The following is a 1153433-nucleotide window of genomic DNA, read 5'->3' as shown; positions in this document are numbered from 1 at the left end:
TTGTTACAGCACTAGGACAAACAGCTCTATCTATACACCCTGCCACAGACTGTCAAAATCAGTTAACAGTTATAAACCTATGGGCCACAAATTAATTAATAAACTTCCACAAGCTATACAAAATTTACCAGAGCAACAATACAAACAAACACTTTATGACTGGTTAGTTGTAAACCCATTCTACAATATAAAGGATTTCATGACCTGTGATGTTAAACTGTAACATTCTTAACAATTCTGTACTTTTATAGCATGTACTGTACTGTATTGTATTATGTGTATGACTTTGTCTATTGCTGTAATGGCTTAAAGACAATAAAATTATTATTATTATAGCACTAGGCTTTGTTTTACACATATTATGCAACTGTCTCTGTTTATTTAAAAGTTTCTTTGCAATGACTGTATACCATGAAGAGTCCCTCCCATAATGAACTGTTCTACTGGATGCATAATCAACTGTTCTTCTAAACTTGAGCCACAGTTCCTCTACATCAGGGCTTCACAACATACGTGCTCGCGGAGCAAGCTGTGAGCAGCAAGGTGCGAGCACGGAGCAGCGCGAGCACGCTACCCCCACTACCGGACCAGAGCGGAGAGTGAGGAAAGTCACGTGGGGCACACAACAGCTGCCGCCAGTCAATGTAAATCCGCGGCCACCTGCAGGGATATCACTCGCAAATTATTACTGCGCAAATGAGACAAATAAAGGAGAATGTACACGTGCCACATAATTTTATTAGCTTAGTGTATGCCTCTACGTTCGCATTAATTTGTGAACTGTTACACAACAAAAGGTGTCACTGAAGTGTGGGATTCTTGGTTATCTTGTACTTTTTGCCCTTTACAATTGCGTCTATGTTCAAAGTAATTGTTCTTGTGCATTTTAGGCGCAGCGTGCAGTTTAAATTTCGATCAGACAATGCGTTTCTCAGGCGCGTCTTGTTACATTTCATTGCAGAGAACAATTGTTCACAAACATACGTGGAACCGAACATTGATATTATTGTAGCTGCCAGTTTGTGCAAAGGAGGAAATCTATCCTGAGGGAAGTGTCTGTAGAATTCCAAAATGTTTTTCTTGTTCTGAAATTTGTCTCTGTATTCTCTGTCACACTGCAGGTCAATAATTTCTTGCTGCAGCTCAGGACGAATCTCTTAAATATTCATTGAATATGGAGAGAACAGATCAAAATCACTGTCTAGTGCTGTCAGATCTTGAAAGCGCTGATCAACTAAACTATGTGAATAACGTTCATAGTCTTTGTGAACATCTTGCATGGATGATAATTTAAGAAAATGAGCTAGGTTTCCTGTTTCCAGCTGACTCACCCAAAGTGTCAATTTCATTTTAAAAGCTCGTATTCGATCTATGAAATGAGTAATTAGCAGATCTTTACCTTGTAGTAAAATATTCAAAACATTCAGATGGCTAGTTAAATCTGCTAAGAACGCGAGATCACATTCAAAGGTGCGCGCGCATTTCCCCTCCCTCCCCTCCCACCCTACTCCGCGACCTTGCACCTGGTCGCGAGCACGTGCCTGAGCACAACCGGCCAGTTGTTAAGCCCTGCCCTACATTCTCCAGTCCTGTGCTAAAAGTTTCAAGATCCTCATTAATATATGACACTACTGCTTTTTATCTACTTTACTAAACATGCATATCTTTCTAATATTTTAGTTGCCCATTGTACTTGACAATAATTGTTGCCACAACCATATTGTGGTCATTAATACTAGTTTCGAAGTGGACATCCTCAAAGAGGTTAGGTCTGTTTGTTGTCACTATATTTGAAATATTTCCATCATGAAAGGGGTTCCAAACTATTGGTTCTAGATACTCTCATTTTCAAAGAGAGGCTGTCTTGTCATGCCCATCACTAACAAAACTGTAATTTTCCCAGTTGATTATTAGGTGATTCAAGTCTCCTCCAGCAGTTACAGTAGGACTAGGCAACTTAAGAACAAGCAAACTGAGTTTTCTCTTAAGTTTTTGGTTACATGAGGAGGTGAGTCTGGTGGTCAATGGAATGATCCAATTACAGTTTTAAGCCAACCAATGATACTGAGTCTTGCCCAAAGGATTTCACTTGCAGTTTCAGTCTCATTCATGGTGGATTTGAGTTTCTTGTCTACTGTGACAAATACACCACTTTAGTTTCCCGTTAGCTTAGCCTTTTGATCCTTACCCTTTCAAATTTTCTCCAAAAATCGCATTGCTATCAACTTTCTGCACCCAGTATTATGTGACGTTCACTCCTTGTCATGAATGCTGCAAGCTCTGGCACTTTGTTGTGAATGCTTCAGTAGTTAAATACTATGATTTTAATGCTCTTGTCTGTGGGATGCATTCTTTTGGATCTGTAGGTAGTACTACTATTAAAGAGAATGAGACCATCCTAACCAATAGTACACAAGTAGCTAACGTATTTAACAACCATTTTTTAAGTGTAGGAGAAAAAATTGGTGAGAATAGTTCAAAAGAAAAAGCCAGTCAGTTCATGGAAGAGTGAGTTTTGAAAACTTTTAGTCATATTAAGTTTCACCTAACAACCTCTTGTGAAATAAGTAAAATTATTAAATATTTGAAAAATAAATGTTCTGTTCGAGTAGATGACATCTCTAATAATATATTAAAATAATGTGGAGCAATTTTAGCTGATGTTCTGAGTCACATATGTAATGCATCACTAACTCAAGATACTTTCCCAGATAGGTTAAAATATGCCATTGTCAGGCCTCTCTACAAAAAGGGGGACACCACAGATGTCATTAACTATTGGCCAGTATCCTTGCTTACAGCATTTTCAAAAATCTTTGACAAAATAATGTATTCAAGAGTAGTTATCCATCCAAACAGTAATGGGATACTTAGTAAATCACAGTTCGGATTTCAAATATGCTGTTCCACTGAGACAGCAATATACAGTTTCACTGTCCACATAATAGAGTCTTTAAATAGTAAAATATCACCAATAGGAATCTTCTGTGACTTGTCCAAAGCATTTGATTGTGTGAACCATGACATTATGTTAAAGAAATTATACTTCTATGTATAAATGGAATAGCATATGAGTGGTTCAAGTCATACCTACAGAACAGGAAACAAAAAGTTTCTTTAAATGGGTCAAGTGATTCAAGTAAGTTTGCCATTTCATCTAACTGGAGTGAAATTACATTAGGTGTTCCACAGGGTTCAATCATAGGTCCCCTTCTGTTCTTGATATATGTGAACGACCTCCCTTCTTATCTGAAACAAGAAGCTGAACTGATACTGTTTGCTGGTGATACAAACATAATTATTAATCTGGTAAAAAAAACTGCAATTGGAAATGATACAAATAAGGCCTCTGGAAAAGTCATTGATTGGTTTTCTGCAAATGGGCTGGCTCTAAACTTTGAAAAGAACACAGTACATCCAAATTTCTGCTGCAGAAAGTACAGTTCCTTCAATAAATATAACACATCAATAGAAGTCAGTAGACAGAGTAGAGCATACTAAGTTTTTTGGTTGTACGTATAGATGAGAATCTTAATTGGAAAATTCATATTTTCGATCTTCTAAAGCAACTAGTTCAGCAACTTTTGCAATCAGAATAATAGCCAATTTTGGGGATACAGAAATTAGTAAGCCAACATACTTTGGATACTTTCGCTCTGTGATGCCAAATGGAATAACATTTTAGGGTAACTCAACACTTAGACAACAAGTATTCACTGCTCAAAAGAAAGTGGTTAGAATAATGCTTGGGATTCAAAGTCGCGTGTCTTGTAGGCATATTTTTAAAAGATTGGGAATTCTTACAACAGCCTCACAGTACATTTACTCACTAATGACATTTGTTCTCAACAACATGGACCAGTTTAAAAACAACAGTGATATTCATGATTATAATACCAGAAAAAAGAAAGACTTACACTATCCTTTACTCAACCTATCTTTGGCACAGAAAGGGGTAAAATATGATGCTATAAAATTTTTTGATGGATTACCACATGGAATAAAATGTCTGACAGACAGCAGTAATAGCTTCAAAAATAAATTGAAATCATATCTCCTTAATAACTCCTTCTATACCACAGATGATAAATCTATTGATATAGTACACTACTGGACATTAAAATTGCTACACCATGAATATGACGTGCTACAGACGTGAAATTTAACTGACAGGAAGAAGATGCTGTGATTTGCAAATGATTAGCTTTTCAGAGCATTCACACAAGGTTGGCGCCAGTAGCAGCACCTACAACATGCTGACATGAGGAAAGTTTCCAATCACACACAAACAGCAGTTGGCCGGTGTTGCCTGGTGAAATGTTGTTGTGATGCCTCGTGTAAGGAGGATAAATGTGCACCATAACGTTTCTGACTTTGATAAAGGTCAGATTGTAGCTTATCGTGATTGCGGTTTATCGTATCACGACATTACTGCTCGCGTTGGTCGAGATCCAATGACTGTTAGCAGAATACGGAATTGGTGGGTTCAAGAGGGTAATACAGAATGCTGTGCAGGATCCCAATGGCCTCGTATCACTAGCAGTCGAGATGATAGGCATCTTATCCATATGGCTATAACGGATCGTGCAGCCATGTCTCAATCCCTGATTCAACAGATGGGGACGTTTGCAAGACAACAACTATCTACACGAACAGTTTGACAATGTTTGCAGCAGCATGGACTATCAGCTCAGAGACCATGGTTGCGGTTACTGTTTGATGTGTATGGAGAGGCGTGGACCACATAAAGAAAGCTACTGAAATAATAAAGTTTCAAATTTGTCTACCAGAAGTTTCAATATAGTAGGATCTTTAACAAAAGTACACATGATGTGGGCTCCACATGACTGGTGAGAACTTCTTAACTGTTTGAGTGGAAGATGACGTGCATGCTGTTGACCTGCGATGGTGTACTCAATGGCAAACCTGGGTGCATAAATGGCAAAACATCATTTTTTTGGGTGAATCCAGGTTCTGTTTACAGAAACATGATGGTCGCATCCATTTTTGGCGACATTGCAGTGAACACACATTGGAAGCGTGTATTTGTCATCACCATACTGGAGTATCACCCGCCATGATGGTATGGGGTGCCATTGGTTACACATCTCAGTCACCTCTTGTTTGCATTGATGGCCCTTCGAACAGTGGACGTTACATTTCAGATGTGTTACGACCCGTGGCTCTACCCTTCATTTGATCCCTGTGAAACCCTACATTTCAGCAGGATAATGCACGAGCACATATTTCAGGTCCTGTACAGGCCTTTCTGGATACAGAAAATTTTCAATTGCTGCCCTGGCCAGCACATCCTCCACATCTCTCACCAATAGAAAACGTCTGGTCAATGGTGGCCGAGCAACTGGCTCATCACAATACGCCAGTCACTACTCTTGATGAACTGTGGTATCGTGTTGAAGCTGCATGGGCAGCTGTACTTGTACATACCAACCAAGCTCTGTTTGGGTCAATGCCCAGGTGTATCAAGGCCGTTATTACGGACAGAGGTGGTTGTTCTGGGTACTAATTTCTCAGGATGTATGCACCCAAATTACATGAAAATGTAATCACATGTCAGTTCTAGTGTAATATATTTGTCCAATGAATACCCGTTTATCATCTGCATTTCTTCTTGGTGTAGCAATTTTAATAGCTAGTAGTGTATATGCATGTTGTGCCATTTAAGGGACTGGGGTAAATAATATGTGCATTTCTTGGGCACTTGAAATGTTCCACATCATAACGGCTTCCATACCAAGCGACTGATCAGTGGAACACGCAGCCAACTAACTGACTATCAGCTACTTCACAATAGGATATATGGGTGAATTTAAATTTAGTGGGGTTACATAAACTGGAAACAGGGTACATGTTTGGCAGTGAAAGTTCGTGGATTTATGAAGTGGCTGTTAAATGCTTCACAGATTTGTGTAGGCTCATGAAGAGTCTCACCTTCAACTACCGTTTCAAGTTTCGATTGTCTGCCCTTTTTGATACCTATTTCATTGCTTGTCTGACAACTTTATCAAAGATTTTCTTATATTGCCTTACATAATTTAAGAATTCTGGGTCTCTTTTCTTCATCCTTGAAATCTGAATACCTCTTGTTATCCATGAGCCCGCCTTAGGTGTGTCAGTTTTTATAGTTATAAAAGGAAAGCATTCATTGAATACCATCAAGAAGGCCTCCAGCAAGTTATTGGAATTTTCATTTACTTAGGACTTAGCAGCAAATGGCCATGACATGAGGCTGATTTTATTGATGAACATTTCTATATTTTCACACACACACACAAAGGTTGGTAACACTCAAAAACATAAACGAAAACAAACAAATAGGCATAAACACTACAGCAGTGATGAATGAAGAACAGTTAAGAAAATCAATTGTAAACAGTGCAGAGCAGGTAATAACGCAAAATGCCAAAAACTGCAGATGTGAAATGAAGCCTGTTGACATCAGCCACTACTAGCAAGAGAGGAAGGTGCAGACTATGTAAAGAAACACTGTAAGTAGCTTACAGACTAACTTCGTAAAGAAAAGACTGTTTTTAACCTAAAAGATTCCAAAAATAAATGTACAAATGTGTGTATCCAATTTAGAGAATGCCACAGAAGATGCTGTATAAATAGAAATGAAACACGTCTGGTGTAATTCTTTTTAATTTCATTGCAGTCAACATAAGACAGATAACCTATAATAACAGAAGTCATTATTCAGTTTTATCTTTATGTCCAATTTGTCACTCCTGTTTGTAACGTCAACTACATACTTTTAAACTTTCATTTCTTAACTGTAATAATGGAGTCAAACAAAATTATCTACTGGTGCATTTTGAATTCTGGAAAATCATAATCCATACTTAATTTTTTCAACATCTGCTTCATGTAGTTCCTCAATCTGAGCTAAAAATCAGCATGTTATTTTATTAGTCAGACACAGAAGCTCACTGCAGTTACTGAAGTTTTGTCACATAGAAAGAATCTGTAATATATTTTTACTTACAAAATGTTCTGAAATTCTCTCTCCAAAGTAAGATGGGTTGTGAAAGGCACAAAAATTGAGCAATTATTGACAAAGAAAACTGAGCCATAAAAGTTACATTTACATACTAGAGGATGCAAGTGAGTTGTACAGATAGTATAGTAAACATTAGCAGAAGTGGAAGGGTATTTTTTTGAAATAATGGACTGCAAATGGAAATAGACAAACTGTTTGATGTGTATGGAGAGGAGTGGACCACATAAAGAAAGCTACTGAAATAATAAAGTTTCAAATTTGTCTACCAGAAGTTTCAATATAGTAGGGTCTTTAACAAAAGTACATATGATGTGGGCTGCACATGACTTGTGAGAATTTCTTAACTGTTTGAGTGGAAGATGACGTGCATGCTGTTGACCTTATCTATATATGGGCACAAAAGTTAATGCCTGTAGGTTTGATATAAGACATTCACTCATGTAAAAGGTTTTAAATGATGAAGGTTTACATTGGGTAAAAACTTTCAGAATGGAAACTATCCTAAAACTAGTTATTCAAAACACAGTTGAATTAACATAGATGGAACTGTCAACATCACAATTCACATGTGTGGGAACATAATAATCTTCATGTGCCATACCCACATGCCTACTAATAATTGTTTAACGTGTGTTTGGATATGGTTCACAATTATATTTTTGGATCACATATCTTATTTTGCCACTCAAATAGGCTCACATACGAGAGACACAACGATAATATCTGGTCACTGCACCTTGGTTTATTCAGTAACTTATGTGTCTTTAAATGAGGGGAGTGTCTGCAGTTTTCTGCACGTATCAGATAATGCCTGGAAACTGTATATTTCTGTAACAGGACTGGCAGAGTCGCCCAGTTCTTTGGGGTTCTCATTTACCTGATCTATCAAGTCTGTATCTACTCAGGAGTGGGTGCTAAAGATCAGAATATCAAGGGGCCTAAATCTTGCATCACCATTGTATTTTCAAGGGTGCACTTAAATAGCACCAATCTTCCTTGACTTCAAACAAGATTCCATTGTTAGTCTCGCTGCTGCAGCTGGAAAGGCTTAAGATTGTGTGTGTGTGTGTGTGTGTGTGTGTGTGTGTGTGTGTGTGTGTGTGTGTGTGTGTGTGTGTGTGAAGTAAGCACTGCACTGTCACATTTACAGTTATTGCAAAACAGAAATATTAATTATTATTTCATTAAATGTTCTGCAATAACATGTTATTTGACTACAGAAAGGTTTTTGCTTCAGAATTGCTACCAATACAGTGTGTACATAAAGTCTGGGAGCACATTCAATTATTTATTACACAAGAACTAAACAATGTACAGATGTCATACATATTGCATTTTGAAGAGAAACTCTGAACGATTTTTTTACAAACATTCGATATGCATGATGCACCAGTTTCTTTGGACTCCTTATGAATGACTCTCGTATGCACTCCACACTCACTTCACTCAAACTGGGACGTAGGCTTCTCTTTGCCGGGCATAAGCAACCTGTCATAACAAATTTTTTGTGCCAGTGGTAAACGGCCTTCCTTGTTGGTGGCTTCTTACTGTACTTGGTTCTAAACATCTGTTGAACAACTGTAGCACATTTGTTTTTGTCGAACTCCAATGCACAGAAAGCTAGCTCCACTCCTGAACTTGCCATATTTGCGACTAGCACTGACTATCGGCAGATTACCAAACTATGCTGTGGTGGTATACATGAAAAAAAAAATTTCAGGGTTTCTCTTCAAAATGACATATGTATGTTATCTGTACAATGTTTGGTTCTTGTGCAATAAATAATTGAAAGTGTTCCCGGACTTTATATACAACCCTGTAGTTGACATATACTTTCCCCTTGAGACTGAGTGAAGTGGTGTAGCGCTGTGGCATTGCACTTGTATTCAGAAGAACGTCAATTCAAATCTCTGTCTTACCATACAGATTTAGGTTTCCTGTGATGTCCCAAAATCACTTAAGCTAAATGTCAAAACAGTTCCTTTCAAAGGGTATGGTCAGTTTCCTTCTCCATCCTTTTCTACCCTGAGCTTATTCTCTGGCTCTAATGACCTTGCCATTGACAGGATGTCAAATCCTAATCTTCCTTTTTCCACTTGAGCAAAATAAACCAAGGCACTGCTCAACAAATAATGTCTATCAATTGTAAATGACTACAGTGTCAACATGGGATCAGATGATAAAGTTGACCAAAGTGTATGAAATTACCACAATGAATAAGAAATGGTGTTTATAAATTTACATTAACTATTCCCAGTTGTCTAGAATGGATCATATAAATTCATCTTCATTAAAATGACAGTAGTATTATGTTTAGAAATTTATATAATTTTTCAGCTTAATGAAATAATAATAGCAATAATAATAATAATGCTAACAATAAAAGAACAAGAATGTAGCAAGGAATGGAAACATGAAAATACCAGCTGTAAATCATATGCAAGCTTTTGCCAGTTCTCAAAATAATTCTAAAGCAGAACTGTACCACGCAGTGGTTCTGCATTATCCTTGGTAAAACTCAAGTCATAGCACTGATACTACCCAACGGTTTTATGGAACTAGGTAACTCCTCAGTCATAAGGTCTCATACGGGTTGCTAATTGTTAAGTTTGATGATACATAGTATGCCTATAAGAGCGGTAAATAACATATAAATTCCAATTAATAACAATTCTATGAGATGTAAAAGGAAAATAGAAACAACTTTTAAACATGCATTTACATATTTTAGGTAATGTAACAGAGACAATCTGAGAAGTACTTCATGCTTTAGTTATTATTATTCCTTTGTACCCTGGACTTTATCAGTTCCCAGTAGGCTATTTGATTGGCAATATTATTTGTAGTTGTGCAGAAATCAGTGCCCATTCATGCATGGTGAGCATGCATATGTACAGTGTTGTTACACATAATATTACAATTTGGAGGACATTGTAACACAACATGTTCGAGTGTCATGACCTCTCCACATTCATATATGTCACACTGCCTTTTGTTGATTTTATTACATGTACTGATTCTCCAGAAATTTAATTGCATTTTTTCATGATTTTGTTCCCACTGATCTCTTTCACACTCTCAGTGTACAATCAGTAAAATTCTCTCCCATACCTGGCTGTTCCATTGGCATAATACAGTCACATACTTCCTTACAATTCTTCTGCTTGTGCCCTGTTAATCTTAGAATTACAGCTCACTGCTTTGCCCACACACTTGTGAAAATCTAACAATGGCAGTGGAGATGGCACTATGATATTACCCATTACTGTAAACAGTATTACCTATAGCCACAATTCCAACTCAAAATATATTTCACATAATTTTGTTAGTTTTCTCAGAGACTTTTTCACCTAAACATAATCCTAAATATTTTCATATTTGCCTCTTTTGAATGAAAATTCCTCATGATTTATGGATAGGATTTCTAGTTAGGGACAATCAACGTTTCATAATAAAAAGCTTGTCTTATGGGCAGCTGTTGTGGGTTTATTGTTTACACACTACTGCTGCATCAGCAATACACTTGTTACTTTTGCCTCAAGATTTGCCCTCAGATCTTTTGAGACAACTACCTGCCTGTGATCTGTGTATGTGATGACACTGTTTACATCATCCTCTCCATACACCATGGCTATTAAGTGGCTGATAATTAAACATCAAAAAATTGGGCTGCAGATAAAAATTAGTGGGCATCCTTTGTAAGTGTGTTTGATGACCTTAACCTATCAATTTTGCCGGTAAACAATTTGTCCTCTACAGTAATTAACCATACTATTGTGTATGCAGATCTCTTAACTGGACAAATATTCCAGGCCACCAAAAGCTGTTGAATGCATTTACAGTCACCACCATTAGAGCCATAACATATTTCCTAGTGATGCCTCCCACTATGTGTATTGACCTATCAGTGACTTCACCAATAGATTTCTTCTTATGAATCCAAAATGACTCACACTATTAAGCTTACTGTGAGCTTACAAATGGTTACACAGGAGCCTCTCCTCGATTTATACAGAGTAATCTTGATATATCTGGGTCTACAACTCTTCAGAAGTGATGTGTCTTTATCTTCTCCTTTTTTAATAATTATTTCCCTTAGTGTTTTCCAGATCTGCAGAACACAACCTATAAAAATTAAAGAAGAATTATGTGCATAGTTTAAATTGATAGTAAATTGTACTATATTGAGGTACAAGGGATAGGCAAAATAATGTGAACACCTGTACTTTCTTGGGAATGGTTTATTAATAACGGACTGGACCCCCATTTGTCTGTAATACAGCTGCAATTCTTCTTGGAATACTGGCATATAATGACTGTATAGTCTCCAGTGAAATGTTATGCCACTCTTCTAACTCTTGTAGTGACAAGGGAGGTGGAAATCTGCTCTAGAGTCTGTGCTCCAATACCACCCACAAGGGTTCGATAATGTTAAAGTCCAGGGACAGTGCTGGCCAAGGAAGAGACTGCAATTCAGTTGCTTGCTCCTCATACCACGATTGTACTGTCCTGGCTGTGTGAATGGGTGCATTATCATCCTGAGATACAGTGTCATTGTTGGGAAAAATATTTGGATCATGGGGTGCACCTGATCACCTAAAGTGTTCACATAGTCGTTGGCTCTAACACTGCCTTTGAGGGTAATGATGGGACGAGTAGAATACCATGATATGGCTACCCACACCATCACACTTCCACCTCCATGCTTAACTGTTGGAATCAAGGACTCAGGATTGTAGGCTTGTTTTGGTGTTCTCCAAATGTAAACTCAGCCCGAAGTTGGAAATAATGAAAATGTTGACTCGTCAGAGCATATGACATGTTTCCACTGGTCAACCATCCAGGGTTTATGTTCCTGATACCATTTTTATGCTTATTTGTGTTGGTTGTCATCACTAATGTCTTTTGTATAGCAGCTTGTCCATGAATATTCACTTTATGAAGTTCTCAGTGGACAGTGTCAATAGATACGGGGTCTTTAAGCCACCATAGTTTTGTGTTGTTTTGATTCAATTCATGTTAGCATATGAGAATTTCTGTCATTTAGTTTAGATTTCCACCCACTATTACATTTACACAATGATGTCTTTTCATGTTTTGTGTAGGCTGTCATGACTGTTGAAACAGTTGCACTTGAAACATTAAATAAGTCAGCTGCCTTGATTACTGATACTACAGCTGATCAGGCTCCCACAGTTTGCCCTCTTTGGAACTCTGTTAGGTCTTTCATTGTGCATCGACTTCAGCCTCTGAATGCAAATATGAAGTGTGCACTACTCGTATGCAATCTGCACTGATGCCTGCACTTGTGCTTAACACGCACAGTCCAGTGCACCATGTGCCTTACCTGCTTTCTTGACCATCAAACACAACCATCCCATCACTACCACTGTTCACATTATTTTGCCTACCCCCTGTATGTGCCATGTAAGTGGACTGAGGATAGAGCTTCCATCATACATTAGCAAAATCTCTTGCCAAGAATCCTAGAAAATTCTGGTTCTACATAAAATGACTAAGTGAGTTGAGGGCTTCTATTCAGACACTTGTAGACCAGTCACATGTGACTATATAAGGCATTAAAAGGAAAGCTGAAGCTTTAAAACCGAGCGAGGTGGCGCAGTGGTTAGCACACTGGACTCGCATTCGGGAGGATGACGGTTCAATCCCATCTCCAGCCATCCTGATTTAGGTTTTCCGTGATTTCCCTAAATCATTTCAGGCAAATGCTGGGATGGTTCCTTTGAAAGGGCATGGCCGATTTCCTTCCCAATCCTTCCCTAACCCGAGCTTGCGCTCCATCTGTAATGACCTCGTTGTCGATGGGACGTTAAAAAAAAACACTAACACTAACACTAACACTGGAGCTTTAAATTTCATATTTACAAAATCATTGACATAGGATGGTCATAGAGAAGTGCAATAGCTTAACTTCCACACAAATTACTATATGGACAATTTAGGAATAGGCATCCTTGGTATGGGAAAGCAACTGAAAGATTTGAGAGGAAATAAGTTGCCAGGTCCAGATGGAGCATATTCTAAATTCTAATGTAATAAATTTGCTTGAGGGAACTTATATCCACAAGTCTACATGGATCTAGAAAGCATTGCTCATGTAAAACTCAACTGCTCACACAGTATCCTGTAAAGCATGGATGAAGGGTAATATGCAAAGTCCATATTCATAGATTTCCAGAAAGTGTTTGACATCCTGTCATACTGCAGGCCCTTAACAAAGGTCCAGGTATACAGAATATGTTCTCAGATATGTGAGTGTCGTGAAGACTTTTTAACTAATAGAAGCCAATTCGTTGTCCTGGATGGTGAGAGTTCACCAGAGACAAAGACATCATCAAGGGTGCCCAGACAGGACTGTTTTCTGATGATCCTGTAGTGTACAGGAAAGTATTGCCTTTGAACGACTATAGGAGGATAGTGGGTGACATGGGCTAATTTCTGTTTTCTGTGATAAATGGCAGCTTGCTCTAATTGTGGGAAAATCAAAGTTAATCAATATGGTTAGAAGAAACATTCCTGTAGTGTTTGACTACAGCATTAATGGTGTGCTGCTTGACATAGTCACAGCTATTAAATATCTGGGTGCAACATTGCAAAGTGACATCAAATGGAATAAGCATGTAAGGTCTGTTGTAGGGAAGACAAATGGTTGACTTTGGTTTATTGATAAAATTCTGGGAAAGTATAGCTCATCTATAAAGTTGACCACATACAGAACACTTTTGGAACCCATTCTTCAGTACTGTTCAAATGATGGGGGTCTCCAAATGGTCAAATTAAAGGAAGACATTAAAGCAATTCAGAGATATGCTACTAGGTATTACAGTAATGCTCCATGAACTTAGATGGGTATCCCTGGAGGGAAGAAGACCTCCTTTTCACAAAACGCAGATGAGAAAATTTAGAAAACTGTCATTTGTGATAGACTACAAAACAATCCAACTAGCATCAACATAAATCTTGCATAAGGACTATTAAGGGAAGAGTAATCAGTTTGTATGAAAGCATACAGACAGTAATTGTTCCCTCACTCCATTTGTGTATGGAAAATTAATGGGAATGATTAACAGTGGTGCAGGTAATGTGAACAATGTTGGATCATGGTTTAACTGGATGTGAACAACATCTGACCAGGATTATACAAGGGGTTTAAGGGAGATTTATTTGTAATAAATGAAGCATGCTCTGCTTACTTTTACTCTATTAGATCATGCAGTATCATATTTTGGGATAGATCCACAAACCAATAGAGTTTTAGGGTACAAAAGCACGTAATAAGCCTCATTTGTGCTGTAAATAGAAAAGAATAGCATGATGAACCCTATTCAAACAACTAGATATACTAATTTCTGCTTCTTGGTATATCTATTCCTTAGCAAGTAATATGTATCTTTTTGCATTTCTTTGAACCAAACTGTCTTCCTCCTGTGGGAGCATGAACAGAAAAAGGACTACGTGTTGACAACAATATTGATCATTATATGAAAACTTTTTGAGTTCTGTCAGCCATGGAATTTGAACTCTGCAGGATTAATATTTATGACAGTGAACACTGGTGAAACATGTTGGAGAAATCAGCAATTTAAAACAAATAGCTTTACTGTGGGTGATCCTGAGAAATACTGGAGAGTTGGTCACCATAGTGCAAGGTACCCTATGTCATGCAGTGTATGGTGACTTGCAGAGTATATATGTAGATGTAGACTTAAGAACAGATGTTAAAGAAAGCACTATTTGTGGAGCAGTATCCTGCAAGATCTCTGAATAAATGTTGTCAGAACCTGAAGCTTTACCTTTCATCATCTTATAGATGACTGAGGTTGAACCCATCTTTGGAAAAGAAGGTACCACACCACTGTTAAGATAGTTAATATGCATTTCATTTTGAAGGTGACTGTGATTCTCACTGTCTGTATAGCAGCATGCTCATTAGCAATAAATGTCCAGAGAAGGTGTTCTACTGAGTCCACAAAGCTCCTAGGCAAACTCCTGTTATCTCTTCATAGATGTGAAATAATTGCAAGTGATTTAACTTTTTCAGCCAGGAATATGTATTGCTGTGAATATGTATTGAACATTAAATGATTATATAGATAATGTTCCCAATGCACAAGTTTATGATTAATAGTTTTCTCTTGTACTCCCCCTTTAATTGTGGCTATTCTCTAAACTTAGATTATGCTCTTGTGTTGGAATTGATCAATGGTAAACTCTTCGTGGTTCATATCATTGTTCTTAAATTGATCAGTTCTCCACTCCACGGTGTTCTGGTTTTTAATTTTGTACTCCATAGTTAATAGACATTATAACACTTCTATCAGTTTATGTGCTATTTAACTGACATTGCCTTCATCATAGGGCATGGAAATGTCACTATTACATGAGGTATAAGATAACAGTTGACGTGTTTCAGGTCAAAAGCAGTTTCCATTGAAGTCTGTTCAGTCCAATTCACATTTGGAATTCCTTGATGAAATGTGATGACACTGTGGTTACTCATAGTGACACTTTTTACCGTTCAACCATGATTCTCCCCATTCAATATACACAAACAAATGTGCATACTTATAACCACTACTATGAAAATAACTTTGACTATACGGTACCTTTGTTGGTCTAACCTTTATTACTGGCTGCTAGAAAGAGAGTCACTAACAGCAAAAGAGTTATTATATCTATGTTTCTCCAAGCACATTAAGTGACAGAACACTATGTGTTGCCCAAAAGTGAACACATCAGTAAACACATTGTATTACATAAGGTACAATTAAATTAGTACACATAATGAGGGACTTCGTATATAAAGAAATTGTAATATTAATTGTAAATAAAACTGGCATAGATCACCCAATTAAGCCACATGAAATATTTTTAAATGTAAAAACATTTGTGTACTGAGAATGAATAAATCAAATTTTATGAATTATTATGATTTTTATTCTGAAATTTGTTACATTGAATCTGAAATATATCAATTTACAACTGACTTATGATTAAAGTAAATATTTTATATGTTTTGCCTTTTGGGTGACAGTGGCTTCCACAAAGGCAATTAAACAATATTTCTATGCACTACAACTTCCAACACAAGTTTTGTTTCAGTATGCAGCATGAGTAGCAAGAAGAATGAAGTTGGGTGCCATTAGGCATCATAATTAATCTTGGTTTATGTGAACTGAAATTATTGGCCGCAGGGATAAATACCTCTAGAAAGCTATGGAGGCCATAGTCATACCTTTCTTCAGAACACCTCTGATTGACCTGTAATTAGACATATCTTTTTGCACCCTGCCAGAAATTATTTCTTGTCTGGAATGCCTGTTTACCATATATGTTCTGAAGCAAACACACAAACTTATGAACACTGCCGGACAGTGACTATGAATTATAGTCTTGCATCAAATCAGCCTACTAGGTAATCCCATATTTAATTTTTTATTTACATTTTCTTTGCATGGAGCCATCACAATATGACTTTTGCAAACAGGAATTATACACTACTGTTTGTGGAAATTGCAACACCAAGAAGGGAACGTATGAATTCAATACCACAGGTAAGGTACATGACAAGTAACAAATGATTACCTTTTCAAATCTGTACATGTCCTTTGAGCCCTACTATTCAGTATGTCATGTGGCCACCAAGCACTACAATTAGAGCTGCTGTACACCATGACATTGAACCAATAGGGTTCTGAATACATCCCTGAGAGATTTCCCTCCACACAGTTTGTATCAGAGCCCACAAATCCATGACACCAGTTACTGGAGGACTGTGATGCACTATGGGCTGACCAACCTTATGCCAGACATGTTCCATGGGCAACATGTCTGGCAAATGTGCAGGCCAGAGAAGCAATGATACCTGTCACTCTTCGAAGAAAGCCTGTACATTCTTTGGAATATGTGACCAGGCATTGTCCTGTTGAAATGTGGCCTGTGGAGATGCCTGAAGCAGGGGGAGTACCTCATGCTCCACAACCTCTGTTAGGTACTGGTTGCTGTTCAAAGTGCCTGTAATACATATGAAGCGAGATTGGTTGTTGTAACCAATGGCGTCCCAAATCATCATGCCTGGTGTTTGTCCACTATGCCGCTCCACAATGCAGCCTACCAGGTTGCGCTCACTACGGTACCGCCAGACATGTATGCAGCCATCACTGTATGACATGTTGTAGTGGGACTCATCCGAAAAGATTACATGTTGCCACTCAGCACCCCAGTGATAGTGTTCACATGCCCATTGCAGTCAGAGGTGCTTGTGGTTTCTGGACAAAGGAAGCCAATGTAATGGAATGTGTGCAACCAGTCCAACCTGTAGCAGATGGTGACAGACCATCGATGCAGACAAGTTCACACCTGTTGCAGAGCTCCACCAATGAGCCAACAGTGTGGATGACGCTGTATGGTCTGTAATGGCCATGCAGACAAGATGATGGTCATCACATGCTGTGGTCATGTTCCATAGTCCAGTTCCCATGTGTCACTGCATTCGACCTTCCTCTATCCACTGCTTCCACACACACATCACTGTTGTAGCAACATGCCCTGTGTGAGCCAAAATGTCACAGTATGACAACCTCGTTTCCCAGAGACCGATCATTCTGCCCTTTTAGAAATCGCTCACATGCTACCCTTTGACATTGACAAGGCATACTGGCACTCACTGTATTGTTTACACCTTGTGTGACAGCTCTGCACCAACTACACTGGACGCAACACCGACCCTATCGGACCGACATGATAGGGCGTTGCTCGGCCTACATATACCCCATCTCGCTGCAAAATGTATCACGTATTGCTTGCATACCTGTGGCCACTTCCACGAAGTGTGGCACTATTCGGGTAACTCCTTCTAAGTGTTGCTCTTTCCACAAATGGCAATATAGTATTACAATACTTACATTTACAAAATATCAATACATATTATAAATAAAAGTCTGCTGCCATGTTTTTCTGCCTGTATGTGAATGTAATCTCAGAAACTGCTGTAGAGATTTAAATACAGTTTCCACTAACAGATAGAATGATTCACAAGAAAAGTTTGTATATATAATTAATTGCCTCTAAACCAGCAAAGTCGTGCAGCCACAGACACGTGGTAACTTCTGACCCCTTGCAGTAGGTGAGGAAATAGCAACAGCAACACTCATTAACTTACTGAACACAGTTTTATTTGTGAATATCAAATACACAAGAACACAGTATGCTAAACAACCAGCACACAAAAAATGAAAGTGAAGTTAAACCAAAGAGTCTCTTCAACCAAAGCCCAAAGGTGCTGTTTGAGTGGTCAATAGCCAGCACATAGACCTCACACACCTGTAGTTCAGAGCACAGTGGAGAAACTGGACAGGATATGCTTATCACAACAAAGTCCTCTAGCCATGTAGGAGCATGAAGGCAAAATCCGGCATGAGAGGGAGGAGGTTCATCGATGGAAATGTGGTCCACAAATGGCAGCCATATAGGGACGATAATGAAGAGTGCACCATCACCTGAAATTTTAGCCATGAAGTGGTCCTCATCTGCATCTGCCAGCATATGGAATGTGGGTTGTGAATGTTTCAAGTTGTACTGTCAGAGAGACAAGGAAAGTGGAGGCTGTACCATCTCGTACCTCAATGGAGAGTTCATCACAGTGAAGGCTCACATCAACTGTAAATGTTGTAGATGGGAGAGGGGAGGTGAAGGGATAGAGAGTGATGTGTTACATGGGGACATGATGTCATTGGACAGAAGTTGTCCGCTGGCAGAAGAAAGCAATTAGATATACTTTTAATTTAAGTAACTTAATTCCTTTTGTTGAGCATAAAATGCTTGCAGTCCCCAGTCTATACATACTGGAAGTACTTACACATGCCAGACAGAAGGTCCAGATGTACATTCATATGGATTCACAAAGAAGAACTTCCTGGACATTTCTTGGACTAGGTTGAGTAAAGCCAAAAATAATTTTATACATGTTAACAAAATGTTTTTCACATGACACATAGAATTGCTTGAAAATGGTAGAGTCATGCATAAAAGAAAAAGCATTCTATAACATAAATGATTTCATAGATAAAGAAAAAAGTATGACCTTTAACTATAAATGTGAATGTGTACAAAACATGTTGTAACTTAAGGCACAGAACTTAATTTGTAGTCCCATGTAATTTGTGTAAAGAAATTAAGCAGTACTTAATGACTACAAAATAAAATGAGGTGCCACATCATTATACCCACATAATTTTTATTGTTAGTTCCTCTGTTTTTAATTTGCAAAGAAAGCATTACGTGCTTCTGTAAATTCCTCAGAAAATAATCATATAATTTATATTCTTACTGATCACCTAGGAATTTTTTAAAAATTTGTACCACGAACTGTAATAGCATGGTGGAAGACTCAAAATAACAGTAAAGGGAAGAACACTCAGGCATCAATCATGCAGGGAAGCAGATTTAATTTCCCACAGCAACATCTGCCTCACTTCTCTGTGGAAAAAACTAATCTGGCTGGCTTTTGGTATCACAATATTTCTTCTCAGTTACTCACATCTTCTAAGAAAATGTTAACTATTTCTTCTCCTGTGAAATGTGTGTAATCTGCACTTAATTTGATGACCCCAGAGACCTTAAAGAATTATAAGTCAATCAGTAGTTCAGCTGCTGAAGTATATCGTTCATGGTCATCTGACTAAATTATTTTACCATAAATTATAAACCTTAGTGAGAAATTTGTATGTACCACAGAATGAAAACTGTGTTAGCTACAGTAGCTAATAACAAAACATATGCCAAAATCAAACTCCAGATCGCAACACACTCTTAAAAGAGCTTCCACATTATGGCATTAAAGACAAATCTTTGACTTGGGTAGAATCATACTTACAGAACAGGAAGCAAAGGGTTGTCTTAAGTGAGACAGGTACAGCTTTAAAATCAGACTGGGGAAATATAAAGTATGGAGTTCCGCAGGGCTCGATTCTTGGGCCACTACTTTTCCTGATCTACATTAATGATCTACCAATCACAATTAATAACAGAGCAAAAATAGTAATGTTTGCCAATGATACAAGCATCCTCATAAAAAGACCCAACTCCACAATGCAGGATACAGCCATGACAGTCTCTACTGAAGCACACAAATGGTTTACGAGACTGTTAGTGTAGTTCAGTTATTATTAATAGTTGTGCATTTACCATTTGAACTTTTATCTCTCAGTGATCAACATTGGCAATTGATCCAATAGAATCACCTGTAATTTTATAAAGTTCATTATTTGCAATGATTATGATCTTTATAATTTTTGCAGATTTTTGAATGGTAGATTTTTACAAACTCCTCCTGACAGCACTACTTGCTGCTTGCTCAGTGTCATACTAGCCAGTTCAGACTGACATTTTACCCACATCTCTGTCTGTCACAACATAACTTCTCTTAGCTATTCGACTATCCAAATCTTGAGGTAAGAATCTGACCTCTTCTGCTGATTTCCTCTCCAATCAATGCTAAATGCCATCCTTTGCAGACTCAGTTCCTTACTAGGCATATGTTTATTAATGAAGGTTTATGTAACAAGATAAATAACACATCTCATTAGACATAACTTGTTGTCAGGAAAGGATGGACAACAGAAAATGCAAGTTATTCTTTTTTTACTTGCAAAAATGAACAAAAATTTGGGGGCATTTGGTATCTACATGTACAAAAGGCATGGAAAGGAAAGGAAGGATGATTAGGGTTTAACATCTCATCAGTGACAAGTTCATTAGTGATAAGTACAACCTCAAAAAAGGGAAGGAAATTGGCAGTGCCCTTCCAAAGAAATAATCTTAGCATTTGTTTAGGCAATTCAGGGGAAACAAACACAGATACATTTGGATGTTTTCCTCACAATATTCTCTTGTGTAAATTGTAACATTGTGGAATCAGTGAAAAAGCATATCATAGGTTCCTTTTACTTTCTAGAAAAAAAACAGAAATGGAAGTGTTTATAATGTTAAAATTACAGTTCCTAATGATTTGATTATCATTTTGAAATGCAGGAAATGAAATGTAAATGACTTAGGAACTGGCTTATTGAAAACAAATGCACACATAGCTATCCGCATAAAATTTCATCTAATGGCAACAAGACACTGCATAGCATTTCAGACAAGAATAGACATAAAAGTAAGATCTTTACTGTTGTACTATTTGAAGACTGAACATTTTAGATTTTTTAAGGACCACATGTGCATCTCTCTTCAACTATCAAATCAGTTGCCAATGAAACACAGAGCTTGAACTACAATACTGACATGGACAGTCTACTAGGGAGCATTTGTTTTACCAAGCGATGGTGGTGATTTGACTTTCATCTTAACACACTGATGATACCCACACAGTGGTTAAAATCTAGCTAGAGCTGCAATACAGAGATTATTAGTGACTGATTGCTGTACATTTCTCAATTTCCATAAACACAGTCACTGATTACACCCATTCCATATGAAATCTAACCTGATTTCCATAGGCCATTCGAGTACATACATTATCTCAATGGATTTATAATTTCATTCAAAAGAAACTCATAAACACTAGTCCAAAAATATTCTTTTGGTTAATACTTTCTTAAAAATAGTTCTAGTGCACAAAAGTGTCATCATTCTTCCAAGTTCTGTTTTCAGTAGGCTGCCAACAGAAATGAAATCACAAACTTAAGATTTTCAAATTTAATATGAATGGCTTTCTGGTAGAGCATTTATTTTATTTTGAAAAGAAGTTCCAGTAATTTACAGCCCTTACTTGTATGTATACACTACTAAATATCGATTTTTATCAGCATTTTATGAATTATGTAGTACCTCATTACTTGACTGAAGTATTTTGACTCAGATTAATTACGGAGCCCAGAAATTTAATTCACAAATTAGCAATTTTCTCTTTGACTGTCTCATACAATATGCAACTGTTGTGTCTTCTGTACTAATTAGTATTATAACTAAAGATGTTTTTCTTTTAGGTGCGTTATATATGTGCAGTTCATTCAATTTAATTTTATACAAAAACTGGAAAATGCTCACTTTGGTTCTCTGAATATTATTAATGAGGCTTCTGGCAATAAGCAAATGTGTATAGGTGAAACAATATGAAAGAGGTTATTAATATTATAGGTGCTTCATTATTGAAGAGTGTAACACCTGTTCTATTAATAAAGTGGAATATGTGGCATCTTTGTACAGACAGGTAGTCCTTTGTATTTTTTGCAGTTCATAAAGTGGTCTTGTATATAACTACATCACATTATTTCGAAACAAGTTGATAATATTGGTAAGGAAAGTAATCCAAGGGTATGAGCACATTTTGTATTAAAGAACTGCCAATTTCATAAACTAATTCATGACTATATAAATCACAGACAATAAGACTTCCAGTACTTAGCTAAATGTGATTCTGCTCTTGTTACTATTGTGTTGTCCTAGAAATATATTTGTTCAACTTGACGTTATAACAATTGGCAACGAGGTAGTGAATTTTTCTTTTTCATCATTGACCCACAGGTTCCCATGGCTACTTTAGAGCAACTATTGCAAGGTCTCATTGAACAGCAAACGCTTCTCACATCTGCGATTCGTGATTTTGTCATGGCATCCAATGCAGGGCATCTCTTGTCATTGTCTCTACCTCCTTTTCCTCCTTACGACGAGACGGTGGAAGAATGGTCTGATTACGAAAAACGTCTTCGACAGCACTTCTTGGCACTTCATGTTGCAGATGACCAAACATGTAAGTCTCTGTTCCTTTCATGGATTTCACCTCAAATGTTCGCTCCTTTGAAAGATCCTGCGTCTTTGTCCTTTGCTGAAATGTGCTCACTTCTGTCCGTATATTTTCAAAAGCATACGCATGTGGTAGCCTCTCGTGTTGCCTTTTATCGTTGTCAAAAACAACCGAATCATGCTTGGGCTGCTGAACTTCACGACTTCAGTCGAAGGTGTCAATTTGATACTGACGTTCACAAAGAATCCTGCGTCGATTCCGTGGTACGGGATGCTATTATCCGGTTGGCGCCCGACAAAGAAGTTAGGCAATGTGCCCTTCAGTTGGCAAATCTGACTCTAGATCAAGCCCTATCCATCGCTCAGTCTTTTGAAATTTCTTGCGCCACTGGAGCGACTCTTGCCTCTTCCGATTTTGCGGATTTTTGTGCCCGTCATGGTGTCATGCATGTCACGGCCCCTCTGTTCCATCCACATTTGGGGTTGCCAGCGCCCCTGCTCTCTTTCAGCGATTCTTGGAACAATTATTGCTCCCTGTCCCTGGGTGTATAAATTACATGGATGATATTGTTGTCACTGGCACCACCACTGAAGAACATCTTCAGAATTTCCACACACTTTTTCATGTCTTACAGACTGCCGGTCTTAAGTGTAATCTTCAGAAATCAAAATTTTTGCAGGCATCCATCACATACTTGGGGTTTCAACTCTCTCGTGATGGTATTCGTCCGCTTCAGCAAACTGTTGCTGCGATCAGTGCCCTTCCTCACCCTACATCTGTTAAGGAACTGCAGGCCTTCTTGGGAAAAATAGCATACTATCACAGGTTTTTACCGTCTACGGCTTCGGTGGATCAGCCGTTGCAACGCCTGTTGCATAAAAACGTGCCCTTTCACTGGTCTGTGTCATGCAATGCGGCTTTCCAGAAATTGAAGAATATGCTGAAACAGGCCCCATGCCTGGCTACTTATCAACCTGGCCAACATCTTGTTCTTGCCACGGACGCCTCTCAATACGGGGTCGGTGCAGTCCTTGCGCACCGTTTTTCTGATGGTTCTGAACAACCCATTGCTTACACCTCCAAAACGCTCACGGATGCCCAACGAAAATATTCTCAAATTGAAAAAGAAACTTTGGCCATTATTTATGCTATTCATAAGTTTGGTGTTTTTCTCTATGGATCCAAATTTCATCTTGTTATGGACCCCAAACCACTTGTTTCCTTGTTTCATTCATCAACGTCACTTCCCGACAAGGCTGCACACCGCCTCCAGCGTTGGGCTCTTTATGTGTCTCGTTTCAGTTATGAGATTCATTTACGGCCGACAGCTCAACATGCAAATGCTGATGCACTGTCTCGCCTTCCCATGGGTCCTGGTCTGGCATACAATAGGGCCGAACTTTTGTGTTTCCACCTGGATGTTGCCGAGCAGCAGGTTGTGGACGGGTTCCCCATCACCGGGGACCGGCTGGCGGCTGCTACGGGTTCTGATCCTACCATCTCCCAGGTTTTACGCTGTATTCAGAATGGTTGGATAGATTGTCTATCCACTAAGACTTCTGATCCGTTGCGGAACTACTACGCTTTGCGTTACCGCCTCACAGCTAGGAATGGTGTTATCCTCCTTTCCACTGACAATGCTTCGCCGCGTATTGTGGTACCTGCGTCTTTGCGTGCTTTGGTCTTGTGCCTCCTTCACCAAGGGCACTGGGATGTCTCTCGCACAAAATCTCTGGCGCACCATCATGTGTACTGGCCCAGCATCGACTATGAAATCGCACACATGGTCGCTGCCTGCGGCCCTTGTGTGTCACAGGCCGCCGCCCCGAAGTCATCTTTGTCACCATGGCCTTCGCCTGAAAAGCCCTGGGAGCGTATTCATGCTGACTTTGCGGGACCTTTTTTAGGTACTTATTGGCTACTCATTATTGATGCCTACTCTAACTTTCCTTTCATTGTCCGTTGCATGTCGCCTACCACCGCGGCAACCACCAATGCTCTAGCTCGCATTTTCTCTTTGGAAGGCCTTCCCTCTACTCTTGTTACTGATAATGGTCTGCACTTGCCTCTTCCGATTTTGCAGATTTTTGTGCCCGTCATGGCGTCATGCATGTCACGGCCCCTCCGTTCCATCCACAATCAAACGGTGAGGCTGAACGACTGGTCCGCACATTTAAGGCTCAGATGAGGAAACTCCTGACTTCTTCTGCTGCTGATGATGCGCTTCTCCAATTTCTGGCTTCTTACCATTTCACCCTCATGGGTGACCACAGCCTGGCATAGCTCTTACATGGCCGACAGCCCCGCACACTACTTCATCTTCTGCAGCCTTCCACCTCACGGCTGCGGGTGCCTTCGCTTGGCCGGTTCACCACCGGCGACCTTGTATGGGTACGGGTATATGGCAGGCAGCCAAAATGAAGTCCTGGCCACGTCTTACGACACCGTGGCTGATGGCTGTATGAAGTCTAGACGGACACGGGTGTTGCAGTACATCATTCGGACCAGCTTCAGCCTCGTGTGCCAGCAACACCTGTTCTGAATGCCGCTACACCACCTTCGGCTCTACCTGACGCTGGGGATCTTGGAATCTCTCATTACTCACAATGCAGTCCTCTCACCATCATCTCGGTGGCAGCACAAGAACTGACGCCACCAGGAGACGTGCCCATGCAGGAACCAGATGACCATCATCTGTCAGAGCAACTCTACTCGCCTTCTTCTCCTACGGACGCCAACACATCGCCCATGTCTCCTGTTATAACAACCGGACTTGCCGCAACAGGCAGATTGAGGCACGGGGCCCCAGCAGATTCGACCCCCACGTCTCTTGTCATCTCGACCCATTATCATCGGGAACACTTCCGTCCATACGGGAAGCCTACTCCTCGAGACTTTATGGCCAGTCAAACAACACCTATGGACGTTAGCAATCTACAGGCCACCTCCATCAAGACCAGTGGAAAAAATGCAAAGGGGGGAAAAGTGTTGTGACTCGTCAATCTTTCAAAGTGCCACCACGCAGTTACGCGCATCCTCTACGTGTGGCGCTGTCTTCCGGACATGCAGCAGCCGCGCCATCTAAGCGGCCAGCCAGCCAGCGGCTGCTAGACTTGGACTCAGTGCTGATTTTACTACTACAGTGTACACACGTTTTACTTTGTTTACTTGATCTGAGACTTACATGTATTGTGTCATCCTGGAAATATATTTGTTCAACTTGACGTTATAACAGCTACACTTTTGCTTTGTTTCCAAATTCTGCATACCTGCTTCTGCTATTCTGCTGTTCAAAATTACACTCACACCCTTAACATTATCATTACATTGTTTCCAGAAACATATTTTTGCTTAGACATTGTCTTACTGTTTGCATTTTGACATAAGTGAAGTTATTAATGCTTACTATCACTTTTTGTTCAACAGTTTGGCAGTCATTCAGTCTTGTACTTTTGTTTTGAAAATGCTCAAGGCAAACTAAAGTGTTGCAGCAAAACTTGTTACTGGTATATGATATTAAATCATAACCAAGAAAACCTTTTCAATTTTATTCATATATCCACTCACAATAATTCAGTTACAATGTATGTGGTACTGTCATGTGAAATGTCCTATTGTTTTCCACTGAGAACAAGAAACATTAAGGGTTAACGTGGCCAAAATGAAGGACACTTCTAATCAATGCTATATTTGCTACTAGCAAGAGACCAGTAAATAAAACAATCTCCATCTACAAGAAACATTAATAAGTTGTATATGGGAGACTACTCTAAGTCTGAACAAATGCACAGCGTGAGGGGATCAGTTCTTAAGAGAGACACAGTCCAACAGTAATCTGTCATCAGTAGCTGTGTTAAGTCCTGGAAGATGTCACAAGGAATTTGATTGTTTTGGTTAAAATTATATTCGTAAAGGAAGCCCAAATTTCAGAGTAATTGATGCAGGTGTTAATATCAGTTGTAGTGTAACTAACAGAGCTAAAGTATTTCAGATAGAAGGAAATTTTGATGATGAAATGTTCCAGTAACTTTTGAGTGAGTTTATCTATGTTCTGTTGTTAATGGAAAACATACCTTATAATCAAGAACAACTTGACAGAGATGAATTCAGAGAATTCAGTCTGACATTCTGCATCCTGTTACTGCCTGGTCCGCAACACTCGCTGGAGATGCCTTTCATTACACTATGTGTTTCCATGGCTGGTAAACAATATATAGGGAGTCCATAAAGTCCCTTTAGAACTTCAGAATTGTATTACAATGGCAGTTGTTGAAATATTTTAACAAAATTTCTTTTATTGTAATCACTGTTTACTAAAGTTTTTATATACAGGGTGTTACAAAAAGGTACAGCCAAACTTTCAGGAAACATTCCTCACACACAAAGAAAGAAAATACGTTATGTGGACATGTGTCTGGAAATGCTTACTTTTCTTCAAATCACATTAATCATGGAATGGAAACACACAGCAACAGAATGTACCAGCGTGACTTCAAACACTATCTTACAGGAAATGTTCAAAATGTCCTCCGTTACCGAAGATACATGCATCCACCCTCCGTCACATGGAATCCCTGATGCGCTGATGCAGCCCTGGAGAATGGCGTATTGTATCACAGCTGTCCACAATACGAGCACGAAGAGTCTCTACATTTGGTACCAGGGTTGCGTAGACAAGAGCTTTCAAATGCCCCCATAAATGAAAGTCAAGAGGGTTGAGGTCAGGAGAGCGTGGAGGCCATGGAATTGGTCCACCTCTACCAATCCATCGGTCACCGAATCTGTTGTTGAGAAGCGTACAAACACTTCGACTGAAATGTACAGGAGCTCCATTGTGCATGAACCACATGTTGTGTTGTACTTGTAAAGGCACATGTTCTAGCAACACGGGTAGAGTATCCCGTATGAAATCATGATTACGTGCTCCATTGAGCATAGGTGGAAGAACATGGGATCCAATCAAGACATCACCAACAATGCCTGCCCAAACGTTCACAGAAAATCTGTGTTGATGAAGTGATGACACAATTGCGTGCGGATTCTCGTCAGCCCACATATGCTGATTGTGAAAATTTACAATTTGATCACATTGGAATGAAGCCTCATCCATAAAGAGAACATTTGCACTGAAATGAGGATTGACACATTGTTGGATGAAACATTCACAGAAGTGTACCCGTGGAGGCCAATCAGCTGCTGATAGTGCCTGCACACGCTGTACATGGTACGGAAACAACTGGTTCTCCCGTAGCACTCTCCATACAGTGACGTGGTCAACGTTACCTTGTACAGCAGCAACTTCTCTGATGCTGACATTAGGGTTATCGTCAACTGCACGAAGAATTGCCTCATCCATTGCAGGTGTCCTCGTCTTTCTAGGTCTTCCCCAGTCACGAGTCATACGCTTGAATGTTCCATGCTCCCTAAGACGCCGATCAATTGCTTCGAACGTCTTCCTTTTGGGACACCTTCATTCTGGAAATCTGACTCGGTACAAACGTACTGCGCCACGGCTATTGCCCCGTGCTAATCCATACATCAAATGGGCATCTGCCAACTCCGCATTTGTAAAAATTGCACAGACTGCCAAACCACGTTCGTGATGAACACTAACCTGTTGATGCTACGTACTGATGTGCTTGATGCTAGTACTGTAGAGCAATGAGTCGTATGTCAACACAAGCACCGAGGTCAACATTACCTTCCTTCAATTGGGCCAACTGGCGGTGAATTGAGGAAGTACAGTACATACTGACGAAACTAAAATGAGCTCTAACATGGAAATTAAGTGTTTCCGGACACATGTCCACATAACATCTTTTCTTTATTTGTGTGTGAGGAATGTTTCCCGAAAGTTTGGCCGTACCTTTTTGTAACACCCTGTATACCAAAATTTTGTGTTTCACATACTCTGTTGATGGAAGGAACAGAACCTTTATAAAATGGCAACTCCTCAAGAGAAGGCACAATGTGTGTCCTGGTTTATTGAGACAAAATCGGATGTTCAGACTCAATGAAACTTCAGAATAAAGTATGGAAGAAATCCATCATTGCGCCCTTCAATCCGTGCATGGCTCAAAAAATTTATGGAGACAGGGACAATGTTGGATAAAGGGAGGAGCGAGCGACCAAGAACATCCGAGGAAAACATCGATCGCGTTTTAATCATCTTCATTTATTCACCTACATAGTCCATCCGCACTGCTGCCAGACAGTTGCGACTACCACATTGAGCTGTGCATAAGGTCTTCCACAAGAACATATGGTTGTGTGCTTACAAAGTGCAACTGTTACTGACACTTGAGCCAAATGACAAGCCAAAATGGACAGAGTTTGCGCTCAACATGCTGGAATGCCTTTCGGAGTATGAGGCATTCCTCAAGCAAGTTTGTTTCAGTAACGAGGCAGCTTTCATGTTTCTGGGACATTAAACAGACACAATGTGAGAATGTGGGGATCTGAACACCTCCATGTGACTAGGGAGCTTCACCGGATAGTCCAAAACTGAATGTGTGGTGTGGAATCATGTGCAACTGAATAATTGGTCCATTTTTCTTCAACGAGTCAACAATTACTGCAGATGTTTACCTCAACCTTCTGACCAAATATGTAGCACCACAATTGATTGACTTACAACCAACTATCATTTTCCAGCAAGATGGTGCACTTCAACATTGGGAACTGCATGTTCGTCAGTTCCTCAATGAAACATTTCCAGGCAGATGGATTAGTAGGGATGGGCTAATTCCTTGGCCACCACGTTTGCCAGATATCACTCCCTTGGACTTTTTTATGGGGGTATGTAAAATAAAGTGTGTATCAAACACAGATATGGGACATTGCTGACGTGAAGCAAAGGATCCGTAATGCAATTACACCATTGATGATGCTATGCTACAGCGAACATGGAAAGAAATCAAGTACTGTCTTGATGTGCTTCATGCAACTAAAGGCGCTCATATAGAGGTCTTTTAAACACTGTGAAAAAACTTTTATAAACATTGATTCCAATAAAAGAAATGTCGTTAAAATATTTCAACAACTGCCGTTGTAATAAAATTTTGAAGTTGTAAAGGGACTTTATGGACATTGACTTGAAGTGAAGGATCCGTAATGCTATTTCCACCATTGATGATGCTATGCTACAGCGAACATGGCAAGAAATAAAGTACTGTCTTGATGTGCTTCATGCAACTAAAGGCGCCCATATAGAGGTCTTTTAAAGACTGTCAAAAAACTTTTGTAAACACTGATCCCAATAAAAGAATGTTGTTAAAATATTTCAACAACTGCCGTTGTAATAAAATTTTGATGTTGTAAAGGGACTTTGTGGGCACCCTGTATACCATTTGTCACTAGTATAGTTACTTGTAGGAGCCATAACTTGATCTTCCAATACCTGCTGATGTTTCATTTCAGCTTCCATGAAATTACACTTTTTAACACTGAAATAAAATTTAGAAGGTTAGTTATGTGTTCAAGTAAATCCTGCTGATGAGACACTGCAATTCTGTTGAAGTAGGCACTGACAGCTACTGGTACTCCAAAATTTGAGAAATGTCCCATTTGCTGGTAGGGATGGGATTTGAGATCAACAACTTCTCAATGCTTTTCTCGTTAGGCGCTTTTAATTAAAATCTCAAAATAATGAGAACATTTCTTACATACACATAGGGACAAGAAGCTTTGACTTCTCATCCAATGGAATAATGCACACTGTTCCAGCTCCTGTATCCACTACTGGGCAGCAAGGTGCCTATGGGCACAGGCTGGCAAACAGCTAACATATGGGCAGTGAGGCAGCTGGGCCATAGCCTAGAAAATCCATGGCATCAGCTGAAAACATGTATACAGGTGTGGTCAAGTGCTTACACATGAACAGAATGAGTGCAATTGGTCTGCCACATGGTAACCTATACTAGCTGTGTCTGCCTCAGCATGAGCTGAGGATGCCCAGAGTTGTCTTTACCTTATGGTGGATTGCTGGAACAGCCTGCAGTAATGGAGACACTAATATCTTGCATTCTATGCACTCTTAAAGTAGTATTTGAGCCAACTAGTAGTAGGTCTGCAACACAGTACAATGAATGAAAGGAAAAGATAAATTTCCATTTCCTCTGAGCCTGAGCACACAGAACAGCATCACAACAGCAACAAGAAAAATCCGTACCATATAATATTACAGTGCCTGTGTTATTCTGAATACGCTGCATGCATGCACATCCACAGGAACAGGCACTGTAGTGACTACAGCCATTATGGAATACACAAAATTATTTGCAATTGCAAATATGTACAACCATCAGCTGTAGAAAGGAATGACAACCAAGATAATTTGTGCCAGACTGAGACTCAAACCTAGATTTCCCACTTATCGAGAGCAGTCGCCTCACCTCTCGGCTATCTGTGCATGACTCATGGCCAGACATAAACTTCCATTCATTGTCAACCAGGCATCTACAACCTGTACTCGTACATCCATTATGTATATTCCCATCCAGATGAGACATTTTACTTGAGAGTCGCTTGCCCAGTTTCAGTGGATAAATACAATGTTGCAGTGCCTGTGTTATTTTGAATAAAGTGCAAAGTTCCTTGAGACATGCATGTATGTCCAAAGGAACAGGCACTGTGGTGGCTACAGCCACTGGGAAATACATATAATGTACTTGCAATTGTGAATATGGATTGACGACAACGAACACCTGTATGGGAATATACATAGTGGATGTATGTGTACAGGTTGAGGGACATGCTTGATGACATACAGAACTTTGGGTCTGGCTGTGAGTCACACACAGATAGCCAAATGGTAAGTTGACTATTCGCAAAAAGCAGGAAATCCAAGAACAAGTCCCAGTCCAGCGCAAATTTCCATTGTCGTCATTCCATTCTAGAGCTGATGGTTGTCCATTTTTGCAATTGTGAATACATTTAATGTGTTCCATAATGTCTGTATTCATTGCAGTGCCTGTTCCTTTGGACATGCATGAATGTACAAAGGAACTTTGCATCATATTCAGAACAACACAGGCACTGCAATAATGTATTTATCCACCTACACAGGGAAAATGACTTTCAAGTAAAATGTCTCACCTGTACAGGAATATAAATAATGGATGTATGAGTACAGGTTGTAAATCCATAGTTGATGACATATGGAAGTTTGGATCTGGCTGTGAGTCATGCTTGGATTGCCAAACAGTAAGGCAACTACTCACAATAAGCAGGAAATCTGGGTTCAATTTCCAGTGTGGCACAATTTTTCATTGTGGTCATTCCATTTTACAACCGATGGTTGTCTGTAATAGGGGAGAGAGTGTGGCAGATATGATACACGAGTTGGGATGGAAGTCATTAAAGCAAAGACGTTTTTCGTCGCGGCGAGATCTATTTACGAAATTTCAGTCACCAACTTTCTCTTCCAAATGCAAAAATATTTTATTGAGCCCAACCTACATAGGTAGGAATGATCATCAAAATAAAATAAGAGAAATCAGAGCTCGAACAGAAAGGTTTAGGTGTCCGTTTTTCCCGCGCGCTGTTCGGTTGTGGAATGGTAGAGAGACAGTATGATTGTGGTTCAATGAACCCTCTGCCAAGCACTTAAATGTGAAATGCAGAGTAATCATGTAGATGTAGATGTATTCACAATTGAGAATATATTTAATGTAGATCTGTACCATAGTTTCACTTACACATTACAGTTTATTGACATACAGCTTTCAATGGCAAGCATCTATTATCAAGTTTCCTACAAAAATCTAAAATTACTGAAAATGTTCAAATTCTATTAACTGAGCATCACATAAGTAATTCACAACATAATATAGTATAAACTTTTTGTAAAGCCCCTGAGAAAGTGATACTTTCATCACTATTTGCAAGCCTTTTGGCAAATCGATATTGTAAGTAGATTTCTTGTAGATTTTGAACATTGTCATTAGCCGTAGATTTTAGCTTTTTTTAGATGACTTGATAATGGATGCTTGTCATCCAAAACCAGTTGTCCATAAATTCGGATGTGAAAGTGATACTGTATACTACACACTATGTTCTGACCGGTTGCTGTTATTCTGTGCAAACATAGCAATTATTACCAAGACCTGCCTTTAATCCAACAAGTGCTTGTGTAGAATAGTTGTTTCACATTGCTGGACAGAGATGCATATCTCACTGGAAAGATACATAGAAGCCTAAGTTCTCACTAACCTTAGATTTTTCTTGTGAGACCAAATGAGAAGATACTTTTCAAAATAAGTGATAAAACTGATATGTCAACTGCCAAAAGGGTATAAAATGGAAAGATTTCCTGACTGAGATGAATAACTAGAGGAAATCATAGATTTTGGAATATTTTGTGACTATCATGTCATTTTAGAGAGTAAAAATAAAATTTCGTGATTTTTGTGGCTTAGGGGGCTCAAAAATATGCCTTTTGATGTGTAATATCCTAATTGAAAAGGATTTTCTTTGTGGATAAACATTTAGCTTGGTAAATTTCCTCTTGATTATAACGTATATTGAAATTTCTGACACGAGAGCATAAATTGGTACAAAGTCCGCCAAAATTTGCTCAAAAAGTGGTTTAATGAACCCAAAGAGTTTTCTTTATATTCTGTTTCTCTTATAAAACACTGAAAAAATGCAAAAAGCTTCAGCCAACAATATTCATCAAGTCTTGCTTTGATTCATTCATAGAAATCAATCTTCTGCTTGCTTGCTGGCCTCTAATATATTCTTTTCGTTTTGTGTGAGTATACACTTTACAGAATTCTCTGTTACTTCTTTTGCACAACTCTCTATGAACTGTCCACGATATGGACACTTTGAAACTTGCATTGGCTCTTCAAAAACTTTCTTATTTCTGATAGTTTGAGTACACAAGTAAGTGGAGGTTCATACACATATTCTGAGTGGCCTATCAGTTCCAAGAGTGAAGTTGCATTTGGATTTACTGCAGGTATCTTCCTAGGCCAAACAGATGTCTCCTAATGTGTCGTCATCTTTATTCCTCATTTCAATTGTGTTCTGGACCACTTACCTTTCTTCTTAGTCTTCTGAGCATAAAAGTGTCTGGAGCACCATTTCACGATTTAAAAAAAAAATAAAAAAAAATAAAAAAAATCCTCTCATATTTTAGATGAGTTGATTGTAAACCAGTAGCGACAGGAAATGCGAACAATGTAACATCAAGTTGTTGCCTTTAAGGCCATGTTTTGAAATCAATCTGTGACAAATCCTATTTCCAGTTGTTTATTACAGACAGTGGATTATAGGTCCAATTTCTAATGATGCCAGATCAGTTCGAAGTGAACTTGTCCCTAAAACCTGAGTTATCCTGTAATCATAAGCCTGATCTGCAGAGATATCTGTGACAACAGTGTCACTCAATGGAACCAAAGGCTCTGGAAAGGATATTTTGACAAATGAGGGTTTGATTTCAAGTTCTCTTGCACTATCAAGCATGTTGCCAAACTTACCACTCCACTTGTTGTTAGACAGTTTTCCCATCCAACTGTTTGATCAAGTGGCACAAAAGTAGCTCATTGGTATGAAGAGCACAAACAAACCAGATGAGTTTACAATTCAACTTTGTATCAATCCAATGCATGACTCCTCCTTCCCAACAAGTGTTCAAATTCACTGAGTCACCAATAGCCTCCGAACTTTTATCAACGCTGGTTTTATTTAAAAACTCCAAAAGATTGTTAGCAATAACTTCAGCAGGTTTCCTTTTAGTTAACTCTTTCTCTGGAGTAAAATATCAAAGATGCCTTCCACCTGGCTCACTGCAAACAACACTGGGAAATTGATGACTTAAGTTATCTGCTTGTAACATAACTTTAATGGAATCTTGACATCAATCAGAGAACATACATTCATGCTCACTTATCCTATGTTGAGCATGAATTATTCATCAAGTGATTTCCTGACTTTTTCTTGGGCTCTTTTTACTTTGTTGTGATCAACCACAATTCTCCTTCACTAATTAATTCAGCATCCAAATGTACAGCTGTTGTAATGGCAGCTGTACCACGTAGACCAACACTGTAAATAATACTTTGCAATGCAACATTGCAGAGTTATAGTGTGTTATATTAATATATATGTGAAGCAGAAGGTACATCAAAATCACCACACAGTATCTCCAAAAGGATCTCCAGATTCTTCATCTTTAACATCAGTTGTCTCTTCATCTTCTTTGGAGAAAAGAATTTAATTTGATTGCAATGTTAACTCTTCTTTCCTTTTTTGCTTATATTCAGAAATTCTTCTGGACTCGCCTTCTTGCCTCCTCTGTTTTTTAAATTGTATCTTTGCTCAGGTAGCTATGGTAACCCAATTTGATTCTGTCCAACAGATCCATCTTTCTCTCTTTGACATTTATTGCTGTAGTTCTTTGACAGGAATCTTCATATCCTTAGAACAAGAGCACGAGACATACACTTCACATTTACAGTCAGCACCACTTAGGCATGGACCCTCAAATTCTGAACATACTTAATCTCACATGTGCAACTGAGGACTGCAAGCAGCTTGTCTAATGTTCCTGTGAAAGCCTCTTTCACTTCCAGTTTTCCTATGCCAAGTAACAGCTTTTATACAGTATATACAGCAATACTATGCATTAATTTGTATTTCTTGAGTTTATGCCTGAGTACAGGAAATCAGGTACCATACTTTGTTTTGAACTTTTTTTTTTGTTTTTGAAACTTTACAGACCATCCACACACATACTGAACCAAACAGAGTGGACCATGCGACCGCCAGTGGGCACACATCGTCAGACACAACTCTGTGCTGTTTATTGAAAGGCATCTTCAAAATACCATGACCTGCATATGAAATGTTTATTTGACAAACCGGTATTAGGGTGTATAACCCATCATCAATGGCAACTGATACAGAGGAACAACCAACTGTAAATACATCAATTTCTACATAATTTTAATATAATATTGAAGATATGACAGCAATAATATATATGACAACCTTTGCTGTGTACTATGTGATAGGATATGAAATCCATTCTATCATACTGACAAGTCATAATTACAGAGATACATTATATAATTAAATTTATATTTCTGTTATACACAGTGGTCCACTTACATATTTCCTTGCAAATATCTCTGAAATAATAGATTAATAGGTACTGAAAAACAACTTTTAACAGCTGGGAATGTACGGCAAGGGCTCATGAAAGCAAATACTAAGAGACATCCTAAAACTTTAAGAATTATTATTTTTAACAGAAAATTATGTTTTTTAACACTTTCGCTGCGGCTGACGCTTATAAGCATCACAACCGGCCACGAGCCAGTGCGGCTGACGCTTATAAGCGTTTGCGCTCATTATCGGATTACTGTCTAGTTGCAGCGTCTAAGCTAGCATTAATGCGTGTAAACTTTTGTTTTGTGTGATCAGTTATCTAATGTATATTGTTCGTAATGGCGGCTAATGAACCGACACCTTGACCATCCAATGTGAAGAGCAGGAAAAGTGTTAAATTGAGAGAGGAACAGTTACTTAGTGTACTAGACGACAGTGATTTTCTGTGTAGTGAGGACGAGGCATACCACGGAGATTGTCACTTAGAGGCTGCAGAAGAATTGCAGAGTGATGATAGCATGGAAGCACAGCTTTCGAATCCATTTTGTGACAGTTCCGAATCTGACGATACGGATCACGATTGTGTGGAAATCGATGACGAAAAAGAGCCTGACTTGTCACATGGAGATAATCCAGGTGAGTCCTGGTAAAAAGAACCACATAATGTGTAGTATCACACATTTACAAAGGAAGAAGTTCCGCAAATTCATCCTCCTGGCAATTCTCCTATAGATTTCTTCGGATTATTGGTAACAGACAAAGTGTTGCAACTTGTAGTTGACGAAACGAACAATAACGCAGTCAACATATTGCTGACCTAAAATACAAAAGAGGGATCTAGGATCTGTAAATGGAAACCCCTAAATATAGGCGAATTACTAGTTTTCCTGGGTGTTTTGTTACATATGCGTAACATAAATATCCGTGATTACAAGACTACCGGAAGAGAGAACCGTTGTTTTAGAATAGAGGAACAGCAATGAGACCGGTATTTGATCATATTACGCTCTCTGCATTTTGCAAAAATCCACTTCCACAAAACCCAAAACCAAACGACCGTTTATATAATATACGACCTATATTGGATTATTTTAACACAAGAATGTCTCAAGTGTACTACCTGGGAAGACATTTAACAGTAGATGAATCAATGATTCGTTGGAGGGGAAGATTGTCATTTAGACAATACACAAAAAGAAAATGTAATAAAATGGCATTAAGATATACATGGAATCCAAATTTTTCCTGAATGCAGTGGATTTATTGCTTGTTTGAATAGTATTTTTTGTTACATTATCAACAAATCACGAGCATTTGAATGACACCTGTGACCCCTATAGGTGTCAGACAGCAGACAGACTTTAAAACATGACCACAATACAGTCGAAGCTTATCTGAAGTAATGCATCTAAGGTGGCATCATTAAGTCAGTATAGAACATGATCCTACAGATCTTACAAGGTCTTGAAGTCAGCCTGTAGCTCAGGTGTGCTTACGAGCATCAGCTCCAAGCGGTACCTGCCGTTTCAGTGTTACCGGCCCGACATCGCACTGGAGAGTTGCGCGCCTGCACCGGTGCCGCAGCGAAAGTGTTAAATGGACACACAATGTTTCTTACACAGTTAATATGAAAAATCACAAAAAAGGTTTTGGTTGCATCACAATATGTCAGTTACATCCAGAGAAATTGCAAAGTATTGGCGATGCTCGAAATAAATAAAATGCCCCTCTATTGCACATTAGGAAATGCTATGCGAACATATTGCTCATAATCGCGATGTAATTTTTGTACTATGATGCGACAAATGCTTTACTTATTGGTATTTACACTGTTAAATGGACTGGAAACAATTATGTACATTCATCAGTTTGTTACTCTGCATCAAGTACCATTGCCAATGGATCATACACCTATGCACTGGTTTGACACATTTCAAGTGCAGTTCATGTTGTTTTGAATATGTACTTTCATAGCTATATTAAAGCTGCAGAGTACCAAGCATTCAAATTGTTAATCTTCTGCTATGTTAGCTGGCAGCCTCGAAGCAGTCAACGTTGTTAGCAATTAGGGCATGGATTTAACTGCCTGTTGAATGAAATATTGATAATGCCATTTATGGCAGCTTTAGCATGAGTTAAGTTGCCAACAAATCACATCACACATTTAAGATCTATTTCAACTTGCTGTAGCTAATCACATACCTACACATTACGTTTGGTGACTTACATGCTTCATTAGTGAAAATAATAACTGCAGGGAAACACTAAACACTACATGTGAGTGCAGGTTTTCTCGGCAAATTTCATATAAAGTCTTCACGGGTTGTCAGCCGAGTAGCTTCGTCATCTCGTAGCAACGTTTCGATGGAATGCATCACAGCAGATTTGCTGCTCTGACCCAAGCATACATGCCTGATGGGTTCATTGTGGCGCTGTGAGATGCAACGCTGCATCTGCCCTGTATATTGCATACCACATTCGCATCCAATCTTGTACACACCAGGTGCAGTCAGACCTAGTGGATCCTTGGTTGAACCGAGAAGGTCTGATTTTTCCCGCTGCATGGAAAACGGACTTCACTTTATGTTTTTGAGAATTCTCGCGATCTTGGCCGTTACAAGATACTGCGGAAGCTACAGAGCAAAAAGGGGGAGCTGCTTAGCAGGTTGGCCTTCTTACTCCAATGTCGGGATAAGAAAATGATGCCTAAGTTCGCCAACTTAAAGCATCCTGTCAATACCAACAGGACGAGACATCTTACGACGGGCGAGCATGGCCCTGGTACGAGAACACATCAGGGTCGTAAGACTGGAACTCAAGAAGAACGCTAGAAGCCTGCTTTCTCTAATCCTTTGATTGGCTTCCTGTCTCCCGGAACACACCTGGGATTGGACAGAAGGAAATACCTTTACCAATGGCGAATAGTCCAAGAAGAAAGCCACCGAAAGACAGTGCAAGAAATTCCTTCCACTTCCGAAGTCTGACAACAGAAATAAAAACCATCTCCCCATAATGTGGTCACTAATCTAATCAAACAAGGAACTGGATGGGCCAACACAAGAGGTGCTGTCCAAGGGCCTAAACTTCGCCCCTGTTCCGAGGGCCCTGCCGAAACAGGACATCATAAGTGGGGTAGAGCAAGCCATAAGGAGACTACCTGAAGAGGCTGCAGATGAAGTACAAAGAGACATCTGCAAAGTACTAGACAAAGGAAAGATGCCAAAGAACAACATTTCGGCACCAGAACACAAGGCACTACGGGCACTCAGGGAGGACCAGGACACAGTGGTCTTGGCAGCGGACAAAGGGAACGCGACGGTGTTGCTTAAATCAGAAGACTATTGGCAAAAAATCGACGCCCTGCTGCAGGATCCTGCCTACAAATGACTAGGGAAGGATCCCACCCCAACAGTGACCCACAAGACCGTTGAGATGCTAAACAACTCGGGACTCAAGAAGAATCTGTACCCGAGGGCACCAACCACCTCATCTCTACGGCCTCCCAAAGGTCCACAAAGAAGGCATCCCATTACAACCTATTTTGAACACTATTAACTCGCCGACATATGGTATTGCAAAGCATTTATCACAGATGCTAAAACCCTGTGAAAAACCATATGAAAAATGCGGCTGAGTTTGTGAAGGTACTACAGGGAACGCGGCTGGAAAATGAAGACCTTTGATGTGGCATCCTTATTCACATGAGTACCAATAGAAGACTACCTGGCTTTACTCAAAGAACACTTTGAGGAGGATATCATCAAGGTCTTTCTCCATGTGCTAATAACCACCTATTTCAAATGTGGTCGGAAGTTCTACAAACACACAGATGGTGTAGCTATGGGATCCCCCCTAGCACCAGGCATGGCCAACCTATACATGGAGCACTTCGAAAAGCTAGCACTGGACACTGTTAAACACAAGCCAAAAGCGTTCTACAGGTACGTTGACGATACTTTTGTAGTTTGGCCACATGGCAGGGACAAACTGCTAGAGTTCCATCAACACCTCAATGGGATGCATGGAAATATCAAATTTACCATGGAGATAGAAGAGAACAGAAGCTTACCCTTTCCGGATATCCTCATCACAAGAAACATGGACAGCACACTGGGACACACAGTGTACAGAAAAAAAAACCACACACAGACCTTTATCTTAATGCCAATAGCTGCCACCACCCTGCGCAACCCAATTCTGTACTCAGCACCTTAGTGTACAGGGCGAGGTCCATCTGCGATAAGGCAAGTTTGCCAGGAGAATTGCAACACCTCAAGGACACCTTCAAGAAAAATCGATACAGTGAAACACAAATAAGGAGAGCTCCGAGGACCGACCACAAGGAGAGAGAAGAGACCAGATGAAGACGAAGCAATGGGCTGTGCTTTCTTGCCATATGTGGGTCCTCCAACGGCCAAGATCACGAGAATGGTCAAAAAACAAAGTGAAGACCGTTTCCCGTGCAGTGGGAAAAATCAAAGACCTTCTAAGTTCAACCAATGATCCACTAGGTCTGACGGCACCTGGTGTGTACCAGATCGGATGCGAATGTGGGATACAATATACGTGACAGATGCAGCGTTGCATCTCACAGCGCCACAATGAACACATCAGGCATGTACGCTTGGGTCAGAGCAACATATCTGCTGTGCCAGAGCATAGTATTAACAAGAAGCACACCTTCGATTTTGAGGACACACAGAAAATGCAGTACAAACGGATTTTGGGACTCAGTACGTAAAGAGTCCATAGAAATACGGTTACACAACAACCTAATCAACCGTGACAGTGGCTACCATCTCAGCATAGCCTGGGAGCCTGCAATCAAGAAAATCAAACATTCCATTCCACCAAGGGCCATGGACAGAGCAGATAGACGGATGCCGGGACACTAACCCCGCACACACGTCCCTCCCACCACCAGCCGCTCCAGGTGCATTGGGCGATTCCGCGGACGATTATCCGGCGGCGGGAAGCGAAGAGCGGTCCAGCAGAGGTATCAGCCCACGACCGACGATATCCCGACACTTCACCTGAAGATGATGGAGAGACATTCCATCGAAACTTTGCTACGAGACGACGACGCTACTCGGCTAACAACCTGTGGAGACTCCATATACCAAACACTACACTTTTAGGAAAATACTCCACGATATGAATACTACAGGCAACTTAACCTTTCCAAGGTTTCACGTTCCACTGGCAATAACACTAACCATTTTTTGCAAACAGGAATTAATCTGGTGCACTACAGACCCTTGTGGCAATCACATCAACTGATGCAAAGAAACCTTAACTCAAAATAGTTTAACTGCTTCCTCTTGTCTTCTAAAATACACACAAACTTTGGACAGTGCACTTGGTCCCCTTCATTTTACACGACAGAAGTGCAGAACTCTACCTCTTCCCCCACGCACGCACGCGCGCACCTCCACACGCATGTGTGCGCTGCATTACCTTCTTGAGTTGCCTAAATAACTGAACTACTACTATTGAGATTCCTGTTTCACATGTTTTGAACCTGCAAGTGACAAACCACAAGTTCGCATTTGATAACTAAGTTAACTCAATTTTTGTCTCTTTCAACAATAGCACAAACAGCAGTTTGCTGAAATGCTTAATACAATTCTCTAATTACCCCACAGAAGCTTTTTCAGCCCATGACAACCATCTACCCCCTTCACACCTTACCCACAATTTCTCTTACCTCACGGCACAAGACAAACTATTTTTTGACGACACTATACACAATGTTCTTACCTCTTAACTTTCTCGTAACAGTGAAGGGCATCTTACAAGTGGATGCTTGCTTCATGTGAAGTACACAAGTAACCCACATTTATTCGGGGGACTAAGTTTTCAGCTCTCATCACAATACATTGCTAAAAACAGCTTGGAGCAGTGGCACGAACTTTAATAAGAGCAAAATTTTATTCACAGTTCAGATCATGCCATTTAAAATTTATTACAATAAATTTCTTCATTGCTAAATCTAGCACTCTTCTTACTTCGTTTGGTCATTGTGCATATTGTTCTTGCACTCTGGATGAAATTTCAATCAGGTCCCACCATTCTCCACAGTCACTTAAATATTTGAAATTCTTTATCCCAAGAAATTTTCTCTCCATCTTTTACCCAAGAGTTTAGTTGCAAGGAGATGGTGTGCTTTTTATAAATATGACACAAAACAGCATTAAACATGATTTTATTATGATTCTGATACAATATATTTTATTGCACTTCTGCAATGAAATTTCTATATATGATTGAAACAATATATTAAGTACAAACTGAAGCCAAGCACAGCAAAAGGACCAGATAAATATATAACATCTAAAATATAGTTTCCAAATTCATAGAATGCTAAAAATCCTTGCAACAACAACATTCATAAAATACCAACACCATTTTTCATGGCAATCTTGATAAAAGAAAAAAATAAAGTATGGGGGAGGGGGGGGGGGGGTTGTGAAAGGGCAGGAGATAAAGGCCAGGTTGTAAATACCCACCAAATTTATACAAATTCATTATAATCAATAGTTAGAAACAGCTCATTTCACAAGTAACAGTAACATCAAGGACTGTTACTTCTTATTAACAAATTATTATACTGTTCACAAAAATTGCAATATATTCTCAAGTATACATAATTACATATGAAATTAAAAGAAGGGACTATATATATAAACAAAGTAAATAAAGTAATGTCAAATTACACTGAAAAAAGAATACAAAAGTACGTCCATAGTAGTATTTAAATGCAAATAAGTTACAACAGATAACATGATTCAAATTATGTATCACTGCCATTTTTATAACTTGAACTTAACCTGTGGCAGCAACGGGTTAGCTCAAATTGTTTGTTTTCAACATACTGACTTGGGTGGAAATCAATCAACACCTTGAAATACGTCATTTCTTTAATATACTATGCCTTCCACACGACATAGTATCAATTTACCTGTTTGATATTTGCAGATTTTCTTATGTTACTTATTTGCATCAGTTGAACTAAATAAAGCAGTCTGTCTTATTTCACCAGTGACCCACCCATTCGAATTTCATAACTACTTCAAAATATTTTCTCAAAATTTTTTCCACAAATCCTGATAAGCTATCTTTTACATTAACATTTAATACTACTTTTGGCAAAATGTTTTTATCTGCCCAGGTATACGGCCTCTTTACACAACTCAATGTGTATCTAATATAACCACTTGCAACAACAGATATGATTTTCCTTGGCTTACAAGGCATGCAAGGTGAGAAATACTGATTACTAAAACACTGTTAGCACTTCATGATGGTTGCAAGGGTAAGTGGAATGACTTATAGCGGGATGGCAGTAAGATCCAAGAGTTTAGTGTGGAATATGCACCTCAGCTGATGCTCCAAAACTTATTACTCAAGGTATTAATACTATTGATGTTATAATTATTATTAAGGTTATTGTTATGATTCACACTTGAAGTAGTTAACCGAATAAGCAACTGGTGTTATATCTCAACCACACATAACCATACGAACAAATTCTTCATAATTAATATTTCCTTGAGAATCTTCCTGACCAGCAAGTAGTTGCTCAACTTCTTCGTCTGTCAGTTTTTCACCTGTAAAATAGTATGTTTGTCTCAGTATAATTTCACAAACAGTAAGTGAACATATCACTACTAAAAAATCTGAAGAGAAGCTGAAGTCAACAGAAAGTTTCAAGTAATCTTCAACTCAACAGAAGTATTACTTGTCTCCACAGCAGCACATAAACCTCAAATTTTTATGGGCAATTCACATGCAGTGGTGGTAGTGTATTACATACACATTAAGAAGACGCACAGCAAGAAGGTTGATGTGATTAGTTTGGTCTACAGAATCTGACACTGACGTACTGATCAAGTTCTGGTCATTACCAACCACCTTTAGATGTCAAGCAACCTTTTCGTGCAACTGTCTACAAAAGCAGAAGTGAAACAAAATTAATGGTCACTTAATGTCATATGTAATTGAGTAATTAATTTATTGACATTTGAAGTGTAGCCTGCTAACTAACATTGGCAGTGCCCCAACAAGAGTCAATAACAGCTTACATCAGATTTCCATCAGTAACTATTTACACGCACCAGCCACCTTACCAAGCAATATCTCATTAAGTCATTAATTTTGTTCTTGTAAGCAGATGCATGAAAGGGTTGCTTGTCAGCTAAAGTTGGTTGGTAACGACGAAAAATTGGCCAACACCAGTCAGCGTCAGTTTCTACAGATTCAGCTAACCCCATTAACCTCCTCCTATGCATCTTCTTAGTGTGTGTGTGTGTGTGTGTGTGTGTGTGTGTGTGTGTGTGTGTGTGTGTGTGTGTGTGTGTGTGTGTGTGTGTGTATTAATATACCACCACATTTGAATTGCACACACAAATTTATTTGAAGTTTGTGTGCTGCTGTAGAGAGGTAGAGAGAGAGAGAGAGAGAGAGAGAGAGAGAGAGAGAGAGAGAGAGAGAAACAAAACACAAGATACTCTCCTGAAGCTAAACACAATGTTAAATATTTACACAAGAAACAATTTTACATTAACAGTACATTGTACTGTTAGCATACCTAAAGTTGACAATAAATGACGCAATTCAGCTGATGAAATATATCCATTCCCATCTTTATCAAAATGCCTCAACCCTTCGATGAAATCATCTGCAGTGTCTGAAGTGCGGTTCTTTGAAATAGCTTGGTAAATTGGCAGAAATACCTCAAAACTTATTCTTTCATCTGCAAAAGAAAAACAAAAGTGATGTAAAGTATATGAGACCTGTAAATGACTGCAAAGTTTGTGAACAGCAGTTTCACATCCAGCAAATAAAATGTTGACTAGTCTTCTCAAATGTCATCAGATTCGCATACAAAAATAATTTCCTACTCAGGAGATCCTAGGAAACAGAACATGAGTTATTCAGTTGGAATTCTATGAATATCACCACAGGAAGCATTATTTTCTACCATCAGCAACGATGGAAAAAATATTTAATCTTACTGTAATATATTCTTTGTTTTAAGTTCTACTATCAGTAAAGTAAAATATCACAAAGCAAACAAAGGTATCACTGTTGCTATCAACTACAACAGTAAAAATAATACGCACACCTCCCTGAAAGACCTACACTATCATACAGCAGTAACTACATTTTACACAGAGGACGTTTGCATCATTACATGAAGTGCGATACAAGGTGACAAAGCCAAAAGCTGCACCAATATAACAACACTGCAGATCTGTGAAGAAACTTGTCTTATTTTACACTGCTGTTTGAATTTTACTGTGATGCATCAGAGCTTCTGGCAACAAGAAAGCCACACACTGTCTTATATGAAGTCACTTATCCATGAAATGAACACTAAGTTTCAATTACAATGCTACAATTTGTGTTTGGTGTATTTGCAACTCGTTATGACCTGGTCTCAAGATAGAGTTAGTTAGAATGTGTCTCAAAGTTGGTTACACATCAATGAAAGTTGAAAAATCATTGTTCTTGCATTGAAGTCTAACTGCAACAAGATGTACACAATTTTAAACTTTAGATTTAATCCACTGTAACTGTTACTCGCAACTTTTATGGTGCTGTGATTTTGACATTAGGAAGGTAATTTTTTACTAAACTCAAGAATTCCAATAAAAATGAAGGTCAAATTTTTTGAAATGCAGGTCTTTTGTTAACACAAGTAATACGGCTTATGACCTACATGGGTTTTCAGTGAACCCCATGAATCTGTCTAAGAACTGGCGTTGGAGATGCAATGCATGAACAACACAAAGCTGACAACTTTCCAATCTATGAAAAAATCATACTCCTTTAAGGCAGATGCCAGTTTCAACAGTGTGGGCTCTAATCTCTCTGATTTTATCCTCATGGCCTCTTCTCGAGATATATGTAGGAGGGAGCAATATACTGCTTGACTCCTCGGTGAAAATATGTTCTCGAAACTTCAACAAAAGCCCATACCAAGCTACTGAGCGTCTCTCTTGCAGAGTCTTCCACTGGAATTTATCTATCATCTCCGTAACGCTTTCGCGATCACTAAATGATCCTGTAACGAAGCGCACTGCTCTCCGTTGGATCTTTTGGATCTTTTCTATCTCATCTATCAACCCTACCTGGTACGGATCCCACACCGGTGAGCAGTATTCAAGCAGTGGGCGAACAAGTGTACTGTAACCTACTTCCTTTGTTTTCAGACTGCATTTCCTTAGGATTCTTCCAATGAATCACAGTCTGGCATCTGCTTTACCGACGATTAATTTTATATGGTGATTCCATTTTAAATCACTCCTAATGCCTACTCCCACATAAATTATGGAAATAACTGCTTCCAGTTGCTGACCTGCTATACTGTAGCTAAATGATAAAGGATCTTTCTTTCTATGTATTCGCAGCACATTACACTTGTCTACATTGAGATTTAATTGCCATTCCCTGTAGCATGCGTCAATTTGTTGCAGATCCTCCTGCATTTCAGTACAATTTTCCAATGTTACAACCTCTCGATATACTACAGCATCATCCACAAAAAGCATAGCAATGGTCCTACGACACTCCCCTGCGGCACACCTGTAATCTCTTACTTCAGAAGACTTCTCTCCATCGAGAATGACATACTGCGTTCTGTTATCTAGGAACACACTAATCCAATCACAGAATTGGTTTGATAGTCCATATGCTCTTACTTTGTTCATTAAACGCCTGTGGGGAACTGTATCAAATGCCTTACGGAAGTCAAGAAACACGGCATCTACCTGGAAACCTGTGTCTATGGCCCTCTGAGTCTCGTGGACGAATAGCACAAGCTGGGTTTCACACGATCGTCTTTTTCGAAACCCATTCTGATTCTTACAGCAACATTTTGCAATTAGTTTTGCTGTGCAGATAGTGACAACTGCTGTTTTAACCTGTACAGAGTAAATGGTAATTGACAACTTTAGAATGATGCTTGTGAAAGCTAAACCAACTTCTATGAAAAATAAGCACACTGACAGTAGAAATAAACACTAAGTTTTTTTAAGAAACAGTTAAAAAGAATTCTATTGATCAAATGTAGTGTTGTATGCAAAAACCAAGCCAAAACAGAAATTCTAAGTAAATTTAGTGACACTGATCATATTACTTCCCCTGAAAATTACAAGAACAATAACAAAATCATTGCACAACAATATAAATATTAACAAGTAGGCTTATGTCAACGTATATTTCCAGTTAAGTGTTTTAATTAGAAGATAGAAACAATGGAATGTGTATTTATGGTGTAACATAAATCTCTTTAATAACTGTGAAATATCTTTTTATATTTTAATGTCAGGTGGATTCGTTATAATTTCTTGAAATTACCACTACTTCACTGTCAATTAATTTTGGTCGTCGGGGCGTTATCTCAAGGCAATAACAAGAAACCTAACCAGACAAGTACAAGTTGAACTCTCACTCTGGGGGTTGTTTTATTATTATTATTATTATTATTATTCTTTTCTTTCTTTTCTCAGACGTTATGTCCGGTCAAAAATGGAAAGTGACGCGGACCTTGATCAAGCGTGACTTCCTTTTAACTGTATGGTATATGTTACATTGCATTTAGGAACTTTCGGGTGATTGAACATGTATCAATAATTACGGATTTCTGTAGTTGTATATATAAGTCTGGATGTAGCTGTATTGCATTGATGTACTGGTGGATATTGTGTGGTATGACTCCTGTAGTTGATAGGATAATTGGTATAAAGTCAACTTTATCCTGATGCCCCATGTCCTTGACTTACTCAGCCAGTTGGATGTATTTTTCAATTTTTTCTCCTGTTTTCTTTTGTATATTTGTTGTATTGGGTATGGATATTTCGATTAGTTGTGTTAATTTCTTCTTTTTATTGGTGAGTATGTCAGGTTTGTTATGTGGTGGTGTTTTATCTGTCATAATGGTGCTGTTCCAGCATAATTTGTATTCATCATTCTCCAATACATTTTGTGGTGCATACTTGTACGTGGGAATGTTTTGTTTTATTAGTTTATGTTGTATGGCTAGTTGTTGATGTATTATTTTTGCTACATTGTCATGTCTTCTGTGGTATTCTGTATTTGCTAGTATTGTACATCCGCTTGTGATGTGATCTACTGTTTCTATTTGTTGTTTGCAAAGTCAGCATTTATCTGTTGTGGTACTGGGATCTTTAATAATATGCTTGCTGTAATATCTGGTGTTTATTGTTTGATCCTGTATTGCAATCACGAATCCTTCCATCTCACTGTATATATTGCCTTTTCTTAGCTATGTGTTGGATGCGTCTTGATCGATTTGTGGCTGTGTTAGATGATATGGGTGCTTGCTATGTAGTGTTTTTCCAATTTACTTTCTTCGTATCTGTTGATGTTATGTGATCTAAAGGGTTGTAGAAGTGGTTATGAAATTGCAGTGGTGTAGCCGATGTATTTATATGAGTGATTGCTTTGTGTATTTTGCTAGTTTCTGCTCGTTCTATAAAGAATTTTCTTCAATAAATCCCCTTCCTCCTTCCTTTCTGCTTAATGTAAATCTTTCGGTTGCTGAATGTATGTGATGTATTCTATATTTGTGGCATTGTGATCGAGTAAGTGTATTGAGTGCTTCTAGGTCTGTGTTACTCCATTTCACTAATCCGAATGAGTAGGTCAATATTGGTATAGCATAAGTATTTATAGCTTTTGTCTTGTTTCTTGCTGTCAATTCTGTTTTCAGTATTTTTGTTAGTCTTTGTCTATATTTTTCTTTTAGTTCTTCTTTAATATTTGTGTTATCTACTCCTATTATTTGTCTGTATCCTAGATATTTATAGGCATCTGTTTTTTCCATCGCTTCTATGCAGTCGCTGTGGTTATCCAATATGTAATCTTCTTGTTTAGTGAGTTTTCCCTTGACTATGCTATTTTTCTTACATTTGTCTGTTCCAAAAGCCATATTTATATCATTGCTGAATACTTCTGTTATCTTTAGTAATTGGTTGAGTTGTTGCTGCCAATAGTTTTAGATCATCCATGTATAGCAAATGTGTGATTTGTATGGGTATGTTCCAGTAATATTGTATCCATAATTTGTATTATTTAGCATGTTGGATAGTGGGTTCAGAGCAAGGCAGAACCAGAAAGGACTTAATGAGTCTCCTTGGTATATTCCACGCTTAATCTGTATTGGCTGTGATGTGATATTTGAATTTGTTTGGATATTAAGTGTGGTTTTCCAATTTTTCATTACTATGTTTAGGAACTGTATCAATTTAGGATCTACTTTGTATATTTCCAATATTTGTAGTAACCATGAGTGGGGTACACTATCAAAAGCTTTTTGGTAATCAATGTATGCGTAGTGTAGCGACCTTTGTTTAGTTTTAGCTTGATATGTCACCTCTGCATCTATTATCAGTTGCTCTTTACATCCCCGTGCTCCTTTGCAACAGCCTTTTTGTTCTTCATTTATAATTTTGTTCTGTGTTGTATGTGTCATTAATTTCTGTGTAATGACTGAAGTTAATATTTTGTATATTGTTGGTAGGCATGTTATGGGGCGATATTTAGCTGGGTTTGCTGTGTCTGCTTGATCTTTAGGTTTCAGATAAGTTATTCAACGTGTAAGTGTATCAGGGAATGTGTATGGGTCTCAATGTAACTGTTAAATAATTTAGTTAGATGTGAATGTGTTGAGGTGAACTTCTTTAGCCAGAAATTTGCTATTTTATCTTTTCCAGGGGCTTTCCAATTGAGAGTAGAATTAATTGCTCGGGTGACTTCATGTTGGAAAATTATCACTTCACTTCAGGCATTTGTGGTATCATCTTGTATGTGTCTGTTTCTGCTTGTATCCACCGTGCATGCCTGTTATGTTGTACCGGGTTTGACCATATGTTGCTCCAGAAGTGTTCCATGTCTGTTATGTTTGGTGGATTGTCTATTTTAATGCGTGTGTTATCTATTGTCTGGTAAAATTTCTTTTGGTTTGTGTTGAATGTTTGATTTCGTTTCCTCCAATTTTCACTTTTTTTGTATCTTCTAAGTCGTTTGGCCAATGCTTGTAATTTCTGCTTCTTTTCATCTAATTGCTCTATCACTTCTTGTTGTGAGATTTTACCTAACCTTTTTCGTTTTTGTCTGATATTTCATTTCTTATAAATTGTGTTAGCTGTCTGATGTCTTTTCTCAGTTTTTCTGTGGTGTCACCGCTAGACACCACACTTGCTAGGTGGTAGTTTTAAATCGGCCGCGGTCCATTAGTACATGTCGGACCCGCGTGTCGCCACTGTCGGGGATCGCAGACCGAGCTCCACCACAAAGCAGGTCTCGAGAGACTGACGAGCACTCGCCCCAGTTGTACGGACGACTTTGCTAGCGACTACACTGACGAAGCCTCACTCATTAGCCGTGCCAATAGTTAGAATAGCTTTCAGCTAAGTCCATGGCTACGACCTAGCAAGGCGCCATTAGTAACATTGCATGTATCTAAAGAGTCTCACTTGTATCGCCACAATCTCCAGATGTACCAAAAGGATGGATTAAAGTTAAGTATTCCAGAAGCTACGTACTTTTCTTTATAGCATTCATTACGTATCCTGTTTCAGACCTCACGCCATCCTGCTTTAACTTAGCGCGTGCCTTTCGGCTTCCTGTCATTGTGTCTAGGCTGTCTTGTCTAGACACAACATTTTCTATTCTGATCTGTAGCCTGTGTTGCCATGCTGGTTTTGTGGGTTTCTTCTGTGTGTTGGTTGGTTCTGATCTCTGCCCAGTGTGTATATTTAGTGTAGTGAGTGCTCCTATATAAACCAGTAGTTGTAACTCTTCCATAGTTGTGTTTTCATTTATTTTGTTGTGTATGATTGAGTTGATAGTTTTTATTGTTGTTTCGACTTGTGGGTTATTTGGCGGTCTATGCAAGAATGGTCTAATGTCTGTATTTGTGTCTTTGTATTCTATATACGTCAGCTGAAATTTTTCTTCTATATCTAGCACGTCTGTCACTTCGTGTTCTATTTGTGCTTGTTCTGGTGGCTGTCTTAAGATTTCGTTTTCCTCTGACTGTTTAATTGATGAGTGTTGGTCTTTGTTTGTTTGCTCTGGGACGTTTGAGCTGTATTTTCTTCTTCTTCTTCTTCTTCTTCTTCTTCTTATTGCACATTATTTAGTTCCAGTATTTGTTGTACTTGTTTGATGTTTTCTAATTCTGACTGGGGTATCCTATTATTTTTGATTATTACACGGATCTGATCAGCTAGTCGTTGTTCTGTTAAAAATTTTAATTCTGGGTATCTGGTAATAAATGTTGTGTATACTTGTGATCTGTATCCAGTTGTGTTGGTTCCTAGGTTTGTTGCTTGGTAATAACAGAACATGAGGTGTCGATTAACTTCATCTGACCATCTCATCCTCTGTCTTTGTTTTCCTTCTAGGGTGGTTGCAGGAAGCATATCCTGCAAAACACCTCTATTTGGATTTGAATCACTTTCCAGTTGGCTAGCAGTGTCGTTACCATTGTGGGCTGGCATAGGGTTCAAGCGTCGTCCCCGACCATGACTGCGCTTGTCCGAGGCTTCTTTAGTTCTGTCCTGAGCCAACTAATCACACTAAAAGGGGGGTTAGCCCTATTGGTGGTTTGTTCTTTTCGTCGCCTTTTACGACTGGCAGAACATACCGGAGACTATTCTTTTCCCGGGCTTCCACGGGGTTATTATTATTATTATTATTATTATTATTTCATGTGGCTCAGTAGCCTGGTGCATGTCTATTGGACATCACTTTGGCCCTTACCTACCACAGCTATTCAAACCATGTGTGTTTTCTGGAGACTCCTCACATAGCTGAGTTAAGGCTATGTTAAAACAGATTAAAAATCTGTTGTTCAACCCACATTTGATCCCCCGATCTGTTTCCAGGCAAGTGCTTTATTAAACTGCCTATTGGCTTCTGTCTCTGGTTTTTCGGTTGATGTCTAATGATTTTACTGACTTTTGCCAGCACGAGTGCTTGGCATTGTCAAAGCTTCACCCTCCATTGCCGATGGTGAACAATTCACCACCGGCAATGTAGGGTGAAGCTTTGAAAATGCCAACCACTTGTGCTGGTGAAACATCAGTAAAATCATTAGATGAACATCGGCCGAAGAACCCAAGACAGAAGCCAATAGGCAGTTTGTCAACAAGTGGCCGCAAAAGCCTTAACAATTTTGTAAGTGCTTTATTGCTAGACCACCAGGCCCTACATGTATGTAAATAGGTTTTGACTATAGTGACTTAGATGCTTAACTTTTTTTACACTGCCAAGGGATGACAGACCTTAGAACCTGATAAATTTGAACTTTATATCTCAACCCATTCCTGAGAAAGAGGGATCTTGGCAGGCAGACAAAGTGATCTTATAAGCGTTATGTTTTTTATTGACAGATACAGAATCCTAAAAATTAAATTTAGGCTTCTGTTTGTCAGTATGTAATGATCCACATAGAAGAGTGGAAAGAAAATGAAACATCCAATGGTGCAATATTTTACATTGTGTTGCATGTTCTCAAAAAAATAATGGAAATACATTCCTGCCAAATGATAATATACAATGTTACAACAGTCATGTGAAATATAAGCAAGTAATTCATTTTTTATGTCTTGTTTGGTAACTTTGAAGGAGAGAAATTGAGTTAATTGATAATGAACTAAACTGTGTTTCAGACAAACAGCCTGAGAATGAATTTTTCCTGTACATTTGGTACAGCTGGGAAGCAACGACAGAGAGAGAGAGAGAGAGAGAGAGAGAGAGAGAGAGAGAGAGAGAGAGAGAGAGAGAACTTCTACATAGGTGTCACACGCTGTGTACCAAGTAATTTCACAATCTTACACAGCACTGCACTGTTGTTTGCCACACAAAAATTACAGTATTTCAAAATGGTAAATATATCAGACACTTTACATAAAACAAACCAGTCACAAATGCTTTCTACAGTGGGACAGCTGGAAACTGGCAGTAAAATCCCACAATAACATTTGTACAATATTAAAAATAAGTGAACAGTTCCACCCTTTCATTATACTGTTCCACTGATTTGTGCTTTATATAATTTGTTACCTCCTGAAGCAAACTAGGTAAGTACACACACAGTTTTCCCCACTAACTGCAAAACCAATTTACTATCATGCAGCTGTGCCTCAATAATTCACACCCAGCTACACTCCTGATTATTGTTTTTTTACAGCTGCATTGCCAGAAAGGTTCATACTGTGGTACAAAGAGAAATTTGTCACTATCAAATCAATTCGAATGCTTAAGTGCTGCTGAGCTGTCCACTGATTAACATTTCTGCAAAGTGTCAGCAGCTTAGGAAAATATGCATCTTTTTGTATTAAAAATATCATTTGGCTTTCAGGTGCACTTCTTTGACACTAAGTGGCTCACGTATTACTTTACTGCTCATTTATTCAAACATTTTTGGCTTTATGAGGTACCATAAATCTTGTACCAACAAAGAAAAATTTGAGACTGTCACCAGGATTGTGCCCTGGGGTCTTCTATACAAGCTACTGATGCTAATCTCTCGACCATTACACAATCTATCTGTGGCTGACAACAACAAATGGTCTAGCAGAATTAAACATGCAAATTCTGTTACACTAAGATTGTCTTCAGGATCTCAACCATAACCCACAGCTTCTCTAAAGCTTTCCTGATCAATGAAATACATGACTTTTTCCGATACATACATCATGTTTGACAACAGTGTTCCTTATTCTGACAGATGACTGAAGTTTTATCCAAGAAAATGTAATAAGAGACTCAGTCCTACATAATTATGAAACTAGAGAACTCCAATGAATCATTAAAATTAAGTTTCATCTCCAAAGAATCTACAGTGCTTATGCAAATCTTTCAGATAATTTTTGGAACCTGTAATTCTAAAGATGTGACAATTACCTGGCTTATGTTGCTGGGTGAATTTCTTGACATCTGATTCTGTTGGATTCTGTCCCAAAGCACGCAGAACATCACCTATCTGAGTCACGTGGATTTTGCCATCACCACGGGAGTCAAACAGCTGGAATGCCTCTTGAAATTCTGTAAAATTACACAAAATATAAACTGATAAATATGACACAGAGAAGCACTGAGAAAAAGTTTTACACATACACTTCCCTACTGCATCAGTGTCAAGGTTTATGTTTGTTCTGCTGTCATTTGCTAGTTTGGGAAATATCAGTAGCACCAGTAATAAATTTTGGTGACATTTCTTAAAGTAACAATACAAACTTTTCCATTTACAAACAGCTACTGGCAAGACTGCAATGCTTTGTCTAGAGTCTAGACAGTATTAAGATCTAGGTTTTGTCTCACTTTTCTGTCAAACTAGAAGGTAAGTTCCCTACCTAAGTCTGATTGTACACTTGTCCTAAAACAAAAAATTAACTGATAGAATGTGGCATACTGTGAGCTGAATGCCACAAGCAAAACACAGTATAGGCCCTCCATCATAGAGGATGAAACCTTGCATCAATGGACCTTCAGTGAATGATCAAGGTAAATTTGTACTAACTGTGGCCAGCAGTGAGATGTGTGCCATGTCCAAACATATTTTTAATTCCTCAGTAACATCTGATTACCATTCCTCAACATCAGCCATTTTTAAGGGAATGGAAACAGTCACACTGCATCCCCAGCAGGTGTCCTTGGCCACTGTGAATGTGTGTGCATATCCCCTCCAGTATGACCTCGACAATGTGTAGTCTATGGAACACCGTTTCTCAATTCAAAACTTGTAAGGTACTTGTGCGCATACAGGAAATAACCATGGACACTCAAACAACTGAAGATTTGGTGAAACAATATGATTGAGTTACAGCATTTTGCCTATGCTACCCTAAAGGTAGTAACCTTTCAAAAATTTGATATATAGTCCAACTTCAGCAGAATCCCTTCCAAGGTCTTCTAAGCTGTCCAGAAGATTATGCTACAGATATGTCAGCAGCAAGATTGTTCATGATATTGGTGTGATTCATCACTAGACACTGTGCACACTCAACCAAAGCCAGTTAGGTATAAGGAGTCCCATTTGCCTTAGTAACAAGGGGAACTCCCCATTGCACCCTGGTAGATTTAGTGGTAAGAGGGCCCAGTGGACTGTTTGTAAAAAAACTGAACACAGAGAAAAATAGCATCGCGGTTTAAGTGGTTATGGTGTTGGACTGCCAAGAGGGCGAGCCATATTCAAACCTCCCTGATGCCAATCCTTTTTTTGTTGTTCAAATTTGTGTGTGTGTGTGTGTGTGTGTGTGTGTGTGTGTGTGTGTGTGTGTGTGTGTGTGTTGTGGTGTAAAGTCCATTTGCAACAGCAAGGTGTAAGGTAGGGACCTATAATGATAGCTGATTCTGCACAACCACTATTAGCAGCAGAAAGGAAATGGCTTTCGAATGGGAACCGTAAACGTTTGATGAGAATGTGGCAAGTCAACCAAAACCTCCACCTGAAAACACGCCTGATGTGTCATACACAGGATTAAAGACAGTACGTGTGTCATATGAGAAGAGATTCCTGTCGACACACCTAACTTGTATGACTGGTAAGTGAAATACGCCACCTTGGCTGATATAGATGTTCATATGAATGTGATCACTCCCAAGGATATGTGAACATAACAGTGTCACATACACTGCAACAAATGAATGCACCAGTTTCACAATCACAAAGTTTCTCTGTGCTCTGTCAAAACATGTTTTTAACATTTTTGAAGTTGCATTCTGTTTTGGAAGTCTTCGATTCTTGAATTCCTTTGTTGTACCATAGTTCACACTTGTTTATTTGTTGTTTTCACTTCTGTGAGATGTCTATGTTGTATCTTGCCTGCTCTCACTATTCATCACGTTTACTTGCGATGATAATATTCTTACCACATGACTCATTCTACAGCCAGTATATAGCGTGACAACTGCCACGACTACAGAAAGAACCAACATTTCAATTACCGGACAGACAGTTCATAATGCTGTGGAAAAAATTGGGCGAGGGAGTTTTGAACACAGCTCGCCCACTTCACCGTCCAACACAATGACCAATTACCTACGGCACAGATGCTGTTTCAGGCTGCTCTTTATTGCACTACTGCTTCTTGGACCATTCACTGTTTATATTTTCCTTCTTTTCACAGTTCAGTACATCATCTTCCTGTTTTCATGTTTGATCTGTGTTCAGTTTTTGACAGGCTACCCATTGTGACATCTTACCACTAACTCTGAAGGAGGTGCGATGGGGAGTTCCCTTGTAAGCAACTATTATAGCAGTTTTCTCTCAACCACTGCTCTGTCTGATAATTGTATGCAGGTTTTAAAATGGTCACCGGGGAGTCTTAACATTTCCAACTATGCAGTAGGAGTGAAAGCATGAGAGCAATGTCGAAAAACAACTCCATACTAGTGCATTTACCCCAAGTTCAGGAGACAACGTTCCTGTGGAAAAATAGGCTCAACAGCTTGATCCCCCACTGGGATGTGGTGAAGTCCCATAAACAATGTGCACTGAAATCTCCATAGAGGAAAGGTACAATATGATAAGTGGCAAAGTTAGAGAGAGCATCTGTCTGCCGATTCATGGTGAGGCCACATCAAGGGGGCATATGTGTATCCTACAACGCACAGTCAATGTTTTAGCAACAGACTATAGTGAGGGGGAGGGACAAGGGGTGGTTTGTCCATTACTTACAATAGTTCAACTGGAATCTACAGCTCACCATTGCACCTCTTCCGTATATTCTTCAAATTCGTTACATCTTCCTCTTTGAATTCATCCACTAACTAATAGCTATATAGTGGGTGTCCCTCCTAAGAGTTGCTACATGTCTTTTCTGATGTTTTGGCGGATAATTGCAATTTAATTTTTGTACTGTGTACTGCAGTCAGCCCAAACAAATACTGCTCATCACACTTTTCATGCAATGCCCAGTGTCGACAGAAAGTTACGAAAAAAAATTATTTTTAAAGCAGAATTCCACATACCCATTTGATAGAGTGGTCCCTAATTAGTATAGTGTGATTATTTCATTAATATGTATTAACAAGGACATTAAAACCTTTAAAAATAACAAGTACTCCTGCACCGACTGAGCAGCACAGCTGCATGACAGCAGCAGTCAGCACTGGCCAGAGTGGTGCTTCTCTGTTAATACACACTCACGAAATTAATCACACTAGACTAATTTGCGACAGTTCTATTGAGAGCGCATGTAAAATTTCACTAATTAAAAATGGTTTTGTTTGTAATGGGAAACAAACCAATACCTTCCATCAACATTAGGCATCACACAAAAGACATAATGAGCAGTGTGTTTGGGCTGACTAGCTACATATTGCAGAAACTGAACTGCAGTTATCTACCAGAACACCACAGAAAATGTGATTATCACTTATGAGTAGCATCTCTTGTATTTTACTGATAAGCCAAAATATATGACTCACTGGTTAATACTGTGTGTCCACCTTTAGAGTGCAAAACAGAAGCAATTTTACATGGCAGAAGTCTTGACAGTTCTTTGTTAGGTTTCCAAAGATTTGTGGCACAAAATCTCTCTGTGAAAGTCTGAAGCTCAACACCATTCCAGACATGTCCCACAAAGTTCAAATCAGATGAATTTGGTGACAGACATCAAAACAAGTTCACTACCACACTCCACAAATCACTACACGATATTTCTTGCCTTTGGCGAAGACACTGCTCCTGCTAGGAGAGACAGCCATAGGGTAATGTATCAAATATGAAAGGACGAATGTTATCTTCAATAATGTTCATGTGAAACATCTATCACCGTGCCTTCGATTACTACCGCAGGTCCCATGGATGCCCACATGATTATCCTGCACAGCATAACACTGTCTCCATCGACGTGTGTCATTTGCAGAGAGATGGTTTTGAGAAGCCCTTCACCCGGATGATGGTGTACCCGGACCACTGTTATCTGGAGCAACAAGACTCCAGGACTGTCACCACAGATCACTGCCTATGCTGCTTTAGAGAGCAGGAAAGCCTCCAACCTCCATGTTATGTGATGTGTTGATGTCTATTTCACCTACTCATGGTTTCACTGACCTTAAACCACTTTCCATAGATGCTCATGACACCAGCACACGAGCAGTCAATTAGTTCCATTGTTTCCTATATTCTCTTTTCCAGGTACCAGGCCATAATTTGCCCTACATTGCTGCTAGGATGATTTTCCATCTCTGATCTGGTTATAGACTTTCCTTACTTGACGTGCCTGCAGTAACACCATGTGGCATTCGATCTCACAGTGGTCCTAACATTGGCTCGTCAGTATTTATCCATTACACAAAAACTTTACTATATTTGGGTGAGTTTCATGAAGTTTCATAGCTATTTGACGTTCACTCATAATTTGCTGTTAGTATTTGCCTAGTCTGATGGTGGTAGCTAACTATGCTGTGTATTCCATTTTTAAGATGATTCAATAACTTTAGTGTGTGTGCTTTGCCCTCAAGAGGCTTTTGCACAGGGCAGGGAGACACCTTTTCAAATCACCCATCCATCCTTTCATTAGTCAAAATGTCACTCAAAAATATCCACCTGTTACAATTAAGAGCACTTAATATTTTATTATTGCTCCCTGAAAGTACACCCATCCAGATGGAGTGTTTTTGCTTTTAGAATTGGATGAATGGGAGTTTCCAACAGACTCAATGGTATTATTGATCCCTTTACCTTTAACAGTAAGCCAGTAGGAGGAGGAAGGAGTAGAAGTTCTCACTAGAACAAGAGACCTATTCATTTTATTATGGATGAAGAGGAGAAATATTACACTGACAACTATGAGGAATTTCAAATTAGAGATCATGGTATTCTAACAAGCAGCTAAGGAAATAAATGTGAATCCAGACAGAACCATCGAAGGTTTCCCGGTCAATGTTTCGCCACAACAGCCATCCACCTTATCGACAAGCAACCCACTCTGAGGTTAATTTGTGCACTCCAAAGTGACTACAAAATTTAACACCTACAATAGAACCAGCAATACAAAACAAGTTATCATTAAATTCCTAAATATTATGAATAAAACTTTATGCTACCACAAATACAGATATCCCTTACAATGTTTTACATCTACATCAACACTTCAAGTGCATGGCAGAGGGTATGTTCACTAAACCCATTATTAGGGATTTTCTCCAGTCCATTCATGAACAATGATTGTTTGAACACCTCTGTGTGTGCTGTAATTAATCTACTCTTATTCTCATGATCCCTATGTTAGTAACATAGGGATGTTTAGTATATTCCTAGTCACCATTTAAAACCAATGCTTGAAACTTTGTCAGCAGACTTTCTTGGGATAGTTTCCATCTATCTTAAAGATGCCAGCATCTCAATGACTGTGGGTCAGGCAAACTTGTGACCATTCATGCTGCCTTTCTCTGTATATAAAGGGCATGTAAAAAATGAGCAGGGGGATAATTACAGAAGCCAGTACCTGTATGTTAGAAGTATTGACCCTGGCTGTTGTGACACTTGTCTCACTACAACAAGGCGGTGTACGGTTGTCTCATAAAATTCCTGAGGCTGTGATGTTAATCAGTTGCGCATGTACAGCTAGATGTCATCGTCCGAGGTGAATCGTTTGCCCTCAGAGCCTTTTTAAGGGGACAAAAAAATGGCGTAATCACAGGGAGAGAGAGGTTCGGACTGTATGGAGGGAGGCCAAGAACCTCCTATCTGAATTTCTGCAGTAGTACCGTGACTGCTGACCGTATGAGGCTTTGTATTGTCGTGGAGCAGAATGATCCCAAGGGTGAGATTGCCTGGTCGTTTTTATTTGGTCACTTGGAGAGGGTGGTCAAGATTCGCAGGTAACACAGGGGCATTCACTGTTGTTCCGTGCTGCAGGAAGTGAATCAGAAAGTGGCCATCTTGGTTAAAGAAGAACGTCAGCATAACAATTCACCTCTGACGATGACATCCAGCTGTACGTGCACAACTGGTGAACATTGCAGCCCTGGGAATTTTATGAGACAGCCATTCACTGCCTTGTGTCACAGTGGGGCAAGTGTGTCAACAGCCAGGGTCAATACTTCTAACATACAGGTACTGGTTTCTGTAATTACGCCTTCGGCTCCTTTCTTTTTGAATCCCCCTTATACATTCAATATCCCTTGCTAATCTTATTTGGTAGGAGACCCACACACTAGCAATATTCTAGGATGGGTCACACATGTGCTTTGTAAGCAATCCCCTTTGTAGATTGACTGCACTTCCCTAGAATTCTACTAATAAACCAAAGACTGCTACCTGATTTACCGACAACAGCCTATGTTATTGTTTGACTATTGTCTTACACCCAAATATTTGTGCAAGTTTATAGATTCGAACTGTGACTCGCTAATATTATATTCATAGGGTACTAATTTCTTCATTTTGTGTTAAGATACAAATGAAAAATACCAAGATAGAGTAATTCCATTTGTACCATAGCCATACCACACAGTATCAGCATCTTCATAAGGCCTTAATTATAGACAAATCTTTTCCACAGATTTCAATAGGTAGTCTAACAAAGGTGAACACTTATGTTTAATCAGGGTGTGTATAGGGACAAGGAAAAAATTCCCAGATTTTTCCCAGATTTCCTGGTTAAAAATACACTTTCCTATATGAAAACACACTTTTTTGTGTTAAGTGACAGAATATTTTCCCTCAGAACTGTAGAACTTATCAATCCTGGGAATGGATGTGCTTTTATACATAAGCGTACAATTTCCCAGCACTTTAGAAAACAAAACTCAGGGGAAAATCACGTTTAGGAAAGATCTTTGATGTGCAGCAACATGGACACTGCATATTTTCGTATTACGAAAGTATAAATTCTAATTCCACCAAACACTGCATGGTACTTTCCAAAGCATTGAAATCAAGGTTGTGATGTGCTTTTTTAAGCCCATCATAGCTCATGTCACATGATCTTGCCACTTTATGACATCAGTTATTCAGAGCATAGGATACATGATGTAGTCAGCCAATAGCAAGATCACTGTTAAGTAGTGTGAACACACAAACAAGAAAAGTAAATGGTTTAAATTAATATACATAGTGCTACAAAAAAGCAAAGCTTTCACATACAATATTGGTCTCTAAGGTTAATAAGCTGCAAGAAAAGCTAAGCTTTTCACATATAATGTTGACCTTTTTTGCACATTTTACACTTTAAGATTTATCACACACGTGCCAGTAAAATTTTTAACAACGACATAAATGTCTCCTCTTCTGGGCTCCAGAGCACCAATATCAAATGCCTATTATGCCTACTACAAGCAAAAAGCTTTATGTTAGGAAATAGTTTCACATTTCACTCATACGCTCCAGTTTCTCAAGCACGAGATTCAAAAGTAGTAGTAGGAAATTTTTAAATAAATTTGAAATCGTCATATTCTTCCATAATTTGTGTGATGTCCCCACTTCTCCTTCCTCATTGTAACAAACAATCTTGTCATCACTATTTCTGTAACTATTCCTGCCATTGCCGTAACTTATTCGCTGTTCAGTTCAGTTATCCTGCGATTATTCTCCGGTTAGGGAGTTTTTACATGTTTGTACAACACATTGCTGCTTCCAGAATAGAACTTAAACAGCTGCTAGCCGGGAACTGTACCACTGGACCCTAGTGGTGTAGCTATCTGGCAAAAAATTTGTCAAAATTTCATTTTCTTGGATATACCGAGAAGATAATGCATAATCTTTCTTACCTGTTATTCCTGTTAGTAGTTTATTTCCACTCTGGTAGTCTGAATCTATGGATTTCGCTAGTAATTATAACAACATTGATCATTCACAAACCCAATAAACCACGTACGCAAACAACGACTGGCGTTCACCCATTCGGCTTTACTCCACTCAGCTATAGCCCTGTCCTCTTTCGTCTGCAAGAAAGTTTATTTCTAGATGTGACAAGGATTCCCCTGATAGAGACGACATGTACACTATGCACGCATTCGGAAACCAGCTTATTATTTGTTCAGAAATCAACTGATGGTGTGTTCAAAAATGTCGAAAATCAACAGGGATGTGTTTCAAAACCATATGAATAATCTATAGACCAACATGCACTGGAGGCTAGGCACTTTTTGAAACAACGTCTTCCCCCCCTCAAGAGTATGAATATGGCACCCCCCCCTTATTGCCACCCACGTCAGATATCTCAGTTTGCCCCCCCCCCCCCCACCTCCAAGGTCTGGGTCTGCTGCGCATGTGTGAATCTGACAGCTTGGGTGTGCCAGTAAAATTCTTCCCGGTAGCATCTAGCTGCTTGCTGTGACTGCTTACACAACTAACAGCCACACTGCAATAGCCATAAGTGGGAGAAGGTACTACTCATACGCGACTCAACTGTGCATGCGCATCAGCCCACTCGTAACTGCTAAAACAAATCTATCATAAACAGTTGTGACGTCACGCTCATCGGAGGCAATTTGTTGTTACAAAGCATTGCATAGTCTTCCTAAAGCCTTTGGCAAATTTTGCTGTTGGCAGACGATTGTATGAGCACTGTGTTTTGTTGTTGTATATGGCAAATTTCCTTTGCAATTTCAGTTATTTTCGTTTTTTCTCTTGTTCATGTATTATTACCACAGTATTATATCCTCTGTTACAGTTTCAATTCTTACCAGTCAAAATTACAGAAAATTAACTGAAAACTAAAACAATGTAACTGAAAACTAAAACAATGAAAAATTCCTAGACTTCTAAACAATTTGCGAGTTCCTCGCAGTTTTCTTCCAGATGAAAAAATTCCCGGGTTTTTCCCTGATCTCTTGGGTCATATACACCCTGCTAACATAATTTTGAATTTTTCTATAAGAGAAAGGATGTGAGGAAGTTAAGCTTTGGTACACCATGACAACCCTGACTATTTTGACAAATTAAGCAGGAGTGTGACAAAATACGCCAAAAGCTGCTTAACCTGTGTACAAAGTCCGGAGTCAAAACCTGTGTAGTGTAGTTGCATGCATTTATTCTGCTGTTTGAAACAGATACTACACAGATTCTGATTCAGTATTTACAACATGTGAATTTCTTTAAAATAATGTACATGTCAAATGCTTCACATGCAGTGGTCACAAAAAAATCTATTCCAACAGAATATTAGATAACTGTAACCTGGCAGGTTTTACACAAACATGCTGGTGATTTGTCAAACTGTAAATCTGGAATTTCTCAAAAGACAGATAATGTTAAAAAAAAGCCAACCTACTTTAATATTAGTAGGCCCTAATCCACTGCCAAATTGCTCTCACATAGTAAATTCTATATTCCAAGAGAACAGATGGAAAAAAATTCAATCTGTACTCTCAAAGCATTACTCTTTTCCATTTTTGTACTGTACAAATGTATGATAAGGAACTTCGCAGAGTCGACAATGTTTTTTGGTTTGTGGTCCCAACATAATCTTAAATAGGACAGGGGGAGGCATATTGGAGAAGAAATTATACATTGCATGCTACTTTAATGGGAATATTAGAAGGATGCTGTAACAAAGAGATTGAGACAAAGAGATTGAGAACTGTATACTACACCTACCCGCACTCACAACTGAAATACGGAATTATTTTTTGGGATAATTCTCTCAGTCAGAAGCTCTTTAGACTACAAAATGGCATTGTAATAATGGAAGAAATAAAATAGAACAAAACCTGTAAACCATTCTTTAAAAAGCTGGAAATTCTCCCACTTCCATGTATTTATGTGCATGAGAACTGTTTCGTGGAGAAAAAAAATGCAATGGGAAATCCAGCTCTTCCCAAAAAGTGAAAATGTTCACTCCCATAACACCATGCCAATAAAGACTAGCCTAAATAACGGCAAGTCAAAATTTAACACTAGCAAAAGCAACACATTCTCCATAATGTGGACTACCAAGGAGGGGCATCTTTTGTGCCCACCACAAAATAAATACAATTTCACTATTTGTTGTTAATTTAATAAAATACTATTTAAATAGTACCGTAATGGACCCAAAATTATCTTTTAGCACAATCTTTGCAATGCCAACACATTTTTTGAAATGTGTACACCAATGGGAAGGTTACTTTAGGATCCACACTATTTTTTTAAACAAACTTCTGAAACTCATTTACTTTTACTTGCAACATACTTTTTTTAAAGAGATCCGCAGGCCTATATGGAAGATAGATCCCGCATGGGGAAACAGGAATGACATTTGTTGGGAAAATGTTGTATTCACTGCTAATGTTTTGGATTACATTTTACTGAAAATGTGAACAATTACTGAATCTGGTAAAAAAAGGTATACAAATATTTCCAAAATTTTAAAATATGAAATATACAACTACATGATATATTTGAAAGATGGAGATAACACACCCTCCCCCAGTACTGTGACAAGTTACCCACCAAGGCATAATTGACTTGCTACTACTGTGACTTGCACAAGTTCCTACAGGAAGTACACAAAATATCTACCTTTGTCCCTTAGTGATTTCTATAAATGTTACTGTAATACAAATATCGCTTTACCTATACAGTATATGCAATCTCTCCACCTGTACAATATAATGGTCTGTATGTATATATGCGCATTTAATGTAAAATTACAATGTAAATTAAATCATTAATATATTTTGTTATACCCTTACTTCCCCTAATCAGCATAAACCATTTGTGTAATATTTTATTACTAGGACCAATAAAGATCTATTAAAAAAGGTCATAAAGTGTAATTGCTCTGACAATTCATACAGGATGAAAATGATAACTTGAGCAAGGGGTAATCAAATGTTAAATTTTATTGTGTTTTTTTATGACAAAATTTTATTCCTGTGATGCTGTTTGTTAACATCAGCTGTTCTTTGTTTATGGTGAAATTTTACCACAATTTGACGTGTGTCCTGTACCTGAATCAAAGGATTTAGATTATGTACGTTGTGAGACAAACGAAACAATTCACAATGCATTTTTAGAATGTTAACATAGTACACAGAGAGGTAACTGCCCTTGGCAAATGGGCACAGTCATTACTGTCTATATTTAATTTATGTTACTGCCAATGAAGAAAGGTTAACAGATGTCCGTCCAGGCACTAAATACGTGCAGTACAGTGGTACATTATGAATCGTCTTGCACACAGGAACTTCGTCAATAACTACATAATTAAGGAGTTAACCACAATCCAAATTACACTGTGTGTGTGTGTGTGGGGGGGGGGGGGGGTGAACTTATACAGGTTTTATTAGAAACTTGCCACCAACACATCATGTAGTCAAAAGAAATATATGCGAAAAAACAGCAAGAACTCATGGAGAGGAAAAAAAAAATGCTGTATGGGTGGAAAGGGGAGGGGGGCACAAATTCACTATACTGAGATTTTATCACCTGGCCCACTGACTAAAGTATTCATTCTAGTTGAATGTGAGAAAGGGTTTTAGTCACTTCCAGTTCTCCATTTTATTCCAACCCACTGCATACAGAAATAACTAATCTCTGATTCCACACAATGAAGTTAAGTGCCACAGGAAAATTATATCCTTAAGTGACAGCAGTAGCCAATAGCAATTAGAGATCACACACACATTGTGGAACAACACCTACAAATTAATATAGTGAAATAAATTACAGCGGATGTAGGTGAATATGCAATCACCTAGTAAACAAATTACATGAGAAACTAGCACCTGTAAAATATCAGGTTAAGTAGTTGGGATAATTTAACCAATTATTACTGTAACAAATCATGATTGTTCCCAAATGTACAGAATTACCATGATAAGCAGCGAGGTGTTGCTCGTTCAGATCCCCACTGTGTACAACAATTTTAATACCTGCTCCAATTTAATTAACATTTGCGTTCTAACTTCATTCAAACAGAACAGTAGTAACAAACTTACTTACATGAAACTACTGCAAACACAGAAATCGAAACAAACTTCTTAGTGCATCAAAACTGACATATTCGCATGAATTTCATACACAGTATAAATTGCTCCTCTTCTGTATCTTTAAACTGTGCACGCATACAAAGACGAAACCTTAAAAAAATCTCTGAAACGTTCACAGTTTGTATGGTGCGTATTCAGTGTATTTTCTCAAGTTTTTGTTTCGCTGCTGTATGGTTTCTTACTTGGGGGGGGGGGGGGGGGGCGTGGTTCTAATATACATTCTGATACATTCGGTGCCTTACACAAAGCACATCTCTAGCACAACATTAGATCAAAGCTAGTTTAAGTTTATATGCTACACCATCCCAACTGTCATACGCCTACATACGACAATTAAGGCTCGCACCAAAACAACAATGCATTACGTACCCTCAACGGATGTCATTATCTTATTTGACACTTCGTAACCGTACATTTTTAAGCAGTGTAACGCAGTGCACACGGAATATGAACAGAGCTCGAAGACAGTCTCAAACGTACTGATGCGAGGTACTTCTGCACATAATCCACAAAAAGCAAGCACACCGCAACCAGTTATTTAGCTTTCAAAGTACTGCCTAATAAGGAAAAGTTTGGCGCGGGGCGTGCCCAGAATGAATCATGATGTAAAAGTTGACCTCCTTTTACAATGCCTTTCAGCACTTACCGGCCAGCTGGTCCTCTGTATAAGAAACCTGTAAATATTAACAGAAGGATTTCAATTTCAGAACAACAACAGTAATTCAAAAATCTGAAATAATCGACTAATTACAAGAATATCGAAATCTACCATTCCGCCTATCTCCTATCACAGCTTCTTTCAAGAATGGAATGTACCATAGATTATGACACCTGTAGAAGTGCAACTGCACCTTAGCGCCACTCTTTGGTTTAGACAGAGGTGTACCACAATAATGACGTCCAGGATGTAGGTCATTCATGAACAACCTATAACAATACGTTGGAATTAAACGTTCTTCACTTCGCAATTGATAAGTATTTTTCTATTGTCATCCCAAGGGTTCTTTTTAATGGAAGAGTGCAACTGGTGTTACATATCTGTTTGACGCTCGTAAAGTTTTCAAATGTAATCACAACGGTATTCCGTAAAAATATAAAAATATAAATGTATCCAACATCAGTCACGATTTCGTTACTTAACTTAACGTAACCTATAAATGATGAAAAGTGCGTAGGATCCCGAAAATTAATCCATAAGAAACGATACTAACATGAAACGAATGCTCAAAATTTTTGTCTAGTGTGAAACGTTATCGTTCTTTATTTTTGTTTTTCTTCTTTGAGGTAACGTATCTTTTAATTGATAAAAATGGAATATCTGTAATTTGCCTGTAAAATCTCAAAGGATAACAAAACGAATGAACATGTGATTTGGTTGGATGGCTGTATCTAATAAACATATGGATAGTATGATGTCTTTTAGAATATGATTTAATAACCTGAGTTTGGAATGCAGATTGTAATCGGATGACTACCTATGGTTTGACATCCAGTTCCTGTTGGCTAGATCTCGAGAAACAGACTGCCACATGTGTGTACTCGTTCTATTCCGTTGAATGATGTAGTGTTGAACTTTTGAGTTTTCAGCTTTCAGTGTTAAGCAAAATGCAGACTAAGCTTTCCCAGCTAGTGTGTGAATTTTAAATTCAGTCACAGTGTGCCTATATGGCATGTTTGTCTATCATTTTTCAACATATTTCAGTAAATGTTTTAAGTTTTAATGTTTAATCTATTCAGGTACGCCAGTGTACTCGTTCTATCCCGTTGAATCATGTAGTGTTGAGTTTCCAGCGTCCACAGTTAAACACAACGTAAACCAAGCTTTCCCAAGTAGTGTGTTCTGACATTTTACTGTACAGTATAGTATGTTACGAAATTTTGTACAGTTGAGAAGACTAAACTTTATGAATTTATATACGACACGTTTTACTTCACAAGTGATCTGTGAAGTTTAAAATCAAATTCTAGGCATTTTGTACACCATAACATCTGCACTGGCGAGTAGTTATCCATTTCAATTATCAGTAATTCGAGCGATGGTAAAAATCTTGTAACAGTGCTTACATCTCACCTTGTGCATATAAGATCAGGAACCCTCTGATCACTTTATCAGTTTAAGTGTACACATGGCCTAAGTACTGCTGTTGGAAATACATTATTCTGATTCTATGTTAGAGAGGCTTATTATTCGTAAAGGACAAACTGAGTAACTGTTTCAGACTTTTGATAGTGGCATTCAAGTGACGAATATCACAAGCGAAAATTGTAGCTCTCTTCAGCTTTTAGGCGAACATGCTATACAATTTAATACAGTGCTTAACATTTGTATCCCAATGTGACATATTTTATACACATAAAATACGAAACCAGATCTCCCACTTGTCAATTTCTCGCACCAGACAGGCCCAACTCAAACTCTGAATGTCATACGACTTCGCCTCAAATATTTTTGGAGTATATATTAAGTTTTCATCTATTTAAATAGTATAGTTCACCATCTTCAAAATTGTTGCAATTAGGATGAAGATCTACATAATGAACTCCATATGCCTTCTGTATGGAGCTTTTTGCGTAATACATCAATGTTGCCAACAAACATTTATAAAGTATCATTAAATACTGCCAAAATTTTAAAAAAATCCTGAGCAGCTTCTCAAGTCATTAAATGAATCATATCACTTGCTAGTGAAATGCATTTCTATTTGTGACAAACTGTTGCACGCTTCACATGCTTCACAAGGTTACACATTTATAACTTTTGGTGGAGCACACCAGACACAGACGTCACAGCAGTTGCAGAAGCTGATTTTGGCGAAACAACAATTCACTTGATATCGAGTGTATTCTTGGCAGTATGATAGTTTTCTATTCTTTGTGCATGACTCCCTTTGAGATGCCACTTGTTTGGACATGTTTTGTGGATTCTACAGCACTGTGTCTGCTAATATTAATACAGCACAGCTTATAAAAATATGTCTGCTGTGTACAATGTTAATGTAACCCTTGTGTGTCTGTATATTTACAAGGCACAGTTCTGTGTTTTAATGGCTGTCTAAAGTATATTTCCACCATCTTTAGTATGGATAGGCACTGTGACTATTGTGTTCAGATGTGAGCTGAGTTGGTGATCATCGCTCTCAGCTCCATAAAGTCGTGGCTTTGGTCATGCCGCTTGAGACTGTTGCCAGTGAGTATCAGTATGGGCGGCCAGAAGTGGGGATCTAAGGGTTTCCCAGCACGTCCCAGGTGTCCCCAATTGGTCCACTACTGTGGCCATCCAAGGTACTGCCTGCACTGATGTTGACACATAACCTGTGGACGAGTGGAAAGTCATTCCAAGGTGTGGCAGCCATAGGAAGGCTTCCTGTGGCGCCGATTGAAAGACATCTTCGGTATATCCGATGAACAAGTTTCAGGAAATCCCTGTTCCAAGGCAAGTCTTTTGGCCTACAACATCTGGGCAGTCACAGAGAGTGAGATTCCTGGCAGTTGGGAGCTCCATCATTATGTGTTTCATGAGGCCCCTTAGAGATATGGCTGCCAGGGAGGATAAGAAATCCAGTGTGTATTCTGAGTGTATACTGGGAGGAGTCATGCCATATGTGAAACGGTGCTTTCAGATGCCATGAAGGGCACTCGGTGCAGCCAATTGCAGTCAGCTTATGTCAGTACATACAATATGTGTCGAGTTTGGATCGGAAGAGAGTCTCTCTGATTTTGGGCAGCTATCTTAAGTGGTAAAGATGGCCAGTCTTGCTTGTGAGATAAAGGTGGAGCTCACCCTTTGTAGTATCATCAACAGGAACTACTGCAGACCTTTGGTAAAAAGCCAGCTGGAGGGTCTGAATCAAAGTCTCAGACCGTTTTGGAAATGTGTAGCCAGCAGATTCCTCGACTTGCGCCATAGGGTGGTGGGTTTTCGGTTTCCACTTAATGGTTCAGTGGTCCATTACACATAGGAAGCGGCTACACAAGTAGTGGGGGCTGTGTGTAGAGGACCTGGAGGTTTTTCAAATTAAAGGGTCAAAGGAAACTACACAAAGGGCGTCAGTCTAAAAGGGTGCAGGGAAACATAGGAAGGGTAGATTTAACAATATTCAGTATTGTAGTTGTATAGTGTTGTAGCTGTGGTGGAAAATAACCAGAGTTTCAAGTGCTAATAGGAAGCACTAAAGCTCAAATCGTTATAGGTACTGAAAGCAGGATAAAACCAGATATAAGTTTAGCAGAAATTTTTACAAAGGACCTAACCTGCTCAGAAAGGATAGATTAAATACAACTGGTGGTGGAGTGTTCATTGTGATCATAAGTAATTTGCCTTATAGTGAAATTGAAGTAGATAGTTCCTGTGAATTAGGATGGAGAGAACCAGAATAAATTAATAATTGGTTCCTTTTACTGATCACCCTGACTCAGATGATAACGAAACTTGAGTCTCATTCCAAACAGGTACCTCACTCATACGAATATACACTCCTGGAAATGGAAAAAAGAACACATTGACACCGGTGTGTCAGACCCACCATACTTGCTCCGGACACTGCGAGAGGGCTGTATAAGCAATGATCACATGCACGGCACAGCGGACACACCAGGAACCGCGGTGTTGGCCGTCAAATGGCGCTAGCTGCGCAGCATTTGTGCACCGCCACCGTCAGTGTCAGCCAGTTTGCCGTGGCATACGGAGCTCCATCGCAGTCTTTAACACTGGTAGCATGCCGCGACAGCGTGGACGTGAACCGTATGTGCAGTTGATGGACTTTGAGCGAGGGCGTATAGTGGGCATGCGGGAGGCCGGGTGGACGTACCGCCGAATTGCTCAACACGTGGGGCGTGAGGTCTCCACAGTACATCGATGTTGTCGCCAGTGGTCGGCGGAAGGTGCACGTGCCCGTCGACCTGGGACCGGACCGCAGCGACGCACGGATGCACGCCAAGACCGTAGGATCCTACGCAGTGCCGTAGGGGACCGCACCGCCACTTCCCAGCAAATTAGGGACACTGTTGCTCCTGGGGTATCGGCGAGGACCATTCGCAACCGTCTCCATGAAGCTGGGCTACGGTCCCGCACACCGTTAGGCCGTCTTCCGCTCACGCCCCAACATCGTGCAGCCCGCCTCCAGTGGTGTCGCGACAGGCGTGATTGGAGGGACGAATGGAGACGTGTCGTCTTCATCGATGAGAGTCGCTTTTGCCTTGGTGCCAATGATGGTCGTATGCGTGTTTGGCGCCGTGCAGGTGAGCGCCACAATCAGGACTGCATACGACCGAGGCACACAGGGCCAACACCCGGCATCATGGTGTGGGGAGCGATCTCCTACACTGGCCGTACACCACTGGTGATTGTCGAGGGGACACTGAATAGTGCACGGTACATCCAAACCGTCATCGAACTCATCGTTCTACCTATCCTAGACCGGCAAGGGAACTTGCTGTTCCAACAGGACAATGCACGTCCGCATGTATCCCGTGCCACCCAACGTGCTCTAGAAGGTGTAAGTCAACTACCCTGGCCAGCAAGATCTCCGGATCTGTCCCCCATTGAGCATGTTTGGGACTGGATGAAGCGTCGTCTCACGCGGTCTGCACGTCCAGCACGAACGCTGGTCCAACTGAGGCGCCAGGTGGAAATGGCATGGCAAGCCGTTCCACAGGACTACATCCAGCATCTCTACGATCGTTTCCATGGGAGAATAGCAGCCTGCATTGCTGCGAAAGGTGGATATACACTGTACTAGTGCCGACATTGTGCATGCTCTGTTGCCTGTGTCTATGTGCCTGTGGTTCTGTCAGTGTGATCATGTGATGTATCTGACCCCAGGAATGTGTCAATAAAGTTTCCCCTTCCTGGGACAATGAATTCACGGTGTTCTTATTTCAATTTCCAGGAGTGTAGTTGGTGGTGATTTCAATCTACCCTCGCTTTGTTGGTGGAATTACATGTTTAAAGTCGGTGGTAGGCGTAAAACGTCATCCAAAGTCATACTGAGTGCTTTTTCTGAAAACTATTTTGAACTGTTAGTTCAGGAGCCCTCTTGAAGTGTAAATGGTTCCAAAGTCGTATTTGATGTCTTAGCAACAAATAATCCTGAACATACAGGAAGTATTATGAAGAATACAGGAATTACTGACCACAAGGGCGTTGTAGACTGAATACAGTAAAATTCAATAGTTTGATAAGCACTTAATTGTGAACTGCAGACTAGTCATGTAGATGCGTTTGATTTGTTCTCATATTTTACGTTCAGCCATCTGATTCCTATATACAGATATAAACTGTAATATTTAGATCACAAAATGTTATGCAGACATGACTGACATGTATTGATATCTTTCCCAGTTACACTTGATCATGGTTCAAAAGGTGATACTGTTATAGTGAAAACAATAAAAAAACATACAGTCATACAATGTCAGTGTTATGAAAACTATGAGTATGGTATGCAATAAAGGACAGATCACTTATAGCATATTAACCTCAGTCTATTTACACTCTTTGACGAAGAAACTGGTAATAAACTGTAATCTGAGTCTTTGTCATATTTTCCTGCTTAATATCAGTTATTATAAGAATGATGTTGTGACTTATCAACATTTGACTTAAAAACTTTAAGCAAGGGATTTCAGGACATGGTAGCAGAATATGGTACTGCATTATGAGGTAGGGACAAATTTCTTATAAAAGCTTTGAGTGACACAATACAAATTGCAGATATGCAAAATCCGACATAGTCTCCAACTTTTTTGTGTGACTGGCCTTCTGTGCATGTTTTGTCTAAATAGGATGATTAATCGTTAAATTTATTGGTGGAGTGATACTGGCCATCAATGGAACAGAAGACAATGTTACCAGCAAATGGCAGTGTGTTCGTACTGGATGAAACATCAGTATAATGTCATATTTCTTAGCTCAGTGCAGAATGGTGAAAGGGATGTTATGAGAAACCATCTGCCTCACTGAGAGTCAGGTGATATAGAACAACAGAGATAGTGGCATTAATTAATCACTCACAGACATTACTAAAGAAACTAGCACTAGCAGTAGAGTTCTTTAATGGCCAGAGCAAAATTTGTTATGGATATTCTCAACAATGATGGTTTAGTAGGCTTTTCGCACTGATGAGAAGTGAAAGAATAGGAAAAGTCATGTTCAAAAGTTTGAAAAATCAACATTTATTTCTATGACAAAATATATTCATTCAAACATGTGAATCAATATTTAATGGGCAAAGAATAGCGCCCTTTTACTCTATTTACTGTGTTTTGCCTTCTTTCTCAGTGTCAAATAATGTCAAAGAGACTGTATTTTCCTCCTTCCATGGCTAAAAAAGGTCCTTTAATGAAAAGAGTTTCATTTATTTGTATGCTTATTTATGCACACTATAGTTTTCTTTCTTTTTCCAGATACTCTAAAACCTAAATATTTCTTCACTTTTGGAAGTTTGGCCTCTTTTGTGGAAGAACACTCATAGGGAAAATACACAAATCCTGCGTCTTTTGCAATATTTTACAAAAAACAAAGCAAATAACTAAAAATAAAGACTAGGAAGACACATAAGCACATAATCCACTACCATACATTAAATGAGTGCGGCGATAATAGGTTAATTTTCCATGTTAATAGACGACACCACTGTACCCTCCCCCGCTGTCAATGTCAAAACTTTCTTCCTGAGATTCCCTGATGTTGACATTCCATTTCATTCCTCTTTGTTGATGGTCAGTGTTTATTCCATCATTTGAAATGTAATGTGGACCATTATGATGTTCAAGTCTGTTCTGTTCCATGATGTCCTCTGTGAATCGAGCTTTATCCAGCGAACTACATGTACCTATATGGGTGCTGATAAACACCCAAGAATCACAATGATGCTGATTAGCAGGTTCAATGCAATATGATGTGAGGGGTTGAATTGAGACAGCATATTCCTTCATAACCCGAGAGATATGTCACACTGAGACACAGCCAATCCAGAAGATTATAGTTTATTTCTGGAAAGGGTTTCAAACCAAGGGTTTTAATTTAACTATTTAGCTGTCTAAAAATTGGGTTTTCAATGACATATCAATGGAGCTAATAAAATCCAACTGAAAGAGTTAGTTTTACTGTGCTGAGTAATGTTTAGCTTGTTGCTCACATATGGTTTCAAAATAAAAGTATACATTATCTTTTGATTATTAAATTAGCTGAATAAAATATTAATAAAACTTACCTTTGTATTTTATATGGAAGTAAAATATGTTAAGAAAATATGGGTTGATATTGCATGACAGTGGCGCTGTAGTACATCTGTTCTACAGTACCACAGAAATCATGAAAGAATCCTGGTTACTCATGGCAAGATTTTTAATATCTAAACAGAATGAAGCAATGCTTAAATTTTCTGTAGAGTTACTATCGTATAGCAGAATAAGGTCACCCATTTACTACATATAATCTAAATGCATGTATACAGTTTTCAATGAGGCAGAGTAGACACCAACATTTGATGTTGATAATGATTTTACATACACATCCAACTATGAAAGCATAGTATAATTTTTTGGGCACTGCCCTTTCAAACAGTGATGATTAACAATTAACATTTATATTATAGTGCCCAATGAATAACATAAATAACTGAAAATTCATGAGTACAGAAAATGAGCACACTCAGAAATTTATCCAAGAGAGGGCAATATTCTAAAATTGCTGTTTCTGGTGTAATTTGTTTGATAAGTTTGAAGGTATGTCACACACTAACATTTACAAGAGATACGAAAATCAGGCCACATCTCAAAAATGATAGGTGTCCACTCAATACGTTTTGGTAGATTACTTTAGTATTTAAAAGGTAGGTATATTTCATTAGCATGCATAAGTTACATCTCTTTAGTTTATTAATATGATTATGGATAACATCTTTTTGAGTTAATGATCACAAACTACATCTGCATATGATTCAAATGAAGTACATTCAAGAGTTATGAAATAAGTCTAGTATATAACAATAATATTAAGTCGACACTGAATATTAGAGATGGAAAATTGTAAAAATTAACTTACACCCAGAAATCCTGTTGGATATCAACAAAAACAAGCAGCGAATGAATACCACCAATAAATATTCCAGATTATGGAGACAGAGGAACCAAACTTTAAAATCCCCTAGTCTATTCAACTTTGATCACATCTGTAACCCTGTGTGCCTACAAAGTTTCACATTCGATTGTGTTAACGAATTTCTAGCATCATTTCTTCTATTTTTGAATGTCAACTGACATAATTAAAACTTGTCCAAATGCGTTATGGAAGCCACATTTTTCGTGTAGTTTGCATAAAATTCTTTCCACGCCTAGATGAATGTCATACACTTCACAAAACTACTACCAAACTGGCTTCTAGAAGTGACCCTTAGCAGCCTAGGACAGAAACAAGAATTTCTTCACCTCACTTGCCAAACACCTTATTATGCAGCCTTTCCATCTGAACTGAGAAACCTGTAACTTTTTGACAGCATGTTGCATTGAGTTGCAGTCTGTAGAGACTAAAGACGTTTGCACTTCTCAAGAGGATATCTTTTCGACATTACAATTTGACATCACTTGTCTCTTTTCTAGCACAGAAAATAGCATTTTGTCTTTGTGACTTTGCATTTGAATCCACAGCCAAATCATAGATGGGCGCATCTACAATATAGTGTGTCCATTTTTTCAGGGTCTGCTACAATTGCTGCACTGAATGTAGTCCTGGAAAGCCCTCATAGATCTAGGTTGTGCAAGATAGGAAGGGAGAGGCTTTGCAAGATTTTAAGATGGATGTCGCCCAGGTATGTTACAGGCACATTCATGTTCTGCTGTTAAGGTAGGAAAGGAGTGTCTGGGTAATTAGCATCAGACTCAGCTTTCAGCTTCTGACCATTCCTTTTTATAGCTCAATAAGGGCTCTACAAGCAAGCGATGAAAAAAAAAACTCGGAATTCTATTTTGGCAATGTTCTATAAAATTCGCATTCTCTTTGAATGCAAGGCAGCACTGAAGCCAGCACTGCATCGTGGAAATAACATATTTTCCTATGAACAACATAGCAACGAAATAAACTTTAACTGTGTGCCAACTGTTAAATTCACACATTAGTAGAGACTGCCCACTTTGGAACGGTGGGCCAAGCATACAGATTAAGTTCCCAAATGAACAAGTGGCTCGAAGACTTCTTAAGTAGCAGAATCCAGTATATTGTCCTCGATGCTGAGTGTTTATCACCAACAAGCTTATCGCCACGAGTACCACAGGGAAATGCGTTAGGGCCACTGTTATTCTCTGTATAAATAAATGATCTGATGCACAGGGTGAGCAGTAATTTAGACTGAGGTGACAAAAGTTATAAGATAGAGATGCACATATATAGAGGGCAGATGTATCCCATATAAAAGGTATAAAAGGACAGTGCATTGGCAGAGCTGTGATTTGTACTCAGGTGACTTATGTGAATAGGTGTCTGTCATGATTACGGCCACGCGACGGGAATTAACAGACTTTTAACGTGAAATGGTAGCTGGAGCTAGACACACGAGTCATTCCATTTTGTAAATCGTTAGAAAATTCAATATTTCGAAATCCATAGAGTCAAGAGTTTGCTGGGAATACAAAATTTCAGGCATTAGCTCTCACCATGGGCAACGCAGTGGCTGACAGCTATTGTATTGTATTGTATGTTAACCGGGGGCCTAGAAACGATGGAGAGCTTCCGTCCCTACCGCAGCTGCAGTGGTCCACAACCCCATGATGGATACTGCAGTCCACTCCACCCCTCTACCGCCCAAACCGAACCACTCTTTCAGGGTTATTGTGCGGTTTTGGCCCCCAGTGAAACCCCCCCCCCCTCCCCCCCCCCCCTCCCCGGGAATGTCTCACACCAGACGAGTGTAACCCCTATGTTTGCATGGTAGAGTAATGATGGTGTATGCATACGTGGAGAAGTTGTTTGCGCAGCAATCGCTGACATAGTGTAGCTGAGGCGAAATAAAAGGAACCAGACCGCATTCGCCGAAGCAGATAGAAAACTGCTTAAAAACCATCCACAGACTGGCCGGCTCACTGGGCCTCGACACAAGTCCGTCAGGCGGATTGGTGCCGGGGACCAGGTGCTCCTTCCCAATCGAGAAAGCAGTGCGTTAGACTGCATGGCTAACCGTGCGGTCTGCCGACGTCCATCACTTACCGACCGAGAGCAGGGGCATTTGCATAGAGTTGTCAGTGCAAACAAAAGCAACACTGTATGAAATAACCGTAGAAATAAATGTGGGACCTTACGACGAACGTACCTGTTATGACAGTGTGGCGCAATTTGGCGTTAATAGGCTATGGCAGCAGAAGACTGATGTGAGTGCCTTTGCTAACAGCATGACATCGCCTGCAGGGCCATATCGGATGGACGCTAGACGACTGGAAAACCGTGACCTGGTCAGATGAGTCCAGATTTTAGTTGATAAGAGCTGATGCTAGGGTTCGAGTGTGGCGCATACTCCACGAATCCTTGGACCCAAGTAGTCAACAAGGCACTGTTACAAGCTGGTGGTGGCTTCATATTGGTGTGGGCTTTGTTTACGTGCAATAGACTGGGTCCTATAGTCAAGTGAATTGATCATGGACTGGAAACGATTATGCTTGGTCACTTGAAGACTATTCACAGCGATTCATGGACTCCATATTCCCCAACGATGATGTCCTGTCACCAGGCCACGGTTGTTCACGGTTGGTTTGAAGAACAGTCTGGACAATTCAATAAAATGATTTTGCCATGCTGATCGCCCGACATGAATCTGTCGAACGTTTATGGGACATAATAGAGAGGTCAGTTCATACACAACATCTTGCACCGGCAACACTTTAGCAATTATGGACCAGTGCAGAGGTAGCATGGCTCAATATTTGTGTAGTGGACTTCCAACGACTTGTAGAATCCATTCCACGGTGAGCTGCTGCGCTACACCAGGCAAAAGGAGGTCCAACCCGATATTAGGAGGTATCCCATGACTTTTGTCACTTCAGTGCATAGCTGTTTCCAGGCAACACTGTGGTACATGGGAAGTTGTCGTTGAGTGAGTGAAGGAGGATACACGATGACTTAGAATTTCTGGTGGGTGTGATGAGTGGTAACTTACTCTAAATGTAGAAAAATGTAAGTTACTGCACATGAGTAAGAAAAACAATCATGGAACGTTAGAATACAGACGGAGTAGTGTGCTGCTTGACACAGCCACATTAATTAAATATCTAGGCAAAACGTTGTAAAGTGATATGAAATGGAACGATCACATCAGACTGGTAGTAGGAAGAAGAATTTTGGGAAAATGTAGCTCATCTATAAAGGAGAGGGTGCATAGTTTATTAGTGCGACACATTGTTGGATACTTCTCGAGTGTTTGGGGTCCACACCAGTTCGTGTTAAAGGAAGACATCGAAGCAATTCAGATAGATGCTGCTAGATTTGTCCCTGTTAGGACTGATCAGCACACATTTATTATGGAGATGCTTCGTGAACTCAAATGGGAGTACCTGGAAGAAAGACAATAGTCTTTTCGTGAGGCGCTATTGACGAAATTTCTTGCGAGTGGAACATGAAAGGAAATGCCTAACAATGATATGTGATACCCTCCACCATGCACCGTATGGTGGGTTGCGGAATATGTATGTGGATGTAGAACGCAGCTATTCAAACTCAAACTTGCATGTCGAACCGTCTCACACAAAATGCAATGAAAGTTATACCTTGATGGAATAACTTCGTGATTGGCGTTTGGACGAACGTTATTTTTCACGCACTCTTTTCTCGCTTCATACAACTTGGTTCTTCTGTCTCCTTCCCTCGCCTCACTGGGAACTGCATCTTGGTCCAGAATTTTGTGACACAACCCGGTAACCCCACCTTTTTTAATTTGTAAACTCGACAACAACGCCACTTTTCAAACAGCAACATTTTCGATCTCCTCGCCTCTCTTTTTAGCTAAAGAAAAACTGGTGGTGATCGTTCGTTTCCTTCTTTCATCCTAGCCAGATCCTCCTCCTGAGGTAGATACTCATCGAGCTTCGTACTTGCTCTGTCACTCTTGGTTACTTTTCTGGTAAAACGTTTGGTAAATTTTTCTTATGTCTTGCATGATATGTTCGTTACATCTTAGTTTTCCGAAGGGATGTTTACAATCAGACATCTTTGGGAACGCCTTGGGAATGCATGTGACACAAAATCTCATGCTTAAGTACGTAGAAGCAATAGACGGCGACGAGGGGGTGGGCGGAGGGGGAACCACAGCCCGGGTCTTGAAAAGTAGGCAGTAGTCTGTACATGTAGAGAAATTAAAATGGATAGTAAGTACGACGAGCTAAGTTAAAAAATCAAGGAGCATAAATAAAAAGAGGGATTAAACCACATGACCGGTGGAAAATTTCATTCGTTACTGCCACCATCCTCTCCCCCAGTTGTTGCTTAAAATCCTCTACAATGGACAATTCCTGCGAAACTGAAACTGGGAGCAATCTGGCACCAGTGTAAGTGTAGTGCATAGCACAACTAAGTTGGATCACGCGCACTCCTTGCTGCTCCCTGCGAGAGCTACTGCATTTAACACACATTTTGTTTGGTTTTGTTATGCAGTACACTTTTGCTTTGCTGGCGGATAATTATTCGTTTTAGTTTCGCAGGAATTGACCATTAAATTGATCGAACTACGCCACTGTGTAGGAGAGAGCACAAATCGTACCACGAATTTGTTGACGCTATGTCATAATAATTAGTGTCAACACAGTTTTCATTGTGTAACATTGTTTTAGTAATACTTTTAGTTTTCTTACTTTTCTGTTTCGGAAAAATTTCTCTTCCACTGATCAGGATGCCACTTCCTTTTCCTGGAGGGACCGTCACCCTTGTCATTTGCAACTGCTACAACGGGTTCGACTTCTTGCAGAATTCTTACTGTTTCAATTACTCTCACTTCGTTTATACCATCTTCTGCATTTAAACCGCCCACGAAATCACTCATTTTCTTCAAAACACTCACACAAATACGTCAGGAAATACCATACTGATCAGCTCAATTGTGCTTATCAGCCTATATTTCGACAATGCGTGGGCAGCGAGAGCTTCATTGTTGCGTACGCGTTCGCTACAGCGCAGCCAACCTAACGCTGAATAAGAAAAATATCCCTTTTGATCGTAAGAATCTGAAAGGTCACTTTGAATGTCTCGACTGGTAAGTCTGATATGAGTTGGCGTGCTTTGCATCCGGCCATGGCACAGCGACTGCCTTAGCTGTTGAACTTAACAGGTTTTGCACCCTTTGGACATCTGGCGGACTTTGCGTCCGAAGACAACGTACAGTTAGCACCTTTGCAACCGAACACGATTTTATACGACCATTTTCAACGGTTTTTAGCGGGTTTTGCACCCAGAAACGTATTCCATCGTGTAGGCGCTGAAAAAAATCTATACGGCAGTGTGGCCAAGTCAAAATCGACAAAAATGTACACTACTGGCTATTACAATTGCTACACCACGAAGATGACGTGATACAGACGCGAAATTTAACAGACAGGAAGAAGATGCTGTGACATGCAAATGATTAGCTTTTCAGAGCATTCACACAAGGTTGGCGCCGGTGGCGACACCTACAACATACCGACATGAGGAAAGTTTCCAACCGATTTCTCATACACAAACAGCAGATGACCGGCGTTGCCTGGTGAAACGATCTTGTGATGCCTCGTGTAAGGAGAAGAAATGCATACCATTACGTTTCCGACTTTGATTAAGGTCGGATTGTAGCCTATCGCGATTGCGGTTCATCGTATCGCGACATTGCTGCTCGCGTTGGTCGAGATCCAATGACTGTTAGTAGAATATGGAATCGGTGGGTTCAGGAGGGTAATAGGGAACGCCGTGCTGGATCCCAACGGCCTCGTATCACTAGCAGTCGAGATGACAGGCATCTTATCCGTATGGCTGTAACGGATCGTGCAGCCACGTCTCGATCCCTGAGTCGACAGATGGGGACGTTTGTAAGACAACAACCATCTGCACGAACAGTTCGACGACGTTTGCAGCAGCATGGACTATCAGCTCGGAGACCGTGGCTGCGGTTACCCTTGAAGCTGCATCACAGACAGGAGCGCCTGCGATGGTGTACTCAACGACGAACCTGGGTGCACGAATGGCAAAACGTCATTTTTTCGGATGAATCCAGGTTCTGTTTACAGCATCATGATGGTTGCATCAGTGTTTGGCGACATAGCGGTGAACACACATTGGAAGCGTGTATTCGCCGTCGCCATAGTGGCGTATCACCCGGCGTGAGGGTATGGGGTGCCATTGGTTATACGTCTCGGTCACCTCTTGTTCGCATTGACGGCACTTTGAACAATGAATGTTACACTTCAGACGTGTTACGACCCGTGGCTCTACCCTTCATTTGATCCCTGCGAAACCCTACATTTCAGCAGGAGAATGCACGACCGAATGTTGCAGGTCCTGTACGGGCCTTTCTGGATACAGAAAATGTTCGACTGCTGCCCTGGCCAGCACATTCTCCAGATCTTTCACCAAATGAAAACGTCTCGTCAATGGTGGCCGAGCAACTGGCTCGTCACAATACGCCAGTCACTACCCTTGATGAACTGCGTTATCGTGTTGAAGCTGCATTGGCAGCTGTACCTGTACACGCCATCCAAGCTCTGTTTGACTCAATGCCCAGGCGTATCAAGGCCGTTATCACGGCCAGAAGTGGTTGTTCTGGGCACTGATTTCTCAAGATCTATGCACCCCAGTTGCGTGAAAATGTAATCACATGTCAGTTCTAGTATAATATATTTGCCCAATAAATACCCGTTTATTCATCTGCATTTGTTCTTGGTGTAGCAATTTTAATGGCCAGTAGTGTATTTAGCGGCTTTTTCATCCGGGCTACCAAATTTTGGCACAATATCATCTGAAGCACTGCACGTTACCTTTGGATTGCCGCTGCTTGACGTACATTTCAGAGAAAAACAGACATCTGATCGTGGAAGAAAGGCCAGCTACATAAAGTAAATGAAACTCTTGGGAACCGAGCAGGTAATCGCATCTCCATTACGGGGTATATATTAGATTAAAGGTAAGAGAGATGGCACGTCTCTGCCCTTGGAAGACGAACGCATTTTTTTTTGCGATACGTCACAAAGGAACTCCAAATGGTTCACACTGGACCAAACACTGCCCTTGCTCACTATTCGGCAGGACACTGTCCCTATCTAGAATATCTGCTTTGAATTAAACTGTGGAACAACAGGTACCTCTGACTGCTACCGGAATGTCCAGTATATGAAACATCGATGGCGGAAGGGAGACAGTAACTGCGGTACTTTCTTGTCTAGGAGGCATTGTGCAATGAAGCGAAATGCAGCTTTAAGAACACAATAGTTGCAATTTTCTCAGAGACAAACAAAAATAGTGCCCGCTGATTAACTAATGCACACTCGTGGCAGCAGGACACGACGTGCTGCGGAGGAAGGATAGGGGTTAAGTAGCTGAATGTAAGCACATAGCTTAAGTAAATTGTCAACTTGTCTTCAGATGCGTAGCAGAAATACGGAGGGAGACTCGATCTCGAGTATCTTATGTACCACTGCCTGACAAAAAAAAACCTAACCACACAGAAAACATAGTTGGACGTCAGTGTAACTTAGTACATGTACACACCACTGGCCGATATCTAAGTGGCACCAGAAGTTATCAGTGTCGTTCGAGTTTAACGCTATTACCAGGTCTGGTAGGATGTATAAGGGGCCTGAATAGCGTTAGACATTGAGTGAACACTGTTAAGAACAAGAAGATACCGCGTACTTGTGTAAGACAGCGTTATCAGCACCTGACAAAGTTTGAAAGGGGCCTAATTGTGGGTCTTCATTTGATGAGTTGGTAGAATCGTGCAATAACCGTATTTGTAGGGCACCGGATGTGACAGTCGCCCGATGTTGGATTACGTGGGAACGTAAGGACAGGCATATTCGTCGTCAAGGTTCTGGTCGACCACGTCTGGCCACCACAAGGAAGGATCGCCATATTGTGCACCAAACCCATCTTTAACCCCTTCACGATTGAGCCTGTCACCTGAGAACAAGTAATGGACTCTCTGCGACATTCTGTGTCATCTTGAACCATTGGTCAGAGACTAGTAGCAGACAGTCTAGAAAATTACCGTCGCAAACGTAGACTGCCGCAAACACAACAGCACAAACGGCTGCATTTGGAGTTGTGCCGTGTCCAGGAAGCATGGAATGCTGATGAATGAGGTCGCACTGTGTTCGGCGATGAATCACAGTTCTGCATTAATCTGTATAACCATCGTGGGCTTGTATGGTGGCGACCTAGGGAGAGGTCCCTTTCTTCCAATGTTTTGGAGGGGCACAGCGGTGTTATCCCTGCAGTCGTAGTGTGGGAAGACTACAGGTCACAAGTGGTAATGACTGAGGAAACTCTGACGGCACAACGGTGTGTCACAGGCATCCAGCATCCTCATGTGTTACCTCTCATGCGACAGTATGGTGGTGCCATTTTTCGGAAGGTTTATGCTCGTTCATACATGCCACGTGTCTCTGTGAACTGTTTGCGTGATGCTGAGGTACTCCCACGGCCATTAAGATCCCCAGATCTGTCTCCAATAGAACACGTGTGGCACCAGTTCGAACATCAAATCAGTTTGTGTGTCAGTATACAGGATAAGAGGACCAGTTACAACAGTTGTGGGACAGCTTGCATCAGGAGAGAATACAATTGTTTTGTGATCACCTTCCCAACCGAATTAGAGCGTGTATCCAGGACAGAGGAAACGAAATGAAACTTCGCGGTTTGACAGGCTATGTGATGTTATTTCAGTCGTTACAAATTCGAGTAAAATTTACAGAGAACTCGGCAGTAAGAGCTCCCTTATCTCTATGACGTTGAAGTCCCTCTTGCCTGGAGGTACACACTGAATCGGTTGGGAAGGATGTCATAAAGCCGTTGAATCCTCTCCTGAGGCAAACTGTCCCTCGCCTGTTGTAACTAGTCCTTCTACATCTATATCTACTCTGCAAATCACATTCAAGTGCCTGGCAGAGGGTTCATCGAACCACCTTCACAATTCTGTATTATTCCAATCTCGTATAGCGCGCCGGCCGGAGTGGCCGAGCGGTTCTAGGCCCTACAATCTGGAACCGCGCGACCGCTACGGTCGCAGCTTCGAATCCTGCCTCGGGCATGGATGTGTGTAATGTACTTAGGTTAGTTAGGTTTAAGTAGTTCTAAGTTCTAGGGGACTGATGACCTCAGAAGTTAAGTCCCATAGTGCTCAGATCTATTTGATTCATTTTTTTTCGCGCGGAAAGATTTCCCTTATTTTATCGTGGTGATCGTTCCTCGCTATATAGGTCGGTGTCAACAAAATATTTTCGCATTCGGAGGAGAAAGTTGGTGATTGGAATTTCATGAGAAGATTCCGTCGCAACGAAAAACGCCTTTCTTTTAATGATGTCCTTTCTTTTAATGATGTCCAGCCCAAATCCTGTATCGTTTCTGTGACACTCTCTCCCATATTTCGCGTTTATACAAAACGTGCTGCCTTTCTTTGAACTTCTTCGATGTACTCCGTCAGTCCTATCTAGTAAGAATCCCACATCCCGCAGCAGTAATCTAAAAGAGGACGGACAAATGTAGTGTAGCCAGTCGCCTTAGTAGATCTGTTACATTTTCTAATAAAACGCAGTCTTTGGTTAGCTTTCCCCACAACATTTTCTGTGTGTTCCTTCCAATTTAAATTGTGCGTAATTGTAATACCTAGATATTTAGTTGCGTTTACGGCTTTTAGATTAGACTGATTTATCGTGTAACCGAAGTTTAACGAATTACTTTTAGCAGTCATGTGGATGACCTCACACTTTTCGTTATTTAGGGTCAATTGCCACTTTTCGCACCATTCAGATATCTCTTATAAATCGTTTTGCAATTTGTTTTGATCTTCTGATGACTTTATTAGTCAATAAACGACAGCATCATCTGCAAACAACCTAAGACTGCTGCTCAGATTGTCTCCCAAATCGTTTGTATAGATAAGGAACAGCAAAGGGCCTATAACACTACCTTGGGGAACACCAGAAATCACTTCTGTTTTACTCGATGACTTTCCGTCAGTTACTACGAACTGTGACTTCTCTGACAGGAAATCACAAATCCAGTCACATAACTGAGACGATATTCCATAAGCACGCAATTTCACTACAAGCCGCTTGTGTGGTACTGTGTCAAAAGCCTTCCGGAAATCCAGAAATACGGAATCGATCTGAAATCCTTTGTCAATAGCACTCAGTACTTCACGTGAATAAAGAGCTTGTTGTGTTTCACAGGATCGATGTTTTCTAAACCCATGTTGACCGTGTGTAAATAGACCGTTTTCTTCGAGATGATTCATAATGTTCGAACACAATATATGTTCCAAAATCCCGCTGCATATCGACGTTAACGACATGGGCCTGTAATTTAGTGGATTACTCCTACTACCTTTCTTGAATATTCCTGGATACCGGCACCGGAGATGACGTTCGAGCTGGCACCACACATATTTAACCAGGAACAGATTGGGAATCTTGATGGCCATGGAAGTGCCTCAACATCAAGTAGATAGTTCATAGAGACATGTGTCATGTGTGTATGAGCATTGTCCTGTTGAAAACTAGCACCATAATATCGTCGCATGGAAGGTAACACAAGAGGACGTAGAATGTCCGTGACTTACCGTTGTGCGATCAGAATCCCTTCAGTCACTACCAGTCACCACCTGAAGTAATACCCGATGGTTCCCCACATCATGAGGCTAGGAGTAACATCGCTGTGCCTCTTCAAAACATTGGAAGAATGTTACCACTCTCCAGGTTGGCGCCGTAGACGTTGACAATGGCCATTTGGGGTTATGTAGAACTATATTTCATCGTTGAACACAATGCTTCGCCATTCATCAGCAGCCCATGCTTTCCAGTCATCACACCACTCCAGCAACCGTTTTTGTTGTCTTGTTAACAACAGACTCCGCACAGGGCGCAGTTGCCTAGTCTGGTTGCTGCTAGTCTCTGACCAGTGGTGCAGGATGACACAGGATGGGTCAGGGAATTTGTTACTTGTTTTCGGATGGCAGGTGCAAAGGTGAATGGATTACAATGTCTTTGGTGCACAATACGACGCTCCTCTTTTCTAGTGGTCAGACGTGATCGACTGGAAACGTGCCGACGAATATGCGTGCTCTTACGTACCCATGTAATCCAACATAGGCCGCTGCCACATCCAAATGCCTCACAACACTGGATGTTGCACAATTTTATTTGCCGCCCAAATGGAGACCAACAATAAAGCCCTTTCAAACTTCGTCAGGTTCTGATATCGCTGTCTCACACAAGTTTGCGGTATCGCCTTGACTTGGACTGTGATCACTCAACATCCGATGCTTTACACACGCCTTATACAGGGTGGTCAGAAACAGTCTGAAAAGCTTGTGAGGTTGTTGCAGGAGAGGTTGTGCTGAGAAATCATTGTCAAGAAAAAGTCGATACTTGAGGCCGTTTTCGAGTTATTTAGTACTGAAGTTAGCTAATTATGTCATCACGCGCGCTAATTTAAGCAGCCTGCCACAGACAATGTTGCCAAACGTGTCCTTCGTTTGGCTTCCTCAAACCCAAAAAACGTAGCTTTTGTTCACCTACCTTAATTTTGTCACTTCAGGAAATGCACGATTTAACTGGTAATGAACATTCGAACAAGTGGTGACTCACGGAGGCACAAACGTCTATGCATTACCGCATTTTAACGCGTGCAAGTGCTTAAGTTTGCGCAAGCTGCGACCTGATTGTCTAACTGCAGTGCTAAACAACTCGAAAACGGAGCGTATAGATTTTTTTTCTTAACAGTTATTTCTTAGCTCAGCCTCGCCTGCAGCACCCTTAAAATCTTTTCTGACTGTTTCTGATCATCTTGTATATTTGTACACACTACCTGGCCAGTTATCTACACTAAACACAAACAACACTAATGCACTCTAGTGGCCGTTGTGCCCATCACGGAGAAATGAATTGCAACTAAACGTAAGCAAACGTAAACACCACTCACGGGTTAGGCGATATGTTTGTTCCGACTGACCGACTGTGGCTTGCAAGACTGTAGGGGGAGCGATGTATGATCGCGGGCCATATGATTAGCATGTCGCCCATCCTCCCTCCAGCCGTTATGGAGACGAATGCTGATGATACTGTCACTTCTCTATTCAAGCAGCTCCTCATTTGGCGTCAAAAGGGATAGGTGGACCCTATGCCAGACCTTCCAACTTCAGAAAAAGAATCTTAATAGGTACCAGTAATCACATCCACGCCCTGCCATACAAAAGTCAGTGACGATACCCTGTTCGTGTACAGAGGCGATCGAGAATCTCACCTCTAATCATTTACATGCCTGCCAATGGTATGTACATACACGAAGTTATATTGATATTCGACATGTGTTTTGGGTCCTTCACTTTGTTTGTCAGGCAGTGTAGAAAATAAAATGTTTATACAGGGTGTTTATATCTGGAAACAAATAGTTGTTGAAATATGTACCATGTACGCTTCATGCAACTGGCAACACTGCCTCTGCTATGTTTTTGTGAGGCTAGGCACGAACGCATCAAATTTAGCAACAGAAGCTTTGGTGTGTCAGCTTGATGCTTTTATTATCGTTTTTGTGTATTTCCATCTGTTTTATCAATGTGGTGAAATTTTGATACACAGTAAACGTCAATATGGGCGGTAGGAAACGTCTCATCGGCGCAGGCTACAGAAAATTAGTTGAACAAAAGAGGAGGAGGGGATAAGAAGAGTTCGATCAAACGCTGAAGTTACACACATATTTCGTTAACAACAGACTAGATTCTGTAGCTGCAAGTTCTTCCTCTCCTGAGAACTTGAAACCTACAAATGATTCACTGTGCAGCGACGATTGTGGTGAAAAGGTCGACCTTAGTGAATCTGAAAATGATAACCAACATACAAACAATTCCACGGCAAGTGAACCAGAGTTAGGCCTGGGGAAAGGTACGTCAGATATTACAGTTGCTGAAGATCCCTCTTGTATGAAATCAGTGAGAAAGCATGAGATCACACTTTACGAAAAGGAATCGTGCAACGTGATTACTTCATTTACTCTTCCAGTCAGGGATCGCTTTGCTGTGTACCATGTAATGTGTTTGGGGGTTCATCCCAGATCGGCACAAGTGGCTTTAGTGACTGGAAACACGCTAATCGAAGAGTAACTGAACGTGAAAATTCCAGCGCACACCATGATTGTGTTGTAAGTTCAAAATAAAGCGGAAAGACTCTAAAGAAGAAGTAAATTATAGAAGAAATGTACTGCAGAGGGTAGTGGCTATAGTGAAATTTTCTTCAAGGGGATTGCCAATTCGTGAAGATGAGGAGCTGTGATTACTTAAGGAATCGTAATTTTATGATTTTTTAGAGCCGGCAGCTAAATTTGATCCATTCTTAGCAGGTCATACAGCTAAATAATGAAAGCCGGGTAAAGCAAATACCTCATATGTATCATTTAGTACTTATGCAGGAATTATAGATATTCTGGGGAAGACTGCCATAGAAGAGATAGCTGATGCAAAGTATTTCTCCATTATTGTGGAACTACCCCTGATGTTTCACATAGTAATCAGTTAAGTTTCATTATACGATTTAGGAATAAAGATGGTGTACCACACTAGCGGTTTGTAGCGTTTATGCAAACTTGGCATTTTTCATTTCTTGCTCCACTCATTCCCTGAATCTGTTAGGATCAAGTGCAGCCACCATTTTTTGACCTGCTACAAACCATTTGCAACTTTTTCAGCTGCAAAATACTGGAAAACTCTACAGTCACATTCTGAAGATGCAAACTTAAGTTTAAAGTCTCTCTGGATTACAAGATGGTGAGCTCGAGAAGATGCCTGCAAGAGCATAAAGGCTAATCGGGATGCAGTCAAGAAACTTCTGAAGTGCTTTTCTGAAGAGAAAAGCGAGAAAGTTGTGATTATATCGGAAGCAACAGGGATATTGCTAAGGTTTAACTCTAAAGATATTGAATTCAGGGCTACAACGTGGGGGAGTATTCTGGATCGTTTCCATGTGGTGAGTCCAGCACCACAGTCAGAAGAAGTTAACATATCTGCAGTAGCGAAACTTTATGCCTCGCTTCTAGCTTTCATAGATGAGATGACAAAGTCTTTTGAAGTGCACAAAAAGTTGGGGGAGAGAGAACAGGAGACTCCACAACACCTTCTTCAAGTCAATGAAACTAAAGAAAAACACATGAAGAAACGAAAAAAGTTCTTTGACGACTCTAGCTCAGAGCCAGAAAATGAAACAGTGGTTTGTAAATCTGATGCTGACATACTGAAGATAAATCATTTAATTATATAAGTTTGACGAAAATGGACCTTGACGAACTCTTTACCGTTGCAAAACAGCTGTAGCACGTTTATTCAGAGGATATACAGGAGTCTTTTGGAACAGAATGTGTCCATCTCAAACGATTCATTTAGTTCTGGGCATGAGAACGTTTTTTCTATACCGGTCCTAAATAAAAGGCTAAGAGAAAATTATCTCTTTGATATTTATCGAAACATCAGAATCGCTCTTCAAATTTATTTGAGCACACCAGCAACAAACTGCTCTGCTGAACAATCGTTCCCAGTTCTTGGAAGAGTTAAGAACTACTTTTGCGCTCCTTAGACTCGGGAGCGTTTGAGATATCTGGCTGTACTACCAATTGAAAATGATATAACTGAGAAGCTGGACTTTGAGGATGTGATAAATGAGTTTGCTGATAACAGGGCAAGAAAGAGCCATTGAGCTACTGACATTCTTTGTTGATATAATAATCCTTTTTTTGTTTCTATTGAGTTATCCTTTGTTTGTTTGCGTGTGTAATTAGTAATAGTGTGTTTGGGGTCTCCATCCTGAATTTTGTACACGCTACATCTTATTATTCTGAACTCAAGATTAGTTATCATAATTGCGTACAATACTGTCCTTTTTCGACAATTTCTTCTGTAAATAATATACGTAGGTTGGAACTTAAATAGTGGCAACACTGCTGTGGAGACACTATGCAATAGAATCTACTATTGTCGCTGATAGCACTAGTTGTTGACAAACCTACCTTACCTACGAGCAAAGGGACTCGCCCGTCCCACGGCACCGGCGTGCGCGCAATCGAGGGAAAAACAGTCACTTGTGAGCGAGGGGCCTAACGTAACGATGTCACTATTTTTTCGAAACAGGAACAACGGAATTGGATCAAGATTGAATGTGCCAGAGGCCGTACAGCACGACAGTGTCATCAAGGTCTTCAAGAGGCGCGTGGGGAATCGGCATTGCCCCAGTATGGTGAAAGTTATGGTGATTCTCGTGTACGATTGTGATTGTGTTACAAAAAAAAAAAAAAAAAAAAAAAAAAAAAAAAAAAAAAAAAAAAAAAAAAAAAGGTTCAAATTGCTCTGAGCACTATGCGACTTACCTTCTGAGGTCATCAGTCGCCTAGAACTTAGAACTAATTAAACCTAACTAACCTAAGGACATCACACACATCCATGCCCGAGGCAGGATTCGAACCTGTGACCGTAGCGGTCGCTCGGTTCCAGACTGTAGCGCCTAGAACCGCACGGCCACTCCGGCCGGCTGATGGTGTTATCATAACGCATTACGTTCCTCCATGGCAGACCGTCAATGCACAGTATTACTGTTCGTTTATGGAGCATCACCTGCGACCAGCTTTGCGAAAGAAGCGGCGACACTTTCTGCGTAACCCACCCACCATTTGCACGACAATGTGTGGGCGCATTCAGCGCAAGATGTGGCTGCTCCGTTCGGTCGATGGGACTGGAAAGTACTGTACCATCCACCATACTCCCCGGACTTAAGTCCTTGTGACTTTGATTTGATTCCGAAGATGAAGGAACCACTTCGTGACATTCGCGTCATAACTGTTCCAGAGATTCGACAGGCAGTAGACAGCTCCATTCGCACCATCAACAGAACAGGCTCAGCTAACGGTATACTACGCCTTCCACATCGCAGGCAACGCGTTCTACACAACAGTGGTGACTACTTTGAAGGACAGTAACAGGTGCAAACATGTAACTCTTTTGTATCGGTTGTCAATAAATAGTTGCCACTATTTAAGTTCCAATCCTCGTATATTTATTTTAAAAAACTTGTTTACAGTTTTGCTGCTAAATGTTTTTCAGAATTGCCTAAGTTTGCTGTTGGGGGAGGGGGGGAGGCGAAATCAATTATTGGGCCCATGAGCCTAACATTACATAAATAGGGAGCTGGGTGTTTGACACAACAATCGACAACGTGCACGAGATACAAGAGCGTATGTTCCACACATACGGCCAAACCCGGAGACAGCCAGGTGTGTTCGCACTGCTTGGTGATGCTTCGTGATACCTCCGCATTTCAGCATATATGGTTGAGCAGTCAGTGCAATCAGAAAGTTGTCGTTCCGAAATGTGCGTACGTAAGACTAAAATCAGGGACTGTTGCTTCTAGGAGGGCAATATTAGCTGCACAGAAAACGTAATTTAAATCAGAAATGAATTTTGGTAGAGAATATGTGATCACGTGATTACACATCTGAAATTAATGCAGATGCGCATGTCAGCCCTCTTACAGCCTGTAGAGTTTGATATACTGGACAGTAAAGTGAGACAAGACGTTAATGAAATCGTGAATACCACGCACTAAAAGCAGAAGTCCAAAATGGGTAAGCTATTCAGTAGTAAATAACTTTCAGAACCGATTCAAAAGATAAAGTTAGCAGAAATTTTGACTAATCTGCCGGTTTTAGAAACAACCAGTCATGACCTCATTGTACTAGAAGACTTCAAATACCTGCCTTCACAAAAGTTTCAGAAAAACAACTAGAAGCAATAAAAAAGATTTAGAATCTAGAAATCTCGTAGCCCACGAACTGAAAAAGATATAACATTGTTTCTACTGCCTCAGCACATAAAGAAAAAAAATTTCAAACAATTTCAGGAGAAAAATGAGTGATAATATCATAGCAATCAAATCAGACAAAAGTGACGAAATCAAAGTGGAAGATTTCTTAAACTCTGCCAACTTCCAGGAGATGAAGAAAGACCCCACACAGTCTTATAATGTTAATGTACAAAGTATTGACAAACTGTGTAAAAGTATCATATTTTGCTCCAACTATTTCCTCTTCAACATGGATCCTGTAGTTCCAAGGTTGTATGGCTCCCGTAGTGCCAAACTATTTTCTTTTGATGTCAGCAGCTTATTCACTAATATATCCGTTCAGGAGTGGCTAAACAATCTTAGAGACTTGCTTGATAAACCAGGAGTTAATCCAGTTGACATAGCTGAGATAAGTTTAGGAACATACACTTGCCTAAAATAAAATTATTTCCGTTTCCGTGGCAAGATAACAAGCAATTAGATGGTATAGCGGTCGGATTCCCGTTCATTCCAATCCCAGTAGAAATTTTCATGGAAAATTTTGAAAAACATTTCTTGGAAAGTAGCCCATTCTCATCCATGGACGGACACTCGTTTGTGTATGTTTATGATGTGCTCTGCTTGTGGACGGGTGCTAATAAATAACTTCAAACATAACTCAAACAGATAAATTCTAAGCACAACAATATTAAATTCACAACAGGGTATTAGGGTAACGCCATAAATCATTTAGAACCAACCAAAGATAACAGTGGCTGCATTCATACTTTCAATATTTACAGGAAGCCCACAACCACTGGCATTGTTGCACCTGTGATTCTCAACACTCAGCGCCATATAAAAACGCTGCCTTTTGTTCGATGATGCATCGGCTAATATCCGTCATCATGATTGATAATAACTTCCAAACTGAATTAAATACTATCAAATAAATAGCGTCAAGCAACAGATACACTTCTACCTTGGTGGAATCTGTAATGCATAAATAACAAAAATAACAATCGTCCTTTCTTCCTTGCCCTGTGCCCGACCTGCCGCGTCAACACCTTACAAATAGTGCACAGTATCTTTCAATGTGGTCAGAAAGCTTAAATACAGGAACTTTAAAATGCCATGTCATGTGCACAAAACCACTGGACACTTTTGTCCAATGGTAGAGACAGCACATCGGCTGTGGAAAAGAGTGTAATGTACTAAGCCATTTGTAATTATGGCAAATTCTATTTAGGCCAGTCTAGCAGGGCAGTATCTACCTGCTCGAAGGAACACCACGCAAGTTGGAAAGTTAGAAACGGACCGAGCGAGGTGGCGCAGTGGTTAGCACACTGGACTCCCATTCGGGAGGACGACTGTTCAAACCCGCGTCCGACCATCCTAAGTCATATTTTCTGTGATTTCCCTAAATAGCTTCAGGCAAATGCCGGGATGCTCCCTTTGAAAGGGCACGGCCGACTGATTTCCCCAGCCTTCCCAGATCCGATGGGACCGATGCCCTCGCTGTTGCCGGCCGGAGTGGCCGTGCGGTTCTAGGCGCTACAGTCTGGAACCGAGCGACCGCTACGGTCGCATGTTCGAATCCTGCTTCGGGCATGGATGTGTGTGATGTCCTTAGGTTAGTTAGGTTTAATCAGTTCTAAGTTCTAGGCGACTGATGACCTCAGAAGTTAAGTCGCATAGTACTCAGAGCCATTAGAGCCCTCGCTGTTTGGTCCCCTCCCCCAATTCAGTCAACCCCACCGACTTAGAAAAGGAGACTCTACTTTTGCAGATAACCTTCTTAAATAAGGACATAGTTACAAGGTACAACATGAAGTCTTACCTAACATCGACAACTGAAGGAAGATGAACTACTCTGAAATGATGGAAATTAATAAACATATGTCTTCTTAACGATGCTTAGTACTGCATGATTAATAGTTCCCTTGCCTGTCGCTTCTAGCTGCAGATACTGCTAATAATGCCACCGAGAACACTTTGTAAATTGGCCCTCCTGCTTATATGTATAATTCTTCAGATGCTGTAGTTTCTCTTGCAATATTAACAAAAATTTATTTTGTATAATTAGAGTTGTTTCACTTACCTGTTTGGCCTAACTTGTAATACTGGTCTTGTTAAGTACAAGATTACTGTATCATGTTCAGCCACCCACTTGGAACATGACATCGAAGTTTACTGTATACTGTTCACGTCTTTTTATTCTCAGAACAATTGTTGTAATTGTTCATGTGGTTCATTATTTAATGTGACATATACTTTATCTAAACTAAATAGTTTTACAATATATTTTACTGAAATAATTCCTCTCGTTTTAGTCCTAAATCCACCATTAATAAATATCATCGCTGGAAACGAACTGAGATACTCTGTAGATGCCCTAGTTTAAAATGACTGACTGTACCTGACGACGGCACAAAATATAGTTCAAAAAATGTTCAAATGTGTGTGAAATCTTATGGGACTTAACTGCTAAGGTCATCAGTCCCTAAGCTTACACACTACTTAACCTAATTTATCCTAAGGACAAACACACACACCCATGCCCGTGGGAGAACTCGAACCTCCGCCGGGACCACAAAATATTGTAGGATATTGCACCAGCGTCGTGTGTTTTTACATTCATAATGCATCAAAAGAACCAACGGAACAGTCAATTAACGCTCTTCAAGCAGTGCACTCCTTGGTTTAACACGTTCACGCCGGCGTGTACCACTGAAGGCTCACGCTAGATCCCCCAACCGGGCGCCGTGTACCACCGGTGGCGCATGCACGAGTTTACCAATTATGGCGCCAGCAGTACACTAATGTATGACGTTTTACCTATCAGCGAGGTGCAATGAACAGCTGTGAATACAATTTTATTGGACTGTTCAACGACAGAGCTTTCAGAACAAATGAAATAACATACACTCCTGGAAATGGAAAAAAGAACACATTGACACCGGTGTGTCAGACCCACCATACTTGCTCCGGACACTGCGAGAGGGCTGTACAAGCAATGATCACACGCACGGCACAGCGGACACACCAGGAACCGTGGTGTTGGCCGTCGAATGGCGCTAGCTGCGCAGCATTTGTGCACCGCCGCCGTCAGTGTCAGCCAGTTTGCCGTGGCATACGGAACTCCATCGCAGTCTTTAACACTGGTAGCATGCCGCGACAGCGTGGACGTGAACCGTATGTGCAGTTGACGGACTTTGAGCGAGGGCGTATAGTGGGCATGCGGGAGGCCGGGTGGACGTACCGCCGAATTGCTCAACACGTGGGGCGTGAGGTCTCCACAGTACATCGATGTTGTCGCCAGTGGTCGGCGGAAGGTGCACGTGCCCGTCGACCTGGGACCGGACCGCAGCGACGCACGGATGCACGTCAAGACCGTAGGATCCTACGCAGTGCCGTAGGGGACCGCACCGCCACTTCCCAGCAACTTAGGGACACTGTTGCTCCTGGGGTATCGGCGAGGACCATTCGCAACCGTCTCCATGAAGCTGGGCTACGGTCCCGCACACCGTTAGGCCGTCTTCCGCTCACGCCCCAACATCGTGCAGCCCGCCTCCAGTGGTGTCGCGACAGGCGTGAATGGAGGGACGAATGGAGACGTGTCGTCTTCAGCGATGAGAGTCGCTTCTGCCTTGGTGCCAATGATGGTCGTATGCGTGTTTGGCGCCGTGCAGGTGAGCGCCACAATCAGGACTGCATACGACCGAGGCACACAGGGCCAACACCCGGCATCATGGTGTGGGGAGCGATCTCCTACACTGGCCGTGCACCACTGGTGATCGTCGAGGGGACACTGAATAGTGCACGGTACATCCAAACCGTCATCGAACCCATCGTTCTACCATTCCTAGACCGGCAAGGGAACTTGCTGTTCCAACAGGACAATGCACGTCCGCATGTATCCCGTGCCACCCAACGTGCTCTAGAAGGTGTAAGTCAACTACCCTGGCCAGCAAGATCTCCGGATCTGTCCCCCATTGAGCATGTTTGGGACTGGATGAAGCGTCGTCTCACGCGGTCTGCACGTCCAGCACGAACGCTGGTCCAACTGAGGCGCCAGGTGGAAATGGCATGGCAAGCCGTTCCACAGGACTACATCTAGCATCTCTACGATCGTCTCCATGGGAGAATAGCAGCCTGCATTGCTGCGAAAGGTGGATATACACTGTACTAGTGCCGACATTGTGCATGCTCTGTTGCCTGTGTCTATGTGCCTGTGGTTCTGTCAGTGTGATCATGTGATGTATCTGACCCCAGGAATGTGTCAATAAAGTTTCCCCTTCCTGGGACAATGAATTCACGGTGTTCTTATTTCAATTTCCAGGAGTGTATAATAATCAATTTAGTGTACAATTAATTTAGTGATATCTTGTTGTTTCAAAAGAACGGATTTTTTAAAATAAAAGATTAATATAGTAAAATAGTAGCCCGGGGCGTCTAAATACGACCGTCACCCCGCGGCAAGAAACGGGAAGAGCAACGCCGTCAGATTCAGGAAAGGATGAATGCGCGCCGCCACACAGTGAGAAACACAATTCTCAAGGCCGGCGTGAACGTGTTAACGTTGTTCCTGTCATATGATTATGAGACTGGTTACGTACTGGAATTCATTGTTTATACGGGAGCCGCCAACGACATCAAATAATATGGCCTGGGGAAATCGGTGGATATAGTGGTCACTCTTCTAAGACCATACCTTCAGAGAGGGCACGCTTTTGTATAACGTGCACTCCATTCGAGAGTTATTTGCATGATTGCACGACAGAGATACAAATGAGCGTGGCACCGTCTGCAACAAACCTAACAAGGTAGCATAGACGTTAGCACACTGGTCTCTCATTCGCGAGGAGACGTCTCAAATCTTGGTCTGGCCATCAAGACTTACGGTTTCCGTGATTTCACTAAATCGCTCCAGTTAAATGCCAGGATGATTCCTTTGGAAAAGGAACGGCCAATTTCTCTACTCATCCTTTCATAATCAGAGCTTGTGCTCTGTCTCTAATGATCTCGCTGTCGACGGGACGTTAAACTCTAATCTTCCTTCTTGTCCGCAACAACAAGCGAGGTGCGCCCAAACTGGCAGAACAGCAGAAGAAAGATGAAAAAATGTTCAAATGTGTGTGAAATCTTATGGGACTTAACTGCTAAGGTCATCAGTCCCTACGCTTACACACTACTTAACCCAAATTATCCTAAGGACAAACACACACACCCATGCCCGAGGGAGGACTCGAACCTCCGCCGGGACCAGCCGCACAGTCCATGACTGCAGCGTCTAAGACCGCTCGGCTAAGAAAGATGAAGTCTAGTTTAGAGTTTAGGTCAGCTGATATTTTTGCTAGCAGTTAAACGATGTGATGAAAGATCAGTTTGGGTCCTGACCATTTGGAGCACAGCGGAGTTAAAAAAAAAAAAAAAAAAACCAGAAAATCAGAAAACGGTCCAGAAACCGAAGTGTACTTTGACTACACTGAGTTATTGGAGACAGTGGACGTATCGGATGTGATTCAAAGTCCGATAAATCTATTTGGATAATAGTTAAATCGTAAATGAAGTATTTTTCGTGTTTTGCACATGTCTGTCTTAAATGTGCACATAATACCGAAACCGAAATTGATTCACTAGTGAAATTCCACAATTTTCTTGTAAGATAAATTTTGGAGACGTATTGCAAAGCAAAACTGATGGTTCAAATGGCTCTGAGCACTATGGGACTCAACTTCTGAGGTCATTAGTCCCCTAGAACTTAGAACTACTTAAACCTAACTAACCTAAGGACATCACACACATCCATGCCCGAGGCAGGATTCGAACCTGCGACCGTAGCGGTCTCGCGGTTCCAGACTGCAGCGCTTAGAACCGCACGGCCACTTCGGCCGGCGCAAAACTGAAAAGTGTCACATAGAACCCGTGGCTAGATGTGTCATCCCTTCAATCAACGCGATATTACAATTCCAAAAGATGGTGAAAACAATAAAGCATATGCTTTATGTGTTCGAAACTGAAAAAATTGGGAAATATACTAGTTTCATATGTAAAATACGTGGTATGGGAATGTGGAACGAGCTGTGCTTCGAAATATACAATAAAAAAAAAAAATTTTAAAGTCATTCAAAATTATCACTGTAGAGTTACAAACTTAAATGCAGACAAAAATTTCAGTTCCTTCTTGGTTTTAGGTCTTCATTTTCTGATGTGTTTTGATTGTAGTAATAAATAAACACATCTTTATTGAAATGCTTAATTCTGGTCATATTGCTGTTTGTTTTCTGTTTCTGAAGTGACGATTGGTAGTGTATTGAAATAACGAAATTACAACTGGAGTACATCGTACAGCAGCTTAATGACAAATCTCTGTATGTGAAAGGCAATATCCAGACTGACTGACTCATTCGCTGACTCATCAACGCCCAGTCCAAATCCCTGAGGAAAGAAAATTGAAACTTGGAGAGGGTGTTGATCGTATACTTAGGTGTTGTTTAAGCAGGTATTTTTCGGAATCCCACCCCTAAGAGGAGAAAATATGTCGATATTAAGGCAATTTTGAAGCTATACCAACGAAAATTTGTATTTGGTTCATCGGTAAGAAATAAAGAAATTCGTGTTTCAGCGTTTTTGGAAGTTCAGGGAATAAAATAATTTTTTGGAAGTTCAGGTGATAAAATGGTGGGTGAAACTTTTTTTTGAAAACAAATCATTATTAAAGACCTAGTAAAACATTTTTAAAGCTACGTCTGTGAAAACTGGTATTTGAATTCTCGGTTAGCAATAAAAAAATATGTGTTTCAGTGTTTTTGGAAATTCTATCCCCTAAAGGAGTGAAATACGGGATGAAAAGTTTTATGAATTTATTTTGCTTTAAAACTATATCAATGAAAAACTTGTATTTCACTTTTCGGTTGGATATAAAGAAATGCATGTTAAGGTATGAATGTTTGTATGGAAATATCACCACAAGAACGCATAGGCATGATTAACAAAAACCTTGGACTTCAGCTACCAGAATCCCTTTATGGTCAAAAGCACATGCTTCTACGGCCTTCCTAGAGTGAAAAGCTTAGAAGATGTTGCAGTGTGTAAACAACATAAAAATTCGATTAAAGAACAACAAAACAAATCTTTGCAGAACATCAGTCTACACGATCGAAGGAGTGGGCGCTAAGCTAGTAAAAAATAAAACTGAAATGCAGTAATAACGCAGGAAGAAATAGTGACTGGGCCACCAGTCACATCATATGGAAAAGCATTTCTTTGTTGAGATTAGCTGGATGATGCTTTTCAAAACGGTGGTGTAGTAATATGTAGTCACCATTGTAACGTGCAATTAATTCTATATTTCATCACATGTAAATTGAAGGTGGAGGGGGGAGAAAAGAAAGGATGGGGAGGGGAAGGGGAAGGGATTACTGATGTCAGCTGCATCGGGACATTACGCGGAATTGGCGGCGATAAGTGAAAACGTGTACCAGACAAGGGTTCGAACCAAGGATCTCCTGCGTCCTAGGCAAGTGCTTTAACCACTGCGTCATCCAGACACAGTGTGATCGCAACTGCGTGGACTATCTTGATACACCTCACGGCCGACCCACATTCCCACCGACTGCCACTTATCCGCAGGCCCGTCCATTTCCTCCATGCTCACTATTCCGAGATTCCCGCAGGAAGTCGGATGTACTTGTGCATCGACACTGAAAAAGTGGATCCCTTGCCCATCTAGACGAATCAATTATATGAATTGGTTTTGTCTGTTCTTTCGGACATGTCCGAAAGAATGGACACCACGTGGAATTCACAGCTGTGATACACTGTATGTAAATTGAGGTGGAGGGGGGAGAAAGTAGAGGATCTATTGATATCTACTCCATAGGGACTTTACCCGCAATCAGTGGCGGCGAGCGAAAATGTGTGTCGGGTCGGGATTCGAACAGGGGATCTCCTGCTTACTAGACAGCTGCTTTAACCACTGCGCCACCCGGACACTGTTTATCGCAACTGTGCGGATATCTCGGCTGATTCTACGTAAAGTTCCGATCCAGCTGACATCAATAGACCCTTTCCTTTCCTTCCCCTTTCCTTGTCCTTCTTCGCCCTCCACTTTCAATCCACATGTAATATATCACAGCTATGGTTTCCGCGTGGTGTCTCTTCTTTCGGACATGTCCGACAGAACAGGCGTCACGCATTCATGTAATCTATATTTCATGTAAAAAAAGTAATAATATGCAGTAATTTATAAGCTAAAATATAACAACCAACAGAAATATGTATTTCTAGTATCATCAATGCCGATTCTAAGGTCGGACGCAAAAGAAGGATCGGAAATATCTGGTTTGTTCCTTCGCGTGTAGTGTAGTTTCGGGTCATGCCTCCGCTGACACATTATTTCCGTACGCAGAGGAGCTCGCCCGCGCGGATCACTCCGTATCACGTGAGGTCGGTCACACCTTGCTGCCTTCCACGGCGTCCAACGGCTACGAAAATTCTACAGCCACAATTTTTCTCTCAGCTTCAATTCAGTAAACTATTGATTTGAAGATGGAAAACTTATGAAATTGTAAAACTGCACGTTAATACCTTGTATTTTCCTGCTTCTGACAATACGCTGATTCTGTCACTAATATCTGGCCAGAAATTGTTTTTAATAATTTTCAGAGTCAGTTGAGTAATTACACACCAACAGTACACAAAAAATTTTCAGGTCAGTATAGAGGTAGCTGTTAAATAACTGAGTTATGTGATCACTGCGAAATGTTAATAAATCTTTCTTTGAATTTAATTAATTTGAAAGGGTCCTACGGGAATCAGCCTTTAATATTCGTTAAGTAAGAAAATTTCTTGAGTTATTTTGTGTAAATGCGTATTGTATACCGGCATGATCCTATCCGCTAACTTGTTCCGTTCAGCCGCGCAGTGGGTTGCAATGGGACGGAAGAAACCAATACAACGTCTGACTAGAGATAACTAACCTCTTTCACCACGGGGAGAGTCACAGTCAAAGAGATACTGCTAATTTGATGAGTATACCCATAAGTATGGTTGGGGATATTAGAAGATGATTTGAGATTAAGGATTCCATACCGTCTGTCCCTCAAAACGGACAGCAAAGTGAGCTAAACGAAAGAGAAACGTGATTAATCATAACAAACATTATGCGTAATCTTCGATTAAGTGCTCTTAAGATTGCAATCCATCTCCTGTAAGACTGTGGTAAGCAAGTAAGTGAATCATCAGTCCAGAGGATTATAAGAGAATAAGGGTACAACGAGAAAACAGCAACAAAGAAATCACGTCAAAAATTGAACTGAAGCAAAAGGTACCAGTCCGCAATGGACCACATTAACAAAGGGCCAGAATGGTAAAATGATGTTATGCTTGCTGATGAGAGCAAATCCAACTTCTTTTCAACAGATGGAGAAACTATAGTGTCGCAAAAGCCTAATCATGAGCTGCAGGCTTAACATTTGCAACCTAGAATAAAACATGGAGGCGAAGTTCTTTCGTATGGTGCTGTGTTTCATCATCTGGTGTGGAAGACAGCACGTTAAAAAAGGAGGGGCACCTCACCTACCAGATGGAAACTACTCAGAAGAGTGCAGAGAAGTTAGAGATTAGATCTATATTCAAATTTTTCAAAGGCAGTGACCTGAAAGGACATATCATACCCTGTAAAAGAATGACTTCTTTATAACAGCCCCAGAATTATTCAGACACCATTTCAGTATGCACACTTTAACCTCATAGAGAACTTATGGGACAATCTCGGTAGAAAGAGAACTACAATTAACTAGAAATAACAACTGGAAAATAAACTGAAGGCAGGATTTTTGCATATACCTCTAAAATCAGTGGTACCATACAAGAGCGTTTTCAAAGAGGTTGTAAAGCAGCGGGGATATCCTCCAAAGTTCTGAGCTCGAACATTACTCCTGTAGTCAAGAACCATTTTATTTTGACAGTATAAATGTCTAGCTTATTGCCCGCTGCTCGGCTTGCGTATGGTCTGCACAGATCTTCTTGTTTTTCTTTAATCGAGTGTTTATGTTTTTCACAAATGGTAACACCTACTACACTTTTCATGCTAATTAAGACCCTAGAAGTATTATATTTTCGAAATGTACTTCTGACTAAAATGCGATTCTGGTAGCTGGAGTCCAAAGTTTTTGTTAATCATGCATTTTGTATTCTTGCGGTGATATTTCCATGGAAACGTTATCCCTTAACACATATTTCTTTATATGTAACCGAGAAGAGAAAAATCCATTTTCATAGATCTGGCTTTAATAACTTTCTAATACAACGAAATATTTTCTTAACAATTTTCAACCCTTATTTCACCCCCTTAGGGAATGAATTTCTAAAATCAGTGAAACACATATTCTTTTTTATTTCTAGCAGAGAAGCCAAATACAACTTTTCATAGATTTAGATTTGAAAATGTTTTCGTAATAAAATAGTTCCATAAAAATCTTTCATCACCTATTTCACTCACGTAGGGGTGTTAAAAAGTCTACAACTACTATTTTACTTCGTTAGCGATTGAATTTCCAAATATGGTGAAACACAAATGGTTTTTATATCTGATTGAGATACCGAACACCAATTTCCGTAGTTGTAGCTTCAAAATTGGCTTAATAGCGGCATATTTTCAAAAAAGGTTTCATACTTTATTTCACGCCATTATGAGTGGTATTTCAAACAGTGCCTACAGTAAAAGATCTACACCCTGTACACATTTCAACTTTCTATCCTTAGCAGCTTGGGGAGGGCGATGATCAGTCAGTGGCTCAGTCTTGCCCTATATCACCCTTTTAGGGACTGAATATCCAAAAACAGTGAAGTGCGTATATTTCATTTCCAACCGAGAAGTCAAATTCAAAATTTCCTAGATTTAACTTAAAAAAGGTTTCCATAATGAAATAGTTTCATAAAACCTTTCTCCCTTTTTCCACGCTCTTAAGGGATGAATTTCCAAAAACACTGATATGCGAGGAGTCAAATACAGGGGTTAAATTTCCGGAGCTGCTGAAACACGTGTTTCTTTATTTCTGACTGTGAAGCAAAATACCAGTTCTCGTAGGTCTAGCTTCAAAATCGCCTAAAGAGGAGGTTTACTATCTTTTGGTTTAAAAAAACTATTTTTTTTTAATTGCAGTTTTGGATCCATAAAAGTGCTTATAATCCACCCCTGACACGATTTTTCCGAATACGGAACGGAAATGTTTGTTATTCGCGGTGGAACAAAAAAATGCACCTGCCTGAAAACGGCCTTTTTCAGGCACGACTTTCTTTCTTTCAGAGGACTACACAAAATTCAAATCAAAGTTAGAACGGATGTGTTTGGAAGTTTGCCCCCAAGCATTTGCATTCGGGTGCGAAAAATTTGGAGATTGTGACTTTCCTGGCAGTGAGCAGCTTCAACGAAGGGTTTTCAGCAATTCTGAAGACCATGACAACGATGGACGTCGCCCTGAGACTCAATTGGACGCAGTTCGCCAAGCATTCGGACGACTACCGGATTCAAGCGGCCGAAAACCGCTTGCCATCAGCCGTACGAGCAGCTCTGGAAAAACGCAGGATGGCCCAGATCGAGCAGAACGCCCTCTACGAGGAAGACGAAGGACTAGTTAATGGACCCGGGATAGCGGATTGAACGTACGTTTTATAATATTGCATTTATATGTAGTCAAAACTACAAACCCGTTTTTCTCTAAATGACTTTTTTTTTATCTCTGTATGCTAACTTCAAATCTACTGAACCGATTGGCATGATTCCTTGTTTGCGACGAAGCTAACTAAATTGTCTATGAACTGTACCTCTTTTATTCCGAGCCCTAAACTATAAATATTTTTACTTGGCCGACGAAGTCGGAAAAACAAAGAAACAAAACCCTATTTTTTTCAAATGGCCGCCATCTTGTTTCCTAAGATCCAAATACCTTAAGCGAGGTACAAAGCCTAAATAATCGTATATACTTCGCTAACGTCAACTCAATTTAGATACCACACGAGCCGGCTGCCCTCTGACATACTGCGCTTGGAGGTCTACACCGAAATTTTGTTTCGTTCCGACGCCACTTCCGCCTTTGCTCATCGACATTTCTGGTCGAAAAATTTCCGTTTTATAGAGGAAATATCAATAAACATTTTGACCAAATTTGACATTGATACCTATAACAAATCCCGAGAAAAAAACTCTCAAAGGACATGCTTTTTTCGGGTTAAAGATAGTAAACGTCCCCTTAGTAGCGCTATAGTTCCAAAAAGCCTTTCATCCCTTTTTCATCTCTTCATGGGTGGTATTTCGAACAATCCCTTTTTAAACAGTGCCTAAAGCAAAAGATCTAAACGCTGCCCACATTTCAACTTCCTATACTTAGCAATTCGGGGAGGACGATGATGAGTGACTGGATCAGTCTCGCCCTATATCACCCTTTTAGGGATTAAATTTCCAAAAAAGTGAAATACTTATGTTTCATTTCCAACCGAGAAGCCAAATTCAAAATTTCATAGATTTAACTTTAAAAATCCTCACGTAATGAAATAGCTTCATAAAACATTTCATCCCCTTTTCCATCCTCTTATGGGATGAAATACCAAAAACACTGATACGCGAGAAGTCAAATAAATATCCTCATAGATGTAGCTGTAAAAATACTTGAATAGCTCTCTAATAATGATCTATAAAAAAAAAAACTTTGCCCACTATCACACCAACATCATAGGACTTAAATTCACGAAAATGCTGAAACTCATGTTTCTTTATTTCTGACAGCGGAACCCAATACCTTTTAACGTTGGTCTAGCCTCAAAATCGCCTTCATAGCAGTATAGTTCCATAAAACCTTTCACTCCTTATATCACCCCAGTATGAGTGGAATTTCGAACACCCCATTCTTATACGATGTCTACAGTAGAAAATCAACATCCTGTCCAAATTTAAACTTTCATCCTTAGCAGTTTGGGGAGGGCGATGGTGAGTCAGTGCATCATTCTTGCCCTATATCACCCTTTTAGGGACTGAACTTCCAAAAACAGTAAAATGCGTATATTTCATTTCCAACCGAGAAGCCAAATTCAAAATTTCGTGGATTTAGCTTTAATAATGTTTTCATAATAAAAGAGTTTCATAAAACATTTCATTCCCTTTTCCACGCTCTTGAGGGATGAATTTCCAAAAGCACCGATATGCAAGGCGACAAATACCTGTTTTAACAGTTGTAGCTTTAAAAATGGTATAGTAGCTCTCTAATAATGATTTATTTCCAAATAAACCTTTTGCCACCTATTACACCACCATAGGGGTTAAATTTCCGAAACTGCTGAAACACATGTTTATCTATTTCTGACAGCGAAACCAAATACCATTTTTCGTTGGACTAGCTTCAAAATAGCCGTAATAGCGGCGTAGTTTCAAAAAACCGTTCATCCCCTATTTCACCTGTGTTTATGAGTGGTGATTCGAACAAACCGTTTTTAAACAGTGCCTACAGTAAAGGATCTACTCCCTGTCCACATTTCAAGTTTTATCTTTTGCAGTTTGGGGAGGGTGTTGATGAGACAGTGGATCAGTCTTGCCCTATATCACACTTTTAGGAATTCAATTTCCAAAAAAGTGAAATCATTATATTTCATTTTCAACCGGTAAGCCAAATTCAAAATTTCATTTATTTAGCATCAAAAATCTCACGTAATGAAATAGTTTCATAAAACATTTAATCCCCTTTTCCAACGTCTTAAGGGATTAATTTCCAAAAACACTGATATCCGAGAAGTCAAATACCTATTCTCATAGTTGCAGCTTTGAAAATAATTTAGGAGCTCTCTAATAATGATTTATCTCCAAAAAAAATAGCCTTTTGCCCACTATTACACCACCATAGGAGTTAAATTTCTGAACTGCTGAAACAGAGGTTTCTCTATTTCCCGACAGCGGAACCAAATACCTCTTTTCGTTGGATTAGCTTCATAGTCGCATTAAAAACGGTATAGTACCAAAAAACCGGCCATCCCTTATTTCACCTTTTTATGAGTGGTAATTCGAACAATCCCTTTTTAAACAGTGTCTACAGTAAAAGATCTACACACTGTCTACATTTCAACTTTCTATCCTTAGCAGTTCGTGGAGGGCGATGATCAGTCAGTGGATCAGTCTTGCCCTATATCACTGTTTCGGAGATTGAATATCTAGAAAAGTGAAATGCTTATATTTCATTTCCAACCGTGAAACCAAATTCAGGATTTCATAGATTTAGCTTTAAAAATCGTCACGTAATCCAATAGCTTCATAAAATATTTCATCCCCTTTTCCACCCTCTTAAGGGATGATTTACCAAAAACACTGATATGCGAGAAGTCAAATACCTATTCTCATAAATGTAGCTTTAAAAATACTTTAGTAGCTCGCTTATAATGATTTATTTAAAAAAATACCTTTTGTCCACTATTATACCACATGTTTCTTTATTTCTGACAGCGGAACACAATAGCTTTTTTCGTTGGTCTAGCTTTAAAATCGCTTTAATACCGATATAGTTCAAAAAAACCTTCCATCCCTTATATCAGCCCTGTATGAGTGGTATTTCGAACATCCCCTCCTTATACGATGACTATAATAGACGATCAACATCGTCCAAATTTCAACTTTCATCCTTAGCACTTTGAGAAGGGCGATGGTGAGTCAGTTGATCGTCTTGCCCTATATCACCCTTTTAGGGATTGAATTTCCAAGTAGTGAAATGCTTATATTTCATTTCCAAAGGAGAAGCCGAATTGCAAATTTTGTAGATTTAGCTTTAAAAATGTTTCCATAATGAAATAGTTTCATAAAACATTTCATCCCTTTTTCCACACCCTTAAGAGATGAATTTACAAAAACACTGATATACTAGGAATAGATTACCGATTTTAACAGTTGTAGCTTTAAAAATGGTTTAGTAGCTCTCCAATAATAATTTATTTCCAAATAAACCTTTTGCCCACTGTTAGACCACTATAGGGGTTAAATTTCCGAAGCTGCTGAAACACATGATTCTTTATTTCTGACTGCGAAGCCAAATACCAGTTCTCGTAGGTCTAGCTTCAAAATCGCCTTAAGAGGAGGTTTACTATCTTTTGGTTAAAAAACGACTATTTTAAATTGCATTTTTGGATCCATAAAAGTGCTTAGAATTCACCTCTGAAACGGTTTTCCCGAATACGGGACGGAAATTTTTGTTATTCGCTGCGGAACAAAAATATGCACCTGCCTGAAATCGGCCTTTTTCAAGCATCAGTTTGTTTTCCTTCAGAGGACGAGTTATTGTACCGGTGCCCTGGAGGAAACACACAAAATTCAAATGAAAGTTTGGAAGTTAACCCCAATGCATTTGCATTCTTGTGTGGAAGACTGTGGTGATTGCGACTTTCCTAGCAGTCAACAGCTTCAACGAATTGTATTCAGCAATTCTGAAGACCACGATAACGATGGACGTCACCCTGGGACTCTATTCGACGCAGTTCGCCAAGCATTCGGACGACCACAGGATTCAAGCGGCCGAAAACCGCTTGTCATCGGAAGTACGAGCAGATCTGGAGCAGCGGATTATGACCCAGATCGAGCAGAACGCCCTCTATGAGGAAGAGGAAGGACTAGTTTAAGGACCCCGGATAGCAAATTGAACGTACGTTGCATAATGTTGCATTTATATGTAGTCAAAACTTTAAACCCGTTTTTATCGAAATGACTTTTTTTTTTAATCGCGCGGTATGGTAACTTCATATCTACTGAACCGAATGGCATGATTCGTTGTTCCCGACGAAGCTAACTAAATTGTCTAGGGGTTGTACCACTTTTATTCCGATCCATCAACTATAAATATTTTTACTTGGCCGACGAAGTAGGAAAATCGAAGAAAAAAAAAAACCTATTCTTTTCAAATGGCCGTCATCTTGTTTCCTAAAGTCCAAATACCTCAAAAGAGATACGAGGCCTAAATAATCGTATATACTTCGCTAACGTCAACTCAGTTTAGATATCAGACGAGATGGCTGCCCTGTAACATACTTTTCATTCCCTTTTCCACCCTCTTAAGGGATGATTTTCCAAGAACGCTGATATCTGAGAAGTCAAATACGTGATTTAACAGTTGTAGCTTTAAAAATGGTTTAGTAGCTCTCTAATAATGATTTATTTCCAAATAAACCTTTTCGACCACTATTAAACCACCATAGGAGTTTAATTGCCGAAATTGCTGAAACACATGTTTCTCTGTTTCTGACAGCGAAACCAAATACCATTTTTCGTTGGCCTATCTTCAAAATCGCCTTAATAGCGGCATAGTTCCAAAAAACCGTTCATTCCCTATTTCGCCTCTTTATGAGTGGTAATTCGAACAATCCGCCTTTAAACAGTGCCTGCACTAAAAGATCTACACCCTGTCCAAATTTCAGGTTTCTATCCTTAGCAGTTTGGTGAGGCGACGATGAGTCAGTGGATCACTCTTTTAGGGACTGAATTTCCAAAAAAGGTTGAATGCTTATATCTCATTTCCAACCAAGAGGCCAAATTCAAAACTTCATAGATTTAGTTTTAAAAATGCTAACATAATGAAATAGTTTCATAAAACATTTCATCCCATTTTCCACCCTCTAAAGGGATGATTTTCCAAAACCACTGATATCCAAGAAGTTAAATACCTATTTTCATAGTTGTAACTTTAAGAAAACTCTAGTAGCTCTCTAATAATGATTTATTTCTAAATGAACCTTTTGCCCACTATTACACTACCATTGGGGTTAAATTTGAGTAACAGCTGAAACACGTTTCTTTATTTGTAATTGCGTATGAGAATACCAGTTATCTTAGATCTTGCTTCAAAATCGCCTTAATGGCGATATAGTTCCAAAAACCTTTCATTCCTTATTTCAGCTCTTCATGAGTGGTATTTCGAACAATCCCTTTTCAAACAGTGCCTACAGTAAAAGATCTACACCCAGTCCACATTTCAGCTGTCCATCCTTAGCAGTTTGAGCAGGGCGACGATGAGTCAGTGGATCAGTCTTGCCCTATATCACCCTGTTAGTGACTGAATTTCCAAAAAAGTGAAATGCTTATATTTGATTTCCAACCAAGAAGCCAAATTCAAAATTTCATAGATTTAGCTTTAAAAACTCTAACATTATGAGATAGTTTCGTAAAACACTTTATCTCCTCTTCCATCCTCTTAAGGGATGAATTTACAAAAACACTGATATCGGAGAAGTCAAATACCTATTCACATAGTTGTAGCTTTGAAAATACTTTAATAGCTCTTTAATAATTAATTATTTCCAAATAAATATTATGCCCACTATTACACCACCGTAGGGGTTACATTTCCGAAATTGCTGAAACACATGTTTCTTTATTTCTGACAGCAGTACCAAATACCAGTTTTCGTTGGTGTAGCTTCAAAATGGCCTTAATAGAATATAGTTCCAAAAACCCATTCATCCATTATTTCCCCACTGTATGGGTGGTATTTCGTACAACCGCTTCTTAAACGATGCCTACAGTAGAAGATCAACACCCTGTCCAAATTCCATATTTCGTCCATAGCAGTTTGGGGAGGGTGATGGTGAGTCAGTGGATCAGTCCTGCCCACCTGCTAGGGACTGAATTTCCAAAAAAGTGAAATACTTGGTTTTCATTTCCAACCGAGAAGCCAAATTCCAAATTTCATAGATTTAGCTTTAGAAATGCTCCCGAAATGAAATTGTATCATAAAACACTTCATCCCCTTTTCCATCCTCCTAATGGATGAATTTCCAAAAACAGTGATATCCGAGAAGTGAAATACCTATTCTAATAGTTGTAGCTTTAAAAATACTTTGATAGCTCTCTAATAATGATTTATTTCCAAATAAACTTTATGCCTATTATTACACCACCATAAGAGTTAAATTTCCGAAACTGCTGAAACACGTATCTCTATATTTCTGACAAAAACAAAATACCAGTTTTCGTAGGTCTTGCTTCAAAATCGCCTTAATAGCGATACAATTCCAAAAAACCTTTCATTCTTTATTTCAGCTCTTTATGATAGGTATTGCGAACAATCCCTTTTCAAACAGAGCCTACAGTAAACGATCCGCACCCTGTCCACATTTCATCTGTTTATCCTTAGCAGTTTGGGGAGGGCGACGATGAGTCAGTGCATCAGTCTTGACCTCTTTCGAGGGATTTAATTTCCAAGAAAGTGAAATTCTTACGTTTCATTTCCAACCGAGAAACCAAATTCAAAATTTATAGATTTAGCTTTAGAAATGCTCACATAATGAAATAGTTTCATAAAACTTTTCATCCCCTTTCCACCCTCTTAAGGGATTAATTTCCAAAAGCACTGATATCGGAGAGTAAATACCTATTCTCATAGTTGTAGCTTTGAAAATACTTTAATAGCTCTCTAATAATGATTTATTTCCAAATAAACTTTATGCCCATTATTACACCACCATAGGGGTTAAATTTCCGAAACTGATGAAACACGTTTCTTTATTTCACACTGCGAAACAAAATACCAGTTTTCGTAGGTCTAGATTCAAAATCGCCTTAACATTGAAAGATCTACACCCTGTCCACATTCCATCTGTGTATCCTTAGCAGTTTAGGGAGGGTGACGATGAGTCAGTGGATCAGTCTTACCCTAATCACCCATTTAGGGTCTGAATTACCAAAAAAGGAAAATGCTTGTATTTAATTACCAACCGAGAAGCCAAATTCAAAATTTCATAGATTTAGCTTCAAAAATGCTAACATAATGAAATAGTTTCATAAAACACCTCATCTCCTTTTCCATCCACTTAAGGGATGAACTCCAAAAACGTGATATCCGAGAAGTCAAATACCTATTCTCATAGTTGTAGTCTTGAAAATACTTTTGTAGTTCTCTAATAACGATTTATTTCCAAATAAACTTTATGCCCACTATCACACCACCATGGGTAGGTATGAGTGGTATTTCGAACAACCCCTTCTTAAACGATGCCTACAGTAGAAGATCAACGCCCTGTCCAAATTCCATCTTCCATCCTTAGCAGTTTGGGGAGGGCGATGGTGAGTCAGTGGATTAGTCTTGCCCTACTTTTATTGACTGGATTTCCAAAAAAAAGTGAAATGCTTACATTTCATGTCCAACCGAGAAGCCAAATTCAAATTTCATAGATTTAGCTTTAAAAGTTCTAACATAATAAAGCAGTTTCGTAAAACACTTCATTTCCATTTCCATTCTCCTAAGGGATAAATTTCCAAAATCACTGATATCCGAGAAGTGAAATATCTACACTCGTAGTTGTAGCTTTGACAATACTTTAATAGATCTCTAATAATGATTCATTTCCAAGAAAACCATTTGCCCACTATTACAACACCAAAGAGGTTAAATTTCCGAAACTGCTGAAACACGTTTCTTTATTTCTGACCGGTAAACCCAATACCAGTTTTCGTAGGTCTAGCTTCAAAATCTCCTTAATAGCAATGTAATTCCAAAAAACGTCTCATCCCTTATTTCACCCCTGTATGAGTGGGTACGAGTGGTATTTCGAACAACCCCTTGTTAAACGATGCATAAAGTAGATCAACACCCTGTCCATGTTCCATATTCAGTCCTTAGCAATTTTGGGAGGGGGATGGTGAGTCAGTGGATCAGTCTTGCCCACCTGCTAGGGACTGAATTTCCAAAAAAGTGAAATGTTTATATTTCATTTCCAACCGAGAAGCCAAATTCAAAATTTCATAGATTTAGCTTTAAAGATGCTCACATAAAGAAATAGTTTCATAAAACATTTCATTCCGTTTTCCATCCTCTTAATGGATGATTTTCGGAAAACACTCATATCCGAGAAGTCAATAACCTATTTTCATAGTTGTAGCTTTAAGAAAACTCTAGTAGCTCTCTAATAATGATTTATCTCTAAATAAACTTAATGCCGACTATTACACCACCATGAGTGGGTATGACTGGTATTTCGAACAACCCCTTTTTAAACGATGCTTAGAGTAGAAGATCAACGCCCTGTCCAAATTCCATCTTCCATCCTTAGCAGTTTGGGGAGGGCGACGATGAGTCAGTGGATAAGTCTTCCCCTATATCATCCTTTTAGGGATTGAATTTCCAAAAAAGTGAAATGCTTATATTTTCATTTCCAGCCGAGAATCCAAATTCAGAAGTTCATAGATTTACCTTTAAAAATGCTCACATTATGAAATAGTATCATGAAACACTTCATCTCATTTTCCATACTCTTAATGGATGAATTTCCGAAAACACTGATATGCGAGAAGTCAAATACCTATTCTAATAGTTGTAGCTTAGAAATACTTTAGTAGCTCCCTAATAACGATTTATTCCCAAATAAACCTTTTGTCTTCTATAGCAGCACCATAGGGGTTAAATTTCCGAAACTGATGAAACACCTGTTTCTTTATTTCTAACCACAGAACCAAATACCAGTTTTCGTAGGTCTAGCTTGAAAATCGCCTTAATAGCTACATAGTTCCAGAAAACCTTTCATCCCTTATTTCACCCCTGTATGAGTGGTATTTCCAACAACTCCTTCTTAAGCGATGCCTGCAGTAGATGATCAACATCCTGTCCAAATTCCAACTCCCACCCTTAACAGTTTTGGGAGGGCGATGGTGAGTCAGTGGATCAGTCTTGCCCTACTTTTAGAAATTGAATTTCCAAAAAGTGAAATGTTTATATTTCATTTCCAACCGAGAAGCCAAATTCAAAATTTCATAGATCTAGCTTTAGAAATGCTCACACATAATGAAGTAGTATCATAAAACTTTTCATCCTCTTTTCCACCCTCTTAAGGGATTAATTTTAAAAAAAACTGATATCCGAGAAGTCAAATACCTACTCTCATAGTTTTAGCTTTGAAAATATTTCAGTAGCTCTCTAATAATGATTTATATCCGAATAAACTTCATTCCCACTATTACACCACTATAGCGGTTAAATTTACTATACTGCAGAAACACACGTTTCTTTATTTCTGACCACTGAACCAGTTTTCGTAGGTGTAGCTTCAAAGTCGCCTGAATAGCGATATAGTTCCAAAAAACCTTTCATCCCTTATTTCACCTTTTTATGAGTGGTATTTCGAATAACTCCCTTCCTAAACGATGCCTACACTAAAAGATAAACACCTCATCCAAATCTGAAGTTTCTATCCTTAGCAGTTTGGGATGAACGATGATCAGTCAGTGAGCCAGTCTTACTCTATATCGCCCTCCTAGGGATGGAATTTCGAAAAATTCCTTCTTAAACTGTCACCTACGGTATAAGAACAATAGTCTCTCCAAATTTCAATGTTCGATTCTTCGCGATTTGGGCTGGGCGATGATGAGTCAGTCGATCAGGACATTAAAGTATTATTTCAGTAAATACTGTCTTATTTACCTAAAAACTGTATGCCGTAGTTTCAATTTTTTAAGGAAATGCATTTTTCATTTAGTGATATTTCATTTGTGTGTTATAAGTCCATGTGAAAATAAATTATATACTACCAGAAACAGTGAGACAGGGAAGTAATCGAATACTAACGGCATGCTCTGTAATTTTATGTTTCTTTGTAAATACACAGTCTGTTGAATTATTGTGCGGTACTGAATAATTTGCTGACTGTGTTTCTTTGTACGTACTCCCATTGCCAAATTTCCATGCTTCCCTGGTATTGCTGAAATGCTGCTTGTGTATGACACGAGATTGAACCTAGACACATACCATTTGGAAGTCAAAGGTTCAGAGTTAATAAAGTTTTGGGGAGGCATATGTTACAGACCCTTTTTGTTTCATTAAAATAAACCTTCGTCGTAAAATTATCATGATAAGTTGCAATTCATGTGTATTAGTATTGTGCATATTTTCGTTGCGTTCCTCTGCTGTTTTATTGCACATTACCGAGGAACATTAGAGAAAAATTAATATTCAACAATACTTTATCATTATCTACAACACTCTTAATGGCGTTCGTGTAGTTTTTCGATTCTACGCTTCTATATGCCTTTGATTTGGGGTTAAATAAATCGCCAAGTCAAATTTGAAGCGCATTTTCAACCGGGAAGCAGTGTTCTCGAAGGTTGTTCGATAGTACACGAAAGAGGTAAACAGCTGAGGGTGAATCATTAGGATGAGTGCGTCAACTTCCTAAGCAAGATGATAGATTAATTCAGCAAAGTGCTGGCGTTGGTTATTGTTCAGTAGTAATACTCGATTTAGCCTTCTTGGTAGTTTTTCATTCATTAAAGCCAACAGCCACTCTGGTAGTTGGCAACAAATGTCAGCTGCGATGGCCACACCCTACGGAAGCATTTCGTAAAACACAACACTATCTTTGCGCCACTTTGTGCCTGCAAACTGACCTTTGTTTGAGGGAGACGTATTCGTTAGGGCTCAGCCATCACTTACATTTTATAAGTTAACGTAAAGGCACCGCATCTTGTCACCAATAGCGATATTTAGTGTGAGTACTCCGTGTTGTTCACGAGCCAACCGATAACGTTCAAGCAAAAGTGCAAACATGGCAACCCATTGGTTTTTGTTGGTTTGAACAAGCGCATGCACTACCATACACTGCCCTTTACAGCCTAAGCTATTGAAAATAAATGTCTCATCAAGGTTAAATGGTTGCTGTTCATCAGAACTGTCATACGTCGGGTAAAATGTCATCAACCATCGTCGATTAGTGTTCATCTAATTGTTTCAGAACGACTCTCCAAGAAACAAGAAAACTATTTTCTGATGAGATATTTCCGATGGCGCTGTTCCATGGCACAAAAGTTTCGGAATGCCTCTGCAACCAACACTCTGCTATTAAAATGTTAGCTTTTTCCTACTTGAAACTCCATTTCCTGATGTCCATAACTGCATTTCAAAATACAAAAATCAATATCTACCCGCAAGCACAACACCAGAGCTTCAAATAAAAATAGTAATTGATAAGTGCGCTCGTAACAACCTTCACGCAACAGCATCAAACAACGACGGTACGAATTTACGCACCATCATAATTTTTCAAATGAATTTAACCACGACGGTACATTACATATTTTAGTAGTCCTCATGTCGAATGCAGCACGAGCAGTTGTTACATCGCTGTGCACGGTGGTCACTTAGTTTATCGTAGACATTTCACGCTGAAATTCACGTTACAAAAACAAATATTTTCACGCTTACAAAAGCGAGAGCAGCTACATGCACTGTAGATCATAGGCGTAGGTGCGATCACTTACCTGGGCGGGCGCCGGCTGCGACGAACCGGCTCGTGGTCTTCCGACGCCTGGAAGCCATACTCCCGAGCAGAAAGTGTTCTGAGTAACCACGAACTCCTTCACAGAAAGTGAAACAAATTATCATAATACTTCTATCGGGCAGATAATTTTACCAACTAGAATAAATGCAGTTTAAAATATTTACCGGTAAGAGAAGAGAGGCCTCAAGCGCGTCTACAGCACAGGGAGTTGCGCTCTAGGCACTAGACCACCAGACTACTACAGCGGTGTAACAGCACGAGCAGACGACAAAGCCTCCTCCTGACACTGACGCATGCTACAGTGTTGCCAGTTTGGGCAGAGATCGAGATTTGGATTTGAAGGTGGCTAATCGACTCGGAAAATTTATTTATGTTTATCGAATTAGAGCTAGATGTTCTTAATTATTTTTATTTTCGTCTTTTAGAAAAGGTGTTAGTAGCCTGTTCTACTAAACAAAACTTTTAGCGTCATAGCGCCAACTCCTTGGCTATTTTAATGTCAATGAAATAAGCTCTGTTTTGGAGTTACAAGGTTTAAAATATTTCTGTTTATGTTGGATGTCGATCTGATTCCCTGATATAATGGTATGATCATGAGTTAAATATTATTTCACAGCACTGTTGATTTTTACCGCTAATAATACACCCATATAATCCCGTTCAACAGCAAGCAAATTAATTACACTCTGGCGAGGTATTTCTATGTTACTGAGTTTGGGCTGTCTTTGAAAGACTCTGCGATCGACATGTCTTCATTCGATAGCTCGCAGAAACATTCGATTATTAATCCAAGTTCGCATGAGCCAGTTACACTTTTCACTATAGCTTCACAGTCAGATTCGCTTTCGACCTCACTAGAGCTAATATTTTTTCTCGCAATTTCAAATACTCCACCTGTTGCAAGACTTAACCTAGTAGTAGGGTAGAGTGCAAGGCTCAAAACAAAGATGGTAGCGAGCTTTCCCACTACTTCAGATAGGAGAAGTCAGAGGTAACACTCCGTCCCCCTCAGCTCTCTGACTGGTTTAAGCACACTAATCCTAAGTACAACCAAATTTATGAGGGAAAATCGGAAAATAGCACAACCCTAACAGTGGAAATGGTAGAAAAATTGCTATAGTGTCCTCACAATGCCCTTCCTGCAGATTGAGCGTATAATCCTCGTACGCGTATTTACACCCAAGAAGTCATGAGTTTGGGTCCTGACAACAGCAGTTATCCGAAAATTACCTAATTTTCACCATTTCTGCACTTTCCAAAGAAACACGATGTTGTTACTTGGTTAAGTTACTTGTTTTACTACTAAACAGGCTGTTTGATCAATTATAGATTTATTATTTTCTGGTTTTGACAACTGTTGAAAGTATGCACATATGCCTTTGGTATGTCAATGTTGCTCTGTACTAGAAGCAACTGTTGTGTGACAGAAATTTGTTTCACGTCTTCAAGCAAACCTATCAGCTGTTTCAAATAGCTGCGGATAGAGTAACAGTCGTATTTTAAAGGAATATTTCGTTCACAAATAACTTCAAGTCTTACACTACACTTAGCTCAAAGTTTGGACAAAAAATGTATGTTTTGTCAATTTAGGCAATCATGTTGCGAGTCTAATAAATTTTAACAATGATCTGTTCATGTCGGGTTACTTGAAATTAAAAAAAAAGGGAATGCGTTGTGCATATATTATATAGTGTCTGCTGGACTTCTGCCAGTGTAGCGAAACCTATCTTGAAGCTACAGTAGAGTGCAAGAAGAGTTTCTTACGGAGAGTTGATGCTGAAAAGACTCGTGATTTCATCCTTATTATAAAGGCATCTCACGATATAGTTTCAAATAAAATGTCTCCAAGAATCCAAATCTACATCTTCACACATATTCTGCAACCACTATGAAGCGCATGGCGGTGGGTACGTCCCATCGTACTACTGCTACGTCTACATACAGACACTTTGAGAGCCATGGTACGGTGCATAGCGGAGATTACCATTTACTGCTAGTAGTCATTTCCTTTCCTTCTCCACTCGCAAAGAAAGCGAGTCAAAAACGACTGTCTATAAGCCTCTGTGTGAGTCCTAATTTGTCTCATGTTCTTGGTACTTACGCGAAAGGTACGTTGGCGGCGGCAGATGGTGATCCTCTAAAAGTCCGAAATAGTGCCTCGCGAATAGAGCGCCGTCTTCAATTCAGAAATTTCTGTTTCAGTTTAAGAAACAACTCTGTAACACTTGCTTGCTGATCGAACCTACCGGTGACATATCTACAGCACCCCTCTGAATTGCTTCGGTGTCTGTCTTTAATCCGAGCTGGTGGGGATCCCAAATATTCAAGCAGTTCTCAAGAATGGGTTGTTCTAGCATTCTATACGCCGTCTCTTACACAGATGCGTTACACTTTCCTAAAATTCGCCCAGTAAAACGGAGTCGAGGACTTGCCTTCCCTGCTACGAACCTGATGTGCTCATTCCATTTCATATCGCTTTGCAACGATACGCCCAAGTATTTAATAGATGTTACTGTGTCCAGCATCACATTACTAATGCAATATTCGAACATTACAGGATTGTGACACCAGATTACAGGATTACTGACACCAGACTCAACATATTTCCCATCAGGTGAAATATTTCTCACTGGCTCTGACTCACTTTAAGTGGGAGACGACACCTCGAACTTGTTAGTTAGTGGGACAGGTGCAATACCCTGAGTTCTCCCTATCTCCCCTGTACAAGGTTCTAGATTTACCACTGACGTGTCAATCACAGTCAAGTTGACGACTGGTGACAGATCTTGCACCTCCTGTAGTGAATACAGTATCCATTGGAGAATATAGAGCTTGAAGTCTCTTTGGTGTCTCTGGTATATGTATCGGTAGCTCTTCCAACATACTGATTAGCAGCAGGTTCCATCCGCTTGACAGCAGTCAGGCCAATTTCTAGCTGCTTATGAACAACAACTAAGTCATCCGGTGACCGAGAACACTGTTGACTGTGAAGTTAAATTTTGGCTGGAGCAATATTCCATACAACTGTAAAAACATAGCTTTCAGTTAAGCTCGCTCTGAGTCTCTTTAAATTTCTGGATCTTCTATGCTGTAAGGATTATAAGTTATCTTTAAGAACAGAAGCGAGTAACACCCAACAAAGGGATTTTTGTTGAGAGGATTAAAACCCGGTTAAAAATTATGTTCAGCTTCGTGTTCTTTTTTTCCTTTTTTTTTTTGAGGTAAAAGGCTTGAAAATACTGGAAATTTACGAATACATTCTTGTCACTGTCTTTTGAGTCGCAATACTGTAGTGACAAATTTAGCTTCACGCCCCGCGCTGCGCTAACGTTATGTAGTGCTGGATTTCTTATTTAATCAATGTTAAATTTATTAATTATATCTCAACTGAATTTGAGAGCAGGTTTAGCAAAATAGTATTAAACAAAGAATCTGGGTAGACCAGCTGCAAGAACGTGAATGAATTATGCTATAAGTATTTATTTACAGAAAAGGAAATGTTCAGGACAACGGCTATTAATCTCAGTTACCATTTTCAAATTACAGTTACAAAATAATTAACGCCTCTTCATCATTGCTAATGAAATAAAAATTTTCTTTCAGCGTGGTTGTCAGGGTTTGTAGTTTTTGTTGCTAATACACAAACTGGATGTTGACTGGTGGACATTGATGGGAATGCTGAGGTGCAAGTTTTTTACCGGGTAGTGATCTGTCTCTTGGCTGATTACAGGCGAGCGTCGGCTGGGAGCATCTACGGGACACGGCTGGTAGTGAATGCGTTTCTGCGTTAGCGGCAGTGATTCTCAGAAGTGTGCATCACAGAAGTAACTCAACTGAGGGCTACAGCTGAAGCGTCTACCTCGAAATCTAGCAGTGGTGTGGCTTCTCCGAAGTCTCGCCGTGCAGTCCCACACTGGGACGATCTCTCTTCTAGCATTCTTCAAATATTTCTCTTCTTATATCCCTTCATTCGAGTGTTCTGCTCTGGTTTGTTAGCACTTTACAACAACTTTCATGGTTGTTGCGTTCAGAACGCAGTTCCCGCAGTAAAAATGTAAGGGGTGAACGAAAATATGGAAACACCAAAAACACAATATACCGACGCGACAAAAGTCATGGGATAGCGATACACACGTACACAGATGACGGACCGGCCGAAGTGGCCGAGCGGTTCTTGGCGCTACAGTCTGGAACCGCGCGACCGCTACGGTCGCAGGTTCGAATCCTGCCTCGGGCATGGATGTGTGTGATGTCCTTAGGTTAGTTAGGTTTAAGTAGTTCTAATTTCTAGGGGACTGATGACCTCAGTCCCATAGTGCTCAGAGCCATTTTTGAACAGATGACGGCAGTATTGCGTACACAAGGTATAAAAGGGCAGTGCATTGGCGAAGTTGTCATTTCTACTTGGGTGATTCCTGTGAAAAGTTTTCGACGTGATTATGGCCGCACGACGAAAATTACCAGACTTTGAACGCGGAATAGTGGGTGGAGCTAGACACATGGGATATTCCGTTTCGGATATCGTTAGCGAATTCAATATCCCGAGATCCACAGTGTCAAGAGTGTGGCGAGAATACAAAATTTCCGGCGTTACCTCTCACGAGGAACAACGCTGTGGCCGACGGCCTTCACTTAACGATTGAGAGCAGCGGCGTTTGTGTAGACTTGTCAGTGCTAACAGACAAGCAGTACTGTGTGGAATAGCCCGCATCTCGTGGTCGTGCGGTAGCGTTCTCGCTTCCCACGCCCGGGTTCCCGGGTTCTATTCCCGGCGGGGTCAGGGATTTTCTCTGCCTCGTGATGGCTGGGTGTTGTGTGCTGTCCTTAGGTTCGTTAGGTTTAAGTAGTTCTAAGTTCTAGGGGACTGATGACCATAGACGTTAAGTCCCATAGTGCTCAGAGCCATTTGAACCATTTTTTGAACTGTGTGGAATAACCGCAGAAATCAATGTGGAACGTACGGCGAACTTATCTGTTAGGATAGTGTGACTAAATTTGCCGTTAATGGGCTATGGCAGCAGACGATAGAAGTAAGTGCCTTTGCTAACAGCACGACATCGCCTGCAGCTCTTCTCACGGGCTGTTGACCATGTCACTTAGACCCTAGATGACTGGAAAACCGTGGCCTGGTCATATGAGTCACGACTTCAGTTTTTAAGAGTTAATGGTAGGATTAGAATACGGTCCAGACCCTGCAAAGCTATGGCCCCAAGTTGTCAACAAGGCACTGTACAAGCTTGTGGTGGTTCCAAAATGGTGTGGGCTGTGTTTACATGGAATGGACAGGGTCCTGTGGTCTAACTGAACCGATCACTGCCTGGAAATGGTTGTGTTTGGCTACATGGGGACGATTTGCAGTCATTCGTGGCCTTCATTTTCGCCGCGTGGAGTGGCCGCGTGGTTAGAGGCGCCATATCACTGATTGTGCGGCTACTCCCGCCCGAGGTTCGAGTCCTCCCTCGAGCATGGGTGTGTGTGTTGTTCTTAGCATAAGTTAGTTTAAGTAGTGTGTAAGTCTAGGGATCGATGACCTCAGCAGTTTGGTCACTTAGGAATTCACACACATTTGAACTTCATGTTCCCAAAAAAAGATGAAATTTTTGTGGACGACAATGCGCCATGTCATCAGCACACAGTTGTTCGCCACTGGTCTGAAGAACCATTCAGAGGAACTCCTGCTTCCAAGTAGGGAAGTAGTTAGCAAAAAAATGGTTTAAATGGCTCTGAGCACTATGGGACTTAACTTCTGAGGTCATCAGTCCCCTAGAACTTAGAACTACTTAAACCTAACTAACCTAAGGACATCACACAAATCCATGCCCGAGGCAGGATTCGAACTTGCGACCGTAGCGGTCGATCGGTTCCAGACTGTAGCGCCTAGAACCGCTCGGCCACTGCGGCCGGCAGGAATGAGCATATTTCATCAAAATAAAAGAGGTATTAGAGATAAAGTTAATGAATTGCTTATAGATGTTGACTCTGAAATTATTGGTATATCTGAGCGCCACTTAAATAATTTGACAATTCAGAGGCATCCTTTACCAGGATACAGATTAGATGGCTGTTTTTCAAGGAGTTCCATGCGGGGTGCGGGAGTGGCTATGTACATAAAAAACAGTATTCAGTATTCCATTTCAGTCCATAGACGTGTTACGGCACTGCAGTGAACAGATATTTGAATGTTGTGCAGGGGCAGTTGAATTTAGTGAAACTAAACTTCTAATGGTTGTTATTTATAGGTCCCCTAATTCTGACTTCAGAGCATTTCTGCTTAAGGTAGAGAGGGTTATTGATTCACATTGTAGGAAGTACCAGAAGTTAGTTATATGTGGTGACTTCAATATAAATTTTGTGTATGGTGGTGCCAGAAAGAGGATGTTGGTAGATCTCTTAAATTCATATGATCTGATGCAGACTGTTTTTCCCAGCTAGCGTGCAGGGGAACAGTAGCACAGCCACAGACAATATTTTTATTCATTCTTCATTACTAGAGGGGCATTCTGTTAGTAAAAGGTTGAATGGTCTTTCAGACCATAATGCACAAATTTTAACACTAAAAAGCTTTTGTACTCAAACAAATGTCACATGTAATTCCAAACTGTGTAGGAAAGTTAATCCAACAGCAATAGAGGTTTCTTTTTTTTTAAACCTTGACAAGGAAAAAGAGTGGCAGGATGTTTATAGTGCCGATAACATAGATGATGAACATAATGCTTTCCTTAACACATTTCTCATGCTCTTCGAGAGCCGCTTTCCATTTGAACGTTCTGAACAGGGTACTAGCAGTAATAGGCAGCGCAGGTGGTTGATTAGTGGGATAAGGATACCATTTAGAATAAAGCAGGAATTATATCAAAATGTACAAGTGGTCACAATCAAGCTACAGTAGTCCATTACAAACAGTATTGTAAGGTGCTTACAAATGTTATTAGGAAGGCAAAGAGTATGTGGTAAGCAGACAGAATAATTAATTCACAGGTTAAAATTAAAACCATATGGTCAGTTGTGAAGGAAGTGTCTGGGTCAGCAGCAGAAGGTCAACGATATAAAGTCAGTTCATAGTAAAAATATTTCTGCTTCTGATAAATCAGATATATGTACAGTGTTTAACAATCATTTTCTGATCATTTCTGGTGGATTAAATAAAAATTTAGGTTTTACAGGGAAGCATATATCTTTCTTGGCAAATGCCTTTCCGAGATTGATGTCTGAAATACTCCTCTGTGATACAAACAAGGGGGAGATTGAGTCAATAATTAAATCACTGAAGACTAAGGACTCTCATGGATACGATGGAGTGCCTAGCAGAATATTTAAGTACTGTGCTGCACATGTTAGCCCTGTATTTAGCCATATCTGTAATTTTTCCATTAAGAATGGTCAGTTTCGTGAACTACTAAAATAATTAGTAGTAAGGCTGCTTTATAAAAAGGGAGAAAGGGATAATGTAGACAATTTTAGACCTATTTCTGTGCCATCAGTGTTTACTAAAGTTATTGAAAAGACTGTATGTAAGAACAATTGATCATTTTATATCACACGATTTGCTATCAAAAATACACTTCGGCTTTAGAAGTCGTTTAACAACTGAAAATTCTATATTCTCTTTTCTTTGTGAGATACTGGTTGGATTAAACAAAAGGTTTCGAACGCTAGGCATATATTTTGATTTAACTAAGGCATTTGATTGTGTTAATCACCAAATATTGCTCCAGAATTTGGGCCATTACGCAATACCGGGAGTCGCTCATAATTGGTTCACCTCTTACTTTAGCAACAGACAGCAAATCGTCATTATTCACATTGTTGATAATGGCTGTTATGTGGGGGTCTCAGTGGGGTACTGTCAAGTGTGGGGTGCCCTAGGGATCAGTGTTGGGGCCACTCCTGTTCCCTATTTATATAAATGATATGCCCTTTGGTATTACTGGTAGCTCTAAAATATTTCTGTTTGCTGCTGATACTAGCTTTGCAGTAAAGGATGTTGTGTGCAACATTGGATCGGTTCGTGACATAAGTTCATGGCTTATAGAAAATAAGCTAACGCTAAATCACAGTAAGACTGAATTTTTACAGTTTCTAACATACAATTCAATAAAACCTGACGTTTTAATTTCACAGAATGGGCATACGATTAGTGAAACTGAACAGTGCAAATTTCTAGGTGTTAAGATAGATAGTTAATTGTTGTGGAAAGCCCACATTCAGGATCTTGTTCAAAGACTTAATGCTGCCATTTTTACTATTCGAACGATATCTGAAGTGAGTGATCGTTCGACACGAAAATTAGTCTACTTTGCTTATTTTCATTCGCTTATGTTGTATGGTATTATATTTTGGGGCAACTCTACCCATTCTAAAAGGATACTTTTGGCTCAGAAACGGCCGGTTCGAGCAATAAGTGGTGTAGGTTCACGAACCTCTTGTCGAACCCTGTTCACGAGTCTGGGTATTTTGACATTGGCCTCTCAATGTACATATTCCTAACTGTCACTTCTTGTTAACAATATTAGCTTGTTCCCAAGAATAAACAGCTGTCACTCAGTTAGCACTCGGCAGAAATCAAACCTGCGTTTGGATAGGAGTTCCTTAACTCTTGTGCAGAAAGGCGTGCAGTATATATCCATTCACAATAAGCTACCACTCGAATTCAAACTTCTTAGCAGTAATCCACGCGCTTTCAAATCGAAACTGAAGAGTTTCCTCATGAGACACTTCTTCTATTCTGTCGAGGAGGTCCTGGAAAAATTATGCTGTTTCTTGTTGTGTTGTTGATTGTGTTTACTTAAACTTATGGATAGACATTTTTCGGGTTCATAAACATTTTATTTTTATCTGTTATTACTTTTATGTTGTAATTTCATGTACTGACACATTCCATGACCTTGGAGATTTGCTCCTCAATTTGGCCCTGCGGTACTTGACGTGTAAATAAAAATAAAAAGATTCTGGACAATTCGAGGGAATGATTTAGCCACCCAAATCGCCCAACGTGAATGCCATCGAAGATGCAAGGGGCATAATAGAGAGGTCAGATCGTGCACAAAATCCTGCACCGGCAACACTTTCGCAGTTTTGGACCGCTGTAGAGACAGCATGGCTCAATATTTGTGCAGTGGACTTCCAACGATTTGTAGAATCCATTCCACGTTGAGCTGCTGCACTGCGCGGGGCAAAAGGAGGTCCTACGCGATACTAGGAGGTATTCCATTACTTATGTCGCCTCAGTGTACATTACGTTGCCTAATCGGTGCCGGCTGGAGTGGCCGAGCGGTTCTAGGCGCTTCAGTCTGGAACCGCGCGACCGCTACGGTTACAGGTTCGAATCCTGCCTCGGGAATGTCTGTGTGTGACAGCCTTAGGTTAGTTAGGTTTAAGTAGTTCTAAGTTCTAGGGGACTGATGATCTCAGATGGGCTATGGTTCAAATGGCACTGAGCACTATGGGACTTAACTTCTAAGGTCATCAGTCCCCTAGAACTTAGAACTACTTAAACCTAACTATCCTAAGGACATCACACACATCCATGCCCGAGGCAGGATTCGAACCTGCGACCGTAGCGGTCACGCGGTTCCAGACTGTAGCGGCTAGAACCGCACGGCCACACTGGCCGGCGATCTCAGATGTTAAGTCCCATAGTGCTTAGAGCCATTTGAACCAAGCCAAATCTGTGAAAAGTACCTTTGGCATTGAAAATATCTTCCAATCGCCTAGGAATGGAAAAATACAGGTCCTGTATGGTTTTCAAGGGAATCTTATTCCATTTTACTTGCAACATAGTGCCGAGTTCAGCTAACCATTATGGAGCTGAACAGCGATCACAACCTCCTCTCCAGTGTAGACCACCAACACTCCGTAATAACGAGATCTGATGGCTGTAGTGGCCAGGGAAGACGCGACAATACACCATCGTGCTTACAAAACTAGTGCTTGACTATGCGAACTTTGTGAACAGGGCCCTGTCGTGTGGGAACACAGTATCGCCATTGAGGAACAAACATTGTACCGTAGAATGGACCTGCTCAACTAAATTGGTCACAAAAACCCTGGCAGTAATGCGAGCTTGCAGAGTAAGCCTAGGGCCGCTGGAATACCACGATATGGCTGCCCTAATCATCACGGAACCCTCGCCATGTTCCACTCTTGACATGTAAACTCGGCCACAAGCTGGGCATTTGTGAAACAGGACTCATCCGACCGTATGACTTTCTTGCATTGTTCCACAGTCCGGGTTTTACGACTTAGGCAACAAGTTTTCATGTTGAGGGCATTTGCATCACTGGTCAGTGGTTTTTTAATTCCGGTTCGCCCTGCACTCCCAGTTTTTGGAGCTCCCTTAGTGTTGTTTTGATGCTGACAAGGTTCGCCGGTGTGACATTCGATATTGCAGTGACTTTTACAGCTATTATCCACTTATTTTTCGTAACAATCCTCTTCAATGACCGTCCGTCACTATCACTCAACACGTACTTTCGTCCACGTTGCGACTTTCACGCTTTCCATTGTTGTTGTTGTTGTGGTCTTCAGTCCAGAGACTGGTTTGATTCAGCTCTCCATGCTAGTCCATATAGTAAAGCTGTATGCTCTCGGGAAAAAATTACGGCTGTAGTTTCCCCTTGCTTTCAGCCGTTCGCAGTACCAGCACAGCAAGGCCGTTTTGGTTAGTGTTACAAGGCCAGATCAGTGAATTATCCAGACTGTTGCCCCTGCAACTACTGAAAAGGCTGCTGCCCCACTTCAGGGACCACACGTTTGTCTGGCCTCTCAACAGATACCCCTCCGTTGTGGTTGCACCTACGGTAAGGCTATCTGTACCGCTGAGGCATGCAAGCCTCCGCACCAACGGCAAGGTCCATGGTTCATTGGGGGGGGGGGGGGGGGGGGGGGCGGTTTCCATTATGCGGTATGAATCTTCGGTACAACTTCGTAGCGATTTTTTTTCTTTTTTCTTGCGTGTTGGTATCCGGGTTCTGTGGGTTTATTTGGCTCTGGCTCTGAGCACTACGCGACTTAACTTCTGAGGTCATCAGTCGCCTATAACTTAGAACTAATTAAACCTAACTAACCTAAGGACATCACACACATCCATGCCCGAGGCAGGATTCGAACCTGCGACCGTAGCGGTCGCTCGGCTCCAGACTGTAGCGCCTAGAACCGCACGGCCACTCCGGCCGGCTGTGGGTTTATTTATCGATTGTAATTTTTTTAAATTTGTAGTTCGCTATTGTTATCTGAGTTTAGGTATTGTGATTCTGTCATTTGGAGATAGTGAACTGAGCTGTGGACGCTAGAAAATGGAGTACGAAGTGGAGAAATGGGAACATTTGCGACGTATTCTTCTGTTTGCGTTCAATAGAGAGGTGACAGCCGCGGATGCAGCCGGAAACATTTGCGCCGTGTATGGGAATAATGCTATTAGACACAGCACAGCAAGAAAATTGTTAACTCGTTTAAAGGACTATCGATTTGACATTAATGACACTCCACGTTCGCCGGTCGGAGCGGCCGAGCAGTTCTAGGCGCTTCGGTCTAGAACCGCGCGACCGCTATGGTCGCAGGTTCGAATCCTGCCTCGGGAATGGATCTGTGTGATGTCCTAAGGTTAGTTAGGTTTAAGTAGTTCTAATTTCTAGGGGACTGATGACCTCAGATGTTATTTCCCATAGTGCTCAGAGCCATTTGAACCATTTTTGAACCATTTGAACTCTACATTCAGGGAGAGGTTGCTCAACAGCACACGTCCGTTTGCCCGTACACATCTCCACACCCGTCGTTTACACCTGTCATCAATGGCCCAAAGAGTAACACAGTTGCCTCGTCGCTGGTTTTGAAGAATGCCATTTTGCCATGCAAGACATATCGTAGCCGCGGCGGTTCACGAACAGTTTACAAACTCAGTCTATTCGGAAGTGCTTCCACCCTCGGCACGAAAGCCAATGATCATGTCGTTTCTGACGTAAGATGAATCGGACCGTTTCCGCATTACAACGACTGCACTGTTGTCAGCACCCCGCTTCTCCCCCCTTTCTTCTGACAAGCTTGATATATCCATCTCTGCTGACGCTGCCACGTACCGTCTATGTGTGGTTATTGGGTTATTGCACGTTGACGTCAAACTAGGCTTCTACAATTAATGATCCAAACAAGCAGAAAGAAAAGTTCATCTCTAGCAAGAAGCCATATGCTTGGATATTTCTGGTATCTCAACTGCCCATTTTTCAGCGTTAATTTAATTTTAGGACTCTGTATCTCACAATGAACAAAAATGAACTCGTAGCACTATTGAAATCAGCCCTTCATATGAAAGTAATGCATTAAATACACGGCTGAGTGCAGTGAAGGGGGAGGCGTGTTTACAGCGATAAGAAGTGCAATAGTATCGAAGGAAATTGACGGAGATCCGAAATGTGAAAAAATTTGGGTGAAGGTCACGGTTAAAGCAGGCTCAGACATGGTAATTGGATGTCTCTATAGGTCCCCTGGCTCAGTAGCTGTTGTGGCTGAGCACCTGAAGGATAATTTGGAAAATATTTCGAGTAGATTTCCCCACATATTAGACCTTCTGGTGAGACCCGAACTATTTGAAACAGTTAACGCAGAACAGGGAATCAGCGATCATAAAGCGGTTACTGCATCGATGATTTCAGCCGTAAATAGAAATATTAAAAAAGGTAGGAAGATTTTTCTGTTTAGCAAAAGTGACAAAAAGCAGATTACAGGGTACCTGACGGCTCAACACAAAAGTTTTGTCTCAAGTACAGATAGTGTTGAGGAGCAGTGGACGAAGTTCTAAACCATCGTACAGTATGCGTTAGATGAATATGTGCCAAGCAAGATCGTAACAGATGGAAAAGAGCCACCGTGGTACAACAACCGAGTTAGAAAACTGCTGCCGAAGCAAAGGGAACTTAACAGCAAACATAAACATAGCCAAAGCCTAGTAGACAAACTAAAATTACGCGAAGCGAAATGTAGTGTGAGGAGGGCTATGCGAGAGGCGTTCAGTGAATTCGAAAGTAAAGTTCTATGTACTGACTTGGCAGAAAATCCTAAGAAATTTTGGTCTTATGTCAAAGCGGTAGGTGGATCAAAACAAAATGTCCAGACACTCTGTGACCAAAATGGTACTGAAACAGAGGATGACAGACTAAAGGCCGAAATACTAAATGTCTTTTTCCAAAGCGGTTTCACAGAGGAAGACTGCACTTAGTTCCTTCTCTAGATTGTCGCACAGATGACAAAATGGTAGATATCGAAATAGACGACAGAGGGATAGAGAAACAATTAAAATCGCTCAAAAGAGGAAAGGCCGCTGGACTTAATGGGATACCAGTTCGATTTTACACAGAGTACGCGAAGGAACTTGCCCCCCTTCTTGCAGCGGTGTACCGTAGGTCTCTAGAAGAGCGTAGCGTTCCAAAGGATTTGAAAAGGGCACAGGTCATCCCCGTTTTGAAGAAGGGACGTCGAACAGATGTGCAGAACTATAGACCTATATCTCTAACGTCGATCAGTTGTAGAATTTTGGAACACGTATTATGTTCAAGTATAATGACTTTTCTGGAGACTAGAAATCTACTCTGTAGGAATCAGCATGAGTTTCGAAAATGACGGTCGTGTGAAACCCAGCTCGCGCTGTTCGTCCCCGAGACTCAGAGGGCCGTAGACACGGGTTCACATGTAGATGCCGTGTTTCTTGACTTCCGCAAGACGTTCGATACAGTTTCCCACAGTCGTTTAATGAACAAAGTAAGCATATGGACTATCAGACCAATTGTGTGATTGGATTGAAGAGTTCCTAGATAACAGAACGCAGCATGTCATTCTCAATGGAGAGAAGTCTTCCGAAGTAAGAGTGTTTTCAGGTGTGCCGCAGGGGAGTGTCATAAGACCGTTGCTATTCACAATATACATAAATGACCTTGTGGATGACATCTGAAGTTCACTGAGGCTTTTTGCAGATGATGCTGTGGTGTATCGAGAGGTAGTAACAATGGAAAATTGTACTGAAATGCAGGAGAATCTGCAGCGAATTGACGCATGGTGCAGGGAATGGCAATTCAATCTCAATGTAGACAAGTGTAAAGTGCTGCGAATACATAGAAAGATAGATCCTTTATCATTTAGCTACAAAATAGCAGGTCAGCAACTGGAAGCAGTTAATTCCATAAATAATCTGGGAGTACGCATTAGGAGTGACTTAAAATGGAATGATCATATAAAGTTGATCGTCGGTAAAGCGGATGTCAGACTGAGATTCATTGGAAGAATCCTAAGGAAATGCAATCCGAAAACAAAGGAAATATGTTACAGTACGCTTGTTCGCCCACTGCTTGAATACTGCTCAGCAGTGTGGGATCCGTACCAGATATGGTTGATAGAAGAGATAGAGAAGATTCAACGGAGAGCAGCACGCTTCGTTACATGATCATTTAGTAATCGCGAAAGCGTTGCGGAGATGATAGATAAACTCCAGTGGAATACTCTGCAGGAGAGACGCTCAGTAGCTCGGTACGGGCTTTTGTTAAAGTTTCGAGAACATACCTTCACCGAAGAGTCAAGCAGTATATTGCTCCCTCCTACGTATATCTCGCGAAGAGACCATGAGGATAAAATCAGAGAGATTAAAGCCCACACAGAAGCATACCGACAATCCTTCTTTCCACGAACAATACGAGACTGGAATAGAAGGGAGAACCGATAGAGGTACTCAGGGTACCCTCCGCCACACACCGTCAGGTGGCTTGCGGAGTATGGATGTAGATGTAGATGTAGACAGTTCTATAGCATGTTAGAAATACTGCCTCCAATTTTTAAAGTTCAGCTCATGCAACAAATGATGAAAAAAACCATCTTGTTTCAACCAATGCGCAGTGACGCGTTCCGTTTTCTACACGACTCTGTAATTGTTTGAGATGTTTTATTATTTCTTGCCGTCAGAGAAGCATCTGAAGAAGTCTTAAAAGTCAAAGCCAACATTTCAGTATTTAACTCATCCAGATTTATTTGAACATGCATGCATATTGCAACAAAAAACTAAAATGAAAGTTTTAATAACCTCATTTGACCCCTATGAAACTGGGATTTGACGACGTTGCTTCTCTGAAAACCAGTTGAAGAAGATTGATAATGCACGTAGTGCTAGTTTTGAAATGTCAGTGAAGGATGTAGCCAAAAGATCATGTCATCCGGGTCAGACTAGAAGAGAAGCGTCACATCAAGACCAACAAGACCAAATGCATGTTTATTGCGAACATTAACGTACTTGTTTATGGCATAACTGCTAATAAAATTATCTTTTACCCGCAACTTCCACTTTCCAGCGCGTAAGGGACGTTTCCCGTTGGAACATTGCATATAAAAAGGTGAAATTTGCTACAGACTTTGTAAACACTGTAACACTACTTCCTGTGGTACAAGATTTTTCAAAGTGAGTTACTGCCCGATTTATTAAAACTTTTGTGGGGTAAACATTCGTTTTCATCATATACATAAATTTAAAAAATTGTTGCGAGAGTACTGAGAAGGATATATAGAAACCAGTACTCAGATTTGTTGATCTGATCACTAAGAATAGCCTACCGCATTGTGAAAGTGATAAGTAATCTTCGATAAAATGTTCCTCATGTCATAGTATGTATACTAAAAGTATCCAGCAATCTCCTAATCAAATTATATTACACGAAAAATTGAGAAAAATCCATATTGTACCCAGCAAAACAATGACAAAATATCTGGTTCAGTTGTCTATCAAACAGCAAAAGTTACATTAGCTTATACACTGAAGCGCCAAAAAACTGGTATAGGTATGTGTTTTCAAATACAGAGATATGTAAACAGGCAGAATACGGCGCTGCGTTCGACAACGCCTATATAAGACAACAAGTGTCTGGTGCAATTGTTAGATGGGTTACTGCTGCTACAATGGCAGGTTATCGAGACTTAAGTGAGTTTGAACGTGGTGCTATACTCGGCACACGAGCGATGGGACACAGCATCTCCGAGGTAGCGATGAAGTGGGGATTTTTCCGTACTACCATTTCACCAGTGTCCTTTAAGAACGGGACCAACGACGACGTAAGAGAATCGTTCAACGTGACAGGAGTGTAATCCTTCCGCAAATTGCTGCATATTTCGATGCTGGGGCATCAACAAGTGTCAGTGTACGAACCATTCAAATTCAACGAAACATCATCGATATGGGCTTTCGGAGACGAAGTCCTGCTCGTGTACCAGTGATGACTGCACGGCACAAAGCTATACGCCTCGCCTGGGCCCGTCAACACCGACATTGGACTGTTGATAACTGGAAACATCTTGCCTGGGCGGACGAGTCTCGTTTCAGATGGTATCGAGCGGATGGACGTGTACGGGTATGGGGACAACCTAATGAATCCATGGACCCTGCACGTCAGTAGGGGACTGTTCAAGCTGGTGGAGGCTCTGTAATGGTGTGGGGCGTGTGGAGTTGGAGTGATATGGGACCCCTGACACGTCTAGACACGACTCTGACAGGTGACGCGTACATAAGCATCCTGTCTGGTCACCTGCATCCATTCATGCCCATTGTGCATTCCGACAGACTTGGGCAGTTCCAACAGGACAATGCGATACCCAACACGTCCAGAATTGCTACAGAGTGGCTCCAGGAACACTCTTCTGAGTTTAAACACTTCCGCTGGCCACCAGATTCCCAGAAATGAACATTATTGAGCATTTTTGGGATGCTTTGCAACGTGCTGTTCAGAAGCGATCTCCACCCCTCCTTACTCTTACTGATTTATGAACACCCCTGCAGGATTCGTGGTGTCAGTTCCATCCAGCACTACTTCAGACATTAGTCGAGTCCACGCTACGTCGTGTTGCGGCACTTCTGCGTGCTCGCGGGGACCTACACGACATTAGGCAGGTGTACCAGTTTCTTTGGCCCTTCAGTGTATATACCTGTGTATTTTCTTGTAGGAGCTCCTCTTAGCTTTTTCTCGGCAGCTGGCCTACACGTCACGCTTCGTTACCGGGTTTCCCCTCCCTTCTCCCTCTGTCTCCTGGTGAAGTTACTTAAAGTTGCGTCACTTCCTGTCTTTCCGTATTTCCATCGATGACATCAACAGTGTTAACATTTTGCGATACCCACTAGTGCTAAGTAAATACGACATGAAATTAAAAATTTTGGAGGGAAATATCAGGAAAATTTGTTGTATATGTCGACTTCTGCTAAATAAATACGAGTATTCAAGATAATTCTTGTTAAAGCTTAAAAACCTCCGAAGGACGTAGATGGCACTGAGGCAAGTAATTTTATAGAAGACACATGGGATCCCAAATGTTGGGAAATCTCCAAAAAATGGATGACAAGTATTGAACATATGACGTCACTAGGTCACTAGGTAGCGTGCCTCTTGCCCACATGCAGCGGTTTAGCCTTTCGGTGTGTCGCATCTTACCATCCCAACCCAAGTATCCACGTCGGTGTGGCTCTGGACCCAAGTGCTCGACTTAAACGTGTGGAACTTTACCGGTATTACGGTCTCCGTTAGTTTACTGCAAAGTACAGTACAAAAAAGAAAAGCCTACCGTACTGCGTCACAATTAAATGAGTATAACGTTCCGAACTGCACCGTTACCAGTAAATGACCTCCGTTTTCTTTACTAAATAATGTCTGTAAACGAAATAGAAGGGGCAAAAGAAATAAACACAAAACAAGAACAGCTTTTATTTGGTTAGAGCGAGGACAATAATTTTGTAACTTTTACGTTTATAACAGATCGCATATACAAAAGGTGTTCGAAATTTGCACCGTTTGCTCGAAAGCAAGTATTGCATTGCTCAATCATCACTTCACTCTCAAGCCTAACCGTTGCACGTACGGCGAGGTAAGTCACGTGTTCAACATTTCTGATCCATTTCTAGGGTATTTCCCGACATTTGCGACCCAATGTGTCGTATATTAAATTTATTTTCCTATCATCATCTAGGTTGCTTCGGGGGTTTTTAAACGTTAATAAGAATTACCCTGTAGAGATAAGATTTATCCCCCTTCTCCACTACCGAGTGAGGTGGCGCAGTGGTAAGCACACTGGACTCGCATTCGGAAGGATGACGGTTCAAACCTGCGTCCGGCCATCCTGATTTAGGTTTTCCGTGATTTCCCTAAATCGCTTCAGGCAAATGCCGGGATGGTTCCTTTGAAAGGACACGGCCGACTTCCTTCCCTAATACGGTGGGACCGATGACCTCGCTGTTTGGTCCCTTCCCCCAAATCAACCAACCTTCTCCACGGGGTGAAAACGCAAGTATCATAAACAGTTCAGAAGTCCTGTTGTCCACTGGGGGAAAGCCTTGAGTGTACACACTTCATCATGCGGTTCGACTTGCCATTTTCTCGCAATTTTTATAATTGTATTGTTTTCGCACATTGCAAATATTGCGTAAGTGGCAGTTTCTTCACCTTCCGGTTTCAAGTCATCACGGCTCAAAGTATTATAAATGCTTGTGTGTAAGGGTGGGTTGAGGAAAGGATTCGTAATATTTTTTCCCAACAACTGTACAAGGTTGTAAGGAAGTATTTATGCATTTATATCAAAGTTGCATTTTAGTGATATTACTGGACTAGTTTCGAGCGTGATTCATGTTCATTAAAAGCACTCCGTCTTCAGGCCACGAGTGGCCTACCGGGACCATCTGACCGTCGTGTCATCCTTAGTGGAGGATGCGGATAGGAGGGGCGTGGGGTCAGCACACCGCTCTCCCGGTCGTTATGATGGTGTTCTTGACCGAAGCCGCTACTATTCGGTCGAGTAGCTCCTCAATTGCATCACGAGGCTGAGTGCACCCCGAAAAGTGGCAACAGCGCATGACGGCCTGGATGGTCACCCATCCAAGTGCCGACCACGCCCGACAGCGTATTAATGCGACACGAAATAAACGTCTGCGCAACAAGAATATCTTATCGACTGCCGTGAATATGTAATGCGGCTTGGGAAGGAGATTCACCTCATTAGTCACGGGCCCGTCGAGTAACACATCAACTCCAGACGCTCCCACGCAGCGTGAGTCACTGCAGTTCGCTCGCTACCTAGCACAAACGCTTATCAGAGCTGAGTGCGTGTTCGTCGCGTTTGGAATTCATGATGCGTCCCTTGAGAGTCACGCCAGTGCTGAGTCACATCCTTCCTAAATTGACTGACAGACACGCGGCGGCCGTATGAAGATCAGGCTAGCTCTAATCTAGTTTAGCTAAGCAATAATAAAATACAGCTTTGATATGAATGCGTAACACCTTTCCGACAGCAAAAAAGAGCTGCTGTACAGGAGGGACCGGAAAATTCTTCTAGAGTGTGAGGGTGACAGCTTGTAGGAATTTGAGCACATAATGAATTCAAAGTTTACACACAATAATAACTCACACATTGATGGTTTGCACGAAGCTGTAGAAGTGTACACGGTAACAGTAATAATATCCTCCTCCTCTAAAAAAGACACCTCCCTAAGAACGCTATAATTCTCATACTTTTCGTTCGTTTTCCTTGATAAGGTTCAAACATTACTTGCTCAATTTGCTTCTCAATATGACTATTAGAAATGGAACTGTGATAATGAAAGGTAATAAATTGAAGGTTTCTTCTTATTAAATAAGAGAAACGTAAGGTAATATATTTTTTGTGTATTCAGATTCAAGACCTTACGTAATAGCAAATACAAAAGTTGTGCAATACTTTTAATTAGTGGTCTGCATCAATTTTTATGCAAAAGCAGGAGCAGACACTAGAACAACAAAATATAGAAATCATATACATTTACAGCAATATGCGTATCCGAAAGCCAAGCGCATGAAACTTCTTACCAATATTAGCGATTTTTTGTCCTATTACATTCCTGTATGGAGCGAGTCTATATGTCCATGTGCCTTAATCTCTCTCGTCTTATTCTTATGATCCATAGACGAGGTATAAAACGAGGGCATCAGAATTGTTCCCTACGAATAAGTGACTGCTCTGAAATTCAAACTTAAAGTGTGGGACAGAGGGTTCATCGATCCACTTGCAGACTGTTACCCTTCTGTTCTGCTATCGAATAGCACGTGGGAGAGGCGAACAAATAAATCTTTCTGTGTGAGTTCCGATTTCTGTTATTCTATTACGATTATCTTTTTCCCCTGTATAAATGGGAGCCAACAAAATATTTTAGCATTCAGAGCCCAAAGTTGGTGACTGAAATTTCGTGAAATGATCTCGCCACAATGAGAAACGTCCTTTTATCATCGCATTTTTATTAGGTCGCTTTCTTGTCTATCTGCCTATCTGTTCGGTACAAAGTCTGCATTTAACTTTAAACTAACCACCTGATGAGCTAGAGACTTGAAATTACTCTGTTCCAGGCTGTATGCGGGTGGAAGGGCACGTATTGGCAGACACGGGGGGGGGGGGGGGTGTTAGGAGGCGGAGGATTGAGGGGGAGGAGGAGACGTCAGCAATATATGTGACACATGTATACACGGGCGGAACTATGGGTAAAAAGCTTGTAAGGGTGTTGGAGGGTAGGTAGTGCTCAGAAAGAACTGTTAAGGAAAAAATTCGATACGCTGCGCCCTTTCCGATTTAATTAACATTGAAGTTAACCAATCAGGTCATTGCGCGCGCAACTTTAAGCAGCTTCACAGAAAAAGTGTCACCAAATGCGTTCTTTGTTTGGTTTCCTAACTTAAAATTTTCGCTTCCGAAAAAGGCCATTTAAACTAGTAATGAGCATTTGAACAAATGGCAACTAACAAACTCACAGACGGCTGTGCATTATGGCATTTTCTGCGCGTGCGAGTGCTCGATTTTGCGCGCGGGCGACCTGATTGCCTAACTTCAATGCTAAATAACTCGGAAAGGGCGCAACGTATCTAATTTTTTCTTAACAATTATTTCTCAGCACACCCTCCTCGGCAACACCCTTAAATCTACAAGCTTCTCACACTCCTCCTGACCACGCTGTATAACTAATTATTTAAATAAAAAATATAATTTCAACAAAAAGGTTTAAAATCCATTAACGAATTTCACTCATTCACGACTAAAAAGCAGAATATAATTATTTAATTAAAAATAAAGTTTTAATGACTAAAAACTATAAAATGATTTATCCTAGCCCCAGTTTCCTAACCCCATACAGGCGGTCCGGAAAATTTGTGCTTGTAAATTTTTAATAGGTATGACAATACTTATAAAATTTATAATGAAAAACGTTGGATGCATACAATACATAATTGATGCATTGGTAGTTCAGCTCCTGGCAATTATCTGTTGCATACGACCCACGTTTTTCGTTATAAATCTCACAAGTGTTGTCATTAAAAAAGGTAAAGTTCCGCGTTCTGGTCATAGACGGGACAGTTGGAACCGACTGACCGCCATATCAGCCTCTGACAATAGTGTCACTGGATGCAGTATAGGGAGGCATGTGATCACCACACTGCTCACCTGGACGTTGTCAGGTCTCTTGACCTTGGAACCACCATTAATCGGTTCGCTAAGTGCACACGTACCAGTGCCACCAATCTTGATAGTTTACTTGTAATGGTGCAGATATCAGATACCCACGAGGGTAGCCAAGAACGCTAACGCGCTGATTCCTGGACTCGGGTAGGCACGCCGGCCGCAGATCGAATCCGTCCGTCGGATTCACGACGATGACCGGTGCCCCGGCCAGCCTGGATGTGGTTTTTAGGCGGTTTTCCACATCCCGCTAGGTGAATACCGGGCTGGTCCCCACGTACATTACCTTCATGTGGCACGCCAGTTAGCACACTAGAGTCGCATTTGGGAGGACGACGGTTCCAATTCTCGTCCGACTATCCTGATTTCGCTTTTCTGTGATTTTTCTAAATGGCTCCAGACAAATGTCAGGATGGTTACTTTGAAATGGCACTGCCGATATCCTTCCTCATCCTTGAAACTATCCGAGCTTGTTCTCGATTTCTAATGACCTCGTTGTCGATGTTAAAAGCTAAACTTCCTTCCTCTTGCTTTTAGTTCCTACATATCGATTCTACATTTTACATTTTAAGATATGCACTTTAGAGCCTATGTTTACTGGACATTTTTGCTTATTTTGGTCCGTACCACTACCTCTCAAAATATGGAAACCAAAGAGCTTGCAGTAGAAGAGATTTGTTTCACAGTGTCGCAGACGAAGAAATGCTCATAGCGCTTAATGTACGCACTTTAGAGCCCATGATTACTGGCCTTATATGCTTCGAATGATCGTTTCCTGTCGTATCTCTGAATATTGATGATTTCTCCTGGGGCACCCTGCAGATGCGTTCTGGCACCAGCCGATTACGCGCGTGGCTGTCTGATGTGGACCAGCAAGCAAAGCGAATAGCAGGATAGCGAGACGCGCACAAACGCGCATCCTTGTGTGAAAAGTAGGTGCTGAAAGAAATATTTATCAGTTCACGTTATTTTTGTGTGAAAAGGAGTACACACATAATAATTTTACGGTGAGCGGGCTGAATCTGTAAAGCAATGAATAACTCAAGTGAAGTTATAAAATCGTGTGAATGCTAATGCATTGTGGATGGATGAACTTTGGACATTGTTGGGACGTTTTCTATGAACTTAAAATGTAATGAAGTCAGTGTTTAATATAAACTGCTTCTGATTTCAATAGACCTTTCACGCCATTTTTATGAGTTATATGGAAAACTGAAAGTAGGTGTTTGATAGTGTGTGTGTCACTTAGGCACATGTTTAGAAACTTTGTCGTTGTGATACTTGCACTTTGGGAATAAATCCACCAACCAATGCTGTCAAAATCAGGAGTCTGGAGCCATACGAATACGACAGCAATCTAAAGAATTCAGTATTCAAGAACCAAAATTTAATGGAAATATATTATGTGGGGGTTACAAACTCATGTGAGTTCTGAATACAGTGCTAGTGTTTGTTTCTGCACGACGTCGACATTATGTCAGCAAGTAGTGAAGTATAAGACCACCCTCCCGTTGGCAGATCTGAAACATACTAGTGAATATTTAACCACAGGATCTTCGCTGAAGCCTCTCCAAGATCATATTCCTTAAACTCTAAGAATTGTACTTGGATATTTGCTTTGAAAAAGACAGTCTGTTTCCTTCTCAATCGTTTCCCAACCGTAGCTTGCAGTCCTAGTCTTTCCTCCTTCCTCCTAACAAACGATTTTCTAATCATTCCACCAACGAGATAGGCCAATGTAATCACACAGAGCTGCCTCCAGATGTTACACTAGTGGGTCTGAAACTCCAAATCTTTTGTAATGACAAAATTTCAGTATAGCAAAATTCGCTCCTCGTGGAGAGTGTGTCCAGGCCTCAAGAAGTTTTGAAAATCCAACTTTCCAAACACGCTTGCATACCTTAACAAAATAGATGGGAGCTTTACTTCTGTGGAAATTATTTACACAACAGAGAAAAATTCTACTTTAAAATGCCCATTACATAAAGGGAAATAGCGATTATGTTCAACAAGTCTGGTTATCTCATCATTAATGTTATCAAATAGGGTAGAGAAATAGCTACTGGCGGAGAGAGTCGATAAGTCATTATCCAGTACATCTTTGGCGGTGTCACTACATTACTCCAATTCTCCTGTCTAGTCGATAATGATGATGATGATGCTGATGATGTTTGGTTTGTGGGGCACTCAACTGCACGGTCATCAGCGCCCATACAAAGTCCCAATTTTTTCACAGTCCAATTTTTTTCACAGTCATATCCAGCCACTGTCACGAATGATGAGGATGGTGATGAATTGATGAGGACAACACAAACACCCAGTCTGCGGACAGAGAAAATCCCCAACGCCAGGAATTGAACACGGGACCCTGTGATCCAGAGGTAGCAATGCTAGACAGTAGACCACGAGCTGCGGACCTGTCTAGTCGACAAGCTCAGTATTAAACAGTGGATCTTTCAATTCACCTCTTATAAAAAATGGTATAGAAGTATATTGGATAACCAGAAAACCAATATGTATTCCAGTTTATGCTCCCCATCCAAATCAATGCCCATCAAAATCCCTAGTCATCGTAACTGTGAAGCATCGACAGGTACGTTCTCCACCATATTTGGTCGTGGCGAGAGCACGGCGACAAAATACAAATTATCATCTCACGGGAAAAATTCATAAGTGTATAAACAAGGCTGCCTACAGGGCCTTAAAACACACACACACACACGCAAAATTTTAAAAAGTATTTCTTACTGTAACTTCCAGTTACTTCGATTCGTTAGAGTGATATTCCTCTATTGCTGAATAGCTCTCGTTCGTGGTGTAGTGACTGGCTGGGTAGCACACATTTTACCGGCCTATCGATAACACCGTAGAGCGTGGCAGCAACGGTAGCAGTGAAGATGAGATTAAGATCATGACCTATCAAAAAAAGGGAAAAATGTATATATTCAGCACTGAGCTTCAGGAGGCTCTCTCTCTCTCTCTCTCTCTCTCCCTCTCTCTCTCTCTCATACACACACACACACACACACACACACACACACACACACACACAAATAGTGATACAGAAGATACTTTGATTTCATTCCAGGTGTCTAACTGACTGTAGCAAAGTCAACATACCTCCACTTTTGTAGATATGTGTTACATGCATTCGCTGATTAACTGTACAGGTACTGCTCTATACTACTTTTTCACGAAGGAAGATTGGAAGGAGGAAGTGGAAGGGGGTGGGAGGGGAAGGATGGCATAGGGTGCTTTGGTTTTCCCAAAGAATACGTTTATATTGGCGAGAGGGAACCCAGTTTTCCAATGATTTATTTTTATTTATTTTCTAGCCTTTTACATTTAGATTCGCTCATGTACGTGTTTGACACATATATTGCACAAATCTTCTCCCCCCACCTCTCTGTGTCCACCTCTTCCTCTGCCTATCTCTCTGTCCAACTCATTCTCTCACCTCTACCTTTCCATCTCCTCTTTCTCACTCTCTCTGTCTCTCCATCTCCTCCTCCTCCTCTCTTTGTTCATATCCTCTGCCTCCTCTTTCCGACCACATTTTCTGCCCCAATCCATCTGTCCATATTCTCCTCCCGATCTCTCTGCCTATCTCCTCCTCCCCTTCGTCCTTTCCCACTTGCTCCTCCCCCACTGTATCTTCCACCTGACTCCTTCATTTCCCACTCCACCTCTGTCGCTATCTGTCTCCTCCTCTTACTCTCTCTGACCATCTCCTCCCCCATCTCTCCATATATCTGCTCTTCATGCCCTGTTTGTCCATTCCCTTCTCGCTTTTCTCTCTGTCCATCTTCTCTGCCCCCCACTCTTAGTCTGTTTCATCCTCCTGCAAATTCGCTCTGTTCATCTCCTCCTCCCCGCTCTCTCTCTGTCCATCTCATCTTCCACCTCTCTCTGTGTCTATTCCTCTCATCCTGTCTCTCTGTCAATCACCTCCTCCCTCTCTCCATCATCTCCTCCTGCCCCTCCTTCTGTCCACCTCCTCCTCCCCTCTTTCGAGAATCTCCTCCTATCCCCCTCACTGTCCATCTACTCTTCCCCCCTCTCTTCTTCCAGTTTCTGTCCATCTACTCCTCCTTCCCATTCTCTCTCTGTCCGTCGCCTCCTCCTCTCTCTCCCTCTTTGTCCATATGCTCCTCCACCCTCTCTCTCTGTTATATCCTCCTGCCCCCTCTCTCTGTCCATCTCCTCCTCCAACCTCTCCCTATTCATCTCCAGCCCCCACCTCCCTGTCCATCTCTTCCTCCCCCTATATATTACATGAAATTCTTTCGTGCATTTCGTAATAGTAAATATGTACTGATATTTTACACACAATTTTACCTGTGATTTAAACAAGAGGTGAATGCTTATCGTTTGCCTTGGCTCTTCCCCTTCAGATGATTTTGTGATAAAGACCCATAATCTTTCATGTTCATTATTATGACGTATAGAAACACTTGCAACCACACAAATTTTTCGATGCCTTGAACAAACACTGTGCATTTGACGTGGTCAAATTTTCTCAGTAACTGTGGCATGTCATTGTATGAAAGCACTGCATCATTCCAAGAAATACGATGATGGTAATTACTGTTTGTAGAACTTTGGGGATGTGGGGAGCAGAGAAAGCAAATTCAGCCCAGCATTTGACTGCCACAGGGTTAAGAGAGATGCAGAGGTAGCAATTTACACTTCCCTCCTATGGTGCTGATATAACACATATACTTATACTTTGTCTTTCGTACCGAGCAACAGTACAAAAGAAGAAGTGACACATGGAAGTAAAGAAAATTGGAATATTTCATGGAAGTTGCTTATTGACATACTCGTTTTCAAAATTGGTACCAGCCAGCATGGGCGTCCACAGAAATTTTCCAAGGGGGAGAGGGGTCGGGAAAATCTCTTAAATTGCCATTTTTGATTTAAATGCACATTTTGACAACCACACAAACGTAAGTTACACAGCAACTGTTAAATGGTAAATCAGTGTGATGGGCCATACAGTGCTATTATTGCCTCAAAGAGAAGTTTGGTGGCATCAGGGGAAATCATTTCTAGAAGTGTATAAGAATTCTGTAGTGAATAAAAACTCTGGACTTCAGATTCCAAGTGAGAGAAGGAGGGGGGGAGGGGAGACTAGTGCCCCATCTTGCCCTCCTCCCCCCTTTCCTTTGCGGACGCCGATGATAATTGTTACAAGCTATGTGTCAGTTCTCAGAAGTAAACTACGCAATACCTGCTACAACGCTAAACACCAAATTTCTACTGTGAAATATGTAACGATGGCAGTGGTCCTACGTAAAACACTATCATCCGGAAGTCTTCCTATTTGTACTGATTAAGAACTAGAGAGCCCAACGCTCAAGAATAGCACAACAAATAGTAGTAAATCCTTGAGCAGTCTTTTTTTGTGTTTTGGCATTTCAGCAATGCTAACAACCTGCTTGACGCTACAGACATATTGATTGTTGTTCATTGCAGAGAATAGTATTTAGCATTTGTGCATTTGATTGATCTTCTTTTACACGATATGAGCGACGGAATGAAACATAGATCTCATATACAAAGAGAAAACTCTTCCAGCCGCAAGGTATTGTAGAGATAAAGTTCTGCAATTATGAATATCTTAAAATAAGAAACCTGAAAATTTCGATTACCAGCGTCTTATGGCTTTCCTTTACAATTGTAATTCAAGCTTTTGAAACCTCATATTCCAGTCTGATTTGCAATTCCACTGAACGGAAACCTATTCATATCATTTTGTGAATTACGGTTTTAATATTTTCTGTATAGGTCCATGTCATAAATATGAACATGTTCAGTAGCAGTCTGTACTATAATCAACTCGTGTATTAATATATGAAACGTATTCTCGTTAATGACAAGGAACCCAGTTATCTGTTTCAGCTGATTATATACAGTGCAGCTTAACTAGTCAGTCGGTAATCTTTTTTCTTCGCTTATCATCCTGAGTTTTCGTCTATACTTAGCTCAGATTACTAACAAACATGATTTTTTTTTGTAAGATGAGGTAACCCCAACATTCTGAGAACGATCAGATACAATGCAGTTCAGTTCGTCGGTACGCGTGACAGCATGCGCTACCTATGTTCCAAAACGCCACGCATTGAAAAGGGATTTTTTCGGAGGTCATACCTCGGGTTCTATTGGCGACTGAAAGGTAGGGTCAAGTTTTTTGGATTGCCCTTGTGCTTAAGATCATTTGTACACCCAACAGAAGAATGATATTACTGTAGCCATCCTACAGTCTTCTTCTTCTTTCTTGGCTCTACAGCTCATGATGAGCCTTGGCCTCTTCTACAATTTTCTTCCATTTCTCTCGGTCCCTTGCCAATACTCTCCAGTTTCCACAGCCCATCTTCCTAAGATCTTCGATTACTCCATCTTCCCATCTGGCTCTTAGTCGACCACGTCCTCTGCCCTCCTAACTTTCCTTGTAATATTATTTTTGGTACTTCTGTATCATACACGCGAGCCCCGTGTCCTGCCCACCTCAGTCTCGATGATTTCACTATCCTTCTGATGGGATGGTCTCTGTATATGATATACAACTCATGGTTGTATCTCCTCCATCTTCCTATTTCACAGATTGGGCCGATAATTCGTCCAAGTACTTTTCTTTCAAATGCATCCTGTGTTTCAATATCTTTAGTTGTTAATGTCCAGGCTTCAGAGGCACTGGTAATATAAGAGATTTAAACATAGTTAATTTCGTGGTACGAGTCAGTAGCCTTGGGGATAGAGCTCTTGTTAGGGCAAAATAGGCTCTATTGGCTAGCATTAATCTCTGCTTAATTTCATAGGAGGTATCATTTAGATGCGTAACTGTCGAGCCCAGGTACTTGAAATGTTCAACTCTCTCAAACGTATAATTCCCATTGTTATTGCATTTGGCATATTTTCTCTATGTTCTTTTCCAGCTGCCATATATTTTGTTTTTTGTTCATTAGTAATTAACCCCATGTTCCTACTAGCCTTTTCAAGAGCTTGCTATCTGCGTAGGCCAGTATCTGCACTGATTTATAGAATATCGTTCCCCTATTCAGAAGGTTTGCGTTTCCCATCACCTTCTCCAGGGCGGCATTAAAGAGAAGACATGCAAATGCATCCCCTTGTCGCACTCCGTTTTTAATACTCAATGTATTGGACATCATTCCTCCCATTCTTACACTACCTTGTGTTTCGCTCATTGTCATTCTCACCAGCCTTACCAACTTTCTAGAGATTCTCAGTTCATCTAGAACTTGATATAACTGCTCTCTATTTATGCTATCATAAGCTGCTTTGATATATATAAAGAGGTGAGGCGTGCCAACCCCATATTGATTTGTTTTTTCCAGGATTTGTTCAAATGGTTCAAATGGCTCTGAGCACATGGGACTTAACATCTGAGGTCATCAGTTCCCTAGAACTTAGAACTACTTAAACCTAACTAACCTAAGGACATCACACACACCCATGCCCGAGGCAGGATTCGAACCTGCGACCGTAGCGGTCGCGCGGTTCCTGACTGAAGCCTCTAGAACCACTCGGCCACTACGGCCGGCCAGGATTTGTCTTAAGGTGAATACTCGATTCCCGGGAAGGAATCCGCATTGATACGACCCCGTCTCCCTCTGTATGAACGGGAGTATTCTGTCGAATAGTATATTAGAGAACATTTTATATCCCAAATTAAGTAGTGTGATCCCTCTATAATTGCCACACTCAATCTTATCACCTTTCTTATATTTGGGACATATGATACCCTCTCCCCATTGTTGGGGCATTTTTTTCCTCTTCCCATAGTCTGGTGACCATTTTCAGAAGGCTTCGTTCCAGCACTCTACCTCCTTGCTTAAAAAGTGCAAGGTCAAAATTTGAATGTTACACATTTCCTTTAGCTTAGGCAAATGGAATAGATCAGTTGATCTTTCGACATTAGACTTGGTCTATGGTGCGCCTTAAGTGGCTTATGGAGGCATCATTTAGTTCATGGATGGTTCCTGAGAAAACTCGTAAAAAATGGTGTTTGGGCATCAAAACCGAGTCATGGATTCCAAGCCGGTTATGCACAGCAAATGACTGAAAGTCTTAAAATATATTCCTAACATTAAAATCTCATGAAGTGTTAAAAATTTTACTGATATCTTTATCTATCCGAGATATAGAGGCTCAAAGTTACCCTACTTATAAACATAAAATACGCACGGATAATTCGGTGTGAGACGAAATTCAAATAATAAATAACCACAGCAAATTGATCAGATTTTACCAGTGTATTATCTAGGCGTTTATGTAGAAGTGCCATCTTCCCGTTCTCAAAACACCCTACCTGTCGTCGAGATACGCCACAGAAACATGGTTTTTGGGTACCAAAACAAAGCCGCGAATTCCAAGACGGCTACACAGTAAATGACTGTAATTTCTTACGAAATATTCAAAGATCTCGAACAACCCTGAAAATCTGCTTGATGCATTTATCCGTTTCTGCGATACAGAGGATCAAAGCTACCCCACTTGTACATGTAAATACACACATAAATTAAGGTGTGAGGCGAAAACGTAGTTTTTAAAGTGACATAGCACGGAGAAATATGCTGCTAAGTTTCTTCGTTATCATTAGAAGAGTTCTGGGAATCCTATGTTGTTGTAGTACTGAAGCAAGTGCAAAATTTTTGTACATATAAAATCCGGCATGAGGTGAGAAATTATATAGTTTCGCATTATTTCAGTTTCACGAAAATAATGGACCATAAAAGTTCTTGACTGACATACCCTGCTCTATCAAGGCAAAGACGAAATCAAGCGGAAAAATACTGCTATCGGAGAACAAAAAGGCGAATATGCTCCTGTTTAAAAGACTCTGACTGAAGAGTGGGGATCTAGCTGCCTAATTCTACCTTCCCCAACGCGTTTAAAATTTTTCAAAAAAAAAAAAAAAACTGGCATGTGAACATGTTGTTGTTGTTGTTGTTGTTGTTGTCTTCAGTCCTGAGACTGGTTTGATGCAGCTCTCCATGCTACTCTATCCTGTGCAAGCTTCTTCATCTCCCAGTACTTACTGCAACCTACATCCTTCTGAATCTGCTTAGTGTATTCATCTCTTGGTCTCCCTCTACGATTTTTACCCTCCACGCTGCCCTCCAATGCTAAACTTGTGATCCCTTGATGCCTCAGAACACGTCGTACCAACTGATCCCTTCTTCCTGTCAAGTTGTGCCACAAACTCCTCTTCTCCCCAATTCTATTCAATACCTCCTCATTAGTTACGTGATCTACCCATCTAATCTTCAGCATTCCTCCGCAGCGCCACACTTCAAAAGCCTCCATTCTCTTCTTGTCCAAACTATTTATCGTCCATGTTTCACTTCCATACATGGCTACACTCCATACAAATACTTTCATAAACGACTTCCTGACACTTAAATCTGAACTCGATGTTAACAAATTTCTCTTCTTCAGAAACGCTTTCCTTGCCATTGCCAGTCTACATTTTATATCCTCTCTACTTCGACCATCATCAGTTATTTTGCTCCCCAAATAGCAAAACTCTTTACTACTTTAAGTGTCTCATTTCCTAATCTAATTCCCTCAGCATCACCCGACTTTATTCGACTACATTCCATTATCCTCGTTTTGCTTGTGTTGATGTTCATCTTATATCCTCCTTTCAAGACACTGTCCATTCCGTTCAGCTGTTCTTCCAGGTCCTTTGCTGTATCTGACAGAATTACAATGTCATCGGCGAACCTCAAAGTTTTTATTTTTTCTCCATGGATTTTAATACCTACTCCGAATTTTTCTATTGTTTCCCTTATTGCTTGCTCAATATACAGATTGAATGACATCTGGGACAGGCTACAACCTTGTCTCACTCCCTTCCCAACCACTGCTTCCCTTTCATGCCCCTCGACTCTTATAACTGCCATCTGGTTTCTGTACAAATTGTAAATAGCCTTTCGCTCCCTGTATTTTGCCCCTGCCATCTTTAGAATTTGATAGAGAGTATTCCAGTCAACATTGTCGAAAGCTTTCTCTAAGTCTACAAATGCTAGAAACGTAGGTTTACCTTTCCTTAATCTATTTTCTAAGATAAGTCGTATGGTCAGTATTGCCTCACGTGTTCCAACATTTCTACGGAATCCAAACTGATCTTCCCCGAGGTCGGCTTCTACCAGTTTTTCCATTCATCTGTAAAGAATTCGCGTTAGTATTTAGCAGCAGTGACTTATTAAACTGATAGTTTAGTAATTTTCACATCTGTCAACACCTGCTTCCTTTGGGGTTGGAATTACTATATTCTTCTTGAAGCCTGAGGGTATTTCACCTGTCTCATACATCTTGCTCACCAGATGGTAGAGTTTTGTCAGGACTGACTCTCCCAAGGCCGTCAGTAGTTCCAATGGAATGTTGTCTACTCCCGGGGCCTTGTTTCGACTCAGGTCTTTCAGTGCTCTGTCAAACTCTTCACGCAGTATCGTGTCTCCCATTTCATCTTCATCTACATCCTCTTCAATTTCCATAATATTGTCCTCAAGTACATTGCCCTTGTATAGACCCTCTATATACTCCTTCCACCTTTTCCCTTCTTTGCTTAGTACTGGGTTTCCATCTGAGCTCTTGATATTCATACAAGTAGCTCTCTTTTCTCCAAATGTCTCTTTAATTTTCCTGTAGGCAGTATCTATCTTACCCCTAGTGAGATAAGCCTCTACATCCTTACATTTGTCCTCTAGCCATCCCTGCTTAGCCATTTTGCACTTCTGTCAATCTCATTTTTGAGACGTTTGTATTCCTTTTTTCCTGCTTCATTTACTGCGTTTTTATATTTTCTCCTTTCATCAATTAAATTCAATATTTCTTCTACTAGCCCTCGTCTTTTTACCTACTTGATCCTCTGCTGCCTTCACTATTTCATTCCTCAAAGCTACCCATTCTTCTTCTACTGTATTTCTTTCCCCCATTTGTGACAATTGTTCCCTTATGCTCTCCCTGAAACTCTGTACAACCTCTGGTTTAATCAGTTTGTCCAGATCCCATCTCCTTAAATTCCCACCTTTTTGCAGTTTCTTCAGTTTTAATCTACTGCTCATAACCAATAGATTGTGGTCAGAGGCCACATCTGCCCCTGGAAATGTCTTACAGTTTAATACCTGGTTCCTAAATCTCTGTCTTACCATTATATAATCTATCTGATACCTTCTAGTATTTCCAGGAATCTTCCATGTGTACAACCTTCTTTTATGATTCTTGAACCAAGTGTTAGCTATGATTAAGTTGTGCTCTGTGCAAAATTCTACCAGACAGCTTCTCCTTTCATTTATTTCCCCCAATCCATATTCACCTACTATGTTTCCTTCTCTCCCTTTTCCTACTCTCGAATTCCAGTCACCCATGAGTATTAAATTTTCGTCTCCCTTCACTACCTGAATAATTTCTTTTATGTCATCATACATTTCATCAATTTCTTCATCATCTGCAGACCCAGTTGGCATATAAACTTGTACTACTGTAGTAGGCATGGGCTTCGTGTCTATCTTGGCCACAATAATGCGTTCACTAAGCTGTTTGTAGTAGTTTATCCGCACTCCTATTTTTTTATTGATTATTAAACCTACTCCTGCATTACCCCTATTTGATTTTGTATTTATAACCCTGTATTCACCTGACCAAAAGTCTTGTTCCTCCTGCCACCGAACTTCACTAATTCCCACTATATCTAACTTTAACCTATCCATTTCCCTTTTTAAATTTTCTAACCTCCCTGCCCGATTAAGGGATCTGACATTCCACGCTCAGATCCGTAGAACGCCAGTTTTCTTTCTCCTGATAACGACGTCCTCTTGAGTAGTCCCCGCCCGGAGATCCGAATGGGGGACTATTTTACCTCCGGAATATTTTACCCAAGAAGACGCCATCATCATTTAACCATACAGTAAAGCTGCATGACCTCGGGAAAAATTACGGCTGTAGTTTCCCCTTGCTTTCAGCCGTTCGCAGTACCAGCACAGCAAGGCCGTTTTGGTTATTGTTACAAGGCCAGATCAGTCAATCATCCACACTGTTGCCCCTGCAACTACTGAAGAGGCTGCTGCCCCTCTTCAGGAACCACACGTTTGTCTGGTCTCTCAATGTGAACATATTCGCAGTTTTTTTTTTATTCCGAGAGGGAAGGAAACAGTGGCAGTGGGAAGGAGATGGAAAAGTAATAAATAGTAGATGATACTAGACAGTGGTTGTGGTATGAAAAAAGTCATGGAGACAGTGGCAGTGTGTGAGAAAGAGAGGGACACAGTTGCAGTGGAACGTAGTTGACAGTGACAGAACAGCGCGTGGAAAAGAGTATAGAAGACAGTGCCAGTGGGAGAGGAATAACGATAAGGAAAAAATGAAAGTGGGTGAGAGCCAGTGATAATGAGAGACAGAGTCCATGATATTCACAACGAGGAAGAAAGAGAAAGTGACAGTGAGAAGAGACCATAGCAGTAGGAAGGAATGAATGACATAGTAGCAGTAAGCGAGCAAGAGCGAGAAAGTGACAGCTGGAGGAGACATTAGTAGTAGGACAGAACGAGGGAGAGTATGATTGTGAGATAGGAGACACCGAAAGTTAGAGAGACATAGTGAGATAACGACAACGAATTGGGCTGAATTAGTGAGAACGTGGAAGTGGGAGTGGATGTGTACGGGCGACTTACAGCGATGGAGTAGTAGGTGTGAGCAAGTTACATTTAGGGGAGCTTGTGCAAGTGAGAGGGGTAGTTACATGTTGAAAAGAGCGCGAACATGTTAAAATTCCTAAATTTTAGGGAAAATTTTTAAAGGTACTGAGGCAGCTGGTAACTCAATTTTCAGAGTCTTTGTGCTCCGATAGGAGCATTTTCAGTCTTCAATGTATATAAAAGTGTTAGATTAAATTGTTAAGGTTCCATGATGTGAACCGGAAATGAGAAATTCGTCGTTACTACTAAACAGTGAAGCAAATGGTCATTGTGAAAAATATTAAAGACAAAAACCGCTCAGCCGGCCGGGGTGGCCGAGTGGTTCTAGGCGCAACAGTCTGGAAAACCGCGCGACCGCTACGGTCGCAGGTTCGAATCCTGCCTCGGGCATGGATGTGTGTGATGTCCTTAGGTTAGTTATGTTTAAGTAGTTCTAAGTTCTAGGGGACTAATGACCTCAGAAGTTGAGTCCCATAGTGCTCAGAGCCATTTGAGCCAAAAACCGCTCACCGTATTTTGTACCTCTGGTGATACCAAGCGTGTCTTATTTTGCTTCTGCCTCCACAAAAGTCAAATGGAGCGTTATGCTACGTGGCATATTTCGAAAGTAACGTCCGATCGGTCGCGAAATGGAAACCACAGTAAAAATCAAAAGTGTTTATTGTGCAATAGTTAGCCGCACCTTCCAGCGACGTCTCTACATAGTCGCCGGCCGCTGTAGCCGAGCGGTCCTAGGCGCTTCAGTCCGGAACCGAGCTGCTGCTACGGTCGTAGGCTCGAATCCTGTCTCAGGTATGGATGTGTGTGATGTCCATAGGTTAGTTAGGTTTACGTAGTTCTAAGTATAGGGGACTGATGACCTCAGATGTTAAGCCCCATAATGCTTAGAACCATTTGAACCATCTCTACATAGTCGCCGCTCCGTCTGAGACATTTTTCGTAGCGTTGTACCAACTTTCCAATACCCTCGTCATAAAAGATGGTCGCCAGCACTTTTTGACGATTCTCTACGCTGATCTGCAGTTCGCTGTCTGTGCCAAAACGTTGACTCCATAGCCAGCCGTTCATGTCAGCAGAGATGAAAATCAGAGAGCGAAGTTCGGGCTGTATGGAGGGCGATCAAAGACTTCCCATCGAAAGCGATGCAGGGGCGTCCTCATTGCCCCTGTAGAGTGCGGCCGATGATGATGACGATGGTGATGATGATGTTCGGTGTGTGGAGCGCTCAACAGCGCGGTCTTCAGCGCCCGTACGAGGTCCCAATTTTTACGTAGTCCAATTTTTACACAGTCTAGTTTTTACACAATCTAATCTAGCCAATGTTACGCATGATGATGATGAAAATGCGGCCGAGAACTGTCAAGAAGAAGGAAATGCATGACTGTTATGTAGTGTGGGTTGCATCAAATCAGGCGAAATCTCTCACGGGCACTCATACTTCGCGGGAGACACTATTTTCTACGCATCTTTATGTGCTCACTGTGCGCTCAGAACAGAAAAGACAGACGTAACAGACGTACCGCAATCAACGGGCACACGAGAAACACCGTCCAACACATCTATTAAAAGATTTACTGGATTGTCACTGTGGTTTCCATTTCGCGACCGATCGGACCTTACTTTCGAAATACGCCTCGTATCTATCTCTACTCTTTAGTGGTCAACTCTGAAGCTGATTTGCAGCAGTGTACCGTTCACTCTTCTATCTTCCTTTCTCGTCAGTCCTGCCGATGTAGGACATTTCACATCACTCAAAATCTGATATTTTTGTTCATCCCTAACGATTCCTTCCCTCAGTATCTCCTTGAGTTATCGCTCCAGTGATGCAGTTCTATCTTAAACTGTGTCCTATGGGCTTTTTTTCTTCTTGTCTGGATGTGCTTCCAGAGAGATCTAATTTCTTGTATTCTTTTCAGTAGCTACTCACTTGTAACTCCGCTTCTCCATCTGATCTTTAACATCATCTGGCAGCACTAGTTCTCTGGGGCAGGGTGTTCCAACACAGCTTCATAGGACACGGTAGGGATAAGAAAAACCAACTGGTTAAATCCGATACCGGTATTTTAGTTATGAATAACAGGTATTTTTCGGTATTTGTTTGGCCTCGGTTTTAACAAGTGTTTTTTGTTTTTTACTAATAATAGGTAAGAAAACGAAATATCAATTATACAAAGCAGCAGTGCTAAAAGTTTTGGTTTTTAAATAAGCCTTTTCTAAAACAATTTTTATTCGTAAAATTTCCATTGCTTTGAAATATTGCGCTTCAATAGAAAATGGGGATAAGCGATAATAACAATGCTGACAGAAAAGAGCAACAAACACATGGCGTAAGAATGGGAACAGCAGGGCCTGCTAGATGGTACACACGTATATGCAATGTGTAATATTTCCTCCATCTGTCGTCATCGGACACAGTTGTATTACAGAATGGCACCATCCCCAGTCTGGGAGTATTTTAAGAATTGCGTTTTCAGTGAAGTATAATGCTTCATTTGTTCTAAGAAAATTTAAAACGGGGAGAGTCACATCAAACTTATGACGTCATACGGGGAGAAAACTTAAAAGTTCATAATTAATTCATAGTTTACGAGAAAAACAGAAAGTAGCTGATCTGCTACCTATGTCTACCTAATATGTCTTTATCTGGAAACGAACAAATTAACAAGAAAAATAGAGTTCTTCAGTCTCAGTTTTCATCCTTTAGCGCTGACTATTCGTAATGGCCAAATAGTGGTATAATCCTCGATTACAATGTGATTTTTGAGCAGAGTTTCAAAAAATTAGAACCAATAAGAGAAATTTTTCTTAAGCATTCAACCACTGTAGCATTCAACCACTTTTCACTTTTTGGAGAAAAGCAGCGAACGGTGGTCGGACTATGTTTTCTGTTATTTGCCTATTTATTTTACACTACTAGCCACTAAAATTGCTACACCAAGAAGAAGTGTAGGTGATAAACGGGTATTCATTGGACAAATATATTATACTAGAACTAACATGTGATTACATGTTCACACAATTTGGGTGCATAGATCCTGAGAAATCAGCACCTAGAAGCCGGCCGAAGTGGCTGCGCGGTTCTGGCGCTGCAGTCTGGAACCGCGAGACCACTACGGTCGCAGGTTCGAATCCTGCCTCGGGCATGGATGTGTGTGATGTCCTTAGGTTAGTTAGGTTTAACTAGTTCTAAGTTCTAGGGGACTAAAGACCTCAGCAGTTGAGTTCCATAGTGCTCAGAGCCAGTACCTAGAACAACCACCTCTGGCCGTAATAACGGCCTTGGTACGCCTGGGCCTTGAGTCAAACAGAGCTTGGATGGCGTGTACAGGTACAGCTGCCAATGCAGCTTCAACACGATACCACAGTTCATCAAGAGTAGTGACTGGCGTATTGTGACGAGCCAGTTGCTCGGCCACCATTGACCAGATGTTTTCAATTGGTGTAAGATCTGGAGAATGTGCTGGTCAGGGCAGCAGTCGAACATTTTCTGTATCCAGAAAGGCCTGTACAGGACCTGCAACATGCGGTCGTGCATCATCCTGCTGAAATGTAGGGTTTCGCAGGGATCGAATGAAGGGTAGAGCCACGGGTCGTAACACATCTGAAATGTAACGTCCACTGTTCAAAGTGCCGTCAATACGAACAAGAGGTGACCGATACGTGTAACCAATGTCACCCCATACCATCACGCCAGGTGATACGCCAGTATGGCGATGACGAATACACGCTTTCAATGTGCGTTCACCGCGATGTCGCCAAACACGGATGCGACCATGATGATGCTGTAAACAGAACCTGGATTCATCCGAAAAAATGACGTTTTGCCATTCGTGCACCCAGGTTCGTCGTTGAGTACACCATCGCAGGGGCTCCTGTCTGTGATGCAGCGTCAATGGTAACCGCGGCCATGGTCTCCGAGCTGATAGTCCATGCTGCTGCAAACGTCGTCGAACTGTTCGTGCAGATGGTTGTTGTCTTGCAAACGTCCCCATCTGTTGACTCAGGGATCGAGACGTGGCTGCACGATCCGTTACAGCCATACGGATAAGATGCCTGTCATCTCGACTGCTAGTGATACGAGGCCGTTGGGATACAGCACGGCGTTCCGTATTACACTCCTGAACCCACCGATCAACTGCTATTTGTGTATGAGAAATCGGTTGGAAACTTTATCCTCATGTCAGCACGTTGAAGGTGTCGCCACCGGCGCCAACCTTGTGTGAATTCTCTGAAAAGGTAATCATTTGCATATCACAGCATCTTCCTTCTGTCGGTTAAATTTCGCGTCTATTGCACGTCATCTTCATGGTGTAGCAATTTTAATGGTCAGTAGTGTAAAATTTTTATTTCATTTATCTAGAAAGCAAGGGAGTCAAAATTTTTCAATCTTTGTTCGATTTCTGTGCTCATTGCAGTGAATAATAGGAACAGAAAACCAAAAATAGGTTATTTAGGAAAGCGGTTATTTTGAGCAGTTTTAACAATCAGGATACAATAGTGTTGAAAAAAACGATATAATCGAAAACCGGTTGTTTCAGCAATAACTGCCATCCCTAGGACACCGCCCCCACATGCGCTCGCCAGCTCTCCCACAGACAGGAGCACGTAGTATAGGCTACCCGTCAGACGACACCATTGTGTGCGTTCTGTGCACGCGAGACCTGCTTGGTTATACCTGCCAGTGCTTACCATATACCTGCATGTATATACATACTCCGAAAGCAACCGTTTGATGCATGGTGGAGGGTCCGTTGTACCACTACCAGTCATGTTGTTCCACTTGTAAGTACGACGAGGGAAGAACGCATATCTATAAACCTCCGTACGAGCCCCAGTTTCTCTTATCTTCGTGGTCCTTACGCGAGATGTACGCTGGCGGCAGTAGCATCGTTCTGTGGTCAGCTTCAAATGCCGGTTCTCTAAATTTTCTCGGTAGTGTTTCGCGAAAAGAACGTCACCTTCCTTCCGGCGAATCCCATTTGAGTTCACAAAGCACCTCCGTAATACTCGAGTGATGATCGAACCTACCGGTAACAAATCCAGCAACTCTCCTCTGAATTTGTTCGGTTTTTTCCTTCAATTCGACATCGTTGGGATCCCAAATACTCGAGCAGTATTGAAGAATGGGTCGCTGTCTCCTTTCTAAATGAGCTACACTTTCCTAAAATTTTCAAAAGACACCGAATCCGACCATTACACCTCTCTACTGCCGCTCTCACGTGCTAGCTCCATTTCATATCGCTTTGAAACGTTATGCACAGACATTTAATCGACGTGACTGTATCAAGCAGCACACTAAGAACGCTGTATTTGCACATTATGGGATTATTTTCCTCCTCATCTACATTTACTTACATTTTTCTGCATTTAGAACCAGCTGCCATATATCGCACCAACTAGAAATTTTGTCTAAGTCAGCCTTTATCCTCCTACAGTCATTCAACGACGATAACTTCCCGTATACCACAGCGTCATCGGCAAACAGCAGCAGATTGCTTGCCACTCTGCCAGTCAGATCATTTATGTATGTAAAGAATAAGAGCGGTTCTCTCACACTTCCCTAGGGTTCTTCCGACGATATCATTGTCTCTGACAACGTACTGGGTTCCATTACGTAAGGGGTCTTCGAGCCATTCACAAATCTGGGAACCTAATGCGTATGTTCACACCATCTGTAGTTGGGCACCGTGTCAAGAGGTTTCCGGAAATTTAGGGCGTGGAATCTGCCTGTTGCCCTACATTCATGCTTCGCAGGATATCATGAACTGAATTTCGAAAAAGTGATGCTTTCTAAATCCGTGCTGATTTGTAGATGGAAGCTTTTCCATCTCAAGGAAAATTATCATATTGAACATATGTTCAAGAATGCAAACGAATGTAAAGGATATCGGTCGGTAATTCTGCGGGTCCTTTCTTTTAGCCTCATTGTGTAACCTGCGATTTTTTCCAATCTCTTGGGACTTTATGCTGGGCGAGAGATTCGCGATAAATGCAAGCTAAGTAAGGAGTCAGTGCCATAGAGTACACTCTGTAAAACCGAATTGGGATTCCATACCGACCTGGCGACTTGTTAGTTTTTAACTGTTCCTGATGCTTCTCCACGCCAGGGATGCCAAGTTCTGTCCTTCATACTGGGGTCAGCGCGACGCTCGAACAACTGTTTGTTTGTTCAATCCTCTTGCGTGAATGGTTTCTTAAACGCGAAATTTCCAACAACAGCTTTTGTTTTGCTGTCTTCTTGTTCCACACTAGTGTGGTCAACGAGTGACTATACAGACGTGTTCGAACAGCTTAGCGATTTTATGTAGGACCAGAATTTTCTATGTTCGTGGCGAGATCTTTTGCTGAGGTTTGACGCTTGCAGTTGTTGTACACTTCGCATGACGATCTGTTTACATACGCCCGAATTTCTACTAACTTTTGCCTGTCGTCAATGGAGCTTTTTTAAAGCGAGAGGCGAACAGGCTGTGCTTCTACAGCATTTCCGAATTTTGCTATTAAACCACGGAGAGTCTTTTCCGTCCGTAATCCACTCACTCGGCACACACTACTCCAGATCGTGATTTACAGTCAGTTTAAACTTTCCCCATAATACCTCTATATCCGTCATATTAGAAATAAATAATGCCTTTTCATTGTCTAAGTGGAATGCTAGCAACTGATTATCTGCTCTTGCTAGCAAAACTACTCTCCTAGCCTTCTTCATGGATTTAACTTCGGTAACCATTGTCGGAATGATGAAATCATGATCACTAATCCCCAGCGATGAATTCAGAGGGTGGCCCGGGGAGAGAAAAATTCCCCGCGAAAATTAAAAATTCGATTTTAGACAATCAAAATGAAAAAAACTCTCCGCGATAAATACTTATCCTTAACGGTAAACGAATGCACACGTGTTTCTAACCAAAGCGAATTGTCTTTGCTAGTTCGTTATGTTGCGCTGTCTGCGTCTTTTGAAGTGGAGGAAAGTTTTTTTATGTCTTGTTGAACTGAAGAGTACTACAATAAATTGACAGTGAACTAAAGAAACGAAAACTCTCTAATTAAAATTAGTAACATGCTCTTTCGATGGTGCTGCTAATTTTAGTTATTCTGTCAGTGGAGTCCATGCGCAATTATCAGACAAAACGGGGCACGAGTTGCTATACATTCACTGAAGAGCACATGTTTTGTCAATTGCTGCTACTAACTGTTGCAATAAACACCCTATAATAAAACGCACATTACATATTGATAAGGACTTTTGCAGACTTTTTCATGCTTCTCTTAAACGAGGAAATTTATTGCATGAAATTCATTGTGCTTTAGAACAACCTTTTTTAAAAAACCCGAAGCTGTTGACAGCCGCTGGTTGAGAACCTATCACACAGTTCATGCTCTATTAATATGCCACATGCCATTATGATGGCATGTGAACATATACACAAGGACGGTGCGGATTTAGCAAGTTTTACAAAAAAATGTTCAAAGGTGTGTGAAATCTCATGGGACTTAACTGCTAAGGTCATCAGTCCTAAGCTTACACACTACTTAACCTAAATTATCCTAAGGACAAACACGCACACCCATGCCCGAGGGAGGACTCGAACCTCCGCCGGGACCAGCCGCACAGTCCATGACTGCAGCGCTTTTAGACCGCTCGGCTAAACCCGCGCGGCGCAAGTTGTGCATTAGGAATCTTGTTAGAAATGATGAGTTATAATTTATTGCGAGATAGCTTCCCAAAGATGTTTGGGCTCACATGCGCTTCCTCTTCATCGAAATGTCTTAGCTCAAACTCGTCTAGGGGTTGAACAGTACAGAAATCGTTTCTGTTTTACTCAATGACTTTCCATCAGTTACTACGAACTGTGACCTCTCCAACAAGAAATCCTGAATTCAGTCACATAACTGAGACGATATTCCATAAGCACAGAATTCTACTACAAGCCACTTGCGTGGTACAGTGTCAAAAGCTTCCTGGAAATCCAGAAATATGGAATCAATTTGAAATCTCCTGTCAATAGCACTCACCACTTCGTGCGAGTAAAGAATTAGTTATGTTTCACAAGAACGATGTTTTGTGAATCCGTGTTGACTGTGTGTCAATAGACCGTTGTCTTCGAGGTAATGCATAAAGTTCGAATACAATGTATGTTCCAAAATCCTGCTCCATATCGACGTTAATGATATGGGTCTGTAATTTAGTGGATTGCTCGCACTACCTTTCTTGAATATTGGTGTGAACTGTGCAACTTTCCAGCTTTTGGGTGCGGATCTTTCGTCGAGGGAACGGTTGTGTATGATAGTTAAGTATGGAGCTATTATATCAGCAAACTCTGAAAGGGACATAACTGGTGTACAGTCTGGACCGCAAGACTTCCTTTTGTTATGTGATTTAAGTTGCTTCACTACGGCGAGGCTATCTGTTTTTAAATTACTTATGTTTGCAGCTATTCTTGATTCGAATTCTGGAATATTTACTTCGTCTTATTTGGTGAAGGAATTTCGGAAGGCTGTGTTTAGTAACTCGGCTTTGGCAGCACTGTCGTCCATAGTATTTCCCTTGCTGTCGCGAGGAGAAGGCATTGATTGTGTCTTGGCGCTAACATACTTCACGTACGATCAAAATCTCTTTGGATTTTCTGGCAGCTTGCAACACAAAGTTTCGTTGTGGAAACTATTATAAGCGTCTCGCAATGAAGTCCGCACTAAACTTCGAGCGTCTGTAAAACATCGCCAATCTTGGAGATTTTGCTCCCGTTCAAATTTGGCATGTTTTTTTCGTTGTTTCTGCAAGAGTGTTCTGACCCGTTTTGCGTAACAAGGAGGATCAGCTCCGTCGTTTATAAATTTTTTTGGTATAAATCTTTCAATTGCTGCCGATATTATTTCTTTGAATTCAACACACATCTGGACTACACTTACACTGTTAATTTGGAAGGAGTGGAGATTGTCTCTCAGGAAGGCGTCAAATGAACCTTTATCTGATTTTTTGAATAGGCATATTTTTCGTTTATTTTTGGAGGATTTGGAGGTTATGGTATTCAGTCTCGCTACGACAACCCTGTGTTCACTAATCCCTGTGTCCGTTTTGATGCTTGTTAGTAGCTCAGGATTAATTGTTGCTAAGAAGTCAAGTGTGTTTTCACAACCATGTACTATTCGTGTGTGCTTATGAACTAACAGCTCGAAATAATTTTCAGAGAATGCATTTAGCACAGTTTTAGGAGTACCTCCGGATTTAAACATGTATTTTCACCAATATACCGAGGGTAAATTAAAGTCACTAAAGTCAAAGTATGAGTACATGTTTGAGATTAAACTAAAGTTTTCTTTGAACCTTTCAGCAATTGCATCATCTGAGATGAGAGGTCGGTAAAACGATCCAATTATTGTTTTATTCCGGATGTAAATTATTGCACGCAATTATATTATTTTATTGATTCTCATTATTTCATTGTTTAAGATAATTAATTATTTTAGGCTATACCTGTTTATTACCTACACATAATTTAATTAAATATCAGAGATGTAAGTATTAACCGCTGCTGTCTTTAGCACGGTATCACTAAAATTTGAAGTCTGAAGTATTAACCGTTGCTATTTTTAGCGCGGTGTCATTAAAATTTGAAGCCTACACCATTATCCCCCTCCCCAGTCAAGCTTAATATGCTCCCTCTCACCCGCAGGAAAATGGCTTCATTCATCAACGCTAATCCCAGTCTCTATACTGACACTGTTCTTAAGATCAGGCCTGTTTGTAGCTACAAGGACTAAAATATTTCCACTGCGTGTGGGCTGTCGAACCAGCCGCTCAAGACAGTTTTCTGGAAATCTGTTTAAAACTGCTTCACAAGACTTTCTCTCCTTTCCACCTCCAATAAACCATAGGAATCCCACTCTATACTCTGTAAGTCAAAGTCGCTTTCAGCTGTTATTGCATGCTTTGGGTACTCCGCGCGGCCGTAGTCTACGGGATATAGGGCCTGCAACAATTAACAGGTAGCCCACATGACTCCACGAAACCGGTGGAATAGCAGGAAGACTCCTACGTGAAATTCCGCTGCAATCTTACAAATCACTTGGGTTCCAGCCAAGACCTAATCCCGTCCAAGGCAGTATTGCATATCTCAAATATTCAGAAGTTAAATATCACATGGGCAGTATGTCTTTTTGGTAAAGAAAAAAGTGTCAGATTCGCACTCTTTTTTCAATAGCAGTATTTAGTTGGTAGAGCAGGTTTTATTCAGATTGTTACTTCGTGGTGGGATATTTTGAACGTTAGTTCTCCTAAAACTAATTGCCTCTGAGATAGGTTGCTCGAACCACTATACAGTGTTGATGATGCCACTATTCATAACTTGAAAAATTTATCACATTGCATCTACACGCCCGTCTCCATAGCTTAGTGATCTGCATGTCTGGCTACTATGCTGAGGCACACGTTCGAATTCTGGTACTTCCAGGGATTTTTCCTTGGTACGAATGTAGCCCTCAGACTTTTCGAAGACTTTTAGAGTACATGGCGAAGTCGCAGCTGCTGGCCAGTCCAGACCCATTACAAAGTGAGAGAGGACAATAAAATTGTAGCAGCATTTCCAGTCACCGATTCAGATTGTTTAGGCCGAACTGTCCTTCTGGAGAAAGCCTAAGGGACCATCGGCATGTCCACCCCTAATTAAATTGACTACAGGAACCTTTCGCTCTCGGAGGAAGCACGCAGTTGTGCGACGTCCGATGTAACAAAACTGCTGAAGACGCCCTCTCGGCCTCATTTTGTTACTGTTCATGGTAGGCATCACTTCATGACCAACTCTAGTGCGGTATTTGTCGCCTTTTTAACGATGCATGTGTTTTTTTCCACCACCTTGGAAGCAATTGCACACACTTATGTTCAGCTTTCGTCAATATGTCCACGGTAGAATGCTCGTAGCACAGCAGTCCGTGGTTAAGTTGCAAATACGCAGTTGGCACCGCAAGGAATTAACTTCACGCTATCTACAGAGCCATCGCGCTGCCCTGTCTGCGTGCTCTCATTTCGTGGCCAGTACTTTCTCTGATTTTCTGCTTCATACTCTCTCTAGCGACTGGACGGTTATCATTATTTAGAATGTGGTTCTGTATCTTTTCTCGTACATTTGGTTTGATACACAGCAAGCCTGTGGATCGCTGTACAGTCCAGAATTGTGGGCTGGGAAAGTCACACTTTATGTAACGAGACTGCATCGCATTTCTGTGTTTCGTTAATAACATATTCGATTTAATTACCACTGTCCGTCTGATAGTGATCTTTAGACTCTCCTTGTTCATTTTATTAATCGTTTATTTACTTATTTCGGCAACTGAATTCTCTCCCGTATAAGAAGAAAGCCAATACTACCACGGTCCAGGGAGCAGAGATTATCAAGTGGGGCCACTTTAATCTGACGGTATGGGAAGTAGTAACAAGTAGAGTTCTTTTATTTCTTACAATTAGCTGTGTATTCGGCATGTATTTATTTCAGTCTTCTATTAAATGGTTCAAATGGCTCTGAGCACTATGGGACTTAACTACTGAGGTCATCAGTCCCCTAGAACTTAGAACTACTTAAAACTAACTAATCTAAGGACATCACACACATCCATGCCCGAGGCAGGATTCGAACCTGCGACCGTAGCGGTCACGCGGTTCCAAACTGAAGTCTTCTATTATTCCATCTCCTCCTTTCCCCTCTCCCTGTGGCTCTCCTCCCCTTCTCTCTATCCATCTTTTCCTCTCTCTCTCTTTGTCCATCTCCTCCTGCCTACTCTCTAGCTTTCTATCTCTTTCTCAAAATGGTTCAAATGGCTCTGAGCACTATGGGACTTAACATCTGTGGTCATCAGTCCCTTAGAACTTAGAACTACTTAAACCGAACTAACCTAAGGACATCACACACATCCATGCCCGAGGCAGGATTCGAACCTGCGACCGTAGCAGTCGCGCGGTTCCCGACTGAGCGCCTAGAACCGCTAGACCACCGAGGCGGGCTATCTCTTTCTCATCCCTCTCTCTGTCCATCTCCTTCTCTTCCCTTTCTTTTTCCTTCTCATCTTCCTTCCTTTATCTGTCCATCCCCTTCTCTCCCCTCTCTGTCTATCTCCTCTTTTTTTTTCCCTTTCTGTCAATTTCCCCCTCACCCTCTCACTGTCCAACTCCACCATCACCCTACACCATATCTGTGCCCATCTCTTCCTTCCCTCTGTCTGTCTGTCCATTGCTTCCTACCCTTTCTCTCTCCACATTATTACCCCTGTCCCATTACGAGGTTGCTGGTTCTTAACCCCATAATATTTCTTTCCAGGTAGTAAGTAGTATGTGTACCAAGTTCGATTGAAATAGATACTAGGTCTTGGGAGGAGCTTTATACCCGTGGCTTTGTCCACGCATGCCACATATATTTAACATATATCAATGATATTTGCACACGTAGTTCATCTGCATCTCTAGCGAATTTCGCCCTGCAGTTTCGTTCTCACGCAGCTCAATGTCTATAGTGTCATATCTCCTGAACTGTGTGTCGTACAATGAAATAGTTTTGCAGGTACATTTAGTGGTACGTATGAATACTGTGTACAAAATGTGTCACGGATACGATTAGAAATAAATAAGCAATTTCATACGTGATGCGGCAGTTTTATTGCATGAACAACTAAACTGTGGTAAGCGATAAACTTTTCTCCTTGCGTCATTTTGTGGGGGTTGTCAGCGAGAACGAGTTTCGTGAAGGTTTGAAATTATGTGTAAAGTTTGTCGCAAGTCACTAAGTGCTTCTCTACAGCCAGAACTTCCGGGAGTTCTGGCTGTAGAGAAGCACTATCACACGCGCTTGTTCAGAGAAGCTGTAGAAATACAAAAACACACGAACAGTTTGAACAAGAAAGAGGAAGGCCTTAAGGTCAACGGATCCTGGCTTCCCGTACTGCAGCGAACGACCGTCGCAGGTAGCAAGAGGAGAACCGCACCGGAAATGACCGCGGAGAAGCCCTCGGACGTTGGCGCGCCAGGTACATATAGTCTGCGCCCGCGAGTTCGGCTCCAGTTCACCACCGGCAGTGGAGGGTGAAGCTTTGACAATGCCAGCCACTCGTGCTGGCGAAACGTCAGAAAAATCATTAGATGAACGTCGGCCGAAGAACCCGAGACAGAAGCCAATAGGCAGTTTGTCAACAAGTGGCCACGAAAGCCTTAACAATTTTGTACACGTGGAAAGTTCACCACGACAACGCGCCATGTCACAGCGCCTTCATTGTCAACGACTTCCTGGCCTGGACCAAGACCCCATTGGTTCTCCAGCCTCCCTACAGTCCTGACCTGACTCTCGCTGACTTTTTTTTTTGTTTCCTCGGTTAAAAGGAGTCATGAAAGGAAAACACTGGGACACGATTGAAAGCATCCAGGCGCATGTTACATCAGCTCTAAAGGAAATTCCGGAAAAGGCATTCCAGGATGCCCTACAGGCATGGAAACACCGCCTCCAGGAGTGTATCGACGCAAGAGCGTGCTATTTTGCAAATTTTTTATTATTTGTACGAATATATTCAATAAATGATTTCTTATGGAACGCACCTTGTACAAGGAAAGACGGAAAACATCATCGGCTAAGTCACAACGCGGACGAAAGTGTGTGTTGAGTGATCGTGACAGACGGTCACTGAAGTGGTTTGACGAAAGATAAGAGTGACGAAAGATAAGAGGGACGAAAGGTAAGAGGACGACAGCTCCAAAAGCCACTACAGGACAGAATTTCGCACCCACAAACCCTACAAGCACAAAAAAAAAGAACACGAAGGGACCCCCACACTCAGGGAGTTGCAGGGCGAGCTGGCTTCCAAAACGAGTATTGCAAATGCGTGTAACAGGGAAACGTGGTGCCGAAGCCATAAAACCTGGACTATGGAGCAGTGGAAGAAAGTCATTTGGTCGGATGAGTCTTGTTGCTCATGGTTTCCAACTACTGGCCAAGTTTACGTTCCAAGAGTAGAAACATGGCGGGGGTTCAGTGAAGATTTGGGAAGCCATATTGTGGTATTTCACTGGCCCCATAATTACTCTGCGTCGCACTATTGTCATGGATTATGTGCCCATTTTGTCTGATCAGGTCCATCCCATGCTATAACGTTTGTTCAACTATGGTGATGCCGTGTTCCAAGACGAAGGATCCCTATCGACACAGCTCGCGTCGTCCAGGACTTGTTTTGTGCGCACCACAATGAATTGTCGCACCTCCCCTGTCCACTACAGTCATGAGATATCAATATTATTGTGCTTTTGAGCTCTACTTTGAACGAAAGGGTGCGTGAACACTATCCACTTACATCATCGTTACCTAAAATTACCGCTATTTTTCAATAATAATGATACAAGACTCCAATTAAAATCATACAGGACATGTATTTGTTTCCTATAAGACGACTGGAAGCTGTTTTGAATGCCAGCGGTTTTCCTACACCGTATTAGGCGTAGTAATGCGTTGTATGTGTGGTGTTTCTGTATTTTTGCCCACTCTGTGTATGTAGGTGGGAACAATATGTTCCTCGACTCTTCTAGGAACATAAGATTTCGAAGTTTTCACAGTGAACCAATTTGAGATTCACAAAGCCTATCACGAAGTTTGTCATTTCCCTAAATCAGTTGAGGCGAACGCTGGAATCGTTCATTTGAAAGGAAATGGCCCATTTCCTTACTCATCTTTCCCCAATGTGAACTTCTTCTCCGTCCCTAACGACCTCATCGTCGTCGGTACTTTAAGGCCCAATCTTGCAGCCACTGGAGTCGAATGAGCATCTCAGTTGTGCTTTCGTTGTTTCTGAACGAACCCTTAACGAAACGGGCTGCTTTCCTTTGGGTCTTTCCTTTATCAGCACTATGTGCTACAAATCCCAGACTTACGAGCATATTCAAGTAATGGTTCAACGAGGGTTTTAGAAGATACCTCCTTCGTGGGTGGACTGCACTTCCTAAGTATTCTTTCAACTAATCTGTCTGGAATCTGCCTTTCTATGATTAGTTTTATGTAGTCCTTCCAATTGAGGTCGTTCCGTCACGTACTATCAGATATTTGTCGGCTTTTACTGTGTTTCACTGACTGTTCGGTAAACATGGGATCATACAATAACGTATCTTTCCGCCTATTTATGAGTAACACACTACACTTGCTTAGGTTGAGGGTCAGTTTCCAATCTCTGCACAAATCATCGATACCCTACAGATCCTTCTGCATTTCTCTACAATTTTCTAGACTTCATCCTTGTTAATATTCAACAGTATCATCCGCCAACCGTGTCATGGAACTTCCAACGCTATCCACTTTGTAATTTATAATACTGTGAACAGTAATCCATACATACACTATGTGATAAAAAGTATCCGGACACCTGGCTGAAAATGACTTACAAGTTCGTGGCGCCCTCCATCGGTAATGCTGGATTTTAGTGTGGTGTTAGCCCACCCTTAGCCTTGATGACACCTTCTACTTTCGCAGGCGTACGTTCAGTCAGATGCTGGAAGGTTTCTTGGGGAATGGCAGCCCATTCTTCACGGAGTGCTGCACTGAGGAGAGGTATCGATCTCGGTCGGTGACGCCTGGCACTAATTCGGCTTTCCAAAACATCCCAGAGGTGTTCTATAGGATTCAGGTCAGGACTCTGTGCAGGCCAGTCAATTACAGGAATGTTATTGTTGTGTAACCACTCTGCCACAGGCATTATGAACAGGTGCTCGATCGTGCTGAAAGATGCAATTGCCATCCTCGAATTCCTCTTCAATAGTGGGAAACAAGAAGGTGCTTAAAACATCAATGTAGGCCTGTGCTGTGATAGCGCCACGTAAAACAACAAGGGGTGCAAGCCCCCTCCATGAGAAACATGACCACACCATAACATCACCGCCTCCGAATTTTACTTTTGGCAATACGAACGCTGACAGATGACATTCGCCGGCCAAGCGGTTCTAGGCGCTACAGTCTGGAACCGCGTGACCGCAACGGTCGCAGGTTCGAATCCTGCCTCGGGCATGGATGTGTGTGATGTCCTTGGGTTAGTTAGGTTTAAGTAGTTCTACGTTCTAGGGGACTGATGACCTGCGTAGTTAAGTCCCATAGCTCTCAGAGCCATTTTTTGAAGATGACATTCACTGGGCATTAGCGATACCCACACCCTGCCATCGAATCGCCACATTGTGTACCGTGATTCGTCACTCCACACAACGTTTTAACACTGTTCAATCGTCCAATGTTTACACTCCTTACACCAAGCGAGGCGTCGTTTGGCATTTATCGGCGTGATGTGTGGCTTACAAGCAGCCGCTCGACCATAAAATCCAAGTTTTTTCACCTCCCGCCGAACTATCATAGTACCCGCAGTGGATTATGATGCAGTTTGGAATTCCTGTGTGATGGTCTGGATGGATATCAATTACACATTACGACCCTCTTCAACTGTCGCCGGCCGGCCGGTGTGGCCGTGCGGTTAAAGGCGCTTCAGTCTGGAACCGCGTGACCGCTGCGGTCGCAGGTTCGAATCCTGCCTCGGGCATGGATGTGTGTGATGTCCTTAGGTTAGTTAGGTTTAATTAGTTCTAAGTTGTAGGCGACTGATGACCTCAGAAGTTAAGTCGCATAGTGCTCAGAGCCAACTGTCGCCGGTCTCTGTCAGTCAACAGACGAGATCGGCCAGTACGCTTTTGTTCTGTACGTGTCCCTTCACGTTTCCACTTCACTATCACATCGGAAACAGTGGAACTAAGGATGCTTAGGAATGTGGAAATCACACGTACAGATGTATGACACAAGGGACACCCAATGACCTGCCCACGTTCGAAGTTCGTGAGTTCCGCGGAGCGCCCCATTCTGCTCTCTCACGCTGTCTAATGACTACTGAGGTCGCTGATATGGAGTACCTTGCAGTAGGTGGCAACGCAATGCACCTAATATGAAAAACGTATGTTTTTGTGGATGTTCGGATACTTTTGATCAAATAGTGTATTGTTAAAGTGGATGTATGTACAAGGGATGTTCAATAAGTAGTTTAACATATTTTTTCTTGATGTAGGTTGGTTTTATTAGGAGTTCCGATAAACCATTATTATTCCCCACTCTTTTATCTACAAATCCGCATTTTTAACGTAGCTTCCGTTCAATGCGATGGCCTTAGGCCACCTTACTTGGAAGGCCTGTATGTCCACATGGTACCACTTGATTGGTCGACGTCGGAGCCACCATTTTGCTGTGTCAATAACTTCTTCGTCATCCACGTACTGCTTCCCGCGGAGTGAATTCTTCATTGCGTCAAACAGATGGAAATCAGAAGGTACGAGTTCCGTGCTGTATGCTGGACGAGAAAGAAAATCCATTGAAGCTTTGCGAGCTCCCCTCGGATGCACAGACTTACGTGAGGCCTTGTGTTGTCATGGAGGAGAAGTTCGTTTGCATTTTTGTGGCGACGAGCACGCTGAAGTCGTTTCTTATATTTCCTGAGGGTAGCACAATACACTTTAGAGTTGATCGTTGCAGTGTGAGTTAGGATATCGAACCGAATAACCCCTTCCGAATCCCGGAAGACTGTCGCCTTGACTTTACCGGCTGAGGGTGCGGCTTTGAACTTTTTCTTCGGTGGAGAGGTGGTGATGCATCACTACATGGATTGCCGTTTTGTTTCCCGTTCGAACTGAAGATCCCGTGTTTCATCGACTGTGACGGTGTTCGACAAAAAATGTCACGATCAGCCTCGTAACACGCAAGCAATTCCGCATAGATGGTCGTTAGTTACCTTTTTTAGTCTTCTGTTAGGAGGCGAGGAAACCGGCAGGCACACACCTTTGAGTATCCCAACTGGAGTAAGAGTGTGTCAACACTACCAACAGAGCTGTCTGGTTGTGCAGCGAGGTGTTTGACTGTGATCCGTCGATCACCTCGAATGAGAGTGTCTGCGCGCTTCAACAGAGCAGGAGTCACAGCTGTGTGCGGCCGGATGACGTGCACGTCTGCGCGACCTTGTTGTGATGATGATAAACGCCTCGCACAACGAGTCACCGTGCTTTTATCCACTGCCAGGTCTCCGTAAACATTCTGCAGGCGCCTGTGAATATCTGCGACGCTCTGTTTGTTCACCAAAAGAATCTCAATGACAGCATTCTGTTTGGAGCTCAACCCCGTTACAGACGCCATTTTGAAGGCTGTGTACAGCGCAGCCACTTATCGAAACTTCATGAAACAATATAGGCTGAACCGGGAATATTCCACAATGTCCCACAACAAATTTTGCATTTTTTTCAACAGAAAATGGCTGAGAAAAAAATGTGTTGCATTACAAATTGAACGCTTCTCGTATGTGTGTACACCGATCAGCCAGAACTTTACGACCACCTACCTAACAGTTGGTTGCGCACCTTCTGTTCGGGTAACAGCGGCGACGCGTCGTGTCATGGAATCAATGGGGCCTTGGTAGGTCACTGGAGGGAATTGACACCACATCTGCACACACAAGTCATCTACACTCCTGGAAATGGAAAAAAGAACACATTGACACCGGTGTGTCAGACCCACCATACTTGCTCCGGACACTGCGAGAGGGCTGTACAAGCAATGATCACACGCACGGCACAGCGGACACACCAGGAACCGCGGTGTTGGCCGTCGAATGGCGCTAGCTGCGCAGCATTTGTGCACCGCCGCCGTCAGTGTCAGCCAGTTTGCCGTGGCATACGGAGCTCCATCGCAGTCTTTAACACTGGTAGCATGCCGCGACAGCGTGGACGTGAACCGTATGTGCAGTTGACGCACTTTGAGCGTGGGCGTATAGTGGGCATGCGGGAGGCCGGGTGGACGTACCGCCGAATTGCTCAACACGTGGGGCGTGAGGTCTCCACAGTACATCGATGTTGTCGCCAGTGGTCGGCGGAATGTGCACGTGCCCGTCGACCTGGGACCGGACCGCAGCGACGCACGGATGCACGCCAAGACCGTAGGATCCTAAGCAGTGCCGTAGGGGACCGCACCGCCACTTCCCAGCAAATTAGGGACACTGTTGCTCCTGGGGTATCAGCGAGGACCATTCGCAACCGTCTCCATGAAGCTGGGCTACGGTCCCGCACACCGTTAGGCCGTCTTCCGCTCACGCCCCAACATCGTGCAGCCCGCCTCCAGTGGTGTCGCGACAGGCGTGAATGGAGGGACGAATGGAGACGTGTCGTCTTCAGCGATGAGAGTCGCTTCTGCCTTGGTGCCAATGATGGTCGTATGCGTGTTTGGCGCCGTGCAGGTGAGCGCCACAATCAGGACTGCATACGACCGAGGCACACAGGGCCAACACCCGGCGTCATGGTGTGGGGAGCGATCTCCTACACTGGCCGTACACCACTGGTGATCGTCGAGGGGACACTGAATAGTGCACGGTACATCCAAACCGTCACCGAACCCATCGTTCTACCATTCCTAGACCGGCAAGGGAACTTGCTGTTCCAACAGGACAATGCACGTCCGCATGTATCCCGTGCCACCCAACGTGCTCTAGAAGGTGTAAGTCAACTACCCTGGCCAGCAAGATCTCCGGATCTGTCCCCCATTGAGCATGTTTGGGACTGGATGAAGCGTCGTCTCACGCGGTCTGCACGTCCAGCACGAACGCTGGTCCAACTGAGGCGCCAGGTGGAAATGGCATGGCAAGCCGTTCCACAGGACTACATCCAGCATCTCTACGATCGTCTCCATGGGAGAATAGCAGCCTGCATTGCTGCGAAAGATGGATATACACTGTACTAGTGCCGACATTGTGCATGCTCTGTTGCCTGTGTCTATGTGCCTGTGGTTCTGTCAGTGTGATCATGTGATGTATCTGACCCCAGGAATGTGTCAATAAAGTTTCCCCTTCCTGGGACAATGAATTCACGGTGTTCTTATTTCAATTTCCAGGAGTGTAGTTTCCATGAATTCTGGGGTGGGGAAGATGACCTCTAACACCACGTTCAATCAAATCCCATATGTGTTCGATCGGGCTCAGATCTGGCGAGTTGGGAGGCCAACACATCAATTGGAACCCGCCACTGCGTTCCTCGAACCACTCCATCACACTCATAGCCTTGTGACATGGCGCATTATCTTGCTGAAAAATGCTACTGCCGTCGGGAAACATGATCGTCATGAACGGGTGTACGTGGTCTGCAACCAGAGTACGACACTCCTTGGCCGTCATGGTGACTTGTACGATCTCTACCAGACCCATGGATGCCCACGTGAATGTTCCGCAGAGCATAACGGTCCCTCCTCCAGTTTGTCTCCGTTTCGCACTACAGGCATCAAGGAGCTATTCCCCTGGAAGACGATGGATTCCCGTTCCCCCATTGCCATGATGAAGAATGTTTCGTGATTCATCAGACTATGCAACGCTCTATCACGGTGTAAACGTCCAGTACGAATGGTCACGTGCCCATTTCAGTCGTAGTTTCCGATGTCGCCGCGTTAACAATGGCACCTGCACGGATCGTCGGCTGCGGAGGCAAATCGTTAAGAGTGATTGGTGCACTTTGTGTTCACATACACTTGTATTCTGCCCAGCATTTAAGTCTGATGTTAATTCCGCCACAGTTCGTCGCCTGTCCTGTTTTACAAGTCTGGCCAGCCTACGACGTCCGACATCTGTAATGTGGGGCGGTCACCCAACCCCACGCCCTCTGGACGTGGTTTCACCTTGTTTTCGTTACGTGCTGAAGGCACTCACCCCAGCACTCCTCGAACACCCGATAAGCCTTGCAGTTTCCGAAATGCTCGTGCCGAGCCTCCAGACTAACACAATCTGCCGTCGGTCAAGCTCAGATACATCGCGTGCCTTCCGCGTTCGACACACGGACAGCACGCCCACTGATACTACATGCGCCGTGTATGTGTCTGACTAGCAGCCTTTTCTCGCCAAGTAACGCTGCTATCGCCTAGACGGGTTTATATCGATAACAGGTCGGTAGTCGTAATGTTCTGGCTGATCAGTATGTGTTCCACATCTACTCCTAAACCACTGGACCTAGTTCAACCAAACGTGGAGCACACATTCCTTACCGTCAGTCAGCAATCGCTGTGGGGTAAGAACCATGAAACGTCCCCTTTGAATAATTATACACATGACTGTGCTTAAACTGACACACAATATTTTTTAGCGCAACGCAATCTGACTTTCAAAAATCTCTACAAAAGAATGGCCCTGACTAACATTAACCTATACCTTTCACAAATCACTTACCTCACCAAAAATCTTCGTTACTCGCACTACTGCAATACAGCGAGCGCCACTACTGCCAGCTAAATAAAAGATTCAAACTACTGAAGGCACTAACTACTGATAGGCATAGTTAGCAAATGAAAGATTTTGATAGAGAACAAACAATGTATTTACCTTAATAGTCATAATATACACTCCTGGAAATTGAAATAAGAACACCGTGAATTCATTGTCCCAGGAAGGGGAAACTTTATTGACACATTCCTGGGGTCACATACATCACGTGATCACACTGACAGAACCACAGGCACATAGACACAGGCAACAGAGCATGCACAATGTCGGCACTAGTACAGTGTATATCCACCTTTCGCAGCAATGCAGGCTGCTATTCTCCCATGGAGACGATCGTAGAGATGCTGGATGTAGTCCTGTGGAACGGCTTGCCATGCCATTTCCACCTGGCGCCTCAGTTGGACCAGCGTTCGTGCTGGACGTGCAGACCGCGTGAGACGACGCTTCATCCAGTCCCAAACGTGCTCAATGGGGGACAGATCCGGAGATCTTGCTGGCCAGGGTAGTTGACTTACACCTTCTAGAGCACGTTGGGTGGCACGGGATACATGCGGACGTGCATTGTCCTGTTGGAACAGCAAGATCCCTTGCCGGTCTAGGAATGGTAGAACGATGGGTTCGATGACGGTTTGGATGTACCGTGCACTATTCAGTGTCCCCTCGACGATCACCGGTGGTGTACGGCCAGTGTAGGAGATCGCTCCCCACACCATGATGCCGGGCGTTGGCCCTGTGTGCCTCGGTCGTATGCAGTCCTGATTGTGGCGCTCACCTGCACGGCGCCAAACACGCATACGACCATCATTGGCACCAAGGCAGAAGCGACTCTCATCGCTGAGGACGACACGTCTCCATTCGTCCCTCCATTCACACCTGTCGCGACACCACTGGAGGCGGGCTGCACGATGTTGGGGCGTGGGCGGAATACGGCCTAACGGTGTGCGGGACCGTAGCCCAGTTTCATGGAGACGGTTGCGAATGGTCCTCGCCGATACCCCAGGAGCAACAGTGTCCCTAATTTGCTGGGAAGTGGCGGTGCGGTCCCCTACGGCACTGCTTAGGATCCTACGGTCTTGGCGTGCATCCGTGCGTCGCTGCGGTCCGGTCCCAGGTTGACGGGCACGTGCACCTTCCGCCGACCACTGGCGACAACATCGATGTACTGTGGAGACCTCACGCCCCACGTGTTGAGCAATTCGGCGGTACGTACACCCGGCCTCCCGCATGCCCACTATACGCCCTCGCTCAAAGTCCGTCAACTGCACATACGGTTCACGTCCACGCTGTCGCGGCATGCTACCAGTGTTAAAGACTGCGATGGAGCTCCGTATGCCACGGCAAACTGGCTGACACTGACGGCGGCGGTGCACAAATGCTGCGCAGCTAGCGCCATTCGACGGCCAACACCGCGGTTCCTGGTGTGTCCGCTGTGCCGTGCGTGTGATCATTGCTTGTACAGCCCTCTCGCAGTGTCCGGAGCAAGTATGGTGGGTCTGACACACCAGTGTCAATGTGTTCTTTTTTCCATTTCCAGGAGTGTATATAGCAGTTCATGACATCCAGTCTTACAAATTTCAAAACTCCGCCATCTCTCTCCCCACATCCACCACTGCTGGTGGCTCACCTCCAACTGCGCAACGCTACGCGCTGTTCACATCCAGCTGCCCAACACTACAATGGCAGACAACAATGCAAACTAGCCACAGACTGCACACAGCACAGCCAGTGATTTTCATACAGAGCGCTACGTAACGTTGCCAATAAGAAAACATAAACAGCCTACTTACCTAGCCCCCATGCACACCACAAAAAATTTTACAAATTGTTTTGGGCAGTGGCCAATAATGATTTGATAAAATTTTTCATAATTACAATAACAAAGATATCAAATGCACACACATATTGATGCAATGTTGGTCAAAAGCTAAAATTTTCTCACAGTCCATAAAGACAGTCCTGATCATTCATCACAGTAAAATTGCGGTGTTTTTTTCAAAGTCTGAGCAGTAAAAGAGAATGCACACGGAAGTAGTGGATTTCCACGCAGTCTTGAAGAAGTAGTGTTGTCCTTCCAACGGAAAGACAGTGTTGACTCTCGACATGCAGACAGGTAATGAGCCATAACAGAGCAAACCCACAGCAGAGTCAGTCGAAGTTTTGAAGAATATTGGTAGGTAGGTCATCACAGAGCAGACCCACTGTAGTCCTGGTAGAGATTACGGTATTGGTGGGCCACCAGAGGTGCAGACCCACTGTAGTCCTTGTAGAAATAATGGTATTGGTGGATCATCAAAGATGCAGACCTACTGTAGTCCTTGTAGAGACGGCCAGCAGCCAACTGTTGCGACTGTGCAGGTGCACAATCACCATCGAAGAGTCTTGTGGAGAATATAGCAAGTCCATAACCACCACTTGTGCACTCACAAAGTTTTTGGAATTGTCCTTAGAACCAGCAATGCTGTTAACCAGTCCCTCGCTGACTTATCAACACACGTGGGAGCACTATCAGTCCCTACTTCTCACATATTGAGCATATACTATGACCAACAGAAATATGTGCAGTGAAATGTAACTTACAAGTTACTTAATTTGATGAACTGGTATCAATTACAATTTTATAATATAATAATACAGTAACAAAGGTACAAAATACATCATTAAAGAACATAACAGCACAGATAACATTTGTAGTACAGGCTTTACAAAAGAATCGAAATAACATATACATCAGTGTTACAGGAATTATGACATGAGTACATACATAAAAGATCAGAATAACTTTCGAAACATCAACTTCACACATGAGCATTAAAACAGAACAGAATAAATAATGTATAAACATCTTTACAAAAAAAAATAACATAGTATTTGAAAAATTCTACAACATAAATCTTATTAGCTAAACACACAGAGACAGGAAAAAGACAAATACACAAGGATACATAAACATATTGTAGAATAATACAAAAGGAAAGACAGGGTTCGTTTTCAGGGTAACATTTGGTACTGCAGTCCAAACCAAAACTTCATTCCATAGATCTTTCGTCTTATTTCAACATTTGTTTCCACCAAAAAAATCCAATCCAAGCTTGCTTTCTGTATTTATATGTTCACATATTTCTTACCTCATTATTTATTTTCCATTATCTTACCGCATCATTTATTTCCAAGAAAATCCTACCTAAACCTATTGTCCCTAAACCCTACTTCTTTGTTCATATCCTCTTTCAAAATCCTTTTTGGCGAAACCATTTTCTTATAGCTTCTCAATGCATTTCTTCCAATTCATCACAACTCGTTCTCTTATATAGCCTACCCCATCTTAAGCTAACTTAAATCTACTGAGCTCAGATGCTAAACTAAGGGACGAGGTAATGCAGCAGCACAAAACAATTAACACAAACAGCAATGACAGAAAACTGGAAATTGGCAAAGCAAGCAGCATAAATTAGCAAATCAAATGCAGTATTACAACTAATATAAGGCAATGCGCAGCAAACAAGAAAAATAAATTCGTAGTAAAACTGGCTTAACAGAGTAATGTAAAGTGAAATTTAGTAGCACTATGCCTGGCAAACAGCAGCAGAAAATGCAGTAACTTATATCTAAACATGACATAGCTCAAGCAGAAAAAATATTACACTAAAAATGGCCATGTCTAATACCTATGTCACATCTTAACACTAGAGTGATGCATCACAAAAACTTACTCTGCAAGAAAGTTACCAAGTCATCAAACAAATTATTTATGCAATTCCTGTGAAGGGAAATGTCTATTTGTGCTCTCTTTTCTAAGAAAGTGTATGAGAAACGTATTCTTTACTGGGTCTGTAGACAGAAAATAGTAATATTAGTACATCTATTAAATTTTATAATAACCAATGCTGCAGTGCAGCTAGAAACTAGATATTAAAGAAAATGAGCAAATATGTACAAAGGAAGGCATGAAACATCATTCATTAGCCATATGGCATTTCATAAGGTAGTAAAAAAAATCTCTCAACTAGAAAGACAGTAGTCATAATCAGGTGTATAGACAGAAAATATTTCTCGTCATTTCATTAGATATTTCAGTAAATATCATAAATTAAGAGCTCCACAGTGTTATCATATGTTTTCAAATTTGAGCATGTCGTATTTGTGATGCTTTCTACAAAGGAATGTCAATAGCAAGGATAATGGCCCCTATTTTTTTTTACACCTGTGCCTCTGAAAGGCACACACAAATGGCTTTTTTCCAGGCGATTGTCACGCAGCTGGGTGCCCACGACGCATTACGTGCAGGTGGTCACTTAACTTTCGTACCGAAATATTTACGACACCAGTTTGCCCTACAGTGACAGTCTCATATACAAATAAAATTTCGCAAGTCGAGAAATTACAGTAGAAAAGTGTAGAAACAAAATCCTATAAATATAAGAGTGCCCAAAAAATTTTCGACAGCATTGTAACACATTCACGCATGTACACACATTTCATAATTCTTAAAGTACGATTCTTGGTTTCCAACATTCTTTTTCACATATCAGAGACCCTAACCACTGTTCATTACTCCTTACTTTATTACACATATACATATTCGTCGACACTTCTTAAATATTTCATCATAAGAAATACGTAGCATAATCAAATTCCTCATATACGGTAGCATCATCTTATTGATCATAAACATACCTCAGCAGCATAATACACATCGTCGTCGTAAAAATAACATCATAACACCTCAATCAAATGTCAAAAATGTCGTAGCTTTCTGCAATAATGTCAAAACCTAAAAAAAATTCTCTGCTCATATCAATAGTGTCATCTACCTCAAACGTACTTTAAAAATCATGATCCCATACCAAATACATCATTCAAAGCTCTCATAGTATCACAATGGTTCCAAAAAAATATGAACAGTTCACAAAGTACAGACAAAACACAATTTCATAAGTGTGAAATTATCCAACTGTGTAATTGCGTAAACATGTGTCACTGACATAAAAAAAAATTGTTTCTCTGTTAAATAATCAGATAGCTGTGTAATTCTGTGTTGGAGAAATATGGTACCGATGTGTAAAGTTGTATAAGCAAATACCATATTAGCTAGGGCTCCTTGTGCTTGCCACACACATGGTACACAAAGTAATCGTGTACCCTCCCCTGAGGATTAATGTAATTATACCCTCAGGTGTTACAGATTACAGCAATGGAATGAAATGTATCACAGAAAACTTTCTTTGTAATTCAAAAATCTTTAAAAATAAATGTTTTAAGTACAAAATTAATCACTGAAATGTGTGTCCTGTAGCGCTGTGCGTCTTGCTGTAAGATAATTCTGTTGAAGTGTCGTAGTTATCGTCCTCTGTAAGCAAAGTCCTGCTGAAATCAATGTACTCACCTCACCATAAACAAAAGTGAGATGCTTTGCGTATAGATATCGTAGTTATTATGCTTATTGCCGTGATGAAGAAATTACTATAATGTAACGTTGTTGTGCTACGAAAAAGGCTGTCTCATTGTAGCTATACCACAAGTTACTACTAAAACATGTTTTACTTTCCAGAAGAATTCAGAAAAACTGTGCAGATATAAAACAGATACACCGCAAAAGCAATAATATAAATTGTGTCACTCATTAGTAGCGTCTTGATATAATCGTGTAGTTGTCAAATAAACTAACCACTGCGTCATCTGGTATCTCACAGAAAGTACTTTAAATCCAGAATGTATTTTCAAGTAAACCAAAATCTTGCATTAAAATCTCATTAGCAGTACTGGTAAATGTTCTAAGTATGTGAGCCTTATAGTCGTTACGTAATCGTACAACTAACACGCAAGAATGTACACACACAATAACACTGTGTCGTCTGTTCACAATAACAATGCATTCGTAATTTCTGTTTAAATAAGTTCTCTTGGTTCTTGACTGGATATTTAACTTCAAACATTGTTGCATGTTAACAGATTCTAAGTCTGACAAAGCATACTAGTAATGTAAAGTGAAAAATTTTATAGCAAAGATTAAGTTAAAAAGCAGATTAACTCTCAATAAACGGTTTTACATGTGAAATGTGGTGCTATCTTTTACTCTTCCTAGTACGCAGAGTTTCAGTTTCAATGCAATTATCATGTGGTTACGTCGGTAAGGAACACTGGAATTTTTCTCAAGGTTAGCTTATGTTATTTTTTTCAAGCCCACCCGGCGCACGTAGCTGCCTACCGGTGCAAGTCATTGTCTGTTTCTTTGTTGGCGCGCGTCGTTATTAGGATTAGGAGACCTAACTTCTACAAATTCACCTTGACGAGAAGGCCCTGCCCTGTTTGAAGCTCGCCAGTTCTGATGGAATTCAGGTCTGTCGTTTTGTCGGTAGTTTCTGTAGTTTCTTTCTTGTCGGTTAAGTGGTGGAGAATTTCTCCCTGAATTGCAACTGCGCGCTGAACTGTTGCGTCTGAAGTTATTCTGTCTCCCTTGATAGTAATTGTTTTGGTTCCCATATTGTCTGTTTCTATGGTTATCTCTGTCAAATTCATTACTACGGAAGTGCGATCTTTCTCTGTAGCTATTACTACTCTGCCAACGGTTGTCATACGGGTGGTGTCTGTGTTTTGGTCACGATTTACGTTGTAAGAATAGCCTTGTCGTGTCCATTTATTATTTCTGTCATTGCGGAATTGTGACGGATGTGACCTGTAATTGTTGTGCTCCTGTTTTCGCGTTCCGCGATTGTCAGTGTCAATTTCTAATTCTTGTAAGAGTCCCTGAAAAGCTTCAATGTCGTCTTTGCAACGTCCTGCCAAAATAATATGTCGTAAATGTTCAGGTAATTTGATTAAGCAAATGCGGATGAGTTCTGAGGGGCAGTATGGGTTTGACAGGAACTGATTCTTGTGCAACATGTCTTCAAAATATTTCACAAGACTGGAGAATTCAGATTGTTCGAAATGTTTCATCATTATGATGCTATGTTTTACTAGGTCTTGTGTAGCTTGAGACCAATATGCTGAGAGGAAGGCATGATAAAATTCTCCTTCACTGTGGCAATCGTGAATGACCGATCGCATTCTCACAGCTGGTTCATTCTCTAACTAGCCACACATAAATTCTAATCTGTGCTCTAACGACCAGTTGGGAGGAAAACAATGAGAGAAATGATGGAGCCATGCTTGTGGACGAATGTCGTTGCCAGAATTCTTAAATGTTTTGAAATTACGTTTAGTAATGAACAGCTTATAGTCAAAATCATCGTGTCGGCGATTCGCACATCGCTCATTGTTACTTCGTTTCGGCGGTTCCATCTCAAAATTCAATGCGCCTTGCCAATTTCTTTCATAATTTCCGAAGTGTCCTGTGTTACTATTTTGCGATTGTTCCGTATTTCTATGTCCCTCTTCCCATACTGGAGCGCGAGTGTCCTCTGAAATATGTAATTCTTGTATTACTTGTGCCAACTGATCTTGTACTTCCCGGATTTCTCTTTTGTACTGTGTATTGATTTGATTTTGATTTTGTTTGAATTTTCTAATTTGTTCATACTCTTCAGTGTCCGTGAAGGCTACAGGTCTTGTGTCATTCAGATCATCATCTACCTTTGTAGATAAGTTAGTGAACTGACCTGAAAGTTCGGCTACTTTATCCGTTAGTGAAATTATTTCCTCTGTGTGTTTTTCTGAACCAAGTTTCAGAGTGTCCATTTGTGTTGAAATCGTATCTACTGTGTCTTTTAAGTTTTCCTGAGTTTTTGCAAGTTGCGTAACCGAATCGGTAGATGCAACTGAGTCAATTTTAGCTTGCAAGGTGTCGTGATTTTCATGAACAATAGTTTGCAGTTCTTTTATGGCTGCTTCGTGATTCTGTAATGCATTTTCATGACGCGAAAAAATAGGTTGGAAATGCTCACAAATTTGTGTTTTTATGTCGTCACAGACTTTTTGACATTTCGATTCGATTTTATTTAACTCAGTAGTTAAATCTTCACGTGTTTGTTCAAGCGTGGTGTGAAGATTTTGTTCCATTGCGTCTAACTGTTGTTGTGTTTGTCTCTGGTGTTGTTCCATTGTGTCTAACTTTTGAAGATTTTGTCCCATTTGTTTCTGATTTTGTTCAAGCGTTGTGTCTAACTTTTGAAGATTTTGTTCCATTGTGTCTAACTTTTGTAGCCTTTGTCCCATTTGTTGCATTAACTGTAATAACAATGCACTGGTGTCTGAAACATGTTCCTCAGTGCAATTCGGCAGTGCATTTGAACCGGCAATATTTGCATTTTGAAAAGCAGAAAATGTGTCTTGATTTATTTGAGAAAACGGTGAGGACGCAAAACCTGAATCTACAGTAATTGCAAGATTGTGTCCTGTCATTTTGGAATCCTGAGGCGAGCTGTTGCCGACCGATCGATCGATAATGCTTCTCTGTTCACTAATTGTTTCACTGTCTACACCATTATTTGCCGCCTGCTCCATTTCCCTATGCACAATTACCAAATTACTACTTTGAATGTCTGTTAATTCATTACACAGTGGTGCTGATAAGCTATGCTCATCGTCACTATTATTTCTCAGTTTACTTTGGAGCCTAGTGTTATGTTTTTCACACGCCATTACTGTCACAATATTTCACACGATAACACAGAAAAGCACAATTTGAAGAGCAAAAATAAGAGAACACATTAACATAGCACTGAAAATAATATCTAGTTAGTTGCAAGCACAGCTGCGAAATACTTGGTGCAAATTTACATGCATGCCACAACTGTTTTACTGTACAACAATGAAAGACTGCAACTACAAAGGAGATTCTCTCTACAATTATGTGCTAGCAATAAACAAAAGCTACACTAATTACACAAACTACAAGAAAAAATCAGATGATTCCAGTGAGGTATCCTGGCAGGGTCGCCATATGAAACGTCCCCTTTGAATAATTATACACATGCCTGTGCTTAAACTGACACACAACATTTTTTAGCACAACGCAATCTGACTTTCAAAAATCTCTACAAAAGAATGGCCCTGACTAACATTAACCTATACCTTTCAAAAATCACTTACCTCACCAAAAATCTTCGTTACTCGCACTACTGCAATACAGCGAGCGCCACTACTACCAGCTAAATAAAAGATTCAAACTACTGAAGGCACTAACTACTGATAGGCATAGTTAGCAAATGAAAGATTTTGATAGAGAACAAACAATGTATTTACCTTAATAGTCATAATATATATAGCAGTTCATGACATCCAGTCTTACAAATTTCAAAACTCCGCCATCTCTCTCCCCACATCCACCACTGCTGGCGGCTCACCTCCAACTGTGCAACGCTACGCGCTGTTCACATCCAGCTGCCCAACACTACAATGGCAGACAACAATGCAAACTAGCCACAGACTGCACACAGCACAGCCAGTGATTTTCATACAGAGCGCTACGTAACGTTGCCAATAAGAAAACATAAACAGCCTACTTACAACCACCTACCTATCACTGTTCAGAATGTATGACGTCATAAAAGGTAAGACGCGAGAAAAGTTGTTGCTTCATGCATGACGTTTAAATTTGTTGCTTCTGTACTACGAACTGAAACACTGCTGTATCATGGATAGTGTTTAAATTTATTACTTCTTTGCTACTAACTCTGTTCACAATATGTTTCATAGACAGTATCCACGTATGCCGCTGAGTTTTCCTACGCGTGAAAAATGTCGTATTATGTATGAAGTTTTAATACATTTATTCTTTACCACCAAGACATTCATACAGTCGAGTCATCTGAAGGAAATCCTTGTTCACGTGGCAGCACTTTCGACAGCTTTCAACTGCGAAGCACAAACGGTTGTAGGAGACAACAATAGCCATCTATAAAGCTATGAAGAGGCGTTGACATAAAGACGTCTTGAAAATAGCGTTATAGACACGCGAAGCGGCGGCGTCCTGCTTACAGAGACTGTTCGGTATACTGTACACACACATTCGTACATTATGCACATTTCTTTGTACGATTGTCTCATAATTTCAAACTTATTTTCACGAAAACCTGGAAACGAAATTTTTTCGATTTTACACTACAAATGCAGTTCATTTTTCGTTTTAATTTCTTTGAAAATTGGCGAAATGGATACTCGGGCAATGCCAGGTTTGTCAGCTGGTGGTTCTCTAATACTTCATCGAAGAACGTTTGAAGCTACTTTTACATCTGAAGATTTCGCTACGCTATCCACTTTGTATTTACAATGCAGTGAAGAGTAATGGTCCTATAGCACTCCATCACGACCAAAGCGACTTTGACGTCTGAAGATTTCGCCCCATTAAGAACGATATGCTGTCTTCGATTTGTCAGGAACGCTTCCAGCTTATCATAAAGCTGGCATGATATTTAGTACACAAACATTTCGTTCGTTAGGTGCCATTGTAAACCTGTCTCCAACGACTACCAGAAGTCAAAGAACAAGGCATCACTGGGGGAACGGTATCTACTGCCTTCTGCTTCTCTTGTACGAACAAAGTCAGCTGGGTTGCAGAAGGTCGATCTTCGCGGAATCCATGTTGATTACTGCAGAGGAGGTTTGTGGCCTCCAGAAAGTTCACAATGAACCAGTCCTAACTTCTTCTTCCTTACTTTGACTGATACCGATTTAGCACTGCTATTCAGTTAACACTGTTTTATGAGTAGCTGAAGGGACTGTCTTTCGAGTACGTGTTTATAACGTTTACCACAGTGTTCTACAAGTAAGTGAAGTAAATACGCAGTTGATACTTTCCTCCACCTTGTCAATTAGCACGTACTATCTGAAAGGTCCTTATGACGCATAATCCGTAAAAATTCTGCAGCAAAACGTTCACTAAAACATCTCATAAGCTGTTATTAAAGCACCTCCTACCTGCCTATTTAATCTAACGCTAAACAAACTGTTTCTTTCGTGGACTAATTTGTCTCTGATAGGTTCTGGTGGATAGCTTCCATTTCTACGAAAGATTGAGATCGTTGATACGGCTCACAAGCACACATCAATCATATACAATATAAATACGTATAAGTGTGACAAATAAACAGATAAAATACACAGAAGTATTATTTGTGTAAGTGTTACCGTAACAATAAACAACTTTTACGTTACTGTTTGTTAATGAAAGTGGATATGTGGACAGGCAGAGCAACTTTGTTATCCGGAAACGTCTTTCACAAAGCTAGTAAATCTGATGCGTATTGGCTTTTAGGAGTTTACATTTGTTAGTGTTCAAAATCCGGCCGGTGTGGCCGAGCGGTTCTAGGCGCTTCAGTCTGGAACCGCGCGACCGCTACGGTCGCAGGTTCGAATCCTGCCTCGGGCATGGATGTGTGTGATGTCCTCAGGTTAAAGTAGTTCTAAGATCTAGGGGACTGATGACCTCAGGTGTTAAGTCCCATAGTGCTCAGAGCCATTTGAACCATTTTATTAGGTCGGTTTCCTTGAACAGCGCCTTGTTGAAAACTTGGCTCCGCGACTTCGGAGGTCTACATCACACTCGAACCCTACCATCAGCTCTTATCAATTGAAACTGGGACTCATCTCATCAGGCCACGGTTTTCCAATAGTCTAGAGTCCAATCAATACGGTCACGAGCCCAGGAGAGGAGCTGTAGGCAATTTCGCGCTGTTAGCAAAGGCACTCACATCGGTTGTCCGCTGCCACAGCCAATTGACGCCATATCTCGCCACAATGTCCTAACGGATACGCTCGTCGTACGTTCAAAATTAATTTCTGCAGTTATTTCATGCAGTGTTGCTTTCTGTTAGCATGACAACTCTGCGCAAACCCCGCTCCTCTCGGTCGTTAAGTGAAGGCCATCGGCAGGTGTGTTGTCCGTGTTGACAGGAAATTTGGTATTTTCGGCACACTCTTGACACTGTGAATCACTGAATATTGACTTCTCTAGCGACTTCCGAAATGGAATGTCCCATGCGTCTAGCTCCAACTATCATTCCGCGTTCAGAGTCTGTTAATTCCCGTCTTTTGGCCATAATCACGTCGGAAACCTTTTCACATGAATCGCCTAAGTAGAAAGGCACTGCTCTTTTACGCGATACTACCGCCATCTGTATATTTGCATATCGCTATCACATGATTTCTGTCATCTCAGAGTATGTGGAGATGTTTTTCGTTAACCAATCCATACATCACTAGACTATTAAGTCTGGCATCTAAGTATTTTACATCCTTGCCGGCATAATGACTTTCTTTTAGTGGAAAACTTTTAGGGTGTAGTCGCATAGCTTCTTTTGTTTCTGCTGGAAGGGCGCCCTTTACGTACTAGAAGAGCTTCAGTCACTGACCTAACATGATTTCTGTATCACCTTTCCTACTATAACCAAGTATCTGACAGAATGCCTTCTAGCACTCGAACGTGTGGCTACCCTTCATCGACATATTTATGTGCCTATCTATGTTTTGGATATTTTATAAGGCAGTTTTAGCATGTGTCGATTGAAACGTAATTTTAACTTGGGATGTTACTGGAGGAGTTCTCGTGGAAAGTAATTCGAAAACTGACTTGAACTTATGTAAGACACTTCAATGTTTGCCTATCGGAGTTTGTTTCCTTTGATGGAATGCAGCAATGAAATGTCGGTTGGCAGTTGACAGCATGATTGCAGAGACGTGCGTTTTGCAGCATCCTGCGTGAGACGACTGCTGCAAGATGTCTGTTGCCAAGGCTCCGTTGTCGCCAATCGCTGGTCTGTCAGAATACACCACAAATAAACTTTCACTGGTTCAAAAGCCAAACGGGATAGTGTCAGTCGAGTTAATTCAATATTAAGATCGTAGATTATTACAAGCAACAGTGGACGGCTGGCCGAATACCAAGCTTGACCTCCAGTACGCCCGTTTATTTTTCACATCACCAAACTTAAATTGTTTAGGATGGTTCAAATGGCTCTGAGCACTATGGGACTTAACTTCTGAGGTCATCAGTCCCCTAGAACTTAGAACTACTTAAACCTAACTAACCTAAGGACACCACACACATCCATGCCCGAGGCAGGATTCGAACGTGCGACCGTAGCGGTCGCGCGGTTCCAGACTGTAGCGCCTAGAACCGCTCGGCCGCTGTGGCCGGCTAAACTGTTTAGGAGATGGGTCCTCACGCAGATTCCGATGAAGTTTTAAGCATACTACTAAACCTGACCATAGACAGTTCACTGCTGCAAATAACGATCCTTTTCACTCGTAGTATTCGTCGATAGTGGTGGCCGAGCGGTTCTAGGCGTTCAGTCCGGAACCGCGCGACTACTACGGTCACAGGTTCGAATCCTGCCTCGAGCATGGATATGTGTAATGTCCTTAGGTTAGTTAGGTTTAAGTAGTTCTAAGTTCTAGGGGACTGATGACCACAGATATTAAGTCCCATAGTGCTCAGAGCCATTTGAACCATTTTTGTACATTTTTCCAATCACTTGGAACGCTAAATCTCTCCATCGAATTGCAATAAACTGAGGCTACAAGTGGAGCAAGTTTTTTCATATAATGGATGTATAGTTGTATTGGTACCCCGTAAGGTTCTGTCGACTTTTCCATTCTAGAGCGATGTTAGAATATACCAGTGAGCCGCCCCGACTTCGCAAGAAAATTGGAAATTTGTGACAAGTTCTATGGGACTAAATTGTTGAGGTCATCGGACCCTATGCTTACACACTACTTAATATAACTTAAACTAACTTACGCTAAGGACAACACACACATCCATGCCCGAAGGAGGACTGGGGGGACCCGCGCCAACCGTGACAAGGCGCCAAGACCACGCGGCTACCTCGCGCATCGACTTCGCAAGAGTAGTACTAAGTATCTACCGCCGGATGACGTGGCGTAGAGGTAATAAATTGTACACATAAGCCTTCTTAGTGAATCAGTCTATTTATTAATGGAAACCGTATTACAATCCCTACAGTAGTTCCTGGGATTAGTCTTCACATATATATAGAAAAACGTGGCGAGGGACTTTACTGTATGCATATGCAGTCTCATTTTTCGATGCATCATTTTCGAGTTCGTTCGACGATTGAAATGAGGAAGCGTGGTACGATCAATCGTAGTGAACAAATTCCGGAAAACGGAATTTACCACTTCGGTCTTCTTCCTGGCACCCTCCGTTTAGGTGCCAGTGTGGTCATTGTGTGACTTGATGAAATGACTTCGTTTCAGTTAGTAACTGAACACCGCAGTTTCGTACGATTTTTCGTTCGAATTCGTTGAACGCTTAATGCATGGTTCTCCTTATGCTCAGTTGGCTTAATTCAGTTTTTCTTCGTCATCAAGATTCTGATCGTTAAATGTTTGGTGAAGTTCTCTTTTCTTTCGGAGCAACTCTTTAACACGACTGTCGAAGCACAGCTTGTCTTTTCCATCCCTCAGAACTTTCCTCGGCACATACCTGTTTAAGGCAAATAGTATAATCATCCTAAATTTTATCCATTTCTCGTCAAAATTCCTAATTTGAGACATAAACGTTATGTCGACCGTTCAGGTAATCTGGAATCTCCTCTTGTCATGCTTGCTGAGCAGCAGTTTCTTCCTACCTTTCTTTACGTCCCTATTTCATACGTTTTCATTACTGTTACAAGGGCCTTGTGATCAATGATTCCCTGTCCCACGTTAACTGAGTTGAAAGTTCGGACCCGTTTGTAACCAAGAGATCTTTGATATTACCTTCACGAGTCTGTTCACTGATTAATTGCTCAGCATGATTATCGAATAGGGCATTTACAATAATATTACATGAAATCCTTCCCTAAGACTCCACTAATCACTAGAGTCTAAAATTTTGTAACAGGTGGGTTGAAATTTCCTCATAATACAATGAAATGGTATGGTAAATTGTTCGCCAACTTCTACAAGTTTTCCCCTAAAGGTGCCGCCACTACGGCTCCTGAGGCAGAGGGTCTATCAAAGCCCCAGTTGTGATGTGTGATCCACATTTAAAACTTATCATCACCAAACGATTTCGAATTTGGAATCTGTATTACCTCACTGGATACTATAGTATTATTAGTGATTATAAATACTCCTCCACCACCGGCGTCCAGTTCATCTTTGTGACATTCACTCTCATTGTAATTTGAAATTTCATTGCTATCAAAATCTGGTTTCAGCCAGCTTTCTATCCCAAGTAATATGTGGGCATTATTACCGTTTATAAGAGAGACTGGTTTTGGGATACGTCCACAGATGCTCATGCAGTTACCTAATTTTATATCAGTATTTTCTTTATCCGATTTGCAATACCGACTGCCACACTCTGTACGTAATAGGGCTGATATTTTTCCCTCTTCAAAATCAGTATCCATCACCAACACCAGTATGAAGTATATATTTTCCCATCGCATCCTAGACACGCTCTGTGGGTAACAAATCAGTATACCGAGCAAACCAGACAAGGATCCGTACGTTCCACAAGGCGTTTGTAATGTAAACTATTGTGTGGGGTCTTGCGTTACGCTGCTGAAATATCCCATATGGTACCCTGGTCATGAAGTGCATGACGACAACGTTTACCATTCTTGCTACATAACGGCGATGATTCAACCTCCCTTCAACATTTGAATCGCCATATGCTAAAAGGGCCATAATCACGAAATATCCAAAATGTAGTAAAGCCATTGAAGGGCTGCTGAGGCGTAGCCACATCTCTTAATGCTAGAAGGCACTCTGTCAGGTGCTTGGTTATGGTAGGAAAGATGCTACAGAAATCATGTTAGGTGCTATAAGGACTTCAGTCAGTAACTGAAGTCTCCGAGCATATCAAGGGAGCCCTTCCAGCAGAAACAAGTGAAGCTATTCGGTAACACATTGGAAGGTTTCCACTAAAAGAAAGTCATTACACTAGCAAGGGTGTAAATTATTTAGATGCCTGACTTAACATTCTAGTGATGTATAAGTTGGTTAAGGAGAAACATATTCCATACAAGCTGAATGTGACTATGGGAAGCCTTCACCTTAACGATGTTGCAGAGCTATATACCACTGGAGAGCTAATGATTCGCAAGAGAAGGGCGAAAAAAATTTATACTAAGCATACGGAAGTAGCTAAACGTACATACGAGTACCATGTACTTGCTATGACTTTTGACTACATGCGGAATGTCCCAAATCCAGAGATTTCTGTCCAGGATACATTATGTCTGCTACAGTTGACAGCTTATATATTTTGTATTCATAAAATTAAAGAAAAAGGCTAGGTTCGAGTATGATTCGTGCATTGAGGGTTCCGTACAAACTTAATTATGCATATAAACAGCTCATCCATTCTGGGAATCGAGAATCTAGACCATTTTTGCTTTTGATGAGAAAAAAGTCATTCCTTGTCTGATGACTGAATTTTAAACATTGCGACCCAGTCAGCCTTAATGCAGAACAACTGACTGCTTTCATTTAAAGTCTGACGTCGGATAACAAACGACAAAAGAAATGTTTTTTTGGCAACTGCCTGTCGGCTTCTGTCTCGGGTTCTTCGGCCAACGTTTGTCTGGTGATTTTTCTGACGTTTCGCCAGCATGAGAGCCTGGCATTGTCAAAGCTTTACCCTTCATTTCTGGCGGTGGACTGGAAATGGAGGGTGAAGCTTTGACAATGCCAGACACTAGTGCTGGCGAAACGTCAGAAAAATCGTCAGACAAACGTCGTCTGAAGAACCCGAGACAGAAGCCAACAAGCCGTTTGTCAACAAGTGTTCACGAAAGCCTTAACAATTTTGTATATATTTCTTTCGTGTGATATAATTACAAATTAACAATTTTCAGCGATTTTCCTTTACTTGTACTCTGAAACCTTACATATTGTCAAATTTCATCATTGTAGATCAACGGGAAGTACGATATAGATTTGATGAGTAAGTTTGCGGGAATCAAAATTTGCGACATAAATGACCGTACCTTTTGATTTCATTAACTTAAAAGCTAACGTTTATTATAGCACCAAAGAATCACAGACCTAGGAATGTGACATAAATTTCAACTTGATGCGTCCACCCGGTCTACAGAAAGATGGATCTTACAGACAGACAGTCTGATAACAAATGATACGAAACTTTTTTTGTGTGTAATATGACTACAAAATAACAATTTTCGAATTTTTTCCTTTAGCTGTAGTGTGCGACCTTGCTTCTTGGCAAATTTCATGATTATAGGTCAACAGGAAGTAGACTACGGGTTTTTCTGAGTGAGTGTGCGAGTATCAATATATGTGACACAAATGGCAATATCTTTTGGCTGCACTGACTTAGAAGCTTCAGTTTTTTTTTTTACATCGCCAAGGGACCATAGGCCTCAGCATGTGACATAAATTTCAACTCGTAACGTCTACACGTTCCCGAGAAAAAGGGCTTTTAACAGTCTGAAAGTCAGACAGTCGGATGGACGGATGACAGAGCGATCCTGTACGGTTTCCGCCTTTAACAATTGACGTACGGAACCCAAAAAATAATGCACATCTGTTTATACGTCATGGAGGCATTGGAAAGCAGATCCCTAACAAAGTATGCGCTTTCCTCTGCAAGTATCTGCAGAGCGTTCCTCCATCAGTCACTGAATTACACTTATATTCCGTGAACTGTGGAGGACAACAAAAATTATGTTGTATCAGGAATGTTATTGTTATTGACTGACTGCAATTGGTTTGAGAAAAGTCAACATTATTCCCCTCTCACATGGCAATTCTTTCTCCCTTATGACTGGGATTTCAGCAGAATCAAAAGAGAACTTAGAAACTACGACAGGTTCTATACGATACAGGAACTAGCAATGCTCGTCATAAATTCCAGCGAAGTTCAAAAATTTATTGTGGCAGAAATTTTTAATTATTGCTTATTATTAAAGCCACTGGCAACGGCCTTACCACAGTGCATACACTGGTTCCCGTCAGATCACCGAAGACAAGCGCTGCCGGGCGTGGACGACACTTTAATGGGTGACCATCCGGGCTGCCATGCGCTGTTGCCAATTTTTGGAGTGCACTCAACCTCGTAATGCCAATTGAGGAGCTACTCGACCGAATAGTAGCGGCTCCGGACAAAGAAAACCATCATAACGACAGGGAGAGCGATGTGCTGACCACACACCCCTCCTATCCTCATCCTCAGCTGAGGTTGACACGGCGGTCGGATGGTCCCGATGGGCAACTTGTGGCCTGAAGACGGAGTGCTTTTTTTAAATTAAAACCACTGCTGAATGCGTTTATTAAGAGAAAAACAGTATCTACTATAGGAAATCCTGCTACTTACTAAAAGGTCCTCAGCATCGAAGTTTAAACTTTTTTGTGCGCACAATTTTTTTTTCACAGTGTGAAACGAACGCTGATATTCATGAATATTATGTATTACTGATAATTTTGATTTTTGGAGAGAAAAGAAAAATGATTTAAGTGTAATTACGTTTTTATTACCTTCCTTGAAACTAGTTCGAAATGACTATGGACCTTTCAGCATGTGGTGATCCATTTCGCAAATCAGTGCTGTTATCATGTCCAATAGCTTTCCATGCAGTGATTCCAGGAACTGGAGAAGAAAGGGCCTCGAAAATCGCTGCTTCCTCTGACTTTTCACTGCGTCGTTTGCGGACACGTTGACTTCGATCTCACCATCGTAAACATAATCGAGAATCATCGCCGAACACAATAGAATGCTACTAAACCTTCAAGTTTACACTGATTCTGCAGCGTGGAAGTCTCTTTCATCTGTGGTGTGGGGTCAATGGTAAGCGACACAGGGTAAATCTAGATCTCAACCCAGCAGCTTCTAGTAATCTGCTGCCGTCGGTTCGTTGTAACACTGCGCCTGTTTTTCAGCTGTTGTCATCTGTCTGTTCGTCAGAGCAAGTCGAACACTCCTACGATTTTCTAGCGCTGTAGCCCTTCTGGCAGGATCTCTGTCTACTCTTCTTGACATGGCGTTGTCGTGAGACCATCTTATCACTAATCGTCTTGCAGCCATTGTACTACAGCATGATACTACCATGCTTTTGATGCTAATGGTTTAACCTTTCTCAGAGTCTGACAGATGGCGATAAGCTTCACGTGCACGTTCTGTGGTCATGCTGTGTTACGATCCCCACCTGAAAAGTTCCAGCAACATTAGACACACTTATGCACTCACTCCATTCTTCATTTGTAGGACTGATTTCTTCTGTAAAATAAGCTCGCATTGGGATGAAATTTCCATCAATGTCTCCCAGAGGCATGAAGTACTGGTGTGTCAGTTTGGTAGCGGCCAGTCAAGGTGTTTGTGGTGTAACACTTTCCAGTTCCGTAAGGGTAATTTTTTATCGAGAATCTGGAGGGGATTCTCTGTGGACAGAATCGCGTGTTCACGTCAGAAGATTCCAGGTTGGAATCCTGGTATGGTCGCCACATGAGTGGTAGCAATATTATGTTGGTACGGGGTCTTCACATGAACGGTTGCTGCGCCTGCCCTGAGATTAAACTGCACCCTCAAATCTGTGATATTTACTATATTTGTTGCTAGAACCACCTGAGATCGCTCAGTTTGGATCTACACATGCCAAATACACTTTCCAGACATACCTTGCAGAAATTTTAGCCCAGAAACGAAAGGCTTGCCCCCAATAAAAAATGTGGAATGATCATTAATAAATTATTTAATTATGCAACAGATTATATGAATGTTAATCTGCATATATAGTTACGTGTATATAGGACACTCAGAGAACCTTGCATGTTTATGACGCCACTTTCACCAGTCCTTACATACTTGTAACTATTGGCGCAGATTAACATCCGCATTATCAGTTGCGTATTTAAATAATTTATTAATGACCATTTCATATTTTCCATCGGGGCAAGCCTCTGGTTTCTGGGCCGAAATCTCTGCAGGGTATGTGTGGAAAGTGATTTTGGCATGTGCAGATCGAAAGTGAGCGATCTAAGGCGGTCCTGGCAACAAATATAGTAAATATCACAGATTTAAGTGTGCAGTTTAATCTCCGGGCAGGTACAGTAACCTTTCATGTGGCGATCCCGTATCAGGATAATATTGCCAACTTGCGCAAGCTACACATACTCTGCTACGCTAGCAAACAGTTCCTGCGTTTAGTGCATGTCTGAGTAATTAAGGGGCATCCCACAGTTCTCCACCCAACAGCAATCTTCGAAAAACCCACATCAATAAATCTGCCTTCATTCGGCTCTAAAGCAGAGGACCGCAATCGGTTTTGGGACTGCTGCAAAATGCTAGTTCAGTGTCTACCTTGCTTGTGATACTAGCTGTCTTCAACAATTCATCCATCCGCCTGTAGCAGCCGAGGATAGTCTCTGAACTCATGTGACAGGCATTATTCGAGCTGTCATGAGACTCGCTAAGCAGCCGGCTGCACCTAATGTGCTCATTGTAGACACCGCCATAGTCTCCACATTTCGGGCAAGTGGACATTGACCTTCCTTCCCGACATGCATATCGGCTGTTTCCGTGAGGAGTCTCCATTACCAACCTAATGAAGGTACTCCAAAGGACCAACAAGCCAACCCTCTGTCCACCTTTCGAGGAGATCGGCCAACTTCCCAACAGGTGAGGCGTCCATTGTTGGTAGTGATGGGACTAACGACTGTTTTTAACAATCGATTGGCCAGCCGACGGTGTTTTCGTTCAGCCGGTTTTCTCAGTCGAATGAAAGAACCGAACGAAACAAGTCTCAGCGACCATGTCAGCTATACGAATTTTTTCACTCACCGTGTTTGAGTGGTATAATTCAGAGTGAGATAACTGACGAAACACGTCTCCGTCGGTTGCGGCCGTTATATGAATGTTTTCACTTTACTTTTTCAGGCTTTTCAGCTATACATGATACATGACTAGGGGTGACAACTTCTTAGAGATAAAATAGTGTCTTATTTCAAGGAGTTGTGAATAAAAAGTATATTTCTAAAAATATAGTACATTCAAAATGTATGGATTTACTTAATGAAATGCGAATATTCGTACTTGTGACATTAAATATCAATTTTTGGTTGCTTTTAATAGTTTAATATCTGGTACTGCACTGTAAATTTGTGTATATACAAATGAAAAATCACTTTTTAACACGTTTTTATTAGGTCGGTTTTGCTGACCGCGGTGGCCGAGCGGTTCTAGGCGCTTCCGTCCGGAACCGCGCAACTGCTATGGTCGCAGGTTCGAATCCTGCCTTGGGTATGGATGTGTGTGACGTCCTCAGGTTAGTTAGGTTTAAGTAGTTCTAAGTTCTAGGAGATGATGACCTCAGGTGTTAAGTCACATAGTGCTCAGAGCCATTTGAACCATTTTATTAGGTCGGTTTCTTGTCTGCTTTTTTGGTACAAATTTTGCAATTCATTTTAAACTAGTGTCCCGATAAGCTATAGACTTGTAATTTTCAACATAGCTCAGAACTGGATGATACTGTAATATTAACTCGCTTTCGAGTCTGGTTTGTGGTGGAGGGTACTTTGTTTTTCGGTCTGTCTGTCTGTCTGTTCGGTGCTAATTTTGTAATTGATTTTAAACCAACTTCCTAATAAACTTAAGACTTGAAACTTTCAGCTTAACTCAGAGCTGGATAACAATGCAGTGTTAAACCGCTTTCTTTTCTGGTGTGTGGCGAAGAGTAGCTACTTGGTGTAAGAACTGAATGACACTGGAATATCAGTTCGCTTTCGGGTCTGGTGTGTAGCGGAGGGTTCTTTGTTTTTCTGTCGGTCTGTCTGTTCGGTACAAATTTTACAGCTGATTTTAAACTAATTTCCCGATAAGCTATAGACCTGAAACTTTCCTCTTAGCTTAGAACTGGATGACAATGCAATATTAACCCGCTTTCTTTTCCTGGTGAGTGACTGAGTGTAGGCACTTGGTGTACCACTGCTGTTTCCCTGTTTTATTGTTCCAGTCGCGTTATTCACTTAAGAATGATTGCTGCTAAGCTTCACTGTCAGCTCAATTCTCTCTAGTTTCTACATTCACGGCCCACTCGCGAGACATGCCTATGAGGAACCAACATATTTGGTTGACTGATTTGAGAAGAAACTGAAATAAAGCTGAAGTTTACCACATGTCCTGTTGTAACCGCATCAAAATGCACGAATTCAGCTGAAAAATTTCACAAACATAATACTAAAAAGCAGCAAATAACTATTTAAATAAAAACTTTTTAATGTCAGACGGTTTTAAAACAGACGAATGAATATTAAATAATCTCTCCTAGCCCCATACAGATTCCTAACGCCATAGAGATAGTCCTGAAAATCAGTGCTTGTGAATTTTTAATTGTTATGACACTACCTGTAAAACTTAAAACGGGGGGCGTACGTATATAGCTGATGACGTTTTCTGTACGAAATATTTAGCTTCCACACAAATAAATGGCTGATTGCTCAAATGATTTTGTATTTGTGGACATCATCACACATTGCCTGTAAAACGAAATGCAAACTGTCGCTAAAACGAGGTAAAGTTCCTTTCTTCTTCATATATCCTTAAGGGAACCATCGCACTCATCTTGGACCCCAAATAGGGCTGCGTTACGTACGGATTCCCACGGATTGGTCCTAGTTTGAAGGCGTACAGAGACATTCTGGGGGGATTTTTATACAACTCTCCGGGCTAAGCCTGGACCTTTTTTCGTGCCTGTGGAAATTCGTTAGACTGGAAATAGAGTGCAATAAACATTAGTTAAAGTTCATTAAAGGAGGCCGTAACTACACTCCTGGAAATGGAAAAAAGAACACATTGACACCGGTGTGTCAGACCCACCATACTTGCTCCGGACACTGCGAGAGGGCTGTACAAGCAATGATCACACGCACGGCACAGCGGACACACCAGGAACCGCGGTGTTGGCCGTCGAATGGCGCTAGCTGCGCAGCATTTGTGCACCGCCGCCGTCAGTGTCAGCCAGTTTGCCGTGGCATACGGAGCTCCATCGCAGTCTTTAACACTGGTAGCATGCCGCGACAGCGTGGACGTGAACCGTATGTGCAGTTGACGGACTTTGAGCGAGGGCGTATAGTGGGCATGCGGGAGGCCGGGTGGACGTACCGCCGAATTGCTCAACACGTGGGGCGTGAGGTCTCCACAGTACATCGATGTTGTCGCCAGTGGTCGGCGGAAGGTGCACGTGCCCGTCGACCTGGGACCGGACCGCAGCGACGCACGGATGCACGCCAAGACCGTAGGATCCTACGCAGTGCCGTAGGGGACCGCACCGCCACTTCCCAGCAAATTAGGGACACTGTTGCTCCTGGGGTATCGGTGAGGACCATTCGCAACCGTCTCCATGAAGCTGGGCTACGGTCCCGCACACCGTTAGGCCGTCTTCCGCTCACGCCCCAACATCGTGCAGCCCGCCTCCAGTGGTGTCGCGACAGGCGTGAATGGAGGGACGAATGGAGACGTGTCGTCTTCAGCGATGAGGGTCGCTTCTGCCTTGGTGCCAATGATGGTCGTATGCGTGTTTGGCACCGTGCAGGTGAGCGCCACAATCAGGACTGCATACGACCGAGGCACACAGGGCCAACACCCGGCATCATGGTGTGGGGAGCGATCTCCTACACTGGCCGTACACCACTGGTGATCGTCGAGGGGACACTGAATAGTGCACGGTACATCCAAACCGTCATCGAACCCATCGTTCTACCATTCCTAGACCGGCAAGGGAACTTGCTGTTCCAACAGGACAATGCACGTCCGCATGTATCCCGTGCCACCCAACGTGCTCTAGAAGGTGTAAGTCAACTACCCTGGCCAGCAAGATCTCCGGATCTGTCCCCCATTGAGCATGTTTGGGACTGGATGAAGCGTCGTCTCACGCGGTCTGCACGTCCAGCACGAACGCTGGTCCAACTGAGGCGCCAGGTGGAAATGGCATGGCAAGCCGTTCCACAGGACTACATCCAGCATCTCTACGATCGACTCCATGGGAGAATAGCAGCCTGCATTGCTGCGAAAGGTGGATATACACTGTACTAGTGCCGACATTGTGCATGCTCTGTTGCCTGTGTCTATGTGCCTGTGGTTCTGTCAGTGTGATCATGTGATGTATCTGACCCCAGGAATGTGTCAATAAAGTTTCCCCTTCCTGGGACAATGAATTCACGGTGTTCTTATTTCAATTTCCAGGAGTGTATATATAATTTCCTCGTCTTAGTCTACTAAGGGGGCAAACACGGTTAGCTACTCTCCTATGCACATACAGTATGTTCCAAAATTTTATCTAAAACTTTGGTGACGTGTATTCTTGAAATGGGAATAGGTGGAAATGTGATGTACTCACACACATCTGAATCTGTTTTTCCTTAGTTCCCATATTAATTATTGCCTGACCACCCTCCATCAGTTGGCAAAGTGTGTGGGATGGTTTGTACAGACCAGATCTGATACCCGGATGCTGCGGAACCCCATTGTATTTTTTTATTCGGGTGGGACTTGCACGAACTGTGAGCTCGCATCAGAGCAGAAATAGTACACTCTAATGACGACATGCTAGGTCGGACATGGAACTGGAAAATCACTTAGATAACCTGTGTTCTACAGACGACCCACGCATTTAAGGGGCCATCCGTTTCCCCCGTCCCCCATTTTATCGTGACAGTTATGATTTTTGTAGCTCTTTCTCGAATTTTTCGTGGGTAATTCGGGAGACCCATCTGTCTCCGGCTTAACAATTATGAAACGATTTATCCCGAATTGTATGTTCATTTCACCCGTATCGGTAAGATGTTACTGAAACGGTATTTTCCCAAATAAGTAATGTATGGAGCAATGACAAAACACAGTTTGTTGTAGAAACTACGAAAGCAATGTTAGTGACTAGAGTGAATTATTTTGAAACTTGAGTTAAATGTTTTCATAAGACTGTTGAAGAATACAGACATACTGAAGAAAATTTACAGTACTGATAAACACTGTATGTCTGCTCACACTACTTCGTCTTAGAAGATATAATGAAATATAAATTAATATAGTTTTTATAACGAATTAAAGTTATAGGTTGCATTCATTAGGTTCAATTCAGACGTCTTTTGTAATATTAAAATTTTTTAATGAGTCCCGAATTTGGCTCTAGGAAATATGTCAGCTTAACACACTGAACTCTGTTAATCGGCTACTGGAACCTTTGGTGCATATAAACATTACGCAACAAACAGCGCTTTTCTATGTATCCCCATTTCTAAAATATATGTGATCAAAGTTGCAAAGAAAAATTTGGAACACCTTACTTCTTTATTGAGACAGTGAGAAGCCACCGATAATGGGCTACCGCATACACAGCGACGCCGCCTTACCCACCAGACAACTGTAGGTCTTAAATGTCATTTGCCTTCTGCTCATTGATCTGTATAAAACTAATTTCATTTACGTTCATTTTCCATACTGCAGATTATTACTACCTCTGAATATGAACGTTTCTATAATGCGCTTTCCCAACTCCTTGTTAGTCTCACGTGTAATTTGTATCTGCTGATCGGTGGGAAGCCTGCTCCCGCTGGCAGTGTCAGCACTGAAACGCAAACGAGGGAACATTCCCCCTCTCATGTCCCCGCCCCCTGCGGAACATCGTGGCCATTGACCAGCTTATCGTCTACAGACTGTTTGTGTCCGGGAAAATAATCCGATTCGACCCACATGTTAGGGATTTTTGAAGTTTTTGTCTGGGGTCGGCAATTTAAGTGATGACAGTCTTGCCCCAAAGATACATCAGGTTAATTATTTAACAATTTAATCCACAACAGTACATGAAACAGTTTTAAATTATGAAAAGAGAAATTACTCCACTCAGTTCATAATGTAATGGACATGTATACTGCGTATGTTAACTTCGGCTTACCCCTGGGATATGTTTCACTTAGGACCACGCTCTGTCAGTATAATGTAGCACTTCTTCAATTCAGCTAATTAAAGTATTGCAGGCTGGTTTCACTCATAAGAATGAATGGGTAGCTCAATCAGCTAAAACACTAAAGAACGGTTTCAATTAAAAGGATGTGTACATGGTTCGACCGAAAGAAAAACTACCAATTGTTTTCACTTGAAAAGAAAGAATGAATAAATCAGTCAATATGCAAATCTACAACGGTGTCCAATCTTTTAATTCGACTGCTTTCACTAAAAAAAATAAATGGATAATAATCCAACCGAAAGGTAAAACTACAGCCGACTAACGCAACTGTTTTTATTCAGTTGCTCCCGCATACTAATTTCGTTCAAAAGAGTGGATGAGTATTCCAGCCAGCTAAACGACTATTTTCATTCGGTTGCTCCCCCAGACTGATTTCACTCGAAACGATGAATGAGTATTCCAACCGACTGAACCGATTGTTTTCATTCGGTTTCTCCCACAGAGAAATGCCACTCACAAGAATGAATGAATCATTCAACCGATGTGTATAACTACAACCGAATGAGGCGATTGTTTTCCAATCCATTTTCAAGCCATAAGAGGACAGCCGTGGGCCGAGCACGAACTTTTGTTTAGTTTTATGCAACAATTGTAGATATTTTAAGTTCTACACAATTAAATGCTGTATAATATATTAAAGCTATTTGGAAGATATCGTTCATTTTTAAGTTACTAAGGATGGGGAAGGAAATCGACCGTGCGCTTTCGAAGAAAACATCCCGGCATTTCACTGGAGTGATTTAGGTAAATCACGAAAAAGCTAAATTGGGATGACAGGATGCGGGTCTAACCGTCATCCTCCCGATCGTGAGTCCAGTGTGCTAACCACTGCGTCACCTCGCTCGTTTCCATGCTTCGTCGTTCTGCGCCATCTTGTACCTTGGAAAAGAAGGTCGTTTATCACGGACCATGTGATACTTGCAAATGATCTGAGTTTCTTTAATGTCTTAACAGTTTTATCTCTCTAGAAAATGAAAATCTGTGTTACTGTCCAAAAGCTTATACACTCTAAGACAAAATAGCGACACACCACGAAGGAATTATCCGAATGGGAAAATCGATAGATGTGAAGTACATGTACAGACAAGCAAATGATGGCAGTTTCAGAAAAACTGGATGATTTATTCAAGAGAAAGAGCTTCACAAAATGAGCAAGACAATAACGCATTGGTCCACCTATGGCTCTGTATAAGCAGTCATTCGGTTTGGCATTACAGAAAGAGTTGTCGGATGTCCTCTTGAGGGATATCGTGCCAAATTCTGTCCGACTGGCGCATTAGATGGTCAGAATCTCGAGCTGGTTGGTGGGACTGCCCATATGGCCCAGGTATGATTTGGCAAACACGAAGACAAGCTATAGAAACTCTCGCCGTGCGCGGACGGGCATTATCTTGCTGAAATGTGCGGGCTTTCGTAAAAGGAAAAGGCGTGGGTGGCGGCCCTCAACTACGTACCCTCCGACTCAGTGTTGTAATATTAAAATTTTTGGCTGGTTTCGTTGTCTAGGGGCTGGGATACGTAGTTGCCGCATTACAGGTCAAATACTCCTGAGTCTACAGTAGACGATAACAATACACATATGAATCGAATGGTCGAAGGTTTCTATCACTCGGCAATTGCGAATTATGAATATAACATATAAATTTATAAATGAAAGATTGCAATTAAATAAAATCTGCAGGTACTATCTTAACGACTTTAAATGATGAGTACCATAGTAGAAGTACTTCTGAGAATGCAGTTTATTTCTGCAAAACACTTATTGGTGTCGGTGGTCCAGCAATTAAATAAATTATTAGTTGAATAACAGGGAAACAATAGATTCCTACTTCACGTAATTAGTTAGGAACAACAACATAGCTAGCGAGATATTCACTTCCAATCGCGTACTACATCTTCACTGTAGAAACCACGGAAATCTCACAAGTTCAGAAGTCGGCACTCCGAAGTATTTCTATCTCTCGCGACCACGCGCAAACCGCTCCACTCTCTAAGTCCTTCCGCCGACTCCGCATCCGTCGCGCCGTCGCGTCCAGCACTTCCCGTGTCGTGTGTCGTACCCTCCAGAACTCCCCACCCGAACTCCCTTCCATCCAGTCTCCTCATTCACGAGCGCTGTGATTGGCTAGAGCGTTCGCGCCATGTCTTTATGCCAACGCACCCACACAAACACAATGAAACACATTCGAAGTAATGGATTTACAGTTAAATAACTTGAAATTATATAAATGTTCCTACAGCTGGACGGTAAACACGCTATAACACACATTATTAGATACATAAACAAATTAAATAAACATATATCAAAGAAATAGAACAAAAGGTAGGCCAGTAGCATAATGTCTCTGTGCTTCCTATAACACAGTAAATATTTGACCAATTTCTTCGTGAATAGTATATATCGGATAGAAACAAAGACATAGACGAAGAAATATATTTATAAGCATGCTGCTACCGTTTTTTCGTGTTTATGGCCTGACGCAGTCGATAGTAATTGGCCACTTTGACCTCCAATAACTCATGTACTATTCAAGTTACATGTCTGTAATTTATCCCAATTTTGGTTTACACTAATAGCTTTCTAAAGACACGTAGATCGACAAAATCGGATGACGCGTTTATATTTTGGAAATTCGTTGCTGGGTGTTACTTGTATAATTTACCATCAGATACTAAACTTTAAACTAATAAATATATTGAAAATCTGAGTACATCATCAGAATCGTCCTGCAAATAATAGTAACGTGCATGTTTCTTTTTTAGTTATCATGATTAATCTGGATACTATTAATGTCTATACGAAATGAGAAGTGTCTGCCATTAAGGTTTCACAAAGTCCGCCACCTTTGACACTCCCGGCGTGTCTCTCAACTTCGAACATATAATATTTCCAGGGTGCCACAACTCGTCCGTTACCTCACAAATGTAAGCCCAGGATGGCTTACCATGAAGGGCAACTAAACGGGCCGTACAGTACCGTCGTCGTACTGCCGTGCCGCGGATGGCAACCAAACGGATCCTACTGTGAAAAGAAGTGACACCCCAGACCAGCACTCCTGGCTATCGGACCGTATGGCGGGAAACAGTCAGGTTGTCACCACTCTGTAGTGCATCTTCAGACACGTTTTCGCTGGTCATCACTAAAGACAGTTCTACTCCAGTCAATGTCTCTTAGACATATCAAAGAAATAGAACAAAAGGTAGGCCAGTAGCATAATGTCTCTGTGCTTCCTATAACACAGTAAATATTTGACCAATTTCTTCGTCTGGAGAAGTCCTGGCCGGCGGTGAGATACTAACTTGAGTGCAGACTGCAATAGGGCCCGACAACCAGGAGTGATGGTCTGGAGTGCCATTTCATTTCATAGAATCTTTGGTCGGCATCCACGGCACCCTTACAGCACAGCGGTAAGTCGATGATATTCTACGCCCCGTTTTGTTCCCCTTCATGATAAGCCACCTGGGACCTACATTTCAACACGATAACACTCGCCTGCACACAGCGGAAGTTTCTACTACTTGTCTTCGTGCTTTCCAAACCCTTCCTTGGCGAGGAAGGTCGCCGGATTTCTCCGCAACTGAGAATGTTTGAAGTGTTATGGGCAGAAATCTCCAGACAGCTCCGGATTTTGACGATCTAACGCGCCAGTTAACAGAATTTGGCACGGTATCCCACAGGAGGATATCCAACAACTCTGTCAATCAATGTCAAACCGAATAGCTGCTTGCATAAGGACCAGAGGTGGACCAAGCGCGTGAATGACTAGCTCATTTTCTGAAACTATTTCTCTTGAATATATCATCTATTTTTTTGAAATTGTAATCATTTGTTTGTCTCTACATGTACAGTCGTGGACAAAACGAGCGAGACTCCTCGCCTTTTCGTTATGCTGATCCGCACAGCTTTAAAGTCTGCTACACAGCATAACAGGCAAAGTGATGAAGTGCTGGTTCAAATGGCTCTGAGCACTATGGGACTTAACATCTATGGTCATCAGTCCCCTAGAACTTAGAACTACTTAAACCTAACTAACCTAAGGACATCACACAACACCCAGCCATCACGAGGCAGAGAAAATCCCTGACCCCGCCGGGAATCGAACCCGGGAACCCGGGCGTGGGAAGCGAGAACGGATGAAGTGCTACCAACATACTATACACAGGCGTGAAATTGACAGACTATCCGAACTTTGTCAGACTGTTTTCAGTCATGTGTATGACTATGCTGGTTAGTGTGTTAAACACAACACGTAAATATAAGATGTAAATGAAAGAAGAAACGCTAGTTAGTATGAACTGTACTTATAAAAATGAATTTCAGTTTATCGAGACAACATAACTGTTTAAGTAAGACAAAGTACCCCAGATCGTTAAGAATTAGCAAAATATTAAGCGTATTCGGCTGCGAAACGGTCTGTGTCAACGTTCAGACCAGTCATACTGGATTACCGTTGTTGACCTCACATGAAAATGTTCAAATTTAGCAATGCATGAAGTTTCATAACGAAATTCAGTCAAAAATCATTCAGTGCCACACATAATTCAATTCAGTTACTGACAGAAGCGGAAAAAGTAATCAGTAAGAAGTATGAAATTCTACAAAATCTTCATATTTACATCCACAGGACGCCCGTACAGAATAAAGGTAGTAACAAAACGTATTGGGGCGCGAGAATTTCTTAAAATTGGTTTACTGCCAGTCTATCTGCCTCCATCGAGATTAGAACCGAAAACAAACCAGACCTCCCTTGCAGTAGCAAACACCTTTCATTACACTAGCAGACAACCCAGGCAAACAGTCCTTTATTATTACCCCAGACTTGAATAAGCCGGCAATTTTGCAATGAAAATGGCAGAATGATCTGCAGTTTCCGTTGCACAGAGCTGTCTGGACTCAAAAACAAGAATTTTCTACCTTTATGACACCGGTTATGTGACAATCACTCGGGATGTTTATCGAAATAACAAATTACTGTTATTATCGGGTAAATTTAGTAGGATAATTCTGCACCACCCCAGAAAATAAACGGCTACATAGCTGCCAAACGTATTCTACAATGTTTCGAATTCTCCATTAGACTCGTCACAGCCAGAAAACGTTCATTAGCCAAAGTGTTTCTTAAGCTACCTGGCAATGAAAATGCTCGCACTTCTAAACCGCGGTGGCATTAATAATGGGATCTGAATTACCATGTGTATAGGTAAATGGATTTTATTTGCATTCCTGTAAACGTGATTTGGATCGAAAGCATAGCTGCGAGTAATATGCTGATGTATCGACTGCAACTAGAACATTTCCAATAAAGAGTAGGGGGGGGGGGGAGGGGGGATTATTTATGCGGCCCTCACCTTTAGTAACTGTCGTAGCTATTTTCGTTGTTGGGATTTCTTCAACTAAGTCGGTAAAAATGAAACCCTACTAGTCTCACTTTCTTGACCGTCTGTCTGTCTATCCAGCCCTTAAAACCCATTTTACTAATTCGTAACGATCTGGGGAACTTTGTCTTACTAAAACAGTTACGTTATCTCGATGAGCTGAATTTGGTTCAAATGGCTCTGAGCACTATGGGACTTAACACCTGAGGTCATCAGTCCCCTAGACATATAACTACTTAAACCTAACTAACCTAAGGACATCACACACATCAATGCCCGAGGCAGCATTCGAACCTGCGACCGTAGCGGTCGCGCGGTTCCAGACTGAAGTGCCTAGAACCGCTCGGCCACACCGGCCGGCGTATGTATTTCAAAATGTTTATGTAGTAATCGACGAAAACTCGTTGAGTAGAACAGAAGTGATATCTGGCGTTCCCCAAAGAAGTGTTATAGACTCTCTGGTGTTCCTAATACATACACGATTTAAGAGACAATCTGAGCAGCCCTTTTAGGTTGTTTGCAGATGACGCTCTCATTTACCATCTTGTAAAGTCATCAGATTATCAAAACAATTGCAAAATGTTTTAGACAAGAGAGCTATATGGTGAGAAAAGTGGCAATTGACGCTCAATAATGAAAAGTGTTAACTCATCCACGTGAGTACTAAAATGAATCCGCTAAGTTTCAGTTACACGAAAAATCAAACAAATCTAAAGACTGTGAATTCAACTAAATACTTAAAGATTTCAGTTGCAAATAACTTAAATTGGAACGATCACATAGATAACGTTGTGGGGAAAGCGAACCCAAGACAGCGATTTATTGGTAGAACACTTAAAAGATGTAACATATCTACTAAAAGAGACTGCCTACACTACGCTTGTCCGTCCTCTTCTGGAGTACTGCTACGTGATGTGGTATCCGCATCAGATAGGACTGACGGCGAACATCGAAAAAGTTCAAAGAAGGGCAACTAGTTTTGTATTATCACAGGGCAGATAGTATCATAAATATGATACGCGAGTTGGAGTGGCAATCATTAAAACAAAGTCGTTTTTCGTTGCGGCGCTATCTTTTCACGAAATTTCAATCACCATCTTTCTACTCCGAATACGAAAGCATTCTGTTAGCGACCAGCTACATAGAGAGAAATGATCATTGTAACAAAATAAATCAGAGCTCGCACGGAAATATTTAAGTGTCTGTTTTTCTTGCGCACTCTTTGAGAGTGGAACGGTAGAGAAATAGCTTGAAGGTTGTTCGATGAACAATCTGGCAGCTACTTAATTGTGAATTGCAGGGCAGTCATGTAGATATAGCCTGCCTAGCTAGCCGCGCGGTGTAACGATCTGCTTCCCGGGTAGGAAGACATGCCTGTCCCCAGCACGAATCCGCCCCACGGATTAGTGTCGAGGTCCGTTGTGCCGGCCAGCCTGTGGATGATTTTCCATCTACCTTGGCGAATGCTATTTGATTCCCCTTATTCCGCCTCAGTTACACTATGCCGGCGATTGCTGCGCAAACACCGTTTCCATGTACGCGTACACAATAATTATTCTACCACGCAAACATTTGGGGTTACACTCGTCTGGTATGAGACGTTCCTGGGGGGCCTCCACTGAGGGCTGAAACGCACTACAACCCTGGGTTCGGTGTGGGGCGGCGGTGGGGTGGGTGGACTGCTGTGGCATGTTGTGGGGCTGTGAAGCACTGAGGGCTATGGCGGGACGAGGCCTCTCCGTCGTTTCTAGGTCTTTGGTTTAAATACACAATACACAATACATACATACATGTAGCTATAGACGTAGATGTATGGTTAATTGGTTTTCGATAGTACTACACTTAATCTGATGTCATTTATTGATTACACAGGCCAACGATGGAAAAACTTGTTTGCTGAAAATGCCTTATTCTTATGTTTCTTAGGGTGGGAAATCCAAATATGATACTTAAAAAACTGTGTCACCCACCGCTGTGCGGTCTTGGGCGTCTAGTCACGATTCGCGCGGCTACCCCCGTCGGAGGTTCGAGTCCTCCCTTGGGCATGGGTGTGTGTGTTGTCCGTAGCGTAAGTCAGTTTAAGGTAGATAAAGTAGTGTGTAAGCTTAGGGACTGATGACCTCAGCAGTTTGGTCCCATAGGAACTTACCACAAATTTCCAATTTGTCACCCACCATTTCTTCACATTTGACAGTTAAATTTATTAAATTAAGCGATTTTTAAAGGATTAACAGCTTTTATATAGTTGAAACAATTTAAAAAGGAGGTGTAATGAATGTAAATGACGTTGGTAGGATTGCTGAAAAACAATGGCTGACAAAAAAGGTCGATTCTATTTTTGTGTTAACACATGGCGTTTTGTTTACTGTCAATCTATCCTCACTTTCCCGTTTCCTGCACATGTGCTCAGTACAATGTTTAACAGTGGTTGTAAAAAGTCTGGTGACAGCTTTTGTTATATTTGTGGTGAATTTGTGATTAAAAAACACCAAAGGGACATTACAAACTTTCAGAAAAATGTTTATCATATTTTTGATCTAAACTTGGTGATCAAGATAAATCTTGGGCGCCGCATAAGGTATGTTATGTGTGTGTTGAAGATCTGAGAAAATGGTCCTAAAAGGAGAAAAAAGCCTTTAGATTTGCTATTCCTATGATATGGAGGGAGCCAAGAAATCATTCCGATGATTGCTACTTTTGCAGTGTTGGTATTACTGGTCATAATTCGAAAAACAAGAAGGTAATAAGCTACCCTAACCTTCCGTCCGCTGATTCCTGAACCACCAGATGGTTTATATTCTATTCAAACAGAAGTATTTGCTGATGTACAATCTTATTGAGACGAACCAGATGATGATGAAGTCCATTGTAATACAGAAAGTCTACAGCCCAAATTGTTTACTCAGACCGAGCTTAACGATTTGGTTAGGGATCTGGGCGTAACGAAAGAAAAACCTGAATTTCTTGGCTCTAGATTAAAAGAAAAGAACTTATTGGCAGTTGGAACCAGCATATACATGTATAGAAAGAGAGAGCAGCAATTTTCCAAGTTTTTTCAACAAGAAGGGGATTTAGTGTACTGCTCAGACATTCCCTGTCTGATGAATGAATTTGGTATTGAATACAAAAAGGAAGACTGGAGGCTGTTTATTGATTCATCCAAAACTAGTTTAAAGGCTGTTTTATTAGGCATTGATAATATGTATGCATCTATACCTGTTGGACGTTCTGTACGTATGAAAGAAAGCTATGAAAACCTAGAAAGAGTGCTAAATAAAATGGGCTATTCTGCTCATGGTTGGATGATATGTGGCGATCTAAAAGTAACATGCATTCTTCTTGATCAGCAAGGTGATTTTACCAAATTTCCATGTTTCTTGTGTGAATGGGACAGTAGGGCTAGGGATCAACACTGGCGCAGAAAGAACTGGCCTGTGAGGGAGTCTTTAAAACCTGATGAGAAGAACATTCTACGTAAAAACCTTATAGATCCTAAAAGGGTACTCCTACCATCTCTACATATAAAGTTAGGCCTAATGAAACAGTTTGTAAAGGCTTTGCCTAAAGTTGGACCATGTTTTAAGTACCTCTGCCAAAAGTCTCCACTCCTTTCAGAAGCTAAACTAAAAGAAGGCATCTTTGTCGGACCTGACATTAGAAAATTGATGTTTGATATTAACTTTCGATCCACAATTACCGTAAATGAGAAAGAAGTATGGGTATCATTAAAGCAAGTCGTTACAAAGTTCTTAGAACATGAAAAAGACCCAAACTATGTTTCTATTATAGCTACAATGTAAAAGAAGTTTAAAACTTTAGGATGTTTAATGAGCTTGAAAGTTCACTTTTTGAACAGTCACCTTGATTACTTCGCGGACAGTATGGGAGATGTTAGTGAGGAGCAAGGAGAGCGTTTCCACTAGGACATTAAAGTGATGGAAACACGCTACCAAGGCCGCTGGAACACCAACATGATGGTGGACTACTGTTGGTCACTTCACCGAGAAATTCAGCAAGTGACCCATCGTACAAAAAGTTACACAAGAAGCTCAAAGAAAAAAGAGAAAGAAAATACAAACCAATTCCAGCTGAGAAGTCAAACCTCCATTAACACATATCATTGTTTTAAGTAGCTTTCTGTAAATACAAACCATGCTTACGTTGTAACAAAGCGTTTCATTAATTTCCCCATTTACCGTACAGCATAGGATTCTTATCTTATATAGTAAAAAGCATATTGCTCTAAAACTATGGATGATACAAAAAAGCTAAGGCTGGATTTGTATTCAGCTCATAAAAATCTATAAAGATCAGCTACCAAAGAAAAAAATTTTTCAAAAATATTTTTTCGTTGGCCTGTGTTATTGTTGTGTAGCCGAGTAATAATCACCCCTTCTAAGGCAAACTGAGGAGCTACTTGATTGAAAAGAAGCGGTTCCGGTCTTGTAATCTGACATACGGCTGTGGGAGCGGTGTGCTGACCACATGACCCTCAATATTCGCATCCAGAAACGCCTGTGGGCTGAAGATCACACAAGGCCGGTCGGTACTGTTGGGCCTTCATGGCCTGTTTGGGTGGAGTTTAGATTTAATTTTAGCAGAATAATAATGTAACACACTGCTAAATACATATTTAAGTTTCAGTAGAATATTTGTTCCAAGGTACGTGACCATGTTGTACCTGGGAACAGTATTTCACATTTGGAATAACCTTAATTTTCCAGAGTAAAAACTTAGAGCAATCATTCCATAATGAAAAAAGTAAATATATTTTGTTTTTACAACAGGACTAGCTAGACGCGAAAGTCTGAAAAGTGTTCCAAGGTACCACACTCTCACCTGTATGTTAAGAACACAAGTTATATAAAAAGTGGATTTGAGGGATTAAAAAACCCTGGGCATTTATGTTCAACTGTTGTTGTGGTCTTAAGCCCAAAGACTGGTTTGATGTAGCTCTTCACGCCACTCGATATTGTGCTGTTGTGTACATAGTTCCGCGTAGTCAGCGCGTAGACAACTTTCCCACTAGAGCGCGCCCCCCTAAGCGCCACAACGCAGGTGCAGCGCTCGTCCATCTTTGCACTACGAGATGGCGCTGCCTTAGAGACGGACGAAATTCTGCTTCTGCCGATCCGCGTATTAATATGTAACGCAGCCAATGAGATTGCTGCTAACATAGAACCTTTTCTCCTCGCGGATCACACTCGCGCGGTGATAAATGAATGCGCGAGGTATTATAACGAGTGTACAGACCTCCGATTAGTCAGTCTGCATTTGTCTGCACCAGTCTGTACCAGTCTGCATTAGTCTGTACCAGTCTATAGTCAAGTTTCAGTCTGCGCCTAATAAGATTACCATATTCCTGTACATAGCCATGAAGATAAATGAATAGACACTTTGTCAAGTATCAGAGATATGTGAGAATAAGATTAACGTACCAAATCCAAAGGAACTTCAGATTGTCAGTTGTAACCAGCATCCAGAATCAAGTTACGTAATGTTTACGCTTTTTATTATTTTAATAAATGTGTGTGGAAATTATTCAAGTTCTATTTAAAGTTGGTCACCGTCAATCTGCTGCTCTAAGCGTGCAAGTGGCATTTCTATCGTCTGACCTAACGGCAGAAGATAAACACGCCACAATAAGACCACGAGACATATTACTGACACTCACCTACTTCGTTAGAGCGACAAGTCAAATAATCTGATGGTGTGTGTACGGACGGTCTTATAGTACGCACACCACACGTGTATGCCTTTTCGTCTCCAAATAACGACTGCAATTTACATAATTAATCTCCTTACTGTATCCATCTCTTGGTCTCCCTCTACAATTTTTGCCTCCAACACTTCTCTCCATTACTAAATTAGTGATCCCTTGATGTCTCAGAATGTGTCCTATCAACTGATCCCTTCTTCTGGTCAAGTTGTGCCACAAATTTGTTTTCTCCCCAATCACTGAAGGAGGTGGCGCAGTGGTTAGCACAATGGATTCGCATTCGGCAGCAGGAAGGTTCAAACCCATGTCCGGCCATCCTGATTTAGGTTTTCCGTCATTTTTCTAAATCGCTTCAGGCAAATGCCGCGATGGTTCCTTTGGAAAGGGCACAGCCGATATCCTTGCCCATCATTCCCTAATCCGAGCCAGTGCTCCGTCTCTAATGGCCTCGTTGTCGACGGGACGTTAAACACTAATTTACTCCACCTCCTCCCCCCCCCCCCCAAATTCAGTTAAGTAGCTTCTCATTAGTTATGGAATCTAACCATCTAATCTTCAGCATACTTTTGCAGCAACGCGTTTCAAAAGCTTCTATTCTCTTCTTGTCTAAACTGCTTATCGTTCATGTTTCACTTCCACACATGGCTGCACTCCACACAAAAACTTTCAGAAAAGACTTCCTGACGGTTATATCTATACGTGATGTCAACTAATTTCTCTTCTCCAGAAATGCTTTCCTCGCAATGCCAGTCTACATTTTATATCCTTTCTACTTCGGCCATCATCAGTGATTTTCTGGCCAAATAGCAAAACCCGTCTGCTACTTCAAGTGCCTCATTTCCCAATCAAATTCCTTCAGCATCCCCTGATTTAATTTTGCTATATCCCATTACCTTTGCTTTCCCTTTTTAAGTGTTCTTCTTGGATCTTCCTTTCAAGACACTGCTCATTCCGTTCAGTTGCTCTTCCAAGTCCTTGGCAGAATTACAATTCAAAGTTTTTGAAACTTCCTGCCAGATTAAAACTTTTGTTTTTGAAGAATCTCAATTTGTTTGTCCCATGACATCCGTTCAAGTTCATCGCTGATCCATTTATTCAGTTTTTTTATTGCAGAGGGTAGCTAACCCTCTGACCAAACACGCTGAGCTGCTGTGAGGGCATCAACTAAACTACGCAAGCACGACTCACAACCCAACCTCACAGCTTCAGTTCTGCCAGTAGCTCGTCTCATACCTTCCAAACATCACAGAAGCTCTTCTGCGAACCTTGCAGAACTAGCACTCCTAGAAGAAAGGATATTGCGGAGACATGGCTTAGCCACAGCCTGGGGTATGTTTCCAGAATGAGATTTTCACTCTGCAGCGGAGTGTGCGTTGATATGAAACTTCCTGTCAGATTAAAATTGTGTGTCGGGCAGAGACTCGAAATCGGGACCTTTGTCTTTCGTGTTCTGCAAGGTTCGCAGAAGAGCTTCTGTGAAGTTTGGAAGGTGGGAGACGAATACGCATTCCTATACCAGTATCTTTGGCGCTTCAGTGTATCTTTCCCCTGCTGAATTATGCTTCTAAATCTTTGCCTTTTTCCTCTAGCCATTCCTGCGTAGCCATTTTGCTTCGGTAGCTCAGTTGGCAGCCAGCACGGTAGCTCAGCGTGTTCAGTCAGATAGATACTTGTCCTCCGTAATAAAAAAAAAAAAATGAGTAAAGGAACCAGTGAGCAACTTGATCGGATGTCATGCGACATCCGCCCTGACCAAAGACAACGAACAGTATCGAACACAATGAAAAAAAGAAAAAAATGAAAAATTTAAAAAAAGTTGGCATAGCACTTGCCTACTTAAGGAAAAGGTCCCGAGTTCGAGTCTCGGTCTGGCACACAGTTTTAATCTGCCAGGGAGTTTCATATCAGTGCACACTCCGCTGCAGAGTGAAAAATTTCATTCTCAAAGGTTTTACTTCTTCTCCCTGAACTTTCATTCCTAGTCCAAACTTTTCTTTTGTTTGCTCTACTGCTTGCTCAGTGTACAGGTTGAATAACGCTCACGACAGCCTAGAACCCTGTCTTATTCCCTTTTCTACCACTGTTTCCCTTTCATGCCCCTCGACTCTTCTAACTGCCGTCTGGTTACTGTACAAGCTGTAAATAGCGTTTCGTTCCCTGCATTTTAGCCCTGCTACCCTCAGAATTTCAAAGAGAGAACTCCAGTCAACATTGTCAAAAAGCTTTCTCTAAGTCTACAAGTACTATAAACGTAGGCTTCCGTGTAAGATAAGTCGTAGGGCCTGTACTGTCTCGTGTGTTCCTGCATTTCTCAGGAATCCTAACTGATCTTCCCTGAGGTCAGCTTCTACCGGTTTACCCATTCTTCTGTAAAGGATTCGCGTGAGTATTTTGCATATTAAACTGATAACTCGGTAATATTCATATCTCTCAGCACCTGCTGTCTTTGTAATTGGATTTATTGTATTTTTCTTGAAGTTAAAGGGCATTTCGCCTGCCTCTTACATGTTACACACCAGACGGAAGAGTTTTGTCATGGTTGGCTCTCCCAAGACTGTCAGTAAGTGTGATGGAATGTCTTCCACGCCTGGCTCCTTGTTTCGACGTAGGTCCGCTAGTGCTCTGTCAAATTCTGTGCACAGTATCATATCTTCTATCTCATCTTCATCTACATCCTCTTCCATTTCTATCATATTGCTTTCAAGTTCATCTCCCTTGTATAGACCCTCTACATACTCCCTCCACCTTTCAGCTCTCCCTTCTTTGCTGGTTTTCCATCTGAGCTTTTGATATTAACGCGTCTGCTTCTCTCTTCTCCACAGGGCTATTTAATTTTTCTGTAGGCGGTATCTACACTGAAGAGCCAAAGGAACTGGTAAGCCTGCCTAATATTGCGTGTGGCCCCGCGAGCACGCAGGAGTACGGCAACACGACGTGGCGTGGACTCGAGTAATGTCAAGTAATGCTGGAGGGAACTGACACCATGAACCTGCAGCGATATCCATAAATCTGTAAGAGTACGAGGGGGTGGAGGTCTTTTCTTAACAGTACGTTGCAAGGCGTCCCAGATATGCTTAATAATGTTCATGTCTGGGGAGTTCGGTGGCCAGCGGAAGTGTTTAAACTCAGAAGAGTGTTCCTGGACGTGTGGGGTCCTGTTGGAAATGCCCAAGTCCGTCGGAACGCACAGTGATCAGACAGGATGCTTACGTGGGTACCACTTGTCAGAGTCATATCTAGACGTATCGGGGGTCCCATATCACTCCAACTGCACACGCCCCACACTATTACAGAGACCCTAACAGCTTAAACAGTCCTCTGCTGACATGCAGGTTCCATGGATACATGAGGTTGTCTCCATACCTGTACACTTCCATCAGCTCGATGCATCTTGAAACGAGACTTGTCCAACCAGGCAACATGTTTCCAGTCACCATCAGTCCAATGTCGGTATTGACGGGGCCAAGTAGGGCGTCAAGTTTTGTGTCATGCAGTCATCAAGCGTACACGAGTGGGCCTTCGGCTCCGAGAGCTCATATCGATGATGTTTCATTGAATGGTTCGCACGCTGACACTTTTTGATAGTTCATCATTGAAATCTGCAGCAATTTGCGGAAGGGTTACACTTATGTAGCGTTGAACGATTCTCTTCAGTCGCCGTTAGGCCCGTTCTTGCAGTGTCTTTCTCCGGCCGCAGTGATGTCGGAGATTCGATGTTTTACCGGATTTCTAATATTCATTTTACACCCGTGAAATGGTCGTACGGGAAAATCCTCACTTCATAGCTGCCTCGGTGATGCTGTGTCCCATCGCTCGTGCGCCGACTATAACACCATATTAATACTCACTTAAATCTTGATAACCTGCCATTGTAGCAGCAGTAACCGATCTAACAACTGCGCCAGTCACTTGTTGTCTTTTATAGGCGTTGCTGGCCGCAGCGCCGTATTCCGCCTGTTTACATACTCTGTATTTGAATACGCATTCCTATACCAGTGTCTTTGTCGCTTCAGTGTATCTTTCCCCTGCTGAAATATGCTTCTAAATCTTTGCCTTTTTCCTCTAGCCATTCCTGCGTAGCCATTTTTCACTTCCTGTCACTCTCATTTTTTAGACGTTTTTATTCCCTTTCACTTGCTTCATTTGCTGCATTTTTACATTTTCTCGTTTCATCAGTTATATTAAATACCTCCTGTGTTATCCAAGGATTTCTATTAGACCTTTTCTTTTTACCTATTTGAACCTCTGCTGCCTTCACTGTTTCATCCCTCAAAGCTACTGATTGGTCTTCTACTGTATTCCTTTCCTCTGTTCAGGTCAATCGTTGCCTGACGCTCCGTCTGAAACTCTCAACAACCTCTGGTTCTTTCAACATACCCAGATCCCATCTTCTTAATTTCCTATGTTTTTTTGCTATTTCTTTAGTTTTAATCTACAGTTAATAACCAATAAATTGTGGTTAGAGTCCACATCTGCCCCTGGTAATGTCCTCCAATTTAAAATCTGATTCCGTAGTCTCTGACTTACCATTCTATAATCAATCTGAAACCTTCTTTCATGATTACTAAACCAACTGTTCAAAATTCTACCAGGCGACTTCCTCTTTCATTCCATACTCCCTGTCCACATTTACCTACAATTTTTCCTTCTCTTTCTTTTGCTAGTATTGAATTTCAGTCCCCCATCACAGTTAAATTTTCATCTCTCTTAACTATTCGAATAATTTCTGTTTCTCATCAGACATTTCTTCAATATCTTCATCATCTGCGGAGCTAATTGGCATATAAACTTCTACCACTGTGGTGGGTGCTGGCTCTGTGTCTACAGGGTGTTACAAAAAGGTACGGCCAAACTTTCAGGAAACATTCCTCACACACAAAGAAAGAAAATATGTTATGTGGACATGTGTCCGGAAACGCTTACTTTCTATGTTAGAGCTCATTTTATTACTTATCTTTAATGTGATGTATCATGGAATGGAAACACACAGCAACAGAACGTACCAGCGTGACTTCAAACACTTTGTTACAGGAAATGTTCAAAATGTCCTCCGTTAGCGAGGATACATGCATCCACCCTCCGTCGCATGGAATCCCTGATGCGCTGATGCAGCCCTGGAGAATGGCGTCTTGTATCACAGCCGTCCACAATACGAGCACGAAGAGTCTCTACATTTGATACTGGGGTTGTGTAGACAAGAGCTTTCAAATTCCGCCATAAATGAAAGTCAAGAGGGTTGAGGTCAGGAGAGCGTGGAGGCCATGGAATTGGTCCGCCTCTACCGGTCACCGAATCTGTTGTTGAGAAGCGTACGAACACTTCGACTGAAATGTGCAGGGGCTCCATCGTGCATGAACCACATGTTGTGTCGTACTTGTAAAGGCTCATGTTCTAGCAGCACAGGTAGAGCATCCCGTATGAAATCATGGCGGTGAATCGAGGAAGTACAGTACGTACTGACGAAAATAAAATGGGCTCTAACATGGAAATTAAGCGTTACCGGACACATGTCCACATAACATCTTTTCTTTATTTGTGTGTGAGGAATGTTTCCTGAAAGTTTGGCCGTACCTTTTTGTAACACCCTGTATATCGGCTGCAATGACGCTTCTAATGATAGCTTACCCTCATTCCTATTTTCTTGTTCCTTATTAAACTACCCCTGCATTACCCCTATTTTATTTTGTATTTCTAACCCTCTATTCACCTGACAAGAAGTTCTGTTCCCAATGCCACTAAAGTTCACGATATCTAACTTCGACCTATCTATTTCCGTTTTAAATTCTCTAACCTACCTTCTCGATCGAGGAATGTTTCTCAAGATGACGACATCCTCCTGAGTAGTATTCTGGAAATGTGGGTATAGCTGCCGGATTCTGTTTCCACAATCGATTTTCCCTTCCATCAAATGCAAAACCTTTCTTGAAATGTATTTGGGTTGTCAGATAAAGTGTTGTTTTTATAAAAATTTGGGCTAATCTGGACGGAATAACTTTTTATCGAGTGAAGAAGTAGAAACATTAGACTAAACATGAAGTTGTCTTCGTCTAATATTTAATTGATGAGAAACAGCAATTTCAGTACCCTACATCTGACACTCGAACAGAACGACGTCAGGCCTTAACACGACAGCGAAAACCGGTTTCCGAAATTCGGTTTTTGTATTCCAGAAGTTGTGTCACATGTAAACGTAGTGTGCACTTTGGTAACGGAAGTCAAGGTATAGCGATATGCACGTATACAGATGGCGGTAGCATCGCGTACACGAAGTACAAAAGGGCAGTGCATTGGCGGAGTGAAACGGTTTCCTGCGTGATGATGGCCGCACTTCGGGAATTAACAGGTTTTGAACGCAGAACGTAGTTGGAGCCAGATGCATGGGACATTCCATTCCGGAAATCATCATAGATTTCACGATCTACAGTGTCAGTAGTGCGTCGAGAATACCACGTTTCAGGCACTACTCTCACCACGGACAACGTAGTGACCGACGGCCTTCACTTAATGACCGAGAACAGAGGCGTTTGCGTAGAGATGTCAGTGCTAACAGACAAGCAACATTACGTGAAATAATCGCAGAAATCAATGTGGGACGTACGACGAACATATCCGTTAGGACAGTGCGTCGAAACTGGGCGTTAATAGGCTATGGCAGCAGACGATCGTCGCGAGTGCCTTTGCTAACAGCATGACATCGCCTGCAGCGCCTTTCCTGCGCTCGTGACCATATCGTTTGGACCGCAGAAGATTGGAAAACCATGGCTTTCTCAGGTGACGCCCGATTTCAGTTGGTTAGAACTGATAGCAGGTTTCGAGTATGGCGCAGACTCCACGAAGCCGTGGAATAAACTTGTCAACAAGTCACTGCTAACTTATGGCGGCTTCATAATAGTGTGGGCTGTGTTTACGTTGAATGGACTTAGTACTCTGGATGTTCGGCTACTTAGAGACAATTTGCAGCCATTCATGGGCTTCATAAAATTTTTATGGATGACAACGCGTCATGTCTCCAGGACACAACTGTTGGTGATTGGTCTGAAGAACATTCTGGACAATTCGAACGAATAGTTTTGCCACCTGCATCGCCCGACATGAATCCTGCCGAACGGTATTAGGAGCAATCCCATGACTATTGTTACCTCAATGCATCTGTACCAAACTGTTTCGGTTGTCAGGTGATTACTGACATCACGTTCTGGTGTACCATTGGGCAGTCTGAAGTAAAGATGCATATTGAGGGGTGGCTCTACGGTGGGATATTGTCTATGCTATTCTGGGAGATGATTGACTGGTATCAGCGAGACGACAGCTTGAACCCAGAGATAGTGTTTTTTGCAGCGAGACTTCAATGCCGCACGCCAGTTTTCTTGAGATCTTTGAGACTCCAGTCCAATGGACCGCGTGATTCGTCAGCCAGCTGATCCACAAGACCCGGCTTCAACAGTATAAACAAGAGGCCACTGTGCGGCATCGACGTCACCCTGCAGGAGAACTACCCCTGAGTACAAGCTGTCCATTGGCTGTTGGCTGCCAATCAACTGCAGGGGTAGCACAAGAAATAGCCTACCATGCAAGCAACTCTACAAAGGCACCTTTATTTCAAACTGTCAAGTGGTACACCAGAATGTGGCGTCAGTAGTCACGGGACACCCGAAACAAGAGAGTATATATAGGGAATACCATCCACCGAATCTAGCCAATTGTTTCCTAGTCGTTTTGGTTTTCCGTCGAGTGTAAGACGTCGATCACAGAGGACGTAAGTGACGCGGTCTTGGCTTCGGTCGAGGATGGCTCGGAAATCTATCAGTCGAAGACTTAAGATACTCGCCTATAGGAAGCGTCAGTCGACTGCCTCATTACGTGACTCAGGCTGTGGAAGAGGACAACGAGCTAAAAATATACCTGGCGACAGACATGGATTACGAACAGAATCTGTTTAAGGCCCAAGTGGCACAAACAGCTGCTTGGGGCGCCAAGCTGTGAAGGGCGCTAAAGGCGCACGCAGTGTAGAATTTGCACACGGTATGTATCGTAACTAGTGCTGAAAACAACGTGTTTGCACGTTCACTAGATTTAGTGTTATTTTTACAGGTCTTACCAAGAGCCCAATGAACATCTAGTAATGTATGTGGGATGGGGGTGGCGTTTGAAAAGGGGGTTGGGAGGGCGCCAGATAATTTGATGCATGTGTACGGGGGTGGGACAACAAATGATATGTCACTTGTGTGGAAAAACTTTATGGAACCTACGCCACAGGGGCTTGCCTCCCTCATAGTGCGGGTACAGAAGATCAATACAGGACATCCAGCACTGCAACTGCCGCAGCAATCCGCAACCAGCACTGACTTCAACACGGAAGCACGTGACTTTTGGAAACCTAAACGAACCATTAAAGCTCGTTGACCGTTGGAAGTAACGCCACTGCAGGTGTCAAATCCCTTCGGAGCTGTGGCTGAAGAAGACGCATGAGGGAAACGGATGACGCCGACAACGCCCAAAACTTCGAAACCTCATGTTGTGGTGATGCAGCTCGCGGGTGATTGGTGCGAACTGTTCCACAAAGTAAAGTACTTCTTCGGCGGCCACGCCTTGGAGGCCAAGTCTACGGGCAAAGGTCTGTACAAGATCCACCTGTCAACAACAGAAGACGATCACAGGATGGTGAACTTCTGTTCACAGAACAACCTGAAATTCCACACATGTGCAACAGCTCTTGAGAAGTCTCTGAAGATCAACCTCGCGGGCTTCCATTCAGCTTCAGGCAGTGCCTCAGCCCCCATGTGTAGGCAGCAAACGGGTCCCAGAGAACTCAGACGCATGCGGTGTTCAGAGGCAGATGGTCAGCCAAGAAATCTCTCGCTAAAATGTTGTTGAACCAAACTGTTATTACGAATGTGACAGAAAGCGAAATATATTGTAGATTCGCTTTAGCTAGTCTCGCGTTTTACCTCAAGACTACGGTCGTAGTCAAGAGCAATGTACTCAGACTGCAGTGAAGACTTCCTCCGGGAAGTGCCACAGTCTACAATGTTGCCAGATCGAGCGTATTGACGGACATAGAATTCTGGGGGGAGCACGACTGTGTTGTCCACCTTACGTGAACGAATCGCCCGTCAATTTTTTTTCCTTAAGACTGTATCTACAACACATATTGCACGCTGAAGACCCAGAAGAATTAAAAAAAAAATTAGTTTATGAGAGCAACGTTAACTATAGCTTTCGAAGTATTCATAGTATTGTATACGGGTGTGTAAACACCTTCCAATGGCCGCTCAAGGAAGACAGGAATACACAGTCTAGCTTCAATATTATAAATACTCCTCAGTTTGTGGATGAACTCAGACTTAGTTGATAATCATTTCGGATATTTAGCAGTACTGTAGCCATTGGTGTTTAACTCGTTTTCAACCAATGATTCCCACAGCTACAGGAACACTACTTGTTATACCTCTTAGACAAAATACTTACGCAGTGCTATCAGACGGAAAGATCAATCTGACAAACTGTGGGAAGTTTGTTTTACAACTTTCAACTGGATAAAGAGCTTTTCCTATTTGAGATATTTGTGAACGTTGCTGCATAAGACGATTTAAGAAGAAACAACAAGAAACGACAATGTTTAAAGAAATCGTCTTAGCGGCACTAAATCGCTGTTTGTGAATCGTTTACCGGCCGTCTCTGCCGCATTTCGCTGGTTGGAAGGCAAAAAGCTTCCTGGCAAATTTCACAGAAGGAAAAGGGGGACGAAATGTCTCCCACTGGAAGGTCATGATGCTTTATTTAAATGGTTTCAAAATCATGTAAAACGAAAAATGAGGTTGTCAGTATAAGCACATTACTGTTGCACTGCCCAGGATGGGGGGGGGGGGGGGGGGGGTTGTATGGGGTTAAAAAAAAAATGGTTCAAATGGCTCTGAGCACTATGGGACTTAACATCTGAGGTCATCAGTCCCCTAGAACTTAGAACTACTTAAACCTAACTAACCTAAGGACATCACACACATCCATGCCCGAGGCAGGATTCGAACCTGCGACCGTAGCAGTCGCGCGGTTCCGGACTGCGCGACTAGAACCGCTAGACCACCGCGGCCGGCCGGTTGTATGGAGAAGGAGACCAGACAGCGAGGTCATCGGTCTCATCGGATTAGGGAAGGAAAGGGAAGGATGTCGGCCGTGCCCTTTCAAAGGAACCATACTGGCATTTGCCTGGAGCGATTTAGGGAAATCACGGAAAACCTAAATCAGGATGGCCGGACGCGGGATTGAACCGTCGTCCTCCCGAATGCGAGTCCAGTGTCTAACCACTGCGCCACCGCGCTCGGTGCACTGCCCAGGGCCTGTAATGATAAAAGGCCCGTTTGGGTCAAGCATATTGTATACGGAAATGGAAAAGAGAGCACCACTAAATTCTACAATCCGTATGCATTGCATACACACATAAATTACTGTTGCAGTGTACTTATGGAGCCCAATGAGTGAATTGCGTATTTCCCAGTGAGAAAGAGCACTGGCAAACAGTCTTCGCTACATTAGGTTACTTAAACTGGTGTCCTCTGTGATAGAATTTATGGTCAACAACTATGTGTAAGGTCAATGAGTCGGATGCGGCTTTTCCAAGTGTGAAATACTTTCCTACATTATAGAAGCGAATATTAAATTTGAACTAATATTGCGAAAATTTTGAACTTGGATAGCTTAGAATGAAAATCATTCTGTTTATTGCAAAGGGAAACAATTTATTTTCTAAAACATTCTCTCTCGTACACAACTTGAAATAGGTCACGTCGACCAAATCATGTGGAAGAATTGATAGCGACGTATATTGGAAAGCAGAAAGATCTCTTCCCTTTTGGTTTGCCAGTATTCGACAGCGATTTCTAGGCGCAAGTAAATGAAGAAAGGCAGCGCGTTTTTGTTGTCAAGTAACGTATCCGTCAATTACTTTATTTTTAATGTAATCTACGAGTAATTGGTGATGTTTGATATTAACATGAAAATGATTCCGTAGACACGGAAAGAACCTGTTCTTGGGCAACTACTTCTATAATGACCAAAAGGCGTTAAATGATCTCCTAGCACATGTGTCCCAGCAGCAGTATGAAGAAAATGATAGTAATAATGACGGTAATAATCGAATTATCTGGTAACTTCAAACTTCACAGTGGATTTTCTCGAACTAAGAAATTTGCTGAATTAGTGAAAATTTCAAAATGGCTTCACATCGAGGCTATTATGCCTAGAAGAATCTTTATCTCCTGCTGACATGAGAATAGCATAATCTCCGCGTCAGAAGCTTGCTTCTACTTAACCATTTAACAGACTCGCATTTTTTCCACCGTGACTAATTTTGTAAGCTAAGTTCATCATCCGTTACAGCACACTCCTGGGGCTGGGAAATGTGGCCACAATGGTCTGCTGGAACGAACTATCACACGTGCAATGGGTGGGTTTCAGGCATTTACTTTTAAGAGGCACAAACAGATTTACTGTATCTCTGGTAACCTCAAGAGAAATACGTTATAATCCAGAAACCGCATTAAACATCACGTTCCTTCGTTACCAACTGGGCAGAGCCGGTTTATGTTGGGCAATGACATAGGCGGAAGTCATAGTAAACAGAAATACTGTCGCCAGTAAACATACTTATATTAGAAAATTTTATTTTATTTGATGAACCGATAGCCATTTAAAGGAAGAGGGCTCTTATTTTACTTGTACTTGATTGAACTAGAGACATGAAAAATTTGGTGCTGGACTGTGATTCGAATTCGTATCTCCTCTTTCGAGGATCTGAATCTCTCATAACACTGTAGTTCAATCATTTCGTTTCTTTTCCCAAGACTGCAATCTTCTCTAGGTCTCCTCCAAAGGTAAGTATGTGGGTCTGAATTCTGATCCATTACAAAAGTATTCATAATTTCATTTCAAGCCCTATCACGTGCACACCGGCCTACTAGTGAAAATTAACGTGCATTTTTAATGTCTGTTCATGCGTTGCCAACAATCGCAATAGGTATCGTTGTTTCTGGTCAAACACGCACACATCTTACTGTTGGTGAGTAAGCAATTGATACTTAACCTATATTTATGGATGATAAGGAAGGTCGGTAGGTGTGCGGTTCGATTGTCGCTCAGCCGCAAAGATTTGTATCCGTATTTTAGATTCAAACATCTAGCAGCTGGCAAGAAAAACCGATACGTAACATTCTATTTTACGTAGTTAACAATCCGATTACGTGTTGGGTTCGTATCTCCGTCACAGAACTTCACATCATGCACTTCATCTTTAAAGGCATGCACACTTTGTTACTTCTGAACGGAGGTACATCAGACATCTTTCGTGGTTAGTTAACAGGGACGAAAGGGACTTGATAGGAGTTCCGGTTTATTACAAAAACTGTTGTCTTTTATTTCCAAATTTCGGTAATTCATGACTCTTCATGGCTAGTCAGCAATATGATATGATTAGATTAGATTAGATTTGATTAAATTAATACTTGTTCCATAGATCATGAATATGACATTTCGTAATTATGTGGAACGTGTCATTTTAATGAAAGATTGGTTTACATACCATGACTCAATTTCTTTACAATTTTTTACTCTCTCCCTCATTCTTTTTTATTTTTATCCCTCCCTCTCTTCTCTCTCTCTCTCTCTCTCTCTCTCTCTCTCTCTCTCTCTCACACACACACACACACACACACACACACACACACACACACTTATCGGCGGGGCACGAAAATGTCCGTGAATGAGTTTCTTAGTTTTGAGTACACTTACGAAAGAAATACAAAAACAACTACGAGAGTTACTCATTTATGATGCTTAGTTTGCAGTCAGTTCTGAGTATTATTAGTAACTACGGACCAGTCCCTAAACCTATTTACAGAAATGCGAATCAGACGCATTACTTGTTCCAGGCCGTAGCAGCCGCGTCTTTTGAGACGCCAGCTATGGTCACTTCCCAGTCCGCTGTAGGATCACATCGGTTGGTCTGTTGCGTGCTGATACTGTAACTGAGATTTGGCAACAAGGCAAGGTATGTTTCACAACTCTGTGATCGACGAGTTACTTTCTGGTGTGCCCGGAATTAAGCCTCAAAGTTCATTTGATTTTTCCTGTCATTTCCATTGAATAATCTGAGTTATTATCGCTTGAGGTGTAACGAAAGTTTGTAAATTTACGGTTTTCAGCCCAGGAAAGTCGTTGCACGTGGAAATAGCAACCAATCTCGTCCTTTAAATAGCCGTTTGCGAGTTCTAGCCACTACTGGCATCGTAAGAGGAAGCCAAGACACGTACCTCTTCGCTAGCTCTTTGGTAACGTGCTGACCTGTAATAAAGCGTGAAAGAGCTACAAGCAGTTAGACCAAACATCGGTAAGGAAATCGCAAGAAAATACTTTCGACTCATAGTGCAATGGTTAAAAACTTACAATGCTGCATAACAGGTAACGCCTCTTTCCATTGCTGACAAGCAAATTTTTGGTTTCTAGGAATACATAACTTTATTTATGAAATGCCACATTTGCATACCTCTTGAGTATGACTCAGCACACCAGTTAAACACAGATCCAATCGACATCTAAGTGAGTAGTATTTTACTTATCCATGCTGATAGAGGCACGCTTGTGTACAGGTACTCAGATTATTAAAATTGACTTTAGTCTTAAGCTTATCGTGGGTAGTTTTATTTCATTTCTTATAATACAGTGCACAATTTTCCTGAAGTTTCTTTTAGTGTTGTTAAAACAATAGTAAATATGAGAGAGAAATTAAATTTATAAAAATTTAAATATAAAATATAAATTTATAATAAAATATAATAATAATATAATATAATATAAATAAAAATAAATAAAAAATAAAAATAAATAAAATATAATAAAATATAAATTTATAAAAATTTTAAAATAATTAGTAAACATGAGAGAGAAATTAATCATCAACGATATATGCGAATTCTCTGATGTTATCTATAACAGTCTGACAATGCTCATGCAGGTTATTGGTTACATGCATGTAGAAAACTTGTTCTGACTTAAAGCTGTCAAACAAGGTTTGAAGAAGAATAAAATGCCACTACCACACGACAGCAAATTTAGAAAATACTTTTCTGACATATTTTGGCACGATGCGCTCTCCCCATACATAATACAAAAGTTTCGAGATGGATCCGCTGCCTGGCTGTCTATTAAACCTGAAAAGAACAAAATGTCACAGAAGTTAGCCCTTTTTCCACATGCGACTATTTTGGGTTGAGAAGTGAAGGGAATTATGTTCAAAGTTCGATTAGATTGATAATCTCAGCAGACAGCAGAATTGCGTTATAAAAAATGTAGCAGTGATTATACTCTATCTCGCTACATTTTAGCTACCGTGCGCGGCGCTTACCCTTACGCTATTGACTGACACATGGGTACAGCAGCTCCAGAAGTCAACAATTCCCCAAGAACTTCCGCATTCCACAGTGCTGTGCGATAATGCATATAGCCGGATCTAGACTTCTGAGAGACAGACAGTTACAGGTTTTCTTTTGCACTGCACGACGTTTTCAACAAATAGATAGCGCAATAGAGTAGCTAAAGTGGAAAGGAACACTTCCTATTTAAACTTCTGCATCCTACACTGTTGGCAGTTCTGTGTAGGTGCCAGTTACGTGATTTATTTTCGGTGATTACAAAACAGACTCGAATGAATGCACTGGGTAACCGAGGCAGCTAGTTCATGGCGATTCGGTCAACCAAGTAAATGAAAGTACTGAACATGCTGCAAACCACTACAGGGAGCCTGTGTGTCAGAATTCTCATCCAGTGTGGCGCAACGGCGTTACGATAGAAAAATGCGTCACAGAGAGGACGACTTGGAGGTCTGTTGGATTGATGATAGGTTTATATAGTTATGGTCTGGGTTCGATTCCAACTTCTGCTGATGATTTTTGATAGTGTGAGACAGATTCTATTCTCTTCTGGCTACGTCAGGTGAAGAAGGTATAATCGCATTGTGGTCTGAAATTAACATTAAACATGATATTTCTTCTCTATGAAGTAGACATTTGGTTGAACACAATAAAGTCAAGAGTGGAGACATGTAGAAACTCTATCACCAGTAACCTTTCTTATACTAGTTATTTATTTCTAGTGACGAAACAAACGCTGTGTAGGGTCACAGGACACTTATTCCATCTTTTATTTGAGCTTCTGTATGTCGATAAAATTGGTTCTGAACTGGGAATGCAACTCAGACCGCCCTTAACGCGGAATTTGATCCCTTCGTGACAATACAGCTCCACTACAATTTGTTGTTTGTTCAAAACTGCAGATTCCTCAACATCTCCACATATTGCACGTGAATGGGTTCGAATCCTGGCCCGGCACTAAAGTTTTCATTATGTATTATCAAGCTCTAGCATGAGAACACCTACCTGCTGGTGGATAATAATTTTGATTTTTAATGTATTTTCATTCGTTGTCAACACTAACGATATCTGGCGTTTTTGACTCCCAGTGAGACATTGAACTATTTGCGAGATCACTGTAAGTTCAAGGATGTTATTCCGAGCTGCTGGTAGAGAAAAATTCGGTAGCTGACGTCTCTTTGTGTGCAGTCAACAGGGATATGTGTGCGGTTCGGTTCCCAGTTAGCACTGAACTCTTCGTCATATTATTTCTACTTCAAACATGCTCATATGTCTCTGCTGGTGTAACGAATCCATATTTAACGTTCGTTCTCTCTAGAATATAACAGCGATAGGTGCCGGGTTGGAGTCCTGGGAAGGAAAAAATTAATGTTTCGTCTCGTCATTTCAGTTAAAACATCTTGCTACTGCCGACAAAATCCGATATGTCACATTTGATTGCGCTTCGATATCAATACGCTTAGGCTCTGGGTTCGAACCCTGTCCAACACAAAGCTTTACCTCACGGCATTTCAAGTAAGTTACTTGTGAATAAGCAATGTTTAACATCTCTCGTAGTTCGTTAACAGGGACAATAGATGCTGGGTAGGAATTCGCGTCTGTTAAAAATGTTTATGTTATGTGATTTAAAGTTGATATTTGCTAACTGATACTGTCTAAAATCAAGGTATATCACTCTTTGTATGCCTAGTCAGGAATGACTGTTAGTTTCCGTCAGTCACGAGATCTTTGCTTAGTCTGCATGACCTGCGTTTGAATTCATATGCAGAACGAGAGGGTTCGTCGTGTCATTTGAAGTTCATACATATTCTCTACTAGCTGCTCGTGAATAACTTAAATATTTAATGTCATTTTGTGTTAAATAATAAGTATGGTATGTTACTTTGAAGAGGAAATCATGAATACGACGAACTTACTACGTGCATTTCGTATCTGACTTAATAATGAGAGTGGTAACATTCCAGGTATGTCATTTATTGTAATAAATGTGAGCTTACAAGCCTTAAGGACAGTCTTCTCTGTGATAAGGTGTTTTTTAAAAATGGTTCAAATGGCTCTGAGCACTATGGGATTTAACATCTATGGTCATCAGTCCCCTATTATAAGGTGTTCTCTGATATTTGTAGTATCGTGGTATTACTTTACATCTTGAGTTATTGCGATATACCGGCCGGAGTGGCCGAGCGGCTCTAGGCGCTACAGTCCGGAACCGCGCGAGCGCTACGGTCGCAGGTTCGAATCCTGCCTCGGGCAGGGATGTGTGCGATGTCCTTAGGTTAGTTAGGTTTAAGTAGTTCTAAGTTCTAGAGGACTGATGACCTCAGAAGTTAAGTCCTATAGTGCTCAGAGCCATTTGAACCCTTTTTTTTTTTTTTTTTTTTTTTTTGCGATACAGAGCAGTGTTTTCTAGTGGTGACTTGTTTGAACTATTTTAAATAGTCAAACGACTGTATCAAGGAGCCATTAGAGGACCTGCTAGACAGCTGCGGCATGCGGGATGCACGCGAATAAGGCGTAATGCAATTCAGGTCGTTCGGATACTATTGAGCACGACTGTACAGTCTTGTGTAACAGACATTCAAAGAGCGAGCAAAGATGGCCATCCACGCCGGAATTCATGGTAGTAGGCTATCTTCCCTAGAAAGGCCTGAACCTCCTTCACACACAAGGGGCGAGACGTAGACGTCAGAACAGAGATATGGTCCGGCTGAGGGTAAACATCATCCCGCGAGACCTCGAACCTCAAATAAACAACAGAACGATGAAAAAACTGATATTTCGTAAAGTTACACCTTAAGCCTGCAACTTTAAGACAGAAAACATAGTGCAAAAATTCTGCGAGTGGTCGACCGCGGAGGAGGCCGTGAGAACAATATCATCCAAATAATTAATGCTATCCGAGACAGGCAAAATCTGTTGTAACAAAAATCGCTGGAAGTTTGCAGGGTCGCAAATATTGATAGCAACCAAAAGGAGTATTACAAACCAGAACTCGCCGAGGCTCTTCGTCCAGAGATTGGAATATGTCCAATTCTGCTTTCACTTGATCTTTCAGGGCGACAGGAAAACGATGCACACGGCAACAAAAAAAGAGGCAAAACCATGGATTTAAAAGAAAAATGAGCAGAAAAGTTCATAGCACAACCAATAGCTTCCAAAGACAAGTCAGAAAAATCCTCACACAGTGTTTCCAACTGAGAATACGGTACATGATCGGACACGAGGCGAACTGCGACGGTGATAGAGAGTTGGCCTGAAATGCGTCGATCCAGAACAAGTTCTCAACACCGGCATCACTAACCACCAAAAACGCAATGGACCGAACCACTGTCTTCTAAGAGACAGAACTCGTGCCGCGCGATATTGGGCGTCTTATCACGGTGCCCGCGGCTCCCCCGTCGGAGGTTCGAGTCCTCCCTCTAGCATGGGTGTGTGTGTTGTCCTTAGCGTAAGTTAGATTAAATAGTACGTAAGCTTAGAGACCGATGACCTCAGCAAATTGGTCCCATAAGACCTTACCAAAACTTTCAATTTTTTTTTTTTTTTTTTTTTTTTCAGATGTCGTAAATTGTGCCAACAGGCCCGCCGTTGTGGCCGAGCGCATCTAGGCACTTCAGTCCGGAACCGGGCTGCTGCTACAGTCGCAGGTTCGAATCCTGCCTCAGGCATTTATGTGTGTGATGTCCTTAGGTTAGTTCGGTTTAAGTAGTTCTAAAAGAATGGTTCAAATGGCTCTGAGCACTATGGGACTTAACATCTTAGGTCATCAGTCTCCTATAACTTAGAACTACTTAAACCTAACTAACCTAAGGACATCACACACATCCATGCCCGAGGCAGGATTCGAACCTGCGACCGTTGCGGTCGCGCGGTTCCAGACCGAAGCGCCTAGAACCGCTTGGCCACTTCGGCCGGCAAGTAGTTCTAACTCTAGGGAACTGATGGCCTCAGATGTTAAGTCCCATAGTGCTTGGAGCCATTTCTTTTTGTGCCAACAGTGCAGTGTTCTGTTTGTTATAACTTCCGTGTGGCAGGTGTCGACGACTTCGACCCTAAACTCACACAGATTTTAGAATTACATAACGTCACTGCATCACCTGTGTCGACCTGTAGCCGGATCACTTGGCGAAAAACATTTAACTCGATAAACAACTTGGGAAAACTAACAAGCGAAGCGATGCGGCCTATCTTCCGACAAGCATTACAAGTATACTTATATGTACATGGCGTCTGTTCTTTCTGACATGTCCGAAAGAACAGACACCATTGATGACCTGCAACCGTCTAGAACTAAATTAGAATTATATTAATACCTTCAGCTGCTGACGGGCGTTGATATATATCAACGGGGACAGGTGAAAATGTGTGCCCCGAGCGAGACTCGAACCCGGGATCTCCTGCTAAGATGGCAGACGCTCTATCCATCTGAGCCACCGAGGGCACAGAGGCTAGGGCGACTGCAGGGACTATCTCGCGCACGCCTCCCGCGAGACCCACATTCTCACCTTGTATGTCCACACACTACATTCGTAGTGTCCCACCTCCAACACACTCATTACTCGTGGAGGACATTCTTACCAAGTCCCGTAAGAGTTCGGGTAATATGTGTGCATCCGCACAGAAGAGGAAGGTCATGGCCGGTATGCCAGAACTATGTTCTTTCGGCCATATCCGCAAGAACAGACACCATATCCATAGTTCTGGCAGTACCGGCCATGACCTTCCTCTTCTGTGCGGATGCACTACATTCACTACATTTGTAGTGTCCCACCCCAACACGCACATTACTCGTGGAATACATTCTTACCAAGTCCCGTAAGAGTTCGGGTAATATGTGTGCATCCGAGCGCGGGATTAGCCGAGCGGTCTGAGGCGCTGCAGTCATGGACTGTGCAGCTGGTCCCGGCAGAGGTTCGAGTCCTTCCTTGGGCATGGGTGTGTGTGTTTGTCCTTAGGATAATTTAGGTTAAGTAGTGTGTAACCTTAGAGACTGATGACCTTAGCATTTAAGTTCCACAAGATTTCACACACAGTTGAACATTTTTTGTGCATCCGCACAGAAGAGGAAGGTCATGGCCGGTATGCCAGAACTATGTCCTTTCGGACATGTCCGAAAGAACAGACACTATATCCATAGTCCTGGCAGTACCGGCCATGACCTTCCTCTTCTGTGCAGATGCACACATCTTACCCAAACTCTTACGGGACTTGGCAAGAATGTCTTCCACGAGTAATGAGGTTGGTTGGTTGTTTTGGGGAAGAAGACCAGACAGCGTGGTCATCGGTCTCATTGGATTAGGGAAGGATGGGGAAGGAAGTCGGCCGTGCCCTTTCAGAGGAACCATCCCAGCATTTGCCTGGAGTGATTTAGGGAAATCACGGAAAACCTAAATCAGGATGGCCGGACGCGGGGTTGAACCGTCGTCCTCCCGAAGAGTAATGACTGTGTTGGGGTGGGACACTACGAATGTAGTGTGTGGACATACAAGGTGAGAATGTGGGTCTCGCGCGAGGCGTGCGTGAGATAGTCCCTGCAGTCGCACTATCCTCTGTGCCCTCGGTGGCTCAGAGGGATAGAGCATCTGCCAAGTAAGCAGGAGATCCCGGGCTCGAATTCCGGACGGGGCACACATTTTCACCTGTCCCCGTTGATATATATCAACGCCCGTCAGCAGATGAAGGTATTAATATAACTCTAATTTAGCGTTACAAGTAGCCCAGCGTTAGAGCACGCCGAACGTTGGTGCTGGACAAAACAAGGAGGGTGAGACGAGAACATTGAACGCTGACGCCGACGCTGCTACGTTTGCAGTTGCGTCTACTTTTCCCTGCCTTTGTCAACTCGGCAGTGGCCCTGCATGTTTACCAGCACCAGTGCCGCTTCTACGTACAAGCTATCTGTCGTTCTAGTTGGCAATTGGTGTGTCACTACTGCCACAGTACCCCACGCTTGAGGTGGGTCACCCAGTGCAAAGATTGTGCTATTCTCAAAACTTCAACCAACGGTTTTTTTTCTGCGTCGTGCACCATAGAGCCTACAGAGTCATTACAGGTATCACTAACGAATTGACATTTACGTCTAAGGCAGTGAATTTCGACTGCCTATGCCGTGTATGACTGGTTTGGTTCCTTGCGGAATCGGTAGAACTCAGCTTGCATCGCTTTGACATGCATTCCTTTGCGATAGTAGTTGGACAATAAACTGCACATGTGATCAAAAGTAAGGGCTGCCGGTTCTTGTAAAGTGGCGTGTTGACAGAATAAGCGATACACTTTATGTGGAAACCACGAGAAGAGGAAGGCTTTGCACAGATTCGAGTCTTGTCACACGGAAAGCCAAAGAATGGTGTCTGAGTCTTTTTTCTTAAGCGCCCCAGTCCTCGGCTAAATCATCATACGCAGGCTATGTGGGTGAATGAACCGGTGGAATGGTACCCCGTTTGTTAGTGGAATTCGAAGTAAGTTTATTTATTATAGGCGCCGTGGTATCGGCCCTGACTGAACAGCGCACTTCGGCTGTGACCTCCTTGTTGGCTTCCATTAATAGACAGGGTACCACGTTGCCTGCGTGTGATGATTTAGCCGAGGACTGGGACGCTTAGCCGGCCGAGGTGGCCGAGTGGTTCTAGGCGCTACAGTCTGGAGACACGCGACCGCTACGGTCGCAGGTTCGAATCCTGCCTTGGGCATGGATGTGTGTGATGCCCTTAGGTTAGTTAGGTTTAAGTAGTTCTAAGTTCTAGGGGACTGATGACCTCAGAAGTTAAGTCCCATAGTGCTCAGAGCCATTTGAACTGCTTTTGAACTGGGACGCTTACGAAAAAAGATTCAGACAGCATACTTTGGCTTTCGACGTAACGGGCTCGGATATGTGCAAACACTTCCTCCTCTCGTGGTTTCCACCTAAGGTGTATCACTTATTCTGTCAACTTGCCCCTTTACAAAAACCGACAGCTCTTACATTTGATCGCATGTGCAGCTTATTGCCGAACTACTCTCGCAAACGAACGGATGTCATAGCGACGCGAGTTGAGCTTTACCGATGCCGCAAGAAAGCAAACCAGTCATACAGGGCAGGGAGCGTCGAACTTCACTGCATTAGGAGTAAGTGTCATTTCGTTAGTGATACTCATAGTGACTCTTATGCAGACTCTATGATGCACGATGCAATTGTGTGCTTAGCTCCAAGAAGGCTTTACTCTGCGAAAACGCTTGTTGGCTTGAGTTCTGAAAATAGCGCAATCTTTTGAAGTTCTCTGGCAGCGGGTGACCAAATGCAAGAGTGAAGTGATGGGGCAGTAGTGTCACACCATGTGCCCCCTAGAACGACAGATAGCTTGCACGAAGAAGCGGCAGTGGTGGCGATAAACATGCGGGATCAGCACCGAGCTGACCAAGGCCGGGTAAAGCAGCAGCAACTGCAACCGCCGCAGAGCCGGCGTCAGCGCTCTATGTTCCCGTCTTCTCCTTTTCTTTTCTTTTTTTTTTGGGGGGGGGGGGAGGAAACCAGACAGCGAGGTCAACGGTCTCATTGGATTAGGGAAGGACGGGTAAGGAAGTCGGCCGTGCCCTTTCAAAGGAACCATCCCGGCATTTGCCTGGAGCGATTTAGAGAAATCACGGAAAACCTAAATCAGGATGGCCGGACGCGGGATTGAACCGTCGTCCTCCCGAATGCGAGTCCAGTGTGCTAGCCACTGCGCCACCTCGCTCGGTTCTTGTCCTTTCTGTTTTGTCCAGCACAAACGTTCGGCGTGCCCTAGGAGCTGGGCTACTTGCAATGCTTGCCAGAATAATGGCCACATCACCTGTGTGTGTCATTTAGGCCGGCCGCGGTGGCCGTGCGGTTCTGGCGCTGCAGTCCGGAACCGCGGGACTGCTACGGTCGCAGGTTCGAATCCTGCCTCGGGCATGGATGTGTGTGATGTCCTTAGGTTACTTAGGTTTAAGTAGTTCTAAGTTCTAGGGGACTGATGACCTAAGATGTTAAGTCCCATAGTGCTCAGAGCCATTTGAACCATTTTTGTGTCATTCACCGACGGTTGCTCAGGATATGGACATGGACGTAAAAAGTGTGACTCCAATGCTTGTAACTTCTCCCAAGTTGTTTATCGAGTTACGTGTTTTTCGGCAAGTGATCTGGCTACAGGTCGACGCAAGGTGCTACAGTAACGTTATAGAACTCTCAAACGTTTGTGAATTTAGGCAGGCCGCCGTCGACACCTGTCACGCGAAAGCTCGTCATTATAACAAACAAAACACTGCACTGTTGGGATAATTTACGGTATCTGCCTCTTATAAGCCAGTGGTTCGCACCATTACGTTTTTAGTGGTTACTAGTGTTGAGAACTTTTTCGGAATGGATGCATTTCAGGCATTTGGATTTTATATCACCGACGCAGTTCACCTCGTGTACGATCAGGTACCGTATTCTCAGTTGGAAACACTGTGTGAGGAGTTTTCGGAGTTGTTTTCGGAAGGTATAGAATGTGCTATGAATTTTCCTACTCATATTTCTTTGAAATCCACGGCTCGGCCTCGTTTTTGTCGTGTGCGTCCTCTTCCTGTCACCCAGCAAGATCAAGTGAAAGCCGAATTGGACTCCACTCTCTAGGGATGGTATAACCTGTTATGGCTAGAAATGTTGCTGCTATGACGACTTAAGTACTATTGTCAGCGCACAATCGAATGTGGATACTTATCCTCTCCCGCGTCAGGGGGAACTGACGACGCAATTATCAGGTGACCATTACTTTTCTAAAATTTATTTCTAAAACTGATTTCTCTGCAGGTTCGCCGGCCGTTGTGACCGAGCGGATCTAGGCACTTCAGTCCGGAACCGCGCTGCTGCTACAGTCGCAGGTTCGAATCCTGCCTCGGGTATGGATGTGTGTGATGTCCTTGGGTTAGGTTTAAGTAGTTCTAAGTCTAGTGGACTGATGACCTCAGATGTTAAGTCCCATAGTGCTCAGAGCCATTTGAACCATTTTTTTCTGCAGTTTCCTGTGAACGAACAGTCTCGACGAGTTCTTGTTTGGAATACTCCTCTCGGTCGCCATCAATTTTTGCGCCTTCCTGCTATTTTCCAATGATTTTTAGAGCAACTGACTATGCCTATCCCGGATTGCATTAATTAACTGGATGATACTGTATCATGGGTTTCTCCACCACTGATCATCTGAAGAATTGCCGGCCGCGGTGGTCTCGCGGTTAAGGCGCTCAGTCCGGAACTGCGCGACTGCTACGGTCGCAGGTTCGAATCCTGCCTCGGACATGGATGTGTGTGATGTCCTTAGGTTAGTTAGGTTTAAGTAGTTCTAAGTTCTAGGGGACTGATGACCACAGATGTTAAGTCCCATAGTGCTCAGAGCCAGCCATCTGAAGAATTTGTGCACTTTGTTTTCTGTCTTACAGTCCGCAAGCTTATGATGTAACCTAACGAAATCTCAGTTTTACCAACTTTCTTTTGTTTATTTGGGGTTCAAGGTCTCACGGGATGGGGTTCGCCCTCTGCCAAACCTCTACTGGTAGGTCTATGCATGGCCTTCTTATCTGGGAAGGAACTCCAGGCCTTTCTATGGAATATAGCTTACTACCATAAATTTCTGCCGACGTCGGCCACATTGATTTCCTTGTTTAACCCTCACACTTCCTTGCCTGACACGACAGGAAATCGCCTACAACGCTGGGCACTGTTCTTGTTTCGTTAAACTTACGAAATCCATTTTCGACTCACGTCAAAAAAACACCAAAGTGGACGCCTTGTCCCATCTTCCTTTGGGTCCAGATCACGAACTTTATCGTAAAGATCTGCTTTGCTTCCGTCTTGATACTGAAACGGGGCCCATTATCGGAGGGTTTCCCAATTATGACCTCGCGCATAGCAGCTGCCTTTGCTACTGACCGGGTTCTCCGCCAAGTGGTTCCGTTTGTTCAACAGGGGTGGCCGTATAAACCGCCGGGTCGGCCTTCGCACCCTCTGCGCAACTACTTTCCTTACGACATCTCCTCTCTGTTTTTGACGGTGTTTTGCTGTTGTCCACGGAAGATCTATCTCCCACAGTAGTCATTCCTGCCTTCTCCACGAGGGCATTTGGGGAGTTTTACGCACTAAACTATTAGCTAGGTGACATGTATTTTGTCCTGGGATTGATGGTGAAACTGCCCGTTTTGTCGCGGCTTGTGAGCAGTGTGCTCGACAATAAGCGGCTGCCAGGGCGTCTCTGTCCCTCAGGCCAGCTCTACGCCAGCCACGGGAATGCATTCATGTAGACTTTTCGGAACCATTCTTGAATTCCTACAGGCTCTTGATTATGGATGCATTTTCCCAGTAGATCAGGGCTTCACAACATACGTGCTCGCGGAGCAAGCTGTGAGCAGCAAGGCGCGAGCACAGAGGAGCACAGAGCAGCGCGAGCACGCTACCCCCACTACCGGACCAGAGCGGAGAGTGGGGAGAGTCACGTGGGGCACACAACAGCTGCCGCCAGTCAATGTAAATCCGCGGCCACCTGCAGGGATATCACTCACGAATTATTACTGCGACAAATGAAACAAATAAAGGAGAATGTACACGTGCCACATAATTTTATTAGCTTAGTGTATGCCTCTACATTCGTATTAATTTGTGAACTGTTACACAAGAAAAGGTGTCACTGAAGTGTGGGATTCTCTGTTATCTTGTACTTTTTGCCCTTTACAATTGCGTCTATGTTCGGAGTAATTGTTCTTGTGCATTGTAGGCGCAGCGTTCAGTTTAAATTTCGATCAGACAATGCGTTTCTCAGGCGCATCTTGTTACATTTCACTGCAGAGAACAGTTGTTCACAAACGTACGTGGAACCGATCATTGATATTATTGTAGCCACCAGTTTGTGCAAACGAGGAAATCTATCCTGAGGAAAGCCTCTGTAGAATTCCAAAATGTTTTTCTTGTTCTGAAATTTGTCTCTGTATTCTCTGTCACACTGCAGGTCAATAATTTGTAGTTGCAGCTCAGGACGAATCTCTTCAACATTCGCTGAATAGTCCGCAGCTCGTGGTCGTGCGGTAGCGTTCTCGCTTCCCACGCCCGGGTTCCCGGGTTCGATTCCCGGCGGGGTCGGGGATTTTCGCTGCCTCGTGATGACTTGGTGTTGTGTGCTGTCCTTAGGTTAGTTAGGTTTAAGTAGTTCTAAGTTCTAGGGGACTGATGACCATAGATGTTAAGTCCCATAGTGCTCAGAGCCATTCGCTGAATATGGAGAGGAGAACAGATCAAAATCACTGTCTAATGCTGTCAGATCTTGAAAGTGTTGATCAAATTCTTCCTTAAGGGCATGTGAATAACATTCACAGTCTTTGTGAACATCTTGCATTGATGATAATTTAGGAAAATGAGCTAGATTTCCTGTTTCCAGCTGACTCACCCAAAGTGTCAATTTCATTTTAAGAGCTCGTATTCGATCTATGAAATGAGTAATTAGCAGATCTTTACCTTGTAGTGAAATGTTCAAAGCATTCAGATGGCTAATTAAATCTGCTAAGAACGCGAGATCACATTTCCATGAAGGCTCTTTCAATTCAGGAAAACGCATATTATTTATTTCCATAAACATGTTTATCTCATCTAATAGGCAAAAAAATCGATTTAATAATTCGCCACGACTAAGCCAGCGGACCTCGCTGTAATAAGGCAGGCTACCATACTGGCTTTCTACATACTCAAGAAAGCTTTTAAATTGCCTGTGTTGTAACCCATGCTTCCTTACGTAATTGGTTGTACGAAAAACAACACTCATCACATTTTTAGAGTGATACTTTTTGCACATAAGTTTTCCTGGTGGATCAGCCAGTGAACGCCCCTTGTTTCATTCGGCACGATCAGTTTTTGCATTTTCTCCTTCAACAGCGCTACGAAACCTAATTTTTCCCTGTCATCGCTGGTGCACCGTCTGTAGACACTGAAACTAAAGAATTCTACATCTACATATATACTCCGCAAGCCACCCAACGGTGTGTGGCGGAGGGCACTTTACGTGCCACTGTCATTACCTCCCTTTCCTGTTCCAGTCGCGTATGGTTCGCGGGAAGAACGACTGTCTGAAAGCCTCCGTGCGCGCTCTAATCTCTCTAATTTTACATTCGTGATCTCCTCGGGAGGTATAACTAGGGGGAAGCAATATATTCGATACCTCATCCAGAAACGCAGCCTCTCGAAACCTGGCGAGCAAGCTACACCGCGATGCAGAGCGCCTCTCTTGCAGAGTCTGCCACTTGAGTTTATTAAACATCTCCGTAACGCTATCACGGTTACCAAACAACCCTGTGACGAAACGCGCCGCTCTTCTTTGGATCTTCTCTATCTCCTCCGTCAAACCGATCTGGTACGGATCCCACACTGATGAGCAATACTCAAGTATAGGTCGAACGAGTGTTTTGTAAGCCACCTCCTTTGTTGACAATCCTATATTTTCAACACTTTCTTGAACACTACTTAAAATATCACCTCCGGTTGTAGCGTTCTTCATGGCTACTACATCGAGGAGCTCCAACCTCACCTGAAGATCTCTATTAACACCTCTAATAAATATGGTAAGCTGCGCTATTCCTGTGATATCAACATTTTCGTCCAGAGATAGAGAATACGACATAAAATCTTTAAGGATATTTGCAAGCTGATTCTGGACGTCGTCTGCCATGTCCTGTATGCGACGCATAATGGTCATGTTAGATAATGGCACAATCCGAAACTGTTCAACTTGAGATGAACACAAATGTTCCGCGGCAACTACCAAACATTCTTTTATTAAATCGCCATCAGTGATGGGGCGCAGGGATTTTGCTAAAAGCAAAGCAATTTTGTAACTCATTCTGAGAGCTGCCTCAGTTGATTTTTCTTCGTCGTCCAGACTTCTTCGGATAGCTTCGTTTTAAGTTTAATAACTTCCTGTGCACGATCTGGTCCATCACATTTTCCACTTCCGTAGTCTTTCGCGTGGTACGACATATAATGTCGCTGCAAATTAAATTTCCTAAAAGAATTCTGCGTTTTTTGACATACTAAACATTTTGCAACACCATCTTTTTCTGTAAACAGATACAGTTCCTCCCAATGGGGGTTGAACTGCGAAAGCATGGTTGGGGCTACACAACGGCGACTTGACATGATTCTTAACCAGCGAAGTGACTGTTAGAGCTGATCGTAGTACTTTAAACGTTACACACTACACAGTCAGCGCGAATTCAATAGGCACGCTGCGGCCCTATCCAAACGTGCGCGCGCATTTCCCCTCCCTCCCCTCACTCCCTACTCCGCGACCTTGCACCTGCTCGCGAGCACGTGCCTGAGCAGGTGCGAGTACTCGCGCTCAAAACCGGCCAGTTGTTAAGCCCTGCAGTAGATGCTTTAGGAATGCAAATCCCTCCCATTCCCCCCCCCCCCCCAAATGAAGCACCGTTGCTCTGTAGGAAGGCATCTTACGACAACGAGAGGGGAGGGGGGAGTCAGGAAGCTGGGCGGAGTGAGGAGCCGGGAACTGCAACTGGGACCGACGCCAAGGTCCTGACGCGCCCCGACATCCATCCTGCGCTCCGAGGGGAGCGTCGGTCGTATGATACCTGAAAAGGCGTCCACCGGCTTCCTGACCAGTCCGACGGAAAACGGGGAGGGCGACGACGACGATGTAACTTTTCTTTTAGGAGTGGTCGGTTTCCTGACCGATTAAAGTACTCGGTAGTGAAGCCACTTTATAAAAAGGGAGACAGGGATAATGTTTTTACAATTTTAGACCTTTTTCTATGCCATCGGTGTTTGCTAAAGTTATCGAGAAGGTTGTTTATACAAGGTTACTGGAGCATTTAAATTCACATAATTTGCTGTCAAATGTACAGTTTGGTTTTAGAAATGATTTAACAACTGAAAATGCTATATTCTCTTTTCTGGTGGTGGTGGTGGTGGTGGTTAGTGTTTAACGTCCCGTCGACAACGAGGTCATTAGAGACGGTGCGCAAGCTCGGGTTAGGGAAGGATTGGGAAGGAAATCGGCCGTGCCCTTTCAAAGGAACAATCCCGGCATTTGCCTGAAACGATTTAGGGAAATCACGGAAAACCTAAATCAGGATTGCCGGAGACGGGATTGAACCGTCGTCCTCCCGAATGCGAGTCCAGTGTGCTAACCACTGCGCCACCTCGCTCGGTTATTCTCTTTTCTCTGTGAGATTTTGGACAGATTAAATAAGAGGTTGCGAACGCTAGGTGTTGTCTTTGATTTAACGAAGGCATTTGACTGTGTTGACCACAAAATATTACTGCAGAAGTTGGACCATTGTGGAGTAAGAGGAGTAGCTTACAATTGGTTCGCCTCTTACTTTAAGAACAGAAAGCAGAAGGTAATTCTCCGCAATACTGAGAGTGGTAGTGATGTTCAGTCCCAATGGGGCACTGTTAAGTGGGGCGTTCCCCAAGGGTCGGTGCTGCTGGGGCCACTGCTGTTTCTTATTTATATAAATGATATGCCTTCTAGTATTACAGGTGATTCAAAAATATTTCTGTTTGCTGATGACACCAACTTGGTAGTGAAGGATCTTGTGTATAATATTGAAACTGTATCAAGTAATGTAGTTCATAAAATAAGTTCGTGGCTTGTGGAAAATAATTTGGTGCTAAATCACAGTAAGACTCAGTTTATACAGTTTCTAACTCACAATTCAACAAGAACCGATATTTTGATCAGACAGAATGGGTATATTATAAGCGAGACGGAACAGTTCAAGTTCCTAGGCGTTCAGATATATAGTAAGCTGTTGTGGAAAGCCCATGTTCATGATCTTGTTCAGAAACTAAATGCTGCTTTATTTACCATTAGAACAGTATCTGAAAAGTAGTCTACTTCGCATATTTTCATACGCTCATGTCGTATGGTATTATTTTTTGGGGCCGGCCGCGGTGGTCTCGCGGTTCTAGGCGCGCAGTCCGGAACCGTGCGACTCCTACGTCGCAGGTTCGAATCCTGCCTCGGGCATGGATGTGTGTGATGTCCTTAGGTTAGTTAGGTTTAAGTAGTTCTAAGTTCTAGGGGACTAATGATCACAGCAGTTGAGTCCCATAGTGCTCAGAGCCATTTGAACCATTTTTTATTATTTTTTGGGGTAATTCTTTTGATTCAAAAAGGGTATTTTTGGCTCAAAAACAGGCTGTTCGAGCTATATGTGGTGTAAGTTCGAGAACCTCTTGTCGACCACTATTCAATAGTCCGGGAATTCTGCAATTACCCTCACAGTATACATTTTCTTTAATGTCGTTTGTTGTTAGCAATATTAGCTTATTCCCGAGAGTTAGCAGCTTCCACTCAGTTAATACTAGGCACAAATCAAATCTGCATGTGGAATGCACTTCCTTGACTCTTGTGCAGAAAGGAGTGCAGTATTCCGCTGCATCTATTTTCAATAAGCTACCACAAGAACTCAAAAATCTTAGCAGTAGCCCAAACACTTTTAAGTCTAAACTGGAGAGTTTCCTCATGGCTCACTCCTTCTATTCTGTCGAGGAGCTCCTGGAAGAGCCGAAAAATTAAGCAAATTCCAGTGTTACATTGTTGATTTTCTTTATTTAAACTTACTTCTTGTCGCCTGAATATGTTTCTTATATTTCATTTTATCTGTTTCTACTATCATGTTATAATTTCATGTATTGAGACGTTCCATGACCATGGAGACTTCTCCTTAATTTGGTTCCACGAAACAATAAATAAATAAAAGACGACGACGGCGGTGACCGGTCCACGGCGGGCGCCGGGACGAGCGCCGGAAGTTCAGCTGAAGCAGCAGCTCTATCGGTTCCACAGACGGTGCCAAAGAGGACCCCGGGGGCGGCTACGCCAGCTGCAGGCTCCCTGTAGGAAGTGAATCTGGGGACAGAAAATCTGCGAAAGAATCTCGCAATCGATAAGCACAAATCTGGTTCTGATGGTGGAGCAGCAACTAAGCAGGACCAACTGGAAAATGGAAATGAGCGTTTGGCGTCATTGGCCGAAAGGCCCCCACCAGGTCCGGCCGCCTTGGTGCAGGTCTTATGACATTCGACGCCACAATGGGCGACCTGCGCGCCGGTTGGGGATGAAATGATGATGAAGACAACACAACACCCAGTCCCTGAGCGGAGAAAATCCCCGACCCAGCCGGGAATCGAGCCCGGGCCCGTAGGACGGCAATCCGTCACGCTGACCATTCAGCTATCGGGGTGAGCAGGACCTTGAATTAAATACGTGCAAGCATCCACCCTTCGTTCCTCTCTTCCACAGCCTGGTGCGAACAAAAACTCTGAAAAGAATCGAATCATTAGGCTCAAAGCGATACTTGCAGAGCGTGGGAGGCGCCATGTGCTGCGCCGTTCATGCAGAAGCTCCGCCGGCGACAGACCGTCGCGGGGCTGGGAGCGGTGCGTTGCGAGGAAGAGAAGCAGCACTTGCTCCTGTGTGTGCGAGGCATGTAGTTTGTTAATATGTTTCTTGAACATACACAAAAATTGTTCAGCTTCTCTGTTCGTTTTGGGATGAAACGAAGCACTGATAAGGTGACTGATACCATTGACCGTACAAAGTTGTTCAAAGTCCTGAGTCATAAACTGTAGTCCGTTACCAACACATCAGGCAAACCCTCCCAAGCAAAAAATAGATGACAAAGCCTGATAGCACTATGCGATGTACTATAGTTCATGGTCACTGCAAACGGATATTTGCTAAAAGAGTTCACAACAAAAAGCCAACGAGTATTCCAAAGGGGACCAGAAAAGTCAATATGCATTCATTTCCGCGGCTGTTGAGACTCTGGCCAAGCTGAAAACTTGTACGGTAGGACCGATAGATTTTCAGCACAAGCGCGACACTGTGACATCATCTGTTCAATGTGGGCGTCCATACCCGGTCAAGTACTGTGCCGATATGTTACGTGTTTTGTGTATACAATTCCCCAATGTCCTTGATGGGGCAATCAACACATCTTTTTGCAACACTTTAGGAATAAGCATACGTGATTGTCCAGAGTCATTTTCCAATAAAATCACACTGTGATGGACACGAGGCTATGCCAACGAGCAAAATCTCGGCGTACAAAAGAATTCTGAGTGTTTTTCACTAAACGAGGTCAAGCAGTACGGATGTAGTGCAACAAAAGGTGCAAGACGGGGTCTGCTTCTGTGGCCTGTGCAATTTTCCTATAGCTCAGTCTGTAGAAGTTCACTGTCCTGCGCATCGATCTAACAACAAGACGTGGTAGTAGCATCCAATTCAGAACAAGAACCAACAGGAAGGCGATAAAGGGCGTCAGCATTTGCGTGCTTAGACGTAAGCCGGTGCAGTATTCCGTACTGATACGGTGACAATAACAAAGTCCATTGACTGGCCTGGATAGGAGCAATAACTCCAGTATCTCTCCATTCTTTAAGTTCAGTTACAACTTTGACGCTAAGTGCAGGAGGAACGGGATGTGCCCGAAAAAACTTAGGCTGCACATTCTTCGTTGTAACGTGCACCACAAAATTATTTACTCTGCCAAGTCCTTCAGAAAATAAATCAGGAAAGTCACAAGCAGTTGAGTAAAACTATTTCTTGGGCCGAAAGCAGAAACAGAAAGTACACTACTGGCCATTACAATTGCTACACCACGAAGATGACGTGCTACAGATGCGAAATTTAACCGACAGGAAGAAGATGCTGTGATATGCAAATTATTAGCTTTTCAAAGCATTCACACAAGGTTGGCGCCGGTGGCAACACCTACAACGTGCTGACATGAGGAAAGTTTCCAGCCGATTTCTCATACACAAACAGCAGTTGACCGGCGTTGCCTGGTGAAATGTTGTTGTGATGCCTCGTGTAAGGAGGACAAATGCGTACCATCACGTTTCCGACTTTGATAGCCGGCCGAAGTGGCCGTGCGGTTAAAGGCGCTGCAGTCTGGAACCGCAAGACCGCTACGGTCGCAGGTTCGAATCCTGCCTCGGGCATGGATGTTTGTGATGTCTTTAGGTTAGTTAGGTTTAACTAGTTCTAAGTTCTAGGGGACTAATGACCTCGGCAGTTGAGTCCCATAGTGCTCAGAGCCATTTGAACCATTTGAACCGACTTTGATAAAGGTCGGATTGTAACCTATCGCGATTGCGGTTTATCGTATTGCGACATTGCTGCTCGCGTTGGTCGAGATCCAATGACTGTTAGCAGAATATGGAATCGATGGGTTCAGGAGGGTAATGCGGAACGCCGTGCTGGATCCCAGCGGCCTCGTATCACTAGCAGTCGAGATGACAGGCATCTTATCCGCATGGCTGTAACGGATCGTGCAGCCACGTCTCGATCCCTGAATGAACAGATGGGGACGTTTGCAAGACAACAACCATCTGCACGAACAGTTCGACAACGTTTGCAGCAGCATGGACTATCAGCTCGGAGACCATGGCTGCGGTTACCCTTGACGCTGCATGACAGACAGGAGCGCCTGCGATGATGTACTCAACAACGATCCTGAGTGCACGAATGGCAAAACGCCATTTTTTCGGATGAATCCAGGTTCTGTTTACAGCATCATGATGGTCGCATCCGTGTTTGGCGACATCGCGGTGAACGCACATTGGAAGCGTGTATTCGTCATCGCCATACTGGCGTATCACCCGGCGTGATGGTATGGGGTGCCATTGGTTACACGTCTCGGTCACCTCTTGTTCGCATTAACGGCTTTTTGAACAGTGGACGTTACATTTCAGATGTGTTACGACCCGTGGCTCTACCCTTCATTTGATCCCTGCGAAACCCTACATTTCAGCAGGATAATGCACGACCGCATGTTGCAGGTCCTGCACGGGCCTTTCTGGATACAGAAAATGTTCGACTGCTGCCCTGGCCAGCATAATCTCCAGATCTCTCACCAACTGAAAACGTCTGGTCAATGGTGGCCGAGAAACTGGCTCGTCACAATGCGCCAGTCACTACTCTTGATGAACTGTGGTATCGTGTTGAAGCTGCATTGGCAGCTGTACCTGTACACGCCATCCAAGCTCTGTTTGACTCAATGCCCAGGCGTATCAAAGCCGTTATTACCGCCAGAGGTGGTTGTTCTGGGTACTGATTTTTCAGGATCTATGCACCCAAATTGCGTGAAAATGTAATCACATGTCAGTTCTAGTATAATATATTTGTCCAATGAATACCCGTTGATAATCTGCATTTCTTCTTGGCGTAGCAATTTTAATGGCCAGTAGTGTATATTGCCCTGAATACGAAGACCAAACAAATCAAATGAACGTAACCCAAAAATATTTTCACAGTCTCACAAATGGATTGTAATTGTCACTGGTCTGATGCGAGACTGGAATGTAAGTGGCGAGATTAAGCAATGTAATTGAAGCGTCGGTGTCTAAGCGAAGTCGCAGACAGCGCCCGGCAATGACTAAGTTCACAAACAGTTTGTCTGACTGTCATTATACAGCACTTGAGCGGAGGTGACGGCACATCCTGGATTTGATCATTACTAGTACCGGTAGTCGGTTTCGAAAAAAACTACATTCACTGAGTGACAAGACGCTCCGCGCTTACAAGAGTGGACGTGGGTAGAATTCTTTTTCTGTTGCAAGTACACAGACTGTACATGACCTGGCTTTCCAAAAGCAAAGCAAGTCACATTCGGAGAACGGCAGTTTTGTCTTTTATGTGTGGTAAAGCAGCGCGAACATGATTTCACAGCAGACACACGCGTTGACACTTGTTTACTCTGTCCAGGCGCATGGCCTGTTTGCGGTGGTTGGTCGCAAGGCCGTTTATTTCTTTATGTTACACTGCAGAGGGGAGCTACCTCGAAGTTTTCATGACACTTCCACACGAGTCCTGATGTTCAATAATTTATAACACTTGTTCCAAAGCAAGGTCAGAACGTTTGAGAATTTTTTTCACTACTCCTACCGTCTGGCACATTGTACGTAGCTGCATCGTGAGTAATTGCGTCACTATAGTACTGTCCAAGCTACAATCAAAACGACACGGTCTTATCAAACCCTGACGTTCAGTGACCCACTGACAGTATGTCTGTTCTGGCTTTTTCCGCAATTGAAATAACTTGTGACGATCAGCAGCAGCCGCGCGGGATTAGCCGAGCGGTTCCCGAGTTCGAGTCTCGGTCCGGCACACAGTTTTAATCTGCCAGGAAGTTCTTACGCCGGCACGGTAGCTCAGCGTGATCGGTCAGACAGCTGGCTGCCCTCTGAAATAAAAAAAAAACTGAGTGAAAAGATCAACAACGAGCTTCGACGGATGTCATGTGAGATCCGCTACAACGAAATACATCGAACCATGACGAACAAAATGGAAAAAAAAGAAAAGAAAAAACCGTTCTAAGGCGCTGCAGTCATGGACTGTGCGGCTGGCCCCGGCGGAGGTTCGAGTCCTCCCTCGGGCATGGGTGTGTGTGTTTGTCCTTAGGATAATTTAGGTTAAGTAGTGTGTAAGCTTAGGTTCAAATGGTTCAAATGGCTCTGAGCAGTATGGGACTTAACATCTGAGGTCATAAGTCCCCTAGAACTTAGAACTACTTAAACCTAACTAACCTAAGGACATCACACACATCCATGCCCGAGGCAGGATTCGAACCTGCGACCGTAGCGGTCACGCGGTTACAGACTGAAGCGCCTAGAACCGCTCGGCCACACCGGCCGGCTGTAAGCTTAGGGACTGATGACCTTAGCAGTTAAGTCCCATAAGATTTCACACACATTTTTTTGATCAGCAGCAACTTGTACCTGATCATCATAATTCTTAGTGAGGGCTGAAACAAAATCTTCAAAAACTAGCATCTCCGACCTACTAGACCGGCATAACTTCTGAGCAAGGCAAAAAACTCCTGTGCTGGTCGTTGACAAAAAATAAGAAAGTTTCACAATACTTTGCACTTGATGTGTAGCACAATGGGCGTTGAACCGAGCGTAACTCTCATTCCATTCCTCTTGTTATTCACTGAAAGCTCGGAATAGTGGAATACACGGAGACGGTGGCGTGGATGTAGCTGGCTGTTGTGGTGGAGTTGATGCAGCAGCATCTTGTACAGTAATGGGTCGCTGGACTGCCGTCACAAACTGCAGCATTTTGTGATTCTGAAACTGAATAACCTGCATTAGATCAAAGCCAGCAGCAACCTGAGGCGTAGGCATAGGTGGTATAGGAGTTGGGTTAGAGACCATTTTAATCAGAGGAGCACCACAACAAAATAGAAGCAAGGCAAATACACAAATAGCGGTAGCGTTGCGGCTAGTCTGCAAGAAAGAACACAATTAGTAGCAATGCTCCACTGAAAGATAAGAGAGAAATATTAGTAACGGACTGTGACGGAGTGGTGAAAAGCGAAGGCAGCGTTTGTTCTATAATCTGTGGCGCCAGATGTTGTTTCAGCTGCTGTGGGGGTCAGCACCGCCACAAACAAGGAAGGAAAGAAGTTGCGATGGCTGGTGGCAGGAATCCAAAATGATGTGCCACAGAACACTAACAGATTAATGGAACACTTTATTTCTAAAAAGGCAAGAATCATAACTTCTCCTTAAAAAGTGGCTTGATGTGCTTCCTGTGCCTCCTACACGCAAGTACTTTACGCACTATTACCTCTCGTAGAATGCAGGCTAAGTATCGTTTTCCTATCACTCAGTGCTGACGCTCTCGCAATCTGCGACCAAACTAGACCCGACCATCGGCGGGCAGCTAGTTAAGTCAGCGTTGACGTGGGGCTCTGAACTCTGTCTTCCTGGAGATGTGGTGCTGCCACTATTTCCAATGGAGCGTGGGCGAGCAGCTTCTTGACGCCGTTTCGCATTGCTGCACTGGTCAGTGTGCAGTCGATGCTTTAGGACTACACAAGAATGACTAGTGCGTACATTCAAGTCCTAAATGAAAGAGTCTGTTGTGAGTTCCTTACAATACAACGCCTTCTCCATTTTCTGAGCACCTACCACTTCACGCCTTTGGGGAGCGGAGCCCATCTGAGTTGCTTTATGAACGGCAGCCATGCATGCTCCTCCACCTTCTGCAGCCTTTACCACACCAACTGCGGTAAGGTTCATCTGGCTGCTTCGCTCTCAGATCACTGGTGTGGACACGAGGCTTTGGTCACCAACCCAAGTGGATACCGGCTACTGTTGTCCACTGCCAGGAACGCTGTCTGTATAACATCTGTATGGCTGATGAGCTGGTGACACGTCACCTCGATCAGCTGCGCCCCTGCTCGCTGCCGGAAGCTACCGGTTTGCAGCGGTGGTCCCCATCGCCGCAACCCACACTGCTGCCTTCCACCCTGAGCCCATCGTCACCTGCTGTAGTGGCAATCCTGTCCCATTGGCTGCCTCCTCCACGTGCAGCGCCCTCGGGTTCCAGCTTCCGAGTGCTGAGTGCCAGTCTGTCTCACCATGAGTCCGTTGCTACAGGCTGATGTTTTGGTCGGGTCACTCATCACGTCAGCCGTTGTAACCGGTGGGCCAGCCCTGCTGTCCCCTCACTCAGACCTGCTTGGATGACACTGAGATGGCGATGTCACCCTCACCTCTGGCGCTCTCATGGGGCACTGCACGGGCCCACTACCCCCAGGCGAGCCCGTGTCCCTGTGCATTCTGGCCTTATGTTCCAGTGCCTGCCCAACACATCATCCCAGCCCTCCCATCGCCACTGGCTGCCAACACTCGGGCCTCGATGAATGTGTCTCTCGTCAGACCACTGTGCACCGTGTGTGGTGTTGCCACGCGTGCATGTTTGAATTGGCCACCGACTGCATCAACACGGGCGGTTCGCTGAAGGCCAGGGAGGTGTACACAGAGCAAGGTCTCCACAATTTCGTCTACTGGCGACTGATGCATATACACTCCTGGAAATTGAAATAAGAACACCGTGAATTCATTGTCCCAGGAAGGGTAAACTTTATTGACACATTCCTGGGGTCAGATACATCACATGATCACACTGACAGAACCACAGGCACATAGACACAGGCAACAGAGCATGCACAATGTCGGCACTAGTACAGTGTATATCCAGCTTTCGCAGCAATGCAGGCTGCTATTCTCCCATGGAGTCTATCGTAGAGATGCTGGATGTAGTCCTGTGGAACGGCTTGCCATGCCATTTCCACCTGGCGCCTCAGTTGGACCAGCGTTCGTGCTGGACGTGCAGACCGCGTGAGACGACGCTTCATCCAGTCCCAAACATGCTCAATGGGGGACAGATCCGGAGATCTTGCTGGCCAGGGTAGTTGACTTACACCTTCTAGAGCACGTTGGGTGGCACGGGATACACTATACGCCCTCGCTCAAAGTCCGTCAACTGCACATACGGTTCACGTCCACGCTGTCGCGGCATGCTACCAGTGTTAAAGACTGCGATGGAGCTCCGTGGGCCACGGCAAACTGGCTGACACTGACGGCGGCGGTGCACAAATGCTGCGCAGCTAGCGCCATTTGACGGCCAACACCGCGGTTCCTGGTGTGTCCGCTGTGCCGTGCATGTGATCATTGCTTGTACAGCCCTCTCGCAGTGTCCGGAGCAAGTATGGTGGGTCTGACACACCGGTGTCAATGTGTTCTTTTTTCCATTTCCAGGAGTGTATATTTGTGGAGCAGTGTTAGCTGGCTCTCTTGTGTATCTTTTCAATGTGACATTCACGTCAGTGTACTGCGTCTTGTTACGTGGGAATTTACAAGGGTCCATTTTTCCCTTGTAGTTGTTTGCTTCATGAATAAAGCTATGTTTAAGTTAATTTGGACCGGTCTTGTGTACTACATAGGTACAACACAAATATATCAATAACAGTTTATGTAACGAAGACTTTTAATAGGAATTACAGAACAGCAGTGTTAGAGTATACAAGGATATGATTCTCAAGACATTTCCTCCAGTGCTCTCTGACAGATGACGCAGACCAAAATCCAATCCCTGTTAGGTACTGGTTTACAGATAACAAATGGGAGATCTGGAAATCTGCCAAAGTATGTAGTGACGTCGAGAAAATCCAGTGGGTGATGGGAACATTTCAACTTTTAAGTCACCAGGCCCACTTGGAATTTTAACAGCTCTGCTGCAACAAGCAGATGACTGATTGATAAGAGGCCTCTGCAGACGGTTTAGAGTCAGTCTAGTATCAGGAGTCATTCCTAATGATTGGAAGACAGTGTAGGTCATTTTCATTCTAAAGCCAGCAAGACCTGATCATACAAAGGCTTAGTATATGAGACCAATCAGTCTGTCCTCCTTTTTCTAAAGACATTAGAAAACTGGTTAATGTGTCTACTATAGAAAGGAGGTTAACTGAGGTTCCTATACACGAAAATGGACCTGTGTATCAACAAGGCAAACCATGCAAAGGAGGAGTTCACCAACTTGTTGGGAAGGTAGAGAAAGCTCTACATTCTCAGGACATTGCTTGCTTCATCTTCCTGGGTATTTAGGAGACTATGAGAAATATGACCTTTGAATCCCCAACTAGAGCCACAGAAGAGCATGATGTTAATACTATTTTATGTAGGTGGATTAAGACAATGCTGAGTATACAAAAGATGAAAGCCATTAAGATGAATGTGAAAATGGTGATCAACACCACCAATGCATGTTCATAAGGGTTGGGGGGAGGGGGGGGGGGGTCTTGTCACCTCTACTGTGGAACCTAGTGGTAAATGGACTCATTAAAGAGTTAAATGCCAAAGAGTGCTTTTGCTGAGGATACACAGATGTTTTAGTCATCATAATACTTGGCAAAATTGCAGATACTGTTAGAACACTGGCACAGTGTACTCTGAACATTGTGAAAAGCTGGTGTAAGGAACAGGATCTAAGTGTCAGTCCCAGAAAAAAACTGTTGTATTACTGTTCATGAGGAAGCATATCCAGGAGATTACTGGAAGTTTAAGCTCTTTGAATAAATTCTACCAGTAGCAGTTTGGCAAAGTATGCAGGGATAACCCTGGACTGACATGGACTCCTTAGATAAGGAGATTAAGTTACAAGGCAAAAGGTGCTTTCATGTGCAATAGAAGGGTCTAAGTCATAGGAGCATGTGCTGGATGTACATCTCTGTAATAAGACCTATGATTAATTACAGGGCTGCAGTATGTTGAAATAAATAAGAACAAAATGTGGCTGCTACAGAGCTTGAGAATGTACAGAGACTGGCCTGCCTGGCCACAACAAATGGAATCAGTAGCACGCCCACTGCTGGGATAGTGACCAGGCTGAACATCACTTCATTACATCTTTGTGTTCCAATACAGGCTGCTACAGGGGCGTACAGATTAAAAACTGGAAAAACCTGGAAATCATTAGGATATTCAGAATCTCATATTAATGTACTGAATGTGTAACTATAGAAATGATCAGGGATATGCAAGATGACTATACATTAGCTTCCATGTTCTTCAACACACCTTTCATGTAGCAGTTCAAGGTAGGGAGCAGAGGAAGAATGAACCATGGTGCTGTTCAGGTGACAAAGTCTGGTTTAATGACGGTGCTGAGGCCATTGCATGTGGGACACTACCCAGACCAGAGAGTGGAATTTCTCCAGGCATGCTGGCTATGGAATTTCTGGTTGAGATATTATCTATCAGAGTGTGCATGGAGGAGAATTTGTGTAGAAACTACATGGATTGTAGCATCTACATTCACACAGACAGCCAATAAATTTCTATTGAGCCATGAGATCAAATATCATCACAGAATGCCATGAATCCCTTTTGAAGCTAGGTGAAAGCAACAGAGTAAATCTATTGTGAGTCCCTCATCCCTCAGGTACTGGTTGGTTATATTTAAACTGATCATGTTTCGAATGCTGGAGTGCAGGCTGTGTATATTGCAATATGCTAAAAATTCATAGGGATGTTCATTAATTGGTGTGCTTGGAGAATACAATGAAAGTAATAATAATTCCAATAACGGCTGCCAAGTAAAAATGTGGCACAGTCAGAATGTGAAATGTTTCCTATTTTGACATCAGTATGCTCTTTGTTGCTTGGGAATGCATGTTGATTTATTTGTGAAGTGACTGTTGGTGTAAAGGATTAAGAACACTGATTTTTCTGTACAAAACACAATGACTATTGAGAACAAAGATTGTGCACTGCTGGTAAAGTTGTTTTATCAGAATGACAGCAATAACAATGCTGCATTGTGGGAATAAGACCAACAGAAACAGCTGCAAAGGGCCCCATCTCAATAAATGGGCTAAAGAATATGATCAAGAAATTTAAAGAAACAGGCAAGTTAAGTGATGTAACAGGGAGAGTGAGGCAGGTGTGAGGCAGTTGTTGATGAGGTTGCCGTAGCTATAGCTGATCAAGTAGGTCATGCCTCAGATGCTGCAGGCAGTGCTTGAGCTGTGTCATGGGAATTGTCTCTCCCCTGGTCTAAAGTTCAGAACATTTAGGAGTGCTCTTTCACTGGTGTCATTACAAAATTTGGAATGTGCACCAAATTAAGCCCCCAGATAGGCTACAATGTTATGACTTTGCCCTTTATTTTTTTTATACATACAGAAATGGATGACATGTGGCTGAGGGGTATTCTTTGGACAGACAAGAAACATTTTACCCTCCATGGTTCTCTGAATCCACAGAACTGTTGCATAAGATGTTCTACTCTACTACATATTGCTCAGGAACATTCACTCCTCTCAGCTTATGTGACTGCTTGGTGTGGATTTACAAGCTCATTCAGTCTTGGTCCATTTTTCCTTGAGGAGATCACACCTTGCAGGCATTTTACATGTGCAGTGACATCTGCACATTATAAGGACCTCCTTGTGCAACATGTAATCCCAGCTTTGCAAGAACACGGTTGTGTCCACACTGCTATTTTCATGTGAGATGGGGGTAACACCACATGCTGCTTGCCAGATGAAAGACTTCCTCCAAAAAACATTCAGTAATGACTGCATCATCTCCAGGCAATTTCAAGATGTGTGGCCTTCCAGATCTGCTGAACTAAATCCATGTGACTTCTGGTTATGGGGATAGCTGAAAGACCATGCCTATCAGTGATTTATCCACACTAGAGCTGTAAAATTACTGTGGGCTACCATAGGCTATCATAAGTGAGAGTAGATTATGATAGTTTTCCTAGTAGCTTTGGTCAGTTAAGAACATAACCTTGTTACTTTGCATATACAGTAAGTGTCTCTCTAGATTCTCCTATAAAATGAAAGCCATGAACTGTTTGAAAACTGAGCGTGGATATAGCCTGTGTAACCTACAGAATATTTTTGTTCTACATAGTTATCCTCCTGTCTGTTGCTTAAAAATAAACAATATTTGTAGGAAAATTGAAATTACCAGTATTCAGTTCAGGTTTTATTAGAAAATTGTTAATTTGTAATGTGAAACATGGCACCTGTAGCAAAAATTAAAAAAAAAATATATATAGAGTTATCATATAGTGCTAGAAAATGCAACTTCCTCAAAAAGAAATAAAACTAAAAAAAATGCAAAACAGAAACATACCAAACACTGCTTCAGTACTTCATTGAGCTTATGTAAAACATGTTTCTGTCATTGCTAAACAACTTCCCCACTTATCAGCTATAACGGGAAACTCTTACCATTGATCAGTAAAAAGACAATTCTGTTAAGTAGAAAATAACAACAATAATTATATTGATGTTTTTGTATCTGTGCATGTAAATTGTACTTGCATCAAAAGCAGCTGTTTTGGTTACATGAAAGTGCAGAAGTTATGCAAGTGGCAATTTTTTTTGTTGTTTTTTTCTTATAAAATACGGTTTATATTTTATAAGAATGTAAAATGCACTATGGACTAACACTGAATGATGTGCAGTGCTAATCATGTGCAAAACAAACCAAAAACATTTTCTCTCTCACACATTCCTTTATGTTTCTGTCCCTACCAATGCTACCAATACTACTGGTAGTCCTCCCATTTTCCAAATCCTTTATGTACTGAACCATAGTTTTGGTAGAACACAACTCTAATCCATACTCTTGCTGATCTGAAGGATGGCATACAATGACTTATCGCTCTGATTACACTGGATATGTTGTGAAGAACTGTCAACCATGCTGTGTAATGGATGCAGAGACCATATTGTACACATGTTGTAACTTTTGACCATGTCCCAATAAACATGCCACAACAACTGTTATCATGTGTTTGATTATTCCTCCCCTTTTCCCATACCCACACCACATTTTGACTGCTTAAAGTGCCATATTTTCACCTGGTGGCAGAAAACAAAACAATTTTTTTTTCAGCATACTCCATGAGCACACCAATACTTATGATGATGGATATAGTGAAAAAAAAACCCCTAAGAGTAGACTATGTGGTGGTGTGGGAGATGAAACTCTTTCTGCTATTTTCTTATACAGTACTTAACAAATATACACTACCATGATGTTTTAGCTGGAGGGAATCCTCACAGTGAACCAGAGGATTTGATAAAAACTCCTTTTACACTACATGTGACATAAACTTGTAGACAGAGTGAGACACAGAAGTTTGACTTAGTCTGGGGGATATTCACAGGTAGCTGAAGTTTTCAGGGTGACCCCTGATGATAAACATAAAATCTGGGGTTGAGTCCCAGTCTGGAACAAATTTTCATGTGTCACTATTCCGTAGTAGATCTATATGTAATACAGCTGATGTCAAGGAATTCACTTTCAGCAAATTAGTTTCAAATTATATCCTTCACAAGCTACAGTTATGTCACTAGCTTAATTCATAACCACAAATTCAGGATTCTTGACCACAATCAAAACTTTTTAGTCTCAAAGTACTAGAGGACAATTCTTCTCATGATACAATCCTTGGTTATAAAAACTGTTACACATTTTGGTAAATAACCTACTTCTCTACTATGTAATAAATATACGTTTTTGCCATTGCTATTTGGCCAGTCAGTATTATCAATGGAAGCAACATATGGAAGTAACAGAACACTTGAATGATCATCTTAAATTTTATTATGTATAGTGCTTTATTGCCACTATCAGTTATGTTCTTAGAACATTATCAGGGACATTATAGAGTGCATATGGACACTGCCCTATAGCAACACTAACCATTCTGGAGAGAATGCATAGTGAAGCAGCATTGTTAACTTTTTAGTCTGGTCTCTGACCTCAATGCGTGTAGGCACATGTGTCAGGTGATAGAATAAACTGTATGTATTACAGAATGTATGTGTGCCTTTATCTTGCTACCAATACCCACTGCCTACATGTTTATGCAAAACATTTTAAACATACTTGAAAATTTCTTCTTCCACGAGTGTGCAAACTTTAGTGACTCACAAGTGCCTGTTGTGACATTGTGCAGGGTACATCACAACAATAACCACATCATTCCCTATTATTGGACTATGTTAAGACTGAGTTCATACTGAATGCAATGACTTTGGGCAATCACTTCTTGGAAAGTCTGATCATGTCAAATCCATTTTTTTATAACTGTCTTGCACCTGCGAATCTCAGAACATATTTGTATTTCATGCCATATTCAGATCCATTTGCTCTGGCCAGAATTCAATGCCAGCCATATTGCTTCCCACAGCAAGCAAAGCTTGTGCTGATGGCTACCAACCTCACATGACTTCCACCAAGCACAGGATTGGCCATTCCCAGCCCCCTCTCCCCCTCTACACCAGTGGCCATAGGCCATGTGCCGTTCTGTCAAGTGGGGCCCACTGCTGATACACCCCTCTACAGCCATCAGCACTATACACTGGATACAACATGCCATACCACAAAGCATGCTTACAACCTGGCAGGACATTCCTGCATGTGAATGACACACTGCTATGGTTTGCATCCCCGAAGCTGTCACTATGCTTCCATAGGGATGACATTCTAGTGCAGGACAGAATACCAGACTTTGGTATTGTATGCTGCAACTTTGCAATGAGGATCCTATGATTCACACACTCAATCATAGTATCAACATATCAGGGTTCAACCTCTTCCATGTCAAGCCATGGTTTGCTACAGCAGAGCTAATAATGCAGCATAACTTTGTCCTTGATATCAGGTGAAGTTCGTGACACTGACTGCACACGTAAGCAGCAATGACAGTTTAATGAACGACATCATTCTCTGCCCTCCAGCCTGTGACAAGTACGCAACAGTGAAGTGCCCCATATTAGAGTGCCTATCTCTTTCAGCAGAACAGTGGCTGACACAGGTCATCTGTTACAATGAACTAGTCTCATGGACACCATCGCAGTTGTGACATAGACTCCATGCAATCGCGAACCACACTGTATTGTCTGATACCATGTTATGATCTCTCTGGCTACTTAAGCTTCCACCGCACATCCAGTCATCACTCCCGGTTGGTGAGTATAATCTCATGACCAAACACATCATCTTCACTGACACATCTCACAGGATAAGGATGGACAACAATGGTATAAACCAGACACCAATCTGTAGAGTCAATGCACATGCAACGCATTGCTGCGCATGGCACCAGCTGAAAACTAGCTGCCCCTACCAGCACTTTCACTGACTGCAGCTGACCACAGCCAACTACCTTCAACACTCCCTCAGTCTGTGTCCAACTGGCAGACTGCCATGCTCATCAGCAATGCACAAAGCAAACCAACTGATAGTGCAACAAGCAGCCCATCACCCACATGCCACTGCTGGTTTCTTACACGTTTCAGAGTGCAAGTTCAGAGCTACAAGCTACCTGTCATTACCTGGACTAATATATCAGCCTGACAAGTTTGCACCAGGCTGTTGTGACATATCAAGCTACCCAACCTCGATGTTGTATGCCACTGCCTTGAATGTGACTCACCTGCCTCCCTCATGCAGGTTGTATCTTATGGATTGCACAATAGGAAGATTTTTTCATGTGGACACAGGTTTTGATATTAGTGTACTTCCTCATACACTGGCTTCTCTGCCTTCTGGGACACTGTTGACTGCCTTATGAGCTTCTAATAATTCCACAATTGAGGTTCACAGATCTACTACTGCAACTATCGACTTGGCACCCAATCTACAACTGCACTGTGACTTCATTTGTGCCACAGTTGTTAAACTGGTCGTTGAGGCTGACTACATTTCTCACCATGAGTTGGTTTCTGACCTCTCCTGACACTTGGTCAATCACATCCCCACTGGATCAGTTATCCAGGGATTTTCGCTGCCTACAGTCATGGAAAGACTACCCACTATTTCGCCACCTATTTGCCGTGGACTCACTTTGCAAAACCACATAGCCACAGTGGAAGTATTGCTTGCCACTGAGTGTGAGATCATTGCAAGCCACAGCTCCACACACGCTGCTACATACATAGCCACACTAGATTGGTCCGAGTATAGCACAGTGTTCAGAACAATGGGTGTCCCTGCATCAGCTGCATGTAACATTCCACCTTCTTTGAATCTGTACCACTTTGTTATTAATAACAGTACACTCCACTGCATTATAACCACTCCTAGACCCCAACAGTGCAGAAAGTGCACCGCTTAACTCCTGATTACCTTAGGGCTGCAAAATAGATGGTGGACAAAATGTTAGCTACTCAAATAGTTCAGCCACCTGACAGCTCCTGTATGTCTCGAATCCGTCTCGTATGTAAAGACAATGTAACTTTTTGGCCATGCAGTGATTATCAATATCTTAATGTATGGACCATTCCAGACCCTTACCCTCTCCAAATCTTTAAGTCATTGCGCATGTCCTGATGGTTGCTACCATCTTTAGTGTAGTAGATTTCTGGACCACATACCTGTAGATACTGATGCACCTTGAGGGCATCATCAAGACTGCTATAATTACATGCTTAGAACTCTTTGAATTGTTACGAATGCTGTATGGTTTAAAAACACTACTCGGGTCTGGCAGAGATGCACCAATGGCACACTTTGCCATATTGATCAGTGCTATGCCTACTTGGACAACATACTGGTATGTTTGCCTTCCCCAGACGAAGACGAACTACATCCCAAATGAGTTTATGAGTCTTTGGACCAGGGGGGAGTAACTGCTAATGAAAATAAGTGCCAGTTATGCAAACATACTGTGACTTCCTTTGGGCATTTACTCAGTGCTGATGGTTACAAGCCAACTGATGATCACACTGCTCTTATCAGTTCAGTGTTTCCTCCTCAAATGTATTGAGAACTCTGTAGGTTCTCGAGAATGGTAAATTTCTATCACAGACACCTATTACATGCTGCTAACATTCTGCTTCCGCTAACTCAGACCCAACAGAGACAAATATGGGAAAAAGATAGTCACATGGACACCCCACATGCTTCACACTTTCAGTGACCTGAAACAGTGCTTCCCAAAGGCTGTCACTCTTACATTACCAGATCATTGTGCCCTCGTTATTACTACATCTGACACGAGAGATACCACCATCAGAGCCATCCTTTAGCAACAAGTTGACAGAGACCTCTGCTCCCTCTGTTTATTGTCGAAAAAACTCCTGAATTCTCAGAAGAAGAGGTCAGCATATGACTGGGAGATCCTGGTAACCTATGAGGCCAGTAAATTCTTACAGGACACATTGAAATGCCAACTCGTCCCCCAGCTGCTCAATGTAGAGTTTCAGGCATTTGGACAATGCTTTTCAATTCACTACCAATGTCCAACATTTAAATGGGGCTGAAAACTTTATTGCAGACTATCTGTTTTAGAGTGTCAGCAATTGTTGACAACCTTGACTTTGACATGAAGGTACAGGCCCTTTCTGAGTGCCTGACCATGGAGACAACATCTACAAAATCCTCCACCATATTAAGCCTGTCTCTGTTTCATTAATCAGCTCAAGCCATCTCATGTACTCCCCAGTCACACTGAGGCTGACTCAGAGGAAAATGAAGAACCTCTGTGGACTGACCCTCTATGGAGCATCAAAAGTAACATGGAAGGACGCAAGTCTTAGTCAGTCTCCATCTCATCTGATCAAGGCTGTGTCATAGAGAGTGCACCACCATCTAACAACCTCCTCTGTTTCATCATGTCTGGATCCCTACCAAGGTTGACAACACTAACCTCACTTGGCTGAATGCATAGTGTAGCAGCCTCACATTTTAGTCTGGTCTCTGACCTGCATGTATCAACTAATAGAAAAAGTTGCATGTATTACAGTGTGTATGTGTGTCTTTATCTTGCTACTGATACCCAGAACCTGTAAGTGCTTCAAAACACATCTGGATTAAAAAAAAAAAAAAAAAGATACAGCACTAAACACAGTGTAATAATATGATACCTTCACATGTATGCTGTGGTTAGTGCCAATATTTCAAAGCTCTCTATAACAAAATGCTGTACACATACCGCCTGATGATGATCTAAGAGTGTAGCCTGTAATGGCAGTAAAACAATCTGTATGATTGTAATTGAGGTGGTTTTTGACAATTATTCTTTTATATTCTCCACTTTTGTGCTAATGCAATTATGTTCAACATGCAACTTACAAGCTAAAGCTCTTGATTGTACAGAAACAAACTTTTTGAAAGGGTAAATTTAGATAGAGGACTGAACAGCTTATTCTGATTTTGATTTATTTTTATGCTTGCTAACACAGGTGCAGTGATCATTCATCTGGTCTTTAGATTTCCTCCAGATGTTTAGAACTGTAAACTGAATATGATGTCAACAATTTTTACAGCAGAAATAACTGTAACATGTTGATGGCTGAGTTTTCATAGTCACCTATTTTGCATCTTAAGTGCCGATATTAATACCTTTTCCTAATTTTTTATTTTAAACTGGAAGTAATTTCACAACATACCTATGCATGATGTTTGCTTAAAAACGTCTTTAGTATTAGAATTACTGAAAAATCTATGCACAAAGATTTAACAATACTCTATGTCAAAAATATTATTCTGGAAGTCTCACTGCCAATTCAGTACTAAAATTGTATCCAACAAGAAAATTATAGCTAGGTAATTTGACAGAAGGCAAAAGCACTATTGGCTCAGTACTATACTTTGTTAGCAGGCTGTTGCACAACAAGTGTTTGCAATTGCAGTCTTTCTCGGTGTATTCCACTGATGAATTCTTTTCGGGTTATCAGCCTAGTGGTGGCGTCATCTTGTCACAATGTTTCAATGAGTTTCATACCCATCATCTTCTGGTCAGAAGATGATGGGTACAAAACTCACTGAAACATTGCGACAAGATGACGCCACCACTCGGCTGATAACCCGAGAAGAATTCATCAGCACAACAAATGTTTTTCCAAGCGTATTTTTTTCTTCTATAAAATTATATAAGAATCTGTGTAAGAAGACATCAAAATGTGTTACTGCCTTTGTTAACAAAATAAAGTAGTGAATGAGACTACCAGTGATGCAAGCTTGAACAGTTTATTATTATACAATTCCATTTTTTGTTTGTTACTCATCTGAACAACAGTGAATGCATATTATGTAGTTTTAATTGGTGTCCCATTACCAGTGCCAGTATTTAGGCCCTGTTAACCTCCTCTATCATTTACACATGAGATGTATTTTGCATGGTTTACAACTATATCATGAGTTCTAAATCATTTAATTGCTTGATCTGATATTATTGAACCTCTGTCTATAGTTGAGTTCAGGTTCTTCATGATAAAATTCATATAATTTGCATTTATTTTTTAAAGTGCATCACAGATATTACTTGTCTATCTTAGTAAAGGTTAGGAAAGAGTGAGGGATAAATGAATTTTGCTAAATCTTATGTTTCCTTTTTCTAGATTTAAGTGTTTTATCAAAGTTAAGAGTGAGGGATAAATGAATTTTGCTAAATCTTAGGTTTCCTTTTTCTAGATTTAAGTGTTTTATCAAAGTTATGATGATTCTGATGGTATAAATGTCTTTGTTTAACTCATGAAATTTGTTTATGAAAACTTCTGAATAATAATGCATTTATTAAAGATCCCTCTCTTCTGCAAACTTTTATTTTCAGATATTCTAATTTCAGTTTAATTGGATATTGTTCTCTGAATTTGCAGTGAACTCATCTGCTTCCTTGATTTCCTATATATATATATATATATATATATATATATATATATATATAAAAATAAGGTGTTCTTTTCTGTCTTGGCCTCTGATAGTGTTGCCTGGTGCCAGATGCAATATACAATGCCATTATGCCTTCTTAACTTATTCCAAATGGTAAAATCCATCTATTCTGTTATCCTGCATATCATGTAAACTACATTAAATAAATTGGATATTTTTGCAGTATAAATCAAAAGAAAACTCATGATTCAGCTGAATATGTGTCAAAACCAGACTATAATTAGGTCCATACTAACACTTTCATGACAAGTTAGAATTGGTTGCCACACCAAGCCGCAAACACAGTTAATTAAAACTCTGTATTGTTTCCTTACCCACTCAGTAGTAGGTCTACAATATATGGAGCTTGGAAGGTAAGTAGCATAATGTGACAAAATGAAACCTTGAGTCAATTTACCAGACATGTATGGACAGTGTAACTGTTAGTGCATCACCTGTGAACTGCAGTGTCCTGAGTCTGAGTCACTCTCCAACATGCAACTTTATCTTTAGTATAGTACCCCTGATATTCACACGTGTGACATGTATGGGTTCTAAAATGCATGCCTTAAGAGCTATGAACACTTGTTCAATAGAGGAGATGTGTATCACAATAACAGGGATGAACAAGTGCTCATTGACCATATGTATGCATTTTATCACCCCTGTTTACTGGACTTTTCTCCTTGTTTTGGTCCACATTACTTCCTCCCAAAATACAGTAAGCAAAGAGCTTGCAGTGGAAAAGATTTATTTCACAGTATCGAAGATGAACAAGTGCTCATAACTCATACTGGGCCCTTTCTTGTTTCTTATAAAGGTTAATCATCTGTCATTATTTATTAAGTCCAGTTCACTGCTGTACACAGATGATACAACATTTCTCCATAGTAACAATGATTTTAGTAGTCTTAGAACTTGTGTTGCAAAGACAATTGATCAAGCACCCTATTGATTTAAAGCAAATGGATTCTTGCTGAATGAATGGTATTTAGTCTAAAAGGCAAGCTTTTGTCAGGCGACGTAAGTTGTGTTATGTGTTTGGGGTATATTTAGATCATAAATTATCTTGGGACCAACATGTACAATATATTCGTGGTAAGTTATCATGAGTAATTTATTTATTAAGGTGACTTAGGGATTGTATACCTGAAATATATGTTATAACATCCCATTCTTCATTTTTTCAAAGCATAGTAACATATGATATGTTGTGGAGAAACACTAGTTGTGTTCATGACATCTTAATATTGCAGAAGAAAGCTATTAGGGTCGTTACTGGTTGTTTCTAGAAGACATATTGTAAACCTTCATGAAAAAAAATCTTGACTGTAATAAACTTAATTTATACAAAGAAGAATTTACTGGAAGCAAAATGCAGAGAAAATGCATATTGTTACAACAAAAGAAACAGTAGCTGCATGTATACTTCACTCCAAAAACTGTCAAATCATTTAGTAGCCATGAATTCACAGCACACAAATTATTTAACAACCTGCCACAGTGTGAGCAAGCAGTCAAACAAATATTGCATGACTGGTTAACTGCCTATCCATTCTACATTATAAAGGAATTTATCAATTGTACTGTTAATAACAAGTCCATTGTTTCTTTTAAATTATCAGTTGCATTGTACTATGTGTGTGATGTTGTCTATTGCTGTAATGTTCCACTGCAATAAAATTATTATTATTATTGTTATTATCATTGTCATCATCATCATCATCATCATCATCATCATATTGCCTTTGATTTTAGACTTCTAATTTGTCTGACAGATAGTTAAAAATTAACATTAAGAACCCTTAATTCGCTGTTTTTGGCACCCTGACAGGTAAGATTGTACCTCACAAAATACATTATTCAAACTGAGAAGTTACAAGATATTGTTTCCTGTAAAAGGTATTACTTGAAAGTCCAACTGTTTTTAAAATAAATGATGTTGATTTTTCTGAAACACAATACACTACATAGATAAATAATCACAAGTGGCAGCCTACTTGGACTTAAAACATGTTATTTTAAATTATTACTCCTTCAGGAGTAAAAAATTTAGAATGGTTCTCTCAGAATGACTTATGATGGAGATACATAAGTTACGAAATGTATGTTGTCATGTTGGTGGGTGGGTGTGTGTGCACACTGTATGAAAAATGAGGTTCAACTTCCTATAATGGATTATTTGTAACGTTAGGAAACACTTCTCATATAATCATAGAGCAACTAAAAAACAATTTGTAGCACTATCTGATATCTCTTTATTCTGTTATATTTTCTTCTTTTTGCCATCTTCCACAATTTTCTATGCTTAATTCCTGAAATAATTCTAAGGAAATTATACTCTTAATGTATAGTAATACTATGTTTATTTTCAAATCATCTTGAAAGTTTTCCTGAAATTAGATTATTTGCAGAGTATTGTATGACTGAAAGTTGTGTAATTGATTCTTATTTATTTTGTTAATTGTTTTGTATAACTTGAATCTGTAAAAATAAGCAGGTCAGAAAAAACTCAGAGCACAAATCAAAAGCTAGGGTGAGTCACATCAAAAAATAACTGCACCATCAGGCAATTATATCTTGATAAGGAAGGTGGTTATTATCCACAAAGTGGGAGTGTCTAAGAAAGCACAGCAGATTCCTTACAAGTATGCCTTACCTGAAACCATTTTTTTGGTGTTGTAGAATAACAAATGCACAAATACTATAATGTAACAATATATTTTTACTTCAATCAATATATATTAAAACAACACTGCCCAAACACTCTTTATGCATAAACAACAATAGGAAATATAGACATTCATGAAGCTGAAGAATAAATCAGTCAAATATAAAACAGTTTTCTGTACAAAATAACATTGAACTTGGAAGTTAAAGTAGTTATTATTGAGAGATATTTCCTGCTCAATAAATGCAGATCAAAAACTTTCAACAAATTAGTAAGTGAGCTATTGAATCCTAAAAACAAATGTTCACTGTATTCCACACTCTTTAAACAAACAAAAATTGAACAAAGCATTTCTATGTAGTAACAATTGTCTTTTATTTCATACTTCTTGAACTCAGAGAACTGTTTTTATGCAGCCATAAAGTCTCCATCTTGTAATCCAAAGACACCTTTTCCTCACAAAAGCCATGTACAATGTAACACTAATCCATTTCAAGCTAAGACAAATTACAGAAGTAATGAACTTTTCTGCTAATATCTTACATGATATCACCTTCATCATACAGTTTCCTTTAAGTCCATTCCTGAAGTGATGTTGATGATTCCAATTATGCATATTAAATTGCATCTTATTTTAAATAACACACTAATTCAAAACATATGACACAAACTCCTGTAGCTGTAAAATATTATATTAGAATTTTCAAAATTATTGTTGGACATTCAAAATTGGTTTTGAATATTGGTAGCATAAGTGGAAAGTTGTGTCTCTAATTAAATTGTTACAATGTTTACCTAAACATGAGTTTAACAGTTAAGTTACATACATAAAGGAAAAGTACAGATTAGAGTATCATTGTTTTGCAATGTGAAATTCAGATGAAACACAATGGCAATTTCAAAATATACAATGTGTGTTTCTGTTAGTATGTTTCAGAAATATAATTATTGCTTTGTCATTTTATGAACTATTTTCCTGAAAACATTCATATACTCATATACTCACAAGCATTCTCTGCAAAATATAAATTTCTGTACACACTGACTTCAGCAGGAACTATGAATATAAATTTTTCAAGACATGAAAGTTATCCTGATATGAAATGCCAGAAGAATTACATTAATATCTGAAAGAAGGATTATGACTGTAATTTTTAGAAGCATGGTTATGTATTGTGGAATGTTTGTATAGCCTCCAACTGTATGTCTTATGCTCTTTAGCTTGTATAGATTTGAAGAACATAATTGTGTTTCAGAAATCAGTCAAAGCTTTCACTGATTCCTAAATCATAAAGATGTGCTATATTCTCAGTTTCACATTCTTGCATTAAATAAATAGCACCAAGCCAATGTGAATGAAAACTGAGTTAACACTTTTAATATGGTGCCCGAGTCTCATTCAGGCACCTGAGTGAGTCTCGAGCACCATCTCGGAAGCATTAAAAGACTTTGATGAAAGGAGTAAATACATAAATGTCTTTATCAGTGCAGTTGGAGAAATGCCTGGTACACATTGTGCTGTCTTAGAATATATTTATTCACAACTGGTTTTGATCATTGATCATCTTCACAGTGGAAAAACATCTATTGTGACAACTTCACGTGTCATACATGCTTTTTAACCAGAAAAGTATAAAACATATCTGACTTGCAAACATCAGAAAATGACACTTAATGCCATAATGCTAGCTTAAGCATTCAGAAAACATTGAAAACATGAAACCACATAACAGCAGTAAGTGCACAGCATCATTGTTCAGGCGCATTGGTTGTTGTATCTAAGTAACGATGCTGTGCACACAGTGGAAAAACATCTATTGTGACGACTTCACGTGTCATACATGCTATTTAACCAGAAAGGTATAAACCATATCTGACTTGCAAACATCAGAAAATGACACTTAATGCCATAATGCTAGCTTAAGCATTCAGAAAACATTGAAAACATGAAACCATGTAACAGCGGTAAGTGCACAGCATCATTGTTCAGGCACATTGGTTGTTGTGTCTAAGTAATAGTGCTGTGCACTAATTGCTGTTAGATGGCTTCATGTTTTCAATGTTTTCTGCTTGTGTAAACCAGTATTATGCCGTTAAGTATCTTTTACTGATGGTCTCAAGTCAGTTATGGCATATACTTCTTTGGTTAAATAGCATGTATGGCATGTGAAGTTGTCACACTAGATATTTTTCCAGTGTGAAGATGATCAGTGACTGAAACCAGTTGTGAATAAATATACTGTAAGACAACACAATGTGTACCACACATTTCTCCAAGTATATCAATGCTGTTCACACTCGCCTGAAAAAATGATGCTTTTCAGTGGAGAGAGAGCAAAGATATGACAGTTTGTTAGAACAGTGTGATTGAAATGTATACTGCCATCCAATATCATACTCAAGTAAGCCTGTGAGGTGTACTAGAAAACAGGGAAGAGTAATTTAAGTATTTTAGAAATTAATTATTAATAAGTTACACGAAGGAAACCCACTAACTCCATTATTATTACTTTGTTTCTGATTACCACTAACTTGTGAATTATTTCCACAATGGAAAATTTATTGTACTGTGGAGTAAATCATTTGAAAATAGTCTTCCATTTGTAAGAAAAATGCAAAAAATAAAATAAAAATAACATGGGGTGATGAAGAGTAATACCATGTTCTGTTATATAAGAGTGACATGCATGAACAGAACTATATGCTGTATTGTTACTTTTTGGACAGGAGCTGGAAGGAGCCAAACAGCACTCAGGGTAGTTGCAGGCTTCAGTTAAATTGACACATCAGTATGCAATACAAACAGATTTTTCGTATGAAATGATGGACACGTATAATATTCTGTGATAGATGATTCTTTGGTAACTGAACCAACTGAGCCATGACAAATACAGTTCTATAATATGGAAACCAATCACACAAAATTGCAAGCCAACAATGAAATTCTTTTCTGGATCTTTACAATGTTAGGAGTCGTCAGGTGCAAGGAAGATGATTTGCTAATCAGAGAACTGTTTCCAGATACTTGCAGTAAGGGATGTCAACTTATTTTTCTGGAGTTGTGTGTTTTTGGAGTATTCTAGAGCATTAATTTATCATGTGGACTTTAATGAAAATAATATCTCAGTTTTTCCTTGCTTTTTTATGATTATTAGCCAAGTAAGCAGGTTATAACATAATTATCTTCCAACTCTTTTTATTTCTGTCTGCACAAAATCATTGTGCTGTAACAGTTCCATATAAGACTGACTTAGGAATCTATAAATAAACATATAAGCTTACTTCTCCTTATCTGAAGACACCACTCCATGCCACAATGGAAATTACATTTATATTCCATTATTTTTTTTAAAAATGAGATGCAAGACAATAGAATTTATATATTTTAATTTTTCTGTCTTCTTCATTGACACTTGTGTGCTGTTTATTTTATTGTTATTTGTCATTTTTTTAGTTCCTGTAGAACCTGATTATTTTAAATTATCTATTTAATCCAAATTACTCATTGAATTTCCTCTTCATTATTCAAGTTAATTTCTCTAAATCCATCTTATCCTCAACTAGACTGGAAATTTAATCCTGGATTAAAATACACTTCTCAGTAGTATTTACACTTATCAGCTTACATTTTATTGGTTTAATCTTCAACTGGAATTAAAACGCATTTCCAAGTAGTAATTATACTTATCAGCTTACATTTTTTTGCTGTGCCCACTTATTATTTTGTATAGGCTGTGTACATGGGTTCAGTGACCTTATTGTACCTATTTCTTGTACAGATTTTTATAACTCTGAGAGTATTTCATGCATTTCTTTGCAAATATTTGAGGCCATAATTAATTAAACTTTTTTACAATGAAGTTACTAAACTCACTCTTCTGTTTCCCTATCTCGATGCTTTGGGAGATGGTTGGATGTGTCTATTTGCCTCTTGTTTAGGACTTCCAAAGTTGTTTCCACTGTCTCCAGCACTTAGCAGTAGGTTCTACTCCAAAAGATTATTTTTTCCAAATGCCATTATTTTATCTGCAATGATTGCCTTCTGAATTTCTTCACAGGGAATTTCAATGTTGTATTGGTTTCCCTTTATTTGTCACTACACAAATTCTTTATGATTTAATATGTAATTAGTTGATATCCAACTGAGCATTTTGTTCACTATCCCTAGAATATTGCTTGTTACAGTTTTCATTCCAACATGATATCTATATCTCTGTTTAAATACACTGTTGTCTGTGTGATACATTCCTATCCTCCAAGCATATCATCTTCCCTTGTGATATTTTGAAGTGTGTTAGATAGAAATAGTCACAGGAAACTATTTCAGTTTCTGGTTTTCCTGACATTTTCTGCCCTTGAGCACATGCTGCTGTAGAACAGTGGCTGTTGCTGGTCTGTTTTGTTCTCAGTAACAACAGTTCTTACTAGCAGTGTTTCAATTATAAGTCCATGACCAAAAGTCCTTCATATACTTACATTTTATTAAAGTAAAATAATTTCACCTTATCACTCCCCGCTCTTTCCCATGCAGTGAGTTTATGTGTTGTACGAGAATATCAGTCAAGTCATAGCAATGGCATCATGATATCGTTTCCTTATTTGTATCTATAACAATATCACAAATTTCTATTATTATTCATATTGCAGTCTAATTATTTGATCGTCAAGTTTAAGGCACACTTAATGAATTGTTCAAACTCTGGACATGACATGTTTGCTAAGGAAAAAGCCACTTGCTGGTGATAATGATAAGGCTACGTTATTATGGCTATATTTAAAATTGATCTCTGTAAAGTAACAGTGCATATATTTAACCAACAAGAATAACTAGTTTAAAGTGTAATGTCTTCTTTTGTACATCGATAATGTGAAGGAATTTCACTAACATGCATAACTAGTACACAATTACTGAATTTATGTAAGTTTTGCAGAGACCCATTCTCAATGAAACTGTTTTTTGGTTACAATACTCTGTCAGAACAAGAAATAACATGAGACTCTTGCAACAAAGTCTGAGAACAATACAGATCTCAATATCAGGCATATTCTTACAACGTACATAGTAAAATTAGGACACTGAGACTGAAAATTTGGCTTAATTTATCATCCCCCCTACCCCCCCAAAAAGATAACATTTCTAAATTTTATGTATAGTACTGAATACAAATATAAATTTTAAACATGCTCTTGTTTTCATACTGTGTGATACTAAATTAAATTTTGCCACAAGTGTTTCACACTTCTGAACCAAAGTTTATTGTAATAATGCTCTAGCTAATTTTCATCTTGGAAATTTCTGGAGTCTTCAGTTTATCTTTGCTTTTAACTTACAACTAGGAAGCAGAAATGGATACAGTCTAGCCATAAAAGGCAGTTTGCTTATTTCTATTACAATGTTTGAAGAACCCATGAAAATTTTGCACAACATTAATGGGAAGTGTATGTTTTTCCTTTTACACCATCTGAATTATTCACTTTTTAACGTTCTCATTTGTGTGAGTACACAAATGAGTATACATTATATTTAATTTTGGGTGGTGACTTTTCAGTTTTTAGGAATTCATCTGACTGAAAGAGAGTAGCATTTTTTCTCGATTGCACATATGATAATGATAAACGAAAATAAAATAAAATACATTTTCCAAGTACTCCTGTTGTGTTAGTACAATGAGAAACAAAATTAATCAATTTCCCAAGCAGATTTGATGGAAACAATACAATATTAACAACCTTAGAAAGAGAGGACAGACACTGCCAAACAAGTAATTTTTTTCAGAATGTGCACATAGTCTTGACATGTTCCTTAAATATGTGTACTCTTCTACAGAAAATTAACAATATTTTAATAGTAATCACTTCCTCACTACATGGAAAGGTAATATTTTTCTATAAATATTATCCATATGTTATTTGATATTGTACACTGTCAAACTACATTTAACTTATCTGATATTGCATGTAGAATTATTGTTGTTCCCCTCTGCATTTGCAAAGCCCAATGAACAGCACTCAGTCAGTTCGAATATAAGTGATTTTTGAAACATTACAAACAACCAGAAAACCATCATTTTCACTGTCTTTTCAGTGTCTGTCTTCAGGATGACTTGAAACATGGTCAAAAAATTGGTTTTATAGTCGTTTTAGTGTTCCAAAATGATTCAGCTTTATACTGTCTTATTCATTCCAGTTGCCCTGGGTGTGAAGCCTACACAGTTATAGCACCCAGTGAAGTCAGGATGTGAAATAAATTGTACATTAAAAAATGGTATCGTATTGCATTATCTTCTGTTCTTGATCCCAGAGTTCGGTGTCATAACAGGTTCCTTCTTCCAGAAAGACACCTGCTGTGGTGTCAATATGTTCAGACCAACAAATGGGAACAACATGATGACATACTACATTTTAATGTACTTCAGAGTCACTGCAGGTTGTATGTACAGTCATATGAAACAAATTATTTGTATTTTTTGACATTAAATGATACAAAATAATTGCCTGGTAAAAATTAATTAATAAAACATTAAAATAATCATCATTTGCACTTTGAAAATACTAAGTGAAATTATTCATCACAACAGTGCATAATATGACAGAATATTAGGTCTGGCACCATGTGAGCTTGATAAAAATTTTTAAATGTTATGAAGACTGAGAAATGAACACAAGATAAATATGACTTTAAAGCATCAAGTGCTTTCACATGATAGGGAACAGTGATGACATTAAGCAGCTTACTGGTACATGTTTCATAACCAAATGGAGACATCTAAACTTGTTTGAGTATTATAAAATATTATGGTAAAGGTGACACTCTGTTTAGTTACTTTCAAAGCGGTCTTTATGACATGATACAAAATTAAAATCTTGTGTCCTAAAATAGCATATATTATATTTTTCAAGATGATGTTTGAAATCAGAGGATCTTTGCAATTGATGATGGTTTAGCAAATCCAATGAAAAGTAAGAAGGAAAGATGGAGGTGGACGGAAAAAGAGAGTAAAAAGAACAAGGAAAGGAAGAACTAAATGAAGAGGAAGGGAGTCAGAGAGAAATTCAAGAATGAGAGACATTCTGAGATTTTGTGGGATGAGAATCCAGTTCATTGATGACATCTAGAATGAGATAACTATTCAAAACTTTGCAAAGATAACATAATCAACAAACTGAAACAATGTGAAGGGCTGTAATGATTTTCTTACAGACAAAAAAATATTATTATTTTATGCTACAATGATCACATGCTCTCAGAAATATGTTGATTTAGACATAAAGTGGACAGTGTAACTAGCACAATAGCAGTGTACACTTAGTACAGATAAAACATTTTACACTATGGTTGGGATGTAAGGAGTGTCTAAATGAGGCATATAAGATGAGCTATCACCTTCATAAAAAATTCTAAGTATAAATTCCTGCTACAGCATACATGTATGTCATTTTCCAATGATGTGGTGTTATATTTCCTGTTTCAGTGAATGACAGGCTTTCTATAACAACCACTGGTTGCTGTTTTCCTACAGTTTTATAGTACACTAACATGAAGCCCAAATTTAATTATATGGGGAAATGATTTACTATCACATATGATATCTGAATATTGTATGTCAGTTGGTGACAAATGTCCTGCAGTAATGTGTTGTATCACACTTTCTGATGACAATGAGTAATTCTGAGATTTTTTGGGTCATTTAATATAGATATATCTGAAAAAGCTGCACTCCTCCAAGTGCTGAGTACCAAATTATTAACTAATTTCTGTTTATATTATAGATCTACATATATGGTATATTTCATGCAACCTAATCAGTGACATTTTGTTACAGTGTCTAGCAGCTACAACTTTATTTTCCTGTGTAAAATTTTAACAGTCTATTAGTCGATGTAATGCATACAGAATAAAATCACCTAAACTTATTAGACTATTTTTAGTGTTTTAATTAAAAGTGCATTCAAATGTTTAAAAGGTCACTAATGTCAGAAAATACAAAAACACATATGAATTTATATTATGACTGCTGGATGAAGACTAATTCAAGCTGATCTCACAGAAGAGAAGGCAGTCCCAATGATCGAGTACATTGGTGACAGTGCTACAGAACAAAATATCTAGGCAATTTATATGCAGTTTACAATCTACTTGCATCAGCCAGCTGTTTACTTATTTATTAAATAATACTCAATAAATGAATTTATAACTGCACCTTAAAGGATTTGAAGTAGTTACAAAATTCTACTGGTAACTGATTTTTAATGTAATGAATATGGTTTATTTTTGTAGACAACTGTGAATTTGAAATTAGTGATGAAATTAAATGAAAAAGGGGCATTTAAAAATAAAAAAATGTAAACTAAAATATGAAGTAAGATCACATCTATCAATTGCTGACAATGTTAACTAATACAATAAAAAGTTGTCAGGTGTTACCTAAACACTACGAAATTGTTTATCACCAGTAATTGAAAGATACTGTTAAACTTCTTTAAAGGAAAATTTGATTTTTTGGCATGAACATTAGCTGCAGTTGAATAACAATATAGTTCTAAATTAAAGAAGTAAAAGACCTTCAAGTAACGTATCCCACATGCCATGGAATGTATGTTATAATTCTATCTTGATGAAGCAATTTTCAAAGGAAGGAGAGCAGTGTATATCAGAAAAGAGGGAAAACCAGTGAATTACATTCAATCAAAAGAGAATATAATGTCTCAAAATACCAAAATACTTCTTTCAATTATATAGACACATTTATTCCAGACACCAAAGAAAGGATTTATATTCTCCCTTCATTTACCAAAATCAACACACTTTAATATCAGTTCCAAACTGGTGATATGTTCCAATCATTTTGTTACAAAATATAACACAGAATATGCAGATGAGTATGGGGAAAATGGGGCTACCATACATTAACAACATAAAATTAAGGAGACATTTCCTTTGAATTTATATTACCTCTGATGCTTGAAATCAATGATAAGCAGAATTGAATAGGTTTAATTTACACACAATCATTTTAAGTACAAAATTGTAGCAAAACATATGCAGATATGCCTGAAACTACAAGCAATTATCCCAAGCGACAAAACATTAAAAGCTTATCAAATTTTGTGCAGTAACAAAACTCTCATCACTCATCATTCTAAATAAATAATGTTTATGGATATCACTGATAATACGTATTACAAAGAGAATGTCTATGATTATGGCTAATTCTATTTATTGAATATGCTGTTACTGTTATTTGACTGAGATCTAAGATGACCTAGTAACTACATCACACCCACCAATTCAGATTTGGAAATTTAAATAAACAAATGACCTGATTATTTTACAGTGGTACCTGTTCATTTACATACAAAAATTTGTTTCTTTGTTTTACTTAAACCATATAGAGTAAAAAAAGGGAAAAAAATGATCGAGCATATTCTCACACATAACAGCATGTATCAAAACCTCATTTTGCTCATATTATTAACAGAGTACAACAATGAAAACATATTTAATAACAGCTCTGTTTAATAGACTGCATCATTGTGATCAATGACAAAAAAAAAAATAATAATTTCATAATTTTGTCACTGTACATGTACAACCAGTCACCAAAACTGCATTCTTCTAAAGGAAAGTGATAGGCTTGAAATACCCCATATACATAGCAGTTATGGATCTGTTTATTTCAGTAGGACTTTCATATGAATTATCAGTCACAAAATTAGGCAAGGCACAAACACATATTATGAAGAATATCACAATATTTAAGTGCAATGTATACAGATTACTTAATATTTAAAATCTTTGATAACATACTCCTGCAAAAAAACAACAGTTCATATATTTGGCATCCAAAATATATAACACTAAAAAAATAAAGCATTCACCCAATATTTGTTTGAATCATGTTTTAACAATTTCTATACATTTTGTCTTTAAGTGACATGCTTATAAATTTTTCACATTTTATTTTTAAATTGTTCATTCATTGCAGGATGTGTGATTGAAACAGCTTAAACAGAAATGTTCAGGATAAAACACTCAGCTTTAAGTAAAAATACTTGTTGAAATTTCAGTCTTGTTGCACTTTGAACAACACAGCTGTTGCTGAGATGATGTTTGTAACTCATCAAAGTATCTCATTCACATTTGTTTTTGTTATGTACAGCATACACAGAAACAACAATGTATTATGTCTGATGTATAATATTCGATAACTTTACTGTAAACACTTGTGAAAGAAATCTTCAAGGGAACATGTCTACTGTATCATGCAGCAGATACCTCCAACTGGAAACGGTCCCTTGTCCTTTAGGTGCCTCATTAAAATAGCAGATTCATGATGTAATCCATTTGATGCCTTTGTTATATTTACACCTGATGATGTTACAAAATTAATATCTTTCTGATGTGAATGTGCAGCAGACGAAATCTCTGAATTCAGCTTTGAAAAATTAGCATAACCGAATTTGAAAATATCAATATTTTGATTCATTGCTGCTATGACGTCTATTGCTTCTTCACTTTTGACATCATCTTCTGCCATATTAACAGTGCTGTTAGATGTTTCTGACAACCAGCTTTGTGATGAATCACTTTGTATCATTACTTCTTCTTCTGATTCAGTGTCAGTCTGTGAATCATAATTATTTCTCTCCACTGGAAGACCCAGACTGTAATATTTCCCCACAAATAATGATGGGTCACACATGCATGATACATTATCTGATGATTCCAGCTTAAGCTCAGTTTCAACTTGACTGTTCAACTGTTTTTTCAACAGCTCAGAATCCCAAATGTAAAATTCAGCTTCGCAGTCAATCATATCAGAAGTATCTATTTGCTCTGATAATGAATTATCCATATTTACCACTTCACTTAAAGCACCTTTAGTTTCATATTCTTCACTTTCATGATGTTTGTCTGATAATTTATAAAATTCATTAATAATGGAGTTATGGATGTGATTTTTATGAGGTGATTTTTTCACTATCCTACAAGGCTCCTTATCCTGCAGGGAAAGAGTAAATCCACAGTCAGTGTTAAGGCCATGGATCTTAATTATTGAGCAGATATTTTTTTCAGTATTATTATCACATTTCATATTGGAATTAAACTTGAGCAGTTTCATATGAGGAATTAAATTAGCTAAAGACACACACCCTTCACAAAATTTTATTGCAACCCTTATACTTGCATCATCCATGTACAAAAAATTAAGAGATGATGCAAGCAAAGGGTTGCGTAGCACGTTTTTTGGACCGGATAAAATAGGTTTTGCTAATTCTTCATCTGTTTCTGGACTTTCACTCTCTTCATCACTCCCACACATATAGCTTGAAGCAGCACTTGTAAGACATATAACTTCCTTTCCTTTTTGTGAGTGAAGCCATTTTTCAACAGCCTCTTTAATTTTCAAGTTCTTAAAGTGCCTTAACTGCACTTCATCTAATGCCTCTTTTACAATAATGGCTGACATATTTTCTGCATACTGAATTAAGCTAGTGCTTGGAGTTACTTTAGTTTCCTGGTCATTGGAATCATGGTGTGTCATTTGACTGGTAACAATTTGATCACTTTCAGTTGATGTGGAAGTAGGTTTCAACTGAAGTTCTTTGTGCCCTTGTTCAAAATTTTCTTCAGTGCTTTGGCTGCTCTGTATTTCACTTTCAAGTTTATCTTTGTTACTTTGATCATGTTCACTATGGCCTGCGCGGTCATTTGGACAGTGTAGCCCTCCTGAGACATTCTCTGCCAGTAGGGTGTGTGTTTCTTTGAGAGATTCAGAGATAACCCCAGTATTTAAGGTAGAACAGCTCAGATTACCTGTTTGATTTGTCTCCTCATGAGGTAATTCAGTGTCATCAGTTGAACTGAGGAAATTCTTTGATGCAGTCTCATTTGACTCTAATGCTGTTGTTTTGGAATCATTTTGTGTGTGTTGTATTCTGCTTGACTCATCAGAAAAATAGTCAGATGATGATACTGTAAATGCATCTTGATTGTTGCATATGGAAACAGTGTCTTTTAATTGTGATTTATTCATATTTATTGTATCTGGAATGCAGTTCAACTCAGAGTCATGATCTACTATTGTGAGAGTTTCCTGACTGGTGGGATGTTCTGAAGGCATTGTCTGTTTCACAGGCGACAATATGCCATGGTCATCTGGCATACCATTTTGCATGCTATGGTCAGCACCAGCTTCTTCAAATACACTTCTTGGTTCAGTTTGTCCTTCACGTCCTGCATGTGCATCCTTTGGATTGCTTTTGCAAGACCTATCGTCATGAGCTATTCTCTTGGTGGAATTTTCTTCAAAACATACAGTGCTATTATTGTAAGGGACATTATCTCCTTTTTCAACTGCTGAAATAGACCCTTTTTTAGTAGAGTCTGCTGCATTTTGTGTGATTCCCTTATTTCCTTTCTTTGATCGTCTACTCACAGTATTCTCATGTGCAGTTAATACATCACTACCTTCTGACACCACTTTCTTTTCAGTGTGTTTCACCTTTTTCGCTTTTGATTCTGACAGATGTTTTTTGTGACCTCTGCTTTCACTTTTTGACAAGGGTACATCAGCCTTCTTGACAGCATTGTAGCATGATTCTGTCCGTAAACTTGTTTCCACATCCAAAGAACTGTCAGCTACACAACTGCAGTTCTGTGAACTGTACATCTTGACTGATTTGTTGTTGTCAAGGAGGTGCTCTTCAGATATCCCTGCAATATCCTCACTGGCTTGTACATCTGAAACATACAAAATAACAAATGGCTTCTATCATCTACACCATTATTAGTGAAACTACTGTTACTACAACAACAAGAACAACATGCTATTATTATTATAATTACTGTTATTTTAATTATCAACTAATAAGAACATGAATATGTATATTCTACTTGGATGAACACACACTTATTTGAATGAAAACTGTAATATGATGAAAGAATGACTAGAATGCAATGCACCTTACAAAAACACAATATGGGGTAGGACTTGCAGATGTTTATAAGCATGAAATATTTTTACATGGATTTTAAGTGTCCTCTGAATGTATATGTAAGATTTGCATGTACTGGGTTCTTTAAAAGAACAGAAGAAAAAAGTGTTAGAGCTTAAAAGGATTATTATAGCTTAATGGTTCAGTCACAATTAATTTTTATTACAAGAGAAATTGCACAATTTCAGCTGTAGAAATGTGATGCAAAAACTGGCCATAATGTTTTAAAAGAGCAACTCCAGTATTTTCCAAGAATGATTTACATAACACTTGGAAAACTTAAATCAGGATGACTGACTGGATTTCAAAACCTTCTCCTTCAGCTTTACTTAATCACTGTGCCACAGCACTTGGTGAGGCTGTGGAACAGCCAGCTGAGTATTTGGCTACCTAAAAAGAATATTCACAATTCAGAAAAGGGCAGTGAGATGCATTGCAAAAATACCACCAAGACAGACCTGTAGGCAAGCTTTTGTACACTATAATATTATGACAGTATATTCACTGTACATATACCAAAGCATAATGGCGGTAAGGTCAAGTGATAAACACCTCCTAAATAAAGATGTACACAAACACGGTACAAGAGGAAATGAAAATTACTACATGATAAACAGAAATCTAAAACTGTCTATGACTGCCCCAGAAGAAGCAGGCAAAAGGTTTTTTAATAAACTCCCCAAAATCATTAAAAAAGAAACAGACCTAAAATGTTTTAAAAATCATTTGAAACTATATCTCACAGAGAAATGTATATACAGTTTGAGTGAATACTAAGATGGTGTTTAATATGTTATATCATTACTGAAATGTACGTTTAAAAATTATCATGTATGTTGTTTGGATTTGTGTGTACATATAATGTGAAACATGTAATACCTTTGTATGATTATGGACTATTTCTGTTTAATCATTTGTTTCATTTATATATAACGAAATCAAGTTTGATGTTAATAGCCTATTGTATGACACACCCAATACTCTCAGCTGAATTTTCAGCTGGAGTCCATGGGCAAAGAATAAATAAATAAATAAATATTATTCTCAGTGAATGGTTAACTGCAAGGCCAAAGAATGAGTTGGTTCAACATTCAATAAACATTGATGTCAGTAGAGATGGAGCAATAGTTCAGATGAAGACAGACAGTGCAAGTTATGAGTTTGTTAATGACACAGTTGTGGCACTTCCCTAAACTGATCCATGTAAGCTTCAATTACCAGTGTCATGTAGGTGAAGGCATGGTACATTAAATTATTACTGCATCAAGAAAAGGGCATTATGCATTATAAACTGAATCAATGATTCAGTTTGTCCAGTTCCCCTCTCCAACCGGGTCTTCTCAGAAGCCCTTGCATTGCTCAGAATAAAAAATAACAATGAAGTGCACATGGAGGAGAAAGACAGTTTTAACATTTAGGAGATATATCCATATTCTTAATGTATTTTGTTACCACGTTTTCTGTACTCTTTAGATGTTTTTTACTCACAAAATCATACATCTACATAAGTACTCCTGAAAATATAAGGAAGTTACAGCTAGATATTGTTAGTTTGCCTAGTTTCGTTACTGTATGTCAACTCTAACATTTTCTTATGGGTCAGATTTCCTTTATATCCAGATAATTTCTGTCTGCTGCTATGATCCATTTGAAGGTTATCAATTATGAATGGTGTATTAGCTTTTACATGAAGTTGTACGTATAGTGTAAATACTAAATATATTTTAGGCATTTTTGATATGAAAAGCCACAAAAATGCAACATCACTCCACAATTTCAAGATACAAAATGAGAAAAGAGGCACTGTAACAGCACAAACCTTTACATGAAGCTTGAGTAGCTGGCTCGGGTATATTTTCTGAAGTAACTATGTTATTAGTTACTGAGGTGGTATTGAATTCCACTTCAATACCTAGGGCAGATGTATTTGTACTTCCCATTTGGGCTGCAACAGCTAATTCACAGTCTTTTGATGCATCAGGGCCAAGTTGGCTTAAAGGTTTCTCTGCTTCTTTCTCATATGAGCTAGATCCTTCAGAACCATCATCTACCTGGAATGTAAATTTGATAATGCAGTTATATACTGTTTTCTTCGTCATATTTGATTTTTCTTTACATTACATTATTTAAAGTTTTTTAAAGAAAGATATTTGCAATTAAAGCAAAATTTATTACTTCATGCACATAAAAACACATCATTTCATTTCATTTCATTTTATTATCTTCCTGTGTATCATTTACATGATGTAGGATTTGTCACAACAAAGTTATCATACTAGTACAAGTACTACAGACATAATAATGGAATATCACTTTCAAGGCATTTTTTAAAAGTACAAATTTAGGCATATAAATTAAAATTTTTGGCAATAAATTTACACACAATCAAAGTACTCATCTACGTCATAGAAAGTTTTGCTTAAAAGGTAATTTTTAAGCTCAGTCTTAAATTTTACTTAATCTATTATTGCCTTCATGTACACTGGCAGAGCATTGTAGAGTTTTATTCCAAAATAACTTACATGTTTTTGGGTTTGTGTTGTCCTTACCCTTTCTACATACAAATTCTTACGAGTTCTAGTATTATAATTATGGCAGTCCTCATTTGTACGTAGATTTTTCATATGTGCTCTTGTACACAGAATGCTTTTAAAAATATACAGTGATGGTATTGTGAGTATTTGCAGTTCTTTGAAGAGGGGCCTGCAATGAGTTCTTGGAGAGTTATGTGTTATGATTCATATAGCTCTTTTCTGAAATTTGAAGATATCTGTTAAGCTTGATTTAGTTTTACCCCATAACATTATGCCATAAGACACGATGGACTGAAAGTAAGCAAAATACACTAGTCTAGTACAGTCTGTGCTGCATACTCTAGATAATATCCTCAATGCAAAACATGCCGAATTGAGCCTGTGGGATAAGTACTTGAGATGGTCTTTCCAGCTTAAGTTTTGATCAATGTTCATGCCCAAAAACTTTGTGGATTGTACACTCTCTATCTTCTTATCCATTAGTTTTAACTGGAGGTCCATATCTTGAGTTGCTTTGCCATACTGTATATAATTTGTTTTACTTAGATTAAGTGTTAACTCATTAGCATTAAACCAATGTTGAATATATTTCAGGACTATATCAGTTGTGGTGGTTAATGATTTTTTATCATCACTTATAATTATGCTAGTGTCATCTGCGAACAACATTATTTTGGTAGAAATATTAGGATTTTTTATGTCATTTATATAAAGCAAGAATAATAAGGGACCAAGAACACTGCCCTGTGGGACACCTATTTCAAATTTCTTTGCATCTGAGACCCACTTGATTTTCTGGTTTTTATGTTCTGCGATGATTTCTACCACCTGAGTTCTATCTTGAAGGTAAGATTCAAACCACTGCTTCACAACTCCCCTTACACCTATTGCCCCCATCTTGGTTAACAGAATTTTGTGATTTACTGTATCAAAAGCTTTAGATAAATCTAAGTTAATTCCCACTACACATTTTTTAGTGTCGAGACTCCTGACAATCTCTTTGGTATAGGCATGGATAGCTGATTCTGTGCTGTGGCCCGAGCGAAAGCCATGTTGATTGCAGTTTAGAAGTTTGTGAGCATCTAAGTATTTTATGAGTCTGGTTTTCATTAATTTCTCTAGAATTTTTGAAAATGATTGGAGTAGGGATATTGGTCTATAATTTTCTACCTTGTTTGGATCTCTTTTTTTAAACAAAGGTCTAACCTTAGAGATTTTAGACTCTTTATCACCTTCAATATTTGATTATCATTTGTGGGAGTTAACAACATACTACTGTCTACTTTTGGGGCTGTTAATTTCTCATGTTTAGTAAAGTTTTTACTTAATGATACTGGTACACTTAAAAAGTAATTATTAATGCAATTTGCCAGAGTTTCATCCTTTAATTCAATATTTTCACTATTTTTGAGTACTATTTCCTGATCCTTGAGGCCCTTACCTGTTTCCCTTTTCACAATTTCCCAAATAGTTTCTGATTTATTGCCTGATTTTCTTATTAATTTCTCATTACTAAGTAATTTTGCTTTTGTAATTACTTTTCTATATATTTTTTTGTAATTTGTTACATATTCTTTAAACTTTGGGTCAGTCCAACTTTTCAGTCTATAGTTAAGCATTTTCATGGTCCTGGAGGAATTTCTAATACCTGTTGTGATCCAGGAGTTAGCATGTGTATGCCCATATGTGTTTGTTTTGACAAGTTTCAAATTTCAACATAAACAGGGAAGAAAAAACATTATATGCAGTGTTTGTGCTAGTTTGTAACAGTACTTCTGCCCATGATTGGTTAGTCAGTGTATTTATGAAGTGACTGCAACTATTTGTGGTGAAGGTACTTTTGTACATTTGGTATGAACTATTTTTGGTCACAGGGGCTATGGGAAATTTAAGGATAAGTGCATTGTGATCAGATATTCCTAGGCCAACATTTATTACATCTATATCTATGGCATCTATATTTGTGAAGATATTATCTATGAGACTTTTTGAAGAGTTTGTTATTCTTGTAGGGTTAGTTATATGTGGATACAAATTGAAGCTATGTAAAACATTCAGGAACTGATCTCTGGATGCACCTTCAGTCAATAAGTTGACATTAAAATCTCCACTTATAATTATTGTTGATTTTTTATGATGTAATATTTTGAGCAATGCCTCTAACTTATTTCTAAGAATTTCAGGATCACCACATGGTGATCTGTACACTGACATTATTATTAATTTACTCTTTTGCATATTCAACTGTATTGCTGCAGCCTCATTAATTGGAAACCATTATTTATTAAAATCATTACACTTTTTACATAAAGCAGTTTTAATTTAGAATAAATTGAATTAAAAATGTATAGCCATGTTTTCAAAACATTTTTAGAAACAAGCAGAAAAACCAACCTTTGAATACCAGTGCATTTATACTTTAACAGTATTTACTATTGATAGCAAAGTGAAGTTTTAAATGAACAGTGGATCACTTAAGTAATAACAAGACAAAATTAGTTATCATGTGTATCCTTGTTTATGATCTGAACTGTAATCTTGGCATTTTATTATAAAAATCTTCAGTAAGCTGCCCAAAGAGAGAAGATAAAAAATTGTGAATCTACAGAAGTTCACAAATAAGTTGAAGGGGAATCAGATGAGCCATTCATTCTATGTACAATAAAGATATGAGGATTCTGGTTCTCCAACACCTGTTAGCATTAAAGGATAATGATACTTCATTCTTTTAGTAAATCTATTTATTTATTTGTGTGGCTCATGCATGTTGCAAGCCTTTTCAGTTGGTGTCTTATTTCAACAACTGTAAGTAATCATACATCAATGTGAAGTGAAATATGATGGGTATATAGCAAATGAATAGTGTACAATATATTGTAGATGAATAGCAAGAGTTTCTTCCTGTGTAGCAGCTTTTCTTCTAAGGATCTGTCCGATGCTGCACTGTAATTTGATCGTATCTGTTTTTGTACTATCACATCAACTGAGACTGCAAAAACAGTGTCCATATTTGCTAATTATGAATGTATGGAATGCTTCTGCCTATCCAGTTATGTTACTTAAAACACAGCACACATCTAACTTTTATTTTAATAAATGTTTAAAGTTCCAGTTTTCCTCTGGTTAACAAACAATATTAAAAGAGTTTCCAGCATTAAAAAGGGTGGTAAACAGCTGCCACAGATTAGTTACAGATCATTATTAGTAATTTTAATACTTTGTAAGGTAGTTGAGGCCATAATATACACTCATTGTCATAGTAACCTTGGGAAAGCGACCTTCTTTATAACAAAGAACCTGATTTTCAGAAGGAAGAAATACAACTGCAGTTCTTTTGGAAATTAATGGAAAATATTAATATCTTTTTTAATACAGAAATGTGGTATCACTTGTTTTCTGTGACCATTGAAAAGCAATTGAGTGAAATCCTAGTGATATTTTATTTGGGAAACTGGATTTTTATGGAATACATAATCACACTTGACTGTAATTACTTCTCATTTTAACATCAGAAAATGATATCTTTCAGTCAAAACTGAACATGTCTTAGTTGAAATTAAAATTAGAACACATCTGCTCTGTATCAGAAAACAATGAGTATCTTGATTCTTCTTTCAGCTGGCATACTGCTAATAAAATTCTATGTAACAAGACAAAACACATCATCTTCTGTTTGAAGTGTGAAGGGCCATAGAAACTGAATCACTAAAACCTTCAGATGTGCATGTTGGCTATCTAGTGCAGAAACAAAGAGAGATAGTCAATAATTACTATCACTGTGTGACATACTTTGGGATATTCCAGTCACCGTAGGGACATTCCATCACATTACCAACATGAAAAAAAAAAACAGTTTTTAAAAGAAGTTGAGCATCAAAAAGGGGTTTCAGGAAAGGTCATCCAACAGCTGAACAGATCTGTAACCTCAAAAGGATTATTAGATATTGTACTCTATGTCCTAAGCAATATTTTTTTATGGACATAAGGAAATCCCACATTTCAATAGACCATAAAGTCCTGTTAATTTGAGATTGACTTTAAAGTGCTGGCATTAATTACAGCCACTCTGACAGATACAAACTCCATAATAAAGTTCCTAGGATGCTTCTCAGATTCATTTGAGATCAAAACAGGAGCCAGACAACATGATGAGATGTCATTGATGGTCTTCAACTGTGTTCTTGAAAAAAAGAAAAATATCATCAGGATCCAGTGAGCAAGATTAATAAAAACCGACTACAGCCTGATCAGAATGAGAACTAAATTGTAGGGAATCATGGTGGTCTATCTAGCTTTTGCTGATAATATAGCTGTTTTGTCAAATTATGTAGACACACTAGGGTTCAGATCGAAATGTAAAAGCAAACCAACAAACAAACTGATCCGCAAATATAATTTGAAAAAACACCAGAAATAATTACTAACACAGAAGATGTAACTCCTAAAACCCCAGATGAAATATGGAGACACCAACAGACTAAAAATGTTTAAGTAGCCAGGAGAAGTCATTAATAAAAAAAAAAAAGAGCCATTAATATAACACTAAGATACATCACTATGAAACAGTTCCGAAGCCAGTAGTCATGTATGCAACTGAAACTGTATCTCTAAATGCAAATGAAAGCCTCCTTGAAGGACTATAGAGAAAAGAGCATAGAATAATTAGAGAAATCATGGGATCTAATTATAAGAATGGTGTTCACCAAAAAAGATACAATAAGGAAATTTATGGAAGAATAGAAAAAAAATTACAGACTTGCAAAAGATGTATTATTTTATGGTCACCTCAAATAAATGGCCACGAAAGAGTTTAACAAGGAGATCTTCCAATTATTTATTCAAACCCCAAACCACAATTCCCAAGTTTAGATATACTAATGAAGACCTTTGACTCCTACAAATCAAACCTAAAAATTCTTGTAACAGGGATTTCCTCCACAAGAAGATGATGATAAACAGGTTACACTAATATAAGCAGCCAGAAAGAAGAAACACTGCTCCTTGCATGGAGGAGAATAAGCAAGCCCACTCGCAAAGACTCAAGTATATCTGGGTGATAAAGAAAGCAAAGTTCACTGCAAGATGTAATAAGACTTAATGTGGGCCTAGATGGCACCACCAGAATAAATAAAAATAACAAATAAAATGGTCATGTAATTTGTATGATTGATCAAGGGGGTAGTGTCATATATTTTATTATGAGGACCAAAGTACTTACAATTGTGAATTTAAAAATTTATGTTTTGTTACACTGTATTAAAAATAATATTTCTTAACTTGTAATGAGGGAAGAGGTTCATCATAACAACAACGGAAAAAAGGCTAATTTGAATGTACAATGACACAGATTACTAATAACATAAATTCTCAGAAAGTGAAACTACTCAGACTCAATGGTAAGTTAGTACACTCATTCCAGTCTATATCACTAAAAAGTTTCAAAATAAAATAGTGCAGCTGGCAGTCAGACAACAAATTGCAGCCTACAACATTACTTAGTTATTTGATGTGCATAGTGATGAAGTTTTTTCTATGAAAATTCATTGTAATCTACTGTACTCTAATGAAATGTATATCTGTATCAATGGCAAAGCCTATTTCCTACTTAAATGACCAAAAGCTAAAAATGATTCTTTATTCTATTCATTACTAAATGAAGCATAGGCAGAATATTCTTTACTAGCAAAATATGATGAGAAAATCTAACAAAGGGTAGTTTTTAGTGTTGTGTACATATGTAATTAATAACAGTTTTTTGTTCTTATACTTTTAATTTATTCAACATTGTGGAGGGCCCTCCTTGATGATGGTCTCTATGGAATGCAGCACGTAAGTGAGACAGTTATTTTCAGGTTTGTTAACTGGATATATCCTGTAATCCAGATACATCATGTCTTTGAGATTGACAGTTGATATGGACCATTTATCCAACAGCAAACTTTGAAAGCCAGGACAATTTATCCAACATTAACCACTAAAAGCCATTTTCTAAGACATTACCAAAGTTAGTATATCAAATATCATTATCAAAAGTCACTTAGAGTGAAATCATAATTTCTGTTAACATAACAAGTTACAGACATTGCAGTACAACAATATTTGTATGAAACACATACACAATCCAAATGACTGTGTGAAGTTCCATCCAACTGCCAATTACATAAACCATACTTTATTTGCAATCTTAACTCAGTATGATTAGCCAGTTGAGTGCCAAGAGACAGATTTCATTGCAAAAGTTGGGAAGTGCTTAATAAACTTCATGTTGGAATGGGGAGGAGAATGAGATGACTGTTCACATCCTTCTATGTGAATGGAAAGAGCAGTCAATGAAATGGCATTACATGATGCAAGAGAACAAGAAAAACATTTTAAAATGTGCACACCACAGGATAGGACATGGAAAGTGTCTTTAGGATGAGAATGGTGCATTCCTGGTGGATTTTATGGAGAAAAGAAAAACAGTCAATCCGGTGCAATACATAAGCAGTCCATATACAAATTTAAGCTTGTCTTCATTGAGCTGGCCTATTAAAAGCTCCATCCCATGAGCATATTAATGCAAAACAATGCACAAACCATTGCTGAGACACTGAAATTTGGAAGGGAAATCTTACCTCATCCACCTTACAATCCACTTCTAATGTCATTAAATTACTAACTGTTCAGGCTACTAAGTGAAGCATTACCTTGAAGATGCAAAGAGTTTGCAAAATTCTGTGCAATAATGGCTGAGAAACAGAGGCAGTGATCTTTGGCATTACCTTGTTCACAGGCAGATAAAAATATTGAAAAGGACAGAATATAGTAAAAAGAGAATAATTACTGATACTCACAAATTCTGTAATTACATGTATTAACTTCAATTCACTTTCTTGTGGAATAAAAGAGAAATGACTTTATAGGAATTGCCTTCTGGCAAAACCACATGATAAAATAAATAAAGTTGCAAAAAGAAGACTCCAAATGAATAACAAGAAATAGAATGGTTGTACTTATAAAAATATGCCAAGAATGACAGAACCTTTTATAAAGAGGACTGAGTACCTTAGTGTTGCAGCAGCAGTCAGGGGTTTCTTCTGTTGTAGAAAATGGCAGACAAGAAGTGCTGCAAGATGAAAAAATGGCATGCAGGCCACTCGGAATAAGAGAAAACGTATCTCAGAATGCCTTTGGTTAAAACAGCTGTCTTTTTATGTTTACATTTACTAAAAAGTTTTGTAAATTAAACATTATGATTTAGAAACCCTGTTTTGACTAAAACAACAAAACTGAATCAATGGTAAGATATCACATTGTAATATTCACTGTAGAATTATGAAATATGAAATTAAGCTCTCTGTTACAAAGCTACTTTCCAACTGTATTCGTTTGCAATGTTTTAGCACCTTTCACTTAGTTCTTTAAGGCTGTAGTAATGATTTTTATATCCATTGATAGTAAATAATTTTAGTTTGCATTGCATACTTATTTAAGCTACAAAGTTTCCAAGAAAGTGAAATGCACATGTTGAGCTACCACCACCAGAGCAGGAGCAATAGCAGCAGGACAAGAAAGAAATAACATAGTTGCATACAATGGATCCTTGACATTGAAGGACAAAAGTTCTGCTGGTTAAAGCTAATACAGCAGATTGAAATCTGGTTCCAAACTCTAAGTCTCATCAATAAATCAGTAACCTTCTGGTCTCTGCAGGTCTCTTCCACATTCCACATAGACAACCAACTTTCATGATTCTTGAAGCAAGTGTTTGTGATGATTAAACTAAAATCTGTGCAAAATTTTAACAAGTGGCTTCCTCTTTCATTCCTTTCCCCCAATCCATATCCACCCAACATTTTTCCCATCCTGCTTTTCCCACTATTGAATTCCAGTCCCCAACATAATTAAGCTTTCATCTCTCTTAATCACATGAATAATTTATTTTATCTCATTATACTTTTCTTCAATTTCTTCATCATTTACACAGCTAGTTGGCATATAAACTTGTGCTACTGCAGTAAGTGTTGGCTTTGAAAATGCATTCACTAAGCTGTTCACAGTAGCTTAGCTGCATTCCTATTTTATTATTCATTATTAGATATACTCCTTGATTACTCCTGCTTGATTTTGTATATATAATCCTGTACTGACCTAACCAGAAGGCCTGTTCCTCTTGTCATTATACTTCCCTAATTCCCACTATATCCAATTCAAAACCTATCAATTAATGGAAAATTCAGGATGGAAAAACAACAGCATAATGAAAAGGATGGATTGCTATTCACCATGTAGAAGAGACACTGATTCACAGACAGCCACAATGAAAAGACTGCTATACATTTTAGCTTTCAGAAAAAGGCCTTCTTTTATAGTAGAATGCAGACATATTCACATAAGCACAACTCACTCACAGTCACATGACCACTGTGTCTGGCCACTGTTGCTGGACTGAGTCATAACTGTACCCAATGGGAGCAGCAATCTGGTGGTGGGGTAAGGAGGAGCCATGGGGCAGGGATGAGGTACAGCAGAGTGGCATAAAAGAAGGCTTAGTTCTGTATGTGGGACCCTGCAGGGACATGGTCAGGATAGGGTAGGTTTGAGGGTGGGGGCATACAGATGTGAATAAAGAGAAATAGAGAAGGGGAAAAGGACTAGTGAGTGCACTGGTGGAATAGAAGGCTGTGTTGTGCTGGAGTAGGAGCAGGGAAGGGGACAGGTAAATAGAGGACAGGGACTAGGAAAGTCTGAAGCCATGGAGGTTAGGGGAACATAGGATATACTGCAAGCAGATTTCCCACTTGTGCTGGTATTGGTAAGAAGGACTCTAATGTCACACACTGTCAAACAGTCATTGAAGAGAAGCAAGTTGTGTTGGGCAGCACGTTCAGCAACTGTGTGATCCAGGTGTCTCTTGGCCACTGTTTGTTGGTGGCCATTCATGCAGAGAGACAGCTTGTTAGTTGTCATGCCCATATAGAAAGCAGCATAGTGGTTGGAGCTTAATCTATAGATCACATAATGGCTTTCACAGGTAGCCAAGCCGTTGATGGGATAGGAGATGCCTGCCTGCAAGTGGAGTAAGTGGTGTGGGAGGATGAATGGGACAAGTACTGCTTCTAGGTCTAGTGCAAGTACATGAATACTGAGACAAGAGGTTGGGGACAGGGGTGGAGCGGGGATGGACAAGGATATTGCGTAGGTTTGGTTGGTGGAACAATACCACCGTGGAAGTATTGGGAAGGATACTGGGTAGGATATTCCTCATTTCAGTGCATGGCAAGAAGTAATTGAGTTCCTGGTGAAGTGTGCAATTCAGTTATTCCAGTCCTGAGTGGTAATAAGCCATGAGGGGAGTACTCCTTTGTGGCTGGGCAGTGAGTATGTGGGAGGTGGTAGATTACGGGAGAGACAAGGCACAGGAGATCAGTTTCTGTACAAGTTTGGGTGGTTAAAAAAAAATCAGTCTGTGGGGGCCTCCATGAGACCCATGGTACATTAGGAGAGGGACTGCTTATGTCTGCAGATGGGATGACCACAGGTGGCTAGGCTGTGTGGTACGGACTTCTTGGTGTGGAGAGGATGACAGCTGTCATTGCAGAGGTATTGCTGGTGGTTGACAAGTTTGATTTGGACAGAGGTACTAATGTAGCCATCCTTGAGGTGGAGGTTAGCATCAAGGAAGGTGGCTTGTTGGGTTGAGAAGGACCAGGGGAAGTGAGAGGTGGAGAAGGTGTTGAGGTTCTGGAGGAATGTAGACAGGCTGTCCCCATCCTCACTCCCAGTTATGAAGATATCATCAATGAATCTGAATGAGGTGAGGGTTTTGGGATTCTGGGTGGTTAGGAAGGATTCATCTAGATCTCCCAGAATAGAGTGGCATATGATAGTGCCGTGCAGATGGCCATCACTCTAAAATGGATTTGTTTGTGGATGTTGCATTCAAAGGAGAATAATTGTGGATGAGAATATAGTTGGTCTTGCTGACGAGGAAGGACATTGCAGGTTTTGAGACATATGAGCATTGAGAAAGGTAGGGTTCAATAGTAGCAAGGAATGGACATTGGCCCTGCTGATCACTGTTGGTGCCAGCTCCCTCTACACTGACATCCCAAATGCCCATGGACTTGCTGCTATTGAACACTACACTTTCCAGTGCCAAACTGACTCCAGACCTATGACCTCCTTCCTGGTAAGCATGACCAACTATGTCCTCACCCACAGTTACTTCTTCGAAGATATCACTAACAAACAAATACATTGTACAGCAATGGGTACCTAATTCTTCCTAGCCACCCAAAAATCCCAAGCCCCTCATGTGGTTCAGGTTCACTGATGACACCTTCATGATCTGGACTGAGGGTGAGAAAACCCTGTCCACATTGCTCCATAACCTCAACACCATCTCCACCACTTACTTCACGTGGTACTCGTGAACCCAACAAGCCAGCTTCCTTGATGATGACCTGCACTTCAAGGATGGTTACATCAGTACCTCTGTCCAAATCAAAGCTACCAAACACCAGAAATATGTCCACTTTGACAGCTGCCATCTTCCGTGCTGAGAAGTCCCTTCCATACAACCTAGCCACCCATGGTCATCACATCTACAGTAATGAACAGTCTCTCTGCAAATATGCTATAAGACAATAAATAAATATATAAATAAAATAAAAAAAGAATATGCACCTCAAAGAAGTTATGGAGATAGGGCACAAAGTTATGTTCACACAAGGAAAATGCGAAATTGCAAATTGGTGGCTGTTGGATGAATGTGTGATGTTGCAGCACAGTTTCACTGCACAGCTGGCAAGGATAGTAAACAGGGGACAGTTTGATATCAAGGCACCAAGTGTTTGTGAATTTCAGTCCATGTACTCAGTTGGATAGCAATTATACCTCACGGACAGGAGCATGAAGAATATACACAGTTGTCAGCATTGCAAGAGGATGTGTAGTTGGGCTTCGAGAAGCTGGTTCGAGTACTCATTGAATTATTCAACATTTGAATAGGAGTGATGCCACTGAACATAGCTTCAAGAAGGTAGCAGTCGATGAAGGGAGACAATAGAATGTGAGGACTGAGTAGTTGTTATGGGGGCATTCAGAGCCCCAGATTCATCATTATCATCAGACATTCAGCTGGTGCTTCAGCAACCAGTAGTACTATTAATAGGCAGCTCACAGAAAGGGAGGGGGGGGGGGAGCTCCCAGTGCCCCTTGCACTGACTACCACTGACTTCTATACACCAAAGTGCCTGTTTGCAGTGGTGTATGGCCTGGTATCTCATTGACTGGAGTAAAATTGAATTCAGTGATGAGGCTTGCTTTGAGCTGAGCCGAATGACCAGCCAAGATGTGTCTGGAAACATCCCAAACAGTGGTGGGATGTACGGCACAACAGTTAGGAGTGATGGTCTGGGGGGCCATTCCACTTCATAGCAGGATTCCTTTGGTTGTCACCCATGGCACCCTTACAGCACAGCGGCATGATGACAATATTCTACATCTCATTGAATGTGTGATGCTGCAGCACAGTTTCACTGCACAGCTGGCAAGGATAGTAAACAGGGGACAGTTTGATATCAAGGCACCAAGTGTTTGTGTTTTTGTTGCCCTTCATAGCAAGCTTTCCTGGGCTTACATTTCAGCAAGATAATGCGCTCCTGCTGCTTGCCTTTGTGCTTGCCAAATTCTATTTAGGCCAGTGAGGTTGCTGGATTTGACAACCTAAACACCAACTGGACAGAATTTGGCACAATATCCCTCAGGAGGACACCCAACAACTCTATTAATCAGTTTCAAGATGAATAACGGCTTGCATGAGGGCCAGAAGTGGACCAATGGGCTACTGACTTGCTCAATTTGTGGTGCTCTTTTCTCTTGAATAAATCAGCCAGTTTGTCTGAAATTGTAGTCATTTGTTTGTCTGTACATGTACACCACATCTATCAATTTCCATCCCATAAGGATAAATCCTCCATGGTACGCAATTTCCCCCCCTCCCCTTAGAGTTTATACCAAGGGTCTCCCTGAGACCTCCACAGACCAAAATTAACCACCCAAACTTGTACAGAAACAGTTCTCCTTTGCCTTGTCTCTCCAGCCAACTACCACCTCTCACATACCCATGATCTGGCCACAACGGAGCACTCCCATTGTAACTTAGTACTGCTCAGGACTGAAGCTACTGAATCACATTCTCCAACAGAGTTCTGACTACCTCTTTTTATGCTCTGAAATGAAGAATGTCCTACCTTCTGTCCTTTGCAAACCTCCCACAGTGGCATTCCACTGCCCAATAAAGCTGCAGAATATTCTGTACATTCCTACTCCACCCCTGCTCACAATCCTCTTGTTTTGTGGCTCATATCTCTGCAATAGACCTAGGTGCAAGACCTGTTCCATACATCCTCCCACTACCACGTACTCCAGTCCAATCACTGGCATCTCCTGTCCCATCAAAGGCAGGACTACTTTTGAAAGCAGTTGTGTGATCTACAAAGTAAGCTCCAACCACTGTATTGCATTCTATGTAGGAATGATCACTAACAAGCTGGCTGTCTGCATGAATGGTCACCAACAAACTGTGACTGAGTGATACCTGGACTATCCAGTTGCTGAAGATGCTGCCCAACATAATGTGCTTTACTTCAATGACTGATTCACAACTTGCATGTTCAGGATCCTTCCTACCAACACAAGCACAGGTGGTATATCCTACGTTCCCTTAACCCCTTGGCTTCAACCTTCGCTAGTCCCTGTCTTCCACTTGTCTATCCCCTTCTCTGCTCCCACTCCAGCACAACACAGCCTACTGTTCCACCAATACAACCACTAGTTCTTTTTCTGTTCCCGATTTCTCCACCTGCCTCCTCTCTCCCATTCCCCCCACCCCCCTCAAGACTGCAACCTAGCAGCCCCTATCCTGTCACCACTGCATCTCTGAGTACTCCCACAAACAGCACTATGCCTTCGCCCTCCCCACCCTGCAATTTCCCCATCACCTGCCCATGCCTTCTCCTTACCCCCACCACTCGATTGCCGCTCCCATCAAGCATAGTTAAGGCACAGTCCAGCTACAGTAGCCAGAGACAGTGGTCATGTGCATGTAAGTTGTGCTTGAGAGAATTTGTGTTTTTTGCTGCAGAAAAAGGCCTTTTGGCCAAGAGCTAAAATATCTGGCAGCCTTTTTGTTATGCCTGTCTGTGATTCAGTGTCTCCTCTGTGAGTAGCACTCTGTCCTTTTCATAGTATTGTTGTAACTTCAGCCTGTTCATTTCCATTTTTAAATTTTCTAACCTATCTGCCAAATTATGGGATCTAAAATTCCATGCTCCAACCCATAAAATATCTGGTTTGTTTCTCCTGATAACATACTCCTGAGTTGTCCCCACCAAGAGATCCATATAAAGGACTATTTTACATCTGGAATATTTTACCCAAGAGGAGGCAATCAACATCTAACCATATAGTGGAAAATTACGGTAGTAGTTTCTTCTTGCTTTCAGTTATTAGCATGTCGAATCATCCAGACTGTGCTGTTACAAGGGCAGATCAGTCAATCAACTAGACTGTTTCCCCTGCAACTACTGAGAAGGCTGCTGCCCTCTTCAGGAACCACACATTTGTCTGGCTTCTCAACAGATATCCCCTCCACTGTGGTTGCACCTATGGTATGGTTGTCCGTATTGTTGAGGCACAAAACCCACCCCACCATCACAAGGTCCATGGTACAGGGGAGGGGGGAAGGGACAAATACATTGTAGCAAACAGATGATCCCTCAATAACCATTCACTCCATTAATGGGCAATGAACCACATGACTTGTTATAGGTACTTGCTAATCTCACTACACACTATTAATTTTTCGTAGTGCTTACATGTAGAAGTAATGACATTTATGAAACATCAACTGTGTCAGGGTAGAGTTGCTTTCTGCCATTAATGCAGCATATGAATAGTCTGCACTGAATAAAATGATGATATGGGAAGGAATGAAACTGATATGCTTTCAAAACACATATTTTGCTAAGCTTTCATTCCAGAAAATGCTTGTTTATAGTGTTTAACCTTCTGAGTCTCATGTTTCTCTCATATTTTATGATCAAAGCAGTAATAAGCAGTTTTGTAACTGGAAACATAGTATTCTATTGCTACAGTAGCCAACTCATGCAAATACCTGGGTGTAACACTTTGTGGGGATATGCAGTGGAATGACAACATAGGCTCAGTCGTAGATAAAGCAGGTGGAAAATTTTGGTTTATCGATAGAAGAGTAGGGAGATACAATCAGTCTACAAAAGAAATTGCTTGGAAGTCCCTTGCGTGACCTATCTTAGAATACTGCTGAAGTGTATGGGACTCAAACCAAGTAGGACTAACAGGAGATATCAAATGAATACAAAAAAGGGCAGCACACAGGGTATAGGTTAGTCTGATCCATGGGAGAGTGTCACAGATACGCTGAAGATACTGAATTGGCATATGCCTGAAGACAGAAGCAAAGTATCCCAAGAAAGTCTACTTACAAAGTTTCTAGAACTAGCTTTACATGATGACTCTAGGAATGAACTACAACATCTCTGCATCACTCCCATGGGTTTGTAAGGACAAGACCAGATTAATTACAGCATACACAGGGGAATTCATTTTGGTTCCATATATGAATGGAATGGGAAGAAGCCCTGGTAACTAGTACAATGACAAGCACCTTCTGCATTGCATTTCATGTGGTTTTCAGAGTGTGGCAATACATGTAGATTGTGACAAGAGTATCTTGGACTTGGTCCAAGATGTAGACATTTTTTTTAAATATTTGCTCACCACATCAGCTTTCAAGTTTAGTCTGCCTATAACAGGAACCTCAACAGTAGAAGTGAGGTGCACTGCTTACAACACTACTTTTATGCAACAGAAGAAGGCTACACAGAAGTAGAGACTTGTTTTCAGTTTAAGAAGCATTTTTGAATGAAAGTAAAATAATTTATTTGCAACTTTTCCTTCGCCACTATTAGCCCTCATTCCATGTTCTTTAGTAAAAATATGTTTTTATTTCTTTATTGTGTAAAATTTGTATGGGACAGTAATAAAATTTTATGAGAAAATTTATTCTGTGGGAGTAACACAACTGATAATCAACAGTGCACTGTTTGCAGCATACGAGAGTTGGAACTTTAATAGTGGCAACTATTTATTTACAGCTTGTACAAGGCAGAACATGTTTCAAGTTTTACTGACCTTCAGAGTAGTCACCAGCATTGTGTATGGCCTGTCAACAGTGATGTGTAAGTCATATGATACTCTTAGCAGTGCCAGTTGTGTTGAGAGTTCCAGCAGCGCGGTCTATTGTCTGACAAATTTGTAGCAGTTCTGAAGTGAATGCCATGAAGTGTTTCCTTCAGTTTAGAAATGAAGTTGAACGTATTAGGGCTTATGTTAGGGGAGTGCAGCCCCATCAGTCAAACACTTCAGTAACAGCTTGCACTGTATGTGCTTGAGCACTGTCCTGCAAAATGACAGTCAGGTCCTGCAAAAACTATCATCACTTCTGTCTCTATGCTGTTCATTTTTGGAACACAACCTACAACCAGCTTAGAGACAGAAATGATGACACTTTCTGCAGGACATGACTATCATTTTCCAGGACAATGCTCTAGCACATACAGTGCAAGCTGTTACTGATTTGTTTGACTGATGAGGCTGCTGAGTGCTATACCACCTACTGCACTGTCCTGACTGAAGCTCTTGTGAGTTCAACTCGATTTCTAAACTGAAGGAAGCGCTTCATGACATTCGCTTCAGAACTGCTACAAATTCGTCAGGCAATAGACCACGCGCTCGAGGTATCAACACAACTGGCACTGCTAAGAGTATCCTATGACTTCCACATCACTGGCAATGGGTTATACACAATGTTGATGACTACTTTGAAGGTCAGTAAAACTTTGAAACACATATCTATTTTGTACGAACTGTAAATAAATAGTTGCCACTATTAACGCTACAACCCTCATATCTTTATAAAATTACATTCTTTGATTTCATTTTCTGTGGTCTTTGCTGATGATTCACATGTGCTTTGTATTAATTGCACTAATAAAGTCAATTTTTTGTGTACAGTATCCATGTACATGTTGTTTATGTTGTCCTTCATAAGCAGTGACCCTGGAACTAAAGTGATGTGGTAGTCAACAGTTCATTAATCCATAGGTCACTTTGTTACATATTGTCATGTCACCCATGCATAACCCATTGTGCACTACTGACAGTGCAATCCATGGCATCAAGAATGAGACTGACATTCTACAACACCCTTCTATGTCACTGCTGCCATGGAATTATGCACCTCATGCTGATATCAGTTGTCATATCATGGGATCACTCATGCCAGTTGTGCCATCAGATTTGGTGCCACTGCCATAGGTTGTTGTTTTGCACAAAAAGACAGCAGGATAGTGTGACATCAAACCAAAGGTGAACATACTCCCAGTTCAATCATGTGTGCTGGTACCAATCACATGAGCTATAAACTTTCCACTCAACAGCTCTACCGGCCTACCAATGTGGCAATTACAAATCCAGGTACCACTATTCATATTCAAACAGCCAAATATTTGGTTTGCTATTGTGGAGAATATTTTTATACAACACCAAATATATGATGAATTTGAATAATTTATGTTGTTGATCTACAGCTTTGATCAATGTGCTTCTATGGTGGTGTTGGACATTATTTTACACATTGTTTAACATACCTGCTGTCCTCTCCCTCCCCCACTGCAAGACTACAGCACCCTCAAAGTTGTGTTGACCTCTTTCTGCAAGAAGCCATCAGGTCAGTGACTAACACAGCTTCTTTACCACTAGCAGTGCATTAACTGGTTGCTTTTGGTGACACTTATGTGCTATCATTGATTACAGCATTCTTTTGGATGTTCTGCTGTTACACATTTAGCAGCAATATTTACTTCTGCATGTGCAATGGTTCAAATGGCTCTGAGCACTATGGGACTCAACTGCTGAGGTCATTAGTCCCCTAGAACTTAGAACTAGTTAAACCTAACTAACCTAAGGACATCACAAACATCCATGCCCGAAGCAGGATTCGAACCTGCGACCGTAGCGGTCTTGCGGTTCCAGATTGCAGCGCCTTTAACCGCACGGCCTCTGCATGTGCATTCAACCTTAACTGCACATGAAAGTCAGCCATTATGTAAGTTTCTGCAAGTGGCTGATAGAGCACATGGCCTGATGGACTCAAATGCTGTTACAACCATGTAGAGCACTGAGTGTTGCCAGACGCAGCTGACATGGAGCTGCCAAGAAGCACAGTTACAACTGACCATCAACCACCAAGCTTCACTGAGGATTTCTGATCTCTCTATGCTGCCATGAAGAAGCTGACTAAACAACTCAGATATTGGAACTGTGAAACACAATTGCAGATGGCTTGACCATACAAACTGACCACCCACCACAACTAGGATGTCATGAAACCAACCCAACAGGATTTTGCTGATTCCACAGGCTTTTTGGTTTTCAAGCTATGAACTGTAAAGTTACATGTTCTCCTCCAAATGACTTTCAAGATCTATTTTAGAAACAACAGATCATGGCAACTATGCTGCCAAGGGGAAAAAAATAGTACACCTGGAAAGATGATGTTGATTTTATTCTCTTGACAGCATATGCCACTGACAATGGTTTCAGCATCATCCACCAACAGATAGCATAGTGGAATAATTACCAGAGCGCCATCTGTGACTCCCCTTTAATAGGGAATGCTCATAGCCAGAAGGCTTTGTGTGGTGCAAATGTGACAAGCACGCAGACACCTATGCCACAGATATGCTCTCATGCTTCCTACAGCCACCTGAGTGAGTTTAAAAGAGGTCAAATTGTGGCCTTCTGCATGGCAAGATGGTCCTTTTGGAGAGTTGCCACAAACGTTGGATGTGCTGCATCACTTGTGCAATGATGCTGGTATCACTGGTCATGGCAACATTCTCACACCTGTAGACAAAGTTCTTGACATCTACACAGCACAGATGCCCACCAGGATTGTAGCATTGTTGGGGCAGCAATGGCAGATCATATAGCTTTCACAGCTTAGATCTAAGGGCTTGCGATCCCAGACATATCAACATGAACAGCTGTGAACTGGTTATTAGCAGTGAGACTATGGGCATGCACATATCTAGCTCATCTTCCACTCATACCACAGCATCGATGTGCACAGCTTGACTGGTGTTGTCAGGGGATCACTTGGAAGATGTAATGGCATGTTGAGGCTTTCAGCAATGAAAGCAGATTCTGCCTGCATGCAAGTGATGGCCGTTTGCCATTATGACATAGACCTGGTGAGTGTTGATGGGACAAGAAGTGATTCATGTGACTCCTCAGTCCTTAACTCTTATAGAATTACAGGAAGAGGTTGAGCAGGTGTGTTATAATGTATCCCAGGACAGAATTTGCTATCTACATGCTTCAGTGGATGCCAGAGTCAGTGCCCACATTGCTGCCCATGAATGCTACACTATGCGCTAATATGGGTGTTTCAGCCTGGGTCAACACCTGATGCCCAAGAACTGCTTCTGCTATTGATCTGTAAATGCAATCATTTCACATATTCCATATGCATTGCTGCAACAATAAATCTTAAGTGAAATGGAAACCTGTAAAAAGGTGTACTAATTTTTTCCCCCAGCAGTGTACAAGCAGCGTCTACCTCCACGGGTCGGTGTTGGAAGACGCGAGCTGTGAACAACTAAAAATGATGCTACAGTATGCGAGTTGACTTCCTCAGCAACTGTCAGACGTGCAGCATCATGAAAACTGTTTATTTATGATCACTCTACAGGGCTGATGTTTATAGTCAACACTGGGTCAGATGTCAGCACAGTGCCTGTTAGAGACTTCCCGGATGCCAAATACACCGGCACAGCTCCCTTGAAAGCAGTCAGTCACACTGTCATACAAACATATGGACTAAAAACAATGGTGTTTGACAATGAACTCTCTACCTTTGTACTTATATGGATATGGTGTCTGTTCTTTTAGACATGTCCAAAAAAATAGACACCATTGATGACCTGCAGCCATCTAGAACGAAACTAGAATTATATATTAATACCTTCAGCTGCTGATGGGCATTGATATGTATCAACAGGGACAGGTGAAAATGGGTGCCCTGACCGGGACTTGAACATGAGATATCCTGCTTACATGGCAGATGCTCTATCTATCTGAGTCACAGATGGCACACAGGACAGTGCGAGTGCAGGGGCTATCTCGCGCACATCTCCCGCGAGATCCACATTCTCACCTTATATGTCCACACACTACATTCGAAGTGTCCCTACCCAACACACTCATTACTCGTGGAAGACATTCTTACCAAGTCCCGTAAGAGTTTGGGCAATATGTGAGCATCCACACAGAAGAGGAAGGTCATGGCTGGTATTTCCAGAACTATATACTTATATGGATATGGTGTCTGTTTTTCGGACATGTCCAAAAGGACAGACACCATTGATGACATGCAGCTGTCTAGAACGAAATTAGAATTACATATTAATACCTTCCGACACCATATCCATATAAGTATATACACTCATGCTCATAAATTAAGGATAATGCTGATACATGGTGAAACAATGCTCTGGTGGACAGTTTGTGGGTTTAAATCACCTCGAGGTGTGCCCATGCAGTGCAACTGACCTGTGGTCATCGCACTGTAGTGCTGGCAGCAGTCCCCATATGCAGAGGTGTGATGGTGCATGTCAGAGGACAGTGCAGCAAGTAAGTGTGCAGACATTTTCAGCCGTGCTATTGGTGACTGTGTGTTGAGAATGGCTCAAAGAACACATATTGATGACATTATGAGGGGTAGAATACTAGGGTGACTGGAGGCTGGTCAAACACAGCAGGTAGTAGCATGGGCCCTCCGTGTGCCACAAAGTGTGATCTCAAGATTATGGCAATGATTCCAGCAGACAGGAAACGTGTCCAGACACTACAGTATGGGACACCCACAGTGTACAACACCACAAGAAGATTGATATATCACCATCAGTGCCTGCAGATGGCCATGGAGTACTGCAGGTAACCTTGTTGAGACCTTACACAGCCACAGGAACAGTTGTCTCCAGACACACAGTCTACAGATGACCGAATGAACATGGTTTATTCACCGGGAGACCTGCAAGATGCATTCCACTGACCCCTCGTCAAAAGAGAGCCCTTAAAGCCTGGTGTCAAGGACACGGTATATGGTCATTGGAACAGTGGTCCCAGGTTATGTTCATGGACAAGTCCAGGTATAGCCTGAACAGTGATTCTCACTGGGTTTTCATCTAGCATGAACCAGGAACCAGATACCAACCCTTTAATGCCCTTGAAAGGGACCTGTATGGAGGTCGTGGTTTGATGGTGTGGGGTGGGATTATGATTGGTGCACTTACACCCCTGCATGTCTTTGACAGAGGAACTGTAACAGGTCAGGTGTATCGCGACGTCATTTTGCACCAGTATGTCCACCTTTTCAGGGGTGCAGTAGGTCCCACCTTCCTCCCGATGGATGATAATGCACGGCCCCTCTGAACTCCCATCATGGAGGAGTACAGACACTTCAGGAGCTCCAACAGGCACTGGTGCGAGAATGGCAGGCTATACCCCAGCAGCTGCACAACCATCTGATCCAGAGTATGCCAACCCATTGTGCAGCCAGTGTACGAGTGCATGGTGATCATATCCCATACATGCGCAGGAAACAGTGGCGTTTTGTAGCACATGCGTCTTGGGATGGTTTTCTGAACTTATCACCAATACTGTGGACATACAGATCTGTGTCATGTTTGTTCCCTATGTGCCTATGCTATTAGCACCAGTTTTGTGTAGTGCCACACTGTGTGGCACCACATTCTGCAATTATCCCTAATTTATGAGCATGAGTGTAGTCCTGGCAATACCAGTCATGACCTCTTTTGTGTGGATGCACATATATTACCTGAACTCTTACGGGACTTGGTAAGAATGTCTTCCACAAGTAATGAGTGTGTTGGGTAGGGACACTACGAATGTAGTGTGTGGACACATAAGGTGAGAATGTGGGTCTTGTGGGAGGCGTGCATGAAATATTCCCTGCAGTCACACTGTCCTCTGTGCCCTTGGTGGCTCAGATGGGTAGAGCGTCTGCCATATAAGCAGGAGATCCTGGGTTCAAGCCCCAGTCAGGGCACATATTTTTACCTGTCCCCTTTAATATATATCAATGCCCGTCAGCAGCTGAAGGTATTAATATATAAATCTAATTTTGTTTCCCTACCTTTGTGCTTGCCAACACTGACCAACCCATTCTAAGTGCCAATATCCTTATGAAAAACGTTTTGATTGTGGACTTGCACTGCACAATGCCCGCCTTGTTCATACAGCCAATGGACTGATTATTCCCAGAGTCAAAGGACAATTGACATCCTGCATTGACAGCAGGAAAGACAACCTCACAAGCCTATCCTGCAGATGACAGAATCTGGTGGGAGCAGTATCACAAGAACCTGGAATCAGTTATCCTTAACTTGGAGGAGAAGGCTGAAGCAAATAGTTGTGAAACGAATGAATTATATCGACAGAACAAAGTTGTGGAAGCTACTATTTTTGAAATTGTGTACAACCTTCAGGCTGCTCAAAACTTGACAGAATGAATCACAGCAGAACAGACAGGAGTTATTTCTTCACCATCTGCTATAGCCTCCAAGCCACTATGACCTATGACAGATAGGGGTGTGGTAGGACACAAAATGGTACACCACATATGGCAAATCTGCCAGTTTCTTCATGTGATCACAAAATAGTGCCTGACCATCTACATGAGACCAAGGCTGTCTTCTACAAGATATTACAAAAAGGTGTCATGCACCCATCTGAAACCTATTGTCCTCTACTCTACACCTCATGCATAAAAAAAAGGCTCATCATATCCTTGTGGCAACTATCAGGCATTGAATGCCAGAACCATTCCAGACAGATACCCCATGCCATACATCCAGGATTTCACAAATTCACTGATCAGCAGAAAAGTTTTCAGTGAGTCAGATTTTCATAAAAGTTACAATCAGGTATCTATGGCAACGCCAGACATATCAAAGACTGCAATGATTACCCAACTTTGAATTTTTGATTAGGCTGTTTGGGTTTAAAAATGCTGCCCAGACTTGGCAGTGTTTTCTGTCTGGTGTAGGCCAGCTCACTGATTTGCTTCTCTTGATGACATTTTGGTATTATCAGAAAATGCCAAAGACAGTGACAAACATCTGAATGAAGTGCAAAGCAGGCTAAGTACCCATGGAGGCATGCTGAATGAAGGAAACTGCATGCTGAGTGAACCAGTTTTAACTTTCTTTGGCTACAGAATGTTGGTCCAAGGCATCTCCCCTTTACCGGAGAAGTTGGAGATGTTACGTTCGTTCTCTCAACCTCAGAACTACAAAGAACTCAGGAAGTTTCTCAGAATGGTAAACTTTATCATTGCCATCTTCCCTGAACTGCTGCCATTTGGACACCTCTAACCAACACATTAACTGGAGATGTCAGAAGTGGCAAATGCCCCCTTCTGTTGAAAACAACATAAATTCTAGAATGAGATTTTCACTCTGCAGTGGAGTGTGCGCTGATATGAAACTTCCTGGCAGATTAAAACTGTGTGCCCGACCGAGACTCGAACTCGGGACCTTTGCCTTTCACGGGCAAGTGCTCTACCAACTGAGCTACCGAAGCACGACTCACGCCCGGTACTCACAGCTTTACTTCTGCCAGTACCTCGTCTCCTACCTTCCAAACTTTACAGAAGCTCTCCTGCGAACCTTGCAGAACTAGCACTCCTGAAAGAAAGGATGTTGCGGAGACATGGCTTAGCCACAGCCTGGGGGATGTTTCCAGAATGAGATTTTCACTCTGCAGCGGAGTGCAGAAACATCCCCCAGGCTGTGGCTAAGCCATGTCTCCGCAATATCCTTTCTTTCAGGAGTGCTAGTTCTGCAAGGTTCGCAGGAGAGCTTCTGTAAAGTTTGGAAGGTAGGAGACGAGGTACTGGCAGAAGTAAAGCTGTGAGTACCGGGCGTGAGTCGTGCTTCAGTAGCTCAGTTGGTAGAGCACTTGCCCGCGAAAGGCAAAGGTCCCGAGTTCGAGTCTCGGTCGGGCACACAGTTTTAATCTGCCAGGAAGTTTCAACATAAATTCTGCCTTTAGGAACTCCAAAACTGCCCAGCTGGTGTGGTGGCCCTTGCACATCCCACCCTGAAGCACATTTGGCCATAACATTGGATGCCAGCCAGTGCATGATCAGCACAGCACTCCATCAAAAAGCGAACAGACATTGGTAGCCATTGAGTTTTTTTCTGACAGAGACTACAGTTCACTCAAATTTTCTGGAACTCCTCACAATGTATGAGAGCATCAAACATTTCCACCCCTTTATAGAGGCCAGACCTGTCACTATTTTCACTCACCACAAACCAATTGCAGCAGCTTTCCAGAAAGTCAATGACAAGTGGTCCTCACCATATTGAGTACATATGCCACTTTATTATGGTCATCCATCACACCCACAGAGCTGACAATGTTGTGGCAGACTATTTCTCACACATTAGTGGACTGAACCTCACATTGAAATGTGTAGAAACTGCCAGTGCCCAGCTTTCTGACTCACAGCTGCAGAGAATGTTAACTGACTCATCCGGCCTGTGTTTACAACTACTGGAAGCATCATGCAGCACAGCTAAAATATAGTGTGATGCCTCTACTACTGGGCTATGACTGTACATTACACCCAAGTTTCCATTGCATCCACAACCTGGAATATCCTAGAATGAACTCCACAGTGAAACTGGTGATGGACTGTTTTGTGTGTGCCCTTCAATCAAGAAAGGCTCACAGGCTTGGGCATGCACTTGTACCCAGTGCCAATGCAGCAAAGTGGGACAATTCCCAACATCAACAGAGTGATTCAGGTATTTCCACATTGATTTGGTCAGGCCCCTTCCCCTTATGAGGGTTATAGGCACTTATTTATGGCACTGGACCATTGCACTCAGTCCGCAGAGGTCATCCCGATCAATAATATTTCCATGGAGACAATGACATGGGCATTTACTGGAACTTGAGTGGCATAGTTCAGGTGGCCCTTTTCCATTACCACTGGCCAGGAGCATCAATATGAATCATCACTTTTCCAGGAACTGTTGAAGTCATGTGGCTTTCAGCACCATTGAACCACAAGCTACCAGCCGGCAAGTAATGGTGTGGTGGAAAGGCGGCAGCAGATCTTAAAGTCACACTGATCTGCAAACAAGATTTCTGGAAGCACACATTGCCACTGGTGTTGTTAGGTCCATGTACTGTACTGAAGACTGACATTGGTTGCTTGTCAGCAGAGAACCACTACACATCATAGCAGAATTTCTAGCACCCGCTCCACTTTCTGACAAGGTAAATTTATCCAACCATATGCAACAGCTCTGTAAACACACTGCGAAGATTATTTCATGCTCCATGTGGGCAATCTACAGCCTCCATATGATGGCCTGTACCCCATTTAACAATGTGACACACACAGAATGGACATTCTTCTCCATGGAAAGAGAACCAATGTTTCCATCAAGTGGATAAATCTGCCTGGGTGCTTTTGACATCTTTCAACACTTCCCCAATGTCCTCAAGTGCTCCTGTGACAGGAACTGTGAGCCCAGCATCTCTGGTCAGCTGTGCCATGGGACTGTAGGCATTGTCTACCTTGACTGGCTATCCACACATGTGCAGACCACAAGGTCAAATTCAAGTACCCTGATATCTCTGATGCTCTGCACTTTAGGACGGGGGTTGTGTGAGAGTGATACAATCAGTAATTGAGACAGTGCACTCTTTGCAGTGCATCTGTATAAAACCCCTTCTTTGATTTTGTTTATGGTTGGCAACTGCTGATGATTCACATGTGCTTCTGTATTGGTTGTGCTAGTAAAGTCAATGTTTGCTGAACAGTATCTGAGGACATGTTATTTTTGTAGTATGAGTGCTCCTATAATTCAATGCCACTTTAAGCTAAAATGCAAGGGACTTCCACTGTAATGATTTAAAATATTTCTTACAGTTCCTTGATGTCTTCTCCTTCGGCGCTTTTTTTTGTGATGCTTCACAGAAATTACTTCTGTAGGTGGAGGCTGTGGAGGACCTCCTTGAATTGTGAGACCTGAAACAATTTTACATAACCCTCCTTCATTTGTACATCTTTAACTGACAAACAGTAATAAGGATTTAAGTTCTGTTGAAACCTGTAGTCAGTGGTACACAAAAGGTAATGAAAAGGATGAAATATGATTAGTTCAAATGAAGCTGCATCAGAAAAATAACAAAACTGTACATGGTGCAACAATAGTGGTAAACAGTAATAAGCAGCAGTACATAAAATTTCTTCAATTTAATAAGTAACATATCTAATAATAAAAATAAATAGAAAATTCCATAAGGATCTGAAACTTCTGGGCAGATTTAAACTGTGTGCCGGACCAAGACTCGAACTCGGGACCTTTGCCTTTCATGGGCAAGTGCTCTACCAACTGAGCTACCCAAGCACAGCTCACGCCCCATCCTCACAGCTTTACTTCTGCCAGTATCTCGTCTCGTACCTTGCAAACTTTACAGAAGCTCTTCTGTGAACCCTGCAGAACTAGCACTCCTGAAAGAAAGGACAGAGCGCGAGTCGTGCTTGGGTAGTTCAGTTGGTAGAGCACTTGCCAGCGAAAGGCAGAAGTCCCGAGTTTGAGTCTCGGTCCGGCACACAGTTTTAATTTGCCAGGAAGTTTCATATCAGCGCACACTCCACTGCAAAGTGAAAATCTCATTCTAGAAACACCCCCAGGCTGTGGCTAAGCCATGTCTCCGCAATATCCTTTCTTTCAGGAGTGCTAGTTCTGCAGGGTTTGCAGGAGAGATTCTGTAAAGTTTGGAAGGTAGGAGACGAGATACTGGCAGAAGTAAAGCTGTGAGGATGGGGCGTAGCTCAGTTGGTAGAGCATATGCCTGTGAAAGGCAAAGGTCCCGAGTTCGAGTCTCGGTCCGGCACACAGTTTTAATCTGCCAGGAAGTTTCATCTCAGTGCACACTCTGCAGCAGAGTGAAAATCTCATTCTCTCCATAAGCAACTATCAGAAATGAAAATGTATGTGCCTGATATAAACAATTCTATAAACAGCAGAGCACTGAGGTCACAACATGTGTATGACTGTAAAATATTACAGTCTTTAGTTGGTATTTCATGAGTAAGGAAGCCAATCATGTGTACCTTATTTGTGGACTACTTTTCCATATTTCTGTTCATATTCGAGTATCACATCATTATATTTCAATCTGCAAATTTCAATCAGCTACAGGGAAAGAAGTGAACTAGGTGCACAGTCTTTTAATTTTTTCTTTTGTTTCCACAAGACTGATTTAATTATTTAATGAGTGTTACTGCGTTAAAGTAAATATTTAACAAACAGAAACAACAAATAGAAGCTATTTATTATAAATGTAGAAGCAGCAGCCTTTCTTCCTGCAAAGCAGAATTTTTCCTACTAATTTTGTTTTGTGAAACTCAACTCATGTAAGCACAAGTAGTAAACAGTACTGATGTGGGAGCATGTCATGTACAAATTAAGATTTTGATAACTGCTTCTACTTTATTAATTTATGAGAACTATTCATAAATTAACTTCTGATTGGCTATTTAAAATAAACAAATGACTCTAGTTTCAGGGTGATTTTGGGGATGGAAAAGGAGACTTTGAAGGTCACATTGCGTTAGTCAGCTCTCTGTTGCATTCTACAATGTGTAAGCAGCAATCAGACTGAAAAGAAGAGTGTTATTGTGTCTCCCACTAGTTGTGAGATATGTTCTGTCATTTGTTTCCTGCAAGCAGGAGTCAGGGCCACCAACATTCATCATTGACTGTGTTGTGTGTAGGGATAAGGATGAGATTGTCAGTGATGATGTTGTGAAGAAGTGGAGCAGAAAATTTATGGTTTGTTGCACAGATGTGCATGATAAAAGTCATCAAGAAAGACAATCAGTTATGATTGACGAACTCATGCAACATGTTGCCAAAACTGTGCGTATGAAATGTTGTGATGCAGTACCTGAATTTTCTGATGGTGTTCCTCAGATTTTAAGCGCAACCCTAATAACGTTGTCATTGAGATGTTAGCTAACCATAAGTGCTGCACACAGTGTGTACCAAAATGAATTGTATTGTATGGAACTGGTAACCTAGAAATGAAGGAGAGGCTTCAGCCCCACTGTAGCCCTCAGTGGTTTATAACCCCACAACAGGCTACAGCAGTCCACTCACCCCACCACTGCCCCACACTCATCTCAGGGTTATTGTGCAGTTCAGCCCCCTGTGGACCTCCCCAGGAATGTCTCACACCAGATGAGTGTAACCCAAATGCTTGTGTGGCAGAGTAATTATGGTGTATGCTTACATGGAGAAAGTGTTTGTGCAGCAATCGCTGACATAGAGTAACTGAGGCAGAATAAGGGGAACCAGCCTGCATGTGCCGAGGCAGAAGGAAAACCGCCTTAAAAACCATCCACAAACTTGCTGGCACACCAGACCTTGACACTAATCCACAGGGCGTATTCATGCTGGGAACTGGCATGCCTTCTTGCCCAGAAAGCAGTGCGTTAGACAGCATTTCTAACCAGGTGGGCAACAAGATGTATTACTGATATTCACAAAACTGAAAGAATTATCATGCAGAGGTTTACTGTGAGACTCTTTTGAAATTCTGAAGGTCAGCCCAAAACAAACAGGATCGGATGATTAATGGAGGAACCATTCTGCTTCACAATGATACCTGACCAAATACTGCAAACTAATCAAAGAAAAAACTGTGACATTATAGGTGGGAGATTTTTCAGCATCCTTGCTATAGTCCAGACTTATCACCAACCAACTTTCATCTCTTCATTAAACTGATAATAAACTGAAGGATGCTGTCAATAACTGGCTAAAGCACTAGCTGGCATAACTCTTTGATGAAGGGATGAAGCACCTGGTGTCATGGTACGACACAAGTTTGAATTCAGGTAGTGACTAAATGAAGAAGTAATGTCAACATGTAAGTACAGATGAAATATAGAAAAATAGTTTCTTTTTTCTTTTTTGATAGCCAGTCAGAGATTAATTTAAGAATAGTCACCATATAATCTGACTTGTTCTACACCCTTGAAGATTTTTTTGTGACAGGCACTAAAAACATGAATTAATAAAAACTAGACAATATTACTAGTGTCTAACATGCAAAGAAGATAACAATGCCTCCTTTTTCACCTATGGCTTGTGGTTTCATATGACTTTGGTACAGTGCTCTGTGCTTTTCTGTAATGACTCATTGTCATGAAGATGCTGTAGGCATGGGGAAACTTACCATTATAATCTTGCTAGCAAATTAAGGTATCAATCACTTGTATGCCCATGAAAGTGACACAAGTTAACTTCAATTATTGGTATTTTTACAGTTTTTGTTAGATTTCATTGTTTTCTATGTTATCGTGTGTTTTTATATCTCAAAGTAATAAAATTTAATGATGTAGGAAATATAACTTATGTTCTTTCAAGTTGTTATTACGTCTTTCTGAATCTTTTACATGACCTACTGCAATGTATGGTTGGTAATGTTTGCTCTTTCCTTCCCTAGTAGTTCTGTTTTCCTCCTCCTTCCCACTGGCTGAACATTACACTAGAAGGAGTGTATTGCTGAAACTAGCACCAATAAATTCAGAAAATATTTGTATGCATATGTATTTATGGTGGAATACCTGAAGTCTAGCCATGAGATAATTGTTATAGAATGTTCTTCTTAACCTTGAACAAGGGAAAGAAAATAAATATTTCTGTCAGTCTTAATGGCTTACATTTATGAGTGGCATTACAATGATACTAATTATTGCCTCTCATTACGCCATAGCCTTGTAATGATAACTGCTTATCTCAAGTTTACTGTACATAAATTTAAATCTGACTTATTATCACACAACACACTAATGCGTTTTTCAATAGAGAAGACTTTTCTTAAAAAATAGTCTGGACCTTTGACATTTTAAGAACTGTAATTTCAGTACAAATGCAAAATATGATAAAAAGCTTACCATTCATACTGAACACAGGGGGGCCAAACATATAGCCTGGGTAGACATATGCAGGAGGATGGGGTGGGTAAAAAGTTGGCTCTTCCTCACAAGCTATAACTTCTTCACATTCCTCAGGACTTCCAGGAGATTCTGAGCTCTGTGGTCCAGAGTTCTAGTAACAAAATAATAGTTATAAATTTTATGAATAAACACTTTCTTGTCATATTTAGAGACTAATTTATGGTAAGGTACTTACTAATATTGGCACTTCATCTAAGCAACTGGTCATATATACACTCCTGGAAATTGAAATAAGAACACCGTGAATTCATTGTCCCAGGAAGGGGAAACTTTATTGACACATTCCTGGGGTCAGATACATCACATGATCACACTGACAGAACCACAGGCACATAGACACAGGCAACAGAGCATGCACAATGTCGGCACTAGTACAGTGTATATCCACCTTTCGCAGCAATGCAGGCTGCTATTCTCCCATGGAGACGATCGTAGAGATGCTGGATGTAGTCCTGTGGAACGGCTTGCCATGCCATTTCCACCTGGCGCCTCAGTTGGACCAGCGTTCGTGCTGGACGTGCAGACCACGTGAGACGACGCTTCATCCAGTCCCAAACATGCTCAATGGGGGACAGATCCGGAGATCTTGCTGGCCAGGGTAGTTGACTTACACCTTCTAGAGCACGTTGGGTGGCACTGGATACATGTGGACGTGCATTGTCGTGTTGGAACAGCAAGTTCCCTTGCCGGTCTAGGAATGGTAGAACGATGGGTTCGATGACGGTTTGGATGTACCGTGCACTATTCAGTGTCCCCTCGACGATCACCAGTGGTGTACGGCCAGTGTAGGAGATCGCTCCCCACACCATGATGCCGGGTGTTGGCCCTGTGTGCCTCGGTCGTATGCAGTCCTGATTGTGGCGCTCACCTGCACGGCGCCAAACACGCATACGTCCATCATTGGCACCAAGGCAGAAGCGACTCTCATCGCTGAAGACGACACGTCTCCATTCGTCCCTCCATTCACGCCTGTCGCGACACCACTGGAGGCGGGCTGCACGATGTTGGGGCGTGAGCGGAAGACGGCCTAACGGTGTGCGGGACCATAGCCCAGCTTCATGGAGACGGTTGCGAATGGTCCTCGCCGATACCCCAGGAGCAACAGTGTCCCTAATTTGCTGGGAAGTGGCGGTGCGGTCCCCTACGGCACTGCGTAGGATCCTACGGTCTTGGCGTGCATCCGTGCGTCGCTGCGGTCCGGTCCCAGGTCGACGGGCACGTGCACCTTCCACCGACCACTGGCGACAACATCGATGTACTGTGGAGACCTCACGCCCCACGTGTTGAGCAATTCGGCGGTACGTCCACCCGGCCTCCCGCATGCCCACTATACGCCCTCGCTCAAAGTCCGTCAACTGCACATACGGTTCACGTCCACGCTGTCGCGGCATGCTACCAGTGTTAAAGACTGCGATGGAGCTCCGTATGCCACGGCAAACTGGCTGACACTGACGGTGGCGGTGCACAAATGCTGCGCAGCTAGCGCCATTCGACGGCCAACACCGCGGTTCCAGGTGTGTCCGCTGTGCCGTGCGTGTGATCATTGCTTGTACAGCCCTCTCGCAGTGTCCGGAGCAAGTATGGTGGGTCTGACACACCTGTGTCAATGTGTTCTTTTTTCCATTTCCAGGAGTGTAAGTGCCAATAAATCAGAGTTAGTTAGTTTGTTACTTTTATTTGCGTGATTAATCATATTCACATTCACATTAATATTACACATTCATATGTAAATATGGATACGTGCTGATCATCTACATTAAAATAATATTACCATAGTTTTATGAGTTAATAATTCCTACTCATTATCTTTTACACATCACGAAATTAGAAATTCATCTACAGAAGAGGAGTAGTTGTCAAGAAGAAATTTTTCCAGTTTGACTCCAAATTTAGCTTTATTGTCTATTAAACATTTTATGCCATGTGTAGGTGTTCAAGAATATTGGTGGCTGTGTTGTACATCCCTTTTTGTGCCAATGACAAACTTATTGTGGAGTAATGAACGTTATTTTTTCTTCTGCTATTGTAATTATGTACATAACTGTTCCTTTTGAACTGCAGTGAATTATTTACAGCAAATTTCATGAGGGAATAAATACTCTTTTAAGCAGTGGGAAAAATGCCTAACTTCTTAATCAGATGTGTACACAATGATCAAGGGTGAGCACCACATATTATTCTTACAGCACATTTCTGAGCAATGAACACTTTACTTCTTAAAGTTGAGCTACCCCAGAACATTATTTCATATGAAATTATTGAATGAAAAAACACTGAATATGTCAAGTTACTGATTTGTCTCTTGCCAAGATTAGCAATGAGTCAAAGTACAGATGTGGCTGAAGTTAGTTGTTTTAGGAGTTCCAATAACTGTTTTTTCCAGTTTAAATTCCATAAATAAGGACACCTAAAAATTTTGGTGTTTCAACTATAGTTATCATTTCTGCACCATGCGTTAGACTTATCACTGGGGTAGTACCTCTAGATATGCAGAACTGAATATGTTGTATCTTTTTGAAATTGAGAGTGAGACCATTCACAGAAAACAGCTCAATAATGCTTTCAAGAACATTATTTACCACTTCTTCTGTTGCTGAATGTATTTTTGGGTTGATTACAACATACAGTAATGATTGGAGGCACTAAAGATGTTTACAAGAATGAATTATCCAAAGCCATTAACGATTTGAAAGAACTTTTGAGCTCTACAGTAAGAATGCCAGTAACTGTCTTTCGGTTTCCCCACAGACATGATCTTAAAAGCACTTCTATTGTGAATGAAGAAATCACTAAGGCCAATAGATAGTTTGAAAAGATTTGCTGAGCATTCAAGAACTCACATTCATTGTGTGTAGATTCCCTGGATAACATCTAAATAGCAAGGGAAAGACCATTAGGCAGTAAGACGTGAGACATCCTCAGTTCATTAGGCAGATTCAAGAATACTGAGCCTTTTTTCCTCCTTCATCTGATATCTGATTCAAATGTGTCTTCTGCAGCACAGAAATCATCACCTTCATCGGAAGCAGAACAGCCTACACCACTGGTACATTCAACAATAGTATCAATTAAACCAGCAGAAGCAGTAAGGATCAACCACCTCTTAAGCAAAAGAAGAGTGTCACCACCAGGCCATTTCAAGGATTTATTATTGGTGATGGCAGTAATCAATCAACGAGGTGACCAATGTGACAGATTCTCAGGATGGCAAATCACTAGTAATTTTACATCAAAATTCACACGTTATATCAAGTCCCCAGGAGTATACAACATTCTGTTAGAACTACTGATGGACTAGGGAGAACCAGCCATGACCAAATTCTTCAATCTGGTGTGCAAGATGTATGAGACAGGTGAAATACCCTCAGACTGACTGAAACCAGATGTAAACAGTAATGAAATTCTAAACTCAGATTGGAATGTATACCGCAGAGACAGGCTGGACAGTGAAGGGGGAGGCGTGTTTATAGCGATAAGAAGTGCAATAGCATCGAAGAAAATTGACGGAGATCCGAAATGTGAAATAATTTGGGTGAAGGTCACGGTTAAAGCAGGCTCAGACATGGTAACTGGATGTCTCTATAGGCCCCCTGGCTCAGCAGCTGTTGTGGCTGAGCACCTGAAGGATAATTTGGAAAATATTTCGAGTAGATTTACCACCATTATTTTAAGTGCTTTATCTGAAAACTACCTTGAGCAGTTAAACAGCGAACCGACTCGTGGCAATAACATATTAGACCTTCTTGTGAAGAACAGACCTGATATATTTGAAACAGTTAACGCAGAACAAGGAATCAGTGATCATAAAGCGGTTACTGCATCGATGATTTATGCCGTAAATAGAAATATTAAAAAAGGTAGGAAGATTTTCTGTTTAGCAAAAGTGACAAAAAGCAGATTTCAGACTACCTGACGGCTCAACACAAAAGTTTTGTCTCGAGTACAGATAGTGTTGAGGATCAGTGGACAAAGTTCAAAACCATCGTACAATATGCGCTACATGAGTATGTGCCAAGCAAGATCGTAAGAGATGGAAAAGAGCCACCGTGGTACAACAACTGAGTTAGAAAACTGCTGCGGAAGCAAAGGGAACTTCACAGCAAACATAAACATAGCCAAAGCCTTGCAGACAAACAAAAATTACGCGAAGCGAAATGTAGTGTGAGGAGGGCTATGCGAGAGGCATTCAATGAATTCGAAAGTAATGTTCTATGTACTGACTTGGCGCAAAATCCTAAGAAATTTTGGTCTTATGTCAAAGCGGTAGGTGAATCAAAACAAAATGTTCAGACACTCTGTGACCAAAATCGTACTGAAACAGAGGATGACAGACTGAAGGCCGAAATACTAAATGTCTTTTTCCAAAGCTGTTTCACAGAGGAAGACTGCACTCTAGTTCCTTCTCTACATTGTTGCACAGATGACAAAATGGTAGATATCAAAATAGACGGCAGAGGGATAGAGAATCAATTAAAATCGCTCAAAAGAGGAAAGGCCGCTGGACCTGATGGGATACCAGTTCGATTTTACACAGAGTACGCGAAGGAACTTGCCCCCCTTCTTGCAGCGGTGTACCGTAGGTCTCTAGAAGAGCGTAGCGTTCCAAAGGATTGGAAAAGGGCTCAGGTCATCCCCATTTTCAAGAAGGGACGTCGAACAGATGTGCAGAACTATAGACCTATATCTCTAACGTCGATCAGTTGTAGAATTTTGGAACACGTATTATGTTCGAGTATAATGACTTTTTTGGAGACTAGAAATCTACTCTGTAGGACTCAGCATGGGTTTCGAAAAAGACGATCGTGTGAAACCCAGAGTCCAAGAGAGTCAGAAGGCCATAGACACGGGTTCCCAGGTAGATGCCGCGTTTCTTGACTTCCGCAAGGTGTTCGATACAGTTCCCCACAGTCATTTAATGAACAAAGTAAGAGCATATGGACTATCAGACCAATTGTGTGATTGGATTGAAGAGTTCCTAGATAACAGAACGCAGCATGTCATTCTCAATGGAGAGAAGTCTTCCGAAGTAAGAGTGATTTCAGGTGTGCCACAGGGAAGTGTCGTAGGACCGTTGCTATTCACAATATACATAAATGACCTGGTGGATGACATCGGAAATTCACTGAGGCTTTTTGCGGATGATGCTGTGGTATATCGAGAGGTTGTAACAATGGAAAATTGTACTGAAATGCAGGAGGATCTGCAGCGAATTGACGCATGGTGCAGGGGATGGCAATTGAATCTCAATGTAGACAAGTGTAATGTGCTGCGAATACATAGAAAGAAAGATCCCTTATCATTTAGCTACAATATAGCAGGTCAGCAACTGGAAGCAGTTAATTCCATAAATTATCTGGGATTACGCATTAGCAGTGATTTAAAATGAAATGATCATATAAAGTTGATCGTCGGTAAAGCAGATGCCAGACTGAGATTCACTGGAAGAGTCCTAAGGAAATGCAATCCGAAAACCAAGGAAGTATGCTACAGTACACTTTTTCGCGCACTGCTTGAATACTGCTCAGCAGTGTGGGGTCCGTACCAGATAGGGTTGATAGAAGAGATAGAGAAGATCCAACGGAGAGCAGCGTGCTTCGTTACAGGATCATTTAGTAATCATGAAAGCGTTACGGAGATGATAGATAAACTCCAGTGGAAGACTCTGCAGGAGAGACGCTCAGTAGCTCAGTACAGGCTTTTGTTGAAGTTTCGAGAACATACCTTCACCGAGGAGTCAAGCAGTATATTGCTCCCTCCTACGTATATCTCACGAAGAGACCATGAGGATAAAATCAGAGATTAGAGCCCACACAGAGGCATACCGACAATCCTTCTTTTCACGAACAGTATGAGACTGGAATAGAAGGGAGAACCGATAGAGGTACTCAAGGTACCCTCCGCCACACACCGTCAGGTGGCTTGCGGAGTGTGGATGTAGACGTAGATGTAGATTTAAAGTGGAATATAATAATTCCAATTCCAAAGAAAGCAAGTGCTGAAAGGAGTGAGAATTACCGAACTATCAGTTTAATAAGTCACAGTTGCAAAATACTAACGCAAATTCTTGACAGATGAATGGAAAAACTGGTTGAAGCTGATCTCGAGGAAGCTAGGTTAAGGAAAGCCAAACCCATCTTTATAGCACTTGTAGACTTAGAGAAAGCTTTTGACGATATTGGCTGGAATACTCTCTTTCAAATTCTGACAATGGCAGGGGTAAAATACAAGGAGCAAAAAGATATTTACAGAAACCAAACGCAGTTATAAGAGTTGATGGGCAGGAAAGGGAGACAGTGGTTGAGAAGGGAGTGAGACAGGGTTGTAGCCTATCCCTGATGTTATTCCATCTGTAAATTGAACAAGCAGCAAAGGAAATCAAGGAAAAATTTGGAGTAGGAATTAAAATCCAGGGAGAAGAAATAAAAACGTCAAGGTTTGCTGATGACACTGTAATTTTGTCAGAGGCAGCAAAGGACTTGGAAGAAGAGTTGAATGGAAAGGACAGTGTCTTGAAAAGAGAATATAAGATAAACATCAACAAAAGCAAAATGAGGATAATGGGATGTAGTAAAATTAAATCAGGTCATGCTGAGGGAATTAGAATAGGCAATGAGACACTAAAGTAGTAGATAAGTTTTGCTATATGGACAGCAAAATCACTGAGGGTGGTCAAAGCAGAGAGGATATAAAATGTAGACTCGTTTTGGCAAGGAAAGCGTTTCTGAAGAAGAGAAATTTGTTAACATTGAGTATAGATTTAAGTGACAGGAAGTCGTTTCTGAAAGTATTTGTATGGAGTGTAGCCATGTATGGAAGTGAAACGTGGATGATAAATAGTTTAGACAAGAAGAGAATAGAAGCTTTTGAAATGTGGTGCTACAGAAGAATGCTGAAGATTAGATGGGTAGATCACATAACTAATGAGGAAGTATTGAATAGATTTGGAGAGAAGAGAAATTTGTGGCACAACTTGACTAGAAGGAGGGATCAGTTGGTAGGGCATATTCTGAGGCATCAAGGGATCACCAATTTAGTATTGGAGGGCAGCGTAGAGGGTAACAGACCAAGAGATGAAGATACTAAACATATTCAGAAGGATGATGAAGCTTGCACAGGATAGAGTATCATGGAGAGCAGCATCAAACTTGTCTCTGGACTGAAGACCACACACACACACACACACATCAATGTAAATTTTAACTTATGGCCAATGCTTGATATTAAAATAAAACAAATTTCTTTTTTCTTCCATATTACTTGATTTTGAATAGCTTTCATTACGTTTCTGTTGCAAAAAACAGCTTTTTGTAAAATAAAATCTCAATGTCCTGTGTTACCCCTTTCTGTAGGATAACATAGAACACATGAAATTTCATTTAAAAAGGCTGTAAGATGGAAAACTAAACTGAAAATGTTCACAAAATATACAGGCTACAAAGGCACCAGGATTTTGAGCATAAACGTTTATAGGTATACTTGAGTTTAATTGGAGAAAGTATCAATGAAAAAAGGTGTCCTATTTTACCCCGTACTACAGTAAGTATTATGATCTTTAAATGACTTAATAAAAAAGGACAAGTCATAAATGAAACTTTTTATTCCGTTCATTATATTAATTTGTTCTTTAAGAGAATAATTTTTTTGTATCTCTATTCTAATTTTATCTTACATATGTGTCTGTTGGAATCAATATCTTACTGAGAGACGAATTTTTGGAAAAAAATACATTTTGATGGCATCTGTTACTGATTACATCTTTGATCAGTAATACTTTTAATTTTGATCAAAACTGTTATTTTGTTCTTGTATTGTCAATTAAATGTGTAACAATTTTCAGATTTTTTTAATATCTGTGATTATCTGTATAATTTGAGTTTTGTTGCTCTATGTTACTGCTTATATGTGTAAAATGTAATGCTTCTGATTTGTTAAAATTTTGATATCCTTATGTTTCTGTTTCATGGCTTATCTGTTCAAAAATTTGCATATTTTTTATTATTTTTTTAATTTTACTTATGTCTATACTTTACTCACATATATGTACCTGACAACTCTTATGAGGCATGAGATGTTTCATAAGACTCATCAGGTAAATTTCCTCTGGGGTTCTGGAAGACATCTGCAGTTTTATTTTTGCAATGTGCAGGTGGTGTCAGACCAAATAAATTTCTCTCATCACATTTTTCATGCAACATCCAGTGTCGATTGGAAATGTTGTTTTATTTCTCATTACAAATAAAATGTCCTTTAAAATGAAAATTTGTTAGTACACTGAATATCACAGTTGACTAATTTGGGACTGCTCTATTAACCCGTAAAATATAAATTCATTTTAAAAACATTTTGATTGTGTTGTGAAAAACACTGAAATTTTCCGTCGATATTACATGGACATTACGTGAACGACATGATGGGTAGTATTTGTTTAAGCTGATTCCTTCTGCACATCATGAAGGCACAGTTGCTAATATCAGCCAAATGCATGAGATAAAATGGGTGTGAAACTCTTAGGAGAGACTCCTGGAATAGATGTCAGGTGTCACACAACAAAGACTTTTGCCCAGTAATAAAGCCGTACCTGTGACTCTGAGGAACTGTGCATATGTGGCAGGCAATGAACAAAGGCAGTGGGTGGATTGAACCATTCCAGTGGTTGCAGTGGCAGTGGTTGACAAGGAATGGCAGCCAGCACAGGCGCAGGTGCTGGGGCGGGTCCCACCAGCACTGTAAAGTTGCACAGCTCATAACCATCTCCTGCAATAAGAGTAAACATAGGCAAAATGTCACTACAGAAAAGTCCAAGTGACATTACTGTCAAATGTAAACAGCTGTGTAATTGACTATGCATTGTACATTGTGATAGCAACTCTGTTTCTTCTAGAACTTGGTGATAAAATACATTCCACATTTGAGGAAATTTGATTGTTAGCTTAAATTCAGATACAATACAAACATCTAAATCTACATTTATACTGTTTGTCCACAATAAGTTGACGATTCACTACGGCTGCCGAGCGCCGATGAGCGGTGAGAGGAAGACAGTGTCGGCTGCTTTCGGCAATGCTGGCACTATTACCCTCGTTTTGTACTTAGCAGGAAATCGGAGGCGGCTCTCGCGGAAAGACTGGGCGCTGAAGTGACACTTCCGTCATATCGGAAATCACCTAATTTGTGGACATAATCATGATCGAGATTTTTACGTACAACTTATGTATTATTTATCCATCGCAAATAATGAAAAATGAAAGTAGATGAATCTACAACTTAACTGCGTCTGAAAAAATTGTCAAAATGATGTTCACTAAAGATCACTGTCATTTCTGTTTGATTGAAGATCATCATCATCATCATCGTAGCTTGAGGGCGTGGCACTGATGATAGTTTAATCGATGACCATTTCCATTATTCCATCTCATGTCCAATACCTTTCCCCTAGCTACTGCATTTTCTTGGAGTAACCTTGCCAGTCATGAGCAGTAACTGAAAGGAAAACAGCATTATCGGTAACAAAATTCTGCTATCTTCCCTTCGACATGCCACCCGTGAAATTGTTCTCCCTGAAATTGTGTTTTATTTTGACTCATGCCATCTCTGTCGGATTTAGATCGCAGTTGTGGGGCGGTAAACGGTCATTTTGTAGGCTCTGCTCTCAGCGATTTTATCCACGGCGCACACTTTCACGGCTGGTTTGTTTTGCTTTTTAGACAACAGTTCAGTCTTCCTCATTGAGTCGTTGCAGTTTATTTACCTGTCTCGCTACCACTCTAACATCGTAATCCTGAAATCATATTTATTAGTGATTCTGTCTAACTTCTTGCTGCGGTATTGTGCACAATCACAGAATTGAATGAAATATAGAAACCACACCATATCTGCCAACACCCTCAGTCGACGTCCGATAGTTTCGTCATCTTCAACAAATTCGCTAGTTAGTGAAAACTAGTTTCTTGCATGAAACTTCCTGACAAACTAAAAATGTGTGTCCGACAGGGTTCCCAGATTCGAGTCTCGGTCTGGCACACAGTTCCAACTTGTCTGGAAGTTTCAAACCAGCACACACCCCTGTGCAGGCTGAAAACTGGTTCTAGTTTCTTGCAGTTTGCAGCAAGTACTTACCGAATTTGTCATTTTGTATAAGTTTTTCTCAAGCTTACGGAATTTGCGTGTGTTCAGTAGCGCTGCGAAAATGTCAGTGTCGAAAATGAGAACGGCACAAAGACAGACGGGCAGAAAAAAATGTACCAGTGGAACCCCTAAACACTTATAATTGGCACCACCAGTCAAGAAAGTGCGAAATGAGTTTATTAAACAATTTGTTTCACCAGAAGGGAAAGCAGAATGACAGTACAGACGTCTTTAAATTTTAGCCGACTTTTTCTTAAATGTTACTGTAAACATAAACGCATTTCATTTGCGATAAAAGTAGTAAACACAGCTTTCAAAAATCGGAGAGTAATTAAAAGGCAGTCTCTTGGTGAGATACCACGCCGAATTTTTGTTTCCTGTTAGCGAATATTTGATCATACAGTAGACAAGAGATGTTCGCACTTTACATATGACATACTCAAAGTTTTTAATCTGAGTGAAAATTGAATAGTGTTTCTTGGTAACATCCTCTAACATTTTTTATTTTGTATTTCGTCACGATTTTTATTCATTAATAATAATGAAACAACAGTGAACACTGCTTTGGTTTTTAAGAAGAACTGCACTTCTACAGCAAGTACTTGCAGATAGTTTCTGACATAAACTTACTCAACTGACATGAACAAGTAAACTTGCGTAACATTTTGTTCTAATGTAAACACCTTAGCAAATGCTTACAGAAATTACTTGGTAGTAATCAGCCTTTCGTAATAATTCGTGTCTAGGGGCAGCTTGACGTTGGCAGCGTGCGGAGAAAAATGAATATGTTTCAAGTGGTGCCGATCTTCTACGCTTCTGGCAGCACTAGCGCGATCGTCAAGTAATTGTGGCCAAACAGTATTACTGGTAGCACTGGTGCAGGGGATGAATGATTATCGGTAAACATATGCATAAGCTTTATTTCTCGAATTTTCTCGTCTTGGTCATTACGCAACATGTTCGCTGGAGGAAGTGGTACGTGGTCTGACTCGTGCCGGAACGTATTCTCTCGAAATTTCAAATAGCGGAACTCACTTTGTTGTACAACACCACTCTTGTAGCGTCTGCCAGCGGAGTTTCTTGAACATCTTAATCTTCGTTGAATCTTGTCTATTTCTTCTATTAATCCAGACTGGTAAGGGTCCCGGAAAATGTGTACTAACAGGAATCAGTCGTAGAAGTGTTTTGTTAGCTACGTCTTTCGTGGGTGACTTACATTTCCGTAATATTTTTCCAGTGACTCTCTGCCTGGCACCAGATTTCACTACAATTAGTTTTATGAGGTTATTCAACTTTGTGTTGCTCTGTACATTTACTCCTAGGCATTTTACATTTTATACTGTTCCAGTGATTTATTGCCAATACAGTAATCATACACTTGGTTTTCTTCGCCTATTTATGCACGCTACGTAACGTTGTTTCAACTGCCTGTCGCTGCGCCAATCATCGATCCCTGCAGGTCTTCCTGCAATTCACTCGTCTGCTGACTTTTCTACCTTCGTATGGACAATCATGTCATACGCGAACAACTTTATGGAGCTTCCAAAGTTATCCACTACTTCATTTATGTAGGTGCGTGCTGGTAATCTTGGCTCTGAGCGCCCGTAAACTCCCAAACACACATTTAAATAGGCTGTGTATTATGAATGAAGAAACACACGGCACTGGTGTAATATTCTACAGTGTTTATTGTTTACAAACCGATTTTCAGTTGTTACACCACTGTCAAGTGCAAAATTAAATATCATGTGTGGTGGTTAGCGGTGAGCAAGAAATCATGTAGGCCCCTATCTATTATAAATCACAGTGACTGAAAAGTCACCGTTTTCACAATAACAGTTTTACAGTGTCTGGTTATAGTTTCAGTCACAACTAGAAGTCATAAGTAACAACTAAAAGTAGTATTTAACATTCAACGTAGTGAGCCATATGTTGGCCGAAGTTCGTCATTCTTTCTACGAACCTTGTGTCACGCTATCGAGTCTGGCTATGATTTCAGTGTCAAGTCGCAAGGAGGATTAAAAGCAGCATTTAACATTCAGTGCCGTGTGTCACCTGCAGACCGACATTTGTACTTCGTTCTAAGAACTTAGTGTCTCATGGATAACCCAGCTGTATCCAAAGAAATGGACCAAGAAGCTAATTTGCTCTGAGAAAAATTTTACGCTTGGTGTTTTATCTGGAAGCACTGATGTGTTTGCCTAGAGAGTGATATTGGACGCCGCCCCCACCCTCTCTGTCCCCTGAAATTGTGGTTGTGTTGCATATACGGAGGTCTAGGTTAGTGTGGTGTCCATACTGTAAGACACACGCCATCAGATTATTTGACTTGTCGCTCCAGCGAAGTAGGCGAGTGTCAGCAATATGCCTCGTGGTCTTATCGTGGTGTGTTTATCTTCTGCCGTTAGGCCAGACGATAGAAATGCCACTTGCACGCTTAGAGTAGCAGATCGACCGTGACCAACTTTAAAAAGAACTTAATTAATTTTCACACACATTTATTAAAATAATAAAAAGCATAGAAATAACTTAACTTGGCTCTGGATGCTATTTACAATTGACAGTCTGAAGTTCCTTTGGTCTTGGTACGTTAATCTTATTCTCACATATCTCTGATATGTGACAAAGTGTCTATACATTTCTCTTCATGGCTATGTACAGGAATATGATAATCTTCTTAGTTGCAGACTGAAACTTGACTATAGACTGGTACAGACTAATGCAGACTGGTACAGACTGGTGCAGACAAATGCAGACTGACTAATCGGAGGTCTGTACACTCGTTATAATACCTCGCACGTTCAAGTATCACTGCGCGAGTGTGATCCGCGAGGAGAAAATGTTCTACGTTAGCAGCAATCTCATTGGTTGGGTTACATATTAATACGCGGATCGGCGGAAGCAGAATTTGGTCCGGCTCTTAGGTAGCGCCATCTCGTAGTGCAGAGACGGACGAGCGCTGCGCCTGCGCTGTTGTGCTTAGCGGGGCGCGCTCTATTGGGAAAGTTGTGTGCGCGCTGACTACGCGGAACTATGTACACAACAGTTAGGTAGAAAGGTGATAATTCGATTGAGAATCAGTGAAACCACTGATGAGAATGCCAAATAGAAGTCGTTGTAACAGAGTGTCCTCTAGTCTAGCCTAATGTTTACGTCTGCGTCATATTTAAACCTACTGAACGCACTTATCGTAGTAAAAACTAAAGCTGCAAGGTAAATTCAGAATACGTATACTAGATAGTGATGCATATTATACACTTATATCGCATGTAAACTACGAAAACTGCAAGGAGGCGCTTCGCCTAAGTAGCTTTTACCAAATATTTAACAATAGTGGATTCACAAACCGGATATATATTTTTTTCACTACAGTACACAGGTAAACTTTTATGTGTATCTTCAAGTATTCCACTTCAACTATTCCCGACGTCAGCTTTTCACTGAAAGATCTGTCTGGCCCACTATTTTCATTTGCATATGATCCATCTTAACACGCATAATCAAGTCTTCATCAATAACTACTTGGCGGAAAATTTAGGAACACATGTCGGCTTTAGCAAGTGGAGAATTGAATGCTCGTAATTCGCACACAGTGTATTTCACATTCATTTATTATCTTTTTCAAATCACATAATCAATTCAACGACACACTACTGAAATATTCGGTTTGCACCCTTTACAGAGAGAATGAATCCCATTGCATTGACACCTTTCACCTTGACAGAAATACCAGTGAGAAGATATATTTACTAGTGCCTGTTAGTTGCCACTGGCGATTAACAACAGTCTAACTAAACACTTTGGCCCGAGGTTCTTTAGTAGTTCTTCGATGATACAGTCTTCATCGGATGTCCTGTTGTTTTTTAATTTAACATGATTGTGGATCTTTTCATGTGTCGGTGAGAGTATTTCTGGGTGAGTGGAGATGCTGTCCTGTGTTGGGAATCTTGTTTAAGGTTCAGGGCAGTTATGGAGATCAGAGAAATAACTTGCCAATCCCTGACAGTTTTCTTTACTAGTTAATACGAGTTTTCCATCTTGTTTTCTGCGAAAGTCCTGCAGAATTCTCTCGTATTGTGCTTGCGGAAATTTCTCTCTATAGCGTCCAGTTGCTCCTTCATGTACATTCTCCTGGCATGTCAATGAGTTTTGCAGTTTGTTTTCTGGATTCGTTAAAACGATATAGGCTCTTCGAGGCTTTTTTACTGTTCTATTCATGGACGGCCTGTTTGCGCCTTGCTAGTGTATTTTCACATTCTGAGTCCCAACATGGGTGTTCAGTGTTCTTTTTCCGTTGTATCAGTTCTTTTCTAGTCCGCCCCCGGTAGCTGAGTGGTCGCCGGCACGGTAGCTCAGCGTGTTCGGTCAGAGGGTTTATCTATCCTCTGTAATAAAGAACTGAGTGAACGGAATAACGAACAACCTGACCGGGTGTCATCGAACGTTCGCCACGAACAAATTTAACGAACACTATAGGACAAAACGAGATAAAAAAAGTGGTCAGCGCGACAGAACGTCAATCCTAAGCGGCCGGGTTCGATTCCCGGTTAGGTCGCTGATTTTTTCCGCTAAGGGACTGGGTGTTGTGATGTCTTAATCACTATCACTTCGTCCCCTTCGACGCGCAAGTCGCCGACGTGACGTCAAATCGAAAGACTTGCACCCGGCGAACGGTTTGTCCCCCGACGGGAGGCCCTAGTCACGCGACATTTACATTTAGTTCTTTTGTTTTTTGTATGATCTTTCTATGGAATTCTTCCCATATATTTTCTTGTTGTCTTTCCCGTTCCTGCTTTATGTTGGATTCTGTTATCTTTTTCGTGTCAAACTTCGCTATGTGTGTCCTTTTCTGATGAAGTATCTTTTGTGTAAATTTGATTTTGATTCGAGTACGGTAGTGGTCTGACTCAACATTCGCGCATCTGCGAACTTGAATGTCGTGGATCTCTTTAGCTGTATTGTCTATTTGGAACTCTCCCATCCGCCGTTTAGGTGACCTCCATGTTTTCTTTTTTATTGTGGATTTGGTGAGGGATGTTGACATAAACTTCAGGTTGTTCTGTTGTACATTTGTGCACGGGAAACTTTCCCACAGTTCTCTGGTGACTTTTTTTCTCTGCCGATTTGTGCTCTGAAATCACGTAGCAAAATTCTTATGTCATCTTTGGGGATCTTGGCCATCACTGTCTCTAACGTTGCCCAGAATTTCTCTGTTGATTTGCGGTATTTTTTGCTATCCCCATTCCTTGTGTGTGTAGATTGATCATGGTATATTTCTTGTTTGCGCACTGTAGGCACATCGTCATTAACCTACTGGTTATGGCGATGACTTCTCTGATTGAATGGATTATCTTGTTGTGTGCCATGAAGACCTCGCCCAGAGGTGGAACACCCCTGGCTATTCGTTTTCCTGTCTTGCTCTTGGTGGGCAAAATTTAAAGGATGACAGTAATTTTCGCATGGTGTGTCACTGCCAAGTAATATAGCCCGATGAAATTCGGACCATAAATTGAAAAATTACAGTACAGTAGGTAAGTGAAAGAAATACGCTGTGAGACGAACAGAAACGACACTTTCATTCAAAAACAATAATTACACTGAAGTCATCGCGATTTATTAACGTTTCTTGGACATTATAAAAGGCAGGAGATATTTCGTAACAGGACGTGTGATCACCACGGTCGTAAATACACTACTGGCCATTAAAATTGCTACACCACGAACATGATGTGCTACAGAGGCGAAATTTAACCGACAGAAAGATGTTGTGATATGCTAATGATTACCTTTTCAGAGCATTCACACAAGGTTGGCGCCGGTGGTGACACCTACAACGTGCTGACATGAGGAAAGTTTCCAACCGATTTCTCATACACAAACAGCAGTTGATTGGCGTTGCCTGGTCAAACGTTGTTGTGATGCCTCGTGTAAGGAGGAGAAATGCGTACCATCACGTTTCCGACTTTCATAAAGGCCGGATTGTAGCCTATCGCGAATGCGGTTTATCGCATCGCGACAGTGCTGCTCGCGTTGGTCGAGATCCAATGACTGTTTGCAGAATATGGAATCGGTGGGTTCAGGAGGGTAATACGGAACGCCGGGCTGGATCCCAACGGCCTCGAATCACTTGCAGTAGAGAAGACAGGCATCTTATCCGCATGGCTGTAACGGATTGTGCAGCCACGTCTCGATCCCTGAGTCAACAGATGGGGACGTTAGCAAGACAACAACCATCTGTACGAACAGTTCGACGACGTTTGCAGCAGCATGGACTATCAGCTCGGAGACCATGGCTGCGGTTACCCTTGACGCTGCATCACAGACAGCGGCGCCTGCGATGGTGTACTCAACGACGAACCTGGGTGCACGAATGACAAAACGACATTTTTTTCTGAAGAATCCAAGTTCTGTTTACAGCATCATGATGGTCGCATCCGTGTTTGGCAACATCGCTGTGAACATACATTGGAAGCGTGTATTCGTCATCGCCATACTGGCGTATCACCCGGCTGATGGTATGGGGTGCCATTGTTTACACGTCTCAGTCACCTCTTGTTTGCATTGACGGCACTTTGAACAGTGGACATTACATTTCAGATGTGTTACGGCCGGTGGCTCTAACCTTCATTCGATCCCTGCGAAACCCTACATTTCAGCAGGATAATGCACGACCGCATGTTGCAGGTCCTGTGTGGGCCTTTTTGGATACAGAAAATGTTCGACTGCTACCCTGGCCAGCACATTCTCCAGATCTCTCACCCATTGAAAACGTCTGGTCAATGGTGGCCGAGCAACTAGCTCGTCACAATACGCCAGTGACTACTCTTCATGAACTGTGGTATCGTGTTGAAGCTGCATGGGCAGCTGTACCTGTACACGCCATCCAAGCTCTGTTTGACTCAATGCCCAGGCGTATCAAGGCCGTTATTATGGCCAGAGGTGGTTGTTCCGGGTACTGATTTCTCAGGATCTATGCACCCAAATTGTGTGCAGTTCTAGTATAATATATTTGTCCAATGAATTCCCGTTTATCATCTGCATTTCTTCTTGGTGTAGCAATTTTAATGGCCAGTAGTGTAGATGCATTGCAACCTGCTCGCCTGCTGGCCACAAGGTTGGTAAGGAGTTGGTGTGGTAACGGCGTTCCATTCATCCACCGGTGTGTTTGGCCACTGCTAGGTGATCATTTGTACATGTGGATGTACTGCAGAGCGACTCCCCAGCGCATACCACACGTGCTCGACGGGATTTAAATCGGAGGAACAGGTAGGCCAGGCCCTTCGACGACTATCCTCTCGTTCCAAGAGCTGCCCCACCTGTGCAGTTCCATGCGGTCACCTTGTCATCCATAAAAATGATGTCGGGGCCGAATGCGCATCTGAAAAGACGCAAATGGGGAAGGAGTACAGTGTCACAATAACAATGACCACAGAGTGGGCCATATTAAAAGATTTGGAGGTCAGTGTATCCATGCTACATTGTGCCTCTCCAACCAAAACACCTGGACCACCAAATTGTTCCTGTGTGCATTACGTGTTTCCACCTCTCGACAGATGTGCATACGTGCTGAAGAGCGTAGGTACAGAAGAGGACTCTGCCGCACATTAAAGGTTTCTATGGATTATATTTTTTGTTTGTAGTTTGATTGTTGATTGAGTGTTCAGTTCGTAGTTTCCTAAGTTTATTTTGCAGCGCTAAAACTGTAATTGGCATCCGATCTAACACAAGAAAATGGCCAGAAAATAGGTCACTTGGGCTACCTCCAATAACCTAAGTCATCTGACCGCCACCTTTCCCTAGGAATTGGCGGGAAAAGGATTAAGCCTATGCTGGATAGGATGGATGTATGTCTTTATTTTCAGTCTTCATTTAAACAATTTGAGGTAGTACCTCCATCCAGAGTGTTCACAATGAGGTCTGGAGTCCAACTGACCTAGTACACAGTACTGCCACCAGAGGGCGTTGTTATCCCTCCTGTGACATAATCCAATATGGCGGTCTTGAGGGGGAAAAATGTCAAGAAAAGGACTGAGCCTGTTCTGGGCTGCTGGAGAGATGAAGGAGTTACTTTATTTTGGGAACAATTTATTTAGAGACGAATTTCACAAAGTTTATTTATTACACTGATACAAAACACTCGCCCCAACGTGCTTAGGGTCACAGTAAGTAGTCTGCATACCTGCAAACTACTCGTAAATAATGCAGTACACTGATGTGCAGACACGCAAACAAATCGTAAATCACCAAAATAATGCAGTTCACTGATGTGCAGACATGCTCACTAATTATAAACTGTCGAAATAAAGAAATACAATTTATTTAGGGATAGATTTCACCTGCAAACGACTCGTAAATCACCGAAATTATGCAGTACACTGGTGTGGAGACGCAAACAACTCGTAAATTGTCAAAATAATTCGTGTAAAAGGCTCTGCAAACACGCTTGCTAATCGTCAACTGTCGAAATCATGCATTGCACAGCACCCAGACTTGTTCACAAAATAATGCGACAGACACGACAACAACACGTAAATCACTGAAATAATGCAAATATAACGACCTGCCAACACGCTCACAACGCTTAAACAGCCGAAAATAATGCACTGCAGAAACACTCAGTGCACATAAAAAACGCGGCGTATCAGCGAACTGTCCCCCCTACAGAACTCCAAGGCACGCTCTCTCTGATCCTATACGTGATACGCCTCTGGCCATGTGTGTTTACCATTGCTGACGCGATGCCTGTGGATACTGACATCACAGGTCGTACTATAGAAATCTGTTCCAGAATAACATCAACTGCTTTTTCCCTAGCGATCTTAACAGGACATATGAGGTGCATCTAGCCATGCACGCTTGCTTACCTCCCCAACGTGGCTGACGCATCACCGCAAAATTTCCACATGGCGACTCACCATCTAAAAGGTTCTCAATGCTATACTGACGTCACATGGCTATGTAAAATAAGAGCCAAGTCGACCTCTCGGAAATTGTATAGTGTCCCAGAAATGGTTAATGGTCGCTTTTGTAGGAGCATTTGTGATGTCTCAAGTTGTTTGCATGGAAAAACTTGTCCTAACAGAACCTGTTTAGCGAAATAGCACAGAATAGCGCCGAATGCATTCCTGCTGATGGTCCTAATGTGACACCCCGTCCATCACGTGTTAAGTCCTGCTTTCAACAAACATCTTCGAAATGCAAATGTTCTCACAGCTACGTAGAGGCTCCAACGTCCCGGCACACAGGATGTATTGTGAATGAATGGAGCATTATGATTGGTTCTTATGGGATTTACTTGCCAAATTACTGACACGCTGGTCTGGAGGCACTGTCCACCTTTTTTTTCTTTCTGCAGACGAAACTTTCAGCGGCAAAAAGTATTTTGTATTGATCACCATATTGCACCGACAATTAAACCTTGCAAAGTGGCATACAGATCGTCAAATATGGAAAGATTCTTACTCAGTTACACTGCTCTGCCACTAAGGACAGGGGATTGAATATTAGAGCATGAAACCGGTCTCCAACCCAGCAATATATCACCGTGTACCGTGTCAGTGTAGTAAACATACAATTCGTGTTCTGCACCATGCAAAATCGCCACTTTTACGTCATTCCTACAGCATCAGCTGCCAGACACTCGTACATTTATCGCGAAGACAGACAGCATAACCACACGTACTGTGGGTATACTCCTTGCTGCACTAGATATTTCCCACGAGGTCTGGCAGTCATCCACTCCCAACACGTGACCAGAGCGCGAGTGCCTACTTTAAATTTCTGATTTGCATTGGCTGGAAGGCCTGAACGTTAAATAATTTCGAGGTGTAGTCTGGAGCTCATGAAAGTGATGAGTCAGCCGGCAACTCCCGTGGTGTTTAGGTGGCAGGCCGTGGCCCTCTGGGCCGGAGTTTTGCGTCATAAAGTGGCTATCATCTGGGCACTTTCTCGATGTGTGTTGCTGTTTAATGAGCGTGCACTTGTTCGGTAAAAGGCCCAAGAGCAGAGCGTATAGTTATTAGCTAGAGGTGGTATTGGATAAAACTTACGGAGTTGGCTAAAATTGATTCACGCCAAAAAATGTCGTTTGTTACTGGATAAATATGAGTGTGGAGATTTTGTGAGGCATTTCCCGTTATTGACATTGAACTGTATTGTTGTTTTGCTTTGTGGAGATTATCGACAGGAGCTGTTAGTGGTCAGTTGGGGCCAGTGTATGAATTACTGGTGGTATTCCAGTCCAATGTTCGGATCTCGGAATCTTTCCTAAAAGTGGTTATACGAGGTGTGGCTATGAAGCAGCAGGATTGATGCTGTCACAGAGTAAGTACGTATGCGCCAAAGATGAGCGACCAATAGCTGTGAAGTGTGAAGCCTCCTCAGTCGAATGCGACATCTCTAATGTCTGTAGAGAAGTCAGTGTGGAAGTAGTCTTCGTTTGCGTAAGAGTTGTTACTTTGTTCTGCCGCAAAAATGATACTTATAGTAATAGAGCAAGTTGCACACGAAATTTGGAAAAAAACTGCTATTGAATCCTATACTTAAGTTAAAAGAAGTCTATGGCAAATACCGTTTATCACGTACGCGAGTTTCCAAGTTTCTGAATGGTTCAAGCGTATCCAATATGGCGGAGAAGATGTTGACGATGATACACGCCTGGAACGCCCTTCAACATCAAAAACGGATGAAAAAGAGAAAAAGTAGGAAATCTGATTTGATATGACCATCGCTTGAGTATTCGATCGATTGCTGAAACTGTCGTAACTGACGAAGAATGCGTAAGACGAAATTTACATAATCACTGTAACTCGAGGAAAGTGGGTGCAAAATTAGTCCTGAAAATTTTCACGATCGAACAAGAAGCAGCTCTTGAAAATGTTTGCAGCGACACTTTGAATACCACTGAAATTGACTATAATTTCCAGCAAAAAGTGATAATACGTAACGAATCTCGGGCTTTTCACTTATGATCCAGAAACTAAGCGTCAGTCCATGTACTGGAAGGGGCTAACTTCACCCAAAGTGAAAAAAGCTCGAAAGAGCAAATCAAGGTTCAAAGCGATGATGATTGTTTTATTTTTCGATATTCGTGGAATTGTGTATTTTCACTGGACTCCTGAAGATCAAACTATTAATTAACGTTACTACCTTGAGGTTCTTGCGCAACTCCATGTGAAAATAAGTAATAAATGACATGAATTGTGGAAGAACCTGTCACGAATTTTGCATCAAGAAAACTCACTGCCTCATACCACATTGTCTATTAAGAGGTTTCTAGCTAAGTACAGCATCCTATTGTTAGATCATCCACCTGATTCCACTGACCTAGCGCCATGTGACTTTCATCTATTCCCCAAGGTTAAATCTGCAATAAAAGGGACAATATTTCGGCCCGTTGAAGCAGTGAAAGAAAAAGCGACACGCTTCATCAAAGAGCTCACAGAGGGAGACATCCAGCACAGTTTCCATTAATGGAAAATTCGCATGAAATGTTGTAGGGACGGAGAATTGGAGGGTACTGAGGGTGACAATAACTAATTATGTACGTTTTTGAAATAAATATTTTGCAACTTTAGTCACACCTCGTATTACTGCAGGGTTTTTAATTATTGACTTCGGAGTGATGAAAATTTAACCACGTCTCATGGCTCAAAGCGAGACTGGCGACTCTAATTTATACTAATTTTACACGTGTAGCAGTGCAGAAAATTAATCCAGTTCCGCTAATAAACGTTTCCAATTAAATCCACTGAACAGTGCGTTGCGTAATTAGTTTCACGCGCCGCACATCACCAAGAGTTTGTGAATTCTGGCCGAGGCCGCTAGTGTTGTTTCGCACGACACTACGGAAGCCCCGAGGCACGGACGAAAGGAACGTGTCACGTGACAGATTAAGTAAGACATACATATACTGGTGATGAGCTAATAACTTTAATGTTTTCATTTAAAGTTCGTAACAAATTTATAATATAGTCACGGAGAGTTGTACAATGAATAAGGCAGTCACGTCTAACTTATAAGCGGCAGTCAAGTGAAAACTATGTAGGAGGGAGAAAAGTAAGTAAACTGTTTATTATTTCAAAAGTAATCGCCATAACTGTTAATAAATTTATACCATCGTGAAACAAGTCAGTCAATGCCGTCATGGAAAAATGTTTGTGGTTGCCTGCGCAACCATGATTGTGCCCAGGTGCCTACCTTTTCGTGCGAAGCAACTCGACGGCCACGAATGTGTTTCTTCATGGCACCAGAAATATGGAAATCGCATGGGGAGAGATCGGGAATGTGTGGAGGATGTGGAAGAGTTTCCCCGGCGAAACTTCTGCCGCGTCGTCAAAATAGCCTTGGTAACATGGGAGCGGAGATTACCCTACAACAGGATCATGCCTCCCGTCAGCATTTCTGCGCTTTTGGACTTAATGTGCGTTAATTGTGGTGCCGTTTTCCAGGAATTCAATGAACGGCGGGCCCTTGCCGTCAAAGAAAAAGGTCATCTGGACTTTCACGGAGCTTGGGTACCTGTTGTTTCGACTAAGCGACAGATGTTTCGCTATACATTCCTCATCTCACCCCATTCGATTGCAATATTTTTGGAACCCTGAAGAAAGACATTCGTGGATGTCGATTTGCTTCTGACGAAGAGGCACATGCCTAGAACAACCATGGTTTCGTAGACAACCACAAACAATTTTCCATGAAGGGATTATTGATCATGTTGTCTCACATTGGGACAAACGTATTAACAGTTACGGCGATTACTTTTGAAACAATAAACAGTTTACTTACTGTTTTCCATCTTCCTCTGTTTCATTTGACTGCCCCTTATACATTCTGTTGTTGCCGAAGGAAAATTGGCTCATATTTACAGTTTTTTACTACTGCTGTCAAAGTTTTAAGATGAAAATTCTGTGACACTGTTAAAGAACTGACGTGTTTTGTCGTAATGTTTCGTACTGTAGGTGTCGGCAAAAAAAAAGAGAGGAAACTCATGATTGCACTTTTCAAAGAATGTACCAAGTACAGTAAAGCCTACAAATGACCAACGCTTACAGATATATGAAAACATTTTTCAGCATTAGTCATTTCTTTATCATAGCACTATGTGTGTCGATGGTTCCCACCGTTATTTTCAGGTAGAGAATTACGTAGCTACACACATGGTGTTAGTGCAGGGCACCAATGCCTTTACACAGCTGTAGTCCAAATGTGAAACAGGCTATGTTTCTACTTTTGAGGTGAAGCAGAACCAAAAAGATGCTGCGTACTGCTATTTATTGTATGTAGAAACATTTTGGTTCTACTTTTGCTCAAAAGAGGAAACAATCTGTTTAACAATTCGCTTGCTGATGTGAAAATGCGTCTCTGCTCTCCTTCAATATTAAGAAAGTAAGTACGTCATTCTGCACCTGAAGATAACGATGTAGACCATATAAACGCGTGTTGATTCTATAACAAAGTGACTGGCACAGAAAACTATTTTCAAATGGTTCAAATGGCTCTGAGCACTATGGGACTCAACTGCTGAGGTCATTAGTCCCCTAGAACTTAGAACTAGTTAAACCTAACTAACCTAAGGACATCACAAACATCCATGCCCGAGGCAGGATTCGAACCTGCGACCGTAGCGGTCTTGCGGTTCCAGACTGCAGCGCCTTTAACCGCACGGCCACTTCGGCCGGCTGAAAACTATTTTGTTTATATTTAACCATCAGTCGCAATTCTCATGATGCCGTTCTTTATGGACGAAATAACTAAATGATCAGCATTTGCTGCAAGGACGAGGTATGTCTCCGTTCACCAGCCGGTTGTAATCACCATTTGCGGAGATGCACATGTGAGCGCGGTCGAGTGTCTTGGTAGCAAGGTGACCAGACGAAGGCGCCGGCCGCACGTGGGGAGAAGCAGGTGGCGTGTTGCAGACACCGATCAATGCGCCAGAGCCGCCACCACCGCCTCGCGTCCAGGAGCACGGCTTCGTCAGTTCCCGTTTCTCTCAGCATTCTCAATATAGCTGCGTCACGTGTTCCACTGACTGCGCTTCCTGAATGGTTCTCCTGTTCTGGCCGACTGTGCTCACACCGATATCTGGCAGCCCACTGAACTTTTAGTAAGTTCGTATAGCGCCAATGATCTCGGACGTCTCGGAGTATGAACTGGCTGATGCAAGGAACATCTGAAGATAAATTTGACGTTCAGGTTCGTTAAAAAAAAGGGAAGTGAAAATATTTGCAACAATAGGCCTGCACGTTTCAGACACAGACTGAATTGTATGTCGCTGAATGTTTAGTTGTTTAATGGAATGGCCCTTGTTCGTAGAATGTAACAAGTTTCCCGGACACGATGGAGTCCCCGATGAAATCTATACCATTACGGAGTTTTCAAAAGTTTCTTATAAATGGCTTAGCCTTCTAAACCTCGGAACTATAACAGAAAATGCAATAATTTATAAGGAGGTATTAACATGGCTCTATTTAGTATCTATAGAGCCCTGTGCTGAATCTGTGGTGCAGACCCTAACAAGAAACATTCTGTAGTAGCCAAAAAACGAAAACAGTAGAATTCCAGAAAAATTTTACAATCTTAATTATATATAATACATAATTATTATTTAATTCTGTAACAAATATGCTGTACAATTCATAATTTACAGAATTTTTGATATCAAAAAATATGAACAAAAATTGAATACTGAAAGTATATAACTGTGTTCATTAACGTCGCTATGAAGAAAGATGTATTTTTTTAAAAAAAGAACGGAAAGTTGAAATCCAGATATTTCAAATTTGAAAACAACATATTGTAACTATAAGCAAACACGTTTGTTAGCAAAATACAAGATGACAAAAGGAATGCAACAGTCAAGCAATATTTTACTTTTGTTAAATTCAAATACAACATTCTAATTTTGTCCGTCTTAAAGACCGGAGGTGGCGCTTGTTAAGACAATAGTTGTAAATATTTTAGCATACAGCCACTACCATTAGGAACATAATCCACAGCAACCTGTTTCGAGAGTCAAGCTCTCATCATCTGGTTTACTAACTTAATCTTACATAAAATACACTTCAAAAACACTCAGGCTCAAAACATCAAAACAAATAGAATTAATCGGACATGAAGTCCTGGTCATACTTTAAAAATGGTAGCACGAGATTCCCTAAGCCGTTTATCGACGTTACCGCACATTCTCCAAATCGTTGCTTCCGTAAATCGGTAAACACCGGACATCTCACCTGCCTCTCCGTGCACCAGTAGCTCGTAAACATATGTACGAATCCGACATACTGCACTGAGCCATCTGCCGTTCCGTAACTTTCTAAAAATGTTACAAATGACATGGAGAGACACCATAAAACTGTTATTTTGCCTAATTGTTGACATTTACCATACTGACGCCAACCTAAAAAAATCTAAAAAAAACATTGAAGAAGTTGTCAAACATATACACTGTGATCAAAAGTATCTGAACACCGGCTGAAAATGACTTACAAGTTCGTGGCGTCCTCCATCGGTAATTCTGGAATTCAATATGGTGTTGGCCCACCCTTATCCTTGATGATAGCTTCCACTCTCGTAGGCATACGTTCAATCAGGTGCTGGAAGGTTTCTTGGAGAATGGCAGCCCATTCTTCACGAAGTGCTGCACTGGCACGAAGTCGGCGATCCAAAACATCCCAAAGGTGTTCCATAGGATTCAGGTCAGGGGTCTGTGCAGGCCAGTCTATTATAGGGATGTTATTGTGTAACCACTCCGCCACAGGCTATGCATTATGAACAGGTGTTCGATTATGTTGGAAGATGCAATTGTCATCCCCGAATTGCTCTTCAACAGTGGGAAGCAAGAAAGTGCTTGAAACATCACTGCAGGCCTGTGCTGTGATAGCGCGAAGCAAAACAACAAGGGGTGCAAGCCCCCTCCATGAGAATCACGACCACACCATAACACCACCGCCTCCGAATTTTACTGTTGGCACTACACACGCTGGCAGATGACGTTCACCGGGCATTCGCCATACCAACACCCTGCCATTGGAGCGCCACATTGTGTACCAGGATTCGTCACTCCACACAACGGTTTTCCACTGTTCAATCGTCCACTGTTTACGCTTCTTACACCAAGCGAGGCGTCGTTTGGCATTTATCGGCGTGATGTGTGGCTTATGAGAAGCTGCTCGACCATGAAATCCAAGTTTTCTCGCATCCCGCCTAACTGTCAGAGTACTTGCAGTGGATCCTGATGCAGTTTGAATTTCCCGTGTGATGGTCTGGATATATGTCTGTCAATTACACATTACGACCCTCTTAAACTGTCGCCGGTCTCTTTCAGTCAACAGACGAGATCGGCCAGTACGCTTTTGTTCTGTACGTGTCCCTTCACGTTTCCACTTCACTATCACATCGGAAACAGTGAACCTAGGTATGTGTAGGAGTGTGGAAATCTCGCGTACAGACGTATGACACAAGTGAAACCTAGTCACCTGACCACGTTCGAAGTCCGTGAGTTCCGCGGAGCGCCCCATTCTGCTCTCTCACGATGTCTAATGACTACTGAGGTCGCTGATATGAAGTACCTGGCGGTAGGTGGCAGCACAATGCACCTACTATGAAAAACGTATGTTTTTGGTGTGTCCGGATACTTTTGATCACATAGTGTATGTGAGACTACTCAAACCCTGAAATGAATGGAAGAGGACTTAGAGGTGATACTAATGGATAAGAAAGGAAAGAAATTCGACCTGCTTGAGGAACTTGAAATAGGAATCCACTTGATTAAGTTTGACAATGAACTTAATATACAAACTAGCGAAAATGTTAATGGCTTCTTCAATGTTTTTTTTTTTTTTTTGAATTTTTTAAAGCTTGGCATTAGTACGAGAAATCTGAACGGTTTGGCATAGGTATCTATTAGTATGGTGTCTCTCCATACAGTTTGAAACATGTTTAGAAAGTTATGGAACGTGTGATGGCTCGGTGCATTCTCTCAGAGCCGAACATGTGTTTATAGACTAGTGATGCACGGAGGTGCAGTTGATGTGACCGGCGTTTACCGCATTACCGAAGCAACGCTTTGGAAAATGTGCGGTAACATGGATAAGCGGATTAGGGAGTCTGGTGCTACTGTTTTTAAAGTAAGACCAGGGCTTCATGTCAGAATAATTTTATTTGTTTTTATAATGTGACCTTGAGAGCTCTCTAAGTGCATTTTGTGTAGGATTAACTTAGGTAGCCGGATGATGGGAGCCTGACTCCCGAAACGCGTTGCTGTGGATTAGGTTCCTAATATTAATGGCTGTATGCTAAAATATTTATAACGATGAAATACAATATGCTTCCATAATTTTTCATCGACGAGTTAAGTTGTTCGAAAAGGGTTCTCCTGCCTAAAGATCTCAAGAATCCGCTTCTTGTGGCAGGAAGTAAAAGACAATTATGGGCCCTGGTTTGGATGAAATGACACCGTTTTTGCCAACTAAGGTGCCATGTGTCTGAGAATTTGACGCGATGGATCTCGAGGTTTGAGACGTTCATGTTGACTTAATTCATACCAGCTCTTCACCAAACCATTCAGCGAAACAAGTCCATACAAAGTAATAACGTCTATGTCTTTTACGAACGTATGAACCACAGTATTAAAACGAAGAAACTTAATTATTTTATATTTTTGTGGTGCGAGCGCCTAGGCAGCATGTGGCCCTAGGGGTTAACCTGTAGTTATAACCAGCTGCATATTATCAGTATAGTGTTAACACTGAAAATGTAGAGGAATGAAAACATGTGAACTTTACTAAAAATACAAATGTAACTAGCTTTTGACTACACGGTTAATGAGTAATAACTGGAGTCAATAATTTCTAACAAATACTTGGAAGTAGCCTGTAAATCCACAAACAGGGTGATTCTGTGATGTTACAAACTTTCTGGGTTGATGAAAAAGGATAAATGTATCCATTTGAGATAAGCGACCCTGGTCCGGAAACGACCGAGTCGAAAGTTATAGGCTCAAATAGTTCTGATATCTTTGACCTAGCTACTGTGCAACACATCTTTTCTACCGAACAACTGCCCATAGCTCTTAAGGTATGCATTTTACACCCGCTAGTTACTGGAATTTTTTTCTGGTTTCCGTCCGTACTACCTCCTTCAAGAACATGGAGACCAAAGAGCCTGCAGTAGAAGAGACCTGTATCACAATATCAAAGATGAATCAGTGCTCATAGCTCTTAAGGTATGTGTTTTAGAACCCACGTTTACTAGACTATTTTCCTTGTTTTAGTTCATATTACCATCTCAGGAAGTTGATTAAACTACAGTCTTAGCAACAACAATATCGGTACATGTATTCCACTGTCAGAAGTATGAGAAAGATTTTCGCTTACAACATTTTGACTCGGTAGTGTCCGGACCTACCTCAAATTGATACATTTACCATTTCCATCATCCCAGAAAGTTTATAACATCATCAAGGTATCACCTTATATACAGAAGCATTAGCGCATTTGCGGGTTCTCCAACGTATTTGTTAGAAATGGCTGACTCCAATTGGTACTCATTAAATGTGTAAGGCTACTAACATTACTTATCATTTATATGTAAAATTATCCATGTGTGTGCCTTTGTCTGTCTCATTTTTACTGTCCGAGCTATGTCTACATCTAAAACTGTCTATTTTCATATCTGTATAATTGTAACTCATCGCATTCTTCTATTAGTTACAAAATTTATAAAGACCTTAATTTACCTATGTGATGTACATCTACGGACAAAAAATGATTGCAAATTGAGTAAGTGAGTAACGCATTGCACCATCTCTGGCATTTATGCAAGCAGTTATTCGGCTTGCCATTGATTGACAGATTTGCTGGACGTCTTCCTGAGGGGTATCGTGCCAAATTCTGTCCAATTGGTGCGTTAGATCGTCAAACGAGTTGGCTTAGGGCTCCTACAAAAATCCGCAACTGCGGAAAGATCCGGCGACCTTGCTGGCCTAGATAGGGTTTGGCAAGCACCAAGACAAGTAGTCGAAACCCTCACGGCGTGCGGCCAGGCATTATCTTACTGCCGGCCGCTGTGGCCGAGCGGCTCTAGGCGCTTCAGTCTGGAACCGCGCGACTGCTACGGTCGCAGGTTCGAATCCTGCCTCGGGTATGGATGTGTGTGATGTCCTTAGGATAGTTAGGTTTAAGTAGTTCTAAGTTCTAGAGGACTGATGACCTCAGATGTTAAGTCCCATAGTGCTCAGAGCCATTTAAACCATTATCTTACTGAAATTTAAGCCCAGGATGGCTTGCCGTGAAGGTCAGCAAAACAGGGCGTAGAATATTGTCGACATACCGCTTTCGTGTAAGGGTGCCGCGGATAACAGTCTAAGGGTCATGAAAATAAATGGCACCTCAGACCATCAATCCTCGTTGTCAGGCCGTATGGAGGGTGACAGGTTGGTAATCCACCACTGTCCAAGGCGTCTCCATACACGTCTTTGCTGGTCATCGGGCTCAGTTTGAAGAGGGACTCATGACTGAAGACAATTTTTACTCCAATATATGAGATTCCAGGCCGAAGACATGTCTAGAGACGCCCCGGACAGCGCTGGGGTAACAACCCTCTAATTTGCGTCAGTAGCTGCATGACAGTTTGTGTGTCGAAAAGTTGTTTTACGATCAGTATGTTGGGATAAACAGTCACATACAGTTTAAAGAGGTGACAGCCGTATGGCTGATTCAGTTTAATTAGTTAAAGTTTTATCTAAAGGCAGTCATTTAATCTACAACTGGCACACAATTGATAGTATTAGGTAGGTAGAGATTTTGAAGGATAAATGAGCATGCATCCGTTCCATTGTGTAAGTAAAAGGAAATACAATAACTGAGTTCTCAGATTTCAAGCGACCTACTGTAAAAACAGCAATGAAACGGCAATTAAACGAGCATCTCGCCAACTCTGTGAAATTGGGGGAAAATCGGTGTTTGTAGGGCATACTGAGAGAACTGTTGGTAGAATAAACTATCCTTTGTATACTGCAGGAAGTTGTGTGTGAGTGTGTGTGTGTGTGTGTGTGTGTGTGTGTGTGTGTGTGTGTGTGAGGAGGGAAAGATATCAGTCACTACACTGATCGAGGTGGCGCAGTGCTTAAGACACGAGACCCGTATTAGTGAGGGCCAGGGTTCAATTCCACGTCCGACTACCCAGATTTAGGGTCTCACTTACGACAAATGCCGCTCTCTTCCCCACCTCTGTTGGGCGTGAGCTTGTGCTCCAACTCAGATAACCTCTTTGACGAAAAACGATGAAGACTATGAAGGAAAAAAAAGAAATTAAGCGTTTAATGTCTCGTCGATGACGAGGTCATTGGAGAAGAAGCACTAGCTCGGACTTGGGAAGGAAATCAGCCACGTCTTTTTCGAAGTAACCGTGCCAGAATTTGTTGCAGGCGCTTTAAGGGACTCGCGGAAAACCTAAATCTGCCTGCTAACCTCCAAAATGCTGGTTCATTTTGTCACCCTGCTCGGTGAGCATGAAGAGCACTGACGCTATGTACACTCCTGGAAATGGATAAAAGAACACATTGACACCGGTGTGTCAGGCCCACCATATTTACTCCGGACACTGCGAGAGGGCTGTACAACCAATGATCACACGCACGGCACAGCGGACACACCAGGAACCGCGGTGTTGGCCGTCGAATGGCGCTAGCTGCGCAGCATTTGTGCACCGCCGCCGTCAGCGTCAGCCAGTTTGCCGTGGCATACGGAGCTCCATCGCAGTCTTTAACACTGGTAGCATGCCGCGACAGCGTGGACGTGAACCGTATGTGCAGTTGACGGACTTTGAGCGAGGGCGTATAGTGGGCATGCGGGAGGCCGGGTGGACGTACCGCCGAATTGCTCAACACGTGGGGCGTGAGGTCTCCACAGTACATCGATGTTGTCGCCAGTGGTCGGCGGAAGGTGCACGTGCCCGTCGACCTGGGACCGGACCGCAGTGACGCACGGATGCACGCCAAGACCGTAGGATCCTACGCAGTGCCGTAGGGGACCGCACCGCCACTTCCCAGCAAATTAGGGACACTGTTGCTCCTGGGGAATCGGCGAGGACCATTCGCAACCGTCTCCATGAAGCTGGGCTACGGTCCCGCACACCGTTAGGCCGTCTTCCGCTCACGCCCCAACATCGTGCAGCCCGCCTCCAGTGGTGTTGCGACAGGCGTGAATGGAGGGACGAATGGAGACTATTTCAATTTCCAGGAGTGTATTTCGTATTTGAACCTCGCCGTTACAGTTAAGAAAATATTCACGTCATTAGTAACAAAGTATATACCAAACCAGCTAGCGACGCTGTTTTACGGTAATAGAACAAGCTACAAAAGGACGTTTCTTGACTTACGGTTCAAAGAAAAATTATTAAAAAAACTAAATACCCTATGGGATTAGCCCCTTCATAGCTCACATAAACTTGAAATCTCTTGCGCAGCGAACAGGCTAGCGAGACTGGAAAAAAGCGCTGTTTACTACTCTTTTTTTTTTTTTTAAAAAAAAAAGTAAAAGAGCGGAGCCACATAATATCGCTAACGTGCATCTGCAGCAGGATCCTAGAGTACCTTCTAAGCTTAAACATTACAATGGGGAGACGTAAGTCATCGGGTAACGATATGCATCTATACAGATGGCGGTAGTATAGCGTACACAAGGTATGAATGGGCAGAGCAATGACGGAGCTGTCATTTGTACTCAGGTAATTCAGGTGAAAAGGACTTTGAATGCGGAATGGTAATTGGAGCTAGACCCATGGAACATCCGATTTCGGAAATAGTTAGCCACTTCATTATTCCGAGATCCACACTGTCAAGAATGTGGCGAGAACACCAAATTTCAGGAGTTACTTCTCACCACAGACAACACAGTGGCCGCCGGCTTCGCTTAACAACCCAGAGCAGCGGCGTTTGCGTAGAGTTTCCAGTGCTAATAGACAAGCAATTCTGCGTCAAATAACCGCAGAAATCAATGTGGCACGTCACACGAGCGTATGCGTTAGGATAGGGTATCGAAGTTTGGCGTTAATGGGCTATGGCCACAGACGACCGATGCGAGTGCCTCTGCTAACAGCACGACGTCACCTCGGCGCTTCTCCTCGGATCGTGACCACATTGGTTGGACGCTAGATGACTGGAAAACCGTGGCCTAGTCAGATGAGTCCCGATTTCCGTTGGTAAGAGTTGATGGTAGGGTTCGAGTGTGGCGCAGACACCAGAAATCCATGGACCCATGTGTTTACATGGAATGGACTGGGTCCGCTGGTCGAGCTGAATCAATCATTGACTGGAAACGGTTATGTTCGGCTACTTGGAGATCATTTGGAACAATTCATGGACTTATTGTCCCCATACAACGATGTCACGTCACTGGGGCACAATTGTTTGCGACCGGTTTCAAACACATTCTGGACAATTCGAGCCAATGATATGGCCAATCAGATCGTCCGACATGAATCCCATCGAACATTTGTGGGACTTAATTGAGAGATCAGGTCGTGTACAGAATCCTGCACCGTCAATACCTTCGCAATTATGGACGGCTATAGAGGCAGCATGCCTCAATATTTCTGCAGGGGACTTCCAACGACTTGCTGAGTCCATGCCACGTCGAGTTGCTGGAAGACCGACACGCTATTAGGAGGTATCCCACGACTTTTTACACCTCAGTGTATGACGATCCTAGAGGAAAAGAAGCCTTTGAAAGTGTTAGCAAAGACTCCGAAAAAAAACAAGTAAAATACAGTTCACTTTAGTTTCAATAACTGACTTTGTGTCTTTTTTAGACAAAAACCGATACAGTGGTTGTGCAACAGGTTTTATTATCCGTGCATGTAGCGCATGGCGTTAAAATTGTAGTCGATTCCGGTTCCGTGCGAACTACCTCCAGATCAGAGTCTGGTGGTTATCATCAGGTGCGTATTCAGAAAGAGAGGAAAGGCTTTCATGAGAGTCGTGGCACACTCCCCCATACCCAGAAAAGCAGCAACACTGTACTAACCGTCCACGAGACACATGACGTTTGTAGGTATCTGAGAAAACACAACTGGCCATAACGTGGAGAAAGAAGACGTTACGGAACAGCTACGAAATTGTTGTTAAAGAATTCTACTGGCAAGGAGAAGAACCGGAGCTCGTCAAGCAGTTGCATGGACATATCCATACAAAACTTTGCTAGCCTTGGGAGACAGAATGAACCGTACCAAAAGAGACCCTGCGCCCCTGGCAGAATAGCTGCGCCCACTACCCTGCCCCTCCCACCGCCGGAAAAACTGCCCACCAGCAATTTCATACTGTTGTCATAATAATCCACCACTTATAATTTACCGCTACTGCTTTCGAGCCAAGGGCCATTCTCAAGCGGTACCTAGGTACAGTCAAGCTGTTGGCATATGCGCATTGAAGAGCCAAAGAAACTGGTACACCTGTCTGTATCGTGTAGGACCCCCGCTTGCATGCAGAAGTGCCGCATTACGACTTGGTATGTACTTGACTAATATCTGAAGTGGTTCTGGAGGGAACTGACGCCATGAATCCCGCAGGACTGTCCATAAATCCGTAAGAGTACGACAGGGTTCTTCTGAACAGCACGTTGCAAGGCATCACAGATATGCTCAATAATGTCCATGTCTGAGGAGTTTGGTAGCCAGCGGAAGTGTTTAAACTCACAAGAGTGTTCCTGTAGCCACCCTGGACGTGTGGAGTGTATCATTGTCCTCCAAGTCCGTCGGAGTGCACAATGGACATGAATGGAAGCGCGTGATCAGACAGGATGCTTACGTGCAAGTCACCTTTCAGAGTCGTATCTAGACGTATTAGGGGTCCATTTTCACTCCAATGCACACGCCCCACACTATTACAGAGCAACCAACAGCTTGAACAGTCTCCTGCTGACACGCAGGGTCCATGAATTCATGAGGTGGTCTCCATACCCGTACACGTTCATCCGCTCGATACAATCTGAAACGAGTCTCGTCAGGCCAGGCAACATGTTTCCAGTCATCAACAGTCCAGTGTCGGAGTTGACGAGCCTAGGCGAGGCGTAAAGCTTTGTGTCATGCAGTCATGAAAGGTACACGGGTGGGCCTTCGGCTCCGAAAGTCCATATCGATTATGTTTCGTTGAATGGTTCGCACGCTGACACTTGTTGATAGCCCAGCATTAAAATCTGTTGCAATTTGCGGAAGGGCTGCACTTCTGTCACGTTGAACGATTCTCTTCAGTCGCCGTTGGTCCCGTTCTTGGAGGATCTTTTTCCGGCCACAGCGATGTCGGAGATTTGATGTTTTACCGGATTCCTGATATTCACAGTACACTCGTGAAATGTTCATATGGGAAAATTCCCACTTCGTCGCTACCTCGGAGATGCTGTGTTCCATAGCTGGTGCGTCGACTATAACACCACGTTCAAACTCACTTAAATCTTGATAGCCTGCCATTGTAGCAGCAGTAACCGATCTAACTACCGCGCCACACACTTGTTGTCTTATATAGGCGTTGCCGACCGCAACGTCGTATTCTGCCTGTTTATATACAGGGTGGTCCATTGATAGTGACCGGGCCAAATATCTCACGAAATAAGCATCAAACGAAAAAACTACAAAGACCGGAACTCGTCTAGCTTGAAGGGCGAAACCAGATGGGGCTATGGTTGGCCCGCTAAATAGTGCTGCCATAGGTCAAACGAATATCAACTGCGCTTTTTTTAAAAATAGAAACCTCCATTTTTATTACCTATTCGTGTCGTACGTAAAGAAATATGAATGTTTTAGTTGGACCACTTTTTTCGCTTTGTGATAGATGGCGCTGTAATAGTCACAACAATATAAGTAAGGCCTATTTTCGGTGGCCTTAAGACACCAGATACTTGAGCAATGCAGCTGATGACCAACGTCACTGCATACATCTGTTTATACAAGGGTTAATTATACATGGACAGGGTACAGACGTCTATAGATACAACGACTAATAACTCCTGTAATATCATTAATCAGCCACAGAAGGCTTATTCGTGAATTCCTTTTTATCCACACAGCAGATCGTATCAACCGAAACTTGGGAGCAGCAAAAGTACTCGCTGGAGGGACAAGCATATTTCATATCGTCTACACCTCTTTTTTTCCCCTTCCTCCCTCCATCGTCGTATCTCGCTCCAGTCGACAGCAACCGGAAGCCTGCGGTCAAACATCATAACAGCATTTTTCCTTCAGTACCCGCTCACCGGCCTTTGAGATCGTACAGTACCGTAGTGAAACAGCACCAAGAACTCCACTGTTAAACACGAACGAACTGTGTAGGCAACAGCTGTACGCACCATGTGCGCTGTTGACACATAAGCCATATAGCGATAGACGTCTGTTCGGTATTAATAGTTTCTATATTATGCTAATTGGACGCAGTGACACTGTAGAAATGGACACTGGGACAATAGCGTGCGTTTACAACCGCCAGCCGGGGGAAAGGTTTCTTCTCACAGGCAGAATATAGTAACACGAGGGGTAGGAGAAACTTCGTCCTCTCCCGGTTATTTCTTAAACTGTCTTTCTTATTTATTTCAGTCAGTTATTGGATCTTCTCTTCGTATGCGCTCTTGACGGGGTCCTACTTCACATAACTCCAAGGTACGACCCTTGAGACAAAACCTCCTAGTCAGAGACTTCACTGTTTCCGTCTGCGCCTTTGGCTGTTAACATAGACAAGTTGAAGTGGCACTGTTCAGACTGTGTCAGGAACATTTGTGTAGGAAGCGCGGTCGGCTGTGGTGTCACTCGAGTTAAATCGTGCAAGGAAAAGTAAAAATTCAGCGTAGGGACTTCGGTGCGAGAATTCATTAAATTTTACTGCAACTTAGAGGTTGGTCTCTACTTCGGTTGCAAGCACAATAATTATCAGCGAGCTGTAGGCGGTAGCAGTCTGTTCCAGGTTAACACGCCTTCTGGCGTACCCGCAAAGCACGCAATAGCCACCGCCCGGGACTGCTACCGACGGCTGACAGCCGTCAAAACTCTCACTTCAGCTCCCCACCACACAAAAAATGGTTCAAATGGCTCTGAGCACTATGGGACTTAACTACTGTGGTCATCAGTCCCCTAGAACTTAGAACTACTTAAACCTAACTAACCTAAGGACATCACACACATCCATGCCCGAGGCAGGATTCGAACCTGCGACCGTAGCAGTCGCGCGGTTCCGGACTGCGCGCCTAGAACCGCTAGACCACCGCGGCCGGCCCCACCACACACCGCCCGGTAATGACACGCTCTAATACACTCCCGCCATAGTCCTCCTGTCAATGTTCCGTTTGTCTTTTAAGAGTTGATAAGTTCGATTTTGATGTATCGATTGTCAGCCTCGCTGAGACTCTTTGGACAGTCTGTCGTCGCGAGAGGGCGCGCGCGCCAATACAGAGGCGCTTATTATGCCGTGCGCAATCGCGGGTGGAGATTCTGATAGCAGCAGACTGGAAAAAGTACGCGCGAGGCTGGTGAGTGACTTGCTTCAATACTAAATAATACACTATTACCTTGTTACATTTGCTAAAACTAAATATTTTTGTTATTTATGTTCCGCAGCTTGTGAGACATGTCAGAAGAAGTTTTTATGTACATGATTTGCTTCAGTATTAATCTGCGCACTGTTCCTAAATCATTTTCGGTATTTATGTGCCATTTCTTGTGAGGCGCGTTAGAGAAAGATTTTGGTGTATACGACTGCTTCATCATGACATGTAAGTTTATTTTGTTTTTCTCTGTTACAGAAATTAAATGGTATACACCGTATCGAAATGCATCCCGGCGCAAGGTGAGGCTCACGGGCATGTTTTACTTGCGTGCTGGCTATTAAAGTTGACTACGACCTGGTACGCCTTCTTCACGAGATACTGCAACCGCTACGTTTTCCTTAAAGATTGTTACAGTAACGTTGTGGTTATAAGTTTTGTATCTTGAGCCGGCCACATAACTGAAGTTGTACATGGACATTTTGGGGAGTGCCATAGTTAAGTTGTCAGTTGCGCTTGAACGATTTCAGACAATTTACTTGCTTTTTGAATTTTAAAATGTTTTATTCCAATTATCTGTTGCGTTAAAGATTTTAATTAGTCCATTTTCCTTGAATTTAAAAGCTATTGTAGTACTGTCAATTGTCAGATTGAAATTTTCACTATGCAGCGGAGTGTACGCTGATATGAAACTTCCTGGCAGATTAAAACTGTGTGCTGGACCGAGACTCGAACTCGGGACCGCCTTTCGCAGGCAAGTACTCTACCACTTGCCTGCGAAAGGCAAAGATTCCGACTTCGAGTCTCGGTCCGGCACACAGTTTTAATCTGCCAGGAAGTTTCATTGCCAATTGTGTTTCAAGATGTTAGTCTGTTTCCGCCCCACTAAATTTAAATAATTTTATTTGCAATTGCCTTAAAGATCTCCGACTGAATTAAATATTTCATTACTTCAATTATCAATTCTGCCATAAAGATTTCTAGCTAATTAACTTGTTTTCGTCTGAAGTTATGTTGTACAAGTACCAATGTACTCGCCTGCACGGTTTGCCGTGCTGTCTAACGCACGGCTTTCCGGTCGGGAAGGAGCGCCGGTCCCTGGCACGAATCCGCCCGGCGGATTCGTGTCGAGGTCCGGTGAGCCGGCCAGTCTGTGGATGGTTTTTAGGCGGTTTTCCATCGGCGAATGCGGGCTGGTTCCCCTTATTCCGCCTCAGCTACACTATGTCGGCGATTGCAGCACAAACAAGTTCTCCACGTACGCGTACACCACCATTACTCTACCACGCAAACATAGGGGTTACACTCGTCTGTTGTGAGACGTTCCCTGGGGGGTCCACCGGGGGCCGAACCGCACAATAACCCTGGGTTCGGCGTGGGGCGGCGGAAGGGTACGGTAGTCGTCGTGGGGTTGTGGACCACTGCGGCTGCAGCGGGGACGGAGCCTCTCCGTCCTTTCTGGGTCCCCGGTTAACATACAATACAATACAATCATATAATAATGGGTCCTTCCGTCTAGATATGCACAATATATCAGATTTGTTTGTATTGAGGATCAGCTGTCAATCCCTGTACGAAGCGTAAATCCTCTGAAGCTCTTCCTGCATTTCAATACAGTTTTCTAGCGCTCCGACTTCTCTTTATCCAACATCAACCGCGAAAGGGCTCATATAACTTAAAAATTTATCTGCTAGGTCATTTATATACATTGTGAAAAGATGGCTCCGTAACACTCACTTGGGGTGAGCCCGAAGATACTTCAACGTCGGGAGATTTCTCTCCGTTAAGAATGACACGCTGTGTTCGGTTTACTAGGCTGTCTTCAGTCCAATCCCACAGCTAGTCTGATATTCCGTAGACTCGTATTTTTTTTCAGTAGGCAACAGTCAGGAACTGTATTAAGCGCGTTGTGGAAGTCTCGGAACACAGCATCAGCCTGGGCGCCAGTGTCTACTGCTTTCTGCGTCTCGTGTACGAGCATAGCGAGTTGGGTATCAGACGACGGTTTTTTCGGAATCTACAAGGGGCGTTCGATAAGTGATTGAACATAGTTTTTTTCTCAGCCAATAGTTGTGCGACATTGTGGACTATTCACACTTCAGCCCCCGTGGCGGCGCTATACGTAGCCTGCAAAATGGCGTCTGTAACGGAGGTACGTTCCGAGAAGAGAGTCTCTTTTGGCGGAAAGCCAGAGTATCACAGATAGTCATTGGCGCTTGCAGAATGTTTAGGAGATCTGACAGTGAACAAAAACACGGAGAGTCGTTGAGCGAGGCGTCTGTCATCATCGCAACAAGGTGGCGCAAACCTGTCCGAACTCCCGCATGTAGGCCGGCCGCGCACAACTGTGGCTCCTGCAATGTTAGATCGTGCTGACACTCTTATTCGTGGTGATCGACGGATCACGAACACCTCGCTTCGCAACTGGACATCTTTGTGGGTAGTGCTGACAGAGTCGTCCACCAGTTGGGGTTCACAAAGGTGTGCGCCCGCTGAGTTCTTCTCCGCCTAACAGAAGACCTTAAAAAGTAAAGAAGGACTATCTGCGCGAAATTGCTTGCGGTTTGCAATGCTGATGGTGACAATTTTTTGTCGAACATCGGCGCAAGTGATGAAACATAGGTTCATCACTTCGAACCGGAAACACACTGGCAATCCACGGAAAGGCACCACACCACCTCTCCTCCCAAGGAAAAGTTTGAAGTCGCGCCCGCAGCCGGTAAAGACTGGGCGACGTTCCTGTGGAACTCTGAAGGCATTATTCTGTTTGATGTCCTGCCTCATGTGCAACCATCAACTCTGAAGCGTATTATGCTATCCCACGCACTTAAACCGCGTGAGTCTGAAGCAAACCGCGTGAGTCTGAGGCAGACACCTATATGCACATTGGGGGAAGAAGGTTCCCCAATACACACTCTCTTTTTCTGCGGGCAATACGCGAACAATAGACACACACTACACTTAGGCTACACAGATACTGACATAGATATATACACAGCAATAAGAGACGAAGAACAATGGGCACAATTAAACGAACTGACAAACAGTATGTCAAAAACAACACATGAAGAGTACATGCGGACACGACATTACAGACATGCCTATGTGCAGCGTAACAACAATCTCCAGAGGATGGACAGCGATACCTACAGTGACAGCGAAAATAGTGACAATGAGGAGGAATAGGAGGAGGAAGCTGAGATGTGACAGCAAATAAGCATAAGGTGCTGGCGATCTAGCCAAGAAATCACCAAATGCTGTACACGTATGGGCACCTAAAGTAGTTAATACTTAGGATTAGTAATAAATAGGATAAGCAACATTATTTCTCTACTAATAACCATTTGTGTGTGTGTGTGTGTGTGTGTGTGTGTGTGAGAGAGAGAGAGAGAGAGAGAGAGAGAGAGAGAGAGAGAGACTGGCGGTCAACGGCTCGAAGAAACCATTCCGAGGTACTTACCGTCAGTCACATTCGGTGATGCTACTAACAAAATCTCTCCTCTATCCTATCTTCTTTTATATTCTTCTTAAAAAACAACAAAATTTTATTTGTATTTCAACCTTAAATTATTGTTATTTTGAAAAGTATCATTCTTTGTAAATGATGTAGATAAAACAAAAGATAGCTGTAAAAAGATGAAAAACGAAAATTGTAAGATGTACGACTTGTTTTAAACATTAGGTAACAGGTCTATAATTTGGCAATAAATAATTAAAAAAATAATACCCAAGAAAACTGAAGAAACGACTTCAGCGTGGTCGTCACCACAAACACGTAAACGAGTTTCTCCTTCTCCATGACAACGTAAGGCCACGCACAAGTCTGCACACCCGAGATAATCTCGTAAAACTTCATTGGACTGTTCTCCCTCACCCACCCTACAGCCCGGATGTCGCACCTTCCGACTTCCATCTGTTTGGCTCAATGAAGGATGCACTTCGCAGGAAGCGGTACGTGAATGGTGGCGAGGTTATTGATGCACCGAGACGTCGGCTCCGACGTCGAGCAGTACATGAGACTATACAGGCGCTCCCAGTAAGGTGGCGTGAGGCCGTCGCATTGAACGGACATTATGTTGAAAAATAGGGCTTTGTAGCCCAAAGAGTGAGGAAAATATGGTGTACTTGAATCCTGAATAAAACCAGCCTGCTTTCAGAAAAAAAGTGTTGCATTACTTATTGAACGCCCGTCGTATGGTGACTGCTGCACAGGATATTTTCGGTCTCAAGAAATTCATAATATGCAAGCATAAAACATGTTCCAAAATCCTACAACAAACGGACGTTAGCGATATAGTGCTATAGCTTTGTGCTACTGTTCGACGACCCTTTTTGAAAATGGAGAAGATTTGCGCTTTCGCCGATCACTAACAATGCTCTCTAGTACAGTTATCTTATTATTAATGGATATAATCAACTTTAATTAACGTCAAAGTGGAGTCCAAAACATTAGTCACTACCTAATTGGCACTCAACGTGGAGCTTAAAAATTACATAATTACAGCATAAACGACTTATCCAATAAGACCAGCAGCATTATCAGATTTTCCGTTAATAATGCAGTTGTCTGTAGGAACGTGTCGTAAGGAAATGCAGACAAATTTAGAACCAAGTACCACTTGTTGTGATGAGTGGTGTCTCTCGTTAAACGCAAATAAAATGAAGCAGTGCCCATAACAAAGAGAATAAACGCAATAGTACCCCACTACAAGATTAGTTTTGAAGAATGTTCTCTTTCACACACACACACACACACACACACACACACACACACACACACAAACAAACAAACAAACACACACACACACACACACACACACACACACACACACACACACACGACTACGGAGAAGAGAAAAGAACATACATTCACATGTTGGTAACACAACATACACAGAAAACAAATGAATAAACATAACCACTTTGCTGAGTGCTGCACGCAGAAGTACAGTGCTATTTATCTCGTGAAGTTTTAAGAAAGTACTCAGATCTGGATGTATTCGTCATGAGGGATTGTACGCGGTTGTTACTAATACAAAACTGTCCAAATTCAGTCTACAGATCGCTTTTCTCTGTTTCCACATACCGGTTTCGTTCGAGCTGTCCATTTTTAGCTCTATTAAAAAAATTTAAATTACAATTGGTTCAAATTATAAGAAGTTTCAAACTTGTGTTAAGAGCCGGCCGCTGTGACAGAGAGATTCTAGGCGCTTCAGTCCGGAACCGCGCTGCTGCTACGGTCGCAGGTTCGAATCCTGCCTCGGGTGTGGATGTGTGTGTTGTCCTTAGGTTAGTTAGGTTTAAGTAATTCTAAGTCTAGGGGACTGATGACCTCAGATGTTAAGTCCCATAGTACTTAGAGCCATTTTTTGTTAAGAAAGTTTTAAAATCTTTAAGAAATTAGTTAGAATACAACAGTTGAGCAAGTATTATTTTTTACAGTGACAGAGTAACGTGTGGAATTTGGGAAAGAAAGTTCACTGTCATAACTAGCCTGCTGCAGGTTTAGAAAATTCTTTAAGAAACCTAACTGGTGCAACACATACAGCGCTGAAAAGCGGCCTTTATCTGTAGAGAGTGAACTGACGTAATCCAAAAAATTGTCTTAAGTATAGCATTACAGACACTGATGTGGAATTTAATAGTATTAAAATATTTTAAAAGAACATTATAAAACACCTACAAAAATTTTCTAAATTTTTTACAAGGATCCTAACTGAAGAAAAATTTGTAACGCTCAAAAGTGCCTTCCATCGCCTGACAGAAATATGAAAGATTTTCCTAAATGTGACAAATGAAACACAGATGAGGGGATTATTATTAAAAAGTTTTATAAAACCTTAAAAAAGTCCACAAACTCTTCTCCTCTTGCCATCTGGCTTTCTTAGAGCCAGTAGCGTTCGAAAGAGCTCTCTATAGCCATAAATAATTCATATATAAAGATGTTCCTAAGCTTAACATAAATGAGGCATTTAATATCATCACTAAACTAGTTACATTAGAAAATTCCAAAAAAATATCTCCTCTTCCTTCTATTCCGCGATCTTAGAGGAGTTTCTACTGTGGCAGGCCGAACGCCCCACGCCACGATGAAGTTTCCCCGGCCGTGTCCAGTTCGCCGCTGCCAGTGTGCTGAGGGCCGCCGCAGCTGCAGAGTAAGGCTACAACATGTATTCAAAAATTTCGTAATAGCTGCTATGCATGAAGTCACTTTGCTCATTAAGTAGTTTCTTTCGGCCTTTCAGTTGGTGGGCGTAAATTTCCAGTTCCTCCAGCACATTCGTATAAAATCTTTTCGTAGATCTAGCCGCATTTCCATTTGTTCACTTACTGTGCTAACCTTATGCTAAACGATAGCAAGCGTAAAGTTTGCACAATAAGTGAAAAAATGGAAGTGCTACATACAGCTCCGAAAAGTTTTTATATGAATGAGCAGTAGCAACTGGAAATTTGGGCCCAAGTCAAAGGCCGAGAGAAAGTACTTAATGAACAAAGTGACTTCATGCATAGTAGCTGTTACGAAATTTTTAAACACATGCTATAGCCTTACTTTGGGATAGTGTAGGTCGCTGTACCAAACATTTAAAGTTCTTTTAAAATATTTTAATGCTATTAAATTCCACATCAGTTTTCCATGCTGTACTTAGGAGCATTTTTTATGAATTATATCAGCTCATGCTCTACAAATAGAGAGTGCTTTTCAGCGTTGTTATGTGTTGCACCAATGAGGTTTCTTAAAACATTTTTCTAAGGCAGCAGCAGGCTGGTGTATGGCTAGTTATGACAGTGTACTTCCAGTTCCACATTCGACAGGTTTCTCTATAACTGTAAAAAATGGTATGTTGCTCAACTGTTGTATTGCGACGAATTTCTTACAGATTGTGAAGCTTCCTAAATATAAATCTTAAATAATTTGTAATTTGAACCAACTGTAACTTAAATTTTTTTCTGTAAAAGATCCTAAGACGGGCAGTTGGCGCGAAACCGTTCTTGTGGAAATAATGAAAAACGATCTGAAGACTGAATTTAGACAGTTTTATTTAAAGTAAGTTGAAGTGGGAAATCACCAATATTGGATAAGAGAACGTGTGTTAAAAAAAGGCGAAATTTGCCAAAATTAAACGTGCAACCAATTTTCTTTCGATCTTAACCTCCGCTAAAACGAAAGAAAGAGCAGTGGTTTTTCAGTATATGCAACTAGAGGCAAGAACACGATGAGTAAAATGTACGCCACTTTTATAAGGGAAATAATACTTCTAATCTATAAATACCAAAATGTGTAGACATTTATGTATTAATGTTTTCCTAATGACTACAGAAGACGCTTTATAAATAAAAGCGAAACGTTCCCGTTGAAAAATACGCTTTAATAACTTCCAGTAAGATTAAGACGGAAAAACCAATAATAATTTATTAGTGGTGAACGTTTGGAGCACATGATATCGTAAATGTTTAGGGGTAGTGTTAAAGAAGCTAAATGAAGTGAGATGAACACAAAAAATCTGGAGGACAGATGTCTGACGTCGGCGCTCTTCATATCCAGAAAAATTTATCCTATGGCCGTTGGCTACAAAATTTCTGAAGATGGCCGCATCTAGCGAAGCATGCTGTAAAGGGAAGTTGTATGCTACTTGCGTCTACTTCACAATTTTATTTACTAACTACTGTTATGTAGGACAGTAATAAAAACGAGTAAATTAGATTTTTCTAATACATTTTCTTTATTTATTCCACTATTATATTTAAAAGCGAACGGAGGTTACTGCCCAGGTAATCCTTGTCTGTCTGTATCTACAAGAATGCAAGCCAATGTTGGTGGTGGTTTAAACCATGTATCATACAGCACATTATGACGGCATTTCTTAGGTTACATAAAGGAAACGGTCCAATATAGGGCAGTGTCCAAACCAATTAAAAGACGCAAACGTGGACTATGGAGTGAGATTACAAATAAATTCAAGAATTTTGAAAGGATGAATGAAAAAGAAACACAGTTAAATACTGTAAAGAAGTCGTTGAACGGTGTGGAACCAGAAGACAGAAGTTCAGTGAATTAGAAACCCTTGTATACCAACAATTAAAAAAAAATGACTCTGAGCACTATGCGACTTAACTTCTGAGGTCATCAGTCGCCTAGAACTTAGAACTAATTAAACCTTACTAACCTAAGGACATCACACATATCCATGCCCGAGGCAGGATTCGAACCTGCGACCGTAGCGGTGGCTCGCCTCCAGACTGTAGCGCCTAGAACCGTACGGCCCAACAATTTATTCAAGCCTGAAATGAGTTAAGTGCATTGCATGATACAGATTTACAAATTCTGGAATTGTATTATGCTACACTAATAGCTCTGCACTTAAAGGCTTCATCTGATTGGCTATTCGTTTTCAAGAGGGAATACAAAATTACGAGCAGAAAGATTACCAAAAATGTAAGTAAAAACTATGTCAATAAACTGGAAGAACTTGTAGACTGTTCGAGGGTGTTTGTTACAGCAACTAATGTCATATGCCAACAATATGAAGAAGCATATGTCATCAACACAGAGTAATCCTGTTTTAACTACAAAATGAACTCGACCCACAAGTTATCGTTAGGTGGAGAAGATGATACTAAATGTAATGTAGACCATCTGTATGCCGCTTCCCACAGTTAAACCATAAAATATGCCCTTAACAAAGCAGGATTTCTTTTACCTACATTTCTCTTATGCAAACATAAGAGAAAATGGTGTATTCGGACCACAAGTTCAGTAACTGTGCCGGCTGCTGTGGCCGAGCGGTTCTAGGCTCTTCAGAGTGGAACCGCGTGACCGCTACGGTCGTAGGTTCGAATCCTGCCTCAGGCATGGATGTGTATGACGTCCTTAGGTTAGTTAGGTTTAAGTAGTTCTAGGGGACTGATGACCTCAGATGTTAAGTCCCATAGTGCTCAGAGCCATCTGAACCTTTTTTTTTTTTTTTTTTCAGGAACAGGTGAATAGGGTACTTGCGCAAACCCCCAGTGTCATTGTGAATTGTAGTGCGTCAGGCAAAATGAAGAAAAGACTAGAGAAAGATTTTAATGAACGTGTGATTGCTCCCTACGTGAACAAATATTTTGCTGTGCTCCTTGTCAGTAATACAGGACAGAAGGATCAGGCGCTGTACAATTTTTCTGGGGGAGTAGACGTTACGCTACGACCCAGATATAATGTTGCAAACAGCTAACAGACACGTCAATGACCGAACAGACACTTCATAATTTGTGAATAAAAATGAGGGGGACACGACGTAGATTTGTGCATAGATCTCCCGATTCGCAGTCGAACACCGTGACCACATGACCGCGACACCGTGCCTCTGCGAAGTCAACGTTGCATATCTTTAGCTTAGAGCGTTCACTGTTTCTATTTTTTTCTTGTTGCACAGTTCAGTGCAATGGTTCAAATGGCTCCGAGCACTATGGGACTTAACATCTGCGGTCATCAGTCCCCTAGAACTTAGAACTACTTAAACCTAGCCGGCCGCGGTGGTCTCGCGGTTCTAGGCGCGCAGTCCGGAACCGTGCGACTGCTACGGTCGCAGGTTCGAATCCTGCCTCGGGCATGGATGTGTGTGATGTCCTTAGGTTAGTTAGGTTTAAGTAGTTCTAAGTTCTAGGGGACTGATGACCACAGCAGTTGAGTCCCATAGTGCTCAGAGCCATTTGAACCATTTTGAACTTAAACCTAACTAACCTAAGGACATCACACACATCCACGCCAAGGCAGGATTCGAACCTGCGACCGTAGCAGTCGCGCGGTTAGTTCAGTACACCTTCTTCCTGTTTTCATGCTTGATTTATGTTTAGGTTACGACGGGCTATCCAGTGGGCCACATTACCACTAAAGCGATGAGGAGTTTCCCTTGTCAGTCTAAGTTCGAATTTCTCGACCTCCGTTATCGTGTGGAAAAATGTAGGGTTGCTGATAAGAGGTCTGGAGTGCTCTAACGCGGAAACGGCTATTAGGGTGGCGGTTCTTTTTAGGTTACTGGACCTCCACCCCTCCCTGTCCCTTGGGATCAGAGATGAATTAAAACTAAACTCCGCGCGATAAGGCCCTGAAGGCTCAACGGTACCGACCGGCCGCCGCGTCACGAATTGCCTGCCGAAACAGAACATACATCAGCCCTTCTCAAAGAATACTCGATCTCGCACATCGGGAAAGAAAGTTACTATGACGTCAGTAAACTGCAGGAACATCCTTGGTAAAGTCTCATAATTAGTACCGCTTCCTAAAGGTAATAATACCTAGATAGTATTAGGTAAAGAAAAGTGGTCTCGTGACATTATTTTGAATGTCCTCTCCGAAAACTGCTTCGATCGGATAGAAAATCAATTCGTGAATCGTTAACGTAGAGAAAGGTATCAGTGGTCACAAGGCAGTTCAAAAATGGCGCCAAGCACAATGAGACTTAACATCTGAGGTCATCAGTCCCCTAGACTTAGAACTACTTAAACCTAACTAACCTATGGACATCACACACATACATGCCCGAGGCAGGATTCGAACCTGCGACCGTAGCAGCAGCGCGGTTCCGGACTGAAGCGCCTGGAACCGCTCGGCCCCTAAGGCAGTGATAGCATCTATGACGACGGGTAATTTTTGCTTATCAAGAGTGATAGGGCAAACACTGTTGAGTATCTGCGTAGTCAACATTAAATATTCAGTGCTGAGGATGAAGATGTTGACTTCAAACGGAAAAAAATTCAGAAGCATCCTTCAATGTTAGTGAACTGCTTATAGATGTTGACACTGAAATTATTGGTATTTCGGAGTACCACTTAAATAATTTGACAATTCAGAGGCGTTCTTTACCAGGATGCAGATTGGCTGGCTGTTTTTCAAGGAGTTCCTTGAGGGGTGGAGGAATGGCCATGTATGTAAAAAACAGTGTTCCGTCTGAGTCCATAGATGTATCACGGCACTGCACTGAGCAGATATTTGAATGTTATGCAGGGGCAGTTGAATTTAGTGAAACTAAACTTCGAATTATTGTCGCTTATTGGTCATCTAACTCTGATTTCAGAACATTTCTACTGAAGCTAGAGAGTGTTCTTGATTCACTTCATAGGAAGTACCAGAAATTAGTTATATGTGGTGATTTCAATATAAATTTTGTATATGATGGTGCGAGAAAACGGATGTTGGTAGATCTCCTAAATTCATATGATCTGATGCAGATTGTCTTTTTTCCAACTAGGGTACAGGGGAACAGTAGCACAGCCATAGACAATATTTTTAATCATTCTTCATTACTAGATGGGCATTTGTTAGCAAAAGGGTGAATGGCCTTTGTGACCATGATGCACAAATTTTAACACTAAAATGCTTTTGTACTCAAACAAATGTCACATATAGTTACAAACTGTGTAGGGAAGTTAATCCAACAGCAATAGAGAGTTTTTTAACCCTTGTCAAGGAACAAGAGTGGCAGGATATTTTTAGTGCCGTTAACATAGATGACAAATATAATGCTTTCCTTAACACATTTCTCATGCTCTTATAGAGTTGCTTTCCATTAGAACATTCTAAATGGGCTACTACCAGTTATAGGAAGCCCGGGTGGCTGATTAATGGGATAAGGCTATCATGTAGAACAAAGCGGGAATTATATCAAAATGTTAGAAGTAGTCACAACAAGCCACAGTAGCCCATTACAAACAGTACTGTAAGGTGCTTAAAAATGTTATTAAGAAGGTAAAGAGTATGTGGTTTGCAAATAGAAAAGCTAATTCAAAGGATAAAATTAAAACCATATGATCAGTTGTGAAAGAAATGTCTGGTTAGCAGCACAAGGTCGACGATATAGTCAGTTCGTAGTAACAATATTTCTGTTACTGGTAAATCAGATATATGCACAGTATTTAACAATCATTTTCTGAGCATTGCTGGTGAATTTGCCAAGAAAGTTAAATGTTAGGAAAACCAGATGTCAAACTTATATTGGTAGGGAGAAACTTAAGAAAATGTAACGAAAGAAGTGGTTTACAAAACACCTGTCCGAGCGATTCTTGAGTATTGCTTATCACTCTGGGACCCTTACATGTAAGACTAGTAGAGGACTGAGAGAAGATCCAACGAAGAGAGGCGCGTTTCGTAACATGATCGTTTGGTCGGCTCGAGTGCATTATGGAGATGCTCACTCGAGCTAATATAAAGCTTTACTTACTATCGCTCTGCTCAGGCACCATTTGCAATTGAACAGGTTGGGTCGGAGGGGGGGGGGGCAGGTCTCAATGGTTCCAGAAGTAGGGGAAAGTCGGGAAAGAGTACGCACTTAGAATTTAACCGCTCATATCCAGTAGATGAGAAGATTAAATCGAACTTTTCGTATAAGAAATTATTGCTATTTGGGAACAACACACATCAGTTGCAGCTGCCTAACCTTTTACATAAACCTTAAATATCAACATATGTAAGATGATTTTCGTTCGTACTCCTAGCCGCATCGTCTGGTAAGAGTAGAAGACACTTAGTCAAAGCGTGTGCACTAACATATACCACAAGAAAATTCACCTTGTCTTTCATAACCGGTGAATTCTTCATGTCACCTTTGGGAGTCATTACCACACTTCATCCAGTCTTCCACGATAGTCTCCCTGTAGATTTCACCACACTCTGCGTAATTCAAAACATCGGATCCCACCTTGGATTTGGACCAGGTTGATCCTGAAGATGAACTCCAGATTAGCCCTAGAGATTCTGCGTTGTTGGTACTGTTGTTTTGTCTCTTCTTGGTTTTGTCAGATTTAGCTTGTTCATCTCAGAATGCATTTTTCTCGGATTTTTTTGACACTTTCTTCTTTGTTGTGGATCGATTATATTTTGGCAGTGGGTAAATACTGGATAGGCCTACGCCTTTTCATATATCAGCCCTCTGAACTTCATTTGAGTTACGTTCTTGGTTTTTCCTTGGTGACTGCACAGTAAATCATCTGTCACTGAGGAGCAGCAGTTGTTCGTGGGCTCCTGTTAATCTCCTTTGCTTTCTTGAGTTGTTAGAAATTCGGCTCTCTCAGTGATTTCTGATAGAGCAAAGTCTTCTGCTGTGGAGACATCCGATTTGAACGGGAGTACTCCAGTTCAGTCGAAGGATTTCTCAGCTGTTTGGATTGCGGCTGCTTTAGATGATGATGATGACATTTGATTTCTGGGGCGCTCAACTGCGCGGTCATCAGCGCCCGTACAAAGTCCCAAGTTTTACATAGTCCAATTTTTTTTACACAATCCAATCTAGTCACTGTCACGAATGATGATGATGACGACGAAATGATGAGGACAACACAAACACCCAATCCCCAGGCAGAGAAAATCCCCAACCCAGTAGGGAATCGAACCCGGGACCCCGCCCGCATCTCGTGGCCGTGCGGTAGCGTTCTCGCTTCCCACGCCCGGGTTCCCGGGTTCGATTCCCGGCGGGGTCAGGGATTTTCTCTGCCTCGTGATGGCTGGGTGTTGTGTGATGTCCTTAGGTTAGTTAGGTTTAAGTAGTTCTAAGTTCTAGAGGACTGATGACCTCAGATGTTAAGTCCCATAGTGCTCAGAGCCATTTAAACCATTATCTTACTGAAATTTAAGCCCAGGATGGCTTGCCGTGAAGGTCAGCAAAACAGGGCGTAGAATATTGTCGACATACCGCTTTCGTGTAAGGGTGCCGCGGATAACAGTCTAAGGGTCATGAAAATAAATGGCACCTCAGACCATCAATCCTCGTTGTCAGGCCGTATGGAGGGTGACAGGTCTTCTCGTATTAGTAACCGCTAGAAACGAAGAGGGAGGGGTGTTGAGAGTACGCGCCTAGTCTTTCCCGCTGTCACAACGTACTCTTAATCGATGAGCCACGGAGTTGAAAAAAATATCACAAATGGCAGTCTCTGCTTGGTTCCGCTGTCAGTTGTATTCACGTGCTACAACCACTAAACCTGACGGAGCTCTTCAAGATTACATGCGATGGCGTCAATATCCACTGAAGAGTCAAAGAAACTGTTACTCCTGCCTGATATCCGTGTAGCGCCCCCGCTAGCACGCAGAAGTGCCGCAACACGACGTAGCATGGACTCGACTAATATCTGAAGTAGTGCTGGAAGCAACTGACACGATGAATCCATAAATCCGTAAGAGTACGATGGGGTGGAGACCCTTTCTGAACAATGCGTTGCTAGGCATTCGAGATATGCTCAATAAAGTTCATGTCTGGGGAATATGGTGGCCAGCGGAAGTGTTTAAACTCAAAAGAGTGTTTCTGGAGCCACTCTGTAGCAATTCTGGACGTGTGGGTGTCGCATTGTCCTGCTGGAATTGTCCAAGTCCGTCGGAATGCACAATGGACATGAAAGGATGCAGGTGATAACACAGGATGCTTACGTACGTGTCACCTGTCAGAGTCGTATCTAGACGTATCAAGGGTCCCATATCATTCTAACTGCACATTATTACAGAACATCCACCAGCTGACAGGCAGGGTCCACGGATTCATGAGGTTGTCTCCGTACCCGTTCACGTCCATCCGCTCGACACAATATGAAACGAAACTCGTCCGACCAGGCAACATATATCCAGTCATCAACAGTCCAATGTCGGTGTTGACGGACCAGGTGAGGCGTAAGGCTTTGTGTCGTGCAGTCATCGAGGATACACCAGTGAGCCTTCGGCTCCTAAAACCCATATCGATGCTTTTTCGTTGAATGGTTTCCACGCTGACACTTGTTGATGGCCCAGCTTTGAAATCTGCAGCAATTTTCGGAAGGGTTGCACTTCTGTCACGTTGAACGATTCTCTTCAGTCATCGCTGGTCCTGTTCTTGCAGGATCGTTTTCCGGCCACAGCGATGTCGGAGATTTGATGTTTTACCGGATTCCTGATATTCACGGTGCACTCGTGAAATGGTCGTACGGGAAAATCCCCTCGTCCTCGGAGATGCTGTGTCCCATCGCTCGTGCGCCTACTACAACGCCTCGTTCAAACTCACTCAGATCTTGCTAACCTGCCATTTTAGCAGCAGTAACCGGTCTAACAACTGTGCCAGACACTTTTGTCTTATATAGGGGTCCGCAGCTCGTGGTCGTGCGGTAGTGTTCTCGCTTCCCGCGCCCGGGTTCCCGGATTCGATTCCCAGCGGTGTCAGGGATTTTCTCTGCCTCGTGATGACTGGGTGTTGTGTGCTGTCCTTAGGTTAGTTAGGTTTAAGTAGTTCTAAGTTCTAGAGGACTGATGACCATAGATGTTAAGTCCCATAGTGCTCAGAGCCATTCTTATATAGGTGCTGCCGACCGCAGCGCCGTATTCTGCATGTTCGCATATCTCTGTATTTGAATACGCGTACACCATCATTACTCTACCATTCAGACATCTGGGATTACACTCGTTCGGTATGAGACGTTCCCAGGGAGGGGGCAGGGGGTTTCACTGCTGTCCGATCCGCACAATAACCATGGGTTCGGTGTGGGGCGGCGTTGGGGTGGGTGGACTGCTGTGGTCTGTTGTGGGGTTGTGAGCCACTGAGGGCTACGGCAGGACGAATCCTCCCCGTCGTGTATGGTCCCCAGTTTAATACACAATAATACACACACAATACATGTAGACGTAACTAATAGTAATGTTAATTTAGGTACTCACCATTCATGTAATACATGTTCCCATGGTCCACGTAGCCGTTCGTGTACACGTATTGCTCTTCAGGAACATTCACCAAACCGCACCGCTCATTTGGAATTACTTCTTCGCCAATCTGCGCTGCAAGAACGAAAAACCACCGTTAGCGGAACACAGAGATTCCTATAATATTAAATACCATTCTATGATTTAAAACTATGCAAAATAACCTTTAGGTTTCTATGTCCCCATCGAGCGATGAAACAGCAATGGTTTTGTACGTAAGTATACAAAAATACTAAACAAGGAAGAAATACAGCATTACACATCCTGAAAAAGAACTTTTCAGCTAGATACATTTTACGGAGAACGAAAGTTTTACTACAAGCTTGTCGTGGAGGATCTTGAAGACAGAACTAAGGCCAACACCAGTTTAAAAAGAAATAGTCATTTACAAGACAAAGCAAAATAATACAACGTGAACATCTTTGAACAAAAAAAATCGTAATTTTAAGTGGGCGTAGCTTTCAGTTCGCTTATTTCCCTGTTTTATTTCCTTTCTTTTAAACGTTTACTTATGTACTCGTTACCGTGCTTATTTACTGCCTCGGTCCAGGTGGCAGCACCTGCTACAAAATAAAACATCTCCTCGCCTCAGCGACGAGGTATTATTCAAGGCATCAGCAGCTGCAGAAGTTAGTTGCTTTATTTACCAATAAATGCAAGTCCGCCAACAGTAGAGAACAGTGCAGATTAATATGATGAATCATTCGCTATTGGGAGAGGCTGCATCCCACATACATCACACAATCAGGACGGATAAAATGCTACACCGCTGCGTAACAAATGTTACTTCTTAATTTAATTGTGTTGCCTTCGTGATACTCTTATCTTTTACTAAGCTCTGGTTGCAGTTTTAATACATTACTCAGCTGTACTGTGATATTGCTCGCCACCAAAGCTAACTGCACAGCTAGGAGGTAAATCATTTTGTTCTATCACATATTCTTTCATTAGTTCCTAAGTACTCTTCTCCATTCCGTAAGCACTCACGACCTCGGGACGTATTACAGAGTGGTTGTAATTAAACTTTCGCTACTTGGGTCAGTGTAGACGGAAAACTATTTACCGTATGTGTACCCAACTATAAAGGAATGATGTCCAGAACGTACGCTGCAGGATTTGCGTTGTTAGTAGTTCAAAATGGTTCAAGTGGCTCTGAGCACTATGGGCCTTAACATCTGTGGTCATCAGTCCCCTAGAACTTCGAACTACTTAAACCTAACTAACCTAAGGACATCACACACATCCATGCCCGAGGCAGGATTCAAACCTGCGACCGTAGCAGTCGCGCGGTTCCGGACTGAGCGCCTAGAACCGCTAGACCACCGCGGCCGGCGTTGTTAGTAGTGTGTCATGACTTGCTGTCAGGCGCCGGTACCTGTACAGTGACTCAGGAGTGAAACACAAGCATCAGTGTGCATTACAGCTGCAGACAGTCAGCATGGGTCTGGACAAGACGAGCAGGTCCTTATTCGTAAAGTTGTTTTACCAAAACAACAGCAATAGTACTCGCGAGTATCGACGCATTAAAGGAATACGGAGAGGTCCTCTTTCCGCATCGGGGTTGAAGAGCATGGTTCGGAAACTCGAATTAAGTGGCGATTTGAGAATTTTTCCTGGGAGAGGCGACGGCCAGTTGTGCACAGCGCACAAGCTGTGTTACGACAGTTCTACGTTCCATGGTCCACCGCTCGAAAAGTGCTGTTTAATAATTAATGTCGTGTGACTAGGGCCTCCCGTCGGGTAGACCGTTCGCCGGGTGCAAGTCTTTCGATTTGACGCCACTTCGGCGACTGGCGCGTCGATGGGGATGAAATAATGATGATTAGGACAACACAACACCCAGTCTCTGAGCGAAAATCTCCGACCCAGCCGGGAATCGAACCCAGGCCCTTAGAATTGACATTCTGTCGCGCTGACCACTCAGCTACCGGGGCGAACGAAAAGTGCTGTGAACAGTTGTGAAATGTTACCTCTAGTGTGGTGTCGTGGATTCAGATGGTGGTAACTTTGAGCAACGTTTGTAACATGGAACGTAAACGTGGTACGCAGTTAACAACAAATATAACCCTTTCATGTGGATATTAAAATGTGTTTCTTTCAATGGTTTATTCGTTATTTCTCTTCCGAATGTCTCTACAAATGTTTCCACAAAGTTTCATTGTCCTGCAATCCCTCGTTTTCCATAGGCGCCCTCTCATGTAGCGAAAGTCTAGTTACAACCACCCTGTACGTTGGAGTGAGATTGCCAATTTTTTGAGCCGTTGATATGAAAGACTTTACTAAGAGACTCATTATGGAGAAAGATGTGAGTGATGAACAGGTTACTTACAGTCTGTGTCAAATGTTACCAGCATTATCGGACATTGCATCAACGGCTGGGCCTTTCTAATAAAAAGAAATATAATAAATTACTAGCAATATTCCAGACGAAAAGTGAAGACAAGGTGTATATTATTAAAGTTTCGTAGTCTTTTGAACCGCTTCGTGAATGACTTATATTAAAGAGATTACAGGTATTGGTAACGCATAAAAAATATCTTCTATTCAATGAGACACTTTTAACGCATGGGAACATACCTTGCCTAGTTATTCATCTGACATCAAACCCTGAGAACCATCTTTATGAGAGATATTTAAGTACCGAGGTGGGGCCGGCCGGAGTGGCCGAGCGATTAAAGGCGCTACAGTCTGGAACCGCACGACCGCTACGGTCGCAGGTTCGAATCCTGCCTCGGGCATGGATGTGTGTGATGTCCTTAGGTTAGTTAGGTTTAAGTAGTTCTAAGTTCTAGGGGACTTATGACCACAGCAGTTGAGTCCCATAGTGCTCAGAGCCATTTGAACCATTTGAACCGAGGTGGGGTTCCTCTTATTTCCTCAGCGCAATGTGCCAAGCTTGGAGCCCCTGCATAAACTAATCCTCTAAAATACTAACAAATGTAATGTCCCCGCCGGCCGCTGTGACCGAGTGGTTCTAGGCGCTTCAGTCTAGAACGGCGCTGCTGCTACGGTCGCAGGATCGAATCCTGCCTCGGGCTTGGATGTGTGTTATTTCTTTAGGTTAGTTAGGTTTAAGTAGTTCTAAGTGAAGGGGACTGATGACCTCAGATGTTAAGTTCCATAGTGCTTAGAGCCATTTGAACCATTTTGTAATGTTGTAATGTCCCCACCTGATGAATGATCCACCACATATTTATTTATTGTTCTCTTTATTTTCACAGGTTGGTTCCGAATGTTTGAGTGAAAGTAACTTGCTCGTGAAACTATTCACCCGAGCTTACATAGCGAAAGAGTTCATTTCGGTTGAACGTAATGACCAGGCCGTTGTTTGAAATCCAATAGTGTTCCCATCTAAGTTTGGACAGTTATTGACGTATGAATGGACAGTTACCCTGTTGTAGTATTCCACCACTTGGAATGGACGCTTAAGGATTAAAGATTAGCCGGCCCGGGTGGCCGAGCGGTTCTACTCGCTACAGTCTGGAACCGTGCGACCGCTACGGTCGCAGGTTCGAATCCTGCCTCGGGCATGGATGTGTGTTATGTCCTTAGGTTAGTTAGGTTTAAGTAGTTCTAAGTTCTAAGGGACTGATGACCTCAGCTGTTAAGTCCCATAGTGCTCAGAGCCATTTTTGATTAAAGATTGGCTCCTTTTCACCTTTAACATGTTCACGCCGGCGCTGAGAATTGTGTTTCTCGCTGTGGGGCAGCGGGCATATTCATGCTTTCCTTCAGCTGGCTGTGCTGCTTTTTCTGTTTCTCGTCGTAGGACAGTCAAAATGTTCAAATATGTGTGAAATCGTATGGGACTTAACTGCTGAGGTCATCAGTCCCAAAGCTTACACATTACTTAACCTAAATTATCCTAAGGACAAACACACACATCCATGCCCGAGGGAGGACTCGAACCTCCGCCGGGACCAGCCGCACAATCCATGACTGCAGCGCCTTAGACCGTTCGGCTAATGTAGGACAATCATCATATTCAAACGCTCTAGGCTGCTATTTTAATATATCGACCTCTTATTTTGAAACTGGTAGAAGTCCAGCCTTTTAAAACAACGAAAAAGCACCTAAAATAATTTGGCCCAAAATTAACCACAAATTATGAGAATGCTCTCTCGTTGAAGGGGCACACAAAATTGTATTCACAGCTGTTCGTTGTGCCTGGCTTATAGGTAATACATCGTAGGTTCTCATACAGCTGGTAGCATAATGTGTAGAGTCGAGCGTGAGCCACCAGTGGTACACGCCACACGGTGAGAGGGTCTAGCGTGAGCCACCGACGGTACACGCCGGCGTGAACGTGTTAAAGGAACTCACTATCGACTGACATTTATAGGAAAACTAGTGGACCACTTGCGAGTTGCAACGCAATATGACTTATATTTACAGTATCAGCGACAATTTACCCAATACCGTACTAACTATCAGGATTATGGCCTCATGACGTTTGTCCGATACCATAACACTTGTAATATCGAAACAACCCTTGAAGATTCACATCCTCTAAAGTCGACAGGACGGCTTCACGAGTACAACTGCCTGCTCCGCTGTAGTATTCCTAGAACCACTCTGATGAGTTTTCAGCTTACATATCCCATAGAAGCTAACTTTAATTCCTAGTGGTGTGAGAACCATTGTTAGTGGCTTGATAGAGCCTTCATACAAAACCGTCCAATTATCGTTAGCGACGACAGCATCTGCGTTTGACCAGCATTCTACCCAAAGTGGGTCGCGAAGTTTTCAATGGTGTATTTCTGACACAAAAGATCAATAGTGCATGGAGGACCACTGAATGTCCAACAGTTTGTGATATTATTAGTCCAAATTCGATCCCCGTAATTTAAGCTCTCACGTAAAGAGCTTAATCTATATTGGATGTAAACAAACCAGTCAAAATTCGGTTTATCAACATTGTATATGATTTATTTTTATTTACGTCCATATAGAAGGTGTACTTACAATGTTTTCCAGTATTTAGTCCAACATTCACGATTACTAAAGTCTATCAGGGTTTCCGTGACGTAGTCAACTCGAGTCACCACATTGATGAACATTTAAACTGGAAGAAATACATTTGGAACTCCGAAACAACTTAGTTCAGCCCCATTTTCATTTCCAACCAATGCAAATATGGGAAAGCACATATCAGTAAGTTGAAATATATTCCTTAATTTCATTCAGTAATGTCATGTGGAATAATGTTCTGAGGTAACTCATCTTTAAGATAGCTCAAAAACGTGCTGTATGAATAATATGTAGTGCTCAAGCACAATCATCTTGTGAATATCTGTTTAAGGAATTAGGTATTTTGACTACCCATAGTATATTTATTCCCTCAAGAAGTTGGTTGTATATAATCTACTGCGGTTCAAAATGAACAATAATATACGTAATAACAATTCCAGAAAGAAAATGACAGTCATTACTCCACATTAACGTTGTCTTGAGAAGAAAAAGGGATTCACAATGCTGCTCCCAAATTTTTTGATCACTTACCGAATGATATAAAATGTGTGACATACAAGAAAGTTAAATTTGAAAACAAACTGAAAAAGTTTCTCATTCACAACTCTTTCTATCCCGCAGGCAAATTTCTATTTATGCAATGTGCAAAAGGTGGTGGCTAGCAAATAATAACTCATAACTGAATTTTAAAAAAATAATTATAAATGGTCAGCATGTAACCATATTTGCATATGAATATGTAACGTGAATGTGTAAAGTGACTTATTCCACACCGTTACGATCAATCATACAAATGATCCATGAAACACCAAACTAACTACACTACTGGCCATTAAAATTGCTACACCACGAAGATGAGGTGCTACAGACGCGAAATTTAACCGACAGGAAGAAGATGCTGTGATATGTAAATGATTACCTTTTCAGAGAATTCACACAAGGCTGGAGCCGGTGGCGACACCTACAACGTGCTGACATGAGGAAAGTTTCCAACCGATTTCTTATACACAAACAGCAGTTGACCGGCGTTGCCTGGTCAAACGTTGTTGTGATGCCTCGTGTAAGGAGGAGAAATGCGTACAATCACGCTTCCGGCTTTGATAAAGGTCGGATTGTAGCCTATCGCGATTGCGGTTTATCGTATCGCGACATTGCTACACGCGTTGGTCGAGATCCAACGACTGTTAGCAGAATCTGGAATCGGTGGGTTCAGGAGGGTAATACGGAACGCCGTGATGGATCCCAACGGCCTCGTATCACTAGCAGTCGAGATGACAGGCATCTTATCCGCATGGCTGTAACGGATCGTACAGCCACGTCTCGATCTCTGAGTCAACAGATGGTGACGTTCGCAGGATAACAACCATCTGCACGATCAGTTAGACGACGTTTGCAGCAGCATGGACTATTAGCTCGGAAACCACGGCTGCGGTTACCCTTGACGCTGCATCACAGACAGGAACGTCAGCGATGGTTTACTCAACGTCGAACCTGGGTGCACGAATGGCGAAACGTCATTTTTTCGGATGAATCCAGGTTCTGTTTACAGCATCATGATGGTCGCATCCGTGTTTGGCGACATCGCGGTGAACACACATTGGAAGCATGTATTCGTCATCGCCATACTGGCGTATCACACGGTTACACGTCACGACCACCTCTTGTTCGCACTGACGGCACTTTGAACAGTGGACGTTACATTTAAGATGTGTTACGACCCGTGGCTCTACCCTTCATTCGATCCCTGCGAAACCCTGCATTTCAGCAGGACAATGCACGACCGCATGTTGCAGTTCCTGTACGGGCCTTTCTGGATACAGAAAATGTTCGACTGCTGCCCTGGCCAGCACATTCTCCAGATCCCTCACCAACTGAAAACGTCTGGTCAATGGTGGCCGAACAACTGGCTTGTCACAATACGCCAGTCAGTACTCTTGACGAACTGTGGTATCGTGTTGAAGCTGCATGGGCAGCTGTACCTGTACACGCCATCCAAGCTCTGTTTGGCTCAATGCCCAGGCGTATCAAGGCCATTATTACGGCCAGAGTTGGTTGTTCTCGATACTGATTTTTCTGGATCCATGCACCCAAATTGCGTGAAAATGTAATCACATGTCAGTTCTACTATAATATATTTGTCCATTGAATACCCGTTGATCATCTGCATTTCTTCTTGCTGTAGCAATTTTAATGGCCAGTAGTGTAACTACATCCCAACACGTTATGCAGTGCCGAAAAATACTGTAATACCCTCTAGGATTGGTGCACGTTGAGATGTTGTACTGTTAGTAATTCATTTGCTACGTTTACTGGCATTCCCATGGCGCGCAGGAGCTTGTCTGTGCACCCTCTGTTTCTTCCCCGCATACAATAACTGTGACGAGTTTAGAAGTGACCATTGATTAAAACTTCAAGTCTACGGTACAAACATACCCCACCGACGAATACGTATTCCTGTTGAGAAACTGCAGCCATTTGAACGAGATCGCATTGTGGGTCTGCGATAAGCCATATGGACACATCGACGGACTGCTGCACATATTGGGCACAGTGTCTCTTATGTGTGGTTGTTTCCATCAGTGGTCTATGGAACATTCGCACACCTGCAGACCAGGTTCTGGACTTCTGCGTAGCACAGAATTAGGCCGAGTCTGACGCGTATAGCTGCCACTTGGTCTCAGGCGCCATGTCACGGATTGCGCGGCCCCTCTCGCCGGAGGTTCGACTCCTCCCTCGGGCATGGGTGCGTGTGTTGTTCTTAGCATAAGTTAGTTTAAGTTAGGTTAAGTAGTATGTAAGTCTAGGGACCGATGACCTCAGCTTTTTGGTCCCTTAGTAATTCATACACATTAGAACATTTTTTCTGACGCATATTTCGAGCAGCGGCGGCCGACCGAACATCAGCCATGGAAGAAATTCGGGCACATGTTGCACCTATTGTGATGCCGAGGAACATTGGAATCCGTCTGCTTGCAGTAGGACTAATGTCACCTGCGTCTCTGGCCAGGCAGCCACCGACACCACGACACTCTTAAACATGGCTACTCTGGCGTCGTGAAAGACTCGACTAGAGGATGGAATGACGCTCTGTCGTCTTCAGTGATGAGGGTAGGTTTTGTCTTTATGCGAGTATTGGACGTACAGGCGTATGGCGTAGAGCTGGTGAGCGGACTAGTGAGTTGCATGCGTTCACGACACGCAGATCCCGCCCCAGATCTCATTGTGTGGGAGGGCACCAGTTACAACTCGCTGTCACATTTTGTGTTTCTACATGGTAAAGTAGCCATTGCCCGCTACATTGCATGCGTTGTTATGCCCGTGATACTGCCATTTCTTCGACTGTGAGGTGGTGTGGCTTTTCAGCAGCGGCTGCTGGTATGGATTGTGCTCTTGTACGTATACAACAACTGCTCTGGCCAGAAAAGGCTCCAGATCTATCGTCAATGGGACACACAGAAGTCATGGTGAAGTGGGAACTTACTCGTTCCCCAGAGTCTGCGAGAACCATTCCCGAATTGCAACAAAGTTTACAACATGCTTGGGACAGTCTGTTGCAGGCTGTCATTCAGCGTATAATCATTTGGATGCGAGAACACACTCCTAGGTTGCTGCCAGAGGTGGATACGTGGTATACTGATGCGACTGTTTGGGTATCCATTATTGTGACATGTTAATTTCATTTGGTCTGAATTTATCACGTACTCCTACAATGATCAACTATTTCTGGCACATCCTTTGTCAATAAAATGACTTTAAATTTGTGGGTGTTGCATTTTCACCGGCAGTGTATGATTTAGTTTTATTTTCGTCAATGTATAAGGTTTAACTACAATGTTTTACTGTATTTAGCCCAATATTCGCAACCACTAGAGAGCATCTGGACTTTCCGTGACGTAGTCATTTCGTGTCACCGTGATATAATCCCAGCTCACAATACGGTGCTCTGTTTCGAAGGGGGGAAGATTAGGGCTTCATGTCCCGTCGACGACAAGATCATCATAGGCTGGACGAGGATGGGAACGCACATTGTTCGTTATCTTCTGGAAGGTGCTTACCTGAAGTGATTTAGGGGAACCATATAACACCTAAAATCCATATTATGGAAGAGATCATGAATCCCACTCCTCCCAAATTCGAGCACAATACCTGAATTACTGTGTCACCTCTCACGGTAAATTTTTTGTTTCGCTGTACAACATTCATCGTGGAGATTAAGTGTTCCCCCCACTTGAAGTGGGAAATAATATGACACCACAGTCGTAAACTTCTTTAGCACGTAAGCCTGGCGGCCAGATTTATTTAAATAAGGTTTAATTCTTTCACCTGCTGTCTCTATGGAAACAATCTCAAGATGTTGAATGGCACAATTTGTTGACATTGGTTCACACAACTAGAAAATTGTTAGTATTGTCAAATAAAAAATCTAGAAGTTCTTGAATTGATGGTTTGGTAGCAGTCGTGAAGTGTGAGATAAAAATTGTACTTCAGTCTTACAGTGTGATTTAGCTGCTCCTACCGATGTCGTTTTATGCAACCCGCAATATTTTATCTGGCTTTGAAGAACCACGCGCAAGATTTTCTTATTCTCTCGCTCGCTTCGTGCTTAGTCCTATAGAAAAAATGTACAAGACCTTTTTGTAGGAAATTTAATGTAGTTAAATTTTGTACTTGGATATGTTTTCGCTGGAGGCCACGGTTTTTCGAATGAATCAAGAAAAACGCACTTCCATCCCCACTGATCCCTCATCAGTCAGGATTTCTAGTATGTTGTTCGTGGCACTACCTTCTACTACTGTACATGAATTTCCGACTACACGAACTAATCCCGATATTTGATCTTTTTTGGTCTCTGTTGATTGGGATTTTACGCCACCAGCATAGCTAGTTATTTCGTTAACATTATTAATTTAAACGTGTCCGTGAGGGCAATGAAAGAAAAAAAACTTCTTTTGGAAACGTTACCCTAAAACTAATTATCTTACCAATTCGATCCAAACTTAACCCTTACAAATGGTTCAAAGGGCTCTAAGCACTATGGGACTTAATATCTGAGGTCATCTGTCCCCTAGAACTTAGAACTACTTAAACCAAACTAACCTAAGGACATCACACACATCCATGCCCGAGGCAGGATTCGAACCTGCGACCGTACCAGCAGCGCGGTTCCGAAGCGCGTAGAACCGCTCGGCCACAGCGGCCGGCATTAACCCTTACAAGTACATTAATTTCGTAATCCGAAGGTTCTATTACAACACTGTCATCGTGTATTTTACGCTGTTAAAATTCAAAAAATGTTAAATAAAATTTACACAAACGTCAGTCTTACAACTTGTAAGCGTTCGATTAACCCGGTGGCGTAATAAGGCCAGTCAGTGAAGACCAAAAAAGGTCGAATGTGGGAAATAATCCGTACAGTTGCACGTTTTGGTACAGTGACAGTGACAGTGACAGAAGGGAGTGCCATGAACGACACACTAGAAATTCTGACCGGTGGCGCTGAGGTGCGAGTGGAGGTGCGTTTGAATGTCACTTTTGTACGTTTCTCTTGAATAGCTCGAGAACTACAGCCTCTAGCGATATCGTATCCCAGTAAAAAAATTAACTACGTTGAATTTTTTTCAAAAAGGTCCCGTTCATTTTTTTTCTATAGTAATAACAGATTGCGCGTAGCGAGCAAGAGAATATGAAAATCTCGCACGTTTTTTGAAGAGGCAGACATAACATTGCAGGTTGCAGAAAACGACATCGCTAGTGACGGGTAAATCACCATCTTTATTAACTCAAAGAGATAACGCAGAACGTGAACTTTGTCTTTTCGATGAATACAATGTAGATCCGCGAGGCACTTTAACTGCATCATATTCACCTAGAATTACGTAAAGGTTCTTGAAATATCGAGCGAGCCAGTTCCAGGCACATCCCTAAAGAAATTTACATTATTCGAAGCTTCTTACTGTTAACGGCCTAACATCTAATACCTCAAGTCTAACTAGGGAAATCTTGACTTCCGGTCCCTATCTACAGAAGCGATAAATTAGTTTTAATACGAAAAGTATGAGGCACTGATGTGGGACAGACTATGCATGTGACAAATTTATGCAGCCATTACCACGTTGTCAGGACAAAAATAGAAAAACGCAGAGTGTTGTATACATTTGTTGGCCCGATGTCAACGTGGCCGCATTACTCTTGTCTCTTTATAAACGCAACATGTTAAGGACCATTTTTCTCGGAGCTCCAACATTATTAGGGAACTTTCCTCCATTGGATCTCTGCCAAAAAATTTCATTGTGAGCGCTGGTCTACGTGTTTAACCATCCCAAAAACGTTAACTTCACGGAAACAAGTCGATGGCGTAAGAAACCGATGTCAAATTTATAACGGTATGGAGGAGGTTATAGCATAATGCGACGATGAAAAATTGAGGAAAGCGTTTCAAAGTGTATTACTGAATATCGTAGTGGTGGAAAGACTTATTACAAAATATCAGTATCACCTGGATGCATTTTAAAAGTTGTTGAATTGTGATGTTGTTGGGCGTCTAAGGAATATACACAGTACTAATTTACGCTGTACTAATCACAATGTCGCTAAATGCAGGCACATTCGTTTGTACACGACCCGGAGATACCCAGTTTGAATCCTAATGGTGGAAGACAGTTTCATTACATGTATTTGGCAGGTAACAGGAATGCAGGTGCCACCCCAATGTCTTGGCGTGAATACCAAAACTCTCCACAGTTGCCTTGAATATTTCTTTTAATATGATATGATCCCCCAGGAAAACCGTGACCGTGATAGTAATAGAACAAAACGCAGGATGCTAGCCCGTAGTAATGAGACAGGAATTTTTTGATTACCAGTTTATACCCTTACGAGGTAGATCTAAAAATGGTTCAAATGGCTCTAAGCACTATGGAACTTAACATCTGAGGTCATCAGTCCCCTAGACTTAGAACTACTTAAACCTAACTAACCTAAGGACATCACAGACACCCAAGCCCGAGGCAGGATTCGAACCTGCGACCGTAGCAGCAGCGCGGTTCCAGACTGAAGCGCCTAAAACCGCTCGGCCACAGCGGACGGCGGGGTAGATCTATGGACCATAAATCAAGAAAATTTACATAGGGAAACTTCTTTTTTGATTTTGGTTCGATAGATTGTGCAGAAACCAAGTTGCGGTTGCAAGAGTTGAAGGGCATGAAAGAGAAGCAATAATTGGGAAGCGAGTGAGATAGGGTTGTAGCTTATCCCCAATATTATTCAATACGTACATTGAGCTAGTAGTAAAGAAAAAAATAGGAGGAATTTGGAAAGGAAATTTAGGTTCAGAGATAAGAAATGCAAACTTGGAGGTTTGCCGATGATATTGTAATTCTGTCAGAATGGTTAAGAAGATGGATGATCAGCTCAACAGAATGGGTGGTGTCGTGAACAGAAGTTATACGCTGTCCAGACACATTGATGTGGCCACCCGACAAAAGCCTGAATTACCACCTTCTGCCGTGAGGACCGCTGTGGCACGTACAGGAAGAGAGTCAGTGAGATTATGTAAGGCATCGACGAGGATGAGGAACCATATAGCCGTCCGTTGTGGCCGAGCGGTTCTAGGCGCTTCAGTCCGGAACCACGCAGCTGCTACGGTCGCAGGTTCGAATCCTGCCTCTGGCATGGACGGGTGTGTGATGTCCTTAGGTTAGTTAGGTGTAAGTAGTTCTAAGTCTAGGGGACTGATGACCTCAGATGTTAAGTCCCATAGTGCTCAGAGCCATGTGAACCTTTTTTTTTTTTTTTGTGGAACCATGCCGACTCCAGTGCCGTGAGCAGCTGTCCTAGATTTCACCGTTGAGGATCCATGGAGCGAACAGCCCGATCGAGGTGATTCCGCAGCTTTTCGATTGGGTTTAATTGCGGAAACCTTATCGGCAAGGGAAGTACAGTAAGATCATCTTGATGCTATGCGAACCACGCACAGAAACTGGGAGCTGTGTGACACGTTGCATTGTTCTGCTGGTAGATGCCATCTTGCCGAGGAAAAATAAACTACATTTAGGGGTGGACATGGTACCCACGGATAGATAAATACTTGTGTTGATCCATAGTGACTTCCAGAATGACGAGATCACTCAGAGAGTACCAAGAACACATCCCCCAGATCAAGACGCTCCGTCCTCCGGGCTTGGGCCCTTCCGACTATTGTTGCAGCGTGTTTGCTTCCCGTTCGATGGAGCGTAAGACGTGATTCATCTGAAAAGGCTACCAGTCGCCACTCAGTGGACGTCCACTTGCGATACAGGAGTGCAAATACCGGCCTTCGTCGCGGATGAACAGCAGTCAGCGTGCGTGCATGAACTAGGAGCCCGCTGCAGAGGCCTCTACGCAGCAACTTTGCCGGGCGGGGTGACCGAGTGGTTCTAGGCGCTACAGTCTGGAACCGCGCGACCGCTACGGTCGCAGGTTCGAATCCTGTCTCGTTCATGGATGTGTGTGATGTCCTTAGGTTAGTTAGGTTTAAGTAGTTCTAAATTCTAGGGGACTGATGACCTCAGAAGTTAAGTCCCATAGTGCTCAGAGCCATTTGAATCATTTGCAGCAACTTCCGTTGATCGGTCGTTGGTGATACACTGTCGGCAGCCCCTTCCTTCATCTGCATGGTCAGTTGCTCACCAGTTGCGTGTCTATTCTCCCGTACACATCTCCGCAGCCGTCGTTCACACCTGTCATCTCTGGCCCATTATGCACTACATTTGCCTCGCCACCAGTTTTGGATAGCGCAGTTTTGCCATGCACGGAATACTTTAACCGCTGCGGCACACGAACAGTCTACAGACTTACCCGTTTCGGAAATACTTCCATTCGTGGCCCGAAAGCCACTTATCATACCTATTTGAACGTCAGATAAATCGCTCCATTTCCGCATTACGACCACGACATCACTGTTTTCGGCGTCCCCCCGGCACACTTCGTACACCATCCACTGTTAGTGCTGCCACCTGCTGTCTGTGAGTGATTGCACGTTGACGACGAAAATAGGCGGTGGTGGCATTAATATAACTGGACCGTGTAATGTGAATATCAACCAAAGGGTAACAGAATGTAGTCGAATCAGGCAATTCTGAGGGAACCGCAAAAATTGACTAGAAGAAGGCATCGGTTGAGACACTAAAAGGATTAGGCGTGTTTGCCAGTAAGGCAACAAAATAACTGAAAATGACAGAAGTAGAGGGGACATTAAATGCAGACTGGCAACAGCAAAAAAAGCGTTTCTAAAAAAAGAGAAATCTGAATCATTGAATAAAATTTAGGTGATGGGTAGTCTTTTCTGAAAATACACTCCTGGAAATTGAAATAAGAACACCGTGAATTCATTGTCCCAGGAAGGGGAAACTTTATTGACACATTCCTGGGGTCAGATACATCACATGATCACACTGACAGAACCACAGGCACATAGACACAGGCAACAGAGCATGCACATTGTCGGCACTAGTACAGTGTATATCCACCTTTCGCAGCAATGCAGGCTGCTATTCTCCCATGGAGACGATCGTAGAGATGCTGGATGTAGTCCTGTGGAACGGCTTGCCATGCCATTTCCACCTGGCGCCTCAGTTGGACCAGCGTTCGTGCTGGACGTGCAGACCGCGTGAGACGACGCTTCATCCAGTCCCAAACATGCTCAATGGGGGACAGATCCGGAGATCTTGCTGGGCAGGGTAGTTGACTTACACCTTCTAGAGCACGTTGGGTGGCACGGGATACATGCGGACGTGCATTGTCCTGTTGGAACAGCAAGTTCCCTTGCCGGTCTAGGAATGGTAGAACGATGGGTTCGATGACGGTTTGGATGTACCGTGCACTATTCAGTGTCCCCTCGACGATCACCAGTGGTGTACGTCCAGTGTAGGAGATCGCTCCCCACACCATGATGCTGGGTGTTGGCCCTGTGTGCCTCGGTCGTATGCAGTCCTGATTGTGGCGCTCACCTGCACGGCGCCAAACACGCATACGACCATCATTGGCACCAAGGCAGAAGCGACTCTCATCGCTGAAGACGACACGTCTCCATTCGTCCCTCCATTCACGCCTGTCGCGACACCACTGGAGGCGGGCTGCACGATGTTGGGGCGTGAGCGGAAGACGGCCTAACGGTGTGCGGGACCGTACCCCAGCTTCATGGAGACGGTTGCGAATGGTCCTCGCCGATACCCCAGGAGCAACAGTGTCCCTAATTTGCTGGGAAGTGGCGGTGCGGTCCACTACGGCACTGAGTAGGATCCTACGGTCTTGGCGTGCATCCGTGCGTCGCTGCGGTCCGGTCCCAGGTCGACGGGCACGTGCACCTTCCGCCGACCACTGGCGACAACATCGATGTACTGTGGAGACCTCACGCCCCACGTGTTGAGCAATTCGGCGGTACGTCCACCCGGCCTCCCGCATGCCCACTATACGCCCTCGCTCAAAGTCCGTCAACTGCACATACGGTTCACGTCCACGCTGTCGCGGCATGCTACCAGTGTTAAAGACTGCGATGGAGCTCCGTATGCCACGGCAAACTGGCTGACACTGACGGCGGCGGTGCACAAATGTCGCGCAGCTAGCGCCATTCGACGGCCAACACCGCGGTTCCTGGTGTGTCCGCTGTGCCGTGCGTGTGATCATTGCTTGTACAGCCCTCTCGCAGTGTCCGGAGCAAGTATGGTGGGTCTGACACACCGGTGTCAATGTGTTCTTTTTTCCATTTCCAGGAGTGTATTTGTCTTGAGTGTTGCCTTGTATGCAAGTATAATAACGTCGTGTGACTAGGGCCTCCCGTCGCGTAGGCCGTTCGCCGGGTGCAAGTCTTCCGATTGGATGCCACTTCGGCGACCTGCGCCTCGCTGGGGATGAAATGATGATAATTAGGACAACACATCACCCAGTCCCTGAGCGGAGAAAATCTCCGACCCAACCGGGAATCGAACCCGGGCCCTTAGGATTGACATTCTATCACGCTGACCACATTTTTTTTTTAAATTCTTCGTTGATCTCATTTTGTTCTATTTTGTTCGTTGTATATGATCGGGGCGGACGTCTTATGACACCCGTTCAGGTTGTTCATTGATCCGTTCACTCAGTTTTTTTTTATTACAGGCGGTATTTAAACACTCTGACCGAACACGCTGAGCTACCGTGCCGGCACCACTCAGCTACCGGGGATGGACTGTATGCAAGTGAAACGTGGACAATGAGTAGTTGAGACAAAAAGAGAATATATGTTTTCGAAATGGGATGCTACAGAGGAAAGCTGAAAATTAAATGGCCGGCCGGTGTGGCGGAGCGGTTCTAGGCGCTTCAGTCTGGAACCGAGCGACCGCTACGGTCGCAAGTTCGAATCCTGCCTTGGGCATGGATGTGTGTGATGTCCTTGGGTTAGTTAGGTTTAAGTAGTTCTAAGTTCTAGGGGACTGATGACCTCAGACGTTAAGTTCCATAGTGCTCAGAGCCATTTGAACCATTTGAAAATTAAATGGATAGAACGGATAACTAATGAAAAGGTACTGAATCATCTGAGTGGAAGGAAGATTAAATTTGAGACTAGTCTGTCGAACTTCAAAGCATAACGTTTAAAAGGAACTGATGCAGAGTGTGTGTATCTAATGTGCTACAGTTTGGTCATTTACGTAAATAGTGCTGTGGAAAGAAAAACAGATACAGGTCGTGAAATGTGAGGACATAGTACGCCTAATTCCATGAAAGTAGTAATCAATAAACGATCGCCCATTTTATTCCACTAAAATCTGAATGTGCAGTCTACAGAAATGAAAACGAACCCTGTATGAATTTCGTATTCCTGCCATAAACTGTAGTACATAGATTTCATTTTTAGAAACCCCCAGATTATAGCGATTCATCACTCGTTTACAACCTTCAACAATATTAGCAGTGAATTTTGTGACATTCAAAAACAAGAGTCAACCGCTGGACACAACAGCGCAGAAGCAGACAGTCGGAACAGAGATGGTAGCATCAGTCGCGACTCACATATGTCATCAGGTAGGAGAATATTCCTTGCATATAACTTTGGTCTTCCAAAATATTTATAGGAAACAGAGGGGAAAAAGAAACCATGTCATGTGTCCTTTCAAAATGTAGCGAGCATTTGTTTTTCGAACTAACATACACTTTAAACAACTCTTTCTTTCACCTTCTAAGAACACAGATATCAAGGCAGATAGAATCAACCCTCAGGGAGTTATACAGCGAATTAGTAACTTTCACGAGAAGCCGCTCAGTACTCAAAGGATACTGCTTGGCGCCAGCCGTTCGTTTTGGCGCGTAAGTGAAGCAGTTGTGAATGAGCCTTCAGGAAAGTACACTCCTGGAAATTGAAATAAGAACACCGTGAATTCATTGTCCCAGGAAGGGGAAACTTTATTGACACATTCCTGGGGTCAGATACATCACATGATCACACTGACAGAACCACAGGCACATAGACACAAGCAACAGAGCATGCACAATGTCGGCACTAATACAGTGTATATCCACCTTTCGCAGCAATGCAGGCTGCTATTCTCCCATGGAGACGATCGTAGAGATGCTGGATGTAGTCCTGTGGAACGGCTTGCCATGCCATTTCCACCTGGCGCCTCAGTTGGACCAGCGTTCGTGCTGGACGTGCAGACCGCGTGAGACGACGCTTCATCCAGTCCCAAACATGCTCAATGGGGGACAGATCCGGAGATCTTGCTGGCCAGGGTAGTTGACTTACACCTTCTAGAGCACGTTGGGTGGCACGGGATACATGCGGACGTGCATTGTCCTGTTGGAACAGCAAGTTCCCTTACCGGTCTAGGAATGGTAGAACGATGGGTTCGATGACGGTTTGAATGTACCGTGCACTATTCAGTGTCCCCTCGACGATCACCAGTGGTGTACCGCCAGTGTAGGAGATCGCTCCCCACACCTTGATGCCGGGTGTTGGCCCTGTGTGCCTCGGTCGTATGCAGTCCTGATTGTGGCGCTCACCTGCACGGCGCCAAACACGCATACGACCATCATTGGCACCAAGGCAGAAGCGACTCTCATCGCTGAAGACGACACGTCTCCATTCGTCCCTCCATTCACGCCTGTCGCGACACCACTGGAGGCGGGCTGCACAATGTTGGGGCGTGAGCGGAAGACGGCCTAACGGTGTGCGGGACCGTAGCCCAGCTTCATGGAGAATGGTCCTCGCCGATACCCCAGGAGCAACAGTGTCCCTAATTTGCTGGGAAGTGGCGGTGCGGTCCCCTATGGCACTGCGTAGGATCCTACGGTCTTGGCGTGCATCCGTGCGTCGCTGCGGTCCGGTCCCAGGTCGACGGGCACGTGCACCTTCCGCCGACCACTGGCGACAACATCGATGTACTGTGGAGACCTCACGCCCCACGTGTTGAGCAATTCGGCGGTACGTCCACCCGGCCTCCCGCATGCCCACTATACGCCCTCGCTCAAAGTCCGTCAACTGCACATACGGTTCACGTCCACGCTGTCGCGGCATGCTACCAGTGTTAAAGACTGCGATGGAGCTCCGTATGCCACGGCAAACTGGCTGACACTGACGGCGGCGGTGCACAAATGCTGCGCAGCTAGCGCCATTCGACGGCCAACACCGCGGTTCCTGGTGTGTCCGCTGTGCCGTGCGTGTGATCATTGCTTGTACAGCCCTCTCGCAGTGTCCGGAGCAAGTATGGTGGGTCTGACACACCGGTGTCAATGTGTTCTTTTTCCCATTTCCAGAAGTGTAGTAATGCGAGTGTGCGGGTTGTGGCGATCGGGTGTAAAACTTCTTAATTTATAGAACTAAAGTCAGAGAATGTCAATTGAATTGAAACATTTTCTAAAGACTGTTTTGGCAGTGGCAAACTCGATTCAAACGGTGTCAAGCGCATGATGCTGTTGCAGAGGGAGTGTGACTAAGCTCTTAGCAATAACTTTGCTTATGTTTAAAGTATAATAAATCAGTTACTGTCAAAACTGTGTGAACTTCATTGAACTTCATCATATTCATGATAGACAGTGCACGTCTCAGTGACAACACGGTTAAGAACTTTCTCGAACTGGAACGAGTTCAAAATGGCTCTGAGCACTATGGGACTTAACATCTGAGGTCATCAGTCCCCTAGAACTTAGAACTACTTAAATGGTTCAAATGGCTCTGAGCACTATGGGACTCAACTGCTGAGGTCATTAGTCCCCTAGAACTTAGAACTAATTAAACCTAACTAACCTAAGGACATCACAAACATCCATGCCCGAGGCAGGATTCGAACCTGCGACCGTAGCGGTGACGCGGCTCCAGACTGTAGCGGCTAGAACCGCACGGCCACTCCGACCGGCCTTGTTTTATGTAGTACGAAATTAGCAGATGTCGTAGATGACTAAACTAATGACAAAGTTTTAGTAACCAGCAATAAATTAACAAGCCAATGGCCTCGCCGCAGTGGTGACACCGGTTCTCGTCAGAACACTGAAGTTAAACGCTGTCGGGCTGGGCTAACACTTGGATGGATGACCATTCTGTCTGTCGAGCGTTGTTGGAAAGCGGGGTGCAATCAGTTCTTGTGAGGCAAACTGAGGAGCTCCTTGATTGAGAAGTAATGGCTTGGGTCTCGTAAACTGACATACTGCCGGGACAGCGGTGTGCTATCCGTATCCTTTGACACCTGTGGGATGAGGATGACACGCCAGCCGGTCGGTACCGTTGAGCTTTCATGGCCTGTTCCGGTGGAATTTAGTTTAGTTTAATACATTTATAAACTACGTGTGGCATTAAAACTCCTGTTATGTAAATTGTGTGACAGTGTTGTGTATTTGATGAATTCAACGCGTGTGTTGTTCATTCAGTTTTTGCTGCCGAATTAAATATTAGTGGTGGAGAAAGATAGTAAAATGGAAATAACGAAAGCTACAGCTAAAATCTGTCCATTCGATAAGGGCATGAGGTAGGCGGTGTCTTTAGTGCTTTTCGAGGGAAGAGCTGGGGCCTGCCCTTCCTCTCAAATCGGTACAACTCAAGCACGACACTATACGCTACACGCACTCATGACACATACATGAACAGCTAACACTTAAGACACATGATGTGCAAGTCCTTGACGTGACTTCACGTCGAAAGATTTGTAACAGGTCGTCCGCCACAAGATTGAAAAAAAATAAACAGAACGAAAGTCACCTTGGAAGTTGCTACTCATTTTCCCACACCACAATGCCGTGTGCGCTATCATAATACGACATTCAAACATCCCGCAACTTTACGACTGGGAGACGGAGGAGGGTGTACTGGAACATTCCTCCTATTTACCTGAAATCAGTCATTGTCATAATGATATCTTTCCTGAAGCGGAAGAACTGGTAACAGTAAGAAACTTCTCTGACTATGCCTTAGTACACTCTTTTAAAACATATAACAGCAAAAGAGGCTCTATTGTGCATACTCCGTTTGCCGCTTGCTTACACACTCGTCCTTCCATCAGCAGTAGGTTTACAGTTTAGTAGCTTTCGTATTTGTACACTAAGGGAACAGACACGTGTTCTTCCATCAGCAGTAGGTTATAGCGAAGGATTGTAATCACTTACAGTCAAATAACATTCGTATTTTTACACTCAGGGAACAGCTCTCGTAGAAGGTCTTGAAGTGGAAACTTAGATACATCTTAAACATCTTCAGCAAATATCAGAAAGTGAGTTCACAAACGAAAAATAGTAGCAAATTCGTGATTACCACTGCAAGAGAAGAGCATAAAGAATTAAAATATGTTTCGCGTCGGGTCTGTTAATGACAAGAAATAAACCAACCTGACTAGTCTATGAGGCCCTGAACACAGATCGTCTGCCTATAATTCAGTCGCGCACAAAATTTAAATCCTAGACAGCAGAAATGGCATAAAACAGTCGTGGTAATTCACGGCGATATTCTATGTGGACGAATGCCAAGGCTGCTTTCTTGTGTCAGGTCTGCACGACCACTGAACATCATCGCTCCCTGCATCATCCTCCCTTCGTGTTTTGTTTGTTTTTGGCGCTGCTATTTATACGAGGTGCGCGGTTTCCTCAACTGTGAAGGTTAGGCAAAGGATGTCGTTGTATTCTCCTGAACTGTTACAACTCTTACAATGTTCGAAGTTCTCTAATGTGGGTAGACGTTCTTCGTAATCACCGGTGTCTCATTTATCTTCTACGCAAATGGACATAGAACGTAATGTAACCATCATCAGAATGATGTCTCTCAATCAAAGAAAGCGATCCTCGTACGTACACATTTGATCTCAGACGCAGAGCGACATGAAATAGTGTTCTCACACATACCACAATATTTATAAATGCTGCAATCGAGAAACTAGCGTATTTCTGGCGAAATTAGAAGTTGCAATTTGAAGTGTTATTGTCGTGGCAACAAGGAAAAAAAAGGGGAACATATACAAGGTGACTCACCAACTATTGCCACCTAGAATAACTCCGAAAGTATGATAGTAGCTAAAAAGTTTGTGGGACAAATGTTGCATAGAACAATGGAGGCCATAATATGACGTTGGTTTTTTGTTGCTTGGTGGGGTCGCGTCAGAGATATGAAGGTCAACTTTGTTTTTTTTTAATAGGATGCTATAGTTTGGTACTTATTTTCTGATAGCGGCTATCGAAACGAATCCAACGATGTGTAACAGTAAGGTCTTTTAAGGTCAACGAAGGTCAAACAGGTGGCATGAACGACCGTTTACAAAAGGTGTTCGAAGTGATGACCATTGGTATCAATGCAGTGCTGCAATCATCTTATCATGGATTGAGTGGTATTCCTTATCACTTCGGCTCTTACCGAAGCACATGCTTTGACAATTCTCTCTCGTATATCGTGTAAATAGTAAATATTCGCCGAATATGGCGTATCCACCTAACGTGCCATTTACATGTAAACACGATTCGACAGTTTCGCAATACAACACTAATATGAACGGTAAGACTAGTATCTTCGAATCAAGCGAATGTGAATGATGTATTCCTTCGAAGAACAAGTCGATATTCTTCTCATTTACGGAGAATGCCAATGAAATTCAGTGAGAGCTATAGACTTATACGCTGAAAGATATCCTGAACGTACTCACCCTTCACGTCGTACATTTAAATATGTGTATGATAAATTGAAAGCAACAGGATCTTTAACGCATCGGAAACATATCCGGCAAAGGAAAGTTACAAACGAGGAAACGGAAATTGGTAGACTTGTAGCCACGCGGAGTGGCCGTGCGGTTTGAGGCGCCATGTCACGGACTGCGTGGCCCCTCCCGCCGGAGGTTCGAGTCCTCCCTCGGGCATGGGTGTGTGAGTTCTTCTTAGGATAAGTTAGTTTAAAGTAGTGTGTAAGTCTAGGGACCGATGACCTTACCAGTTTGGTCCCTTAGGAATTCACACACATTTGAACATTTTTGATACTTTTGCCACTGTGGTTTGAGACCCTTGTGTTAATTCGTGTCAAATCGCAAGGGAATCTGGCATGAGCCAGAGCAGTGTTGTTCGTGTTGTGCATTGCCATAAATATCTTCCTTACCATATCAGTCTCGACCAAGAATTAACTGGTATGGATAGTATGCGTCGCATTGAATTCTGCCGATGGGCTCAACTTCAGATTCAGAGAGATGACACATTTATTAATTTGATTTTATTTACCGACGAGGATACATTCACGAACCACGAAAATGTTAATTTGCACAACATGAATTACTGGGCAACTGAAAATCCATGTTAGCTGCGGCAAGTAGCACACCAAAAACCGTGGTCGGTGAATGTATGGCCTGGGATTCTGGAGGACAGAATTACAGACCCTCATTTCATCGAAGGAAATCTTAATGGTAGGAGGTACACCACTTTCTTGCAAGAAACGTTAGGTCTGTTATTGGAGGAAATACCTTTAGTAACAAGGAAAAGAATGTGGTATCAACACGATGGGTGTACGGCACATTTTTCGATGATGGCTAGAAATGAGTTGCAGAGACAATTCCCAAATCGTTGGATTGGACGCGGAGGGGATGTGTCGTGGCCGGATCGTTCGTCAGACTTGACGCCTCTGGATTTTTTCTTGTGGGGATTCGTAAAAGCCATTTTTTACAAAGAAGTTCCAACTACACCTGAAGGTATGAGAGAGAGAGAATTGTCAAGGCATGTGCTTCGATAAGTGCCGAAATGGTAAGGGAATACCACTCAATACATTATAAGAATATTGCAGCACTGCATTGATACCAATGGTCATCTCTTCGAACACCTTCTGTAAAGGGACGTTCATGCCACCTTCGAAACTTTCGTTGACCTTAAAAGACCTTAGTGTTACACATCATCATTTAAAAAAACAAAGTTGACCCTCATATCTCTAAAGCGACCCCATCTAGTAACAAAAAACCAACGTCATATTATGGCCCCCATCGACCCATGCAACTTTTGTCCCACAAACTTTTCAGCTCCTATCATACTATCGGAGTTATTCTTGGTGGCAATAGTTAGTGACTCACCCTGTATTTTAATTCTTTACGGTAAATCTCATGTGTGAAACAAATGAATTTATTAACTGTTAGGTCAAGTCCGTTTCGTTTTTGTAGTGGAAACGCCATCCTTCGCCATTTGCGTGTAATGTACTACACGTACATTATTGCTGTAACACAGCACTGCCGGTGGAATTACTAAATCTCTTAACTTTTATTCTGACAAAGGAATCAAGTAATGGTACAGGCTACCCTCCGCCACCCACCGCACAGTGGCTTGCGGAGTATGTACGTAAATGTAGAAAAGATTGTTATATACGACAGAGAGGTGCGGTGACGCATGAAAAACTGTTTTCAGTGAAGATACTCTATATTGAGTATTAGAGAATAATTGCACTGTGGTTTTATCTGCACCTTAATACACTTAAAGCTATGAAGATAAAGACAGGAGCAACTGAACAGTGATCCGCTGTAAAGCATTCTACCCGCCTTAGCGGCAGTGTTTGCACAATCAAATAACAAGCAGAAGCGGTTTCGGCAGAAGGTGGTAATTACTGAGCGGTCTGAGATTGCCAAACGCATGAGCTACAATTGTACTGGTGTTCCGAAGCTGAAGTATCCCTCTACAGCACTGCAGGCGACTTCCGCATGGATAGTGATTGGGAAAGCCTGTATCGTACACTACTGAGATTTTTAAATTGTACTATTTCTTACTTAAATAGTACGCACAATTAATTCATCTATATTAATGGCGGATGAGCGCCGTGGTGGTAGATTGAATTGCTTGTAGAAATACAGCAGTCAGACACTTTGTTTTTGTATCTTCATTTTAAGCTAGAACGCGTTTTGGGCTGTCACTCATCTTCAACTTGCGTAATATAAGCGGCAGTGAAATGAAAAAGAGATAGGTTATCCACATGTTGCCAAGGTTGTTTCCCCGGGGAAGGCGTTACACATCCACCACTCAGTTTCCATCTTTCCCAGGCGATTTCCATATTTATGCAGCCCTGAAGAAAGACGTCGCGCACACTAAGGCGTCGATTTCCGTAAGAGTTCGGGCAACCTGTGCGCATTCGCACAGACGGAGGTCAATGGCTGGGTAGCCTTTAACTATATACAGGGTGTCCCAGCTATCTTGTCCACCCAAAATATCTCTGGAACAATAACAGCTATTGGAAAACGACTTTCACCGGTATCAATGTAGGGCTGGGGCCCATGAATGTACATATTTGGAAACATTCTAAAACGAAAGCATATGTGGTTTTTATCACAAACTTATGTTTTTTTAAATGGATCTCCTATATTTTTTCTTCAGCAATCCATAGCATGACAAAGCACATGCACAGTGGCGTTGATTGCATCGCAATGTTCCCATTACATCCCGAGATATTGAGACGCGAAGTTGACGCTTGAAACACCCGACATGCGCTGCTAGCGCACGTCCTGAGGCTCAGAAAAATGGTTCAAATGGCTCTGAGCACTATGGGACTCAACTGCTGTGGTCATTAGTCCCCTAGAACTTAGAACTACTTAAACCTAACTAACCTAAGGACGTCACGCACATCCATGCCCGAGGCAGGATTCGAACCTGCGACCGTAGCAGTCCCACGGTTCCGGACTGCGCGCCTAGAACCGCGAGACCGCCCTGAGGCTCAGGCGTGAACCCCATGCTGCCCGTAATCGCGATGTGATTGACATGCGTAATCACACTTCCATACTTATCAAGAGGTCCGAAGCGAATAATACGGTCTGCTGCCATCCTGCACTAACGTCGTACATTCCAGCAGGTATTTATCCCATAGGCTAGGGGTGATGCGGTTCTGTAACATATCTGTGTACCGCAACGTTAGTCACAAAGTTAACTTCGCTTATCGTTAACCCGTTACTAAAAAGGTAATGCCGTTCAACGTTAAAACTTTACTTTACTGTAGATCTAGCGCAAGTGACAGTTAATCAGTCACTCGTAATAGTAAAATTCATATTGATGGTTTTAGTGAAACGAGCAAGTGGACTAAAAGTTTTACCGTTGTTTAGGTAAAATGTTTTGATTTGGGAAGTTCAGGTAGGACATAGAAGATGAATGTAAACATGTTTAACCAATTAGTTTTATTAACACATAATTATCAATGTTATGATTATCTAATGCGTTAAATGACAAATTGTTGCAAACAAATGTTTCTTAACATCACTGGGTAAAATGGCCCTTTGTAGAAACTTCCACTGTGATACCAGCACTACATACTAAACATAGCGTTCTCATGCTCAAAGTGATGCCCATTGGCTTGCATACATAGGGTCACTCTGCGGATGAAGGATGCCCTACTTCGTACTACTGTTTCCTCTTTGATGGCTGTACAATCATCAATAACGCGTTGCTTCATGTCCTCTGGTGTTGTTGGTTCATGTTAGTAAACAGCATCCTTCACTGCTCCCCAAAGAAAATAATCCAGCGGTGTAAGGTCCGGAGATCGGGCAGGCCACCTAACTGGGCCACCTCGTCCAATCCACCTACCAGGGCGTGCGCTAGCAGCGCATGTCGGGTGTTTCAAGCGTCAACTTCGCGTCTCAATATCTCGGGATGTAATGGGAATATTACGATTCAATCAACGCCATTGTGTATGTGCTTTGTCATGCTATGGATTGCTGAAGAAAACCTATAGGAGGTCCATTTAAAAAAACATAAGTTTGTGTTAAAAAACACATATGCTTTCGTTTTAGAATGTTTCCAAATACGTACATTCATGGGCCCCAGCCCTGCATTGATACCGGTGAAAGTCGTTTTCCAATAGCTGTTATTGTTCCAGAGATATTTTGGGTGGGCAAGATAGCTAGGACACCCTGCATATGAGGATAGTAACTGTTCTCGAAAGAAAAGATACCATCGATGACCGTGCAGCTTTCTCTAGAATAAATGATAATTAATTGAAACCATCAGCTGTCGACAGGTGTTGTTGATATACTTTGATGGGGACAGCTGAAAGTTGCGCGAGTAACGAGTGGAAGGGCAAATATCTATTAGGTATATTACGTATATAAATTGTGGGCAGTTGGGAATGTGGGTCTCACGGGGAGCGTGCAAGGGATAAGACCCTGCAGTCGCCCTGTTCATCTGTGTTCTCGGTGACTCAGATTGATAGAGCGTCTGCCATGTAAGCAGGAGATCCCGGGTTCGAGTCCCGATCGGGGCACACATTTTTAGCTGTCCCCATCAAGGTATATCAACAACACCAGTCGGCAGCAGAGGGTTTCAATTAATTATCATTTATTCTAGAGTAGCTGCACGGTCATCAGTGGCATCTGTTGTTTCAAAAAAAAAAAAAAATGGTTCAAATGGTTCTGAGCACTATGGGACTTAACTGCTGTGGTCGTCAGTCCCCTAGAACTTAGAACTACTTAAACCTAACCAACCTAAGGACATCACACACTTCCATGCCCGAGGCAGGATTCGAACCTGCGACCGTAGCGGTCACGCGGTTCCAAACTGTAGCGCCTAGAACCGCACGGCCACTCCGGCCGGCTCTGTTGTTTCGAGAACAGTTACTATCTCCATATATAAAACAAACGTTATTAACATTCTACATCTTTATTCTCCATGTATACATATTTATTTATAAACATAGTCACCCTGGAGACGAACACATTTTTCCCAACGGGAAAACAGTTTTTTGATACTGTCTCGCCGGCTTCATCAACATCAAAGTGAAGTCCTTAATGGTGTTCTTTAAGTTCTGGAGAAAAAAGAAATGAAAATCGGCGGGGGCCAAATACGAACTGTATGGAGGGAGAATGGTCGATGACAGTGAACACAAGGCGTCGAATGTCGCCGCAGTTGTGTGTGGTCTGGAGTTGCATGCTGAAGGACAGGGTTCTTCATGTGTACATGTGTGGACGAACTCTTCTAAATCTAAAATCGATTACAGCACACTATTTATCACACACCGACATATTATGTGCAACAATTCTGAGCCCTGTTGTGGCAGAGGGCTGCAAATATTTAGACATGAAGAATAAAAATGTAGAATGTTGGTAACGTCTGTTTTATTTTAAAAGTTTTAAGAGTTTTCACCTAAAATATTCGGAGGGATTACTTCTCAGGACGACCTCGTAGTTCCAAACCAGTAGGGAAAAAGTCACGACTGATGACCACAGCAGTTAAGTTGCATAGTGCTCAGAGCCGTTTTTGAAAAAGTCACACAAAAACCTCACTTTCAAGTTTGTACTGAAATAAATTAAATTTATTGGCATGAAATAACCCCAGAGAAGTCTGTCACTTTTATCCGACACCACATCCGGCTAGGTTTTAGCTCCACATTCTGCTCTGATGCCTCATTTTACCGAATAAGTCCACTCTCCCTAACGACACTCGCCGAAAAAACAAAAAGGTGCTAAATACTGTTCCATGCCTACCCTCCGGAATGCACTTACGATTCTCCCAGTCTTCTCTACTGTCCTAACTAATTTCATTGATCACGAAAGGTTATCTACTCCAGACTTGAGGTATAAACATCGAAAACACTACCTACATCCCAGAGGCACACAATCTCTCAATCTCACAAGGAAGCCGGCCGCGGTGGTCTAGCGGTTCTAGGCGCTCAGTCCGAAACCGCGCGACTGCTACGGTCGCAGGTTCGAATCCTGCCTCGGGCATGGATGTGTGTAATGTCCTTAGGTTAGTTAGGTTTAAGTAGTTCTAAGTTCTAGGGGACTGATGACCACAGATTTTAAGTCCCATAGTGCTCAGAGCCATTTGAACCATCTCACAAGGGCTCTTCGATTTCCGTAAAACACAGACCACTCCACGAAATTGATTTATCTTTAGGTATTTCACCATATCAGAATCAGGAGCAGAATGCAGCCTTTCATTGGCCGTTTCCTGTTCCCACTTAAAGCTTCTGTAAGGTGCTGCTTTCTGGTAAATCCTTTAGAAATCTCTCTGAAAGCAGTGTTGGAGACACCATTCACGCCGGAGAAATATTCTCCAGAAAAATCCGCGTAGTCAGCTTCGGACATTACTCATTTAGGAGGATTAGGGAAAAACGTCCTTCTCCCCTGCAGCTGGAAACTGGCTGAGGCGACTACAAAAGTGGACAGGTCCACAGCTCGTGGTCTTTTGGCTTGCGTTTCTGCCTCTGGATCAAGGGGTCTCAGGTTCGATTTCCGGCCGGATCGGGGATTCTCTCTGCCCGGGGACTGGGTGTTTATGTTGTCCTCATCATTTCATCATCATCATCATCATCATTCGTAACTGTGGCTGGATTGGACTGTGTAAAAACAATTGGACTGTGTACAAAATTTGAAATTTGTACAGGCGCTGATGAACGTGCAGTTGAGCGCCCCACAAACCAAACACCATCATCATCAAAAGTGGACAGGGATATCACACATGGACAGACATGAAAAGATATGTTACAAGGCGCATTACCTTTTTTCTGTAATTTATGGATCATGTTTCCGCCCTTATACACTGAAGCACCAAAGAAACTGGTATAGGCATGCGTATTGAAATAGATATATATGTAAACAGACACAATACGGCGCTGCGGTCGGCAACACCTGTATGAGACAATAAGTGTATGGCGCAGTTGTTAGATCGGTTACTGTTGCTACAAGATTTAAGCGAGTCTGATCGTGGTTTTGTAGTCGGCGCACGAGCGATGGGACACAGCATCTCCGAGGTAGCGATGAAGTGGGGATTTCTCCGTGCGATCATTTCACGAGTGTAGCGCGATTCACTGGAATAATCCTAAGGAAATGCAATCCGAAAACAAAGGAAGTAGGTTACAGTACACTTGTTCGCCCACTGCTTGAATATTGCTCACCAGTGTGGGATCCGTACCAGATAGGGTTGATAGAAGAGATAGAGAAGATCAAACTGAGAGCAGCGCGCTTCGTTACAGGATCATTTAGTAATCGCGATAGCGTTACGGCGATGATAGATAAACTCCAGTGGAAGATTTTGCGGGAGAGACGCTCAGTAGCTCGGTACGGGCTTTTGTTGAAGTTTCGAGAACATACCTTCACCGAGGAGTCAAGCAGTATATTGCTCCCTCCTACGTATATCTCGCTAAGAGACCATGAGGATAAAATCAGAGAGATTAGAGCCCACACAGAGGCATACCGACAATCTTTCTTTCCACGAACAATACGAGACTGGAATAGAAGGGAGAACCGATAGAGGTACTCAAAGTACCCTCCGCCACACACCGTCAGGTGGCCTGCGGAGTATGGATGTAGGTGTAGATTTAGTCATAACTCTGGTGTTATACGCAGGTAATATTATGATGTTCTTGAAATTAAGCTCTACAAGCAACCAGGAAACAGGTAGCATGTCATATTTAAGAGGTCCTCGTGTGTCACTAAGTAGCAAAGTTATCAGAAGTTGCTCAAAAACTTAAATCCACTTTGTTAAGAAGACCACCTGTTAAGAGATCCATTAGGGAGACAGGGTAACGAAACCACAGAAACAAAAATTATATCAATAAATTTAGGCGTCTTTTTAGATGAGCGTGCATACCGAAGAAATAGGAAAAAGAGATAACGAAAAAAATAATAAACTTGGCCAGACAAAATTAAAAGGCTATTAGTAGAATCAATGCATTACATCATGAAGCTATTTTAACAGCTTTAGCAATGATCAGAATACGATCATTGCTCTATGGGCTGAGAGGAGGTTTCAGCACAGTGCCTGTGGATGTGCTTCAGTTAATATTCAGAGTCTGCTCGCTTCACCTTCAAATACGAAAGAAAGCTGTGATTTATTAGCTGAAGAGAAGTAACTGTAATAAAATCTGGACTCTCATAAGAATACAGACAACAGACAAAATATAAATACGGAATCAGATTCTGTTGCAGTGAAAAAACGCGGTGTTAATGCTAATAAACGGAACATGTGTCTGTAAATGAGACAAAGGCTGGTCCAAAGTCATATACATACAATGAACGGGAAGAAACGAAACAAACGAACGTGAATGTAGAAAAGAAGGTTCTCCAGCGAGCATTATATGGGAGCCCCTTCTGTAAGAGTAAATGACTAGAGTTGATCGAAAAAATTGACTCAGCCTAGAAGACCGAATATGAAGGAGAGTTTATATCATGAGACAACATGATATTAGACAATATTAGCCATGTGGTGGCTAGAAAGGAGCACACCATCTTGTGACTCAACTGATACTCTCTGGACTGTAGTAATGCTAGCGCATCTGAATCGCCTAATGGATTCGGGGACCTGGATTGACGCCAGTCGTCGTGCAGCGATATGGCGATACACCCTTGTACCAGGGCTACGACCCCAGCGGCTAGTGAGACGACGAGAAAAGGGTGCCGACACAGATAGCGCTATCTATACGCAAAAGGCGACATCACAAGCAGTCTCTCTCACACACAGTCCCCTGCGATGACTATTTTTTAATGTAATCAATTGATGAATATCATATTAATATTATCATATAACGTCAGTAGTACGTAAAATCTGACTTCTGCGCAACTGCAATGCAGCAGTGTGAACAATTTAAATAAGTGTCATAAATTGAGTTTCAGTTTGATGATGCTTAGTTACAACAGCCTAAGAATTATCGTATGCATGTCATTGTACTGTACATATACATGTTTTGGAGAAGTTTGTTGTTACCTCTTAAATGAAAATATGCTTAAGATTTTTTTTTTTAATTCAGCATCCATGAAGCCCATTTCATTTAAGTCTGTGTAAGGTATATCAGCTCATCTCTTTCTTTGCTTATACCTACCATGTATTCTTGTTTTAAAACATGTTCTACATCCTCGAGGATCCCTGCACTATGGATCTATGGAACAAAGCGTAATCTAATTGAGCCTAATCTGACTGGATGCATCTGTGGACCAGAGTGCCATTGGCTGTAAGGAATCTCCGAAGCAAAAATTATTGTTTAATGGCAACAAGTGGTTAGTTTAGCAAGTTTGGTAATGGTACTTGTAACAGTAGCAATATTGTAGAAATTATTTTTATTCCATACTCTTCCATAACAATACCAAAATAACACATCACTGCTCAAGCACACACTTCACAGTCATCCACACAATACACAATAAAGCGTAGGACACGGCATGGGGGTCTCGGATCCGAGTCACGTCCGGTTCTCCATCATATTTACATTCATGCTGTTGCACCAGAACATGTCTCTATACTCAGTCACAAAGAAGCATAGTAGAAAGGAACGCTGCAATTTATATTCCCGTCGACATTGAGTATTTTGAGTGGACTCGGTCATAGAATTACTTAACATAAAATTATACAAGCCTAAACATTTCGGTAACAGGCCTTAGCAATTAGCTTGAGTTCTTAAGTACAAAAGGATATGCTTTGGTTGTTTGGATGAGAGGTTACCGGATTTGTGTGATGGTTAGGTTTTTGCGTCATCTCTCTGACAACATATGCCACTAAGCATGAAAATTTTGTCAATTTAGGGATAACTGAACTTCCTTCCGTTTATGGTTGAGATGGTTCATGTATTACGTGTTCGATCTGACTTGATTCATCTGTGTGTCAGGTTTTGAACGAAGATAAAGGTGATAATACTGCAACATCTAACCCATAAATATAATCATGCTCTTAGTAGGAGTCAAGATAACATGTGCTGGTTTTGAATAGAACAATACTCTTATAAAATGCAAATTATTATAGTGGAGCAGGTATAACTGTAGACTATGAAGATGTTAAAATAAATAACGTCAGTTATACTGCAGTTTACGCTTTATATAATTCAAAGAAAATCGGAATAAATGGTATAAGAGGACTTAACGGGTCAAATGGAAGGAAATTGTCATCTGCAGAGAGGTGAAACATAAGCAGTGATCATTTCTGCTCAATAAGTAATGCTTCCAGGATAGATGAAGATCAGTAATTTGCTAAGAGGTTTGTTAATCAAGCACAAAAGATAATATTAACGCAGTCTTGCTATTTTCCCATAAATATCTAAAACAGGAAACGGGTGCTGTCATTGTTCCCATTACAAGAACTAAAAAGGTCCTTCGTGTAATGTCTATGTGACGATAAATCACAGTATTGCGCACAAAAAGATCACACACATCTGGATCGCCGTTAATGTTTCATACTAGAAGGCGCCGAAGGCTGACTGCTCTGAAACAACACGACAGTGTTCTGTAGAATGACTACACTCGAACCCCGCGCTTGTTGCTGACTTCATTGCTTATCGCAGCCACGGCTCCCGAGTACTAAAATCCACCAGCTTGTGTCTCTCCACCTAGACTGTCTGAATCAGCGTTACACGCAAATCCGGAATTCTTAACGAGAAGTGGACGTTGATTACAATTAGCTCGCTTACGTACCGACTCGTACTTCAGAGGTACGTGATGGAAGCTAGTGACAAGAAGTGGAAGTTTGTAACCAGGCCATCAGGCATTATAAACGGCCTCATTATAGAATAATACTATGGACACATTTGGAGATCAAGAAAATGTACTGTCCACACTGTGTAGAGACTTGGTTCCAGTTGACAGTGTTGGTCAGTGGTATTTGTCAAAATGAAATAGTAATTACAAGGAATGCTGAGTAATGAGTTACTCAGGAATCAGAGAGCAGGATGGAACAAGACCGAAAAGTACAACTTCATACTTACGTGTATTGTGGCTTGATTTTCCTATTGATTTAGAGCTTCCTGTCCTAATGCAAACCACTTCACTACGTAAGATTGCCGGTGGTTTCTATTACTGTCTTTATCTAAATTTAGCTAGTGCTTACTCCGTAATAGGTTATCTATCAACAGTGGCGGTCCAAAATATTGTCAGTCACTAGTTGTGTAAGCCAATGAATCAATAGAAAACATAAATCTGGGAGGATAGATTGATTTTTGGAGTCTGAATGACGCCGAAGAAAAAAAAGTATGCCATCATTCCAATGAACTTCGAAATCACGATTATATGAACGTCATTTTTAAGTTGCTTCTCGCAGTTCTGATCACCTAGATACTTTGAAGTTTGCCGACAACACTATAATATTTGACTGGAGTGTAATCTTGGACGATAAGCAATTCAGGCAATAAGAGAATAGAAGCTTTTGATCTTTGATACTACAGAACAATGGTCGACTTCGGTTTATTGGAAGAATTCTAGGAAAGTGTGGTTCATCTGTAAAGGAGACCGCATATAGGACATTAGTGCGACCTACTCTTGAGTATTTCTCGAGTGTTTGGGATCCGTACCATGTCAGATTAAAGGAAGACATCGTAGTAATTTGCTAGATTTGTTATTGATGGGTTCGAACAACATGCAAGTGTTACGAACATGCTTCGGGAACTCAAATGGGAATCGCTGGATGGAAGGCGACGTTTCTTTCAAGGAAGACTATTGAAAAAAAATTGGAAAACCGGTATTTGAAGCTGAATGCCGAACGATTCTCTTGCCTCCAACATACATTGCGCCGGCCAGGGTGGCCGAGCGGTTCTAGGCGCTACAGTCTGGAACCGCGCGACCGCTACGGGTAGGTTCGAATCCTGCCTCGGGCATGGATGTGTGTGATGTCTAAGTTCTAGGGGACTGATGACCTCAGGAGTTAAGTCCCATAGTGCTCAGAGCCATTTGAACCATTTGAACATACACTGCACATAAGGACCATGAAGATAAGACACGAGTAATTAGGGATCATACGACTGCATATAGACAGTCTATTTCGCTCGCATATTTGCGCGTGGAACTGGAGGGAAGTGACTAGTAGTGTACGGGGTAACTTCCGCCACGCCCTGTACGGAAGACTGCGGAGTATCTAGGAAGATGTAGAATACTGAAGATAAGATGGGTAGTTCGAATAGTTAATGGTGGTTCGATTAACCCTCTGCCAGGCACTTAAATGTGATTTTCAGAGAATCCACGTTGATGTAGATGTAGAATGAGGAAGTACCGAATCGAAGTGGGGAAAAAATTAACAGCAGAACTTGATTAAATTTTTGGGTGTACATACTGAGGCAAACTTGAACTGGAAGAAGCGTATTACTTAGCTTCTCTAATAATTAGGTTCAGCTACTTTTGCACTTCGTATAGTTGCTTATTTGAAAAAAAAAAGAAACTAATCAACGTCCTGTCACATTTTGCATATTTCCATTTCGTAATGTCTTATGAAATAGTTTTAACTCATCACTCAGAAAAAAGAATTGATTGCACAAAAGCAGCGAGCAGTAATAAGAAATGTGGAGTTCAACCAAGGACGTCACGTAAGTATCTCTTCAAGGAGTTAGGCATTTTAACTGCGCCGTTACAATACACATATTCGCTAACGAAATTCGTCATAAATAATACATCACAATTTCAGAACACTGATGTCCCTGTTTACAACAACAGAGGAAAAAATTATCTTTCTTATCCATTGTTAAAGCTGTCAGCGGCTGAGAACGGTTTTCAATATTCAGCAACAACAATTTTTGATTATTTGCTCAATAACATAAAATGGCTGACAGGTAGCGAAGCAAGTTCTAAGTCTAATTTAAAATCATTTCTCCTGGCTACGTCCTTCTATTCCGTTGAGGAGTTTCTACTTAAAACTGATAGCCAGTATATCAAAAAAATTTAAAAAAATGTGAAGTTGCATGAACATGAGTAAAAATAATAATGTCTTTATTAATGTTAACACTAGTCACATATACATATCCTGTAAGTTGACACGTTCCAAATCATTTCGACAGAAGAATCGTCCAAATGATCTACGAAACATGTAACTAACTGAGTGGAGGAATAGTAATGGAGGAAAGTTTGGAGAGTACAAATTGTAGTGAGAGACCTAGGCCTGAATACAGTAAGCAGGTTCAAATACTTTTAGGTTGCAGTAGTTATGCAGAGCTGATGAGGATTGGATAGAATAAAGTAGAGTGGAGAGTTGCATCAGACTTGTCTTCGGAATGAAGGCCGCAAGAGCCTTTCCTCATTTCACACACTCTTGCTTCATACACTTACGCAATATTATGCTTTGTCCAACTTACAGCAACTATCTTATGGAATCTTACATGTTTTACAGAAGACAGCAACAGCAACTTTCTCCAGTTACTTAAGCTCAGGTTAGTCGGTTTGACTACAGTCTCTCACTGAGAAACCTCGCTGCTGGAAATAAATATCATCCCCGGTAGAGAGACACTGCAGAAAAATGCTAGTTCCAGTTTTTAGTTCGCTGCTTCACCGAGCAGAGTGGGACAGTTGTTAGAATACTAGACTCGCATTCCGAAGAAGGCGGTTCAATATCCCGTCCGACCATTCAGATCGAGTTTCTTCTTGAGTTCCCTAAATCACTTAAAGTGAAGACCGGGATGATTCCTTTGAAAGAGCATAGCCGATTTCCATCGCCTCTCTTTCCCAATCCGAACTTGCGTTCAGACTATAACGACCTTGTGGTCGACGGGACGTTAAACGCTAACCTTCCATTGTTAGCGCTATTTGATAATCTGATGGTTGCGTTGGGGATGCGTTCGCGGAATGGGATTTCACATGGGCTCTGCATTCATTTCAGTCGGCTAAAAATTTATATCTCTAATGTGATATCTTGCACAGTATTTTCCACGGAGTACATTTTGTAAGATTTTTGTCTAGAAAGGAAAAAAAGACTTTCATGTACGATGAAACGTTTCGCTACACACGGAAGTTGCCACTTCAAGCCATGGTGGTAGTACTAAAATCGCAGGATTTTGGGCACAGGTACAGAATACCAGTTCTCAATCTGGCTGGTTAAATTCAGAGTCTCTTTACAGTGTTGTGCTGAAGTGTGAAGAGTGGGATGTTCGTCAGCAACGACAGTGAAATATCGCAGCCAAAGTAGATTATGCGCCAACTATGTATTTCGTTGTCTCCATTTCGTTGGATCCACATCAACACAAACATTAATATTCAGTATTTATGGCCGACCGAAGTGGCCGTGCGGTTAAAGGCGCTGCAGTCTGGAACCGCAGGACCGCTACGGTCGCAGGTTCGAATCCTGCCTCGGGCATGGATGTTTGTGATGTCCTTAGGTTAGTTAGGTTTAACTAGTTCTAAGTTCTAGGGGACTAATGACCTCAGCAGTTGAGTCCCATAGTGCTCAGAGCCATTTGAACCATTTTTCAGTATTTATAGTCCACTGCACTCTATACTTAAATATTAGGCACATCTAAAGGAAGACCTGCAATTAGCACTCTGTTGAAGATAGTAACGTTGTGTACCCACATTTTCCTCGTCATTTATGGACAAACACGGAACAGTGATGCAAAGGAAAAGACGTTCTACTATATGTCTCTGAGTATTCGTAACCCTGATATCTACATGTTTTCAGACAGCGTGAGATGGCACCGGCTTAAGATAATGGATTCGCATCGCGAGGACGGCGGTTGAAATGTCCGGCCATCCAAGTCTGGGTTATCCGCAGGTTGTCTAAACTGCTCATGGCAAATGCCGGAATAATTACTTTGAAAAGAATCTAGCCCATTTCCTTTTCCATTCTTCTTTAACATAAGCTTGTTCTTCGTCTCTAGTGAATTAGGTGATAATGGGAGCCGGCCGGAGTGGCCGTGCGGTTCTGGCGCTACAGTCTGGAACCGGGCGACCGCTACGGTCGCAGGTTCGAATCCTGCCTCGGGCATGGATGTGTGTGATGTCCTTAGGTTAGTTAGGTTTAATTAGTTCTATGTTCTAGGCGACTGATGACCTCAGAAGTTAAGACGCATAGTGCTCAGAGCCATTTGAATCATTTGATAACGGGGCGTTAAACCTTAATCTTCGTTCCTTCCATATGCATTCAATATGTCTTGGATGTTAGGACAGAGACTGTCATCCACTCACTAAAGACGAAGGTTAATAATTCACAACCTATTTTTCTATCGGGACGGTATTTTTTTTACATATTTCTAACCAAGGGGATATGAACAGCTGCATTTCCAATGGTCTATAATTTTCGGCACGTTAAAAAACGATCAGCTCTGTTAATAAAGAGCGGAGAGCCTTAAAATGCCACAAACGCTACATTTACAACACGTTCAGACCCATGAGTCCTTCCCATCCCATCAGACAAACCATCCATTAATATCAGGAGTTGACATCCATCGACAACAAGAAAATAGCCACTTATTGAATCCAGAACGAATTTTCAATCTGCTGCGCTATGAGCGTTGACGTGAAACTTCCTGGCAGATTAATACTGTGTGCCGGATCGGGACTCGAACCCCGGACCTTTCCCTTTAACGAGCACGTGCTCTGCCATCTTTGGTACCCGAAACATGAGGTACTGGCGGAAGTAAAGCTCGGGTAGCTCAGTTGCTGAAACACTTTCCCCGCAAAAGGCGAAGGTCCCAGGTTCGAGTCCCGGTCCGGCACACAGTTTTAATCTGCCAGTAATTTTTATCTATTAAATGTTTGTATCGTCATTTCAACATCTTTACGTGGGAAAACACCACACGACGACATTTATGTTACGCAATACTCATGAAATCAACAGAGAACACTTAGAATCCATTTTAATCTATAACTTGGAAAGAAAAATTTTGCTGCTGATTGCAGACACCTCGCCACCTGCTCTCCCAATCCCTTTAGAGGGTTACCGTACCGACGAACAACCAACAAAAGGGAGAAAACATAAAAACGCATCATAGACGCGATACATCCGTTACATAGCAGTTTCATCACTATAGGCAATTGAAAGTGGCAAAATTACACTGTCATCAGCAGGCCTCAAACTGTTAGTCACTACGTGGCAGGGGATACTTAGAATACAAGCATTATTTAACAGCTGCCTTATTTTAATATGGATGCTGCGCTAGAAGAACGACGTCTCCTGAACCTCCCTATAAGCTGGGATGCGTCTAATTTTATTGTTATAATCATTACGTCAGATGCGCTTTTTGGTTTCTTACATACAGGGAACGTACTCTGCACGGATTTTTATGAGCAAACCTTTATGTAACGGACGCCTACTGTGTAGCTCTACCACCAAAGACTGTTGATCGTTTCTGTAACTTTCTCACCATGATTAAGCAAACCTGCGACGAGTTATAGGGCTCTTCTTTGCATCTTTTTCTTCTTCTTCTTTTTCTTCTGCGTCTCGCTCTCTCTCTCTCTCTCTCTCTCTCTCTCATCCATTAATCCAACCATACAGGGATTCCATAATTATGATTAACACGCAATAACCGAATAATCGATCGATCGAATGTTTTGTAAATAAAACTGTAACGCTTATCGGGTGCACAGAAAGAGAGCGCTCAGTCTCTATTCCTTCGAAGCAAAACGTTGAGGTGGTTGCATCAGCCCTCTTGCGTCAGCACTTTAGGGAAGCCGGGACGCGCCAGCCGCTGATTGCTTGAGACACCAGTAGCGTGTGACGAAGTTTAAATGGCTGTAAATCTTGTAAAATTGCTGAAGTCTTTTAACTAGATTGCCTCAATTTTCTCTGCGCAGTGCTGCTTGAAATTTTAATATGTGTATTGTTTTTAAGTTTTTTTATAAAGTCATGAACCAGTTCAGAATCTAAAATCAGAAGACGCAGGAGCATCGACGGTTGAATAAGACAACAGAAAAGTTATACATAGAAAAGACTGTTAGTAGAACAAGTCGTATAGTAGGCTAGGTACGTGTCTAAAGTTGCAAGCGAAGCTGAGGTATTGAGCAGGAGCCTTCTATTAAAAAAAGTAGCTGGTTGTGTTTACTGATGAGATGTGAATTACGAAAATGTAAAGCAAAAACAGTTTTTACGAACTGTAACGGTCCGTATCAAATATGAGATGTTTAAATAGTCACGAAGAAGAAACCACGTATTGAGTAAATGGACTGTGTTGGTTCTGGTTAAACATGCCTAAAGGAAAACCGTGTTTGAAACAGCACAGAGTTCCACTTATGCAATACGCCAGCACAGGCAATACACAAACATGCTGTCTCATGTTAACTAGCACTGCACCAGCCTGTTGGTCTAATGATCTACCGCTATGAAATGCTGACGAAAATGCATGTTTTTTACTGTGTTAGAATCTATAGTTAAACTAGAGTCTTTAGTTATCTCAGTAATTTTGAGGGCTGCGATTTTCCAGTTAATATGCGAGCTAACGTAGAGTACCTGACTGTACATGCACATAGTTATTATTGAGCAAATGAAAGATCATGTCGACAGTGTTAGCCTTCCAAACTTTACAGAAGCTCTCCTGCGAGCTTCTGTAAAGTTTGGAAGGTAGGAGACGAGGCACTGGCAGAAGTAAAGCTGTGAGGACGGAGCGTGAGTCGTGCTTGGGTAGCTCACAGTCTGCCTTCGGCAGGGCAACAGAGCGGACGCGTACGTGTTGACTTCGTGCGGCGCGCGAGCTCGCCTTGTTTACTTTGTGACGGCCGTTGCTTAAGTGCCGGCTTACCTTGTACGATCCATGGCGAACCGTTACCGTAAATCAACACTCCGATTTACTTTCTGCAACAATTATGCCCGACCCAAAGCACTTGAGGTGGAGCGTTTTCTGCGAGAGGAAGTGAAGATCCCGGCGACCGATATTATAGGCATACATTTGTCCATCGTGAGCAGCACGGTCTATGTGAAAATCATTAACGACGCGGCGTGCGAACGCATACTACGTGAGACCAAACAGGGGCTCCGCTTCTGTCACGCTGATGGCAATGTGGGAGAGGTAACCGTCGACCACGCAGGCTTAGGTATGCGAACGATACGCATTTTCGAATTGCCATTCGAACTTCCAGCTGAGGAAGTCGTCGCGGCACTACGCCCATACGGCACAGTCCACGGCCACACTGCGGAGAAGTGGACACAGTTTCGGACGTATCCTGTCCTAAACGGGGTCCGACAGGTCACTATAGATCTCCGAAGCCACGTCCCGTCCTACTTACAGATCGGCGGATGCCGTGCCATAATTATATACGATGGCCAGCCTCGGACCTGTTCCGGGTGCGGCAAAGAAGGCCACCTTAGATCCGAATGCCTACAACGGCGTATTACGCAACTTCCAGCTGCCGAAAAACCACCCACGTCACAACCTACAGTGCTACCGGTGACCTATGCCGCTGCTCTGGCTTCTCCTACCACTTTGCAACGTCGCCCGGTCACCACAAACGACGCCACCAACGAGCCCGACCAGACACTGACGGAGAGCGCCTCGGACGACCCGCCGCCTCGGCCGGCCATTGACGCCGCTCCGAAGATGCCGACGCAACCAGACGCTGACCCTGATCTCGGAAACACAATGGAGATCGACTCGCTCATCGTTCCTACAGCGGCCTTTCTGCCAGAACGACGTGACTCCCTTCCGTCGTCGGACACGGAGGGTCGCACAAGGAAACAACGTTCCCCGAAACGTCGCAAGCGAAGACGTCGCACCGTTTCCGGCCAAGAGGAGACGTTACAAGTCGAGGAGGACGTACCCGTCGACCAGCACGAAGCCTCAGAACCCGCTACTGCTGACGACGACGTCATGAGCGCGGAGACATCTATCGGTGTGCCTGCGCCCCGTGCTGACGCTGAACTAAATCATGAACGTCTCACAGGCGACACGACACCACGCACAATTACAACATCTTCTGAAGACAAAATGGACGATACACCAGTTTCCGCTTCCACGGCGTGGCACGAGGAGGAGGTCACGGAGCAGGAGCCGTTACGGGACCCTGCGCCGTCACGGCCGCACCACTAATCATACTCTCCCCAGACTCCCCTGCGGCCCAGCGGGATAACGTTCCGCTGCGACGCCCACACCCTTGCGCGGACGGCGGAGTGGACCAGCCACCAGCAATCCGACACCAGGCCTACCGGATAGCAACCATCAACACCAACAACATCCGTTCCAGGGTGAAAATCCGCCTTATGCAGGAGATGTTCTGGGCTTCGGATATTGATTTCGCCCTTCTGCAGGAAGTTCACTTGGCTAGTCTCCCGGATATTAATGGCTATACCGCCCACGCCTCTGCGAGTGATCCTATGGGCCGCGGGGTGGCCATCTACGTCCGCCACGGGATTTCTGTGACCGATGTCGCCTTCCTTCCATCAGCTCGGGGCATGGCACTCACTGCCATGGGAACACGCATCATTAATGTCTACGCTCCCTCAGGCACCGAACGACGGCATGAAAGAGCCCAGTTTTATTCCGAGGAAATCGCTCCCCTGTTTTTAGGGCGTTATGACCATTGCCTACTAGGAGGTGACTTTAACAGCGTTCTGCATCCTAAAGATCAGATTCCCCACTATACTACATGCCAGGAGCTACGTATAGTGGTGCGAGACCTCCTGCTTCACGATACCTGGGAAGTACAACACGGCGACCTTTCTGGCCATACCTTTCTTACAAGTCATTCCGCAAGCCGACTAGACAGGATATATGTCTCACAAACTCTTAGATCTGCGATACGGGGCGCCGAACGCTGGCCGCTGGCCTTTTCCGACCATTGCGCTTACATCTGTACGGTCCTCCTTCCGCCGCAATCAGTATGGCGCAGCCGTGCGCCATGGAAACTCAATACCTCACACTTGCATGACCAGGCGTGTCGCCAACAAGTCACTGACACGTGGACAGCCTGCGAACGACGCCTTCCCCGCTACCGCTCGACATTGACATGGTGGTTGGACTGCGCCAAGCCGGCGATCCGGAGGACACTGATGAGATACGGGAAGGACATGGCCGACTGGCATCGCACCACTGTTGACTTCTATTACGCGATTCTCCGAGATCTGGATGCTCAACCGCCAACCCCGGACAACCAGTTGGAACGGCAAAGAACTAAGGCGAAGATAATTGCGCTGGCACGCCGGAAATTGCAAGGGGTCGTGATACGGACGCGGCGCCACGATCACGCGGATTTAGAAATTCCATCCATGCATGATATAGTGTCCGACAACCGAAGGCGTCGTCGGCAGATCATCAGCACTTTGACAACGCCTCATGGAACGCAGGTGACCACTCAGAATGACATCGTCCGCGCATTCGTCGAGCACTACCGTCGTATTTATAGTGATGACGACTCTGAAACTGCAGCAGACGACTCCATTTTGAATTACGTCACGCGCACCCTCCCCCACACGGAGGCGGATGCTTTGACAGTGGCGGTCACGCTAGACGAAGTCAACAACGCAATCGCCAAAGGTGCAGTCAACAGATCGCCCGGCATTGACGGCTTACCGATTGAGTTTTACCGTACCTTTCGGGACCTCATGGCCCCACGGTGGACGACTATGTATCAAGAACTGATAACATCTGACCAAGCAATCCCACCCGCCTTTGCTGAGGGCATCATTATACCAGTCCACAAACCAGCCCGTGGTTCGATGGTCACGAGTTACAGACCGCTCACCCTCCTCAATGCCGATTACAAGATTTTCGCGCGCTTACTGGCAATGCGGCTCCGAACTACACTCCCTCATATCCTCTCGCCAGAACAAACGACGCCTGGCGGACAGATTAACATACAGACTGCCACAGGGGAATGCCGCGACTTAATTGCGATAGCGGCGGCCTGCAGACTCCGGGCAGCGGTCGTCGCTATAGACTTCGACAGCGCCTTCGATAAAGTGCGTCATCGTTTCCTGTTTTCGGTGGCAGCCCGAATGGGCATCCCCCCTCCGTTTCTCGACGTCATCCGGCGTCTTTACGACAGTGCCAGTTCACGTGTCCAAGTCAATGGACGTGTAGCAGGGCCGGTACCTATCTGCCGTTCGATACGGCAGGGGTGCCCCCTCTCTACCCTCCTGTATGCTATTGCCCTTGAGCCCCTTATTGGGGGCTTGACGACCAAGCTTTCTGGCCTCACCCTACGCCAACACACTTTTCGCTGTCGGGCATATGCTGATGACCTCCTCCTCCTCATTCGCTCCGGCTCTGAGATTCGGGATGTCCTCGACTTGATTACCCGTTATGGGGCTGCCGCTGGCAGTGCCATGAATGTCGCCAAATCTTCTGCAATGCACATTGGACGAGGCCTCCAGGAGGGTGAAGTGGGACCACTGCCGCTTGTGCGGACTTTCCGGTACCTGGGCATTACCTTTACCAACGAATTTCCGTCGCCTGTTACACGTCATCCGCAACGACGTCCGCCAGAACCTCTTGCGCCGCCAGGACACACTTCAAAGGGTTGCGTTTATTAATCTTTATGTGGCATCAAAATTGGTTCACATCGCGCAAGTTCTCCCTCTGCCAACTGCAATTGGGCGCAACCTTCAGGCGGCTTTTGGCTATTACCTCACGGCTGGTTCAATGTTTAAAGTCCGTTATGAGACACTTACCCTGCCCACACGGTATGGTGGCGTCGGGCTCGTCAATGTCCGTATGCGATCTGCAGCCTTGTACATGAGTACCATGAGAAAACAGTGGATGGGCCAGGGTACATCTCTAACACGCAGCTTGCTTGAGGTCCTCCTACCAGCTTCCACCTCACCACCAGTGTCTGTCGGCCATATCGTGCCTCATTTGTCCCATCTTTCGACCTTTTTCGTCGACTACAGTTATATACATACCAGTCTCCCAGATACACGCCCACCTAGGACTAAGGATTTTTACAGCCTGTTGCTGCGCTGTGTTCCCCGGAATGTGATGGAGACCAAACACCCCTCCATCCAGTGGCCCATAGTGTGGACGACCGTCCACCAGCCCTTCCTCCCTACGAACGTCCGGGCGCTGTGGTATCACATAGTCAACAGGAAATTTGCCACGAAGCAGCGCCTGCACAACATTGGCTTGTCAGAATCCCCTCTTTGTCTCCTTTGCCAGCAACTGGACACTGATGAACACCGTCTGACATGCGCCTCATCGCAAGATGTATGGCGCTTCGTGCAGCAAATCATTGCCTGCTATCTCCGGGTGCCACCAGACACAGTCGAGCCTCGAATGTTTCTATACCCGGAGGACCGACATTTTCCCGCCGCCAAATGTCATGCTATTACGTGGGTCAAAGGGTGGGCGGTCGCTTATCTCTTTAATGAGGGACCTAAATCCCGCCTCGACTTCTGGACCTATTTACGAACAGCCCATGCAGCTCTCGAAAACACGCCACGTTACCGAACATTATTTGCTAACTATCTTCGAGCGGTCCTTGTTAGACCTCCACTGAGTTGGGGGGTGCCTGGCACATAGGGCACCCTCCCCTCCTCCCCCGGCGGTGTCTGAGTTTCAACCGCCTACGATCTATTCTACTTCTGACCTCCGCGGATGGGAGAGCGCGTCGCAGGTTGCGCGGATTTTATTTCTTTTTGCTTTTCCTTTTTCCTTTCTTTTTCTTTACCTAGAATTTATATTTCTTTTATCTTTCGCATATGTGTTCCCATAATTTCATGCTATTAGTGAATATTACAAAAACACATGCAAATAAATAAATAACAACGCCTTCCACTACTGTTGATTCCTGTTTCTCCCTCTTCCCTAAGCACCACAGGCTCGGTGGTGGTGCGGGGGACACTGTGGCCAGGCCTCAGGTTTCGACCCCTGCCCACTTTGCCCCCCCGAGCCCCCACCGGTCCACAAAAAAAAAAAAAAAAAAAAAAAAAAAAAAAAAAAAAAAAAAAAAAAAAAAAAATAAAACAAAAAAAAAAAGTCGGTAGAGCATTAAAAAAAAAAAAAAAAGTTGGTAGAGCACTTGCCCGCGAAAGGCAAAGGTCCCGAGTTCGAGTCTCGGCCCGGCACATAGTTTTTATCTGCCAGGAAGTTTCATATCAGCGCACACTCCGCTGCAGAGTGAAAATCTCATTCTGGGATCTTCGTATATGGTTCACATGCCTGTCTGAGGAATAGTTACTGTCGAACTGAGTAAACGGAATGAAATTCGCAAAGACTTTATGCCCTTGTATCGACATGTCCCCTGTTTAATATCTTTGACAGCTGCACGGTGAAACTGCGCTGCAGCGTCACGTATTCATTCATCGGCAGCCAGAGTTTACAGTTTTGCATTTTCCTTTGATACCTGTATGAATATCAACTTGTGACCAGTTTGTCTAACTCCTTCGTGGTGGGTCGTTTTTTTTTTGTCTTTGAGTGTACATTACTTCCCTCCTGTTGTGGAGGTAACAGGTCACAGAAACAAGTGAACAAGCGTCAGATCTACAAATAGTGAAGACTTATCAAGTCCGAGTACTGCATAAAAGAAGAGAAGGATAAAAGAAAGAAAAGAAACGTGAACCAATCCAGGCATTCGACAGGAGTGAATGTTGAGTACTAGAGATAACAACCAAATTTCAGAACGAATTGTAAGTACGTTATCTAAAAACTGTGTTATAAACTATAGGGAGATAGATATCAGTATCAAGAATGTCATATTATGTTCCTTTCTAGCGTGCCTTGTTTTCTGCGAGGGACCAAATAGAAACACGCCATGTACCCATTTGTTGGATCTCTGAGTTAATTTGCGTTTAGTAATTAATTTATTTAACATGAAAGGATTAGGGCTCTCAGGCCCTCTCTTTCATCGAACCAGGCGTTCTACGTATTTTACGTTACGTATATTACGATAAACATGTTAACTCAAGGTTAGCTAACGAGTATAGAAGCCGAAATATGGATATTGACGGTTTTCTACCTTCAGTAATCAAAAGCATTGAATTTTCTTTTTCTCCCACTGATTTCCTCTGCTCATAACCATCGATATTTCGATACTGTGTTGACTAACATGCAAAGTAAAGCAAGATTACGAGGACAGTGCCTCTGTAAATGATTGTAATTCCACACAAAGCTGCACGTGCTAAATTAAAATCAGTTTTATTTGATCAGGAAAATGGAATATCCAACGTTATGATCAAATAAGCCGTTGACGTTAATGTTTGAGCTTGTAACACCTAAATGCCTGTATGACCATTTCTGAGCTATTGCAACGACAGAGAGGTACCATGGAGATCATAAGATGAACATACAAAAAAATCTTCGAAGATTTTATCTATGGGGTGTTATTTTGAACGTATCTTAATAGCTTCATTGAATACACTGAGTTTTTGTATGGAAGTGAAGCCTAGAGAAAGACAATCTAATTATTGTCAAACCAAATAGAAAAAATGCACGAGTCCTTCATTGTATGCTCAGTTAATAAATTAAAAATAGTCATAAAATTATACAGCTTGAATCTTTCTGAACGTCAGTCTCACCAGAACAAGGAAATCGTGTGGAAAATGGAAAAGTTCACTCTTCTGACAACATGGGACTGCATTATGAGTCTACTTATATACTGAAAGTTACTTCGAAACGCATATTTTTACAGAAAGGAAACAAGTGTCGGAATTTCGTAAAAAATCAGCAATAGAGGGATTAAACTTATGCGCTACCGCTACCTTCATAATATTGTATCAACTGTTAATACCGTGTGTACGAAGGAGATTGCACCAACTGTTATACCGTGTGTAAGAAAGAGAAACACGCACCAGCACGTTTAGGAGAACGAGAGGGGCAGGATCGTGGCCTATCTATACTGCCGTTTATCGTTCAGCGATGTTGTTGTCCACATTAGTCGTGACCCCACGACTGGCATCCGTAAGTGGAATCGATAGGTTCAGGAGGTCCATACTCGACGCCATGCGGCTGCTTGAGGGCCTCGCGCGAATAGCGCCCAAGAACACGAACATATTGATCCCTCATCCACATCACGTACCTCGAGTCAGAGAAGGGTTTTGTTAGTAGCAAAACAAGTGTACACAGTGTGACGACGTCTGGAAAAGCATGGGCTGTCAGAGGTTTCCCTTGACGCGGCAGCAAGGAGAGGAGCGCAATAGATGTTCATCCAACAACAATGGACACAGGAGCGGCACCACATCATCTTTTTAGACGAGTACCGGTTTTGCCTAAAGCATCACAATAGAAGAATACTGCATGAGCCGCAAACTTTACATCCCACCCCTGAAGTAACACAATACATGACATATTATGTGCAGTCCAGACAACCATGTAATACAAGTATTTTTGTAACCATACAATATTATTGTATGTATCTTCATGGCCATGTAGTATTTTAATGTATTTTATAGTTTATCGATACACTCCAAGGAAGAAAAGGAAAGACCACGAAGGAATTATCCGAATCGGACTGAAATCGATAGATGTGATGCACATTTACATGCAAAGAAATGGTTATATTTCAGAAAAACTGGATCATTTATTCTAGAGAAAGAGCTTCACAAGTGGAGCAAGTCAGTAATGCATTGGTTCATCTTTGACGCTTATAAAAGCAGTTATTCGGCTTGGCGTCGATCGGTAGGGCTGTTGGATGTCCCACTGAGGAATATCGTGTCAATTCTGTCCAATTGGTGCGTTAGATCGTCTAAATCCCGTGGTAGGCGGACCCTGCCTACAATGCTCCAAACGTTCTCAATTTCGGATATATCTGTCGACCTTGTTGCCCAAGGCAGGGTTTGGCGAGCAAGAAGGCAAGCAGTAGAAACTCTCGCCGTGTACGGGTGGGCATTGTCTTGCTGAAATGTAAGCCCAAGATAGATTGCCATGAAGGACAACAAAACGGGGCGTAGAATATAGTCGATATACTACCGTGCTGTAAGGCCGCCTTAGATGACAACCAAAGGGTCCTGCTATGAAAAGAAATGTCATCCTAGACTATCGTCACTCCTGCTTGTCGAGCCGTTTGGCGGTTAGCAGTCTGGTTGATATCCCACCACAGTCCGGGGTGTCTCCAGACACGTTTTCAACCTGGAATCTCATTACTGGAGTAGAATTGTCTTCAGTGATGAGTGCCGCTTCGAACTGAGCGCTGACGACCAATGAAGAGCCGGCCACTGTGGACAAGCGGCTCTAGGCGCTTCAGTCGGGAACCACGCGGCTGCTACGATCGTAGGTTCGAATCCTGCGTCGGGCATGGATGTGTGTGATGTCCTCAGGTTAGTTAGGTTTACTTAGTTCTAAGCTTAGGGGACTGATGACCTCAGATGTTAAGTACCATAGTGCTTAGAGCCATTTGAACCATTTGAACCAACGAAGACGAGAGTTTCTAATGCTTGTTTTTGTGTTTTTCAGACCCTACATTGGCCAGCGAGGTCGCCTAGTGTCTCCCCAATTGAGAACGTCTGGAGCATTACGGGCAGGGCCCTCCAACCATCTCGGGATTTTGACGATCTAACGCACCAACAGGACAGAATTTGGCACGATATCCCCAAGGAGGACATCCAGCAACTCTGTTAATCAGTGCCAAGCCGAATAACTGCTTGCGTAAGGCCATAGATGGACCAATGCTTATTGACTTCTTCAATTTGTGAAACTACGTCTCTTGAATAAATCCTCCAGTTTTCCTGAAACTGTAATCATTTGTTTGTCTGTATATGTACATCACATCTACCGATATCCGTCTCATCGCATAATTCCTTCGTGGTACATGATAGTTTTGTCTCAGAGTTTATTTTATAGTTTATCGATATGGGTGTGTTTTTTAACACTGTTAATAAACTGTGCCCTATTTTCGAGGTCGCAGTGACATTATGTTTCAACAAGATAACGCAAAACCGCATGTTGCTCTGCTGTCCTGACGTATCTCGATGCAGAGGTCCTTCGACTGATGTCCCGGTCACCATGTTCTCCAGATATGGCTCCTATTGAAAATACTTGACGGTGAATCGCAGAGAGACTGTCTCGCCACTCGTCATCGGTCACTACGACTGATGAACTCTGGTATAGAGTTAAAGCAGCATGAAATGATGTACCTATATCTTTTCATCCAAGCACAGTTCTACTCGATGCCCAGCCGGACTATAGCCATTGTTTCTGTCAATGGTGGCAGCTCCGTGCGCTAAGTAAAATGTAGGTATTTTCTATTCTCACTAGTGTTGCAATATTAATTGGCAGCAATGCAGAGGCGACGGACCTGAGGATAACACGAAAAACATCTCCGTAGAAGATTGGCAAAGAACTAATACATGTACACTGACGTAAGGGTGCTTGTTCATCAGAGCATATTACACTGTAAAGTCATTCAGACCACGCTGTAGAAAAACAAAACCGGCTCTACTAAGTTTTATTTAATCGTATGGCTAGGGCCCCCCGTCGGGCAAGCCGTTCGCTTGGTGCCGGTCTTTCAATTTGATGCCACTTCGGCGACCTGCAGTGGATGAGGTTGATAGGAAGATGATGAGGACAGCACAACACCAAGTCCCTGGGCGGAGAAAATTCCCCGACCCACCCGGAATCGAACCCGGGCCAAGAGGATTGACAATTCGTCACGCTGACCATTCAGCTACCGGGGGCGGACACTCTACTTAGTAATAGACTTTCACTACGAAACAGAGAGTCAGTGTCGATTAAAATCAGAAAGAAGATAATTTTCTCAGGAGGGGTGTGAGTTATTCAGCCAATAAGAATTAGTACTATTGGGCCTAGGTGGAGAATCTATGTTGTTGGGAGAAATCGAGAGTAATTGATGGTTGCTGACAAATCTGTCAGCTACTGGGACGGGTACAAACGATGGATGATTTAATCGACAGAAACTCATACTTTAACAGAAATAGGGGCAGTAATAATAGTGACGTCAGTAGTAGTAGTAGTACTAGTAGTAGTAGTGGAGGTGGCGGTAGCAGAAGTCGTAATAGCATTACGAGGTGCGGCTAGAAAAAAACCGGACTGATGCTGGAAAAAACATTTATTTACAATTATTTACAATTTCATGTTATCTCCTTCAATGTACTCTCCTCCTCGGTCTCTGCACCGCTCCATACGAATTTTCCACTGTTCATAGCAATGCTGCAGATCATTTTCGATAAGTCCATACATTATTTCCGTCGCTTTTTCTTTTACTGCTCCAACAGTCTCAAATCTAGTTCCTTCCAAAGCTGACTTGACTTTAGGGAAAAGAAAAAAGTCACAGGGGGCCAAATCAGGTGAGTAGGGTGGATGATCTAAGATGGGAATGTTGTGTTTTACCAAAAACGTCTTCACTGACGACGCACTGTGAGCTGGGGCATTGTCTTGGTGAAGGATCCATGACTTTTTTCTCCACAAATCGTTCCGTTTTCTCCATACTCGCTCACGTAGGGTAGCCAGGACGCTAATGTAGTAATGCTGATTCACTGTTTGTCCCTCTGGTACCCAATCAATGTGCACAATCCCTTTGATGTCAAAAAAAAAATCATCATTGCCTTGAATTTCGATTTTGACATTCGTGCTTTTTTTTGTCGTGGAGAACCAGGAGTTTTCCAATGCATCGATTGGCGTTTAGTTTCGGGATCGTAAGGAAAAAACCACGATTCATCGCAAGTAAGAACATTTTGTTAGAAGGTGGGATCACTTTCAATGTTTTCCAGGATGTCTGAACAAATCATTCTTCGGCGTTCCTTCTGTTCAATTGTGAGACACTTTGGAACCATTTTTGAACACACTTTGTTCATGTTGAAACTTTCATGAAGAATCTGCCTAACACTTTCCTTGTCAACTCCTGTTAACTCAGACACTGCTCTGATTGTTAAACGGCGATCTTGTCGAACAAGTTTACCGATTTTTTCAATGTTTGCATCAGTTTTCGCTGACAATGGTCTGCCAGTTCGAGTGTCATCACTGGTGTCTTCGCGGCCATCTTTAAATCGTTTAAACCACTCAAACACTTGTGTTCGCGATAAACAATCATCGCCGTACACATGTTGTAACATTACAAACGTTTCACTTGCAGATTTTCCTAGTTTGAAACAAAATTTGATGTTAACACGCTGTTCTTTCTGTACACTCAACATTTTCCGACGCACAGACAAAACGTCAACTACTTAAAACAGACGCCACGGGCAGACTGAGTGCAGGAGGCAGATGAAACTCGAGCAGTAGGCGGAGCGAGAGTCACGTGACAGGCCACGCGACTTTCAGCCTTATTGCATTCGTTTTATTGTTTCACCAGTACTAGTCCGGTTTTTTTCTAGCCACACCTCGTAGTTTCGGTTGCACTAGTGTTTCACACCAACTTCTAGTTTTCAAAAACCGTTTCATCGTTGACTCAACGAGGTGATTACAGAGGTGTATAAAAATTAGTAAAGATGTGTAACAAAGTATTTATTGACTGGAACAGGTAACTGCTTTGTAACGGATATACGTTACAACCGCTAAATAAATAAACGTTAGGTTAATGAATTATTGTGGTACGAGTTTAGAAGAGACTTCATAGTAGTAACTAGGCCTTGCAAAAGGCGGAATATTTCTCCAGTTTTTCTCAGCAGGCACGGAAAGGAACAAGATCATCGGCATATAAGGGGCAAGCGAATGAAAATGAGATAAATGAAGAAAAATTAAGTAAACTGCTTATTATTACACGTTAATGCATGAGACTGTGAAACAAGAAAGTCAGTACCTTCATGGAAAAATATTTGCGGTTGCCTGCGGAAACATTACTGTTCCTCAGACCTGCACCTCTTCGCCTGAAGCAAATCGACGGGCACGAATGTCTTTCTTCAGGGCTCCAAAAATATGGAAATCGCAGGAGGAGAGATAGAAAATGTATGTAGGATGTGTAAGGGCTTCCCAGCGAAACCTCTGCCCGCCCACATGTTGCCAAGGTTGTTTCGAAAAACGTTCAAAAGTAGTTCATCTCTCCCCATGTGATTTCCACATTTTTGGAGCCCTGAAGAAAGACATTCGTGACTGTCGGTTTGTTTCTGAGGAGAGGTGCACATTTGGGTAAAATCATGCTTTCGTAGGCAACCACAAACATTTTTCCATGAGGATACTGACCGCCTTGTCTCACAGATGTGTAAATGTTTTAACAATTATGGCTATTTTGAAATAAAAACAGTTTACGTACTTTTTTCCATCTCTCTCGTTTTCATTTGACTGAGCCTCATAAAAAAATGATTATCGCGCTTCGCTCGGAAGGCTTTCATGGCTGCCTAGGTTCTAGTTAGAGCAGAGACTGTGTGCCCACACGAGTAGCTCGGTAAGATAAATACGCCGCACAATATGACAGAAGAGCGGGTTAGTACTCGTGTTTGCACATCTGACTAGATCTGCAAGTACTTCGAGAGGTCGAGAAGACACCGTTTATTTAAAACGGTCATCTTAAAAGGACTCGATTAATCGCTGAACATTGCTGTTTGGTTCAATGTGGTCTATATTTACCAAAAACATCTCTTAGATTGGTGAACTAATAAGAGCAAATAGTATCATGGTCCACAGAAGAAGGGCGATTATGAAGGCAGAGAGAATTTGTAGACAGCGAGGGGTGGACTCGGCGGCACGATTCCTCTGGCGCGGGGCCAACTGTGGTCGATATGGCGCGTCGACGCTTCCCACCTTCCTGCATGCTGTCTGCAAATATCTCCCTTCCACTTTTCTAAAATAATAATTAAAACTTTTCTGAACTTATCCAGTTTTTCACTGCCGTTGTTTATAGAATGAACCACCAAGTGATAGTTACATTATTCGAATACGACCTATGCCTATGGCTACACACAGGTAAGCTATGTACTGAGTTACCACCTTAGAAAATCTATGTTTCGGGAAAGTTAATATTTGTACTAATTACAGTAAAACAGGGAAAGGGTTGAGATTCTTTAACGTTTGCGTCAATGACTGGACTTTAGTAGCAAGTTGTTTCAGTATTAAGTTATAATTGCAGGTGTGCAAACATTAGTGAGACAAATTTGGTAAAAGATAAGTCATCTGATGGAATCGTTTTATCTCTTTTCTCTTAATCAATATTACTCTCGATTTATTTGATATTGTGTTTTTTACACCGTCTGATCAAAAGTATATGGACACCTATTAGTATTCATCAACATGGGTGTGTCCATGCTTCGCCTCTCTGACGGCTTGAACTCTGCCTGGGGCACGTCCAGTGATGTGACTGAATATCTATTGAGGAATGGCAGCCAGTTCTTCCTCCAGAAGCCGGCCGCTGTGACCGAGCGCTTCTAGGCGCTTCAGTCCGGAACCGCACTGCTGCTACAGTCGCAGGTTCGAATCCTGCCTCGGACATGGATGTGTGTGATGTCCTAAGGTTAATTAGGTTTAAGTAGTTCTAAGTCTAGGGGACTGATGACCTCAGATGTTAAGTCCCATAGTGCTTAGAGCCATGTGAACCATTTGAATCTTCCTCCAGAGCCGAAGCCAGAGAAAGTAGTGATGTTGGATGCTGTGGTCTGAAGCGAAGTTGACGTTCTAACTCAACCCAAAGGTATTCCATTAGGTTCATATCGGGACTTTGGGTAGGCCAGTCCATTTCAGGGATGTTATTGCCCACAAAACATTGTCTCACAGCTGCAGCATTACGACAGGATGCATTGTCATGCTGATACAAACAACTAACGTGTAAAAACTGTTTCTCTTATGTACGCAGTACACAATTCTGTAAAATGTGTTCGTATCCAGTCGCATTTAACGTTTCCTTCAGTACAAGAAGGGGACAACACCTTAACCAGAAAAAAAACGCATACCAGAATACCACCTCCTCCTCTCTGGTTGTTGGCACTACACACGACGGCATGTAACGTTTTCCAGGATTCTCCAAACACATCCATCAGGTTGTCGCGTAGTATATCGTGATTCATCCCTCCAAGTAACTCATTTCCGATCATTCATTGACCAGTGGCGTCTCTCTTTACATCGCGTCAAGTGTTGCTTATCACTGACTGCACAACTGTTTGGCTCGTGAAGAGCTGCTTGACTATCATACCCAATTATTTTAAATTCTCTACGTACAGTCATCGTGCTGACTGAACCGCTGATTCCTTCCGTTGATTTTAAGCGATTTTTTTTTACAACAACCCACCGTACTGTTCGGCGGTCTTGTTGTAACTTTGGATGTTCCATTGCATTTCCAGTTCACAATCATTTCACCAATAGTCAACGTGGGCAGCTTTAGCGGAGATGCAACAGCCCTGATGGATTTGTTCAGGTGACATCCAGTTACTAGCCAACGTTAGAAGCGACTGAGCTCTCGTGACCAACCCAGTCTGCTGCTACCCCTTCTATACTACCTACACAGAACTCCCCACCTCCTTTTGTACTATGATCCCCCTCTCGTAACATCTGGTGGTCAGTACCGCACTACATACGGGTTGGAAAAAATGCAGGAAAGTTCACATCCACAACAATTTAGCTGTTGTCTCTCGTTTTCTGAGACTTCTTTCCTTAGAACCTTTGAGAAAGGTATTCTAGCGGTATAAACAGAGTAATTATACAACAGAATAAAACACAAGATGTGAGACCCCGTTATCGTCGTGAGCTGGAAAAGGAACTCCCTTTCCAATTGAAGGAGGTGAGTATCTGTTGCTCAGGTACTGATGTATTTTAATATCGAAGTTTGATGGTGAACCATCATGCTGAATTCACCTCTACTGGTAGACAAAAAGAGGTACAGTCTCAAACAACAGACAGCGCATCACGAAGGAGTACCACGTCAGTTGCGTATAATATTATGTTGATAATTATTACTTTGGGTCTGCCTTATCCCAACTGAGTACGACACATTTTTTATTTGCAAGGTATCTTCAGTGACCTAAAATATATATACGTACTTTTGTTTATACTATTTTTCTTTTCATTTCTTACGTTGTATATTGTGGTTATAAATACTTCTGGTATATTCGGCTTTTCATTGATGTAGTAATAGTTAAAATTTCTACTTAAAATTTTGTAGATGTTGATCTACGAGGCGCCTTCAGTGAGTAATGTAACAGATTTTGTTCTGAAAGCAGGTTGGTTTTGTTCAGGATTACAATGCATCGCATTATTCCCCACTCTTTTGGCTACGAAACACTATTTTTGAACATAATCTCCGTTCAATGCACCGGCCATACGTCACAAAAATGGTTCAAATTGCTCTGAGCACTATGGAACTTAACTTCTGAGGTCATCAGTCCCCTAGAACTTAGAACTGCTTAAACCTAACTAACCTAAGGACATCACACACATCCATGCCCGAGGCAGGATTCGAACCTGCGATCTTAGCGGTCGAGTGGTTCCAGACTGTAGCGCCTAGAACCGCTCGGCCACTCCGGCTGGCCATACGTCACATTAATGGGAGGGCGGTACGACCGCATGGTACCACTGAACTGGTCGACGTCAGAGGTAACGTCTTGCTGCATCAGTAACCTCCCCACATCCACGTATTAATTCCTGCGGAGTGTATCCTTCGTTGGGTTAAACAAATGGAAGCCACAAGGTGCGAGATCCGGGCTGCACGATGGATGAGGAAAAACAGTTCAGTGAAGTTTTGTGAGCTCCTCTCGAGTGTGCAGACGTGTCCAGTTGTGCACCCGGCCGGTGTGGCCGTGCGGTTCTGGGCGCTACAGTCTGGAGCCGAGCGACCGCTACGGTCGTAGGTTCGAATCCTGCCTCGGGCATGGATGTGTGTGATGTCCTTAGGTTAGTTAGGTTTAATTAGTTAAGTTCTAGGCGACTGATGACCTCAGAAGTTAAGTCGCATAGTGCTCAGAGCCATTTGAACCATTTGAACCAGTTGTGCAGCGCGGTGTATGATTGTGATCTTTCGATCACTTTGAATGAGAGAGTCCACACGTTCCAATACTGCAGGAGTCATAGCTGTGTGTTGTCGGTCGGCACGCGGGACATCGGATAAGTTTGCTCGACCTTATTGCGATGCTGACAAACGCCTCGCCCACGACTCACCGTGCTCTTGTTCACTGCCAGGTCTCCGTAGACATTGTGGGATCGCTTATGAGTATATTCGATGTTCTAGTTTTCCGACAAAAGAAACTCAGAGTCAAGTCTCTGCTGCGAATGCATCTCCGTTGCAAATGCTATTTTGAGGACTACGTATAGAGCCGCCACCTATTGGAAATTCATGAAACTATAGTGACTGAAGCGGGAGTATTCCATGACGTCCTACAGCAAATTCCTCATTTTTTCAACCGAAATTGGCCGAGAGAAAAGTGTTTTGCGTTACATACTGAACGCCTCTCGTATATGTGCTCATATCCTGTTTTACAGCTGTTATTCTTCTGCTTACTGCCACAGGAAATTTTGTTTTAGCAACACTAGGAAACGAACTTTCGTTTTGCTGTTATGTTTTGGATGGTATTGCCGACTGTCAAATGTTCCTGGCAGCCATTGAATGCGTGTTGGTGATATCAATTACCTAAAATTGTTCAAATGTGTGTGAAATCTTTTGGGACTTAACTGCTAAGGTCAGCCTAAGCTTACACACTACATAACCTAAATTATACTAAGGACAAACACACACACCCATGACCGAGGGTGGACTCGAACCTCCGCCGGGACCAGCCGCACAGTCCATGACTGCGGCGGCTGAGACCGCTCGGCTAATCCCGCGCGGCAATATATCAATTATCTCTGTCTGTCTCTGCCTCCCTCCCTCTCTCTCTCTCTCTCTCTCTCTCTTCCTGTGTGTGTGTGTGTGTGTGTGTGTGTGGGTGGGTTAGTGACTGGGCGGAAGTGAATATGTGTTTGTCTTAATGCGGTTGGATGTATGAATGAATTTTTTTACCTTATCATTTGTTTTTTCAGTTTTAGCAAAGATTGTTTATACGTGTCTGGTCGTTTACCAGGTGCTTTTTCTCTGCACTAGCATTCTGAATATAGTAGTTTTGCTGCATTGTTATAAAGCATTTGTTATGGTGTTTGTCCTGATGATTTTCATATCTTGTTCTTGGTTGGCAGGATAATGGTTATGGTGTTTTAAGTGCTCTGCAAATTTGGATTAGTTTCTTTCGTACTTCCAACCTCTGATGTATTCTTTGTAGTGTGTTTTAAAATTCCTGCACTTCATGCCTATGCAGGCTATCACGTGTTGCAACTTTGACGTTCAGTTTTGTATTCCTGATCCCAAGAATTTGTCCTTCTTGATTGTCGATTGGCTTAAGTCTGGAGAGTTTTATATAAGGTGGCCCAATTTCTTTAATTAGTTTGCCATTCTGTGAGTTAATTTATGAGTCTAAGTCAGAGTGTACGATGTGTATTTGTTCCTTTGTAGAATTGTCATTGTGTATACACAGAATACACATACGCAATGACAACATCACACAGAGACAAAGCATATGATCACTATGACTTTACATACGTAAATTAACTCTCAGAGTGGCAAGTTTACCAAAGAAAAAGGTCCACCATACATGATATACAGCTGCACAAACTCTCGAACCTTAGGCTATCCTACAATAAATAGGGACAAATTCTTTGGATCAGGATTATACGGACTTGAAGGTCAAAGTTGCAATGACATGCTATGACATGCAGGGATTTCAAAACACAGAACAAAGAATACATCGGGGATTGGAAGTATGAAACAACCCCATTCACATTTGCAGAGCACTTAAAACACCTCAATCATCATCCAACCAACTAGGAACAAGATATGAAAATCATCGGGATAAACAACCATAATAAATGCCTTGCACCAGTGCGGGAAAAATATTATATTCAGAAAGCCAGTGCACAGAACAATAACATGGTCAACGACCAGAAATATATCAACACAAATTCTCTGTTAAACGTAATTGTTGAACGCTATAAAACAAATAATAAGGTAAAAAAATCCTTTCTTACATCGGACCGTACTGCAACAAACACACACACACACACACACACACACACACACACACATACACACATTACACTCATCTACACTTAACAGGTACACATACCCACGCAAATCTCATTTTTTCACGACGGAAATGGCCTGCTAGCATGACGAATGGGAAAAGCGTTTTTAATAAGCCGGATTACCATGACCTTCGATGTCTCTCAGCTATTCATGCCATTCGACTTTACTTAGTTGGAGACCTCAAACAGCCTAAAACATTAATTTCCAAATTTTGGTTCCTTACTCTAAAGTATTCAGTTTAGGATTGTTCACCATATGTCTAACATTGGTTCAAGATTTCGACACTCAGTGTGGGGTGAACGGCAGTGAAGTTGAGTAAAATACTGAAGCCATTGGTGACAGCATGAGTCCACATTGATATTCCTTAGCATAATATATGACAATGTGATTACTTTCGACTAGCTAATGGCCTTTTCAATATTACCATCAACCTGGATAGTTATAATGCGTCGTCAACGATACTGGAATCAGAAACTCCTAATTATAACATCACTCCTTTGTACGACCTACTCCACGTAAGAAGTTTTCTTACCGCAGTATTTGTCCACCCCCGGTAGCTGAGTGGTCAACGCGACGGAATGTCGTCAAAGGGCCCGGGTTCGATTCCCGGCTGGGGCGGAGATTTTATCCGCTCAGGGACTGGGCGTTGTGTTGTCGTAATCATCATCATTTCATCCCCATCGACGCGCCAGTCGCCGAAATGGCGTCAAATCGAAACACTTGCACCCGGCGAGCGGTCTACCCGACGGGAGGCAATAGTCACACGACGATCGCAGTATCTGCAGTTTTGTTTTACCTTCGCTGATAGCAAAGCACATTGTCACCGATCTCTCAACATTATTTCGTTCTCTCTAAAAGCTGTTAAGTGCAACTCTCAAAAATTCTCGAGAAAACCGATATTGAAATTTTCTGAGTCTCTTTAGCACGCTAATAGAGATATAAGTTCGCTACTTCGAAGGGGCAGCGTGGCTCCGAGGTAGAATGCTCGTATGCCATTTGCGCGCCCTAGGTTAGATGTCTAACTGCCCAAGTCCAACTAGCATTTCCGTGAAGTGTAAAATAAATATAGATGAAAAAAAATTTTTTAATGTTTCTTAATCCAAACAATATTAACAAACTTTTATAAAATATCAATATTTAACGTGTTTTTTATTTGCAATGAAAACTACACTGATGAACTAAAACATTATGACCACCTGCTTAATAGCTTGTTTGTCCGTCTTTGGCACGAAATACATCACTGATTCTGCGTACTAGGGATCCGACAGTTTGTTAGTAGGTTTGTGGAGGTGTGTGGCATTAGATGTCTACTCACAGGTCATGTAATTCTCCTAAATAACGGGCCGCTCATTAGCGTACGCGGTGATGGTGTCCGATAGCAACACATACGGGTTCCATAGGATTTACATCAAGCGAATATGGTCGCTGAGACGTCAAAGTGAGTTCACTATAAAGTTGCTCAAACCACTGTAGCACGGTTCTGGCTCTGGGAAACTAACAATTATACTGCTGAAAGACGACATCGCCGTCGGAGAGGATATCAAGCACGAAGGGATGGAGGTGGTTCGCAGCTGCCAACGTGTCTTCGGCTATTACCACAAGTCCCACGCAAGTGTAGGAGATTGTCACCCGTAGCATAATACTGCTCCCACCAGCCTGCGTCCGTGGCGGGCTGCACGTTTCGAGACGCCGTTTACCTCGACGACGACGTTTGTGGAGACGACCATCGAACTAGCGTAGCAAAAATGTGATTCACCCAAAGAGCCGACACGCTTCCATTGATCGACGGTCGAATCCCGATGGTCCCGAGCCCACTGCAGTTGTAACTGACGATGTCATGGGGTCAACATGGGAACAAGTAGGGGTGGTCCGCTGTGGAGCTCCATGTTCAACAATGTACGATGAATGGTGTGCTCCGAAACACTTGTGCGTGCACAAGCACTTTGCTATTTCGGCAGAGATGCCACAGATCCTACTTTACAGAGCAGACAAGCCTCCCAACCCCACGTTCTGTGAAGAGTCGTGGACGTCCAACCATTTAAAGTGCAGTGGCATTTTCACTGCCCTTCTACCGCTTTTCGTAAATTCTCACGACAGTAGCACGTGAACATTCGACCAGATTCACCGTTTTCGAGATACTGCGTAATAATAATCTGCCCTTTGTCAAAGTTGCATATCTCAACGGATTTCCGCACTTGCAGCCATATCTTCGCTAGGGTGATCACCTTTCGTGTCTGCTCCGCTTACACACTTCTGGTACCGCGTCACGTGCCCACAACAACACAAACGGGATCCAACGTCGCGGTGCGCAGTGGTCATAATGTTTTGCCTTATCAGTGTAGATTTTTGTGTGCGATATTAGAAACAAGATGAGCATTTTTCGTAAAAACCGATAATTATGTGTGTTAATCGGCATATATTTGATGAATTTTATAAATAAATGACGTAGGTATTCGAACTGAACGAAAAAAGTCGAAAAAATGATGACCGAAACGAGACTCGAATCATCGATTACACACTCGAGTGATACCGATGTTTTCATTTTTATATTTCACAGAAATGGTCGTTGAACATGCACCCATGTTTTAAAATTTGCGTTGGCAAGAAATCGAACGCAGGTCACCCACAGGCAGACAAGCATTCTACCACGGAGCCACGCTGTCTCTCGAAATATCGATTCTACTGTAGTGCCTTAAAGATGCTTGGAGAACTTCAGACTCGATTTTCTCGAGGATTTATGAGAGCTGTATCGAATAGCTTATGAGGTTTGATATTTGAGTTTTGTACTTCACGAATCACAAATATAAAAAAAAGACAAAAATCCTATTGTCATGTGGTCTCCTTGTAAGTCAGAATTGAAGTCATTTACCTACATTCTTCTGTTCTTAGACAGGCGGATAATGAATTCTCCAAATGCTCAACCAAGATGTACTGGTTTCCATTGTTTTCAATGATAAGATGTCAGTTTCAGCTTCAGTGACAGTGAAAGTGGAACTAAGACAAGGATCAAGACTGTAGTCGAGGGTTTCACTTTATGCCTGTGTTAGACAAAAGTGTTTGTCACATGTTTTTCTACAAGAGAAATGGTTCAAATGGCTCTGAGCACTATGGGACTCAAGATCTTAGGTCATAAGTCCCCTAGAACTTAGAACTACTTAAACCTAACTAACCTAAGGACATCACACACACCCATGCCCGAGGCAGGATTCGAACCTGCGACCGTAGCGGTCCCGCGGTTCCGGACTGCAGCGCCAGAACCGCACGCCACCGCGGCCGGCTCTACAAGAGAGAAACGACCTTTGTTAACATGAGAAATCACAAGACATTTAGAAGATACGGAGTGGTCAGAAACAGTCTGAAAAGTGTGTAAGGGTAATGTAGGCTCGGTTGCGCAGAGAAACAATTGTTAAGAAAAAATCATACTTTGCGCCGTTTCCGAGCTAATTAGCATTGATGTTAGACAAGCAGACCGTTGCGCGTGCAGATTCATCTACATCTACATCTACATCTACATTTATTCTCCGCAAGCCACCCAACGGTGTGTGGCGGAGGGCACTTTACGTGCAACTGTCATTAACTCCTTTTCCTGTTCCAGTCGCGTATGGTTAGCGGGAAGAACGACTGCCGGAAAGCCTCCGTGCGCGCTCGAATCTCTCTAATTTTACATTCGTGATCGTCTCGGGAGATATAAGTAGGGGGAAGCAATATATTCGATACCTCATCCAGAAACGCACCCTCTCGAAACCCGGACATCAAGCTACACCGCGATGCAGAGCACCTCTCTTGCAGAGTCTGCCACTTGAGTTTGCTAAACATCTCCGTAACGCTATCACGCTTACCAATTAACCCTGTGACGAAACGCGCCGCTCTCCTTTGGATCTTCTCTACCTCCTCTGTCAACCCGACCTGGTACGGATCCCACACTGATGAGCAATACTGAAGTATAGATCGAACAAGTGTTTTGTAAGCCACCTCCTTCGTTGATGGACTACATTTTCTAAGGACTCTCTCAATGAATCTCAACCTGGCACCCGCCTTACCAACAATTAATTTTATATTATCATTCCACTTCAAATCATTCAGCACGCATATTCCCAGATATTTTACAGAAGTAACTCTAACAGTGTTTGTTCCGCTATCATATAATCATACAGTAAAGGATCCTTCTTTCTATGTGTTCGCAATACATTACATTTGTCTATGTTAAGGGTCAGTTGCCACTCACTGCACCAAGTGCCTATCCGCTGCAGATCTTCCTGCATTTCGCTGCAATTTTCTAATGCTGCAACTTCTCTGTATACTACAGCATCATCCGCGAAAAGCCGCATGGAACTTCCGACACTATCTACTAGGTCATTTATATATATTGTGAAAAGCAATGGTCCCATAACACTCCCCTGTGGCACGCCAGAGGTTACTGTAACGTCTGTAGACGTCTCTCCATTGAGAACAACATGCTGTGTTCTGTTTGCTAAAGACTCTTCAATCCAGCCACACAGCTGGTCTGATATTCCGTAGGCTCTTTGTTTATCAGCCGACAGTGCGTAACTGTATCGAACGCCTTCCGGAAGTCAAGGAAAATGGCATCTACCTGGGAGCCTGTATCTAATATATTCTGGGTCTCATGAACAAATAAAGCGAGTTGGGTCTCACACGATCGCTGTTTCCGGAATCCATGTTGATTCCCCCCGACAGCAATAGTGTCACCAAATATGTGATTCGTTTGGAGAGTGACATAAAAATTGGACATGGGACGGTAGCAAGGATCGAACTCGAGTCAAGGACTGAGCAGTCCCGTGCGCTACCATCTACACGATGAGAACAACTGACACTAATTTTATCTGGCGGGCTGCTTGAATTTGCACACGCAACGTCCTGATTGGGTAATTTGAATTCTAATTACATCGGAAACGGCGCAACGTATCGAATTTTCTCCTAACAATTATTTTTCAGCACAACCTACCTCTTAAGACCCTTCCAAGCTTTTCATACTGTTTGTGACCGCCCTGTAAAGACGTCCTGGTGATTTGCCTCTCGTAGCGGCTCCAGTGCAAGGTTGTCACAAACTGTAACCTAGGCATCACTAGCTTCCTTACGAGAACAACATCCATTGTGAAATGAACAGGGACTGACGTCTAAAATAAAGAGCTACCAATGGAATCGTACACTCTTCAAGGACGACCCATTTTTTTCATCTTGTAGCAAGTACATTTAGGCATGAAAACTCTTGTTTTACTAAATAATAAATTTCTGCACACCTGAAAGGTAAACTACTGCTGAAACAAAACTTTTACACATCTTGATACAAGTTTTGTCTCTTGCAGGGTTAAGTGTTAGATCTTGGGACGTAGCTCTATCGTGTAGTACCGCTTGTGAAAACAAACATCCAGACAAAATGTACCCACATAAATCCACTGTCAAATGATGTGAAGACAAGTGGACAAGCACTAAGTGATTAATCACTGCAGGGAGATGGCATACACGCAGGCTTTCCTTGTATGATCAGTGATCAGAAATGTAGGTTTGAACGTCATGTGCAGTAAGTTAAGAGGTGTCAAACGAAACGGAAAAGTGAAAGCAAAAACCGCTAGTCCCAAAACCGTAAAAAAGGGCAGTCTCAGTAATCTGAATTAGTCCCGACAAAGGAGAATGTCCACTCAATGAGAAATGGGTTCGGTATTCCGAGACATTTCGGCTCTCAAGGGGCGTGGTGCTTCAGTAGTGATACCTGTGTTCAGTCAGTGGATAAAGTGGGACCGTGTGCTGCGACATGCCGTACTGGACATCGCAGTGTGACCACAGTACAGGATCTACATCTACATAAATACTCCACAAGCAATCAAGCAAACGTGCAGTGCATGGAGAAGGGTATTTCGTGTCAATATTAGCAGTTTTCTGCCCTATTCCATTCGCGGTTTTGAGCGAGGGGAAAGTGACTGTCTGTATACATGATCGCGCCCTCGTTCCACTTACGTTATTCTCCTGATTTATACCCGAGTTATACGATGGTAGCAACAGAATTCTCGCAGTCTTCCTCGAATACAGATCTCTAATTTTACTCATAGTGTTTCGTGAGAACTATATGGTCTTCTTTTCAAAGATTTCCATTTAAGTTCCCCGAGTATTTCTTTTACACTTTCATATGGGTTATACCGACTCATGATGAGCCTAGCAGCCCATCTTTGAATTCTTTCGGTGCCTGTTGTCGTGCCTACTTGATAAGGGCTCCAAAATTTGGAACGATACTCTAGAATTGGTCGCACTTATGTCTTGGTTGTGATTCCCTTCACAGATTCACTACACTTTCCGAGAACCTTTGCAACAAATGTAAATCCTTAATTCGCATATATTGATTTTATGTTTTCGTCCCATTTAGTATTGCACCCTCAAATACTAATAGGGCGTGACATGCTTAAAATTTTCGCCACTAATCTTGTAATCAAGTGCTATCAGACACCTAGTCTGCACGACCGTAAAGGATTTCACAGCTTCGCCCACAATGCTGGCTCGACACTAGGGCACAGCAACGGATGACTACTTGACTGCGTCAACATTTTTACAACGTCCGCTGCGAGATGGAACTTTGGCACGCATGCTATTGCTTCGGCTTGCACTGTCTAGATGCCACAGACTACAGTGGGCACGTGAATGACGTCGCTTGTGTGCTGAGAGACAAAATGTGTTTCTGGCCATTTCATCCTGTCTTTCAGTGCTAGTCGTATGAATGTTGGACGATATCGTGGTGCCCTCAGCCTAGCAACTTGCACGGTTGAGTGGCATCGCGGATAAACGCCACGGATAATGATTTAAAATGACGATGGTTTAAATGTGACACTTAGACTCCTAAGAATTGAGGGCAATGTTAACAGCAACCACTATATCACAAATGTTTAAGATTAAAAGGCTTTGCCCTCTTTCAAGCAGCCCTGTATACCCTGTCTCAGAAGGGCCACATTTAACTACGAAAGTGCAACTTCTCTTCTAAGAAAGACAGATTTCATTCCTTTCCTGCTGCCCACGTTTGGATGAAAATGTGCTTATCTGACCTGTCTGCGGTATAAATGGTTCGCAGCTCGTTGGTCACAATTTCCAGGAACCAGTGTGGGTGCTTTGCGCTGTGTAGAGAAATATTCCTGGCTCTCTTTGATACATGGCATGACTTTGAGACTCTGAATTCAATAGGCGGTGCCTTCTCATGGTGATGAATTCTCATTGTCAGCAATTATAGGCAATTTTTTTCATTGTCATAAACCTAATCAGCAGCTGAGTAATTTCTGTTAATTCCCCATCCACATTTTTCTTTGATGTGTTATGAAACACGTATCCTTTTTGTCAGCAGAATGTCTAACTTCAGTGTGCACTAGCAATCCGCCCCGGCTTCGCACGTGTATCTCTAAGTGTCTATGGTAAACGACTTGCATGTTATGTACATAAACCTTCCTCGTGAATCAGTCTATCTATTAGTGAAATCTGTATCAAAACCACTATAGCAGTGCCTGCAGTTAACCTTCACGTACAGTCAAAAAAAGGCGGCGAGGGACTTTAATTCATTATAATTCAGCCAATTTGCACAAAATTCATATGAACTGTATATACAAACCTCCCTCCTGAATCAGTTTATCGGTTACTGACAAACTTATCAAAATCATTACGGTATGTCCTAAAATTAACCTTCACATAAAGACAAGAAACACAGCAAGAAACATGAATTTATACGAGGGGCGTTCAATAAATATTGCAACACACTTCTTCGGAAAGTAAGTTGGTTTTATTCAGCATTCCAATACGCCATACTATTCCCCTCTCATTTGGCTACAAAACCCTCTTTTTCGATCCCGCATGTTACCACTCTACTAGTCGAGTTTGGAGCAAACATGTTGTTGCATCAATAACTTCCCCATCATCCACGTACTGCTTCCCGTGGAGGGTATCCTTCATTGGACCAAACAGATGGAAGTCGGGAGATTCGAGATCCGGGCTCTAGGATGTATTGGTAGCAACACACCTCTGAGTATCCTAACTGGTGTTTCAGTACTACCAACAGAGACTTCCAGTTGAGCAGTGAGATATTTTATCGTTATCCGTCGATCAGCTTGAGTAAGAGTGTCCGCATGTTGCAGCATTGGAGGTGTCGTAGCTGTGTGCGGCTGGCGGGTACCCGGGAGATCGGACAGGTTTGCGCGACATTCTTGCGATGATGACAGACGCCTCGCCCAACGACTCACCGTCCTTTTGTTCCCTGCCAGGTCTCCGGAGACGTTCCGTAAGCGCCTATGAATATCTGCGATGCTCTGCTTTTCCGCCAAAAGAAACTCAATGACAGCACTCCGTTTAAGGAGCCATTTTGAAGGCTACGTATAGCGCCGCCACCTATCGGAACTTAATGAAACTATAGTGGCTGAAGCGGGAATATTCCACGAAGTCCAACAACAAATTCCGAATTTTTTCAATCGAAATTAGCCGAGAAAAAAAATGTGTTGCAATACTTATTGAATGCCCCTCGGAGTATGTAGTGATACTGATTGCAGCTTACGACCTGAAAATAACTTACAGTCGAAATTATAATAGTGGAAATTGTAATAAATAGCACAGTCGGTGGCGAACATGATGCAGCATAAGAAAATCAACGAGACTTTAATCCCAGAACAAATACAACTGTGGTGTGACGCTTATTTCAGGTCTCATGTGGCCTTCTTGGTGTTGCATTTTTCACAAATGTTTTGAGCGTGTGAACAGTTTGTGCCTTAGTGAGTTGGAATGACGCCCGATTAATATGTTACTTACGCTTTTCCTATCACAAAGTAGCTCCAGGCATTATTAATGGGATTCATGAAGATCCACACGTGTTGCATGTACTGTCGAATAAAGAAGCAACCTAATAGAACTTTGCATACGGTGCTCAGTGCGATCTAACAATTATTCAAAATAATTGCTTATTTACTCTGTGAATTGGATAGGATGACTTCCTCGGAAAATTTCTTCCCGAATCCGGATTGTGCTTATGCCGTCACTGTCATCGGATAATATCGTTTCCACAATCATATGTTGAATGAAATGTTCTTGATTTTTTCCAGTGGTGATTCTTTAATGCAGGCAGAATGCGGACAGCCTTTAAACGCTGGCAAAGAAGAGTGTAATATTCAGTTCCTGTATGGTACCAGCACTTTCCCTAAATGGTATGTCCCGCGTTCGGCCATCCTGACTTAGGTTTTCCGTGATTTCCCTAAATCGCTCCAGGCAAATGCTGGGATGCTTCCTTTGAAAGGGCACGGCCGAATTCCCTCCCCGTCCTTCCCTAATCCGACGAGACCGATGACCTCGCTGTTTTGTCTCTTCCCTCAACCAACCCACCCCATAAATGGTATGGAGGCACACGCTACTTATTCGTTAAATGTATTCGCAGTTTCGAATATGGATTACCATCAGTAGTATAACAGAATGACAGCAATGAAAATCTGTGCCGCCCGGGACTCGATGATGGTGATGTTTGGTTTGTGGGGCACTCAACTGCACGGTCCTCAGCACCCGTACGAAGTCCCAAATTTTACACAGTCCAGGTTTTACACAATCAAATCGAACCACTATCACGAATGATGATTATGATGAAATGATGAGTGCAACACAGACACCAAGTCCCCAGACAGAGAAAATCCCCAACCCTGCCGGGAATCGAACCCTGGAGCCTGTGATCCAGAGGTAGCAACGCCAGCCACTTTTTTTTTTAAATCTCATTTTTTTCTGTATTGTTCGTAGAATTTGTCCGGGGCGGACGTCCGATGACACCCATTTAGGTTCTCCGTTGGTCTGTTCACGCAGTTTTTTGTTACAGAGGGTAGCTAACCCTCTGACCGAACACGCTGAGCTACCGTACAGGCGTCACTAGACCACGAGCTGCGGACGCCCGGTACTCGAACTCGAATTTCCCACTATCTGAGCAAGACTCACACTGACTTAAACTTCCATATGTCACCAACCTTGTGTCTACAACCTGTGCTCTTACATTCATTATGTATATTCCAGTGCAAAAAATGGTTCAAATGGCTCTAAGCACTATGGGACTTAACATCTGAAGTCATCAGTCCCCTAGACATGGAACTGCTTAACCTAACTAACCTAAGGACATCACACACATCCATACCCGAGGCAGGATTCGAACCTGCGACCGTAGCAGCAGCGCGGTTCCGGACTGAAGCGCCTAGAACCGCTCGGCCACAGCGGCCGGCTATTCCCGTGCAAGGAAGACATTTTACTTGAAAGTCTCTTGTCCTGTGTCAGCGGATAAATACGATATTTCAGTGCCTGTGTTATTTCCAATTACGATGCATGCATATCTGAAGGAACATTGCATCGTAATTGGGTATAACACAGGCACTGCAATATCGTATCGCTGCTTATTCTGTCGGTACACAACTTATTTCGGTGCCCAGACCTCTTACTAAAAATGTAACTAGCGACGGTGTAATTAGTCGAATGTGATGTACTGACATTCATTCCCACCTGTCCTTGGATGCTTAGTGCTTCCTATTTACCGTTGAAAATATTTTTGTTATTTTTGGTCTAATAATTAGACCGTTTTCTTGTCCCCGTAGGTTGCCCCGCAAACACCTTGAGGAGTATTTTTACTGGTACGTTTTAAAATAGTTGCCATTCCACACGTGAGCGAAGAATTTAACCAGGTGCTTTGTTTTTCTATTGTTCTGCCTCTCATGATTACTTTGTGCCAACTGGCAGTCAGTTTCGAAATGTGCGTCATACTTTTGTGTAAACTTACGTGCTCTCACTTAGTTCTTGAAGTAGTGCATGAGGGCTTGTTGCATCTATTGAGTACTCTGTGTGAAACAGTCAATTTGTTCGTCTAAGAAACCATTTTAGCTACTTTATCATATTCTTAATCACTTCATAAAGGAAACTCTACATCGACACAATATTACAAGTACGAAAGTGATTCTGTTACCTTCAATCCCATTAACAGGCAAAGCCACTGCGTTTGCCAATGGTCTGTCTAAAGAGCAAAATACAGAGTCAACGTTCATCACTGTTGTTAATTACGTGCAAGAATACTGTATCAGCCACTGATTACATACACTAGGGATACGATTCAGTTCCTTTCATCACAAAGCGGTCTTACAGTATCCCTTCCAACTACTAAATAATTTCCCTTATTGTCAGCTGTTGTAGAATTCTCTGAGACGGGCTTGACATTCAATCACTGGCGAGAAACAGTCATAGAGGTTAAACACAGGCTGTTAGACCTACTCCACGTTCTTGAATAAAACCGCTTGAATATTAAGCAGCGTCATATTGTAATATTAAACGAGATTTTTAAAACAAGTGCCTACGTTTAAGTCATAGGACAACGGACCTCTTAGTTGCGATGAGACTGCTGTCATTTCGAAGAGAATCCCTCCAAATCACTCGAAACGCTGCTCTTTTTTTTCAAATAATTGTTACTTCGTTTTACAGTATGATACAGTTTATTAATCAAAAGACTTTTTTTCAGATAGACAGCGCCTACAGAGGCCTAACCATTAATATTTTTCTCCGCTACCTGAGCATTCTACGTACTTGCGATAAACAGCACGAGTGTGTGAATCCCCCATTATTTTCAATTGTAATAGCACTTGTTCCTAGATCTTGTTATCTACAGACTACTTCTATTGGTGCTTGAGAATATATTTATTTTCCAAGTTCGGATTACATCCTGTCCATGCAACATTTAGTGGCATTAACAACTGGGTCCCGTCACTCAAAACTCGGTCGGAGCGTGACGTCTGAGCGACAGAGAACGAGGTTCCCATTTCGTCTGTTTTAAAATGTATCAGGTTTCTCAGTATTCAGAGTCCTGAAGTTGAATTTCTATTACCAAAATAAATGTTTACTTTGCATCCAGTTAACAAAAATCCAGGTCGTTCATTAGATCACTCACTGGCTGCCTGAATCCATATTTTTATCCGTATACTGATATTCCCAACTATTTTCCGTTTTATTGAGTAACACGACTTCCTCTTCGAACACAGCGTCTGTCGAAGTTCCTATTCCCACCACTGTTTTGCTTTTAAGAAGTAAGTTCACTAGTTTGTTTAAAAGTGACGTCTTTCCTAAATTTTAGTCGGCATCTCCTCACTGTTCCTCGACAGTCTTCCCTTTATTAATTTAGGTGACTGAACTCTCTTGACGATAGCGCCATTCAGCATCTGCCATTTGTCCTTATTCACCCTGAGTTACGCTATTGTTTAGTTTAGCATGTATCAGTTGCCCTCATATCTGTATTTCAATCTAGTTCTTCGGCTGCCAGCTGGCTGCAGTTTTTGATTAGAGGCTATTGTTGCCAGCCTTTCAGGAGATGTACGTCTGGACTGTTTAAACAGTTAGCTTTTGTTTCTTTCTCTTATATAACATGCGTTAGTGTCTCCTACTTCCTCACAGTTGATACATATTTTGTAAAAGCGACATTGATTGGTTGCGTAGCGAAGTTGTTTGTACTTCTGACACTTCCTCTGCAATGACTTTTTACTTTGGTATGATTATATTTGTGAATCCTTTTTAATTAATAACTTTTTTAAATGAATAATTGCCACTATTATATATGGTAACTGTTTATTACTTGTCACTGAAGTCACTACACAAGCGTACAGAATAGTGTTATACCTTTCTTTTTGAAGAGACTCATTAGTGACGTTTAATGCCTTTTTTCTTCTTAGCTCTCTGTCACTTCATCTCTGGTTATCTCCTCGTGCACGTGTGTAGACGACGTATTCGTACTTTTTCAGAAATGAATGGTTTTCATGAGTGTTACAAGCCCTTAGAATATTGTTTTAAGATGCTTCAGTGTAAGTAACTAATAAAATTTACTCGCATTCGCGAGAAGCGGGTATAATTCCTCAATGGGTCATCTGGGATCAGTTCTTTGAAAGACTTCAGGCGATTGTTAAAGTGGTCTCACTGTCGACAGAACGTTAACAACAAAAATATCTGCTGTTCTTCTTCACATTACTTATGGTCAGCCGCTATGTGCTGAGTGCCATGACTAACGATAGACTGTCTGTAGTTCATTCGTCCTCAAACTGTACGTATAGTGTCCTTGGTTGGTTGAATATCCTGGCCTTCGTCTTCTTTAACCTACCAATTTACTGAACTGATGAACTGAGCTATAAATTTTACACGAAACTGAGACACTACGCGGTCATCAAAATTAGAGTGTCTTTATGGGGCTAAGATTCTCATTTTAAACAGTAAGAGAGACACTCAAGAAATACAAAAGAGGGTATGAAAAGCAATCAGGAGAATTTTAAATTCAAATTATGCTGCAGAAGGAACATACAGACTCAACATGGAACAAAACCGACAGATGTAAAGCTAATTTCGGGGGTATCCGAAGGAACTGTTTCAGGACAGTTACTATTTATAGTCTATGTAAATAATCTGGTAGGATGCGTTGGAAAATCTCCAAGGTTATCCGCAGTTTGACGCGGTTGTCTATAAGTCGGTAGCTACGCCAGAAGACAGTAACGATTTGCAGAAGGGACTACAGACGATTGATGAACGGTGCAGGGACTGGCAGTTGCACTGAACGTACACAAATGTAACATATTGCACGTACATAGGAAAAGAAATCCACTGCTGTAAAACAAGACTGCTGATGATAAATTGCTTGAAACAGTAACAACCGTAAAGTATCTAGGAGTATCTATCCGGAGCGACCTTATGTGGAATGACCACACAAACCAAATAGTAAGAGAAGCAGATGGGAGACGGAAAGTCATAGGAAGAACCTTAAGGAAATGTAATTCACCCGTTAAAGAAGTGGCTTACAAGACGCTTGTTCGACCGATTCTTGAGTATTGTTCAACAATCTGAAATGATAGAAGAGATAGAGAACATTCAGCGAAGGGCGGCGAGGCTCGTCACGGTGTTGTATGGTCGGCGCGAGAGCGTTAACCAGATGCTCAACGAAGTTTAAGCGCATGTTTCCACATCCATAAAAGTAATAATTATTCATTATGACATGTTTTATTGTCTCGCGCTAACCAGATGCTCAACGAAGTTTAAGCGCATGTTTCCACATCCATAAAAGTAATAATTATTCATTATGACATGTTTTATTGTTTTAAGATGTAATCTGTCCACTATTTGTATTTAATTTCCTGTGTTTTACTGCAGATCTGAATATGGTCATTTCTGACCGACAACAGTAGTCTGAGGACCAAAAATCTTGTGATCATTGACGGAAGTAAAGAAATTTATTCTATGCTCAACAAACTCGTTACAAGAGAGTTGGTTGGTTGTTTTTGGGGAAGGAGACCAGACAGCGTGGTCATCGGTCTCATCGGATTAGGGAAGGATGGGGTAGGAAGTCGGCCGTGCCCTTTCAGAGGAACCATCCCGGCATTTGCCTGGAGTGATTTAGGGAAATCACGGAAAACCTAAATCAGGATGGCCGGACGCGGGATTGAACCGTCGTCCTCCCGAATGCGAGTCCAGTGTCTAACCACTGCGCCACCTCGCTCGGTGTTACAAGAGAGGCATTGTGCAGCACAGAGATGTTTAGTATTGAAATCTCGAGAGAGCACTTTCCAGGAAGAGTCGGATTATGTATTGCTTCTTCCCGCATACGTCTCGCGGAATGACCACAACGAGAAAATTCAAGATCGTAGAGTTAATACAGAGGCTTGCCGTCAGTCACTCTCCCACGCACCATTCGCGAATGGTACAGGGAAGCAGGGATCAATTAGTGGTACAGAAAGTACCTTCCGCTACATACTGTCAGGTGGCTTGCGGAGTATTGACGCAGATGTAAAAGTAGACTAAGAACAAATAAAGAAACTGAAAAGTATATCAGAATTTATTTGGATATGAAATTCTGTGTGGATATGAAAAGAATGGAACCAACCAGATTCACTAGACAGGTTGTGAAATTCTAAGGAAGTGGCAATAAATTAAAATTGAAACAATCAAACGGATTGGAGCTGTAAAAGAAGATCTGAAGGAAGCAGGAATAACACAGCATGAGATTGTTGACAGAAAAATTTGCAGGCAGAAAACTCATGACTGAACAGTCGGTTGGCGCGGGGCAGAAAAATCCAAGTAGACCGGTACTAATCGGCCTAACGAGTGGAAAAGAGCCCATCCTGAGAGAATGAAAGTAATGTGGGCCAGGGAAAAGCCGAAAAGAACCTCATACACAGTGTTTTAGTGATATAAGTGTGGATATTTCTATTGATGACTAAGAACAGTGTACTAAACAACGAAAGATCAATATTTACTTCATTTGCAGACTAATAATTATAGCTATTAAAAGTAGTATGATTTTAAGTTGGTTAGCGTCTCCAGGTGTGGATGCATAGACAAGAAACAGTTAGTCTATACTGACAAGTGTGACCCACTTAGTGGAGCAGTTACGACTGTGCAGAAAACATCAGCTAGTAAATTATGTGACGTGTTTGGAGGAAGACTGTTCCCATGCAGTCCAACATCGGGCCGCTGTTACATCCGAATGCCCCACAAATCTAGACAGTGCGAGGTTCTACTAGCCGGCCAAATGGAGAAGCATTTTGTTGCCCATTTCAAACTTTGGTAGGTGCCGATAACGCTATCTCACACGAGTTCGCAGCACTTCTACGTCCTCACTGTGATCACTCGACACCTAACAATGTCCACATCCCTTACAACCTTACCGTGCCTATTAATAACACTAAACGCGCGCAACTCTAGTGTACACTGGAGGATGTTCAAGACGTCACGGAGATTTGTAACTCATTTACACACTTTATTTACACAACTCATACCCGCTGATGATGTATACGTGTAAGATGTTACATTGACATTCGACCATATCTTCTGGGTGTTTCATTTTTATTGTCAGGCAGTGTACATATTGCAACCAAAACACTGATCTGTGCATTTCGCATGACAAAAATATTGCTACGGAAATCTGGATATAATCGGCAACAACGGTCACATTATGACTCCCCTGAGTACCTTGGACTTAGACTATGCCGCACTTTCACTTCCAAAGCTTACAGAGAGAACACGCAAGTCAGTCTGCGGCCGTCTTAATACACTCCTGGAAATTGAAATAAGAACACCGAGAATTCATTGTCCCAGGAAGGGGAAACTTTATTGACACATTCCTGGGGTCAGATACATCACATGATCACACTGACAGAACCACAGGCACATAGACACAGGCAACAGAGCATGCACAATGTCGGCACTAGTACAGTGTATATCCACCTTTCGCAGCAATGCAGGCTGCTACTCTCCCATGGAGACGATCGTAGAGATGCTGGATGTAGTCCTGTGGAACGGCTTGCCATGCCATTTCCACCTGGCGCCTCAGTTGGACCAGCGTTCGTGCTGGACGTGCAGACCGCGTGAGACGACGCTTCATCCAGTCCCAAACATGCTCAATGGGGGACAGATCCGGAGATCTTGCTGGCCAGGGTAGTTGACTTACACCTTCTAGAGCACGTTGGGTGGCACGGGATACATGCGGACGTGCATTGTCCTGTTGGAACAGCAAGTTCCCTTGCCGGTCTGGGAATGGTAGAACGATGGGTTCGATGACGGTTTGGATGTACCGTGCACTATTCAGTGTCCCCTCGACGATCACTAGTGGTGTACGGCCAGTGTAGGTGATCGCTCCCCACACCATGATGCCGGGTGTTGGCCCTGTGTGCCTCGGTCGTATGCAGTCCTGATTGTGGCGCTCACCTGCACGGCGCCAAACACGCATACGACCATCATTGGCACCAAGGCAGAAGCGACTCTCATCGCTGAAGACGACACGTCTCCATTCGTCCCTCCATTCACGCCTGTCGCGACACCACTGGAGGCGGGCTACACGATGTTGGGGCGTGAGCGGAAGACGGCCTAACGGTGTGCGGGACCGTAGCCCAGCTTCTTGGAGACGGTTGCGAATGGTCCTCGCCGATACCCCAGGAGCAACAGTGTCCCTAATTTGCTGGGAAGTGGCGGTGCGGTCCCCTACGGCACTGCGTAGGATCCTACGGTCTTGGCGTGCATCCGTGCGTCGCTGCGGTCCGGTCCCAGGTCGACGGGCACGTGCACCTTCCGCCGACCACTGGCGACAACATCGTTGTACTGTGGAGACCTCACGCCCCACGTGTTGAGCAATTCGGCGGTACGTCCACCCGGCCTCCCGCATGCCCACTATACGCCCTCGCTCAAAGTCCGTCAACTGCACATACGGTTCACGTCCACGCTGTCGCGGCATGCTACCAGTGTTAAAGACTGCGATGGAGCTCCGTATGCCACGGCAAACTGGCTGACACTGACGGCGGCGGTGCACAAATGCTGCGCAGCTAGCGCCATTCGACGGCCAACACCGCGGTTCCTGGTGTGTCCGCTGTGCCGTGCGTGTGATCATTGCTTGTACAGCCCTCTCGCAGTGTCCGGAGCAAGTATGGTGGGTCTGACACACCGGTGTCAATGTGTTCTTTTTTCCATTTCCAGGAGTGTATAATACTGAAGCTTACCAACAGTACATGGATGTCACAGGAAAATGTCCTACATACATCTCCATTTAGCTCTACTTTTCTACATGAAAGAACAGGAAGCACGAGTTCGGCAAAAGACCACACAAACAAAGCAGGTTTACACTGGTCTCAACGAAATACACTGAAGCGCCAAAGAAACTGGTACTGGCATGCGTATTCAAATACAGTGATATGTAAACAGACAGAAAACGGCGCTGCGGTCAGCAACGCCTATATAAGACAACAAGTGTCTGGCGTAGTTGTTAGATCGGTTACTGTTACTACAATGGCAGTTTATCAAGATTCAAGTGAGTTTGAACGTGGTGTTATATTTAGCGCACGAGTTATGGGACATAGCATCTCCGAGGTAGTGACGAAGTGGGGATTTTCCCATACGACCATTTCATGAGTGTACCGTGAATATCAAGAATCTCGTAAAACATCAAATCTAGTAAAACATCAAACATCAAATGACATCACAGCGGCCGGGAAAATTCTGCGAGAACGGGACCAATGGCGACTGAAGAGAATCGTTCAGACAGAAGTGAGGCCCTTTTGCAAATTGCTGCAGACTTCAATGCTGGACCATCAACAAGTGTCAGCGTGCGAATCATTCAACGAAACATCATGTATATGGGCTTTCGGAGCCGAAAGCCCACTCGTGCAACCTTGATGACTGCACGACAAAAACCTTTTGCGCCTCGCCTGGGCCCGTCAACACCGACGTTGGACTGTTAATGACTGTAAACATGTTGCCTTGTCGTACGAGTCTTGTTTCAAATTGTATCAAGCGGATGGACGTGTACGGGTATGGAGACAACCTCATAAATCCATGGAACCCACACGTCAGGATGATAATATTCAAGCTGGTGGAGGCTCTGTAATGGTGTGGAGCGTGTGCAGTGATATAGGACCACTCATACGTCTAGATACAAGTCTGACAGGTGACACTTACGTAAGTTTCCTGTCTGATCACTGCATCCATTCACGTCCATTTTGCATTCCGACGGACGTGGGCAATTTCAGCAGGACAATGAGACACCCTACACGTCCAGAGTGGCTCCAGGAACACTCTTCTGAATTTAAACACATCCACTGGTCACCAGACTTACCGGACATGAAGATTATTGAGTATATCTGGGATGCCTTGCAAAGTGCTGTTCAGAAGAAATATCCACTTCTCGTACTCTTACGTATTTACGGACAGCCCTGCAGGATACATGGCGTCAATTCCCTCCAACACTACTTCAGACATTAGTCAAGTCCATGACACCTCGTATTGCGGCCAACATCGTACGCGAGCACCTAGAACGACTAGTGCTCGCGTCCGGGATAACTCTCAGCTGGCACTGTGAAATATTCTAAGTCCCTTATCTGTCGCCGCGCCAGTGCGCGGCTATGTAAGCGAGCGCTGCCCGCCGAGCGGATCATTCGCGCTGCTGCTGCTGCACAGGCAACTGCATTGAACGCTGCCAAGGTGCCTTACAGAAGATACCGTCGCCGTGCAAGACAGGCAATATACAAAACAATTGAAGACGTGGAAATGACCACATCTGCCGCCGACAAGAAAAAGAATACCATCAAATCTGTCGCTGCGCACTCTCTATTGGATGGACCTGCAGTCTTTTGTGGTTGCAGACTGAACTTCAGCATCGACATCAATGATTCGTTTACCCATGGTAACGGATGGTTAACAGTCGCTGTTGTACGTGGTGGTACAGGCGTACCCAATGTATCCGGACTACGTGCTCGCGGGGGCCCTACACGATACTAGGCAGGTGTACCAGTTTCTTTGGCTCTTCGGTGTACATGCATGCCTAAGATAGCCACACATGGTACGTAAGCCATAGATGGGAAGCAACAGTAATGTGCAAAAGACAGAGATGTAGAGAAAACTCCCTCTGTGCGTATGAAAATGGTATAGTAGCCGATGGGACGCCTGGAACTGCCCATTCGTAGGCAGCAACGGTGATCTCATATCAGTCACTACCCAGGCGATAACACAGACTTTAAGCACTTAGCTGTGAAGGAGAATGCAAGTTATATTAAACACACTAACATATCTTTGTTAAATGTCTCTCTAATTCTCGACGATATTCTCCAGAAATAAAGTGTAGTTAACATTCCACATATTGGTAAAGTTCACGTATACGTCTATCTACTGAAACTGTGTGCATATTTTTTTTGTTCATCTTTCATATACTATGCACGTCGATTGCTAGGACCAATGTGAAACTTCCTTTGCTGTTAGAGATGTATAGGTGTCTTTCCATTCTCAGATTTACTGTCATTGAAAATATTTAGATTAGATTTTTCCATACTCTCCACATTGGTTTTATCATGAAAAACCTTACAATCCGCCATATGAGCATCTAGACATAACTGGACTTTTTAGATTGGTCCAGACAGGTAAAAATATGTACCAATAGAATAGCTTAGAGAGATTTCAACACAATCTGTTGCGTGTTTCTGTACGCAGTTAGTAACGACCAGTAAACTGTCTTGATACATAACCATTATCAATTTCACGTTCCTCATGGTTTTCCCACTACTACGATCGAATCACCAAGTTTAAAGTGCTGGACATCAGCATTTACATCAAACTCTCTTTCCGTGTTTCTCGTGTGAAGTTATAGCAGTAAGAGCTCTAGCGGTGCGATGTCTACGATAACGCCATTGAAGATGAAGCGCAAATCGGCTAATATTAGAGTAGCCTGTATATCCCTGTTTAAATCTTTTCTTTCATTCTCTTGTAAGGCGGTAAATGATTCATTCCCCAGCTGTTAGATGACCATAAACCTTGTATATGAAGATTTACTCATATGGTTCGCACTCTATTAGATGGTTTTTATGGAACATTTATGGAACCGTGTTATTTCTTGCAATGGCGTATGGCAGAGCCTACTGCTTTGTCTCATCACTGAGTATAACATCTCGACTGAATGACAGTTGGCTAAGTGTCAAATTGTCTTGGTCAAAGAAATTCCTGTTACAAGCAGGTGACTTTTTTTTAATCTTTGGATCAGTGTCCAGTAGGATAGGAAAGGTTAGGAGCAATTTATTTTCTTTGGTAGTTGTTACATCTTTGCAGTACCTGTTTATCTTAGTATACAATGAAGTTTCCTGCTCAGAACATAAACAATAAGAAACCTCTCGATAATATTCACTGCATCCATAAATATAACAGTCCAGCTAATCACTGACGTTGTTTAAAGTACATTTTAGTAGGTAAATATACAGCTTTGTACGTGAAATTAACACATGGCCAACTCTAAGTTGTGTCATTTTGCCGCAATTCAGAATTAATACAATACAGTGCAATTACTTATTCTACTCACTCATTAATTAACCAGTGAGGCGCAGGATTAGCCGAGAGGTCTAAGGCGCTGCAGTCATGGACTGTGCGGCTGGTCCCGGCGGAGGTTCGAGTCCTACCTCGGGCATGGGTGTGTGTGTGTTTGTCCTTAGGATAATTTAGGTTAAGTAGTGTGTAAGCTTAGGGACTGATGACCTTAGCAGTTAAGTCCCAAAAGATTTCACACACATTTGAACATTTTTTAACCAGTGAGGTTTGAAGCGATATTTATGATGTATGTACCATCAGGCATGTTGTTGTGTACATAGTTCCGCGTAGTCAGCGCGTACACAACTTTCCCACTAGAGCGCGCCCCGCCAAGCACAACAGCGCAGGCGCAGCGCTCGTCCGTCTCCGCACTACGAGATGGCGCTATCTTAGAGACGGACCAAATTCTGCTTCCGCCGATCCGCGTATTAATGTCACGCAGCCAGTGAGATTGCTGCTAACGTAGAACTTTCTCTCCTCGCGGATCACACTCGCGCAGTGATACCTGAACGCGCGAGGTATTATAACGAGTGTACAGACCTCCGATTAGTCAGTCTGCATTAGTCTGCATTTGTCTGCACTAGTCTGTACCAGTCTGCATTAGTCTGTACCAGTCTACAGTCAAGTTTCAGTCTGCACCTAATAAGATTATCATATTCCAGTACATAGCCATGAAGATAAATGTATATACATTTTGTCAAGTATCAGAGATATGTGAGAATAAGATTAAAGTACCAAGACCAAAGGAACTTCAGATTGTCAATTGTAAATAGCATCCAGATCCAAGTTAAGAAATTTTATGCTTGTTATTATTTTAATAAATTGTGTGAAAATTAATCAAGTTCTGTTTAAAGTTGGTCACCGTCAATCTGCTACTCTAAGCGTGCAAGTGGCATTTCTATCGTCTGACCTAACGGCAGAAGATAAACACGCCACGATAAGACCACGAGACATATTGCTGACACTCGCCTACTTCGTTAGAGCGACAAGTCAAACAATCTGATGGTGTGTGTACCGAAGGTCTTACAGTACGCACACCACACATGTAAATACTGTTATTTGTGGTAGAAATGACGCACATGGAGAAGGAGTACAGAGTCACACAAATTGTGACTGGAGAGTGAACCTTGTTCAAAGATTTGGAGTTCGGTATGTGCAGGCAACATTGTCACCCCCACCATAAAGCCTGGACCACCAAAACGATCATGTTCGACAATGTTCCTAGACACATTATGTGTTCTCGCTTCTTGCCGTATGAGGGGTCCAGCATTGTTTAACATCTCATGTTGGTGGTCCAGATATTACGGTGTGGGAAGGCATAATGTTGCATGGACGTACTGCCTTCAAATTATTGAACACGGTTCACTCGCCAGGCAGTGTAATTGTGACACTGTACTCCTTTGCCAGGTGAGTAATTTGAAGGGTGCATTCGGGTGTGACTTCATTTTTATGAATGACAACGCGCGACCGCATCGAACGACGCAGGGGGAGCAGCTCTTGGAACAAGAGAATATTAAGCAAATGGATTGGCCTGCCAGTTCGCCCGACCTAAGTTGTATCGAGCACGTGTGGGGTGCGTTGGACAGAGGTATTGCAACAGGTCTACATGCACCAACGACTGTCAAACAGCGCCCTACCAAAAGAAATCCTTACCAACGTTGTGGCCACCATGGGAGCACGTTGCATAAAATGAGTAGCTGTGCGTAGTGATCACTCATCCGATGAAAAACCATGTCCCGAATTTAACAATGTCCAGGGGACCATTATAAATCACTGTGATTTCAGTGTAATTATTTTCTGTGAATAAAAGTGTCAGCTCTGTTCCTCTCACTACATATTCCTTGTTATCTTCTGTACTGTACTGTAATAGCTCTTTCTATGTATGGTCCAAGTTCCATCAAGCTATGTTACTTGGCAGTGAGACACCATGCGAAAATTACTTTCGTCCTTACGTTTTGCACCCTACATTAAGTACGCGTAACATTATCACCACCTATGTGTTGTGGGAATGAGCGTCCCAGGCCACATGGAAGGCTCGTGACGAAGGTGAAAAGTGTGTTACAGGCGACAGTAACACCATCATGAGTTAATCGATATGTAGAAAATAGGTAAAGCTGATGATCTATAAATCTTTGAGCTACGACTAACGTCAGATTGCGACATTACGGCAACTATAAATGCGTATCCTAGAAACGCTGAACCTCGTGGGATGTTCATATGGTCAATACTATCTTTCTAAAAATACTAATTATCGTGAGACAGCTACTGAAGAATGAGGTATTGGTCGTCCACGAATCATTCACGACCATTTTGTAAAGCAAAATAAGTGTCAGTCTGTGACACAATCGCCATACTACAATACTGGAAAAGGTTTAAGGCTCCGCAACAGATATCCTTCTCGTGTACCATTTACACTCCTGGAAATGGAAAAAAGAACACATTGACACCGGTGTGTCAGACCCACCATACTTGCTCCGGACACTGCGAGAGGGCTGTACAAGCAATGATCACACGCACGGCACAGCGGACACACCAGGAACCGCGGTGTTGGCCGTCGAATGGCGCTAGCTGCGCAGCATTTGTGCACCGCCGCCGTCAGTGTCAGCCAGTTTGCCGTGGCATACGGAGCTCCATCGCAGTCTTTAACACTGGTAGCATGCCGCGACAGCGTGGACGTGAACCGTATGTGCAGTTGACGGACTTTGAGCGAGGGCGTATAGTGGGCATGCGGGAGGCCGGGTGGACGTACCGCCGAATTGCTCAACACGTGGGGCGTGAGGTCTCCACAGTACATCGATGTTGTCGCCAGTGGTCGGCGGAAGGTGCACGTGCCCGTCGACCTGGGACCGGACCGCAGCGACGCACGGATGCACGCCAAGACCGTAGGATCCTACGCAGTGCCGTAGGGGACCGCACCGCCACTTCCCAGCAAATTAGGGACACTGTTGCTCCTGGGGTATCGGCGAGGACCATTCGCAACCGTCTCCATGAAGCTGGGCTACGGTCCCGCACACCGTTAGGCCGTCTTCCGCTCACTCCCCAACATCGTGCACCCCGCCTCCAGTGGTGTCGCGACAGGCGTGAATGGAGGGACGAATGGAGACGTGTCGTCTTCAGCGATGAGAGTCGCTTCTGCCTTGGTGCCAATGATGGTCGTATGCGTGTTTGGCGCCGTGCAGGTGAGCGCCACAATCAGGACTGCATACGACCGAGGCACACAGGGCCAACACCCGGCATCATGGTGTGGGGAGCGATCTCCTACACTGGCCGTACACCACTGGTGATCGTCGAGGGGACACTGAATAGTGCATGGTACATCCAAACCGTCATCGAACCCATCGTTCTACCATTCCTAGACCGGCAAGGGAACTTGCTGTTCCAACAGGACAATGCACGTCCGCATGTATCCCGTGCCACCCAACGTGCTCTGGAAGGTGTAAGTTAACTACCCTGGCCAGCAAGATCTCCGGATCTGTCCCCCATTGAGCATGTTTGGGACTGGATGAAGCGTCGTCTCACGCGGTCTGCACGTCCAGCACGAACGCTGGTCCAACTGAGGCGCCAGGTGGAAATGGCATGGCAAGCCGTTCCACAGGACTACATCCAGCATCTCTACGATCGTCTCCATGGGAGAATAGCAGCCTGCATTGCTGCGAAAGGTGGATATACACTGTACTAGTGCCGACATTGTGCATGCTCTGTTGTCTGTGTCTATGTGCCTGTGGTTCTGTCAGTGTGATCATGTGATGTATCTGACCCCAGGAATGTGTCAATAAAGTTTCCCCTTCCTGGGACAATGAATTCACGGTGTTCTTATTTCAATTTCCAGGAGTGTATTTACCAAATGTATCTTCAGTTACAAATGCCGTGGTTTGAGAAGCATCATAATTAGATCTTAAAATATAAAAAAATGAGCTGCCTGGTGAGATGACAGCACGTCCCTAGTCGAGTCTGGCTACTCCGTTTTCCAGTCTAATAGCTACTCTACACATACAGCGCGGGATAGACATAGGCCGCAGCTGTGTGACACACAACTGCCACGTCACCATACATGACGTTTTCCAACGAATTCCAAATTCGTCTATTTTCTATCATGTCCCACACACAAGGTTTGTCATCAATCATCAGCCCTAACAAGCTTTTCGTAATGCACATGGATAATGTGGCATGTGCGTGGGCGTCAGGCCATGTTTGCGTTCGGCCATGTACTTAGAATTTCAAAAAGCTATGCCGCGACTGATTGCACTTGTTTCCGACCACAGAGGTAAACCAGGAAGTTATAATGTTAGCAATCATAACATAATGCTTAATTAGCGTAAATGCTGCTGCTTGTGTTTACTACAGACATGTGAAGAGATCTATGTCGTGTATAACCGCAGCCTCGTTTGCTTACTATAAATAATATTCAATTATTTCATGTGCCAAGAATCTCAATGTTTTTACGGCACAAATTGAATTCCTGTAACAGTCTATCTATATTATATTACTCTGGTAAATCCAGACTTAGTACCTAAATGCGACATGTTCGTAAATTCTACTCACGGCCTCAGATAATCAACTATCAACGATGGACGATGGTCGATGGAATATGGGAGATAAAAAATTAGGTCGCCGTGGCATTTTGTAACTATTGTAAATCAATTCTTACCACTAAAGAAACCTACCATGAAATGCGTAGGTATTATCATATATAAATAATGCAAATGCCCGATGTTTACTTAGCATATGATTTGGAAGAAGAAATTGAAGTACCATAAAATTCACGTAAAAGTAAAATATAGATTACAACAAAGCTTAAACGCGGCACTAGTGAATTCACTACTAACCGCTGAGCTAAGAGACAATATCCTTAGAGGACTCATGTCTATAACTGAGGAATCTTCTAAATCTGTAAAGCAGTATGAAACGCGGTGATAATTTCTACCGTAAAAGTCACCCTTTAACAGTGAGAAATGAGACACAATGGTGCAGATACGAGGTATACCAGGAAAAAAAAACATTTGTGACACTTGGCGTGTATGGCGTGCCTCTTCCTGTCGCATACATAACGTGGTTCTCTCGTACGGAAATACACAGCAGCTCCCCTTACTACAGATCTGGCTATACGGCATTACGTCCCCCTTGCTAGATAACCGCTCTCTGGGTGTCAACGGTGGTCGACTGAGGCGGTGATGCGGACGGATGTCTTCGGGCGGATATTCGGTCGCTTGTGAGTGCAAACAGTTAGTTCGCCACTCTAGGCGCTCAGTGCCTTCATACTGCAGTTATTCGTCCACCAGGCCGGCCCTGCGAGGTCCTACATTATCGTCCATCAGATGGAAACTACAAATACGACTCAAACACAATTTCATCACTATAGACAGAAGTCGTCTCAGTTCACTTAGGCAACAAAAGCAACAGTGAATGTTCTGCTGACATTACGCTTCCTCAGACGAGAACACTGGTGGCGACGTATACACAGTTAGCCATTAAAACTACAGCAGGATGTATATCACGTAACGAAATTTACGTTACTGTACAGCATGTTGAGCATGTCAAATTGATTCCATATTTTTAGATTTCCAGAAGGCTTTCGACACCGTTCCTCACAAGCGTCTTCTAACCAAACTGCGTGCCTATGGAGTATCGCCTCAGTTGTGCGACTGGATTCGTGATTTCCTGTCAGAAAGGTCACAATTCGTAGTAATAGACGGAAGTTATCGATTAAAACAGAAGTAATATCCGGCGTTTCCCAAGGAAGTGTTATAGGCCCTCTATTGTTCCTGGTTTTTATATTAACGATATAGGAGACAATCTTAGTAGCCGTCTTAGATTGTTTGCAGGTGATGCTGTCATTTACCGTCTTCTAAAGTCGTCAGATGACCAAAACGATTTGCAAAATGGTTTAGATAAGATATATGTATGATGCGAAAAGTGGGAGTTTACCCTGAATAAAGAAAAGTGTGAAGTTATTCACGTGAGTACTGAAAGAAATCCACTAAATTTCGATTACGTGATAAGTCATACAAATCCGAAGGCTGTAAATTCAACTAAATACTTAGGGATTGCAATTACAAACAACCTAAATTGGAACGATCACATAGATAATGTTATGGGCACAGCAAACCAAAGACTGCAATTCATTGGCAGAACACTTAGAAGGTGCAGCAGGTCTACTAAAAGGACTGAGTAGGGAAGACACGAATGCCACACTAATTCCTTTTCTACATGTCGATGCTTATATACCCGCATCGGAGTCGCGCTACATTGTACACCGAAGAGCCAAAGAAATTGGTAACACCAGCCTAATATCGTGTAGTGCCCCAACGAGCATGCAGAAGTGCCGCAACACGATGTGGCATGGACTAGACTAATGTCTGAAGAACTGCTGGAGGGAAATGGCACCATGAATCCTGCAGGGCTGTCCATAAATCCGTAAGAGTACGAGGGGGTGGAGTTCTCTTCTCAACAGCACGTTGCAAGGCATTACAGATATACTCAACAACGTTCATGTCTGGGGACTTCGGTGGCCAGCGGAAGTACTTAAACGAAGAGGAGTGTTCCTGGAGACACTCTGTAGTAATTCTGGAAGTGTGGGGTGTCGCATTTTCCTGCTGGAATTGCCCAAGTCCGTCGGAATGCACAATGGACATGTATGGATGCAGGTGTTCAGACAGCATACTTTCGTACGTGTCACCTGTCACAGCCGTATCTAGACGATCAGGGGTCCCATATCACTCCAACTGCACACGCCCCACACCATTACAGAGCCTCCACAAGCTTGAACAGTCCCCTGCTGACATGCAGGGTCGATGGGTTCATGAGGTTGTCACCATACCTGTACACGTCCATCCGCTCGATAAAATCTGAAACGAGTCTCGTGAGGCCTGGTAACATGTTTCCTGGCATTAACAGTCCAGTGTGGGTGTTGACGGGCTCAGGGGGGCCTAAGGCTTCGTGTCGTGCAGTCATCAAGGGTACACGAGTGGGCCTGCGGCTCCGAAAGCCCATATCGATGATGTTTCGTTGAATGGTTCGCACGCTGACGCTTGTTGATAGCCCAGCACTGACATCTTCGTCAATTTGCGGAAGGGTAGCACTTCTGCCACGTTTAACTATTCTCTTCAGTCGTCGCTGGTCCCGTTCTTGTAGAATCTTTTTCCGTCCGCAGCGATGTCAGAGATTTGATGTTTAACCGGATTCCTGATATTCTCGGCACACTCGTGAAATGGTCGTACGGGAAAATACCCACTTCATCGCTCCCTCAGAGATGCTGCGCCCCATCGCTCGTGCGTCGATTGGAGCACCACGTTCAAACTCACTTAAATCTTGATAACCTGGCATTGTAACAGCAGTAACCGATCTAACAACTGCGCCAGATACTTATGGTCTCACACAGGCGTTGCCGACGGCAGCGCCGTATTCTGCCTGTATTTGAATACGCATGCCTACACCAGTTGCTGTGGCCCTTCAGTGTACATTCGCCGCAGTAACGCTCTCTAACGGAAACTTTTTGATCGCCCCTCATATTAGTTTCTGCTGCTTTTTAAAGAGAAAAATCGAAATTGTGAACATTTTTCGTACATATTGTAACTGAAATTATGATAAATGCCTAAAACTTCTAAGTATAACGCCAGTAATTAAATACAAGTTGTGGCGAGTAACATCTTGAAATATTAGATAATTCGATTCCTTTATTCATAACTGGACAGACTTTTTTATATTAATTGTTACTATAGGACTTCTCTTCTTGTTTTACGAGACTGTAGAGTGGTCCTGAGTAAAAGTAGAATCAGCCGGCGGCTATGAAGGTCCGATAGAAAGTTCGGGAAATTAATATTTTCTGGTAGTCAAGAAATTGCAGCCTTCTAGTAGAGTGCGCAGAAAATCCTGTAAACATTGTCTCGCGGCTGTTAGTAGGTATGGGAGCTCTTGTTATTGGTTGTAATGGAAACCACGTCTTGAGGGTGCGACGACAGGGATAGAAAGAAGGTACCTTTACTCAAAGGGGTTTGAAAAAGGAGCCCATATATCTTAAAACAGACCGCCCGTGAATGCAGAGGAGCGCGCTCTTGTTTTACTGCAGATAAGTAAAGCCTGGAAAAAGCACACTTACCTTTGGCGGCGGCGTCTTCGGCGACCTCTGGGGCTGGCCGGGCGCGGCCCAAGTAGCCCTTCTTGAACAGCACATCCTGCCGCGGCGTCGTTATCTTGGTGTACTCATCTGGAACACAAAGAAAACCAAGCACGGGATCAGTATCTGACACTGGTTTGAAACAGAATATCGCTTACTGCCCGTCAAGACCATTTCAGAAGTAAAGTCCATTAAAGGTGCTAAGTGTTTTTTATGAAAGGGAAACTGCTTGAGAAGTAAATGAAGCACGTTTTTAGCCAATCCTCGATGTTATTCAATCTGTACACTGAACGCGAAACCAACGATAAATGTCGAGGAGTAATTGAAGATCAAGAAGAAGAAATCTAAACTTTGTGGTTTGCTCATGGCATTGTCAGTCTGTGAGAGACAGGTAAAGACTTAGAAAATCAGTTGAATGGAATGGATACTGTCTTGCAAAGAGATTATAAGATGAACATAAACGAAAATGAAACAAAGTTAACGGAATGTAGTCGAATTAAGTCAAGCGATGATGAAGGAAATGAGACATTAAAGGTAGTACCAGGAGTTTTTCTATTCGGACGGCAATATAACTGAAGCTAGCCTAAGTAGACAAGATATAAAATGAAGACTGGCTATAACATGAAAATCATTTGTCAAAAAGAGGAATTTGTTGATATTGAACATAAATTCAAGTGTTAGGAAGTCTTTTCTGATGGGATACCTTGTATCGTTAGACAAGAAGACGTATGAAACGTGGTGCCACAGATAAATGCTGGAGATTAGATGAGTAGATAGAGTAACTAATGAGGAGATAGCCGGCCGGTGTGGCCGAGCGGTTCTAGGCGCTACAGTCTGGAACCGCGCGACCGCTACGGTCGCAGGTTCGAATCCTGCCTCGAGCATGGATGTTTGTGATGTCCTTAGGTTAGTTAGGTTTAAGTAGTTCTACGTTCTAGGGGACTTATGACCTCAGCAGTTGAGTCCCATAGTGCTCAGAGCCAGTTGAACCAGTTAATGAGGAGATATTGAATCGAACTGGGAAAAAAGAAGGCACAACCTGACTAGAAGAAGGGATTGGTTGATAGAACCCATCATGTGGCTTGACAGAATCGTCAGTTTGTTAATGAAAGGAAATGTGGAGAGTGAAAACTGTAGAGGAGACCAAGGGATGAATACAGCAAGCAGGTTCAAATAAATGTAGGTTGCAGTGGTTATTCGAAGATGAAGAGACCTGCATAGGATAGAACAGCATACTGTTATGCTTCAAACCAGTCTTCGGACTGAAGACCGCGACAACTACATTTTCATGTTTCCTAATATTGCATTAAAAACTACAGTCAGGTTGATAGTATTTAATGTTACGTTAACAGCAAGATGCACTACGATAGCCTAATAAAGTTCAGGAAATACTTGATTCACTCAACAAATTCTTTGCGGAAAAACGGATGTAAAGAATGGTTCAAATGGCTCTGAGCACTATGGGACTTAACTTCTGAGGTCATCAGTCCCCTAGAACTTAGAACTACTTGAACCTAACTAACCTAAGGACATCATACACATCCATGCCCGAGGCAGGATTCGAACCTGCGACCGCAGCGGTCGCGCGTTTTCAGACTGTAGGGCCTAGAACCGCTCGGCCACTCCGGCCGGCCTGTATAGAATGGTCCCTATACAGATTTATTCCAAGTAATTTTCTATTTTCACTTCTACTTGGTATTAAATACATCTTTCATCTACATGTGTCATTAGATAAATTTACAGAGGGAGGTGACGGAGTGGTTCATACAGGCGGCTCTTATTCGAGAGGGCCATAATTCAAATCCTCGTCCGGCCATTCTGATTTATGTTTCCCATGATTTCGCTAAATCACTATAGATTGATGCTGGGTTGTTTCCTTTGAGTACACAACTGTCGGTTTCCTGCCCCACTTGTCCACCTGAGAAGCTGTTCTGTATTTAGTGCACATGTATTCGACGAGACTTTAGACTTCTCATCTACTCCTTCTGTTCTATAAGTCAACTTAACTCGAGGTGGTCAGTGTTAGCGTGATTCGCACTGAAGATAACAAATTATAATGTTTACAAGAAACCAGTTACAAACCCAATGTGACAGACTGTTGCTCCGGATAGACGCTGAACTCAGTTGTCTATTATTTTGTAGTGGACAGGTGTGGATCAACAGCAATGGGCACGTAGAGGAATCCTCGAAGGAGGAAATGCAAAGGGGCATGATGGGATACCGATAAGATTCTGTACAGAGTATGCGAAAGAACATACTCCTCTTCTAGCAGCAGTTTACCGAGAGTTCCTTGAGGAGCGAAGCTCTCCTAATGATTGGGAAAAAAAGTGGCAGGTCATTCCCGTTTTCAGAAAGGGTCGTCTCTCAGACGCAGAGAACTATATGCCTATTTCAGTGACGTCAGTCTATTGTAGAATTCTAGAACACGTTTTGTGCTCGTGTATTACGTCCTTTCTGGAGACCGGAAATCTCTTCTGTACGAATCAACAGTCTGAAACTCAGCTCGCTTTATTCATTCATGAGGCCCAGAGGGCAGCAGATACCAGCGCCCTGGTTGACGACGCGCTGCTTGACCTCCAGCAGGCGTTCATTATGGTTCTGCACTGTCGCTTAGTGAACAAAATACGAGTGTACAGGTTAAAAGATTAGATTTGTTATTGAAATGAAGAGTTCCTATCAAATAGAACACAAAACATTATTCTTAACGGAGAGAAATCTTTAGAGTTCGGGACCATTGCTCTCGACAGTATATATAAACGACCCAGTGGATTACGTCGGAATTTCCATGGTGGTTTTCGTGAATGATTCTGTTGTATACAGAAAAGTAGCAACACTAGAAAATTGCAGCGAAATGCAGAAAGATCTCCAGGGGATTTGGGCTTACTGCAGTGATTGGCAGTTGATCTTCATTATAACATACGTAAAGTATTGCGTACAGTTAATCGGAAATACCCCTATTGTACGATAGCACCATAGCAGTGACATCCATTATACATCAGGAAGTACGCCTACTGAGCGATTTAAAGAGGATCGACCACACAGAACGAATTGCAGGAAAGGCAGATGCGAAACTGAGATTGATTGGAAGGTTCTCCTTAGAAAGCGTAATCCACCCTAAAAGGAGGTAGCTTACGGGAGTCTCGTTCAACAGATACCTGAATATTGCTTGTCAGCCTGGGATCCGTACCAGAAAGGGTATGTAAAGTAGAAAACAGAGCATTTCCATGCAGGTTAGTTAAGCAACAGCAAGGGAGTAACGGAGATGCTCACCCAACTCCAGTGGCAGACGTTACAAGAGAGGCGTTGAGCATCACGGTGTGGTTTACAGTTAAAATTCCGTGAGCGGACTTTTCAAGAAGATATTGCTTCGTCATAAGAAAATCCCACGCAAAGACCATGAAGGTAAAATTAGAGACATTCGAGCTCATACGGATTGTTACCAACAATCGTTTTTCCCGCTCACCATTTACGAGTGTAACAGGAAAGGGGGGAGGTGGCCGTGGTACAATAACTATCCTCCGTCACACACCATAAAGTGTCTTCTGGAGTTTAGATGTAGATGTAGATGTAGATGTAAACGGTGGAACATCTGCCGTGGCGCGCATCGACCACCAGGAAGGAGTCACTTTATTACGAGGCAGGCGAGGACAAGGCCAACAGCGTCACTGTCCACCGCTTGGCGACTTGTGACTTCATCGCTAGAGTAAAACATGTCAGGGTTAAAGCCGTTACAAAATAGAGATCAGCTGAATGAATGTTCCGATTTTTCTCAAATTGTTTATCTATGGAAACGTGTTATACAGATAAAATTTCACAAATATCCAGTCCGTCTTTGGTAAGATTTAGCAGACGGTGGATTACATTAATCATTTTACAACAGCACACTCGCCTTGCCAGTGACCACACGAGGTGGTGTAGTGGTTACCACACTGGAATTGCATTCGGGAGGACGACGATTCAAATCCGCGTCCGGCCATCCAGAGTTAGATTTTTCGTGATTTCCCTAAATCGCTCCAGGCAAATGCCGGGATGGTTCCTTTGAAAGAACACGGCCGATTTCTTTCTGCATCTTTGACACCATCCGAGCTTGTGCTCCCCCTCTAATGACCTCCATGTCGACCTTAAACCCAGTTTTCCTTCTTTTTTCTTCCCTTGATAGTGACTTGACATCCTTTCGAACCACGACACATGATCGTTGTTTTTCATTAATATGAATCGGATCGTCACTCGGATCTGCCTAAACTGACTGGACGCGCATGAACTGGTTTCTAGGAATCTAATCAACTGGAAAATCTTCGCTGCTCCTACGAGGGCCTGCTGAAAAGTAAGACATCCGATTTTTTTTATTCTGTTCTCACTGTCGGTTCGGGTATTACATGCCATGCATTTCACTCTGTCGACTTTCCTGTTACGCTGACACAAGTTGCAATCCTCTGCTCTTGGAGGGCTCCGAATTGTAGCGTGTAGCAAGGCGATGTGTAATATAACTATGTCGGTGCTTGAGAAACAGCTTACCGTAATCGAGTTTCGAATTCGAAGAGATCGTCCACACTTGGAGAATCCTCTATTTGAGCATGACAATTCCAGACCACACACGAGGGCTGTGACATCCGCAGCAGTCCGGCGCCTTGTGTTCACTGTCATCGATTATCTTACATACAGTCCCGACTTGGCCCCAACCGATTTGTATCTGTTTTCAAAATTTAAATAGCGATGAAGCGGTGCAAGCAGAGGTAAGGTTGTGGCTCCCTCAACAAAGTCAAACCATCTATAATGACGGTATCAACAAACTGGTCGCTCGTTGGGAGAAATGCGTTCGTCACCAGGGTGACCAAACATGTAAAAATGAAGAATTAAGATTTACAATGTGAATAACTTTTGTTTAAAAAGCTTTAAGAGGTCTCACATAAAAAATTCGGAAGCATTACTTTTCGACATGCCCTCGTATAAAGTTTTCTTCGATACTTTCACTTGATGCTCAGCTACTACATTTGTTGTCTTTTGTTTTTGAACAAAAGACAGTCCTAAATTTTACGCACGATACAAATCGATTTTCATCAAAGATGGAAATTCAATCGCAAACCATACCTTTGATCCAAAGATCGATAATGTAACAAACATGCTCAAATATAACAAAATAAAATATATCATATTTGAAAAATAGCATTTACGATCTTATTACGTAAGTAAAAAATTATAATACAATCAAATATTACACACACACACACACACACACACACACACACACACACACATATCCTGGTGTTAGTAATAGCTTGATTATATTTAGGTACCGTTTGAAAATGAGCCACAGTAGCAATGAGTAAAAAACATATCATTACAATGCATTTACATTGTTCCTCTAAATAGTTTCAGGTTTGGTTAATTCAACAACACTACGTCCTATGCCCTTCCTCATCCTTTACCAACTAATTTCAGTGTCAATGAAACTTTCCTTCCTTTCTTTTATACGGGTACTTAACAGTCCCTCGATATTTGTTTGGTGTATATAGGTAAAACGAGTTGTAAAGAAGGTTTGCGCTAGATATAGAGACAGCAGACAGAGAAGCTACGTCGAATACGGATCAGGATAGTATTTAAGTGCTGCAATTAACAACTATCCTGTGTATATGTACTGGCTCATAACGCTAGCTATAATCTCAGATTTTTCGCATAAACCAAATTTCGATTGTTAGTGAAGCGAGCGGCAACCTTCAAATCAGTCGTGGTACTGACAAACCGCAATTTGTCTACGAACGAACTTGCTTACAAAACGATTTGGGTATTATAGGATATATTTTGGGTTACTGCCGTAGTTAGATATGTATCAGGTTCAATTAGCTCGCGATATTGAATGTGTAGATCTGTGGGTAGCGCGGATACTCAGGTGTTAGTTCAAAAAATGTGTGCGTCAGACAGATAATTTTGCGAAAACTTACCGTCAATACGTTTTCTTTGACGCTCGATGGAACACCCACAGATGACGTTTATTGAACACAGATTGCCGTGACTGCTCGACATACTTCCTGCAGGAGGTCGGCAGAATGTTTGTGATCATTGTTTCTGAATTTCATCTTTAACATTATACACGCCTGTCAGGCCTATTATATCATAACTCGGTAACCTGAAGAAGTTCTAAGAATGAAAATCGTAGCTCAATAAACTTGCGATAGTACAGCTGAGATTGTTTTCATTAACCATTAAAATTTCTGTAAGTTGCGGTGTTTAACGACATGAAGATTATTATGGCCCATACAGGGATCGCGAAGAAAGTTTATATATTTCTCTTTTATTGGCTATCGGGTCGTATCTACTCAGCTATCTCAGTAATTTAAAGAAGATACGATAGCGTAATGGAGACGATTTTCTTGACAGTTGCGACGGTACGAACGTAAGTACAACACAACGCCCAGTCCCCGAGCGGAGAAAATCTGCGACACGGCAGGCAATCGAACCCGAGCCCCTTCGGTTAGGAATCTGCCGCGCTGATTGCAGAGCTACTGAGGTGGACGAAGTATTAGGTTAATTACAGCACTTTATTACGAATATGAGCACTCATTTCCCGTTTTTTATGCTGGTCACTTGAGTGAAAAGTGAAATGAAAATTTTCCTCTATCACCTCTTTACAATCTTGTGTGTTGTACAAAAGTAAATCTGCTAACTGATGACTACACAGCTCTGTACTTTCCAGTAAATAATGCAGGTATCGAAGGCTCCAAACTTCCTCAGTTTACCAGAGGATTATGTCTGTCACGCGCCGTAGCACGAGCGGATGGATCAAAACATAATGCCTTCTGTGTCATAAAAAATTGAATAATGAACATATAACTGCGGGAAATAGTACAGATGATAGCCTGAAGTGTCCTATACTCAAAATTACCGTTCAGCTTAGTCATCGTGGATTTTTACATTTTTGCGCCATCACTACACCGAGGTTATGAGAGAAACAGGCCGCGGCGCTTACGTCACGAAGGCATATCTGAGCTCGCTCGCTCAACTCAGCAAACAAACCACGTTTCAGTACCTGTTAATTCGTAACTAGGTGTGTAAGTACAAACGAGAATTCCATCTTCTACTGGAATCCGCTATTATGGGGTCTTACTGTTACTAGTCATACAATGATCGGAAGTCCATAGGCCTACTTATAATTTGTTACGGCTGTATTGGGGTACAATAAAATTAAAATTATGCCAAAATGATTATCAGTGGCATAAGGCACCACTTCTTGTATGAAATTAGGACTGTTAAACAGAAGAGACTAAATGCTATAAACAAGCCTTCTACCATGTATATCGAGTACTGATCTTAAATTAAATTTTGTTGTAGTACTGTTAATCAGTAAGGCTTCATAATAGCAGATTCCAGTAGAAGATGTCATTCTGATTAGTACATACACGCCCAGCTGCGAGGTAGCAGTTTAAAAATGTATTTTGTCTGCTGAGCTGAGCGAGCGAATGAGTTCAAGCGTACCTTCGGGACGTACGCGTCGCGGCCTGTCTTTCTCGTGGGCCTCGCACTGAAAACACGCATAAAAACCAGTTTGGAACCATTCAGGGTTTTGCTTCTTGAGCCATGTTTTTAAAGCGGTTTTAACATCATTCATGAAGCAAGCGTAAGTGTACGCTGTAACAGACATCAGCAATGTGTGGCGTTGGCTGAAAAAGTTTGGTAACGAAGAAATGGAAATCCAGATAAACCGCGCAGCGGACAGCCGGCATCTGTCACAGATGCCAATTGAGGACGCGTTGAGGAAAAGATTCGAGGGAAAGGACCCGTTAGAGTTCCCCATCAACAGCGAAGTTTATGTAACCAAACTTAAGGAGACAATAAGAACGAGGGGACCATGCCATCACGTCAGTGCACGCCCCCGTACCTCATTTTTCACAACCAAAGCGACTGAAAAAAGGGGCTGATCACTGGTGCCCCATACACCTTAAAGTCATGATTTTGCCCCGTATGACTTCTGTTTGGACCTATGAAAGATAACCTAGGTGGTTACATATTCAATGACTTGGATGAGGTTAAAACAGGGGTCAAGAACCAAAACCTTGAATTTCTCCAAACAGGTTTTGTTTCTTGGGTTCGACGATAGCGCAAATGTGTACAGATCCGTGGTGATTTTGAACGGTAGTGTTGTGAAAAGGACAGTTCAGGCTATGGTCTGTACTAATTCCGCTGTTATACGTTCATTATTAAATTTTTATGACACGGGAGACATTTCTGTTTGATTCACCATCTTAGAAACAATGTCTATTGATGGAAACGTAAAAATTCTGTAAAAAATTGTACCCCATTATTATAACATCTGAGATTCCAGAACGTACAGTGGATTGTTTCATCCATAAGCCGAAAGCAAGTACTAGCATGTTATCAGATCCGCGAATGATGCGAAATGTTTTCACACAAGTTCCTATTTTGTTCAAAATGGTTCAAATGGCTCTGAGCACTATGGGACTTAACATCCATGGTCATCAGTCCCCTAGAACTTAGAACTACTTAAACCTAACTAACCTAAGGACAGCACGAGGCAGAGAAAATCCCTGACCCCGCCGGGAATCGAACCCGGGAACCCGGGCATGGGAAGCGAGAACGCTACCGCACGACCACGAGATGCGGGCTCTTTTTCTGTCGATGCCTGTTTACAGTCTAGTAAAATTATTGGAAAATAATAGTGTTGTGGCTACAGCATTCAGTCTGAAAAATCAAGGAGCAGCAACAATCCACGTTGTATCTGTCCTACAGAAATAAACGGTCGTTTTGAAGGGGGTGTTCTCAGCTAGCCTTGCAGTATTTCACAACTAAATTAATGTACATGTTTCGACAAATTACCTTAAAAGCCCTGTGTGACGATGTCATATTCGTTTGTCGTTACTTCTTTTCGATAGCGCTGATCGCAACTGTGACACAATCATTGTATTCTGGTACGCACGTTTCACAGTAAAGAGAACAATTATATTTCCTTTTCTGTCAACATTTCCAGCCATGTTCATAGTAAAAAAAGAATTGTGTGGTTTTTGAATCAGTGCACGGTGTCTAATGAAACTGTCAGTATCGAAATTCTTCCGTTTACAAACATTCTCTGCCGTACAAGTTATAGCTGAAGAAACAAAAGACAGTAACTACTAAAGAATACTAGAAAATGAGAACCGGCATAGCGAGCACCATACTAGTATAGAGCGTCTGTAACATCGTTCAGGGTTTCCGTGATTGGTAAATACAGGCTCATTTCATCCTATATCCTAGTGCAATTACCCGTTGTGTTCGACATGTTCACTATAATTTGGTTAATTTCGCAGAGCATGCGTACAATTCTGTTTTAATTTTTCTGCAGTTCATGTTCGGCAAGTAACGCTGTTGTTTTGCAAGCCGTCAGAGAACCTGAAAGTAATCCGATATTCAACTGTTCACCGCATAGATTATGGATAAACTCAAAGAATTTAAGAGTAAGAGTAGATCAGCGAAGCATCTGTACACGAATATGAAATAAAAATCTATGAGTTAGCTACATACCCTTGTCTGTTTTTGTTTCTCTTAGACTGGTGAGTTTTTTAACGGTGCGGCGATAGAATGAGAATAAAACCATCATTTCGAAATCCCATGCATTCACTACTTGGTCGATTCTTCGAAACAAGTGTACGTGAGAGGACTAAACAGATTTGCGGTGGCTTGGAAAATATTGGCAGCCCTCTAACAGCTCTGTTGCTTAAAGTTTGCTTTCCTAGATTACGTTTTTAACGAGTCGCTGTTATTTGGCGGTACCGCTACCGTCTTCACACCTAAACCAACCGTACGGACTAAAAGCGTCAGCAGTTGCTCCTCGCTGTGCAATAGCTGCTGAAAAGGAAGATAAACAGTATCTTCTCACAAAGGCATTTGTAGACTGTAGATTCCAAACATAACGACTTACTCTCTTTATTTTTTCGCGATGATAAAAAAATAGTAAGAGAAACAAAATAGCTCCTTACGTTGGGTAGGCATCACCTCCGATCGATCAGGCCTTTGAATGGCACCATAACGGCCAACAAGGAATAGATTTTCGAAAAATTCTTTGTTTCTGCGTAGTTCACCCAGAGAAGCACAAACGTAGTAATAGATTGCGAGGACGAACATGTTTCAGAAATATTTGCAGATGAAGTTCATAAAACTGTTATAGACATAGAACAACATAAAAAATTAAGCAGTAAAGACGTAAAAATAGACGTGATAAAAGTACAAATGCAAGTGTTGCAAGCGAAACTTTCGGAATTACGTACAGAATGCCCTTGTAAAAGATGATTCTGAAGCTTATTTTAAAAAAACTGTAATTGCTCTAATTAAAAAGAGGAAAATATTAAGCTTTGCCGCGCGGGATTAGCCGAGCAGTCTAGGGCACTGCAGTCATGGACTGTACGGCTGGTCCCGGCGGAGGCTCGAGTCCTCCCTCGGGCATGGGTGTGTGTGTTTGTCCTTAGGATAATTTACGTTAAGTAGTGTGTAAGCTTAGGGACTGATGACCTTAGCAGTTAAGTCCCATAAGATTTCACACATATTTCTTTTATTAAGTTTTTACTGCTAAAGAACAAGCTGATTTTAAAAGTGGGTGTGGGTTAAAGGGTCATCTTCAAGTTATGAACGATGTTATAGGAAAAAAATAAATTAATGTTTCGATAAAATCGCTTCTGAGACCACTGAGAACCAAAGAATGGGTCTACAAATATCACTTCATGTAAGTGATGTAACGTCAACTGCAGTACATTAAGAGATAATAGAAAATTCAGAAATGAAGAAAGTGACTTCTCTTTCTTCAAAACTGTTTTTTATGACGTGACTTTTCAGGCTCTGCCACCGGATGTCGTTATGTAAATCTCATAATATTTCTTGGAGGCAGCTTTTAAAAACCGTGACGTGGCCAGTAGTAACCTGATGGTATCGAACAGCTGCCTTTAAGAAATATTGTGAGATTTGCGCAACGTGATCCGGCTGCAGATACGAGATCCATATATTTTCTGTGAACTATGAAGAATCTTCTGAATCACTATAGTGTTATGAAGAAAGAATAATTATCGGTCCATCTTACGCATCTTCGAGTTCCGGATAACGTTTGAATTTACTTTACCTGTACAGAAACTTCAACAAGAAATGGAAAAACTCAACAGCAAAGTATACAAAACGAAATAATCAGCACTCTGAAATGAATACAGCGAAGACTGGCAATAATGTTATTGACCCAGTTGAAGAATTCGAGTACTTAAGTCAGTCGAAATAAATAAGCGAATGAGTTCTCAAAGAATAAACAAAAATACGAATGGCGTGGAAATCGTTAAAAAAGTTGAACACCATTTTCAGAGTACTTTGGCAGTTTTTATGGACAGAAAATCTAGGACACTGAATCAGCAAATTACGCAGAAATTTGAAGTTGTCGGACTTAAAGTCGAAAAACAAACATTGAGAATAGCGAGAAACGACCAGAAGACTAACTAACTGACAGAAAGAGAAGAGTACATCATGTTACATAGGGACTGCTAATAAAATGGAATCCAGATGGACTTGGTATATAGCCAGATTCGCTTTCAGAAGATAGCTCAGAACCCTGGTTTCACTTCTTGGTGGGAACAAAACAACACGTTGTCCTGGAGAGCCGGCCGGAGTGGCCGAGCGATTCTAGGCGCTACAGTCTGGAACCGCGCGCCCGCTACGGTCGCAGGTTCGAATCCTGCCTCGAGCATTGATGTATGTGATGTCCTTAGCTTAGTTACATTTAAGTAGTTCTAAGTTCTAGGGGACTGATGACCTCACCAGTTAAGTCCCACAGTGCTCAGAGCCATTTGAACCATTTGTCCTGGAGAGTTGTCTACAGACAGAAGTAATTTCTGGCATGTTGCAGGAAGTGTAATAGTACTGCTGCGCTTCGTGTCATGTTTGAACTTAGAGGATAGTGCCACCTCTGATGTATTATACACTCCTGGAAATTGAAATAAGAACACCGTGAATTCATTGTCCCAGGAAGGGGAAACATTATTGACACATTCCTGGGGTCAGATACATCACATGATCACACTGACAGAACCACAGGCACATAGACACAGGCAACAGAGCATGCACAATGTCGGCACTAGTACAGTGTATATCCACCTTTCGCAGCAATGCAGGCTGCTATTCTCCCATGGAGACGACCGTAGAGATGCTGGATGTAGTCCTGTGGAACGGCTTGCCATGCCATTTCCACCTGGCGCCTCAGTTGGACCAGCGTTCGTGCTGGACGTGCAGACCGCGTGAGACGACGCTTCATCCAGTCCCAAACATGCTCAATGGGGGACAGATCCGGAGATCTTGCTGGCCAGGGTAGTTAACTTACACCTTCCAGAGCACGTTGGGTGGCACGGGATACATGCGGACGTGCATTGTCCTGTTGGAACAGCAAGTTCCCTTGCCGGTCTAGGAATGGTAGAACGATGGGTTCGATGACGGTTTGGATGTACCGTGCACTTTTCAGTGTCCCCTCGACGATCACCAGTGGTGTACGGCCAGTGTAGGAGATCGCTCCGCACACCATGATGCCGGGTGTTGGCCCTGTGTGCCTCGGTCGTATGCAGTCCTGATTGTGGCGCTCACCTGCACGGCGCCAAACACGCATACGACCATCATTGGCACCAAGGCAGAAGCGACTCTCATCGCTGAAGACGACACGTCTCCATTCGTCCCTCCATCCACGCCTGTCGCGACACCACTGGAGGCGGGCTGCACGATGTTCGGGCGTGAGCGGAAGACGGCCTAACGGTGTGCGGGACCGTAGCCCAGCTTCGTGGAGACGGTTGCGAATGGTCCTCGCCGATACCCCAGGAGCAACAGTGTCCCTAATTTGCTGGGAAGTGGCGGTGCGGTCCCCTACGGCACTGCGTAGGATCCTACGGTCTTGGCGTGCATCCGTGCGTCGCTGCGGTTCGGTCCCAGGTCGACGTGCACGTGCACCTTCCGCCGACCACTGGCGACAACATCGCTGTACTGTGGAGGCCTCACGCCCCACGTGTTGAGCAATTCGGCGGTACGTCCACCCGGCCTCCCGCATGCCCACTATACGCCCTCGCTCAAAGTCCGTCAACTGCACATACGGTTCACGTCCACGCTGTCGCGGCATGCTACCAGTGTTAACGACTGCGATGGAGCTCCGTATGCCACGGCAAACTGGCTGACACTGACGGCGGCGGTGCACAAATGCTGCGCAGCTAGCGCCATTCGACGGCCAACACTGCGGTTCCTGGTGTGTCCGCTGTGCCGTGCTTGTGATCATTGCTTGTACAGCCCTCTCGCAGTGTCCGGAGCAAGTATGGTGGGTCTGACACACCGCTGTCAATGTGTTCTTTTTTCCATTTCCAGGAGTGTCGTAACATCTAGTGAGAACCTGGCGAGCTACTAAATACGGACCAGCTCTAAATGTAGACAAGTACAATGTTGTATACTTCACGAAACATGGTAGATTTTGATCATACGATTCACGAGTGACAAATACGAGTTGAAATAGGTTCATAAAATGAGTGACTTCGGCACATTCATACGGTAACTGACACTGCGAAAGTTCTACGAATAAGTTTATTTATAAAAGAATCGTTCTTTCTATACCCGGCTAGAATTAAAGTATGTGAGTTTGTGGCTAGTTTGACCAACGGGGGAGAGCTAATGTGTACGAAGAAGAGCAGCGCGGCTGATAGAATGCTTTCGCCCAGGCGAGAATGCAGTGGAAGTAATATCTAAACTAAGCTGCCTAATATCTTGCGAAAACTTACTCACAGAACGCCACTGTCTTGTATTTGAAGTAGAAGCAATACGTAGTTTTATGTTCCAGGAATGCTAGGTCAAAGAAACAAGACTAAAAACACTTCGCGCTGAAGCATGTTAGTGACTACATCTTACACACTCCATCCTTTATGAAAACTGCTAAAAACTGATATATGGAATCATGAAAGATGCCGTATGTCATGCTATCTTTGATTTTCGTGGTATATACTTGCAAAATTTAACGAGGTTGGTATTTTATTAAGCACTGAACACGCTGACAGCCACACGGTAGTCAACATGTTAATAGATATTAGGGCAAGTTTTGTAGGATGTAACTTCCTCACAATTAGTTGCACCATCTGTGCAATGTTTGAGTCGCCGAGTAATTCAGAATGACCAACTTAGTCATCAAAGTACCACATACACTGAGGTGACAAAAGTCATGAGATACCTGCTAATATCTTGTCGGACCTCATTTTGAATCGCGTAGTGGAACAGCTCGAAATGACACGGACTCAACAAGTCATTAGAAGTCCCCTGCAGAAATATTGAGCCATGCTGCCTCTACAGCCATCCATGACTGCGAAAGTGTTGCCGGTGCATGGTTTTGTGCTCGAACTGACCTCTCGATAGGTCCCATAAATGATTAATGGGATTCATGTCGAGCGATCTTGGTCGCCAAATCATTCGTTCGAAGTGTGTAGAATGTTCTTCCAACCTATTACGAACAATTGTGACCCGATGAGATGATGACTGCCACCTATAAAAATTCCATCGTTGCTTGGGAACATGAAATCCCTGAATGGCTGCAAATGGTAGCCATGTAGTCAATGATAGGTTCAGTTATACCAGAGGACCCACTCCATTGCACGTAAAAACAGTCCAAACCATTATGGAGCCACCACTGGCTTGTACATTGCCTTATTGACGACTCGAACCATACCATCAGCTCTTATAAACTAAAACTGGGACTCATCTGACCAGGTCAGTCGGGTGGCGTCCAATCGATACAGTCACTAGCCTAGGAGAGGGGCTGCAGACGATGTTTTGTTAGCGAAGGAACTCGCGTCGGTCGTCTGCCACCATGGCCAATTAACGCCATATTGCACCGCACTGTCCAAACGCATACGTTCGTCGTACGTAGCACATTGATTTATGCTGTTACTTCAAGTAATGTTGCTTGTCTGTTACCACTGACAACTCTTCGCAAACGCCCATGCTCTCGGTAGTTACGTGAAGGCCGTCGGCCACTGTGTTTTCCATGGTGAGAGGTAATGCCTGAAATTTACTAGTCTCGTCACACTCTTGGCACTGTGGATCTCGGAATATTGAATTCTCTAACCATTTCCGAAATGGAATCTCCGACGCGTCTAGCTCGAACTACAATTCCGCGTTCAGAGTCTGTTGGCTTCCGTCGTGCGGCCATAATCACGCCGTAAACCTGTGTATATGAATCACCTGAGTAAAAATGACAGTTCCGCCAGTGCACTGGCCTTTTATACCTTGTGTATGGAATAGTACCGCCTCATGTTTACGTGCATATCGCTATCCCATGACTTTTCTCACCCCAGTGTAATCAGAAATAATCTTACCGCACTTCTCTGGGGCACATCAGGTATTACTTCCGAGTCTGTAGATGACTCTACACCCATGGTAACTTTCTGTGTCCTGGCTCTCGAGAAATTTTCAAACCTGTTATGAACGTCGTTAGATGTTCCACATGTACATATTATCTTTGGTAGGTGCTGGTGTTGTACTGAATAAAAAGTTTTTCATGATGCCAGAAACAAGGAATTCACTACATAAATTGAATCAGTGACACTTTACTTATTATGATAAAGATCGCGGATTGCGTTTCACATGATCAATATTTCCGGAATCCATGCTAGTTTCCATGGAAAAGTCACTGTCATGCCAATCAGGTCGTTGCGCCTGAACACAGACCTTTTTATAGAAATCTGATACATATACATATGATTGTTCTCTGGTGGCCACTGTTGTTACAGTGGCATTTTGATTATTGCTACCAGTCTCTCTGTAAATATGATCCAAAATCTCAGGTACATTTGTTATTGACAAGTATAACGCGAGCATATTTTTGTCGTGAGTAGGGTTCCTAATTGTTCATTTAGGCAGTTTTTAGCGGTAGTTTTTATAATACTCCACTGGGACGGAGTTCACTACCGACGTTGCCCCACACGCTTCCTATTGGAGAATACCTGGGATACTGATGGCCACGGGAGTACGTCAACATCACGCACTCAGTTCATACAGATACGTGTCATGAGTGGACGAACATTGTCCTGTTAAAAATAGCATAACGACCCCGTCGCCTGGAGGTAACACATGAGGACGCAGTAAATTCGTGACGTACCGTTGCGCCTTCCCTCAGTTACTACCAGGCGTGACCTGAAGTCATACAGCACCGCACATCACGACGCCAGGGTAACACCGCTGTGCGAGTCTGAAGAATAGGACCTCTCCCCAGGTCGCCGTCATACTCTCTGACGATGGTCATCTGGGGTAGCGCAGAATGGAGATTCATTGCTGAATACCATGCGAAGCCATTCGCCAGCAGTCTATGCTTCCCCTGTCACGGCACCACTCCAAATTGAACCCATCCTGCTGTGGGGTTAATGACAGCTCACGCTTCGGACGGTAATTTCTTAGTCTGTCTGCTGCCAGTCTCCTACGAGTGGTGCGGGTTGGTTCAAATGGTTAAAATGGATCTAAGCACTATGGGATTTAACATCTGAGGTCATCAGTCCCCTAGACTTAGAACTACTTAAACCTAACTAACCTAAGGACATCACAAACATCCATGCCCGAGGTAGGATTCGAACCTGCGACCGTAGAAGCAGCGCGGTTCCGGGTTGAAGCGCCTAGAACCACTCGGCCACATCGGCCGGCCGGTGCGGTATTACACACAATGTTACAGGGAGTCTATTACTTGTTTTCGGATGCAAATTGCGGCTGTAAAGGGGTTAGCATGTGCTTGGCGGAAAGTTCGGCGATCACCCCTCATTGTGGTGAGACGTGATCGACTGGAGCCTTGACGACTATACCTGCCCTCCCGTTTCCATGCAGTTCGATATACGGCCGCTGTAACACCTGAATGCCCCAAAAACCCTAGATATTCCGTGATTCCACCAGCTGGCCAAATGGAGGCCCCTTTAAAACTTTGTCAGGTGCTCATAATGCTGTCTCACTCGTACGCGGCATCTCAGTGTCCTTCACAGTGATCACTAAACATCTGACGCTTTTCACCCCGCCTATACATTCTCCACCAGCCCTGGTAACAGCACTAAACACGAAAGATACTAATTCACTCTGGTGGCCGTTCTACCTGTTACAGAGAATTACAGTCCTTGTCACTTATGTAACCGCTGATGGTCTGTACGTATACGTAGTTACATTGACACTCTACCATCTCTTCTGTGTGTGCCACGTTTTTTTCCTCATACAATGTAATCTCGCATAAAGTTCTATACGAGTCACAGTTTCTAAAATTCTGATTTTTCAAAATCATCTGTGAGTTACTTAACATTTTGTAGAATGATTCAGTAATATACATACTAGTGGATACACGTTACCTTCTGAAATTAGCAGATTCTCCTGCAGTAGAGTCTGGTAATCAACAGAAGGATTCAACTTTAACTTGTATACGATTGATGTACTAGGCCAAATATTTTGCGTGCAAACTCCTTTTCTGTTATAACTGAATTAAGATTTAATGTATATCCCATCTCAGAGCATCATAAATTCTGGAAAGCATTTCGGTTTTTTCTTCTAATAATTTTCGGGTGCACAGCCGTATCCCGTTGACATTCTGCCACAACATTTCGGTCCAGAGATATCCAGCCATTTTCACGTGAGTAGACAACTACTGAAGAGCTAAGGTTCACTCACGGCATTTATGCCGAACCTCGGGCATGCGGAATGTGCTGGCGCCTTTCAGTTCATGCGTCAGGTGATGACACGCGCGGGCAGCCGAGTTGTGTGCGCTGCCCGAGTATCGAATGACCCTGTCGATTCCGTTGTGACTGGATAATTTTAGTTATAGGATTCCAATTTTTACCCAGTTGAAAGCCGTTGTCACGATCTATAAGATTATCCTCAAGACGTATTTTCACCAATTCTTTGATTAATGAATCCCAAAAACTGGAAACTGGAGCTAAAATATTTGTTCTATTGTATTCCATTGAGTGTCCCATGGAAATGCAGAGTTCTGCTACTGCTGCTTTTAACGGTTGCCGAAGACGGGTGTATCTTTCGTGTTATGTACAGCGCTCTTGACAGTTCGTGTCGTCTGGCCTATATATGGAGCACCACACTCACAGGGAATTTTGTAAACGCCCGCTTTTTTCAGTTATAAGTGGTCTTTAACCGATCCAACCAGGACCAAGCTCTTCACTGGAGGACGGAAGATAACCATCTTATTTTTCCTAAGCAATCTGCCTATTGTAAAAGACACATTCCCGTCATATGGAAGGAACGCAGTTGATTTATAGTCATCATCAGTTTCCTCAGTGCGTTGCTTCTTTTTATTGCAGCAGTGCATAGCCTTCCCAATTTGGCGTGAAGTGTAGCCGTTCTCATTAAAAATCTTCACCAAGTGATCCAAGTGGGGGTTATCATCGTCCGGTGTTACGTGCGCCCGATGTATCAAGGTACTCAGAACACCGGCGGTTCGTGGGGGTGATGGCAGCACGACGTCTGGAGATATAGATCTGTGTGCATGGGTTTTCTGTGCACAGAATGTTCCAATGACCCGTCATTCTTACGGCACTATCTGAGGATCTTGAGGAGGAGAAAGCACTTGAGTCTGCTGTTTTAAAGCCCACGGTTTTATGGGGTTATGTAGATGATACTTTTGTTGTATGGCATCACGGCAAACATGAACTGGAGAAATTCCTTTGTCACTTAAACTCATTACATGAGAACATCAAATTTACGATGTAGACTGTAGACTGAGAAAGATGGGCCTTTGTCCTTTCTAGACGTGCTAGTACGCCGTTCTGTCCTTTTTTTTTTTTTTTTGCATGTGTCGTCGACACTTTTCTGTTTGAAGTGTCGCCGAGCCCGAGGTTGACGCTCTTTGACCATTATAAGGAAATTTGTAGGCACGTTCGAGCCTCATTTCGAACTTCTGTGCTGTAATGGGAGAAAGTGACGAGGTTTCAAAATAATGGACTTTTAATTTTGTTGCGCAATGTATTTTGGGCGTGATATGGTGATTTTCTTTGTCGTTTGTACGTAGATGGTGAATGGAATTTGTGTATGAAAACATGAGATTTTTGCATTCAGTTCCTCAACAATATAGTAAGTGCTCATAAACTTAGGATTCTTACGAACTTATTTTTCTCTCCTCTGATCTTTATTCAAATGTCTGCAGATGCTCATTTACACACTATATTTTCGAAAGTATTATGTACACTTTAACTACATATACAACCAAGAAGAAACAGACTGCTTTCAGCAGTGACGAGATTTTTATTTAAATGACTTTTTGAGCTACCCCGGTAAGTTCGTGTTGCTGTTAAACTTCAAGGCACGTGCTTGCGGGGACTTCAAGATAACTTTCTACTATTACACTAGCTCAGACGTGTTCCATTTATAAGGTGTTGTAGGACACAGAGTGTAAACAAATTTGTATTGCACGAATTATATCTGTAAGGTGCACATATACTGAGCAGCTGCATGAGGTCTTTACAAGGAATATGCTTCAGTTTAGTCCTTGTTTATCTCCTGTTAAATTCCACTTTAATTTTTGCATTGTGCAATGAAAAAGTTCTTGCCACTGCAAAATTTAAAAACAAAGTTAGTCAGACTGCATTTATTCACATATGGGTTAGATTCTATATGAAGGGGTAATGTTGCAGGACATTAAAATCCTGGGAGTAGTCTATTATGAACTCACGGGTTAAAGTACTAAGTAGTGCAATGTTTTTAGTGTGGTGAATGTATCTTGGGATGGAGGATGTTTACATGTGATAAAATGGATCCCCAGCTGCGTCTACAATTGTCTGTCACGGTTAGATAATACAGGGACCTGCTGTCCAATTATTTGCTTTAGTTTGTTCGCCTGCAACACCAGCCAGGTGACATTTACACTTGGTGTGACAATGTCCCAACCCGTTTTTATTTACCAAAAGAGACTGAATGTAACAATCCATTCCTCTATAGCTGTGTCTGAATAGTTTGAGGAAGACTTAACGGGACATGTCACCTGACCTCAGTCGTATTGAGCACATCTACGTCGCCACCCAGCAAGATATGCGCGTCTGCGAATCAACCCTCAACATCTCCTTTAATTGTGACAGGTGATTGAGCGGTCACGGATCATGATAGTTCCCCACGGTCGTCAGTGTCTTGCGCTCATGCCACACACGCCACTAGGTATGTATATCTAGTTCATTATCCGCCTGCTTAGCTGAGTACGCCGGCACGGTAGCTCAGCGTGTTCGGTCAGAGGGTTAGCTACCCTCTGTAACATAAAACTGAGCGAACGGATCAACTATAAACTTGAACGGGTGTCGTGGGACGTCAGCCCTGAACAAGTACAACGAACAAAATAAGTTTTTTTAAAAGAAGTTGTAACGTGCTTGCTTCCCATGCAACGGGGCCAGGTTCGATTACCGGCCGGGCTGGAGATTTTCTCAGCTCGTGGACTTGTCTTGCAACTCGGCGGCCGAACTTCCCCGGATGGGGCCTCCCGGCCATCAATGCCACACGATCATTTGATTTTCTAGTTCAATTTGCTGATGAGTGTACTTGAGATTAGGCTATTAAATTTACAAACATTGTTGTATCTGATATACTGTATCGTCTAATGGAATTTTATACAGATTTTTTAAAGTATAAATAGGCTTCACCAGCTTAACTGGGCTGCGTATACGTCACTATCCGGTGATTGTCTGCAAACGCTGTTTCCCATTCTTTAGGTACTTACGGACAAAGTCCACAAAAATATATACGCAATCGAGATGGTATTTCGTGTGTGGAACAATCAAAAACAATTTCATGAAATGTCCACTGTTTTCGAAACGCACTTTCATCATCGTGAGTGAAAGAGGAGAACTTACAAGGGAGTTGCGACAGATGGGTTCTTGTGGGCAAGAACCAAAGGACTGCAGGCAATGTCACGGGAAAAATCTTCTGTGTTTCAGAGGGTATTTCGCTGACAGATTATCTCCAGGAGGGAGGGGACGGGGACGGCGAACACAAATTACTGTGGTGACCTGCTATTCAAACTGGAAGAGGCGGTGAAAGTGAAAAGGCCAGGGAACCTGCGGAAGCCGACCTCTTATTGCGACACAACGCTTCCGTTCCCAAGGCTTGTGCGACTCTAGACGTTTTGAGAAAGTGCTTTAAGAGCATGCGTATCTTCCACCCTAACTAACTACATCTCATTATCCAAATCTGAGAACACATCCCAAGTTTGCTACTTACGAGCGATAATGACAGCATCAGGAAATATTTCGGTGCGCAGAAGTGTTTCTTACTTGTTGTTGCTCAAAAGAATTTGAACTATAGTGCAGAAAATGAGTTTATATCTTTGGTGAATATGTGGAAAAACTTATAACATTCTTCATTTTTTGTTAATAGAAAATCTTTTTAACAACCTCTATGCTTCTGGGGGTCGATTAAATTCATTGTGGAGAACTGCAAGTTACCATTATCGAAGAGTTTTCGAGTCGAGGATGACAGTTTGGATTAGGGACAGTAATGAGAGTCGTCAGTGAACCCTCTATATTTGCCTAACCCATGTAACCTATCAAGATTAATGCTGGAAAAATTTTGCCTGCCGTTTAAATTAAAGGAAAAGGTATTTTTGTGCTCTATTTCACAGATGACCAGTAAAGAGAATGATTGGCTGGCTCTGAGCACTATGGGACTTAACATCTATGGTCATCAGTCCCCTAGAACTTAGAACTACTTAAACCTAACTAACCTAAGGACAGCACACAACACCCAGCCATCACGAGGCAGAGAAAATCCCTGACCCGCCGGGAATCGAACCCGGGAACCCGGGCGTGGGAAGCGAGAACGCTACCGCACGACCACGAGATGCGGGCTACAGAATGATTGATCCAAGAACGAAAAAGGCTACAATATGATTTCTTAACGGCTTTCTTTTCCGGATCGACTTCAGTTGCATGTGTCTTCTGCAAGATAGCGAGCCGGATGTCCACTATCTTACGCTCTGTTTCTTTACACTATAAAGTAAGGTCAAACTGTCACGAACCCGAAGACTGGCTTGAACGCCGTAGTCATTTACCAGCCATGTATAACTTGGGGTGAGATGCTCCTGCATTCTTCCGGCTTTGAACTGACTTACCCAGACCCTTGTAGTGGGACCTACAATTTAGGTGGTCTCAGAAACACGTCAACACTCGACATTTTTCATTTTCAAAATCATTTCTAGAGGTGAAAGACGTGATAATTACCAGATAAAATCCTAAGACTGAGTATCATAACATAGACTCTTATAGCCATAGCCTGGAAGTTTGCGACTGAGTTCCGAGTCGCAGAAAATAATATGGAATTCATATTTACAAATTTTCAGTTTTTTTCTGCCAACATTAGATACTAGATGACTACATAACTCAGTGAAGTTTATTTTTGTGCATAAGCACCAACGGACGCTTATTGTGTTTTCCTTGTTAATAGCGCTTACCAAGCACAATGTTCCAGCGGTTAAAACAGTGGACTCGTATTTGTGCGGAAGTACAATTGAAATACCCTTCTGCCTATCCACCTTGCTGGGTCTTAATCATATTATAAAGGGTGCTCAAACGGAATTTAACTTAATTTCCTCTGATGTGATTAAAGTCTTCGTATCTAAGATACGCAGGTTGTACCATCATATAGCATGGACTGTCTTAGATGAGAAGAATAATGGTTTTTAATTTTGTACTTTGTTTCACCGACTTTGAGTTAATAAAAAAGGGAAGTTCAGTTTGACATCATCTCTGCATCGACGCCACTATAAATCGAGCATTAGCTCAATCGGACTAGAGGGGTGAAGAAACTCGGCCATAGCCTCGCTGAGAAACCATGCCAGCATTAGATTGAATTGATTAGGAGAAAACGACAGAAAATCTGAATCAGAATAGTCAGACGATGGTTTGGACCCGGCTCCTACCGAAAACAACCAGTCTACAGGAACACAAACCTACGAGGACATGCTGCTAAGTAACTCCAGCGAGTTTTTTACGTAAAAGCTCTTAAACCTTTTTAAATAAAACAATGTTATTAACATTCAACATCTTAACTCGTCATGTCTACATGTTTATTTCTCAAAATAGTGACAATGGCGACGAATACATTTCTCATCACGAGAGACCAGTTTGTTGATAGGTCACTGTACAATGTCTGACTTCGTTGACGGAGCCATGTTACCTCTGCTTGCACCGCTTCATCAGTATGAAAGTGAAGTCGTCGAAGGTGTTCTTTAAGTTTTGGAAAGAGATGAAAATTGTATGGGGCCAAGTCGGGATTGTACAGAGGATGTGCATCGGATTATTGCACATGTCTCAGCGCTCGTATGTGGTCTGGCAGTGTTATGCTGATGGAGAGAGTGTTCCATGTGTGGACGATGATGATGATAATGATGATGATGTTTGGTTTGTGGGGCGCTCAACTGCGCGGTTATCAGTGCCCGTACAAATTCCCAACCTTTGCTCAGTCCAATCTCGCCACTTTTATGAATGATTATGAAATTATGAGGACAACACAAACACCCAGTCATCTCGAGGCAGGTGAAAATCCCTGACCTCGCCAGGAATCGAACCCGGATGTGTGGACAAACTATTCGAATTCGAAACTCGATTACAGCACGCTGTTTCTCAGTCAGCGACATAGTAAACTTACAAACCGCCATATTAGACGCTTCCATTCGCAGCCCTCTAGCGGCAGAGGTTTCCACCTTGCGTCAGCGAAGGGGGAAAGTCAGTCGAATAATATGCATTTCATGTAATACCTCAGCGGATATTGAGAACAGAATAAAAAATTCGGAGGCATTACTTTTCAGCACGTCTCTGTAACTTTGTAAAGATGAGGCATTGGAATGGCTGATAAATCTCTATCGATATTCTTCGGGTGTGACTCGAAGTAACTGGAACAGCATTCAACCACAGGTCTTCTTAATTCAGCAGCAGCTCGCCAGGTAGTGGATTATCCAGTTCTACTGAAATACTAAACTAAACTAAACTCCGTCCGAACAGGCCTTGGAAGGCCCAACCGTAGCGATCGGCTGCCGTGTCATACTCAGCACACAGGCTCCACTGGATGCGGATATGGAGGGGTTCAAATGGTTCAAATGGCTCTGAGCACTATGGGACTTATCATCGGAGGTCATCAGTCCCCTAGAACTTAGAACCTAAGGACATCACACACATGCATGCCCGAGGCATTATTCGAACCTGCGGCCGTAGCGGTCGCGCGGTTCCAGACTGAAGCGCCTAGAACCGCTCGGCCACACCGGCCGGCGAGTATGGTGTCCATTTATATTAAGGCATGCTTCTGTCCGGCGTCTTAGAGAATCACGCATTCTCTGAAAAACTCGAGGTTTCACGGATGCCCTGGCAGGCACTGATGACCCGTGCCTGTAGTGTTTGTACATTAATGGGCTTGTATACACCAAAGATTTCAAGTGTCACCACAACCAAAATTCCAAGGGATTAAGCTCGGGGGAATGGGCTGGCCAACGTACTGGACCTCCCCGACCAATACCTTGCACATTAAATGTGAAGTGTTCTCGGACATTTCGGAGGAAATGGGCAAAGAACAACAATCCCTCACAGCTCTTAAGGTATGTGTTTTAGTGCCCTTTCCTACTAGATATTTTTGTCTTGTTTCGGTCCATACTACAACATCTCAAATTATGGAATACTTTTTTAACGCCCTGTATATCTATGAAACGAGTTACTCTGTTGTCCCGCTGACATTTTTCTTGTTTGAATTTAAGAAACTAATAGTTGAATGCCCGGTATTATTGAAAAGCCATCAACAGTTGTAGTTAAAGGAGTTAACAGTACGTTCCTTCTGCCAGATGTGATGCAACTAACCAAGGCCACACTAAACAAAGGAGGCGTGTCCTCAACAGCTGCGGCACTTCCACGCAGCGCCATTGAGCCAGCTGAGTTATTTCATTGTGAGCGCCTCCTTCAGCTGTCCGTAACTTGGAAGGCGGCCGCCGCAGGCGCTACCATCGCCTGAGCGGCACCGTGAGTGTCGGCGTCGTTCGCATTTTATTTATTCTTTTCCAGCGGCTAGCCGCTTCTTTTTCTGTCAGCATCTCGTGCTGGTTATAATAATAGCTGGCATGCCGTGGCTCGAGCGCAGGCCCGGACTGCACTCCATATAAACGCCGCTCTTTCGCTCGGTTGACGCCAAGCAGACCAACCACTACAACCGATAGACCGCCGCCAGAAGCCAGTTAATTCTATTCTACAACACCTGGGCCATTAAGAAAACATGATTAATGTTTCATAGGCGGAATGAAAGTAAGCTGCGTAGTTGAAAAATGTCATATTACCGCCTAGAGCTGCTGGTAACATTCTTTATTTCGGCAACCACTTAGGATCGACTGACCATCATCAGGTTCATAAAAGTATTACAGCTTGATTATAGGTTAAACGCAAAATCATTTCGTAAAATGTTGAAACCATATCGTATTATAAATTAACTATAATTACAGTTATAACCTGAATGAGTACACTGTCTAGCACAGTTTTTATACCTACATTGACGATGTAATTTACACTGAGGTGACAAAAAGTCTTGGGATAACGATGGCGGCTGTACCGCGCACACGAGGTATAAAAGAGTAGTGCATTGGCGGAGCTGACATTTGTTCTCAGATGACTGATGTGAAAAGGTTTCCGACGTGATGATGGCCGCACGAAGGGAATTAACAGGATTTGAACGCGGTATGGTAGTTGGAGCTACACAAATGGGACACTCCATTTCGGAAATAGTTAGGGAACTCAATATTCCGAGATCCACAGTGTCATGAGTGTGCCGAGAATACCAAATTTCAGGCACTACCTCCCACCACGGACAACACAGTGGCCGACGGCCTTCACTTAACGACCGAGAACAGCAGCATTTGTGTAGAAATGGCCCTGAGCACTATGGAACTTAATAGCTGAGGTCATCAGTCCCCTAGAACTTAGAACTACTTAAACCTAACTAACCTAAGGACATCACACACATCCATGACCGAGGCAGGATTCGAAACTGCGACCGTAGCGGTCGCGCGGTTCCAGACTGTAGCGCCTAGAACCGCTCGTCCACACCGGCCGGCATTTTTGTAGAGTTGTCAGTGCTAACAGACAAGTAATACCGCGTGAAATAACAGTATAAATCAATATCAGATGTACAACAAACGTATCCGTTAGGACAGTGCGGCGAAATCTGGCGTTAATGAGCTATGGCAGCAAATGACCGTCGCGAGTGCCTTTGATGACAGCACTTCGCCGGCAGCGCCCTTACTGGATTCGTTACCATATCGACTGGAACCTATACAACTGGGAAACCGTGGTCTGGTTATATGAGTCCCGATTTCATTTTTTAAGAGGCGATGGTATGGTTCGAGTGTGACACTGAGCCCACGAAGCCATGAAACCAAGTTGTCAACAAGGCACTGTGTAAGCTGGTGGTTGCTCCACAAAGGTGTGTCCTGTGTTTACATGCAATGGACTGGGTCCTTTGGTCCAACTGACTGAAAATGACCATTTTCACCATTCATGGACTTCATGGTCCCAAACAATGATGGAATTTTTATGGATGACAATCGTCAAATCACCGGGCCACAGCTTTTTGCGACTGGTATGAAGAGCATTCTGGACAATTTGAGCGAATTATTTGCCATCCAGATCGCCCAACATGAATCTCATCGAACATTTATGTGACATAATCGAGAGGGCAGTCCGTGCACAAGCTTCTGCACCATCAACACTTGCAAAATTTTGGACGGCTATAGAGGTAGTATGGTTCAGTATTTCCTTTCTGTGACTCAAGCACGCAACGCTACCAGACTGCATTAAATCTTGCGGGTAGGCAGTGGTCATAATGTTTCGACTCATCAGCGTATGTAATCCGTGTCGAGTGTGGTGGCGCATTTATTACGTCATTTACATGAACTAGGGAGGAGCTTGGCTGAAATCTCCGTCTGGTTATCCAGTAATGTTTACTCTGTGGTTTAACTGGGTTAATTATTCCTACTGTCAGGATGGCTCGTTTGGAAAGGCCACTGTCGATTTTCAGCCTCTTTCTTGTACAGTCTGAGCCTTTGTCTCTAATATAATGATTTCAACGTCAACGAGACTTTAAGCCCCACTATTTCTTCGTTCCAAGTTTTGTAATTCGAGTTCGGATAACGAATCATATGACAGAGCAAACTATGTGTTTGTGGAATTACTCACAAATAGCCAAAGCTCAAAACAAAGTACTCCATGACACGGACGTGATTGCTCGGTGCTGCCAAAACTACTTCGCACTTGTGTGGCAAACATTTGTCGAGAGTTTCTCTGCGTTCTACTGAAATATTCTGGCACTCGTCCAGAAGAGCAAACTGCAACTCTGGAAGTGTTGCGAGAGTAGCTGGTCGGCCCAAGCCCTTCTTTCAGGCATATCCACCTCACTGTTAATGAAGGTATGTCCAGGAAACATCCTAGAATTAGCCTGAAGTGATTTACGGACACTATGCCCATTAGGGGACGAATCAGCTAGGATACCGATATCAAACAAAACATCGGATTGTTGACTCTCGTCTTTGCGTCTTAGACGAATATCGGATTATATGGAGATTCGCGTGTCCACCAGATCTGATTCTGACCAACAGTATTATCTTGTCAGTGTGATATTTCCGAGAAAAAGTGTGCTGCATATAAAACCCCCTCAACTCTCACTGGAGAACAGAATACTGCAGCATTCAGAGTGATATTCTTCTCCAGCTCCCCTCCCCACTCCCCCTCCCCCTCCAAGAAAACCACCACGTCACTCAGCTCAGTGGCAATATGGTGATCTGCTGCTAATGGCCGCCGCTGTGGCCGAGCGGTTCTAGGCGCTACAGTCCGGAACCACGAGGCTGCTACGGTCGCAGGTTCGAATCCTGCCTCGGGCGTAGATGTGTGTGATGTCCTTAGGTCAGCTAGGTTTAAGTAGTTCTCAGTGTAGGGGACTGATGACCTTAGATGTTAAGTCCCATAGTGCTTAGATCGATTTTACTGCTAACCCACACCGTGGAACAAAGTGTGTTGATGCCTCTTCTCGAAGGCAAAAACATGTAACTCGAACTAATGGTGTAAATCCTGCCATTGGTTGCATGCCACGCAACATTCCGCCTCTGTTTACGATGGTTTCTTATCAACAAGTAACATAATTCTCCGCTCTTGTTACTCACGAACAGTCTCATCCTACTCTTCAAAACTTCGTATTGTTTCACAAAATAAAACCGCAATTTGAGCTTACAAACAGCATCGCCCTACTGTTACTGGCACGCATCTTCCTTTCAGTGATACAGGAAGCCGCCAGTGCCAGTAAATCACGCTGTGGAAACCATGCAGTAACTCGAATAAAAAATCAGATTAAACTAGGACACACTGGAGAATTACAATAACTGAACACTTCTCTGTTTCGAAACGTTCTCTGCTATCAGTACTTCATTTATAAATCTTTGTAAGTGGATAAGTCTTTCCTTTTTACATAGCTATGGTAAACAGCTGTGCTCAAAGTTATTCTAGAAGAGATAACCTTCGAGGAATATCAAAGGGCACAATATCAGTATGTGAATGAGTCTGAACGAGCCAGAACTATCGGCCTCTAGGAAATCGGTATGTCATAATGTGGATAATAAGCTCGTCAAACAAAATATTGTTCACCCCCTTGAAAGATCACAGCGGCCACTTTGGAACACTGTAGATGATGTAGATTGGTACCAGGGTGTGATGTGCGTCTCCATCGCTGACGTAAGTCATGATAGTGAAGTGGTGCTTATGTGTTAGTCGGTTGTATGTATTTAGCTGGGTCGACATCAAGACGTGACAGAATGGCAGAAAGAAACTACCGCGTTTGGATGTGCCCAGGACCACACTGTGAATGAAGTTGCCTGATTTGAAAATGTTTCAACGCGAATTCTCCTACGTGTCACCAAGCAATGGCACACCAATCTCAGCCGTGGAACACAGCATAGAAACAATAGTCGTAAGAGTTTCAAACCAACAGGGACCAGATATGAGCCGGCCGGTGTGGCCGTGCGGTTTAGGCGCTTAAGTCTGGAACCGCGTGACCGCTACGGTCGCAGGTTCGAATCCTGCCTCGGGCATGGATGTGTGTGATGTCCTTAGGTTAGTTAGGTTTAAGTAGTTCTAAGTTCTAGCGGACTGATGACCACAGATGTTAAGTCCCATAGTGCTCAGAGCCATTTGAACCATTTGAACCAGATATGAGTATCACACCAGTTACCGAGAGAACTTTTCAAAGAAAACTGCACCCGATGAACAGTTGGAGATGGGGACCACGCAGAAGGCCATTGCTCACAGCAGTACATAATGCTCCACGTCTTCGGTGGGCCAAACAACAGAGGAACTGGACAGTTCCTGACTGTAGGAGCGTATTGTGATCCGACAAGTTACGATTTGCCGCGTTTTAAACAATGCGAGGCATCGAATGCACTGTTGTGCAGCAGAATAATTTTATAGTACATGTTTAATTTTTTCAAAAATTCTACCAGGCGAGCTCGGAGTAGAGAAGGTTACTTCTGGGTCGGTGTGCCAATTAGAATGTCAACAAAGTACATCACGAATGCGACAGATCTTAGAGAGAGGCGGGCAGAAATGCAAACGTTGCCATGCTACATAACAAGGCACGGTGAGGTAACACTACGTAACTTCACCAGACGAGCACCACTCAAAAATCAAAAGTAGGCAGAAAGAACCACAGCGAGGCAACGAGCGCTGACGGGTTGATAAATGAGGGTAAATGCGAACATACACCCAGAGCCACCACGTCATAGGACTGGGCTCGCCCTTCAAATAACGAGGCTTTCGGAGCTCAAAGACACATTCAGTCGTGCTGTCATTGTGCCCATCTCGCTAGAACGAGAAAGAATGACAGCCTATTGACTTTCAGCGAAACCATGACAAGCTGATCGATGATGGCCAGCCTGCTACCTGCTGGCTGACTTCAACATCGAGATGCAGCCATCCTGATGCATACCACAGTTGCGGTCTGCCGTTGCTGCCTGTTGGGTCACCGTTGATGAGAAGACTACTACTCAGCCAGCTCTCCTACACTACGAGCCATCGCAAGCTGCCATCTCCACACCGACCAATTGTTGTGCGTCTGCGCAGTCTCGTGGCTGACTCCTGAACATCCGCTTTTCGACCCATGGTGCATAACCAGAGCCTAGTTTTCACGACAACCAGCATCCTGGAGCACAGTTGGCAGTCTCCATCTGAGCACGCGACGAGCTGCCTTCGAGAGTACCGAGGTGGAACCACACTGTCTTGTGGGACGTTCGGCCAGTACAGCACGCTACCGGAGCGCTGACAAAACGGACCGATGTCGCCACTCGCTGAAGAGCCATCAGCACTTCTTCATGACATATATTTACGTCCATTCACTGAAGACACTTATAACACTTATAACTCTGTACACATTGTACAAGAAATAAAATTCCATTTCCTGTACACGTATCCTTTTTGGAGGTGCAAGTTTCCCTGAAGTTAATTTATTGCAATCAATGTAGATTGATATTTCTTTAGTTGAAATATTGAAATATTGAAATATTACATCTGAGTCTTAGAAGTAATGTATTTGTAGATTTATTTTCTGTTTTGCCATAGATCATTGCTTATCAGTTCGTTTACAGTTGCTTCGAATAATCGCTGCACTTCAAGACCCCTAAGTTTGTGTGGTAAAAAACATGTCTGTTTCTTGCTAGTGGTCGTGCATGTAAATTGTGAGACCTATGTTATACTTAGACAAAGGAATTTTAAAAAAAAAAAAGCCACTTTGCCCAAATGTATAACTTTATGGAACAAACTACTCAAGAGGTAATGCATCCTACTCATAAAATTATATTAGTTAGTTTTTCTATACCCATCTTATATTCCCTAACGAAACTAATGGGGTGCACTGGAGTTTGAGGATCCTATATCCTCATACATCATTTATATTTATTATTTTTTCGGCATTTTTACTAAGTCTATGCTTCCTGTGGCTGCATGTAGAAGTGTGATATATCGACGATCACACAGCAATAGCTGGTGTTGCTGTGCCCAATGGTAAAATATAGTCTTTGCCTGTCGACAGTATTCTGTGAATTGTTATTCTTGTTCACGCTGTGTGAGCGCTGGGCGCCAAATTTCAGTAGTTGCAATTGGTTGTTAGAGCTGGTCGGTAGCATTCGTAAGATGTGGGAGCGTCGATGTGCATGTCGCAGCACATTATCACATTAATTACTGTGTAGACAGGACGTTTGACATGTTATTAGTCAGCCTGCTTGGTTGAACATAAGTTCCACTGTGAAAGAATTTCTGGAAGGTTGTGACATACAGACATTTTTCAGACAGTAAATAGGAAGTCCTTTTATCCGATTTTAACTGTTCTAACTTAAAGCCTTCACTGTCCGCATTATCATCCATGTGTGGATAAATTTGCACAGTTTCTTTTATTCATATAATTTAATGCAGCAAAGAGAGACTCATGAGCCACAGTTTAGGAAAAGATAGGACAGAGTTGGAATTGCAAAGGGAAGATGATTAATGTGGCACTGTTATTTCGGTGGAAATGTTACGGAAGGTGCTCAGAAAACAGGATTTTCTGGGAGGAAAGTTAATTTCAGATGTAAAATCTAAAAGCATTCCAGGAGAAATTAAGAAATGATGGTTGAGGCCAGAGTTCATCAAAACACCAGAAAAATTAATGACGTGTGCCAAAGATAGTTTCACAAGTAGCTCAGCAGTCAAGCTTGGTGTTGATGTGTTAAAATGTGTTTATTAATTGCATATGCGCCAGTGCGTCTTGAATGTGATTCAGGAAGTGTTTGAGAGGTAGAGAACGGGAGCATCGAGGACAATGAAGCAGTCGATGGCTGGAGAGTGGTGACCCTTAGCGAAGCTGCAAGCCGCGCTGCCGCCGCAAGAATATCTCTGAGGCTGGGAAAAGGTCAGCCGCTCTCGGCACTCGGCCAGCGGACTATCAGCCGCCCAGACACCTTCAGAGCTCACCACGTGCCTTCCTTCCGTTATTCTTATAGCTGCACGTCAGTCTAACTCATCCTCCGCAACACTGTAAACGCAAGGCGACCCAAAACTAGCACAGAAATTTAAAAGCCAGCAGCTTGCTGAATACTCGTAAAGATTCAATCAATTTCACAAGACGATATCTTCTATACGAATGAAGGTAGAAACTCCTGGTGAATTTTAACTGATGCATACAGCGTTCCGGTACTTTCTACAATTACTTTTAGGATCAAAGTTTTCATTTACATTTCACAAAAGTTTAATGCGTCCTCCACTGGGCGCTCGACAAAAATCACTACGATATCAAACTCACACCTTGCTTTTGCAAGCATATCGACAGCTACTGCGTTCACTGCTGTTGAAATATGTGTACGACATTTGGGCGGGAGTCCCCTTTAGGGAGTTCGGCCACCTGGTGCAAGTTTTTTTATTTGACACCACTTCGGCTGCCTGCGTGCCAGTGATGGTGAAATAATGATGAGGACAACAAACACCCACTCCCCGATCGAAGAAAAGCTTCGACCCGGCCGGGAATCGAACCTGGGTCCCACGCATGGCTTCCAGTTGTGCCGAATGCAGCTACTGACGCGGAAGCTACTGCTGCTACACGGCGCTGCACTTCACCCAACGTTGTTGGAAGCTGAGATATATATACTGTCTTTCACAAACCCCAACAAAAAACCACACGTACCGTGAGACAAGGCAATGCCACATCTGTACGCCCCCTACGGGTGATCCGTAGTTGAGGCAGCTCATTAAGAAATGCTCTTACATGTGGGTGTCAGAATGGACTATAGATTATTTGTCGGCCGGCCGCTGTGGCCTAGCGGTTCTAGGCGCTTCAGTCTGGAACCGCTCGACCGCTACGGTCGCAGGTTCGAATCCTGCCTCGGGCATGGATGTGTGTGATGTCCTTAGGTTAGTTAGGTATAAGTAGTTCTAAGTTCTAGGAGACTGATGACCTGAGATGTTGAGTCCCATAGTGCTCAGCGCCATTTGAACCATTATTTCTCGAGAAACGGTTCAAAACACATGAAGCTTTGGATAATCTCTGTCGTACTCGGCCATGGTACGTCACTGCTGTATTCTCCATATTCTTAAGTTGCGGCGGTTCACTTTTCCACTTGAATGGAATTTAACCTCATCTTTCAACGCCAAACGTGAAAGGGAGTTACGATATTGCAGTGACTGTGTTGTTCCGAAGTACGTTGCTTTGGAAAAACACGGGCACTGTAGTGTCGTAGTTATCCGCCGACACCGGACAGGCGACTTTCAATTAAAATGTCTCCCCTATACGGGAACATACGTTGTGTATGCATCAGTACAGGTTGTAGACGTGTGGTTGACGACATGTTGGAGTTTGGACCTGGCCGTGAGTCGTGCTCGGATAGCCTAATGGTAAAGCGACCGCTCGCAATGAGCGGGAAATCAGGATTCGAGTCCCAGTCCGCCACAAATTTTCAATTTCATCATTCCACTACGCAGCTGATGGTTGTCCATATTCACAACAGCGAACTCATTTCATGAAAGAAAGTTGCCTTCCAGCCCCACGCCCAGAGGAAGTGACAAGACGATGAGCCGAGTTCTGTGGACTACGTGTAAAACTCTGAGGAATTTGCTCTAACAAGGAGACAGCGCCTACTCATCATTAACAATTTCATCAAAATGTATGGTACATGCAGTGCTTGGCCAAAAATGAAACTGGCAGAAGTGGGATCCTCTGATAGCCAAGCGTTTAGAGAAAATAGCATTTTTGATGCGGATAGGGTGAGGCACTGACTAGGGAGTCGTCGTACCCAGTCCTGGTAGCAGCGCTGAAATGGTTCTACTGGTAGGGCCTTTAACATATCGATCACATTCTTTTGAATGTTCTTCAGAATCCTAAACTGACGTCCTTTTAACACATTTTTCAATTTCGGGAAAAGACAAAAGTCACAAGGACTCAGATCGGGCGAATAGGATGGGGGGGGGGGGGGGGGGCTGTGCAAGGCAAAAATTCCGTGATGGCTGCGTGACATGATGGGGCATTGTCATGATGCAGTACCCACTTGTCTGCAGTGTCCGGTCTCACTCGGTTCATACTTTTCCTGAACAGTTAAAGGACGTCTTTGTAAAACACTCGATTCACAGTTTGCCTTGGAGGAACAGATTATTTATGCACGATACCCTACTGTCAAAACAGCAAATTAGCATTGTTTTGATCTTTGATTTGCTCAGTTGAGCTTTTTTCGGTAGAGAAGATGTCCAATGTGCCGCACCTCATTTTGTCGCTTTTTCTCAGGATAGTACTCAAGAATCCAGGGTTCACACGACTGTGATTGTTCTCAGTTGTGAGGTTTTTCGGCATCATTTTGGCACAAACATTTCGCATGTGCAAATCTTGGTCAAAATTTGATGTGCGGTGAAAGTGTTTAACTTTAACAGGTCACCGATTATTCTTATTGTTAAACATTGGTCTGATCTCACAAGACTACGCCACAATCGATGTTTCTATCGGTTTTTGAAGCTGAAGGTCTTCCTGAGCGAGGTTCGTCTTCAATGTGTTCTCCACCTTCCAAAACTGATTTGTTCCAGCGAAAAACTTGTGCTCTTGATAAGGGATGTTCCCCATAGGCCTGTTTCAAGATTTCAACGGCCACACTCGCAGATTCTACAAGTTTAACACAAATCTTGACTGCATAATGTTGCTCTAAATTCCGCTGTTCCATTTTCGTAACGCACAACAGAAACATAACTTCCCTGATGGTGCTCCCAAAAATCACCTGATGGCTGTAGGGAGCTGAAACTCGGACTGACGAAAACATGGAACTGGAGGTTAGGACATGTTTCCATCGCGTGACAGTAGTGTCCAATACGACCAAGATGTGCGGCTGTTTAGAGTTTGACAGCTTCAACATGTACGCACGACAACCTATGTCCCACGCAGGTCTACATTAATTTCAAAATCATAAAGAACTTATAGCTGACACACACGTCACTTGATACAGAAGTAAGCAATACGTGCCATGATGACGAGCTATTTACTGATCAGCCAGAACATTATGACCACCGACCTACTATGGATATAAACCTATCTAGGCGATAGCAGCGTCTCCTGGCGAGGAATGACTGCTAATCAGACACACCCACGGTACACGTAGTATCAGTGAGCGTGCTGTTCGAGTGTAGAATGGGAAAGGCGCTCGATCTATCTGAGTCTGACCAAGGACAGATTGTGATGGCTCGGAGACTTGGCACGAGCATTTCAGAAACTACACGGCTTGTCGTGTGTTCGAAGAGTGTTCTGGTGAGTGCCTTCAACACGTGGCCAAAATAAGGTGAAACCACGTCCAGACGACGTGGGGTTGAGTGGCCACCCCTCATCACAGATGTAACGTCGTAGGCTGGGCGGAGTGGTAAAACAGGACAGGAGGCGACCTGTGGTGGAACTAACATCAGACTTTAATGCTGGGCAAAGTACAAGTGTGTCTGAACACACAGTCCACCGAACGCTCCTAACGATGGGCATCCCCAGGCGAAAACCTATGTTAACACCACGATATCGGCAACTACGACTGAAATGGGCATATGGCCATCGGCACTGGACGTTGGCACTGTGGCAGAGCGTTGCACGGTCTGATGATTCCCGATACCTTCTTCATCATGCCGACGGGAGGGAGCGAATCCGTCGTCTTCCAGGGGAACAGCTCCTTGACACCTGTACAGCAGGACGGAGAAAAGCTGGCAGCGGCTCCATTATGTTCTGGGGAACATTCACGTGGGCATCCACGGGTCCAGTGGAGCTCGTACAAGGCTCCATGATAGTCAAGGCGTATCATACACTGGTTTCAGACCACGTGCATCCCTTCATGGTGATCATGTTTCCAGACGGATGCGGCATTTTTCAATATGATAATGCGCCATGTCTCAAGGCCAGGAGTGTGATGAAGTGGTGCGAAGAACACAGTGGCTAGTTCAAATAGATGTGCTCCCCCCTCCCCATCTCGCCAGATCTGAACCCGATCGAGCACATCTGGGAGGTGACTGAACGTGGCGTCAAGATGTCATCGCCCCCCTCCCGGAATTTATGGGAAGTAGGTGACTTGTGTGTGCAGGTGTGGTGCCAAATCCCTCCAGCGAGCTAACAAGGCCTCATTGCCTCCATGCCACGAAGCGTTGCTGCTGCTATCCGTGCCAAAGGTGAACATACCAGATATTAGGCAGGTGGTCATAACGTTCTGGCTGATCGGTGTACGCCAGAACACCGGTCCGGCAAGGAAATATTTTTACATGTAGCTCATGGTGTACAACAAGGTGTCTTTTAACAAATATGTAAGATCGCTTCCCATTTCCATCAATAATTATTGAATTGTTGGTATTTTCCCATTACTACTAGATGAAACTGTTTGTTAGAGGAATATTAAAGGTTTGGTGGCGTCGATTACGTTTCTAGGTGGTGCGAAATTTAGTTCATTGAACTAAATCTGTAACATGTTTTGTAAAAGTATGGTTAATTAAGAAGTAAGTATAAGTAAGTTCCTAATATTGAAACCATAAATTTCATAAATCTAGAATCATTGCTAGAGTACTTTTCCATCATACGACTTTATAAAAACACATGGCCGCAAAAACTAACAAAAACTAAACGTTTGATACGAATGTTTGATGAACAATGTTACAATGATTCACTTGGTTCGAAACCGCAGAGAGGTTTAGAATTAAACTGTGAAAGTCGGTGCATACTCTGGGGGCCAGGAACTGTGCTATCCAAGCCTTCTCCCACTGTCAGTCAAGTTAAGTCGATAGACAGTTCTTCCTACCTTAAAACTGGATATGACATCGTGCGAGCTGGAATCGCACCGTCTCACAGCCTTTGTAGCCACCTGAGCCACTTAGCAGACACCCCGCTCACACAGCAATGCAGTAATGTCCGTTTGCTTTATGAACGTTGCAAAATAAACACGCAAGTGAGAATTAAATGTATGAAATTTTCCGTTCGTTTAACTATAACTTTCCGTGCATTTTTCAATTTTCTTTCCAACGTTTCGATCTATCAGTCACAAAAACTAGGGATTTTATTTAAAGACTGAAAGACCAATCTTACAGCTACACGTTTCATCGTTCGCTGCAGACCTGGACCGTACGAGGGAGGGATAATTGTAAATTTGCGGACGACACCCCTCTACTGATTTCTCCTTTTTCCTGTTCTGTTCGCTGTTGATGGTTGGGAACAGGACAAATTAGCGTCAGACCATAATTTCAACGTATCGATTTCGAGAACCTGTTGGCCGTAAGGTTTTATTTTCTAGTTGGTAGCACGACCCAAATCACTTCAATTTTCATTCATTCTTTTCCAAGGGTATAAAACCAATAGTGGTCTAACCTGCAAAGTGGCGGTGACAAGGCAGAAGAGATTGTAGATGTGCTCCCTTATAAGATGCGATAGCTGTTACCTTTATATAGCACCAATATATTGCGGGGAGAACTCCGTTTCTGTGATTATTATTTTTACTGTAAACATGATATGCATAAAGAAATATGGATTAGATCACTATGATGATCGTAGTCTGACTGAAGACTGTAGAAGGTCTAGGATGAATGTTCCATTTTTGATTCATTTCTCTTGGGTAAATAAAATTTTAGCTTATTTATCGGGAGTAACGTTCATTTGGAAATTCTAACGTGTTGAATCCAATTATACCATTTTTATTATTATTATTTTATTTCTTAGGACAAGAGAACCACTCATAAAAATTTAAATTATGAGACTAATAATCAACCAATCACATTTCAGTTTTTCGGTGGACGCTTTTCTTACAGCAACGCTCTCTTCCAGCTGATGTGAAGTAAAGACCCCATATTCTTTTCATACGTACTACCGTGAACGACTGTTTTTTCCTTGTGTATTTTACTACAACAACGTAGCCGTTACGAGCATGCAGGTTTGCAATTTTTCTTCTCCGTTGTTTGTGACCAAATTTCCAATCACAAGGCCGGCACCACAACGTAAATAACGGTCGATTTTGGTAACAGCGTCTGGTATTATAAGATCACGTTTTGGCACCAGTTTAATAACCGATTATCAAACAATCAGCAGTCTAGTACGACAAGAAAAGGTTAATTGACACTGAAAATGTTTCACTTCCTGCACGGGTTTCGCGTATTCCTACCACCGAATCGTATGTTATGTCACTAGTGTGTGAAAGGAGATGTTTGTCCTCGTCATCAGGTCACAGTGTTGTCATTCGTTGATTTTGAAGGGTACTGCCAACCAGTATTCACTCTTATCGAAAGATTACATTACGGATTCACAAAATGCAAAAACACACGATACACTAAAATGCCTACTTGTATTACAATAGTATTGCTTTAATAGTGTCATCTGATCTAGAGATTCATTCATAATCATCTCAACGCCCACATGACATTAAACTCTATCTAACTTGTTGAATCTAGTTCCTCCCACATCCAAATCTCATTTTCTGGTACTAATAACACACCGAAGAAATCTTTATCCAAAAGTGTATCACTTTCATTTATGCCGGGCGACACTGGAACTACATGAGCTAAACCTACAAAAGAAATACACATTTTTTACAAATATCATGTTAACTTGGAACTTAGCTTATTAACGATATTTCTGACTCCATGGTTGGACTCTAACTGTTTCACATGTCCCAAAATAACCCTTGTGCGTCACTGCTCCTCTTACAAAACCGCAGCCCAGTCCACTGCTTACATGTGGTCAGGAGTTCTTTCTTTCTGCATCGACTTCTATACTCCGCGAATCACTGTGAAGTGCGTAGCACAGGGTACTTTTTATCGTACCATATACAAAGATTCCTTTCTGTTTTATTCACGGATCGAGCGTAGGAAGAATGATTGCTTGTATGCATCTGTGCGAACTGTTGCATGTCTGATTTTCTCAGCACGACCTCCTCGGGATATATACGAACGGAGCTGAAAAATATCATTAGTTTCTGTCTTGAAAGACACTTCATAAAGTATTATAAGAAAATTTTAGTGAGTCTTACACCATTTCCTTCGAGTGTCCGGAAGTCAAGATTTTTCTCAACATTTCTGTTGCATTTTCTCGGGAGTCAATCAAGCTTGTGCCATTTCGCACGGCTCAGTGTCACTTGTTAGGCCGAAATAGAGTTGCGCTGTACCAAAATTAGGTTTCGGTAGATTTGGTACAGGTCATAAGCGACGTAGCAAATGGTAGGACTATCGGTAGTATTGGTAGCATCGCTAGCGAAAAATATGTAAATGAATGTGTGAGAGAAACTGGGAGCCGAGGGCTTCTCTTTGCTTTTTTTTGTTTGTTTTGCACACAATTAGAACCACACATCGTTCACTGTTAATCCATAGTGTATTTTAAATCCTTACAAAATATAGACTGAAATTTATATGCAATAAAAATTAGTTGATTGAGTAACTTCTGCGCTTTTATGTATCAATTTTGATGCAAGTACAGTTTACATGGGCTGCAAATATAAAAAAAATCTGTACAGTTATAGTAGTTGTTTTGCACTCAGTAGAGGTTCTTCATCATGATCAAAGTCAAGACTTTCCTGTTGTTACTGATAAGTGCGAAAGTTGTTTATGAATAACAAAAATATGTTTTATATAACGTCGAGGAAATATTGAAGCGATGTTTGATATATATATTTTTTTAATTCGACCTTTTTTGAGGGAATCGTGTTTTAGATCGCTATATGATAAATCTGTAATTTTTTGTTATTTTGTTTTTACTACAATATCCCTTTTTTCACGCTACAAATCAACAATTTTCAAATAAAACCTGAATTAAACACTGAAAATTTCAATTCTGTTATAAATACTACTTACTTTTAATTGACAGGCAGGAGGATAACTGTGCAGAACAAAAATTTTCCGTAGGTTGCGCAGCCCTTTGGATATCCTCACTCAGGTTCTAGACGGTTCACCGCTTCCAGTTTCTAGGGGAATCTAGTAAGACATTGATCGCACACGCAAACAAAACGATCGAAATGATGTAATGCCCGAAGTTATGCAGCACACCTAAGACGCAGGAAACGCGGTTAAGATCTTAACTGACGAAGGCTACGAGGAAAATTACCGTTTTTATGGTGTAAAGTCGAGCGCCGGCACGCCAGTCGGAAACGAGAGAGCACAGAGGGCTGTGAAGAAGTCAGCCAATTGCACGCTGACCGACCCCTCTCCAGGAAGACAACGTGACAGCAGCGGCCTCTATGCGAAGAGGACCGCGCCGCGCCGACTGGTAACGGACCCCACCACATCACTATTGCAGGCGTCCAGGTCCCATATTCCCCTGATACCAAATACCTAGGTATTGCTCTTCCATCGCCATGTAGAATATGAAACCCAAAAAGGACTCAAGCTGATAAAAGCTTTGTATCCAATGTTCACCAGCTGGGAACTTAACCTCGACACCAAGCTCCGGCTGTACCGGATGGTTGTCCACCTTTCCATCACCTATGGCTACAAAACGTGGGCTATGGTTAGTGCCTCCCGGATGCATACTCTCCAGCGCCTGCAGAATAAGGTGCTTCGATGGAGCCCGCATGCTCCTCCCCTCTTGAGGGTAGTTACCCTCCACGAGGAAACGGACATGGCCATGCTCAAAACGTTCATGCGAGAGAAGGCAAGGCGTCTCTATGCCAAAGAAGAAGCCCTATGTGACACGGTCGCTGGCTTACAAAACATTGGCACAACGCATCCCCGATAGTGGCACCGACACCTTGTTCCTCTCGCCATCCTTGAGGACTCCGATTCTGCCCATGGCTAACGATAGCACTATTACGGCCACTAATGAAGCATTAGTGTTGACTTGACCACTCGGTGGGTATCGACCATCGTCAACAACCGCTGTGGATACGTAATGTAGTTCGTAGTTAGTTAAAATTTGCCAGCGACCTGAACTTCCACCGTTGGAAGGTGGTATGGGACTTCAAGTCCCACTACCACACCTTCAGCGTGCACTCCAGTGATGTCTCTCGAATGACATCATTGTCGAATGGAACAGTTTTACTATCCACCAAGCCAGTAAGACCGTGAGCCACCGGTGAAGCTGTATTTCTCTTTGCTTGCTACACATCTGTTTAGCACAAAGTTAAATATTGTCATGTACTTTTCGCAGTAAAACTCATTAATACAATTTGCTTGAATTGTTGTCTAGCGATCCGAGGAGCATGTTTCCTAGACACCCCATCTTTGACAACTAGGCAGTATTTAACAACCGTAGTCTACGCTTGCTTATGGAAGACTGCGGTAGCCTAGGATAGTTTTAAAATTCTAGTCCGAACTGATATTGGTCAAAAGTCTTGAGGAAGAAAAGAGATTAGAGCTTAACGTGCCGTCGACAACAAGATCTGTTCAACTACGGGCCGTACTAGTATTATGTACGCAATCTCTTTAGCAGAAAGACTGTTGCTTCCCAGTACCCTACCAATCGATCATAGCCTGCCATTTGCTTTGTTTACATCTAGGTTCAAATGTTTCAAATGGCTCTAAGCACTATGGGACTTAACATCTGAGGTCATTAGTCCCCTAGACTTAGAACTACGTAAACCTAACTAACCTACGGACATCACACATATCCATGCGCGAGGCAGGATTCAAACCTGCGACTGTAGCAGCCGCGTAGTTCCGGACTGAAGCGCCTAGAACCGCTCGACCTCAGCGGCCGGGTTACATCTAAGTCTGTATCGGCGTACAACGTAACAATTACTATTGAGTATGTGACTCTTTTAAACAAATGTATGTATAACAGGCCCATCAAAAGTGACTTTATTGAAAACAAAAATTAATTTACATCCAGTCACCGTTGAAAAAACCGTCAAATTACCCTTAGTTCAAAATGTAGCAAACGCATAGAAGGAAGACAAGTACTTAACTTCAAAGTAAAAGTATGCCAACATGTATAGCCATTTTGCATTGGTACAATTAAAAGCCAGATGTCGTTATACAGAGAAAAAGTTGGTAGCGTAATTGACTTCATGTGTTACGTCTAAGAAAGGTAGTCCCAATCTCCAGGCACTGGACTCGCATTCGGGAGGACGACGGTTCAATCCCGTCTCCGGCCATCCTGATTTAGGTTTTCCGTGATTTCCCTCAATCGCTTCAGGCAAATGCCGGGATGGTTCCTTTGAAAAAGGGCACGGCCGATTTCCTTCCCCATCCTTCCCTAACCCGAGCTTGCGCTCCGTCTCTAATGACCTCGTTGTCGACGGGACGTTAAACACTAATCTCCTCCTCCTCCCAATCTCCAAGCCCTCACCTGAAACCGCTTATAGCGTAAGAGGTATTGTATGCATATCCTCTACCCGTGACTGTTCTTCCGCATATCTAACTTTTAATATTGCGTACCAATCGATATACAACGGCGTCCTTTATCTCTGTCTCTATATTCTAACAAACTTTTATCAGCATTTTTCTTCTCATCATACAAAAAGAGTCTTCGCTTTCCCTGAAATATACTGACGAAATTTATTAATTTCACTACGAAAAACCTAGTAATCCTGTTGATAAATTACAACATGCGACTGCACAGTTTTCAATGAAAAAAGTGTACACCAATGTCACAAGACGCTGTGCATTATCTAGACCGAAGCTGCAAGTTAAAATTTGTTATTTGTTGTGATAAATATTTTTTGCCCATCAGCATAGAGATCACAATTGAGCAGTTTCACAGGCAAGATCGATTTTGGGTAGTGCTGGTCATTATTCAGCCACCGCCAGAATGAACACTGATCGTAGCAACACCAAGAGACGAGACCTATTAGATGCCAGCAATGTATGGGGATGTATGGAGATTCTCTTATTCCAGTGACTTACCAAGCACGCGGAGTACCGATTCTGTGGACGATAAGTCAGGATTAGACAGAAATGGAGTAGAACTGGTAACTACTCCCTAGGTAGTTGTATCTGTGTTTTCGTCAAGGGAACCGTAGTTCACGTGTTTTTAAAACTTAAATATTGAAATGAACTGGTTCTTACGAACAGTTACGACTAGACAAGCTTATGTTTCACAATGCGTTCGTACCAAACCTACTGATGGCTTCAGAGATTGTTAATAATTCCGTCTAAGTTTTCTTGCAAACTAATGTAAGTTCCTAATAAACTTCTTCCTGTTTATCATTTTTAGGGGAGTATAGTTTTGTGAGATGATGGTCGGGCATACGTATTTGAAAATCCTTTACTAATTTTAACAATTGTCATTTAATAAGACGAGAAAGTTGTACTGCCAGATAACCAGCATTATAGAAACAGTGTAGCGCTGTCAGTGCCGCGAAACAGGCAACGTCCCTAAGATTCTTCGAGCGAGAGACAACTGTTATTGGATGAATGCTTACACCATCTGAGTGTCTCATTCAGAAGTCAATCACGATGCTCCTTTAATCTAAGTAGGGCTCCAGAGGACATGCTAAGGAAAAGCAATAGGTTTTGATATCCTTCGAGAGAATATGTCAGGGTTTACTTGAAGTAACTTATAGAAACCAAGAAATTTTAAATCTTATCGATGGACAGACTCTTTCCAGAACGGCAGTCTCGCGTCTTGACCCACTAAACTTGGTTACTAGAACTCTAATAATAGATAGTGTAACAAATGAGACCTGGCATACAAATGCTCTCCTAGCGTAATTAGCTGTTAAAGGTGGAACAAGCGCGGGGCTGATGAATCAGTCTGGGATATATGTGGTTCCGTATGAGTTTCCCAACTGAAGACCTCGGCTATAGGCAATGGTGAGGGACAAGATGGCTGTCCTGAGAAACAGCGCAATAAAGTTTCAATAAAATCTCATACATACGGTGTTTTAAGTACATCTATCCTGTGTTTTTATTCAGATAAGTCTCTATTTTCAAGTTCGCCCCTTTAGCTGAGTGGTCAGCGCGTCTGATTGCCATGCAGCGGGCCCAGGTTCGATTCACGACCGAGTCGAAGGGTTCCTCCGCTCAGGGACTTGGTGTTGTGTTGTCCTCATCATTACGTCATCATCGACCCTCAAGTCACCCAATACGGCGTCAGCTGAAAAGACTTGCAACACGGCGTCCAACTTCCGGCCATCAACGCCGTTCGATCATTTCACTTCACTTTATTTTTTTCTGTTTTCAGATATTTCTAGAGGATTGACATATTTTTAAAATAACAAATTATATGCAGAATTTTATTCTAAAAATACGACAATGAATACTTGACATTGTTTACTTGCAAACTGATTGCATTTAACACGAGTTAGCTGTTTACGTGTGGGGATAGTTAACGAAACATTACTGTGAACCAACTCAAAAATACAAATTTAAAACTTCCGAATAGTTTCAGTTTACGATACTAAGATCTACATTACGAATTTTTGCAGCAATAAAGTGTAACAACCTCGGAAGTTACTCTATGATTCAGCACAATATGAAATTAATTTTTCTGTCGCCTTACTACAGCACGTAAGCAATTTTAAGGATGGCTCTAAAAAATTCTGCCATAGCACCGTTACGTAAATTCACGTAAACTATGGAAAGGGACACAGTATTGTTTACTTACTTAAATAACTCTTTACATTTACCTCATTAGCAAGAGCTTCTGAAGCGTATTCCAGGAGCACATTCCGGATATTTTCCTGAGTCGTATTTATCCGCATCGTCCTAGGATTTGTATAAATCATCACTGAGCAGAATTTTCCTGGTAGGAACACCGCACATGGTACTACTACTGGTAGCCATGTTTTTGTCACTTACTACTGTTAACATGCACACATCCTAACAAAGTTGCTACTAGCAAGAATCTGAAATTAGATATAGAGCAGCCATTTCTCGGTCTATCGTGTAACTGCCAATTAATGTGGATAAAGCATATGACGTTCCATGTGTTACATGTAATAACTCTGTTTATCATAGATTGTCCCTTACCACTGTTTACAGCTCAGGTCTTCAATTCACCTTTGCCTATTCTTCTATTGCTTTGCCTCTCAGGTTTTCAACACGTATTCCACAATGAGAGGTATCGCGGCAAAACACAATAAGACGTATTTAGAGATTAATAAGTGTATAAATGCCTCAGCTTTTGAAAATCCAAGCAAGAATGGAAGTAAGATAGAAGCCTCGACAACAACGAGGTCATTAGAGATGGTGAAACATCGAATGGAGTCGGACTTCCTTATGTTGCCTTCATTGTTGCCACATCTCTCTCTCTCTCTCTCTCTCTCTCTCTCTCTCTCTCTGTCACACACACACACACACACACACACACACACACACACACACACACGCTCGTTATTTCCTCACAGTCCATCAGATGCTACGTTTTCTGCGCAAATTAATCAGGCGAGTCCTGGGCATTTGCCAGACAGAGTTCTTCAGCGGGTCCCCAACCTCTCACTACGTCTGTCGTGGAAAGTGCGGCTCTTGTGCTTCCACTGCTGTTGGCCGTTGGACAGGAAACGTGTCTTTCTCGTATCCTCCTTGGTGTTGCCCCCAGCAGCTTGGCTGCTCGCCCTACGGAGGCACGTGCGTAGCAGGTGCGTTCTTTATTCTCTCCCTTCAGCCGCTCGCGCGTCTTTGTCGCCTTCCCATGCGCACTTCATTCAGCCGGGTAGACTACGACGCACAGCATTCCTCTAGGTTTCTGTAGAAACGCTGCCAAGGCGCGTGACTTTCCGTAGAAGCTTTTTCGGGCTGGCCTCAATAAAAAAGCACGCTTTCGCTTGAGTCTTTTAGTTTTTCCTGGAGTTTATTTGTAATATTAATACCTTGTAACATCTTCAGTCTCCTGGGTAGAAAAGTGATCTGTGCTGCCAGTTACTAAGTTGAGCAGCTGCTCAGACTTATGAATGAAGAGTCACAGAATTCTCTGTGGTATCTGCTTCACATATGTCCCGCTACAGTTTTTAGTGTTGGCTTATCTGTGTCCCACATCGGTCTACTCCTGCCAGCTAGCGAGAAGCTCACGGAACTTGGAGAAAAATACTATGGTGGATGCGTTGGAAGGCTGTGGGAAATCAAGTTTTGCGGCGTGTGTGTATAACTGGCACAGTTCCCCCGTTTCACAAAAATCGAATCAGATCACTATCTTCTCCATTCCAAGAGTATCAGAAGTGTGTCGTTGTGTTCCCTCATACACCATAGACTTGTTTTTGAAACGTTACTGCTCTCCTCAGCGAACCTGTTTTTTTTTTTAATTAGTGGAGCGTATACGCCCCATCAAGTGTAAGGAAATTTTTTTAGAGAAACTGGTATGTCGTATGTCACTGGAATTTTTAGATTTTGTTAAAAATTCGTGTGTGATAAATCATGTTTTTCAACCTAATGAGAATGAATATCTTCTGGTACTGACTACACTTTTTTCGGTATTTACTATCCTGATAACTTCCCTCCAAAAACAAATATTTAGCTTTTAAAATCCTAGATTCAAATGAAAACAAGGAAGTAGTTAGGATCATGGGACACATATGTCCTAAAACACTGGTTTTCAAAATCGATCAACTTAAATAAATGGTAGTGAAAGTGTAATACTGATCGTAACAGAAGCTAGTTTTTGACCTTTTAATTTTGAAATGTATCTCAAATGAGTTTTACCCACGTAAGGGCCAAGCTGATTTCTGGAAAATATAAAATGCGCAGACTGTGCTAGAATTTGAATGTTTTTAAAACTTCAAAACTTTGTTCGAACTCAGATCGTATTATGAGTCTTAATAGAAGATAAACTCGTAGATTTTCTTGTTGGGCACTGCAGTGCGCAGTGTTTAATGACAAGGAACAAGATCAGTTCACACATAAAAACGAACGTAATGCCAGTGGAGCAGCGCAGGCTAGAGCAAAGCAAGAAGTCAAAGGTTTCCACTGAAGTGCGTAATCACTAGTAAAGTTCGTCCAAAGCACAGAGGTGAACAGTCCGATCAAGAGTCCCACATCCATACGCCGTTACAACACTCCAGGATCCTAATAGAGCTCAAGTCTAAGTTACCGAAGCTTCTTTATTAACAACCTTTTATAAAATTTGCAATGCAAAACGGATTTTTGTGTGCGATATGTAGCTAGAAATAAGAAGACGTGCATTTTTCATAAAAATGACAATTAGTTATGTGTTAATTAGCATGTATTTGATGAATCTTAAATGTAAATAACGTAGATATTCGAAGTGAACGAAAAAAACGAAAAACATAATGACCAACACGAGACTCGAACTAGCGAGTACCAGTCTCGTGTCCTACCGACTTTTCTTCATCAATATGAATTTTATAGTTCATCTAAATGCTCTTAGGATATACATCATTGATTTAAAAGCTTGCATCGACCAGGAATCGAAACCTGACCTCTCACCTGGCAGGTGAGTGTTCTACCATGGAGCCAAACTGCCTGTCGAAAAAAATCGACCTTACGTTATGGTGTTAATAACGAGCGGAAAACTTCAAAATAGATTACGTCCATAAGTTTTTAGAGTTGCATCGATATGCTATGGTGGACTGATAATTGAATACTGAACTTCACGTACAATAAATATAAAAAAAATTACAAAGATCTGACTATCATGTGGCCTCCTTGTAAGACACTCAGGGCAAATAATAGCTCTTAAAATGAAAACAGAACTTTGTATAGCATACCAACACAACGGTGCGTCAGTGGTGTAGAAAACGCAACGTCAATATTTATTAAGTTGAGTACACTGCTTAGATTAAGTGAATAAAAATCATTGTTACCATTTTATTAATATATAAAAACAGCTCGCTATAGCACCAAAGTAGGTTTAGTTTCTTTAGCTCTAGGTCCATTAATTTTCAGAACTTCAAATGTTTTGCTATGGATTTTACGCAATAGGAACATGTGTGGTTGACTGACTGAATCGAATTTCCCATTACTTGAGCATAACGACATTTTGAAAGATAGCGCTCTTGTCTCATGACAAAATGCAAGTTAAAGTGGTATTCCTTTACCGTCATCCGATTATATGTTAGCTATTTTATCGTATGGATAATTCTGATAAGTGTTTATGCAGTGTAATGTAGTGTTTTTTCTGTTATGAGTATTTTGTGAAAGTGAGACGAGGAGAATAGTTGAAACCTGGCTCTCGAGTAGAGCCGTGTGGGCCTACAAACTTAACGTCTCAATGAGACAGATGGATCATCATAAACAGTCAGTCACTCCATTACGCACAAGATGGAGGTTAGGAATGTAACACAGGGAACTGACATACTGTCTCGCTACTCAGAAACTGTAAGATACCAACTCACTTGTCCTTACTGGGCAACTAGAGGCGATGAAAACTATCTGAACCACATGTTTCATCGCAAAGTTGTCCCAGGTTACGAAGGTAGAACCTGTAGGCTGTTGCAGTCACAATATTTCAATATCCATTGTTCGATGATGCGTAATTTAGTTACGCTCTACGTTCGATATGACAACAGAGACAGACTCTTCATTAAACAATCGGTAATAACCAGATCGTCCTGTCACTCACATCCCAGTTTGATACAGAACAATGGAAATGATAATCTTCCTGATGAAACTCCTGAAACAGCTGCACCTATTGTCGCTGTACAAAAGACATTTATAATTTCAGCAGAGTTTCAGAATGGAGCATCTGCGTCTACATACAACCTACAGCCTATAAAGTACATAACGAGCGTATTATTTTAATATGTACAAAGGCTTTCCTCATAACATCTACGAGGGCCACTCCAAAAGAAATGCACACTATTTTTTTTTAAATCCACCTTTTATTCTACATGTCTGAAAGTTTTACAGTGTGTAGATACATCCTTTAGGAACAATATTTTCATTTCTCCACATAATTTCCATCCCTCTCAACTGCCTTACGCCATCTTGGAACCAGCGCCTGTATAGCCGCACGGTAAAATTCTGGACGAACCTGTTGGAGCCACTGTTTGGCAGTGTGCACAAGGGAGTCATCATCTTCAAACCTTGTTCCACGAAGAGAGACTTTCAGTTTCCCAAAGAGATGATAGTGACATGGAGCCAGTTCAGGACTGTAAGTAGGGTGTTTCAGTGTTGTCCGTCCGAGTTTTGTGATAGCTTCCATGGTTTTTTGACTGACATGGGGCCGTGCATTGTCGTTCAACAGCAAAAAATCCTGCTTTTCCCGATGTGGTCGAACTTGAAGTTTCTTCAGTGTCGTCACATATGCATCAGAATTTATGGTGGTTCCACTTGGCATGATGTCCACAAGCAAGAGTCCTTCGGAATCGAAAAACACCGTAGCCATAACTTTTCCAGTAGAAGGTGTGGTTTTGATTTTTTTTTTCTTGGGTGAATTTGCATGATGCCACTCCATTGATTGCCTCTTCGTCTCTGGTGAAAAATGATGGAGCCATGTTTCATCACCTGTCACAACTCTTCCAAGAAATTCATCTCCACCATTCTTGTACTATTCCAAAAGTTCGCTGCATACCGTTTTTCTTGTTTCTTTGTTAGCCACTGTCAACATCCTGCGAACCCACCTGGCAAGAACCTTTTTTAACGTCAAAACTTTCAGTATTCTGCAAACACTTCCTTTCCCTATCCCAACGTAGCGTCACAATTCGTTCACTGTGATGTGTCTGTCAGCAGTCACCAACTCTTTAAATCTCTGCACATTGTCTGGAGTGTGTGCAGTACGAGGCCTGCCGCTGCGAGGACAATCCTCAATATTGCCGTGCCCGCTATCATCACGTAACCTGCTTGCCCACTGACTAACTGTACTGCGATCGACAGCAGCATCTCCATACACCTTTTTCAACCTCTTGCGGATGTTTCCCGCTGTCTCGTTTTCACAGCACAGGAATTCTATGACAGCACGTTGCTTCTAACGAACGTCAAGTGTAGCAGCCATCTTTTTTTAAGACATGCTGTGACGGCGCCACTCACGGGAACAGGTTGAATTAAGTTTGAAACGAAGTGGGGAGGATGTATCTACACACTGTAAAATTTTCACACATGCAGAATGAAAACTGTATTTTTACGAAAATAGTGTGCATTTCTTTTGGAGTGACCCTCGTACGTCTACACTCCGCAAGCAATACCACGGTGTGCGGCGGAGGGATCTTCTGGCACCACGGAGTTTTCCCCGTCTCCACTATTGGATTTACAAATTGTACCGGGGAAGATCGACTGTCGACAAACTTCGGAATTCCCCTAATTTTCTCGTCGTGGTCAGATGGCGAGACATATGTAGGAGAAAGTAGTATGTTGCCGGACTTTCCTTGGAACATACTCACTCAATTAGAACAGTAAATCTCTCCGTCATGCAGAACGCCTCCGTAGTAGCGTCCACCTCTGTAGTTGATTGAGAATCACTGGATTAACGTATGGCGTGTTGGAAAAACACTTGCGTATAGGCTTCTTTTTGTAGCAACTCATACGCGGACAAACAACTTTGTTTACTAAATAAGTTTCTAAATTCCTCGTTGAAATAAAATTTTTCATATTTTGTCATTAGTTTCTCACAAAATAATGCACCAATATATTGAAAGTTAAAGCATGATCAGCACATAAGAGCATCAAAAGGAGATGGCATTTTTCCACTTCTACTGCATTTATTTGATGTGTCAATATAGTAAATGCAGCAGAAGTGAAAAATGCCATCTCCTTTTAACAAATTTCTTCATGTATTACCCACTATGAAGGAAAAGAGTATATTCCATGAGCAGGAGGGTTTATGGGGCAACGTAAGGCTTAAGAAGTCCTGGGATTTCATTGGTATCAGGTGGTTTAATTTTACTATTTGATATGGTTGGAAGCTTGAGAAGTAGTTATTAATTCATATCGCCACGAGAGACATGCGTTCTCGTTTAAAATCGGCTTAATCACAAGATACCTGGCAACAACAGATCCAAATATGTAATTAATAGTCATAAAAGCCATTACATATTTCCTAAAAACGAAAAAAGAAGTAAAGCTGTAAAATGTCTTCCATAACAATAAAACGATTTGTGGCGAATACAGTTGCCGGTAGATGCCAGACATTATGACATGAAATGCTCACTATATGATGTATCATGAGCTCAAACGTCACTCCATTGCCTTCCTCAGAAAGATAGGCAACCTTTTCGACACACTTCAGGTTCAACATGCGACCAGCAGGCACTATATCGAGAGGGTTGGCTGTCCCTCTGGCGAGTAGGGATGAGTGGAGAGGTGTCCCTGTACACACGCATTTTTAAAGTGTCCAAAAACGGTGTGTGGGTGGCAGCGAGGCAAACTAGGGAGTCTTAGAAGTACGCTTTGACGTTTTATTCACACAAGCGTCAATGTCGCAGCCCCCATGCACACGCCACATGAGGGCGCGAAGAAGGAGGGATGGAAATCATAAACACCCTTTTCTGCTTCGAATCAAGATCGAATTTTGTCGAATGGTTTTGAACGGTTCCTAATGGTTTCACGCTGTAGACCAAAGAAAAAAATTGCGGTCACGCTACACTCCATAGGAGTGAGATCACGTTCAATGTCCTCAGAGAAAGGTTGAATAGTGGCGCGTCAGCACTGTCAAACATTGTCAAGAACGCCGTCCCGTTGCACATCGCACTGCAAACTGTTGTTGAGCGTGAAATATGTGAAAATGAACGCCTCAAAGGAATCGGTGGTTACATCACGCCCTTTACGGCACCTCCTGAGGCCGTTTCGTGTCATCAATTTTGAGTAGTGGTGTTTCCGTAATGTTATCCTCCGAAACCCAACAAGAAAATCGCGTGATTTCGACACTGAGCAACGCACCTCTGACCTCGGTCGCAGAGGCGTCAAGAGAAGGGGTGAGTGTGGGCAAGGAGAGTGGTGGCGACCTGAACATGTTGTGAGACGTCCACGGTGGTATTGGGCAGAGCTGTGGTGACATTTTGTGCTAATATGACATCATTCACATATCTTACACTTCACATGAACAGAGCCATAGAGTGACGTTTCAGGGCTCCACGTTTTTGCACTATTACAGTGAAAGGTTGTAGGCACGTTCGAGCCAAATTTCAAACTTTTGCGCCGCAAGGGAGAAAATGACGGTGTTTAAAAAATACTCTTAATTTTGTTGTATTATTATATTGTGTTGTATTGTGTTATTATAACGAGCGATGTGAACCAAAGGGCAGACTCCAAAGTTAAATGGTAAGAATCTTTAGCAGCAAATACATTACTGATCTCTGTTAAGAAAATTGTTACTGGTTTTATTCATGCAGATGAGACAGCAAAGCAGTAATGCTGATTCACTGAGGGTGCCTCGTAAAGCTGACCCATATTTCCATACACAAAGCGAACCTAATGTTTTCCTTAAGTAAAAAAAGGAAACAGTATTCCAGTTTACCGCTATTCCCTGTAACCCATTAAAAGTTACTATGAAGAGGGAAAAAAATATAGAGTCTCTCTGCATGAATGTAACTTGTACTATTTAGCCCTATTTCTAGATTTTCAATTAATGTTTCGAATCTTAAGAACATTCTATGCAATGGAAACCCTTTTTCAGTGATTGCTTAGCGGGCAATTCTTAAACGTTGCACGAAGTGAACGTTTCTTTCTTCCGTTTCATGTACCACGACAATCTGCGTTTTCTATCTACAGATTAGGCTGAGTGCCGGAAGGGTTGGCACTGATCGGTTTCCTAAATCACTTCAGGTGAATGACAGGATGATGCTTTCGGGTAGTACACGGCCGGTTTCACGTCTTTTCCTTGTTCAGACCGAGCTGAGCGCCATCTTGAAGGCCCTCGTTCTTAACAGGACACAGAACAATAATCTTCATGCCTTCCTTCCTGTTGTTACTGCGAAACAGTTTCAAAACGAAACTCATGCTTACAGACGAGAGACTGTTTGTTGGCTGCCACGCAATATTCAGCGTGTGTCATTACTGACACTTCCTACAGTGGGGCTCTATTACGTAGTGTGGAATATCTACAGCTGCCTATGAACCTGAGCAGCTAAACTATAACGTCAACCATTAGAGAAGGAGGACCATAGGAACACAATGGAGAAATAATTATTGCTTTCATAGATAGTTTTCGCCACGCAAGAATTAATTTTATTTTGGAATCGTAAATTAAAACGGTAAAGAAGGACTTAGCGTATATAAAAGAGTTGGTAATCAACTGAGTTATCAAAGCGTAAAGACGCAGACATAGTGAGTTAAATAAAAGGAAAAGTTTCCCAAATGTCGCCAGATGGATAAACGGGGATGACCGAAGAAGAATGTTTTAATGTGACTGCATTGCTTACCAAATATCGCGCATATAAAAACTTAATCACAAACGGAAGCAAACTGTAATAATGCACGAACTTTAGCGAGATATTTTTCATAGAACTTTTTCAGTTATATAGGGTGAGTCACCTAACATTACCGCTGGATATATTTCGTAAACTACATCAAATACTGACGAATCGATTCCACAGACCGAACGTGAGGAGAAGGGCTAGTGTAATTGGTTAATACAAACCATAAAAAAATGCACGGAAGTATGTTTTTAACACGAACCTACGTTTTTTTATATGTAACCCCGTTAGTTTTGTTAGCACATCTGAACATACAAGCAAATGCGTAATCAGTACCGTTTGTTGCATTGTAAAATGTTAATTACATCCGGAGATATTGTAACCTAAATTTGACGCTTGAGTACCTACTCCTCCGCTGTTCGATCGTGTGTATCGGAGAGCACCGAATTACGTAGGGATCCAAAGGGAACGGTGATGGATCTCAGGTACAGAAGAGACTGGAACAGCACATTACGTCCACATGCTAACACCTTTTTATTGGTCTTTTTCACTGACGCACATGTACATTACCATGAGGGGTGAGGTACACGTACACACGTGGTTTCCGTTTTCAATTACGGAGTGGAATAGAGTGTGTCCCGACATGTCAGGCCAATAGATGTTCAATGTGGTGGCCATCATTTACTGCACACAATTGCAATCTCTGGCGTAATGAATGTCGTACACGCCGCAGTACATCTGGTGTAATGTCGCCGCAGGCTGCCACAATACGTTGTTCCATATCCTCTGGGGTTGTAGGCACATCACGGTACACATTCTCCTTTAACGTACCCCACAGAAAGAAGTCCAGAGGAGTAAGATGAGGAGAACGGGCTGGCCAATTTATGCGTCCTCCACGTCCTATGAAACGCCCGTCGAACATCCTGTCAAGGGTCAGCCTAGTGTTAACTGCGGAATGTGCAGGTGCACCATCATGCTGATACCACATACGTCGACGCGTTTCCAGTGGGACATTTTCGAGTAACGTTGGCAGATCATTCTGTAGAAACGCGATGTATGTTGCAGCTGTTTGGGCCCCTGCAATGAAGTGAGGACCAATGAGGTGGTCGCCAATGATTCCGCACCGACATTTACAGTCCACGGTCGCTGTCGCTCTACCTGTCTGAGCCAACGAGGATTGTCCACGGACCAGTAATGCATGTTCCGTAAATTCACTGCCCCGTGGTTTGTGAAACCCGCTTCATCGGTAAACAGGTAGAACTGCAACGCATTCTCTGTTAATGCTCATTGACAGAATTGTACTCGATGATTAAAGTCATCACCATGTAATTGCTGATGTAGCGACACATGAAACGGGTGAAAGCGGTGACGATGCAGTATGCACATGACACTACTTTGACTCAGTCCACCGGCTCTCGCAATGTCCCGTGTACTCATGTGTGGGTTCATGGCAACAGCAGCTAACACACCAACTGCACCCGCTTCTCCTGTGACGGGCCTGTTACAGACCCGTTTGCGTGCTACGACCATACCTGTTGCATACAGTTGGCGGTAGATGTTTTGCAATGTGCGGCACGTTTGATGCTCTCTGTCCGGGTACCGTACTGCATATACCCTGCAGGCTTCAGCTGCATTTCGTCGACACTCGCCATAGATGAGTATCATCTCCGCCTTTTCAGAGTTCGAATACACAATGGTCACAGTTCCTACAACACTACACTATCACAGACAGAATAACAATAGCAGCAAGCGCTAATGCGGACACTGCGACAGCTACACCAAACCACAACAGTGCACTACAGCCACACTCGTAAACACGGTCGTCATCGTAAACATGTCCCTGCAGATGCTGCAGGGCCCGTGTTTGTTACAACACGCAACTGAACGTCGGAGGTTTCAAGCGTCAACTTTAGGTTACAATATCTCCGGATGTAATTAACATTTTACAATGCAACAAACGGCACTGATTACGTATTTGTTTATATGTTCAGATGTGCTAACAAAACTAACGTGATTCCATTTAAAAAAACGTAGGTTTGTGTTAAAAAACATACTTCCGTGCATTTTTGTATGGTTTGTATTACACAATTACACTAGCCCCTCTCCTCACGTTCGGTCTGTGGAATCGGTTCGTCAGTATTTGATGTGGTTTACGAAATATATCCAGCGGTAACGTTAGGTGACTCACCCTGTATATAGTAGAACAAAACAGACATGTACACAACAAAGTTCTAAACAATGCAGTCATTTCTGATGATCACCAAACAGTTATTAACTAATTTTCCTCTGCTCATTACAATGCCGAACATTAGGGTACTGGACACGGGGAAAAGCAACGCCCGATTTAATTACATTAACAACCGGTGGTGCTGAACAGATGCCAGCTTACGTGTAACTTTTAAGTGTTCTTTATCCCCATGTAAATTAGTATTGGGCTGGTCCCCCGTTTTGTTTCAGTAAAAAATACGCCGACGCTGAAAATACGAAGAGACAATTTTTACAGTTGGCAGATAGATTACATATATGATCATCCTGTTAGGTATGGTAACGTGAAAGCAGGTAACTGCTGACTAAAAAAATTGCTAAATCTATAATATACCTACATCCACCATCCGTAAATACACTAAGAGCGATAATAAAAATATGGTAGTAGTATAGTACAAATTTTTTACCATCAACGCTAGAATCTCATCAAAAGGAAACGCAGACATTTTAATCCAACATTAGAAACTAGTTTCAATTTACCTACCAATAAAAAACGGTTTACTGTAAAAAAATACTACTCTGTATTCTGACCTTTCTCGCGTAGCACGCAGCTAAGGGGTAAAGAGCAGAGATTAAATGAATCACACGCTTATTAAGGCTGGCTGAAATTCTGCCTACAGTTCCGATAGTCAGTCTTTTAGAGCACTTACTTATTTCAGCCAATGGCGGCAGACAATATCGGCTTCATACGATTGTTAGTTGCTTCGATCGCGCATACGTACCTCACAGAATGCGGGTGATACAAATGGAGACAAATATGTAGAGGTAAACAACTCGTCTGCGCTGTCTAGCTTTAAGCGCCGTATCCATTACTTTCGCAATAACGTCGTCTCCACGATCTTCTGCCCAGTGATAAGTAGTGGTAACAGCTTCCGCACACGCGTAAGGGAGGTGACGTATTGGGTGCAGCTGGTAACGACTGTACTTGGTGTTTGGCACGTTTCAGGTGTGGAACTAAAGGCAGAAGAAAAGACATGGAAGGGGTCGCCGATGTTTACTGCGGCTTGGAATGCGGGCCAAGGAGCGTTACGCAACGGCGCCTGTTTAGGAGGGTACACACGGCTGCAGGACCGCCATTCACAACAGACCGCCTCTCCACGCACGCTCAAAAGATAAAAAAAGGAAACCCCTCTCCTCCAAACTGTAGACGGCCGAGCACTAAAATAACGGCAGCTTCGGTATTATAACTAGTATTCAGATTCGTTATATTTATACTTGTTCTCATTTTCCGCCTTTTGTATGCTGCAGTAGATATTTACAAAAAGAGATAATAACACAATTAAAGTTACTAGCCTCCTGCCGGAGGTTCGAGTCCTCCCTCGGGCAGGGGTGTGCGTGTTGTTCTTAGCATAAGTTAGTTGAAGTAGTGTGAAAGTCTAGGGACTGATGACCTAAGCAGTTTGATCCCTTAGAAATTCACACACATTTGAACATTTTGAAAGTTACTAATGGTGCACCGTATTCAAAATCCTGACACGTTTGTGAAGTACTCTCTTTCATCTGAATCGGTGGATTTAAAGAGAATGTTGTTTACAAGCTCACTTACTCAAATTTTCTTGATCAGGATGTTTTAACACTTGTTGACAACAGTGCATTAGGTGGTTCCGTAAACTCTAGCAAGGATCATTACTGTTTTGGAGGCATGCGTGCACGCCAGCTTCCAGTATATTTGTCCTGTTGTCTCGTTCATCCGCACACGTACTGACATACACTCAATATCTCTCTCTCTCTCTCTCTCTCTCTTTCTCTCTCTCTCTCAGACACACACACACACACACACACACAACAAAACACACAAACATATGAATTGTAGAAGTTACCAGAAATGACCTGTGAATATTAAGAATCTACAACAGTTCCTGCTCCCCTATATTTCCAAAAACGCCTCCTTACCGAGACAACCTTTATTCATATGACAAGGTCGTAAGATCTGCGTTGGACTCTTCAGTCTTCCTCGAAAGTGGGTATCAACTTTTAAATTTATTTAGTAGTCCTTCTGTGTCGGGAAATCTTTCTTAGTTAAAGAACCTGTCGATGTTTTGGAAACTATCCTGCATTATATTTCCATCCTAACGTTAACCATGATAAATGAAAATAAATTAAAATCTAATTCCACCAAATACCGCGACATTTTCTCAGCCCAACAAATAGTTTGACGACAGACATCAAAATCTTACACAAAGGAGCAATGATGAATAGGCAACGAACCGAAGAGAACAATTGCCTAGTCTGACGAATCACTGATGCCGACAGTCGTATTAGAATATACTGGCTTTCAGGAGAGTTAAGATGCAAAAAAATTGCAGACATTGGCTGCGAGCAGGCACTGATTGAAATAAATGGGGGAAGTTGAAAATTTGTGCTGGACCGTGATTTGAACCCGGGTCTCCTACTTACTAGGCAGATGCGCATCACAGCACCATCTTTGTTTTTTTTTAATCTCATTTTTTTCTATCTTGTTCGTTGAATTCGTTCGTGGCGGACGTCCGATGACACCGGGTCAGGTTGTTCGTTGATCTGTTCACTCAGTTTTTTTTAAGTACAGAGGGTAGCTAAACCCTCTGAAAGAACACGCTGAGCGCTGAGCTATCGTGGGACACAATGGTCTTCGCAACTGCACGAACTACCCTAGCACTCCTCCCGTCAGACCCAAATTCTCAATTTATCCACGCATTACTACTGTAGTGTCCCTTGCCCATTATCCTCATTACTCGCGGCATTTCGCCGATTCCCATAAGATTTCAAGCCTGGTGTGCATGCGCACTGAAGAGATCATTGGCAGTCTTAACTTAATTATATATCTGTGGTGTCTGTTCTTTCGGACGTGTCAGAAAGAACAGACACCACATACATATTTCAGGAGAATATCTCCTCAGTATATCATTGTTGGATGTACACAGGCAGTTGGTCATTTATGCAGTGGGAGACATTCACCTGGTTCACTTGGAACAAGTGGTGTTTGTAGAAAGCATTATGAAATTTGCTGACAACGTGTGCATTATTGCTGCCCACATGTATCCCTCTGTGGCTGATATCTTTTTAAACCAGACTTGGAATTTTCTAGAAGAGCCTTAGTGCATGATATAATGCCAAAATTGTGCTCCAGTGGATTGAGGAGCATGTTGATGAGTTCCATATAAGGCACTGGTCCCCCACAAGCAAGGAGCGTGGACGTTATCAAACACACCTGGGATGTCGCTGAGCAGCAGCTCGAACTCAGAACGAAGTCAGCGTGATCTATGGAAATTGCGTGCGCTGGAGCCATTCGCCACCGGCTACATGTCAAGGGCTTATAGAACCGTGTAACGATAAAGTACAGCTGTTTTGCTTCCCACATGTGGACCAGTACTGTATTAGGTTGCTTCAAACACGTATTAAGTGGACGATTATAACGCTATGGCTGATATCTGTACATCCTAGGTCCATTAAAGTTATAGACAAAATTTTAAATCCCTTCTAAGCGTATAACATGTGGATGCTCTTTTCTCAATTTGGAAGATTGCGCTCTAGGATAACTGCAACATCATCAACGTTATTATAAAACAAGAGGCTTTCCTGCACGTAGAAAAAAGCTTTCCCTCATTACATAGAAAGAGATCGGTAGCTTATGAGCCTCGTGAATGATCAATACGAATGTAAAATGAATTTTGATATTTATCACAGTATGCAGCAATATGGTTAAGGTTTCAGGCCCGGTGGACTTGAGGTAATCGAACGCGGGACACTGTCTCATCTGCACAAAAAGATTGGGAGGGGCTAGCCGTTTCTTGTGGTAGGAATTATCCTAGCCTTTGCATGAAGCTATGCTGAGAAAAAACCGACAAGACCAGTGGAGATGTAATTCACAATGGACTGACGGAGATTTACATTTAGTTTCTCCAGAAAAAGTCTACAATTCATTCATCATTCTTTCGTTTACTCACACACCGTGTTTCGAAAACTCTAGTGATGGAGGACAGCCCTCAGTGAAATGTCTGTCTAGATCAACAAGCAAAAGCAGTCATTGGTGGCAACGAATATAGCTATAGAAGATGGCAACAACGACTAACAAGTAGTGTTAGTCGCAGTGTTAATTACGAAGAGTACGTATTGATTATCTTTTTAGAAATGTGTTGTAAATCAGGGGCTTGCAAATATTTGTAGGAAAGCAGCTACTTTCAAATATGTTTAAAAAAAATTTAAAATCTTTTTATTGACATCTTGTAAAAAAAAGCTTCCGCAAAGAGCATTAGCTGTTGATAATTCTTTATTCCAAGATTATATAAGACCAGTTTCGCGATCTTGTAACCGCATCTTCAGGCGAAGAATCTACAAAATCATAGAATGTGGATTAGGGACAAACAAATAACACCAAAAATGAGCGATGGATTTTATCACCTGAAGATATGATTACATGATCGCGAAACTGGTGTAATCTTGGCATAAAGGATGATAAACAGCCAATGCGGTTTCGAGAAGTTCTTTTACAAGAAGTTAACAAAAAATTTTAAAGAAATTTTTTGACATGTATTAATTAAACTACGGATGCCTACACCATGAAATCATGTGTACTCTGAAATAGGCTATGCACTGGATCTGACGCTATTCAGCTGCTGTTTCTAGGTCCTTCCTCATACAAAGTATGTATGTAATTTTACTGATTTTACAGAACACTATCAGTTGTCTTTTAACTGTGATATATAAAACCTATTTAATATGAACATTACTGTTAACTGAAATTTACATCCCCTAGTACAAATACACATGTACATCATTGAATTGGTGGCTATTTCGACTTACTTTAACTCTATGTTCGCATATCTAGGGGTTTAAAGTTTCCTGCCTGATGTCCTCGGCACTTGTTAAGGACTGCGTACCATGCTTGGATGTAAAGTTTATGTGGAAATTATTTTTACTTCGACTATTGTAGTTTTGCATTTTAAAGTTCATCCTCAAAAGTTCATCCTCAATTCACTTTTATTATCAACATATGCAATTCGAAAGTGAATACCACTATTGTTTCTCATATATATACGACCTACCATACCATATACAACAGGCAGAACTATTTCTTTTTGTGGTTGACACTAGTAGTCTAATCAATCCAAACATACATATATAGGTAGGGATAGCAACAGATGAAATTGTAAACAAAGTTCTTACAAGTATAGTTGCGTGGCTTTCTGTAAATAGTCTCACTCTTTATTTAAGAAAATAAAAAATCAGTTTTGCACAACTAGGGGTACTACACCAGTGATAAGTAACACATGTTGAGGATATAATAACCAGGATGGAAACTTCAAAAATTTTAGGTGTCCATATTGTTGAGGATTTAAACTGGAAAATAGCACATTTCAGAATTCCCAAAACAAAATTTCTTCGCCAGCCACATTTGCACTTGGGAAGACACAAATCAGTAAGTTGACCTACTTTGCGTATTTTATATTATTATATATATTCCACGTATTGTATGGGATACTATTCTGAGCTAAGAATAATGAGGCGCTCATCCCCTATCAACTTGCAGGCACATGTTTAAGGAGTTAGCCAATTTGCTTCACAATATATTTATTCCCTCACGAAGTTTGTTGTGAATAATCCACTGCGGTCCAAAAAGAACAACTGATGTACATAATTATAATACTAGAAGAAAAAAATTACATTCATTCTGCACATTAATGTTTTCTTTAGCACAAAAAGGGAGCACAATGCAGCCACCAAAACCCAGACGGCAAAGTTAAACTGAAAACAAACAAAAATGTTTCTCTCTGACAACTCCTTCTATTCCTCAGAAGAATGTCTGTTTTAGTAATATGTGAAAGTTGGTGGCTAGGAATTAATAATTCACATCTGTATTTAAAAATAAATAGATAAATAAAACCACTTGTAAATAGTCAGCATGTAGCAATGTTAACATATGAATGTGCAATGTTGATGTAAAATGACTCGTTCCACATCATTACGATCAATCGTACAAATTATCGATGGAAAACGAAAATAACTAACTAACTGGACATACAGGCACGTGATTGGACGTATTCTAAGGCCCGTGAAGATGCTACTGCAAGGTATTTCGTTCTACTGTACGATGCTGTGAAATAAATATTTGCTTGACCATAACTGCATAGCTCCAGAAGATGTACCACCGAAGAATTTCGAGTGAAAGAACACATGATATGCTAGCAATCCTGTCTGCAGGTCAACTTAGTGAGAAAGATTTCAGTGTGCAAAGCAGGCAGAATTGAGCTTTTTAATCAATTTACTCAGGTATTAACGACACCTGACACTGTAATGTCCCTATCTCGTGACGCAAAATCTTCAGTTCGAAAGTACGAGCAATAGCCGTTAAATTATCCAATAAAAAAATTCTGTACAGTTACGCTATACTGCTACGACAGGAGAGTCGGAACGTATGCTACATCCGTATATGTGTTTGGAACAGCACGCGGTATCGGGTGCGTTATCACGTTACGGGTGTCAAAAAAGCAATAACGTACCTTTATCTGTTCTTCTCGTCCTCATGAGTTACCGCGTAACTTTTGAAATCACGTTCTGCCGTGTGATGACGGAATAGTCATAAAGTTTTATTAAAAACTAGAAAAAAATAAAGTTACGTAATTAATTTGTGTTTGTTTGCAAGTACATTTCTGCGGTCCTGGAGCACTTAGAAATTCCTGCGCAACAGCACCGACAGTACCCCACCAGAGGAGTAAAAGAACTGCGCAGCTCACTGATTACGTGAAGTATCGCGAGGTAATTCGTTTTCGGCAGCCGCGGCAATGTTGCATCTGTATCAGTCGATTTAAACTGCCAAAGAACTCATCTGGATTGAAGTAAATCAGCTCAAATGCTTCCTCAACTCACCTATTACAAAACCACCTTAGTAGGTAAGTGCATTCTCACATTTTCTTCTTTCCATCGATATTTTGTTAATCCAAGTGGGCCTGGGGGTATTGGGTAGTGTAGTATTTTCTGGTTATTATTTTATAATTTGAGTCCTAATCAAATAAGAAGAATACTTGTTGCACCCACGACTGTACCAGCATTAACCTCTCTGCAAGTGAAACAGCCACCGCTCTCTCTTACTGTTTTGATTTCTATTTCGTTTCTGGAGAGTAGTGGTGAACCTGCGTTTCAGTACCAAATCAGTCCACAAAATCAACTGTATTATTACCGAATGAATCTTCCAAAATAGCAGCGAACCGTGAGGTGTTCTGAGTCTCCCAGATTAAAACTGTGTGCAGGACCTGGACTTGCCTTTCGCGGGCAATGCTTTTGCCTATACTTTTACCAAGAATTTTTACTGTTTATTTACATTTGAATATTTGTCCCTATAATTATAAAAGCGCTATGAGGCTATTGAAAGCTTAATCTACAGAGAAAATCTATAAGAACAATTATTTGTTTCACAAATAGTTTTAAAGTTAAGAAATTATCGCATCTAAAAGAAACTGATCCAGTTACAAAAAAAACCATCTTACGACAAATCTTTAACAAGATAAACCACATTATAGACATCACTTAAATTATGAAGTGACTGAGAATACATTCAGTACCAAGAAACAACTGAGCTAGAAATTAAAACTGTTATCTCTCATATTCACGAGACCACAGCACCAGAAATCAACATAAATAAGCCTATATGCCTTAATGAGGAAAATATTTTCCACCATTTTACATGCCTGTGCAGCATTTACTTAAATAAGTTACTGTTTAAAAAATCCTCAAAAAACTAATTTTTTTTTTACTTCTTCCGAGCTAGAAGCTATATCTGACTTCCTACTAGTACTCTGCTTAGGGGGATCGGCATTTCACTTTTTACCAGTCTTCTTTTTCTGTATATCAGCTTTTTGTTTTGTACCTTATCAGAGTTTTGTTCAGAACTGACATTTTATTTCACTGATTCTTGCTGTGTTTCAATCAGTTCTTCAGTTTTTGGAGGGTACGTCGATAACACATTAAACTGACGAACATATTTATACGCGTTGTTTATGCTTCTGTGCTGCATTTTATGTACTGCAATGATTCCTGCAACACCTTCTGCCTTTCTTCCGAAATATTATTTGTCACATGTTACCAGATTCTTTTCTGTGGTTATTTTTGTTGAATCGTTTATCGAAGTCCATCGCAGTTTAGCATTTGTATGTAATCTTCAGTGTTGTCCGAACTTCTTTTACGAATGATGGAATTTTAAAAAAAAATTCACATAACTACATAATTGCTGTATTTTTTCTGGATCGTACGTCACATCAGCAGCAGTTAGTACTTCCGTAGTGGTGAATCTGCCACTATTTCTTCTGAAAAATGCTACAAACTCTTTTCATTTATTTGAAACCCAAGTGGGATTCAGACAGGAGTCTCATTTGTTCGACGACATGTTAAACTCTAATCTTCCTTTCTGTTCTCGTTTGTGCCTACAATGGCATTAACAACCTGATACCCTGTCGATCGTACTTCTGTAGTTATGATTTTGGTACCAATGTTCTTCCATAGATTATCCCAATGGCCGACTGAGCTACCCAGACAAGAATAACAATGCGTCTTCACAATTTAATTCTATCAGTACCTTACTCGTACTACTCACAGAAGCTCTCCAGCATACTTCGATGGAGTAGCACACCTGGAAGAAGGATATCGCAGAGAAATGGCTTAGTCACAGCCCAGGGAATAATTTCCGCAGCGAATTTTGTCCTCTAAGAGGAGTGTGCGCTTGTTCGAAAATTCCTGGCTTCACGGTCCGGCGCATGGATTTAATCTGATTGGAAGACCCAAACCAGTGCATACTCCGCTGCAGACTGGAAGATTCATTCTGAAATGCAGCTTAACAGCTTTTACAGGATTAATTGGTTGTCGTCTACTAATGACCGTTGTTAGCATGTTCAATTCGTTACCAAACACGGCAGCAGAAATCTCACTCGTACTGTGTATACAGCTATAACACTGTATATACTGCCCTTCGCACAGCGCTAACAGCCGCGAGCGTAGCTTTGCAGATACAAAGCATCGATATTACTCCTACATCATTTACGTATCGTGTTCATTCCGGTAACTGATACTCTCCTGTATTCACAGGGGCAACGAATTAGACATAACAATAGCTGAGCTACTGAAGTCGTGAAGACAGAGCTTTTCGCGCGAAAATTCATCTGTTATTAGGCGTCCTGCACACTGAGAATATTAAAAAATTGTGAAATAATCTTCTTAGCTGCCTAATTAAGCAGTAAAATCCCCTCATCTCTGCACTGTTTCGTGGCGTTTAAGTAGGGAACGAGTTTTTGTCGCAGCTGGAATTCTCCGGCTGACGCCCTTTCTGATTGCCCAGGGCATCTCCGCGGCTGCTGCTGTTCTGTTTCACACGACTATAACAGCTACTTAAGTTGCTTGCGTATCTTGCTTCATACCATAAAATTCTTTTACCTCAAGAAATCGTGCTAAAATCACTCTCAGTAACTAAATCCTTGACGTGTTATAACTCGCGCGCGTTTCGAACGCTAGCTTCAGGAAGGAAGATTCGGATTGAACGACCCGTCGATAACGGAATCATTAGCAACGCAGCGCTAGCACGGGTTGACAAAGGATGGGGCAGAAAATCTGCAGTGTCTTGAAAGGAACCATATTGGCATTTGCCTTGAGCGATTTAAGGAAACCACAGAAAACCTAAATCTTGATGGGACGGGATTTGAATCTTCGAGCTCCAGAATGCGAGTCCAATGTAGAACAGCGCCACCTCGATCGGACATAAGTTCAGACGAAAAATATTCGTTTGTGATTCAAATACGCCAGTCTGGCTGAATGGCTACGCGTTGTCGAAAGCCACTTAAAAATTAAAAGGCTCAGCAGTCTGGTGTGAAGTTTAAATAGCATCACTCACTCTCAATGGAACGATGAGTACACAGGTTCCTGTCAGATCATCGAAGTTAAGTAACGCCGAACATGGCCGTGCTCGCCTGCGTATAGCGCAAGTTGAATGATTTGTTCGATCGATGAGGATGGGAAGTTCTGTCCCATATTACCGTTAAGCGTCCGCTGAAGAATATTTTAGAAGAAATGCAAATCTACATTTACACGAAAAGAAAAGCAGATAGAGTTACTCAATGACCAGAGTTTAGCGAAAAGTGATTTCTTGAACTGTTTACAAAATGGATATCAGAGGATGCATCGTCACTTTTTATCCATAACTTACTGATCTGTTGATAATATCCCCTTCTCCTCCCCCTCCCCCCCCCCCCTCCACCTGAGTCCTTTCCTCAGGCAACTGGCCCACAGCTGTTGCAACTGATCCTTGATATCCTGGATACTTACACTGGAACGGAGTTGATGTCCGAACTGGTACTACACATGTTCTATCGTGGACAGATCTAGGATTCTTGCTGACCAAGGAAGTACCTGAACATCATGCAAACCGTTCACACAGACACATGCCAAGTGCAGACGAGCATTGACCTGTTGAAAAATGGCACCACCATACGGTCGCGCGAGAAGTAACAGATGTGGCCACAGAATGGCCGTGACGTAACTTTGTGTCATCAAAGTTCCCTCAATCACTACCAGCCGTGACATGAACTCATACCCGATGGTACATCACACCGTACACTGTAAACTGCTAGGACTTTATGCACAGATAACAAATCGCTTATGGATGGTCTTCTGGTTATCAGACTGTATCTATTTAACAAATCTTTAAATATAATGAATACAGACTTAGTGATATCGAAGACTAATAGTGTGCAGCAAGGTATACACCATCGATAATAGCGTGTGGATCCCACTTTGAAACAACTAACGGCAGATATCGGTATCAGAAAAGACTTGTATAACAAAACCAGGGCTTTTTTCCTACTATTTGATCTCAATCCGAATAATGGGGTACGCCGATAAAAGTTAGTCTTACGAGGAAAATCCTACATTCAATCTCTGTTCGTTCACCCTGATGCGTAGAAGAAATCGACAGTACTTCTCTGCGCACGTCAATGCCCAACCCGTCCCCAGGTTCTTGGCGGGAACGAGAAAGTCAAAAGTTAAATGTTATCTCATAATAGAGATGTGTGTCGTACAACGCAAATGAAGCCCACAATCCAGTGTTCGCTATCAACCGTATCATATATCTTCACGCTAAGAGATATTGCACAAGGGTCGGGACACTGGTGGACAGCCTGGTGAACAGAAACCTGTTCGCCAGCAGCTCCTCTCTCCTTTTCAGCGAAATTCTGGTGCTGATAATATACTCCACCATAAGATTCGAACTGAGTGCCTACGGGTCTGACACTTTACGCACAGACTGTGGTCCGCAGCTCGTGGTCGTGCGGTAGCGTTCTCGCTTCCCGCGCCCGGGTTCCCGGGTTCGATTCCCGGCGGGGTCAGGGATTTTCTCTGCCTCGTGATGGCTGGGTGTTGTGTGATGTCCTTAGGTTAGTTAGGTTTAAGTAGTTCTAAGTTCTAGGGGACTGATGACCATAGATGTTAAGTTCCATAGTGCTCAGAGCCATTTGAACCACAGACTGTGTTACCCTCAGCTATGCAGGCGAGTTTTAATAGATGCCGGGTGGTCATAATTAAAGTGCAGCTACTCACAGAGATCCAGTGTGTGCTGTAATTAACGTATGACAGCGAAATTTTGTAGATATTCTAATACGTTAATGCGTAACCGATTTACACCGGAAAAAATTTGTTCCAATTTTGCCCACTAGGTGCAAATCTGGCGCTATGAATACAAGAAAGACGTACAAAAATGTTTCCACATGTAATGGATTAGCAACGGGTCATGGACAGAAAGGTTACACAAATGAGAAAGGCATAATGTAGATTTTATTATTAATCCCTGCTTTCAGATTTGTTCAATATGAGCAACAGACGTCGACGAAATGCTGTACTACCTCAGATTTGCACCTGGTGGCCAAAATTTGAACTAATTGTTGTCAGTGTAAATCGGTTCCATATTAAAACACTAGCTTATCTGTCAAGTCTCGCTGCCATACGATAATTACAACCCACACTGGATCTCCTTGAGTAACGGACTTTAATTATAACCACCTGGCATTTTACGTTTACAATAACTTTCCATATGATGTAAACCATTAGGAAAAGGAAGGAGCCAGTTGTTTAGGCGCTTATTTTTGAACGATTTAATCTGGCTGAGACAGACTCCTGTGTGTGTGTGTGTGTGTGTGTGTGTGTGTGTGTGTGTGTGTGTTGCTTCCGTGCATTAAAAAAAGATTGAGAATCCGAACACAGAGAGACCGTAGGTTCTGTTTCGACAGCTCGAAGACAGAAGCAAGTGCTGAATATATGAATTATCATACAAGTCAGTAACTTCGGCGAGCGTTAAAAAAAGTAGGACCTTCGGTTATTATTACGTGTGTTCTAAAAGGTTTAGCGAGGGCATGAAGGCAACGGCCTGCCTTGCTGCTCCTGCCTTGGTGGGAACTGCAGACACGTAACGCGCCTGTGAGAGCAGAATACAGGTGGAATCCGTATGAAATCATTGCGGCGGCTCTTCAACTTTGGAAAAAAAGGCAACAAAATAAATAAACAATTTTATTAACCTTTTCTGCTGCAGAACTTGCTGCAAGGTATATTGGAGGTGACGTTGCACGCCGTACAATGAATACGTGAAGGTGCAAACAACAGCATACCTGCTCAAACAACTTGGGGAAATGCTGCCGGGTTGCGTCTTCGACAACAGTCGGTATTTCAACAGGTGCTCATCCTGTCATTTCCAAGGTGCAAATTGAATGAGAGAGGGCTTTGCAAGGAATTTGTAAATCCTCCGCAGGCGACTAAACGGGTTGAGAGGAAGACTAAACACCCTCCTGAAGAAAAGTTCCTTATCGCAAGAGACTGTCAACAGTCTTAACTCGCATTGTGCTGCTCCCCCTAGAAGATTCCAGGAAGCGGTGGCCCGACATGAAGTGTAGCAGAACACCTTTGGATTTCTTATGTCGTTTCTAGGGAGTGCGTTTGAATTACTGATATTTTAGTAGGTTCGTCTCTCTTATTCCTTAGAGTTAATTGAGCTTAGGTTTGGTGTCAAATTAAGAAGGCTATTTCGACGTGTGTTGACTACCGCTTACTTTCTATTTAATAAGCAGTTGTGTGAACAGACAGATGGAGTTGCGAAGTAGACCCCTTTGTCACGTGTTATTACCAACATGTTTATGGAAGATTTAGAGGAACATGCCCTGAAGTCGGCTGCATAGAATCCTGCGTGCCTCTTTTTTTTCTTTTAAATATGTAGATGATACTTTCGTTTTCTGGCCTCGTGGCAGTGAGAATTTAAACAGCTTTTTGGAGCACCTGAATTTAATCCACGCGAATATTCGTTTCACTACAGAGGTGGGGAAGGATGACTGCTGTTCCTTCCTTGCCGGCCGGTGTGGCCGTGCGGTTAAAGGCGCTTCAGTCTGGAACCGCGTGACCGCTACGGTCGCAGGTTCGAATCCTGCCTCGGGCATGGATGTGTGTGATGTCCTTAGGTTAGTTAGGTTTAATTAGTTCTAAGTTCTAGGCGACTGATGACCTCAGAAGTTGAGTCGCATAGTGCTCAGAGCCATTTGTTCCTTCCTTGATGTGTTGCTCTGGAGGAAGGGTCACGGTAGGTTTAACCGTGACGTTTATAGGAAACCAATTTACAATGATTTATATCTTCTGGCTGATACTTGTCACCCTCCGAATCAACGTGAAGGCGAATTTCGTATCTTGGTTCATAAGGCCCACGTCATCTCAGACCCTGGAAGACAGCCAGCTGAGGTAGCCCACGTTGAAGTCACTTTAGCCAGAATGGTTACAGTGAAAGACAAAGGAAACACGCGTTGCGCTATCGGCCAACCGTGAACTGGGTGGGGGATGAAAATAACGAAGTGGCACCAAGATCTAATGCCTTTTTACCTTAAGCACATAGCATTTCCAGCAAGAAATACGGTATGAAGTGTGTTTTTCGACCGTTATCTACGATTAGAGCTCTTTTAGTGTTTGTACATGAACAGTGATGGTTTACATAAGGCGGGTGTCTAACGTATCCCTTGCATGTCATACATTTGTCAGACCATCAGGACCGTGGAGGACCGGTGTATTGAGCATAAGCCTCACACACCCTTACAACAGTCGAACAAATCTGCTACTGCAATGAATTGTCTTGTTAGCGGTCAACGCAGAGCTTCTGGCGTGCAATTCCAGCAAATGGGATAGTGTTGTTAAGGAAGCAATGGAGATTAAATTACACTCCTGGAAATTGAAATAAGAACACCGTGAATTCATTGTCCCAGGAAGGGGAAACTTTATTGACACATTCCTGGGGTCAGATACATCACATGATCACACTGATAGAACCACAGGCACATAGACACAGGCAACAGAGCATGCACAATGTCGGCACTAGTACAGTGTATATCCACCTTTCGCAGCAATGCAGGCTGCTATTCTCGCATGGAGACGATCGTAGAGATGCTGGATGTAGTCCTGTGGAACGGCTTGCCATGCCATTTCCACCTGGCGCCTCAGTTGGACCAGCGTTCGTGCTGGACGTGCAGACCGCGTGAGACGACGCTTCATCCAGTCCCAAACATGCTCAATGGGGGACAGATCCGGAGATCTTGCTGGCCAGGGTAGTTGACTTACACCTTCTAGAGCACGTTGGGTGGCACGGGATACATGCGGACGTGCATTGTCCTGTTGGAACAGCAAGTTCCCTTGCCGGTCTAGGAATGGTAGAACGATGGGTTCGATGACGGTTTGGATGTACCGTGCACTATTCAGTGTCCCCTCGGCGATCACCAGTGGTGTACGGCCAGTGTAGGAGATCGCTCCCCACACCATGATGCCGGGTGTTGGCCCTGTGTGCCTCGGTCGTATGCAGTCCTGATTGTGGCGCTCACCTGCACGGCGCCAAACACGCATACGACCATCATTGGCACCAAGGCAGAAGCGACTCTCATCGCTGAAGACGACACGTCTCCAATCGTCCCTCCATTCACGCCTGTCGCGACACCACTGGAGGCGGGCTGCACGATGTTGGGGCGTGAGCGGAAGACGGCCTAACGGTGTGCGGGACCGTAGCCCAGCTTCATGGAGACGGTTGCGAATGGTCCTCGCCGATACCCCAGGAGCAACAGTGTCCCTAATTAGCTGGGAAGCGGCGGTGCGGTCCCCTACGGCACTGCGTAGAATCCTACGGTCTTGGCGTGCATCCGTGCGTCGCTGCGGTCCGGTCCCAGGTCGACGGGCACGTGCACCTTCCGCCGACCACTGCCGACAATATCGATGTACTGTGGAGACCTCACGCCCCACGTGTTGAGCAATTCGGCGGTACGTCCACCCGGGCTCCCGCATGCCCACTATACGCCCTCGCTCAAAGTCCGTCAACTGCACATACGGTTCACGTCCACGCTGTCACGGCATGCTACCAGTGTTAAAGACTGCGATGGAGCTCCGTATGCCACGACAAACTGGCTGACACTGACGGCGGCGGTGCACAAATGCTGCGCAGCTAGCGCCATTCGACGGCCAACACCGCGGTTCCTGGTGTGTCCGCTGTGCCGTGCGTGTGATCATTGCTTGTACAGCCCTCTCGCAGTCTCCGGAGCAAGTATGGTGGGCCTGACACACCGGTGTCAATGTGTTCTTTTTTCCATTTCCAGGAGTGTAGTAAGTGACCATTTAACTACAGGCGGAGTGCGCCCCCGGTAGCTGAGTGGTCACAGTCTGCCTTCGGCGGTGCTACGGCACAGACGTCTGTTTACGTCCCTGCTGGAAAAGTTCGCGCTCGCGCGGTTGTTTACCTCTTCGGCGTACTCGTGCGTTCAGACGACTCGATATAGAATGGCACATGCATACCGAAAGTCGACTCTCAAGATTAGTTTTTCGAATGAATATGCGAGACCGAAAGCCTACGAAATAGAAAGGTTCCTACGAGACGAAGTTAAACTTGACTACAACGAACTTATCGGAATCCACCTCTCCATAGTGAGCAGTGTCGTTTACGTCAAGCTGATTAACGATGCAGTATGTGACAGAATCATCCGAGATACTAAACATGGACTCAAATTTCGTCACTCTGATGGACATGTTGGAGAAATAACTATTGATCATGCAGGACTGGGCTTACGAAACATACGTATTTTCGAACTTCCCTTCGAGGTTCCGTCTGACTTGGTCGTTGACGCCTTACGCCCATGTGGAAGAGTGCTTAGCTGCGTTGAGGAAAAATGGTCCAACTTCACGACTTACCCCGTTCTCAATGGGGTGCGTCAAATCAGAATAGAACTGACACAACATGTACCCTCGTACTTGTTCATCGGCGGATGAAGAGCTATAGTCATCTACGATGGACAACCCAAAACATGCTCAGGCTGCGGGAAAGAGGGCCATGTCCGTTCCGAATGTATGCAGCGGAGGATAGTGCAAGTTCCAAACGGCGAACCCGTACCTCCGTCCACGTTGACGCCGCTGCCACTAACGTATGCGAACGCATTTCGAACAGATCCCATCCCGAAGAATGACCAGCTACAGAATCCTGACAGTTTACGGCAACCGACTGCAGCAGAGACCGCCTCCAGTGTCGAAACGACGCACACCTCTGCCGCTCCGGCGCCGACGACGCACTTAACCGAGCGGAAAGGATCGGTAGGAGCTATGGAAATTGATCCTGCTGTTGTGCCGACAGCTGCTTTCGTCCCTGAGCACCGGGAGTCACTTCCGCACTCGGATACGGAGGCGCACACACGCAAACAACGATCGCCGAAGCGCCCCAAGAAACGACGGCTAGCGCCGTCGGATACCTGCTTACTGCAGTCCACGTCAGATGGACGTGGGTGTAACGTCGATACAGTGCATCCGGATGCGCAAGGGGAGGTTCTACCTCCCACACAGCAGTACGACGCGAATCATGCTAGACAGGGTTTGCATACAGACACACCGGACGGAAAGCCGACGGAAGGAGTCCCTCCACCCACCACAGCAACGCCACCGCCTTCGGTCAGCCCGGCCGGAGAGACACGACGGGAGCTGGACCTCCAGCACAGGAACTGGGCCGACGAATCCGATACTGACCGACACACCGACGACGCACCCGCAATGGCGAGTGCTGCGTCCACCGGATGTTAACCGCGCAGAAGATGCAGACTGACGCACAGACAGCATGTCACCGGGCAGCAGCACACAGATTAACATAAGCGTTCATGTGCGCTTTACGCACTGAGGAAAAGCGGCAGGCATATCGAACAGCCTCTATTAATATTAATACGATCAGAACGCCTGTCAAATTGCAATTATTACGAGACATGCTGCATGCGTCAGACGTCGACATCGATCTGCTGCAGGAAGTATGTGTTGAGAGCTTCCCCGACCTCTATGAGTACGATACGTACATTACACCAACTACCGACGGCGGCAGCGGAACAGCGATACTTCTCCGTAGCGGCATAGTAGCCGAGGACGTGGTGTACCTGCCGTCAGCGCGAGGACTGGCGCTCACAGTGCTGGGAGTACAGGTCGTTAACATTTACGCACCGTCGGGCTCCGACAGACGGCGCGACCGATCCCGATTCTACGCAGAGGGGATCGCAACACTATTCTTAGGTCGGTACGAACATGTCTTATTTGGAGGTGACTTCAATTGCGTGCTCGCACCAAAAGATCAACACCCACGATATACTTCATGCCCGGAGCTGCGGCAACTCATAGAGGACATGAATCTCATTGATACATGGGAGAAGATACATGGCGACAGACGTGGATTCACCTACGTCACGAGTCACTCTGCAAGTCGTCTCGATCGCATTTACGTAACACGTCGTCTCGAACCTGCGATTCTCGATGCGGAATTGTGGCCTGTCGCCTTTTCAGATCACATAGCATATATATGCACGGTCTCCCTGAGTCGTCAACAAGTGTGGAGGAGTCGCAGTGTTTGGAAACTGAATACAGCACACCTCAGGGAACCTGAGTGCAGACGCTTAGTCGAACACACTTGGCACGTGTGTGAACGACGCCTCCCGACATATCCGACGACGTTGCAGTGGTGGCTGGAATGCGTTAAGCCTGCATTGCGTCGAGCGCTAATTGCATACGGAAGAGAGCAGATGATGTGGAGACGATACACGACGGAATTTTATTTCAAGATGCTCCGCGAACTTTCTGTACAAGCACCTTCACAGGAGCGTCGTGCCGGTTTAAAACGAGCACAGGCCCAAATAATTTCCATAACGCGCCGCCGTCTGGAGGGTGTCGCAATCCGTGCAAGGGCCTTTGAAGGAGTCCGTGGAGAATCACCGTCGATGTATCACGTTATCAGAGAAAAGCAACGTAGCCGCAGAACCTTAATACAGACGGTCATACTGCCAGATGGTCGCCGCATGACAACGCAAAAAGATATTGCCAACGCTTTTGTGGAACACTACGGTCATCTCTATGAAGAAGCGGAACACGATCAGGCAGCCTTTCATGAGGTCCGACGAACGCTCTCCGCGTGTCTCGACGAGTCGGCCAACCGGGAGTTGACAGGTGAAATCACAGTTGGCGACGTAATGGAAGCGATTGATAAGGGAGCGTCGCACAAATCGCCGGGGCCCGACGGGTTTCCGTTAGAGTTCTATCGCACATTTAAAGATCTCATGATTCCACGATGGACTGCCATGTACTGCGAATTGATGTCTCCCAACGTGCCTCTTCCACCCTCCTTCGTGGAAGGAATGATCATCCCCATCCACAAACCATCTGGCGGCACAGGGATACAGGCCTACCGGCCACTGACCCTTCTTAATTGCGACTACAAGATCTACGCCAGGATACTTGCAGCACGCTTTAAACGCGTAATACGCCAAGTGATTTCACTCGACCAAACCCAGCTAGGAGGAGATAGCAATATACAAACGGCACTCAGCGACTACCGCGATGTTATCGCACTGGCATCAACATGTCGTCTCCGGGGTATATTGGTATCGATAGACTTTGATCGCGCATTTGACAGGCTGTCATGCTTATCTCACGGACGTGATGACGAAAATGAAGTTTCCGGAAAGTTTTGTCACCGTCGTCATGAGACTACTCCACGGAGCCGCATCCAAAGTGCTCATCAATGGACGCTTGGTGGGGCCCATCACCATCTCACGATCGGTCAGACAAGGGTGCCCGCTGTCAACGGTATTGTATGCCATCGCTGTCGAGCTGCTGCTTTGCGGGCTCCGGAATCGACTCCAAGGAATGACGATAAGGCACAACAAGTTTATATGCCGAGCGTACGCAGATGACCTAGTGTTTTTAGCACGGTCAGGCGACGAGGCAAGAGCGGCCTTGTACTGGATTAATTTGTATTGTATGGCTACGGGAAGTCGCCTGAACATGGCAAAGTCGGGAGCGATGAACATCGGGAGAGGACTCCCGACAGGAAGTGTAGCACCATTACAGCCGATCAACAAGATGAAATGCCTAGGAATTATCTTCACTATAGACGTTCGACGCACGGCGGCACTGAGTTACAGACATCTTCTGCAAACAATTCGTGCGAGTGTTCGAAGTCACAGGTTAAGGGCACTGGATATGATACAACGGGTCACCTTTGCCAACACTTATCTAGCCTCTCGCATCCCCCACCTGGCACAAGTTCTTCCTATGCCGGTGGTGTTAGCCCGCCGAATCCTGGCGGCACTAGGATATTTTGTGAGCACAGGTCTGCTTTTTAAGGTAGGATACGAAACCCTCACCCTTCCTCGTAGTCGTGGAGGTCTTGGACTAGTCCACGTACGCGACCGAGCAGTGGCTATTTATGCAACCACAATGATAAAGATGTGGACACGACACCAGACAAGTCTGACGGGCACCTTGATAGACGAACTCGCACCACCTTCTCGTTCGGCTCCGGTAGCGGTGGCTCACATCTCACCATCGCTTGCCCATATGCGAACCTTCTTTGTGGAACACAGTTATGTACATATGGAAATACCGACTACCAGGACGGCAACGGCACGTGATATATATCACATCTTGACTCGACGACGGCCGAATAATGCCGTAGAGCGCCGCCAACCAACAGTTACGTGGTCAGTGGTATGGCGTACAGTGCACCACCCACACCTTGATACGGGAACGCGCGTACTGTGGTATCAGGTGGTAAATGGGAAATACGTGACTCGTTCCAGGTTGCATACAATTCACATGGCGGACGAGCCACTGTGTCTGCAGTGCAATGTTATAGACACTGAGGAGCATCGCCTGATATGCGGTCCTTCGGCGGACGTATGGTGTTTGGTCAAAAAAATGATCGCCTTCCTCCTTCGAGTGGGGCCGCAAACAATAGAACCACGCACACTACTTCTCCCAGATAGGACATATTATCCCCGAACGAAGACAAACGCAGTGACTTGGATTCGAGGTTTGACTGTGCGTTATCTTTTCCGAGGCGGCAGTAAGAATGTGCTTGACTCTTGGGCCTTACTACAGGAACATCACTCACAGCTTATGAAACATCCGAGATATCGAACATATTACGCAAATTTTTTAGGGAGTGCCTTGCTTGATCCCCCACCCAGTTGGGGTGTCCCGGGTAGGAGAATGTAATTATTGTCTATAAGTATCAGAACTAGAAAGGACCAGGACAGTGGAGAGGATCCACAAACACACGTGAAGACGTACCCGACACCAACGCGAGGTATGACGGAATTAGCGAGGTACGCGCCTAAAAGAGGAGAGTAGATCGTTTTTGTTTTGTACTGACAGAAGCAGGATATTTTTTTTCACTATTATGTAAAAAAAAAGTCCACTTATTTACGCTTCTCGGAAAAATTTTATTTTATAAAGTCATCGTCTTATATATTTAACAAAAATGCTAGAAGCAGTTTATGTTTGTTATTGTTACACCATTCTGAAAAAAAAAAAAAAAAAAAAAAAAAAGAGTGGTCAGCGCGACAGAATGTCAGTCCTAAGGGCCCGGGTTCGATTCCCGGCTGGGCCGGAGTTTTTCTCCGCTCAGGGACTGGGTGTTGTTGTGTTGTCCTAATCATCATCATTTCAACCCCATCGACGCGCAAGTCACCGAAGTGGCGTCAAATCGAAAGACTTGCACCAGGCGAACGGTCTACCCGACGGAAGGTCTTCGTTACACGACATCATTATTATTATTATTATTATTATTACAGACGGAGGTTTTTGCTTAAATTCTATTTGGAATCCTGCACTCGACCTGGTCAAATAACAGACGGACAAAGTTAATGCTACTTGCTGACCCGTTGGTAATTACTAAGCACTATCGGTAACATCTGACATTGGTCATCCTTGCTTGTGTGGTTTCGCTAGTCGAAAAAGGGTTCAAATGGTTCTGAGCACTATGGGACTTAACATCTGAGGTCGTCAGTCACTTAGAACTACTTAAACCTAAGGACATCACACACGTCCATGCCCGAGGCAGGATTCGAACCTGCGACCGTAACGGTCGCGCAGTTCCGTAATGAAGCGCCTAGAACCGCTCGTCCACCGCGGCCGGCTTTTCGCTAGTCGTCTACGGTGTGTTTTGTGTGTTGCCCTTCTGCATATGCCGGATTACGGTTCTTGGTCTGCGTAGCCCCGCCTACCTACGTTTTAAATTTGTTTGTACAGCGCTCTCTCCTTGCATTGCAACCCTCTGCCAGGCACTTTATTGTGAATAGCAGAGTAATCACGTAGATGTAGATGCAGACGTCAAAATATCGACGGTTGTCGAAGAAGTCATTCAGAAGAAGTTGTTTGAGCATTTTATACACCGGGAGGAACTCAGGTTTCACAGCGATATACCTTAACATCAAATAGTTGTCTCCCCGCGTTTCGAGGAATGCAGAGGTGTCACATGAGGCACACTGATAGTATTCGATCTCCTATATATAGTTAACTCTTGCCGCCGCCTCATTAGCAATGGAATCTGGACTGACAAAAATTTCTGCATGCTTGCAACTGTTAGCATGCTGAATACGTCACGCAACAGCTATAAGGGGCGATCAAAAAATTTCCGTTCGGTGGCCGTACACTCCAGAATCGATATGCCAATCAGGAAAAATCGCCGTGAGCATTGAGGTTATCATCCAATCGATGCATCAGGTTTTACCTGTTTGGTAAAGCACCGCGTGCTGCTGTGTGAAGAAGTCCATAACTGTCTGCTGTACATCCTCGTCCGACACTAATCGTCGAATCTTCAAGGCCTGTTTTAGGGAACCGAAGGCATGATAATCGCAAGGGGAGAGATGAGGACACTGCTCGAGTGTTTCCCACTTGCGCTGGCGTTACTACTGCGTTACGACATTTGCGACATGGGGACGTGCGTGATCATGAAGCAGCAGCACACCTTGTCGCACGGAACATGGCGTGTTATTTCATTATGGTAGTTTTCGACAGACCTGCTGCCCCATACACATTATTCATTCTCACGCACGTCGGAAAGACACGAATGCCACTCTAATCCCTTAACTGCCTGTCGGTGCTAATAACTGCGCATCGGAGCCGCGCTACGTTGCATATACGCTGCAGCAACGCCCTCAGGAGAACGGCATCTTTTTGATCGCTCCTTATATATAATCAAGCATCCCTACGGAATATATACAGTCCTACCATTTGCAAATGCACAAACCTGTCTCGGTGTCTCTTTCTAACCAGTGAAGATGGTTTTGGCTACCTAAAAATGTGTAGCAGAAGGACCGAATATTCCATTTGAGAATATTTCCGCTATTCATTGTGTAGCGTCTGGAATAATGTTACACAATGTATTTAATATCTCAATGTTCCGTCAAGCTAAGGCTAACAAGAGTCGCTTCCTGGACCAGAGGTTGCGAGCGCGCGACTTGCATATACGAGGGTGAACGAAATGAAAAACTTAAATATTTTTTTAAATATTATTTATTGTGCAAAAGTGGTACAAAGCTGTATCACTTTCCAACATAATCTCTCCCACGCTCAATGCAAGTCCTCCAGGGCTTACAAAGTGCATAAATTCCTTTAGAAAAAAATTCTTTTGGTAATCCGCGCAACCACTCATGCACCCCGTGGCGTACCTCTTCATCAGAACGGAACTTCTTTCCTCCCATTGCGTCTTTGAGTGGTCCAAACATATGGAAATCACTTGGGGCAAGGTCTGGTGAGTATGGTGGATGAGGAATACACTCAAAATGCAGGTCTGTGATTGTTGCAACTGTTGTACAGGCAGTGTGGGGCCTTGCATTGTCATCTTGCAAAAGGACACCTGCTGACAGCAATCCAAGTCGCTTTGATTTGATTGCAGGCCGCAGATGATTTTTTATGAGATCTGTGTATGATGTTCTGGTGACAGTGGTCCCGGTAAGAATGTAATGCTTCAAAATGACGCCTGTTTCGTCCCAAAAGAGAGGCAGCATAACCTTCCCTGCTGATGGTTCTGTTCGAAACTTCTTTCGTTTTGGTGATGGGGAATGGCGCCATTCCTTGCTCGCTCTCTTCGTTTCCGGTTGGTGGAAGTGAACCCAGGTTTCGTCCCCAATAACGATTCTTGCAAGGAGCCCATCACCTTCTCTTTCAAAGCACCGATGACGTTCTTCACAAGCACCAACACGTCGTTCTCTCGTTTCAGGAGTCAGCTGCCGTGGCACCCATCTTGCAGACACTTTGTGAAACTGGAGCACATCATGCACAGTGTGGTGTGCTGACCTATGACTAATCTGTAAACATGCTCCAATGTCATTCAGTGTCACTCGGCGGATTTCTTTCACTATGGCTTCAACTACTGCAATGTTCTGTGGAGTCACAACTCGTTGTGCCTGACCTGGACGAAGAGCATTTTCCACTGCAGTCACACCATTTGCGAACTTCCTACTCCATTCGGAGAGTTGCTGCTGTGACAAACATGCATCACCGTACGGAACCTTCATTCGTCGGTGAATTTCAATAGGTTTCACTCCTTCACTACGCAAAAACCGAATAACAGAACGCTGTTCTTCCCTGGTTCAAGTTGCAAGTGGGGCGGCCATCTTTATACTGACACTGCGACGGTATGTGTGCATCTACACTATGCTACCACCTACAGGCCGTTCTGCACGCTGTTTGAAGTACGCCTACCAACTTACAGGATAACGGCGCGAAATATCGATTTGTTATTACAAAGTTAAGGTTTTCATTTGACTCACCCTCGTATAAGTCATAGTGAACCTTCCATCACATAAAAGGCAGAGGAAATGACACATTAGATGCTGGTTCTTCAAACGAAACTATGGACGTGAGTCTACCTGTCTAAAACCGACGTTTTTAAGACGCCTCTGTAGCGATGGCTATTGAAATACAATAATAGTTTCTCTCGATTTAGCCGGCCGCGGTGGTCTAGCGGTTCTAGGCGCTCATTCAGGAACCGCGGGACTGCTACGATCGCAGGTTCGAATCCTGCCTCGGACATGGATGTGTGTGATGTCCTTAGGTTAGTTAGGTTTATGTAGTTCTAAGTTCTAGGGGACTGATGACCTCAGATGTTAAGTCCTATAGTGCTCAGAGCCATTTTTTTTCTCTCGATCTATAGATAGCAGTGTCCAGCACTGACCAGGAAATTATTGTCATCACCGGAGCTACACCAACAACCTTGTATGATCCAGGCAAGTGCACCACGTCTGCGCTGGCAGACTGTCGAAAAAAAGACGTTGAGCCTTGGCAGGAACTTCTACGTAAAGAGTTATCAAGGCACGATTTGCAGCAAGATATCTAGAAAGGTTTATTATTTATTTCAAGTTTCTGCTACCAGTCACTTTATTTTATGCTTAATCTAACATAATGCAACGCGTTTCGAACATGTTCTGTTCATCTTCAGGCGTTTATACATACATATAGAGAAATGTTACTTATAAATAAACAGTGTTAAACTAGATTAATCTAGAACTCTTCGTGCATTTTTTTTTTTTTTTACTGTAGCTGCTGGTGTGGCATTTGGGGGGGGGGGGGGAAGGAGGGGGGCAGTGTACGGCTAGAAATCGAAATCAGTGATGTCTTCTGCTGGTTTTCTTCCTTGTGGTTGACTATGTACCGGGTGATCAAAAAGTCAGTATAAATTTGAAAACTGAATAAAGCACGAAATAAAGTAGATAGAGAGGTACAAATTGACACACATGCTTGGAATGACATGGGGTTTGATTAGGACAAAAAAAAATTCCAAAAGTTCGAAAAATGTCCGACAGATGGCGCTTCATCTGATCAGAATAGCAGTAATTAGCATAAAAAAGTAAGACGAAGCAAAGATTATGTTCTTTACAGGAAATGCTCAATATGTCCACCATCATTCCTTAATAATAGCTGTAGTCGAGGAATAATGTTGTGAACAGCACTGTAAAGCATGTCCGGAGTTATGGTGAGGCATTGGCGTCGGATGTTGTCTTTCAGCATCCCTAGAGATGTCGGTCGATCACGATACATTTGCGACTTCAGGTAACCCTAAAGCCAATAATCGCACGGACTGAGGTCTGGGGACCTGGGAGGCCAAGCATGACGAAAGTGGCGGCTGAGCACACGATCATCACCAAACGACGCGCGCAAGAGATCTTTCAGGCGCCATCTGTCGGACATTTTGTGAACTTTGTTTTTTTTTTTGGTTCTAATAAAACCCCATGTCATTCCAATCACGTGTGCCAATTTTTACCTCTCTCTCTACATTATTCCGTGGTTTATTAAGTTTTCAAATTTATACTAACTTTTTGATCACCCTGTAATCACAGCCTGTATAGGTTCAAAATGGCTCTGAGCACTATGGGACTTAACAGCTATGGTCATCAGTCCCCTAGAACTTAGAACTACTTAAACCTAACTAACCTAAGGACAGCACACAGCACCCAGCCTGTACAGGATGCAGATAGATCTGCATCAGTTATGTGTTACGAAAACAGTAGTGAAAGGATTTTATATAACAGATCAAACGCCTGAAGATGAACAGAACATGTTCGACACGCGTTGCATTATGTTAGATTACGCATAAAATAAAAAGTGACTGGTAGTGACTTGAAATAAATAATTATCCCACACAGTCACGGTGCACAAACATAGCCATTATTGCTGAAAATAATCTAGAGAGGCATCATCTCGCTCTCCTTTAGGAATCGATAAAGTTACAAGAAGTTTATTTCGAACATACGTATATGATCAGTCACTCCTGCCACCTTCCAACAGTGAATGGAAGGTGAAGACCGGTAACTGAACAGTACACTAATGTGATCACACTGCCGTCACAAAACTCAATCTCTCGTTGCCGTCGTCTCTTACGCATAGTGTATTTGATCAGTGAAGCTGAGCAATACGTGCCTTAATTTTACGTTTTGCAGCTGTAGACGAGATGCTCGATTCCTTCTCAAGGTTGACGTGTGCTACTGACCATGGAGCACGTTATAGGTAAACCAGCGTTTGAAACATGGCGCGTGTTGCACGTGTGGGGCCGGCGCTGCCCCAGGCGCGGGAGGCCTCTGGCGGCGGAGGTCGCGCGCTATCGATTAACAGTAGCCGCCGCGGCCACCACTACTAACGGCTCCCGAACGTTCGAAGCACTCCACTTTGCTGATCGAAAGGGTAAAGGGCAAACCGCGCCCATTACTAACGCGTCTGAATGTCATAGCGTGGCTCCAGCTAAAATACAGACCAATTGACCCAGACAGCAAGCGGCCAGCACCCTGAATTAACAGCGACGTGCTACCACTAGTGACAGCTTCTGTTTCATCAGATTCATTTAGGTCCAGGGAGGTTGAAATGGGGAATGTGCGCGGACTAAATAGCTCTAGGAAACCGATGGCTCATAGTACCAATCCATATTTTACATAAATTGTTTTGCCTAGATGGTTCAAATGGCTCTAAGCACTGTGGGACTTAACATCTGAGGTCATCAGTACCCTAGACTTAGAACTAGTTAAAACTAACTAACCTAAGGACATCACACACATCCATGCCCGAGGCACGATTCAAACCTGCGACCGTAGCAGCACCACGGTTCCGGACTGAAGCGCCTAGAACCGCTCGGCCACAGCGGCCGGCAGTTTTGCCTATAACGAAACATTGAAAATGAGATACTCATCCGCAGGATTTTTGAAAATTCTCGTTATTTACGTCCGTATGTACAAAAAAGAATAAATTTGATTAAGGATTTCGCCATGGCCAAACTGAAATTCCCATTTTTTCACTTTTCCTCGTATCAGGCCTTTTTTTCTTTGTGGAATTTCGAAATACAGGAAAAGGCAGGGACGATGAGCCGAGAAGTCCAACAGAATACCAAAAGACCAAAGAAGAAACTACTACTATTCCCGGTTTTACAATGTACTTACATTTTCCAGTAACCCAAAATTATACATCAAATTTAATTGCCATTTTCCATTTGTGCTTACCTGTACATACATTTTCTTCAGTATTTCTTCTAATTAATATCCGAATTCCTTGTATTCAGGTGGCCGTTGGTCTCCCTCTTTTCTTAATTGCGAGTGGTTCCCATTCCATGATCCGTCGTGGCAATCTTTCCTGTGACACCCTTTTCATGTGTTCATACTGTATGAGTCGTTTTTCTTCCACAAAATCAATGATCCAACTTGTGACAGCTATTTCCTTCCTGATAAGTTCATTTCTGACTCTTTCCAGCCTGGATATCCCTGCACGCTGTATCGAAAAATCCACCTTAGTTGCTACCAATTTTTTAATTTATTGGGATTTAATCCTCATATTTCTGTTCCATATGTCATAATGCTTTTAATAGTTCTTTTGAAGATTATTTCATTTGTTTGCTTGCTTAGAGAGATTTGAACTCACACGGAGGCTTGCCGGAAATCGTTCTTCCCGCGAACCATTCACGATTGAACAGGAAAGCTTGTGATAATGGTACACAAAGTACTTTCCGCCACTTGCGGAATGTAGATGTAGATGTAGTAGATGTAATGTGTTGATCCTATAAAATGTTAGAGGAAGTAAGTCACGAGGCATGAAGAAGGGTTTCCGATCAGAACTTACATCGTCGGATGTTATGCTATTTCGAACGGTTTCTTTTCTATGACATGTTCCTCATAGGAGGAAAAAAATACAACGCTAACGAATATTACTGGTTCACAGTCGACTATGACCTGTTATTTCACAGTCGATATACACTTTCACTGCCCGCAGCTCGTGGTCGTGCGGTAGCGTTCTCGCTTCCCACGCCCGGGTTCCCGGGTTCGATTCCCGGCGGGGTCAGGGATTTCCTCTGCCTCGGATGGCTGGGTGTTTGTGTGATGTCCTTAGGTTAGTTAGGTTTAAGTAGTTCTAAGTTATAGGGGACTGATGACCATAGATGTTAAGTACCATAGTGCTCAGAGCCATTTGAACCATTTTTTTTACACTTTCACTAATTCTGAAATTAATCAATATATTTTTCAACACGACTCTTTTTCATACGGATGGTATCTTAAGAAACGTATATTCGATAGTGAGAAGTATTTGTGTCATCGATTCTAGTTTCTCGACATATTTCTGGATTCCATTGTTAGTCATATTTCCTGCGATTTCTCGGAAGCCTGTAGGTCACACAAGAACCGTGTGTGTGACATTTCAGGTTCCTGCTTTCTTTCTGCAGATATCTTTGTTTTGCTTTTTGGCTTCGTTGTCATTTTAGCGTGTCATCACAGTGCGACCACATGAGGCCGGGTTAACTGTACAAGGATGGGTCGCTGCTCCCAGATACCCCGCAGCAGCCACAACAAACAAATCCATGCGCGCAGTTTCTGTAGCTGTCACACGAAGTGACCAAAACACTCGACTTGTATACGGAGTTAACTTAGTTTAAATACCCTATTGGCTATCATGATTTAATCTTTCCCTGAATCACTTAACGATCAGTGCTGCGATGGTGACTTCAGGAAACTTGCCTTTAATTTGTCAATTATGATTTCAGCGCAGCAGTAAACATAATTTAATATGGGTATAATCGAAGTCTGCCTTGAATCAGGTAAGATAAAGGACATCTTGTTGTACGCGATGAGCTGCACTGCAACATTATTTATTTGCCAGACCGATGTTCGGGCACATAGCTTATTATCACTAGCTTCTCGCACAGAGGATAAAAAACAAATGTATGCATGTCGATGTTGATAACACGGAACATTTTGTGTACATTAAAGTAGAAACGGAAAATTACTTACATACTGCGCGCACACACATTAAACAACACAGATTATATTGCGTGTACGTCCGTCTTGCTCAGTCTGTTGTTCATAGCATCTGGAAACGGGTTTTATTTTTTTATATACTCTACTCTTATATACTATTTGTCCAAACGCTATATTCAATGTTCATAGCGAGTGTATGCCACCAATTTTTTCTACATATCGTCTAAGAAGTAACAAGTAAAATGTACAACAGGCTGTTCAGAAAATCATCGTGCAATTACAACAGTGTTGGAAATGATGTTCACGGGTGGCTCCCAATGTCTGAACCCGCTTAATTGTATTGGAAAATACTTTCTGCAGCTCTGATTGTGATATGCTTCTCACGTACTCTGTTATTTCAGTTTTTAAGTTACAAAGCGTGCATGGGCGATTGCGATACGCTACAGATTTTGCAGTAGCGTCCAAATGTTGCTACCCATACCTCAGTTTTATGATCACGCAATGACGTTTCAAGCACAGCATGACAATTATCCGTTGAGCATAAGCATGTGTTTTGTGCGTTGACATGACGACAGACGTGGAACCTGGCCTCGCCTGTGCAGAAGGTGACGTCAAGAATATCTGTGGTAGCCCTCTCAATAGAAGATGTAAACTATTTGCAGTAACGGATTCGCTTTTCATGATCCACATATTTCAATTCCTCACTGCTGGCACTTTGTGTGGAAACAATTTCAATGCTTGCCAAACCACTTTATGCACGGTTGCAAGCCCGATATCTTTTTCTTGCGCCAACTAGCGCAACGATTTTACTGGATTCTGCTGCGTAGAGTCATAAATGTCCAATAACTTTTGTTCGTTTAGTTTAGGTGATCCCCCCGTTCGTTCGGCGTCTAACACTGAGCCCATCTCTCTAAGTTTCTGTGTAAGTCGATGAACTGTATTCAAATGGTTCAAATGGCTATGAGCACTATGGGACTTAACATCTATGGTCATCAGTCCCCTAGAACTTAGAACTACTTAAACCTAACTAACCGAAGGACAGCACACAACACCCAGTCATCACGAGGCAGAGAAAATCCCTGACCCCGCCGGGAATCGAACCCGGGAACCCGGGCGTGGGAAGCGAGAACTCTACCGCACGACCACGAGCTGCGGACGATGAACTGTATTACGATGAGGTAAAGCACAGAAGTTTTGAGCAAATGCCTCCTGCACTAAATCCTCGTATTTAGCGCCTTTCCGAAACACATGTTCAACAAGAAAAATACGTTCTTCATTTCAAAGTACCACGATTTAAAAACAAATTGAACGTCCCACATCGCATTCAATAGCTTTTATCAACTTATACAAACAGTTCAACTGTATGCAAGAGGGGAACAAATTAAAAAACAATCGCATATCTATGAGAAAGCAGTTCTGTCAACTTGTGTTGTGCCAACTTTGTTTCGAACTTCCAACATAATGTACGTCCATATTCTAGTCCACAGCGACTTTCCGAACGCACTAGCTGTCACCACTAGTGCCATATTTTCTTACTGTGACATTAGTGTCTGATACGACTAGGAAGTGTGGCCATAGAGGGTGTCAAGGTTATAACATGTACGCACGACGATCTGCGTACCGCAGAGGTAAGACTGATAACGGATCCAATCGTTATTATGTAGGTGTGGTTATGTACGGGAGTATAATTAGATTTTACTCTTAAATATTCGATAGGTTTTCTGTTCTCTATCTCCACATCAGTTTGAACCATCATGCAGATTTTATACTCAACAGACACGTTGTTTGACGTAGACGTGCACATTATGTGAGTAATATTATGTTTCTACAAGTTATTACTGTCGCAAAAGACGGTGGTGGATCTATATAACTGTGACCGCGGAAGAAAGAGGCCAAAAAAGAAAGAAGGCAACACGTATATTACGTTTCTACTTCAGTGTATACAAAATGTTCTATGTTATCGAAATCAGTATGAATACATTTCTTTGTTTATCCTCTGTATCAGATGCCACTGATAATGGGCTGTACGCCGTTAGTTCAGGAAGTTTCGTGACTGGATTACTAAAAGAAATAGAGGACAGTTAAGATGGTGGTTTTAATGTTTCAGTGATCTACACAGTCTCCTCGTACTTCAGTACAACACACAGAACGTTCATGCAACCATGTGAAACTGTTCGAAGAACCCTTCTTTGGAATGTTGTTCAACCCATGCGTCACATTGTCTTGACTCTCAGTTACGTCATCAAAAGCATTCAACCTTCATGTGACTGTGCTAGGTTCGTATTTATAACAGCAAGTCTCATCACCCGTGATAATTTTTTCCAGAAAAGAATTGTCCACATTTTACATTTAAGTCAAGTTGCGGCAGGAGTCCAGGCGTTGTCGTTTTTGCTCGGAAATCAAACTCTGCGGGACAAATTTTGTACACACTTTTTGTTTCCAAATCATTCTGGAGAATATCTTCAGCACTTGTTTTAGAGGTGTTGCTCCTTTGCGATTTGTGAAACAAAAACGTTGACGCACTATGACTGCTAATCCACTAATTAAGCACTTGAGTATGAATGGGTTCTGCTTCAAACCATCATTTTATGACTTTTTTTTTTAATATGAGTGCCTTTCGCATGAAACCATCAATGGTACTGCAAGACAGAGACATCTAGTGGTACTTTGAGGTACTTTTACGAATTCAGTACGCTGCAGCCGTTACTTACTAGTTCAAGCTGACACAGTAGTTATTCCGCTGGCGTCGCTCGTACGCCAGGAATAAAATGTCACGGAACTTTGTTGAAGGGTGGTGTATACCTGAATACCTTTCTGTCTAACAAATGGTTTGAAAGTGCAGCTCATGCTGTACTCCAGCACGACCTTTATCAAATACTCACAAGTCCTGGAGCATCAAACGTACAAGACTGTGAATCAGCCTAGTTTTACCCTATTGGATACTGCATCATTCCATTAGCTAACCTGGTTAATAGGAGAGAAACGGCAGGTTCGGTCATCTGGCTCAAGCAACTCGGCTGCGATTCTGGCGGTACGATTCTTGCAGTATGCTGCCGCAACACCAATGCACCATAGTGGTACCAAGGCAGTGCAGACCCACCCAGACCCAACTACGTTCCTGTACAGGACGCGTGGGCGTGGCCATCTTGGGTTTCTCCCGGCGCCGTCAAGTCTCTACCCATCGCTCTTGGCACCCGAAATCATCGGAAAATAGCTTAGGTTGGAATCATACTGTAAGGAATAGAAAAAAATCTTTCAGGCACATTTAAACAACGATTAGAGACTGACATTTTCACTCTGCAGCGGAATGTGCGCTGATATGAAACTTTCTGGCATATTAAAACTGTGTGTTGGACCGAGACACGAAATCGGAACCTTTTTCTTTCGCGGGTAAATGCTCTACTGACTGAGCTACCTCACAGTTTTACTTGGAAGGTATAAGACGAGATACCGGCGGAAGTAAAGCTGTTAGGAAGGCTCGTAAGTCGTGCTTAGGTAGCTCAGTCGGCAGAACACTAGCCCCGGAAAGGCAAAAGTTCCGAGTTGGTCTCGGTCCGGCACACAGTTTTAATCTGCCAGGAACTTTGAATGGTTAGAGGAGTTGCAAGGCATTGCACTTCCTGGAGCTTTTGACGACTGAGAATCAATTCACGGACAATTCTCCCCGAACGATAACTCGGGCATGAGCATTTTCTTTCTCCGCAAGTGATTTCACGTCTGTTGATCCCTCGCAGTTAATCACAAAATGGTTCAAATGGCTCTAAGCACTATGGGACTTAACATCTGAGACCTCAGTCCCTTAGGCTTAGAACTACTTAAACCTAACAACATCACACACATCCATGCCCGAGGCAGGATTCGAACCTGCGACCGTAGCAGCAGCGCGATTCCGGACTGAAGCGCCTAGAACAGCTCGGGCACAGCAGCCGGCAGTTAATCACAATTACTGGCGTAGCATGATGCTACATTAGGGAAAATTGTCGTTTCTACTCCTCACAGAAGCAAATTTATTTTTCGAGTAACCTTAACTTGCACGCTAAGTTCCGAAAAATAAAAGAAACTTGCACGTTACCCTGTAATGTTTCTTCTCATCTCATGATGAAGTAGCAGTTTCAGGACGAGGTGTGGCGCTCGTTATTTCGTTATAGCATAGTAGATTCCGGAAAGGTAATATTCTGTTGTCGCTCCTAGATCAGCTTTATACAAGCCAGTTCTCCTGAACTGATTTTTATAAGAGCCATGAAACTCTTTGATATGCGAGATAAAGTTAATTTGGTACAACTTTTGTGCCACTTATTTTAGCCTTGTTGCCATCTGATTACACTCAGAATAACTCAGAGATCCGACCATTGGAGCGGAAATTATAGACCGCTAACAGTTAAAAAAAAATGGCTCTGAGCACTATGGGAGTTAAATGGATCAAATGGCTCTGAGCACTATGGGACTTAACTTCTGAGGTCATCAGTCCCCTAGAACTTAGAACTACTTAAACCTAACTAACCTAAGGACATCACACACATCCATGCCTGAGGCAGGATTCGAACCTGCGACCGTAGCGGTCGCGAGGTTCCAGACTGTAGCGCCTAGAACCGCTCGGCCACCCCGGCTGGCACCGCTAACAGTATTCTTTTAACAGCGTCCTTGGAGGTCGGAGAAGATAGTTTCCAGAATAACGGTTTAAACGTTCTAGAGTCTAAATAACAACCAAACATCAAACACTCTTGTTTCAACAGATGCAACATAATTTACTCGAACGCTGAGTTTCGCAGCAATATGAATTAATAAATTTTCTGGAGCTTCTCGACGTGTCAAGTGGTTAAATTCACACGATCTTGCGGCCGAGTGATCCTCGACCATTGTCAAGTGGTCACTGACCCAGTTAATACCTTAAACGGGAGAGGAGTACTCGCCAGAAAGTCAGTGGGAATTTAACCACTTGACACAGCTGCAAGTTCGAGAAGATTTCATTAACGAAGTTTATTCACTTCATTCAAACCTACAAAAGTCAGTTGCTTTGAACAAAGTGTTCTCCATCTATGTGTGAGTTCAACAGCTTAACACAGAGCTAAGACAAGTCACTCCAGGAACCCCTTCCACACAGTGATTTTTGGGAAAAACTGCTACAGTCACCTCTTTCCATACAAAATGTAAGTAAGCCACCAGCAGAATTAGAATCCAGATCAATTAGGTTGTTACTATAACAGCCATTCCCCTAAAAGATCGGACACTGTAGATTGCGCACTAACTGATATACTTCGATTACCAACAAGAACACGTGCCATGAAAAGGACTGCATAACTCAATAGAGCACGAGTCAGACATCGCAAATCTGCAAAATATCCTCAATAAGCAGCCAGAATTTATACGGCACAACATTTGAATGAATTAAATGCTGTCTTCAGCAGCCTCTCCCGAAATGCTGGACGACTCGAACCATTTATTCCGCTTCCACACATGTTATGCAGGATTCCCAAAATGTCCCACGCAGTGCATGCCTGAGCCCCATGACGCATAAACGACGAGAGACGGGAGATATATTCGACGATTTTGGGGAGCAGGGGACATGAAACGGCTACCGATGATGTTTGACCAAGCAACCGGCCGGAACACCACATGGACTTGCTGTTATGCAGTCTGTATAATGAATTCACAGTCATGATCCTACTGTCACTGAGCAACGTCTCATACATATTTAATTACGTTTTCCTTCGTAGGATACAATTTTCGTTTTCTGGAGAAGTGAATAGAATTAATTGACCTAGTTTGTACTCTTAATTACGGTACAGTCTCTCCGCCCCGAGAAACTAGTAGGCTTTGCGTTAGTACTGAATGACATTTGTTTCATTTTTCTATAGCACTATTTCATTGTAAATGGCTGAGTAAAATGCTATCAGCCCGAAATTATAGCTGCTTGCTATTGAGTTACCAAAACGCAGACTGAGATCGACAATGCCATTACAACAGATAAGGCGCGCTCACATCTTTTCTATTGATACTCTACATACAGCTGTACATTTTGATGGCATATTTGGCATCATAGCGGTAACCTATTATGTAATTATCTATTATGTAATTAACAAGAAACGCCATCAGCATGAATAAAAGGCCACATATCGTGTTCGTTCTGTTCATGTTGGCATTACGCTCCCTTCGTTTATAAAATTAAGGCGCATTTATCTGGTTTTTATTCAGGATCACTCAAACTCTTCCATGACAGTCTTCTCCTCCTCCCTCTTTTCCATCATCATTTTATCACTTATTAGATAAAGTAACCAATTCGGGTTTGTACACCGGCCGAGTGGTTCTAGGTGCTACAGTCTGGAACCGCGCTACTGCTACGGTCGCAAGTTCGAATCCTGCCTCGGGCATGGATGTGTGTGATGTCCTTAGGTTAGTTAGGTTTAAGTATTTCTCAGTTCTAGGGGACTGGTGACCTCAGAAGTTAAGTCCCATAGTGCTCAGAGCCATTTGAATTTGAACCGGTTTGTACTTCATCTGACGTCGTTGAATTTCCCACCTTTTCCTTGGACGTCCAATTTATCTTCGTCCCGTTGATTGACACGGGTATATATTTTTGAGAATAACAATTCAGTCCATTCTACGTGATCTATCAGTTTTGTAGTGTAGTGTAGTATTTTGATGAGTTAGACTTTGTATTTATAGTATTATCCTCATTTCTGCAACTCTTCTCTCTCTCTCTCCGTATGCACTTTGCTGTTCTCCTTAAGAACTTCCAATTCTCGTGCCTTTAATCCGTCAAACATTTTTTCCTCTTTTGACTGAAATTTAAAAATTTATGATAGTCTTGTAGGTGACATAATAGTGTTTATAGGAACTGTCCGATAAATACATTCTGATTACTGGCAATAATGACTGATACTGGTGTCTAATGCGCAGAAAGAAAGAAAGAAAGAGAAAGAGAGAGAGAGAGGGGGGGGGGGGAAGGGTGGTGACGGGAAAGTTATCGTAGTGCAGGGACTATAAATTAAAAAGGAAAGAACTTGTGCGAATTGCTCGTGAGTCAAGGAGCTTCCTTAAGAAAGCTAAGCTATAACAGCATGAGAGAGTGAATAATTTCATATGAAATCCTCGTATTTCTGAAAAATAATCCCTCTAACTTTCGTCGCCGGATCTTTGTCAGTGGCAGCGTCTGCAAAGTTAACTAGCTATTCGGCTGTCCTTGGGGCACGCTACGGCTGGAGAGGCGGGTGCTGGACGTGATTGGCACTCTTGCACAGGGAGGCGCTTCGATCCGCTGCTCTGTGGAATCCAGTGTCTCCCGCTGCGTGGCTCCTCACCTGTTTTCCAGCCTGCGCTGCGGGTCGTCTTCGAGAATACACAGTTCGGGAATTTGTTAACAATATTCCGCGACTCACTTTAAAGTGTTATTTATATTATCAACAGAAGTGCATTTTCTACTGTACATTTCATCAACTAAGCTAACTCACTTGGATAACGATGGCCAAGGAAATGGGCCGACGTTCATACAAAGGAGCCATCTTGCATTCACTTGAACTAATTTAGGGATATAATCGAAAAGCTAAATCTATGTCACATGAGAGGATTGTGAGGCCTGTTCGTCACATGAATCACTCGCCCAGAAAACAATTCCCTCCCTGTTTGAGATCCAGTTCTACCTATTTCGTTCGCCACTATTTCCCCTTGATACGTACTTGTTTTTCGTCCTCTTTCACGATAGTGACAGCGCGACAGTGTATATAAGGTGTTAAAAAGTAATATTCCATGCTTTGAGAGGACCAAAACAAGATAAAAGTATCCCATAAACATGAACTCTAAAATACATATCTTAAGACTTTTGAGTACATGTTCTTCTTCAAAAATCTGAACCATTTCTTCTATTGCAAGTTCTTTGCCATTACAGCTACCTACAGAATGCAGTAAACAAATGAGCTACGGTCGCAGGTTCGAATCCTGCCTCGGGCACGGATGTTTGTGATGTCCTTAGGTTAGTTAGGTTTAATTAGTTCTAAGTTCTAGGCGACTGATGACCTCAGAAGTTAAGTCGCATAGTGCTCAGAGCCATTTGAACCATTTAAAGTAAACAAATGAGGACACAAATTGGAAATTTGTGGTAAGGTCTTATGGGGCCAAACTGCTGAGATCATCGGTCCCTAAGCTTACACACTACTTAATCTTATACTAACTAATGCTAAGGACAACACACACACCCATGCCCGAAGGAGGACTCGAACCCTCGACGGGGGGAAGCCACCCGAGCCGTCACAAGGCGCCTTCAACCGTGCGGCTAACCCGCAAGGCAAATGAGGATACATTCCTTTGTTATATCGATGGATATAGTGTGCAGTAAACATTTGTTAGTGTTATTACTGTAAACCGCATTCACAGTTCTGGGTAAGTGCAGCGCATACATTAATTCTAAACGAACCAGTTTGTGTTTCATAACCAAGGCGTGTGAGCTGACGCAAATCAGCATCTACATCTTCATACATACTCCGCAGTCCACCGTAAGTGTATGGCGGAGGATGCCTTGTATTATTAGTAGTCATTTACTTCCCTGTTCCATTCGCAAATAGAGCGAGAGGAAAACTATAATAGACTATATGCCGCTATACGAGCCCTAATTTCTCTTCTCGTATCTTCGCGGTCCTTAAGTGAAATGTACGTTGGCAGCTGTAGAAAAGTCCTGCAGTCAGCATCATACGCCGGTTCTCTAAATTTTCTCAATAGCATTTGAGGAAAAAATTGTCTCTTCCGTCTCTTCCCCCCCCCCCCCTCACCCGCCCCCCTCCCCCCAAGGATTCCCATTGAGTTAATCGAACCAACTTGTAACAAATCTAGCAGTCCACGTCTGAATTGATTACATTGCTTCCTTTAAACTGAGCTGGTGGGGATCCCAAATACCCGAGTAATACTCAAGAATGGGTCGCACCAGTGTTCTTACAGATGAACCACACCTTCCAAAAACTCTCTCAACAAACCGAAATTGACCATTCGCCTTTTCTGCTACCGTCTTTACGTGCTCGTTCCATTTCATATCTCTTTGCAGCTTTATGCCTACATATTTAATCGATATGAATATGTCGAACAGCGCACTACTTATGCTACATTCGAACACTACAGGATTTTTTTCTGCTCGGCAGCATTAAGTTACAGCTTAAAGTCACATCCAACTAATATTGCATTACGTGTGTATTTGCGCGGTACCGTGCATAGACTTTTTTTTGAATGATTCTAAAATTGTCACGGGAGAATCGAGTGCCCTGTAAAAATATCCGATAGTTAATTTAAGTTCACCTAGACCTGTTGCACGAGTGGGTAACTTCACAGTCAGAATGAGTTTCGACGTCGACAGGTACAAAGTTTTTGTTGACTGTAATATACGCTTCCCCTTCTACAGCGTCTAATCTGTCTTTTTGATATACTTTCGATGCCCCGCAAAATATCTCAGAGCTTCCTACTTCTGGTATCAGCCATCTTCCGTTTTCGAGAATAATTTGAGCGTGACAGTTTACCTGAAGGTCAGTAAATTCAAGAACTTTCTTGCAAATATTTCGAAAATCTACTATTAAAATTTTTACATTCGAAGGGTCTTTAATTTGTGCGCGGGCTGATTTCTCATTCTGCGTATCGACTGGCGAGGATTCATCATAGGATCTCAAACTATCGTCTAGCCTAAAAACTCCATGTTGCCTCCACAAATACTCTACCACCCGAGTAGTTGTTTCCTTTGTGCAGTGCATCCCTGGCCTATCAACGGGAGTCTTATAGTTCACCACCCCACAACACAGTTCCAGAGATATGCAGCGAAGACCATCACGGAATCGACGGAGCCTTTGACTGGGACCATTCATTCGGCTCCAAACCAAACCCCGATCAACTCTGTGAAAGATTCAAAGATGCTACAAAACATGAGCTCTGCTTGCACCGCACGAGCGAGGCCAGCAGCCTTCACCACTTCCGCCAGCCGCCCGTATAACCATGGATGGCCTAAGAATCCTAGCGACAGGAGTTATTGTTACCGATGTGAGCCACAACTTGCAGAAGACAACACCCTGCACGCTCGATAGCCGCAGACAGGACCTCTTCCACATCTCGGATGAGACCCGCCGACAGACATACCGAGAGCTCACTGGATTTCTTAGTGGCTACGGACGTTAATTCGTTAAGGGGCTCCATAACGCGCCTTATATTGGAACTGCCAATAACTAGCAAACCCCTCCCACTCAGAGGGTGAATTGGCGAGGCCGTGAGACCAGCCTCCACATTGACTGTCCGCCTCCAGCGACGGAAAACAGGTAACCGCGTGCCACTCATCCTGCTGTGAGTGCTAAACCCTCGTGTCAGGTACTGCGAAATGCCTCGGCAGCAGACCCCTGGTGGGATAATACGTGACACCTGAGGTGCCCCAGGCGACGCGCCATATTCTCCGCCATCGCTACTCCTCGAGGCAGCAGTCTCAAAACGGCTAACCGTGTCCAAAAGCCTCTTCATCTGTTCGCAGACTACTGCCAGTTCTTGCTGAGCCCACACAGAGCATGCTCACATCCTATCCGTCCTTGCACACAGAGAACGTTACGTATGTAGCTTTCTAACTTCTTGACGTGTCATGAACCAAGACTGAAGCCTTACTGAGCTGCATAGCTGGTCGCTCGAAAGAAATGACAACTGTTCTACAGACAGCACGAACCTACATTTTACAGTTGCTAATACACGAGATTACACATCCTAAATACAAAAAGCATAGAATTTAAGAATTAAACGATGAGAAAACACAGAAAAAGTGTGCTTGCACCAGCTTGTACTTTCTCGTCATTTCTGCCACAGGTCGCAACCCATCTTGCTTTACAGAGCGCCTAAGTCTTCAAAAATGGCTCTGAGCACTATGGGCGTTAACATCTGAGGTCATCAGTCCCCTAGAACTTAGAACTACTTACACCTAACTAACCTAAGGACATCACACACATCCATGCCCGAGGCAGGATTCGAACCTGCGACCGTAGTGGTTGTGCGGTTCCTGACTGAAGCGCCTAGAACCGCTCGGCCACACCGGCCGGCCAACTTTATTTTCCCATGTTTGAACTCACAGCTTGCTGACGAACTCTGCCATTCATTAACCAAACCGAGTCGTGACAGAAAAGGTATTGGCTCTGGGTGTACACGAAGCTTTTTCTGGTAGTGATCTGTGTACATTAAGGCGGAACTAGGAAGTCGACTCTGGACTTGCGTAAATGGGCATACAAACCACACTGCTGTTGGCTGCGCGCCAAGCCTCCCGACGCTTAGCTTCGATCTGAAACTGGCTCAGTTCCATGGCCAAAAATGAAGTACTTAACGTGCAAAGGAATGATAGGGGCTGTTGAAAATAATTCAGACATACATATATGAGGGAATTAAATGAGTCGCTTTCTTCTTTCCCACCAGTAAAATTTATTTCCACGAATTCTTACTGTGTACTATACTCAGTTTATACAGTCTCACAAGATCTTCGCAGTACATACCCAATTTAGTCGTTTTGGTTACAGCGTCTAAAATTTTTTTTTGAGTTTGTCTTGTCCCTTGCCATGTATAGCCGTTAACGACCTGTACTAAATTTGTTAATTTTTCAGTCGGAGAGCAGTCTAAAACTTAAAAACGTCTAAATGAACAGTCATGTCCACTGTACACACATGATGGTGTGATTAAGAGCACCATAAATTGGAAGCAGCTTTGAACTGTAAGTACATAACATGAAAAAAACTGTCCAGTACTTAATGATACTATGCTGTCAAAAAGAATAACAATAATAATACATTATATTACGAAGCAAATACGTGGACTACGTCTCATCATAGTAAATGATTCTTTAATACGAAAAATATACAAAAAGTCTCCAGTTATGGAACGCAAGCGCTGAAATAAAATAAATACATAATTCACAATTTTGGCATTAAACGTCTAGAGGTGATTGATCCCGTCACGGGAACAACTTTTGTTTGAGACAAAATCATTAGTGGGCTTAGAGGGGGGTACAGGAGCACGTGTCTCCCACCTACGGGGTTAGTACAAATAAAACATCGCTTGTTTGAACATTGTATTCATGACCCACGCATTTTGCACGTATGCACTTGCAACTATGGCCGGTAGTTGGTTGTAGTAGAAGCACTGCTGTTTCTATTCGGTATAATTTAAACAAGCAAGGTTGACAATGGAACAAACGTGGCGAAGGTGATCACTTCAGTAATTGTTTGTAAGCATACATTATTATTTTTCTTCTTACTGTGCGTTAAACAGGAAACGATATGAGTGGGTATAAACGACGAAAGACACTTCACTATTTTTTTTCAGCGATTGTGGATTCAGCTTCTACTAGTAATTCCTCTCTAAGTAATGTGAGTGATTTATGCGATGATGAAACTGTTGTGTATGAACATGATATCGGTCATTTGGTGAACATAAGTCGACAACTGACCGACGAGGGAATATTTCAATGGTTGAATAGCAGAATATATCCTTGCGGGGGCATTGGGATGATGGATTATTGCTTGGTGAGGGCAGTCAGGAGACGGATAGCGAATCATTGGGATTTACTAATGAGCGAATCTTTCGTGTTTTACTGATATTTTGAATGGACTCTGGCGATGAAATATTAATACAACACATGCAGTCCGTCTCAAAAAATGCCACCAATATCAGTAAGACAACACAAAATGATTTGACAGATTGCTGTGCTGATGTGATCACTGGAAAAATGGTTGAATCCATAAAGGAATCAAAATTTTTCACCATATTAGCAGATGAGACAACTGATATAAGCATTTCTGAACAATTATCTGTATGTATACGTTTCTTTGATGTTCAGAGTAGCGTTGTAAGAGAAGAATTTCTAAAATTAATTTTTGTTACTGACCTGACGAGTGACAACTTAGCAAACACCATCCTGCAGGAAGTAAAAGCAAATGGCATTGCTGTCGCTTACTGCCGACGACAGTCCTATGACGGAGGAGCTAATATGAGTGCTAAATTTAAAGGAGTTCAAGCACTTTTATCACAGGAAAAGCCATTGGCAATTTACAGTTACTGTGTTAGTCACAGGCTCAATCTTGTGCTAAGCAAAACCTGTACTCCGAGCAGACTACGAAATGCTATGTGTATAAATGGTTCAGTAGCGAACTTCATCAGGGAATCTGCTCAACGACGACACCTACTAGAGGAAGAAATACAGTCATTTCTACCAGCAGAAAAGATTCACACAATAAAGAAACTGTGTGAAATACTTTGCGTAGAGAGACATGATGCTGTCCTGCAATTTCGAGACATCGTTCCTAGACTAACTACTGTGCTGCAGAAACTATGTAACATTCGCAGTGGAATCAGTACTGCAACTTTTGCATTTTCCTTACTTCATGCTGTGCAATCCTCAGAATTTACTGTACGTTTCTGTGTACTTGCCAAAGTACTTGGGATAACATTTCCACTTAATCGACAACTGCAAGACAAGAAAATCGATCTGTTCCAAGCATGGAAACTCGTAGAAGCAGCGTGCGTCAGCTTGAAAGAACTTCGTCAGGACAGTATTTTACACCACCATCCTGCTTTTAAGGCAGGAGAAGAACTTGCTGAGAAATTTGGCAGTGAGATAAAAACTCCTAAAACTATTGCCCTACAGAAGAATCAAACAAGTGCGCCAGCTGAGTCACGCGAGAAATACTTTAGAATGGCAATTTTGACTCCTCTTCTAGATTTTCTGTGTAATGAACTGGCGTATAGATTCCCCAAAGGACATTCTGAAGCCACTGGTAATTTAGAGAAGCTAATACCAAAATACATTTCTGATGGGCCCCCTGGGTAAGTGATGAAGAGCGCAGAAATATACAAAAATGATTTGCTATCTTTAACAGCTTTGGAAGGGGAACTGACGATCTGGAATAAGTTACGGAAAAACAAAACCACACGCTAACCTCACCATTTCATTTTGTGTTCCAAGTATCGCAGTCTTCCTTCAGCTCCTACAGATTCTGGTCATCACTACTGACACAACTGAAAGATAATTTTCTGCGCTGCTACGCATAAAAAGTTGTCTTCATAGCACCATGGCAGAAAACCGACTGAATGACTTAGCTTTGATGCACAGTAACAGGAACATCACATTTAAAGCAGAAGAAGTGCTAGAAGTCTTCTTTTGATATTAAGAATTAATTAGCAGTATTTTTGAGAGTGCAGTATTTTTTAGACTGTATCTTATGTTATGCCTATATTAAATGTTTATTTAACTTGATTTGCTGTAATTAAACCAGTAAAATTTGAATAAAATAATTAAGTTGATTTAAATTTATTACAAAGTTCTTGTGAAGACCACCTTGACCTTAACATGTAGGTACCCTTTCATAGACAGATACACTGTGCTCTGCTGTGACATGGATAATTGTCGACGAGAAAGATTGTGCTCATCCACAGAAAAATATTGTAAATCCACCCCTGGACAAAATGTTCGCTGACACTTGTCGGCGATGCTAGGCATCCCTTAGTATTCACCCGTCCTGGAACGACGAGATTTCACTGTAGTAGCAGGATCTGTTAACGAAGTGTGCTGCATACTACCTACAAAAGTAAATAGATAGGGTGATTTTCAAAAAGAAACCCTTAATTCTGAGTGTCACTGAGCGGAGGATGATATTTTAGAAGCTAATCAGAAATTTAATTTTACTGGGCCTTCTCCTTTCGTATAGAGCAGATGACTGGTTTGAAGACAACACACAAGGTATATGCACGCTGCAGAGTGCCTACACCCTGCCGTCTGTCAAGGGCATAACCAATAAAAAAAATACGACTAGCGTCATTGGGAAGCGTCAGCAAACATTTGGCCTCTAACAGACGTTGTTCCGTGTGACTTTGTTAACCACCCCTAGAAGTTTGATGCAAGGACTTTGAATTATTCTGTATTGCCTTTAGTTTAGATAAACTTCCTTCTAGATTTGCACTTCGTATAGTTCCGTGGTTTAGAAAACACACTAACAAGCACACAAATAAGAAAATGATTATAACTAGATATTAAATAATACAATCATACTGAATAACGCTGCAAATACTTCCTAATATTGGTGGGTTCTGCCTACACATGCGAAAACGGATTAACGTTAACTGTGTATTCGTGTGACTGTAGCATCAAAAGGCCATCTTCCAAGTTAATAAAGACTAATTATTAAACTCGTATAGAGCTTGAAACGAAAGAAAATAGGTACAACAACCGTATATAAAATGTCACAAACAAGGGAAGAATAAGGACAGTGATGTGTGTGACTAACAAACCACGCAGTGCACAGATCAGCAAAAGTGAACTGAAACACATTCGAAAGTGAAGCTCAGATGTGCAGCCACAAAACTAGACAAGAACATCAGACAAAATAGAAAGTTATTCTAAAAATACAAGGTGTACAACTTTGCTTCCCCCGTTTTTCCCCAACATTTGAGGCTTTAATGAAACAAATTCGTTACACATGGATCACTCAAAGTATTTTCCATCGCTGGCCCTTACTTTCTCCCATCTTTCGGGCAGTGTACGAATCCCGCGTCGAAAAAATTGTTAATCTTTTGAAGCGATCCACGAATCGATCCAATTTGTGACTTCTTCATGAGATCGGAAGTCTTGGTCAGCCAGGCCATGCGCCATTGATCAGATGATAGTCAGAGGGAGCAATGTCTGGAGAATACGGCGGGTGGGGTAGGACTTCTCATTTTAACGTTTTCAAGTACGTTTTGACCTCTTTTGCAACGTGGAGTAGAGCGTTGTCCTGCTGCAAAATCACTTTACCGTGTCCCTCGCTGTATTGCGGCCGTTAGTCTTTTAATGCTCTGCTCACACGCATTAATTGCGTTCGATAACGAGCACCTGTGATTCTTTCACTTGATTTTAACACCTCATAGTACACGATGCCGAGCTGGTCCCACCAAATGCAGAGCATGATCTTGGAGCCGTGAATATTCGGTTTGGTCGTCGACGTGGAAGCATGGCCGGGATATCGCCATGATTTTTTGCTTTTAGGGTTATCGTAATGAACCCATTTTTCGTCCCCGGTCACAATGCGATGCAGGAATCCCTTCCGTTTTTGCCTCTGAAGCCACAAACACCGGCCGGCCGAAGTGGCCGTGCGGTTAAAGGCGCTGCAGTCTGGAACCGCAAGACCGCTACGGTCGCAGGTTCGAATCCTGCCTCGGGCATGGATGTTTGTGATGTCCTTAGGTTAGTTAGGTTTAACTAGTTCTAAGTTCTAGGGGACTAATGACCTCAGCAGTTGAGTCCCATAGTGCTCAGAGCCATTTGAACCATTTTTGAACCACAAACACCGTTCAACGTCTCTTGGTTTCAGCTCACACGGGACGCAAGTTCCTTCTTTCTGAATCATGCCCATAGCCTTGAGATGTTTTGAAATGGCTTGCTGTGTCCTCCCACTAATGGTGCCAATTCTTCTTGAGTTTGACGCGAGTCTTCATTCAGCAACGTCTCCAATTGTGCATCTTCGAAAACATTCTCTCTTCCACCACTATGCCGGTCTACGACGTTAAAATCATAAAATCACCGTTCTTGAAGCGTTGAAACCACTCACGACGCGTTCTTTCACTAATAGCGTTCTTACCATACGTACTTGAGAGCATTCGATGAGACTCAGCCGCTGTTTTCTTCATATTGAAACAAAACAGTAACACCTCCCGCAAATGACGAGAATTAGGCCAGTAAACTGACATTTTCAATCAAGAACAACTTTATGATGCAGACACAAATCGACTAATGTTTGAATGAGGTTATGTTGACCGAGGTCCAAGCTAACTGCCTGACATCTGCGATCTGTTTCTTTCGACCGCTACTTACCGTTGTCGCCACATATCGGCAAACGGCGGAAGCAAAGTTGTACTCCTTTTAACTCGTCCATTAACCGCTGTTATATATTTTTCCCACAATTCTCAACGATTTTCCGTGTGGAGATCCTAATGTTTGTGACAGTATCGTAAATATGGCCGCTAAATTGCGTTGAAATGATGTCATTCGATCTGGCGAAGTCTGATTCATTTAGAGATGGTGGTGGCAGAAAGTGCCTTCCACACAAATTGTCTCGCAAGGGGATGAGAGATGGCGGCGCGCAGCTCCTAATCGCGGGACAGTCCGTCAATGTCGTGGGTTAAACTGCTAATCTTCCGTAGTGCTAATTCTACTTAGGTGTACAAGATTAGCCTGTTGCTTTTATTGGGGTTGGTCCTCCATCATTTCCTGCCACCATCAATCAGCAACACAAACATAACATTGCATCCTGCACTTTAGACACATCCCTGATAACTCGCTGAGGAGGATTATCAACGATTCAAGTAGCATAAAATCCTTCCAAACAGGCAGTAGAAACTCCTTTAGGAATATAGCAGATAACATTATCATTAAACGTTTTTCAATAATATTTTTGTACTTTAATCACATGTGTGTACCGCCAAGCATCGGAAACGACCTGCAGCCAAACATTTCGTGTAGCAACGACAGATAGTTCTTGGTGAATAGCAGGACGTTCTGCCATTGCATTTAGTCGTTTCTATTTAGTTCCTCGCAAGACAGTTTTTAAAAACTGTATATTAGCTAGGGATGGCCAGCCACACGGTTTTGTTCGTGAACACTGGTCTGCCTTAAGCAAATTACCATTACCGGCGAGTGTTGCGTGCACCGACTCAATTTGCCATGCCCTTCGGTGGCCTCAGCTTCGTTCTGCGTGCGGTAATCCAATTACACCACGTACATTGCAGACGGTATCTTTTTCCTAACAAAGGCTCTTCTAGCACTGTACCGTTACAATAATGTAGACATGCCAGACTAAATACCCATACACCCTTATGTGTAACTTCGCGAGTTACTGCCAACAACGATTGAGTAAAACGGCTAAATCTTAATGCTGGCTCATACTCATGAGGTTTTGGGGTAAGCAGAACGCTCACTATTTTGGAATTTTCCAGGTGTCACAAGCTAAGGAAAAATTCCACTTTTTTGTGTGTGCATTGCCAGCGCACTCAACTGCATTAGTATCTAGTCGTAAGAAGAAAAGTTTAAACAAATCATACAGTGCAGCAACGAAAAATATTGTGACTCTGTGCGGACGTTTAAGTATACAGGGTATCACAGGAGGAATGGTCAAAATTCAGGCATTTGACAGGAACGGTCACGCAAAGTAAAAATGTCCAGTAAACAATCATAACTTAGGAGTTGTACAGTAGGAGAGATGTGATTTTTGAGTTTCTCCCGGCGTATTTGATAATCAAAATATCCACGGGTGTACTGCCGGTCTACAGTGTCCAACGGGCACAATATTTCGGCGATCATACATGTCGGCATCATCAGGTGAACTGACGGACTGAGCTCCTGTGAACGTGCCGGCACGGGGATCCGTACGCTATAGCTGCTCAGAGGGAACTGGGTTCGGTCGCTGCTGCTGCTCCTTTTTATGACTTCCTCACTGTGAGGAGGTTCGAGTGGAAGTTTGTGGACTGTTGGCCTTTACTCCCCTGGGAATCTTGTAGAGTCTTCTGCCTGTACTGGTGGTTGGATCTGTACTAGCAAGGAGTGCCGATGACCTATTTCTTGAATTTGTCGATATGACGATTTTTCTTCTTCTTCTTGCTTGTTGCTGAGGGCTCTCCCTCGGTTGGGATACTGTGCGTAATGTATCCTGCTTTATCATATTCTCTGTTGACCAGAGCGATGATGATACAGCGAATTTGCCACTCTGTGAAGATAGGGTAGGAATCAATCAGATTGAATTCCTCCCTAGAAAGACCAAGAAGGCCTTCTAGATACCCAAGTGGGCGATGTGGGAGTGGAGGTTTAGGATAGTTAGGTGGAACGAAAGGATAAGGGTTGTCGTGGTGGGGGTATGTACCATCGCGAAGCGATGGAGCGATCTTCTTCGTTACAGCGCTTGCGCTGTACATATCTGGAAGCGGGAGGAATGGGACTTATTCCCACTCTTCTTCTTGCGCTGCTGCTTCGGTGTCCATCTTGTGCTGTGTCGCCTCCCCTTCGGCAGGCTCGTCTGTCTGCGTGGCCACCGTCGCGAACTCCTTCTCACGTGGAGGAGTCGTCTGGGTGGCGGTGTCTTCTGTTGTGGCGGAAGCTGCTTTGGCTGAGCGAAGCTCCTGCGTCAGCACAGCAATCTGACGCCGAGCCTCGCCCAGTTCCGCCAGCATGGCCGCCCTCTCTTTCGCCATGGCGGATTTGAAGGCGGACATGGCTTCTTGTACGGCGTCGTTAAGGCGCCTGGTGACGACGTCTTCTGTACAAGTGACCACCTCTTCGTGTGTGGTGGTCACTTGCTTCTGCGTCTTCTTCTCCGGTCCGTGCCAATTTCTTCTGTAGGCGCAGGAACGGGCGTTGGCCGCGTGTGCGCCGCCGCAGTTGGCGCAGGTACAGGGGGCGTCCTTCTGCTTTTTGCAGTCGCGTGTGTCGTGTGCTTGCGCACACTTCAAGCGCGCAACTGCTCCGCTGCAGTGCTTGGCGACGTGGCCAAGCTTTTGGCAGCGAAAGCACTGCGCTGCAGTCTTCCTCTTCTTCTTGCCGGATGTTCCTGCTAGCGTGAGCAGCAACTCCGCCAAGGCAGCAGCTTTGCGTCCCCTACCGCGTCCCGACATCTCGAGTAGCAACAGCGACAATCAGCGATGCTTAACTCTCCGCAGCGTGAGCGGGAATGGGTTCGGTCGAACGAACCTGCACAATGAACTGAGGAAGATAACCTCGACTGGGGGCGAAGTACTAGCGCAACAAGGCGCTTGACCTTCTGGCATGACGGTTTGGCTAGGGAAATTTCATGGCGTTCTTGTTCGGCTTGACTCTTTGTGCATTTTTTTTTAATAAAAGAAAGAGGAAAGGATAGTAAGAGAGACAGTGAGAGAAAAGGAAAACGAACGGCCCAATTGACTGGCCGGGAATTACGATTAGTTACAGAAGAAAGGACAGAAGGAGGAATAGTGAGAGTGAGTGAAAGCGAACGGCCATTATCCTGGCCTCTTCTGCTTCGTAGCGGCGACGCGATGGCGGCGGCAGGCAGTCTTGAAATGGCGAATTGGGGGGGGGGGGGGGGGAAGAGAAAGAAGTCAGAGGGTGACAGTTGAAGAAGTGGAAAAAGGAAGGGCCTATCATGATTAGGCCAACATTGGGGGTAGTGTGGGGGGAAGGGGGTGGCGTGTTGGGGGAGCGAATGACATGGCATGTGGGGGGGAACAATCTATGGCGTGAGGGAGGTAGTCGGCATGAGATGAGGTGCCTGGTGCAGGCGAGGTCATGGGGGGCGAAATAAAAGGTCGGGCCATCGAGTGGTGGCTAGTCGGTGAACACGGGTGCCCAGGGAAAGGATTAAGGGATTAGGAGAGTGACGAGTTTTGTGGTAAAAGGAGTGGGCGGCGGAGAGGATGCGGGTACGAAGGAGCGGCACTTCAGCCAGGAGGTGGAGCTCGCGGGTTGGGAAGTCGAAGGGGAGGCGGAGGGCACGCCGGAGAGCCCGGTTCTGGACGGTTTGGAGTCGGCGGAGGTGGGTGGGGGCAGCATTGCCCCACACCACCACCGCGTATTCAAGGATGGGGCGAACAAGGGAGGTGTACAGTCTAACAGCAAGGTGCGTGAGGAGGGAAGAGGTTGGGTTGATGAGAGGGGGCTCGGTCGCGGCGGCGGCCGATTTAAATACCCTCCGCCCACGGCGCGCTCCCTCCGCTGTCCGTGCCCCGCGCCACGGTCGCGCGGTGGAACAGATTGCGACGGCGTCTGAGATGTCTGTCGTGGTCGTCACAACTATACGTTTGCTCGATTTACTCTTGATTAACCCAACCCAATCGCTGGTTCCCAAGCCTTGCTAAGATTATAGCCACAGTCAAGGTTTATGAGGTCGTCATTGGTGCGAATTTCGGTGGCCTCTCTAACAACGCATTTTGAAGAAACACGGGTCGGAACTGTGTTTTGTCCTCCGAATAAAACTCGTGCACTGGTGGGGAGTGCCAAAGATGACCACGGTTTGAGGAAGGCCGGCGTGTACCAGATTCCGAGTCAATGTGGCAAGTGGTATATTGGTCAGACGATGCGTACCGTCGAGGATCGATGCAGTGAACACCAGAGGCACACTCGACTGATGTATCCGAGCAAGTCGACGGTCGCTGAACATTGTCGGAAAATCACGCTATGGAGTATGAACGCACGAGGATTCTGGTACAGACGTCGAGATACTGGGACAGCGTTGTTAGAGAGGCCATCGAAATTCGCACTATTGACGACCTCATAAACCGTGACTGTGGCTATAATCTTAGCAAGGCTTGGGAACCAGCGATTGGGTTAATCAAGAGTAAATCGAGCAAACGTATAGTTGTGACGACCACGGCGGACAGAGCCATCACTACGACGTCATCGCAGATGCCGTCGCAATCTGTTCCACCGCGCGACCGTGGCGCGGGGCGCGGACGGCGGAAGGAGCGCGCCGCGGGCGGGGGTATTTAAATCGGTCGCCGCCGCGACCGAACCCCTGTTAGACTCGCTGCGACGCACTTCGTCTCCGAGAACGCTATGACTGGAAAGCAGATCGCCGCCGCACTAGAAGGCCTGATTAACGCGTTGGGCTTCACCGGCGGCCGCCAACGGCAGTCAAGGCGCACGAGAAGCCAGCGGCAAGGGATGATGCTCCAGTGCTACAACTGCCAGCAGCTGGGGCACACCGCGCGCGGGTGTAAGAACGCCGTCGCGTGCTTAAAGTGCGCGGCGGCCCACGACACCCGCAGCTGCACGAAACCTCGTGGGGTGGCTTGTAGCTGCGCGAACTGCGGCGGGCCACACGCCGCCAACTCGCGTAGCTGCGGCTACCTCCGCGAGTCACGCCGTCTACCCGCCGCACCACGCCCTGCGGCGACATCAAGCGCCTCGACGGCCGCCCCGCCCCCCCGCTCCGGCGAGGGGTGCGAGCCGCGCCGTCTTGAAACCGTCACCGACCACGCCGTGGCCGGCTTCCAAGCCGCCTTTGCGGCCGAAAGGGCCGCACTGAAGGAGGAGCTCGCAGCAGTCCATCGCCAGCTCCAACAGCTGCGCGATGAGCTGCGGGCTAACAAGAAGAAGCCGCCAGTTCCCGCCGCCGCCCCTGCCGTGAGTCGTCCGGTGGGGGTAGCCGTAGCCACGCAAACACCCGCCGCTGTGAGTCGTCCGGTGGGGGTCGACGTGGCCACGCAAACGGCAGCCGCTCCCCCTCCCGCAGCAATGCAGGAGGTGGCGCCCATGGACACGGATGATGTGCCGCCTCGGCTGCCACCCTCCGCGGTGGCAGCCGCCAGCAAGGGCGCTAAGGCGCCCCCTGTCTCCTCGCAAGCCGAGAAGCCAACGAAGAAGAGGAGGATTCACCTACCTTTTCCTGACGTGACCAACGTGCAGGTTGTCCTGAAGGACATTACCGCGGCACTGAAGAATGGGTCCTACCCCTATGCCGACCAACCATATCCCTTCACTCCGCCAGACCAGCCCATACCTTCCCTTCCCCATCGGCCGCTCCCCCTGCGCACCTACCGTGACGCATTTATGGAAGTGCTCACAAAGAAGGAAATAGCCCTGCTCAATTCGCACCCCATCTTCACCCCCTCTCAATGGGATGCCTTAGTCGACGTTATCGATGTATTCCTGAAGGAAGAGTTCCGGTCTGGTCGGCGGAAGATGGACAGCGAAGCCATGGAAGCCATGGAAGACATTGCCCGTAAACATCGCCAGGTTCAGTAACGGACACCACGCGCGGCCTCTACAGCAGTAGCGGAGCCATCAGCTAAACCACCGGCCAGTCACTTCGGCCCTTCGTTTTCCATTTCTCTCACTGTCTCTCTTACTATCCTTTCATCTTTCCTTTATTTAAAAAAAAAAAAAAAAAAAAAAAAAAAAAAAAAAAAAAAAAAAAAAAAAACCAGCACAACAGTCAAGGTCAAATACCACCCGTCATGTCACACCCACATTTTCACCCCGTCAATGAAGAAGGAGAAGCGCTTTAAACGCGCTAGAACTTCGCTCACAGCTGAGGGTTCACCCCTCAACCATGTGCGTCGTCGTCGACCGAACCCAGTTCCCTCTGAGCAGCCATAGCGTACGGATCCCCGTGCCGGCACGTTCACAGGAGCTCAGTCCGTCAGTTCACCTGATGATGCCGACATGTATGATCGCCGAAATATTGTGCCCGTTGGACACTGTAGACCGGCAGTACACCCGTGGATATTTTGAGTAGGAGAGATGTTTCACATTAGCGAATATGAACAAGTGCCCGTAGCTCTTCAAGTACCACCACTTCTAAGAAAACTAAACTGCATCCGAACAGGTACCGACTGACTGCCGTGTCATCCTCAGTTTTAAGGCATTACTGGATGCGGATATAAAGGCGCATGTGGTCAGCCCGTCGCTCTCCCGGACGTTGTCAGTTTTCGTGACCGGAGCCGCTAGTCCTCAGTCAAGTAGCTCCTCAATTGGCCTCACAAGGGCTGAGTGCACCCCGCCTGCCAACAGCTCTCGACAGGCTCGGACGGTCACCCATCCAAATGTCAGACAAGCCCGACAGCGCTTGACGTCGGTGATCTGACGGGAACCGGTGTTAGTAATATACTACCGCTTCTCAAAATATAGAAAGCAAAGAGCTTGCAGCAGAAGAGATTTGTTTCACAGCATCTAAGATGAAGAAATGCTCATAGTTCTTAAGATACACCTTCTAGAGCCAATGTTTAGTAGACTCTTTTGCTTTGAATGATTGTTCCTGTCATATCCCTGAATGTTAATCGCTCCACCTGAGACGCCTGTATAGTGCACTCCGCTGCATAGAGAGAGTCTCATTTAGGAAATGTAGTTAGTAATTCCTTGCAATATCTTTTATTCTAGGATTGGTACTAATGCAAACTACGTAGGACAACTTCTTAGACTGAAGCACTGGGACAGACGTTTTCGTACAACTCAGCTGGTATGAATGCTGCTCACGAAAGGCACATATCCAGATTCGAGTCTAAGTACAAGACATTTTGAATGTTTCCAAATTTTGAAATTTTCAAGAAGTTCCAGTGCTCCTAAAGTTGATTATGTACAGAGTTGAACAAAGAACACTGTAAGACTAAGAGAAATGGTACGAACGCTGCATTACGCAAAAGATGGAACTCATTGGCCAGTGTCTATTGCTGAAGCTTGGGATAACAACCTTCTGCATTGGGAAAAATCATTTAATCCATCACTTTCGTAAATTATGTATATAAAGGGTGGCCAGGGACAGTATGAAAAGTTTGTAAGGGTGTTGCATGGTAATTGGAATGAGAAATAATTGTTAAGAAAAAATGTCGAAACGTTGCGCCGTTTCTAAGTTAATTAGCATTGATGTTTGCCAATCAGGCAGTTTCCCGCGCAAATTAAAGCAGCCCGCCAGATACAATTGGTGTCAGATAACTGCAATGCTAATTAAGTCGGATACTGCGCAATGTATCGCCATGTTTCCCTTAATAATTATTTCTCAGCACAACCTATCCTGCAACATCTTTACAAGTTTTTCAGACAGTTTCTGACCACTATGTATATATTTCGTGTGATTAATTGACCGGTTTCAAATCTTTCAATTGGATACCACCGCTGGCCGGTGTGGCCGAGCGGTTCTCGGTGCTACAGTCTGGAACCGCGCGACCGCTACGGTCGCAGGTTCAAATCCCGCCTCGGGCATGGATGTGTGTGATGTCCTTAGGTTAGTTAGGTTTAAGTAGTTCTAAGATCTAGGGGACTGATGACCTCAGAAGTTAAGTCACGTAGTGCTCAGAGCCATTTGAACCATTTGAACCATTTGGATAACACTTCGGCGACTTGAATGTCTCTCATCTACCTCAGTTATCCAACCGGAGAAAGAGGGCCTACCGTTTAACGTGGAATCCGAACCACGTGTCGTTCCTGGCAACTCGTCGCATCGTTGACAGGTGAAAGGTAAAGTAAAGGCTGACTGTAATTTTCAGTAGAGCGGCCGCGATGTGATACCGTGACCTCTCTGTTTCCAGGCACCATTAGATCACCAGGGTTTTAGATAATCTCGCAGCTGGAACAGAAGTACTTCCGTGCGAAACAGCATTCCCAGCTTCTTTTTCAGCAAGCTATGTAGGATGAAGTTGGGATTCTTTTCTGAAAATAGATACAAAGTTTTCTAATCTGATTTGTTACATGACAGGTTTAAGTAGTCTGACGGACTGCATAATTCTATAACGGCAGGACAGCCAGGCGTATGAATACTTTTTCTCCAATACTAAAATTTAATTAGACATCTTGGTCCTATAGTATTGCATTCATTACTACTTGCTCCCGTATACAGCACATCTCTTGCGACAAAAAAAAGACCCTTAGAAACACTTTTCTTCTGAATAAACAATAGTAAATAGTGCAAGTAAAGAAGACGACGTTCTTCACTCTGCGACATGAACAAGACATTCTGTACCATATAACGCACGCAGGTTTTGTCATTTTGCTACCAGTTCCTTCAAGACTCCACCTGCTTCATTTTCAGAACATTCTGCTTACACAATTAAAAATAAACACACACACAATGTTCTGTGTGTAGTTATTGTCTTCTCACCTTGTGAAGATACCAAGGCAGACAATAATTCAAATACCATGCGAGGTAGGGCACTGCTAAGAAACTGGGCTCACTTTTGGGAGGACAGTGGTTGAAATCCCCATCCAGAGACCGTCATTTAGGTTCTCCGTGTCTCCCCTAAATCACCTACATCAAATTCCGGAATGGTACGTTCGAGAAGGACTCAGCCGATTTCCTTTCCTATACTTCGCCAGACTAAGTTTGTGCTTCGTCAATAATAATCTGATTGTCGACGGCACATCAGACCCAAATTTCTTTCCATATGATGGGGACTTTACGCTAGGCGTTGGCTGTGTATTGGTTCCATGTTTCCTCATCTCCCATGTATCTCACCGTCGTATCCATGTATCTCACGCATCCTCAGTTTACACGCCACAGGAGGGGTGAAAAAGAAGGGATGCAAAAGCATAAACACCGTTTTCTAGTTTGGCCAGGTGCAAATTTCGGCGAATAGTTTCGAACGGTCTCTAGTGGTCCCAACCTGTAAACCAAAGCAAAACTTGTGCTCACGCTCACTTGTGTGGTCTGTGGGTCACGATATTAAGGAATTATTTCAGCTACCAGTGAAGATACACTGTACAACACAACTAAAAGTTTACTTTTTTGAAACTCCGGGATTGTGATCCATTTAGACGCATAAGTTTGAAATATGGCTCAAAGGTGCCTACAGCCTTCCTCTGTAATGGTGCAAAAGCGTGGTGTCCTGAAACATTACTCTCGGTCTTCTAACAGCAAGGTGTCGACACATGCGAAACAAAGGTTGGTTGGTTGGTTTGGGGGATTAAAGGGACCAGACTCGAAACAAAGGTCAGATGTCAGAAGTTCACGGGAGTTGTAAGGTGGGTTAATGATATCTCACTGGCGTCAGATTTCCCGCAATATTGCCCCATGCCACCGTGGATGCGTCACACGATGGGAAGGTCGTTACTCCCCCTGTTAACCACATTTCATCCCGTCGTTTGACGCCATTATGATGTAGCTCAGAACCGCGACGCTCAGCGTTGAAATCATGAGGTTTTCTTATGGGTGACCGATGAAAACATTTCAGACCCACTGCTGATCAGAATCGACACGAAAAGGCCTCATAACATCATATCAAGAGCGTCAATGAAGCCACCCTCTCCCTGTGACGTTGATTCCCATGCATTTTGCCAGCGAAAACGATAGTTAGCAGTGCCAAGAGCAACAGCTTGACGTTCTTGACAAACGTTGCCACTACTGACATCCTACGGATGATTCAGTCGTTTTCTAGCGATATCGAGAGGGTCCAACCCGAATAAAGGTGACCTCATCCCTTTGGGGTACAGCGTGGCAGCAATTTTCTCTTGTATGCAGGCTGGAACCACAATGGACTATTCAAAACCGTTTGACGAAATTTGATCGGGATCGGAAGCAGAAAAGCGTGTTAATGCTTTTTCAGACCTCCTTTTTTGCACCCTCCTGTGGCATGTGCACGTGTAAGTGCAACATGGACATTTGTGTGAACTGCCAAACGATCCCTCTAAGACCTCCCAGTTCGCCAACAGCCTCTGTGTCACTCGAGCTCTTTTGTTGGGCACTTTTGAAATGTCTCTGTTCAGAGCTACTCATTCACTGATTCCTACCCGCTGGCGGAACAGGTAATCCGGTCTACACTAGCACCTGCTGGCCGCATACAAAATCAGACCGGCGTCGAAGGGTTGCCAGTGTGGACGGCGGGTATGAACCAGTAGACGGGTGACTTGGTGCAGAGACATTTTAAAGTTTCCAAAAAGAGTGCTAAGGTGGCACCGACGGTGTTGCCAAACTGGACGGTCTTAGAGGAACACTTTGCCGATTTATTCACATGCGTTTCAATGTCGCATCCCCCGTTTACAGGCCACTGGAGGGTGTGAAAAAGGAGGGATGAAAAAGCATAAACACCGTTTTCTAGTTTGGACCAGGTTCAAATTTCGTCGAAAGTTTTGAACGGTCTCTAGTGGTCGCAGCCTGTAAACCAAAGCAAAACTTGTGCTCTGGCTACATTCCAGAGGGGTGAGATCACGTCGATGGGGTTGCAGCCCTGTAACGTCTTTTTAAAAGGGCTGAGTCGTTCTGGGGAATGTCAACAGTGGCAAAATCTATCTATATCGTCGCCCTGTTGCTCAGAGTACTGTAGACTGTTGTTTTCGACCGCGAAATGTGCGGAAATCAACTCCCAAACGGAAGGAGTGGTTTCACTGACGCCCTTTATGTGACCTCTTGAGGCCTTTTCGTGTCTATTCTGAGCAGCTGCGTGTCTGAAATGTTTTTGTCAGCCAGCTATAAGAAAACCATGTGATTTCCACGATGGGCGTCGTGATTCTGACTTCTATCGCAGAAGCGTCAAAACAAAGGGGTGAAATGTAGGTAAAATGGAGTATGGCGACCTTCACATCGAGTGATACGTGCACGGTGGCGTTAGGCCGAACTGTGGTGAAATTTGGCGCGAATGTGACGTCATCAAACTACCCTACATCTCACTTGAATTTCTGAGTTCTGGCCTCTTTTCGTATATGCCGTCACCTTGCTGCTTGAAGCGTTGCCGAGCCCGAGGGTGACTCTTCCAATCATCAATGGTACTTCTCCCAGCAGGGGATGCAAAGTCACCCCCAAGAAATGCTGATAGTTCCACCCTGTTAGACGACGTGGAAGGAAGACTGGTCCCAAAATACGGTCGCCAATTATCCCGTCCCACACATTCCAGCTGCACTGATGTTGATGAATCGCTGTCACCATACCATGGGGGGTTCTGCATACTATCCCAAAGATGACTGTTATGAAAGTTGAAGATACCACTACTCGTAAAGATGGCCTCATCTGTGAATAGGATGGATAACACAAATCCCGGAATCGTGGTTGCCTCGGGAAGAAACCAGTGACAAAACTGCTCCCGGTGTGGAAAGTCTGTCGCTAGTAAGCCCTGCACACACTGTAAGTGATAAGATTAGTAACGACTGACATGAAGAATGTTCCACATGGTCGTCTGGGTTACCCTGTACGGGCGGGCCAACTGGCCGTTGCTATTTGCCTATCCGTAAGTAAACACCATGTCGGAAAGCTCTCAGTTCGAATACGGAACCATTGGGTGCAACTCTGTATCACATCCACTACAAGATGACTTAGTAAGAGAAGCGAATCGTACACAACATTACCAATTACTATGACAGGAGAGGAAGCTAGAACGTGACGTATGAAGAACAGTACCATTCTCTAGGAGGAAACCATGCATACTGTAACTTTGGCTGCACGGTACAGTGCGTATTAGACCGCAGTCTCTGTAACAACATATAAGTGAATACGTGGTCTCTAGCATGGAAACCATGCATTTCCGGACGTAAGACTATTAGACCCTTTTTTATTCAGTATCCTCTCATCGATCAATCCCTAGAGCTTGTACACGGTGGAAAAAATCACGCTGTATATTGGTGAATGTTTTCCTTTATATAATGTCATTTTCGAATATCTGATGGCTACCGACGTCACATATCTGACATGTCATTGGAGAATTTGAAGAGGTTGTTATAGAACGGGTGGTTGTACGGTAGCTGTTGTCTATGTTATCCTAGTGGCTGATTGGAATGCGTCTCTAATAGGTGACTGATAGAAGGTAGCGTATCGGTTGTTTGTTGCCTGTACCACTCTGGTAAGTGATTGGTAGGCGCCGGCCGTTGTGGCCGAGCGGTTCTAGGCGCTTCAGTCTGGAACCGCGCAACCGCTACAGTCGCAGGTTCGAATCCTGCCTCCGGCATTGAGGTGTGTGATGTCCTTAGGTTAGTTAGGTCTGAGTAGTTCTAAGTTCTAGGGGACTGATGACCTCAGATGTTAAGTCCCATAGTGCTCAGAGCCATTTGAACCATTTTTATTGGTAGGCAACCTCTCGTTGGTGATTTTCTGTTGTCTTCCAATCACCAACGAGAGACTGCCTACGAATTACTTACCAGAAAGACGCCGGCAACAGCTAGCCTATTACGCTATCTTCTACCAGTCACCTACATGATTTGCCTTCCAATCAGACACCAAGGTAGCACAGGCAACAGCGAAACGTATACCCATCCCCTCCATAACAGCCTCTTCAAACTGTACTGTGACATCTCAGATATATGACGTTGGTAGCCACCAGATAACTGAAAATGACAGTATAAAAACACACACACTATCTTTCAGTTTAGCGAATTAAGTACTTTGTGTCGTGAATATAATGTGGTTCATATGATGTTTGGATATATGTCTTTGTGCTGCTATGAGGTTGTATGGTAATCTTTTCGCTCGATTTTTGAATTAATTGTATGGCGTGGAACTTTAATTTTCTCTTTCGTTTCAACTTCCCTGATCATTTACTTGATATTTAAGTGTATATGCATTACTTTTATTCTGCCGCCATTAGATCATTGTGTGTAGCGAAATGTAAGCGTTTTTTCTCATAACCGGCACATTTGGTTATTCTTGACTATTATTTCATGGCCGGCCGAAGTGGCCGTGCGGTTAAAGGCGCTGCAGTCTGGAACCGCAAGACCGCTACGGTCGCAGGTTCGAATCCTGCCTCGGGCATGGATGTTTGTGATGTCCTTAGGTTAGTTAGGTTTAACTAGTTCTAAGTTCTAGGGGACTAATGACCTCAGCAGTTGAGTCCCATAGTGCTCAGAGCCATTTGAACCATTTTTATTATTTCATATCATTGATAGCATCCACTATTCTAAGCTTCATGTATTCCAGTTCTATACATGCATTTACAGTAAACAACGAAAAAGGCGATGCTGTTTCAACTTCCAGAGATGCAATATTCGCTTCTACAGCAGAACATATATTCAATGTTGTAGTTTGACTGTTACGGCTACGTAACGGCCGCTACTGTCCAATGGCGCTGTGATCGACTGTAAGTCGTGTAGCTACAATGCATTCACTACTGCAGGACTTTTATAAACGGTTTTCATGGTCATTTTTATCCACTCTCATATTTCTACACTCACTATTGTATCGTTGCGCTGTTTATGTGTGTATTGCTCAAGTAATCTTGATTCCTAACTGTAGTCAGATTGCATTCAGTACTTAATCACTAGGGTCGTAATTTTATCTGTGATAGGGCACAGTTTGTTCAAATCAAGGCATTTGGGTTTCCTTGCACAAGTCATAAAATTTTAGACCACAGCAGACGCCTTAAAAGCTCCACACGCAATTGTGATAATGTCGCAAATGGTTACTCAGAGGAACGCAAAGTAGAACGTACGGGGAGGAATGTATTGTACTACATGTGTAAGCAGCAGTAGTAGAGAAAAGATCGATGCTCAGTAGTTTGTCTTCAAGATTAAAAAACAGGCTCTGTCTCCATTAGAAGTTTAATCTCTGCTCTTTTTGCTGAACTGAGGTGGAGAGGAAAGGAGAGAGACACGCACGCACACACACACACACACACACACATACACACTCACACACACACACACACACACACACACACACAGAGAGAGAGAGAGAGAGAGAGAGCTCATGTTTCTGATTGTAGTTCTGTAGTCACAATTATTTTCTTTTTAATAATCGTACAAATTTCGCTATACGAGAAGTTATAATTTATTATCTGTGTTCTTCCTTCTTCCTAAAGTATAATTCTGAAAATCCTTAACTCAGGCGCCAGCTTAATAATTATTCTCATTCATTAGACATAGAGGTGAGTACAAACAATATTGTTACTTCGTCTTTAATTATTCTCAGTCATTAGACACAGAGGTGAGTACAAACAATACTATTACTTCGTCTTTGCGTGCAATTATCCATGCGGTTCTCTGGATTTGAAAAAAATTGCAGTTAAGTATAGGGTTCACAGCGAAATGATGGCGGAACATAGATATATTTAGTATTAATCTGTCTGCATAAATAAACAACTAAATACCTCGAATTTGAAGATAATCTAAATCCACCTGAAGTACAGTTATTTGAGCTAATTTAAATTAGTAAAGTATTACATTCTGAAAACGAATTTTCAAAAAATATCTTAGGTAGTATTAATTACCTAAGACCTGAGCGTTCCAAGCACCGACAGCTTTGACGTTCATTCCCAAGATTTTAATGTCCATTGAGGTTCACTTGTGGGTTACTCTGTACGTGTCACCACGCATACTCCGTTATACCGTATGCTGGAAAAATAATGTATCTCTGAATGCTCAGATATCTCAAGATTACTTGAAATATCACTGCAGTTGTAAAATTCAAGAAAAGTCCCACATGTGTGTAACATATATTCCAACCCTAAGCAGTCACATATACGTCTGTTTAGAGAGCTCGTCTTCGCCAAAAGAGAGCACTGTGCATACGATTATGAAACAATCGACGCGAAATGTTGTGATTTAAGCTTAGGTAGCAATATGTGGAGAGGCTGTTCATGTTGCTTTACGTGGCCTTTCCTGGATCACAAATTATTATATATGCTGGGCATCCGCAGCAGTTGAAAGGCATGATGTTAGGAAGAATTTCGTTAACAGCTGGTAAAATTGTTGTTTATTGAAACACAACTGGTTTCGCGGCCTAAAGCCACATCATCAGATGCACCCTACGTGGTAAAGAGCAAAGTACTCTTATCACCACATGTTGTGGATGTTAAAATTAATAAAGGAATGTCTAACATATGCTTACAACGTTAAAGGGCATAGGCATCCCTTTTTAACTTGAGTGTATTTTAGACATTCCTTTATTAATTTTAATAGCCACAAAATGTGGTGACACTGTATTTTGCTCTTTACCATGTAGGTTGCATCTGATGATGTGTCTTTAAGCCACGAAACCGGTTGTACTTCATGGACGTTTGCGTCAATGAACAGGAAAACTCACTGACATTTTCTAAGCTATCCTCGGCAAGTTCGCTTGAAGGAGGCTGACGTGTTTGCCGCCGAAGGCGGAGAGAGAATCTGTGATTGAAAACACGCTACAGCTCAGCTTTCAAGAAACTGTCAGATCGCGTTTCCCAACATAACAGGCTAGCGAAGATATACGATGGGCCTCTGCAAGATGGGAGTGGCAGCAAGAAGGGGCTGGCAGTAAAATGGAGGTGGCAGCAAGATGGGGGAGGCAAACTTGAGAGAGAAACAGATAGGCTGCAATGAATGTCGCACCGACATGAAGGATATTAAAGACGAAGCGATAGCGCAGTTGAATAGGGTGACGGACAGGGAATTATCCGTGACATAGCTGAAGGAACCGTCCCGGTAGTTGCCAGAAGTGATAAAGGGAAAACACGGATATCACAAACCACGATGGCGTAAGGTGTGCGCCTGTGAAGTCTGCTATGTATATATATGATTTTATAGTCTCGGCTAGAGACTGTTGTCGCTGGCATATTTCTCATCAGTTCCACTAACAGGCTTGTTCTATTTGATTAAAGGGCCCGCTCCAGTGGAAATATAAAGATTTTCTTCTCACATTACGTTGCTCATATACCACGAAGAGAAATTTCTTCGAAGTTACTGTATTTTCCTGTCTTGAGTCGTGCACTCGAGACCAACTGATATACAGGGTGGCGCGTGAAATGTGTTACCAATTGTTTCTTTCACAATTTACGACGCACATTAGATATCCCGCTGGGATCTCTACAGCAGTACCAGCAGAGCTTGGAAAAACAAATGAGTTACGAAACGACGTGTAATTCACGATACCGCCGCTAGGAGACTAGTAAGTAGCAAATGGCTGACAATGGAAGACTGACGACACAGCAACGATCGGCAATTGTGTTACTTTTTCATGAAACGAAAAGCCTTGTTGTGATTCAAAGGCGTTTTCGACAACAATTTAACACACGATGGGTCCCTTGCAAGAAGACCATCCACAGGTTGTACGATAAATTTGTACAGGAAGGAACAGTATTGGAAGCGAAGCGACCTCGGCCTAAGCCTATTTGTTCGCCGGAGAATATTGAAGCGGTACGAGTTGCTGTACAGAGAAGTCCCGGGAAATCGTGTAGAAAGGCAGCAGTGCAACTGGGAATATCCAGACGCTCCGATCAACACATTCTTAAAAGTGACCCCCATATGTACCCATGCAAGATGACCTGTGCACAGAAACTCACTGAAGAACACAAACAGCAGAGACTACTGTTTGCTCAGTGGGCGGAGGATAAGGAAGAAACTCTCAACAACGTTTGGTTTTCAGACGAGGCGCATTTTCATTTAGACGGTGTGGTTAACAAACAAAATGTACGCTTTTGGGCCACTGAAAACCCACAAGTGCTTCATGAACGACAACATTATGCTCCGAGGATTACAGCGTGGGCAGCAATTTCCAGTCACGGACTTATTTGACCCTTTTTCTTTGAAGAAACTCTGAACAGCGAGCGTTATTTGAGCATGCTTCGCAATAGCTTCATTCCACAGCTTCTTGTTACTGTCTTGCCCTTCAACACGCAGTGGTTCATGCAAGATGGAGCAAGGCCACATACTGCAAACACTGTGTTGGAGTTTTTACACGAGCATTTCGACATGCGGACCATTTCACTCAGGTTTCCAGGTCGCTTCAATGACGGACAAAATTGGCCCCCCAATAGTTCAGACCTCAATCCATGTGACTTTTTTCTTTGGGGGTACCTAAAGACAAAAAATTTCCCGAAACGTCCACGTGATTTAATGGAGCTCAGAAGACTTATTCTTCAAGCTTGCAGTGAAATTACGGAAGACATGTGCCGTAGGGTAATCACTAACTTCAGTGTTCGTTTGAAGGAAGTTAGGAAACGAAATGGTGGACAAATGGTTCAAATGGCTCTGAGCACTATGGGACTTAACATCTATGGTCATCAGTCCCCTAGAACATAGAACTACTTAAACCTTACTAACCTAAGGACGTCACATAACACCCAGTCATCACGAGGCAGAGAAAATCCCTGACCCCGCCAGGAATCGAATCCAGGAACCCAGGCGCGGGAAGCGAGAACGCTACCGCACGACCACGAACTGCGGACAAATGGTGGACATATTGAGCATGTGGTGAGTTAGAACAAATCTCCATGGACGGCTCTTCATTGTAGTATATGTTCCTTTTAGATTGTATTGACAATAAAGTTTATATTCAAAAACAAAATGGTAACACATTTCGTGCGCCACCCTGTAGCTTTTCTGTGGTCTCTCCTAGTCACTAATAGGCATTTGCTTCATAAAGGCTACCCTCGATTTGCTTAGGTTTTCCGTTTCTAGAGATGTCGATAAGGACGGAGCATTCATATCTGATCGCCAGTCATTCCTTCCTACATTCCTTACAAGCTGACATAGAGAGCCACGTGTGTCACGCGAAGCGTTACACGTGTCACAACCACAGCTTGCAGACGAGGCAAGCTCACTTACAGCTGACCCGACGAAGAGTCGAGTATTTATGCGCAGCTCTCTAATTGCTGTGGAGTCGTCGTCACAGCTACGGCGTCGTGTCAGCTGTCCGAGAGCACGCTCGTGCGGGGACGTCAGCACTTCTTTCATATAAGGCACGGTCTTTATCCATCCCGTCTCCTTTATGACATCTTAACGGTCCGCAAGCAGGAAAGGAAATATAAGTCAATTTACTTACTTTGAATGTGTCGAAAACTTCAGCGCCACATTAACGCACTGGACTCGCATGTGGGAATTTTACGGCATGGTTTCAAAGTCGATTATTACGAATTGGGTTCTGGTGTATATTCAATGAAAGAAATACCTAGGTCAGAAGTTATCGATAGTGAATATCAATTACCAATGTGTCAGGTAGCATTAACTCTGCCCCTCTGTTGTTTGACCAAGGAAAGTGCAGGATTCGAAGCATAGTTTAAGCAAAAACTTCAATTTCTGTTTGTAAGGTTACATGCTACTTTAATCTCAACTGCTTCCTTTGATACCCCCTCGTTATTTTCACCAAACTGTACGGGAGTTTTAGCTTACACCAGTAGCATTTCCTACAGCATTGGTCATATTCTGCGGAAACAATAAATGAAATGAATTTTTCGACAACCATCTAAGATTAGGGCACTTTGAGGGTTGGCAAAGAATGATCTTGGTTTGCGTAAGGCGGATGTCTAATGTATCCCATGCAGCTGTGACATGTCATACATGGTCAGAAAGATATAACCATGGAGAAACTGTGTATTGACCATAGGCGTCAGACACGCTTACAAGCCGAGCAAATCTGCCATTTCAGAACATGGCCTTGGCATTGGTCGTTCTATGGAATATAATATATGGAATATAATATATGGAAAATAATATATGGAATATAATATATGGAATATAACAACATGGAGATTCTGACGTACACTTCTAGGATAGACATGTTCGATTCCATTATGTAACCAAGGACAGAAAGAAGGTCATCATCGGTCGTAATGTCATCTGCCTTTTTATTTCATTGCATATATAGACTTCAACTGACAGTGCAGCTATCATCAGTGCGTTATAAGTAGTCAAATAGACTGAACCTAATTATAACGACACAAATTTCAATCTAACTCAGGCGTGTACAAGCATTAGTCCAACTAATAGTTGGGCTAATAGTTGGACTAATGCTTGTACATTCCTGAGTTAGGCTGGAATAATTGCGTTCAGTCTACATGACTACTTATAACGCACTGGTGGTAGATGTACTGTCAGTTGAAATCTAGTTCTGCAATGCAATAAAAATCACAGATGACATTACGACCGATGTAGAATTTTTTTCTGTCCTGTATTTGGATAGAATTATTAAGAAAAAAGTTGGGGTTAAATTAGCAAGTAGCCTCATACATAGAGAGGGAGGTTTTTGCTTACATTCTGCTTGGAATAGCCGCGCGGGGTAGCCGCTCGGTCTCGGGCGTCTTGTCACGGTCCGCGCGGCTCCCCCCGTCGGAGGCTCGAGTCCTCCCTCGGCATGGGTGTGTGTGTTTTCCTTAGAGTACGTCAGTTTAAGTTAGATTAAGTAGTGCGTAAGCTTAAGGACCGATTACCTCAGCAGTTTGGTCCCATAAGACCTTACCACGAATTTCCAAATTCGCATGGACGGAGTTGCGCTAGTTGCTGTTGGTAATTAATATTCACTATCGGTAAGTTTTTATTTTAGTCCTCTTTGGTTGTGTTTTGTCTTTCTCGTTCCGTCTGTCTTGAAAACGACAGTATGTGCACCTGTCGAAATGTCGGCGGTTGTCGAAGACGTCAACGGTTACATTCCCGTAAGTTGATTGAACATTTTTTCACCAGGAGAAACTCGAGTTTCATGACCAATGGAACTGTTACTTGGGAAATTCCCTATCATAACTGAACCTCACTGACTGAAACGATTTTCATAACTCACGCGACTGGCTTCTTTCCAGAGAAATAACTCTGTGTGTCTTAAGCGTATATGACTGACAGAGTGTATGTAGAGTTTAATTTTGTTTTTGTCGTCGACGATGGAGGCAGAAGAAGAGAGAGAGAAACAAATCTGGGTACCAAAATATTCCGGTTATCAAAATTTCTTCTCCAGCCACAAATCCAAACGGCTATTTCTAAGTCGGGCGTTTCCCTACTACAGTGATTTATTACCTGGCTGAGAAAGGGATAAATTGATTCTCCAGGACACCTCGGATGTATTGCTTTAAGTGTACCTTACACTAAGCCGCAGTCGACTGCTTCTTTGATGCTACCTCAAACTATTTACTCTTTCGTCTGGTTAGGAAACGCGGGTATTTCGGTAAAAGTCTCTTCTAACTACGGACCGATAACAACTGATACTGTCTAAGTGTCTGTCAAACAATCAGGTTAAAAATTACACACACTGCAGAAGTCCATAAATTGAGAATTTTGAGATAAGGAACTGACGTCGGAAATGAATATTGCAGGCAGTTCGAAGTATTGGATGAACAATGCATTTGAAGTACGTATTTGTAAACTGATTACGTTTGATAAGAAACAACTACAGTGCGGACAGTACAGTGTGGCACTCAGCCGCGAACGTCAACAAACGAAAAGTTAGAACGCCCAATGGGTGAGGAGCTGTGAGAGCCAACAATCCCGCCTCCCTGTCGCAGGACTGGCAGTCTACACCCGTGTTCTGTGCTTCTGCGAAAGCAGAACTGACCTGTTGTCATAGGGATCGCCAATCCATTCTGGTGTTGTGACAGTCGTACTGTCGGCCCTGGTGGCCTAGTCTTCCACGTCTTAACGACGCAACAGCAAAAGCCCTATAGGTCAGTTTAAAAAATGCTAAAGAAATAAAATAAAAAAGGCGGTGCGGAGATTTCGGCTGGTGGCGCATTAAGAGAAGTCGAGATCAGACAACCAGCCATGGAGAATCAACGCAGGGATGTGCATTAAATCGGACAAAATACCTCTGAGAAGATGACCTTTACATTTGTCAGAAAGGTGAGTTTGTAAAAAAAAAAAAAAAAAAAAAAAAAATAATTGTAAGCTCTACTTCAAAAGAAGAAAAAATGGTTCAAATGGCTCTGAGTACTATGGGATTAACATCTGAGGCCATCAGTCCCCTAAAACTTAGAACTACTTAAACCTAACTAATCTAAGGACATCACACACATCCATGCCCGAGGCAGGATTCGAACCTGCGACCGTAGCAGTCGCGTGGTTCCAGACTGTAGCGCCTAGAGCCGCTCGGCCACCACGGACGGCTCAAAAGAAGAAAGATTTGGTTTTAAGATGAAATAAAAGTTACAGTTCATTTCCAGCAAAATATTTTAGTTAACTCAAGAAATTCCGAGTATGGCTAAAGGAAAGAAATAAGAAAAAGGGGATTTGAGTCCTGCTTTGCGTACAGTTCGAATCACGGGCGAGCCCTTGAGTTTTGTAAAAACGCGTGGAAACTAAAACATAAATAAAGTGGAAGAGCGCTTGTCTAGTAAACCAGGAGTCGTGAGTTCGAACCTCATAAGTGGCAAATGCATTCTGAAAAGCAGTTGCTCATGGTGCCCATTTCGAAAGTACCAGCCAGAGCTACGAAAGGTTAGCAATGGGCATTATCTTCAACAGCACTCTCGCATGTGAGTCGTGTGAATGGTGTTATTAAAATAGTGCCAAAAGAGCACTATTTCTGGCGACCTTATAAGAGAGAGAGAGAGAGAGAGAGGGAGGGAGGGAGAGGCGGCGGTGCAGCGCATGCCTGGAATCCGAGATGTAGCAGGATCGAATGCCGGCCAGACCACGGAAATTTTCAGTCTGCTTTTAATGAAGCCTTCACCTCTCAACGATGCGAAGAGTCGCCAGGAGCGACACGTGGTTCGGATTCCACGTTACACTGCAGATCCTCTTCTGCTGGTCGGATAAACGGGGTCGAGTAGGGACACGCAAGTCGCCGAAGTGGCATCCACTGAGCCAAGCAAAATTATTATTACAGTCTCTTCAAAATAATAAAAGGAAACAACAAGTAACGCGCAACCCAAAGGAAATCAGAGTACTCAAAGCATTTGGTAATGGCTACCGCGCCATTACGTGCTTAGAATGGCAGTGTCGTAAACGTGGTAGTTCAGGCCCGACCTCTAGCAGTATCTTACACAATCATAGTTTAATAACACTCCCCCTGCCCCTCGCCCCCCCCCCCCCCCCCAACTAAAACTGCCACCTTAAAGAGTCCGCAAAACACCCGCAACACCAACATTCGTGACGCGGCCTTAGAAATAAATCGTCGATTTCGTGCCCACGTTGACGTTTACCACTATTTACAGTTCATAGAAAATTGGAAATTTGTGGTAAGAGCCTATGGGACCATACTGCTGAGGTCATCGGTCCCTAAGCTTAGACACTATTTAATCTCACTTATACCTACTTACGCTAGGGAGAATACACACACACACACACATGCCAGAGGGAGGACTTGAACCTTCGATGGTGGGAGCCGCTCGAACCGTGTCAAGGCCGCCATCGACCACGCGGCTACCCCGCTCGGCAGTGTGTTATGTTTTAATGTTTTACATTGATGATGGGTTTAAATGTTGCTGCGAACTCAGGATATTGCAGTAAGATGTGTTTTATGTTGTATTCACCAAATATTCTTGTCGTAAAACATAATGTGACAGGAAGAGAACCCCCTACCAGAGAAAGTAGTTTCCATTGTGAGGTGAACTGCTTGGAACAAAGTAACTATACAGCTCCGTCATAGGGCCAAATAGCGTTACGCAACGCTACAACAGAAATGTCGCCAATACATATGCAAAAATTTTTGATAATTTATTAAAAAATACTGCAACACTTTTAAGCTAATTAATTAGTTATTCTTTCGAGAACTGACAGGGCATTGTAAATTGCACGCTGCTCCAACCATGTGCATGTATATAGCCATATTCTAAGACTAGGGATGAGTACAGGTTTTCTCACATAACGAGAAACATAGGGAGAGTTTATGATGAAAAAAGTCAGCAAAGGTTTTCAATTAGTTTTCTAGGAACTTCAGAGGAGAGAGCGGCCAAGCAGACGGCAGCTCGTCGCATCTTAAGGTAAATACCGCGTCCAGAGGCGTAAACTTCTTGGTTCACCAGCGAGCGACCGTGGGTAATCTTTTGCTCAATTTGTCACATAAATAACCATCCACTGTAGACTTGATTGTCATTATGAAAATAATACCGAACTTTGAAACGGAATCGGATGATCTTTCATAGTACTAACCAACATCATAACGAAATCGTAAGAATAATTTTGTAAATAAATTTATAGTTAAACTTTAATATTGTCGTGTTTAGGATAATTTAACTTTCTGAGCCGGCCTCTGTGGCCGAGCGGTTCTAGGCGCTTCAGTCCGGAACCGAGCTGCTGCTACGGTCGCAAGTTAGAATCCTGCCTCGAGCATGGATGTGTGTGATATCCTTAGGTTAGTTAGGTTTAAGTAGTTCTAAGTCTAGGGGACTGATGACCTCAGCTGTTAAGTCCCATAGTGCTCAGAGCCATTAGAACCATTTTTTAACTTCCTGAGGGTTAATAATTAATATTGTTGTGTTTAAGATTATTTCACTTTTTGATGTTGACTAGATGCGTTACCCTGACAACTATTTTAACATTGTCACATTGTAAACTGTGTAAAAGCGTGTATTTCTATGCAAATATTGCGACATTAAACAAGTCAATACAGCTCACACAGTTGTGTTCAATCCTAGAATAAGTAAACCAAATATATCAGCTTACACACTTAATTTTAGTGTGAAAATAATGCGTGGCACTAGTTTGCAGTTTACTTGCACTGATTTACTTTGAACACTGGTCTTGTCCTGAATGAAGTGGACGATGACTAACATAGCTAGTAGAATATCCAGATGGGCTCTTATGAGCGGCGACGGTAGTTAATTAAGTCCTGGTAGTGTCTCGATGCACGCTGTTGATATTGTCGCACTAACTGTTAATACGCTCTTTCTGAGTAGAGCTGTGTGTCTTCTATTTCCGGCGTTTAGCGAGTGGTTGTTCACCTGGGAACTGATTGCATGACGTAAGGCGGAAGCGTGATATAAGCCGTGTTGTGTGAGCCTTCGATAGCGTCTGATCATAACTATTTAGCGCAACCCTCAAGGATGACCTTGAAGTATGGCGACCGTTCTATGAATAGGTGTGTTTCGTATGTTCTGGCGATAAAAATTAAATATTAATTTTCAATCATTAGTATCTTATCTCAGAGTAGTCAGTTTATCATCGTCTGTCATCTGTATAATTTTGACCCTGATCATTTGATTGATCAAAACCAATCACACTACTTAAAATTTGTTTAGTTGTTTTGTTTCCACCACAGTGTCATGTCGGACAGTCGTGAAAGCGGAAATACGTGTTGATCTCTTTGACAGAACGTGGTTTCAGAAAGCTTACACAAAACAGCTTCTTATGCATCACATTTAATCATCTTTGGAGCCGCGGTCTATATGAGGTTCACGCATCATATCAAAAAGGCAACAACGCATTATCACAGAGAACGTGAGAATAGTTGTTGTAACTGCTCGTCGTCGTTCTTGAAAATATTATTCGATAGTGTCCAAAAACCATGCATAGTCAAGAAACAATAGTACAGATCACTAAAGGGCTGTCAGAATTGCTATAGAATAAGGCGAAGCCCAAAGCCAAGATATTTAGTGTAAAACTGTATCCAACGCACGCAATTACAAATATTCTGAAGCAGAAAATTCAAATTTAAAAATTATTAAGAAACCGTATATCACTTCCACGGCAACAGATGTATTAGACGGATGGTGAGTCGAGCTTGGCAACGCCTTTGTAGGCCCCCTATGAAGTGATTCAACAGTTCTATTGGCAGTAGATTGCATTCCCGAGGAGGTCTTGCTCAGTCCTTGGCAGCCTTTCATTAATGCGGTTCGTTTACCTATTGTATCCCACACACCTTCTACAAGATTCAGGACCGGAGATCTTTAGGCTAGTGCTTAGGTATACACAGACATCTCTCCAAAAGGGGGCAAAATTCTAAAATTCCTATTTTGTATATAAATGATTCTGGGAGTATCGTGTCCGAAGCACTAATTTAGTCGAGAAGTATACGACACTAATTGTATGTCAAACTATCGATAACTATCCAGTTAGTACTTTTAAGATCAATGGGTAGGTTACTTTGAATCCTAAGCAGTATGCATGTATCAGTAGTGTACGAAATCTTTTGAAATTATTAATTTGAGTATGGATGCTACCTTTTTTATTCAACATTCTAACGTTATAATTGTGGTGTGCTTACATGTTGAGCAACCAATGGACTATGAAACACAGGTAGAAAATATTCACATAAATTTTATTATATGATAATTATTTTAGGCTGACACTGATATTAAAAATGTGAAATACAAAATAAAAAGAGTCAGAAAATACTGTTGGAGAGCAACAAAAATAACAAGAAACAGAGAATAAACTTTAAAAACACCAACTTCGATGATTTTTACAACTCTTCCGCAGAAAACCTTGTAGACAGGGCAACAACAGCTGTGACTAATCACCATGGGGATCAAGAAACCGCTTCAGAAATATGTAGTCTTTTAAGTATCTGATCGCAATTGGTTTCGTGGCACTAAAAACCACATCCTCAGGTCACATCTGCATAAAAATAAATCATGAAAGAGTGACAGACCCCAAAATACGCTACAATATGAAAAAAATTTTAACAGCTTTTAGAAGCATGTAAAATAAGAAAACTGTACTAACGTAACTAAGTCATAAGAGGTAAATTGCGCGGAACGTGGGATCTACCATTTGTTGTCAGTCCAAACTAATAAACCGCTAAATGGCGGTACGTCAATGAATCCAAATCAGCCCGACATAGGGAACCAAGTCCAAGTCGTCGGTGGAGCCTAAACAAATTATATCATGGTAATCCTCTGGTAAGGCAAAGATACATAAAAAAATCATAAAAGACGTGATGGGAGGCTAGTTTAAAGAACAGAGGGAGAGTTTACAGCCGGATGGCGCAATAGCCCCGAAAAACTGGACAATATGTGTCAAGAAAGTGGATTATTAACGGAAAAAGAAATATGAATAAAGTAAAGAAGTATCACAACTCCAGTCTATGCGCATTTCAGGAAACACTGACCGCGAAAGTAAACAGCCAGCATACGTTTTTACATAGTGGGGGCTATTTTAGGGTCTGCTAATCTTTCATGATTCATTGTTATGCAGACGTTGCCTGGGGATGTGGTTTTAAGTAGCACGAAACCGGTTGTGATCTGATAACAAAAGACTAAATATAGCTGATGCGGCCCCTGTAACACTTTGCCTACGAAACTTCGCATCTGACCACGTTAATAGATTTATTGCCTCACTTCCACGTTTTCTGTTTAATGTTGACTGGAATAAATAAAGCTAAATAAAACGTGTTTTAAAAGCTGCATTTTTTGTGTTAGTTGGAAGAAGTGTAACTAATGGCCAGCATTCGACTGGATGAATGTGAAAATCTCTGAAATCGCTTTTAAAATGGCCGGTAGAAATGACTTTTAATAAATCAGGCATTTAAATGTGATTTGCAGAGTATCCATGTAGATGTAGAACCAGGGCAGTCCTCTTCTGTCTGTCACGTTACTGTACAATCAAGCCAACTGGACTTCTGAATTCGTAGCTCTGTGACTGCACTGGGTGCTGTGTTGCACACCACAGATTTTGAGAAGGTTGTAATTCCCAGAGGGGACATATTTTTGACGTCTAAGCTTCACGCTTTTTTCCTCTCTTTTGTCATAGAAAACGGTATCTTTTTGAGACTGGTGTGTATAGTTCCGAAGATTAAGTATAAATGTAATAGCACAGCACAACTGTGTTCTTCAGAGAGCACTACAATAGGTCTGCCGTGTAAAACTGAAAGTATATTCAGCAGGCCACGACGCGTCTTCTTCGTCCGCAAAAAACGGTAGACGTCTGATGTGATTCCGTGGTGCAGCAAAGGGATTGGGCGTCCTTATGGGAATTGGGGGACGGATGACAGATGACGGGCACGTATCTGTTGATGTGTTTTTGTTGCTCTGGGAATTTGAGTCGGAATCCATGCGCCAGGGAACCGACAGCTCGATAAGGGCTGTATGAGGAAGTGACAGAAAAGATTGAGGATACTGTTTCGGCACGGTTCTGTGAAATTTCACATCCATCTTGGGGACGCCGAGGGGCCAGTCCACCCTGTGAATACACCGACATCTACATTTGTACTCCGCAAGCCGCCGTACGTGGTGTGTGGCGGAGAGTACATGCTGCACCGGAAAGGCTTCACTCATCCTATTCCAGTAGAAAAAAATACGCGAGAAGAAAGACCTCTCCGCATAAGCTCGAATATACCTTAATTTTATTGTGATGTTCATTAAGCGGCATGATGTTGGAAGAAGTAATAAGTTCCCTGAGTCGCAATGGTTATCTTACTCTCGAAATTCTGTGATAGGGAACCCTGTTCTTTCACAGATTCTCACTATAGTTTGTCGAACGTCTCTGTGATATTCTCACGTTGACTAAACGATCATAGCTCTGAGAATTGCGATTCACTATGAATCTTTCCTTTCTCTCCCGTTAAGCCAACTTGGCAAGGTATCCAGATCGTCGAACAATACTTCAGAATTAGCAGAACGAAGGTTATTTTTTTTTTTTTTTTTTTAAGTGACCTCCTTCACGTGCGACTTACTCTAATTTAGGATCATTCCTATAAATCAGGGCCTAACACCTGACTTCCACAAGTGTTCCATCTGGTCTGGAAAGACACTTCCAAAACCTTTACAGCTGTGACTGATTCCTGTGACTGATCGTCATCCTTTACAAATGTTATTTCGTCTTAATTGCGCCGAAGAACGGTCAAACCATCACGAACAATATAAATATCAAGTCATCACAAAGAGAGCACGTAATTTGAGTACGCTGCCATTTTCATGGAAATGGTCCCTTGTGCTGATAAACACTTTGAAATAGTTTTCTAACCCGTAAATCGTTGTATAACTAAGACGAGATTTTAATACATACGGCCAAACAGGAAAATGTCACCTTCATTAAAATATCACTCTATCTATCAGAAACAGCACATGAGGAATTTTTTCGGAAGCATTCAACTACTTCGATATTTAATGTAAATTATTCACCAATTATTGTCGAAATTCTTATAGTACCCATGTTTGCACATAAAATTACTGGACTTCAGGTCTTGTTTCGACACATTTTTACCATCGTTAGTGGATACTTTATATTCAGTTCTGTAAAATTTGAACATGTTTCAAGAAACAATTAACCTAACGAAATTAGGTTTAAAGCAATTTCTTCCTATAATTGTTATTAGTTTAATTTTTTTTCATTCTTAAGTTATGTATGACCTCCTGTACATTACTGTATATTGGTAGCTTGTCATCTGCATGTAAATGATGTTAACTGTTACCCAACACTCTAGAAAAAATTAAGATAGTAACAATAACAGACAGAAACTGTTTTAGGCCTTATTTCGTTATGTTAATTATTACTTAAAATATGTTTACATTTTAAAAACTGAATGAAGGATACCCACAGATGATGGCTCACAGGTGCTGAAACACGTTTAGGTTTACGTAGAAAGGAGTTGTCTATATAACAGGTGGACCTGAAATCCAGCAATTTATATAAATTGTCTACTATTTTTGACTCACTTCCCACGCCTTTCTCCAACCACATTATTTTGCGTTCAGTGGCAGCATTATACCATCAGTTACAGGTGTGTTTCACAAGAAAATCGATTTAAACAGAAATATATGGAGGAAACAACTAAATAGAATTCATGGAAATAGACCTACAAAACAAATTCTCGACTACAAACCTATTACAAAAGAGAACGAAAGACGACGGAAGAGACGGCTGGACCTTGTTGACCGGAATAGGTGAAATCGCCTAATCCATGAAGGGAGGAGAACAAAAATAATGCCGGCACCACTATGCTCCAGCCTATCTTTGGAGTATACGAGTGTTGCACCTGCCCTCATCACTCTAGTTGACGTAGTTGATAGCCATACTAAACATCGGCCGCTTTCGACAGACGAAGTTAGCACGAGATGAACGGGTTTAAACATTGTAAGATAGCAAAAAATAGAGAACAACAGTTTCAAACCAATACTGAAAACAGAAAGAATTCACGAAATTATTATAAATGCGAATAAGACATACTTTGGCTGGCCGGGGTGGCCGAGAGGTTCTAGGCGCTACAGTCTGGAAACGCGCGACCGCTACGGTCGCAGGTTCGAATCCTGCCTCAGGCATGGATGTGTGTGATGTCCTTAGCTTAGATAGGTTTAAGTAGTTCTAAATTTTAGAGGACTGATGACCTCAGATGTTAAGTCCAATAGTTCTCAGAGCCAAGACATACTTTACAATGGGAAGTGTACACTGAAACTAGGGAAATATGTGCATCTTCGTACTTACCCGATGCACTGACCCATATTTTGTGCGTGCGGCAGTAACAGCTCGATTTCTGATAGTGATTTTTCGGAAGTATGCCTTCCAGTCATCTTCCGATCGGCTACCGTGTCACCAGAAAGATGGGCAAAAGATATAAGGCTTAAATATCGGTACAACAAATATAGCTCCCACGGCTGAGCACCTTAAGTCTAATAGGTTAGAGAACAACATTTTATTACTAGGAACCGCTAGAAAGCTGGCTTCACAAGTCCTTATTTGGCGGGGAGGAGGGGGGGGGGGGCGGAGGGGAAGGCAGTCGAACGATCTGTAGTGGACAGAACACTAGCCTGGAGTTTAAATTTCTCTCTCTCTCTCTCTCTCTCTCTCCCTCTCTGTCTCTCTGTCTCTCTCTCTCTCTCTCTTCTGTTGTCTATCACCTAGGAGAGGTAAAGAACGCCGAATCACTTCCGAATTCTGCTTTGTGGAGCTGAAATGAGACATATGTATCAAAAATGGCTCTAAGCACTATGGTACTTAACAACTGAGGTCATCAGTCCCCTAAACCTAGAGCTACTTAGACCTAACTAACCTAAGGACATTACACACATCCATGTCCGAGGCAGGATTCGAACCTGCGACCGTAGCAGCAACGCGACATATGTATAGTTTCTCAGGTTGTGCGTCTCACACAACGACGATTATACACATTCCAACAGCGCATTTGTTGATCATTTATAACTCCGTTGCTGTGGAGTCGCGATCCACCTAGAAATATTTAAAAAGCGCTATTGTACACGCTGTATAAGATCGATCGACAGAACTCTACCCGCTCGACGGTATCTTACTCCTTGCAGCTTCTCCAGTAATTGTAGATGTCACGAGTGATATCAGTGCTAAACCTAAAGATACGTTTTCCTAGCTGCGGGAATTTCTCGCAACGTGCTACGCACAGTGCGTGCAAAGCCCCACTCAATGCAGACATACCAGCCAGTTTCCCTGGGGTGTGGGCAACACAGTGCCGGTGCGGGCCCTACCACTGGGAAAGGCTCGCGTGCTTCGGGAGGTGTGCCTCCCGCACGTCGCAATGATTTGCTTGGTTGGAAGAGTGGGGGAGTCTAACTGAGCAGCAGCAAACTACCACGTGACAGCTACAGTATTTGTTCACGCACACGGGCAGTATCAGAGAAGCTAATTCTTCCGATCTAATTATTGAAACATTCACCAGAAATGTCGGCTGATCGCTTATCTGCCTCAGAGGATGAGCAGCTTATCCTGTTGGTATCCGACCAGCATATTTTGTGGAACATGGCAGAAGCCGAGTTGCAAAACTAAATGCAAAATGAGTTAATCCGGACACAAATAGGAAGAAAAATGAATGAAACATGTAAGAAGAAATGTCTTTGATTATATACAATGTAATACATTTGTAATTATAATTGTACTGAAATTTTAACCACAATCATAATGAGTTGAATGTTATTATGATCAATACTGTGCATGGCGATTAAAATTCGGCCTGTTGACATAATCAGTGAATCAGCTCCTCACAGTGAAGCCCTCAGCTTTGGCGTAACCGCTAACACCAGTCAAGGCTATCATATGGTCCTTGCACAGTTCATTGCCGGCCGGAGTGGCCGTGCGGTTCTAGGAACTACAGTTTGGAGCCGAGCAACCATAAGGTCGCAGGTTCGAATCCTGCCTCGGGCATGGATGTATGTGATGTCCTTAGGTTAGTTAGGTTTAATTAGTTCTAACTTCTAGACGACTGATGACCTCTGAAGTTAAGTCGCATAGTGCTCAGAGCCATTTTTGCACAGTTCATTAATTTGTGATACGTCTGCGTTGTAAGACAGTGGGAACTGGCGTTCCTCCGCATTGTCGAGGAACTGTTTTGTTACTAAAATGTTTTACGCTCGTTCTACTTCACGATCTAAGAACATATGTGTGAGTGCTTTGTGCTTCCTGAGTACTCTTCCCAATAAGATACGGTCTTCCTCTTCTCCTCTAACTTCTATTTACTTTCTGACTGCCAAAATTAACGGCTTTTTAGATCGATCACTGGGCAGCATGTTTGACCTTTGCTGCTTCCGCTACTACTGTCGCACCGCGCTGCACCGTGCCTATAATAGCAAAATGCTCCTCGCAGCGCGCTGGAACTCGCGTCGTGCCAATGAACCACACAGTACTGTCCTTGTCTGGGGGAAATTGAAGCACACACCGACTTCCAACAAACTGTGAAAATAAATTCAAATCTTTCTGAAACTTCTTCTCGCTTTGACCTCCACAAAAAGTGTAAAGTGAAAAAGTTTGTCGCTTACTACAATTCAGATATTGGCTTGTGTACTGTGTATTGTGTATGGAACCGGGAACCTAGAAACGACGGAGAGGCTTCGTCCAGCCGTAGTCCTCAGTGGTTCACAACTTCACAACAGGCCACAGCAGTCCACCCACCTCACCGCCGCCCCACGCCGAACCCAGGGCTATTGTTCGATTCGGCCCCAGTGGACTCCCCTCCCCCCTGGGAACTTCTCATACCAGACGAGTGTAACCCCGATGTTATGTTTGCGTGGTAGAGTAATTATGGTGTACGCGTATGTGGAGACAGTGCTTGCGCAGCAATCTCTGACATAGTGTAACTGAGGCAGAATAAGGGGAACCAGCCCGCATTCGCCGCGGCAGATGGAAAAGCGCCTTAAAAACCATCCACAGGCTGGTCGGCGCATCAGACCGCGACACTAATCCGCAGGGCGGATTCGTGCTGGGGACTGACAATCGCCTTTACGCTTGGAAAGCGGCGCGTTAGACGGCGCGGCTAGCTGGGCGCACGGGTGTTGGCTTACTAAAAATTCCTTGTCATACGTGACATTTTAATTTATTCCTTCAATGTTACTGTCTCTGTTGTCCAGAATGTTTGCACACGTTATCGACACGTGTTACTGAAGTCAAATATAAACTGAGGAGCGCCGGAACAAAAACCGATAAATCCGCATTTGCTGTTAATACAGAAAATAGCAAATAGTGATCTCTAAATGGGTCCACAAGCTATAAAAAGAAGAAAAAATGGTTCAAATGGCTCTGAGCACTATGGGACTTAACATCTATGGTCATCAGTCCCCTAGAACTTAGAACTACTTAAACCTAACTAACCTAAGGACAGCACACAAACCAAGTCATCACGAGGCAGAGAAAATCCCTGACCCCGCCGGGAATCGAACCCGAGAACCCGGGCGTGGGAAGCGAGAACGCTACCGCACGACCACGAGCTGCGGACTACGATTATGTCGATTCTGAGCCTACATATTTATGCGAGCAATTCTTTCGCAATAAAGAGAACGAAATCCAAGCTCACTAACAGACGTCAGTTTACATAAAAGTTTACTTCCGAATTAACAGTGCTTACGAGGTGGTACCAGAGTTTGATGCTGGAGTGAAATGCAAAATAAATAGTATTCATTGACATGCAGTGTTGATATGTTTAGCGTGTGAATAAACTAGTCATGTAGTACATGTTGGTCTCAATTTAAACTTCGAAAATGACAGTCATCATCAGGCTGCATCAGCCGGAACAAATATCATGTTTCGTACTTAGTTGCCCCACGTTCTCTGCTTCATCAATTAAAAGAAATCCAAGTTTTATTTCATTTTCATGTCTCATCAATGCAACAGTTTTAGGAAATAAATTTGCCACGAATGGCATTAATTAGCCACCGTGAAGTGATACATCTCTGCATAACTATTAGCTTCCGTAGAATAGTTTCGTTGATGAAGTTCCTCGCGCCGAGCTGCCTTGTTATGTTACCATCTTCGCCACACACCATAAGGTGGCTTGCGGACGTGGTGTAAATGTAGATACTTTAGCGATTGTCAGTCCAACCAGTCGTGGATAGACATCGATGTTAATGACTGAACCACTGCAAAGGACTTCATTAGTGACGTCATGAGCCATCATTTGCATCCTGTTGAAATCTGCGCGTGTAGTAGCCATAGACAGAATCTTTCTAACATTTCCGACAAATACGTAATGACGGAAATGGGTCTGCACCGTGAATACCTTGACCAAATATGACCAAAGTGATACTCCAGTTATCCTTGCCTATGGGATATGTTGATTAAAGTTTCATTCCTATGCTAGCTTATTGTCAGTAGTTTGTATCAGGAAAAAAAGGATCCTTCCTATTGATGAATTTTGGGACTATGTGATGGCTGTTGGGAGGATCCACCGTTACTAAAAATTTTCAGATGGAGTTTGAATAATAGTATGGCGAGAAGACATGCACGTGCAGATTATCTCCATCTTTAGCACTCTGAGAAAAGTCCAAATTTGGCATGAGGGATATGGGAGCAACACACCGTCAGATTGCACGGGCAGTTGACTGTAGTGTAATGGCTGCAGAACCAGATGAACGATGGGCAATAGTACAGCAAGAAGAGCAGACACGCGTCCTTCCACAAGAACTACGGCTCCAGAAGACTGTGGGAATCTTCGACAAGTTGTGACGAATATACGGATGACAACAGCTGAAATCAGGACAGAGAATAGAGGCAGAGTGCCACCATCAACCGATGGGAACAGATTACTTAAAGTGGGGTTGAGCTCTCGAGCTGCTATGCGTCGATTACTGCTGACACAAGGCCACAGAGAACAGCTAGTTGCATATTGTACAGACAGAGTCAAGTGGCATTGGGTTCAAATGGTTCAAATGGCTCTGAGCACTATGGAACTTAACATCTGAGGCCATCAGTCCCCTAGAACTTAGAACTACGTAAACCTAACTAACCTAAGGACATCACACACATCCATGCCCGAGGCAGGATCGAACCTGCGACCGTAGCGGTCTTCGGCTCCAGACTGTAGCGCCTAGAACCACTCGGCCACACTGGCCGGCCAAGGGGCATTCTTCGGTGTTCAGTGGTGGTCTGTGGCGGTCAGATCGACGCTGAAGTGTCTGTAAACGACCTGGTGAAAGCTCACAGCAAGCAGCGACTATTGAGATGCACACCTCCCCAAGTCATAGAATCACGATCTGGGGAGATATAAGATTTGACTTGAGGACTGATTTGGTAATTGTTGAAGGGAGGCTGAATAATCGTCAGTGTGTAATACGAATGGAAAAACCTGTTGTCATATCTTTCACGACCAGGGTGCAAAATCACACATTCCAGCAGGATAATGCAACGCCACATAACGCAGATCACATCACAATCGCCTTGGGGAACGTACAGATCCTTGATTATCCTGCTCAATCCCCTGATTTGCCACCCATATTGCATGTCAACGAATGCGGTGGGAAGATATATGTTGTCATACTAGCCTCCAGGCAGCAATCTTATGAACTAAAACAGCACGTGTTTCAGGCATGCCAAGCAATTCCTTAACATGACATTCAGAGGCTGTTTGTTTTCATGTCACAACGAACACAAAGTTTTATTTGTGTATGTGGCGTTAACACTTCATCTTGATATTGCTGATGAGCATCTGTTCCGAATGGAACGAAAATTTTTATAGTTTAATATCCGTTATGTGATGAATACCTTCATAAAGTTGGATAAAGATTGGATTGGTGCTTCGCGTTTTCCATTTCCGTCAGTGTGCTGAGTGCACACTGTATTTTTCGACCTGACTGATTTTTCTCTAGCGGGCTGATTATCTGCCCAACTATCGGGCCCTATTAACAAATTGACGCTTCTCTTCATAATTGCACGGAAGTATGCAACGATTCAAGGGCTGATTAGTACTGGTTCAATCGCGAAGGCAGTGAGAGGCGAGGTCTCCTATCTGTCGTTAAGGCGTACAGATGCAGACGTGTCACATGCATCTTCCGACCAGAGCGGGGGGACAGACCAGCTGGTGAGACGCATGGGATGGAGCAGCAGCGTCAGAGGCTAGGGATGCCAGGGGCCCCAAACCAGAGCAGCAGCCTGAAGCATGTCGGCAACAGTCAACGATGCTACTAGCTGTTCACAGACAGCGGTCGGTACCATTTGCACCCATACAAAAGCATCACACACACTATCATCTTTCGTTGCTAAAAACAAGTCATTAATCACAGGGAACACATTTAACGATTTAAAACTGATTTCTGCTAAAATTTGAAGAGCTGGATTTGGTCAGAAGTGTTGAGAAGCTTGTTTGTGTGCCACGTGTTCACAACTGATGAACAGAAAATGAGGCTAATTTTGAATAATTCTGCTTGTATAGGGAGTCCTACGCGACGATGACATCCGTACTACGTCATCAAAAAATAAATAAAAAATCTCCGCGGTCCTGTAGACCACGCAATGGCAACCAGCCAGCGCATGATCCTATTCCAGTGGCGTCATTTGGTTGCGGTGTGGAAGAGTGTGTGGTCAACACACCACTTCTTCAGCCGTCGTTAGTTTTCGAAAGCCTGTGGCAACTACTGCTCTCCCAAGTCGTTCCTCAATTGACATCCTGAAATATAGTGTACTGTGAATTGAAATCGAGTCTCTTTCAGGACAACCAGATGTGCTCACCATTCAGGTACAGAGGTTTACAATATTTCATAAATGATTCAAAATAGTTCAGCAAGTACTTATGTGCAAATAGTCTAGCATATTTCTGTGTGATTACTTCAGGTAACTGTGATTGTGATACCACTGTATATTCTTTTTTATGTGAAACGATCTACATTTATTGACATATTTCGGGAGCTGTTACACTTCTTGAAATTTGAATGTCATGATATGACTCTTATTTGTTTCTTTTTTTGTGTGTCTTTGTCCCGCATCGGCGCAGAACTGGCATGGTTATTAATGGATTTGGCGTGGTTAGTTCGACAGGTCGCTGGATGCCATTCCTGTCGCTACTCCGTTATCCCCTGGGACGGAATATGTGTGTCCCAGCTGTCTGGGTGTAGTGTGAAAGTGTGAAAGTGAACAAGAGTTTTCCAAATGCTTGCGAATGGTGTAACTGACGCGGAACTTGCGCACCAACCCGGTTTCCACCAAACTTAATGTGGGTAATCGCCTAAAAGCCACACCCAGGCTGAACGGCACACCGACCTTCGTCGTTAATCCACCGAGCGGATTCGATCCGGGTCCGACGCATCTCCCCGTCTCGGAAGTGTCGGTTTAACATTCATGACCCTCCGGCTGGCACATTGATTAGTGTTTACAGTGAAAATATTAACAAAAGATGCTACGCAAAGTGTGCTAAATTAGGAAGTCAAGACAGCTGGTTCAGAGCAGTTTTATATTCATTGCATTACTGTGCAGAAACTACCCTCTACAGGCGACTTGAGGTTCAAATTTAGTGCATTTCCCGTGTCTTTTGCGAAAAGATTCATTGCAAATTTTAACAACTTTAAAATCATTACATTCTTTACAATAGCTGTTAATCGCTGTTAAAAAACGCAGGACGTTTGAGAAACTCGCAGTTGTTTCAATATCTCGACAGGTAAAAAAGCGTTGCGAGTATTAATCATGCATCAACATAATCTCCTATCTGTATTCTATCGTTTTTCCGAAATCCATTATTTCACGAAGCATTAAGTCAGTCCACGTTAAGTAAGAAACTTTGTACACAGGGAGTATCATAATTAATGGCGTAAATGCGTACAGCTGAAAGTACACGATACTTGAAGCAAGCATGGGCTCTAAAAGACAAACCTTAAGAGCTATGAGCACTTCTACCTCTTCGATATTGTGAAATAAATCTCTTCTACTGCAAGCTCTTTGCTTTCCAGATTTTGAGAGAAGGTAGTAAGGACCAATACAATTTTAAAAAACTGGCTCTAAAATGCATACCTTAAGAGCTATGAGCATTTTTTTCCAGTAGAAGAGATGTTTCGCAATAGAGAAGATGCAAAATTGCTCATAGCTATTAAGGTATGCTCTTTAGGTTCCATGTTTACTGGACATTTTTTCTTGTTTTGGTCCAAACTACCACGTTTCAAAATATAGAAAACAAAGAGCTTGCAATAGAAGAGATTTAAAAATATCGAAGATGAAAAATTGCTCGTACCTCTTAAGGTATGCATTTTGGAGCCCATGCTTATCAATCTTTCTAGCATCCAATCTCGTGTACTTTCAACTGTATGCGTTTAATTATGATACACCCAGTGTTCACTAAGAGTAGGTGGCGTTTCTGGCAGCAGTTTCACTCTTCAGCCATCAACATGCGAAAATCACCATTCATTAAGTAAATCGATCTAAGGGCGCAAAGTAATAGATGGAGCCAATTGTTATTATGGGTAATGAAAGTAAATACTTGGACACTATAAATACACAGAACATAAATGAACAGCACTAAGGAGAAAAAGAAAAATGAAACTTGGTATTACTGTTCACTTCAGCAACAGAAGTGTGAAGGAAAAGTTAGCTGCACTGCACAAAAATAGCCAATACGCAGCAGTCGCTGAGGATGGTAACGCTGCCTAACGATAGCTGCCGTTACTTAACAAATGCAGTTGAGCGGAACTTCACCTTCAGGCTTTTTAAATGAAGATTTTCATTCATGTTATCTAATCCTCAGTTCGTATCGTTGTATGATTTTTATGACTATAAACTATTAGTACGAAATGGCGTTCGCTCGTTTCATTATCTGTATTACCATTTGACAAGCGCTGTTCCGTCTATGAGTTCCATTGTGTATAACCTGCTTGAAACTTCTTACAAATAATACTTCCTCCTGGCTTCCAGGAAGAGACCAGGCGAGCTTACTCACGAAGACCTTGGCCGCAGATTGCGCTACACCTCGTCTCTGTGATGACACGGCGAGGTATCTGCACAGCTCTTTCCTGCTCGCACGCTGTGCTGAAGATTATATGTCGAGTGTAAATGAACACTGGTGATGTTTCCATGGTCTAGGTCGTAATTGCTCAAACTGCGCTCCGCGGAGTGCTTAGTGTTCCGTAAAACAATTCCAAGTGCTCCGCAGAAAGGTAAGGGCTTTTTAGGGTCCAATACTTCAGTTGGTAAAAATAGGACCCTTATAGGATCACTTTCTTGTCTAACTGTCTATCCGACCGTTTAAAAACCTTTCTGTCAGGAACGGGTCGACATACCAAGTTGAAATTTATGTCACATATTAAGGTCCCTTGGTAATGTAAAAAAGTTAAGCTTCTAAGTCATTGCAACCAAATGATACTGTCATTTATGTCGTATGTTCTTATACTCGCAAACTCACTCATCAAAACCTATAGGGTACTTTCCGCTGGTCTAGAGTCGTGAAATATGGCAAGAAGCAAGGTTTCACAGTAAAAGTGTCCAAGCGCTGTATCATCATACGATAAATAATAAAAAAACAGTAAAAGTAAAGAAAAAGATCCGCAAATTATTAATTTGTAATTATATCACACGAAAAAAGATTTTGTCATTTACTATCTGACTGTAAATTTGAAACTAAAACATTTTCAAAAGTTTTAGAATCCATGGGGCTGATACTAGCTAGTATCAATGCCGATAAAAGGCAAAAGTCATCTAGATTCCAGGAATGGATAAACTGTCTACATACACAATTAAGTTTGTACGGAACCCCCAGAACGCGAGTGCTGTTCGCACATGGCCAGTTTTTTTATTACATTTTTTTTTTATTTTTAAGAAATATATGTGGCAAAGATCTCAATACAGCAATTTTTCCGCCGTTGAATGGCGTGTAAGGTAGAGTAAAGTAGAGTAGAGAGTAATATTTAGACCCTTCCACGTGAAACAGAAACTGTGCAGAGGCTAACTGGCGTTCCGTTTAACGTTTTCGCCCGTCGGCTTCTGAGTACTAAAATATTGGAAGAATGTACAGTGCATCCAGATACGCTCGCTGCCAGAAGCAGTGTCTCGCCTCTGTGTCTGTATGGCAGCAGACACAGAGGCTGAACATTGAGAAACACTCCGTAAGCGGGACAAAAGCCGCTTTCAGTGTGTTTCATTGCATACGAAACTGCTTTTCACTTGCTTCTTAAGTTAGTAATCCCTCCTCGTTTCTTCTTGCAGTTCAGTCACAGGGGAATCGACAGATTAATTTTAAAAAAAAGGTTATTCTTGTACATACCTGCAACTCTCCCAATTTAGGCTATAGCCTCCCTATTTTTAACTTTCTTTCGCACCTCCTGGTTAATCCATTATTTCTCCCAATTTTTACTAATTATCGTCAACCCTAAGATATTTGTTTTGAAAACTTGCTATTTCAACTTTTTGCCAATGGTTGGAATTCGTTTGCTCATTCGTCAGTTTTAATCGACTTTTTGCGTGAAGTTCTGCGTAATGTGAACTGGTGGATAAAATAAACATTTGCAGTGAATGAACTTAATGTCTTGTATGCTTAAATTGTGAGAGTACCTTGCTTCGTCAATAACATTGTCATTTTATTTACCAAATACAGTATGTATCCGCAACATAAAATTTAGTGCTCCTCCCTGAAATCCACATTTCAGTGGTGCTCCGTGACTCAAAAAGTTTGAGAACCCCTGGTCTAGGGGGAAGGACCTTGCGTAAACAACTGTACAGAAATTTAATTTTAGTGATTCACGGAAACCAGAAGGAACAAAATCACCACCACCACCATCGTCATCGTTATCGTTTAACAGCACATTTGCGGGTGTTGTATACAGGCCTCGTCCTATCTTCCTATAGAGCTAAATATTATTGTTTATGACATTGTCTAGAGTTCCTCCTCTGTCTGTATTGCCCGTATTACCAATCCCGTGTGTTCTGTCTTTCTACCCGCCGAGTCCCTTCAAATTCTCTCTCCAGATTTACCCGAACTATTCTCGTTGGTTCCTTCATTACTGTGTCCCACATCACTTGAGTCTAGTTATTCTGACTTACTCTAATAGTGTTTTCTTAATCCCAGCCATCTCTCACCTCTTCTTTTCTTAACTTGTCCACTTTTGTTTTCTGTTTCATAGATCTCAAGAACTTAATCTCCAACGCCTGCAAGGGCACATGTTCCTATAGCATGCCTTAGGTCTAGTTAGCAGCAGCTGTTGTACGAGACTGGTTTTGTATTCTTGGTAATTGGGACCCCATAGAAGCGAGGTATGATGGTATGAGACCTCTTTCATAGATAAATTGTCTTGAAATTAGACTAGCAAGATAAGCAAAGGTTTCATTATTACAAAGAAAAACAAGCAAGTGCAGTAGTTACGATCGCTCTACTGCCGCTTAGAGGTTGAACCCGATACTGTCACCAAATATGGTAATTAGCTCACGTAATTTTCCTGAGCGGCTTAGTTACAAGAAACGTAAACTCCCACAGCACAATGAGTGGTACAACACGGCAGCTTGTGTCACTGGATGTAACTGAGTTGGGAAAAATGGTACTGGTTAGAGTATCTTAAACTTTTAGGTTAATTCCTAAAGGACGTCCAGGAAAAATTAATTAGGTTTCAGTGTTCCCGCCTCAGGCACTCGAAATCACGTATAGCTGTGCAGTGGAAGGCGACAGTTTTCCACCACCAGGTCAAGTAAGGTAATGTTTGGGTGGTCTGAAAGTGGCAAGAGCTTCTGTACTTCAATGCCATTTCATAATGACGTTAGATAATGCGGAAGAAGTGGAAAGAAGAACTGTCGAGGTGTTTCATATCATTCAGAATGTCTCCTACATGCGTACGAAGAAGCAGGTGCCTTATCGTAAGCAGATTTTAGACTATCCTGGGTAGCAATAATGAAAGCATTACGCCTGCTTACATTGACTCGCATCCCATCTCTGTGCTCTCTACCCTCAATTTCATAATGTCTTTGAGTGACGTAATGTCTGTTCTTACGCACAGATATCGGCAGCAATGGGAACGACCTCATAACATCGCATTTGGTATGTATTCTGCTGTCCGCTATTCTTAATGCATACAAATTCTGTTTCACACACTCTAAAGACATTATCAACAACATGTGCAACTTAAATGCGTTTACAGTTCCCTCGTTGCCCTCCATATGAAAAGACAAGAGGTCTTGGTTAATATCTTGAACTTGTATTCGGGAGGGGCAGGTTTCACAACGCCGCCTCACCATCTTGATTTGGATATCCCGTGACCTCTCCTATTAATTTCAAGTAAATTTCGAAAAGATTACTTCTACAGGGTGAATCTGAATCATCTGCAATGTTTCGGAGGTGGTTCAGGGATATATTCTAAGTATTTTGGTATCAGGGACCTGTCGTTTCCAGTGGCTCACTGCAGAGTAATAATGCAGTTATGATGTATTATATTTATTATCACAATTAAATTTGTTTCTGTGACCCCATTTGCATTTGTTTCTATGAAAATACCTTCAAAACAGTGCCTAAGCCTATAATATTGAATCACGAAAAGCTTGTAACATGTGTGTAGACGAGCTAATCGGCCGCCTAGAATTGCTGCAAGGTAATACAAGTTTGATATACAGCTGTACGCTGGTGAGCACGGGACTCAGGGAAGGCCACAGCGGATGCTCTAGGTCAGCCGGGGATGAGACAATGAGCATATGGCCGGAAATTGGAAAATCCCGGTATGGGGAATTTCGACGACACGTCGATCGCTTATGAGGTCCGGCTATGCTCGCAGCAATGGCAGGCATTGAGACAAACTGAAAGACAAAAAAATGTTCAAATGTGTGTGAAATCTTATGGGACTTAACTGCTAAGGTCATCAGTCCCTAAGATTACACACTACTTAACCTAAATCATCGTAAGGACAAACACACACACCCATGCCCGAGGGAGGACTCGAACCTCCACCGGGACCAGCCGCACACTCCATGACTGCAGCGCCCGACCGCTCGGATAATCCCGCGCGGCAAACTGAAAGACGGCTCTTACAGCTCTCTCAGAGGCTGTAATAATTTATAACCAAATATTAATGCAAATATGAATGCATGAGAAATCCCAGAAAAATGAGGTGCATCCAATGACACAACAATATTTAAGCATTTTTTGAAACCTCAGAAGTTGATATTTAACACCGAATAAACATTTACACAATGGACCTCTGAAGTAAGTACTTATAAATGCTCCATGCGATTTCAGCATACAATATCTCAGATGACAGCATTGCATTACAGTTATCATCATCAAAAGCTACACATCTGAATATATTTTGTGTATTGGTTTACGACGTCTTTTATATCATTTTCATTATGCAAATGTTAGTCAGAACATTGTATTCTCCACATTTACGCTGCAAATGAACACAGCATCAGCACCTCACGTTTTTCCATACTTGTATTTTTATTTAATGAACAGTTTACTATTTTGCCAGTAACTTTATTTAAATGTTGATTCCAAGTGCTATTAAAAAACTGTGCTAATTTAAAAGTGGTCAATCACATGTGCTAGTGGACAACACAATTGAAAAGAGAACCAAAAATCGCTTCTATCAGGTAGGCATAAATATTTGTTTAAATATTTAACGATAATCCATTGTCATTAAACATGAGCACATTAGCGCAAGAATGCTGGATTATTTATTTATGAACCAACTCTTACTTATAATTATTATAAATTATCTGAGTGTGACAGAATGTGTATAACATTCCTCTATTTAAATATAGTTGTAATATACTACGCAAAATGTTCTTGTTGAATCAAAACATGCCTTCAGAGTTTGAGAACGACGTATTTTTGATGGGGACGGCCTTCAGCCGATGGAGAAGCAGACAATAGCTGAACACAACGAGAGTCAAATGAAGACTGGGACTTTTCGAGTGAAGATCTCAAGAGAGTGATTCTGGACACTTTATGTCAAGTTTTTGAAGGTGGTGGAGCTACCTGCAGTAGCGTGCATTATCCTGTCATGGTGGTGTTCGATTCTAGGCGTTGAACAGCTGCTATCATTCTTTAACTTCTGAGGGGACTTACATTTCGAGATCTTTGAACGTGCTCCATAGCAGGACTCTAACTTTTGCCGCTTGATTTACGGAACTGAGAATAGACAGAATATGAGTTACTAATCTTTGTGTGTGTGACTCTTCAAGCTTTCCCGGCGGATGTGTTGTCAATCGTCTTCACTAGTTTTCCGCCGGACCACGTTCTACATCTACATCTACATTGATACTCCGCAAGCCACCCAACGGTGTGTGGCGGAGGGCACTTTACGTGCCACTGTCATTACCTCCCTTTCCTGTTCCAGTCGCGTATGGTTCGCGGGAAGAACGACTGCCTGAAAGCCTCCGTGCGCGCTCTAATCTCTCTAATTTTGCATTCGTGATCTCCTCGGGAAGTATAAGTAGGGGGAAGCAATATATTCGATACCTCATCCAGAAACGCACCCTCTCGAAACCTGGCGAGCAAGCTACACCGCGATGCAGAGCGCCTCTCTTGCAGAGTCTGCCACTTGAGTTTATTAAACATCTCCGTAACGCTATCACGGTTACCAAATAACCCAGTGACGAAACGCGCCGCTCTTCTTTGGATCTTCTCTATCTCCTCCGTCAACCCGACCTGGTACGGATCCCACACTGATGAGCAATACTCAAGTATAGGTCGAACGAGTGTTTTGTAAGCCACCTCCTTTGTTGATGGACTACATTTTCTAAGCACTCTCCCAATGAATCTCAACCTGGTACCCGCCTTACCAACAATTAGTTTTATATGATCATTCCACTTCAAATCGTTCCGTACGCATACTCCCAGATATTTTACAGAAGTAACTGCTACCAGTGTTTGTTCCGCTATCATATAATCATACAATAAAGGATCCTTCTTTCTATGTATTCGCAATACATTACATTTGTCTATGTTAAGGGTCAGTTGCCACTCCCTGCACCAAGTGCCTATCCGCTGCAGATCTTCCTGTATTTCGCTACACTTTTCTAATGCAGCAACTTCTCTGTATACTACAGCATCATCCGCGAAAAGCCGCATGGAACTTCCGACACTATCTACTAAGTCATTTATATATATTGTGAAAAGCAATGGTCCCATAACACTCCCCTGTGGCACGCCAGAGGTTACTTTAACGTCTGTAGACGTCTCTCCATTGATAACAACATGCTGTGTTCTGTTTGCCAAAAACTCCTCAATCCAGCCACACAGCTGGTCTGATATTCCGTAGGCTCTTACTTTGCTTATCAGGCGACAGTGCGGAACTGTATCGAACGCCTTCCGGAAGTCAAGAAAAATAGCATCTACCTGGGAGCCTGTATCTAATATTTTCTGGGTCTCATGAACAAATAAGGCGAGTTGGGTCTCACACGATCGCTGTTTCCGGAATCCATGTTGATTCCTACATAGTAGATTCTGGGTTTCCAGAAATGACATGATACGCGAGCAAAAAACATGTTCTAAAATTCTACAAGAGATCGACGTAAGAGATATAGGTCTATAGTTTTGCGCATCTGCTCGACGACCCTTCTTGAAGACTGGGACTATCTGTGCTCTTTTCCAATCATTTGGAACCCTCCGTTCCTCTAGAGACTTGCGGTACACGGCTGTTAGAAGGGGGGCAAGTTCTTTCGCGTACTCTGTGTAGAATCGAATTGGTATCCCGTCAGGTCCAGTGGACTTTCCTCTATTGAGTGATTCCAGTTGCTTTTCTATTCCTTGGACACTTATTTCGATGTCAGCCATTTTTTCGTTTGTGCGAGGATTTAGAGAAGGAACTGCAGTGCGGTCTTCCTCTGTGAAACAGCTTTGGAAAAAGGTGTTTAGTATTTCAGCTTTACGCGTGTCATCCTCTGTTTCAATGCCATCATCATCCCGTAGTGTCTGGATATGCTGTTTCGAGCCACTTACTGATTTAACGTAAGACCAGAACTTCCTAGGATTTTCTGTCAAGTCGGTACATAGAATTTTACTTTCGAATTCAATGAACGCTTCACGCATAGCCCTCCTTACGCTAACTTTGACATCGTTTAGCTTCTGTTTGTCTGAGAGGTTTTGGCTGCGTTTAAACTTGGAGTGGAGCTCTCTTTGCTTTCGCAGTAGTTTCCTAACTTTGTTGTTGTACCACGGTGGGTTTTTCCCGTCCCTCACAGTTTTACTCGGCACGTACCTGTCTAAAACGCATTTTACGATTGCCTTGAACTTTTTCCATAAACACTCAACATTGTCAGTGTCGGAACAGAAATTTTCGATTTGATCTGTTAGGTAGTCTGAAATCTGCCTTCTATTACTCTTGCTAAACAGGTAAACCTTCCTCCCTTTTTTTATATTCCTATTAACTTCCATATTCAGGGATGCTGCAACGGCCTTATGATCACTGATTCCCTGTTCTGTACATACAGATTCGAAAAGTTCGGGTCTGTTTGTTATCAGTAGGTCCAATATGTTATCTCCACGAGTCGGTTCTCTGTTTAATTGCTCGAGGTAATTTTCGGATAGTGCACTCAGTATAATGTCACTCGATGCTCTGTCCCTACCACCCGTCCTAAACATCTGAGTGTCCCAGTCTATATCTGGTAAATTGAAATCTCCACCTAAGACTATAACATGCTGAGAAAATTTATGTGAAATGTATTCCAAATTTTCTCTCAGTTGTTCTGCCACTAATGCTGCTGAGTCGGGAGGTCGGTAAAAGGAGCCAATTATTAACCTAGTTCGGTTGTTTAGTGTAAGCTCCACCCATAATAATTCACAGGAACTATCCACTTCTACTTCACTACAGGATAAACTACTACTAACAGCGATGAACACTCCACCACCGGTTGCATGCAATCTATCCTTTCTAAACACCGTCTGTACCTTTGTAAAAATTTCGGCAGAATTTATCTCTGGCTTAAGCCAGCTTTCTGTACCTATAACGATTTCAGCTTCGGTGCTTTCTATCAGCGCTTGAAGTTCCGGTACTTTACCAACGCAGCTTCGACAGTTGACAATTACAATACCGATTGCTGCTTGGTCCCCGCATGTCCTGACTTTGCCCCGCACCCGTTGAGGCTGTTGCCCTTTCTGTACTTGCCCAAGGCCATCTAACCTAAAAAACCGCCCAGCCCACGCCACACAACCCCTGCTACCCGTGTAGCCGCTTGTTGCGTGTAGTGGACTCCTGACCTATCCAGCGGAACCCGAAACCCCACCACCCTATGGCGCAAATTCCACAATATTTCCTCGGAGCAACTGTCCGACATCTTCAGGTGGTTCAACCTTGCTCGTGGCTAGGTACGACTCACGGTATCCACACACCGACGCTTCGTGTTCTAAAAAACGTGTAAGCAGAGCGCGCGTTCTAAAACCGGGGCGTAGGAGTGTGGATACCGTCAGTCATACCTAGCCACGAGCAAGGTCGAACCACCCGAAGATGTCGGACAGTTGCTCCGAGGAAATATTGTGGAATTTGCACAACGTGATCCGGCGGCAAGCCCGTGAAGACTATTTACAATCTTTGTGTTTGTTAATTTGTGAATCATCATGATGAACTCTGAACTGTTTTGAGCTGGGTATTTGCTGTGTGTAATTTAACTGAATATTGTAGAACCATTTCTCGTTTGTTTGAGATGTCCTTTCTTGAGTAAACATTATTCAACGTAAATCTCTGTCGAATTCGTCAATCACAGACGTTAGAGTACAACCCTGTTTATTAAATTTTTCCTTTTATTTTATATTTCTGTGTATTTTATTAACTCACAATTCTACACAATGCATAGATTACGTTACTGCAGGATCACGGCAACAGGTTATTATCTGCAGCGAATTAGCAGCGGGCCACGAAAGCAGATGTGCGCGGCTCGACCCTATGACCACATCGAGCTATTCTGTTTAAACAGAGCCTTGCATAGCCACAGTACCTACAGTACGAGTAACCGCAGGTTAAGACGCAACTTGTTTGCTCGTTTGGATTGCTGTTTTGAAGGGTAACTATGCAGCAGTAACCGTTTCGTACCGTCGCAACCTGCAATACAAAATGCTACGTACAGTTACAAAAGTACTGTGATGTGGTTACAGTCGTCGTGATAACAACTCCGCACAGCGCCGTGTCGCTTTGCCACTGCAGTCAGTGAACCCATACAGGAGGTGTACACAGGACAACTCATTGTCAGTAGACCTATCAATTCGGCCGTGTATCACTACTAACGTACAACACTGCCGGAAAAACTACTGCAGGATAGACCCGAGCAGTACTAACTTCTAGCTTTAGAGAGAAGAGTAAAGTGTGGATTACTATTGTCAACAACAAGTAACGTGAGTAAATGGAACAAGTGTCTTTCCAAACAATAATTACAGCGCATGCCGTCTCGATATCTACGCTGTTGTGCAGATGTATCTGCGCTGTTGTGCAAATATTTTCAGTGCAATACAGTTACTAAGATAAATGTGAGTAAGAAATTAAACGAAATGAAATTGTTCTGAAACGATCTACTGGGGTCCAAGCGTCCCTTATAACACAATGCTCATAAAATATACCTGAATAATCTCCGAAATTTAGTCGGTTCGGGTTTTCGCTATATTCGCTACATAAGGCTGCGGTTGACTCCTTTATTCGTTCTTCTCCGACCCAGGATGTATTTCAGCATGACTGACGGGATCCACACGTATTGGAATCAGGCTGCTAGCCAGTAGGAATTGGTAAAATTACGGTGCGTTTAGAGCCGCAAAGAGCTTCAATTACATCATCGCTTCCAGTTCCTATTCTCCCGAATTCCGTAAATAACTCTTGGCGAATACCAACATGTATCCTCCCGCAAGGAGACAGGAAATTCCTTCTCCACCCATGTCAAGTGTGAGCTGGTTCTTCGTGTGTGATGACACCAACATAAACGTCAGAATGAGGTAGTACCAACTGTCAGTGGAAATTTTAACACCAGAGACGAGCGTCTAATGAGTGAAACGTAGCAATACAACTGCTACTTTGCACTATGAAATAAAGTACACCAGTACAGGAAGCAAGGTACGACGTGACGACAGCAGCAATAAATGAACTACCTTAAACCTGTGGTATCTGCTCAGACTTACTCACGTTTGAAAGTAAACGCCTCGCCGAACTCCATGTCTGCCGCGATCTTTCAGTTTATAAACACACACAGAAAGAGCTACAACTTGTAAATATTACGGTTTTCACTAGACATTGCATCACGTAGTCTACCACAATTAAACGTCTAGAGTCACTTTTACAATAAAATGTTTCAATGGCGCATTTCGATGCCGAATCTCTTTATCTTCGGTTGTCGTTTTTGGATAATATACATGTCGCAGAATACTATGTTTATTCGGGAGCTCTTAATCACTATAATCAAACGAAGCAGACCAAATCCGCTGAATTTCAGAAGACAGCAGCTTTTTAACCTCTCGACACTTGGGAAATATCATATCGTTCCTTAACAATAGTTAGAAATTCGCGTACAAGAACGTCGTGTTCATTCACCATAGATAATTATCATCCGAATATGAAGCGCCATTGGTCATTATGCATAACTGACTGTTTTATTGTGATATAAAACGTAATTCCATGTTTGTCATTCAGTCGTCTTACTGGTGAATCAGAGGGAATACCTGTAATATTTAGAGAAATTAAACACCTTCCAAACTTCAAAAGACAGCTAATGGCCCACATTCTGTCAGACAGCTATCTCTTCTGGCAGCTCACTCTCATCGGCCCTTCCTCCCTCACCACTTTTCTCTCTCCGTGTCTACAGAGTTCTTTATTGAAATTCTCTTCTTTCCCAGCAACCATTCTCACTTTCATTTCAATCCTTTCCTCTTTCATTATCCCTTCCACTTTTTTTTAATACCAAACAAAGCTTCAACAATGCTGAGCTAGTCTATACCATTATTATTGCCTCCATTATTTTATTATTATTGTTAGTAATAGTGTTACCATTGTTATTATTATTATCGCAAATTATTACTTGTTATTAATAATCTAAATTATTATTATTGAGTTTGTTATTTAATAACTAATTACTATCAATCTTAATTACTCTATTATTTTAACAACATTATTAGTGTTACTATTATTATTATTATTATTATTATTATTATTATTATTATTATTGTCAATATTTATTTTTATTAATAATGTAAACTATTATTACTATTGTTATATAACACTTTTTGTATTTTTTGTAGTGATAAGACTTATGAGAGGGCCTTAAGACCCTAACCTGGTCATCTTAAATAAGCAATAAATAAATAAATGTTTTCTCTGGTCTTCAAGTACGACTGCGGTAAAATTTTACTGTGACTGTTGGTCTCTTGAATCGGTAACTACTGGATTAAACTGCCGAAAATAATCTAGTCAGAATCCATCATCAAAAGCTACGCAAATATTTTTCAGTTATGCTTTCAAGCGACTATCTCAACAGGGTCAAAACGACGAAATCTGTTTCGTATGCGTACCATCAAATATTCATTAAGGTTTCTAGCACCCAGTACAATATGTTTATTTTTTTTATTTTTTGTTATAATTTCATTCAGTCTTCCTGACATCTACATCTGTACTCAGCAAGACACCTCACGGTGTGTGATGGAGAGTTCTTATGATACCATTACATTTTTTGTCTTTCCTGTTTCACTCGTTAATGAGGCGCGGGAAGAATGATTGTTGATAAATCTCAGTATTAGCTCTAATTTCTCTGATTTCTTATTGTTATTTCGCGAGACATATGTTAAGGACGTGAACCCCGTACGATGGAAGGCTGTTATTGAAGTCGCTCAAGGAAAAAACAATGAACTCTTTGCCAGGATCATGCGGCCATCCTGATGTTGGTGTGACTCAAGTAAGCTATATTACTATACAGTAGTTCCACTGTGATCCATTCAACAAGGTCAAAAGTTAATCACGCCTGTCCTTGTCAAAAATGGTTCAGATGGCTATAAGCACTATGGAACTTAACATCTGAGGTCATCAGTCCCCTAGACTTAGAACTACTTAAACCTAACTAACTTAAAGACATCACACACATCCATGCTCGAGGCAGGATTTGAACCTGCGACCGTAGCAGCAGCGTGGTTCCGGACTGAAGTACCTAGAACCGCTCGGCCACAGCGGCCGGCCTGTCCTTGTCGAAATTGAAAAAGTATTCACTTTTCGGTAACGCTTCTTCAAAATATTTCGAGAAACTCATATAACCAATATGTTGTGTTGAATTCGGGCTCCACTGTAGATAATCTTAATCGAAAATTGGGATCAAGGAACGCAAACCGTTTTCATCACACTAGGTCTTTTAGATACTACCAAATTTAACAGCACAGTCACTTCTATTTGCTCATTAAATTACTGAAACTCAACTAGCTGATTTAGCGCAGAATTTTTTTCCGATACAGGAGTATTTCTTTGTCTCATGACAAATTATATGATACGTTACATTGGCAAATGTGAGAGGTTGTGCAACAGTTGCCACTGGAGACATAGTTAACAGAGTCCCTTTCCATTCAATCTCATTTTGGTTTTTCACGGCTTCCCTAAATTACTGCAGACGAATATAAGGACGGTGTTTTCTTCAAAAACACAGTCTTAAAACTGAGCTAGCGCCCCTTACTGTGAAGACTGTACTGTCGACTGACGTTAAAACACAACATTTCTTTTTTCTTTCTGCACTCCTAAACCAGTCCACAACATTTTCCTATGTAAAGAACTTAAACTTGGAAACAAGCCGTTTCCGAAACTTGCAGTAACGAGCGTACCTAGCACCCTGTTATCCAATGTACACTTTACTTTAAGTGTGCTTTTAAATGTGTTAAATGTGTGCTGCATGAAAATAATTCTATTTAATTACTTGATAAATATAGGATTAGTGCTTGATGGTGTAACTTTCCATTTTCGTCAGAGTATTTAAGAATATAGCGAATCACTGGGTATTGTTGGAGACTGCTGTGAACGGAAGTATAATGTAGAATATGGAATTCGATAGCATGTACTGGCAATTTCTACTCACGTAAGGTCCAGATAATGTCATAGTCGTCTTATTAGCAACTTGTTCTCTATTTCTCCGATACCTGCATTTTTTCTAATTGAATACAGTCTTTTTCGCCAAGTTAGGAGATATTTCTTATAATTTACAGATGTATGTAGATTGACTAGCGGGCGTCGTTCACTTTGAAGAGGCGAAAACCAGATTCAGAATATCTCGATCAGAAGACCGTGGATACATGTTTATCAACATTGTGCTAGCTCGCTGGCACTTGCCTGTTAACAGATATACACGTACCTAGCAAGTGGGCTGCCATGCAAGTATTTGAGAGGTTCGACACTCGGAAAGTGTTCATTTGACGTATAGAGACAATACGTGATAACATATAAGTGCTCTGCAACAAAGCAACGAATGCACTAGTGATGTTGGAAAAGAGCGAACTGGTTTGTTGGGCTGCATCTAACGAAGAGCGCCGGCCGCAAAGCATTAAAGATGTCATTCCCAAGTCCAAGGTTGGCACCGTAGATTTCCGAGAAAAATGGAGATAGAAACGTACGTCGCCGACAAATACTCGTGCCACAGCGCCTCCTCTTGGCAAAAAGGACGCCGTTAAAAAGGTGAAGTAGGACTGCAAGCTCGTTAGCAGATAAAACGAGTCGAGAACAACATAACCACCGTAAAACTCTTGCGGCAGCTGCGACAAAATGAACGCAGGGAAACGTGCGAAAATACTAGCAACCTGTTACCTTTCAATTGCAAACTGCGATGTGTTGTTCACTGAAGTATCGCTCTTTTCGGAGCTATTATTCTGACCAGGTATCAGAGACACTTTAACAACGAGAAGTTTTGATGCAGTTGACTCTTAGAGACAGGCTGCCCGAGTAAGTCGAATATTTGGACATAAAATGTACTTGGATGACGACAGATTTACACTGGTAATACCAGTAATAGGAAATGTGTACTGTTTGAGGCTTTCCCGGCGCTGCATCTGCTTGATAGGTTCCCGGGAATTACGCCGGATAATATTGTAGAAACCGCACAATATTTCAGCGAGACAACTGCCCGCCATCTTAACTGTAAGAAGTGTCATTTTTTAGAAAAAGGAATAGTGATTAGAGTTTAATTTTCCGAACAGCTTGAGATCAATAGAGGAGGCATAGAAGATCAGTCAGACAATGGTTGGCAAAAAATCGACTCTAAATAGTGTAAAGTGTGAAGTCATCCGCTTGAGTATTAGAAGAAATCCACTAAATTTCGGTTACAAGATAAATCATACAAATCAAAAGGTTGTTAATTCGACTAAATACTTACAAGGGAAACTCCCCATCGCATCCCCTCAGATTTTGCACTAACGTGGCCCAGTGAATATCCCGTCAAAAACTGAACACAAATCTGGCATGAAGACAAGAAGAAGATATACTGAACTGTGAAAAAAGAAGTAAAATGGAAAAAGTGAACGATCCATGCATAAGATGTGCAACACCGAACAAACTGCGAGAATCACGCTGTTGTGGTTGTGTTGTCACGATGATGCACCTAATCTGTGGACACAACGCAGGAGGAATTGAGACTACAATGTACATCTTGTTACGAACTGGATCTAAGGATGTAGGTATTAGGTGAGATGTACTTACGTACTGTGGTCGAAATGAAATTGGCAGAAATTGCAGAAAGTTTAGCTCGCACATCGTGATAACAGCCCTAAAGCTCGTGAGAATGAAGTATACTGTGCAAAAGAGTAAAGGGTCACTTTTCTGAAACCCTGTCATTTTCGTTCACTGCGCTGCAGAAGTTCGAAATTTGGTTCTAATGTGTCTAAAACTTTCTTCTGTAACGGTACAAAAGCGTGGTGCCCTGCGGCCTCACCCTCGGACTCGGCGGCTATATAACGTCAAGGTGTCGACAATGCGAAAAGAAGGACAGAGGTAAGAAGTTCATGTAAGGTGTAAGATGGGTTAATGATGTCACATTGGCACCAAATCTCACCACAGTTCTGCCCAACGCCATCGTAGACGTGTCACACGACACAAGGTGGGAAAATCGTCGCACTCCCCCCCCCCCCCCATCCCCCGCCCCCCCCAATTTCGTGCCTTCTCTTGACGCTTCTGCGGTGAAGGCCACAATCGCGACGCCCAGCTTTTAAACAATTGAAACCCCGCGATTTTCTCATGGGTGGCCGAGGAAAACATTTCAGACACATCGCCGCTCTGAATCGACTCGAAAAAGAGTCAGGAGGTGGGATAAAGGACAACAATGAAACCACCGCTTCCGTTGGCGCGTTCACTACTGTTGAAAAACTGCATTTCAAAGTGCTATGTGCAACAGAACGACGTTCTTGACAATCTACGACATTAATGACACACCCTGAACGAATCAGCCCTTCTCTAAGGACATCGGGGGGTTCAACCCTATTGAATGTGGTTTGATCCCATTGAAGTGTAGTGTGACATCAATTTTTGTTCTGTTGTACAGAGTGGAACCACTAGGGACGGTTCAAAATCGTTCAATGAAATCTGAAGTAGAAAAGGGTTTACTGTTACGATATTGTTCTCAAGATGTAATTAGTAAGCCGGCCGAAGTGGCCGTGCGGTTAAAGGCGCTGCAGTCTGGAACCGCAAGACCGCTACGGTCGCAGGTTCGAATCCTGCCTCGGGCATGGATGTTTGTGATGTCCTTAGGTTAGTTAGGTTTAACTAGTTCTAAGTTCTAGGGGACTAATGACCTCAGCAGTTGAGTCCCATAGTGCTCAGAGCCATTTGAACCATTTTTTTTTGTAATTAGTAGGTGGACGTAGTAACTAAATTCGAGTTGTAAGTAGGCTGTTTAGGTTTTTATGTTGGTAACGCCACGTAGTGCTCTGTATGAAATTCGCTGACTGCGCTGTATGCAGTCTGTGGCTGGTTGGACTCATTGTTGGAATTTCGCTTGAGTAGTGTTGGACAGTTGGATGTGAACAGTGCGTAGCGTTGTGCAGTTGGAGGTGAGCCGCCAGCAGTGGTGGATGTGGGGGGAGAGATGCCAGAGTTTTGAGAGGACGATCTGGATGTGTGTCCGTCAGAAAAAGGAAATCTGTTTAACTGGATGTCACAAAATTATATATATATATATATATATATATATGATGACTTCTGAACATTATTAAGGTAAATTCATTGTTTGTTCTTCATTAAAATCTTTCATTTGCTAAATATGCCTATCAGTAGTTAGTGCCTTCAGTTAGAATCTTTTATTTAGCTGGCAGTATTGGCGCTCGCTGTATTGCAGTAGTTCGAGTAACAAAGATTTTTGTGAAGTAAGTGATTCATGAAAGGTATAGGTTATTGTTAGTCAGGGCCATTCTTTTGTAGGGATTATTGAAAGATTGCGTTGCGCTAAAAATATTGTGTGTCAGTTTAGCGATGATCAGAATAAGTAAAGAGAGAAATGTCTGAGTACGTTCCGTTTTGCTCAGCTGTTTGAAAATCAAATAACGTAAGAGTTTTTCCAGCACTGTCATTCACAATTTTTAAAGGGGACGTTTCAGAGTGAGAACAAATCTGAGGTTAATACTGCTTATTATCACATTGACACAATTAACACGCACTTTCCATAATGTCAAACAAGCTTTGTTTAATTGATGTGTTTTTAGTGCTATAATATGTGTAACAAACTAGAAAGTGAACCCCGTTACATTAAGTACCGTACATGTCGGTCAGAAACAGTCTGAAAAGTTCGTAAGAGTGTTGCAGGGTAGGTTGTGCTGAGAAATAATTTGTAAGAAGAAATTCGAGATTTTGGGCCTTTTCCGATTTATTAGCATTGATTTTAGGGAATCAGGCCGTTGCCGTGCAAGTTGAAGAGGCCCGCCAGAGACGGTGTTGCCAAACGTGTACATCGTTTGGTTTGCTAAAGCCGAATAAGAGAGCGATACATAAATTGGACATGGGACGGTAATAAGGATGGAACCCGAGCCAGAGGCCGAACATTCTCCTGCGCTATTATCTATACTATGAGAACAACTGGCTGACTGTATCTGGCTGGCCGCTTGAATGTGCGCGCGGAACGGCCTCATTGACGTACGTCAATGGTAATTAAATCGGAAACGGCACAACTACCGAATTTTTTTCTTAGTAATTAATTGTCAGCAGAACTTATCCTTTAACACTCTTACAAGCGTTTCAGACTGTTTTTGACCACCCTGTATATGAATCAAATATTTGAACACTACTTCAGTGATTATTGGATGTTTATGTATTTTGTCCAGGCTTGTTATATTACTCAACGTCTATAGTACTGTGGGAAGCTAATGATTATTTTTTTGTCTTAAGCTAACTGCTTTTAGAATCTTTATATTATTCAGTTCCATGAACTATTACTGTAGTGTGTGACTGAGTAATGATTTTCACTTTTTTGGTACACAACCTTCAATTAATCTCCATTAACTAAGGAGACTGCCTACACTACACTTGTCCGTCCGCGACTAGCACCCGAGAGTACAGACAATGTTCACTCGAACTCGCAGGGTTGTAAAACCATGTCAGGTATCTTGCTTCAGAAAATCAGCCTGTTTACAGTATGACAAGTCTCCACACGGACAGTGCGATGATATCTAGAGCACCACGGACTGACAGCAAGGCGGCCTTTGTTGCGGCTTCCTTTGAAGGAGAAGCAGAGAGAAGTGCGCCAACATTTATTCGCCCAACGAGAACAGTGGAAACAGCAGTGGCACCATATCGTCTTTTCTGACTTGTCTCGGTTCTGCGTACAGCACACGACAGAGGAATCATGTGAAGCCTTAGAGGAGATCAAACATAGTCAGATTGAATTCATAATCGACATACGGGTCCAGTACTTTGCATGATGGTATGGAGTGCCACTAGTACTTCTGATTAGCATTTCCGGTAATGTGGATAGCAGGCATTACATTTCTGATGTGTTGAGACCGGTGGCGGTGCCCTATCTCAGAAGTCTCCGTGACATTATCTTTCAACATGATAACGCAAGACCGTGTGCTGCCTGTGCACTCCTGGCGTACCTTCATACACGGGGTGTTCGACTTTTACGCTGGTCAGCACGTTCTCCAGTTCTCTCGCCCACCGAAAACGTGCGGCCGTAGGTTGCCGAGAGACTGGCACCCCACCACTCGCCAACCAACACAGTCAGTCGGATTCTGGCACAGAGTTGCAGCAGTATGGAATGGCGCACCTGTATCTGTCATCCAAGCTCAGTTCGACTCGATACTTAGCCTGTTTAGAGCCACTGTTGCTGCCACACGTAGCGCCAATGTCCGTTACGTTTCGCACCCCGTATACTCTCAAATCCACTACAAATTTAATGGCGTATTGTTCCTCCTATACTGTCTACGCACAATAAGTAGAACTGAATTATTTTCTGTCGTTTAGGGTGTTGTAATGTTGATGGGTTTTCTTGGGATAGTTCAGAAAACCCATCAACATTACAACACCCTAAACGACAGAAAATGATTCAATTTTACTTATTGTGCGTAGACAGTATAGGTGGAACAATGCTCAGATTACCGAACAATCACACTTATCTCACATGCTAGCAACGTCATGTTGAAAATCTTACAAAATAGACTTCGCCAATATCTAGATCCAAAGCTACCTGAAGAACAACATGCATTTAGGAAAGGAAGAGGAACTAGAGATCAAATTGCTAACATTCGGTGAATTATGGAAAAAGCAAGAGAATTCCAGAGAGATGTGTACCTCTGCTGTATTGACTACGCCAAAGCCTTTGACTGCGTCGATCACAACAAATTATGGAACGTACTGAAAAACATGGGTGTACCAGATCACCTCATTCATCTGATACGGAGTTTATACCTTGACAAAGAAGCCATGGTGAGAACTATGTATGGAACAACGAAATGGATAAAGATTCAGAAAGGAGTCCGGCAAGGCTGCATACTGTCACCGTACTTATTCAATCTGTATGCAGAATATGTTATGTGGAATGCGAGGCTAGATGAAGGAGAAACGGGAATTAAAATAGCTGGAATAAATGTAAACAACCTCAGGTACGCGGATGATACGATCCTGTTGGCAGAAAGTGAAGAAGAATTGAGAACACTCTTGCTGAAGGTGAAAGACGAAAGTGAAAAGGCCAGTCTTAGGCTGAATGTGAAGAAAACGAAAATTATGGCAACTACACCTACCAATTCGTGGGATATAGCAGGAGAAACCATTGAGGTAGTGACCACAATCAGTTACCTCGGTTCCCAGATCTCTGCAGCCATGAAATCCGGATACGCCTGTTGCTCGGTAGACAGGCGATGTCAAACCTTGACAAGGTTATAAGGTCCAGAGATATAACACTAGCAACAAAGATCCGTATTGTGAGGGCTATGGTCTTTCCAGTTGTGATGTATGGATGTGAGGCCTGGACCATTAGAAAGGCTGAACGGCGAAGAATTGACTCCTTCGAATTGTGGTGTTGGGGGAAACTTCATAGAGTTCCATGGACTGCAAAGAGAACCAACAGATCAATATTGGAGCAAATAAAACCAGATTTCTCCCTGGAAGGTCTAATGTTAAAACAAAAGTTGACCTACTTTGGACACACAATGCGAAGGCATGTTGTTGTTGTTGTGGTCTTCAGTCCTGAAACTGGTTTGATGCAGCTCTCCATGCTAATCTATCCTGTGCAAGCTCCTTCATCTCCCAGTACCTACTGCAACCTACATCCTCCTGAATCTGCTTAGTGTATTCATCTCTTGGTCTCCCTCTACGATTTTTACCCTCCACACTGCCCTCCAATGCTAAATTTGTGATCCCTTGATGCCTCAGGACATGTCCTACCAACCGATCCCTTCTGCTAGTCAAGTTGTGCCACAAACTTCTGTTCTCCCCGATCCTATTCAATACCTCCTCATTAGTTGCGTGATCTACCCACCTAATCTTCAACATTCTTCTGTAGCACCACATTTCAAAAGCTTCTATTCTCTTCTTGTCCAAACTATTTATTGCCCATGTTTCACTTTCATACATGGCTACTGATGTGTCGACAGAAGTGCCGACGCAGTGTTATTTTGAGGGGGCCGATATGCACGCTATAAGCTCACGCAGAATATCTTGAAGTCTGAAACAGGACGCTCAATGAATTGCTATAAAGAAAAGTACTTTGCTTTTGGAATACTTAACTTTAATCCATCCTTGTTGTATACATCGTTCTTGTTGAGACATGCTTTAGACGACAATTATCAATTGCTATGTAAGGCTAATGGCGCCTTGCTAGGTCGTAGCCATGGACTTAGCTGAAGGCTATTCTAACTATCTGCTCGGCAAAGGAGCGATGCTTCGTCAGTGTAGTCGCTAGCAATGTCGTCCGTACAACTGGGGCGAGTGCTAGTCCGTATCTCGAGACCTGCCTTGTGGTGGTGCTCGGTCTGCGATCACACAGTGGCGACACGCGGGTCCGACATGTACTAATGGACCGCGGCCGATTTAAAGCTACCACCTAGCAAGTGTGGTGTCTGGCGGTTACACCACAGCTACACTCCGTACAAATACTTTCAGAAACGACATCCTGACACTTAAATCTATACTCGATGTTAACAAATTTCTCTTCTTCAGAAACGCTTTCTTTGCCATTGCCAGTCTACGTTTTATATCCTCTCTACTTCGACCATCATCAGTTATTTTGCTCCCCAAATAGGAAAACTCCTTTACTACTTTAAGTGTCTCAGTTCCTAATCTAATTCCCTCAGCATCACCCGACTTAATTCGACTACATTCCATTATCCTCGTTTTTCTTTTGTTGATGTTCATCTTATATCCTCCTTTCAAGAAACTGTCCATTCCGTTCAACTGCTCTTGCAAGTCCTTTGCTGTCTCTGACAGAATTACAATGTCATCGGCGAACCTCAAAGTTTTTATTTCTTCTCCCTGGATTTTAATACCTACTCCAAATTTTTCTTTTGTTTCCTTTACTGCTTGCTCAATATACAGATTGAATAACATCGGGGAAAGGCTACAACCCTGTCTCACTCCCTTCCCAACCACTGCTTCCCTTTCATGTCCCTCGACTCTTATAACTGCCATCTGGTTTCTGTACAAATTGTAAATAGCCTTTCGCTCTCTGTATTTTACCCTTGCCACCTTTAGAATTTGAAAGAGAGTATTCCAGTTAACATTGTCAAAAGCTTTCTCTAAGTCTACAAATGCTAGAAACGTAGGTTTGTCTTTACTTAATTTTCCTTCTAAGATAAGTCGTAAGGTCAGTATTGCCTCACGTGTTCCAACATTTCTATGGAATCCAAACTGATCTTCCCCGAGGTCGGCTTCTACCAGTTTTTCCATTCGTCTGTAAATAATTCGCGTTAGTATTTTGCAGCTGTGACTTATTCAACTGATCTTTCGGTAATTTTCACATCTGTCAACACCTACTTTCTTTGGGATTGGAATTATTATATTCTTCTTGAAGTCTGAGGGTATTTCGCCTGTCTCGTACATCTTGCTCACCAGATGGTAGAGTATTGTCAGGACTGGCTCTCCCAAGGCCGTCAGTAGTTCTAATGGAATGTTGTCTACTCCCGGGGCCTTGTTTCGACTCAGGTCTTTCAGTGCTCTGTCAAACTCTTCACGCAGTATCGTATCTCCCATTTCATTTTTATCTACATCCTCTTCCATTTCCATAATATTGTCCTCAAGTACATCGCCCTTGTATAGACCCTTGTATACTCCTTCCACCTTTCTGCTTTCCCCTCTTTGCTTAGAACTGGGTTTCCATCTGAGCTCTTGATATTCATACAAGTGGCTCTCTTTTCTCCAAAGGTCTCTTTAATTTTCCTGTAGGCTGTATCTATCTTACCCCTAGTGAGATAAGCCTCTACATCCTTACATTTGTCCTCTAGCCATGCCTGCTTAGACATTTTGCACTTCCTGTCGATCTCATTTTTGAGACGTTTGTATGCGAAGGCATGCCTCGCTGGAAAAATCATTAATGCTGAGGAAGATCGAAGGAACTAGAAGAAGAGGACGTCAGAGGATGAGATGGATCGATGGCATCACAGAAGCAATATGTTCCAACCTGGAAGGTCTACGGGAGAAAGTGCAAGACAGGAAAAAGTGGCGTGATTTGGTTCATGGGGTCACGAAGAGTCGGAACCGACTAAACAAATAGAGAGAGAGAGAGAGAGAATGTTGATGGCCAGCGGTGCCTTGTAAGGTGCGCTAAAATGTATGGTGTGACTTACCGTCGTTAAAGGAGATGGTACGGCTCGGGGGCGGAGGCTGCGGCTGCGACTGCGGCGCGTGGGGACGGTACGGGCTGTGGCCGCGCCCCGCCGAGCCGCCGCCGCCGCCTCCGGCACGCGGACGCGTCGCCTCCTCGCCATCTTCTGCAAATACCACCACAACATGCTCACACCTGCACGCTCCACGCTCTTACAGTAGCTACACAAGTTCACAATAACAATAAGCTGAAGCAGAGTGCCGGAAAGAAAAGTTAAGCACCCAGAACACATGGTCGGATGTCAATGTAATTTTACCTACCTACACACCAACAGCGAGTACTTAAATGATTACAGATACGATTCTCTATGACAGGTAGGAAGACCACCAGTGTACATCAGCATTATTCGTGTGCACTCGCTGCAATATTGATTGGAAGGAATTAAAGGCACGTGGGTATATGCTGCCGTTACCACCAAAAGACAAACGACTGCGTTTGGGAAGCATGGAGTGTTCATGAATGGTGGTCACAGTACGTTCACCCATTAGCTGTGGTCTTGCACTACTCTGAATGACCATCGTCGGCGATCATGGTGGCGACCTGGGGAGAGATCTCTTTCTTGCGATGTTTTGGACAGGCACAGCGGTGTTACTCGTGGTGTAGAGAGCCATCCCGTATGACTTCAGACCACTGCTGATAGTGAATGAGGAAATTCTGACGACACAACGATGCAGAAAAGAACGTTCAAATGTGTGTTAAATCTTATGGGACTTAACTGCTAAGGTCATCAGTCCCTAAGCTTACACACTACATAACCTAAACTATCCTAATGTTTGTTATTCGCGCTTGAACAAAAAAATGCACCTGTCTGAAATCGACCATTCTCACGCACCAGTTTTTTTTTTTCGGGAATTTCGACTTTGTAGCCGCGAAAAATTATTCTATGTGCTTGCCCATGACTAAAACTGATAAAGTGATCAAGGAGCTTACGACGTACTACGGCTTGGCAATCCGACGGCATTCCATTTCGGTGGAACAGATGAAGAAGGCAATTTGGGCAACGTATTTCCACAAGTGTTCGACGGATGACCACCCACAACACCAAACTTGTCCGGCTGGGGAAACCAGTTGGTGCAAGTGGCGCATTGCAGAGGCTACCGGACATCTGGACGAATATCAACACGACCAGCCACTCTCCAAAGAAGTTCAAAAAGTGATTCAAATGTTCAAATGTGTGTGAAATCTTATGGGACTTAACTGCTAAGGTCATCAGTCCCTAAGCTTACACACTACTTAACCTAAATTATCCTAAAGACAAACACACATACCCATGCCCGAGGGAGGACTCGAATCTCCGCCGGGACCAGCCGCACGGTCCATGACTGCAGCGCCCAAGGCCGCTCGGCTAATCCCGCGCGGCCGACACAACGATGCGTCACGTTCATTCTACTTCGTCATGTGTTACCTCTCATGCAAGAGTATCGTGTTGTCAGTTTTCAACAGGACAATTCTCGTCCACACATGGCCGTAGAAAATATGTGGTATCAGTGCGGACGTCAACTCCGCCCCATTGCCAGAATCCACGACATCAAGGACCAGTTACAATAGTTGTGGGCCAGCGTGCCACAAGAGGGAATACAGCGGCTTCATAATACTCTTCCAGATCGAATCAGTGCACACATCCAGGCCAGAGAGGATGCAAAGTAATTATGATAAGTTGGCTCATACGGCAAAGCTCTTTATCAGTTTCACTCGATATTGGAATCACCCTCTCAACCCGTGAAGTTCCCTTTCATTTGCTCCTTCCATTCTGGGTGCTTTACTTTTTCTGTCGAGCAGTCTTTGTGCAATACATGCTATCGACCCTCAGCAGACACGTACGGTAATTTCTTTTCGTCCGTAGCGGAAATCTTGCACCTGTGTCAGGTCAATTCAGATGACTTCTTTAACCCACTGGAGTGGCCCAGCACACACGCGAGATTTCCTCTGCTGTTGAAAACGAATTACCGCATGATACTCCACTTTATCAGTGGGCTGCGACACATTGTTCTGTCTCCTCTAGTGGCATACTACGATACGATGGCGTGGAGATTTCAATGTGTACCACCGCTGATGAGATATACCCGGAGAAACACAAAAGGTAATTACGTAACTTTATTTTTTTCGAAGTGATAATTAAAGCTTTCATTATCTTACGGCCGTAAGAAAACCCGACAGCTCTTAACTGCCTAAGGAATCAGTGATGAAAGTGTAGAAAGGCACGAAATTAGTTGTGTGATAAGGAATGACTTATGGACTTTAATTAGATGTTGTATTCGCATCCTAGTTAAGTTTCAAAACAACATTGCAACTCGTGTTTCACTTATAATTCCGCATCTACTTACGTATCGAAAGTATAATTTTCATTTATTACAGTATGCAATGAAATGACATGACCTGCCCAGATAGCTGAGAGCGCCTTAGCTAACTTACAGGACTCGGAGAGGCAAACCAGCCCCGGATCGAATCCGCCTCGCGGATTAGCGACTGCCGCCTCGGATACACACTATGCAAACACTTAGAAAACGTTATCACACGTGAATACGAGATTACACCAGACGTAGACAGATGGGGTACACAAACTCGTCGTCAAGAAGGGCATCCGGTCACCAACAGCTACTAACACTGCCAAAACCGTTCTGTAACAATGCCGACCCCGTAGAGAAATGTGAAAGGGCAAAGAAGGAAATAAAAGAAACTGAAATAACTTAGTCGAAACACAAAAATATGCGAGTCATAAAGCATAAAAAGGTTAAATTAGTGATAGTCCCGAAGAATACACACATACTTCGGTGGGAGACCGAAACTTGCTCTGACCTGCCATTTAGGCGAAGATTTTTAAATTTTTTTAGGAGCCTTTGCAGCATTCACCGAACGAGACTCAAGGAATCCTCAGAAAAATCAGCCTGCCTTTTTCCAGAACAGTTTTACTTCAAATGGTTCAAATGGCTCTGAGCACTATGGGACTTAACATCTTAGGTCATCAGTCCCGTAGAACTTACAAGGGAACCTCCCCATCGCACCCCCCTCAGATTTAGTTATAAGTTGGCACAGTGGATAGGTCTTGAATAACTGAACACAGATCAATTGAGAAAACAGGAAGAAGTTGTGTGGAACTGTGAACAAATAAACAAAATATACAAACTGAGTAGTCCATGGGCCACATAGGCAACATCATGCACAATGTGAGCTTAGGAACGCCGTGGTCCCGTGGTAGCGTGAGCAGCTGCAGAACGAGAGGTCCTTGGTTCAAGTCTTCCCTGGAGTGAAAATCTTACTTTATTTATTTTTGCATAGTTATTATCTGTCCGTTCGTTCATTGACGTCTCTGTTCACTGTAATAAGTTTAGTGTCTGTGTTTTGCGACCGCATCGCAAAACCGTGCGATTAGTAGACGAAAGCACGTGCCTCTCCAATGGGAACCGAAAACATTTGATCGCAAGGTCATAGGTCAACCGATTCCTCCACAGGAAAACACATCTGATATATTCTATACGACACTGGTGACGGCATGTGCACCACATGACAGGAATATGTTGTCGACCCACCTAACTTGTACACTTGGCGATTCTTCTACCTTGCCCGATTTAGGTTTTCTTGTGGATGTGATAATCACTCCCAAAAAAGTGATGAAAACATAAGAGTTTGTCACATAAACTGAAAATAAAAAATAAAAATTTTCACTTAACGGAAGATTTGAACCAAGGACCTTTCGTTCCGCAGCCGCTCACGTTACCACGAGACCATGGAGCTGCTGCCATGCTATCGTCCTTGATGTTGCATATGTTCCCATGAAATACTCAGTTTGTATATTTTGCTTATTTTTTCACAGTTCTACACAACTTCTTCCTGTTTTCTCAATTGATCTGTGTTCAGTTATTCAAGGCCTATCCACTGTGCCAACTTATAACTAAATCTGAGGGGGGTGCGATGGGGAGGTTCCCTTGTTAGAACTACTTAAACCTAACTAACCTAAGGACATCACACACATCCATGCCCGAGGCAGGATTCGAACCTGCAACCGTAGCGGTCGCGCGGTTCCAGAATGAAGCGCCTAGAACCACTCGGCCAACAGTTTTCCTACCAACTCGTTGAGATAATTCTTATTGGCATTCTCGAAAGTGTTTAGGCATGTTTAGGGATAACCGTTAGAATAACCACTGCACATTGTGGTGCCACACTTGGTCTACGCAAACAGTGTCGTTCTGTACACTTTTGTTACTCCAGCTTATGATCGGAAGAATTAAATCGGACCCACATGTTTTTTTCCCATCTCCGGCGATTCTCCCACAATTTGGTTGATTTAGGAGACTTTTTTCTCGCAGCAGATCTATTCGAGTCAGGAATCGGAACAAAAGATGCAATCGTAACTTTTCTGCTCCCCCACACACTGGTCGTCCTTGTCTGAGTCCACATGACTCTGATATATCAAAATACTGGAGACGTCCTCGAGTTTCCGCGTGCTCCCTGAGATATCTCTTCAATATCAGTAATCGAATGGGTCCACTTTATACTAGCTGCTAGAATGCACCACACAGCCGCGCATCGGATCGCTGCATGTGAGAGCGGGTTCGCTCTGTAACAGCGGATTACGTCGTAGTCAAGAAAATCAGGGCCAGAGGAGAATCTGTCCGCAATAAATCATTAACAACATACCTTGTTTGTACTTTTCTTAACGAGACCAGCAGGTGATACGAATTTGAAGAACCTAGCAGTAATCGTAGGTTAACATACTTACGGTTCTTTTTGATAACTCCTATAAATGTGACGGATAATGAAAACCGCACCCATATAAAAATATGTAAACTTTGCGCTTAGTATTTCTGGAAGCTACCTGCTACTAAGTCAAGTCGTACTTGCATCCCGATAGTCTTCGTCCACAGGAATGCTATTTATGTGTCACCATCTAAAAATGTGTGCGTGAATTCCTAAGGGACCAAACTACTGATGTCATCGGTTCCTAGACTTACACACTACTTAAACTAAGTTATGCTAAGAACAACACACACGCCCATGCCAGAGAGAGGACTCGAACCTCCGGCGGATGGGAGTGTCACCATTTATCTGCCCTTGGACACTCCCAATTCATCCTAGTGGATGACCGCTTGAACAACTACCCTTTGTTCGACTCTAATTTTCGTGGTGTTCAGTTCGTCCGTCTTTTGTGTTTGTGTGATTATAGGTTCTATATAGAAGTGTCAAAGACCAGCCACGGTCAGCCATGTGGGTTTGATGAAGAGTACTCGTATATCCTAAAGAGAAAGAAAGTAAACAGGACTGTGATTTGGCGCTGATCAAAACGTATTGCCGAGGAATGTTTATGACCAAATATCGTAAGGTTCTTAGTTCAAAGGAGCATCAGTGTGGAACAACAAAATTGCATTATATTGGGATTTGATAAGAAGAAACTTATCATAGATCACACCAAAGTACAAATGGAAATGAAGCATAAAGTAGGAAAAGGCAGGCAACTCGACGGTTAGAACTGGAGACCTACGCTGCAAAAAGAAAGGAGCCTGAAAGACTGCGTAATGACCAAACTGAATTTGCTACTAACACCCGTTTTAACATTTATGAAGATCTGCTCAGTCCAGCCAGGGGGTGAGATTTATTTCTGCTAGAGGCGGCTGGTGCTCACAGTGAGGTGCTGTGCCTCCCTGCAACTCACCAGCTACGCAAACTTCCTGCTACGGGGAGAAGAGCGCCTCCAATAGTCGACATAACATTCTACGACAAGCACTCTTACATTTGCAAATAGCACTGATCCTAGCGGTTTAAAGATGAAATCCTGATTTTCCTTCTTTTATGTTGTAAACGCTTTCCATATATGAAAGATCATGATGTACATTATCACGTTAAAATTTATTGTTCGTTATTACGTAAGTTGCATCCTTCTGAAGTATATCTTACCTTATATAAAATTTTATAATGCTCATATATCTTATACTTGGTAATATTCACGATTATGAACGAGACTGTTTCCATGTTTTGAAGACACATACAGAGAATGCGCGCATATGGTTCTAGGAGTTGGAGCAGAAGCTATGTACAGCTTATGTCTCCTATATATGTTCATACTCGTGGCCTTTTGGTTAAAAAGACAAAGTATCTTACGTGCTTTACATGTAACATGTGCTGATCCAAGGGTATGGACCATATTGTAATTTATGCGATATTTGAGTTCCGTTTTGTAATTTGATTTTCTTGGATTTCGACTGAAATTTCTGAAAATCTGGTCACAAGTAAAGATTTTGTGATTGTGTCAGGGAGTTGATAAAATAAATTGCGGTCATTTCTATTTGTAAAAAATTTGATATTGCAGTAGTTGTTCGAGCATCTTCGTTCCTCTTCATCAGAAGTTATCACAAATTAAAACATCATTCAAGAACCATCGGCTGTTCTACCTGCCGGCCGCGTTGCGAAGTTCGGACTTAGGAATTAATGCACCTTCTTTCGAACTTCTTTGGGCACAATTTTCACTGGATGCAGCTTACATGACAGCAAATGTGACTGCTGCAGAGACTAAGATGAAATGTCATCTTTAAGCTATGATCGGCAAATCTACAACAGAGCATAAAATGGTTTGCTCTTTCCGGATATCGTAGTGTAAACAATTGATAAGCTGAGATCTGTAACTGAAAGAGCCTAAAGTACAAATGCACAAATACTAGGACGGATCCTAGAGGTTATTTAATCTAGTTTGTAGGGAAACGTACCCTGAAGCGCCAAAGAAACTGGTAGAAGCATGCGGTTTCAAATACAGAGGTATGTAAGCAGGCAGAATACGGCGCTGCTGTAGGCAACGTCTGTATAAGATAACAAGTGTCTGGCGCACTTGTTAGATCGGCTACTGCTGCTACCCTGGCAGGTTATCAAGATTTAAGTGAATTTGAACGTGGTGTTATAGTCGGCGCACGAGCGAGGGGACACAGCACCTCCGAGGTAGCGATGATGTGGGGATTTCCCGTACGACCATTTCACGAGTGTACCGTGATTATCAGGAATCCGGTAAAACATCAAGTCTCCAACATCGCTGTGGCCGGAAAAAGATCCTGCAAGAACGGGACCAACTACGACTGAAGAGAATCGTTCAACGTGACAGAAGTGCAAACCTTCCGCAAATGCTGCAGAGTTCAATTCCTGGCCATCAAGAAGTGTCACCGTGCGAACCATTCAACGGAACATCATCGACATGGGCTTTCGGAGCCGAAGACCCACTCGTGTACCCTTGATGACTGCACGACACAAGGGTTTACGCCCCGCCTGGGCCAGTCAACACCGACATTTGATTGTTGATGACTGTAAACATGTTGCCTGGTTGGACGAGTCTCGTTTCAGATTGTATCGAGCGGATGGACGTGTACAGGTATGGCGACAACCTCATGATTCCATGGACCCTGCACGTCAGCAGGGGACTGTTCAAGCTGGTGGAGGTTCTGCAATGCTGTAGGGCGTATGCAGCTGGAGTGATATGGGACCCCTGATACGTCTAGATACGACTCTGACAGATGACACGTACGTAAGCATCCTGTCTGATCACCTGCATCCATTCATGTCCATTGGGCATTCCGACGGACTTGGGCAATTCCAACAGGACAATGCGCCACCCCACACGTCCAGAATTGCAACAGTGTGGCTAGAAAACTCTTCTGAGTTTAAAAACTTCCGCTGGTCACTAGTCTCCCGAGACATGAACATTACTGAGGATATCTCGGGTGGCTTACAACGTGCTGTTCAGAAGGTATCTCCACCCACTTGTACTCTTACGGATTTGTGGACAGCCCTGCAGGATTCATGGTGTCAGGTCCCTCCAGCACTACTTCAGACATTAGTCGAGTCCATGCCACGTCGTATTGCAGCACTTCGGCGTGCTCGGGGGGACCTACATGGTATTAGGTTGGTGTACCACTTTCTTTGGCTCTTCAGTGTATATTATAGTATCCACAAGTCAAAAAGTTCTCTTTTTTCGCTAGCTGTGGCAACATTGCTCTTCTTTTATACTGGCGCTAAATTCTTACATGTGCTCGACTTCGAGAATCTTGTTCAGTGCATAGCTGCTGCAAGCAAGCAATGAATGTTTGGCTCCAGAACCTGAATGGTTCATTTACTGTGGAGGACGGGAAAACATGTCGTCTTCATTACAGAGTGCATGTGCCCTCACCTTACGACGATGGCATGTGTGTTCCAGCACCGCTTTTGTTGTGAGTACTCGTGTGCAGTAGTAATTAAACTGGACGTAACTGTGGAAAGGCTGTCCCTCTTTCCACCTGAATACGAGAGGAAAATATTTGCTTGTAATTAGGTTCTTCAGATACATGAGAACCTGCTACACAGCCTTTGAAGAATGATATCTTTGCTGCGATATTTTACAGAGTTTCGAAGAGCCTTCGAAGACAGTATTGGAAACCTTTTTCTGGCAATTTTGTTACATACCTTGATGAATGTGATGAATGAACTAGATTACTTGGAGACATATAAATATGTTACTAAATCCAAGAAATCCTCATATTAGTACCCTGTTTGTGAATCAAAAAGTTGACAACAAAGGCTGTCCAGAAAGTATTCATTGCTCATCACATGATGAATCACCTATGTATGCACGGTCTCTGCAGGAATCATATAAGAATCCACCCTATAGAAGTAAATAAAGTGTAAAAGGCTAACAATCCGCCACGGCTTCGCAGGGTAGTTCAAAAAATTCAAATGTGTGTGAAATCTTATGGGACTTAACTGCTAAGGTCATCAGTCCCTAAGCCTACACACTACTTAACCGAAACTATCCTAAGGACAAATACACACACCCATGCCCGAGGGAGGCTTCGAACCTCCGCTGGGACCAGCCGCACACTCCACGACTGCAGCGCCTTATCGCAGGGTAGTACTTCGTACCTACGACCGGAGGAGTTGCCTGGCATAGCGGTAAAAAAAGTATGTACACAAATCTCGTTCGTGAATCAGTCTGTCTATTAATGAAAACCGTGTCAAAATCCTTAAATAAGTTCCTGAGATAACTGTTCACCTACAAACAGACGCAGCGGAGGACTTTAGTTTATAATGTGTATAGATAATGATTTATGAAAGCCATATAGAGGGGTTTCGTGGTTTACATCCCGATATAGCACCCAAACAGTTTGTGTGTGTGTGTGTGTGTGTGTGTGTGTGTGTGTGTGTGTGTAAAATATCTACCCGACAATGCACGTTATTAGTGCGATCAGCTGCTAAGCTTTGCACTTTATCCTGGCCCTCTACGCTCATTTGCCTTTGTAACTTTTCTTATATGGGACGACTGACGTTAATCATGCAATGACACGTATGTGCAGAGGTTGTTAACGCAAAAACTATCCGCGTTGCTTCTAGAATATCAATGAGCGGACTTGGGACTGCTGAAGTTTTGAGTCAATGATACATCGCTCATTTTATTGTGGTCTTTTCTCCTTTGAGTTACGTCACACAGATTTTGACTTTTTCATCGACATGTGACACTGTTAGCACAAGTATATGCCTTTAATTGCAACTGCTTTAGCTCTCTTGTGCAGTCAAATATTCCGAGGGTGGTAAATTATCTGAGGCTGTGTTGCACACTTCTGTTGTAGAGCAAAGATCTTTTACCATATATTTATGAGAGGTCACAGACAAAGTAAAATAACACACTATTCTAAATTTTAAAACTGCAAACCAGAGTAGATAAAAACCGTTGTAACTCCAGTGTTAGCCGGCCGGAGTGGCCGAGCGGTTCTAGGCGCTTTAGTCTGGAACCGCGAGTCCGCCACGGTCGCAGGTTCGAATCCTGCCTCGGGCGTGGATGTGTGTGATGTCCTTAGGTTAGTTAGTTTTAAGTAGTTCTAAGTTCTAGGGGACTGATGACCTCAGCTGTTAAGTCCCATAGTGCTCAGAGCCATTTGAACCATTTGAACCAGCGATTTGGAAGTCGTAGGATACTCATAGTAGTGACAGTTGTGTTGAGAGTTCGAGCGGCGCGGTCTATCGCCCGACGAATTTGTAGCAATTCTGAAGCGAATGCTGTGAAGTGTTTCCTTCAGTTTAGAAATCGAGTTGGACTCACGAGGGATTAAGTCAGGAGAGTGCAGTAGGTGGTATATCACTCAGCAGCCCCATCAGTCAAACAATTCAGTAGCAGTTTGCACTGTACGTACTTGAGCATTGTCCTGCAAATTGATGGTCAGGTCCTGCAGAAAGTGTCATCACTTCTGTCTCTAGGCTGGTCGTAGGTTGTGTTCCAAAAATAAACAGTTCAACTCGATTTCTAAACTGAAGGAAACACTTTACGGCATTCACTTCAGAACTGCTACAAATTCGTCGGGTGATAGACCGCGCCGCTCGAACTGTCAACACAACTGGCACTACTAAGAGTATCCTACGACTTCCATCGCTGGCAACGGGTTATACACAATGCTGGTGACTACTTTGAAGGTCAGTAAAACTTTGAGACACTCATCTGTTTTGTACGAGCTATAAATAAATAGTTGCCACTATTAAAGTTTCAACCCTCGTATGAGCCGCCACTGCACAGATTTAGTTATCCATTAAAACGAATGATTTGTGCTTCTCTGTTGGACAGTCACATATCAAATTCCTCGTGTTGTATATGCATATTACTATTTAATACGTATGATACTGTAGGAAAGTTACATGTCAGTGGTAATATTGTTGTAGATTTAACGAAGTTATACCAGAAAATGACTGAATATGCGCTGCCGTAAAAGAAAAATCGCAACACCAAGGAGGAGTTGTGCAACATAAGCGAAAGTTGGTTGTCGTGTTTCTGCATCGGAAAGATGCCTATTGAAATTTCGCGCTGCCGCATAAGAGTGGCTCAAGTAGCGCCACTATAATGAGACAAATCACGTTTCCTTCAAATAGACGCTGTAAGAGTCGTGAGCGTTAGTTACGTTTGAGATCTGACGTAGTAAGTTGATGTTAATCAGCTTACCACGTCAGATGGTAAGTTATGTTCGTTGGAACAATATGCGTAAGTACGCACTTTGTGTACTGCTATTTTGACGGACATTTTACTTGGCAAACATTGGTTGGCCTGAGAATCACAGCTCAAAAATGAGTTGCTGGAGCTATGCTAAACTTGCCTTTCAATGGTAATTCCCTCCGCATTGACTCAACCACCACCGAGTCAAAGTTACTATCAGCCACTGCCTATGTTCTATTGTAGCTGCACGAAGGACAGGCACCCCGGTTCGGGCGTGGGCCTGTATAGAGTTTTAAAATGATAGTACGTTTCGCTACGAAATTTGGTTTAAACTATGAAAAGCACCGGTAAACAACATTCACAGATTTCAATCTACAGTCATCGTATTTAAATCGTTTGTATTCGTGTGAGGCTTCCAGTCAAAGAGCTTGCACAATGAAACAGGTATGGAATTTTTTCAGGTATTACCGTTTACTAACTAGGAGACCGAGCTTACTCGTGTTCACCGATTTCGTCCACATTTAAGATAATTCGCAACTTGGCCAGAAATGAAAGTGACATAAGTGAAAAATCCATATGACCAGGCGTTTAGGGAAAAAAAGCATTTTTTGTGCTGGTCGGGCGAGGCATGAGCCACTAGTGTTAGCGTAGTTTCGGGGCAGCACTTGGCTCAGCGGAATGATTAGAGAATGGTGACCCCGGGATCGGGAGATTGTGCCCTACTTTGATTTTTTTTTCATTTTCAATTTTTACGTTACATACACTGCAAATAAAACGAGATAATGCTAAGTATATTGTACGTGATGTGATGAAACGCTGTTAGCAGGAGAACAAATTTCTTCTGTTAATCGACTCATGGGGAGGACAAACAAATCCACAATTATACGATGAGATTTTTCAAGATGAAGAAGGACTGTCATCATGCGGAATTAAAGTGATTCTCCCCAAATGCACACCGTTAGTGCAACCCTGTGATGGCTACTTTTTATCGTCAGGTAAAGAATTTGATCTAACAGCTTCAAAGCTGGTCTTATCTCTTCGACAGAGTAAAAGAAATCAAATCACAAGAACACTGCATCGAAATAAATGCCTCTGTACTTCACAGTGTCGTCAGTGACGAAATGTGTTGTTACACGTGGTTCACTGCCAACTGTGCAATGAGGGGCAAACTTTTATGAATGTAAACCAATTTGGTTTATTTATTTATTTTTTTGTATAGAAACTTTAAAAGAACCATGTAAAAATGTGGCGTTTGTACGCAAATCATGAACTGTTAAATAATAAAAATATCCAATTTTATACACGAAGAGGTCGGTCGTGGTGGCCGAGCGGTTCTAGACGCTCCAGTACGGAACCGCGCGACTGCTACGGTCGCAGTTTCGAATACTGCCTCGGGCATGGACGTATGTGATGTCCTTAGGTTAGTCAGGTTTAAATAGTTCTAATTTCTAGGGGACTGATGACCTCAGATGTTAAGTCTCATAGTGCTCAGATCCATTTGAACCATTTTATACACGAAGATCTTGTGTATTCCTTACAATCATTTCCTCTAAATTTCTTCGCAATCCCAAATTTTCCTTTACCTTTTCTTTTCATATTTGTTAAACATTAATAAATACAATATATGGGCATTAATTCAGTTTAGTTGCAATGTAAGTAACGTAAAAGTCGAAAACAAAAATAGTTTTCGCGTAGGGATGCGATCATACAACCTTCAGATTACCGTTTTCTACACTTTCTGCTGCGCTAACCATTGCCTGGAAACTACGTTAACGTAAACTGCTGATCTCTCTCCCGACCTGTGCCAAATATATTATTTTTGCTAAACGCATGACCGTCCTGTCACCCTCTTGAAACATAAAAATTTCACTCATGGAGTAGTCCATGATTTTACTCCTTGTAACCAGTGTGCCAATTCCATGTATCAGTCCCAAAGACTGCTGTATGAACACCTTCCAGCTGTAGCTGTTTTCTTTTCAGATGAATTTCCCAATGTTGTAAAAGCATTTCATATGTCACTTCAGAGCGTGATAAGTTCTACAGTACGCTGCAGTGGGCAGACGCGGCTTCTTTCCGGTGCCGCACGCGAAGGGAGCGGCAACAACTGTCATTGGCATAAACAAGTAGCATTCATCAGCGATACGCAGGGTAAGAGTATTTGTACACGGACGCATGTGTAGCGCCAGCTGCTGCGTTTCGAAGCAGCGCGCCCAGACCTCCGGTGCGTGCAGCGAAAGCAGTCTGCTTTATTCCGTGCCAAGCATGGTTTCTGCATGGTGCTTTAAAACAAGTATACTGTGTTTTCTTTTCATGGAGGTAAACATTGCATTGGCGGTTAAGACACAGCAGAAGTTAACATTATTACTCTAATCTATTGTTCAAATGGCTCTGAGCACTATGGGATTCAACATCTTAGGTCATAAGTCCCCTAGAACTTAGAACTACTTAAACCTAACTAACCTAAGGACATCACACACACCCATGCCCGAGGTAGGATTCGAACCTGCGACCGTAGCAGTCGCGTGGTTCCGGACTGCGCGCCTAGAACCGCGAGACCACCGCGGCCGGCTCTAATCTATTGTTCCGCTGCGTAAAAATACTATGCGCAGAGCAAGAATGTCTCGTAACCATTTGAAGTTAACTACAACTTCCTGTTTGGGTTCTTTCGTATGTGTCGGATAAATAACGTCAGACAAATGCGGTGATGGTTCCTTCAAGAATGACACTATCAGTTGCTCCTCTTATATACTCCAACTAATTAAGTTATTCAGAACAAATGACTTGTACACAGTATGTTTGTTGTTTTGATCACTAACATTAACGTTGGTTTAATTCAATCTTTCAGTCCTCACACTTGCCAGCTATTCTCATCATTTCGTGATAATTCCGGCATCTCACAATACATACGATCTGCCTTCTATCCACGTATCTCGGCCTGTCCCTGGAATTATTTACTTCCAACACCCATTCGACAAAAATTACAGTGAACTCATATTATAATTTGTCCTCAAGCACTCTAGCTTTTCGATTCATGTGTCCATTCTAAGGCATTTTTTCGTTGCAGAACCTCTTTATTCCTTACTCGACCTCTCCAACTAATTTTAAACACTCTGCTATAACACGACGCCTCAAAAGCTTCTATTTGTTTCATTTTTTTTTTCGTAGTGTGTTTCACACCCATAGACAGCTATGATGCAAAAAAAGTTTATTGTTAGAAGCTGTTTCTTTTTACAGAAAGCCCATTAGCTTTGTTCAATCCCTCCTGCTACGTCTTTCTTGCATCATCCTTGTTTAAAAATGCTACGTACGGACTTCAGAAGGTAAGTGATACATGTCGTACCACGCTAAGACCATTATACAACAAGAGTGGTGGATGGTCAGAAGAGATTACATGTTCAATGTCACCTGCAGACGCAGTTCTGCCATGGTACGGGTAACAGGCGCTGTAACCACAAACATACTCCAAACTTGAAGTACTCGCGACAGTATGATTTTGTGGGCAAAACTTCTAACTTGCATACAGATTGATTGTGACATTCTGTCTGTCTATGTACCGAATGCACCGTCGCGTCCAGCCGTAGCTGAAGGGTGCTGATAATTTGGCCAAGGCCGCACAGTCGTGGGTGAAGCTGATCGGGTAGCTCAGATCTTGCGCCATGCGATTTCCGTCTTTTCGGAAGCCTGAAAGAATATGTGGGGGAAAAAGATTTTCCAAAGATGAGGACGTTCACGCAGTGGTTCTCGAATGGCTCCGTGACCATAAGCGGATCTCTATCGTCGAGCAACTAAACGATTGGTAGAGCCGACCGTTGTTTACAGAGACTTGGTGGCTATATTGAAAAACAGTGTCATGTATCTGTGTCACTTTGATGCGTAGTGCATCACTCGACAACAGTTACTTGACATCTTGGATATTCCGGAATCCAGCCGGATGTTCGCGTCATTCTCGCACGATATTTCAACAGCATGCCTCGCTGTCTTCTTCAGGTGCTACCTGAGACTGGTCCTTGGGTCGATCGAGTCCAGTATTTATGCCTGGAAGGAGCTGGGCGTTCCCTAACCGGTCCGCACCGAGTCGAGTGCTCCTTCTGTGGTCCGCGCCCGCCAGACTCCTCCGCCGTATTTTTCACGTTCCTGCCACGTTTCCGTCTCGCTATCTCCACGAGGCAGCCCAAGAGGAATACGTCCTAGCTCGTTTTCAACGCCAAGCACGACATCTGTATCGTTCCTCTGCGGATTCAGCGAACCCTCTCATCCGGAGCCTTGGTGCTCCGTCTCACGACAGAGACCGCTACAAGCGGCCCAGCGCGCTACTTACTCGCTAACTTGCTAAGTATCGCTCTCCTCTTGTGATTCTCCTTTCTCCACCGCCTGCATGATGACATATAAATAAACGTGAAGCACCTTCTTTCCTTCCTATAATCTGCTGTTAGTAGTAAATGCCTCCTTGGTAAAGACTACCTTTCCTAAGTAGACGACACTCTGAAGATGCGGACCGGCCCGCCAGACTCGGCTTCAATGGCTCCCTCCAGTCGCGGATGTTCCGACTGCCGTCCGCGCCCCAACAGCGAAGCACGCTATTGAAATATCGTGCGAGAACGACGCGGACATCCGGCTGAATTCCCGAATATCCAAGATGTCAACAGATCGCCGGGAAAGCATGAAGAATAACAACAGTTACTTGGTTTACCGTAATAATGTGTAGCTCACATTCCAAACTTCCCTTGTACTTCCAAGTTGGCATAATTGGTCCACCTCTTCAAGTGTGATTCGTCCAAGTCTAACTTTTATCCCTCCCAGCATGCCTACCTGCAACGCGCAACATTGGCTAGCACACATTTCATTAAGCAGCCGACTCTGGTCCTGTTCGCTATCACCAATCACTGCTATGTCCTCGCCGAATCGTGCTGATTTCCTATATGCGACAAACAATTTCCCATTAAATAGCTCTTTACTCCTTTCATTACTTCTCTAACATGCAATTTAATTATAAGTGGTGGCAGAAAATAACCATACATTACTTCTTTCCTGAATTCGACCTATTATGTCATAGCATCATAGTTGGCTATCGCCATGTGTTTCTCATAATGAGACTGGATTATTGTTACATTACTGTAGATATTACAACACTGCTTAAGCGTAAAATATTTCGTTCCATTCCACTATTCTGAAGCCTTCTCCAAATCTACAAATACGGTGTATATTTCCTTGTTTTTGCTAAATCTATCGTCTGCTAAAATTGACATCTACATCTTTAGTCCACAAGCCACCTTACGGACTGCAGAGGTCGATACTGTGTACCACTATCACTTCTTCCATCTTTTGTTCCATTCTCTAATGGTTCACGGGAAGAGCGATTGTTAGTAAGCATCCGTATGAGCCCGAATCTTACTCAGATTACTTTCATAGTCTTTTCGTGAGATTTACGTGGAGGACGCAACAGATTGATTGACTGTCTTAAGAACGTATGCTCTTGGAATTTTAACAGTACACCACACTGTGATGCTCAATGCCTCTCTTGTGGCATCTGTCACTGAAGCTGGCTGACCATCTCCGTGACGCTTTCACGCTTACTAAATGAACCTGTAATGGAACGTGCTGCTCTTGTCTGGCTGTTCTCTATGTCCTTTATCAATCTTATTTGCTATGTAACCCAGACGGACAAGCAATATTCAAGTATTGGTCGAACGATGGTTTTGTAAGCTACCTTTTTTTACGGGTGGACTACACCTCCTGAGAATCCTTCCAGTAAGTCTGTATGGTATCTACCTTAGAACTACTTAAACCTAACTATGCTAAGGACATCACACACATCCATGCCCGAGGCAAGATTCGATCCTGCGACCGTAGCAGCAGTGCGGTTCCGAACTGAAGAGCCTAGAACCGCTCGGCCACAACGGCCGGCGCATGCGCGCCAGTCCGTGGTGATCACACGCCGTATAAACCACCATGCCCAGCTGTTTCTAATGTTCAGATCGCGGTGACTTCGGTTTAAAAAATGTCCGTAAATATAAATGTTACTTCTGTTCGTCTAATTGCGTATTTACATCTGTTATCGTTTGTACGACACTGTAGCACTTCTTTCTATGTATAGATCAGGCTTCATTGAGCTATGTTACTTGACAGAGACATGTAAAGCGAAAGTTATTTTCGTCCTTAAGTTTTGAACACCAGTGTATGATTCCTCCCACTCTTCTTTCCTTACCCACTGAAAATTCACGTTTTAATTGCTTTCCTAAATTAAAATCACTTAGTAAAATTTTAAGTTTTTTATGCACACATGCATCAGTTAGTGAGTGCGGAAGTAAACTTAAGGGGAGGTTTACTATCTTTTGGTTTAAAAAATCGATTTTTTTAAAATTCCATTTTTGGATCCATAAAAGTGTTTAGAATCCACCCCTGAAACGGTTTTTCCGAATACGGAACGGAAATGTTTGTTATTAGCGGTTGAAAAAAAAATGCACCTGCCTGAAATCGGCCTTTTTCACGCACCAGTATTTTTCTGGAATTTCGACTTTGTAGCAGTGAAAAATTATTCTATGTGCTTGCCCATGGCTAAAACTGATAAAGCGATCAAGGAGCTTACGACGTACTACGGCTTGGCAGTCCGACGGCATTCCATTTCGGTGGAACAGATGAAGAAGGCAATTTGGGCAACGTATTTCCACAAGTGTTCGACGGCGCATTGCAGAGGCTACCGGACATCTGGACGAATATCAACACGACCAGCCGCTCTCCAAAGAAGCTCAAAAAGTGATTCATCCGATCTACTAGGCCCTTTAGGAGGACGAGTTATTGTTCCGCTGCTTGGGAGGAAACACACACAATTCAAATGAAAGTTTGAACGCGTGTGTTTGGAAATTAGCCCCCAAGCATTAGCATTCTGGTGCGAAGACTGCGACTTTCCTGGCAGTGAGTAGCTTCAACAAAGGGTATTCAGCAATTCTGAAGACCATGGCAACGATGGACGTCACCCCCGAGACTCTATTCAACGCAGTTCGCCAAGCATTCGAACGACTACCGGTTCAAAAAATGGTTCAAATGGCTCTGAGCACTATGGGACTTAACTTCTGAGGACATCAGTCCCCTAGAACTTAGAACTACTTAAACCTAACTAACATAAGGACATCACAAACATCCATGCCCGAGGCAGGATTCGAATCTGCGACCGTAGCGGTCGCGCGGCTCCAGACTGTAGCGCCTAGAACCGCTCGGCCACTTCGGCCGGCTGAACGACTACAGGATTCAAGCGGCCGAAAACAGCTTGTCACCGGCCGTACGGTCGGCTCTGGAGCAACGCAGGATGGCCCAGATCGAGCAGAACGCCTTGTATGAGGAAGAGGAAGGACTAGTTTACGGACCCGGAATAGCAGATTGAATATAAGTTGCATAATATTGCATTTATATGTAGTCAAAACTTCAAACGCGTTTTTCTCAAAATGACTTTTTTTTTTATCGCGCGGTATGGTAACTTCAAGTCTACTGAACCGATTGGCATGATTCTTTGTTTCCGACGAAGCGAATTAAATTGTCTAGGAGTTGTATCACTTTTATTCCGATCCATCAACTATAAATAATTTTACTTGGACGAAGAAGTCGAAAAATCGATGAAAAAACCTTATTTTTTCATATGGCCGCCATTTTGTTTCCTATGGTCCAAATAACTTAAGCGAGGTACAACTCCTAAAGAATCTTATATACTTCGCTAACATCAACTCAATTTTGATTTCAGACGAGCCAGCTGACCTGTGACATACCGCGCATGGAGGTCTACATCGAAATTTTGTTTCGTTCCGACGGCACTTCCGCTTTTGCTCTTCGACATTTCCGCTCGAAAAAATTCCATTTTGTAGAGGAAATATCAATAAACATTTTGACCAAATTTGAGATGATATCTATAACACATCCCGAGAAAAAAATTCTCAAAGAACATGCTTTTTTCGGGCCAAAGATAGTAAGCCTCCCCTTAAGTTGAAAGGATGCGTACGGTTATATCTTGCTGTGCAACAACGTCAGTAGAACGCTGCATTTTTCAAGAACACACAACAGTTATGCACACTATATCAGACAGTTATCTTAAAGCGTAGGACTAATACTTCGCGGGAATGTTTCCAAGAAGCGCGAATAAAACATTCATTTCTATTAGGACGACCAAAACGTCTCTCGGAGAGCGCCACACTAGGCTTTTGTGAAACTTCCACGCAGCTTTCTTAATGTAACTACACACACATCTTGACTCTTTTGATCAACTTGTAAGAAAGCTAGTTGCATAATTACAGATGTAAAGGAACTGGTATTGTCAAATCAGAATCAATTACGCTCGTTTACTCGGCACTCAATGTCATGAAAAATCAAGACAAACTGTTTGAAGTAACAGCTTTTCAATGTATGTGATTAGATAAGGAGGAACAGATTACCGTAGCGTCAGCGATATACCACTAGAGTCAGAAATGTCGCTGTTCAGATACACGAGGTGGCGCACAAGGAAAATGGCAGCCTGCGGTTATTGCCATACACCTTGTCTCCTCTCCTGTCTTATCAACGTACAATGTCCATTAGCGCTCTTGTCCGAACAACACAGCGGAAACAATCGTCCCCATCTGAGCGAAATCCTTCTGTCTTATTCTATTACGGATTCTCTATTTCGAAATCTTTGTCAGTTGCAGGAATGAGACTCTCGAATGATCTCCCTCAGTAAATACTGTCCAGTCACATTAGCCCTTTCGTGGGCAAAATTATTGAACAGTTTTTTTTAATGAATGGAGAGCAGATAGTAGTTAACAGATAGGTATATTTATCATACAGAATATCAAATTTGCTTCAACTGTGAAAGTGAGGTCACACAACAAGGTGGGAAGTATTCTTCCCACTGCCCTTCCTTGGAGTTAAATGACAAAAACAACTTTTTCAATATATGTCATATTTATTTGATAAATTTACTTATCTTGTTACAATGATTGTTCACAATTACTTGCCATGAAATTTCCTGAAACATGGGTCTATGCAAAGTGGTATTTGACAATATGTACAAACACAGCGAGTGCACTTTTCCGCAGCTTTGATACTACAATGACGGCAGGTCCAGTAGGTACCTCCTAAAATGGGTTGACGCTCCCCTACAGCCACATGACGAAAATCTTCAAGTACTTTACCCCTTTTCGCCAGAAAGACAGGTTTTTGTCCACGCCTTTTTTGGGATGAGAAGGCAGCGATCAGTCTGGCTAGATGGATCCTGTATGTGAGCTGATCATGCTGTCCACTTTCTCTTTTATTAATTTTCCACAGGATAAAACTGTTCACTGCAGCATCATCCACCAGGAAATAAAATATTCTGTGCCACCATTTTACAGAACGTCTGCCAATAGCATACCATTCTCGTAAGTGATCAAACTTATCGACACCACCCATTATTTTGTTGTATTCTGCCACAACTTCAGGACAAGAAATCTCTGTACTAGTACCATCCTTGTTTTTCGTTTCCACTGTGGCTGTTTCTCACGGGTCATGAATTGAGGACAGGAAAGTGACTGGACGGTTATCCATCCAATTTGCTGCAGAAATGTCTCTTTTTTGTTTCATATTGGAATTCTCCTCGTTCCAATTTTACGTTTTCCTTCATAAATCTGGGTAAATCAAAAGTATTTACCTTATACCATACCTTTAAGGAAAAACATCACAAAATGTCACGCAAACAGCACTAAAAGGCTCCTCTACAGAGCAACACTCAGCTATACAATGCCTCTGCGCGAAGGTACTGCAAAAACGGCGGGTACTTCCGATTGGAAGTAGTACCCTATACTGTTCACTAGGTGGTAGCACCGTACAGATGTGGGAACTGTGAGTCCCACGGGACTAGGAGCGAGTTCATTGTAGTGGGAAGAATGTTTGCCACGGCTCACGAAAGGGTTAATGTGATCACCTGTGAGTAGTCTCAATTACCACCTTTTGCAGCGCGCACCGCTGCGAGACGTACAGACAGAGCGTGAATGAGGTTCTGGAAGGTACGGACAGGAATGTGGGGTCGTGCTTACCCTAGTTCCGCGGGTAATTGCTCGACGTTTCTCGGTTGAGGATGCATGACGTTAACAGCCTTCTCGAGATGGTCCACACATTCTCGACTTGGTTTAAATCTGAGGAGTACTATGGAAAGGGGTTTACGCTGCTCTTCGAACCACGTACGTACATTACGACCTATGTGACATGTTATCGGAAATGCACGTAGGGGTAGACATTTTCCCCAAGGATGGATTTATACTAGTGTTGATCCACTATGCCTCACAGATTAACGAGATCACCCAGTGAATGCCTCGAAAACAATCCCCAGACCATAAAACTCTCTCCTTCTGCTTGGACCTTTCCCATGCTTGATGCAGGGTCGATCTGCGATGAAGCGTAAAACGTGATTCATCTGAAAACGCCACCTGTCGCCTCTCAGTGGGCGTCCAACTGCGGTACTGGGATGCAAATTGCAACCTTCATCGCCGATGAACAGCAGTCATCATGGGTGCATGAATCAGTGCCTGCTCCAGAGACCAAAATGATCAACGATCGCTGAACAGTCGTTAACGCGACGCTATTGGTAGCCTCTTGGTTCATCTGGGCTGTCAGTTGCGCAACAGTTGCACGTCTATTCGCTCGTGCACGTCTCCATAGCCGTCGTTCACCCTGTCGCCCATGGCCCGTGGTAGAGCACAGTTTCCTCGGCACCGGTTTTGGATAACGCCATTTTGACGCGCACGGTGCACTTTATCCAGAGTGGCACGGGAAAAGTCAACAAACTAAGCTGTTTTGGAAATGTGTCCACCCTTGGCTTTAAAACTAATGGTCATACCCTTCTGGATGTCAGATAAATCGCTTTGTTGCAGTTGCACGTTGACGCTGAGCCGGCCGTGTGGCCGAGCGGTTCCAAGTGCTTCAGTATGGAACCGCGCGACTGCTACGGTCTCAGGTTCGAATCCTGTCTCGGGAATATGGATGTGTGTGATGTTCTTAGGTTAGTTAGGTTTAAGTATTTCTACGTTTTAGTGGACTGATGACCTCGGATGTTAAGTCCCATAGTGCTCAGAGCCATTTGAACCATTTGAACGTTGACGCTGAACACGGGCGGTGTCGCATTAATGTGACATGTGACTGGATCGCATAATATGCAGACTGGAAACAGAATGAAAAGCATTGCTAAAGAAAAAAAAGAAAAAAAAAGATTAACATCGAATACAAATCTAAGTGTTACAAAGTCTTCTCAGAAAGTATTTCTATAGAGTGTTACCTTGTACAGAAATGGAACGTGGACAATTGGCAGTTCAGACAAGAAGAGAATAACCTTCTGCACTATGTTAGAAAACTGAATAATATCTCCAGCTTCCAGAGACAGCTATGACTAGCTCGCTGAAGCAACGGTAATGTCTATCTTTGTCCCTGTACACACTTGTTACCCCAGTCCGTCCTTCTTTCCAGTCACATCTTCCTCAGTTCCCAGCGCACTTAGCCGGGGCAGTCTACCAAAGTTTCCCTCACTCAGAACTCTTTATATGAGAAAATTTCACTCTTGTACACCTATAAATGCGTTTTATATCTGCCATGATCACTGTTATTGTTATTATTATTGTTATTACTATTACTATTAATGACAGCAACAGCAGCAACACCAGTAGTGGTAGAAATACTACTAATATTAACTTTATTAATTCTTAGTACTACTTATTCACATTGTCTCTGCAAACGTTCATGTCATTTTAATTTCATTAATACTATTTTATTACTATTTGTCACACTCTAGAGTATAGTTATTTATTAGGTATCTATAATATTTAAGAAATACCTTATGTGTGAAACACTGGCTTAATGTAAGAGAGGGCCTGAAGGATCTAATAGCCGGCCGGGGTGGCCGAGCGGTTCTAGGCGCTACAGTCTGGAACCGCGCGACCGCTGCGGTCCCAGGTTCGAATCCTGCCTCGGGCACGGATGTGTGTGATGTCCTTAGGTTAGTTAGTTCTAAGCAGTTCTAAGTTCTACGGGACTTATGACCTCAGAAGTTAAGTCACGTAGTGCTCAGAGCCAAGGATCTAATCTGAGCAGAATAAAGAAATACACGCGAACTTTACACATCAATATCGTCTACACTTAGTCTTTTACGGTTATCTGTCAATCGCTTTCTGCAACAGCCATTCATTTTCAGGCAGTTTCATGTAGAATATAAACAAACATATTTGATATAAAATTGTCTGTGAAGTATCTACAGTTAATTTTTCGTCGTTCACTGCCCAGTCATTTATAAGAATATCATAGTATTATCGTAACACATGAATGACTTTGGAGAGATTCAGAACATTGGGATAGCTAAATTTTAACAGAATGGAGGTTCGTCGTGGTCCATGAAACCTCTAACAGTATGGCGGATATAGTGTTCGATTTGAGATATAATTTAAGTAATCGATTATCGATTATTGAAGTAAAGTCGATCACAGCACCTTGCAACAGACCCTTTTATTTAATCTAACTTGAGATTACGTTAATCCTGTTTTTGTTACACACAAAATTTGGTTTCAACAGCAGTTGCCAAACAAACCTTCCGAAATTGTATTTTCAGATCTCTGCAAGAAATCTGTATTTCAGATGTTGAAACCAGATAAATCCATTATCTCATGTTTTGCTACCATAAATTGAGGACCTATAACAAAATGGTTCAAATGGCTCTGAGCACTATGGGACTCAACTGCTGAGGTCATTAGTCCCCTAGAACTTAGAGCTAGTTAAACCTAACTAACCTAAGGACATCACAAACATCCATGCCCGAGGCAGGATTCGAACCTGCGACCGTAGCGGTCTTGCGGTTCCAGACTGCAGCCCCTTTAACCGCACGGCCACTTCGGCCGGCGGACCTATAACAACTAGAGATCACTACAAGATAATGAGTTTCCGATACTCTTCCTGGTAATTACAGAAGTTTATCCTGTATGGACAAAGTAATCTCCTGCTCAGTAGCAAAAACCCATTAAACAACGTTTTCAGATATATAGGTCGTCAACTAAAGTCAGAAGAAAAAGATCTTGTACACGTACAACTGGATTCCAAATACATCAAGTGTATTAAGATTAGGAAAATATTGATATCAATATTGAATTATCCATAATTTTGGAAATATGGTTCTAACCGATAATCTAAGACCAGTTTTGGAATCAGCACAATTCCTTTAAGGTGAGACAGTTCACGCGTCAGTTCACTGTCGCCCTATAATTCATATAAATTGCTTTTCTTTAATTTTGCTAAGATGGCAGAAAGAGTCGTGGAAGGAATTACTAACTAAAATTTTGTTGCTACCACATTTGTGTGCATTTGTACCACATTAATGTGAGAGGGACAATCTCCATTATGTTAAAAGTGTTATAAATTAAAATATTTCTTGGCGCCAGGCAACTTATTTCTACTATGAAGTACGTAGTTTTACTCTGTTTTTATGACCTCATATCCCCTAAACTGGTTGGGATAGGCATGCTTGTCAGCAAACCAAAATCAGTAACGTGTTTGGACATAGCGAAAACGCTATTGTTTGCGTTTGCTTAACGTCTTATTTGTTTCCTAAGAACGACCAGTTACAGGATGCTACCTACCGTACAATACTGCGAATTCTCTGATCAAAGATACCTTCCTCAAATTTCATTAAGAGTTCCATTGTCGGTGCGGAATAGAGAAGACATTGTGTGGGCAACTGTTTGAGACTTCTAGTTAGGTCACTCTATAGCTACCGTATAATGGTGCGCTACGTTTCCCACTCAAACGTAACAGCGGTGGGAAGAATGTAAGAAACGGGGAAGCGCGTTGCATAATAGATACCAGACGGCAGATAACGAGCAGTCGAGGATTACGAGGCGCGGCGATATCGCGTAAGCGCGTGACGTAACGCCGGTAGGCGCTCTTCTGCAAGCGCTCACCGATGACCTAAATCGGAAGCTCTTATCACATGTTAGTTACGATGCTTGTCTAATGTCAGCAAGTGCCCTTTTTTCTAGTGTTCTACAAAACTTTGAGCTTCAACGAAGGGAATGCTTGCAAGCCCTCGAATTGCTTCTTCAGAAAAAGTACCTTCTGCCATGAACAGAGTTAATGTTACTGGCGAGGTGTGTAGCACACTCGTGAAGATCACTAACGTTTTAAGCTATTCTCTACATCCAGTCGTAATTGAAGTTTCTACGCTAGTTTCTAAAGCTTTCGGCTCGTTAGTGGACATGGCGTCACCTACCTTGACTTTGTTGAAATGTATATTGTTGGTAGTTTTATTACCTTAAAAAGGTAAAAATAGTTCTGTTGAAAACGTGGAAGATGTTTTCGTTATGCTTCACCAATATTTTTTTTTTTTTTTTTTGCCTCATCAATATGGTCCGCTTTAGTCGCTCTATCTTCGCTGGTTAAAGGTATCTCCTCGTTTGTTTTATTAGTCAGAAAAAGCAAAATAATGCTATTAAAAGAATCATGGAAGACGCTTCAGCTCTATACATGAATCTTCCGATGTTGTGCATTGGAATATCACTAATTCTCACTCATCCTCACATCTCATCTCCGTTTGCGCAGTATCAAAAAATGGTTGAAATGGCTCTGAGCACTATGGGACTTAACATTTGAGGTCATCAGTCTCCTAGAACTTAGAACTACTTAAACCTAACTAACCTAAGGACATCACACACATCCATGCCCGAGGTAGGATTCGAACCTGCTACCGTAGCAGTCACGCGGTTCCAGACTGAAGCGCCTAGAACCGCTAGGCCACACCGGCCGGCCGCAGTATCGTTTCCAGGATTGTGTGTAAAGTGGATAGTATTCTTGGAATACGGAGACCCGACGTCGATGTTAGTTAAGGAACTATTCTACCATTACGGTGAAATAATGCGGATAACCTGTGTCAGAAGAATCTTTGCATTGAAAAATGTTAGTACTGAAGACAAAATTATGACGTAGCCGCGGTAGAGAGAGAGAGAGAGAGAGAGAGAGAGAGAGAAAGAGAGAGATGAGGGGGCGGGAGTTGGAGGGTGGAAGAATATATTTTTACAAAAAAAGTATTTATCAGAAATCTGATTCGAATGGCACATAGCGTCTTTAGTTTGAAAAGCATACTATTAAAGGAAATGCAAATAGGAACTTAACATTCCCTGTTTACTTTAGTAGATATTTTACCATTATAATTCGTACCAAACCAGACTGCATTAAAATTACTATTATTTTCTCGAGATCTTCCATGTATAGAAAGTATGGGAGCTTGTGAAATATTGTTATACAGCCTCAGTAATAGACAGGAAATAAAATGTAGACTGTCAACGGCAAGAAAAGGCGTTTTTAAAGAAGAGAAATTTGTTAACTTCGAATACAGGTTTAAGTGTTAGGAAGTCTTTTTCTAAATGTATTTCTTTGGAGTGCAGTCGTGTATGGAAGTGAAACATACAAGATAAATGGTACACAAGAAAAGAATAGAGGCTTTTGAAGTGTGGCGCTACAAAAGAATGTTGAAGATTTGATGGGTAGATCACGTAACTAATGAGGAAGGACTAAAATGGTTCAAATGGCTCTGAGCACTATGGGACTTAACATCTAAGGTCATCAGTCGCCTAGAACTTAGAACTACTTAAACCTAACTAACCTAAGGACATCACACACATCCATGCCCGAGGCAGGATTCGAACGTGCGACCGTAGCACTTGCGGAGTTCCGGCCTGACGCGCCTAGAACCGCACGGCCACCGCGGCCGGCGAGGAAGGACTCAACAGAGGTGGCGAGACAAGAAATTTGTGGTCCAAGTTGACTAAAGAAAGGGATCAGTTGATAGGACACATTCTGAGACATTAAGGGACCACCAATTTAGTACTGTATTGTAGTGCGTGCGTGTGTGTAGGGGGGTGGGGGAGGGGAGGGCTAAAAATCGTAGATGGAGACCAATTTATGAATACAGTATACAGATTCAGAAGGATGTAGATTGCAATTGCAGTAGTTATTCGGAGATGAAGAGGCTTGCACATGATAGAGTAGCGTGGAGAGATGCATCAAACCTGTCTTTCGAAGACTGAAGACCACAACAACAACCCTTTTGCTGTCTGCATCCATACTCTGCAAACTACTATGAAGTGCATGGCGGAGGGTACTGCGCATTGTACAAGTTATTAGGGCTTTTTCCCGTACCATTCACGTATGGAGCGCGGGAACAATAACAGCTTCAACGCCTCTGTGCACGCTGTAATTAGTGTAATCTTGTCTTTGAGATCTTAATGGGAGCGATACAATGCAGACCGTAGTATATTCCTAGATTGAGAAACTTTATTTTAGAAACTTTCTAAGTAGGCTTTCACGATATAGTTTGCGTTTATCTCCAAGGGTCTGCCAATTCGGTTCTCTCAGCATCTCTGTGACACTCTACCGTCCATTCTTAGTATACGTTCAGTGTCCTCTGTCATTCCTACTTGGTATGGATCCCACACATTTGACCAAACACCTCGGATGGGTCGCGCAAGTGTTTTTGTATGCACTTCTTTCGTGGAAGTAGTTGAAACTGGGCCAACTTGACGATGTTAACAGTGAATCATTTTTAATTAATTCATTTTTCAAACTTTATTTTCTTTGTGTTTATTAATACAACGAACTTCTATTCTATTCTACCTAGTCTCATAGTTTTTTATTTAATATAAACACAGTCATTTTGGCAATTTTTGCTGGAGGGCCAACGCAGATATCAGCACTTGCTGGACACCACGCTGTATTTTCTTTGCCGGTTTTCGTCTGTCACTTTAAACGTTCTTATCCCATCTTGTGTGTTTCGTTATCAACCAACATCTGTTTCATAGGTGAGGTTTTTAAAATACTTGCGCTTTGCGTACAGTGGTTTGAAATCAAAAATATTTCGGCGCTGCTTCGGCGCATTGGGAGCATAATTTGTTGAAGGTACTGATTCTTCATTTTTCTGTACTCGCTGTTGATAAGGAGTTAAATTAGGAGTTATTGTGGATTACCTTTTAGGTGCTGCAGCCTGGTTACGAACATTTTCAGTTTTGTTACCAGAACACGTTGTGTGTTTTTCGCTGCAGCATACTCGTGCTTACGTCTTTAAAAACCAATAACTGCGTTGCCGGCTGTGGATGTTTTGCAATAACCAGTGCTTAATACATTACGAAGTCCTCAGCTTTCTCCATTCGTCCTGCCCCAAGCTATCTACATTGAAAGTCTTTGAATGTATAAAGAAGTCTTTGAATTTAACAAGAATAGGATATGAATGAATTGTGACTGTGAAAAGCATATTGCGTGAAGCAGTCATGTATAGATAATAAAAATCAAATATCTACCTTGACACTTCAAAGGAGTTTGTGTTGAAGTCTTTGAAAATCATAACACGCCAGGAAATGTAACTGCAATCAACTGAACTGGCGGCAGCTGCTCCACTGTACGAGTTTACAGTGCCTCGTCTTGTGAAGTTATTGTAGTACCCGTACGCTACCTGTAATTATGAATTTAAACCAAGTGATCAGACATCTTGCCCCGCTCGTTAAATTCTCACGGTCTCCCCTATATACAAATACTTTTCCTTTTAACGCATTCAAACAGTGTTTTTCTTAGTTTAGTTTCACTGTACTGAATTCGCATAATATTACTGAATTGATTTTAATTTTAGTTGTTACTATTATTATAACCAGCTTTCTTGGCGTGTTTACTGACAGGTTTCAATTTCTTGTAGTCAGTTTCCAATTGTTAGAAATATTACATTCTTCTCGACGTATTAGAAAAACTTAACCAAGTCGTAGTATGTGAGATACATCGACCAGGATGGCCAGAACAAAAATCTTTATTTCATTTGCATTATGCCAAAATTGGGAGACGCGTCGCTACACTGGACACTTACTGCTGACAGCAGCTTCTCTGTTGTTTTATCTAGTCCTTCAAGCTACTGCTAATGTATCTTCTTGTCCATCGTCGTCCTCCAAACATCAAATGGAAATGCCTAGCTACTGAGAAGTGGATATAAAATAGAACGAAGGCATACGCTCAGTCGTACGTAAAGGAGGTTGCAGAGTTGGGTTCATTGGCAGGATTCTGGGAAAATGGAGTAGCCTACAACGCAGACTGCATAGGAAACACACTTGCTATCCATCTTAGAATATTGCTCACGCGTGTGTGACCCATACCGTAAAAGACTAACAGGGAATATTGAACGTGCACGAGGACGGGCAGTGACAAATAGTCACAGGTTTGTATGATTCACCGGAGAGCAGGCTTGAAGATAGATGCCATTTATCCCGCGAATGCCTACTTACAAAGTTACAAGAACTAGCATTATGTGAAGAATCTAGGGGAAAAGTTGTTACAAACAATCTCGATGTGTCTTTTGCACGATAATGCAATGAACGTTCGGAAGGTCATAGGCTATACATTTTTAATATATCTCATGTATAAATATACATGTAATATATAAAGGAGAAATTTCGTTACCAAAAATTTCGAAAAGTTCTTGACTGATTTATTCGAAATTTTTACATGTTCGGTTGTACAATATATAAAACAGTGTTATCAAAAATCTCTAGATGTTCTCGACCTGTTTACTTCATATTTTTATATGACAATGTAATAAACATTCAGACAGTAATGAACCACATACTTTTTTTCAACAATTCAATGGTTTTCTGTTAAGACCGACAGAGAGAAAGAAAATGTTGCGCTATGCCCTGCTGTAAAAACGGGTTATTTTGTTTTCTTTCTCGCAATCAGTTTTAATTAAGATGGCAGAACATTTAACCCATAGGCAAATTGTTCCTACCATATATATTTTAAACAAAAATTGTATGCACAGCAATGAGCTGTTTTGTTTTCTTCCTCGGAGTCGGTTTTCTCAGAAAACAAGGAAAGCGTATTTATGGCTTATCGGCTTATGATTAGAATACTGCTACTGAATCTGAATTTACAGTAACAATAAACGAGACTCAAAGTCAGAGAGAGCGGATAAGGAAGGATGGACAGAGAGAGGCCAGCCGCTGTGGCCGAGCGATTCTAAGAGCTTCAGTCCGGAACCGCGCTGCTGCTACGGTCGCAGGTTCGAATCCTGCCTCGGGCATGGATTTGTGTGATGTCCTTAGGTTGGTTAGATATAAGTAGTTCTAAGTCTAGGGGACTGATGACCTCAGATGTTAAGTCCCGGACATAGATTGGAAAGGGAGGAGATGGATAGAGAGAGGGAGGGGCAATGGACAGAGAGAGGGGGAGAAGGATATCAGGACGTACATCCAATTCTTATAGAGATTTAGCAATTGCAAAGCATTGCCAGATGCGCTAGTATCAACACAAGTTTTGTGTCATCTCTTGATTTCGGAATTCATTGCACAGAAAACAAAAACTGACGCTGTGGCATGTGTGTACATTCATCTGCAATGTGTCCAGACCATGAAATAAAAAAAAAATACAGTTGTGCAACGACAAAGTCGTCTGTTTCTCACAGCACTCCTGGGCAACGACAATACGTGATGAAACGTCCCCTTGCTCGGATGCGTACTTGAATCCGCCGTAGCATATCGTCGATTAGATCATCAAGCCAGCCCGTGTCCAAACTGGCCCACTCTTCAATGACGATTCTGCGTAAGTCGCGCAGAGTACGTGTTCGTTGTCGACGTTCAAAAATAGTTCGTTTCAATCGATCACAGACATTCTGGTTTGTGTTCACGTCCGGGGAAGAGGCAGGTCACTCCATTCTGGTGATCCTGAAGGAATGTGCTCACGATGACAGAACGACGTGCATGCGAGTTATCATCCATCAAGACGAAACTGTCACCAAAATGTTGGCGATAAGGTCCCAGTATTGGTTACAGATTCTTGTCCCTGTACCATAGAGTCTCAAGAACCGAAACAGATCTATGTTTGCCTCATATAATGCCACCGCAAAACATCACTCCGCCACCATCTTTTTCCACATGTGGAACACAGTGCAGGGGGCGTTAAATATTACCGGGTTGTCTCCAAACACGTTGTCTGCGATTATCAGGGTACAAACAGACCCGAGTTTCGTCCGTAAACAATACCCGACGCCAATCCTCGGGCGTCCGTTCTGCACAGTTGTTTGCCCATCTGTAACGGAGCCCATGGTGATGTGGTATACAACATGACGTTCACAATGGTCATCGGAAATTGATATTCTAATCATGTAATCGCCTCCTACCAATTTGATGCCATACATGATGTCGTGTAACCTCTTCGAACGCCGACTTCAGTTCTCGAGCGCTCAGTTCACGGTTCCTTTGACTCAAAAGTCGTAGATATCGATCAGCCTGTGCGCCGTGCATGGCCTGTGCAGCTAAGTCCTCAACAGCACCTGTCAATTGGAACCGATTCCATGTCCCCACAACATCATTTTGACTGCGATACACGCTTCGAACAACTTCGCTGATTTACAAGCCTTCTGCGCGTCAAATGGTAATGCAGACCCGATCATGGTTACGACTTCGCTTCGTGGCACGACTGTTCCACGGACGGCCCTAATGCGACTCTACTGGTGCTTAACTTCCAACTGAAATGCTGCAGTTCAGTCGAGTGCGTCGTTCTAACCATAGGAAATGCTCGTGGTACTACTCAACCACGCTATTAATGCACTTAGTCGTAATTGGAAACACGCAGGGACGTTACTTTAAACAAGCGGAGGGGTCTAAGGAAAACGCATAGCACTGTCAATGCTTTCATGACAGTTCTGCTTTCACTATCAACCTCAATTACGTGGTGCCTCACCGTAAACCAACAGAGGCGTTCTCATCCACAGGTGCAGTAATATTGTGGTCGAATAATAACTGAGTATATGTTTACAATTAACATCAAAGGTAACCTACCTGTAGGTACAGAAACAGTAACAATAGCATCGTACCTGCACGACATATCTGTAAGATGCAAAAATTTCATTGACGTGTGTATATAAGACAAGATTAGACTAAATGATAGCGCACATAGACACACTTAAGTAGTTATCCTGCCTGTGCTCCGTACACTGTTGGAACAGGGATAAACCATAACATGTAGTACTCATCTTGTGGTTGAAGCGCACTTTTTTCCGTGTTTCTTTCCAAATATATAATTATGGAAATACATTTGTACTTCGAGCAAACATATATTCCCTCTAGAATGAGATTTTCACTCTGCAGCTGAGTGTGCGTTGATATGAAACTTCCTGGCAGATTAAAACTGTGTGCCGGACCGAGACTCGAAGTCGGGACCTTTGCCTTTCGCGGTAGAGCACTTGACCGCGAAAGGCATAGCTTCAGAGTTCGAGTCTCGGTCCCGCACACAGCTATAATCTGCCAGGATGTTTCATATCAGCGGACACTCCGCTGCAGAGTGAAAATCTCATTTTGGAAACATCCTCCAGGCTGTGGGTAAGCCATGTCTCCGCAATATCCTTTCATCCAGGAGTGCTAGTTCAGCAAGTTTCGCAGGAGAGCTTCTGTGAAGTCTGGAAGGTAGGAGACGAGTTAGTGGCAGAAGTACAGCTGTGAGGACGGGGCGTGAGTAGTGCTTGGGTAGCTTAGATGGTGCCGGCCCGGTAGCTCAGCATGTTCAGACAGAGGGCTGCGTGCTCTCTGTAATAAAAAAGCCTGAGTGAAGAAATCAACGATCAACTTTAACGGATGTCATGTGACGTCCGCCTAGACCAATCGCAACGAACTAAACCGAAAAAAAAAATAGAAAAAGACGGTACAGCACTCGCCCACGAAAGGCAAAGGTCCTGAGTTCGAGTCTCGGTCCGGCACACAGTTTTAATCTGCCAGGAAGTTTCATGTATTTCCTCCATTACGAGGGACGTTCAGTAAGTAATGCATCACTTTTTTCTGAAAGCAATTCGGTTTTATTCAGGATTCCAATACATCATGTTATTCCCTACTCTTTTGGCTACGAAACTACGTTTTTAACATAATCTCCGTTCAATGTTGCGGCCTTAAGGCACCTTTTAATGGTTATATAGTTATGGAAATACATTTGTAACTTGAGCAAACATATATTTCCTCCAGAATGAGATTTTCACTCTGCAGCTGAGTGTGCGTTGATATGAAACTTCCTGGCAGATTAAAACTGTGTGAGATCACCGAAGTTAAGCGCTGTCGGGCGTGGCCGGCACTTGGATGGGTGACCACCCAGCCTGCATGCCCGCACGGCTCCACTCTACTGGTCGACGCCGGAGCCAACGTCTTGTTACATCAATAACCTCCCCATCATCAACGTACTGCTTCCCACGAAGAGCATTCTTCATTGGCCCAAACAGATGGAAATCGGAAGGTGCCAGATCCGGACTGTATGGTGGATGAGAAAGAACAGTCCAATGAAGTTTTGTGAGTTTCTCTCAGGTGCGCAGACATGTGTGAGGCCTTACGTTGTCATGGAGGAGAAATTCGTTTGTATTTTTGTGTCTACGAACATCCTGAAATCGTTTCTTCAATTTCGTGAGTGTAGCACAGCTGTGTGCCGCGGGCAGGCACGCTGGAGATCGGACAGGTTTGCGCGACCTTGTTGCAAGGATGACAGAAGCCTCGCCCAACGACTTACAGTGGTCATATTCACTACTACGTCTCCGTAAACATTCTGCAAGCGCCTATGAATATCTGTTGCAACGGCCTCGCCGCAGTGGATACACCTGTTCCCGTGAGATCACCGACGTTAAGCGCTGTCGGGCGTGGCCGGCACTTGGATTGGTGACTATCCAGCCGCCATGCGCTGTTGCCATTTTTCGGGGTGCACTCAGCCTCATGATGCCAATTGAGGAGCTACTCGACCGAATAGTAGCGGCTCCGGTCAAAGAAAACCATCATAACGACCGGGAGAGCGGTGTGCTGACCACACGCTCCTCCTATCCGCATCCTCAACTGAGGATGACATGGAGATCGGATGGTCCCGATGGGCCACTTGTGGCCTGAAGACGGAGTGCTATGAATATCTGAGATGCTCTACTTTTCCATCAAAAGAAACTCAATGACAGCTCTCTGCTTGTAAGTCACCTCCGTTACAGACGCCATTTTGAAGGCTAAGTATAGCGCTACCAGCTATCGGAACTACATGAAACTATAGGTGGAAATATTCCACGGTGTTCCGCAACAAATTCCACGTTTTTAAACCGGCCGACAAAAAAGTGTGTTGTAGTACTTGTTGAACGGTCCTTGTAATACGTTATAAAGGAAACGCAGACAGAAGTGAGTTTCAGCCCCAAGATGAATATCTCAGTCAGCGCCATTCCAGAGGTTTCCAAGTAAGCTCTTCAACAAATTCCGTGGATGATAAATGAGAAGAATTTGTGTTTGCTCAAAACAGAACCACATGTCAATATCTTCGGTATTAATAAACCGCTTCAGCTGTTTAACATATAACTAAAACACGAGAGCTCGAAACTTTGTACTAAGCATTCGTTGTCTGTCAAAATAAGACACCCCTAAGAGGTGGTACGTCAACGAATAAAACAGCTGGATGCATTGATTCCAGTCCAACATGTTAGATGGGGCCGCTTCTCCGGTCTATACGCAATCACGGAAGAGAGTACGTGACCTCGTGTTGTCTCTTACTGGGTACGAAGTTCAGAGCTTTTTGACTCTAATGTTTTAGTTACCCTGTTCATCTGAAGATGTGGCTCTTAGTGCCATGAAACCGCCAGTGATATAAAATAAGCTGAAACGGTTTATTAAAACCCAAGAAGACTACTCATAACTGTGGTTGCCCTATCCATCACAAGGCTGTCTGCATATGTTCATAATTACAAATATGGTTAAGTGTTTAGTTCAAATGGTTCAAATGGCTCTGAGCACTATGGGACTCAACTGCTGAGGTCATTAGTCCCCTAGAACTTAGAACTAGTTAAACCTAACTAACCTACGGACATCACAAACATCCATGCCCGAGGCAGGATTCGAACCTGCGACCGTAGCGGTCCTGCGGTTCCAGACTGCAGCGCCTTTAACCGCACGGCCACTTCGGCCGGCAAGTGTTTAGTACCGTCTGCCATGCACTCCTCAGTGGTTTGTAGAGCACGTGTGTAGATGCAGAAGGCACATTTGCCATCTAAAGGAGTTATAAAACTACATTTCTCCTACTTGGCGTAACCTTTGCTCCCGCAGGCTTTCTGCCTTGCGTGTGGGAGCGTCTGTTCAAATTGTCGGCCGCGTGCTTAACGTCCGCCAGAGAAAACCGGCCGAGTCCAGCCTCAGCTTGATGTAAAAACTCCGCACAGCGCTGCAGACTCTTGAGGCGTTGTCCGCCGCTCACAGACGTGTTCTTTCATCTATTAGATCGCCGTGATTCCGAGTTCCATCAAAGAAAATTTACAGAACTATGGAACCGGAATGAAATTTTCACTCTGCAGTGGAGCGTGCGCTGATTTGAAACTTCCCGGCAGATTAAAACTGTGTGTCGGACTGAGACTCGAACTCGGGACCTTTGCCTTTCGCGGGCAAGAGCTCTACCAACTGAGCTACCCAAGCACGATTCAAAACCCCTCCTCACAATTGCACTTCCACCAGTACCTCGTCTCCTACCTTCCAAATTTCACAGGAGAACTTCTGTGAAGTTTGGAAGGCAGAAGACGAGGTACTGACGGAAGTAAAATTGTGAGGACGGGTCGTGAGTCGTGCTAGGGTAGTTCAGTTAGTAGAGCACTTGCTCGCGAAATAGAAAGGTCCCGACTTCGCGTCTCGGTCCGACACACACTTTCAATCTGCCAGGAGGTTTCAGAACTATGGAACTTCAGCGTGTTTCCGGTGAAATTCTTCCTAGCTTATTCACCACAAAAGCTAATTCCGTGAAACTGTCAGGCATCAGAACACCTATAAACTTTCAGAAAGCAACAGTTACTGACATATATTTGTTTCATTTAGGTCCAAAGCTTCCAGCAATGCAGAGTAGACATACATTACACTAAAAAACAAAAGCTTTTTGACTTTCAATAGTTCCTACCCATGTTGAACATGTTCTTATTCGTTTCCGTAGAGATGTACAGCTAGATGAGGGTTTGAGATGGGGTGCTATATTCATATTTATCGGAATAGCTTTAGACGTTTGTCTTCGGAATCTGAGTGATGGGAAATGTTTTTGCAGAACAGAAAAACTCTTTTCGAGGAGGCGGGTGCAAAACGTGTTCACGAGAATTTCTGGAGGAAAAGAAAGATACTTGGATCAATTTTGTTGTGGTCGTAGAAGTCTTGAGTAGCACGAATCTGTCAGACCAACAGCTTAAGCTATGGAGTACCTTATGAACAAGAAAAACGGTAATAGGCAGTGACAAACACTTCCACCACAGTAGTCTCTTTAGCAAATTTCTCGCAGTTTTCATTTCCATTATATCCATATCTACTTACACACTCCGTAAGCCACCATACGGTCCGTGGAGGAAGATGTTCTGTACCACTGTTAGTCATTAACTTTCCTGTTCCACTTGCAAATGGAGCGACGAAAAAACAATTGTCTATATGATTGCATACGAGCCTTCATTTCTGTTGTCTTGTCTTCGCGGTCTTTACTCGATGAGTACAATGTGTTGAGAAAAACGTGGAAACCCCAAAAGCACAGCAAATCAACATGCCTAATACGGTGTAGGAAACCAGTTGACATACAAAACGGCCTCCAGTCAGCTCGTAATAGATAAATGCAGGTCCTGTATGATTTACAAGGGACTCTTATACCACTCATCCTGCAAAATAGTAGAAAGTTCAGGTAACGATGATAGAGATGAATAGCGATCACGAACCCTGCTCTCAGAAGTAGCCCACAAAAACTCAATAATATTGAAATCTGATGACTGTGCTGGCCAGGGGAGAGGAGACAGTTCATCCTCGTGCTCACAAAACCAGTTCAGGACGATGCGAGATGTGTAACAGGAGTCCTGTCGTCTCGGACCACAACATCACCACTAGGTTAGAAACATTGTACCATGGAACGGACCTGATCATCTACAATGGTCACATAATCCTTGGCAGCAATATCACCTTGCACAGTAACCATAGGGCCCATGGAATACCCGGATATGGTTACCCAAATCATCACCGAGTCCCCGCCATGTGTCACTGCTGGGACGTAAAATCGGCCAGAAGTTGGAAACACTGAAACAAAACTCTCCGAGGAAATGATTTCCTTCCATTGCTTCATAGTTCCGGCTTTATGATTTCCGCACAATTATTACGGGCATTTGCGTCAGTGAAGAATTGCTTTGAAATTCCAGCTCGTTGTACAGTTCCCTGCTTCTGGAGCTCTCTTCGTGTTGTTTTTATGCTGCAGGGTTCGCGAGGGCGGTATTCAGTTCTGCAGTGGCTTTTGCAAATGTCGTCCTTTTATTTTTCTTCACATTCCTTTCCAATGTCTGTCCGTCATGATCACTCAATACATACTTTTGCCCACGTTATGACTCAGCGGATGACGTTTTTCCGCTTTCCTGTAAGCGGTATAAATTCCACACACGGTGCCTCTTGAAACGCCAAACCGTTCGGCTACCTTGGCTACGAATCACTCATCATAGAAGCACCAACTTGCTCACGTTCGACCTCACTTAGCTCCGACATATTTACATTCCCCATTGGGGACGGTCCAACAGCAGTGTTAGGCGATGAAGGGTATGCCAGGTGGCATGGATAGGGTGGGTTGGACCCTCATGTCAGATGTAGTGGGGTGTGCAAGGCGTGTCATGGTTGGAAGAAATTGTAAACATCACAGCTGATTTCAACAACTGGGAGGAAAGGGCGACCGAAATTCAACTGGAAAGGACATTGATCATGTGGAGATTGAAGGAACGATCATATATCTAATAACTCTTGTGTGTAGTTTCACATTCGGTGTGTTTCCTACAGTAATTATGTACAGTGAAGCAAATACCATAAAACGAAGTGATATTTTGAGTTGTGAAAACGAGAGAGTGCAGTTTTAAATTGTCAATGGCGATGGTGATTTAGATTAAGCACACTCAATATCACGATTATCAGAGAAGATCAGAGAACAAGTAGAGAAGGTTTACAAGATACGCATTTATTTTTTGGATGCAGCCTGTACAATGCCTGTGAGTAGTCGGTTTACCTGCTTGTTCTATTCGTCAAATACACTCCTGGAAATTGAAATAAGAACACCGTGAATTCATTGTCCCAGGAAGGGGAAACTTTATTGACACATTCCTGGGGTCAGATACATCACATGATCACACTGACAGAACCACAGGCACATAGACACAGGCAACAGAGCATGCACAATGTCGGCACTAGTACAGTGTATATCCACCTTTCGCAGCAATGCAGGCTGCTATTCTCCCATGGAGACGATCGTAGAGATGCTGGATGTAGTCCTGTGGAACGGCTTGCCATGCCATTTCCACCTGGCGCCTCAGTTGGACCAGCGTTCGTGCTGGGCATGCAGACCGCGTGAGACGACGCTTCATCCAGTCCCAAACATGCTCAATGGGGGACAGATCCGGATATCTTGCTGGCCAGGGTAGTTGACTTACACCTTCTAGAGCACGTTGGGTGGCACGGGATACATGCGGACGTGCATTGTCCTGTTGGAACAGCAAGTTCCCTTGCCGGTCTAGGAATGGTAGAACGATGGGTTCGATGACGGTTTGGATGTACCGTGCACTATTCAGTGTCCCCTCGACGATCACCAGTGGTGTACGGCCAGTGTAGGAGATCGCTCCCCACACCATGATGCCGGGTGTTGGCCCTGTGTGCCTCGGTCGTATGCAGTCCTGATTGTGGCGCTCACCTGTACGGCGCCAAACACGCATACGACCATCATTGGCACCAAGGCAGAAGCGACTCTCATCGCTGAAGACGACACGTCTCCATTCGTCCCTCCATTCACGCCTGTCGCGACACCACTGGAGGCGGGCTGCACGATGTTGGGGCGTGAGCGGAAGACGGCCTAACGGTGTGCGGGACCGTAGCCCAGCTTCATGGAGACGGTTGCGAATGGTCCTCGCCGATACCCCAGGAGCAACAGTGTCCCTAATTTGCTGGGAAGTGGCGGTGCGGTCCCCTACGGCACTGCGTAGGATCCTACGGTCTTGGCGTGCATCCGTGCGTCGCTGCGGTCCGGTCCCAGGTCGACGGGCACGGCACCTTCCGCCGACCACTGGCGACAACATTGATGTACTGTGGAGACCTCACGCCCCACGTGTTGAGCAATTCGGCGGTACGTCCACCCGGCCTCCCGCATGCCCACTATACGCCCTCGCTCAAAGTCCGTCAACTGCACATACGGTTCACGTCCACGCTGTCGCGGCATGCTACCAGTGTTAAAGACTGCGATGGAGCTCCGTATGCCACGGCAAACTGGCTGACACTGACGGCGGCGGTGCACAAATGCTGCGCAGCTAGCGCCATTCGACGGCCAACACCGTGGTTCCTGGTGTGTCCGCTGTGCCGTGCGTGTGATCATTGCTTGTACAGCCCTCTCGCAGTGTCCGGAGCAAGTATGGTGGGTCTGACACACCGGTGTCAATGTGTTCTTTTTTCCATTTCCAGGAGTGTAAGTTCTCTTTCTTCGAACCTTGTTCGTTTCCGATTCCTGATCAACTCTATATGATAACCGAAACTTAACGACGTTTTATCTGCATACTTCGCATAAGAAATGTGTGTCGTTTATGTATATATCTCATTCACTTGTAGTTATTTAACTGTTGTAATTTATACGTCTTGTGACGTATGCTTACACTTGGAACTAATCTAGAATTCAACTAGATAGATGCAGTCTCTCACTTAGAGTCCAACCACTACGAACAAGGTTCTAGATAATACGGAGAAAATATGAACAGTGGGCTGAAACAGGGCTTGACTCACCATACATTTCTGGGGACTTATAATGCTTTTAGCTAAAATTTCTGTGATTAACTACAACCGAAATGCCTGGTAGCCGCATAACACTAAATAAATAACGCAAATGACACAGCTTTAAACATACTCCGCATACTTCCTGATTTTTTTTGTGAGTAGTATATCTTTTTGTTCTGCTTCTGCCTTTTTCTGTACACCGCCCGGAGTAGCCGAGAGGTCTGTGGCGCCTTATCACGGTCCGCGCGGCTCCCCCCCGTCGGAGGTTCGACTCCTCCCTCGGGCATGGGTATGTATGTGTTGTCCTTAGCGTAAGTTAGTTTAAGTTAGATTAGGTACTGTGTAACTTAGGGACCGATGACCTCAGCAATTTGGTCCCATAAGACCTTACCACAAATTTCCAAAATTTTTTTCCATATATTCTGCGGAGTCGGTATTGATATATGGGTTGAGGCAATGTAAATGATAGTCGTTGGTCGGGTCACGTTTTCAGTGGTATCTCATTGCCTGATAAATTACTGAATGAAGTGTCGGAGTATTTGAGCCATTATTCTCGTATTTTAATCATTGTGGAGGATTTACTTTTCACAAGATTAATTTAAGCTAATGGCACGTTAGAGCATTCGATAAGGTTTGTGACTACTACTTTCCTCATCACTGTCTAATCGTGCTAATGATCTGTCTGTCTATGTCTCTGGAACGTTAAACCCTAACTACCCACCCGTAAATCTTAACAGAGTCGCCAAAGAAATATTGTATTTTACAGCGATGGTCGTTAAGTTATGTTGCTAGAAGCATTCAGCATCCAACACTTCCAGTTCAAACGGGGATAATACTAATCAGAACTGACTAGGATAGTGTTCTGCGAAACTTTAGTTCCCAATCCCCGGGAGCTCATCTTCTCCGCCACTGCTCTGGTATCGAGAAATTTGTGCTTGCTTCAGTGAGTACTTTTAAGCGTTATGGGGGGAAATTTCAGAGACTGGCGAGATTGACTTAAATGATTAAATCACAAAGTTGGTAGAACCCTCCTTAAAAACTTTACCTCATAGTGAACCGCGACTCATCGAGGTTTAAGGACGTAGAAACGAAAATGTTAATGTTAAACCACTGACACACCCGCAGCACTCTAACTGTATTACGGTTCCTCACCCATATGAACTCTGTGTCAACTTGAGTTCCCTCAGTCTCTAGCGAGGCCCCAATAAAGCTCATTAATTCAAATAAAAACGGTCTGCTTACCCCACCCGGCAGCAGAAACATCCACACAATTAAGAGCGCCCAGCTGTCGAGTCATGCTGAATCTGTATACAATCAGATGGAGTGTAACTGTAACACGACACGGTCTATCATTCACAATGTGCGTCTAACTGTTGAGAGAGAAAGATTCTGAATAATTTTTATCTCCTGCATTAGAAATTGCTGGCAAACGCCTGCTTCTGTAAAAAACATTGTGTTCGTTTTTGAAAAAATGCAGCTCCACACACATTGAAAACATCACGCAAAAATGTGATAATATACGGAACAACGCACCAGAAAATGGAAACCATTTTCCAAAATACGTCGTGCAAGAAATAAATACAAAAATATCTTGACTGGTAGCAGCAAAAGTTATTTTGTAAACTAATCCGTTCAAGAATGAATTTTCGCTCTAAGCTGAAATATTCTGGTAACTGACATTGTATACCGGACCGGGACTCGAACCCTGAACATTTTCTCACCTCAGAGTGTCGCTCTACATACAGTAGCCCTCCTGCATACCATGAGGGGCAGGGTTCATGCATGCATGCTGACTGCTGTTCATAGGCGACGAAGGCTGGAAAGTGCACGCCATTACCTCAACTGGACTTCCATTAAGTGGCGACAGGTGGGATTTTCAGATGAATATAGTTCTATGCTCCACTGGACAGATGGCCGTTGGCGAGTACGTCGTGAAATGTCTGAAAGCAAACACCCTGCAACAATCGTCGGAATGGTCCAGGGCGGAGGAGGGAGCATTATAGTCGGCAATGCTTTTGCGACATTCCCTGGGTGATTTCGTCATTCTAGAAGCCACACTGGATCAACACAAGCGTGCATCTATCCTTGGGAACCATGTCCACCCCTACATGTAGTTTAATTTTCCTCTACACGAAGGCGTCTAGCAGCAGGACGATGTACGGTGTCACACAGCTCGCCGGTTACGTGTGTTGTTCGAAGAACATCAGGATGAATTTACCGTTATCTCTTGCCCACCAAACGCGTATTTAGTGGAGAATCTGTGGGACCACCTCGATCGGTTTGCACAGACCCTAGCCGTGCTAGTGATCTGTCTATCTATATCTCTGGAACGTTAAACCCTAACTACCCACCCGTAAATCTTAACAGAGTCGTCAAAGGAATATTGTCTTTTACAGCGATGATAGTTAAGTTATGTTTCTAGAAGCCCTCTGTTTGCCCAAGTTTGTCAGAGCAGCAGGGCACTCTGACACAGTATATAACGAGAAACTGACATTTGTTATGTCATCAAGTTCCTGGGGGTAAATATACAGGACGGTGACCGAGAACTGGACCCTGCACTGGTGTCGGCATGGTTCCCTATCCCGTCGCTACCTTCCTTAACCTTATTGCCGGCTGATGTGACCGAAAGGTTGTAGGCGCTTCAGTTCGGAACTGCGCTGCTGCTACGGTCACAGGTTCGAATCCGGCGTCGGGCATAGATGTGTGTGATCTCCTTAGGTTGGTTAGGTTTAAGTAGTTCGAAGTCAAGGCCCGCATCTCGTGGTCGTGCGGTAGCGCTCTCGCTTCCCACGCCCGGGTTCCCGGGTTCGATTCCCGGCGGGGGCAGGGATTTTCTCTGCCTCGTGATGGCTGGGTGTTTTGTGATGTCCTTAGGTTAGTTAGGTTTAAGTAGTTCTAAGTTCTAGGGGACTGATGACCATAGATGTTAAGTCCCATAGTGCTCAGAGCCATTTGAACCATTTTTTTCGAAGTCTAGGAGAGTGATGACCTCAGATGTTAAGTCCCACAGTGCTTAGAGCCATTTGATCTAGAACCTTATTGACTCTTTACCTGCACGCCTCGCAGTGGTTAGCGCTGCAGAAGGTCGCAATTATGGATTTTGACAAGTTGTCATGTCAATGTGACTGGACGGTGTATAAGACATTTAATTTCAGTTAGCGTGTTATCAATTGTCGTGAGGTAATGACGTTTGAATTTAACGAATTCCAAAAAGAGTGAGTAATGCGGGCGCAACTGCCGTGAGAAATACAGCAATTTGATGAAGTGAGCAGCTTGAACTTTGACTGTAATCATAGCGACTTTCAGCTTTCCATTTCTGCTGTAATATTTCAAGGCATGGTACCTTCGACTCGAAGTTCCTCCGTATATTCCCCAACCCTACGCACAATGGTTACCACGAATGACTTGCCCAACGTAGTTAGTATGTAAGGACATCGCAACCTGTGGCATGTGCCAAGTGTTTAAAGCTGTCCATAATATGGAATGTTGCGTACATCGCCAAAGTATGTGTTAACTCATCAGGTTTGATGTCATGGGAATAATTGCGCCCCACCAGCGTGATCTAATCCAAGACAGAAAGGTGATCAGCATCAGTCGTAACATCCTTTGTATTTGATTGCACATACAGATTTCAACTAACAGCGTAATTATCTTCAGTGCACTATAAGTAGTCATGTACATTCGGCATAGTTATAACAACACGTATTACAATATAACTTTGGCATGTAATGGCGTCAGCGAAACTGTTTGAATTTCAGGCATAATACCCTCGGAGCGCCCACAAAGGATTCCCTATATTCAGATGATCCATCTTGTATTGAAGTTTTCCTCGTTAACGTGTGGACAACGTTATGTATGACGATCTGAGCCGGCCGTTGTGGCCGTGCGGTTCTAGGCGCTACAGTCTGGAGCCGAGCGACCGCTACGGTCGTAGGTTCGAATCCTGCCTCGGGCATGGATGTGTGTGATGTCCTTAGGCTAGTTAGGTTTCATTAGTTCTAAGTTCTAGGCGACTGATGACCTCAGAAGCTAAGTCGCATAGTGCTCAGAGCCATTTGAACCATTTTTTTTGACGATCTGAAACAGCAGAATCATACGGCTCAGGAAACCGTTCTAGTATTCCTCTGCAGTAGCAATTAACATCATAAAGAGGCTCGATTTACCCCTAAAAATTTTGACTGAGCCTCAAAGAGACGCGAAGTTACGACTCAGCACTAGCTTCGACGGTTGATTTTGAGAGTTATCCACAAATATGGACAAGAGAATTCCAAATCCTCCATCTTAACGTTTTAAATTTAAATGATAACGCACGTTTACTACTACTTCCTCCGTCGTGTTCGTCAAGAGTAACTGATGCCGTCGTGCGAATTTATATCTAACAGTTAGATGAATTACGTCGTAGTAACGCCATGTGAAAGTCAACGAATTAGCATACACTACCAGAGATCATATCGTTGCCTGCGATGGAGTGATGTTTGTAGCGCCACAGATAACATTGGAAGGTAAACAACTCGGCGTATTCCTTAGCACCTAGCTTCCGCTTTTATGCGCCATACGTTTGTAGAGCTGCTGACTCGGGGTTGGGTTGTTTGGGGAAGGAGACCAGACAGCGAGGTCATCGGTCTCATCGGATTAGGGAAGGATGGGGAAGGATGGGGAAGGAAGTCGGCCGTGCCCTTTCAAAGGAACCATACCGGCATTTGCCTGGAGCGACTTAGGGAAATCACGGAAAACCTAAATCAGGATGGCCGGACGCGGGATTGAACCGTCGTGCTGACTCGGTCAAGATGCTTGTTGCACAGTTTGATCTCTATCGCCTTTACTTGTAACATAATTGTAGTTAGTCGATGCAGCAGACAAGTTCTTCGTTTCATGAAAAGTAATTCTGTTCTTGTGTGTCGTCGGGAATAGCTATATTACCATTTCATAAAAGTTTGGTGCTATACAGTACGTAAACGTCGCTACATCAGAGGGTGAGTATTAGATATAAACAGAGGTGCATGAGGAAGAGAGCTCAGTTACTTTTGCAGTACATACTGTTTGCCCAAGTGTGTCAGAGCAGTAGGGCACTGTAACACAGTATATAACGAGAAACTGACATTTGTTATGTCATCAAGTTCCTGGAAGTAAACATACCGAACGGTGACAGAACGAAGTGCATTCGAACATTTTCCTTGACAACGTGATGGTTTCAGTAACAGAGGCACAGACAAATAACACAACACAAATTCCTTACAGATTCTCCGCTCTCCGTTACGTAAAATATTGTGAACGTATAAAACCTCTTAAAAAAGTCATATTTCAGAACCGCTAAGAGCTTCGGATAAAATAAATCTTTATTAACGACTGGTTGCGATCATCTGTTCACTTTTCGATACCATGACATTACTTACTACAGCCTGCTTGGCAACAATCCTACTGCGGCTTCAAGTAAAATAAAACCCTTTTTTTTAAGTTCATAAAATAAGTTTTATCCTTCAGTCACTTTTCACTGATATTTTTATTAACTCGAATCGTTTCAGCAGCTTGCTGCCATTATCAAGTGCAATATAGTTACAGTACGTTACATTAATCTGAAGTATGTTGAGTATTATTTTCTGGGTATGTCAGTAATTGAACCCTCTACAGAAAGATATATTTGATTGAGTAAGTATCTTAAATGAGTTGAATGTTTAAATCTTCGCTAGTGTCTTTTACTTACAGTTTTGCTGGACACGTGTTTGTCTGATTCTCAGAGCATAGTAATAAATACATCGTTTTTCCTTAACGCTTACATATTCACATGTTTACATTATTTCAGAGACGGCTAAGATAAAATTATTTCAACTGGTAAAATGTTTGTACTATGTCTTTTATACAAGTATATTTATCTCACGGCACAAATTAAGTAGTATGATTATTTGGTATGTCTTGTTTATACAGTAATATTAGGATTTTTTAACAATGGAGAAAATTTTTAAGAAATTTACATTGTTACTTTCTAGCTTATCATTCGGCAACTTGTTACCATGCAGTGTCCCATGAACGAAAATTTCTAATTATTGAGGATATTTCAGTTCTGTTTTGCAACTAAAAGAAAATGCTTGTTACGTCACCAAAGCTGTGCGGGGTAGCCGCGTGGTCTCAGGCGCTTTGCCACAGTTCGCGAGGCTTCCCCCGTCGGAGGTTCGAACCTCCCTCGGGCATGGGTGTGTGTGTTTTCCATAGCGTAAGTTAGTTTAAGTTAGAAAAGCCTAGGCACCGATGACCTCAGCAGTTTGGTCCCATAGGAATTTACCACAAATTTCCAACTTTTTTTCGTCACCAAAGGCGTTTCGATTTATTGAAACGGCCGGCCGAGGTGGTCTCGCGTTTCTAGGCGCGCAGTCCGGAACCGTGCGACTGCTACGGTCGCAGGTTCGAATCCTGCCTCGGGCATGGATGTGTGTGATGTCCTTAGGTTAGTTAGGTTTAAGTAGTTCTAAGCTCTAGGGGACTAATGACCACAGCAGTTGAGTCCGATAGTGCTCAGAGCCATTTGAACCATTTTTATTGAAACAAAACATCATCAGTCGTTCGTAATGAAAGAGACTTACAATTTCACTTACTTTCTAGATCAAGAAACAGTTTGTTACGAGAAATTGATTTTTACTTATGGAATTTCATGTCTGAATTTTCGCTCACATCAGGAAACGCCGTTTAACTTGCACGTTTTGGGTTATTTCTGCGTTTGGCACCGTTTATTCCGGCCTTTTCCCGTACTGATTTGCAGGACTATACATTTTTTAATGTTAAACACAACACAGTGTAGTACTACCACTGTTTATTTGCAACCTTTCGGCTAGATATGTATCTTGTGTTTTGTGTAGTGTTGCCAACTTTCTCACTAGTTTCGTTTGATGTAATACTGGGAGTTGTGTGTTATTCCTTTCAATTATGTTACTATGTATTTAACTAGCGAATAGAGAGAAATGGAGTTGTGGTGGAATTGAAAATCTTAGTGGGAGTAGGTCGAGGAGGGGATAAGGCAAAGTTGAGTGAACAGTAAGTGTACAGTAGTGGGATGGAGAGTGCGTTGGAGGAAAGAGTGAGGAGCAAGAGGTGAAATTATATGGGAGGGGGGGGGGAGGGGGGGAGGGAGAAGAGACAATGAGAGAGTGAAGTTAGGCAAGGGGAAAGTAGTTTTGTTTTCTTTTCATTATATATGATTTTTTTCAGTTATTTTGTACCGTGTCTGGATTCAAGTATTTATTTATCTTCTTTTACAGTGCTTGGTCTGGAGTATTCCTGTTTAAGGTGGCCTGCAAATGTTGAATGGTTTGTACCGTATTTCCATGCCCATAATGTGCTCTTTATATCTTGTGTCGAATGAAGAAGATTTCTAATTCTTCACGTAAGTTCATTTGCAATCTTTTGTCTATTTTAAATAATATAGGAAAAAGATTCGCCATATCATGGATTGGAGACCAGTGCACTTTATGTGGCTGGCTGATTTAGTCAGTCATTTGCAAAACAGTGTGTAGACATGCAAAACCTTCTACCTATGCCAACCTGGGAGAAACTTCCAAAAACAGGTACAACGAAAACATAAATGCCTTCCACGCAAACAATTACACTAAATTAGCAGTACATACATGCATAAAGAACACTGGCCACCCATTCCATGATACTACGATGATCTTCATATACTACATAAAATGGACAAGGAAGGACAAATGGACTTACGAAAGATTAGAAATTTTAATTGGTGGCACAGTACATGGTGACAAGTTTCTAAATGGTGAACTATGATAAGCTATGAAATAACAATGTGAATTTCTTCAAACATTTATCCAATGTGAAGTGCACGTTTTACGCAGTGCTTGATTTGTGATGGTACGCAGCTCTGATGAAAAAAAACAAAGAACCGCAGATCTTGAAATGTGGAACGGCAGCACTTTATTTTTTACCAGTACAAATATTATAGTCGCACTTTTAAAATGCACAGAAACGCGTCAAAATAACGTTTCAAGAATTCTAAAACTCAGAAATATCTTCCCGGAAGACCACAGTACTGGACCCTCTTTCTTTACGAATCAAGCACTGTGTATGTAACCATTACTGAATAACTAAGACAGATTAAATAATCAAACTGTTTAATTTGTGCCATGACAAATATACTTCTATAAAAATATTCGATCTTCATTGTTTCTTCTATCGTAGGAACTGAAATAAGTTTATCTTAGCAGTCTCTCAAATGATGTAAACATCTGAGTGTGAAAACGTCAAGGAAAGATGATGTGTTTATTGCTGTGCTCTGTATGTCAAACAAATACATTATCAGCAAAAGCTAAGTAAATACATTATTTAAATGATTTAAACATACTAACTGCTTGAGTACACAATAAAATTAATATATCTTTCCATACTGGGTTAAATTACGATACATAACCTCACTGGCTCCACCAGAAAACAATATGCATCATACTTCAGAATAATGTAATGTACGTGTAACTATAGTACAGCTGATGATGACAGTATGCTGCCGAAACGCTTCATGCTAATAAATATTAGTAAAAAGTGACTGAAGCAGCTAAAATTATTTCATAAAAATAAAATCTATCCCGTGCCACAGCCGTCATTGGATAAATACATTATACAGGATGGATTTTGTTTTATTTGACGCCACAGTAAGAAAATTGCCATACAGGCATTTGTAGTTAATGTTATGCTTTTGCAATATGATCAGATGATCAAAACCGGTATTGAATGAAGGTTTAGTCAATCATAAGCTCTTAGCAGTTCTGGGATATGACAATTTTCAAATATTTACAAGCTGTGGGGCCACCACATGCAAAGAATAAATCATAAAATTTTATTCTTAGGTGGCGGTAATAAGAGAACATTTTACGCCTCTTAAAAGCTTGAATCCGAAAAACAAGATAAAAGCACAATCGATTACTGGTTATTTTGGTTGGAAATATGCAGTGTTTTAGGAATGCATTATTTGCAGTTTTGAAGATTTCGTTGTTAAAAATACTAATCAAGTCTTATAATGCAGAGAAGTCAGACCAATGTCACATAGCGTACGTTATACAACTTGCGTGTAGTTGCCGGTCTTGAATACTCAGACTCTACTTCTGAGTGATGATGTATGGTATCTCAACAAACTCTGTCAACTGTCAACAGAAAATACGGATCTAGAAGATACCTCTTCATTTCCTAGAAATACAACTACATCAAAGAAATGTTGATGGTATCAGTGGAAAATGTGCAGGAGCTCTGTTGAACGGAATTCACGCTCTTTAACGTTAGCAACTTAAGGCTATAATTATATAGAAACTTATTATTATTTTCGCTGGTTCTGCCCTAGACTTATTACCTTCAGTGCTAGTCAGCATATCGGGTAAGAAGTTTACTCCAGCGAACTGTATCAGCTACTGTGTTTTCAGTTTCCTCCCACTGAAGATTCTTTGCAAAGATTCGTTTCCAGATGTTACGAGGTTTACCTCTACTTCTGTGTCCATCCGTTGATTTCCGCAACAGTGTTAATTTGTGGATTCGCCCATCTTTTAGGCGTACAATATACCTTCCAAGTTCCAGTCTTCTTCCAGTCACGATTCTGCGCAGGCAGCATAGACCACTTCTTCTCAGTACTTCGTTATTTGCAACGTGGTCACTATCACCGATCTTCAGGACCCACCATAAATCCCTTTGGTGAGAAATATTGAGTTTGTGTGCTGATTTCGCTGACATTTCCGAGGTATTACATGTGTATGTGGCCATCAGAAGGATGATAGAGGAATACAGACGAGGCTTTGTGGACATACCTATTGAGTCTAATTGCCACATGGATCATACTCATTGAAAGACTGCAGGAGATTTCCGAATTCTGCTGCTGATGGCTGCATCTAGTTCTCCGTTATTACATGTATGGAAATCAGTCAACATCGTATAGTACCTTTTGTTGCCTTACGATTTTGGTTTTATCGCAATTTATTTTTAGCCCTACAGAACTGACCATTCCATCCACATTGGATGTCATTAGTTGGAAACTTCGTGTTGTTCCTGCCATAAGAACGATGTCATTAGCAAAATCCATATCCATATGCCTAGATCGCTCATTTCACTGTAATGCCGATGCTGTTCATAGTTACTGCTTTAAGCGCAGTGAGAACTGAAAAGCTCTTTAACCAGGTATCTTTTAATTTGTGATACGCTTGAGACTGAAATAACTATAATAATAATTGTTACAACAGCTGTCGATCGAGATGGCTACCCAAACAAACGTAGGTATAAATAGATACGTTAATCAACGTAAATTCTACACTTAATACTGCTCGTTGCTGGACAGGGTGCTCAAAATGGTTCAAATGGCTCTGCGCACTATGGGACTTAACTTCTGAGGTCATCAGTCCTCTATAACTTAGAGCTACTTAAACCTAACTAACCTAAGGACATCATTCACATCCATGCCCGAGGCAGGATTCGAACCTGCGACTGTAGCGGTCGCGCGGTTCCAGACTGCAGCTTCTAGAACCGCTCGACCACTCCGATCGCCGACAGGGTGCTCATTACACAACAATTTAACATCCTAAGACAATCATAATCATGATCATCATTACAATATAATAATAATAATAATAGTAGTAGTAGTGGTAGTAGTAATCGTTGTTGGAATAAATACGCTGATGTTCCCTTCTTAATGCTCCCCAGAACTAAATAAAAGAACAATCTGAGATCTGTTACCTGTATTGTGCAACTAAGTTCCAGTCAGTGTGAAAATATCTCATAAATCGTAAATAAAATTCAGTGGGAGCCACAACAAGAGAGGTGTTTTTATCAAGGAGAGACCTAATCACAAAGATTCGACAGCCCACGCTCCACGGCGAGTCGAGAAGCACATTAGCTCCTCCATCATACATCTCGCTTGTAATAGTGACAGTAAGGTCGATAAATTTGGTATTATACAGAGTAGTGTCGACAGTCTATCTTCTGTATACATCCTCTAATGAAACAGGAATGATTCTAGTGTAGGTACATTAAACACTTTAGCAGAACACCGAACGCTTTCCACTGCGCAATGGTACTTGAACAACCTTGGTGCAAAGTCAACGTTGTATCTGCGGTCAGGACGTAACGTAACATTTTGTCAGTTAGTGAAGCTGATTTTTATGTCAACAACTCCATTCATATAGCACTCTCATGTTGTTCACTTCGACTTCGCCACTAGACTACTCAGAATAATACTCCTTACTCCCGTTGGGAAAACTCTGAATATATATTTAGAGGTTTATTCTCGAGTTTTAGTTAACTTTGTAGTGTAGACTTATGCAGTCTGCAATGCAGATGTCATTTGTTTTGTGCACCTAGCGACCATTGCAGACAGCGCAGTCAGGCGCCAGCTGCCACTTGGGATACATGAGGAGAGTAGCAAGTTACGTAGCTAGTTTTTTTCTGTATTATTTCACAATTTAAATCTCAAATTAGTAGCAGTTGGATGGATAGGGTGTGTGCATGATGTGTGCGGACGCAAGAGGAGCTGGCCGCAGTCTTCGAACAGCTGAAGACTGTGTAATCCGCGAAGAGCCGTCTGTGGGCTGCTGCCTATGATTGTAGTAGTGGTGAAGAATCTGGCGCGTCATATGGGACACTCCATTTATCGCTTGTTTCGGCCACGGGCTCTGCTGCCGGGGCACCTCGCAGTGTACCTGACGCGGAGAATCCGCCCTCACCGCAGTGGGAATGGTGGATTGTACCATGTTCGCGTCGCTCGAGTTGGAGAGTCAGTGTGCGGACTGGCCGTCTGGCCTCGCCCACTTCACCCTGGGATTGGAGAAGTGGCCGCTCCTTCAGCAGGGTCCAATGAAGCACGTGGGAGAAGGGGGTCTGATGGTTAGCTGGTACTCCATTGTTAAGCCGTTATGAATCCCCTTAGGAAAATAGCGTTGTTACACTCTGGAATAGTCTCACAGGCTAACACTAAAAATTTGTTAAATTTATTCACTGGCGACACAAGGCGTCAAGGCGTCTCAGTCAAAGCTAGGCGGCAGTGCTGAGAAGGCAGAGGTGAACACAGAAGCGACTGCGACAAGCAGGACCGGCCAAGTGCCACAGTCCGTCAACGAAGCACAATGACATCACGGTAACGAACAGATATCGCCATGCTTTTAAGAGAGCAGAGTGTTACAAGAAAGTCCAGTTGTAACACAACAGTAACTATTCAGCAACTGGTGCAGCAAAAAAGAGCGTCTGGAAGACGAATTTAGGAAAGTCTGAAACCACTAGGAGAGCTGATGGCGCAAGAAAACTAGTACACATGACGATGTCAGTGCTACCCCCAGTGCAGCAGAGAACACAGAAAGCGCCAGCATTAGTATTACGCCGTACTTAATTTCACTCTCAGTTGCAGCCGCCCCGTGGTACAGGGAAGCATGTCAGTCGGCCCTCTGTACTCTTAATGGTCTAAAATCATCTATGGAGTCGCAAATCTCGCTGGAGAGACTCTGCCACTTTAAGCTTCAGCGTCATCACTGACGGGTTTCTGAGGCCCCCATCATTATGTTGGAGTATTTGAGTTTTCGTCAGCAGAGCCAAAAAGCTGTTCGCCAACCACCATCATGAGGGGAACCCACTGTTTCCGCTCGCCTCGTCCTGCAGGAAACACTGAAGCTGCTGGCCTCTGTCTCCTAACTGGAGGCTACGGGTCTAACTACGCGACAACGAGTACCACAGGCTGGTCTGTAGAGCAAGTTTGCTGGGCGCACGTGCTCGACGAGAGCGCTTCTAAGATCAGCCATCAGAGGATGCTGTCCATCGCCATCCATATAGAGCCGCGCCAGATGCGACGCCTGGGGGCTATCGACCGGGCTGTGACATATCGGCAGCCACGCGAGCCTTCCGCGGTGCAGCAGCAGGCCAGAGTGGCAGAGCGGGTCTAGGCGCTTCAGTCCGGAATCGCGCTGCTGCTACGGTCGCAGGTTCGAATCCTGCCTCGGGCATGCATGGGTGTGTGTGATGTCCTTAGGTTAGTTAGGCTTAAGTAGTTCTAAGTCTAGGGGACTGATGACCTCAGCTGTTAAGTCCCATAGTGCTTAGAGCCATTTGAACCATTTTTTGAACTAACTGCTGTATTAAGCATTTAATTGATTATGGGACAATACAGAAGAAGCTTAAACATTGTATAACATCTATATACACCAGGGGCGTTCAATATGTAATGCAACACACTTTTTTCTGAAATCAGGTTGGATTTATTTAAGATTCCTATCACAACGCTATTCCCCACAATTTTGGCTGTAAAACCCTATAGTCTTCGTTCAGTGTGACGGCGTTACGCCTGCTTCAGTGCAGAGCCTGTATGCCAGCATGGTGTTACTCTACTGGTCGACGACGGAGCCAACGTATTGCTACATTAATAACGTCCCCATCATCCACGTAGTGCTCTAGCGGAGTGTATCCTTCATTGGGCCAAACAGATGGTCGGAAGGTGCGAGATCCGGACTTTAGGGTGGATGAGACTGAACAGCCCAATTAAGTTTTATGAGCGTCTCTGGTATGAGCAGACTTGTGTGAGGCGCTGTCATGGAGAATGAGAAGTTCATTTGCAATTTTGTGGCGACTGACACCCTGAAGTCGTTTCTTCAATTTCCGTAGGGTACTAAAATACATGTCAGATTTGATCGTTGTACCATGAAGGAGGACATCAAACAGAAAATCCCTTCAGTCACAGAAGACCGTCGCCATGAATTTACCGGATGGAGGAGCGACTTTGAACATTTTCTTCAGAGGAGATGTGGTGTGGTGCCACTCCGTGGATATTTTATCGCCAGTGACGATGTTCGACAAAAAATTGTCAAGATCAGCCTCCTAATGCTCAAGCTATTCCTCTGAGATGGCCCTCTGTAGCTCTTTACGGTCTCCTGTTAGGTGGGAACGAACCCAGCGATAAGACACCCTTGAGTACCAAACTGGTGGACGAGTGTGTCAGCACTACCGACAGTGACGTGGAATTGAGCAGCGAGGTCTCTGTGATACGTCAGTCACCCCGAATGGAGTGTCCGCACGTTCTAACCATTTCAGGAGTCACAGCTGTGTGCGGCCACCGAGAGAGGTGCCGCAGTGCCTAGCACACTGGACTCGCATTCGGGTGGACGACGGTTCAATCTCGCGTCCAGCCATCCTAATTTAGGTGGTCCGTGATTTTCCTAAATCGCTCTAGGCAAATGCCGGAATGGTTCCTTTGAAAGGGCACGGCGGACTTCCTTCCCTGTCCTTCCCTAATCCGATGACCTCACTATCTGGTCTCCTTCCCCAAATAACCCAACCCCCCAACCATAACTGGAGATCGGGCAGAGTTTGCGCGACGTTGCTGCAATGATGACAGACGCCTCGCCCAGTGATTTACCGTGCTCCTGTTGACTGGCAGGTCTCCACAGACGCCTATGAATATCTGCGTTGCTCTGGTTTACCGTCAAAAGAAACTCAATGAAAGCTCTCTGCTTGTAACGCACCTCCGTTTCATACGCCATTTTGAAGGCTACGTATAGCGCCGCCATCTATCGGAACTTTATGAAACTATAGGATCTGAAGCGGGAATATTCCACGATGTCCCACAACAAATTCCGCATTTTTTCAACCGAAACTGTCCGAGAAAAAGAATGTGTTGCATAACTTACTGGACGCCCCTCGTATATAAATAACTAACTCTCTCAAAATACTCTATAGAGTTATTTTGCCGAGGAAAAACATAGACCGAACCATAACTCTGTGGCTGAGACTTCGGAAGATGTGGTGATCAGATGTCTGTCTGGGCGTGGCCGTCCTGACTTGGGTTTCGCATGGCTTTCCTAAATCACATGAGGTGAAGCTCGGGATCAATCGTTGAGCACAGGCATGGACTGTTTCTTATCCAGTCCTCTTCAACTCCTGGCATGTTGACGTCTTTAATGATCACTTGTCGAAACATTGTTGCTATAGCTACCTTTTGCCGCGATCAGCCGAAGACAATTGTTAGAAATTACGAAACAGGTCAGAAACAGGTCTCTTGTAGAGCGCAAAAAGTTAAAATAGAAGTAAAAGCATTGAGTATGAAACTCTCTTGCAACCTTAGTTTTGTTTCGGTTGTTACGTAGGGCAGCTTTTGTTGACTTTCGAGTACATATTATCCTCAATGTTAATTTTTTTTATTAAATGAACGTGCGTATTTTCAACCTGTTGCCAGCCATAGCAGTGATATTTGTATTCGTAGAAAGGATCCAAACTTCGGTTCTGTTGTGTGGAGAGAGACTGTCCTTACCGGTGGAAGAAAGGAAAAAATTAGATGTGGCGAGAGTGTTCCATTTAGTCGGTTGACATAAGAATGATAGGAGTACTACATGACATAAGTTTGAATTTATAAAATGAAGACGCTCAATATGGCGCCCCAAATTATTATGCATCTCTGTTTTACAGGATTTCTTTCTAAACCATTATAATACGTTTTCTTAAAAGAAACCAAAGAAGTAAAAATAATACCACAGTAGAGTTCAGAAGTCGTGATGTTGTTAAGCTAACATAAAAAACTGATGCTGGCTGTAAGAAGACTCTACAGCAACTACACTACTACCATCGCTAATTCTGCTCTGTTGAAGGCGTAACTCAAATAAGTCAAACGTAATGTAAACAGAAGAGAGATTATTAGAAAACTATGCGAAAAGAGTTCCGACAACAGAAAACATTGCTCAAGTAGACAATACCCTGCAGAAAGTCCGACAACACCGCTGTGACTATTAGCTGTGCTACTGTGAATTATAAGAGCATCGGGCCTGTACACTATCAGACACGATCTGCATCTTCATACTTACAACGTTTCTGCTGTGTGTGATTTAAATGCTTCAGACGAACCTGCAGCCGTTCAGCTTTGCTAGTGGTTTCTGAATCAGGTAGTACGGGGACATTTAGATCATCAGTATTTCGTTTCTTCAGATGAAACATGGTCCACATGTCACGCAACATGTGACTCATCAGTAAGTTGGACAGATGTGGAATTGTATTAACATTGGAGTTTGATGCACAGTTTCCGGACCAGATTTATTTTTCCCTGTAGAAGTCTACCTAGATAATAATATTCCAGATCATTAATTGAATTCCTACATATTGTTTGTGGAAATTAAAAATCCTACGTTCCGTCGCAGAACAACTTACAGTATACGTTAACTGAATTCCAAAAGACGCTATTGAGGAGCATAACTTAATGGGTCACGAATGATTTGTACCGGGTTCTCTTTTATTTTCTATAAGTATGTAAAAGACAGTAGTTTCTCAGTACTGATGCCATACTTACGCAGACGACATCCAACTACGTCTGAGTATCAGAGCATAAAATCTAATGGCAACTGCAAACTGTTGCAAAAGACCTGCAAGCCTATTTTGACACTTCAACCAAAATGGGGCTGAGGATGATCCTTAAAAATTATCGTAGTTCATTGAAAAATAATCAGCTAACATCGAACCGTTTCCTTCCGCATGTCGTTCAAAGTGCTGCAGAAGTTCGTTTCAGTTTTTTAGTCGGAAATTTAGGTAACAATACTAAACTGAAACTTGACGAGGACTGGAAATACAGAGCGAATAACCTAAAGTTTGCACCGCAAATACTGCTGAAACAGAAATTGCTATTGATGTGGTGTTTTCACAGAATGGAGTGGTAGTCAGGAGTTCATATTGTTAGCGAATAAACAGATTGTAATAATATTTATAAAGCGTATTTGAGCGAACATACACTTTTTTAAAGGGAACAGTGTCAGTTGACAGTAACAAATTAAAAGTAGGGTAAACTAGAATGCCAGTGGTGTTTGTTGCAGGATTCTACTGCGAGTTGTTTATGAGATATCGTGTTTTGAAAAGTTTCCACACGGACACTTGACTGTGCCATTCAACTTGCGCAGTTGCAAGGTACGATGTTGATATGTTTGCTTAGTGTGCTTGTGTGTTCCTTGGGTGCATTGCGATTTGCTAGTCATTTAGTGTGCGACAATCCTAGCAGTAGATCGTGAGTGGACGATGGTATTCACTAATGCAGAAAAAGCCGACATGCTCAAGTTGAGCGGGCCGCCGTGACCGAGCGGTTCTAGGCGCTTCAGTCCGGAACCACGCTGCTGCTACGGTCGCAGGTCCGAATCCTGCCTCGGGCATGGATGTGTGTGATGTCCTTAGGTTAGTCCGTTTAAGTAGTTCTAAGTCTAGGGGACTGATGACCTCAGATGTTAAGTCCCATAGTGCTTGGAGCCATTTGATCCACTTTTTTTGCTCATGTTGTATGGAGAGTGTAGGAAGAATGCCGTTCGTATTTATACAGTGTATGCGGCAAGATAGACCAACAGAAGTCAACCATCTCCGCAATTATTTATCAGCCTCATCAACCAGTTACGTGAAAGTGGTAGTGTAACACCTAGACAATGTAACACAAGGACACAAGAGAAAGCAGAAGAGGGAGAGATTAATGTTCTTGATGCTGTTGCCGTTGTTCCACACGTTAGCTCCCGCACAATCGCACGAGGATGTGGCATGAGTCAGGCAAATGTGCTACGCATTCTCCATCGACATTAGTTCCACCCCTATCATATCTCTCTCCGCCAAAAGCTGAACATAAACGATTATGGGAATCATGTTAACTTCTGTACATGGGCATTAACACAGGAGACTCCAGATATATCAAGTACCTTGTTTAGTGATGAAGCCACATTTACCAGTCATGGCCAGGTAAACTGCCGAGCCGGGCATTGTGGCCTAGCGGTTCTAGCGCTTCAGTCTGTAACCGCGCGACCGCTACAGTCGCAGGTTCAAATCCTGCCTCGGGCATAGATGTGTGTGATGTCCTTGGGTTAGTTAGGTTTAAGTAGTTCTAAGTTCTAGGGGACTGATGACCTCAGAACTTAAGTCCTATAGTGCTCAGAGCCATTTGAACCATTTTTTTAAACCGCCGAAACGTTCACTGTTGGTCTGTTTACAGTCCCGTTGACATCGTCAAGTGGAACTTAAGCGTCCATGGAGTGTAAACGTAGGATAGTGAACCATCAGCACATATGCTCGCTTTTCATAGACAGAGCACTGAACGAGTACAAGCATCGCAGCCACCTAACAGACCATCTAACACTGATGCTAGAAGACGTTCCTCTGCAGGCTAGGAGGAACTTGTGGTACCAACATGATGGTTGTCTAGTCTATAGTGCACGAAGTACTGCATCATGTCTTCACGAATTTTTTCCAAATCGTTGGAATGGACGCAGAGGACCTGTATGCTGGCCGGTCCGTTCCCTGGATTTGATGTTTGTAAAAGTTTTTCTGTGGGAAAAGCTGAAGAACGCTGTGTAGAAGGACACACGAACTACAGCCGATGATATGCAACGATGTGTTACTGCAGCCTGTTCGGACATCTGTGCTCAAGTGGTAGCACGTGTACAGCGGTCGTTCTACACCAGACGGGCCGCGTGTGTTGCCGCTGCCGGTGGTCATTTTGAACATAACCTTCGGTGGTCGGTTGTTTCGTTAATGGTCAGAATCCTCATAACTAGTGTATGTACTTCTATTTCTTTAGTGTGTGTTATCACAGGTATACCACAGGTGTTGGTGTGGGAACTTTTTAAAATAGGTATTTCGTCAATGACTCGCACAAGAATCCTGTAACAAACACCACTGACGTTCTAATTTACCATACTTTTAGTTTGTTAATGTCAGTAGGCATTGTTCCATTTAAAAAATTGTATAGTTATACAAAAATACACTTCCTAAGTAATACTGCAATCTGTTTATTGGCTAACAGTACGAGCCCCAGACTACCAATTCATTCTGTGGAAACAGCACATCAATAACGCTTTCCGTTTCCGCAGTATTTGCGATGCAAGTTTTAGGTGATTCATTCTGTATAGCTTCTGTGACTTTCCTGGTGCTGTCATGTTTATGGCGTCCGCAAATGAAGGGCAACTACTCGTCTTGGGTTTAAGGATTATTAAATTATCTGGTCAGGTATTCTTTCTGATGCCAAAATGGTTCAAATGGCTCTGAACACTATGGGACTCAACTTCTAAGGTCATCAGTCCCCTGGAACTCAGAACTACTTAAACCTAACTAACCTAAGGACATCACACATATCCATGCCCGAGGCAGGATTCGAACCTGCGACCATGTCGGTCGCGCGGTCCCAGACTGTAGCGCCTAGAACCGCTATCATCATCTTTACGACAGGGGTGCTGTGATGTACATCTTTTCATGTTTCAGGTACTCATATGTGCTGTTTCTGAGGCGTATGTGAGGAACCAGACAGGCAGTTGGCGAGACAGGTATGGGAAAGCGCCTAAAAGTCATATCTAGACTGGCCGCTAACCAGGGTAACGCTCGTCGTTAAACCAGCGCGGTCGTTCCCGGTCTGAGTCATCTTCCTGTTTCGTGTAAGCTAGCACGCCACGCATCAAGCTGTACCAGCAGGTCTTCTCGTAAAAACGCTATTCGTATGTGGCAGCTTAAATATTCTTCACTTCATATCACTCAAAAAACAGTTGTTTTCCAGTACATGCAATGAAAATTGTTTAGCGTACATTATCTGCGACTATTCTGATTTTCTACAACAATGTCCGAACTGCAACAAGTCTTGGTGCTTAAATCATACCCTAAATTGCTGTTTTAGATACATAACTAACAGACTATTCGGTTATCCCATTAACCGTTACTACACAGAACTACCCCAACCATTTACTGGCCGATGACAGGTTTGACATACATTGATGTTAACCCATTCGTCTAGATGGCAATCAAATTCCTACATACGTTCTATAGCTTTGCTTACCTACATCAACAATATCAAAGCCACTGTCGATAAATATGTTCTAAATTACGAGGACCATTCGTTTATTAAAGTCTAAATGGTTGTGAAATGGAAGCCACTGTGAAAATCCGATGAAGCTTTGCACAGATGTGTTGGTAGTGTCTCTAGTATGCCGCTCGATCGAGTCACTTCCTCTTTTCAGTTCTGTGCGCATAGTGAGCACGTAAAGATGCATGGAAAAATAGTGTCTCCCGCCAACTATGAAAGCCCGCTGAGAGATTTCGCCTGATTTCGTGCAGCCCATATAACGGAATTGTCACGTATTTCATTCTTCATGACAATTCTCGGCCGCACACTGCATATATAATGAAGACGCTGCTACAGTGTTGCCGCTGGGAGGTGTTTGATCACCCATCATACAGACTTGGCTCACTCTGAGTTCTGTCTCTGCTCACATGGCTGTGAAGACATTTTGGCATAGATAACGGGCTGCAGGGCGGCGGAGAGAATTGGCGAGAAACACAGGCGGCTGCCTTCTATGACGAAGGTATGGGAAAGTAGGTACAACGCAACGACAGATGTCTATATCGGGGCGGCGACTATGTAGAGAAGTAGCTGGAAGCTGTAGATAACTGTTGTAAATTAGCATTTTTGATTTTCAATATTGTTTCCATTTTGAGACCGACCGGCCTTAAAATAAACGAATAGCCCCTCGTCCTTGTTCACCTCATACCATAAGTCTTTTCGCGAAGTTCTGTACTGTAAATAGGAGACTGCAGAATAAGCTGCCTCGTAGCATTAGAGAAGTTGCAGAAATAAACCAATGCTTCCTCTATCATAATAATGGTGATCCAGCTTGTTCTCATTACTGAGTGTCTGTATACCGAAAACAGCAACTTCTTATAAATTATTATCCAAAGCTTGTCTGCTGCTGTTTCACTGTTAAGTTTCTAATCTAATTCCCTCAGCATCGCCTGATTTAATTCGACGATTATAATTAAAGTTAAACTTTCAAAACGCTGTGGAAATAACACCACTGGTCAGAATGATGTCAAATTGCAACGGAATATTATCGGAGAAGGAGGAAAACATATGGCAGAAGGAAAAAAATAGTATGAAAATTGATCAATATATGTCGCTCTATGTGTCAGAATACGTAAATGACAACACTTGTCATGCGCACGACCCATTGAAGTTGGTACATGGGTACACGGGTACACAGGTTTTCATCCTTTCGAGTCTGCGACTTTCGCCATGACTGTCTCAATGCAGAATCGCGCTCTGCTTGTAAAGTTGTATTACAAGAATGATGACTGTGGACACGTCGTTCTGCAGAAGTTCCGGACACTGAAGGGTTTGAAAAAAGGCGTGGGTCTGGAGAAAATGATTCGGAAATTCGAAACGACGGGTTCTTTTGTCGTGCAACCTGGTAGAGGGAGCAAATGAATTGATTCGACGTCGGTAGAAGCAGTGGCCACAGCAATGCAGGAAGAGACTAGTGGTGTTGTGCAAACGTGTAATGCACGGAGAATTGCCCGAACATTGGACATACCCGTGAGCACGGTGCGTAAAATCCTACGAAATATCCTTCTTTGTTATCCATTCAAAATTACCCATGTGCACGAGTTGCTTCCTGTTGACCTGCCAGCAAGAGAGACTTTTGCTTTGGAATTTCTTGCTCGCACGGAAGTGAACAATGATTGGCTGTGGAAGATTTTGTGGACAGACGAAGACCACACTCATCTGAGAGGATATGTCAATACACAGAATTGTCGAATATGATCAACGGTAAGTCCACATGCAAAGCAACCAGTACCACTTCATCCTGAAAAGGTCACTGTGTGGTGCGGGTTTGCGGCGTCATTTATCATAGCGCCACATTTTTTCGAAGAGGCCGGTGCTTCCAGTCCTGTTACCTGTACCGTCACTGGTGAGCGCTATGAATGTTTGCGCAGCCACGTAATTCCAGCTCTCCAACAGCGTGGATATGTGGATGGGATCATTTTTATGCAAGATGGCACACCTTCGCACATTGCAAATCCAGTTAATCAGCTGCTGAAGCGCCATTTCGGAAATGATAGAATTATCAGCTGCCATTTCCCTACAGCCTGGACGTCCCGATCACCTGATCTTAATCCATGTGACTTCTGGCTGTGGGGCTATCTGATAGATGTTGTGTTCAGTATTCCGATTGCATACTTAGCTGCATTGAAGGCACGCACCACGCAACACATTCTGAGCGTGACCCCGGAAACACTTCGATCAGATGTGGAAGGTGCTGTTTCTCGATTTCAACTTGTTGCAGAAAACGGTGGACAGTATATCTAACATGATTTGATTTTGATTTATGCTTTTTAAGCGTTTTTTGGCCTAAGGACAATTAAAAACCGACGTGATAGATGCATTTATTGCGTTTTTTTGGACTCAGGGCAAGTAAAAACCGAGTGATGCTTTTTATGCGGTTTTTGGCCTCAAGACAATTAACGATTTTTCCCGTCCGATGTAATATGACCTTGCCGTGGTGGATGGGCTTACGTAACTAAAACAGTATTACACCTGTACATCCATGCACACTGAGTAGTACAGTTTGTTTAACGTCAAACGTACACCTTAGGCATTGTCGTATGATTCATTTGTAGTCGACAACTATTATGATGCTTACAGCGCCATCTATTGCTTCATGTTGTACCTGTTTATTTTTCTTCTGCCATAAGTTTTCCCCCTTCTCCGATATAATTCCGTTGCTATTTGGCGTCATTCTGACCAATGGTGTTATTTCTATAGCAGTTTGAAAGTTTAAATTTAATTATAATGACCCTGTGTATATCCTTTCATCTGATCTTCCAAGTCCTCTGCTGCCTCTGACAGAATTACCATGTCGTCAGCAAAACTCGAAGTTTTCGTTTCTTCGCCTTTAACTTTAATCCCATTCCCAAATTTATCTTTAGTTTCCTTCACAGCTCTCCCTTTCACGTCCTTCGAGTTTATAACTGTAGTCTGGACTCTATACAAGTAGTGGATAACATTTCATCAGAATTTAAAAAAAAAATGCCAGACAACGTTGTTAAAAGCTTTCTTCAAACCTACAACTGCTATAAACGTTAATAAGCTTTTTTTCAAACTATCTTCTAAAATAAGTCACAGAGTCAGTTTTATTTCACGTATAATACATTTCTCCTGAATCCAAACTGATCATTCCGCAAATTGGCTTCTTCCAGTCGTTCCATTCTTAACTTGTAGAACTAGTATTAAATTCTTCTGTGAAGAGGATCATACGACGTAAATGCTCATAAATTAAGGATAATGCTGATACATGGCGAAACAACGCACTGGTGGGCGGTTTGCGGGCTTAAATCACTTCGGGGTATGATCATGCGGTGCATTTGACCTGCGGTCGTCGCACGGTGGCGCTGGCAGCAGTCCACATACTCAGAGGTGTGTTGGTGCAGGTCAGAGTACGGTGCAGCGAGTAAGTGTGCAGACGTTTTCAGACGTGCTAATGGTGACTGAGTACTGAAAATGGCTCAAAGAACACATACTGATGACGTTATGAGGGGTAGAATACTAGGGCAACTGGAGGCTGGTCAAATACAGCAGGTCGTAGCACGGGCCCTCCGTGTGCCACAAAGTGTGATCTCAAGATTATGGCAATGACTCCAGTAGACAGGAAACGTGTCCAGGCGCTACAGTACGGGACGTCCACAGTGTACAACACCACAAGAAGACCGATATCTCCCCTTCAGTGCCGGCAGACGGCCACGGAGTACTGCAGGTAGCCTTGCTCGGGACCTTACCACAGCCACTGGAACAGTTGTCTACAGACACACAATCTACAGACGACTGAACAGACATGGTTTATTCGCCCAGAGACCTGCAAGGTGCATTCCACTGACCCCTGGTCACAGGAGAGCCCGTAAAGCCTGGTGTCAAGAACACAGTACATGGTCATTGGAACAGTGGTCCCAGGTTATGAAGGACGAGTCCTGGTATAGTCTGAACAGTGATTCTCGCCGGGTTTTCATCTGGCGTGAACCAGGAACCAGATACCAATCCCTTACTGTCCTCGAAAGGGACCTGTATGGAGGTCGTGGTTTGATGGTGCGGGGTGGGATTATGACTGGTGCACATACACCCCTGCATGTCTTTGACAGAGGAACTGTAACAGGTCAGGTGTATCGGGACGTCATTTTACACCAGTATTGCGGCCTTTTCAGGGGTGCAATGGGGTGATAACGCGCGGCCCCATCGTGGAGGAGTACTTTGAAACAGAAGCTATCAGGCGAATGGAGTGGCCTGCCTGTTCTCCAGACCTAACCCCCATCGAGCACGTCTAGGATGCTCTCGGTCGATGTATCACTACACGTCTTCAAACCCCTAGGACACTTCAGGAGCTCCGACAGGCACTGGTGCTAGAATGGGAGGCTGTACCCCAGCAGCTGCTCGACCACCTGATCCAGAGTATGCCAACCCGTTGTGCGGTCTGTGTACGTGTCCATGGTGATCATATCCCATATTGAAGTCGGGGTACATGCGCAGGAAACAGTGGCGTTTTGTAACACTTGTATTTCGGAACGGTTTTCTCAACTTATCACCAATACCGTGGACTTGCAGATCTCTGTCGTGTGTGTTCCCTATGTGCCTATGCTATTAGCGCCAGTTTTGTGTAGTGACACGTTGTGTGGCACCACATTCTGCCATTCTGCAATCATCCTTATTTATGAGCGTGAGTTTATATCATTTATAGCCTTCTAAAATTATAAAATAATTTCATGCCATTGGTAGTTTTCAAGCAATAGGTTTTAGAGACGTATTAGAGACAGTCTTGTAAAGTCATTGCTTGCGCGAGGCGCCTCGTCGGCAGAGCTCTCTACGTGGTCGCTATGAAGTGCAAACCATCATAACGAGCACAGACGGAACACAGCGAAGAACAGAATAAGGATGGGAATTGTTTCCAACAGTGTATACACCAGTATAGACCATGATTGCGAAGCAAGCACTCATCAGTTGAATCTAGAGTTTCTACCAGCACTTGACCCCACACCTGACGAAAATAATGTGAAGGATAGCTTGGTAAACACAGACATCAAATAAGTATTAAATTCTAGCAATAATGCAACTGGGAAAATCCTAATCACTCGTTTTCGTAATGTAATTTTTTAATATCAATTTCAGAAGAAGAAGAAATATGTACAGTCTGAAAGAAATGGGAAATATTCCGCTATTGTATCCAGTAACAGTATCATATGCTGTAGCACCATGTCTGCTGTACTCCTCGGAACATAACAGAAGTGACTGCATTGCACAGTAAAGACTGATCCATTATTTCTTGACTAACAGACTGAACAAAAGGGCTGAAGCTCAATCACGTGGAAGAGTTTCCACTCATGCCTCTTTAATGACAAGCGTTCTGTCGGAAACTCCACTCAAAACAGTGTGACTGTAAACGCTCATAGTAACTTATTCAAAGTCTGAAACCTGTTTTAATACATTATATATGCTAAAGTTACGTCACATTTCATTACCTACAGACCAGCTGTCTATCTCATACCTCTGATTACCTGAAATTTACTTGCTGGTCGAGGTGTATACAACCGTTCACTTGCGTTTACATGTTGTTTTTGCCTCATTTATAAAACGTAAGCATCAGCTAATGGTACCAGAGCATTGCTTCATACACCTTACTAAAATGGGACCACAAATACTCACAGGTTACGTTTGCGTCTACTTCAAATTCTTTTTTCAAAGCACAGATTATTAGCAACAAGGGGGAAGCTCAGAGTTTTGATTAATATTGTTATCGACAATTGTATAAAAAAAGAAACCAATGCGGTATGCTGAGTAAGTTGAGAGTACTGTTATCGTCGACGACAAAAATATCTCGATGGCTATATGCGTTAAATCGAATGTGGAAGCCAAACTTTCGATGACTCCGATTCCGACCAATGTCAAGAATAAGGCTGGCATTATACGAAAAGTCATTAGGGCTAAACTATGTCAATATACGATGTTGGTTTCTTTTTCAATTAATTAAAACGATTCAATAAACAATCTATTGCAACATAGCCTATCGTAACAAGAAGACGAAGAGCAATTGTTACCTGAACTAATGCGTAACTATAGAAATCTCGTTCGTGATGTCTGACAGCTGTTCCGCTAACTTACTTGGCATAGGGCTGTTAACTGCATACGGACTGTTAATGTGTCAATGACATAAATTACTAAATACCGAGACACCAAAGCGCTAATATTGAGAAAACTTTTGTTCCGAGCACGTGTGTGTTTCGTGCGTCTTTTAGAGGCCGATAGGACGCTGCCAAGAGGACGGCGAGCGCCAGGCCAACAGGTTGAAGGAGCGCCAACTCGAACGGCTGAGCCGTAGTAGTGTCACTTTTAGAAGAATACGCCTGCCTAAGTCTGAATCAGCGGAATATTTCCACCGTTGCCGGTTCACGCTACAGACGTCGTCGCGACGGCAGCGCCGGTAACAGGCTTCTAAGGGAATAAGTGAAGCGGACGGCAGAATGGAGTGTACCTGTCAGAATGAGACGCACGAGGCGGCAACGCGGCACACGTCAGAGGCGGGACGCTGACAGCGCGAGGAGCCGGCATGACAGGAGAGCTGGAGAGCTGCACTAGCAGAGGCGCAGTTTTCAGGGAAAGCAGCGAGCGGGGGCACCCGAGCTACCGGCGCTGGCGAGCGCGACGCAAATAGCTGCGCCGGCCTTTCTGTCTCACGGGGACGTCAGCCGCGCGCCGAAATAGACTTACTGTACTGCTTGATGAGCAGGGCGTGGTTGGCCGATCCGATGACGTAAAGCACCCGCTGCTTCCTCCTCCACTGCATGCTGCTCTTCCGGTGGCGGAAAGTATCCTGTCGGTAGCACTACACACGTTTCAGAGATAGCGCGCGGGAGTGTCTGCGAGGCGTGAGGCGGTCACTGTGTGAACACCGGCAGCAGGGGAGGTGTAGGCGTCGGTGGCGGTGCGTCGCGGGCAGCGCCGGCCGACTGGCGGCGCGGCGGCGGCGTCTTCTCGCGGCGCATCGAGCGGCCGCCGCTCATGCGCACAGACGCGCGCCGCCTGCCCAAATTCTGCGAGCTCTCGGCGCCTATCTAGCCCTGCAAAAACGCCCAATCCGTCGCCTTCGCGGTATAAACATCACATTTCCGGATCTGGTTTTCAGGCTGACCTGTAACCCACAGCCGTCTTTCATTTTAGCCTTCTCGAACTATTCTGAGCCGCCATTGCGTCTCTGCATCTATACTGTAAACGTAAACTCCGCTCACAGGCTCTAGTGGGCTCAACGGTGGCGGCCTCCCACCGTGTCATCCTCTGCCAATGACGTCAATGGATGTGGTACAGAGGAGCGTGGGGTCAGCACACTACTCTCCCGGCCGTTGGCCCCTTTCGTGACCTGGAACAGCTACTACTCGTCAAGTAGTTCCTTAATTGGCCTCACGAGGCAGCCCGCTCTCCGCTCCAGTCTTCCCACCTAGAAAAATCCTTGACAGTACCAGGAATCGAACCTAGGTCCTCCATATACCTGTCAGCTGCGGTGACCACTTTTTTTCTGTATGTTTATTCGTCAGTGTTTCTGTGCGGAAGTCGCATGACATCTAACATATTCGAATCGACCCACAGTGACTGCTGCAGTCCCCCTGATGTAAGCTTTTTCGACTTCTTTGTGTGGCTCCTGCTTCTACATATCTACATATATACTCCGCTAGCCACCAAGCAGTGTGTGGCAGAGGGCACAATTCGCGCCAAAGTCATATTTCCCCCCCTCTGTTCCACTCGCGGATCGCGCGAGGGAAAAACGACTGCCTGAATGCCTCAGTACAAGCTCTTGTTTCACTTATCTTTGAATCGTGATCATTGCGCGATTTGAAAGCTGGTGGTAACAATATGTGCTCTACATCCTCGGTGAAGATCGGATTTCGGAATTTAGTGAGCAGCCCCTTCTGTTTAGCGCGCCGTCTATCTGCAAGTGTGTCCCAAAATGGCTCTGAGCACTACGGGACATAACTTCTCAGGTCATCAGTCCCCTAGAACTTAGAACTACTTAAACCTAACTAACCTAAGAACGTCACACACATCCATGCCCGAGGCAGGATTCGAACCTACGACCGCAGCGGTCGCGCGGTTCCAGGCTGTAGCGCCTAGAACCGCTCGGCCAAGTGTGTCCGACTTCAAACTTTCTAGGAGATTCGTAACGCTCTCGCGATGGTTAAATGTACCAGTCACGAATCTTGCCGCTCTTCTTTTGATCTTCTCAATCTCTTGAATCGGGCCCAACAGGTAAGGGACCCATACAGGCGAATAATACTCCAAGACTGGACGAACCAACGTATTATAAGCTATTTCCTTTGTTGAAGGACTGCATCGCCTCAGGATTCTACCAATAAACCGCAATCTAGAGTTCGCCTTACCCGTTACTTGTGTAATCTGATCATTCCATTTGAGATCATTTCGAATAATCTCACCCAGATACTTGACGGACGTTATCGCTTCCAAAAACTGGACTTAAAAGATGATGGACATAAGTAGATAACCGTCCGTTTCAGAATTACTGTCAACGATTTCAAAACCGTAATCTTCTATTTCGCGACTAGATTCTTCAAACAGACCTAGCATTTCTTCATCAGTCAAACTTACGACAACATTTCGCTATTATGACAACTACGGAAGTACATTGCAACAACGAACGTATAGGAACTGATCACGCCTGTAATATGTTTTGCAAGTCACCTAGCACTTCGTGGAAGCACGAACATCCATAAAGCTGTTCGCCGAAGTACTTAAAGAGCGAACAACTCACTTCAAGCCATCGCTGCTCGGAAATAATGCATTGTGAAGAACAATCAGGAAAGGCACGCTCGGAGATTCTTCGAGCACTGACTTTTAGGGATATCACAACGCACCCATTATATTTACGGGAAGCGATGCAATGAGTTAAAATTTCATCGAAGAGTACTTCGCTCAGTTCTTTTTATGGTTCCGTATCTCAATCGTTAAAAACTGAACCCTCATAGGCTTAAAAGATCACTTTGTCGTCCATCCGTCTATCTGTCCAACCGTTAAAAACCGCTCTTCTCAGCAATGGACAGACGTATCAAGTCACCTTTGTATCACGTTTTAAGATCTACGGTCCCTTGACAGTGTACAAAATTGAAGCTTCTCAGTCAATTCGTTCAAAAGATACAAATACCAGATTTACTATTCCTTGATTCCTAAGGATGTGCCCTGCCAACCGAACGCTCCCTTTGGACAAATTGCGCTGTGTATTTCGTTTTTCCCCATTTCGATTCAGTACCTCCTCACTAGTCATTAGATCTACCTACCTAATTTTCAGCATTCTTCTGTAACACCACATTTCAAAAATTTCAATGCTCCTCTTGTGTGCACTGCTAATCGTCAGATTTCCAGTTCCGTACAAGGCTACACTCCAATAAATATCTTCAAAAATAATGGAAAATTATATTTGATGGGAAAATATTTCTCTGTTTGAGAAACACTTTTCTTACTATTGCGAAGTTTGCGTTTTATATCCTCTCTACTACAGCCACTGTGAGTTATTTAGCTCATCTACTACTTCCAGGTCTCATTTCCTAATGAAATTTCCTCAGAATCATCTCATTTAATTCGACTTCATTCTGCTTGGTTTACTTTTGTTGATTTTCATCTTATAGCCTATTTTTAAGACATTAACCTTTCCGTTCAACTGCTCTTCAAAGTCCTTTACTGTCTCTAACAGAATTATAATGTTGTCAGCAAACCTAAAAGCTTTTGTTTCTTCTTCTTGAACCTTAATTCATTTCCCAAATTTATCATCGGTTTGCTTCACAGCTTGCTAATGTTCAGACTGAATGAAAGAGGCGCTAGGATGTACCCCTGTCTCATTCCCTTCTCAACTACTGCTTTCCTTCCTCGTCTTTCGAGTCGTACAACTGTTATCTGGTTTCTATAGACGTGGCGGATAATCTTTATCTCCCTATATAAAGGACGAAGTTTCCGTTCGAAGGCCACACAAGACCCGTGCCTTCATGTCGGTGCTTGTATACCCGCATCATAGTCGCGCAGGGTTGCATATACCCTGGAGCAATGCTCCCAAACGAAAACTTTTTCATCGACCCATATATTTTATCTCTGCTATCTTCAGAATTTCAAAGAGTGTATTCCAGTCAACATCGCCCAGAGAATTCTCTGAATTCGAAATGATATCAATGGGCGTTTGGCTTTCTTCAATCTTTCTCCTAAGATACGTCGTTGAGTCAGTACTGCCTTACATGTTCCTGTTTCTGTTATCAGAAATTACCTTCCCCGAGGCCGGTTTCTACTAGTTTTTCCATTCTTCTTTAAACAATTTGTGTCAGTATTTTATAAAAATGAGATATTAGGCCGATAGTTTGGTAATAATCAGATATATCAGCACCGACCTTCATTTGAATTGGAATTACGAGTACAACATTTTCGTTGAAGACTGAGGGTGTTTCGCCTGTCTCATATGTCTCGCACACCAGGTGGAATAGTTTTCTAATATGTTCTCCCAAGGATCTTTATAATTCTCAGTGAATGTCGTATACTCCAGGCGCCTTCTTTCGACTAGATCTCTCAGTCCTCTATCGACTTCTGGCAGTATCATTTCATCTTGATCTTCTTCCCCTCTCATTTCTATACTATTGTCTTCAAGAACTGACATCTTTGTACTCCTTCCGTCTTTCAGCTTTCTGTTCTTTTTATACTATTGGCTAGCCATCTGAGCTCTTAAAATTTATGTAGCTGCGTCCCTATAGGCGGCATCTACCTTTCCCACAGTCAAACATTCGTCTAGTAGATATTCCAGCTTTGTCATTTTGCACTTTATGACAGTCTCATCTTAGACGTCTGTATTTCCTGTTGCGTGGTTCATTTTCTGCACCTTTTCTTTTCATTTCTCGTCTGTTGCATTTAGTACCTCATGTGCTATTCCATGATTTGCACTAGGACTTGTATTTTTGCCTATTTCATCGTCTGCAGGCTTCACTGTTTCGTCGCCCAAAGCTACCATTCGTCTTTTGTTGTAATCTGCCGCCCAATTTCACGTAATGTCGCTAATGCTTCCGTTGAAATACTACATATACCTCCTCTACATGGATACTCTGCTAATCACATTTAACTGCATGGCAGAGAGTTCATCGAACCACCTTCACAATAATTCTCTATTATTTCAATCTCGTACACCGCGCGGAAAAAACAAACACCTATATCTTTCGGTGCGAGCTCTAATTTCCCTTATTTTATTATGGTGGTCGTTCCTCCCTATGTAGGTCTGCGTCAACAAAACATTTCCGCGTTCGGAGGAGAAAGTTGGTAACTGAAATTTCGTGAGAAGTTTCCGCCGCAACGAGAAACACCTTTGCTTTAATGATGTCCACCGGAAATCCTGTATTATCTAAGTGGTACCATCTGACCTATTTCGCAATAATACATAACGTGCTGCCCTTCTTTGAACTTCAATCTTACCTGGTAAGGATCCCACACCACGCAGCAGTATTTAAAAAAAAGGTTCATATGGCTCTGAGCACTATGGAACTTAACATCTGACGTCATCAGTCCCCTAGAACTTCGAACTACTTAAACCTAACTAACCTAAGGACATCACACACATCCATGCCCGAGGCAGGACTCGAACCTGCGACCGTAGCAGCTCCTAGAACCACTCGGCCACCGCGGCCGGCTAGTATTTTAAAAGGGGGCGGACAAGCGTAGTGTAGGCAGTCTCTTTAGTAGATCTGTTATATTTTCTAAGTGTCCTACCAATAAAACGCAGTCTTTGGTTAGTTCTCCACAACATTTTGTATGTGTTACTTCCAATTTAAATTGTTCGTAATTGTAATTCCCAGGTATTAACTTGAATTTACGTCCTTTAGATTTGACTAATTTATCGTATAACCGAAGTTTAGCGGATTCCTTTCAGCACTCATGTGGATGACCTCACACTTTTCGTTACTTTGGATCAATTGCCAATTTTTGCCCCATTAGGTATCTTTTCTAAATTGTTTTGCAATTTGTTTTGAATTTATGATAACTTTAATAGTCTATAAACGACACCATCATCTGCAAACAACCTAAGACGGCTGCTGAGATTGTCTCCTAAATCGTTTATATAGATAAGGAACAGCAAATGGTCTATAGCACCACCTTGCGGAACGTCAGAAATCACTTCCGTTTTACTCGATGACTTTCCCTCAATTACTACTAACTGTGACCTCTCTGACAGGAAATCACGAATCCACTCAAATAGCTGAGACGATTTTCTATAAGCACGCAATTTCACTACAAGCAGCCGGCCGAAGTGGCCGTGCGGTTAAAGGCGCTGCAGTCTGGAACCGCAAGGCCGCTACGGTCGCAGGTTCGAATCCTGCCTCGGGCATGGATGTTTGTGATGTCCTTAGGTTAGTTAGGTTTAACTAGTTCTAAGTTCTAGGGGACTAATGACCTCAGCAGTTGAGTCCCATAGTGCTCAGAGCCATTTTGAACCATTCACTACAAGCCTCTTGTGTGGTACAGTGTCAAAAGCCTTCTGGAAACCTAAATATACGGAATCAATTTGAAATCCCTTGTCAATAGCACTCAAGAGTTCGTGTAAATAAAGAGCTAGTTGTGTTTCACAAGAACGATGTTTTCTAAATCCGTGTTGACTTTGTGTAATTCATAATGTTCGAACAGAATATATGTTCCAGAATCCTGCTGCATGTCAACGTTAATGATATGGGCCTGTAATTTAGTGGCTTACGACTACTATCTTTCTTGAATATTGGTGTGACCTGTGCAACTTTCCAGTCTTTGGGTACCGATATTTCGTCGAACGAACGGTTGTATATGATTGTTAAGGAAGAATACTAAGCCTTGAATATCAATGAGAAACTACCACAGCTGCATTAATTCACATTTAGTATGTAACGATCGTTTTCGTTCAAATGAACATCATCATGTTCTACAGCCAACGGTCATCATAACAATTCCCCACAGAGTTGAACCAATACCATTGTTTAAGAAGTCTAGTTACGTTGCGTGGTGTTTAAGTCAGATTCTGCAAGAGGACGATCACATAAACACTCCGTCGAGTGCGTGACAGACGCATGGCGAGCAGTCATTGCAGGCAGCTTGGCATGTTGTTTACGTTAGACTCGATTCCGGTGTATATAGATTGCCAAGTTTCCTCCACTTACTGCTCAGCGTGCCTCTACCAGACTGCTGACGGAATGTTTGATGATGGCGTGTTGCAAAATTTGCCTTTAACGCTATGTAAGATTACTAGACTTCGTAAGTCATGGTACTGGCCCAACCCTACGGGGATTTTTTATGAAGCCTGTTGGCTGTGTATCGTGATGATGTTCTTTTGAACGTAACTGGTCGTTACATGATGCATGTGTATCACCACAACTGTTGTGGTTTCCTGTTAGTATTAATAAGAATAATTTGTGTTTCACGTCCCATCGGTAACGAGATGGTTAGGTATGCCGTCAATGTTTGAGGAAGGGTGTGGAAGGAAATCGGAATTGTTCTTTTCAAAATAACTATTTCGGCATATGCGTCAAACGAAGTATGGACACTAAGAAAAATCCAGACCTAGGTGGTAGGATCTGGATTTTAACCGCTGTCCTCCAGAACATGCACATACATACAGCCGGCTCCAAGTTGATATGCTGCTAGCAAATACTAGGAAACTTGAAATTTGTGGTAAGTTCCTGTGGGACCAAACAGCTGAGATCATCGGTCCCTCGGCTTACGCACTACTTAATCTAACTTAAACTAACACTGACGACAACACACACATCCACGCCCGAGGGAGGACTCGGACCACCGACGTGGAGAGCCGCTCGAACCGTGGAAAGGCGCCATAGACCGCACGGCTACCTCGCGCGTAGCAAGTACTTAAATGTCGTGTTCTGTGGTGATATGTTACCAACTACTGCGTGTTTTAGGGCCACAAAGCCAAATTCTACGCATTGTAGCCGACGCTGACGTATACATGCCAAACTCCCTCATTAGAGTGTCATTAGCGACTCCAGTATTCCATAGCGAAAGCCTAAAAGTTTTGCGGTAAAATTCCATGTTCACTTTTCTCTTTCCATCATTAAAATTATCGCAACAGCGAGTAAAACTCGATTAATAAATCTTGGAAGGCAAACACTCTAATGAACAGTTGCTTGTCATTCCTCCCTACCACTTCCAAAAAGGTCTTAGGACACGGCTTTGGAAAGAATATTGGTATTCCTTCCAGAAATTCCAATTTAAGCTCCTCGAACATTTGTGTTACACCTCCATAAGTACTATACCGTCCTGTAACGTTTCCAGTAGTGCATCTTTGAATTCATGCGATATCTGTTGCCATTATTGACATACCTACCTGATGCGGAATACAATCGCTGGAATAAAATTCCAGAATTTGTTACACTTGCGTCTACTATGCAGTTTCCTTTACATATGGACTGCACTTTCCTAGAACCTCTCAAACAACTTTTTTTTTTGTCTTTTTAGATCCTATGGGACTAAACTGCTGAGGTCATCGCCCCCTAAGCTTACACACTACTTAATCTAACTTAAACTAAATTACTCTAAGGACAGGACACACACCCATGTCCGAGGGAGAACTCGAACCTCCGACGGGGGAAGCCGCGCGAACCGTGACAAGGCGCCTGAGACTGCACGGCTACCCCGCGCGGCTCTCAAACAACTCTAAGCCTTCCAATCGCCTTCCTTGATACTGATTCTACGTATTCATCCCATTTCATAATGGCCTAAATATACGGGACAGTCAAATGAAAACGAGGCTCGTGGATACAAAGTAAGTAAATTTTGTATTACGTCCAAAGTAATCGCTATAATTGTTAATATATATATCCCACTGTGAGACAAGACAGTCAACACCTTCATGGAAAAATGTTTTTAGTTTCCCACGGAACAATGATTGTACCCAGGCGTTCACATCTTCGTCCCAAGTAAATTAACAACCACGAATATCTTTCTTCAGGGCTCCAAAAATGTGGTTATCGCGTTAGGGCAGATCGGGACGGTACGGAAGATGTGTAAGGGCTTTCCAGCGAAACCTCCGTTGGCCCGCATGTTGCCAAGGTGGTTATGAGTACGCTGCCGAAGTTTGACTGAGAAGCCGTTACACATCCTCTATACAATACTGATACCTCCCCATGCGATTTCTATATTTCTGTAGCCCCGAAGGAAAGCATTCGTGGCCGTAGATTTGCTGATGAAATTGACCATTAATCTTGTAATCGGGTACTACTCACTTCCTTTTCCTTGTTATAAGTATTATCTTGCATTCATCTACGTTTAAACAGAGCTTAAGTTCATTATACTAAGCAGAAATTTTATTCAAGCTTGTCTCCATTTCCTTATTTAGTATCGTTGCCGGATTTTGACATCGATATTGAGATAAACGCACCAGCTTTGGCCATCCTGAATTGTTAAGTTTCGTGGCCGTAACGCCGGCGGTACGGACTTCGCGTCAGTTGGCAAGGTCCTGTGGTGGCATAAGCTACGACGATAGCGTGTGCGCTTTCCTAGTCCATTTGTGTCGATGTATCAAAAAGTCTCTGATCGTCCACGTTACTACTCGTACACAGTTATTCGCTTGCTCTCGGTTTTTTATCAGGGTTCGTTATTGTGATTTTGTTCGTACCCTTTCACGTTTTAGATTCCTCTCGGTTTGTCCTTCGGATTTATGTACAATTTTTTCTGTCGTCCACTCGGTCCTTTCAACCACTCCGCGTTTTTTTAGCAACCGCCCAGTGGCAATACTACCCCTAAAGTAGTGCAATTCTAGATCTCACGTGTCTCCAACGACGATACTTTCCTGTAGACAACAGAGTCGTCAGCAAACTATTTGATACTGCTAGTGATCATATCTGATAAATCGTCTGTTTATATTGCAAACATTAGAGATACTATTACGGTACACATGATATTACATTCGTTTCGTGAACCTTCCATGTCTGGTTTAACGTTCTGGGTTCTATTACTCAAATATTCAGTCGATGCAATCATATATCTGCGAAGATACTCCGTATTATCATATATTGGGTGGTAGTAGTGGGCGATGTGGTACAGTGCCGAAGGCCTTTCGGACACGTAAGAAGACGGTATCTAGCTGTTTAGCTGCAGTGTCTGATATCTGATATGAATAAAGCAACCTGTGTTCTAAACCAGTGGTTTTCTGAATCCGTGCTGATTTTTGGAGAGACTCTTCTTTCCCTCCAGAAACGTCATAATGGTTGAGTTCACAATATTCTCTAGAATTCTGTAGCAGATGGAATTCAGTGGCACTGGTTTGCAACAATGTGCTTCCATTACTTCGCATTTTTGTAAACAGCAGTGGCCTGTGCTCTTTTCCAATTACGCAGTAGTATTCTTTGTACAAAAAGTCTCAATAGCAAGGTTTTCAGAGACTCCTATTCTGGATGGCCCGACAGGCATTTAGAATCTACTCCAGACCAGTGCAAGTTCATTGTCTTAACCACTATGTCAACCCGCTTGTTGATGATTATGGAATACACACAGGCAGTGGTCGGTCGGTAGTCAGTATTCAGTTTCTGTCATTGAGACCAAAGAGAACACATTTAACTGACAGCTATGATTAGTTTCAAATATTGTCTAGACACTAGAGAAACCGAGTAAGATGGAACGGTGAAAAGGCTCTATCCTCGTATACTCATGGAGCGATATTCAAATCTCCGTCCGGTCATCACGATTTTGAACTTCCATGTTTCCCTAAAGCGGATTACATGAATCGTAGAATTATTCCTTCAGTAACGCATAAGAAGATTTCTTTCCCCACTCTTGTCGATATGAGCCTGTAATGCAATGTCGACGTTATTTTATACTTTAGCCCTTCTTCCTTGGAGAAAATAGATACGCTGTCAAAACTCGAGGAAAAGTTTCTGTCTGCTTTCGGTAACAACGTAATAGAGAGGAGAAAAGAAGATATCAATAACAGAGTCGCTTACAGAAAAATAAGAAGTAGAAAAGTACTTGCAAGAGTTGCGCAGTACAACCAGGTGTAAGGCTAAGTGTCGTCACCCGCCACAAGAAGCTTTTAGGAGTTTGTGTTGTTCATACAATCCGATAGTTACAGCAAGTCGGTAACGTTACCTAACACTAGCTGAGCGTGAATACACTGAAGCCACCAAAGAAACTAGTATAGGCATGCTTATTCAAGTACACAGCAGTCGCCAACGCCTGTATAAGACAAGTATCTGGTGCAGTTATTAGATCGATAACTGCTGCTACAATGGCAGGTTATCAAGATTTAAGTGAGTTTGAACGTGATATTATAGTCCACGCAAAAGCGACGGGAACAGTATCTCCGAGGTGGCGATGAAGTGGGGATTTTCCCATACGACCATTTCACGAGTGTAACGTGAATATCAGGAATACGGTAAAACATCAAATCTCCGACATCATTGCAGCCGGAAAAAGATCCTACAAGAACGGGAACAACACAAATGAAGGGAATCGTTTAACGTGACAGAAGTGCAACCCTTCCGCAAAATTGCTGCAGATTTCAATGCTAGGCCATCAACAAGTGTCAGCGTGCAAACCATTCAACGAAAGATCATCGATATGGGCTTTCGGAGCCGAAGGCCCACTCGTGTACCCTTGATGACTGCACGACACAAAGCCTTACGCCTTAGCAGGGCCCGTCAACACCGACATTGGACTTGACTGGAAATATGTTGCCTGGTCGGACGAGTCTCGTTTCAAATTGTATCGAGCTGATGGACGTGTGCGGGTATGGAGACAGACTCATGAACCCATGGACCTCGCATGTCAGCAGGGGACTGTTCAAGATGGTGGAGGCTGTGTAAAGGTTTGGGGCGTGTGCAGTTGAAGTTATATGAGATCCCTGATACGTCTAGATACGATTCCGACAGGTGACACGTACGAAAGCATCCTGTCTGAACACATGCATCCATTTATATCCATTGTGCTTTCTGAGGGACTTGAGCAATTCCAGCAGGACAATGCGACATCCCACACAACAAGAATTGCTACAGAGTAGCTCCAGGAACACTCTTCTGAGTTTAAAGACTTTCGGTGGCCACCAAACTCCCCAGTGATGAAAGTGCTGTTCAGAAGAGAGCTCCCCCTCCCCCCGTACTCTTACGGACTTATGGACAACTCTGCAAGATTCATTGTGTCATTTCCCTCCAGCACTACTTCAGACATTAGTCGAGTCCATGGCACGTCGTGTTGCGGCACTTTTGCGTGCTCGCGGGGGCCCTACACGATATTAGGAAGGTGTACCAATTTCTTTGGCTCTTCAGTGTATGTGCTGCGTGGCGCAAACATACGCTAGAACATGATATTGGTTATGATTACATCTATTCTCATTTAGGTCTTTCAAAAAATGAATACAAAGTAACGTCTTCATACCCTATGTCATTCTTGTGCTTAGTTGGTAGGAAGACGACAATTTTCTAAAAGCTTTAGTAATATGTACGCAGTTACTGACCAGAGCTTGGAATTATTGTAACGCATATTTATGAAAAATATCCATGAATGGAGTTAGAATTACCATCCGATAGTTAGCATCCACGTGATCTGTGCCTACTGCTCGGTCATCTGCATCCGTTTCTCTTCGCCTATTGCACGCCACAGGTGTGATCCACGTGACCTCAGTCCTATTGACCACACCAATCACGCATCGAGCGTGCTTTACGCAAATTGGGCCTCTGTCGAAATAAGCTTTTTATGCTGTTTCGCTGTCGTGGTTTAGAATGAAATACAGCACGGTGATCTTAACAGAGTTCACAAGGTGTAACAGGACCATTGCTGTCCATCGAGCGAGGTGGCGCAATGGCAAGCACACTGGACTCGCATTCGGGAGGACCACGGTTCAATCCCGCGTCCGGCCATCCTGATTTAGGTTTTCTGTGATTTCCCTAAATGGCTCCAGGCAAATGCCGGGATGGTTCCTTTGAAAGGGCACGGCTGACTTCCTTCCCCGTCCTTCCCTAATCCGATGAGACCGATGAAAAAAATGGTTCAAATGACTCTGAGCACTATGGGACTTAACATCTATGGTCATCAGTCCCCTAGAACTACTTAAACCTAACTAACCTAAGGACAGCACACAACACCCAGTCATCACAAGGCAGAGAAAATCCCTGACCCCGCCGGGAATCGAACTCGGGTACCCGGGCGTGGGAAGCGAGAACGCTACAGCACCATCACGAGCTGCGAAGACCGATGACCTCCCTGTCTGGCCTCCTTTTCCAAATAACACAACCCAACCAGTGCTGTCCTCTATTTACATGCAAAAGACTTGGTGGATAACACGGGAAGATCCATGGGGCTGTTCGTGGATGATGCTTTTGTATACTGGGAAGTAACAGCAAAATAAAATTGTTAAAATTGTAACGAAATGCAGGAAGATCTCTAAAGGATCGGCGCTTGGCGCAAGAGCGCGCTGTTGACCCTAACTGTAAGCAGATTTAGTGTATTGTGCATACATAAGTAGGCCGACAGACTTGTTACTTTTTTATATTGAAATTGATGATCGCTTACTAGAAACAATCACTACTGATAATATCTAGCTGTATGATTCTGGAGTGACGTAAAGTGGAACGACCATATAAAACTTCTTGCAGTAAAGCCAGATGCTTGACTGAGATTCACTGCAAGAATTCTAAATAAATGTTGTTCAAAGCGAAAAAGAGAGCTTACACAACCCTCGTTCTACCAGTTCTTGAGTACCGCTCGGCAAAGTAAGTCCCTTACCAAGTGGGATTGGGGAGCTGAAAAATATTCAAATAAGAGTGGTGTATTCCATCATGGATCCGCTAAGCAAATCGGTGATGTTCATCAAACTCCATAGGCAGATGCTACGAGAAACTTTTATTAGCTTCATTGTGAAACAGCATTCCTTAATATTCTGTCGACAACTAATAACTCATGTATGAAACCTTGATTTGATTTACACGGGATAGAGTAGTATTCTTGATTATTAGAAAATTCTCGTTAAAGTGCGAAATTATGCAGACTAACAATACAAGAAAAAACGAATATTTTTAAATTCATTCGCTTTTGTGACTCGTAAGATATACCGTTCATTTTGAAACTGAGTTCTTAGTTATATCGGTGTAGCAGAGCGTCTGGCAAATCCTTTGCAGTGACTCCATACGCAAAGCATTTCATTTCTTAGAAACAGATGTCTTGTGGAAAAAGTAACTTTCTCTGTGTTGCTGAACTGCGAAAGTTCTACCTATCGACTAGCACTCAATTGCAGCAAAATCCAAATTTCCTACCAGTTACCCAGATGTGCGTTTTCTCGTCTTTGTCGAATCAGAGCTTGTGCTCCGTTTCCAATAACTTTAAACCCTAATCTTCCTTCTCTCCTAGCGAGTGAATTTTTTATAACAACGTGGTCTTAATAGTAAGCAACAAGCCATCCTGAATCACTTTTGCATAGTTCTCCTAAACTAATGTAGCTGAATAATGGGAGGTCTCAGCCTATTCTCTCCCATATTATCATCAAACGTGAGCTTAATTTCTGTATCAAAAGAGCACTGGTCAGCAAGACTTTAAACGTCTACAGGCTGAAAAGTGATGAGTTAAACAGCAACCCAGCATCGACAGTCGGCGCATACACGTTTGCAAGTCAGTGTGGCCGGGTTCGCACTGCCGCCGGCAGACACAAAGCAAACACAGATAAATGGGCGCCAACGAAGCAGAAATCTGAGGAGTCTCGAAGCGTGTGGGAGCGGCAGCATAGCAATCGTAGGTGTGCCATATAACCCGTCCCGACGCTGAGATAAAATATAGATTCGTAATCGAGAGCACAGGATTTCGAAATGTGAATCTGCTTCAGCCCACTGCATCACTCGAGGATAATGATCGTACGGAGTCTCCAATAGTTCCCTTCTTTGCGAGGTAATTCGACTCTAATGCTACCATTTTTATAGGAAGTTAAGTCCTACATAAAAGAAATTTCCTTTTTCTTGCAGGCTATTGTCGACACTGAAGAACCATTTACAGCGTCTGGTAATGTGAAGCTTCTCGTTATTTGGATACTACCTAGAAAAGGCTGTCTGTAATGAACAAAGCATGTAACTCTCTGTTGAACCGTTGTGGACGCAGGACAGAAGCTGGTTAAACATTGAACAAGGAAAGTCGCCAAACAGCTGTGCTGTTTGAGACGTTATTTTATTTTATTTTCACAACCAGTTTCGGCAATATAATATGCTATCTTCAGGCCCCACCTCCAGCTCTAGTGCTGATGGGTCCAGTATGCCAATATCGACACCTTTGAATGTCTATTCATGAGGTGTATATGGGGCCTGAGAAAGGCATATTGAGTTGCCGAAACTGGTTGTGAAAATAAAATAAAATAATGTCTCAAATCGCACAGCTATTTGACGATTGTCCTAGTTGAAAAAGCAAGTCACTGTTCAGTGAACGACGAGATGAGAACAACACTTCGACATAATTGTGAATGTCATTAATAGGCAGATATTTAAAATTTGATATCTAAAAATTTCTTCGATATTTAATTTTGGAAACTAGGTCCGCCTACTGTAAAAATTTTCTTTTCGTCAAACGCTTTCCACCATGCATATGCCACTGTTGATTCCGAAACTAATGTTCGTTAGAACTATTACACTATTTGCTTTTGTTCACTTACTTTTCAAATTGTTCTTACTTACTGTACCATCGAAAGTCGTTCCATGCACATCACAGAATTGCGACTTAAAACCGCGTTAGTTTCGCTAGTTGTTTGTGTGGTTCAAAATGGTTCAAATGGCTCTGAGCACTATGGGACTCAACTGCTGTGGTTATCAGTCCCCTAGAACTTAGAACTACTTAAACCTAACTAACCTAAGGACATCACACACATCCATGCCCGAGGCAGGATTCGAACCTGCGACCGTAGCAGTCCCACAGTTCCGGACTGCGCGCCTAGAACCGCGAGACCACCGCGGCCGGCTGTTTGTGTGGTGAAACGTACTTTAGTTATAAGATGCGGAATTGTATTCATCAAAATGTGGTCTCAGTCTAATAGCATTTATATGTAAGTGCGGGGAAAACTGACCACAATTACAACTTTACTGAAGCAGTTTTTTTTCTTATTGTGTTATACCGTCTGAAGCAAGCAACCAATACTACGCTGATGAGCCAATACATTATGACCACTGCTCACCGCGAACTTTAATACCTCCTGGTGGTGTTTTGGTCACGTGACGCAGCAAGGAAAGAATGTAAGCGGAAAAGAGACGATTGGGCAGTCATTATAGCGCGCCTGCAACGCTTCATACTTGAAGTCTCCCGCTACGGCTATGACATCTTTCAGCAGGATAACTGTCCGATGTTGCAAGGCATAATCGTGCTACAGTGGTTTGACGGGCATTATAGTGAACTCACATTGATGTCATGGCCGCAAATGTGCCTGATCTGTACCCATTGGAACACTTATCGGGCGCCAGCTGCGTGCCAGTAAATCGCCACCCCGTAATTTGTGGAACTTACTTGACCTGTACGCGGACACCTGGTGCAACATACTTCTGGATCCTGTCAAGAACTTCTAGAGTCCATTCCAAGCGGAATCCCTGCTATATTGTGTTTGCATAGTGGACCAACACACTATTAAACAACTGGTCATAATGTTTTTGCTCATCGATGTAGTTGCGACCTCCTTGGCAAATCAAACGAAGTTTAACTCATTCCTTGATTCAGTGCTACATATCTTTGTTCTCAAAAATTACAAGCGAAAGCGTTGCGCTTACAACTTATCACAAATTTCTCATCATCCTTTTTTAGAAACATCGCGAAAAGTAGAAACAATTTATACTGGGATTTACATACAGAATAGACAATCAGTCGCCTAAAAAGTCAAGCCACACATTTGTTTTAGATTTAGCCATGAAAGAGAGAGACTGCACTACATTTTAGAAAGCCTTTTCTTCGGTGTGAAGTAAGGGGATTTGTACAATTATTACCAATCACTACCGACAGAACATTCTCGTCAACTTTTGCAGCGTTTGATGGCACTATCATTGTTCGATGCTTTCACTGAAAGACTAATTTAATACTACAACCGTTGGCCCACTATGCGAAAAATTGAAATACCTAGCTGAATATCAAATTCCATGTGGTCAGGTAACTTATTTGTAATGTCTTGAAGTTTTAAATCATTTTCTCTGAACAATACCATATGACAAAACGATGACAACGTATCAAAACAATCCGTTTACACGAGAATGAAAATGTGTTGTATATGCCATAACACAGGCCTTCTCTTTGAAATCAGTGCTCTCGATAAAAAAAATCTTTAAAAACAACCGCCATATACAGTTTTTCATCTCTGCCAGGGGTTAATTCTTTAGTCCATGTCTTCCGTGACATGAAAAGACAAACAAAATAAACAATTTGATCTTACTGTTGTTAAAAGTTAAGCTACTAACAGTAACTGTATCGCTCCTATACACCATGGTTCAAATGGTTCAAATGGCTCTGAGCACTATGGGACTTAACTTCTGAGGTCATCAGTCCCCTAGAACTTAGAACTACTTAAACCTAACTAAACTAAGGACATCACACACATCCATACCCGAGGCAGGATTCGAACCTGCGACCATAGCGGCCACGCGGTTCCAGGCCGAAGCGCCTAGAACCGCTCGGTCACAGCGGCCGGCTATACACCATGTGCGAGATCACAAACTACACTTATGGAAGCAAAGCAAAGTTTTCTTACTGTGAAAAGCGTAATCTGAAGAAAAAAAGCTTAAAAGCAATACAAATATCCATCATGCTTGAAAAGTTGTCTACCCTGAAAAATTTAGAACGACTTATAACGTACTTCCTAGATCAGATACAGCGCTTAAAATCCAAACAGCCGTCAAAGGAAATCCATGTTACTGAACGGCATCACTGACTGTTGAAGCCCGTATTTCTATAAATTTCTGTCTGTCATTGTTGAGAAATATCTCTAATGATAGCAGTGTTTCTTGTCATAAATTAAAAGTTACATTCGTGAACTTATCTACTGATACTCGTTATATACTGTAATCCATACAGTATTCCATTGTAAACGTTATCTAAATTTTCAGTAAGTTACAGAGCTTATTCAATATCAGTAGATAGCTACGTTAATAGTATGAAATTGATATACCACGTGTAAGTAGTGCTTCGACTTCGTCCTCGTTACAGAGAACCGTATAGAGTCACACCACCTTTACATCAGCCTGCTAATTCTTAACTGTAGAGACAAAGAACTGAACAAAGAAAAGTGCTTCAGTTATGTGAGAAGAAACTCAGAGGTTGAGAAATAGAAATATTCACAGCAACAAAATAAGAACAAGATGATATAACTGTCGACGTTTAAGATAATTGCTTGGCGTAACACGGCATTTTTTCCTGCAACCCGGGGGAGCGCTAATTTTGTATTTACGTTTTGGTTTCACCTACACCTAAGCTGTTTCTTATTTTTCGTTCCATGCTTCGAAGGGCGACAGGACTCTCTTTCCTGTTGTCTTTTTGGAGTAGCGCAATCCTTTCCTTCAGTAGTCGACAAAAGGAAAATGACAGAAGCTTTTACAACTTATAACATAGTTTCCTCCGTAGTAAGTACGAAAACTGTAGTTCATAGCAGTATACGACAAAATATATATTTTACATGCATCATGTGTTTGGCTTGTAAATATGTGTTGTCATCCAGAAGGACGTTATTAACATTGAAGCTGAACTTCTTTACCATTTCACTTTGATTTTGTTCTCCGCATCGAAATTTTGTCTGGATGCCTTCCTTACGTCTTTAGTCTGTGAATGTTGGGGGAGTCAGGCAGTTTCTGCCGGCAAACTGCGCCAGACTTCTGGTGAACGCACCCCAGAGAACAAGTAGTCCCTCTTAACGCCGCTACTCGTGTTGGCAAATACATAGGCGGCATGTTCACCGCGAACAGTGCTGAAGCAAGGAAGTGCCAGGACATAAATCTCGACGTCTCTGCAATGACTGTCCATGGTGTCAACACAATATATTGCCAGCGAAACCGTTATTCACCGAAGGACGCAAAGCTTCGATGGCGATATCTAGTCACTCAGTCTGGGACTCGTCAGAGAATGACATTCAGACAACTTTCACGGATTAAAGCACTCGAAGGCATGCATACATTTTGTCCTCAGTCGTGTTAATCACTGCCTGTTTCGTCAGCGAACAGCAGGTATGTGGCGTCTTTTGTATTTATACAGGGTGAAGAAAAATTCGCCCACTCTGACTCCGCAGCGCAATTCCTCACATAGTGGCAATACAAAATGTCTCTTACAAGATTTCGACCAACGCATATTTAGGGCGTAATTGGACGTTAAAGATCGGCAATTTGGCAACACTGTAATCACGTGGATAGAGTTTTGAGAAAGTCTGTAGGAGGTAGAGTGTTCGAATCTAGGTCTCACGTTGTTTTTATTTGCTGAAAGTAGTCTGCGTGGTATGGTATCTGGTGTCTTAATCGTCATACAGCGATTACAGTGTATCTTCTTCAAAACATTTTCAGTTACGTATTAAGAACAAAGAAAGAGAAATATAATCATTTTCGTTTGTCAGCTTTGGAAAAAAAAAGACTTTTGCATGTCGTGGACGCGAATTGTTTCTCACCACTGCATCTACTGGGTTCTAAACCTGTTTTCTATGTAACTTCCCCCAATGGTCCCATCGATTAATACCAACTATTATTCTTGCCACGTTCAGGTCCATTACAGTCCCTTAAGACTTTACGTCAGCAGTAGCGCCAGCAACGTGCTTTGCAAATAATTTCGATGGGGCCATTGGGGGAGGGTACACAGAAAGCAGGTTTGGAATCTAGTAGATGCAGTGGTGTGAATCAATTCGTGTACACAACGTACAAAAGGCTTCTATAAAAGCTGACCAATGATACGATTGTATTTCCATTTCTGTGTTCATAGCACGTAATTGCACATGTTTTGTAGAAGACCCACTGTAATCGCTGTATGGCGATAAAGACTCCAGATACAGTACCATGCAGACTACTTTTAGCAAATAATGCCAACCCAAAACACTATCCACTGCACCAACTGCACAGCACTGCTCTATTTACTGACAGAGGTAGATACCGTACGTGTGATTACAGTGTTGCCAGACTGCCAATCTTTAACGTCCATTAAGTGCCCGAAATATGCGCAGGACGAAATTTTGTGAGAGACATTCTTGTATTGCCAGTATGTGAGGAATCGCGCTGCCAGGTCCGAGTGCGCGAATTTTTCTTCACGTTGTATACGTCTTTAGGCACACATTGGATTTGTCTTCCAATTTTCCTCCAGATAGAAAACAATTGAGTACTCACGAAAGATGCACAGAACGAAGGTTAAAGACATCCAGATTAAGGTGCTGTTCCAACTGCAAATGATTGTGCGCGTACCTCTCGAGGTTCCTGTATGGTTCAGTAATGGCCTCACATTTGAAAAGTTCGGGATTCAAATTCCCTACCAGTCATTCTGACTGAATTTTTCCGTTGCTTTCCCTAAACCATCCCAAGCGAATTCCGGGGATGGTCCCTTTAAGAAAGCCACTACCAACTGCTTCCCCTACCTTCTTCAACCAAACTCGTCCTCTGTCTTCAGAGATCTCACTGGCGATGAGACGTAAAACTCTAATATTCCTTCCTCCTCACTACACCCACGTTTATCATTGTCTAAGAAAGGATGAAAGATCAAGGTTTAAAACCCCATATAGTCAGAGCACAAGCTCGCATTGTCGAAGGGTGGAGAAGGAGATCGGGCAGACTCTTTAAAAGAACCATCTCGGCATTTGCCTTAAGTGACTTGGGAAAAACATGGAAAACTTAAATGTACCAGCCCAGGTAACTGTGCGTGTTAAAGCGCTTTCGGGACGGAGAGGTGCACCGGCCCCGGATCGAATCCACCCGGCGCATTAACGACGAGAATCGGTGTGCGGGTCAATCTATTTTTTTTTTTTTTTTTTTTTTTTTTGCGGTTTCCACATCCAAGTAGGTGAATCCTCCCTGGTTGCTATCCAAGTCCCGCCTCAGTTACTCGATTTGCCAACATTTGGAAAACTGTCACTCATTTTCACATGAATATACGCAGACAGCTAGGATACACACATTCCATTCCGAAAAGTAACGGGGTCTCGACTGGAAGGGCATTTGGCCAACCCTTAAATTAACCATGCCAAGTCCGTTGACAATCAGGTCCACGCTGCGCCAATGAGAGACAAAGAAGATGGAAAACCTAGATCTCGATGGCCACACGGGTATTTCTCCTCATGCGCCTACGCGTTCAGTAGGTTTGAATAGGCAGCATGAAGCACGTACGTGGGGGCTTGGAGGTTGTTACTTTCCCCTTTGACCTGTTTTAACGTCAAGCTGTCGACCTCCGTGGGATCTAAGTAGTGTCGTTACTTCCAACAGCAAAGGTCATGGGTTCGTGCTCCGACTCGGACATGGATCTGTGTTTTGAATTTTTGAATTTTAAATTAACAACAGCCTCAGCTGCAATGTTTGCCTAGATTTATCTAGGTTTCAGTTGGGATAGCCCAACCTTCTTCAGAATAAAAGGAGCTACGATTTGTCCAAAATGGACAACGTCAAAAACTAAAAACTATAATACAGCAATACATCGTCATATTGCAATAACTTATCTGGGAAACAGCCTCGGCCCCACTCCGCGACTGCAGTACGGCAGCAACGGATGTTGTACTGGAACTGGATATAGCCTCGAGAGCGCATGCGCGATAGTGTGTCATGCGTACTTGTTAACACTGGTACCAACATGTACTCCTCAATTTAAATTTTTTTATGAATAACCAGGTGCGGCTAACGAAATTGAAAGGGCCGCGAAATGTTGAAAAAAATTTAATTTTTTGTTTCTGCGTATCTTTTACAAAACTTGTAAACGCACTGCAATGAAATTAATGTCTAACAGATACTAGTATAATGTGCTGTACATGTTCTAAAATGTATTGGATAATAACAAAAGATAACAGACAACAAAATACTAATGCTAGCCTAGGTTGCCCACTGACTTTTTTTTTATGGGAAGAGTGGCGTGATTACATGTATTACTGTAAACTGCGCAAGTATCGGTTCGTAAATTAATCAGCCGTAGTTCTGTTTCTATAGTGTTTTCATTTTATATTATTAGATCCAGTGTCTTTGATTCAATGTTGCTTATAATGACATCGTGAAGAAAAATTCTTTGCATATTCTGTAGAAAAGAGCAGGCCACTCGTCACCAGTCCACTGTCTTCATTATAGACGGTAGCGTCGTTTACTGAAGATACGCGACAGACGTTTTCTTTTCTTTTATGAAGTCAACAGTTCCCAATTTTCCACCGACTGTGACAACACTTCCTAAAGACTAGAAAAGGAGGGCTAGGGTAAATAGAGACTGAGTATTAGCACGATGAACAAAATACCGTATGAAATCGGTCGTTCCTTTTTAATGCAATCGTCCCGGACATCACCGTAGGACGTTTAGGGTAACAATATTTTACCTAAATTTGAATGGTTCGATTACACTGTGACAAAGTCATCGGATAGCGATATGTATATATACAGATGGCAGTAGTATCGCGTACGAAAGGTATAAAAGGTGAGTGCATTGGCGGAGCCGTCAGTTGTACTGAGGTGACTCAGGTGTCCGACGTTATTATGACCGCACCACTGGAATTAACAGACTTTCAACGCGGAGCTAGACTCATGGGATATTCCATTTCGGAAATCGTTAGGAAATTCAATGTTCCGAGATCAACTGTGTCAAGAGCGTGCCGACAACACTAAATTTCAGGCATTACCTCTCACCACGGGCATCGCAGTCGCCTAGGGCCTTCACTTAACGACCGAGAGCAGCTGCATTTGTGTAGTGTTTTTCAATGCTAACAAAGTCCGCCCCCGATAGCTGAGTAGTTGCCGGCACGGTACCTTAACGTGTTCGGTCAGAGGGTTAGCTGCCCTCTGTAATAAAAAAACTGAGTTAATGGGTCAACGACGAAATCAAACGGGTGTCTTGCGACGTCCGCCCCGAGCAGATGCAACGAACTAAAAGGAACAAAATGAGATTTAAAAAAAAAGTGGTCAGCGCGACAGAATGTCAGTCCTAACGGCCCGGGTTCGATTCCCGGCTGGGACGGAGATTTTCTCCGCTCAGGGACTGGGTGTTGTGTTGTCCTAATCATCATCATTTCATACCCATCGACGCGCAAGTCGCCGAAGTGGCGTCAAATCGAAAGACTTGTACTCGGCGAACGGTCTACCTGACGGGAGGTCCTAGTCACACGACTTTTTTTTAATGCTAACGAACACGCAGCATCGTCTGAAATAACCCTATAAATCAATGTGGAAAGTATGACGAACTTACCCCTTACGATAGTGCGGCGAAATTTGGCGTTAAAGGGCTACAGCAGTAGACGACCGACGGTAGTGCCTAATCTGAAACGTACGACATCGCCTGCAGCAGCTCTCCTGGGCTCGTGACCATATCGTTTGGGCCTAGACGATAGGAAAACAGTGGCCTCGTCATATGAGTCTCGATTTCAGTTGGTAAGAGTTGATGGTAGGGTTCCAGTGTGGCACATACCCCACGCAGCCATGGATCCAAGTTGTCAGCAAGGCACTGTGCAAACTGATGATGGTCCCATAATGGTGTGGGCTGTGTTTACATCTTATGGACTGGGTCCTCTGGTTATGTTCGCCTACCTCGCCATTTACAGTCATTCATGGACTTAATGTTCCCAAAAAACGATGGAATTTTTATGGATGATAATCTGCCATGTCACTGGGCCACAATTGTTTGCCATTTGTTTGAAGAACATTCTGGACAGTTCTAGCGAACGATTTGAGCACCCAGATCGCTCGGCATGAATCCCATCAAACCTTTACGGGACATAATCGAGAGGTCAGTTCGTGAGCAAAATCATGTACCACCAACACTTTCGCAATTATGGACGACTATAGAGGCACCATGGCTCAGTATTTCTGCAGAAAACTTCCAACGACTTATTGAGTCCATGCTATGTGAAGTTGCTGCATGATTCCGGGCAAAAGGATGTCCTACACGATGATAGGAGGTATCCCATAATGTTTGATACCTCAGGGAATAGCTGATTAAGTTCGGCGCTACCTCGCATGTTACGAGTTTCATAACAGACTTTCATTGATCCACAGAAACGAGAACATGGACGCGATAACAAGACAGTGAATTCCCCTGATATCAGTCGGCATTCGGCTCTTAAAGTTCAAACACTTCGTAAATTAATTTTAATCTTGCTTGATGTTCGTTACATACCGAGATATCTGCATAACAGCTCTTCATCTGAATCAGTGTCACTGCTCGTAGTTACACATGCCTTGTCATATTATCACATCTATTTCAAAACTCAAATTACAGATTCCGATGTACTCATACGACATACGCCTTTCCTCAGGTGAAGAAATATCTCCTGCGATGCCTTGTGCTATGTGGTATCGCATAGAAAATATTCAGTATAAGTACACCTCACTCAAAGTTTCCAGAATGAAATTTTCACCCTACAGCGGAGTGTTCGCTGATTTTAAACTTCCTGGCAGATTAAAACTGTGTGCCGGACCGAGACTCGAACTCCCGAGTTCGAGTCTCGGTCCGGCACACAGTTAATCTGTCATGACGTTTCACTCATAGTTGCTAAAAATCTTATATGCAAAACCAGTGTGTGTGATAACAGCTCAAAAGACGATCAAGTCAGCTATGAAGACACGCGTGATGTAAGAAAGTAACGATTGTTGATTATTGCAGAACTGATAAGCTTTAGGGAAAACACCGAATACCGCATTATTTTATTACGTTTTTAGCTTAGTGGTTCACTATTCTTTTCCTCTTAACTGTGAATGATGTCTGACACTGAAGTGTGAATGAGTGTGCTAAGTACTTTGAAGTTAAGTGTGACGTTTGCTTTCAGCTTGATGAGTAAGAACTGATCATTTGACTGAATGTGATTCCGTTGCATTCTGGCACGGTGGAGTAATTTCAGTGCCAAAATACCAATAAAAACATGCTGGGCTTCATTAATAGGGAACCTAGTACCTTTTCTTTGCACCAAGTATGCTACCTTCCTTGTAGGGGTTCCTTGTTTTACCACCTCGTGACCCGATCCCTCGAAGGGAGAGACTGGTTGCAATTCGAGACTGCCACAGGTCGAAGATGGACTGATATTAGTCACGATGTTCACGTATCTTAACGTTCGGCCATACTGATTTGGGTTTTCCATCATTTCCCTAAATCGCTCCTGATAAATTCCGGGATGGCTCCTTTAAGAGGACACGGCCTGTTTCCTTCCCCATAGTGGAATCTATCCAAGCTCGATGTCGACGTCACGTTAAACCCAAATATTCCTTCCCTCTTTCCTTTTTTTCACATAAGGTACAGGGTGTTTCAAAAATGACCGGTATATTTGAAACGGCAATAAAAACTAAACGAGCAGCGATAGAAATACACCGTTTGTTGCAATATGCTTGGGACAACAGTACATTTTCAGGCGGACAAACTTTCGAAATTACAGTAGTTACAATTTTCAACAACAGATGGCGCTGCAAGTGATGTGAAAGATATAGAAGACAACGCAGTCTGTGGGTGCGCCATTCTGTACGTCGTCTTTCTGCTGTAAGCGTGTGCTGTTCACAACGTGCAAGTGTGCTGTAGACAACATGGTTTATTCCTTAGAACAGAGGATTTTTCTGGTGTTGGAATTCCACCGCCTAGAACACAGTGTTGTTGCAACAAGACGAAGTTTTCAACGGAGGTTTAATGTAACCAAAGGACCGAAAAGCGATACAATAAAGGATCTGTTTGAAAAATTTCAACGGACCGCGAACGTGACGGATGAACGTGCTGGAAAGGTAGGGCGACCGCGTACGGCAACCACAGAGGGCAACGCGCAGCTAGTGCAGCAGGTGATCCAACAGCGGCCTCGGGTTTCCGTTCGCCGTGTTGCAGCTGCGGTCCAAATGACGCCAACGTCCACGTATCGTCTCATGCGCCAGAGTTTACACCTCTATCCATACAAAATTCAAAAGCGGCAACCCCTCAGCGCCGCTACCATTGCTGCACGAGAGACATTCGCTAACGATATAGTGCACAGGATTGATGACGGCGATATTCATGTGGGCAGCATTTGGTTTACTGACGAAGCTTATTTTTACCTGGACGGCTTCGTCAATAAACAGAACTAGCGCATATGGGGAACCGAAAAGCCCCATGTTGCAGTCCCATCGTCCCTGCATCCTCAAAAAGTACTGGTCTGGGCCGCCATTTCTTCCAAAGGAATCATTGGCCCATTTTTCAGATCCGAAACGATTACTGCATCACGCTATCTGGACATTCTTCGTGAATTTGTGGCGGTACAAACTGCCTTAGACGACACTGCGAACACCTCGTGGTTTATGCAAGATGGTGCCCGGCCACATCGCACGGCCGACGTCTTTAATTTCCTGAATGAATATTTCGATGTTCGTGTGATTGCTTTGGGCTATCCGAAACATACAGGAGGCGGCGTGGATTGGCCTCCCTATTCGCCAGACATGAACCCCTGCGACTTCTTTCTGTGGAGACACTTGAAAGACCAGGTGTACCGCCAGAATCCAGAAACAATTGAACAGCTGAAGCAGTACATCTCATCTGCATGTGAAGCCATTCCGCCAGACACGTTGTCAAAGGTTTCGGGTAATTTCATTCAGAGACTACGCCATATTATTGCTACGCATGGTGGATATGTGGAAAATATCGTACTATAGAGTTTCCCAGACCGCAGCGCCATCTGTTGTTGAAAATTGTAACTACTGTAATTTCGAAAGTTTGTCTGCCTGAAAATGTACTGTTGTCCCAAGCATATTGCAACAAGCGGTGTATTTCTATCGCTGCTCGTTTAGTTTTTATTGCCGTTTCAAATATACCGGTCATTTTTGAAACACCCTGTACACTATTTCTTTTGGAAGATCAGTAAAAAACAGCTGCCTCTTATACAGGGTGTCAATTATTGAATTATATGAAATAAAATCGTCATACTTCTGAACAGTTTGCTTTAGGACGTTCAAACTACACGGTTGGCAGCGGGGCATGATGGGATTTAGTATGCTCTGGCGCACGCGCCTTGTTGCTGTCGGCCATTTGCACATGAAAATGTCACGGTACAGCGTGCCTGAGCGTACAGCGCTTGTGAAGGCCTACTGTGCGAACAATAAGAGCCCAGCTACAGCTCAAAGGAAGTTTTCGACCGAGTTCGAGCTGAAGACAACCGGTCCAAGTGTGCTAGCAATAAATAATTCGATTCGCAAGTTTGAGAGAACGGGTAGTGTTCGTGATGTCAGTGTTGGCAATGTCGGTCGTCCAAAAAGCGTGAAAACGCCTGAAAACATCGAGAAGATACGCGCTGTGTTTCAAACCAGTCCCAGGAAATCGATGAGACGAGCTGCACAACAGGTGGGAATCAACTGGGAGACACTGCGACAAATTGTTGTTGAAAAGCTGCATCTCTTCTCATACATAATTCAAATCCATCAGCCATTAAGACCCAGGGCCATGAAACAGCGGTTGTGTTTCGTCAACGCTATTGTCGAACTGACGAACAGGACTTTGATGTGAATATGGTTGGCTCAGCGACGAAGTTCACTTTCATTTGGATGGGTTCGTCAATAAGCAAAATTGGCGCATTTGTGGGACAGAATCCGCATTTCGCGACTGAGAAGCCTCTTCACCCTCAACGAGCGACTGTGTGGTGTGCAGTGTCCAGTGACGGAATGATCGGTGCGATATTCCTTGATGGCACAGTGACTACAGAACGGTACGTGAAGGTTTTGGAAGATAAATATCATCGCCATTATCAAAAGTGACCCTGATTTCGACAAGACGGTGGTTCATGCAAGACAGTGCTCGATCCGATCGAAGCAGGAGAGTGCTGGATGTCCTGGAGGAGCACTTTGTGGACCGCATTCTGGGGTACCCAGAGGCAACTGGCATGGGCCTCGATCGGCCGCCATATTCCCCGGATCTGAACACGTGTGACTCGTTTTTCTGGGGCTATATTAAAGACAAGGTGTACAGCAATAATCCCAAAACCACTGCTGAGCCGAACACAGCCATTCATGAGGTCATCGAAAGTATTGATGTATCGATGTTCCGACACTTCAGCTGGTCATGCAGAATTTCACTATTCGTCTGCGCCACATCATCGCCAATGATGGCAGGCATATCGAACATGTCATAACCTAAATTCAATATCTGTAGTGACATTTACATTTTGGATAAAGTGTGTGCACGCCGTAATTTGTAATTAATTTACGTTTTTTTTCAATAGTTTAATAATTGTCATCCTGTACATGTAATTGAGAAGAGTTGCCTGTTCTCCTATTTGCTGTTGCAGTTTGCTACATTTCGATACTAGAAGTGATCTACTTGTAAATCAACGGTTTATAGCCGCTCCAGACGCTCGTTAGTTTCTGTACACTGTGAAGATATTTTTACTGTGTTTTAGAAATCGACCCATTAGCTCATCCTTCAACAGTGAGCAAACAACCATCGTTCGAGCGCTTGATGGAAGATTAGAAAAATATAAACCAATGCACTGACAAAAAAGTGAACCACGCAGAATACATGAGCCGAAGTCAATGTAACTTTGTACATGTACGCACCATCATCGGATATGCAAATGGTTAGGGTTGCGATTCTCTGCCGGGTAGAGTATACAAGGGGTGAGAACATCGCCAGATATTGAGTGATTACTTTGAAGGGTAACGAGATGCCGCGTGATCGTGTGAGACAGCATTATCAGCACCTGACCGTTTGAAAGAAGGCCTCATTCTGGATGTCCATTTAGTAATATCTTCATTTGTGTGACGTTTGGATATGACAGTAGCCCAATGTTGGATTGCTTGGGAACGTGAAGGCAAGCATATTCGTCGTCAAGGTTCCAGTCGACCACGTCTGACCACCACAAAGGGGGGTAGCCGTATTCTGCACAAAGCACATCATAACTCCTTCACATTTGGGTTTGCCATCTGAGAACACGTAATGAACTCTCCGTAATATTCCGTGTCTTCCCGCATCATTACTCGGAGATTAGCAGCGGCTGCACTACAGAACTACCGTCCCATACATAGGCTGCCATTAACTCCACCACACAAACGGTTGCGATTGAAGTGATCGCGTCTCCGGGAAGGATGGACTGCTGGTTAATGGCGTCCCACTGTGTTCAGCGACGAATCGAGTTGTGCGCTACCCCAGACGATCATCGTCAGCGATTATGGCGGTGATCTACGGAGAGATCCCGTTGTTCCAATGTTTTGGAGATTCACATCGGTGTTATTCCTGGCGTCATGATGTGGGGAGCCATCGGGTATTACTTCAGATCACGTCTAGTAGTGACTGAGGGAACTCTAACGGCACAATGGTGCGTCACCGGTATCCTGAGTCGTCATGTGTTACATCTCATGCAACAGTATTGCAGTGTCATGTTTCAACAGGACAATGCCCCTCAACACATGGGATGTGTCTCTATTAACCGTCTGCGTGATACCGAGGTACGTCTGTGGCCAACGAGATCCCAGATCTGTTCCAGATAGAACATGTGTGGGTCCAGCTCGGACGTCAACTCCTTTCTAGTACCCAGTATCCAGGATATCAAGGTGCAGTTACGACAGTTGGGGGCCAACTTGCATCAGGAGAGGATTCAACGGCTTATGACACCCTTGCCAACCGAATCAGTGCATACATCCAAGCCTGTGTTCTTGTAACATCATACTGATAAGTGGGCTCACGTTGTCAAGTTCTTTGTCAGTTTGACTCGATTTCGTTGTCACTACAATAATATCACATATCCTCTCTACTCGTGAAGTTTCACTTAGTACATCCTCCCCCTCCACCCCTTTTTTTTGGTCAGGCAGTGTAATTGAACAGACCCGGAAGCATTACGGGCAGACATTCAGCCTGCGCCGCAGTCCGTTGCAATATAGCCGTTGCTAGACAGCTAGTGCTCTCATTTGATATCCAACAGGCTCTTAAGACTTACAGTCTCGCTTTGGCAAAAACGCTTGAGAATCGTACACACCAGAGTATCGGCTGTTACACAGAAGTATGTGCTACATCCGTGCGATCGATGAACAAATTTGAGAATCCATTGGCGTACGCTTCCCTTTTTGATGAGAGGACATGGATGCACTAGATACAATGACAGAAAGAGAGCACTACTCTCTCTGCGCTCATGTGCACGTTTTATGTAGGAAATTACATGCAGAGTCACTGTACTGTTTCCTGATCACCCTTTACTAATATCGGAAGCAGTTTCCAAATAGTATGTGTTGCTATCTTATTCATCTGCGGCTGGATATGAGATACATGCCACAACGCAAATGGCGTGAAATATGTCCTCTTTAAAAGCAGACGTGGCTTAGGAAAGCAGCAAGTGAGAAATTTCTGGTCTGGTCCAAAAGTTTCTTGCGAGCGGCGATAAGATAACGGGACCGAAGCACACGTGGCTACGGCCGGCGCTACTACAAACGCTTGCTGCCGTCCCGCTATCTCTCTCACTACGATAGCGATAGCGCTAACTAGCTACTTATTCTTTTGAGGTCAATCCGGCGACGGCTCTCCTTTCTTGACTAACGTGGCGTACATTTAAGGTGACTGCAGGCAGTGAAATTATACCCTGCCACGAACAGTCAGTAATTAGCAGACACTCGTTTCGTTGGTTTGAAAGACATCGTCATGCGGCTAGAATATTTCACATCCTCTCACAATGTGAAGCCGAAGAATGCTCGTTCTCAGGTTAGAAAAGAGAGAAGTTATCTGTTAACGTGTCGACGACGGTGTACACTGCCTGATAAAAAAAGTGAAGTACCCTGAAGACATGGTCTGAAGTCAGTATGACTTTGGACTCGTACTTACTATTTCTGGGTATGTAAATGATCAGAGCTGTAATTGTATCCGACAGATAGAAGGGGCACTGGAGTGCTTTAGTGCTACACATATTTAGTGTTGGTATGAGGCCTGGCAAGATATATAATGGGCGTTACTAGCGTCAGATTTTGAGTCACACTCGGAAGGACACGGGGACCCCACGTACACGAGTGAGACAGCGTTATCAGCTCCTGACAGAGTTTGAAAAGGATCTCACTCAACTAAACCGCGGGATATTGTTAAAAGCAAACGATAATGTTTAAGTTTTGCGATTTTAGTTCTCGCAAGGCGTTCTGATCATTCCCGCGCCTTGGTGGCACCCAAACAAATTCAGTAATAAATGAAAAAAAACTCGTCATTTTTTCCGTTTTTTCTCCTGCTCAGGTTCTTCCTCTAACGCGTTAGTTGAGCGTGCACTCTTAACCAAGGTGTAACCGCCTCTCTGCGTATACGGAGTACGTGGATGACTCGGCCGTGGCGTTTCCGATCCTACTTTAGGTGCCACAGGTAGCGTGGCACTTCCGACCGACCAGTTTTCCGCCAGAGCCTCCCAAACTGCTGCTTTACATCAGTCGTTCATCAGCAGCGGATGTGTCAACGTCAGTGAGGCAGTGCCCTCACCGACAGCCTTCGTTTCCGTGCAAATTCGTATGCTACTTGAGTTCTACACACTGTGAGTACTGGACATAATTACAACAACGAAAGGAAAAATGGTTCAAATGGCTCTGAGCACTACGAGACTTAACTTCTGAGGTCATCAGTCCCCTATAACTTAAAACTACCTAAACCTAACTAACCAAAGGAAATCACACACATCCATGCCCGAGGCAGGATTCGAACCTGCGACCGTAGCGGTCGCGGCGGTTCCGGACTGTAGCGCCTAGAACGACTCGGCCACTCTGGCCGGCCGAAAGGAAAGCCGTGACTTCTCAAGAATAGTCATCACCACTTGGTGCACAGAAAATGTGGCGCGTACACGAGCTGATTGTACGTGAATACCAAGCGGAGTAAGTGCCGAGGTCATTTAATTAAATTGCATATGGCAGAATAATTGTTGAACAGCAACATTCTTGCTCTCCTGATCGAGATGTGCAGGTTAAAAATGAAAGCGTAACTGCTTGAAAGGATGCCTGTTCCCCATATTTTTGAAAGGGAGTTTCCAGATTTGAAAGACCAAGGTTTCGATTTCGTATCAGATACGCCGAATCGTGAGGATTCCAGAACTGTATTGTGAATAGCAAGAGGGGAAACTACTGGGACGTCCCAGAACCCTGGCACTAGTTCGGAGATTCAACTGAGCGAAGACATTTTGAAATTAACTGAAGGTAATAATTTTTTGAAGACTGATGTTGGATCCGCTCCTGGCATAAGAATCCTGGTGTTCGGCTGTGAGGAAACGGAGAAGATCCTGCGTGATAATGGAACATGTTTTTACCAACGGGACATTGGGTACTTGCTTGAAAAAATTTAAACAATTATACGCAACCCACGTCGATGTCGGAAACACAGAAGAGGAGATGAAGGTATTTCTTGTTTTATTTGCTCTCAGGCGCCTTGTCACGGTCCGCGCGGCTCCACCCGTCGGAGGTTCGAGTCCTCCCTCGGGCATAGGTGTGTGTGTGTGTGTGTGTGTGTGTGTGTGTGTGTGTGTGTGTGTGTGTGTGTGTGTGTTGTCCATAGTGTAAGTTAGTTTCACTTAGAATACGTAGTGTGTAAGATTAGAGACCGATGGCCTAAGCAGTTTGGTCCCATAAGATCTTACCACAAAGCTACAATTTGCTCTGCTCCCAGACAAAATTCAAAATATACGTGAAAAATTTTCCTCCAGATTGAAAAAAAAGAGGTATCTCGGTGGTTACAGAAAACGTCAGTGTTAAACTTCGAAATGGCTACAATAAAAGCTATCAAAACAGTGTTCCCCAAAACGTCCCTGTATGGTTACAATTTTCACATAAACCAAAGTCTGTGGAAAAAAATACAAGAACTGGAGTTAACGGAGGAATACATGTAAAGAGGAGACGTCCGATTATTTTGCCACGTATATGTTGCAGTAGCGCATCTTCCACTAATCAGTTTTGATGAAGCGTGGATAGTAACAACGGAGGAAATGTCAAGTAGAGATAAGTACTTGCAATTCGCAGACTACATGGTCAGTCAGTGGACAGAAAATCCTAGTATACCAAATGAAATGTGGAAGCTGTTCAACTAACGGCTCAGGACGCTGTCGAACGTTGGCGTAGGAAACTAAACCTCAATAAACCAAAAACAATCTAACGTATTCTTTCTGATAAATATGATGAAGTAGGGAGCAGTGAATACTATATTAGACATTATAAAAGATCCTGTCACTGATCTGCGTGCTGTGGGAGGGGAGGGGGAGTACTCTGAAAACTTCGGTGACTTGTTTGAAACGTAGCGAAATGTCCAGAATCTTTCGAATGTTATGTTACATTGCATGAATTCCATAATAAAGTTCACAAACAGAAAAATACTTGAAAAGTGATATGTTTCAGGCGATATTTTTAGAATAGATTTTCCATTCAGAATATATACACCAAAGAACGGTTGCATGTAAATGCTCCAAAGTGAAGGTTGCGCACCTCGCGTGACAGCTTGACACTGACTGGAAATAGCCGTAATGTCAATACGCACGGAGCTTCCAACTACAACTGATATAGCTTGGGCGAGTGAAGCATGTGGCTGAAAAGGCTACACTAAACTGCTTTTGGAACTACTGGAGAAGCAATGTTTACATGCCCTCTTAATCCTTTAGCGTTGCTTTCCCTTGAGAGTATAGCGAAAACTGTGCAAGGCTGTAGTTGTGCTTGCAGTTTTAATTCTCCTTGAGTATACCAGGAGGGCCGGCCGCTGTGGACGAGCGGTTCTAGGCACTTCAGTCCGGAACCGCGCTGCTGCTACGGTCGCAGGTTCGAATCCTGCCTCGGGCATGGATGTATGTGATGTCCGTAGTTAGTTAGGTTTAAGTAGTTCTAAGTCTCGGGGACTGATGACCTCAGATGTTAAGTCCCATAGTACCTAGGGCCATTTGAACCATTTTTATACCAGGAGGTTAATGAGTTTCCCTCCGAATTTCGAGACTGCATAGTGCTTGTGTAATCATCGGTCACGTACTACGCTAGTTTTTGAATAACATGACTAAATATCTACATGCTGACCTTTATTGGCTCATATATTGCATTACTGACCAGTTTTCAGACATAGTTGCGACGGTGATGTGTTTGTCATATTCCGCACACACGTCGAAAATCTACATATATATAGACTTGCGCGTTAAATACTGCATTCAGGAATGCATTTTCATGTAATTCATTTGCTTGAAAAAAAGATTACAGCTATATTTGCAGTACCCATTTCCACTAGACATGATTTGTTCTTCTTTGTGTGAGGAACATGTCCTGAAAGTTTAGCTGTATCATTGGTCACAACTAGGGCTAGGTTTTTTACGACAATACTCGGTAAGACTGACGTGTTCCTTAAATACATACCAATGATTGTTATGAAAAAATTTAATAGATTACTGTAATTTGTCAAGTCATTTTTACGCATACATGTCCATTTTTCTCTGTTATAGCATATTTTAGTAAGTGAATGGACATATTCATTACATTTTCACTATTTGCAGAAGACGTAAAGGAATATTCTCACGCAATTTCTTTCTTCCGTGTTACAATTCTCAAAATTCTCAAAATTGCGCATTTCATTTTGTTTCCTGGAAAACAGAAGATATCTATCTTCCTCCTCCATTTCCTTTGAATTCACCCTTAAGCAACAGCGAATTTGTGTAGCCTATTGCTACTCTATGAGCAGGTAGTTGTTTAAGCCATTCTGGACGCAGAATTCCAAACAAGTGTCGTACTGTGTAACGCAATATTGTTAAAGTCGGAAGTATGGGCTGTATAGTTCAGGAAAAATTCCTAAAGTGAAGCAAAGTATCAGAGTAAAATTACAACAGTTCGTGTCTCCCTATGATGAGAAAATATTTTCGACTGATGGTAAAATAATGCGTTGTAAATTGTGCGACGTACGAGTAACTGCGGGGAAATTATTTAAGATTCATTAATCTGTGAAGAAGTTTTTCCAGGTTTCCTTTGTGGTGACATGCCATTAATAAACTGAACTAGCCAAAATTTCGTGAATAAAGTACATAGGAAAACTTCAGATTCTTCCACATTAAGGAAGGATGAAATCTGCCAAAACTATGAAAAATCAATGCATCAAATCGGACAACGAGTTGCAAATGAAAAACGTGGGTATCAGCTGATGAAACCACGGACTCTGTGGGAAGGTATATTGCGAATTTCATTGTGAGGACTTTGGAAGAAGATGGTCCAGGAAAAGAGTTTTAAATAAACTGAGAACATTCAGTATAAGTAAAATCTTTCACCATTAGTAAACTGTTCGACAGATCTACGAGTGCGACGTTGCCCGAAGGTGTTAAGCATTACAATGCACTGCCCACCATAACGAATTCTGTTCCTTATATGGTGAAAGCTGCCGATTCACTAAATACATTACACAGTAAAATGGTGACTTGTTTAGCTCACGCTTTACACTGTGTTGCAGAAGAGATTCGCAGTAAATTCTGTACTGTTGACAAATTTATTGGGCGTGTCAAGAAGGTATTTTTGAATGCCCTGCAAATGTTGCAGCAGTTAAGTTGTCAGCTCCAGATTTTTTCTTACCGTCATCTTCCATTTTGACAAGATGTAGGTCCCAGATTGATGTTATTGTTCATATTTTTGTAAATCTTTGGCCATAACAGCAATTTTTGTGCATATTTTGCGGTTATTAGGTCACAAAAAGTTCTTAACTCCACTCGTAACACGTACACAGTACTAAAATCCCTAGACGAAATCGCTGACGCACGATAGTACGGGTGTTTTCGAGTAGCCGCTTCGAATATCGCTGGAGAATGAAATTTTCATCAGTAGTGCTTGACAAGCAAGAGAAACAGAAGTGGTTGTACGATACTACTGCTTTCTCGACTGAGTATCAATGTACCTGGTCTGCAAATTACTGTACGCAATATTTTAATAGAGTGCAGTTTATTTTTTGATGAGAGGGCGAAAGTGAATTTCTGTGGGGATCTGTCCTTTATTTTAGCCAATGACGAGACGAGTGTGGTAAAGGTTTTGTGAAGTGTCTGGACTGCGTCCCAAGCTTTAGGGCTGGAGATGTTAGTGCGTTGCATAGTGGCTAGCTCATCCTTTTTATTTCAGTGATCAGCCAGCCACAGCTATCTACTGTATTTATTTTATTCCCATTCCCCGTTTTTTCGTTTTTCCTGTAAGTTTTCGATCTGTATGTCGTGTGTGTGTGTGTGTGTGTGTGTGTGTGTGTGTGTGTGTGTGTGTGTTGTCACGCGCTTCTTTTTACGAAGTTGCCTATATTTTCCTTGTAGTTACAATTTTTAATAATTTTTCGCCCTTTATCCACACCCACCTCCTTAAATTTTTTTACGGATGGTAAAGATATTGTTCCTGTGCGCCCACATCATCATCATCATCATCATCATCATCATCATCATCATCATCAGGGATTTCGGTAGAAGACAGCAAAATATTCCTAACTTCTTTTGTGTACTTCTATAGGTTATATAAGCTCGAAACGAGAAGAATCGTTAGTTTGTTGCAACGCTAAAAAATCAAAATCAGAGTTACACGATGGTTCAATGGCTCTGAGCACTATGGGACTTCACATCTGAGGTCATGAGACCCATAGAACTTAGAACTACATAAACCTAACTAACCTAAGGACATCACACACATCCATGGCCCAGGCAGGATTCGAACCTGCGACTGTAGCGGTCACGCGGTTCCAGACTGAAGCGACTAGAACCGCTCGGCCACACTGGCCGGCTACACGATCGTCATTTCATCATCGGACTTGCACTTTGTGCTATACAATCAACTTCTGCACCAAAGTACAAGCCTATGTACAATATGCTTGGCAAAAGGCACGCTATGACATTTATATATCATATCATCGTTCGAAATTGTAATTAGTGTGGCGTTTGATGTTGGACTGTTTGCATGCAGAAGTGGTGTTGAATGTGAAACTATGGTTTTAATCAGATGTGCTTATTGTTCTGTTTGACTTTGCTTTGACCACTTCATTCAAATCCCACCCTGCACTTTGAAGACTGACTGTCTGTGCAGTACCAGGTCAGCAGAAAAAGGTTTTCAGATGGAGTAATTAGCTTAAACAGAGAGAAGTATAGCAATAAGTCATGACTTTGAAATACGTGTGTTCTCTGCATCTACATCTACATAAATATCCGTAAAGTATCGTATGGTGCCTGACGGAGGGTACATTGTACCACTACTAGTCATTACTTTCCCGTTACACTCGCAAATAGAGCGAGGGAAAACCGACTGTCTGTATGCCTCCGTACGAGCCCTAATGTCTCTTTATCTTCGTTGTCCTTACGCGAAACGTACACTGGCGGCAGTAGAATCGTTCAGCAGTTGGTTTCGAATGTCGGTTCTCTAAATTTTCTCAATAGCGTTCCTCGAAAAGGACGCCGCCTTCCCATCAGGGATTCGCATATATGAGGGTTGTCCAGAAAGTAAGTTCCGATCGGTCGCTAAATGGAAACCACAGTGAAAATCAGAAACATTTTATGTGCAAGAGTTAGCTACACTTTCTAGATACTTCTCTACATAGTCGCCGCTCCGACTTAGACATTTTTCGGAGCGTTAAACCTAATTTCCAACACCATCATCATAAAGTGCAGTCGCCTATGCTTTATGATAATTCTCTACGCTGGTCTATAGAGCGTAGCCTGCGCCCAAGTGTTGTCTTCGTATCCAGCATTTCATGCGAACAGAGATGATACTCAGGACTAGCCAATTAGGGCTGTGTTGTGGGTGATCGAACACTTCCCATCGAAAAGGCTGCAGGAGCGTCTTTACTGCTCCTGCAGAGTGCGGCTGAGAATTGCCATGAAGAAGGAAGTGCGTGGCAATTGTGTTAGGTGGGCTGCATTCATTAAGGCGAAGCGTCTCAGCGGGCCCTCCTACTTGGCGGGAGACATCGTTGTTCTAGGCACCTTTACTCGCTCACAGTGCGCTCGCAACTGAAAAGAGCGTCTTCATGCGATCGACGGTCATACTAGAGACACTACCCAACACATCTGTGCAAAGCTTCATCGGGTTTTCACTGTGGTGTCCATTTCGCAACTGATCGGAACTTACTTTCTGGACAAGCCTCGTAAGTTCCCTAAGCATTTCCGTAATACTTGCGTGATGATCAAACTACCGGTAACAAAGTCCCTCTCTTTGACCATAAATAGGAGATCGTTCGAATGCCTCTCGTCGTTAAGACGCTCAGTTTAGCATGTGGATGTTTCATGCCACAGTTTTAGGATGAGCTGCTTATATTTTAAGCACATTTTCGTGCGGTTCTGAGAGACAGATGTCACGCACTTCCCTTGAGGGAAGAATAAGCTTTGTTCCAACACTTGGTTTCAATCTTTTCCTTCCCTATCATCATCATCATCATCATCATCATCATCATCATCATCACATCATCATATCATCATCATCATCTACAACAACAACAACAACACAACCCTAAACACGACACACACTTATCATATTCATCTAGAATACATATTTATGCGTAAGACAGAACAGTTGCACATCGTAAAAAACGAGTAAGAAAAACCGTTACGATTAGGCAGTCAGACATTTCATTGGGTTTTCAGAGACAGTAATTCTACACCATTTTACTTACTAACAGCGGCTTAAGAGGTGAATTTCCCGATAAGAAAGTTCGCGTACTTCAAGCGTTGGATATTACGCTACTGAACCTCGACCACCTTCCCCTCCCGCCCAGTTCCCCGTTTCAAGGAATGTCTCTGAACAGCGTTCAGACTGGACACGGAAAACGACCTGGCGACGAAGTCAGTGTAGCTGAGCTGTTAGTAGAGTGGGAGCGGCTGTGTGGAGCACGGGAGCGCTAAGGCGCCAGTCACGGCGTGGCCACTTGCATACACACGGACACCCGACAGCCAAACATCGCCGCTACACAACGGTGCTCCCAGCAGAGACCGCTCGCACCATAAATCACCATGAGCTGTTCTCTTTCTTTCTGTCTCTCTCTAACCACACACACACACACATACTCTCTCGCTCTCTCTCTCTCTCTCTCTCTTTCACACATATACACACACAGTGCGAGCTCTGCCCACAAAGCGCTACCTGCAAAATTCAGGTATCGGTCCGGGACACATTTTAACTTTCTGCAGATGATCTTCGTTTCATAATATACATTTCCGAAAGAAAAAGTAATTGTTATTGTCATTTAGTCTGATAATGCCCAGGGAGATCAAATCAGTTAATTGCTGAAATACAGTGTTCATTTTTTTTTTAAAAAAAGGAACAAGCTACGCAGGAAACGGCTTTCCTTACGAGACTACTTATTTGACACAGAGTTCTTATTCTGGCACACGATAACGCAGGCTTCCCAACCTTTTTAGCTGGCGGACCCCTTCTTCACTCGAAAATCCATGGCGGTTCAAATGGTTCTGAGCACTATGGGACTTAACTGCTGTGGTCATCAGTCCCCTAGAACTTAGAACTACTTAAACCTAACTAACCTAAGGACATCACACAACGCCCAGTCATCACGAGGCAGAGAAAATCCCTGACCCCGCCGGGAATCGAACCCGGGAACCCGGGTGTGGGAAGCGAGAACGCTACCGCGCGACCACGAGCTGCGGACAATCCATGGCGAACCCCTAGTCAGTCAAGAGCACAGTAACTTCAAAATTCAGAGCGAAACCCATGGGAACTGAAAGCTTCTTAATGCAAGTGCCATGTTCCCAATGACCCCCCCTCTCCCCCTTCCCGAAGTATCAATAGTCTTTGGTTTACAGATGAATGAAAACAACTTGAAATTAACGATCCAATTTGAATTCCCACTGTATCCAGACACTGACTAGTGGAATTACTCACTTTGTTCAACACACTGTAGCCTGATTAAAATTACTTGGTAATTGACATTTCACACGTTGGAGCTGGCTTCCTCCAACTGTTCGCTGTTGACAAGCTGCCGCTTGTGGTCTGTTCACTTCCACTGTTTGGCTACTGTTGTGTAAGGAGAATGCATATTTCATAACAGTCGTGTGTGTGTGTGTGTGTGTGTGTGTGTGTGTGTGTGTGTGTGTATGTGTGTGTATGTGTGTAATATTTCGTGAAATCCGAAGAAAAATGTTCAAATGTATGTAAAGTCTATGGGACTTAACTGCTGATGTCATCAGTCACTAGTATTACACACTATGAAACTAATTTAACTTCCGCTAAGGACAACACACACACACACACACACACACACACACACACACACACACACACACACAAAATGACGGCGCAATTTAACTGGTACCATTGAACTGTTCGGAAGGACTCGCGTACGAATTATACATTGAGCTTTACCCTCCTTTGTCTCCATAAAGCCCATTTCTAAATAGCTTTTGTTGTACTTACGCTTCTTGGTTATTCCACAGGATATTGCAACCAATGGAGTACTTGCAGCGTTTTCACACAATAAATCCGGCTGTGAGCTTCTTGTGATTATTGTTCCTTTGGTCGTCCTCCCTCCTCATTCATTTCAACTGGAAACTTCCCTTTTCGTGAAGGCGATGGAGAAACTTCACTCTTCTTCAATGACCCTGACTTCAGCCACCGATCCATGTTAGAAGTAATAAACTGATCAAAAATGGACTTATGAAATAGGTAGTGCACTGACAAAGCAAGTTCAACATTTAATGATGCCTGGGGCCGCATACGTGCCAGCGAGCGCCGTGATTGGTCGACAAAGCCCGCTCCGCGCATGCGTAAAATGTTTCAGCGCATCTAGCGCCGTGAGCCGGGGCACAAACGACCCCCGTATTGTTGCGAAACAGTCGATCAGAGAAGCCGCATTCTCCGGCGCTTAACTGTGTATGCGTTCTCAATAGAAACCGCAAAGGCTGCTTGGGAATACGACCTGAAGTAAAAGTACACATGTTTTTCACACGGAAAAAAGTGATGAATTTGATTTTAACAATTTTATTCAATAATTTTACTCATTATTTTACACGATTTGCTGAAAGGTGGCCGCGGACCCCTAGAAAGAGCCGGCGGGCCCCTAAGGGGTCCGCGGACCACACGTTGGGAAGGCCTGCGATAACGTTTTCTCCTTGGTTTGAGATCTGAAACAAAGCCTATTCGGTGTCGTGGAGACGAGGTGATGTTTTATAGAGAACTTGTGGCCCCGGTTCCGAAAGCGATAATCGGTGGCTGAGTGAGCGGTGTGCTAAGCACCTGCTCTTTCATTACAGCAGTGTAACGATACTAGCTCAGTTCCATACAGCACTATAGTGCTACAGAATTTAGTTGATTTTACGAATTTTATGCTATTGTCCACGCCAGCTTTTAATGCAGGATTTGTCATTACCTTTATCCCGTATTACTCTCGTCAGAAATTTATCGATACCATATGTAAAGATATCCGGTTATTTTTGGAACATGGAGTGCGTATGATGTGAAGGTATGTCTACATGAAGTGAAGCATAGCTTCAGGATTGTTTAAGATTTAGTATCTTACAGAACGCTCTCTAATGTTTACGTCATACTTCTGTCATCACGATTTGTAGAGGTTACAGATTAATTTGTATGTTAATACCATTATCGTTCCAAAACATCTTTTGGAATTACGGTAACGTCGAACACTGATTGTAACAACATGTCGATATAAAATGTTTGACACATGGAGTGTTTCTTGTGTCATTCTGGCCCGAGATAGGAGATACGAAAAAAGTTTCAAATCACATTTTGAATCTAAAAGTAACTGATTTTTTTTCCTGCGGAGTACAATACAACACGCCACCAGCATACTTAATTTTAATAATGGCTACTCTACATTTCATTTGATTAAAGAAAAGTGGTAATATATTTCTCTCCGAATTTTATGTGTCTTTCACATACGACACTCTTGAATATCTGATAATTTTGGTTCAAATTTTAATATCTATATCTGCAACTTAGTATAAAGAGCCTTTTTTTTCAATCTACGATCGGTAGTGAAGTGGAAACCACATTGAAAATCAAAAATGTTTTACTAGCAACCTTTAGCTACACTTTCCAGATATATCTCTATGTAGTCGCCGCTCCGACTTAGACGTTTATCGTAGCATGGAGCCAACTTCCCAGTACCCTCGTCATAGAAGGCGGCCACTTGTGCTTTCCTACAATTCTATAGGTTAGACTGCAGCTCGTTTTCTGTGCCAAAATGCTATCATATGCAGCGGTTCATGTGAGCAAAGAGATGAAAATCAGAGGGAGCCAAGTCCGGGATGTATGGTGGGCAATCAAACACTTCCCATCGAAAACGCTGTAGGAGCGTCGTTGCACCTGTAGTCTGCAGCTGAGCAGGAAATGCGTGACAGTTACGTTATGTGGCCTGCATAAAAGCAGGCGGAACCACTCAGCAGGCACTTCACACTCGGCGGGAGGCTCTACTGTTCTAAGCATCTTTTGTGCTCACTGTGGGCTCAGAACTGAAAAATTCGACGAGACATGACTGAGCGGCGTACTAAGACGCTGCGCAACATATCTGTGCAAAGCTTCATAGGGTTTTCTGTGTGATTATAATGTCACAACCGATCGGAGGCTGCAAGAGAAAATAGCCCTATAGAATAAAAATTCAAAGATTCTGGGTACATTTCCAGTTATATTGGAACCACCCACCCAGTAAGTAACTTTCCAGTGAGCGCGACAAATTGTTACACATAAAGTTAACAGGCTACGCTGCAACTTCGTACTAAGTGAAAACGACAAGACTGTGGTTGACTTTTATGATTACTTAAAAGTCTGTGGTCAGTTGTGTATCAACGTAGTGACTGTATACAAGTTTTTAATAGCTAAAACTTCTTGTAACATGGACACGGTGGCGTACAGCTATGGCACTAGTTGTCTGCGTTGAGGGAGGCGTCGCGAGATTCGCGCCTGAGGCTGTTGCTCGTTTATTCTTCGATTTTTTTGTCTTTTTATGCATTTGTCTAACTGAATGATGGAGCTGGGTATTTCTCGCTGCTACTTAAGCTCCATCATAACATGAAACAAAGAAGCTTTGTAGCAGTGTGACTGTGAGCACTGATTGAATAGACTTTATCTTGAGAGACGCAGATGTTTGTTTTAGGGAATACTGAAGTTAAACTTCCTGCATTTAACGCGTTTCAGTGAAGCTGAAGGTTACGTTTGAGTGATGCGTGTTACCTTTGAGAAAGCAAGCTCTGTTACTGAGGTGTTAACAGAAATTCGCTTCAAAAAACTCAGATTTGAGTTCTTGTCGTTTAACGCGGCGCATCAAAAGTGGAGAGGAACCGATGTCTTTTTTTCTCAGGGAAGCACTGGTCTCGTTTCTTATGACGTGCTTCTTGCTCACAGATTCAAATTCCTAGCGTGCGCAAAGGCCATCTTTGACGGCCTCGCATCGAGACAGGCTACAAAAGGAGCCACATGATTTGCCATGTTGACAGGACTTCGTACTGTGCTCCAGTACGACCTAATCTGACGACTAGGCGATGTGTAGCTTCATCTGGTCTCCAGCAAACAACGAACATGTAAGAAAGTTTTGAAACACTCCAATGAGCAGGCGGATGGCCGTGGAACCACACGAAGGTTCAGGACAGGGAAATCACGTAACCTGGGGGAGTGTGATACAAAATTCAGGTGAAAAAGGAATGCGGAATGAGACTGATGCGATTTGTAAACAAAGAGAGTCCTGGAAGCTATAGGAGGGTAGATGACAGCGCACGGTGTTCCACCGGAGCCACAGACTACCAGCCAGTGCGTGCCGCAACAATTACAGCCAAATGTGGTAGCTTTTATTGAAGAAAAAACAATGAGCGACTGGTTGTTCAGGACTGAGGCATCCTATATTCTCCGTAGTATTTGCTGTTACATCCTAGTTTGGTAACAAGCCTCTATACGCTACCTGATCAAAAGTATCCGGACAGCCCTATGTAAGGCGGAATCATCTGTTTCTCACGCGTTCAAAGAGGACTACCCATTAAGCGGTTTAGAGAAATGACGGAAAACATAGACCTGGATGGCCGGAAAGGGACTTGAAACGTCGTCCTCCGGAATCCCAGCTAAAATTTTCAGAGTCCAGACACATGTAAAACAAATTATTTGTGATGTCAACTGAAGAAAGTCCTGCAGGGGCTTGATTAAGGGATTGACCAAACTTTTGTTTTCCAATATTTATCATTAAAAATATCTCTTTTTCAAACCAAGTGTTCATGTAATCAGTACTAGAAATAAGAATAGTCTTTACAAAGATTTAAAGTCACGTGCTTTGATATAGAAAGATGTTCATCATTCAGAAGCACGGATTTTCAATAACTTGCCACATTACATATTTTGTGACGAGTTTTTTATTACCTTCTAAATGAAAATATATTTAAGACTTTTTCTTATTCCATGTCCATGAGAATCACTTCATTTGGACTCTGTGGAAGGTATATTAGCGTATCTCTTTTTGTTCGTAAATATTTATTTTATATTCTTGTTTCCTTACGTGGTCTACATCCTGGGGGATCTTCTCACTATAGATCTATTCGAACAAAAAGTACGTCCAAAATAATATAATCCTTAGTATTAATACAGAAATCAAGCCGCCGTCGCACTGAATAGCGGATGCGTTAATGTATCACCGCATCAAAACATGGTGTCGCACCCATTCTCAGTACAGGCATGCAGACTATCTGCTTCATGTAGTAAGGTTCAATACACAACGGCTTTCAAATCGCCTCACATATGACACTTTATTGGGTTTAAGTCTCGAAATTGTGTTTCCTACGGTTCGTATCTTATAAAGAGTTGTGGAAGATAAGTTTTAAGATGGAAATGTACTGTTTCCGGAAACATGCCGAAGAAATATATATCATTCTTCTGTCTATGATGAATGTGTCCCGAAGTTTTGTGGCTCGTTTTTATTATTCCCTCCACAAACTTTGGCTGTGATCTAGTATCCAGTAGTGATTAACGAAAGTAATTTCCAAGAGCTGAAAAAAGAAAGAAATCGGAAAATACGTTTACGTGTGCATTTGCCAACATATGGAAGTTGGTGCAAGCGAAACCTTCAACATCATTATTGGCGAAGAAAAGTGAGCATCATATTTATTTTGTTGAAAGCAAGCAACTACTAGAGGCGCCCAAGGGTCTGGTGTATAGTGAAGGATTCGTCAGAGGCCTCCCTAGCCGTTCTGACACATGGCAGGGAAAAGAGAAGGATTGCGATGCTGCTGGCGGGCTGGAGATAGCGGCTGGAGGACGGGATCGGTGTAAAGTGCACAGATAAGTGGCCGCTCTCATACATCATCCGCGTGTCACGCAGATATCGACGCACGCCACGCATCGCTCGAGCATGCGGCTCTGCGGCTGCCTTGGAGGATGGGATGAGGTGCAGCTGCTTTCCCAGAACTGTCGAATCATGCCGACTGCTTCTGTCGCGACCGTCATAATTTAGGCAAGCTTCTGCCACACCTTTTCGTTCCCTTCTTAGCAAAGATATCGAGATGTTTCCTCAATCACAGGCGAAAATTTACGTTTCTTTGCAAAGAAAAGTTTTTACTATCGGTGCATCGAAGCAACTTAAATCACTTACTAAAGGCAAGGCCTGCGGTCCAGACTGTACACCAGTTAGTTTCCTTTCAGAGTATCCTGAAACAGTAACTCTTATTTAGCTATCATATACAAGCGCTCGATTGTCGAATGGCCCATAACTAAAGACTGGAAAGTTGCACAGGTCACACCAATACCAAAAAAAGAAAATAGGGGTAATTCGCTGAATTACAGACCCATGTCGCTGACTTCTATTTGCAGTGGATTCTGGAACATGTACTGTGCCCAAACATAATGAATTGCCGTGAAGAAAACAATTTATTGACAAACAGCCAACACCAATTCAGAAAACATCGTTTTTGTGAAACACAGCTAGCTGTTTATTCTCTCAAAGGAGCGACTGCTATCGAGAAGGTGTCTCAAATTGATTCTGTATTTCTAGATTTCCGGAAGTGTTTTGACATCATTCCTCACAAGTAATTTTAATAAAATTGCGTGGCTACGGAGTATCGTCTGAGTTGTACGACTGGATCGTGATTTCCTGTCAGAAAGGTCGTAGTTCGTACTAACTGAGGAAAAGTCATCGAATAAAACAGAAGTGATATCTGGTATTCCCCAAGGAAGTACTATGGTGCTCTAGTGTTCCTGATCGATACAGGAGTAACAAAAATGTACGGCACAAATTGCGTGGCGCATTCCTTACACGTAGACAAAGAAATTATGTCATATGAACGTGGGTATGGAAACGCTTTGTTTCCACGTTACATTTTCTTCAACTCATTAATCATGGGAAACACACAAGAACAGAACGTTAGAGTCATGGGGAACACTCATTCACGGTGACGTGGCTCTGAGCACTATGGGACTTAACATCTATGGTCATCAGTCCCCTAGAACTTAGAACTACTTAAACCTAACTAACCTAAGGACAGCACACAACATCCAGCCATCATGAGGCAGAGAAAATCCCTGACCCCGCCGGGAATCGAACCCGGGAACCCGGGCGTGGGAAGCGAATATCACGGTGACGTCTGGTTACATTGTACACCGCCCGTGTATTGTTTTAAATGTCCCTGTTGCCGTGCGACGTACTTCATTGCTTGTTTACGGGTAACATCAACTGTTCCAGCGATCAGTACGACCGTTGCAAGCACAGGATTACTACGTAGATTTAATCACAGACTTGGCCCGTGCAAATGCAGAGATGATTTTAGCCAATCTGATGTGTGGCTTAGCTGACGACAATTGCGCTCGTGCTCAACGTTCGTTGCGGGAGAGACTACCAGGACGAAAGGGCCCAGACAGAAAAACGTTTGAAGTCATCAATCGTCGACTTAGGGAACATGGGGCATCTAAGCCTGATACTGCTGACAGGAGGGGGGGGGGGGGGGGGGGCTAGAAGGACAAGGACGCCGCAACGGGAGGCCGGGAGGCGGCAGTTCTTCACGTAGTTGACGATGACCCTAGTGTCAGCATAAGACATGTAGCTGCTGCAACACTGAACGTTGACTACATGACTGTCTGGCCAGTGTTACACGTGGACCAGTCGTATCCATACCATTTACAGCGCGTGAAGGCGCTATCAGCAACTGATTTTCCTGCATTGCTCTTCTTCGAATAGTTTATTCAACAAAGTGTCAACCCAAGTTTTAGTACAACGGTGCTGTTCACAGATGAGGCGTCGTTTCAGCCTAGATCAGGCTGTAAATTTTCTCAATCGACATGTATGGGCAGACGTCAATCCTCATGCAACTATTGAAGCGAGTCAGCAACAAAAGTTTTCTGTCAATGTTTGGGCCGGCATTGTTGGTAACTGTTTGGTAGGGCCTCACTTTCTTCCGTCCTGGCTCAAAGGACAAAGTTATCGTAATTCCGTAGAGAATATCCTTTCTGATCTGTTAGCAGATGTGTTTTTAGGTGTACGACAAAACATCTATTTCGTGACACAATGGAACACTTCCTCGTTATAGTATTAATGTCGGTCGGCTTCTAAATAACAGGTTCGGTGACAGATGGATAGGTAGAGATGGGCCAGTTGCCTGGCCTCCACGCTCCCCGGACCTAAATCCACTGGAATTTTATTTGTGGCGGCATCTGAAAGCTCGTGTGTGTGGAACCCCAGTACACGAAGTTCAGATTCTCCGTGCCCGTATTATGGGAAGGCTGCGAAACCACACGCAATACTCCTGGGATACAAAACTGCATTCGAGATTCACTACAACGGCGGATTGATGCATCTATCAGTGCTCACGGAGGGCAATTAAATATCTCCTGTGAGAAACAGTTGCGTGTCGTATGCTGGTGCGTTTTGTTCGTTTGTATTTCACAAGATTAATGAGTTGGAGAACATGAGTTGTAGCATGGAAACGAAGCGTTTCCAGGCCCATGTTCATACTACACTCCTGGAAATGGAAAAAAGAACACATTGACACCGGTGTGTCAGACCCACCATACTTGCTCCGGACACTGCGAGAGGGCTGTACAAGCAATGATCACACGCACGGCACAGCGGACACACCAGGAACCGCGGTGTTGGCCGTCAAATGGCGCTAGCTGCACAGCATTTATGCACCGCCGCCGTCAGTGTCAGCCAGTTTGCCGTGGCATACGGAGCTCCATCGCAGTCTTTAACACTGGTAGCATGCCGCGACAGCGTGGACGTGAACCGTATGTGCAGTTGACGGACTTTGAGCGAGGGCGTATAGTGGGCATGCGGGAGGCCGGGTGGACGTACCGCCGAATTGCTCAACACGTGGGGCGTGAGGTCTCCACAGTACATCGATGTTGTCGCCAGTGGTCGGCGGAAGGTGCACGTGCCCGTCGACCTGGGACCGGACCGCAGCGACGCACGGATGCACGCCAAGACCGTAGGATCCTACGCAGTGCCGTAGGGGACCGCACCGCCACTTCCCAGCAAATTAGGGACACTGTTGCTCCTGGGGTATCGGCGAGGACCATTCGCAATCGTCTCCATGAAGCTGGGCTACGGTCCCGCACACCGTTAGGCCGTCTTCCGCTCACGCCCCAACATCGTGCAGCCCGCCTCCAGTGGCGTCGCGACAGGCGTGAATGGAGGGACGAATGGAGACGTGTCGTCTTCAGCGATGAGAGTCGTTTCTGCCTTGGTGCCAATGATGGTCGTATGCGTGTTTGGCGCCGTGCAGGTGAGCGCCACAATCAGGACTGCATACGACCGAGGCACACAGGGCCAACACCCGGCATCATGGTGTGGGGAGCGATCTCCTACACTGGCCGTACACCACTGGTGATCGTCGAGGGGACACTGAATAGTGCACGGTACATCCAAATCGTCATCGAACCCATCGTTCTACCATTCCTAGACCGGCAAGGGAACTTGCTGTTCCAACAGGACAATGCACGTCCGCATGTATCCTGTGCCAACCAACGTGCTCTAGAAGGTGTAAGTCAACTACCCTGGCCAGCAAGATCTCCGGATCTGTCCCCCATTGAGCATGTTTGGGACTGGATGAAGCGTCGTCTCACGCGGTCTGCACGTCCAGCACGAACGCTGGTCCAAGTGAGGCGCCAGGTGGAAATGGCATGGCAAGCCGTTCCACAGGACTACATCCAGCATCTCTACGATCGTCTCCATGGGAGAATAGCAGCCTGCATTGCTGCGAAAGGTGGATATACACTGTACTAGTGCCGACATTGTGCATGCTCTGTTGCCTGTGTCTATGTGCCTGTGGTTCTGTCAGTGTGATCATGTGATGTATCTGACCCCAGGAATGTGTCAATAAAGTTTCCCCTTCCTGGGACAATGAATTCACGGTGTTCTTATTTCAATTTCCAGGAGTGTACTTTCTTCGTCTACATATGACGAATATCTCCCGCAATTTGTGTTGTGCATTTTTGTTACAGCCGGTATAAACGATGTAGAAGACAACACGGACAGTTTTCTTAGATTGTTTGTAGATAATCCTGTCAGCAGATGATCAAAACCGATTGTAAAATTTTCTAGAAATGATATCTGTGCGCCGGCCGTTGTGGCCGTGCGGTTCTAGGCGCTTCAGTCTGAAACCGCCTGACCGCTACGGTCGCAGGTTCGAATCCTGCCCCGGGCATGGATGTGTGTGATGTCCTTAGGTTAGTTAGGTTTAAGTAGTTCTAAGTTCTAGGGGACTGATGACCACAGATGTTAAGTCCCATAGTGCTCAGAGCCATTTGATATCTGTGCAGTGCGAAAAGTTGCAGTTGACTCTAAATAACGAAAAAGTAAAGTCATCCACATGAGTATTAAATGCAGTCCTCTAGATTTCCGAGAACTCTGTTACAGGAAGCACATATCTCTATATGCTTGAGAACTTTTTTTCTCATGATTTCATTTACCAACAGGATGGGGCACCGCCATACTTGCATCTGGAAGTGTGGGAATTTTTAAATCAAAGAATTACTGAACGATGGATGTGTCGCACTGGACCAAATGATGCAGCCTTACATTACTGGCCTCCAAGGTCATCCGACCTGACTGTGACTATTTCTTGTGGGGATTTATAAAAGACTCTGTTTATGTGGCTCCGTTACCAACAACAATGAATGAACTGAGACATCGCATAAAAGCAGCTGTGGAAGCTGTAACTCAAGACATGGTCGCTGCAGTGTGGGAACAATTTGAATACTGCATTGATATATGCCGTGCATCTCGAGGGGGGCATATTGAATACCTATGAAAAAGTATGAAAAAACTTTTTGAGTGTCCCGTTCATCAGAAAACAAAATTCATTGTATATGTTTATTAGTTTCAGATATATAGACGTTCCAAATCGGATGTTTCTTTATGATACACCCTGTATAACCATCATACTCCTTGGTGTAACTATTATTTTAAAGAGATTGATAATTAATTTGAACATTAATAAGAAGTACTCGTTATGATTTTATCAAGACGTTTTCGCGAAAATTCTACGGCGTGGGCCCCAAATGCGCACACAGATTTTTTAAATATTTGTCTGCTTTCGAACAGAAACTGCAATTATGGGTTCTGCGCCGTGGCGACACGAAACACTTAGGTTCAAAGCAAAATAAAATATGGTGTTACGAAGTTAGAGGGCTTGATAAGAACGGTACCCTATCTAGTTCATAAACGTGTGTGTTTGCCTTTAAGCTTTGCTTGTTTATGTCTGGCGTCCCCTGTCAGAGGTTCACACAGGAATTTTGGCGCGTCTGGCTATCTTGAGCGGCCTTTACTCCACTCGCTGACTTGAGCCAACAGCGTAGGCCGTGGACACAGTCGTACGCGCTGTTCCCATTCCCAAGGTGCGCTTACGCTGCTGCCGCCGCCTGGATACGCAGCAGCATCCGAGCTGCGACGCGCCGCCATCCGCAATCATCCTCGCACGTGCTAACGTATTTAGCTGGCAGATGCTGGCGATTTCCGAAAGGTCAACAGCTTTCTAGGGCAACACTTTATCGCAACCAGCTCACTCCTCCTCACCTGGACTACGGCGCGATCTCCAAGTGCATTTGCAAAATAAGGAAACAGTCTCGGAGGTATTCTACAAATGTTAAACAATGTAACTTATATTAGAAGAATTTAGAACATCTTTACAGTCAGCAAATATTTTTAGTGCACTGGAGCAAACAGAAAGTGTTCCACCATAAACACCTTGACCGATCGCTACTAAACGGATACTCCAGTATTTCTATGGTTGTGGGATATGTTGATCAAAATTTCATCGTTATTCGAGTTTATTTTCAGTACAGACAATAGCCTTTCCTTCAGACGATTAATGTTATGAGTACGTATTGGCTACTGGGTGTGTTCTACGTTACAGGAACTCTTCAGGTGGATATCGCTACACAGCATGCCCAGAGAACGTGCACATGCAACTTACAGCCATCCTTCGATCTTTCAGAAAATTCAAACATTGGTATCAGGAACATGGGTGCTAAATACCAACAGATCGAACAGACAGTTGATTGTAGTGCCCCGACGGCGGAATGACTGATTACGAAATGGACTCAAGATAACAGTATAACTAGATGGGTGCGTACGGGTCCTTTCAGAAGGACTACGCCACCAAAAGATCGTAGGATTTTTAGACTGGTTCTGACAGACAGGAGGATGCCAAAAGCAGAAAACCGGGAGGAATTTCATCAGTAACGATCGGTAACAGAGTACTGGAAGCTGGGTTGAGATCTCGAGTTACCATATGTCCTTTAATGCTGACGCCATAACAGGGACTCGTATGGTCAGAGTCAGTTGATGTGATGTTCAGCGATGTATTTCGCAATTGTTTCAGTCAGTGTCCGTAGAGACGGCCTGGAGAAAAATCACAGGAAGCAGCGATTATCGAGACTCAAAGGTCTCCAAGTCCTGGAATCGTGGTATGAGAAGTTATTTCATATGATAACAGGACTTATTTGGTAATTGCACAAGGGAGATTGAATGCTCGATAGTGTAGGGAAAGAATGTTAAACACTCTTGTCATGTCCTTTATCACCAGGGTACGAAATGGCGTATTCCAGCAGGATAACGCAACACCTCACATTGCAGTTCACACCATTTGTGCAATGTATAGATCTTTGACATGCATGTCCGATCCGCTGATTTCTCACTCATAGAACATGTCTGGGATGCGATGGGAAGACGTATACTATCATACGCTGTCATACAAACTTCCAGACAGCAATCTTAATGAACTGATACAGCATATGTTGCAGGCATGGCTAAAAGTTCCTCATGATGACATTGCTTCCATGCTACAATCAATACAAGAGTGTATCATGCCCGTGAGGATGACAGCTCATACTGATGTTGATGATTGACATCATTTCCGAATGTAATGAAAATTTAATCGTTTAATACTTGTTATGATCATCTATTTCTCAAAGTTTGCTTTGATAAATATCGGACTGGTGCTCAACGCTTTCCATTTCTGTCAGTTTTTTGAACGCACAATGTATTTCTGTTTCTCTGGTGGGCCATTATCTGTCAAACTTTGGGGTCCCCTTAATCACTGACGTTTTTCTTCTTACTTATCGGAGCCTCCATGGAACTCTGCAACTATCCAAGGTGTGAGTCGTGCTGGCTCAGACACGTTGGCAGTAAGTCAACGTTTCGTATCTGTTGTTAAAGCGTATAAGTTCAGACGTGTCACGTACATCTTCCGTTCACAGACCCGTGATATTCGTCTGTTCACCTCCTTTTAGGGACAGACCAGCTGGTCAGAAGCATCCGATGGATCAGCAGCGCCAGAGACAGGAGATAAGAGGGGTCTCAAATCACAGCATCAGCCTGATCGTCACCTTTCATTACTACGCACAATTGATTAAGTAAGCAACAGAATTTAAAGATGTAGTACTAAGATATTTCAGCTGACATTTGAAGAACTGATCTAATGTTCTGAGAAGCAACATGTCAGCGAAGCAAATAATGTCTCTGAACCTAGGCGACAAGCTTGTAAAACAGATCAGGACCTAAAGATAAAGCTTCAGGTTTTTAACACATCTCTGCAATTGCTGATTTCACCCCTTGTAGCTCTGGTATTAGAACCCTAGTGCTTTGGCCCTCGAAATGTGGGCAGACTGCGCTGAGAAAGCATTGCGCTGTACTATTTTGTGTTTGTGTGTGCGCGCGCGCGCGCGCGCGTGTGTGTGTGTGTGTGTGTGTGTGTGTGTGTGATGGCGAAAGGGGGGTTGTCATTTACAGTTCCTAAGCACCAGACTGGGTACTAATGCATTGGGTTGAAACCTAAACATCTACCCTGTGCCTGATATATGAGAATATGTGACAATGTTGCCAGTTCGTACTCATGGAATAAATTCTCACCACAAATATTTGACCGGCAAATGTACGAGAAGTAGTGATGTTCATTTAATCATCAGGTTATGTGCCAATGTTCGAACTTTTTCCTAGCGCTACATCAATAAGAGAAAAGTGGCTCTGCTGATGGTGATTCGTCCGTCGAATGGTTGACTAAGTTCAGCTGAGCCCTTGTTGCTATATGCTTTTAAAACAAGCAGGTACTGGGCTGGCGCCCGGTTTCACATTATTCTTACGTTGTCCAAATACTATGCTCTTCATATCTCATCAGTAATCTACACCAAACAAACACTCCTAAGACACAACACAATTCGTGAGGAAAAGAAACCAAAGGAATTAGGTGCTGAACTGCCTCTAAGAGCCGCCCACTCAACAAACCAAAGCGACTCTTTCCTTATTTCCCTCTTAATGTTATAGACCTTAAAATTTGTCTAGCAACTCATTCTGCAGCTACATCTGTGGAAGAAGGATTCAGAGCAAAAAAGGCTTAGCTACAGTCTGAGGTAGGTTCACAGCGAAAGGGCTCGCTCTTCAGTTGTATCGATACCCAAACAAATGTTGCCGACTGCCGACAATTCTGTGTTGTGAACATTAGAGTATCTGTAGAAGTTCAATGAGTAGGAGAGTACCATACTCAATCTTTGCGAGCTTCCGAGAGTTGTTCCCAAATAGCTCAGATTCAATAATACAGAATGCAAAATACAGCGATCAGTTGCGCGTCAGAATGAAGTTTAAATCTGTCGCAAAGCCACACTCAGAGTATATCATGCTTCCTGGCGATAAATTACAGCTGGGTAACCTTGAGCTCTTCAGTAACAGCAAATGAAACGGAGACTCAGACAATCACAGCATGGGTAAGGTCTTTGCACCGTAGCTACCTCCGCTTCGTCATCGACCCGTACCTCGTCTATTTGCATGCATAAGAAGTCAGCTCCTGATACAGACTTACACGTGCCCTTTATAAGATGTTAACAGATGATATAGCACGATATATACTGTGTTTTTAAAGACTGTAAACTGACCACTTTTGCCCCCGAACACCACAGTTTGAAATGAAAAATAGTGGAATTAAGTAAAATATTCCTCAAGATTGTTGGTTATGTACGGTGTTGTCTTAAGCGTGGCTCTAATAGAAGAAAAATTCTTTAATAAGGTAGCTAGCAGTCACGGTAGCATCTGCAGTTTTCTGTACAATCGAAACCATGCAGCAATCTAGTGTTCTTCAAATACACACAGTTAAGCATATACTCGTATAGACGTTGCGTTAAAAATTTCGGGAGACTCCAGGACCACAACCAGAGAAAACATAGCTGAATCAGCAGACACAACGTGCCACGATGGATCAAGATGAATAATTACAAGATAAATTTCGTCTTTTCCATCCTTTAACAGAAGTGGCAGCACAATCTGTACCATGGTGGGGTGTTAAATCTCTTCCGTCTACAACTACATCTACATGGCTACTCTGCAAATCACACTTAAGTTCCTGGCGGAGGCTTCATAGAACCATAATCATACTAATTCTCTATTATCCCACTCTCGAACAGCGCTCAGAAAAATAAGAACACCTATATCTTTCCGTGTGAGCTCTGATTTACCCTGTTTTATTATGATTATCGTTTCTCCCTATGTAGATCGGCGTCAACAACATATTTCCGCATTCGGAGGAGGAAGTTGGTTACTGAAATTTCTTGATAAGACCCCGCCGCAACGAAAAACGCCTTTGTTTTAATGATTTCCACCCCAAATCCTGTATCATGTCTGTGGCACTCTAACCCCTATTTCTCGATAATACAACTCATCTATCAGTGTTTGTCACAAAGATGTGTTTCATTTGTCACGGAAGCTTGAACATTCGCTATTGACCCCGTTTTCGGGAGACGCGGATTTCGATTCCCCATCGAGCCCCCCTGATTTTCCTTGCTCGCACAGTCCACATAAAACACCTGCAGGGATGTTTTCCTCAAAGGCTGACGGCAGATGCCTTGCAAAACAAGTTACTTCTCTGTCTCTAGACACCATGATTTTGATAGGGCAGTGAAATATAATCTTATTCTTTGGTTCAAATGGTTCTAAGCACTATGGGACTTCACATCCGTCCGCCGGGGTGGCCGAGCGGTTCTAGGCTATACAGTCTGGAACCGCGCGACCGCTACGGTCGCAGGTTCGAATCCTGCCTCGGGTACATTAGAGAGCTATGAAAATTCAATGTGAAAAGTAGCAGACTACTAGAGATCAGGGATAACACACAGCTACTTGTTCTTCACCTTAACGACTAAATTACGTTTTCAGCAAAACAGGAATATGACGTGAGTACCGTCTCGTGGATTACCATCACGTAACTGCGATCTGTTGGCATCGACCGCAGAAGTGGAATTGAACCTACTTGTATGATCGTAACGACTTCTAAATAAACAATTTTTTACCGCTGTTCTTTTAAGTGCATTATCTCCCAAGATTCTTGCGCTCGAATGAAATTCTGAAAGCAAAACGTGTAAAAGAGCGTCCTTGGTTAAGAAAAACGGTATGAAAAAGAAACACTTCAGTCTTTTTTCTTATGCGTCAAGAAAAACGATTACTTAAGATGTAGCTTCTAATTTAGTTTAAGTGGGCAGCTGGTGTGTGCTCTGTCCTTGCTTGAGAGCTCACACTTGACGACAAGTGTGCAATCATTGAGGATTGCCCAGCGTTCCCAACCAATAATCAGTTCCACATTTCTCGCAACGAAAAACGCCTTTGTTTTAATCAATGCCACTCCAATTCACGTATCATGTCTGTGGCACTATCTCCCCTATTACGCGATAATACAAAACAAGCTGCCCTTCTTTGAACTTTTTCGATGTCATCTGTCAGTCCCACCTGATGCGGATCCCACACCGCACAGCAGTACTCCAGAATAGGACGGACAAGCGTGGCGTAAGTAGTCTCTTTAGTAGACTTGTTGCTGCTCCTAAGTGATCTGCCAATGAATCGCAGTCTTTGGTTTGCTCTACCCACAACACTATCTATGTGATCGTTCCAAGCTAGGTTATTTGTAGTTGTAATCCCTAAGTATTTAGTTGAATTTACAGCCTTCAGTGTGACTTACCACGTAATCTAAACTTTGGCGAATTTCTTTTAGTACTCATGTGAATAACTTCACACTTTTCTTTATTCAGGGTCAATTGCCACATTTCGCACCATACAGACAGCGTATGTAAATCATTTTGGAATTTGTTTTGGTCATCTGATGACTTTACAAAAATGACAGCATCATCTGCAAACAATCTAAGAGGGCTACTCAGATTGTTCCCTACGTCGTTAATATAGATCAGGAATAATAGAGGGCCATAACACTTCCTTAGGGAACACCGGATATTACTTCTGTTCTATTCTATGACTTTCCGCTTATTACTACGAACTGTGACCTTTCTGACAGGAAATCACGAATTCAATCGCACAACTGAGGCGATATTCCATAGGCACGCAGTTTGGTTAGACGACGCTTGTGAGGAACGACACAGAAGAGGCTGTTGTGCCACGAAATACATTTCAATCAGAACGGATCGCAGCATGTATACGAACATGGCATATGAAAACTGCGTGGTCGAGAAGGCATTCAGAAGTGAACAGAGGAAGCACCGAAACCCAGACGACAGCGAACGGTCCAGAACGATTCAGGATGCATTTTCTCCAGTAAAGAATATTCAAGCAGTGGTGATGATGACTAACAAATGAAGTATTTAAAATGACATAGATTGGTCATTTTATGGACACGATTTTCATACAAGTCTATGCACTTTAGGGACCATAGTCCGTTGTTGGCTGATTACGACCTTGTCAGCTCCAAGTGGGTCGGTAAACACCAACTGTCTTGACCAGAAATTACGGTGAAAAACGTGATACCACAGAAATCCCCCTACTTGTAACGGCACTCACGCTCAAAATCAGATACTAAATGTAGAACAATGTAAATTAATGTAGATGATTAAAAAACAAAGCCTCAATGTTCGAATACAGGATTAGTAATGTGCTGCTTGACACGGTCAAGTCGATTAAATATCTAAGCGTAACTTTGCCGATATGAAATGGAACGAGCATCTAAGGATTGCAGTAGGAAAGGCGAATAGTCGACTTCGGTTTATTGGGAGAATTTTAGGAAAGTGTGGTTCGTCTGTAATGGAGATCGCACGCAGGACACCAGTGTGAGCCATTCTCGAATACTGCGTCAAAGCAATTCAGAGGTAGGCTGGTAGATTTGTTGCCGGTAGGTTCGAGCAACATGCAAGTATTACTGAGACGATTCGGGAACACAAACAGGAATCCCTGGAGGGATGGTAACATTCTTTTCGAGGAACGCTATTAGGAAAATTTAGAGGAGAAGCATTTGACACTGACTGCAGAACGATTCTACTGCCGCCAAAGTACATTTCACGCAACAACTACGAAGATAAGAGAAAATAGGGCTCGCATGGAGGCATGTACACTGCTGGGCACCGTAAATGCAACACCAAGAAAGACAAGAGGTAGCACAACAAAATTTATTTTGTAGGTAACATGTTGACCAAGTATCAAATGGTTACGTTTACAGACGTCTGTGACACGTGGTTCCTGCCAGAATCAGTAGCCAGAGTAGCCGCCGTTGTTGGAGATCACCGCTGCCACACGTCTCGGCATTGAGTCAAAGAGACGTTGGATGTGTTCCTGGGGTACAGCAGCCCAAGCAGCTTCCACACGTTGCCAAAGATCATCTGGTGTGGCAGCTGGGGATGTAATCTGGGTCACTCGTTGAGCAACCATGGACCACATGTTTTCTATCGGCGAAAGATCCGGAGAGCGAGCCGGCCAGGGAAGCCATTCAATCTGGTTATTGACGAAGAACCTTTGGACAATGCGTGCCACGTGTGGTCGCGCATTATCCTGTTGAAATATGGCTGTGGCCGAGCCCTGAAGGTAAGGTAGGACAACCGGCTCCAGCACCTCGGATATGTAGCGCCGGCTATTTAAAGTACCGGCAATGCGTACTAGAGGCGTGCGAGAGTAATATCCAATACCGCCCCATACCATAATTCCCGGTGCAAGACCAGTGTGGCGGTGCATAAAGCAGCTGTCCAGCATCCTCTCTCCACGGTGTCTCCACACTCGAATTCGACCATCGTGGTGCTGCAGACAGAAGCGTGCCTCGTCAGTAAAGACAACGTCATTCCATTCTGCCGTCCACATCCGTCTGTCATCACACCATTGGCGACGGAAACGTCTGTGGTTCTGCGTCAATGGTAGACGAAGCAATGGACGTCTTGCGGACAGACCACTCTGCTGTAAACGGCGTCGAATGGTACGCGCAGACACTGGATGATGCGTTACAGACGCAATGTGCTGTGCTATGGTTCGGGATGTCACTGAGCGATCCGTCACTGCCATGCGCACAATTTACCTATCAGCACGTGCAGTGGTGCACCGAGGTGAATGCGATCGACCACGTCGGTCCGTCGTACCCTCCTGCATCCAACGATCACATATCCGCATTACAGTTGTTTGGTTTCGTCCAACACGACTAGCGATTTCTCTGTATGATAATCCACAATCTCGGTAAGCCACTGTCCTTCCTCTGTCGAACTCGGATACTTGATCAAAAGATTTTCGTTGTTTGGTTTCGTCCAACACGACTAGCGATTTCTCTGTATGATAATCTACAATCTCAGTAAGCCACTGTCCTTCCTCTGTCGAACTCGGATACTTAATCAAAAGATGTTCGCTGTTGTCTACGAGGAATAACTGATCGTCTTGTGAAACAACCACAAGGTAAACACACGTGCCGAACGTACACTCGTCGAAATCGCCAAGCCTTAAATGGCGCTATGAGGTGGCGCCACAGGCGCGCGTCATGTGCGTCTGCGCTGAAATTCTAATCAGTTGCATATCTCATCGCTGCAAACTCATGGTGTAAATTTCACCTGATTCGGATGCTTCCTTCAGGGTGTTGCATTTACGGTGGCCAGCAGTGTAGATAGTCGTTTTTCCCTCGCTCTGTTTGCGAGTGGAACAGAAAAGGAAATGACTAGTAATCGTGCAGGATACCCTTCGCCATGTACCATACAGTGACTTGCGGAGTATGTGAAGTATGGAGATGTAGGTAAAGAATAGTTGAGAACAGGAAGCCCAGTGGACGAGTCGAGGATCACATTAAACAGGCCGCACCAAACTTATGGTTTAATGTAGGGGAACATGTGAATTTGTCGTTGACGGGGTTTTCCACTATGTTTGTATTGCTGTTTCTTTTTTAGTTTTTCCTAGATTTATTTTTTTTCAGTTTTTCGTTTCTTTCTTAGGTATATTTCGTTTATTTAGCTGTAGGTTGCTCTCAATCTAAACGGCTTCTCGGTTTTTTGTTGATTTTATTGACAAAAATTTGTAAATATAGTTTGCAATAGCGTGTCAAACTGAACTAAATGAACGTCTTTACGGTCACTATACCTAGAAAGCAGCAGCGGCAGCCATTGCGACGGCGACGTGTGAGAGAAGAGTGACTTCCCCAGGAAACTTTTTTTTCCCGCGCCGACTAACACGGAAGGGCGTTGTGTAATCTTGGCCAGCGGGGTGCTGCTATCTGTGTTATGGGACGCCTAAGGAGGACGACGATTCAGATTTCACACAAGCTCTCTCAGGATAAACACAATGGAGATTCGTTAATGAATGTGCCGATCGGTTGCTCGGTCCCCCAGTAAATTAATTGCTCCTCCCTGGCAGGATTTGAGCAACATGCCAGCCATGGCCCTACAACAAAAACTGCAAGCATTCTTCAATCAATACGTATTCCGAACTTTACAGACTGAAATTTATTATCAGTTGCATTTTTTACTCTAAACGTAGTCGTGGATGGACCCATTAAACAAACCCCGTCAGTCCAAAAGGCTTAGAGACTGGACTGATAAAAAAATTGAGAAATTTTGTGTGTGGTTTTATTGGTTCAGGTGTTCTACATAGTTCCCCCCCCCCCCCCCCACCCCGCACACACACACACACACACACACACACACACACACTTGAGTAGCCAGGACTGTAGATTCAACGATCAGACATCCCCCTCGTCATCAGCCATGAACCATTTCTAGTTGCCTGTGGGCAGTATAAGATCGTTTTCCGCCTTTTTCTCTTCAGGTACACTTATTCCCTCTCGAATTGGTGCGATTATCACCTTTTCCAGGCAGTCTCAAGTATCTACAGCGGTCACTAGTTTCTACGAAGTCGCCAGCACAACAGTTAATTCTTCCGCATGAATATAAAATAATAAGACGGTCGAAACGAGCCGAGGAAGGGTGAGACAGCAATGTTGGTATTCACTACCGCTGCTCCTACTGCGCCGACTGCTGGCTCGTTAACCACAGGACTTAAACCAGAGGGAGGCGGAGAAAGTGGTGTGTGCTGTAGCGTTCAGCGACCGCCTGCTAACTCTGTTGGTTAGTACTCTTGCCAGCAACATTCCCAGATGGCCCAGCGCCGCACGTGCCTTTATATCCCGACGCAGCCAGCAGCAATAATGCATATTCTACTATTCTTCATTTATGATCTCCGTAATTTCTATAGTTTCAAGTACTTCGTTTTATTTGTCACTGTTTTTGCGGTGGCACTCGTTCCCTACACTTGGACGAACAATACGCAGTTAAAATAGTTGCGAACAGATATTTCTTCTTTATGTCTCATAAAGAAGGGTAGGAAAACGGATTAGGTTTAACGCCCCGTCAGCGACGAGGTCATTAGGAACTGTTTGGTGGGAAAGGTGGCGAAAGCAAGTCGTTATTGCCCTTTCGAAGGAACCGTTCCGATATTCCACTTCAGAACTTTTATGAATATTACGGGGAACCTCAGTCTGGATGGCCGGACGAGAATATCCCCCCCCCCCCTCGCCCCCCCCTCCCCCGTATATGAGTCCAGTGTCTTACGACACTGTTCCCACGCATGCTATTGTCGAACGAAGCGTAACGCTTTAAACGGTCCTACTTACAAAGTGCAGCAGAGAAGACCTTCCTAGAAAAACTTAAAGCAACCAGCACAAAAATTGAGTGTTTTGCTGCATAGAAGTGCTGCGCAAAACTACCAAATGTAAACCAGCGTATCTGCTATATGTTTGTACCATTACATTATACAGAAGAATGGAAAAGAAAAATGAAGATCTTTTAGATGACGATCATTTTGGCTTCACGAAAGGTGAAAGTGGTGTGAGGGGCAGTTCAAGCATTGCGGTTGAAGAAAAATCAAGACACGTTCATAGGATTTGTCGACCTGGAAAAAGCGTTCGACAATGCCAAATGTTGCAAGATGTTCAAAATTCTGATAAAAATAGGAGTAAGTTATAGGGGAAGACTGGTAATACACAGTATGTACAAGAACCAAGAAGGAACAATAAGGGCCGGCCGCGGTGGTCGTGCGGTTCTAGGCGCTCCAGTCCGGAGCCGCGCTGCTGCTACGGTCGCAGGTTCGAATCCTGCCTCGGGCATGGATGTGTGTGATGTCCTTAGGTTAGTTAGGTTTAATTAGTTCTAAGTTCTAGGGGACTGATGACCACAGCAGTTGAGTCCCATAGTGCTCAGAGCCATTTGAACCATTTTGAACAATAAGGCTCTCTAACAAAGTTCATGTAAACTATAGCTGCACAGCCTTGGAGCGATCACATCGGTGGAGATTACACACATCCTTATGGCAGTACAGAACAGGAAGATTTAATTCAAGAAAGCAATAACGCTCTACAACAATAGGCTAGTCTCCTAGTCTAATATCTCGACAGTTAACAGTTTAACGCGTAGCGTGACCGGCTCTAGTTTCTAAATAAATCCAACAGAGGATGTTTTGGATTGTCTTGGGAGACGTGTTATTACTCATACGGCAATAGGGGAAACCTGTCTGTACTATACCTCAGAAGAAGCTTTGAGCTAATGTTTCGTAAACGTTAGGTCGCTAGAGACGGAGCCAAACATAAGCTGGAGAAGCCATTGCGGCTTGTTTAGGAAATCAGCTCGTCATTCACCAGAAAACATTTATGGAAACCACAGGAAAACTAAATCGGCATGACCGCACGAGGATTCAAGTTTTCTCTTGAATGTTGTTCAACGTGGCAGATAACTACCAAGTCGCATTCAAGGAAGGACCTAGAAGATATCAACAACGAGTTGCTACAGTTACAAAGAATCAGTACATTCACTAGAAATGTGTTAAGGAAATATTCAGAGAAGTCATAAGCCAATCTTTCGGTCAGAGATGACTGCTATATCGTAAAAGCTGTAGTGTAAATATATAAAATTAGTATTCGAGACAGTTTATAAAACTATTCATCTTCCGCCATTACACATTTGTTGTAACCACTATAAAAACAATGTAGGGAGATTAGGGCCTATGTAGAGACACATACTATTTGATTTTGCCCTCCCTCTATGTACGAATACAAAGCGCCAAATAATAACACGAAATAACGTCAGCTATGGTTTGTGTGATGACTAACGGAGCGCCAAATGAATGAAGAAGAAACTTGTTTTGTTTTGGATATGATGGGACCACGGACGAAGAAACCTGAATATCTATAGGCATATAACTCATGGCTACCGTGAAATATTCCGGTGAATTCAGGTCCATATAAATTCCTTCTTCATTACTACTACGGGCTACTCCACAAATGAAATATAACTACGTGGCAAAGGATGTAAAACCATTATCCTTCGCTGCTGAAGCTATTACAACTGTGGATAATTCGACTGTTTGTATGCTTCCTCATGACCGTTATCTGCCAGTGTCATATATGAAAGCCGCAATAACGTCGGAGAGTTGTTCTCGGAATTCTGCCAACTGCTTAATGTGAGATAGCGTCGCTCTTCCTTGCTGCACTTCACAGAAATGCAGGATTTGCATGTCAATAAGCTTTCTGCCTTCTGTACGGTTGACTGTGTTGTGTGTGACTGCGAAATTAGATCAAACATAGCACGTCCCCGAGAAAGAGGCTGGAGAAAGATGTCAATGGTAGATGATGCTCCAGAATGGTACAACTAGATAACAGAAGGTGTCAGTTCTATAGCCTTGACTACCCTCGCAGAGAGTGAAAGACTTTTTCCCTTGTGGGAGTCTGTACTTATGTTGAATCACGGTCAAACGGTACTGAGATCAATTCCCTTTTACAAGCATTTGAATGATTGACAACCAAATGTTTAAAATAGCAGTAGTGAGCTGAGGGGCCTGACATGGAACTTTGTGTAACGTGCCGATTCTTAAAACGAAGTGAATGTTATTTGTGAGTTGTTAATGACTTAAACATGTCTGCTGTATTCTGTACACAGAGGTGGCAAAACTCATGGGAACCTCTCAGCCTCGTCTAGTACCTCCTCTTCCCCACCGTAGTGCAGCATCTCGATATGGCATAGACTCAACAAGTCGTTTGAAGTGCCATTCACAAACACTGAGTCATACTTCCTCAATAGCCACCCATAATTGTTAAAGTGTTGCCAGTGCAGGAGTTTGTGCACGAACTGATCTCTCGATTATGTCCCATAAATGTCCGATGGGATTCATGTCGGGAGATCTGGGTGTCCAAATCATTCCCTCGAATTGTCCAGAATGTTCTGACATGAGGCATTGTCACCCATAAAAATTACACCGTTGTTTGGGAACATCAAGTCCATGAATGGTTATAGTGGTCTCCAAGTACCTGAACATAACCATTTCCAGTCAATGATCGGTTCAGTTAGGCCAGAGGACCCAGTCCATTACATGTAAACACAGCCCAGACCATTATGGAGCCACCACCAGCCTGCACAGTGCCTCGTTGACTACTTGGGTCCATGGCTGCGTAGGGTTCTCACCACACTCGAAACCTACCATCAGCTCTTACCAGTTGAAATCGAGACTCACCTAACCAGGCCATGGTTTTCCAGTCGTCTAGGGTCCAACCGATATGGTCACAACCCCAGGAGAGGAGTCGCAGGCGATGTCGTACTGTTAGCAAAGGCACTCGGGTCCGTCGTCTACTGTCATAACCAATTAGCGCCAGATTTCGCAGCACTGTCCTAACGGATACGTTCTTCGCACGTCCCACATTGATTTCTGCGGTTATTTACGCAATGTTGCTTGTCTGTTACCGCCGACAACTCTACGCAAATGCCGCTGCTCTCGGACGTTAAGTGTAGGCTGTCGGCCAATGCGTTGTCTGTGATGAGAGGTAATGCCTGAAATTTGGTACTCTCGGCACACTCTTGACACTATAGATCTCGGAATATTGAATTCCCTAACGATTTTCCGAAATCGAATGTCCCATGCGTCGAGCTCCAGTTACCATTCCGCGTTCGAAGTCTATTAATTCCCATCCAGCCGCCATAAACAATTCACATGAATCACCTCAGTACAAACGAGAGCAAAGCCAGCACACTTTTTACACCTTGTGCACACGATAACGCCGTCATCTATATATGTGCATAGCGCTATCCCATGACTTTTTGTCACCTCACTGTATAAGTATTTCTGCTTCGTTGTGGCCACGGTAGTTAGCCATCTCTTAGTGACGCCGCTGTCCTTTAGTCTTCGCAAAGTGATTTTTCTCCTTGTAATGGCAGTAATTTTATTTATCAGTTTTTGACGAAAGAAGTGGGATACATGGTCGTGTGAGTAATCTCCTGCTAGGTTTCACGTCCCAGGTCCGTAAAGCATAAAGCTAATATTTTCGTGTATGTTGACGGTAACCAGACTGCCGGAAAGAAAGACGTGTCTATTGGCCGCTCGGGGTAACCGCGTGGTCGGGGGAACCTTGTACGGTTCGAGCAGTTCCCCCCCCCCCCCCCCCCCACACCCCCCGGTCGGAGGTTCGAGTCCCCCCTCCGGCATGGGTGTGTGTGTTGTTCTTAGCGTAAGTTAGTTTAAGTTTAATTAAGTTGTGTGTAAGCCTAGGGACCGATGACCTCAGCAGTTTGGTCCCACAGGAGTTTACCACAAATTTCCTATTTTCCGTGTCTAATTGGCCCATTAGTGTTTTCCAACAGAAAAGCTATAATGTTACTGTAGGGTGATCAGGCTGGGCAGACTAAATCCCATAACGCGAACGCAGAGTATTAACTTTCGAAATAGAAAAACGGGACATATCTTGAAAATGGTTCAAATGGCTCTGAGCACAATGGGACTTAACATCTGTGGTCATCAGTGCCATAGAACTTAGAACTACGTAAACCTCACTAACCTAGGGACATCACACACATCCATGCCCGAGGCAGGATTCGAACCTGCGACCATAGCGGTCACGCGGTTCCAGACTGAAGCGTCTAGAACCGCACGGTCACACCGGCTGGCCAGATCTTGCAGCCCACAAGAGAGGGCCTAGTTTTTAAAAGGCTTTCTAGAGCGTTTCTGATTAATTCCAGTCTGGTTCCTCATTTCCACTAACATGCGCACTAAGTTAATATTTATGCAACGTGTCCCATTTACCTTTACTGCCCCAAACAACCTTTTGTTCAGAAGCAAAATAAAAAATAGTTCCTGTAAATATTGTTTAGACACCAGAGGAAAAGTAACCATCGTCACTGGCTTACTTTTTACTTTGTTCGTTTAAAAGATAAGAACAGCTCTAAGTATTTTTTTCAATAACACCTTTATTTATTCGGTAATCCACTCATTCTCCTCAAGACCCATTCAACAACAGATCACGTGAACATAGTGTTATTTTATTTTATTTACACGTCAAGTGCCGTAGGACCAAATTAAGGAGCAAATCTCCGAAGTCATGGAACGTGTCAGTACATGAAATTACAACATAAAAGTAATAACAGATAAAAATAAATGTTTATGAACCAGAAAAAAAGTCACTCCATACGTTTAAGTAAACGCAATCAACAATACAATGAGAATCAGCTTAATTTTTCAAGGAACTCCTCGACAGAATAGGAGTGACCCATGAGGAAACTCTTCAGTTTCGATTTGAAAGAGCGTGGATTACTGCTAAGATTTTTGAATTCGACTGGTAGCTTATTGAAAATAGATGCAGCAGTATACTGCACACCTTTTTGCACAAGAGTTAAGGAAGTCCGCACCAAATGCAGGTTTGATTTCCGCCGAGTATTAACCGAGTTAAAGCTGCTTATTCTTGGGAATAAGCTAATATTGTTAACAAATGGCTCTGAGCACTATGGGACTTAACATCTATGGTCATCAGTCCCCTAGAACTTAGAACTACTTAAACCTAACTAACCTAAGGACATCACACAACACCCAGCCATCACGAGGCAGAGAAAATCCCTGACCCCGCCGGGAATCGAATCCGGGAACCCGGGCGTGGGAAGCGAGAACGCTACCGCACGACCACGAGCTGCGGGCTATTGTTAACAAGAAATGACAGTAAGGAATATATATATTGAGAGGCCAATGTCTAAATACCCAGACTGGTGAACAGGGGTCGATGAGAGGTTTTTGAACTTACACCACTTATTGCCCGAACCGCCCGTTTTTGAGCCAAAAATATCCTTTTAGAATGGGAAGAGTTATTAGAAACGTAACACAAAACTGACATTGAGTTTCCCGTCCTATCACACAGTGCAACTATCCTGGGTACCAAACACACCCACTTGTCTGAGTCGACAATAAATAAATCGATTCACCAAGGAAATGCACAGTGGTCATTCAGTTAACCACCTTCAGTTGAAGGTTTGTGTGAGTACAATGTACACCAACGTCGAGAAGGTAGAAACAACCTTCAGCTGAAGGCGGTTCACTGAATGAGCGGTGTGCGGTTCCCTTGTGTTCCATTTTGTTTACTGCCAACTGTTACAAGTGGATGGCTTACGTAATCACCGGGTACTTCTATATCTACATACATACTCCGCAAGTTACCGTACAGTGGGTGCCGGAGAGTATCCTTTACCACCACAAGTCACTATCTTTCCTGTTCCACTCGCAAATAGTGCGACCGAAAAACGAGTATCTATATGTCTCCGTACGAGCACTAATTTCTCCTACCTTGTCTTCGTGGTCTTCACGCGAAATGTACACTGGCGGCAGTAGAACCGTTCTGCAGTCAGCTTCAAATGCTGGTTCTCTAAATTTTCTCAGTGGTGTTCCTCGAAAAGAACGTCGTCTGCACCCAAGGGGTTCCCATTTGAATTCCCGAAGCATCCCCGTAATACTTGTATGTCGTTCGAGCCTACCGGTACAAAATCTAACAGCCCGACTCTGAACTTCTTCGGCGTCTCCCTTCAGTCCGACCTGCCGCGGATACCAAACGCTCGAGTAGTACTCAAGAATAGGTCGTACTAGTGTCCTACATGCGGTTTCCTTTTCAGATGAACCACTTCCTAAAATTCTCCCAATAAATCGAAGTCGACCATTCGCCTTCACTACTACACTCCTTACGTGATCGTTCCATTTCATATCACTTTGCCGCGGGTCTCCCAGATATTTGATCGACGTGACTGAGTCAAGCAGAACACCACTGATGCTGTATCTGAACATTACGGGCTTGTTTCTCATCAGCATTAACTTAGGTTTTTCTACATTTAGAGCTAGCTGTCATTGATCACACCAACTAGAAATGTGTCTAAGTCATCTTGTATCTTTCTACAGTCACTCACAGACGACACATAGAATCACTAGCGAACAGTCGCAGACTGCTGCTCACCCTATCCCGTATGCCCATACCTTCGTTAGTAGTCTGTAGTACGGAGCCGTGTCAAACGCTTTTCGGAAATATAGGAATATGGAATCTTCTGCTGACCGTCATCTATTGTTGCGAGGGTATCATTTGGGAGCGATGCTTTCTAATACAATACTGATTCGTGGACAGAAGCTTTTCCGTCTCAATGAATTTTATTATATTCCAACTGAGAAAAGGTTCAAATGGCTCTGAGCACTATGGGACTTAACATCTGAGGTCGTCAGTCCCCTAGACTTAGAACTACTTAAACTTAACTAGCCTAAGGGCATCACACACATCCATGCCCGAGACAGGATTCGAACCAGCGACCGTAGCGGTCGCGCGGTTCCGGACTGAAGCGCCTAGAACCGCTCGCCCACAGAGGCCGTCTCTGAGAATAGGTATAAGAATTCTGTAGTAAACAACTGTTAGGGATATAGATGTGTAATTTTGCAGGTCTGTACTTTTACCTTTTTATATATAGGAGTCACCTGCGCTTGTGATCCAAACGCGGTGTGCTAGTAGAATCAAAGTCAGTTCACGTGAATAGTGCACTGTAATACGTTTTTGAGCAGGTCTTGAGGAGACTACATGCAGTACCGAATAAAAAATGTAGGGTCCTTGCAGGTGTGTCCGTAACCGGTTTTCTTCTTTTGGACTGATACGACATAGTGCCGACAAAAAGGATATTCGGTCACAGAAACCAGTGACAAACAGACGACAAGAATGCAATTATCTCGACAGACCATGTATCGACAGCGGGATAACACCACGAATAATAATAATAATAATAACAATAATAATAATAATAATAATTATTATTATTATTATTATAGAATGGATTAATTTTGACACATGGCGTGTTCTTGCACTACCCAAATTAACAGCAAAGAAGAAACTGTTTAGTTTATAACTTCCTGTCGTCTCCGCGCCGGCCGCTGTGGCCGAGTGGTTTTAGGCGCTTCAGTCCGGAACAGTGCTGCTGCTACGGTCCCATGTTCGAATCCTGCCTCGGGCATGGATGTGTATGATGTGCTTAAGTTAGTTAGGTTTAAGTAGTTCTAAGTGTAGGGGACTGATGACCTCAGATGCTAGGTCCCATAGTGCTTAGAGCCATTTGAACCATTTTGCCGTCTCCGCTGTATTGTTCCTCTCATTGATGGAAATGAATTCTGGATGCTGGCTTAAAAGAAAGAAGGTGCCTAACCAGTTTGCTTCTTAAACAGAATTATTTATGTTGAAACTGGTGAGTTCACTGTCAAATGACGTCATGACTGTTCTTATCAGAGACAATATATTTCTGCTGTGAAGCGTATCCATTAGAACACGAAGTTGTAAATAAGTTAACAAGTGACGGAATAGCTAAAATTTTGCATTTATGTCTTCACTTGTGACACACAGACCAAATACAGTAGTGGAAGTAAGTCTACATCACCACATTACTGACGGCAGTTGCATCACGACGCGCTGAGGACATTTCTGTAATCGCTTCAACTGTTAAAAGACTAACTGCGATCAGTATATGTCATGATGTACCACATACTGTTTCCCTCATCAGCACAGATATCTGCAAATCATCTGCCACTTTTCCTTAGACTCAACTTGAAAGTTGTCTGTGTTGCCTGTATGTACGGAAATAAACATTCACCGTACTAACTTTCACCACGCTTCTAGTGATTCGTCTGCCTTCAGCAGACAAAGTACTTGCTGAAGCAAAGATACCGTGTCAGCATCGATATTCCTGAAGCAGGAACTCTTTTGACACAAGGAATACGTGCGTCTTTGTTAGGATGGTCAGAGAATACAACGATGATTTCCGGTTGCGCGGAAACACAGGAACCAATTCTGGTGGGAACGGGCACAGCGAAGACCTATGATGAGCTGCGCTGCAATCTGTGAATAACGAAGCTCCATTATTCTTACACATGTACCACCGAAGGCTTTTAATTATTCCTATTATTTGGGTCACCCATAAATACTGGAGACACATCCTGGCTGTATTACAGTGGCAGAATTTAGATTAGTTGGTTTTCTCGAGTCTTAGAGTGCATAACGTCAAACCGGTATTTCGACACGTTTTCTGGTCCACACAGACGTTCTTGTCTCCCCTACTCGTTCTTTATGTGATTTTTCAATGCCTTTTCGTAATTGTAACCATTGATAGAGTTCGTGAGACTTCTATTTTCGGCAACAAGTGCTCATGCAGCGTGTGCCTTTAGCGTTCGGTCATGTGTACGCTTATATTGTGATTGGAGTTCCCACTGTGTTTGATCCTTTTATATATATATATATATATATATATATATATATATATATATATATATATATATATATATATATATATAATAGTTCCGTAATCCAAAGCCTATTTTTCCCATGGTTATAATCTCGCCTTCTTTTAATAGACTGAGCTGCTTGTATATTCCTTACATACACCACATACCTAAGTGTTCTTTCCTTCAACATATGAGGTAAGTTTGTAGCTGTATTACTCTACAAGATGTAGGATAGGATTACAGAGATTCTATTGCGAAAATTGTTATTGACTACTGATTCATTTCAGGGCTATAATAAGGACTGTTAATGCGGATAATTTATGGAGCTCTCCCAGTAGCTGAGTTAGCGTCGGATCTCAGTAAGATGGATTGCTAAGTATGCAAGAAAATAACTATAAGCATACGAAAGTTTCCTTTAATAATCAGTCAGGGACCATAAGCAAGCACAAGAAAGAAAATTTCAAACTTCGCTCTACAGTAACGTCGTCTCATAGATTTACAACTCGTGGATGTGCCACTGGTAAGGAAAAGCCTTCCTTTTCGGATCCCTCACAACAAGATTTATATTTGTAACATAAACCGTGTTGTGTCCAGCGTTTGCCTTAAGCGATTTAAGGAAACGACAGATCACCTATATCTGAATGGCTGAAGTGGATCATCCAGCTAAATGCGAGTTCGTTGTCTTAACCATTGCGCAGCAGCCCTCCGTCGCTTTTGAAATGAACGTGGTCTAAATCCACGTCGGTAACTTTTATGGAATGGAGTTATTCAATCTCAGAACCTTACGAATGGCTCATGCGCGTAATCCGTTAACGACAGTTTAGTTATAATGATATATATATATATGCTCTGTTTGCGATCTATTGTTCAGCAAAGTTTGTGTGGTGAGATCCTGAAGCATACTGTTGTTTCTGGCGTCAGTAGGACCTACTACGTCCAAGAAAAATTTGCTTGCTAGTGAATGAAAGAAATCTATGTCGCTGTCAGAGTGCTTTTTATGAAAAAAAACTAAACTCTGGGGACAAGGATGCACATGCTGTGTTTACACTATCGCGTAGTGGAATTTAACTTACTTGTAAGCGTTTATAAATTCCGTGTTCCTGAAATAAAAAATACCGTTCTACGACATGTATTCAGATATGCAGGAAGACGTAGTGGGAACGAGAAACTCGCGCTCCCGTATGTGTGTGTGTGTGTGTGTGTGTGTGTGTGTGTGTGTATGTGTACAAGTCTTCCTTCTCACCAGTCGACACTTTAGCGCGCGTGACGCAATCCCGGCAGTTGCACGACACATCCCAAATGCTGGCACGTAACAAGTCTGACAGTTTCCTCTGCACACAGCTTAACATTTTCTTTTCTCTTTCGTAGACGCGTCCAGCGGAAGAAACCTGTAGTACATTCAAAATAAGCAACTACCAAGAACAGACAACTCGTGGAGGAAAACACGGATCAGTTATTGACACAGTTAAAAGAATGGTGGTTAGTAAATCCATGTCATCGCTTTGGAGTTACTTCAACAGGATTCTATTATCCGTGTCCGAGCTATTCGCATCTCCGCAATTAGGAACTAACGAGAGACACGGGGTGCGGCAATCGATAGCGCTACTCTAGACAAGGGTGCGGTAAACAGGTCTCGGTTACAAATTCACTCCTACCAGAGCGGAGTAAATAAGCAAACTTCTCCACGTCCTAATGACCTAGTTAATAAAGGGAGCTCCAATGACATATTTGTACACTTGCAAGATCATCGTACATTTTTCGTTATACACATGAAAGCTGTTGTCGCACTATACTGCAAACTAATTCGTCTTACGATTATTTACTGCTTCTCGAAAGGTAACTGGTTAGTACCTAATTGTTGAAAAGCGAGGTAGGCTACACTAATCAATCACAACTTTACGATATGTCATCTAATTGAGTGCTGGTTGAACTTGGTACTCAAAATCATTGCTACTCGTCGTGCAATGTTTTCCATAAGCTGTCAGTGTGTGGTCAAAAATGATACCGTATTCTAAGGCGTAGGTGATGTGGAAACCGTGAGCTGCGGTCTAATGACGTCTATGATGTGTACGATATTTGGTAGATATTTGGGTACGACATCAGCTTTATCCACAATACACTGTACCACACTGTGGACTACTAAACATGATACGTTCATACGATGTATCTTCGGAAATATGTGACTGTTTCGATGACTAATCTAATGTGTTATACTAGACGGCGAATATCCCACAGAAACGAAATTGACACTAGGTGTGACCCTAGGAAGCTTAATAGGACCTCTGTTTTTGATATACTAAAATATATTTATCAGCCAGGATTAGCAGCATTATTATATTGTTCGCTATTGTGTTTAGTGAATTATCGTCGTTGGGCAAATTGTAGAAAGACTTGGAGAAAATCTACACTTAATGTAGTGTATGGCCGCTCTTTTTAATAAAAGAAGAGAAAGAACTCGATAGCATCTGAATACATGATTAGTGGTGAACATCATGAGCACACAACAGCGTATGAAAATTTAGCTGTTATACTAAGAAGTAAAATCAGTAGTAAGGAGGGCGAATGAAAGACTTAGATTTATTGGACAGGTTCTGGGAAACTGCAATGCCTCTGTAAACAAATCAGAGTACAAAACTCTAGTGCGACAAATTCCAGAGTATTGTTCCAGTTTTTGGAATCCTTATACAGTAAAATAGCCAAGACAACAGACTTCGAGCGAATTCAGAGGTGCGCTGCCAGGACTACACTGTTCAGTCACATTAATATGATCATCTTTTAAAAACCTGAACAGCCACCCTTTGCAGCGACACGTGAAGGATTAGGTTCTGGAAGGCACTAACAGTAATATGGAGCTATGCCGACTCCATTGCCTTGGCCAGCTGCACTGAGTTTCTCGGTTGAAGATCCATGGTGCCAACAGACCGATCGAGGTGTCCAGAGAAGTGTGGTAAGCTCATCCTACCGCCCCTCAAATCATGCACGAGAACTGCGAACTGTGTGACACTTAGCATTGTCTTCCTGGTAGACGCCATCATGCCGAGGAAAAATCAGACGGCACGAGAGGAGAACATGGTCCCTAAGGATAGATGCATACCTTTGTTGATCCATTGTGCCATACAGAGTGACGAGATCATCCAAAGAATGTCACAAAAACACTCCCTGCACCTTGACGCTCCCTTCTCAGGCCTGGACCCTTCCCACGATTTTTGCAGGGTGTTAGGTGTCAGACGTCTCACCCCGTAAACGCCAGCAACCGTCTGTCATCTGAAGAGCCCCCCTGACGTCCAGTTGCGGTATTGGTGTGCAAATTCCAGCCTTCGTCGATGATGAACAGCAGTCAGCATGGATGCATGAAATAGTTGCCTGCTGTGGAGGGCCATACGCAGCAACATTCGCTGAACGGCCATTGAGGAAATGGTTCAAATGGCTCTGAGGACTATGGGACTTAACATCTGTGGTCATCAGTCCCCTAGAACTACTTAAACCTAACTAACTTAAGGACAACACACACATCCATACCCGAGGCAGGATTCGAATCTGCGACTGTAGCGGTCACGCGGTTCCAAACTGAAGCGCCTAGAACCGCAAGGCCAGCCGTTGAGGAGAGACTGTTGATAGTCACTTGATTCAGCTGGGTGGGTAGCCATTTACGGTGCCCCTATGGTTCATCTGAGCGATCAGTTGCTCAAACTTGCTCGTCTGTCACTAGTACACATCTCCGGAGCCGTCGTTCACCCCTGCCATCTATGTTATGGACAGAAGCGCACCACAGTTGCCTTGGTGCTGGTTTAGGATACGCCATTTTGCCATGCATAGTATACATACAGTTTACAAACTTAGCCGTTTGGGAAATGCATCCACCCTTGGCCCAAAAGCCAATGATCATGGCCTTTTGGACGGCAGATGAATCGCACTGTTGTCGCACTTCGGCAACGACTGCATTGTTTTTCCGTGTTCCCTCGACATACTTTATACACCCTCCACTGCAAGTGTGCCATCTGCCATCTGTGAGTGGGTATTGAAGATTGACGTTGAACATAGGCGGTAATGTGAGAGGACTATGTATATCAGGAAGGTACAGCACATATGACAGTGCTCGACGAACTTAAATAGGAAGATTTCGAAGAAACACTGTTGGGTAAATTTAGAGGACCTGTATTCGATGAAGAATATGCAACCATTCTGCTGCCATGATCGAGTCTTTTGTCTAGGGATAATGAGTATAAGATTACGGAGATTAGGGTATGTATAGAGCCAAATAGATGTTTTTATTGGGTCGCTATCTTGTTTCTCTGTCTGTTCGGCACAAATTTTGTAATTGATTTTACACAAACTTCTCTGTGAGATGGAGGCTTGAAATTGTAAATGTAGCTCAGAATGGATGACAGTGCAATGTTAACTCGCTGTCTTGTCGGTCTGTTCGCTAAGGGTTGGTGCAGCAGTGAAAGTGATGGTAATGACTGACATCTTGACTCCTCTGCAGAACTGGTGTGTTGTGCAGATAGTATCAGAATGCATTCTAGGCGGTAGGCTAGTGGACAGGCACAGCTCAGCAGAGGCAGGAGGAAAGATGAGATGCAGAGAGAGAGGGGGAGGATTATATGTGTGCAGCATATGTGCCACATGTATACATGGGAATATATATATATATATATATATATATATATATATATATATATATATATATATATATATCTGTTTACCTGCAGATTTTCCCATGTGCACATGTGGCACATATAGCCCTTGGTGCACTCACGTTTTTTGTTATAAATCTTGCAAGTACTGTCATAACTATTAACAGTCCAAAAGTACACATCTTAAGGACAGTTTGTAGGGAGCTTAAGAATCTGTATGGAGCCAGGAGAAATTATTTTATACTTTGTAGTCCGATTTAAGAACGTGTTACATTAAAAATTTGTTTTTATTTCCATAAATATTTCCTGTTTCTAGTCTTATTGCACGATGGATTTTAAACATTTTGAAGACAGAAACAGGAAATATTTATGCAAATAAAAACAAATTTTCAATGTAACACGTTTTTAAATTGGACTAAAAAGTATAAAATAATTTCTCCTAGCTCCATACAGATTCCTAACCTCCCTACAAACTGTCCTTAAGATGTGTACTTATGGACTGTTAATAGTTATGACAGTACATGTAAGATTTATAACGAAAAACGTGAGTGCACTAAGTGCCATAGATGACAGGGGTGAACGACGGTTGCAGAGATGCGTAATGGCGGACAGACATGCAACTGTTCACCAACTGACCACCCAGATGAGCCAAGGGTCTATCAGCAGTATCTCCTCAATGACCGTTCTGCGAAAGTTTCTGCGTATAGGCCTCCTCCGCAGGATGTGCTTGGTTCGTGCACGCATGCTGACTGCTGTGCATCGACGACGAAGGCTGGAACTTGGAAGACAGTATTGTAACTGGACGTCAAATGAGTATTGACAGGTGGTCTTTTCAGATGGCTCTAAGCACTATGGGACTTAACATCTGAGGTCATCAGTCCCCTAGACTTAGAACTACTTAAACCTAACTAACCTAAGGACATCATACACATCCAAGCCCGAGGCAGGATTCGAACCTGCAACCGTAGCAGCAGCGTGGATCCGGACTGAATCTCCTAGTACCGCTCTGCCACAGCGGCCGGCTCGGTCTTTTCAGATGAATCACGTTATATGCTCCATTGGACAGATGGTCATTGGCGGGTGTGGCGTGAAACGTCTGAAATCAAACACGTTACAACAATCGTCGAAAGGGTCCACGCCAGAAGAGGGTGTTTTATAGTCTGAGAAATGTCTTCTTGGCATTCCCTGTGTGATCTCGTCAGTTTGGAAGACTTACGATCAACACAAGTATGCATCTATTACGCATCTAGCCTTGGGGACCCTGTCCACTTCTCCATGCAGTTTGTTTTTCCTCGGCACAGTGGCGTTTACCAGTAGGACAAGGCAGCATTTCACACAGCCCACAGTACACGTGCGGAGTTCGAAGAGCACGCGGATGAATTTGCCGTACTCTCCTGGCCACCAAACTTCCAGATTCAAACCCAATCGAGGATCAGTGGAAGCACTTCGATCGGGCTGTACGTGCCATGGATTCTCAACTGAGAAACCTAGCTCAGCTGGCCACGTCACGGGAGGCGGCATGGCTCCACATCCCTGTCGGTACCTTCCACAACCTCACCGACTCTTTTCCTGGTCGTCTTTCAGAGGTCCGTGCTGACAAAGGTGGTCATTCAGGCTTTTGCCAGGTGCTGACATTAATGTGACTGGACAGCGTATGTCTCTCATGCCCCTCATTCAAATCGTCGGCCATCTGATTCTCAGCAGACCGTTGATTGGCCCATAAGACTAAGCAGAGACGACATGGTTGATGTTCGTCAAACACTTTTGGCCGTACTGTGCGGCGGTTCACGCGTGTTGAAACGTCATCTCTGCGATATTAAAGATTCACCCTAGATCCAGAAACCCGAATTCTTTTGTACTCTCCAATATGCTATGACTCATGCGTTTCCCACCAGTTGCCATGCCCCGTTCAATGTTGCTTAGCTGGCGACGTGTTGTTGTGTCCAGCATACTCGTACACCTGTCTGTAACAGACGGCTCAGATATCGCATCTATAATCGCGTCAAACGTCGCACCTAGTCGCCAAATCAGGCGTCGTACGTGGCAAATCCTCAAATGGTACAACAGTGTCCGCTTAACTGTTGAGTACAAGTGACTGCAGTTGCTGCGCGACAAAACGTTGTTCGTAGGTACATCGTAGCTCGAAGCACACACTTCTCTTACTGTTAGTTAACTGCACGTCCTGTGTTGCTTGCATCTTGGAAGTGCTTTCCAGAAGATGATGCTTGGTGAAATTGCCATCGACTTGAAACAATGGGAGGTGTCAGTTAACTGAGGAGCCAATTCTTGCTATTTCTGCGTCATCCAAGGCCGATTTTAGCGTGGATCTGCAAACGTATCTAACAATCATTCTTGGTGTCAGCAGAAAACAATGCGGAATTTGGAGGTCCACTTTGCTGACAAACACCTTACCTATTTTACACAAACTAAAAAGATTTAGACATCAGCAGTGGATTTCTTATGGATTTCATAGCAAACATGAGAAATTTTACAGTTCTGTGTAATATTAAATACACACCACGAACAGTTTGGTGGAAGAAATGGCAAGACGTTTAAAATCCATCCAGGACGATGGAATATCGCTGAAAGTAGTTCGGGTGAAAAAGAAAGTGTTTTTCGTCTAGGTGATCCAAAAATTCTACATCGTTACTAACGATATCGTTGAATTTGTTACGGTTTGTTCCTCCTGCTGGAAAAGACCATTTGTGAAAACAGCGCAGGGAATAACACGTTCCAAACACTTTTGTCACACCCAGAATTGTTCTCCGCTGTCAACTGTGCATGGTGTTCTATAGAGCTCACAAGCCTCTGACCCTAACGTTTCCGAGTGAAACAATAGTTAATCGTACACCAGCAGTTTAGCTATTACTCGTTCACCTGCTATAGATACTAATGACGCAAAATACGAACGTCAGAGAGCCTTACCGTTTGTTTCATTCTCATTCCAGTCACAGAGTTTTCATAATCTTTCATTTCAAGATTAGGAATTAATAATAAACAGATATTTTCTCAATACTAGTATCCATGTATTTCGTTCTATGACGCAACTTTATTAGTTTTCTGTCAACTCATTGAAGGAAGTAATACTTCCAGTACTAGAAAAAATAATGTTCAGCAACAGATAGTGATCGTAGTTAACTCGTAAAGTGAAAATAAACCCCATTGGCAGCAAACAAGTACGCTGATGCAACAAAGTACAGTATAGAGATAGGCCGTCCATGTGTTGGCTTACTGCCTCTTCAAGCTCATCCGTACTGGCAAGCGACGGAAGACATGACCTTGTGCCCTACGACGGCGAAGTAAGTTTTTCTTTCTGTTTGGCGGCTTACGTGCCAGTTCTGTTTACAATTACATATCAAAATGTTTTATTCCGACTGGAGACTAATACTTCGTACATCCTAATTCAAACTGGCCTAACTGTTAAATGGAACCAACATAGTAGTATCAACAGCAACTGCAGCAGAAGCTTGGAAGTGGATACTCGGTGAATAAATTAAGCATTAGAATATTGTGCGAAAACTGAAAGCCAAGAGAAATACGTTGCACCCAGGGCCTGTGACCGGTTCGACAACACTTTTCCACAAGCAACTTATTAAACTTATTATCATTTGCCTTCCCCTCCCCCCCCCCCCCCCCCCCACTTTTACCAGTGTCATTTCATCTACATCTACACCAACATGGGTACTCTGCAATTCACACTTAAATGCCTGGCAGAGGGTTCATCGAACCACTTCTCTGCCTCGTGATGACTGGGTGTTGTGTGATGACCTTAGGTTAGTTAGGTTCAAGTAGTTCTAAGTTCTAGGGGACTGATGACCATAGATGTGAAGTCCCATAGTGCTCAGAGCCATTTGAACCATTTTTTTCGAACCACTTCACAAAAATTCCCTATTATTCCACTCTCGAACAGCGCGCGGAAGAAACGAACACCTATATTTTTCCGTGCAACCTCTGATTTCCATCATTTTATTATGATAATCGTTTCTCCGTAGGTAGGTTGACGTCAACAAAATATTTTAACACCCGGAGGAGAAAGATGGTGACTGAAATTTCGTAAGAAGATCCTGCCGCAACGAGAAACGCCTTTGTTTTAATTATATCCACCCCAACTCCTGTATAATGACCGTGACACCTTCTCTGGTATTTATCGATAATGCAAAACGTGCTGCTCTTCTTTGAACTTTCTCGATGTACTCCGTTAATCCTGTCTGGTAAGGATCCCACACTAAGCAGCAGTACTCCAAAAGAGGACGGACAAGCGTAGTGTAGGCACTCTCTTTAGTAGATCTGTAGCATCTTCTATGTCTTCTGCCAACGAATCACAGTTTTTGGTTCACCTTCCACACAATATGTTCTTTGTGTTCTTTCCAATTTAAATTGTTCGTAATTGTAGTTCCTAGGTATTTATTTGAATTTACGGCCTTTAGATTTGATTTGATATCGTGTAACCGAAGTTCAACGGATTTCTTTTAGCACGCATGAGGATGACCTCAAGCTTTTCATTATTTAGGGTCAAACGGTTGAAATGGCTCTGAGCACTATGAGACATAACATCTGAGGTCATCAGTCCCATGGAACTTAGAAATACTTAAACCTAACTAACCTGAGGACATCACACACATCCATGAGGCAGGATTCGAACCTGCGACCGTAGCGGTCGCGCGGTTCCAGACTGAAGCGCATAGAACCGCTCGGCCACACCGGCCGGCATACACCAGTGAATCAAAGCATTGCAATCACCCGCTTAATAGCAGATTGTTATATAGTTTTGCAAAGCAATATAACAGAAATTCTGCGTGGCCTGGATTCGACAAGTCCTTGGTAGGTTTCCGGGGGCATGTGGCACCATTTGCATACGCCCAAGTCGTCCAGTTCCCTTAAATTCCGTGGTTCGTGGACGTGAAGCTTGCGCCCATGGCGTCCCAGATGTACTCCCTCGATTTCAGATCGGGCGAATCTGGTGGCCACGGCATAAAGTGATTTCATTATTACATTCCTCAAACCACTGCAGCACGATTCTGGCCTTGTGTCACGAACAATAATCGTGCTGGAAGATGCTGTCGCCATCGGGGACGACAGCAAGCATGAACGGATGCAGGTCATACGCAATAACGTTCACGTAGCCCACAGCTCTCACAGTACCTTCAATTACTACCACAGGTCTCACGGAAACCGAGATGAATGTCCCCATGGCATAACAGTTCCCCCACTGGCCTGTGTCCGTGACGCGATGCATGTTTCGAGCACTCGTTCTGGTGGATGTCAATGTATCCCGATACGACAATCACATAGTGTAACAAGAAACGTGGTTAATTCGAGCAAGCGGCACGTTTCCATTGTTCCACGGTCGGAATTTGATGATGTCGTGCCCACTGCAGTGCAACTAACGACATCTTTGGGTCAGCATGGGAACACAGTGGTCGTCTGTTTAACAATGTGCGCTGAAAAATCGACGTCGACACATTTGTGCCACGACCAAAATTGTACTGTGTCGTCAGATCTGCCATAGATCGCCGCCTATCCCGCTTTAGAGAGGTTCACAGGTACCTTCACGATCTGTGATGAGGCGTGCTCGTGATTTCACTGTCCTTCGACCACTGTTCATAGATACAAAAGTAGCACATGAACAGCCAACCAGCTTCACCGTTTCCGAGATGCTTGCTCCCAGGCAAAGGGTCGTAACAATGTTCCGTTCGTCAAAGTGGCTTACGCCGTTGAATACCCCATTTGCAGCCCGTATTGTCGCTAGAACGACTCACCATTCGTGTCTGCTACGCTTATATACACTCCTGGAAATTGAAATAAGAACACCGTGAATTTATTGTCGCAGGAAGGGGAAACTTTATTGACACATTCCTGGGGTCAGATACATCACATGATCACACTGACAGAACCACAGGCACATAGACACAGGCAACAGAGCATGCACAATGTTGGCACTAGTACATTGTATATCCACCTTTCGCAGCAATGCAGGCTGCTACTCTCCCATGGAGACGATCGTAGAGATGCTGGATGTAGTCCTGTGGAACGGCTTGCCATGCCATTTCCACCTGGCGCCTCAGTTGGACCAGCGTTCGTGCTGGACGTGCAGACCGCGTGAGACGACGCTTCATCCAGTCCCAAACATGCTCAATGGGGGACAGCTCCGGAGATCTTGCTGGCCAGGGTAGTTGACTTACACCTTCTAGAGCACGTTGGGTGGCACGGGATACATGCGGACGTGCATTGTCCTGTTGGAACAGCAAGTTCCCTTGCCGGTCTAGGAATGGTAGAACGATGGGTTCGATGACGGTTTGGATGTACCGTGCACTATTCAGTGTCCCCTCGACGATCACCAGTGGTGTACGGCCAGTGTAGGAGATCGCTCCCCACACCATGATGCCGGGTGTTGGCCCTGTGTGCCTCGGTCGTATGCAGTCCTGATTGTGGCGCTCACCTGCACGGCGCCAAACACGCATACGACCATCATTGGCACCAAGGTAGAAGCGACTCTCATCGCTGAAGACGACACGTCTCCATTCGTCCCTCCATTCACGCCTGTCGCGACACCACTGGAGGCGGGCTGCACGATGTTGGGGCGTGAGCGGAAGACGGCCTAACGGTGTGCGGGACCGTACCCCAGCTTCATGGAGACGGTTGCGAATGGTCCTCGCCGATACCCCAGGAGCAACAGTGTCCCTAATTTGCTGGGAAGTGGCGGTGCGGTCCCCTACGGCACTACGTAGGATCCTACGGTCTTGGCGTGCATCCGTGCGTCGCTGCGGTCCGGTCCCAGGTCGACGGGCACGTGCACCTTCCGCCGACCACTGGCGACAACATCGATGTACTGTGGAGACCTCACGCCCCACGTGTTGAGCAATTCGGCGGTACGTCCACCCGGCCTCCCGCATGCCCACTATACGCCCTCGCTCAAAGTCCGTCAACTGCACATACGGTTCACGTCCACGCTGTCGCGGCATGCTACCAGTGTTAAAGACTGCGATGGAGCTCCGTATGCCACGGCAAACTGGCTGACACTGACGGCGGCGGTGCACAAATGCTGCGCAGCTAGCGCCATTCGACGGCCAACACCGCGGTTCCTGGTGTGTCCGCTGTGCCGTGCGTGTGATCATTGCTTGTGCAGCCCTCTCGCAGTGTCCGGAGCAAGTATGGTGGGTCTGACACACCGGTGTCAATGTGTTCTTTTTTCCATTTCCAGGAGTGTACTTACCTACGGCATCACGTGATCGAAACTCCGCCTCAGTATTCAGGCTCGCGGTGGGCACTGGTGATAGTGATTTGGCTTAACGGTCCATCCCTTACGGTGCTGGAGAAGTTTTCTAGTGGAGCGCTGCTCAAACATCCGTCCAGCCATCCAGACTTTCTCTTTTCAGTATTTTTCCAAACATCACTTATTGCGAATGCTGTGGTGATTTCTTTGCCACAGCCACTACTGATTTCCTTCTCTATCCTTGTCTTCTAAGCTCGTGCATCATCTCTGATGACCTGCCTTGATCCAGACGTAAGGTTCTAATTGTTCTTCCTTGGGGATACCTGAAGAGGAGAACTTACATACATAAACCAGAACTGGTGTACTCACGATCCAAAGTAACAATAAATCTGAATAATCCTTTTAATTTGAGGCGGCTTGCAATGGAACTTCCTGGCACATGCGTACATGGCACTAAACCTGGACTTTATCACGGACTTTTGCATTCCCGGGCAACTCATTACCGACTGTCTCATGCTCAGAGATGCGGGCAGATTGCAACTTTGAGATAGACAAAGTTGACTGTTTGTACAGTGTACCCAAGGAAACCCAAGGGTCTAGTCTAGCTTTCGGTTTTAATATGAAGGGTTGGACAAAAATATGGAAACACCAAAAAAACAAATATAACATATTACCATAGCTAATACGGTTTAGAAAAGCTGCTAGCATTCACAACACCTTCCAGTCGTCTCGGAATGGATTAACACAGTTCCTGCATGGTTATCGAGGGAATCTTATACCCTGCTTCCTGCAAAATAATAGCTGGTCCAGGTAATGATGAGGGAGGTGAGTAGTGATCTCATACTCTTCTCTGAAAAGTACACCACAAACACTCAATAATGCCGCGCGGGGTAGCCGTGCGGTCTTGGACGCATTGCCACGGTTCGCGCGGCTCGCCCCGTCGGAGGTTTGAGTCCTCCCTCCAGCATGGGTGTGTGTGTTGTCCTTAGCATAAGTTAGTTTAAGTTAGGTTAAGTAGTGTGTAAGTCTAGGGATTGATGACCTCAGCAGTTAGGTCCCATAGGAACTTACCACAAATTTCCAATTTCGCTAAATAAGATAGAGATCTTGGGACTGTAGTGACCAGGGAAGAGGCGACACATTATCCTCCTGTTCAAAAAACACATCATAGACGATTCAAGCTGTATGAACGGGGGCCCTGTCGTCTCGGAACACAGAATCACCAATCAGCAACAAAATGTTTTACCGTAGGATTTATCTGATCAACCAAAATGGCCACATATTCCTCGACAGTAACGCGATCTTGCAGGATATCCGTGGGTCCCACGGAATACCACGATATGGCTGCTCAAATCGTCACTGAACCTCCGCCATGTTTCACTCATGGGACCTAAACTCAGCCAGAAGTTGGAAATAGTATGAAACATGACTCTTCTGACTATATGAAATTGTTCCATTGGTTCATAACCCAGGTTTTATGGTTTCGGTACAATATTTTACTATTATGGGCATTTGCATCACTGATGAGTGGATTTGGAATTCCAGTTAACCCTACAATTCCATGCTTAAGGAGCTCCATTCGTGTTGTTTTGGTGCTGACAGGGTTCGCGAGTGCGACATATAGTTCTGTTTTCGCCACAATCCCCTTAAATGACCGTCTATCACGATTATTCAACATTTACTTTCGTCTGCGCTGTGGCTTAGCGGGCGGTTTTCTTCTGCTTTCCCTGTATGCAGTATAGATATAGTGCCCCTTGGAACACCAAACACTTCTGCTCCTTTGGTTATGGAGGCACCCAACATACGAACACAAACAGTGTTCCCACGTACGAATCCGCTTGGCTCCGACGTAATGCTCTCACAACTGCACAGAACACTGTTCTGAACAGGACTGAGACTTGCAGCGCGTTGAGGACATCGCTCAGGTGCTGTTCGTGGTCAAATACAACGGCTCAATCTGGCAGCTTGGCTGGAACCTGCATTTACGTTCAAGCATCCATTTCTCGGGGAGTTTCCATAATTTTGTCCATACCCTGTATTTACAAGATTTATCGAGAGGGAATATCAGGTAGTAATAGTGATTCTGTTAGAGTGTTGTCCACCCCTTGTGACCAAGAACAACAGTAGTCGATTACCTGACAGAAAAAGAATCTCTACAAATTTTATTGAAGAGATGAAGCAACTGTCCTTGGAATGAAGCTAACAATTATAAGACAAGAAGCACAAAAAGTAAAAAAGAAGGACTTCACTATGAACCTAACTTACAGCAGTAATTAACCTCTCTATGAATGCTGTCTCTCAGAGGAAAATACTCAAGTCTGACGTAGAATATTTACTGCCAAGTGGGGTTGTCTCGGTGACGGGATGCACGAGCACGTGGCAGCTGACGTTACTGTCAGCCGACGCTCGGGCAAGTGAGGCGACTTAAAACTGTCAGCAGATCTTGTGCCTACGGAAACTCCAAAAGATCGGGGAAAGACCAGATATGTAACAGTTTTGAGACATGGGATTCTGAAAAAATGTTGATTTTTACCAATAAACCTCTATGGGCAAGTAATCATCAGAACAGCAAAAGTCTGCTTCTCGGAAAATAAGAAGCGAAAGACTGAGTGATGTGGGCCAATGGTTAAGATGTTGGGCTCAACTTTAGGCTCGAAGCCGGCCGATGTGTTAGTTAGGTTTAAGTAGTTCTAAGTTCTAGGGGACTGATGACCTCAGATGTTAAGTCCTATAGTGCTTAGAGCCATTTGAACCATTTTTTTTTTTTTTTTTTTAGGCTCGAATCTCATACGGCCATCCTGATCTGTGAGATCCGGGATTTTTGCATATAAGCGTCAGCAGTTCGAGGTCTTGCGATTGGCGTTGGCCTTGTCGGAGATTTGCTCCGCTCGAGACTATGTGTGTGTGTGTGTGTGTGTGTGTGTGTGTGTGTGTGTGCGTGTTATCATCATCTACGCGCAAGTCGCTGGAATAGCGTCAAATAGAAAGACTTGCACCAATTAGCCAAACACCACAGAACGAGTCTCTCGGCCAAATATGCCATACGCACATTTCGTTTCACATGTAAATAAGGCAGCCAGTAACTTGAAGTGATGGTTGGATAAAACTTTAAAAGTATCTGACGAAGGAAAGATGTTGCACAGTATGGTACAAAGATATTTAATGTAATTCGTTAATCTGTTTCTTACCTATATTTCTCTTCATTATCGACACACAGCACAGAAGCTACTTTTGCAAATTTCTTATTCTTGGACACAATACTTCTTGTATTGATGTTTCGATACATGCAGTTTCGTCAAATAACGTGTGCGAAAGCAGAGAGGTTACAGTTAAACATCTGTCGACCTTCCCTTCATCGGGGACTGAACATAAGCCCAGTTGAACGACGACGGGATATATAGGGCATGACTTGAGAAACGTGTCCTGGTATCCAACTGAACTGATTATGAAAACCACGGAAAATATAAATCGGAATTTGAATCCAAATTCTTTTGAATACTCATCCAACGTTTTAACCACTTTCTGATATCTTTAGTTAACGGAGTAATACATGGCGATTCAAAGCAGACACATTATTCACAAACACACCTGTAAGATACGTAAAACTTGCTCATTTTGAAACTCTACACATTTAGAAAGAATCCAATGTCAACTGGGCAGGGGTCTTCTGCGGTGACTCTGCGAAATCTCAGTGTCAGTGTGGTTCTCATCACACGAATGTCTCAAAACTAGTTTGCACAACTACACATTTATGGTAAGCAGAGTCACTATTTCTAACCACTGCGGTAGTGTGCCATTTACGAATATTGTCAAACGACTTCCGTTTATCAAGTTTCGCGATAAAATAATAAACTTTCCGTTCCTTAACTAGTGGGCCTACTGTGTCAAAACTGCTTGGTGACACTCTCAGCAGTTAATATTATTTCCACCCAGCATGGCCCCTTATTGTGTTGTCTATGGCAGGAATCACGGCCACACTAGTATTTACTTGTATTCGTTAGCAGTCCACATGTACTTGTCGTATGTGCCTGTTGAATCAGACACTTATTATTATACTCGTGCACAGAACTGGAAATACTGTAAAGGAAAATGAAAAGGTAGATTTCAGTTGCTTAATGTTACGATTCATTTTACATTAAAACATTGGTGTAACGATACTCTCGTAATTAAATAACTAAAACTATGATAAATTTGGGTTTCCGTTAGTCACCTTTACTTAATCTACAAAGACCCCCTTTGAAATTAATAATGTTAATAATTAGCTTTCCTTGCAGTCCATAAAAAGTCAGTCTCGTAAGTTCAGATAATATGTTCATAAGGCTCACAAAAATTCATTGCACTTCGACCTACAACACATTGCCACTTACATATGGTCTTGGGGTTTTCATTTTTCAGGCAGTGTGATTCTTTCAAAAAGTCCACAGATGGGATTTATTGATTCTTGATCAGAAACTGCGTGTAGCATTTATCACCAGGCTCTGCAGTTTGGTGACAAACATTGTAACTGTTTCTTGCTCTCTATTTCATCCCAGAGTTCACAGAACTCGCTTCACTTCACGTCGTTTATAGTGGAAATAAAAAAATAATAAAAGAACACCTTAGAATCTTGTTTTTGTACAGACATACATCCGTACTCGTTCCCCTCCCTTTACTAATAAAATGGTACGGAACAAAATGAAAGCAAAGAGAATAAAAAATTAGAAATACGCAACCACTACGCTTGTCAGATCAATCTATGACCTGATATGTTCTTTAGAATGAGCCGTGCTGTCTCAGGCGTCTTGCCACGGTTCGCGCGGCATCCCCCGTCGGAGGTTCGAGTCCTCCCTCCAGCATGGGTGAGTGTGTTGTCCTTAGCGTAAATTAGTTTAAGTTAGATTAAGTAGTGTGTAAGCCTAGGGACCGATGACCTCAGCAGTTTGGTCCCACCAAACTTACCACAAATTTCCAATTTCCTTAAAGAATGGCATTCCCATTCCTTCTTCCAACGTGGTGGAGCACGGTTATTACTGGATTATGGATAATGATTTCGATGTCAACTGGATGTTAAACAACAAACCACAAAGGCAATTTACTTCTGTCACACACCCCACACGAAAGAACGCGTTTCGCTCGATGTGAAGGCGCATTCAGAGGCACGGAAGATGCACTAGTCGTGACAGTTATGATCTGTTACGTCACGCGAGTCGATGCTTAAGAATTATTTACCGATATAACTGCATCCATTAACGCTCCAAGTAGTCTCAAAGACGGAGCACAACGCGTGAAGTAGGAAGTAAAGATATTAGCAGTTTGGGATGACGTAAGCTGCGCGATCACGAAAGCGTCGTGCGAATGGCGTCAGAAAGCAGCTAGGCGTCACGTTCCGCCAAGAACGACCCGGAGCCGTGTTTTACTGTCGGGGCACTGGAAGTCACAGATAACTGGCAACGAGCCTTTCCATTTTTCGTCCTTTAACAATAGAGAAAGCGTAGAGTTGTCGCGAGCAGAGCTCTGCGTGTGGCAACGTGCGGCCAGAAATAAGCTGCCAATAAGGTCGCGGCTCGCACCTAGCTACTACGGCCGTCTGCACACGCACACCGCACGAATAAACTTGCAATTTTATCACTACCGTCGCATCTCTTCACCGGAAGCCATACGAGATGGGAGAACCAACGGAAATCTGGCTCCCCCTATTAGTAAAAGTCGTATAAAACGAAGTCAATTTTAACTGCAAGTTATGGCATCGGCACAATCATTATGACACAAACTACCTTCGAGGTCATTGTTTAACGACAGCATTAAACTTAGCAAACGTAGGTATCACCTGCTGGGGATACAGCGGCCTTTGTAATTAATATTCAAATACAGGTTAACGCAGAATTTGTCACTATTACCAGTTTCACTCGCCAGAAGCGAATATTATCTGATCTGTACATTATGTAACAACATCAGATAAAGCTAACCACTAAAATTTGGCTTAAAATACCGTAACTTACGCTCTAATCCCTAACGTGTTATCACAACGGCAATGATTGTAAGTTATCATGTTGAAAGCCAACTTTTAATGATTAACTCTATTTGATGTTGATATTAAATAATGCAGTTTCTACATATACGATGAAGCTCGCGTCTCTCAATCGAAATCGGTAACACTGAATTAAGTTTTGAGCGACCTGTTGCTGCTTAATCAGAATTTTTACGCAGAACTATACGTTAAAAATAACCCAAGACACCGACACCTGACTCTGTGGTTGAAGCTCAAGATTTAAAACTAATTGTAAAAAATATTGGATGTATCATCTGCACTAACACTATCTGCTCTATAGCTTAACGCACATACTTACGAGCCGGCCGAAGTGGCCGTGCGGTTAAAGGCGCTGCAGTCTGGAACCGCAAGACCGCTACGGTCGCAGGTTCGAATCCTGCCTCGGGCATGGATGTTTGTGATGTCCTTAGGTTAGTTAGGTTTAACTAGTTCTAAGTTCTAGGGGACTAATGACCTCAGCAGTTGAGTCCCATAGTGCTCAGAGCCATTTGAACCATACTTACGAGGTCGTGAGGTGAACTTGACCCGGACTGAATTCGTATTCGAGTAACGACCTATATTCTGGTTCACTGGCAAGCACGTCGAAGCTTAAAGAACAGAGTACACTAACAGATGAAACGTGAAAATCCATACACAACAGTATTTACATAACTTTCCCTCTCGTCTATAAGTCTCGGAGAGAAAAATAAATGCAAAACCTTGCCGAGGCAAGTGTCCATCGCTCTGGGACAGAGAGATATTTGTTTTAAGCCTAGGTAACGTTTTTTCCTATCGTTAACCTTTTTATCTAACGCTGTACGCGTGTAATTTTTTACTACTGACACCAGCACAAATTTGTGGTGCCAAGTTTGATATTATTCAGCACTGAGGCACTATAAATGCATTACTGACAGCAAAATTTTTAACAATTTTTCTCGTGCGTATTTCCAAAGGATACAAATACCATATTTCACACAGTTCTCCCCGAGCCTGCTATATCGCACATTGTTGGCGTGGTCTTCACGCTAATCTATCTTGTACAATCCTCGTTTACAGTTCTTACATTCGTAACTTTATTTTTTTCTCGGTTCCAGATTTGTGTGTGTAATACCAAGATATTACCTGTGACTTGTCTTTGTGCAGTTTTCTTAGGCTTGTCATTACGTAACTGTCTTCCCTGATTGAGAAGTATTTCTCGTTGTTTCTGCTGTAAAGTTGTTGCATTATGTGCGGAGTACACAGTTCGCTGCAGCACTGTGCACAGCCGTTGGTACTGAAAGTCGGCGAGGCTCGTTGAAAGGCGACACGTTTCCGTAGCCTTGCGACAATGTACAATGTCCGAAATAGACGTACGGAATGTGGCGCGTCGGCTCGGTGCGCCGCTCTCGCGACTTGGGTATCTGTTTTGCACTTGGCGCTGTTCTGAATACTTAAGATGCACCGTGCACTGTAGGTGTTGATCGCTTTATGAGCTTGCGCACGAATCTTCTTATAACAGTACCACTCTTTCCACAGGAGAGTTTTCCTCCATTCTCCGCAACAACAAAAGCACTATTTTTGTCAGTGCTACTTAGTTTTTTTCCGCCTCTCATGAATTCTACCACTCCTTACACACGCTTGAACACAATGCAATTCGTATTAACTTCCCTGTCCAGTTAACCTCTTCCTCTGCTAGTTAAAAAAATTCCATCCCTTTTCCAAATTCCTTGATTATCTCCATAAATCCTACATAGTCCACCTCCTCTTCAACTCCGTACACTCTGTATTCTGTTCCAGGACCACTATAACAGACTGCCTTTTTTGATTCTAGAACATATTCTCAGTTCGAGTATAATGAATTTCCTTGAGACAGAGAAGTTGCTGTTCATGCATCAGCACGGCTTTAGAAAGCATCGCTCGTACGAAACGCAACTCGCCCTTTTTTCACATGATATCTTGCGAACCATGGATGAAGGGTACCAGACGGGTGCCATATTCCTTGACTTCCGGAAAGCGTTTGACTCGGTGCCCCACTGCAGACTACTAAGGTACGAGCATATGGGATTGGTTCCCAAATATGTGAGTGGCTCGAAGACTTCATAAGTAATAGAACCCAGTATGTTGTCCTCGATGGTGAGTGTTCATCGGAGGTGAGGGTATCATCTGTAGTGCCCCAGGGAAGTGTGGTAGGTCCGCTGTTGTTTTTTATCTACATAAATGATCTTTTGGATCTGGTGGATAGCAATGTGCGGCTGTTTGCTGATGATGCTGTGGTGTACGGGAAGGTGTCGTCGTTGAGTGACTGTAGGAGGATACAAGATGACTTGGACAGGATTTGTGATTGATGTAAAGAATGGGAGCTAACTCTAAATATAGATAAATGTACATTAATGCAGATGAATAGGAAAAAGAATCCCGTAATGTTTGAATACTCCATTAGTAGTGTAGCGCTTGACAAAGTCACGTCGATTAAATATTTGGGCGTAACATTGCACAGTGATATGAAGTGGGACAACCATGTAATGTAATGGCAGTTGTGGGGAAAGCGGATAGTCGTCTTCGGTTCATTGATAGAATTTTGGGAAGATGCGGTTCATCTGTAAAGGAGACCGCTTATAAAACACTAGTACGACCTATTCTTGAGTACTGCTCGAGCGTTTGGGATCCCTATCAGGTCGGATTGAGGGAGGACATAGAAGCAATTCAGAGGCGGGCTGCTAGATTTGTTACTGGTAGGTTTGATCATCACGCGAGTGTTACGGAAATGTTTCAGTAACTCGGGTGGGAGTCTCTGGAGGAAAGGAGGCGTTCTTTTCGTGAATCGCTACTGAGGAAATTTAGTGAACCAGCATTTGAGGAAGACTGCAGTACAATTTTACTGCCGCCAACTTATATTTCGCGGAAAGACCACAAAGATAAAATAAGAGAGATTAGGGCTCGTACAGAGGCATATAGGCAGTCATTTTTCCCTCGTTCTGTTTGGAAGTGGAACAGGGAGAGAAGATGCTAGTAGAGGTACGATGTACCCTCCGCCACGCACCGTATGGTGGATTGCGGAGTATGTATGTAGATGTAGATGTAGATGCTGATTCTGCAGCTGACTAAACGTTTGAGGAGACTAAACAGCTTAAGTCATCAATTCCTATTCACCCCAAGTAGTGCACCCAGTCTGTCAGCGTACAGATAAAATCTGTATACAAGCGTCAGGAAGCGTTCTTAAAGTTTTCGTAGCATGTGTCTCAAGCAGAACATGGAAACCAGCCCAGTGTTCACCTATTGGGATGTGAGAAACCACGTCGACGCCGGTCGGCACATCTACACCTCGTCGTTAACCCGCCAGGAGGTTTCGATCCGGGGCCGGCATGTCTCGCTATCCCCGAAGTGATCGCGATAACACGCGCGCCTGCCCTGCGGATCCCTCTTTTTGAATGATAGTCACACTTACTCATCCTTTCAGCCTTAGGCCCTCACTTCCCATAAATCGTCCTGATGGATCAAGGCTCCACTACTCCACCTCTCATTCACATAGGCTTACCACAGCACCATCCACGCCAAAATTCCACATCCCGTTTGTATAATTCCCAACACTGAAAACACGGCTCCTCCCTCATACTCTCCAACATAGTTCTTCACTCCTCCTTCCTCCTTTACTACCTTCACTGAATGCTAACTGCATACAACGACCAGTTTCCGCCAATAGCATCGGCAATCACACTTCAATAAGACCCACACACCATCACCAGTATTTTCCAATAAATTCCCTGTGTTTCAAACGACTTTAATTAAATTTTAATCCCGCAATTTCATAGTTTTAATTCTAAAAATATGTCTCAAATTGCGTTAGGTTAAATAGTAGCAGTATACCAATAAATCACAAAAAATGAACGAAGAACAGAGTCATCAGTGGCATAGCCTTCATGTTACATCATTAGAATAGGACGCGCGCAATTCGATTCCTAAGAAACCTCGGTGCTTTTCGAGTGATCTGATGTCGCCACGTTTGACTCGTAGTTATAATTTCTCGTCCACAACTTAAAAATAGCTACATTACACAAAAAATACGATGTAGTAATTACAAAATAACTCGTTTTCAGGTGAACAGCAGCTTTACTCGGTAATCCATGATGATAAATTGTGGAAATGCAACAGCGAAAAATCTTAGAAAACTTACATACATTAATTTCAATTTCTTTATAAATGAGCTGGCTGATCAACGTTAGCTTGCGACACGGCTTGTTGTTACGTGCTGTTTACACCTGTCGTGAATATTGGACGTGCCTGTCCTGTGCATTCATATGGAATTTTTTATGTAGCCACATACAACAAGGCTAGGATAGGATTGGATCCGTACTATCTAGGTTGAGACGTTTTATCTGAATGTAGTTGAATTGAATCAGGCGATGCTGAGGGAATTTGATTAGGACATGAGGAACTTAAAGTAGCAGGTGAGTTTTGCTTTTTGAGAAGCAAAATAACTGATGATGGTAGAAGTAGAGAGGATATAAACTGTAGACTGGCAATAGCATGAAAAGAGTTTCTGCAGTAGAGATATTTGTTAACATCGAGTATAGATTTAAGTGTCAGGAAATCCTGTCTGAAAGTATTTGTACGGGTTTTGTCATGAATGGAAGTGACACATGAACGATAAACAGTTTTGACAAGAAGAGCATAGACGCTTTTGAGATGTGGTGCTACAGAAGAATGCTGAAGATTAGATAGGTAGATCATATAACTATTGGGGAGGTACTGAATAGAACTGGGGAGAAGAGAAATTTGAGGTACAACCTGACCAAAAGAAGGGATCGGTTGTAGGACACATTCTGAGGCATCAAGGAATCACCATTTTAGTATTGGAGGGAAGCGTGGGGGGGGGGGGGGGGGAGGGGGTTTAAAATCGTAGAGGGAGACCAAGAGATGAATACAGTGAGCAGATTAAGAACGATGTAGGTTGCAGTAGTTATTCGGAGATGAAGAGGCTTGCATAGGATAGAGTAGCATGGAGAGCTGCACCAAACCAGTCTTTTGACTGAAGATCACAACAACAACGTTTTGTCTCGACACCATTCGTACTGGTGCCCTTTTTTACTATATTTTCACGTTCGTTACGTAGTTTGCATCGTGGACGTAAATTTTATGAACAAACTTGCGTCTAAATTCCAATACACACAGACACACACTAATCTGTATGTATACAGGCATGCATTTAATCGGGACTTTACACCGATTATCAGATTATGTCAGGGTTCAAAAAACTAAGGAAGGCGTACATCCCGTCGACAGAGAGTTCATTAGAGATATGCCAAATCTGACGTTGTGACTTGGCCCCCTCTGTTAAAAAAAATGGTTCAAATGGCTCTGAGCACTATGGGACTTAACTTCTGAGGTCATCAGTCCCCTAGAACTTAGAACTACTTAAACTTAACGAACCTAAGGACATCACACACATCCATGCCCGAGGCAGGATTCGAATCTGCGACCGTAGCGGTCGCGCGGTTCCAGACTGTAGCGCCTAGAACCGCTCGGCCACACCGGCCGGCCCTCCCTGTTAAAAGCTCCCTGGCACTCAAACTTGTGATCACGTGAAAATCATAACGCTATGACGTTTTAGTTTTTATAAGAGTCGGTTCGGAAGAATATACGCACGTTCTTACAAGTAAGAATCAATATGACTAGAATCTGATCCTGTATTTGTATTCTACGTAGATTTGCAGCACCTTCTCCAAATTGTAGAGCGAAATTGCTTCTTCTTTATTGAAGGCGTCTATTACTTCGGAACAGCCCTATCATTTCGTTGCTTAGCAGACAAATGATCTCTTTTATCCTTAATGGTCATGAAAGCAGTAAAATGAGCTAATCATTTTACAGTAACCAGTTTGATTACGTCGTAGCCGTTATCAAAATATTGTTAGTCTTAATAAAATATTTATAGTTACCCAAATCCTTCCTTTGATTAGAATATTAACAGATAATTGTTGGGGTTCTATGTAACGGCTGTGTTGCAGTTGACGAAGCAGAATATGTTTGCTTCATATCAGTACGTAGGATCTGATGGTATCAACAGCACAAGCAGTCAAGATGTATTTAGTATTGCTACAGCCACCCAAAATCAGAGCAAAGAAGAGGAGGTGGGTATGATATCAAAACCATCAGGGATGGACGGTGCACTTAAGACGGACGATAACTGTAAAATATATAGATTGTGCCCTGTTAAACGGCACCATCACGACATTCGCCTAGGCTGCATTAGGTAAAACTAGGGAAAAGGTAGATCTGATGATTGGGCTCCTACGACTAACGTCCAGTCGACAGCGATGTCATTAGTGATGGAACACAAGCTCGGATTGGTTCAAGGATGGGGAGCGAAGTTGGCCGTGCCATTTCAAAGGAACTATCCCGTCATTTGCCTGGAACGATTTTGGAAAATCACGGAAGACCTAAACATAGATAGGCCTTGCACAATCGTCCTCTGAATGCAATTCCTGTGTGCTAACCATTGCGCCACCTCTCCCGGTGTGTTGTGTCCTAATTTACTACATGTTCATATATACTGTTCGGGCCACTGTTACCCGCTCTGTTAAAATTAAGCATAAAGTGGAATATAAATACTTGAAAATTTAGTTATTGAAAATAAGAGAATTTGTAATCTCTGTGTTTAGCTGCATACAGTATTTTGATAATAACGTAGTTATCAGTACCACAGTGTTTTTGTTACGTAAAGCGTCTGTATTGTAACATCACAGTGACAAAGACATGTATGTGTTTAAATTTCCACCATAATTTGCTTTTCATTGCGTACAGTGTGGACAGACGTAGGTGACGTAGGCTTTACAAACACGTCTGTTACAGTTTCCGCACAACAGTTTCGTCGTATTGTTAGTGCTTGAGCAGAATCCTCAGCAAGTGAGCACATTTTACAGTTTACCCTATTGTTGAGCCACCCAGGAATGAGATAGTATTTTCTGATTTTTTTGATACTCTCGTGAAGCTCAGTGTTCCATAGAATATTCTAAGGTGTGTGGTTGATGTAGTATGTTGCTTTAAAAGTGACTGTTGAAGCTGTTCCAAGTATACTTTCCTTCTTCTTAATTTGTTGCGTTCCAATCGGGAAGAGATCAACTGAAGTCCACAACGCGGAAATGCATAGACTGATATAGAAAAAGGCCTTTGGCCAGCGATTTGTCTTTAGTTTAAAGATGTAAGTACTTTTAATTTGATAGTGTGTCAACAGTGCCTAAAGTTCTAATGTGATCTAAGAACATTTCTGACTTTTTGTTGTCTCTTTTTCTGAATTTCCCATCCTGAAGCATCTTACTCACAAGTTAAGTTACTTTTCTTTGGGCTGTAGTTGACCTCAGCAGTATCATTTGCAAAGTAAAATGAGCTATGAAATTTCCTGTTTGCTATTTGCTATGGAGGTTCACCTTTTTTCCGTATAATTTTTGGTAGTTTCACTTCCCTTTTAGCAACTGCTGTCCCAAAGCGTAAGGAGTGGAATAGCTGTCACACGTTACATTCAGACCTAATAGAGCGCTGGTGAGATCAAGCACAAAGTTCGATCCGTGATATGTTTCAGAAGCAGACGTAGCAGCGATTCCATAACATAATTTCTGGATGAAGCCCTCACTTCCAGAAACTTTACTCATTCGATCATCACATTCAGAAGCTGATTCGTCACAATCAGAAGGATTTACGATCACTTTCTGTCTCAGCATCAGTAACAGATTTGTTCACTAAAGTGAGTATTTAAGAAGTAAGTTATTCTTGGCAAGTGTAACTTGGCAGTAGATTCCACCGAAGTGGCTAAGGTAAAAGGACGTCTTATAGAGTCATATTGATTTGAACATCACACACGTAACAGTTGCCATTTGGGACAGGATTACTTTAATACTCAAAAAATATTTTTGAGTACAAACTACTTTTGCAATTACGGAAGAAATCTGTTACCATCACAAACATAACTTATTTTACAAAAATTTATGATAATACTAAAAGAATACTGACGCTAGAACTTGTGAAACGAAGGATTCCCAGGAGTATGTTGAGACCTCGAAGAATTATGCAGCCAGACAGAGAGAATCTCTGACACCATTAGGAAAAGGACTGTGTGCTTCGGGCCATTCTTTGATTGGATCAGGAGGTTGACACATCAATAACACAGCTTCTTTTTTTTTTTTTTTTTTTTTTTTTAAACAGGGGGAAAAGAGTGTGCTGAATCCAAGAGGTACAAAGGGATCGGGAAAAATGGGAAAGCAGGAAACAGATTTGCAACATGGCGACATTTAAACAAAAAATTCGGCTGTCACACATTTCAGAGACAGAATTATACCCAGGGAAAAATCATGATGGACAGAAGAGCGAAGAAGATTGCGAAGTACGAATACTGGACAGTGATAAAGACCAGAAGAAACAAAACCGAGGAAACTTAACTTGGTCCTCGCGTCGGCAACACGAAAAGAAGAAGAAAATGAAACTGTTTTTGGGTCCTACAGACACGAATTGAGCAGCAAGCTTAACCTACGTATCAGCTCGTATAAAAGTCACTCGTGTAGACTGACAGGCGGAAGCGTCAGCAGTTCAAGTGGGAGCTTGCTGAGCCTTTCGATCGGCGGAGGGATCCGCGTCTTATCTAGAATATGTCCTATGTCAGTTGCTGACTCAATTTATATACAATGCGAAAGTCGCCTTGTTGCTGGCAATATTTTCTGCGTAAACAGGAATATTTGTATGAGATGGGAAGGAGTCGCTGCCAGCGGTGCCGAAGCCGCAGCGCGCTTCCACAGTTGGCGCGTCCTTTGTGTGTTAAGAATAGTCACGTGCGGCTGATGGCTCGCCTCAATTAGACTGGCCGCGCTGCCAGGTAGCGCCTCAACAAAAGTTCATCACGCTGCCCGACACCCGAAACTGGACCAAACCGCTGCGCACGCACTTCCCGCTTCGTAGTCTTTAACAGACATCTCGGTCCAAGAAATTTATAGACATAAAAACATAAACTTTCTTAAAAATTTTCTGCTGCGAAGTCTTTGATGCACTCCAAGCAAAGAAAATAAAGAGAGAAACAGCAAGGCGACAGCTTCCGCTCCAGCAGCGCACAGGAAGAGTACATCGTTCGTTTGTGAATTATTTTACGAGCTTCTAACTGGAAGTGACTGATTTAGCTGCGTGCTTAGTAGTTTAATTTCATACATTTCTTGCGCGTTTGTGCATTTATTAGGCTCACTCTTGCGTTTTAATGACAGTAAATTATAGAGTTCTACCGTCTTTGGTATGGATAAGGACTGTGATTTCTGTGATTGGTTGCGAGTTGAAATGGCTCAAATGGCTCCGAGCACTATGGGACTTAACTGCTGAGGTCATCAGTCCCCTAGAACTTAGAACTACTTAAACCTAACTAACCTAAGGACATCACACACATCCATGCCCAAGGCAGTATTCGAACCTGCGATCGTAGCGGTCGCGCGGTTCCAGACTGTAGCGTCTAGAACCGCTTGGCCACTCCGGCCGGCAGATACGAGTTGAGTTGGTGACCTTCGCTTACAGCTCCAGCTTGAAGCTGTTGCCAATGGGCATCACTGTGGGGTCTGGACGTGGGGATCTAAGGAACGTCCAATGTGTCCTATGATCGGTCCACTGTAGGATGATTACTCACTTGTGACCGAGTGGCAGGTAATTTCAAGGAGTTGTAGTTAGTAAAAGACTTCCAGTAGGGCGGAGGAAGAATTGAAAGGCTTCACAGGTTCGCTTAAAAAACAAGTTTTGGTCGCTATATGTAGCTGATAAAAATACTGAGCCAGGCAGTCACTTGCCCTGTCTTAGAGGAAACCTCTCGGCCTGCAAGATCCGTGCATTCACAGAGGGAGGGTTACTGGTAGTCAGGAGTTCCAATGTCAAGCGTGTAATTGGCTCCTTTAGGGATATGGCTGCAAAGGGGAGGAAGAAATCCATTGTGCACTGTGTGTGCGTACTGGGGGCGGATTCATCCCAGATGTGGAATGGGTGCTTCCAGATGCCATGGAGAGCATAGGTAGCAACCAATTGCATGTGGTGCCTCACGTCAGTACTAATGATATGTGTTGCTTTGTATCAGAAGAGATTCTCTCTGGTTTCAGACGGCTAACTCCAGTGACAAAGATTAATACACTTGCTGCCCAGAAGGAGGCAGAGCTCGCCATTTGTAGCATCGTCGACAGGTGCGATTGAGGACCTTCAGTAAAGAACCTAGTGCAAGGTCTGAGTCAGAGGTTCAAATGGCTCTGAGCACTATGGGACTTAACATCTGAGGTCATCAGTCCCCTAGAACGTAGAACTACTTAAACCTAACTAAGCTAAGGTCATCACACTCATCCATACCCAAGGCGGGATTCGAACCTGCGACCGTAGCAGTCGCGCGGTTCCGGACTGAAGCGCCTAGAACCGCTCGGCCACCGCGGCCGGCTGAATCAGAGGCATAGACAATTCTGCGACAATGTAGGCTGCGGGTTTGTCGACTTGCGCCATAGGGTGGTGGGGTTTCGAATTCCACTTAATGGGTCAGGGGTCCTTTATGCACAGGAGGTATCTACACGGGTAGCAATGCCGTGTGGAATGAACTGGGCGGCTTTGTAGGTTAAGAGGTCTCAAAAAGAACAAAAATTCTTCACTATCAAAGGATTCACGGCACATATAGAACGAGAATAGACCTAGGAAGAACAGATATAGCAGCTGTAAATTGTCGTAACTGTGTTAGGAAATAATCAGGGCTCCAAGCGCTAATAGGAAGCACTGAAGCTCAAATAGTTATAGATACTGAAAGCTGGCTACAACCGGAGATAAGTTCACCAGAAATTTTTACAAAGGCCATAACGGTGTTGAGAAGGGAGAGCTTAAATACAGTTGGTGGGAGTGCTCTTATTGCTCTTAGAAGTAGTTTGTCTTGTTGTGAAACAGAATCAGCATGGGTAGAGGTTATATTTGCAAACCCCATCCCTCCCTCCACTCAGATTATACAGTTGCTGAAAAGTTCAAAGAAAACATGAGTCTCATTTGAAACAGGTTTAAAGTCGGTGGTAAGAATAAAACATTGTCCGAAGTCTTACCGAAATACTTTCTTCGAAAATTATTTTAAACAAATAATTAAAGAACCCAACCGAAGTGTAAATGATTGCGAAAACATAGTGGACCTCTAAGCAACAAATAATCCTGAGCAATTGTGACCACAAGGTCGTTGTAGCAAGACTCAACATCGTAACATCCAAACCCACGAAAAGTAAGCGCAAGATATACAGCTCAAATATAAATTCGATTGACGCCTTCCTAAGAGACCGTCTCCTCTCCTTCCAATCTAACTACGTAAACGTAGACTGGATGTAGCTGGCATTCAAAGAAATAGTATCGACGGCAGTTGAGAGGTTTATGCCAAATTAATTAATAAGGGACGGAAGTGATCCCGCGTGGTGCACAAAACAGATCAGAACACTGTTGCAGAAGCAACGAAAAAGGGATGCCAAAGTTCAAAGAACGCAAAATCTCCAAGATTGGTGATATTTTACAGCAGCTCCAGGTTTAGGGCGTACTTCAAAGCGAGATGCTTTTAATAGTTGCCACAACGAAATTCTTCCTTGAACTGGCAGGAATTCCAAAAAGCTTCTGGTCGTATGCAGAGAACACCAGCAGCAAGACAAAATCAATACCTTCAGTGTGCAATAGCAGCAGTAATGTTATCGATGAAAGTGTCACTAAAGCAGAGTTACTATATACGTTTTTCACAAATGCCTTCACCGTATAAGACGAAGTAGGCCTAAATATTCCAGAATTCTAATCAAGAACAGCTGTCAACATGAATAACTTAGAATTAGATTTCCTAGGTGCAGCAAAGGAGCTTAGATCACTTAGTAAAGGCAAGTCTGATATAATAGCTCCATATTTAACAAGCGTTCGCTCGACGTAAGATCCGTACGTAAACACTGGAAGATTTCACAGGTCACACCAACACTCAAGACAGGAAATAGGGGTAATCCGCTGAATTACTGATCCATACCACAGACGTCGATCTGCAGTCGGATTCTGGAATACATACTGTGTTCGAACATTATGGATTACCTGGAAGGAAACGATATATTAATACGTAGTCATAGTGCGTATGGTGTGTCGTCTCAGTTGTGCGACAGGATTTGTGATTTCCTGTCAGAGAGGTTAAAGTTCGTGGTAATTGATGGGAAGTCGTCGAGTAAAACAGAAGTGAATATGGCGTTCCCAAAGGAAGTGTTAGAGGCCCTCTACTGTCCCTAATCTACTTAAATATCAACGATTTAGGAGACAGTGTGAATAGCAGTCTTAGATTGTCTGCTGATGATGCTGTCATTTACCTTCTAGCAGGTTCATCAGAAGATCAAAACCAATATGCAAAATGATGTAGACAAGATGTATGTATAGTGAGAAAAGTGTCAATTGGCTCTAAATAATGAAACGTGTGATGTCATTCGCACGACTATTAAAAGGTATACGTTAAATTTCGGCTATACGATAAATCACACTAATCTAAAGGCTGTAAACTCAACTAAATACCAAGGGATTACAATAACGAACAATCTGAATTGGAACTATCACATAGATAATATTGTGGGGAAGGCGAACCATATACTGCGATTTATTGGCAGCATACTTACCAAGATGCAACGCCACGATTGTCTGTCGTCTTTGGAGTATCATTGCGCTGTATGGGAACCTGATCAGATAGGGTTGACGGAGGATATCGAAAAAGATCAAAGAACATCAACTAGTTTTATATCATCGCGAAATAGGGGAGAACGTGTCATGGATATGATACGCGAGAGTGGATGGCAGTCATTAAAACAAAGCCGTTCTTCGTCGCGGCAAAATCTTTTTCACGAAATGTCAATCACCAGCTTACTCCTCTGAATGCTAAAATATATTGTTGGCGTCCACGTTTGTAAAAAAAATGAGTGAAGTCAGAACATTGAAAGATTTTTGTTCGTTTTTCCCGCGCTGTTCGTAAGTGGAACGCTAGAGAAATAGTCTGGAGGTGGTTCGATGAACCCTCTGCCAGGCACTTAAGTATGATGTGCAGAGTAGCCATGCAGATGTTCAGGAAGTCTTTTACTTTGCAATTAACTTCTCGTCTTTTGGTACACTTGTTAACTAGAATGCATCTACTGGGAAACTTCTTCTTCTATCAGGTGCCATAATTCACCAGTTTTGCTCGTTAGAGTTGTTTAAGCTCATAAACGTAAGAGTTTGCGATGTGATTCACCTTGAATTAGTACTCCGGAAGTGAATTGTGGTTTTAAGACGTTTTTTCTCTTCAGGCAAATGCTTGCTTTAGGTTTCCGTCTCTGCTACAATCGCACCTCTTGCTAACCCACAGTAAACAGAATCTTTTGCAAGGAGATTGATTGGCGCACAGTCATACTACTTTAACTGTTCTGTAAATCCCTTAAATCACATCAGGCGAATGCCGGGATGGGTCCTCCAAAAACCCCACAGTTGTTTTCTTCCATTATCCCTTCCCAATTATGTTCCTGCTTCTCCTGTATTTACCCATCTGTCGACGAAACTTTAAACGCTAAACTTCCTTTTTTTCTGTCCAGTATGTGAAATAAAATTAAACCGTTAACCAAGAATGCGCTAAACTTTCTGCAGTAAACAAAAATTACCACCTATGATCAACTGAATAACACATTACGTTTTGTTACTACGCTTGTACAATTATTTACATCATATCAGTTGTCAATATAGTGCTGACTGACCACGCCAATCATACATCTTACATTTCAGTACGGAAATGCTTCAGTGGCCGTAATCATTAAATTTTAGTAATGTGCCAGCGCGTCGTTTCTCGAAAGCTGCCCGGTGAAGGGAGAAGTCTAATTCGTCATATTTTGCTGTCAAATGGAGGTGAAGCAGATTTCTTCTTTCCATCACGACACCGTTAAAGGCTGTAGGTCGTCGGCCTTGGAGCCTTACGGGAGAAGTGGTACGTCTTGTGCCTTTTATTTCATAATCAAGCCCAACAATACTACCCTACGCCACGGTACACTACGCTTCTCACAAGGGAACCTCCCCGTCGCACCCCCCTCAGATTTAGTTGTAAGTTGGCACAGTAGATAGGCCTTGAAAAACTGAACACAGATCAATTGAGAAAACAGGAAGAAGTTGTGTGGGACTGTGAAAAAATAAGCAAAATATACAAACTGAGTAGTTCATGGGAAGATAGGCAACGTCATGTACACTGCGAACGCCGGAGCGCCGTGGTCTCGTAGTAACGTAAGCAGCTGCGGAACGAAAGGTCCTTGGTTCAAATCTTCCATCGAGTCAAAAATTTAATTTTTTATTTTCAGTTTATGTGACAAACTCTTATGTTTTCACCACTTTTTTGGGAGTGGTTATCACATCCACAAGAAAACCTAAATCGGGCAAGGTAGAAGAATCTTTTTACCCATTCGCCAAGTGTACAAGTTAGGTGGGTCGACAACATATTCCTGTCATGTGACGCACATGCCGTCACCAGTGTCGTATAGAATATATAAGATGTGTTTTCCTGTGGAGGAATCGGTTGACCTATGACCTTGCGATCAAATGTTTTCGGATCCCATTGGAGAGGCACGTCCTTTCGTCTACTAATCGCACGGTTTTGCGATGCGGTCGCAAAACACAGACACTAAACTTATTACAGTGAACAGAGACGTCAATGAACGAACGGACAGATAATAATATGCAAAAATAAAGAAAGTAAAATTTTCACTCGAGGGAAGAATTGAACCAAAGACCTCTCATTCTGCAGCTGCTCACGCTACCACGGGACCACGGCGCTCCTCACCTTATTTTGTCCATGATGTTACCTATATGGCCCGTGGACTACACAGTTTGTATATTTTACTGATTTTTTTCATACTTCCACACAACGTCTTCCTGTTTTCTCGATTGATCTGTGTTCACTTTTTCAAGGCCTATCCACTGTGCCAACTTATAACTAAATCTGAGGGGGGTGCGATGGGGAGGTTCCCTTGTCAGCTACTCAGTACGGATATCATCGTTTCGTATTTGCTTACCTAAGGTTATATGTTGGTTGGAGAAAGTAAATGGTAAACCTCCGGAACGCATACTATGTCAATGAAACAACGTGCGAGTCACAAATTGCCTCCAAAGCGCATGCTGGTCCATTGCTCTAGTGTGTGGGACCCACATCAAATAGAACTAACAGTAGATTCAAATGGCTCTGAGCACTATGGGACTCAATATCTGAGGTCATCAGTCCCCTAGAACTTAGAACTACTTACACCTAACTAACCTAAGGACATCACACACATCCATGCCCGAGGCAGGATTCGAACCTGCGACCGTAGCGGTCACGCGGTTCCACACTGAAGCGCTTAGAACCGCACGGCCACACCGGCCGGCAACTAACAGTAGATGTTGCACATATACGCAGAAGGGCAGTATGAATGGTCACACGTCTGTATGACTCGCAGGGGAACGTCACGGGAAGGCCGAAAAACCTGAATTTGCACAAGCTTCAATTTAGACGCTAACTATGAAGCGATAGCCTACTTACAAAGTTTCAGGAACCGCTATTAAGCGAATAATCTAAATATATAATAATATTCAGCCTCCCTGCGTATCGCTCCGTTAGTGGCCGAGAAGAAAAAGTTAGACTAATTATTGTGCGCACACAGTCATTTAACAGTCATTCTTCCCATGCGCCGGCCGGTGTGTCTGAGCGGTTCTAGGCGCTTTAGTCTTAAACCGCGCGACCGCTACGATCGCAGGTTCGAATCCTGCCTCGGGAATGGATGTGTGTGATGTCCTTAGGTTAGTTAGCTTTAAGTAGTTCTAAGGTCTAGGGGCCTGATGAACTCAGATGTTAAGTCCCATAGTGCTCAGAGCCATTTGAACCATTTTTCATTTCTTCCCACGCTTCATAGGCAATAGGAATGGGAAGACGCTCTAATACGCGGTACCATGCTATTTAACCTGTGTCATGCGCTTCACAGTGTTTTACAGAACATGCATGTAGACGAGCATGAAAAAATTGGTTATTTATTTGAAAGTATTATCGATGATGTAAATTTTCGGAGCTCGTTAACATACTACGACGCTTGATGGACAGTCATGGTAAATTACACTTCCAGCCGGCCGGTGTGGCCGTGCGGTTAAAGGCGCTTCAGTCTGCAACCGCGTGACCGCTACGGTCGCAGGTTCGAATCCTGCCTCGGGCATGGATGTGTGTGATGTCCTTAGGTTAGTTAGGTTTAATTACTTCTAAGTTCTAGGCGACTGATGACCTCAGAAATTAAGTCGCATAGTGCTCAGAGCCATCTGAATTACACTTCCACTCCCGCTCAGCGGAGCCTTCGCTGCCTTGATGCTTGGGCCTGGTGCTGCGTTCGTCCTTCATTGTTGTTTCTTTTTCAGTGCAGGTGCCAAGGCTACTCCCTGGGATGGCCAGTAATTAAGACCAGCTCTGTTCCTGTACAAACAATGGTACAGGCCACGCCTGCCGACGAGGTGGCACGGACATCTGTCTTAGAAACGACGCTTTCCGTAAACAACACAGAAACGTTCCTCTTCTCCACGATGCATCGCATTTGGCTGTGTTCCACGGGCGACCTCTCTTGCCGCCATTCATTCGGCGTACCGCGATCGCAACACTAGCCAAAAAAAATTCGAAGCTGAGTATATACCTTTTGTTGTCCACCAATAAAGTGATACTGCTGTCATTGTTGCCTGCCCAAAGACTGTTGTGGCAGAAGCTGTTCTTCTAAAGTCGAACTTCCGAATGAACGTACAATGATGTCGTTTGCAGTTCGACTTCAAGTCTCTCAATTATGAACTAATCTCGTACTAATCTCTAACTTTGCAACAAGTAATGACTTGATTATCAGATCGAATGAAACTCAGTAAGGATTCGGACTCTGCATTACACCCCCGACGCTTTACTTCTTTAATCACCGGTGTTTTCAGTCCTGGCAGCAGCGAGGTCAATAGTGAGAACTGTGGCTCAGTCTGGGGAGACGGGTGGCGCCATTCACGAAATCAGTCCTTCGTTCACCTGAAGTGACATAGGTATATGTTAATAAATCGAAAGTAGGATACCCTCACCAGTACTTACACTCTTCGCAAATACACATCTGTACAATAGTTGTTGCGCCACCCCAAAACGTTCTAGTGCTACAATAGCCATTTACAAGCCTCCTGAGTTCTGACCGTTACTTTCCCTCTGCACTCTCCAAACTAATCACCAGATGAAATAAAGATAAAACAATATTACATTCTTTACAAAAAAAAAAAAAAAAAAAAACATTCCCACGGGGCTCTGTCTAAACTACCACAAAATTACAGTCGCTTAAATAATAATCATACATCTGCAGCAGATGCATGTTACAGAAAATCTTGCGTTCATACATATGGTATTTTAGATTGCAACAGTAAAATTCCGAGGTGCTGTAAAGGGCGCTTGCAGGAAATATTTGAGGACAAAAAAAATGCATTTTCTATGATGAAACAGAGCACCGAAAATATGGGAACCGTATACTTGGTCATTCCGATCGTCTAACGTAAACCAACTACACAGCCTTCTCCGGAGACATTTGGAGAGTACGGCTTTTGAAACACTAATGAGATCAGACGAGGACTTAATTGGCTGCATGAAGAATTTCGCAGCGTAATAGGCATCTACGAGCGAGTACGTCTGTCGTTACTAAGCAACATGTACATCTATACACCTTACGGTGTGTGGCAGATCGTACTTGATGTACCATTTTCGGCTCTCCCTTCCTTGGTAAGGCATGGTAAAATCCTGAGGGAAGGTACTTTACACACGTCCCAAAATGTTGTTCATTTCGTTTTAGTATCATTTTCGATGAGAACACCTATTTTTTAGACAGGTCTCCTTCGCTAACTACGGTAGATACTTTACATACACAGTGTCCCATGTACCGTGCCCTCCGCAAATAACTTTTTGTCCAGAAGCAAAATTAAAACCGTATCAAGCAGATCTTGTTTTGCTACCAGGGGGACAACAATCACCATGACTGCCCATTATGTAACTTTTTTAGTTAAAAATATATAAACATCAGTGCATCTTTTTTTAAATAGCGCTCTACGTTTTCTATTCGGTAATCCACTTTTCTCCTCAAAAACGGGTCATAATCTACCATTCACGTAAACATGATGTTATTAAAAACGTAGCACAAAATTGACTTCGACTTTCTTGTACTAGCACACAGTGCTCGCAGGTACCCATCTTTTAAATAAGAAAACATTTTTGCAGTTATGCTTCTGGTAACTTAAATTCTCCGCAGATGAGTAGCATTTCTACCTCCTCTTCATTGGTGAACTCACACTAACCGTCAACTGAATGTGACTGATTGATGACCGACTTGCATTTCCCTTACGTTTCCATTTGCGACTCAATCAAGTGGACAACTTACGTAACCTCAGATACCTGCTCTGTGTGCTAGCTGAGCCAAATTCAGTTTTATGTTACGTTTTTAATAACATCATCGTTATGTGAATGGTACATTGTGATCCGCGTTGGAATTGGAGAGTTAGTGGATTACCGAATAAAAGAAGAGAGTGCTTTTAAAAGAAAGACGTGCTACTGTTCATATCGTCGTAACGAACAAAGTCAGAATAAATTAAATCATTTAATGTCCCCCTGGTAGCTATGCAAATAATGCTTGAAAGATTATTTTTTTATTTTGCTTCCGGACAAATGGTTTTTCGGGATGATCGTGATTAATGGGACACCCTGTACATTTTCCTTCATTTCTATTTTATTTTTGTTTCCTTTCCTTTCTATTAAAGACCATTGACTAACTCTTCAAATCTGGATTATTTCCAGTGATTGTCACATTGTCGAAAGATAGTCAGCACAACCCTTTACTGCTGTTCACAATTTAGCCACAACACTTCGAAATTCATTATTTGTAAGGACCACATATCTCTTCAGTCTAGAGTAATCTCCCATTAATTTCTTACATGTCAACGTAGCAACTACAGAATTCGGACGATCATATCTCAAGCATATAACTTTTAACAATATACCAGAAAGGTAATTTGTGGTGGAAAATATTTATGAGCATGTATCTGAATAAGACCTGTGTCTGACATGTTATAAAAAAGGGAAGATGTGCATTTTTACAATCCATGGACATCGTCGACATTAAAGCTAGAGAAATGACTCTGTCATACAATGATGGAGGAAGGAAGCGACCAAGACCTCTTCAAGAAATTATGTGCTTGTAGTGGTTTAGGGAAATCACGGGAAACCTAATGAAGATTTGGAACCTCCGGATAGATTAAAACTGTTTGTCGGACCAGGAGTCGAACCCAGCACTTTTGCCTTTCGCACACAATTGCTCCACTGACTGAGCTGTCCAAGTACTAATGAAGATTGCGGGGAAAGTGGGGGGGGGGGGGGGGGGTGGGGCTTTGAAACAGAATACAGGTCTAGCCATTTAGCGCGTCCGCGACATCAGTCGCTAAGAGGCATCACAGTCGTGATGAGGATACTAAGCACAGATGTTTGCCTGGAGCGCGCGAGGCGTGCGCGGGTTCTGGGAGAGATGTGACAATGTTGGCGCTAAGCCGTGGTACAGAGGCACGAGCACGGAGACGCTGATAAGCGGGGAGCGAGGGCCGCGCTGTCGCAACGCCGGCCTTGGCAGCGCCTGACCTGCCCGCCTGCCTCCGGGAAATCCCTTTTCTCGTACTTCAGTTGCCGTCTGGACCGACTTATTACTCGTTCGAGGCCTTTGGTAATGATCGCGGCACCGACAGAAGTGAAGTATGAAGAAGCAAATGTCAGCCACTCTCGTCGAACGTGTTCTCTTCTGGCAAGCAGCGTGCGTCGTAGAGGCAGGATATGTTGAAGTGATCCTAAATTCAAATTCCTATTCTCTTACACTTTCAATTTCGGAGGAATATCTTGAAAACATGTGATATATAGCGCTGAACGACCAGTAATATTTCATCGTCTGTCGTTCAGTACGCAAGTAAACATAGAAAAAAAATGGTTAAAATGGCTCTGAGCACTATGGAACTTAACATCTATGGTCATCAGTCCCCAAGTAAACATATCCTGAGGGGATACGCAGGGTAAACCCGAACTCAACCGAAGAAATTTCGGAAATTGTTGCTCTCTGTTGTTCTCTGGTAGTTCGTTACAGGGTAACAATGTAATTGCACCCTCCCTACCCCCTCCATAGCCGAGATCGCTAACGTTCGCCGGTGTGGTGACGCTCGACTTGGAGGTAATGACAGTATTTTGACAGAAAGGGAAGAAGAGCTGGGGGCGTACAGTTCCTGATCACCAGACTTTGCTGAAATGTCCAGGTTAAATTCCAAGCCTCTCCACAGTGTCGCATGAAGGGAAGGCATGTGACACTCTCGAGGCTGATTCGTTCGTTGGATGGGGAGGTTAAGTTCGGCGGCCCACCCTTCATGGATAAACCTGTCCATACTGCTGTATATCATCGGGAGAGGGTAAGCTATGTGCCGGCACCAGGTTTCTCTCTCTCCCTGCCCTCATCATCTCATACAACACAAACGCAACACTACACTATACACTCTTGTTTCACTCACCCACACTGTAAAAATACACATATAGCACCCCAGCAAGAAAAGTGATACAAGTAAAACACGGCATTTTTTGTTTACGTCACTGAAAAATACGTATTAAGTGCCCGAATGTGCACGCAGAATACAATGGACTTTACTGCCCACATTACTCACTTGAAATTTTAAGAAAGCGTATACTAGTTCAGTGCAAGTTTTATAGAATTAATTCTTTAAGTCCAGTTTTCTCAAGTACTGCATTTTTGGGTTGCGTCACTGTTCTTTCCAGGGCGCGATATGTCACAAATCTTACATATCCGCAAGGAAAGGGGCCAATTTTTCCATTTTTCACCAATGTAATTATGATTTTGTTTTTCTTTTGCCCTAATTACTTTTGTTTCTATAAAAATACCTTCACATTAGTGAAAAGTCCTGTGATGTGGTTGTCGTCGCTGTAGGAATATCTCAGCATTGTGTTGTCCCGCCGCTCTTCCACTGTATTCAGGGAACCACACACAAGATGCACATCGGCCAACTCTTCACTAGTAAATCTGTCCATACTGCTGTGTATTTCTGTTAAGGTACAACTAAGATTGCCACAAAAATAAACCCCGCGACAGAAGCGAATACTACTGAATGCAAGCTTGACGGTGAAGAGTAAAGCAGACAAAGCTGTTATCAACAGAAAGTATAACGAGTGGAATGGAACAAGTTTGTTTCGTAAGTCACACACCGCGCACCGTCTATATTTGAACCCTTGTGTAAAAACTTTACCGCAATACGGTCACAAAACCGAGCTAAGAAATCAAACGAAATACAATTAGTCCGTGACGAGCCACCAGAAACCACGGGTCATTTATACCAGAATACTAAGAAAATACCTCTCACGAGCACCTGAAATTTTGTCGCTAATGCTCGTGTTTAGACAGTATTTAGCAAACGTTTCCTTTCTTCGCGTACATTAATATGTTTCCATTGTGAAATGTGTCTCAAGCGTGTCGGATTAGCCAATGCTTGCAGAATTTAGTGTGCTGTATTTCTTTTCGGGCGCTGAGAAAGGAAAGAGACCATTAGGAAGAAAGAGAGTTAGAGTTTAATTATCCATCAACAACGAGAACAACATAGAGGGAATCTGTGGGTTGGACAGGGCTGGTAGAGGATCTCTGCAGTGTCATTGAATGAAACAACCGAAACACTGAAAACACAGGCCCTGATGGTCGAAAACAGATTTTGTTCCACTGATCTTTAATATGATTTCAATGTGCTAAACAGTGTGCTACTATTCCTGTGGGAATGGGTTGCTAGGATACATAGAAAAAGATTCAAAGAAGAGCTACACGCTTCGTTATAAGTGTTTTGTGGTGTTAACGGCAGCTTACGGTCGGGAAGGCAACACCCCAGTCCGGCTCCTGTTAGTCTTGGATCAAGGGTGCGAGATGACACAGAATGTTGCAGGGAATCCATCACTTGCTCTCAGATGGCTGCCGCAGATGTGAAGGCGTTACGATGTGCTTGGTGCACCATACAGCGATCCTCCCTTGTGGCGGCCACGCGTGGTGGACCGGAACCTTGAGGACGAGGATGTCTGCCGCCTCATTGCCATACAGTCCAACGTCGAGCCTCTGTCACATCTCAATGCCCCACAAATCTGGATACTGTACGATTCGTCCAGCAGGCCAGATGGAGACCCACGATGTGGCCCCATTCAAACTTTGTCGCTGGCCGGAGTGGCCGAGCGGTTCTAGGGGCTACAGTCTGGAACTGCGCGACCGCCACGGTCGCAGGTTCGAATCCTGCCTCGGGCATGGATGTGTGTGATGTCCTTAGGTTAGTTAGGTTTTAGCAGTTCTAAGTTCTAGGGGACTGATGACCTCAGATGTTAAGTCCCATAGTGCTCAGAGCCATTTGAACCATTTGAACCAAACTTTGTCAGGTGCTGGTAACGCTGTCTCACACAAACAGGCGGCATTTCCGTGTCCTTCACAATGATCACTCCAGATCTTACGCTGTTCAAGCCCCTTATACATCGTACCAGACCTGGTTACAACACTAAGCACGAACGACGGCAACGCATTCCCGTGGCTGTTCAACCTGTCATAGACAATACTGCAACTCTCTTACGAGAGTTGGCTAGTCTGTTGTGTAAGACATCAGACTCGTATTCGAGAGGAAGAGTGGAATCCAATTCGTCGTCCAGCCATTCCAGCATAGCTTTTCCGTGATTTTCTAAACAACGAGCTTCCGTAGCCAAATGTCTGGTGTTTCAAGAGGCACAGTTTCGAAGATTTATACCTCGTACAAGGAAAGCGGAGAAACCTCATCCGCTAAATCACGACCCGTACTTTCGCGTTGAGTGATGGCAACAGACGGTCATTGAACAGGATTGTGAGGAAAAATAAGAGGACGATAGCTGCAAAAGTCACTGCAGACCTAAATTCGCACTCGCGGACCTTGTCAGCACTAAAATAACACGAAGAGGTCTCCAAAAGATGGGAATTGCAAGGCGAGCAAGAATTTCAAAACACATCTCTGATGCAAATTCCTGTAAATGGAAGAGAGGAGCCGCCCGCGGTGGCCGATAGGTTCTAGGCGCTTCAGTCCGGAACCGCGCAACTGCTACGGTCGTAGGTTCGAATTCTGCCTCGGGCGTCGATGTATGCGGTGTCCTTAGGTTAGTTAGGTTTAAGTAGTTCTAAGTCCTAGGGGACTGATGACCTGAGATGTTAAGTCCCACAGTGCTCAGAGCCATTTGAACCATTTTTGTGGAAGAGAGGAGCAAAGCCATAAAAACTGGAAGAAAGTCATTTGGTCGGATGAGTCTTGTTTCACACTGATTCCAACTTCTGGCCGAGGTTTACGTCCCAAGAGTGAAACATGGCAGAGGTTCAGTGATGATCTGTACACCCATATCATGGTATTCCATGGTACCCATGGGTACTCTGCAGCATAACTGCCAAGGATTATGCAACCATTTTGGCTGATGAAGTCCATCCCAAGATACAATGTTTGTTGAGATCTCAATATTATTGAGCCTTTGTGGTCTACTTTGGAGAAAAGAGTGCGTAATCCCTATCCACCATCTTAGTTACCTAAGCTTGCCACTATTTCGCAGGAAGAACAGTATACTATTCCCCTGAAAACCCCATAAGGACCTTTATTTATCCATTCCGAGACGACTGGAAGCTGTTTTGAATGCGAATGTGTTTCCTACACCGTGTTAGGCATAATAATGCGTCGTGTTTTTGATGTTCCCGTATTTCTGTCCAACCCCTGTATCTGTATAGCTAAACATGAAAGATCTCTTTTCCTTTTGCGAAACAAAGCACTAGAAGCAGCAAAGAAAAGCAGTCGTAACGATTGAGGCAGCTTTCGCGATGAGACGGTTCTCGCAGCAATATTCTGCAGTGCTTAGCATTCATCGCCGGTGGCCGCTTGCCAGTTCAGCGATTTAATAGCGACACTGCTGAAATTCCAGACTAAACTAATCAATAGAGTGAGGCAGACAAAACTTCCTAAAAAAAATGTTTTTGATAACCCTTCCTACTCAGCGAAGTTTACCTCTTTCGTTGGACAGCAGGTGAATCTAGCTCTACAGGCAAGGAACCGATTTCCCAGTCCTAAGTGAATCATTTGGTATATGTTTAGGAGCTCTGTACGATTCCACATTCTATTAAATATGTAAGCTTTCAGCCTCCGTTCTGACTGCTGCTATTATTAATGCTTAAATTTATTGATAAATACAATTTTGAAGAAAAGTACATGACAATTTTTGTGTCTTATTATGAGTAATTTTTCGAGTGAAGAGCAGCGTTTACGTTTCTCCACGTTCAGTAAGCACAATAGCCACTGCAAGAAATCTCTACCTCATTTCTTAAATCTTCCGTAATCCATATCTTATTTTTATTTCTCCGCGTCTTACATGTTGACTAAATGTCTGAAAACGTTTTGCATGTACTCACCTCTGCATACATACCCATTCTATTCCCTACGGGGAAGTAGTAAAGAGCGTGGATTCCTTCATTAGTTTGGACACACTTCAATTTGTATAAGAACGTAATGTATATGTAACCTAAAAAAAATAGATTCCAACAGACATTTCTGTGTTTTACGGCTTACAGGTGAGAAATAATCAACCGCTAAGAATTCAGTACCTCGTCTCTGAAATAGGTGGATATTTCAGAACACTGATAACGTATGTAGAACGACCTACATAAGTTTTTCGGAGCTAATCACTTTGGCATCAGTGAAAGCAAAATAATCAAAAATGGTTCAAATGGCTCTGAGCACTATGGGACTTAACATCTGAGGTCATCAGTCCCCTAGAACTTAGAACATCTTAAACCAAACTAACCTAAGGACGTCACACACATCCATGCCCAAGGCATGCGACCGTAGTGGTCGCGCGGTTCCAGACTGAAGAGCCTAGAACCGCTCGGTCACACCGGCCGACTAAAATAATCAGACACAAACACACTCTCACAGTTTTAAGAAGGAAAGAATATATTAAAAAACTAAAAACCCGCCTCGATTGCGAAATAAGCACTAGTGTTTTTTTGCAATCGAGGCGGGTTTTTAGTTTTTTAATATATTAACCAACGATTGCTGACGCGCTACGATGTTGAAGGTTCTTAGGAAAGAATATCCTCCCAGTACAGTAATGAATCTATGTTCTGGTCTACGTAGAAACGGTTCTTTTTTCGGTGAATATCTAAGTACTATTTTAGTATTTAGACTGAATATTCATTACATACAATGACAATGTACCGTACCGAAACGCGAACCCAGATCTTCGATGTGAACCATACGGGCACTATACATGCAGCGACTCGCTACTTTGCATTTCCGAATGTCACTGTTGACCTCCACTTCTGCCTTTCGATGATCCCTTTCGTGTCGCTTCATCGAGCACCAGCTTCCCTAAATGATTTATTGCGGCACTTACAGTCTCATTCGTGATCTTCTGAGGGATCCTCGATCCAGGTCTTCCTACTCTTTATTCCTGTACTCGCTGCTTGTTCGATCAATCACAACAGACTGTCGCCACCTAACTATAACATGATCGGCTGTAACGAAAGAATATTTGAGATTAAATGACTGAGCGAGCATTTCCATTGCCTTCCATGTAACATATTTTATCCGGGCTCTACAAGCAGCGTCTCTGCAGCATTTCCACCTTCTTTACTTACCGTTAACGGCTTACCGACTATTATACCGAAGAAGGAAGACGATAAATAGAGTTTAACGTTTCATCGGCGGCTAGGCCGTAAGAGATGGAGCACAAGTTCCAATTGGGCAAGGATGAGGAAGGAAATCGGTTTCTTCTTTTCAGAGGACTGAACCTGGCATTTGTCCTAAGTGATTTGGGAAAATCACAGAAAACCTACATCTGAACTGCTGGACAGACACTTAAATCTCACTCCTCGCGAATGAGTTCCCAGTGTCTTTACCACTGCGAGACTTCGCTCTGTCTTGCTCTTCCAGCGTTGTTCTCTTATGTGTGGTCTTTATGGATACATATATCCGCAGTTAGGAACATGACATTTAGCCAATCGCAGCTAATGTTAACAGAGCCCACTCATTCAATGGCGTGTTCCAAACAATAAATACCGGTAGCTAGAGTGATAAAGGCATCAGTTATTACCCTTAAAGAACTCGTTAAAGGTTCTTATGCATGCAAATCTACGAGAGTAAAGTGAGGCACAAAAGATGCAAACAGTGCAACAAAAAACCACTATGACAGTATGTGCAAGGAGTGCCTAAGGACTGTTGACGCAAGGTTTCAATACGATAAAATTCCATGCTTCTGGGCTGTTATGTCCCGTATTCGGTTCCCGACAGATATACGAAATCGTCAGATGCCAGCCTGCAGAGTATTTCATGTCTATGTGTGATCCATACGCTCATAATCTTGTGCTGGGCCTACAATAAACCTAAAGTTCTCCGATATTGTGTAGCACACTTTGCAGGTGACATTATGTTGCTTAGATGATGATGAAGTCCAATACTCCTCGACAGTGCGTAGGGGACGATGCGTGAGACCCGCGCCGCCGTACTAAGCGAGGTCCTAGGTGGTTTGCCATTGCCTTCCTCCGACCGTAATGGGGATTAAGGAAGATGATGAAGACGACATAACAACATCCACTCATCCCGCGGCAGGTGAAAATCCTTGACCCCGCCGGGAATCGAACCCAGGACCCCGTGCTCGGGAAGCGAGAACGCTACCGCGAGACCACGAGCTATGGGCTATGTTGCACCTGTTATTCACTGATGTGGAACACAGATAACTTCTTACTATTGTCTCTGCATATTTGTTTATTACGCAGCATTGACATATTCGTAACTTACGTTCCTGCTGGGAAACTCGATTAAGGGGAAGACTTTCTTCTTAGCATGTAACAATATTTATTAAACTTTTAATATTACGATACTCGCGTAAGAATGCGAGCCGAGCAAATTAAGGAGAAAACAAAAATATTACAAATTTCCTTAGTCATACAACCCACTGACACCGAGAGCATTACAGGAACCTTTGATAGCGCTGTTTAAAGCTGTTCGCCACTCATGGAGTACTTCATTCTTTTGTGTTAACTGAAACATTACATGACAAGAGGCAAACAAACAAGTACAGGGTGTTTCAAAAATGACCGGTATATTTGAAACGGCAATAAAAACTAAACGAGCAGCGATAGAAATACACCGTTTGTTGCAATATGCTTGGGACAACAGTACATTTTCAGGCAGACAAACTTTCGAAATTACAGTAGTTACAATTTTCAACAACAGATGGCGCTGCGGTCTGGGAAACTCTATAGTACGATATTTTCCACATATCCACCATGCGTAGCAATAATATGGCGTAGTCTCTGAATGAAATTACCCGAAACCTTTGACAACGTGTCTGGCGGAATGGCTTCACATGCAGATGAGATGTACTGCTTCAGCTGTTCAATTGTTTCTGGATTCTGGCGGTACACCTGGTCTTTCAAGTGTCCCCACAGAAAGAAGTCACAGGGGTTCATGTCTGGCGAATAGGGAGGCCAATCCACGCCGCCTCCTGTATGTTTCGGATAGCCCAAAGCAATCACACGATCATCGAAATATTCATTCAGGAAATTAAAGACGTCGGCCGTGCGATGTGGCCGGGCACCATCTTGCATAAACCACGAGGTGTTCGCAGTGTCGTCTAAGGCAGTTTGTACCGTCACAAATTCACGAAGAATGTCCAGATAGCGTGATGCAGTAATCGTTTCGGATCTGAAAAATGGGCCAATGATTCCTTTGGAAGAAATGGCGGCCCAGACCAGTACTTTTTGAGGATGCAGGGACGATGGGACTGCAACATGGGGCTCTTCGGTTCCCCATATGCGCTAGTTCTGTTTATTGACGAAGCCGTCCAGGTAAAAATAAGCTTCGTCAGTAAACCAAATGCTGCCCACATGCATATCGCCGTCATCAATCCTGTGCACTATATCGTTAGCGAATGTCTCTCGTGCAGCAATGGTAGCGGCGCTGAGGGGTTGCCGCGTTTGAATTTTGTATGGATAGAGGTGTAAACTCTGGCGCATGAGACGATACGTGGACGTTGGCGTCATTTGGACCGCAGCTGCAACACGGCGAACGGAAATCCGAGGCCGCTGTTGGATCACCTCCTGCACTAGCTGCGCGTTGCCCTCTGTGGTTGCCGTACGCGGTCGCCCTACCTTTCCAGCACGTTCATCCGTCACGTTCCCAGTCCATTGAAATTTTTCAAACAGATTCTTTATTGTATCGCTTTTCGGTCCTTTGGTTACATTAAACCTCCGTTGAAAACTTCGTCTTGTTGCAACAACACTGTGTTCTAGGCGGTGGAATTCCAACACCAGAAAAATCCTCTGTTCTAAGGAATAAACCATGTTGTCTACAGCACACTTGCACGTTGTGAACAGCACACGCTTACAGCAGAAAGACGACGTACAGAATGGCGCACCCACAGACTGCGTTGTCTTCTATATCTTTCACATCACTTGCAGCGCCATCTGTTATTGAAAATTGTAACTACTGTAATTTCGAAAGTTTGTCCGCCTGAAAATGTACTGTTGTCCCAAGCATATTGCAACAAACGGTGTATTTCTATTGCTGCTCGTTTAGTTTCTATTGCCGTTTCAAATATACCGGTCTTTTTGAAACACCCTGTATCTGGGACAATTGTCTCCGATCACAGTTAACCGCTTTCAGAAGCAGAGTATTAGACTCCCGTGATAGGGCGACCTAGGCGCCATTACTTAGTTGCAGTGCATAGAGGAGCCGCGCCGTTGTGTCTGTTTTGAACGACAAATCGCATTCTTATTGTCACCGTAGTGAAAGTGTGCTGGCCTGTTCAAAAATGTGACAAATTAATATGAAAAACTTCGTAGGAAATGTACTCAGGCACAGTCCATATTGATATACAGTTACTTCAAACGACGATTGAATTGGCTCCTGACATATCTAGCATGGCTCTAGGCTAGCTCTCTCATGTTATTTAAGAATATCCTTCATATTTACAAGGTTGCATAAACTGTCTTTTCTTAAGTTTCTATAGTGCTAACTTTCTGAGGTCGTTTATCCGTTACAATACCGGTAATGGTGCTTTTTTTTTCTCCTCCTCCATTGCGGCCGCATTACTCTCAACTAGTAGGCTCACATCTGGAGGTTTACCGTAGGCTTCCTTCGAAGGACACTTTAGGGCTACACACACACACACACACACACACACACACACACACACACATCTTGCGTCACTATAAGCTCATAGATCACAAGTATCCCAGCCTATAAGTTTGTTTACTAGTTCTAAGTCTAAACAATTCACGATCGTTAGAAAGGCTAAGGCTCCCATATATTAATAGTGGTTCACTTTTTCCACTGATATGCTTCACCTCTTTCGTGGTTCACTTAGTGGAATAGCAAGGTATCAGTATCAAAGAGAACAAAATACATTGGCATCCTAGACTATAACTTAGCTGTATAAGATTCAGCTTGTTTTCATCATTTGTCGCTGTTACTGTTATCCATTTTATGCGAGGATATTAACTTCTATTCAGATTACTCATATAGTTCTCAACAGCTATGGTTTCTGTCTTATATGTCTGACTCCGCTTCTGCGGCTCGTTCTTGTCACTTCTATTGACATTTCTTAATATTTCCTCTCCGCGTATTGATTGAGGTTAGCCAGAAAATAGCGTGACAGAGGCTGTTCTTTCTTAGACTGGCTATGCCCGTATTGCGGGCTGGTTTTACCGAGGACACCGATTCCTGTGTTGAAGACTGATAGCATTGCTACACCGAGGGAAACAAGACTTCTTTTCTCATGGCTTCCACAAGCGAATTTTTGCCCTTATTTTCACATGACAGAGCTTAAGTTTTGGTTGAAGATTACTGGCCAACTTTTCCGCGCGAATCAATCCTTTCTGATAATATGATGCACGAAGACTTCAAACTACCAACATACTATTAATTAATTGAGAAGGTCACAATATCATAAGTTCCAATAATTTAAAAGGAATTCATAACGAGGAGTTTTACTGTTATAGAAAACGTTCACAAACACGCTTGCAAGCTGTCATCCCAATGTAGATCTGATCCTTTGCACTGAAAACAAATTCAAATATACTTGAGATAAGTGTATCAATTCATGATTTTTCATTTCAAATAATGTGGGAGCAACACGAAAACACTAAAAATAGCTTGATGAGCAATCATCGATAAGAGGACTAATTTTTTTCGTGAAAAAATGCTAAAGCATTTGCACTCCAAACGTTTTCCAGGATTACGGTAATTTTTACTCCATTCCATTCGTCGAACGGACGCCCAAAACTATAGGCCTGTATCTCTTTTGTCCGTCAGTTGTAGAATTTTGGAATATGATTTATGCTCGCTTTTTATGTCATTTTCGGCGGCTGAAAATATCCTCTGTATCAACCATCATGGGTCACGAAAAGAACGATCATGTGAAACCCAGATCGCTCTGTTCGTCCACGAGACCCAGAAGGCGGTAGATACCTGCCATTTTCCTTCACTTCTGGAAGGCATTCGATATATTTCTGCAGATACATTCTAATGAGCAAAACGCAAGGATACGGAACATCAGACAAACTGTGTGATTGGATTGAAGAGTTTGTAGCAAACAGAACACAGCATGTCATTGTTAACGGAGAGCAGTCTTCAGACACAAAAGTAACTTCGAGCATGCCCCAGGGGAGTGTTATAGAATCATATTGCTTTTCACAATATATATAAATGACCTTGTGGATAACATCTGAAGTTGCACGAGGCTTTTCGCAGACGATGCTGTTGTATACAGAGAAGTCCCAACGCTACAAAATTCTAGCGACGGGGGGTGGGGGTGGGTGGGGGGGGGGTGACAACCGGCCCTCAACATGAACAAATGTAGCATATTGCGAATACATAAACAGAAAGAATCCATTATTACACTACTGGCCATTAAAATTGCTACACCACGAAGATGACGTGCTACAGATGCGAAATTTAATCGACAGGAAGAAGATGCTGTGATATGCAAATCATTAGATTTTCAGAGCATACACAAAAGGTTGGCGCCGGTGGCGACACCTACAACGTGCTCACATGAGGAAAGTCTCCAACCGATTTCTCATACACAAACAGCAGTTGACCGGTGTTGCCTGGTGAAACGTTGTTGTGATGCCTCGTGTAAGGAGGAGATATGCGTACCATCACGTTTCCGACTTTGATAAAGGTCGGATTGTAGCCTATCGCGTTTGCGGTTTATCGTATCGCGACACTGCTGCTCACGTTGGTCGAGATCCAATGACTGTTAACAGAATATGGAATAGGTGGGTTCAGGAGAGTAATATGGAACGCCGTGCTGGATCCCAACGGCCTGGTATCACTAGCAGTCAAGATGACCGGCATCTTATCCGCATGGCAATAACGGATCGTGCAGCCACGTCTCGGTCTCTGAATCAACAGATGGACACGTCTGCAAGACAACAACCATCTGCACGAACAATTCGACGACTTTTGCGACAGCATGGGCTATGAGCTCGGGGACCGTGGCTGCGGTTACCCTTGACGCTGCATCACAGACAGGAGTGCCTGTGATGGTGTACTCAACGACGAACCTGGGTGCACGAATGGCAAAACATCATTTTTCCGGATGAATCCAGGTTCTGTTTACAGTATCATGATGGTCGCATCCGTGTTTGGTGACATCGCGGTGAACGCACACTGGAAACGTGTATTCGTCATGGCCATACTGGCTTATCACCCTGCGTGAGGGTATGGGGTGCCATTGGTTACACGTCACAGTCACCTCTTGTTCGCATTGACGGCACTTTGAACAGTGGACGTTACATTTCAGATGTGTTACGACCCGTGGCTCTACCCTTCATTCGATCCCTGCGAAACCCTAAATTTCAGCAGGATAATGCACAACCGCTTGTTGCAGGTCCTCTACGGGCCTTTTTGGATACAGAATATGTTCGACTGCTGCCATGGTCAGCACATTCTCCAGATCTCTCACCAATTGAAAACGTCTGGTCAATAGTGGCCGAGCAACTGGCTCGTCACAATACGCCAGTCACTACTCTTGATGAACTGTGGTGTCGTGTTGAAACTGCATGGGCAGCTGTACCTGTATAAGCCATTCAAGCTCTGTTTGGCTCAATGCTCAGGCGTACCAAGGCCGTTATTACGGCCAGAGGTGGTTGCTCTGGGTACTGATTTCTGAGGATCTATGCACCCAAATTGCGTGAAAATGTAATCACATGTCAGATCTAGTATAATATATTTGTCCAATGAAAACCCGTTTATCATCTGCATTCCTTCTTGGTGTAGCAATTTTAATGGCCAGTGGTGTATATGATTACACGATTACATAACAATCACTAGATGCAGTTACTTCCATAAAACATCTCGAATTATGTATACGGAGCGATGTGAGGCGGAATGATCACATATAACTAACTGCGCGTAAGGCAGATACCAGCCTGAGATTTATTGGAAGAATCTTCAGGGAATGTAGTCCATCAACAAAGGAAATATCTTACAAAACACTCGTTCGACCTATACTTGAACATTGCCCGTGAATATGGGATCCGTACCAGACAGACCTGACAGAGGAAATAGAGGAGATCCAAAAAAGAGCATCGCATTCTTTCAGTAAGCACGAAAGCGTCAAAAAGGTGATCAACGAACCCCAGTGACAGATGTTGCAAGAGAAGTATACTGCAGCACGTTATAGTTTATTGTTAAAGTTCCGAGAGCGTGCTTTCCTAGAAGAGTTAGCAAATATATTGGTTCCTCCTACGTATACCTCGCAAAAAAGCCATGAAGATAAAACTAGAGACATTCTCAAGTCCACAAGGAGGCTTACCGGTAATCGTTTTTCCCGCGAACTATTAGCGACTCGAACAGGAAAGGGGGGAAGTGACAGCGGTACACTGAGTCCCCTCCTTCACACACCATAATGTGGCTTGTGGAATACAGACGTAGATGTACATCCAGATCCGTTTAGCACAACCAGTTAATATTTTTGCACAATAACTCATACGTCGCGATGCACAAAATTTCTTCCTACAAGCACGGTTCAAATGGCTCTGAGCACTATGGGACGCAACTGCTGAGGTCATTAGTCCCCTAGAACTTAGAACTAGTTAAACCTAACTAACCTAAGGACATCACACACATCCATGCCCGAGGCAGGATTCGAACCTGCGACCGTAGCGGTCTTGCGGTTCCAGACTGCAGCGCCTTTAACCGCACGGCCACTTCGGCCGGCTTACAAGCACGGGTTTTACACCGTGCCGCGCAGGAGCAGGTGACGCCGCTGCTGAGTGTCACGTTGGCGCACAGGAGTCTACACCTCGCAGCTCTGAGCCACCCTTCAGAAAATTACTCTTCAAACACCGAAAACTGCACGTCGTCACCCAGTCGGCAGAATGCCCAGCTTCCCCAGTTCGCTCCCGTTTCATAAAGCTTCGCTCTTCCCTTGTTCGCCCCATAAGGATGGCCTTGTGCGGAAAGCTGGTCCCGGAACCTACATTTCTCGCCGCATGCAATAGCATATTTTTTCAAGTCGACTGTAATTGTTCTAAAAAAGTGCGGAGAGGTTAATGCCAATGAGCGAGTATAGTTTGTCACCGGCAGCCAGTCACTATCTCACCTTTTTGTCGACGGCAACGTCCATCTTACTTGCGCACGAGGAAACCTGGAGCAGTATTCTCAGCAGCAGTTACAAAAAGGGCAATTTTTTAAGTTATGAGAGAACGTGGGTCTGTTGCCTACGTTCTACTAGTGAGCTTTGTCATAAAGTTATTACTAGAGGAGAGCTTAGCAGTATAATTTCAGCAGTGGGAAGGAAGGATGAAGGAAGGAAGGAATGAAAATATGGGTTCAGATGAAATAAACGATGGGGAAAAAAATGGTTCAAATGGCTCTGAGCACTATGGGACTTAACGTCTATGGTCATCAGTCCCCTAGAACTTAGAACTACTTCAACCTAACTAACCTAAGGACGTCACACAACACCCAGTCATCACGAGGCAGAGAAACACCCTGACCCCGAAACGATGGGGAAAGAGGGGGAAAAGATGGGTGGGATTTAGTGACTTCACACGCACAGGAGATTGTGTTAATGCAATGGCAAAATTTGAAGATTTATGCCAGACCGGGACTCGAACCCAGAGCTTCTCTTCTTCAGAAGGGTTGTCTTAATCGCCTCGGATATCTCGACAAGCTCAGCGTCCCATACAATCCAAATGCTCAATTTACCGCACCTGACATACAGCGTCTCTCGTCTATTAACTGTCTGTTCGTAAATTGTTGATTCCCTGATAACCGTATGGCATTGATGGCTGAGAGCCCCCACCTGGGAAAGTTCGATCGCCGAGATGCAAGTCTTTTCAGTTGACGCCACACTGAGGTACTTGCGTGTCGATGATGAGGAGGACAACACAACACTCAGTCCCCGAGCGGAGAAAATCTCCGAGATGGCCGGGAATCGAACTCGGGCCTGCTGAATAGCAGTCAGACGCGCTGACCACTCAGCTAATGGGGCGAACTAATAAAATATATAAATTAGGGTTTAACGTCCCGTAGACGACGAGGTAATTTGAGATGGAACACAGGATCGAAATGGTGAAGGATACTAAGGAAACCAGCCCTGCCCTTCCAAATGAACCACCCTGTCCCGAATACAATTCTAGTATCTTATCTTGCACAGAGTGGTTTTACAGTCAAGATGCGGTGAAAGGTCACTCCAAGGTACTTCGGTGTCGACCAGTGTTTCAGCAGTTCGTCTCGTCATTACAGATTTAACTCTGCCTCGTCTCCTTGTTCTTAAGGTGGAATACTTTAAATTGTGTCTTGCCACTCTGGAAATAACTTGACGCCAACAAGGTGTGTTTCAAGCAAATGTCTTCCAGAAATAAACTGCATGTAAAACCATGTGAACTGACAGATAATGTCTTTTCCCTGTACTAATAATGTCGTGTGACTAGGGCCTCCCGCCGGGTAGACCGTTCGCCGGGTGCAAGTCTGTCGATTTGAAGCCACATCGGTGACTTGCGCGTCGATGGGGATGAAATGATGATGATTAGGACAACACGACACCCAGTCCCTGTGCGGACAAAATCTCCGACCCAGCCGGGAATCGACTCCGGACCCTTAGGATTGACATTCTCAGCTACCGGGGGCGGACTTCCCTGTACTGAAGAATGAGCTGAAGAACACAGATGTACACTGTGTTTGAGAATTAGTCGCATGCTTATACACATTTCTTCTACTCACAGTCGTCCCTGTTATCGCCTCTATAGATATTTACTCGTCCATCTGCAACGTCCTTGTTCGTTTTATTACAACTGCTTTACTCAAGACATATGAGTAAGCATTCTAGATGTGCCATGTAACTCATATTAATGGACTAGGCTCTTGATATGAAGTTGGGTGACTCGGAAAGAGATGGAGGAACGAATTTTTAGCTTCATTTTGTCGCCGATACAATAGGAGTAGTCTCGAAGACGTACATACTTTCTGATCACCAGACTGTGCACCAAAGCCTTATGCTACATTCCAAACCTTTCGGGTAGAGACTATCTTTTTCTAGAAGAGTAGTCTTCTGATGTTACCTATGAACGCGGACGTGAAAGAAAGGGAGTTTTTTTCATCCTGAATGGCTATATACTATACTCGAAATGTGCTCAGCAGACTCATTTACACTGTATAACGATATGTTATAGATATAATGAGTAAACCACCGATTCTTTGAAGAATCTAGCTTCCATGTGTAAAACAGCCTCAAACGTCTGATTACTTTACGAATGAAATGGTTCAAATGGCTCTGAGCACTATGGGAATTAGCTTCTGAGGTCATCAATCCCCTAGGACTTAGAACTACTTAAACCTAACTAACCTAGGGACATCACACACATCCATGCCCGAGGCAGGATTCGAACCTGCGACCGCAGCGGTCGCGCGGTTCCAGACTGTAGCGCCTAGAACCGCACGGGCCCCTCTGGCCGGCATTACGAATGAGTTAATGTGTTAAATTTTTGACTTCAAGCATGTAAGCGACAAAAAGTTTATGAAAGGTTTGAAATAATGCTTAAAGTTTGTTTGACGTCGCTAAACGCTCTCCTTACGAAACACCGGATGAATATGATCTGGGTAATTAGCTCTCCTTTTTTAAGCAAAAGCTAGTCTTTCATGCATCTCAGTGTTTATGACGTCGTATCTCCTGAAATGTATGTCGTAAAATGATACAATTTGCTGACACATTCAATGATACACGTAGATACTCTCTGCGAAGTAAGCTGCGAATAGAGCTCGTAGTGAAAACGTAAAGTACAGCGACATGACGTATGTCAAAGTTTCACCGCGCGCCATTACAAGCAGAAACTAGTTTTTCACACATCTAAATGTCTATGGCGTCATATCTCCTGAAATATGTGTTGTACAATGGCATAATTTTGCAGGTTAAATCAGTAGTATATTATGTGTAAGTTGGTAAGTGCTCCAATTCTCAAAATGCTGAATGAATCAAGTCCGGATACTTGCGCCGGCAGTTACGCTGAAAGACAAACACATAGTTACTAAATGTACTACTTGTGTTATTGTCCTAAACTTTTAACGAGTAAATTATGACACCATTTTAAACTTTTTAATTCGGTCAATAATTACTCGAAATGTTGATGGTAAAATTTTTGTTGCCCCTCGAAGTCGTTAGATTGGCAAGTTGCAATTGAATATCGTTCTGGGTCCCGTTGGAAGAGAGAGAGCAGCAATGACGACAATAGGGGTGGCCTCCTGTTACTGTTGAACTCCGCTTTAACGTTATCTTAGTAAGTGTCGAACCTACAGTTTACACGACTCAAACTTCTCTTTTTGTACGAATACTTTAGTACACTCCTACTCATTCCTCCTCCACCCTTCTTCTTCTTCTTCTTCTTCTTCTTCTGCTTCTTTTCCCCTTTGCATTCATTGAATATGCTAGAACCACGTTTTAATAACTTGTCTCGCGTTTTCTTCGAAGGCTTATAATTGTGTTTCTCTGAAATGTACAGTCAGAACTCCCCTTAACCTGTCTACTACAAATGTTGAAAAATGCTTGAATAGTACAGTCCTGTTCCGCTTGTTATTGCGTTTCACTGCTGTGTGCTGGTATAGTGTGTTCATCAAAAGCTAGAGGGCGATTAGTGATTCGCTCTTCCGACACAAAGTACAGAGTTTCACAAGTCGTGGCTATCGGACCAAATACTAAGAGTACTTACAGGGTGACAATTATTGAACTATATGAAAAAAAACGTAACGTAGGTACAAACTACGGCGTCCACACACTTTCAAATGTTCAAATGTGTGTGAAATCTTATGGGACTTAACTACTAAGCTCATCAGTCCCTAAGCTTACACACTACTTAACATAAATTATTCTAAGGACAAACACACACACCCATGACCGAGAAAGGACTCTAACCTCCGCCTGGTCCAGCCGCACAGTTCATGACTGCGGCGCCATGGACCGCACGGCTAATCGCGCACGGCCCACACACTTTATTCAGCATATAAACGTCACTACAAATATTTGGATTTAAGTTATGACATGTTCAATATGCCTCCCATCATTAGTAATGATGTGGCGCATACGAATAGCGAAATTCTGCATGACCCGCTGAAGTGTCGGAAAAAAGATGCTGTCGAGAACCTCCTCAACGGCTGTTTTCAGCCCAGCAATGGTTATGGGGTTATGACTGCACACTTTGTTTTTAATATAGTCCCACAAAAAGGAATTGCATGTGTTCAGATCCGGAGAATATGGCGGCCAATGGAGGCCCATGTCAGTGGTCTCTGGGTACCGCAGAGTCGGAATGCTGTCCCCGAAGCGCTCCTCCAGGGCATTGCACACCACACGGTTACCCGTTGAGGATGAAGAGACTTGTCGATCACGAAATGCGGATTCTCAGTCCCCCAAATACGCCAATTTTGCTTATTGACGAACCCATTCAAATAAAAGTAGGCTTCGTCGTTAAACCAAACCATACATGCGCATACTAATTCCCGTCATGCTCCGAGGCCGACCGTGCAGTTTCAACGTCCTAAAGCAAACCCGTTCAGAAGTTATGACGATTTTATTTTATATAATTCAATAATTGTCAGCCTGTCGGTTGATGACCAGAAGTTATGAATAATCAAAAAGAAAGTAGCAGTGTGCAGTCATTGTAAATTACTCTCAACATTTCGTCAGAAACCGAAATTGTGCAATGTTGGTAGTTTGAATTCCTTCCCGCTGTTGACGAAGAACCGGCCGGTGTGGCCAAGCGGTTCTAGGCGCTTCAGTCTGGAACCGCGCGACCGCTACGGTCGCAGGTTCGAATCCTGCCTCTGGCATGGATGTGTGTGATGTCCTTAGGTTAGTTAGGTTTAAGTAGTTCTAAGTTATAGGGGACTGATGACCTCAGATGATAAGTTCCATAGTGCTCAGAGCCATTTGTTGACGAAGACTTGGCAGTAGTTGTACCAAAGCATAGCGGACCGCGACACGCGACCAGTTTAACAGTAGGAACATTAGGCTTTCAGAGCTGTGTGTGACTTCAGAGTAAGGTGAAAAGAACAGACCTATTTAGAACCTTGAACATAACGAGTTTGGTCCTTGCCAAACAGAATTCGCAGGAAGTGTGACTCTCCTGCTTTCATCTCAAGAAGTCTGCAGCGGAAAGTCTTCGTTCGCTATTGGAAGTGTATGGAGGACGGGCTCGGTCGGAAACAACGCGTAGAGACTGGTTTCAACGATTCAAAGACAACGATTTTGAGGGGAGTGTCAAAATGTGTGCCGGTTGGTGTCGTGTTACATGAGCTGCTGCAACCTGGTCAGACGGTGAATGCTTATCACTATCACTATTACTCAGTTTGAAAGGCAAACTTGCAGAAAAACGCCCACAGTATGCTCAGAAACATGACGAAGCCATTATTTTTCATGACAATGCCAAGCCACAAGTTGTAAATCGCGTAAAGGACATTTTGTAGGGACTTCGATGGGATGTCTTACCTCGTCACTCGTATTCAAGAGACATCTCCCCTTCCGATTACCATTTGTTTCGATCCATGCAGTATGGCCTTTCTGAATAAATTTCAATCTTTCAGCGATGTCGAAAACAGGCTCCAAGAGTGGACCGCCTCAAAAAACCCTGCACTTTTTATTGTGGAATCTATTTGCTACCCGAAAAGGTTATAGCTGCCGAAGGACATTACTTTCAGTAAATTATCTCATGCCATTCTGCTAAAATGAGCATATGTTTGGCTCAAATGGTTCAAATGGCTCTGAGCACTATGGGACTTAACATCTGAGGTCATCAGTCCCCTAGAACTTAGAACTGCTTAAACCTAACTAACGTAAAGACATCACACACATCCATGCCCGAGGCAGGATTCGAACTTGCGACCGTAGCAGTCGCGCGGTTCCGGACTGAAGCGCCTAGGACCGCACGGCCACAGCGGCCGGCTAGAGCATATGTTTCCCGCTCAACAAACATCAAGAATTAATTCAAGTACCCAATAGTTACAGGCAAGAGGCATTTCTATCTACAGATAAGGAAGCCATTTAAAGGTAAGTGCTTTATACCATAAATGTTTCAATGGCATTTGCACTTTCGATGTCAGTAATCTCTTGTTGAAGAGTGTCCATCTGGGCTATATTTTGTGGGACAGAATCCTCATACGTCTAGAAGCAGGTGAGCTACCAATCGCAGTTTTAGCAGCGCTGAACGTTCCACGAAGTGTCATTTAAAAACCTTGGTTACGTTTGAAACACAGGAAACGTTTTCGCCGGTTTGTTCAAGGTCGTCCAACACTAACCACTCCATAGCCGGGTCGTTTCTTGGCCTTGAGTAGGTAACAAAATCCAGTGACAATAGCAAAGCAATTGTCTGCAGAGCTTACAGCTGTCTTAAGTTTGTTTTCCAGAAAACTGCGCTCCGGACGTTCGGAGCACTTGGTCTGAAGACAGACAGCGTTTGCATCGCTCTCTGCAGTGTTGATACGAGCCTGTTTATTGTGGAGTCTACAACATCGAGACTGGACCCTGGATGACTGAAGGGATGTGTTCTTCACAAATGAATTTCATGTGGTTTTCATAATGGCTTCCGTCTCACATTCGTTTGAAGGTGCAGCGGTAGGTAGCACAATAACATGAACACCATGCAGAGAGATCACTGTAATGGTGGATCTACATCTAGATATATACTCCGCTAGCCACCAAGTGGTGTGTGGCGGAGGGCACAATTATCGCCAAAGTCATATTTACCCCCCTCTGTTCCACTCGCGGATCGCGGGAGGGAAAAATGATTGTCTGAACGCCTCAGTACGAGCTCTAATATCCGCTATGTTTGAATAGTGATCATTGCGAACTTTGAATGTTTGTGGTAATAATATATGTTCTAAATCCTCGGTGAAGATTGGATTTCGGAATTTAGTGAGCAGCCCCTTCCGTTTAGCGCGCCGTCAATCTGCAAGTGTGTCCCGTTTCAAACTTTCTATGAGATTTGTAAAGCTCCCGCGATGGCTAAATGTACCACTCACGAATCTTACCGCTCTTCTTTGGACCTTCTCAATCTCTTGAATCAAACCCAGGTGGTAAGGGTCCCATACAGACGAACAATACTCTAAGACTGGACGAAGTAACGTATTGTAAGCTATTTCCTTTGTTGAAGGACTGCATCGCTTCAGGATTCTACCATTAAACCGCAATCTAGAGTTTGCCTTACCCGTTACTTTTGTAATCTGATCATTCCATCTGAGATCATTTCGAATAGTCACACCCAGATACTTGACGGATGTTACCGCTTCCAGAGACTGGGTATTTATTTTGTACTCGTACATTAATGGGGATTTTCGCCTTGGTATACGCAGTAGGTTACACTTACTAATATTGAAAGATAACTGACAGTCATTACACAACGCATTTTTTTCTGCAAATCCTCATTAATTTGTTCACAACTTTCGTGTGATACTACTTTCCTGTAGACTACAGCATCATCGGCAAGCAGTCCTAGCGTGGAGAATCATAATGTTGGATGAGCTTACGAAGTTCCTATGTCCATCCAAGATATAACCCAGAAGAATACCGTTAACGCCCAGAGTACAGAGTTGAGATTTCCTCATCATGAACGAAACTGCCGTTCTACAAAGAGCCTCTGCGGTGAATGAATTTCTGGCAAGTTGAGACTATCGGCAACATGGAGTGGCCAATGAGCCCTCCGGATCTGAATTCTACGGTTCAAATTTAGGTTACAGTGGGTAGTTGAACTGCATCCCGTCAGACACCACAAATGGTTCAAATGGCTCTGAGCAGTATGGGACTCAACTGCTGAGGTCATCAGTCCTATAGAACTTAGAACTACTTAAACCTAACTAACCTAAGGACATCATACACATTCACGCCCGAGGCAGGATTCGAACCTGCGACCGTAGTGGTCTCGCGGTTCCAGACTGTAGCACCTAGAACCGCACGGCCACTCCGGCCGGCTGAGACACCACAAAGGACTTAATAAGACCACCACTCCCAATACAGATGTTCACCAGGCATGTGATAGACTGCTACCACAGTTCTGGAACTGCCTCACAGAGAGCCTGCCCTGGGCCTGCCAAGCGTGTATGATAGCTACAGGTCATCGTATATCCTATTAAGTTTTGATGTAGTGAGCACGTTTTAGCAAATTTTTGTTATTTGTAAAATGTATATTTTCGGTTTCAACAACTATTGCGTGTTATGGACGTTGTTTGAGGCAAATATCTTCTGATGGAGATTTTCTTTGTTGTGTAACGCTCCCGGCATCCAATTCAGAACATGTAATGTCATTTCATGTTTACGTTTAGCTTTTAAAACTGATGTGGTTACCTAAATTGGTCACTTCCGTTTCTATTGATAACGTGTATCGATAATTTTCTTCTCTTCTTGTCTTCAGAGTAATATGACTAATACCTCACTGTAAACGTTCGTGTGCGAATTAAGAAGGTATCAGTCGCTTTTGATGTGCTCATTTGCAGCACCAGTTTTCTTAATGAGTGCTCGACTTAGAATCTACAATAAAACGTGAAAGTTCTAGGTTTTCACAGTGCAGTAGAATTCAGTTACCTTTTCTGCCATTACAGCACTGCTTGTAGATAACGCAGAGTAGAGTCAAATGTATAGCTATGGTTTAATAGCACAGAACAAGAATCATTTGTGCCGAACACACAGAAAACTTGTTGGTTACAATTCAGACATAAAAAGTCGGTAAATGATGATTTCATTTCCTAATTAGTAACGACGATAAAGATACAAGTGTTTCCGTGATATGGTATTGAGATGTTTTCCGTTAACTAGAATTGATACGTTTACAAACTGTCCTATTTTTATCGCTCCCAAGTCGTCTTTACTGTCAACTGGTCCGCTTACAAATCTATTTGTTCTGCTCTATAGGTATTGTAAACTTTGAGATACGGATCCGATGAATGCTTTACTGATTTTTTAGTATAATTTCTGTGGCTTTCCTGGTTGGAGGGAAACCTACATGGATTTCTTTTTTTATCGCTCCCAAGTCGTCTTTGCTGAGAACTGGTTCGGTTACAAATCTATTTGTTCTGCTCTATAGGTATTGTAAACTTTGAGTTACGGATCCAACGAATGCTTTACTGATTTTTTAATACAATTTCTGTGGCTTTCCTGGTCGGAGGGAAACATACATGGATTTCTTTATACAAAGCAATAATAAACTATTCATATTAAACCTGTAATAGTCGACTAGAAGCAAACTAACTACATATCTCAACAACTGAAATGCTGGATTTGTATTTGGTAAGCTTCAAATCCATGTTACAAAGCCCTGATTTACGGTTTCTGTGCTTTAGCTAAATTACATCAGTGAAGTGTTTCGAATCGCGTCCAGGGATCGTAAAAATTCTGTGGTACTGATGTCTACAAGCATAATCCGCAAACTTACATACGGTGTACGGCGGAGGATACCTTGTCCTACCGCTAGCCATTCCGCCGCGTGGAGTGGCCGCGCGGTTAGAAGCGCCATGTCACAGATTGCGCGGCTCCTCCCGCCGGAGGTTCGAGTCCTTCCTCGGACATGGGTCTGTGTGTTGTTCTTACAGTAAGTTAGTTTCAGTAGTGTTTAAGTCTAGGGATCTATGACCTCAGCAGTTTGGTCCCTTAGTAATTGACACACACACACGCACACACACACACACACACACACACACACACACACACACACACACACACACACACACACACTAGCCATCATTCCCTTTACTGTTCTACTTCCGCTTGGTGCGAGGGAAAAACGACTGTCTATATGCCACCGTACGAGCCGAAATTTATCTTACCTTGTCTTCGCACTGTTTAGGCGAGATGTTTGTTGGTGGTAGTAGAACCGTTCTGCAGTCAGTTCCAAATGTCTTTTCTCTAAACTTTCTCAAAAGTCTTTCGTGAAAAGAACGTCGTCTTCCCTTCAGAAATTCCCATTTGAGTTCACGTAGTATTTCCGTAATACTCGCGTATTGCTCGAACCTACCGGTAACAAATCTAGCAGCTCGACTCTGAATTATTTCAAAATCTTCCCTTCACCCGATCTGCAGGGGAACCCAGACACTCGAACAGTACTCAAGAATGGGTCGCGCAAGTGTTTTATATGCGGTCTCCCTTACAAATGAGCCACATTTTTTCCAAAATTCTCCCAGTTAACCGAAGTCGACCATTCGCCATGTCATGTGCTCGTTCCATTTTATATTACGTTTCAATGTAACGTATAGATATTTAATCTAAGTGACTGTGTCAAGCAGCACACCACAAATATTTCATTCGAAAATTACTGCATTCTTTTACCTACTAATCTACTTCAACGTACATACCGCTACATTTCATTTAGAGCAAGATGACATTCATAACACCAAATATAAAATCGATCTAAGTCATCCTGTAGCTTCCTACAGTCATTCAACGGTGACGCTTTCCCATGCACTATAGTGTCATCAGCAAATAGTCACCAATTTCTACTCACACTATCCGTCAGATCGTTTTTGTTTACAGAGAACAAGAACGGTCATGTCACATTTCTCTGGGGCGCTCCTGACGATACTCTTTTCTCTGATGAAAAGTCGCCGTCCAGGGCAATATAATGGGTTCTGTTACTTAAAGTCGTTGAGTCACACACATATCTGAGAACCCAGTCCGTATGTACGAACCTACATTGACAGTCTGCATTGCTACACTGTGTCAAACGCTTTCCGGAGATCTAGAAAAATTGAATTCACTTGTTGTCAATCATCCGTGGTTCGCAGAATATCGTGCAAAAGAAGGGCAGCCTTCAGCATAACCACGATTTTAGACAATGTTACACGCATTAGTGAATTCAGATAGTTGTCGACTACATCCGTACAATCAGAATCACAGGTATAAAAACACATTATAATCACAACACTCGCAGTTAATCCCTTTATCTGGAAAGCAAAGTGAGGCAGTGAACGTTGGAAGCAATGCGGAAGTCCCACATTCCTGTTCTGGGAAAGATCCTAGTGCAGATGGATTGCCATTGCTGATCTGATACGAACCGTCAGTTGTGTATGTGTACCGTGAGGATGGTGAGACGAGTTCTAATGTAGTATTGTAGCGTCTGATCTGCTTTGTTAAGAATGAGTTTTGAATCACGCCATATGCCATATTCCTCTCTAATATCGACAAGGAAATCCTTGAGTTTCATCAACTGTACCACGTGCCGTCTCACTAAACAGATTTCCCCCATGCCGATCGCCACTGGTTTATTGTAAGTTAGCTGTATCGGCTAGGGAGATGAGCTTGTAGGGAGTTAATTACCTCAGTTCTCAGTTAGTTTACTGTAAGGATTCATCTAAATCTACATGGATACTCTGAAAATCACATTTAAGTGTCTGGCAGAAGGATTGTTGATCTAAGGCGAAATAAATGCGTGATCAACTCTCTCTCTTTCTCTCTCTCTCTCTCTCTCTCTCTCTCTCTCTCTCTCTCATGCACACACACACACACGCACACACACACACACACGCACGCACGCACACACACACAAAGAAAATTATAAACTGGTCGCCCAACACGTTACGGATATATTTCTCTTTTAAGAAGTCACTAATGGAGTAAAATATATGAGAAACTTGTTAGTTCTTTAAATAGAAAAAATAAAATAAAAATGCGCATGTGAGCTGGTTTCACGTACCTCACAGTCGATGAAATAGATTAAAGTAAAAACCGTACTGCTGTCAACTAAAAGGATTTCTTGTTACCAGAAAGGTTCTATGCCACCGCCGTTAGGGAACTAGTGTTTTCGCCACAACCAGGTCATCTCTTATCGTTAACCGAGCGAGGTGGCGCAGTGGTTAGCACACTGGACTCGCATTCGGGAGGACGACGGTTCAATCCCGTCTCCGACCACCCTGATTTAGGTTTTCCGTGATTTCCCTAAATCGCTTCAGGCAAATGCCGGGATGCTTCCTTTGAAAGGGCAATGCCGATTTCTTTCCCCATCCTTCCCTCACCCGAGCTTGCGCTCCGTCTCTAATGACCTCGTTGTCGACGGGACGTTAAACACTAATCTCCTCCTCCTCTTATCGTTACTAACGGCTTGTTTGTCACATTACATAGGAGCAATATCGGTCTGCCAGTTTTTGTGACGGAACAGGAAGAACGCCTCCGATAGTATAATGAGTAGCAACTATTAACGGCCCATTGTCTGACATAACACATAACCTGAGCACCCTCTTCATACACTTCCCCAAACGTTAAGGAGAAGGCCAGACTCTTTCTCCATTTACGTGAGAATATTACAAGAGGTGCGAAACTAAAGTTCCAGATAAAGGGTTTACAAGATCCACAGAGAGATAGCTCAGGCTGTTTCCACCAAGCCGATTTTAAGGTGGCGTTGTGACGCGAGGAAGGGCATTCGGCCAAAGAAATTCATGCCAGATCGCGTGATGCGTGAGTGCTCCCCGTGTTGCGACCATGCAACTAACGTGCTAAAGAAAATAAAAGACTGTGACAACAAAACGGACGCTTGGTGCGAGTTCTGCAACTTTCTCCTAATTATAACGGATTACTGGCAAGCGCAACAGGCACGCGTTTCAAATACATCGCCAGATTTTAAACGATTCTTGAGAACAGACACTTCCTTCGTTTCCGAAGAACTTCGAAGAAGGCTATTTTTAATACTCTTCCTTCTCTCATTGTCCTCCACCTTGTTAGCTTCAACAGTTTTTTGGACTGCTTTCTAGCTCCAATAGCGTACGTGTTGAGCCTTTGGTGACGTATCAAGGAAGACTCTTACTGCGTACGGCTGTTTGGTGTCAGCTGACAGGTTTCGATGATGACACGCACAAGGAACTTTCTGGCACCACTCTGCTACGCTTCCGCTGTCTACATGTATCACATAAGCAATACTCATAACTTTAGGTAATTCCCTTTTTCTACAAAAAAATGGATCAAATGGCTCTGAGCACTATGGGACTCAACAGCTGTGGTCATAAGTCCCCTAGAACTTAGAACTACTTAAACCTAACTAACCTAAGGACATCACACACATCCATGCCCGAGGCAGGATTCGAACCTGCGACCGTAGTGGCCGTGCGGTTCCAGACTGTAGCGCCTTTAACCGCTCGGCCACTCCGGCCGGCCCTTTTTCTACAACATATACGATAATGGCGTAGTTTCTACTTAACACACGAAAATTAAAATTTATTTTGGACGCTTCTTACGACTCGTGCCATCAAAGGATGGGGCAGGATTATTAAGTAACTGTCCGCGGCTCGTGGTCTTGCGGTAGCGTTCTCGCTTCCCGCGCACGGGGTCCCGGGTTCGATTCCCGAGATGAATGGGTGTTGTGTGTCTTTCATCATCATTTCATCCTCATTCACTCGCAAGTCGCCGTAGTGGCGTTAAAGAACTTGTGGAGCGGCGGCCGAACCGCCCCGCGAGGGGTCTCCCGGCCACCAATGCCATACCCTCATTATTATTATTAAGTAACTCATTTATGTTAACTTATGTGTATAAATTTTCAACCAATAGGGTGAGCACCGAGAGGGATGGCACAATGGTAAGACAAGAAACTTGTATTCGAGAGGTCGACACTTCAAATCGCCGTCTGGCCAAACTGGTATAGGTTTTCCGTTATTTCCGTAAACTGCTTAGCCTCAATCAGTTTATGGAAACAACGAAAAACCTAAATCTGTTGAGCCAGACGGGTATTTGAAGTGTCGACCTCCGGAGTACACGCGGACGGTTCGTTGCGCATCATTCTTCAATCCGAGCTTCTGCTCCTTCTCTGATGATATCGCCATAGACAAGACATTAAACTCTGGTGTTCCTTCCGCAAGGGTGAGTGATACCGATAAACATAACTTTTACGTAGTTTACCGCACCAGTTCCGGCGTTACGCTCAACCGATTCAAGATTCTCCCTCAGATACAGGATCTGTGCCATTCTCATCAAATCTGTTACTGTGTTCGAATCCCTAGGGGAGGTATATTTATTACTTTATTTAGCGACTTGTGTCTTTCCTATGCTATTCATAAAAAGGTACCCATAGATCTAAAAATGTAAGTATGTATGTATGCCCCACATCTTTTCGTAAACCACTGGATCGATTTTGACCAAACATGGTACACATATTACTTGCTGTCTGGAATGAATCTCTGTGGGGGTAAGAACCATCTACCTTTCAAAGGGGTGGCGGTGGAAAAGTACTGTAGCTCATGACGCGCAAATAGTCAGACTATATTGATGCATTATTTGAGAATGAAAGCACTTAGTGACTTGCAACGAATCTTACACACGACTTCAAACAGTAACGAAAATTATTCTCGCTGACAACCTAGGCAAAATTACGAAGGAAAAAAAGTTTATCTCTTAGTACATTTTTACTGCTGTTGCAGCAAAAATACCGCATCAGGAATGACGTTTTAATTTATTACTTCTTTACTATAAACTCCATTCACAACACGTTTCACAGACATTAGTCACATATGCCACTGAATTTAACGTTGTACGACATATATTTCAGAAGATACAACGTCATAAATACTGAGATGCGTGAAAAACTGGTGTATCATGCATGATGTTTAAATTTTGTTACCGCTTTGCTACTAACTGTGTTCGCAGCGTATTTCGCGGACAGTAGTCACATGCGCTGCCGAATGCAGCTACAAAATTATACTATTGCACGACTCATAGTTCAGGAGATACTACATCATAAACATTGAACTGCGAAAACGAAACTACAGGTCGAAATTCGCTAGAGATACGGGTGCAATATGTGTGCAGATATTTGTGAAATATATTAAATATATGTAAAATATGTGACATATGCTTATGTGGACAAAGCTGAAGACAAAAATTTCCTCCTAAATCACTGGATCGATTACAGCCACACTTGGTACACATATTACTCGCTATCTGCAAAGAAATACTGTGGAGATAAGAACTAGCAACCTCGTTTTGGAGTGGGGGTGATAAGGCGGAGAGAGAACGGGGGGAAGAAGAGAGGAACAGAGAAAGAGGGGTAAGAACGAAATGTAAGTACCTATGGGGGAGGAGGAGTTGGACAGAGAGAGATGAAGGAGGAACTAACTGGATAGAGAAAGGGAAGAGAGAGGGGGTGGGGGAGATACACAGAGAGGAGTTGGAGGAGGAAATAGATTGAGAGAGTGAGGAGGAGGGGGTGGACAGAGAGAGTAATTGGACGGAGAAAAGGAAGAGGAGATGGGCATAGAGAGAGAGGAGAAGTTGATGGACTGAAAAAGGGGGACGAAGAGAAAGATAGAAAGAGGCAGAGGAGGAGATGGACATAGAGAGGGGGAGTAAGCAATGGACAGAGAGAGGGGCAGGAGGAGATGCAGGTGGCCAGGAGAAGGTAGAGGGGGCAAGAGGAGATGGATAGAGAGGGAAGACCTATAGTCTCATCGACATTTAGGTTATTTATAACGAAATGTAAGTTCAGACTGGAAAAGGATGGAGCCTGGGGTCGGTAGTGGCCTCTTAGAAGAAACCATCATGGCATTCGTTGGTAGTTTCTTATGGAGACCACGGAAAACTTAAATCGCAATTACTGGACGGAGACTTAAACTCCGCTGCTTCCGTTGACTATAATGGTTTCTTAACAATTTTTGCGCCTCGTATGATCGATAAGAGATCTACAAGGAGATAGTGGTGGAAACAGTAGCGAGCCACTTCGCTTTAGAAATAGTAGATGAAATGCGGTGGACATCTAATAATACTAGACACGGGCGATACATCCTGTTCCATAACTTAAGTTGTTCAAGAACCAAGCGACCATGAGGACGTGATAAAGCGTTCCACGTGTTATAAGTGAACACTGTTGTAATATTCTTGTTAAACGTACGAGACTGCAACATCATGTGTTCTTATTAAAATACCTTTTGAGCTTAATCATGACTAAGCGCAAAACATGAAACGCATTGGTACATGACAGATGAGAAAAGGGCGACTTGCCCGATTAGGAATATTCAACTTAGTGCAAGTAAGCTTGAATGGTGTCTCACAGAATCCCATTCGAATGTTAATTTTCCCAACAAACTTGCAACAGAAGAAGATTGGGGTTAGTGGCCTGATATCGACGGAATTAGCTAGGGTGCAGGAACATGGAACGCGAAATCATTCGTCACTTGTTCATCATGGAATTGGTCTAAGGTGGTTTAGAGAACACAAGAAAAAGAACAAGCATGATGATATCATGGAAATGAGGAATTCCTTTTCGCACTAACGTGTACAATGAATAAAATATTTCATCATTTTACACGGTCTGATTACCTCAGGAAATAGCTAATGGGACATATAAGTAAACTCGTATCTAATTAATGCTCCCAACCATGGTGAATGTAAAGGTAAATTTTCTAAAACGAATCCTTTCTCACGTAGAGTTTAGTAAGTCAGTAACATCATCCTCAAGATCAGGAAAAACGGTTTTATTGCTTTTGATGCATCAGTAGTGGAAGTAATCAGACGTGATTCGATAGAACAACAACAACAAAAATATTCATCTAGTATATTTCGTGGAAAACATGGAGAAATGTAGCAAATATTGAGAGATGCGAGTGTTGGAGAAAGTCGTTGAGCGCTCCTTGAGATAGCAATGGAGGAGGGGGAGAGCCGACGCTATTCTGTGACCTTGGCTCGCACTACTCGGACCTTGTTTTTTCAATAAACTTATAGAACATTTGCAGAAATAAAAGGGTTGCACTCTGCCATAGTTTTAAAAGAGAAATAAATAAATTGTCGGAAAGCCATGAATATGAGCGTAAAGCTGTTTCGTGCAAGCTGGAGCTTACAAAAAGGTAAGAAGTGAAAAGCTAGAAAATAAATTTACCAGGCGAAAGTGACTACTTTTATCGAGTAATCTTAGAGAATGGGAATTTTCGAGACATAGCAAAACATCTTCGTTGTGGGAAGCATAATTTATTTGTTTGTTTACAGGTGACAGTGAAGAAGGAAAAAGAAAGAAAAATTCCTCATCACTCTCTGGAAGCTAACTCATTGAAAACTACGAAAGTATTTTCAAAAAGACCCTTCTTCATGTACATAACTAGTATCAGCGCCATAAACGTCGTCAAGTTGTTCCTGCCCACAGATATAAGACCTTGCTTTCACTTCGCTTTGTTTCTGACGCTTAAAGTTCGATGTTATCATCTAATACAGTTAATGGCAGTAAGATTTCTCTACGAGCCATAAATCGGATATGACCAGTGCCACTGCGACGCAGTCTGTGGCCACTTTATGGCTGAGCGCGCAGAGTAACGGTATCTTCTGCCTCGTGTGGTCCACCAACTCGCAGGTGTGTTACACACCTCTGCATCAGTCCAGGGGCGGAAGGAGCAATACGTCGATCGTCACCGCCAACGAGATATCGTGATTGCTAAGTCAACATCGGTTACGCAAACTAAACAGACATTTTCAAGTAAGCGCTGACTTTTCAGAAAAAGGCCTCCCTTTTTAAGAAGATACAGGGTGCTAATACTGTGCAGTAGCTGCATTAACCAGGGAACTGTCTTTCTATGACGCTACGTTTCTATGGTTAAGTGATTTAAAAGGTGAAAGTATATAAGATCTTTGTGTGAAACACACCAGGTTTGTTAACATAGTGAAAGTAGTGCACATTGCTTCCTTGCCCTAAGGACGACTACGGATCGAACTCATTTTTGGCTACAAAATAAACACACTGTCCGATAAGTTTGTTGGGTAAGACCAGCGGAAACAGTGTATTGTCTTTAAATAACTCACTTTATAAATTCCTTACATAACAAGAAGAAACGGATTTGACGCCTAATGAATGACTACACGAGGAGCAACACTGACTACATGGCGACACGGGAGTCTGTTGAGAATTCAGACGAAGCACTAAAAGCTGTTCCGTTAAGTAGGTGGGCGCAGAATGGGAGGCGGATGCGAGTAAGAAAGAGATATTGTTCCAGAACCGTAAGATCACACACCGTGTGTACAGGAATAGGCACGTTGGCGTCTGAAATCAATATGGCCGCGCACGATCGAGCACTGGAACCAACGTGTCCGAAGCGTCGGACGCTCGGCCACAAGACCGTTTACTTGCGACCAGAAGCTTGCGTAAGGGCCGTGATGGACACGAACGCATTTTAACGTTTAAATGCAAGCAGACTGATGTAAGCAGTAAGTAACACTTTAGAATAGCTTGAAATTGCTTAGCTGTTTGAGGTTAAAAGCATGAAACTACAGAATGTCTCGACTGAGAGAGTAAAGATTTGAGAATCCTAGTCTCGATAGGTCTTTTGCAAGATAAATACTGCATATTAGCAGTGCCACTAGAAGCAAAACTACTGGTACATTACCACTGACTCTGAAGCTATACCGCCGTTTTAAGATAATAATTTAGGATGTTGGACCAAGCCATTCTTTCCAACACGCTGCTTTGAGCAAGAATGATTTTCAAAACTGTTTAATTCGAGAAACAACAATGATTAAAATCGCTAGCACTGAATGTGGCGCCTAGTACATATTCAGTAGTAAAATTTGGAAAAAATTGTTGAACTGTGGAGCGTAAACGCGTGTTTTTCATTGAAAGAAGCAGCATTTCAAATTCTATGGGTTATAACTTCTGATTACTGAAAAGAAGAGCAAGGCAAAGTAATTTACGGCAATTATTAGACTATCAAATAATCAAGCATAAAATGTGTAATGGTATTGATCTCCGTACACTCTACGATAGTGGTGGTAGCAGAAAAGAGGCGTGAGATATGGCTACAGACCGTGGCATTCCTGACCAACATCATACCAACTAGCAACACATTATCCGAATTACCGAGTGCTTATAGTTGCCAAGGGCTACATAAGCAGCTCCAGCGAACAGAGATGATCTAGGACAGGTAAACAACTTAACGACGCGAAGGAAACGCTGGCGGAGGTTAGTCCATCACGACGCCTCGCATTAAATCCATTATAGCTTCCTAACGCACTGTAAACGTCTACAAAGTGGAACTGAACCAAACCACAAAAACGCCACATGCACAGCCGTCGGTCTCTGTACGTTGTATGGTAACCGTGCCAAACGACAGAAGCTGTAAAATATCTGCGGACGGCTGTTCACGATGCACCGGAGCGCAGCCACAGTGGCGTCAGAGGTTTGCTCTTCAAACGCCCTCTGCGCTTATGCTGGAAACGTGACACACATTCCGAAGACTAGAGCAGCGTTCTCTTGAGCGTCGTACCCGAAAGACGAACGCGTGTTACCGAACTGTAGCCTCAGTTTATCACGGACACCCGAAAGGGTTCCTTATGCGATTTCGTTTATCCGTACAATGAGAAAATTGGTCCGTCTCCTGGGACTCGAAGAGATACAGAGTCGAAAACATGCCGTGTGGTGGAACAACATTCTGTTGTAGAAGAGGAAACTGGAATACGAAGAGCGTCCTCAAGTGAGAGTCTCGTAGCCCAGGAATCCTTCGTGCTCGCTACGAAGAGGAGTCCCAACCTTCGATCCGCATGTCGGGGTCAGTACGGTCTGTAACGTGAGTGCAGCGGCCAGAGTCGAGCACGGAAGCTAGTGCGAGAAAAGGATCGGAGAGACGAGGTGATCGATTGCGGCAGTGGCGGCGACACTGATCGCGGGCCACGTTACGTAAGCGGCAGGTAAAGCGGCGCGCGGTTACACAACGGGGGGACGGACCAGAGTCGGCGCGGACGGCGTTTTCGGAAGGAGGCGGGTGTCGGACGTCGGGTGTCGGGCAGCGGACCACCGGAAGGTGGTGATCGATAGAGGCGCGCGCTACTCACCGCAGATGGGGAGCACCCTCCAGCGCGTCTTCCGCTTGTTGCCCTTCTTGCCCATGGGCCTGCCGGCATGCTCGTGTGCGCGAGGCGGAGGCTGCGGCGCGTCTGGTGCGCGCCGGCGGCGGCGGCGGCGGCGCCAGCGCAGCGCAGTCACATGGCCGCGGCCGCCGCTCCGCGCACGCGCACACCACTCGCTGGCGCCGACGCCCCCCCGTGCAATTTCAGCGCCGCTTCCCGCTTCCCGCTCAATTCTTTTGGCCATGCGCCATGCGGCGCGGACACCGTCTCTTCTTGCACGCGCCCAGACGCTCCGTCGCCACACCGTCCGCGACTCCGCCGCCGGGCCTTCCTCTGACGAGTCCTACGCGGCAACCACTGCACGCCATCCCCGGCACTGCCTTCTCGTCTCTCCTCAGCCGTATAAAGTCGGATTTACATTTGTGCTCTGCGAACTACTTTACGGTGTGCTTGTTCTCTGTAAGGTACACATCTCACCTATGCCATACAGGGTGTTCAAAAAAATGGTTCAAATGGCTCTGAGCACTATGGGACTTAACTGCTGTGGTCATCAGTCCCCTAGAACTTGGAACTACTTAAACCTAACTAACCTAAGGACATCACACACATCCATGCCCGAGGCAGGATTCGAACCTGCGACCGTAGCGGTCACGCGGTTCCAGACTGAAGCGCCTTTAACCGCACGGCCACACCGGCCGGCCATACAGGGTGTCTCACAAGGGGAAGGCGTCAGACACGGCCCACCGATTCGGCTCAGATTTGGCAGGTCGCTTGTGTACAACCTAAAACGAAGGAATCTAAGACATTTTGGGTCAACACCCCCGCGTTTGTGAGAAAATCACCCCTAAAGGTTATGACGGGCGATCGACTCAAAGTTGGCCGGATCGGTAGATAATTGTAAATAGAACATTTTTCATCACCAGGTACGTGGTCCTAAAACGCATACTTTTCCAGAAATCGAGGTAAGAAACTTTTACAACTGCTGCGTCTGTCAACGCTTTTCGCCGACAGCACCGATAACGATGTAGTCCGCCTTTCACCGCGGAGCAGCTCGGACTTGTTTACGTCTCGGCTGCGAACGGTCGCGGAAGAAGCGGTGCTTACACCGTCGTCACTCGCGTGTGTTACTGTTTGAATCGAACGCAATGGCACACAATTTCCGAAAAACCACGATACAGTTCACGTTCTGTAACGAGTATGCAAGACCGAAGGCTTTCGAAATCGAACGTTTCTTGAGGGACGAAGTGCATCTTAATTACACGGAGATTATTGGAATTCATTTATCAATCGTGAGCAGCACTCTTTACGTAAAGATGATTGACGACGCAGCATGTGATAGGATCATTGAAGCCGCCAAACGAGGATTCCAGTTCCGACACTCCGATGGTCATATTGGCGAAGTTTTAGTCGCTCATTCGGGGCTGGGCGTGCGTACGATTCGAATCTTCGAGCTGCCTTTCGAGGTACCCGAATCATTGGTCACTGAATCACTCCAGCCATATGGCAGAGTTATTAGTCATACGGCCGAACGCTGGGCAAGTTTTGGCACGTATCCAGTGCTCAATGGTGTCCGATAGGTGCGAATTGCCCTTACGAAACATGTGCCATCGTACATAAACATCGGCGGCTGTAGAGCTATTGTCATCTATGATGGGCAGCCCCGGACATGCTCAGGGTGTGGTGGTGAAGGACATCTTCGATCAGCGTGTATGCAGAGGAGACTCGTGCAACTCCCCAGCGGAGACTTCCAGAATCCGACTACACCAACGTCACTGCCGATGACTTACGTGACGGCACTTCGCGGGGAGGTGACGCCGAGGTCGGAGCGCACCATCGAACCGACGCCGCAGTTGATTGAGGCGCCTTCGGACGCCACTGAAGAAGGACTGGCTCTGACCAACCTCCAATCTCAGACACTACAGGTGGCGCAGAAAGAGGATGAGAGCATCACAATAGGCATGGAAGCTGAAGTGGAACGGCCCCAGGGCATTGTGGCGGCGGCGGGAACGCAGGAGATGCAAGATGCGCCAACACCAGAGGCCGAGGTTAGGGCCCGCAAACAACGCTCGCCAAAGCGCCGCAAGAAGCGCCGACTAAACTCTGCGGAGACGCTCCCTTCTCTTCTTGGGAGCCCAGACGATTCTAACACTATGGACCTGTCTGACATGGAACCACAAGCTTCGGATGTCGCAGATCATATGAATTCGGACAGTGAAATGATGTCATATCGTTCAGACGACGCATCCGCTCAGGGGCCTGCTACCCCTTCGGCGGTGGAGTCTACAGCTGCGAAAGAACAACAGATGTCACACATCAATGCCGCACAGGAAAATTTGGAGCACACCAATAGTATCAGCTGGTATGAGCAGGACGACGACATCACCGATGCGGACCATTCTATTGGTGGGGCCTTGCATCCGTCCGCATCTGAAGAAACCTAATGCCGCAGGGACACGTTCCTCGGGCGACCCTCGGCGGATGTGCAAAGGGACTATCGACACGGTGAAACTTTGTCATTTTAACATCATGTGGAGATGACAGCTACTCGACCCCAGGCGTACAGAATAGGGACAGTGAATGTAAATACCATTCGATCGACCGTGAAACAGCAGTTGTTTAGGGACATGATATACGCGTCGGATGTGGATATACTGATGGTGCAGGAAATTTACATTCCTGAGTTCCAGGAAGTACATGGATACATCTCCTACACCTCGCCGCACTCGAACAACGACAGTGGAACGGCGATATTGGTCCGGGACGGGATTCCGGTCCGAGACCTGGCTTATCTACCTTCGGCACGAGGCCTGGCGATAACTGTTAATGGAATTCGCATTCTCAATGTTTATGCCCCTTCCGGCACAGACAACAGACGGGCGCGTGCGAGATATTATTCGGAAGAGATTGTGCCCTTATTTATCGGCAGATTCGATCATTTCATTATAGGTGGTGACTTCAATTGTGTTTTAGCCCAAAAAGACCAGACACCACATTACAATACCTGTCGTGAATTGCATGTGCTATGCCGGGATCTGGAGTTAAGCGACACCTGGGACATGATTCATAGGAACCGTGACGGATATACTTTTTTTACCAGTCACTCGGCGAGCAGACTCGATCGAATATATGTTTCGGTTGGCCTACAGGATAAGGTGGTCGACGCGGAACGATGGCCTGCGGCATTTACTGATCATCTGGCTTACATTTGTACCATGTCACTCCCTAGGCAAAGTGTGTGGAGAAGCCGCGGGACATGGAAGCTCAATTCGTCCCTTTTGGCGGACCCCGAATGTCGTCAGAGAGTCGAGGAGGTACGGGCCACATGTCAACGCCGTCTACCAACGTATACCTCCGTGCTTCAATGGTGGCTCGAGTGCACTAAGCCGGCAATAAGAAGAGCTATAATACAGTATGGTCGGGATAAGGCGAGATGACAGAGAGACACTCTTGATTATTATTACACCATGCTTCGTGAGCTGTCCTTCCAGGTGCCGTCTGCAGAACATCATGCGGAAGTTCATCGTGTCAAGGCACAAATCCTATCGATCACGTGACGACGACTGGGTGGCATCCCAATACGGGCAAGATGTCTTGACACCATCACTGGGGAACGTACCTCGATGCACCATGTGTCGCGGGAACATAAGCGTTACCGCCGGGCATTGGTAACAGTGCTCCACGGTTTAGATGGCCGTCAACTGACAACACAACAGGACATTGCAAATGAATTTTTAGAGCATTTCCGCCATCTCTATGCCGGTACACCGACGGACCGTCAGGTAGGGGAAGAGATACTGCAACATCTGCAAACGACACTGACAGAGACGGATAAGGCAGCGCTAATGGAGCCACTCACAGAAGACGATGTAAAGGTGGCACTCACAAAAGGAGCGGCCCATAAATCACCGGGGCCAGATGGGATTACGCTAGAGTTTTATCGAGAATTCGTGGACATGATGATGCCACAGTTGGTGTCGATGTACAATGCGGCGATGAGTCCGAACATGCGCCTACCGTCGGATTTTGTGACGGGCTTTCTTCTTCCCATCCCGAAGATGGCGGGGAGTCGCAGTGTTAATCAATATCGGCCTCTCACTATGCTAAACACCGATTATAAAATTTTTGCACGGCTACTAGCGTCTCGTCTCAAGCTGGCGATATCCAGGACAATATCCCCTGATCAGGCTTGCCTAGGGGTGCGAAGCAACATCTCCTCGGCGTTAAGTGAATACCGTGACGTTATCTCCCTTGCGGAAACTTGTAAAATGCGAGCAGCGATGATATCTGTGGACTTCGATCGTGCGTTCGACAGGATAAACCATGACTTCTTGGCGTCAGTCATGAGCCGAATGGAGATTCCACCTGTTTTCATCTCCATCATTATGAGGCTAATACGAGGGGCTACATCGAAGGTGATTGTAAACGGTCGGGAAGCGGGCTCGGTTCCTATTAACAGCTCCGTCCGACAAGGGTGCCCACTCTCCATGATGCTGTTTGCGATAGCGCTTGAGCCGCTGATGTGTGTTATGAGGCGCTCACTTACTGGGATAGCGCTTAATGAGAACTCTTTCGTTTGTCGCGCATATGCGGACGACCTGATCCTTCTTGTCAGATCAGGTCATTAAGTGCATCAGGCTGTTGAATATCTAGACTCTTACGGGACGGCAGCAGGCAGTGTCATTAACATGACGAAATCCAAACTTATGCACATTGGACGGGGTCTGGAAGACATACCGGGACCGTTTCAGACGGTGGACTCGCTGAGATGTCTGGGGATCACATTTACCCGTTCACTACGGCGGTCAGCGGCGGCGAGTTCTCGGCGGCTTCTGCACAATGTTCGTCTGGCGATACGGAACAACTCACTGAGGGCCTTTGACATGATCCAGCGTGTGGCATACACTAACGTTCACATAGCGTCACGACTGCCCCATTTAGCGCAGATCCTACCAATACCGAAGGGTATTGCAGACCGCCTCATGGCTGCCTTTGGTTACTATGTTAGTACTGGGATGTTGTTTAAGATCACATATGACACATTAACGCTACAATTCCGGAACGGTGGCCTCAACCTCACAAACGTGCGAAACAAAGCTCTGGCGCTTTACATGCGAGCGATGATACGAAATTGGCAACAACGAAAGCACACCATAACGTCAGCTCTGATAGAAGTACTTGTTCCGCCTTCGTACGAACCCCCTATTGCGGTGGGCAATATTTCGCCTTCTCTTGCACACATTGCCTCATTTCTTGTTGATTACAGTTATGTTCGTCTGAAAGTACCTTCGACGAGAATACCCACGACTCGGGAGATCTATAGGTGCTTGATGGATCACCATGCCCGCAACGTAATGGAATTCAAATACCCGTCGAGAACGTGGAACCACATTTGGTGTGCAGTGCATACTCCATTACTGTCAACAGCAGCGAGATCGATGTAGTACATTCTTATAAACCGTAAACTTGTGACCAGGAGTCGATTACATACAATTCATATGGTCGATTCTCCTCTTTGCACAAACTGTGGCCTGTTAGCAACGGAAGAACATGGTTTAGTGTGTGGCGCAGCGAGGGACGTCTGGATGCTGACGCGTCGAATATTGGCCTTCCTTCGGCGCACTAACTACACAGAAATCACATCGGATGTACTTTTTCTACCGGACAAGACCTTTTTTCCCAAACAAAAGACGTATGCGGTCAATTGGACCGCTGGACATGCGACGAAATATTTGTATTCGTACGATATTAAGTCCGTGATGGATTATTGGATGTATTTACAGGAACAACACGAGCTCATACGGAGTCATACGAAATACAGGACTTACTTTTCCAATTTTTTTGGAAGTGTTTTCCACAATCCGCCCGACAGCTGGGGTGTCCCAGAACTGAGAAGACTCCTGCAGCAGAACGACTAGAGACAATACTGCGCGGTTCAGTTATATTGGCATACAGCACACTGAGAAGAAAACTGGCCCCTACATGGTCGAAGCAGGAGAAATACATCAATATATGCCGCCCACAAAGGCAGAAATGGTCAAGATTATATGGCTGTCTGCCAGATTTATGATGCGACACCGTGTGCTGCAGGGTTTGTGATGCAGGTGATAACTTCATTTTCACTCCCGCCCGTGACTAGGATTGTCATTTACTTTAGTCATGTTACACAAAAAAAGGGCGGCCTTTACGTTGATTTTCTGGTTTCCAAATTGTTTTTGCTTTGATTTTGCTGTCTGGATCCTTTTCTTATCCCTAAGATAGTACAATTGTACGAATAAAGATTGTTTGTTTACCCTGCCTTCCTGCTCCCAAAAAAAAGACAAAAAAATCCGCTTGGAATACGAATTTTTATTTTTTTATTTTCACTTTCATTTAACTCGTATGTAAATCTTATTTATGTATTTGTATAGATGTATGACAAAAAAAAAAAATTGCGCAACGGCCAAGGTAACTAGCTGCGAATCTCGAAGAAACGTAGTGCATGTTATTCTTTTGGTTTGTATTTTTCCATATCTCAATTGATAGGGATAGGACGATTAATAAGGTAAGTAAATCAACAAGGAATGACAACAAGGTAGGCATATAAATTTGTCAAACCTCTTGGGATAGTAAACAACTAAAATTTTACTCCAGGTCACTTTACAATGTCTCTTCCAGTCACTGTTACGTGTCCTCACTTTTCTTCGAACAACTAGATGGATGGTACTTGTCATATAAGCATTCGAAACAAATATACTCACGGTACAAAGAGCATCTAATGATTGCAATCAATCTTTCGACAGCTACACTGTTCCTTCCCTATGATATGACGAAGAGGCAACCGGGACAACATAACTCTCCCCGCGTGCATTCTATCCCGTGCCTCGCTGTAAATCTGCGATCCCTCGTCAGGAAGTCGCAGCGCTTATACTCGGAGTTGTTTTCATGTGACTAGTTTAATACTTTACTCACGGTGTTTGGGAAATTAGCTTGCCTACCTTATTATTATCATTCCTTATTGATTTACTTACCTTGTTAAGCCTCCTATCCCTATCAATTGAGATATGGAAAAATACAAAAGGAGAAGAATAACATCAGCTAGGTTTCTTCGAGATTCGAACTCGGGTTTTCTGATTCGCAGCCACTGACCTTGGCCGTTGCGATATCGGCGCTGTCGGCGACAGCCGTTAACCATGTGGGTACACACGGGGCAGTTGTAAAAGTTTCTTACCTCGATTTCTGGAAAAGTATGCGTTTACGGGCCCAATACCTGATGATGAAAAATGCTCTATTTACAATTATCTATCGATCCCGCCAATTTTGAGTCGATTGCTCGTCATAACCTTTAGGGGTGATTTTCTCAAAAACGTGGGGGTGTTGACCCAAAATATCTTACAGTCCTTCGTTTTAAGTTGTACACAAGCGACCTGCCAAATCTGAGCCGAATCGGTTGGCCGTGTCTGAGGCCTTCCCATTGTCAGATGGAATGGTCAGTATTCAGGGATACAACAGGAAAGATCATTAGAAGCAAAAAAGGGCTAGTAAAATGCATACCTAATGCTTTACAGACGAATGGAAAAACTGGTAGAAGCCGACTTCGGGGAAGATCAGTTTGGATTCCGTAGAAATATTGGAACACGTGAGGCAATACTGACCTTACGACTTACCTTAGAAGAAAGATTAAGTAAAGACAAACCTACGTTTCTAGCATTTGTAGACTTAGAGAAAGCTTTTGACAATGTTGACTGGAAAACGCTCTTTCAAATTCTAAAGGTGGTAAGGGTAAAATACAGGGACCGAAAGGCTATTTACAATTTGTACAGAAACCAGATGGCAGTTATAAGAGTCGAGGGGCATGAAAGGGAAGCAGTGGTTGGGAAGGGAGTGAGACAGAGTTGTAGCCTCTCCCCGATGCTGTATATTGAGCAAGTAGTAAAGGAAACAAAAGAAAAATTCGGAGTAGGTATTAAAATCCATGGAGAAGAAATAAAAACTTTGAGGTTCGCCGATGACATTGTAATTCTGTCAGAGACAGCAAAGGTCTTAGAAGAGCAGTTGAACGGAATGGACAGTGTCTTGAAAGGAGGGTATAAGATGAACATCAACAAAAGCAAAACGAGGATAATGGAATGTAGTCGAATTAAGTCGGGCGATGCTGAGGGAATTAGATCAGGAAATGAGACACTTAAAGTAGTAAAGGAGTTTTGCTATTTGAGGAGCAAAATAACTGATGATGGTCGAAGTAGAGAGGATATAAAATGTAGACTGGCAATGGCAAGGAAAGCGTTTCTGAAGAAGAGAAATTTGTTAACATCGAGTATAGATTTAAATGTCAGGAAGCCGTTTCTGAAAGTATTTGTATGGAGTGTAGCCATGTATGGAAGTGAAACATGGACGATAAATAGTTTGGACAGGAAGAGAATAGAAGCTTTCGAAATGTGGTGCTACAGAAGAATGCTGAAGATTAGATGGGAAGATCACATAACTAATGATGAGGTATTGAATAGAATTGGGGAGAAGAGGAGTTTGTGGCACAATTTGACGAGAAGAAGCGACCGGTTGGTAGGACATGTTCTGAGGCATCAAGGGATCACAAATTTAGCATTGGAGGGCAGCGTGGAGGGTAAAAATCGTAGAGGGAGACCAAGAGATGAATACACTAAGCCGATTAAGAAGGATGTAGGTTGCAGTGGGTACTGGGAGATGACGAAACTTGCACAGCATAGGGTAGCATGGAGAGCTGCATCAAAACAGTCTCTGGACTGAAGACCACAACAACAAGAACACATCAAGAGCTATGAGCACTTGCTCATCTTCGCAAGTGTGAAACACATCTCTTCTACTGTAAGCTCTTTGCTCTCCATATTCGGGATTGAGGTAATATGCACTACTGGCTATTATAATTGCTACACCACGAAGATGACGTGCTACAGACGCGAAATTTAACCGACGGGAAGAAGATACTTTGATATGCAAATGATTAGCTTTTCAGAGCATTCACACAAGGTTGGCGCCGGTGGCGACACCTACAACGTGCTGACACGAGGACTTCGACCATAGATACTAGTAGACTGGCCTTGCTGTGCAGAAGCTATAGGGCTGGTGTGGCTCCAACATAAACCACGTGACTGTTGGCAAAACGTGGCGGGATTTCAAATCAGCGGTCTGCCATCCTATGTTTGTATCGTATTTTCCAAAAATGTTCAAATGTGTGTGAAATCTTATGGGACTTAACTGCTAAGGTCATCAGTCCCTAAGCTTACACACTACTTAACCTAAATTATCCTATGGACAAACACACACACCATGCCCGAGGGAGGACTCGAACCTCCGCCAGGACCAGCCGCACAGTCCATAACTGCAGCGCCCCTAGACCGCTCAGCTAATCCCGCGCGGCTCGCATTTTCCCCACATTTCTCAACTGACTGCCAAACGCTTCCAACAAATATTACTTTTGTATTTGCGAAAAATTACGTCAGAACTACCTGGATTTGTTCACAGTACCATTTATAAAATCTAACAAATACATCGAACACCACTTTGGTGGGCAGCGGGACGAAATTACTATAAACTATCAATTAAAGTAAAATGTCGTTAAAATTCTTTTAAACAGTAAGAGTGGGCTCGTGACAAAACTTTAAACCTTGGAATATAAAAGAAAATGGGATATGGGAATTATGTCAACTACAGGTGCCAAAATTGTCGACTTTAGGAGCAGGTCCATTTTAGAGTATCAGTGTTAGGTGCACTTCAAAGGTTCAATTCCCACTATTTTTACAAACGTTTAAACTATCAGTTTAAAAAAATGATATTGTAGATGAAATGTGAGTATTTGAAGTTTCAGAAGATAATTTTGGATCCTAGGTTTAAAAATGACAGACACTGTAAACATAAATTATAAATACACATTGTAAATAATAACTAACCTATCAAAACACTTCTCCGCGAAGTGCTTCGAGCAAAGGCGGGTATGTGCAGATGGCTTAAAGTTTTTCCGTTTCAAGGCCTATATCCAAAGCTGCCTTCGGTTTTCATCCTTAGGGAACCTATGAGTAGGAACGAGAAACAATTATACTTACTTCTGTAACCGAATTATCACAGATACTTTCCAAAATGTAATATGAGTCTGACTTTACAGGCATCAATTTCAACACTTTAATTTACGTGATACTCTATTTCAAGTGTAGAAAACATATAAAAGTCACTTCAGCAGATTTCAATAAACGCATCTGCACTAACATAGAAACACTTACACGTGAAATGTAATGCCATTTCCCCCGACAAAACGCTGAGTACAGCCATAAGCGCAACACGAAACAACCATGTTTTGCCAACATTCACGTGACTTCAGCCCAGAGATGTTGGAGCCACGAAAATGTCAGGGCCAGTCAATTATATTTATGGTCGAAGCAAGAGGAATGTTTCCAACTGATATCTCATACACAAACAGCAGTTGACCGGCGTTGCCTGGTGAAACGTTGTTGTGATGCCTCGTGTAAGGAGGAGAAATGCGTACCATCACGTTTCCGACTTTGATAAAGGTCGGATTGTAGCCTATCGCGATTGCGGTTTATCGTATCGCGATATTGCTGCTCGCGTTGGTCGAGATCCAATGACTGTTAGCAGAATGTGGAATCGGTGGGTTCAGGAGGGTAATACGGAACGCCGTGCTGGATCCCAACGGGCTCGTATCTCTAGCAGTCGAGATGATAGGCATCTTATCCACATGGCTGTAACGGATCGTGCAGCCACGTCTCGATCCCTGATTCTAGAGATTGGGACGTTTGCAAGACAACAACAGTCAGCACGAACAGTTCTGCTGCGTTTGCAGCATCATGACAATCAGCTCGGAGACCACGGCTGTGGTTACCCTTGACGCTGCATCACAGACAGGAGCGCCTACGATGGTGTACTCAACGACGAACCTGGGTGCACGAATGGCAAAACATCATTTTTCCGGATGAAATCAGGTTCTGTTTACAGCATCATGATTGTCGCATCCGTGTTTGGCGATATCGCGGTCAACGCACATTGGAAGCGTGTATTCGTCATCGCCATACTGGTGTATCACCCGGCGTGATAGCATGGGGTGTCATTGGTTACGCGACTCGGTCACCTCTTGTTCGCATTGACGGCACTTTGAACAGTGGACGTTACATTTCAGATGTGTTACGACCCGTGGCTCTACCCTTCATTCGATCCCTGTGATACCCTACATTTCAGCAGGATAATGGACGACCGCGTATTGCAGGTCCTGTACGGGCCTTTCTGTCTACTGAGAATGTTCGACTGCTGCCCTGGCCAGCACATTCTCTAGATCTCTCACCAATTGAAAACGTCTGGTCAATGGTGGCCGAGCAACTGGCTCGTCACAATACGCCACTTACTACTCTTGATGAACTGTGGTATCGTGTTGAAGCTGCATGGGCAGCTATACCTGTACACGCCATCCGAGCTCTGTTTGAGGCGTATCAAGGCCGTTACTACGGCCAGAAGTGGTTGTTCTGGGTACTGATTTATCAAGATCTATGCACCCAAATTGCGTGAAAATGTAATCACATGTCAGTTCTAGTATATTATATTTGTCCAATGAATACCCGTTTATCATCTGCATTTCTGCTTGGTGTAGCTATTTTAATGATCAGTAGTGTAGATCAAAGATGAAAAAACTGTCTAGTAAACATGGGCTCTAAAACGCATAACTTATGTGCTACGAGTACTTCTTCAGTAGAAGAGATGTGTTTCACAGTAGTGAAGAAGGGCAAGTGCTCAAAACTCTTAAAGTATGACACAACCAGGTAGCCGATACAATGATGATACTCCTCCCATGATACTACTCCCATCATTTTATAGCGGTGGATCTGCTTCGCGTCACATATACTATGTGACCAAAAGTTTCCGGACACTCCCAAAAACACACGTTTTTCATATTAGGTGCATTGTGCTGCCACCTACTGCCAGGTACTCCATATCAGCGACCTCAGTTGTCATTACACATCGTGAGGGAGCAGAATGGGGCGCTCCGCGGAACTCACGGACTTCGAACGTGATCAGGTGATTGGTTGTCACTTTTGTCATACGTCTGTACTCGATGTTTCCACATTCTTAAACATCTCTAGGTCCACTGTTTCTTATGTGATAGTGAAGTGGAAACGTGAAGGGACACGTACAGCATAAAACCGTACAGGCCAACCTCGTCTGTTGACTGACAGAAACCGCCGGCTGTTGAAGAGAGTCGTAATGTGTAATAGGCAGACATCTATCCAGACCATCACACAGGAATTCCAAACTGCATCAGGATCCACTGCAAGTACTATGACAGTTAGGTGGGAGGTGAGAAAACTTGAATCTCATGGTCGACCGGCTGCTCATAAGCCACACATCACGTCGGTAAATGCCAAACGACGCCTCGCATGGTGTAAGGAGCGTAAACATTGAACGACTGAACAGTGGAAAAATGTTGTGTGGAGTGACGAATCGCAGTACAAAATGTGGCGACCCGATGGCATGATGTGGGTATGGCGAATGCCTGGTGAACGTCATCTACCTGTGTCTGTAGTGCCAACAGTAAATTTCGGAGGCGATGCTATTATGGTATGGTCGCGTTTTTCATGGAGGGGGTTTGCACCCCTTGTTGTTTTGCGTGGCACTATCACAGCATATATCTACACTGATGTTTTAAGCACCTTATTGCTTCCCACTGTTGAAGAGCAATTCAGGGATGGCGATTGCATCTATCAACATGATCGAGCACCTGTTCATAATGCACGGTCTGTGGCCGAGTGGTTACACAAGAATAGCCGGCCGGTGTGGCCGTGCGGTTCTAGGCGCGTCAGTCTGGAACCACGAGACCGCTACGGTCGCAGGTTCGAATCCTGCCTCGGGCATGGATGTGTGTGTTGTCCTTAGGTTAGTTAGCTTTAAGTAGTTCTTAGTTCTAGGGGACTGATGACCTTAGCTGTTAAATCCCATAGTGCTCAGAGCGATTTGAACCATTTTTGTTACACGACAATAACATCCCTGTAATGGACTGGTCAGCACAGAGTCTTGACCTGAATCCTATAGAACAGCTTCGGGGTGTTTTGGAACGGCGACTTCGTGCTAGGCCTTACCGACCGACATCGATACCTCTCCTCAGTGCAGCCCTCCTTGAAGAATGGGCTGCCATTCTCCAAGAAACCTTCCAGCACCTGATTGAACGTATGCCTGCGACAGTAGAAGTTGTCATCAAGGCTAAGGGTGGGCCAACACCATATTGAATTCCAGCATTACCGATGGAGGGCGCCGCATTCATTTTCAGCCAGGTGTCCGGATACTTTTGATCACGTAGTATATAGTGGTCAGTTCCGTATTAAATAGGGTTGTCCGTATATTTTTGACCAGATAGTGTATTTTATGCACTTTCAAATAAGCAGTCCATCTTTCATCATCCGTCTGGGTAAGGATAATCTAAGTTGGATTACGTATGTCAAAGTACATGAAATATTTTTCGGGCCAGTTGTATTTTGCCCACTCTGCGTAAGGATCTACTGCTAGATAAGTGCCTTTGACCACACGTTTGGTGTTTCATTGTTTCACAATATTATTTCTTCACGTTGACCTCCTCATCAGAAAACGACGAGGCTCTGAGCACTATGGGACTTAACATCTGTGGTCATCAGTCCCCTAGAACTTAGAACTACTTAAACCTAACTAACCTAAGGACATCACACACATCCGTGCCCGAGGCAGGATTCGAACCTGCGACCGTAGCAGTCGCGCGGTTCCGGACTGAGCGCCTAGAGCCGCTAGACCACCGCGGCCGGCTTTTTCCGAACTAACCTAAGGACATCACACACATCCATGCCCGAGGCAGCATTCGAACCGGCGACCGTAACGGTCACGCTGTTCCAGACTGAAGCGCCTAGAACCGCACGGCCACACCGGCCGGCAAAACGACGATTCCGATACTGTATCCAAAAGAGTTGACTCAGCCAATCCGTCAAAATCGTGGAGCAGTAGGCAGTAAGAAATTTTGTGTTCTAAATATCATTCATAGGTCTTGAAACATGCAATGAAAGTAGCTGGAATCTTTTATGAGGCGTGAGTGGTATCTAGTATTCCTCTTCATAACGATGATAGTACCTATTCGATAAGACAACAGCACACTCAAGAAGAACGAAACAGTTTATCTGATCGCGTGCAGTTCCTTCTCAGGAGCAGCAACACTTACCAGTGATTCTCATAGTCTTCGTTTCATTTTGGTATGCCCAGAGACTTGTTTAAGGATTCAGATTGTATGTTTGCATTTATCATGTGGTCTTCAAGACTTCTCAACAAGGAATTTTGACATTAACCGTCAGTGAGCAGAAAATCCTCTCCTTACAAGGTGAGTATGTATTTATAGTGGCCGCGCGGGATTAGCCGAGCGGTCTGTGGCGCTGCAGTCATGGATTGTGCGACTGGTCCCGGCGGAGGTTCGAGTCCTCCCTCGGGCATGGGTGTGTGTGTTTGTCCTTAGGATTATTTAGGTTAAGTAGTGTGTAAGCTTAGGGACTGACGACCTTAGCAGTTTAGTCCCATAAGATTTCTCACACATTTGAACATATTTTTTTGTATTTATAGCCTTTTCTAAATCACGTGTGCCTTTATATTCGCTCAGACCTTGGAAAAAGATCAAAAGAAAATGGACCTGGCTAGGCAAGATATACAGATGGAAGTGGGAAGATGGACCGAGGGAGTAACCTCGTGCAACCCAGCGATGGGGGTCAGTGGTTAAGATATTGGATTCATATTCTGGTGGGGCATAGTTAGCCTACATTGCTTCATCGAAATGCCATGATTGTCCTTCAATAAAATCACATCTGATTCCTTCTAATCTCCTTATCTAACTTAACTAGTGCTCTGTCCTTAAAGACCTGGATGGTGACAGGACTTGAAACTCTAATTCTCTCTCTATGGGGCTGCAGACCATGTTCTGTGTGTTCTTTATGACTACGCGTGCGTTAAGCGTTCGTGGCTCCGAATAATGTACACAGCTTAAATGTAAGCAACGCCCATGAAGTACGAGGGTGTTCCGAAAAGTAATACCTCCGAACTTTTATGTGGAAACCCTAAAACCTTTTTAAATAAAACATACTTTATTAACATTGTACATCTGCATTCTTCATGTCTACGTATTTACTTCTCAACGTAGTCACCCCCTGGAAACGAACAAGTTTCTCCAAACGAGAAACCAGTTTGTTGATACCGTCACTGTAGAATGTTTGGCTTCGTTGACAGAGTCACAACCTCACCTGTGCATTCACCGCTTCATCACTATTGAAGTGAAGTCCTTGAAAGTGTTCTTTAAGTTTTGCAAAGGGATGAAAATCCGATGGGGCCAAGTCGGGACACTGTGGAGGATGATCGATGACAGTGAGCCCAGGGCATCGGATAGTTGCACATGTCGCAGCGCTTGTGTTTCGTCTGGCTTGTCATGCTGAAGGATTCGGTGCTCGATGTGTGGACGAACTCTTCGAATTCGTGCTTTGTTTTCTGAGCGTCCCTTACGCACCGCCGGCCGAAGTGGCCGTGCGGTTAAAGGCGCTGCAGTCTGGAACCGCAAGACCGCTACGGTCGCAGGTTCGAATCCTGCCTCGGGCATGGATGTTTGTGATGTCCTTAGGTTAGTTAGCTTTAACTAGTTCTAAGTTCTAGGGGACTAATGACCTCAGCAGTTGAGTCCCATAGTGCTCAGAGCCATTTGAACCATAGCCTTACGCACCGACAAAATTGCGTTACACACCGTCACGTTACACGCAACATCTCAGTGCCCTCTAGCGGCAGAGGGCTGTAACTTGCTTCAGCGAAGCGGGAATGTTGGGAGTAATACACATGACATGTAATACCTCAGCCGGTATTGAGAATAGAATAAAAAATTCGGAGGCTTTACTTTTCAGCACGCCCTCGTATTACAAAGAGTCTCGAAATTAATCGGCATTAGTAACGATTTGAGATATGATATGAAAACCTGCGAGCACTACCCACTCGTCACCACAAGAAACAGCTTTGCATGTTATGCAAGATTACGTTATTAATTTGGCCACTGCATACAATTAAAATACCATCACATTGATACAACATCTTAGTGTACTCCTGACCATATCTAATAAATATGAGTCGGCTAATCGTGGGCGAAGTTGTAGGAAGCAGGGTTCATAAATTGAAGTCGATTTCACAAATTACTAAAATTTTATTCATATTTAAAAAGCACATGAAATCTTACTCCAATGTTGTTAGGAAACAAACACAACTAAAATCAACATGAAAAGATGAAGCTAATAATGTGAGACTTTGATTGACTTCGTTAGAAAGGCTGAAACAACAAATAAGAGTCCCTCATATTCGCAAGTCACATTTTCAAATAAACAACAGAAATAACCCAATGAACTTTGCATCCAAGAAGCACCGCTGATCAGAGTACGGCCTCTGAGATATGAAACAAACACCTCATACTATAGCAAAAAGTGACACATTTTCAAACTACAAAGTCAATATGGGACGACAGCCAGGAAGCGAAAGATAGTCGGCATGCGACGACTCCCAGTAAAAACGAATGATAAGATTACGAAGTTCTCCCTACTCAGCCGCCGCATTCTTTGGAGGTGCGGCAGCAGTCTTGCAGCCAATATTAAGAACGAGAAAGTGCCTCGAAGTGTGAAAATATAGGGAAACACTGCAGACGTTTCCTTGGTATGCGTACAAATACGCATAAAGAATTTAAGATTTGTACCGAGTTTGAACGGTCCTTTGCTATTGGTTGACGACGCATAAACAGTGTCTAGCAGGGGCGACAATACACAGGATTGGACAAACTGAAATACTGTTGAGATTGAGCTAAATTTTTCACATTTTATGGGAACGGAAAGGCAGGAATTTTGTGTACATCCATGTTGATAAGGCATCTTCCGGCCAGGCGTCCGGGATTACCTCCGGGCAACCGCAAATTCAGGATAAGCCCAGCAGGCACTGGGTACCACCCCAACCAGTTTTCCTGTCATACCAGACAGTCCCGGAAATCTACTTCCTTGTGTAAGAACCTTTCGGCCACCACCCAGCAGTCCACCCGCTTTAATTTAAGAAAGAAATGTAACTGAACTGATACAGAGTCGCGAATCTATCTGTACCAGTCGCGTACAGTGTGTTTTCAAACAGCTGTCATTTAAAAAAACTCGATAATCTAAGAGAAGTTCCTGTTTCTCATTGTAACACGTGCCGACATCCTTGGTCTCCATCCAAGCTGCTGTGGCCAGGTACGGCGGGTAGAACGACGAAATACAGTCTTATTATTCTCCGTGTTCGGCGATCCGAAAGTAAGCTCTTTCATTGAAACCCTCTAATGACAATCCCTATCAAAAACAAAGAATGTTCGTACCAGCCAAGCACGAGATTTAGGAACTCCAAAACTGTGTTGTGGCTGCCTGCGTTACCCAAAGGAAATACCTAAACTGCGATAACACGTTGCTTTACAAAAGTGTTATCGGAAAAATGCCTGATATAGTGCCTGAAGAGTGTGCAGTTGTAGATCCCAGAAAGTCAAAATCAAACGCACTCAACAGCTCCCTGATAATCGCTAGTAGTAACTATTGCTGTCCTGATTGTCAGATTGCGTAGGTACAAATTAATTTGCTGGTGTGACATACTTCTCGTCATAAAATGCTTGTCGGGTCACAATGCGGACCCGATTCGACGTCTTGGTGTCCGTAAAATCAGCTTCTTGGATTATCAAAACTTCGTAGGATTAGTAAATCAGCTTCTTGGATTATCAAAACTTCGTAGGATTAGTAAAAAAAAAAAAAAAAAAAAGACCGAATATTCCACTTGCTCAAAAGACCAATGCATCATTGCAATCATTAATTTTTTCTATAGTCCAGAGCGACGTAAGGCAATGACTTTCGAAAACATCCACTTCCTTGGTCGATAAACTACCATTTAACCTAGTTACATGCCCCACCCACATGCACATAAACTCCTTTAAGTCTTTATTCACCAGTAAACTCTCTAAAGACGTAAATTAGTCAAACGATTCTCACATTACTTCTGATGTGTATGGTGCGAGAAACTGAGCATTTTCCAGGTAGCATTCAGGATTGTTTACAGTGTTTTATTGTTTCCAGAGTCACAGAAAAGTATAGCTCACAACTTTTTTTTTTATCAAGGCATGTTTAGGATTGGCGTATATCTACGCAATAACCCAATACGATGTTAACCTCAAAATTTCATAAGGTTCATTTCAGCGTTTTATCTCTCCATCTGTTCTATATTAGGTGTCTCAGTACCTAATCTGGTAGCAACTCTAACGGCCCATGTATGGTAGAACTGCCTGTCAACCATCAGTGCTATGAAATCACCAAATGTGTAATGTGACGTGTGGATACTGTACACTTAGTGTGTATCTTATCATTGTAAACAGTCACCACATTACTTAGTCGGTCGCAAATGTGGCAATAACGAGGGCCGTAGTAAACTATTGTCACACTGCTGTACAAAAAGATGCCAGATGTTCAACAGAGGTATAACAAAATTATATGTTGTTGAGTTACCACTGTAACTCATTTTATGTATTTTTTGTTACAATTACGTGTAAGTATGATAAGACGGTTGTCAAAAGATTGTGATCAGTAAATTAATTTATTTCTTATGTAAAAATGTATTAACCACTGCTCAACACAGCCGCCTGAAATTTTTCATAACGTACCACTACCCAATGAATCAAACCGTACAGCAAATATTCCTTAACGAACGGGAAAATTTGTTAATAGAGATCACAGCCACTCTATATACACTGCCTGACAAAAAAAAAGTAACATCCAGAAAACATGGTCAGATGACAATGTAACTTCGTCCACGTACGCTAGCGGCCGGTACGTAAATGATGAGAGTTGCAATTCTCTGTGAAAGGTAGGACTGCCACCAGAGTGCATTAGTGTCGTTCATGTTTAGTGTTGATACCAGACCTGATAGGATACACAAAGTGCATAAACAGCGTCGGATACTGAGTGAGGGATGTGAGGGACACGGAGGTGACACGTACTCGTACGAGACAACGTTATCAACACGTGACAAAGTTTTGAGGAGTCTCATTGTGGGTCTCCATTTGGCCGGCTTGTCAAATCCTGTAATATTCATATTTGTGGGGCATTCGGATGTGACTGAGGCCCGATGTTGGACTGTATGGGAACGTGAGTGCAGGTACACCACTGGCCATTAAAATTGCTGCACCACGAAGATGACGTGTTACAGACGCGAAATTTAACCGACAGGAAGAAGATGCTGTGATATGCAAATTATTAGCTTTTCAGAGCATTCACACAAGGTTGGCGCCGGTGGCGACACCTACAACGTGCTGATATGAGGAAAGTTTCCAACCGATTTCTCATACACAAACAGCAGTTGACCGGCGTTGCCTGGTGAAACGTTCTTGTGATGACTCGTGTAAGGAGGAGAAATGCGTACCATCACGTTTCCGACTTTGATAAAGGTCGGATTGTAGCCTATAGCAATTGCGGTTTATCGTATCGCGACATTGCTACTCGCGTTGGTCGAGATCCAATGATTGTTAGCAGAATATGGAATCGGTGGGTTCAGGAGGGTAATACGGAACGCCGTGCTGGATCCCAACATCTCCGGCGGTACTCCGCAAGGATACCGCCCTTCGATTGTGCTATTCCAGCGCTAATCGAAGTGCTAGGTGTTTCAGGAGCCAGCCAACCAGCCAGCCGAGCAACAGCGGTCCAGCCGAGCAGCAGCAGCAGCAGCAGCGGTCCAGCCGGCAACGGCCAGCCAGCCCTCCAGCAGCAGCAGCAGCAGCAGCAGCGGCGGTCCAGCCAGCCAGCCCAGCAGCAGCATTGGCAGTAGCAGCAGCAGCAGCAGCGGCGGTCCCGGTCCCGGCCCCGTCCGCGGCGGCGGCGGCAGCAGCAGCAGCAGCAACAGCGGCATTCCCGCCACCCGTCGTCGAGTCAGCGCCAGCGCCAGCAGCGTGGGACTCTGGTCTTCGTCCGTCTTCGTCTTCATACGTCTTCGTCTTCATACGTCTTCGTCTGTCCCCAGTTTTTGTCCTTTCCTTTTCGTTCTGTGCGTTTTTGTTTCTCCCTGTCGATATGTCAGCCCCCACCACCACTACCACCACTACCACCACAGCCATAGTTTATACTTTCCCCTCCGCCGCCACCACCACCAGTCACACCCCCCTCTTTCCATCCCGCCTCTTCTCACTCTCCCTTCGCCCTCGCTCTTTGTCGCCCCCTCTCCAGCTTCTTCCTCCCACTCCTCTCCCTCCCTCACCGCCGTGATCACTCGGCTCAGTCCGTCGATCACGGAGGAGGAGGTGTTGGTGGAGCTCAAGGCGCATCCCACGCTGGAGGTGCGGGCGGTCCGCCGCATTTTCAACTCGGCCGGCCCCACCCACCTTATGCGGGTTTTCTCCGAGGACGCCCCCTCCATTGACCGTCTCCTGAAGGAGGGTGCCCTGCTCTTCAACCAGCGCTACAAGGTCGATCCCTCCCGTTCCCCTCCTCAATCCCTGCGCTGCCAGAGGTGTCTGCGCTATAACGCACACCCAACAGCCGAGTGCTGCGAGGCCCCCACCTGCCCGCATTGTAGGCAAGCGCACTTCCTCCAGCAGTGCCCTAACCTTCAATCCCCTCCCTCCTGCAATACCTGCAATCTCCTCCATCCCACCTACTTCCAAAAGTGTAAAGCCCGACCCCCTCTGATCACTCCTGAACTCACCGTCCCTGTCCGTCCTCTGGGCACCCCCACCCCTCCTGGCAATTCCCTTCGTCCCCCCCCCCCACCGCTGAGGACATCATCAGGTTCCTCACCATCATGCTTCAGAATGTTCATCCCTTTCAGCGCCCCCACACCCTCCAACAGATATCCCTCGCCGCCCGTTCCATTTTCCAACTCAAAATGTACGCCACCTACTCCAACAACCAGGCCCATTTCACCTTCTCCCGTCTTGACACCCTCGTCTAAATCCCTGTCATGGCGCGACAGCAACATATCCTTTTCAACAATATCCGCTCCCTTCCTGCCAACAAGAACCTCTTCCTGCACACCCTTGCCACCCACCGCATGGATGCCTTCCACCTCAATGAAACCTCCCTCAAACCCCACCACGCTGTCCACACTTCGCCCTATCTCCTCCACCGCTCCGATAATCCCCTCCCAAATGCGCGTGGCGGAGTTGCCATTGGTCACCACCACCAGATCCCCGTTCGGCTCCAACCTCTCCTTCCCGACCCCACCGAACACCTGATCCTTAGTCTCTTCTTCCCTGGCCTTACCGTTACCTGCACCACCATCTATTTCCGCCCCAACGCCCCTATTCCCTTCGACTTCCTCTCCCACATCAACCATACCTTCTCCTCCTACGTGATCGCCGCCGACCTCAACATCCATAGTCGTTCCACTGCCCAGTTTCGGCGGTGGCATCAGTTCCTCTCCTCCCTTCAAGGCGACCTCATCCCCATCCCCATCCCCCAGCACACCCGTCCCGAATCCAACTCCACTTCCGATGTTATCCTCTCCTCCCCAACCTCCTTGGCCGCATCACTGTGGATGTCCTGGAGCCTATTGGTAGCGACCATCTCCCTGTCCTCCTCACCATTTCAGACGGTCGTCGCCCCCACCCCGACCCTCGTAATGACCCTCCCCCTAAGTACGTCCATGACTATTCCCGTGCCAACTGGAATGCCTACCGGGCTACCCTCTCCACCCAGGTCGATAGCCACCCTTTCACCTACCACCACCCCGACGATGTCACCCATGCCGCCTCCTTTCTCCAGCAGACCTTGTCTGAGGCCATGGAGGCCCACGTCCCTACTGTCGCCATCCACCCCCACCGTCCTCCCTTACCCCCACAGGCCATCCTCCTCCTCCGTGAATCCCACCATCTCTACCGTGCCTTCCTCCGCACGTGTGACCCGGACACACTACGACGCCACCGGCAGCTCCAGTGGCACATTCGTAATTTGCTCGCAGCTAAGAAACGCCGGGACTGGCGACAGACATGCACCCGTTTAAATGCTACCCTACCTATCAACTCGTCCAAGTTCTGGTCAGCCTTCCGTCGCCTTACCAGAACTAAACCCTCCCCCTACTATCCTCTTCTCCATGATGATCACCCCTTCCCTGACACCCTTAGTAAGGCTAATCACTTTGCCTCCTACCTCTCCGATGTATTTTCCATCCCCGATGATCCCCAGTTCGATTACTCCCTCTTCCCGGATGTCTGCGATCGAACTGACACCTGTGTCCCTCCCCTCGCTCCTGGTTTCCAGTACTTGGACAACATTGCACACACAGAACTAAATGCCCATATCACTACACAGGATCTCATTGCTACACTCCGCACAAAACGCAACACCGCTCCTGGTTACGATTGTGTCACCTACCGTCACCTTCGTGAAGCTCCTGTCTCTTTCCTCTCCACCCTGGCCAGGCTCTACAATGTAGTCCTGTCCACCGGTTACTACCCCGACCTGTGGAAAACCTCCCGTATCCTAATGTTCCTTAAACCTGGCAAACCGCCGTCCGCTGTCTCCTCCTACCGTCCCATCAGCCTTACCTCGATCTTCAGCAAGGTCCTGGAATCTATCCTCACCCGACGCATCCACCAGCATCTCCGCCAGCACCGCCTCCTTCCCGTTACCCAGTGTGGCTTTCGGCCGTCCGTCTCTCCCGACGACCTTCTCCTTCACCTCACTCATCTCCTTTCCGACCAGCTTAATTCCCGTCGCTCAGCAATCTTCCTCTCCCTGGACCTCGAACGTGCTTATGACCGCGTATGGCATTCCGGTCTCCTCTTCAAGCTCCAAACCTTCGCCCTTTCCCTTAACTACGTCCGTCTGATCGGCTCCTTTCTCTCCCACCGTCCTTCCTATGTCACCATCCATAACACAGATTCCTACATCTTTTTCCCCTCCGCAGGCATACCCCAAGGCTCCGTCCTCTCCCCCCTTCTGTACCTTTTGTACACAGCGGACATGCCGCCGCCGTCACCCCCCCGTCCACCTTCTCCAGTTTGCCGATGACACCACCTTCCTTGCCCTTGCCCCCACCCTGCAGCGCTCCCAACACCTTTTCCAATTCTATCTTGACCGGTTCACCGCTTGGTGCAACCAGTGGTTGCTCAAGGTCAATCCCTCCAAAACCCAGGCGATCATTGTAGGCAAAACCACCCTTTCCTTCCGCCTCCTTGATTTCTATCTCACCATCTATGGCCGTCCTATCGCCCTCACTCCCACCCTTAAGTACCTTGGCGTCACCCTCGACCGTCGCCTCTCCTGGACTCCCCATCTCCAGACAATCCAAGCCAAGGCACGCTCCCAACTCAGTCTCCTCAAGCTCCTCTCCGGCCGTACGTGGGGTCTGGACCTCTCCACCATCCTCCACACCTATAAATCCCTCATCCGCCCTATCCTTTGTTATGCCCATCTGGCTTGGATCTCCGCCCCCCCCCCCCTACCTTTTATAAATCCCTCCAAATCCTTGAACGCCATGCTCTCCGCCTCGCTTATCGCATCCGTCTCCCCTCCCCCACGCGGCTTCTGTACGATCTCATCCCCTTCCCCCACCTCCTCCTTTTCCTTGAAAGGATATGGATCCTGTATACCTCCCATAAACTCGATCCTCCTCACCCGCTAGTCTCCCAGATCCTCTCCCATCCCCACCCACTACCGCGCCTGTATTCCCACGTCCCACCCGGTCGCCATCTCTCCACCCTCCTTACCCTCTCCCAAGGTGGCTTCCGCCAGCTCCCTCTCCCTGATGATGCCCTCCTACCCTCCATCTACCCTCCTCCTGTGTTTGCTCTTCTGGGCACCCTCCCTCCCTTCTCTCCCTCTTCCCTCCCTCCTCCTTTCCTCCCCACTCCTCCCCCAGGCTTCCCCACCCCTGTTCCTCTCCTCCTCCCCCCATCTCCTCAGCCATTGGCATCCTTGTTCTCCTCTCTGCCCCACCTCGCCCTTACTCCCCTCTTGGCAGGTCCCCGGACTCGCACGCGCTAAGTGGACATTCGCGCGCCGGAGATTATCGCCATCAGTGTCTCGTGTGTGCCGTCGTGTTTAGTGTTCAGTGTTCACCGACACACTCCATCGTTCACCAGTGCCATCGTCATCTTCAGTGTTTGTGCTTCGTGTCACCGGTTTGTCGTGTGGATTGTCATCGAGTGTGAACGGCTTCATGTTTTTTATGTTCATGTGTCTACTGTTTTTTCCCGCCGTTTTTCCAAGTCATGTACCTTCTTTGTTTATATCATTGTGCTATCTTTGGCTGAAGAGCGGCGTATTGTGCTGCTGCCACCCTACCTGTTATCCAGGTTTTAAAATCACAATAAAGAAAAAAAAACTGGATCCCAACGCTCTCATATCAATAGCAGTCGAGATGACAGGTATCTTATCCGCATGGCTGAAACGGATCGTGCAGCAACGTCTCTATCCCTGAGTCAACAGATGGGGACGTTTTCAAGACAATAACCATCTGCACCAACAGTTCGACGACGCTTGCAGCAGCATGGACTATCAGCTCGGAGACCATGGCTGCAGTTACCCTTGACGCTTAATCACAGACAGGAGCGCCTGTGATGGTGTACTCAACGACGAACCTGGGTGCACGAATGGCAAAACGTCATTTCTTCGGATGAATCCAGGTTCTGTTAACAGCATCATGATTGTCGCATCCGTGTTTGGCGACATCGCGGTGAACGCACATTGGAAGCGTGTATTCGTCATCGCCATACTGGCGTATCATCGGGCGTGATGGTATGGGGTGCCATTGGTTACACGTCTCGGTCACCTCTTGTTCGCTTTGACGGCACTTTGAACAGTGGACGTTATATTTCAGATGTGTTACGACCCGTGGCTCTACCTTTCATTCGATCCCTGCGAAACCCTACATTTCAGCAGGATAATGCACGACCGCATGTTGCAGGTCCTGCACGGGCCTTTCTGGATACAGAAAACGTTCGACTGCTGCCCTGGCCAGCACATTCTTCAGATCTCTCACGAATTGAAAATGTGTGGTCAATGGTGGCCGAGCAACTGGCTTGTCACAATATGCCAGTCACTACTCTTGATGAACTGTGGTATAGTGTTGAAGCTGCATGGGCAGCTGTACCTGTACACGCCATCCAAGCTCTGTTTGACTCAATGCCCAGGCGTATCAAGGCCGTTATTACGGCCAGAAGTGGTTGTTCTGGGTACTGATTTCTCAGGATCTATGCACCCAAATTGCGTGAAAATGTAATCACATGTCAGTTCTAGTATAATACATTTGTCCAATGAGTACCCGTTTATCATCTGCATTTCTTATTTGTGTAGCAATTTTAATGGCCAGTAGTGTATATCCGTCGCCGACTTCCCGGTCGATCACGTCTGAACACCCCAAGGGACAATGGCCGTGTTGTACGTCAAGCACACTGTAGCCCCTCCATATCTGCACCAGCCATTAGAGAGCAAGTAATGGACATCCTCCAACTATCTGTGTCATCCCCACGACTTTGATCGAAGAGTTTCAGCGGCCGTGCTAGGGAATTATCGTGCCATGCGTAGGCTGCTGTTAACACCACAACACGAAAACGGCCGCGTTTGGAATCGTCTATGGCTGATAAGCATGGAATACGGATGAAAGGAGTCACGGTGTGTTTACTGATGCACAGGCCCTGACGACCGTCGTCGGCGAGTATGGCGGAGACTGGTGAGAAATCTCATTCTTCTAATGTTTTGGAGAAGCATACCGGTGTTACTCCTGACGTCATGGCGTGTAGAGCCATCTGGTATGACTTCAGATTACGACTGGTAGTGATTAGAGGAGCTCTGGCGGCACAACGCTACGTCACGGGCACCCTGCGTCCTCATAGGTGCCTTTCATGCGACAGTATCGCGGTGCCAAGATACCATTTCTCCACAGGACAATGCTAGTACACACATGGCATGTGTCTCTATGAACTGTCTGTGTGGTGATGAGGAATTTCCGTGGACGTCAGCATCCCCAGATCTGTCCCCTATGGGACATGTGTGGGATCAGTTCGGATGTCAACTCCGCCCCAATCCCATTATCCAGGATTTCAAGACTAGTTGTATCAGTTGTGGGCCAGCTTGCCTCAAGAGAGGGCACAATAGTTCTCTTTGGCCCCTCTCAACCGAATCAGTTCAAAATGGTTCAAATGGCTCTGAGCACTATGGGACTCAACTGCTGTCGTCGTAAGTCCCCTAGAACTGAGAACTATTTAAACCTAACTAACCTAAGGACATCACACACATCCATGCCCGAGGCAGGATTCGGACCTGCGACCGTAGCGGTCGTGGGGTTCCAGACTGTAGCGCCTTTAACCGCTCGGCTACCCCGGCCGGCCAACCGAATCAGTCCTTGCATCCACGTCAGAGAGGACGCAACGTCGTACTCATATGTGGACTTGTACTTCCAAGCTCTTTGTAAATTTGGCTCTGTTTAGTTGTCACGGAAATAACACCACATATACCGTCAATCCGCGAAGTTTCATTTTGTTACCTCCTCCTCTTCTGGGTACTTCACGTTTTTGCCAGGCAGAGTATTTCTTCAGTTGCCCAAAGAGGACTTCGAAACCTTCATATTTCCCTTACAGACTCTTTGCATCAGTTACATCGCAAATAATAGGGTCTTTGTCGCTAGAAATATCTACTCTTTAGTAACCGCTGCCCATATCGTTCAGCCATCGTGGTTGTTTTCAGTGCCTACCTATATCAAAAGCTACTCGCTGTAAATATCTCATTACATTATAATTTGTTACAGCTGACGGTCACAGCTTGTTTTGGTCAAGACAGTTTATATCAGTAAACATTAGCACTAGTCCGTAGTACTCTTGTACGCTGGAATTTTTCCGGACAAAATGTTTATCAATTGATATGGTTTATTTATATAATATATGCTGCGAGATAACTACCTCCCATTGTTGTCATTATACCTGACAGATTCTGAAGATGGCTTCATAGCCGAAACACGTAATATTGTAAAGTTTATGCAGTGAAACAGCGACCACGACAGAGTATTACAATGTCTGACGCTATTGTGATTGGAGACTCTTTTAAGGGGCTCCGGAACGCCCTATACTTGCAATGTTAAAATAACGCTTATAAATTACATCTTTCCTCACAAAGTATTTGAGGTAGGAAGTTGAACTTTTTACAGATTATTTATTGGAATATGGGCTACAACTTAACACAGGGATTTTACAAAATTTTAGTTCAGTTATTAAAGATGATTTTTTTTCAATTGTAATGAAAATTCACAACATTTTTTTGCAATTTTTTATTTATATATTCAAAAATATACAGTTTTTTGGAAAAAGGCTGTGTTAAATTATGCAGAAGGTACTGTGTAACATTTACTGAAAGTTTGAAACAAATATGTTTGGAAGATCCTTAGAAAACATGTAATTAGTATGAGAAAATAAAAGTTTTGGGAATCGAGCGACAAAGATTGGATTAACTTTTTAGTGCATTCCAGGTCCATAGGATGGATTATCTTCATCCTCTGCAAACTCCTCCTCCAGCTTCCTCTTGTTCCTCCTCCTGTTTACTCTTGCTTGTATTTCTAGACTCTTTACAGCCCTGTCTGCAGCCCGAAGGCGTTCCTTGTCTAAAGCAAGCATCGCTCGTTGTTGTGTTCGTAGATTTTGCTACCATTTTCTTCAGTTGCAGTTGCTGCAACACTGTTCGAAAAGGTGGTCATGTATGAACACTTATCACATTTCAGTTGTATTTCACTAGCAAGTCCTACGTGCTTTATTATGGAGAGTTCCAGACCAACTTCACTACAATGAATACATCTTACACAGTTTGAAAAAATTCCTTTGAGAACCGACATATCAAATATTTCATTCACATCCGATTCGCCCATAAAACATTCATAGTTTTCACTCATTGAACCAAGCTTCTTCTGTGAAGTATTTTCTTTCCCACTTTGACTGCTATGGGCAGGTGTACTTGAGAGGTTAGGTTCACTCACTTGGTTATCGTCTTTATTGTTTACAGTAATAACACATACCTTTGGCTTTCCAACATTTCTCCTTTTCTTAAAAGCCTTCAGAGGATTTCTAATAACTTTACTTTTACTCATTATTATACTTCAACAAAATAGAGACTCAATAAACAGAATTAATTACGAATATTTTCGAGATAACGACAGAGTAAATAAACATGAAACAATCGACAATCACACCAGCGATATATATTGAACCATCACAGGTTAGCCACAACACATACTTTATCTCACATCACTAAAATGTACCTGATGAACACGGACGTTAATAATAACACCATTTGACAGCAGTTTAACAGCGCCACAGTGGGTCACGCCCATGTAGAACACATTTTTAAAAAAAATTAAAAATAGTTGTAGTCTTCGGAATTGAATAAATTATATATCTATTAAAAGGTAATAGTCTGCAGATTCAGAAAACGCAAAAAAGTAAAATTTGAACTTTTCATGATTTTGAGCCTTTCCGGAGCCCCTTAATGGTCTTACGTCATTTATTGATAAAAGCCAAAACGTCGAGGAAAATACAGCAATTGCTAAGGCAGATGGACAGACATCTGCGGGAATGCGGAATTACACAGGTCTAATTATGGAGATTTGTTTTGCAAACCCTCATAGGCCTCGTCGCTACTACTGTGAAGCCCGAGTTGCTACTGTTGTTACCGTAGGCCAAGTTTTTGAGTTAGTGAAACGACTTCTGGTGCAGTACAGCGCTAAGACAATTTCTCCCTGCCACTATTACACCGCTACGTCCCAGGGTCAGGTAACAGCATAGGAGAAAGAAGGTTCTACAACATTCCAACAAATTAGTAACAAAGTCACCCAGATGAGTTAAAAATGTTTACGTATCTTTGTAAGTTGTTGAATAATGAAGTCTGCAACACTGCATGTAATATAACACAAAAAGGTCCTCCATGGCTAAGAGCAAATAATCGTAGGTATATTTTATAGCACATAGCAAATGCAATTTACAACAACTGTCTGTTCACTTCTAAGAGTTCACTAAACGACGATCCCTGTCTAAGTCAGCCCGAAACGATGATCTATAACAAAGTGGGCGAGAGCTGCTCTTCTGTCTTCTTACTAGGCTTCTGTCCATCTTCATCCGGTCATTGGCGGATTGTACTCGACCGGCAATTGGCCGAGGCGAAGTCGATATCTTCATCCTCAGCGCCGCCCGCGGCGATGGTGGAACTCGCGCTAGTGGCGAGTCTATGGCACTGGCAACAGCTCTCATCTTTGGGCCTGTAGTGCTTTTGCCCTGGCTGTGTCTTATTCGAACGACACAGCCATTTGTGCCTGACGTTAAAGGACTTCAGCAATACGAGTTGCATTTATTTACATTACATGCGATTGACGTGATTAACATGAAACCACAGCGCATTTCGGTTGTAATGACGGCTGAAAAGATGCGATCTGCAGATATTGTTTGAATCCAGAATGAGATTTTCACTCTGCAGCGGAGTGTGCGCTGATATGAAACTTCCTGACAGATTAAAACTGTGTGCCGGGCCGAGACTCGAACTCGGGACCTTTGCCTTTCGCGGCAAGTGCTCTACCAACTGAGCTACCCAAGCACGACTTGCGCTCCCTCCTCACAGCTCTCCTTCTGCCAGTACCTCGTCTCCTACCTTCCGAACTTTACAGAAGCTCTCCTGCGAAACTTGCAGGCACACAGTTTTAATCTGCCAGGAAGTTTCATATCAGCGCACACTCCGCTGCAGAGTGAAAATCTCATTCTGGAAACATCCCCCAGGCTGTGGCTAAGCCATGTCTCCGCAATATCCTTTCTTTCAGGAGTGCTAGTTCTGCAAGGTTCGCAGGAGAGCTTCTGTAAAGTTTGGAAGGTAGGAGACGAGGTACTGGCAGGAGAGCTGTGAGGACAGGTCGTGAGTCATGCTTGGGTAGCTCAGTTGGTAGAGCACTTGCCCGCAAAGGCAAAGGTCCCGAATTCGAGTGTCGGCCCGGCGCACAGTTTTAATCCGACAGGAAGTTTCATTGTTTGAATGTTTGCAGTTACAATGCAGCTGTCTGCTTCCGTCTTAAGCTCCAAGTTACAACCTCGTTTCCCGCAACATCGACATTGTCTTGCTGAGACCAAATCTTTCATGAAAATTATGAGCATGTGCCTGGAGATATACGTAGCTGTAAGTTATTTATCATGTTTGAAGTGTGTACTTCACGATATGGCAGAAGTTTGGTTACTTTTTTAAGGCAGAGATAAAATCTAAGACACAATGGCAAAATCGGGTGCAAATGTCATCTATCAAAATGCTCTAAACACAAACAACGTGATTTTTGCAGACAACCTTGTAGGTAGGCAATCACAGCTATGACTAGTCATCTTGGGTATTAGCAAACCTTTCCAGCTGTATTTAGTCCTTAATTATTGGATCACTACCGGATTCGTTGCACTAAAAGTCACATCTTCAGGTGAACGTCCAGAAGGAATAACAATCCTGGAATTTACACTGGAATGGTAAATTACTTTTAAGATTGTATGTCACTGTAAGCGTCTCATGAAAATGAACTTAAATTTGCAGCCATTATATGCAGACGATACATTCACAGTACGGAACTTGTGCTGCAAAAGTTGCTTCTAACCTAAAAAGACAAGAGAAAAACGACAAAATGTAATATAGCAGCATATTACATCTACCACATAATACATTTATTGTATGTATAAAAGGAAACATGTATTTCAGGCCACTGATGATTCTTCCCAAATAAAAGAAGCGGAACGCGTATGACAATAAACAAACTGCCTGCATTTTGTTGCACAGACGGTACATACCTCCACAAATCCGATTCTATCAAGTTCATATGGCTCAAATTTACTACTCGTTTATACACTCCTGGAAATTGAAATAAGAACACCGTGAATTCATTGTCCCAGGAAGGGGAAACTTTATTGACACATTCCTGGGGTCAGATACATCACATGATCACACTGACAGAACCACAGGCACATAGACACAGGCAACAGAGCATGCACAATGTCGGCACTAGTACAGTGTATATCCACCTTTCGTAGCAATGCAGGCTGCTATTCTCCCATGGAGACGATCGTTGAGATGCTGGATGTAGTCCTGTGGAACGGCTTGCCATGCCATTTCCACCTGGCTCCTCAGTTGGACCAGCATTCGTGCTGGACGTGCAGACCGCATGAGACGACGCTTCATCCAGTCCCAAACATGCTCAATGGGGGACAGATCCGGAGATCTTGCTGGCCAGGGTAGTTGACGTACACCTTCTAGAGCACGTTGGGTGGCACGGGATACATGCGGACGTGCATTGTCCTGTTGGAACAGCAAGTTCCCTTGCCGGTCTAGGAATGGTAGAACGATGGGTTCGATGACGGTTTGGATGTACCGTGCACTATTCAGTGTCCCCTCGACGATCACCAGTGGTGTACGGCCAGTGTAGGAGATCGCTCCCCACACCATGATGCCGGGTGTTGGCCCTGTGTGCCTCGGTCGTATGCAGTCCTGATTGTGGCGCTCACCTGCACGGCGCCAAACACGCATACGACCATCATTGGCACCAAGGCAGAAGCGACTCTCATCGCTGAAGACGACACGTCTCCATTCGTCCCTCCATTCACGCCTGTCGCGACACCACTGGAGGCGGGCTGCACGATGTTGGGGCGTGAGCGGAAGACGGCCTAACGGTGTGCGGGACCGTAGCCCAGCTTCATGGAGACGGTTGCGAATGGTCCTCGCCGATACCCCAGGAGCAACAGTGTCCCTAATTTGCTGAGAAGTGGCGGTGCGGTCCCCTACGGCACTGCGTAGGATCCTACGGTCTTGGCGTGCATCCGTGCGTCGCTGCGGTCCAGTCCCAGGTCGACGGGCACGTGCACCTTCCGCCGACCACTGGCGACAACATCGATGTACTGTGGAGACCTCACGCCCCACGTGTTGAGCAATTCGGCGGTACGTCCACCCGGCCTCCCGCATGCCCACTATACGGCCTCGCTCAAAGTCCGTCAACTGCACATACGGTTCACGTCCACGCTGTCGCGGCATGCTACCAGTGTTAAAGACTGCGATGGAGCTCCGTATGCCACGGCAAACTGGCTGACACTGACGGCGGCGGTGCACAAATGCTGCGCAGCTAGCGCCATTCGACGGCCAACACCGCGGTTCCTGGTGTGTCCGCTGTGCCGTGCGTGTGATCATTGCTTGTACAGCCCTCTCGCAGTGTCCGGAGCAAGTATGGTGGGTCTGACACACCGGTGTCAATGTGTTCTTTTTTCCATTTCCAGGAGTGTATAATCAGCTGACATGTTGCAAACTTTAAGTACAATAGTTATTATGGCTACAGTGGTGAAATTATACTTGAATAACAATTTTGGCTGGGGTTCAGAGATAAGGATGAAAGGCTGGTGGCCGAGGGAGGGGAAGAGAAAGGGAAAGAGAGAGTGAAAGAAAGAGTGGAAAGATCAAACTTTCCAAAGCGGGGGGTTCCTAAGATTATATCTGTTACGTGTAATAACTAACTAAAGGTTAGGGTAATACATTTGTTATTGATTTAAAACATGCAGATAGATGTACAATTTGTGTCATTAGTTGATGTACGTATACTTTCTAGCTGACAGGGGGTATACGCTGTTGGTGTGATGGTATATTTGTAAATGAGGTCAGTCCATTGATATTTGAGGGATGTCATGGTAACATAACTAAATCCTTATGGTAGATATTAAGGTAGGTGTGTGTGTGTGTGTGTGTGTGTGTGTGTGCGTGTGTGTGTGTGTGTGCATTGCAAAGTTACTAATGTAGGCAGTTGCTGAAGACAGAGATGATACTCCTGTAAATATTGTCATTTGTGTCATTTAAGATGGATTCAGGTTGTTTTGATTGGTGTTTGTATATTTGGAATGTTTCAAGGATGCCTAGTTTTTTGTCTTTAGATTCGACGTGTAGGATGCTGATACTTGTGGTGTTAGTGTTGTTTCGTGCAGGTGGGTGGCTATTGCTGAAGTGTGGCAATTTTTTTGTTTTTTGGTGCTGTCATGTGTTCTTTGAATCTTATCTCAAATTATCTACCTGTCTGGCCTATGTAGAAGCAGTCAAAGACCAAACACTCAATTTTATACAGACCTATGTGGTGAAGTGGGTTTCGTGTGTCGCTGTTGTGAGGTAAATATTTTCAGATCTTCTTGTCTGTGATAAAGGATATGTTTATGCCTTTCCGTTTGAAGGTAATGGCAGTCTGATATGAAATATTACCTAGAAATGGAATTGTGTGGAAGATGTTGTTTTCTTTTTGTTTTTTGTAATGTGGTTGCTTTGCCATTATTGTGTGTTTTAGGGTGTCTGCTATGGAGCTGTTATAACAATTTGCAATGGCTGTTTGTTTTATTATTTCAATTTCCTCTTCAGAGAATGGTAGTTGTATCGCTCTATTGATCATGTACCGGAATGTTGCCATTTTTGCGCTGTAGGGTGAAAGGAGGAGCTGTGGATTGTATTACATGTTGTGGTGGGCTTCCAATAAATTTCAAACTGGTGTCTATTATTCTTTATTCTTGTGGTAAGGTCCAAAAAATTTATACTGTCACCTGTCTGGTGTTCAACTGCGAATTCGGGGTCAGGGATTTTCTCTGCCTCGTGATGACTGGGTGTTGTGTGATGTCCTTAGGTTAGTTAGGTTTAAGTAGTTCTGAGTTCTCGGTGACTGATGACCATAGATGTTAAGTCCCATAGTGCTCAGAGCCATTTGAACCATTTTGAACCATCAACTGCGAATTTTATGTTTTCTTGAGAGTTGTTGAATAACTGGTTCAACTCACTGATGTCATCTTATGTACCATTGATTAAAATGGTGGTATCATCTGTTTATCTCTAGTAGTAGATGATATTTTTGGGGAGATAGTGACTGGAATTCCGGATTTTGTCTTCTAAATTGCTTATACATATTTCAGAAAACAATCTGGAAAGGTTTGAGCCCATTGCCAGGCCATCTGTTTGTTTGTAGCGTTTACTGTTAAATTTGAAATAGTTGTGTAAAACTGTGAATTTGAGCAGTTCCATAATTCAGTAATGTGAGTTGAACGGATTGTTTGTTGCTTTTGTAGGTTAGCATCAATTATCTGTGGTGTGGGATCTATTGGCACAGAGGAACAAAGGTTTTGTATGGCAAATGAGGCAAGTGTGGCTCCATAGGGAACTTCTATGTTTTTAACATATTCTGTGAATTCTACTGTGTTTTTAAGTTTTCTATTATTATCTAATGTGTATACTTCTTTGAGAATTTTGAAGAGCATTTTGCTGAGTTTGAATGTTGACATGTTTCTACAGTTCTCTATAGGCCTGATGTATGTACTATTTTTGTGTATCTTTGGCTGAGATCTAAGACAAGGCGCTTGTGGACTGATTGTTACAATGTTTCTTGCTTCTTGGATGATGAGTAGGAAGTTTATGATATTTGAAATGTGTTTAATCTCTTTTTATATTCTGGTATTTTGGTATTTCTGTTATGTTCTTGGCTTGGAAGAAGTCTAAAGTTTTTCTATATATTTTGCCCTGTTCATTACAACAGTTGTATTATCTTTCTCAGATCCTATAGTTATTGTGTTACTCATGTTTAATTTAGTCTTAATGGTACATGTAAGGGCTTCTTCTCTTTTCTTGTATGCTGGTAATGGTTTTCCAATTACCTTCTAAATAATTTAGTTAATTTTGTGGAAGGTTGCTATTCTGTCATTTTCCTTCTTAAAGGCTATGGTTGAATTCTGTGTGACACTAGTGATGAGCTTCTCTTGGTTCTTTCGGCCCAGTGGAGCTTGAATGTTGAGTTTTAATCATTTGCAGCGTAGTGCCTCTTCTTGGAAGAACCCCAAGGAGCTACAATTCATCAACGAAGGAGGCCGTGTTACAGAATCCAAGTGTGGTCGATACTCTAGTATTATTAGCTAAAATGGGATCTTGACCAGTGTCTAATTCATCAACGAAGGAGGCCGTTTTACAGGATCAAAGTCTGGCCGATACTCTACTCTAGTATTATTAGCTAGAATGGTATCCTGCCCAGTGTTAAATCAACGAAAGAAAAGCTTCAAGCTAAAGCCGCGCGATTCACCACGGCCTGTGTAGTCAGCGCGAAAGCGTCACAGAAATATTCAAAAAACTCCAGTGGGTGGTCGTACTAGGATGGTGGTGGGTGCTATGGCAAGTATTAACATCAGAATTTCAAGAGAGGACATCCCAGAACACGTATCGAGAGGTACTTAAATGGGGCGACTCTTATAGTTACTCAAGAGAGTATTATTTTCTGCCAGCCGCTGTGGCCGAGCGGTTCTAGGCGCTTCAGTCTGGAACCACGCTGCTGCTACGGTCGCAAGTTCGAATCCTGCCTCTGACATGGATGTGTGTGATGTCCTTAGGTTAGTTAGGTGTAGGTAGTTCTAAGTCTAGGGGACTGATGACCTCAGATGTTAAGTCCCATAGTGCTTAGAGCCATTTGAACCATTATTTTCTAGGGCCATCTTTTTCTTCGAGTACGCAAGTGATGATATTTCCGGCGCACAGCGAACCGTCTGTACCAATGTGTATTGGTTTTAATATTATAAATACGCTAGGACACGTAAATAGCGTAAGCTCTCTGTAATCGTAGGTTTAATCTGGCAATTGGACTGGTACGACCTAGATTAATGAAAGTACGATCGAACTCTCCGTGTTCCACAATCACAGTACACCCATTAAATAAATCTCCATTAAATTTCACTTTAGTCAAGGGTTGTATTCTTATCCTGTCTAGCTCAACTGTAGGTCAAATCACCACCAGAAGATTAATTTAGGCAGTGAAACTGACTACTGGAAAGTTATACGAAACTAGCGATCTGCCCGGCTTCGAAAGCCGGCTGGACGGTTTATCTGGCGTAGTGATGATAAGTTATACATACAAACCTTCTTCGTGAATCAGTTTTAGTGAAGATCATATCAAAATCCCTACTTGAGTGTCATCCGAAGAACGTGGTCTCATCGCAAATATGGTGCCTCACGACGGAACCACAACTAAGGAATGTCGCTGCCTAACGCAGCAACGAATGAGAGACGTCGGCGTACACACACGCTCAAGAGGCTCCATACGCATACGCCATCGCTGCTGGAAGAGTTCTTACGTCAGAGCGCAGCGCCGCTTAAATCCCAGTCTGCAGTCATCCCTTACGACGACAGTACCGTCTTATTTCATATTTAGCAGCGCTAGTTGTATTAGAAGCCAGAACTGTCTGTCCTCAACTGCACATTGAGAAACTGGAAATTTGTGGTAAGGACTATGGGACCAGACTGCTGAGGTCATCGGTCAAGAACAACGCACACACCCATGCCCGAGGGAGGACTCGAACCTCCGACGGGGGGAGCCGCTAGAACCGTGACAAGACGCCCTAGACCGCACGGCTACTCCGTGCGGCTCTGCACATTGAGAGTATCAAGTGATGAACTGTAGTGTACAGTGACAGTAGCAAGTCCCTTTGGCATTCTGTGGACATGGATTGTTTCCAAGTTAAGTATTTCAGACTGTTCTAGTTTTAATAAAGTGGTCTAGCATTTTGTGTGCGTTTTTGAATCTGCTCGACCTCCTCCAGAAGTAAATTTCGGCTTACTAGAGCCCACTACAGCGCCGTCGTGAATGTCTCAATTGTTTTTTTTTTTTTCGTCCGGCACTACACCTACAGTATTTCGTGAGTTTATCCTCACACACGGACAGAAAAACTTAGCAGGAGACTTTAATTTACAGTATATATGGATTGGTATGTATCGATTCTGGTCAAGCTTCGCTGCTCTTTGGAGTTGGGCAGCTGTTTACTTTACTGCTTTTCCTGCCAGACACCGCCTCCTCTATAGCTGACCAGCTCATAGCTCCCATCACTACTACGAGATGTCACTTCAAAAGCGAATTAAATATTCAACAGATAACAATACATATAGTACTCACTCATCATTACTATAAACAATAAATTATATACATAAACCTTCCTTGTGACTCAGTCTATCCGTTAGTGAAAACCGTATCAGAGTAGCTACAGCACTTCCTGAAGTGAGCCTTCACATACAGACAAAAAAACTGTGGGGGACTTAAATTTATAATAATGCAACTCAGGGTGACATGAAGCTTCTGAAGTAAAATAATTATTTATACATTCTTTCATATTAGCACTCTCTTTCAACACTTCCATAAAACTGTGTGTTTTAACGACTCGAAATGTTTCTAATTGCAAGGGGAGTAAGGTATATAAATAAGAGGGTCGTTCAATAAGTAATGCCCCACATTTTTTCGGAACATATTTATTGTTACGAGTCAGAATTTGGCGACAATATACATCAACATGTTCTATGGCTGTACGCCAACATTGTGGAGGAGAGTGTGTTCCCTGCTGGTAAAAGCTCTTGTCATGTAGACTTAGCCATGTTTTCACTGCATGACGGACACTCTCGTCATCTTCAAAGTGTGTTCCTCGTAGAATTGTGATGCGCCGGTCGGCACGATTCAGCATGTCTGGAGCAGAGGCTGTGCTAGAACATCCCAAGCGTGGCTGATCATGGAGCTCTGTTTCTGCATTGCCTGAGACTGTAACTTCCTTTACTCATCGCCCAACTGTACGCCTATCGACTGCAACATCGCCATACACTGCAAACGTTTATAGCTGTTCATCACGGTTTCTTTTTCTGCACACAAGAATTCAATAACAGCACACTGTTTGTGACGTGAGTCGTATGCAGACGCCATTTTGACGCTGTACTACGGCTCTGCCATCTGCCACAACGGTTCGAACCTCCATCGGCGCACAGAACAAACATCAAATGTGAAGCACCAACAAGGACGTTTGTCTATGTATATTAATGGCTTTTTTTAAAAAATGTGGGGCATTTCTTATTGAACGACCCTCTTATATTTAACACTGTCCTCAGGTACCGTTGATGACTGCAAAGGATTTGAAGCACTTTTAAGTAAACCTACTAATGTAATAACGAGAATGTGGCAATCAACTAAAGAAGTGGATACTGATCGCAGAAAATAATACACTACACACCAGTACAACTTCAAGCTGACAGTCTTTAATTTCAAAATCAGTCAGATTGACAGGCAGGAGATTAAAAGGTGTTCTGATGATAAACGACGACTATATAGCGATATCATCACATTCCTTGAGCTTGTACTCCGTCTCTAATTATCTCGTCATGGAGGGGACGTTAAACCCGAATAATCATTCCTTTGAATCGCCAAAATTAAGACATCTTGGCTCTTTTCACTGGTATCTGCTCGATTGGGGTAGTTCATTCGTCGTCAGTAAGGAAATGATCACAGCTAGTGAACCCGTCGCTAATTTTGGCTTCCAGTCCTAATAAGAATTTACGTCGACTCCACATTGAGCAAGTTGCAAAGCCAGCGGCTCCGTGCCAGCAGCCTCTGTCAGTGTTACGAGTAGCTGCAGCTTCTAGACAACTCTGGATCTGGCCCTCCTTGCGAACATATCTGTCTTCACAGTGGGTCTTCCCTATGATGCTTATTCCAAGTCGATGCCGTCTACTATTTACAGATTGTCTTTATACTAAATGTATTGTTTTAAATTCGATATATAGTTCAAAACTAACAAATAAATCATTCAGCTTAAATAGATGTTACCAACAATTAATTAACCGCTCTTGTAAATTTATTCCAAAATGTTACTCAAACTCAAGACAGATGGCAGATATGTAGCCACCCTACATTATGCGCTGCCACTTCACGACACTGGATTTAGCTACCACCCATTCTTAAGCTATTTAACGAGATCCTGTATTAATCGAAAAGAGTAAGCATGTGTGATATCAAGTCTCATACATTCATTTTATTCATTGTTGTTATTACGCAAAGTACGATACCTAGTAGACAAGACTCGCTATATTAATGCTGTATTTACACAGTTCTAGATATTTTTAATATATTTTATGGTACGACTTCCATTTTACACGATCCAATCACATTAATGTGACCATCGTCTATGTTCTACGTCAATGTGCAATAACCACTCACAAACGGCAAGTGACAGCACTAGCAGTGGAGGGTATATGAAGCATATCGGGGGATGCAGCGAATAGTACAGTCGTTGTCGTAATAAGGGAACGGGGAGATTTATCTGACGTCCAAAAGGGCATGATCATTGGCTTTCAGGTCAAGGGTGGAAGCGTTTCCGAAACGGGTAAGACTGTAAATTCTTCGCATACCGCCATGGTTACAGTACACCGTGCATGGCAAAATGGCGCTATCCGAGACTGGCGCCTAGGCATCTGTGGTGCACCATTGGCCGTAGATGACAGGGGTGAACGACAGCTGCGGAACTGACATGCAACTGTTGAGGCAACTGACCGCCTAAATGAACCAAGGAGCTACCAACAGGGTTTCCTCAACGACCATTCCACGAACGTTGCTGCGTATGGGCCTCTGCATTAGGCCCTTTGTTCATGCTTCCATGCTGACTGCTGTTCATCGGCGAAGAAGGCTTGAATTTACAAGACAGTACCTCAACTGGAGGTCCACTGAGTGGTAACATGTAGCTTTTTCAGACGAGTCATGTTTTATGCTTCATCGCAAAGAAGACCGTTGGAGTGTACGGCGTGAAACGTCTGGAAGCAAACACTCTGCGTGCGTTATGGGCTGGGGAATGTTTTCGTGGCATTCCCTGGGTGATATTGTCATTCTGGAGGCCACAATGGACCAACACCAGTGTGAAACTATACTACACCCCCACGCGCAGTTTCTTTTTCCTAGGCACCTTGCATATACCAGCAGGACAATGCAACATATCAAACAGCTCACAGTGAACGTTTGTGGTTCGAAGAGCACCAGGATGAAATGAAATGTCGTGTGACTAGGGCCTCCCGTCGGGTAGACAGTTTGCCGGGTGTAATTCAAATGGTTCAACATCTGAGGTCATCAGTCCCCTAGAACTTAGAACTACTTAAACCCAACTAACCTAAGGACATCACACACATCCATTCCCAAGGCAGGATTCGAACCTCCGACCGTAGCAGTCGCGCGGTTCCGGACTGAAGCGCCTAGAACCGCTTGGCCACAACGGCCGGCCCGGGTGTAATTCTTTCGACCTGAAGCCACTTCGGCGACTTGCCCGTCGATAGCACCAGGATGGGTTTAGCGTACTCTCCTGGCCACCAAACTCATCGAATATAAACCCGATCGAGAATCTGCAGGACCACCTTGATCGGGCCGTTCGCACCATGGAGATCCTCAACCGAGAAACGTAGTGCAGCTGGCCACGGCACTGAAGTCCGTATCGTTCCATATACCTGCCGATACTTTTCAGAAAGTTACTCATTGTCTGCGAAAGGTGGTTATTCAGGCTCTTGACAGGTAGTTACATTTATGTGAGTGAACAGGGTATGGCAGTAAGTACTTTCATTCTACATCTAATTTTTTACGCCTTTGGTTACTATGCCCAGTCGAAGGCAGTTTCCTGTCCAATCATGTGCAGCCTCGACTACAAGCTACTATCACAGAATCACAGATGTGGTGAAAAGAAATGTAGAGTGACTAGAGCCTCCCGTCGGGTAGACCTGTCGCCCAGTGCAAGTCTTTTTAGTTGACGCCACTTCGGCGATTTGCGTGTCGATGGGGATGATATGATGACGAAGATAACGCAACATCCAGTCCCTGAGCGGAGAACCCGCGCCCCTTGCATGGTATTCTGCTGAGCCGACTATTCAGCCATCGAGGCGGACACGGATGGAGTGAGACATTTTCGGGAAAGAAAACTAAGAATAATTTCCTTTTTGGAAAAACTGGTGTAATCCAGTCCTTTTTTATTGAGTCTTCTGACTGGTTTCCTATAAGTCAAAAATAGTAATCGTAGCTATGCTAATTCGCTTCAAATGTCAACGGCTGAAGAATAAACCAACATGTGACGTGATAGACAAATGCTACCAAGTCACCTTTCTAGATACTGCATTCGTCTAACATTGGCCTCATTTCTCCACTTTGAACTGCGTTCAGATGGCTCTAAGCACTATGGGACTTAACATCTGAGGTCATCAGTCCCCTAGACTTAGAACTACGTGAACCTAACTAACCTAAGGACATCACACATATCCATGCCCGAGGCAGGATTCGAACCTGCGACCGCCGGCCGGAGTGGCCGAGCGGTTCTAGGTCCTTCAGTCTGGAACCGCGCGACCGCTACGGTCGCAGGTTCGAATCCTGCCTCGGGCATGGATGTGTGTGATGTCCTTAGGTTAGTTAGGCTTAAGTGGTTCTAAGTTCTAGAGGACTGATGACCTCAGAAGTTAAGTCCCATAGTGCTTGGAGCCATCTGAATCCGAACCTGCGACCGTAGCAGCCGCGTGGTTCCGGACTGAAGCGCCTAGAAGTTGAACTGCGTGTAAGGTGTCGGAGAAAGAACTGTTTTGTTTATTTCCGTATTCATTCTACTTTGATTCTTGTAAAGAACTAAACGATTATGAGTTCCATGTTTTAGTTTTCTGTTGTAAACTCCAACCTCGTTACTCCTGGCGGCAGTGACCGTAATATTCTTTAGCAGTCTGCGCTGAGCCGGCCGAAGTGGCCGTGCGGTTAAAAGCGCTGCAGTCCGGAACGGCAAGACCGCTACGGTCGCAGGTTCGAATCCTGCCTCGGGCATGGATGTTTGTGATGTCCTTAGGTTAGTTAGGTTTAACTAGTTCTAAGTTCTAGGGGACTAATGACCTCAGCAGTTGAGTCCCATAGTGCTCAGAGCCAGTCTGCGCTGTCATACGAAATATTCCGTTCGCACAGCGAAAGTTACTTTCAAGAGCATCACATAGAACGTTATATACAAGTATAGATCGGTTTCTATTCTACGCTAAAAATGAATTTTTAACGGAGAAAATGAATTTTTATGAGCCGGTATCACTCATGCGTCGATCTTGAAATTTAGGATTCATACTTACGGAAAGGTAAAAACTATTGTCAGAAAAATGCTATTTCACTCCGGCGTCTCTTTCTTGAGACTATAAGATATATCTATAAAATTTAGAACGGCTGCGTGTTTATGTTCTGGATGGTCAGTTTCAATTTCATTTTGGTTCAAATGGCTCTGAGCACTATGGGACTCAACTGCTGAGGTCATTAGTCCCCTAGAACTTAGAACTAGTTAAACCTAACTAACCTAAGGACATCACACACATCCATACCCGAGGCAGGATTCGAACCTGCGACCGTAGCGGCCTCGCGGTTCCAGTCTGCAGCGCCAGAACCGCGCGGCCACTACGGGCGGCGATTTTGGTTACTGCAACACTCTTCACAGTTACCATGTCATTCAACCGATATGTTAGCATACGCCACCTTCGCTTTAAAAATAATTTCGTATTTCTGACCACATTTCAATCAAACGCAAAAATATTTTGACTGTTCCCATATCTGTAGAAGTTTTACAACAAGAATGATTTGGATAAACAACGGCGCAATCCGCAAGCTACTTCAGATCATTAACGACATTGTTTATCAAATAATTTGCGCTAGTTACGAAGTACAGCTTCCTCGCGAAGATTATTGCAGGAAACAAACTTCTTTACCCATGGTTCAACTCACGTCTTTCAGTGTACAAGAATATAATGAAGGAGACTGACAACTCAGTTATTCATTACAGCAGATGTACCTTTTATAAGAATTTTGGTAGTGTGAAGGTGTATTAAAATTAATTGCACGTCTTTGTCGAAATGTGACACCAATTCAAGTGAAAAAAATCCGCTCGTTTTTCAATAAATATTTTCTTAGTACAACTTCTCTAGTTTCGTTCATTTGAAAGGGACCTTGTGAAAGTTGCACACGAGGAAATAGAATTACAGGTCTTTTGCTCATTACTCAGACAATAGAAACGTATTTAAATAAATGACATAGGGACTCCAAGACGCTAGGCGCAACTACATTAAAAATGAAGATTTGTCGGTTGAAACGTGACATCGTTTAGGAAAAGGATGGATTCTGGATAATGCTATGAGCATACACTAGCGCCTGGATATCGAAAACAATTTCACAGACCACATTTTGTCAAGCTATAGCTGAATACAACAAACAATACAGGTAAAATGTGTTTTGTACTAAAAAATGAGATATTCGCTAACAAATTATAAATTTTAAATTGGCTTCTGGAAATGGGGAAATGTCTCGTAGCGCAACCGAAGTTAAGGGTCACCAATTAATGACAGAAGATAAGCCAAACCCTAAAACATATCAGGTATCTCCGAGAGTACCTCGGGAATGATACAGACATTTCACGACGAAATCACTACAAAAATTTACTTGATTCTACTTCTTGTATTTTGTCTGCTTTTCCGTCTAACGTCCCATGGTAGTGTTATAAAACATAAAAGTTTCCTTTTTTTTTGGAACATACATAGACTTCCTTTTAGAAGTTCGCTTCGTCTTTGAAAATCAGTGCATTTGATCGCTAAATGGGTTAGAAATAGTCGATATTTTATGGCTGTTCTTAAACTAATGTTATTTGCAGGGTGCCATATTCTAGTATTTTGTCACGTACAGGGGTCACTCTTAAGAGACACCAGGCGCATTTCCTCTAGTGTTTCGATAGATATTTACAATTTCGTTATAGCAATGTGCAGCTGGAATCAACTCAGACAAATACTGCTCAACACGTTTTGCACGCGATGCCCAGAGACGACGAAAAGCCTCGGTACGTTTGAAGTTACAAACAAAATAATTTTAAAGCGGAATTTTACGCGCCCATTCGACAGAGCGGTCCCAAATTAGTCTAGTGCAGAGGTGGGCAATAGTTTTGCCTCGGGGGCCACTTAGTGGAAGCAGAGGTTATCGAAGAGCCGCACCTTTTAAAATGATTACATACATTAGTTAATTTTGCATTTCAGGAAAGGTATAAACTGTTACATAAAAATTCTGATTTGGCAGGCCACACAAAAATCTTTAGCGGGCCGCACGCGGTCTGCGGGCCGCTATTTGCCCACGTCTGGTCTAGTGCGATGTTCGCTTTATCTATATGTGTTAACAGGGACATTAAAACATGATGAACAACAAGTATTCAAGAAACCGTAGCACCACCCTGGCCCGCCCTGACTCTTACCGCCATGCAGCAGCGCTGCTCAGTTTCTGCTGGAGTGCTGGTGTTTTAGTCACTGTTCATACACATCAATATCACGATTATCAAATGGTTCAAATGGCTCTGAGCACTATGGGACTTTACATCTAAGGTCATCAGTCCCCTAGAACTTAGAACTACTTAAACCTAACTAACCTAAGGACATCACACACATCCATGCCCGAGGCAGGATTCCAACCTGCGATCGTAGCGGTCGCGCGGCTCCAGACTGAAGCGCCTAGAACCGCTCGGCCACACCGACCGGCATCACGATTATCACACTGGACTAATCTGAGACCGCTCTATCGTATGGACATTTAAAATTTCGCTTTAAAAACCACTTTGTTAGTAACGGGGAAACAGTCAGACGCGTTTCGTCGACACTGGACGACGCACGAAATACGTAACGAGCGGTATTGTTTGAGCTGACTCCAGCTACACTTTGCAAAAACGCCAGTGCATGTATCTGCTAAATCATCATGCCTGATGACTCTTAAGAAAGACACCCGCTATACTCAAAATGTTAAAAGTTCCTCGCCCTGGGCCTTGACGGGCCAGTTGGGCCCGACAGGCCGTGGTATCATCCTCTGCCAATGGCGTCATCGGATGCGGTATTGAGGGGCATGTGCTCAGCACACCGTTCTTCCGTTCCTTGTTGGGTTTCTTGTGCTTCGAACCGCTATTAATCGTTCGATCAGATTCGCAGGTGGCCTTACGGGGCGGAGAGCAAACTGTACAACTCCTCTCACCGAGGAGAACATCCATGGCAGCACCGGGAATCGAACACGTGTCTTCCACATGGCGGTCAACCGCATTTACCACTCAACTACAGAGGCGGACGGTATAAGCACACCGAACAGAAAAATTAGTCACCCCTAGAAATCATCACCGCCTCTAGCGCTGATAACGGCCTCAATCCGACGAGAGAGTGCCCGCAGGTTTCTTTAGGTATGCCTCATACCACTGAAGCAACTCATCGATGGTTATGCTATGAGATGCTCCCATATTTCGGGTGTACTGATTCCTCCTTTTCATCCATTGTTCCAAATAGTCCCACACATTTTCTATGGGATTAGGAACGTGTGATTTGAAACTCCACTCGAGATGCGATAGGATGGCTGAGTGTTGGTCAAACCTGGAAGATATGCGTAAAGCCCTGTGAAGACAGCTTTTGTCATCTCGGAAGACAGGAGTGTCCACAACTTATTCATCATTAAGATGTACAATCAAGGGCAAACGTGGGCACCAAGTATGTCGTAATAAACATGCTGCTTGAAGTTAACGATATCCTGAATGAGTGGCCCCACTCTCAACTCATCACAGAACCGCCTCATCCTGGACTACGCCCCCCACACACTGCACGTCAAATTCCTCACTGGGCAGTCGGTGCGCTCCACTCCCGACACCATTTGAGAAGAGGCAAAATCGCGGCAGCTCGGACAACACTAAGCGCCTCTAGTCAGCTACTGCCCAGTCTCTGTGGTGTATGGCACACTGAAAACGTAAAGCCTTATGTGCTGCTGTGAAGACTGGACTTTTGCGTTGTCTCTTCGCAGTGTCCGCTCGAAAACTGGTTTTATTGGACCTGCATTCACTGACAGCAGCAATTCCTGTTGGGTTTGAAACCAATTGCTATTGACAAGGCGCGACACTCCTCTCATGTGCCCGTCGGTCTGAATTTTTTTACAACCACCGTTCTTGCACCACGTTACATGGCTGCGAGTGGTACCCATCTCCTTGTAAACATGTTAATACACCAACAAATCGGGCCGCTTTATTGACGGTGTAGTCATAGTCCCAACCAAACACAATAGCTCGTTTGGGCCATTCTGCCACGTCTCCACGTCGACCCACCTCACTGCGCTGATTCCATACAAACCGACTGACACATACATATCACTTCAATGTCTTACATCAGCGGTGGAGGGTCACATGACCCACACCTTCAGGGCGTTTCGAAATTACACCGACAGTCTTCGAGGAACAAAATGAGGCTAGGAACCTGCAGTAGGCGTGACTTTATACGAGAGCAGGTCGCGGGCAGAATGTCTCGCAATATACCAGACAGCAATCTGGATGTTAGATGGCGCTGAGCGCGGCCACGCCTGTCACACCAACACTGTACAGACCGCTAACAGCAGTAGCGGCAGAGGGAACGACAAACATGTGCAGTAGAAACACAGCTCTCAGTCGTAGTTTGTCGCGTGCTGGTGTGCAGCATCATGGAGGCTTTCACCAGGGTTGAGCAGCGCAACGTGCATTTCTTATATGGTGGGGCGGGAGACAATGGGCACTCAACGTTACGCATGTGTGGGCAGCTACGAGGGTCACTCCAAAAGAAATACACACTATTTTTTTTAAATTCATCTTTTATTCTACATGTTTGAAAGTTTTACAGTGTGTAGATACATCCTTTAGGAACAATATTTTCATTTTTCCACATAATTTCTATCCCTCTCAACTGCCGTACGCCATCTTGGAACTAGCGCCTGTATACCTGCATGGTAAAATTCTGGACCAACCTGTTGGAGCCACTGTTTGGCAGCGTGCACAAGGGAGTCATCATCTTCAAACCTTGATCCTCGAAGAGAGTCTTTCAGTTTCCCAAAGAGATGATAGTCACATGGAGCCAGGTCAGGAGTGTAAGGCGGGTGTTTCAGTGTTGTCCATCCGAGTTTTGTGATAGCTTCCATGGTTTTTTGACTGACATGTGGCCGTGCATTATCGTGCAACAGCAAAAAATCCTGCTTTTGCCGATGTGGTCGAACACGACTCAATCGAGCTTGAAGTTTCTTCAGTGTCGTCACATATGCATCAGAATTTGTGGTAGTTCCACTTGGCATGACGTCCACAAGCAAGAGTCCTTCGGAATCGAAAAACACCGTAGCCATAACTTTTCCAGCAGAAGGTGTGGTTTTGAATTTTTTTCTTGTGTGAATTTGCATGATGCCTCTCCATTGATTGCCTCTTCGTCTCTGGTGAAAAATGATGGAGCCATGTTTCATCACCTATCATAATTCTTTCAAGAAATTCATCTCCACCATTCTCGTACTGTTTCAAAAGTTCGCTGCATACCGTTTTTCTCGTTTCTTTGTGAGCCACTGTCAACATCCTGGGAACCCACCTTGCACAAACCTTTTTTAACGTCAACACTTTCAGTATTCTGCAAACACTTCCTTCCCCTATCCCAACGTAGCGTGACAATTCGTTCACTCTGATGCGTCTGTCAGCAGTCACCATTTCGTTAACTCTCAGCACATTGTCTGGAGTGTGTGCAGTACGAGGCCTGCCGCTGCGAGGACAATCCTCAATATTGCCGTGCCCGCTTTCATCACGTAACTTGCTTGCCCACCGACTAACTGTACTGCGATCGACAGCAGCATCTCCATACACTTTTCCCAACCTCTTGTGGATGTTCCCCACCGTCTCGTTTTCACAGCACAGGAATTCTATGACAGCATGTTGCTTCTGACGAACGTCAAGTGTAGCAGCCATCTTGGAGACATGCTGTGACGGCGCCACTCACAGAAACAGGTTGAACTAAGTTTGAAAACAAGCAGGAAGGATGCATCTACACACTGTAAGACTTTCACACATGCAGAATGAAAACTGTATTTTTACAAAAATAGTGTGCATTTCTTTTGGAGTGACCCTCGTATATCCCAATAGGTGTCAGCAGCACCATTCTACGTTTACGGCAATCCATCGACGCCTTGGTGAAACTGGTGGTTTCACAGGGCGTCGATACGACAGAGGTCGCGCGGGAAGGGTACACATGACACGATTTGCGGAGGACATACTAGAGAGGTTCGACGCAAACCCGTCCATAAGCACCCGCACTGTGGCACACGCAATGTGAAGCTCTCACACAACGGTTTGGTGGGTACTGGATGAGGAGGGAAGGCATACATTCCATCTCCAGAAGGCAGAGGGGCTGTGGGCCCATGATTTTGCTCCGCGTGTGGAGTTCGGGCAATGGTTTCTGCTGTTTTGCGCAACGCAGCCGTACTACGCTGTGTATGTGTTGTTCATGGACGAGGCGTCCCTCACCCGCCAGGGCAACTGTGTTCAACGGGGGAGGGGTTGAGGCGAACCCCTATGCCACACACAAACAAGGTCATCAGGAAAAGTTCACCACCGATGTTTGGCAGCGAGGAGTGGCCGCGCGGTTTGAAGCGCCATGTCACGGATTGCGCGGCCCCTCCCGTCGGAGGTTCGAGTTCTCCCTCGGGCATTGGTGTGTGTGTTCTTCTTACAAGGGAACCTCCCCATCGCACCCCCCTCAGATTTAGTTATAAGTTGGCACAGTGGATAGGCCTTGAAAAACTGAACACAGATCAATTGAGAAAACAGAAAGAAGTTGTGTGGAACTGTGAAAAAATAAGCAAAATATACAAACTGAGTAGTTCATGGTAACATATAGAACATCAAGGACAGAAGGATCACAGGAGCGCCATGGTCTCGTGGTAACGTGGCCAGCTGCGGAACGAAAAGTCCTTGGTTCAAATCTTCCATTGAGTGAAAGTTTTTATTTTTTATTTTCAGTTTATGTGACAAACTCTTATGTTTTCATCACTTTTTTGGGAGTGATTATCACATCCACAAGAAAACCTAAATCGGGCAAGGTAGAAGAATCGCCAAGTGTACAAGTTAGGTGGTTCGACAACATATTCCTGTCATGTGGTGCACATGCCGTCACCAGTGTCGTATAGAATATATCAGATGTGTTTTCCTGTGGAGGAATAGGTTGACCTATGACCTTGCGATCAAATGTTTTCGGTTCCCATTGGAGAGGCACGTCCTTTCGTCTACTAATCGCACGGTTTTGCGATGCGGTCGTAAAACACAGACACTAAACTTATTACAGTGAACAGAGACGTCAATGAACGAACGGACAGATAATAATATGCAAAAATAAAGAAAGTAAAGTTTTCACTCGAGGGAAGACTTGAACCAAAGACCTCTCATTCTGCAGCTGCTCACGCTACCACGGGACCACGGCGCTCGCGAGCTCACATTGTGCATGATGTTGCCTATGTGACCCATGGACTACTCAGTTTGTATATTTTGCTTATTTTTTCACAGTTCCACACAACTTCTTCCTGTTTTCTCAATTGATCTGTGTTCAGTTTATCAAGGCCTATCCACAGTGCCAACTTATAACTAAATCTGGGGAGGTTCCCTTGTTAGCATAACTTAGTTTAAGTTATGCTAAGTAGGTGTAAGTCTAGGGACCGGTGATGTCAGCAGTTTGGTCCCTTAGAAATTCACACACATTTGAACACTTGACCCATCGATGTTTGGGGTGGTGTGGACCACCTTTACTTGAAACGCTCCTCCATAATTACAGGCGACAGCTGTACAACGTTCATCCGGGAAGTGCTGTCGCAATTACTGGATGAGGTGTTACTCGCAGTCCGTCGATGTATGTGGTTCCAGCACGATGGGTCACCCACACACTTCACCCAAACTGCCAGAACCCAGATCAGACGGATGTTTGGGGATCAGTCGCCTGACCTCAACCCCTCGCAGTTCTTCCTGTGGGTCCACGTGAAGAACGTGGTATGCAAAACCGTATTGGAGTCAGCGGAAGCCCTAGTGGCGAGTCTACATCCATTGTGTGAGGCTCACACCACGCCGGATACCTTTGAGCGAGTGCGGCAGTCAATGATGTGTAGATAAAAGTGACGCAGGAGACAGGCATTTTGAGCAGCTACTGTAATTGTATTTTATTCGGAAGTGGTGAAAGCATTGTTCCTAGGAGTACCAGCGATCCGATAAACTGATTTAAACAAGTGAAGAAAATATTTCACATATTGCTTACTTTGTACAGCGTATTTAATTTCTTGTGCCAGAGGAGTATATGCTAATATACATTCCTCGGCACCTGTTGTCTGATATCTGCCAACAGTGTCTACACGTATGCTTCATCCCCGTTTCCTTTCATTCATGGTTCCTGTCCTGTAAATTCAATAAAGGCGCCGAGGTCTCGGAATGTCTGGCGCTGTTCACGTAATGCGGCCGATTGGCGCATACTCCAACCTAGTAGACAGAGATGGCTGCCGCGTAGATCGACGTTCGCCCACGTAATTTCGACGCTGGCGGTCTCTGTCTGTGACATCCAGTACACCACATCGCAAAATATCGGAGACTGTATAGGGCATTCCATGGGACAACACAATGTTGATAGAAGTCTGTGTCTGACACTGTTAGCCACCACGGCAACAGAGCATCACATTCATTGGAGACAAGGCGAGCCTGTGCAACTATCTCCACTGGCGATCGTGGCAATTGGTCGCCATCAACGAATATAAAAAATCACAGATCTCGACTTGGCCGCAATCTTTTCGCATTCAGCGTCAGGCTTGTAGGCGGAGAGGAGGCCTAGAGGCTGGTGCTCTCAAGGTATAAAATGACAGTACATTAGCGGAGCCGTCATTTGTAGTCAGGTACTTCATGTGAAAAGGTTTCCGACGCGATTATGGCCGCAAGACAGGAATTACCAGATGTTTAATGTGGAACGGTAATTAGCGCTAGATATAAGGGACATTCCATTTCGGAAATCGTCAGGAAATTCAATACTCCGAGATCCACAGTTTCGAGAGTGTGCCTAATTTACCAAATTTTAGGCATTATCTCTCACCACGGACAACGCAGTGGCCGACGGCCTTCACTTAACGACCGCGAGCAGCAACATTTCCCTAGAGTTGTCAGTGCGAACAGACAAGCAACACTGAGTCAAACTTCCTGGCAAATTAAAACTGGGTGCCGGACCGAGACTCGAACTCGGGACCTTTGCCTTTCGCGGGCAAGTGCTCAACCAACTGAGCTAACCAAGCACTACTCATGCCCCGTCCTCACAGCTTTAATTCCGCCAGTACCTCGTCTCCTACCTTTCAAACTAGAAACACTGAGCCAAATAGCGGCAGAAATAAATATGAAAAGTAAGACGAACGCATCAGTTAGGACAGTGCGGAGAAATGTGGTGTTTAATTGGCTATGGCAGCAGACGATCGACGCGAGTACCTTAGCTAACAGCACGACATCGCCTTCAGCGCCTCTACTGGGTCGTGTCCATATCAATTGGACCCCAGACCAGAGGGAAACCATGGCTTTGTCAGATTAGCCCGGATTTAAGCTGGTAAGAGCTGATGGTACAGTTCGAGTGTGACACAGACTACACGATGCCATTAACCCCAAGTTCTCAACAAGGCTCTGTGCAAGCTGGTTCTGGCTCCATAATGGTGTAAGCTGTGTTTATATGGAATAGACTGGGTCCTCTGGTTCAACTGAAACTACCACTGACTGAAAATAATTATGTTCGGCTACTTGGAGACCATATGCAGCCATACATGGACTTCATGCTCCCAAAAGACCACGGAGTTTTTATGGATGACAATGCGCCATGTCGCCGGACAAGATTGTTCGCGATTGGTTTGAAGCACATTTTAGACAGTTCGAGCGAATGATTTGGCCACCTGTATCACCCGACGTGAATCCCTTCCCCACAGATAATGTCAAAACTAGTAGGACTTCCGGCTATCAGGTCTTTAACTGGTGGAGCAGCTGTCATTGCGTGAACACTGAAATATGCAAAAGGAGCTCAAGAAAAGTTTATGAGGCGAAAAGACTCAATAGGATGATTGCGCCTGCGACTATTGGAAAAGGACTATATTCAAAACCACGTATAAAAGGGCTTGGATTGTTCATTAAAAAAAGCTCCTAACTATATCACCTAACAGACTGCTTACACCGATCCGCTGCAATTCACAAAAATTCAACGGTCCAATGTTTCATGAAGTGTCTATGAAGAATTTGGTAAGACTATATGGAAATATAAGGAAATTGTAAATTTACGCTGAAGCGCCAAAGAAACTGGTATAGGCATGCGTATTCAATAACAGAGATATGTAAACAAACATAATATAGAGCTGCGGTCTGCAACGCCTATATAAGACAACAAGTGTCTGGAGCAGTTGTTAAATCGGTTACTGCTGCTGCAATGGCAGGTTATCAAGATTTAAGAGAGTATGAACGTGGTGTTATAGTCGTCGCACGACCGATGTGACACAGAATCTCCGAGGTAGCGATGAAGTGGGGATTTTATCGTACGACCATTTCACGAATGTACCGTGAATATCAGGAATCCCGTAAAACGTCAAATCTCCGACATCGCTGCGGCCGGAAGAAGATCCTGCAAGAACGGGACTCACGACGACTGAAGATAATCGTTCAACGTGACAGAAGTGCAACCCTTCCGCAAATTGCTGCAGATTTCAATTCTGGGCCATCAACAAGTGTCAGCGTGTGAACCATTCAACGAAACATCATCGATATGGACTTTCGGAGCCGAAGGCCCACTCGTGTACCCTTGATGATTGCACGACACAAAGTTTTACGCCTCGCCTAGGCCCGTCAGTACCGACATTGGACTGTTGATGACTGGGAATATGTTGCCTGGTCGGACGAGTCTCGTTTCAAATTGTATCGAGCGGATGGAAGTGTACGGGTAAGGAGACAACCTCATGAATCCATGGACCTCACATGTCAGCAGGGAACTGCTCAAGCTGGTGGAGGCTCTGTTAAGGTGTGAAGCGTGTGCAGTTAAAGAGATATGGGACCCCTGATGCGTCTAGATACGACTCTGGTAGGTGACAGGTACCTAAGCATCCTCTCTCATCACCTGCATCCATTCATGTCCATTGTGCATTCCGACGGACTTGGGAAATTACAGCAGGACAATGCTACACCCTACACGTCCTGAATTGTTTCAGAAATGCTCCAGGAACACTCTTATAAGTTTAAAAACTTCTGCTGGCCACCAAACTCCCCAGCCATGAGCATTATCAGCATATCTGGGATTCCTTGCAACGTGCTGTTCAGAAGATATCTCCACCCCCTCGTACTCCTGCGGATTTATGGACAGCCCTGCAGGATTCACGGTGTCAGTTCCCTCCAGTACTACTTCAGACATTAGTCGAGTCCATGCCACATCGTGTTACGGCACTTCTGCGTGCTCGCTGGGGCCCTACACGATACTATGTACCAGTTTCTTTGGCTTTTCAGTGTAGATGTTGCAGGAGGACCTGGAACCCACTGAGTAGCTAATGTTAAAAAAAATAAGATTAAAAATGTAAAAAACCCGAATAGCGTCTACTTTTACTCATTCGGAGACATACACCCATCTGAAAAATTTTGCTGGCTGGGGTGGCCGAGCGGTCCTAGGCCCTACAGTCTGGAACCGCGCGACCGCTACGGTCGCAGGTTCGAATCCTGCCTCGGGCATGGATGTGTGTGATGTCCTTAGGTTAATTAGGTTTAAGTAGTTCTAAGTTCTAGGGGACTGATGACCTCAGCAGTTAAGTCCCATAGTGCTCAGAGCCATTTTGAAAAATTTTACTGCTAATTTACCAACAACCATGTCTTCCACAATTTTCAGCGATACCAAAATTTCAATAGTTACTAGTGTGGACATTGTGTCTCATGTTCCTCTTGACGCTTGTAAAGAATAGCAAGAATTACAGACTGATGTGACGAAAGTCATGCGATAACCTTGCGCACATACACAGGTGGCGGTAGTATCGCCGACAAAAGGTGTAAAACGGTAGTGCATTCATTTGTACTCAGGTGATTCATGTGAAAAAGCTTCAGACGTGATTATTACCGCACGACAGCAATTACCAGACTTTGAATTTGGAATGGTAGTTGGCGCTAGATATAAGGGGCATTCTATTTAGAAAATCGTTAAGAAAGTCAATATTCCCAGATCCACAGTGTGAAGAATGTCCCGAGAATACCAAATAACAGCCATTACTTCTCACCACGAGCAACGCTGCGGCCGACGGCATTCACGTAACGACCGAGATCAGCGGCGTTTGTGTACAGTTGTCAGAGCTAACAGATACGCAACACCGCGTGAAATAAACGCAGACATCAATGTGGGACGTACGACGAAAGTATCCGTTAGGACAATGCGGCGAAATTTGACGTTAATAGGCTATAGCAACAAACGACCAACGTGAGTGTGTTTCCTAATAGCACAACATCTCCTGTAGTACCTCTCCTGGCCTTGCGACCATATCGGTTGGACCCTTGACGACTGGAAAACCGTGGCCTGCTCAGATCAGTCCCGATTTCAGTTGGTAAGAGCTAATAGTAGGGTCCGAATGTGGTGCAGACCCCACGAAGCCGTCGACCCAAGTTGTCAACAAGGTACTGTGCAAGCTGGTGGTGGCTCCATAATGGTGTGGGCTGTGTTTACATGCAATGGACTGAGTGCTCTGGTCCAGCTGAATCTATCATTGGCTGGAAATGGTTGTTTTCCGCTATTTTGAGACCATTTGCAGCCATTGGTTCAAATGGCTTTGAGCACTATGGGACTTAACTGCTGTGGTCATCAGTCCCCTAGAACTTAGAACTACTTAAACCTAACTAACCTAAGGACATCACACATATCCACGCCCGAGGCAGGATTCGAACCTGCGACCGTAGCGGTCGCGCGGTTCCAGACTGCAGCGCCTAGAACCGCTCGGCCACTCCAGTTTGCAGCCATTCATGGACCTCATATTCCAAAACAACTATTTTTTATGCGCCATGTCACTGGACCACAATTGCTCGCGATTGACCTGAAGACCATTCTGGACAGTTCGAGCAAATTATTTGGACACCCAGGCTGCCCAACATGAATCCCATCAAACATATATGGGACATAATCGAGAGGTCAGTTTGTGCACAAACACCTATTGCAATTATGGGCGGCTATGGAGGAAGCATGGCTCAATATTTCTGCAGGGGACTTCCAACGACTTGTCGAGTTCATACTACGTCGATTTGCTGCATTACACTGGGAAAACGGAGGTCTGACATGATGGAAGGAGGTACTCCATGACTTTTGTCACCTCAGCGTATGGCTTCGACGCTCTGTAGCATCGTCGGATGGCGTCTGCGGACACGCGTCCTGTCCTCATGTTGTTCCTCACGATACACTTCGAAGTTTGTGGATGTAATTTTGAAGGAGCTTCAAAGCGATCACTATGTTTTTTTCTGGGCTGACTAGTATTTTATCCGATGTGTTTATCTTTAGTCAGAGGCGTGCAGCAGTCGGAGTATTTCTGCTATCAGTAGTCAGTTTGTCCACAGAGTGAAGTATGGGGGTAAAAATTGATGAAGGAGATAAGGCTTGTCTACAGACAAAAAATCAGAGTTTTTTCCTATTAAAAATGAAACGCCTCCAGCTGTACTTAAGATTTTATATTTACTTGGCTACTAGTTTCGACGTTGCATCAACGCCATCTTCAGGCACTATATAACAACACCATACATAAAACAAACAATGTGAGACATCAGTAGTCTGTGAGCTAGTGTACATATGTAAGGTCTGATTGGCAATGCATATTTTCCTTTCTGTTAGTTAAATTGTACACACAAAGAAGAGTTTTTAGGGTATTATTATTCGTTTTTAACACAATTCTAGTACTGTTTCATTCCTATATTATTATCTCTGAGCAATGGCATGTCACTTAGACTTATATATACCACCATTTTTATTCTAATGTCTGGTATTGATCTATAACGGAAATAACCGTGTATATTTAACATCATTTGTACTTGTTTGTGTCATAAAAATTGTTAATGTCAAGGTAAATTGTATCTTAGTGAAAATGAACGAAACGTAACTGCTTTTAATGAATTCATCATATATATAATATATTTATAATACATTTATTGTGTACACTAGCTCACAGACCACTGATGTCTCACATTGTTTGTTTTATGTATGGTGTTGTTATATAGGGCCTGAAGATGGCGTTGATGCAACGTCGAAACTAGTAACCAAGTATATATAAAATCTTAAGTACAGCTGGAGGAGTTTCATTTTTAACAAAAAAAATTATACCAGCTGTGTCCAACCTTCATCCAATTTAAATATGGATGTACAAAGAAAAAATCAGAGTGGTCTCATACTCAAAGAATGAGTGTAGGGGAGCAGATGCAAAAATCCTGCTAGTAGCAACGCCCTGACGGATGTGGTTTGTCATTGCCTTCCTCGGACTTGTTATGACGAGTCGAGTATGTATCTGTGTCTTGTGATGAGTGCTTGTATAGTTTAGTGTTGCGTTTGTGTTGTTATGGACGAAGGGAAAGGAGGGGGTGAAACATGGTGCCGGTACATAGCCTACTCCTCTCGAATGGCAGCAAGTTCCATCGAGTCCACACGACGGACGGATTACCACCACACTGTCACGACTATTGAGGCGCATTTAAATACAGTAAGCACGTTCAGGTGGATGTATGATGCCGTAAATTATGCAGGGGTGAAGATGTTTTAACTGGATAAACGAGCTTGGAGCACTGCATCAAACCAGTTTTCCGACTGAAGACCACAGCAAGAACAACATTAAATATGAAACACAATGACAGTTTTACCAATTATTCTTGTATAACAATATATTTTACTTCCTGCTTAAATAATTATGCAACAATTAGTAGTTAGGGCAGTTGAGGTACATGTAAGATATGATGGGACCTGAGCAACATTACATGCTATAAACACGTCTCTTAATTCTAGCGTTCTTTATTGACTGTTTAGTTTTCTCAACCACAATGCCAAGAAGAACCTCATTGACTAATTGCCTGTTGGACTCTGTCTCGGGTTCGTCGGGTGACGTTTGTTTGATGAATTTTCTCCACCGCCAGTAACGAAGAGTGAAACTTCGACAATGCTAGGCACTCGAGCAGGCGAAATACCATAAAAATCATCTAAAAATCGTCGGCCAAAGAACACGAGGCAGAAGTCAACAGACAATTTGTCAACAAGTGGCCACGAAATCCTTAACAATTTTGTAAGAGCATCTCTATTAACCACAAAATACCTGATGCATGGATATACTCTTTAGTGTCGAGACTAGTATCGCAAAAGGGCATCTTTAGTCGGTCCATAAAGAAATAATTTGACATTATCTGAAAAGTTGTACACGTAAGTTCGCGATGTCAAAAACACAGATGAAAATTATCGTTATGTCACTCGTTTACAAGTAAGTTTGCTTTGACTTGCAAAATGATTTAGATAAGATATCTGTATGGTGCGATAAGTGGCAATTGACCCTGAATAAGGTAAAGTGTGAAGTTATTTACATGAGTACTAAAAGAAATCAGCTAAATTTCGATTACGCGATAACTCACACAGATCTGAAGGCTGTAAATTCAACTAATTACTTAGGGATTACAATCACAAATGGCCTAAATTGGAACGATCACATAGATAATATTGTGGGTAGAGCAAACCAAAGACTGCGATTCATTGGCAGAACACTTAGAAGGTGCTACAAGCCTACTAAAGAGACTGCTTACACCACCCTTGCCCGCCCTATTCTGGAGTATTGCTGTGCGGTGTGGGATCCGCATCAGGTTTGACTGACGGGTGACATCGAAAAAGTACAAACAAGGGCAGCTCGTTTTGTATTATCGCGAAATAGGAGAGATAGTGTCACAGACATGATACGTGAATTGGAGTGGCAATCATTAAAACAAAGGCGTTTTTCGTTGCGACGGGATCTTCTCATGAAATTTCAATCACCAGTTTTCTCCTTCGATTGCGAAAACTTTCTGTTGGCACCCACCTACATAGGGAGAAATGATCATCACGATAAAATAAGAGAAATCAGGGCTTGCACAGAAAAATTTAAGTCCTCGTTTTTCCTGCGTGACGTTCGAGAGTGGAACGGTAGAGAGACAGCTTGAAGGTGGATCATTGAACCCTATGCCAGGCACTTTATTGTGAATAGCAGAGTAAGCACGTAGCTGTAGATGAGTCAAAAAACATTAAAAAAACCATGCAGGTAGAAACATAACACGTGGTGATGTACTGCCTGTTGTCTTATACAGGGTGTTACAAAAATGTGCGGCCAAACTTTCAGGAAACATTCCTCACACACAAACAAAGAAAAGATGTTATGTGGGCATGTGTCCAGAAACGCTTAATTTCCATGTTAGAGCTCATTTTAGTTTCGTCAGTATGTTCTTCCACCTACGCTCAATGGAGCACGTTATCATGATTTCATACGGGATACTCTAGCTGTGCTGCTAGAACATGTGCCTTTACAAGAACGACACAACATGTGGTTCATGCACGATGGAGCTCCTGCACATTTCAGTCGAAGTGTTCGTACGCTCCGGTCGCAGGTTCGAATCCTGCCTCGGGCATGGATGTTTGTGATGTCCTTAGGTTAGTTAGGTTTAACTAGTTCTAAGTTCTAGGGGACTAATGACCTCAGCAGTTGAGTCCCATAGTGCTCAGAGCCATATGAACCATATATGTTAGTACGCTTCTCAACAACAGATTCGGTGACCGATGGATTGGTAGAGGCGGACCAATTCCATGGCGTCCACGCTCTCCTGACCTCAACCCCCTTGACTTTCATTTATGGGGGCATTTGAAAGCTCTTGTTTACGCAACCCCGGTACCAAATGTAGAGACTCTTCGTGCTCGTATTGTGGACGGCTGTGATACAATACGCCATTCTCCAGGGCTGCATCAGCTCATCAGGGATTCCATGCGACGGAGGGTGGATGCATGTATCCTCGCTAACGGAGGACATTTTGAACATTTCCTGTAACAAAGTGTTTTAAGTCACGCTGGTACGTTCTGTTGCTGTGTGTTTCCATTCCATGAGTAATGTGGTTTGAAGAGAAGTAATAAAATGAACTCTAGCATGGAAAGTAAGCGTTTCCGGACACATGTCCACATAACATATTTTCTTTCTTTGTGTGTCAGGAAAGTTTCCTGAAAGTTTGGCTGTACCTTTTTGTAACTCCCTGTATATTTGAGTCGTAGCATTAGCAATTGCAAACGACATAATAGTAAGAAGCCTGTCAAACGTGTAAGGCGGTTGGCCAGAGTCGCACCGAAACTAACGGCTGAATCGGCTGACGTCTGTTTACACGAGGAGTCCTGCATGTGTGTTCTTAACATTAGAAACTTATTCTTACAACCTTCCCGGATAATGTTAAGTCATGTGTTTCGCTGTATGCATAGGTTGACTGAAGTTGATGCTTTGATCTAAACTAAGCTCACCGGAGAAAAATTAGTCGCCCAAGTGATCGCGCAAAGTCGAATTGCTAAACCTTTACAGGTGGCGCAGCGATCGAGTCACGCGCTCAACCTTGCGATCACTGCCTCTACGTGTAACGCATTTGTGTTTCAAGCGGACATCGTACGCAGACATAGATGTAAGGACGTAACAGAGTGGCAGAAAAGAGCAATCGTGTTTGGCCATGCTCACGGCCATGCAGTGTATGAAGTTGTGGATTTGCTGGTGTTTCGCGACTGGCTATTCAGCGTGTCTACAAGCACTTGTGTAATGCACGTCGCCATGGTACACAACGTCAGACTTGTGGTCGAAATAAGGTTCTGGCCGAGAGGGGCAGGAGACGCGTTTCACGGAATCAAAATCGCATCCAAATCCGACGGGAACTGCTCCAGGCAGTGAATAACGGTCCGAAAGAACACTGCGATGTGACCGGAAAGCAGTGAACATTTGGAGTCGGTCACCTTGCAAGAGGCCACTGCTCACACATGTACATAAAGACGACAGCAACCGAGTTCTCCGGCTGGAAGAATATGTGACTGGTTTTATGAAGACTGCCCCACTCTATTACATCTCGATTCGCCTGGAATATCACCTGACTTGAACCCCACACAAAATCTGTGGGACACGTTGAAACAGTGGGTAAGACGTCGACATCAGCATCCTCACAATTTGGTGGAATTGCCCTACCAGATCCTTAACGAGTGGCTTAACCTGGAAGCAACGTATCTGCACAGCCTTGTGGACGCACTTCCTAACCGAATACACGCGGTTATCAAGTCCAGCGGCGGCATTAGACAGTATTAAATTATGCTTGTAATGATTTCTGTAGGTGTGACTAAATTTTTGTCCAGTGAGATTAGTTTCGACAATATATACTTTCAACACAGTGTCAGTAGCTAATTATGTCGTTCTTCAAATGTTTGGGAGCTATGGAACACAACTTACAGGAAATATTTTATGGTTCAAATGGCTTTCAGCACTATGGGACTCAACACCTGAGGTCATCAGTCCCCTAGAACTTAGAACCACTTAAACCTAACTAACCTAAGGACATCACACACATCCATGACCAAGGCAGGATTCGAACCTGCGTCCGTAGTGGTCGCGCGGTTCCAGACTGAAGCGCCTAGAACCGCTCGGTCACAACGTCCGGCAGGAAATATTTTAGAATGCTGGGCTTGTGCCCATTTTCGCTATACTTACTGTACAGGAACACATTTACAACATGATGTGCATTTCTGTTAAACGTCACACTGCCAGATAGTGTAAACACGTTTTATTGTACGCATAGAAGGGAAGGAAGATTGGGGTGTAACTTCCCGTAGAACATCGAGGTCATTAGAGACGGAGCACAAGCTCGGAATGGTTCAAGGATGTGGAAGGAAATCGGCCGTACCCTTTCAAAGGAACTACCCTGCACTTTCCTCGAGCGGTTTAGAGAAATCACAGAAAACTGCAACCTATATGGCCGGACACTGATTTGAACCATCGTACTCTCGAATGAGAGTCCAGTGTGCTAACCCCTGTACCACCTGGCTTGGTTACACTCAGAAAGGATAGTGTGAGTGCATACAATTCATTGTGGGTCCTTTATAGTTAGCAGCATGTTAATGCGGCAGTACTCTACTAATGGAAAACACTAAAAGTTGCTAAAACAATGCGATCTTTTCAGGCTTCGAGTGTACAGTAGCTAGGGTGGCAAACTCTCCCGTATTTCCCGGAGTCTCCGTTATCACAGCGGTTTTTCTTTAATCCTCTCGGCTCCCTTATTGACCGCCTCTTTCTCCCGTATGTTTCGCCCAGGATCACTGTTATCAGTATTAACCCCGTGAAGTACTATCGATAGTTCAAATTCCCCTACCGATAAATCTCGAAATATTTTCCTTTAATAATCGACACTACTATCGACAGTTACACGCCTCGCAGACATTTCATGGTTTACGCTAGACGCAGACAGCTGGGGTACACTCATTCTGTCCTGGGGGTATGGGGTGGCGGCAGGAAGGGCATCCGGCCACCCCTTAAAATTAACCATGCCAAATCCGACTTTAACCATGCCCGACCCTGCGCAAAATCCGGGATAAAGGCACTAGTTAAAGAAGAAGACTATTGTCGATAGAGTCTATTTTTCTGTTCGTGGTTCTGCGGAAATGTGACGATTTGGCTCAAGGCAAATCGAGGAGCGGAGAAAAAATGACGTAGCCTACGCGTCTAGAGGGGTCTTGAGAGGAGTATGTTTACTTGTTTCTCGGTCAGTACTGGCAATCGACAAATGCGCTTGCCTCGTGCCGACGACAGCTATGGTATAAATAAGGCACGAAAGTAATAAGGGCTCGCGAAAGTGGCTTATAGGGACGTTCAGATTTAAACACATTTTTTATATTATTTACTTCTCAACTGCCTTGCACAAGCTTACTGTCCGCTCTGTAAGCGTGACTTCAGCATCGCTCATAGGGGTGATTCCCACTACACCCAACATTATTCTACAGGATGTTACAAAAAGGTACTGCCAAACTTTCAGGAAACATTCCTCACACACAAAGAAAGGAAATATGTTATGTGGACATGTGTCCGGAAACGCTTACTTTCCATGTTACAGCTCATTTTATTACTTCTCTTCAAATCACATTAATCATGGAGTGGAAACACACAGCAACAGAACGTACCAGCGTGACTTCAAACACTTTGTTACAGGAAATGTTCAAAATGTCCTCCGTTAGCGAGGATACATGCATCCACCCTCCGTCGCATGGAATCCCTGATGCGCTGATGCAGCCCCGGAGAATGGCGTATTGTATCACAGCCGTCCACAATACGAGCACGAAGAGTCTCTACATTTGGTACCGAGGTTGCGTAGACAAGAGCTTTCAAATGCCCCCATAAATGAAAGTCAAGAGGGTTGAGGTCAGGAGAGCGTGGACGCCATGGAATTGGTCCGCCTCTACCAATCCATCGGTCACCGAATCTGTTGTTGAGAAGCGTACTAACACTTCGACTGATATGTGCAGGAGCTCCATCGTGCATGAACCACATGTTGTGTCGCATTTGTAAAGGCACATGTTTTAGCAGCACAGGTAGGGTATCCCGTATGAAATCATGATAACGTGCTCCATTGAGCGTAGGTGGAAGAACATAGGGCCCAATCAAGACATCACTAACAATGCCTGCCCAAACGTTCACAGAAAATCTGTATTGATGACGTGATTGCACAATTGCGTGCGGATTCTCGTCAGCCCACACATGTTGATTGTGAAAATTTACGATTTGATCACGTTGGAATGAAGCCTCATCCGTAAAGAGAACATTTGCACTGAAATGAGGATTGACACATTGTTGGATGAACCATTCGCAGAAGTGTACCCGTGGAGGCCAATCAGCTGCTGATAGTGCCTGCACACGCTGTACATGGTACGGAAACAACTGGTTCTCCCGTAGCACTCCCCATACAGTGACGTGGTCAACGTTACCTTGTACAGCAGCAACTTCTCTGACGGTGACATTAGGGTTATCGTCAACTGCACGGAGAATTGCCTCGTCCATTGTAGGTGTCCTCGTCGTTCTAGGTCTTCCCCAGTCGCCAGTCATAGGCTGGAATGTTCCGTGCTCCCTAAGACGCCGATCAATTGCTTCGAACGTCTTCCTGTCGGGACACCTTCGTTCTGGAAATCTGTCTCGATACAAACGTACCGCGCCACGGCTATTGCCCCGTGCTAATCCATACATCAAATGGGCATCTGCCAACTCCGCATTTGTAAACATTGCACTGACTGCAAAACCACGTTCGTGATGAACACTAACCTGTTGATGCTACGTACTGATGTGCTTGATGCTAGTACTGCAGAGCAATGAGTCGCATGTCAACACAAGCACCGAAGTCAACATTACCTTCCTTCAACTGGGCCAACTGCCGGTGAATCGAAGAAGTACAACACAAACTGACGAAACTAAAATGAGCTCTAACATGGAAATTAAGCGTTTCCGGACACATGTCCACATAACATATTTTCTTTACTTGTGTGTGAGGAATGTTTCCTGAAAGTTTGGCCGTACCTTTTTGTAACACCCTGTATACAACTTTAGTCAGGAAGAAAAAGAAGTGAAGGAATGCTCAAAATTACTCAGATATTTTGATAATGGCAGTAAGTATATAAAAAACGTTACAGGTTAGCTAGAAAAAGCTTTTTATACTGTCGAACATAATATCAGCTACAGAAGTATGAACTGTGGAAATACGCTATCGTAGGATGTCTTCCATGATTCTAATTTGGTGAAGATGATGACATGTGGTCGAACTAAGGCAGAAGTACTCGTGAAAAACATTTTGGCTCCAAAAAGTATTCAGAACCTCAAAGATATCGTGAAAGATCCAGCGAAATCAAGCAACTTTTTCTCTATTTCAAATGATGCTTCTAGGCACAAAAATAGAAAGATTTTCCCTCTAATTGTAACGTATTTTGACAGTGAATACATAATAAGAAACAGGCTCAGAGACTTCACTGAACAGGTTGATGAGACAAATATTGATGTTAACAGTCCGATCAGTTCTTTACTGAATTTTCATAATTTAGTTGTAAATAACCTCACTGCATACTGTGCAGATAACGCAAATGTAAATTACGGGAAGCATAATCCTGTGTTCAAACCGTGCCAAGAAAACAAAAAACAGTTGGTGAAACCAAATGCTCAAATCGCATATTCCGTAACGCAACAAATCATATGTGTGATGCATTAAATGTAGCTATTGAAGTACTCCTCTTCAAAATATATGGACGTTTGTCTGTGCCACCCGTTACAAGAAAATGCAGTTTTAGTCGCAATAAATCTCCCTTACAATAATGTTCTGATGTTGGTGATTTCCTTTAAAACCATGATTAGATGTTGGTCGCCCTAATAATAATAGCAGTAGTAGTAGCATTTTAACACTAGAACTGCCGATGTTTCTTAATTCTTTCGTTTGTCACTCTCTTGCATTATTGCGTAGAGTGTTGAATTCACTTTTTATGAAATGAAGTAGTTAGTAGTTTTACACTTTACGGGAAAACCTTAAAGGAGAAATATGAAGATTCACCTAGAACCGCGGATGGGTCAGCTCTGACCCCTCTACTGTAGCCGCTATAACAACTGCATTATTCGTATAGCTTCATGCTTATTGTTAGATTGTGTTTTGTCAACAATCCCAAAACTCCCATTTATCTCACTGCCTGACGACGTTGCAGGTTTCCCAGGGGAAGAGAGGGAGAGCAGATTGAAACACGTCTGACTGTGTATGCAAGTAGTGAGCAGCCAGTGTTTTGTTTCATGAAATACTATGTAAACAGTGCGTGCAACATACAAATTTATTATGGCCAAACGTCTACGAACAGAAGAGGGCATTATAAATACGCTAAATGAGATTGTGAATCACCAGTCTGAGGGCGAGCTGCTGGAGTTTTCATCTGAGGAAGAATAATCCTCGCCTGTAGTTCCAGACTTTTCATCAGAAGCTGATGTTACATCTCAGTATGTTCTACTGAATACTGATGAGGAAGGTATACATGTTTATGTGTTTGTTTCTATAATAATTATTGTTTATGTATGTGCTGCAGAGACACATTTTAATTGCAACACTTATGTTTATAGGTTGTTGCTTTCTTGAGTTTTTAGAAATCTTACATTACATTTATGAAGGCGTGTTATCTCTTCTATTATTCCACAATTGGATACCAATACGATTTCTAATACTAATTACTAGTATTACAGCCAAAAAGGCTGGGTCAACTCGTGGCCGTGGGCATCGTGGACAACGAAATGACGAAGGTTGTGGACTATTTCATTTTCCTTCAGGTAGAAATATTGTTGCACCAGATGGAACGACCTGGAAAGTGGGAGTTACAGGTGACTGTTCAAATGGAAATGGAAATGCCGTGTGGCTGGGGCCTCCGGTCGGGTAGACCGTTCGCCTGGTGCTAGTCTGGAGTTGACGCCACTTCGGCGACTTGCGTGTCGATGGGGATGAAATGATGATGATAAGAACAACACAACACCCAGTCCCTGAGCGGAGGAAGTCTCCGACCTAGCTGGGAATCGGAACCGGGCCGTTAGGTACGACATTCCGTCGCGCTGACCACTCAGCTGCCAGGGGCGGGCACTGTTCAACTGGGAGATGTGAACAACGGAATGTTTTCAAATACCATGCAGGACCATCTCAGCTCGCAAAATGAAACGTGAATGAGACCTGCTGCAGTGGTTGGCATCTTATGGTAAGGGACAAAACCCGAAACACATTGTAAAATGCACTGAGACCAAAGCACGTCGAGTATAGGGTTCAGATGACTGTACTACGAACGTTGAAGAACTGGAAGCTTTTATAACTATGTTCAACGCCCATGGTGCTATATGAGTGAAGAGCTTAGAAATAGACACATTGTGGTCAATGATGTGGAGAAATAATTTTGTAAAGTCAACAATGGTTCGTGGAGGTTCAGAGAGATAATGCGTTACCTCAGGTTTGACATTAGATCCACAAAATCAGAACGACAAAAGCAGACAAGTTTGCTTTGGTATCAGAAATCTGGTATGAGTTCACTGTGAACGCACAATGTAGGTACGTGCCGGGTCCGTATATGACAATCGACATACAGCTTTTTCCTTCAAACTGCCGTTGCAGATTCACACAGTTGATGGCCTCACAACTGGACAAATACAGGCAAAGGTGTTGGATGTCAGTAGATAAAGACTCCAAATACGAGGCCTGTTCAGAAAGTAAGCTCCGATTGATTACCAAATTGAAACCACAGTGAACATCAGAAATGTTTTACTTGTAACAATTAGCTACACCTTTCAGCTACTTCTCTACGTAGTTGCCGTTCTAACTTAGACTTTTGTCATAGCGTTGTACCAACTTTTCAATAGCCTCATCATAGAAGGCAGCCGCCAGTGCTTTCCGCCAATTCTCCACGCTGGCCTACACCTCGTTGTCTGTGTCAAAATGTTGTCTTCAAAGACAGCGGTTCATGTGACCAGAGATGAAACTCAGGGGGAGACAATTGCGGACTGTATTGTGGGTAATCTCACATTTCCATTTGAAAACGATGCAGGAGCATCTTCATTGCCCCTGCAGAATGCGGCTGAGAATTGTCTTGAAGAAGAAACAGCACGACAGTTATGTAATGTTAGCTGCATAGCTTCAGGCGAAATTTCTCACCAGGCCCTCGTACTTGGCGGCAGACACTATTTTCTAGACATCTGTACGCACTCACTGCGAGCTCAGAAATGAGAAGAGCGACGTGATGCTAACTGGGGTTATACTAGAGACACTACCCAACACATCTGTGCAAAGCTTTATCGGATTTTCATAGTCGTTTCCATTTCGCGACCGATCGGAGCTTACTTTCTGAACGCCCCTCGTATATTGTGAATACTTTCCCTTGTAGAGGAAAGAATGACACTAGGCCTAGCGACGAGCGTCTTAGCGATTTTGTTGTGCAACCTGACCTCAATAAAGGAAGAAATGTCACCTGTGACAATTTTTTCATCTCCTTGGCTCTCCCGGAAATCTTGAAAGCAAATGCTGCTAGTGTAGTGGGCACCATACATCGATCTCGTACGGAAATTCCAGTCTGTATCAATAGGGCAAAAGAAGTGTTATACAGCAAAGTGTTGTTGAAGAAGAATGATACCATACTGACAGGGAAAGAGCCACAAGAATGTTCTGATTTTCAGCATTGTGCACCGTTATGTTAAAATTGAAGAAGTCAATACAGTTACATCTCATAGTGGCTCTAAATATGGAGTGGACGTGGTCGATGAAATGGCTCACAAACACGCTGTCAAAACCCCATCAAGACGTTGGCCTGTTCACACATTTTATAACTTGCTGAATTTGGCTGGTATAAATGCCTGCGTATTGTACAATGCTCTAAACGGGAGAAAGTTAAAACACAGAGACTTCATACTGCAGTGGGGGAGGAGGTTGCTGAAAATTACACAGCTACCAAGAAGACTACCACCTCCGTCACACCCGAAGACATTCCTGAGAGACAAGAAAAGCGGACACGTTACCTTGTTAAGTCTAATTGTGAACGAAACAAATCATTTGTAAAGTGTCATATGTGCAAGTAAATTGTCTGAACAAATGTACGTCAGAAGACTATTATTTGTGCTCATTGTGTGACGGTAGCCAGTAAAGGCACCCAGCAAATGCGTGTGCTTTTTTAAAATAATAAAAGATAATTTGTAAAAATCTACTTTATTTTTGTTGATTTCATAATAAAATTTCCAGGAGTACAAAGAATGGATTCATAACCCACTGATACAGGATAATACAAGGGGAATGATACGCGGGTCATTAGTGACCCAAGCGCGGCTCTAGGCATGTCCAGGTATCAGCTGTTCTAGTTTTAGGCTAGGCGCAAATTGAGACGCGTATAGCGCGTGTGGCGCGACGCAGCGCAGCGCGCGTTTTTGTAACATCACAGGTTCAAATGCGACCGCGCAAATTGCGACGCGACGCGACTGGGACGACCGAGCGAGGTGGCGCAGTGGTTAGCACACTGGACTCGCATTCGGGAGGACGACGGTTCAATCCCGTCTCCGGCCATCCTGATTTAGGTTTTCCGTGATTTCCCTAAATCGTTTCAGGCGAATGCCGAGATGGTTCCTTTGAAAGGGCACGGCCGATTTCCTTCCCAATCCTTCCCTAACCCGAGCTTGCGCTCCGTCTCTAATGACTTCGTTGTCGACGGGACGTTAAACACTAACCAACCACCACCACCACCGACTGGGACGCGACACGAGCCTGCGCCAGGTCGCGCGGCGTTGTGGTTGAGGCACAGTTTCTCGCGCCGCGCGTCGTGCGTGCCTCGCTAGCACCGTGGGTAATTTGAGGCGGGGAGCGGAAAAGTAGCCCGGCCATGTGCTCACACTGGAACGGCGCATATGAGCAGTGGTAGTTTTGCTCATACGATAAATTTTGCCTTTGGGTAGTGTTTCGTTTTTCGCCATTTAAACGCTCCAGCTTTCTTCGTTAGTACGTTATACTTTTCTGTTGTTTATATCTGTGTAGTTTTGTTTAGTTTTTCTTCTGTCAAGAAAAACGCCTACTTCAGTAACTGATGAGCCATTGGCCACTGGAATTGCATCATATGCCTCCGCGATGTTTTCACATCGCAAGAAGGGACTGAGGGTAGTGAATAAGGAAGCAAGGAATATTATAAAGTCATGTGATTAAGAATTAAGGCAGGAAAGTAAAACAAGGTTATCTTCTCGCTGCCTAGTAAGCTAGCGTATCTGTACGATCTGTTACAAAAATTTAGAAAGGGATAATCTCCACAGGTGTGATCCCTTTGTGCTTCCGGTAAAAAAAAAAATGGTTCAAATGGCTCTGAGCACTATGGGACTCAACTGCTGAGGTCATTAGTCCCCTAGAACTTAGAACTAGTTAAACCTAACTAACCGAAGGACATCACAAACATCCATGCCCGAGGCAGGATTCGAACCTGCGACCGCAGCGGTCTTGCGGTTCCAGACTGCAGCGCCGTTAAGCGCGCGGCCACTTCGGCCGGCGCTTCCGGTAAAAAGCGTCCAAGATCTGAAGTATAGAAGTTTCACTGTGATTACTCTGATATGGATGTAATAATGTAATACGACTACATGCATGTGAACATCATATTTCCACTGCAAGCTAGAAACAGTCGAAAAGCAGTCACAAATAACAATGTTTTAATTGGTTCACCGTGATGAGAAAAAGCATTTCAATTGTCGCATGGACATTATCAGCATTAATAAACTAATTATACAACCGGCTACACAAATGAAGAAAATGGTCGGTATTATTACGAAAGTAGGAATATCCTAAAAGAATGTTATGATTAGATATATTTAATTTGTTGAAATGTACTGCTGACAAAGGCGGATCTACTTTCATGACAATATTTTTCGAACTCTATCTCACAAGGCACACATGGCTAGCTTGTGCATTCCTGTCGCGCGCATTATCCTTCGCTGCTGACAATACACTGACCATTGTGTTGTCCGACAGATCAATTGTTTATTTTTCTCAATAACAGGTATTTTATTCGCGATCACACATTGTCAGTTTGGCAAGCCCTAGGTGAGTAACCGGTATCTGGCATGTGCCTATCATTCCGCCTGAAGGAACGCTCGTCATTATTTTAATACTGCATAGATCAAAAGAAGGAATAAAATCGTCTGGTAAATTTCCATTCCAGTCGTTCAGTGTTAAAAATACGATGGATTACAGGGATTCTACCAAAATTCCAACAGAATTGGCAATCTATTTTTGTGTGAATTGTTAACCTTTTCTCATTTGAAGAATTATCACCATTTATGATTCCTTTGTGACAATGTAAATTGCCAAACTCATCTCACAGCAGACAGAATTTAGAAAATCAGGGCCTCATTAAACAAGTAATTGTCAATCACAGAGCTCAATAGCTTTCGAAAAACCTCATAGTATCGGTTTGCAGTAACATAAAAGAAGAAATTTCATGTTTATTTTCATACTAGGAAGCTCTTGTTTCGCTAGCTGTGGATAACTCTTAAAAATTACAGTCACTGGAGTGAAATAAATAAAAAAGGAAGTATGAGTAGTGATATATCGCCATAGATAAGAAAGTTCCGTGTGTTTAATAATTGGCAAAACACTCTCCTCCTTGTGTGCTATCGTTCGCCAAACTTTAGTTTCGATGTCTTGAGCGGTTTAGGAGATATGAGAGATGTTTCGAGTATTTCATTCTCGCGGGCGTGAGATCGGAAGTGAGCGCGCTACATGGGATCCATTTTCTCGAGATCGGAGGCAGATAGAGACCTCCTCCCAAGTCTAAACAAAAATTCAGCATGTTAGCTAAATTTCATACGCAGCAACATATGGTGTAATACGCACCAAACGCAAAACCATAGCGACCCCTAATTTTCGTTGTAAACTTTCTGAGTTTTGCGTAGTGTCTTACTAAAATGTGTACATCACAAAAAGAATGGTCATTAGCGAGTTGATGGGCACTTCGCCACGAAGCTGACATATTACGCTACAAGTAGGGCAAAAATCAATATTTTCAGTGGATAGAGTCTGTAAAATCGTTTGAGAAAGATAACAGGTTGCGCGCGCTTCGGTTTTGTCAGCGCAGAGCGTCGCCAGTCGGCGCGTGCGAAGTATAGTATACGCGTCGCAATATGCGCTGGACCCGCGCGACCCGTGCGGCACGTGCGTGTCGCGCTGTAGTGTCGTGCCACGTTACACGTGCTATACGCGTCTCAATTTGCGCCTAACCTTAAGGTGGTGTAGATCTCAGGCACGACACTGCGCGTTCTTTCTAAACGAGCAGGAAGTGTTCGTCCCTTGCAGTGTGCAGTGCTGCTGCATGCCAGAGGACTCTGGCGGCAGCTTGGCGAAACAGCACGCGACCACAGGCTCCTCCTACTGTTAGCGAGCCGCCTTTGCTCTCTAGATGTACTTATCTTAATTGGCGTATCTGGTAAAAAGAATTGCCGTACCAGGAATTGTATCTTTTCTGTACGACACATTTAAAGCATATTGCTTGCCAAGGGGCTACAGAAAGGACTGAATGCTCTTCTCTGCCTAGTACTCATCCTTCCACCATCCATTTGGACGACACCCGTCCACCGACTGTGTGTGTGTGCGTGTGTGTGTGTGTGTGTGTGTAACGACAAGATCATTAGCACCCTGACTAAAATAAGAAAAAATTAATGTGGTTAAAGTGTATAAAACATTACACAGAAGTAAAAGATAATAGGTACTTAAAATTGCACTTAGCACTATTGCGCATGCTTTAAATTCCTGCACATTCAATCAAATTTTCAAAAATGTACAATTAAAACATATATAACACTATAGAGAAGCTAAAATAGCCACAAACGGATGTGTGGCAAGCTGAACACTTTAAAAGAACAGGGATAAGCCAGTAACCCTGATAATAACACATCAAAATATCCTCCCTATTTTTTTAAGGAGCATTTCACATATTTCACAGAATCTTAAAAGTCGTACCAGATTCGTCTCATTGTTATAATACTAGGGAAATTGAGCAAATGAGCAGTTGCCCTCTTGTCTGAAAACAAAACACGGTCAAGTAAAATGTGGCGCACTGTATTCTGCATGGGAGAGTGTTGCACCTTGAGAATAGTGTAACAAGGGAACGATGATATTTCCTGGTTGGTGTGAGCGAGCTTTGAATCATAAGGAGTGTGTGCTACAGACTGCCATAAGCAGATTCTGACATTTTCTGCTGCTCCTGTTATTGTGAGACATGAGGTTGAGTTTAGCATTTGTAAATATTTTTGATTCTGCACATTTAAGTGCTGTGTAACGCATTAAAGGCAGTTTATAGCTATTGTCAATTATTCATTTTCAGACTTTTATACCGAGTAAAATACTATAAAATTTTAAAACTAGTTGTACAATGCGATGTCGGTCAGTCACACTTCGTTGGTCGTACACCATCTTGTAATTTGAAACGGAAGCAGGAGCAAATGGAGCAAATCCAGACTTCGATTACAGAGGTCCAAAATTGTTCGTGATTTAGGATGATTTTCTGAACGTTTGACCATCGACATCTCTTTTCAAGCGAAGAGGGAGTTCGAATTCTTGTATTACAAACGAAATAGAAACACCCACAAGCTGTTGTACACCTCTGCCATTTCTTTCACAATTAATATGTTTTCTTCGCTGTAAGATGTGGGCGAAGGGGGAATGAAATAACGCCTTTTTAGCGTATTGGTTACACTTATTCTAGTTTCTCATACTTCCCCATCTCCCCCCCCCCCCCCCCCCCCCCCCACACCGAGCAAATATAATTTGCCACAGCTTCATAGGATTGTAATATTTATAAAAATAGTATCAGAGAATATGACATTTTATGACGCTAATGTATACAATTCATAGGACAAACTCAAGCCGTCTCTTCTTAATCTTTGCAAATCTCGTGATAACTGCATCAATGTTAATAACCCAGTGGATATGCAACAAAGCAAGACCAGTCAGTCGTTCTTCCCCAAGCCAAATACTGAGGCGACGAAGGGTTGAGAACGTACGTTCTGCTATTATTACACTAACTGATAGCGTTGATAAAATTTTTAGAATCCTTCTAATGCAAGGATGCAATTCACTGTCGCACATCCTGATATCAAGCAGAGACTCCGGAATTTTAAGACCAGCCGCGACATTCACTTCCACCTAACGACCAATGGTCCGATTTCTTGTACTAAAAATGAAATAGAAGCACCCAGAAGCGGCTTGTACACCTCCGGTGTTTCTTTCGCAATAGCAATGTTTTCTTCGCTATAAGCAGAAAACCCTCAAACTGAAAAAATTCATCACATCTGGGCAAAGGCTCCCATTCAGTGATTTCCTTGTTATATATGTCGAGAAACCATAAGCGATACTTTTATTTCCACTTACAATTGCCCAGTGACTTCTTGAGCTTTAAGAACAGCTGCCGGAAAACCGAATCCATATATTTCTTCTGTTCTAGAACGCTTATGGAGTCCTTCACAGCATTCACTGCTCTCTTTAAATCTGTAGTTGATGATTTAAAGAAAACGGTCGAGTGACGCAGTTACCTTTATAGTCTGAATAAGGAAAATAAACACGAATAACTGAAGACAATAACAATGATAGTAATTTGTGTACTAATAGACAGCTGATAGAATGAATTCAGGGCTGCGTGAACCCCGCAGAAGGCACTGACTGGTCTTCGGACTTCGTTTTGCTATTACGCCACAGTAATATCTTATAGAGGACGTAGCATATCTTCACCAAACTGCCACATTCAAACCGCAGATGACCGTCATGTCTCTCCACCCAATGTGTGTCGCAGATTCCCTGCCATCCAATGTGTGTTGCAGATTCCCTGCATTGCTTTTCTCCCAAACACTTGCTTAAAAACGCTGTATCTGTTTGCAGAGGTTTTAGCAAACGCTACGATCTTCATAATTGTAATCGGTGCTTTGTGATAAATAGTGATATTGGAAGAATTTTCGAGACAATTGTTCAGTAAATGATTGATAGAAGAGAAATGATTTGCGTGAATTGCTGTCTTCGTAAGCTCTTGACTGACACTCCTCGACTCATTAACCATAAATACCGGTAAACAGCTCTCGTGTCAATTCCAGTACAAATCTTCATATCAGTATTAAATTTCTTGGAAGTATCTTTCACTACATGAGCAAGAGCGAATCCAGTTGGTCGACGGTCTTCATTTGTATCTTTGGGACTAATCTTTTCACAAATATGACAAAATATAATAATATCCTCCGCATGAATTTCTTTGTGAAGGTGACGGACAGATAAACTGAGCTGTTTAATATCAGAAATATAGCTGGTTGCGTCAAACATAATGGAAAAACTTTGCTTCTCTAACTCTAGATAAAATTTGTCTTGAATTTTTTCTGTGCATACGCCAATGAGTTGTTCTTGCGAAGTTTGGCTTATCGTTCAAATGGTTCAAATGGCTCTGAGCACTATGGGACTTAACATCTGAGGTCATCAGTCCCCTAGAACTTAGAACTAATTAAACCTAACTAACCTAAGGACACCACACACATCCATGCCCGAGGCAGGATTCGAACCTGCGACCGTAGCAGCAGCGCGGTTCCGAACTGAAGCGCCTAGAACCGCTCGGCCACTCCGGCCGGCGCGTTTGGCTTATGTTTGTGTCTTTTGAAGAGTTGTTTTCTAAATGAAGACATAGATTTGAATCACTCGAATTAGTTCCGAAGAGCAACACATCACTGAAATTCCTATCATTGCTAAATACAACGTCTTCTGTCTTATAATCATGAGCATCACTTTTTGTGTTTCTTTGTACACATCCCGTAATCTCTTCGAGCCGGCCGCGGTGGTCTAGCGGTTCTAGGCGCGCAGTCCGGAACCGCGCGACGGCTACGGTCGCTGGTTCGAATCCTGCCTCGGGCATGGATGTGTGTGGTGTCCTTGGGTTAGTTAGGTTTAAGTAGTTCTAAGTTCTATGGGACTGATGACCACAGATGTTAAGTCCCATAGTGCTCCGAGCCATTTGAACCATTTTAATCTCTTCGGCAACGTAAATATTTTGATGGCCGTAGACGATTATGCTGCTGATAATTGGACGCAACAGTTTTCTGCTCTCTTTAACTTGAGCGTCTATCTGTGAACAAATCTGGTTAGTAACGTTGATGTCAGGAAGATGGAAATTAAGGAGAGAGTTCTTGATAGCCTCGACAACCAGTTGATGATATTTGTACCTCTGGTGAAAACGATTTCCCTTTCTCCAAGCAAATCGTCAAGATTTTCAGAGATTCTCCGATCAGTTGCTTTAAAGGCGTATTCGTATGAAAACCACCGTTAGAACTTGAGTTTGTAACAGTGCAGTATTTGCAGTAAAGCCCTTGATCATCATGTGGCATTACAAGCTACTGGAATTTTTTCGAATGTGAACTCTTAACAAATACTTTTGACTTTTTTCTCTCTTTGTGTAACGACATACTAAGGAAATTCGTATTCGGAAGGAGATGGCCGGTGTCGCTCTAGTAGCGTATCCTTAGGGTAATCATCTACAGGAGTTGGATAAAAATATGGAAACACCGCGAGAAATGCATGCTTGAACGTAAATGCAGATGCTAGCCAATCGTGGAGGTTGCGCTGTTGTATCTGACCACGAATGGCACCTGTGTGATGTCCTCAGTGCGTTGCAAGTGCCTGTCATGGTCAAGAAATGGTTCAAATGGCTCTGAGGACTATGGGACTTAACATCGGAGGTCATCAGTCCCCTTGAACTTAGAACTACTTAAACCTAACTAACCTAAGGACATCACACACATCCATGCCCGAGGCAGGATTCGAACCTGCGACCGTAGCAGTCGCGCGGCTCCAGACTGAAGCGCCTAGAACCGTTCGGCCACCGCGGCCGTTTGGCATGGTCAGAACAGTGTTCTGTGTAACTGAGAGCGTATTATGTCGTAGCTCATTACATTGAAAAGTGGACAAATTTTTGGTGCTTATATGGTCTGTGACTCCGTGACGTAGGTAGCTAAGCCACAACACGATCGAAAGAGTGTGTTCAGGGATCTTGGCGGTGGTCATTGAGGAGGACAGTGACGAAAAAGAAGAGGATGACAGCTGCAAGTCACATCAGAATTGACTGTCGCACACGCGAACCCTGTCAGCACCGAAAGCACACGAAGACAGCTCCATTTGCATGGAATTGCAGGATAGCTGGAATTCCAAAACCAGTAATCAGTGATGCGAATGCCCTTAACTGGAAAATGTGGCACCAAAACCATAAAACTATGAGGCAATAGATGAATGTTGCTGCAAGCTCTCATTACTGTCAAGGATTATATGACCCTTTTGCCTAAACAGGTCCATCGTATGGTACAACGTTTGCTCACCAGTTGTGATACTGTGTTCCAAGACGCCAGGGCTCTTCTTCACGCAGTTGACATCTTCCAGAACTGGTTTTGTGAGCACTGTCGCATCTCCTCTGGCCAATACAGTCACCAGATGCCAACAATATTGAGCCCCTGTGGTCTACTTTAGAGTGTTCCTCTTCATCCTCCATCCTAGTTACCTAACCTTGCCACTATTTTGCAGGAGGAATGGTATAAGAATCCCTTGGCAACCATACAGGACTTTTGACATCTTGGATATTCGGGAATCCAGCTGGATGTTCGCGTCGTTCTGTCGTTCTCGCACGATATTTCAACAGCGTGCCTCGCTGTCTTCTTCAGGTGCTACTTGAGACTGGTCCTTGGGTCTTTTTTTTCTTTTTTTTTAGCACTTTTCATTCCTTCTCCTAAGGGGAGAAGGCGGGCTGTTTTAGGGCTTGTCTGTTTGCCCTTTATCAGCCATAGGGTACATTTTTATTTTATGTATTTCCATTTTTCTTATATATCTGGTTACATGCTATTATCTTATATTGGGTATCTTATAATTTTACGTTATTTTTGGTGTATATAATGTGAGAGAATATTGATTGACTTTGTTATGTATTAACTGAACATGTTTAACAATATAACCAACTTAATAAAACTAATTGTTTACTTAATTGAATTTAGTTTATAACTGGAAGTGACATTATTCTAATGGGGGATTTTTTTTTTCAAACGCGCTTACACTTATTTTTCCCTCTGTAATACTTCTATGTGATGGAGTATGTTGTTTTGGATGATATATTCTAGCTTAGACTAATCTTAATACTAACGTTTACATGTTCTCCTTTCCTGTTTTGTAGTACTTGGAGCTGGTTGCTACAATGTTTTTTGCCTTATTCTAATTTTACGTATTCTCCTTTCCCTTTGGTGGTACTTGGAGCTGTTTTTTTTTTTTTTTTTTTTTTTTTGTTAACAATAGTTCTTATCTTGTCTATGATTTCCTTAATGTTATTGTGTTTTTTTCTGTGGGGTGTGTTGTGTGTTGAGTGTGAGGGGCTGTCGTGGTGCACTAGGCTATTTGTTGCTCTGCTATTGTCTTTTGTCTAGGTGGGGTGGGGTGGTTTCGCCTCCTGTCAGTTGTGTCATTGTGGGTGCTAAGTCGGGGAACTCAGTTGTTGTATTTTGTGCTACTGTACGCGCCGGGTAAATGTATTTCTTTTTTGGGCGTCTTGCTGTGCGTGGCTTGGTCGTCAGAATGTCTTCCATGTCGGGTCGTTTGTGTAGGATGTGTGAGCCGTATCTTGCTCTGAGTTTTGTCAGTCTTGTTTGCAGAGGGGTTATTTCTGTCGCCTCATATACTTCGTCGCTAGGGGTGCGGCATGGTAGCTTTGCTATGCTGCGTAGTAGTCGGCGTTCTGTCGAGTACAGTCTGTTTGCTACTGTCTTTGGTATTCCGCCTAGTGGTGCAGCGGCGTATTCGTATATTGGTCGTATGTATGTCTTGTATGTGTGTATGGCTGTCCTGGTGGAGCAGCCATACAGTCGTCCTTGTACTTGTCGGATTAACTGTTGTCGTTTCCTCGTTTTGTTGAGCAGGTGTTGCAGGTGGGCTTGGTAGTTGAGGTGTTTGTCTAGGTAGACACCGAGGTATCTCGCCTTGTCAGTCAGTTGTAGAGGTTCGTTCCATAGTCGGAGTGTTATGTCTTCTTGTTTTTGCTGTCGTTTTTTTGTCAGGTTGCGGTGTTGGAATAGGACTAGTTGTGTTTTAGTCGGGTTGGGTCGGATTCTCCATTTAGTCATCCATGTCTCTAGTTTGGTCAGGTATTTTGCTGCTTTTCTTTGTATTACGTCTGTTCTGAGTCCTGTGCACCAATATGCAGTGTCATCTGCATATAGGGCGATTTTTTCGTGTTGGTCTGTTGGGGTCGGTAAGTCGTGTGTGTATAGCGCGTACAGTAGTGGGGATGATATTGCACCTTGCGGGACTCCTGCCTCTGGGGTGAATGGTTCGGAGGTGGCGTCTTGCACATGTACTCTGCTGTGTCGTCCGGTGATTTGAGTTTTTATTAGGCGTACGAATTTCGGTGGGATGCCGAGTTTGAGCAGTTTGAACAGGAGCTCATTGTGCCATAGACGGTCGAAGGCGCGCTCGATGTCGAGGAATATGGCTAGCGTACAGTGCGATCTGTTGAAGCCCTGGGTGATGTCGCATGTCAATTTCAGAAGTGGGTCTGTGGTGGAGTGGTTGGGGCGGAAGCCGGCTTGGAGTAGGGGGAGTAATTGTTTGTTGTCCACATATTTTCGCAGTCTGTCGGTCAGTATACGTTCGTAAGTTTTTCCTATAACGTCCAGTAGTGAGATAGGTCGGTGGGAGAGGGGGTCCGTTCGTGGTTTGTCGGGTTTGGGGATCATTATGGTCTTACTTGTCTTCCACGCAGTCGGGATTGTTTCTGTCGTTAGGCAGTAGTTGAACATCAGTGAGAGGATTGGGATTAAGGCAGGGAGGGGGGCGTTCTGCAGGTGGATACGTTTGATGTTGTTTTGTCCTGGGGCTGAGTTTCGTCCGGTCCGTATTGCGTTGGTGATTTCAGCGTCTGTTATAGGTTTGGTCAGTTCGGAGGTGTCTTCAGTTTCTGCTGTTGGACTTGTTAGTAGGTCAGGGAGTTGGTTCTCTACGTGTCGGTAGAAGTCGTTGTCGAACTTTGCGTCTGTTGGGAAGGAGTGGATGATTCGGAGGGCGTTCTGGAATGTGTCTGCTTGTGTTTTAGGGTCTGTGATTGGTTCGTTGTCTACTATTAGTGTCTGGTTGGGGGGTTTCTTTTGTCCAGTCAGCGTCTTGAATTGGTTCCAAAATTTTCTGCCTCCTTTGTAGTTGAGTTGGCGGCAGGTGTCGTCCCACTCTTTTTGTTTGTGCTGGGAGATTATGCGTTTCGCTCGTGCGTTTAGTCGGTTCCACTGTCGTCTTAAGTCTGGGTTATTTGTACGTCTAATTTCGCGCTGTAGTTGCCTTTTCCGCCTTAGGATCGCTAGCGCCTCCGCCGGAATGGTGGGCCTCCAGTTCTCTATTGTCTTTTGCGGGATTGCCTCGTCTATTGCTGTTGTGAAGGTGGTTTCTAGTCGTTCGTTTAGGTGTTCCAGGTCGGCGTTGTCTGTCAGGGTAGTTGGCAGTGCTAGTTCGTCTTGTATGATGGTTTTGAATTTCCTTCAGTCGGCTTTTGTATATAGGCGGATGTTGCGTTGTGTGGGGTGAGGCGGTGGTGGGTTTATAGCGGTTGTGGCGAATATGATGGGGAGATGGTCGCTGGTTATGGGGTCACCTAGGAAGGGATTGGATAGGTTATTGGTTAGGATCGGACTATGGAGGATATGGTCTGGGGTGGAGGAGCCGCGATGTCCGATGAATGTTGGTTGGTCGAGTGCAAGTCTAGATATCGGGTCGGTTGTTAGTATGTCAAAGAGTGCTCGTCCATTGTCGTTCGTTGCTGTGCAGCCTAGTTGTGTGTGGCGCGCGTTCAGGTCGGTCAGCAGGATGAATTTGTTGTAGGTCGTCATCAAGTACTGCATGAAGTCTTGTGGGATGGGGTGTCTGGGTGGGTTGTACAAACATGCGACAGTCAGCTTGCATCTTTGTTGTGTCCTGATTTGCACCACGACAGCTTCCGTATCCTGTAATTGTTGCGGGAGGGGCATCTCTTTAACTGGGATGTTGCTATCTGTGTATATTGCTACGCCCCCCCTGCCGTCGGGTCTGTTTTTGGAATGGCAGGTGTATATCTGCTTAGTTTGCAGTATTGTTGTGGGCGTAGCCATGTTTCGGCCACGCCAAGGATGTGTATCTTGTGTTGACGCATGCTGTGCATAAGTGCATGTTTTCTATTTCGTAGCCCTTGGACATTCACAAACATGATGTTTGCGCTGTCATTCTCTGTCAGTCCCGCCATCGTGCTTCTGTCGTTGTAGGGGGGGCGGGGGGGGGGGGAGTGGTTTACGTCGTGTCTGTAATTGTGACGTGGATCCTGTTGTTGCTTTGTGTCACTTCCAGATTTTTGTTTAGGAGTTGTCTGATGGTTTGGCGCAAGACAGTCTTAATTTCGTGTTTCCTGTCTTGGAAGACGTTGAGCAGGACGGTAGTAAGTGTGCGAATGAAGTCTTCCTTCATGACCGCCTCTTCTTTCAGTTCTGCTGTTGTTTGGGGGCGTGGGGCAGGTTCGTCAATCGTTTTTATGACGGCTTGTGCATAGGTGTTGACTGCTTCTTTCGGTCGGCTCTGGCATTTCAGTGATAGTGCCGAGTGGCTCTCTCCGCAGTTCGCGCATTTTGTGTTGTGTGGAGGCGCGTTACACCTTGAGAGCGTGTGTTCGCCGCTGCACTGTGGGCATTTGGGCTTGGCCACGCAGCCGTGCGTTTTGTGGTCGAATGACAAACATCGACCGCATTGCGCTGGCTGGGGGGGGGGGGGGGCAGAAGGTTCGATGGTTCTACCGCTCGTACTTTGTAGTCAATCCTAACACCATCGTTTAACATTCTGTCGATGGTGTCAGGATCGTGAGTCAGTACTCGAAATTTCATCGTTGGCCCACCAGTTTCGCGGGAGGTGATTCGCCAGGTTTTGTGGACCTTCAATCCCTGCTCGATAAGCTGTTGTTTTACTTCTTCCTCATCCACCTCTTGCTCTACACCCTTGATTACCGCGCTAAGCGAGGGCTTGTTCAGTTGCCTTCGTTGTAGCGGTTCCCTGGGTGGGAGCAGTTGCACTTTAACTGCTGGGGAGAGGTGGTTGCGGAAGAAGGTTTGCAGGGTTGGCGCAGCTTCCTCGGACGCGTATTTTATTATTGTGGAGAGGCCTCTCCTGACGTTGATGTTTACAATGTTTGCTTTCATATTTGTGCTAGCGAATTGTTTGAAGGTAGTTGCGATGGTGTTTTGTGTGGTTTCTCGTGGTAAGCTGAATATTTCATAGGTGGACACCCTAGGTCTTCGTGGCGGCGTGCTGCAGTAGGAGCTCGGTGAGGTACCTCTCGATGACGGGGTCCAGCTCCTCTGGTCCCGCTGGGCAGATGGTATGTCATCTGGGGATGCTGGGCTGATGGTAGTGGGGTTGGGGGGGTCACCAGTCGGTCTTCCAGTCATCTCGGATCGGTTTTGATTTTGATGTTGCGCTGGCGTGTTGTCAGCTCGGTAGTCCAAATACTTAGGCATGTGTGTGTGGCCGCACTTGGGGCGCTGAGTTCCCGCTTGGTTGGCACCTTGCTTTGACGCCTGAAGGTATCCACGGGAGTGGTCAGCCCTATCTACTCGTGCGCGGGTTACGGAGCAGTGCTGCCGGCCCTGGCACGGATTTGTCCCTATAGAGGGGGGCAGAGATGCTCTGCCGTGCGGCGCTATGTGGTGAATGGAACTGTGGCTTTATCGCCTTAGATTCGTTTCGCTGCCATGACGAAACGGTGTTCGACACTTTTGCTTTTTTTGATTTAAACGACAATTGCTTTTCTGGAGGTTACCGTTTTAGCGGCAACAGCTATCGTTGGTTCCTGGCCTATCTACTATGTCTGGACGCTTCGGCTCGTCCGCTTGCCGCTGCTGCCTTTGTCCTGTGGTGGGGGGTAGCGGTGGCTGGTGGCCCCCTCAGCGCTCTGCTACGATGACCTGCACGCTCCGGCTGCCACGGCTCGAATGGTCCTTGGGTCGATCGAGTCCAGTATTTATGCCTGGGAGGAGCTGGGCGTTCCCTAATCGGTCCGCGCCGGGTCGAGTGTTCCCTCTGTGGTCCGCGCCCGCCAGACTCGGCTTCAACGGACCCCTCCAGTCGCAGATGTTTTGACTGCCGTCGGCGCCCGTTCTGACCGTCCTCAACGGATGTAGTTATCATCTGAGGTGTGTCAGACCCGGTCTGAGATGTTGGGTACTCTATCTCCTGACTGTTTCGTGCTGGGCGCTCCCTAATCGGTCCGCGCCGCGTCGTGTGTTCCGTCTGAGGACCGCGCCCGCCAGATCATTCGGAGTTAGTCTTCCGACGAGAGCGGACGTGTCGCGCGAGAGCTCGTTATGTCTACGGACGCTACTCCGGCTGAGGGTGTGGCGGATCGCCGTCCGGCGGAGAATACTTCGTCGGCGGCCTCATCCGGCCCCCCACCTATGATGACCAGGCAACGCCTCCGTGAGAACGATCTGTTGACGACCTGTGCAAGGACTTTGGATCTCGGTATGGATTGCACTCCTGATTCTTCGGGCGAAGATGACGACGGCCACCAGCAGCATAGTCGTAAGCGCACCGGCGACGCCGCCACCGGGGCCGATGACGGTTTCCGGAAGCCACCAAAGAAGAAGGTCTCGAAGCAGCCGCAGCGGCGGCCTGACACCGACGCGGTGCCAACGTCTAACCGCTACGACGTCATCCAAGACGGCGCGGACGGCGTTCCACCGCCCCAGCAGCAACAGCAACAGCAGGGGGCGCAGCAGCAACCGTCCCAGCCTCAGCTGCAGCGGAAGGTGCCGCCCATTGTGTTGCAGTTTAAGAATTCCTACAAGCAACTACACACGTGGTTAAAGGAACACTGTAAGCAGTCATTTACTGCCAAGCAGACGGGGGGTGATACCCTCAAACTTAGCCTCTCCTGTACTGAAGATTATGTGACTGTAATGGATATGGTTGGGCGAGAGGGTATCCCCATGTATACCTATCCAGCGGTCCGTCCGCCGACTCTGAAGGCGCTGTTGAAGCACATTCCGGCGTCTCTCACCCATGACGACCTGAAGGAAGAACTGGAGGACCTCGGCTTCGTCGCGACGGTGGTGGATTACCATCGTATGCCCGGGACCAATCAGCTTACTGGCCACCGCGTCGTCGTCCTGCAGGACACTCCTCGGCATCGGGAAATATTCCAGCTAACCAGGATTTACGATCTCTCCATCACCGTGGAACGTCTGCGGAAGTCCCGTGGCCCGGTCCAATGCTTCCGGTGCCAAGGGTTCAACCACGTGGCCCGTCACTGCACTATGCCGCCTATGTGCGTCAAGTGTGGTGCTGGCCACGACAGCCGCCTTTGTCCACTAAGCAAGGATGAGCCGCCCGTCTGTGGCCTGTGTGGAGGCAGCCATCCTGCCAATTTTCGTTCCTGCGCGAAGCATAAGGAGGCTAGCCGTCGGCAGCGGGGTCTTCCGCCCGTCCCGCCCTCCCGACGTGCTGATACACGACGGAGGCGACAACCGCCGCCCACACAGCCGGCCACTGACAAGCGTACGTGGCCCTCCCTAATTGAACGCCGGTCAGCGAGGATCCAGCCCGGTGTCACAGTGGCAGATGCACTAAAGGGCGTCTCCCAACCACGGGCGACCGCGGCTGCCGAGGTGCCCAGCGTCCCACCGCCTCCTGCACGCCAGGACCGCCAGCCAGCTTCTCCTTCGCCTACAGCAGTGCCTACTGTTGGACTTCAAGACGTTTTCCAGCTGCTGCAGCATCTGACCACGATGGTGACCGAGTTGACCACCGCCATCGTCAACCTGCTTGCAACCATCGCCGCCACAGTGGAGGCGACGATCTCACGCAGCCTTCGGGCTCCTACTGCCGACACTTCAGTAGCCCAGCATGCCTAGACGCCGCCGCTTGGATGATTTCCGCATAGTGGCTTATAATGCCGCCAACCTCACCTACGACCTTGAGGAGCTTCGGCAGTTCTTGTTTGAACATGACGTGGACATTTGCCTGGTCAATGAGACCTTCCTCAAACCAGGCATCCGCTCCAACATCGCCAATTACCGATGCTTTCGGACCGACCGGCCGACGCAGGGGGGTGGCACGGCGATCTTCATCCGCTCCTCCATTCCCCATTGTGAAATTCAACCACCTGCCATCGGGACTATAGAAGTCACTGCTGTCCAGGTTGAAACGGCCACTGGACCAGTCACGTTTATGGCTGTTTACCGGAGCCCTCGTCGCCGGCTCCTCCTAGATGATGCCCGTCGCCTTCTCCGGACTCCTGGCAAATATTTTATTGCTGGTGACCTCAATTGCAAACACGCCGCCTGGAATTCTTTGGTCACCAATCTTAATGGGCGGCTTCTTCTCCAGGCCACTGAAGAGGTGAATGCGTATGTCTGCGGTCCCGAGGAGCCGACGTGTTATCCTAGCAGAGGGAGGCCCGACATTCTTGACATCGCCATTACTCGGGGACTTAATCAGTTCCTGACTGCTGAAGTCCTTCACGAACTGAACTCCGACCATCTGCCCGTTCTCTTTCAACTGGACGTCGCCCCGGCACAGAGTCCGGGCCACCTCAATTTCAACCACACGGATTGGCCCTGCTTCCAGCGACGAGTTACTGCAGCCCTGCAGCAACAAGTGGATGGCGTCGGCGTTCACGAGGCCTCTGTCGACCAGTTCGCTGATACTGTCACCGCCGCTCTGGAGGGAGCGACACCCCGCCCGCGCCCCAGCACCTTCGCATCTTCCGCTCTCCCGGCGGAAATCCTCCAGGACATCCGCACTCGTAACCGCCTCTGCAAGGATTGGCGTGTGACCCGGGACCCACAGCTGAAGCGCCAAATCAACAGCCTGCGCCGTGACATCAAGGCGGCGATTGTCCAGCATAAGAATCGACGCTGGGCTGCGAAATTGCAGGCGTTCACCCCTGACCCCATGCACTGGAATGCGGTCCGCTTTTTTACGAAACGCAGGACACGGATACCCCCTCTTGCAACACCGACTGGGACGGCCTATCTACATGCGGATAAGGCGAATCTCCTTGCGGACATCTTTCAGGAGAATTTTACCCCCCTTCAAGATGGTGTGGATCAGTTGCACGTCGCCCAGGTTGACGCCGAGGTGCAGACCATCCTCCATGGGGACGAGGAGGAGGACCACGACGACATCCCGCCTATTTCCGTGGCTGAAGTCCGTGCGGGCATCAGGGCTCTCCCGGCGTCCAAGGCTCCAGGTGTTGATACCATTACTGGCCGGGTCCTTAAGAACCTGCCGCTCCTGGCAGTTGTTCGTCTCACTGCCATCTTCAATTGGGTTCTGCGGACTCGCACCTACCCTGCAGTGTGGAAGCACTCCATCGTTATTGCTGTTCCCAAGCCGGGCAAGGATCGGAAAGACCCAAAATCCTACCGGCCTATCAGTTTGCTTCCACACGTCAGCAAGCTGTTCGAGCGGCTACTTCTTCAGCGACTCCGGGCCATCCTGGATCTTCGGGAAATCCTCCCCCCAGAACAGTTCGGCTTCCGCCGTGGCCACTCCACGACCCAGCAGATTGTACGTGTTGTGGAGTACATCACTCGCGCCTTCAATAACCGGGAATACTGTGGAGCGGTTCTTCTTGATGTCACCAAGGCATTTGACAGTGTTTGGCACACTGGCCTTCTTTGGAAGATGGCCCACCTTGGGTTTCCCCGGACATACGTGCGCCTCATTGCGTCGTACCTGCGGCACCGCACTTTCGCTGTCCGCGTTGAAGCAGCCCTCTCCACTGCCAGGCCCATCGTCGCTGGGGTGCCGCAGGGCTCTGTCCTGGGCCCCGTCCTTTGCACTATCTTTACATCGGACCTTCCGACGTCGCCCCGTGTGGAGAAAGCCGTCTACGCCGATGATACGATGCTCTACACCAGGAGCCGGTGGCATGCAGCCATGCATTCCCGGTTGCAGCGGGCGTGCGACGATCTGGAGATCTGGGCAGCTCGCTGGCGCATCCGGTTCAATCCCCTGAAGACTCAGGCCATCGTCTTTACGAGGAAGACCACGATGCCGGCCCCGCCACTTCACCTTTACGGGACCGCTCTCCCCTGGCAGAAGACTGTCCGGTACCTGGGTGTCATCATGGACGATCGCCTACTCTGGAAGCAGCATATCGACGCCGTCCGTGCAAAAGTCCACCAGTGGATGGGCGCACTGTACCCATTCCTTAATGAGGGGTCTGACCTCTCCATCCGGAATGGCCTCCTCATCTTCCGATTATTTATTCGGCCGATTGTTGACTATGCATGTGAGGCTTGGGGCAATGCAGCCCCCACACATATCCAGCGTCTACAGGCGCAACAGAATAAGATTCTTCGGCGGGTCTTCCATGTCCACCCGCAGTTCCCGCATCGCTACCTACACCAAGCAGCTGATGAATTGGACGTGATGCTCCGCATCCAGCAGACTGCCGGCCGTTTTTACCGACGGTCGCATGCCTCTGCCAATCCCCTCATTCGAGACATTGGTGCTCCTCAAGATGTTCGCGACCGCTATCAGCGGCCTGTTGCACTCCTCGACAGATGAGAAACCGGGAGTGCACTAAGCGGACGCTGCTTGCAGCTCCGTCCCTATGATTCACTTTTTATAATCCCGCATACCCTGCTGCCATACCACAAATAAAGAAGTTCAACCCAATCTCCCTCCTCTGACGAATGCAGGCAATGCCGTCAGGTAAATCCTGTGTTATTCTCCTCTTATTGGGACATACGACTGGCGGATGGGTGCCCGCCAGATGCCTTTACATCGGACATCCCCACCTCCCCCAGGGTGGAAAAAGCTATATATGCTGACGACACCGCCATCTACACGCGCAGCCGATGGCCTCAGGCCATGCACCGCAGGCTTCAGGAAGCCTGTTACGACCTTGAAGGATGGTCCCGCAAATGGCGGATTCGCTTCAACGCTCAAATGAGCCAAGCAGTCATCTTTACCAGAAGACGACCGCCGCAAGTGCCGGAAATTCGGTTATTCGGCGAAGACATCGCGTGGCTGCCCTCAGCAACTTATTTCGGGATCGTGCTGGATCGTCAGCTCATCTGGCAACAGCACGTCACGGCCACCCGCAGGAAAGTGGACCAGCGCCTGGGAGCACTTTACCCGCTGCTTAATGAAGGCTCCTCACTGTCAGTTGCAAATGGCGTCCTTATCTACAGGCTATTCGTCCGGCCGATCATGGACTACGCCTGCGTCGCCTGGGGCAATGCTGCCACCCGCCACATTCAACGTCTACAAGCGCTGGAGAATAAGGCCTTACGAAGAGTCCTACACGTGCACTCGCAGTTCCCGTCTCGTTACGTACACAAAGCTCTGCAAGAACCTGAGGTCCTTCGCAGATTTCGACAAAAAGCCAGACGCCTGTATCAAAAAGCCATGGTCTCGGAAAACCCACTCATAAGGAACATCGGAGTCCCGTCAGATGTCCGGGACACATACCAACGACCAGTCACACTGCTCAACAGGTAATGCACCTGGCAGTGTCCAACCCACAGAAGTCCAAATAAAATTGATTCTATAATCCGCAAATAAAGAAGACAATTTCCTACACCTGAAGTTCCTTCTAACATACCCAGAATTAGTAGTCAATGCCTTTGGGTAAATACTGCCTTCCCTCAACCCCTGCCGGTAGTTTAGACGATGCGGACCGGTGCCCGCCAGATGTGGCTACATTGTCCCTCTCTGGTCGCTGGTGTTCCCTCCGCCGTCCGCGCCCGGCCTGGCCATCTTCTGAAGTCGAGTTCATGATCTGGGGTGTGTCAGATCTGGTCTCCAATGACAGACACCTTGTCTCACGGCTGTTCTCTACTTCTCCACTTCTATTTCTTGTAGAGTCCCGGTGTGTCCTGCGTTGAGTTTCCACAAGCTCAAGCGCTGGATTCCAGGCAGTGCTGATTTGGTATCCCGAGTCACGGTTGATTAGATTGTCTGTGGCCTTAATCTCAATGGCTTCTTTAATGACACTGTCCCAAAATCTTGAGGCCTGTGTCACAATCTTGGTGTCATTGTAATCCACTGAATGACCAAGTTCCAGAAAATGCTCTGCTGTGGCTGATTTAGTTGCCTGCCTGAGTCTGGTATGTCTCTGGTGTTCTTTACACCTGATGTTCACAGTTCTGGTGGTCTGGCCAATGTATGACATCCCACACTGGCATGGTATGTTGTAAATACCTGGCTTGCGTAGCCCCAGGTCATCTTTTACATTCCCCAGCATAGCCCCAATTTTGGTGGGTGGGCAAAATATGCTCTTGATGTCATATTTCTGGAGAATCCTGCTGATCTTGGCAGAGATAGGTCCGGCATATGGCAGGTATGCCATCTTCTTTGCCTCTTCTGGTTCTTCTTCTTGATCCTCTGGCCAGTTAGCAGGTTGAAGTGCCTTCTGGATATCTCTAGAGGAGTACCCATTCCTGCTGAACACTGATTGTAAGTGTTCTATTTCTGTGGCCAGACTATCAGGATCTGACAGAGTTTGTGCTCTGTGGACCAGTGTTTTGAGCACTCCATTCTTCTGTGCCGGATGGTGGCAACTGCTGGCTTGTAGGTATAAGTCAGTGTGCGTAGGTTTGCGGTACACACTGTGTCCAAATGTGCCATCTGCCTTTCTCTTCACCAGAACATCCAAGAACGGAAGTAGTCCATCCTTCTCCATTTCCATTGTGAACTGAATGTTCGGATGGCAAGAGTTCAGATGTAGCAGGAGCTCATCTAACTTCTGTCTACCATGGGGCCAGATGACAAAGGCATCATCCACATACCGAAAAAAGCACTTGGGCTGATATGTGGCTGAAGAGAGTGCCTCCTCTTCAAACCTTTCCATAAATAGGTTGGCCACCACTGGTGATAGAGGGCTGCCCATAGCCACCCCTTCTGTTTGTTCATAAAATTGACCCCCATATAGGAAGTACGTCGAGGTGAGTACATGCCTGAATAGATCAAGGAGAGCCCCATCGAACTTCTCTCCAATAAGCTCAAGTGACTCCTTCAGTGGTACCCATGTGAAGAGAGACACCACATCGAAACTAACCATGATGTCTGTGTCTGTGATGTGTTGCTGGCCCAGTCGTTGCAGGAAATCCTCTGAGTTCCGGATGTGATGTGCACATTTACCCACATGTGGTGTCAACATCATCTTCAGGTATTTCGCAGTAGGGTAAGTTGCTGCGCCAATATTGCTGACAATAGGTCGCAGTGGAACCCCATCCTTATGAACCTTGGGGAGTCCATAAAGTCTAGGTGGTGCTGGCGCTTTGGGACGCAGCTTCTTGATGACTTGTTCAGGCAGGCCCGTCTCCTTCAACAGAGCCCTGGTTTTTGTCCACTTTCTCTGTAGGGTCGCTTGCTATTGACCTGTATGCAGGATCCTCCAGAAGTTGTTGCACCTTTCTGTCATATTCTGTTTTCTTTAGGATGACTGTGGAGCTCCCCTTGTCTGTGGGCAACACCACAGTGCTATCATCCTCCCGGAGACGCCTCAGTGCCACCCTTTCATCACCTGAAATGTTGGATTTGGGTGGCTTGGTCTCTCTTCGGATCTCTTTGGCCACACTAGAAGATAACGTGTTGGCCACTTGCTCAACCACACTGATGAAGGCTGTGACAGGCACGTTTCTAGGAGTCACTGCGAAATTGAGGCCCTTGCTAAGTACTTTTAAGGTGGTCTCATCGAGCTGCTTGTCACTTAGATTGACCACCGTGCGTGTGTCCCCAGTCTGTTGCGCCTTGTTGTTGAGGCCTATCTCTGCCAAGATCAGCAGGATTCTCCAGAAATATGACATCAAGAGCATATTTTGCCCACCCACCAAAATTGGGGCTGTGCTGGGGAATGTAAAGGATGATCGGGGCTACGCAAGCCAGGTATTTACAACATACCATGCCAGTGTGGGATGTCATACATTGGCCAGACCACCAGAACTGTGAACATCCGGTGTAAAGAACACCAGAGACATACCAGACTCAGGCAGGCAACTAAATCAGCCATAGCAGAGCATTGTCTGGAACTTGGTCATTCAATGGATTACAATGACACCAAGATTGTGACACAGACCTCAAGATTTTGGGACAGTGTCATTAAAGAAGCCATTGAGATTAAGGTCACAGACAATCTAATCAACCGTGACTCGGGATACCAAATCAGCACTGCCTGGAATCCAGCGCTTGAGCTTGTGGAAACTCAACGCAGGACACTCCGGGATTCTACAAGATATAGAAGTGGAGACTGAGAGAACATCCGTGAGACAAGGTGTCTGACATTGGAGACCAGATCTGACACACCCCAGATCATGAACTCGACTTCAGAAGATGGCCAGGCCGGGCGCGGACGGCAGAGGGAATACCAGCGACCAGAGAGGGACAATGTAGCCGCGTCTGGCGGGCCAGTTCGAGTTAGTCTTCCGTACTGAGCAGACGTGCTACGCGTGCGCTGCCATGCGTTCGGCATCTAGCTCAGCGAAGGGTGTGGCGGATCGCCGTCCGGCGGAGCTCGCTTCGTCGGCGGCGCCATCCGGCCCCCCCCCCCCCACCATGACGACCTGGCAAAGGCGGAAGGGCAATGATTTATTGACGACCACAGCGAGGGCCCTGGACATGACAATGGATTATTCTTCTGACGCATCCCTCGAAGACGACGCTACTCGCCCGTCGACGTCACAGTTTCGACGGAAACGCAGCGATCCCGGACCTGGACTGCCCCATGTGGCGCCCACCGACGACGGCTTCATTCGTCCGCCGAAAAAGAAGCAGGCGAAGAACCAGCCACCGGCAGACGCACCTGTAGTGCCTGTAAGCAACAGGTTTGACGTCATCGACGATGGCGGGGCGGCGCCACAGGCTAATGCGGCACCACAGCAGTCACAACAGCACCAACAACAACAGCAGCAGCAGCAACCACAATAGCAGCAGCATAAAATTCCACCGATCGTCCTGCAATACCCGGACACCTATTTGAAATTGTACGATTGGCTGACGCAAAATCTGAAGCAGCCTTTCACTGCGAAGCGGGCTGGAGGCGATAAGTTAAAACACACTGTCACAGCCACTGAAGACTACGTCAAGGTTATGGACATGGTGGGAACCGAGGGAATATCATGCTACACGTTTCCTACTGTTCGACCGCCCACTCTGAAGGTGATATTTCGAGGAATCGTCGATTCTCTTCCGAACGACAGACTCAAGGACGAATTGTCTGCATTGGGATTTGCGGCGACGGTTGTGGACTACCATCGGATGCCTGGCACGCAGCAGAAATCAGGCCTACGTGTGGTGGTTCTCCTGGACACGCAAGAAAATCGCGATGTGTTTAAAATCAACAGAATTTGTGCACTCTCCGTTTCTGTCAAGAAGCTACGTAAATCAAGAGGAGTGACTCAGTGCTACCGCTGTCAGGGCTTTAACCACGTGGCGCGGCTCTGCACAATGCCATTTGTATGTGTGAAGTGTGGTGGCCCTCATGACAGCCGCCAGTGTCCCGTACCCAAAGAAGAACCTGCGAAATGCAGACTGTGTGGCGGCAAGCACCCAGCCAGCTATCGTTCCTGCCAGAAACACAAAGATGCTAGTCGCTGACAGAGGGGTTTACCACCTCTCAATGCCAAGAATAGACGTACTGGGACCCATGTCGTCAGAAGCACACCTGCCAGCAGAAGATACACCGATGCACCGCTACAGGAGCGAGCTCCACTGATGCAAAGGCGCGCAGCTTACGTCCTCCAGTCTCCGACAGCGGCGGATGTCTTGAGGGGCACCGCCTCTACGGCGGCACCCCCACCAGCAGCATTTGAGATTGCTTCGGCGTCCTTTCCGCCTCTTCGCGGCCGGCGCACCGAAGACTTCGGACGTCCCCAACCGTCCACTGCGGCAGCTGACGTCAACCAACTTCTGGCGCTCATGCAGACCATGATGACAGCCGTCACCGAGATGAGCCGAGCAATTCAAGCACTCCCGGCAGTTCTTGCCACGACAGTTGAAGTGGCCATTCGTATTTCGCTTCAAGCCACCAGCGAAGTCACACCTACTCAACATGCCTAAGCCCAGACGTTATGAAGACCTCTGTATCGCCACCTATAATGCGGATGGCATTTACCACGACCTCCTGGAGGTTCGCCAATTCCTAGAAGATGTCGACATCTGCATGTTCAGTGAAACGCATCTGAAGCCGGACCTGAGGGCTAATATAGCAAATTATCTCTGCTATCGGAACGATCGGCCCACTCAAGGTGGCGGTACAGCCATCTACATCAAGAGGACCATCTCGCACTATGTTGTACTGACGCCTCCTTTGCGGAAGATGGAAGCGACAGCTGTGGCCGTCGAGACTTCGGTCGGCACCGTCATATTTGTGGCCGTCTACCGCCCACCTAAGCCGCACATTGACGTCGACGATGCGAAGGCATTGTTGCGCCTTCCTGGGAAGCTGTTCCTCGCCGGTGACTTTAACGCAAAGCATGCGGCGTGGAACTCACTCACCACCACTTATGACGGACGGCGACTCCTCCACGTCCTCGAGCAAGCTGATGCGCACGCTTGTGGACCCGATGAACCGACATGCTACCCCTCCAGAGACAATCCAGACGTCCTAGACATCGCAATCACCAAGGGACTGAATCAGTTCATGACGGCAGAAGTGCGACATGCCCTCAATTCTAACCATCTGCCTGTCATTTTCCAGCTGAACGTCCATCTTCCTCCGCAGACGCCACGGTGGAATGTGCGACGTACACACTGGAATGGCACCCAGGATCGGCTCACCCACCTGCTGGCATTAACTCCACCGGATGCACCCGTCGAAGATGCCACGGCGGGGTTCACCACTGCTGTTAACACAGCTCTCTGGCAGTCCACGCCACAGGCCCGACAGCGACAGCCACTTCGTCCAGGATTACCCCAAGACATCCTGGACCTTATACATCTCCGCAATCGTCTCTGCAAAGACTGGCGTATCACCAGGGATCCAGACCTTAAGACACGTGTCAATCAACTGCGGCGCAACGTCAAGGCCGCCCTCATCGCCCACAGGAACCAGCAGTGGGCCACGAAACTCGAGGCCTTTACACCTGATGCCAATCACTGGGACACGGTTCGATTTTTCACTAAACGTTGGACGACTATTCCTCCGTTGGAAGCCCCGGCCGGACTCGTCTACACCCCTGAGGACAAGGCCAACGCCATCGCCGATGTATTTGAAGCTAACTTCGTCCCTGTGAACGACCCGATTGACGTCAATCACGTTCAGCGCGTGGAAGCGGAAGTCCAACAATACCTGGACCACCCTGCTGCTGCAGGTGAGGACCAAATTCCGCCCATCACGATGGCAGAAGTTCGGACATGCATCGCTGGTCTGAACACCACCAAGGCACCGGGGGCAGATGACATACCCAACAGAGCCCTGAAGGAACTTCCTCCAGCAGCCTATATCTGGCTGGCTGCAGATTTAACAACATATTCCGGACGCTGATATATCCAGTGGCATGGAAACAAGCTACAGTTATCCCCATTCCCAAACCGGGGAAGAACAGGAAGGAACCGGCCAACTATAGACCTATAAGCCTGCTCCCTCATATCAGTAAGGTGTTCGAACGGCTGCTGCTACAAAGAATCCGTACCATTATGGAACAATGGAGGATACTCCCGAAAGAGCAATTTGGGTTCAGAAGAGGCCACTCCACTGAACAACAGGTGATCCGAGTCGTCGAAGACATCACACTCACCTTCAACAACCGGGAATACTGTGGGGCAGTATTCCTCGACATTTCCAAGGCGTTCGACAGCATCTGGCATCAGGCGCTCCTGTGGAAATTGAAGCAGCACGGATTTCCCCGATCACTGGTACAGCTGCTCGCATCATACCTCCGAAGGCGAACCTTCTCTGTTCGAGTTGCCAACTCCTGCTCGACTGTCCAGCACATCGACGCTGGTGTACCTCAGGGATCCGTCCTTGGGGCGATACTTTACTGCATCTTTACATCGGACATCCCCACCTCCCCCAGGGTGGAGAAAGCTATATATGCTGACGACACCGCCATCTACACGCGCAGCCGATGGCTCAGGCCATGCACCGCAGGCTTCAGGACGCCTGTTCCGACCTTGAAGGATGGTCCCGCAAATGGAGGATTCACTTCAACGCTCAAAAGAGCCAAGCAGTCATCTTTACCAGAAGACGACCGCCGCAAGTGCCGGAAATTCGGTTATTCGGCGAAGACATCGCGTGGCTGCCCTCAGCAACTTATCTCGGAGTCGTGCTGGATCGTCAGCTCATCTGGCAACAGCACGTCATGGCCACCCGCAGGAAAGTGGACCAGCGCCTGGGAGCACTTTACCCGCTGCTTAATGAAGGCTCCTCACTGTCAGTTGCAAATGGCCTCCTCATCTACAGGCTATTCGTCCGGCCGATCATGGACTACGCCTGCGTCGCCTGGGGCAATGCTGCCACCCGCCACATTGAACGACTACAAGCGCTGGAGAATAAGGCCTTACGAAGAGTCCTACACGTGCACCCGCAGTTCCCGTCTCGTTACGTACACGAAGCTCTGCAAGAACCTTAGGTCCTTCGCAGATTTCAACAAAAAGCCAGACGCCTGTATCAAAAAGCCGTGGTCTCGAAAAACCCACTCATAAGGAACATCGGAGTCCCGTCAGATGTCCGGGACACATACCAACGACCAGTCGCACTGCTCAACAGGTAATGCACCTGGCAGTGTCCAACCCACAGAAGTCCAAATAAATTTGATTCTATAATCCGCAAATAAAGATGACAATTTCCTACACCTGAAGTTCCTTCTAACATACCCAGAATTAGTAGTCAATGCCTTCGGGTAAATACTACCTTCCCTCAACCCCTGCCGGTAGTTTAGACGATGCGGACTGGTGCGTCTGGTGGGCCGTACCGTGTGACTCACGTGCAATTCCCTGCACGATTTAAAGCAGGTTAAGCAGATAAACTGCTGTTCCTGCGTCGTGGATTCTCTTGATAAATGTGGTCCTCACTTCGTTGTAGGTCTTCTCGTATTCACAAATGCTGGTCGTCCTCTCTACCTGCATGGAATTATTCCAGCAACCGGTCCGGCCATCTGGTCGCTGGACGCCAGTGGAGTTGGTTTCCCAGTCCACTGACCAGCGGGTTCCTGGACGTCCTCGCCGACTTGTAGAAGTTCCTTGCGAGAGCGGCAGGGGCGCCGCTTCAGCATCGGAACTCCCGCGATGTCGTGGAGCATACGGGCGTCGTAGTCCCTTGGTTGGTGGAGCGCCAGCCGAAGGGCTTTGTTCTGCACCCGTTGCAGCGTCTGGACGTGTGTGTCGGCGGCATTTCCCCACACCACGGCCGCGTACTCCAGCACTGGCGTGATTAGTGCTAGGTAGAGCGTGAGGCCGCAGTGGGGGGGGGGGGCAGTGTCGTCGTGGGGTTGAGGAGGGGGTAGAGCGAGCGCATCCGTCCAAGCGCACGGCCCCTCAGCTCCCTGATGTGTGGACCCCAGGTCAGGCGTCGATCCATAGTGACGCCGAGGTACTTTCCAGTACGCGACCACGGGATGGGGCCTCCCATGATCCGTACTTGCGGCAGCGCGTCGGGTATGCGGCGGCGCGTAAACACCACCGCCTGGCTCTTCCCGGCGTTGAACTTGAGCCGCCATTTGGTGGCCCAGGCTCCAATCTCATTGCAGGCGAGCTGCAGGCGGCGGCGCATCAGCTGCGCGCTCATGCTGCGCGTGTACAGCGCGGTGTCATCGGCGTAGAGCGCCAGATGAATCCTCGGCGTCGTCTTCGGGACGTCGGCGGTGAAGAGGGGGTACAGCAGGGGGCCAAGGACGGACCCCTGCGGCACTCCGGCACGTATGTGGCGCGCCGTTGACACGCCACCATGTGCACGCACATGAAACATGCGCCCTCGCAGATAGGACTTGAGAAGGCGGACGTGCGACACGGGTACCCCCTGTACCAGCAGCTTATACAGGAGGCCGTCGTGCCACACACTATCAAAGGCCTTGGAGACGTCGAGGAGTACCGCCCCAAGGTACTCGCGACGCTCCAGGGCCCCCATCACCTGCTCCACCAGTCGCAGTAGTTGGTGCTGCGTGGAATGCCCACTGCGAAAGCCAAAATGCTCGTCAGGAAGCAGGCCTTCTTCTCTGACGTGGTGCTGTAGCCGTTTGGCGAGTATCCTCTGAAAGGTCTTCGAGAGGGAGGGCAGTAGGCTTATCGGGCGATAGTTCTGCGCCAGCCTGGGGTCCTTGTCAGCCTTCGGAATGGCGACCACCTCAGCTTCTTTCCATGCGTCGGGGTAGGCACCTGTGCGAAGGATGGCTTTGAAGATCGCTGTGACAACACGCACTGCTTCCGGTGGCAGCTTCTTCAGCAGTGCGTTGTCGATCTTGTCGCAACCCCCCTGCCTTCGTGGGCTGTAGGAAGTCGAGGTGGTGTTGCACTTCCTCCGCAGTGGTTGGTTCAATGACGTCGTCCGCCTCCTGATGGGTCAGGTACAGCGGAAGACGCTCTTGCACCTCCTGGATTGTCTCTTCGTCGACCACATCGTCCACAGTGGAGAAGTTCTCGGCGAAGGTGTCCGCGAGCACGCTGGCCTTCATGTCAGGCTCTGCGGCGACGTCATGGCCAACTTGAAGAGGCGGGATGCGCTGCCCCTTGCGCAGAAAGCTCCTGGTCATGGTCCAGGCGCTTCCGTCATCGATCCTGAGCGTGGCTATTTTGCCAGCCCAGTCCCGATTACGGTGGTGGCCGACGGCCCCCGAAATCTCCCGGCGCAAGCGGTTTAGCAGCCGCTTGGTGGCAGGGTTTCTCGTGATCTGCCACTCACGAAAAACCCGGTTCTTCTCTCTGATCAGCGCCAAGATGTCCGGCGGAAGCTGTTTGGAGTTGTCCTTCGGCTTCCGCGGTCCTCGCGGCGCTGCTGCATCTGCCGCCGCAAGGGTGTAGTGGGTGAATGCTGCTAGTGCTGCATCCACCCCCTCCTCGTCAGGGTCAGGTGTGGCTGCGACCGTCTCCGCCAGGTGCTGCTGGAAGTGCGCCCAGTCGGTGTTGAGGCGGGCGCTGCGGTGCTCAGGTGGCGCCATACCGTCTGTGTCCAGGTCGAAGATCGCTGGCAGGTGATCGCGATCGCGTTGTGTGCTGCCCCTTTCACAATCGCGATGTCGAGCACGTCGGGACGGCCGCGCGTCGGGTAGTGCGTCGGGTCGAAGGGACCCAGCACCACGGCGTCATGGTCGTTAGCGACCCGGAGAAGCCGTCTGCCGCTGATGGTGGTGACCCTGGAGTTCCACTCCGGGTGTCTTGCATTGAGATCGCCGCCGATGAACAGGTTCCCGCGCATCGACAGCAACGTCTCGATGTCCCCGGAGTGGAGGTGTCCTGACGGCTTCCGGTAGGCCGCCACGAATGTTACGTGGCCCATGGTGGTGTTAATCACGACGCCAGTCGTCTCCAGGGTTGGCGTCACCGGGAGCTGCACCTGGTGGTGGCGCAACGACGTCTTCACGTACACCGCCGTTCCGCCGCCGTGGGTGGCCCGGTCGGTGCGGTAGCAGCGGAAGTTTGCCGCCCGCACGTCCACGCCCGGCTTCAGCCAAGTTTCTGTGACGAGACAGAGGTCCACGTGTTCGTCTCGCAGAAACTGGCGGAATTCTCCCACTTGGGAACGTATGCTGTTCGCGTTCCACACGCAAACGGTTAGACCCTGGATGTGCCTATCCATGTTTGGGTGTGGGAACAGCTGGTGTGGTGGTGGCCTGGGCGGCCGACTGCACTGCAGACACGATCATCTGCGGGAGTTGTTGCAGGAGCAGCTTGAAGTCCTCCCTCAAGACCTTGACTTCGTCCGCGACGCTCGCTGCGGATGTAAAGTCAGTGCGGGAAGAGGATGTTGGCTCCTGTGCTCGAACAGCGGGCTGTGCGGCTGCTGGCTCGTGGGCAGGGCGCTCCCTCCGCCGTCCGCGCCGGCGGACGACCCTGGCTGGCGTTGGGTGCTCTCTCGGCGGTCCGCGCCCGCGCACGGCTACCGCCGCTGGCGCAGGCTCCGGCTGACTGCCACGCCCCTGGACGTCAGCGGGGGCGACAGGGCGCTGCTCAACCGATTTGGCGGGTGCCTTGTCGGTGGCAGCGGATGCATAGCTCCTTCCAGTTTGCAGCCGCGGTAACACGCCACATGTTTTTCGCCGCAATGGCAGCATGTGGGCGCGTCCATCCGCGGGATTTTGTACTCCCAACTGGGATGCTCCCCCGCGCATTTGACGCAGCGGGGAGGCATCTTGCAGTACTTCGCCACATGGTCCAGGCCTTGGCAATTGAAGCACTGCGGTGGGCCGCGTCTTCTGCGCAGCTTCTCCACGGTGACGCCGACATCGGCCACGTGGGTCAGCTGGAATATTTTGCGGTTCTCGACGGTGTCGTCGAGAACCGCCATAAATAGCGGCATGTCGGAGAAGTCCCTGGGTGACTTCATACGCGCGGTGGCGCGTATCGGGAAGCCTAGGTCCTCAAGCAGCTCCCGCAAGTATCCAGGGTCCATACTAAATGGTAGCTTGCGGAACACGACTTTGAGCGTCTTCACCGGCTCCGAGGAGTAGGTGAAGCTGTGCAGCCCTTCCCTCTCTGCGAGGTCCATGACCCCGCGGGAATCTTCGGCAGTCTTCGTAATGACGCGGTTCAAGTCGCGCCCTGCGACTCGGAACGTCACGTTCCCTTTGACTACCGATTTTACTTTCTCTCTGAATTCACGGAAGTCGCCCGTCCACTTAATGACCACGGGAGGTGGTGGGGGCGACGACTTCATCTGCTGCTGCTGCTGGCTGTCCATGGGCTCACTGGTATCATTGGAGAGGCCAGCGAACCGGTTGCCGTTGTGCACCGCCGACTGTTGCGCAAGCACCACAGCCCTGGCTGTGTGCTTGCGGAAGGGCTGCATGAAACCCTCGTCGTCCACGGTCGGGGGAAGGGTCCTGGATCCCTTCCGCGACGCCTTCCGCTGGGTGCGGAGCGTCGGCGCGCTACTAGACGAGCTAGTGGCGGTCCTTTTGGTGTCGGTTTCCGCGCTCGCGTCAGCTGGCCGCTTACGCGAGTGCTGCACCACTTCCATAGTTTCCGGAGAAGGTTTGGCGCCTGGGATGAGGCCCATCAGGAAGGCGAGCTGCCTTTCTGCTTCCGGCGTGTGGGGTGCGTCCCCAGTAGGCGCTGTCTCCGTGGGAGTGGTATCCTCAGGTGTCGGCGCCGTCTCTGTTGCGGGTCGCGTCTGTTGAACGGTCGGCTGTGGCGCGCGTGAGGCCGAGGGTACGGCCGGCGGGCCACCAACATCGAGCACGCGGGCAAAGGCGTGCAGGGGCATGCCCTCATCTGCCGAAAGTGCGCGCCTGCCTCTCTCGGTAACGCCCGTTCGTCTGGACCGGTCGGTCGTAGGTGGGCGGCGGATTGTGACCGCCGTCGGGGCAAGCCCCGCCGTGCGGCCGTCCGCCGCGCCACTCGCTGCCTCAGCCGAAGCTGAGGTCGCATAACGACCGCGCTGGTCCGTGCTGCATTCCATCTCGTCGTCCAGGGTCGTCTGCTGGGTTGTTGCCGTTGGGGGGCCGGATGGGGCTGCCGACAGAGCAGGCTTTGCCGAACGGCGATCCGCCACACCCTCCGCTTCCACACTGCGGTCCGCTCGGTACGGGATCACGGCTCGGAATGCGTCTGGCGGGCGCGCGGCCTCCTTTCGTCTGGACTGGGTGTGGAACATCCCAGGCTATCGTGAATGTAGGGTTTACCGAGAGGCATTTCCTACCAAGGCTGCAGGGTGTGGTTGGCGGTGGTCAGCGCGTATGATAACTGGAAATCGCTGAGAGGAAGAAGTGGTGGTGAATCTTCTGGGCTGACCTGATTATTCGATCAGGGCAACGGGCCGCCTGTAGTGGTCGTGATGGTCATTATGTCGTCCTAACCTCCGGACGAGGGGATTGTCTGAAGTGCGGGTGGCAGTATAAAACCGGCGCGCTGCGTCTTTAAATCTCTCCCGGACGAGGGGTTCCTCAGCCGCCTGATGGAGGGGGCGATGAGGGAAATCACGCGGCACATGGTAAACTCGGCGCAAGAGCTTGGTTTGTAGTTGCTGGAGCCTCTGAATGTGGGAGGGGGCAGCATTGCCCCAGACTTCACAGGCATAGTCCATGACCGGACGAATGCACGTGCGATAGATATGCAGTCCGTTGGCGACAGGGAGCGAGGAAGTTTCGTTGAGCATGGGGTACAATGCCCCAGCCCTCTGAGATGTCTTCCGGTGTACAGCGGTGACGTGAGCCTTCCATGTCAGGGTGCGATCGAGAATGACCCCGAGGTAGGTAGCAGTCGTGGTCCAGGTGATGGCCTGATTACGAAGCACCAGTGGCGGCACGTCAGGTGGGAGACGGCGAGTGAGGAGCATCGCCTGAGATTTGGTGGCGTTGAAGCCGATCCGCCAGTCGGCGGCCCAGCGCTCGAGGTCCTGCAGAGCAGCTTGCAGACGTCGGAGGACGGCGTCGATGTTGCGATGGCGCGAGAAGAGGGCCGTGTCATCAGCATAGATGGCACGACCAACCCTCGGGGAAATCGGCAGGTCAGAGGTGTAGACAGCATACAATATTGGGCCCAGAACACTCCCTTGTGGCACTCCAGCAAGAACCGGGCGAACAGAGGAAGTCGTGCTGCCAACTCGGACGGCAAATGTACGGCCCTCAAGGTAGTTGCCAAGTAGGCGGACGAAGCACGAAGGGATGCCGAGATGGAACAACTTGAAGAGCAGGCCGTGGTGCCAGACGGTGTCAAAGGCCTTGGACACATCAAGCAAGACAAGGCCGCAAAACTCCCGATTGTTGAACGCCAGTGTCGCCTCCTCGACGACGCGGAGCAACTGTTGAGTGGTGGAGTGGTGCTGGCGGAAGCCAAACTGTTCCCGAGGAATGATGTTGTCCTGGTGAAGCAGCCGGCCGAACCTAGAGAGGAGGATTCTCTCGAAAACTTTGCTCAGCGTCGGGAGGAGACTAATGGGGCGATAATGCTCCGGTACTGTCCTGTTTTTGCCCGGCTTCGGGACCGCCACAACGACAGCCTTCTTCCAAGCTTCTGGGTACTGCAGTTGGTGAAAGACGGCGTTGAAGAGAGCGACCACGTACAGGATGGCAATCCTGGGCAGCATGCGGAGGACTCTCCCGTCAACGTTGTCGTGCCCCGGGGCCTTCGTCTGGGGAAGTCGGCGAAGATGGTCAGTGACCTCCCTTTCCGATGTTGGGGCAATGGTGGCGTCACCGTGATCGCCGTGGAGGAAGGCAGCAAGTCTGGTCTCAACTGTGCGGACGTTCTCGTTGTCGACCGGCGCCGCAAGGGGCCGAAAGTTGGCCTCAAAAGTCGTCGCCAGGGCCTCGGCTTTAGCGGCGGGCGTGTAAGCAGGTCCATCGGTAGTTGTGAGCGGCGGCATGTGTGGGCGGTGCCGTGTGAGGGAACGGACCAACTCCCACGTGTCGGCCCCAGGATCAACTGAGGCAAGCTTCTCCTCCCACCGGCGGATACGGTGAGCAGCAAGGGCAGCCTTGATGACGCGGCGGAGTTGATTGATGCGCCGCTTCAGCACGGGCTGGCGTGTTTCATGCCAAACTCTGTTGAGACGGTTTCGTTCTCGGATAAGGTCCCGTAAGTCTGCAGGGAGTGCTGGAGCTGCCACTGAAGAAACCCGTGGAGGCGTAGTGGAGTCAGCAACAGCCGTGGTGAGAGCCGCAGTCAGGGTGTGAAGAGCAGCATTGACATCCATGTCCAGTGGAGGTGGCTCATCCGGGAGGCGTTGCAGAACAAGCTGCCGGAAGCGCGGCCAGTCGGTCTTCCGGGTGTCGAGCTTCGCCGCTGGTGGAAGCGGAGTGACATGTAGTCGAAAGAGCACCGGCAAGTGGTCGGAGCTCAAGGCGTGGAGAACGTCGGGGGTGACAAACCAGTCGACACCCTTGACGAGACAAATGTCCAAAACGTCGGGAGCAGAGCCGTTCGAAGGGTAGTGCGTCGGCTCGGCAGGTCCATACACAGAAGCTCGTGCCCTCTCAGCAGCATGATAGAGCCGCCTCCCACTGACGTTCAGCGTCCGAGAATTCCAGAGCTGGTGCTTGGCATTCAGGTCTCCAGCGAGGAAGAGCTTGACCCCAGCACGAAGGAGAGTGTCAGCATCATGGACGGTGAGGTGGCCTCGTGGCGGCCGGTACACGGAGAGAAAGATGACCGTTCCGAGGGACGTCTCCACTGCGACGGCCGTGGCTTCACAGGAGTCCAACCTCGGCAGAGGGACACGATAGTGCCGGAGTGTCCGCTTGACATAGATGGCTGTCCCACCGCCAGCCGTCAGCCGGTCGTCGCGATAGCAGACGTAATTCGGGGCGTTCGCTCGAAGTCCAGGTTTGAGGTGTGTCTCGGTGAGGAGACACACATCCACGCTGTAATCCTGGAGGAACTGCCGGAATTCGAGAAGCGCAGGGAAGAGGCCATTCGCGTTCCACGTTACAGCCGTGAAGGTCTGGTGGCGCCTAAGGTTGTGAGCCATGGCCAGCGGATGCGATCGCCGTGGCAGTGGGGAAACTTCGGAGGGCTGCATGGACTGCAGCAGTGATGGCGGTCGGCAGCTGGGCCAGAGCGGCAGAGACAGCCACGAGGGTGGCCTGGACTTCGTGCAAGACCGCGATGAAATCAGCAGCTGCAGCAGGTGGAGCAGGCCCGTCTTCAGAGCGTCGCAGAGGCTGGACAGCAGGGGCAGAAGGAGGCGTCGTCCGGCCCTGGAGGACGTCGGCGTAGCCAAGGTCCGCCCGAGCAGCAAGCAGGCGCCGCTGGGCGGGCTGTCGCGGAGGAGTAGCAGGTGGAGCAGGTGGTGGCGCAGCTCGGCGCCGCTGCTGTTGGCCATCGGAGCGGGACGTCTGCCGCAAGGGAGGTAGTCCACGCTGGCGGCGGCTGGCTGCCTTGTGGACAGCGCAACCGCGGTAGCTCGCAGGATGAGCCCGCTTGCACAGGGCACAGGTGGCTGGTTCGTCCCGGGACCGGGTACACTGCTGGCTGAGGTGACCCTCGCCACATTTGACACATCGGGGCCTCATGCGACAGAGGCGGGAAGTGTGGCCCGGCTCCTGACAATTGTAGCATTGGACGAGGCCCTTCCGTGCGCGTAACTTCTCGACTGTCACCGAGAGGTCATAAAACCTGGTGACTTGGTAGATTTGCCTGTTATCAGGCGTATCAGGCAACACGATCTCCATCAAAGGGATGGGGCGCTGGGTACCAGGCATCTTCATCCGGGTGGCTGCAGTGGGCGCGAAACCCATAGTGATGAGGCCGTCCTTAAAGGCGTCCGCCTTCATCTTCTGCGGTATGCCTCGCATGGCAACCTTGAGAACTTTGGGTCGTACAGTGGGGAAGGTGTAGTTTGGGATCCCACGTGCACCAACCATGTCCATGACAGCCACGTAATCTTCAGTAGTGGCGACTGTCAGCTTCAGACGGTCTTCGCCGCAGTGTTTGGCGGTAAAAGCGTTCTTGAGGTTGGCCTGGAGCCAGTCCCGAAGCGTCAGATAATCGTCAGGGTAGTCGATAACAATCGGCGGCAGCTTAGGGCCGGAGCGATGTGTAGCATCGTCGGCGGCCGCCGATGGAGGCTCGTCGGGATCTTCAGAGTCAGCGACATCCTGTAGGGCGTCGTACTGATTGGCAGTAGGCACAGGGACAACGGCCGGGCGCCGTCGTGGAGCCGCCCTCTTCTTAGGTGGCGGTTTCTTGAATCCAGCGTCACTCGTACCAGAAGTGTGTGGGTCGTCACTGGCGGACGTGACAGCCGATCGCTTGCGCTGAAGCACCCTCTGCGGGGCGCCGGCAGCGCAGTCCTCACGGGGAGGGTCGGTAGAGTAGTCCATCTCATCGTCCTGGTCGCGCGTAGTCGTCATATACTCGTGGTCCTCCTGGGGTTGCCGGGTCGTCATAAGTGGAGCGTCCGATGGGGCCGCCGACGGCGCAGGCGCCGCAGGACGGCGATCAGACAGCTCCGGCGCGGCGGCGGCAGCTGCCGCGACCGCGCGCGCGTCACAAACGTCTTGCTCGCTCGCCATCTCGAACTCGAGTCGCGTGCGTGCGTGCGTGCCGCGTGCGTCTGGCGGGCGCGGGCCTCAGACGGAACACACGACGCGGCGCGGACCGATTAGGGAGCGCCCAGCACGAAGCAGAAGTGGAAATCATAGTAACAGTCAGGAGATAGAGTGCCCAACATCTCAGGCCGGGTCTGACACACCTCAGATGATAACCACATCCGTTGAGGGCGGCCAGAACGGGCGCCGACGGCAGTCGGAACATTTGCGACTTGAGGGGTCCGTTGAAGCCGAGTCTGGCGGGCGCTGACCACAGATGGAACACTCGACCGGCGCGAACCGATTAGGGAACGCCCAGCTCCTCCCAGGCATAAATACTGGACTCGATCGACCCAAGGACCAGTCTCAGGTAGCACCTGAAGAAGACAGCGAGGCACGCTGTTGAAATATCGTGCGAGAACGACGCGAACATCCAGCTGGATTCCCGAATATCCAAGATGTCAACAGATCGCCGGGAAAGCATGAAGAATTACATACAGGACTTTTACTTATCCAGTTCGAGACGACTGGAAGCTGTCTGAATGCCAACGGTTTTCCCATAACATATTTCCATGTTTTTGTTCGTTCGGGTATGTGACACTGATGCATGTGACATCCTGTATCTGATGAATCTGGAAGATCAAACTGTTACTGCGGTACGTTTCCGTTACTACTAGTAGAAACAAAGCTAGGCCCGACTGTTCCTGGTTTCTCAACTGCAGCATCAGAACAATAAACACCATAATCATTACGAGTGGGGAGATGGAACTCTAAGTATAGACGGCGATTCTTCTGCTCTCTCGTTTTCCGAATTGACCTTCTTACATAAAAGAAGTCCAGTCGTCCTGACAAATGGATAACGTCTCAATTCATACATTTTCTTCAAGCAATCGGCCTGCCAATGTAAGAATTAATGTAAGGGTAAAACAATGGATTTTGTTGATTCATTGCTTTAGCGAGCAAACCGCTGATAAGTTATGAAGAAAATGTATTCGGTCTGCAATTGCTTATATTTCCACGTGCAGGTGAAACGTTTTCGTAAAACTTATTTTATATTTTGTAATTGCTTCTGTCTTCAAATACATTTAAATTTCTTTCGCTTCTAATGAGCACAGTGATGCTGTATCTGTGTATAGAAATAAAAAATTTGCTGCAGTTAGATAGACCTTAGGGTCACTCCTATTCGCAATATACATGGTGTTACAAAAAGGTACAGCCGAACTTTCAGGAAACATTCCGCACACACAAAGAAAGAAACTATGTTATGTGGACATGTGTCCAGAAACGCTTACTTTCCATGTTACAGCTCATTTTATTACTTCTCTTCAAATCACATTAATCATGGAATGGAAACACACAGCAACAGAACGTACCAGCGTGACTTCAAACACTTTGTTACAGGAAATGTTCAAAATGTCCTCCGATAGCGAGGATACATGCATCCACCCTCCGTCGCATGGAATCCCTGATGCGCTGATGCAGCCCCGGAGAATGGCGTATTGTATCACAGCCGTCCACAATACGAGCACGAAGAGTCTCTACATTTGGTACCGGGGTTGCGTAGACAAGAGCTTTCAAATGCCCCCATAAATGAAAGTCAAGAGGGTGAGGTCAGGAGAGCGTGGAGGTCATGGAATTGGTCCGCCTCTACCAATTCATCGGTCACCGAATCTGTTGTTGAGAAGCGTACGAACACTTCGACTGAAATGTGCAGGAGCTCCATCGCGCATGAACCACATGTTGTGTCGCACTTGTAAAGGCACATGTTCTAGCAGCGCAGGTAGAGTATCCCATATGAAATCATGATAACGTGCTCCATTGAGCGTAGGTGGAAGAACATGGGGCCCAATCAAGACATCACCAACAATGCCTACCCAAACGTTCACAGAAAATCTGTGTTGATGACGTGATTGCACAATTGCGTGCGGATTCTCGTCAGCCCACACATGTTGATTGTGAAAATTTACAATTTGATCACGTTGGAGTGAAGCCTCATCCGTAAAGAGAACATTTGCACTGAAATAGGGATTGACACATTTGGATGAACCATTCGCAGAAGTGTACCCGTGGAGGCCAATCAGCTGCTGATAGTGCCTGCACACGCTGTACATGGTACGGAAACAACTGGTTCTCCCGTAGCACTCCCCATACAGTGACGTGGTCAACGTTACCTTGTACAGCAGCAACTTCTCTGACGCTGACATTAGGGTTATCGTCAACTGCACGAAGAATTGCCTCGTCCATTGTAGGTGTCCTCATCGTTCTAGGTCTTCCCCAGTCTCCAGTCATAGGCTGGAATGTTCCGTGCTCCCTAAGACGCCGATCAATTGCTTCGAACTTCTTCCTGTCGGGACACCTTCGATCTGGAAATCTGTCTCGATACAAACGTACCGCGCCACGGCTATTGCCTCGTGCTAATCCATATATCAAATGGGCATCTGCCAACTCCGCATTTGTAAACATTGCACTGACTGCAATACCACGTTCGTGATGAACACTAACCTGTTGATGCTACGTACTGCTGTGCTTGATGCTAGTACTGTAGAGCAATGAGTCGCATGTCAACACAAGCACCGAAGTCAACATTACCTTCCTTCAATTGGGCCAACTGGCGGTGAATCGAGGAAGTACAGTACATACTGACGAAACTAAAATGAGCTCTAACATGGAAATTAAGCGTTTCCGGACACATGTCCACATAACATCTTTTCTTTACTTGTGTGCGAGGAATGTTTCCTGAAAGTTTGGTCGTACCTTTTTGTAACACCCTGTATACGTTAAGTTAGGTGAAACTCATTAATCCATAAGGGAGAGTCACTTAGCAAATTCCGTCGTATACGTTAGCGGCAGAGGAGGACGCCGGATTTTTTTCACGGGGGGAAGGAGACATTTGAGAAATTGGTAAAAATGTAATAATCATAACTAAAGTGATATATTCACAAATACTGTAATGTTTTTAATACTCAAACAATGACAAAATGGCGTCCTGTACGTAAGGAAAGTTTACCTCCGAATTCTGCCATAGGTAATTACTTGATAACGAATAAATCTAATGCAAACCCGATAGAAGGCGAGATAAAGCAGTGAGTAAATAAGCAGACAGGGAAAACAGTAGCGTGACTGGTGCTGTGCTAGGAGCGGTACTTTCCCATGGTGTGGGGGATCGGGTACACGGCCTCCGGTTCTTCGCCACGGGAAAGGGCCTTCTAATTACTTCTATGACCTGTGGGTCTACCTGTAGACTTAAGAACCGTGACGGATTTGTTGTTGTCAGCAGTCCTTGAGTTGACGCCGTTACCTGGCGGGAACGTTTCCCTTAGCGGGTGAGACGGGAAGCCCATCCGCGTCAGCTAGACTTCAGGCAGTTTCCAGTGTGAAGAATAGCTTGTAATGCTCTAGAACTCCTCACCTTCGAGGCCCACTTTATTCTTTGAAAGTTGTCTGAAAAAATTGTAAACTAGTATGTATAAAAATATAAATGCTTCGAGTTATCTGATTATTGGTATGTAGTCCGCCCCCGGTAGCTGAGTGGTCAGTGCGACAGAATGTCAGTCCTAAGGTCCCGGGTTCGACTCCTGACTGGGTCGGAGATTTCCTCCGCTCAGGGACTGGGTTTTGTGTTGTTCTAATCATCACCATTACATCCCCATCGACGCGCAAGTCGGCGAAGTGGCGTCAAATCGAAAGACTTGCAACCGGCGAACGGTCTACCCGACGGGAGGCCCTAGTAACACAACGTCTACATTGGTTTGTAGGCTAATAGAGTAATAATTAAATAGATGCATTATTAAATATACTTCTTACAAGATTTTTCTCAATTGCAGCACTTTCAGATTTCAGTAGAATAGTTGTTCCTAGGTATATCACCATGTTGCAGCTTGGAATGTTTTTTCGCATTTGGAAATACCTTACCTTTCCGAAGTAATTTTTGTAATTTCAGAAAGAGTCTGCAGAATGCACAAAATGAGTGCTGTCATTTTAAAATGAAATAAGGAAATAGTGTAAACTTTTATTACAGAGTTGGATAGAGGTGAGAGCCTAAGAAGTTTTCAAAGGTACAACAGCCCTTATGCTACTCCACTTTAGAGTGTATTCTCGCTGGTACAAGAAGCCACTCGTCGTAGGGCTGTGTCGTATGCGAAGTAGAGTGAGAAACCCCTCCATTCATCGTGCTGACCAGCTATATTTGCTCGTCCATTCTTATTCTGTCTTACGACGAAATGAGTCCATTTACAAATTTTGTCATTGTATTCATCTTGTCTTATCCCGAATTAAGTGAAGAGATTTAAGTGCCGTTAAATCAACAGCAGAATCGTCTGCGAAAACTCCGTCAGACTGATAACCTTCCTATTCCTGAGTGACCATCCTCCTATCGGCAATTTGGTATTACAACTGAATTAACAACACCATGCATTACCTACTTGTCAGTATACAAAATAGAAAACAGCAATAGACTGCTTTGGAAAGTAACACACGTAAGAAGTTTTATAAACAAAAGTATATATATATATATATATATAGCGGCGTCGACATGCGGATCTTGTCAGTCGTACCTAGCCACCAGCTAGGTTCAACCACCTGATGATGTCGGACAGTTGCTCCGAAGAAATATTGTGGGATTTGCACAACGTCATCCGGCGGCACAACCGTGAAGACTATTTACAACAAAAGTATTATTTGGAGTTGCTGTTCTCTATGCTTGGCCCATAGGGTACATACATGTGACAGCGCCTGCAATTGAGAAGCACATTTCAGTGCTCGACAGCAAAAACAAGTCCGTCATAGATATGTTATTTAAGCGATCTCTTTTTCAGAAAATACCTATCGGAACTAACGAAAGACGAACATCTTAACTCAAGAAAATCAAATCCCGGAATCGCCAGTTCAGGCTATGATGCACTGCAGTTCCCATTAATAAGGAATGCGACTGAAAGTAAACCACATAAGTGCGTAAAAATACATATCTTTTTCTTATTTTTCCTGGCCTTTATCCCGTATCTTCACTGGACTGGCAGGTTAATTTGTTAACTTCCGGTTGTGCCAATGTGAGTGATAGAAGGTAGTCAGATGCTCTTTCTGCTGTAAGGTTTCTAGCTTATTTTTGGTATTCAAAGAAAGTGATGTGAGCTCTCGTTTCATTCGATACGTCATACTCGATAGCTGTCCACTGGATATTTTTCAAACAGAAAGTCTTGAGTAGTCAACATATTACGCAACAGAGTTTCTGACTACAGGCAGTTTAGTCTTTGGTTGTCAGTAGCATTGTCGTTGCCAATAGCATTCGGTGAGAAGTAAGTGAGGGAGTCGGGTGTTGCATACGCTAGTCTGCGGTCTGAGCGCATTGATACAAATACAGGGGATGTTGAATTTTGTAAATATGATTTTGTAAAGATCGATTTGAGAAGTGTGAAGTGTTTGATCGCGGTTAATTTATCATGACTCTGAGAAAGACAAATACTTTTAGTTCAGATTAGTCGCTTTGACTGTCGAGACGAGTCCAAGTAAAAATATTTGTTCACATGACTTACCGGAAACTGGGTGTTTGTGTTTGTGGTCATCATTTCATCATCATTCGTGACAGTGGCTAGATTGGACTGTGTAATAATTGGGACTTGGTACGGGTACTGATGACCGCGCAGTTGAGCGCCCCACAAACCAAACAAACCAAACAGGACTTGCACTCAGAGCTATAGATGCACTACTCCTTTACTATTTCAGTAACTAGTCTCTTGGTGGAGCAATATTTTTCTAATAGGAAGTAATTTTTATAAGGATGGTTGTAATTGTTAAGGAATCAGAGTTTCGAAATACAGTTTTTGAATGTTAGTCTCTTTCGATCATTTAAGAAGTTGAGTTTCTGTCGCTGTCTTCTCAAGAAAGTTGTATTTTCTAATTGTCTGTCGCCGCATTGCACTGAGCGGAACACAGTTGCACAAAAGTTAAACCAATGTGCTAAGAGTAGCCGTTCTTCCCTCGCTTTGCATTTGACAATTTTTTCCTTAGCTGGTTTCCTGATGCGCTGCATCCTTATTTTCATCATTTACAAGAGGTATCGAATTTCCGCTGCCACAAGTAACATGAAAATTTGTTAAGGCTAGCTCAGTATCACAGTTAGGACACTACGAGATCATTTATAGTTAAGCTTCGCATTTCAAAATTGTTATCGGGTTCAGTTTAGGTAAAATTTAGTTCAGGTCTCATTTACTTTGTCAGACAGTCTTATTCTTCTAGTGCAGTGTCACATTAGCGTGTATATCATTTAATGTTTGGAATTGTATGTAGTCAATTTTGGCTCGTAAATTTACAGGGAATTTTATAGAAGTATTGTGGTCATTTATTCTTTCAAAACTCGGTTTATGATTTTGTGTAGAGGTTTTATTCTGCTAGTTTTGTGAATCGGAACTGCAAGTATCGCACTGTGACGCCACGCATTGTAGCACTGCTCACTACACTGCACAGTACAGACTCTCACAGAACAGCTTCTTTAGGATACAGTTTTACGTTTTGTAATTATTTTTGGTAAAATTTAATTGCGGTACAGTTATACAGTTTCAAAAATGGTTCAAATAATTCTCTAAGCACTATCAGACTTAACATCTGAGGTCATCAGTTCCCTAGACTTAGAACTAACCTAAGGACATCACACACATCCACGCCCGAGGGAGGATTTGAACCTGCGACCGTTGCAGCAGCGCGGTTCCGGACTGAAGCGCCTAGAACAGCTCGGCCACAGCGTACACAGTTTCAGTTGGACCTGAGAGCTCTTTTTATCAGATAGCGTTTATGTAATCACACCACTTACATTGTTCAGGTTCACATTCAACACACGTAACTTTAAGAATAGGAAAAAAGTTCGGTTTAGTTAAGAGCAACAAGAACACATAAAAACCCTAAACAGTTACACTGCCCCCCACTCCTACGCCAATCCCTCACCCAGGACGGATATTTTGTGTACCCCAACCGTCTGCGCCTAATGTTATAATGTTATCCCGTGTGAAAGTGTGCGAACGTTTTTCTAAATGTTTGCAGTCGTGTAACTGAGACGGGATGTGGGTACCAGCTCGGTATTAACCAAATCGCCGTCCAGAGTGGCCGTGCGGTTCTGGGCGCTACAGTCTGGAACCGAGCGTCGGCTACGGTCGCAGGTTCGAATCCTGCCTCGGGCATGGATGTGTGTGATGTCCTTAGGTTAGTTAGGTTTAATTAGTTCTAAGTTCTAGGCGACTGATGACCTCAGAAGTTAAGTCGCATAGTGCTCAGACCCATTTGAACCATTTTTATTAACCTGATCCACCCTTCGCCTTTATAACGGCTTGAACTCTGCTGAGGACACTTTAATTGAGGTGTTTGCATGTCTGTGGCGGAATGGCAGCCCATAATTCCGCTAGAGCCGAAACTAGGGAAGGTAGTGATGGACCCTGGACTGCAGAGCGAAGTTGATGTCCTACCGCATCCCAAAGCTGTTCCATTGGGTTCAGGTCGGGACTATGGCCAGGCCAGCCCATTTCAAGAATTTTATTGTCCACAAAAAATTGCCCCACAGATGCTGCTTTATGATGGGGTGCATTGTCATGCTGGTACCAGAAATCAGTGTCTCCGAACTGTTCCTCTACTGTACGCAGTACACAGTGCTCCAAAATGTGTCCATATCTTCCTGAATTTAGCATTTTGTTCAGCGCAATAAGCGGACCATTCCCAGACCGTAACCCCACATCCTCCGTACATCACTGTTGGCCCTACGCATGACGTAACGTTCTCCAGGTATTCGCCAAACCCATATCCTTCTATCCGAGTGCCACAGTGATTCATCACTTCAAATCACTCCTTTCCAGTCATCCACTGTCCAGTGCCGTCGCTTAACACCTCCCTGCGCACCGTCATTGTGCTGGATGGACTGGTGGTAGCACTTTGAAACTGACGAGTGATTCCTTCCGCTGATTTCATGTGATTTTTTATAACGCAATGCTCGATTATTCCTGTCGGCCAAAGCATGAGGTCAGCCTGGTCTTGATTTATCCGTGGCTGATCGTTCGCATTTCCACTTCACAATCACATCATCAACAGCCGACTTGGGAAGCTTTAGAAAGGTTGATATTTCCAGTGTGGATTTCTTTCTGAGGTGACATCTAATGATTATTGCACGTTAGAAATCACTGAGGTCTCCTGACCGACCCTTTCTACTGTTAACGCTACACTACTGACAGCACAATATCCCCTTTCTTCTTTTACACTGGCGGGTCTGTCTCTCGTGGCACATTGCGGCGAATTCCACATTACATTGGACTGTCTTGATAGCTTTGGTCAGATAGTGATTATCAGTGATTATTCTTCTTGCAACAGACAAACATAAAACACCCTAAAATCTCAAAGACAATGTTTTAATGAAGATTGTGGTTCACTTTCTATTAATAGAGCAGATGACAGGCCACAATTAATGACTAACTAACGAAAACGACGACCAACGCGTAATCATTCTGTATGGCCTCTGGGTCATGAAAGACAAACTCTTAGAAAGGGGTCACTGGGTATCATCTGTATAAAGGGTCATGTCAGGCATTACGTGTGTAGTGGATGGATATCGACTTACAAGATGACCACAAGGAAACCGGATGTTTGTAATTTTTTGTATTTATTGTACTCTAAAAACTTCTCGAGAAAATAGGCTTTGTAGTTTTCCAACCATGTTAAACACGCTTGAAAACGGTACACATTCTTCGACGACCAGTGTGACTCTGCAGTAGAGTTCTCGCTCGCTGGCTGTGGGTGTGTATGTTTGGAGAGAGAGGGGGAGCTAGGTTAGATTCCAGGTGGAATCAAATTTTTAAACAAAAGTGCATGTTCTACGAGCATCTCCATGACGTGTAGAATAGATAAAGCCCAAGAGACCACTGAATTGAGTCTCGTTTCGGTCATTATTTTTGATTAGTCGGCACGTTCAAGATTCAAATAAAACACAACGTTAGTGCGATCTCCGTGAAAAGCCTCCGTAGACTTTTTCTACTAATTGCAGACCCACACTAGTCATTGGGAAAAGAGCGGCAGAATTTCTGCAAATGCATCAACCTTGATCTTTTGTGAATCTGCCCCATCCTACAGTGTGGACTGGCTTACAAGCCCAGCTTACATGCTACAGTCCTGACGTGAATGTCGACTGATGTCCGTGATAGACACCGGCAGCTGGGGCTTCAGTGCTTGGTCGTAACACGTACACTGTGAATGTCGAAGGAGAGGGGTTGTCGGGACATTTTAATCGGTTTTGCCCTTGGCGGTTGAATGACCATCAGCAACATCTGCAGCCGCCACGACATTGTCTGTCACTATCACAGAAAAATCAACGGACACTATTGTTTGTCGCTTCAGCGCTTTGTAATTTCACCGCTCATGCGATGATCGAAAGGACGAACCATTCTTCATTCGTCTTCAGTGAAACAGTTTCGGAAAATATAATTCAGTATTTTGAAATGGCACAACTGGAGTTATCACATAATTACTTTACTTTTAATGGGAGGGTTTACCAGAAGAAAGAGGGTCTTGCCATGGGCAGCAGTAGATCAAGCTTCCTGGCAGATTTATTCTTAAACACTTAGAAAATAATTTTATAAAGATAACAATAGAATCAAAAGTAAACAAGTACACTCCTGGAATTGAAATAAGAACACCATGAATTCATTGTCCCAGGAAGGGGAAACTTTATTGACACATTCCTGGGGTCAGATACATCACATGATCACACTGACAGAACCACAGGCACATAGACACAGGCAACAGAGCATGCACAATGTCGGCACTAGTACAGTGTATATCCACCTTTCGCAGCAATGCAGGCTGCTATTCTCCCATGGAGACGATCGTAGAGATGCTGGATGTAGTCCTGTGGAACGGCTTGCCATGCCATTTCCACCTGGCGCCTCAGTTGGACCAGCGTTCGTGCTGGACGTGCAGACCGCGTGAGACGACGCTTCATCCAGTCACAAACATGCTCAATGGGGGACAGATCCGGAGATCTTGCTGGCCAGGGTAGTTGACTTACACCTTCTAGAGCACGTTGGGTGGCACGGGATACATGCGGACGTGCATTGTCCTGTTGGAACAGCAAGTTCCCTTGCCGGTCTAGGAATGGTAGAACGATGGGTTCGATGACGGTTTGGATGTACCGTGCACTATTCAGTGTCCCCTCGACGATCACCAGTGGTGTACGGCCAGTGTAGGAGATCGCTCCCCACACCATGATGCCGGGTGTTGGCCCTGTGTGCCTCGGTCGTATGCAGTCCTGATTGTGGCGCTCACCTGCACGGCGCCAAACACGCATACGACCATCATTGGCACCAAGGCAGAAGCGACTCTCATCGCTGAAGACGACACGTCTCCATTCGTCCCTCCATTCACGCCTGTCACGACACCACTGGAGGCGGGCTGCACGATGTTGGGGCGTGAGCGGAAGACGGCCTAACGGTGTGCGGGACCGTAGCCCAGCTTCATGGAGACGGTTGCGAATGGTCCTCGCCGAAACCCCAGGAGCAACAGTGTCCCTAATTTGCTGGGAAGTGGCGGTGCGGTCCCCTACGGCACTGCGTAGGATCCTACGGTCTTGGCGTGCATCCGTGCGTCGCTGTGGTCCGGTCCCAGGTCGACGGGCACGTGCACCTTCCGCCGACCACTGGCGACAACATCGATGTACTGTGGAGACCTCACGCCCCACGTGTTGAGCAATTCGGCGGTACGTCCACCCGGCCTCCCGCACGCCCACTATACGCCCTCGCTCAAAGTCCGTCAACTGCACATACGGTTCACGTCCACGCTGTCGCGGCATGCTACCAGTGTTAAAGACTGCGATGGAGCTCCGTATGCCACGGCAAACTGGCTGACACTGACGGCGGCGGTGCACAAATGCTGCGCAGCTAGCGCCATTCGACGGCCAACACCGCGGTTCCTGGTGTGTCCGCTGTGCCGTGCGTGTGATCATTGCTTGTACAGCCCTCTCGCAGTGTCCGGAGCAAGTATGGTGGGTCTGACACACCGGTGTCAATGTGTTCTTTTTTCCATTTCCAGGAGTGTATATTACTGGGGTCATGCTGATGGTATATTGCTAAGTAGTATATGATGGCACAAAAGATACAATTCTAGCCACAAAAATATAAAATTCGCAGTAGAGAATGAAGGTAACAAAATTATAAATTACGTTGACCTCAGAATTACCATGTTATTCCAGGACAAGCCACTTTTCTGCACAGAATTCACAGCACACCCAAGCAATTCTTGACCAGTGCTTCTATCTGTAACTGATTCTAGCCCAAGTAGTTCCTCTGTGATGATGAAATTTTCATTCATTCGACGGATACAAATGAGTAATTGTGCAATGTCTTCGTTATCTCTACTCTCATCAATTGCCAAGGAAAACCAAAGAAAATCTTTGTTCGCAGTCTTTAGCTGTTCTGTGAGTTCATCACCAATTAAGTCAGTGGGTCGATCGAGCAATCCAAGCCAACATGTCGACACTCTGTAAAGCATGTTGGGTTACAACAGTGGTATGTGGTCGAGTGTTATCTGTTGGAAAACACCCCGTGGAATGATTTTCATGAATGGGAGCACAACAGGTCGAATTAACAGATTGATGTGCAAATTTGCAGTCAGGGTGCGTGGATAACAAGAGTACTCCTGCTGCCGTACGAAATCGCATCCCAGACCATAATTCAAGGTGTAGGTCCATTGCGTCTAGCATGCAGACAAGTTGGTTGCAGGCCCTCGACTGCCCTCCTTCCAACCAACGAACGGTCATCACTGACTCCAAGGCAGGACTAGCTTTCACCAGAATGAACAACAGAACGCAGCATGTCATTCTCAATGGAGAGAAGTCTTCCGAAGTGCCGGCCGGTGTGGCCGAGCGGTTCTAGGCGCTACAGTCTGGAACCGCGCAACCGCTTCGGCCGCAGGTTCGAATCCTGCCTTGGGCATGGATGTGTGTGATGTCCTTAGGTTAGTTAGGTTTAAGTAGTTCTACGTTCTAGGGGACTGATGACCTCAGAAGTTAAGTCCCGTAGTGCTCAGAGCCATTCTTCCGAAGTTAGAGCGATTTCAGGTGTGCCGCAGGGAGTGTCGTAGGACCGTTGCTATTCACAATATACATAAATGACCTTGTGGATAACATCGGAAGTTCACTGAGGCTTTTTGCGGATGATTCTGTAGTATATCGAGAGGTTGTAACTATGGAAAATTGTACTGAAATGCAGGAGGGTCTGCAACGAATTGACGCAATGTTCCAGTGAATGACAACCGAATGTCAATTTAGACAAGTGTATTGTGCTGCGAATACATAGAAAGATAGATCCTTTATCATTTAGCTACAATATAGCAGGTCAGCAACTGGAAGCAGTTAATTCCATTAATTATCTGGGAGTAGGCATTAGAAGTGATTTAAAATCGAATGACCATACAAAATTAATCGTCGGTAAAGCAGATGCCAGACTCAGATTCATTGGAAGAATCCTGAATACTGCTCGCTGGTGTGGGATCCGTACCAGATAGGGTTAATAGAAGAGATAGAGAAGATCCAACGGAGAGCAGCGCGCTTCGTTACAGGATCATTTAGTAATCGCGAAAGCGTTACGGAGATGATAGATAAAATCCAATGGAAGACTCTGCAAGAGAGACGCTCAGTAGCTCGGTACGGGCTTTTGTTGAAGTTTCGAGCCGGCCGAAGTGGCCGTGCGGTTAAAGGCGCTGCAGTCTGGAACCGCAAGACCGCTACGGTCGCAGGTTCGAATCCTGCCTCGGGCGTGGATGTTTGTGATGTTCTTAGGTTAGTTAGGTTTAACTAGTTCTAAGTTCTAGGGGACTAATGACCTCAGAAGTTGAGTCCCATAGTGCTCAGAGCCATTTGAACCATTTTGAAGTTTCGAGAACATACCTTCACTGAAGACTCAAGCAGTATATTGCTCCCTCCTACGTATATCTCGCGAAGAGACCATGAGGATAAAATCAGAGAGATTAGAGCCCACACAGAGGCATACCGACAATCTTTCTTCCCCACGAACAATACGAGACTGGAATAGAAGGGAGAATCGATAGAGGTACTCAAATTACCCTCCGCCACACACCGTCAGGTGGCTTGCGGAGTATGGATGTAGATGTAGATGTAGACCTCCACCCTTAACTCCAGTGGGTTCTCGCTTGGCACCCCTGCAGTCGCATACGGCGGTGGTTTGGGGTCAGTGGAATGCACGCTACAGCTCATCTCGTTGGGAGCTGTCCTTGAAGTTAACGATTGGTAACAGTTCGTTGTGTCACAGTAGTGCCAACTGCTGCTGAAGCTGCTGTTGCAGATGTAGCACGGTGCGTCAGTCATACGCAGACATGGCGTGCCACATGACTGTCCGGAGCCCACTCTTCTTACGACCGTACATTCCCGCGACCACCGCTACCAGCAATCATGTGCAGTGGCTACATTCCCCCATTCCTGCCAAGTCTTTTGCAATATCGTAGAAGCAAAATCCACCTTCTCGTAGCCCTATTACACGACCTCGTTCAAACTGAATGATGTGTTGATAGCGTCTTTGTCTCCGTAAAGGCATTCTTGACTAACTTCGTCTCACCAAGTCCAGTCTCGAGGCTAACGCTCCCACCGTTATAGCATGTATGTAAAGAAAACCTGATCTGCATACTCATAGTGGCGCTGCACTAAACATAAGCAACGTTATACTTCAAACAAGGAAAGCCGAAATGCATACTGAAAATACCAATATTAAGAGTCTAGTGGAAGCATAAAATAAATTGAGAAATAGTTGGGATATTGTTTTCGCAAGAAGTTGCAAGGTATCAGAAAGTATTGCAATATCCCCTGCCTTACGTATAACGATTCTTGGAACAGAGAAACTGAAACGCAAAAGAAAATGCTTTGTAGATGGAACACTAGAAGAACATGGGCCAAGAGGACGTTTTAAACTAAATGTGTTCAATGTTATTTTAGATACTGTTGTAAGTAACTTATTTATAAGGTAAATGTAAATGTCGTGTGATTAGGGCCTCCCGTCGGGTAGACCGTTCGCTGGGTGCAAGTCTTTCGATTTGACGCCACTTCGGCAACTTGCGTGTCGATAGGGATGAAATGGTGATGATGATTAGGACAACACAACACCCAGTCCCTGAGCGGAGAAAATCTCCGACCCAGCCGAGAATCGAACCCGGGCCCTTAGGATTGACATTCTGTCTCGCTGACCACTCAGTTATCGGGAGCGGACATTGTAACGTAAGCTGCCATAGACAACATGATGGCCAAATTTGATATTTTTCGGAACTATTTAAGCCTAGACGATTCATCACTATCAGAGCAATCAGTAAACATGATTCTTTGTACAGCGTAGACGTTAATCAGCAGGATTTGAAAGAAAAATATTTGCAGTTAAAAAAGATTCGTGAAGCTAATTTTGGGTCCGAGACACTTCCCGCTCCACGCCTTCTCAATGCTCTTCATAAGTGGAATTTTAATAACACATTTCTAAATATAGTGGTAGTCTTACGAATTTTCTGCACTTTGCATGTTACTGTTGCTCAAGCAGAGTGGTCATTCAGCGTTTTTACAAGAGGTAAGAATTTTTTGATAACTACAACAGGGTGAGAGCGGATTTTTGGATTGTCTATGATTGCAACAGTCACTTAACCTCCTCATTAGTTTAGAACGGGATTATAAAAGAGTTCACATTTAAAAACGCTAGTAAGAAAGTATAGCTGCGTTAAATTTCCAATATATGTCAACTGCGAGCATTAAAAAAGTTTCTTAAAAAGGCATTGTGTGATTTTTATGCATTAAAATCTTCTGGAACATAAAAATATATGTAGAACATAAAAATATATGAAGAGTCCTAAGAATGCTTACCTGGGGCCCGAAAACCCTAGCGCCGACCATGTGTGAAATCGTAACGATGAGTGAAAGTAGTTCGCTACAAAATATGTAGCCTCTGTAAGTTAGTTTTGGGGGTTTTAGTGGTCATACTACTGCTGAGTAGTGACATGTCTTATCTGGAGCTGCAATTGGGAAAACTGCATGAAACCATTCTCCAGCGTGGCAGAAGACGTTTTTCACGGGAATAAAAAAGTTTCTGGGATCCTCAATTATCTCGACGAATTGGCTCCTTGTAAATGAGAGAGCCTAAAGTGTACAACGATATACTGCAGTCGACTAAAACAGAGACAAAGCACGAAACTCGCAGTATTTATGCGGCGTTTGGGCACGTGTGGCCCCACTTAAGGAAGTATTACACGGACTGGAGATCCCCAGGGCACCGCAGCAGGCAAATCGCTATTGATTCCGGCAGAGCTGTTGTGTTCGTCGAAAGGGAAGACACGCCTGTGCTAGGGGAGATGCCCAGTGCAGTTTCTCAAACAGAAAATCTGAGTTACGGACTGTCTCCACTGCGAATCGATGTAGACGTATACCATTTGCAGGATCATTTCAGGATTATTCGTAAGTAACGATGCAAGTAAGCAAAATATTTATGAAAAGTAATATTTTTGTATATGCTTGATATCCTTTTGAAACACACATTTAGATAGTTCTCAGCATAATACACTTTTTAGCTGTGCACAGGGTTTTTTTTCCTTTATTAAACCTCCACCGCATTGTGAAAGTCGTCGGCGACTACAAAAGTATTTCGCTGTCCTGTGAATCGGTTCTTCGTTCTTCATAACACTCATATCAGCACCACAATCAGCCAATTTCATTTCTATCATTTACTCACAATTTCACATAATCCAGTCTGTTAGTAGACAGCTCTCGCTAATTCATGGACTCGTTCGTGGAGTTCATTGATGGTTAAACGCATGTCAATCGGATGGTTTCTTCAAAATATTCAACGACTTTATCAGTAACTACATATAATCTCCCTCTTCTTATTCATCTTTAATTTCCCTTACTTCCCCTTAAAAGTGTCGAGGTCGCTTTGGCCTGTCTCGTCCCCTCATAAAGTTTTCACAATAGCTGGAAAAGCGTTGGCAATAAATTGCAGGAACTATTGCCCGCTTCGCGAACAGAAAACGAATCACATTTGGCCGAATTTAAAATTGACAACACATTTTTAATCTCGCATCTAAGGAAAGCTTGATTGTCACTTTTTATGCGTTACTGGCCCCATCGGAAGACGAACGAAGTTTTCGAAGTCCATATTTCATTTCATTGGCACAAAGAATATGCTTTTTCATAATTACGCACTTGTTCCTATCACTTGAAAGAGGATGATTATACGAAACGGCCATAGCTTAAAATAAAATAAAATTGTCATTCTAGGAGTTATGGTGTTCAGTTCTGCAGGATTTTCTTCTATATTTATAACATAGCACCAACTAATTGCAAAAACATTAAATAATCGTGCAGAACAATTAATAACAAAAACTTTACAATGAACATTAGGATTTCCGAAAGATGCTTGAGACTTTTGGAAGTTGCTGCCAGATAACACACGATCATACGTGGCACCTACACTTTGTTTCCCCATATGATATTCTAGGCAGCGGATGTTCAAGACAAACGAAACTTACATCAGGTGTTCACTAGAGGCATAATAGAACCTTAATGTTGTCACAATATGACTGATAGTGTAAGCCATCCTCAGATTATTTTTCTGATGAGAGTATCATCGATGAATGATTGGAAGGAAGTGTTAACTAATTTGCACAATTTTTTTCACTTCGTGCATTAAATAGCAGTTCTCTTTAAATGTGAGTAAATGATAAATAATGTGCATGACAAAGAGAAAGGACACAATATTAACTTATCACAAGAATTACAAAATTATCGGCAAACTTCGTTTAAATATGTGAGAGTATTCCTACGAAATGATGTGAAGCTGAACATAACACTAGTAATCCCGAAGACAAACAAAGTAACTCTGCGATCATATGTAGTAGTCAGTCAAATGGTGCTCAAAAACACCAAATAGCGGAAGGTTTTGTATAAGTTTCCTTAAGACAAGCTTTCTATATTTTCGAGGGTTCTGAATCAGAATTTTCGAAGTCCCATCAAAATATCGGAGTGGAATTGGATCAAAAATGGACAAACCTCGAGAAATGGGACTTTTTTGGTTTTTCGCTTACAACTCCGTAACGACGTAATTTTCGGCAAAGTTTACAGTTTATGAAAATAAAGAACATAAAATTTCCCACAAAATAGGTCTCAGTGACTTTTTCGTCAGATGAACCATATGCAGTGTAGGGCGTTTTGACGTTAGTGCGCTTCTATTGCTGAGGAGATAGGCACATCCATTGCCAAATTCCATCCTCCAGTAGTATCACGATGTTATTGGAGTGGTTAGTAGTTAATACTTGCTGTGGTGGATGGGTAAGATGTTTGTGAGATTCAATGACGTCCCAACTCCTGACAGGGGGGAAGGCCGGTCCTTTGTGTCTGGTCTCCTGCGCTGGCAGTTGTTTACGAGTTCGCCCTCAGATGGCTGCTTAGAACGTACCTGTGGTTGGTAAATTAAATGTATAAAATTGTTGTATGTATTGAGTACAAGTGAGACGTGTGTTCTACATGTTGAAGTTTCTTTAACTAAGTCGATGAAAATTTAATTGATGCGGAAGCTAGGACGGTTGAGGCTGGTTGCAGCAAGAAAGAAACTCGATCTGCTCAACCGGATTTTGATTGCAAAACCAACTATTTTTTTGAGAGTCGGCTATTAGGCCAGAGTTTCTGGCTCAACAAGACAACTCCCCGCCAATCGATATATTGTATGGGTAAGCTGGGGCTGTGAGAGATTGTTCCGAACCTTGCTGAGAGACAAAACAATGAATTAGGACTCTCAATAATACGTCGTATTGGACCATTTCCTGACACAGATACGGCAAATTGTCCAGTAACATATCGAATGCACGAAGGTTCTGCACTGTAATCGTAAGCAGGTAGGGAAAAAAGAAAAAAAAACAGTGAAGTCCATATGCTACAGAAATTGATGGTGCTATGCAGAAAATTTTCAACTACCTCCGTGACAATGATGAGGAGAGTCAATTTTTCCCTTCGGTAGTTAACAGACCAGATTCACAGTGACTACCATCCTGATGTCAAGACTGAAAGTTCAACTATTGAACTGTGAAAGTAATGTAGTCACTGCTTCATCTGTGAAGAAATGAACTGTTGCTTGTTTCAAAAACGCTTGGTACAAAATTCTTACATGTAATTGGTATCACTCAAGACGGTCATCTCCAGAGGAAGATCGTCGGCATGTTGTTGAAACAACAGCAGACACATTCGATCGCAGGTTTACAACACAACGAAATATTCCCTCCACACCAGATTCTTACAGAGAACGACGTCCTCATCCCTGATACTGTGCAAAATTCGATAACCGACTAGCGACGAAGAAGAAGCGAGGAACTTGAACTCTTTTGTCACCACTGCCTGTTGGCCTGGCCACATTCATCTGTAAGAGGTACAGCTCTCAGAAACTGCCTTAGGATATAGTGCCTCCTACACAGAAGCCGTACGTTTTGAGGTGTCAGCAATGACGGCAAAGGGATTGGAATTTGATCCATCTGCATCATTTTAATTTTTCTTCGACAGTACCGACTACAGCACCCAAACTCTTGGTGGAAACAAGAGTTCCCCTGTAATGGGGGGAATCCAGTATACCACACCACACGAAGGTAAGCCATATTTCATATGGTTGCTCTTATAATATCCCACTGTGAAACTCATGAGTCATTATTGTAAGAAACGACATACATTGGTATCACCCCTAATTATTTACCTAATACCTGGTATGAAATGAAATTAGCCATCTATTATCTTACTTAGCTGTAACATAACTATACGTGGTGTAACAAAGACGTGTGACACAAATTGCAGGACACATTCCTGAAGAAATTATGTTACATGAACATCAGTCTGGAAACGCTTCGTTTCCATGTTACAAGTCATTTTCTCCTACTCATTAATCATGGAAAACACACAAAAACAGAACGTCAGAACCATGGGGAACATGCACTCTTGGTGACGTCTGGTTACGTTGTGCACCGCCAGTGCTTTGTTTTACATTTCCATGTTACCATGTTACCTGTAACTGTTAGTGTTCAGCGATCAGCACCACCGTTACAAACACACGGGTTACTGTGTAGAGGTGATCAGACATCTGGCTCGTGCAGTGGAAGTGTACACAGATGCAGAGATGCCAGACGCCCATTGATGTACGGCTTAGTTGACGGCAATAGCACTCGCGCTCTGTGTTTGCACCAGGAGAGATTACCAGGACGAAGGTACCCTGACAGGAAAAGGTTTCAATCCATTATCATAGGCTTAGGGAACATGAGACAATTAATCATGATACTCGCAACTGGGTGAGACCAAAAAGGACGGGGACACCACAATTCTTCATACAGTTGACGACGATCCTAGTGTCAGTATAAGACATGTAACTGCTACACTGAATGTTGACCACGACTGTCTGGCGAGTGTTGCACGAGGACCATCTGCATACATACCACTTACAGAGAATACAGGCACTATCAGCAGATGATTTTCCTGCACTACTCTTCTGCGAATGGTATATTCAACAAAGTGTCAACCCTAATTTTAGTGCAACTGTGCCGTTCACAGATGAGGTGTCGTTTCAACGAGAGCAGATTATAAAATTCCACAGTTGGCATGTATGGACAGACGCAATCCTCAAGCAGCCGTTGAAGTAAGTCATCAACAAAAATTTTCTGTCAATGTTTGAGCCGGCATTGTTGGGGACTGTTTGTTCAAATGTGTGTGAAATCATATGGGACTTAACAGCTAAGGTCATCAGTCCCTAAGCTTACACACAACTTAACCTAAATTATCCTAAGGACAAACACACACACCCATGCCCGAGGGAGGACTCTAACCTCCGCTGGGACCAGCCGCACAGTCCATGACTGCAGCGCCCTAGACCGCTCGGCTAATCCCGCGCGGCGGGGACTGTTTGGTAGGGCCTCACTTTCTTCCACCCAGGCTCAATGGACAAGGCTCTCACAATTTCGTAGAGACTGTTCTACCTGATCTATTAGCAGGTATGCCTTTAGCTGTGGGAGAAATCATGCACCTCGTGCACGATGGAGCCCCTCCTTGTTTTAGTATTAATGTTCGTCGGCTTCTAAATAACGGATTCGGTGACAGATGGCCAGGTAGAGGTGGGCCAATTGCCTGGCCTCCACGCTCTCCGGACCTTAACCCACTAGACATTTATTAGTGGAGGTATTTGAGAGTTCTTGTGTATCAAACCCCAGTGTGAGATCTTTAGAATCTTCATGCCCGTGCCGGCCGATGTGGCCGAGCGGTTCTAGGCACTTCAGTCCGGAACCGCGCTGCTGCTAGGTCGCCGGTTCGAATCCTGCCTCGAGCATGGATATGTGTGATGTCCTTAGGTTAGTTAGGTTTAAGTAGTTCTAAGTCTAGGGGACTGATGACCCCAAATGTTAAGTCCCATAGTGCTCAGAGCCATTTGAACCATTTTTTAATTCATGCCCGTATTGTGGAAGGCTGTGAAACCATACACAATACTCCAGGGATACATCAGTTTATCCGAGATTCACTAAGACGGTGGGTTGATGTATGTATCAGTGCCCACGGAGGGCATACTGGACATCTCCTGTGAAAAAGCATTGCTTGTGGTCGCGGCGTTCTGTTCGTGTGTGTTACCCAAGATTAATGAGTTGGAGGAAATGAGTTGTAACATTGAAACAAAGCGTTTCCAGACCCATGTTCATATAACATAATTTCTTCGTCTACAGGCGAGGAATGTGTCCTGCAATTTGTACAGTACATTTTTGTTACACCCAGCTCACTATCTCATTTTCCTACTGAGTCAAGTAAAGAAAGAGGCAGTGGTGCACGAAGCATTAAGAGGATGAAACATGTCTGAATTTCCTTAAAATTATTATATTAATAATGTAATATTATGATAATTGTTATTGTTGTTACCAAATGCATACTAAAGCATAATAAATATGTAAATCATGTAAATTATTTAAACACCTTTTAATTGACGTTTGAATGAACATCGTGGCATACTGAGAGATGGCGAGTTGCGTTTTAGTGGTTGCGTCTGGATTTACGCTAGCTTCAACATGCGCTACATGCCATACGGTTGGTCTGACGAAAAGAGACATTCGAAACTAGTTTATCGGAAATTTTATTCCCTTTATTTTCATAAATAAGTCTTCCCAGTTATATTCGAAAACCCCAAAAAGTCCCATTTTTTCGTGGTTCTTTCCATTTTTGGCCCACTTCCGGGCCGATATTTTGTTTGGAATTCAAAAATTCAGATTCAGCACCCCCTAAAACATATAGAAAGATTGTCAAAAAAAACTTCTACAAAATTTTACTCTAAGAATCACTATTTGACTGACCTGTAGATGACCGCTCTACGACGACTAGAAGTCGTGTCATCCTCTGTCGTATGGGTTTATTTGAATGCGGTATGATGCAGCACAGTGTCAACACATCGCTTTCGCTGTTTTTGTCAACTTTCCAGACCTTGAAGCCACTGTAGTTCATATGCCGTCAACAGGCTGAGTGCATCCTGCTCCACTGCTCCCAACAAGGAAAACTTCCTGGCAGTTTCAGGATTCAATCCAGGGTTCTCCGCATGACAGTCAGACACGTTGACTATTCAGCTTAGGAGGAGGAACACCAACGTGAGTGGAAGACTTAAATTTATTGGAAGAAATCTGGATGACAGCAGTGCATGTGCTAAAATACCAAATATACACATTTGTGCAATCTATTCTGCAGCATTGTTCCAGTGTAATCGCAGGCTTGGAAGCAGCCAACGAAAGAATTCAGTGGCGAGTTGCTAGTGATAGTATTGTAAAAGGTTAGTATGATACACGCTAAATTTGCAACCAAAATGCACAGCCATTTTGATTGAAAATCTTTTATGCATCTACAGCTATGCTCCACAAGCCACTTTAGGGTGTGCGGTGGAGGGTAAAAACATGGTTTCAAATGGCTCTATGCACTATGGGACTTAACATCTGAGGTCATCAGTCCAATAGACTTAGAACTACTTGAACCTAACTAACCTAAAGACATCACACACATCCACGCCCGAGGCAGGATTCGAACCTGGAACCGTAGCAGTAGCGCGGTTTCGGACTGAAGCGCCTAGAACCGCTCGGCCACAGCGGCCGGCGCGGTCGAGGGTACTTCTGGTGCCATAATATTTTCCCACCTTCCTGTTTCACTCACCAATGGCGCGCAGAAAGAGCAATTGTCGGAAAAGCTCCGTATGATATCTAATTTCTCTCATTTCCTCGTCGTGATCATTGCACGAGACGTATGTGGGAGGAAGTAATATGTTGTCCGACTTTTCTTGGTTTATGAACTCTTCAAAAGGACTCGCATTCATGAGGACGACGGTTCAAACCCGCATCCGGCCATCCTGATAGTTTTTCCGTGCTTTCCCCAAATCGCTTCAGGCAAATGCGAGGAAGGTTCCTTTGAAAGGGCACGACCGACGTCATTCCCCATCCTTCCCAAATCCTATGGGACTGATGATCTCGCTGTTTGGTTGCCTCGCCCCAAATCAATCAACCAAGTAACCTCTTGAAATTTCTCCATGGTGCACAACGCCCCTCTTGCCGCTTCTGTCACTGGGGTTTTTCTAGTACCTCCATAAACGCTCTCTCGCAGAGTAAACGATCCTGTTTGTATTTTCTCTTTTTCTCCTGTTAATCTTATTTGGTAAGGGTCCTTTTGGTCGAACGGGTACCTTGTAAGCCATTTCTTTCCTGGATGAATAAAATTGCCCTAATATTATCCCACGGAACCTCAAATTGGCACCTGCTTTGCCTACTACTTGTTTCATATGGTCATTATACTTTATGTCACTACAAAAAGGAGACGTTTCACGCAAAAACCTATACGTGAATTCAGAAAACCGGTATTCAAGATAGAATATGCAATAGTTCCGCTACCTCCATACTATGTGTCACACAGATACTAGAGATAGTGATAACTAGCAATAAAATATTAGGACGAGTACGGGGACAAGGAGATAGTCATACGACAGTGGCTGACTAATGTAAGTAAGGGTTCCCATCCTCCATGCACTGTACAGTGTCTTGTGAAGCACACCTGCTGATGCGTCTTCACAGCCGTTGTCAGGTCTGTTCCCCTGCTACCACTGAACACAACAGTTTATGTTCGCAGAGTCGCAGTGCACTTCCCGAAAGCTACTGAAAGAAGCTGTGTGTCTCCATTATCTCTCATATCCATGGAACCCCTATATGCGAAGCTGTACGGAAAAGTATATCAAGAAGGACACAAAGGAATTACAGACATTGGCTGCAAGAATTACAGGCGATTTCGCCGGATTGGCGTACTGATTCTGGACTGTACGGCCTTCGAACAGACACTTTTGATCTCCCCTCATATGCAGGAATTACTCCAGTGAACTCAGCCTCTACAGACTTGACAAGTTCTGCACTTATAAACTTTGGTACTGTTCTAATTAATACGAGGGTTGGAACTTTAATAGTGGTAACTATTTATTTACAGCTCGTACAAAATAGATATGTGTTTCAAAGTTTTATTGACCTTCAAAGTAGTCACCAGCATTGTGTATAACTCGTTACCAGCGATGTGAAAGTCGTGGGATACTCTTAAGTGATTCGAATGGCTCTAAGCACTACGGGACTTAACATTTGAGGTCATCAGTCCCCTAGACTTAGAACTACTTAAACTTAACTAACCTAAGGACATCACACACATCCATGCCCGAGGCAGGATTCGAACCTGCGACCGTAGCAGCAGCGAGGTTCCGGATACGCTTAGCAGTGCTACTTGTGTTGACAGTTCGAGCGGAGCGGTCTATTATCCGACGAATTTGTAGCAGTTCCGAAGCGAATGCCGTGAAGTGTTTCCTTCAGTTTAGAAATCGAGTTGAACTTATGAGGGCTTAATTCAGTGGAGTGCAGTGGGTGGTATAGCACTTAGCAGCCCCATCAGTCACTGTACGTGCTTGAGCATTGTCCTGCAAAATGATGGTCAGGTCCTGCAGAAAGTGTCATTACTTCTGTCTCTAAGCTGGTCGTAGGTTGTGTTCCAAAAATGAACAGCATAGAGACAGAAGCGATGACACTTTCTGCAGGACCTGGCCATCATTTTGCAGGACAATGCTCAAGTACGTACAATGTAAGCAGTTACTGATTTATTATACCACCTACTGCACTCCCCTGACTCAAACTCTAGTAAGTTCAGCTCGATTTACAAACTGAAGGAAATACTTCACGTCATTCGCTTCAGAACTGCTACAAACTCGTCGGGCAATAGACCGCGCCGCTCGAACTTTCAACACAACTGACACTGCTAAGAGTATCCTATGACTTCCACGTCGCTGGCAACTGGTTATACACAATGCTGGTGACCACTTTGAAGGTCAGAAAACTTTGAAACACGTATCTATTTTGTACGAGCTGTAAATAAATAGTTGCCACTATTGAAATTCCAACCCTCATACATACTTGCACCATTTTTGCCCAGACAGTCAGGAAACTCATAGTACGCCCCTCCTACACAAAGGAGTCAGCGGCACAATCTCTCTGTTGCGATCAATAACACACACTACACATCATCTAAATGCACAACACTTGAATGTTTCAGGTATATGCTTGAGTAACATGAACTTAATTGTAGTATTTCGTCACCGTTCATATCAACCACGGAGACTTTACACTCTTACATATGAACGTGTATCGGATTATGGGATGGTTCATCTTCATCCTTCTTATTCATTATATATCACAATATACACTACTGGCCATTAAATTGCTATACCACGAAGATGACGTGCTACAGCCGCGAAATTTAACCGACAGGAAGAAGATGCTGTGATATGCAAATGATTTGCTTTTCAGAGCATTCACACAAGGTTGGCGCCGGTGGCGCACACAAACAGCAGTTGACCGGCGTTGGCTAGTGAAACGTTGTTGTGATGCCTCGTGTACGGAGGAGAAATGCGTACCATCACGTTTCCGACTTTGATAAAAGTCGGATTGTAGCCTATCGCGATTGCGGATCATCGTATCGCGACATTGCTGCTCTCGTTGGTCGAGATCCAATGACTGTTAGCAGAATATGGAATCGGTGTGTTCAGGAGGGTAATACGGAACACCGTGCTGGATCAAAACGGCCTCGTATCACTAGCAGTCGAGATGTCAGGCATCTTATCCGCATGGCTGTAACGGATCGTGCAGCCACGTTTCGATCCCTGAGTCAACAGATGGAGACGTTTGCAAGACAACAACTATCTACACGAACAGTTCGACGACGTTTGCAGCAGCATGGACTATCAGCTCGGAGACCATGGCTGCGGTTACCCTTGACGCTGCATCACAGACAGGAGCGCCTGCGATGGTGTACTCAATGATGAACCTGGGTGCACGAATGGCAAAACGTCAATTTTTCGGATGAATCCAGGTTCTGTTTACAGCATCATGATGGTCGCATCCGTGTTTGGTGGCATTGCGGTGAACGCACATTGGAAGCGTGTATTCGTCATCACCATACTGGCGTATCACCTGGCGTGATGATATGGGGTGCCATTGGTTACACGTCTCGGTCACCTCTTGTTCGCATTGACGGCACTTTGTACAGTGGACGTTACATTTCAGATGTGTTACGTCCCGTGGCTCCACCCTTCATTCGATCCCTGCGAAACCCTACATTCGATCCCTGCGAAACCCTAAATTTCAGCAGGATAATGCATGACCGCATGTCGCAGGTCCTGTACGGGCCTTTCTGGATACAGAAAATGTTCGACTGCTGCCCTGGCCAGCATGTTCTCCAGATCTCTCACCAACTGAAAATGTCTGGTCAATGGTGGCCGACCAACTGGCTCGTCACAGTACGCCAGTCACTACTCTTGATGACCGAGCGGGGTGGCGCAGTGGTTAGACACTGGACTCGCATTCGGGAGGACGACGGTTCAATCCCGCGTCCGGCCATCCTGATTTAGGTTTTCCGTGATTTCCCTAAATCACTCCAGGCAAATGCCGGGATGGTTCCTCTGAAAGGGCACGGCCGACTTCCTTCCCAATCCTTCCCTAATCCGATGAGACCGATGACCACGCTGTCTGGTCTCCTTCCCCAAACCAACCAACCAACCAACCAACCAACTACTCTTGATGAACTGTGTGTTGAAGCTGTATGGGCAGCTGTACCTGTACACGCCAACCAAGCTCATTTGACTCAATGCCCAGGCGTATCAAGGCCGTTATTACGGCCAGAGGTGGTTGTTCTGAGTACTGATTTCTCAGGATCTATGCACCCAAATTGCGTGAAAATGTAATCACATGTCAGTTCTAGTATAATATATTTGTTCAATGAATACCCGTTTATCATCTGCATTTCTTCTTGGTGTAGAAATTTTAATGGCCAGTAGGGTACAATTAATTTCCTTGACACAGAGAATGCTCTGTCCACAAATCAGCACGGATTTAGAAAGGATTTCTCGTTCGAAACTCAGCTAGCCCTTTTCTCACATGATATCTTACGATCCATGAACGGAGGGCAACAGGCAGATTCCATATTCCTACATTTCCAGAAAGCGGTTGAATGGTGCCCTGTTGCAGACTGTTGACGGGCATGCTGATTACGTTCCCAGATATGTGAGTGGCTCGAAGACTTTTTAAGTAATCGAATCCAGTATGTTGTCCTCGATGGTGTGTGTTCATCAGAGACAAGTGAATCGACAGGACTGCTCCAGGAAAGAAGGATAGGACCGTTCTGTTCTCTATATACATAGATGATCTTATGGACAGGGTGGGGAGCAATTTACGGCTCTTTGCTGATGACACTGTGGTGTACAAGAAAGTGTCGTCACTGACTGTAGAAGGATTCCACGAGACTTAGGCAGAATTTCTAGTTGGTGTGATGAATGGCAGCTTATTGTAAATGTAGAAAAATGTAAGGACAACGAAGATAATATGCTGGAAATTAGGACTCGTACGGAGGCTTCTAGATAGTCGTTCTTCCCTCGGTCTATTTGCGAGTGGAACAGAAAAGGAAATGATTAGTAGTGTTAGGTGGTACCCCCCGCCACGCACAGTACAGCGGCTTGCGGAATAGGTATGTAGGTGTAGATACTGCACAGATATTTCCCCTCGTACCATGAATACTGAACTTTAACACCGACGCGTTTAGCTCCAGCCACCACATCAAAGTCACAGTCCAGTGATGGCCCACATTAATGCTTTAATTTAGATCCACTCACAGTCAAGTTATAAGTGCTGGCAAACAGTAGTACTCTTGACAGTCTTGCCTGCGGCTCCGTGAGCTGCGGTAGTTACAACGGAGCTACTGCTACCGCTACTGCGGCGGTTGCGGTACAGTTTAGTTGAACGACAGACCAGGAAGACCACCAGTGGGCTGCTGCTGTAACATTTCCCAGAAGTATGTGAATGTCCTTGTCCAGCACTTCTGCTACTACCGGATGAGGGCGCGTTACGCTGCTGGAAAAAAAAATAACAAACCACAAGTACAGTATAATCGAATATATTTATTAATAACAATATTAGAAATTATAATATTAACAGATACTTACTTTCAAATTTAACACTCTTATTCTCATGCCTGGGGGCGTTGGCTGACGCTTCATCCTGTCACTATGAAGATGAGACCTCGAATAAGGGGAGTTCAGGCGGCTGGATTCATTATAGAGTAGAGGAGAGGGGAAGGGAGATCTCGACTCCTATTGGTACGGTCTTTCTGTTGGACCAGGAGGAGGGGGGGGGGGGTGAGAGGAGAAGGAGTGGAGGGTTGGGAGTGACCTTGATCAATTGCCAGTGATTCCCCAGGGGGATGACCTTGGAGATGGTGGAGTGTTGGGGGGGGGATATTGAACACAAAACACAACTGGCACAATTATGTAGCCTAACACTGGAAGTCTTTATCAGCGACCTGGAGATAAGATTGTTATGTCAGTGACCTACTTACTATCTCCTTCAGAAATATATGTCACATGTTTTAAATATACTGAATATTTAAATTTGACTCTTCTTTATTCTTCAGTCTCAGTTGCACATTTTTAATTGCAGGAAATGTTTCGATCACTCTGGATCATCTTCAGATCTAAAACGAAGTAAAACTAAATATGTACTGCCTAATATTTAACAATAAGTAGAAAAGAACTGTACATAGATGTAGGCTTTACCTAATTAGTTGCGTCAGCAAACCGTCTTTTCTGTTCAAATCCTGATTTCTGAGTACTGTGTTTTGCACCTGAGGTCAATGTTTTAAACAAGTATCTACTGGAGGTAAGGGAGACGGGAAGATGAAAGGCGGGAACAGGGGCAGTAGGGGGGAAGACGACCAGAAGGGGGAAATGGAGTGAGGATGATTGGGGGGAAGGGGAAAGGAAGCAAGGAGGGGCAGTGGTAAGGACGTCATTACTTTAATAAGAAGGGTCTTGAGAAAATTATAAAAAAAGTATAATCATGTAAAAATTCTTGTTGAAATAATAATATTGTAGAACAATGTGTGTATAAACCGCAAACAGCACAAAATAGTAAAATTATAAAATGGAGCGAAGGAGACAGAGTGGTGGAAGAAGGCATGGAGGGGGGAGGGGGGATGCTAGTGGTAGGGATATTATGGGTGTAACAAGGGAGGGTCTTAAACTAAGTCATTCGTGTAAAAATTGTCGTTAAAATACTAAAAGGGCATAGCAGTGGACGTGTCATACTGTAAAAGGCACAAAATAGTGGATTTCAAAATTGCAAATAAGGTAATTAAAACTGAATTAGCGTCTTACAACATTGAAAGTGTGAAATGTTGAAATTGTAAAACAATAAGGTCTTGCTCTGGAAGCATAAAAAATAAAACTGTATAAAAATTCACCTTAATATGTTGAAAGCACAGAACAATGGATGTAGATGTATAGATACAATATGTGAACAAAAGGAACTGGACACGTGGCTGAAAATGACTTACAAGTTCGTGGAGGTCACCATCGGTAATGCTGGAATTCAATGTGGTGTTGGCCCACCCTTAGCCTTTATCACAGCTTCCACTCTCGTAGGCGTATGTTCAATCAGGTGCTGGAAGGTTTCTTGGGGAATAGTAGCCCATTCTTCACGGACTGCTGCAGTGAGGATGGGTATCGATGTCGGTCGGTGAGGCCTGGCACAAAGTCGGCATTCCAAAATATCCCAAAGGTGTTCTATAGGATCCAGGTCAGGACTCTGTGCAGGCCAGTCCATTACAGGGATGTTATTGTCATGTAACCACTCCGCCACAGGCCGAGCATTATGAACTTGTGCTCGATCGTGATAAAAGATGCAATCGCCGTTACCGAATCGCTCTTCAACCGTGAGTAGCAAGAAGGTGCTTAAAACATCGATGTAGGCCTGTGCTGTGATAGTGCCACGCAAAACAACAAGGCGACAAGCCCCCTCCATGAAAACCACAAACCACACCATAACACCACCGCCTCCGAATTTTACTGTTGGTACTTCACACGCTAGCAGATGACGTTCACCGGGCATTAGCCATACCCACACCCTGCCATGGGATCGCTACATTGTGTATCGTGATTCGTCACTCCACACAACGTTTTCCCACTGTTCAATCGTCCGATGTTTACACTCCTTACACCAAGAGAGGCGTCGTTTGGCATTTATCGGCGTGATGTGTGGCTTATGAGCAGCCGCTTTACCACGAAATCCAAGTTTTCTCACCTCCCACCTACCTGTCATAGTACTTGCAGTGGTTCCTAATGCAGTTTGGAATTCCTGTGTGATGGTCTGGATAGATGTCTGCCCATTACACATTACGACCCTCTTCAACTGTCGGCGGTCTCTGTCAGTCCTCCATACGGCCTATACGCTTTTGTGCTGTGCCTGTACCTTCACGTTTCCACTTCACTATCACATTGGAAACAGTGAACCTAGGGATGTTTAGGAGTGTGTAAATCTCGCGTACAGACGTATGACCCAAGTGACACCCAACCACCTGACCACGTGCGAAGTCCGTGAGTTCCGCGGAGCGCCACATTCTCTTTGACGATGTGTAATGACTACTGAGGTCGCTGATGTTGAGTACCTGGCAGTAGGTGGCAGCACAATGCACCTAATATGTAAAACATGTGTTTTTTGGGTTGTTAAAATGGTTCAAATGGCTCTGAGCACTATGGGACTTAACATCTGAGGTCATCAGTCCCCTAGAACTTAGAACTACTTAAATCTAACTAACCTAAGGACATCACACACATCCATGCCCGAGGCAGGATTCGAACCTGCGACCGTAGCGGTCGCGGGGTTCCAGACTGAAGCGCCTAGAACCACTCGGCCACTTTGGCCGGCTTTGGGGTTGTCCGGATACTTCTGATCACGTAGTGTAGGTGCCTTTATAATGTACAGTTTTATTTTTGTTTTCGTTGACGAATATGGAGTCAAAGTAGCAGTATGTCTAACCCAGTGCAGCATATAATCTGGTGGTCCAGACCATACATCAAAATCTACATCCTTATTTTGCGAGTCATATTTAAATGCTTGTCAGGTCACATTCATCAGACACATACATTCTCAAATTCTGAATGAACAAGGAAATCACATGTGTAATCTGTTTGTCTTATTACCTAAGTTGCGTAATTTGTGTATTATTTTCTATGACATGAAAACAAATACAGGCACATAATCAGAGCATTAATAAATGTGCAGAACAACATATACGTCACAACGCTGGCTGGCATGGGCCGTGACGTCCAGTCTGCCGTGTTGGTGGTTCTAGAGTCTGCACTGTCATTCAAGTGTGCTCAAGTGCCATATTCTCTCACAAATGTCATTACATCGATGTAATCAATTTACAGAAAAAATACTGACAAACACAAAATTTTTATCTTTACTTAATATATTTATTTATTTATTTTATTACTAAGAACGCAAGTCCAAAAATAAATTGAATGACTGCAGGGTCCTGTTAACGTTTTATTATGGGGTGTGAGGTGTCTTTGTTTGTGTGTGCACGTGTTTTTGTTAGTTTTTGGTTAGTTCTACTCCTGTCATGCACACTAATTTTTTACGCTGGCGCTACCTCAATACCTCCACCAAACGTGCAGACTTCTCCCAATACTAAATACTAACTTATTGAACCACCCTATGCCTTTGCTAATACTACCGAAGTGAATTTTCAGTCATTTTACTCCTTGTATACTCCTCTTTTATTTTTCGATGTCCGGCGGTGTTGTCTGCTGACGCTGAAGTGGCCAGAAAGCAGAAAGTGCGTCTACTCACTCAGGTGCTGGTGATTTTCCTGAAAACTTTGAAGTGCCATGTCATGATTGTGTACACGTAATTGTACGTAGTACAAGGATGCCTCCTGTCTCCCCTGTCAGAATCACTGCTACTGAAATGAAACATGAGCATTATGCATTATTTATATCCATATATAAATATTTTTCTAATTTAACTCTCATCTATGGTCCATCATTTCGTTTCTGTTTCCTATATCCGGGTCTGGAGTTCGCCACTCTACCATGTCTTGCACTTGTCCGTGCTAATTACCCATACACAATATTTCGCCGAAGGAGCTCACATGGCGCTGGCAAAATTCCACCACGAGACAGGCAACATCGCACGACAGGCGATGGCTTATATCACACCGAGTCTTAGCGTCGTCATTCGCACAAAGAGTGGATCGCTACCACCATACGAAACTCGAGATGGACATGCTCTATGGCACGATTTACCGTCTAGACACCATGAAAAACATAAAGTGACGTACATCGGTCCCTTGGACAGTGTACAAGAAACCACAGAAAGTAAACAGAAACAATTTCATCGACCATGGTGATAATTCTGAAGGCTCTTCTACGAGAATGCTATGTATGACAGAGCACGACTCTCAACTGCGGAAATCAGACAATTGTGAGGCCCAAAGAAATAATAGCAGTATTCATTTGTTTGGAGTACTCAGTATTGCCACGTGCCTGGTTTGGTATGCCACAAAAAGTGCCAGCTGGTGATTACATATAACTGGCAACGAAATTTTAATTCATCTGACACCTTCCAGTAAATGTTCGCGTGAAGATGTCACAAATACGCAATTCATTTGACCACGTTCAACAAGGACTCATGATGAAAACTAATGGAAATGACAAACAATACAATAAATGGAAAATTACGCCAAGCAACACAATATCAACATTAAATTACGTTAAACTGTTCAACCATGGAGACTATTTGTTAGCATCCCATTTAGTAAATGAATCGACTTCATTTACTTCCGGTACGATGGACGTGGAAGAATTGTGGGCAAATTTTGAACACATTGTAAATCACGCATTGGACAAGTATGTGCCGAAAAGTGGGTTACGGACGGAAAAGACCCAGCGTGGTTTAACAGCGCAATTCGGAGAATGCTCAGAAAGCAAAGACAGTTGCACTCGTGGTACAAGAAAGATCGGCAGAATGAGGACAGGCAAAAGTTAGTAGAGATTCGTGCTGCTGTAAAAAGAGCGATGCACGAAGCATACAACCACTACCACCGTCATACCATAGCAAAAGATCTTGCTGAAAACCCAAGGAAATTCTGGTCTTACGTAAAATCGGTAAGCGGGTCGAAGGCTTCCATCCAGTCACTCACTGATCAGTCTGGCCTGGCAACGGAAGACGGCAAAAAGAAAGCTGAAATTTTAAATTTAGCATTTGAGAAATCTTTCACGCAGGAGGATCGTACAAACATACCGCCGTTTGAGTCTCGTACAGATTCCCGAATGGAGGACATAGTGAAAGACATCCTTGGGGTTCTGAAGCAGCTGAATGGGTTGAAAATAAATAAATCGCTAGGTCCTGATGGGATTCCAATTCGGTTTTACAGAGAGTACTCTACTGCATTGGCTCCTTACTTAGCTTGCATTTATCGCGAATCTCTTGCCCAACGTAAAGTCCCGAGCAACTGGAAAAAAGCGCAGGTGACGCCTGTGTATAAGAAGGGTAGAAGGACGGATCCTCAAAATTACAGACCAATATCCTTAACATCGGTTTGTTGCAGGATTTTCGAACATATTCTCAGTTCGAATATAATGAATTTCCTTAAGACAGAGAAGCTGCTGTCCATGCATCAGCACGGCTTTAGAAAGCATCGCTCCTGCGAAACGCAACTCGCCCTTTTTTCACATGATATCTTGCGAACCATGGATGAAGGGTATCAGACGAATGCCATATTCCTTGACTTCCGGAAAGCGTTTGACTCGGTGCCCCACTGCAGATTCCTAACTAAGGTACGAGAATATTGGATTGGTTCCCAAATATGTGAGTGGCTCGAGGACTTCGAGCATATGAGAATGGTTCCCAAATATGTGAGTGGCTCGAAGACTTCTTAAGTAATAGAACCCAGTGCGTTGTCCTCGATGGTGAGTGTTCATCGGAGGTGAGGGTATCATCTGGAGTGCCCCAGGGAAGTGTGGTAGGTCCGCTGTTGTTTTCTATCTACATAAATGATCTTTTGGATAGGGTGGATAGCAATGTGCAGCTGTTTGCTGATGATGCTGTGGTGTACGGGAAGGTGTCGTCGTTGAGTGACTGTAGGAGGATACAAGATGACTTGGACAGGATTTGTGATTGATGTAAAGAATGGCAGCTAACTCTAAATATACGTAGATAAATGTAAATTAATGGAGATGAATATGAAAAAGAGTCCCGTAATGTTTGAATACTCCATTAGTAGTGTAGCGCTTGACACAGTCACGTCGATTAAATATTTGGGAGTAACATTGCAGAGCGTTCTTTTCGTGAACCGCTACTGAGGAAATTTAGAGAACCAGCATTTGAGACTGACTGCAGTACTACCGCCAACTTATATTTCGCAGAACGACCACAAAGATAAGATAAGAGAGATTAGGGCTCGTACAGAGGCAGATAGGCAGTCATTTTTCCCTCGTTCTGTTTGGGAGTGGAACAGGGAGAGAAGATGCTAGTTGTGGTACGAGGTACCCTCCGCCACGCACCGTATGGTGGATTGCTTAGTATGTATGTAGATGTAGATGTATTTACATACTGCATCTTCTCTGATCTATAAATCTACTATGTACACTTGTTCTACGAATGGCTTGACATGACAGACATGGTGGATGCCAAGAGATTTCCTTAATTTCGAGGTCTCTAGCTCCAGAACGTTCAAGTGAGCGATTCTCCGGACACAGACAGGTCCATAATAGATGGGATATAATATGTGGTACGGCTGTTTCTGTTTGTTAGATAGACGGATACTTCTAACGAGCACTTTTTGCCCAATTCGGTACTCTCTCTCGCGTGCTTTTCTATCCCAGCTCTCTTTCCGTTTCTCTGCTGTCTCACGCAATCTCCCGAGCGTAAGGTCAACAACTCGTTGGTGTTGTTCTCGAGTTCACGGGGGAAAATTTACAACTTCACGGATAAGATCTGTGGGTTTCCTGTTCTTGAGAACTGTTATTGGTGCTATTTTGATGACACCGTGTGGCAACTCGTTCATCACGTCCTGGAAGTCACGTAGGAATATATCGCAGGTGGCGTGTCGTTTCGAGCAGTAGATACGGAAGAGGTTTCCCAGACTTTTCATCACTCTCTCTGCTGACGACGATTGTGGATGTCGTATGGAAGCGAATATGGGTTTGATTCTGAGTTTCCGCAACATCTCTTTCCACTTCTCTGACCGGAATTGAGATCCATTTTCGGAGATGATCCTGTCGACCTGGCCGACTTCCGTGAGGAACTCCTTGCAGAATACTCTACATAGTGATTGCACAGTTACTTTCTTGAGCGGGGTTCAAGTGACATATTTGAGTGTCAGCTCTACTTCCACAAGGATATAGCAGTACTCTCTATTTGTTCGCACGAGTGGTCCCATTAAATCTGTTACTGCTTCAACTTTGATGGGATGGTGGGATATAGAGGTGCTTGCGTTGCCAAAGTGACGTTCTTTGACTTCTGACACGCTTAGCAGACAGCCAAAACCCTCCTGATTCTTCTGTCCATATTCTTAAAATAGCACAGCGTGCGTAATTTTCAGTAGCACTTCCTGGATCCAAAATGTGCGTAACTCATGTGCGTGTATCAGATGATCTTGTTCACCAGTTCATCTGGAACGCAAACGCGCCGGGGCGCTTCTTGTCCCTCACTTCGAAAGAACAGAATGCCTTTTCGTACTAAGGATAACTGCCTCAATTTTGATTCCCTATTGTTTTTCACTCTCTGTTGTAGAGCAAATAGACCTGGATCCTTGTCCTGCTTCTTGGTGATGTCCTTGAGGCTCAGGGTTACATAATTCTCAAATGCAACCTTCTTCATATAGAACAAGGTGCAGTGTTCGTCTTCCAGTGGGTTAGCCTCACTTGTTTCTAGCCCCACAGCTGAACATTACAGCGCATCCGCAAAGATGTTCTCCTTCCTTGGTATGTGTATGATCGAAAAGTCGTACTCGTGGAGCTAGAGTGCCCATCTCGTTAGACGACTGTTTGGAGTTTAGCTTTGAGTAGGAATTCCAAGGCTTTGTGGTCGGTGTATACTCTCGTTTCTCTCCAATACAAGAAAAAACGAAATTTCCCGAAGCCGAAAACAACCGCCAAAGCTTCTAATTCAGTAACCGAATAATTTCTTTCACACTTGCTGAGGCTTCCAAAAGCAATGGTTTTGTGCACCATGTTTTCCCCTTGCTGACATCGTTGGGAAACCACTACAGCAATCCCAGAGTAGGAGCTGTCTGACGCCATGCAAAAGTCCTCCTCCAGGTTGGAGTGCGAAAGAATTTGGGTATTAATCAGCGCGGTTTTGAGGCCTTGGAATTCATCTTCCGCCACGTCGTCCCATTCCCATGGCGTATTTTTTCCTCTGAGCTGGCATAGCCGCGGTGTCGCTAATTTCTTCACATCGACGAATCGTTTATAGAAATTTTCGATGCCAAGGGAGCCAAGTAGTTGTTTCTTGGTTCTTGGCGTAGCAAATTTCGTAATTGCCTCGATTTTGTCCGGGTCTGGTGTGATTCCTTCCGCGGTAATGATATGTCCAAGGAATTTCACTCGTGAGGTGCATGACTTCGTGATGTTGCCGGTTACGCCGCTTTCTTTGAAGGTGTGTAGGATTTCTCTGAGGAACGCATTGTGTCCACTCCACGCCGGTTCTCCTATCAAGAGGTCGTCCACGTAGGTGGTGATCCTTTGCTCAGTGGAATCGTTTAAGATGCTATCGAGTGCTCTGATGAAGGCAGATGAAGACACGTTTGCCGGCCGTTGTGGCCGAGCGGTTCTAGGCGCTTCAGTCTGGAACCGCGCTGCTGCTACAGTCGCAGGTTCGAATCCTGCCTGGGGCATGGATGTGTGTGATGTCCTTGGATTAGTTAGGTTTAAGTAGTTCTAAGGCTTGGGGACTGATGACTTCAAATGTTAAGTCCCATAATACTCAGAGCCATTAGAACCGTTTGAAGACACGTTTATCCCGAATGGTAGACGTTTAAATCAAAAAATGGCTTGAGCACTATGGGACTTACATCTGAGGTCATCAGTCCCCTAGAACTTAGAACTACTTAAACCTAACTATCCTAAGGACATCACACACATCCATGCCCGAGGCAGGATTCGAACCTGCGACCGTAGCGGTCGCGCGATTCCGGACTGAAGCGCCTAGAACCGCTCGGCCACACCGGCTGGCAGACGTTTAAATCGATAGCATTTCCCGAATGCAAGGAACGCCGTGTATTTCCTGCAGTCTGGGTGGAGCATAATTTGCCAGAAACTGGACCGCAAGTCAAGAGATGAAAAACCGTAACACCATGGAAATTTTGCAGGAGTTCCTCCATCTTTTCTGGACGATCTGTCTCCGGCTCAATGTTTGTATTAACTTGTTGCGAATCCAGCACCAAACAGATCGAGCCGTCAGCCTTCTCTACCACTGTGAGTGTGTTGTTGTACGTGGAGCTTGTTGGTTGAATGATGTCTTCGTCAAGCATCCTCTTGAGCTCGAAAGAAACCTTTTGTCTGTAGGCGTGTGGGATTTGGTATGGAGGCACGAAGAACTTAGTGTGTTACCGCACCCTGTAGGCGTGTGGGATTTGGTATGGAGGCACGAAGAATTTAGTGTGTTACCGCACCCGAAACGCAGACATGAAATTTCGGATTGCTCCGGTTTTTGGTAGAAAGACATCCTTTAATATTCCCTAAAACTTTTCTTTTTGCTGCGTCGGGATGTTTACTAAATTCCCTAGCATGTGATCAATAGCATTGCGCACCTCTCCTCGAATTTGCTCAACATCTTGAGTGTTGCAGCTGCACTCATGGTGCTACTGTTGATTTTCTGCTTCCCCTCTTTATTCTGCGTAGTTTAGACTGAGGCATTCGGCAGGGATTTAGGCACGTATTGCGTGGTCTGCGAAGGAAATCTTCATGGCGCCGTCTTTATGTAAAGTCAGTTCTCCTCGCCCTAGGTCCAATATGGCATGTTGTTGATTTAGAAAATCCATGCCAGATATTATCTCAATTGCCAAAGAAGGGACGACCAGAAAATTCGCTTCTGAATTATGCCCTTGACAGCTGAACGTCAACCTGGTTTGTAACTGCACTTCTGTATGCTTCCCTCTCAGAGTGCCTGTGATTCTCGTTTTCTTCAGTGTGAGTGCCGGCCAAGTATGATTCGCAGTGCATTACTTGTATGCCGAATCCGATATCGCCGTCACTTGGCTTCCACTGTCCATAATCCCAGTTACATTGACCGTTCCGACTGTGATGTGAATGCTGGCGTGAAATCCGGTTGTGTCATGATCTCGTTTTCCCCCCGTAGCAGTTCTCTTGGATCTTCATATTCTAATAGGCTAATATCGCTCGTTCCGATAGTTTCTGCGGCATTGTTTTGAGCTGAGTCCGCAGCGGCTGTTTGTCAATTCCTGTTTGAATTTTCTCTGCGTGGCCCCTGCGATGGGTTAGTTAGGTGGCCTCAGTTCCACATATTCGCTTCGTTGGTCATTCCATTGACCTTGACTGTTGTATGTCCTGCTATTGCTTTGCTGTTGGTCCCTAGAATCCTGCTGGCCCTGGTTCGAGTTCTATTGCTCTCTCCAGTTTCCGTTTCGCCGGTAGTGGTTGTTGTTATTATTATTATAATTTCCCCGTCTTCTGCTATTTTCCCATGATGGCTGGTTATTTCAATTGAAGTTTGAATTTTGATTCCGATTCGGTCGATGTTTTCCCCCATTTCGGCCATCGTCATTCCTCTCTGGCAAATCTGGCCAGTTACGGTCATTATTTCTACTTCTTCCCCGCGAGTTGTGAATTTCATTCACGTACTCGAGTTCGCACAGTGCCCTCTTTAAAGCTTCGATTGAGTCGCTGCATCTACCGATGAGCAGTTGCTGGTAACGTAATGGTAATTTAACGTAGCAGTGCCTGATAATTTCTTGGGGAGTGTATGGTTGATCCAAGAATCGATTCTTCTTGACCAGGGACTCGAAGAATTTGACAGGACTGCGGAATCCTGACGCTTCTATGTCCTTTCCTAACATGATCTCCCGTTTAACCTCTCCTGTGTGTCTTGCGACCAGTATGCGCTAAGGAATGCGCCCTTAAATTCTTGGTAGGAGCGACAACTCTCCGCAACTCCGCGCACGTGTTCTGCAATCCACCCTTCTAAGAAGCCACAGATAAACTGGAGCTTGTACTTCAATTGCCAAGATTCTGGTAGCACGTGATCGTACTGTGTCATCCAGGTCTTTTGATGCAATGCGTTGTTTGCCTCCCTGTCGACTAGAAAATTCTGGATGGTCAAGAAAAGTGTGTGGCCGAAAGGTTCGACGTATCCGCCGTACGAATTTTCCCTTTCGTCTGCAGCGCCTGATTCCATGTATTCGTGCCCAAACGATCCTCGTGCACAGTTATGGTGTCCCCTCGTATTGTCAGATTCACGTAATACCGTTTCTGACGTCTGTAGACGTGTAAAATTGATTTCCGGCTCGGTCTCTGACATGCTGCGTGTCACCGGCGGAGCATTTTCTATTACGCGTTCCGCCGCGGCAGGAGCTTTTTCTGCTGCATTCGCCCCTTCCTCCCGATAGCGCTCTACCGGACGAGTTTGTGTTTGCAATTGCGCTCCATGTACCTGCCGAACGTCCTGAGCCAACTCATTTTGTTTCGCGGCTACTCGGGTCTGCTGATCTTTAACTTCAGAGATTTCGGCTTGTTTGATTTCTATCTGTTTAATTCGCTTCGTCGCCTCACTCATTTTTTCCTGCATTTCTTGAACTATTTTTTCGCCTTGCTTTAGGAGAGCTGCAAGTGCCTCTAATGTCTTACACACCTCAGTTCTTGCCAGTTTAACTTGTTCTTTACCCACTGACGCATCCTTTCGTGCTATTTGCGCCACCAGTCGCGCTGTTTTGGCATCGCACTTTGCCTGGTCCGCGGCATCACGCGTTTCTACTGTCGTTTCCTTGACATTATCTAGTTCTTGTTGGATTCCTGCGATCTCTTTCTTGACTCCATCTATACCGTCTGTGACCGTATCTTTCCTCCTCTTCCTCCCGTCTCTTTTTCTCTGCCTCTTGTCTCTTCCTTTCTGCCTCTTGCATGAATTGCATGATAGCCTCAAACTGAGATCCACCGCTAGCACCTTCCGTACTAGATGAACGAGATTCTATCTTTCTGTGACGTTTCGTTCGTGATTCCGGTCTTCCAGTTTCACTGATGGTGTGTCTAGTACCAGCAGCGCCTACATTTCGTTCTGCCGCGGTCTCCCGTTCACTTTCGTCACTTGACTGAGACATGTGGACATACTCTGCAAGTCCTACGTTCGACATTTCTGCCCGATCTGCAACTGTATTTACTTGAGAATCCCGTATAATATCTGCCTGGTCACCGCTAATAATCTGACGAGGATCCATGGTTAACAAAACACAATTACTTCCGCTACTCTGGAGCAAGCGTGCCTTGCTTCTTGTAAGCATGCACTCTAATTCGGACCCAAACGAATTTAAACACTACACTTTCCTATGCCACACAGATTCTACTCTAAATTATGCCCCCGCGAGCTACCGATTCCTAGTTCCTGACAACGAATTCAAATAACAGAACGCTTATCTATGCTAACAAACAAAAATCTCAATCTGTCCTAACAAATCAGCACAACGCCGTTCCCCGCCAGAAACAAACAAGCAAGTGACACAGAAGTCACAACCACAACATGAAAATACACACATATAATAATTAAATATTAGTACTATGTCTAGGCGCCAGCAACGCAAACCTATTCTACCCTGTGCACCACATTAAACTTGGGGAACAGAAACTTCACTATGCAGCACTATCTACTATCTGACGGTCACAGAAGGTACCATCAATTCAAAATTCTGCGCAAGGGCCGTCGAAAATGTATAAAATGATTGAGAATATAGTAAAATTTACTAACAACATTTGTTTTTTGAAGAAAAACAGACGTAAATTGAAGTTATTGATTAAATACAATAAACAACTAACAGTTGAGTTAAGAGAACAATGGACAAGGATCCTGGGTGGCAGAAGAGAGTCAAGTACTGTGGCCCTAAAAATGTGGATAACGCAATCTGAATTGATCTGACGCTGAGCAGACTTTGATTGATAATCTACAGAATTCTAGATAGGTGCAGCTGAGAGCAAGCGGCTGTTGAGATCTGTACGCCCTGACAAGGCCGGAGCAGCAGTACGTTACCCTGTTTGCTTCGTGCAGCGATGTAACTTGCAGCTGGCGAGATGTGTGTGGCAGAGACGAGGCGTAAGACGGCACCTGTGAATCGATGGCGGCCACGAAAGAAATGCAAAATCTCACGGTCTAGCGATCAGGCAGACGGATCGCAATTTATTCTCTACCAGAGCCCTGAAATCACGATAGATTTCAGTATGTGACACACCCGTTCGCTGGTCGTACCAAGGACCAATTTGGCTCACTCATATCATAGAGCGAACAAGGGGACCAAACGTCAAGACTGGTGCCGGCCGGAGTGGCCGAGCGGTTCTAGGCGCTACAGTCTGGAACCGCGCGACCGCTACGGTCGCAGGTTCGAATCCTGTCTCGGGCATGGATGTGTGTGATGTCTTTAGGTTAGTTAGGTTTAAGTAGTTCTGAGTTCTAGGGGCCTGATGACCTAAGAAGTTAAGTCCCATAGTGCTCAGAGCTATTTGAACCATTTTTTGAACTTTATAGAGTCTCGCTCAAGGTGCGTAAAGTTGTAATAAAATCTTTAATAATTTTCCATATACGAAAAATAGGTGAGAGAGTAACTTGTCCTCTATCAATTGTGTTTTGTATTGATATAGTCATAAAATGTCATATCTGTGTACAGCATTCTTGGTGCAGCTATGAATTCTCGCTGAAGTTGTGTAGACTATGTGTTCAGCATTAAGTTGTCTGACAATGGCCTAAGAAGCCAAAAGCCGGTTCATAACGAACTAATAAATATTATTGTAGAAAATTAATACATTGTATTCAAGGTATTAATATGTCTATGTTCCTCCAAGAATGGACGGAATATTACAGGAATAGAAAGCGAACGTTACTATCATTCTACATGTTCATTCTTCATGTTGGTTGGTTCTACATCTACATCTACATTTACACTCCGCAAGCCACCCAAAGGTGTGTGGCGGAGGGCACTTTATGTGCCACTGTCATTACCTCCCTTTTCTGTTCCAGTCGTGTATGGTTCGCGGGAAGAACGACTGCCGCAAAGCCTCCGTGAGCGCCCGAATCACATTCGTGATCTCCTCGGGAGGTATAAGTAGGGGGAAGCAATATATTCGATACCTCATCCAGAAACGCACCCTCTCGAAACCTGGCAGCAAGCTACACCGCGATGCAGAGCGCCTGTCTTGCAGAGTCTGCCACGAGTTTGCCAAACATCTCCGAAACGCTATCACGCTTACCAAATAACCCTGTGACGAAACGAGCCGCTCTTCTTTGGATCTTCTCTATTTCCTCCGTCAACCCGATCTGGTATGGATCCCACACTGATGAGCAATACTCAAGTATAGGTCGAACGAATGTTTTGTAAGCCACCTCCTTTGTTGATGGACTACATTTTCTAAGGACTCTTCCAATGAATCTCAACCTGGTAGCCGCCTTACCAACAATTAATTTTATATGATCATTCCACTTCAAATCGTTCCGCACGCATACTCCCAGATATTTTACAGAAGTAACTGCTACCAGTGTTTGTTCCGCTGTCGTATAATCATACAATAAAGGATCCTTCTTTCTATGTATTCGCAATACATTACATTTGTCTATGTTAAGGATCAGTTGCCACTCCCTGCACCAAGTGCCTATCCGCTGTAGATCTTCCTGCATTTCGCTACAATTTTCTAATGCTGCAACTTCTCTGCACACCACAGCATCATCCGCGAAAAGCCGCATGGTACTTCCGACACTATCTACTAGGTCATTTATATATATTGTGAAAAGCAATGGTCCCATAACACTCCCCTGTGGCACGCCAAGGATTACTTTAAGGTCTGTAGACGTCTCTGGTTGATTGATTCACTGGAGGGGACCAAACAGTGAGGTCATCTGCCCAACCGGATTAGGGAAGGATGGGGAAGGAAGTAGGCTGTACCCTTTCAAAGGAACTAGCCCAGCATTTGCCTGAAGCCATTTAGGGAAATCATAGAAAATCTAAATCAGGATGGCTGAACGAGGGTTTGAACCGTCGTCCTCCCGAATGTGAGTCCAGTGTCCTAGCCACTGCACTACCTCGCTCGGTATTCTTCATGTTCAAATGTGTGTGAATTTCTAAGGGACCAAACTGCTTAGGCCATCGGTTCCTAGACTTACACACTACTTAAACTAACTTATGCTAAGAACAACACCCATGCCCGAAGGAGGACTCGAGCCACCGGCGGGAGGGGCCATATTTTTCATGTCTGCCTATTTATTTTCCAACATAGCCGCCCTGTCGGCAAACACATTTCTCCCAATGAGAGACCAGTTTGTTGATACTGTCACTGTAGAATATGTGACTTTGTTGATGGAGCCATAACCTCACCAATGCTTCATCACTATCAAGATCAAGTCCTCGAAGGTGTTCATTAAGTTTTGGAAAGGTGAAAATCGGATGGGGCCTAGTCGAGTCTGTATGGAGGATAATCAATAACATTGAACCCAAGGCGTCCGATTGTTGCAGATGTCTCAGCATTCGTGTGTGGTCTGGCATTGTCATTCTGAAGGAGAGAGTGCTCCAAGTGTGGATGTCCGCTTCGAATTCGTGCTTTCAGTTTTACATAATTACGTTACACACTGCCTTGTCACGGGCTACAATTCGGAGCACTCTAGCGGCAGAGGGTTGTAACTTGCGTCAGCGAAGCCAGAAAGTCAACCAAGTAGTATGCATGACATTAATACTTCAATCGATTTGTTTTTGTTTATTTATTCGAAACTTGCCCCATTGCAATATCTGTAATACCTCATTGCGCGCGCGCGCGCGCGCGCGCGCGCGCGCGCGTGTGTGTGTGTGTGTGTGTGTGTGTGTAGCCTACTCCTCGCGAATAACACCAAGGGAAAATGGTTCAAATGGCTCTGAGCACTATGGGACTCAACTGCTGAGGTCATTAGTCCCCTAGAACTTGTTAAACCTAACTAACCTAAGGACATCACAAACATCCATGCCCGAGGCAGGATTCGAACCTGCGACCGTAGCGGTCTTGCGGTTCCAGACTGCAGCGCCTTTAACCGCACGGCCACTTCGGCCGGCTAACACCAAGGGAGCTGTCACGCTTAACGTCCCCATCCGCCGGACGGAACCATCAACAGTGTCACGTGCCCTCACGTCATGAGACACTGCGGTGAGTTTTGGTGAGCGTTGGCGCAAGGCTTGGTGATCAGAAACTCTACGCCACCATCTCTCCTTCCCTTGTCGGCCAAATACTGGCGGCGAATGTTTTGTGCATCAATAGGATTCGAACCTCCTAACCTCGGGTCGAACGCTACCGCACAAGCGTGCGTTAGCGACCTCAGCCATGGAGGTAGGTCCTCAACCGATTTAGAGAACAGAACAAAAAATTCGGAGGTATTACTTTTCAGCACGCCGTCGTAAAATGTTATGGGAAACACTTGCATCCATAATGTCATCAACCAACAAGGTAAAACTGGACCGAATATCACTGTTGTTGCAAACTGGTTTAGGTGCATACAGCACACCAGGCGTCTACAACGGCAGTACAGACCAGTTGATAAACCGCTTTACATACTTCTAAGAATAGAGTCATTCGGGCCACTCGTTCTGGGTGTTAAAGTTTTCGCAAATGCTACAGAGAATTTCGTTAAATCCAGGTGTTATACCATCACAAATCGCATTTCACCTACTCAAGAAACACCTATAACCTCTCCACACAAAGGTATTGCATATTCCTGTAGAAGCACAAACAATTTGTCACTAATACCACAGGACGTTGTATTGGTGTGTCTTTCATACTCTGACAAGAGTGGTGCCTTTGTATGGCCTCGGAGTTTCCCCGTATTTTGAATGACAATGACATGTTTGTTGAATGAGATTTTAAGTCATGACTAATCCCACAGACTTTGAGTATTACTTTCTAAGCCGGGCCACACTGGCTGGTTCATATATCTTTCATCAGTAATCGGATAACCACGTAACTTACATTCCATTGAAATCTTTTGTGTATTAGCGAGGTCGGCCGGTGTGGCCGTGCGGTTCTAGGCGCTTCAGTCTGAAACCGCGTGACCGGTACGGTCGCAGGTTCGAATCCTGCCTCGGGCATGGATGTGTGTGATGTCCTTAGGTTAGTTAGGTTTAAGTAGTTCTAAGTTCTAGGGGACTGATGACCTCAGATGTTAAGTCCCATAGTGCTCAGAGCCATTTGAACCATTTTTGTATTAGCGATTTTCTTTGTTTTAATGTCGCTTTTACAAGGCTAAATTATTTCTACAAACTACTGTGGATATTTCTTAATGATTTTAGTAATTTGTTATACTACAAACCCACGATGCGCATCGAATATTAATCACACTTTCTGCATATTATAAGTATTCTGACGATAATGATATCGTCATCATCATTTCTGGTGCTTGCGTGCATAAAATGACGTCTAATCCCCTATATGTACAAGAGCCGAGACCGGGTTTAGAACCAACGACAGACAAGTTTGGGATGGTGCAGCGAAGGCTCCCAGAAGTCTGCAAACGCCAGTCGCTCTTTATCAATAGTTCGTGTTTGAGCCTTCAATAACATGGCCGCGATTTTTATTACTCCCTTTCCTGAAAAATTGTGTTCAAGAGCAACGTGGTACGGCGTTTATCAGTTGTTATCTATGTGACATTTGCAGAGATAAATGTGAGTGATGTGTTCGCTCACGAGTGATAAGCAACCTGATTCTATCAGTCAATGTACTTTATTACAGATTTTGGAAGTGGACCTAGAAATACGTGGATATCGGTCGTGTTCCGTCCGTCAGATGTATGATGAAATGTTCGTCAAAGCTACTGCATTGTCGTCGGTTATCTATATTTCCCATTGTTATGACACATTCATTTCACGAACCAAATTGCATTTACCTTCATACAGCAACCCCAGAGCATTATCGATTTTTTTGAAAGTAAGATTGCAATGAAAGGTAGATAAATTGCTTTTAACATAAAAAATTTCACCACAATGTTAAAACTTAATGTGTTGTATGCGAGATAGTTGCAGGTAGTTCTAATTCTCGAAGTAACTCATTCTGAGGGAACTTCAGTATCTTTGTTATAAAACTGTCTACATTGCACTTTTTTAGTGTTTATGCCTCGTACTCAATAGTACGAGGGCGTGCTGAAAAGTAGTGCCTCCGAATTTTGTATGTGAAAACCCCTAAGTCATTTTAAATAAAAAAATTATTAAATTCTACATATTTCTTCTTCCTGCCTAAATATTTATTTCTTAAAATAGTCACCATGGGTATGAACACATATCCCCCAATGAAAGACCAGGTTGTTGATACCGTCACTGTAGAATGTTTGATGGAGCCACAACCTCACCTCTGTTTGCAACGCTTCATCACTATAAAGGTCAAGTCCTCGAAGGTATTCTTTAACTTTTAGAAAGAGATTAAAATCGGATGGGGCCAAGTCGGGACTCTATGGAAGGTGATCAATGACAGTGAACCCAAGGCATCGGACTGTTGTAGGTGTTGCAGCGGAATATCTTTCTGAAGGAGAAGGGGCTCCGTGAGTGGACGAAATCTTCCGAATCGAAACTCAATTACAGCACGCTGTTTGCCATCACCGACGTTGTTACGTTACACATCGCCACATTACACACTACAATTCGGCGCCCTCTGGCGGCAGAGGGCTCAAAATATGTAGACATGAAGAATGGAGATGTAGAATATTAACAACGTTTGTTCTATGTAAAGTGCTTAAAGAGTTTTCACATAAGAAATTCAGAGCCATTACTTTTCAGCACGACCTTGTTATTTTCGGAAGTCACTCATTTCATACCGAGGCGGAGGAACATTTAACGTCCCGTCGACATCGAGGTCATTAGCGACGGATCACAATCTCGGATTAGGGTAGGATGAAGAAGGAAACAGGCCGTGCCTTTTCGAAGGAACCTTCCCCACATTTGCCTTAAGCGATTTAGGTAAATCACGAAAAACCTAAAACAGGATGGCCGGACGCGGGTTTGAACCGTCGTCCTACCGAATTTCATTCAAATATAGCTTCTGTACCACGTAATTTTATTTTTAATTTTTGGAAAACATGGTTGTGGAGTAACAGCGATTACTATAAATAAACTTGGTATTAAGGAAACAGTCTTAATCGCGTTTCTTATTTATTTAGTGCCGACCGGTTTCACCCCATCGCAGGGGCGACCTTCAGGACGAACATATGGTCGACTGCTGGTGGCGTCACGTCTTTCAAGTCTCCTGCCACATCGTGAAAGACGTGACGTCACCAGCAGTCGACCATACGTTCGCCCTGAAGATGGCCCCTGCGATGGGCTGAAATTGGTCGGCACTAAATAAATAAAAAACGCGATTAAGACTGTTTTCTTAATACTAAGTTTATTTTTTTATGATGACATGCTTCACAATTTTGCCCTGTAAGCGTATAAAATAAGTCGGCGTATAAATTGTCAATGTTAGAGTAAGGAATGAATAAGAAAAAATAAATTTTTAGTTAGTTTTTTATTTTCCTTGTCCCCAGTTTGCGTTACCTTTGATCTTTATCGAGTATGAATGTACAGAGTTTTCGTACACATCTCTTACAAACTTCTAGGACGTGTAGGGTGTACTTAATAGATGATGGTACCTTTCTCGTGCTGTAGAAATAAACTTGTTCTACTATGTGTCCAGCTCTCCCGCGTCTATTAGATGAAGGAATGATAGTAATTTACTGCGTCTCTGCTACTTACAAATTTATATATATTTTGTAATCAGTGCTGCACACCTTAAATATATTTAAAAGAACCGCCTTACGAAACCACCAAAGTCTGCTTAATATGTATTCATTTGTAGCAGCTTTCGATTGTTTAGTGATGCCGTTACTTAGACAATAATATGCACATCACTGAGCAATGTTAAACGACAAACGTAACGTACAGAAATACATTCAGTGTTCCTTCTTCCACTGATGGTCCATATGCTTTTGCGCTATTATAACGATGTTTAACATTGACCGTCATTTGCACAGTAATTATCTGATTAGAAATGAAGTCATTATCAGAGTGTCAGTAAATTTCCGTCACTCTTTCACCCACTGGACACTGGTACAAAGTCCGGTGGCCAATGGTTAAGACACTTTACTCGCGTTGTGGTGCAGCGAGACTCAAATCCCAGTCCGGGTATCCTGATTTACATTGCTGTCCATTAACATTGCAACAAGTGGAAGGATAGCACATAACGAAATTTTACTTACTTCATATACAAAGCAGAGTAGGAAGCCTCTGGCAGCCTCTGTTTTCCTTGGAGCCTCCACACATGGACATGTGTCCACTGGACCTGACGGGATACCAATTCGAATCTACACAGAGTACGCGAAAGAACTTGCCCCCCTTCTAACATCCGTGTACCGCAAGTCTCTAGAGGAACGGAGGATTCCAAATGATTGGAAAAGAGCACAGGTAGTCCCAGTCTTCAAGAAGGGTCGTCGAGCAGATGCGCAAAACTATAGACCTATATTTTTGACGTCGATCTGTTGTAGAATTTTAGAACATGTTTTTTGCTCGAGTATCATGTCGTTTTTGGAAACCCAGAATCTACTATGTAGGAATCAACATGGATTCCGGAAACAGCGATCGTGTGAGACCCAACTCGCTTTATTTGTTCATGAGACCCAGAAAATATTAGATACAGGCTCCCAGGTAGATGCTATTTTTCTTGACTTCCGGAAGGCGTTCGATACAGTTCCGCACTGTCGCCTGATAAACAAAGTAAGAGCCTACGGAATATCAGACCAGCTGTGTGGCTGGATTGAATAGTTTTTAGCAAACAGAACACAGCATGTTGTTATCAATGGAGAGACGTCTACAGACCTTAAAGTAACCTCTGGCGTGCCACAGGGGAGTGTTATGGGACCATTGCTTTTCACAATATATATAAATGACCTAGTAGAGAGTGTCGGAAGTTCCATGCGGCTTTTCACGGATGATGCTGTAGTATACAGAGAAGTTGCAGCATTAGAAAATTGTAGCGAAATGCAGGAAGATCTGCAGCGGATAGGCACTTGGTGCAGGGAGTGACAACTGTCCCTTAACATAGACAAATGTAATGTATTGCGAGTACATAGAAAGAAGGATCCTTTATTGTATGATTATATGATAGCGGAACAAACACTGGTAGCAGTTACTTCTGTAAAATATCTGGGAGTATGCGTGCGGAACGATTTGAAGTGGAATGATCATATAAAATTAATTGTTGGTAAGGCGGGTACCAGGTTGAGATTCATTGGGAGAGTGCTTAGAAAATGTAGTCCATCAACAAAGGAGGTGGCTTACAAAACACTCGTTCGACCTATACTTGAGTATTGCTCATCAGTGTGGGATCCGTACCAGATCGGGTTGACGGAGGAGATAGAGAAGATCCGAAGAAGAGCGGCGCGTTTCGTCACAGGGTTATTTGGTAACCGTGATAGCGTTACGGAGATGTTTAATAAACTCAAGTGGCAGACTCTGCAAGAGAGGCGCTCTGCATCGCGGTGTACATTGCTCGCCAGGTTTCGAGAGGGTGCGTTTCTGGATGAGGTACCGAATATATTGCTTCCCCCTATTTATACCTCCCGAGGAGATCACGAATGTAAAATTAGAGAGATTAGAGCGCGCACGGAGGCTTTCAGACAGTCGTTCTTCCCGCGAACCATACGCGACTGGAACAGGAAAGGGAGGTAATGACAGTGGCACGTAAAGTGCCCTCCGCCACACACCGTTGGGTGGCTTGCGGAGTATAAATGTAGATGTAGATGTAGATGTACATCGTGATGCTGTACGCAGAAAGGGGCCTCGTCTGAAAAGACGCCTTACTGCTACTCCCGTGTGTAATGTCGTCGTTGGACGCACCACTACAGGCGCTCCACTCTCAGCTGTTGGCTCAAGGAGAGCCGCGACAATGGTCGTTGCGCTGACAAATTGTGGTGCTCCATGCGTCGCTACATGCTCCACTCTTCGTGTGGTATTTGTCTTCCTGCAAACAATACCATTTCTGTGTGCTACGTACGTGACGAGGTTGTGCGAACTGCCGAGCGAATAATACAGTGCTGCCATTAAAACTGCAACGCCATGAAGACGACGTGTAACAAACGTCAGACTAGCACGAAGTGTGCTGCATGCTTAGATATGCAGATGATCAGCATTTTACATTTTAGTACAATATTACAAATGACATAAGTAACGCCATCTACATTCAGTATTTAAGGAAACATTACACAGCGATTCTCTCATTTAGACATCGGATTTTAATCTTTGAATGCATGAGTGTCTGTACTCGCAAAAAAACAATAAGAAATGTAGTAATTAACGGAAAAATTGTAAAATTTTGAAGGGGTCGGTGAGGCAGAATGAATAAGTAAACATTTGTTATGCAATTGGGATTTTTATTTTGGTATAATATGGAATACAGTACCATAAATCCGCATCCGTTATGCGTAGGGATAACATCCCACTAACTGCTGAAGCTTCAATGGTTTCATTGTTATTAATTTCTATTGTTCAGCATCAAGTTTTTAAGGCCTGTAATGTAGTTTCGCTAAAAATGCAACGTATTTCCGCGTGGTCTTAGTCGCCTTGTCACAGTCCGTGCGGCTCCCCCCGTCGGAGGTTCGAGTCCTCCCTCGGGCATGGGTGTGTGTGTCGTCCGTAGTGCAGGTTAGTTTAAGTTAGCTTAAGTAGTGTGTAGGCTTAGGGACCGATGAGCTCAGCAGTTTGGTCCCATAAGAACTTACCACAAATTTCCAATTTTTTCCAATTTCTTCTTCATCTTCTTCTTTTTCATATTCTCCTTCCATGGATTTAGGTGACTTCACCTGTTCCGGTTAACAAGATCTGGCGAACACTTCCGTGGTTTTCGCCTCTGTCTTGTCCTGCGTGATTTGTAGTCAAAAATTAGCTTTGAAGTCTACCTTCAGGCATTCTGTCTACATGTTCCCACCATCGGTTCTTATTTAGATCTATTTCCTTGTGCATTGAATCAGCTTGTAATTCACTACTAATCTCTTCATTTTTGAAGCGATCTTTTCTGGTGGATCTGTTAACGCTATGGAGAAATCTCATTTCCGCAGCCTTGAGTCTGCTCATATCTTTTTGTGTGGGGGCCTGATTTCGGATCCATAAAGCATAGTATGTACTGTTTTGACTTTGTTAAACTTCATCTGTGTCTCTTTCGTGGCTTTTTTCTAATTGTCCCACAGGTTGCGTTAAATTTTAGGGTTCGTCACCAGCGCGAGGCACTGTGCGCTGCAGTGGGTGGCGTCGGCCATGTAGAAGCTCCGCCGGTGACGGACCGTCGCGGGGCTTGGAGTGGTACATTGCAAGGAAGAGCAGCAGCACTTGCTCGAGTGTGTGGGAGGCACGTAGTTTGTTCATCCATTGTTTCAACGTACGCACAAAACGTTCAGCTTCTCCGTTCGACAGAGGACCAAATGGAGTACTGGAAAGGTGAGTGATACCATTAGCTGTAGAAAACTCTTCCAAGTACTGAGCTGTAAACAGTGGTCCGTTGTCTGTAACCAGCATTTCAGTCGAACCTTCCCAGCAAAAACTAGATGACAAAGCCTCGCAGTCGAGTTCATGGCCACTGCAGACGGATATCTGCTAAAAGAGTCCACAACAATAAACCAACGAGTGTTCCAAGAGGGACCAGCAAAGTCAATATGCACTGTCGCCACAGCAATTGAGACTTTGTCCAAGCTAAAAACGTCTGCAGCAGGGCTGATAGACTTTCAGTACAAGCGCAACACTGTGATGTCATCTGTTCAATGCCCGGCCGAGTACAGTGCCAACGTGCCAACTGTTTTGTGCGTACAATTCCCCAGTGTCACTGGTGGAGCAAGCGCAAAACATCTTTTTGCAACCGTTTAAGAACAATCACACAGAATTTTCCAAAGTCATTTTGTAATAAAATCGCAGTGTACTGGACGGAGAGGCCATGTCGACGAGCAAAATATCGGCGCAAAAAAGAATTCAGAATGTTTTTCACTGAAAGACGCCAAACAGTACGGATGTAGTGCAACAAAAGTCAAAGTCAGGATCTGCCTCTGCGGCCTGTGCAATTTTCCTGTAGTGGACTGGAAAACTCTGTAAAAGGTCAGTATCCTGCATATCGACCTGACAGCAAGATGTAGCAGTAGCATCGAATTCAGATTCAGAACCAACAGGACGGAGAGAAAGGGCGTCAGAATTTCCGTGCTTCGACATGGGCCAGCAAAATATTTCGTACTGAAACTGTGACAATAACAAAGCCCAGCGTTGCGGCTTCTGAGCTATATGTGGTGGAAAATGTTTGGATGGATGAAACAAAGACTGAAGTGACTTACGGTCCATTACTAGGTAAAACTTCCGACCAAACAGATAATGGTGAAACTCTGTTACACCATAGATAATAGCGAGCACTTACTTCGGGATTTGAGAATAGTTACATTCAGTCTTGGTCAATAACTTGTAAGCGAAAGCAATCAGTCTGTCTTGTGAATCAGATCTGTGAGAGAGCACAGCTCCAATCCCGAAGTGTCCACTGCCAAAACCACAGGCTTAACGGTACCAAAATGAACAAGGCATCTGTCACTCAGCAAAGATTTTTAAGCCACTGGAATGCGTCATGACACCCTGGTCCACATTCTTCCGGCGCAAACGATGCAATGGAGCCGCGATCTGGGCTGTGTTAGGTATTAACTGGATATAATATCTCATCTTCCGGAGAACTGACTGCAATTCCGTCACGTTCCGCGGGGAAGGAAATCCCAAATGGGCAGCAAATGTGATTGAAGGGGATGAACACCATAGCTATTAAGAACATGACCTAAGTACTGAATTTCAGTCTGAAAACGGCCATTTCTGTTCAGGCGACACTTCAGACCTGCAGCTAAAATACTTGAAAAAGTGTACGAAGGTCACTAGTATGTTCCTAGGGTGTACGTCGTGACACCACAATATAGTCCAAGTAATTTCAACAGAATGGAACTTTTGCAGTAACCAGTTTTAAGTAGCATTGGAGTATGATAAGCACGAGGGCGCCGCCAAAGGGTAAGAGCAGAAATCTGAATAGCCCTAATTGTGTTGTAGCGTCGCAAGTTGTTCCGAGCGAATGTTTGTATTAGGATAGCTTGCTGTACGTAACTTCGGGGGCTGACATCTAGCGGCCTACCCGTGCCTCTGTCACTGCCTGTCGTGGGAAAGCTATTTAATGTCCCTGACTGAACACGTACATTCACCACCTATAAGAATCTAAATAAAGGATAGAAGTTTTTGTGTAATCGCTTTCAAAATTTGTATACTGCACCTTGTTATTAATAGAAAGGTGGTGTGAAAATCTGAATTTTCTAGCGGGCATATATTCGGAGATAGAAAAATTTAATTTAAAGTTAGAAAAACTACACTTAAGAAAGGAAATTCACGTGGGAACAATGACGACTTGTTTTTGGTTGTCAATTGAAATACTCACCTGAAGTATCAGGGTATAGAATTATTTCTTTGAAATTTAATTTAAAAATTTCAAATACCTTACAATTTTCATAGTATGAAATCTACAATAACTTCAGAAAGAACTAATAAAATCTGTATTTATTTTATTATGTGTTATGTGAGCCTGTGAGTAAATGAGAGTGTGAATGTGGGACATTCGTCAAATTTCAATATTGCATTATATACCGTCTTAAGTAACCTACAAGAGTTACACAAGCCTGTTGTGGGAAAACGATCCTAGCGGGATTTACCCACTTTGCTGATGACGTATGTCCAGGTGTGATTGCTATTGTAACAAAGCAGCCAGAAAGTCAGATGGAGTAAAATCTGTATCTAAAGAATATTTCCAGAATTATTGTCTTTTCGTTTTCGTTTATTAAACATTACTTTAATATATGCATGCCAGGTCGACACAAATGCGACTGTGAATAAGGATTGGCGCAGGCCAGTTTTGGTGCAAGTATGATTATGAGCGAGTATTCTGATTGGCTGTCAGTATGGTCAGCCAATCAGAACTGAGACGTTTCACGCTCATTACCCGATAGTTATACTGGGAGTGAGGCTGGAAGAAGGGAGTCACTTGCTAGCTTTGAACATGGACGGTCATGTTACTACTGCCGGTAAAAATAATGTGTATGATGAAGAATTACTTAGTGTTTGAGTTATTGGTGAGCTAAGTCGACAGAAGTTGTTGTTGAGGACTGCTTGGCGAAATTTCAGAGGTTTTGACTAAATCTGTTGGACAGATATTCGCGTGTGTAATATTGGCCTTCATAGAATTTGCGTGGCATGTTTCAGTATTCAACTACTGAGCATATTTTTGGCGAGTAGTTTCTTTTTAGAAATCCACAAGAAGGAACGAATGTAATAACTCATATTAGTGGTGAAATTAATGAATGTGAAAACATTGTTTAATTTGGGTCGGGTTTGGACAGATTCCTGGCTGCTGTGCATGTGAAATGTGTGTATGAATCGTAAACTGGAAGGAAATAGCCAATAGTTTATATGTAGACTGAATAGTACTTTTTCTTTGTTTATCAAGTACAAAATAAACATTATTGTGTGGAAATTTCGGACATTATTTTCCAGAAGCCAATCCATTTTCTTACTGCCCGGTAAAATTGGATGACAGTATTTCTACAGAACTTTCTTTCATAACTAGAGTTGCGCGGCCTCAGTAATTGTAGATATTAGGTGCTGTTTTTTATCAACGCTGCTTTTACATCATCTTGTAAGTATCTACGTTGCCGAGTGAAGGGACATTGAGCAGACGCCGTTCTGAGGCAGGTGAATTTTAATTTGCAGCCTGCACTGTGACAACGACGAATAGACACGAGAAATTAAATGGTTCAAATGGCTCTGAGCACTATGGGACTTAACTTCTGAGGTCATCAGTCCCCTAGAACTTAGAACTACTTAAACCTAACTAACCTAAGGACATCACACACATCCATGCCCGAGGCAGGATTCGAACCTGCGACCGTAGCGGTCGCGCGGTTCCAGACTGAAGCGCCTAGAACCGCACGACCACTCCGGCCGGCGAGAAATTAAACCCCGACACGCCGCATTGTGTTGACCACGAACACTTTCTGAGACTAATCATCTAACGTAATCTGCAAATAATCATCGCGTAAGTCAACTTGGGAAAAATAACGGCCAGAACCAAACCTGTTCATCAATTCTTCAGGGCGAGACAACAGATGAGTATCAATTATTGCTTGTGGATTCACATTGGGTTTAAAGTCAACAAAAAGAGGAAGTCTTCCAGAAGGCTTTGGTAAGATTACTAAGGGAGAAGCCCATTGACAAGCTTTAATAGGAGCAATAATACAATTATGTTGCCATTCTTTAAGCTTATTTGCAACTTTGTCCCTAAGTGCATCAGGGACAGGACGTGACCGAAAAACCTTACATTGCGCATTGTCCTTCATTGTCATGTGTGCACAAAACTATTTGCTCTGCCAAGTCCTTCAGAAAATAAATCAGGAAACTCCTCAATCAACTTAGTAACACTGTGTTTTAGGTTGAAAACAGAAACAGAAAGTACATTGTCCTGAACGTGAAGATCAAAAAAGTCACATGATTCTACCCAAGAACATTTTCACGTTCTCGCGAACGCAAAATTGTAAATGTCACTGTTGTGGTGTGAGACTGGAATGTGGCAGTCAGACTACATGTACCAAGCGCTGGAATGTCCTGACCGTTATATGCACTAAGTTATGCACAAACGTTTGTTAACTGTGGCGCGACCAACTGTTCATAAGCGTCACAATTAAGCAATGTAACAGAAGAGCCACTGTCTAACTGAAGTCACACACAGCGTCCGGCAATGACTAAGTTCACAAACAGTTTTTTCGACTGTCGTTGCACAGTACTTGGGCAGGGAGAAAGGACATCTTGAATTTAGTCATTACTAGTACTGGTAGCCAGTTCAGAAAAAACTGCATTCACTAACGTGAGTGAGAAGGTGCTCCCAGCTTACGAGACGAACGTGGGTAGTGTTCTTCTTCTGTTGCAAGCGCACGGACTGTACGTGACTTGCTTTCCACAAGCAAAGCAAGTCGTGTTTCGCGAAGGGCAATTTTGTCTTTTATGTGTGGAAAAGCAGCGGGGACATGATTTCACAGCAGACACATGTGTTGACACTTGCTTACTCTGTCCATAGTAGGGTGGCCTAGTCGCACGCGGAGGTCGGTCGCAAGGCCATGCCTTTTTGTCGCTTTGCATTACACTGCAAATGGGAGCTACCTCAAAATTTTCCACGGCACTATCGCATGAGTCCTGATTTTCAATAATTTGTAACACTTGTTTGAACTAGGATCAGAATGTTTGAGAATTTGTTCACGAAACCTACTTTCTAGCACATCACATGTAATTGCATCATGAATCATTGCGTCACTATAGTACTGTCTTGTCAAACCCTGAAGTTCAGTGACCCACGAACAGTATGTCTGTTCTGGCTTTTTCAGCAATCTAAAGAACTTGTAACGGGCTGCAGTAACCTGTGCCTGATCCTCGTAATACTTAGTGAGGGCCGGCCGCGGTGGCCGTGCGGTTCTAGGCGCTGCAGTCCGGAACCGCGGGACTGCTACGGTCGCAGATTCGAATCCTGCCTCGGGCATGGATGTGTGTGATGTCCTTAGGTTAGTTAGGTTTAAGTAGTTCTAAGTTCTAGGGGACTGATGACCTAAGATGTTAAGTCCCATACTGGTCAGAGCCATTTGAACCATTTTGAACTTAGTCAGGGCGGAAACTAAATTTTCAAATCTAGCATCTCCGACCTCCTAGTCGGGAATAGCTTCTAAGCGAAGCGGTAAATTTCTGTACGGACCATTGACAAGAAATAAGAACGTTTCACAGTATCTTGTACTAGATATGTAACACAATGAGCGTACCACTCGTTCCACTCCTCTTGTTGTTCATTGAAAGCTCGGAACAGTTGAATGCTCGAAGGCGGTGCTGTGGATGTGGCTAGCTATTGTGACGGAGTTGATGCATCAATGTGCATTCATGAGCTGCGGGACGGTCGTCACCAACTGCGAAATTTGGTGATACTGACACTGAATAAAAAACGTGTGGTCAAAGACAGCGCAACCGGACACGTAGGCACAGGTGGTGTAGGAGGCAGGTTAAAGGCCATTTTAATGACAGAAGCGCCACAACGAAATGATTATTATCAATGCAGGTACAGAAACAGCGGAAGCGTTGCGGCTAGTCTCCAACAAAGAACGCAATTAGTAGTAATCCTGCTCTGAAAAAAAAAAGAGAGAAATATGCTGTGACAGAGAAGTGAATAGTGAAGGCAGTGTTGGTTCTGTAATCCTCGTCGCCAGATGTTATGTCAGCTACTGTGGGAGCCAACACCGACACAAACAAACAAGGAGAGACTAGAAATCTACTCTGTAGGAATCAGCATGGGTTTCGAAAAAGACGGTCGTGTGAAACCCAGCTCGCACTATTCGTCCACGAGACTCAGAGGGCCATAGACACGGGTTCCCAGGTAGATGCCGTGTTTCTTGACTTCCGCAAGGCGTTCGATACAGTTCCCCACAGTCGTTTAATGAACAAAGTAAGACCATATGGGCTATCAGACCAATTGTGTGATTGGATTGAAGAGTTCCTAGATAACAGAACGCAGCATGTCATTCTCAATGGAGAGAAGTCTTCCGAAGTAAAAGTGATTTCAGGTGTGCCGCAGGGGAGTGTCGTAGGACCGTTGCTATTCACATTATACATAAATGACCGTGTGGATGACATCGGAAGTTCACTGAGGCTTTTAGCGGATGATGCTGTGGTATATCGAGAGGTTGTAACAATGGAAAATTGTACTGAAATGCAGGAGGATCTGCAGCGAATTGACGCATGGTGCAGGGAATGGCAATTGAATCTCAATGTAGACAAGTGCAATGTGCTGCGAATACATAGAAAGAAGGATCCCTTATCATTTAGCTACAATTAGCAGGTCAGCAACTGGAAGCAGTTAATTCCATAAATTATCTGGGAGTACGCATTAGGAGTGATTTAAAATGGAGTGATCATATAAAGTTGATCGTCGGTAAAGCAGATGCCAGACAGATTCATTGGAAGAATCCTAAGGAAATGCAATCCGAAAACAAAGGAAGTAGGTTACAGTACGCTTGTTCGCCCACTGCTTAAATACTGCTCAGCGGTGTGGGATCCGTACCAGATAGGGTTGGTAGAAGAGATAGAGAAGATCCAACGGAGAGCAGTGCGCTTCGTTACAGGATCATTTAGTAATCGCGAAAGCGTTACGGAGATGATAGATAAACTCCAGTGGAAGACTCTGCAGGAGAGACGCTCAGTAGCTCGGTACGAGCTTCTGTTGAAGTTTCGAGAACATACCTTCACCGAAGAGTCAAGCAGTATATTGCTCCCTCCTACGTATATCTCACGAAGGGACCGTGAGAATAAAATCAGAGAGATTAGAGCCCACACAGAGGCATACCGACAATCCTTCTTTCCACGAACAATACTAGACTGGAATAGAAGGGAGAACCGATAGAGATACTCAAGGTACCCTCCGCCACACACCGTCAGGTGGCTTGCGGAGTATGGATGTATATGTAGATGTAGAAGCTGCGACGGCCCATGGCAGGGATCCAAAATTATCTATACGTAACACTTGCAGATTAATAGGATACTTTATTTCTAAAAAGGACAGAAACATAATTTCTCGTTGTGAGGTGACTCTACGTGCTTCCTGTGCCTCCTATATTCAATTACTTTTACACACTATTACTACTCTCAGAAGGCAGGCTAAGCATCGTCTTCCTAGTACTCAGTACTGATGCTCTCGAAGCCTGCGACCAAACTGGGCGGTTGACTACGTCAGCGTTGCCAGGGGGCGCTGAACTGGAGGTGTGGCGCTTCCCTCTCTTTCCGTTGGCGCACGGCTTAGTGCCGAGGCCTACGAGAAAGACAGGCCGCGGCGCGTACGTCACGAAGGTAGTCCTGCGCTCGCTCGCTCAAATCAGCTGACAAACTAAGTTTCTACACCCATTAACTCGTAACTAGGCGTGTCCATACAAACGAAAACTGAATCTTCTACTGGAAACCGCTATTATCGAATCTTACCTTTTTTAGGCTTTCTCTGCCTCGTGATGACTGGGTGTTGTGTGATGTCCTTAGGTTAGTTAGGTATAAGTAGTTCTAAGTTCTAGGGGACTGATGACCATAGATGTTAAGTCCCATAGTGCTCAGAGACATTTGACCCATTTTTTTGTTTTTAGTCCTATAATGATGGGAAGTCCATGGGCCTACTTATAATTTTTTACGGCTGTACTTGCGGACAATAAAATCAAATCATGCTAAAGTGATTATCAGGTGCATAAGGCACCATTTCCAGCATGTAATGAGTAATGTTAAGCAGGAGAGACTGCATGCTACAAACAAGCCGTTATACCATTTATATCGAGTATTGATCTTAAGTTAAATTTTGCTGTAGTGCTGTTAATCAGTAAGGCTTTATAATAGCAGATTCCAGTGGAAGATGCAATTCACGTTAGTACTTACACGACTAACTGCGAGTTAACGGGTTTAGAAATGCATTTTCTCTGCTGAGCTGAGCTTGCGAGCGAGTTCAGGACTACCTTCGTGACGTACGCGCCGCGGCCTGTCTTTCTTGTGGGCCTCGGTCAGTGCCGTCTTGATGCCATTCTCCAACAATTTTTTTCAGTATCCCATACAGTTTTAATCTTATCTGCATTATTTATTTCTGTCGGGACATGCATGCTTCTGCGGACTTTAATGACTTTACCTAAAGTAGTAGCCGGCCGGTGTGGCCGTGCGGTTCTAAACGCGTCAGTTTGGAACCGCGTGACCGCTACGGTCGGAGGTTCGAATCCTGCCTCGGGCATGGATGTGTGTGATGTCCTTAGGTTAGTTAGGTTTAAGTAGTTCTAAGTTCTAGGGGACTGATGACCTCAGTAGTTAAGTCCCATAGTGCTCAGAGCCATTTTGAACCCTAAAGTAGTACAGTATTTTTTGTAGTATGCAGGTAATGTCGGATCATAACTTGCTCTGGGCTTTATATAAAGTTCCCTCCTCCTCTTACATGAGATTTTATTTCCCTTAGTGATCCACAGATTACTTGTGTTCTGAAAGTTGGCCTATCTTTGCTTGTGTCAGGGGATGTGCGGCGTGGCCTGACAAGGGCACCATTGAGAGGTGGCACCTGTGGGAGGGCCGGACGGGTGGCCGAGCGGATCTAGGCGCTTCACTCCGGAACCGCGCTGCTGCTACGGTCGCAGGTTCGAATCCTGCCTCGGGCATGGATGTGTGTGATGTCCTTAGGTTAGTTAGGTTTAAGTAGTTCTAAGTCTAGGGGACTGGTGACCTCAGATGTTAAGTCCCATAGTGCTCAGAGCCATTTTGAACCTGTGGGAGGAGAGGATTATCATAAACATGTGACCAACAGCAGCGACTGGTTCGACATGATGGATAATTGTTGAAACGGTACACCCTGTGTTAGAAGCATTTTAAATAGCTCACGAAATGAGTAAATGGCATCGTTGGCCGGGCGCCAAGTGCAAGTCTTATTTCAGTCGACGCCACACTGGGCGAGTTGCTCGCCGGTGATGAGGATGAAATGATAATGAGGACAACACAACACCCAGTCCCCAAGCGGAGAAAATCTCCAACCCGGCCAGGAATCGAACCCGGGCCCGCTTGCATGGGAAGCGAGCACGTTACCACCCAGCTAAGCAGGCAGACTTAAATTGCTCAAATTCAATGGTTTGGCGGATTGATTTACTGACAGTACTGGTTTAAAGTTTAGATACTCCACAAGCGAGATATGCAGCTTCACACACAGTGGAAACACTATATGTGAGGTTATTGGTGAACATTATTGCTGTTTATCATTCCTCGGCTGGACTTATTATATGATCTGGGTATTCTAATTGATGCGGAACTGCTCCACGTAATTTTTGAGCGTCAGGTTGTTTATGAAGTGCGTTTGCATTTTGTTGTTCTTTCAGACAGTGAGGCTAATCTCTGTACGTCCTTACATTACATTAGTTTGTTGTAGAGATGGGCTGTCTGCTCGTTAACCGATTCAAAGAGCCAGATCGTTGTAAATAGTGGATGATTGGTGATTCGGAAAAATTAATGCTAGCTCATCTGATTTAAAAATACATGTGTAGCGGCTGTAATGAAGGCAATGAGAATTCTGTGGTAGGCAGCTGCAACGGCACCCCACGCCACATCCTTAAGAAAAAATTTCCCTAACTGCCTTCCTTATTATTACATATAGCTTTTCTCATCCATGAAAACAACAGAAAAGAAAAATCTCTGGGTTTTTTTCAATTTATTGGCTGCAGGCCATAGCGTTCAGCCATCTCAATAATAATGCAAATAATGACATTAACAAAGTAAGCACAATACAACATCCACTCTCTGGATGGAAAAAAATCTTCAAACTGGCCAGGAATCGAACCTGAACCTGTTTACTTAGCAATCCGCTGTGCTGACTGCACAGCTGCCGACACAAACCACAAGTCAGTTCTTCAGAACGCTGCATTAACACAGAAAATACTTCCAGCATCATATTTCTGCTCTCTCTCAAATTTCAGAAGCTCAATAAAAGTTTACATACTTATGAGTGAGTTGTTACATCTTATCCTTTGACTTAGTATTGCACTTGAAATGTGTTTTCAGCAATCATACAAGCTGCAGTCTGCAGCCACCATGCTGTCGGGGCGTATTGCAAAGTGACCCAGGCGTCACTCCCCTCCCGTCAGCTCGACGCTCCCCACCGATGTCACCGATCAGATGGTATGCTCACTGCGCCCCTCCACTCTCAGGGACCAGGTTGCAAGGTAGCTCACTAGCTCACTGTTCCCCATTACTCTTATGGATCAGATTGCAAGGTAGCTTACAGCTCCCCACCACTCTCGCAGACGAGATCGCACGGAGCAGATCACATGGCGACTGGAGGCGTTACTCCGTTCTCTTCGCTCTTGGCACAGTGACACAGCCTGCAACTCGCTTTCGTGACTGAGCACCCCTCCATCCGAGTTCAGCTCTTCCTAAAGTGACGACATATATGACAAATAATTATTTTAACATACATGATAGTCATAGTCCATGTATACAAGATGTCTCGGGAGGAATAGTCAACAGTCAGGGATAGGACAGAAACGATTATTTGAAGCAAAAAACTAAATATGGGCATATGCCCTATTATGAATGGTTTCTGAGGAGGAACCCATTTAATGTCACTAATGTACATTCTTCTTGAATAATACGAAATCCGTGACGACTACCGATAACTTGTTACAGTACAAAATTAAACTACATTCAGTTTCCTATAAAAAGGTCCTATTCATTTTTTTCTCAATGACTTATAGGTCGCGTGAAGATAACAAGAGAGTACTGAAAATCTTGCGTGACGTGCATACTCTGAGCTGTAGGTAGATTTTGTAAGCCAATTTGAGGTAGTTTCCCGACTTGATAGACCACATGTCTTACATCAAATTATTCGTCTCGACTTCGTCTACACTACTGTGGTACGTTCTAAACAATGGCAGAGTACTGAATAATAAAGAAAATAAATAACAATGTACATTAAATATGTTCTGTCTTAGAAACCATTCAGAATTGTGCATATGTCTACATGAAGTTTTTTGCTTAAAGCAATCGTCCATGACATATTCTTGAATATTGACCATTCATCCTGGGACAACCTGTACATTATGTTTAATTTTTTATTTATTCATGTAATCTGAACTGATTAATGCCTTCAGAAGCACTCTTACAATAGACCAGAGTTTTAAGTGCAATTACAAAAGTTATCATAGTTTCTTAAAAAAATCGAAATATTTTTAAAATGGTACCCCTCCTTCTCTCTGCATATATTGGGCATTTGCCTGTTACACCCTCTTGGCTGAAATTGTAGATCTCCCTCGGCCTTCCTAAATATCTTCTGCCCACTGTATAATAATTATCATCAGTTTTGGTGATCTGTCGTCTTTCAGTCTTGTGACATAATCTTTCCAGTTGTTTCTGTTTCTTCAATCGGCTCATTTAAGTTTTTCACTCTCAGTTCTTTTCCGATGTCTACATTCATTCTCGCGCCAGACAGAATGTACCAAGCTACTCTTATTAGCAATCGGATCTCTTGTACTTGTACTGTGATGGGAATGAGTGTTTCTGCTGAGTTGTCCCGGCAAGAGCTTCAAGGTCTATGGAGCAGTAGTTATTATGAGCAGTAATGGGTCAACATTAAGCTTGGTCATTTGGGTTGCAACGCCCTCCTGTACAGTAAATGCTGACCTGAAGGGTTTTTCGACGACGTTGTCAGCATAAGAACGAATTTGTCGTGACTAACTTCCTTTACCTTCGTGAAATAATCAGTATGTCTATGTTTTGTTTACGGTTCAGTGAATGTTACAGCCAAAGTCAAGTACTGATTTAGTTCCTTGGTTGGGACAATGGGATCAGTTACAGCTTCTACTTTGCCTGCTCTTCCCTACATCACATAAGCTTTTCCATAGAGCACCTGGTCTTTTATGTTTTAGACTGATGTACTGGCATGCCTTGCTTATCGTTTCTCTCAGACCGATTGTCTCTGTTTGCTTTCTGCTTGTAATCAATTTTACTTTCAAGGGTAGGAGGTCGTTTGTAAATCGGATGTCTTTTGCCTCCGACATACATGAACTGTTTCAGCTCTTCTTTTAGCCAAGGTGCATATTTTCCTTTCAAGTTTCCGGTGTTTGGGGGAGCATATTTATTGTGTAATAGTTTGGCTTTAAATCCACGGAATTTATCTTTCACGCTCAGGAATGGAATGGAAGTCGTCTCCTAAATTATTCTCTTGTGCCCCCGGGGCAAGTAAAGGTACACTGATCCACTTAAAGTGCCCTTATGTCGTCAGTTACAGTTTATTCCCTGGATATTTTAGAGAATAAGTCATGAATATTATGTTGTGAGCTGACATTCCAGATGCGAATTTCTTTGCTTGTGGATTTTGTGGCAAATGTGTATGTGGGGGTGTGACTGTAGGCTGAATGATGGGCAGGTGCAAGTTGAAATGCTTTTACATTTGAAGAAGAAACTACACATCTGAATTTGACAGTGAATGGGCAGAATATTTATGTTAGTGTTACTAGAATGATTTGTACGTTCCTCAGTCGAATCTAATTTTGAAAAGTCAGTTTTGAAACAGACTATCCCACCTACATTCGGAGGTCCGTAGAGGACGCAGTTTAAGCAAGTTTTTAAACGGATTTTATTTTTACTAACACGTACTTGACTTTACGAATGCACGCTTTCGCGGCGATATCCGTTAATAAAACATTCTCGGGTTTCAAGCCGCGTCAAGTGGTTTACTGCTCATGAGCTTTCGGCTGAGATCTCCTCTGCCATTGTCAAGTGGATGACTGTCGTGTGGTTGTCATTACCGTTCTTATACAGCCGTGACATCGCTCGTGACGTCAATGGTGCTCAGTGCCGCACCATATATGGTAATGTTTTGGCCGCGCGACCGCCGGACCCGCTTCAACTCCCTCAACACCGGATCCCACGCCGTACTCAGCTGCAATCCACTGTCTCTGCTGAAGGTGTTGTCAGAAATTCTAATCTCTATGGTCTCGTTTATCACGCTATCCCAGAAGCCATTAGTCCATTTAATGGCAGACGTTTCATCGAATGCAATTCGGTGTCCGTTTTCCAGAGCATGTTCTGCTACAACTGACTTTTCGGGATAGCGCATGTTCTATGCGGCGCAGCTCAATAGAGCGAACAGCCTGGCCGACATAAACTCCCCACGTCCACACGGTATCTTGTAAATTCCTGGCGTTCTGAGGCCTACATCGTCTTTCACAGATTTCATTATTTGCCGGAACTTTGCCGGAGGCCTGAAGATTGTGTCTGTTTTATGCCTCTTCTCTGCCGAAACCACGTGGGCAGTAAACCACTAGACGCGGCTTGAAACCCGAGCATGTTTTATATACTTGACTTGTTTGTCTTCATTACTATTGGATGAATAGCACAGTGCGTAATAAGTCAAAGCGTTTTATGCAGTTACTGCACCTCATCTGTTACTTCTGTGGTGTCTTAGGACAGTGGAAAAAAATGGCTCGGAGCACTATGGGACTTAACAGCTATGGTCATCAGTCCCCTAGAACTTAGAACTACTTAAACCTAACTAACCTAAGGACAGCACAGGACAGTGGAGTCTATATTTACGGAACTAGAGAGAATGCTTGGCTTGAGCAAGGTGTCCACGTTCGTTAGAAGAAAGACATGGATTTCGATATACTGAAATACATGCGGAGTTCGTAGAAATGAATTGAAAGTCATCGTCAATTACAGTAACAATGCAGGCACACTGGTAGAACTAGTGACTGCGTAAGAACAGAAGTCCATTTACATTGCTTTTTTCCAGCCATTATCCGCACCATTATCCTGCCATCTCTTGTTCACTCGCTATGTAGCCCGAATTCGGAAATCCTTCCATATTGTCAGGCTTTTATTCGCGAGTTTCTTAATTACTATGACTATTTCAGGCCTTTTCATATATGATACAAAATTCACGATTGTGGGTCTAGGTTTCGCAGATCACACCGCTCTACGACCTACTCTATAACTTATGATTATAAATGTGCTGCATGTATATTTGTTCTTACTTTAAGCTTTTACAATTAAAAATGTCTAAGTTAATAGTAAATATTTTAATTTTACCAGTGTACTTTTCGGTGCTGCACAACAATACGTCATCCACACTGCCTTCGCCTAGAAGAATTACGAGCAACGTTCGGTACCATTTTACAAAAATGGAAGGAAAAGGAAAATGCCGCTACTGTCGGCAGATAATTTCCATGGCTTCTGGCTCATCATCAAACCTCAAGAGACATCTAAAATCGAAGCATCCTACAGTACCTCTGGAACGATGTGGGCCAGGAAGCCGATCAAGATTGCCATCAATCGATGTAGAAATTCCAGAAATCATTTATCGTGAACCGTCTTCACTGATGTCTGCTTCCACCTCGGTGAAGGTATCCTCCCACAAAGGCAAATTGATTCTTAAGCTGTATCCAGCCCATCACTGTTGTTAGCGTCTGGACAAAGTCCTGATTTATTTTCTTTTGTGATGCCCTCACCCTCAACTCCTTTTCATTTACAACAACCAATAAATAAATCTTTTAGTATTATAAAGCCGCTCCCGTTAAATAAAAGTATGTCATTGGATGTACAGCTTTTAAAAATGATATGCAGAGAATACCATCCATTCTCTATAGTCGAAGACACAGAATTTTAAAAAAATCGTATATATATATATATATATATATATATATATATATATATATATATATATATATATATATAATTTGTCCAAATTATAATTAACGTTGTCAAACTCTCTAATACACAGTTTGCGTCATGAGTTATTTATACAATTAAAAACGATTTGGCCACCACAAAGGCAGTCTGTCTTACATCTGATGCGTGGACGAGTGTAAATAATATTAGTTTCTATGCACTCACTGCACATTTCACAGATGAGAACCAAGCGGGGTAATGCAGTGGCTAGCACATTTGACACTCATTCGGAGGACGATGGTTCAAACCCGCGTCCGACCATTCTGATTTAGATTTTCCATGATTCTCCTAAATCACTTCATCTACATCTATACTCCGCGAGCCACCTTATGGTGTGTGGCGGAGGGTACTTATTGTACCACTATCTGATCCCCCCTTCCCTGTTCCATTCACGAATTGTGCGTGGGAAGAACGACTGCTTGTAAGTCTCCGTATTTGCTCTAATTTCTCGGATCTTTTCGTTGTGATCATTACGCGAGATATATGTGGGCGGTAGTAATATGTTGCCCATCTCTTCCCGGAATGTGCTCTCTCGTAATTTCGATAATAAACCTCTCCGTATTGCGTAACGCCTTTCTTGAAGTGTCCGCCACTGGAGCTTGTTCAGCATCTCCGTAACGCTCTCGCGCTGACTAAATGTCCCCATGACGAATCGCGCTGCTTTTCGCTGGATCATGTCTATCTCTTCTATTAATCCAACCTGGTAAGGGTCCCATACTGATGAGCAATACTCAAGAATCGGACGAACAAGCGTTTTGTAAGCTACTTCTTTCGTCGATGAGTCACATTTTCTTAGAATTCTTCCTATGAATCTCAACCTGGCGCCTGCTTTTCCCACTATTTGTTTTATGTGATCATTCCACTTCAGATCGCTCCGGATAGTAACTCCTAAGTATTTTACGGTCGTTACCGCTTCCAATGATTTACCACCTATGGCATAATCGTACTGGAATGGATTTATGCCCCTATGTATGCGCATTATATTACATTTATCTACGTTTAGGGAAAGCTGCCAGCTGTCGCACCATGCATTAATCCTCTGCAGGTCCTCCTGGAGTACGTACGAGTCTTCTGATGTTGCTACTTTCTTGTAGACAACCGTGTCATCTGCAAATAGCCTCACGGAGCTACCGATGTTGTCAACTAAGTCATTTATGTATATTGTAAACAATAAAGGTCCTATCACGCTTCCCTGCGGTACTCCCGAAATTACCTCTACATCTGCAGATTTTGAACCGTTAAGAATGACATGTTGTGTTCTTTCTTCTAGGAAATCCTGAATCCAATCACAAACCTGGTCCGATATTCCGTAAGCTCGTATTTTTTTCACTAAACGTAAGTGCGGAACCGTATCAAATGCCTTCCTGAAGTCCAGGAATACGGCATCAATCTGCTCGCCAGTGTCTACGGCACTGTGAATTTCTTGGGCAAATAGGGCGAGCTGAGTTTCACATGATCTCTGTTTGCGGAATCCATGTTGGTTATGATGAAGGAGATTTGTATTATCTAAGAACGTCATAATACGAGAACACAAAACATGTTCCATTATTCTACAACAGATTGACGTAAGCGAAATAGGCCTATAATTATTCGCATCTGATTTATGACCCTTCTTGAAAATGGGAACGACCTGCGCTTTCTTCCAGTCGCTAGGTACTTTACGTTCTTCCAGCGATCTACGATAAATTGCTGATAGAAAGGGGGCAAGTTCTTTAGCATAATCACTGTAGAATCTTAAGGGTATCTCGTCTGGTCCGGATGCTTTTCCGCTACTAAGTGATAGCAGTTGTTTTTCAATTCCGATATCGTTTATTTCAATATTTTCCATTTTGGCGTCCGTGCGACGGCTGAAGTCAGGGACCGTGTTACGATTTTCCGCAGTGAAACAGTTTCGGAACACTGAATTCAGTATTTCTGCCTTTCTTCGGTCGTCCTCTGTTTCGGTGCCATCGTGGTCAACGAGTGACTGAATAGGGGATTTAGATCCGCTTACCGATTTTACATATGACCAAAACTTTTTAGGGTTCTTGTTTAGATTGTTTGCCAATGTTTTATGTTCGAATTCGTTGAATGTTTCTCTCATTGCTCTCTTTACGCTCTTTTTCGCTTCGTTCAGCTTTTCCTTATCAGCTATGATTCGACTACTCTTAAACCTATGATGAAGCTTTCTTTGTTTCCGTAGTACCTTTCGTACATGATTGTTATACCACGGTGGATCTTTCCCCTCGCTTTGGACCTTAGTCGGTACGAACTTATCTAAGCGTACTGGACGATGTTTCTGAATTTTTTCCATTTTTGTTCCACATCCTCTTCCTCAGAAATGAACGTTTGATGGTGGTCACTTAAGACAAATGCTGGGATGGTTCCTTCGAAAGGGCACTGCCGATTTCCTTCTCCATCCTTCCCTAATCTGAGCCTGTGCTCCGTCACTAATGACCTCGCCGTCGACGGGACGTTAAACACTGATCTCCTTCTCCTCATAGAGTAGTCATACCTTATAGAGTTCTCACAAATCTAAGGCAGATACTGAGCAGAAAACATCTCAAACTGGGTAAAGTCTGCTATCCCAAATACAATATCAATTTTAAAATCACTTCCACGATAATAAACACTGCGGGACAAATATGAAATTAACTGCCACGCTTCTGAAACCTCCACATACCCCATGCTCTGCACATTTCTTAAACCTCACTGTGCAACACGCAGTTCAGAAGTTCATATAGAAAACCACTGATGAGGTCAAATGAGTTATGTTTTTTAAAGAGAGACCTTTTGCCTTGAACAAACTTGCTGAAATATAAGAAAATTAAAAAAAAGACCGACTGAAACTGAAACAAGACGTCCCAATCAGATGGAACTCTACTTACGAAATTTTGCAAAGATTTACTTTAAATAAAGCTCAGATAATTTCTTGCCCTTCTATTTTAGGTGGAAAATCGAGCACCTTAAACTTAAAAAATACAGACTGGGAGATAATGTAACAGAAGTTTCAAATTTTGAAAGGTGACCAAAAGAGGTGTCCTCAGAGAAAACAGTCTCACTTTGAAACATTAAAATCTTGCCAAGATTAATGGAACGGCAACCAAAATCTTTTAAAGACAAAAATAAAGAATATCCTCAAGAAATAGTCATTAGTTGATAATCTGCCGGCCGGGGTGGCCGAGTGGTTCTAGGCGCTACAGTCTGGAACCGCGCGACCGCTGCGGTTGCAGGTTCGAATCCTGCCTCGGGCATGGATGTGTGTGATGTCCTTAGGTTAGTTAGGTTTAAGTAGTTTTAAGTTCTATGGGACTGATGACATCCGAAGTTAAGTCCCACAGTGCTCAGAGCCATTTGAGCCATTTTGATAATTTGCTTAAAGGGTTATCAGAGCGGTTTGGGGTTATCTCCAGCAACGACCTGATTAGTCAGGTAACTGACTCCCGATACAAAGGTAAGAATTTTCAGACGAAAAAAAGTTCCATAACTGCTATATGAAGGCTGTTGCATAAATGAAAGCATTGATTGTTCAAAAAGAAAAAAACACAGCTCATTTCTCAACTAGTTACCACTGTAACGCATAAGAATTCTTCTACCTCGGAGGGGTTCGATGAAATTATTAGTCAGCTTCAAGTAAGTCACTACTCGGAAAGCGCAGCAACTGTCGAACTGGATAAATATTTAGCGAAGGGATATTTGCCTAGAAACAGAGATCCCTTAAAGTGGTGGGAAACAAGAAAATTGCCGTGGCCAGCGCTGTATCAATTGGTTCTAAAAGTATTATGTATCAAAGCACAGCTGTGAACGAATATTTTCAAAAGCGGGACAAATATACACTGAGAAGAGAAACAGGCTCACATTGACTAAAATGGGTCAAATTTTATTTATAAATTACGATATTGATTAATTTTTCCTTTTTGGTGCACATATGGTAATACTGGCTGTAAATGACGACTGCTGGTACACTTTAGTTACAGTTGTTATATTTCTCATACTGTAGTTTTTTCCAATAAAAGTATCAAAATATAACAAAATTCAGTCTTCATTCTTAAAATTTTTCCACTAGATAAAAAATATTTAAGATTTTGCTGTAACATTTATCACTTTTATTGTAGACGAAATTTAAAACTTTTGTATCTGAAAATTACTTGGGGCATGACAAAAAATTGTTACTCCTCTTTATATGTTCTTTTGAAAAAGGACCAAATTTGATAAAAATACAGGTTTAGTAACCCAAATTAGAAAGGCAAAGTGCTTTTCTTTTACTTATTTTTGTGAGTGAATGGTGAGTGGCGAGTCGTGGAAAAGTAGTTCACTCCAGTGAGTGACCAGTTCTGATCCGATCTCTGGAAAGAACAGCTTCGGCCATCTCTTGTTTGTGAGGCCTACGGCGTGCTATTGCAGTGGCACTTAGGGACGCATTGCCGGCCTGTTATGTGTGCGCACGCAAGGACCTGGGTGCAGATAAGCTCGCACGAATCCTCTACCATTACTTGTAGAAAAGCTGAGTGAGTTCATCTGGTCTTTTATTGGTTCTTTTGTGAAACTGTTTGTTACTGTGCTGCAAGTAGTTATTGAGAACTGTACCTAGAGTCTGGACAGCTAGCGCTGCCACTTCTCCTAAGGATATTATTTGACGAATGTTGTTAACTGTTACTACAGTTTAAGTTTTAGATTATTGGCTAATGCATTTGAATCTGACTTAGTAGTCGGAATTCAGATTTACATTGTTTTACACCAATTCTTAACTGGGGAATTGTCATGGTTTTAAGGTATGGGTGTTAGAGAAGAAATCGCCAGCACTATGAGCAAAGGGAGTTATTAAATGTTTCTGTGGTCAAGTTTTAATAGTTTCCCATTCAGATGAGTCTGTTGTGTATCATTTTTTTCTTGTCTGCCAGGTTCCAGTGGCGTCTGCAGGCAGTTACATTGTATATAACTAAGGAGTCCACAGGCGTTGATTGCACTGTGGCAGTGGACGCAGCTGACATTGAAGATTATAAGATTAGGGTTCTGTATTTTGTACATAAGCGCTGTAATTGTGGTATTAAAGATTTGTTTTATCAAATGCATGATTAAATTTTAGTGTTTTTAATTCTATTTAACTGTTGAGGTAATTGTTTTGAAACACCACTCTGCAGTTATTGGACGCAGTTCCCGCTCCACTCCTGTATATGTAACAAAAGTGATAGCAGAGATGGGGGGGGGGGGGTGTTGCAGAGCGGCACATATATATACGGAGTACTGTTGTTGTTTCAGCATGGCGACTGCAATTGTAAAGTACCTGGCTTACCTCACGGATGATTAATTAAAGCACGAATTGTTGCACAGAGAAGTAACACCACAGTATAGATGAATTAATCCAGACTACAAAAGAGAATGGCCGAACCTGTTAATATTAAATTTCAAGAACAAAAGCTAAGTTTGGCTGACGCTTCTACACACATGGCGCTTACTGAAATTTTAGAATACAGACCACTCCTTCAGAATTCAGGTCTAACGGCTAGACAGGTTACATTACATGTTAGAGTGGAACATAATACAAATAGTGAAAGATTTAGAGCGTGCAGGGGCTGATGACATGGTTTGCAGTGAGACATAATAGCTGTCTCAGTGGTTAGATGAATGGTCTAATAAGCAAAAGCAAATTAGTGTTAAAGCTAGTGCTACTGCAGTTAGAAATTAGAGGGAATAATGAGTAGGGAGTGGAAACCAGGTGGATGACGCATTAGGAACAGATGGAAAGTACGTTCGCCAAGTTATCCAATCCTTAGCAGGAATATATAAATGTAAATTTAAAGGAAAAACAGGAGGTTATGTGGAAGAAACAGTACAGTTCTTAGAGGCAGAAACAGAATTAAGGTAGCATAAAAGAGTGGGTATATCTGAATGCAATGTGTTACGTATACGGGGCAAGTACCATAAAAGGTTCTTTGGCCAGAATAGAGCGTATAGGTGATAGAACAAAAACAGGGCATAAATGAACTAAGAGATGGTTCAAATGGCTCTGAGCACTGTGGGACTTAACATCTATGGTCATCAGTCCCCTAGAACTTAGAACTACTTAAACCTAACTATCCTAAGGACATCACACAACACCCAGTCATTACGAGGCAGAGAAAATCCCTGACCCCGCCGGGAATCTAACCCGGGAACCCGAGCGCGGGAAGCGAGAACGCTACCGCACGACCACGAGCTGCGGACAACTAAGAGAAATCCTTTACAGAGAAGGAATACCGCCTAGGGCATTGAAATAACTGGTATATGAACAATACGGTAGGAACAACGATAAAGAGATTTAGAAATTACGTTGATAGAATACGAAAGAGACAAGAGTATTGTTCCCCATATACGGAAGTAGACACTGTACAGAATATATTAAATGGATTATACTTATGACGTGCAGAGACAATTAATTCGTAATAAGTCTACATCGTTCAAAGGATTGAATGCTATCGTACGTCATATACGAGCGATACAATACGTTGCTAAAAGGCAGGAAAAGCAATGCGTATTGCACCACAGTCAGAAACAGTTAAAATGCTTTACGTGTGGTAAGAATGGCCATATTAGTCGGAATTGCGCTCAGAGTAAAACAAGAGCAATCGTATAGGACAGACCAAACAGGATCACGGAAATAGTATTGGCGTTGCGGGGAACAAGGCCATTATTGTCAGGAGTGCAAGGCAAACAGGATCTTAGAAAATGATTGACAGTGGGGATAGAGACCCGGCGACGAGGAAAACTGGGCATACGAACGGGAACGGGTATTAAAGGGATAACAGAAATAATAGGGACACAGGTAGAGTACCATTCATTTGTATTTACTAATGGAGAAACGATATGTAGCCATTTTATTCAGAAAGTATGGTCATGGTCATTGATGAAAAGTGGTGAGGGCAACAAAGTATATCGCAATTTGAAGGACATTATCGAAGAAAAGGATACAAGACCACCAATGAAACAACAATAGGAATAATAGACCAGATTACTGTTGCGATAAGATCTGGCCAATACACCTGGAAATTTCCAGTAAGAATAGTGCACGTCTTGGCCGTCCCATGTATATTGCGATCTGACTTAATTGCCGAGATAGGATTGATATTAGATGACGCAGAAAAGATTTTATTTCAAATTCAAACCGGATGTCATGCAATTTTGAGCTCAAAATAGGAAACAGAAAATAACGGGAGCTATCAGGTAGTGCAGATCGATGGGTTCATGAAAGATAATGCCGACCCTATAAACCACTTGAGGCAGGGAGACTAGGAGAGAATTAAGTAAATTTGCCAAGTTTCCGAATGTTTTGACTGCTGAATTAGGCAGTACATCGTTGATAGCGCACACTAGTTAAGACGATATTCCGGTGCGCAAGCCCCAGCATCGGTTCACGCCATCGAGAATGAAGATTCTGTGGGATCTGGTTAATAATATGAACACAAAGATATAGTCATCGAAATACCTATATGCTACGCCTATTTTCATGGCATCGAAATATAATGGTGAGCACAGGCCTATAGTTGATTATAGATATTTGAATAACGAAGTAATTACATAATCAGTTCCCTTGTCTGATCTTCAGTCGAGCTTCGACAGGTTCAAGGGAGCCAAGGTCTTTCCACCCCTGACCGAGCACTTAATCAGGTACCTCTGGCAGAAAAACCGCAACCTATAACGGCGTTTAGTACAGATGGAACATTTACAAGTTCTATAGCGTTCCGTTCGGTTTATACACCGGGACTTCCATGCTTACACAACTCATGGACTAGATATTTTCGGGTATTAAGTTTTGGCAGTCTAAAATTGCTTGGACGACCCCGTAATATACAGCGTGTTTGTTTCAACTTGATACAACCAAATATCTCGACAACGATACATGCGAAAAAATGTAGGTGGAAGTTAAGTAAAGGGGACTTCCCTGTGCTACTGGCCACCCCCTATCCACCGTCCTGTATAGGCGGGGCCAACTTCGTATTTTCAAATGGGAACCCCATATTTTTATTGCATAATAACGTACTGTTCACTCCAACCATTCTTTTCCAATGTGGTAAATGGCACTGTAATCGTCAAAAAAAAGTATGCTTGTTTCCGCTATTAAGAACCAACGCATTTGTTTCTGTATTTAACTTACGATATAAATGTAAACCTTAATTTTCTAATTAATTTTCTATATTTAACTTAAGATGTAAATGTAAACTTTAATTTTCTAATGGCTGGCATTTATGTTAAAAACTTAGTTTAGTGTTGCAAATGTAATTTAATAGTTAAATATGGTTAACCGCCTCAGTGTCTGGTAGAAACTACGTTCAGCTTGATCCAGTAACAACGACGTGGATGTTACAGTTTTGTTCCCACTGGGATGCTTGCTATCGGTGCGTCCTTTTGCGTTTCGCCACAATTATAATGCACAATGCTTTTAAGCTGCATATATCCATTCCACGCACGAATTAATAAGCATATCGAAACGGAAGGTCGTCAGTTTGAACATTTATTGTGAATGAACATTACGGTGAGAAGCAACAGGCTCAGATATCAAGCTTCCGGATGGGAACAGAAAATTATAACATTCACGTCGTTGTTCCTATATCACACTAAACGTTGTTTCTAACTAAAAATCGAAACGGATAATCATACTGTACTGTAAAATCAAAATTGCAACACTAAAATTTCGAACTTACATACCAAACGATAGAACACTAACGCTTACATTTACCTCGTAAATCAAATGTAGAATCAAATGCATCGGTTCTTAGTTGCAAAAACAGACGCACTTGATATTTTTCGATTACAGCGCCACTTACCACAAATGGAAAACAATGGTTTTAGTAAACGTACGAAGTTTTTGCGTAGAATCCGAATATGCAATAAAATGGGTGTCCCATTTTGAAAATACAAAGTGGACCCAGCCCATACAGGAGGTGTGGTTAGATGGCCAGTTGTGGCACACTGATGTCCCATTTACTAACAGTTTTTCACCTACAACGTTCTTCGTACAAAGCGTGGGTCTCGAGATACTTTGCCGTTTCAAGTTTAAAAAAATGGTTCAAATGGCTCTGAGCACTATGGGACTTAACATCTGTGGTCATCAGTCCCCTTAGAACTTAGAACTACTTAAACCTAACTAACCTAAGAACATCACACACACCCATGCCCGAGGCAGGATTCGAACCTGCGACCGTAGCAGCCGCGCGGTTCCGGACTGAGCGCCTAGAACCGCTAGACCACCGCGCTCGGCTCAAGTTAAAACAAACAGCCTCTATAGCGAGATTGTGGATGACCATTGTAACCAACTCTATGAAGTATTTACGAGGTTCAGAAAGGTGAGACTTAATGCAGACCCTGAGAAGATGAAAATAGCTTGTGCAACCATGCACAGTTTTTAGGCCATCTGGTAGCACCTGTAGTAGTGACTATTGAGCCTGGCAGAGTACAGTCGATTCGAGGAATGGCGTTTTTTTTTTTTTTTTTTTTTTTTTTTTTTTTTTTTTTTTTTTTTTTTTTTTTTTTTTAAAAGGTTCATTCCGGGATTTGCTCAGAAAGTAGCACCCTCTCAATGGGTTACGTAAAAAGAACAAAGTTTCTGGAGAGAGTCGCAACAAGAGGCCCTCAGTGCCCCAAAACAAGCGCTCAGTGCTTCTTCCATACTAACATTACCCAGTTTTGGTACACAATTTATATTATAAAGGCAGTGCCTCAGTGCGAGGGTAGGTGTGGTGTTACAAGAGGGGAAGGGAGATCTTAGATCTTAGAGATCTTAGATAAATGAGTTACATCAATTGACACATCGATATTTCAGAGTCTTTAAAACTACAGAAGTTAATATTTCACAGTGAACTAATAGACTACTTGCCATTAAAATTACTACACCAAGAAGAAATGCAGATGATAAACAGGTATTCAATGGACAAATATATTATACTAGAACTGACATGTGATTACATTTTCACGCAATTTGGGTGCATAGATCCTGAGAAATCAGTACCCAGAACAACCACCACATGTCGTAAAAACGGTTTTGATACGCCTGGGCATTGAGTCGAACAGAGCTTCGATGGCGTGTACAGGTACAGCTGACCATGCAGCTTCAACACGATACCACAGTTCTTCAAGAGTAGTGACTGGCGTATTGTGACGAGCCAGTTGTTCGGCCACCATTGACCAGACGTTTTCAATTGGTGACAGATCTGGAGAATGTGCTGGCCAGGGCAGCAGTCGAACATTTTCTGTATCCAGAAACGCCCGTACAGGACCTGCAACATGCGGTCGTGCATTATCCTGCTGAAATATAGGGTTTCGCAGGGATCGAATGAAGGGTAGAGCCACGGTTCGAAACACATCTAAACTGTAGAGTCCACTGTTCAAAGCGCCGTCAATGCGAACAAGAGGTGACAGAGACGTGTAACCAATGACACCCCATACCATCACGCCGGGTGGTACGCCAGTATGGCGATGACGAATACACGCTCCCAATGTGCGTTCACCGCGATGTCTCCAAACACGGATGCGACCATCGTGATGCTGTAAACAGAACCTATATTCATCCGAAAAAATGACGTTTTGCCATTCGTGCACCATGGTTCGTCGTTGAGTACACCATCGCAGGCGCTCCTGTCTGTGATGCAGCGTCAAGGGTAGCCGCAGCCATGGTCTCCGAGCTGACAGTCCATGCTGCTGCAAACGTCGTCGAACTGTTCGTGCAGATGGTTGTTGTCTTGCAAACGTCCCCGTCTGTTGACTCAGGCATCGAGACGTGGTTGCACGATCCGTTACAGCCATGCGGATAAGATGCCTGTCATATCGACTGGTAGTGATACGAGGCCGTCGGGATCCAGTACGGCGTTCCGTATTACCCTCCTGAACCCACCGATTCCATATTCTGCTAACAGTCATTGGATCTCGACCAACGCGAGCAGCAATGTCGCGATACGAGAAACCGCAATCGCGATAGGCTACAATCCGACCTTAATCAAAGTCGGAAACGTGATGGTACGCATTTTTCCTGCTTACACGTGGCATCACAACAACGTTATAGCTGCATCTATTTTATTTATAGATTTTCGACGTCTGTTATATCTGTTTTATTATGCAAATATTACTCAGAACATCATATTCGCCACAATTACTGAGTAAATTAATACAGCATGAATACCTCATATTTTGTCATATTTGTGTATTTATTTGATGAACAGTTTACTATTTTGCCAATCACTTCATTTAAATGTTGACTGCAAATACTATTAAAAAAACTGTGCTAATTTAAAAGTGGCGAGTTGCATGTGTTAGCGGACACCACAATTGAACAGATGACCAAAAGACGCTCTCGTCAAGCGGGCCTAAAATAATCGTTTAAACAATATATAAGGACAACCTGTAGTCATTTAATGTGAGAGCACTTGTGCAAGAATACTGGCTCATTTATTTCTGGACAAACCGTGACTTATATTCACTATGAATGTTGTGAGTGTGACCAAATACTTGTAATATCTCTTTATTTAAATATTGTTGTAATATATTAGTTTGATGTGGGAAAGTGGTAAAGATGAATCAAATCATATGTATAGAGCTTAAGGACAATGTATTTTTGATGGGGACGGCCTTCAGCCAATCGAGAAGCAGACGGTGGAAGAACACTACGGGAGTCAAGTGAAGACAGGGACTTTCCGAATGACAAGCTCAACAGGTGGTTCTAGGCACTTAGTGTCGAGTGTGGGAAGAAAGTAGACCTGTCTGTGGTAATGTGCATGATTCAATTGTATAGGTGATTGATTCTGGGCAGTGAACGGCAGCTACAGTACTCTAACTTTAGAACAGACTTTTATATTTTGAGAGGTCTTAATGTACTCCGCAGTAGGACTCTTTTGCCACTTGCACTACGGAACTGAGGATAGACAGTATGGGTGCGAATCATCATGTTGAACTCTGAACTTTTTTGAGCTGGTGATTATTTCGTGTGTTGCGATCACAAAATGGACTTTGTTTTCGCATGTCTTTGATTACAGCTTCGTTTGGGGATTTTGCTGCCATTCTCGTAACGATTTAACGTAGCTTTACTGCATTGATAAGGGAATTTTTGTCTATATTTTAACTGAATATCGTAGGTTCACTTCCCATTTATTTGAGATGACCTTTCTTGAATAAACGTTATTCAACATAATGCTGTCGTCTACATCAATTACAGATGTTAGAATAGAATCCTTGCTAGACAATTATTCATTTAACTTTTGTTTTGTATTCCTGTGTATTTTATTAACTAGCAATTCTAGCCAGTTCATAGACTGATGGCAGGACTACAACTACAGGTTATTATTTGCAGCGAGTTAGCTGTAGTTCATGAAAGCAGAAGTGCGTGGCTCCACCCTATGACTACACCGATTTATTCTTTTTAAACAATCGCCGGCCGGTGTGGCCGAGCGGTTCTTGGTGCTTCAGTCTGGAACCGCGCGACCGCTACTGTCGCAGGTTCGAATCCTGCCTCGGGCATGGATGTGTGTGATGTCCTTAGGTTAGTTAGGTTTAAGTAGTTCTACGTTCTAGGGGACTGATGACCTCAGATGTTAAGTTCCATAGTGCTCAGAGCCATTTGAACCATTTAAACACTCGTCCATAGCCAAAGTACTTAAGTACAAGTAGCCACAAGTAAAGACCAAACTGGTATGTTCTTATGGAATGCTGTTAGGAAGAGCAACTACTCAGCAGTTAGGTACTGTCGCAAGCAAGATCATCTCACACTATCCCAACTCATATTAGGCGGAAACAGTGAATAGGAATTTATGTTCTGCGTTGATACTCTGCTATAGCAGCGATCAACGGGCCTGGGATCAATCATTAGCCTAACTGATGTTGTCCTTTGATGCAGAGAAACATGAGTCACTGGACCACGTGATAGCTATATATCAGGTTTAAGATTACAACCCCAATGAGTAATTTGTGGCTCATAGATGACTTGATGCCAGAGACGATAACCCCCTCAGGAATTGATTACACAGTGGAGGCAAGACAGAAATAATATTTGAAGAGACCATCAGACAGACAAGCAGTGGTATGGCATAAACTGGCAGCCAAACCTGTACTTGGAAGGCGATCGCGTGATGACACAAAACCCGAGAGTAACTGGCAAGGCAGATGATAAAATTGAAAGAAATTGTTACCGAGGTACACCGGACATTGAGAAATCGTAGGAATTTTTAACTCCTTTTACTGTTATTGTTTGAGCCCAGGAGAAAGGAAATGTTTAAAGCTCATCTCTCGATAGTAAACAGGAGCCTAGAGCCACAAATAGTCAACACTGGGGCGATACTCTTTGGAAGTTTTCTGAGGAGGGGGGAGAGGTACGAAGTGCGACAATAAAGTAATGAGACTGATTTTATTTGCAAGATGTGGCAGCCCTGCAGGCTTGTGTAGGGACAATATCTTTGGCCTTGGTCTATAAGCTGCTTCTAGTCTAAGCAGCACATCGATGCAACTGCTCAGTCGTGAGTTGTGCTGTAGTAAGTTAACACGTGTTTTTGTATCTTGTCATGGAACTGGAACCGCATAATATTGCACAATGGTATGCCATTTCTTTTTGCGTTAAATTGGGTGAAAACGCAACGAAAACTTACGGTAAGCTTCAGAAGGCTTTTAGATAGGAGGTTATGTCAAGAGCTCAAGTTTTTTGTTGGAATAAAATGTTTAGTGAAGGCAGAACGAATATTGAAGATGAGACCGCAGTGGACGGCCATCAACCTCACGGACGGATGTCAACTTGGCCAGGCTACGTGAACTAGTACGAGCTGATCGAAGATTATCCGTGAAAATGATTGCAGAAGAACTGAACATCACTCGAAAAACGGTTCGTCTAATAATAACTGAAGATCTTGGTATGAGAAAGATTTGTGCAAAAATGGTCCCCAAAAATCTCACACTACAACAGCGACAAACACGTAAAAATGTGGCAGCTGATCTGTTAGAGCAAACGGAAATAAATCCATAATTGTTGAGCCATGTTATCACTGATGATGAAAATTGGTTTTTTCAGTAAGATTCAGAGAAAAAAGGCCAAAGTTCGCAATGGTGCTCAAAGGGATCACCCAGACCAAAAAAAGCTCGCACGTCAAAGTCAAAAGCGAAATTCACGCTTGTGTGCTTCTTTGATTCCAAAGGAATTGTTCATAAAGAGTGGGTGCCTCCTGGACAAACAGTTAACCAACATTACAACAAAGAAATTTTAGAAAGACTTCGTAAAAGAGTTCTTCGTGTCCGTGCCAACATTGCTGATAACTGGATTCTGCTTCACGATAATGCGCCATCCCATACTGCTCTGTCAGTACAGCAACTTTTAACCTCAAAACAAATTTCAGTACTACCACAGTCACCTTATTCACCAGATATCGCTCCGTGCGAGTTTTTTTCTATTTCCAAGAGTCAAAATGGCGGTCAGGGGACACCATTTTCAAACAACACAAGATGTCCAAAAAGCTGTGACGAGGGTCTTGGAGGATATTACAGAAGATGAGTTCCAGAAACGTTACCATCAATGGCAGAAGCGCTGGAAAAAGTGTGTGCAATCAGAAGGGAACTACTTTGAAGGAGACAACACTAAACTTGACTAAAACGGTAAGCAATATTCTTTTTCACATCAGTCTCATTACTTTATTGTCGCACCTCGTATATGGCGTAAGTTTTCACATCTTTGCTTGTGTTGAGTCGAGGATTTGCATATCTTCATGGTGTTTGAGCTAGCCCGACAAGATTGCCATCGTGTGACAATAGCGGGAGAGACAGGAGGAGTATGGAATCGGTTATAATGAACTGTCTTATATGCGACCAGAAGCAACGACTAGTACACGATGGACGGCAGTTAAAGGGTGCTGTAAGGAGTTGCTGAAGGACAGTATCCCCTGTGTTGGAAGAATTTTATACAGCTGGAATCATATAGTGGCCTTGCCAATGGATATATTTTGCTGCTATGGTTCAAATGGCTCTGAGCACTATGGGACTTAACTTCTGAGGTCATCAGTCCCCTAGAACTTAGAACTACTTAAACCGAACTAACCTAAGGACATCACACACACCCATGCCCGAGGCAGGATTCGAACATGCGACCGTAGCGGTCGCGCGGTTCCAGACTGTAGCGCCTAGAACTCTCGGTCACACCGGCCGGCTTTTGCTGCTAGAAGTGTAAAGTTCCGATACTGCACAAGTGAGGTGTGCAGCTGGATATGCAGTGGAGACGGCAAATGTGAGGTTGTTGTTGCGCATAATTGCTGTTTACAGTATCCTACCTGGCCTTGTTAGACGATCTGTGTCTTGTAATCGATGCAGAGCCACTACACGCAATTTCTTGAGCGCCAGGTTGTCAAAAATGAAGTGCATCATTGTTGTGCTTCGACAGCGGGTTTAATCTCTGTACGTTCTTCTGTTACACTAGTTTGTTGGGGCTACAGTGTGCTATTTCTGTGGCGCTTGGGGCCGCGTTGCCGACCTCCTGTGTTGTGCGCACTTTGATCTAGATAAGATCGCGCAGCTTATTATTTGTAGTAAACCTGAGTGATTTCTCCTGACTTTTGTTAGTTCTTCTGTCAAGTTGGATGTTGCTGTGTTGCAGGTGGATACTGAGAACTGTGCTTAGAACCCGAATTCTACCGCTGACACTTCAGATTTTGACGAATGTAGTAATGTTAGTATATCTGAGGTCTTCGATTATCGGGTAATTCATTGGTATCTGGGTTAGCGACCAGAATTCAATTTTACACTGTTGCACATCAGTTCATAACTGAGGAATCGTTAATTTAATGGTTTTGAGGTACGGGTGTTGGAGGGGAAATTGCCAGCACTATGAGCAACGGGATTTATTTAATGTTTCTGTAGTCAGATTTTATTATAGTTTCCCACGCACTGGAATCTTTTGTGATAGGATTTGGTACTCCTCGGCCTCGTTGCGGCAGCGTACGTGGACCGTTACATTGTATACAACTAAGGGGTCCACTTGCCTTGATTGTGGACTCAACTGGCGTGATAAGATTATAGTTCTGTATTGTGTACATAAAATATGCCCGCCCAGTTAGCCGTGCGGTCTAACGCACGGCTCTCCGGATTGGGAAGGAGCGCCTGGTCCCCGGCACGAATCCCCCTGGCGGACTTGTGTCGAGGTCCGGTGAGCCGGCCAGTCTGTGGATGGTTTTTAGGCGGTTTTCCAGCTGTCTCGGCGAATGCGGACTCGTTCCCCTTATTCTGCCTCAGCTACACTATGTCGGCGATTGCTGCACAAACAAGTTATCTACATAAGCCGCACCACAATGAGGTATAATACTATACTAATACTGACGCTAAATTCCGCCAATTATAACTTGTTACAGCACCATAGATTGTCGCAGTGAGAATAAGACGCTATTCCCTTGGCAATCACCGACATGTCTATGCAAACACTGTTTTCGAGGTCGAATTGTCAACCCTTGAGATATCTTTCGCAGTACACAATAATCTATGATCATCTGATGCCTGCCTCACCGGGCTAGGACACTCCACGGCAACTGTCGATGCACTTTAGTAACATCGTTCCGCTGTTATTATATTGGTATGATTCCACCATGGGACAGTTATTTTCCATGGCGATGACATCAAAAGGAAGCAAAATTAACCGTATTTCTATGGCATCACATAACTGTACCCGCGCGGGATGATTTGCCGAGCGGTCTAAGGCGCTGCAGTCACGGACTGTGCGGCTGGTCCCGGCGGAGGTTCGAGTCCTCCCTCGGGCATGGGTGTGTGTGTTTGTCCTTAGGATAATCTAGGTTAAGTAGTGTGTAAGCTAAGGGACTGATGACCTTAGCAATTAAGTCCCATAAGATTTCACACACATTTTTTTTTTTTTAATGTAACTGTAACATGCGACGTATCTCCCCCTAGTACAATCTTTGTCAGCACCACTAACATGTACAGCGGAACAGGACGCCATATCCATGGTAACCATCGATTATCCACGTAAACGCTGGGGCGACAACAATCTTTGGTGCAGAGTTTGTAGTTCTGAGTTTAGAGGGCAGAATACTCTAAGCCTTCTTTCATACCAATAACCATTTTAATTGTATAATTAATATTCATTGACGAATAGTGATCAATAATTGACATTACGATGTTTCCAACTGTAACTGTTCCTTCGTAGTTATATATTAAGTTATCTAATCATGAACGTGTTTTCTGATTGGTTGCTTATGATGTCATACTCAGAACGGTGGGTGTGACCAGCGCTATTAATACTCGTTCCCTCCATGCACAGTCAGCAGTTACGGGAGCGTCGAGGGTCGACGGAACTCATCTAGTAGTGTCCATCCACCACTCCGGGTATAATTGATTACTATTTTTCATATTTTTATATATTTTTCGTGTGCTTATTATAGCAGCTACACTATTTTGGCAATATATCTTTACAGAGTCTGAAGATGATTCTATGAAAGTGTCGAAACCGGTCACTCACTTCAATAAAAAAATATTTTAACAAGATTGCGATCAGGACTGTTTTAAATTTTAATTTATCCCAAATATCAATTCACAATTGAACGCCAGACCACTGAAGGAATTAACTTCCTTGACATGACTATCTCCACTCACAATAACAAGCATACCTTCCAAATTATACAGAAAACCCACTACCAGTGATGTTACCATTAACAATACCTCATGCCACCCGAACCAGCATGAAACTGTTTTCTTCAGGTCATCTGTAAACCGTATGCTCCACCCCCCAACAGTGAAGAAGATGCATGTAAAGCAATGAACACACTTAAATCTACAGCCCAAAATAATGGTTATAATGCCTCTTTGATAAACACCCTAAGAAATCCAAAGTAAACTCAAGCAACCACCATCACCATAACAAACTAAGAAAGAAATGTCAAAATTTGTCTGTCTTCTATTCCTTGGCAAAGTGTCATATAAACCTGCAAATCTTTTCAGACCACACAACATAAAAATATCCTTCCACACTGACAATAAACTACAAAATAAAATTGTTCACAATAATAAATCCACTGGAGATTGGCATAAAAATTCTGGCATGTGCAAACTCATATGCTCATGTCCTTGCTTCTACATAGGCCAAACAGGGATAAATTTTGCAAGCCCCTACAAAGAACATATAGATGCTATTCGCCTCAAAAACTTACATAAGTCCAGTTTTGCTTCACATGCTGTTCATCATAAACACTCTGTTGGTGATATCAATGACAATCTTTCTGTGCTACACGTTGCTGAGAAAGGAATACAAAAGGACCTACTTGAACAATTAGAAATTTACATCCACAAACTAAAATCACCCCAAAAAATCCTAACTGAACAGATCGAGTCAACACAAAACCTTTTCTTCCAGAATTTCCAGGATATCCTGGCATAAAAACAACAAAAATGCCAATAATAACACATATTCATCTTCTTGCATAAATCTTGTTCTTCTTGGCATGTAACGACTATGGTATTTTGCTACTAACAAAAAGTTTTTAATTATATATTAAATATTCCACTCTAGCTGTTTACCTTTTGTATAACTGTTAACCCATATCAAAAAACTTTTTGCTTATATAAAGACACCCATGCAGCTAACAACATTTACTGAAATGTAAAATCTGTACTAGTAATATTTGTACCATAATACAATGCATCTCTTGCCAAAGACCATTATGTAGTTAAGTGTAATATCTGACATGTCCATATTCGTTGTAAGAACATCGAACGTTTTCATTCTGTGATCAGTGTAAAACCAAGTGTAGCTAAATACTATGTTTATTTGTGTACATAGCTTAGTATTGCACGCTATGAGAAGCAGTCTGATGTAGATACCACAAAGCAGTGTCCTGTAAGTACCTAAAACATAAACTATTTCGGTCTTGTAAATGTTTCTTCACCGATTACTAAATTTCCGTCATTTCCGCCAGCAGCACGAGCAATGCATCTAGTTACACTTGGTCCACAACATAATGTTCTTGTAACACCTCCATCTGATGATGAGCCTGCAGTGGTTCAAATGGCTCTGAGCACTATAGGACTTAACATCTGAGGTCATCAGTCCCCTAGACTTAGAACTACTTAAATCTAACTAACCTAAGGACATCACACACGTCCATGCCCGATGCAGGATTCGAACCTGCGACCGTAGCAGTCGCGCGATTCCGGACTGAAGCGCCTACAACCGCTCGACCACCGCGGCCGGCAGCCTGCAGTGGCTCGAAAACATGTTCATGGTTGAATAAATCGTAAAAAAGTGACTGATTGCATATTTATTACCAGATAAACGCCAATTTAAATCACAGTCGCAGTTCGTCATCCACAATGAATATAGTGAAAAGACTTCATGGTTCAAAGGACTGCTTAAATTTTAATGTTTGGGATTAACTATTTTGGTAATGTTTTACAAGGTCACTCTGCACTTATTGGACCCAGTTTCCGCTTCATTCCTGTATATGTAACACTTGGTAATTTAATGGATCTTACAGATAGCTTTTCTCCTTCAACTTCTTTCTTTTCTTCTTCAACTTCCAAATATTGACACAAGTTTATTATGGAATAAAATAAACGACTTGGAAAACTGACTACTGGAATTAGACTGAAACACCCAAATCATCATGATAGTTAATTTCTGCTGCCCATTTATTTTAAGAAATATACATTTAAATCTCCAAAAACAACCGTTTGTTCCTGTCTGACAGGAAGTTCAATAATGTATCTAGATTTCTCATAAATATCAGAGTTTCCTAGTGGGAACTGTAGACTGTGACAATTACTGGAAGTATCCTGCAGTAACAACTCAAAAAGCACATACTTCTATGTTCTGATCAACATAAGCTTTTCAACATTTTTGACTTTGTTTCCCACTTAAACATGCGTTGCATCTCCTTTTTCCATGTTATCTCTACAGGAATATGATACTAGTCTAGCCACAAGTCTGCAGGAGTGTAAGTACCATGGCTCACTGCAACTCGTGCAGCCAACATCATTGTACTCGAAGAGGGAAATGCACTTAGGCGTGTGCCAGTAGCATCTCATGGATGTCAGATCTCATGAAAGCGGAATCCCAGGACCCAAATCAGCAACTCAGCTTACAGCCAAGGAGGTGGTACTCAGGTACCTCGCCAAACAGATTGAAGGTGGTAGTTTTGAGTTATTTGGTAGGGCCCTTCACCAGGGGAAGGCCCAGGCTCGTCCACATCTTCTGCCAGTCACTGAGATGACCAGTGGCTGCTTGCAGCGGCCGTGTCCAACTGCTGCCGGCTGGCTGCGCTGTCGCAGACGAAGTCTTTTCTCAGGCAGGAGGCAGCACATCACGATTCACCAACCGTTATCCTGTAACTAATGAGACTGATTCCTTAGGAATCAAAGACGCTTCTGAAATGGGGCGATTTAAGCTGGATATAATCATCGTGGCTATAGATGGATCCATACGGCCTCATTACATGGAGGTGTCAGCGGATTTGTCCCCATCGCGGTGTCTCAGTTATTGAGTTCCCCTTGCCTTGGCACTTTTCGTCGGTGCTAGGGCGCCATGGAGTGGCTGGCTTCGATGTTACATGTTATGGCTCCACATTGTAAGGCTTCCAGTGACGTGTTGGGGGCTGTTATACTGCGCCATTTGCACTCCTTGATTATGGCTCATCTCAGTGCGGCAATGTATTACAAATGGCGCCCTGCATTCTGCAACAGTGGCAGGCTTCGCGCGGTGCAGATACTGATTCCGACACACGGTATAAGCTGCATCCGATTCTCTGCTGTCTGCACCAAGAAATAATTTTAAAAGTTTTTGTTGCCACCTGGTATTTGGATCTGCCTCGCTTTGTGTCGATGTATGGTTCAAACGGCTCTGAGCACTTTGGGACTTAACATTTGAAGTCGTCAGTCCTATAGAACTTACAATTACTTAAATCTAAATAACCTAAGGACATCACACACATCCATGCCCGAGACAGGATTCGAACCTGCGACCGTAGCGGTCACGCAGTTCCAGACTGAAGGGCATAGAACCGCCCGTCCACAGCGGCCGACATGTGTCGATGTATATATTGAAATATAAACATTAGACTTAATCGTTCATGGTTTGCAGCATTTTGCGATAGTGTGTCTTGCGCATTCTAGCCTTATTATAAGCTGATATTTCTGTGGAGACACTTATTATAGGGTGGTAAGAAAAACAAGCATTGAATCAGCAGCACCCAACATTACACTTTCACCAAACCCAGCTATACTCGCTGAAAACATGTTCTTGCTGCCTTGTGCTGTACATTACGCCTGAATATTGCTTATCTTAATAACGGGGGAAAGCTATCCTTGTTAACCTGACCAACCTTCAGCAGAAGCTACACACTGCGTGATACCCCAGAAAATTATGAAACTCTGGGCAGTGTGACATTGTGCTGAATTCTTTCGCATTTGGAAAGAAAGCAAAATGTCAGTTTAACGTCTAGTCAATGTCTACATTACCGAAAACGGCGAACACGCTCGAACTGAGCAAGTATCGTTCAGAAAACTGACCATGATTAGTTTCAACGAATCATCTCGAAATTTCCTTAAAGCGTTTTAAAGTAAACACGGAAAATCTAAATCTGGCTGGTGAGATGGAGAAATGTACGTCGCTTCTCCCGAAAATGAGTACAACCTTCTAATCACTGCTCCGTCTCGCTCGACTCGCTATTAATGTGGTATTTCATTGTTTGTAATAAAATCTGTGACTACCTCAAAGAGTGGAAGTGAAAGACGTTGTCATCACCAAGTGGGTGAGAGATAGCAGTGTCCACATTACCGGACTGCTCGTCAACGTCCTAGGTTAAATTCCCAATTCTTCCAAAATATCTCACGAAGTAAGTGTACAGTCCGTCTGCGAGTGATCCGTGAGCAGATGGCGACATCCAGGTTGACGGCCATCTGTTAGAGGTGTGGATTGTGGAGCAACATCTGTCACCAATAACATATCCTGATGAAATTTGGAAATTCGTTGCCGGCCGTGGTGGCCGAGCGGTTCTAGGCGCTACAGTCTGGAACCGCGCGACCGCTACGGTCGCAGGTTCGAATCCTGCCTTGGGCATCGATGTGTGTGATGTCCTAAGGTTAGTTAGGTTTAAGTAAAATGGTTCAAATGGCTCTGAGCACTATGGGATTTAACATCTATGGTCATCAGTCCCCTAGAACTTAGAACTACTTAAACCTAACTAACCTAAGGACAGCACACAACACCCAGTCATCACGAGGCAGAGAAAATCCCTGACCCCGCCGGGAATCGAACCCGGGAACGCGGGCGTGGGAAGCGAGAACGCTACCGCACGACCACGAGCTGCGGACAAGGTTTAAGTAGTTCTAAGTTCTAGGGGACTGATGACCTTAGAAGTTAAGTCCCATAGTGCTCAGAGCCATTTGGAAATTCGTTGTAAGGACTATGAGACCAAACTACTGAGGATATCGGTCCCTAGGCTTACGCACTACTTAATCTAGCTTAAACTAACTTACGCTAAGGACAACACACGTACCCACGTCCGAGGGAGGGCTCGAACCTCGACGGGGGAAGCCGCGCGAACCGTGACAAGACGCCCTAGACCGCACGGCTATTCCGCGCGGCATACCCTGATGAGACAGAACATTATGACCACCTGCTTAATAGCTTGTTTGTCCGTCTTTGGAACGAAATACATCACTGATTCACGTTTCAGAAATCCGACACTTTGCTGGTAGCCGGCCGAAGTGGCCATGCGGTTCTAGGCGCTACAGTTTGGAGCCGAGCGACCGCTACGGTCGCAGGTTCGAATCCTGCCTCGGGCATGGCTGTGTGTGATGTCCTTAGGTTAGATAGGTTTAATTAGTTCTAAGTTCTAGGCGACTGATGACCTCAGAAGTTAAGTCGCATAGTGCTCAGAGCCATTTTTTTGTCGGTAGGTTTGTGGAGGCATGTGGCATTAGATGTCCAGCACAGGTCATGAAATTCGCGTAAATAATTGGCCGCTGATTTGCGTACTCCGGCCGGTGTGGCCGTGCGGTTCTGGGCGCTTCAGTCTGGAACCGCGTGACCGCTGCGGTCGCGGGTTCGAGTCCTGCCTCGAGCATGGGTGTGTGTAATGTCCTTGGGTTGGTTGGGTTTAAGTAGTTCTAAGTTCTAGGGGACTGATGATCACAGATGTTAAGTCCCATAGTGCTCAGAGCCATTTGAACCATTTGCGTACCCGATGATGGCGCCCGAGAGTGACACAGGTGAGTTCCATAGGATTTACATCAGGCGGTTTTAGTCGCCGATATATCAACGCGAGTTCACTACAATGCTTGTCAAACCACTGTAGTACGGTTCTGGCTCCGAAACACGGACAATTATACTGCTGAAAAATGACATCACTGTCGGGCAGGACATCAAGCCTGATAGGATGCAGGTGGTTCGCGGCTGTCGGCGTGCCTTTGATTACTACCATAGATCCCATGCAAGCGCAGGAGAATGTCTCCCATAGTATAATACTGCTCCGACCACCCTGTGTCCGTGGCGTGCGGCTCGATTTGAACCGCCGTTCAGTTCGATGACGGCATTTGTGTAAACGACTAGCGACCTAGTGATTCACCAGAAGAGCCGATCGACGGTCGAATCTCGAAGGTCCCGTGCCCACTGCAGTCGTAACTGACGGTATCGTTGAGTGAACATTTGAACACGTGGGGATGGTCTGCTGCGGAGCTCCATGTTCAACTATGTACGAGGAACAGTGTGGTCCGAAACACTTGTGTTGAGAGGCACCCACATGCCTTACTCATACTGTGGCATCAAGCAGTCAGGCCTGCAAGATGAGTGGTCTGCCAAGCGAGTGGATTCATTCTTATTTATCGAGTAACATTAACTCTAGTACTCACACTTAAGTTACAAGTTATCCTCCTATATGATTAATACGCAACGGAAACACGCTCTGACTATCAGTAATTTACAGAACTCTAACTGTACACTACGCACTGGCAATACCACATTTTCTTTTTGTCTTTTATTTAACGGCTTTTGTCAACACGTGGCCACCGCACTGAATATGAATGGCGCACACATTATAAATTCGGGACATTATGACAACATACAATTCGAATGAAAAGTCCATCAATCTTTTTCTTTTCACTATCTTATTTATTCCGATAAATTCTCTAACCTAAACACACAAATTCTTTAACCTACAACAATAACACATGAGAAATTCCGCCCAGTGGGCATGGCTTTACAATGGTTAATCTCTATATTATGGTCTCGTAATTATTTTTAACGCTACAGTGCACTTTCTGGATAGGATGGTGGATCTTTTATTATACCTCACACTTCGACTCTCACAACCACCGAGCGGTAGCGAAAGAACAAGCATAACCCACTAATCTTTTGAAACTACCTCGCAACTCTCCCATGCAAACCACACATACCCAAATTACATGACATACACCACACTACAACATGAAATACTACACAGAGAATAGTCACAACATTATCACTTTCAGCTTTCCCACTTCAATTAGTATTTATCCCAGTTTCACATGACACTGCCCCACTTTGTAATTCTACTTTCCTACTATGAACTCTGGAGATATTTGCACGTCTTCCTGTGCAATGCAAGCCAAGTGGCGTTGCTGGATAGACGGCCGACTCACCTTGCTTCTCTCTCAGAGTTTGAATCAAGCGTCACACGGAATCATATCACGCAAAGTAATATTAAGAACATCACACACGCGAGTCCTCAACTGATACCATGGACGAGTACTTCTCTTTATCCTTTGTCTCATACACAGATTGAGACTCACACAGTACTCACCACGTGGAAGTACTCGTCTCTAATTTCAAGTCCTGCACACGCCATTTCTTAAATATTTCAACTTATGGTACACGCGCTATTTCTTAAATATTTCAACTTATTGTGCACACGCTAGTAATTCAGCTTAACTTAAGCACACGGAAGTATTTCAAATTATTGCTACACGTGGTTTCATTGTGACCGTTGGTCACTTCCAAAGATTACTACAATCCCTTTAATATTACCTGCCTGACATCTAATTCTCCCCACAAAAGTTCCTGAAATAGAGAAATTATTATTTCAAACTACTCTTAAATATTCCACATGGATACCATGTCTCCACTCTTTCGTCATTACGGAGCACAACTAAAACAGGTCTTAACAGCACAAGATTGAGCGGCAGAGTGCTGAAACATGGCCGTTCTCTAGGTCCTCTCCCATCTCTGTCGAGGTGGGGGAAGCACCTTGCTATCGTATTGGTCAGCCACATTTCAGGCGCTCAAAGCTCTGGTAAATTTCATCTCTTTGGTCCCACCAAAGGTGGCCAAAGGATCGACTCAAAGATGATCATATATTCACATTCACTATCTGCAGTTAGCAGACGACCATACATTCATTCATTTCACAGATCTCACCAAACTGGATGTAGGGATTTACTTTGTGGGAGTGTACATGTGATCAATTAAATAAATAAATTGTCATTCTTTCCCACACTGCTATCCGGCTTCGCTGTATTAATTGAAATTGAGTTATTTTACAAAAAAAAAAATGTGTTGTTCTGACAAAAATAATGAAGTATTTCGTACCTATTTTCAATGTCGGGCACCAGCATTGTGTTCTTTTGGCGCAGATACCACAGATCACCATTTATGCAACTTCACAGAGCAGACAAGCCTCCGAACCTCGCGTTCGGTGAAGAGCCGTGGACGTCTAAGTATTTAGTAGCTATTGGTCGTTTCACTGTCCTACTCTTTCCGTAGATGCTCATGGCAGTAACACGTGAAAATTCGACCAGCTTCGCCGTCTCCGAGATACTGGTTCACAGGCTCTACGTAATAATATTCTCCACTTTGCCAAAGTCGTTTATCTCAATGTATTTCCCCATTTGCAGCCCATATCTTCACTAGGGTGATCCCCGTCCTTGTCTGCTCTGCTTACATACTTCTGTTACATCGTCACGTCTCCGCAACACCACCAGACGGCATCCAATGTCATGGTTGGCAGTGGTCATGATTTTTTGGCTTATCAGTGTAAATACACTACTAAACTCAGCACACACTCTCCAGTCATCTCCGACAAGTAGCTAAAATTACGACACTGACATTCTACGCACATAAGGTCCCACAATGCGCTCATAGGGAGCCTCACCAATTAGTGCGGCTGAATCACCGTTTAGTTCTGTGCCAGCTTTGTTTAATTTATTCGTTTACAGAAAGTTTTGCATCAGAGGTGCAGTCAGTATCTTCTTCATTTACACAATGAAGAAAGGAATATATTAAAATTAATGAACACTCCTCAAACACAGAAGTGGTTCAGGATTGGAACTGGTATTAATTACCAGCGGAGTTTATATCTTTGCAGCTTTCTCAACATGACACTACAATAACTGTTAATATAACCTAATACGATGAGAATTTAAAGAGTAAGTTGCACATTATTCTGACAGACAAAGTAACTTTTCTTGAATGCCGCATTACACTTCAAAGTGACATATACTTGACACCAGACGCTGCGTGTTCTACCAACCCTTCAATTCCTCAACGCTATAAATCCGCTCCATGGTCACAGAGTCGCTTGAGAAATGCTGCGTGAACATCCGCAATGTTGAGGAATAATGTCCAGCACTGATTCACAGCAATAGCAGATCTGTGGTCGATGCCGATAGTCTACTGGGCTCTCTTAGTGAAATTGTTGGCATCATTTGTAAGGTGGCAGAATAAATGAGGGTCAGATTCGCACCTTACATGAGAGCTTTATACACTGCGATGGGAAGGTGAAGTTGACACCTAACTTAATTTGTCAGTTATGAGCAAAGTTGCCTATCAGTATGTAATGCAAAACAGGGATGACACTCAATTGATGGTAATTAACACACCATTCCTATAATGCATGTTTGTGCAGAAAGTGAAACAAGCAGCGAGAGGCGTTTTAGTTTTTAATTCAGAGGGACAAGGGCAGAGGCAAGGCCGCGCTGCAGAGGGTACCACGGAAACCACTTAAAGGGGTGTCCCATGTGGAAAGTCAATGACCGACCAGGTGACTCAGATGGGGAGAGGGAGTATAACGGCCCATGTGAGGGAGTACAGGAAAGAAAGCTTTTAGAAAACTGCATTTCGAAATTCCAAATAGATAAAAAACAAGACCAGTGATGCATGCTCGATCATGTGTCCAGCAAGTGGTACACACGTGAGAGAGTACGCATTTAGGTGTCTGGAATGGGCACAAAACGTCCGATTGGCGGAAACGCGCCAGGAAGGAGAACAGAGCCAAAGTTTCGCTGCAATTTAATGGTACGGACCTTGCGATTGGTAGAGAGAGTTTCCACAAAATAAGAGGAGCACTCCTTTTGGTCGAAAAACGCCGTCACATGAAGAACGAAAGAACCCAGATGGGGAGACAGTTCGGCTATCAGTAAGACAAGACGGAAATTTTCGAGGTCTCTTCTCTGAACTGGCGTTAAGTGCAGAGTGGAGCACATAACGCTCTGTATGACGCAGAGGAGTAATTTGTGTGAACACTTCGTTCACGGCGGCTGATATCCAGCTATAAATTAGCTATAGCATTGTTTAGCTCCAGCTGTGGAGAAACGAACCAGCCAAGTAGTTAATTGTTCTTGCGAGAATTGAGAGGGCATTATAATATGCACACTGCTCCAACCATGCTCGTGTATATCGCCTCATTCTAAGACTAGGGATGAGTACATGTTCTCTCGCATAACGAGAAACATAGTGAAAGTTTCTGCTGTGAAAATTCAGCAAAGGTGTAATTAGTTTGATAGGAATTTCAGCGGAAGAGAGCATCCTAGCAGACGATAGCTCATCGCAGCTTAAGGTAAATACCACGTGCAGAGGCGTAAACTTGTTGGTTCACCAGCTTGCGTCCTTTGTAAACTCGAGCGATCTTGGGTAATCTTTTGCCCAACTTTTCACATAATTAACCATCCACCGTAGACTTGATTGTCATCCTAAAACAAGTACCGAACTTTGAACCGGAATCGGACGATTTTCGTAGTACTGACCAACATCATAACGTAAGTGTAGGAACAATTTTGCAAAGAAACTTCTAGTTAAACTTTAATATTGTCGTGTTTAGTATAATTTAACCTTCTGAAAGTTAATATTTAATATTGTTGTGTTTAGGATTATTTCAGTTTTTGATGTTGACGAGATGTGTTATCCTGACAACTGTTTTTTTGTTGTGACATTGATAACTGGTCTTGTGCCAATATTGAGACATTAAACATGTGATTTCAACTTACACAGTTGCCTTCAATCCTAGAATAAGTAAACCACAAATATTGTACCCTTACACATTTAATTACGGTTCAAATGGTTCAAATGGCTCTGAGCACTATGGGACTTAACATATATGGTCATCAGTCCACTAGAACTTAGATCTACTTAAACCTAACTAACCTAAGGACATCACACAACACGCAGTCATCACGAGGCAGCGAAAATCCCAATTACGGTTGAATGCGACATTTCGTATGATCCATATACCGCCAGAATTTCACGGTGTGTCTGTGTGCTATTCACATGTTTTGCGCACAAGAGTCCTACTGTCCCACGGACTTCATCTGGAATACGTACCCAACTGCGGCGCCATTTCACTTCCACACAGTGATGCACCTGTTATCCGTGCCGCAGCAGATGTACCTACAGTAAACCCAGAATATGTTCTCTGTTCTGACAATCCACCAGTCTTGTTGCGGAATGGTCATAGAAGAAATGTGACTTTCTGAAGTCCTCTCGCAATACCCAAAATTATTTTAAGTAAAAAATAAATGGTTCAAATGGCTCTGAGCACTGTGGGACTTAACGTCTGAATTCATCAGTCCCCTAGAACTTAGAACTACTTAAACCGAACTAACCTAAGGACAGCACACACATCCATGCCCGAGGCAGGATTTGAACCTGCGACCGTAGCGGTCGCGCGGTTCCAGACTGTAGCGCCTAGAACCGCTCCGCCACACCGGCCGGCATTTTAAGTCATTTTCTTATAGCTTTTCCCTGTGGAACAACGGCAAAGCTTGGAAAGAACTATTTACCGTACACTCTTGTTATTTGGTAAAAGGATAAACCGAAAACTCGGTTTATCCGTACTAGCTATTCGGTACCTGCCGAATTATGTCAAAAAAAGTCCACCGCTTAAATCAAATTTCGCATAATTTGTACTAAAAACTGAAATTTGGTCCATCGTATTGCATATTCTATTTTTCTTCTTAACCGAATATGTACATATGTAGTGCTCTACACTATCGTATTTTCCGTAATGCATTTCAAATATTCCTCAATGTACTGTATCGCAATTTCGCAACAATTGCCCGATCGCTTGCTTGCTGCTCACGTTACCTCCACGGCGTAAGTAGGGTTTGCCAGATTAAATTGACAAAATTACCTAACATTGCCTGGCGAAACGATTTGCTGAGCTGAAGCCTGAGTGTGAACACAAAACTTAGTAACCATTAAAAGTTATATTTATCATTTATAATTATAGCTTTCAACAGAGTTTTGTTATCTTTAATTTTTTTCGTAAAAATTGTTGCATGAAATCTTTAAATTGCAACGAATGCGTAATTCTGCTTTTACCATATCGATACTCAATTTGTTTCTAACGTCGACCATAAATGAATCCCCTGTCTGAAGACTCTTTCCACAAAGGCATTGCTGTATGAAACCATTATCCTTTTGAAAATTTTTAGGTGTTTTCCACAAAAATGAGTTTGTGGACGTAGATGCTTGACTTTGGAAGAGTTATAAAATTTTATTTGATATACGTATATCTTCGTGTAAACCGCTTAGCAATGTCTTAAATACCTACCACCTTTGACAGTTCTACATATTTTTATTTAGATACGCACAAGCACTACACAGTCAAAACGTAACTGTGTTAAATACGGAAGTTCAACTGATTAACCTGTGCGCGGCGTAGGCTGGAATGCAGAGAAAGGGCTCGCAGCGATCAATCACGAAAGCAGGCGCCGGCTGTCAACAGCGAACCAAATGTTTGTCTTGATTTTGAAAATCAATAAATGATATGAATGGAATTCTAAAAATGCCAAACCACTTATACTTCGGTATCGAACACTGAACAAGGGCCAGAAATACCAAGCAGTTCGGCGAAATACAAACACCTGGCAACCCAGAGCGTAAGACGCAATGAAGGTGGAACGATGGGTTGGTCAGCAGATTGCAAGCTTCACGCGACACATAAAAATTCAGAGAGCTCTCACTGTCTGAGAACAGTGAATGCTTTTTCTCCTTTCGCTCGTCACTCGCAATATGTCGGCGAAACAGAAATGAGCTCATAATGCTCTGATGCTGAAACAAAAGCTGCAAATTCTACACGTGGTTGACAGTAAAGAGAACATTAAAACACAGGTTGCAGAACACTTTTATATCGCTATGTCTACTCTCTCATCGATAAGTTAGACTGAAAATAGAGACAAGTCTATCAAGCTGTTTATTTAGCGGCAACAGCAAGCGCATGAGGCCAGCCATACAAGTAGTAGTGGATTCGCCGTTGGAATGGTTCAAACACGTACGCTCTTGGCAGATTCCGTTTTTCAGCCCAGTGCCTCAAGAGAAGGTTCGAGAAATCACCCAGAAAAAGGGAATTTTTGGGTTCGTGAGTTCTGAAGTCTGACGTTTTTAAAATGGACATAAAGTCAATGCTGCCAACGTCTGTGGGGAGGCACACAGTAAACGAAAAAGATGCCAAGGAGTGGGCGCGGGAATTTCAACCCAAGCTCTCATTGGTATCACCCAAGGCATGTGTTTAATAAGAAGTCTGCGTTTTCTATGACTTGATGCTTGGAAAAGCACATGCCAGGGAGGGAGGGGAAGCAAGAGAATGCCGGCCGGTGTGGCCGTGCGGTTCAAGGCGCTTCAATCTGGAACCGCGTGACCGCTACGGTCGCAGGTTCGAATCCTGCCTCGGGCATGGATGTGTGTGATGTCCTTAGGTTAGTTAGGTTTAATTAGTTCTAAGTTCTAGGCGACTGATGACCTCAGAAGTTAAGTTGCATAGTGCTCAGAACCATTTGAACCATTTTTGAAGCAAGAGAATATCAAACCATCAGTGACTGGAAAATACAAAAATCCGCGATGTTTTAAAAATGTCAACCTACTGAATCTAGCATGCCACTACAAGAACAAAAATAAAGCTTGAATGACCAAATCTCCTCCTTAGCTGGCTCTTGAAGGTTCAACAAATAGCTACGAGTATGAGAAATGTTCTGCGATTTTGGGCTACTGCTCGGCCAGTTCGACGGCCTGAAACTTCGGAACATAGTTCTCTTCTTACCAACTAACATCCCGAGCCTTCTGTACCCACTGGATCAAGGAATACTGGTCTAAATGAAGCTTAATTACAGCCGCCGACTTGTTAAGGCTGCATCAGTGCTAACGAACTACAAGAAACAGTTCGAAATTAGATGGTACTGCGAGCTCTCAGCAACATATCTGCTGCTTGGAATGAAGTTAAAACAGACACCATAACTGTTTTAAGGCTTGGACAGCAACTCACAACGCCGCTTAAACTGAAGAGGAAACACATGATCCAACATCTGAACTTATAATGCGGATTCAGTTTTGGATTCTGATGCTGCTCTTCTACAGCCCTACACCCGGTTGGTGCCCTCTTATAACGTTAATATGGAAGAATCGACGTAGGCAGATGTCTGTGCTGCTGAAGAAGGAAGGAAGGAAAGATTGGATTTAACATACCGTCAACATCGAGGTCATTAGCGACGGAGCAGAAGCTCGGACTGTGTCAGGAATGGGGGAGGAAATCGGCCGTGCCCTCTTAAAAGGAACCATCCCGACATTTGACTGGAGCGGTTTAGGGAAATCATGGAAAATCTAAATCTGTATGGCCCGACGCGGGTTTTAAACGGCTTCCTTCAGAATGCGAGTCCAGTGTGCTACCCGCTGCGCCACCTCGCTCGGTGCTGAAAAACCAGTCATCAGTTCTGCTGATGATGCGGGAGAGACTAATTCCTTACTGTCATCTTCTGAGGAAGAACATGAAGATACGACAGTCAGTTCCTGTTTCAGACAGATTTGCTGCCACTTCTGACGTATCCATGGCATTTCAGGCTCCTCTGGTTGTGGTATATTCATAGTGCCATAATATTACGACCAATATTTAGACTAGAAACTGATTTTATCAAATAATGTATAGAAGTAAAATTTGTAACGGATAAAAATTTTTGTAAATTAGATCTTGTGTTTCCATTAAAACTTAGTGGGATGAAGAACAGTTCATTGAAGTTCAAGATTATCGTTTGTTGTATTACAAGACGCACTAATTAAACGCGATTCGTCATGGAGACATTTAGTCAGCGCGAGAGCGTTACGGAGATGCTGAACAAGCTCCAGTGGCGGACACTTCAAGAAAGGCGTTACGCAATACGAAGAGGTTTATTATCGAAATTACGAGAGAGCACATTCCGGGAAGAGATGGGCAACATATTACTACCGCCCACATATATCTCGCGTAATGATCACAACGAAAAGATCCGAGAAATTAGAGCAAATACGGAGACTTACAAGCAGTCGTTCTTCCCACGCACAATTCGTGAATGGAACAGGGAAGGGGGGATCAGATAGTGGTACAATAAGTACCCTCCGCCACACACCGTAAGGTGGCTCGCGGAGTATAGATGTAGATGTAGATGTAAACTATCATTCCATAATATGTATGTATTTGTATTGTTTGAAAACAACAGCGCGGCTCCCCCCGTCGGAGGTTCGAGTCGTTTCCTCGGGCATGGCTCTGTGTGTTGTCCTTAGCGTAAGTTAGTTTAAGTTACGTTAATTAGTTGGTTGGATGGTTGGTTGGTTTGGGGAAGGAGACCAGACAGCGTGGTCATCGGTCTCATCGGATTAGGGAAGGATGGGGAAGGAAGTCGGCCGTGCCCTTCCAGAGGAACCATCCCAGCATTTGCCTGGAGTGATTTAGGGAAATCACGGAAAACCTAAATCAGGATGGCTGGACGCGGGATTGAACCGTCGTCCTGCCGAATGCGAGTCCAGTGTCTAACCACTGCGCCACCCGGCTCGGGCGTTAAGTAGTGTGTAAGATTAGGGACCGATGACCTCAGCAGTTTGGTCCCGTAAGATCTTACCACAAATATCCAAATTTTCCATTTTTGAAAACAAAAAGCATTTGTCAATATGTACATATACTTTTTCAGTTAAACAAATTCCAGAAATACTGGTGTACATATGGAGTAGTTATTTTCTCTTAGAGGTCATGAAAACAAGAACACCCATATTCGTTGGTACCCATAACAAGAAAGTGAACTCAACGATCGTATATCTTCACAGAAAACTCGTTAATTCAAACGTTGCCGTCCGGTGTGGCCGTGCGGTTCTAGGCGCTTCAGTCTGGAACCGCGTGACCGCTACGGTCGCAGGTTCGAATCCTGCCTCGGGCATGGATGTGTGTGATGTGCTTAGGTTAGCTAGGTTTAAGTAGTTCTAAGTTCTAGGGGTTTGATAACCACAGATGGTAAGTCCCATAGTGCTCAGAGCCATTTGAACCATTTTTTCAAACGTTGTTAAAGCGAATTGCTTATTCTCGGTCCCTTGAAATTCGTTTAAACGAGGGTCTAGGTCTACTGTATTCAGATATGTTCTAATTTGAATCATCCGTTCTCTCTCATTTGGGCTTAGAGATCTCTGAGGCCTTTCAGTTTACACTCGGTTGTCATTCATGTCAGCTTTCACCATCTTCTCTCTCTCTCTCTCTCTCTCATATTTTCGCTTCCAGTTCACATCACTTGTCAGTTTTATTGTTCCCTTGATATAATAAATCTGGCTCTGTTTTTCTAAATATCCATCACATCATCTTCATTGTCAGTTCAAACGTAAGTGAATAGTGGAAGTAACGATATGTGAAGCTCACTAAAACTGGTTAATAGAAACCACAGAAAAAAATCCAAATCAGTAAACCGGAATAGGAAGCAACCGACCCAGTAATGGTCACAGATAGCAGAGTTCTTGACTCTGCTTAGCTTTCTAAACGTAATTTTGCATGTCTAGTCAATACGCGCATTTGACACTAACGTGTTATAACTTACTGTAAACAGTCACTGTCTGGGTTATGTGCTAGAAGACATTGTTATATTATTACATTGTTACATGAATTACTCTAATTTCGTTTCTGAGAACAAAGGAATCGACCGACTGATACGTGAAACCTGATATGGTTGTGAAACTAATCTTTACCTTACATATGTGACACGTTCTAGCATAAGTGAATGTACACGCAACTTTAACAAGGACGTTTATCGCTTGTTGGGAACACTGCAGTGTGCAGTCCAGCCACTTACTGAAGTAATTCTTGAAATTCGAATCAGGAGTAGGCAGGCGCAGTGCAGTAAGAATTCGCTTTCGCTCAGACAACCCGCGTGGTTGTTAGTGCGTCAGCCGGTACTAGGTTCTACAGTGCAGCGATAATGAAACGCTAATGATGCCAATTCACACACTTCCTTCAACATTTCTTCCATTCTTCGGCATCCTTTACGAAACAGGAGATGACTTAAAGTACCATCTTCTAAACGTTCGAAACAAGGAAGGAAGATCAGGGTTTAACGTTCCGTCAACGATGAGGTCATTAGAGAAGAAGCATGAGCTAGGATTGAGGAAGGGAGGGTAGAAAATCGACCAAGCCCTTTTCAAAGGAACCATCCCGGCATTTGCTTTTAGCGGTCCATGGAAACCAGGGAAAACCTAAAACCGGATGGCTTGACGCAGATATAAATCGCCATCCTCTCGAATCAGAGTACAGTCTCTTACCATTGCTCCTCCTCATTGGTTCTCCAAGCGTTCAAGATCGGTAATTTTGTACTGTATATGATTCCACACACGAAATTACTAGGAAACTCTATTAGTCACTCCCATTTTTTCGATTTGCTAATAGAGTGTTTGGAAAAGAACTCCATGCCTCCGTTGTCGTCCTACTCCCGTACCTGGATTAATCTGAATTGTACGTGACAGGCACTAGTATGATTTTACATTTTACCTGAAATATTTTTCTAAAGATACCAAACGGCGATTCTAAGAAATAACGTCCTATTTCTTCCCGTGGTTCCAGTTCCAGGTTTCTGAGAAACTGCGCAACACTTCGGAGTCGACGGATCCCAGCCCTAGCAGCATGTAACTACACTTAACCCAATCCCTTTCTATCCCCAGGTTTACCGTGGTTTGCTTGAAGCACTCTAGGCGAAAAACCGAATTTTTCCTTAATGACGCAGCGACCGCTTCCTGTCTTTATTCATCAGGCCTAGCATGCCGTTGTCAATAATACAAGATATGAGACATTAAGGTCCTTAGTATTCTTTCACTGAATCTCCTAGGCATCTGCTTCTCCAACAATGCGATTAATGCGACTGTGTCACTTTAGGTCGCTGCTGACGCTAACACCCACATATTTTACAGTTGTTTCCAATGATTTGTCTACATCTACATAGGTACTCCGCAATCCACCATACGGTACGTGGCAGAAGGTATTCTGTACCACTACTACTCATTTCCTTTCCTGTTCCACCCACAAATAGAGCAAGGAAAAAACGACTGTCCCATAAAGTGTTGAGTGCTATTGACAAGATATTTCAGATCTATTCCGTATTTCTGGATTTCCAGAAGGCTTTTGATACTGTATCACACGAGCGGCTTATAGTGAAATTGTGTGCTTACGGAATATCGTCTCAGTTACGTGACTGGATCTGTGACTTCCTGTCAGAGGGGTCACAGTTCGTAGTAATTGACGGAAAGTGGTCGAGTAAAACGGGAGTGATTTCTGGAGTTCCCCAAGGTAGTGTTGTAGGCCCTTTGCTGTTCCTTATCTATATAAACGATTTGGGAGACAATCTGATCAGCTGTCTTAGGTTATTTGCAGATGACGCTGTCGTTTATCTACCAATTAAGTCATCAGAAGATCAAAACAAACTGCAAAACGATTTAGAAAAGATATCTGAATGGTGCGAAAATTGGCAGTTGACCCTAAGTAACGAAAAGTGTGAGGTAATCCACACGAGTGCTAAGAGGATTCCTTTAAACTTCGGTTACACGATAAATCAGTCAAATATAAAGGCCGCAAATTGAACTAAATATCTAGGGATTACAACTACGAACAACTTAAATTGGAAGAAACATATGGAAAATGTTGTGGGGAAGGTTAACCAAAGACTGCGTTTTATTGGCAGGACACTTGGAAAATGTAACAGATCTATAAGGAGACTGCCTACACTACTCTTGTCCGTTCTCTTTTAGAATACTGCTGAGCGGTGTGGGATCCTTACCAGACAGGACTGACGGAGAACATTGAAAAAGTTTAAAGAAGGGCAGCCCGTTTTGTATTATCGCGAAATATGGGAGAGAGTGTCACTGAAATAATACAGGATTTGGGCTGGAAATCATTAAAAGAAAGGCGTTTATCGTTGCGACGGAATCTTCTCACGAAATTCCAATCACCAACTTTCTCCTCCGACTGCGAAAATATTTTGTTGAGACCGACCTACATAAGGAGAAACCACGATAAAATAAGGGAAATCAGAGCTCGTACGGAAAGATGTAGAAGTTCGTTCTTTTCGCTCGCTATACGAGATTGGAATAATAGAGAATCGTGAAGGTGGTTGGATGAACCCTCTGCCAGGCACTTAAATGTGATTTTGCAGATTATCCATGTAGATGTAGATGCCTCCGTATGAGCCATAATATCTCGTATCTTCTTAATCCTTACGCGAAATGTAAGTTGGCCGCGGTAGAATCGTTTGGCAGTTAGTTTCAATTGCTAGTTCTCTAAATGTTCTTGTTCGAACCTACCGGTAACAAATCTAGCAGGCCGCCTCTGAATAGCTTCGACGTCTCCCTTCAATCCGACCTGGTACGGATTCCAAACACTCGAGCAGTACTCAAGAATAGGTCGCACCAACGACCTATATGCGGTCTCCTTTACAGGTGAACCACTCTTTCCTAAAATTCTCCTAATAAACTAAAGTCAACCAATCCTCTTCCCTATCACAATTCTCACATGCTCGTTCCATTTCATATCACTTTGCAACGTTACGCCCAGATATTTAAATGACTTGACTGTGTCAAGTAGGACACTAGAAATACTGTATCCGAACATTACAGGTTTGTTCTTCCTACTCATCCTCACTAACTTACAGTTTTCCACACAGAGAGCTGGCTGCCATTCATCACACCAAATAGAAAGTTTTTCTAAGTCGTCTTGTATTTTCCTACTCTCACTCAACTTCGACACCATACAGTACACAACAGCATCATCAGCAAACAACAGTAGATTGTTGCCCACCCTGTCCGCCAAGTCAAATTGGTTCAAATGGCTGTAAGCACTATGGGACTTAACATCTGAGGTCATCAGTCCCCTAGACTTAGAACTACTTAAACCTAACTAACCTAAAGTTATCACACACATCCATGACCGAGGCAGGATTCGAACCTGCGACCGTAGCAGCAGCGCGGTTCCGGACTGAAGCGCCTAGAACCGCTCGGCCACAGCGGCCGGCTCCAAGTCATTTATGTATGTAGGGAACTACAGCAGTCCCACCATTCTTCTCTGGGGCACTCCTGACGACACCCTCGTTTCTGATTTATGATCAGTGCTGTAATCGACCAATGGTTCAATCCTCCTGTTTGGCCGGCCGCGGTGACCGTGCGGTTCTGGCGCTGCAGTCCGGAACCGCGGGACTGCTACGGTCGCAGGTTCGAATCCTGCCTCTGGCATGGGTTTGTGTGATGTCCTTAGGTTAGTTAGGTTTAAGTAGTTCTAAGTTCTAGGGGACTTATGACCTACGATGTTGAGTCCCATAGTGCTCAGAGCCATTTGAACCATTTGAACCTCCTGTTTGTGCGAAATTATTTATATTGAGGTTTAACTGCCAGAACATGAACCAAGTGGATATCTTTTGCAGATATTATTGCTCTTAGCTACAATTTTCTTGTGTTGAAACTTTTCTGTATGAGAAATAACAGCCTTACGAAACTTCAGACAATTCTCCACCATATCATTGACGTATATTGGAAACAGCAACGGTCTTTTCACTCCCTCGCTATAATCCCGACATAATTAAAAGCATGAGTCAACAAATAAATCTAAAACATCAGAATACCGCATATCGTGCCTTGTCGAATGATGGAATAAGTTTTTAAGTTTTTCAGGGTGGGCATGCTGAAAAGGCAAATAAATTTAAGACTGGTACGCGCGGCTCTGAGTGTTTATTCCAGTTTGCGGCTCTGACTCACCTCGTACGTCCGACGATTTCGCAACTTTACGAACGTGTCTAGCTCTGTCTGCCATGGAGGTCTGAATCCGTTCCGATAATCAGAAAGATACACTACTGGCCGTTAAAATTGCTACACCACGAAGATGACGTGCTACAGACGAGAAATTTAACCGACAGGAAGAAAATGCTGTGATATGCAAATGATTAGCTTTTCAGAGCATTCACACAAGGTTGGCGCCGGTGGCGACACCTACAACGTGCTGACATGAGGAAAGTTTCCAACCGATTTCTCATACACAAACAGCAGTTGACCGGCGTTGCCTGGTGAAACGTTGTTGTGATGCCTCGTGTAAGGAGGAGAAATGCGTACCGTCACGTTTCCGACTTTGATAAAGGTCGGATAGTAGCCTATCGCGATTGCGGTTTATCGTATCGCGACATTGCTGCTCGCGTTGGTCGAGATCCAATGACTGTTAGCAGAATATGGAATCGGTGCGTTCAGGAGGGTTGCATGGAACGCCGTGCTCGATCCCTCCGGCCTCGTATCACTAGCAGTCGAAGTGACAGGCATCTTATCCGCATGGATGTAACGGATCGTGCAGCCACGTCTCGATCCCTGAGTCAACAGATGGGGACGTTTGAAAGACAACAACCATCTGCACGAACAGTTCGACGACGTTTGCAGTAGCATGGACTATCAGCTCGGAGACCGTGGCTGCGGTTACCCTTGACGCTGCATCACAGACAGGAGCGCCTGCGATGGTGTACTCAACGACGAACCTGGGTGCACGAATGGCAAAACATTATTTTTTCGGATGAATCTAGGTTCTGTTTACAGCATCATGATGGTCGCATCCGTATTTGGCGACATCGCGGTGAACGCACATTGGAAGTGTGTATTCGTCATCGCCATACTGGCGTATCACCCGGCGTGATGGTATGGGGTGCCATTGGTTACAAGTCTCGGTCACCTCTTGTTTGCATTGACGGCACTTTGAACAGCGGACGTTACATTTCAGATGTATTACGACCCGTGGCTCTACCCTTCATTCAATCCCTGCGAAACCCTACATTTCAGCAGGATAATGCACGACCGCATGTTGCAGGTCCTGTACGGGCGTTTCTGGATACAGAATGTGTTCGACTGCTGCCCTGGCCCGCACATTCTCCAGATCTGTCACCAATTGAAAACGTCTGGTCAATGGTGGCCGAACAACTGGCTCGACACAACTCTTGATGAACTGTGGTATCGTGTTGAAGCTTCATGGGCAGCTGTACCTGTACACGACCATCCAAGCTCTGTTTGGCTCAATGCCCAGGCGTGTCAAGGCCGTTTTTACGGCATGTGGTGGTTGTCCTGGGTACTGATTTCTCAGGATCTATGCATCCAAATTACGTGAAAATGTAATCATATGTCAGTTCTAGTATAATATATTTGTCCAATGAATACCCGATTATCATCTGTATTTCTTCTTGGTATAGCAATTTTAATGGCCATTAGTGTATTACACTGGTGTGCAAAACTTAATGACGAAATTAACTTTCGAACGATATGTCACTGCTACAGCATAGTATAGAAGGTAACTGGAAGAAATACAGAATGAGACGGACAGAAATGTCATTTATTCAAAGACAATATTTATACTGACGTCATTGCGAAATATGATGGTCTCCTGGACATTACAAAAGGCGGGGCATGGTTCGTAATAGGGTGTGGGATCACCGTGGAGGGCAATCCATGCGCTGAAATCTGTGCTCCTGCTCCCATGCTGGTTACAAGAGTTGTGAGGAGTTATTGTGGTAGGCCGTTCCATTCCTCCACTAGCGCGGTTAACAACTATAGAATGGTCGTTTGTGCTTGTGGACGTGCATCCCACAAGTGTTCAGTGGCACGTCAGTTGGGAGGAAGAGCTGCTCTTGCTGCACTGTTCGATGTGACCGAGCGTTGTCATCCATAAAAATGAAGTCTGGGACGAATGTACCCATGAAAACACGCACGTTGAGACGGAGTACCGTCGCAATAACGTTGACCAGTGAGAGTACCTTGTTCAAAGATTTGGATGCCAGTACTACAGATGGGCAGAGTCGTTCATCCTTTGGAACTAGTTGGCTGATGATCGCTCTTTTTCGGGAACCGTTCATTTTTACTCGTTCACCGTTCATTGTGCTTGGTATATGGTTCTTATGAAAAACTGAAAATTAGTAGCATAGGTGACTGAAGATGGAAGGCGCCAAGAGGGGGCACTTGCCTACCCCCTGGAGTACAGAGTTTTCATTCATAACTGAATTCTCACACACTTGTAATTTTCGTGATTCTGTTAAACATCTCGTTTAGCCAACTGAAACGTTATGTGGATGATCGCAGTGAAATAATATAAGGTGGCGCACGAAAAACCCGGTCCCGAGTACAGACTGCTCGCCAATTACGCACGATTTGTTGACCGCTACAAGCAGAATAGATAAACATGTAATAATTAGACAGTGAAGAAATAACAAATAAGCTAATGCAAACAACTTCGAAACAATAGATGACGACTGGTAAGCGACAATGTGCAGTCTAGTACTCGGGGCCGATTTTTCGTGCGCCACCCTGTACCACTGAAATAATATTGTAGGAAACTTCCTGGCAGATTAAAACTGTGTGCCCGACCGAGACTCGAACTCGGGATCTTTGCCTTTCGCGGGCAAGTGCCCTACCATCTGAGCTACCGAAGCACGACTCACGTCCGGTACTCACAGCTTTACTTCTGCCAGTACCTCGTCTCCTACCTTCCAAACTTTACAGAAGCTCTCCTGCGAACCTTGCAGAACTAGCACTCATTCTGGAATATTGTAGGAGTTGTTATATTCTCTTTAAAAAAGGTGACACAACACTCGATTACGAAGCGCGGGCTTCATTCGGTTGTGGGTCGGTCTGCCTTCCATAATAATGAACATACTCTTGTACCTTGGATCAAGAAAAGACGGAAAATGGCCACTCGTGTGTGCCGTGCCGAAATCCTTTGCACGTGTAATAACAAAAAATCTTGCCTTTTTACAAGTATTTCTTATGCTGTTTATCGAAATAGTGAAGTAAGCCGATACGCCGTTTTGTTACCTGAAAAGATGTATGCACTGCATACCACGTAATTTTTATGTAATATACGTAATCACAAAATACATTTTAATTACGGGTCGTGGACGCCGAGTAGAATACGAAAAGAACCAGAAGTTCAGAGTTCAGAAAAAATTTGAAATGGATCTAGAACGGGCGTGCGAAGCGAACGAAACGCGCAATAACAACCCGATACTGAACTATGATCAGTCGACAGTGGAACTGCGACTAGTGGCCACGCGAAGGACGAGTCCGGCCGAGCGAGACCGAGACAGATGGGAACGGGACCGAGGCTGGAACGAGACCGGCCGACGTGCCGTTCGGGAACGAGACCGAGCGTTTCCATTTCCCGGGAACTATAAGTAGAGAGCCGCGACTGAGACGAAGACTGAGACGAAGTTTCCAACGCCCTACTCCAGAAGTTGCCGCCCGTGGCTGTCACTCATCTTGCCGACGTTTTTAATGTCATCCTCCGGTCCTGCAGTTTTCCTCAGTCCTGGAAGCATGCAGAAATCGTGGCGATTCCGAAGATGGGGAAGGATCTGCGGCAGCCCGTGAACTACAGACCTATTATTTTACTGCCGGCCGTCTCCAAGGTCTTTGAAAGGGTGTACATCAGGCGGCTGTAGCGCCACGTCGACGAGGAAGGCCTCCTGCCCGAAGAGCAGTTCGGCTTTCGCAGGGGCCACTCGGCCGTTCATCAACTCCTTCGGCTAGTGGAAGATGCGTTCGTCGCCCTCGAGCAGCGCGAGTTCTTCGGCGCGGTGTTCCTGGACGTGTTGCGTGCTTTCGACAGTGTGTGGCACCGCGGCCTCTTGTTCAAACTTTTTGAACTTGGGGTCCCGACGTCGCACGTACGTCTCATCGCTTCCTATCTTGCCGATAGGACCTTCCATGTGCGGGCCGCGCAGGGCTTGTCCTCCGTCCGCCGCATCAACGCCGGTGTGCCACAGGGCTCGGTCTTGGGGCCACTCCTGTACTCGCTGTACACGTCTGATGCGCCGAAGATCGACCGTGTGCGGCTCGCCCTGTACGCGGATGACACGGCTCTCTATACCAGGAGCCTCAATGCCGCTGTCATGCGCCGCCGTCTGCAGCTCGCCGTTGACACCCTGGCAGCCTGGGCAGTCAAGTGGTGTCTCCAATTCAATGGTGCCAAGACCCAGTTCCTGATCGTCACCGGGCGACTCGTTCCTGCAGGTCTGCAACCGCTCACCGTCGGTGGAAGCCCTGTCCCGTGGCGCCCAACGGCGCATTACCTCGGCGTCACCATCGACCGCCGATTCACGTGGGTTCCGCACATCCGCGAAGTGAAGGCCAAAGTGCGGAAAAGGCTCCGCACCCTGTACCCGGTGCTGAACCCCGGCTCCCAACTACCACCGCGGCTGGGCATCACCCTGTACAGGGCACTGCTCCGTCCTGTACTCCAATACGCCGCCGTCGTCTGGGGGAACGCCGCCAACACGAACCTGAAGAAGCTGGAGACACTGCAGAATCGCATCCTTCGGCTGGCCTTACACCTGCCTTACGATTTTCCCACCGCTCATCTTCACGACGTCGCGGAAGTACCTCTGCTCCGTGACCTCTTCCAGACGACCGCCCGCACCTTTTACGAACGTGCTGGCCGGTCGCACAATGCCCAAATCCGGACGCTGGGCCGCAAACTGCCGCGCAGCGTCGCCACCCGCTGGCCACACCTGCTCGCTGCATAGCTAGCTCTGCAGAACTGTGCTGAGGAGACACCCAAGAAGACGCAACATCAGCATGCATGGGAGGCAAAGCAATAACTGCTGCGAACTCCATCACACATCGGAGGAAAAGTTATCTCCGTGCAGATCCACGCGAGACCGAGACACACGGGAACGGGACCGAGGCTAGAACGAGACCGGCCGACGTGCCGTTGCGGGAACCAGACCGACCGTTTCCCGTTCCCGGGAACTAAGTAGAAAGCTGCGACCGAAGTTAACTATGAAAGACCGTTCCTTAGAATTCGTTCCTCGCTCGTTCTGTTCATGTTGGTGAACCGTTCCTTTGGACCCATTAGTTCGCAAACGACCCATCTCTAGTCAGTATGCCGGCCGGAGTGGCCGAGCGGTTAAAGGCGTTACAGTCTGGAACCGCACGACCGCTACGGTCGCAGGTTCGAATCCTGCCTCGGGCATGGATGTGTGTGATGTCCTTAGGTTAGTTAGGTTTAAGTAGTTCTAAGTTCTAGGGGACTTATGACCACAGCAGTTGAGTCCCATAGTGCTCAGAGCCATTTGAACCATTTCTAGTCAGTATGCCCGTGGTAACATAATTCTTCGCCACACCATAACACCTAGACCCTCCACAACGATCGTGTTCGATAATGTTAGACGTACCCTCATACAGCAAGAGGTGGGAACACGTATTCCCCCAGGAAAATTGCCGAACATTATCTTTTTTGTAGTCCAGGTGTTAGAATGTGGGGAGACATAATGTCCAAATCTTCGAACGAGGTAGATTCACTGGTCAACGTTATTGTAACACTACTCCCTTCCCATATGCGTCTTTCCTGAGGTGCATTCGGCCCTGGCTTCCTGTTTGAGAAGGATAGTGCACAATCACATCGCACACCGCAGTTAGAGGAGCTGATTTACCTATTCCCACTGCCTTAAAACCCATCGAGCACGTATTGGATGCGTTGGAGAAATGTATCGCAGCACCTCCACGTGCACAAAGGACCATACAGCAGTAGTAAACTGCGCTGGTAGACGAATGGAACGCTCTACTAGAGGAAATACCCTTTGAATAAGTATCATTTCTGACCGTCTTCGGTTACCTTCTGCACTGAACTGTAGCAGTTATATGCATGATCAGTTTCATTGAGCTGTGTTACTTGGTAGTAACACACCATTCTGAAGTTAATTTCTCTCTTCAGTTTTGCAGACTAGTGTATTATCTACTAATCGACGTTGTGGAACTGTGTCTAATGCCTTCCGGAAGTCAAGGCAGCTCGCTCTGAATGTAGAGAAATCTAAGTTGAAGCAGATGAGTAGAAAAAACAAACACACGATGTTCGAATGCAGTATTACTGTGCTGCTTGACAGTCACGTCGATTAAATATCTAGGTGCAACGTTGCAAAGCAATAGGAAATGGCACGAGCACGTGAGGGATGTAATAGAGAAGGCGAATGGTCGACTTCGGTTTACTGGGAGAATTCTAGGAACTTGTGGTTCATCTGTAAAGGAGACCGCATATAGGACACTAGTGCGACCCATTGATGAGTGCTGTTAGTGTTTGCAATCGACACCATGTCGGATTAAAGGAAGACATCGAAGCAGTTCAGAGGCGGGCTGCTAGACTTGTTATCGGCAGGTTCGAACAACACTCAGCTGTTACGGATATGTTTCGGGAACTCAAATGGGGATCACTGGAGGGAAAGAGCTGTTTTTTCTTGGAGGAGCGCATTTGAGGCTGACTGCAGAACGATTCTACTGCCGCCGACGTACATTTCGTGTAAGGACCACGAAGGTAAATTAGGGCTTGTACGGAGGCATATAGATAGTCGTTTTCCCCTTGCTCTGTTAGCGAGCGGAACAGAAAAGGAAATGACTAGTAGTGGTACTGGTTATCCTCCACCATGCACCATATGGTAGCTTCCGGAGTATGTATGCATCTAGATGTAGATGGAACACGCAGTCAACCTTTATTTAATCTCTTTTTTCTGGTATTTGTCCCGTACCGTCACGGGGTCGGCATGTTTATCGGTTTGTTCAAATGGCTCTGAGCACCATGAAACTTAACATCTGAGGTCATCAGTCCCCTAGACCTTAGAACTACTTAAACCTAACTAACCTAAGGACATCACACACATCCATGCCCGAGGCAGGATTCGAACCTGCGACCGTAGCAGCAGCGCGGTTCCGGACTGAAGCACCTAGAACCGCTCGGCCACTCTGGCCGGCTATCGGTTTGTTAATGTTAGTTGTTGTCGGCCCCCCAATCCACCTACCCTCCCCCCCCCCACACTGCCACCACTCCCGACTCTTCTGCAATCAGAAACTCGGAAAACTACAAACTGGAGTGTAATAGTTTTTATCTCATCGTTATTTAACAATGTCGAGTTACCGTTCATCAGAGATTGGCTGAATGCGCTGAATAATAATAATAATAAGTAAATATGAGCAGTCGTAGTGTTTAAAAAATCACCGAGACTCTAGGTGATGAGTAGCTAACTTAGTTTGTATACAGTAAATTTAACTAGTAAATAGTTATATGCTAGTAAAAGGGAATTGTCTCATAAAGAGGATTGGGTTGTTTGGGGGAAGAGACCAAACAGCGAGGTCATTGGACTCATCGGATTAGGTAAGGAAGTCGGCCGTGCCCTTTCAAAGGAACCATCCCGGCATTTGCACTGAGCGATTTAGGGAAATCACGGGAAACCTAATTCAAGATGGCCGGACGCAGGATTGAACCGTCGTCCTCCCTATCGCGAGTCCAGTGTACTAACCACTGCGCTACCTCGCTCGGTGTCTGTCTGATAAAGAGAAAGCGCACACTGTCCTGTGATTTATATATGTAACATAAGAATTAGGGTAAAACGACCGTGCTCAGAAATGAATAAGTGAATAAACACACGCTTTAAAATATTAACTGGTTTCAAATGGTTCAAATGGCTCTGAGCACTATGGGACTTAACATCTGTGGTCATCAGTCCCCTAGAACTTAGAACTACTTAAACCTAACTAACCTAAGGACATCACACACACCCATGCCCGAGGCAGGATTCGAACCTGCGACCGTAGCAGTCGCGCGGTTCCGGACTGAGCGCCTAGAACCGCTAGACCACCGCGGCCGGCTATTAACTGGTTTCAAGGCTTTCCCTTCAGGGTTAAAAGGTGCGGTATGGAAGTGAATTTTTCGTCCCATGTGAAGTCAATACTGAAGTAAGCATATAATGCGTGAGACATTGTTAAAAGCGATACAGACTACTTTCTCCGTTGAAAACCTAAAGCCTGACCTTTCCGTCGTCTCTTCCTACCTCTAAAACGCCAAGCGTAATTTACGAGCTGTGGTTTCAAAGCTAGAGGAGTAGTAAATCATAAAATAAACTACGGAGAAATATTTGTTAACTGAGTTCTTCACTCTGCAGGTTGCATTGCAAAACAGTGTGATAATAAAACACACTTCTGAACGACCATCATTCTGTTGCCTAAATTTATGTGAAGGCATGTCCCGTATTTGATGGATGGTATGATAGCTCTGGAAGAGTTTCAGTAAAAATTGGTAGCCTTTCTCAGAAGTTCCAGGTCAGAATTCATTTGGTCTATATAACGTCGAACGCTTCCTGATGACAAAAAATATATTACGACATGCTGTGTGAGTATCATAGCTTGCTATACAACCACCCACAGTGGGTCAGGTTTTCAAGGTTCCATGATATTCTTCGAACTTAGACAGGAAGCATGTGAGCCCAGTTTTCTGATTTTACGTGATTCGTTCTGATTGACTCACTTGAGTCTGCACCCTTTGTAAACGACCATCTTTGCGTAGAGAGATTACAAAAGCAATATTTTGATTCCCTGTAAAGACATAAAGCTGAACTCGTAACGAAGACGTGGTGCTGGGCTGTATCTTAAGTCATAATTCAGATCTGAAAGCCTATGTAGCAAATGGGTATAATCACGCTGCCTAATTGTTGGAACTGATGTGTAACCGTAGTACTGTCACGTCTTTCTCGTCATTGGCTCTTGTACTATACAAGTCACTGAGGTAATCGATTTTGACAAAGAGCAGATTGTCCCAGCGCCATGGAACGAGCATCTCGAAAAAAGCGAATCTATTTGCCTGTTCGAGTGCTGCTGTAGTGAACGCCTCTGGAAAGTGTTTGTTAATACTGTGAAACCACGGGTAGACGGCCAGTTGTTGGACGTCCATGCCTCAGCAAAGAACGTCGAGCTCGAAGGCTTGCCCACTCTGTGAGACAGGATAGGCGGCGATCTATGACAAAATTGACAGTATAATACTGCTACAGTCACAAGTATTTTGCAGCATATTCACAGCACATTGTCAAACATGGGGCTCTGTGCAGGGTACCCCTGCGTTTTCCCACATTGACCTAACGACATCATCAGTCAGGATTGCAGATAGCACCGTATCATCGAGATTGGACCGTTTATCAATGAAAACGTGTCACCTGGTCGGATGAATCAAGTTTGTCACACCAGTTAGGTAGTTGTGTCTGGTTATGGCGTCATCTATGCGAACGGCTGCTTGAAACATGCAGCGCGCCGCAGATGCTAACCGGTTGAGAGCGGTATTATGCTATGGTGGGCATTCACTTGGGCTTCAGTGGGAAGCATGAAAGCTGGATACTATGTGAGTATTACCACCTGCAGCTCTTCATGCTTGTTGTCGTTCCCGATGGCGATGTAACATGGAAACAGGATAACTGTACACGTCACAAGGATAAAATCGTGCTACTTGAAGTTGAAGAACATGATAGTGAACTCATTGCAAGGTTTTGGCCACCAGATCCGCCTGATCTGAACGCGATGGGACACTAACGGATGCCAGCTCGGTGCCCACGAACTGACGGTCTGGAATTTTTGGAAACCGCGTGACCTGTATGAAGACATTTGGTGCCACATACCTCCGGGAACTTCCCAAGACCCTGTCGAATCCACGCTCCGCAGAATCTAGGTTGTATTGCGTTACAAAGGTGGGCCATCACGCTATTACTCAGGTGACTGTAATGTTTTGGCTCGTCAGTGTATGTCCATTCATGCTGCTCTTGCACATTTTCTAATGTCATCCTTCCACTTTTCACTGTGTCGCCTTCTCCGTCTTTTCCTATGACTCAGATACAGTAAAGAACTACTTTGGTCTATTTCCATCTGTTGGACTACATGTTCTGTCAACCTCCATTTCATTTTTACTATCGTCATTATATCTTCCACTACAGTCGTTCCTCAGCCAACATTATGTAAGTAAAATAAGTGCCTTCCTGATTGCTCAGCCTCCGGCCTCACGCATTTCTATTAAAACACCATCGTCTCCACGCCCCTTGGCGCTGTGACCGAGCGGTTCTAGGAGCTTCAGTCCGGAACCGTGCTGCTGCTACGGTCGCAGGTTCGAATGCTGCCTCGGGCACGGATGTGTATGATGTCCTTAGGTTAGTTAGGTTTAAGTAGTTTTAAGTCTAGGGGACTGATGACCTCAGATGTTAAGTCCCATAGTGCTTAGAGCCGTTTGAAACATCCAAGCCCCTTTTCTTTCTTCATACCTCCAATGGTTTAATACCGTTAATCTGGCATTACTTCTACAATGTCATTGTTTTCATCTTTATCTGCGTTAGGGTTTAAGAACTCGCTGACTATGATCCTGAGCACTCGCTCCAGCTCACGCTCTTGAACGTGAGCAGAGTAGTTGCGGTGTGGTGGGGAGCGAGTGAAATGCACAAGCACCATGTGGTCGCAACACGGGGGAAACGCCAGCTGTGAAATAACGGAGGGTCAGTTTTGACAGCGGTGCCTTCTAATAGCATCAATAGGGAGTCGACGTTGTGTAACAAAAAAATGGTTCAAATGGCTCTGAGCACTATGGGACTCAATTGCTGAGGTCATAAGTCCCCTAGAACTTAGAACTACTGAAACCTAACTAACCTAAGGACAACACACACATCCATGCCCGAGGCAGGATTCGAACCTGCGACGGCAGCGGTCGCGCGGTTCCAGACTGTAGCGCCAGAACCGCTCGGCCACCAGCGGCCGGCATTGTGTAACACCGACAACGTCTCTGCAGTGCGAGGAAATGTTATTTAACACAAAAAGGTGTTCGAAAAAGTTCAGTGTAACGTAAGAGACTGAATACATTCAAGAAGTTGAATATACAAAGGCACTACGTGTCTTACCGTGTTAAAGAATACGAAAACGGAAAATGTGAATGACCTCAAGGTGTACACGAGATTTCAAAACTTAAAAGTGACCTCTCAGAAGAAGAAGAAGAAGAAGAAGAAGAAGAAGAAGAAAGAAGAATAAAGGGATTGTGCCGTCTGGATAAACTGTAAAATTGCGCTACTTCGATATAAAAGCCCTTTCGCCCTCGTAAAGCGTAGTAATACAGTAAAAGAATACTTGTTAGTTGCAGCTGAACATTTATATTAATCTCAGGTATAACAGTTTGGTGGGGGTGCTAAATATTTGTAAAGTTAGTTGGATATTCCTTAGCGCTCTATGAAAGTGTAGATATCGTAGGAACACAGCTGGCTTTAACATTCTTAGCAGCGTTGAAGAAAGAGTAGAAAATGTGAATTTATTAGTTTGTGTATATAGACGTAGCGACATTCAAGTTGCGAAAAAAACCGAGATTCATAGCGAAAACTGAAAAAATTTCCAGTGCTCAATTCGTGTTCACTTGCAGCTAGAAGTAATTGATGTGTAATGCGACAAGGATACGAACAGTCTAGATTTCTCTAAACATTTCCCTCAAGATAGGTTTCCTCGTTCACATTTCTCCACACGGCTTCCCACCCCATTCCTGTGTTGATGGATAGGGTACAGTACTCACTGCTCGCAGGCATCTGCTAACCGTCTGCTCGTGGAGCACGTTTGTTGTGAAGCCTTAATCTATGCATTATACTACATAACATTTTAAAAAACCTTATAGTGCTTCGACAATGATCTCTGTTACTGTAACATCAGCCACCTTAAACGATGAAATATGCTGTACTTTTATTGTTTCCAATTATTTCTCGTATCAAATGCTCACTTAAATGCTCATTTAAACTTCTCACGTCCTCTAGAAGACATTTACGAATTGTTGTAATTCATCATATTGTATTATACTTCATTAACTCATTTGACGACTCAGTGGAAGAAGTTGATAACTTCACGTACCTAGAATGTAAAATAACCAGTAACAGCATAAACTTAAGCGCCTAGAACCGCTCGGCCACAGCGGCCAGCTCCCCAGTTCCATTCAATACAATACAATACAAGGGATGGCAGAAAACCGGGACTGCAGAATGCTGAACTTGCATCCGTCCGCCTCGATGGTCAGAGCTGCGAATTACTAAACGAATGGCAGGGCTGCTGAGAGCCACGACTGGGCCTGGGGCAGGATGTGTGATTGGGTCCCATCTCTAAATGAAGCAGGCCAATCTTTTCGTTATTTTAAACACGTTTTGACAGGACTTAAACGTAACACAATTTGGGGAACAGTGGAAATACACAAGAAATACTCATTTGGATGAAATATATAATAAATATTATTTCTTATTAAACACCAGACGTATGTTCACAAATATGATGTTTACAATGGCACTGTATGTTGCACGAGATACTGCCTGTGAAATACGAGCGAACCAACAGTTGTTCATGGCTTTATACGCTGAAGAGCCAAAGAAACTGGTACACCTGCCTAATATCGTGTAGGGCCCCCGCGAACACGCAGAAGTGCAGCAATACGACGTGGAATGTACTCGACTAATGTCTGAGGTAGTGCTGGAGGGAACTGACACCATACATCCTGCAGAGCTGTTCATAGATCCTTAAGAACGAGGGGGTAGAGATATCTTCTGAACACCACGTTCCAAGGCATCCCAGATATATCCAAAAATGTTCATGACTGTGGAGTCTGATGGCCAGCGGAAGGGTTTAAACTCAGATAAGTGTTCCTGGAGCCACTCTGTAACAATTCTGGACGTGTGGCGTGTCGAATTGTTCTGCTGGAATCGCCCATGTTCGTCGGAATGCACAATGGACATGATGGATGCAGGTGACCAGACAGAATGTTTACGTACGTGTCACCTGTCAGAGTCGTATCTAGACGTATCAGGGGTCCCATCTCACTCCAACTGCACACGCCCCACACCATTACAGAGCCTCCACTAGCTTGAACAGTCCCCCGCTGACATGCAGGGTCCATGGATTCATGAGGTTGTCTCCATACCCGTACACGTCCATCCGCTCGATACAACCTGAAACTGGACTCATCCGACAAGGCAACATGTTTCTAGTCATCAACACTCCAATGTCGGTGATGACGGGCCCATGTGAGGCGTAAAGCATTGTGTCGTGCACTCATCAAGGGTACACGAGTGGGCCTTCGGTTTCGAAAACCCATATAGATGATATTTCGTTGAATGTTTCGCACGCTAACATTTATTGATGGCCCAGCATTGAAATGTGCAGCAACGTGTAGAAAGGTTGTATTTCTGTCACTTTGAACGATTCTCTTCAGTCGTCGTTGGTCCCATTCTCGCAGGATCTTTTTCCGGCCGCAGCGATGTCGGAGATTTGATGTATTACCGGATTCCTGATATTCACGGTACACTTGTGAAATGGTCGTACGGGAAAATCACCACCTCATCGCTATCTCGGAGATGCTGTGTCCCATTGCTCGTGCGGCGACTATAAGACCACGTTAAAATTCAGTTAAATCTTGATAACCTGCCTTTGTAGCAGCAGTAACCAATCTAAGAACTGCGCCAGACACTTGTTCTCTTAATAGGCGTTACCGACCGCAGGGCCGTATTCTGCCTGTTTACATATCTCTGTATATGAATACGCAAGTCTATACCAGTTTCTTTGGCGCTTCAGTGTATATGATAGAAAATTTATTTTACAGTAGCATTTGCAACTGAGCATCCTGGGGTACCCGAAACATTGAGAGACTTGGGGCTCCCATAAGTATTGGGCCCCGGGAATTTTGCCCCCCACCCCTCCCCTCCCCTCCCCTCCATCCCCCACCTCTTGTCAGGCCTGCCTAAAGGACGTGGGTTCGATTCACGACCGGGTCGAAGATTTTCTCCGCTCGGGGACTGAGTGTTTTCCTTATGGTCGTATTCTTATGCTTAACATACAGCTACTGAGATGGCTGAATGGGCACATTACGAGAGCCTATAAACTGAAGAGAAAGAACTTACAGTGGTCGACCAGCCTAATAGATAGTTCATATCATTAGAATCCATCATTATTGGTGCATATTTGTGCAAAACCTAACGACGAAAGTAATTTTCGCATGTTACTACTAAGTAACATGACTCGATGAAACTTGGACCATACACAGAAAAAACTGTTACAGTATAATACAGAAGGTAACTGAAAGAAATAAGCAAGGAGACGAACAGAAATTACACTTTCTTCACAAAATACAATTATAATTACACTCAAATCACAGCGATTAATGATCATCTTGAGAGGTGGCGTGAGCCCCCTCTCATATTTCTATCTTACTCTGAGTAATTCGATTTTCCTCTCTAATTGCATGCGGTGAAAAGCTGCTATTCCTTCACACGCGGACTTCCCACGCAGCGTCTCTCGTCCCCCGGGTGGTCCGGTGACAGGCGAGTACTGCTGATCTTGGAAGGGTTAAGCCGACGGGTGTGAGGGAGTCGAGTGGATGCTTTCCAGAAGCCGATATTGTCATAAGAGCGGGAGCAACACGCCCAGAGGGGCCAGAAGGAGCGGCTGGGCTAGAGATTCCGTTACTTCGCAGAAACTTAGTGAAAACACTTTCTGGCGGGCTACCAGCGAGGCGTGGGAATGACGTGTTTCCAGGCAGTCTTGGCGGGCAAATTCCCGCGTTTTCTGCAGAATCATAACTGTGATTGGTTTGCTCAAGGCATATCTCCGTCACGTAGCAAAATCGGCGCAGAAATTGGCGCCAAGAATCTCCATTGGTGGAATGGTAGTGCTTCGGCAATAGAGTGGAATTTTCCGCCGGTTTTCGAGTTGCTGATTGGAACGTTTAACCACGGCCACTGTCGTGGGGGCGGGAATGTTCTGTGTTCGGCTTGTACGGGTGCTCTTCAGAGGGTAGGCTCTCGCCTTTCAGTCGGAGTAGGTTACAAGACTGAGCTCTCGCTGCTATGGACAGCCTGCCTTCCGTTGGCTGTCTAATATACTTTTATTTAATTGTAACTGTTTGACGAAGTTGCTGAAGTCTCGACTTCAACGTAACTTTCCGAGTACAGTTGGCAATTGAGCGTTCTGCGTACAAGCGGCCTATGTTGTCTGTCTTGAGCAGTTTTGGCTAAAGTTGACTGTATCAGAGTTACTGTGTGACTTCGCTTGTTAAAATCAATCACTGTACCGTCAGTGATTGTGTGGCGGGCCTTCTTCGTCTCCCTCAGAGGCGCATTTGTATTGCTAGGAAGTCTTTAGTCTGGAACAGCCAGACCAGGATAATTTGTTTCGGGCTATACTCGCGACATTATCATCACCACGATGGGACGCCGAAGCAACCAGCCATCGCCTCCGGTACGCCAGATCGTGTTCTTGCAGTTAAGAAGACAGCTTGGTAATGTATGTCCGTAGCACCGGCAGATTAGGGAATTTTGCTAGGTGATAATCAGAGCTCAGCAGAGCGCGCCTGTTCGTCTTTTCTAACTTTGTTCTGTCTTGGGTGTTCATTGTCTGAGTTCTCACTACTGTGGCAGCAATTAATGTTAGGTTGGCTGGGTGTTTCTCTTAAGATTTGAGTTGCAAGGAGTTGGCTCCACATACCACTTCGTCATAAATGTCACAATCTAGTTTATGGACAACTTCACCTTCACAGCATTTATTTGAGTATCCAATTTGATGTATTGTAAATGTTTCATGTGTATTGTTTATTATTTCGAGTTTAGTCACAATAAATCAAATTGTTATTTTGGACAGAACTTTCATTATGTTAATCGGTAGAGCAAACCTTACATTTCCCACTACGTTAATGAAACTTTTCTTTATTTAATTAATTTCTATCAAATTAAATTATTGCAATTACCAAACTCTTTTCTACTCCACTTGCAGGGTCAATTACAGTCAGTTGGCGTTTCTTTTTAATCCATGTGCAACAGCAAAAGTCGGAGTTAGAAAAGGGGGGGCTTAGAGCATCATTTACATATCAAGATTCTAGAAGAATTTAGTGTTAAATACACTGCTAGCCCCGGCACCTCGCAATCTCCTGGACATTACAAAAGGTGGGTCATGGTTATTAATTGGGTGTGTGATCTCCGCGGACGATAATGTTCATTGGTGCAGAACATGTTTCCACCACTGGCCATATAAGGATACTTTCAGCATTGTCAAACATGATCCTTTTGGTGGTCCAGGTGTTGGGAGGTATAATGTTGCATGGGCGTACTGACCTCCAAATCTTTGGACACGATATACTCACTGCTCAGCGAACTCCTTCCCCACGTGCGTCTTTGCAGGGACGCATTTGTCACTTCTGTTCGTCTCGTTGCGCATTTCTTGAGTTACCTTGTCTACAGTAATCTAGCAGCTCTTTCAATGTATGTTCAAAGTTTCATCGAGCTATGTTATTTGGCAGGCATAAATCACGTGAATGTTGCTTCCGTCCTAAAGTGTTGCACACCAGTGTAATTTTATTATCGTTTGCTCGAAATTCTAGCCTTCTCAGTAATAACTATCTCGTTCCAGTTTTCTTTTCTGTTGCTCTCTTCGTGCCTAAAATAATCACTCAAAGAAAAAAGAGGCACCGCGAAGAAATTAACCAAATTGGAAGGAAATCGGTAGGTGTGACATATATACAAACAAATGACAATTTTAGAAAATTTGGATAATGTGTCAGTTTCCCAAACGGAGCAAGTCAGTAATGCGTTGGTCCACCTTTAGCCCTTATGGAAGCTGTTATTCGGCTTGGCTTTGATATACTTGTTGCATGTATGACTTGTCATTTCTTGTATCGTGATTTCTTATATCATAAGCGAAGCTACCTACTGAAAAATTTTCTTTGTTTGCCCTACATTCACTGAGGAGGAGGAGGAGACGACAGAGTTAAAACGCCAAGGGCTCTACAGATGCCTGATACATGAGGTGCGATCTGTACCTGCAGGGCTATCGCCGCCGCTTCTTTTGCTGGAAGAGCTGCCGCAATAGCTCGTAGAATAAAGAATGCACCAAACACAGAAGAGAAACTACAGGAAGCTGAGACGAATGATAAGACAATGGAGGCCAAAGCTAATGGTAAAGGGCTATATTTAAAAACATAAAAGAAAAGATCTGTACTCTTACATAAAAAATTCCCTAACTATGGTACCACACAGACCACTTACCGATTCAGATCTACTTAAATTCGTAAGAAAATTCAAGGTACTGAGATTCTGTGGAGAGTTTTTGTGAACTGTGTTGTCAGAGGTGACGCACAATTGAAAAGTTGCACGAGTATATAGCGCACACTGTGCTGCATATGTTAAAGATAATTGAAGTACCTTCCACTACTTCGACTTGTATAGCAATTTGATACTTCCTGAAAAATTGCGCCAGTACTTTACCAACAAGAACCGGGCGTTCTGAAATTTTTGACGCCACCGAGACTTCAATTCATATCTCTGTGGTCATTTCTAATCTTTCTTCTGACAAATGCGTAAAACAAGCAGTACGCACATAACTAAATCAGTTGAAGTTTAGATGTCACACTTTCTTTAAAAGAACACTTCTTGATATTAAGAGCAAACTACTTTCCCCCAATATATCCAAGCAAAGGGAAGTGGTGTTGCATTGGTCGGTCTCGAAACATATCGGCATATCTAACACCACTGAGAGCAACAAACTACAGTGGTGGGGTCGTGGCAGTACCTTCTAGCTAATGATACTGACGGTGTGAATATGTGTATAAAATGTTTCGTACAAGGCTTCGAGTTAGGTTCAACCATTAATACGAGTAGAGCAGAGATAAATACAAGAAAACTGACAACAGTCCAGAGACATAAGGCTTCAATAGGATTTCCACTAGATTTCTCGAGGAGCCAGATGTGGATGGATAACACTGATAAAATTAGCCGAATCAACAAGTGGATAATCAACCTGTTAGCACCATCCACGTCGAGCGTAATATCGCAAAGAATTCATACCTTAATGGTGGTGTGAATCTGTCTATGGATTTTTTCCGTACAGAGGGCGCCTAGCAGTCCAGTATGCCTCCCAGTAAGTGTTCAAACATTAGACTATCTTGAGCTGAAAATCATACATCAGAATGGTAAACGTAAATGCCGTGTGACCAGGACCCCCCGTCGTATAGACCGTTCGCCAGGTGCAAGTCTTTCGATTTGACGCCACTTCGGCGACTTGCACGTTGATGGGGATGAAATGATGATGATTAGGACAACACAACAACCAGTCCCTGAGCGGAGAAAATTTCCGACCCAGCCCGGAATCGAACCTGGGCCCTTAGAATTGAGATTCTGTCGCGCTGACCACTTTTTTTTTTTAATTCTTTGTTGATCTCATTTTGTTCTATTTTGTTCGTTGTATATGTTCGGGGCGGACGTCTCATAATACCAGTTCGGGTTGTTCGTTGAGCCGTTCACTCAGTTTTTTTTTTTTTTTTACTACGGAGGGTAGCTAACCCTCTGACCGAACACGCTAAGCTACCGTGCCGGCACCACTCAGCTACCGGGGGCGGACATCAGAACGGTAATCTTGTCTATTTTCCTGATGAATAAATTATTGTATGTCTTCATCTAAAGCAGCAGCATGGCTATAAAGTGCAAATACAACGAACACAGTCATCAGAACACAACTTTTCTGTGGAAGCACGCAGTAGCATGCAATAATTAAGTTTCTTAAATCGATAGGACTGAAACCTTGCAGATGTCGCCCAGAATAACGCCAGTTCAGTATGAAAATCTGATCACTTGTCAGGGATATTTCGCCCATGAACTTTCGTCTTCGACCATCAATAATAACGGTGAAATAAAAAGTCTTTAGTAAAAATCAAGATGAGGTGACACTTCCTGGCAACAGTTTCCTATATAGGGAAGGAAGATTTGTGACAACGGAGAATGGAAGCACTCTGCCATCAGTAACATCGTGGCTTCCATATAATGCTTGAGCTTTTCTGTTTCAATAAATAAGACACAAACTTAATGGTAACGATCTCAACCGCACAAAAAATGTTGGAATCAGATTGACCCTCATGCATCTATGCATCGACTTCGGACCTTAACGGATTAGAAACTACAGGATTGTTCATAGAGGGATCGATAGATGGTAGCTTTAGCGCCTGCATCCCAATCAAAATGTTAATAGGCTTCTTTAAACAAAAGAAACGCTTCATTGTGAACGCGAAGCGTGAGGTGATTCTAGTCCAGTATGCTATGCTAAATAACTCATATTCTGGAGGGCCACAAGAACAGAGTAAAATTGTAGCCTAAATTTGTGTTGAAAATACCCCATTTATCAGTATCAGTATCAGACGAAGAGTGCCTGAAACTTTTACATGTGCTGCATGCAGGTGACCAGGTAGCATTAATTGACGTTCATGGGAGCCTAAAGAGTACCCTTCCAGATACATCGAAATAATCATCGATGATTAAGACATCTGTTAAATAGAAATTCCTCGATTTATTATTATAGTGCTGTAAACAGACAGGAGGGGAATGTAAACAAGGATTCGAGCACACCTGACAACTCTAAACGTAACAAAGTGTCAGTTACAGCCAGTCATTTATTTAACTAGCAATTTCATTTAACTTTATGTTTAAAATTTACTATTTCAGAATAAGTAACTTCAAATTTAGTGCTTTCTGATTCATTTATTTTCTCGTGAACTGTTGTGTTGCGGAAAAGCGTGGCAACCTTCTTTTGCCACGCCGTAATTATTTGTTTAATTTTCTTTACCATTACTTTTCTTAGGATTTTCGATATTCACTGCCCTAGCAGGCTAGCGACTGTTTAATTATCCTTTTTTGCTAGTCAGTATTTTTTTGTATTAAAATATTACTTGTTACCCTTTTCCCTCTTGTGTGGTTCGTGAGCGATAGCACTATTTCCACCCATTTCAAAATTATTATCAGTATTTAGATTAGGTTTACAATATATTCTTCCATCAGAAGGGTCTGTTGTACGCTTTCCTCCCAGTACCAGGTATTATTTTCCTTCGGTGACGATAGCGTTACTCATTCCAAACTTTCATTAGGCATACGCGCAATCCAGTAGGCCGATTGGGAAGGGGAGGTTAAAAGTTCACATATGAAATGATCGGAAGTTTTTGACTATACAGAGCGGTTCAGTTAGGTTCCTGATCACAAGTAGCCTATGTCTCAAATTAAGTGTACCTAAATTCAAAGTACTTATCATGTAACTCACTGACGACTGGACAATAACAATGTTGACGTCCTGTATGACGCGTGTACAGTGTTTCGCTCTTCTATTAGTGTGATGAATTTTATTGTATGGTCAGTCCTAAGAAGTTTAAAGAATTAGCATCCATGGGGTGACTGCTCAAAGCGGGGTAGTGAAATGTGGAACTGTAGACATGCGTACTGAATTTCAATCATCACAAAACTTCCCTGCTACTATACAGTCACCCGTTAACTACTCAGCTCAGAGGAAGCATAAACGTGCAGTATAAATGTAGAGGTATTGAACCACATACAGCACATCTCACAATGATATCAGAATGAAAAAAATGGTTCAAATGACTCTGAGCGCTATGGGACTTAACTTCTGAGGTCATCAGTCCCCTAGAACTTAGAACTACTTAAACCTAACTAACCTAAGGACATCACACACATCCGTGTCCGGGGCAGGATTCGAACCTGCGGCCGTAGCGGTCGCGCGGTTCCAGACTGTAGCGCCTAGAACCGCTCGGCCACCCCGGCCGGCATCAGAATGAAACATTGTTGTGGACATACAGGGGTTTTACGTCTGGTGTGCACAATTCGTTTAGCGATTTTGTGTTAGTTACATTCTCCAACGCAGGAAAAGTTTAACAAAGTATTTCACAATCATTGTTTCACCAAAACCGTTTAGTACAGTGGACTGCGCTAAAACTTGTCAAAAAATTGCGTGGCTGACTCGTCATCCTCTGGGAAAGTTGTGGGATGCTGAGGGAGCTTCATATGAAAATATGGTGCCATCACTCTGAACCTATATAAAGTTTTGTGGCTTTGAGACATCAGAGTGCTTAAATACAGAATCTTGAGGAGTACAGATGCCCAGAAATTTGGATTCGAGGAAACGTATCGTAATAACATCAGCAGTTCTATGCTTCAGACAATGTACGAATACTTTTGAGTTGTATTGTCAATAAATTAAAAACAAAAGCTCTGTATTTATTCACTCAATATTTTTTCCAAAACCCCACTTACGAGCTTCAGGTAAGCATTCAACACACATTGTCTATGCTGCTCATGAAGAATTGGAGAAATAATTTTTTGACGTATTCTGCTTGTTGTGGACATACAGGGGTTTTACGTCTGGTGTGCACAATTCGTCAGGGACCAAAGTGAATCGCTCTGTTTATTCAAAAACCTCCAATCATTTAATATGTGAACTTGTAATCTCCCCCTTCCTAATCGGCCTACCGGATTGCGATATAATTGAGCGTGAGCGCGTATGCCTAATGAAATTTTACAGTGAATAAGGCTATCGTTAACGAAGGGAAATCATACCGGTTAGTAGCAGAAGAGTGTACAACAGACCCTTCTGAAGGAAGAATCTATTCTGAACCTAATCTAAATGCTGAATATAGTGCAATATAGTGCAATCGCTCATGAAGCACACCGGGGGGGTGGGGTGGGGGGGGGGGAGGGTAACACGTAATATTTTAATGCAAAAAAATAATGACTAACAAAAAAAGGATAATTAAACAGTCGCCAGCCCACTAGGGCAATGAATATCCAAAATCCTAAGAAAGGTAATGGTAAAGAAAATTACGCAAATAATTACTGGCGTGGTAACAGAAGGTTGTCACGCTTTTCCACAACACTACAGTTCACGAGAAAATAAATGAATCAGAATGCACTGAGTTTGAAATTACTTATTCTGAAATAGTAAATTTTAGAAATAAAGTTAAATGAAGTTGTTGGTTAAATAAACGTCTGGCTGTAACGGAAACTATGTTACGTAAAAATTCCTTTCAGTATCCTCAGCGTAACGTAATGCAACATTTATATAAAGGCAAGCAGTTTACTTTTGACTATTGGAAGACTGAATTAAATTTAGTTTAAGCAAATGAGCAACTACATACCAATACAAAATGTATACAAAATACATACCAAGCCAGGAAAAGTCAATCGCTAAGCTAAATACAGAATAAATGAAATTGCGCACTCTTAATTTGTACTGTATCTTTAGTTATTAGTTTTTCCAGCAAAATTTTACGTTACTTTATGTGAGTGAAGTTAACACTCAGAATCACAAATTAGTTAAGCCTCTGTTATGCAATACGAGAATGAACAGTTACTGAGGCAGCAAAATTTAGACTGAAACTGGCCATTAGCAAACAAAAAAAAAACTGGCTGTAAATAGTTAATCAGTTTTTATATTTTTACGACACTCGGTGGTTGCATGGAAGCGAAAGGGACCCTGCTTGGTAATAATGCCTGAGGATTATAGCAACATAGGTGCCCTACAAGTTCTGACTACTGCAGGTTGTTATTCATGAAAATTATTAAATTTTATGAAAGAAATGCCACTAGGTAATGCCTGTACAATAGTAGTTAACGGTCTTGCAATGTTGTAACTGTGCGGACGACGAAGAATGTAGGCGACGACAATGCTGAGCTGTCGATGTTGCCGGTTGAGAACCACAAGTCGCCTCCCTAGCCACGGATGATTATGGGATGGGCAGTAGTTAGAACTGCAGCTTCCTGCACCTGTCCACGTGCTCTCAATACTCGGGGGTTGACGAATTGGGTGTGCCTACAGTGGCGCGAACATAGCTGCACACCGCGTCGGAGGGAGCGCCCGACAAACACTTCCGCACTCTTTCATCACTCAAGCCGCTCCGCTTCCTCTCTGCTGGCAGGGCGACAGAGACTCTCCATACGCTAAGATAAACAACGGCACATCTACTGCCATTTCGTAGTTGCTGTCGATACATTAAAATACAGTCCTTTGGCTATTACCCAACAATTTACAGCCGGCCGAAGTGGCCGCGCGGTTCTGGCGCTGCAGTCTGGAACCGCGAGACCGCTACGGTCGCAGGTTCGAATCCTGCCTCGGGCATGGATGTTTGTGATGTCCTTAGGTTAGTTAGGTTTAACTAGTTCTAAGTTCTAGGGGACTAATGACCTCAGCAGTTGAGTCCCATAGTGCTCAGAGCCATTTGAACCAACAATTTACAATATTTACATTATACACTCCTGGAAATTGAAATAAGAACACCGTGAATTCATTGTCCCAGGAAGGGGAAACTTTATTGACACATTCCTGGGGTCAGATACATCACATGATCACACTGACAGAACCACAGACACATAGACACAGGCAACAGAGCATGCACAATGTCGGCACTAGTACAGTGTATATCCACCTTTCGCAGCAATGCAGGCTGCTATTCTCCCATGGAGACGATCGTAGAGATGCTGGATGTAGTCCTGTGGAACGGCTTGCCATGCCATTTCCACCTGGCGCCTCAGTTGGACCAGCGTTCATGCTGGACGTGCAGACCGCGTGAGACGACGCTTCATCCAGTCCCAAACATGCTCAATGGGGGACAGATCCGGAGATCTTGCTGGCCAGGGTAGTTGACTTACACCTTCTAGAGCACGTTGGGTGGCACGGGATACATGCAGACGTGCATTGTCCTGTTGGAACAGCAAGTTCCCTTGCCGGTCCAGGAATGGTAGAACGATGGGTTCGATGACGGTTTGGATGTACCGTGCACTATTCAGTGTCCCCTCGACGATCACCAGTGGTGTACGGCCAGTGTAGGAGATCGCTCCCCACACCATGATGCCGGGTGTTGGCCCTGTGTGCCTCGGTCGTATGCAGTCCTGATTGTGGCGCTCACCTGCACGGCGCCAAACACGCATACGACCATCATTGGCACCAAGGCAGAAGCGACTCTCATCGCTGAAGACGACACGTCTCCATTCGTCCCTCCATTCACGCCTGTCGCGACACCACTGGAGGCGGGCTGCACGATGTTGGGGCGTGAGCGGAAGACGGCCTAACGGTGTGCGGGACCGTAGCCCAGCTTCATGGAGACGGTTGCGAATGGTCCTCGACGATACCCCAGGAGCAACAGTGTCCCTAATTTGCTGGGAAGTGGCGGTGCGGTCCCCTACGGCACTGCGTAGGATCCTACGGTCTTGGCGTGCATCCGTGCGTCGCTGCGGTCCGGTCCCAGGTCGACGGGCACGTGCACCTTCCGCCGACCACTGGCGACAACATCGATGTACTGTGGAGACCTCACGCCCCACGTGTTGAGCAATTCGGCGGTACGTCCACCCGGCCTCCCGCATGCCCACTATACGCCCTCGCTCAAAGTCCGTCAACTGCACATACGGTTCACGTCCACGCTGTCGCGGCATGCTACCAGTGTTAAAGACTGCGATGGAGCTCCGTATGCCACGGCAAACTGGCTGACACTGACGGCGGCGGTGCACAAATGCTGCGCAGCTAGCGCCATTCGACGGCCAACACCGCGGTTCCTGGTGTGTCCGCTGTGCCGTGCGTGTGATCATTGCTTGTACAGCCCTCTCGCAGTGTCCGGAGCAAGTATGGTGGGTCTGACACACCGGTGTCAATGTGTTCTTTTTTCCATTTCCAGGAGTGTAATTACAATTAATTTTATACATTCACAAACAAATGCACTATTACATCCATCACATATTAAATATAGTCTCTGTAATGAAGCTTACGTAGAAGTACAGTACAGGTTATCAACGGATATTACATGGCGAAAGGTTTTGGATGGCGCAGAAGGTATTTTATCTGCAGTTTCGGTGGTACAAGCTGATATACAGTCCTCGTTTGGAAAAGGAGCTTCTCACAAGGGAACCTCCCCATCGCACCCCCCTCAGATTTAGTTATAAGTTGGCACAGTGGATAGGCCTTGAAAAACTGAGCACAGATCAATCGAGAAAACAGGAAGAAGTTGTGTGGAACTACGAAAAAAATAAGCAAAATATACAAACTGAGTAGTCCATGCGCAAGATAGCAACATCAAGGATACTGTGGGCTCAGGAGCGCCGTGGTCCCGTGGTTAGCGTGAGCAGCTGTGTAACGAGAGGTCCTTGGTTCAAGTCTTTCCTCGAGTGAAAAGTTTACTTTCTTTATTTTCGCAAAGATATGATCAGTCCATTCGTTCATTGACGTCTCTGTTCACTGTAATAAGTTTAGTGTCTGTGTTTTGCGACCGCACCGCAAAACCGTGCGACTAGTAGACGAAAGGATGTGCCACTCCAACGGGAACCGAAAACATTTGATCGCAAGGTCATAGGTCAATCGATTCCTCCACAGGGAAACACGTCTGATATGTTCTATACGACACTGGTGACGGCATGTGCGTCACATGACAGGAATATGTTGTCGACCCACCTAACTTGTACACTTGGCGAATGGGTAAAAAGATTCTTCTACCTTGTCCGATTTAGGTTTTCTTGTGGATGTGATAATCACTCCCAAAAAAGTGATGAAAACATAAGAGTTTGTCACATAAACTGAAAATAAAAAATTAAACTTTTCACTCCAGGGAAGACTTGAAACAAGGATCTCCCGCTCCGCAGCTGCTCACGCTAACCACGGGACCACGGCGCTCCTGAGTTAACAGTGTCCTTGATGTTGCCTATGTTGCGCGTGGACTACTCAGTTTTTATATTTTGCTTATTTTTTTTCATAGTTCTACACAACTTCTTTGTGTTTTCTCGATTGATTTGTGTTCAATTTTTCAAGGCCTATCCACTGTGCCAACTTATAACTAAATCTGAGGAGGGTGCGATGGGGAGGTTCCCTTGCCAGTGTCCGCCAGCTCTGGGTTATCAATAAATGATATCGCCTTCAGTGTATGTCGATTCAGTGCTCACAGTATTTCAGGCCATGCACAGCAACAGACGTCCACCACTGCGCCGAGCACTCATAGAACACGCCACGAAACTGGGCAGGCACCAGCAGCACACCGCGTCTAAAGTTCAAAGGGGTGCCATGCAACACGTGTGGAAAGCAACATCTGCGAAAAAATCTCGATACATGTGAACACAGGCCAGAGCAGCGTCCCGGTGGTCTAGAAGTTATGAAATCGTGATCACACACACAGCAGGTGATTGAACATGCATGTTGGTGTCTAGAAAGTGCGTTGGCTAGCTTCTGTCCCGCTTCATTGCGAGCACTGGTTGTTGTATCAATATGTAGGGACAATTTCACTTTGTTAGTGGTAAAGATCTAGTAAGCATACTCGTTTGTCGGATGTTGATGACTTGGTTCCGAGCAAAAAATTACCACTCTTCGATTATCAGACCATGATATCCCTCACAATTTATGGGAAGATGGTTGCGATCTAGATTGTATAATATGACTCAGATTCGCAATTCTCGAAACAAACTTACTGGGTTTTCGCTCAATTTGTGGAGAATTGGATACATAAGGAGTATTACTTCTAATTCTTCATCTCAACAAGTACCTTTTTACACTTGCATGCAATACTTGTTTTTTTGTTCTAGAAGCGCTTGATTGGGACGTAGCCACAGACGTAAATGCTGGATTGGAGCATAAGATACCAGAATGTACACACAATATACCAAATGATGGTGATGAGTTATTAAAATCACATATCATCAACGAACCTCAATGTAAGATCAAAATTATTTGTGTGTGTGTGTGTGTGTGTGTGTGTGTGTGTGTGTTTCACCAATACCGTTTCCTCTTTTTTTGCAGGAGTATTGACGTCTCATGGAGGGGAACTAAGACCTCAGCTAGACCTGAGTATATGCACCCATCATTACCACAGCCCTAACCATCAAACTAGTACCTGCAGCAAACACTGCGCGTGACCCTAACGACCCAGGCCAAGCTGATGTGCTCATAACCACCTCCACCTGTTTCGTCAAACTCGCGGGCTCAAACACTGCAGCCCCGGTCATCAAACTTGCTGTGGCCACAGCTTGCGACCCCTTCACCGCAGCTGCAGACATTGCGTGTGGCAGCCCCACTGCCCCAACCTGGGGCATCACACTGGTGTCGCCCATAGACTCTTGTACATTTGATGTGGTCACCACTACACGCGACTGTAACCCAAGCCTGGAGGATCACATGGCTGTCGATCATTACAGCACTATTGTGTCTAGCAGCAGCAGCAGTCAGACAGCCTGCCTTGGTAATGAGTGTCAGGTAAATTACGCAGCCCCATTGAACTACTCAATCTGCCTACCTTCCTTCATGCTTGCCGAGAAATATTGGAAAGGATCTCCATGAAATCAATGGCCACTAGTATCCAACCATCAGGTGCAAAGCAGTTCTGCGCTGTGAGGTGATGCACCCCCACCTGCTTCCCAAGAAGGTAGTTATGCTACAGAAAAGCACTGTCGAAATCTGGGGAAGGTTGGGGTGATATTGTGCAGCATGTCAATTGAAAAATGGTATGGAACTTATGCCAAGAGCCTCATAATGAGTCATTCTTCGAATATGCTGAAAAGAGTGTCTGGTAGGGCACTCAGCCATGTACTCCACCTTGATATGTATTCATGTTTTTGAGCCAGTTAATGGGGGCCCAGTTTCATCACTCTTCCAGAAGATATTTGTGCTAAAAAGGCATGTATTAATGTCCAGAATACCAAAAAGAGGACAAACACGGCTTAGTTATGGTCTTTTCTGGCTTGCGATGTAAATTGTCTGAAAAATGCATCATATATTGATTCATATGAAATAACTAATGTCTACAAGCATTATAGCTTTGAAGCCATCTCATTCACCGTCACAATCGTAGGCATACCAAATGTCTAGACACAAAACCCAAATTATTCAGTTCACATTTGTGGTCTGGATGTAGATGATAAAAAGTCAAGCCAGGAGATGTGAGGCGTAATGTAGTCGGACCCCTCTATTTTTCCAAGGAAGTCAGTCAGTGTCCCAAACCTGTAAATTCGCTGCTATTCTCAGAGGATGAGAAATATTACCTCTGAATCAAAAATATGTTCTGCCTACTTTCCGTTTGCCGAAATATTGTGGCACAAGGCATTTTTGTTGCAGAAGCTTCAACTCTTTCACTAAGCATAAGTATTTAGGGCACCTGATTGACTGTAGCCAGGAACAGGTATGTGTGGAAATGTCTACCGAGAATGAAAAGTTCTTAAATTTTAAGAATGCCCACCACCAGCAACAATACCGCTTTGTTGTCTGACTTGGAGTGCTTACTAATTCCTGTGGAATGTTGTGAAGGTGACACCACCACCTTTCAATCTACCTTCACAGAACAACACATGCAAAATGCAACATTGTATTAAGTTGTATTCTCGTATGACAGCAGTCTCTGAGCTCGAAAAACTTGCAGTGAGTGTTGATGGGAGTTTACAACATTCCAAAGTCAAACTTGCAAGATGATGATGCCTTACATGGACAGTCAGTTGATTGTCGTCTTTGTGGTCTGCTGTTGGGTACAAATGAGGCAACTACACGTAGAGACTACTGTCATCTAATGGAGAACTTCCGTAGTGCTGTTCACAATGCATGCAACTTCTTCCATAATTTGAGCAATTATAATACTTACTTTCCTGCTCTTCAGTAATTTAGGCTGGGGAAGTGAAAAAGATAAGGTCAGTGTCATACCTGACTTAGAAAAGTAATTTTGTCTCCAAACGAATCATGTCAAAAGTGTCACTTCTTTTCCTGGCTTCATTATGATCCATGCATACATCTCTTCAAAAACATACTTAGACAATACACTGAGAGGGTATCACCAGAGTCACATATCCCGATATAAACTTTCTGCTTGTGGTAAAGACAAATCTTCCCTTACAAATACTCTGTAAAATCACCAGCAAACTCACAGACACTGTCATAACAGATACAGAGTATAAGTACACAGTGAATGTTTGGTAGACGTTAGACATCTGTAATTCAGAAGGATATGCTAAACTGTACATGTAGACAGATGTGCTGCTGCTTGCAGACATTTTGCGAAATTCAAAGTGTATCCCAGGGTGCATATTCTGTATCCCGTATTCTATTAAACCACACCAGGGCTTTTGTTTGATGGGATGTTAAAAACGACATGTATCAGCACTGAAGTGTTGACTAACATTGATATGCTGCTTTTTTCAGATGTGCAATTAGTCGGGGATTTTGCCAGTGCATGCACAGGTACGCTATGGCGAATAACTTGTGAATGAGTGAGTAGTAGTACGGCCCTTCTGATGCTCTGAGTTACATCCCTTACCTGGATGTATCAATCTGTACAGGCATGCCATGCAGTATTCTCTTCCATTTGGATGGTTCTGATCACAGTCCAAATATCAAATCTTCAGATTGAAGGAGATCCCAAATATGGCTGTGGATACTGGTGTGAGATATGTACTGGAAATAGCTCTGCAATACCCTGCCAATTTGCATGATGTGTACAGCTATGTATCGCTGTGTCTGGAGGGCCTACTCCCCTGAAACGGTTCCATCCCCAAGCTGATAACCAGGGGAAATAAGCAGAGGTACACTTATATTATAGAAATCTCCAGCAGTGTCTCAGTTTGTGGATGAAACTTGTTAGAATCATCATCCCTGTTTGTAAGAGAACATAGATGTTAATACTGAAAAAGCAACATATTCTTCTTATGCTGATATGTAAAGTTACCTCAATTTTTGTAGAAAAGATGTGTGCAATGCATATGTAACTGCACATTGTGAGTAATAATTGTAATTAAAATTTTCTTTCCAAATCAGTTCCTCATCTGTAGGGACTGGGTTCTTTTGTATGTAATTAGTGATGTATTAAAAAATGAGTTTTATTATGTGCATTGAGGGATAAATTTGAAAAGTTATTGTTATTATTGTTATTATTATTACAACTGAAATTATACAGTTAGGTCTGCACTACACACATCTGTTGTACAATAATAGACGCATTTTTACTCACCAGCATAAAAAAAGAATCTGGCTGCATGCCTGAGGGCAGGTGGCAGATGCCATTAGTGCAAGGTGTGAAGGGGTGGCGGTGCTGCTTCTGTGAGCGTTCCCTGGTGGGAAAGCTGATAGTTAGGCCCCACCTCTGTGGACCTCATCTGCCTGGCAGGTCTTGCCTCCCATCTCATTGTGGGACTTAATTACTCTCTCACCTCACTGTGTGGGCGCAGCCAATAGCACCATGTGGTGGAGAGTCATACTACTAAGTCACTACTCAGTGTAGCTTTCCGGCAGTGATTCGTGGTATGTTTATTTGCATTTGAATCATAGAATGGGACAACGAGAAAGATTTATTTTAGTATTCTTTCTTCATTCACATACATTTACATCGTCATACTCTTCGCCACATTTTCGAAAGACTCGTTTTCTACATGCTTCGAATTCAGCCTGAATGATATTCACATCTATAGGTGCAATTACACACACAGCCGTTCCTTCTGTAAATTCAGCTTTCACAGACTTTCTAGTTCAGTCTCAACACTTACATTCTTTGACATTGGTTGAATACAAGCGTTCCTACACCGTTCTAATTGCTTTATATTTACGATATTTGCATGCAAATACTCTACAATGTCGTAGTATACAGCTTTAATTCATGGAAACCAGCGTGTTGGTCTATCTGCAGCAATTGCTAGTGCACAGTACAGATCAAACTCGGAAAAATCCAATGTTTTATGTAAATGTGCATGTCGCCTGAATAAAATTTAAGCACAGCTTCACTCTACATATCAACGATGGACACCTCAGTCCAAACATAGAAACAGCATTTAGTGAACATGATGAATCGTAGTCACTCATTTCATTAGATACATACACTGATCAGCCAGAACATAATGACCCGCCCAGGCGATAGCAGCATCACCTCGTGAGGAATGACTGATAGTGAGACACACATTGCATATAGTATCAGTGAGCACATTTCCATGTGTAGAATGGGGAAGGCGTTCCATCTATCTGAGTTTGACCAAGGGCAGATTGTGAAGGCCCAGAGACTCAGCATGAGCACGATTTGTTGGGAGTTCGAGGATTGCTGTGGTGTCTTCAACACACGGCGAAACCAAAATGAAACTCGTCCAGACATCGTGAGGTTGGGTGGCCAAACCTCATTACAGATGTCGGATGCCGCAGGCTGGGCAGACTGGTAAAACAGGGCAGATGGAGAACTGTGCTGGAACTGACATCAGACTTTAATGCTGGGCTGTGTACAAGTGTGTCTGAACACACAGAGCACAGAACACTCCTAACAATGGTCCTCCGCAGTTGATGACCCATTCACGTGCCAATGTTAGCACCATGACATCGGCAACTACGGCTGAAATGGGCATGTGACCATCAGCACTGGATGTTGGTGCAATGGCAGAGTGTTGCACAGTCTGATGAATCTCGATACCTTCTTGACTATGCTGATGGGAATGAGCGAATCCGTCGTCTTCCAGGGCAACAGCTCCTTGAGAACTGTACTGCAGGATCGAGACAAGCTGGTGGTGGCTTCATTATGCTCTGTGGAAGATTGACGTAGACATCCATGGATCCAGTGAACCTTGTGCAAGGCACCATGTCAGCCAAAAAGTATCATACACTGATTGTAGACCACGTACACTCCCTCATGATGATCATGTTTCTCGATGGCAGAAGCATTTTTCAACAAAGGGAATGCGCCATGTCACAAGGCCAAGATTGTAATGGAGTGGTTCGATGAACACAGTGGAGAGTTCCAACTGGTGTGCTGACCCCCCAACTCGACACATCTGAACTCCATTGAACACATCTGGGATGTGATTGAATGTGGCATCAGAGCTCATCGCCCTCCTCCCCGCAATTTACGGGAACTGGGTGACTTGTGCGTGCAGATGTGGTCCCAATTCCCTCCAGTGAACTACCAAGGCTCATTGCTTCCATGCCATGATGCGTCGCCTCTGTTATCCATGCCAAAGGCGGACATACTGGCTATTAGTTAGGTGGTCATAATGTTCTCGCTGATCAGTGTACATCATGATGAACAGATAGTTCCACTCATACCTATAATACTGCACTTCAGCTCCAACACACTTTTTGCAACATTTTCCAAAGAATGTGTTAGACCTACATTCACTTGTTTAGATCGATTAGCAACCACTTATGTGTTGGAAAATAGTACACTCATGGTACTTAAATGTGGGTTGTTAAGGAACTTTCAGTGGTGGTACAAAATAGTCGAACAACAGCAGATCTTGTAATCTATGGGCCACTGCTGAAGTGGTGCGTTCACTGGTGTATTCAACACAAGTGTGATCGTCCAGCAGTTTCCTGTGGCGTGCAGCGCTGCTGGAATAAATAAGAAAACGTAAGAACGAATATATTTATAAATGATTAATAACAATATTAATTAATGGATAAATACTTAATTTCAACCTTTTACTTTTTAGTCTATCTCTACTGATAGTGAAAGGATCGTCATGAAGAGCTATCACATACAGACATCAAATGATCTCTATTGGGCGAGAGTAAATTGGGGGGGGGGGGGGTAGAGGTGTAGAGGAGGGAGTGGGGCAGGTAGGGGAGAAAAGAGGCGAAGGCGAGAGGATGATCTCGACATATGTCGCCAGTGATCTCGACCTACTATTGTAAAATAAAATTTCTATCATGTACACTGAAGCGCCAAAGAAACTGGTATAGGCACGCGTATTCATACACAGACATATGCAAACAGGCAGAATACGGCGCTGCGGTCCGCAACGCCTAGATAAGACAACAAGTGTCTGGAGCAGTTGTTAGGTCGGTTACTGCTGGTACAGTGTCAGGTTATCAAGATTTAAGTGAGTTTGAACGTGGTGTTATAGTCGGCGCATGAGGGATGGGACACAGCATCTCCGTGGTTGCAATGAAGTGGGGATTTTCCCTTACGACCATTTCACGAGGGTGAACATCAGAAATCCAGTAAAACATCATAAATAAACATTAGGATAAAATATCCTGCAAGAACGGGACCAACGACGACTGAAGAGAATCGTTCAAGGTGACAGAAATTGCTGCAGATTTCAATGCTGGGCCATCAACAAGTGTCAGTGTGCGAACCATTCAACGAAATATCATCGATATGAGCTTTCGGAGCCGAAGGCGCACTCGTGTATCCTTGATGACAGCACGACACAAAGCTTTACGCCCCGCCTGGGCCCGTCAACACCGAAACTGAACTGTAGATGACTGGAAACATGTTGCCTGGTCGGACGAGTCTCGTTTCAAATTGTATCGAGCGGATGGACGTGTACGGATATGGAGACAACCTCATGAATCCATGGACCCTGCATGTCAGTAGGGGACTTTTCAAGCTGGTAGAGGCTCTATAATGATATGGGACGTGTGCAGTTGGAGTGATATGGGATCCCTGATACGTCTAGATACGACTCTTACGGGTGACACGTACGTAAGCATCCTGTCTGATCACCTGCATCCATTCATGTCCATTGTGCATTCTGGCGGACTTGGACAATTCCAGCAGAACAATGCGACGCCACACACGTCCAGAATTGCTACGGAGTAGCTCCAGGAACACTCTCCTAAGTTTAAATACTTTCGCTGGCCACCAACTCCCCAGACATGAGTATTATTGAACATATCTGGGATTCCTTGCGACGTGCTATTCAGAAGACATCTCCACCCCCTCGTACTCTTACGGATTTATGGACGGCCCTGCAGGACTTTTGGTGTCAATTACCTACAGCACTAGGCATTAGTAGAGTCCACTCCATATCGTGTTGCGGCACTTCTACGTGCTAGCCGGGGCGGTACATGGTATTAGGCAGATGTACCAGTTTCTTTGGCTCTTCAGTGTAATATGGCTCGATGAAACTTGGGCGGTACGTAGAAAGAACTGCTATGATATACAACGGAAGGTAACTGAAAGGATTGCCCAATGAGACGAACAGAAGTATCACTTTTGTTCGAATTCAATAGTTATACTTGTAAAAGGAAGGTGCATGTAAAGGCACGGAGCGGTTGAGTGTGAGTTGAAACACAATTTTTAAATACACTTATTAAGGTATACCAAGTGGAGGCAATCTTAAGGAAGCAGCAATAAAATGCCACATTTTGTAAATACAGAGTAGACTCGGACAGACTGATACATCAAAATGAATATTCCAGCCGATATAAGAAGACATAAACTGATATCCATTGTTATACCAGATCCAAACGATCCAATAACTTATCAGATATAAGCTTTCTCAGTAATGCACAAATAATTGATGCAGCAGAGAATCTCTAAGTGACATTAACAAGAAACTGGTCAACAGGCCACAAAATTACTCTCTCCTCATATCAACACGAATCTCATAAGCATGAGAAAGGGATATAACGAAACCTTTGAAATGTAGCAATTCTCAAAGTGGAAAGCTAATAGTTAACATCGGTGCACTGGGAAGCTGTTAGGAAAATCTTCATGTCAAGGACTCAGAAAATCATTCTTAGCCAAATAATCGTACATTACAAGCAACAGTTTGAAATGCACCACCTCCGAGTATCCATGACAGGTATTAAAATGATTGTCAAATACATCGTCACCTTGAGTACTTAATGATTTTGATTTTGCAGAACAAACATACAGTAAAACAGCAACCTAAGGTTTAAAAGACGAAACATATCCTCCCTTATTCTGTGTGGTGACAAGAGGTCAAGACCCTCTCACAATCACATATCTGCATCAGTCGTCTCTCACGGAATTAAATAACTTCTGAAATCTCTTACTTTTTCATTGTGACGTGCATCCACTATTTAAAAGTCTGAAGGGCGATGGTGTCCCACCGGATAAACGCCCAATCCACAGTCAACCGAAGTTCGCTGTCACATCGTAACTGTCCATCTCCACCCTGTCTTTCACTTCCTGCTCCACCCGCCACCGCTCCGTCTAGCACGCGCCACAGCCACCCTAGCTTGTCGCGCCATCGGGAGGGGCAGACCACCAACAGAAGGATGCCGGCACCAGTGCAGGAAGGATAGGGATACAGCAACCAGTCGTAATACCACTGGTTAGTTATTCTCGTACGGCATGTCTAGATTTCAACTATAAATAGCCCTCTTCAGTGCATTTGAGTGAATTGTAATGAAATAAACTCCCAGCCGTACATGTCACCATATGACTCTGTTGGCTCACAGGCAGGAGGAAACTGAAGATGGCTACTTATAGCTGAAATCTGGAAATATTCGAATAATAAAAGGCAGTGGAATTGCGACTGATTGCTGTATCCTTATCATTCCTTATAATCTACAGTCGCTGTGCACAACGATTCCGTATGGAGTCAGTTGGCGAATTATACTGAAGTCTCCACCATTCTTGATGGGCCCTTGACATTACACAAGGCATGATAGGGCTCTTAATAGGGTGTGTGATGACCACGGACGGCAGTGTTTCTGTGTGCGTTATTTGTTCCCACCTCTCGCCATATGAGGGTATGTAATGTACCCAGGAACATTGTCGAACATAATCAAAATATCCATGGGTATGCTGCCGGTCTATAGTGTCCAACGGGCACAATATTTCGGCGATCAAACATGTCGCCATCATCAGGTGAACTGACGGACTGAGCTCCTGTGAACGTGCCGGCACGGAGATCCGTACGCTATGGGTGCTCAGAGGGAACTGGGTTTGGTCGCGCTGACGCTGACGCTGACGCTGCACTGGTGAGGGTTGACCCTCGGCTTGAGACGGAAGTTCTAGCGCCGGGGCGCTTCGCCTTCCTCATGGCGGTGTGGTGAGTGGAGTCGTGGCGGTAGAGAATGGCTTGGTGGTGTGCATGTTGCTCTTTTTTTTTTTAATATTTTTTATTTTATTTTTTTTTTATAACCCAAAGAAGACAGGAGAGAGAGAGAGACAGTAGAAGTGGTGGAAATCGAAAGGCCTCATATGGCTGGCCTGGTGTGGGTTTCTTTTTTCTTTTTTTTTTTGTTTTGTTTAAAGAGAAAAGGATAGTGGAAGGGACAGTAAGAGAAGCAGGAAGACGAAAGGCTCAATTGACAAGCCGGTCGTTGATGAGATGGAAGAGAAGAAGCAGAAGTGAGAATGACAGATGAAGATTATAAACATGAAGACCAGCAGAGCCGGTTGGCGACTCTGACGGTGAGGCAGACACTCGTAGTTGGAGGGGTCGCAGGCAAGGAGCAGTGGGCAGGGAAGGGGGAGGAAGAAAGGAAGGGGACTCAGGGAGTGAGGAGGGGCAGGGAAAAAAGGGGGGGCGACCAGTGATCAGGCGGCAAGGAGGTCAGGCCATCGGGTGGTGGCCAGACGGTGGAGGCGAGTGCCGAGAGAAAGGATAAGAGGATTGGCAGACTGGCGGGAGTGGTGATAGAAGGAAATGGCAGAGGAGCAGACACGTTCGTGAAGGAGGGGGATTCCAGCAAGAAAATGAAGTTCACGGGTGGGGAAACGGTAAGGGAGGCGGAGGGCAAGGCGGAGAGCACGGTTCTGTACCGTTTGGAGACGGTGGAGATGTGTAGGGGCGGCATTGCCCCACACAACGGAAGCATACTCAAGGATGGGGCGGATCAGGGATGTGTAGAGGAGGACGCCAAGATGCCGGGGAAGGGAGGAGGATGGGTTAATGAAGGGATAGAGCTGACCGAGACGCCCCAAGGCCTTGCGCCGTATGTCCTCGATGTGGGGACGCCAGGTGACGGCCCTGTCCAGGGTGACCCCCAGATATTTGGCGGTCCTAGCCCATGGGGCAGGGGTGCCAAGGACAGTGACGGGGGGATAGTGGATGGGCCAACGGCGCCGACACATGATGAGAGCCTGCGTTTTAGCAGGGTTAAATGCCAGGCGCCATTTTTTGGCATACTCCATGAGAGAGTCGATGGCTGATTGGAGATGCTGTCGGAGGAGGGCCTTGCTCCGGGAGCGAGCATAAACAGCCGTATCGTCAGCATACAGGGCGAGATGAACCCGCGGAGTGGTGGGCGCGTCGGCCGTGAAGAGGCTGTACAGGACAGGGCCGAGCACACTCCCCTGCGGTACGCCCGCCCTGATGCGCCGCCTGGTGGAGGTGGGTTTGGTCGCGACGGCGGCCGATTTAAATACCCTCCGCCCGCTGCGCGCTTCCTCCGCCGTCCGCGCCCCGCGCCACGGTCTCGTTTCTTGATTCTCTTAGCTGCTGCAGAATCGATGTGATGCATAACCTTAGCAAAATTTGGAACAACATCTCTTTAGAAAGGCAAGAGTACTTAGCAAACGACATCTACGGTGGCGCAACTTTTCAAATTTCTTCATGCTGCGATACATCTTCTCCCCGTAAAGGTGTATGATGTGATTCTTGAGTTTCTCCCGGCGTATTTGATAATCAAAATATCCACGGGTATGCTGCCGGTCTATAGTGTCCAACGGGCACAATATTTCGGCGATCAAACATGTCGCCATCATCAGGTGAACTGACGGACTGAGCTCCTGTGAACGTGCCGGCACGGAGATCCGTACGCTATGGCTGCTCAGCGGGAACTGGGTTCGGTCGCACTCGCACTCGCATTAAAACTCTGGCTACATACGCCAGGTGTAAAGGCAGTTTAAGCAGCAGAGCTGCTGTTCCTGCGGTGACCTCTTTAGGGGTGCAGTGGGACCTAACGGTGGAGCTGTCCTCACTGGGCGTCGTTCATTGCGACGCCCTTTATGTCGACATCGGGCGGCAAGAGATGATTACTCTCGCAGTAGGTCTGGCCAACGAGTCGTTGGCCTGTGGTGGACTTGGCGGCCCAGACCACGAATCAAGCGGCTGCCAGACCGTTCGGCATTGCTGTAGAACTGCCTGGCGGTTTGGCGGAAGCGATCCCGCAGGAAGGGGATCCCAGCTTCTTCATGGAGCAGCCTCGTCGGATAGCGAGGCGGCTTGTGGAGCGCAAGTCGCAGCGCCCTATTTTGCACTCGTTGGAGCGTCGCGATGTGCAATGCTGCCGCGTTACCCCACACCACAGCCGCGTATTCCAGTACCGGCCGAACAAGGGACAGATACATGGTGAGGCCATGGCGTGGAGGGAGAGTCGATGAAGGGTTGAGCAGTGGGTAAAGCGCACGAAGGCGCCCCACTGCCCGCCCTCTGACGTCACGGACGTGTGGCAGCCACGTCAGGTGCCTGTCCAACGTCACCCCGAGGTATTTGCCGGTCCGCAACCATGGGATGGGGCCCCCCATGATCGTGACCGGTGGTAGGTCCGGTGGCAGCCTCTTCCTGCTGAAGATGACAGCCTGACTCTTCGCAGCATTGAACTTCAAGCGCCATTTCGTGGACCAGGCGCCCAGGACGTCACATCCGAGCTGGAGGCGACGGCGCATCTCGGCCGCGTTCATGCTGCGGGTGAACAACGCCGTGTCGTCGGCATAAAGTGCCAACTCCACGCGTGCCACCCGCGGGGCGTCGGCGGTGTACAGGGAGTACAGCAGGGGGCCGAGGACCGACCCCTGCGGCACCCCCGCTCGAATCTGCCGGTCGGTGGAAGTGCCTCCATCTGCTCGGACGTGGAAAGTGCGTCCCGAGAGATACGAGCGCAGCAGGACTACGTGCGACGTCGGTACCCCGTGCGCAAAAAGTTTGTACACGAGGCCGTCGTGCCACACGCAGTCGAAGGCCTTGGAGACGTCGAGAAGCACCGCCCCTAGGTACTCCCGCGTCTCCAGCGCTCGCATCGCCTGCTCCACGAGGCGCAACAGCTGCTGCGTGGTAGAGTGGCCGTACCGGAAGCCAAACTGCTCCTCGGGAATGAGTTGCTGTTCCGTCACGTGGCGCAGCAGCCGCTCTGCGTACAACTTCTCAAACACATTTGAGAGGGACGGGAGCAGACTGATCGGCCGGTAGTTCGCGGCCTGACGTGGATCCTTGCCGCCCTTGGGGATGGCAACCACTTCCGCGTGTGGAGAGGCGGGACTCGCTGGCGACGACGAAGGAAACGCTTGGCGGTCCGCCAAGCGCTGCCGTCCGTCGTTGTGAGTGTGGCCACAAGGCCCGCCCAGTCCCGATGACGATGGTCGTCGATGGCGGCCCGAATCTCGCGCCGCGCCCTGTTAAGGCGGCGCTTCGTGTCAGGCAGCCGTGTGAGCTGCCACTCCCGAAAGAGGCGATTCTTGTTTGTGATCGCCTCGAGGATGTGCGGCGGGAGTTGGCGCGACATCTCTCGCGGCCGTCCTGGCCGCCTGGGGGTGGCCGCCTCCGCTGCAGCCAGTGTGTGCCGCGTGAAGAAGGCCAACGCGTCGTCAGCCCCTTGCACAGCGGGATCGGGCGCGCCCTCGAGGCGGTCGAGGACCTCGACACGAAAGCGTGCCTCGTCTACGCCTCGGAAGTTGCGGCGGTCGGACGGCATAGATGCACCGATGACATCCATGTCGAAGACCACCGGGAGGTGATCGGACGACATGGCACATCTAACGGTGGCGGACGTGAAGTGCCCAACACCTTTGAGCACGGCGATGTCGAGCACGTCAGACTGGCCGCGATGGGGGAAGACGGTGTGCTCATAAGGCACCAGTACTATCGCGCCATGCCGTTGCGTGGCGCGAAGGAGGCGGCGGCCGCTGGCGTTGGTGATGCGGGAGTTCCACTGCGGGTGCTTGGCGTTCAGGTCACCCGCAATGAAGACTTTCCCGCGCAGCGCCAGCAGGGCGTCGACGTCAGCCTCCTGAAGCAGTCCCCTCGGCGGCCTGTAGGCCGCAACGAAGGTGATGACCCCCGCCGTCGTGGTGACAGCCACCCCAGTGGCCTCCAATGCAGCGAGGGGCGGAAGCTGGACGTCGTGATGTTTGAGGGAGGCCTTGATGTAGATAGCCGTCCCTCCGCCGTGGGACAGCCTGTCGGTGCGGTAGCACCGATAGTTGGCCACCTTCACGTGTATTCCCGGCTTCAGGAAGGTCTCGCACACGAGGCAGATGTCAATTGCCTCGTCGCGCAAGAACTCCCTGAATTCCCTTGTTGGGGGACCAAACTGTTCGCGTTGAAGGCGCAAACGGTGAGGCCATGGATATGGCGATTATCCATGGCGCGGCGGAGTTGCAACGCCGGCCTGAAGGGCCGACGTGACCGCGGTGACGAGCACCGGGAGCTGCTCGAGCAGCTGGCTCAACGACCGCAAGAGCGATCGGAGCTCGGCTGCGTCGGTGGCCATGGGGGCGGTGGGGGCCGCTGGGGCGGCCTCCGCCACTGGGGCGGCCGGTTGCGGCCGCTCCGTACTAGACGACTGCCGTGGAGCATCGGCAGCCGGTCGCGGTGGCGGCGCAGCACGAGGTGCCGTCCTCTGCGGCGGCAGAGTGTCTTCGGCAGTCCGTTGTGCAGCGGCAGGGGTGGCCCGGCCCGCACGCCGGCGACGCCTGCGCGGGGCGGCAACCCGCGCGCCCTGCGTGGGCGCGGGGGTTGCCACCCGCACGGGCGAAGCCGTGGACGGCGCGGTCGGTGGCCGCGTCTCACGCTCCACCTGCGGGTGGTGGAAGCTGGTGGTCCTCCCTTGGTGACGGCAGCAAAGCTGGTGGACGGGTGCACCTGACGAGAAGGAGCGGCCCCTCCCCTCGGTTGATTTCGGCCCCTTTTGAAGGCCGAGCAGCCTCTGTAGCTGGCAATGTGCGTGCCGCCGCAGTTGCAGCACGTCGGTTTGTCTTCTCTGGCAAGCCCGCAGGACTTGCTCTCGTGCTGGCCCGCGCACTTGACGCAGCGGGGCGCCATGGAGCAGTAGCGGGAGACGTGGTCGAGCCTTTGGCAGGAAAAGCACTGGGCCCTCTTGCCTTTGGCCCGGAGAGGTTCCACTGCGACCTTGACACGGCCGACCCGCTGCATCTGGAAAATCTTCCGATTTTCCAGGTTGTCAACGAGGACAACCTGGTACAGTGGCATGTCGCGGTGCGTACGTGGAGACTTCATCAGTCCGGTGGACCGGACGCCGAAGCCCATGTCCTCGAGCTCCTCGCGAAGGTAGTCCGCACCAAACTTGAGGGGAAGGTGGCGGAATACCACCTTCAGAAGTTGGAGTGGCTCGGAAGGGTGCGTGTAGCACGGGAGGCCATCTTTGCAGATGGCGTCCATCACCGCGCGGTACTCCGCGTTGGTCGACACTGTGACCTTGTAAAGGTCACGGCCAGCGTTCTTGACAGTGGCGGACGTGGCCACCCTGTCCAGTTTGTGCTGGAACTCCTTGTACTCGCCGGCCCATTGGATGACGATAGGCGGCGGCTTCTTTTGGGCCGGCGCCGGAGGCGCGGCACCATCCTCCATCACATCGTCGCTGGCGCCCGCAAACGTGTTGGCGGTCGGCAGCGGGGTCGGTTGCTGCAGCGCAGCGGCCCTGGCAGTGTGCCGCCGGGGTGGGACGACAAAACCATCCTCGTCCGACTGTAGGGAAGCAGCAGGTGAACGAGTGGGCCGCCGCGTGGTCTTCGTCGATTTCTGCGCGGCGGTGCTCCGGGAGGAGCCCGCGATAGGCAGCCCAGACTCTGTGGTGGAGGTGCGGGAGGCCCTGGTGGCCTTCTTCCGCGGCCTCGCTGCTTCAGATGTCTGAGAGGGAGTGTCAGAATCGTCATGCGTCACAGCCCGGCGCTTTCTGGGCGCGCGGGCAGCGTCAAGGTCGGTGTCACGGCGCTCCGACTCGGCAATCGCCTCAGCCAGATTCGCGTCGGGCAGGTCGACGTCCTCCATCCCGGTAGCCGCAGCTAGCGCAGCCACGGGCTCTTCTCGTGTCTCCGGGGCCAGGGGGGCAACCGGGGGCACATCGACCTCTTCAGTGGTCGAGGCCAGCGGCGCAACTCCCGCCGAGACCGCCATCGCCGGGACCGCAAACGCATGCGAAGCGACCGTCGGGGCTCTCGGTGGCACACCCGACACATGCTGCCTCGTGTGCGGTAGAGCGGCAGCCTTCTGAATGTTACAGAAGGCGAGTATAGCCGCCTCGTCGTCCTCTCGACCAGGGTAGGGGCCCCCGTGGGCGAGTTTGTTCATAAGAATGAACACTCGATCACGAGAGTGCGCATCAAAATCCGAAGAGTCAAACCCGTCAGCGTCAGTTGTCGAAAGCCGGTTCGTCATAAGTGGGGGGGCGGATGGGGCCGCCACCGGGAGCAACTCAGTCGCCTGAGCTGGCCCCGACGGACGGCGATCCGCCACACCCTTCGCAAGTAAAGCATCCTCTCTCAACGACATCTCGAACAGCACTCACTGGGTTCGGTCGCATGGATCTGCACGGAGATAACTTTTCCTCCGATGTGTGATGGAGTTCGCAGCAGGTAGACTGGGTTCGGTCGAACGAACCTGCACAATGGACTGAGGAAGATATCCTCGACTGAGGGCGAAGTACTAGCGCAACAAGGCGCTTCACCTTCTGGCATGACGGATTGGCTAGGGAAATTTCATGGCGTTATAGTTCTGCTTGATTCTTTGTGCAATTTTTTTTTTTTTTAAAGAAAGAGGAAAGGATAGTAAGAGAGACAGTGAGAGAAAAGGAAAACGAACGGCCCAATTGACTGGCCGGGAATTACGATTAGTTACAGAAGAAAGGACAGAAGGAGGAATAGTGAGAGTGAGTGAAAGCGAACGGCCATTATCCTGGCCTCTACTGCTTCGTAGCGGCGACGCAATGGCGGCGGCAGGCAGTCTTGAAATGGCGAATTGGGGGGGGGGGGGGGGGGGGGGAAGAGAAAGAAGTCAGAGGGTGACAGTTGAAGATGTGGAAAAAGGAAGGGCCTATCATGATTAGGCCAACATTGGGGGTAGTGTGGGGGGAAGGGGGAGGCGTGTTGGGGGAGTGAATGACATGGCATGTGGGGGGGAATAATCTATGACGTGAGGGAGGTAGTCGGCATGAGATGAGGTGCCTGGTGCAGGCGAGGTCATGGGGGGCGAAATAAAAGGTCGGGCCATCGAGTGGTGGCTAGTCGGTGAACACGGGTGCCCAGGGAAAGGATTAAGGGATTAGGAGAGTGACGAGTTTTGTGGTAAAAGGAGTGGGCGGCGGAGAGGATGCGGGTACGAAGGAGCGGCACTTCAGCCAGGAGGTGGAGCTCGCGGGTTGGGAAGTCGAAGGGGAGGCGGAGGGCACGCCGGAGAGCCCGGTTCTGGACGGTTTGGAGTCGGCGGAGGTGGGTGGGGGCAGCATTGCCCCACACCACCACCGCGTATTCAAGGATGGGGCGAACAAGGGAGGTGTACAGTCTAACAGCAAGGTGCGTGGGGAGGGAAGAGGTTGGGTTGATGAGAGGGTAGAGCAGGCATAGCCGCCCCATTGCCTTACGACGCACCTCGTCGATGTGGGGGCGCCAGGTTAGGCGTTGGTCCAGGGTAACACCCAAGTACTTTGCAGTACAAGTCCAGGGGACTGGGGTACCAAGGACCGCCACCTGAGGGAGCCGAACGGGAATACGGCGTCGGCAGATGATAAGGGCTTGGGTTTTGGAGGGATTAAATGCCAGACGCCAGGTCCTAGCCCAGTCGGTTAGGGAATCTGTAGCCCCCTGGAGCCACTGTTGAAGAACTGCCGCACTCCGAGAACGAGAGAAGAGTGCAGTGTCATCTGCGTAGAGAGCTAAATGTACCCTCGGCGCAGAGGGCAGATCAGCTGTGAAGAGGGAGTAGAGTAGCGGCCCAAGTACGCTGCCCTGTGGTACTCCTGCCCTGATGCGTCGTCGCGTGGATTTCCCGTCAGGGATCCTAACATGGAAGGTGCGACCTTCCAGGTACGTGGCTATTAGCCGTACATGGGACACTGGGAAGCCAAGGGAAAATAATTTGTAGAGCAGCCCTTCGTGCCAGACCGAGTCAAACGCCCTGGACACGTCGAGGAGTATGGCCCCGAAGTACTCCCTACGTTCAATGGCGTCCAGTGCCTCTTCTACGAGGCGCAGGAGTTGGTGAGTGGTGGCGTGGCCCTGCCTGAAGCCAAACTGCTCATCAGGGAGGACTCGTTCTCGGGCAATGTGGATGAGCAGTCGTTTAAGGTACAGCCTCTCGAACACCTTGGAGATGGCGGGCAAGAGGCTGATGGGGCGGTAGCTGGCAGGGGAACGAAGATCCTTCCCAGCCTTGGGTATGGCGACCACTTCAGCGTGTTTCCAGGCAGAGGGATATTGCCTGGTTGTGAGGATGTTGTTGAATGTGGCCGTCAGGATGGGAATAGAAGCTGGGGGTAATTGCTTGAGGAGGGCATTCGTCAGCTTATCGGGGCCGCCAGCTTTCTTGGATTTGAGGTACCGCAATTGCAGTGCAACCTCCTCTTCGTTAATGGGGGTGATTTCATCCTCAGGGTCCTGGACGGCAAGGAATTGAGGGAGGCGTGCCGTGACCAGGCGAATATGGTCGGGGTCAATGGGGTCATTGACCGGGGTGAAGTTGCGCGCGAAGACATCAGCCAAGGCGTTAGCCTTGGCGTCTGGTTCGGACACAAAGTCATTGCCGACCTGTAGGGGGGGGATCCGTTGCCCTCGTCTCAGAAGGCTTTTTGTGAGCCGCCAAGCAGACGGGTCACGCAGGTCAATGGCAGAGATTTTGTTCTCCCAAGCCTGATTGCGGTGGTCTTGCACCGCAGCCTTGATTTGGCGCTGTAATCTATTGATGAGGCGCTTGGTTGCCGGATTCCGAGTGAGCTGCCATTCACGGGTGGTCCGGTTTTTCTCTGTGATGAGAGCAAGGATGTGGGGGGGAGCGGACGCAGATGATCCGGGGGCCGGTGCGGACGGGGAGGGGTCGCTGCTGTTGCAGCATCTAGCACAACGGTGGTGAGGTGGATGAGAGTACGATCTGCGTCCGTGTGATCGGCAGCAGGTAGTGCGGGTAGGGCTGCTTCGACCCGTCTCTGGTAGGACTGCCAGTCAATACCGCGGATGTCTAGGCCCTCCCTCGGCACGGTCGAGGTTCCAGCGAGATCGATGGAACAGATGACCGGTCGGTGATCGGAGGCTAGAGCGATGCGGGTGGCTGCAGTGATGGGGTGGGGTAGATCTTTCACCACTGCGATGTCTGGACGACAATGCCAGTGGCTTCCACAGTGTGAAGTGGGGGGAGGGGAATAGGGTGGTGGCGGAGGGAGTTACGCACGTACACCGCCGTGCCACCATAGGCGGTGGGCCTGTCTGTCCGGTAGCAGGAGTAGTTTGCTACACGGACAAAAACACCGGGTTTGAGGTGCGTCTCAGCAACAAGGCAAACATCAACCCTCTCATCCAGGAGGAACTGTCGGAACTCGCCCTGTTGTTTGGGGAGACCGTTGGCATTCCAGATCATGGTTGTCAATCCGTGATGTCTAACAGCCATGACTGGTTGGAATGGGAGCGGGAGGGGCGATGGGGGACATGGATTGGGAGAGGGCGGTGGCAAGTTGGTGTGGGAGGGATTGGAGGAGGGAGGTGAAGGTGGCGGAGATGGCTGAGGTCAGTGCCTCAACAACAGTGGCAATGAGGTCACCAAGGGGGGGGTGGGAACAGAGGAGGGGGTGGGGAGAGGGTGCTGCTGAGAGTGTACCGGGATGGGAGAGGGGGAGGCAGTGCTTAACGCCTGCCGGGGGGATGGGGAAGGAACAGCGGAGCGTGACACCCGCTGGGAGGAGGGGGAAGCAGTGCTTGACACCTGCTGGGTGGGGAGGGGAGGGAAGGCTGTTGGAGGGGGTAGGAGGGGGAGGGAGAGGAGCGGGGGTGGGTAGGAGCCCAGAGGGGCGGGATGGGAACGAGACGCAAGGGGGGGGTGGGCCCGTGACGCCGACCCGACCAGCGCACCAGAGTAACTGGTGCCCGGGCGGGCCGCCGCCGATGTCCCCGCAAACCGTTTCTGGCATGCCTTGAAAGACTTAATTTTGGGGCAGCCCATATAACTGCCTGTGTGATTCCCTCCACAGCGGGCGCAGGTGGGGGGGACGTCTCGGGGTTTAGAGCACTCCGAGGAGGCGTGACCACCAGCGCACTTTACGCAACGAACCTCGCGGGTGCAGTCACTGCGAAGTGCGCCAATCCCTGGCAGCGGTAGCAGACCAGGGTCATCCTCCTGGAGCGCGGCTTCTCCATCGTCACGCTAACGTGATCGAGGAGCGAGAGGGTGAGGAGGGGGCGGTTCTCCGACGTGTCAGGAGCGGAGACGAAAAAGAGAGGGGTGGGGCGTCGGGTTCGAGGGGAGATGATCCGGGATATGACTGTAGGGGTGATGTTCAAAGACGCAAGCGCCGTCCGCAGGTCATCATCAGAATACTCCATAGGGAGCCCCCTGACAACAACCCTGAGGCGGCGGGTCCGTTTAGGAGGGGTGGAGAATCCGACGTTGAACTTGCTTAGGATAATAAGGGACTTAGCAAGGTCAGCGGGGGACTGTACAAACAGGCGATAGTCATCATTACCCATCCATTTTATACGGAAGGGGAAGTCAGTGTGAGTAGTGAGGAGATCTAAAAGCACCTTGAAGGGCCCCTTGTGTTGGATGGATATGGGTGGGGGGGGCAGGAGGGGTGGCCGACGGTGGGGGGGGGGGGGCGGGGGAGGGGGGGGGCGTCCGCGGCACCATCAATAGCCGCGAACGCGTTGCTGACGGGCACGTCCGACAAGGACGTGGTGAACTGGCGACGAGGTGCCGTTTTGCGCGGCACCTGGAAGCCCGCCGCGTCAATAACGGGCTTCTTCTTCTTGGTGTGCCCGCGGTCAGCGGGCGGAGGGGCCTCAGAGTCCGATGAGGAGGCTAACTGCCGCTTCCGGCGCTCAGCGACCGGGCGCCGATGGTCGTCGTCGAACTCCATCCCGCCCCCGGTATCGCTGTCGGCGGCCGCGGCAGTCATGTTGGGGTAGAGGGCGGTCTGAAGCCGGACAGGGTCGACCTGCTGGCCCTCTTCCTCTGCAGCGTCACGGAGAGCGGTGAGGTGTTCCTCCAGGCCCTCCGCGATGTCGCTGTCATCCATGAAGCCGCCAAGGGAGGCGCAGTCCGACTCCTCAGGGACATTGACCGCATCAGAAATGTCCGGCATGTCGAGGGCGGACGAGGGACGAAGGAAAGTGGAATCCTGACTTTGCCTCGGCGCGCGCGGGCTGGTCCCACGTGAAGGGGGCCCTGACGCGCCATGTGCCCTATCTAACCGCCTAAGGGCGGCGGTATCGATTTCTGAATCGATACCACATCGCCCAGAAGAATTTGCAGAAAAGGACGGCGTCGGCGGCAAGCCGCCCGCGGAGGAGACAGTACTTCCAGGCGAAGGCAGAGAATCCAGAGTATGAGCCATCTCAGAGTCCGGGTCAATTGGCCGGGTTGTCGTAGGTGGGGGGCCGGATGGGGCCGCCGACGAAGCTAGCTCCGCCAGGCGGCGATCCGCCACACCCTCAGCTCCAGAACACACAACATTCGCAAGAGACATCGCAGCTCGGAATTGGGTTCGGTCGCGACGGCGGTGGATTTAAATACCCTCGGCCCGCGGCGCGGCCCGTCCGCGCCCCGCGCCCCGCGCCACGGTCTCGCGGTGGCACAGATTGCGACGGCGTCTGAGATGACGTCGGTGTGATGGCTCTGTCCGCCGTGGTCGTCACAACTATACGTTCGCTCGATTTACTCTTGATTAACCCGATCGCTGGTTCCCAAGCCTTGCTAAGATTATAGCCACAGTCACGGTTTATGAGGTCGTCATTGGTGCGAATTTCGATGGCCTCTCTAACAACGCTGTCCCAGTATCCGAGCAAGTCGGCGGTCGCTGAACATTGTTTGTCGGAAAATCACGCCATGGAGTATGACCGCACGAGGATTCTGGTACAGACGTCGAGATACTGGGACAGCGTTGTTAGAGAGGCCATCGAAATTCGCACCAATGACGACCTCATAAACCGTGACTGTGGCTATAATCTTAGCAAGGCTTGGGAACCAGCGATCGGGTTAATCAAGAGTAAATCGAGCAAACGTATAGTTGTGACGACCACGGCGGACAGAGCCATCACACCGACGTCATCTCAGACGCCGTCGCAATCTGTTCCACCGCGCGACAGTGGCGCGGGGCGCGGACGGCGGAGGGAGCGCGCCGCGGGCGGAGGGTATTTAAATCTACCGCCGTCGCGACCGAACCCAAAGACGCAAACGCATTCGCGCGAGAAATGTCGAAGCGAACGGAGCTACGTCCTGCGAAGGGTGTGGCAGATCGCCGTCCGGCGGAGCTTGCTACGTCGGCGGCCCCATCTGGCCCCCCACTTATGACGGACCACGCAACGAATGAGGACATGATGGATATCGCTATGGATGCGCTTACAGTTCCGCTTCCGGAGTCGGAAGAAGACGAGCCGTCGGGCGTACCACCGCCTCGTCGGCAATCCGGCAAAAGCAGAAGAGAAGAAGATACAGCCCCTACCGGCGGGCGCAGCTCCCCGGTTGAGAAGCGATCGAAACAAACGCCTGCTGACGATGCTGACGGATTCACTCGCCCGAAGCGACGGCATACAGCGCGACGGCGGGTGCTGTCCACCCACGAGCCGGCATCCACTGCCAACACTTTTGCTGCCCTTGAGGATGCCCCTGAGGAACCGCCGCGCCCTTCCACGGTGCCAAGGAGGGATGCACCACTTCCGCCGATCGTTCTGAAATACGAAGGGACCTTCCGGCAGCTGCAACAGCTTCTCAATAGCTGGACGACGGCAGTCTACAATGTGAAGGTCGCCGGACGAGACATGTACAAGATTACGCTGCGCTCAGCAGACGACTACCGACGCGTAACGCAGGAGGCGTCTGAAAGGGCAATCCCTTTCTTCACTCACGCCACCACACCGGACCGCGTCCTGAAGATTGTCATCCGGCATCTGCCCTTCAACATGGAGCCGGATCACATTAAAGAAGAACTCGAAGAGCTCGACTTCAGTGTCAGAACTGTGGTCAAGATGAAGCAGCCCAAATCACGTGACTACATGCCCCTGTTTCTCGTCATCGCAACCGATACAATCGAGAACAGGAAGCTCTACCAGCTCACCCGACTCGCCAACGTCTCGGTGACCACAGAAGACTTGCGCGCCAAGAGAGGCCCTGTTCAGTGCTACCGGTGCCAGGGCATCAACCATGTCGCCCGGCATTGCTCCATGCCTGAAAAATGTGTGAAATGCGCCGGTGCCCACCCAGCGAAGGACTGCCCCATCCCTCGGAAGCAGCAGCCAACGTGCGCTCTCTGCGGGGGCGCTCACGTTGCCAGCTACCGCGGCTGTGAAGCTTGGAGACGCGCCAGTGCTCGTCAACGCGGCCAGCCAGTCGCCGCGAAACAGAAGAAGTCTGCCAAGGCTGAACCTGCAATCTCCCACGCCACGGTTGTCGCCAGAGGACTGGCGCCCCGCCGGCCCAACAGCGATGACGCCGACCATGCAGGCCCTCAGGCACGTCGCCGCAATGGCGACTCACACACCCGAGATGTTTTTGAAGACGCAGGGGCACGCCATCCACTACTAAACTGCGCCACTCCACCTGAGCAGAATTCGTCGGACCCGGAACCGGGCCCCTCCTCTGCTGCCCTACCCGTGACGTCTGATGCACGCCCCCAACGCCGCGGCGGCCGGCGCAAGACGGGGGGTCGCACAACCACCGCTCCAGAAGAAGCCACATACAATGGCGAAGAGGCGGCCACTTCCGTCGGCGCCAGAGACGATACGGCTCCTGCTGCCTCCGCCACGGACATCGCCAGTCTAATTACTCAACTCACCGCGCTTGTGGCGAGCACGACAAAACTGCTTGATGTCCTCACGCAGCACCTGACCGCTGCACAGAAGATTGCCGCTCCGGCAGCCACCAGACACTCCTCCACTACTCATTATGGGAAGTGTTAGAGGACTCACGGTCGTCGCGTGGAACACCCTCTGTCTACGCACACAAGCTGGCGAATTTCGTCAATTTCTTCGCGATGAAGCCGTGGACATCTGTCTGCTCAGCGAAACCCGCCTTAAACCAGGCATTGCAGTCAAAGCGCCGAACTACTCCTGTTACCGTGCTGACAGGCCAACTGCCGGCGGAGGAATGGCCATCTACATACGGAATGGGATCCGTCACCACCAGATTCAACTGCCGCCGCTCGTGACTCTGGAGGCGACTGGAGTTGTCGCGCACACGTCAGCTGGAGCCATAACCTTCATTGCCATCTACAAACCACCGTCGCATCCATGGGTAGATGCGGACTTAGAATCTCTTCTCTCCATCGGAGGCAAGCTGGAGACTATAACTCCAAGCACGTCGCTTGGCGTTCACGACTCACCAACAGAGACGGACGCCGCGTCCTACGAATCGTGGATCGCAATGACGCCGTGGTAGTGGGTCCCTATGATCCCACCATCTTCCCCGCTAATGGACAACCGGACATCGTCGACTTTGCGGTCGTGAAAGGCATTCCGCACCGCATCCTCGCCTCAACACGGAATGTTCTCTCCTCTGACCATGTGCCAGTTGTTTTTGACGTCGACCTCGACCCACTGCAGTTACCCAGGCGTGGGGTGTCGCTCTCTGGAGTCAACTGGGATCTCTTTCGCCACACCCTGACCGAGTCCCTAGCTGGGATGCCACCTGCCGACGACGCAGAAGCTGAAGATTCCCTCCTCCACTTCACTGACGCCGCCCTCGCCGCAGTCGAAGAAGCGGCTCCGCCCAGACGCGAGCGTCAGGACCACTCTCGACAGCTGCCCCCCGATCTCCTTGCACAAATTGCCGAGAAGAACAGAGTGTACCGCGAATGGCAGCGTACACGGAACCCCGCCACCAAACGGCAACTCAACCGTATGCGGCGCGAAATCACGGTGGCTGTGGACAATCACCGCAACCGGGAGTGGGCTAGCCGTGTAGCGACTCTTCAGCTTGACGACGGGTCTGCCTGGAGGACCACGAAACACTTCCTACGGCGAACGCAGCGTATGCCGCCTCTCCGAACTGCAACCGGAACTGTCTGCGAACCGAACGCGAAGGCTGATGCCCTCGCCGATGTTTTCGAAGAGAACTTCAAGCCTGTAGAGGATCCACTGGACGCAGCACATGAAGAGATGGTCGCTGCCCGGCTCCCTCGCTATCTGGAAACGGAGGGCGATGATGACATAGAGGCCACAACTCCTGAAGAAGTCTCGGCGGCTCTGAAGGCCCTCAATCCAAAGAGAGCTGCAGGCCCTGACGACGTCTCCACTGCCATGCTGAAACAACTGCCTGATGGCGCCTCTACTCACCTGGCTGCAATCTTCAACAAGATCTTTCGCACCGGCCACTTTCCCCTGCAGTGGAAGCATGCTGAGATTGTGGCTATTCCTAAGATGGGTAAAGATCTCCGCCAGCCGAAGAGCTATCGCCCAATTAGTCTGCTGCCTGCCATCTCGAAAGTTTTCGAGCGCATCTACCTGAAGAGGCTACAGCAACACGTCACCGCCGAAGCTCTACTCCCAGATGCCCAGTTCGGCTTCCGTAAGGGCCACTCTACGGAGCACCAACTTCTCCGACTCGTGGAGGAAGCCTTCGATTCCCTGGAGAGGCGCGAATACTTCGGAGCAGTCTTCCTTGATGTCTCGCGCGCTTTTGACAGCGTCTGGCACGATGGGCTGCTCTTCAAACTTCTCGAATTGGGGGTCCCTGGATCCCACATCCGTCTGCTACGGTCCTTCCTCGATGGACGGACTTTTCACGTCCGTGCAGAAACTGGCCTGTCAACAGTCCGTCCCATCAGAGCAGGCGTGCCACAAGGGTCGGTCTTGGGGCCGATCCTGTACACGCTCTACACGGCTGATACGCCGACGGTCCCTCGTGTGCATCTAGCACTGTACGCCGACGACACTGCGCTCTACTCACGAAGTGTGCGCGCGGACACACTTCGCCAGAGGTTGCAGCACGCTGTCGACACCCTAGCCGATTGGGCCGTCAAGTGGAAACTCCAGTTCAACGGCGCCAAGACGCAGTTTTTCATTGCCACCCGTCGTGTCATCCCAGCCGCTCTGCCCCCACTCGTCGTTGGAGGCAGTCCTGTCAACTGGCGACCGACAGCGCAGTATCTTGGGGTCACCATAGATCGCCGCCTCACCTGGGGCCCACACGTGAAGGGCGTCGTAAACAAAGCAAGGGGTCGACTTCTCCAGCTCTACCCCCTGCTCAACCCGACGTCGACTCTTCCTCCGCGACTGGGCGTCACGTTGTACAGGGCGCTAATCCGCCCTGTCTTCGATTACGCGGCTGTCGTCTGGGGGAATGCGGCAGACGACCATCTGAAGAAACTACAATCTCTGCAGAACAGGGCTCTCCGCCTCGCGCTGCACCTGCCGCGGGACTTCCCATCTGGACCACTGCACGACCTTGCTGAGGTCCGCAAAGTCAAGGACCACATCCGTACGGTTGCCCGCCGCTTCTACGAAAAGGCGCGGCAATCCGAGAACCGGTACATACGCTCTCTGGGGCAGAAGATACGGCGCAATGCCAATACACGCTGGCCCCAGCTCCTTACGGCATAGGCTGCCACTGAAGAAGAAAAAAGAGTGGAAACAACCAGAAGCCAATCCCCTCTAGAAGACGCACCACCAGAATTAATGGGAGGCAAAACATGTATATGTTGTGAACTCCGCTTTACTCGAAGAATGAAGTTTCTTCGTGAAGGAGCCACGCAGTGACCGAACCCAGTTCCCGCTGAGCAGCCATAGCGTACGGATCTCCGTGCCGGCGCGTTCACAGGAGCTCAGTCCGTCAGTTCACCTGATGATGGCGACATGTTTGATCGCCGAAATATTGTGCCCGTTGGACACTATAGACCGGCAGCATACCCGTGGATATTTTGATTATCAAATACGCCGGGAGAAACTCAAGAATCATTGTCGAACATAATCGTTCGGATGGTCCAGGTGATTTGGTGTTGAGAGGCATAATGTTGCACGGTCGTACTAACCCTCAAATCTTTGAACACCGGCAGTCCCCGGTTAACGTTATTGTGACACTGTACAACATCTCCATGTGCGTCTTTTCAGGTTTGTTTTTTATTTTTATTTTTTTTTTTTTCATTCCTTCTCCTCAGGAGAGAGGGCGGGCTGTTTTAAGGCTTATCTCAGTGCCCTTCATCAGCCAGAGGTTTACATCTTTATTTTATTTATTGTACATAAATTATATTTTTGAATACGTGCTATGCATAATATTGTTTTTTTTTTGTTCATTAACATATAAATAAGTGATTGATAACATTATAAATTAAAATAATTGAAATATAAGTAAAAATAGATAAGTGATGTATCATTGAGTAATGGTTTACATTGTTTTTTTGTTTTTTGTTTTTTTCCCTGCTATCTTGTGCAGGGTTGTTATGTGTTGTGGTGTTCGAACTTTTGTGTTTTCGCTTACTTCTACGTTACAGGTTCTCCTTTCCTGTTACTACAGTACTCGGAGTTGGGTACTACAATATTTTCCCTAGTCTATGATTGTTTTTGTTCTCTTTTGTCGTGTTTTGTGTGTGTTGATGTTGTGTTTTTCTGTGTGAGACTTGTGTGTTTTGTGCAGTGTGGAGCCGTTGCGGTGTTTTGGATATGGGTTTTGGTGCGTTATACTTTATGTCGTGGGCTTTTGTTATGGTCTTTCGTCTAGGTGAGGTGGGGTTGTTTCAGGATGAGTTAGTTGTGTCATTGTTGGTGCTAGGTCGGGGAATATTTTGGAGGTGTTTTGGGCTACTGTACGCTCTGGATAGATGTATTTAAATTTTGGTCGTCGTGTCGTTGGTGGTTTGTTTGTCAGTATGTCTTCCATGTCTGGTCTTTCGTGGAGGATATGGGATCCATATCTTGCTCTGAGTTTTGCGAGCCTTGTCTGTAGTGGTGTTATGTCTGTGATCTTGTATACTTCGTTGCTTGGGGTGCGGGGTGGTAGTTTTGCGATGCTGCGCAATAGTCGTCGCTCTGTTGCGTATAGTTTTTTTTGCTATAGTCTTCGGTATACTGCCTAGTGGCGCTGAGGCGTATTCGTAAATAGGTCTGATGTATGTTTTGTACGTGTGTATGGCTGTCCTGGTGGAACATCGATACAGTCGGCCTTGGACTTGTCTGATGAGGTTTTGTCTTCGTCTTGTATTGTTTAGTAGGTGCTGAAGATGAGTCTTATAGTTTAGGCGTTTGTCAAGGAATACCCCGAGATATCTTTCGGAGTCTGTGAGTTGTAGGGGTTGGTTCCAGAGTCTGAGGATGATGTCGGTGCGTTTTTGCTGTCGTTTTCGAGTCAGGTTTCGGTGCTGGAATAGCACTGTTTGTGTTTTTGTGGGGTTCGGTCTTATCCTCCATTTTGTCATCCAGTCTTCGAGTTTGGTCAAGTATCTTGTGGCTTTTCGTTGTATGGTGTCTGTCCGGAGGCCTGTGCACCAGTAGGCGGTGTCGTCCGCATATAGCGCCAACTTTTCGTTGGCGTCTCTTGGGGTCGGTACGTCATGCGTGTACAGCGCGTACGAAACGCGAGTATATTCAGCGAATGGACTTGCTTGCACGTTCCTCCGACTTACTTCCCATTGAGCACGCTTGGGTGCGCTGGGGAGACGTACTGCAGAATGTCCATATGCATCAATGATTATCCAGCTGTGTCAACCGCACTTGAGGAGTCTAACAACACTACCACAACAAAAGCCAAAAATTAATTATGATTGTAGTGTTGCTCACGCTGCTAAATATTGCATTTTCGGACAACAACAAAGTTATATTATGTGGCAGGCGTCATTAGAGCACAGTTAATAAATTCATTTCTTGAAATAATGGATAAACTAGGCACTCATCTTTTCGTGTTTCCCACGCTGGTCTCGTTGTGAACTCATAGCTCAATCGTCGAAAATCTAGGTAGTATGATTCCAAGCTCGGATACAAAGAGGCCCAGGTGTTATTCTGCGATATTCAAAAGTTTTATAGATGCGCTTCACAAACCATTCTTGAAGATTAAACCTTTGCAAGTTAGGACAATGGTGATGTAAAAAAGTAATCAGCACTCCGAATTTAAGTTACACTTCTTTTTTATTACTTTTGTTGCAATATCACGCAACTCGTTTCACAATACATACTTGAAAACATCTTCCTCACTGTTAAAGTTCACATTTCATAAATTGACTACAATTTGCGTCTTTTTAACATGACGACCAAAACTTGACTCTCTAATAACCGCTTACGCGCCCAAAAATCAGAGTTACAAGTACGTCAAAGATCATAGTGACAAAAGAAAGAATACACATAAGAACAATATCATTGCAATATATGCATATCGATGTATCGAAGTACCTCTACATTAATGAAATCAAATCTGAATGTTATCACAGAAATACGTTAACTATTTTACAGAAACACAGTAGAATATTGCTGGTATCGAGAGGTTGAGGTGAGGTGCCGTAATGGTTACGTAATTCAAGTACCATTACAGGAGGAATGGAGTGCTCCACCACAAGAACTGCTCTCTGAATAAAAGTGTCACTGCTGTTCGTCTTCATTTCCCTTCCGGTCTTTCTATGTATGGTCAAGGAATATTCGGGGTATATTACTTGATAGCGACACGCATTGCGAAAGTTACGTTCGTCTTTAAGTTCTGCACACCACTGTATTACTAATAGCTAATGTATTTATATCAAATTAAAATTACATATGGTCTAATAACGACACAACAAAAAAATGGCTCTGAGCACTATGAGACTTAACTTCTGAGGTCATCAGTCCCCTAGAACTTAGAACTACTTAAACCTAACTAACCTAAGGACATCACACACATCACTGTTAATCACGTCTTCTCTCCTTGCCGGGCAAATTCTAGTGACATAAATTTCTTCCACCACCAGGAATCCGTGTAAGCTAGATTATTAAAAATCTCTCATCATATATTTTAGAGCAATGAGGCAACGAAACGATAATAGACGAAAGCCTAGTGCACCTACGAAGGCAGTCATATTTACCTCGCTCCACTGATAAATGGAAGAGACACTGCAGTGTGTACGAAGTAACGTCCATTATGTTATATACTGGCCAAGGCAGTACATGTGAAGATCGATTTGCTCGTACAGAAAGGAAGTGTAGTTATATCCAGACACCTCGCTCGGGTCATAAATCACAGATTCGGTTTGGAGAAAATTGTAGCAGAAGATCAGGAACGGTCCATCGCTGCTTTCATCTTAAGTGGGTAGAAAACAATAAACGAGAATAATCAGACGGGGACCTGAACTCCGTTTAGCACAAATACGAATAAAGTATTTTAATCATTGCACCAACTCCCTCGAATGCCTAGTGCATTTCCACGCCACTGAAGTATAGGGAACACAACAGCAATGTCTGCATACACCTAAACCTACACTTAATTGTTCTACGCTCTGCGTGTGAGAATTTTTCAGTTATGAGATCGAACTCTGTTGCTCCGCCAATATTATTACGCATTCTTTAGTTTATCTCGTACGTCACTGCAGGCAAATACCGCTACGAATACTGGTGCAATCCAGTTATTTCGCTCCTCTTTGTAACCACTGTGCCGTCTGCTTTAGTTAGAGCGTTGAGACGCAGCAGCAGAACAGGCGTAAGGTATTGGGATGACCCCTCAACCGCAATACCACCGGCCGAGTCACTCTTGTGGCTTCGGCGCTGCCGGTCTGCGTGCGTGTGGCAATCCGGCACTTACAGGCAAGGTGCGAAGCATGTCTCGCAAACACACACTCTTAACACATGGCGCCGTCCTGCGGTGAGCGTGGGGGCTGTTGCACGGCGAGCCATGTTCCCAAACAACAATCTGACAGTTTCGCATATACCGTTAAGCCACCCAAGTTTTCCGAAGCAAGGAACGAAGATTGGAGTGTAGCGTCAGTCCGCCTTAAGGTCGTCATACGGAGGACCTTGTCAAGTCCGCCTAAACCAACCTCGCGTTCTTCCTGGATAAGTAAATTTACTTGAACTTATTCTAGCAGCTACTAGGATAGCAGAGTACGTCTGGCGTGCGCGTGGTTTTTCTTTAGGTTACAGAAGCGTCCCTCTATCCTTTGGGATCGGAGACGAACTGCCTGGCAGAATCAAAGATACATCAGCCACAACCTTCTCAGAGAACGCTCGTCCTTGCAGATTGGGTACAGAAAATGTTAATTTTATATTAGTAAACTGCAGGAGCATCTAAGGAAAGGTCACATAATTACTATCGATTATTAAAGATTATATTGCGCAGACAGTATTAGGAACACAAAGCCGGTGGAAAACGGGAAATAAATAGGAACGAAATTCCAAGATCAGATTGAAATGTTCATCGTAAGGATAAGTTAGTCGCCAATGGTGGCGATGTATTTGTTGCAGTAAGGACTATGATATCTAGCGAGTTTTCACGAATTCTGATTGTGAATCAACCTGGGTGACGTTAAGCATCAAAGTTTGGTCAAAATTGGTAATCGGATCCTTTTGTAGACCGCCTACGTCAGGAGCTGTAGTGGCAGAGCGCTTCAAAGAGAACTTACGGAACATCGTTAATAACTTTCCTAATAACGTCATTGTAATAGGGGGTGACTTTAGCTTGTCAGGTATAGATTGGGAAAGTCATTCTATTAAAACTGGTGTCAGTCAGACATTAGTGTAAAATTATTCTGAAAGTCTTTGAGCAGATTATTAGAGAACCAACTCGTGAAGGAAGTCTTAGGCACCCTAGCAACAAACACACCTAAATTTAACGAAACAGTTAACGCAGAGGAAAGTATCAGTGATCAGTTCAAAACGGTTCAAATGGCTCTGAGCACTATGGAACTTAACTTCTGAGGTCATCAATCCCCTAGAACTTGGAACTACTTAAACCTAACTAACCTAAGGACATCACACACATCCATGCCCGAGGCAGGATTCGAACCTACGACCATAGCAGCAGCGTGGTTCCGTTCCAGTGATCAGTGATAGCAACTATGACGACGAGTTTTACAAAGAACGTTAAGAAAGATGGGAAAATATTTTTGGTTATCAAGAGTAACATGACAGAAAATGCAAAATATCTGAGTAGTCAGCATCAAATATTTAGTGCCAAGGACGATGTGGAGCACAAACGGAAAAAATTTCAAAGCATTGTTCCATATACCTTAAAATATGTTCCGAGGATGGTCTTGACGGATGGGAAAGACCCAGTGTGGTTTAGTAGCCGTGTTAAAAAATGCTACGTAAACAAAGAGTTTCATCAAATTAAAGAGACGTTAAAACCTAGCTGCCAAACAACAGCTGAACGAAGCAAAAATGAGAGTAAGGAAAGAAATAAGTGAACAGTTCAGTAACTTCGAAAGTAAAATTTTGTCAGTCAATGTTACTAAAAGCTGAAGTTTTGGTCTTACAGAAAGTCAGTAAGCGGTTCTTGAGTCCGCTATTCAGCCACTGTGATCATACTGGCACCGAAACGGAAAATAACTGAAGGCCAAAATACTGAATTAGGTATTCCGGGATTTTCACCGCGGAAGATCGTAATACGGTCCCTCCTTTCAGTCGTCGTAAGAACGACGAAGTGGCAGATATTGAGAACCGATCGTGGAATAGAAAAATGGTTCAAATGGCTCTGAGCACTATGGGACTTAACATCTGAGGTCCCCTAGAACTTAGAACTACTTAAACCTGACTAACCTAAGGACATCACACACTTCCATGCTCGAGGCAGGATTCGAACCTGCGACCGTAGGAGTCGCGCGGTTCCGGACTGAAACGGCTAGAAGCGCTCGGCCTCCGCGGCCGGCGTGGAATAGAAAGGAAACTACAATCACTTAGTAGTGGAAAGGGTCAGGACAAGATGAGGTACCTGTTGACTTTACAAAGATTATGGGAAAGAACTTTCTCCCGTTCCAGCAGCAGTTTACCGTAGACCACGGGAGCAATGAAAGGTACCTAGCGACTGGAAAAAAAGCGCAGGTCATTCTCATTTTCAAGACGGGTTGTAGGACAGATACAGAGAGATATCGTTGACGTCAGTCTGTTGTAGAATTATGGAACGTAATTTTTTGTTCGGGAACGAAATTTTTGGGAAACGAAAGTCTCCTCGGTAAAGATCAACATGTATTCCATAAAGAGATCGTTCGAAACACAGCTCGCTTTGTTTCTGCATGAGATTCGAGAGCGCTGTAGAAAACGGCACTCAGGTTGATACCGTGTTCCTTGACTTCAGGAAGATATCTGACTGCGTCCTACACTATCTTTCCAAAAAGAAATACGAGCTTACCGAGTATCGCACCATCTTTGCGACTAGGTTAAAGACTTCCTTACAGATAGAATTAAACTCGTCTCTCTTCACGGAACAAAGAAACAGATGTAATTTCCAGAGTACCAAGGAAGTGTGAAAGGACCGTTACTTTTCACAGAGTATATGATCTAGTAGAAAGCGTTGGATTGTGGCGAAACAAGCGCTGTATCATTGGAGGGATACAGAGGCGAGCGAGTGTGTGGGACTACTAGAAGCGCCACGTCACCACAACGCGTCTGTGCGTAGCACATAAGTATTACACCATAATTTAGGAATGGAATTAAAAGTTAAAGTTGCTCTTCCAAATTTTATTGGCATGTGCTTTAGTACATTAATTTGTAAACTGTCAAATCTCAGAAAGATCAGGTCAACATTTTTCCCTAAATAGATCGTTTTAAGAAAAAATAAGTGGCGCTAAATAATAAAGCTAGAAACCCAAAAATTGGTCATAATGTGCAGATGTATTTCAAAATTAACAAGTACAAGTCTTAACTTAATTAAACAAATATTTTGGTCAGAATTTATGTTCTTAAGAAAAATTGAACGTGCGAAATATCAGACTTAGAAATATGAAATTTTGTATGAAGCTTCAGTTCAACATAAAAACATTTATTATGTAACCCTATTCAGCTACCTCTAATAGTTTTCGAGTAATTTGCATAGAACTAAATTTGGAACTAAAATGTCCTTATTTGTAGTAGATTATGCATCTGTTGTATTAATGATAGAAAGGTTTGGTTACAGTACATGATGAAACCTATTAAACAATAGAGCTATAACAAGTTTCAAGGCCTGGATGTAAATAATAACAAATACAAGGTCTCTTAAAGTTGTAGTTCAGAGGTCAGGTTCTACTCTCAGTTCCATTCTAAAAATTCTAGACGGCAAAGCTTAAATGCAGGTGAGCTAAAACTGTTTCTGTGATTTTAACCAACTTAACTATATGCATAAAAATTTATGAAGAGTCTAAATTAATACACAACAGTGTTATAAAATATTATGTGTCCGAGGAAGCGGCCGTTACGAGGCTGCTAAAGTGGGCATGGGGGGGATGATGGCAGGTGTCCCTTGGCATCCACTGCACCACATATACAGGGTGGTCGAACCACTGGAAAGAAATGAAGTACTAGATACAGGTGAAAAGCAGTACCACATGCATACGGCAAAGGGATGGAGGCAGAATAGCACTTGACAATGAGGATAGTTTTGATACTGAAGAGGTGACTTAGTTAAAGGAACGTTATGGGCACTAAAACATTCTGGATGAGAAAGATTGCAATACAAATGGTGGAGGCTATAAAAGGGCACAGGATGTTGCTAGAACTGCATTTCACACGAAATTGAGCATTTAAAGGGGACAGAAAGGACACAGATGGAAGACCTATAATTAGAATTTCAAGATCTCTTTTTTCAGCAAGGGCGTTTGCCTGCTACACCAGTAATGCAACACAGGATTCTGACAGAGAACGAATCACTGGTATATCAGAGAACATACAGTCGCATCAATCAGTTTTGGAGAAATTTACAAATGAACTATTGGCTGATTCGATAATAGAAGAGATTAGTAGCCCTTGGGTGCAGGAATTGTGATTGTGCCGAAGAATCTATGGATGGCTCAAAACCGAGCGAGGTGGCGCAGTGGTTAGTCACTGGACTCGCATTCGGGAGGACGACGGTTCAATCCCGCGTCCGGCCATCCTGATTTAGGTTTTCCGTGATTTCCCTAAATCACTCCAGGCAAATGCCGGGATGGTTCCTCTGAAAGGGCACAGCCGACTTCCTTCCCTAATCCGATGAGACCGACGACCTCGCTGTTTGGTCTCCTTCCCCAAAAACAATGCGATGGCTCAAAAAACTATCACTGTTGTTGTGATTATTGCCACTTGAATAGTAAAATGTAAATGTCCTGTGACTAGGGTCTCCCATCGGGTAGACCGTTCGCCGGTTGCAAGTCTTTTAATTTGACGCCACTTCGGCGACTTGCGCGTCGATGGGGATGAAATGATGATGATAAGGACAACACAACACCCAGTCCCTGAGCGGAGAAAATCTCCTACTCAGCCGGGAATCCAACCTGGGCCCTTAGGATTGACATTCTGTCACGCTGACCACTCAGCTACAGGGGGTGGACACTTCACTAGTGAGACTATGACAGACGCCCACCAAATTCCGAACACGAGACGATAGATAAAGCAAAGCCACTACTCCTCAACAGTGGACTTATGGAGTGGGTATAGTCAACTAGAAGTGCCTACAGAGCATAGACCGATAACGACCTTTTCTGCACTCTGAGGACACTACCAATATAGGAAGCCTTCTGGTTTGAAAAATACAATGGCAACATTCCAGTGTTTACTGGATGGAGTGCTCCAAGGATTTAAATTGTCAGTGTCTAGTGTATCTTGATGACATAATCGTCTTTCCAAGAGATATGCAAGAGGATAGAAGACGTCTGAGGGAACTATTAAAAAGATTGCAGGCTGCCCATTTGACACTCAGCATGGAAAAATGTTACTTTGCGCTGGAGGAAGTTATTGGGGCCATATCATTAGCAAGGATGGTGTAAGAACTGATCCTCGGCTAGTGTAAACAGTGAAAGATTGTCGAGCATCAGGAACAATTATGGAGTTGCAATATTTTCTGTGCCTCACGAATTATTATGGGAAGTTCGTGAAGGGGTTTACAGACCTTGCAAGTTCATTAATTTTTTTGTTAAAGAAGGATGTTGAGTTTGTTGGATTCGAGGAATTTCAGGAAGAATTTTTCGAATTAAGAGAGAGAGTGCTTATCTTGGTGTACAGAGGAACACACTTCCACTGTTACTTGGATGGTAGGAAATTCTAGGTAGTGACAGGCCATGCTGCTTTGTGGTGGCTGTAGGGTTGGAAGGACCTATCCAGTAGACTGACGAAGTGACCATCGAAATTCAGTGAATTTGTGTACAGAGTAATAAACAAACCTGGGAAAATAAATGTTAATGCAGACAATAAGTACAGGCCAAGAGACAAACTTCGTCAGATGTGATGAGAGTGGTCAGTTGCTAAAAGTAAGCTAACGGAAGTAAAGAATGAATTTATTAGACAATTGGAAACATACTTCGTTATTACACGAATGCGTTTCATTCAGACTGAATCTATACCTCCCTCACAGTAGGACACACAGTAGCGACCACAAGACACATGTCCGTATACCGCGAAGACTGTTGTACAAAGGTACAAGCGTCACTGTTTCTGGCCCCTGCTTGCTTGCTACACCCATCTCCAGACTATGGGATTACAGGAACACATGTACACTCCTGGAAATGGAAAAAAGAACACATTGACACCGGTGTGTCAGACCCACCATACTTGCTCCGGACACTGCGAGAGGGCTGTACAAGCAATGATCACACGCACGGCACAGCGGATACACCAGGAACCGCGGTGTTGGCCATCGAATGGCGCGAGCTGCGCAGCATTTGTGCACCGCCGCCGTCAGTGTCAGCCAGTTTGCCGTGGCACACGGAGCTCCATCGCAGTCTTTAACACTGGTAGCATGCCGCGACAGCGTGGACGTGAACCGTATGTGCAGTTGACGGACTTTGAGCGAGGGCGTATAGTGGGCATGCGGGAGGCCGGGTGGACGTACCGCCGAATTGCTCAACACGTGGGGCGTGAGGTCTCCACAAGTACATCGATGTTGTCGCCAGTGGTCGGCGGAAGGTGCACGTGCCCGTCGACCTGGGACCGGACCGCAGCGACGCACGGATGCACGCCAAGACCGTAGGATCCTACGCAGTGCCGTAGGGGACCGCACCGCCACTTCCCAGCAAATTAGGGACACTGTTGCTCCTGGGGTATCGGCGAGGACCATTCGCAACCGTCTCCATGAAGCTGGGCTACGGTCCCGCACACCGTTAGGCCGTCTTCCGCTCACGCCCCAACATCGTGCAGCCCGCCTCCAGTGGTGTCGCGACAGGCGTGAATGGAGGGACGAATGGAGACGTGTCGTCTTCAGCGATGGGAGTCGCTTCTGCCTTGGTGCCTATGATGGTCGTATGCGTGTTTGGCGCCGTGCAGGTGAGCGCCACAATCAGGACTGCATACGACCGAGGCACACAGGGCCAACACCCGGCATCATGGTGTGGGGAGCGATCTCCTACACTGGCCGTACACCACTGGTGATCGTCGAGGGGACACTGAATAGTGCACGGTACATCCAAACCGTCATCGAACCCATCGTTCTACCATTCCTAGACCGGCAAGGGAACTTGCTGTTCCAACAGGACAATGCACGTCCGCATGTATCCCGTGCCACCCAACGTGCTCTAGAAGGTGTAAGTCAACTACCATGGCCAGCAAGATCTCCGGATCTGTCCCCCATTGAGCATGTTTGGGACTGGATGAAGCGTCGTCTCACGCGGTCTGCACGTCCAGCACGAACGCTGGTCCAACTGAGGCGCCAGGTGGAAATGGCATGGCAAGCCGTTCCACAGGACTACATCCAGCATCTCTACGATCGTCTCCATGGGAGAATAGCAGCCTGCATTGCTGCGAAAGGTGGATATACACTGTACTAGTGCCGACATTGTGCATGCTCTGTTGCCTGTGTCTATGTGCCTGTGGTTCTGTCAGTGTGATCATGTGATGTATCTGACCCCAGGAATGTGTCAATAAAGTTTCCCCTTCCTGGGACAATGAATTCACGGTGTTCTTATTTCAATTTCCAGGAGTGTATTTTCACATGGTTTGCCAGAATATTATATACCATTTACGCGATACTTCTCGATAGCAAGCACTTGCAATATGCTACTGATCGCTTCCACAGTATAATTCTGAAGATGGTCAACTGTGGTCCTGAAAAGGACCAAGATGATGTTTCTGGTGTGAAAGGATCAGCCGCGAGAGAAACCTGACGCCCAGGGTACGCCCGATTGCAAGTCTTATCTTGGTCGGAAATCATTGCAATCTTCGTGGAGGCTCCTTTCGGTGTTCTGCAATGGCACTATGCTTTTCTACTGCTGAATATGCTTCTCCAGTCTGCTACAGCTCATCTCATGCCAGACAAGTAGACATTGCTCACAACGAAACCTGCAGGTTGATCACAGGTTGCTTAAGACCTACCCCAACTGATAAGCTCTACTGCCTGGCTGGAATAGCGCCCCCATGGGTACGCAGAAGCCGGCCGGTGTGGCCAAGCGGTTCTAGGCGTTTCAGTCTGGAACCGCGCGACCGCTACGGTCGCAGGTTCGAGTCCTGCCTCGGGCATGGATGTGTGTGATGACCTTAGGTTAGTTAGGTTTAAGTAGTTCTAAGTTCTAGGAGACTAATGACCTCAGATGTTAAGTCCCATAGTGCTCAGAAGCATTTGAACCATTTTTTTGGTACGCAGAACAGTGGCTGCCAACAAGGAGAGACTGAAAGTGGAACAGGACAGTTCCCATCCACTGCACGGACGTAATCCACCACAGCAACGGCTGAGATCGCGAAAGAGCTTCCTGAGAACATCCGAGAAGCTCACCATTTCACCAGAGAAGGCAAGGCTGGAGTTATGGAAGAAGTCGACGCCTCACTTGCAGACGCCAGAAGCTGAAGAACTACCACCTGGACACAACGAGAGCTGGCTGGTGTGGAAATCTTTAAACAGATTACGATCAGGAATTGGACGATCCAGAGACAACCTGAAGAGATGGGGCCTCATAATAGAAGATACGTCCTGTGATTGTGAACAAGAACAAACCACAAGCCACATGCTCCAGTGCCTTTTGTGCCCTACATCCTGCACGAAGATTGATCTCCTGCAAGCCATTCCAAGCGCCTTGGAGGTTGCAAAGTACTGGGCACATGTAATATAAATACAATTTGTGTATATATATATATATATATATATATATATATATATATATATATATATATATATATATATATATATATATATATATTGATGTGATGGCTACTGTAAATTTGTATGTTTCTGACTCGAGAATAAAATAAATTCTGAAGATATAGACTGGAAATTATTTCTCTAGAGCCCCAAACTTCAGCGAGGTGCAGGGTGCTGTAAACCACTGAGTAACTAGAAACTTATCTCGTCTGTGAAGACCTTTACGTGAAAACTCGAAAAAATAGACGTAACTGATATTTCCAATTGCGAATACCGATGTTGGTGATATAACAGCTTCCAAATCATCCTTATAATTAACAGAATCAACAAAACTTTTCTCATGTCCAGAGAACCAGCAAACATGTCTTTCACTCATCTTTCACCTGCTAGACACGCACACCTCAATCGACGTTCTCTCAACCAAATAAAGACGGAAAATGTGCAGAAACAGTAAACCGGATAATTTACATGGGAGGGAATAATGGTCCAGCGCAAACACACATCCATATTGAATCTTCTCAAATTTCCACCGAGTAGCACACGACCATGAAGGCTGCCCAACACATACTGAGTATTGGTTCACTATTCAGCCATCTAGGGAACTACACTGTAAGGTCAGGCACATTCCTGTATCCCAACAGGCCTCTCCATTCCGGCATGCTTTAATGATGTATATGTTCGAGAATTAACAATGAATGGACATACTGCACAGTCATTTGTCTACATGCGCAATGGTTTAGCTATGATACTGAAATTGTGAAGCATGCTGTCCCATGATTGGTCTGTGTTGAAATTACTGTAAAATTGCTAAAATTGTTCGCACTATCAACTATGATGCTTATTATTACAGTACGTTCAGCCACGATAAGCAAACATCTCGCCACTATGTGTCAGCAGGACAGGCTGTCCAGTTAGGATTGCTAGGAAGAATGCAACCTGCGTTATTCTGGGAAGCATTGTAACAGGTTTCTATGGCGCACCCATAGACATGTGACGTAAGTATAACACAGAGAACCTTTTAGCTGTGCCTGTGAGGGTGAGCCACTATGCGAACATCTCTCTTGGTGCTGTACCCACACCTATGCATCATCCCGCCAGCAATAGTGATTAGGTGAAAACGTGTTTCGACAGGTATTTCTCAGGTGTCATGTATGAATGAGATGCCCGCACCTCATCCTTGCGGGAACCGAACTGACAACTATGCATGGTTCGATGGCTGAGAGCCGCGTCGTCACTTCCCGGGGCCACCGGTGCACCGCGACTCCTGGGGGCATGGGCGGAGTCAGTGGGATCAGCGTCAGAGCAGAACAGTAGGTTGAGTGCAGAACACTAGGTTAATTTGCATAATTTTTATGTAAAACGCGGTACAATAGTTTAAGGTGTTGGGGGTGGCTGACGAAGAAGAGTGCGCCAAAACTGGCGTTGGAAAGCATGTGAAATTCGAAAATCGTACCAGAAAATGGTGGGAGGACATAAATAATTATTTAATATGGTAGCAAGGGCGGTACAATATTTTAAGGGAAAGGGAGTGACATGGAAAACCACTTAACAGAATAATAGGTTAAGTGCTCACAAAGGGCCGAACATTAGGTTAAGACACCTAGAGTACAGTGCCGAACATTAGGTTATGTAACATGTTTGCCCTATGTAATTACTTCTTACAAGACCTACATCTTTCCAAGCAGCAGAGAATGATAAGCAAGAGAAATCCAACCCCCACAAACTGAATTTTTTTATAAATATACAATATACCCTTGAATTTCCTGTTATGAGATCCTTCCTCTCCACCAATTTCTATGTATTCCATACACTGCTTTGAATCACATAAATTGTTTAAATAAACAATATTCCACACATTGTCTAAATTGTTTAAACAATATTCCATACACTGCAATCGAATTTCCTCCAAATGACTGAGCAACTGAGTCTTTTGCCCTCCAATTTCCGGCAAGGGGGGGGGGAGGGGGGGAGGGTTCACTAAAGGGGCAGGGTTTAATCAATTTAAGGATTTTTATTAAATAGTAAATCAAATTGTTAAGAGTGAGAGGGGGCTATTTAAATAACTCAGACCTGAAAGTGTACCTGTATCAGCGAGGGGGTGGGTTGGATGTTTCCTGAGAGGTGGAGGGGGGTGGGGGGGGAAGGCGTGGGGGAACAATAGGTTAAGGACCTGTGAATCAAAAAGAAGGATAATATTAGCAGAACAATAGGTTAAGGACCTGTCAATCAAAGGAGAACAATAGGTTAATAACCTGTCAATCAAAGGAGAACAATAGGTTTGCCCTGAGTGCAAAGCTGCCCCTGATGTAGGCAACCCACACTAACAAAATGCACCAGTATCACTGGAGCCCTAGTACTGCTGTCAGCAACGCAGGGTGCTGGCACAGCAGCCAGGATGGAAGTTGCTGCTGTGTTGGCCAAGGATAACAGAGATGTGGTTGCCTCACAGTCATGTACTGAAGTCGTTGTCATTCTTAATTGTCAACAGTGTTTCCACTGGCTCCATCAACCCACAACTCACCATCGCATCCTTCAGCACAGAGAGGTGTCATTTTGCCCTGGAACAAGTGACTTATTTGGGACATGTGATTAGTTGGGATGAAGTAAAAACAGACCCAACTTGGTACAGGCAATCCTGGGACCTTGAACAAATAAGGAATCACAATCAGGTTCTTGGGGTGGCCAATTACTATAGAAAAATCTTGAGAAGGTATGCAGACATTGCAAGCTGTGTTGAAGTATTAAATTGAATTTGCAAAACTGAGATGCTTTAATGTCGGCTCTGGTGTTGACCTTTTTCAAATTATGAAAATCATAGTCATGAGACTCTGTCAACAAGGCAGTGCATGGTGAGAAAAATCCTCACAGCAGTTGAGCAGAGCCAAGAGAAATTGCTCAACAACATACATGTTTATCCTGGTATATGGGGTTACATATTTTAGATCTTACTTGTACAGTAAGAAATTCAAGGTGGTAATCAATCATGCAGTGCTGAAGTGGTTGTTAAGATTCAACGATCCTTCAAGCAGGTTCATGAGGTGGGGATTCAGACTGGGTATGAGTTTAATGTAAACCAAAACAAGGCAAGAAGCATACAATCACACATGGATTGGGTAGGTAGCATGCCTATGACTGTTTCAAGGTGCTCTGAATCCATTGCTGCAAGTGTTGGCACTGAACATTAAGATACCATATGTGTTGAGGTCCAGGAAGCAAGGATGTGGAGAACCACGAAATTTTGTTTAGGGTATGTAGTAAGAAAGATTATTTTGTGAGGTTGTAACATTAGCTAAGGTGGTGTTATGGAAGAGAGATGAGAACAACATGTGATTGCCACATGGTGTAATTTCGTTGGTAGGAAGTGAGGGAGAATACCCATTGTTGCCGTAATTATCATTATTATCATTATTATTTTGTTTCATCTCCTCACACTCGAAATTGAGGGAACATCGTGTCTTTCAAAAGGGAAAGGGGAGGGGAAGTAATGAGAGCTTCCTTTTCCCAGATTGCTGCACGTCAGAGGATAGTCAAGGATTTCCCAACTCTGTCACATCTCTTCTCTTCTCCAAAGGTGGAGCAGCAGCTCTTTGGGACCAGCAATTGGAAAGTGGAGCGCAGTTCACCAGGCAAGAGGATGTTACACTTGTCACTGACGGACTCTAAGGCTGACATATAATACACGGGAGGTATGGGACGAAGGATAGAGTTTTCAGGAAATATTTGCAAAATTTCGGCAGGAAGTAGAGAGGAAAAGAATGTTCACCGAAATAAGGGCGAATACCACAGATTGTGCATGTCCTATAAGCGATTACAGGAACAGTTGTAGCAAGTAGTAGAGGTAGCTCCACAAAACTTGCAAAGCCACAAGAGGGGACTGCTGAACACTGGTGGGAAGATATTAAAAACAGTATTTGGGACCACCATCGACAACAGTATTATAGAGCTGAATGGCGCCATGGGAAGACAAGCGAGGTGGTAGACTGTAACAAAACAGTACTGAAATGGCACGCAATGCAATTGTCGAACTTGGAGCAGGATGGGACAGTACTGAAATGGCACGCAATGCAGTTGACGAACTTGGAGCAGGATGGGCTAAACACCACACTCACATTGTAGAACTTGACTGTGGATCTAATGGAGTACGCAAGGCCAACAGTTGACCTGGTTAACCGAAGTTATAGAGACCAACTGCAGTCATTCGGTAATAGGATAATTGCTGTGAGGCTTTTTCAGTCATTAGCAGGTACCACATGGGACGCATAAGTGGAAGTGCCAGAATTACTAGAAGCCGTACACCATGCTATACATGCACAGTTGAGTCTAGCGGTACTGGCACTGGAGTAGTATCTAATTGGCTTACAGTAAGTTAGGAAGGAGTTACCTCCAGAATTATGATTCATTGTCAGGCCAAGCAAACTAAATCTACAACTATATTACTGTAGAGATGGTGGAAGTCAGGATGAACCGAGCACGACTCAGTGCACTGGTAAGATTCCCATTTGCAGACGACCACGTCAGGTGTGTTTTACCATGCTTCCTTACGTAATGAAGTGGGGAGCCCTAGAGAACTATGTGCAGGTGAAGATGAGAGAAGTACTTCTGATCTCAGAGGACGTGGTAGACAAACGGTAATGTCAATGTAAGAATCTTTAACTGTCAGAGGTAACAAGTGGCCCAAACAGTAATAAAGATTCGGTTGTTCTTATGCGAGATGGAGGGCTAGGGATTCTCATGGGACATCCTATTTCCAACTAGTGATGTCACGCTCCATCTATTCCGTGTATGGTGCCATACTACTACATGTAACATACTGGTCACACACAGGAAAGAAATCCACTACGGTAAAATTACACTACTAATGACAAATGGGTGGAAACAGTATCTACTGAAAATATGTAGGAGTAACTATCCAAAGCGACCTTAACTAGAATGACTACATAAAACAAATAGTAGGAAAAACAAATGCCAGACAGACTCATAGGAAGAATCTTAAGAAAATATAACACATCCACCAAAGAAGTAGCTTACAAAGCGCTTGTTCGACAGATTCTTGAGTATTGTTCATCCGTCTGGAACCTTTAACCGGTAGGACTGTTAGAAGAGATAGAGAAGATCCAACGACGAACGGCGCGTTTCGACGCGGTTTCGTTTAGTCGACGCGAGAGCGTTCCAGAGATGATCAACAAACTCCACTCACAGACTCTGTAAGACAGGCGTTGTGTATCACATTGAGGTTTACTGTTGAAATTTCGAGAGAGTACTTTCGGGGAAGAGTTGGACAACATATTACTTTTGCATCTCGCGATATGACCACTATGAGAAAATTCGAGAAACTAGAGCTATTAGAGAAGCTTACCAACGAAAGTTCTTCCCAGCCGCCATCCGCGAGTGGAATAGGGAAGGGAGGATCAGTTAGTGATATCAAAGATATCCTCTGCCACACACTGTCAGGTGTCTTGCGGAATATTGGTGTAGGTGTAGATATAGTTGTACATGTAGATGTAGAGGTGGATGTAGGCGGCAGCCGGCAAAAGCGTGCCGCCGTCAGAGCTACGCTGTAGTGCTGATGTATGTCCAGGACCGAATGGCGCGCTATGGACAGCGAATGGCCACTGCTCAGCGCAAAGTGCGCCACGGCGGGTGAAACCAATTTGCAGTCTCCAACGTGGATGACGGCAGCTGACGGCGGTGACGTGTGCCGGCTCAAGGCGATGGCAAACAGCGACAGCTTGTGCCCCCACAGAGCAATGAACAGTGACAGTGCTTGCCGACTCGGCTGGTGATGGCTAGGGAAGTAGGTGCCAAAGGCTCAAATCACGGTCCGCCAAGGCAGGCAGCCGTCAGCTGATGACAGTCACCCGGAAGGTGGGCTGCCGGTGGGAAGGCAGGAAGTCGGCAGCATTCAGACTTACCACAAGCAGTGGCCTGCAGCTAGTGAAGACAGTCTGGAGACGGCAGCTTGCTGACTCAACTCAGCTCTTGGACTGGCGTGGGCCACCCCTTTTGGTGGCTAGTGGCTGGTGATGACTCCGCCACACACCGTCAGGTGGCTTGTGGAGTATGGATGTAGATGTAGATGAGAACGCCAGTCTAAATTTGGCTGTATGTATGCAAGCCTGGTGCAATACTGTTGTTGAAATGGCAGCGGTTCTGGCCCCTATCTCTCAAAAAGTTCGAGGCCCTGGCGCGACTATTGAGAAACCATAACATCATTGACCCCGCTTTCCCGCCATGTCAGCAACTCCACGTCGCTGGCAGTGCTGTAACGTAGTAACTCTTCCTTTCAGAGGTCCAGTGCGGCGACTTCTGCAGTCTCAGGGTACTGAATACATATGCTTGTGCCAGTGCTCCCAGCTACAGATTTGCCTTGCAACACCCTTCTTATGACTTTTTTTGATGACTCTGTCACAGGAGCCGTCTGCTTTGCAGACAGAACCATGACGCAACATGCCTCTCCCATTCAGAAGAAGCGGTCCATCACATCATCATCCATTTTTATTTCTAGACAGATCTTGCCAACACATCTCATGATTTGACATACGTGTACCATATATCTCGAGTCTCCTTATTGTACTCCAGAGTGAACCACTATCTTCATTGGCTGCTTATTAAATTCCTACAATGCTAGAAAAAATAGCAGCAACAAGGAGTTGGGCGACATAAACGTAAGCTGGTAGGTGTGTTTCTGCATCTGAAACACATCTATTCAAATTTCGCGCCAGTCGCATAAGAGAGGCGCTAGTGGCGCCAGTATGAGAATGCAAATCGAGTTTCTTTTAAACAGCGGTCGTGAGCTTTAATTACCTTTGAGATTAGAGTTGATGAGCTGCTGTTAGTCAAGAATGCCTTTAAGGCGACAAAGAAGCCTTTATAATAACCACCTCACTCAGTTTGAAAGAGGTCGTGTAATAGGACCACAAGAAGCCTAATGTTCCTTCTGCGATAGTGCAGAAACATTTGGCAGGAATGTAGTGACTGTACATAACTGCTGGAAGAGGTGTTCACGAGAATGACGGTCGCAAGAAGACCAGGCTCCAGAGAGCAATGTACCACTACCGAGAGGGAAGACCATCGTGTTCGGTACTCTATCTGCAGCAACAATTTGAGCAGCAGTTGGCATCACAGCTCCACAACGAAATGTTAGAAATCAGAAAGTTCAAAGACGACTCCAAGCCACACTCCCTGTAGCGTGCATTCCACTGACCCCAAACCATCGCCATTTGCGATCTCAGTGGTCTCAAGGGAAAGGATTGGAGGGCAGGGTAGCAGTCTGTTGTGTTTTCTGATGCAAACTGATTCTGATCGGTGCCAGTAATGGCCGTGTGTTGTTTAAGAGGTGTCCAGCTGAGGGCCTGCAACCAACCTGTCTGCATGCTAGACACACATGATCTACACCTGGAGTTATGATCTGGGGTGCGCTTTCGTATGACAGCAGGAGCACTCTGATGGTTATCCCCCGCATCCTGACTATAAATTTGTACGTCAGTCTGGAGATTCGATCTATTTTACGGTCATTCATGAATAACATTCTATGGGGTGTTTTCCAGCACGGTGACGCTCCCCCACATACCGCTGTTGTAGCCCAACATGCTCTACAGAGCACCTTGGCCTGCTCGATCACCAGATCTGTCTCCAGTCGACCAAACATGGGACATCAGCGGATGACTACTCCAGCGCCTTCCACAACCAGCTTTAACCGTCCCTGTATTGACCAAGTGCAACACACATGGAACTCCATCCCCAAACTGACATCCGGCACCTGTACAACACAATGCGTGCACGTTTGTATGCTTCCATTCATCATTCTGGCGGTTGCTTCGGTTATTAATGTACCAGCATTTCACAGTTCCAATGGCTTATTTTGCGCTTACATTAACCTGTGATCTTGCAATGTTAATCACTTAAGTAAGTTGTGTATACAAATGTATTCCCGACATTTCATAACTCTACATTAATTAGCTTGTGGAGTTTAGATTTTTTTCTGTCATTGTATTTTCTAATACTAACTCAGTCTACTGGCAACTGATGCATTGGAAGTTCAAGTGCGTGGGCAGTTTTCCGCCTAAAGTGAATACAAGCTACACAAAGTACAGTCAGAACTACAATGGTACCAGAAATTGACATAATCATCGTCATGAGTGAATTGCGTCGTTCTTCACGGTATTGCTGTTTTACTTTCTGGGGCACCAACTCCACGCTAATGCCTTTTTGACTTGCTGTTAGTTCATCCAGTGAATGTAAAATATCAGATTGTGATGTGTTTTTAAGATAGCTGAGATTCTGGGCTGGAAGTATCACCACTGGTTTGTCTGGCCAGTACAACAAAGACTGTCACATTCACGACAGTACTCACAGTTATGGTAGCTGAGAGATGAAAAGATGTTCCCACGATGACACAAGACGTGCCGTTAATCAGCAATCCACTACATTGTAGTTATAGTCGTGTCACGCCCCTGAGTCGACCTCGGTCGTTGATGTTTTCTATAATCACTTCAAGTTTCCACGTGGAACATATCCAGTGCTTGCCGATCCTTTGGAAGTACGGGTGTGGCGCTAGGATATCTCTTGGCTATCCTTCTGCTCTGCTTTTCCTAAAAAATTATTGTACGTCACATGCCTTTGTGTCGGTCTAGATCAGTTAGGTCAGGCATATCGTGGTCAGCTCTCTCTGAAGACGACGTAGTTCTTCAGCCGACTTTAACACATAACTGTTTCTTTAGAAATAAACATCACTTCCTGTGTTCACACCTGTACGTACTCCCCAGAACTCCCCGCTTTATTGATAGGGATGGACTGTAAAGCATTTCTATCATGTGCAGGTAGTTGCTCCCAGAGTAGTTGCTCACGGAGTCTGGCTCTGTCGGTGCTGATCCATAACGTTGCATGTGACAGAATAACGACAAAGTCTGTTCATTCGGTGTAGCTGTATTCTAGTTCAGCTGGCAGGTTATTCTGGACCTCCCGCAGGCTATCCAGAAGTTCATTGAATGTATTCAGAATTGCGAATATGGACAACCATCAGCTGTGTAATGGAATGACTACAATGAAAATTGGTGCCGGACCAGGCCTCAACCTGAATTTCCTGCTTATCGCGACTGGTCACCTTACCATTTGGTTATGCGAGCGTGACTCATGGCCAGACCCAAACTTTTATATGTCGCCAGCCATGTGTCCACAACCTGTACTCGTACATCCACTATATATCTTCCCATACAAGGGAGACATTTTACTTGAAAGTCGCTTGTCCGGTGTCTACGGATAAATACGATGTTGCACCTTAATTCGGGATTACACAGACACTGCAATAGCGAAGTCAGGAATAGTTCCAAGGGTAAAAGTGTAGGGCTCAAAAGCCATGCATCGCGTGGTGCATAGCCTTCTGCAATGCTCTCACTTGTACTATACCATTCCCTGTGCTGTCAATTAGAGGACATGTCCGAAAGAACAGATACCATCTTCAGATACCTGGCCGAAAGGCAAAGGTGGGATCTGGCCGCGTGGCAGCTGCCTTACCCCTTTCCAACAGGTACGGGGTGCTTCCTAGTGGTGATGACATCGTTTCCGAGCCACCACAGGATGCCTCGCCTGTTGGGCCAGTGGCCGATTCTCCGGCAAGGTCCCGACAGTCACAGAGGGCGGGCCTATTAGTTATAGGGAGCTCCAACGTTAGGCGGGTTATGGAGCCCCTCAGGAAAATAGCGGGTAGGTCGGGGAAGAATGCCAGTGTGCACTCGGTGTGCTTGCCGGGGGGTCTCGTCCGTAATGTGGAGGAGGCCCTTCCGGCAGCTATTGAACGCACTGGGTGTGACCGGCTGCAGATAGTAGCACATGTCGGAACGAATGACGCCTGCCGCTTGGGTTCTGAGGCCATCCTTGGTTCCTTCCGGCGGCTGGCTGATTTGGTGAAGACAACCAGCATCGCACGCGGAGTGCAAGCTGAGCTTAATATCTGCAGCATAGTGCCCAGAGTCGATCGCGGTCCTCTGGTTTGGAGCCGTGTGGAGGGTCTAAACCAGAGGCTCAGACGACTCTGCGACTATAATGGTTGCAAATTCATCGACCTCCGTTATTGGGTGGAGAACTGTAGGGCCCCCCTAGACAGGTCAGGCGTGCACTACACACCGGAAGCAGCTGCTAGGGTAGCAGAGTACGTGTGGCGTGCACACGGGGGTTTTTTAGGTTAGAGGGACCCCCCCTTGGGCGAAACGATAAAATACCTGACGGCTAACCAGAGAGGACATTATCATCGTTGATAAAGAACGTCCGGCCTCAGAGACCAAAGCCCGCATCTCGTGGTCGTGCGGTAGCGTTCTCGCTTCCCGCGCCCGGGTTCCCGGGTTCGATTCCCGGCGGGGTCAGGGATTTTCTCTGCCTCGTGATGGCTGGGTGTTGTGTGCTGTCCTTAGGTTAGTTAGGTTTAAGTAGTTCTAAGTTCTAGGGGACTTATGACCACAGCAGTTGAGTCCCATAGTGCTCAGAGCCATTTGAACCATTCAGAGACCAAAAACAGGAAAAGTTAACGTAATATTGGTAAACTGCAGGAGTATCCAGGGCAAGGTTCCTGAATTAGTATCTCTTATTGAAGGAAATAGTGCGCATATAGTATTAGGAACGGAAAGTTGGTTAAAACCGGAAGTGAACAGTAACGAAATCCTAGACACAGAATGGAATATATACCGCAAGGATAGGATAAACGCCAATGGTGGAGGAGTATTTATAGCAGTAAAGAATTCAATAATATCCAGTGAAGTTATTAGCGAATGCGAATGTGAAATAATCTGGGTTAAGTTAAGTATCAAAGGTGGGTCAGATATGATAGTCGGATGCTTCTATAGACCACCTGCATCAGCAACCGTAGTAGTTGAGCGCCTCAGAGAGAACCTGCAGAACGTCGTGAAGAAGTTTCGTGATCATACTATTGTAATAGGGGGAGACTTCAATCTACCAGGTATAGAATGGGATAGTCACACAATCAGAACTGGAGCCAGGGACAGAGACTCTTGTGACATTATCCTGACTGCCTTGTCCGAGAATTACTTCGAGCAGATAGTTAGAGAACCAACTCGTGAAGCTAACGTTTTAGACCTCATAGCAACAAATAGACCGGAACTTTTCGACACCGTGAATGTAGAAGAGGGTATCAGTGATCATAAGTCAGTGGTTGCATCAATGACTACAAGTGTAATAAGAAATGCCAAGAAAGGAAGGAAAATATATTTGCTTAACAAGAGTGATAGGGCACAAATCGCAGAATATCTGAGTGACCACCATCAAACGTTCATTTCTGAGGAAGAGGATGTGGAACAAAAATGGAAAAAATTCAGAAACATCGTCCAGTACGCCTTAGATAAGTTCGTACCGACTAAGGTCCAAAGCGAGGGGAAAGATCCACCGTGGTATAACAATCATGTGCGAAAGGTACTACGGAAACAAAGAAAGCTTCATCACAGGTTTAAGAGTAGTCGAATCATAGCTGATAAGGAAAAGCTGAACGAAGCGAAAAAGAGCGTAAAGAGAGCAATGAGAGAAGCATTCAACGAATTCGAACATAAAACATTGGCAAACAATCTAAACAAGAACCCTAAAAAGTTTTGGTCATATGTAAAATCGGTACGCGGATCTAAATCCCCTATTCAGTCACTCGTTGACCACGATGGCACCGAAACAGAGGACGACCGAAGAAAGGCAGAAATACTGAATTCAGTGTTCCGAAACTGTTTCACTGCGGAAAATCGTAACACGGTCCCTGACTTCAGCCGTCGCACGGACGCCAAAATGGAAAATATTGAAATAAACGATATCGGAATTGAAAAACAACTGTTATCACTTAGTAGCGGAAAAGCATCCGGACCAGACGGGATACCCTTAAGATTCTACAGTGATTATGCTAAAGAACTTGCCCCCTTTCTATCAGCAATTTATCGTAGATCGCTGGAAGAACGTAAAGTACCTAGCGACTGGAAGAAAGCGCAGGTCGTTCCCATTTTCAAGAAGGGTCATAAATCAGATGCGAATAATTATAGGCCTATTTCGCTTACGTCAATCTGTTGTAGAATAATGGAACATGTTTTGTGTTCTCGTATTATGACGTTCTTAGATAATACAAATCTCCTTCATCATAACCAACATGGATTCCGCAAACAGAGATCATGTGAAACTCAGCTCGCCCTATTTGCCCAAGAAATTCACAGTGCCGTAGACACTGGGGAGCAGACTGATGCCGTATTCCTGGACTTCAGGAAGGCATTTGATACGGTTCCGCACTTACGTTTAGTGAAAAAAATACGAGCTTACGGAATATCGGACCAGGTTTGTGATTGGATTCAGGATTTCCTAGAAGAAAGAACACAACATGTCATTCTTAACGGTTCAAAATCTGCAGATGTAGAGGTAATTTCGGGAGTACCGCAGGGAAGCGTGATAGGACCTTTATTGTTTACAATATACATAAATGACTTAGTTGACAACATCGGTAGCTCCGTGAGGCTATTTGCAGATGACACGGTTGTCTACAAGAAAGTAGCAACATCAGAAGACTCGTACGTACTCCAGGAGGACCTGCAGAGGATTAATGCATGGTGCGACAGCTGGCAGCTTTCCCTAAACGTAGATAAATGTAATATAATGCGCATACATAGGGGCAGAAATCCATTCCAGTACGATTATGCCATAGGTGGTAAATCATTGGAAGCGGTAACGACCGTAAAATACTTAGGAGTTACTATCCGGAGCGATCTGAAGTGGAATGATCACATAAAACAAATAGTGGGAAAAGCAGGCGCCAGGTTGAGATTCATAGGAAGAATTCTAAGAAAATGTGACTCATCGACGAAAGAAGTAGCTTACAAAACGCTTGTTCGTCCGATTCTTGAGTATTGCTCATCAGTATGGGACCCTTACCAGGTTGGATTAATAGAAGAGATAGACATGATCCAGCGAAAAGCAGCGCGATTCGTCATGGGGACATTTAGTCAGCGCGAGAGCGTTACGGAGATGCTGAACAAGCTCCAGTGGCGGACACTTCAAGAAAGGCGTTACGCAATACGGAGAGGTTTATTATCGAAATTACGAGAGAGCACATTCCGGGAAGAGATGGGCAACATATTACTACCGCCCACATATATCTCGCGTAATGATCACAACGAAAAGATCCGAGAAATTAGAGCAAATACGGAGACTTACAAGCAGTCGTTCTTCCCACGCACAATTCGTGAATGGAACAGGGAAGGGGGGATCAGATAGTGGTACAATAAGTACCCTCCGCCACACACCGTAAGGTGGCTCGCGGAGTATAGATGTAGATGTAGATGTATATATAAGGCTCACCGGCGATTTGACCATCTTCTTCTGTACGGATGCACGAACAGTGCCCGAACTCTTACGGGAATCGGCAAAAAGCAGCGAGTAATGAATATGATGGGCAGGGGCATTATGAATACAGTGCGGGACAATAAGTTGGGAATGTGGGTCTCACGGGAGGCATGCCAGAGATAAGTCTCTGTAGTCGCACTATCCTCTGCGGTGGCTCAGATGGACAGAGCGTCTGCCATGTAAGCAGGAGATCCCGGGTTCGAGTCCCGGTCGGGGCACACATTTTCAACTGTCCCCGTTGACTTATATCAACGCCTGTATGCAGATGTGGGTATTCATTTCATTGTAATTTCACTTTGGTATCTGACAAATCTATCAAGGTCTGTATCGTAGTCAGATATTGATTTACCACGCCCATGGCCATTTTCACATACCCTGTCAATTCTGATTGTAGCTCTCGCAACGTTAGAGCGTTATTTATTACGCCCTGCTCCAAGTTTGTCAGTTGTATAGTGTGCCACATCCTCATAGCTTTATTACTACACAGTCCAGTCACATTAACATGACCACCACCTATGTTCGAAGTCAACGTGCAATATCGACTCACAGACGAGATGTAGCAGCACTACTGTGGAGAGTATATAAAGCGTTTGGGGAGACGCGGAAAACAGTGCAGTCGTTGTCGTAATGCGGAAACAGAGCGGTTTATGTGACGTCCAAAAGAGCATGATCATTTCGGACATATGTGGAAACACTTCTGAAACGGCTAAGTTTGTCAACTGTTCGCGTGCCGCCTTGGATGAAGTATACTGTGGATGGTAAGATGGCACAAGCCAAGACTAGCTGCCCACGGCATTGGAGTCAACATGGCTCCTCATCCCTGTTGATACCTTGACTCTCTTCCTGCACGTCTCAGAGTGGTCCATACTGCAAGAGGTGATTATTCAGGCTTTCGACAGGCGGTCACTTTAATATAACTCGGCAATGTATTTCCTGCTTCTCTTACCTGTTCCAGCGTATCACTCAACTCCCAGATATGGACAGTATCCGTGGCCCCAATGAACGTCTTCAGCAACCTACCACCTGCTCCAACTACCCTCTCTTACGACACAGCAGCGTATGTGGTACCAAATCCACTGCCTGGCGTAACTCCTCCCCAAATCGCTCGCAGATGAGACGCAATCATTGGTACTCCCTTTTTTTTCCTCCAACACTGCCTTTTTCATGTTCACAAAGTGTAGCTCTGACAACGTCTCCTCCTGCCTCCATACACTGTTCCTCACTTCCCACACATTGTATGTTAATTTCAGCGTCCAATGGTGGCATATGAGGATATCTTCCTGCCTGGAAAAGAGTATCTCTCCTTCCAATTGTTAATTCTGCAATGTACCAGACATTTACAGCTGAGAGCAAGAGAAACTACAGCCGTAATTTTTCCCGAGAGCATGCAGCTTTACTGTACGGTTAAATGATGATGGCGTTCTCTCAAGTAAAATATTCCGGAGGTAAAATAGTCCTCCACTCGGATCTCCGGGCGGGAACTACTCAGAGGGTCGTCATTATCAGGAGAAAAAAAACTGGCGTCCTACAGATCGGAGCGTGGAATGTCCCTTAATCGGGCATGTAGGTTAGAGAATTTAAAAAAGGAAATAAATAGGTTAAAGTTAGATATTGTGGCAATTAGTGGAGTTCGGTGGCAGGAGGAGCAGGACTTCTGATCAATTGAACACAGGGCTATAAATACAAAATAAAATATGAGTAATGCAGGAGTAAGTTTAATGATGAATAAAAAAATAGGAGCGCGGATAAGCTACAACGAACAGCACAGTAAACGCATTATTGTAGCCAAGGTAGATACGAAGTCCGCGCCTACCACAGTAGTATAAGTTTACATGCCAACTACTTCCGCAGATCATGAAGAGATTGAAAAAATGTATGATGAGATAAAAGAAATTATTCAGATAGTGAAGGGTGATGAAAATTTGATAGCCATGGGGAACTGGAATTCGATAGTAGGAAGAGGAAGAGAAGGAAAAGTAATAGGTGAGTATGGACTGGGGGTAAGGAATGAAACAGGAAACCACATGGTAGTATTTTGCACAGTGCATAACTTAATCATAGGTAACACTTGGTTTAAGAATCATGAAGAAGGTTGTATACGTGGAAGAGGCCTGGAGACATTTGAAGGCTTCAGATAGATTATATAATGGTAAGACAGAGATTTAGGAACCAGGTTTTCAATTGTAAGACATTTCCAGGGGCAGATGTGGACTCTGACCACAATTTATTGGTTATGAACTGTAGATTACAACTGAAGAAACTGCAAAAAAGTGGGAATTTAAGGAGATGGGACCTGGGTAAACTGCAAGCACCGGAGGTTGTAGTGAGTTTCAGAGAGAACATTAGGGAACGATTAACGAGAACGGGAGAAAGAAGTACAGTAGAAGAACAATGAGTAGCTTTGAGAGATCAAATAGTGAAGCCTGCAGAGGATCAAGTAGATAAACAGATGAGGGCTAGTAGAAATCCTTGGGTAACACAAGAGATATTGAATTTAATTGATGAAAGGAGAAAATATAAAAATGCAGTAAATGAAGCAGGCGAAAAGAAATACGAATGTCTCAAAAATGTGATCGACAGGAAGTGCAAAATGGCTAAGCAGGGATGGCTACAGGACAAAGTTAAGGATGTAGAGGCATATATCACTTGGAGTAAGATAGATACAGCCTATACGAAAATTAGAGAGACCTTTGGAGAAAAGACAACCACCTGTATGAATATCAAGAGCTCAGACAGAAAACCAGTTCTAAGCAAAGAAGGGAAGGCAGAAAGGTGGAAGGAGTATATAGAGAGTCTATACAAGGGCGATGTACTTGAGGGCAATATTATGGAAATGGAAGAGGACGTAGATGAAGATGAAATGGGAGAGATGATACTGTGTGAAGAATGTGACAGAGCACTGAAAGACCTAAATGGAAACAAGGCCCCTGAAGTAGACAACATTCCATTAGAACAACTGTTAACCTTGGGAGAGCCAGGCATGAAAAAACTCTTCCATCTAGTGAGCAATATGTATGAGACAGGCGAAATACCCTCAGAGTTCAGGAAGAATATAACTACTCCAATCCCAAAAAAAAGCAGGCGTTGACAGGTGTGGAAATTACCGAACTATCAGTTTAATAAGTCATGGCTGCCAAATACTAACACGAATTCCTTACAGACGAACGGAAAAACTGGTAGAAGCCGACCTCTGGGAAGATCAGTTTGGATTCCGTAGAAATGTTGAAACACGCGAAGCAGTACTGACCCTACGACTTAGCTTAGAAGATAGATTAGGAAAAGGTAAACCTACGTGTATAGCATTTGTAGACTTAGAGAAAGCTTTTGGCCGGCCTGTGTGGCCGTGCGGTTCTAGGCACTTCAGTCTGGAACAGCGTGACCGCTACGGTCGTAGGTTCGAATCCTGCCTCGGGCATGGATGTGTGTGATGTCCTTAGGTTAGTTGGGTTTAAGTAGTTCTAAGTTCTAGGGGACTGATGACCTCAGATGTTAAGTCCCATAGTGCTCAGAGCCATTTGAACCATTTTTTGAAAGCTTTTGACAATATTGACTGGAATACTCCCTTTCAAATTCTGATGGTGGCGACGGTAAAATACAGGAAGCGAAAGGCTATTTACAATTTGTACAGAAATCAGATGGCACTTAAAAGAGTCGAAGTGCATGAAAGGGAAGCAGTGGTTGAGAAAGGAGTGAGAAAGGGTTTTAGCCTATCCCCTATGATATTCTATCTGTATATTGAACAAACCGAATTAGTTCCACCCTAGACTCAGCCCAGCCTATAGAACAAGCTGGATTCCGAAGCAATTTTAGCACTATTGACCGCATTCTGACCGTTAGTGAAGTGATAAGCAGAGCGAATGAATACCAACTGCCTCTCTGCATTGCCTTTGTTGACTTTGAAAAGGCATTTGACTCCGTTAGCCATGTAGCTGTCATCCAAGCTTTGAGTGAGCAAGGAGTGGGAGCAGCATACATTGAAGTGCTCAGGAAAATCTACGAGAATTCTTCAGCTTATGTTAACATCGCCGAATCAACTCAAGAATTCCGCATCATGAGGGGTGTCAAGCAAGGCGATCCCATCTCCCCAAAACTGTTCTCTGCTGTGTTGGAAATGGCTATGTCAAAGCTGAGCTGGGAAGGTAAGGGAATTAGAATTAATGGAAGAAGGCTGGCAAGCATTTGGGAAGAATTCAAAAGTATTCAGATCAAAAATGCCAGTAAATCTGAAGAAAGCAGTTTTTGATCAATGCATTCTTCCTGTGATGACGTATGGCTGCGAGACATGGACACTGAACTCATTCACAAAAGGGAAACTTAGGACAGCACAGAGAGCCATGGAGAGATCAATGCTGGGCTATACAAGAAAGGACAGGAAAAGGGCAGATGACATACGGTCTGTGACGAAGGTTAATGACGTCTTAGAGAGAGTAGGTTCCTTAAAATGGCAGTGGGCTGGCCACGTTGCAAGAGGAAAAGACAACAGATGGACGAAGCTAGTACTGGAGTGGAGTCCGAGAGAGCACCGGAGGCCTAGAGGAAGACCACCGGACAGATGGGACAAAGACATCAAGAAGATCGCTGGTAACACCTGGCAGAGAACTGCCCAAGACCGTCCCACTTGGAGAAGATTTCTGAAAGCCTACCTGAATCCACGACTCGAAGAGGCCACATCATCTAATGATTGAATTGGCTGATGATGATGATGATGATGATGATGATGATGATTGAACAAGCAGCAAAGGAAATAAAAGAAAATTTGGTATAGGAATTAAAATCCTGAGAGAAGACATAAAAACGTTGACGTTTGCCGATGACAATGTAATTCAGTCAGAGACAGCAAAGGAGCTGGAAGAGCAGTTGAAAGGAATGGACAGTGTTTTGGAAAGAGGATATAAGATGAACATCAACAAAAGCAAAACTAGGATAATGAAATGTAGTCGAATTAAATCAAGTGATGCTGAGGTAATTAAATGAGGAAATGAGACACTTACAGTAGTAGATGAGTTTTGCTATTTGTAGACCAAAATAACTGATGATGGTCGAAGTAGAGAGGACATAAAATGTGAATTGGCAATCGCAAGAAAAGCGTTTCTGAAGAAGAGAAATTTGTTAACATCGAGTATAGATTTAAGTGTCAGGCAGTCTTTTCTGAAAGTATTTTTATGGAGTGTAGCCAGGTATGGAAGTGAAACATGGACGATAAATAGTTAAGACAAGAAGAAAATATATGCGTTCGAAATGTAGTGCTACCGAAGAATGCTGAAGATTAGATGGGTAGATCACGTAACTAATGAGGAGGTACTGAATAGAATTGGGGAGAAGAGGAATTTGTCGCACAACTTGACTAGAGGAAGGGATCGGTTGGTAGTACACGTTCTGTGGCATCAAAGGATCACCAATTTAGCATTGGAGGGAAGCGTGGAGGGTAAAAATTGTAGAGCGAGATCAAGATATGAATACATTAAGTAGATTCACAAGGATGTAGGTTGCAATAGTTACTCGGAGATGAAGAAGCTTGCATAGGATTGAATAGCAGAGAGAGCTGCGTCAAACCAGTCTCTGGACTGAGGACCACCACCACAACAACAACAACAACAACCTACCACTACCCCAGCACTGCTAACATTATGACATGCATCATGGTCAGCCTTAGTTGTGACGATAACCGGGGAAAGGGAACTACAATGACTCCTCTCCGCACCCCCCACCCCCCATCCCATTTACGAAAATAACTCACAATAACGTCCAATGCAGCCTTCCTCGCAGACCTAATGTGATACCCACCGCATCATGTGATAACTATCCTGCTCTCAACATACGCAAATGTTCGCACAGCTATGTAGAGGCTCCCACTTCCCAGCACAAAGCATGTTAATGAATCCAAAATTATCAATTGCTCGTGCTGAATTTACTCGCTGAATTACTGATGTCACTGGTAGCGAGGCACCATCCACCTATTCTTTCTAGGGCTCTCAGCGGATATTTTACACAGATCGCTAAATTGCATTGACAAATACGCAAAATTCTCTCCACATTGTCAAATACATACCAGACTCACAAGAATATTGCAAGCCGGCAAGATATTTACCGCTGTAACTACAATTAAATATTACGTTTACTGCTACAGTCTAACACCAATCAATGTACAGGTAATCTCTCCTCTAGACGACTGTGCTTCAGTATCTATAGCGCATATTCACTACTGGCCATTAAAATTGCTTCTCCAAGAAGAAATGCAGATGATAAACGGGTATTCATTCGACAAATATATTATACTAGAACTGACATGTGATTTCATTTTCACGCAATTTGGTTGCATAGATCCTGAGAAATCAGTACCCAGAACAACCAACTCTGACCGTAATAACGGCCTTGATACGCCTGGGCATTGAGTCAAACACAGCTTGGATGGCGTGTACGGGTACAGCTGCCCATGCAGCTTTAACACGATACCACAGTTCATCAAGAGTAGTGACTGGCGTATTGTGAAGAGCCAGTTGCTCGGCCACCATTGAACAGACGTTTTCAATTGGTGAGAGATCTGGAGAATGTGCTGGCCAGAGCACCAACCGAACATTTTCTGTATCCAGAAAAGCCCGTACAAAACCTGCAACATGCGGTCGTGCATTATCCTGCTGAAATGTAGGGTTTCGAATGGATTGAATGAAGGGTAGAGTCACGGGTCGTAACACATCTGAAATGTATCGTCCACTGTTCAAAGTGCCGTCAATGCGAACAATAGGTGACCGAGACGTGTAACCAATGGCACCCCATACCATCACGCCAGGTGATACGCAGTATGACGATGACGAATACACGCTTCCAATGAGCGTTCACCACGATATCACTAAACACGGATGCGACCATCATGATGCTGTAAACAGAACCTGGATTCATCCGAAGAAATGACGTTTTGCCATTCGTGCACCCAGGTTCGTCGTTGAGTACACCATTTCAGGTGCTCCTGTCTGTGATGCATCGCCAAGGGTAACCGCAGCCATGGTCTTCGAGCTGATAGTCCATGCTGCTGTAAACGTCGTCGAACTGTTCGTGCAGATGGTTGTTGTCTTGCAAACATACCCATCTGTTGACTCAGGGATCGAGACGTGGCTGCACGATCCTTTACAGCCATCCGATAAGATGCCTGTCATCTCGACTCCTAGTGATAAGAGGCCGTTGGGATCCAGCACGGCGGTTCTGTTTTACCCTCCTGAACCCACCGATTCCATATTCTGCTAACAGTCATGGATCTCAACCAACGCGAGCAGTATTGTCGCGATATACGATAAACCGCAATCGCGATAGGCTACAATCCGACCTTTATCAAAGGTCAGATACGTGATGTACGCCTTCTCTTCTTTACACGAGGCATCACAACAACGTTTCACCAGGCAACGCCGGTCAACTGATGTTTGTGTATGAGAAATTGGTTGGAAACTTTCCTCATTTCAGCACATTGTAGGAATCGCCACCGGCGCCAACCTTGTGTGAACGCTCTGAAAAGCTAATCATTTGCATATCACAGCATTTTCTTCCTGTTGGTTAAATTTCGCGTCTGTAGCACGTCATCTTCGTGGTGTAGTAATTTTAATGGCCAGTAGTGTAATTTTCCACTTAAAAACTCTCACTCACTCCCTCGTCGTTATCAACCTGTTCAATCTATACATCCCTCACGATAGGACACACAGTCATCCTCTCTAGTCTTACCATAACATAAACTATACTAACTTTACAATGCAATATATACACATTTTACACAATGTAACCCACACTAACTTCACAATACAATATATACACATTTTAGACAAACAGTGCAGTTATCTTTTATATTTGTACAGCATCTGAAAAATATCGTACACCTACACTCACACAGGCTATATGCTACGATGCTCCCCACTCCTAGGGAAGCACCATCATCCTTTTCTTTCTTTCTACAGACGCGACATTATGTGGCAATAAACTTCTTTACACTGATCACCACTTAGCACCGACAACTAAACCTCCCAAAGTGCGATACATATCGTCAAATACGTAAATACACCTACTCGCTTACACTCTCCTCCCACTGTGGCCAGGAGCTTGAATATTAGTACGTGAAACCAATCTCCAAATCAGCAATACATCAATGCGTACCATGTCGATGTAGTAAACATACAATTCCTATCCTACACCATACAAAATCAACCTATTTAGGTCAGAATGCCCTCATGAAATCGAAGTCCCTCTCAGAACTGATGTACAAAGACAGACTCGTTTCCCCCTCTGTACTAACGCGCTAGTGTTTCTGGTCTGCCCGCTTGCTTCCGTTTTTACAGACATCTCCAGACTCTGGGATTACAAGAACACACCCATTTTCGCCATAATATTATATCATTTTCGCTGTGCTTCTCGATATCAAGCACACAGCAGTAGCCTACTGATCGCTAGCGCAACATAATTCCGAAGATATATACGGGAAATTATTTCTCTACGAACCCCAAACTTTAGCGCAGTGCAGTATTCTGTAAACCACTAAATCACCCAGATAATTTACAAGCCAACTAAGGTCTTTCCCATGTCTCCAGAAGAGGCAAACGCATATTCCGCACACCACAATCGATCTTCCCTCAACTAAATAAATGCTCCAAATGTGCAGAAGCAGTCAACCGACCAATTTACACGGGAGTGGATAACATTCCACCGCAAACGCACCATTTTCTCAAATTTCCACTTGATCACGAAAGCCGCCCAACACATACTAAGTATTAGTTAGCTATTCAGTCATGTAGAGGACTGCAGAGTTAACTCTTATACATTACATGGCGTAGAATCACACTCCAACAGGTCTCTGCATTCGGAAGACTGCTGCCGTTAACGGCGAACGTGTATCAATACCACCACAGACTTTGCATACACCGAAACATTCTAGAAAGTCGGCCACATATATCTTCTATCATTATACTTACAATTAAATGTTAAGATCGTGGTCTCAATTGAATGGCACTAGGCAATGAGCGAAGTATCGGAAATACACCCTGCTGAAAGCTGTTGCTCTGGAAATGGAAATATCTGTACCTTCCTTACTACTGGACATAGTCTTCCCTTTGCCATCACAGTACTCCAAGTCAAATCCATACCCGCCTCATGACTGGACATTGTCATTTACTCTACATAAATCAATCTTTATAAACCTCATGCTCAAATGCGAACATATCACGCACCAAGCACTAATAGTAAGTATAATACTTCGCCAATAACTGTTAGTCTACGATACGAAATAATACTGATCGAAAATCAACGATCTGTTTGCATGTCTCTTACGTCCTTCCTGCGAGTCCTACCATCCTGTCATAGACATAGTCGACCAGATGTTAAAGAAAAAACACGATCCCAACAACTACTGCATGTTACTGTCACAAGCGGTCTTTGTTCTGCAGGTGCACACAAGTATCCACGTTATATGCTCTTTACAAATCGAGGTACGACATTACCTCTGAATGAGGCGGTGTTTTCCAGACAATTACCGTGACGGTGATCGTATGAATACGTATTATCAGCCAACAATGCAACCTCGTCATAAAATCAATGAACTTTGAAAGTCATTCTGCTAAGGAACGTCGTATGTAAGAGGTATTTGCGACTCTCTCACACCACCCCAACTAGAAAATTCTTTAGTATTTGCAATGCATTCTGTCTCGAGACCATATCAGAGGTTCCACGATACATCCCCCGAGTTATAGGCTATGACTGATTGAGAAGGAGCACAAACAGTAGTAGTAGATGATGTGCCGAGTGAAATCCTAAGGAGAAAAAATGTACACTATCTTCCCAGATCTCTAGTGTTACGCTATATGTTAGAAATTATGTCCATCATTTGCACCCACCTGGACTTGGAATCAAATCGTTAAAGCCGGCCGGTGTGGCCGTGCGGTTCTAAGCGCTTCAGTTTGGAACCGCGTGTCCGTTACGGTCGCAGGTTCGAATCCTGCCTCGGGCATGGATGTGTGTGATGTCCTTAGGTTAGTTAGGTTTAAGTAGTTCTGAGTTCTAGGGGACTGATGACCTCAGAAGTTAAGTCCCATAGTGCTCAGAGCCATTTGAACCATTTGAAATAGTTAAATTCTCCACAAACGATCTTCAACCCACCACCACGCCCCCTTGCCTACCCATGTTGGCACATCTCGAGAAATTTCGTGCAGTTGGACGCGTTAGGACGCAGAAAGCTAAATTCAGTCACGAGACGTGGAGTTTAGTGGTCTTCTTCTGGTCGGTTGCAGATTAATTCGCTAACTTTACTGTAGGGCTGGTTGGTCAATGACATTGTGATGAGGGTCGTTCAATCTCTGATTTTACCCTAAGACAGCGAGAATGCTCTGTGACCCCCACACACAGAGAGATAGATCGTAAGTTAAAGACTATGCTCTAGATGGTAGAAATACGTGGACAGCTGTCTGGTATACTTTGATGATTTATGTGTTCGAGAATTAAGACTGAATGGAGGTACTGCTCAGTCATCTACCCATGTTCCCAATGATACTCGCAACGTGGAGAGGATATGGTTTAGCTATGATACTGAAATTGGGTAAACATGCGGTCACATCATTGGCCAGTGTTGAACTTAGTGTAAAATTGTTTTGTGATATAAAGTTTCATGTTTATTATTAGAGTACATGGATGGTGTTTTTTCCATCCCACCCCTGCATTGGTCAGCAGATAATGACTGAGTGATATGGCTTGTTTGAGTTGGGGAAAAAGTTTTCGTGGATGGACAGAAACTTCTGGGAGTTCAAATGGCTCTGAGCACTATGGGACTTAACTTCTGAGGTCATCACTCCCCTAGAACTTAGAACTAATTAAACCTAACTAACCTAAGGACAAAGAAATGGCTCTGAGCACTATGCGACTTAACTTCTGAGGTCATCACTCGCCTAGAACTTAGAACTAATTAAACCTAACTAACCTAAGGACATCACACACATCCATGCCCGAGGCAGGATTCGAACCTGCGACCGAAGCGGTCACTCGGTTCCAGACTGTAGCGCCCAGAACCGCACGGCCACTCCGGCCGGCTAACCTAAGGACATCACACACATCCATGCCCGAGGCAGGATTCGAACCTGCGACCGTAGCGGTCGCGCGGTTCCGGACTGTAGAGCCTAGAACCGCTCGTCCACCTCGGCCGGCCTTCTGGAGGTTGCTAGCAGCGAAACAGAGTGAAATATAAGGAATGAGTCGAAAGGGAATGCATAGTCGTCAGCTGTTCCGTCAGTGTGAGAGACGAGTCTAAATGTATAGGTCGTCATTCGCTTTTGGACATCAGTTTTGAGACCTATGCCAACGCTGTAAAAGTCTTCTAGTTGCGTTATGTTGTAAGTGGGTTTTTATTTAAAATACGCAGACATGTGGCGTGTTATGCAAGTTGGAGTAACAAAATAATTTACAGTGTGCGATGTCTAGTTCTCTCTGAGCGGCCGTGTATCAGGGCGTCTTAATGTTTGTTTAGAAGGTGAGACAGGCATCTAAGCCGGCCGGGGTGGCCGAGCGGTTCAAGGCGCTACAGCTGGAACCGCGCGATCGCTACGGCCACAGATTCGAATCCGGCCTCGGGCATGGATGTGTGTGATGTCCTTAGGTTAGTTAGGTTTAAGTAGTTCTAAGTTCTAGGGGACTGATGACCTCAGATGTTAAGTCCCATAGTGCTCAGAGACATTTGAACCATTTGAACAGGCATCTAAGTCATGGCAGAAAAAACGAGATGTTTGTCGTTGTACAAAAGCATGTTAGAAAACAGTGTTTGAGACAACTAAACAGGACCAGAGGGATCGTCTCATACGATAATTCCCCTAGAGCATGCGTGATCAAACTTTAAAGTGGCCTCGGCAATGTCTGTATATTTAATAGAACGTGTCATACATACAGCATCAGTAGCAGTAGCAGTTTGAGGTAAGAGCCAGTGAGGAAGGGGTTATACGGCTAGGAATGCATCGATGGCTGCACGCTACGCTACTGTGAGAAGTATTGTGAAATCTGTTTCCCCGCGCTGGAGGCCGAGCACAGCTATGTGTCATTGTGCCCACATCGGTGCCTTGGTGACTTCTAATTCGTATGAGATTTTATAGTCTGTAATTTTTATCTGTTGGGCTGATTGATTTGAATGGACGTGGATCTGTAGTACTTATATCTAGTTTGGGGACGTACCTCATTGCATGCATTTCCACCGAATGGTCAAAACACGGTCCTGTTGCAGTACTTCATGTCGTTCTATTTCTACAGAGGTTGGTGAAGGTGGTGGATATGTCTTTCTTCGACTTCTGAGTTCAGACTTAAATTGGATCGATCACGTGAGCGAAGCTGTAGAAATGGGATCAGTTGCACGATGTGTAGGGGTGACTAAAACCACATTGGAATTTTACTGTAGAAGCTAGGTTCGGGAAAGGTGACTCGTTTCGAGATATGAGAGTGACACAGATATGATTGAGTAGTGGTTGTCATTCGATGCGGATATGTGTTTGAATGGAGAGAGGTGATTCCAAATGATTGACATCATTTCGAACATATAGCCTAACAGTAGAGATCTGAGAGGCTAGTGTACATTTTTCTTCTTACGACCTCAGTCAGCACATCATCAACTAATACTGTTTGTGTTCCTTCTCAATCAGTCATCGCCAATAACTCGGTGGATATATCGCGGAACCTCTGATATGATGTCGAGACAGAGTGCGTTAGAATTTTTTTTTTTTTTTTTGTCATCAGTCTACTGACTTGTTTGATGCGGCCTGCCACGAATTCCTTTCTTGTGCTAACCTCTTCATCTCAGAGTAGCACTTGCAACCTACGTCCTCAATTATTTGCTTGACGTATTACAATCTCTGTCTTCCTCTACAGTTTTTGCCCTCTACAGCTCCCTCTAGTACCATGGAAGTCATTCCCTCACGTCTTAGCAGATGTCCTATCATCCTGTCCCTTCTCCTTATCAGTGTTTTCCACATATTCCTTTCCTCTCCGATTCTGCATAGAACCTCCTCATTCCTTACCTTATCAGTCCACCTAATTTTCAACATTCGTCTATAGCACCACATCTCAAATGCTTCGATTCTCTTCTGTTCCGGTTTTCCCACAGTCCATGTTTCACCACCATACAACGCTGTACTCCAGACGTACATCCTCAGAAATTTCTTCCTCAAATTAAGGCCGGTATTTGATATTAGTAGACTTCTCTTGGCCAGAAATGCCTTTTTTGCCATAGCGAGTCTGCTTTTGATGTCCTCCTTGCTCCGTCCGTCATTGGTTATTTTACTGCCTAGGTAGCAGAATTCCTTAACTTCATTGACTTCGTGACCATCAATCCTGATGTTAAGTTTCTCGCTGTTCTCATTTCTACTACTTCTCATTACCTTCGTCTTTCTCCGATTTACTCTCAAACCATACTGTGTACTCATTAGACTGTTCATTCCGTTCAGCTGATCACTTAATTCTTCTTCACTTTCACTCAGGATAGCAATGTCAGCAGCGAATCGTATCTTTGATATCCTTTCACCTTGTATTTTAATTCCACTCCTGAACCTTTCATTTATTTCCATCATTGCTTCCTCGATGTACAGATTGAAGAGTGGGAGCGAAAGGCTACAGCCTTGTCTTACACCCTTCTTAATACGAGCACTTCGTTCTTGATCGTCCACTCTTATTATTCCCTCTTGGTTGTTGTACATATTGTATATGACCCGTCTGTCCCTATAGCTTACCAATACTTTTTTCAGAATCTCGAACAGCTTGCACCATTTTATATTGTCGAACGCTTTTTCCAGGTCGACAAATCCTATGAAAGTGTCTTGATTTTTCTTTAGCCTTGCTTCCATTATTAGCCGTAACGTCAGAATTGCCTCTCTCGTCCCTTTACTTTTCCTAAAGCCAAACTGATCGTCACCCAGCGCATTCTCAATTTTCTTTTCCATTCCTCTGCATATTATTCTTGTAAGCAGCTTCGATGCATGAGCTGTTAAGCTGATTGTGCGATAATTCTCGCACTTGTCAGCTCTTGCCGTCTTCGGAATTGTGTGGATGATGCTTTTCCGAAAGTCTGACGGTATATCGCCAGACTCATATATTCTACACACCAACGTGAATAGTCGTTTTGTTGCCACTTCCCCCAATGATTTTAGAAATTCTGATGGAATGTTATCTATCCCTTCTGCCTTATTTGACCGTAAGTCCTCCAAAGCTCTTTTAAATTTCGATTCTAATACTGGATCCCCTATCTCTTCTAAATCGACTCCTGTTTCTTCTTCTATCACATCAGACAAATCTCCACCCTCATAGAGGCTTTCAATGTATTCTTTCCACCTATCTGCTCTCTCCTCTGCATTTAACAGTGGAATTCCCGTTGCACTCTTAATGTTACCACCGTTGCTTTTAATGTCACCAAAGGTTGTTTTGACTTTCCTGTATGCTGAGTCTGTCCTTCCGACAATCATATCTTTTTCGATGTCGTCACATTTTTCCTGCAGTCATTTCGTCTTAACTTCCCTGCACTTCCTATTTATTTCATTCCTCAGCGACTTGTATTTCTGTATTCCTGATTTTCCCGGAACATGTTTGTACTTCCTCCTTTCATAAATCAACTGAAGTATTTCTTCTGTTACCCATGGTTTCTTCGCAGCTACCTTCTTTGTACCTATGTTTTCCTTGCCAACTTCTGTGATGGCCCTTTTTAGAGATGTCCATTCCTCTTCAATACTAAAGGATTATGTAGTTGGTGGGGTGTGAGGGAGTCGCAAATACCGCGTAATTACCACGTTCCTTAGCCGTATCACTTTCAAAGTTCAGTGATTTCATCCCTAGGCTGCATCGTTGGCTGATGATATGTATTGCTACTATCACTGTCACGGTATTTGTCCAGAAAAAACCACCTCATTGAGAGGTAATGTCGTACCTCGATTCGTAATGCGGGTATAGGTTTTAACATTGGTACTTGTGTGCACCTGTAGAACCAAGACTGATTGCGACAGTAACACGCGCTAGTTGCCGGGACCGGTTTTTTCTTTAACATCTCGCCGATTACGAGTCTCTTTCTAGGACACGGTGGTAGGACTCGAAAGAAGAACTTAAGAGATATGCATGCCCATCACTGATTTTCGATCAGTATTATTTGGTATGGTAGGCAATCAGTTATTGACGAAGATATATACTTAGTGGGTGCATGATATGTCCGCATTTGAGCATCAGTTTTGTAGAGTTTGTGTGTTTGTGGATGGCTATGGCCCGTTGTAGGGAAGGTAAGGATTTGACTTGGAGTACTGTGATAGCAATGGGGAGAGTATGGCCAGTTGCAAGGAAGGTACAGCTATTTCCAGAGCCACTGCCGATAAGAGGGTGTATTTCCGATACTTCGCTCATTCTAGAATGCTGTTCAATTGAGAGCGTGATCGTAACATTTAATTGTAAGTATTATGATAAATATACACGCGAGCGGTTTTTCGGAATAATTCCGTGTATGCAAACTCCGTGGTGGTAATGATTCACGTTTCCTGTTAACAGCAGCATCCGTGAGAATGCAGAGGCCTGTTGGATTGTAGGAATGTATATGAGTTAACTTTGCCCTTGCCTAGATGGCCAGATAGCGAACTAATACTTAGCATGTGTTGGGCTGCTTTCGTGATCAAGTCGAACTTTGAGAAGATGGTATGATTGAGAGGGAGTGTTATTCACTCGCATGTAAATTGTTCAGTTGACTGTTTGTGCACATTTGGGGTCTTTATTTAGTGGAGAGAAGATCGACTGTGGTGTGTGGACGATACGTTTGCCTGTTCTCTAGACATGGAAAAGACCTTAGTAGGCTTGTAAATTATATGAATGATTTTGAGTATGTTAGATCAGCGAGATCGGTATTCGTGGGTGGAAATATGATTTTTCATGTGTTTGTTTCTAGTTACTCAGTGGTCTAAAGGACGCCCCACGTAGCTAAAGTTTCGTGTTTGTAGAGAAATGATTTAGAGTCTATGTGTCGGGAATTACGTTGCGTTAGCGATCGGGAGGCTACTGCTGTGTACTTCATATCGAGAAGTATAGTGAAAATGGTATAATATTATGGCGAAAATATGTGTGTTCTTGTAATCCCCGAGTCTGGAGATGTGCATAGAAAAGCGACCACGCAAGGAAGCAGAGACAGTAAAGCGTTTGTGTCGAGGGGAAACGATCGCGAATTTGTAGAACAGTTTTGAGAGGGACTTCGGTTCGCTGATGTAAAAGGGGTGATTTTGTATGGTGGGGGATGTGGACTGTATTTTTACTAGATTGACACAGTACTCGGTGATATATTGCTGGGATGGTGATCGATTCCACGTTCCAATATTCTTGCGAGTGTGGTATGTATTTGATGATCTGTAGACAATTTTGCGAGGTTTAGTTGTCGGTGCGAAGTGGTGATCAGTGTAAAGTAGTTTATGTCGCGTCTGTAGAGAGAAAGAAAAGGCTGACGGTGCTTCCCTATGACTGAGGGGGTGGGGGGGGGGGGGGATCGTGACATATAGACTGTGTGAGTGTAGGTGTACGATAAGTTTTTCGGGTGCTGTAGAAATATAAAAGATAACTGCAGTGTTTGTTTAAAATGTGTATATATTGTATTGTAAAGTTAGTATGGGTTACATTGTGTAAAATATGTATATATTGCATTGTAAAGTTAGTATAGTTTATGTTATGGCATGACAGGAGAGGGTGACTGTGTGTCCTATTATGAGGGATGTATAGATTGAGCAGACTGATAACGACAAGGGTATGAAATAGAGTATTTAAGTGGAGAATTATATGCGCTATAGATACTGAAGCACAGTCGTCAAGAGGAGAGATTACCTGTACACTGATTTGAGTCAGAGTATAGCAGCAATTGTGATATTTAATTGTAGTTACAATGGTAAATATGTTCCTGGCTTCAGATATTCTTATGTATTTGATAATGTGGAGAGAATTTTGCGGGTTTAACTGTCAATGCAATTTAGCGATCTGTGTAAAATAACCGCTGGAAGTCCGAGAAAGAATAGGTGAATGGTGCTTCGACACTGTCGGCAACAGTAATTCAGCGAGTAAATTGGATTAGAGCAAATAATAATGTTGGATTCATTAACATGGTTTGTACGGGGATATGGGAGCCTCTACATAGCTGTGCGAACATTTGCGTATGTTGAGAGCAGGATACGTATCACGTGATGGGGCGGGTATCACGCTACGTCCGCGAGGAAGACTGCATTGGACGTTATTGTACGTCATTTTCGTAACGAGGTTCTGTTAGGGCATGAATTTCCGTGCATAAAAACTGAGAGAAGACGAAAACTAGTACAAAAGTGTACGTTAAGTATTTCTAGGGGCTATGGAATTTACTAGAGTTAGACTTGGTTATTATTTTAGATAGCAATATGACTTGAGTATAAGATTGCTATCGTCGATAGATGCGTTTGCGATGGTATGTAGCTACACGCGGTGAAGCGTCAGTCAAACGTGACATATGATCCGTTAAAATCGCTAAGGAGAAAGCAGGTTCTGCTATATTGGAATGGAATTCTGCAGCGTCTTTGGCAGACCGCAGTTAGAGTGAGGGTAGTGAGGACCGCCCCACGCGCCCTGTGTATAAAAGCACCCGGTCATCAATGGCGTCTACATACAACTTTCACCTGCGTTCGGCTGCAGCTCGCAGTTGCGCTCCCGCTCGATCACGTCAGCACGTATGTCTAGGTGAACATGCATTTGGATAGGAATTTCTCAGAAATGAAGTATGAATGAGATGTGGCCGCTTGTGGGACCCTGGCGTGAGCCCTGTGAGTGGTTTGACAGCTAACAGCCGCGCCACGCCATTCGGGCTGTGGACAGGATGCGGCGGAGGGTGCTTGCGCGCGTTGATTGAATTATTTTGCGAGCAGGTCTGTAGGCTGTGCTATGAGTTATTTGGATGGTTTACGAGTACTGAAATATTTAGGAGGAGTCTGAATGTCTGTACTTAAATTATATGCGTAAACTATGAGTTGTTTGCATGTTTGTAGACTGTGTATTGTGATCCCAGGCATAAGATGGCGAGTGTTTTGCGTCAGTGTGGAAAATACACTCCTGGAAATTGAAATAAGAACACCGTGAATTCATTGTCCCAGGAAGGGGAAACTTTATTGACACATTCCTGGGGTCAGATACATCACATGATCACACTGACAGAACCACAGGCACATAGACACAGGCAACAGAGCATGCACAATGTCGGCACTAGTACAGTGTATATCCACCTTTCGCAGCAATGCAGGCTGCTATTCTCCCATGGAGACGATCGTAGAGATGCTGGATGTAGTCCTGTGGAACGGCTTGCCATGCCATTTCCACCTGGCGCCTCAGTTGGACCAGCGTTCGTGCTGGACGTGCAGACCGCGTGAGACGACGCTTCATCCAGTCCCAAACATGCTCAATGGGGGACAGATCCGGAGATCTTGCTGGCCAGGGTAGTTGACTTACACCTTCTAGAGCACGTTGGGTGGCACGGGATACATGCGGACGTGCATTGTCCTGTTGGAACAGCAAGTTCCCTTGCCGGTCTAGGAATGGTAGAACGATGGGTTCGATGACGGTTTGGATGTACCGTGCACTATTCAGTGTCCCCTCGACGATCACCAGTGGTGTACAGCCAGTGTAGGAGATCGCTCCCCACACCATGACGCCGGGTGTTGGCCCTGTGTGCCTCGGTCGTATGCAGTCCCGATTGTGGCGCTCACCTGCACGGCACCAAACACGCATACGACCATCATTGGCACCAAGGCAGAAGCGACTCTCATCGCTGAAGACGACACGTCTCCATTCGTCCCTCCATTCACGCCTGTCGCGACACCACTGGAGGCGGGCTGCACGATGTTGGGGCGTGAGCGGAAGACGGCCTAACGGTGTGCGGGACCGTAGCCCAGCTTCATGGAGACGGTTGCGAATGGTCCTCGCCGATACCCCAGGAGCAACAGTGTCCCTAATTTGCTGGGAAGTGGCGGTGCGGTCCCCTACGGCACTGCGTAGGATCCTACGGTCTTGGCGTGCATCCGTGCGTCGCTGCGGTCCGGTCCCAGGTCGACGGGCACGTGCACCTTCCGTCGACCACTGGCGACAACATCGATGTACTGTGGAGACCTCACGCCCCACGTGTTGAGCAATTCGGCGGTACGTCCACCCGGCCTCCCGCATGCCCACTATACGCCCTCGCTCAAAGTCCGTCAACTGCACATACGGTTCACGTCCACGCTGTCGCGGCATGCTACCAGTGTTAAAGACTGCGATGGAGCTCCGTATGCCACGGCAAACTGGCTGACACTGACGGCGGCGGTGCACAAATGCTGCGCAGCTAGCGCCATTCGACGGCCAACACCGCGGTTCCTGGTGTGTCCGCTGTGCCGTGCGTGTGATCATTGCTTGTACAGCCCTCTCGCAGTGTCCGGAGCAAGTATGGTGGATCTGACACACCGGTATCAATGTGTTCTTTTTTCCATTTCCAGGAGTGTATATTCGATCACTAAATAAAGTGTTCCAAAATTAAATAGAGTGCACTCCTTCCTTACTCTCCCTAGCAGCCCAGCGCAGCCTGAGTCATTTTCGCGCGATTTTGCCCCTGCAGACCACCATCTGGGACTAGGTCATAGGAGGGATGACAGTACCTTCTGGTGACAGTAATGTGTACTAGGTCAGTTGGACTCTAGATCTCGTGGTGGAGACATTGACTGCAAAGTAAAAACTAATGTCCATAATAGAGAGAGTCGTTTTCCCGCCATTTCACCCTACCGTCTTGGATTAAGTCATGCACTATGCACATTAGTACACAATAGTGCACGTTAGCCCGACAACATGGGCTGGTAGGGGGACGTGGTGGTCGCTTGAAGATAGTGGTGGAGAATTTAACTATTTGATTCCAAGTCCACGTGGGTGTGGCATTCGCGAAAATTGATTCTATGAAGTGGAATCCCGTGACTAATGCAGTAGCCAACAGGAGTACAGCATTTTAGGGGGGGGGAGGGGGTGCTAGGTCATGAATGAACACTGCACTCATAGTAGGAAAATGTGGAACTTCTTATTTGATCACTGAATATTGAAATTCTAAATTGAGTTATTGAATATGGTTAAAATTGTAATGGAAATAAGTACTTAGGTAATTAATACGTTAGATGAGCGATGTGGGTGTTACTTTAGTTAGAATATTTACAGACTACTATGTCCGGCGCGAGTATAAAGGTCTAGGCTGGAGGCTGTGACGTCAGCAGCCGCTCGCTCGCGGGCCACTGATGTGGCGCGTGTCCGGTTATAACGCCCGGTAGAGAGAGAGCAGATTATCTTGTGTCATCACCCGATGTCATGGTATCGTCTTCTGGCGGCGATGATATGAACTAAGCCACTTGGGCTCTGGAGCTGGTGGTGGATACACTGGGTGCTGCCATCTTGAAAAACAGTGCATCATGATCTGACCTCAGGAGAGCACCCTCTGGTGACCACGATATGAACTAAGTGAGTTGGGCTCTGGACCCAGTGGTGAACACACTGGGTGTGGCCACCTTGTGTAACGGTACTTGCGTCATGATCTGACGTCAGGCGAGCGCCCTCTGGTGGCACCGATGTGAATTAAGCCAGTTGTGGTCCAGAACCAATGGCGAACACAACTGCTTGAAATTGGTTAAATAATAAAGACAAGTCTTTTTTTCCCACAAATACTTAGGTTAGTGGATGTAGGCCAAGTGTCCTATCTTCCTGCGATTCTCTTTGCTTACTAGAGATTAACATTGCTTGATGCATTATGCTTTTGGAATTTGAACTTCGCACCATTTTTTTTGAAGGGGAGGGTGTTAGGTTAGTGGAGGTAGGGCACATGTCCTATCTTTCCGCCAAAATCCGCCATCTTGATTAAGGTCATGGCCGCCATCTTGGATGACGTCATCGGCGTCATCTTGGATAACGGTAGTTTGGAATGAGAGCAGCCTTGTCCCAATACTGACAGGCCTTGATCTCAACTTTAGACCTCCCTGATGGACGATGGCTGACATCTCAAGCTCCCATCATTGATGCCTTCACAACGCACTGCGGACATCTCTGTCAAAAGGTATTGACCAGTGCAGAGGCTATTTCCAAGGTTCCCCAGGAGATCCATTGTACACTAAACACCATGGCAGCAACTGTCGTTAGTGCCAAAGTGACGTCCAATGCACACATTCAACTGCTGTGTCTATGCAGACGACTTGACCCTTATCGTATCTTCAGTGGCTGAAGTACAAGCTACGATGCAATGGATTACTCGTTACAGTGCAGGGGCAGGAAGCGCCATGAACGTCGCAAAATTATGCGCCATGAAGATCGGCCATGGCCTTCCCACAGAAAACATAGCCCCCTTTCAACTGCTGGACAGCCTCTGCTGTCTCAGAGTGATGTACACACGAGACATTTGCTGTACCTCGGCGATCAATTTTCAGGCACTACTGAAATGCATCCAGGCAAACATACAGAACCACCTACAACACACAGTGAGTATTTTCCAGATGGTCACCTTCGTCAGAACATACCTACCAGCCTGGATAACTCACATCATGCAGATTCTGCCCATTACCATGACTATGGCAGACAGAGTGCAGGCAGCTTTCTGGTATTTTATATGTTCCGGACATATCTTCAAAGTCCAGTAGGTGCCCTCACCTTACTGTAGTGAGTTGATGTTCTCACCTTCGTTAATGTGAGAGCTAAGACCATGGCACTTTACACCAATTCTATGCTCCAGTTGTGAAAGACTCAGTATATTACTTTTACTGGAATATTCACCAACACGTTCGCACCTATTTCGAGACACCCTTCGATGTCATTGGTATGTATCCTGTCTCAAATGTCCCACATTAGTCAGTTATTTTTTGAATACACCTACATATGCACCGGGTTCCCCAGGACCAGGAAGAAGACCATCCGTGACATCTATTGCCTTTTCCAACCATCTTCACCCCGAAACCCCATTGGAGCACGACACCACCAGATTCCATGGCCTACAGCTTGGAAAACGATCCATCAACTACACCACAAAACTGACACTACCACAACGTCGTACCTTCTCGTCAACAGCAAATATACTACATGACAAAAACTGCATCGCATCGTGCTGGTAGACTCACCCCTGTGCCTCAAGTCCAATGTCGAGTCTGGCGTGAGGTCAGACAGGTTGAGCACAGGCAGAAGCTCGCTGTTCCCTGGTCGCTTGTACGGTGCGCTTGGTGCAGCCCTGCCCACTACCCCACTACTGGCACGCTGTAAGGCATGGAGTCTGACACCTCAACCCAGACATTGCCTCATGTCAGAAGGAAGAGCTGTGACCCAACCCGATGTGAAAGCAAAGGGTCCATGCCAGAGGGGGAGCTGTGTCTAGGGATCAAAGATCTGTCACTTCAGGTTGAGTGTGACGTAGGGAAGGCGCTGTGCATCGTTGGTCTGACCACAGAGCTGCCTGGCAGCCACTGTTCCCTGCATCTCGGACAACGATAAAATCCCCCAACTCAAGGCAAAGGCAAAGTGTGCCTGGTGCAAGGGAAGTTGTGTCTTGAGGGACACAGCCATCTGTCTCTTGGGGGAGGGTTGAGTAGGCTGCTGACCGCTACGGTCGCAGGTTCGAATCCTGCCTCTGGCATGGATATGTGTGATGTCCTTAGGTTAGTTAGGTTTAAGTAGTTCTATGTTCTAGGGGACTGATGACCTCAGAAGTTGTCCCATACTGCTCAGAGCCATTTGAACAATTTGAGTAGGCTGCTGGGCCGGGGGTTGTTGCTCACTTTGTGGGCGACTCCACTGTGCTAAGTGGCTGTTATTCCTCTCTCTCTTCACACGTGGCATAGAACATCAAGTGCTCTGCGTGCCTGCAATCCCATTTGCTGGCGTGGGATTTAAGCGCAAGTTGGCAAGGATGCTTTGCATTACCTCTGCACAATCAGGAAGTGGTGACATCACCTGGGCCAGGTTAGCTGGGTCCAGACCGCTGAGCGACTGGGTGACTGGCCCACCATCTGAGCAGAAGTGGATCCATGGCCATCAGGAGGAAGCTTGGGCTAGTAGATGGCAAAGGGTGAGGAGTGTATCCACCTCTCCAGACTGCATGATGTACTTGCCGAGGCGTACTGAATGAAATCATGTGTGATGGGGCCATTGAGAGGCCCAGTATGCTGGCGACGGCGTGCTGAATGCAATGGCTCAGGACTGCCCTTGACCTTTGGGCAAGGTTGGTGGGCAGGCCCCCACCCCATACGAGCCAGTCCGAGGTAAGAGATGGGCTCCCAATCTTTTGCTTGTCTACTGCAATTATGGCTTCTAACGATGAGACAATTGATCTATGGGCGCCCCCAACAAGGCCATCTATGATGTCTGATCACATGTCGTCACAAGAGGACATGGGACAGGCGATGGATGAGAGCATTGTTAACAGACATGCCAGGATAGTTCAATAGCTAGATCAAAATCTCAAAAACGGCAAAATTATCCAGGCTGTGTTGCAGTCCATCAAAATTGAGTTAGTGGCATGGGCCATTGCTAATGTGAGGCTCGAGGGCCACCTGGAAGATTTAGAGAGAGAAAATGAGAGATGAAGACCTGGGTGGGAGTGGCCATACAAGCGCCATCCAAAACACAAACCACCAAAGAAACAACTGCTTTGTCACCAAGTGGCCGGATATGACAGTCGTTTTAAAGAGACACTGTATGTCCTATGCTGCCAATGTTAAACTATCGAATTTTGTGACCCATTATCTTGGAAAGTTTTTAAGACACCAACTTATAATTTTCCATAATTATTGAATGCACCTTTCTAGATACACTGATCTAGAATTATTACTAAAATTTTATTGTGAGGCATGTTATCCTATTTTTTCAAACACTAAATTTTTTGACATAAAAACAAAACAACTTAAGATATTTTAATTATTCTAGTTGTATATGTGTTGAATCTCACACTTGGCATGCTGTGAAAATTTCATGTCTCTAACATCAGTACTTTTTTAGAAAATCGATCATTTATTGCAAAAAATGTAGCTCAGAGATATTGAAGTTTAAAACTTTTTTATTACAAATTCATCTACAGACTTACATTTCTACGCCTTTTATGCTCTAGAATTGTCCTGGCTCATAGTCTGTGTTTTCTTCAGTGTCACAACAGCCCAGTGCTTGCCTAGTCCTTTTCTTTCTTGCTTCTTTTGTCATTTGCTGAGCAGTTAACTCTGCTTCACGTGCACGAAGCTCATCCAGTTCCTGCAGTCCTTTAGCTGTGTTCTGTCCAAATATTACCCCTAACTTCTCCAAACCTTACATCTTTCATAGTTCCCACCATTAAAAGCTATTACAGCATCAGACACTGCTAACTTTAGAGTCATAAGGCCAACAAATACATTTTTAGGCACACAACACCATACAACAATATTGAAGGACTCATTCACATTCTGGGTCTTCCCATGCAAATACTTCTTTAGAAGCTAAGGATGCCAACTTCTGAGACATAGCAGTAGGCACAAAACAAAGCTATTCACAGCCTTCTAGACTGTGTAGTTCCCAAGATATGACTGCTCAAATGTGGCAGTACATGTGTAGTCACGAAATTTGACAGTCACGTGTCAACATTCAAACTATTATTTGAAGGTCTCACAATTGTCTGATTTTAATGTATCATATACCAAAATGTTTAGGAAAATCCGAAGTACATTATGAAATAGAAAACAGAAAATGTTAAATTTCAACGAATTTTATGTACAATGTCCCCTGAAGATCCCTGTCTGGCCAGGATGTAAAGAAAGTTCAGAAAAAATTTACAACAAAGAATTCCTGACAGTAGATGTGGCGACTGAGGAAGATAAAAAAAAAAGCTGCTGAGTAACCAAAAGTTAAGTAAAGCCATAAAATGCGAACTGCCAAAAAGACAGAACCCTTTAATCGTAATTACATTTACCAACTGTGATACTGTGATACAGGATGAAGAATTGTATGACATGATCAGGCAACAACATTTTGAAAATGTAGATGACGAAACTTTCAGAAAAAGACTTCAAGCTAAGAAGGAACTGCCCTACATACAAAATGCTGGAGCAGCAACTAATCTCCAGAATCGACTACGGCTGAAGCCATAAATGCAAACAGGATTCCAATGAGGAAGTCCCCGAGCGGAAGAAAGAGGGATGCAGAGAGAGCAAGTAAATTTGAGGAATTCCTCAGGATGCTTTCGGGGATTCAAAGTATGAAAACTGAAATGGTCGACATTGGTGTTCAAACAGAACCAGCAGCTCCATGTGGAACTCCTTCCCTCCAAAGCCAGGAACTTAGGCTGATTGAAGACCAGGAGCGGCAGCAAAGGCGTCCCATGGTGGTTGGCTGACCAGTGGCGGTGCAGAGAGGTGAAATGTGCAGGGAAGGTCGATACGAGATACAGAACAGTACAGAATCCAGCACTAACGTGCTCCCATCTATGCGGGACTCTCCTCCTATGAGAGTGCCACCTGTGGACCTTGTCAGGCTATACCCTAACTTAGAGTTCGCCAGGCAACTTGCCAGATTGGAGAAGCTGGCGGTCCTGACCACTTGCTTTGCGGCATGTCGTCTGGATAGGTCACAGATATGGAAGAAAAGTAACCTTCTCGGTAATGGAAGCTGTGGACAGAATACAGCTTAAGTCAGTGAATCTGCCCACTGACTTTGGAGCCCTGCCAGTCAAAAAATCTTTTGAAAGACGAGGAGAAGAATTCAATCTAGACGAGATATTTATACAGAGTGGGCAATGGGCGCATTGCGTTCGATTCGCGGAAAAATTGGCCGGAAAGTCATATCCGTACCTATTTTCCATCACGTATATAGTAAATACTGGTCAACTGAATGCACACACAACAGCAGACTTATAATGCAAGAGCTGCAAAGGGTAGTGGGGGAGAGGAGACTAGATGTGCTCTACCTGCAGGAGCCATACTCCCAAGCTGGGTGAATTGTTTTTGCAGCCAAAACATTGCAAGTGATCTGCAATAGGGTCAATCCAAGAGCGGCAGTAATTGCAACTGTCAAAGCACTATGAGTAACAGTCCTTTCACAACTTTCGATCAGTCACTGTAATGTCATGGAGATACAGTCACCAGTGGGGGTGCTATTCATGGTCAGTATGTACTTTCAGTATGGTGATGAAATAGAAGGGCACCTGTAACATCTCACTAGGGTGACAACGCCGTTGCAGGGCCATAAGGTAGTAGCCACAGCAGACATGAACGCCAAATCCCCTCCCCCCCCCCCCCTATGGTTCAGTGGCACAAGAGATGCAAATGGAGGCAAGACAGATGAGACAATTATGCCCATGCAGCTTGTGTTGGCCAAAAGTAATCCCCCCACCAACATCGCAGGAGGGGATGAAGGCATGAACATTGAGATTACACTTGCGACGCCTAGTGTTATAAATACAATAAACAACTGGAAAGTACATGATAAGGCCACCACAAGCGATCATTTAAACTATAACAGGACTCATTGGGAGTACCTAGCTAGGGAGGGCGACAGCCTTGCATTTGCAGGTGAAGATAATGTAGACGAGTGCGACAAGGAACGAGTGAGGGCAATCACAAGAGTGGTGAAGGCAACTGTACCGACCAGGGGGAGAGCTGTTGCAGCGTCTCCGTCACCATGGTCTGCTGATCCAGAGCAGATGCGCCAGTCTATCATAAGGGTGAGGAGGAACTACCAGTGGAGTATCATCTGGCGATAAAAATAGAGCTGAAAGAGACTTTTCAGCGGGAGCTTCGAGCAGTTAGGCTCCAAAGCTAGGAGCCGTATGTACTTAATCAATTGGCTATTGATGCTTGGGGAGTAGGTGCGGAGATAGGATGACCGAATCCCGGCAGGAAACTGCTGAGGCTCTCCTGTGGTCCCTGCTACCTGATGATAGCGAAGAAAGGGAAACAGAGGGTCAGTGCCAAGTAAGAGAAGAGGACAGCGCAGTTTACATGAACGAAAGGACGGTATATTCCTTTCCAGAAGGAGGTGGCTGCTCAGATCAAATCTTTAAAGAAGGTGAAACCTCTTGGGCCAGACGGGAGCTTTGAGCAGTTAGGCTCCAAAGCTAGAAGCCGTATGTACTTAATCAATTGGCTATTGATGCTTGGGGAGTAGGTGCGGAGATAGGATGACCGAATCCCGGCAGGAAACTGCTGAGGCTCTCCTGTGGTCCCTGCTACCTGATGATAGAGAAGAAATGGAAACAGAGGGTCAGTGCCAAGTAAGAGAAGAGGACAGCGCAGTTTACATGAACGAAAGGACGGTATATTCCTTTCCAGAAGGAGGTGGCTGCTCAGATCAAATCTTTAAAGAAAGTGAAACCTCTTGGGCCAGACGGCATTGTTATAGAGGTGGTGCAGTTCCTCGCCATCCAGTTAGTGACAAAATTGACAAAGTTATACAATGAATTCCTTAGACTGCATAAATTCCCAAAAATATGGAAAAAGGCAAGTATGGTCATCATTAAGAAGGGACAACATGGGTCCCAACAGAAGCAAAATCGTATAGGCCCTTTAGCCTACTGGGTCTTCTGGGAAAACTCTTTCAAAATGACTGGCTGACAGACTGGAAGCTCACAGGGTGCTGTGAGGGATGAATGATGGGCAGTTCATGTTTAGTCCTGGCTGGTCAGCATCTGACGCAGTCACCCTGGCGGCCGAGGTCTGTGGCTCAAACCCATTCAAGTACATCATTGACATCATGGTGGATATCAATGGCTCCTTCGACCACCTGTGGTGGCCTTCGCTCTTCTACTGTCTGTGGGAGAAAGAGTGTCCAGTGCCACTATACGGTTGTCTGAGGAGCTATTGTGAGGATCTGGAGGTCTGGCTATCATCCCCTAGCAGGAGAGTGAGGAAAACAATAACAAAGGTGTGCCCCCAGGGCTCCGTATTGGAGGCACTTTTCTGGGACATCCACATGGAGCCATTATTATATAGTATGCAGCAGAGTGAGGATGTGCTAGAGGTAATACCCTATGCAGACAACCTCCTCCTGCTGGTCTGTGGCCTTAGCCACGAGGATTTAGAGCCGAGGATTGAAAGAGCTATGTAATTGTTACAGGAATGGTGCCAGAAGACAAAGGTTGCTTCCACTAAATCTACTTATCTTCTTCTAAAAAGGCAATTTGTAAGTAACCCGACTGTGACATTTGAGGGCTCACCAGTTCTTCAGCGTAGAGAGACATGGTACTTAAGAGTCATCATCGATGACAGGTGAAACTTCACAAAGCACATTGAGACTGTAACCCAGAGAGCCTTAGAAGTGCTCAATAACCTTAGAGGTATTGGTAACAAGAGATTCCATTTACTGTCAGAGCTAATTAAATTTTATCACAGTAGTACACTGACATCCATTGTGGGTTACAGTTCAGAAGGCTGGGCACACAGGCTTACGAGGGTCGTGCCTGCTATGGCCGTGAGAAGGGTGCAAAGGAATATCTTTTTACGTTGGGTAGGGGACTATAGCATATCACTAGGAGGACTTTGTCATCTAGACATCAAAATCAGGGAGCAAGCCACATGGTTCTGGGTTTCAAAGAGGAAAACTGGAAAGGCAAGGGAAATTATGGGTGTTCAAGTAGGGGATAAGAAGTCAATTAAAAGAAAGGGGATAGAATTATGTCAAGAATCATGAGAGACTGAAAATACCAGAAGAAGAATGTTTCAGCTCCTGCCAGATGTTATGGAACAGTTAACTATGAGGTAAGTCAAACCAATGAGGGGATTATTACACTTTCTCACTGGCCATGGACAATATCTGGCATATTTATGCCGGTTTGGGAGAAGGGCTACACCTTCGTTTGACTCTGGAGCACAGGAGGGAACCACTGATCACGTGATTTTCGAGTGCCCCTGCACGATGATGTGGCAGCTGCATTATGGCACAAGTTACCCAGTAATGACACTTTCAACTTATTGCAGCAGGAGGGTACATTTCAAATCTTAAATAACATGGCCAACAAGGTATCACTCAAGGTTCTTCAGGAATACTTGAGGGATAATCGCGACAATTAGCAAAACATGAGATGTACACCTAGTCACACCCATCCCATACTGCCATGGCATGGACTGGCCAACCGCCATTATGTTTGGGATCTGCCACACTCTGAACTTTTGGAAGGGGTGTACCAAACACCTGATTTGACAATCGCACCAATGTTGATGTAGGATAGGTTAGTACAGTAGAAATTAGTCATAGGGTATTATTAGATAGACTGAAGACTGCAACGATACTTAAAGACTTTTGGGCCAGTCCAGTGCCAGGGGCACTCCAACTGGCATTGAATCGGTGGGCATACCCATCTCATTGTAGGGTTATATCAGACTGGCACAACCTGTAACACTGCAGGTAGTGTAGTGTAGCTGATTAGCATAGAATAGCTTTAATGCATAGTCATAGTAGTTAAAATTACCAACATCGCTTGCCCGTAACACATCAGTTACTAACACACTACTTGTAGGTTGTAGATCAGCTACAACAAACAATTATTGTAACACTAATTCAAACCACTAATTACATAAGGTAGTGGTTTATCATGTATAATAATAAGGATTGAATAAAGAATTTTTTTTAAATAAGTGCAATGTCGAATATAAGGATTCACTAAGTTTCATCTATGAGGGAGCAGCAGCTGTCTGGACCCTTGTACAGATGATCGTAGCCTTCTGCCTACAAGTACCCCCACATCACATCTCCAATACTATGCTGATGTATCCTGATATGACCCGTTTTCCATCATCTCAAGTGTCACAGAATCACATGGTGCAGTGGCATGGCCATCAATTACCTCTCCTGGGACAACATCGTCGATGGGGCAGACTTCCGGACACATCTCCAAGTACAACACTACACCCTTAATTAACCTCTTCCCCTCTGGTAAACCCCCTTCTGTCACACCCTTCCTCCCACAAATTGGCGGGAAAAAGACTCAGTTGACCTTTGTACCACCCCATGTTGCATTGTTGCCAAATTTATTCGAGATGGCGGATCCAAGATGGTGGCAATAGATATGGCAACATCGCAATAATGTCATGGCAGGAAGTTCAAATTTTGGCAGGAAGATAGGTCAATTGGACTACCTCCACTAACCTAAGCCCTTCCTCTCCCTCCTCCCCTTCCCTCCTCCAGAAAATGGCGGGAAGTTCCAATTCCAGCAGGACAATGCAACACACCACAGCTACCTCCACTAACATAAGAAAATGGTAGGAAAAAAGGGCACTTGGGCTACCTCCACTAACCTAAGTCATCCGATCGCCACTTCTTCCGAGGAATTGATGGGAAAAGGACCCATCCTGTGCTGGATAGGATGGATGTAAGTCTTTATTTTGCAGACAGTCTTTATTTAAACAATTAGTGGTAGTACCTCCATCCAGCGTGTTCACCATGGGTTCTGGAGTCCAATTGACCTAGTACACAGTATTGCCACCAGAGGGTGTTGTCGCCCCTTCCGTGACATAATCCAAGATGGCGGTCTGGAGGGGGAAAATAGCGGGAAAAGGACTCAGCCTGCGCTGGTCTGCTGGAGAGAGGAGCAACTTATTTTGGAACAATTTATGCACATACATATACATACAGAAAACAGAGCAAACACACTGCTAATGTGGAATATATGAGTGGAAGCAACTGGATGCAGTCGAGTACAGTGCTATGCTATGCCTCCCAATCACAAAAATAGTGAATTTGCGCTAGGTGTTGGTAGCTCTACTACATTTACAAGCAGTTTTACAACCTGGAACAACAGGTTATGTCATGATCGCATGGGTAGATGTGACATAAAAAATCGATAGAATTTCGAAAAATGATCGAAAATGCATATAAATTGAAGGAAAATACGCTGAAATATGGGGAAATTGAGGAAGTAGTTGCGTATCTTCTCGCTGGCTCAGAACAATTCTTGTACATGGGAAGAAGTATGCAACAGCAAGGGGAATCCGAGAAAACGTCCTTATGGAAGCGAAGGGAACCAATAAAAAAGTTACTTTTTTCTCCATCGAGACAGCACCTACTGTGTGTCTATTGAGTTAACAGTGATACATGCGAGTTGACTACTGTATTTGACGCTTTAAGGTAAACAGAGAACCATCTGCCTCTAAACTTACATGCATCTAAGTTAAAGGATAGCAGAGAGTGGACGGGGTGATCGATTGAGATGGAGCTGTAATGAGGTATGATTTAATGTCAGACTGACGATGCATTCTAGAGATAGAGGGAGATGTTGGCGCAGGTCATTTGACCATTTTTTCCACTGTTCTGTTAGGATGTGTCAGTCGCGTAACAGAGCCTGTGTATGACTCGTATACAACCACATGTTCTGAATGTGACTTAGAGCACTGTCTACTTGGGATCGTTAACAGCAAACCTCTCAGTCGTCAGAGGACTTTCATCTCACATGTCATGAAACCTGAGTATCCTATTTCGACACATTCCTCCAAACGAACGAAGATTTATGCGATGTATTCCATTCCCTTGCCGCGTCTTGGGTATAAAATCGAGACTTCAGTTTCATAACTAAGATGATTCTATGTTACCGATTGGTGTATGGGAGACACTGCAATCCCCAGGTATACATCTGCTTGACAGATGTCCTGTTTACAGAATTAGTTGCAACATGATGTGTAATTTCAAATGTTAGATGCCGCTGCTTTGTGTTTATCTGTTTCCTTGTAAGAGGCATTCTCCGTTAGTAACGATTATTTTTTATATGACTGATGCGAGCATAGTATAATTTCTTAACCATGATCGGATGCAAACAGTGGGCGCTATGCATCTCTGGAAAGCTACATTGTGCACGTAACACACAGAATAGATGTTTTAAGGAAGTAGTTTATCCATTTTACAGTTTGTTACCACAGTTTATCGTAGAGAAACCTGCAGAAGGATGTATGTCATGCACTGAAAATATATTTCTTACATTGGAATATTAACAGCGCTGCATTCCACATGACTGATAGGTCGGAGACTGAAGCGATCTAACATTACAGCCCGTTTTAAGTATAGAACCATGTAGCCTTAGGAGCGCGTGTGTTGAAGTTCCCTCTTACCAATACCCTCCTGGTACTGATCCTAGACACTAGAACAATACTTTAAAATTGATAGCGTAGTTGATTTACGTAAAATGCTTCGATCTCCATCCGTCTGGAGCTCCATCATGCATAAAAACCAACCATTTCTGGTTCTTCTTATCTGGCTGCTATCATATCACAACACTTTCAAATCTACTACTATACACTGATAAGGGGTGCTAACCACCTCAACATGGGCGGGCCTGGAGAAATCTTGTGCACTTGGATGGGCGAGGACTCGGCAAGCTCCATTTATTCACGAGACGCGGAATGTAGCGGTCTACTTTTGGTCAGCTGTAGATTAAATCGGTAAACGTGCTGCAGAGCGAAGACAGTGCGAGGGGGTCTTTCAGTCTCTAACTTTATCCTAAGACTGCGAGAATGCTCTGTGACACCCAACCGCATAGAGATATATCGTAAATTATGCACTATGCTCGAGGTGCTAGAAATATGTAGAGCACTGCATGGTATACTCTGACGATGTATATATTCGAGAATTAACAAATGAATGGACGTACTGCACACTCATCTATCTACATTCGCAATGATACTCGCAAAGTAGAGAAGGGGCAGTTTAGCTATGATACTGAAATTAGGAGAAAAAGCTGTTGCATCATTAGTCAGTGTTGAAGTTACTGTAAAATCGCTAAAATTGTACGCACTATCAACTGTGATGCTTATTATTACAGTACGTTGACAGTGTTATGGTGGGGAGGTAACACCTTATAGGGGTAGCTTGCACCGAAACAGTGACCGTGTGCATGACTGCAATATGAGGAATCACTCGAAATGGAATGCAGAGCCATCAGCTATTCCGTCACTGTGAAAGATGAGTTTAAATGTAGAGGTCGTCATTCACCTTCGGACAGCAGTTTGGAAAACTCTCCACAACGTCCCCAAACTCTTCCAGTTTCCTCATGTTGTAACTGTCTTTTATTTAAAATCATACAGTGTGTGTGACTTATACTGTGCGATGTCTAGTTTTCTGTGAGAATCAATAGATCAGAACGTGTTAATGTCAGTTTAGAACCTGACACAGACCTTGAAGTCAAGGCGAAAAAAACAAAATGTATGGCAATCTACAAAGTGTGTTACAGCGGAAAAAAACAATGTTTCAAACAACGACACAGCATCACAGGGAGCGTCTCTTGCGACTTATTGTATAATTTGCGGGATACGGTCATCCTCCAACAGTATAGGCGATGCAACTTTACACTGGTTTGTGCAATGGATCAATACCTGTATATTTAATACGATCGTCACATGTGCTCGATGCCAGCACGCAGACGGTACTTGTTTGCAATGTATGGGAGGAGTGAGATGCGGTAAAAATCTTATCGAGTTCTCTATCGGATGGAATTACTGTAGCTTTTATAGTTTTCTCTGTTGGATGGTACAGACTAATGAAGATAGCATGTTGCGGTGATAGACGTGAACGGGACCTGAGGGACACGGATCTGCTTCGGACAGCAGTACTTGTATGTAGTTTGGGGCAGCACCACAATGCAGTAGCAAAATCCTCGTCCTTCTCCCAGTTTCTGTACTTACATACTACCTTGTGTTGCAGGAGCAGGCTTCGTTTGGCCCTGATCTTACACCATCGAATGGTCAAAACACAGTCCTGTAGCACTAATTCAGCTTAGCCTATTTCTACACAGGTTGCAGAAGGTGGTAGATATAGCTTTCTCCGACTTCTACACAGTTCCAACTTAAATTGGAACGATCACATACATAAAGCTGCAGAAATGGCAGCAGTTGCAAGACGCATAGGGACCATATAAAACGACGTTGGAATTTTACTGCAGCAGATGTGTTCGAGAAAGGTGACTCGTTTCGAGATATGAGAGTGCCAGAAATATGACTCGCTAGTGGCTGTAATCATTAAAGGACTTTTCAATAGGATCCAACGCAGGTATGTGGTTGAATGGAGACCCTTGATTCCAAATCCTAGAGAGCATTTCTAGCGGACAGCGTTAACACTACAGACCTGAAAAGCTACTGTACATTTCTTAAGACCTCAATCAGCACACCATCTACTGTTTGTGGTCGTTCTCAATCAAACATTGCCTATAGCCCAGTCGACATATCACCAAACCTCTGACATGACATCAAGACAGAATGAATTACAAGTACTGGAGAAATATCTAGCGGCGGTGGCGTGAGGGAGTTGCAAATACCGGCTTCATACCACTTTCCTTAACCGAATCACTTTTTTTAAGTGGGTAATGTTATTACAAGGTTGCACCATCGGCGACGTGTAACTGCACTGCTGGTCTGATAGTATACAGTCCGGCGATCACCATCTATATTCAGTGTCACGGTATTTGTCTGGAAAAAAACACTTCATTCAGAGGTAATACGATACCTCGATTTATAAAGCCAGTATAGCTTTTAACATGAATACTTGTATGCACATGTAGAACCAAGACCGTTTGTGACAGTAACATGCAGTAGTTGCTGCGATCGGATTTTTTAACATCTGGCGGTTTCTAAGACGATTACGCCTCTCTTTCTAAGACACAGTGGTACCACTCACATGAAAACTTATGAGACATGTCCACCCATCGCTTATTTTGGATCAGTATTATTTCGTATCACCAGCAATCAGTTACTGACCAAGTATTATACTTAGTAGTAGGGGGTGCATTATAAGTTTGCCGTGAGCATCAGGCTTATAAAGTATGTGTGTGTGTGTGTGTGTGTGTGTGTGTGTGTGTGTGTGTGTGTTTTCAAACATGTGCAAAGGAAATGACTATGTCCTGTTGTAAGAAAGGTATGGATTTGACGTGGGATACTGTGACAGCAAAGGGAAGAGTATGTCAAGTCATAAGAATGGTACAGATATTTCTATTTCCAGAGCTACAGTCGTCAGCAGGGTGTATTTCCATAGTTCACACACTGTCGATGTCATCAAATTGAGACCATGATCGTGATATTTAATTGTAAGTACAGTGATAAAATATGTATGCGACCGGTTTCCTAGAATGATTCTCTTACTGGGGATACATGCCATGGAGTGCCGATGGCCTGTGGCGGGTATGATTCACGTTTCTGGCTAACGGTAGGAGATGTCCAGATGGAGAGACCTGTTGGGATGCATCAATGTAGCTGGCTTAACAGTGTCGTCCTCTACATTGCCAAATACCGAACTAATACTTAGTATGTGTTGGACAGCTTTCGTGATCACGTGGAAATCAGAGAATATTAAATATGGACGTGTTGTTGCGCATTTCGCGCCTTTATTTAGTTGAGAGAACATTTGCACCTCACAGGTGGAAGATAGGTGAAAGACACGTTTTCTGGTTCTCTAGACATAAGAAACACCTTAGTTGACTTTGTAAATTATAGGGATGATTTGGAATATGTTACATCATGGCCGGTCACTGTGGCCGGGCGGTTCTAGGCTCTTCAGTCCGGAACCTCGCTGCTGCTACAGTCACAGGTTCGAATCTTGCCTCGGGCATGGATGTGTGTGATGTCCTTAGGTTAGTTAGGTTTAAGTAGTTCTAAGTCTAGGGGACTGATGACCTCAGATGTTAAGTCCCATAGTGCTTAGAGATATTTTGTTACATCATAGACATCGGTATTCGCAAGTGTCATTATCAGTTTCCTCTATTTTTTCTGAGTTTTCACATAATGTTCTTCGCAAATGGGGTAAGTTTCTAGTTACTTAATGGTTTATAGCACGCTACACCTAGCTCAAGTTTCGGGTTTCTAGAGAAGTACTTTCCAGTCTAAATCTTCGGAATTATGTTGTGCAAGCGATAATGCTATGCAAACGATATTGCCATGTGCTTGATATCGAGAAGTATCATGTAAATGGTATAATATTCTAACAAACCATGTGTGAAAATACATGTGTTCTTGTAATCCCCAGAGTCTGGAGATTGGTGTAGAAATGAACCCGTCTTTGTACAACAGTTCGGAGAGTAACTTCAGACCACCAAGGGCACTCTGGTCAAGTGTCAGAATCGGGTGACTTCTGACTGTTGGCTGTGGGAAAATATCTAGTGCTGCGAGGAGTACATACCGTGCTGTCTGTCTTCGTGGTATATGTTTGAGTGTCTGGCGGTCGATAGCTATATGAATGATGCAAAAGGGATCGATTTTGTATGGTGCAGGATACGAATAGTGTGTTTACTACATCGACACGGTATTGGTGATATATTGCAATGTTGGTGATCGGTTTCACACTCTAATGTTCAAGCTCCCATCCTCAGTGACAGAGCAGTGTAATTGACTAAGAGTCTTTAAGTATTTGACGGTATGTAGGGCACTTTTGTAGGGTTTAACTGTCAGTGCAATATGGCGATCTCTACAAAATGGTTTTTTTTTGCTGCTGGAAGTCTTGTTTGCAGAAAACAATGGTGGATGATGCTCCCACACCGGCGGCAGTTTGACTGGTAAATTAAGTGATGAATGGGCTGTCCCATTAGGATTGCTAGGGAGAAAGCAGTCGATGTTATTCTGGAACACATCTCTATAGTGCATCCAGAGGGGGGACTTGCCTGTTATTTACACATACATGTGTCATCAGTATAATGTTGAGAACCTTGTAGCTACTATGCAAACATCTCTATTAGTGCTGGACCCACATTGCAGCTATGTACCTAGGTGAACACGTATTTTGACAGGAATTTCTCAGGTGTCAAGTATTAAAGGGATGCCACTACCTCATAACACTCAAAGACCTCTAACTGTAGACATGACTTTCACCTGCTAGGTGCCATTGGCTGTGGTGGTGGCTTGCGAAGATTGCGGCACATGTACGCATTGGAGCCTCTTATACATTGCAGTTGATGATAGTTTGAAAGCGTTTTTTACGTGCAATGAGTGTTTGTGCACTGTATTATTTTTGGCTGTGTAAGCATTGTGAGCATGTTTGAATAGTGCTATACTAGCATTATTTTCTGACAGTTTGCGAGTTGCTTGCATGTCTGTATGCTGTGTACTGCATTATTTCGGCAATTTACGAGTTGTTTGCTTGTCTGTCCATCAGTGTACTGCATTATTTCGGTGATTCATGAGTAGCTTGCAGGTCTGTTATTTCGGTAATTTATGAGTAGTGTACATGTCTGTAAACTGTGTATTGTGACCCCAAGCACGTCAGAATGAGTGTTGTAAATAAATTCTTCCAAAATAAATAAATTGCACTCCTTCCTCTCTCCAGCAGACCAGCGCAGGCTGAGTCCTTGTCCCACCATTTTTTTTCCCTCCAGACCACCATCTTGGATTATGTCACATGAGGGGAGACGGTGCCCTCTGGTAGTGGTACTGTGTACTATAGTTCAATTCTTTTATCTTGGCGGCTCGCGCATGCCCGCCCAGACGCTGGAGATTGCTGCGTTGCCAGTTGCACACGACGCACGCGCCAATAGGAGCAGCGCCATAGTATAGCATAGTTCGCAAGCTTACGTGTAGGGGGGAGCGCGCAGTTCATGAAGTAAAGCCACCACGGCCGCATTAACCCTTTCGCTGCTACAGAGACGTGCTCCCTGCATTCCGCGCTGTGCGCGATTTTGTCACTGCACTGCTTGCCTGTGCAGACACGTTGTGTTCCGACTGCTTTGACACTCTTTATCATTCGATTCCTCAAAAACTATTTGGCTGAAAAATTAGATTTTTACCTATCTTCTTGACTGATACCTTCCCCTCATAAATGACTTAATTTTGTTTCGATGTTCAATGCAGTTATTATGCAGCATTAAATATAGTAAACCTTTGCACGAAATTTTGAAGAGTCTGCAGAGGTAAAAGTCCATAGAGTATACTTTCTGTATGGTCGATTTTAGTTGCCACAATGTTGAGAATGAAATGTGGACAAGATACCTATATATTTCATTTAATTTAAGTACCACATAAGTGTCGTATGTAATATTGAGAAATATTCCACCTTTCGCGACTGTAACAAAAGTTTTACATACACTGGGCACGTTTGGCTTTATTTTAAAGCACTTCAATCAATCAAAAGGAAGTAGACAAAATACATTAAACAAAACTGTGGACTTACAAAAACATTACGACTTGAATATACCGTCTGTCAGTGAAGTGCTCAGAGCTATGTCAAATATAATTTTGTGTGTGGCACACACAAACAGCATTTATTTGCTAAAACACTGATGAGTCAACACAAACGTTGAATATTGTGCTACGGCAGCACAAAACTACGAAAGGTGACTTGGCAATGGAGGACACAAAATACAGTCCTCTTATGATGCTTCAAAAGAGAGAAACGCATCTGCTCTAAATAAGTTGCTTATTACAGTTGCAGAAGAGGGATATATTTCAATACCATTGGTAAAACTGCGACTGTGGAACAAAAACAAGAAATAGAACATGAATACCATTGTGTATGTGCCATACCTTTCACCGATGGAAGTGCTTTAAAATAAAGCCAAACGCGCCGTGTGTATATAAAACTTTTATTACAGTCGGGAAAGACGGAATATTTCTCAATATTACATACGACACCTATGTGGTACTTAAATTAAATGAGATATTGTTATACAGTAAATATTGTATGAAATTTAGGTATCTTGTCCACATTTCATTCTCAACATTGTGGCAACTAAAATCGACCATACGGAAAGTATACGCTATGGACTTTTACCTCTGCAAACTCTCCAAAATTTCGTGCAATGGTTTGCTACATTTAATGCTGCACATCAAAACAAAATTAAGTCATTTATGGGGGGAAGGTATCAGGCAAGAAGACGTGTAAAAATCAAATTTTTTGCCAAATAGTTTTTGTGAAATCGAATGATAAGTGTGTCAAAGCAGTGGGAACACCATGTGTCTGCACAGGCGAGAAGTGCAGTAATGACAAAATCGCGCACAGCGCGGAATGCGGGGAGCACGTGTCTGCAGCAGCGAAAAAGTTATTGAAGAGGCAAAGCACTAGAAATTTCATTCAAACGAATAAAATTCGTGAAGTAAGGCACTCCAATATTGTTTTTAAATAAAGAAAATATAAAGCACCGCACAAGGTTTGAACTCATAACCTTTCACATGGCAGCCCAACACTTTAACCGTTCCGCTACCTCAGCTCATCAAACAGTGTATCTCCATATGGACTCTAACAGCTCACGCAACTACTTACAAACACTGTTGGTATGACTATGAATTACTCACACTTCATCGAAGTACAATAGGAAATAAACAATTACCGCTGTTCTTTATTGCGAAAAAGCAGTTCGTGAGATTGAAACAAACACCTTTCCTTGCTATCGCCTGAATTAGGAGTCTTATTGCTTGTTTGGTTTAATTAATTCAAAAAATGGCTCTGAGCACTATGGGACTAAACATCGGTGGTCATCAGTCCCCTAGAACTTAGAACTAATTAAACCTAACTAACCTAAGGACATCACACACATCCATGCCCGAGGCAGGATTCGAACCTGCGACCGTAGCAGTCACGCGGTTCCGGACTGAGCGCCTAGAACCGCTAGACCACCGCGGCTGGCGTTTAATTAATTAGTAGAATATGAAGCAATTGGTATAAAGAATGCTTTTTCCAAACTTTCTGTAAAAGAAAGTCTGCTATCAAGACATTGCTTTTGTTCTATTACTTTATTTATGACTGAATGTTTCTAAAACTGAAGACACTCGTCCGTGCTCTGCACTGCTGTCGAGATCAGGCAACGTCGTTCTCTGTTCATTGGCTGACTGTGTTTTGTGACGTCAGATGCGCAGAACGAACCTAAACTCGGCCGCCAAGATATATGACGCGCACTTTAGGTCAGTTGGACTCCAGACCCAATGGTGAACACGCTGGATGGAGGTACTACCTCTAAGTGTTTAAAAAAGACTGCCTGCAAAATAAAGACTTACATCCATCCTATCCAGCACAGGCTGGGTCCTATTCCCATCAATTGCTAGAAATAGGTGGCAGTCGGATGACTTAGGTTAGTGGAGGTAACCCAAGTGCTCTTTTTCCCGCCATTTTCTTAGGTTAGGCGAGGTAGCTGTGGTGTGTTGCATTGTCCTGCTGGAATTTGAACTTACCGCCGTTTTCTGGGGTAGGGAAGGGGAAGGGGGAGTGAAGGGTTAGGTTAGTAGAGGTAGTCCAATTGAACTACCTTCCCACCAAAATTTGACCTTCCCATCATGACGTCATTGCGACGTTGCCATATCTATCGTTGCCGTCTTGGATCCACCATCTTGAATAAATTTGGCAAAAATGCAACATGGGGTGGTACAAAGGTCAACTGAGTCTTTTTCCCTCCAGTTTGTGGGAGGAAGGGTGGGAGGGGGGGTGATTTACCTGAGGGGGAGATGTTAATTAACTGATCAAGTTCAGTATGTAATCAACCAAACCGATAAGAGTGAGAGGCGGTATTCCAATAACTCAGACCTGAAAGGGTGAGGGTGAGGGGGTGAGTTGGTGGTTACCTGAGGGGGGAGGGGAGTGGGAGGGGTTATGGAACAATGGGTTAAGGACCTGTCAATCAGAAGGAAGGATCCTTTTAGCAGAACAATAGGTTAAGGAGCTGTCAATCAAAGGAGAACAATAGTTTAAGTACCTGTCAATCAAAGGAGAACCATAGGTTATGGACCTGTCAATCAAAGGAGAATTATAGCTTAAGTACCTGTCAATCAAAGGAGAACAATATGTTGGCCCCTGAGTGCATACCTGCCCCTAATGTAGGCAACCCACATTAACAAAATGCGCTGAAATATAGTTTGTTCTACTACTACAATTTTCCATCATCTCAAGTGCACACAATCACATGGGTCAGTGGCATGGACAACAACTACCACTCCTGGGACGACATCATCGATCCAGTGGACTTCTAGACACGTCTCTACGTACAACACTACACCCTTCACCGACATCAGCACTATTGCATCACTTTCGCGAACTGTTTAGAGTATTTTCGCCACACCACCCAAGAGCTGGAATCTACCCCATCCTCCTTCCAAAGATAGAAAGGGCGTTGTTCAGAGGGCTAGACAATGTGGACCTTGGCGCAAGTCTTTCTAGTTTCCTTAACTTTTTTTTCTCTTTATCTTCTAAGCATTTTTCCGTAAACAGTTTTGTTCACAGATGGCTTTGCACCTGCACCCTTATTTGTTTCCTTTTCCATGTGGCCTACTATTGTAGCCGTTTGTTAATCACGTAAAACAAAAATTAATAAAACAAGGATCAGGAAAGATCTTACACTATGTATAGCGTCTCCTAGTGTTTATCTTTTGTTTGTTAGTTTCTAAAATAGAATACACTATACCGTCGCAGCTGAAAAAAGTGGTTACGAAGAAAAAAAGCGTCATAATCAGTAAATCACTGGATCGAGGTCCCCTTCATCTTTTTTAATTTATATTTTGTTCAACACCAGCCTTATGATTTCATACATATTACGTTTGAAAGGTAATATGATGAAATGAGGTGTGTATTTACATGAACTTTTACTGATTTTCCAACTTTATTTGGTTGTTTGCTAATTTTTATCGCTACAACAAATATTATGCGACTTAGAGAAAAAGTGATTAAGGCAACTGTTCTTAAAAAGCAGGTTCGAGGGCCAGTCCTGCACAAATTTTATTTGCAGAAAAAAACTGGTGCCCATCAGCATTTGCAAAATGCGAATCCATTTCGTAAGAAAATGGTAGCTTATGCCTCTGCATTCTCGACCTCAGTGTGTATGGCATCTCCCGTACAGCTCACACGAGCGTTTCCACCTCTCTATTCCCCTTTGCCCCCCTACCTACTTCTCAGGTGATGGTGCTCATACATGCACCAAGGAATCTGGAGCATGTTTAAAAGAAAATGCAAGCCACATGGACGATGATTGTCCACGCTGCAAATGCAATTTAGCATTCAGTAGCAGCGTTATTTCCACAACTTGAGATAGTTCCTGGTACTGTGTGATAAACTTCATCTTATCCATTGGGGTGTACAGGCTAGTTAACATCACCCATTAAGCAACCTGATGCTCTGGAAATTTAGCAATTTGTCATACTATTTTCTTCTGTCACTCGACTGCCCTAGTGTTGGCCTTCATGACTCCCTTCCATGCATCCTTCAACATTCTTGCAAAGTTTGGTACATGTTACCCATATTTTCCTAGCTTTGGCTTAATAATCTCAAAAGGCGATATAATTCCTTTCTATACACACCTCATGTGTCGAGAGACAAGTACTGTAATGTAATTTCGAATTATACGCTGCCACAACACACAGTAAGTAAATATCCTAATCATTATGGTGACAACTGACATAATATCTCAGCATCTTATCAACCATTCGGTAAACACGTTCCACCATTCTGTTAGCCTGTGGATGCAATTGGCTAGTTCTTAGTTAAAATGTGTTTAGCATGTGTCACAACTGTTTCACTAGCGCTGACATGATGTTGGCACTGTGATGAATGATACTTGATCTCAGGGATACCAAACTTCAGTAATCGGTTATTTACCACCACATGTGCTATTGTGCTCCTTTGCTGATTTGATATGGAATGGTGATCATTACAACATGTCGCAGAAATTATCTATAATAGTGAAAACGTAGCAGTTTCCCACTGGTATCTACATAAACAGCTCTGAGATATCCATCCAAATCATCTTGGAGGGTTTCGTTGCCTTTGGCAACCTCTGACATGGCACTTTCTGATGACTTAAGTCTGCACATTACTTGGTGGCATACAATTTCTCGCATACTGGCCCACATCCTGTCTCCATACTTTCCATCAATAATACTCGGCTACTCTGCAATCTGATATCTTATGTCCTCCATGTCCAGGTAACATGTGATCAAGTGCTTCTTTAAACAGTTCCACCTGCAGTGCAGTAGCCGCTATGATGCATGACCCAAGCCTCATTGCCCTACATAACAAGCAATAGTGAATGGCGAACTGTGGAAGTGTTTTGAATAGCTCGCAGTTTGCGCCAGCATGCTGTGCTTGTTGCCATTCCAGAAGGTCTTATCATGCCAGTTTTCCTCATCAGTCCATCTGCTTTATTCATTTTCTTCACTGGTTTGTGAATCAGTTTAAAGTCGAATTTACTTAGCTTCAATACCCACCATGTCACCCTGCTTGTGGACCCTTTAAACCTACCATTTTAACCCCATATTGTATATCAATGCTTCGAATTTATTGCCATATAGATAACACCTGAAGAACATGATGCCATTTATCAGCCTTAACATTTCCTCTTCTGGGAGTGAGTAATTCTTCTCATCCTTATTCAAGTGCCACTGGGTGTTCCTTAACATTTACTTCTTGGCTTTGACTACGTCCTATCACCTGGCTGCTGACACCACGTTACAAAATAAATGCATTGTTGCGGCTTTAAACTTCTTGAAACGCCATTCAGAAACTGTTGAAACATGGCCTGTGCATTCTTTACACCAAACAGCACTTGTAGGTACTGGTAATGGCCCTATGCCATTGTAAATACAGCTTTTGGTCGGTCCTCTGGCACTACTTCCAATTGATGGTAACCACTCTTCAGGCCTATTCTAGTAAAATATTTGTACTGACTCAAATTATCTATGGACTCTGTAACATTTGTAAGCAGATATTCATCTGTAGTTGTTCTTCTATTCAAGTAGCAATAATAGCAACAGAACAAGTTGGCCACATTGATGGTAGTTAATGTTGGATACCACAGACCCTGAAATGTTTGCCTAAGCAGAATGGTAATAGGAGATATGTACCAACAGAAAGAAGACCCTGCTAAACGTAAGAACAGTGCTTCAAAGCAAACACTCTACAGCTATAACTGTTCCTATAGCTCATCGCTAGGAAACTTGCTTTCTGTAGGAGAGGTGCTGGGTTGGATTTCTTGGCTCGAGAATGGTGTCTGTGTAAAAGAATGATTGTCCATGAGCGAAACAATATGCACAAGTGCCAAACCACATTAATTATTTGTTTCAAGGCCTATCGCCATGTGACAGTTATTTTGTAAGCAACATATAATACAGCAATTTGTGCTTCGCAATTAGCAGTAATACATCAATAGTATCATATGCTTGATTGGAATAAAGAACTGTGAATGTACTGGAATACCATAAATGATGATCTTTTAAACCTATATTATGGACTGACAGATCTTTATAATTGCATTCTTCATAACACAAATACTCAAATGCATGTTCGCCTTATTGGATGTATTGATGTAAGCACCTCTCGATATTAACATGGACACTTCATCACATTTCTGCAGATACTGATGCACAAGCATACCATATTCGTTCTTTTAACGTATTTGGATTTTCAAGTCCCATTTCATAAACCCTGGCTTTGATGTAACCCCAAAAGAAAAAATTCAAGTGCATAAAATCGTCTGATCTTATTGGCTATCGAATGTAACCAAAATGTCCTATCCACCATTTAGGGTACATATTGTTGAGATAATAGTAGTGAATAAGAGTAGATTCTGGTTCTTTTTTATAAGAAAACTCGCTCACTCGTTCACTTGCTCACTCGTTCACTCACTCGCTTTCATGTAAAAAAACTTACCCAGAATCTTCACTTATTCACTACTATCCCTACTTTTTCAATTATGGCTCACTATTTTCTTTATAAAAAATCCGTTTCTCTGAAAAGGTGCATGTAAGAAAAAACTTCACGTTTTCTGAAAAAAATTGATTGTATAAAAAATTCGAATATACGAAGATGAGGGAAACAAACCCTCTTATTACATTTATATCTTATACACCCAAAATTTTCCTAATTCTTTCTTCTTCAACATCTGCAAGACTCTTTCGAATTAATATTTTTCCATTGTTTTTTAATATACTCTTGACTATACATCTCCCACATTCACATGTAACTTTAATTTTCTCTCAATATTTTTTACATTCTTTATATACACTACAATACCCATCCGTTCGGTATTTATCTTTATAAAATTCTTCAGTATTTTCTTTTTATTCCGACATCCTGCACATTCCCTTAGCTATTTGGTAATGTCCATTTAAAGATTATAAATTTTAAAGACATAATTTTTTTCAAACTAGAAATTCCAGATCATAAAATTCATTATTATTTTTATGTTTCTTCATCCCCTTATTTCTCAATTTAATATACCTTACTTCAAGTAATTGAAAATCCCTACTACTAATTATTTTTAAATGTCTCTCTGGCAAAAGAACTTCAAATTCATGACCTAGTTTGAAACATATTTTCTCTTCATATCTAGTATTCAAATATTCACAGTCAATAACGTTATACAACACAGCTACCTCTAGCTCATTTATTTTTCAAACTCTTTAGAGCTACTTACATTGTTAAGCTCCTTCAGTAGAGCTTCCATTTATATAGAAAATTTTTATTAGAATTTTAAATATTGTTTATGATGAAGATGACAATAATTAGTAATGTCTGCATCTTATTTTCTAAAATATATATTTTCTCATCATGAAGACCCAATATTTTCTTGTTTACCTCAATTCTGTAGATTTCATATTTTTCATTTCGAATCATATTAATTGTTTTGTCGTGCTCTCTGTGGTTTACAAACAATCTTTATAATATTCTAAGCTTATTTTATTTTTAACAACATATATCTTCACTCCTTTTGATTTTTTCTCCTCATTCTCATCAACTTAATAAAAATATATTTTTGCTCTCAAACAACAGAATTCTTCCAGTCTTTTTCTATTAGATTCATACAACATTTTTCCTAAAACTTTCTTGTTTACTTGCGGAATACCATAAAGATTATGAGTTGGATAATCACTTGTATAAAAGTGATCAATCATAGATTTCATGTCATTATAAAATTCTTTCATTTTTATATTGTAGATATAACTGTCCACACCTTGATAACATAACTCAATATTTTTTCCATATTTTGGTTTTATAATTCTATTGTGAAAATCATACATCAGTTCTTTACTTAATAAAGTATACTCATGTCCATACAGAAGGGTTTATTAAAAGTGATTTTCGTCTTATTCATATTGATAGCAAAAACATTATTCATTAGACATAGTTCTTCCTTTAATGTTTGGCTTTGCTACAAATTTATCACATTTTTCTTTATCTGACATTAATTTTATATCCCCTCTCTTTTGTATGTTTTCCAAGGCCTTGCCAAAAAAACAATTGTATTTTGGATTTGCAGAAATTTTTCCCAAAATCATGATTTGCTTTAGTACTCATTTCTGTATGTAAATCTATGTGCTTTTTCAACAAGTCAGAATGGTTAAATTTTAAGACTCTATGTATTTTTGTTATCTTCATTCCTAGAGACATGTATTATTTAAGATTTCTGTAGCGAACTACATAATTATTTTTGTCAGCCAGAGTAGTCAACAACTTGCTTACTTTAGTGTTAGGTACAAGCTTATTCTCTGTTGCAAGTGATAAATCTTTATGCTAATCCTTTAATTGTTTGGATATTCTAGATCTACTTCAAATGTAATTCCATGTGTAGATTTATTTTGCATGATCAAAAGAATCTGGGTTATCCCATTGAAATCCACCACATGGTAAATACTGGCTCATAGCATAACCATACAGATTGTTTGCATCTAAATATTATAAAAAATTTGTTATCTTTTTGACATCATAATCTTTCACATATTTGTTTTTTGGTTTTCTATGTATTTTACAACACTGTGATATGCCACATCTTATTCCTTTTTCAACCACAATAATCATATCATTATCATGTAATAATTCGAGTGGTTTTCTAGACATTTCCAGCATCACGTCCCCAGAAAATCCTGGTGTAGTAAAATACCAAGATGGAGATAAATCATAAGCATTTATACAAATATTTCTAAAATTTTCAAACACATCAACCAATAACAATACATCGGTTTTAAGAATCATATTATGAATTCACCAAGATTTTTGATATTAAATTTTTCTCAGATTAATTTTGCATATTTATAATATTCTTCACTTATTTCACAATCATTTAGTTTATTGTAAAGTTTTTCTTTTGCAGTAACCTGCGTCTCTTGAAATTTCTTCCAAGAATCCATGTAATGATATGGAGTGACAGCTTTCCACATGACTAGATGCAATTAATCTTCTGCAAAAAATTTACTAATGTTTTTCATTTGATTCGTTTTCAAATTTGATGAAAATTTTTGAAGTGAAGAAGCAATAAATTTAAATGCATCCATAAATGTCGTCTTAAAATTTTCTGTCATCTTTCCAAAAGTAATGTATCTTTCTTCACTGTTGGGTATCAAATGAATTTGTGTTTTATCATACCCAAGTTCTATTTTGAACAGATGTGAGACATATCAAGATAAATTGAGTAAATAAATTGGTACAAAACTTGCATGTGCCGGTTTTAGATTACAATTATTACATAACATGTTTAAACATTTTCCCATTAAGTCTAATGATGGTGAACCTCTTTATTTTCCTCTAAGTAGTAACACATACACAGTGTGCAAATTTTTGATCCTGTATGTCGTGATTGTTCTTCAGGAGTTAGTGGTCTTATTTCTCCAATTTGAGAATAAATTCTCCCAATATCTTTTGCTTTTTGTTACATACATTCACTTAATTTTTTATGGCAGTTTGGTTCTCTGTATTCGACTGGCCTTTATAATGTGCATTAATATATTTGATACAGTAAGAAATACCACTTTATTCATGCTTGTGATACTTCAAAGTGTATGATTCTCATGGGTTTCGTTGTCAGTTATCCATGATTATGAGCAAACTTTCAAAATTGGCATAAACGACGAATGGAATTTTTGAGTATGCCAATAACTTTTAAAATGTAGATCTGTGCCTTTCTCTGGTAATTCTACTCTTGAAGGCTTGTTAACTAAACACTTCGGTGCATGACTATCTAATTTTTCTTTACTATTGAAGTGGAGTAAACATGTATCACAAATAAATTTTACGTCTTCATGTTTTCAAATTTGACATGAAACAAAGTTACATAAATGTTTTATACAACGATGGTGTGAATTACTTCCATTCTTGAAGTAAAGGAGGTGTACAGGTTTCTCTTTCATACATTCCGTAACTTTTAGTTGATATATTTGATATTTTTCGCCAAATGAGGAGACGCTGATAGACATTAATTCTGGTCTCAGTTGTTGAAATTTTATTAATTACTACAGGAAACTGAAAATTTTCAAATTTCTGCTCAAGATCAACACCGTCATTTTTATATTTTGATACTCTTTCTGCATTTTTATTTAAAGGATATTCCGATAATACACATTTTATAGCGCACAGAAAAAATTTTTGATCATTATTTTTTACACTAATAAACGCATTTTTTTATCTGGTAATTCGATGTAAGACGATCCTCTCAGTGGAATGTATCCATTAATGCCTAATTTGAAATCAACAATTCTGTTCAAAGTCAAACCTGATCCTCATGCTTGAAAATTAGTCATTCTCGATAAAATATCTCATTTATCAGTCTTAACCATTACAGTCAGCTCTCTTTCATTTGGGATCCTTTAGTTCTGTGTATGGAACTTAAATTCCATAATATTTTCACTTGTCTTCAATTGCTACTCACAAAAACTTTAAAAGCTACTTTCATCCCATGGTGTATTTTTAGATCGTCTATCACAATTTTCATAATTTTTGGCTCCGATGTGTTCAAGTGGAGGTTTGAGCCAAGCAAGTTTAGCTTCTTCTCGGAATTTATATGTCTGCAAATGCTTTACTGGCGAGGTATTGATTACTGTTTTTCTATTTTTGTGTTTCCCAAAATCGAAATATCTTTTTCTATGGTTTTTCCTCATTGGTTGCGAAAATTTCATCATCAAAATAGAGTAATTGTTTCAAAAGTGTGTCTATTAAAAATGTACCTACACCAACTTTCATCTTTTATCATCGAGAGCAATATTTTCGAATGTTCATTGGAATTCACTGGAAATGATATTTATAATAGTATATACAAATATTTTTTCCACACACAAGGAATTCGTTTCCATTCTACCCTTTTACATGACACACATTGCCTACACATTTTTCTGTGACTGTCTTTTGAGTATTTCTGGAAATAAAATTATCAATTGACTTCTCAGTGTTACGATATTTACAGAATTTGGACTGCTTTAACTAGTGCTTTATGAGTTCCAGTTATGTGGAAAAGAAATTTGTTAGGAAAAGTAAAATTTTCTAGTTTTTGAAATATACCTCTTAACATGCGGAACTAATCCCGATGTTTTTTACACTCAATACCAAATAAAGATAAATCAGTTGTACCAGCTCTAAATACTTTTTTGTGAATTCATTATATTCATAGACAGTATCATCCTTGAAAAATAGAACAATCCATTAATGAATCTAAATGAAGAATTAATTCCAGTAGGCGCTCCTGAAAATTCTCTAGTTATACGACCACATATTTTATTCTTAAAACTACATTCATCAATCTCTGCATAGAAAAGTTCATTAAAGAATATACATGTTTTACCTAAATATATGTTCACTACACCATTTAATTTAAAATTTTGACGTAATCCTGCACTAGAAAATGGTTTTGGATATCCTGAAATTAATTACAGTGTATTCAAATTTATCATATATATCATACCCCCAACAATTAAAACAACTACTCACTTGGTCTTGGATATATTCCATATATTTTTTGTAAATCTTGTAACCAGTTAGTTATTTGCTGGGAATTCATATCGTTACCTGTCCACACCCACCTTCGATAAAAAAACATATAAAATTCCATTCACAAGCAATAACTGGACACATTTCTTAGTTTCACATATAGGTTCAACTAGTTCAGGTGAAACAACAGGACATTTTCCGGCTGTGTTGGTATCAATACCTTTTTTACCATACAAGTTTTGAACACTGTAGATATCATCTTGAGATGCGATCTGAAGTTTTCCCTACGTATATCCAATTTGAACAGTTCTCTGGTATCTGACCGGTTAGCGTCGTAATTTCCCCACAGTATTTCGGTAGATGTACACGCTGCCATCTTTAGGTGGTTCCTGACGAATGCTGTGCTGTTCCTCTCGGTGCCCTATATATAGTAGCCGTTGCCCCCTCCACCGTTCCTCTCCTGGTGTCTTTGGTGCGGCCGGCGCGGCGGCTACTGGAGGTGGTGGGGGAAGCGGCGCCTCGATCTGAACTGAGGTCTGTAGTCTCCCTGCTGCCGCCGTCAGGGGCGGTCCTCGATCTCTGGGACCGCATCCTTCTCTCCAGGCTGAGTGCAGGGTTCCAAGCCTGACTAAGTTGAAGGCTGCTGTCTTGATTAATTAGATCGTCCTGTAGTCGGATTACAATGACCTCTTTAGTAACGCAGACCCAGAAGTAGGAGGATTGACAGAGTATTTTTGTTTTTCCATAGTCCATAGTATGGCCAGTCTTTATACAATGATCAGCCACGGCTGATTTAGTGGCATGGCTTAATTCAGTATGGCGCTTGTCTTCACAGCACCTCTCTTCTACAGTGCGGACTGTCTCTCCAATGTATGATTTTCCGCACTGACAGGGAATTTGATAAACACGTGGTTTTCGAAGGCCTAAGTCATCTTTCACTGAACCTAGTAGACTCAAGGTTTTTGCAGGGGGTCGGAATACACATTTCACATTGTGTTTCCCCAGGATTCTGCCGATTTTCCTTGAGGTGTTTCCGACAAACGGAATGCACGTCAATGACTTGTGTTCTTCTGTTTCTTCTTCTTGTTCTCTTGGCGCAGTCTGTCTGAGTGTGTGTCTTATTTGCTTCTGGTTATACGCATTTTTCTGGGTTTGAGAAAAATATAGGAAAAAGTGTAAGGATTTGATGGGTAAAAGTTCGTTACTCCGGCATTCACACACTAATTTTATTAATTAACCTGGTCTATATTCATTAATCATAAATAAAAAATGCGATGGCGGAATGTTACCTTGATTATGATTATGAAGAAGTTTTAGCATCAATTAGTAAACATTTAGAATATAAAATTAAAAATCAAATAACTCACTTGGTATACATAAACAAAATTAAGGGTGAAGATATAGAAATTTAAATTGAAGAACTGATACTGCTATGGGAATAACAGAAGAAAAAAGCGAGATATAGATACTTTATTACCTAATATTGTTCCTCAAACAACTGATCACAATTTAAGAAAATGAACTTACACAATATAAGCTAAATTACTGTTTTATTAAATAAACTTTCTTTTGTCAAGGACATGTGTTAAAGAGACAGTAATAACACATCTGAAGCATAAAGCAGTGCAGTTGCATCAGATGTCTGTCAACTACTTTTTCAGTTACTAATTATATCATAGACAACTGTGTCGATGTGGCATTATGTTGCTAGTTCATAAATGGGGTAATTTTTTTTAACTGAAAGTAAATTTTTCTCGTCTATCTCGCTTTGTATTTTATATTACTGCTGCTCACTTGGACATACGACAACACAATTTATTGCTGTGTTACCTGAAGCAATACTGAAGGAATAGTTATAGGTTGGCAGTTGTGAAACAAAAATGGAACTGCACAAAATCATTTTATTTTTGGTTGGCACACTTTATACATAAGCGTGTCTGCTCGAGGGTTAATATAATCAACAGCTATATCTCCATATTTTTCATTTATTAACTACAATTCATATAGTTGATCAGAACTTAATAACCTGTATAAGTTGTTGTTGTTTAGCTCTTACTTCATTCACCTCATTAGTGTTGTGAATATTATTGTTATTGTTAATAAGTTCATTCACAATCAGTGTGATAGTCTCAGAGAGATGATCAATAAGTTGCTGTTTTCTCTGTTTGGAATATTCTTTATTCCTAGTCATTTTTCTCCAGCTCTTAATTCATTGAATTTTAGGGCTTGTAGACTCCCCATTTATAAGAATTATTTTTTATTAGAAAGATGAAATCTGTCAAGTTATATGTTGTGTATTATATATGATATTCCCAGAATCAATTTTTTGTCTGCGACAATTTTAATGATAAGTAAAGGTTGTATCCAGAATTTCTCAAACAAAATATATATTTCAAAGAAATACATCTCAGTAATCCACTTCCTTTAGAATATTAGAAAATCTATCAAAAATTATTTTCTTTAAATGATAGCTGTGGCAAACACATCTAATACTGAGTCATCTATGGTAAATATATTTTAATTTATTCAAAAGAAACACTGTCAGCTAAATTTAGGTAGTTAGCTTACAGATATTTGGATTCCTTTATTTGTAACGAAAAGTGTATTGATTACTAAAAATATTTTATGATTTATTTATGAAAATTGGGATAATAATCCAGGGTACGAAAGTTTGCACCCTGAAAGAAATAAACCAAATAAAACGCATTATATTCCCATTCTCAAACAAAATAATATTACCTTCATTATAATAAAACACTATAATCCTCTAACCCTAGAATAAGAATATATAAATGGTGAAATAAAAAATTAACACTATCTGGTAGAAAAGTGTAAGGTTCTACGGATTTTGTGCAGCCGTACATTACGTTAACATGCACTCCCCAGCCGACCTGTCTGGAATAATGACAATTTGCTTGGTCAGTAGACACGCGTCTGGTCGCAATGCGATGGGGATTATGCCACTAGCTGCTGGCCGCAGTGCGCAGTCTTTGTTCTTAGCTAACCATGGAGCCTTTCAATACAACCATAATTAGTCGGTGTTAGGCTGTCAGACACAGTGATGATGGTTGCGTGTAGCGTGCATGTTTTATAATCCGCCTTTGTTAATAAAACTGTTTAAACTTACTTCTCGTGTTCGCATATTACCATACCTCAAGGACCCACCGCTTACAAATCCTGACAAAATATTCGTGTAATCATCATCTGGGGCAACAATACAAACTATATAGAAATGGATATTATTAACAGTTGATGAGTTTAAAGTACTGATTATGATGATGAGTAATAAGAATAGTAAACAAATAAGAAGATATTATATTACTTTAGACAAAATATTACCTGACTATATTAAATACAGATCAGAACAAGAAAAAGAACAACTGGTCATTGAGTTCTGAAAGAAACTAAAAATTGAAGAACAACAAAATCAACAATTACAACAACTGGAAGAAAAGGAGACAGAGTGGTTATGTTTAAAAGGTCTAGTAAATAATGTAATAGAAATGAAGAAAGAAGAGATTATTTATATTCCTACATCTAAACTATATATAAAAGATAGATTTTCTACATATAGTAGTGTCAGATTAGATGATGATAAATTATTTTGTGTGTTAATTCAAGACCGTTATAATTATAAAGTTGTTGACAAAATGGTTGGAAAATATTTTGGTTTGCATAAAGACAATAAAGAGAAAGCAGTGTATTAAATAAACTTTAATAATCTAAAACATTATACCAACTTATTCTGTGAATATACTAAGATATTGATTTTAATAAATTCTCACAAAAGTAAAATATATTTGGATGTAAGATTTGAATAACGTATAGAGTTTTATCCAATTGTTATTGAACAAAATTGTATGTACTGTAGTTGAAGATTGGAAATAAAACACATAAAACAAAAACTACTGTGTTAGATATTTATCGAATCAAAGGCATATAAATTTAAGGGAAGGCTTAAAGTATGGAATGAAGTAGCGAATATTTTACGAATAAACTTTACACAATAATCTGTGTTTCAAACTATTAATCAAAATTACAGATTTCTTCACCATTTAGATTGGATAAATAATTCACATTCTTATCAGTTAATTGATTTATGAATTTACAGACTGTATCTTCATCATCATCAGATGAACTTATAGACAGAAATTGTGAAAGTGTTAATTTTCTCAATCGCATTGCTCGATACATTTATATATAAGAATTTTCATTAAAAAATATGAAAACGTAAGACATAACATCTAACATAATATGAAAAATATTTTACCCTAGGTTAAGAGGTAATGAAAATTTAAATGTGAACGAATCATTCACCATACTAAATTCGTATCCTGTTACTATTTTTATTAATAATCAAGTTTATCAAATTAAATTAAACAAAAACATATAATAAAAAGTTTCTATTAAATGGCAGCAATTCCAAATACACCCATTTCGATGAATGTATTTGAATTTATTGATAACTACAACATACTTTCATATAATAGTAATGAGGCCTTGTTGGTAAATATTAAACATAATAATCCATGGTTTAAGGCTAAAGATGTGGCTCAAATTTTAGACAGTGAAAACACAAAATATACTATTATAAATAATGTTTATGATAATGATAAGATGCAATGTAGATATTTACCAGTTGTATCTAGAACAGACCTCCAGAAAATTAATGTAAAAACTATATATATCAATAAAGCTGGTTTCCACTCGTTTATTTTTAATTCCCAAGAAAAAGAAGATAGATTATCAAAATTTGGTGTACACAAAGTTTTGCTTTCCATTAGAAAACCGGTCAATACAAATAATAACTGAAAATTTACATGAACAAATTGAAGATTTACAAACTGATAAAGAAATGACTATATGTGTGCTGAAAAAAAGAAGAGAAAAAATTCGAAACTTCAGCTGATTAGCGGAAGTTCTTGTAGAACAAATAAATGAATTACAACCAACTGTATTTACGTCAGCTGTAGATATTCATTTTAAAAATATGTTTCTTACTTGACAATTATTTGGTAATGACTTTGAATACGATTACTATGTGAGTAGATGTCAAAGAAAAAACTTCAAACAAGATTAAATGTACTTTTAGGTACACAATCAAGTTGTGAAGGACTAAGAAGAATAGAATATAAACAAAACTCAATCAACCTGTGCAATAAAATGAAAGAATAACTCAATCATAATATTAATTTTTACAGAAAGTACTTTTAGTTAATTCAACTTTTTCAAAATATAAGATATCTTTCATAACATATTAAAAATTGTGAAGAATTTGGGTGTAACAGCAGCTGCATCTACATTTAGACACAAATCTTATTAACAAATCAGTTTTAAAATCACTATGTAGACCCAACATATTACAGAGTCGAACTTTTTTAAAGTAACATTACTTTTATTCACCCAAATATTATGTGAATTACCAAATTATAACCATTTAACATAATATTTATCTCCTTTCTTTTTTATGAACATTTCCAACTAAATATACATCTGGCGAATTAATTTTCTGTGAGTCAGACCCACAAAAATTTCCTTTTACTTTTTTACTGTTTAAATCTCTCAGTTTCTATGTGATTGGATTAAAATTAATGACATCTTCAGTTTCAAAAATTTCTGTTCACCAATTTGTTCTATAATCTTTTACGGTAATTCCTTTATGTTTACTAACTCTAACTTTACTGCCTGCTTTAAATTTAGCATCATTATTAGATACAACAACATTTGGTTCTACTGTTTTCATTTTTATTGT

The 1153433-nt window shown here is 43.6% G+C and overlaps 2 protein-coding genes, 2 non-coding genes and 1 pseudogene across 6 annotated transcripts; 2 read left to right on the top strand and 3 right to left on the bottom strand.

Moving 5' to 3' along the window:
- Positions 1 to 42095: 42095 nt before the first annotated feature.
- Positions 42096 to 66770, bottom strand: LOC126469968 (myosin-2 essential light chain). 2 transcript variants are annotated; one of them, XM_050097394.1, is made up of 5 exons: positions 66643 to 66770; positions 66520 to 66547; positions 53850 to 53990; positions 44497 to 44661; positions 42096 to 43516 (listed from the first exon to the last, which is right to left on the bottom strand). In XM_050097394.1, the coding sequence occupies exons 1-5, from the start codon at positions 66643 to 66645 to the stop codon at positions 43410 to 43412; spliced, it is 444 nt and encodes a 147-aa protein (XP_049953351.1). In that variant the 5' UTR covers positions 66646 to 66770; the 3' UTR covers positions 42096 to 43409. The 2 variants fall into 2 exon arrangements, with proteins under 2 accessions (XP_049953351.1, XP_049953350.1); XM_050097393.1 differs by lacking the exons at positions 66520 to 66547; positions 66643 to 66770 and adding an exon at positions 66243 to 66423.
- A 121722-nt stretch (positions 66771 to 188492) lies between these two features.
- Positions 188493 to 188610, top strand: LOC126471738 (5S ribosomal RNA; annotated as a pseudogene).
- A 71154-nt stretch (positions 188611 to 259764) lies between these two features.
- LOC126469967 (uncharacterized) lies at positions 259765 to 812488 on the bottom strand. 2 transcript variants are annotated; one of them, XM_050097392.1, is made up of 9 exons: positions 812365 to 812488; positions 605399 to 605542; positions 443670 to 443777; positions 356790 to 356906; positions 313075 to 313250; positions 304434 to 304587; positions 300391 to 300491; positions 274552 to 274783; positions 259765 to 272478 (listed from the first exon to the last, which is right to left on the bottom strand). In XM_050097392.1, the coding sequence occupies exons 1-9, from the start codon at positions 812417 to 812419 to the stop codon at positions 269987 to 269989; spliced, it is 3579 nt and encodes a 1192-aa protein (XP_049953349.1). In that variant the 5' UTR covers positions 812420 to 812488; the 3' UTR covers positions 259765 to 269986. The 2 variants fall into 2 exon arrangements, with proteins under 2 accessions (XP_049953349.1, XP_049953348.1); XM_050097391.1 differs by lacking the exon at positions 812365 to 812488 and adding an exon at positions 671660 to 671883.
- Trnai-uau (transfer RNA isoleucine (anticodon UAU)) lies at positions 296415 to 296489 on the top strand. The gene has a single exon. It is a non-coding gene; the product is annotated as a tRNA-Ile (tRNA).
- Positions 297951 to 298025, bottom strand: Trnas-uga (transfer RNA serine (anticodon UGA)). Its single transcript has one exon. It is a non-coding gene; the product is annotated as a tRNA-Ser (tRNA).
- Positions 812489 to 1153433: the final 340945 nt, after the last annotated feature.

The sequence above is a fragment of the Schistocerca serialis genome, chromosome 3, assembly GCF_023864345.2.
Source record: "Schistocerca serialis cubense isolate TAMUIC-IGC-003099 chromosome 3, iqSchSeri2.2, whole genome shotgun sequence".
NCBI classification, from domain to species: Eukaryota; Metazoa; Arthropoda; class Insecta; order Orthoptera; family Acrididae; genus Schistocerca; species Schistocerca serialis.
The sequence above is the reverse complement of the archived record's forward strand: the minus strand, read 5'-3'. Positions and strand labels throughout refer to the sequence as shown.

Bases quoted from the DNA above. Each gene is read 5' to 3' on its own strand.
- LOC126469968 (XM_050097393.1), bottom strand. From the start codon at position 66,288: ATGTACGGTTACGAAGTGTCAAATAAGATAATGACATCCGTTGAGG. The intron at 53,991-66,242 runs GTACGTAATGCA...GTAATTTTACAG, and splicing joins GATAATGACATCCGTTGAGG to AATTTCAAGAGGCATTCCAG. The intron at 44,662-53,849 runs GTAATTGTCACA...TTTCTTTTGCAG, and splicing joins CACCCAGCAACATAAGCCAG to ATGAAAGAATAAGTTTTGAG.
- LOC126469967 (XM_050097391.1), bottom strand. From the start codon at position 671,735: ATGCAGTGGAGGAGGAAGCAGCGGGTGCTTTACGTCATCGGATCGGCC. The intron at 443,778-605,398 runs GTAAGTCACACC...TTTGTGTTCCAG, and splicing joins TACCATCTCCTTTAACGACG to ATGAGTACACCAAGATAACG. The intron at 304,588-313,074 runs GTACGGCTTTAT...TTTTGTTACTAG, and splicing joins ACAGTTCCTCAGAGTCACAG to AACTCTGGACCACAGAGCTC.